Source organism: Globicephala melas, chromosome 18 (assembly GCF_963455315.2).
Source record: "Globicephala melas chromosome 18, mGloMel1.2, whole genome shotgun sequence".
NCBI lineage: Eukaryota > Metazoa > Chordata > Mammalia > Artiodactyla > Delphinidae > Globicephala > Globicephala melas.
Genome location: NC_083331.1, coordinates 16,336,355 through 17,316,548, shown reverse-complemented (window position 1 = coordinate 17,316,548; position 980,194 = coordinate 16,336,355). Strand labels below are relative to the sequence as shown.

General features: G+C 40.2%; 5 protein-coding genes and 1 pseudogene across 21 annotated transcripts; 2 read left to right on the top strand and 4 right to left on the bottom strand.

Annotated features, from left to right (window-relative positions):
- Positions 1–256,419: 256,419 nt before the first annotated feature.
- LOC115866657 (uncharacterized) lies at positions 256,420–696,181 on the top strand. 4 transcript variants are annotated; one of them, XM_060287723.1, is made up of 9 exons: positions 256,420–256,533; positions 399,679–399,850; positions 535,731–535,814; positions 607,268–607,437; positions 662,906–662,996; positions 678,170–678,233; positions 693,006–693,126; positions 693,460–693,582; positions 694,734–696,181. In XM_060287723.1, exons 2-7 carry the CDS (start codon positions 399,772–399,774, stop codon positions 693,007–693,009), a joined length of 492 nt encoding a protein of 163 aa, XP_060143706.1. In that variant the 5' UTR covers positions 256,420–256,533; positions 399,679–399,771; the 3' UTR covers positions 693,010–693,126; positions 693,460–693,582; positions 694,734–696,181. The 4 variants fall into 4 exon arrangements, with proteins under 4 accessions (XP_060143706.1, XP_060143704.1, XP_060143703.1 ...); XM_060287721.1 differs by lacking the exon at positions 693,006–693,126; XM_060287720.1 differs by lacking the exons at positions 693,006–693,126; positions 693,460–693,582.
- LOC115866572 (mitochondrial import receptor subunit TOM20 homolog) lies at positions 545,029–545,617 on the bottom strand (annotated as a pseudogene).
- On the bottom strand, positions 680,636–696,978 carry DLEU7 (deleted in lymphocytic leukemia 7). Its single transcript, XM_030882367.2, has 2 exons — positions 696,172–696,978; positions 680,636–681,288 (listed from the first exon to the last, which is right to left on the bottom strand). Exons 1-2 carry the CDS (start codon positions 696,628–696,630, stop codon positions 681,082–681,084), a joined length of 666 nt encoding a protein of 221 aa, XP_030738227.1. The 5' UTR covers positions 696,631–696,978; the 3' UTR covers positions 680,636–681,081.
- Positions 696,763–825,195, top strand: RNASEH2B (ribonuclease H2 subunit B). 14 transcript variants are annotated; one of them, XR_009559699.2, is made up of 15 exons: positions 740,917–741,255; positions 754,886–754,933; positions 766,416–766,487; positions 768,512–768,619; positions 770,868–770,944; positions 774,706–774,820; positions 785,361–785,425; positions 787,051–787,156; positions 789,584–789,665; positions 798,441–798,483; positions 810,893–810,973; positions 815,533–815,559; positions 818,490–818,904; positions 822,277–822,378; positions 824,411–825,195. XR_009559699.2 is itself a non-coding variant. In XM_060287712.1 (13 exons), the coding sequence occupies exons 1-13, from the start codon at positions 741,192–741,194 to the stop codon at positions 824,441–824,443; spliced, it is 921 nt and encodes a 306-aa protein (XP_060143695.1). In that variant the 5' UTR covers positions 740,917–741,191; the 3' UTR covers positions 824,444–825,195. The 14 variants fall into 14 exon arrangements, 11 of the variants coding, with proteins under 11 accessions (XP_060143697.1, XP_060143695.1, XP_060143699.1 ...); XR_009559700.2 differs by lacking the exon at positions 810,893–810,973; XR_011376886.1 differs by lacking the exon at positions 818,490–818,904.
- A 28,579-nt stretch (positions 825,196–853,774) lies between these two features.
- LOC115866552 (guanylate cyclase soluble subunit beta-2-like) lies at positions 853,775–889,139 on the bottom strand. The gene is given in 19 exon segments (XM_060288267.1): positions 853,775–854,067; positions 855,813–855,964; positions 856,994–857,148; positions 863,064–863,208; positions 863,749–863,816; positions 863,818–863,906; positions 865,502–865,714; positions 865,717–865,821; positions 869,767–869,838; positions 869,841–869,970; positions 871,764–871,867; positions 873,066–873,125; positions 873,128–873,173; positions 874,178–874,377; positions 875,186–875,279; positions 876,363–876,365; positions 878,782–878,851; positions 879,075–879,183; positions 889,049–889,139. Coding segments are annotated over 19 exon segments (2,175 nt in total). The 5' UTR covers positions 889,116–889,139.
- Positions 889,140–917,196: 28,057 nt separating this feature from the next.
- Positions 917,197–936,211, bottom strand: C18H13orf42 (chromosome 18 C13orf42 homolog). Its single transcript, XM_030882132.2, has 4 exons — positions 935,807–936,211; positions 920,701–920,848; positions 918,330–918,561; positions 917,197–917,371 (listed from the first exon to the last, which is right to left on the bottom strand). Exons 1-4 carry the CDS (start codon positions 936,209–936,211, stop codon positions 917,197–917,199), a joined length of 960 nt encoding a protein of 319 aa, XP_030737992.2.
- Positions 936,212–980,194: the final 43,983 nt, after the last annotated feature.

Here is a 980,194-nt window from a genome sequence, read left to right as displayed (position 1 = left end):
GATCCCAACTAGGAGAGGATTCCCTGTGAGGAAAAGATAGGCCTAAGGCCCTCTAAGTATGAGGATGTGTTGCAACAAGTCCCAGAAGTAGTTCATTGTTGAGATCCAGAATTACATGTTTGGTTTTGTGATACATGGAACCAAAGCGAGACTTTCATTAGCAAAGGTGAAAGTGCCTAATTCTGTGATATCAAACTTAGTTGATTAATGAGAGGGCTGACAGTTTTGGATGTTTTTGTTTGTTTTGGTGTGTGTGTATGTGAAGAGGGTGTTTGGTGAGAGCTAGGCAGTGTGAGAACAGTTCTGGGGGTCTGATTCCTTTGGGAACAACCCCAAGTTTCTCATCTGACCCTGGTAATCTTTGATTATCATTCAGCACAGTACCTGGCTCTTAATAAACGGGTCTGTTTCATAGCTGCAATAGAAATCGATCCCTCTACCATGTGGTCACCTCTTCCCTGTCTCCACCCGCCTGCCCCCAAATTTGGCCTTTCATCTTGAGATTTGGGTCACAACCTCTGTGGAAGAGGGTGGAAAAAAGCAGAATTGGCAGTTATCCCAGTGATCTGAATTCTAATAAATCAAGGTCTACTTTATTCTACTCTTTTGGGGGGAATTGTGCCTGTTGGCATTTTGTGGGAAGGATGCATTTCTTAATGACTAACTCTACCTCAAACTTTTTTTGGACCCAAGAGGGGCTATAAAAAATAAAGTTAAAAGGGGCACAACTGAAAGTGTAAGATTTACACTCAAGCCAAGAACTTTATTTGCATATCAAATAAATGACAGAGTCATGCTTGTAGTCTCAGAATCTCTAGCTATCATAATCAGTAAAGAAAGTGAAACCAGATGTTTTCATTTAAGCTTTGAATTGTGTTACTATTAAAATAAAAATCCAGTTTCTTTAAGTATTCTTCTAGGTCCAATCTAATCATTTTTTTCTACGTAGAATTCTTGGAAAGGCCAGTGGCATTTTGAGAGTGGAACCTGGAGTTTTGTTGGATTTAACAGTTCTCCATGAAGCTACATACAAATTTTGTTCATTTGCCCTTTTGCTGTATATTTCTTAAAGCGCTATTTTTGTTGTGGTTTCAGTGATTCTCATCCAAAAACATAGCAGCCTCATGTCATGGAAAAACACTGGACTGGGAGAATCAAGTCTCGTCTCAGTCCTTCCATTAAATGAAAAGATTTGAGCTTTCGGAAAACCACTTTAACTCTTTGCACCTCAGTTTCGTCAGCTGCGTGTTGGTCTGCCACGTAAGGTCACTTCTTATGTCTACTATTTTTAGTCTTTATTAGAACAAGCACATTTCAATTGAGCTACAAGGATACTCGTCCGTAGAAATTAGACATCTCAAGCTTCAGCATAACACTGCTTAGCGTTTAAAGTGAGTGTCAATGTTGGCAGAGTGTGTAAATCTTAGCATTAGAAAAGCAAATACCATTAACTTATTGAACTATTTGAAATATTTTAATGTATTAAGAATAACATTTAATGTTTTTTCTGTTATGCTAGTAATTCATGTTTATTGCAGAACATTTACGAAATTCAGAAAAAAAGAAAAAAATTGATCTTAATCTCATCACTCAGAACTAACCAGTAATATTTTGATATATTTTCATTCCTTTTGGCTCTTTATATTTCTCTTACATTCTATGCCATATATGATTTATTTTTACAAAGTTTGTAAAATATTTTTACATTGTTTGTGCTATTTTGTATTTTTTTTCACTTGAGAAAACATTGTGAGTTGCTTCCCATGTCCTTATTGTGAAACATGAGTTTTGAAAGCTTTTTATTTTTGACTATAAAACATATATTTACCAGATATAAAGATTTAAGCAATAACTAGTTTTATAAAGCAGAAAATTAAACTTTCTCTCTCTTCACACACTGCCAACTCACTTTGTCTCAGTCATATTCCCTGGAGGCAACTCCATTTAAAGCTTGGGGTATATTCTTATGGTCATTAAAAAGTGTAAGTATATAAATATATATGTATGTCTGTGTGTATGAGTTTTTTTCTTAAATAAGGTCATTCCACTCAAGCCACTTTACACTTTGTGGTTTTTCAGGCAGCATCACAGGTGCATAGTTTATTTTTTCTTCCAGTTTTATTGAGGTATAATTGACACACAGCACTGTGTAAGTTTAAGGTGTACAGAATAATGCTTTGACTTACATTGTGAAATGATCATCACAATAAGTTTAGTGAACGTCTATCACCTCATGCAGATGCAAAATTAAAAGAACAGAAAAAATTTCCTTGTGATGAGAACTCTTAGGATTTAGTCTCTCTTTTTTTTTAATAAATTTATTTATTTATTTTTGGCTGTCTTGGGTCTTCGTTGCTGTGCGTGGGCTTTCTCTAGTTGTGGCGAGAGGGGGCTACTCTTCGTTGCAGTGCATGGACTTCTCATTGCGGTGGCTTCTCTTGTTGCGGAGCACGGGCTCTAGGCGCGTGGGCTTCAGTAGTCGTGGTGCACGGGCTCAGTGGTTGTGGCGCACGGGCTCAGTAGTTGTGGCTTGTAGGCTGTAGAGTGCAGGCTCAGTGGTTGTGGCGCACGGGCTTAGTTGCTCTGCGGCATGTGGGATCTTCACGGACCAGGGCTCGAGCCCGTGTCCCTTGCATTGGCAGGTGGATTCTTAACCACTGCGCCACCAGAGAAGTCCAGGATTTACTCTCTTAATAACTTTCATATATAACATACAGCAGTGTTGATTATCTTTATCATGTTGTATATTACATCCCTAGTATATACTTATAACTAGAAGTTTGTACCCTTGGACTGCTTTCATCAAATTCCTCCTCTCCCCACTCCCACATCTGGTAACCACAAATCTGATCTCTTTTTTTCTGTGACTTTGTTTTTGAAGTATAATTGATCTCCAACACTATGCTAGTTCCTGTATGCAATATAGTGGTTCGATATTTCTATACGTTTCAAAATGATCAGCAGGGTGGATATTTTCTAGTGGGTATGTACAGTCAGCATTGCCCCACAGTGATTCCATTCATGGTTGACCAATTTTATTTAATCAATCTCCTATTGCTGGACATTGTGGTTGATTTGAAATTATTTTATTTTGCTTTTAAAAGTGTTGCACAAATATCTTGTATGTAAATTTTGGGGTCATCTTTGATTATTTCCCTAGAATGAATTCCTAGATGTAAAATGACTGGGTCAAATGTTATATACATGTGATTTTTGGTACATATTGCCAGTTTTCCTACAGCAATATCTTCCTGGTTTACATTCCTGAGAGCCATGTATGAGAAGCTTTTGTCCTGTCCTTTTCCAATTCAGAACTTGTCAAAATTTAAAGTAAAATTTTCATCATCACTGAGTCAATTTTTACCTCAATTTTAGTTCAGGATATTCCTTTCAAAGTATAGGAAAAAAAGTAATTCAAAATCTCTGGTGCCTTGATCGTCTTTGATTCCTCTGGTGAGACTTTGTAAAGGACCCTTGGAAATTTTGAGTTCTACTATACTATATTTCTGTTTTTATTTAGTATCATGAACTCACAGATTAATGATTTATATATTTCGTCTTTTAAATTTTGAAACTGGCTGGCTTAGATTTCCTCTCCTATTAAAATATAAAGTCCTTTGGGAATGAAACCTATTAAAGGACATTGTTATTTATAGCCCAGTAACTAGAATCTGGTCTGATTGAGCTTCTAAAAATCTTTGTTAGTGGGAGGTGAAGAGAGCCCAAGATTGGAGGATAGGGTGCCTTATCTAAGGGGAAGGGTCATTGTTGGAAGAGGGAAAGGGGACCAATGGAGATCCAGTGTAATGAATAGCAATTTAAATACATTGGAGTTAAAAATTGCCAAGATCCAAAGCTTTTTCTTAAGCATATAACAGTAAAGGTAACCATATTTTATATGCATTGAAAAACAGACTTTAACACTTTGGTTTTAGCAAACTGTGACCATTAGTAGCAAACCACAGTTTCATTCAGTCTTTAAAGAAATGTGTGTTACATCTTAGTTGAACGTTTTCCTGGTCTTTAGATTTTGTGACTGGAGATACATTGGAGTTATTACTAGGCTTTTTTCCTAGAAAAGAGAACTCCCAAATGGGCAATGTTTTGAAATATAGCCAGCACCATTTTAATACAGCACTCTACCGTGGGGTTCAGTTTATGACAATGGAATGCAACAGTAACTAGTCACAAAGGAATTGAGGTCATAGTATAATGGGGAGCAGGTTCAAGCCTAAGTCAGGATGCTTGTGTTTGATTCCTGGCCCTGGATTAATTAATAGTCCACATTACTCTGGACAGGTAAGGTAGGTCATGACAGTATAGGCATCTAATACATAATAGTGTGAGCGAGCAATGCCACTTAGGGTCCTAACACTCCATGATATCTTCATTAAATCAGGTGGTCAAAATACAACTGGAAAAAAGAACACCTAACCACCGAGTTCAGTTTAAGACATACAGACAGGACTTTTCTTCCTCTTCTCCTGAGTTTGTCCAGCTATAGCAAAATATTGGTACCAGTAAGATATAAACTAGAATCTGTGACCTTTTTTCTTCATTCATTTATTCAGCAAAGGTTTATTGACTATGACTATGAGTCAGATCCTGTGCTAGTCACTTAAATTTACAGTGGTAGGAGTCAGGGGAGTCAGACTGGAAGGTACACAGAAAAGGAGCCCACCCTACATCTGGCATCCCTCGGTTCTGCATTGAGATGCAGATGCTTGGGCCTGTCGAAAACTTCATCACTGGCTCCCCTGTGAGAGATAAGAACCCGTCTTTGCAGTTATTGCTGCCTGACCCTTCTTCAGTACACAGAGGTTGGAAGGGGGAAAAAAGCAAAATTTGAATATTAAAACTATCCCTGTCCTCATAGATCTTGATTCTTGAATTTCGCTGTCATGCTAATATCTTGAGTCATTTATTTCATAGATGGTAGCGATTTGTTTTTGATAAGTAGCTCAGTACCTTTTCAATCATCAAAAGACCAATTTGTCCACACAACAGGATAGTAAATTAAAGACACATTCTAAATACACTTTCACACACACAATTCACAAATGTATGCAGGAACACGCATACAACTGTTAAAACACCCTGCCTTGCTGGTTCTTTTTTTAATTAATTTACTTGGTTGCACCGGGTCTTAGCTGTGGCAGGCGGGCTCCTTAGCTGCGGCATGTGAACTCTTAGTTGTGGCATGCATGTGGGATCTAGTTCCCTGACCAGGGATTGAACCTGGGCCCCCTGAATTGGGAGCATGGAGTCTTATCCACTGCACCACCAGGGAAGTTCCCTTGTTGGTTCTTAAGAATAGAATTAGACCGACAGTTGAGAAATACAAACTGAACCACATATATTTGGGGAAAAAATTATACCTTAAGAAAAAAACAAGTTCTGAGGCAGAAATGTGCTATTTGAGAAACAAGAACTTGTAAAACACCACACTTTGTCAAAACTGGCTTAATGGAAGCAGCATCTTGCCAAAGTGTATCTAATCAGTATTTCACTGTATCGAGGCCACAAAGTAGGGAAGGTTTCATCTTCAGTTTTGCAAAAACCGTTTTTCTTTCTGTTTTTTAAAAAGTATCCTGTCGTAATCAAGAGTAAAATATTTAACTTCTGAATACATTTATTGGATTCTTATTTAATAAAAATTGAGAAAAAGACTTGTAAAGAAAACTGTTGGTGTATTCAGTGTGGCACGTTCTCCGAGGCACAGGAACCCAGGGTGCTCTAAGAAACACTTTGACATTTTCAGGACTTTCTGCCATCTGGGATGTAGATCAAACCTGCAAGGCATATCTGACCACCTCAGGACAAGGAATGATCGTCTCAGGCATCAATCATGCTCTATGTTTGATGAAAGATTGGGATAGAGTCGAACCATGCATTTCAGTGTGGGACTTTAACATTTGCATTCGGCATTTATTAGCTGATGAGTTACTGGAGATTGGCATTCTTTTGGAGAGCCGATATTATCTAGTCATTTAATTGCGGCCTAGAGGTGTACGGAAGGGTGCCTCGGACAGCATGTTTTCTGAGTGTTGGGCAAGACTGATGTTCACAAAACTTGTAGCTGAACGTAACATTATCCAATGCTAGTCTTGAAAATACATTGACTCTGCAAGAGATTGTGGAAAATTTAGAATAACTAAGACTTACATTTCCAAGACTACCTTGGCTTTATGAATTAAATTCCAGTATCTTTCTCCAGTTTTCTCTCTGTCACCCCATCTGACCATCCCTAGACCCTGTTTAACAATCCTCAAACCCCTTCCCCAGTCCACTTTAATGGACTCAACATCTCAGATTTCACTTTTATTTTTAAATTAATTTTTAATTGGAGTATAGTTGATTTACAATGTTGTATTACTTTCTGCTGTACAGCAAAGTGAATCAGCCATACATATATATATATATATCCACTCTCCTCTAGACTCCATTCCCATATAGGTCATTACAGAGCACTGAATAGAGTTCCCTGTGTTATATAGTAGGTTCTTATTAGTTATCTTTTATATATAGTAGTGTGTATATGTCATCGGATTTCACTTTTAGTATTCTAGGAATTTATTATGTAAATCAGAGCAAGAAGCAAACACAGACGAAAGAAAAAAGTTGATCAAAAGTGTGGAAAAATAGGACTATATGAGGGTTAAAGGAGCCAGGATTATTTAGCTTGGAAGAGAGAAACTTGTGGGTGGCTTAATATAACTTTTCAGGTATATGAAGGGTTATTGTATGGAGACTGGTGACCAGCTGTTCTCTTTGCTGCTGAGAAGAGGACAAAAGGAAATGGTCTTTAACTTCAGCAGGGGGTAGCTAGGTTGAACATAGGGAAGAATTCCCCCAAAGTGAGGTTTGCTAAGCATTGGAATGGATTACCGTGGAATCTCTTTCTGGAGATGTTTAGAAATAAGTCAGAAACTGATGTGGGAAGAATGGTTTAGGTAGGTGGAGCCTTGCTTAAGGCACTGGAGAATCAACCAGATGACCTGCCCTTTGCTGGTCCCTTGAGTCTACACCAAGCCAGCTGGACCTCAGTCTGACAGGGTATGGAGGAGTTCCAGGCTAGTTCATGCCTTTGACTGTTTTAGCAGATGCTGAGCCAGTGTTCACGCTGCCACTGGCTTGATTTTCTTGGTATCTAATTATTATTTGGTGGGAAGTAGTGATCGGGGCAGGGGTGGAAGGAGGTTAAGAATACTGCCTTGTCATAGGCAAAAATATACATAGGCCCCCTTCAAAGAATTCTGAGTGAGTAAGGGTAAATTCTATGAAGTGTGAGAGGCCCTTGTAATTTTGTTCTTTCTTTTTTTTTAGGCCTCAAATACTTTTTTCCCCTCAGCAATATAGCTTCTATGTGTTCATTAAAACTGCTCCTTCCTTAAAGCTTTTGAGATACAGAAGTATGTGTATGTCTCTGAAGAAGTGTCCTATTTAGTTCTTGTTAATAAACTAATTAGAATAGTAGAATTTTAGGCTTGGTTGGAATCTTGGAGTGACTATCTTGTTTAAAGCAGTGGAAAAGTTTTTCCAACCTTATTAATAATCCCCAAATTGTATTGCCATGACAGTAATAAATAATATAAATATTACCACAAGAATTAAGTAAAATCACATTAACCAAAATAACTCAGTGTGTTATTTTTAACTCAGCTGTAAGTATAATACTTTTACTGAATTGAATTTTTCTATTTTTAAAAAATTTAATTTGTCATTTAGACACGACTTAAGAGATTTGACAATCTTTACTCAGTTTTAAGTGCTAAAATTTTGAATACTGGCTAATAAAATATTCTTGGTTGCTTCAAACATGATTATTCCAATAGAACCACAGTAAAAGATTGAATCAATACTAATAGCTGATTATGAACACACACACAATCAAATGTAAACCCTTTGTTACTGAACAGTTCAGATGAAAGATTATACTACTGCAGTTTTTAGCCTAGAGATTTTTCTCTTTCAACTATTTTAAGAAGTTTTGAGATTAAAACTGTTTTAAACTTTACTTCTGACATCGTCCTACAAAAATGTCATTAAAGAAAACGAAAGTAACATTTCACTGTGCAGCATCAGACTAATGAACGTGGTGTATTCTTTCTCTTTTAGTCATTTCCTTTAATGCTCCATTCACAAAGATTCATAAAGAAGCAACTGCGTCGAGGATGTGCTTTGGCAGGCAAGGAGAGGACATGTGTTCAATTTCCCACCCCGTTGTCTGGCTTTGAACTATTAATATAAAGCCCAGAAACCTGAACTCTTACCTTTCCTTCCCCAATAGGGGTAACCAGACCTATTCATATTAACCTGGTGAACATCCAAAAAATTAATGGGTCAGTCTGATAGTCTTAGGGCTTCCTAAATTTTCTTTGTTCTTGCAAGATATTCAGGTCTATAAAACCTAATTTATTCTTAGGGACACCAGCAGACTGTCTGAAGTCAGATATTTCATCTAAAGAATATGACAAATGGGGAAGTAAGGGCAAGAAGCCAGAGGGAGCTCGATGCTTCTGGCCCAGGTAACACTTGATAAAGTCAGGTCAGCAAGTCTCTCAGCTTTACTAACAATGACAGCCTGAAGCTTGGGTTTGGTCAATAGCCTGTACGTGACTTCTCTCTAACTGGAAAGGTCATATGTCAGAATATTTTTTCAGTTTAAAAAAAATCTGCTGGCAGTTCATCCTGATTTCTTGACACAGTTTTGGAAAGGAGCAAAGCTAGAATATTTGATGCATCTCATGGGTCTATGGTAGAGTTCGACACATGTGCACGCACACTTGTTCTTAAGATTTCTGTGTGGTCAAGAGAGCTTGCTGTTCAGAACTCAAAGTTGGCCTAAGACACCAGACTACAGTACTTGCTTTCTTTGTTCTGTTTGACTGAACTAAATGTCTTCAAGTTTCGTTTTCAATTTTTATTGTAAAAACTGTGAAGGCAAGGTATTTGCTTACTGCTGGGATTTGATTCTATCTTAAAGACCTGGAGCAGAAGTTTTATACAGGTTTCAGAAAGCTGGTGTTTTATGATACATATATAGTACAAGGTATAAAAATGTAAAGTAACCCAGTAAGAGTAAAAACACCATAACAAAAACTAAAAAAAAAATCCAAAGTTGAATACTTAGTACACCTCTTGCAATAGAAACCCAGACTTTTAAGTGATTGCAGCATGCATTTAACGTGAGGAATCTGTGAACGTTGTTCCCTAACAGTTAAAAGATCTGATGGTGTTATATGTTTCTGTCCTCTTATTCATGTTGGCCAGCTATTCATATATTCAGATGCAGTAGATTCATGGGAGAATTTCTAGCAGGAGTTCTGGTATATTATTCGGTGTTATGCTTTCTCTATCTTTTTTTTTTTTTTTTTTTTTTTTGCGGTACGCAGGCCTCTCATTGTTGTGGCCTCTCCCGTTGCGGAGCACAGGCTCCGGACGCGCAGGCTCAGCGGCCATGGCTCACGGGCCCAGCCACTCAGCGGCATGTGGGATCTTCCCAGACCGGGGCACGAACCCGTGTCCCCTGCATCTGCAGGCGGACTCTCAACCACTGCGCCACCAGGGAAGCCCTCTCTATTTTTTATGATGCACATCCTATTGATTCTGCTCATGATGGTAGAAAGGACTTATTTTGGATTATGATTGCACTATTGATACACATTTGATACTTTGTCTAAGATAATCAAAAATCAGGTAAAGGCAAGAGTATTTTAGCTTTTTAATTAAGATATACATTTCCCACCTGCTCAGCCTAAAAACTGTCTTGTAGGATTAAAGGGAAGGGGAGTGTTCATGGGAAATCATTTTTAAAGGAAAAAAGAATGATACATAGAGTTAAAAAGCAACAATATAAACTGTTAAAGGACCAATGTTTCAACACAAACAATATCCAAGTTATATAAAAGCCCTGAGTATGATCCGTTTATTGTTATTAGTTTTTAGGCTTTGTAGTCTTTGGGGACTTTGCTGGCCTGGATATCTAGTTCAGTAGAGTACATTCAGCTGCATTGTGCATTTTGAGTTCTATGGAACTGCTGTGCTTCATCCCTATTTACCTCATCCTTGTGGGCAAGCATCTGCTTTTTCATCTTACTGCTTAGAACTGCAGCTGGATTTCTGGAATTTTGTGGCTGTCTGGTATTTTCTTCTGCATATTAATATGATTAAATTGTACCAATGGTTCTCTTTTGATCCCTTCAAAATGAATATACTCCTAATATTTTTAGATTATAAAAATAAGATAGCTTTGTTGGAAAATATTCGAACAGTATAGGAAAGTACAGAGGTTAACAACAAAAAAGACCCCAGGATAACACTGGTAGTATGATAACACATTGGTGATCATCCTTACAGATGTCTCTCAATGTACATATATTCACATATAAAAATGTATAAGTAAATACACATGCACTTTTACATAAATGAGAATACTAAACAAACTGTCTTGTAACCTTTTCCCATACTAATAACTACAGATATACGTCACTATTTTACTGGATGCATTATGTATAATGTGTATGGAATGCTGCCTGGCATTCAGTAGGCCCTCAACTAATAGTTGTTGAATGAATAAGCAATAATTTAGTTAACCAATCTCCTATTAATGGACATGATTTATTTCCAAGTTTTCAGTATTGTAAATTACGTTGCCATGAATATCCTTTTGCACCTTCTTGGGTCACATGTGCAATGATCTATTTAAGGAAACTTCTTAGAAGTGGAATTGCTGGGTCAAAAGGTAGAAATATTTAACAGTTTGACAGTGACAAACTTGCAGAGTTGCTAAATTTATGCTAAAGTTGTTCAAAATTATACCATCAGCCACAGTACACGAAAGCGTCTGTTTCCGCACTTTCTTCCCTACACTCTGATAGTTACCAGTGTTTTAGAATTTGCCATCCTGATAGAAAAATGGCTGTACTGGTTTTATTTGCATTGTTCACATTACAAGCAAAGCTGAATATCTCTTTACATATTTACTGGCTGTTATTCATTGTGTGTTCTTTGTCCAATGGTTTTCTCTTGAAACACCAGAGACCTGTTTTATTCTGCTGAAGGCATCTAATTTTATAGTCCCCAAATATACCCCAAACAGGTAATAAAATACTTCCTTTAGTTGGGTATACTGGTAAGTGAACATGGGGAACCATAGTCCTCCCTTGTCAGAGAGAACAAAGAAGAGAATTTGGAGATTTTACCTCTTAGTGTAGTGTCTCTTTGAGGACCACTACCAAAGTTTTAAGAGGTTTGTTAAAGAGGCAACAGTCATCTGGACCAAAGATTATGTTGTTCAATATCTGGATTCCAAAAAGTGGGGAAAAATCAGCTTATTATTTATGTATATTAAAATGACACACTATTTCCAACTGCTAGATACAACGTTCACCTTTCCTCTGTTTTTGTTTTTTTTAGCTTCATCAACAGGCTTCTGAAATGTGTGTGTGTGTGTGTGTGTGTGTGTATTTAATTAGAGAGAAACTCATTCCTAACTTCATATGTAGTGTTGGGACCAAAACTTATTCAGTGAGGCTAATTTTTTTTCAGATCAAAGTTGCTGCTGAATTCCCAATATGAATAAATCACAAGGGTTTTAGTACCCTTCCAGAAAGTGATAATAAAATGCTTGTTTTTAAAAACAGTAGGTATGTTATGTCCAGTGGGGTTAGTTCAATTCTTAATTTTGCAGACCAAAATGCCAGAAAATGAACTTTGGTTTCTTGGTGAACTGACTTCCAGCAGAGAGATTGTGAGGCGTGTGACGTGTCTCCATACTTCCCCCTTCTTCAGCCTCCTTTTTCCACTTGGCACACCTTGCTCAGCCCTCTAGCCTTACTTGGAAAAACGTCCTCATCAGTGAGTACTTGTGGGGTTAGGGTGATAAGGATTCTAAAGGAAAGAGTGCCTTGTTTCAATTCAAATAGCTTGATTAGTCACAGAGATACTTAATCCACTACAAATAGTAAAATCCTCCAGCAAGCTTCTTTGTGTTCATCAGAGTATTTTGTGCTTGTTTAAGGGGAAAAAAAATGAACAAATGAATGCAAACTATGCAGGAACTGTCCAGTTAACAGAGCTCTAATTTTCCTGATTCTAAATTGTGTAAGCATTTGGGTATTTTTAAAATTTAATTTTTAACGTATTTTAAATTTGTCTTTAAAATGTACATAACATACAATTTACCATTTTAACTATTTTAAGTGTATAGGTCAGTGGCATTAAATACATTCATGTTGTTGTGTGGTCGTCACCACCATCCATCTCCAGGACTCTTTTCGTCTTGTCAAATTGAAACCCAGTACCCATTAAACAGTAACTGCCCATTCTCCCCTTCCCCCAACCCCTGGCAACCACCATTCTATTTCGTGGAGATTTTTTTGAGGGATAGTATATTATATCTCTTTCTTTTAAAAATAGGATAGAAATCCATCTATCAGGAATGGTTTTAGTTGCGTGTCTGCCTGGACACACAGTTGGACAGTCCTATAATTTAATGCATCTTCCTGAAATGCGTTTCGGGTCATTTCTACACATAACTTTAAAAAATACTTCATATGAGTACTAGAGGTTCTTGCATCTCTTATCCCACTAACTTTTTGCAGCCATAAGAATATCTTATTAAGGATTATGCAAAATAACCTCCTACAAATCCTGATATTATTACACTGCCCAAAAAACTTCAAAGCATCAGGAAAGTTTTTTTTTTTTTTTTTAACTAAACCAGATTCAGCTGGCTACCCCAATTGGCTACAGAGTACTAAAGAAGAGACTGAACTTGATCCTGCTGCCCTTGCATACACAACACTCCCATTGACTCTAGAGAAGACTTAAGTGCATGAAAGGATTCCAAGATCAAAAGGTTAGCTCTACGGGGAGCTGTGTCTGGCTCAAGCAATCCATTTTTTTTTTCTATTGACAGTGAAAACGTTTTATAGTTCTTTTTCAAGGTTTTTCAAACTTTTACAAAAACAGGCTACTTGTGAAAAAGTGAGAAGGCATCTAATTGAACTATATCCAGAGGAGATCATGGCAGAGACCAACCGGGAGGAAAACATTTCTAAATCAGAGTGATATTGGCCAATCATTTGTATTAAAAAAAAGTTTTTGAGGCACCAGCTGAGGGAAATTTTCATTATGAGACCTGGTTGGGCTGTGAAGCAGAATGTGAGATAAATTAAAACACAAAGTTTGTGAGTTTTTATCCTTGTCTGTTAATGACAACACTTTCAAGGTTATATAACCTTTACATTTTATGAAATCTGTGAAATAGGAAAAAACACATGCTATGGGCAGATGATCAACCAATATTTAATTCATTTCTGGGAAGATAAATGCCTTAAAACATTTCAAAAAGAGAAATATCCTTTAGGAGAGTAATTAACAAGCAGGAGTAGTAATAGCATTTTTGAGGCAAGTGAGATACGGTTCTACATGTGAATTTTCTACATCTATTGCAGCTCCTTAGTATATCTAAGAATTTATTCATTTATCAAACATGTTTTTGGGTGCACTTATTATGTGCCAAACGTTAATCTAATAGTTTTCCAAAACTTCAACTGAACAAGTGTACAAGGAAGTGGATTACATTTAGTAAAAGAGGATCGACAAAATACTTGAGACAAGTATTTTGTATTCTCAAATCACTCTTCGTTAGTAAATTTACCTCAAGAATTTTCTCCAGCTTCACCTGGAATGTACAAATTTTTATGGCAAGTGGCTTCTGTGATCTGTCTCCTAGGAAAAACTGTTCTAATGTTTATCCTAATATAGGTACCAGGACAGAGAACGGTACATTGAACTGACTTGAAAAGCATGTTTTATAATCAGAAAACCGATTTAATGCCATTAAGTTGTTGTTTTTTGTTTTTTGTTTTTGCCATTAAGTTTTGATCTTAAGCATCCTCCGTTGTATGAGCAATGGAAAGGCTTGGTGAGGAGCTTGTCTGAACAGTTCTCTCGCATTTTCACATAATTGGGCTTGACAGTTTTCTGCCATTGCACAGGATAACTGCAGTTGATGGTGTTCATGTTTTTACTTAAGGGCCATTGAATTGTATTAGAAACTTTATACTACTCTCTTGTAATCCTGTAAGTCATTTTTGAGTTGCATGATTGAAAGTGAATAATAATGTACCGCAAAACAAAAATTACTCATGCAGTTAAAGCTTTCTGTGTGTAGTTTTAGAAACAACCAGTCCACAGAGAATAGGGCTCATGAAAGAAATGAAAATACATGTTCATCCCTACCCACTCCTTGTTGTCTAGGCTTAGTCAGATCTGGTGAAAACATTAAGCCACTTACCCTAAGTGGTATTGGATAGCTAATTTATTCAGCTTCTGGAAAGTACTGAGTTGATGCTTACAGAGGCAGGATTTAAAATTTGGGAGGGTGGAGGAAGGTTCTAGCAAACTCTTCCACGTGCCCAAAGGCCCACAGAAATCATGTGCTTTTTTTTTCAATTACCTTAGGTTTTCTCGGTAATTTTTAGGTGTTTCATGGGTCATGTTCTTGTATAGTGGTTAAGTTGGCTTGCTGAAATGGATCTAAAAGAAAAGACTGAGAGCAGTGACTGATTGAAAAAGAGTTAATGAGTGGGTACTCAGAAAATTGAGGAGGTATAACTCCCAAATTTCTCTTCTAGCCAATTAACAGTAAGGTCTGAAACTTTCCCCATTAGTGTCAATCAGGCCATTGTTTCCAAGAAGGGGCCTGCTAAAATTCAAATATGTCCCTTTGGAGTCTTAGCACATTAATTTAGGTGATTTTGTCAGGCTACCTAAGCCATTATCTATGGAACTAAGAAAGAAGGGTCCAGGAGGAGTAACTTGATAGATACTCAGGTATTAACAGAGAAGGAAGTTGGAAGAAGAAAGATCCTGAGAATATAATACCATCTGTTGAAGGCAGGCCAGGTGTAGGCACATAGCATGGAAATTTGGCAGCTTGAGGTGGCATAAACATCCTAGAATGATGGCTTTGTTGGGGTTGGGGATATTAGAAACAATGGAGTCACTCTGGTAAAGAGGGTTTAGGTGTCACTGAAGACAAATGCAACCTGTTTCACAACCTGATTTGGAGTTTGGTCTTTACAGTAGCTCTTCATAGGAGATTAGAAAGCCTTAGCCTGTATACGGGGAAAGGCTTCATCTCAAGTCTTCACTCTGCTTGATTGAGGCTGCTTGGGTTGGGGTGCTGGGTCAAAGGAGAAGTTCTGAAGCCAAGTCCAGACTCAGGGGAAGGAATTCTATCGTTTAATGATTTCTGCCATAGGTCCCAGGGGAACAAGTGGTCGGTTATTGCAGCCTTAGATTCTGCTGCATTTTTGAGAATTAGGTACATCAGCAATGACAGTGACAACTCAGTCCAGTCCTGACAAGTGTGAGAAGAGCTTGGGGACATCCAGCTAATGAATCTACAGGAGTTCTGGGCAGCCTTGATGGGCTGAAGTATTCTCCTTGCATATTTGTATAAACCTGGAAAATTGTTTCTTGAAGAGATAAGGAAGTGATATGTTTAGACTTGGATCAGCATTTCCAGCACATCTATTGATGGGCTAGCTCTTCAGTGTGTACATGGCAACGGGATGAGCTATTATTAGTACTGCTCATATCATGGGGTATCAGAATGTATTTTGCTACACAGATGAGGAGGCTGAGGGCATTGATTTATTGAAATTACTGTTGACATTTTAGCTGTGATTCTTAGTTTTTTCTCTAATGTCAGACTGTAAATTCTCATGTTCTTGAGAGAAGATTTTTGAAGACAATAAAACACAGACTCATCTTTAGTGGAAGAGTTTTTCTTTAATGTTTGCTATGTTTTTGACATTGTGCTGAGTGCTGTGAGGATACAAATGAAGGAGGAAATACCCTCAAGGAAGTTATCATTTATTAAGAGACCCAAGGCATTCCTGGACCACTGAAATAATGACAGTATATGAGATATACTGTATATATATATATATATAAGTATATATATATATACTTATAATGATTTAGTAGTTTAGAAAAAGGAAGGAACAGTGGGATTATTTAAGGAGCTAAAATACCATAGTCTGCTCTTCTCATTTAGTGGTCAGTGACTCTAGAGTTCTGTGAGAGAGGGGCTAAGGAGAATGGAAGAAGGCTTATTCATCTCTTACTTCCTCACTCAGCAGTGTTGCTCTTGTAAACTCAATGTCGACAGAAATTTGGGAATTGATGGGAAAATTATTTTCAGAAATGGAGATGAAGGTAGTAATGGTAGAATATATTTTTTAAAAATTAATTAATTGATTTATTTTTGGTTGTGTTGGGTCTTCGTTGCTTGCGCGGGCCTTCTCTAGTTGCGGCGAGTGGGGGCTACTCTTTGTTGCGGGTACGTGGGCTTCTCACTGCGGTGGCTTCTGTTGCTGCGGAGCACGGGCTCTAGGGTGCACGGGCTTCAGTAGTTGTGGCTCGCGGGCTTTAGAGCGCAGGCTCAGTAGTTGTGGCGTACGGGCTTTGTTGCTCCGTGGCATGTGGGATCTTCCTGGACCAGGGCTCGAACCGGTGTCCTCTGTATTGGCAGGCAGATTGTTAACCACTGCGCCACCAGGAAAGCCCTGATGGTAGAATATTAACCAATGGTAACTCATCTTCTGTCCACCAACCCAAAGAGCTGAGTGCACATATGTACTCTTCTAGGTACTGCAGCCCATTCCTGGATGGTCACAGGTCTGTCTGAGGTCACAGGGACTCACCTTGATTTCTGGTTTTCCAGTCAAATGGATGTTTCAGGCAGGGAGAGGCAAAGAGCCATATATGGATTTCCTTTCTTCCTCATTGCTTCTTCCCTCCTCTCACCTCCCTGCCCCATTCCTTGTGTTTTTACGGATTTCTTTCTCTCCCTTCCTCCTAGTGGTACATCTACTTTCCCCTAGCATTCCTAGTTTCTTTTTCACAGCTCTTCATGGCTGTCTACATGCCATTGTCTCTGTCTAACTCTGAAGAAGGGAAAAGAGAAAGAAACAAGTGTTGCTAAGCAAGACCCTTCCCTTCCTTGCATGTTTGGAAAACCACCTCATGGAATATAGCTCTTGAAGTACAGGGTTTGAATTATCTTTGTTGTTCTGTACACATCCCAGTGTGCTTAAGTCATTCCATTAAGTTTAAGTGAGAGCAATAACAGTCACCTATCTTATACAAGACATTCTGAGCTTCATCCTAGATGCGTGGTGCATTGCTCTATCTCTCTCATTCATTAATTCATTCACTGAATAAAGAGATAAGCAGAAACCAGATCCCGTTAGGCCTTCTAGGTCAAAATGAAGAGTTTAGTTTTGATTCTAAGAACTGTGGAAGACCGGGAGACTGACACAGTCTCATTGGGGTTTTTAAAAGATTTGGCTGCAGTGTGAGAATGGATGAAAGAGGTCAAGGGCAGGATGAGGAGAATGCTCCTCTGAGAGGCTATTGCAGAATTCCAGGCTAGAGATAATGATGTTTTAGACTAGGCTGGAGTAGAAATGGGGAGAAGTGGACCAGTTCTTGCCAAAATGTGTATTTGCAGGCCCAGTCCTATTTCTCACACTGCTGTAGACTTCATTTATGGCTGGGGACTGGCTTCAGCATTCACATGCTTAGGTTAGTGTCTGAGCAGCTGGGTTACACCCATAGCAGCCAGGCCTCATTGTATCGGATGTAATCTTGACCCACGAGCCACTCATGCATATCGTAGGGGCCTGATGCTGCTCAGAACGTTTGTTTGACAACTTGATTACTACATTCCACTGGCTTAAAATATTTTTTAATAAAAAAGAGATGCTGGAACTGGTGGTTTAATAAATTGCAAAATGCTTCTCCCACCCATTTCCTGCTTTATGTGCACTGTCATGTGAGTTATTTCATCCAATCAATCTGCTGAGAAAAGAATTTTAATATTTGGGGCATAAGGATGCCAGTGTGGCTTTGGAAAACACCAAAAAGCACTGGACACGGCAGGGGTCATTTTCACAGATATTTGCTAAGGGTTGGGTGTGTGCAAGATAAGAAAAATGATGTGGCTTCTGCTTCCAAGAAGCTTGAGAAGAAGAAAAAGTAACAAAGTTACCGAGTATCTTTTAAGTTGCTGGCCTTTTACAACCTCCACCTGTTCAGTGCCTCTGAGGTGGGTGCCATTCTTACCCCTATTTTATGACAAGGAAAGAGGCACTGTCATCTGTCTCGGGCCACACTGCTGTCCTGTGCAGAGCCACAAGCTAAGCCCAGAGCCCATGGTCTCCCTACTCCGTGCTGCAGGTACCACTTCACAAGATGTCAGAGATCTTCTGTTTGAATGCTGCCCCTGCTACTTTACAGCTACAAGATCTTGGCAAAAATGCCTTACTCTCTCTGAGCCTCAGTTTCCTAATCCAAAAGGCCCCTGCTGCTTTACAGCTACAAGATCTTGGCAAAAATGCCTTACTCTCTCTGAGCCTCAGTTTCCTTTCCAAAAGGCTAATCTTAATCATTGAACTGTATCACCGTATTTGTCCGAAGTTTTTTTAGAGTAGATCATGGAGGCAACATTTGAGGGGGGATTCTCAGTCTCACTGGCTGACTGTGCTTTATTAAAATCATTGAAGCATAGATGATTGCTGGACCTTTACTCTTCTTTCCTTACTTGGTGTCTGCTTTGAACCAAATCTCACTGGATATATAGGAGCACCCAGAGCCTTTGTTAGACTCATCGGTGTCCTCTCCACCCTTGGATTGCTTCTCTTCCAATGCTGTTTTCCTACAATGTGGTCTATTCCACACCAGTGGCCAGTCTCCAGCAATCGAATAATGAAAGCTCTGTAAAAGGTGCTACCAGTGTGTCCACAGAATTATGTGTTTCTAAGTCTTGCAAAAGCAAGATGTTTTGGGTACAATCACTCAAGGTCACCTTCTCTTTCACTCTGACTTCCTCCCCGTCACCATTTGTCAGCTGCCATCTGAGTGATGGGCATATTTTGGATCCGGCTAAAAGGAAGTTGAATTGGGGATCCAAGTAGTTTAGTGGGATAGTTTTAAGTAGTTTGCAGTCCCTTTTGTAACCATCTGGGTGAGGAATGGCTTCTACAAATACTCCTACCACCTTGGATGGCTCACCAGCATGGATGGGGAGCTCAGGTGAGGGCCAGAGGTCCTAAGGATGTGAGCCAGTCCTATGCCATTCATCACAGGAAGTAATGGGGGTAGGTGGAGGGGAAGAAAGTGTTGAAGCAAGGTTTGAGAAGGTCAACTGTGGAAAATACTTACTTCAGCAGACATAAAATTGCAGGCAGAATATTGATGCCTAGCCAAATATATTCTCTCTTGTCTGGAATATGCTTGATTATGTCAGATATCCAATTATAAACTCACTATATGTATGAATAGTATGGAATAGATTTGATCAGAATTAGGCAGAACAGCAAGAATGTCTGGGTGAGAAGATGCATGTTTTTGGCGTCCCATTCTGGATCTCGTCTTATTGTATCTGTTGCATCTTGTCCCAACAAAATTTGGTGGTTTCAGGGGGGAAGGACGCACAAAATTGCCACCAAAGCACGAGAAACGCCCTGAGAAACAAGTGTTCTGGTGACAAAATTCTCACACACATTCATCAATAAGCCACAGTATGTGGTATAAGAGGAATTCACTTATCCAATTATGTAACTCAATGCAATGTAGAAACATTAGAATTGTTCTTGTGTATGTCATAGTTTCAGATTAGTTTTGTATTTTTTCCAGAATTATTGTTCATACAAAAATTCAGGTGTGACAGGAAGGATGTATCTCTATTGAAAGCCAGAAGTGAAAATTGAAAGAAAATATTTGCAGTACTTGTCATCTTTAACAAAAAAATGTAACTTGTGTAATTTCTTTACTCATTCTCCATAAATATTCATTTTTGTATCGAATTTTGTATTTTATTTTCCTTAAAGAGGGTCGCAACATTTGTATAAGCTTTAGGCCCTCTAAAATCTGGATCCTTCGTTCCTTGTGTGGGCGTGTTCAGTAGCAGCTGGGCAGCTGGAGGAACGTGTGTAGAGGGGAAGCAGCGTGCTGAAACGGAAGGAGAAACCTTGATTCTACCACCTACAAGCTGTGTGGCTTCAGCAGGTTCCTTAGCCTCTCTAAACTTTAGTTTCCTCAGCTGTAAAGTTTGGATGGTCCTACTTCACAGGATTGCTGTAAAACCTAAAGGGATACTTAACACAGTGCGGGGCATGTGATCAAAACTCCATATATATTTTTATCCTTTTTTTCTTCTTCTCTCTTGCATGGTTCATGGGTTTATCTTAGGTCAGGGACCCAGGGGAGAAAATATTTTGTCTTTTCAAAATGAATTTTTTTTTTTTACATCTTTATTGGAGTATAATTGCTTTACAATGGTGTGTTAGTTTCTGCTGTATAACAAAGTGAATCAGTTATACATATACATATGTTCCCATATCTCTTCCCTCTTGTGTCTCCCTTCAAAATGAATTTTGATAAAAGGTTATTAAAAAGAGAGCTGGGGTTCTCCCTGTGATTCTTGTCTTTAACAAGCCCTAGACAAGATGAATCACCATGGTATTTTCTCTGAGTATAAAGCAAAGAATGAAGTGCTTTCATCAGTTATGTAGAGTATTGGGCCAAAAGTTCCAGTTCAGTGTGTCTGCCACCACACACACACACACACACACACACAAACACACACACACACTCACAATCATTTGATATGGCTCAAGGATTAGATAATTCTGAATCACTGAAGTTTTTCTTCAAAACTTCATCTGTCAATCAAAAAATATTGATAAGCAAAGCCCCAAGTCATATGCTATATTCTCATGAGATGCAGGAATCTGGGAACTTGGGTTTGCGACTTGTGGGGTGTCCTTGTGAGCAAATAGTTTTTTGTGGGGTGTACCCTGGAACAAACAGCACAACCTTTCTGATAGGTTTGCTTCAGCCACATGCATGCAGAGATAGTCTCTGTGTGGTGGAGGGTGGGAAGTGGAAACATAAAGTTCGCTAAATACTGACTTGCTGTCAGGGTACGAGTTAGTCTGCAGAGCAGACTAGACTAACGTCTGTGATGCTGGACTATGAACTCTTTTCTTCGAGGGCAAGATACAAGAATACTTTTTATTTTTCATTTCCTACCAGTGCTAGTACATAGTAGGTGTTTGTAGTATGCATCGAATTGAATTATAGTCTATCCACATACAGTAAAAGTAAAAAGAAAGACTTTTAAGGTTTCCAAAGGGTGATTAATAAGCATGATTATTACGTCCCTTGTCATGAAATTTTAGAAGAAGGGGAATGTTCTTCAAATGGGGAATCAGAATTGGTCTACTTCACACACTTTGCTGATAAGCTCTTCCTTCTCTGTGTGAAAGAAACCAAACGTAAACAAGTCCAGGGACGTCTGAGAAGTTAGCATACTTGTAAAGACCAAACAATCACAAGTAGACTGTCAGCTGAGTGAAGACAGGTGTGGACTCTAACCTGGAGGCAGTTAGAAAGAAAACTTGTTCTGAGACTACCTCTGTCCCCCTGTAAGTGGCACACATGACTGATTTCTAGTGAAGAGGAATTGTTGGTCAAGTAGGAAAGAGTCTATGTAATATGTGTCCTGACGAGTTATACATTTGCCCTCGAATTAAGAAACCTGGGTGCGTATAGCTTATCCATATTTTATTTGAGGCCATCTTGGTTAATTTTCCTGCTTTCTAAACTACTGAGTGAAATAAACTCAGGTGTTGTCAAAGTGAACCCACCAAATCTGGCTGACATCTTGGTGTCTGGGTGAGATCCACCTGGGATGTAGTCTATTGGCTGCTAACACACACACACACACACACACACACACACACACACACACACACACACACACACACACACACACATACTTGTTTAGAAATATTTATCCATGCCCACTGTGTGACAGGGGTGTGAGCAGGCACGATCCTGTCCCCAATGCAGAACAAATGAGCACACGGCCATGTCACTTATTTGGCTATCGCAGGAGACCTGGACCTTATCCTAAGCTTCTAGCAGTGTTTCCAGAGGTGGCCGGGCTTTCTCTCCCAAAGGACAAGACATGCAGGTTACCACTGAGACAAATGCCCCATCCATTGTCTTCTGGGCCACTTAAACCTTGATCTATTAATTAATCATATGAAACAATAGAAAAAATTTGAGAAAGATAGTCTCAAATAGCCATATTTTAAATTTAGAATATTTAACGGAAGTTAATTGATAATTTTAAGGCCCTTAATAATAACTACCCTTAATTACATCAGTTTGCTTTGGACTGAGATTCCTGGGATAAGTTTTATTTCTGGTTGGAAAAGAGCATTGAAATAGTACTTACCTTATATTGTCAAATTTTTAGTGCTTGGGTATTTGGAGTCACACAGCTGTACTCTTTGTGGGCTCAGGAATGTTAGTTATTTCAGACTGCACCGTGACTGGCTACAGCTAGTTGAATAAAATTCCTGCAGTTCATCCATTCTTCTTCTACCAGCAGGTGTCATTATGGAAATATGAAAATACTGTAAATTCCAAAGTTGTAGGAACTGGCTGTAAGAAAGAGCAGTAGCACTCTGGATATTAAAAAACAAAAAGAAATCATTTGGTGCTAACCAAGAGCAGCATGTTTAATTACTAATTTGGCAATGTTCTACAATATAATGTAACTGGCACAGGATTTCAAGGCACATACGTAATTTATTTTAATTAAATTAAGCAAATATTTATTAAAACCTACTCTAGGCTCATAGGAGTCTCAAAAGAAAACTAAGACCATTTTTATCCTTAAGGAGCTGGCATGATATCTGGGGAGAAAAGGATACATTCATGAAATTACAGTGAGCAGAATGAATTAATCCTTTTTTTTTAACATGCTGGATTGAAGTGCATAGATAATAAAGGTAGCAAAAGTTCCAGTTGGAGCAGCTATGTAGTATTGTCGATTCTGGGCTCTTCAAAGAATATTTTTTACATGTTTAAGTAGAGAGGAGCTTCAAAATTATTTGGAAATTAGATGGCTCATTCTTTCTTTTCTTGCTAACTACTATCACCTATCTTTCTCCATACATCTAAAGTAATAATTACAATAATTACATGTGTATTGGTTAACCAAGCATGTAGTAATTGCTTGTAATAGTTTGCTATAATCAACTGATTAATATGATCAAATCTTTCTAAAAACTAAGGTAAACAATACAAGTGGGCATTTTTACAGGGAGACTTACACCAGGAGCCTGGGTAAGAGTATTAGTGTACTAGATCAGGAGCAATGCTTCATCTACTCTATTTCCCCCTCTAAACTCTGAGTTCTTCCAAGGCATGGGATATGTGGCATTCCTCTTTGCATTCCCGCTACTCTAATTCTGTATCAGTACATGTTTGTTGAATGGCTAGATGAATGATACTATCACCAAAGAGTAGGGTATTGGCAATCCTTCCTACGTTATGTTGTTAGAATGTGTGTTGATATTAGACTAAGAAATCTCAGGTTGAATAATTCAGAAAACTGGATTGAAAAGTTGAGAGCATAGATCCTAAAGTTTTCTCCTTTGGTTCCATTAGTCCACCCAAGGAAACTTGTCTCAAAAATTATTTCCGCATACTCTATAAAGGACATTATAATTCATCTAAATAGAATGTGCTTAATTTTAGACCAAAGGATGTATGTATTATTCTTTATTTCATAACCTCTTCAATAGCTTGTTTCTGTGGTAGTAATCCACATTTTTCAATGAAGGCAGCATGTTTACTGTACTCATACTAGTTCTTTTTATTTGAAGGTCATTGTTAATTCACCAGCTGCTACATGATGAAAATGATGTTCTCAGCCTCCTTTGGTAGATTGAACTAGCTATCATTTTTGCCTCTCTTACTTAAATCTCTAGCTGTTTACTGACTTTCCCATCTTGCTTTTTTCTCTTGTCACCTCCAGCTTAACATGTGAAGAGGGAAATCGTTTTAGCTTGTAAGCCACTTACTTCTGTTGGTCATACCTTTTCTCTTAATGGTACCATCATTTTTCCAGTCGCAGGCTAAAAACTTGGACGTTTTCTTTTTGTTAAATCCGTCCCCATCCAGTCAATCAACAAATCATTTATACTTCCTTTGTGTTGCTTTGTTATAAGTTCTTTTCTTCCTTTCTATTTCCATTACCAGGACTCTGGGTTAGACCATGCATGGATGAAGTAGCCTCCTGGATCATCCTGTTGTGTTTCTCCTCTTTTTTTACTCCATCAATGACTGTGAACATTTTAGTTAGAATAATTCAAACATCAGCACGAAGTCCATACTCTTTATGAGCGTTGCCATGGATCCTCATAATATGCTATCTGGTAACTACTCTAACTCAAATCTTGTATACTTCAAATGCTTTGCTTCAGTTATGTGGAAAAATGCAACCTCCCAATCCATGAATTCTCTCTCCGACTTCTAGATTTTTTTTTTTTATTGTGGTAAAATATACGTACCATAAAACTTACCATTCTAACAATTTTTAAGGGTGCATCTCTGCAAAGTGCACTCTTTGAGAGGGATGTTTTTGGAACAGAACATTAACTGAGGTAAGAAAGGAGTCGGATTCTGCTTTCTACTTTCCCTTTCTGGCAGTCCTCGTCTGGGTACTTTATTTATTTTATTATTATTACTATTTTGTTAGTTTCTGCTTTATAACAAAGTGAATCATTTATACATATACATATGTTCCCACCTCTCTTCCCTCTTGCGTCTCCCTCCCTCCCACCCTTCCTATCCCACCCCTCCAGGCGGTCACAAAGCACCGAGCTGATCTCCCTGTGCTATGCGGCTGCTTCCCACTAGCTATCTACCTTACATTTGGTAGTGTATATATGTCCATGCCTCTCTCTCACTTTGTCACAGCTTACCCTTCCCCCTCCCCATATCCTCAAGTCCATTCTCTAGTAGGTCTGTGTCTTTATTACTGTCTTACCCCTAGGTTCTTCATGACATTTTTTTTTCTTAAATTCCATATATATGTGTTAGCATATGGTATTTGTCTTTCTCTTTCTGACTTACTTCACTCTGTATGACAGACTCTAGGTCTATCAACCTCATTACAAATAGCTCAATTTGACTTATTTTTATGGCTGAGTAATGTTCCATTGTATATATGTGCCACATCTTCTTTATCCATTCATCTGATGATGGACACTTAGGTTGTTTCCATCTCTGGGCTATTGTAAATAGAGCTGCAATGAACATTTTGGTACATGGCTCTTTTTGCATTATGGTTTTCTCAGTGTATATGCCCAGTAGTGGGATGGCTGGGTCATATGGTAGTTCTATTTGTAGTTTTTTAAGGAACCTCCATACTGTTCTCCACAGTGGCTGTATCAATTTACATTCCCACCAACAGTACAAGAGGGTTCCCTTTTCTCCACACCCTCTCCAGCATTTATTGTTTCTAGAATTTTTGAAGATGGCCATTCTGACTGGTGTGAGATGATATCCCATTGTAGTTTTGATTTGCATTTCTCTAATGATTAATGATGTTGAACATTCTTTCATGTGTTTGTTGGAACTCTGTATATCTTCTTTGGAGAAATGTCTATTTAGGTCTTCTGCCCATTTTTGGATTGGGTTGTTTGGTTTTTTGTTATTGAGCTGCATGAGCTGCTTATAAATTTTGGAGATTAATCCTTTGTCAGTTGCTTCATTTGCAAATATTTTCTCCCATTCTGAGGGTTGTGTTTTGGTCTTGTTTATGGTTTCCTTTGCTGTGAAAAGCTTTTAAGTTTCATTAGGTCCCATTTGTTTATTTTTGTTTTTATTTCCATTTCTCTAGGAGGTGGGTCAAAAAGGATCTTGTGATATATGTCATAGAGTGTTCTGCCTATGTTTTCCTCTAAGAGTTTTATAGTTTCTGGCCTTATATTTAGGTCTTTAATCCATTTTGAGCTTATTTTTGTGTATGCTGTTAGGGAGTGTTCTAATCTCATTCTTTTATATGTAGCTGTCCAGTTTTCCCAGCACCACTTATTGAAGAGGCTGTCCTTTCTCCACTGTACATTCCTGCCTCCTTTATCAAAGATAAGGTGACCATATGTGCGTGGGTTTATCTCTGGGCTTTCTATCCTGTTCCATTGATCTTTCTGTTTTTGTGCCAGTACCATACCGTCTTGATTACTGTAGCTTTGTAGTATAGTCTGAAGTCAGGGAGCCTGATTCCTCCAGCTCCGTTTTTTGTTCTCAAGATTGCTTTGGCTATTCGGGGTCTTTTGTGTTTCCATACAAATTGTGAAATTTTTTGTTCTAGTTCTGTGAAAAATACCAGTGGTAGTCTGATAGGGATTGCACTGAATCTGTAGATTGCTTTGGGTAGTAGAGTCATTTTCACAATGTTGATTCTTCCAATCCAAGAACATGGTATATCTCTCCAACTATTTGTATCATCTTTAATTTCTTTCATCAGTGTTTTATAATTTTCTGCATACAGGTCTTTTGTCTCCTTAGGTAGGTTTATTCCTAGATATTTTATTCTTTTTGTTGCAATGGTAAATGGGAGTGGTTTCTTGATTTCACTTTCAGATTTTTCATCATTAGTGTATAGGAATGCAAGAGATTTCTGTGCATTAATTTTGTATCCTGCTACTTTACCAAATTCATTGATTAGCTCTAGTAGTTTTCTGGTAGCATCTTTAGGATTCTCTATGTATACTATCATGTCATCTGCAAAACACTGACAGCTTTACTTCTTCTTTTCCGATTTGGATTCCTTTTATTTCCTTTTCTTTTCTGATTGCTGTGGCTAAAACTTCCAAAACTATGTTGAATAATAGTGGTGAGAGTGGGCAACCTTGTCTTATTCCTGATCTTAGTGGAAATGCTTTCAATTTTTCACCATTGAGGATGATGTTGGCTGTGGGTTTGTCATATATGGCCTTTATTATGCTGAGGAAAGTTCCTCTATGCCTACTTTCTGCAGGGTTTTTATCATAAATGGCTGTTGAATTTTGTCAAAAGCTTTCTCTGCATCTATTGAGATGATCATATGGTTTTTCTCCTTCAATTTGTTAATATGGTTTATCACATTGATTGATTTGTGTATATTAAAGAATCCTTGCATTCCTGGAATAAACCCTACTTGATCATGGTGTATGATCCTTTTAATGTGCTGTTGGATTCTGTTTGCTAGTATTTTGTTGAAGATTTTTGCATCTATGTTCATCAGTGATATTGGCCTATAGTTTTCTTTCTTTGTGACATCCTTGTCTGGTTTTGGTATCAAGGTGATGGTGGCCTCGCAGAATGAGTTTGGGAGTGTTCCTCCCTCTGCTATATTTTGGAAGAATTTGAGAAGGGTAGATTTTAGCTCTTCTCTAAATGTTTGATAGAATTCGCCTGTGAAGCCATCTGGTCCTGGGCTTTTGTTTGTTGGAAGATTTTTAATCACAGTTTCAATTTCAGTGCTTGTGATTGGTCTGTTCACATTTTCTATTTCTTCCTGATTCAGTATTGGCAGGTTGTACATTTCTAAGAATTTGTCCATTTCTTCCAGGTTGTCCATTTTATTGGCATAGAGTTGCTTGTAGTAATCTCTCATGATCTTTTGTATTTCTGCAGTGTCAGTTGTTACTTCTCCTTTTTCATTTCTAATTCTATTGATTTGAGTCTTCTCCCTTTTTTTCTTGATGAATCTGGCTAATGGTTTATCAATTTTGTTTATCTTCTCAAAGAACCAGCTTTTAGTTTTATTGATCTTTGCTATCGTTTCCTTCATTTCTTTTTCATTTATTTCTGACCTGATTTTTATGATTTCTTTCCTTCTGCTAACTTTGGGGTTTTTTTTGTTCTTGTTTCTGTAATTGCTTTAGGTGCAAGGTTAGGTTGTTTATTCGAGATGTTTCCTGTTTCTTAAGGTAGGATTGTATTGCTATAAACTTCCCTCTTAGAACTGCTTTTGCTGCATCCCATAGATTTTGGGTCATCGTGTCTCCATTGTCATTTGTTTCTAGGTATTTTTTTATTTCCTCTTTGATTTCTTCAGTGATCACTTCGTTATTAAGTAGTGTATTGTTTAGCCTCCATGTGTTTGAATTTTTTACAGATCTTTTCTTGTAATTGATATCTAGTCTCATAGCGTTGTGGTTGGAAAAGATACTTGATACAATTTCAATTTTCTTAAATTTACCAAGGCTTGATTTGTGACCCAAGATATGATCTATCCTGGAGAATGTTCCATGAGCACTTGAGAAAAATGTGTATTCTGTTGTTTTTGGATGGAATGTCCTATAAATATCAATTAAGTCCATCTTGTTTAATGTATCATTTAAAGCTTGTGTTTCCTTATTTATTTTCATTTTGGGTGATCTGTCCATTGGTGAAAGTGGGGTGTTAAAGTCCCCTACTATGAATGTGTTACTGTCGATATCCCCTTTTATGGGTGTTAGCATTTGCCGTATGTATTGAGGTGCTCCTATGTTGGGTGCATAAATATTTACAATTGTTATATCTTCTTCTTGGATCTATCCCTTGATCATTATGTAGTGTCCTTCTTTGTCTCTTGTAATAGTCTTTATTTTAAAGTCTATTTTGTCTGATATGAGCATTGCTACTCCAGCTTTCTTTTGGTTTCCATTTGCATGAAATACCTTTTTCCATCCCCTTACTTTCAGTCTGTATGTGTCTCTAGGTCTTAAGTGGGTCTCTTGTAGACAGCAAATATATGGGTCTTGTTTTTGTATCCATTCAGCTAATCTGTGTCTTTTGGTGGGAGCATTTAGTCCATTTACATTTAAGGTAATTATCGATATGTATGTTCCTATTCCCATTTTCTTAATTGTTTTGGGTTCGTTATTGTAGGTCTTTTCCTTCTCTTGTGTATCTTGCCTAGAGAAGTTCCTTTAGCAGTTGTTGTAAAGATGGTTTGGTGGTGCTGACCTCTCTAAGCTTTTGCTTGTCTGTAAAGGTTTTAATTTCTCCATCAAATCTGAATGAGATCCTTGCTGGGTAGAGTAATCTTGGTTGCAGGTTTTTCTCCTTCATCATTTTAAATATGTCCTGCCACTCTCTTCTGGCTTGCAGAGTTTCTGCTGAAAGATCAGCTGTTAACCTTATGGGGATTCCCTTGTGTGTTATTTGTTGTTTTTTCCTTGCTGCTTTTAATATGTTTTCTTTGTATTTAATTTTTGACAGTTTGATTAATATGTGTCTTGGTGTATTTCTCCTTGGATTTATCCTGTATGGGACTCTCTGTGCTTCCTGGACTTGATTAAGTATTTCCTTTCCCATATTAGGGAAGTTTTCAACTATAATCTCTTCAAATATTTTCTCAGTCCCTTTCTTTTTCTCTTCTTCTTCTGGAACACCTATAATTCGAATGTTGGTGCGTTTAATGTTGTCCCAGAGGTCTCTGAGACTGTCCTCAGTTCTTTTCATTCTTTTTTCTTTATTCTGCTCTGCAGTAGTTATTTGCACTATTTTACCTTCCGGGTCACTTATCCGTTCTTCTGCCTCAGTTATTCCGCTATTGATCCCATCTAGAGTATTTTTAATTTCATTTATTGTGTTCTTCATCATTGTTTGTTTCACCTTTGTTCTTCTAGGTCCTTGTTAAATGTTTCTTGCATTTTGTCTATTCTATTTCCAAGATTTTGGATCATCTTTACTATCATTATTCTGAATTCTTTTTCAGGTAGACTGCCTATTTCCTCTTGATTTGTTAGGTCTGGTGGGTTTTTATCTTGCTCCTTCATCTGCTGTGTGTTTTTCTGTCTTCTTATTTTGCTTATGTTACTGTGTTTGGGGTCTCCTTTTTGCAGGCTGCAGGTTCGTAGTTCCCGTTGTTTTCAGTGTCTGTCCCCAGTGGCTAAGGTTAGTTCAGTGGGTTGTGTAGGCTTCCTGGTGGAGGGGACTAGTGCCTGTGTTCTGGTGGATGGGGCTGGATCTTGTCTTTCTGGTGGGCAGGTCCACGTTTGGTGTGTGTTTTGGGGTGTCTGTGGACTTATTATGATTTTAGGCAGCCTCTCTGCCAGTGGGTGGGGTTGTGTTCCTGTCTTGCTAGTTGTTTGGCATAGGATGTCCAGCACTGTAGCTTGCTGGTTGTTGAGTGAAGCTGGGCGCTGGTGTTGAGATGGAGATCTCTGGGAGATTTTCGCCGTTTGATATTATGTGGAGCTGGGAGGTCTCTTGTGGACCAGTGTCCTGAAGTTGGCTCTCCCACGTCAGAGGCACAGCACTGACTCCCGGCTGCAGCACCAAGAGCCTTTCATCCACACGGCTCAGAATAAAAGGGAGAAAAAGTAGAAAGAAAGAATTAGTAGAAGTAGAAAGAAAGAAAGAAAGAACGAAAGAAAGAAAGCAAGGAGGGAGGGAGGGAGGGAGGAAGGGAGGAAGGAAGGAAGAAGGGAAGGAAGGAAAAAAAGAAAGAAAGAAGATAAAGTAAAATAAAGTAAGATAAAATGTAATAAAGTTATTAAAATAAAAAAATAATTATTAAAAAAAGAAAAATTGTTTTAAAAAAAGGACGGATGGAACCCTAGGACAAATGGTGGAAGCAAAGCTATACAGACAAAATCTCACACAGAAGCATACACATACACACTCACAAAAAGAGGAAAAGGGGAAAAAATCATAAATCTTGCTCTCAAAGTCCACCTCCTCAATTTGGGATGATTGGTTGTCTATTCAGGTATTCCACAGATGCAGGGTACATCAAGTTGATCGTGGAGCTTTAATCCGCTGCTTCTGAGGCTGCTGGGAGAGATTTCCCTTTCTCTTCTTTGTTCTCACAGCTCCCAGGGGCTCAGCTTTGGATTTGGACCCGCCTCTGTGTGTAGGTCGCTGGAGGGCGTCTGTTCTTCGCTCAGACAGGACGGGGTTAAAGGAGCCGCTGATTCGTGGGCTCTGGCTCACTCAGGCCGGGGGGGGGGGGGGGGGGAGGGAGGGGCACGTAGTGCGGGGCGGGCCTGCGGCGGCAGAGGCCAACGTGACGTTGCAGCAGCCTGAGGCACGCCGAGCGTTCTCCTGCGGAAGTCGTCCTTGGGTCCTGGGACCCTGGCAGTGGCTGGCTGCACAGGCACCCCGGAAGAGGGGTGTGGACAGTGACCTGTGCTCGTACACAGGCTTCTTGGTGGCGGCAGAAGCAGCCTTAGCGTCTCATGCCCGTCTCTGGGGTCCGCACTTTTAGCCGCGGCTCGCTCCCGTCTTTGGAGCTCCTTTAAGCAGCGCTGTTAATCCCCTCTCCTCGCGCACCAGGAAACAAAGAGGGAAGAAAAAGTCTCTTGCCTCTTCGGCAGGTCCAGACTTTTCCCCGGACTCCCTCCCGGCTAGCTGTGGTGCACTAGCCCCCTTCAGGCTGTGTTCACGCCGCCAATCCCAGTCCTCTCCTGGCGCTCCGGCCAAAGCCCGAGCCTCAACTCCCAGACCCGCCCGTCCTGGGGGGTGAGCAGACAAGCCTCTCGAGCTGGTGAGTGCTGGTCGGCACCGATCCTCTGTGCGGGAATCTGTCCACTTTGCCCTCCGCACCCCTGTTGCTGTGTTCTCCTCCGTGGCTCGGAAGCTTCCCCTCCGCCACCCGCAGCCTCCGCCCGCGAAGGGGCTTCCTAGTGTGTGGACACTTTTCCTCCTTCACAGCTCCCTCCCACTGGTGCCGGTCCCATCCCTAGCCTTTTGTCTCTGTTTATTCTTTTTTGTTTTGCCCTGCCCAGGTATGTGGGGGGTTTCTTGCCTTTTGGGAGGTCTGAGGTCTTCTGCCAGCATTCAGTAGGTGTTCTGCAGGAGTTGTTCCACGTGTAGATGTATTTCTGGTGTATCTGTGGGGAGGAAGGTGATCTCCGTGTCTTACTCTTCCGCCATCTTCCTCTTACTCTTCCGCCATCTTCCTATAATTCTTTATTTTTGGCTGTGTTGGGTCTTTGTTGCTGCGTGCGGGCTTTCTCTAGTTGTGGCAAGTGGGGGCTACTCCTCGTTGCAGTGCGCTGGCCTCTCACTGCAGTGGCTTCTCTTGTTGCGGAGCACGGGCTCTAGGCACATGGGCTTCGGCAGTCACAGCACGCGGGCTCACCAGTTGTGGCTCATGGGCTCTAGAGCGCAGTCTCAGTAGTTGCAGTGCATGGGATTAGTTGCTCCATGGCATGTGGGATATTCCTGGACCAGGGCTCGAACCCGTGCCCCCTGCATTGGCAGGCTGATTCTTAACCACTGAGCCACCAGGGAAACCCTGGGTACTTTTAAATCATCTGGTATCAGCTTTGTCTCACACAAGTACAGGTACATCAGGACATTAGCTTATCAATGCTCATTGTTATTTTATTTTTCTTTTAATAAATATAGTTTTTGATAGAACAGAAAGATCAATAAACAATGTCAAAGAGAGCAAAGACCTTGGTCTCAGTCTTGAGGATAGCTTGCAGAAAACAGTGGCTGGGATTTCCTTGTCTTTGATCTTGTTTTCTAACTGCCCAAATCTGCATTGTCACAGATGGGCATACTTTTGCAGATCAAGGAAAAGATGAATCCTGTGGCTTAGGAACAACGATTTCTTCAATTCCTTAACTGCAGGCAGGATATAGTCTTTTTGAGAAATGGCAACTGGACTGCAGGCATCTTTCTTCCCTCAGAAGAAGAAATGGATGCTCAGTCGGCCTTAACCATATACAACCCTTGCTTTATGTTAACCTGTGTTGAAATCTTATAGATTCTGTCCTCGATTTCTGAACTCGAAAATCTCTTGAAATACTATACATTACCCTTACTGGCTTCCCTTTTTGAGCTCTAGGGAATAATCCAAGTGTTCGCAAATTTCTGATATAAATATGTTCCTCCAGGGATCTGCAGTGAAAATGAAGCGTTGTTTTACCACTGAATACTGTGTGAACCCAGTCCCTGCTTTGATTTTGAAACTGACCATATTTGAGGCAATTCTGCTTACAGCTATGGCTGAATTCTCCTCTTCCTTTCATTGCCTCCGGGGCTGGGAGCCTCTGATTGCATGAAGGTGGGGTGAGAACTGTGACCTGCCATAAGAAAAGGAAAAGTCGGTGCTTACTCACCCAGTGAACCAGGGACCCTCAAGAAAAAGGGCACTGGAAACAATCCCCCCTTAAGACAATCAAACATAAGAAATGCACAGCAGAGTGCTGTGCACATAATAGATGCTCAATCAGTATTTGTTGAATAATAGATGGATGCAGCAGAGGGCAGCAGTCATGCTCCCAGCTCAGCCTCTCTGGTGGCAGCCTCCATCTCTGTTTATCCTCTCAGACCTTAATTCTTCATCCCTTGCCCTCTCGTCGCTGCTGTCCCATTGTTGCTCTGGCTTATCTTCTCTAACCCAGGGGAAAAGACAAGGACTGGTTTGGGAAACGCATTCTTAGGCAGGACTGGACTGATGGCAATTAGAGGACATAAAATGAGGATGCTTCAGAATCAGATCCCTATGCAGCTTCTTTCAAATGCAGACATAGACACCTGCCTCTACCTTGGGTTTTCCTGTCCTGATGCTTCAGTAGGTGGGATGGTCATTGGTGGCCAAAGGGCTTTCGTGGAAGAGTGACTATTCAGTGTCCAAGTTGGGCTTCTAATGCTTTGTAAGCCAAGGGGTTTAAAATCATCTGTGTTCACAGCACATCTTATTCCAGCAAGCTTTGGATGAATTGCATGCTGTTGACTCTGGAACTGGGATATGTTCTCCTCTAGCTTCTCACCTTTTTAGAACATGGTTTGTGTCTGTCGTGTTGTGTCACCTCTGGCTTTCATAGGGCCACAACTATCTGTTAAGCAGTGGAAACCGAGTGTGGCTTTTCTTAAACTCTTCTGGGGCAGTTTCTACTCTGGAGGAGGTTTCTCTTTTCACCACCTTTAGGATAATTCTGAGAATTCAAGGAAATTTTGGTATCTTTTGGACTTTCAACAAAGTGTATTTGCTGGTAAGACTAAATATTCATGCAGATTTACTGTGAGTGACACTGGGTCTTCATTTGTAGGGTCAAGTTCAACACTTTGATTAGGGTCAAGTTCACTTCGATGTGTCTTCTTTCCCACTGTGTTTTTTCTTCTGACTAGATTGGAATCTTATCAACTGTATGTTTAGCTTAAACAAATACAATTATACTTAGATAATTTTGCTCCCTACTCCAACCAGTGAGTGCTTGCTTTGGGGCACACAGGAGATGATAGAAAAGAGCCTGCCGTTCCCTGTGTTGTCTTAGTTTCCATGTGCTGCTCATGGTGTGAACTTTTCCTTGTGTTGAGAGTGATTTTAATGTTGATGGGTACAACATATTGTTGTTACCACATAGTCTCTAAACAGAAGCTAGGTCTCTGGTTTTAACCAAAACCATGGTCATCTGTTCTACCTTTGGAGGAAAATATGGATGTGTTGGCCTGAACTGAGGGACTGTGTCTCTCCAACATGGTGCCCTCCTTAGGGATTTTCAAGGGTCTTTTTTTTTTTTAAAACATCTTTATTGGAGTATAGTTGCTTTACAATGGTGTGTTAGTTTCTGCTTTATAATAAAGTGAATTAGCTATACATATACATATATCCCCATATCCCTTCCCTCTTGCATCTCCCTCCCTCCCACTCTCCCTATCCCACCCCTCTAGGTGGTCACAAAGCACCGAGCTGATCTCCCTGTGCTATGTGGCTGCTTCCCACTAGCTATCTATTTTACATTTGGTAGTGTGTATATGTCAATGCTACTCTCTCACTTTGTCCCAGCTTACCCTTCCCCCTCCCTGTGTCCTCAAGTCCATTCTCTACTTCTGTGTCTTTATTCCTGTCCTGCCCCTAGGTTCATCAGAACCGTTTTTTTTTTTCTCTCTTTCTGACTTACTTCACTCTGTATGACAGACTCTAGGTCCATCCACCTCACTATAAATAACTCAATTTCGTTTCTTTTTATGGCTGAATAATATTCCATTGTATATATGTGCCACATCTTCTTTACCCATTCATCTGCTGATGGACACTTAGGTTGCTTCCGTGTCCTGGCTATTGTAAATAGAGCTGCAGTGAACATTGTGGTACATGATTCTTTTTGAATTATGGTTTTCTCAGGGTATATGCCCAGTAGTGAGATTGCTTGGTCTATTTTTAGTTTTTTAAGGAACCTCCGTACTGTTCTCCATAGTGGCTGTATCAATTTACATTCCCACCAACAGTGCAAGAGGGTTCTCAAGGGTCATTTTGATCATATGTAATTTTAGCCCTAAGCACTGGTTTTAGAATCTGTGCCCTAAGATATTACACTATAGTAGTGTATGATTTCTCTTTATGGTGCCTTTTGTGGCATAATTCAGAGTGGTGACATTTTGTGCTCCTTTTTTTTTTTTTGGTATGCGGGCCTCTCACTGCTGTGGCCTCTCCCGTTGCGGAGCACAGGCTCCGGACGCGCAGGCTCAGCGGCCATGGCTCACGGGCCCAGCTGCTCAGCAGCATGTGGGATCTTCCCGGACCGGGGCACGAACCCGTGTCCCCTGCATCAGCAGGCGGACTCTCAACCACTGCGCCACCAGGGAAGCCGTTGTGTTCCTTTTTTATTGTAAAACATTTTCTAGTCTTCCTAGGTGATGAGAATATAATTGGAGCTGGTATTTGTTGCCTTCTCTACATGTGCTATATAGGGTCTATGTAACCTTACTGTTGATCTGGGATATTATGGAAGAAACTTAGAGCCACGCCTGGAGTCAAAATATTGGACACATCCCAAGTTGCTTTTTTAGAGTTAATTGATGGATGCTTATGCCACAGGATACTAACAGTCATAAAAATAAGCTAAGATTTCACCAAAGCTCAGTCTTTCCACATTCTGCTTATTGTGGATCGTAAGTTGTTATAATAAGAGGAAAGGTCTGCACTGAAAGGGGCTTGGGAAATATGTTGAAATCTGAAGATGGACTTTGCCTAAATGAAACTCACATAAAGCCAGGCTTCCTTGTATAGGTCTAATCTCTTGTAAGTGCAACTTTCAACAACAGTCTAATTCGAGAAACCTTGAAGCATAATGTAAATATTTACCCTAAGGTTTACTTTAAAAATATTGCAGTATAAGGATTTCACGTAGTGAAACCATACAGAAAGCTTCCTAAAAATTCCCTTTGCATCTCTTTCCTTCTTGCCAGTTTTGTACTCAGGACAACTGGGAAAATCTCTCTCTTGTTCTGCGAAGAGTGTACTTCTGGGTGGCTTTCCCATCCTGTGCTCTCCCACACCACACACTGGTCTCCTCTGGAATGTGTACTCCCTAGCTCAGGCGGGTTTTCTTGTGAGCATACGCTACCCTTGCTCCAGAATTCTGGTGAATGGAAATTTCAAATCAGTATGAAAGTTTTGCTCTTATTTACACTTTGATCTTGGCTGAGACATGCTTGTTGTTACATTGATATGTGTTGAGTCAAGTCCTCTAAGACCCTGCAAACCAGATCAGTCTGCCTTCATTCTTTCATTAAATCGGTGGGGCCACTAAGAGGGGAGGTGTACAGTTATAGTTACAGTATATACCAGACGGTGGGCCCAAAGCATCACTCCTCCCTTCCCCTCTCAGTCTCTCCTTAGAAATTATGTTGTTTAAAGCAGCCTGCTTCCAGAAGGCTGTATGAAGGTAGTAGATTTAGATGTAAATGGCCCTGACTGAATCTGGCAGCTCTGAATATGGCGGTGTCAGTGGGGACTTATTTCCTTTTAAGTCTGTGTGTGCCTTTTACCCCAGATCATTCTTTGAGTTACTGCCAGAGCAGGACATATGGCTGTGGGTCAAGGGGAGAGGCAAACAACTAAGACTACTTGATATATCTTTATCTTTTACACAAGTTTGCTATAAAATTTATAGAAGCATCTGTATTAGGGTTCTCCAAAGAAACAGGATGTGTGTGTGTGTGTGTATATTTTATATATATATATATATATATATATATATATTTGGCTTATGTGATTGTGGAGGCTTAGAGGTCCCAAGATCTGCAAGCTGAGCTTGCAAACTGGGGACTCAGGAGTGCCGGTGATGTAGTTTTAGTCTGAAGGCTGGCAGGCTTGAGATGATGTTTCATTTCAAGTCTGGAGAGAGGAAAAAACTGATATCTCAGCTTGAAGGCAGTCAGGCAGAAGGAATTCTCTCTTACTCATCCCTTTTGTTCTATTCTGTCCTTCAACTAGTTGGATGGGGCCTACCCACAGTAGTGAGTGCAATCTGCTTTACTCAGTCTACCCATTCAAATGTTAATCTCATCCAGAAACACCCTCACAGACACACTCAGAATAATCTTTGATCAAATATCTGGGCACTCTGTGGCCCGCCGAGTCAAGTTGACACATAATTTTTTCCATCACAGTATCCACAAGATTGTAGGAATATATAATTTATAATTCAATTTCATTCATATGTATGGATATTACTTGATGGATATGATCATACTTTTAGACTTCAGTAAAAGGAAAGGCATGGGAAAGTTGTAATAAAGTTATTTATTTCACATGTTTTTCTTGAAGAGTTATATTGATCCATAGATCTTTCCTCCACTTCATTTAACAATTTAGAGTATATACTTTATATTGCTGTCCTGACATCAGGAAATGATAAGAGTTCTTTCTCTGTTCTATGAAAAGGTGACGCTCTTTTTCTCTATAGAAGGTGCTTATATCCACTCCATAAAGTCTCTAAATGGTTTACCCACCTCAAAAGTAACAGTCAGACCAGAGTTTCTGCGTGAATCATAGCTTAAAAAAATCCTGTGGTTTTTTTTTTTTTTTATTCTCTTCATCTAACTTGGGTTGTCTCAGAGAAGCCTGCTTGAGCTGACTCACCTCCATATTATGCCTTCTGGGTTTTGTATTGTCAGCTTTCTTCATCTGAGAATTTGACTGAGAGACAAGTCTGTCAAAAGATTACAGCTTGATCCACTTGCTGGAGTTATTTGGGCCACAGTGCAGGGAAATACCTGTTGGGTGGGATAGGCTTTCTGGGTGAGGGGCTCTTTCTTTCAGAGGTGGCTTATGCCAGAGGGGTGAAAATATAGCTCCTAACTTCTTAATGCAATTAACTGGGAGGCAACATATGCTGTAGTGGTGTTATTTCTGTGGTAAACCTTCTCAGAGGTCTTTGGACCAGTAACTGGTCCAAAAGAAAGACTAAAGAGAAAGACTGGCTTTACTTGAAGTCTATGGTCTTTCTTATTGCTGTCCTTTGTGCCTTCAAACCAGACTCCCTCCTTGGTCACCCGATCCCTCTCCCACCCATGTCATTTCCTTTGCTGCTGGTACAAGTGTGCCCACCTTGTTCCAGACCTTCTCCTGGACTGTTCTTTATGCCCATTCAACTAATATCTCAAACTTGACCTTTGTCTTTTCTTTCCAGCTTTGTGCTTGCCCCTTTGGGTTGATGAGATTTTCAGTTTCTTCCACTCCCGACTCGTTTCTAACTCTTCTTATTTCTAGGCCCTTGAAATAAATACTTTTTCCAACCCCACTCTGGACTCTGGGGCCTCATCCTGTGCTTCCTTACCCAGGCCATGGTGGGAGGGGTCAAGGAGGAGAAATCCGACAAATACCCTATGAGGTCCAATTTTCAAAAATCCTGCACTTAACCATAGCAACTCTAGAAGTAGCAAGCTCATTTCATGGTGATTTGGATTAAATTTATGTATCAAACAAACAAAAATAAATATATGTATAATGATTTCGTTCCAAGATTATTTTCTTTCCAGGCTTGTGCTTGCTCAGATCGGAATTTTACTCCTCTAGGACGTTAATAGTAAATCACCAAGGGAAATGTAAACTCTGCCACTCATAAACAGCCTCTAACATGGATGGGCTAGAGGGCTAAGCCAAAGGGAGAAAAATAGGAAATGTGAGAAATATCAGTTTTGGAATGGATAATTTTTAGATAATATATCTATCTAGTAAGTTCCCAGCATTTTAAGGGGCAACAGGAGTTTGATGACAAAAGAATTAGGTGATTAAAACATACAGGAAGCCAATCCTAGTAATTAGCCGTATTTAGGTAACGCAGTGTCACTTTGCTCAGGGACTCAAGCAAAAAGTCTGTTTTCAAAACTTTTCTAAATGATAAAACTTTGTTATAATTGAGTAAAATTTTTTTTACTGCAAGAACACTCTTTGTCAGAAGGAATTAAGAATTAATTATCCTCATATAATTGGACTCGGTTTTTCTCATTAACAGTAAAAATTTGTGGCAGCTTGCATTGTTTTTACCCTGGGGCTTGCTGGTCATAAAGCACTCTAGAAACAGATTAATTTGTAGAGCTTATTCTGACAAGAAGTAAATACAAAGGTAAAGTATAGTTTGTATAGTACTATTATCATGGCAGTCTTGGGCATAATTTATATATAAAGAAAATAAAAGAGCAAACATACTTTCAAGCTGATTGCCTGTAAAGAGCTTTATTGAAAACAGTTTTCTCCTTTTAAAAAGTGATTTATTTTAAATGTGCTTTTAAAAACAAAGGTCTTATTGATGACCATTTTAAGTATATTATCTCAATGTGGGATTTAAGTAAAAGGTCAAATCTTGTAGAAGTATTTTTGGTATGACTCAGTTCTGATCACAGACAGACTTTATCAAGAAAATGAAATTAGTTAACATTTTCAGGCCTGAGTACTTGTTTAAAGAGGCAGCAACTTTTTTTTTTCTTTCCACAGATAAAGAGTTCAAGGAGAGAACTTTGATTAAGAAACATGGGAGGGGCTTCCCTGGTGGCGCAGTGGTTGAGGGTCCGCCTGCCGAGATGCAGGGGGCATGGTTCGTGCCCCGGTCTGGGAGGATCCCACATGCCGCAGAGCAGCTGGGCCCGTGAGCCATGGCCCCTGGGCCTGCACGTCTGGAGCCTGTGCTCCGCAACGGGAGAGGCAACGATGGTAAGAGGCCCGCGTACTGCAAAAAAAAAAAAAGAAAAAAAGAAAAAGAAACATGGGAAATGAAAAATTCAAAAACCTGTTGTGTACATGTTCTTTAAACGAGTTAACACTATATAAGAGGGGAAAAGCACTGGCTATGCTACACTAGAAGAAGGAACTTAATTCACACCTGTAATTTTTACAGTGTGGACAGATGAATCTCAGATCTTTTGTGCTTGAAATTATTTATTCAACTTGTTCAACTAAAGGGCCTACATTTTATATCAGAAAAGCTACTGTGGAACTTTTAATTTAAGTCCTGTCTAGGAGTTAGTCTTTCGCCCACCTTGGACCCTGTCCTGAGCATCTATGACTTGTCTTTTTCCTGGATCTAGTATGATTCCTACAATTGGCCAATGAGAGTCAGGCACCCAGTCACAGTAGGGCAGGCTCCATTTGCAGATGGGCTGTGTGACTCAGTGCCCACAGACGTTTAGTCATTTAGCTCCTTTCCCACGGAATAAGCCCCAACCATAAAAGTAATTAACCTTAGGTAGTCTAGAGGTTCATCAGAGGCAGGGAAAGAAGGACCTTTTCACTTTCCTTCTCAGTCCTGCTGCTCTCCCCAGCTTTGTGAGTGACACCTGAAGTGTGTACTTAGCAAAGAGCAAGTGGGACTCAGGTCCCTGGAAAGCACTGCTTGGTAAAAGCTCTGAGCATCCTAAAGTATTAAGCAACAAGAATCTATTATTCCCTAATTTTCCCTGATGGGGAAACCTCTTTAACATTGAACTTCATTTTCTTTACCCCCATTTCCTGCTCTTGAAGTGGCGAAAAAGAAAGCTTCCTCTAGGAGTCTGAGGGGGCCACTGCTCAGGCGGCTAAGCCCTCCAAGCATTCCCTTCTGTTTGCACCCCTAATAACCTCTGATTAGATATGAGAGATACTGCCAGGCTCTTCCTGCATTTCCATCTTAAGCTCTGGCAAAACAAATGCCAAATCTTGGCTCTTTTCCATTTAAAATAATCCTTCCTCTTTGCTGTGTGCATTGGGGTTAGAAATACTGACTTAAGTTGTGCCAGACTTGCTTCCAGCTTGCCTGTTCTCCATCACCCCCTTCTTCCTTGCTAACAGAACCCGATTTTGTTCATTATTGGCAGCAACATGCCCTATCCCGGGCAGTGGATCTTGACTGGTCTAAGCCATTTGGGATATCTTTCCCAGTCTCCCTTGCAGGTAGGGATGGCTGAGTAACCTAGTTCTGACCAGTAAGACTTAAGCAGCCTAAGTCCACTGGGAGGAAGTGAGTGGGGAGGGGCAAGAGAAGGCAGATTCCTGGGGAAAGTTTTTGTGCTCCTGATAGAAGAGTACAGAAACTGCTGGACTTCTTGCCCCTTTATCTTGGCTTGTCTGCAAATGTATTGCTTGGAGCTGGTGCAGCCATTTTGTGACCATGAAGTATAAGCTTGACTCTGTTATGTGAGAACAATAAACCTACACCCACATAAGCTACTGTCATTCCTTCCATTACTGGGTACAGAATTTTTAATTGACACACACCAAAATGGAGATGTACAAGGAAAATATAGTTTCTTTAATTTTTTTGTAACTGATTTCATTTTCTTCTCCAGCCTTCACATTGGAAACGATGGTGGTGGAGGTAGTAGTAGATACTGACATTTATTAATTAATGATAATTTAATTTATTTGGGTAAATGACCCAGTTGTTTGATTTTTCTTCCACTAACCCTATACCTCTCCAAGATGATATTTGGAGAAAATGGGCAGGGTTTCTTAAGCAGTGGCATGCTCTAGCTGGCTTGCACTGGCTTACCAAAACTGATTGTTAAATCCTGGGGAATTTTGTAAGTCAGTTTTTAAATACAGTCTTTATTAATAACTAAGTTATACAAACTTACAATTAAAGAAATAATACTGACAAGAAAGGTAATACTCAAAACTCATCACTTCCTAATTATTTGACTATATTTTACTGTTATCTATGTTACTGAAGTTATGTCTCTTGTATCTGTAAGTGGAAATACTATAAAATTGTATGCTTCTATGAACCTCATCTCTTCCCAACTCTAAGTTCAATGGTGCAAAGGTGAAATCTTCCTTGGTGGCAGTATTTACACCAAGAAAATCTCTAAATGCTACAAACCAGGGCTTTTCCTCTCTGGAGAGTCTGTTGTTAAACATATATTGGAGCACCACTGGTATTAAGTGACCTCAAGGTCTATGCAGAGACTTAGGCCTTTGTGCTGCCTTCTGTTCTCCACACCAGTGTCACTTCTCTGCAGGTTGCTGACCATCTGCTGGCATCTGCTTCTGATGAACCTGGGCCTCTCTCTTATTCTGGTTGGGCCCTGGTGGTTGGTCTTCCCTAGATGACCTGACCCACCTCATCTCTTGTTGACACTATACGCACTCCTGTGGTCTGTTGGGATTCTCATTTATTTCCTGACTGGGTGGTTTGTTCTGTGGGCCTCGGCTATAGGATCTTTTCACTTTTGCCCTGGCAACCTCCTTGGAAATCCCCAGGAAGCCCTCCATGGGGTACATGGGAATTTCTGGATCCCTTCCATGCCACAAGGGAGCTGAGGAAGACCTTGGGGTGCTACCTCAGACCTTCCTCTCATCATACCATTTTCCCTCCCGGGAGACACCTCCATACTGGTGAGGAAGTTATTCTGGGATGAGGTTTCTTCTTGGAGTCCCAACAGGAAACGGGGGCAGAAACCCCTCTACTTTTGACTTTCCCCTCAACTTTTACCTAACAACCTCTTACTTTGAGAGTTAGGCCCAAGGCAAAGAAACCATGCCTTACCTGTCTCCCTGCTTATGTCTCTTATTTTGAAGTCACCATTCACTGGAAAGTTTAATTTCCCCTTCTGGTTGGTAGGAAATATTTCTAAGTTATGTCCTTTCTGCAGAAGGAGTTGCTTTTCCCCTTTCTCTGAGGGCATAACGGTGGAAAGGCTGTAGAAAACCTGATTTATAGGAGAGAATGAATTAAAAATACAACTTAACGTATATAAAAAATGATCCCCATCGTGCTTATCCATATGAGTCGTCTTGCCCAAACTTTCACTCCTCAGAACTCCATTAACTACTCCAGGGTACCCCAAATCTGAGAGTAAGGAGGAATAACTGACAGACATTTGTCATTGAAAAAGCACCAAAAAAGAATGAGTAGTTGCATTATCCTTTATGTATCAGTACTTAAAAAGAGATCTTTTGTAATTAATAAAATCTTTGAATCTTTTTGGGTACTAGAAATAAAAGTGGGTGTAAAAATAATAAAACGGGCTTTAAGATGTTAAAATATACTGTTACAGGGGCAAATTAGGAACACGGCAAAAACTATTGCCAATGCTTTGCTACTCCCACTTGCAACAATTCTTTCAATGCCCCTGGCATGTCTATGACTTCAACTGAGTCCCAGCCATCTGTCGAGCAATGTCTCCCTTTATTGTTTTTTTTAAAAGATTTATTTATTTTTATTTTTGGCTGTGTTGGGTCTTCGTTGCTGCATGCAGGCTTTCTCTAGTTGTGGTGAGTGGGAGCTACTTTTTGTTGCGGTGCGCGGTTTTCTCATCGCGGTGGCTTCTCTTGTTGCGGAGCATGGGCTCTAGGCGTGCGGGCTTCAGTGGTTGCAGCACGCAGGCTCAGTATTTGTGGCTCACGGGCTCTAGAGCACAGGCTCAGTAGTTGTGGTGCACGGGCTTAGTTGCTCTGCGGCATGTGGGATCTTCCCGGACCAGGGCTCGAACCCGTGTCCCCTGCATTGGCAGGTGGATTCCTAACCACTGCGCCAATAGGGAAGCCCCCTTTATTGTTAATAGTTTAAGATGTCACCACCTCCTTAATTGCATTTAAAAGCTTAAATATGCTCTTATTCTTTCTGGTCATAAATAACAATTCATGTTCATTTTAGAAAATACAGATAAACATAATAAAAGTCATTGTCTAGAGACAACCACCATTAATACCTTGGTGTACATCCTTCATTAATCCTTCTTCTACAAATTACCTTAAATGGCTGCACAGGATAGGTCACGTTCATTTTTATCAGTTATAAATAAGAACTTATTTGTGGTCTAACAATAACTTCAAAACCATTAACTGACATTCAGAACCTATTGAAAAGTCATGGGGAAGATATCCTTGTTGGGGAGATCTTCCTGGTGTACCTTAAATCACTCTATGCCTTTGTCATTTTGCTTCTCAAACTCCGAAGTCTTTTCCCCCTCTTTTACATTGATCAAAATCCTCCCTGTCTTTCAGGGTCCCTTGAAGTTCTACCTGTTTAACCTCCTTCAACTATCCTGCTCACAGTATTCTTCCCTTTCCACGGATCCCTTATTACATGTGTTGTTCATTTCGTACTCATTTGTACATTTTCTCAAATTATTGCCAAACTGTTTAATGTCTTGTAGAAGTGTTTAGGGCCAGAAAGCACTTTCATGATCACCCAGTTTATTTAAAAGAGATCTTGTTATTACAGAGATCTTGTTATTACAAAGATTCTGTAACTGGGATTAAATCCCTGTTCCCCTGACTCCCAGTCTGGCTTTCCATGATCTCAGATTGCACCTCTTCATTGACTAAGCTAGCTAATAAGCCTTAAATGCTAGGAGCTACTATTAGCACATTCTCCATTTTAGGGATGAGGAAATTGATGTGCAGCTAAGTAATTCAACTCAAGGTCAAAGAGTTTGTAATAGGGTGGAAACCGACTGCACCCAGACCACTGACTGCAGGATTCCTGCTATTAATCCCACTTGGTATCACCTCCTGGCTGTGCTGTCACTTCAGAAAGGAGAGTTGGATGAGAACTGAAGACTGGGTTTGACAAGTAGGAAATTTTTTACCTTTGCCTGGGAAAAAGTTAGATTAGATTAGATTAGATTAGGTTAGTTAGATTCTAACTCATGGGGCTCAATTACAAGAAGTTGAGGAATGAATGGGAGGTGAGGTGGCTGAGGGCCTGAGGACCACAGATAGGCTTGGTGGTGAATGCAAGGGCGTACAGGGCGGTGGTTTGAGGAGTAGGTGGAATTGAGGGAAGGCTGGCGTTATTGATTGATTGGTTGGATGGAAAAAGCTCAGTAACTGATGAAACATCCTAGAAGAGGAAAACAAGGGTGGGGTCAAGATGCAGGAGTGACTGGCCCTGGAAAGGAGTAGGAGACTTTTCTTTTTGGACAAGAAAGACGTGGGGAAGATGAGTGGAAATAAAACCTGAAAGGTGGAAGGCGTGGAAGTTGTGGATAACTGTTTTGTTTGGAAGTTAGGGGCTGGGGTTGGGGTAGGGGACTCAAAGAACACGGAGCAGCTTTGGAAGTGCTGCTATAGGGAAAAACAATAGAGGAATATTTAGGGCAGAGCTGAGGTTGGAGCTCTTAAATTTGTAATTTAGATAATCAACAGTGCTTTGAGAGTCTCTCCTGTAGTACCAGAACACTCAGAACTGGGGAAATCAGAGAGCTGCTGGGGATTGTTGGGGAGAGGTGACAGGTCAGGACAACGGGACAAGAGAACGGAAATGTTGATGAAGATGTTGATGTGAATGACCAAGTGTCATTGTCTGTATTGTTGATGACCAAGTGTTCAGAACTTGTTATGAGTATGTCTCATATACTTTTACATTTTTGGTATGCCTAAGGACAAAGAATACACAGGCATAAATATGCTTTCACATTAAACAACAGAAGTCCACTGAATTCACTTCTCAACTCCCCCTGCAAACTTTGGTGCTGGAGAAGAGGGAAGGGAGGTCTCTATTGAAGAGTACATTTTATCACCCATAGTGGTGAGTATATGTTGATGGATGGTAAGGGGAGTGAGGATTTTTTCCAGCCACCCGTGGGACCCCTAGAGTGCTGAGTCACTGTCTTCAGGATGGAGAGAGACAGCCTGTCTTTTAGTGGATGCCAGGAGTGACATAATGGTGAGAGTGCTCCTGTTAGACCAAGAGCCCCAGGAAGAAGCACAGGGCGTCGTTTTTACGGGGCTAACTGGGAGTAGCCATGGTTCTTATCAGTTGCCACCTGCCGTCAGCTGTTTTCTCTCTACTTGGTCCCAACCAGTCTAACACACTTATTATAAGTTCAAACCAGCACTTACATCACCATCATAACATTGCTTACAATTGTAGGCCTAGAGGATTTTACTAATTTAATCAGTAGTCTGGTGATCAAAGGGAGAGGGTTCATAACGTGGGCATTGGGCCAAAGAAACAGTCTCACAGGGGTTTTCCTGGCCTTTTCTCTGGCCACAGGTATGGAAGGAAGAAGTGTCAGGAAGGGTTGATTAACTGGGAGAAAAGGCAGGGATTGAGGAGTTGGATGTTTGGTGAGGCAGAGGAAGAGGTTTAGTGGGAGAGGTAGCAAGGCAAGAGTACATGGATAGAGGGCAGGATCTTCAGGTTTATGTTTTAGTTGCATTCTGACGCAGGGCTGGAAAGAGAGGAGAGCATGAACCTGGGAGTCTGACCAGCATGGTTTAGCATCCCAGCCCCTGTTATCTCTGAACAGGGGTGCTATAGCCAAGCTTTTGGTTTGTTGTGAGGGTTATAGAAAACGACGTGAAGCTGCTGGTATAGTGCCTGTCATTTGCCGAGTACTTGGGAAATTGGATTGGCCAAGTCATCAAGGAGAACACTGAAGTTACCCAGATGCTGGCAGGAGTCCAGGGGCGAGAAAGACCTTGGAGCCGGATGCCAGGGCCTTCAGACGCCCTGGGGGAGTGGATGGAAAAGGACGGTATTACATGATAGACGCACATGCTTCAAAGGAAGAGGCTCTCGAGGAAAGACAGAACAGCAATGGTTTGGAAAAGACAATGAAGAGTGAGGGGACAGCCTTTTTATGGGGTGGGCCTGGAGGAGTATGTCACCTCCGCATCACTCAAGGCTCTTCTACTGTTAAACCCCAAGGCCAGTTCAGAGGCTCATCCTGCCTCTTATTTTTTTTCTTCTTCTTCTCTGCTTCAGGCTCCTGGGATAGAAGCTACTTTTCTTTCCTTTTAGCAATTGCTAGCACTCCTTCTTTCCCTTAGGTTTCTCATCTCAAAATTAGCTGTGAAGTGGGACACATCCACCTGGTTACCCTTCTTTTTTCTTTATTGACCCTGAAGATTAGCAAATACCATTAATTTTTAAAAACTGTGGTACAACACACGTAACATAAAATTTACCATCTGAACCATGTTTATGTGTACCAACCCGTAGCCTGAAGTACATTCACACTGTTGTGCTACCATCACCACCATCCATCTCCAGAGTTCTTCTCATCTTGCAAAACTGAAACTGTATACCCATTAAACAACAATTTCTTATTGCCCCTTCTCCCAGCCCTTGGCAAACATCATTCTACTTTCTGGCTCTGTGAATCAGCAAATACCCTTTTTGTTTTAAGGACTTCAGAGCTCTTTACTACAAAGGAGCAAACAGAGGGGAGAGAGAACAACCGTAGGAGTCAGCCGTGTAGCTCCTGTGTGGCAGGAGCTGCACCCTTCTCCTCTCTCCAGGGTGTTCGTTGTCAGTCTGCTGTAGGTAGGGAACGTCAGGACGTGCAGTGTTGCTCCTCTCACTCCTGGGCGTGGGGTGTCTTGGCTGCCGCTGCACTCTAGGTCCCCCCACCTCCCACCCCTGCAGCTAGTGATACCCAGGTCTCCAGCTCTCCTCCACAGAAGGCCCATGCTTTGCCATGGATGGAAGACTCTGAATGATGACATGACCATGAATTACCCCTTTTTCTCTAGGACCTCCTTCCTTGCTGGTCTTCCTCAGGCAAAATCCGCCCAGGACCATTACGGATGCGACAGGTTGATTCACCTGCTCGGTATAGAAAAAGGGGCAAAGGTTGTGACTTAATCCAATTTACTCATTAGATTGTTCCCCACAGATGTTTTCTTTGGGAGAACACAACCACTCCTCTTCACTACAGCAGGCATCCCTCCTTCCTGCCTCCCTTTCTTGTTCCCACTGAATCCTTTTCTCCTGCTCCCCAGCCCCCCTTCAAGCTCCTCGTCCTGGTGACCCACACTTTCCCTTAGGAAGTGCTGATCCCATCCCCTGGAGGAGGAGAGGCTGCTCCCTTGTCCCTCTTTGTATGTTACACACGTCAGCTCATCAGGCTTGTTGACAGCTATTGGAGGACCCTTCCTGGGGGAGGGGTGGGCTCTGGGTCCTTTTGCCTGCAGGAGGCTTATGGGCTCTAGAAGTGGGGAGCTCAGCAGTCCCTTCTCCCTTGGGACTGGGTGGGCTTGGCTGAGCACAACTTTGAGGAGAGCAGCTCTCAGGCTCTCCCTCAAAAGGCTGAGCAGGCCCTCTCCTGGCACTTACTTCACAGTGCATGCTGTGTTTTGTTTCTCACCACTAGGATCACTCTGTAAGAGAAGCGTGTGTGTGTGTGTGTGTGTGTGTGTGTGTGTGTGTGTGTGTGTGTGTGTGTGTGTGTGTGTGTGTGTGTGTGTGGTGTGTAATTCTTAGAGCTGCCCTGTTGGTTGAGGCATAAAACTGAAAACCGTCACAAGCTCAGATTTGTATTCTGAAGTCAAAGCTAGCCTGATAAAGCCATCTTTTCATTCAGCCGCCGCTTTGTTACAGTCAGGCACTGACATACTTTACTGAAGTGAAAAGGTGAAGGCAGATTAAGAATTTATGGAAAAACAAACTATCGGAGGCATTATACTCACTAGAATTCCACACATTTAATTTTGTTGTTTTTACTTTCTTGCATCAGGCCTTTTAAATCTTGGAAGGAGAGCAGATGTTTGGGATTTCTTTTTCTTTTTTCTGTTCTGTTTGGAAATAAATTCCCTTAGTGTGACAGTTCAGACAAGCTGTTTGGACTGCCACTGTGGAATGCTCCAGAGGTGGGCAGGGAGGAGGCGTCTCGATTCCATGATTAAGGCGTGACTGCACTGGGAGCTCCACTCAGCCATCTCCAGTGAAATACCATGAGAAGGTACAGTTGGAATCTGACCCACAAGAAATAGCCTGAGTCCTCAGGCCAAAGTCATGATTTTAGATTTGCTTAGTTGCTTAAACTTGGTTCCAGAGGCAGGCTGTGTATCCTTTGAGCAGGATTTATGTACCCGGGATCCTCAGGTGTGCCTGGTGGCTCTAGAAGGCTGGCCGTTAGAGCTACTGATGTCTGCTTGGGGCACCTAAGTGGAAACATTTGCTGTATCTCAAATGAGCTGGCAGAGTTTTAAATTTACTACTGTACGTTTCTGCCGAAATAATAATACGCCACGTCACATATGTGATTTCCCTGCATAGTACAGTGGTTGGGGAAAAAGCCTGTGGGGTTGGCCTCCTGGGTTTGGATACTGGTTTTGCCTTTTGGTGCCTCTGGTTTTCCATTTATGAAAGAGGGATAGTGGTACCCACTTTTTAGGATTGCTGTAAAGATGAAATGAGTTAATGCCTAAAAAGTGCTGAGGGTAGTGGTTGAGACATTGAAAATGCTCTGTAAAGCTGCTATTACCATGACATGAAAAGGCACTTTAGGGATATAGCTCTTACGAAGGTTTTTCTCTGTGTGTGTGGGCAAGATGGTGGGACAGGCTAAGTTTGAGCTCGAGGTCTTTTAGATAGGCTGTCTTTTATCAACCTCTTCTATGTGGCATCTCTCCCCTACGTCCAACCCAGGGTATTGACACTCTCGTTGCTCTCAACCCTCAGCGGCTCTCGAGAGAGGTCAGCTGCCCTGAGATGTTCGTTTCCCAGGGATCTATGCATTTCAACAAAGCATAAATGGATGAATGTAATTGAGGAAGGAATTTGGGAGACTGGTTAACGACTTAGATCACTGACCAGAAGTCAGACCCTTTGAGAAAGGGGGTTTGGGAGAAGAGTGGGAGAAGTTGCCCAGAGTCATCAAGTAACACCCCAAATGCACCTTCCTGAAGTTATCTGCCCCATGCACTCGGCCAAATAGAGATTCTTTGGTTTACCATCTCCTCAGGCATGTGTACGCCTTATGTACACGCTTGTGTAAATTGCTTTAGATATTCAAATGGCTTTTTTTCCCTGAAAATCTAGTAGAGATCTGATTCTGAAGGCCTGGGAGTTTTGTTTGTGAAGGAAGATGAATTTTGGGATACAGTTCCTTGGAGGAGGGGTGGTTTGGGTAGGGCCTTGGGTATCTGAGGGCCAAAGAGAGGTAAAAAGGAGATGGGTTAGGGCTCAGAAGAGAGGTGAGAGCCTGCCCAGGAGAGCACAGGATGGAATGATTATGTTTGAACAGGCCTGGGTCAGACTTCAGATCTTTCACCTAATAGCTCTGAGAGCAAGTTATTTCATTCCCTAATCATGTTTTGTTTTTTTTTGTTTTTTTCTCTTTGGCGCCCTAATCAAATATCTGGTGCTACTACTTAATTTCTGTGGTTTAGCATTTTATATTGCCAAAGAGGAGCAGGATTTTGGAAATCGAATCCCTTTATTTTTTGGTGTTTCATACTTTTTTCTTTCCAGTGCTAAACGTGGGTGGAGAGGTTTATTAGTTTGCTAGGGCTGCTGTAACAAAGTGCCACAAACTGGGTGGTTTAGAACAATGGAAATTTATTGTCTCACAGTTATGGAGGCCAGAATTCCTAAGTACAGATGTCAGCAGGGTTGGTTCCTTCTGAGGGCTGTTGAGGGAGAAATTTGTGCCTCTCTCTGAGCTTCTGGTGGCTGTCTTCTCCCTGTGTCTCTTCATGTTGTCTTCCCTCTATGCATGTCTGTCTCTGTGTCCAGATTTCTCACATTGGATTAGGGCCCGATCCTACTCCAGAAGGACCTCATCCTAACTTAACTAATTACATCTGCAATGACCCTATTTCCAAATGAAGTCACATTCTGAGGTGCTGGGGGTTAGAACTTCAGTATACGGATTTTGGGTGGGGCACACAATTCAACCCATAATGGGAGGATTTTTTTAAGTAGTCTCCGTGCATCTGGGCTCATATAGCAAGGACCAGTTTTCTCCAGATTCTATTCCTTCGTTGGAGTGATATCCGCATGTCATATGTTTCCATCCTTCCCTCCAAGGTGTCTGTTTACATATCTGGCCACCATTTGATAATCTTTTCATCTTCATGTGTTTTGAGTATGGAATGGCTATGATAATTCTCTGATACTAAGGCCTTATCTGGTGAAGACTGTAAGATTTATTTCTCCATGGGTCATTCCCCTTGGGGGTAGTTGTATAATTTGAAGCAGAAAATGACTTGCCTAACTAATTTACAAAGATACTTTAATATTACTAAGTGTCAGATGACAGGATAAATTCTGGGATGCCTTTGCCAGCGTCTCCATGGTATGGGCAAATGTAGCCTGTGTCAAGGGAGTCTAACACCAGCCCTGGGCTCCAGAAGCAGCCATTTCTTTCTCACACATTTGACTTTGTCATTCCTGGGCCCGTGTGCCTGCATAATTGTACACTTAAAATAAGGACATTAAGCAGAGTATGGTGGAGGGAAAGGCTTTTCAGTTTACCCAGATGTTTCCAGTTGTTTGAGCCTATGGACTACTCTCCAGAAGAAGGCATCTTATTGGAGTAAATGTGAGCATGCTCACTACACTTATAATCTGAAAAGGTGGTTGGTGCCCCTAAGCAACCAAAAGAAGCCAAAGAAAATCCAGAACCCCTAGAAAATGTTGGTAAGTTTAAGGAGACATGCTGCAGAAAAGAACATGGAAGAACCATTTGCAAATTTATCTAATTTAATCTTATTATAAACTTGTTTCCAGTAAGAAATTCCTTCTAGTGAGTAGAACACAGCAAAATTTGAAGCGCTTTTTAAATTTGACTGAAGAATTGTACTGGGAATTTATCCCAAGGAGATTACTGGACAAGTAAATATGGATTTATGTATAAGAATGTTCATTTCTGTGTTCTTTATAACAACCAAAACTAGAAATCATTTAAACACCCAATATTAGGGGACCAATTGAATACATTATGATGGTATGTCCATTTACTGGAATATTATGCAGTTGAACAATCATGTAGAATCTATTGACATTGACACATATTTATAATATATAGTTAAGGTTACAAAATAGTATGTATAAATGAAACATTTTTATAGGAAAAATTGTTTTCATAAGCCTAGAAAAAAGTGTAGAAGGATATAGAGCAAAATATTAATAGTGATTATCCTATGAGATTGAGTTATTAATCACCTTCTATTAAAATTTTTTCCATATTTTCTGATTTTTTTCAATAAGTATGCATTACTTTTATAATAAAAATAACAATGAATCAATATGAAAATTGCCTTTGGAGTCTCTAGATGACCACTTAATATCTGAAAGTTTTGCTTTTCCCAGCTTCATAGTTCTTGAACAATTGGCCCCATTCAGATTCTGACATTATAAACTGCCACACTTTTGATCAAAAGGCTTATATTTTGATCAAAGCTCAAGGACTGTTTATTGCTACCAAAACATTTAAAACCCATTCTACCTAGTGAGCTCTGCTCTTCCCTAGTTTGTTGACCTTGATTAACCTCGTGAGTCTGAGCTCATCTGGGTGGGTCCAGAGCAGAGTCTACCCCATTTTCAAAAAGCATCAGCATGTCACCATCTGCTTGTGAGGTTTTTGAAGCATATGGATCAGCTCAGAGCACCAACAGTCCAGGCCCTGCAAGAGCATGCCACCTCAAATTGTCTGCTCTTCATCACCTTCATCGAAGCTTGGCTGAGAAAAGTGACGTTTATGGGAGATTGTTTAGAATTCATCTTTTCCTCTAGATGCTACAAGTTCTATGCTTGAATCAAGCCAAACCAACGGAAATTTCCATTCTTGGAATATATTTTCTAAGCTTCTCATGACATTATATTCATTTAAATATTAGTCTAGAAAAACAGGAAGTTTATTAAAAGGACACAATGCTGTTGTCTCACAGAATTCTCTGAAAGAATTCCCCCAGGCCATAGGGAGGACCAGAAAGAAGACCAAAAATCAGAAAGACTCTTACTTGCACCTCTAGTTTCTGCTTCTTATTGTGTCAGTTTCATTCTTTTTTTTTTTTTTTTTTCTTTGTGGACCCAGCCTTCTGAGTGTCTCTGATCCAGGAACCCACATGTCCATGAACAGAATAAACAAGGTGGCTTGAGCACCCCCTCATCCCCAAGGGTGGAGGAGATTGGCCAGGGTAGGGGAGAGTAGCAGTAGGGGGAATTGGGTAGTTTTCACAGAAAAGGCATCTATTACATTCTGGCATTTTTAAAGAAAAAAGTATTGTCATGTTTTTCTCATTTATAGGGCATAGACTATGACAGAAAGCCTTATTTTATTTACTTCTATTTTATCTGCTTCTATCTATTCCACCACCTTTGGAGGTGGCATATATTTCTATTACCTGGAATTCCCTTTACTAGAAGTTCTTGCTTTGGGAATAACCATTCTTATGTCCTAGATTTTAGAACTGAAGAACGTGGGAATTCCCTGGTGGCCCAGTGGTTAGGACTTGGCGCTTTCACTGCTGTGGCCCGGGTTCAATCCCTGGGGAGGAAACTAACATCCTGAAAGCCATGTGGCATGTCCAAAAAATAATAATATAAAAAATAATAAATAAAATTGCAGACTGTTACAAGAAATAGGTGTAGAAAATCATTTAATGCATTTTTGGGTAGGAATGGTTTGAGGTGACTATCAGGGACATCACTGCAGCATCTCGATAACGTTCACATGACAAAATTGCTTTAGAACATTGTGATAAATATTAGATTAGAAAATTAAATATAACTAATTCTTACTTTTCTCTGTGGCTCAGAGACAAATGTGAAGCTCAGCTGTAGCTATTATCCTAGGCTCCTATGTTGTGTATTTGTGTTTTTCTTTTTGTTGGTCTAAAACCCCTACTTTTGTTTATATTTTCCCTGGTCCTGATGCTCTTCTTCTTATTTAGTTTTATCAATTATTGCACGTATTTTTATTGGAAACACCACAAAATCTTTAGGAGGGAAGCCAGTCATAAATAAAGACCAAATTGTTAATCTTCAATAAGAGTTTAATTCCCAGCCCACTGCACCATGCACCTTTCCATCTGTCAAAGTTAGTTTTAAAATTGCTGCTTCTTATAATCTAAAGGGGTTAGCAACGTAGAAAAGTCATATAGGGATAGACACAAGGAGAGATGTAGGGGAGCTTTTACTGTCACCCTACATAGAACATTATGTACCAGTTCCCTAGAATATCTATCCATAAGGTTGGTGTCCAGGATACTTCTGTGCATACTTTTTTCATGTAAAACTGTGTATCGATAGATAAAAGTTGTCTTCATGTTAACAGGAGTCAGCTTGTGCATGTGGTAAAATAAAATCTATTTGATATTGTTTGTTAATTCATATGATGCCTTTTTAGTCACTATTATTTTAATATAAAACACAAATTATATGTATGTGTATCTGTGGCATATGTACACATATAATAGCTGTATTATATGTATATATTATATAGATATGAGAGTCAGATATAACACCTGTCCCCATAAGGATATACTTAAATATGAAATCTCATACCCAGTAACACTCATCAAGTGCTTTTTTTGGCCACTTTATAATAAAATTTTCAAACTTTCAGAAAAGTTGAAAAAATTTTGTAATGAACAACCATATGCCCACCATTTAGATTCCGTAATTAACATTTTACTATACTTACTTTATCACATATAGATATCTACATACCTATCCCTCTATCCATTCATCAGTACATCTTATTTTTTTGGATACATTTTGAAGCAAATTAAAAACATCGAAACATGTCATCTTGAAACACTTCAGCATGCATATCATCAGCTAGAGTTAAATATTTTCTATGATTTTTCCCCCCTTTGAGGTGAAATCCACATACAGTGAAATGCACGTACCACTGGAAAACTTTTGATAAATGCATACAGCTGTGTAAACCACTATTAAAATATAGAACATTACTATCATTCCAGAAAGTTCCTTCCATGCTCCTTCCCAGTCAGTCCCCATGCCCAAACCCCTAAGGCAACAATAGTTCTGATTTTTTCCTATCATAGATTTGTTTTGCTTATTCTAGAACTTACAACTAGAATTATATAACTGCTTTTGAGAATAAAAGGGAATTTTTCTTTTATTGTTAACACTTTAAATTTCTGCGATACTGATACATGGCCCTCAGGGTCCTAAAGTACATAGAATCATAGATTATTATCAGTGGGATATTATCCAGGGCAGAGCAGTAGTTTACCCTTGGATCTGGTTGACAAGAGATAGCTTGGACTATGTTCTTGGGCAAGTTGCTTCCATGAAATTTTTTCCTTGTGGTCTGAAAAAGTGAAGAGCTTTTGGAAGAGAGTCTAGTGAGCAATCAAATACCCCAAAGTCTGCAGGTGTCTGGCCAAAGATTGTTAGTCAGCTCAGAGAACGGAGACACTCTGCTGGCTGGCTGCCCCCAGGGACGGGGACACATCCTGCCTTGAGGCCCCCAGCTGGGGGGAGGGGCAGAGGAAGAACAGCTAAAGGATGGGCAGCTCACTCTCGACCACTTCACCCCAGACACTTCTTTTCTTTTTCTCTTTTTTTCCATTGCCTCTCTGTCCTATTGACCTTTAATTTCCTTTCTTTTCATTCTCTTCCTTCTCTGCCATTCCCCCGGAGCAGCCCAGCCTTCTGATCCTGTGCTCCAGGTCTTGCTTGTAGCTCCCAGCACCCGCCAGACGCTCTTTGGGGTGTTCCTTCCCAGAGCCCTCCCGAGAGCGTGAGGACAGTTCCTCCACACCCAGCGCTTGCTTTGCTCCGTTGCCCCACTTAGCAGGGCTGGGGAAGTGAGAGCTGCTAACCCGCCGAGGCTATGAGTCAGCAGTTCTCCCCTTGGACGCGGGCCTGGGGAGAGACCCTGGGAGAGGATGTGGAGGAGGCGCGCTTTCCTTTCCCAGACTGGAGATCAGACGTCTCCAGGGGCGGGGGTGGGGAGTTGGGGGCTGGAGGGCCGGGAGCACAATTGTTGTAGTGCTGTGTTCACGTGCTTGTACACATCACTGAGTTTGTTTCTGTGAACTAGTGTCACAGTTCTAAAATCTGTTCTTAAAGTCTTTAGCTCTTAAAAAAATTTACTTGAAAATAAATTTTATATAGGTCTCAGAAGGTTGAGAAAATATACCTACTAAGTGTGAGAAGGAAAAAAATACATACAGGCTAGTTAAATTAATCATCATGTCAAAAATGTATAATGTGATTTTCAAAACATGCTGAACAGTAAGACATCTTTTTCTTTATGTTTAAATTTTCAGTTTGATGTTTATAAAAAGCTTTATACAAACTAGGCACACAATAGGTATTCAGTAAGTTTTTGTTGGTCACAGGAAGTGCAATAAATTAGAGATCATAAGAGATTAGTCTTATTTAAAGGATTGAGATTTTCTACTATTTTTAGCCAAAGAACAATGTGCACTTTTGAATTCAAAGAGTCCTTATTACTGATTGGGAGTTTGGCTATTTTGCAAAAACTGGTTACTACATAATGTTATATGATGGTGTGATATCTTTTTAAGTTTAGGCTTGATATATAGTGAATTATGGGGCTTTTCTCCAATTTTGAGTAAACACACTTAAAAAAAAACCCTCTGGTTTATTTATCTTCATGTAGCTTGCGTCACAAAGTTTATTTCAGTAGTCACTTAAAACTAAATTCTTGAATTCTCACGTTGTATAGAAATATCCCAGGAACCCTTTCTCGGTTGAACAAGACTTGTATATCGGTTCATGAGGGATAGTGTTATATTCTTGTAGTTGGCTGTGGCTATAGCCAGTTTGCATTTCTGAATATGGTGACACAATTTTTAATTAGTTACAGCCACTGGTGAGGATCGTTGACTAATTTAAAAAAAGGCTCGGCAAACACTTGGGCATTGTATCCTGCTAACACTCTTCACAGATTATTCCTTTTCTAAACTAGATTCCTCTTGATGAGATTTAGACTCATTTCCTCTTGTTTGGCCTTGAAAGGTGACTAAGGCCAGCTATACTCCAACCTCTGAATACAGCCGGAGCTCCAAAGCCTGGTTTCTGTGTCCTTGTCTTCTCTATGGGGAAGGTGGAATTGCTTTCCCTGGGAGGTGATTATAGCTTAAGCCATATTGCTTCTCTCAGTGGTGTGATTCATCAGGCCTCTGGTGAGAAAGGTAGACTTCTTTCAGGAAAGAGTAGCCAACATTTTGGCACCTCTGTTGTCACTAAACACCACAAGGTAATGGAGTACTTCACACACCCTAGAGATCCACATATGCTCTAGATAGAGCCAAACTATTAATCAGTGCCATATGAAGAGGATGTCTGTGGAAACGGCCTCTCTCTTCCATGTCAGGATTTTTTCAGTTTAACATGAGTGTATGTGTTAAGAGGCATATCATAGAAAGTATCCTGAGACTAGAGGGTCTATTTGAGTAACTAAGAGAGTTTATATCTAGAATAATGGAATGAACTCTGTCCTAGGCCATGAATCCAGGTATCTTTGTTCTGAAATGAAACAATGCCTAGTTATAAAGAGTTCATTTTCTAGGGCTTCTAGGGAAGCCCTAGAAAATGGAACTGTTATACATTGATGATGGGAATGTAAATATTGTAGTTGCTTTGGAAAACAGTTTGGTAGTTCCTGAAAAATAAAAACAGGTGCGTCCCTGGTGGCACAGTGGTTGAGAGTCCGCCTGCCAATGCAGGGGACATGGGTTCGTGCCCCGGTCCAGGAGGATCCCACATGCTGCGGAGTGGCTGGGCCCGTGAACCATGGCCGCTGAGCCTGTGCGTCCGGAGCCTGTGCTCCGCAATGGGAGAGGCCACAGCAGTGAGAGGCCCGTGTACCGAAAAAAAACCCCCAAAAACAAAAACAAAACAAACAAACAAAAAACCCCAGCAAGGTTGGGATGAGTTTTATAAATAAATAAATAAATAAAAAAAAACAGAGTTACTGTATACAGCCTGGCAATTCCACTCCTAGGTATATACCCAAGAGAATTGAGAGCAGATATTCACACAAAAATTTATGCATGAATATCAGCATTATTCACAAGCTAAAAAAGTAGAAACAACCCAAATGTCCATCAACTGATGAACAGATAAGCAAAATGTTGTATATCCATGTGATGAAATATTAGGGATCTATAAAAAGGAATTAAGTGATGATATATACTACAACCTTCAGGAACTTACACTAAATTAAAGAAGTCAGACACAAAAGGCCATATATTGTATGATTCCATTTATATGAAATGTCCAGAATAGGCAAATCCATAGGGACAGAAAGTAGATCAGTGGTTGGCTGGGACTGGGGGGAGGGGGGAATGGGAAGTAACAGCTAATGAGTGCTAGATTTTTTTTTTAAGGCAATGAAAATGTCCTGGAATTAGATAGCGGTGGTGGTTGTACAACTTTGTGAATGAACTAAAACCACTGAATTGTACTCTTTGAAAGAATGGATTTTATGCTATATGAATTGTATCTCAATTTAAGAAAATGCCAATGGAGGGACCGTATACAAAATACCTGTTCAGTAATTCTCAAAATTGTCAACGTCACAAAAAACAAGGAAAATATGAGAAACTGTCACACCAATAAGAGTCTAACGATATCTGACTAGTAAATATAATGTAGTATTCTAGATGGGATCCTGGGTTAGAAAAAGGACATTGCAGAAAACCTGAGGAAATTTGAGTGAAGTGTGGACTTTAGCTAATAATAATGTAGCAATGTTGGTTCATTCATTGTGAAAAATATACCATTCTAGTAGAAGATGTTAGTAATAGGGGAAACTGGGTGTAGGGTATATGAGAATTCACTGTATTAATGTCACAATAATCTCAAGTATTGTAAAATAAAAAGTTATTAAGAAAAAGTAAGTAACAGGGGAACAATGTAATTAAGAGCCTATTGGGTTATTAGACATTAACTCCTAGAGATAAATAAAATATTGAGTCCTTCTAACTTTAGAAATGTGATTTCCTGTACAGTTTGGCCAGTTGAATTTTGGGCTGTAAGTTTCACCAGCCAGCTTCTCAGCCAGTCTTGGATTAATCATCTGTTTGTGGACTCCAGGGAGAGAGAAACACTGAGGGAGGAGTGTTCCCATCAGTGGAAAGCCCCCCTCTCAGACCCTCCCCTCAACTGGCCTGCTGTGCAACTTTATTCTTTTGAACTGTTATTATATCACGTAAAGGTGATGCAGTCCTGTTGTGGCAGGTATTTGTTGCGTGCCCATTACATCAGGCATCTGGGAGAGACCAGGGTGAACACAGGCACAACACCACACATTTGAAGCTAATTGCACACATAATTAAGTACATTGTGATAATGAACATGATGAACAGGGTACTTTGAGAGTATATAGTAGGATCTCACCCGGTTGGCAATTGGAAAAGGTGATGGAGGGAGTGCAGTTTAGCTGAGGGGGGGTGGGCAGTAGGAGTACTTGGGGTGAAGAAATAGGGCCTTTCTGGCAGAGGGAATGGCATTGGCAAGTGTCTAAAGGGGACAAGGATTTGGGAGGAACTGAAAGAAGACGCCCATAGCCCTGAGGTGTAGGGGCAGGTGCTGGGGTGAAGGGTGGAGCAGGAAGATGGGTGTGTGATTAAACTGGAGAAGTAGGAAGGGGCCATTAGAAAGTCACTGACAGTTTTTAAGGCTGGAGGTGTCTTGGTCAGACGTGTATTAAAAAAAAGATTCTCTTTGCAGTGTATAGAATGGACAGGGGGAGCAGCAGTGGAGTGGGGAGGCCTGTTAGGAGGCTAATACTGAAGGCAACGGTTACAGGGGCCTAAACAGGGTGCTTGTGGTGAAGAGCAGTCAACCGAGTTGAGAAAAAATTAGGAGATGGAATCAAAAAAAAGATTATGGGGCTTCCCTGGTGGCACGGTGGTTAGGAATCAGCCTGCCAATGCAGGGGACACGGGTTCCAGCCCTGGTCTGGGAAGATCCTACATGCTGCAGAGCAACTAAGCCCGTGCACCACAACTACTGAGCCTGCGCTCTAGAGCCCGCGAGCCACAACTACTGAGCCCACGCGCCACAACTACTGAAGCCTGCGCGCCTAGAGCCCTAGCTCCCAACAAGAGAAGCCACCACAATGAGAAGCCCACGCACCACAATGAAGAGTAGTGCGCCGCTCGCTGCAACTAGAGAAAGCCGTGCACAGCAACAAAGATCCAATGCAGCCAAAAAAAAAAAAAGATTATGGAGTGATAAAGAACATTATTTATACATACAGATAACATAATACAAAGACCGTTTTACTAAAAAAAAATCAACACAACGTATTTGTTAAAAAGCAAGAGAGAAAGCAACAACCTGACTAACACAAGGAAAAATTAAAACCAAGGCTCTGGTAAGAAAAACCAAAAGGAAATGCCTGGTATTTTTTTCAAGCACAATTATTCTTTCAAAACAGCCACTACAGTGTTTTTCAGAAAGTTGGCTTGCTCTTTATCAAATTATATAAGATTTGTCACATATGATTTGTGTCTGTTTTTTACTTTGCCAGTGGTTTGGAGAATAGTGATGTGTCTTACGAAGTTAGACTAAAGAGACTGTTGATTTGAAAGGAACTCTGAGGCAGGCCTGGCTCAGTCGTCAGTGCCCAGTGAGACAGATTCAGGACCCTATCCCAGTGAGGGTGTTCAGTGACAAGGCAGGCCAGCGGCAGGGTCAGCTGTGACTCTGCAGACAGACTCACACCCACAGCTGCCGCCTGGCTGCATTACAAAGGTGTATCGGCAGAAGAATTTTGGCTGTCTGAACACAGCCTTCACATAATCCTTAGCCTATATTTTACAAGTTCATTTTCTAACACACAGGCACGCTTTTTATGGCATCTGGAGCATTTTGCTGAATGAGTCGGTAGTACACTGCTGACCAGACAGCACATTTCCAGATTTAGATTATAAGAGAAAAACAGCAAGTGGTAAGTTCAGCTGCAGGGCATTGAATACTTATACTGCAATTCTCTCCCCAAGCCCTGGGCAACTGTATCCCATGGGGACAGTACTGTAAAGCACGTTAGACAGAGATGGTCCTAGGTGTTTGCTTTTATGACTGTTGGTTACACTCTCTCTGAGACTGTGCTGTTATCACATTGGAAACATTCTTCTTTTTTATTTTTTTACATCTTTATTGGAGTATAATTGCTTTACAATGGTGTGTTAGCTTCTGCTCCACAACAAAGGGAATCAGTCACACATATACATATGTTCCCGTATCTCCTCCCTCTTGCGTCTCCCTCCCTCCCTCCCACCCTCCCTATCCCACCCCTCTAGGTGGTCACAAAGCACCGAGCTGATCTCCCCGTGCTATGGGGCTGCTTCCCACTAGCTAGCTATTTTACGTTTGGTAGTGTATATGTGTCCATGCCACTCTCTCACTTTGTCACAGCTTACCCTTCCCCCTCCCCATATCCTCAAGTCCATTCTCTAGTAGGTCTGTGTCTTTATTCCTGTCTTACCCCTAGGTTCTTCATGACATTTTTTTCCCCTTAAATTCCATATATATGTGTCAGCATACGGTATTTGTCTTTCTCTTTCTGACTTACTTCACTCTCTATGACAGACTCTAGGTCCATCCACCTCATTACAAATAGCTCAATTTTGTTTCTTAATATAAGAAAGAAAACTGGGGGGAGTGTCAAGAATTGGCATGCAAAAACTATGATAGAATGGCCAGTGGATGGTTGTACTGTTTTCTGACCATTCATGAGCCACAGGAGGTAAGTGCAGCTTGTAAAAAACAGAGGTGGTGAGAGACAACCAGTGTTTACTGAGTTTGCTTCAAACTGTGTGCATCCTACATTTTTTAGGTTCTTGGTGATGTTGGGATAATTTGGAGGGGACATAATGATGTTCACCGACAAACAGCTTTCTGAAGGAGCTGAGAGTTCATACACTGTTCCACATGGATCAAAGACTCCCAGAGCCTTTCAAATTATGATCACATTTACCATTTAAGGTTTTTGCCCAATTTGTCCAATTTGACTTTTAAAGATGAGGGAGGATTATATGTCAATTATATCTCAATTAGAAAAAAGAATGAGGGAGGATTAAAAATCATAGTAGAGTTAAATATATGAAACCTTAATTTTAAATGGTGTCTATTAGCAAGTTTGCCCTCAGTGAGAACAAAAATTTAAAAACGTTTGTACTGGAGATGCCAGGCGTTGCTTGCCCACCCCCAGTCCCTTAATAATTATGTTTTGTTTTGTTTTGTTTTGTTTTTTTGGTTTTTTGCGGTACGCGGGCCTCTCACTGCTGTGGCCTCTCGCGTTGCGGAGCACAGGCTCCGGACGCGCAGGCTCAGCGGCCATGGCTCACGGGCCCAGCCGCTCCGCGGCATGTGGGATCTTCCCGGACCGGGGCACAAACCCGCGTCCCCTGCATCGGCAGGCGGACTCTCAACCACTGCGCCACCAGGGAAGCCCAATAATTATGTTTTATCCTACACAATTTCACCCTGTCTGTCTAGACCTTGGTGGGCTCTCAATTTCACATTCAGGGATGGCTCCAGCCAAGAATGACTCGTTACCGAGGACCTGTGTACGCTCGCTTACGAAGATCTTATGGGTCCTTCGGAGTCAGAAGATGGGAAACAGAAGTCTAGGCCAGCTAGCTAGAAAGGTCCTGTGGTAGATTTAGCACAAGGAGGCCACTTTGGTCAGGTGCAAGCTGAAGTTACAAAGAGGCCAGTTGGTAGAGGGAAAAGAATGAAAGTAACGTGTGGAGAGGGAGAGATGTGGTTAAAGAGAGAAGGAAGAGTAACTTCCTATGATCCTGATGTTTTCTGAGCCAGGTCTAGCCCATTTATCTTTAAAATAAATCTAATTTTTCCTTGAGGTAATCTGAATGAGATTCAATCTTTAAAAGAGAAATTATCATTTTCAATGACATCTGCCTGCGTGGTTGGTGAACAGTTAAAACTGGCAGCAGGAGGGATAAATCCCCCTGGTAATCAAATTTAGCTATGAAATTTGGTTTTAAATAACAGAATATTTTAAAGATTGCTACTTCCTTGTTCAGTCCAGGTTACTTTGGGGGCAACCATCATTATTTCCATTCATCCAAGGCATACTTGCCTATATATAAGTTTTGTCTCACCTTTTGTGAGATTTCCTTAAAAAAATACTCTGTTATGGCTTACTCTTTGGCTTTCATGAAACAAAACACGAACTAAACAAAACCTGCCTGGGTCCTCTGAGGTTGGATTGAAACAAAGGGGGAGGTTGTGAGACCCAGCCATGTGCCTGATGACTAAGATGGAACCCATGTAGGAGTTAAGTCAGTAATAACATGCCTGTTGCTGCAGCTCAAGTTGCCTGCAAACTCTCCACACTTTTTAGCAAACATTATTTTGAATGTCGTAGTGCACAGAGCTGTTCTTGAGGGTTGGGCTAAACTTGACTCTGTGGGAGAATAAACCTAGAATTCCAAATGTGGTGATCCCAACAGTGTATGTGATGCAAGACCATTTTTCCACTTGTGCTGGGTGGGTTTGTTCAAATCTCACACAGAAATGAGAGATGCCAGACAGAGTGTTGACTTGCCCCAAACATAAGGTAGTAATTTAGGTTTTATTTTAAATAGGCATTAGAGTCTGGGTAATCCAAAATTTTAATTTAGGAAGGAGCCTGGGAGAATAGCAGAGGACAGGAGCTAGGTGGCCCTCCAATGAGGGGCGGGAAGTGGAGGAGTAGAGGCCTCACATGCTTCCGTCCATTTCTGGAAGAGTTATTTTGTGATAAACTCAAGGCAGAGTCTAAGTCTATGTCTTAATATGAGTCTGTAACCAGACCTAAAGGAGATTTTGGCGTTGTGATTTGGGGTAATAGTTTCTTTCTTTAACATGCAGATGATAAACTTTAATGATTAAAGCATTATGGGCCGACTGCAGTGTTTAAACACTGACCCAGTTTCGACAGTGACCTTAATCAGGGTGGCCTGGGAAAAAGGGGGCTTGGGGAGAAGCTTGGAAGAAATAGGTCAGAGGGATTTCTCCCAGCTCTTCTCAGGTAGTCACAATGGGCTTTGCGTTCTTATTTTGTTCTTTTTTAATTAATTAATTAATTAATTAATTTTTGGTTGCATTGGGTCTTTGTTTCTGTGCGTGGGTTTTCCTCTAGTTGGCGTTGAGCGGGGGCTACCCTTCGTTGCGGTGCGTGGGCTTCTCATTGCGGTAGCTTCTCTTATGGTGGAGCATGGGCTCTAGGCACGCGGGCTCAGTAGTTGTGGAGCATGGGCTTAGTTGCTCTGCAGCATGTGGAATCTTCCCGGACCAAGGCTTAAACCCGTGTCCCCTGCATTGGCAGGCAGATTCTTAACAACTTCGCCACCAGGGAGGTCCTGGGCTTTGTGTTCTTTAAGCAAAGCCCAGGGGTTGCGTGAAGAATTCTCGTCCAAAGGCTGCTCTAAGCAACTTACTCTTGGTTCAAGTTGATGCTTGTGATGCTGGGTCATTCTCTTGGTTTGTGGAGGATGTATGGTATATTTATTTAATAAATATTTATTGAGCACATACTGTATCCCAAAAAACCATGCAGATGGCTGAGAATATAGCAGTAAAAAAAGCAAAGTCTTTGTTCTCATGAAGCTTGCTTACTAGTGCAGAAAAGCCTGAGTTCAAATTCTGACTCCATCAGTTATTAGCTTCTTGGGTTATTTAACCTTGATTAAGTTAACCTCTCTGTGCCTCTGGTTTCCGTATCTGTAAAATGGGGTGACAAAATGGTACTTTCTTCCTAAGGTTGTTTTGAGGATTAAATGAGGTAGTACATGTAAAGAATTCAACAACAATGGATGCATTGTAGTAAGAACTAAATATAAACCATTACATATCAAATGAGCTTCAGCTGCTATCCAAGGGCAGGAAAGAGCAAGAAAGCATTCATGCATCTGGTTAGTACAGAGCAAGTGTTCAGATGAAGTCTTCTGCTGAATGTGGTTATTGGATGTGGAATTCAAAACTTGTGAAAAGCAAAGGGACTCAGAAACTTTCATTTAGGTAAACATTAGTCTTTGAAAAAGAAGCCTAAGTGGAAATGTAGTATAGAAATTCATTGACTGTTCTTTCCACAGGGCTTCAGTGATCACAATTGTAGTCAAGAGATCTTGCTTGGAATTAGTAGGTAAAATAAAAAATTTGGACCCCTTTAGGAGAGGAAATGCTCCCCAGCCCCAGTGGAAGATGTGCTATGTGGATTTGCTGTTGGGTCACCTGGTGTTCTGAAACATTGATACCACACTTCTGCTTTGTATGGGGGAGAGTGATTTGGTAACTCAATTTTTATATGAAATCTTGAGAATTCTGTGATTTCGAATCCTGGCGTTAACAAAAATCAGGCTGTTTGAGCTCACCTGTCATTCTACTACCTCCTAGCTCACTTTATCTGCAAAACAAAGCAAGTTCAAAGAGTAACCTTTGGTTAAAGCAATAGGACTTAGGAAGCAGTTCTACATGAATGGATGCCCACATGGGTAGGATGCCTGTGATATCGTGTAGCAGATGGCAAAGCACATGTACCTTGCTTCAGGACAATATGTACTCATACCTGGAGTAGATTCTGATGGGCAATGTCAGTTCTCTTATGTTTAGAGACACAACACTCTTTAAATAGAAAGCCAGTTGTTCACCCAGATGCTTCTAGTTTGTATGGTCTGCTCCTTTGAAATTTCCAAATATGGTTCTGGGGAAAATGGGTACAAGTTCTTTCTTTTTGGAGCAAAGACTTTTTGGAACAAGGGCCGTGTTACTGATGAAAACGTTATACTGGGTCTCATGGCAATTCATTTATTGCTTTCTTGACCCTGTGTCATCCAGGGAGTGTCAAAAACCACATGGTGCTTCTGAGCCCTGCAATTTTTGCAGTTAAGTCTCTGATTTAGCTGACAGATGTTAAAACACAGACACAGCCAGATAACTCCCCAGTGACAACACAGATGCAAAAACTGAAAAAGGCAGTTATTCCAGCTTGGGAGGGATTATACTGACGCTCCAAAGTTTCCTCCTGATAACCCTTACATTTTTTTTTCCTGGTAGCCTAATATGGCTTAGGTTAGAGGAAACTGAGTCTCTTCCCTTTTTTGTGGATTCGATCTCCCCATCCATACACCTAAGAAAATGTGCCTATCTGAAGCACAGCAGATCAGGGGAATATTAGCAATAATAACGGGCTTAGGTCTCGTTTACGGCCAGCCCAGCTCTGACTGAGCAACTTTTGGCTCTGAAGAGAAAAAAAAAAAGGAGATCTTAGATCTGAAGGGAACTTTCCTTGATGCTCACCAAGGCATTTTTATGGATTAGGACTTTCTGTGGGTCACAATGGACTAGTGGATGCAGGACTAGAACCAGGTCTCCTAAACTCCAGGCAGGGTCTTTTCCCATTGGGTCTTGCCCTTTTGTGCATCCTCAGCCTGTCCTCCAGCTCCCACCTCAGGTTTCCCCTTGACATTGGTGTTGGGGACCAGGGATGCACAGTGGAAGTTAGGGTAGGGCCTCTTACTCTGCCCTGTGTTGGGTGTGCTTCATTGAAGCCCATTTCCTTTCGGGAAATGCTAACCACAAGCATGGTTAGATTTTTTGACTGCAGAGCTAGTTTAAAGATGTGAGTTGATAAATGAAGAAACTGAGTCTCAAAGAGGGTATGTAACTTACTCAAATTTCCATAGTTCACCAGGAAAACAATTAACAAATATTTATGGAGCAGTTATGATGGGTCAGTCCTGTGGAACCTGCTGAGGATTTGACTGAGAAGAAGACAGTTGTGGTTCTTACCCTGGAAGAACTTCCTGTCCAGTAACAGAACAGACAGAAAACAAACAGCCACAAATGGGAGGAATTTTATGAAGGGGAAGTGCAGGGTCTAGCTGAGAGCTTAACCTGGTCTTTCAGAATGTTAGTGGAGAGTTAAAAGAGAGGCAAAGATACCTTTGAGTGATCTGCTTTCTTACCCTATTTAGATATTTGGATCAATTTTTAAAAATTCTCTTTCATGTAAAGTTGTTCTGGCACTTTTCAGACCCTTTCTATCATTACCCTATTATTATTATTTTTTAATAAATTTATTTATTTATTTGGCCAAGTTGGGTCTTTGTTGCTGCGCGTGGGCTTTCTCTAGTTGCAGCAAGTGGGGGCTACTCTTCGTTATGGTGCGCGGGCTTCTTGTTGTGGAGCACGGGCTCTAGGCGTGCGGGCTTCAGTAGTTGTGGCTCGCAGGCTCTAGAGCGCAGGCTCAGTAGTTGTGGCGCACGGGCTTAGCTGCTCCGTGGCATGTGGGATCTTCCCGGACAAGGGCTCGAATCCGTGTCCTCTGCATTGGCAGGCGGATTCTTAACCACTGCTCCACCAGGGAAGCCCCTCATCACCCTATTATTTACTACACTGAAGCATCTGTTCAAATTATGGCCTCATCACAGGCCACCCTAGGAGAAACTGAGGTGGGGTGGGCGGGCTTGCAGGGCTCATAGGGGAACTGAGGCCCAGTACACTCCCAAGGGAAGCTGCTGTCTCCATGGCTTCTGGTTGCCTCTAGAAAAAAAATCTAAAACTTCATTCATAGATTTATGACATTTGCCACTTGCCTGCGTTTGCCTGGGCTACCATCATGTATCCTGGTAAGATGGCCCCTTCCGGCTCACAGACTTCTTTTCTCCATGTTTTACTTCTCAAACTTTGGAACTTTTCTACATGACAGCCATTTTACTTGCACCATCCCTTTCTCTGAGCCATGCTGCTTCAATTCACCCTCTTCTGCTCAGAGCTCACCTCTTCCTGACAAGCCTTCCTCCATCAGCCTCCCACAGCCCTTGTGTACCAGCTGCAATTGGTTTTGTATACAGTTATGTATTTAAAACAATTTGTGTTCCTGTCTGTTTTCCTTATGTGCATCCTTTCTTCTCCTGTGGATTACAAGTGTCCTGAAAAGAGGGTTTGGGGCTCCCATTTCCTTTAGGGCTTAGATTTCCAAGAGAGCAGCGACTGACGGCTGGGCAGACTGGACCCCACTACTTCAAAGGCAAGATGGGAGAGCAGGTGTCGGGGGATTCATGACAGGAATACAGTGGACAAGAGCAGTTGTCTGAGGCAGGACGGTAGGCCGAGACATGGATTTGCTGTGTGACTTTAGACTGGGTTTCAGGTTCCTTGCCTATAAATGTGTGCAAGCACAGTGTCTTCTCCCTTTGGGATCTAGTGATGTACTGTTTAGGAGGGTGCCCTGAGTGATGTAAAGCATTAAGACTGTGTCATAATGTCCTGCTCTCAGACCCTGCCAAGTAATGTAGAGGGCCAGGAAATGTCACACAGGCTTTTTTGAGTTGGGTCTGGACCCAATCTTAGTATTTGCCGGAGGGATGGACAGTGGTGGGTGACCCAGATGACATAGTCAACATGGCTGTGGGCACTGGCAAGGAGGCCCCGCAAATAAGAAAACGATGTCTTGGAAAAGTTTTAGAATTTGATATATGTGTAATAGTTGATACACACACATGTGTGTATAGTCGTCCCTGGGTACGCAGAGGGGATTGGACGAGGACCCCTGTGGGTACTAAAATCCTCGGGTGCTCAAGTCCCTTATATAAAATGGTGTAGTATTTGCATATAATCTATGAACATCCTCCCAGATACTTGAAATCATCTCTAGATTACTTACAATACCTAATACAAAGTAAAAACTATGCAAATAGTTGCCTGTGTGTGATAAACTCAAGTTTTGCTTTTTGGAACTTTCTGGCATTAAAAAATATATATTTTTGATCTATTGATGGTTGAATCCACAGATGAGGAACCCTCAGATATGGAGGGCTGACTGTATATAAAAGCATTGAGGTTTATATATATGATAGGGAAAATCAAAACTTAATGAGATTTCATTATACTCATTTTAGGGTCTAAACCCCAAAATTGTTTGCAATTTTAATTACAGTTGGGGAGTGGGCATAATAATCTCTTTAGTGCTCATGGCCTCAGAAGCCCTTAAATCATCGATGTGGGAACTGTCCCTCCAACTCAGAGTGCCAGGGTTACGTCTGCGACCCGTTCTGGTTCTTTCCCACCTTCTTCTGTTTTCCATGTTGGTAAAGACACATAAATGTCTCGGCTCAAGCCCAGTCTCCAAGCCATCAAGACAGAGTGAGGCTCTGCACACTGTCTGCACTCAAGTAAGGATGGCCAGACTCAGAAGCCTTGGAGAGGGGATGATCCTCTGTTAGAGTGGAGTGCCTCAGGTCATACCCGGTTTGTTTATTGACGGCAGAGTCACTTATCACCACCTTTTATGGACATTTAAAAGGCCAAAGGCAGAAAACCCAGTTCTAAGTGTACACTCCAAAGATTTGAAAACGGGGTCTCAGAGAGATTTGTTATCGTCCCTCTGGATTAGGTCCCCAGCAAAGGCGCTCCTGTCCAGTGTCCTCTGAGCCAATAGAACGAGACTGAGTTTGATTCAGAAGCAAAGGAAAGCTTTGTTCTTTGATCAAAGAATGGAGAGGTGCAAGCTCGGGCTCTAGAGCACATGCTGTCCCTGCCAGGCCGTGGGCAGGGCTGCTTTATAGAGTCTCGATGGCGGGGAAGGGTCCGGGTTCTTGCAGGGCTGGCACAGTCGCTCTGCTCACCGCTGCAGGTCCGGTGCCAGGGACAGCGTCTCCGCACGCAGCCCACCGCTGCCATCTTGAATCGAGGTGCCGTGTACGGCTTCTCACACGGCCCACCCAGCTGAGGTGTCGGCACCGCCATTTTGCCCCAGGAACTCTAGTCTGAAGTGCTGGCTGTGAGGCCTCTGCACTTGGCCGCCTATGAGCAAGTGAAACTAGACTAAACACACAGGGAAAAAAGGTTAGACTTTATTTTATTAGCCACCCAGATTCTATTTTTATTTCCCAGGAATTGTTAATGGGCTCTACCAGTGACAGATTTGCACACTCATGTTCATAGCAGCATTATTCACAATAGCCAAGAGGTGGAGACAAATCTAAGTGCCCCTCAGTGGATGAATGGATAAGCCAAAGGTGGTGTATACATATCATGGAATATTATTCAGCCTACAACATGATGGCCCTCAAGGACATTATGCTGAATGAAACAACCCAGTCACAGGAAGACAAATACTGTGTGATTCCTCTTATATGAGGTACCTAGAATAGTTAAAATTATAGAGACAGAAAGTAGAATGGTGGTTGCCAGGGACTGGCAGAGGGGAGAATGGGAAGTTATAGTTTAATAGGTGACGAATTCAGTTTTGCAAGATGAAAAGAATTCTGGAGATTGGTTGCACACAGTCTAAGTGTACTTAACATTACTGAACTGTACACTTACAAACAATTAAGATGGTAAATTTTATATTAACTGTATTTTACCATAATTAAAAAAAAAACCCTCTAATGCCCAGGCTGTACCACAGACCAATCATATCAGAATCTCTGTGAGTGAACCTCAGGTATCTGTATTTTAAACTTTCTTCAGGGTTAAACCAAGATAGAGAACCACTGGGCTCAAGGCAGGTAATCCAATCCCCAGGTCACTGCTGTAATCCTGGGGTGCAATGGGAGGGACTGGAGTCATGGGATAAAACAAATTGCATGGTTTGAAGGGAGAAATACCAGCATTCAGTGATAGATTAGCTATGGGGAATAAGACAAAGAGTGCATTAAAGAGGTTCCCAACGTCTTAGAGTAAATTGTGGATTTGTGGAAAAACAGTATTTATCGGGAAGCGTTTGGGGAGGTTTCTGGGGATGATGATTTATTTGATGATTTGGTAATGTACTTGGGTAGAAATTTCTTAGAGGCAGCTGGAAATTTTCATACTCAAAATAATTCATCCATTTTCTCCATAGATGCCAGAATTCCATTTTTATATTAAAAATTAAATTTTATTAAAAAATACCAAAGGCAGAAAAATTGCCCTATAGCTATAATATCTTCAGGAGCCAATGATATACCTCTTATTTCAGAGCTCCTTTGGCATAGCTGTGAAGCTGGAGGGCTATGTCCTTCCCTTGTCCTTCTCTTCCCTGCCTCTGAGTGTTCTATGCAGCCCCTTTCTCAGGACCCCATATAAGTGTGGTTGCCAGTTCCTCCTACCTTTCTAGAAAGCTCATAGTCATCAAATTCACATTAAGGCAATATAAACTTCCTGCAGTAGTTTTTCTAACAGCACTCACGTTTTTGAAACAAACTGAATGAAGAGAACCATGTTTAACAAAAAAGAATAAAACTTGAAAGGTGACACTTGCAGGAAGGAGAAATTCTGTATAAGAAATTTTGATACTCTCAGGTCTCTGGAAAGCACCTCCCCAAAAAGCCCTGGTTAGATGTTCTGACTGAGGTGAGTGGGTGGGGGATTCAGTGAATCACATGCATCTAAAGAGGTAGATGGGCCCTGGGAGGAGGTCACCGAGTCACCTAGGTGACCTAGCCTTAGAGATGATGGGGACAAAATCAGTGGGACATTAAATAATTTTCCTCTGTCATAGAATCATATTTTCTAAGCAGAACAGAGTCATGCCTCCCTACTTTACCTCGGAGTATTCAGTAGACCGAGGATTCAAGGAAGGTCTTTGAAACTTTACCCCAAATGGACTTTGAGATGCCTTCATCACAGTGCCCACAATTGCATGCTATGACTTGTAGCCGTTGCCATGTTTATATTGGACAGTTTAAGGGGGAAAGCCCAGGCTACCCTGGAGAGAAGCAGAAAGAAAAATTAGACAGAAATTCTGGAAAGCTGGCAGATATGTTGGTTGAGCTTTTATCTCTCTTTCTATTTCATTGTCTGGCACGTATAGGTAGTAAATAGACCCTTGTTGAATGCATGAAGACATAGTAGAAATAGTTTCTGTGTGATGAATTTTATGTTTGTAATTCTGTTGTGCTGACTATGTCTGGGTGGCATGTTGAAGGAAAACCCAGAAGGCCTGGATTCCAGTTCTAGTTGTGTCACTAATTTGTTCTGTGATATTGGCTCAGACACTGACTTCTCTGAGCTCGTTTCCCTTGTAAAGAGGGGACAGTGAAGCTGTCTTTCTCACTCCCATGGTTGTTATTCCCCATTAAGTGAGATAAAGGACGTGAAAGTGACTGAAAACTCTAAGGTGTGCTACAAATACAGAGTACAATCATTTTGAAAGCACTTGACTTTGTAGAGGATTGTGTGAATTAATGCATATTGATCGAGACACTTGTCTCATTAGGTAAAAACTGAAAGTAAAACTCGTGTACTTTAGAATGAGAAAATAAACTCAGCAACTTGTGTAACACTAATTTCAAGAAGTAGATATTAATTTCAAGAAGGAAATTTGTGAAAAAAAAAACAAACCCCAGAACTGAGATGTGAAGAATGTTCAACACTGTTGCCTCTAACTCCCAAAGTCCAACATTTTTACAATTCTCCATAAGAAATTTACATTAGGGTTAAAACCCATCAGTATCTGTGACCAAATACTGAGATCTTGCCATGTGCCAGGCATACACCATCAGGCACCAGGTATCAGAGTTATGTTTCTATTGCTATTCTTAGAGTAATCACTGGTTTATTTGGCCAATGGCTGCTAGTGTTTCCAGGTGTGTGTGTGTGTGTGTGAGTGTGTGTGTGTGTTTCCTATCACAACAGTTTCGTTACCTTGGCAAAGTGCTATATCCACTTATTTATATGACAAAGGCCTTTTTGATGTGTTAACGACCTTACAGGGTTTAGTGCCACCAGGACCTGTGTACATATTTTACTTTACCTAACTTTAGTCTTAAGTATATTCTTGGATGGCCACTGAACATAAGTTTAATATTCGCTGAATTAATAAAGTATTAGTTACTGTATTCTCTTCAAAATAAACATAAACTTAATACAGCACGGAAAGGTGAGCTGACCTTTTATTTGACCTTGGCTAAGTGAATTGTGCTTAAACATTTTGTAGTGGTTTATAAAGTTGGGCTACTCTATAGTATATTAAAGGATTTATTTAAAGGTTGACTATAAATTTGGTGAAAGTGAAAAAGCATCTTGCACTTTTTGATGATTTTCATTTTTTCTCCTAAATACAGCTAAAGCTTTATCTGTCATAATGAGAGTTAGAAAGGTCAAATGACCACATCTTTTTTAAACCAATAGATCCTTGCACAGTAATTTTCTTTCTTACATTTTGCAAGTGCTATAATCTGGGAAAAGTAGTGATAAAACTCAGATACATTGCAAAAAAGAGTGAGTAAACATACTGTTGATGCTGCTTGCCTGTTATATACATCTGGTGCTTATGTACTTAAACTAAATAGGAAAATCTTACTCATCTCGGTAGAAAAACAGGGTAAAGATTACAACTTGGGGACTTCATGATATTTTGTCTGTGTGCAGTTTGTCAAAAGGCAATTTATCTAAAGCTGGAAAAGGATACGGTTTGGCTGACTAAACTGTGGAGTGATACAAGTGATACGTAACGATAAAAATGCTTAGGGGAATTTTTGGGGCGCTCAAATCAAGTGTACAGTACTGTGTGGGTGTAAAGAGCAGACTTCTCTCTCTGCCTCTCTTTTTGCACAGTTTTCAAAACTGTGAAAGTTGCTGACATTTTACACCACATGCTGGACCGTTAAATCACAATTTTTGTGGTCACTTGTAAATCTGTCTGGTGGTGGAGGGAAAGCTTGTTTGTGCACACTGGGACATGCTTCTTTCTCATGTGCTTCTCCTCTTTTTAAATCGCACTGGATAGTTTTGCTTCAGAATCCAAGGCTCCCTAATCTGAGAGTGATTTGGGTGAGAACGCCGGAGCTGACTTATTTTCATATGTGCTCTCTGAAGGGAGGCTTGAAGGATAATTCAGAAACGCAAGTCTCCCAACCCTCAAACAAAAATTATCTTTCTGACCAGCTTGCTGCATGCCTGAAATTCTGACCTGAAGGGATTTCTTCCTCCCCAACACTGGGATTTGGAAGTCCCTAGGATATTTTAGTGGGGCCAGTTATTTAAACTCATTTTCTGTCTCGTCAGTAAAATGGGGCTACTGATAGTTACTGGTAAATGATCAATACTTGGTAAAATGATCAGTATTGGTAAAATGATACTAATACTTTAAATGGGGCTACGGACTCTTACTCAAGTGGGTTTTGTGGAGATCAAATGAAACAATGCAAGGCCAATGCTTGATATGATGCTAACTAGTAATAGTTGTAGTTATTACTATTTTTCTTTTTGTTGGGAGGGAGAAAGAGAAGGAGGAATAGGCCATTAACATAGCGGGGGATTTTTTTCCTTCCCAGTTACACCCTGGGAGGTCACAGAAGTGGTGCTGAAGGAAGGCTTTGCTGTTCATTGTCTAAGAGGGCTTCTTCGGGGTGGGTAGAATCAGCAAGAGAAACCCCAGATAAGATGAAGAGAGGGGATGTGGGAGGGAACCACATACTAATATGTTCATTTGCAAGGCTCTTTAACTTTTCAAAGCACTAAGTCATCTGCTGACCTGTTTTCACAATTTATGGGTAAAGTTGGCAGGGTAGGTATTCTTTTCCTGCAAGGGAGGAAACCAGAGTGCTGATAGGTAAAGGAACTCACCTTCTGTCACACAACAAGTTAGTGGTAAAACTGGGATTAGGACCCATATCTCCGATTCTGAGCACATCACCCTTTCACTGTGTGACATCCTCAGAATTAAATGGTCTCCTTCACAGGTGGGTGTTCAGACCTGGGTCCCTACTGATGAGCCTACTGTTGGCATCCTGCAGAATAGCAGGGATGAGAAATATTATAGATTCGTGATCCAAAGGACTAGTTTCAGCTGGAGATGGCTGAAGTAATAGCACTCGAGTCAGGTGAGTTTTCACTTCCTGGCCGTGAATGGGGGTTTCTACCTGAAACTGGGCCAGGCAGAATCACTGACTAGGGAGGTCCAGCTCTAGCCCAGAGTTCTCTCTAACAGCATTGCTGCATTAAACTTCAGAGTCCCGTGGCTACACTGAAAGGAACAAAGAGGAGATGCCAATAATGTCGAGAAATATCAGGAAAGTGTGGTGCTGATGGCTTTCTATCACCTTTTCTTGTCCTTCCTTCTTTTTTTCATTTTACTGATACAAAATAATTCTAGAAAATTAGAGAGGGGTTCTGTAGATGTTATGCTTTTGTGTTATGACTTTAACTGCAAAGCCCTCAGGGGCATTGGACTTCCTAATGTTTAGGGGTAATGGCAGGATTTAATTTTAGGTAGAAAAGGGTTGAGTGGGAGTCAATGTGTTTCCCAAATCATCAGCATGCAAATCATGTAAGCATATATGAAAAATTCAATAACTTGAAGGTAATTTTCTGGAAAGTAAAATTAATACACAGATCTTTGGCCAGAAATAAGGATTTGGAACTTTATGCATAGAGAATTCCCTAGTAGGCAAATCATAAGTTAATGTTGAGTATTTATAGTTTATTTATTAATTTAACATATTTTTTTTTATAGAGGAGAATTAAGGTGGTTTAGGTAAGAACACAGATACACTAAAACCAAAGCAGATGAACTCAAGACAAAAACTAGAAAGAAGAGGGCTTCCCTGGTGGCGCAGTGGTTGAGAGTCCGCCTGCTGACGCAGGGGACACGGGTTCGTGCCCCGGTCCGGGAAGATCCCACATGCCGCGGAGCGGCTGGGCCCATGGGCCATGGCTGTTGAGCCTGCGCGTCCGGAGCCTGTGCTCCGCAACGGGAGAGGCCACAGCAGTGAGAGGCCCGCGTACTGCAAAAAACAAAAAACAAAAAACAAAAAAAAAACACTAGAAAGAAGAAAGGAAAAAGGAGAGGGTCACAAAACATCAGTGAGAACTCCTGGGTGTGGAAGTGTGTATATAAGTGTGTCCTTGAATTTCCTTGTGGCCTGAGAAAAGATGGTGCCAGAATGAGTTGGATAGCTCTCATTTCCTTTCTAATACTAGAGTGCCTATTTCATTCATTCATTCACTCACTCATTTCAATGAAACTTACTTGATCTGTCTTGTATTACCGAGGCTCTATGCTGAGCACTAATACAGTAGTGAACATGATCCAGAAGTATTTTCCTTCATGGAGCTTATAGTTTTCTAGGTTGGCATGTAGACAAATTATTACAATATGCTAAGGTCCTCAAGATGTGCAGCAAAGTATGGGAGCATGCAATAGGTGCATTAAACCTAGAGTGGGGGTTAGGGAAGTTTCTGTTACCCAGTGAAACATTTGAAACAGCTCCACCTGGCTGGTAACATAAATAGCTTGCTATTGGATTTCAGGACTACTTTTCAAAAGGAGAGTCTGATTTATTTGCACACGACTTAAAAATTAATTAATTAATTGAACGAATGTCAGCAAGCACTCTACTAGTTTTTATTTGGTGATTTATGGCTTGAAATAGGGTCTGCATTATTGGATGTTTTCCTCAGTATGTGATCTTTATCCTGTTTCTGGGTCCCTTTGCTATCTCTACAGATACTTTTAATATGAGAGCTTGGCTTAGTCATAAAGACTCCACTTCTGTTGGTTTACCCCAGTCTTGAATGATAAAATAGGATGAGATAATTAATCAAAATATTAATACTCCCAGGACCGTTTGGAGAACTAAATAAAGTTTTTAATGCAATTTGAAATGTAGTGTAGGGCAATACAAAGCTGAAAAGCTTTGTGTTGAAAAAGATTGTATGATACATGTAAAATATTTCTGCTGAACCAGCAAAAGAGTCCTGGATTTTATAGTATAGAGAATTCCTCTAAGATGGAGGAGGGGGTAGTGTATTTAAGAATGTGGAATAGCTCTCTGAGCCTGCCCGTGTGTCTATTCACGCGTACTTTTCCCCCTCCTAATAAACACTTTACTTGTTTCACTAAAAAAAGAAAGAAAGAAAGAATGTGGAATAAAGTCAAGTTCTGGTTCTGCCACTTTCTAGCCATGAGAACTTGGGTAGTTTACACAATCTGTTTGTGCTTCCATTTCTTCATCTGTAGCAAGGGGATAATAATATTTATCGTATAGCGTTGTTACGAGGTCTCTATAAAGGCACTTAAAGTACTCAGCCTAGTGCCTGGTACATAACAAAGCCTCAATGAATGTTAGCTGTTCTTAATATTAGGATAGAAAATGTAGTGTTTTTATAGATACAAAAAAGTATTTTAATTTGCTATGATATTTGAATTGGAATCTACAAAAGACATGTCTTTTAAGAGGAAGTAGGACCAGCAAGGACAAATGGCAACAGCTTTGTTAACCTAAAGATTCTATGAGGTCAATATGAATGGAAAAAAAGGGTTATGTAGTAAACATCTACCTTGTTCTTGTAATCCTCATCATATTGGAGAAGTCAGAGAAGCCCAGGATTCTGCAGAGAAGCGATTTTTGAAGGAGGCAAGACCTACTGAGGCATAGAGAAGCATTAATGCATGGTGGTTAAGAGCACAGACTCTGGAGCCAATCTGAACCCCATCTACATTTGGTAGCTGTGTGATCTTGGGTGAATTACCTAACCTCTCTGTGCTACAATTTCCTCATCAGTAAAAGAAGACAATAAAAGCACCTATCTCATTGGGTTCTTGTGAGGATTAAATGAAATGAAAAAGTGTCCCAAACAGTGATGCCCCATGGCTCTCAGTAAAATTAGCTACTACTATTCATCTTATTAGGATGTAAGCTTCTTGACAGCAGGTATTTTTTGCCTGTTTTCTTCTTTTCACTCATGTATCTCCAGTACTTGAAAAGTGCCTGACATGGCAGCTGCTCAGTAAATACTTGTTGAGTGAGAAAATATATGAAAGCTCTGTTAGTCAAATAAGAGGATGAAAAAAGCTGGGCTAAAATGTTGAAAATGATTGAAGCTGGGTGGTGGGTCCATAAGAGTCTATTAGATGATTCTCTGTACTTTGTGTATGACTGAGAAATTTTATAATAAAAGTTAAAAAGAGACTAGACTGATGTAATAATTTGGAGATAACCAGACATTAAAAAAAATTCTTTGTATCCCTTTTTCTTACAGCTTAAATACAAAACATATACGATGTTTTGTATATACACTACAGTACTACTAGAGACTGGGGAAACTGTGGTCCCCAAAGGACACTTGTTTCTCTTTTAAGGGTTCTGAATGCAAGCAAGAATTTCAATAAAAATTAACAGAGCTGATCTGCCAACCGGCACTGTTCTTCTTTATCATCACCCTGTCATCATACACCCAAGGGGCTGAAAGGAACCTTGGAGTTGATTTGTCCACCTCCCTCGGAGGTTACTCAGGTAGCTGTCGGCATTGTCCGCTCCCTGTCAGCACTTCAGCAGCTCCCCTCCCTCAGGCCAGAGGTCACCATCCCCACTTCTAACTTCTCAGGGGACTCCTGATCCAGACACAGTCGTCCCTCCAGACTCTGCCTTCCTATCTTCCCTTTGAACCTCTGCCCAGATCACTTTCTGACCATCTTGGTTCTCCTCTTGACTCTCCCTTCTCATCTTGCCCCATTCAGGTGTGATGATCTGGTCACGGAATACACACCTTAGTCCTGATGTGACTCTGTGTGGGATGCAGCCTCTGGGAGCTGCCCGTGGTTCCTCATGACAGCTCTGGCTAGAGGGCTTCCCTCTGTAGGAAACCCTGTTCAGGCCCCCAGGGGTTGCTGGTCAGGAGTTTCCTCCTGGCCCCTTGCCCCTGGGAAGCACCATCTGATAAGCAGCGTAAAGAAACCCATTTTAATAGCTCTAAGGTAGGGTCAGTGGAAAGAGAACTCCATAGTCATACTCCTTGAGCCTTCGAGGTGGGAATCATGGAAACCCTGGAAAGCATTTGTGGTAACAGACGAGCTTATTTTAAATTTAATACAGTTGATCCTCATTATTCATAGGAGTTCTGTTCTGTAAAGTCACTTCGACCGCTGAATTAGTGAATACTGAATCATTGCTTTTAGGGGAAACATGAGGTTCAGTTCCTACCACTCTGTGGTCACATTTTTGTCATCGATCAATACAAAACCTTGTTTTAGGTGTGTTTCTGTTTAGATGATTTATTTAATATATTCATTAGCCACCAGCACTGTAACTGATGCCTGAATGACTTATCTAACAGGTCTGTCCTCTGGGAGGCACATCACAGCCTTCTCGCACCTAGAAACACTAGACGGCACTTCAGCTCTATGTTTGGGGTCATGTTAAACAGTGAAATTACGAATAAAAAGTACAACGGGGCTTCCCTGGTGGCGCAGTGGTTGACAGTCCGCCTGCCGGTGCAGGGGACACAGGTTCGTGCCCCGGTCCGGGAGGATCCCACATGCCGCGGAGCGGCTGGGCCCGTGAGCCATGGCCGCTGAGCCTGCGTGTCCCGAGCCTGTGCTCTGCAACGGGAGAGGCTACAACAGTGAGAGGCCCGCATACAGCAAAAAAAAAAAAAAAAAAAAAAGCACAACGATGTGAAAAACGTGGAACTTAGTTGACCTTGAAAAGGATACTTGTTTATACCGTAAGAGTTGAAACAAGAAGGTAGAGTATTGTCTTGTTTGACCCCAGCTGGGAACGTGTGCACCAGGCGAATCAAAATTTTCACTGCCCCTCATGTCTTCAAATGACCATGAAAGTGCTGTTGAGTATTGCTTTGGGGCTTAACAAATAAATTTTAGCAAGTAGAGGAACTTGCAAATATGGAATCCGTGAAAAATGAGGATTGACTGTATATCCATGAAGCTTGCACAGTATGTCATTATGTTTAATAAAACAAAACATACAATTTACTACATGTATGCTACAAAATATTATATATAGTCATGCAAAATCATGGTTCTTCATTCCATATCTTTGATCCAGCAGATCCGAAATGAGAAAATTAGATTATAAGGTGAGCTGCAAATTTTTAAAATATGATCTCTTAAGCTTTAAACCTTTAGGCTATAGATATTGTTTATATATTTATATACATTTTATGTATATATTATATTACATTATGTCATGTCATATTTTGTCATTTGTATAGCTCACTATCTTATGTTTTTTTTGGCTGCATTGTATCTTCGTTGCTGCACATGGGCATTCTCTAGTTGCAGCGAGCAGGGGCTACTCTTCCTTGAGATGTGCGGGCTTTTTACTGCAGTGGCTTCTCTTGTTGCAGAGCACGAGCTCTAGGCATGCGGGCTTCAGTAGTTGCAGCACACAGGCTCACTAGTTGTGGTGCACGGGCTTAGTTGCTCCGCAGCATGTGGGATTTTCCCGGACCACGTTGGCAAGTCCGTGTGCCCTGTGTTGGTAGGCGGATTCTTAACCACTGTGCCACCAGGGAAATCCCATAGCTCACTATCATAAAGTTTCCTTTATTGCAGTGGAAAAAGTTGAACTGAGATAATTTTCAGTGATTACCTGAAATATCATGTTTATACCTAAAGAATATATTAAAATCTATTTTTTATTGAGATATAGTTGATTTACAATATTACATTAGTTTCAGGTATATAACATAGTGATTTTTATAGATTATACTCCATTTAAAGTTATTATAAAAAAAAAGTTATTATAAAATATTGACTATATTCCCTGTGTTTTACAGTATATCCTTGCAGCTTATTTATTTTATACACAATTTTTTTCTCACTTTTATTTTATACATATTTATTTTATACATAGTACAATTTATACATATTTATTTTATACATAGTTGTTTGTACTGAACACTGTACATATTTATTTTGTACATAGCATAAAATACTATGTATAAAATATTTATGTTATACATAGTAGTTTGTACTGAACACTGTAAATCTAACCTGAAATATTTTAAAGTTTTTCTCCTTCATCTTGATGAAGAATTATCAATAGGAGATATCTATGGTTATTGTCACTCCACAAAAATCATTTCCAAATTTATGTCTCTAATATCTTCAAATGGCAAAGAACTTTCACATTTAAAATATTATGAAGGCAAAGTTGCCTTAGCTTTAAGTGGAAAACTAACCATTCCAAGGGCAATGGTCATATGGAATATATTATTAGGAGCTTTCACTGAGAAGCAAAGGAGAGTTTTGTCTTGCTGGGTTAGCAAATCAAGGGATAGGAAATGGAGGTTTCAGACTAGGAAGGCATCCTTAACTCTGAGCATCTAGAGGTTTCCCAGATGTGTTTCTGCTTCCCCAGTCTTGGGAGTTAGCCTCTTGTAACTTCGTTATAGGGTGCTTATACCATTGTCACCTCATCTTCACGGATGCAACATGATGATGGAATTTGGGGGATGACTGGACGTTTTTCAATGCCTATTGATCACGAGAAGGGCACTTTTTAGGATTCACTGGTGCTTGATGCAGTGGTAGAAAAAGCTATCCAGGAAGATAAGTTAGAACAGTATATAATCTTTTACCCCCAGGATCCAAAATGTTCCTGCATACCACGCCAACAAGGCAGATAAAAGACTGAGTGTCCATCCAGATGCTAAGCGTAGGGAGAGATGTGATAAAACACGCCACAGGTAGCCCAGACATGGAGTGGGTAGACTCCCTGCAGGTGTGGGGTCCTTTAGCCTGTGGACTTTAACTTGGTCTTGGGATGTGTTACAGGAAGTATAGTCTAGTGGATTCAGTTGGAACCCTCTCACTGGAGTGCAGCGTTCCGTGTGGACTTGGTTTTACACAATGGAAAATGAGGAAGTGATTTATGAAACAGTTAAACCCAAGGAGTGTAGTTCTTAAAGTGTACACAGTCACCACAGAATAAAGAAACACAAGGGATGCTGGGGCGAGGAGAAGGAAGCATGGAAATAAAACCGAGATTGGATTTGAGAGTCTGATTCATACCCAGTGGAGTTGTTTGGCCCATTGCAGACATTAATCACAGCACATGATTTCTCAATTGGGTGCTGGGCATGAAAAGTGCTGGGAGCTGAACCCAGTTCCCTCAGTGATACATCTTCTCTCAGTCCCCAGTGTGTGGTCAGGCTCACTGCTCACAAATTCCACCGAAAATAGTTTTTCTTTTTCACACTTAAAAATTCTTTCCAAACAAGTGTTTCCTTTTAACATTCCCAAAGCAGATGGACTTTTTGAGCTTCGTGTTGCTTCCAGCTCTGTCAGTGTCAGAGGCCTCAAATTAATTCCAACATCTCATTGCTGTTTTCCCTTAAGAAGTCCTGATGGTATTGTACTGACTTTGGGTTCAATCTGCTTATGCTTAGTGGAATGCCCATTAGACTAGCATTTCCACCACTTTGTCCCATCGGTCTTGGTCCAGGAAATGCTGTGATTAGCATGGGGGTCCTGATAGTCATTCTCTATCACCTTTACTTCAGCCCATTGCTTGTGAAACAGTTATACCTAGTTAAAAGAGGAAAGAAGTCAGATGGAGAGAAGAGGGGTGGGGCATTGGATATTATTAGAGCCTTGAAGAATGAAGGCCACAGGGTGAAAGCCATGGCATATTAAGTTGCTCAGCTTAGTAAAAGCCACAGGAAACAGCAGCAAATTGTTACAGAAAATTCTTTTGAGCTGTCCTCAGCCCATTCTCTCCTGCTTCTGTTGGTGATATTTGGACACACTGTGTCTCCACACACGTTCACACATGCCCTGCCCTGACTTCTGACTTGGTTTTATCCCTGGGCATTAGGTTCTAGGCCATCTTTATGTCTTTTGTGTGAAGGTTCATGCCTGATTGCTTTTTATCACCCAGTAAGGAAAAGACCCAACTAGGTGAGGCAGTGCCCACTCTCCCACCTTTTCTTCTCTATTGCATCATTTCATTTTATTTCTCTGTCTAGCACTTAATACTCTCTAGTGTACTCATTAGTTGACTGGTTTATTTTCCGTCTCCCCCAACTAGAATGTAATTCTATGAAGGAACTCTGTCTTGTTCAATGTGATGTGATCTCTAGGACCTAGAACTGTCTTTGGCACATAGGAGCCCCCAGGAAATATTTATTTACTCACTGACTATGAAATGATGAGAGAATAATCTTGCATCACGTGTTGTGAGTGTATGCAAGCATCCAGCAAAGTGACTGGCATGTAGCAGCAGTTCACAGTGACTCTCCCTTCCCCCATGCTCACTCTAAAACGCATGCTCAGTTACAAGCCCAAGGGTAATAGGATCACTGTATTGTTGACTCTACTTTTAACTCTTTTAGCTCTGTTTCTGACTTAGTTTCGGCCTTTGGCACAGGCCAGGAGGGCACAGTGAAAACAAATGCACCTGACTACTGGAAGTGGGGATCTTGGCTTGGGTTGCAATCTTGGTTTGAGCTCTGATTCACTGTGTGAACTGTGGGCAACCTACTTAACCTCTCTGATTCTGTTTCTTCATCCATAGAATGAAGAGGTTGGATAGATGATGCTTAAGGTCCCTTGCAGTTCTTGCCTTTTATAATGTCACCTCTTTACCTTTCTTTGAATGTGAGCACAGACCACTCTCTTCATACGAGAGTAAACATACTTACAAAGTGTTCTGCAACCTTTAGGGAAATGCTGAAAACACTCAAAGTGTAGTATCACTATGAATATGCACCACTCTCCTCTTTGTTTCATCAAAGATCGCAGATCACACGTTTCTCTGCCATGTACTTTAGGAGTCTTTGTACTTGAAGTGGATTTAACAAATCACCCTTTATATTTGCATAGCATTTTCATTTGAGGATATCAGTATTTATTTACAATCTGTCATGAAGTGCTATTATTTTTTTAAAATAAATTTATTTATTTATGGCTGAGTTGGGTCTTTGTTGCTGTGCACAGGCTTTTCTCTAGTTGCAGCAGGGGCTACTCTTCATTGCGATGTGTGGGCTTCTCATTGCGGTGGCTTCTCTTGTTGCAGAGCACGGGCTCTAGGCATGCAGGCTTCAGTAGTTGTGGTGCACAGGCTTAATTGTTCTGCAGCATGTGGGATCTTCCCAGACTAGGGCTCAAACCTGTGTCCCCTGCATTGGCAGGTGGATTCTTAACCACTGCGCCACAGGGGAAGCCCAGTGCTATTGTTTTTAAAGAAGTGAAAGGATGAACTGTTTGAACTCTTAAGGGTCATCTATATGTTTGATTCTGTCAGTGCTACATGTTAGAAGTCCAGAGTTACAAAATACATTTTGTTATCATTAATGCACTACATAATCCCATCATAAGAACCTACTTATTACCTGAGTTAAGAGTATCACTTGCCAAAATGTTACCCCACCTGTAACTGGGTCTTGAGTGTGCTTCCTGAGACCTTTATTTACTCTTCAATCTATTGCAATTTGAACCCTCCTCCTTGGTTCTCTGAGCCTGCTCTTGGTTTGTAGTAGGTGCTACCATCTACAATCCAAATGTATATGGTCATTTGTTAATCTGTATCTTATTTGATGGTTCCATGGCAGGTTTCCCCGTGCCCTCTTACTATGTCCTATCTCGTTCTTGCCCTGAATCCTACATCCATGCTTTCTACACCCTCTTCTCTGACTGGAGTGTTCCCAACCTCACCCACCTGGCAAACTCATGCTCATTTTTGAAGATGTGGCTCAAACATCTCATCCTCTTTGAAGCCTTTCTGACCTACTCTCCCTATTCTGGGAAGAACTGGCATTTCTGTTCTTTGTACCAGCATTATGACAATACATACCAAAATTAGAGTATTTATTCTATATTACATTTTTTTTTTTTTTTTTGCAGTACGCGGGCCTCTCACTGTTGTGGCCTCTCCTGTTGTGGAGCACAGGCTCCGGACGCACAGGCTTAGCGGCCATGGCTCACGGGCCCAGCCGCTCCGCGGCATGTGGGATCTTCCCGGACCGGGGCACGAACCCGTGTCCCCTGCATCGGCAGGCGGACTCCCAACCACCGTGCCACCAGGGAAGCCCTCTATATTACAATTTTTTGCATGTCTGTATCACTTACTGAGAATTCATTGTAGATAAGGATTTGTCTTTTTAAGTTTTTATATTCTTAGGCATAGTCTAGTGCTTTCATTAAATGTCTGTTGAATGAATGAAGGAATGAATGAATATATAGGATTTAATTTCTGGCCCCAACATCAAAGTTATAAAGGATTTTGATCTGTATATATGAAATACTCTTTGAAATGGCTTTCTGGGTAGTAATAGGATTGAAAGGTAAGTTCAGAGGATTTTATGAATCCTATGAAGGATGTTGTAGTTAAGGCATGAATCAAGTTGTGTTTTAGTTTAAATTAATTCATCCAATTAAGGGATGTTAATTAGATCAACCTGCTAGCAAGGGGATTAGAACTGGTATTATGATGACTGGTTTCTTCTCCATAAAATGTAGCTTGCATAGTCTCTGGACACACTAATGAAGTGAAATTTGTGCAGCAGTCTGTGAATTGATTGAACTGGCAAAACTTCAAATATGTTTAAAAAATATGGCTCTCATAACTTTTTACTGCTTTATAATTTTTAATTGAAAAAATGATTTAATATCCAAACTAAAGAAAAACTTAATAGAGAAATCAAATCACTGATATATCTGTCATCCTAACCAACAGATATTTTAATTGTTCCATGTTACCTTCCCATACATGCTTATTTTCAGATAGTTGTAATCATGGGATGTTTTTGTTTTCCTACAGACTCTCTATATATGATCATCTAAAATGGATATATAACAATATTTACCAAGAGATATTTTACAAATGCTAGTTTCTTTAGCTAGAAAAATTTAGCTAGCTAAAATCTCTAGATTTTAGCCAACGTCACTTTAGGGAAAAGAAAACATCTCTGAGATCAAATAAGTTTGGAAAGCTGTAAAAGTAAACACATTCCTTTACTGTAGGATTTCCCAAAGCCTATAATATTGTCATAGGATTTAATAAAAAAGAGGATAGTATAACTCATTTTCTTCAAATTAATTTTAACATGAAACTATAAAAAAATACACAATAAAACATCTGTTCCACAGGTAAGTGCTTAGAACACACTTTGGAAATCAGTGATGGGTAGTATTCTGTGGTGTTGCTATAACCTAATTTACTAACCCATTCTTCTACTGTTGGACAAAGGTATTCAATCACACTTGTGATAAAGCCCAAGATCCTTAACATGGCCTACAAACACATATGATCTGGTCCCCCTTGGTTCATCTTCGACCACTCTTCCACTTGACCACTGTGCTGCTCCCACTCTGGTTTCGTTCAGTCCTTCCAACTCACTAAGCTCTTTCCCATTGCAGGTAGGGCTTTTTTACATGCTGCTTTTTGACTTTTATATGTAATAGCACATTTATCCTATTTCCTTTCATTGAGTCATTTATTAATTTACTACCCATTTTTCAGGAAATATAATTAGTAAGAAAGAAATATAGCACTATTGGTTTCATCGTCAACAAGCACTATGTTGCATGACATTTCCCTGTCTTTTCAGGAACATCCAATCATGTTTCACTGTTATGGGTGTTCGCCTAGCAAAACCAAAAGAGAAAGGCACATAACAGATCACAATGCCAAATAACAGTGAATTTCAGACCATTTATTTTATTCCCTTGGTTGATAAGATTGTTAGCTCTTTTCTTTCAGGGATTTTCAGAATATATGTTTCACATTGTCACACATCGTAGCTCATGAGGACTTTGCTCAAGAGTGTGACAAGGAAGTGGCAATTTGCTGTCTTCCACTCTCTCGAAGGCCTGTGGTGCTCTAAAGGAAGTGAGGGATGACTGTTGACCTACTTAACACAGCCTCCCAAGAATGCAAAATGAAACCTGGGGTACACACATGCTCCTCTGTATTTTGCTTCTAGTCTGTAATTTTATCATTAAATAGGATGAAAGCATAGAAGAAATATTTATCAAAAGTATGACCCCCCAAAGCATAGAATGAGGTTTTGGTCCAACCCGTTGATTTTACAGAGGAGCAAGGCAGATCCTGAGCTTGGGCCACTGCACAACTTCAGAAGGTGCCATTCACGTAGAGTGTGATGTGAATGAGGCTTCTGGAGTTGTTCAACTTGGCAGCCCCGTTCAGAGAAGTTAAGAGACTTGCCTGAGGTCACTTTGTGGTCTCAGGCTGTCACTCTTATATGTTTGATGATAGAATCAAGAATTAAACATTTTTGACAGGCTTGAGAGATGGTGAAATTAATGTAAAGCAAAAAAGTGTAAACTATCCAATTTAGGTTTTGAAATCAATTGACCAAGCTGTGGAAAACCTGACTTGAAGGTATTTAAATTGGAAAGGTCTTAGACAGAGTTAGTTAACTAACCACAAGCACTGTGTTAGGCAACCCAAAGGCTGTAGCTGTGAAATGGTCTCGTGGAATCCTAGGCTGAAGTAGTAGAGATAGAGCATACTAAACTCCCAAATTGGTCAGAGCACAACAGAAATATTGTGCTCAGTTCTAGGCGTCATATTTTTTAAAAAGTTATATTGAAATACAGTTGATTTACAATGTTGTATTATTTTCAGGTGTATAGCAAAGTGATTCATATATATATATATATTCTTTTTAAGATTCTTTTCCATTATAGGTTACTACAAGATACTGAGTATATAGAAGTCATATTTTTAAAATTGATACTAACAAATCTCTGATCCCCAAGTCACATGCCTGGTACCTAATAGCAACTCAGTATTCAGCTAGGCTCTTGCTGAATCAACTATGCTGTATGCAAAGCACCTGGCATATAGTAGGTGCTCAGTAATGTTAGGTCTTCCTTATCTTCTTTGCAAGGAGGGCAATCAGAATGCTATAGGTCCTGGTAAACATGCTGACTAAAGACCCTTTCAAGAGGTTGGGAGTTATTTCTGAGTCTTTGAGTCTTCAAAAACTGAGAGCTTGATTCCCTACTTTTACAATGTTTGTTGTGATTCCTTACAGACATATAGATTTGTTATTATTAAGACTTCATTGGATTTGTAGAAATGTCAACCAGTCAGACTTCCCCCCCTCCCTCCCGTCTTTCCACATTTATTGAGGGCACAGGCAATGCGCTAGTCTCTAGGTATTCAAAACTTAATACTTTATGATTTCTTTGAAAGGACTTACTGTGAAGGGAAGTAGATAGACATGAAAACAAATAAATTACAATATAGTGTGATGGTTGTAGCAATAGAAGTATGTAGAGGACATAGATGTAGCAATTCAATTCAATAAATACTGGCTTTGAGGATCTTCTATGTACCAGGCACTGGTGTTAAGTCCCGGGAGATACAGATAAAACAAGGCACACACATCTCTTGTGAAGATTAAATAAGTAACTACATGAGTGTAAGTATTTTGAAAGGGGAGGCACAGGCCACCATAAGAGTGAGAGTCAGGAGAGGAGAAAGGGTTTGAGCTGAGGCTGAGTGAAGGATATGAGTTCACCAAGCATGAAGAGAGGGGAAGAATGGTCCAGGTAAATATCACAGATGAGCTGAGTGTTGTTGGATTTTCCCTGAAACTTAGTATCTTTCGTAATAGGCAATATTCTTTTGCAAAAGTCAAGTGTGATAATCATTTCAAGTTGCTTTCATATTTGCTGGAAAGAAATAACCCAAGAAGCACACACACTTAGCAAACTTGGAAAGCCATATTTGTTCTTGCGGTGTTGGCCTTACTTCTAGGCAGAATACAAGGTCTTGTCTGTTGGTGTGAATGAAAAGACTTGGAGCAGATCCTCCATTCTTATATGGAGACTCATTTCTTAGGACAGCAATTTCTCTCAAGGGCCTCTTACAAAACTTGCCTACCATAAGAAGATATAAAACATTTACGGGAGTGAGTGCAACAGATTACTTTTTGAAGAAAGAGAAAGGGGAAGATGGGCAAAAAACTTGTTGGAGTGGGGAAAGTGAACAGAAATTAAGAATAATGAAGATGTTTAAAGGTGTTGTGAGGTCCATAGAAAGGGGAGGTCTTGGAGGTGGATGGCAAGGTCTTCCAGACTCAAACTGTCTAGAGCTGACCTTGAGGGTTGGGTTAAAAGAAAATATTGAAAACTTAAACGATTTGCACCAATCCTTTGAATGTAGGAATAGTCTTTGAGGAAGTACGAGTGGAAGATCTTCCTTGCAACACGTACTCAATGAGACTTCTCTGGCCACCCTCACCTGGATGGGATTAATCACCTTTTCTTCTGTACTTTGTATATATCTCTATATTTGCAGATATTGCATAATGTATTACTTTTTTTTTTTACATGTCCTTATCTCTTATCCTTCTCTGAACTACTTATTCAGACTTATTCTCTCAGGATTCTCAGCACCCAGATCAATAGCTGAGATTTGGCACCTTTCTGTTTTTTTTGGATGAATTAATGAAGAATTTTGAAGGAATGGAAAAGTGAAGAATGACTTTGATAGAAATTATATTGGGTTGGCCAAAATGTTTGTTCTTTTCTTCCTGTAACATGGCTCTAGTAGCACTTAGTTGTCTTTAACTTCATTCAAAACAATTTTGTTAGATTGTATTGTGACAGCTGTCATATCAGCATGCATTTAAAAAAAAACTCATCAAAATTGGTGAATTTTTATGTAGCCATTTTAATATTGAAGATGGAAGAAAAAGGCAACATTTTCAGCATATTATACTTTATTATTTCAAGAACAGGTAAAAACACAACTGAAATGCAAAAAAAAAAGATTCGTGCAGTGTATGGAGAAGGTGCTGTGACTGAGCGAACGTGTCAAAAGTGGTTTGCAAAGTTTCTTGCTGGAGATTTCTCACTGGACGATGCTCCATGGTCAGGTAGACCAGTTGAAGTTGATAGCGATCAAATCGAGACATTAATGGAGAACAATCAATGTTATACCACGAGGGAGATAGCCGATATACTCAAAATATCCAAATCAAGCATTGAAAATCATTTGCACCAGCTTGGTTATGTTCATCACTTTGATGTTTGGGTTCCACAAAAGTAAAGAGAAAAAAGCCTTCTTGACCATATTTCTCCATATGATTCTGTACTGAAACGTAACAAAAACATTCCGTTTTTAAAACAAATTATGACAGGGGATGAAAAGTGGATACTGTACAATAATGTGGAATGGAAGAGATCGTGGGGCAAGCAAAATGAACCACCATCAACCATACCAAAGGCCGGTCTTCATCCAAAGAAGGTGATGTTGTGTGTATGGTGGAATTGGAAGGGAGTCCTCTATTATGAGCTCCTTCCGGAAAACCAAACGATTAATTCCAAGTACTGCTCCCAATTAGATCAACTGAAAGCAGCACTTGATGAAAAGCGTCTGGAATTAGTCAACAGAAAATTCATAATCTTCCATGAGGATAATGCCAGACCGCATGTTTCTTTGATGACCAGGCAAAAACTGTTACAGCTTGGCTGGGAAGTTCTGATTCATCCACCACTTTCACCAGACATGGCACCTTCAGATTTCCATTTATTTCAGTCTTTACAAAATTCTCTTAATGGAAAAAATTTCAGTTCCCTGGAAGACTGTAAAAGGCACCTGGAACAGTTCTTGGCTCAAAAAGATAAAAAGTTTTGGGAAGAAGGAATTATGAAGTTGCCTGAAAAATGGGAGAAGGTAGTGGGACAAAAGGGTGAATACGTTGTTCAATAAAGTTCTTGGTGAAAATGAAAAATGTGTCTTTTACTTAAAAACCGAAGGAACCTTTTGGCCAACCCAATACAAAAGATAAAAATGTTGCGGAGAAAAGACAGGGAAAGAAGTGTTAAGTAAGAAAAGCTGTGATAGCATCTAAAGGGGCCTGACCCAGTTTGGGACATCAGAGGAAGTTCCCTGAGGAAGTTATATTGAGTTGAGGTCTGAAAGATAAACAGGCATTAACTAAAAAAAAGGGGAAGCTTGAGGGAGCAACCTAGGCAAGGCTACTGGGTGGTGATGGAGATGACTTAAGAGATAGATAGCAGGTAAAGTCAATAAGGCTTTATTATTTCAGTAGACAAATATTTTATTCCAGACATACCTCTAGCTCTGGAGGCATGATGGTGAATGAGAGAGATTTCAGCTCTCAAAGGGCTTACATTGTAGTGGAGGGAGACAGATCACAAACACGCATGCAAACAGATCATTTGTTGATGGTGCGCGAGAGGGAATTGACAAGAATGCCCTCAGGGCTCTAGGTTGGGCAACTGGATGGATGCTGGTGCCATTCACCAAGACAAGGAATGCTGAGGGAGGACCAGACTTGTCTGGGAAGAGCATGGGTTCAGTTTTGGACGTGCTCTTTGAAATGCCTTCGAGATGAACAAGTGGGTGTCAAGTAGTCAGTTGTAAATACACGTGGGTTTGAATTTCAGCATTGCTGGGTCTGAGATAAACATTTTGCAGTCTGTAATGTATATATGGTAATTAAAGCCACAGGAGTGGATAGAACTGCCCTTATGGCCACACAAGCCACGCACTGTACAACTTGAGGGGGAGCCAGTTACATAGACCATGGTGTGCATAGTGTCTCCTGGAATTGTGCAGAGTGGTGGCCATTGAAGACCTAGGGAAGGAATATGGGGTGAGAAGGAGGGTGACCTTTTAGGATCAAATATTGAGTAACTTCAACATTTAAAGGCCAGGCAGAAAGGAAGGAGCTATTAAGAGAAAGTGAGGAGGAACGGTAAAGAGCCGAGAGGAAAACCTGGAGAGTGATGTCAGTGAAACCAAAGGAAGAGAAGTCTTCAAGGGAGCAGTGGTCACTATGTTCAACTGCTGCTGAGAAATCTAGTAAGACAAGGTCTGGACATATGGTCATCTCAGGTCTTGTTGGCCTTACTGAAAGCTGTTTTGGTGGAGTTATAGGGTGGAATAATAAGGCCCCACAACTGATGTGTCCTAGCTTGTGACACTTGAAAAAATGTCCTCACCCAGTCATACAGGATGAGCCCCAAGTTGGAGTGATTCACTTCAGAGAGAGCTGGTAACTTTGCAAGAACCCTAATTTGGAGGTGTTGGGTTTGGTAGTGGTTAGGTTTCTGAGCAGTAGTTTTTCTTCTTCCTCTTCCTCTGCCATTTTATTGTCAGGAATATGACATTGATTACAATGGCAGTGTCTGAGGTGATGACAAGAGAGTGTTTTTGGAAAAGGGGCTGGAATTTCCAGCACACACATTGAGTTGATTCTACTGTTATATTTGAACAGCACTAATAAATTGGGAAAGCATGGTGCAGACCACACACGACTTTTGGAAAGTCTTCCACTGATGTAAGGAGCATATTCCTTAAACCCTTTTGTTTAAATATATACCACGATTGCCCAGTCCATCCATTGCTCTTTAAGGGGTATCAATCTTCTGATCAACTTGCAGCTTATGATGTTTCTCAGCCTCTTCAATAGAAACACATGCAAAACCAGTGTTCTCTACGTGGGAATTAGTTTGGGGGAAGAGTCTAGAGAGCTCAGTGACTTTAAGACACGGTTGTTGGGACTGGCAGGTCCCCCCTCTTTCTCTTGTCCTCAAGGTTTCTGTGTATCGCGTCTACCCAAGGATCTGCTCTCTGAATGTACAGCATGGAGCTGCCCTCCAAAGTGCTCTTCAGAAAGAGCCCCAAGAATTGGGATTTATGCAGGTTCAGAAAAGGATCTTTCGAGTCCATTTTCAGAGACATTTCCCAAGAAATTAAAGAATCTCTTATCGAAAAAAATGGTTTTGCTGTTTATGTAGGCTTGAGATAGACCATTGTCAAAATTCAGTGCATGTTGCAATGTAATTCACTGGAAGGAAAATATGCTAGCAACATCATTTCTAAGCAGGGAGCCTGGCACTAATTATTGGCTTCTTCTTAATGCCTGTACTTGCCAGATCTAACATGTTTTAACCTTATACAGCATAGCTGTGACCCTGAGTGTTACTCTCATTCACACAAAACTTGTGAACTCAGGAATTCACCACTAAGTACAGCCAAACCATATTAAAAGAGTGGACATATATTCACTCTTCTAATGTAACTCTGCACACACAAAGAATTGATAACCTGAAAAAGTAAAGAATATATAAAAATGGTAATGTGAAACAAAAAATTCAAGCTAAGGGAGGGTGTTGTTTTGTTGTTCAAAAGTAGAGAGTCAACAGAATATTTAATTTCACCTATAGGTTCACTGGAAGCAGCTCTGCCCTTCTAGCACTCCTTCAGTTTGCAATGAATTCGTGTTTAGAACAGACTTGGGGGATGGGACCCTCTCTGATTCTTTGAGAACAACTGGGAAGCTAATGAAAAGAGATCGGTCTTGTCTTGAGGAGTCCTATTGACAATATGCCTAATAGAATAAAGGTCAACCTATATTTATTTTTCAGTCCCCGAATATTTCCATCGTTCTGGAGTGTGCATAGGAATTGCATTCTTTATTTTTGGAATGAAAATCTCTCAAGAGGTAAGTATTATTCTTTCAAAGAAAATACCACAGCCACCAGCACGGTGGACTCTTATTCTTGTTCTCACTATTACTTTTACCACTTGCTTCTCTTGTATTCTCTGTTTGAATGGTCAAATGTCAAGTATTGCAAGAGTTTCTGGGCAGGAAGCCTTAGTCTGCTAAGTCAGTGACAGGCATGCTGTCAGTCAGCTGAACCTGGGACAACTGTTACTGGTTTCTGCTGTTGTAGTGCCTTGGAGATGACATCCCAGTGATAACTCTAAAAACTGTCACAACCATTTGAAGTCTTTCAAACACTGATATTGTCATCAAGGCATTCACTGACCTGCACGTTTGGAACAATCAAGAGATTTTTAAAGCAATGTTGCATATATACAATGTTGAGAAGTTAAAGAAGCAAAGAAGGAAGGCCCATTCAATATTAAAAAAATTTTAAAATAAAAGTGATACTTGCTTATTGCAGACAACTCGGAAAAGACCATTTAATAGTAAGAGGAAAATGTTCCTTTTATGGAGACTATGTCTTTTATCATCTGCATGTATTCTTGGGGACTTGACTTCATGTTGATATAGGGCAACAGTATCTCACACCACTGCCCTCTCTGCTTTGCACCTCTGCTCCAGTTTTCTTTCCTTTCACAACATGATAAACAAAACCACATGTTATTTGTGTGGTCAAGTTAAAGGAAAGAACATCTCACCAAAATAAAAGAACTACAAGTGAAATATAATAAACCCAGTCTTATTACAGTTTTTCTTTTCTAAGTTTTTCATACAAGCTTGAAATAGTCAATATGAACCTGTGGTCATATCTCTAGCCATCTATTCTCTCTGTGGGCTGCCTCCAAGGCTGGCTTTCAATCCACTGGAGAACGTTTATCCCAAACGACAGGAGTTTTGATGTTTCAAGTTCCTTTTCAACTTCAGCTTGGCTTTATTGACGTTGAATATATTTCTTCACTGTGTTTGCACTGGTACTAGAGCTGTCTGTGTGAACAGATTTGACCAGGTTGTGGATTATGCATTATTCATTCTTCACAATTTCTCTTGACAGCCATTTTTTCTTCCTCAATCCAGTTTATAGAATGCAGGTGTACCCAACAACATCCCACGTCCTCAGATATATTTAAATCTCTCCTGTGTTACACACGTACACACACACACACACATACACATACACACATACACGTAAAGGGCCTTACAAGAGCCCTTTAGCTAATAGTTCTCATGTTTCCTTCTTGGAGTGTGATAGGATAAAGGTTATTAATATAAGAACACTTCTAGTTTTTAAACTTGTCTCCCTTCCTGAGCAGGCCTGGGAGAAGGAAGGTGAACTGCCAAGGGGGTCCTGGGAGCAAGGTGCTGGAAGAGCATTTGGGGTAAAATATTAGGGAGAGATCTGTGGTGACCTAAATGGGAAGGAAATCTAAAATAGAGTGGAGATATATATAACTGATTCGCTTTGCTGTATAGCAGAAACTAACACAACATTGTGAAGCAACTGTATGCCAATTAAAAAAAAGTGTTGGGGGCTTCCCTGGTGGCGCAGTGGTTGAGAATCTGCCTGCTAATGCAGGGGACACGGGTTCGAGCCCTGGTCTGGGAGGATCCCACATGCTGCGGAGCAACTAGGCCCGTGAGCCACAACTACTGAGCCTGTGCACCGCAACAAGAGAGGCCGCGATAGTGAGAGGCCCGCGCACCGCAATGAAGAGTAGCCCCCGCTTGCCACAACTAGAGAAAGCCCTCGCACAGAAATGAAGACCCAACACAGCAAAAATAAATAAATTAATTAATAAACTCCTACCCCCAACATCTTCTTAAAAAAAAAAAAAGTGTTAGGGAGAGAGGTTTGGAAGCAGTTTAATATGTGAAGACAATAGAGGGAGAAGGAAGAAGGTGAAGTATAAATGTCATGTCATTCATGTTTTATGTCATTCATGATGCTTGCATTATTCATGATGTTTGCATTATTTTCAAATTATTTTTGCTTGCATGAATTGGGATTCAGACACAAGGATGGTAGTCTTATAAGCCTTACAGAGATATATGTTGTATCTGCCCTTGATGTTCATTTTAACCACATTGCGTTGTATAAATGCCTGTTATGGTGCTGGTGGGAATGAGTGGGGTGGAAGGCTCACATGGCCCATGGCTTGAACTTTCATCCTCAAGTCTCCACCACAGACCCTGGAACTGTCCCTCCTTGATTACTCTCATGCTCTGGGCTGTGCCCCCTGCAGAATTCCATAGAATTGTGCTAGTGCCATGAGAATAATACTGAAGCACATTTCCCAACCCTCCAAGTTATGTGCTGAGAGTAACACCTGACCACTGTGTGAGTGGAGGGGAACCATCTCCTGACTATATGTTTCCATGTTTTGAGTGGCCTGTTGCAGATTCAGCTTCCCTGACATAAGGGCTGGAACCAACCTCTTGAAATGCTCTCATTAAAGTAGGCAGCATTCTTGCTTTGCTGGAGTCCATAGCCAACCCCTAAACTGTGACCCAAGGTGGCCCCCAAATAAAGCATACCCCAGACATTCCTGTTGATTCTTAGGTCACTCTTTGCTGTCACCATCAAGATTCCAGAGGATCCAGTGACTTAGGTGGCAGTCTTTTCCATCTTCACATCCTTTACAGTGACTCTCGCTTCCCTCTCTACCACGTCCATTTGCTGCAGCATGCTTGCTTAGCTGTTTAGTGGAAGAAATTGTGAGATTTTCTCTGGTTGCTTGCAATATCTAGATGATTGACATATGGCCCCCGACTTAAAGTGGTTAAACATATGAGTTTTTTGATGTTACTAGGGTGTGAAAGTGATGTGCATTTAGTGGAAACTGTACTTCAAATTCTGAATGTTGATCTTTTCCCCGGCTAGTGATATGTGGTATGACACCCACTCATGATGCTGGGCGGTGGCAGCGAGCCACAGCTCCAAGTCAGCCACATAATCATGAGGGTGAACAACTGATATACTTACAGCCATTCTGTACCCATACAACCATTCTATTTTTCGCTTTCAGTATAGTATTCAATAAATTACACGAAATATTCAACACTTAATTATAATATAGGCTTTGTGTAAGATGATTTTGCCCATCTGTAGGCTAAAGTAAGTGTTCTGAGCACATTTAAGTTAGGCTAGGCTAAGCTAGGATGTTCCGTACGTTAGGTGCATTAAATCCATTTGACTTATGATATTTTCAACTTATGATAGGTATATTGGGATGTAACCCCATCATAAGTTGAGGAAGATCTGTATATATATATCTGTATATAAATATCTCTGCATGAAGACATATATATATATATATATATACACATATATATATATGCGCACCCACACTCATATTTTTTTTGGTGTATGGAGTGGGAAGAGATGTTTCATATATATATTCATATATGTGTCGATATATTTGGTATTTTATATATCAAAATATTTAAATATTTATATGTATTATTATATTTATACATAAATTTTCTTATGTTTTCTTTCCTATTTTCCGTCTTTGTTTTTACTTTCTAGGAGACTTCTTGAATTTTAACTTCTAGACCTTTTAATGGGTTTTCCATTTTTGCTATCACATTTTTTTTAAACTTTATTTTTATAATTAATTAAAAAAATTAGGGCTTCCGTGGTGGCTCAGTGGTTGAGAGTCCACCTGCCGATGCAGGGGACGCGGGTTCGCGCCCTGGTCCGGGAGGATCCCACGTGCCGTGGAGCGGCTGGGCCCGTGAGCCGTGGCCGCTGAGCCTGCGCGTCCGGAGCCTGTGCTCCGCAACGGGAGAGGCCACAGCAGTGAGGGGCCCGCGTACCGCCAAAAAAAAAAAAAAAAAAAAAAAAAAAAAAAAAAAAAAATTAGTTTATTTTGGCTGCTTTGGGTCTTCGTTGCTGCGTGCGGGCTTCCTCTAGTTGTGCTGAGCGGGGCCTACTCTTTGTTGTGGTGTGTGGGCTTATTGTGATGGCTTCTCTTGTTGCGGAGCATGGGCTCTAGAGTGCGGGCTCCAGTAGTTGTGGCTCATGGGCTTAGTTGCTCTGCGGCATGTGGGATCTTCCCGGACTAGGGATCGAACCCGTGTCCCCTGCATTGGCAGGTAGATTCTTAACCACTGCGCCACCAGGGAAGCCCTCTATCACATTTTTTAATTTCTAAGACTTTCTTTTGTTCTCTGAATACAATAAAAAATCAGTTTTTAAAAAATAAGTGCAATAGTCTCTTATCTCTCTGAGGTTATTAGTGACAGATTATTTTTTGACGCTTTCTTTTGCTTCCAGAGTCTGTTTCCCCAGAGTGCTCTTTTTCTGTTTATTTTGTATTTGTCTTTCAAAATGGAAGTTCCCCTCTAATATTTCATATCTTTAGTTGCCTGCTCATAGGTAAAAATGGGGCCTCAGAAGCAGATTGGAAACCTGTGTGTGTGTGTGTGTGTGCGCGCGCACGCGCTACACCTGAGGGTGATCTGGCTGGGCTGTTTGTAGGGTGAATTTCTAATGTTAATAACTTTAGGTTTTTTTCTCTTGGGCTGGTTGGAGAAGTCTCTTCCAAGCTCCTGCCAGAGGGTATAAGCCTCACCCGTAGTGTTAAGGGAGTTGAATGAGAGAAGAGCCTGGGAGTCTCAACATCTTCCTGCTTTTACTTCATCCTCCTGTTTTCAGTATGACACACCCACCCTCAGTGGAGCCTGTTGTCTCAAAATCCAGAGACCTATTTTACTCTTTCTAGAGAATAAGCCTCTGTCATCTTACGGGAGGGCTGCTGGCGGGGGGGGGGGGGTGGTTTCTGAAGACCTCTAAAGAAACCTACTTTTAGCCTGTCCTTCTTCCTATTTCCAGAGATGCCCAAGCCTTCTGGAGATTCAGAGGTATAAACTGGGTTGCTTTAGGGCTTTCCCCAAATGCCAGTTTAGGATTCAGCTTTCTTTGTTCTGTGATGTCAGTTACCATTTTTTCATCAGCTTTCTGGATTCTAATTTTTATTTTTTTTGCTGTTATTACCTCTCCCTTCTTCATACTTATCCTTATGGGCTTATGCCTCTTTATAGTTATTTTGGTAGGATTGGGGGATGGAACAGTGTGAGTCCAGCCCGTCATTTTTAACAGAAACCCTTTTACAGAGATTTTATTTGTGTTTCCCCCTGCCAGCTTTTTATTGCTAGGCTGACACCATGCTGTGCCCTCTAAGACCTGGCTGGCAGTGGGGTGGGGTGGGGGGGGTGGGGGTGGAGCACTGATGTAAGGCCAAGCTCAGGCAAATGTTTTCCACCTCAGGGTGAGTTATTTTCAACTGATTTCTCATATCAGTTCCTTAAATCACTGCCTTCTAGTTGAGCTGCTCCACTTATTCTTCAAGCAAGACCCCTACAGTCTGAGTTCTAGCCATAGAAACAGCTTAGGCTCAAAGTAGAACCTCTTTCTCTCATCACAGCTTCTTTTTCCACTTAGGGGAGTTAGGGGTTAGCTATTCAAACTGGTCATGGTGTTACACTGTTCGTTCATTAATAGTAGAACATTTTCCCTTGTGTGAGCATTAAAATCCTAGCTATGGAGGCACTGTGCAGATATTGCATGTGCTGGGGCTCGTTGGTAGAGAACTTGGTTGGAGATATTCTGATTTTCTAGAATATTTGTTTCCAAAGATACTTTGTTTAAATACTGAGTTATATACTACAGTTCTAAACACAGTTATGTTCTGAATTGTATTTTCAAAGAAGCATACGTGTTGACATGATTTTTTTTTTTTTTTTTGCCTTGGATGGCTGGTGATATAATAAGAAAACAAATAACATAACATCCAGAGAGGTCTATGTAAAACGTTAAGACTATCAACTCTAGTACTTATAGCCTGCATAAATCTCCGTCCTTTGTATGACATAAAATTACCAAAAAGATATCCAGAGATGTTTCATCTTAATATTTTCACATGTACATCAAAAGAATATGAATGCTTCCAAGATGTTAGGCTGTTTCATTGAATTTCACAGCTTTGCATCCCGAGTCAGGAAGCTGTAGTGGAGTTGTGCTGATACACTAGCACTGAATGCCAGCACATGCATATGCTGACACATATGCTAAACGAAGAGTCAAGACGCCAGCACTCAGATGCATCCCATCCCAGACTCTTCTCATCTACATTCAGAGCCAAGGTGGCCCCTGCTGGCCTTCCCTAAACTTTCCCTCTGGTTATGATTCGAGACTAATCATTTTATAATCTCAGGTTAATAGCACTGTCCATATAGTTGAAGCATGGCTCTTGATACATTTCCCAAGCCTAAGGCTGCAGTCTTTATTGCCAAAGTAGTAAACCATGGTATGCAGTCCTTGTGGTCGGCCAGCTTTTTATCTTCCTGATATCTCTGTGAGTACCATTCCTTCGCAATTCTCAGGCCTTGAGGTTCTGATGGGGCTGACTCCAACCTCTCGACCCAGAGGTGGGCACATGACCAGACCTGGGCCATTAAAGAACTCGATTCACCTGACTGTAGCAATGGCTTAGGTGTGGACATTTGACGCAGCCCACCTGTCTGAGCCTGCCCTGGAGCTCTTGCTGGAGCTGTCTGGGAAGAGGTACAGTCTTTTTTGTGGCTCATTAGCTGTAAGGACAGTATACGTCTAAAGCTACTAGTGGCCCTCTTGCTACTCCTGGGGGAGAGACAGACTGAGAAAGGAGTCAACACAGAGGAAGCAGGGCTAAGGGATGGAGGAATAGAGACAGATTCCCAGTGATATTATTTGTACCTCAGTATTGCCCCTGGACTTTCTAACTATGGGATTCCAATATATTCTCCTTTGAAAAGTGCTGGTTTAATGGGAGTTTTATACCCGCGATGGAAGGAGTCTTGACTAATATGGTTGTACTGGTCTCCACCAACTGTACTTTGCCGAACTGTGTACATTTGGTCAGATTACAGATGGCAATCAACTTGAATTATCCAACGGGGCTGTCTGTTTTGATTCATTGAACTTGATATTTACTAAATCTCCAGTTTGTATTGTGTGGACACCAGTGAACCAGCAGTAATGAACTGACATACTAGCCGCAAATAATTCACTTTGGCAAACTGTCTACCTCCCAGGGCTTAGAGTGCTTACCTGTAATATGATGAAATTACTCGGTTCATAGAGACCCTGGGGTAAGTACTTCACATAAATCCTTTAGGGCTCCTGATTATACTTAATTATAGTAGCAAAAGTGATTTTACTGTCATTATAAGATGGCTGTTAATCTCTCAGTTGATCAGAATGTAAAAGAAATTTCTCAAACTTTATCTAATTCTCCTTTAAAAAATTTTTTTAAAAATTATTTTTATTTATTTATTTATTTAGGCCATGCTGTGTGGCATGCGGAATCTTAGTTCCCCCACCAGGAATTGAACCTATGCCCCATGAAGTGGAAGCACAGAGTCCTAATCACTGGACTGCCAGGGAATTACCAACCTTTATCTAATTCACAAGTGATTTATTAAAATAGGTTTTTCAGGATAAAATCTGAGAAAAATCCACATAGTTTATTCTTTTGTGTGCTCAGGTTATAAATATGACTTATTTATGAAATGTTGATAGGTAGTGTTCTAGAGTATTGGTGTGGCAATTCTTAAAATATTTAAAGAAGACAGTTTTTAAAATAATGCCAATAATAAGTGATGTAACATAACATTGTTAATGCAGGTTGTTAGGGTCTCTAAAGAGTATGCATACCAACAAATCAAATATATTTCAAATATTAATTGACTTTTGTCAAATTCTCTTCCAACCTCTCTTTCTGTGTCGTGTGTACTAGAACTCTTCCTTATCTACCTTAATTTGGTCTTCTGTCCTTCCATTCTATTATTCTTTTTTTTTTTTTTTTTTTTGGCGGTACGTGGGCCTCTCACTGCTGTGGCCTCTCCCGTTGCGGAGCACAGGCTCCGGACGCGTAGGCTCAGCAGCCATGGCCCACGGGCCCAGCCGCTCTGCGGCATGTGGGATCTTCCCGGACCGGGGCACGAACCCGTGTTCCCTGCCTCGGCAGGCGGACTCTCAACCACTGCACCACCAGGGAAGCCCTATTATTCTTTTTAAAAAATGACTTTATTGAGATATAATTCACATACCATAAAAGTCACCCATATAAGTATACAATTTGGTTTCCATCCCATTATTATTACACAGAAAATAAGTATTTTTTGTTTCCTTCATTACACTTATCAAAATTTGTAATTACCTATTTACTTCTTTACTTACTGTTTTATGCAACATGATCCCAATTTTGTGAGAAAAAATAATGTGTGCTTCAGAAAGGCAAAAACCAAAACAAATACAGGGTTGTGATATGTTTTACTTTCTTCCTTGAATTTTTTGCGTTTCCTAAAGTTTCTACAATGAGCATGAATTTTTTAAATTATCATTAAATGGAGGTCACTTTAAAAATAGCCTTCAGTGCAACAGTATGGTGAATCTTAGCATTGTAATGTTTAGCTAAAAAAACGTTCCAAAGAGAACAAACATGATGTATTTATAATAGGATCCAAAATAACCAAAATAAAAATACAATTTTTGTGAAGAGTATAAAGCAATAAAACTATATAAAACAAAAGCAAGGGGGTGGTGAATATGGGACTTGGAATGATAGCTATTTCTGGTGGGTGAAGTCAATGGGATGGAATGGGGAACCTGTATAGTTAGAGAGAGGCTATGGTTAAGATTCTAGCTTTTGTTTGTTTTGTGGGCACTTATTATTAAAATGAAGAAAGAGAGAGAGACTGGATGGATGGAGAGATAAATAGATAGATAGATGCAGGCCATATTTAAAAAACAGTTTTCAGTTTTCTTATTCAAGCTGCCTATCCTGCAGATTATAGCACTTTGCTAGTGGATCCTGTCACTAGAAAGTGCTGGGGTACCCAGGGCCAGAATTGCAGGCCCAGTACCACCCAACCATGTCTCTGTGTCCTCCTTCCTCTGAGAACAGCCAGAACAGGAGTAAGAGTGGAAGCAGGGCACAGCTGACACTCAGCTGGGACACACCTGTCTGGCAGGCCAGCCTGTGTCTGTGCTGTTAATTGTGTGCCTGTTCTGATTGATTGGACCCTGTTCTGGTTGCTCAGCATTTTCAACATTTTGCCTGGTGTGGGAAAAGCTACCCAAGCTCATTCATTGACAGGCTAATCAACCACATTCCTATGCAGCAGCACGACGGCAATCAACTTGTACTTGGGCTGATAATTGCAAAGAGGGGGAGGAAAGGAGGTAATTGTAGGTTCAAAGAGATAATACCTTTTATTGTGGTCAGTTAGATCTGTATGTAAAGGGAAGAATTTTAAGTCAGAAAGTGGCTCCACATTTCATGGTGCCCCCAATGTCTGCTCTGCTCTGTTTTCTCAATATTTCCCAATGCGAGATGTGTCATCACCTCTTGTCTCTGCTCCTCATTTTAGACACATACTTTAGGTGAAAAAGATTTCTGAAGGGAGGAAGGAGAAAGATGACAAAATGCCCTTTGGTAAATCCTTCCAAATATAGAACCAGGAGTCTGGAGTGGTCCTCAGAGAGATATCCACTCAGCTCCCTCACTGCACAGACATAAGGCACAGACCCTGAGGGCCTCAGAACTCTGCCAGTATTGGCAGGTCACCACCAGGACCCAGGTCCCCCACCTCGCATCCCAATGTGCATTTCACTATACCACATAGTTTATAGCATGTTTGCATGTAGAGAAATATGGTTTACAGCCACTTCAGAACCATGTCCTGCCATGCAGCCAGCCACACCGGGACCCAGTCTCACTTGCCAACAGGCTGGCAGCCACCACATGTAGCAGGGCCTGGCAGCTAATTGACCGAGGGTCAGCCCCACCTACCAACATGCCCACGATAGTCAGCCCCACCACAACAGAGGGACCCATGCAGCCCACTCCTAGAGAATATAGGTCTGTTGACCAGGGGAGAGTGTGCTGCTAGGTCCCAGAGGACATCTTCTACATAAGGCCACTTCTCCAAGATGAGAAATGTAACTGACCTATCTAATACATACCTACCTAATACATAGAAATAAACAGAATTGGGCAAAATTAGGAGAAAAGATAATGTTCCAAATGAAGGAACAGAATAAAGTCCCAGAAGAAGAACCAAGTGAAGTGGAAATAAGCAATCTATCCAATAAAGAAGTCAAGGTAGTGGTTATAAAGATGCTCAATGTACTTGGGAAAAGAATGGATGAACACAGTAAGAAGTTTTATAAAGAGTTAGAAAATATAAGGAAGGGCCAAACAAAGCTCAAGAATACAATAACTGAAATAAATAAGATACTAGAAAAAATCAGCAGTAGATTAGATGATTAGATGAGATGATACAGAGGAATGGATCAGCAAACCGGAAGACAGAGTATTGGAAATCACTGAAGCTGAACAGAAAAAAGAAATATAATTTAAAAAAATGAGGATAGTTTAAGAGACCTCATAACATCAGGTGTACTAACGCTTGCATTATAGGGGTTCCAGAAGGAGAAGAGAAAGGGAAAGGGGCAGGAAACTTATTTGAAGAAATAGTAGCTGAAAACTTCCCTAACCTGGGAAAGAAAACAGACATCCAGGTCCAGGAAGCACAGAGAGTCCCAAACAAGATGAACCTGAAGAGGATCACACCAAGACACATTATCATTAAAATGACAAAAACTAAAGATAAAGAGAGAACCTTAAAAGCAGCAAGAGAAAAGCAACTAATTACATACAGGGAACTCCCACAAGACTATCAGGTGACTTTTCACCAGAAACCTTACAGGCCAGAAAGTTTAAAGTGATGAAAAGGAAAAACCTACAACAAAGAATACTCTACCAGGCAAGGCTATCATTCATATTTGAAGGAGAGATAAAGAGTTTTACAGACAAGCAAAAGCTAAAAGAGTTCAGCACACTAAACATGCTTTATAAGAAATGTTAAAGGGACTTCTTAAAGTAAAAGAGACCATAACTAGAAATATGAAAAGCACAAAAGGAAAAATCTCATTGGTAAAGGCAAACATACAGTAAAGGTAGTTGATCACTCACTTATAAAGCTAGTAGAAGGGTTAAAAGGCAGAAGTAGTAAAATCATCACTATCTATAATAAGTAGTTAAGGGATACACAGAAAAAGAATATGTAAAATATGATGTTAAACATAGTAAACATGGAGGGAGGGAGTAAAAATGCAGGATTATTAAAATGCATTCAGACTTAAGAGATTATCAATTTAAAATAATTATATATGTATGTGTGTTGGTATATATGAACCTCATAACCACAAACCAAAAATCTAAAATATATACATACAGAAAAAAGAGAAAGGAATCCAAGCCACATTAAAGATAGTCATCAAAAGAAGAGAGCAAAAAAAGAAGAAAGAAACAAAAAAGAACTACAAAAACAACAAAATGGCAATAAGTACATACCTATAGATAATTACTTTAAATGTAAATGGACTAAATGTTCACATCAAAAGACATAGAGTGGCTGAATGAATAAAAAACAAGACCCATGTATATGCTACCTACAAGAGACTCACTTCAGATCTAAAGATAAACACAGACTGAAAGTGAGGGGATGAAAAAAGATATGAAAATGGAAACAAAAAGAAATCTAGGATAGCAATACTTATATTAGACAAAATAGACCTGAAAACAAAGACTGTAACAAGAGACAAAGAAGGATATTACATAATGATAAAGTGATCAATCCAACAATAATATATAAAAATTGTAAATATATATTCACCCAACAAAGGAGCACCTACATACATAAAGTAAATATTAACAAATATTAAGGGAGAAATTTATAGTAACACAATAAAAGTAGGAGACATTAACATAGCACTTACATCAATGAACAAGACAGACAGAAAATCAGTAAGGAAACACTGGCCTTGTATGACACATTAGACCCCATTAACTTCACAGATGTATAAGCATCCAAAAGCAGCAGAATACACTTTCTTTTCAAGTGCACATGGACCATTCTCCAGGATAGATCACATGCTAGGCCACAAAACAAGTTTCAATAAACTTAAGATTGAAATCATGTCAAATATCTCCTCAACCACAATAGTATGAGACTAGAAATCAACTACAAGAAAAATGCTGCAAAAAATACCACCATGTGGGGGCTAAACAATATGCTACTAAACAACCAAAAGTCACTGAAGAAATCAAAGAAGAAATAAAAAAATACCTGGAGATAAATGAAAACAATAACACAACAATCCAAAATCTAACTGCAGCAAAGCAGTTCTAAAGGGAAGTTTATAGTGATACAAACCTACCTCAGGAAACAATAAAAATCTCAAATCAACAATCCAGCCTTTCACCTCAAGGAACTAGAAAAGGAACAAAAAAAACCCAAAGTTAGTGGAAGGAGAAAAATCATAAAGATCAGAATATAAATAAATGAAATAGAGACTAAAACTAGAAAAGATCAATGAAACTAAGAGCTGGTTCTTTGAGATGAAAAACAAAATTGATAAGCCTTTAACCAGACTCATCAAGAAAAAAAGAGAGAGGGCTGAAATAAATAAAATAAAAAGTGAAAGAGGAGAAGTTAATACTAACACCACAGAAATACAAAGGATCATAAGAGATTACTATGAACAATTTTGCACCAATAAAATGGACAACCTAGGAGAAATGGATAAATTCCTAGAAATGTACAGTCTCCCATGACTAAATCAGGAAGAAATAGAAAATATGAACAGACTGATTACTAGTAATGAAATTGAATCACTAATAAAAAAATTCCCAGGAAACAAAAGCCAGGACCAGGTGACTTCACAGGTGAATTCTACCAGACGTTGAAAGACTTAACACTTATTCTTTTCAAACTCTCCCAAAAAATTGAAGAAGGAACACTTCTGAACTCATTCTGTGAGCCCAGAATTCCCCTGATCCCAAAAGCAGACAAAGATACTGCCCCCCCACCACAAACACACACTGAAATATTACTTAGCCATAAAAAAGAATGAAAACTTGACATTAGTGACATGTACGGACCTAGAGCGTATTATGCTAAGGTGAAATATGTCAGAGAAACACAAATACCCTATGATTTCTACAGTATGGAATCTAAAAAACAAAACAAATGAACAAAGATAACAAAACAGAAACAGACTCATTGACACAGAGAACAAACTGGTGGTTGCCAGAGGGAGGGGGGATCAGTGAAATAGGTAAGAAAGATTAAGACAAATTTCCAGTTATAAAATAAAGTTACAGGGATGTCATGTACTGTATAGGAAATATAGTCAATACTATTGTAATAACTTTGCATGGTGATGGATGGTAGCTTGATTTATCCTGGTGATCATTTTGTAATGTGTAAAAATATCGAATCACTAGGTTGTACACCTGAAACTAATATAATATTGTAAGTAAGTCAATTATACTTCAATAAAAAAGGAAAAAAAACAAAGTACTGACACATGCTACAACATGGATGAACCTTGAAAACATTGTGCTAAGTGAAAGAAGCCAGACACAAAAGACTACATATTGTATAGTTCCATTTGTATGAAATACCCAGAATTTACAAATATATAAAGACAGAAAGTAAATTACTGGTTGCTTATGCCTGGGGAGGGGATGGGAGAATAAGAAGGTGATAGTTAAAGGGTGATGAAAATATTGTAAAATTGATTGTGGTGAGGGTTACAAAACCCTGTGAATATTCTTAAAAATCATTGAATTGCGCACTTTAAATGGTTGAATTGTATGGTATGTGAATTATATCTCAATAAATCTGTTACCAAGACAACAAACACACACACACACACATGACAATAGGACTGCACTAGACCTGATTTGCTCTTGGGGTAGTGGTGGTGTCTTTTACTCTGATTCCTGGGAATCATTGTGTCTCTTCCCTGCTTAGTATGTGAGCCATTCTAATAAAAGTTTTTGACCTGTGGTGTTTACAGATGGCGTTAGTTATTTGATTTAATTTTCCAAGGTAATGTCTACATCTTCAAAGGGATTTTTGAGAGTTTTATTCCAAAGGGGAACGTGATATGGGAATTTCAGGCTGTTCAGGAGAATAGAAGCAGTAGTTTGTGGATAAGGGACTTTCAAGCCACAAAAGTCATTCTTGGTTTCTACTTTGCAGAACGCATTCTCGGGGTAGGGCTGCTGATGGTACATCCTCTTGCAAAAGGTGGTCTTTATTATTCAGAACACAGGAATTCCCCTTACTCTACAAATCTTTGTTCCTTGATGACCATAAATTTAGGTGAATGAAATCTTTTTGTGCATTTTCAGAAACCTCCAAAGTTTGGATTATGTTAGGGTGTCAGCTTTTTTACATGCTGAAGCTGAGTTGGGATTGGGCGATGGCCCTGAAACAATATCTTTATCTCTGTTAGCACCAGGCTGTCAGTCTCCAGATCCACTGTTCACAGCCATATGGATCACTGAGAAGGTTCACATCTTAGTATGGTTTGGTGGCCCTGTCTGGGCATCCACTGAGTTCTACCCACTGGTTCTTGCAGTGCGTCTGAGGTGTGCTCCCATAAGGGGCCCTGGACTTGCAGAAATTATTTTTGCAGCCAGAGAATTTATAATTTGCAACATATGGCGAGTCATTTTTAGCAGCTTTCCTTCTTTCTTTTGCATTTTCCCACACCCACTCCCACTTACTGTTGGCTGCCCTCCCAGTACCTTCTCACCACTAGGGACTTATATTAAAAGGCAGATTTCTGTAGGCTCTGCAAGAGCCACAATTGCATTATTTGCCTCTTGTTTTCTTTTAATTATCATTTTTTCACATTACTGTTCCTTTATGCTTACAGATTACACATTAAATAAGAGTCAAGGATACAGACATTGGGCCAGGAGGAGGAATCTACATGTCTTGACTGCTATAGGATGGGCAGGGGACAGAGCAGCATGGTAGTGGTGAAAGTTGCAGTCTTTGGCTTCTACAGAGAGGCAGTGTGGAATGGAGGGCTGGGGTGAGAGGCTGAGTGATAGAGATGAAAGAGCATGGTGTTTTGGAGTTGCACAGACACTAACTGGAATGCTAACTCATCCACTGATTGGCTGTGTGATTTGGGGCAAGTTACCTGAAGTCTTCAGCTTCAGTTACCTTTGCCTTGTCTTGTCAGATGAACTTGCAAGGTTGTTATGATAATCAAACAAGGTGATGAATATGAGTGGCACATATAAAGCACTTCATAAATATTATTTTCCCTTTCCTTTCATTAAGAGAGAATGAGAGGGCTTCCCTGGTGGCGCAGTGGTTGAGAGTCCGCCTGCCGATGCAGGGGACACGGGTTCGTGCCCCGGTCTGGGAAGATCCCACATGCCGTGGAGCGGCTAGGCCTGTGAGCCATGGCCTCTGAACCTGTGTGTCTGGAGCCTGTGCTCCGCAACGGGAGAGGCCACAACAGTGAGAGGCCCGCGTACGGCAAAAAAAAAAAAAAAAAAAAAAGAGAGAATGAGAAAAAAAAAGCCAAAGACATGAAAATCCCCATGTTCTATTAATAACAGTCCCCATTTTCCTTTTCCATAATATTTTCATAATGCTTTAAACCATGTGGGTAATTGTTTCAACATTTAATTTTTCCACTGAATTATTTAACTGCATTTATGACAAGCACGTATTTATTTTGAGTATGTCAGTGGAACCATTAATTTATTATAATGGATTTACAACATGCCCAGATATTTTTTCACTATTATCTTTGTGGTGATAGAAAACTATGCAGCCTCCCATAGATTTATCTTGCTTCAATCACACTTTAATCAAAATGAATCCCTGAAAAGTCTAGATAAGAGTCCCCCAAGAGCAAAGGAGTAAGAAGATTTTCTCCAAAAACTGTATTTAAGCCTGATAGTTTATCAGTCCGGATGACTCCCACTTTTGTCCTCAAGTTTTAGCAGAGGAAGCTTGGTGGGCATTTTATCTCGGGAGGGGGCATAGTGACGGAAGAGAAGTAATGAGATTAGAAATTTCTTTTTCTAAAGAAAATGGTTATTTTGCACATCTGGAGAGTGGTCCAGTCGTTTGTTTGGTTCCCAGATGCTTCTGCAGCCCACACTTCTGTAAAGATTCTCTGCCTGGCATGTCTTCATTGCCTTCAAAGGGATTTCTTTTTGAGCAAGGTAATAAAGTTCATTTCCACAGCCTTCCCTGATTGATGCCTCCAGACTGGACCGCCAGTCCTGATGGGCAGATGAGTACTGAATTCCCCATTTAGCACTCTCAGGCTTTAAACATTCAAAATGACATTACATAAAACACATGCCTTTCATCACGTTTATTTTCCCATCAGCTCGTGGCTTGAGAGTTTAGGTTAACCTTTCAGTTGTAACCAGGGTTTAAAATGAACAATGAAAGCTTCGTAACAGCTCTTTCTTGAAATTTGTTCCTTATTAAATTTTAAAAAATTTCCTTTATTTATTGGCAGGGGGTGGGAGGCACTGAGGTGTGAAGCTTGGTCATGAGGCTTAGTTGCAAAAGAGGACTGTAAGCATAGGTAGTTGCAGATTAAAAATACGTTAGCAATTAGTGTTTTCCACCTAATGGTTTAAAACTGAAAAAAAAAAAAATCTCCAGCTGCTAAAGGTATTACAAAATAAGGACAGGCTGAACAATCCTGCATTAAAAAAAAAAAAAATCTCATTCTGGGAAAAGCTTTGCCCTTCTCATTCTTAGCCATAATTAAGACGAGGCAATAACTATTTAAATTTGTGTGCACAATGATACAAATTTCTCCATGAAAAATTTACAAAAGCTGCTAAATAAACACGTGGAGAATGTATTATTTACTAATCGTAACCTCAGCTATCAAACACACAATTTAGATCTACCTATTCTATAAATCAAACATTCCCCAGAAGGAACACTGACAGCTATGTTTAGAGCTTGAAATGGGCCTGTTTATTTTAGGATGAGATAAAGATCGACATTAAAAGGTTATTAACCAACATTTATTGCCCTTTCTATGGACTTTACCTAAGAATGGTTTGATACTTAAAACTTGATGAGGTAATTTGAATGGTGCTAGCTTTTTTTGATAGTTATTAATGCTTTGTCACAACTGTTTCATTTCTTTAAATATATGATTTCAAATGTTTTATCATATTTTTTAATCTAACTGTATGTCTTAGGTACAAAATGTTTATTTTATGAGAGTGTAACTTCATGAAAATCAAGGATAAATGTGGTTTTATTTATAAAAATTTGCTTTTCCCCCAACAGCTTTGAGTTCTACTTCTGCATATTTTATTCACTCCCAACTAGGGTGGGGAATGAGGAAAGAAAAACTGGCCTTCTAGGTTCTTGAAGATGAAAGCTGCCACTTGTGTGAGGGTTTTTTCCCCACTCAAGCTAGGAGGGACTTTACCAGCAAAGGCCCAGGACACCACTGACAGCATAGAATACCCTTCTGTGGTTCTTCCATGAGACTACAGCTGGAAGCAGGCCCAAGGGCACACTAACCCTGTCCACTCAGTGTGTCCTGGTCAGACACCTGGCTTTTTCAAGCCTCCAGAGTAAACTCCCAGGAGATCCACAGTGAAACAACAGGCTGGGAGGAAGACCACAGCCTACATGCAAATGGTCTTCTCAGATCATGTATGTACACAAATCTGAAAGCTTAGGGAAAGAACAAAATAAAAGGCAAGAATGCAGGCAGTTTTCATCAAGCTAAAGCTTCTAGATGTACTCCAAGTCAGCCTGAGCTATCGAAGTGATTGGACCACTGAAACAATTTATATATATATATAATTATTTATTAAAATTTTTTAACATATTTATTGGAGTATAATTGCTTTACAATGGTGTGTTAGTTTCTGCTTTATAACAAATTGAATCAGCTATACATATACATATATCCCCATATCTCCTCCCTCTTGCCTCTCCCTCCTACCCTCCCTATCCCACTCTAGGTGGTCACAAAGCACTGAGCTGATCTCCCTGTGCTATGCGGCTGCTTCCCATTAGCTATCTATTTTACATTTGGTAGTATATATAACTCCATGCCACACTCTCACTTCTTCCCAGCTTACCCTTCCCCATCCCCGTGTCCTCAACTCCATTCTCTACGTCTGCAACTTTATTCCTGTCCTGCCCCTAGGTTCTTCATAACCTTCTTTTTTTTTTTTTAGATTCCATATATATGTGTTAGCATATGGTATTTGTTTTTCTCTTTCTGACTTACTTCACTCTGTATGACAGACTCTAGGTCCATCCAACTCACTACAAATAACTCAATTTTGTTTCTTTTTATGGCTGAATAATATTCCATTGTATATATGTGTCATATCTTCTTTATCCATTCATCTGTTGATGGACACTTAGGTTGCTTCCATGTCCTGGCTATTGTCAATAGAGCTGCAATGAACATTGTGGTACATGACTCTTTTTGAATTATGGTTTTCTCAGGGTATATGCCCACTAGTGGGATTGCTGGGTCGTATGGTAGTTCTATTTTTAGATTTTAAGGAACCTCCATACTGTTCTCCATAGTGGCTGTATACATTCCCACCAATAGTGTAAGCAGGTTTCCTTTTGTCCACACCCTTTACAGCATTTATTGTTTGTAGACTTTTTGATGACGGCCATTCTGACTGGTGTGAGGGGATACCTCACTGTAGTTTTGATTTGCATTTCTCTAATGATTAATGATGCTGAGCATTCTTTCATATGTTTGTTGGCAATCTATATATCTTCTTTGGAGAAATGTTTATTTAGGTCTTCTGTGCATTTTTGGATTGGGTTGTTTGTTCTTTGATACTGAGCTGCTTAAGCTGCTTGTAAATTTTGGAGATTAATCCTTTGTCAGTTGCTTCACTTGAAAATATTTTCTCCCATTCTGAGGGTTGTCTTTTCATCTTTATTATGGTTTCCTTTGCTGTGCAAAAACTTTTAAGTTTCATTAGGTCCCATTTGTTTATTTTTGTTTTTATTTCCATTTCTCTAGGATGTGGGTCAAAAAGGAACTTGCTGTGGTTTATGTCATAGAGTGTTCTGCCTCTGTTTTCCTCTAAGAGTTTTATAGTGTCTGGACTTCTATTTAGGTCTTTAATCCATTTTGAGTTTATTTTTGTGTATGCTGTTAGGGAGTGTTCTAATTTCATTCTTTTACATGTAGTTGTCCAGTTTTTCCAGCACCACTTATTGAAGAGGCCATCTTTTCTCCATTGTATATTCTTGCCTCCTTTATCAAAAATAAGGTGACCATATGTGCGTGGGTTCATCTCTGGGCTTTCTATCCTGTTCCATTGATCTATATTTCAGTTTTTGTGCCAGTATCATATTGTCTTGATTACTGTAGCTTTGTAGTATAGTCTGAAGTCAGAGAGTCTGATTCCTCCAGCTCCATTTTTCTTTCTCAAGATTGCTTTGGCTATTCGGGGTCTTTTGTGTTTCCATACAAACCGTAAAAAAATTTTTTCTAGTTCAGTGAAAAATGTCATTGGTAGTTTGATAGGGATTGCATTGAATCTGTAGATTGCTTTGGGTAGTATAGTCATTTTCACAGTGTTGATTCTTCCAATCCAAGAATATGGTATACCTCTCCATCTGTTTGTATCCTCTTTAATTTCTTTCATTTAGTGCCTTATAGTTTTCTGCATACAGGTCTTTTGTCTCCTTAGGTACATTTATTCCTAGGTATTTTATTCTTTTTGTTGCAATGGTAAATGGGACTGTTTCCTTAATTTCTCTTTCAGATTTTTCATCATTAGTGTATAGGAATGCAAGAGATTTCTGTGCACTGCTACTTTACCAAATTCATTGATTAGCTCTAGTAGTTTTCTGGTGGCATCTTTAGGATTCTCTATGTATTGTATCATGTCATCTGCAAACAATGACAGCTTTACTTCTTCTTTTCTGATTTGGATTCCTTTTATTTCTTTTTCTTCTCTGATTGTTGTGGCTAAAACTTCCAAAACTATGTTGAATAATAGTGGTGAGAGTGGGCAACCTTGTCTTGCTCCTGATCTTAGTGGAAATGGTTTCAGTTTTTCACCATTGCAAACGATGTTGGCTGTGGGTTTGTCATATATGGCCTTTATTATGTTGAGGTAAGTTCCTTCTAAGCCTACTTTCTGCAGGGTTTTTATCATAAATGGGTGTTGAATTTTTTCAAAAGCTTTTTCTGTATCTATTGAGATTATCATATGGTTTTTATCCTTCAGTTTGTTAATATGGTGTATCACATTGATTGATTTGTGTATATTGAAGAATCCTTGCATTCCTGGGATAAACCCCACTTGATCATGGTGTATGATCTTTTTAATGTGCTGTTGGATTCTGTTTGGTAGTATTTTTTTGAGGATTTTTACATCTATGTGCATCAGTGATATTGGCCTGTAGTTTTCTTTCTTTGTGACATTTTTGTCTGGTTTTGGTATCAGGGTGATGGTGGCCTTGTAGAATGAGTTTGGGAGTGTTCCTCCCTCTGCTATATTTTGGAAGAGTTTGAGAAGGATAGGTGTTAGCTCTTTTCTAAATGTTTGATAGAATTTGCCTGTGAAGCCATCTGTTCCTGGGCATTTGTTTGTTGGAAGATTTTTTTTTTTTCTTTTTTTGTGGGCCTCTCACTGTTGCAGCTTCTCCTGTTGCGGAATACAGGCTCCGGACATGCAGGCTCAGTGGCCATGGCTCATGGGCCCAGCCGCTCGGTGGCATGTGGGATTCTCCCGGACCGGGGCACGAACAACCTGTGTCCCCTGCATTGGCAGGCAGACTCTCAACCACTGTGCCACCAGGGAAGCCCCTGTTGGAATATTTTTTGTTGTTGTTGTTGGAATATTTTTAATCACAGTCTCAATTTCAGTGCTTGTGATTTGTCTGTTTATATTTTCTATTTCTTCCTGGTTCAGTCTTGGAAGGTTGTGATTTTCTAAGAATTTGTCCGTTTCTTCCAGGTTGTCTACTTTATTGGCATATAGTTGCTTGTAGTAATCTCTCATGATGCTTTGTATTTCTGCAGTGTCAGTTGTTACTTCTCCTTTTTCATTTCTAATTCTATTGATTTGAGTCTTCTCCCTTTTCTTCTTGTTGAGTCTGGCTAATGGTTTATCAGTTTTGTTTAATCTCTCAAAGAACCAGCTTTTCGTTTTATTGATCTTTGCTATTGTTTCCTTCATTTCTTTTTCATTTATTTCTGATCTGATCTTTATGATTTCTTTCCTTCTGCTAACTTTGGGGTTTTTTGGTTCTTCTTTCTCTAATTGCTTCAAGTGTAAGGTTAGGTTGTGTATTTGAGATTTTTCTTGTTTCTTGAGGTAGGATGGCATTGCTATAAACTTCCCTCTGAGAACTGCGTTTGTTGTATCCGATAGGTTTTGGGTCGTCCTGTTTTCATTGTTATTTGTTTCTAGGTATTTTTTGATTTCCTCTTTGATTTCTTCAGTGATCTCTTGGTTATTTAGTAGCATATTGTTTAGCATCCATGTGTTTGTATTTTTTACAGTTTTTTTCCTGTAATTGATATCTAGTCTCATAACATTGTTGTTGGAAAAGATATTTGATACAATTTCAATTTTCTTAAATCTACCAAGGCTTGATTTGTGACCCAAGATATGATCTGTCCTGGAGAATATTCCATGAGCTCTTGAGAAGAGAGTGTATTCTGTTGTTTTTGGATGGAATGTCCTATAAATATCAATTAAGTCCATATTGTTCAATGTATTATTTAAAACTTGTGTTTCCTTATTTATTTTCATTTTGGATGATCTGTCCATTGGTGAAAGTGGGGTTTTAAGGTCCCCTACTATGACTGTGTTACTGCCGATTTCCCCTTTTATGGCTGTTAGCATTTGCCTTATGTATTGAGGTGCTCCTATGTTGGGTGCATAAATATTTACAATTGTTATACTTCTTCTTGAATCGATCCCTTGATCATTATGTAGTGTCCTTCTTTGTCTCTTGTAATAGTCTTTATTTTAAAGTCTATTTTGTCTGATATGAGCATTGCTACTCCAGCTTTCTTTTCATTTCCATTTGCATGGAATATCTTTGTGCATCCCCTCACTATCAGTCTGTATGTGTCCCTAGGTCTTAAGTGGGTCTCTTGTAGACAGCATATATATGGGTCTTGTTTTTGTATCCATTCAGCCAGTCTATGTCTTTCGGTTGGAACATTTAATCCATTTACATTTAAGCTAATTATCAATATGTATGTTCCTATTATCATTTTCTTAATTGTTTGGGGTTTTTTATTGTAGGTCTTTCCTCCTCTTTGTTTGCTACCTCGAGAAGTTCCTTTAGCATTTGTTGTAAATTGGTTTGGTGGTATTGAATTCTCTTAGCTTTTGCTTGTCTGTAAAGGTTTTAATTTCTTCATCAAATCTGAACGAGATCCTTGCTGGGTAGAGTAATCTTGGTTGCAGGTTTTCCCCTTTCATCACTTTAAATATGTCCTGCCACTCCCTTCTGGCTTGCAGAGTTCCTGCTGAAAGATCAGCTCTTAAACTTATGGGGCTTCCCTTGTATGTTATTTGTTGTTTTTCCCTTGCTGCTTTTAATATCTTTTCTTTGTAGTTAATTTTTGATAGCTTGGTTAATATGTGCCTTCGCTTGTTTCTCCTTGGATTTATCCTGTATGGGACTCTGTGCTTCCTGCACTTAATTGACTATTTCCTTTCCCATATTAGGTAAGTTTTCAACTATAATCTCTTAAAATATTTTCTCAGTCCCTTTCTTTTTCTCTTCTTCTTCTGAAACCCCTGTAATTTGAATGTTGTTGCGTTTAATGTTGTCCCAGAGGTCTCTAAGACTGTCCTCAATTCTTTTTATTCTTTTTTCTTTGTTCTGCTCTGCAGTAGTTATTTCCACTATTTTATCTTCCAAGTCACTTATCCGTTCTTTTGCCTCATTTATTCTGCTATTGATTCTGTCTAGAGAATTTTTAATTTCATTTATTGTGTTGTTCATCATTGTTCATTTGCTGTTTAGTTCTTCTAGGTCCTTGTTCAATGTTTCTTGTATTTTCTCCATTCAATTTCCAAGATTTTGGATCATCTTTACTATCATTACTCTGAATTCTTGTTCAGGTAGAATGCCTATTTCCTCTTCATTTGTTTGGTCTGGTGGGTTTTTACCTTGCTCCTTCATCTGCTGTGTGTTTCTCTGTCTTTTCATTTTGCTTAACTTACTGTGTTTGGGGTCTCCTTTTTGCAGGCTGCATGTTCACAGTTCCCATTGTTTTTAGTGTCTGCCCCAAGTGGGTAAGCTTGGTTCAGTGGGTTGTGTAGGCTTCCTGGTGGAGGCAACTAATGTCTGTGTTCTGGTGGATGAGACTGGATCTTGTCTTTCTGGTGGGCAGGACCACGTCTGGTGGTGTGTTTTGGGGTGTCTGTGACCTTATTATGATTTTAGGCAGCCTCTCTGATAATGGGTGGGTTTGTGTTTCTGTCTTGCTACTTGTTTGGCAAAGGGTGTCCAGCACTGTAGCTTGCTAGTCGTTGAGTGGAGCTGGGTCTTAGCGTTGAGATGGAGATCTCTGGGAGAGCTCTCGCCATTTGATATTACGTGGAGCCAGGAGGTCTCTGGTGGACCAATGTCCTGAACTCGGCTCTCCCACCTTAGAGGCAGAGGCCTGACATGTGGCTGGAGCACCTAGACCCTGTCAGCCACAAGGCTCAGAAGAAAAGGGAGAAAAAAAGAAAGAAAAAAAAAATAAAATAATGTTATTAAAGTTTTAAAAATAATTATGAAAAATAAAAAAATGAAAAAGTACTAAAGAAAGAAGAGAGCACCCAAACCAAAAAACAAATCCACCAATGATAACAAATGCTAAAAACTATACTAAAAAAAACCCCGAAAAAAACAAACAAAACGGACAGACAGAACCATGGGACAAATGGTAAAAGCAAAGCTATACAGACAAAATCAGACAAAGAAGCATACACATACACACTCACAAAAAGAGAAAAAGGAAAAAATACATATATCATTGCTCCCAAAGTCCACCCCCTCAATTTTGGGATGATTCGTTGTCTATTCAGGTATTCCAGAGATGTAGTGTACATCAAGTTGACTGTGGAGGTTTAATCCGCTGCTCCTGAGGTTGCTGGGAGAGATTTCCCTTTCTCTTCTTTGTTTGCACTGCTCCTGGGGTTCAGCTTTGGGTTTGGCTCCGCCTCTTCGTGTAGGTCGCCTGAGGGCGTCTGTTGCCCACCCAGACAGGAGGGGGTTAAAGCAGCGGCTGATTCGGGGGCTCTGGCTCACTCAGGCTGGGGGGAGGGAGGGGTACGGAATGCGGAATGCAGGGCGAGCCTGTGGCGGCAGAGGCCGGCATGAGGTTGCAACAGCCTGAGGCGCGCCGTATGTTCTCCCGGGGAAGTTGGATCACGGGACCCTGTCAGTGGCGGGCTGCACAGGCTCCCGGGAGGGGAGGTGTGGATAGCGACCTGTGTTTGCTCACAGGCTTCTTGGTGGCTGTAGCAGCAGCCTTGGCATCTCATGCCCGTCTCTGGTGTCCGCGCTGATAGCCGCGGCTCGTGCCCGTCTGTGCAGCTCCTTTAAGCAGCGTTCTTAATCCCCTCTCCTCGCGCACCAGGAAACAAAGAGGCAAGAAAACGTCTATTGCCTCTTTGGCAGCTCCGGACTTTTTCCTGGACTCCCTCCCGGCTAGTAGCTGTGGCGCACTAGCCCCCTTCAGGCTGTGTTCACGCCGCCAACCCCAGTCCTCTCCCTGGGATCTGACCTCCGAAGCCCGAGCCTCAGCTCCCAGCCCCGCCTGCCCCGGCGGGTGAGCAGACAAGCCTCTCGGGCTGGTGAGTGCCGGTTGGCACTGATCCTCTGTGCGGGAATCTCTCCGCTTTGCCCTCCGGACCCCTGTTCTTGGCTCTCCTCCGTGGCTCCGAAGCTTCCCCCCCCGCCCCCTCCCCCGCCCCTGTCTCCGCCAGTGAAGGGCCTTCCTAGTGAGTGGAAACCTTTCCTCCTTCACAGCTCCCTCCCAGAGGTGCAGGTCCCGTCCCTATTCTTTTGTCTCTGTATTTCCTTTTGCCCTACCCAGGTACGTGGGGGAGTTTCTTGACTTTTGGGAGGTCTGAGGTCTTCTGCCAGCGTTCAGTAGGTGTTCTGTAGGAGTTGTTCCACATGTAGATGTATTTCTGATGTATTTATGGGGAGGAAGGTGATCTCCACTTCTTACTCCTCTGCCATCTTGAAGGTCTCGGCAATTTATATTTTCGTAGGAGTTTCTTTTGAAGATCCAAAATTCCAAATCATTGCTGAAGGCACTCTAGGGAGCCTAATGATTCTGTCAACAAACTGTAAAACACTGTAAGCAGTCAGTGGAAGCATGTAAAACAGAGTGCTTTTTGAATTATATCTGGATCTTCAAAAACAGGGTTTTCTTGGGGGGTGGGGTCAGGGAATATTCTTCCATTTTGTTTCAGTGGGCAAGGAGAAAAGAAATGTCCAGGATACCTAAAGATGGAAGGAAAGGGAGAGGGAACGGTTAAGGACATGGAACTGCAGCTGCCTTGAGGAAAGGGAAACATTAATAAATTATTATAATAAGTCCATATTATAAATAAATAATTGTAATAATTACAATATAATAATAATATAATAAAATAACATAAGAAAATAAATTTTATATATATACATCTTTGTATGACTTTCTCCTGTATACACCTATATCCAGAAATGGTTTGAGATGGGTTATCTTTATCCAGGCCAGTCTTGGAGTAGGGTAGGATGTGGATGACCAACAGGGATCACAGTCTGATGCTGTTCTTTTCTGCCTGTAGGCCAATAATTGGGCTGAATGATGAGTCCAGGTCTGAGGTGGGGGTGAGGGTCAGGGGTGGGGAGATGAAGGAGATGGTACCACCTGCTCTTACTAAAGGTGCTCAATTACTAGCCCCACAGAGTTGGTGTGTGTGTTGGGCAACATAAGATAGGGTGGCTGGTGGTAACCAGCTTCCTCCTTCTCTTCCTCCACACATTCTTCTGGGACTTTAAGCTGCCAGTTTTGACAGTGGCTCACCTTTTCTTGTTCTTCCTCCCTGTAGAATATCTCTACCTTCTGTTTATTTTTGTTTTCTCTGGTTAAAATTTTGACTCCATCGAATGAGATTGGTCTTAGTGTTCATTCACATGAGATGGTACCTGTATTTGCCTATGTGTACATGTGTGGATGGACACACTCGTATATGTTTGCGTTTGTGTTGGGGAAAGACACACCTAGTGATTTGCTCTGTATTCGACATCCTTTACAGAGAATGCTAATTGTTTCCTAGCTTAAATTTATCAAGGAAATAAAATAAACTAAAAAATATTTATCAAGAAAACAAACAGATGTTTTCTCTTTTATAACTTGTCATCAATCTTCTCTCATTAGGAGCTGGAATAAAGTCATGAGAATTTGTTCTTGTCTTGCATTACTGATAAGGAGAGTCATAACAAAAATGCTAGCATTAATTTATATAGTGTATAAATTATACTATATTTGTATACAGTATTGCATTCCATAGAGGTCTTTGAGAATCTCATACCTTAATCCAAAGGAATAACATATAGTAGGAACGTTAGGCTAAGTGAAGAGGCTTTCAGCGTCCTTCAGATCACACATAGTAGTTATCACCTGCTGGCTCCAAGAAACTGGTGTGATTTTTTTTGAGAGAATGGTAGTCATGTTGAATTTGAGCTGTCTGCGAGACATTCAGATGAATATGTGGATGGATAATTAGAAGTATAGTTTCGAAACTTGAGGGCCAGAGGTGTGAAATTTGGGAGTCATTGGTCTGTGAGTGGTAGCTGAAGTTGTGGACATATGTAAGATTACTGGAGGAGAAATGAGGAAAGAAGCTATCTAGGACAGGCTAGGACAGAAGTGTGAGCTGCACCAATGTGTGGGCTATACTCTTAGTGACCTTCAGTCTTCTTAGGCTGATAGCACATATACAAGAACTTACTGCATAGCACTGCAAGTGTAAGGGATGAAGTTTAGTGGAAAGTTAAGGCAGTCTGTTTAAATGTTGCTGAAAATAAATTGATTAGATTGCCTCTTTCATGCAAAGATGGAAGTTAATGGAATTCAACCTACGAAAGATTTACTAACTGTAAAGGACTGTGTTCCATGCCAATGGAGAAAAATCACAGATGAATTAGAACAGTTCTTACTCCCAAGAAGTGAGGGAGACAGATGTGGAAACATCTAACTGTAATATAAGGATGAATGAAATAAGAGCTATAATAGTTGAATGAAATGGGAACTTAACAGAAAGAACAACTAATTTCAAAGCGGGTTCGAGGGATGTTTCACAAAAGAAGAAGGATGACTAAGCTACAAAAGGCAAAGAAGTGAGGGGAGAGACTCTCAGTGTGACTGCCCCTGTCATGCCCAGGCAGGAGGCACCACAGGGTTGAACGGGGCTGAACCTGCTGGTGGAACACTGAATATTCTGGAGTTATCTGGTCACTCTCCATGTGCAACCTCTCTACCCTCCACATCCCAGACCCTACACAAGAGCCTCCAAAACACAAAGCCCTCTTCCTAACCAGCAGTTAGGAAGTTAACAGTGCCTTCCCATTGATACTCTCAAGCAGTTAAAAATGGGTACTTCACAGTTTCTCACACATCGGAGAGAAAACCCCAGAACAAACAGTGCACTTCACATAATATTCCTATTGAAATATAGTGGGAATCACTTTAGTAGCACTGAGAAAAATTCAGCAAGATATAGTTTGTTTAAAAGATAAAAAAGGGGCTTCCCTGGTGGTGCAGTGGTTGAGAGTCCGCCTGCCGATGCAGGGGACACGGGTTCGTGCCCCGGTCTGGGAAGATCCCACATGCCGCGGAGCGGCTGGGCCCGTGAGTCATGGCCGCTGAGCCTGCGCGTCCGGAGCCTGTGCTCCGCAACGGGAAAGGCCACAACAGTGAGAGGCCCGCGTACTGCCAAAAAAAAAAAAAGATAAAAAAGTATTGCTTTAGTGTTACCAGTCCTCCCGAGTCTGGCCCCAACAAGGGTCCTTTTGCCTGGTGTCACTCAAGCCAATAGAATGAGGCAGTGCTCGGTTCAGAAGCAAAGGAAAGCTTTATTCTTTGATTAAAGAATTGAGAGGTGGGCGCTCGCACACTAGAGCAGACGTTCTCTCCATGGGCGGGGCTGCTTTACAGAGTCTCGTCAGCTGGGGGGTGGGGCACAGAGGAAGCGGAGTTCTCGCGGGGCTGCCGCAGCTGTGCTGCTCACGGGGCAGATCCCATGCCGTTAGTGTCTCTGCGCACGGCACGTCTGCACCGTCTTGAAGCGTGGTGTCTGCCACACGGCCCGCCCAACTGAGGTGGGGATGCAGCCATTTTGCTCCAGAAGCTCTGGTCTGAAGTGCTGAGTGTAAGACCTCTACACACGGTACCCTACAGGCAAGTGAGGTTAGTTACATCTTATTTTTCCCAGGGACCCCAGTGGGCTCTGTCGGTGATATTAGTATCTGAAAAAGAGCAAACAATAATGGACCAAAGCCGGCCAGTTTGAGGGGAGTTTATTCTGGTGGAGACCAGTGCCTGGAGGCATAACCACTGGGTTTTTGAAGGAGAAATAACAAAAATGAAAGAGAAAGGTACTACTTTTCTTACACTTCAGTCTTTCCCTGGTACACACGGTGCTGTCAGTTCATTTGTGAGGTCTTCATGTGTGAAGAACTTTGCCGGGTGGATGCTGAAGTTTAGCCTCTGCTTCATCTCTTTGTTATGTGAGATTTATTTTAAGTGATTCTGTCAGTCTTATATATGGTTCTTGCCTCTTTGTATTGCGTTTAGTTAGTACTTGGGCTAAGTTGGAAGTCCACCTCAGCAAGGTCTTGATTTCTTTTCATGCTCTCTCCACAAAAGTGAAAAGCTAGTTCGTTTGCTGACGTAACAAAAGAAGCGCTCAGGGTATGATATAAATATAAGTAGGATATCCTTTCTTCTCTGAAGCCTCTTGGGCTATCTTAGACATAATACCTCCTGTCATTTTACTACTTCTTAGTCCGTTCGGGCTGCTATAGGAAAATGCCATAGACTGGGTGGCTTATAAAAAACAGAAATTTATTTCTTTTAGTTCTGGAGTCTGGAAATCCGAGATCATAGTGCCAGCATGGCTGGGTGAGGGCCCAGGTCACAAACATTTTGTATCTTCACATAGGGGAAAGGGTGAGCAAGCTCTCTGGGGCCTCTTTTTTTTTTTTTTTCTTTGCGGTACGCGGGCCTCTCACTGTTGTGGCCTCTCCCGTTGCGGAGCACAGGGTCCGGACGCGCAGGCTGAGCAGCCATGGCTCACGGGCCCAGCCACTCCGCGGCTTGTGGGATCCTCCCAGTCCGGGGCACGAACCCGTGTCCCCTGCATTGGCAGGCGGACTCTCGACCACTGCGCCACCAGGGAAGCCCGCTGGGGCCTCTTCTAAAGGACACTAATCCCAGTCATGAGGGCTCCCTCCCAACCCCTGCCCCCAACATAATCACCTCCCCAAGGCCCCACCTCGTAATACCGTCACCTTAGGTATTAGGTTTTCAACATATGAATTTTGCCGGGGTACACAAACATTCAGACCACAGCATGTACCTTGTAATTACAACTACTGTATATCACGATGGATAATAAGAATTCAAATATTGACATCGTTGTCTCCTCCATTGAACTGTGAGTGACAGGAGGGCAGGAACTGTCTTGTTAAGTAGTGTCAGCACCGCACACGGTGCAAGCCACATGGTATAAGCTCCATAAACACTTTTCAAACTGAATATATGAGTATTATAGAAATTATTGCATCCTAAAGATCCTATTTGGATTCTCCGAAGCCATTCTTTTCTATATGGGTCAAATTGCTGAAGAAAATTTGTGAATACGAATTATGTTCCTGAACACATTCTACTCCTAGATAAGACAATGCCAAAGATGGCTTGGAAGAACTATAATATAGTGGGGAAAATCAGTGGTCTAGATTAACTGGGTCTTAGCTCTGGCTTTGCACTATAAACCTTGTAATGGTGGGCCTTCTGCAAGTGTTGTTGCCATTTTTAAAATCATACCATGGCACCCAATCAGTATTGCAACCTGCTTGGGGGTATGCTCAATGAAGACAAAGTAGGATTATTTTATCCTGTGATCTGCGCTTTTGTGAATTTATTTATTAATGCAGTCTCAGAATCTCCCTCTCTCCTAATTTTTTAGAGTCGGCATGATGTATTACTGCATTTTAAGAAGCTTCTGGTTAATTAGAATTTTTAGATTATTCAAATGGGACAGCTGGTAATATTCTGCAATTTTGAAATGTATTTTTGGGACCTGAAAAGGTCTTTACAGTAACTCTTAAGTTTGTTTTAGCTTAACATTTGACTAGTTGTGATACATTTGAATACTGATTCTGTATTTTAACATATTAGTTATCTTGCTCATTTCCAGGTCATCTGTAGATCTGATAAATGTACTTGCTAAGTGTTCATATAAATCATTAGCTTAAACTATTAACTAGAACAGATTTAAGGACAGAGGCCTGTAGTACTCTGTCAGAGACTTTCTTCCATGTTGATAACAAGTGATTAATTAACACTCTGAATATACTTAATTATAACTAGCTGTAAAGCTATTCTGCTGAACTATCATTCAATCATATGCTTATAAAGATTCTACTTCCTGCCTGACCCTAAAATTTCAGAGGACTCACTAGGTTGGGATGATTTTAATTTCTACTACCTGAAAGTCCAAAACAAATCTAAATGTGGACTCCCCCCTGCTGCTCACACGGCAGCAACCAAGATTCCCAAGGGGGCCCTGGAGCCCCTCCCTGCCCCCAGTAGAGATTTTACAAGTTTGAAGCTGTTTGGTCAGAGATGGATCTTAAAATTGGTATATGTAAGCCCTTGAAAAGCTCAGCTATCTAGTTCTGTCCAGTGATTTTCTTTTTCCTAGTAGGAAAGATCCTTTTATTGGGGTGGACACTGAGCACACACTAGTCCATGCTAAAATAACTTAGAAGAAATATCTGGAAGGGCTGACTTCTCCCCCTTAAGCACTCTCGGAGCAAGGTCTGAGCACAGAACAGGTCCCGGTGGAACTCAAGATGAGGCAAAGTCTTTAAGCCAGGAGAAGGGCTCCTGTCACCCAGCCACTTCAGGGCCCCATCCTGAGACCTCTGCAGACTCGCTCCAGTTTTCCAGAGGAGAACTGTGGGGCATGAGCAGGGGGAACTGGAGCCAGGGAGGTGAATAAAAATCTTGTTTTTTTTAAAAAGCGTCTACCAACATCACACTACTGGGTCTGATGTCCTCTTTAACCATTGCTTGGTACATTTTACAGCATAAATAAAAACTCAAGGAAAATAAATACGTCGGCTCCTATGAGGTTGGGAGTGAGCAGATTGGCTTTAGGGAAAATTAGAAAGTAGACTGTAATTACTCTCCCAGTTTGGGACAACTTTCCCTTTTTCTGTGACAGATATTTTTGCTCCTGGAGGTTGGTTGGTCTTCCTGGTTTCTCCCAGCTTCCCTTGCTCTGTCTCTCACCAGCCTGGACACACCCTCTTCTCTGAGATTCCTTTTTCCTGTTCAGATTGTCACTCTATGGTGACCATTGCATGCTGCTAGGTAATGGAATGGAGATATCTGCTTGCATGAGTGCAACTCTCTCTCTCTCTCTCTCCCCCACACACACACACGTCAGTGATGAGCCAGGAAACCTCTGGTCTCCCAGCTACACACAATTTCGGAGAGCTACTTTTCTGACTAGTGTCTATACCACCCTGCTTGGCCCAATTTACTGTTGTGGATGAAGAAAGAGCAGGGCCAGTGTCATGGGCAGGTGACACATGGCCCCATATTCAGAAGGGCCCTGCATTGTTTTAAGGCTGTGCTGTTGCCATCTTTAAATTCTTAATTGTTTTTGAACACGTAACTGCATTTTTATTTTTCATTGGACACCACAGATTATGTAACTAGTCCTGATAAAGGGTTAAGTGTCCTGCTGCATGATGTACCTGTTTCCTATAGCTGGGGAATCTGTTTTCCATGCCCGCAGCTGCTCAAAGAATCTACTTCACATTTATTTTCTAGCTGCATATTTTCCAATAAACCATCTTTTAAAATGATTAATGGGTGTTTTCGAAGAAAACGATTTCACCCAGGCATTCATCTAATGGAACTATTTGTTTTACTATGCTGAGGTCGCAGTGGTCTCCAATCTTGACTTTATTTAATTTTTATGTCTGTATGTTCTCTAAATTAAAAAAAAACCCAATCAGAACAAGTCTGTATACCAGACCAGAGGAGATGTAACATATATCTGAGATTCAACAAAGGTTTAATTGGTACATACTATGTGCTGGACCCTGTTCTGGAGGCTGGAGATGGAGCAGAGAATGACAGCGTCCCTGATGTTGTACAGACTATATTCTAGTGAGTGGAGATAGACAATAAGCTGTTAAATGAATACATAATAAACTAGTAAACACATAAGCAAGTGTGATAATTTCAGGTACAGATAAGTGCTAAGCAGAAGGTTAAATTGGGTCATATGTTAGAGAGTGACTAAAGGTGGCTTTAGCTTTGTGGTCTGAACAAGTCTCTCTGAGGAGGTGACTTCTGAATTGAGACCTAAATGATTTACAATGTAAGTTTCAAGTTTTGGTAAAGCTTTAAAATGTTAGCTGTAACTCATACATTGTTCACTGTTTCAGTGAACTGTGAAATCCATTTAATAGTTGTTCAAAGGGCAATGGTATTTGTTCTCAGTGAAAACAAACATGTCTCCAGAAGGCATCAATCCTGAACTCTGTGGATGGAGCCTTAGAATGGTTCTACTCCAGGGAATTTACGTGTTCAGTGGTAAGTTCTGCTTTAGTTCACTTGTCGTCAAGGCTGTTGGCCTTGTTTACGTGCCCCATATGTGGGGAGCACTTTATTAGGAGTTGTTTGTAGTTTTAGAGGAAGTAGAAGTTACAGAACCCACCCTTCCAATTTACTGGAGAAGGCAGGGCAGAACCAAGGAAAGGTAGATAAAAGCACAAAGCACAGAAATCCAGGCATCACCAATGACAGCTGTACATGCCCAAGGGCCACAAGGGATGCTAGAGTCATTGGGACCGGATAGGATCACTCACCATGTACACTGATTTCTCCTACACTGTTTCAAGCTAACCTTTTCCCCAGCTTCTCCATTTCAGAACTCCAGATTTTTCCCTTCTTTAGGTTGGGTAGGTGTAGTAACAAAATTTTAGGTCTTCCCATAGCTCCATGTTATTAAACTTTTCTGTGGAAAATAATAAAGTTTGGGGATTAGAGATAAAAAAAGGAGGCGGAGGCATCTTTCTTTACCTGATGGCCATGTTACCATAATGGTTTTCATCTTGTTTGACCAGTTTTGACAGTGAGACATCTTTGGTGAGACTTATGAAGCATTTGCAAATTGTTGCAAAACTCCAGTCCTCCAAGCTGCTGGATTTTTTTTCCTGTTTAATTTTGTGGCTTTGTGACAGAATTACAAGGAAGTAGAAGTTAGTTTTTGCTTTTGAAAAAAGTAATAGTTTTATTCACACGTGCACACATTTGAAAGAAGTAGTGTGGAGGGTCTGACCGAGATACTCTAAACCAAATTGTTAAGAATGTTAATGGAATTAAATGGGAGGCTGCACCTGTTTTATAAGAGGTGCTGGAAAATGGATTGTCTGTCACCAGTACTGGATATTCAAGGATGGAGACAGGAGGACAAAAGAATTGTGGTGTGTAAAATGAACAGGAGATTTTCATTCTGAAGAAATAAGATAGAGCAGATCAGGAGTGTTATTTGTCTTGTCTCAGATGGGGGATGTCACCAGGTAAAGCCAGAAATGTCTGGCCAGAGATGATCTTTAAGGTGTACGACATCATCATTTTCTTGCTCTGGTCTCAAAAGAATGGTCAGTGTTGAGAACAGTCACCTCTGAGAGTAACCTGGATTTCAGGTTTCTTCTTTCCATCAGTCTATGGTGATATGAAAAAAACTAGAGGTGGCTTTTCATCAGTAATAAAAAAAGAAAGATCTCTTACATTTATTTCTTTAAGGACAGGTTTATACTTCTGCTTTTCTGCTTATTAGGACAAAGATGATGAACGGCGGTTTCCAGATGTATTTTTGAAAAAGATGAAAAAGAAAGAGCTGTGTTTGATTGACCCTCCTATTCCTGGGAGCAGGTGATTGAATGGGAAGTAGAGGCAGATGTGGATCATAGAATGAGCCATGTGAGCAGTTGCTTTGACCATCCCTGTGTTGCATGTATTGTGCTTGTATGTGTGTTTAATCTAGGATGTTAACTATGCTTAACCTAGGATTTAATCTAGTGGAATTTCAAAATTAAGCCTTCAACAGTATATGTGAATAAATCATCCTTCAAATGAGTTTTCTAATTTACAAATTTTAAGTTTGCTTTCTTTGGCATTATAGCTGGACTGTTCTACCCCAAATGCAGATCTAAGCTTGTTACCTCCCTGATTATGGTCCTGATGTGGCTGGTCCCCAAGCTCCTAAGCAACAGGATATGAGCCCTTTGTGCATTGCCTTCTCTCCGTCTCCACAGCCTCATTTCCTGCCCTCTCCCCACTTCACACTTGACCTCTTATACTCTAGTGATCCTTTCACACTCTGTGCTGCTCTACATTTCACAACAATCCTTCTCTCTGGAATACGCTTCCTGTTTTCCTCTACTTGGCTGACTCCTACTGGATAAGCCATCATTCTCTCCAGAAAGTCTTCGCTTAAAATATGGGCCCCTTCTCTAGGTTCTTTGGCTTCTGGCTTACTACTGAATATATTAAAATTTTTGTTTCAGATGTAATTTGACCTTTTAGCCTATAAACATCTTATGGGAGGAGACTATGCCTTACTCATTTTTGCATACATTGAATGCAATGCCAAACACATAATATGTGCTTAGTGTTTGCCAACCACTTCTGAATATTAGGCACTCAACTAGTATTTCAGTTATTCCTAGTTAGTAGTAAGATTGAACTGAAAAAATGCAAGAAAGTTTCATAATGGTAAGTGGTTAATAGCAGTTATGTCAGGAAGTGAGTAACAGATTATTTTTTCCTCTCAGTGGTAAGGTCGCAGTATTTTTATTTTTATTTTTTTAATTTTATTATTATTATTATTTTTTGCGGTACGCGGGCCTCTCACTGTTGTGACCTCTCCCGTTGCGGAGCACAGGCTCTGGACGCACAGGCTCAGCGGCCATGGCTCACGGGCCTAGCCGCTCCGTGGTATGTGGGATCTTCCCAGACCGGGGCATGAACCTGCATCCCCTGCATCGGCAGGCGGACTCTCAACCACTGCGCCACCAGGGAAGCCCAGGTCGCAGTATTTTTAATGAGTTTAGGTAAATCCACCGCCCATGTAAAGTGTATATATATATATATATATATATACACACACATACACATATATACACACACACACACACACACACACACACACACACACACACACACATATAGCATGTGCAGTAGGGATCACAGGTAATACTTAGAAGTAAGGGCTATGAGAATTGGGAAAGGTCCTTAGATGTCTTCCAGGCTAATCATCTGTGATGCAAGAGTCCTTTTATAATATTTCTGACAAAGAGTCATGTAATTTCCACCTAAACACCTCTTGGTAGTGGCCCCTTTTTATCTCACTAGGCAGCTCATTTCATTTTGGGGCCATTTAAATTTTCATAAAGCTCTATACTAACCCAAGTCTCCTTTCTTATAACTCCTATCTACTGGTCCTAATTCTTCCTGTTGAAGAAAAGGAAGATACGGTAAATCTAGTCTTTCTTCTTCCTTTGTAGACATTATTGGTGAATCATCAGGTGTCCCACAGAACCTCTCTCCAGGTTAAGTTTCCTTAAGTCTGGCAATTGCTCGTCATATTTTGGGGATTCTGTTCCCCTCACCATGCCAGTCACTTTACTCTGCTGTGCTTCAGGTTTTCCAGATCTAAGCATGTTAGTCCAGGTTCCCTTATCAGTACAAATTTGAGCAGTACTCTGGCAAACATTAGACTGAACTGACGCCTGAGATTACATTAACTTTTTTGGTAACCATGACACTTTGCTGACACTAATGGAATTTTCAATCAATGAAATCTTTTAGAATTGTCTTCATACTGTTGCTAAGCCTTTTTGTGATCTGGTCTTCTGAATGATGCTTATGTCTTCTGAATGATGCTACCCAAGAAACTTTCAAATCCACAAACAGTGACCAACTATTGATAATATGTGTAGACCAAAACCAGGATGAGACAATGCCCATGCCTGAAGGTCTAAAAAGTACTTTCTAATAGTTTTTATTTTATTTATTTATTTTCCTTTACGCATGGAGACAGAGACTGTAAAGTCATCAAACCATTTGAAGACTAAGATTTACAGAATTTATCTATTCAAATTAGTATTGCTCTTTAAATCAGTGACCTTGCAAGATTATGTACTTAGTCAAATGATGTCTCATTATTTGAGTTATTAGGACAAAATGTTTTTCAATTACCTACTCTGAGCTAAGCGCTCAACTACTTTTTTAAACTTCTACCTTTGAATAGTTTTTAAAGCCAGTGAATGAACCACACAGGAAAATATTCTATTTTCAGTGGAGGTTTTTTTTTTTTTAAATCCCAAAGTTCTAGTTCAGCCGACTTGGCTCCCTATGACCTTTAGTAATCTCCAAAAATCAAATGTACTCAAAAATGACAATTTAACAGATTAACAAACATCCCCATGCAGGCCCCTGGAGCAACTGACTGCTGGGATGGCCAAAAAAAGCTTCACCAAGGCCTTGCCGGCACCTTCTCTATTTAAAAACAGGACTCCTAGAAAATCTGTCTGGAGGTCCTAGCTCCTGCCAAAAAAGATTTTTTTCCTCCTCTAGTCTCAGACCAATTACCAAATCACTCTACAGAGAACCCAAATGAAATATTACTCTACTTAGTTGGTCAGAAAAGTAATTAAACCAACCTGCCATGGTGAGCAGGCCTCCAGCCATTGTTACAGTTACAGCAACTGCTGTGGATTCCAACTCAGATGAAAGCAGGTGTTAGACAGGTCTGTGCATTTCACAACCACAGTCCTTAGCAGTGGTAGCGAAGGACTCTGTCTTAGATTCAGAAAGGCAGCTCACAGCCCTTGTGGGTATGGTGTGAGCTAACATTACAAAGCAAAATTTTTAAAAAAACACACATTAAGTATGGCTGGTGATGGTTGTTCAGAGAACTGAGAGAAACGGATTTAAGTTTAATCCTAACTGAATCTAGGATTTGTTTGCTCTTAAGAGTTGGAGTGATCCCAAACTCATTCAATGAGGCCACCATCACCCTGATACCCAAACCAGACAAAGATACTACAAAAAAAGAAAATTACAGACCAATATCACAGATGAATATAGATGCAAAAATTCTCAACAAAATACTAGCAAACTGAATCCAACAGCACATGAAAAGGATCATACACCATGATCAAGTGGGATTTATCCCAGGGGTGCAAGGATTCTTCAATATATGCAAATCAATCAATGTGATACACCATATTAACAAATTGAAGAAAAAAAACCATATGATCATCTCAGTAGATGCAGAAAATGCCTTTGATAGAATTCAGCAACCATTTATGATAAACACTCTCCAGAAAGTAGGCATAGAGGAACCTACCTCACATAATAAAGGCCATATATGACAAACACACAGCAAACATCATTCTCAATGGTGAAAAACTGAAAGCATTTCCTCTAAGATCAGGAACAAGACAAGGATGTCCACTCTCACCACTATTATTCAACATAGTTTTGGAAGTCCTAGCCACAGCAATCAGAGAATAAAAAGAAATAAAAGGAATACAAACTGGAAAAGAAGAAGTAAAACTGTCACTGTTTGCAGATGACATGATGCTATACATAGAGAATCCTAAAGACGCCATCAGAAAACTACTAGAGCTAATCAATGAATTTGGTAAAGTAGCAGGATACAAAATTAATGCACAGAAATCTCTTCCATTCCTATACACTAACAACAAAGATCAGAAAGAGAAATTAAGGAAACAATCCCATTTACCATTGCAACAAAAAGAATAATATACTAAGGAATAAACCTACCTAAGGAGGTAAAAGACCTGTACTCAGAAAACTATAAGACACTGATGAAAGAGATCAAAGATGACACAAACAGATGGAGAGATATACCATGTTCATGGATTGGAAGAATCAGTATTATGAAAATGACTATACTACCCAAAGCAATCTACAGATTCAATACAATCCCTATCAAATTACCAATGGCATTTTTTACAGAACTGGAACAAAAAATCTTAAAATTTGTATGGAGACACAAAAGACCCCAAATAGCCAAAGCAATCTTGAGGGAGAAAAATGAGCTGGAAGAATCAGACTCCCTGCCTTCAGACTATACTACAAAGCTACAGTAATCAAGACAATATGGTACTGGCACAAAAACAGAAATATAGATCAATGGAACAGGATAGAAAGCCCAGAGATAAACCCATGCACCTATGGTCAACTAATCTGTGACAAAGGAGGCAAGGATATACAGTGAAGAAAAGACAGTCTCTTCAATAAGTGGAGCCAGTGGGAAGACTGGACAGCTACATGTAAAAGAATGAAATTACAACGCTGCATAACAGCATACACAAATATAAACTCAAAATGGATTAAAGACCTAAATGTAAGACCCGACACTATAAAACTCTTAGAAGAAAACATAGGAAGAACACTCTTTGACATTAATCACAGCAAGATCTTTTTTGACCCACCTCCTAGAGTAATGGAAATAAAAACAAAAATAAATAAATGAGACCTAATGAAACTTAAAAGCTTTTGCACAGCAAAGGAAACTATAAACAAGAAGAAAAGAGACCCCTCAGAATGGGAGAAAATATTTGCAAACGAATCAACAGACAAAGGATTAATCTCCAAAATATATAAACAGCTCATGCAGCTAAAAATCACAGAAACAAATAACCCAATCAACAAATGGGCAGAAGACCTAAATAGACATTTCTCCAAAGAAGACATACAGATGGCCAAGAGGCACGTGAAAATCTGCTCAACATCACTAATTATTAGAGAAATGAAAATCAAAACTACAATGAGGTATCTACTCACACAGGTTAGAATGGGCGTCATCAGAAAATCTATAAACAACAAATGCTGGAGAGGGTGTGGAGAAAGGGGACCCCCCTTGCACTGTTGGTGGGAATGTAAATTGATACAGCCACCATAGAGAACAGTATGGAGGTTCCTTAAAAAACTAAAAATAGAATTACCGTATGATCCAGCAATCCCACTACTGGGCATATACCCAGAGAAAGCCATAATTCAAAAAGACACATGCACCCCAATGTTCATTTCAGCACTATTTACAATAGCCAGGTCATGGAAGCTGCCTAAACGCCCATCGACAGATGAATGGATAAAGAAGTTGTGGTACATATATACAATGGAATATTAATCAGCCATAAAAAGGAACGAAATTGGGTCATTTGTAGAGATGTAGATGGACCCAGAGACTGTCTTACAGAGTGAAGTAAGTCAGAAAGAGAAAAACAAATATCGTATATTAACACATATGTGGAATCTAGGAAAATGGTACAGATGAACCGGTTGCAAGGCAGAAAGAGAGATACAGATGTAGAGAACAAACGTATGGACACCGAGGGGGGAAAGTGTGTGTGGGGGTGGTGGGATGAAATGGGAGATTGGGATTGACATATATACACTAATATGTATAAAATAGATAACTAATAAGAACCTGTTGTATAAAAAAAGAAGAGTTGCCACAAGCACAACTTTTAACTAAAGGTAGCTTTTGCTCTTATCAGCCAACACTTCTGGGCTTTGTCAACATCATCAAGTTCAGGAAGTATACGACTTCTCTTAATACTAAAAATCACTAGGTGTCCTGTAACCCACAGTCAATATTTAGGACAATCTGAATTTCTGTAATTTCTTTTATTTACCAGATGTTACTGAAATTCTGCAAAACTACAGAGTATCTTCAGTGTTTGAAAAGTGAAGCAACACACATTTTGTTTCAGATGGCAAACTGAACAAATTAGTTATAACTTGTCCTACAGCACTGCATAAAATTTGGTTAAAAAGTATGTTCAGTCCTTCTCAGATTATTAGGAAATAAACAAAAATGATAAAAAAGGAAGAAGAAATGTCAAGATGCCTAGCTGAAACAAGGACCATATTTCAGTTAGTTAATAATAATAATTGTATTCTAATGCGTTATGTTACAGCATAATGAGACCATGGATTTTTTTTTAGCTGGGAAAATTGGCCATAGACCAGCAGTACTTAAGAAGTTAGTCTGAGTAACATAATTTTAAAAACTAGTGAAGTAAGGATTTTAATGCTTTCAAAAAGATTAATAGCGTGTATGCACATAGCACTGTGAAATTTATGAAGCATTTTCACATTTCAATAAAGGATTTTGTGGAGGAGGTGGCAGAGCTCAGATGTTTAAGTGGCAGGACCTGGATTTGCTGTTCTGTGTGCTACCCGTTATTGATTCATTAAAACTCACTCAGTCAATCCAAGTCTTCCTGATTGAATAGATTTGTGAAAGCCTGGGTATTGTGTTCATATGTGGCATGTAGACTCTTGATCCTAATGGTGACACAAGTATTTGTAATGTAGATGACATATTAAAATTTTTTTCCAGGTGTATTTCCATCTGTTGTAGATCTTGATATTTGGGGGGTTTCCTACTTATTGAGATGATGGGCTCAATCGACCAATGAAAGAGGCTTTTCTAAATATCTGAAACCTATCAAGAATAGGGTCCGGTGGGCTCAGATCGTTCAGTTTCTTCCTGACGTGTTCAAAAGATTCCTGTTCTGCCTCTGTAGGCTGATCCAAGGGTCTTGCTGCCCTCGGGTGGGAGGAAGATATGATGTAGAGAGCAATACACAAAGCTTGCCCTTCCAGTCTGGGATGATTATGGGAATAAGGAAGTCAGATGTCAGCGTCCTTGTTTCTCTTCTTCCAGGGCCCAACGTGGGATAGGGAAGGGGATGGGGCTTTAGAAAGTGTCATTCATACTGGAATGAGGGAGCCAAAGAAACCCTTTGCTCCTTTGGACTAGTGTGGTGAAGACTGAAGCCCTGCAGGAAAAATGCAGCTGTGGGCTTGGTACCATGGCCAGTGTGGCATATGAGCAAATGGTGTTGGGAACCTAAGTCAGCAATTCTGGATCCCCTGGGCCTGTGCATGGTACATAGAGGACTTTTAAGTTACTTTATGCCTATGGAGGGGAGCTTGAGATGCTGAGGGTCCTGGTGAACTAACAGAGGTCCTGATAAAGGACAGAATTCATTTTTGGTGAGATCTTAAAGATGAGGATAAATAGCTTAAATCATGGGTTCCAGCAGTGAGCCCTAGCATGTGACCTCAAATGGCCAGGCAGACTCATTTGCACCTCTGTGGTCACCAGTTCAGGGAGAAGCTCAGTCCAGCCACTCTGCAGAATCCAATGACCCCATATGGCTCTGAGGACCCGCTTTCCCTCTCTGTCACATAATCATATATGATCATTGCTGTCTCCTCCAACAAGCCATCATCTTGGATTGGAGAATGAGGAGGGAGAGGAGACTTTACCCAAATAAATCAAGCAATTAATTAAAGGGACTGCAGTAATTGTTGCATTGAATCAAGTTTGCTGGATTGGAAAGACCTTTAATTTTTTCCCAGGCTTGCTCTAGAGGATAGGGGCTTATGAGTGTGATCATATGGGTTACGGAATGAAAGTAGAAATTCCTGTATTTTATCAAAGCTAAGATGCCATTGATTAATAGAAGAACCATTATTTTATGAATTACTAAGAAAAAATAGAGCTACTATGTCAGTCAGTGTTCAACTAGAGAAGCAGAACTAGCAGGAGATATGTATTAAGAGATTTATTACGAGGAATTGGCTTATGAGATTGTGGGTATTAGGGAAGGTTAGGAAGAGCAGGATGCAAAACTTGGGCATGAACTGAAGTTGCTGTCCACAGGCAAAATTCCTTCTTCATCAGGGAAGTCTCAACTTTGTTCTTAAGGTCTTTCAACAGATTGAATCAGTCCCACCCAGATTATCTAAGATACTCTCCTTTACTTAAAGTTAACTGATTTTGTAAATAAGTTCAGTAGTATCATGTTTTTTAGATTCCTCATATAAGTGATATATGATACTTCACTTTCTCTGTCTTACTTCACTCAGTATGACAATCTCTAGGTGCATCCAAGTTGCTACAAGTGGCATTATTTCATTCTTTTTAAGAGCTGAGGGGCTTCCCTGGTGGCGCAGTGGTTGAGAGTCCACCTGCCGATGCAGGGGACACGGGTTCATGCCCCGGTCTGGGAAGATCCCACATGCCGCAGAGCAGCTGGGCCCGTGAGCCATGGCCGCTGAGCCTGCGCGTCCGGACCCTGTGCTCCGCAACGGGAGGGGCCCGCGTACCGCAAAAAAAAAAAAAAAAAAAAAAAAAAAAAAAGAGCTGAGTAATATTCCGTTATATATAGGTACCACATCTTCTTTATCCATTTCTCTATTGATGGACATTTAGTTTGCTTCCATGTCTTGGCTATTGTAAACAGTGCTGCAACGAACATTGGGGTGCATGTGTCCTTTTGGACCATGTTGTTCTCTGGATATATGCCCGGGAGTGGGATTGCAGGGTCATATGGTAGCTCTATTTTTAGTTTTTTAAAGAACATCCATTCTGTTCTCCATAGTGGCTGTACCAATTTACATGCCCACCAACAGTGTAGGAGAGCTCCCTTCTCTCCACACCCTCTCCAGCATTTATTGTTTGTAGACTTTTTTTTTTTTTTGCGGTACACGGGCCTCTCACTGTTGTGGCCTCTCCCGTTGCGGAGCACAGGCTCCGGACGCGCAGGCTCAGCGGCCATGGCTCACGGGCCCTGCCGCTCCACGGCATGTGGGATCTTGCCGGACCGGGGCACGAGCCCGTGTCCCCTGCATCGGCAGGCGGACTCTCAACCACTGAGCCACCAGGGAAGCCCGTTTGTAGACTTTTTGATGATGGCCATTCTGACAGGTGTGAGGTGATACCTCATTGTAGTTTTGATTTGCATTTCTTTAATAATTAGCGATATTGAACATCTTTTCACGTGCCTCTTGGCCACCTGTATGTCTTCTTTGGAGAAATGTCTACTTAGATCTTCTGCCCATTTTTTTGATTGGGTTGTTTGTTTTGATGATATTAAGCTACGTGTGCTCTTTGTAAATTTGGCGACTAATCCCTTGTTGGTCACATCATTTGCAAATATTTTCTCCCATTCTGAGGGTTGTCTTTTCATCTTTTTTATGGGTTTCTTTGCTGTGCAAAAGCTTTTGAGTTTAATTATGTCCCATTTTTTTTTTTTTTAATTTCCATTACTCTGGGAGATGGATTGAAAAAGATATTGCCGTGATTTATGCCAGAGAGTGTTCTGCCTATGTTTTCCTCTAAGAGTTTTATAGTGTCTGGTCTCACATTTAGGTCTTTAATCCATTTTGAGCTTATTTTTGTGTATGGTGTTAAAGAATGTTCTAATTTCATTTTTACAAAACAGAGGGAGACTCAGAGACTTAGAGAAGGAATTTATGGTTACCAGGGGGAAAGGTAGGGGGAAGGGATTGTTAGAGAGTATGTGATTGACATGTACGCACTGCTATATTTAAAATGGATAACCAACAAGGACCTACTGTGTAGCACAGGGAATTCTCCTCAATATTCTGTAACAACCTAAATGGGAAAAGAATTTGAAAAAGAATAGATACATGTATAGGTATAACTGAATCATTTTGCTATGCACCTGAAACTAACACAACATTGTTAATAAACTCTACTCCAATATAAAATAAAAAGTTAAAAAAAGATAGAAATGAACTTATTTTTTTAAAAAGTTTACAAAGAAACTCAACTGATTATGTATGTTAATCACATCTATAAAACACCTTATAGTAATACCTAGATTAATGTTTGAGTGAATAGCTGAGGACTGTAGCCTAGTCAAGTTGATACATAAAACTGACCATCACAGCTACCAATTAAACTATGGTAGGTTATGGTATGGCATATCTCAATTTTAGAGATGTTAAAATACAAAAAAAATTACATTTTAAACTCTATGAAATATGGTACATTTTCTGGGTGTGGTGAGTAAATTTAGAACTCTGCTACATAATTTCATTTAGTAACTCTGGAGATTAGTAGTGATTTTGTAACACTATAATAGCTTGTAATTCTAGAGATTAGTAGTGATTTTTGACTACTCATTTGCAAACAGGAAATCTGAGATACAAAGAAGGGGAAGTCATTTCCTGAGGGTCCCTTCAGGCAGGGCTAGATTTAGGAAGCAGTTTTCCCCCTCACTGTTCTTTGAGTCTAGATCTCACCATTTTATAAGAATCACATTCAAAACAAATTGGTGAAATGTGAATTTTGATTCCCAAACTGGTGTCCCTGATCACCTGACTGTTCCAAAAGGTATAAAAACAATTTTAAGGAGCCAAATGGAAAGTGTACACTTAATCTGAGGCCAAGTGTCATGGGCTAAATAAGATGTTAAGTTGCTTTGCTTTTGGCCAGAGTTCTATCTAGTCCCTTGGGGCACTTTGTTGTCATATACTGATCAGAAGCTCTGATTACCAGTCAAATGGCGTAATGTAGATCACTTACCTTTCTGCACTCAAATTCATTGTCCACCTTTCCTTGCTCTGCTCTGTATCATAGGGAATTATATTTCCCAGGTTTACTTGCAAATTTACTTATGAGTAGGTTCAGCTAATGGAATACATCAGAGAAAGTCTAGAGGGTGGAAGAGGGGGAGAAACCAGGGATCTTTCCCTTCTGCTCTGCCTTGGGCTGTGCCTCCTTCGTTGAATGTGTTTTCTCAGTGGCTCTAACGTCCACTGGAGAGTCCCTCCCTTTATGGTCCTATCCCACTAGGCAGCCTTCACTGTGGTTCCTGGTACCTGCTGGATGGCTGCAGCTTTGGACTCTAACAGCAACACCCCCTCTTATTGTTTCTTCAGACATAAGAATGGCCGTGGCTTTCTGCTCTTGCTGGGTTCTGGGTTGTCTCACCATTTCCTGGGTGCTCCTTCAGCTCTCCTATCATCTGTGCAGTAAATTCCTCATGTTAAATCTTCTCTGTTTGGAATACCTTGAGTGGTTTCTGTTTTCCTCACTGGACCCTAAATGATACATAGAATTTTTTTTATTATTAATTACAATGGGAAAAATAAATCAATTATTCCTTGAGAGATACAAATTTGGGTAGATCCATCATTCTAAGGATGGCTTCCAAGAGGAAAACTACAAGAAAGAAGAAAAGGTCCTTGGTAGTGGAAGGGTTGGGAAACCCCGTGCAGTGGGGGCATATGAGGTAGTGCTGAAGGAGGCTTGGGAGCCACCATTTCCATATGAGGAAAAGAAGCCCCAGAGAAATAGGGGGTCTTGTCCATGGTCACTCAGTGACTTGGTGAATGAATAACCAGAACCAGCACTCAGTTGCTTCTACATTTTGCATAGTAGAATTGTAAGGGCATTTGCAATCAGAGTGAGCCAGTTAGAACCCCAGATCTACTGCTCATTTGCTCTGTGACTTTGGGCAAGTCACTTACTATCTCTGATTCTCAGTTTTCTCATCTCTAAAATGGAGATAAACTTCACAGGGTTTGTGAAACTGAAAGCGGTTACTGTAAACATACTTGGCAGAGTGCTTGGGCAGAGTAGTTACTAAATATGATATCTTTCCTTCCTCCCAAGCATGATTTTTCTTTAACACTATCCAGGAATAATAAAAATTTCCAAGAAAGTGTTTTTTAAAAAAACTTTCTTAAATTTTCCCTTTTTCTTTTACTGACTTGCAACAAAATTAAGTAAAGGAGCCAACAAAATGCTTCAATAATGTAATTCAGTGCTTTAAAAAAATACTTGCATTGTGTTCTAAACATCCTTCTCCATGCTATCTTTAGTTGCTGTTTGACCCTTAAGACATCAGAGTGACAATTACATCTATATGAAGTTATAGTTGCTGTGGACCTGCTGTATGACACTTGGCAATCAGTAATCACTTAGGCCTGCTTTCCTTTGTTTTCTGATTGATTACAGACCAGAAATAGATCTTGTTACTCCAAATATGATTCTTTCAGAGATCTGCTTCTATGTGCCCATAAGCTGGACGTTCCCACCCTTTGGCCCAATTGAAAAGCTGAGCTGCATGAAAAGATGTCAGCTCCATAGTCACAAGTGCTCCAGTCCCAATCTTGTCATCTACTGCTGCAGTGGTGTAAAGAAGGAGTTATACTCCTCAACCTTCTTTTCTCTCTCTCTTTTTTTTTTTTTTGTGTGGTACGCGGGCCTCTCACTGTTGTGGACTTTCCCGTTGCGGAGCACAGGCTCCGGTCGCGCAGGCTCAGCGGCCATGGCTCACGGGCCCAGCCGCTCCGCGGCATGTGGGATCCTCCCGGACCGGGGAAGGAACCCGTGTTCCCTGCATCGGCAGGCAGACTCTCAACCACTGCGCCACCAGGGAAGCCCAACCTTCTTCTCTTTTGAGATCCTACTGGATTAGAGAACATCTGAAAGAGCAAGGTTGCTTTTGCTTTCAGAAGGCCAGTGCCTGGAGCACAGGGAGCCATCTCCTCTTACACCGCCCCTGCTTGCCTTACCAATCCCATGTTTTGGAGAATGTGTTGCACTGATCTTTTATTTATTGCCTTTGAATATTGTTGTCACTCATATATTGCACCTTGATATTCTTGGTTGCATATGGGAGCTTCTTCATTTTGAAGTGAGATTGGATTTAGGAGGTTATGGTTTTTCCCAGTTTCCTTATGTGTGACTGTGATGCAAAGCAGGCAGTGAGCTGGCTTAAAGCTTTAGAATGGAGCAGAGCTATGGAAACAGATCTTCCCCTGGTTAATGCTTTAGATTTGCTGTTATTGAAAAAATGGATGAAATAGGCTGAGGAGGGTAGGTTATGGAGTCCATGCTTGCCTAACCAAGGCCACTAGAAAAGCTGGTGGATATGGTTATGTTTAGAGGGTTAATCAGAGGGTTTAAATTCTATGCAGACTGCATTTCAACTCTCCATTTTAAAATGCTCTTTATTTTTTGCTTGCAGAGTACCAGAAGCAGGGGCCTCAGGAAAAGCAGTCCTGTGCATGACCTGGGGGTGATGGGACACCTCTATTTATGGCAAATGGCTTTGACTTCTGTGGGATTGGGTCATATTGTTACAGCTGCAAGACTAAAAAGGATTTGAATGATTATATTTTGACTAGTATTCTTCCTACACTTTAAAGAAACAGGGAAACTTTTGTTTCTCTCTTTCTCTCACTCAATCTTTCTTTACTTTTCCCTCATTCCATTTCTCTTCCACTTCCTCCAAATCCCCTTTTTGGAGACTGTGTTGCAGTAGTCTTTTCTTAATTGTCATGGAATATCGTGTGCCACTCAGAGTGTGCACCTTGGTATTCTCAGCTATTAGATATGGAGAACTTCACTTTGAAGTGAGTTTGGGTTTAGAAGATGATTGCTTTCCTTGTGGTTTCCTTTCAGGCAACTCCATTGTATGTGATAATGATGCAAAGCAGGCAGAGGATTGACTTAAGGCTTTAGGGTGGGCCGGAACTATGGAAACATATTCTTCTTTAGTTGTTACTATTAGTGGGCATGACTTCATTGCCAGCCCAATGACACAACTGATTGTTGTCAACAAAGAGAAAGTAAACAAAAGAGAATGACGAGGTAGCATATAATTAAGAACAGAAAGAGAAACTGTCAGTGTCTGTAATCATTAGATGCCAAGAACATGTCTAAGCATCCTGACTTTCCATCATAGTTATTATTTTTGTTTGAAAAAACTGGTCTTTGCAGTTCAGTGTACTTTATACTCAGTAGTAGTAAAGAGACTTATATTTACCCATGTTTGCAATTTACCAGACACTGTACTGAGCACTTTATTTCCTTTAAGCCTTGCAATAACACTTTGAGATAAGAATTTATACTAGTACATGGATCAAGTGCTTATCACACATGCACACACACACATACATGCAGGCACACATATGTGCCCAAGCCCCTGTTGGAATTTTTCAATTCAGATAACTGGGATGGTAGTGAAATGGCCCCAATTTTAAGCCTATTAAGCTACTAAGGAATTTGGTCATCTCTCAATACAACCATCTCTCCCATTCATTACAACTATAAACACTGGACAAAATACAAGCCAAAAAAACCCCCACAAAAACATGCTATTTGAGGATTCTGAAAACTGAATCAAAGCAGACAGATTGTTGAGGAAGGGCAACACATGGATAAATCACCACATGGTGGTGAGATTCCCTTTTCCCCCTCTTCTTTCTTACAGCTTTACCCCAAGGGTGGGTACCATTATGGAACAGTGAGGGAGTGATGGCAGTATAGGCAGATAAAATTGTAATGGAAAACCAGTCCTTCTGGCTATAGAAACTAGGAAAAGGAGCCCTTGGGGGCTGGAGACTGAGAAGAAAATACTAGAGTGGAGAGAACTGGAAAACAGATCCCTAATTCTGTATATGAATCTGCACGTCTCAGAGTCATTCTTGAAGTACAAATGGGAGTGACAGACTCAACCAGCATAGCAGGGGCTTTGACGACTAAACTGAAATTTGCACCAGTGCCCATAGATGGGAAGATAGAACCTGCGATGTGAGCCTAAACAGTTGATTGCTACTGAAACAAAAACATCAACATTGTCCAGACAATGATAACAGGACTTAGTGTCTACAAAATATAACATTCGAAATGCCCAGATACATTTCAAAAGTTACATAAATATTTAAAAAACCAAGAAAATGTATCCACATCTTTGCCCCAACAGAAAAGATAATCGGCAAAAGCCAAAGTCAATGTGACTAGATGTTGGAGTCATCAGACAGGCTTTAAAGCAGCTCTTATAACTGTGTGCCATGAGGTAAGGAAAACATGCTTGAAAAGCATGGAAAAAAAGGAGCTCTTAACAGGGAAATAGAAAGAGAACCAAATGGATATTTTAGAACTAAAAAATAATATAATGGAAAACGTAGAACTGAAAAAATACAATATCTGAAAACTGGATGGGCTCAATAGCAAAATGGAAATGATAGAGAAAAGAGTCAGTGAGCTTGAGGATAGATCAATAGAAGTTATCCAATCTGAAGAACAGAGAAAAAAATTGAAGGAAAAAAAAAGAACATAACTTTAGGGCTCTGTGGGACAATATGAGTATGTGTGACTGTAGTCCCAGAAGGCAAGGATAAAGAGACTGAGATAAAAAAAAGAAATTGAAGAAATAATGGCCAAAATACTCCCCAAATTTGGTGAAAAATGTAATTTATAGATTCAGGAAGCTCAATGAACCTTAAATAGGATAAAAATTAAAAAACAGTATGTTAGAACTCATCAAACTCAAACTTCTAAAAACCAATGATAAATTAAAAAATCTAGAAAGAAGCTAGAGAAAAATAGCACATTATGTACAGGAGAATACAAATTCAAATGACTGTAGATTTCTAATCAGAAACTAAGGGAGGCCAGAAGGTATTAGAACAGCATAATGTGCTCAAAGAAAACAACTGTTAACCCGGAATTCAACATCCAATGAAAATGTCTTTTAGGAATGAAAGCAAAATAAAGACATTCTCAGATGAAGAAAATTTAAGAGAATTTATCCCCAGCAGATGAACATTTCAAGAAATGCTAAGATAAATTCTTCACACTGAGGAAAATGATACTAGAGGGAAGCTTGACTCTTTAAGAATGAGAGAACAGCAACAGGAATGGTAAATGTTTTTCTTCCCTGTACTTATGTATGACCACTGAAAAGAAAATTTATAACATTTTGAAGGGATATATATATATCATGTATAACATTTTGAAGGGATATATATATATCATGTATAACATTTTGAAGGGATATATATACATATGAAGGTACAATACATATGACAACTCTATTGTAAAAATCAGTTAAGGCATATGTGGTTGCAAGACTTCTACATTTTACGTTAGTGGTGGCATATTAATTCTATGTAGAATGAGAAGATCAGGTATGTATATTGTAATCACTAGGCAAATCACTAAGAACAAAAAAAAATACAACAAAATAACTCCAAAATGGACAAATAAAACGAGAGATATAGCCAAAAAGCCAACGACAGGTTAAAATGGAATATTAAAAAATATTCAAATAATCCAAAAGAAGGCAAGAGAAAAGGAGCAGATGTAAGAAAATTACCACAGCAATAACAACAACAGAGACAAACAGAATACAAATTAAAAAATGGTGCATCTAAATTCAACCACAGCAATAATTTCATTAAACATTAATGGTCTTAATACTCCATTAAAAGACAGAGATTGACAGAGTGAATAAAAAAGCAAGACTCTGCTATATGCTGCCTCTAAGAAATACATTTTAAATATAAGGACACAAAAAGGTTGAAAGTAAATACATGGAAAAAGACACATTATACAAACAGTAAACATTACAAGATTGGAGTGGTATTTAAAAATTTTTTTAAATTAATTTTATTGGAGTATAGTTGCTTTACAATGTTGTGTTAGTTTCTACTGTACAGCAAAATGAATCAGCTATGCATATACATATATCCCCTCTTTTTTGGATTTCCTTCCCATTTAGGTCACCACAGCGCATTAAGTAGAGTTCCCTGTGCTATAAAGTGTGTTCTTATTAGTTATCTATTATATACAAAGTATCAATAGTGTATTGTGCCAATCCCAATCCCCCAATTCCTCCCACCCCTCCTTCCCCCTTGGTATCCATACATTTGTTCTCTATGTCTGTGTCTCTATTTCTGCTTTGCCAGTAAGATCATCTATACAGTTTTTCTAATTCCACATATATGCATTAATATTGATATAGCCACTATGGAGAACAGTATGGAGGGTTCCTTAAGAAACTAAAAATAGAACTACCATATGACCCAGCAGTCCCACTACTGGGCACATACCCAGAGAGAACCATAATTCCAAAAGACACATGCACCCCAATGTTCATTGCAGCACTGTTTACAATAGCCAGGTCATGGAAGCAACCTAAATGCCCATCAACAGACAAATGGATAAAGAAGATGTGGTACATATATACAATGGAATGCTACTCAGCCATAAAAAGGAATGAAATTGGGTCATTTGTAGAGTCGTGGGTGTACCTAGAGACTGTCATATAGAGTGAAGTACGTTAGAAAAAAAACCAAATATCTTATTAACGCATATATGTGGAATCTAGAAAAATGGTACAGATGAACCAGTTTGCAAGGCAGAAATAGAGATACAGATATACAGAACAAACGTATGGACACCAAGGGGGGAAAGTGTGGGGGTGGGTGGTGGGATGAATCTGGAGATTGGGATTGATATATATACACTAATATGTACGAGATAGATAACTAATAAGAACCTGCTGTATTAAAAAAATAAATAAAATAAAATTACAAACCCCCCCCAACAATTTATGATTACCAAAGGGGAAATATGGTGGTGGTGGTGGGGATAAATCAGGAGCTTGGGATGAACATACACACACTAGTATATGTAAGTTAGACAACCAAGAAGGACCTACTGTATAGCACAGGGAACTCTACTCAATATTCTGTGATAACCTATATGAAAAAATAATATCAAAAAGAATGAATATATGTATATGTATAACTGAATCACTTTGATGTACACCTGAAACTAATACAACATTGTAAATCAACTATACTCCAATAAATTTTTTTTTAAATGTTTAAATTTTTTTAAATAATAAAAAAAAGAAGATGTGGTACATATATACAATGGAATGTTACTCAGCCACAAAAAAGGAACAAAACTGGATCATTTGTAGAGAGGTGGACGGACCTAAGAGTGTCATACAGAGTGGCTATTTTAATACTTCAAGGCAAAGAGTATTTCTAGAGATAAAATGGGAGGAATATCAGAATGATAAAAGGGTCATTTCATCAGGAAGACTTTTCAATTTTATGTGTATGCACTTAATAAGAGAGCCTAAAAATACATGCAGTAAAGATTGACCAAACTGTAGGGAGAAATAGAAGTTCCACAATTGTGATAGAAGATTTTAATATTCTCTCTCAGCATTTGATAAACAAGTACACAAAAAATCAGTAAGGATACAGTTACATTTAATAACAGTATCAACCTTCCTGATTTAATTGACATTTATAAAACACAACATTCAACCACAGCAGAATACACATTCCTTTCAAGTGCATATAACATTCACCAAGATGAAGTGATAATGACCAAAAACTGGGTTATGGGCCATAAAACAGAGCATACTTCTAAATATTTCAAAGACAAATGACAAGACAAATTAGAGAGTATTTTCACTGAATGATGGTGTAAGTACACAAAGTTTGTGAGGCAGAGCTAAAACTAGTCTAAAGCTGGTACATCAGAGTGAAAACTATGGTTTTAAGTGCTTATGTTAGAAAAGAAGAAAGATTTAATATCAGTGACCCAAGGTCCCACCTTAAGAAACTAAAAAAAGACAAGCAAAGCCAACCTAAAGTAGAAAGAAGTGAATAATAAAGAACAGAAATAAATAAATAAATATCAGAAGGTAATAGAGAAAATCAACAAAGACGAAAGATGTTTTTTTGAAACCACGAACAAAACTGACAGATCTCTAGTAGGATGGTCAAGGAAAAAGGAGAGTCAAAACAATTCACCAATATCAGAAATAAAAGGGTTTTAACCACAGGCTATATAATAGGGTAATAAGAGAACACTATGAATAACTTTATACCATCAAATATGACAACTTAAAGTGGACAGATATTTTGAAAAATGCAACTTACTAAAATTGATGTAAGAAAAAATAAAAAATTCTGAATAGTGCTGTATCTATTAAAGAAATCAATTTTGTTACAAAAAAATTTTCTCCAAAAGAAGTTGTAGAGGTCTTGAACATCTTTTGTAAGATTTAGTCATAGACATTTTATGACATGATATTACTGTGAATGGGATTATTATTTATTTGTTTGCTTAAAATAAAAAAATTATTTCTCCAGCTTTAACAAGATGATATAATTGACATTTAACATTGTGTAAGTTTAATGTGTACAATGTAATGACTCTTCTCTCTCTCTGTCATGATTACCACAACAAGGTTAGTTAACACATCTGTCACATTACGTAGTTACAATTTTTTTGTGTGTGGTGGGAACTTTAAAAGCCTACTCTTTAGTAACTTTCAAATATACAATACAGTATAGTTAACTAATGTTGTACATTACATCCACAGAATGTATTCATTTTATATCTGGAAGTTTGTACTCTTTGACCATCTTCACCCATTTCTCCCATCCTCCACCCACCCACCCACCCACCCACTCCACCACCACCACCAATCTATTCTGTCTCTATATGAGTTTAGTTTTTTTAGATTCCACATATAAGTGAGATCATACAGTACTTGTCTTTCTCTGTCTGACTTATTTCACTTAGCATAATGCTCTCAAGATTCATCCATGTTGTCTCAAATGGCAGGATTTCCTACTTTATTATGGCTGAATAATATTCAGCTATATATCTATACCTATACCTATACCTACATACATATATAGCATATCACATTTTCTTTATCCATTCATCTGTTAATGTACACTTAGATTGTTTCCATGTCTTGGCTATTGGAAATAATGCTGCAATGAGCAGTGTAGTCTAGATATCTCTGAGACAGTGATTTCATTCCTTTCAGGCCAGAAGTAAAATTGCTGGATCATAGGGTAGTTCTATTTTTAATTTCCTGGGTAACCTCCATACTGTTTTCCATAGTAGTTTTACCAATTGATATTCCCATCAACAGTGCACCAAGGGTTCCCTTTTCTCTTCATCTTTGTTGGCACTTATCTCTTGTCTTTTTGATAATAACCATTTTAACAAGTGTGAGGTGATATTGTTTTGATTCTTCATTTCACTGATGATTAGTGATGTTGAGTACCTTTTCATGTACCTGTTAGCCATTTAAATATATTCTTTGGAAAAATGTCTATTCAGGACATTTTCCCAATTTAAAAATGGATTATTATTATTATTTTCTGCTGTTGAGTTCTATGAAATCTGTATATATTTTTGAATATTAACCCCTTACCATTGCAAATATTTTCTGCCATTCTGTAGGTTGCCTTTTCATTTTTTTGATAGTTTCCTTGCTATGCAGAAGATTTTAGTCTGATGTAGTCCAATTTGTTTATTTTTCTTTTGTTGCTTGTGCTTTAGGAGTCATATCCATAAAATAATTGCCAAGAACAATGTCAAGGAGCGTTCCCCCTATATTTTCTTCTAGGTGTTATTGTTTCAGGTCTTACATTTAAGTCTTTACTACATTTTAAATTAATTTTCGTGAGTGGTGTAAGATAGGGGTCCAGCTTCATTCTTTTGCATGTGAATATCGAGTTTCCCTAGCACCATTTATTTAAGAGACTCTTTTCTCTATTGAGAATTCTTGGCTCCCTTGTCAAAAATTATTTGACCGTATATTCATGGGTTTATTTCTATGTTCATGATTCTGTTCCATTGATCATGTGTCTGTTTTTATGCCAGTACCATACTCTTTTGATTACTATAGCTTTGTAATATAGTTTGAAATCAGGAAGTGTGATGCCTCCAGCTTTGTTGTTCTTTCTCTAGATTGCTTTAGCTATATGGTGTCTTCTGTGGTTCCATACAAATCTTGGGATTATTTGTTCTAGTTCTGTGAATAATGCCATTGGAATTTTGATAGGGATTGCATTGAATCTGTAGATTGCTTTGGGCAGTATGGACATTTTAACAATGTTAATTCTTCCTATCTGTGAGCATGGAGTATCTTTCCATTTATTTGTGACTTCTTCAATTCCTTTAATCATTGTCTTATAGTTTTAAGTATACAGATACTTCATCTCCTTGGTTAAATTTACTCCTAGGTATTTTATTCTTTTTGATGCAGTTCTGAATGGGATTGTTTTTTTAATTTCTCTTTCTGAGAGTTCATTATTAGTATATAGAAATGCAACTTATTTTTGTATATTGATTTTGTATCCTGCAACTTTACTGAATTCATTTATTATCTAACAGTTACTATTATTATTTTTTTGGTGGAGTCTTTAGGGTTTTCTATCTAATATCATGCCATCTGCAAATAGAGACAATTTTAGTTCTTTCTTTCTGATTTGGATGCCTTTTATTTTTTCTTATGTTACTATTATGGCAAGGACTCCCAGTACTGTGTAAATAAAAGTGGCAAGAGTGGGTATCCTTGTTTGTTCCTGATTTTAGAGGAAAAGGTTTCAATCTTTCATCATGGAGTATGATGCTAGCTCTGGGCTTGTTCTATATGGACTTTATTATGTTGAGGTATGTTCCCTCTACACTCACTTTATTGAGAGATCATGAATGAATGTTGAATTTGTCAAATGCTTTTTCTGCATCTATTGAGATGATCATATGATTTTTATCCTTCATTTTGTTAATGTGGTGTATCAAATTGATTGATTTGCACATGTTGAACCATTCTTGCATCCTGGGAATATATCCCACTTGATCATGGTGTATGATCCTTTTCCATGTGTCATTGAATTAAGTTTGCTAATAATTTGTTGAGGATTTTTACATCCATGTTTATCAGGTATATTGGCTTGTAATTTTCTTTTCTTGCAGTGTCTTTGTCTAGTTTTGGTATCAGGGTAATGCTGGTCTTGTAAAATGAATTTGGAAGTGTTCTCTCTCCTATTTTTTTGGAAGAGTTTGAGAAGGATTAGTGATAATTCTTTAAGTGTTTGGTAGAATTCACCAGTGAAACCATTTGGTCCTGGATTTTTATTTGTTGGGAGATTTTTGATTACTGATTCAATCTTTTTACTAGTAATTTGTCTGTTGAGATTTTCTTTCTTCATGATTAAGTCTAGGTAGACTGTATGTTTCTGCAGTTTATCCATTTCTTCTAGGTTGTCTAATTTGTTGGCATATAGTTGTTCATAGTAGTCTTTAGAGATCCTTTGTATTTCTGTGATATCAGTTGTAATTTTTCCTCTTTCACTTATAATTCTATTTAGGTCCTCTCTCGTTTTTCTTTGGTGAATCTAGCTAAAGTTTTGTCAATTTTGTTTTTCTCTTTGAAGAACCAACTCTTGGTTTTGTTATCTTTTCTATTGTTTTCCTATTCTTTATTTTATTTCTTTTGGCTCTAATCTTTACTATTTCCTTTCTGCTACTAACTTTGGTATTAGTTTGTTCTTCTTTTTCTGGTTCCTTGAGGTCTAAAGTTAGGTTGTTTTTTGAAATCTTTAGTTTTTGATATATGTGTTTATCACTACAAACTTCCCTCTTAGAACTGTGTTTGCTGCGTTTTTAGTTTTGGTATGTCATGTTTCCATTTTTATTTATCTCGACATTTTTTGATTTCCCTTTTTTTCCCTATTCTTCTTTGATTCACTGGTTGCTCAAGAATATGTTGTTTGATTTCCATGTATTTGTTAATTTTCCAGCTTTCTTCCTGTTATTGATCTCTATTTTCATTCTACTGTAGTCAGAAAAGATATTTTTTTTTTTTTTTGCGATACGCAGGCCTCTCACGTTGCGGAGCACAGGCTCTGGACGCGCAGGCTCAGCGGCCATGGCTCACGGGCCCAGCCGCTCCACGGCATGTGGGATCTTCCCGGACCGGGGCACGAACCTGTGTCCCCTGCATCGGCAGGTGGACTCTCAACAACTGCGCCACCAGGGAAGCCCCAGAAAAGATATTTGATATAATTTCTATCTTCTTGAATTCATTGAGACTAGTTCTGTGGCCTAACATATGATCTATCATGGAGAATATTCCATGTGCACTTGAGAAGAATGTATATTTTTCTGCTTTTGGATGGGAAGTTCTGAAAATGTCTCTTAAAGTTCATCTGGTCTATTGTTTTGTTTAAGACCAATGTTTCCTTATTGATTTTGTCTGGATATCTACTCATTGATGAAAGTGGGACATTGAAGTCACCTACTACTATTGTATTGCTGTTTATTTTTCCCTTTATGTCTGTTAATATTTGCTTTATATATTTAGGTGCTCCTGTGTTGGATGTATACCTATTTACAAATGTTATATCTTCTTGTTGGATTGACAAATTTATCATTATATAATGACCTTCTTTGTCTTTTACTACAGTCTTTGTCTTAAATTATACTTCGCTTATTATAAGTATAGCTTATGCTTTTGGTTTCCATTTGCATGGAATATCTTTTTTCATTCTTTCATTTTTAGTTTCTATGTATCCTTAAAGCTGAAGTGAGTCTCTCTTGTAAGCAACATATATATGTTTTTTTAAAAATTTAATCCATCCAGCCACTCTATGTCTTTTGATGAAAGAATTTAGTCTTTTACATTTAAAGTAATTATTGATAGGTATGGACTAATTGTCATTTTGTTCACTGTTTTCTGGCAGTTTTGTAATTTTTTTGTTCCTTCTTCTCTTGCTATCTTTGTGATTTGATAGTTTCTTTCATGATATGCTTAGATTTCATTCTCTTTCTCTTTTGTGTATCTACAATAAGGTTTTGCTTTTTAGTTACCATGAAGCTTACTTAAAACAACTCATATTCATAGCAGTGTATTTTAAGTCAATAACAACTTAAGTTCGAATGCAATCTAATACTCTATATTGTGTAAATGTCACAATTTACATATTTTTTATCTTGTGTATACATTAACACATTATTGTAGTTATAGTTATTTTTTACTACTTTTGTGTTTTAACCTTCACATTAGATTTATAAGTGATTAACTCACTTCCGTTACATTATTCTGATTTTAACTATATAATTACCTTTACTGGTGAGATGTATACTTTCATATGTTTTCCTGTTACTAATTAAAGCCCTGTTATTTCAGCTTAAAGAAATCCCTGTAACATTTCTTATAAGGCTGTCTAGTGGTGATGAACTCCTTCAGTATTTGGTTGTCTGGAAAACTGCTTATCTATCCTTCAATTCTGAAGTACAACTTTGTTGTGTAGAGCATTTTTGGTTGGCAGTTTTATTTTCTTTGATCACTTTGAATGTATTATGCCACTCTCCTCTGGCCTATAAAATTTCTGCTGTAAAATCTTCTGATTAGTAGTCCTGTGGGGGCCCTTGTATATAATGAGTGTTTTTCTCTTGCTGCTTTTAAGAATCTCTTCTTAAAAAGGGAGGGGGGAAGGGCAATATGGGGTTAGGGGAAAAGAAAGTTAATATGGGATTATATGAAATCATGTATGTGAAACTTTTGAAAACTGTAAAACACTATAGAATTTAAAGAATCATTCAATAAAAAAATCTCTTCTCTTTAATTTTGACAATTGTGATACGTCTTGGCATGGGTCTTTTTAGATTCATTGTATTTGGAACTTTCTGGGCTTCCTGGATCTGGATGTCTGTTTTCTTTCCCAGGTTAGGGAATTTTTCAGCTATTATTTCTTCAAATAAGTTTTCTGCCCCTTTCTGTTTTCTCCTTCTGGGATCCTGATAATGTGAATATTGGCCCACTTGGTGATCTCCCATAGGTCCCTTAAACTCTCTTCAGTCTTTCTTCATTCTTTTTTTCTTTTTGCTGCTCTGAATGAATGAATTCCACTATCCTGTCGTTGAGTTTGCTGATCCTTTTTTGTGCTTCATCTAGTCTGCTGTTAAGCCCCTCTATTGAATTTCCCAGTTCAGTTATTATATTCTTCAGCTCTGTGATTTCTCTTTGGTACTTTCTGTCTGCTTCCTCTGCACTGAGCCCTGGGGGTGGGGGGAATAGGTGGTTAAGAACTATTTCTTTCTCTGCTACCATCCTGTTGAGCCTGTGAACACAAGCCCCACTTGCCATGCTGTCAAGGCATTGCAGGCTATCAAGGAATATGTCCTCTGGGCAGCAGCCATAAAAGCTGGGGCACAACATGTACATACAAGCTCCTTATTCAGAGACACCGCTGAGCTGGAGTAGACAGAGGGAAAGCACAATGATAGAGTCTCCGCCTCCCTGGTCTCTGGAGAGGATTGCAGTCAGCCTCTAGATGTGTGTTGAATTAGAAGCCTACCCCTCAGGCCCCAGCTTTTAACATAAGCACGCAGGCCTCTTTCAGGGAAAGGCTGGGTGTTTCTGTTTGCTGCCTCTGCGTTGTGGCTTGGAGTTATAGCCAGTAAGAACTGTTTCTGTTGGTTACAGTCCCAAGGACCCATGAATGTAAGCCCTACTGGCTACCAGAGCCAGTAGATTAAGATGAGTCCTCTGGGCAGCAGCCACAAAAACTGAGGTGCCAGACCTGTGCTTAAGCTCTTTTCCAGGAGATATCAATGACTTGGAGTGAGGCAGAGGGAAAGTGGAAAGTCGATGCCTGCTGTCCTCTGTGGTCTCTGGAGATTATTGCAGTCAGGTCCCTAGATGTGCTTTCAATTAGAAGGCTACAGCTTTTTTTTTTTTTTTTTTTAATCTTTACTGAGGTATAATTGCTTTACATTGTTGTGTTACTTGCTGCTGCATACCAAAGTGAATCAGCTATATGTATACATATATCCCCATATCCCCTCCCTCTTGCCTATCCCTCCCACCCTCCCTATCCTACCCCTCTAGGTGGTCACATAGCATGGAGCTGATCTCCCTGTGCTATGTGGCTGCTTCCCACTAGCTACATTTGGTAGTGTATATATGTCCATACCACTCTCACTTCATCCCAGCTTACCCTTCTCCCTCACTGTGTCCTCAAGTCCATTCTCTACATCTGTATCTTTATTCCTGTCCTGCCCCTAGGGTTTTCAGAACCTCTTTTTTTTTTTTTTTAGATTCCATATATATATGTTAGCATACGATATACCACATTTTCTTTATCCATTCGTCTGTTGATGGGCACTTAGGTTGCTTCCATGACCTGGCTATTGTAAATAGTGCTGCAATGAACACTGGGGGTGCTTGTGTCTTTTTGAATTATGGTTTCTCTGGGTATATGGATTGCTGGGTCATATGATAATTCTATTTTTAGTTTTTTAAGGAACTTCCATACTGTTCTCCATAGTGGCTGTATCAATTTACATTCCCACCAATAGTGCAAGAAGATTCCCTTTTCCCCACACCCTCTCTAGCATTTGTTGTTTGTAGATTTTCTGATGATGCCCATTCTAACTGGTGTGAGGTGATACCTCATTGTAGTTTTGATTTGCATTTCTCTAATTAGTGATGTTGAGCAGATTTTCATGTGCCTCTTGGCCATGTGTATGTCTTCTTTGGAGAAATGTCTGTTTAGGTCTTCTGCCCATTTGTTGATTGGGTTGTTTGTTTTTGTGATATTGAGCTGTGTGAGCTGTTTACATATTTTGGAGATTAATCCTTTGTCTGTTGATTCGTTTGCAAATATTTTCTCCCATTCTGAGGGTTGTCTTTCCGTCTTGTTAATGGTTTCTTTTGCTGTGCAAAAGCTTTGAAGTTTCATTTGGTCCCATTTGTTTATTTTTGTTTTTATTTCCATTACTCTAGGAGGTGGTTCAAAAAAGATCTTGCTGTGATTTTTGTCATAGAGTGTTCTTCCTGTGTTTTCCTCTAAGAGTTTTATAGTGTCGGGTCTTACATTTAGGTCTTTAATCCATTTTGAGTTTGTTTTTGTGTATGGTGTTAGGGAGTGTTCTAATTTCATTCTTTTATATGTAGTTGTCCAGTTTTCCCAGCACCACTTATTGAAGAGACTGTCTTTTCTCCACTGTATATCCTTGCCTCCTTTGTCATAGATTAGTTGACTCTAGGTGTGTGGGTTTATCTCTGGGCTTTCTATTCTGTTCCGTTGATCTACATTTCTGTTTTTGTGTCAGTACCATGTTGTCTTGATTACTGTAGCTTTGTAGTATAGTCTGAAGTCAAGGAGTCTTATTCCTCCAGCTCCATTTTTTTCCCCTCAAGATTGCTTTGGCTATTCAGGGTCTTTTGTGTCTCCATACTAATTTTAAGGTTTTTTGTTCTAGTTTTGTAAAAAATGCCATTGGTTATTTGACAGGGATTGCATTGAATCTGTAGGTTGCTTTGAGTAGTATAGTCATTTTCACAATACTGATTCTTCTAATCCATGAACATATGGTATATCTCTCTATCTGTTTGTGTCATCTTTGATTTCTTTCATCAGTGTCTTATAGTTTTCTGAGTACAGGTCTTCTACCTCTTTAGGTAGGGTTATTCCTTAGTATATTATTCTTTTTGTTGCAGTGGTGAATGGGATTGTTTCCTTAATTTCTCTTTCTGATTTTTTTGTTGTTAGTGTATAGGAATGCAAGAGATTTCTTTGCATTAATTTTGTATCCTGCTACTTTACCAAATTCATTGATTAGCTCTAGTAGTTTTCTGGTGGCATCTTTAGGATTATTTATGTATAGTATCATGTCATCTGCAAACAATGACAGTTTTACTTCTTCTTTTCCAATTTGTATTCCTTTTATTTCTTTTTATTCTCTGATTGCTGTGGCTAGGACTTCCAAAACTATGTTGAATAGTAATATTGAGAGTGGACATCCTTGTCTTGTTCCTGATCTTAGAGGAAATGCTTTCAGTTTTTCACCACTGAGAATGATGTTTGCTGTGGGCTTGTCATATATGGCCTTTATTATGTTGAGGTAGGTTCCCTCTATGCCCACTTTCTGGAGAGTTTTTATCATAAATGGGTGTTGAATTTTGTCAAAGGCTTTTTCTCCATCTATTGAGATGATCATATGTTTTTTAATTCTTCAGTTTCTTAATATGGTGTATCACATTGTTTTGCATATATTGAAGAATCCTTGCATCCCTGGGATAAATCCCACTTGATCATGGTGTATGATCCTTTTAATGTGCTGTTGGATTCTGTTTGATAGTATTTTGTTGCGGATTTTTGCATCTATATTCATCAGTAATATTGGTCTGTAATTTTCTTTTTTGTAGTATCTTTGTCTGGTTTTGGTATCAGGGTGATGATGGCCTCATAGAATGAGTATGGAAGTGTTCCTTCCTTTTCAGTTTTTTGGAAGAGTTTGAGAAGGATGGGTGTTAGCTCTTTTCTAAATGTTTGATAGAATTCACCTGTGAAGCCATCTGGTCCTGGACTTTTGTTTGTTGGAAGATTTTTAATCACAGTTTCAATTTCATTGCTTGTAATTGGTCTGTTCATGTTTTCTGTTTCTTCCTAGTTCAGTCTTGGAAGGTTATACGTTTCTAAGAATTTGTCCATTTGTTCCAGGTTGTCCATTTTATTGGCATAGAGTTGCTTGTAGTAGTCTCTTAGGATGCTTTGTATTTCTGCCTTGTCTGTTGTAACTTCTCCTTTTTCATTTCTAATTTTATTGATTTGAGTCCTCTCCCTCTTTTTCTTGATGAGTCTGGCTAAAGGTTTATTGGTTTAGTTTATCTTCTCAAAGAACCAGTTTTTAGTTTTATTGATCTTTGCTATTGTTTTCTTTGTTTCTATTTCATTTATTTCTGCTCTGATCTTTATGATTTCTTTCCTTCTACTAACTTTGGGTTTTGTTTGTTCTTCTTTCTCTAGTTCCTTTAGGTGTAAGGTTAGATTGTTTATTTGAGATTTTTCTTGTTTCTTGAGGTAGGACTGTATTGCTAGAAACTTCCCTCTTAAAACTGCTTTTGCTGCATTCCATAGGTTTTGGGTTGTCATGTTTTCATTGTCATTTACCTCTACGTATTTTTTGATTTCCCTTTGATTTCTTCAGTGATCTCTTGGTTATTTAGTAACATATTGTTTAGCCTCCATATGTTTGTGCTTTTTATGTTTTTTTTCCCTGGAATGGATTTCTTTTTCTTTTTTCAAATTTATTTATTTATTTTTGGTTGTGTTGGGTCTTCGTTGCTGTGTGCAGGCTTTCTCTAGTTGTGGTCAGCGAGGGCTACTCTTCGTTGCTGTGTGCAGGCTTCTTATTGTCGTTGCTTCTCTTGTTGTGGAGCACGGGCTCTAGGCGCACAGGCTTCAGTAGTTATGGCACGTGGGCTCAGTAGTTGTGGCTTGCAGGCTGTAGAACTCAGGCTCAGTGGTTGTGGCGCACGGGCTTAGTTGCTCTGTGGCATGTGGGATCTTCCCAGGCCTGGGCTTGAACCCATGTCCCTTGCATTGTCAGGCAGATTCTTAACCACTGTGCCACCAGGGAAGCCCCCGTGTAATTGATTTCTAACCTCATGGCGTGGTGGTTGGAAAAGATGCTTGATATTATTTCAGTTTTCTTAGATTTCCTGAGGCTTGATTTGTGACCCAAGATTTGATCTATCCTGGAGAATGTTCTGTGTGCATTTGGGAAGAAAGTGTAATCTGCCATTTTCGGATGGAATGTCCTATAAACATCATTTAGATCTATCTAATTTAAAGCTTGTGTTTCCTTATTAATTTTCTGTCTGGATGATCTGTCCATTGGTGTAAGAGAGGTGTTAAAGTCCCCCACTATTATTGTGTTACTGTCGGTTTCCTCTTTTACAGCTGTTAGCATTTGCCTTATTATTGAGGTGCTCCTATGTTGGGTGCACATATATTTATAATTGTTATATCTTCTTCTTGGATTGATCCATTGATCATTATATAGTGCCCTTTCTTGTCTCTTGTGACATTCTTTATTTTAAAGCCTATTTTATCTGATATGAGCATTGCTACTCTAGCTTTCATTTGATTTCCATTTTCATGGAATATCTTTTTCCATCCCTTCACTTTCAGTCAGTATGTATCCCTAGGTCTGAAGTGGGTCTCTTGTAGACAGCATATATATGAGTCTTGTTTTTGTATCCATTTAGGGAGCCTGTGCCTTTTGGTTGGAGCCTTTAATCCATTCACATTTAAGGTAATTATTGATATGTATGTTCCTGTTACCATTTTCTTAATTGTTTTGGGTTTGTTTTTGTAGGTCCTTTTCTTCTCTTGTGTTTCCCACTTAGAGAAGTTCCTTTAGCATTGGTTGTAGAGCTGGTTTGGTGATGCTGAATTCTCTTAGCTTTTGCTTGTCTGTAAAGCTTTTGGTTTCTCCATTGAATCTGAATGAGATCCTTGCCGGGTAGAGTGATCTTGGTTGTAGGTTCTTCCCTTTCATCACTTTAAATATATCATGCCACTCACTCCTGGCTTGTAGAGTTTCTGCTGAGAAATCAGCTGTTAACCTTATGGGAGTTCCCTTGTATGTTATTTGTCATTTTTCCCTTGTTGCTTTTAATAATTTTTGTTTGTCTTTAATTTTTGTCAGTCTGATTACTGTGTCTCAGCTTGTTTCTCCTTGGGTTTATCCTGCCTGAGACTCTCTGCGCTTCCTGGACTTGGGTGGCTATTTCCTTTCCCATGTTAGGGAAATTTTCGACTATAATGTCTTCAGATATTTTCTCGTGTCCTTTCTCTCTCTCTTCTCCTTCTGGGACCCCTATAATGTGAATGTTGGTGTGTTTAATGTTGCCCCAGAGGTCTCTTAGGCTGTCTTCATTTCTTTTCATTCTTTTTTTTTCTTTATTCTCTTCCGTGGCAGTGAATTCCACCATTCTGTCTTACAGGTCAATTATCTGTTCTTCTGTCTCAGTTATTCTGCTGTTGATTCCTTCTAGTGTATTTTTCATTTCAGGTATTGTGTTTTTCATCTCTGTTTGTTTGTTCTTTAATTCTTCTAGATGTTTGTTCTTTAGTTCTTCTAGGTCTTTGTTAAACATTTCTTGCATCTTCTCGATCTTTGCCTCCATTCTTTTTCCAAGGTCCTGGATCATCTTCACTATCATTATTCTGAATTCTTTTTCTGGAAGTTTGCCTATCTCCACTTCATTTACTTGTTTTTCTGGGGTTTTATCTTGTTACTTCATCTGGTACATAGCCCTCTGCCTTTTCATTTTGTCTTTGTTTCTGTGAATTTGGTTTTCATTCCACAGGCTACAGGATTGGAGTTCTTGCTTCTGCTGTCTCAGAAATTATTGGTATGAACAAATTTTGTTGGTTTTGAAACACATATTATCAGCAGACTTTTTAATGTAATGTAAAATTTAATGAATTTTAGTGAACTTAAATTCACTAAAATATCTTCAGTGCTTGTAAATATTTGAATGATTATATAATGTTAAAAAAATTTAATCACCTGCTGGTGCAAAGTTTCTCTTTGATGGTGACCAAGAATTCTAAAGAGATCATGGTTTAAAAAGCCTGTGTCAGAAAGTACATATACTTAATTTATCCATAAAACCTTATATGACAAAATTATGTTCAAAGGAGCAAACTTAGATTTCACATTAAAAGCCTGAAAAGATCTTATTTGGAAGTTTTAAGTATTTCAGTACTTATTATCTTCCCTAATACTTTTAGTTTATTTTAAAATCATAAATATATAATAAAGGAAAATCTAAGGATTTTCCTCCAGATCTCTAGTTTACCCCATTGTGCCATTTTCTCTGAGCAGCATGGCATGACAATGTTGGGAAACAGTGATTTAAAGAAGAGTGCATCATATAGTCGTTGGCTACCTATCTTGTTGTCAGGTCTCCAGTGAGCTGTCTAGTATCTTGCCTTCATCAGCTTAACCCATTGGCAAGAATTCTTTATGTCTGTTCTTTGCATTATGAAGAAATTTTGCTCTAAAGCTCTTAAGTTCTTGTAAATCAAAGTAGGTGTTAGGGTGTATGAGTACAGAGATTGTGGATAGCAAATGTGAGTTTCTTAATTCATTCCAGCCTCAGCTCTACCCTTGGAAAAACAGCTCAAGCCACATGGCCCTTAGAGTGAAAGATCACTGCTGATCAAGAACAAAATCCTTCTCCCACTAGCTGTTTTTTCAGAGGCTCCTCTTGTAGTAAATGGAGGTGGTTGCCTTGCAACCAGAACTCAGAGCTCTCCTGGTCCTGAAAGAGATGGCATTTGGCTGGTGACATATGCTTCCTTTCCAAAGTTACTAGAGTAACTTTGGGGCTTCTTGGGGCTGGAGAAGTTGTGTGGTGGAAATTACAGGCATCTTTCTGCCTGAAGTAAATTACTTCATACTGGACTTCAAGTTCTTAGGCCCAACTTTTTAGGTTCTAAAATTGGTAAAGGTAAATTTAATAAATGACTATTTCTTATGACCAGTAAACACTCAACCCTGGATTGCACGGTTTTATGATGACCTTAGCTCTGGCACTATGATATAGCAAAAAGAGCACAGCCTTTGGAACCAGGCAGGCTTAAGTTCAAATCCTAACTCTGTCACTTAGTAATTGGCCTTATCCTCTCTAAGTCTCAATTTCCCCACCTGTGTAATGGAAAAGTACTTTATAACTCATGTAATTGTGACACAAATTAAAATGGGAAAACATATGGCCAGCACCCAGTTTAATGCTTGGCACATAGTATTCAGTAAATGATGGGTATTATTATTATTGTTATTATATCCTATAATTACATTCAAAAGGACAAATATTCAGACTAAGATTGCTAGCAGCTTGAGTGAGGGATAGCTCATTTAACTTTTGTGCTCATTTCAGACTTAAATATTAATTACATCATCTCAGAACTAAGTCAGAACTACTTTCTTCCCCCTCTTACCCTGAGGTGGGAGTAGGAGGCAGTTGACTAACTTTCTGTGGTTTAAAAACTAAATGGAGATTTTAAAAAATGAGAATGCTAATAGTGGTTCTCTCGGCTAGTGGAATCCCAGGTGCTTTTTTGTTTCTCCTTTTCACTTTTTCTGTATTATTCTGTAGTCTGTAAAAACTAACCTGTTTTCGTTTTGTAAACATAATCCAGAACAACCAAAGTAAATGAGTTTTACAATGTAAAGATTTCTTTTATTTCACTGAAAACTTGCACTGGCAGCTGGGCACATCCCACCCCACTCCGCTCTCCCCAACCAGGACTTGTGTGCTGCAAAAATCTCTGTCATCCCTCCATCCCTGTTCCTTTCAGGTGGTGGCTGGAGCAGCCCTGATAATGGTGCTGGAAAGGTTTTCTCTTTTTCCTCCAGGCAGGAGGGAACACGATCCGCATGGCAGGCGATCAGTGAAAAGCAGCAGCAAAACAATACGGTTGATGTTAAAACATAAAGCAGAATAAAACAGAAAACCTAGTGCAGGTTTAAGAATCTGGGAGACCAACTAGAAAAGAGAGGAAAGGAAGCGGGAGGTGGGGTGGGGGTGGTGGAAGCAGGATGGATAAAACTACAGTTACAACAAGAAGGAAATGGAAAATAAATAAAGGAAATTCCTTAACCCAGAGTAAGCCCCTTGAGGGAGTTTCATTAGAGTGGGTGGTGGGGGGATGGATAAAATTCATATAGGACTGTATAATTTGTCGGGGATTTCTCTAAAATCAATTAAAAAAGAACAGCTTAGAAGAATTCAGGTAGGACTCATTTGAGTTTATTTCCCTCTCTGGCAGTCTACACTTTCTGAATGTGTGGATTTATGAGTTTTAGATCATTTGTTTCCAGTCCCACTGAGGTAAATAGCTCAGTGCAGTTGGTGCATTTATGACTCTTGTACAGAAGAATGCAGCTGATGAATTACTTCCTTTTATTTGTCTCTTGACCAGAAAAATGTATGGTTTTCTAGCAATTTGACTTTTAATCTGTAGCATTTTTCTCTTCATTTTCGTTGCAGGTGTAGTACCGTTGCAGGTTGTAATCCAGGGATGTACAGCAGTCTGGTAGGGTGACCCAGAGGTTACAGATCGGTGTCATGCAATATGGTAGCCACTAGCCACATGGGCTATTAGTCCTTGACGTGTGGCTAGTCCAAGTTGAGATGTCCTAGAAGAGCACATCAGGTTTTGGAGACTTAGCATGAAAAAAGGAATGTAAACTATCTCATTAATAATTTTCACTTTGATTTACATGCTAAAATTGTATTTTGGCTCTGTTGGGATAAATAAGATACATTATTGTAATTAATTTCATCTGTTTTGTCTTACCTCTTACTTTTTAAATGTGGCTACAGGAAAACTTAAAATTGCATATGTGGCTCGCATTTGTGGCTTGCACTGTATTTCTGTTGGATGGTGTTGAAGTAAGAGCAGGCACTTAGGAAGTTCAAGTCCTCGCATTGCTGTTTCCTGCCTCATGACTTTGGGTAAATTATTAAAAATTTCTAAGCTTCAATTTCCAATACCCAGTTAAATGGGGGTAATAATACTTACCTCACAGGATTGTGAGGAGTATTAGCTGAAATAATTGTAGTACCTGGCACATAATATGTGTTTGACAAATGTTACTTCTCTTCCTTGTGCATTTTATTTACTGCTAGTAAATGTAGCCACGTTATTTACAAAGAGCTGTTTGGGATCAGGATAAAGTAGCCTGTACCTGTGTGGTACTTTTTATCCAGAAGGTTAAAGTGCTTGGCAAATATCAGTCACACGAGGTCTGAAAAGGGAAGACCCCATTTTTGGCTCTGTGGAGCATGAGACTGTGGCTGAGCTTTGTGCCTGCTGGCATCTCTGCATCATTCAGGCTGACCACTGTGATTGTTAGACATACTTGGAGGCACTGCTTAGTGGTCTGTTAAGTTGCTGAAGTCCCTTAGGTTCTATTTTAAAGCCCCCAGATACGTTTCTGATCTTGCCAAAAGGGCATACCTTCAGCTTCCTGTGCTAACAAGTAGAGTATTCCTGCAGGCATTTTAAAGCACACAATTAAGAAACAGGGCCAGTCTCTTCACAAGCCATATTTCTTTTCCTCCTCCTTATTCATTTTCAGCCTTTGAAGAGTAAAAGCATGAAGTATGGAGTTGGCTTGCCTTTTTGAGTGCTAAGCTACTATAACCCTTGGTTGTAGGTTATCTTCTTTTTTTTTTAACATCTTTATTGGAGTATAATTGCTTTACAATGGTGTGTTAGTTTCTACTTTAAAACAAAGTGGATCAGCTATACGTATACATATATCCCTGTAGGTTATCTTTAAGGATGGCACTTTGTCAAAAATCAACCCCCATCAAGCACTTGTGAAAACACACCCTTCTGTACTGCCTGCCTGTCCTTCTCTACTTGCAAGCTCTGTGTCCCCAATTGCTAGAACCATGAAATGTGAATTTTTGGTAGCCCCCAAGGTGGCTTTTGCCCACAAAAGGCAATTCAAGGGACTTACTTTGGTTTTAAAACTAATATTCAATTTTTAAAGTTGCATTTGAAAACTTAGTTTTTCCTTTAATTTTAAAACTTAGCTTACAGATCTTACCACTCTATTTCAATAAATTTTAACAATTACTCATAAGATGGCTTTTGAATAAGGTTTTAATTTACAAACTTAAACTCCTCGCTTTATTTACTTATTTTTAAAATTAAATACCTTGATTTTTATAAATATGTCAGTTGTCTGACTTAAAACTTTTCTGAAGATTTAGGTAATGCTTATAAATCTGTAAAATCAACTTATAAATATGCTGATTCCTAAGTTGTCTTAAATATTCTAATAGTGCACATAATTATAGTAAGATTTATATTTAAAAATCACAAGTCTATGTCAGTTACTCAATTAACAATTTTAAATTGGAATAACAAGGCCGACCTATTGCTTTTTTAGGTCAAAAATTGCTTAAACATTACAAGAATGCTCAGACTCCGCCTAACTCTATTGGGGAAATGACCTTGGAAGTTGTAAAAGGTAGACAAATAAATGAGATATATCCGGAATTCAAAGGAGTATCATTTTAATATCTCTTCAAGTTGTATGGTCCTAAGATGTAGGAAACATATGAAAAGAATGTAGGAGTACTTCAAGGTTCTTTAAATGGAAAATATTTTTCTGTAATGTACAAGACCTTCTCATGGACATTAAAAGGATAATAAAGGAATATTATGAACAACTCTATGCCCACAAATTTGATACCTCAGAAGAAATGAAAGCTAGTTATTTGAAAGACACTATCCAAACTCACAAAAAGAGAAACAGATAACCTAAATCGTCCTATATTTACTAAAGAAATTGAATCAACAATTAATAAGCTTCCAAAAAAGAAAGCACCAGGCCCAGTGAATTCTACCAAATATTTAAGGAAGAAATGATACCAATTCTCCATAATCTTTTCTAGAAAAATAGAAACATAGGGAACACTTCCTAATTCATTCTATGAAAGCAGCATTACCCTAATACCAAATCCAGGTAATGACATTACAAGAACAGAAAGCTACAAACCAATATCTCCGATGAACATAGATGTAAAAATCCTCAACAAAATGTTAGCAAAAATTCCCAGCAAGCTATTTTGTGGGCATCAATAAATTGATTCTTAAAGTTTATATGGAAAGGTAAAAGACCAAGCATAGCAAACATACTACTGAAGAAGAACAAAACTAGAGGAATTACACTATCTGATTTCAAGGTTTATTATACTGTTAAAATAATCAAGACAAGACATCATGGTACTGGCAAAAGGATAGCTATGGAGCAAAGCAGAGAACTCAAAACAGGCCCACACAAATATAGTCAACTTATCTTTGACAAAGGAGTTAAGGCAATTCAGAGGATAAAGGATATTCTTTATCTTTTCAGCAAATGGTGCTGAACAATCAGAAGTTCATGTGTTATAAAAAGTGAACCAAGACACAGATCTTGCATCTTTGAATAGCTGATTTTTAGCTGTGATTTTTTAGTGTGAAATTTTAATTAGTTTATAGTATTGGAACATTTAAGAGAACTTAAGATTCACCATATTTATAAATTTAATTTATCAGATATATAAGAATTACTTGAAGTTCATAGGATAATTTGTTGGCTAAATATAATTGAAGTACTTTAAAAAGTAAATTGAATATATAAAATTTATACATTTAATTTTAAATATTTGAACATTAGAATCAATATCATCTAAAAGTTCTTAAGAGTGACTGCTAAAATTTGTTAGCATTACAAATATAGAAATATTTGTAAGCTAAACTTAAAAGTTTAGGAAATAATGAGGTTTATGTCTTTTTTTTAATCAAATGAATATCAGGTGCTCAGAATTGGGTCAACTGGAATCCTTGGCTCATGACACATTCTCATCATTGGCCAATGCCTGGTGTTTATTTGGTTGGTAATGTTAATAAATTTAACACACTTAATATTAGTTTTTAAAACCAAAGCAAACCTCTGAATAGTCCCTTCTTTATGCCAAAACGTTCTGTGAGCACACATTCATAGGATGGGGGTGGGATGTGTAAAGTGTCTAAGACGTGTTTTTATGTATAAAAATGACTGATCAGAAATAGTAGCATTTAACTTATTAAAGGCAGGACATTTGAGCAATAAAAAAAACCAGATAAAATGGGAAAACACTCTGCAGATGAGTCTCTATTATGAAAGGCCAAAGGATAAGAAATTTAAAATAAAGAGTTCTATATCTGGAATTAAATGGATAACTAATAATTAGTTAGATCCAGTGACCTAAAGTAACTGTCATATTTTATAACTAAAAATAAAGCAGTTTGCACAACAATTAACACTTTCAGTGATCCCAGTCAATGCTAGTTAATAGTTTTCATCATTCTTCAATGAGGTAAGTGTTATCTTCATTTTAGACAAATAACTGGAATCCTGCAAAGTTACTAGATGACTCCTGATACCTGTCTAAGTACTGTAGTGGGTGAGGTAGTATTCATGATATTTTGCTGAATCTACAAATAAGTTTTTGTTGCACAGGATATAATTTCTTTTAACATCTTTATTGAGGTATAATTAACATACAATAAACTGCACATAGGTATAGTGTACAATTTGATATGTTTGAACATTATGTACACACATATGTGCGCGCGCACACACACACACACACACACACACATATATATATGCTAAAACTGTCATCACAATCCATCAAGATAATAAATCCACTATCTTCAGAAGTTTTCTTGGGCCCTTTTGTAATATCTCCTTCATTCCCCTCATTCCCCAGCTAACCAATGATCTTTATGTCATTGCACTTATTAATTTGCACTTTCTAGAATTTTATATAAATTGAAATACACAGTATGGGCTATTTTTGGTAATCTTCTTTCTTTCACTCAGAATAATGATTTTGAGATTTATTGATGCTGTTAATGTATAAGTAGTCCATTCCTTTTTATTGGTGAGTAATATTCCATTTTATGGTTATATTACAATTTGTTTATCCATTCACTTGTTGATGGACATTTGGGTTGTTTCTAATTTTTGGCTATTATAAAAAAAAGCAGCTATGAACATTTGTGTACAAGTCTCTGTGTGGACATATACATTTTTTTCCCTCTGTGGCAAATACCTATGAGCAGATTGGTTGGATAATATGGTAAGTGTATGTTTAACTTTTAAGAAATTGCCAAACTGTTATCTAGAGTGACTGTACCATTTTACATTCACACCAACAGTGTATGAGAGTTCCAGTAGCTTCACCTCCTTGCCAGCCTTGGGTATGATCAGTCTTTTAAATTTTAGCCATTCTGATAGGTGTGGCATGGTACCTCGTTGAATTTTAATTTGCATTTTGCCAAAGACTAATGATGTTGAACATCTTTACATGTGCTTATTTGCCAGTTGTATATCTTATTTTGTGAAGTGTCTTTTCAAATCTTTTGCCTACTTTTAAATTGGGGTTTTTGTTTTTTATTATTGAGTTCTTTATCAGATGTGTGATTTACAAATATTCTCTTTCAGTTTGTAGTTGGTCTTTTCATTCTCTTCAGTCTTTTAATAGCAGAAGTTAAAAACTTTAATGAGTTTTATTTTATCATTTTTTTCTGTATGGGTTGTACATTTGTTGTTATATTTAAGAAATCTTTGCCTATCCTAGTGTCACAAAGATTTTCTCCAATGTTTTCTAATAGATGTTTTATAGTTTTAGGTTTTACATTTAGGTCTGTGTTTCATTTTGAGTTAATTTTTGTATATGATGCAAAGTATAGATAAAAGTTTATGTTTTTGTATATGGATATCCAATTGTTCCAGCACCATTTGTGGAAAAGTCTATCATTATCATCCACTAATTTGCTTTTGTAGCTTTGTCAATAATCAATTGTTCATATACGTGTGGATCTATTTCTGTACTCTCCAGTGATTTATCTGTTCTGTTGATTTATCTGCTTGTCTTTATGCTGATACCACACTGTATCAATAACTGTGACTTTATAATAAGTCTTGAAATCAAGGAATGGAAGTCCTCCAACACTGTTCTTCTTTTTCAAAGTTGCTTTAGCTATTCCAAATCCTTTGCATTTTCCATATGAATTTTAGAATTAGATTCTACAGAAAAGTTTGCTGTCACCCATTACAGAAAATTGGATTTTGATTGAAATTGCATTGAATCTATAGGTCAATTAGGAGAGAATTGAGGTCCTAACAAAATTGCGTCTTCTGAGGTTGCTCACAAATCTACTTAATTAGACACAATGACAGAGAATCCCACTGCCAAATGCTCTGTGTCATGGAACTCCCACTCTTCCCTCAGGCAACATGTGGCATCTGATGTTCAGACTGAGTAAGATGTCAGTGCTGATTTGTATAGTAAATTCAACACCAGTAAAGCTTAATTCTTTTTCTTTTAAAAAAATAAAAATAAATTAAAAGTCAACTTCTAATATTTTCTTCCCATACCTCAATGGATCAATACTGGGAACAATGTTCCCTGCTTAGGAGAACACTGGTAAAATTCCTTTCTATCTCTAAGGTGCTACAAAAGAATACAACATTGCACCCTGTTCATCCCAGTGATCAAAATTTTATTGTGTTCTGTGATTACCGAACTCGGTCTCCAGGGGAGCAGCCACTTAGCTGTTAGTCTCCGTGACTTGGGGGAGAGAAGGGATAATAGACAGCAGTTGGCAGCCTAGCTTGGCTAAGTGTTAGAAACAAAACACAGCTATTACTTCTTAGCCATATTGCTCTGATTGCTATTTGTTGATGAAATCTGTGGGAAGAAATGGCAATGCATATAAACAGGAGAAATTTAGTCATAATTTATGTCTTTAGAAAATGCCAGCAGCAAAAATCACTACCAAAATATTCAAACCACCTATGACAGGATGACCTGTTACCCTTGTGAGGTGGTAATCAAGCGCGTTAAAGACATTCCCCCTAATTTTGAGCATTTTAAAGCAATATGATGCCACGATTCAGATTTTCCTAGTGCAGGTGTCCACAATGTTTCCAACTTTATGATATTTTGGAACTTGAACATTTTTCCCTCTAGACATTGATGGCACACACTAAGTAGAACTAGCAAAGTGAGGCCTTGGCTTGCTAGGCAACCCTTAGAGTCACCCCTGGCTGGATCCCTTTCAGGTCTGCCACAGTGGCTCTTCCAAACTTTTACATGCACTGACGTTCAATAAATTTTGACTGAAGTCTTCTCTGTAGCAGGCACTGTACCCCCACCTTTCTCCATGTGTTCTTCATTCTTAGCAGATAAATAAAAACGACAACTTTTCAGTGAAACTTTCTCTTTACTTCCAAGTATGTCCATTTCCCCACGTCTTTACCTCTGCCTTCCTATCTCTCAGGAAGAGGCATCCTTTCTAAATTTATCCTCACCCCCTACTCTCATTCCAGCTGATCCTTCAGCGTCACTTCGAAATTTGTTCAGATATCCTGCTTCTGGTATATCTTCAACCACTCCACCTGGACCTATCATGCCAGAAAGCAAATCTGATATCTCCGTGCCTGCCTCCCCACCCCCAGATACTTAAACACTTCAGGGGCTGCTATTACTCTTAGGAGATCCTAGGAAAAAACTCTTCCGTGTGATCTCTAGAGCCCTATATAGTCTGGCTTCTGCCTGCCTCTCCATTCTTACCTTTCACTTGCTCTTCCTCTCTCTGCTCTAGACGTACTGGACTTTCAGCCCCTCAGACACATCTTGGGCTTTCCCCTACTGTACAGCCTTGCATGAGCTCTTTCCTCTTTACTTATCTCTGCCATCTTTGTTCATTTCTATAGGGAAATCTTACCTGACAAGCATCATTTCTGTAGGGAAACCTTCCTGGCAAGATCCAAGTCTTCTACTGTAGACTTCTATGGCCTGGCATGGGTCTTTTCCTTGGCCCTTATTATAATTCCCATTTTACATTTAGTTTGTGTTACTATTTGATTAATGTCTGTCTCCCTCACTAAGTTATAAACTCCATGAAAGTAGGAGCCTGTGTGGTTGTGCTCACCATTAAAGACCAGAGGCTGACCCAGTGTCTGGTATTTCAGAGATGTACTTCAGAAAATACTTGTTGGATAAAGAGAAGTGGGTATTTCTTGTCTCAGAGGTCACTTGTCACATTCAGATTGTCACATTTGACACCTCCCCTTTTCCTGATCTTATCCTATTTGAACTCTGCCATATTTGACACTGCTAACCACCCTATCCTTGAAATTCCTTCTTCCCTTCTTTCTGACTTAATTCACTTTTTTCTTTTATTGCTCTTCTCTCTTTTTTGTCTCTTTTACTATCTTTTCTTCTTTTTTTCTATTTATAGCTTCATTGTAGATAATAAATAAATACATGTTGGAGGAATGAATGAAATGTTAGTTTTTTTTAGCGTTCTGTCATTGGTCTTTTTTCTCCTCCCCTCTTTTCCTTGGTGATCTTATCCAACTCAGTGGCTTCACTATCATCAATATGCTGGTCCAGACCTGTATTTCCAACTGATTACCTTCATGGAGCTATCCTAGAGGTATCTTAAAATCAACCCAATTAAAACCAGAGGGATTCTCTTCCTAAATGTTCTTCTCCTGTAACCTGCTCTCAGTAAATTTCCCCACTACCCAGTTAGGAGGGTCTAAGCCCAAGACCTAAGATCATCCTCTACTCCTTTCTTCCCCTTCCACCAATACCAAATTCTATTAATGCATGTGAAATGTCCCTCCCTGCTCTCTTACTTATATGTTCCTAAATACTACTGCCTAGTTTTGTAGTTCTCAAACTCTTTTTTTTAAGAAAGAAAACCCTTTTAAAAGATGAACTCTTACATAGGCAATTATTATATAAGGCAGATGAAGAGGAGCTACTTTGGTTGAAGGTGAGGGAAAGGATCTTGGAGCACTCCCCTTGCCAAATGAGGTGGTACCAGAAGATGCTGCGGTTTGAAAACCACCAGCCTATGTGATTGCAGCAGCCTTTAAAAAATGCTTTAAAATTTTTCAGGTGTAAAACACAGAAATAATACTTACCCAAGAGAGTTACTATGAAACTTAAATATAGGGCCCTTGGCATGTGGTACACACTCAGCAAGTGACAGCTGAAATCACTATTATTCCTTGTAATCTTTCCACAAACTAACTTCTTAATTTCCACAAACTAACTTCTTAACAGCCTTTGCTGTTTTTCTTAGATATATTCAATTAATCACTCAGTCTGGATACTTCTTAATATTTTCTCTTTTTCATTTTCATTCTCACCTTTTCAGTCCAGACCCTCATGGCCTCATTGCCTTATAACCAAACCATCTCCTAATTAGCCCTCATTCTGCCCATCAGTCCCCCTATAGCTCATCTGTACATTTTATTACCAGGTCACATATACTTCTTGGCTCTATACTAACCACAGGACAAAATTCAGACACCTTAGCTTGGTAACTACCATGCTCTGGGACTGGTCCTTACTTTCATGTCAGCATTTTCTCCTTTTACTCCCTCACACAGACCCTCTGCTGAAGGCAAGCTAGGTTTGTCATTGCTCTGGAACACACCAGGAATATTCCTGCTGCTACTCCGTGTTTTTTCCTCATTTACAGTGGAGGAAGCACTCCGATTCTTTAAGTTCTAGGCGTCATTTATTACACAGTCCATTCTATCTCAACAGTTCCCGAAAGACTCCAACTGGGTCCACTTTTGCCTGTTAGGAGTTTTCTTTCTTTCTTTCTTCCTTTCTTTCTTTTTTGGAATTGATGTTCTTTTTTTAAATTAATTTTTATTGGAGTATAGTTGATTTACAATGTTGTGTTAGTTTCCTCTGTATAGCAAAGTGAATCAGTTATACATATATCCACTCTTTTTAAGATTCTGTTCCCATATAGGTCATTACAGAGTATTGATTAGAGTTCCCTGTGCTATACAGTAGGTTTGAAGCTTTCCTAAATGCACACCAAACCCCAAGCAGTTAGGAACCAATTTATTTATCTATTTAATTTTTTACCTTTTAATTTCTTTTTTATTGAGGTATAATTTGTATACTGTAAGGTACATAAATAAATTTATACATATGTATACATTTGTGTAAACATAATATATACAGAAGATTTAAGATATTGATATATAAGATATAGAATGTTTCCACCACCCTAGAATTCTCCCTTTAACCCCCAATCAGTTGATACTCCCCCTCCCCGCAAAGCTAACCACCGAGGAACCACTTTATTAATTGGTTCATTCGTTTATTTAATAGGTGTTTATGAAACACATACTATGGACTTAGCACTATAGTAGGTGCTGTGAATACCATAGTGACAAGATAAATACAGCCCTTGCCCTCAAGGAGGTTATATCTAACGAGGATGGCAGAGGAAAAAAAGCAATTATGACAAAGCAAAGTAAGTGCTCTGATGGGGGATGTAAGGAACTGTGGATACATATAGGAGAATATCTAATATAGTGCAGGGGCATGTCGAGGGGTATGTCAAGGATGGCTTCCTATGGAGAGAGACTGTTAGACTGAGGCCAGAAGGATGAGTGGAGTTGAGTGATGAAGAGGAGGGGAGATGTTCCAGGCAGAGGAAACATTGCTATTGGTGTCTTAGGGGCAGGTCAGTTACTGGGAGGTAGAAGAGCAGGAAGTATTCCTGGCAGGGTACATCTTTAGCTTAAAAAGAACCAAGGAAACTCTGGAGAGGCTGATTCAGGGTGTAATGCTTTCTCCGTCCCTTCCTTGGCCCCTCTCACCTTCCCTTCCCCTTAAATGCACACACACCTCCTTCTTTCAGGTTTGGCCCTCTTAGGGATTATTTCCTCACTTCTAAGCTTGAAGCCAATCTTTGATCTGAAGCAGATGACTTTCAGCAAACCACTAGGAGCCTGCCCCTTCCCTACCTCTATGTGACAACCAAAAATAATTTGGACACACAAATCATGAAACCACCCAAGCCCTGCCTAGAAGCCTCATAACTCTTTAAAATAATCTTCCTCAAATAGTGGAATTTTGTGGGTTTGTTTGATCTTTTTATGTTGCTGTTTTCAGGATGTAACTTTTCTCTTTTCCTCTCAAGCCTGGGCTCCAGGCAGTTATCCAAGAGAGGAGAGATCTGGAGTCCTTGGCTGGTCCCGGGGCACACATCAAGGCAGAGATGAAAATATAGGCAAATGGTCTGGGATGTCTTTATGAACACCACTCAGATGACTTGGCTGAAATCTTCCTCTTACATCAGAACTCAATGGTTTTAACAACACAGTTTGATAAAAACATTTTCTTTAGCAGTTGTGTTACCGTCATTAAGATGTAACCTTGGTAACTCTATGCATGATTTAATTCCTTTTTGAACTAATTGCTCTTGTTTTATAGAAATTTACTGGGTTTCTTTCCAGGTTCAAAAGGAGTTTTAAAATTGACAGTCATATGGATTCTCTGCTTAGCAGAATTCTCTACTAGTTTTTGAATGTCCTTACCTAGAGATTATTATTACACACAAAGCAAAATAAAAATTAATTTGAGATTGAACCACTTTCCAGTTTTAAAATGGAGATAATAATACAGGTCTTCAAGTTCTTGTCTGAAATTTCTGGGGCCAGATATATTTAAGAATTCAACTTATCGTGGTGCATGGAAAATAAATTTTTGGTGGTGAGGCTGTTGTAGGGTGTACAGAAGTAGAAATATAATGTTGTACACATGAATCTTATGTTATAAATCAGTTTCCTCAATAAAATATTTTTAAAAAGAAATCAAAATTTTGCAGATATTAGAGAAATAATGTGCTGGCTGTATTACATAGTATCTCAGTCAGGGTCTCGGGTCTAACCTGATGTGGAACATATGAATGCCAACAGCACATCAGATAACCTCATGTTATTTCACCAAATGAGGTTTTGGTGCCAAACTTAGGAAATAAACTTTTGGTTTTCAGAGCATTTTGGATTTTGGAATTACTGATAAGGAATTCCACATCTTGCTTCACTGAAAGAGTTGTATCAAGTGTGGTGTTAGTCAAAAAATGTTTGCAACATAAAATATTATTTTAGAGCCACTGGAGCATCTTTGTCCTTTTTGACACATATGTTCTTGCAAAATCCTTTTTGGTTATAAATACAGTAATTCCTGTATCTGGAAGTTCCATATACTGCTCTCTCTTCTCACTTACTACCTTACTATCTGTTGCTCTTTGTTGAGCAGGCCGGCTTTCCAATACAAATTTCCTTTACTACAAATGGCAGGGTTGTTCTTTCCAGACATCTTATTGTACACAGCCTTTATGTCTCTGTCACCTGTTTTGAGAACCTTTTCTGAAGTTAGTTGTTTAGTTGACTGTGGCGGTCCACTGGGTAGCTCAGACTTATTTATCTAGAAACCATGCTACTTGGGGGCATGGAAAGAGTAAAGTACTTAGAATCCTCAGAACTCCTGGAATTTCACTTTATTTCTGCTTTTTTCTATCCATGGTGATGATGGCACACAATTCGTCTGATTTGTCTGAATCTTAATTTCTCAACTTCAAAATATGGGCCTTTGCTACTTTTCAGGCATGATGTGAGGTAAAATGAGAAGATGTTGCTGCAGGCAAGGAGATTCACTAAAATTCAAATTCAAGGAAAGGGAACTATCTGTTTTCAAGGTCTGTACATACTTAAGGTAGTATCTATTAATAAATGTTGGGTTATACAGCTTTATTCCTGCTTAGATCTGGATACGGACCATTTATTAAGTGTCTGCTGTATCAGGAACTGCAGGAGGCATTCTTATTTAATTCTAACAACACCTCTTTGAGGTGGCTGCCATCATTCTCCATTTGAGAGATGACAGAGACTCGGCCAAGGTCACACCACTATCTAGTGCCTGAGCCAGATTGAAAACCAGATTTGTTTGATGGTTAAGTCAGCACCCCTTCTACTTGCAAAGACTGTTTTGCAACAGTGAATGTTTTGGGGTTATTGTTTTGCAAATTGAGAGCAAGATGGGATTCATAAAAATTTAGATAATCTTTTTCTCTTGAATATAAATTCCAGACAATATCAATAAATCACACACTTTGGAAGCTCAGGGGAAATTAATCATTATTTGATGCATTGGAAAATCTTCATTTTCTCTTCATTCACTCATTCTTTGTGATAGAATTTATTCTCATCATTCAATCCTCATAAACAAGCAGAAATGTACTAGTTTAAAAAACCTTTATCAGTCCAGTCTTCCCTTTTAAGTCTCAGAAACAGTAAAACAACATAATTTTTCTTTACTATCTTCTTGGCCTAATTGTTCACTTGCCCTGAATGAATTGTTGAATTGAGAAACCCAGATGAGACTCCCAAAGCATACTTCTTTCTTATTTCCATTAAGTGGCCAGTTTGCAATGCTTTCTTAGTTATCAGTGACTGCATTTACTGAGACCCTGGGTGTCCTCACTCAGAGATGAGGGCCTGGGGGAAAGGATGGGTTGGAGATGGGAGATTGGCTAATAAAGACTGTGGAGTCTCTTTATTTTAGTCTCTCTCTCTCTTTCTGTCTCTCATTTAAGATGATCAGAGAAGGTCTTTCTGGCTGTGAGAAATACACCCCAAGGGATGTTGGAAGGCCTATGGCTCACAAAGACCTTCCTTGCCCCATCCTTTTGCTAACTGGGATTTCATTCTAGAGAGTAAGAGCCTCTTTATGGATTCAGACACCTCCTGGCTGCATCCAGCCAAGTGTTAATTAATGTCTAAGTGTCAGTGGCTCTAATTAGGTAAAATATCTAGATGGAATTAGTCTTTGTGAAAAGGACTTTAAGTGAGAATGAACTTGAGGAAAAGAGAAGAAAATTTGGATTCCAGATTTCATATGACTTCCTTCTGGGTGGTGACTGTGGGGACAGGGAAGTAGGATGTGAGATAAGTAAGAGTTTTACTGGCAAATGTCACATTCATTTAGAGGCTTCATGACCTGAGATGTCCTTGATTTTTTTGTCTGTCTTTTCCATAACTGATTAAAAATCAGTTATTGAGCACCTCATATGTGTTCACACATACAGCCCTAGATCACATGCTAGTGATCAAGCATGAAGGTAGCCCTTGCTCTCCTGGAATTCTTAGTCTAATAGGGGAGATGGATGTTAATCAAATAAACTACACACAATATTGTAAAATTGTGACTGAAGACATTTATGGTGCTGTTAGAGAAGACTTGTGATGGATTAACCAGTGGTGGGATTACTATACCCTATTTTCTTGTAAATGTCAGGAGCCTTAGATACTTTATTAGGTATTAAAAGGAATATACTAGTTTAAAAAAATGATTAGTCATGTAGTTTGTAAATGGACTGCTGGATTGAACTAGTTTTTAAACACACGCACAGAAAAAATATATATATCTGTGTGTGTATACATTCAAATGTAAATATTATATACATATAATTTGTTTTGTTTTGTTTTTTTTCACTACCATCTTTACCTGATTATAAAAGCAATGTAAAGGTATCATAGAGAGTTTGGAAAATCATAAGAAGTACAAAGAAAAAATCATAATTCCCCAGAAATAATCAGTGTTAACTTTAAAAAAAATTAAATATTTATTTATTTATTTATGGCTACGTTGGGTCTTTGTTGCTGCGCGTGGGCTTTCTCTAGTTGTGGTGAGTGGCAGCTGCTCTTCGTTGTGGTGCGCGGGCTTCTCATTATAGTGGCTTCACTTATTGCAGAGCATGGGCTCTAGGCTCGCGGGCTTCACTAGTTGTGGCACATGGGCTTAGTTGCTCCGTGGCATGTGGGATCTTCCCGGACCTGTGTCCCCTGCATTGGCAGGCGGATTCTTAACCACTGCACCACCAGGGAAGCCCTAGTGTTAACATTTTGATGTATATCTTTCTAGTCCTTTTTCTAGACATATGTATGTTTAAAAACATAATTTGGATCATATTGAAAAATTATTTTTCACTTTAAAAATATTTTTCGTTGAATTATAAGCATTTCTTATGTCATTTATTTACTGCATTATATTCTACATTTGCATCGTAATTTATTTTATTATTCCTTTATTGTACCCAGTGATGTATCCCATTTTGCTACCATAAATGATACTGTGAAGTACAGGTTTCTATAATTTATGACAGCTTTCTCAGGCTAGATTTTGAGAAGGAAAAAAAAAGAAAACAGAGTCAAAGGGATGAAATTTTAAGGTTTGTAATATGTCCTACAGAACTGCTTTCCAGATAGATAATATAAATCCAGTTCCTATTAACAAAGTATGAGAGTGATTATATTGCTGATCACACTTATCATCATTGAATGTGATAATTGTTATAAATAGTTGAAAATATTATTTTCTTTTAATTTGCTGTTTTAGTCTACTAATGGAATTAATTTTTTAAGATGTTTGTTAGCCATCTGTATATCTTTTATGAAACTCAGTTCATGTTCTTTGATCATTTCTTTAATGTGGTTTTTAGTGTTTTTCTTATTGTTTGGTAAGAGTTTTTGTTTATTAAGGATACCAATCTTTTGTCATCTACGAAGTTTTCCAGGTCTTTTTGTTTAAAAGAAATTTCTAATTTTTATGTAGTCAGATCTACTTGTTTCTTCTTCTTGATTTCTGTTGCTTTTATGCTGAGAAAGTCTTTCCTTAACTTATTAATCAGAAAATATTTTGTCTATGTGTTTTAAATCTCGATGAATTTTCATTGTGGGGCTCATAATATACTTCAGCAAACTGGTGCAGTGCCTAACATGGCACATCTGAATATGAGATATGGTCACTTCATGTTTGAATAATAGTTTGATCTCAATAGAGATGGGTCATTGGGGCAGTTCTTTAAGCCACATCTTGAAAGAAGAGGAAGTATTACCCAGTTAAACAAAAGGGTGAAGATCATAAAAGATGGGAAATCATCACAAGGTTTTAAGCAGGAGAGGAACATTATCAAACTGACAATGGGAAATTTAGGTAAATTATTCTAATTTACTCTAAACAGCAGAGGAAAGGATTGGAGAAGATAAGATTTGAATCTGGGCAACAATTAGGAAAGAAAACGTTACATTTATCAACAATATTTAAGAAATGGGGGAGGTAGTATTGTATGGGCTAGAGATAAACAGACTCAAGAAATATTTAGATTGTAGAATTTGTCCACTCCACCTCTGGCCTTTTATTGACCTTAAATATGGACAAAGAAGGCAGTAGAGCATAGAGGAAATATATTGTGATTTGGGAATGAGGGCCATGGCTCTGACACTAGCACTGTCATCTTTACTACTTACTTCTCCTCTGAGGGCTTCTACTTCTTTATTATTATAAGTGCTTTCTGGGCTTTCTATCCTGTTCCATTGATCTATATTTCTGTTTTTGTGCCAGTATCATACTGTTTTGATTACTATAGCTTTGTAATATAGTCTGAAGTCAGAGACCTTGATTCCCCCAGCTCCGTTTTTCTTTCTTAAGATTGCTTTGGTTATTCTGTCTTTTGCGTTTCCATACAAATTTGTTTGTTCTAGTTCTGTGAAAAATGCCGTTGGTCATTTGATAGGGATTGCATTGAATCTGTAGATTGCCTTTAGTGGTATAGTCATTTTGACAATATTGATTCTTCTGATACAAGAACATGGTATATTTCTCCATTTGTTTGTGTCACCTTCGATTTCTTTCATCAGCATCTTTTTTTTTTTGGGCAGTATGCGGGCCTCTCACTATTGTGGCCTCTCCCGTTGTGGAGCACAGGCTCCGGACGCGCAGGCTCTGCGGCCATGGCTTACGGGCCCAGCCGCTCCGCGGCATGTGGGATCTTCCCAGACCAGGGCATGAACCAGTGTCCCCTGCATCAGCAGGCGGACTCTCAACCACTGTGCCACCAGGGAAGCCCTCATCAGCATCTTACAGTTTTTGGTGTACAGGTCTTTTGTCTCCTTAGGTGGACTAGATTATTTTTAAAGTCTCTTATAGCTTTAAAAATTCTCTGTTCTCATAGTTTTAGGTACCAGTTTAGTGCTTTGAAACTGCAAAGTAGCCTGAGAAATCTTGTGAAAATATGAACTTGTACTTTTCTAGGATTTTTACTTCCTGTTTTTATAAAATTTGAGCTAGAGAGGACTCTAAGGAGTGTCAGAATGAGCCCCTGCCTGCTGCTTGGCCAGCTGAACAGAGGAGGTTTCTGATGCCCAGAGGTGAGGGTTGTTTAAAGGGAATTGACAGCAGAAGCACAGCCCTCTTACCTCTCCAGTGTGTCTTATAGTTGGCATCATTATTATATCCTGATGTCTTGGGACCAAAAATGAAAATAAAGACATGCTCAGAAATGACAGCCATGTAGTAAACGAAATACAGCTATTAGAAATTCAAAAACTGAGGTTCAAATTTGTTGGCAATTTAGGTAAAATTTGGGGTCTTGTTCATTCAATTAGAAAATGCTTGCCCAGCTCTGTGGCTAATTACGTACTGAAACAATTTAGCTTACTGTCATTTTAGTCTTTAGTGCGGGCAGAAAAACTGAAGGATGTAAAAGAGACATGCCTTGCATTTTGGGAGTTCCTTGTTAATGATACAGTACTCAATTCTTGTTCGTCAGAATTCGTACTATGTGAAATACCTTAGAATAAAGCTAGTATATGAAATTAAAAAAAAAGAAATGTTTTTCCCCCCTGCCGGCCGTACAATTTAATCAGTGTGCTCTTTGGTATTTACTTGGCTATTCTCTGTCATTTTTGTCTTGAGGCATTAGAATTGGGTCTATATTCTGCTGTCTGTTTTCCAGTCTTATCTAAGGAATGTATAAGCAGCTTAACCCTGTCAAGGGGAGAGTGTACTAAAATGGCCTCTTCAGGAAGGACCAGAATTCCACTCCTGAAGCCATTAGCTGTGTCTTGCTCACATGAAGCTTATCATGCTACCCTCAGAAAATTTCCATCTTATCATGGGCTGCATCGTAAATAATGGAAAAAACTGTCTGAAGCAGCTTGAGTGTTTTCTTAGGTTGTTTGGAAATTTCCAGCTCCATGTACTTGACAGAAGACCTCTGACCTCAGGGATAACAGCATGAAGGCGAGGTATGGCTCCTCATCGGCCAAGGAGAGCCCATAATTGCTCTGCAGATGCTTTCTATTATTTTTGTCGTGAAATTTCTGACTGTGGTCACTAAGAGCATGGGAAATGAATTCACTTCAGGAAAAAAAGCCTAGCAGAGAGAATTCGTTCCTCAAATGGAAAACTTTTAAAAGCCTTTTATTTATGTGCCTGTAATTGTAAGAAGGAGTTTTAAATTAAATGTTGCTATTGAAAATTTATTAGTTCTTATAAGAAGCAATTTTAGGGAAGGCTTAGGTTAATATCTAATTTTTAATGTATTTAAAATTCTTCTAGGTAAATTTAAAAAGATGAAGTTTATATTAGTTATTACAAGTTGCCGAAGGTTTAAAAATGAAATTTTCTCAGTCCTCTCATTTTTTGTTTCTAAAATTCTTTGCACACAGTAACAAACAGTCTTTACATATTGTGAAGGCACTGTTTCTGCCTTTGGTCTAAAATAGAAGCAAAGTGTTGGTTAACTCATAGCTATGCACTTTTGTTAGCCCTCAGTTTTGTTCATTCTGTCGTCTAACCTAAAATGTCCTTTCCTCTCAATTTCTGACTGTAAAAATTGTATTTGTCTTTTAAGATTCAGATCAAATGTTACCTTCTTCTATCTCCTAAAACGATTTCTGAGCAAAGACAGGTCTGTGAACATTTAGGAATAGAAGCAGTAACCTGCATGGATTTTTTTTTTTCGGTACACGGGCCTCTCACTGTTGTGGCCTCTCCCATTGCGGAGCACAGGCTCCGGACGCGCAGGCTCAGCGGCCATAGCTCACGGGCCCAGCCACTCCGCGGCATGCGAGATCCTCCCGGACCGGGACACAAATCCGTGTCCCCTGCATCAGCAGGCAGACTCCCAACCATTGCGCCACCAGGGAAGCCCACCTTCATGGATATTTGATAATCTGCAAGAAGTCGTTCCACACTAACCTCATCTCTTTTTTACATTATTTTTTACATTGTTACTCATTTTTACATTACTCATCTGATAAGTATTTTTTACATTATTACTCATCTGATAAATAAAGAAAATGCAATAGACATGATCTTTGGATTTCAATAAGTCTTTGATAAGGTCTCTCTTGATAGATTTGTGGTCCATGTGATAGTACAGTTAGGTGGATTAGTAACTGGTTAAATGGCTGAAAGTAAAAATGACTGATTAACGGCTTTTGGCCTATGAAATACTTCCTGTGGAATGCTGTCAGGCTTTGTCCTAGGAACTATCTTAGAGAAAAATTGTATTAATGATGAATCAGTTGGGATGGGTTTTAGTCCATGCTGTAGTAACAAACAATGCCCCTCCTCCCAAATTTAGTGGCTAAAAATAATAAAGGTTGATTTCTCTCTCAAACTACAAGTCCATCCTGGGGTGATGGGGATGGGTGGGAGGTCTTGATCTGTGCCTTTGTTGTCCTCATCATTTGGAACATTGCTGGCTACCTACAGCCACACCTAATCTCAAGTGGGTGGGTGTGCGAGTTGGCACGTGCCTGCAAGGAGAGATCTGCCATATTTGTGAAAACCTCTAGTGACTATCACACTGATTGGACAAACAAAAACATAAAATAGCCGTGGATGACATGAAATTGGGGGTATAGTAAATGGGATTTCGGTCAGAAGACCCGGTAGCAGGTTCTGAACTCTTCGACTTATTATTTGTATGGCCTTGGGCAAATCATTTAACTTTCCTGTTTCCTTATCTATAAAATGAGACCGTCAATGATGTTAACATCCCAGGTTATTATGGGGTGTACTGGTGTCTGGTACTAGCTGGTACTGGTGTCTCTTGAGTTTGGAATAAGCTTTATATATAGGTACTTTATTCTTGGATGTATAAAAGATTTCTATTGCAAAAGAGGATTCATAATATTATCTTTATCCATGTAAAAATTTTGCTTCTTTCTAAATTTAATGTAATTTGTTTTGAATTGCATCTTGCATCTGCTTACCTTGCCAATCTTAAATGATATGTGAACTCACTTAAACATAGCTCATTGTTATTTATCTAGTCTGAAAGCCTTTTTTTTAATTTAAAAATTTTATTTATTTATTTATTTTTAACGTCTTTATTGGAGTATAATTTCTTTACAATGTTGTGTTAGTTTCTGCTGTATAACAAAGTGAATCAGCTATATGTATACATATACCCCCATATCCCCTAGTTCTTGCGTCTCCCTCCCACCCTCCCTATCCCACTCCTCTAGGTGGTCACAAAGCACTGAACTGATCTCCCTGTGCTATGCAGCTGCTTCCCACTAGCTATCTATTTTACATTTCGTAGTGTATATATGTCAATACTACTCTCTCACTTCGTCCCACCATACCCTTTCCCCTCCCTGTGACCTCAAGTCCATTCTATATATCTGCGTCTTTATTCCTGTCCTGCCCCTAGGTTCATCAAAACATTTTTTTTTTTTAGATTCCATATATATGTGTCAGCATACGGTATTTGTTTTTCTCTTTCTGACTTACTTCACTCTGTATGACAGACTCTTTGTCTATCCACCTCACTAAAAATAACTCAATTTTGTTTCTTTTTATGTCTGAGTAATATTCCATTGTATATGTGTGCCACATCTTCTATATCCATTCATCTGTCGATGGACACTTAGGTTGCTTCCATGTCCTGGCTATTGTATATAGTGCTGTAATGAACACTGCGGTACATGTCTCTTTTTGAATTATGGTTTTCTCAAGGTACATGCCCAGTAGTGGGATTGCTGGGTCATATGCTAGTTCTGTTTTTAGTTTTTTAAGGAACTTCCATTCTGTTCTCCATAGTGGCTGTATCAATTTACATTCCCACCAACAGTGCAAGAGAGTTACCTTTTCTCCACACCCTCTCCAGCATTTATTGTTTGTAGACTTTTTGATGATAGCCATTCTGACTGGTGTGAGATGATACCCTATTGTGGATTTGATTTGTATTTCTCTAATGATTAGTGATGTTGAGCATCCTTTCATATGTGTTTGTTGGCAATCTGTATGTCTTTGGAGAAATGTCTGTTTAGGTCTTCCACCCATTTTTGGATTGGGTTGTTTGTTTTTTTTCATATTGAGCTGCATGAGCTGCTTGTATATTTTGGAGATTAATTCTTCGTCAGTTGCTTCATTGGCAAATATTTTCTCCCATTCTGAGGGTTCTCTTTTCGTCTTGTTTATAGTTTCCTTGCTGTGCAAAAGCTTTTAAATTTCCTTAGGTCCCATTTGTTTATTTTTGTTTTTATTTCCATTACTCTAGGAGGTGGGTCAAAAAAGATCTTGCTGCGATTTACGTCAAAGAATGTTCTTCCTATGTTTTCCACTAAGAGTTTTATAGTGTTGGGTCTTACATTTAGGTCTTTAATCCATTTTGAATTTATTTTTGTGTATGCTGTTAGGGAGTGTTCTAATTTCATTCTTTTACATGTAGCTGTCTAGTTTTCCCAACACCACTTACTAAAGAGGCTGTCTTTTCTCCATTGTATATTCTTGCCTCCTTTATCAAAGATAAGGTGACCATATGTGCGTGGGTCACACTCACATATGGGCTTTCTGTCCTGTTCCATCGATCTATATTTCTGTTTTTGTTCCAGTACCATACTGTCTAGATTACTGTAGCTTTGTAGTATAGTCTGAAGGCAGGGAACTTGATTCCTCCAGCTCCATTTTTTTTTCTCAAGATTGCTTTGGCTATTTGGGGCCTTTCGTGTTTCCATATAAATTGTAAAATTTTTTGTTCTAGTTCTGTGAAAAATGCCATTGGTAGTTTGATAGGGATTGCATTGACTGTGTAGATTGCTTTGGGCAGTATAGTCATCTTCACAATGTTGATTCTTCCAATCCAAGAACATGGTATATCTCTCCATATGTTTGTATCGTCTTTAATTTCTTTCATCAGTTTCTTATAGTGTTCTGCATACAGGTCTTTTATCTCCTTAGGTAGGTTTATTCCTAGGTGTTTTATTCTTTTTGTTGCAATGGTAAATAGGAGTGTTTCCTTAATTTCTCTTTAAGATTTTTCATTATCTGTATATAGGAATGCAAGAGATTTCTGTGCATTAATTTTCTTTCCTGCTACTTTACCAAATTCATTGATTAACTCTAGTGGTTTTCTGGTAGTATCTTTAGTGTTCTTTATGTATAGTATCATGTCATCTGCAAACAGTGACAGTTTTACTTCTTCTTTTCCGATTTGGATTCCTTTTATTTCTTTTCTTCTCTGATTGCCGTGGCTAAAACTTCCAAAACTATGTTGAATAATGGTGAGGGTGGGCAGCCTTGTCTTTTTCCTGATCTTAGAGGAAATGGTTTCAGTTTTTCACCACTGACAACGATGTTGGCTGTGGGTTTGTCATATATGGCCTTTATTATGTTGAGGTAGGTTCCTTCTGTGCCTACCTTCTGGAGAGTTTTTATCATAAATGGGTGTTGAATTTTGTCAGAAGCTTTTTCTGCATCTATTAAGATTATCATATGGTTTTTATCCTTCAGTTTGTTAATATGGTGTATCACATTGATTTTTTTTGCATATGTTGAAGAATCCTTGCACTCCTGGGATAAACCCCACTTGATCATGCTGTATGATGTTTTTAATGTGCTGTTGGACTCTGTTTGGTAGTATTTTTTTGAGGATTTTTGCATCTATGTTCATCAGTGATATTGGCCTGTAGTTTTCTTTCTTTGTGACATTTTTGTCTGGTTTTGGTATCAGGGTGATGGTGGCCTTGTAGAATGAGTTTGGGAATGTTCCTCCCTCTGCTATATTTTGGAAGAGTTTGAGAGCGATAGGTGTTAGCTCTTCTCTAAATGTTTGATACAATTCGCCTGTGAAGTCATCTGGTCCTGGGCTTTTGTTTGCTGGAAGATTTTTAATCACAGTTTCAACTTCAGTGCTTGTGATTGGTCTGTTCATATTTTCTATTTTTTCCTGATTCAGTCTTGGCAGGTTGTGCATTTCTAAGAATTTGTCCATTTCTTCCAGGTTGTCCATTTTACTGGCATGGAGTTGCTTGTAGTAATCTCTCATGATCTTTTGTATTTCTGCAGTGTCAGTTGTTACTTCTCCTTTTTATCCTTTTTTTTTTTTGTATAGGCACTTGATCCATTTACATTTATTCCCGTAATTTTTAAACTAAAATTTTCTTTTGGGCATGGTGATTTATACTTTCTGTTTAAATATTTCCCTTTATTCTGACTTATGCTATATATACCATTTGCTTCGCATTTTCCTCTGAATGTAAACATCCTGTTTTTCATTCTACTAATATATACCTTAAAGAAATAAAACCCAACCCCATAAATGCTGTCTTTTTTTGAAATATCAAAATCAAGAATGAAATAATTACTTATGACTCCAGACTTTGAACACTGGTCTTTTTTTTCATCTGTGTGCTTTAGATTATTTTCATATGCCCAGATTTATTTCTCTTTACTTGTCCTTGAAGGACCAGTCTTAAAGTACAGACAAGACATGGAAGTTATCCAGTGTTGCACAGCTTCACCTAGGTAAGTTACGAAGGGTCCTCTTTGGGGTTAGATTAAAAGACTAAAAAGGACATATAGCAGGTGCTGAGTTGACAACCAAGTAGTGGTAGTGCTGGAAAAAGTGGCTCCCGTTCTGGGACTTCTTTTCCTGGAAACTGCTCCTGAGTCTCCCTGGCACAGATTCCAATGGCTCCTTGGAGAAAAGACACAGTGTTATGCTCCCAGTCAACAAATAAGTTTTCTGGACCCACAAGCAAACTGGATCAGCTGGGAGCAGGCAAAGACAAATGCATAGGTAGAAGGAAATCAGTATAAATGTAGTTTCCTGTGGTAATGTGGAAACAAACTTGTCTCAGGGTGACGCAAGATGTAAGACCCACTCTAGAGCCTGAAACACTGAAGTGGAATAAGCACAGATGCTGGTCGCCTGCTGTGGATTAAGGAGGATTATTTAATTTTGCATTGGAATCCAGAGTGCTATAATTTCTAATGTTCCATGTTATTGCATAGATGGTTTTTCTTATTTCATATTTTCTTTGTTCACGTAAGTGGTTTTGGAGGAAGGTTTTTAGAATGTTCTCTCATTTCGTAGCCAGAAGCCCAAGGGCATTTTTTTGTCTCAGAGGACAGAGCTCCAGCTCAAAGGATTTGTGCTTAGGAATTTCAGGCACCAGTTGGCAGACAGGGGCTTGTGTCAACTCTCCAATCTGAATTCGGGATGGATCTAAGAAGCCATTTAAGGCACAAACTTAGGTGAGACCTATGAGTGAGTTTCTGAGAAAGGATTGGGGCAGTCCAACTCAATCCCTGCAGCCATGCAAAACATTTGCAAAATTCAAGCACTTTAGTGAAACACAAATACACATTATGTAGCAAACAGAATTGGGATGGGTTTTGCAGAGCTAAGGCATTACCTTACCAAAAACAAACAAACAAAAAATTCCAGGATTTTAATAGCTAGGCACAAACAACTTTAGGATCTGTGAGTAGCAGCTGCAGCGTTTAAATAAACACTCAGCCTCTGCACGTGCATACGTGGAAAGGCCTGTCAGTATCACTTTTCAGCCACACCTGCACTCCCAGATGGCGACCACTGCCAGCAGCCTTGGCTCCTCAAGAAAGGATAGTCCCAGATTGTTTCAGAGAGGTTTACTGACGGGAAAATAGCTACCCATAATCTCAGGCCAACACTGGGAACATTCCTGTGCATTTCCTTTATCATGTATTAGAAAAGGTCCCACGTTTTTTTTCTCCCCCCCCCCCCCAGCCAAAAGACACCAGTTTTGAGAACTCAAGTCTTTTGCAATGAGTCTGGAACACAAGCCCATTCACTTGTATGAAAGTGGATTTGCAGAGTCTCCATGAAAACTGCCAGGGGCTAGGTGGGACTGTGATGACCCAGGGCAGAGCCACTGAACCAGAGCTGGCTCTGGGATTTGAAATGATAGCCACTTGCTGAGTTGCTTGGGCTAAATCTGAAATGATAGCTCAGCTGCCCATGTTCTTTGACTTCTGGAAACTCTCTTCCCTCATGGCTTTCCCAGCATGGCCCATCTGTTTTACCTCCTCTTTCTCTGTATTCTTCCTTAGTCTCCTCGATGCTTTTTCTTTTCAGGCCCTGAAATGTTACTGTCTTCAGAGCCATGTCCTTGGCCCTTATCCTTTCCTCCTCTGCATGTCGTCTGTGGGTCTTCCAGATTCCTGACTTCAGCCCCACACCCACATGGCCATCCCCCTTTGGGACATCTCCTGGGTCTCTCTGAGCTCCTCAAACGTCCCTGTCCTAACTGTGTTCTCTGTCTTGGCTACTAAGTGCCTCTGCCCGTCCTGAGATTATCTATCTTTCCTCACACCACCCTTGTCCTCTCTTTGATTTTTCTCTGCAGCACATTGCCTTTGCTCTCTCATTTGGAAAGGTCTTTATTAAAAAAAATCCTGTTCATAGACTAAAAGCTCTGTGGAACTTTACCCAACCCTCCTCTCTCTCTGCTGGAATTAATTGCTGCCTTCATTGGTAAAATAAACATTACTGAGGACCTGCTGGGCGCGAGGAACAGGGCAGGTACTAGGGACCCTCAGGAGTCTGGTGCAAGAGACAGACTATGGTCAGTTAGCATTTGAAGTGGTGCAGTAAAGACATGTGCTAAGTGCTGTGGGAGCACAAGGGAGGGCGTCACTAACAAACCATTTTCAGAAATCCCCAAGGTAGGGAGCTGGGAGCAGAGGGCGGTGAGTATAGAGCACTCCCAATCGAACAGCTGGACTTGCTGGACGATTTCTTCTTGACTATCCCTCCCAGCTTCTAACCTATCTTTCTTCCTCCGAACTCATCTATTGTCTATTACTCCCATTGGGAAGCTCCACAGAGTGAAGACAGTTTCATTTCTCCCTTTTCCTCTTTCCAGATCTCACAGTGAACTCATGACTTTAATGTCTTTAACTCCTTCAATGAGACATGGTGGTGTTGGCAAAAATACACCTGCAAACTGAAAGCAAATTTTCAATGGTGCACACTCATGATGAACCTCCATTTTCTGTTCCCTTTAAAATTGTCTCATCAGAAATCATCCCCTGCCCTGTGGCCTGTTCATTTCTTCCCTGTGGGCTTTGTTGTTTGACTCATGCTGTACTGATCATGCTGTCCTTCTTTTTCCTGGTGAAAATGATCCTGGAGGTGCTATATATGTAGCACATCACTACATCATGCTTCACTGTCTAACATGTTCTATCAAATTGTTATTCCAAATGAGTGGAGAGACTAGACTCCATTTGGGAGCTAGGACAGCAAAGGGAATTAGGCATCTTGGTCACTGCCCCATCACATGGAATCTGGCACGGAGTTGATATGTAGGATGAACTCAGGGACGATGAATTTGAGAGATAGAAGAGAGTTTAGCAATCATCTAGTTCAACATGCTTATTTTACAAATGGCAGAATGGAAGCCCAAAGAAGTAAAGTGATGTGTCCATGGTTCACAGAGAATTAGTGGCCAGTTTGCCTAATGTCCTGTTCAGTGGTGCTCTTTCTACTTCACTGTCATACCTGGAACTCTGTAGTTGCTTATAGCTCTAAGCCGTAATCTAATTAAAATAGTCCTTTGAGGTAGGTTTATCCTAATTTACAGAGGAGGAAACTGAGGCATATAGAGGATAAATAATTACCCAAGATCACATGGAACCTTTTTAATAATCTATATTCTCACATACAAAATGGGAATTAAAATATCAATCTATGAAATGATAAGAAATTAGGGACGTAAAATTTGTGAGATAGTATATCATGAGCTATTAATTTATGTGTTTCTTTCCTTCACTTTCACTCCCTTTCACTTTTTGATCCTCTTTTATTTAGGCAGCTAGATAAGAGGGAATCAGAGAATTGACCCAGATATCAAAGACTAAAATTCTTAACTCTTAGTTTAGAAAAAAGTCCTTGCAGTGAATATTTACTTTTTTTTGTCTGTTAACAGTTCTGAAGCCCCTCTTATGTTAGGGATTCTTCAGTCACACAAGTCTTGGTGGAAGGCAGTCTCCTGCCACTCACTGTGGAAATAAATGGTGGTTGGATGTTCCATCTTTCTGCTACCTGGCAGCCAGCTTGCGGATGTGTGAACTACTCTTGGCTCCCACCAAAGACTGTGTGTGAAGGTGGTGATCCAGGGATAACTAGTGGTTAGTCACAGTGGTCACAAAGGCATGCTCAGGGGTGGCAAGGCCCTAACTATCCAGTGTTTGGTTTCTGCTGTCCAGCTCTTTGTATTCTCAGCTGATTCTCTAGCCTTCCCAGTGATTCTGTGAACCACCCAGTATTGGTTCAATAAATTCCTTTTCTGCTTAAGTTAGCTGGAGTTGTTCACAGCAAGAGCCCAGACTGCTACAATCCAAGTTTAAGACATAAATATTTGAAACTGAACCTGCAAAACAAATTTTCTCCAACAGAGACGTGACAGAGCCCTTGGTGACAGAGAGCTGGATAAGTAGGGATTTCAGAGAAGGGACTGTGTGTCTTGCCTCTCCCTCTCACTCTGTGTAACAGAATGGAGAAGTTTGTGTTCAAGAAGCGAAAGGATATGTGTCCCATTCTCCTCGAATCCGCGTAGGAGGCTGCCTCCTACAGGTTCCTCATGCTGCCAGTAGTGGAAGCTGAGAGTTAGGGTGGCTTCACTGGGTAGGGTACCAGGTAGTGAGGAGGCCCACAGCTGAGCTGCCCATCTGGTCTTCTGTTACTCTCAGAACAGCTAAGTTTTCCTGTGTCCTGTGGAAGGTGTGGAAGTTGGCTGAGGGAAAGAGGAAGGATGAAACTAAATAGCACCAGAAAGCAGGAGGGCCAGTGGAACTGAATGGGTCTTAGGATTCCACCTAGGGGTTTGCAGCAGAGGGTGGTACTGGTCGCATAGTCAAAGACAAGGTGGATATACAGACATCTTGGTAGTGCCAGCCTGGAAAGGTGGCCACACATGGAAACCAGGTGAGACTAAACAACTCAGGTATCCTGTAGAAGAGAGAGGACAATCCCAGACCAAAAACACCTCTGTCCCCAACGCTGACACCAAGACATTCTATAAACCCTCTGGAACTCAGGTCAGTCCAGGGAGGAGGGAGAAAAGGATAGAAAGAAGAAAACCTGGAACTGACTTAACAAAAGTAGCAATGATTGAGAAAACCCCGAAGGTTGGAGTTTATCCGGAATCGATGAGATTATGTTTTCTGCCACTGCTGAACTGGAGTTCAAGATAGAAAAGCAGAGTCGCATTTTTGCAAACCTGAGATTTGCGCTTTGATGCAGAAAAATTGCTTTTAGTAATTCAGGCTTTGGGCAGACATTATGATTAGGAAGGTGTCCAGTGCCGTCCTGGTCAGGAGGACCACCCAGCTAAACAGTTTCATCTCTGAGCCACTTCTCTGTTGTGATGGAAACAAGGCAGTCCTCAGCTTTCTGGAAATGTATTCAGTTCTGGTGCATGCAACTTTATACAGCTGGGATGTAGCCACATTGGTAAACAATTCACGGGACTGTCTGAGAAGCGTGATGAAAACCATAGTCAGAACACCAGCATCCCTGATACACAATGGAGCTGCTTGCGGAGAGCACCTGGACAGCCACATGGGATTCCATTCCTTTTTTTCTTGACGTTTCATACTTAAAACAGTTTAAAAAAATTTTAGAGACCTTTCCAGGGTAGCAGTTGCAAGCTGGATATTGAGAATATCTATTACTCTTTGTCATGGATTTGAAGGACTGGTTAACTAATGATCTGTATGGGTCTGGCAAATGGAAAAATTTTAGAGATGCTTAGCATCACCTGCAGTTTTCCATCACTTTCTATTGTTCTTTGAGATTCAGTTTTCTCCTGTGCAGGAAGTTGCATCCTCATATGACTGATGGTAAAGATTCAGCTTTGGGCCTTTGCCAAACACTCACAATTGAGAACTGCCCAAGAGAAGCCAATGTGGTAAAAAGAAAGAAATAGCAGGACTAATGACTATTACTAACGTTTATTGTCCGCACTTACACACATGGACCAGTTCCTTTTCAACACAGCCCTGGCTATATCACTTGAGAATACAGGCTGTCTAAGTGTACACTATCCTGCACTAACTTTGGAGTCTGAAGGTGTTTGGTACATGTGTTGAGGGGTGGGAATGAGGTGAATTTGGAGTTAATAGAAGACATGAAAGTGAGTCCTGGGATTCTGTAAGGCTGATTTTTTTCTGATGCTGAATGTGGTGCTTTGGTGTGTGCTGGAGTGGAAATAGGAGTCGGGCACAGTCCAGACCACATCAAAGTAGATTAATGTCCTTCTTTGAATGAGGCTTAGAGGATCTGGTCATTGGTGGGAACCTTCACACTGAGGGTGAGCAGGTGTGGGAAGGACCTTTGAAAATGCCTCTGAAACACATGCAGGGTGTGATTCCACCTCAAGTGGGAAGGTGAAAAGCCAGAGTCCTGCTGGTCTTCTGTGATGAGATTGGAGAGGTGCCTCGACCTAACTAACCAAGCCTCGCCCCGAGCTTGGGGCAGTGGGAGGCTTAATCATAGCTCTGCAATTAGCCTTTTGCATGGGATCCCGATGAGTCCCTTCACCTCTTTATGCCTCAATTTCTCCTCATGGACAGGAGATGACTTACTAGTTCCCTCCCTTCTAGAGGATTAACTTCAGAAGGAAAGGTGAATGTGTTGTGGACCATTTGTTTTGTGTGTGGCAGTTTTAAGTTATTAGTTTTTAAAATCAGTACTTTTTAATGGAAACAACTTGACCAAAAATCTGTCACAGGATTTGAGACCCATTAAAAAAGTTTAATGAAAAAAAAAAAAAAAGGGCTTCCCTGGTGGAGCAGTGGTTAAGAATCCGCCTGCCAGTGCAGGGGACACAGGTTCGAGCCCTGGTCCGGGAAGATCCCACATGCCGCGGAGCAACTAAGCCTGTGCGCCACAACTGCTGAGCCCGTGTGCCACAGCTACTGAAGCCTGTGTGCCTAGAGCCCGTGCTCCACAACAAGAGAAGCCACTGCAGTGAGAAGCCCGCGCACCGCAGCCAAGAGTAGCCTCCACTCGCCACAACTAGAGAAAGCCCACGCGTAGCAACGAAGACCCAACACAGCCAAAAATAAATAAATAAATTTATATTAAAAAAAAAAAAGGAATCCTCAGCATTTTCACACATCAAATGCTTCATGAGAGCTTAAGAACACTGTTATCCCGGCAGCATTTCATCTCTAAATGTTAATTTAATATATATGTTCTCTACTAGCCATGATAATTCTTAAGATATCCGTGTGGTAGGTTTAATGCAATAGAAAAAGAGTGTCAGCCTGCACTTGCACTTCTGAGGCTGGGTCAGCATATGCCCCAAAAGTGAGACACAAAGAATTAAGTCAGTCATCTAGATTCTGGCTTCTTGGTATTGTGCAGACAAATTATCTGGGTGATGAAACTGGGGTGTCTCAACATCGTGTTTTGGAATGTGTCTGTGTATGTATGTTTGTGCATTGTGTTTCTGTCAAGTGCGTGACCTAAATCATTCTTCTTGGAGATGTGTTCAGGCTCAAAGCTCAGCTTTGTGGCAAATTCCAGTTTTCTCGCTCGAGTGTTCCAGGTGTTGATTTCTGTTTCTCATTTCCTCCTCTGATGCCTTATCTCTTCTGTTCTTGTGCCTCTCACCATGTAGCTGGAGGCTGATGGGCTGAAGTGATTAGGCCCACAGACCCCTGAGCACCAGGCCTGCTTCAGCAGCACCTGCTACCCCTTTATTTCTTGTTTCTCTCAACCTCAGATCCTGCTTTTTTATTCATCTGCTATTTGGCAGTCACCCTACATTTCATTCCATCACCATGGGGATGAGGCCCGGGGCAAACCAGAAATGGCAGTTGCCTTGTTTGATAGACTGACCAACTTTCCAGGAGGCCATGGCCCAAAAATGCAGGCGATGGTGCAGGGAGAACAAGTCAGCTGTGCATTACTAGGCCATGTCTAGATATCTAGAAAGTAGCCTTTTTCTGTGCCCTGCCACTAAATTCCACTCGCCTTGATTAATATTCACAGAAGGGCGTACAACTTTTTAAAAAAATTGTAGTTAAAATGCACATAACACAAAATTTACCATTTTTATAATTTTTAAATATATAGTTTGGTGGCCTTAACTACACTCACAATTGTGCAACCATTACCATCATTCATCTTCAGAACCCTTTTCATCTTGTAAAACTGCAACTCTATACCATTAACAATAAAGATTTTAAAAATATCCATTCTCCTAGTCCCTGGCAACCACCATTCTATGTTCTGTCTCTGTAGATTTGACTACTCTAGGTACCTCATATAAGTGGAGTCATGCAGTATTTGTCTTTTTGTAACTGGCTTATTTCACAGGGCATAATGTCCTCAAGGTTGTAGCATGTGACAGGATTTTCTTCCCTTTTAAGGCTGAATAGACCATATTTTGTTTATCCATTTATCCATTGATGGACATTTGGGCTAAGGTTGTGCAACTTGTATATGAGGTGGTAAAAACACCACAACCTTTATGGTCAGACAGATTTGGGTTCCAGTTGTGGCTCTGTTATTTTTAGTATGACCGTAACAAAGTTACTTAGCCTCTCCTTAAAAAAGTACTTTAAAAAATTTAAAGTATATCTTACATACAGAAAAGAGTATAACTTACATGTCCAGTTTGAAGAACGATAACATAATATATAATATAATAGTAACACAACAATAGAACAAGCAGCCACATACTAGCCACACAGACTAAGAAACTGAACATTACTCCAACCTTTGAAACCCTTCAGTGCCCCTCCTGGTTCCCCTTCACAGCTTTTTCTTGACCTGAAAATTTGTTCACATTATTCCTTTGTTTTTCTTTCTTTATTATATGTGTAGATCTCTAAACAATGTATTATTTAGTTTTGGTGTGATTGTTAAACTTTATGTAAGTGTAATTCCACCGATTTTTTTCCTCCAAGCTTTAAGTTTTGAGATTCATTTATGCTGAGTGTGTCACTGTAGTTGATTCATTTCCATCATCATAAAAGTATCCCACTCCCATTCTATGGGCATTAGGTTTATTTCCTCCCTTCCTTCCCTGTCCCTCCCTCTCTCCCTCTCTCCCTCCCTCTCTCTCTCTCTCTCTCTCTCCCTCTTTCTTTCTTTTCTTCCTTCCTCCTCCCTCCCTTCCTCCCTGTCTTTCTTTCTTTCTGCTACAAACTTCTGCTCTGAACTTTCATGCACATATTTCCTGGTACACAGGTGCAAGAGTTTGTCTAGTGTACCTACATAGCAGTGAACTTACCTGAGCATAGGGTATATGCAAGTTTCTAGGTAATATTCAATTATTTTCTGAAGTTGCGCTCTCCCAAGTTGTGCTTCCACTGTCAGTATATGAACATCTCCATCAGGTCACATCTTTGCCAACATCTGGCAATGCCATTGAACAATTTTCTTCCCCTGGTGGGGACACCTGGTGGGTGTGAAATGGTCTTACACTTTCTTTTCAAATACTTAATCTCAGTTATCTTTATTGAGTGCTCTCTGGTGATAAGTGCAATGTATATAGTGCACAAATGAGAATTATTTTAAAACAAGATTTTTCTTCCATGAATGTGAACCTGGTTGAACAACATAACAACATAGATACTTGCTAACTCTATGTAGAGATGACCTGTTGTTGCTGGGAATCAATACTGATATAAATATTGATTAATCCCTAAGTTGACTTCTTACCTTCATCCAAGGAGGAATGGAGACTTTTCCCAAACCATTGTGTCAGTCATCCAGAAATATCTATCAGGCTTTGACTAGGGACATAACAAAGCATGGAGAAAATATATGTCTTAATTTATTAGTAAAGGGGAAGAGAAACACAAGGGAGGGTCTGCTGAGTTCAAGACAGAGTGATAGGTACTTTCATATATGTTAATCCCCACAATATACTCTTCAAAAGAGGTATAACATCTGAGTTCTTAGAGATGGGGAACTAGACCCAGAGAATTGTCAGTCAACTAAAAATATATTATAGTTCTGAGTGTGTTCCAAACACTGTCCTTGAATACAAAATGAATACACAAGATTCCTGCTCTAAAGAATTTTATACTCAACCTGGCAAGGAAAACAGATGTGAATACAACTGTAATTGCATTTTCATGTGTTAAGAGGTATGATAGGGCTTCCCTGGTGGCGCAGTGGTTAAGAATCCGCCTGCCAATGCAGGGGACACGGGTTTGAGCCCTGGTCTGGGAAGATCCCACATGCCATGGAGCAAGTAAGCCTGTGCACCACAACTACTGAGCCTGTGCTCTAGAGCCCGCGAGCCACAACTACTGAGCCCGCGCGCTGCAACTACTGAAACCCACACGCCTAGAGCCTGTGCTCCGCAACAAGAGAAGCCACTGCAATGAGAAGCCCGTGCACCGCAGCTAAGAGTAGCCCCCACTCACCGCAACTAGGGAAAGCCCTCGCGCAGCAACAAAGACCCAATGCAGCCAAAAAAAAAAAAAAAAAAGAGATGATAGAGGTATGCTCTATATACAGTGAAGGCTTCTCAGGGAAGAAGACACTTGAACCAAGCTTTGAAGGGTTAATAAGAGCTGGTCAGGTAGCAAGAAGGGACACTCCAAGTAGAGGGGACAGCATGAGCAAAGTCATGGGTATGAGAAACAGCATTCCCTTTCTCAGGAAAGTGCAAAAGAGGGCAGTATCTGATGTAGGGAGATTATAAGGGGTGGGAGCGAGGGTAAGAAAGAGGAGTTTTGGAGACAGGCCAGGGTTAGATCTTGTAGGACTAGTGGGAGTCCTAGAAAGGAGTTTGAACTTTATGGGAGCCTTCAGTAAGGCAGGGGAGTAACATGGTTGGATTTTGGTTCTAGCAGAATCACTTGGATGGTTATATAGATCGGTGTACAAGGCTGGGTGCAGGGAGGTTAGGATATGGTAATGATGATTCAAGTAAGAGATGAGGAAGGCAGAGGCAACAAAGGTACATTTCGATTCTGTTCAGGTTTTAGTGACTAGTGGACGCGATGGCTGAGAGACCTGTCAGTATTTAGGCATCATTCACTGAGATAGTGAATAAAAGGTGAGCAGGTTTGAGATGAATGGATAAAGAAGATGTGGTATATACATACAATGGGGTACTATTCAGCCATAAAAAAGAATAAAATTTTGCCATTTGCAGCAACATGGATGCATCTGGAGGGTATTATGCTAAGTGAAATAAGTCAGACAGAGCAGGACAAATACTGTATGATATCACTTACATGTGGAACCTAAAAAACACAACAGACTAGTGAACAAAATGAAAAAGAAGCAGACTCACAGATATAGAGAACAAACTAGAGGTTACCAGTGAGGAGAGAGAAGGGAGAAGGGGCAACATTGAGGGTGGGAAAAAAAGGGTTATTATGGAATTATATAAAATCATGTGTGTGAAACTTTTGAAAATTATAAAGCACTATAGAATATAAAGCCTCTTTCATTCAGGAAAAAAATCAATTAAAAATTTTTGATTTCAGAAGGTTAAAGTGATGAGCAGGTTTGGGGTGGGATGTGACAATGATTTCAGGGATGAACATGTTCAATTTGTGGTGCTTGTAGGACCTTCAAGCAGAAATGTCTAGTAGGTGCTTAGAGTTTCTAGGCTGACTGACTCATTTTACTTTACCTGAGATTTTCTCAGTCTTAAAGTCCTGAGTCTCAAGAAATCCTTCAGTCGGAAAATGGGATGGCCTAAAATTCAGTAGAGTCTGGACTAGAGAAACCGGTTTGGAATTTATGGAATGGCTTCCATAGGGAATGTGGAGAGTGAGAAGAGAACAGGGCCAAAGATGGCTCCGGAACAAACCAACCTTTGCTGAACAGCTGAGGAAGAGGAATTCATGAAGGAGCTCAGCAGGGAAGTCCAGGGAAGCAGCAGAAATCTGAGGTGGTGAGGTTGTGAAAGCCAAGGGAGAAAAACATCTGTAAATGAAGGAATCGTCAGCTGTACTGAAGACTGCAGAAAACTGACTATCGGATTGGATTTTAAAAGTAGTCAGGACTGTTTGTAATAACAGATTCATTTTGTAATAGGAATGAAATCAGCAGAGGGGTGACCAGCAAGCAAAGAAGGGGGCACAGACTTTTAAGAAACTATATGGTGAAGTGACAAAGAGAGAAGAGTTGTATAGTATAGAACACAGTGATGAGGGAGAGTTTTGAAAAAATGAGAGAGAGAGGAGCTTGATTATATGATAAGAGAAAGAAGTCAGTGGAGAAAGAGATCTAAGGCACAGGGAGGATAATTGTTAGAGTAACTGGGAGGGATGGGGTCAAGAAATGGGTTGGACCACAGTAGACTCCTCTTTTGAGACCAAAGATATCAGTGTGTGGAGGGAGTTTGTGGCAAGGTCATGTAGCCACTTAGCCACAGATTTGGGATTTGAATCAATGTGTGCCAGACTTCAAAAGCCATATTATTTTCACCTCATCACAGAAAAATATATTCAAGCTCAATAAAAAATGTCTACATATATGCTTAATCACTTAGTGCTACACACATACAGATATGTGTGTAATTGGGGAAGTGACTGGAGCAATTGGAACCAGGTATAATTCATCTAGGGAGCTTAACAGGAAAGGTGAACTTTGAAGAGATTCGTTGAGAATAGAAGAATATGGTGAGGCAAGAATTAGTTTAACATTAAAAAAACTTAAGTTGTTCTTCAAACCATACTTCCTTTTAAGAAACTTGCCTTGACAAAATAAGAGATTTGCTTCTTGTCCTTACTAGTATGTAGATTCTCAATAGATGAAATGGATGTAGAAATGTATTTATTCCATGTAGCAGCAGGATTACTAGTCCCCACTTCTCCCATTTCCATGTTTCCTCTTCTTCCATAGTAATAGAATTTTAAAGTGAGATCATGACTACTCAGCTAACCACTACATTTCCTAATATTCCTTGCTAATGTTCTTGACCAAGTTGTGGCCAATTGAATGTGATCAGAAGTGACATGTATACAACTACTGGTTGTGCTTTTAAAGGGAGAGATGTGTCATTTTGCCCTCCTTCCTCCACCCTGCTGCCTGGAATGCAGAGTAGTAATGGTGAGTCATCTTGGACCAGGCAGGTGAAGGCAATATCCTAGCGATGGTAGAGCAGCAATATAAGTGGAGTGGGGTCCCTAACACTGAGGGGCTACCATATATAAGCCATTGGTAATTTGCATTTATGTTACAGCATTTGAGCTATATACCACATTGCTAGTAATAAAACGAACATAAAGTTACTTATTTTCTTTGCAGGATTCATATACATTTACAATATTATACTGATGTCTGAATTCTTTGCCTATTTCAGCTTTCTCTTAAAGGCTTCCAGAGAGAGCATCCCTATGAATTTAAATTCCTTTGCCTGGAGACTAGCTCAGAGTGATACTTACATACAGAAACACCCAGGAAGGATGGGGCAGACTCAGAGTTGGTCCAGATCATCCTTGTTCACAATCTTTACCTTTGGTCATCAGGTGCAATATATATTTTCTTTTTCATCTACCTCATTGTTTTTGGAAGCTGCTGATAAATTGGTTTATCGATTAGCACTGCATATAGCTGTGAATAACAGAAACCTGACTAGTTAGTGGCTTAAACAAGTTACGGTTTTAATTTTTCTTGTGGAACAAGAAGGCTGGAAGTGCTTCACGGTGCACTCAAGGATCCCCTAGGCTGCCTCTGTTTTCTGCCCAGCAATCTTTAGCATGTGGTTTTTGTTCTCATGCTTGTCACTTCATAGTTCCACGTCAGGCATCACAACTGTGTTTCAGGCAGGAAAAGGGTTAAAGGTGAAGGAAAGAGTGCAAGCTAAATGAGTTGGCTCCTTCATTTTCATAAAAACTTTATAATAATATACATACAGAAAAGTTTACAAATCACAAGTGTATAGCTTGGTGAATTTTTACAAAGTGAACATGTCAATGTAACTGGCACCCAGAGCAAAAACCAGAGCACTCTCAGTACCTTAGAGTCTTTTTTACTGCCCCAAAAGTCCATCTTCTACACCCAAAGGAAGAGCATAGATTATTTCTGCCTGATCTTGTACTTTATGGAAGTGTATATAGCATGTAATCCTTTGTGTCTGGCTTCCTATGTTTAATATGTTGTTTGTGGGATTCACCCATATTGTTGCATGTAATTGTAGAACATTTATTCTCACTGCTATATTATTCCAATGCATGAATATAAATTTTTAAAAATCCACTCCAGTATTGGTGGGCATTTAGATAGCTTGCAGGTTTTAGCTGTTATAAATAGTACTTCAATGACCATTCTAGTACAAGTCTTCTGGGGAACAAATGTCCACATTTCTGTGGATATATTCCTAGATGAAGAACCTCTGACTTACAGATTATGCTTATGTTTAGCTGTGATACTGCCAAACAATTTCCCAGAGTATTTGTACCAATTTACTAATCCACAGCAATGTGTAAAATTTTTGGTTGTTCCACATCCTTGTCAACACTTGGTATTATCTGTGTCTTTTAGCCATTCTGGTGGGTGTATAATAGTCTCATATTGTGTTTTTAGTTTTTATTTCTCTGATAACTAGTGAATCAACTAAAGTTGAACAACTTTTTCTATGTATAAGTTTATTAGCTATTTGAATATTCTCTTTTGTGAAATACTTGTTCACAATTTTTTGTTCTGTTCTCACTGTGCTTGTCATTTTGTTTTGTAGAGCTCTCTATATCTTCTGGATGAGAGTCTTGTATTAATTTGCTAGGGCTATGATAACAAAATACCACAGACTGTTTGGCTTAAACAACAGAAATTAATTTCTTTTTGCTGTGGAGGCTAGAAGTCCAAGATGAAGGTGTCAGCAGGATTCGTTCCTCCTGAGGCCTCTCTTCTTGGCTTGCAGATGGCCTTCCTCTTGCTGTCTCTTCACATGGTTGTCCCTCTGTGCATGGGTGCCCCTGCTATCTCTCTCTCTCTGTGTCTTACTCTCCTCTTCTTATTAGGACATCAGTCAGACAGGATTAGGGCCCACCATAATGGCCTAATTTTAACTTAATTACCTCTTTAAAGGCTCTATCTCTAAATATACAGTCACATTCTGAAGTATTAGGGGTTAGGGCTTCAACATGTGAATTTTGTGGGTGATATAATTCAGTCCATGACAAGTCCTTTGTTATATACATGTATTATAAATATTTCCCTCACTGTTAGTTGCCTTTTTATTCTCTTAATGGTGTCTCTTTGATGAGCAGAAGTTCCTAATATTGTTTAATTTATCAATTTTTTTCCTTATGGTTAGTGCTTTTGGGGGCCTATTTAAAACTCTTTGTCCATTCCAAGGTCATGAAAATGTTTGTTCTCTTGTGTTTTTTTCTAAAAGCTTTATTGTTTTACCTTTTACATTTGGATATACAATGTTTCTGGAATTAGTTTTTACATATGGTGTGAGGTGGCAGTCAAGACTGATTTTTTTCTGTGTGGAACCAACATTGTTTATTGAAAAAACCATCCTTTCCCTATAGCACTGCAGTGTGTTATTGTAAATTAGGTGATATCTCATTGTGGTTTTAATTCTCATTTCCCTGATGATTAGTGATATTGAGCACCTTTTCGTGTACCTGTAGGCCATTTGAATATATTCTTTGGAAAAATGTCTATTTAGTTCTTCCCACTTTTTAATTAATTTTTTTGTTATTGAGGTATGTGAATTCTTTATATATTTTGGATATTAACCCCTGATCTGATATATGGCTTACAAATATTTTGTCACATTCTGTAGATTTCCTTTTCATTTTGTTGAATATTTCTTTTTTTAATATGTATTTTATTTATTTTTGGCTGCATTGGGTCTTAGTTGCAGCATGTGGGATCTTCGTTGAGGCATGTGGGATCTTTTTCGTTGCAGTGCATGGGCTCTTCATTGTGGTGTGTGGGCTCCAGGGTGCGTGGGCTCTGTAGTTGTGGTGTGTGGGGTCCGGAGCATGTGGGCTCTGTAGTTGACGCCTGCGGGTACTGTCGTTGAGGCACGCAGGCTCAGTAGTTGTGGTGTGTGAAGGCTTAGTTGCCCCGTGGCATGTGGGATCTTAGTTCCCTGACCAGGGATCGAACCTGCATCTCCTGCAATGGAAGGCGGATTCTTTACCACTGGGCCACTGGGGAAGTCCCTGTTGAATCTTTTTTTTTTTGCTACTCAGAAGCTTTTTAGTTTGATGTAGTCCCGTTTGATTATTTTTGCTTTTGTTGTTTGTGCTTTGGGTATAATATCCAAAAAATCATTGCCAAGACCAATGTCAAGGAAGTTCTTCTCTATGTTTTCTTGTAGGAGTTTTACAGACTCAGGTCTTATGTTTCAGTCTTTATTCCATTTTGAGTTAACTTTTGAGAGTAGTTTAAGATAGGAGTCCATTTTCATTTTTCTGCATTAGGTTATCCAGTTCTCCCAACACCATTTGTTGAAGAGACTATCTTTTCTCTATTGAGTGTTGTTGGCATCCCTGTCAAATGTTAGTTGATCATATACGCAGGGGTTTATTTCTGGGCTCTCTCTTCTGTTTCATTGGTCTATGTGTCTGTTTCTATGCCAGTACCATACTGTTTTGATTACTATAGCTTTGTAGTATAGTTTGAAATCAGGATGTGTGATGCTTCTGGCTTTGTTCTTCTTTCCCAGAATTGCTTTGGATATTCAGGATCTTCTGTGTTTCTATACAAACTTTAGGATTGTTTTTCTATTTCTCTGAAAAATTCCACTGGAATTTTGATAGGGATTGCATGGAATCTGCAGATTGTTTTGGGTATTATGGACATTTTAACAATTAATTCTTCAGATCCATGAACATGGAATATCATTTCATTTGTTTGTGTCTTCTTAAGTTTCCCTCATCAGAGTCTTGTTTTCATTCTTTCACGTCCTTGGTTAGATTTATTCCTACGTATTTTATTGTTTTTGGTGCTGTTGTGAATGAGATAGTTTTCTTTATTCTTTTCAGATGTTTTGTTGTTAGTGCACAGAAATGAAACTGATTTTTGTATGTTGATTTTATATACTGCAAATTTAGTAAATTTATTGATTAGTTCCAACAGTTTCTTGTTTGAGTCTTAAGGATTTTTTATGTATAAGATTATATCATCTGCAAATAATGACAGTTTTACTCCTTCCTTTCTGATTTTGATACCTTTTATCTCTTTGTCTTGCCTAATCACTATAGCTAGGATTTCCAGTAATATGTTGAACAAGAGTGGTGAGAGTGGGCACTCTTGTCTTTTTCCTGGTTTTAGAGGAAAGGCCTTCAAATCTTTCACCATTGAGTATGATGTTAACTGTGGGTTTGTTGTATAAGCCACATACATTTTAGAATCAGTTTATTATTTTACATACGCAAAACCCTTTAGTTGACTCTCTTTTAAAGAGGTTTCCTGTAAGCCCCGACCAGTGACTTCTCATCACATCTCATTGGCTAGAACTATGTCACATGGCCATCTCTAGCTGCAAGAGTGACTGGAAAATGTAGTATTTTTAGCTGTATATATTGTACCCTGAATAAAATTGAGATTTTCCTTACAAGAAAAAAGGTGAGAATGGACATTGTGTAGGCAACGAGCAAGTTCTGACTTAGTTGCTAATTCTTCCAAAACTAGTGGAGATGAAGGAAGAAGATAGGAAGTGATAACCTTCCCCACTTATCAGATGAGCAGAGTTCCACGGCTTTTGCTGTCACAGCTGGAATTACATTGGTGCAACTCAGGGAAATTGATGGTTCCTATTATTCCCTTGTCTGCTAGAATTGGACCGAACAGGAATGAAGGTCCTAGCAACTCTTCTAGTGAGATCATCTGTTCCTTACTACACTGGTTTTGTCTGTTTCCTCTAGACTGTGCAGAAAGTAAGAAACGTATATTTGTATACTAATACCCCAGTTTTTCCATATTTATTGAAAAGGACCAAGAATGAAAAATCAAGCTGCATTAGCCAGTTTCTCTGAGAAGCAGCCACCAGGATGGTGCAAGGATTTTATTAGGGGAACACCTGTGCGAGAGAAAATGGAGAAGGAGCTGGCAGAGCCGTCAGACTATGATGCAAATCTAACCACAGTGAAAGAGAGAAGGAAGGACGGTTGGGTGGAAGAGTCCTTGCAGCCTAAGAAAGGTTCAGCATAGCCACTGGGGAGCCCTTGAGCCAACACTGGCCATCAGGGGAGTCTGCTTCCCTAGAACAGGACTACCTGCCATACCTAGTCATTGGCTGGGAGCAGCCTGTGGCAAGACTGGCCTTGGTACAGATGTGACAGTGGGTATCAGAGTGCAGCAGTTAGAGACCTTGGTCAATGACATTCCTGTAGTTGGAGATCAGCAAGTTACAGTCTCATGACAGCCTCAAAACCTTAATAAGCTTTTGCTGGAAATTAAAGAGAGAGCTGGATGCCCCTTACTTTTGTGAAATACAGAAATCCAAACTGGTCAACATCTGTTAACATGAATTACTTTAGGAAAGGAGTGAAATAATGGTGAATCAAAAGAGAAGGGATAAACCATATTGGATGTCCCCAGAAGTCTGTAATACTAGAACTGAGTTATTCTTGAATTATTTTCTTAAGTTCTACGGAGTCTTCTTGATTAGGTGCCATTAGCTTTCTTAAAAATTTAAACAAAAACTTTTCAAATAGGTTGACTTCTCAGGTCCAAAAACATCTGCACCAGACATTTGGAGTGTAATGACAGAGCAAAACAAATAGAGGGCAGTGTCTTCGACCTATGACTTGACAGATTCACAGATGAGAGTGCTTTTGTTTTAAAAACAGACAACCTGGGCATATAAGCAAGATATCAGACATGTGAGAATCAACTTTTCACTACTTGTTTTATTTTTATATTTCACACTATCAAGTCCTAGTGTGGGCAAGAACAAGAAAGCACCAACACTAAGTTTGCCAAAACGCCCAGACAGGCATGTGACATCCACAGCAAAAGGGCCTTCAAACGTGATTTATTCTTCTGTCTTCTCCTAAGTCACTGTTTGTGCTGATAAGGTGACCTAATTTACTTAAAAGTGAAATGGAGAAGCTCAATGAAAATTGAGTGAATCCCAGGTTTATGTGTTGAACATCTCCATTAGCAGAAGGGCCATAGGCAAAAAGGGTGGGGGATATGCAACCAGAAACAGGTTTTCACTCTGAACGAGATTAAGAGACTAGAAGGTGCATGAGATAATTTCAGTTAACTCCCCATTTTGCTGCCCGAAAGACCTGGAAGAAGAGGAGGAGAATGTCCTAAATAACCTATTTTCTGATTCTTTCTTCCTCTTTATTATACATGGTTTAGCTGATGGCTTTCCTGCCATTTCCCTCAGGGAGATAGTCTTCAAAAAAAAAAGCCATTGGTAGCAAGCAATTTTCTCAGATGATTTTCATTTTCTCATGAATGATTTTTTAAATTAATCTAGAACAGCCCTGAAATTCTTTTTGTCCTCATATTCACTCTCCTAAGATACCTATGAACCACTATTCATCGTTTTAGTCTTCCCATCACCTGGCTGTGGCTCTTCTTCCTTTTCTGACTTGTGGGCAAGTCACATCCTTTGAGAGAATTTACCACACATATAATTTTGTCAGTGGCTGTTGGACACTTCTTAGCTCTTGAGAGGTCCCGCAGCTTGTGACTGAATGACAAATTTTAGTGATTTCTTCCCAAAGGAACTTATTCAAATGCAACAGAATTTCCTTTCACATTTGAATCTTTTCCTGCAGCAATTTGAAGCTGTGAGCCCCAGCTCTGTGAAATGAACTATTAGAAATCACCAGAGTCTATAAGGCTTGGAAATATTACAGAACATTTGGTAAATTAAAAAGCAGTCTTGGGACTCTCTTCAGCATACAGGGGAAGTTTCAACACATTTTACAAGAGGAGAAAGTAACGCCAAGAGTAATTTCAGTCTTCTCTGCTGATTACCCCTCTTAGAACTCTCCCTCCCCTCCCTCCAAGGGGGTTAGCAAGGGCAGCTGGTTGCAAGGCTGCAGCTGTTCTTAATTGTTGATTTTAGCTTTGCAGTGGTCCCTGGTGGGAGAGGATGCCATATCTGCCCCCTGGAATGGACTTACAGGTGTTTGAGGAATGTTTTCTTTCCTATGGGTTACTTGACACTCTTAACAGACAAGCTATTATGATATACCAGCTGATGTCGGGAGACATGGTCTTAAATAGCTCCTGTCTTCTCCTTCCCCCATTCCTCTCACATATAGACCTGCTGAAAAAGATCTGCTTTCTGTGCATTTCCCAGTCATTCTTCTCTCCATGCTCCCTGCAAATGGGCAGGGTGCCTCAACAGCAAAAGAGAACGTCAGGTATAAGATCTTTATGAACTTGCTCAAAGCAGGGCCAGATTAAAATGGGTTCCAAACTGAAATGCCTTGTTTAAAAAAAATGAGTATATGAGAAATATTAGCTTTTTTAAAAAAAAATAAAAATGCTACTTGGGCAAAAACAAATCTGATTTTATTTTTGTTTTGTTTCCTAAGAGTTAATATGCTAGAACTTGGGTTCTAAGTTAGGGCTGGGCATGCCTTCATGCTTGTTCTGTTGATGTCATGATAGAGTTTCATTAGCTGGCTGTGGATGTCACATGTGAAGATAGTAGCACATTGAATGCATTAACACTAGCACAGTAATTGCCACTCCTTCCTCCCTTAGGTTTTGGGTACCTAAGGCTCCTTCCTTGGACCCCATGCCTATTCTTGCCCACCTCTGACCAATCCCTCACCCCTACCCTGACAACCCACTTCTAGACTATGCTCTGAGACCAGCACCTAGACTTCTGTGTCTACCCTGATGTGCACACACCTAGGTCTGAAGAGTGGCTATATTTGGAAGTGGAATGAGAGGGGACAGAGCCTGCACGTGCTGGCTACAGTGTCCACATGCATGTAATCAGTGCCCCTCAGGTGCAGCTCAGAGCTGGGTGAGCAAAGAAAGGGGCTCCCTGGGCCTGGTCTCCACGTGTGTTCTTGCCTGGATCTTATACATATTAGGGATGGACCTGCATGCTACCTCTCCTACTGGCTGATGCAATACTTCAAAAAAGGCAAACAAACACGGGTTTTAATTTCAAAACTAGGTTAAATTTCTCACTCATTCTAGATTTTAAGGCAAGCACACAGGAAAGTAGTCTCAATGTAAACAGAAAGTGAAACTAACCAGTTTGAGTCCCCCCTTTTTTTTTTGCGGCATGCGGGCCTCTCATTGTTGTGGCCTCTCCTGTTGTGGAGCACAGGCTTCGGACGCGCAGGCCCAGCGGCCATGGCTCATGGGCCCAGCTGCTCCGTGGCATGTGGGATCTTCCCGGACCGGGGCACGAACCCGTGTCCCGTGCATCGGCAGGCGGACTCTCAACCACTGCACCACCAGGGAAGCCCTAGTCCCCTTTTGAAGATACATGAATTGCTTCCTTTGGCAGACAATGAATTATTCTGACATTGATTTGAATGTTTGAAAGTTATTGATATTTTAGTAAAGTACATCCAAAGGATCAATAGTAACATTTTGTTGCAGTGCAATGAATGTTGAACAGTATTTAAAAAACCCACAAATTTTGCAAGGGTCTTGAAGGCTGTTCAGGTTCAGAGCTATAGTAATTAGCATAACCACAACTCTGAGTTCTGTTAGTTCAGTTAAACACCTGGATTATCAATCAGGTAAAAGGCTCCACAAATTTATTACAGTGTTTAGCCTAGTAAGGGCTCAGTAAATATTTACTGTATTTTAAAAATTGACCCAGTGTCTGGAAATGTTTGGTTACAGTAGTTTGTGCAATAGTCCAAGATAGAGTCAACATAAATCTCATGGTGTTTCAAGGTGTTTCAATAGCACTGAAAGCCAGCCCTAGCTTCCAAAGCCAACAGCTCTGACGACTGGTTATAGATACTTTAAAGTGAGAAAGTGGAGCTAACTTTTCCATTTACTATCAAGTAGATATAAGAGTGCACTCACCTCAGTGTGATTTGACTCATATCCAGAGAACTGGCCCACTTCAGTCTCAACTTCATAATGGTTTCAGTCCATTCATTGGTCATTGTCTCTTTGATCTTCAGTTCACTGGTTTGAAGTGGTTTAAGATAAACTATGCACAATGATTTCCGTTAGGTTCTATCCAGGAGGGTGCATTATCTTTCTGTGATTGTGGATGAATTTGGGAATGGGTGAATAGAGGGGGAGTTATGTAGTCAGAAGATTGATGGGCTCTGAAGAGGGTGTCCACTGGGAGCCCAAGGTAATTCATGAAGTGGTCCCAGCCTCCCACTTCCTGGCTCCCACTTTGCCTTAAAGCATTGTGGGGTTTTCCCCTAAGGATCCTATTTCCTTACCTTGAACACCTTAATTCGTATTTTATCTGTTATGTTCCTAAATGGCCTTGAATTTCAGTACTTTCAAATTGTGACTCTTGACCCATTTATGGTTGTTAAATTAAATTAATGGATCAAACCAGAACTGAAAAATGAAATAGAATGAAACAGAGTAGAAACTATCAGCACACATCTTAGGGAGCGGGGAAAGTATTGGTTTTGCAGAATTTCTGTTTCGGTTGTGTATGTAGGAGACGGTACTGAAAAGTGCTGTAAAATTTGTATTCTTTACACGGGTGGTAATGAGAAAAATGTGAAAAGCACAGACTTAAGGCAGGTTGTTTGATTTTTAGGCAGATGGCAGGCATTAGGAAGGAGAGAGAGGTATAGGGGAAGGAGACTTTCTGTGCATAACTTCTACCACTCCATGTAGGCAGTCATCCTCCCAGTTTGCCTACTCATTCAGATCATACTTTTTTTTAAATAAAATAATAACTTGGATTATTTAAAAGTAGATTCAGTTGCAGGTCATACCTTTCGATATTGCTTCTTTATCCTTGCTTTGTAGAGGACCATCACAATATCACAATATTCTTCAGTGAATACTTTTCTGATTGTAAGGTGCTTTTGCCCATTCCATCCCACTTTATTTTGGATTCTAGATTCCAAAACCTAGGTTCATCCCTAGGTTCAACATCCTGCCTCTGAAAATCCTCCAGCAGATTATTCTCTAGCCTATTTTGATGACTCAGTGTTAATATAACCACTGCCTAGAAGGTGATGCATTTAGCTGAAGGTATTTCCTGTGTCTGATTAACTTTTAACTTTGGCAGTTATGTTGCTGTTACTTAAGTAAGGTATGATTGGCCTTATGACATCTCCAGTAGCCAAGGGATGGTATTAGAAGGGAGTGAAACAAGCAAGTGACACTGGTTTTCAAGAATGAGGGTCACAAGTAGAAGAGGATGACTCCTGGATGCTAGGCAACTCTAAGGGGTCAGGGATGGCCCAGCATTTTATTACTCACTGGCTCACGGAGAACTCCACTGAGAGTCACAGACAGACTCAGGCAGCCAGCTGTTTTTCAGAGAGATGGTTTTGTTGTAGTGTTATCCTACTACCATTCTGGGGGCCCACCTATTCCATTCTGGGAACCTGCTATTGTTAACAATCCACTCCCTCCAAATCAGTTGCTGTTTACTAAAAGCCTGCTAGTACTATTCCCCTGGGGATCTATACAGGAAAGGTAGAACTCTGGGATGAAAAGATGGGGACTAACCTCTAGGGCACTTGGTTAGTGGAAGCTATTTGTTTTCAGACCTCTTCCATTAAGTGACAGTGGCTGATGCCAAGGAGAGTGAGAGTCATATTGGCTTTGTGTCTCTGTTGAAAGCTCCTCACATTCACCAAAGCAAAATGCCTCCTTGGAGAACTCTCAAGACCAGAAAGAGTTAAGCTGTGTGTCTGCACTGTGTGGCTTTGTTCTGGCAACATCCCATCAGTTTAGGTCATTTCTGATGACTTCACTCTCCTGGTGACATCAGCCTCTAATCTCCTGAAGGTGAATTCATGTGCGATTGCTTCAAAATGCTCACTCCCTGAGTTCTAGGCCATTCCTGTTGATATATGGACAGAGCCTGTCTTTCGCAGGCCACAGTCTGTTCTGTTCACCGCATTTGTGCTTACCGTATCATATTACCGTGTGGACATTATGTCACTAACTGGCACAGCCCGGCTCAAAAATGAAATGTGCTTTTGCAAGCAAAAAACCAAAAGCTAACATCACCTCTCCCCGTGCCCTACCCCAGGTATAAAATAAAAAGGTTAGAAGGATGGCTTGACTATATTTTGGTTGGATATTTTTCTAACTGCTCTCTCTTTCTGTACCCTCTATGTGGTCTGACTGTTGATAGTATCTTTGTCTTAGTTTTCAGTTCATTATACCCACTAACTCTTGAAAATGTTTGGTTACTGATGGCACAAATTAAATCCAAGACCTTGAAATAATTTAGTTTAGCCTTGTTCTAAAATATCAATCTATAAATGAAAGTAGCCTGTTTACCTTCTAGCACCATTTCCTTTCCTTTACCATTCAAATGTCATGAAAGAAAAAAGAGTTGTCAGGAAAGCAACCTGGGCTTATTGGGTGAGTGCCCAGGGTCCACTTCAACCAAGATGATATAGGCGTTCACTTGCCCAAAGCTGACAGGGACACGATGCCTCTAAGAATTGTGGGGCATGGCCTGGAAGGGTCCCTGGAGTTTGCCTAGTCTTAGGCCAGTGTAAGCACGTATTATGCCCCTTTCTGCCCTTCTTCTGCTATCCACAGGCTGTGGTGACACCCAGTTATGTCACTAGGGATTCAGAATGCCACAGGGTCTCCCTGAGCCCTGCTGTCCCCCCATGGCTCCCACTGCTGCTGGGAGGGAGTGTGCTCTGGGGTTCTATGTCCTCAGATGGGACCTGGACGGAAATGAGGCAGAGGAGGGGAGCCTTTCTGGACAGAAGCAGAATCCCCACACCATTTCCAGGACCCTGTGCATCCATTTCTTCTTCTGTTTAATGGCTCTTGGCAGTCAACGGTACCTTCTGGTGTAGAGCTAGCGGGGTACACACTGGGGTTTAAAATCGTGTCAGGAAAATTTCATACTAACAGTATTTTTAAGAGGAGAGTCTGATGTTTAAACAAGCCAATACAATGCCACTTTCACTGTTTATCTTTATTTCATATTGAAGGGAAAGAAAGACATGAATAGAGCAGTTCACCCTTACAAGTGTCACAGTGCAGTTTTCAAATAGTCATGACCAAGTATATTCAGTTTTGGGGTCATCCACAGACTGCAGGGTACTGAAAAGATACTCTTTTTTTTTTTCTTTGCCTCTTCACGGAATAAATTTAGAGGCTCTTATTTTTTTGAGGAAGGAAATAAAGTCCTTGGATGGCTTGAAAATATATTTTTAAATGAAGGATTGTTAGCCTTTCTGAGTTTCAAATCTGTTTTAGTTGAGGGCGGGGATGGGGGTGAGGGATTGGCTGCCTCAGAGGAAACTGGGGGAATCTTAGTCCAGGATGCTGGAACCATCACCATTCACATCTGCTCAGGATATACGAAGATATTGGACCTTTTTAAGGTCTAGTATGAAGTAAACCAACTTCCTTTCTCCTCCTGCTGCATCTCCAAGAAGGTGGAAATATTAGAAAAGCCTCTTTATAAACACATTCTCAATGCCATCCTCTTTCTTCGTTCATGTAGAGAAGAAAATAGAAAAAAAGAATAATACAAAAACCCAGAAACCTAACTGAAATAAGTGAAATTTTAATATTTGTGTTTTGTACCCAAATTCTTACTTGTCTTCTAGTAGCTTGACTATTATACACGCACACAATTTATACGTGCACGTGCTTTACACATGGCCTTGCTTACTCCCTTCCCCCCAAATAAGTACTCCCGAGGAACTGAAATTTCCCACTTCCTTGCAAGATCCTGGAGAATAAGAAGGTAAAGCTGAGAAGACTGGAGGAACTCCTCCTTCCTAGCAGTGAAATGTGTCACGTGGACAGTTGGGCTGCAGCCTTATTTGAGGATGAAAATAGTGGTAGGTGTCTGCCTATTTCAGGAGGGAGGGTGTGGGTGGGTTGTAATAAGGAGCCCTGGATGAGCTGAGCCCTGTGTCTTTCGCACATGCAGTATTGTGGTGGTCCCTGTAGAGGGAATGCTTCCTATCTGTTTCTGAGGAGGTTGAGACATGTTTGCTTTTGCAGCTGGAGAGGAAAGGCAGGCAGTAGCAAACTAGGTAGTTTGCCCATAGTATCATTACTTTGGTGATGGCATAAATCACCAATCCTGCAAAACTAACGGGTTCTTTGATGAGCATGCCCTGCCATCAGTTTGCTGAGCACTTGTTCTCCAGGTGGGATTGCTAAGCCACCAAAGGGGCACACTCCCCCCCAGTTTGGGATCTGAAGTTGACTGCATAGTGTCCACTGTCTCACCAACTTCTCCTGCATCCCAGTGGGGAAAGCCTCCCACCCCCTACCTCCCTCTTGGAGTATTGATATTTTGCTTAATTAGGCTCAGGCCATGCCCAGCTGCAGCAGCACCATCAGCTAGATGCAGACTTGGGAAGATGCTGGTAGCTGGAAGTATAGAGGAGAGGGAGCCTGTCACCGAAAGGCTGATGTGCACATGTACATCCACCAAAGGATGTGATGGACACACTCACATCAGCAGATCTTTCACTGAAGCTCTGCCATCTACTGTTGGCGTGACCCTGAGCGAGAACCATAGCCCCACACAAGATATTTACCATTTGTCCTGGGACTCTGGATCAGAAGGGAAAAAGTCCTTGCTGGAGCCATCAGTGCCTGCAGCCAGTGGAATGATAAACACTGATGTAGTTGGTGCTGAGTATTGGTTTATTTAATGAAACAGCCAATACAGCCAAAAAGGTTTTTGAGGAGTCTACCCTATCTAGAAGCCAGCTGAGGGAGTCCTGATAATGTGTGCACAGTCATTGCCTGACCTGCACCACCCCATTGAGATCCTTTGAGTTTGTGATCTGATGTGACATTCCCACTTGGGACCAGTCACCCCAGGAGGACCTTCTTTAGCCCCGGTGGTCACCAATGCCTGTAGTCTCCTTGAATGCTGGGGCACTCACCTCTCAATATGGCACCTTCATCTTTGTTTCCTATGCTGAGAGCAGAGCCTGGCATACACAGGTCCTTGGGAACTACTTGATGAGTTGAACTGTTGAACTAATTAAAAATTTGCTGTCTAAAATAAACCCTGAACACGAAAACAGTCTATAGATGAAACATTAAATTTCAGTGTCCCAAGGATGCAAAACATGTAGTTCTTTGAAAGGACCCATCTTGATATACGTATACAAATCCACCAACTTTTCTTCCATTTGACATGTTTTAATAGTGTGGTCATGGAGTGGGCTTCCAAACAGGGTTAAATCTAAGGATGGGGATTCACGGTTTTCTCCAAAATGGGAGATCTTAATCTAGCATCTTGTTGGTCTGCTGTTTAACTTCTCTGTTAAGGAATTCAAGGAGGTGTCTTCCATAGAGGTGGCTTCTCAGATGATCTTTTCCCTCTAATATCCTCATCCAGCTTCTTCCTGACAAAGAAGCAGTAACACTTGTTCACGTCACACAATTTTTGTTATTAACTTACCCACCCCTGCCACCCAGCACTACATTGGGAGAGCTCCGTGAGGACAGTGATCATGCCTGCCACCATAGCATCTTGCCCAATGCCTGGAGCATAGAAGATACTTAATATTATTATGTTTAACGAATGAATTGGTAAGAATAAATGATGGCTAGTGAAAACAGAGGGGTTCCTGCCCTGGCTTGGTATATTGCACTGGATCCTGACAACTATCAGCACATGTGAAAAAAGAAGTGGAAGTCAGTTCTCCGGTGAATCTAGTTTTGGCAGTGCATGATAGGTGTTTGGCCAACAGCCTCTCACTGTAGGCATTACTCACACATAAGCCATAGAAGCCTTCCCAGAGAAGTTTGGGACTTTGTGTGTGGGTGTCTGTGTATTGTTGTTGCTGTTAATTTAGCATTATAAACATTGTGGAATATTACATGCATAAAAACTGCACATGACAAATACATCCAGCTTAATATTTTATCATAAAGCAAATAATTGTAGAACTACTTACCAATGGCCTACATATTTGCCAATATTGGTATTGTCAATCTTTTTAAATTTAGCCACTCTGCTGAGTATTTCATTGTGGTTTTATTTTGCGTGCTCTGATTACCTATTACCCATGCAGTGGAGTATATTTTCACATGTGAGTTAGCCATTTGGATATTAACTTTGGGAGGTGCCTTTTCAAATTTCTTCCTCATTTTTTCTATTGTGATATTTCTTTTTCTTACAGATTTGTAGGAGTTGTTTATATATCCTAGATATAAGCCCTTGTTAGATATATATGGAAATATCTTCTCCTACTCTATAACTTCTTAATGGTATCTTTTGAAGAACAGAAGTTCTTTTTTTAAGTTTTTTTAAACTTTTTTTTTTTTTTTTTTTTTTACAAATTATACCAAACACTTAAAACATTTGGGAACATTAAACATTAATTCTTAATTCAAAATAATGACATTCATAGAATATATCCTGGTGTTGGCCAATATGAAGTTGACTTAAATTTAGTATTAAAAAATTTTTTTTATTGGAATATAGTTGATTTACAATGTTGTGTTAGTTTCAGGTGTACAGCAAAGTGCATCAGTTATACATATACATATATCCAGTCTTTTTTAGATTATTTTTCCATATAGGCCATTACAGAGTATTGAGTTGAGTTCCCTGTGCTATACAGTAGTTCCTTATTAGTTATCTGTTTTATATATAGTAGTGTGCATATGTCAGTCTCAATCTCCCAATTTATCCCTCCCCCTCTTACTCCCTGGTAACCATAGGTTTGTTTTCTACATCTGTGGCTGTATTTCTGTTTTGTAGATAAGTTCATTTGTACCCTTTTTTAGATTCTACATATAAGTGATATCACATGATATTTGTCTTTCTTTGTCTGACTTACTTCATTCAGTATGATAATCTCTAGGTTCACCCGTGTTGCTGCAAATGGCATTATTTCGTTCTTTCTTATGGCTGAGTAATATCCTATTGTATATATGTCTCCCATCTTCTTTATCCATCAGTGGACATTTAGATTGCTTCCATGTCCTGGCTATTATAAATAGTGCTGCAGTGAACACTGGGGTGCATGTATCTTTTGGAATTATGGTTCTCTCTGGATATATGCCCAGGAGTGGGATTGCTGGATGCTCTATTTTTAGTTTTTTAAGGAACCTCCATACTGTTCACCATAGTGGCTGTAACAATTTACGTTCCCACCAACAGTGTAAGAGGGTTCCCTTTTCTCCACACCCTCTTCAGCATTTATCGTTTGTAGATTTTTTGATGATGGCCATTCTGACCAGTGTGAGGTGATACCTCATTGTAGTTTTGATTTTCATTTCTCTGATAATTAGTGATGTTGAGCATCTTCTCATGTATTTTTTGCCCATCTGTATCTCTTCTTTGGAGAAATGTCTATATAGATCTGCCCATTTTTTGATTGGGTTGTTTGTTTTTTGATATTGAGCTGCATGAGTTCTTTGTATATTTTGGAGATTAATCCCTTCTCGGTTGCTTCACTTGCAAATATTTTCTCCCATTCTGAGGCTTGTATTTTTGTTTTGTTTATGGTTCTCTGTGCAACAGCTTTTACGTTTAATTAGGTCCCATTTGTTTTTATTTTCATTACTCTAGGAAGTGGATTGAAAAAGAACTTGCTACAATTTATGGCAAAGAGTGTTCTGTCTATGTTTTCCTCTAGGATTTTTATAGTATCTGGCCTTACATTTAAGTCTTTAATCCATTTTGAGTTTATTTTTGTGTATGGTGTTAGGGAGTGTTCCAATTTCATTCTTTCACATGTAGCTGTCCAGTTTTGCCAGCACCACTTATTGAAGAGGCTGTCTTTTCTCCATTGTATATTCTTGCCTCCTTTATCAAAAATAAGGTGACCATATGTGCGTGGGTTTATCTCTGGGCTTTCTATCCTGTTCCATTGATCTATATTTCTTCTTTTGTTCCAGTACCATACTGTCTTGATTACTATAGCTTTGTAGTATAGTCTGAAGGCAAGGAGCCTGCTTCCTCCAGCTCCATTTTTCTTTCTTAAGATTGCTTTGGCTATTCGGGATCTTTTGTTTCCATGCAAATTGTAAAATTTTTTGTTCTAATTCTGTGATAAAAGCTGTTGGTAATTTGATAGGGATTGCGTTGAATCTGTAGATTGCTTTGGGTAGTATAGTCATTGTCACAATATTGGTCCTTCCAATCCAAGCACATGGTATATTTCTTCATCTGTTTGTTGCATCTTTGATTTCTTTCATCAGTATCTCATAGTTTTCTGAGTACAGGTCTTTTGCCTCCTTAAGTAGATTTATTCCTAGGTATTTTATTCTTTTTGATACATTGGTAAATGGGATTGTTTCCTTGATTTCTCTTTGTGATCTTTCATTGTTAGTGTATAGGAATGCAAGAGATTTCTATGCATTAATTTTGTATCATGCAACTTTATCAAATTCATTGATGAGCTCTCTAGTTTTCTGGCAGCATCTTTAGGATTTTCTATGTATAGTATCATGTCATCTGCAAATGACAATTTTACTTCTTCTTTTCCAATTTGTATTCGTTTTATTTCTCTTTATTTTCTTATTGCCATGGCTAGGACTTCCAAAACTATGTTGAACAGAAGTTCTTAATTTTAACAGAATCAATTTGATCTATATTTTCATATACAGTTAATGCTTTTTGTGCTCTGTTTAGGTAGTCTTTCTCTACCTAGCGGTTATGAATATATTCACCAATATTATCTTCTAACAGGTTATTGTTTTCTCTTTTACATTTGATCTATAGTACACCCAGAATTGATTTTTTTGTGTATAGTGTGAGAAAGGAAGTTGACTTTCAGTTTTTTTCCATATGGGCATCCTATCACACCATCTTTGTTGAAAATTTATCTTTCTGGATTCTTCCATCTATTTCATCATATTCGTCTATTCTTGGTCTTATATTATATTGCCTTATTTAGTATTTTTTTTAAGCTAGTTTTGTTATTGAGTAGATGGAGTCTTCCAAAATTTTTCTTTTTTAACAATATCTTTACTATTTGTAGGCCTTTGCATTGTACATATAAATATTGAAATAAGCTTATCAAGTCTGTCCTCTCATCGTAAAAGTTGAGATACTGATGAGGATTTCATAGACTCTAAAGATCAGTTTACAGAGAAATTATCTCTTTACTATATCAAGTTTTCGAATCTAGGAACAGCTTCCCTCTGGTTTATTTGACTTTTATTTTTTTAATTAATGTTTGGGTTTTCTGAGTTAACTTTTTTTTTTTTTTTTTTGCGGTACACGGGCCTCTCACTGTTGTGGCCTCTCCCGTTGCAGAACACAGGCTCCGGACGCGCAGGCTCAGCGGCCATGGCTCACGGGCCCAGCCGCTCCGTGGCATGTGGGATCTTCCCGGACCGGGGCACGAACCCGTGTCCCCTGCATCGGCAGGCGGACTCTCAACCGCTGTGCCACCAGGGAAGCCCCTTCTGAGTTAATTTTTATATGTGGTGTAAGTTACATATCAAAGTTCATTTTTTGAACATAGCTATCCAATTGTTCCTGCACAATTTTATAAAAACATTTATTATTTCTCCATTGACTTGACTTTGTGCCTTTGTTGAAAATCAATTGTCCATATGTGTTTGCGTCTCTTTTTGGACTTTCTGTTCTGTTCCAGTGATCTATTTGTCATCCTTATGTCTATCCCACTCTATTGGTTATTGTATTTTTAGGTAGTGTAAATCATCCAACTTTGTTCTTTTTTGAAATTGTTCCAGTGACCGCAGGTCCTTTGCTTTTCCACATGAATTTAAAAATCATTTTGTTGATTTCTACAAAAAAGCCTACTGAGATTTTTATTGGGATTACGTGTTGCAGCTATAGGTCAGCTTAGCAAAATTTGACATCTTAAAAATATTACATTCTCCAATCATGAACAACATATATCTCTCCATTTATTTTTTATTTTATTTTATTTTTAAAATTTTATTTATTTATTTATTTATTTTTGGCTGCGTTGGGTCTTGGTTGTTGCACCCAGGCTTTTTCTAGTTGCAGCAAGCGGGGGCTACTCTTTGTTGTGGTGTACAGGCTTCTCATTGCAGTGGCTTTTCTTGTTGCAGAGCATAGGCTTTAGGCACACAAGCTTTAGTAGTTGCGGCATGTGGGCTTCAGTATTTGTGGTGCACGGGTTTAGTTGCTCTGCAGCATGTGGGACATTCCTGGACCAGGGCTCGAACCTGTGTCCCCTGCATTGGCAGGCAGATTCTTAACCACTGTGCCACCAGGGAAGTCCCTCTCCTTTTATTTTGATCTTCTTAAATTCTTTTTTTTTAAAGTTTTGGTAAGTGTTCTGGAAGCTCATCACCTACTGGCTGCCTTTCCCTGTCTCTTTCACTTTCTCTGAAGTAATTGCTCTGTTTTTTGAAAATTTTTATTTATTTATTTTTGGCTGTGTTGGGTCTTAGTTGCGGCACGCAGGATCTTTCATTGCGGTGCATGGGCTCTTCGTTGTGGCACATGGGCTTCTTTCTGGTTGCAGCGATGGGCTCCAGAGCATGCGGGCTCACTAGTTGCAGTGCCTGGGCTCTCTAATTGTGGTGTGTGGGCTCCAGAGTGCGAGGGCTCTGTAGTTGTGGCACATGGGCTCTCTAGTTGTGCCCCATGATATGTGGGATCTTAGTTCCCCAACCAATCGAACCCACATCCCCTGCATTGGAAGGTGGATTTTTAACCACTGGCCCACCAGGGAAGTCCCAGATCTTCTTAAATTCTTTCAGCAATGTTTTCTAATTTTCCTAAGTTTTTCATGTTTTTTGATGTTATTATGCATGATATTGTTTTTTTAAATTTCATGTTCTGATTGTTAATTGCTTGTATGTAGAAATACAATTAATTTTTGTATATTGGTATTGTAATACTGCAACCTTGCTGTGTTAGCTCACTTTAGTTCTAATAGCTTCTTTGTACAGTCCATCAGATTTTCCATCCTGATGATCATGTCATCTTCTTCCTTTTACTTCTTGCTTTCCAATCTTTATGCCTCTAATGTCTATTTATAACCTTATTGCACTGGTTATAACCTTCAGTGTAATGTTGAATAAAAGTGGTAACAGTAGACATCCTTGTCTTGTTCCTGATCTTAGAGGGAAGTGTGATGTTGACTCTAGGTTTTTGGTAGATATCCTTTGTCCATTTGAAGAAGTTCCCTTCTATTCCTGGCTTGCTGAGAGTCTTTATGAGAATGGAGGTTGGATTTTGCCATATACTTTTTATACATGTATTGAAATGATATATGTTTTTTCTTTTTTTTATTAATATGGTGAATTACACTGATTTTTTTAACATCTTTATTGGAGTATAATTGCTTTACAATGTTGTGTTAGTTTCTGGTGTATAACGAAGTGAATCAGCTATATGTATACATATATGTCCATATCCCCTCCCTCTTGCGTCTCCCTCCCACCCTCCCTATCCCACCCCTCTAGGTGGTCACAAAGCACCGAGCTGATCTCCCTGTGCTATGTGGCTGCTTCCCACTAGCTATCTATTTTACATTTGGTAGTGTGTATATGTCAATGCTACTCTCTCACTTCATCCCAGCTTACCCTTCCCCCTCTCTGTGTCCTCAAGTCCATTCTCTATGTCTGTGTCTTTATTCCTATCCTGCCCCTAGGTTCATTAGAACCATTTTTTTTTAAAGTCAGCCTTGCATTCCTGGGGCGAATTGCACTTGTTTATGATGTTTTATCCTTTTTATATATTGTTGAATATGATTCCCTTAAAATGTCTGTGGTTTTGTTTTAAGTGTAATGATGGCCTTGCAGAATGAATTGGAAAATAACCCCTCTTCTTTAGCTTTCTGAAGAGTTTTTATAGCAATGGTATTATTTCTTCCTTAAATATTTAGCTGAATTTACTTGTGAGTCTTTCTGGCCTGGAATTGACTTTGTAGGAAGGGTTTTAACTATGAATTCTACATTTTTGGAAATATAGGACTATTCATTAAAGTAACCTATTTAATTTTGTGTGAGTTGTGGTAATTTGTGTCTCTCTAGGAATTTTTGCATTTCACTAACGTTATCAGATTTATTGGCATAAGGTTTTAACAATATTTCATTCTCCTTTTAGTATCTGTAGAATCTGTAATGATTTTACCTCTCTCCTTGCTGATATTCATAAATTGCATTTTCTCTCTCTTTTCCTTATTAATCTGGGGAGAGGTTTGTCAGTTCTTTTGGTTTCATTAATTTTCTCTGTTTTTTTCTTTTTACTATTTCATTGTTTTCTCCTCTGATATTTTTACTTGCTTACTTTGGTAGTTTCTTTAGTTGGAAGCTTTATGCTAGTGATTTGATTCCTTTTCTGACATAGGTGTTAGGGCTATAGATTTCCCTTTAAATTATTGATTTAGCAGCATCTTACACATTTTGATATATTGCATATTCATTTTCATTCAGTTCAAAATAGTTTCTACTTTCCCTTTTGATTTCTTTTTTGATCTGTGGGTTATTTGCAAGTATTTTATTTAATTTCTAAATATCTGGAAGATTTTCCAGAGATAATTCTGTTATTGATTTCTAAGTTAATTCCATGGTGGTCAGAGAACATACTTTGTATGACCTGCATCCTTTTAAATTTATTGAGACTTCTTTTACAGCCAAGAATATGGTCTATCTTGGTCATGGTCAGTGTAAGATAGAAAAAAAAAAAGGGTATTTGCTGTTGTTGAGTGGAGTTTTCCATAAATATAAATTAGATCGAGTTGGTTGATTGTGTTTTTTAAATCTTCTATATCCTTACTGATTTTCTCTGTCCTTATTCAGTCAGTTATTGAGAGAAGGTTTGAAATCTCTGATTATAGTGGGGGCTTCAATTACATGTATATTAGGGTGTTTGAAGGCATACTATAGCTAATGCTCTGTTAATTATTTTTTAGTCTTTTTCCTCTTTGTGATATATTTATTTTAGTGTTATTTTCTTCTTCAATGTCTTATCTACTGTGAATTCTTTCCAGTGGTGCTTTCATCTCGACAAGTTTGATATGGTTCTTTTTGTAATATCTTCTCTCTCACTACTTAACTTTCTGAACATTTGGAATACAGTCAGAATATCTTTTTAAATGCCCTTTTCTGTTAATTTTAACATCTGTGTGAGTTTTGGGTTGGTTTTGATTGGTTGATTTTTCTCCTCAATATTTTCCTGTTTTTTGCATGCCCAATAATTTTTGATAGAATGGCGGCCATCGTAAATTTTACATTGTTCATTCTGGTTATTTTATTCTTATAAATTTCTTGAGCTTGTTCTGGGCTGGGATTTCATTAAATTTCTTAGAAACTGTTTGATCCTTTAAAATCTTACCTTTAATATTTGTTAGGTGGGAGTAGAACACTGTTTGGTCTAGAGCTAATTGTTTCCCACTACTGAGGCAAGAACTTTCTGAGTACTCAATTCTCTGTAAATTATCAGGTTTTCCAGTCTGGCTGGGGGAACAATCACTTTTCCTGTCCTTGTGTGAGCTCTAGGAATTGTTCTTTGTAATTCTTCCCTGGCTTCTGCTAGTTTCCCCCATGTATACACTGATCAATACTCTGCTGAGTGCACAAGGGAGACCCTCTACTGATGTCCAGTTCTCTTTCCCTACAGCTCTTCCTTCTCCCTCTATCCAGCCAACTTTAGCCACATTGGTCTTTCCAAACTCTTAGCTGCATCTCTTCACCGTAGGAAGTCTGTTAGACTACATCCCCCTTCCTCTGTCGTGGTCTGGAAACTATTTCATGGCAGTCTGCTGGTACCATTGTAGGGCTCTTCTCTTTCTTTTTCTGTCCTATGCTTTCTCTTGGGTTCTGTTCTGATAATTATTCACTATCATTTTAACTTTCTTATGCCGTCAAACATATGTTTTTTATATTTTATCTGATTTTTGTAGTATTCTTTTGTAAAAGGTTTGGTAGTCATTACTGTTTCCACTTGTTGGAATAAGAAGCCCCAAACCTTTTAATTTCAATGACGTTTTCTCCAGAGGAGTGAGCAGTTATTTCAGGTCTGGTGGGGTCCCCAGGTAGATTCTAAGTGAGATTCAGAGATGGTCATCTGGCATGTCTGACAGTTCTTGAGGAAGAGCCTAGTGGAAACGTCTTCTCTGGTGAGGATTGAGCAGACAATTGAGAGGGTGCTGATCCTGAGGGGAGAAGGAGCCAGACAGAATGAACTTCACCCAAGAACTGAATCTGGGTTATTAGAGAAGAGGAGGAGTAAGTATTATGTCAGTCATTCATATTTCTTTTCTGTCCAGCTCCCATTAGATTTACATAGAGTTGCACAGAGAGAGTTGACTTTATGTTAAAACAGAAAGGGCACTTTTACTAAAAATTCTGCCAAAAAATAAAAGGAGCCAGAGGCCCTCCATCAGCAGCTGGGAACAAGAACCAGTGAAATTTGAGTTATTACTGTTAATATGACCCTTTAAGAACACCCTGGCTGGTGAGGCTTGGAGAAATCAGGTTACATACGGGCCAGGTTAGCCTGGAGCCAGCTGAAATTTTATGGAGTTTCTTTAATAGAAAGAGTCCCTGGAATCCCCCTCCCTCCCCCCTGTAAAATAGACAACTAATGAGAACCTACTGTGTAGCACAGGGAACTCTACTCGATGCTCTGTGGTGACCTAAATGGGAAGGAAATCCAAAAAAGAGGGGATATATGTATATGTATAGCGGATTCATTTTGCTGTACAGTAGAAACTAACACAACATTGCAAAGCAACTATACTCCAATAAAAATTAACTAAAAAAAAAAAAAGAGTCTTTGGCACAAACCCATTGTCCATCAGAAACTAGCCTGAGGCCAGAAACTCATTTTACCTTGACCTCAGAATGTCCATCAGATGGTGAGGCTCTTGCCTGGCACTGATATTTTTCTGGGCTGGTATTCAGATTGACTTGAAGTCCTTAAAATTTTGCAATGAGTCATACATAGGTCCAGGTTTGCTGAAACTTAATATGGCAATTTTTGGTAAACTGTAGTCATTGTGAAGATATAAAATGATTAATATGGGGACTTCCCTGGTGGCGCAGTGGTTAAGAATCTGCCTGCCAATGCAGGGGACACGGGTTTGATCCCTGGTCCGGGAAGATCCCACATGCCACGGAGCAACTAAGCCCGTGCACCACAACTCTACTGAGCCTGCACTCTAGAGCCCGTCTGCCACAACTACTGAGCCCGCGGGCCTAGAGCCCATGCTCCGCAACAAGAGAAGCCACGGCAGTGAGAAACCCGCGCACCGCAACAGAGAGTGGCCCCCACTCACCGCAACTAGAGAAAGCCCGCGGGCAGCAACAAAGGCCCAACGCAGCCAAAAATAAATAAAATAAATAAATTTATTTAAAAAATGATTAATATGATGCATAAAATGAAAGACAGGTATTGGAGGTGGGGCGTGGGGAAACTATTTCCAGTGAACATAGCTCTAGTTCATCAGATGAAATCTATATTTCACTCAGCAGAAGGTACAAATCTGTATTGCATTAACTCTGCAATTCTAACAAAAACAAAGACAGGATGGCAAATATTTAAACAGTGATTAAAACGTTGCCCAGGCAATAGGAAATGTCTCCTCTTGCCATCTGTTTGCTTGGACGAAATAAAATAAATGAGGGGCACACAAACCATGTCTTCCTGGTTGCTCTCAGGGACCCTTCTCTGGCACAGGGGCAGCACCCTCAATCATGAACTTGAGTCCTGCGGATCCCACTGGAAAGACCCTATTGAGAAAGAACTCTGACATCTGTAAAGGCTAAAAGGGTCTCCAATATATATTTTTCTTTTAACATATTTTACTTATATAAATGGCAGGGTGCGATCAGAGCAGATTTCTCTACCAGAAGTTTGAATGCTTGATTCAGAACAAACCTATATTTGATTTGGTAGTATAATTTTTCCCCCCAACTCCCTCATTTGGCTGCTTGCCAGCTGTTAGTCTAATTGCAGGGGTGGCAGCCTGAGATTCTACAGCCCTCCAGGGCAACTTGAAGAAAATGTTGCCATTACTAATTACGGTGATGCTGTGATTGAAAATAATACTCTGCTTTTGAAAGACCTAAAATGATATGACAGCACAGAAGCACCTAAGTGCACCTCACAAATCTATATTCTATTAAAGTTCAACATTACATTCATGTCAAAAGTGACACTGAGAAGGTCTCACTCCAGCTTTTAGTCAGGATGACCACAACTTTGATCCAATCCCACTCAGCGTTTGCTTTAGTCATCTTGAGAGCGGAGCTGTTTGGTGTGTTGGCACAAAGTTGTCGCAGTGCTGCTATGCTCTTTTGCAGGTGGACAGATGGCCTGGTGACTTAATTCACATTGGTAAATAGCATTCACTGTCACATTCTCAGCTCTGGACTAAATACTGCAGGTGAGCAGCCAAGGGAAGAGGCCGTGTTATGAAGTGAATTGTGTCCCCTCAGCGCCCCCACCCCCCAAAAAAAGGATATTTTGAAGTCCTAACCCCCAGTACCTCAGAATGTGATCTTATTTGGAAATAAGGTCATTGCAGATGTAATTAGTTAGGATGAAGTGACCCTGGAGTAGAGTAGCCTCCTAATCCAATATGACTGTATCTTTATAAGAAGATGGCCATGTGAAGACAGAGACACACATGGAGGCATGTAACAATGAAGGCAGAGATTGGAGTTATGAGGCTGCAAGCCAAAGATTGCTAAAGACTGCCCAAAACCACCAGAAGCAGAAGAGAAATGGGGAAGGATTCTCACTTAGAGGTTTCTGCAGGAACGTGGCCCTGTTGACACTTTGGTTTTGGACTTCTAGCCTCCAGAACTGTAGACAATACATTTCTGTTGTTTTAAGCCACTTGGTTTGTGGTACTTTGTTCCAACTGCCCTAAGAAACTGCCACAGTGTGGAATGCCTTGTGTCCTTGGGCAGCATGGGACTGGTGATGGATCTGTTACATATGCACAGTGTAGTAAGGATGACATGTGGAATGGACAGAGGACCAATGGAGACAGAGTTACTAGAAGAGGCAGTTTTTTTTTTTTTTTCCGCCACATTTTGCGGCATGTGGGATCTTGGTTCCCTGGCCAGGGAAAAAACCCGCGCACCCTGCGGTGGAAGCATGGAGTCTCAACCCCTGGACTGCTTGGGACGTCCCTAGAGGAGCAAATTTTAAGCTGATTTCAGGGTGTCATCATGCGAGTCCTCAAACTCATTTGAAGTGATTTTGTTTCCCCCCTGTGCAGTCTGGACCCAAGAGAAGGCAATCTGTAATCTGGGCTGAAGTGGCCAAATCTTTCTCCTCCCACCACAGAGAGTACACTCATTTGAATAACATGAACTAGTCCCGGCTTAATAGACACCCTCTTTATTACTAGTGGGTCAACAAAAGTATAGGGTAGCCTAATTGCAAAGGAATTCGGAATGTAGAATGTTAAAGCCAAGGGTCCAGTGGCTAATTATTCCGCATCCAGTATAACTTATCCTAACCCAAGTAGCTGGTCTAAAACCCAAATGACTAGAACCCTGATGAAATTTCCTTTTAAGGTGCTAAAACAGAGATTCAGACTTTGAATTTGTTGAATTAGTGCAAATTTGGTTCCAGCGCCAGTCTAGCAGCCCATTCCAGCCCTCATAATGTGAACGCAGCTCACTTGGTTCCATGCCCATGCTGGGAGCTCCAGGAAGCTCTGGTGCTCCCGGCTGGCTTCCTACCATACCAGAGCCATGTCCACTCTCTAAAATGAGTATCTCACCATGTTGCTTCCCGTGTACAACCTTTTGGTGGCTCTGACTGCCTATGGATCAAATTGAAGCTTGATGTTTTAACAAGCCTCTATGATCTGTCCCTGCTCTGGACTCCTCTCCTGCCATCCTCTCCTTTTAATTTTACATCTAGCTTCACAAAATTACTTGTCGTTTCCACAGTGCATACTTATGTGTCCTGCCCCTGTGGTGTTAACTTACTATCCCCTAAAGATACAATGTCATTTCCTTCTTTTTCTACTAGGAAGACGCTAGATAATCTTCAAAACCTTGTAAGGAACACTTTCCTATGAAAGCCTTCCTTGACCTCTGCCTCCAAATAGTCTTAAAATAGCTTCTTTCTTTGTATTATTTTTTACATACTTATTTACTATGCATCTCACACTGTATTTAATGATTTGTTTATAAATCATCTCCCAATTAAACTGTAAGGGAAGGAACTATATCTTATTTATATCAGGATGCGCAGTAGTACCTACAGAAGGTGATTAGTAGCTATTTAAATGCATTTGTTCACTCAGCAAATATTTATTGTGGCATTTAATGTGCCATTCATCGTTCTGGACCTTGAGTAAACAAGACAGATGAGGAGATTGCCTACAAGGAGCTCACATTCTGGTAGAGAAGAAGGATAAACAAGTAAACAAGCAGAAATGATATATACTTGCAGGTAATGATACGTGCTATGCAGAAGAACAGAGGGCTGTTAAGAAGTTGTTGGTCATTGGAGATCCTCTTAGACTCACACGTCAATGAAACTTACTAAAAAAGGCAGACTTCTCTCTAATCAACCTTGATTGCTGATGGCTTTCTTATCCATATCAGCTTAACGTTCTGGTAGAATCATGGTGGAGGGATGGGAACATATGAGACATACCAGGCCAGGAGCTTTGCATACATTATCTTGTCAGATTTTATAATGCCCTTGAGACAGGTGCTGTTACAGATGAGCGAATAACCTGAACTTCAGGGATGTCAAATTATGTGTATATGGTGTAGTGTCTGAGTGTGTAAACCAAGATTCAAATCCAAGTAGTGCTGGGCTACTTGGTTAACACCAGTTCTACAAATGAATTCAATAAACAAACACAATAAAGGGCTGACTTTTTGCCAACCCCTGTTGAAGTGCTTGGCATATACTAGTGAATAGAACAGACAGAAGTCTCTATGTTTACAGAAAATAACAAGTGTTGGTGAGGATGTAGAGAAATTGGAACTCTTGTGCACTGCTGGTAAGAAAGTAAAATGGTGCACCCACTCTGGAAAACGGTGTGGTATTTCCTTAAAAAATTAAAAATACTATTAGCATATGATCCAGCAATTCCACTTCTGGGTATATACCCAGAAGAATTGGAAGCAGGATCTCAAAGAGATATCTGTGCAGCCATGTTCACAGCAGCATTATTCACAATAGCCCAAAGATGGAAGCACCTCACGTGTTGTCCATCAGCGGATGAATGGATAAACAAAACATGGTCTATACATACAATGGAATACTATTCAGCTTTAAAAAAGGAAGGAAATTCTGACACAGGCTACAACATGGATGAGCCTTGAGGACATTATGCTAAGTGAAATAGGCCAAAAGACACATACTGTATGATTCTCCTTATATGAGGTACCTAAAGTAGTCAAATCCATAGGGACAGAAAGTAGAATGGTTGTTGCCAGGGGCTGGGGGAAGAGAGAAAGGGGAGTTGTTGTGGGTACGGAGTTTCAGTTGGAGAAGATGAAAAGAGTTCTTTGGATGGCTGGTGGTGACGGTTGTACCACAATGTATATGTACTTAATGCTACTGCACTGTACACTTAAAAGTGGTTAAGATGATAAATTTTATGTTATGTGTATCTTCAATTAAACAAAATCCCTGCCCTTGTGGGACTCACATTCTACTTGGGGGAGACAGACAATGAACACTAAAGAGATCAAAGATGTATATTATAAACTTTTTTGGGAAGAGAAGAGTGATATAGAACAAAGCAGAGAAGGTTAGGAAGAGGATTGGGAGGGCTGGGGGCAGGGAGAGACTATTTTCAGTTTTTAAGAAAGGTGGCTAGCTCTATGGTCTTTTTCAGCTAAAGTTAATACGTTGTCGATAAGTGTGTCAGCCGTGAAACTGTGATATTTTCCTTGGCATCTGTGTTTTGCCCAGAAATCTCTGGCTTGTTGGAGTCTTGAGTTACAGTTTAAAGTCTCTCAGACATAACTTTCAAATACCAGTGGGAGGAGTCCTTCCCAGTAAGGCTGGTGGAGTCTCACATGGGAACACCCAGAGGGGCTTGTTTTCAAATTTGTGAGGAAGACAGCCAGGAGGGTCATGTGCATCACATTAGGGAATAATAATCAGTAAGAGGGAGCGTTAGGAGCAGAGGTGGAGCAACTTGGTGGGATGGGTAGTTTTAGGCAGGAGAAGAGGCTCTAACACTGTAGGCTAGATGATGGTAAGTAAGTGCAGGGTTTCTACTGTTAACTATTTACCTAATCCTCTGACTCCTTCAGCAAGTGTTCTGAGGGCCACCTCTGCATGTGCCTTTGGGCTAGTTCCTGAGGGTTGAGATAGAAAGAGTCGTGACCTCAGGGAGTGCATAATCTAGTAGGAAAGTCAAAATATATGCCCACTGTGAATAGTTAAATAACAACAGCATACCGTTTATGACAAAGTACCCAGTTGAGTGATAGAAACAATAAATGCTATAGACAAGAATGGAAGTAAAAATATTTAACAACTGCTACTGCACAGGCATCAGAAGGGCTTAGAATGGATGGGACCCAATCAGAACCTACTCTAGGAGTGAACAATCCATGACCAGGAATATCAGTCCTGGTTATGGGAGCTTTGAGGAGCAAGGGATGGGGCTACCACAAGACATTTCAGGAAGGAGATGGAACTCGGACTGAGCCTGGAGTGGTGGGAAGGGAGAGAGGAGCAGGAGTAATTAAGTTAGTTTCATGATGTAAGTGGGATTCTTGGAAGATGATTCTGACAGCTGTGTGTGGGATGGAGTCACGTGGGGAGAATGAAGGAGGAAAACTGGTGAGGAGGTTGTTAATAGGATCTGAGATTTGCAGTGAGGAGAGTGGAGGACAGGATATTGGATAGAGAAAGGCTCACCCATGAGAGAGGGAGCATTGAGGGGTGGAGAGTAAGTAACTCTATATCGTACTGACAAGGGCCAGTGCATTTCTTTCTTGCAGTGAATTGTTCAGATGTGACTAGGAAGTGTAATAAAAGCATAATAAGGTGTCAACTTAAGCCACTGACACTCCTCCCACTCCCCTCCCTGAAATTCCTCTTTTATGACACAACAGGGAGTTGGAAAATAATATTTGTGAAGATGGCTTGCAGAATAGAGCCGGGTGCCCCACAGGAGTAGCTTTGTCAGCAGGAATTACTCTGAGGTCTTCAGTATTTGAGGGCACAGAGGCGGGCATCTCAACCTTAGCCTCTGGCTTGGGTCTGGAACAATGTTTAAAATTCCTTGAAGCCTCCAAACACTGGAATCTCTATCCCAGGAAGTCTCACCTTAGAAGCTATATCTGGATATCCAGAACCATGGGAAGTGTCCTGACCTGCAAAGCCCAAGATTATCTTCTTAAAACTGGACTTTGGGCATGCAGCTCTCTGACTCTCCATCTAGATAAGCTTTATGCGGAATTTAGGAGGCCCTAAGAGTTGTAGGGCTTCCCTTCTATAGTTTTTTTTTTCCCCAGTGTTTTCTTTTTTTTTTAATTATTTTTTATTGGAGTATAGGTGCTTTACAGTGTTGTGTTAATTTCTGCTGTACAGCGAAGTGAATCAACTATATGTATACATATATCCCCTCTTTTTTGGATTTCCTTCCCGTTTATGTCACCAAAGAGCACCGAGTAGAGTTCCCTGAGCTGTACGGTAGGTTCTCATTAGTTATCTATTTTATACATAGTATCAATAGTGTATATATGTCAATCCCAATCTCCCAATTCATCCCACCCACCCCTTTCCCCCATTAGTGTCCATACGTTTTTCTCTATATCTGTGTCTCTATTTCTGCTGTGCCAATAAGATCATCTATACCGTTTTTCTAGATCCCACATGTATGTGTTAATATTGATACAGCCACTATGGAGAACAGTATGGAGGTTCCTTAAAAAACTAAAAATAGAACTACCATATGACCCAGCAATCCCACTACTGGGCATATGCCCAGAGAAAACCATAATTCAAAAAGACACATGCACCCCAATGTTCATTGCAGCACTATTTACAATAGCCAAGACATGGAAGCAACCTAAATGTCCATTGACAGAGGAATGGATAAAGAAGATGTGGTACATATATACAATGGAATATTACTCAGCCATAAAAAGGAACGAAATTGAGTCATTTGTAGAGACGTGGATGGACCTAGAGACTGTCATACAGAGTGAAGTAAGTCCCTTCTATAGTTTTAATTTGAGTCCTGATCAAAAACTCATCAGGCAAGTGGTAATGTTTGTATAGATCTCTTTGAAAAGAGGACGAGGAAGATATATGACTGAATGCATTTCAACTTCCAGAAAAACTACTTAAAGGTGAGAAGTAAAAAAGAAATAGTAGGTGGGTGGGGTGGCAGACCAGTTGGAGCTCACTAACTTTAGCTATGGGAGTTTTAGCTAAGATGACTTTAGAAAACTGCTAGATACTTTATATCAATCAAAAGTACATTTGAGTTAACGTGCTAGTGGATTACAGCATTAAACATAAGCACCATCACATTTTGTTTTCTTGTTAAAAATTTTTTTTAACATCTTTACTGGAGTATAATTACTTTACAGTGTTTTCTTGTTAAAAATTTTTTTTAACATCTTTACTGGAGTATAATTGCTTTACAATGTTTCTGCTATTTAACAAAGTGAATCAGCTATACGTATACATATATCCCCATATCTCCTCCCTCTTGCGTCTCCCTCCCTCCTGCCCTCCCTACCCCACCCCTCTAGGTGGACACAAAGCACTGAGCTAATCTCCTGTGCTATGCAGCTGCTTCCCACTAGCTATCTATTTTACATTTGGTCGTGTATCTGTATCCATGCCACTCTCTCACTTCATCCCAGCTTACCCTTCCCCATCACATTTTATTATGATTTACTATGTAGCCAGGAAAGTCAACTGGGATCCTCAACTCAGGGAATAGACTTGATTGAGCAGAGAAGGCAGGAGTAGGAGGATGTGGGGATGGGAGGGATTTTGAAGCTGTGAGCTACGAAGACCAATTTAAGCAGGTCAGTTGCAGGCAAGAGAGGGTATCCGAACAGTGAGAGGGCAGCATGGAACGTCAGGATGGGTGTGAGGCAATTGGGAAGGAGCAGAGATTGACGCGAGCCATGATGTAGAGCTGAGAGCCACTAAAAAACAAAGCAAGGACCACATACTAGATAGTGTAAAAGAGGAATAAAACATGGTTCCTGTCCTTGGGTGTTCGCAGCCAAACAGGCAAACAAACAAATAATTTGTGTGGGAAGGTTTTTAGTTGAAATTTACAAAAACTCTGGGAACAAGGAAGAATAACTGCGAACACCCACTGAACACTTTTATGCCAGACACAGTTTTAGGTGCTCTGTACATATTATCCCAACACCCCTATGATGGTCACTATCATTATCTTCATGTTTATGGGTAAAGAAACTGAGACTAAAAAAACAAAAAAAAACAAAAAACTGAGACTTCTTAGCAGAATAAGTAATTTGCCTAAGCTGGTAGGTGGTAGAGCAGGTATTCTCTAAATTTAACATGATCCCAATAAATCCTGGGATTATTACTTATTAATAGGGTGTAAATTTAAGCTGCTGATACTCCTCTCTCTCCCTTCTCTAAAAAAAAAATGTTTTGGTGGCAGGGACTAGATTTTAAAGTTCATATTAAAATTTCTGAAAATTCTGAAAAAGGAGAGCAATAAGAAGAAAATAGAACTACTAAACATTAAAGCATTACATAAAGTTATAATAATTTAGATATTATGATGCTGGTTCTATGAATAAATAAATTAATGATACAGAATAAGAGTACATCTGGAAATGTCTGATACTTATGTGCTAGGAATGTAGTGTATGATAAGGATGTACGTTATGTCTAATGGCAATGGTTGTTTGTTCTGTAAATACAATGAGATAATTGGGTAGCCATTTGTAAACATATACACACATATACACACCCTGCATACAGTCACAACCCTACTTCATTTTGCACACCAAATGCACTCAAGATTTAAATATAAGACAACAGATATCATAAAAGTACTACAGGAAAACATGGTGGTATTTTAAAATAATTTACCACAGGAAGGCCTGTCTAAGCCTGGTAGAAACTTCTGAAGCTGTTCAAGGAAAGGTTAATAAAATAAGCAGCATAAAAAAATTTTTTTGTCATTAAAACACTGTAAACAAAGTTAAAAGACAAACAACAAACTGGAAAACATATTTGCAATGTAAGACCTAGATGAGGCACTACTGTTTTGTTCTTACATGGTAGTATGAGATATCTATGTGTTTAAAGTCACTGGGGTTTTTATTTTATTTTATTTTTAAATATTTTAAGAGTTTGTGTTATGTGTGTGTATTTAATTCCATTGAGTATTACCACATGTTCTGTGTTTTATTTGTGTATGTACCACCACAATCAAGATACAGAGCAGTTCTATCACCACAAGGAATTTTCACATTACTCTTTTATAATCACATCCACCTCCCTCTTGCCCCACTTTCCCCAACTCAGACCCCAGACAATCACTAATCTGTTCTTCATTTCTATAATGTTGTCATTTAATGAATGTTATATACATGGAATCATACAGTATGTAACCTTTTGGGTTTGGCTGCTTTCACTCCACATAATTCTCCCGAGGTTCATTCATTCAGTTTGTTGCATGTATCAATAGTTTGTTCCTTTTTATTACTGAGTAGCAGATCATGGTATAGATGTACCATGGTTTTTTAAACCATTCACTCATTGAAGGACATCTAGGTTGTTTTAGTTTTTGGCAATTACAAATAAAGATGTTATGAACACTTGCATGCAGATTTTTGTGTGAACATAAGTTTATCTCTCCGGGATGAATGTCCAGGAGTGCAATTGCTGGATCATATGGCAAAACATGTTTAGTTTTATAAGAAACTGACAAACTTTTCTAGGGTGGCTGTATTATTTTACATATATATATATATATGTGTGTGTGTGTGTGTGTGTATATATATATATATATATATATATATATATATATATATATATATACAGTAAGTCCCCTACATATGAACCTTTAAGTTGTGAACTTTCAAAGATGTGAGCATGCTACTACCCAGATATCACTGGATCATTTTGTCAAGAGGGTAGATAGAATTGAATCCAGCAAGGAACGAGAACCTGTGCCATCAACGTCAGGCATGAGTGAAATTGCAACTCGCCCTCCGTCTACTACTGCTGATGATCCTTCAGCTCTACCATCTCCCACCTCCTCTCCCTCCTCCAGTCAGTAACTCTTCTTGCCTGTTCACTCGATGCCAGCCCCTGTATGCCGGCTGTTGTACTGTACTACTGTACCTTTCAAGATAATGTACTGTAGGATTAAAAATGTTTTCTTTATTTTTTGTTTGTTTACTTTTTATGTGTTATTTGTGTGACAAGTATTATAAACTTATTATAGTACAGTACTATATAGCCAACTGTGTTAGTTGGGTGCCTAGGCTAACTTTGTTGGACTTACGACCCAATTGGACTTGCGAACATGCCCTTGGAACAGAACTCATTCGTATGTAGGGGGCTTACTGTACTATATATGTAAGTATGTAATGTATAATACCAATAATTAAAAGATTAACAACCACAAGGAATTAGCAAAGGGCAAGAACAGGTAGTTCACAGAGAAATAAGTACAAATGGCTCTTTGACATGAAAATGTACCTAACCTTATTCATAATATGAAATGTAAAAACTAAAATTACAGTAGATACCATTTTTTTCACCTACCAAACTTGCCAAGGACAAAAAGTTTGAGAACACATTCAGTGTTTGGGGAAACAGATAAATTCGTACATTATTGATGGGGATATAAGCTAATAAAGCTTTATGAAGAACAACAACAATATTTTTGGAAAATTTTAATGCCAATACCCTTTGATTCAGCAGTTCTACCTCTAAGAAACTTTTCAATAGATATAGTTATATATGTGTGAAATTTATCAATTCACTCAACAAGTATTTATGTGCCAGAATCTGTTCTAGCTGCTTGGGATACATTGTGAATAAAACAAAGATCCCTGCCTTTGTGGAGGTTGTATTCTAGTAAGGGGAGATAGACAATATATAATAAACACAGTAAATAAGTGATAAAATATAGAGAAAATGATAGGTGCTCTGGCAAAACAGAGCAGGATAAAGGAGATTGGGTGTGCTGGAGGTGGATATGGTTTGCAATTTTATTTTATTTTTTTCTTCCAGCTTTACTGAGATATAATTGACATACAGCATTGTATAAGTTTAAGGTGTACAGCATCATGATTTAATTAACATGCATCATGAATTGATGACCACAGTAAGTTTAGTGAACATCCATCATTTCATACAGATACAAAGTTAAAGAAATAGCAAGAAAACTTTTTTCCTTGCGATGAGAACTCTTAGGAGTTACTCTCTTAACAGCTTTCGTATATAACATCAGCAGTGTTCATTCTGTTTATCTCTAGTACTTATTTATCTTATAAATGGAAGTTTGTACCTTTTGACCACCTCCATCCAATTCCCCCTCCCACCCCCACCTCTGATAAACACAAATCTGACATCTTTTATATGAGTTTGTTTTTGAAGTATAGTTGACCTACAATACTATGTTAGTTCCTGTTACACAACATACTGATTTGATATTTATATACATTTCAAACTGATCACCAAGATAAGTCTAATTACAATATGTCACCATACAAAGCTATTACATATTTATTGACTATATTCTTCACACTGTACATTTCACACTCATGACTCATGTATTTTGCAACTGAAAGTTTGTACTTCTTAATCTCCCTCACCTATTTCTTTCCTCCTCCTGACCTCCTCCCCTCTGGTAACCACCTGTTTTTTTTTCTCTGTATCTATGAGTCTGTTTCTGTTTTGTTTTATTTTCATTTGTTTTATATTTTTAGGTTCCACATAGAAGTAAAGTCATACAGTATTTGTCTTTCTCTGTCTGACTTATTTCAGCTTAGTGTAATACTCTAGGTCCATCCATGTAGTCACAAATGACAAGATTTTGTTCTTTCTTATTGTTGAGTAATATTCCATTATATATATATATATATATATATATATGTATGTATGTATGTATGTACTGGCAGCATATGTAAGGGTTTTTGTATCCATTCAGCCACTCTGTTTCTTTTGATTGGAGCATTTAGTCCATTTACATTTAAAGTAATTATTGATAGGTGTGTACTTATTGCCATTTTGTTAATTGTTTGGGGGTTGTTTTGGTAGTTCTTTTTTTCTTCTTTCATTGTCTTCCCTTATGATTTGATGACTATCTTTAGTGTTACATTTGGATTCATTTCTCTTTTTTGTGTGTGTATTTATTATAGATTTTTGGTTTGTGGTTACCATGGGGTTTATATATAGCAATCTGTCTCCCTCTCTCTATATATGTATATATGATTATATCTACATATATGTATATATACATATATATGATTATTTTAAGTTGCCAACCTCTTAAGTTCAAATGCATTTTAATGACCCTGCTTTTTTACTCCCCTCCTCCCATGTTTACTGTTTTTGACATCATATTTTACATCTTTTTGTTTTGTGTATCTCTTAACTACCTATTGTGGATACAGGTGATTTTACTCCTTTTATCTTTTAACCTTCCTACTAGCTTTATACACAGTTGATTCACTTTCCTTACTGTATGTTTGCTTTTACCAGTGAGACTTTCCCTTTCGTAATTTTCATGTTTCTAGTTATGGCCTTTTCTTTTTCACTTACAGAAGTCCCTTTAACATTTGTAAAACTGGTTTGGTGGTATTGAACTTGTCTGTAAAATTTTTGGTCTTCCCATTAAATCTGAATGAAAGTCTTGCTGGGCAAAGTATTCTTGGTTGTAGGTTTTTCCCTTCCATCACTTGAAATATATTGTGCCACTCCCTTCTGGTATGCAGCGTTTCTGCTGAAAAGTCAGCTGATAGTGTTCTAGGAGTTCCCTTGATGTAACTTGTTGCTTTTCCTTTGCTGATTTTAATATTCTCTCTTTATCTAATTTTTGCCATTTTAATTACAGTGTGTCTTGATGTGATCGTCTTTGGGTTGATCCTGTTTGGGAATCTCTGTGCTTCCTGAACCTGGATGTCTGTTTCCTTTCCCGGTTAGGGAACTTTTCAGCTATTATGTCTTCGAGTATGTTCTCTGCCTCTTTCTCTCTCTCTTTGCCTTCTGGTACCCCTATAATGAAAATGTTAATATGCTTTACATTGTCTCAGAAATCTCTTAAACTGTTCTCATTTCTTTTTATTCTTTTTTTTCTTTTCTCTGTTCAGCTTCAGTGATTTCCACTACTCTGTCTTCCAGTTTGCTGATCTGTTCCTTTGTGTCATCTAATCTACTGTTGATCCCTTCTAGCCTAATTTTTATTTCAGTTATTGTACTCTTCATCTCTGTTTTGTTCTTCTTTATATTTTCTAACTCTTTATTAAAAAATTCTAACTTCTCACTCTGTTCATCCATTTTTCTCCTGAGTTCTTTGAACATCTTTATGATCCTTGCCTTGAACTCTTTATCAGGTAGATTGCTTACCTCCACTTCTCTTAGTTCTTCTGGAGTTTATCTTGTTACTTTGTTTGGAACATATTCCTTTGTCACCTCATTTGGCCTAATTTGCTGTTTTTATTTCTGTTTCGGTAAGTTGGTTATGTTTCCTGGCCTTGGAGAAGTGGCCTTTTGTAGGAGATGTCCTGTGTGTCCCAGCAGCACACTCCCTTCTGGTCACCAGACTTATGTGTGCCTCCTATTTGGGCTGTGTGGGTCCTTCTGTTGTGGCAGGCTGACTACTGTGGGCAGTCTGGCAGATATGGCTGACCCTCTAGTTGGTTGGTTGCCAGGCCCTTCCTTATGTGGAGGCTGCCTGCAGCTGGTTGGTGGGGCTGGGTCATGAGGAGGCTGAAGATCTTTTTTGCCAGTCTTGTGGTCTTTTCCATCAATAGTTTCTCTGTAAATGGTTGTAATTTTGGTGTGCCCATGGGAGGAGGTAAGCTCAGGGTCTTTTTATTCTGCAATATTGGCCACTCCTGGGTTGCAATTTCAAATGTATGGTTGGAGTTAGCTTCATTGAGGTGACTTGAGAGCAACAACTTGAAGAAGATCCAGCAGAGATATTTAGTGATTACAGAATATTGTGCTTCCCTACATTTTCCAGACCCCTGCAATTAGGCAGGGCCCTGTGACTAGTTTTGATCAATAAGCTGTAATTGGAAATGATTTGGGCAGAAATATTTGAGAGTTGGTACATGACCCCCTCTTTTCTTCCCTGCTGTGGCAACTGCAGAAGCCTCATATGACGATAGCAGAGCCCTAAGATGGAAGCAGCCCAACTATTTGGCTACCACTTGAAAGAATACCATCCTTATGAATAGTCTACATAGGAATTTTATGTGTTTAAACCACTGATATTTTGAGGTTTGTTTGTAGTTGCAGTCTAGCCAAGCCTCACAAATTCAGGAGGTAAGGGAGTTAGCCATGTGGATATCTGGGGGAAGGGCATTTTAGGCAAAGGGAACAGCCAGAGCAAAGGCTCCAAGACAGGAGAATGCCTAGATGGTCTAGCAATTTATGTACAAGTTTATTTATGAATCAATGTTTCAGTAGCAGAAGGTTGGAAAGAAGCTAAATGTTCTTTGATAGAGGACTTTTAAGTAATTGTGGCACATCCATTCAAGGAACTACTAAGCAGCTAATACTATAATGTAGCTTTGTAACTAATTAACAATATAACAACATAATTTGTAACTAATATTACAAATAATTAAGTGGCCCTTTTTGCAATGATATGTAATGATCTCCCAGCTATGTAATTAAGTAAAAAATGCAAGACTAGAATAGTGTGAATAACATAACATGGTTTTAAACAAATGGTCTATTTATTTAAAAAATATGTGTGTACACATCTGTATATGTTTATTTAAGAACAAGTTTATGAATGTTAGAGACTCATCTCCATGGAAATATTAAGATGTGTCACATGCAAAGAGTGGAAGAGTGTCAGGGTTCTCAGCTGGGGGTGATTTTGCCTCCCCAGGGTCTGGAGACATTTTTGGTTGTCATGAGAGATGCTACTGGCATTTAGTGGGTAGGAGCCAGGGACGCTGCTAACATCTTACAATGCACAAGGACAACCCCCATAACAAAGAATTATCTACCCCCCAAAATCAATGATGCTGAGGTTTAGGGGGCCTTGAGTAAAAGGTTTCAACTGGGCTACTCTGAAATGGTGAAATGTACTAGTGTGTATTACGAATGCTTCAAAACATCTACTTTTTCATCTGTAGCGTATGAGCTAAGGTCTTCATAAGAGCCAGCTGCTGGGCAAAGAACAATTGAACAAGAAATTCTCGTCAGCTTTCTTTCTTTTAACCAATCCTTTTTTTTTTTTTGGCTGGTTAGAAGAAAAAAATGACTTTCTATTTTCTACCAAAAGCTGCATCTGTATTTGAATATACTCTTATGGTTATAACAAATAATGTGCTTCAACAAATGGAAAAAGCATCATAAATGGCAACAGATGTAGCTTAGTGCTGACTTTACATGGTGGCAAGCTCTCCTATAAGACAAGTGATGCTGCCTTCTTCCCACTCAGAGCCATCAAACACAATGCTTACAAATTAGAAAGTGATGGCCATTGCTTTGCTTGTTATGATCAACTAGAAAAACAGGCTTCGGCTTATTGGATCTATTATTGAGCCCTAATTAACTGTGGTGTTTGGACATTCTGAGGCCTATGGTAAGATAAATAATATTTATGGTTTCTTCAATGTATCAAATCATTGTTTATAAAATACAGTGTAGGATAAAATACTCGCCTTTCTCAGAGTTTAGACCACAGAGTGACCAGGCACTCATTCTGGGGTTGTGATTGAAACACTGGAGCCCAGCATGGGTAATCTTCACGTAGACACTCTAACCACACATGTCACAGTGCTCAGCAGCGTCTCAGGCCCATGCAGACTCCTCGACGGGTCCTTAACCAATGCCCTTAACATCTCCATGTGAGCTTTGGGTGGAATTGAGGAAGGGTAGCATTAAATACACTGAGTAATCTGAAAATGAAGGGTGGGGGAATGAAAAACAAGTTCAGTTGGGTTCAAAGAAAATTTCTGAGAATGTCAGCATTTTCCATTTTGGAGAAAAAAAGATGTCTTTAAAAACTTTTCTGTAGGAGAACTTGCTAGAATCTCATCAGTGCATATATGAACTGAAATAGTATGCAGAAAAAAGTAAACAAAAAAGTAAAGTCTTAAAGACCCAAAATAAAATCAGTGACGACAAATAGACGTCAGTTTCCTTATCTGTAAAACAGGGAGAAACAATTTGAAATCCTTGGAGCCAGATGAAGTTTCAGAATTCAAAGTGTTCAGTATTTTAGAAAAGTAAAAATAAAGTAAACATGTCATTTATTGTCTGGAATCCTGAGAGGGGTTTGGGACACTATCCCCTAATGAAATACACTAGTATTTCTGTGGTGAAATGTGCATCAAATGGGTTAAATAAAGACTATAAGCTGCCTCACGTTGGGTCACGTCAGCTTTTGCTGCCAAGTAAATTTGCTCTAGACTTAACGAAAAAACTTTTTTTCCGAACTTTTGGATTTATGAATTACAAATGAGATAGAATTAAAAAAACGCTATAATGGATAAACTGTGTGTAAACTGTGTACAGTGCTGGGATACAGTAAGCATGAAACAACAATGGCTATTGTTGTTATTAGTAGGTTGAGCCATATGAAAGTTTTGTTTTTATAGGTAAAAATTAATCAGATACTTTAATTATAATATTATTGTCACCATTGGAATTCTTTGGATTGATATCTATTGGGCTCTATTACTATTCCATTTCTTTTCTTTCCTTCCTTTACATACCTTTCCCTCACCCCCTCCCTCCGTCATGCCCCCTTCCTAAAATCCTTGCATATGAAATGTGATGTGAGTAGTCATCTTTGGTTGGGTTACTAAACAGGCTCTTTAAGCATCATCTACTTGTATAGGGGTAGAAGGCGTGCTTAAAGAAGACAAAAACCAAGACCAAAACAAAAACAGTAAAACAGGCAGCAGGCATTTTACTTGTCGTAGATTTCCATGCCTTTCTTTCTCAGCAAGCCCTAAGTGTTCTAACCACAGTGATTCTGATGAACAGCATTTCCAGAGCTGGTAGTCTGGGCTGAGTTAGAGAGATTTGAGTCGCATCAGCACAGAGTCCAGGCCAAAGTCATGGTGAACTGGCATGAAAAAAAAACACAACACAACACAAACACAGAGCAGCCAGCTGCCAACCACCTCAAAATTGTACCTAAATGACCTGCTGTTCATAACTCCATTTCTCTGCATTCCTTTCTGACTGTAGACCTCGGCCACTCAGATCATTTTCAATCTTAAATAATGTTATGGACCATCCACAGGAGCAGAAAAGCCAACAAACTCACAAACTACACTCTGTTTACAAGTTCACTTCCAAGGCTGATTATTTATTTCTTTGATTAAGAATTTCTATATCCTTAAGAGGACCTTAGTAATTGAAAACTGCTTTTATTTCACTAATATGTAAATACTCCTGACTTTTATAGTAGGAGTCTCGTCAAATATTTTCATGGTAATTCCTCTGATGAAGATAGAAGATCTTAATTAACCAAATAATTTATTATGAATATAAAGGCATAGAAAAATGGAATAAATATCATTGTTAATTGTTCTTTCCTTCTGGAAGATTGTTTGCTCTGTAGCAGTAATTCTTAAACTGGGTTTAAGAATTAAACCATGGTTAACTGGTATTAGTAGGTATTTTGGGAAAAAGAGAATGGATCCTGTGCTCAAATAACTTTGGGAGACTTTTCTTTGAACAAAATCAAGCAGGTGTTATTACTGTAGAAACCGTCATAGCTTTATTATTTTTTGAAAGTTTTATTTGGCCGTGCCCCACGACTTGCAGGCTCTTAGCTCTCTGACCAGGGATCAAACCTGGGGCCCCTGCAGTAGAATCATGGAGTCCTAACCACTGGACCCCCAGGGAATTCCCCCATCATAACTTTTAATATACTAGTTTACGTTATGAATCTCCAAGAGGAGACTGAGTTTGTAGGAACTCCTAAGGCTGTTTGCACATGAAAATTTTCCTTTTGCCAACAAACTTAATATCTTGTGGAACACCAGTGTTGCAGGCAGTACAGTGTCTGAAATATTGTCCCTGGCCTATACTGGTAGGTCAGTTGTGATGCCTTGATACCCACAGATTTAACTGAGTAGTTAATAAGCCACTGATCATAAGCATTCATAATTTGACCTTTCACGTCCTCATGGCTGTTTGGAGTAGAAGTGGACACCTGATCCCAGGTGTCTGGGACTGGCCAGAACTGAGAAGCATGAAAAAGGCCAGCCACTTATTAAACATATAAAGAGGCTGCCATGAGAGAATAGGGTTCTTGAGGGTCCCTGAGTAAATCATAGACATGCATAGGTAGAAGTTTTGAGAAAGAGGCAGGAAAGATATGCAGAGTGGAGGGTGAGATGGTTGATGGGCTGTGTCAAGAGTTGTGGAAACAGAGACAGGGCATGTGAATCACCAGTGAGGAGGTAAATTTTGACTACCTGCCCTGGAGGGGCAAGGAGGTAACCTCATCCCTGGAGCAACTTGGGACCTTCCCATTGCTTTTGCCAGACTGGGACGTGCCCTTTCCTGGGTTCCTCAAGATAGTCTTGTACTTTTTTCCAGTGACTTATGGTTATAAACTTTCTCATTATCCAATACATTCTCATAAGAAATTCCATCATAATTTGAAGTAAACTGAGAACTCTTCACCTTCCAACTTAAAAAAAGTTGGATGAGCACTTCTGGTGTATTCCAAAGGCTACTTTTTTCCTATTAAAAATACTTTTTTTTTCCTTGCAGCAAAATTGATGCATAGAAAAATTAAAAGTGCAATAAAGTCCAAAGCAGACAATAAAAATTACCTACAATTCCCCCCAACCTGGATAATCACTGTTAAATTTTAATGTATATCAGTGTAGCACTCTTTCTCTTTCTAATTACAGAAGTGGGAGCACTCTGTTTATGCGATTTTGTGTTTTTTTTCACTTAACTGTTGTAAATATCTTTTCCTTTTTATCACAACATATTTAATGGTTAAACCATATTCTATTGTGTGTACAATTAATCACCAATGTTGGACATTTTGGGTGTTTATTTTTTCACTACTATAAACACTTCTGTGATCAATAACTTCGTAGCTAAATGTTTGCACATGTATGTGATTATCTCTCTGATATAGTCTTAAAAGTGGAGTTACTGGATCAAAGTGTAAGCACAGTTTTAAGGATTTTAATTCTTAGGGGCAAATTACCCTCCAGAAAATCTGTGCTGATTTACATATCAAATCCAGCATTCTCAGACAGTCAAGCTCTCTTTTCTGTGGCTTCTCTCTGGGAGCTTTTCACTGCTTCTGCATCGATATTGCTTGTCCTAAACTTGCAGCGCTGGCTCTAGCCACTTCGTCTCAGAACACTATCCCAATCTTCTCTTTCTTTTTCTGCCACTGGATCTCCCTCGATCGAATTGCCTATTGAGCAGTAGAGGAGAAAAGTGAACCCAAGTTTTTTTTTGCACCCCATCCAGCCTGAAGGAGGCAGCAGTAGCAGCAAATTAAACTCAAGCCTTACAAGATTTGCTTTCCACTAGGAAATGAAAGACCCACAAGGTTCAAGGAGCCCATTAGTGGCAAGAAAATTAAGAGCATAAACCCAGAAAATGCCCATAGCTTGCAGCTTGGTATTACATGGTTGCTTATGGTTCATATAATCGCTCGTTTCTGAAATGTGTTTAAAGACAATGACAACTCCAGTTGCATTCCTGATATTCTACCTAGCGCCGACCACCTGTGGCCCCAGCCAACAATCAAAGAAGGTTGTGATAAATGCTACATGAGAAAATAACAGGGGAATAAAAGCATCAGTGCTGATTTTTATTCTGTAACTTTTCTTCTTAAGTGTTTAGGGGAACAGGGCCTGACACGCCTATTTGTGGCCTTCAGGGTCTCTCCTACTTCCTGAGGAGCATTCTTATTTTTGCATGGCCTTCTTCCATACTGCATATCACCTCTTTTTCTTTATTCCCCCAAAATACTACTAGTATAAGACTGTTGCATGAAGTAGATTTTTCTGAGGGTTTGAGGGGTATTGCAGGGTAATTGCAGTGGAGTTTGTCAAACTTGCAAGGTCTGGGGGAACAGTCCCCACACGACTGTCCTCATTTCTGACACCAACTATAATTTCAGGGGGCTCCAGAAGGAGTCACAGTGTTACCAAACCAAACTTGGGTCCACTCACCCATGCACAGTAAAGCCAATCTACTGACACCAGGTTGTGGTGAAGGAAAGTGCAGCTTTATTTTAAGGCACCAGACAAGGAGAACGGGTGGCTTGTGCTCAAAAACCCCCGAACCCCCAAAGGGTTTCAGCAAAGCATTTTTAAAAGCCAAGTGAGGGAGGACGGTCGCAGGAATGTAATCAGCTTGTGTACAATTCTCTGATTGGTTGATGTTGAGGTAATAGGGTGGTATCACAGGGATTAACATCAGTCCTTAGACCCCACTAAGCCTGGGGGCTACATGCTTATTGTCATCAAGTAGTTAAAGTCTTCCACTTGGTGTGGGTTTTTGCATTTGTAAAACAACTCAGATATCTAGGTACTTCAAAGAGGAGCTAAAGCAGAGGATATAGGGGGAGGGTTCTGCCCTGGGAAGGCCCCATAGGGCCTTGCTCAGTTAAAACAGAACCCATTGAAAGGAGAGGGATACAGGTTAACATCACCCAAGGGAAGAGATGTATAGGGCAGAGTCCAGGAGGAGTCCCAAAGTCAAGCTTCCAACTGTCCTTTCCCTGTTGAGTCATGATGCTGTTACCTCCTCCTGACCACAGTGTGTGACAGTATGCAAAGTATTGCCCACCAGGGAATCCCACTCGAGCCTTCGGTGTCCAGACTTTTTATTGGTGCTCATTCACACACTGCTTGTGTGACTAACATTTTATTTTTATTTAATTTTAACGTCTTTATTGGAGTATAATTGCTTTACAACGGTGTGTTAGTTTCTTCTGTATAACAAAGTCAATCAGCTATACATATACATATATCCCCATATCTGCTCCCTCTTGTGCCTCCCTCCCACCCTCCCTATCCCACCCCTCTATGTGGTCACAAAGCACTGAGCTGATCTCCCTGTGCTATGTGACTGCTCCCCACTAGCTATCTGTTTTACATTTGGTAGTGTATCTATGTCCATGCCACTCTCTCACTTCGTCCCAGCTTACCCTTACCCTTCCCTGTGTCCTCAAGTCCATTCTCTACATCTGCATGTGTGACTAACTTTTAGTCTGCAGACCTCTCAGAGGTTCAAGCTAATACCTTTAGTCTCCAATTTCTCTGGACCTGGGAATTTATACATTTCCCAAAGCCTCCATTATAAATCACATAGTTAGACCATTCAGTGACCAGATCCCCCTGAATGGCGTTAAAGAACCCCACAAAGACACTCCTGTCACGTAAAACATTCCAGGGGCCTACAGATCACCTCCTAGTAGCCAAGGGGCAAAAGCCAGATCTCTCTTTGGGTAAGGTTAATTCCTCTGTACACAATTACATTAATGAGACGTTTCTAGAAACTTACTGGTCAATCTTAAATCTCAGTAACTGGGACCACACCCCCTATTAATTATGTTTTTCAAGGTTCTCTCTTTCTCTAAACTTCTTAATGTCTCCCTTTTACCTCATTTCTGGATGTATATGCTGTTTTTGTCAGGCTGCCCTTAGAAATGTAAAGTTCTCTCTTTACTATGCAGAACAATCCATCTCTTTTGGATTTGCCCCAGTACAACCAGATTGAGCCCTGGAAGGCCTTTCTTGTCCTAAAAGCGCTTCAACCAATGAAGGTATTTTCCTCAACAAAAGAACCGTCTATTCTTGATTCATGCCACTCTTTAAGAAGGCAAATACTGAATGAAAGTAACCATCAGCCATAGATTTCTATACCCAGTTAAACTATCTTCAAAAAAGAAGATAAAATAAAGACGATTTTAAACAAACAAAAGTTGAAAGACTTCACTACCAAAAGTCCCTTACTAAAGGGACTTTCAAAGGATGTACACTGAGGAAGAAGGGAAATGGTCCCAGAAGGAACATCCATGATACAGGAGAAAAGTTGAGTAAACAAATAAACTAAAAGGTTAACAAGTGGGTTAATATTTTTTATTTTTTTCTCTAAGATTTATTTATTTTATAAATTTATTTATTTATGGCTGCATTGGGTCTTCGATGCTGCGTGTGGGCTTTCTCTAGTTGTGGCAAGCAGGGGCTACTCTTCGTTGCGGTATGTGGGCTTCTCATTCAGTGGCTTTTCTTGTTGCAGAGCACAGGCTCTAGGCATGCAGGCTTCAGTAGTTGTGGTGCATGGGCTCAGTAGTTGTGGCTCGCAGGCTTAGTTGCTCTGTGGCACGTGGGATCTTCCTGGATCAGGGCTCGAACTGCTGTCCCCTGCATTGGCAGGCGGATTCTTTTTGTGGTGCGCGGACCTCTCACTGTTGTGGCCTCTCCCGTTGCGGAACACACGCTCCGGACGCGCAGGCTCAGCGGCCATGGCTCATGGGCTCAGCTGCTCCGCGTCATGTGGGATCTTCCTGGACCGGGGCACGAACTCGTGTCCCCTGCATCGGCAGGCGGACTGTCAGCCACTGCGCCACCAGGGAAGCCCGGCAGACGAATTCTTAACCACTGCACCACCAGGGAAGTCCATGATTGCTTAAACTTTAAGTTCAAGAAAACCGGTCTGGATGGCAAACTGTACTTTGTAGTGTAGTTTAGTAAATGAACAAACAAGATCACAGAGATCAGCTTCTCTTTAGAATTGATTGCTTTGGAGCTGGAAGAGCTCACAGAGCTTTTCTATACCTGGTAGAAGAAATAGAGAATCAGGAAAGTACAACAGAGCTGCTGTGTTCTGACATAGAGAGGTGGGGCCATTCAAGAGCTCTGACCAGATCTCCTGACTGTCAGAGGACTGTGGAGATTTTCAAACTTGCAAAGCTGACCTGTTCTTCTCCACCTTGGGCTTCTCCACTGGGGAACTTTTGTGAAGCCTCTTTTATTTTTTTATCTTTATTTTTTTACATTTTTTTCACACCTTTATTGGAGTATAATGGCTTCATGGTGTTGTGTCAGTTTCTGCTGTACAACAAAGTGAATCAGCCATATGTATACATATATCCCCATATCCCCTCCCTCTTGAGCCTCCCTCCCACCCTCCCCATCCTATCCCTCTAGGTTGTCACAAAGCATTGAGTTGATCTCCCTGTTCTATGCAGCAGCTACCCACTAGCCATCCATTTTACATTTGGTAGTGTATATATGTCAGTGCTACTCTCTCAATTCATCCCAGCTTCCCCTCTCCACCCGTGTCCTCAAGTCTTTCTTTACGTCTGCATCTTTATTCCTGCTCTGCCACTAGGTTCATCAGTACCGCTTTTTTAGTTTCCAAATATGTACGTTAGCATATGGTATTTTTTTTCTCTTTCTGACTTACTTCACTCTGTATGACAGACTAGGTCCATTCATCTCACTACAAATAACTCAGTTTCATTTCTTTTTATGGCTGAGCAATATTCCATTGTATATATGTGCCACATGTTCTTTATCCATTCATCTGTCAATGGACATTTAGGCTGCTTTCATGTCCTAGCTATTGTAAATAGTGCTGCAGTGAACATTGTGGTACATGACTCTTTCTGAATTATGGTTTTCTCAGGGTATATGCCCACTAGTGCATATGACCCAGTAGTGCTGGGTCATATGGTAGTTCTATTTTTAGTTTTTTAAGGAACCTCCATACTGTTCTCCATAGTGGCTGTATCAATTTACATTCCCACCAACAGTGCAGGAGCTTCCTTTTTCTCCACACCCTCTCCAGCATTTATTGTTTGTAGATTTTTTGACAATGGCCATTCTGACCGGTGTGAGGTGATACCTCGTTGTAGTTTTGATTTGCATTTCTCTAACAATTAGTGATGTTGAGCAGCTTTTCATGTGCCTCTTGGCCATCTGTATGTCTTCTTTGGAGAAATGTCTATTTAGGTCTTCTGCCCATTTTTGGATTGGGTTGTTTGTTTTTTTGATATCGAGATGCATGAGCTGTTGTATATTTTGGAGATTAATCCTTTCTCAGTTGCTTCATTTGCAAATATTTTCTCCCATTCTGAGGGTTGTCTTTTCGTCTTGTTTATGGTTTCCTTTGCTGTGCAAAAGATTTTAAGTTTAATTAGGAGCCATTTGTTTATTTTTGGTTTTATTCCCATTTCTCTAGGAGGTGGGTCAAAAAGGATCTTGCTGTAATTTATGTCAAAGAGTGTTCTGCCTATGTTTTCCTCTAAGGGTTTTATACTGTCTGGCCTTACATTTAGGTTTTTAATCCATTTTGAGTTTATTTATGTTTATGGTGTTAGTGAGTGTTCTAGTTTCATTCTCTTACATGTAGCTGTCCGGTTTTCCCAGCACCACTTATTGAAGATTCTGTCTTTTCTCCATTGTATATTCTTGCCTCCTTTGTCAAAGATAAGGTGACCAAATGTGCATGGGTTTATCTCTGGGCTTTCTATCCTGTTCCATTGATCTATATTTCTGTTTTTGTGCCAGTACCATACTGTCATGATTATTGTAGCTTTGTAGTATAGTCTGAAGTCAGGGAGCCTGATTCCTCCAGCTCCGTTTTTCTTTCTTAAGATTGCTTTGGCTATTTGGGATCTTTTGTGTTTCTATATAAATTCTAAAATTTCTTGTTCTAGTTCTGTGAAAAATGCCATTGGTAATTTGATAGGGATTGCAATGAACCTGTAGATTTCTTTGGGTGGTATAATAATTTTCATGATGTTCATTCTTCCAAACCAGGAGCATGGTATATCTCTCCATCTGTTTATGTCATGTTTGATTTCTTTCATCAGTGTTTTCCAGTTCTCTGAGTATGGGTCTTTTGCCTCCTTAGGTAGGTTTATTCCTAGGTGTTTTAATCTTTTTGTTGTGATGTTTTTTGGGGTTTTTCTTGCAGTACGCAGGACTCTCACTATTGTGGCCTCTCCCATTGCGGAGCAAAGGCTCCAGATGCGCAGGCTTAGTGGCCATGGCTCATGGGCCTAGCCGCTCCGTGGCATGTGGGATCTTCCCAGACCGGGGCACGAACCCGTGTCCCCTGCATTGGCAGGCAGACTCTCAACCACTGCGCCACCAGGGAAGCCCTGTTGTGATGTTAAATGGGATTGTTTCCTTAATTTCCTTTTCTGATCTTTCATTGTTAGTGTATAGGAATGCAAGAGATTTCTTTGCATTAATTTTGTATCCTGCAACCTTACCAAATTCATTGATTAGTTCTAGTAGTTTTCTGGTGGCATCTTTAGGATTTTCTAGTATAGTGTTATGTCAAGGGCAAACAGTGACAGTTTCACTTTTTCTTTTCTAGTTTGTATTCCTTTTATTTCTTTTTTTCTCTCATTGCCGTGGCTAGGACTTCCAATACTATGTTGAATAATAGTGGCAAGAGTGGATCCTTGTCTTGTTCCTGATCTTAGAGGAAATGCTTTCAGTTTTTCACCATTGAGAATGATGTTTGCTGTGGGTTTGTCATATATGACTTTTATTATGTTGAGGTAGGTTCCCTCTATGCCCACTTTCTGGAGAGTTTGTATTACAAATGGGTGTTGACTTTTGTCAAAGGCTTTTTCTGTATGTATTGAGGTGATCGTATGGTCTTTATTCTTCAGTTTGTTAATATGGTATATTACATTGATTGTTTTGCATATATTGCAGAATCCTTGCATCCCTGGGTTAAATCCTACTTGACCATGGTTTATGATCTTTTTAATATGCTGTTGGATTTGGTTTGCTAGTATTTTGCTGAGGATTTTTGCATCTGTGTTCATCAGTGATATTGGTCTGTAATTTTCTTTTTTGTGGTATCTTTGTCTGGTTTGGTATCAGGGTGATGTGGCCTAGTAGAGTGAGTTTGGAAATATTCCTCCCTCTGCAATTTTTTGGAAGAGTTTGAGAAGGATAGGTGTTAACTCTTCTCTAAATGTTTGATAGAATTCACCTGTGAAGCCATCTGGTCCTGGACGTTAGTTTGTTGGAAGATTTTTAATTACAGTTTCAATTTTATTACCTGTGATTGGTATGATTATATTTTCCAGTTCTTCCTGGTTCAATCTTGGAAAGTTGTATGTTTCCATGTATTTGTCCATTTCTTCAAGGTTGTCCATTTTATTGCCATGTGGTTGCTTGTAGTAGTCTCTTATGGTCCTTTGTATTTTTGTGGTGTCAGTAATAATCTCTCCTTTTTCATTTCTAATTTTACTGATTTGAGTCATCTCCCTTTTTTTCTTGGTGAGTCTGGCTAAAGGTTTATAAATTTTGTTCATCTTCTCAAAGAAGCAATTTTTAGTTGTATTGATCTTTGCTATGTTTTCTGCATTTCTATTTCATTTATTTCTGCTCTGATCTTTATGATTTCTTTCCATCTACTCACTTTGGGTTTTCTTTGTTCTTCTTTTTCTAGTTGCTTTAGTTGTAAGGTTAGATTTTTATTTGAGATTTTTCTTGTTTCTGAGGTGAGCTTGAATTGCTCTGGACTTCCCTCTTAGAACTGCTTTTGCTGCATCCCATAGGTTTTGGATCGTTGTGTTTTCATTGTCATTTGTTTCTAGATATTTTTAAATTTCTTCTTTGATTTCTTCAGGGATCTCTTGGCTATTTAGCAGTGCACTGTTTAGCCTCCATGTATTTGTGTTTTTTAGAGTTTTTTTCCTGTAATTGATTTCTAATCTCATAGCGTTGTGGTCGGAAAAGTTGCTTGATACAATTTCAATTTTCTTAAAATTTCCAAGGCTTGATCTGTGACCCAAGATATGATACATTTCGGAGAATGTTTCGTGTGCACTTGAGAAGAAAGTGTATTCTTCCGCTTTTGGGTGGAATGTCCTAAAAATATCACTTAAGTCTATCTGGTCTATTGTGTCATTTAAAGCTTGTGTTTCGTTATTGATTTTCTGTCTGGATGATCTGTCCATTGGTGTAAGTGAGGTGTTAATACCCCCACTATTATTGTGTTACTGTCGATTTCTTCTTTTATGGCTGTTAACATTTGCCTTATATATAGAGAAGCTCCTATGTTGGGTGCATAAATATTTATAATTGTTATTTTTTGTTCTTGGATTGATCCCTTGATCATTATGTAGTGTCCTTCCTTATCTCTTGTAACAGTCTTTATTTTAAAGTCTGTTTTATCATATGAGTATTGCTACTCCAGCTTTCTTGTGATTTCCATTTGCATGGAATATCTTTTTCCAACCCCTCACTTTCTGTCTGTCTGTGTCCCTAGGTCTGAAGTGTGTGTCTTGTAGACAGCATATATAAGGGTCTTGTTTTTGTAGGCATTCAGCCAGTCTGTGTCTTTTGGTTGGAGCATTTAATCCATTTACATTCAAGGTGATTATTGATATGTATGTTCCTATTACCATTTTCTTAATTGTTTGGGTTTGCTTTTGTAGGTCTTCTTCTCTTGTGTTTCCTGGTTAGAGAAGTTCCTTTAGTATTTGTTGTAAAGCTGGTTTGGTGGTGCTGAATTCTCATAGCTTTTGCTTGTCTGTAAAGGTTTTAATTTCTCCGTCGAATCTGAACGAGATCCTTGCTGGGTAGAGTAATCTTGGTTGTAGGTTTTTCCCTTTCATCACTTTAAATATATCCTGCCACTCCCTTCTGACCTGTAGAGTTTCTGCTGAGAAATCAGCTGATAACCTTATGGGGATTCCCTTATATTTTATTTTTTGCTTTTCCCTTGCTGCTTTTAATATTTTTTCTTTGAACCTAATTTGTGTTAGTTTGATTAATATGTGTCTTTGTTTGTTTCTCCTAGCGTTCATCCTGTATGGGACTCTCTGTGCTTCCTGGACTTGAGTGGCTATTTCCTTTCCCATGTTAGGGAAGCTTTTTACTATAATGGCTTCAAATTCTTTCTCAGACCCTTTCTCTTTCTCTTCCTCCTCTGGGACCCCTATAATTCAAATGTCGGTGTGTTTAATGGTGTCCCAGAGGTCTGTTTTCATTCTTTTTTCTTATTCTGCTCTGAGGTAGTTATTTCCACTATTTTATCTTCCAGGTCACTTATCCGTTCTTCTGCCTCAGTTATTCTGCTATTGATTCCTTCCAGAGTATTTTTAATTTCAGTTACTCTGCTGTTTGCTCTTTAGTTCTTCTAGGTCCTTGTTAAATATTTCTTGTATTTTCTCCATTCTGTTTCTGAGATTTTGGATCATCTTTACTATCATTACTCTGAATTCTTTTTCAGGTAGCTTGCCTATATCGTCCTCATTTATTTGGTCTTGTAGGTTTTAACCTTGCTCCTTCATCTGTAACATATTTTTTTGTTGTTACATTTTTTTTTTTTTTGATGGGTGGGGTGTATTTTTGTCTTACTGGTTGTTTGGCCTGAGGTATCTAGCACTAGAGTTTGCAGGTAGTTGGGTAGAGCCGGGTCTTGGTGTCAAGATGAGGATCTCCAGGAAGCCTCACTCTGATTAACATTCCCTGGGGTCTGAGGTTCTCTGTTACTCCAGCAGTTTGGACTCGGCACTCCCACCACAGGAGCTCAGGCTTGACCCCCAGCCTTGGAACCAAGATCCCTCAAGCAGAACGGCCCCAGTCACTGGGGGTTCCTCCCATCCCCTTAGGTGTCTGTAGTCCCCCACCAGTGTCTGGTAGGTGCCCTAGTTTTGCAGAGATGCGAATTCCACGTCCTCCTAGTCCACCATCTTGACTCTGTGCTAGAAATTGGGAAAAAAGTTCTATGTCCAAGATGGACAGTAGGAAGGAAATGGCATCCTCTGCTGTTGCAGCAGGGCCCCTGAAGCCTCTTTTATTTCAGTGCATGGTTCTCTTGTTGCCAGCAATGGCTGCACAGCTGTTTTCCTTAAAACAACAATACTTTTTTCCTCCAGAAAGTTTTGTGATCAGGTGACAATTATATCTGGACAGAAGCATTTGGGGAAACTTGAAGCCAGGACAAATTTATCTAAGATCATTGTTGTTGCTTTTAAACATGTGGCCAGCCTTGCAAGTTTATGGATTGGCTCCCAAAGTTTGTGCTCTGTGACTACTCTTTCTTGACAGGTTAGCAATGGAGAAGAAGAGAGACGAAGGCCACACTCCTGGGAAGAGCCGTGGGGGTGTTGCGAGATTGAGGGGTGTGTGTGTGTTTGTGTGGTGGGGTGTGTGGCTGTTGCTGGAGAAAGATGATTAAGTATAGGAGAGAAAGGAATGGCTGCCACACTTTTATATTTGGAAGCAATTTCAAAACTTGTATGTAGAGATTGCTATGCATGGATATAACTGGGAAAAGCCTCAGAAAGTTGAATGCCTTAGACCAGTTTCTGTTTCTTCCAAGAGAATGCCTTATGGGTATGGTAGGTGGCCTCTGGATGTTCATGAATATGGTTGTTATATGTCTTCTCTTCCTGGGGCTAGAACTCAGCCTGAGTGTGGCATTGGCCTCGACTGTGTGGATGGTGCAGGGTTTGTGCTGATGTCGGAGACTTCATGACTGACCCAACCTCTGTCATTGCCAAAATGTTCACAAGGACTATGCATCCTTTGCTCCAGAACAGCTGCTTTCATATGTCAGTAGTGGTGTATCTACACAAGTGACACTCACCTGTCACCAAATCCTGGTGAGCTTTTCTAGGGCCCTTGCCTCTCTCCCTCTCCTGGGTGACAAAGGTGTGAATTGTGTGGGGTTCAACTGAGGTGTTTTATTGAAATAGAGGGTTGTATTTCATTAGCCTCTATTTGGAAATGGGGATTGCAGAGGTCTTTTCTTATTGTTTGGTGTTATAAACACATGCAGGTGAGGAAGAGCAGAGGAAAGCAGTTCAGGAACTTAAAAAGGGTGGACAAATTCCTAAAATGTTAGCTCTGTGGTTCCATCTCGTAAGCCAAGTCTGACTGGCTGAGACACAACGAAAAGAATAGTAGGAAATTTAATTAGAGGAATGAGTAAAAAAAAAAAAAAAAAAAAGAATGGATATGAAAACCTGAACCTCCGAACACTTAGAGACTTCTGGAATTAAAAATACCTCAGAAATAGTTTTTTCTGACACTGCCTTGCAGATGAGCAAATAGAATGAAGATGTCCCAACATCTAGCCTGCTTTCTAGCTTAGGGCACATCATTAGAGAGCCTGGGAACTTGGCCTTGAATCGAGGACCTTTGACTGGACGAGATGGGGGTTTGCTTAAGAGCCTCCAGCTTTGTGCTCCTACCTTGGGGACATCTTCATTCAGTATCATCCCAGGTTCTCTGCCCAGATGATCCTAGTGATATCTAGGCAGAGATGATATGATATCTAACTTTTTATGTAATGAAAACTTTTTTTACTGTGTATTTTTGCATTGAGACTATTTTGTTATAGTGATTTAAGTTCTTTTGTCTTTTTCTTTTAAATCATTGCCCTGTATAGTATTATCTTCTCTTTTTTTCTCACATTTCACATTTTCTGCTTTAACTTTTGCTTTCCAGTATCTGTTTCATGTGGTGATGATGAGGGTGACAATGACAGAAAATGGTTACATAGCAATCACTGTGTACTAAGCACTGTTCTAGGTGCTTATGTATGTAACCTCTGGAGGCCTGTTGTTATCCCCCTTTTATAAATGTACATGCACTCAGACATTTTCTTTTGATGAAAATAGATTTTAATTCTGATTTTTATTCACTTTTCACCCCAAGTTTTAGTTCCTTTCAAGTTTATCATTCTTAAACTTTTATTGCTAAAATTCTTTCTATTTTAAGGTCTATTGTCCATTATTTTCCATTTTCCTCTTATTTTTGTATTTTATTTGCTGAACTACCTTTGATAATTATTTTCTTTTTTGCTGCCTTAGGTTTAATATTATTTGTGTATTTTAGCCCATTAAAAAAAAATTCTTCCTTCCATACAGGAGACTGAGAAGAAGTTAAACAGTAGCAGGAGGTCATATTCAGACAAATCCAGGAAAGCGCCAACATTATGGGGGTGGGGGGAAAGATGGGGGTGAGACTGTCACAGGCTAAATAAGAGAGACCAAAGAGAATTAACAAAATATAACTTGTGAACCTTGGTTAGATGCTGGTTCTAGAACAGTAACAACAACAAAAAAATCCAGCCCAGCTAGCAAAGACATTCTTAGGGCTATTGAGAAAATTTGAATATGGACTAGAATGATTGTTTATTTTGCTAGGTGTAATAGTGGTATGAGAGTTTTGTAGGAGAATCCTTACCCTTAGGCCATGCATGAGAGAGATGGATAAAGGAAATATGGCAAAATGTCAATTATTGAATCTAAACAAAAGATGTATAGCTGTTGACTTTACTATTCCTCAAATTTTCTGTAGATTTGAAACTTTTTGTGATAAAAGAAAATACAAACTAAGCAAAAGGCCCTTATTGATTATCTATTTTATATATAGTAGTATGTATATGTTAATGCCAAACTCCTAATTTATCCCTCCCCCCACCTTTCCCCTTTGGTAACCATAAGTTTGTTTTCGAAGTCCGTGAGTCTGTTTCTCTTTTGTAAATAAAGTTCATTTGTATCATTTTTTTAGATTCCACATATAAGTGATATCATTTGATATTTGTCTTTCTCTGTCTGACCTACTTCACTTAGAAGGATAATCTCTAGGTCCATCCATGTTGCTGCAAATGGCATTTTTTCATTCTTTTTTTATGGATGAGTAATATTCCACTGTATATATGTACCACATTTTCTTTATCCATTCATCCATTGATGGACATTTAGGTTGCTTCCATGTCTTGGCTACTGTAAATAGTGCTACAGTGAACATTAGGGTGCTTGTATCTTTTTGAATTACGGTTTTCTTTGGATATATGCCCCGGAGTGGGATTGCTGGGTCATATGGTAGTTCTATTTTTAGTTTTTTAAGGAACCTCCATACTGTTCTCCATAATGGCTGTACCAATTTACATTCCCACCAACAGTGTAGGAGGGTTCCCTTTACTCCACACCCATTCCAGCATTTAATAGGCTTTTTGATGATGGCCATTCTGACCAGTGTGAGGTGATACCTCATTGTAGTTTTGATGTGTTTCTCCAATAATTAGCTATGTTGAGCATCTTTTCATATGCTTTTTGGCCATATGTATGTCTTCTTTGGAGAAATGTCTATTTAGATCTGCCCATTTTTTGATTGGGTTGTTTGTTTTTCTGATATTGAGCTGCATGAGCTGTTTGTATATTTTTAGATTATAAAAGTAATGCATGAGTATATGTTTATTATTAAAAAATACATTTTTTCCCTCCTGTGAATCTTCCACTTGGAATTCCAGTACTAATTCTACTCTTTGTGCAATCCCCTTGAACATGCTCCCTCATTCGTCTGGATCCCTCAAATCAGCTCTACTATGCCCAGCTAAAAGGATTGAAAGGAAAGATAGGACCCCCATCACAGAGTATTTGAAGTGGTTACTTACTAGGCCTGTATATGCATATTAAAATTCTCTGAGTTGTTATGGCAGCTGTTGCAACTGAAAATAATTCAGCAAACAGGATCATTTTCTGTGTAGTTTATGGGCTCAGCAACAGTCCAGAAGCATTGGTATTTGAGTTACTGTTAGCCTGCTCAGCCAATCTCCACATGTCACAGGCTGGTAATTCGATCTATAGCTCCCTTGAAGTGAGTTTGCACTAAACACAGAAAGCTCTTTTTTTTTCTCCCTTTTTGCCAAACATTAAATGGACTTTTATGTGCGTCCTTTTTTCCCCTTACGAAATCGTGATTTGATTCAACAAAAATATTACACACCTTCCTGAGGGTTTTGTATCCTTTTCTCACAGCCACACATTTTCTGCAGCTGCCTGCCCTCTGTTCACCAGAAGGCCTGAGTCCCTAAGATGGGGAGAGACTAGCTTTGAATATAGCTGGGCCTAAGAAAGCACAGATGGCAGTGAGAAAAATATCTTCCAATGACTTTTCCTTTCAAGACTCAGGAAGTCTGCTGCTTCTCAGTGCTCTTATCATTGCTGTGAAGTTTTGATTTTTACTATCTCCAGGGGTGGCTTTCCAGGTGAATTAGAGCTGAAGCTGAAAGAGCCTCCTCTATTTAGAGAGCTGGAGGAGCCCTCCTCAGGATGGAAGCAGCCCCACCTGGCCTCTCCTGACCACCTTCCAGCAGCCAGGGCCAGGGGCGTGTCTGATGATGGAGACATTTGGAACCACGTCAGCAATGGAAGCTGGCGCCGTGTTTATTCCATCTGCAGATATGTAGATTGTGGTGGGTAGGGCAGAAGGCCTGATGATGCCATTGACTCACCACCATGCAATAGGCAGCCTGCTTTCCAGCCACTTTGCATGATATCCAGACTTCCTGGCAGTAAGACTGGTGGTTCATAGAGCCTGAAGCAGCACCTCTGAGCTCAATTGCTTCCAGTTTTTAATGATACCCTAACCAGAGGTTGAAATACCTAGGTAATAGTAGTCACAGTGATGTGCTATTTTGGGTTACTGAAAACTGAAATTTGGTTTTTGCTGAAGACAGTTTGTCAGACAATTTCGTAACTTTTATATCAGTAATATGAGGAGTCCTGTCTATCTAATTAGCCAGTTGTACTACAAGGAAAGGTTAAATATCTGTCTTCAGAGTCACTGAGTTCTTATAACATTTTAAGTTAAAATCCAATACTTTCTTCCCTAGAGACATCTAAACTTATTTGATCCAAGTTCAGGGATGCCAAAAGCCATTGTGGTTTAGATGATACCTGTTTATGATTGACACAAATAGTCACAAGTGTACATAATCTTGAGTTGTGGGATCTTGCTGTCCATCTGAAAGGCCATTGAATAAATCAGAAATCTGTGCTTGTCTGGGGCACCCAAGCCAGGGGAAGTGGGAGTTTAGATGGATGAACTTCAGGGTTCAAGCCACATACACATGATATCCCAATAAACAAAAGCACCAACTACTGTAATCTACTTCTTGATTTTTCAAGACAGAGATTGATTATGAAGAAGGCAAAAAAAAAAAAAAGAAGAAAGAAAAAATCAACTCAGAAAACCAACCAAACAAAAACACAACCACATATTTAATTATAACATTAATTTTGTGATCATTTCAAAGGGAGTATATAAGAGACATTAACTGGGTTCTAACTCTGGAACAGACAGGTCTCTGGCTTTGAACCCAACTCTTCAGAATGATGTCCCCCAGAAGGCCTTGCTTGTGCCTTGACACTTGACAGACAATACCTGAGGAGTAGGTTTTTCTGAAGCTTTCCATGGACAGATCTTGGAGGGCAGGCTTAGTGATACTGGCCCTGCTCATGCCCTTAGCAAAAGGAAGAAGGCAGATTGAAGGCTCCCCCAAACACTTAATGGAATTTTGGGATAAAATATTTAAAAGGTTAAAAAGCCTTTTTATAAGGGGGGAACTTCTGGTCTTCCTGTGGAAGATGACCAAATGCTATTAAAATATTCCCATTTCTGGTGAGTTAATCAATCCCCAGATATTTATAGCATGCCTTGCACAGTCAAAATCTGGATCCAGAATCGCTCATTAGAACAATTTCATCTGCAGAAAGAACTTCCCTACATCAAATGGCAAGGTCGTAACTACACACAAGAGCAAACTGCACAGCCCCATTTTAGCAGAGTGCCCGTTTGCAGCTTGCTGTAGGAGGAAGTGTCCTCCAATCCAGACACTATACTAAGAAATAAGGTAATTCAATGACAATAATAATTTTAGCTGCAGCTTAAGGGAAATTTACAGCTTTAAAATAGGAAATGGAAAGCAATAAGTAAGGAACTATAAAATAAATTGAGCAGACAGCTTTCTGTTACATTTTATACCCAGTGGTACATAGCATTTACTTTAGGAAATGACAGGCTTATTTAGAAGGCCAGCAACTTCTGGAGTTTCCCTCTTTTTTTAAAAATTGAAATGGAAGTGGGAGCAGTGTTGGATACACTTAAGGCTTAGATTTCTATTTCTTTTTAAGTTTCTAATTAGGGAGCTTTAGTATGTGTCTAAAAGTTTTTTTTTTTCCTTTAATATTTACGTGCCATCTTATGGCAAAATAAATTTTACTGTTGATTTGAATCTGGGTATTATTAGCCATGTTTTATTAAATGATTACAGTTAGCCAGGCCCTATATTAAACACTACAATGCATTAGCTTATTTAATTAATTTAACATTATGATGTAGGTATTATTATTATCTACATTTTACAGATGAGGAAACTGAGGATCAAAAAACTTATGCTGCTTGCCTAGGACACAGCTACTAGCAAGTATTGTACCAGGAACTCAGATCTACTTGTCCCCAGAGCCCAAGATCTTCATCTATTCTGCTTTTATTCTATATCATGAATTTCACAATCTGAAGTGTGGGAACTCCTGGGAAGCCATGGGACAATGTTTAAGAAATATTTAAGGGTGCTGTATACATTGCAACTCCCATGTTGAATCATGATTTCTTTTAAATAAAGTTTCTTTAAAATAAATGCGAGAGGGGGTCTCTGACTAATGAACTCAGATCTCCAAACTGGCTGAAATTGTCATGTGCCATTCCTCCAACATTTGGGCTTTAATAGACAAAGTGTGAGTGACCACTCCCTTCCCTGGGCTTCAAGGACTTTAAAAACGTCCTGCCTGCCCTCAAAGTTAGAGAACTCTGATTTTTAGCATTGGTGGTGTGTGTTATCTGAATGGCAAGGGTCAGGGTGTAGGGGGAAGATGATAGGATCCGTAGTCTAAAGAAGATCTGGGAATCCTAGTAAACCCATTTCCATAGAGTCTGAGTATTCTCACCTTTAATGGAAATGATATCAATACCTATTAAATCAGAGTGTTGCTAACATTAAATTAGACAATGCATGTGAGTGAAATTTATGGGTTACTGTTTTTAGAGGTACTGAAGGTCTCCTCTACTGTTTGACCGCATGTGGGCTGGTACTTAACATCCTCTCTTTCTAAGACCTGTTAAAGTCTTTTTTTTTTTTTGTCTGGGAGTGCTCTATCCTTCAGGATCCTGGCAGGAAACAGATGGTGCACTCATACTGGGAAGAGTTTAATAAAGGGACTTTTTACAAAGGTGTGTGCTGGATTTAGGAAAAGCACTGAGGGATGTTGCAGTACCCCAGCAGGGAGCCATTTACCAACCCTAAGTCTGAAGGGGCAAGCAGAAGGAGTGTTTACCAGAATCTAGAGTTTTTGGAGAAAACCGTCTGACAGGAACTGTGGCCTTTGGTGGAAGGATGCAGTCAAGCCACAGAAAACTACCAGGGAGAGATCTTGGGAAAAAAATTTCCTGACCTCACTTTTTTCCCTTGCTTTGATCTCCTGCAGGTACTCACCACTGGCTGAATCCAAATGGAAGCCAGAAAGGAAGGGAACTCTTGATGCATCCGTACAGGTTGGTCCCAAGGCAGAGAGCAGAGGAGAAGAGTGGAAAGTGGATCTGGGCAAGCAGAAGGTATGGAGCACAGCCTCATGGCCTTCCAAACATGTTAACCAATAATCTTTATCACTCTGGTCAGATTTGGCTTAATCGACGGTAATGCAAAATTATGTTGTCTTTAGTGGCTCTACCTCCCCTTCTGTATTTTCTCTTTTTAGAAACGTTCACTCTTCACTTCCAATCTGTCTTGTGTTCTTTTACTCCTCTAAGTCTTCTTGTGAAAAAAATGAACACAAGAAATTAATTCACACACTTAAATATCTTATGCCTAATTTTTATTTTTAAAAATGCATACTGATTTTCACTCCTGGGATGGCTAAGTTGCTACCAAACTGACTTCAGATGAAAAATACAAAGAACTACCTTTGAAGGCACTGGAAAGTGAATAAATGCAAGGAGATTATGGAGGGTGGTTGGCACTTGAAAGGACAAGGCAAGGAATTCCTTCCCTTATTTATAGTATTTTAGCTTAAGAGTTGGCTGTAGGCAATGTCCATAGTCTTTCTGGCCTGAAGAACTAGAGGAACGAGTTGAGAGCAGCTATAGCCATTGAAAAGTGAGGGGGAAATCTCTAAAAGGAGAGAGCCCGAGAGGCGAGCCCTAAATTCTGTGTATAAACTTCCCAAATTCTTGGTTGATCCCATGAATGTATGTGGCAGACTACAAGCAGCTCTGTAAAGGGTAAATGCACTAAACTGAGATAAAAGCTATTGCTCAAGAAAGAGTCCTTTTTAATTTATTTTTTTGCAATTTTGCCAAAACAAAAATATCATACTCTTTGGGAGAAGTATAATATAGTTCAGAGTCCTCACAAGAAATCCTCCACAATATCCAGGATACCATCCAGAGTTACTGACATACACAAGAACAAGAATGGGGTTCTTGACCTCTTCTTAAGAGAAAATATAATCAGTATAGATCAACCCTGAGATGGCTCAGGTATTAGAATTATCAGACATGGATTTTAAGGCAGCTATTCTAACAGTAATTAGGGGAAATTTTATATCTTTAAGGGCTTGTATTAGAAAACAAGAAAATTATAAATTAATGATCTAAGGTACTAACCTTAGAAATCTAGAAAGACAGAGCAAATTAAAACCCCAATTCAGTAAAAAGATGGAACCAATTAAGATAACAGAAATCAATGAAACTATGTTGGTTACAAGAAGTGCACTTTAAATATAAAGACAGGTGTAAAGTTGACTTTTGAAAAGATAGAGAAAATTAATAGACCCATAGCTAGACTGACTAAGAAAAAATGAGCGAACACAAATCACAAATATCAGGAATGAAAAAGAGGATTAACTGCATATCCCATGGAGACATAATAAGACAATATGGTGACTACTCTTTTCCTCTGTGATTCCTGGGCTCTAGGATGCCAGAGTGCCCTGTCAACAGTCATAACTTATAGTTCAATGGGACTCTTGCTCTGTCTTCTGGCAAGAATGTACTCTTCAAGGGCCAATGCCTCCAACTCTGCAGAGCCCAGAATTGTGGAGATGGGAAGGACAAAATCCCCCAGTGAGTCACTGGAAGCTATGGCAAATGGGGTCTCTCTGGTTTCCCCCCTTGGTTACACATTTGGAACACAGAAACATTTCAGAGCTTTTTGATTGTGGATATTTGGGTACAGGAATACTGTCATTGAGAACTCTTCTCTGAAATTCCTTCTATAAATACTGATCCATCTCCCTCATCACTATAACCTGATTTCCATGTCTTTTTCCCCTCTGTCCATGTAACATACCTCAAAGCAGACCCTTTGCTTAAATAGTTTATCTACTTGCTCCCCTACCACTTCTGGAGGGGAGAAAGTGAGTAGAGTGAGGGAAGGAGCTGGGTTTATCTGCAGGAATATAGTTAATGCTCACTACATGCTCGTTCCCCTGTATTTCCCAGTCATTTTTGCAGTTAGTCTGGCCCATGTGATTAGTTCTGCTCAGTGGACTGTGGGTGGATCTTCTGAGTTGAAGCAGTTAAGAGCCAGTGTACCTCCTCTGTGGCGCTCTTGCCCTGGTATGGCCACACTGGAGGCCACATGTTAGAGATAGTGCAGCTATGAGATGAAGGAGGCCTACCTAACACGTATCAACTAAACCTTTATTATGCTAAGCCTCTAAGATTTTGGTTTATTTGTTGTGGTTGTAAGTGTTAATTACCTTGATTAATAAATCTATTCTCTCCACACCCACCAATCATAAACATTTTAGGACCTTAATTGTAAATGTGTTTACACTTGGAAAAAGATTAGTCAATCAAGACTTTATTGAGGGTTACATGCACTTAGGATTATGCCAGGTGTTTCACTATTGAGTGCCCACTCTGGGTATGTGGAACCTTCTTTCCTGGTGGTTGTGGCCTTTCTGGACCAGATAGAAGTTAAGATATTTTAAAAACATGCCAGGTCAGCTTATTCAGTTCTTAGCAAGGCTTGGAGAAGGTTATAGCCTGCCCAGATATGCAGAGAATGTACAGTGCTACATATTCAGGGTTCTTCTTTGGCTGACTTTCTAATCCCTTCTAAGTCCCATTCCTAAAACTGGAACATCACCAGTTAATCTCTTAATGTATGTGCATGTACATGTACATGTACATCTTTCTATGTATTCTCTGTCTAGCCATGAGTATTAATACTGCTGTCATAACAGTCTTGGGGTTAGTTTATGTGCAGTTCCTACTGCTGTGGTCTTTGGTTCCTTCTTTAGTCTCTATCTTATCAGTCTTTCACTTTGAATCCACACTTTGTGGCCTCATCCTTACAACTTCTCTAATTTCCTCCTTATCCTATTATTAAATAAAAGTTAATAACTCTATAATCAGGCCAGTAGAATCCAGCAGCAGGCACAGATGTTGGGTGATTTACGTGTGTGATTTTGTGTCCAACTGTGAAGTAGGTTTTTTTTTTCCCCCTCTTCACAGATGAGGAAATGGAAGCTCAGTGAGGACGCAAGAGAAATGTGATGTGATTCTCATAGGTACAATCTAGGTAGAGAAACAATATGGATATGAGAGAAGTTTTTAATAATAGCAATATTTGTATACTATAAACAACTAAACCTTGCTAAGAGAAATTAAAGGACAGCTATATAAATGTGGAGATATGCTGTATTCCTGGAATGGGAGACTCAGTGTTTTTAAGTTGTTAATTTTCCCCAAATTGATCCTATAGATTCAAAGCAGGCTTTTTTTTGAGTAGCAATTAAAGAAGCTGATTCTAAAATTCATATAGAAATGCAAAAGATTTAGAATAGTCAAACAACTTTGAAAAAGAACAAAGCTTGAGGACTCCCATTACCTGATTTCAAGACTTACTATAAAGCTACTATGATATAGATAGAGTGGTAATGGTGTCAAGATGGACAAATATGTCAATGGATATAATGGACAAACAAGTCCACATGTATATGGTCAATTGATTTTTGATAAAGACACAAAGGGTTCAGTGGAGTAAGAGTGGTCTTTCCAACAATTGGTGCTGGAACAATTGGACATCCATATACAATAAAAGAAAAAAAAAAACCTTTGATCTGAACCTTGAAACATATATAGACCAAAAAAGGATCATAGACTTAAATGTGAAATCTAAAAGAATAAAATTTCTGGAAGGAAACATAAAAGAAAATTTTGGTGCTCTGGCATTAGGCAAAAATTTCTTAAATTTCATATCAGAGACATGATCCATAAAATAAAAGCATATAAAAATTGGACTTCATCAAAATTAAGAACCTCTACTCCTTAGAAGAGAATAAAAAAGCTAGCTATTGGAAGAAAATATTTACAAATCACATATCTAATAAGAGATTTGCAAACAATACATAAAGTAGTAAGAGAAAAAGCAGTTCAATTAAAAATAGGCAAAAGATTTAAACTGGCACTTTACCAGAGAAAACATCAGATGGCAAATAAATATATTAAAATGCTCAATATCATTATTTGTTACAAGCAAATTAAAACCATAATGAGATACTGTTACACACCTAGGAGAATGAAGACTGACCATGCCAAGTTGAGGATGTGGAGCAACTGGGAACCCTCATACACTGATGATGGATATGTAAATTGTGCAACCGTATGGAAAATAGTTTGGTAGTTTCTTAAAAAGCTAAACACATACCTACCATATGACCCAGCCATTTTACTCCTGTGTATTCACTGAAGAGAAATGAAAGTATTTGTCTATATAAACACTTGTACATGATTATTCATAGCAGCTTTATGGTAACAGTAAAAAACAAGAATCAACTCAAATGTCCATTGATAGATGAATGGACAAATTACAGTATGGTGTATCTATGCAATGGAATACTTAGCAATAGAAAGGAATGAACTATTGATACATGCAACACATGAATGAAATTCGACATAACAGATGAAAATGAGTCCAAACTGTATGACTCTATTTATGTAAAAATCTGGAAAATTCAGGCTATACTGTAGGCACAGAAAGCAGATAGGGGGATGTGGGGAGTGGGGAGTGGTGGGAGGGAAGGATTACCAAGGGGCTTGAAGAAATTCTTGGAGGTGATGGATATGTCCTCCATCATATTGTGATGGTTGTGGTGACAATTGTGGTGACAGTTTCACAGGTTGTGGTGTGGTTGTGGTGACAGTTTCACAGGTGTATAATATGTCAAAACATATTATACATCATATTGTACATCTTGAATATGTACAGTTTATTGTACATCAATTATACTTCAATAAATGTGTTAAAATAGCAATAACAATAGGGAATATTGAGAGGCAGGAGATGATAGTAGGGAGACTGAGTCTGGAGCCAGAATGCCTGAGGTACCAATTGTGGCTTTTCCACTTGTTAGTTGTGTGACTTTGGATGGGTTAGCTCTGGACTTGTTTTTCTGTATACAAAATGGAGAAAGTTCCTGCCTTGGTGTGTTGTTGTGAGTCTTGTTAGTTCATTAATGTAAAGCCCTTATGGTATTCCCTGGCATGTAGAAAGTACTTAACAAATATTAAGAAATCGCGTGCTGGGCATTATGCTGAATGCTTTATAAGAATTATCTCATTTAAACTTCACAATCCTATGAAATGAGTACTAATATTCTTATTTTACAAGTGAAAAAACTGAGGTACCAAGAGGATGTATAACCTTGCAGAGGAGGCAAGTAGCAGAATCCAGATTTGAATAAAGGCAGTCGAATTCTGCACACTTTTAATCCTATGAATAAGTGTTAACAGATGGGGCACTGACTCAAGTGCTAATAAGAAAGTTGTCCATACACTGTCCCTGTTTTCTAGGATGTTATTATCTGAGATATGTGAAACTATTGAAGACCAACATATTTGGGCAGCTTTCTGTGAGTTCCTCATGTAATTATTCCTGGCAACTGGCTCAGTGCTCACCAAACCTGTTTCTTCTTCCTGGGAACATGGTCAAACTGTATTTACCACTCCTCCTGTATCTAGTAAGGTCATGTGACTAGTTCTTGCCAATGGAACATGAGCAAAAATGGTTGTGTCACTTCTAGGCCAAGGCAGGTAGGAATGGGTGGGCTTTCTCCATTCTCCACCTCCCTTATTCCTGTCGACTAAAACATGACCTGCAATGAACCACCTTTGATGTGTTAAGCCACTGACATTTTGAGATTTGAGACTGTTTATTATAGCAATTAGCATATTCTGACTAATGCATTAGTCTTGTGCAATATTACCTTTGCTGACATATTCCATCTCTACAAATTTCTGAAATACAGGTCAAATACCTAGATCAATTCTATTGCTAGGAGATGGACCACAGAGAAGTTAGAGTAGAAGTTTAGTTAATAAAAATAATATATAGTTAATAGGAGATAATAGATATATGAACAGTGCATGGAACCTAAGTGTTTCAATATTTAAATTCTTTCCAAAATTCCAATATTTAAATGTCCTTTATCTTACTCGTGGTAGTTGAGTGGTGGCATGTGTTCTTGGTTCAAATTCCCTATTGGCTTTTGCCGTGTGTGCTCCCTGTTTCTTGGGGCTTCAGTCATGGCATCAACTCTAGGTATTCCAAGACTTACAAAAAATTGAATCATTCCTGGCCCTCTCAGATGCATTAAATTGTCTTCCTCGGTTATTTTGAAACCTTCCATTCACATCTCAAAAACCTATTTAAAGGGACAGGTTGCCACCATCTGTTTTTCAACTGCCATTTCCGTCCCCCCCCGCCAACCTTCTTGCTCATTGGCAGGTTTGCCTTCCACTCATTTTACCAACTTCCCCATCTGTGGTGTGTCTTCTTTCAGACCGTATCCTGTCTCAACTATGACAATTCATGGTCTGCTGACAGTCTTCTGGTTCCTGGCCAATTACAGCTGGTTCATGACTCCATTAATCTCCTGGCACAAGAGGCTTCTCTCTGTTTCCTAGGGCTTCCGAATGAGAGAAAAGAAAAGGAACACTTACTTACCCTGGCTTGAGGACCATCTGTGACAGCCTGAACATGTAGCATTACTTTTATGTTCCATCTCTCCCTTTTCTAGTTCTGGATTAGGAAAAAAAAAAAAAAGCCCAGAGACAGTACCTTTTGTTCTGCTTGAATTTGAGAGGTTTGGGGAGAGAACAGCTGTTCACAAAGCTGGACAGTGAGTATCTCATGCCATTGTCATGGAGAAGGGACTTGGTTCTGGGCATCTGGTTCTGCAAATCTGCTGTTTTTGGCAGAAGGTGATCACTTATGATAGCATTCCAGGGACTATCTATGAAGGAACATGCATGGGAGATTGGATCCTCTGGTCTCATACTCTCATTTTACTGATGAGAAAACTGAGTCAGATGGAGGGCTTCTCAGAGTGTGGTCCTCAGACTGGTGCCAGTCTGAGAACCACTTACTACTGGTTGGTATAGGTACGGAAAGCAAAAGTAAGAAGCATTTAGTTAAAATAAATGAGCTACAGGGATACATTGTACAACACAGGGAATATAGCCAATATTTTATAATAACTTTAAATGGAGTATAATCTATAAAAATTTTGAATTACTATGTTGTACAGCTGAAACTAATATAATATTATAAATTAATTATACCTCAATTGAAAATAAAGAAAAGAAAAATGGAAAAAAGAAGCACTTAGAAACTTTTACAGTAATTTGAGAGAGAAATTTTAAGTCGATTGACACTAATAGTTTAAAGAACTAGGCTTATATTATATACGCCTCTTAAAAATTCTTGTATATTTAATGTATTTTATTTTTTATAACAAAATTATTTTTAGAACAATTTTAAATTTACGGAAATATTGAGAAGATAGCACAAAGAGTTCTCATAGCATCTGTCCAAGTTTCCCCTATTATTAATATATTACATTAGTATGGTGCATTCATTACAATTAGTGAACTCATATTGATACATACTTAGCTAAAGTTCATATCTTATTTATACTTCCTTAGTTTTTAACCTAATGTCCCTTTTCAATCCCAGGATCCCATCTAAGCTCCCACATTACCTTTTGCTGTCATGTCTCTTTAAGCTCCTCTTGGTTGTGACTATTTTTCAGACATTTGTTGGTTTTGATGACTTTGACAGTGTTGAGAAGTAGTGGTCAGAAGTTTTGTGGAGTGTCTTTCAGTTGGGATTTGTCTGATGTGTTCTCATGATTTAATTGGGCATGTGGGCTTTTGGGAGGGAGACCAGAGAGGTAAAGGGCATTTTCATCACATCATGTCAAGGCTACAAACATGACTTATTACTGTTGGTGTTGACCTTGATCATGTGGCTGAGGTGGTGTTTGTCAGTTTTCTCTACTGTAAAGTTATCTTCTCACATCTCCTTTCTATATACTCTTTTGAAGGAAGTCACTATATGCAGCCCACACTTAAGGAGTGGAGAGTTGTAATTTATTTTATTGTACTTTATAAAAATATGGTTTGTGATATATATTAAATATATATAGCGTGTGATATAAAAATATAGTTGGTTTGTGATAGATTGAAAACGAAAAAGGTCTTTCACCACTGATCATTTGAGAAGCACTGCTCTAAAAACCTGCTTAAGGGCACACAGATGAAGCACTGGAACTGAGCCCAGTGCTCATGGACATGTTGGCTCCAATCCCAGCTCTTTTCATTCCCCAGAGCCCAACCTGAGTATCCATCTTATTGTGGAGCCAAGAGCCAAGCTGGCTCTGTAATACCATAGACGACTCCATGATATTTCCATGGATCTTAAGAAGGGCTTCAAGTCTTAGTGAAGTTTCTGGAATATCAGTCTCACTGTGCCTTGAGATGTTACCTCTGAGCTATTGTTTATGTCAGGTTCAATGGCAAGCAGATACTGAGATGAAAATTTGCACTCGGGATATTTATTAAAAGTGAGGGGAATGGTATTGGGCAGAAGGAGAAGTTGAAGGGCAAAGCAGTCCAAACAAAGGCTCTCATCAATGATATGGGGAGCACTGGATCTGGGATGTCCATTCAGAGTTGCTCTAAATTTAGGCAGAGAGACCAGGCTTTGAACACCCACACTGACCAGGTGTTGAATGCTGTCTGTCTTTGGGAAGGAGGTGTAACCTTGGGAGCGGTGGCTCCCTTAGCCCAGGGACATAACCTAGGAGGGGACTTAGCTGTGCCACCAGCAGCCTATACCTCTGGCAGCTAGGGGAATGAGCTAATGGGGGGATCTGGATGGCACCCCACAGCACTTGTTATAGATACTATTGCTGTTTTTATTTCTTTTGCCTTTGTGTTGTGTCTAGATTCTAGGAATCAGAAGGTTGTTTGCTCCACTCCTCCTTGCATTGTTAGCTGTCTCTAGTGCCTGAATGCACTAATTGTACTTTGGCTATGGATGAGGTAATCCAGCAAAGGAATGCTGGGAAGAGAGGCCATATGAGAAGGTTAGTGTGGGTGTAAACACAATGCAGAGGATTTGTATTTGTGCAATCTGCCTGCTTCTATGATTCATCTGGGACTCTGCACCCTCATAATCAGCAGCCTCCAGTGAACTAAGTGTTGCTTTCTAAAGAAAAATTGAAGCTGGAATTTCAGCAGGGAGGAAGGCATATGCCCAACAGTAATGAGTGCAAACAAACACGCAATACCAGGGAAGCCACATAGAATAAAGCTACGGGAAGATTGTTATAATTTTTTTTCATGGAAAGGGGTGTAAGTGACAGAACTGTTTTAATTGGTCAAGAATTTGTCTCTCCAGTCACTTGTCTTTCATAGGATCTCAAGCTTGCTCTTTCCCACCCATTTTGAATGGGGGTGAGACCAAGGGAATTTTAATTACAGGGCAAAAGATGGAATTTGAAAGCAGAGCAAATTTGGTACAAGTAATTCTTATGTAAAAAAACATGCTTCCTGTACTTGGCATCTTGCTTCCCCAACTCTGCCTGATGTTCATTTCTTTTATTCCTTGCAGTTTGAATTTAGACATGCATCTTCCCTTTCAGCTTCACCCTGGATTGGAGGATGCTTAGCATGAATGAACTCAACCTGGTTGATAGGATAATCTTATACTTAGATAAGGGGACTCAAAAGAAAAAAAAAACCCTTTCCCTCAAAGAGCCTTTTGCACCAACAGCCTCAGGACATGGCACCCACCATTTGGATTATATGTAGCTGTGGGACAGAAAAGGGTTAAAGGACTCAGAAAGCATTGCAATGGATTTTTTTTTCCTCTTGAGATAGCAGAATGTGATCCACCATTTCTGCATAATAACCACAGACATATTACCTAACTGAGCTCTGTCTAGGTTCTGGGCACTGTGTTAAGCACTTTATAGGCATCATCTCATTTTATGTTCATAATGTTGTGACGATTATTACAAACCCCTCAACACAGATGATAAAACTAAGAGTTGCAGAGCTTAGGTAAGTTACCTAAGTGTGGAGACGGGATTCAAATCTAGGTGTTGGATACCTTTGCACCACTTCCTGTGTTGCTTCAGTAGCCATGAAATTGGCAAGGGGGAGTGGTTTGAATAGGAAAACAGGAAGTGTGCTCAGAATGGCTTCCTAGGAAAAAGGTCTTCTGAGGAACATCCTACTGTAAGCTCCTTCTTTTAGTTCAGGCCATTTTCTTTTAGTCCTAAAAGGAGAGACCAAAGGGACAATTGAGATCTGAGAGTCAGGACCTTAAGACTGAATTTGGAAACTCTTATATTGATCTGTCAGTTTGTGACATGAAGGTGGTGATGGAGGCCCATAGGTGTGGATAAGATTGTCCAAGGAGAGAAGGTACAGCAAAGAGGTTAAAGGGCACAGGCTGGATTCCTAGAAACCAACACTTAAGGGCCGTGTAGAGGAAGACAAACCAATAGGAAGGTCCAAAAGGAAGAGCCAATTTTGCTGCAATCATCTAGGTCAGGGTGGTGTGTGGTCATTTAGGAGAGGGTGGTGTGTGGTCGTCCAGGACAGAGTGGGGTTTGGTCATCCAGAGCAGGGTGGGGTGTGGTCATCCAGGAGAGAGGAGCAATCAGAGTGGAATGATGCAAAGCTGTTAGGTTAGGTAACATCTCATCTTCTAATCGAGGAGAGAAGGAAGGGAAGATGGGAGGAAAGGCAGATACATTAGAAAGTGTAGAGAAGACAAAGTTAGGGAAGGTTATGTCAGTGCCCATATATTCTTAAGGAAGTATTATAGAATGTTCTTTGGGTTTTTCTGGCTCAATTCCTTCCTTCCCAAAGTATCCTTTCAATAGTTCCTCTCATGCTGTGCATGAGCAGGAGCACCTCAAGCACAGGGTAACCCTGCTGCGGACCTGCCAGAGTAATGATGCCTTGTCAGGGATAGGTGCATCTGAGCCTTTGTTGGACCACTGGTGACTGTGGTTGCACCACATGGCCCTGTTGGGTGGTTTTTCATCCCCTGAGGATGTTCTCCAAACTTTCTTGGAAAACTTTCTCAGAAAACTGGGTGATTTGACCTTTTGTCTTAGATAGAGCTCATTTCTATCCAAGTTTGTGTTCACTGCCAGTGGAGCATCCAGGGACAGTGGCATGTGGATATTCAGCTGACTCGTCTTTTAACTGAGAACTTGGGCTGAAGGAAACTCTTGTGAATGATAAAGTGGTCAAGTGTTGGCAGATTCATGGTAAACACTAAGATCAGATGCTTGTGAGATATTCGAGATCTGTGCTTCCTGAGTGCTCACCTCCCAGAGGTCTTCCTTGCTCTTCAATGTTCTGGTCCCTACTAGAACTTTCCTGCTCCATTTATGTGACTAGTTGAATATTCTGTTCTTTGAAAAGATATGAAACACATAAGTCAGTGTAGTAGGATCTTTCTCATAATTTTTACCATATTTATATTTCTTGCTCCCAGTAATTCAGGTTATAACTGACTTTGTCTTTCCAGGGAAGTATACCCATAGCCTCATTGCCATGGCTAAAACAAGTCTATCCCCTGAGTCTTTCCTAATTACAATATGGCTCTTGAAGTTTTAAAATTTGTGAACAAAGCTCTTCTTTCCACAGCTAGAGATACACCCATAAGACAGCTATCTTGGAGAAATCTGATTTAAATTGGAAGCAAATTATAAAATATCAGTGTAAGATGTTTTCCTGGGAGCAGGCGTTTAATGGAGGTGGGAAGAGATTGCAGTAGTGGCTCGATGTTGGGTATTTTGCATACTCTATTCTAAGTCTATAACAACACTGGGCATTGTTCCATTTTATTGCACAGGAAACTGGGTCACAAAGAAGCTAAGAAATTAACCCAGGTCCCCTAGGGTTAATTATGTTAATTAAGTGGCAGTGCTGGATTTCAGATCTTGGTTTATCTGCCTCCAGTATCTGTGCTCTTTCTATTACCCAATAGTTCTCTAACTTGACGTAAAATCTTTTGGGAGATTTGTTTAAAAAGCAGATTCTACCCGACTCAGGGGTTCTAATTCAGCAGGACTGGAGTAGGGTCAGGAATCTGTCTTTAAAAAGTGCCTTCAGTGATTCTGTTGTACGGCTTGTTGGGAAATACTGGAGGGTAAAACAAGAAAGGGGGGCAACAAGGATAGATGGTGGGTTCCCCTCTTTGATAGTTTGGGGGCAGGCCCACACACCCCCTGAGGCTCACAGCCTTTCTAGACCTGGCCAGTGTTCTCCGACTCCAAAGGTGGGGGGATTCTCCTTGAGCTCTGCTAGAGGAACTTGCACTAAGGCAAGGCTTGCCAGCATGGAGGTCCAAAACTGGCCCAGAAGTTTTCAAGTTAGAAATGAAATTCCTGTTATCTTCTTCCAAAGGAAGGACCACTTACAACCACACTCTAAGCCCAGAAATGGGATCTTCCTCATCTCTGTGTTCTTAGTGTCTGGCACAAGTATCTGGCACATGGTGGGTGCTCAGTGTACATTGGGTCATGCGGGGTGGTGGGTGTGCTAGTGTCCAGTCCTGGTAGGTAGGGCTGAGGGCTTACATTTTTAAATATCTCCTGTTTGGAGGCCACATTCTGTTTGGGGGGGGCCACCCTTCTGGCATGTAGCTCTGAGGAGGCATAGCTGAGAGTCCAGATGTAGCCAGTTTTCTAAGGTACACAGTGATGAGTGTGTGATAGCCTTTTTTCCTTCATAATGTTTTATAAGTTGAATCTCATTTACTTGTGGGAAAGCCCCATGGAGATTAAATTTCTAATCTAGTCAGCCTGTAATTATTTCTTTGGCCGATTACTGATATTTCAGGTGGCTCCCTCCCAATTCAGAGTCAGCAGTGAGTATCATTAACTTGCCTTCTAGTGTTTCTCCCAGATCATTAGTATGAGATGAACAATCAGGAGATTCCAAGAGCCTGAAGCTTAATCAAAGAATCGTGTCTTCTTGTTCTGAGATAGCGTCACACGTTCCACAGCTCTAATTTCCTATGCCTGCAAACGTCGAGTGCTCAAGTGAAGGCCTTTGATGATTTTCAATAATGTGATTCCATGTTTTATAGGATCCCATGCCTGCCCCCTGGCTCCAGCTGTACACTATATTTAAAGTAAACCACTCATGCAGAGGAGACACGAGATAACTCACCAACCTGATATTCAAAACTTTATCATATGTACAAACTCCAGGTTTTCCTCTTAGTCCATGTTGTCCGGAAAACTGAAAATGGTCCAGGCACAACTTAATGAAAGAGTTGGATGGAAGGCATCAGGAAGTTGTAGTCGCTACAGTGGCCTGGCAGGGCCCCCAAAAGAAGCAGTAGTAATATTTTAGCAAAATAGGGGCTCCAAGGAGACTGGACATCTTCCTCCCTCCTTCCCTCTCTCTCTTCCTTCTTTCTTTCTTTCTTCCTTTCTTTCACAAACACTTCTTAAGCTCCCCCCCCCCACCGTATTCCAGCCACTGCACTAGGCCTCTGAGAATACAAAGAAGCAAATGACATGCCTTTGCATTTTGAGAGCTTAAGGCTCACTAGAGCTAATAGTTTGTCCAAGTGGAGCTGTGAATGGAGCGCCCGTTTTCTGAGCCATCATTTCTGCATCATTGACCCCTGACCTGGAGGCTGCTTTGATGCAGAGTGAAGTGGCAGGAGGTGCTTGAGTGCTGCTCTCCTGTATCACATGCCCCCCTCCCTCCAGCTCTCCCTTCTATCCAAGAATTTCCTCATTTAGATCAGAACTGGTTCTTGGTTTATGGGAGCGTGGCAGAGGGGAGGGGGTTCAGAAAGGTCTCATTTCAGAGTCACTTTTCTTTGGGAAGATTGGAACATGATTGCTGTGCAGTCAAAACAACTGCAACTCTGAGTGCTCATGGGTTTGAGGATGTGTAGCCACTGATTCTATAACTTGGCTACTGGTGGCTGGTGGTGATAAAGACAAAGAGAGAAGAAACCTTCATGTTGGAGAAATGCAGTGTTTGTAATGAACAAAACCTTGTAACATTTCTAAGAAATATCCAGATAAGTAAAATATTCAGTACACTGTGTGATAGTTTGGTCCATACAATGCCTGTTTGTTCATTCACTCATCCATTCACCCATCCATCATGGTGAGCATTGGGTTTGGAGCTGGGTGGACATGAGCTGCAGGCCCTGCTCAGTCCGGTGACTGGGAAACCGATGTTTCCAAACACTGGATCTGAGTGTCTTGGCATCAGGAAGAAAAGGACTTGTGACTGCAGATGTCTGGTGGGTAGAGAAGGTGGCTCTTGGCATTTAATCTATGTTAAAAAACACTTTCCACTATCATTTTACCAACACCCCAGAGCTGTAAAATATGTTATGAAATTAAAAGAGAAAAATCAGAGAAGAAACTGTTAAAATGTAGAGTATTTTAGCTGAAAAACTTGGACATTAAAAAAAAATTTTTTTAATTTGGGACAACTTTGTCTCAAAGGAGGTTTAAAAAATCTTAAAAATAATAGAAGCTTCAAAGTAGGTGGTCATTTACTATATACAGGGCTTACTGTACTTACTATATACAGGGCTTACTGTTTGCTAATGTTAAACTTATGATGCTTGATAATTTTAAAAGTTAATTATTTTGGCACTCTCTCACTTCGTCCCAGTTTACCCTTCCCTCTCCCCATTTCCTCAAGTCCATTCTCTGCGTCTGCATCTTTATTCCTGTCCTGCCCCTAGAACCAATTTTTTTTTTTTTTTTTAGATTCCAAAAGGGTAAGCTGGGAAGAAGTGAGAGAGTAGCATGGACATATATACACTACCAAATGTAAAATAGATAGCTCGTGGGAAGCAGCCGCATAGCACAGGGAGATCAGCTTAGTGCTTTGTGACCACCTAGAGGGGTGGGATAGGGAGGGTGGGAGGGGGACACAAGAGGGAGCAGATATGGGGATATATGTATATGTGTAACTGATTCACTTTGTTATAAAGCAGAAACTAACACACCATTGTAAAGCAATTATACTCCAATAAAGATGTTAAAAAAAAAGTTAATTATTTTGGGGTAGAAAAAAAAAGTCTTATTTGTTCCTCAACTCCAGTCACTCCAAAGTGGGAGATGGATTCTGCTCCCATCTTCCAATGCAAGCGAGTTTCCATTGGGTTGAGACCAAACTTGCACAATTTCAGCCTGAAATGATTACTTTCTGGAAATTTTCAGTGAGTGGAAAAAGTCACCACATAGAGGTGTGGATCTTGCTACCTGGATCAATAACTTTAGCTAGTTAAGATTGTCGCTGAGGAAAGTCAAGGAAGATCAAATTTCAAAGACCTAGCAAACCATTGGAAACTTCTTGCATGTGTATGTTCAAGGATTGCTTTTATGATTTATAGAAATCAAAGCACTCACTGGAATATGAATAGTAGCTAACATTTATTTGTCATTTATTATGCTGGCCACTGTGCCAAGTACTTTATATACATTGACTCATTTAATCCTAATGACAACCCACGGGCAGGTACTATTAGTTTTCCTCCTTTATAGATGCGAACATTGAGGCACAAAAAGCCTAAATTACAGAGTAGGATCAATGTGTCATTCACTTAGAAAATGAGTCAAGCACCATATGTGTGAATAAAGTGAACATTCCTATTTCCTTGTCATTTCATTTTCCTTCTCAAGTTTGGTGTGTTTTCTGTGTCTTCAAAGGATGTTGGTGACTTCTAAGTCCTTTGAAGAAAAGTCAAAATTTGAATGCAGAAGACGGTTTTGAAACCCACAGCATGAATTCATGAAGCTAAAAGAAAATCTTACTTCACAAATAGGATACTAACAGCTTGGAAAAATCCATTGCTTTTGCAGGGTTTGTTCTTGGGGTCCTTTATCTTCCTCTCTGAACACCTCTTACATTTTCTTCTCAGATAAGAGGTAACAAGATGCTACCAACTAACTCATTTCCTAAGCAAATGACACATTTACCTACTCTTATAAGTCTAAGCTTTCAGCAATTCCCTAATGCTTAGGACACATGAGATGTAATTTTCTCTTCCTAAAATGTCTGGCCTTCACCATGGCTTCCCACAACTCATTCCTGACGATGCTCTGGCACCACCTCTCTCCTGTACTGAGGAAGTTTTCTGGAATGTCCTTTGAAAACAGTGTTCAATCCGTCCTCCACTGGTGTCTTAGCTCCAGCCTTTTCCCCTTGTGTTCTCCTCACATCCATTCTTCTGAATGACTCCAGTATTGGGCTATTAATCACTGCATTTTATTACTGAATCACTTCCAGCCACAGGTGTTCCAGTCAGAATGCCTCCAGAGCCTGGACCTGCAGGAAAAAGTTTGTGTAGCTTCTGGCTCTGGCACCAAGCCAGGGAATCTTGGTGAATCATACAATTTCTCTGAGGCTCAAAGAAGGCACTTTGTAAATTTTAAGGCATTAACCAAAGGAAAGGAGAGATCAAGGGGTTCTGTTCTACACTTACAGGTAGGTGTCTTACTTCATTGTGATAGCCATCATCCTTGGAAACGTGTCTGAGATACATGCCCCTTGACATGCTTGGGCCTTAGGGAACACGTGTCCAAAGCCAGTGTCAACAGGGTCAGCTGGACGAACATGTTTCAGTGGCTAAGGCTGTTGGAAATTACCACTATGTTACATTTCCCTTTAAACTCCTCCCCTTGTAAAGAAGTAAAGTCAGGGCAGAGAACTGGATGGATTTGCCCTTGGCCACAGGATCAAGCAGTAGAGTAAATGGAAGGAGAGTAATCGTGTATGTTAAAGACTGTCAGCATTTGCGAAACCATGGTCTTTTAAAAATATATACATATATTGCACAGAGTTTGACATTATAAAACGGATCATGTAAGCACCATAGTCTTTTATCCAGAACATTAATAAGAACTTTTTATTAAAAATTAAGATGCCTTAGAAACCACATAAAATTTTAAAAGTCTTTTCAAGGGCACCTCAGGAGATACAGCAGAATTTTCAAGCAGTTGGAGAGCTCTGCAGAGGGACACTGCACTCAGCCAATATGTCTCCATACTGGCCCAGGGCAGCCATTCACCAACTTGTTTGGTTATTTCAGCTGCTGTTAGGAGTTCTCCTTTACACACACCTGCATCATAGCAGGCAGAACGCGGTGTGTTCTTGTGAGCTGTTGACGTGGGCCCTGCAGCCCCGTGTGCGCCTCTGTCTGACCTCACCTAGCTCTCCTGAAGTTTTCTGGGTTTTGTGTGAATTCTCTTACATACTGTGAACTTAAGTACAGGATCAGCCTCCTATTCATCAGTGCAGTTTTCTTTGTTCAACTCAACTCAGCACAAACGGGGTCACTTCATTTTGAGGGCCTCAAGCAATCTGCCCTATTGTCCCCTTCTTTGCTTGCCCTCCTTTTCTCCTGGACTAACATACGGACAGTCTTTCTAAGTTTTTCCTGGACCAAGAGACCCTTCTCATGTCCAAGAAATCCTTTGCCATTCTAGGATACTGTGATTTGGCTAGTAAGTTATATGTTCCTTCCCACCCTTGCTCATCCCACTTATCCCCTTCCTGGGTTCCTCACCTTGGTCCTGTCCTTTCAGCTTTTGCTTTTTTCAGAGGACAGCACCTACCGTTTTGTCTGCTGTTCACTGTGACCCCTTAAATTCCCTTCTCTTGGGTGCTCTTCCATGTCTTTTTTGTATTGCTCTAACAGCAAGCTTGTAGGCTCAGTTTGTAAAGGCATGTATTTTCCTCCTTCAGCTCCATGTGATCAGTCAGACCTGCCTTACTGTCAGCTCTTTTGGTTGAAGACCTGAAAACTCTGAGTTTGTCCTCTCCTGAGATTCTCTCTTTTGCTCATGGAGTACCGATAGAAGCTGAATAGAGTCAGGAATTTTCTGGCCTCCTGCAGTTGTTCTTTCATGTAGGAAATATTTTGTGGAGTCCCTTCTTTATGCAAGAGTGTCCTCAGTGCTGGGGATACAGAGGCCCTGTCCCAAAGGGGCTTGCATGCTTGTGTGGAAGATAGACATAGTGACACATCCTACTCTCTGTTGAATACCAGTATGCTGCGGTAGAGTTGGAGGAGGGTTGTATGGGATGCTCCATCCCACACAGAGAATGGACCACCTAATTCAGCAAGGGAGAGGTGTCAGGGAAAGTGCCACCCAAAAGTCCTAGTTGAACTGAGTTCTGAAGCATGATGAGGTGTTCACCAGGCAAAGTCAGCCAGGGCCTTCTTGGTGGAGGGAGCAGCACTGGCAAAAGCTCAGAAGTATGAAAGAGGATTGATGATGTCCAATCTGTTTATGAACCTTGTTAAAGATCAGATAGTCTTGCCTATGTGCATTTCTTGCCAGCCCTATAAGCAGAATGTGCTTTGAGTGGGTTATCAGGAAAGGTTAAAGCCTGCATAGCTGGTGTGGGGCTTGGCTGGGGAAGGGTGAATCACTTGGAAATTTTGTGTGCTGTGACAAGGCTCTTAAAGGATCCCCAGGGTTTTTGCAGAGGAGAAAGTGCTTAAAGGCAGATTTTGCAGCCAACGGTGAGACAGGAAATGGTTTCACTGGGACCAGTACTGGGACATTTTGACAGCCCTTTTTATTGGGCTTGGGGCTCTTTGGCTATCCAGTACCTTTGTGACTCTCCTTTCAAATGCCCAAGAGGGGTTAAGGTGAAAATTTAGAGCTTTTGAGCACTTCAATGTGATTTCAATTGCTTTTTAATTTTTAATAAAACTTTTAATAAAGTTGTGCTTTAAGAGCCACAGGGATCAAGATATTCCATTTAGTAGGGAGTCCAATATTATAGTACTGGGAGATAGATGGGTTTAACAAGCCTGTGGTACATCTCTTCAAATAAGTGCAACAAGTGGTTCTGTTGGAATGGGAAGAAAGGGAGGGTGCCTACGTACATGCATATCTCTTTTCACTTTTCTGTGTAGCCAGTAATTTCACTCTTTGGAAGTAATTGCTGAGCTTCTGGCATCTTTGACTAATACCCTTTTCATATGATAGTTACAAGGCTCCAAAGACAGTACAGACATCTGAGCCAAACACTTTTCTCTTTCGTTTGCAAGAAATTGAACTGACAGATATACCTGTCTCTTTTGGTTCCAAGAAAATGTCTTGTTAGAAATGTGTGAAAATATATTATATGACAGTTGCTGAAAATGTTTCAGATGCAGCAATAAATTGATTGTGGTTTTGGGACCAGATGTGCACCATGTTTAGAATTTATTGTGTGTCTCCACATTCTAGCTTGGTGCTTAAGTAAACAGAAAGAAGTACTTTGCTTTTCAGTGGAACTCCTTGTGTGAATGGATGACATTTTTTCCCCCATTTAGTAATAGGAAATGATAGAAATCATGCAAATTGGAAATACTCAGTCTCCTCACATCCACTGTGTAACTGACAGGACTCAAATTAAGGGCCTATTGTTTTGTTCTGACTCCTGAGGCTGACAGTGAGACTTAACCAGCAAATGACCATAGCTTAACTGTGCAACATTTTTGAGCTCACATACAAACTAAAGAAATGTTTTTCCTGTCTTATCATAGTATTTTATATTCCTGTCTTGTGATTTAATGTGTGATAGGACCTAATCAGAACTCAGTTAGTTAGAAAGCCTGAAGGAGACATCTTTTTATTGCATATCCCTGCAAGACTCAAGGAAGCCTCTTTTCAAGGTGTTAAGACATTTGATTTTCTATGTGTGTTCAATAAAATATCCTTCTCATATGGAAATGATCTGTGTGTTGTGACTGGTCGGTTTTTTATGCTATCTCATTTTCCAGTTCAATTCTAGAGGCACGTTGTCTTGAATGGTTAAAGATGTCTCTCATTTCCTCACCAACTGAGATTATGTGTCTAGCTTTTTGTTAATTCTAGACATTTCAGCAGTTCCTGCTGATCACGTCCCAAGTCACCGTGCTAGGCAATCAGTGGACCTGGGAACCAGTGTAGGAAATGGTCTTGCCCTCAGGAAAGCCATTAGAGGGTTCACGAAGGACAGGAAGGCCAAGAGCTTCACATTTGAGACCTCATTTAATGGATGGCAACCCTCAACTTTGTAAGGGGGTGTTTATTTCTTCATTTTACAAATAATAAAACTGGGCCTCACATAGCTCAAAAATTAAGCTCCAGAGCCAACAGATGCTTGACTGCAGAGCCCACACCCTCTCTCCAGCTCACTGGCTGGCTGGTTGGAGAGTCAAGACAACAGTGAATACCAGGCTAGAAAAATTTTGAATAAAGGCTAACAAAGGTGCTATAGCATTAAAATACCACGTGGATTAAAGAGAGATCTCTGTGCACCCCCTAGTCAGTGAAGGCTTTCTGGAAGAGCATCTGAGCTGTGACTGGAAGTCTGGAAAGATGAGGGCGAAATCACGGATGCAAAGATATTGAGGGGATGAGCTTGCTGTGGTGTTGACAGGCTATATCAGATAGCTATAGAGCTGGGCTGCAGTGGGCAACCAGGAAAGGTATAGGTGGGGGCCGATGATAAAGGACCCTGGATGCAGAACGGAGGTGTTTAGACCCTTGTGAGAAACTGTGTGTGTGTGTGTGTGTGTGTACACATGCATTTCCAGAGAAAACTTTTAAATGTGGAGGTAAAATGCCATTTAACTAAAAACTGCAGCATCTGGGGGCTATACAATGTTAAACTTTTCCTTGCAGCAAGAAAAATAGTGTTTTAATAATGAGGAGAATGTCACGTTTCTTTTTCCCACCAGGGAATAAAATAAGTCAACCTCTTTGCTGAACTGAAAGCGTCTGAGAATTGTTGGCAAAATGAACAAATTTTCTTTGAGTCTCAGTGAGAGAAGGAGGAAACTGGAGAGGGGGCAATGGGGCACATGAAGGAGGACAGGAGTGCAGACTACCCTAGTCTGGCAGTTCCTCTGATGTTCTGGAGATGCCTGGACACTAGGAGGCAGATGAAAATATAAAAGAAAGAAAATTCAAAGGGAAAGGCTGATGAGCCCAGAGAGCAGCAGGGAGCATGTGGGTCTGCTCTTTGAACCTGGGGGAAGAACTGGCATTTGGGAGGGGTTTATCTTCTCTCCCAGAGAATATAACTTTTTAAATGTTTCCAACAAATATTTTTTGTGCCAGGCAGGCACTGCAGCATAAGGCCCCCCTTTTTCCTTTTTGTTTATAGAGAGATACAGAGCAAGATGCTGTACAATTTTAAAGGTGATTATGACATGTGAGAAAGGCATGTGATTTTATAACTAGGCAGAAGAAAAAAATCTAAGAGGTATGGATGACTTAAGAATTCCTTTGTAGTAATCACGTTGCCTATCTATTGATAACCCTGTTTCAAACATGGAATCTAAATTTAAGAGAAAGGGGCACACAAGTCACACCTGTATTTTTCTGGTGGTTTGAAAGAAGGCATGGGAGTTTTGTCAAATGTTTGAAAACTTAATGTGAAATTTTCAGTGTGTACATAATCATTTATGTAGTGGAAGATTGGCTAGATGCTGGGGTTACGAAGAGGAAGTCCAGGGAGCTTGCAATCCCTTGAGGGAGGCAGAGAAATATGTATACGAAGTGATTGGTACTACAATATATATATAAAGAGTGGTGAAAATATAGAAGAGGAGTGATTCACATAGTCTGGGTAGATCAGTGAAGGCACTATCAAGAAGATGACAGTTGAGTGGGTTTTGCAGTGTTGATAGGAGTTTGGGTGAAGAGAGGTGAAATAAAGGAGAATGGTGAGGAGCATGATAAGCAGAGAAATATACAAATAAAAACTCAAGCAGAAAAACATGGTCCTAAAGGATACATGCACCCCAGTGTTCATTGCAGCACTGTTTACAATAGCCAAGACACGGAAGCAACCTAAATGTCCACCGACAGAGGAATGGATAAAGAAGATGTGGTACGTATATACAAAGGAATATTACTCAGACATTAAAAGAATGAAGTAATGCTATTTGCAGCAACATGGATGCACCTAGAGATTGTCATACTGAGTAAAGTAAGTCAGACAGAGAAAGAGAAATATAGTATGTACGGAATCTAAAAAAAAAAATGATACAAAAGAACTTATTTACGAAACAGAAACAGACTCACAGACTTAGAGAAGGAGCTTATGGTTACCAGAGGGGAAGGATGAGAAGAAGGAATAGTTAAGGAGTATGGGATGGACGTGTACACATTACTATATTTAAAATGAATAACCAACAAGGACCTCCTGTATAGCACAGGGAACTCTGCTCAATGTTATGTGGCAGCTTGGATGGGAGGGGAGTTTGAGGGAGAAAGGATACATGTATATGTATGGCTGAGTTGCTTTGCTATGCACCTGAAACTATCACAACATTGTTAATCAGCTATATCCAATATAAAATAAAAAGTTTAAAAAAAAACTCAAGCATGTTAAGGTGTACCATCTACTTAGAGAACTAACAATAAGGCAACAAGTGTGGTGCATGATGTACAGGAAGGAAAGAATGATAGGAAATAGGGTTGCAAGGATAGATTAGAGACAGATTTCAACAGCCTTAAATACCTTGCTGAGAAGTTTGAACTTTATTCCTTAGAGTAGTGCTTCTCAAGGCTTTTTGTTTGTTTGGTTTTGTTTTTTTGCATGGGGTTCCTTCCTTCCTTCCCTCCCTCCCTTCCCCTTCCTTCCTTCCATCCTCCCTCCCTCCCTCCCTCCCTCCTTCCCTCCCTCCCTCCCTCCTTCCCTCCCTCCCTCCCTCCCTCCCTCCCTCCCTCCCTCCCTCCCTCCCTCCTTCCTTCCTTCCTTCCTTCCTTCCTTCCTTCCTTCCTTCCTTCCTTCCTTCCTTCCTTCCTTCCTTCCTCCTGCAACATGCTCTGGAAGAAAAGGATTCTGTGGTCACAAGTTTGGGAGAGATGCTGTAAATATGCACCCTTCCTCTTGGATATGCACAATATTTTCACTACACGAACACATTTTAGCATTGCTAAAAGCCAAATAAGCTCAAATAACAAGCCCTGAGAATTCCTGAAAAATCAGCACAACCAAATGGTCTAACTCTGTTTTACCCTTTGCTTCCCATTTATGTTAACACAAGGTCCCCTATTCATGTAATACCTTCTCAGATTCCCTGAAACTAATATCCCCCAAACTAGATCAGGAAATGACACTGGGGAACCACTGAGATTTTTTAGCAGGAGGGGCATTTAATCTGGAATGCACTGGAGGAAGGGAACTGGTGCCAGCTTGGAGGCTGGAAGGGTGGTAGACCCAGCACTGGCACAGAACGCGGAAAGCTGCCCCTAATCCCAGTAAGTTCTCTGTCATAAGAATTTAACTTTGTGCTGTAATTTCCATCTCCTCCACTGACCTGTGACTTCCTTGTGTTAGTTATTTTGCATCCCATGCCCAATACACAGTAGATTCAGAATAAGTCTATGTTAAAGGAGTCAAGGGAAGAGTGAGCTACTGGAGTTGTTTAGTTAAGAGATACTGATGAAGATATGAGCCTCTTAAAAAAGGCAAGATTCTTTGAAGCTAGAAAATAAGAAAAAGCAAATGCCTAAGTCCGGTTTAGACATAGCTCTCACTCTTGATATTGACTCTGATAAAGCAGTCTGACTATTTTTTCTTAATTTTTATTAGATGTGGTATTTCACATGGATGTCTTTTCTGTAAACCACCAATAAGTTCTTTTGTCCACACTGAAATGTTTTACCTGTTCTTATGAGAGAATAAAATATAAAAGGGAAAGTGTTATTTAATATATTTATGAAGATGGAGAAATACAACAAGGAAGATAAATTATGAGCCTTTTGGTGTGGACTGACAGTTATTTTAGCAGGTAAAAGACATGTTTTCTTAATGTTTATCACAACTTTTATAGAAAAGGCAAAACAAGGAAAGAGGGCAAATCTCCATTAACAATTTACTTTCTCTCAGATTTCACAATTTGAGACTCACTCTAAAGGCAAATCTTAAAGAAAACGAGGTAAATGGTTCATCGTACATCACCATTATCACATGTGAAATGGCAGAACCACAGAGCCCTCAATTTTGCTGAAGCTTAGAGATACCTCTCTGCAGCTTGGCCAACATCATCTGGAGGAAGTGGACAGTGAAATCAAGGCCTATGGCTGGAACAAAGCTTTGTGAGGCTGTAGGGTCCTCATGCACTGTGGTGGGGCAATATTTTGAAGTATCAGCTGAGGATTTTTCTAGTATTTCCTTGTGTTGCTTGGTTCTGGCTTCCATTTAATACACTAGGCTGGTCTAGTTTTATTGCCTTAGGGAAGGTAGGTTGTAGAGTAAGCACAAGATATAAAGTCAGTCTTGGCTTTTGGGTTCTAAAATCCTAGCTCCTTCAGGAGAGAGAAGAACCTCAGGGCATGAGAAATAGATGAGCTAGAATATCACAGGGAGGGTCAGCTTCCCACCATGAGGGGGACAAGAGTCGATGGAGCAGGAAGCATCAGGGAGTTGTGGGAGCACATTTGGGAGCTTTGGTATGGATAACCCCTGAGAAAGAGGACTGGCGCCCAGTCCTTACCCAGGTCAAGCCCTGGGTAGGTGTGACTACAGAGCCCCTAGACAGATTTGTCGGAACTGAATGCACACAGGACGTGCACCTCGCTGGTGGTGCTCAGAGGGGAAATGACTGTAGGGGAGGAAGAGCCTTAGCATCAGTTTCTCATGGCCCAGTGGGGCGGGAAGAATGATTCTCTGAGCCAAGTGGATGAGTTCTTGGGTGACCCCACAGTTTCTCTCTGCCCAGCATGGTATGGAGCAGTAAGTGAATTCCTGGGCACAAGAGAGGAGCACAGAAGAAGCAAAAGCAGAGGCATTGATGGGAATGTGGGCTGGGCAGCAGTGAACTTGTTGCATGGTAACCAGGGCCAGGGTCCCAGGGGGCATCTCAACAGATGCCGCTGTGGAAAGCAAATGACGATGACTGGGAACTCAATGTCCACCACCCCCATCCCTGCCTCCTTGTTACCACTCAACCTCCCCCCACCCCTCTAGAATCCTGAAATGAGTGGACTAAGCTTCTACCCCTTCAACAAGGGCTCTCAAAATAGAAATTCAGTTGTGGTATAGAAAAATAAAGTCACACTGCTTATACACATGACTCCAGGGATTGAGATTCAAGCCTGCTTTTTGTATAATGAGGAGAAATTCCATTTGATGATGTCTAGTCAAGAATGGGCACTTCTCTGTCCTGCAGAGATCAGAATGCCCTTAAACTCAGGCCAATACAAAGAAGGGTTTGTTGAAAGGATACACAAAAAATCTCTTAGAAACCAAGCGCAGAGTAGTATAGATGGGTCTGAGGGGATTCTTGGAAAGTGGAAAATGAGGTTCTACTGTAACTAAGGGGCTGCATGAGCTCTTTAATCTCTCCCTGAGTGCCCTTCCCCTCCCTCTTCTTTCCTCGCTTTGCCTGCCTCCCCAGCCTGGGCAGTCTGTGACGGCCCTGGCCCAGGTCTCATGCCTGTGCAACCACCCTGCTAAGGAGCTGACAGTCTACTGTCCACACAGCAAGAATCTGATTGGTTCTCTTTGGTGAGGTGTCTGCTGTTGGTCCAATCACTGGCCGGCTGTTGGTGAAGTCACAGCCACATTTAGATCATCAAGAGCAGGGATGCCGTATCAGATGTTCATGGTGATCAGAAGGAGATTACCTTGTCAACTTGGGTGGTTCCTGGTTAGTACAGTGGTTTAGAGGATGTGCTTTGATGTTCAACAGACTGCATTCAGATTATAAAATGCAACGTTGGTAGAGTTACTTGATTTCTCTAAGTCTCGGTGTCTTCACTGATAAAGTGGGGATGATCATTTCTATCCTACAGGGATTCTTATAAGGATTACAGGGTTCAACACATTTAAGGAATTTAGGCTGGTGTCTGGTGCTCCACAAATACCTTATAAGTGCCAGATATCATCAATTCTATTATTAGTGATAATAAACCATATGAATTATGCAGTCATGAAATATTGACCCATTATATGAAAAGCATTTATTTATATGCATTCAAGGTAATTACTATGTGTTTGGTTAAGATCTATGGAGTTAAAATTAAAATCAGAATCACGATGTTATGCCAAATTGATACTGGTAATAATTAACGACAATTACAGTGACATTGATGATGAAAGGATAAACCTGGATAAAATTCCGTGTGGCACATATGTATTGTATCTAATTTGGATTTTATTTAAAAATCTTTGTCCTAATGGCTTTTTCCTTATCATCTTGACCCTATTGTGACATCTAGCAAGATGTGATCTTTTTCAAGATACGTGTTTCATAAACAAAATGTATGTTTATATCTGACTGTACCCAAGCTGCTAATTATGGGCATCTCTTTCTATAGCTCACTATTAATCATTCATGTCTTTGGGGTTATATAGAAAACAATTTATGTTACAAAATAAAATCCTCCCTCAAAAATGTTTGCCCTGGGAGTGAGGAGAGAGGAAATCACAAACTGTTATTATTTTCCCTTAGATAGATCTAAATATTAACATTCCCTTAGCTTTAAAGATTATTTTTATGCCGCTCCTTTATAAACAGTCGAAATACACTCACTCTTCTGTTGTCTGGGGTTCTGTCTGCAGCATACCCAAACAACCAAGCTAAAAAAAATGAGAAAATCAATTCAACAGATTATTTGGCATTGCATGCAGAAAATAAATATGTTCGAATAGCTTAAAACATTTTAAAAAGCACAGCATATAGTAAACTGATTTGAATATTAAACACAGACTAAGGATCCCTTGCACAGTGGAGAAGTTTCTAGGTTTCATTGCAGCTGTGTTAACTACCCAGCTTCTAGGAGGACAGCAGCAGCATAATAGGAAGAACTGGAGAAAGAGGAGGAGGAAGCTAATATGTTAATAACAGCAGAAGTAGCTGTACTAGTAGTAGTTGTAATGATAATAGTTAATGCTATGGGCAGACAATGTTCTAGGCACTTTATGTATTGTAGCAGTCACTCTTTACAGCAACCTTAAGAGATGGCACTGTTATTTCCCCATGTTCCTGAAAACTGAGACTTCAAGGAGTGAAGTACCTAGTGGAGGAATCAAGATCAGAAAAACAAGAACAATGATTGACACTGATGGAATGTTTCATGTTTCTTAGCTATTGATGTGCATAACCCCACTGAATTCTCAAAGCAATCCTAGGAAGTAGCCTTCTTTATTATGCCCAGTGAACACAGGAGGACACTGAAGCTTGGAGTCTTGACTAATCAAATGGCAGACAAGGGACTGAGACCAGGGATCTAAAGCTACAGCTGGAAACTGGCCTTTCATTTTGGGGTTTAGAAGTAGTATCTTGCTGGTTTTGCTTGGACTGATGTGTTGAGAGAGAAGGAGAGTCCTGTACCTAGAGATTCCCTCAGGACACCACTCTCCCTGATAACAGGTTTTCCTTGAGCTGCTCTCTCCTACTGCCTGGGTGGAAACAGGTGCTCTTCTGCTGAGGGACCCTGATGGGACCCCCACTGCTGGAGGTGAGGCAGTAGGGTAAGGCAAGTGAGATGTTTGCCTGGGGCACAAAATTTAAGGGCCCACCAAAAATTCAATAATCAAGATAAATAACATTTTAATGTTGTATTTTAAACTATGTAAATAATAACTATTTAAGATAAATATTTTTGAAAAATCTATACCTGAACAAATTATCAATATCTAAAATAAAGACAGGATCAGTGTGGCCCTGGGTCATCTGGTACCAGGCCCCTGGATGGAGACAGACAGGAGGGTGAGCCCGATGCTGGCCGTCTGCTCATGGCCACCCTGGCTGTCCTCACTCCCACAGGGCCTTCTTGGGCCCTTTATAACATTTTGGCCCCTCTGTCCACCTCTCTACACCACTGCACACACAGGCCTCCTGTACAGAGTCACCATGAAAGAGAGGAACCTGTGTGGTGGTGCTTCTGTAGGCAACACCAAAACAATATGTCTTTATTCAATACTATTTTTAAAATTGAGGATGGCATTTTCCAATGATACGCTAAAAATGTTAAGCCTCTTCTCTTCCAACTTTTCTCTCCAAAACTCAACTAAGGGAGCTGTTTTAGAAAGAGACAGTCAATGCCTTTCCAATTTTAGATCCGTGTGTTGGACCACTCTTAGTTTCTCTTTTCTTATTTACTACTTGGGGTGTCAACTTAAGAAAACACTGGCTCTCCTGCTGGCGCGTCAGCTGGGACACATGTGTCCTGCTGATCTCTTCCAAAAGCATTGAGGAATTGTCTGGTTCCAGTGGCCTTGGGCTTTGAGGACTCAACCCAGCATTCATGATTTTGAATACAAATATGACTGCTTCCCACCCCAAAAGACATTTTATTTATTATTTTAAAAATATTTTCTTTGGGCTTCTTTAATCCTAGGGGACATTTGCTTGATGAATAGCAAGTAAGTTCCCTAACCAGACTGTTGTTATAAATACCCATGGCATTAATTCAAACCATTCGCATCGGAAACTTTTTTTTTTTCTGGAGGAAAAAGGGTGGCTGACTTAACCTCAACATTTGGGACATGATTTTCCCTAAAATAACCACAACATCCATCATTTTTTTTCCTGCTGGTGTGTCGATTTTTTAATGAGAGTCTGGGTCCCTCCAGTACCTTTGGTCTCCATAGTAACAATTCCATGTGTTTACTCTGGCTTACTGAAATAAAACACTGAGGAAAAGGTCAGTGACTCATTTTTGATTGGGGGTTGCTCTAATTAGAGGATGATTATTTAAAAGCTGATCACTAACACAAAGATACTGTGTGCTTAGAAATAAGATCCATGGCAAGGATTTTAAATGACAAATTATAAAACTTTTAGATAGTGAGATGCTTCCAAACTCTGGCTGTTTCTTCACAGGTGCAGGTGTTTTCAAGATTATTATTGTTTCACCCATGTATAACCAACCTTGACTTCCTGCCATTCCGTCCTGGTACCAGGATCTGAGTAATGCATTAAGTAATGGATTAAAGTGTCTAGAATGACTAATGCAGTTATAGGAGTCTATTTGGACCTATGGTATATGCATCTGAGATGAGCTGAATCAATACAATAAAGTTTTTCTGAGGTGGCCACTGGATGGCCAGGAGAGGTGGAAACATTGCTTGAGTCCCAGTCTTTTCATCTCCCCTGTCCCTTCAAGTTGGGTTTTGAATCTGTGGGAAGGCAGAAAGGGGCCTGCCATACTTTTTGATTGTTGCTTTGGGTTGCCATTGTTTGATTTAGTAGGTATTATGCCTCTCTTTCCTCATCTGTAAAATGGGAGCAACAGCAGAATCTGCATCATAAGGTGTTTGAGGGGATTAACAATAATAATTAAGGAGGTATGTGTGGTGTTTAGCAAAGTGCAGGCTCTTATTAAACACCAAATTAGTGTTAGCTGTTATAATTACTCTTTTTACTTTCATTATTAGATCAGCACTCAGGCCTTTGGATTGAGTTCCTTTGTTCAAAATTTATTTAAGACTCTGAGTGGCAAATGAAATGCTCACTTCAAGAGGCAAGAAATCATTCTGAGCAGGTGTGGATGTGTTCGTCTGTGAGGAATTCTACTCCTTTAAGCCTCTGTGAAGCTCACTTAGCTCTCTCACGTTTGAGAAGTATGGGGTATTTTGTCCTCTTGAACCCAGGCTCACGTGGACTGGCTCCCAGGACTACATATGGGCAAGGCTCAGGTGGAGAACCTGGCCCTCATGCCCCAGGTGGTTGAATCTTGATCAGTATATACAATATAAAAATATGAGGAACCTAAAAAAGTCAAGCTCCAAAAGTAGAACCAGAGAATACAACAGTTGTTGCCAGGGGCTGAGGGTGTTAAATGGGAAGATGTTGGCACAAGTGTTCACTTTCAGTTATGAGTTGAATAAGCTCTGGGGATCTAATGGTAACTATAGTTAATAAAACTATGTGTTCTTGAAGTTTTCAAACAGTAGATCGTAAGTGTTTTCACCACATGCACACACAAAAGTAACTAGGTGAAGTGATGGATGTATCCATTAACTTGATTGTAGTAATCATTTCACAATGTATGCATATATTAAATCATCACATTGTACACCCTATTTTAATCTGTCAATTATAACTCAATAAAGCTGGAAAAATATAAAACGTAAAGAGATCCAGTCTTAGCTGACAGAATTGGAAGTCAGTTGCATCCCTGTGATCCCTTGTCAGTGGCCTCACTTGTATGAGGCACCGTGAGACCAGCGTGGACACAAGTTGGGTGGGCTCTAAGAGAAGTTGCAGAAAAAAGCTGGTATCTTTTAGATAGAATTTGGGCATTTGCATGAGGTGTTTTTCTGGGTACTCGTGAAAATCCATCCCTTTGATGACTCTTAGTAGACCCTAGAAGCCAGGTCTTTATCAGGGAACTTCAACCATTCACTTACTTAACAAATATTTATGCCTATGATGTGTCAAGCGTATGGCTAGGTCAGCTGTTACCACGAATGCCATGATTCTTCTCTCTTGGAGCTTTCATTCTAAGTCGAAGAGATAGTAAACAAGTAAGAGAAAAAGAAGAAGATAATTGCAGATATTAAATGCTACAAAGGAAGGGAAAAACGTGTGCTAGAGAGCATTTATGCTCATCTCTGTATTGCTCCTAGAGGAACATTGTGTCTTCTGCAGCAATGAGGATGGATAATGTTCTGGTTGCTTCCTCTGTGGTTAAGACTGTGGAATGATTCCTTCTCCTTAAGTGTTGATACCAGTTCAGTCTTTCCTGTCGGGATGTGCAGTTGGACTGAGCAAAGTGATCGCTATTGCTATTCTTATTTTAGTTGTGAATAATAATGTTGCTAGGGCCCTGAGTCTCTGTTAAATGCTGTAATTACTGTTTTTACCATCATTCTCAGAAAACACAGTTTTGCAAACTTATTTGCTCACTATTTGCTTTTTTCTTCACAAAGCATCTCACGGGCCTAGTGCTTTCCAGAGCACCTTTTGGGAAACAGTGTTTTAGAAAGTGCAGTTTGGATGGTCCTGTGTTAATGTATTTCTGAAGAGTAATATGTCTTTGAAGAGAAATACTGCAGATAAGGCATGTCTACTTGTTGGCTATCTTAGGGGTCTGAGTGCCTGGATAAGGCCACTATTTTTGGTTCATCTTCTAGGTCTCAGCCACCTGCCTACGATTCTTTGAGATTCAGAACCCACCTCCACCCCTCCTTGTCAATGTTATTGCAGAGAAAACTATAAGTAGCCCCCCACGCAAAGCAAAGCAAAACAAAACAAAACAAAAACAACCAGTGTTTGATGGCACACATATAAGGAGATTCCATCTTAAAGGTTAATGCAAAATAGATGGATATAAATCAGGCTCGTTTCTAAAGTTTACAAAAGGATAAAATGACACAGGAATTTCTTGGGGAAAACATTATACATGCCAAAAAATGTGCTGTGCTTCTCTTTTCCATCCTTAGATCATTGTAGTTCTTAAAATATTAAAAAAAATTTAAAACTATCTTCTTTGCTTGAAGTATTTTAAAATAGTGTAGCTGTAAAGGGAATTCACTTGCATATCCATTGGGCTGTCATATCCATCAGAGAGTGCAGTAGCCTGAGTCTAGTTTGCTGCTCTGGGGACCCAAACAGTTTCCAGCTTCTCCTGACCATCTCCAGCTCCACAGAATCTGGATGCTAATCATCTGGGGTCAAGTTTGAGGCCTAGAACCATGGTAATAGGTCTGAAGAAAAACTGTGATGTTTTTCTGTGGTATTTTTCCATGATGTACTAGAAACAGATTTTGGTGAGATATTTTTGAGAAAATGTTTTTGTTGTTGCTTAAAAGTATTGAGAATTATGTCCAAAAGACAGTGTCCATACACATGCCAATAGATGACCAAATGGTTCTATTAGGGGAAACCTCTCCCACCTCCTACTTCCCCTATGGTCAAGATAACACTGCACCTTGTAGCTAACTGATTAAAAGAAGGGATGCCCGGCTACTGGGTAGAGTAGAGAAGATGGCACTGCTTCACAATAGCCAATTTTGCCTCATGAGTTTCAAATACATTCTGGAAGAAGACGCTTCTTTACAATTCAAGGCACGAAGCAATACGTCCAAAAGAGATTACTATGATCGGGGTCCCACTTCCCATACTCTAGCCCTATAATTACCCATTGTTTGTGTTACCCCTCATTTAGTTCTTTCTGTGCCTTCCTCAGAGCAAACTCTCTTCCCCACATTGTTGGCTCTTTTATTTTTGGGCTCTTCCTTCAAATGTGGAAATAGTTCTTAAACATTAATGTGTATCAGAATCAGTTGCAGAGCTTTTTAAAAAGTGCAAAATAACAGTAAAGAATATATAACTAGAAAGCAGTGTTCACCACTTAGTAATACTAATACTCATGTTTGGAGAGTATAATGTCCATGAACAATACTCTTGTACAATTTGAATGTTTCCCTATTCCAGCATCCATGGGCTGCTCATTGCTTATGTGCCTGTTGGGTTATTAAACCTAATATCATAAACTTTCTCCACCATCCCCCCCCTTTATTTAACGATAGGAAATTACATTTAATAAATTATCCTTTTCCTACTTCTGGCCTCTTTCCACTCAAGCCTTTCCTCTCCATAATTTATGCATATTTGTTCATTCATTTTTTCATTCAGCCAGTCAGAAAACGTGCTGTCTGCAAAGAATCAACCACTCTGCTAGCTTTCTATTCTGTCATCTTGAATTCTCACAAAACTCTGAAAGGTAGATATTTTTATAGATAAAAGCAGTGAGACAGAGGTAGAGTAACTTTCCTGAAGTTTTGTGCAGCTGGACTGTAGCAGAGCCAGGAGTTGAACTCCTCACAAAAAAGCCTCTTTGGTTTGTGGGCTTCTCACTAGCTAGAGAGGAGTTTTCTGTTGATACTGCCAACTGTGTCCTGGAACAATAACCCTGAAAGTTCACTGGTGCCCCAGAGAAAAAAGAGGAGGGAAGGAAGCACAGAGCAGACACCCAACTTTATGAACTAATAAAACCCGAAAACAACCTTGGAGTGTCTGATGTGGAAAGCCTGTTTTTGATAACTGATAGAGCACATGAGGTGACTTTTATTTTGATCTTGCTGAATTTGAATACAAAGCAAAGAGAAGGTCCATTCCACCTGAAAGGAAATAAGAATGATACGGCCTCTGAGAAGATTAAATCCATGGTGGATTTTAAGTTATTTGGGCAGTTTTTGTCAAAGTTTCAAGTGCACAAAAATCACCAGGAGTCTTGTTAAAAAATCTGATTTTCTAAGTCTGGGAGGAGCCTGAGAATCTGCATTTCTAACAAGTTCCCCGGGTGATGCCCTGGACTACACTTTGAGTGCTAAGGTTGTAATGTGCTGGGAACTAATTGCACCCTGACACAGACTGGGTCGTGGGGTACTCTCTCTCCGAGGCTGACAGCTGTGGTCCCAGGTTAACTAGATGTAGAGTCAAGAGAGTTGGAATTGAAGCCAATTTTGTAGCTTGAAACAAGACACAAACTTTCTGAGCCTTTCTCTTACTTGAAAGGAGGACAACAGCTCCCATTTTACTGGGATGTTGAGAAGATCAAAATGAGATAATATGTGAAAGAACTTTGCAAACTCTGAAGTGTTAGGTTATAGCTTGGATTAGTCTGTGACTCAGTTATCCTTGCGTAATATTGGGAGAATGCTATTATTGAACCTCAGCTTGACAATTAATTCCCTAAGTTTGAGAATAAGGAATGAAGGATCTCTGAAACATGGAAGAAGGAAAGAAGGATGGACCTGAGTGAGTACCAGTATGGAAAGGGAAGTAGTATTCATGTGAAGTATGGCAGTTTGGAAAACAGGCAGTTTCAGTGAGCTTGGATGCAGGACAGAATGTACCTTCCCTGGGTATAGTTTTTCAAGCGTGCATTGAAGGAAGGTGACCCTAGGTGAGCAAAGTTAAGGAAAGTACATGGAGTAGAGTTCTTTTATCCCTGAAAAACATATTAAAAAGAAATGAGACGTGGATGGACCTAGAGAGTGTCATACAGAGTGAAGCAAGTCAGAAAGAGAAAAATATTGTGTATTAACGCATATACGTGGAATCTAGAAAAATGATATAGATGATCTTATTTGCAAAGCAGAAATAGAGACACAGACGTAGAGAACAAATGTAAGGATACCAAGGGGGAAAAGGGGTGGTAGAAGGAATTGGGAGATTGGGATTGACATATATACACTATTGATACTATATATAAAATAGGTAACTAATGAGAAGATACTGCATAGCACAGGGAACTCTACTTAATGCACTGTGGTGACCTAAATGGGAAGGAAATCCAAAAAAGAGGGGATATATCTATATTTATAGCTGATTCATTTTGCTGTACAGTAGAAACCAACACAACATTGTAAAGCAACTATACTCCAATAAAAATTAATTTAAAAAAAAGAAATACAGGTCCATTTTCAGTAGCCCAGACAAACCAGATAACCTGAAACCCTCCTGCTGAAAAACACTTGGAAATGCTGGGTAAAATATAACAAACATCCTTTTAAATGCATATTTAAGCTCTCAAGAAAATAGGGGAAATACATAGGGATATAAAACAAAGAGGAATCTGACAATTAGCTGTTGTTTCAGTTACCTTTTATTTTGTAAACTTGTTTTAGTAATTGGGGAGTTTGGGTTTACCAATAGCCTTCCAGGGTCTGAGACAAGGCATGAAGTTGTCCAGAGGTGGGTTGTTGGAACTGAGATCCCTCCCTGCACAAGCCTAAAGCTGAGACTCTCGAATTCCTGTTCCCAGCTCTGACCCTCACTCTCCTTTCACCCATTCTGTAGTTTATTCAATAAGTATTTATTCAGTGTCTCCTTTGTGTCAGACACACAGTGCTGGGCCCTGTAAAGAGAGAATTCTGGTTATTCTGAGGTCACACTGATACAATGCATTAATGCAAAAAAAAAAAAGGGTTCTGAAGACTGTGAATTTCCGTACCAACATGCCATTAAGGTCCTATGAGAGTCGCCTGGAGGAAGAAACTAGCTCGTTTAACACCACCCCCCAGCCCCATCTCAGCATGCACCCTCCCATCCCTGAGGGCAGCAGTAAAAGCCTTGAAGATGCCGGCAGAGGATGGACTTTCCACAGAGGTTGGCTCCAGGGCTCATCCTGCCTCATCCTCTGAGGAATGGCCCCCTCCATCCACTCCAGGGTCTGGTGGATATCATGGAGACCCTCCAGAAAGCCACCTCCTGAGGTAGTTTCTCAGACCCCTGAACAGTACCACACATAAAGCTGGAGGTAGAATGAAGCCATGAGAGGAAGGAAAGGGTGGGGGCAGGGAGAATTCCAAGAGCCAGGGGGTTTGCACGGCCACCCCCAGGCAAGGCCTAGTCGTCCTCAGGTTGATGCTTTACAACAGGAAGACCTGGTGCAGTAGAACACACAGCCTCCCACTGTTGGAAGTCTCACAGTGCTGAATACAGTCCAGGGCCTGTGATTCTGGGGGCTGTGGGGCTGCTGGCTGGGATCCCGAGTGCCTGCTTTGCTTTGAGACAGAGTGGAGAGCGAGGAACTTTGGGGAGCGGCTGACTAACCACCCCGCAACCCCTACCCCGCCTGCCCCAGGGATGGAGCTTCTCCCATAGATGCCTTGCTGTTGGATTCTCAGGCTGGCAAACAGAAATTCTAGTTTCTGAGTCATTTAATTGGTAACATTCAAGAGGCACTATTTGTTGGTAAAAGTATAAAGGGCAGAGCTTGCCTCTTATTTCTGGGGCTGCTGTGTGGTTGGAGCACCTCCTTCTACAGCCTATTTTCAAAGCTTAGGAAACTGAGCTGGTTGATAGGCTTAGTTGAAGGTTGGGTCATTGGGGGGGCCACTGTCAACAGCTGTTTGCTGTCCAGTCAAGCGTATGTTTTCGGGTCATTTGTTCAGCAAAGTGGATCCCCTTTGAGGCATGGGCTACTTTAAAAGTTGATGGGAAAGTCCATTTTTCTTTAAAGACTGGCATCCTCCTTCTTTTTTTTTAGAAGACAGCATATGATTTTGGTGACAGAGAGATGTGGCTCTCTACGTCTGGGCATTACCACTTATTAGTTAATTGAACATAGACACGTCCATTAAACTCTCAGAGACTCAGTTACCTCACCCTGATGATAGGAATGCTTGGCTTGCTCTGGTAGAAATTGGATGTGTCGGTATTTTGGTGACTTCTGTTTGTGTGTGTGTACTTTTCAGGACATTTTTGTAAAAAGTGCACAATCAGGTTTACTTTTAGTCCCTTGCTCATCTCTGGTTACACATACACAGAGATAGAGCTCAAAGATGGACGAGGACCCTCGAGCCTGTGCCACGAGGCTGGGGGAAGTTCTCCCTAGAGAATCTCAACTGTTAGGAATCCATAGAGTTTGTCTTAGAGACATTGCCCACTGATAATGTTCAGTACACCTAGAAAGTAGGACAGCAGTCAGAAATAAAATGTAAATTTGGTTTGACAGTGTAAAAGTAGTACTCATCACCATCAGCACTCGTTGTCATCTACAAATCACTAGCTCAAGCAGTGTTCAACACAAACTTGGAGTGAATGAATATTAGTGAGGCAGAGCCAAAGACTCATTCATTCATTCATCAGATTTTTGCGAAGCTACTGCCAGGTGACAGGCAAGAGTCTCAGAGGTGGGAGCGTGTTAGTGAAGACAGCAAAGTGCTGCCCTTTCAGAGACAGACAAACTAAGAAATTAAAATGTGACATAATGTTAAGTAGTGACCAGGTATTTGAAAAAAAGTAAAGCAGGGAGAGAAGATAGTCATTTTCCAAGAGCGAGATCAAGGAAGACCTCTCTGAGAAGATGATGTTTGATCAGAGACCTGGATCAAGTGAGGGCATGAGTCATAGGGATATGAGGGGAAGCACCTCCTTAGCCATAAACCAGGATTGTCCCCCCAGAACTAAAACCTTTGGTTACTCTCGAGGCCCCAGTGAGGACTTTGGATTTTATTCTAAGTTCAAAGAGTAGCCATCACGGAGAGACATGATCTGATTTTTTTTTAAAAACGATCACTCTTGCTGCCATATGAATGTGGACCTTAGGAAGGCAAGAGTGGAAAAAAAGAGACCAGCTGGGAGGCCACTGCAAAAGCCCAGATGGGAGATAACAGCTCATTTTTAAATGGGGTTGGCTTACCACAATTTTATTTGACTCCACCCTGAGCTCATCCTGAGCGTTCAGCCCTCTTATTCATTCATGAAGCAGGATCACTTGCTCTCAGTATTAAAGAAAATCAGAGAGATCAGTGATCCTCATCATCTCCCTTCCAAGCATGGTGCTGGGCTGGTGGATGTATCAATACACAGCAGCTCTCTCCAGTGTTTCACTGTCTTCCCTCCTTTGCCCTTCCCAAGGAGAATGGAGATATCAGTCCCTCTTCTTGCTCTTCATTTTTTCACAGACTTTTAGTTCCAGAACTGAATGTCCTCTCCTCCTTTTAACTTTCCATCTTTGAATCAAAATTTTCCATTAGTCTTCTGAAGTAATTTTGAGCATGCACCAATTGCATCCATGAACAGTCCCATCAGGGACATTTTGTATTTCGTTGAAGTTGGTCCAAAGGTTATGATATATGAATTTGGAATTGTCAGTAAAACTTGGAAAAGTTTTATTAGGTACATGGTGGACCTGGGAAAACATGTTGGAACTTGTATGTTATGTAACTCTAATAGCATAATTGCTAGAATGCTTGGGACTCTTACCAATGACTTCATTTCTCCTGAATGTGGGTTTCATGCATCTTGTTGCTTGGCTGTTTTCAGAAAGTAAGGGTAATAGCCACATTAATGTATCATCTGTTCCACGATTAGAAAAGAAACCTGAGAATGCTTTCCTAGCAAATATGTAGACACAGTTTCCTCCAACACCTGTTCTCTCAAGTCATGAGATGTTTGAAAATAACCACACAAGTTCCTGTGTCTGATCCAGTCTTTTGAATACCTACTAGGGCAACATAAAAATTTTGCTAGTGTGAGCAAATGTCATCATGGCCCTTCTCTTGCACCCTTGCCCATGGATTCAAGGAGAGTAAATACCTATTAATTTGGAACGACCAGTGGATGGGTTATTTTGGTTCCACGTAATTAATCAGCAGATGAAAAACTATGTTTTTGGTTTTTTGTTTTGTTTTTTTTTGCGGTACGCGGGCCTCTCACTGCTGTGGCCTCTCGCGTTGCGGAGCACAGGCTCCGGACGCGCAGGCTCAGTGGCCATGGCTCACGGGCCCAGCCGCTCCGCGGCATGTAGGATCCTCCCGGACCGGGGCACGAACCCGTGTCCCGTGCATCGGCAGGCGGACTCTCAACCACTGCGCCACCAGGGAAGCCTGAAAAACTATGCTTTTTAAAAGTAAAATGCCTAATGTTATATTGCTTTTAAATTAAGGAGCTGGAATTCCATATTCCAGATACTCATCCACCCTGCTATACTTTGAAAGTTTAAAAATTATGCAAAAATACTTTCTAATTGTGGAAAAATTAGGAAACACAGATGAATTTTAAAAATGAACCTCAAAAAATATTTCCACCATTCAGAGATAACCACTGTTAACGTTTTGGTTCACTTATTTCCAAACATTTTTCTATACAAATATAATTACAAATATCTTTTCAAAGATGGATACTGCTTTACAACTTCATTTCCCCTTTAATAATATCTTGTGCTTTGTTAATGTCGTTCTATGGCATGAATATCGATCTGCACTGTCATTTTTAAAACTTGCATTGTTCTCCATCCCAGGATGCTAGTACTATTTATTAAATATTTCATTATTTTTTTTCCTCTTCTGAGTTGGACTACTACTTGATTAACCAATCCCCCTGCCTTAGGACATTTATTGAGTGCTAATGATATTCTAAGTGTACACTAGCACTTTACATATGTTATTTCATTTATTTAACTTGTTTACAATTTCTTGGTATTACTGACTGCTTATTCTTTACATACATTTCTGTATGATTATGCAGTGGTTATTTAAAGGTTTTGTCTTAAATACTGTCAAAGTAACCTTCAGAAATGTTCTAACAATTTATGCTCACAAAGCATCAAAAGTATTTAGCTCTTCACATCCATACAATCAGTGGGCATCACCAATTTTTAAAATCTTCTCTAGTCTTGTAGGAAAAAATGGTATCATTATTTTTTAGCTTAGATTTATTTGATCACTAGAGAAGCAAAATATTTTTCTATTGGTGTATTCATCTTTTTCCTTAAAATATTTAAAATCTAACATATTTTAAATAATACATGTTTTAACTATATGTACCCACATATACATAATTTGGTCAAATGCAAACCTTTAAAATTATGAAGTGCTCTTTTTACTGCAAGTTTTTCTTTTTCTATTTTGTTTGCTTCATTCTGTTCCTTCCTTTCACAACAGCCTCTCTACCTCCCAAGTAGCAACTAAAACAGCATCAAATGTGTCTTTTTCTGCATGTTTTATCTATCCTCCATATAATCTTCATATAATGTATAATATACATGCATACACACAATATCATATTGTTTTATGTGTTTTTTTATGGAAGTAGGATCATATGTTACATGCTTTTCTGCATCTTGCTTTTCTCACTCAACAGTATCTCATTTGAAAATCCTCCAAGTCATCTGGTAGAGCTCCAACTCATTATTTTTAATGACTGGAATTTTTAAAAAGGCATTTTCCTATTGATAGGCATTGCTTTTGTTTCTCGTTTTTCTTTTTTCCTACCACAACTCACAATGCTGCAATCAATATCTTTTTACATATGTCTTTATAAAGAAATACTTTTATTTTATTGGAATATCCATGAATGTTATTGCTGGATGGGTCAAAGTGTGAGTATGTGTTTTACTTATAATACATGATGCCAGATCGCTTTCCCCAAAGGCTGTACCACTTCACATTTCCACCAGCAATATATGACAGTATCCTTTTCATTATATCCCAGCCATCAATAGATATTGTGGCCCTTTCTAATTTTTGTCAGTCTGATGGGTATAAAGTGATAATCATGTAGTTACTATAATTTACATATTCATGGTTACTTCTTGTGAATTTGTACGTCTTTTCATTTGCAACTTACCACAGGATTTGTCTGTGAATTGTCTTTTTCCATTATTTTATTGGGTTACCTCTTTCTTGTCTATTTGTAAAAGATTTTTGCATATTATTAACTTAGAATTTTATCATCCGTGTTACAAATTTTTCCACATCTATTATTTGCCCATTATATTTGTATATGAGATTTGTTGTCATGCAAAAGCTTTTAATTTTTATTTAGTCAAATGCATCAAGCTTTAGCTTCTGTGTTTCTAGTCAGAGTTAAGAAGTCATGAATTCTACACAACACTGGATTGTGAGGTCTCAGATTTTTCATGTTTATTTCCTTCCAGATATATATCTAAGATATTAATACCAATTATTTTTTTCTTCCAGTTTTACTGAGATGTAATTGACATACAGCACTGTATAAGTTTAAGGTGCACAGCATGACGATTTGACTTACATACCTTGTGAAATGATTATCACAATAAGTTAGTGAACATCCATCAACTCATACAGATATAAAATTTTATATATATATATATATTTTTTTTTTTAAATCTTTTTTTCCCTTGTGATGAGAACTCTTAGGATTGACTCTCTAAACAACTTTCATGTGTAACATACAACAGTGTTAATTATTAGGTTGGCCAAAAAGTTCATTAGGGTAATTCCATAACATTGTATGTAAAAAGCCGAATGAACTTTTTGGCCAACCCAAGATACTAATCATGTTGTACATTACATACGTAGTACTCACTTATTTTATAACTGGAAGTTTGTACCTTTTGACCACCTTCATCTAATTCCCCTTCTTCCTACCTCTTGCCTCTGGTAACCAAAAATCTGATCTCTTTTTCTATGAGATATTAGTATCTCATATACGAATATTAGGATATTAGTACCAATCATTAAACAATCTATAATTTTTCTATTGATAATACTCCATGTTTATATTAGCTCTCATCTACACTGGGATTTATTTCTGGAGTATCTATCATGTTTTACTGCTCCATTTACTTGCTCCTATTTGATTATAATGATAATGATAGATAGATTATAATGATAATGATAATTTATAATATATTCTGATAATTGTTAAGGAAAATCTTCTCCTATCATTTTTTCATACTTTTCTTAAATACATTTTCTTTCACATACAATTTTAAAATTATGTACCCAATTAAAAATTTAATGGGATACCAGTTGATACTGCACTTAATTTGTAGATTAATTTTTGTAGAATTCATGTTTTTCTATTAATTATTCCCTTCTAAGAGCATGGAATGCATTTTCATATTTTCATGTATTACATATTTTAATAAGATTCTATATATCCTATGACTTTTTAATGAAATTACTTTAAAAGTATTTTATAATTTTTGTCACTATTGTAAAAAGATTTGATTTTTCATTTCTTGATGCTAATTGTCAGAAAAAAGCTGTTAATTTAAAAAATATTTGTTTTTAATCCAGAAATTAGAACAAATTAGTAGTCTAAGAATGTTTTGTACTAGAATTTCTTGTTTTTTTCTTTTTTTTAAACATATTTATTGGAGTATAATTGCTTTACAATGGTGTGTTAGTTTCTGCTTTATAACAAAGTGAATCAGCTATACATATACATATATCCCCATATCTTCTCCCTCTTGCGTCTCCCTCCCACCCTCCCTATCCCACCCCTCTAGGTCTTTGCAAAGCACGGAGCTGATCTACCTGTGCTATGTGACTTCTTTTCACTAGCTATTTTACATTTGGTAGTGTATATATGTCCATGACACTCTCTCACTTTGTTCCAGCTTACCTACCCTCTCCCTGCATGTCGTGTCCTCAAGTCAGTTCTCTACATCTGCGTCTTTATTACTGTCCTGCCCATAGGTTCTTCAGAACCTTTTTTTTTTTTTAGATTCCATATATATGTGTTAGCATACGGTATTTGTTTTTCTCTTTCTGACTAACTTCACTCTGTATGACAGACTCTAGGTCCATCCACCTCACTACAAATAACTTAATTTCGTTTCATTTTAGGGCTGAGTAATATTCCATTGTATATATGTGTGACATATTCGTTATCCATTCATCTGTTGATGGACACTGAGGTTGCCTCCATATCCTGGCTATTGTCAGTAGAGCTGCAATGAACATTGTGGTACATGACTCTTTTTGAATTATGGTTTTCTCAGGGTATATGCCCAGTAGTAGAATTGCTGGGTCATATGGTAGCTCTATTTTTAGTTTTTTAAGGAACCTCCATACTGTTCTCCATAGTGGCTATATCAATTTACATTCCCACCAACAGGGCAAGAGGGTTCCCTTTTCTTCACACCCTCTCCAGCATTTATTGTTCATAGATTTTTTGATGATGACCATTCTCACTGGTGTGAGGTGATACCTTATTGTAGTTTTGATTTGCATTTCTCTAATGATTACTGATGTTGAGCACACTTTCATGTATTTGTTGACAATCTGTATATCTTCCTTGGAGAAATGTCTATTAAGGTCTTCTGCCCATTTTTGGATTGGGTTGTTTGCTTTTTGATATTGAACTGCATGAGCTGCTTCTAAATTCTGGAGATGAATCAGTTGTCAGTTGCTTCATTTGCAAATACTTTCTCCCATTCTGAGGGTTGCCTTTTGGTCTTGTTTATGTTTTCCTTTGCTGTGCAAAAGCTTTTAAGTTTCATTAGGTCCCATTTGTTTATTTTTGTTTTTATTTCCATTTCTCTAGGAGGTGGGTCAAATAGAATCGTGCTGTGATTTATGTCATAGAGCGTTCTGCGTCTGTTTTCCTCTAAGAATTTTATAGTGTCTGGCCTTCCATTTAGGTCTTTAACCCATTTTGAGTTTATTTTTGTGTATGGTGTTAAGGAGTGTTCTAATTTCATTCTTTAACATGTAGTTGTCCAGTTTTCCCAGCACCACTTATTGAAGAGACTGTCTTTTCTCCATTGTATACTCTTGCCTCCTTTATCAAAGTATAAGGTGACCATATGTACATGGGTTTATCTCCGGGCTTTCTATCCTGTTCCATTGATCTATATTTCTGCTTTTGTGCCAGTACCATACTGTCTTGATTACTGTAGCTTTGTAGTATAGTCTGAAGTCAGGGAGGCTGATTCCTCCACCTCTGTTTTTCTTTCTCAAGATTGCTTTGGCTATTCGGGTTTTTCTTTTTTTTTTTTTACAGCTTTATTGGAGTATAATTGCTTTACAATGGTGTGTTAGTTTCTGCTTTATAACAAAGTGAATCAGTTGTACATATACATATGTTCCCATATCTCTTCCCTTTTGCATCTCCCTCCCTCCCACCATCCCTATCCCACCGCTCTAGGTGGTCACAAAGCACCAAGCTGATCTCCCTGTGCTATGCGGCTGCTTCCCACTAGCTATCTATTTTACGTTTGGTAGTGTATATATGCCCATGACACTCTCTCACTTTGTCACAGCTTACCCTTCCCCCTCCCCATATCCTCAGCTCCATTCTCTAGTAGGTCTGTGTCTTTATTCCTGTCTTACCCCTAGGTTCTTCATGACATTTTTTTTTCTTAAATTCCATATATATGTGTCTTGATTACTGTAGCTTTGTAGTATAGTCTGAAATCAGGGAGCCTGATTCCTCCAGCTCCGTTTTTCGTTCTCAAGATTGCTTTGGCTATTCCGGGTCTTCTGTGTTTCCATACAAATTGTGAAATTTTTTGTTCTAAGTCTGTGAAAAATGCCAGTGGTAGTTTGATAGAGATTGCATTGAATCTGTAGATTGCTTTGGGTAGTAGAGTCATTTTCACAATGTTGATTCTTCCAATCCAAGAACATGGTATATCTCTCCATCTATTTGTATCATCTTTAATATCTTTCATCAGTGTCTTATAATCTTCTGCATAGAGGTCGTTTGTCTCCTTAGGTAGGTTTATTCCTAGATATTTTATTCTTTTTGTTGCAATGGTAAATGGGAGTGTTTTCTTGATTTCACTTTCAGATTTTTCATTATTAGTGTATAGGAATGCCAGAGATTTCTGTGCATTAATTTTGTATCCTGCTACTTAACCAAATTCATTGATTAGCTCTAGTAGTTTTCTGGTAGCATCTTTAGGATTCTCTATGTGTAGTATCATGTCATCTGCAAACAGTGACCGCTTTACTTCTTCTTTTCTGATTTGGATCCTTTTATTTCCTTTTCTTCTCTGATTGCTGTGGCTAAAACTTCCAAAATTATTTTGAAAAAGAGTGGTGAGAGTGGTGGGCAGCCTTGTCTTGTTCCTGATCTTAGTGGAAATGGTTTCAGTTTTTCACCATTGAGGACAATGTTGGCTGTGGGTTTGTCATATATGGCCTTTATTATGTTGAGGAAAGTTCCCTCTATGCCTACTTTCTGGAGGGTTTTTATCATAAATGGGTGTTGAATTCTGTCAAAAGCTTTCTCTGCATCTATTGAGATGACCATATGGTTCTTCTCCTTCAATTTGTTAATATGGTGTATCACATTGATTGATTTGCGTATATTGAAGAATCCTTGCATTCTGGGAATAAACCCCACTTGATCATGGTATATGATCCTTTTAATGTGCTGTTGGATTCTGTTTGCTAGTATTTTGTTGAGGATTTTTGCATCTGTGTTCATCAGTGATATTGGCCTGTAGTTTTCTTTCTTTGTGACATCCTTGTCTGGTTTTGGTATCAGGGTGATGGTGGCCTCGTAGAATGAGTTTGAGAGTCTTCCTCCCTCTGGTATATTTTGGAAGAGTTTGAGAAGGATAGGTGTTAGCTCTTCTCTAAATGTTTGATAGAATTCACCTGTGAAGCCATCTGATCCTGGGCTTTTGTTTGTTGGAAGATTTTTAATCACAGTTTCAGTTTCAGTGCTTGTAATTGGTCTGTTCATATTTTCTATATCTTCCTGATTCAGTCTTGGCAGGTTGTGCATTTCTAAGAATTTGTCCATTTCTTCCAGGTTGTCCATTTTATTGGCATAGAGTTGCTTGTAGTAATCTCTCATGATCTTTTGTATTTCTGCAGTGTCAGTTGTTACTTCTCCTTTTTCATTTCTAAATCTATTGATTTTAGTCTTCTCCCTTTTTTTCTTGATGAATCTGGCTAATGGTTTATCAATTTTGTTTATCTTCTCAAAGAACCAGCTTTTAGTTTTATTGATCTTTGCTATCGTTTCCTTCATTTCTTTTTCACTTATTTCTGATCTGATCTTTATGATTTCTTTCCTTCTGCTAACTTTGGGATTTTTTTGTTCTTGTTTCTATAGTTGCTTTAGGTGCAAGGTTAGGTTGTTTATTTGAGATGTTTCCTGTTTCTTAAGGTAGGATTGTATTGCCATAAACTTCCCTCTTAGAATTGCTTTTGCTGCATCCCATACGTTTTGGGTCGTCTTGTTTTCATTGTCATTTGTTTCTAGGTATTTTTTTATTTCCTCTTTGATTTCTTCAGTGATCACTTCTTTATTAAGTAGTGTATTGTTTAGCCTCCTTGTGTTTCTATTTTTTATATTTGGGGTATTTTGTGTTTCCACACAAATTGTGAAATTTTTTCTTCTGTGAAAAATGCCATTGGTAGTTTGATAGGGATTGCTCTGAATCTGTAAATTGCTTTGGGTAGTATAGTCATTTTCACAATGTTGATTCTTCCAGTCCAAGAACATGGTGTATCTCTCCATCTGTTTGTATCATCTTTAATATCTTTCATCAGTCTCATAGTTTTCTGCATACAGGTCTTTTGTCTCCTTAGGTAGGTTTATTCCTAGGTATTTTATTGTTTTTGTTGCAGTGGTGAATGAGAGTGTTTCCTTAATTTCTCTTTCAGATTTTTCATCATTAGTGTATAGTAATAAAATTGATTTCTGTGCATTAATTTTTTATCCTGATACTTTACCACTGATTAGCTCTAGTATTTTTCTGATAGCATCTTTAGGAATCTTTAGGGTTCTCTATGTTTAGTATCATGTCATCTGCAAACAGTGACTGCTTTACTTCTCCTTTTCAGATTTGGATTCCTTTTATTTCTTTTTCTTCTCTGATTGCTGTGGCTAAAACTTCCAAAACTATGTTGAATAATAGTGATGAGAGTTGAAACCTTGTTTTGTTCCTGATATTAGGAGAAATGGTTTCAGTTTTTCACCATTGAGAACAATGTTGGCTGTGGGTTTTTCATATATGGCCTTTATTATGTTGAGGTAAGTTCCCTCTGTACCTACTTTCTGGAGGGTTTTTTATCATAAATGGATTTATAATGGTTTATCAATTTTGTTTAACCTCTCAGAGAACCAGTTTTTAGTTTTATTGATCTTTGCTATCGTTTCCTTCATTTCTTTTTCATTTATTTCTGATCTGATCTTTATGATTTCTTTCCTTTTGCTAACTTTGGGTTTTTTTGTTCTTCTTTCTCTAATTGCTTTAGGTGTAAGTTTTGGTTGTTTATTTGAGTTGTTTCTTGTTTCTTGAGGTAGGATTTTATTGCTATAAACTTCCCTCTTAGAACTGCTTTTGCTGCATCCCATAGGTTTTGGTTCATCGTGTTTTCATTGTCATTTGTTTCTAGGTATTTCTTGATTTCCTCTTTGATTTCTTCAGTGATCTCTTGGTTATTTAGTAGTGTATTTTTTGGCCTCCATGTATTTGTATTTTTTACGATTTTTTTCCTGTAATTGATATGTAGTCTCATAGCGTTGTGTTCAGAAAAGATACTTGATACGATTTCAGTTTTCTTAAATTTACCAAGGCTTGATTTTGACACAAGATATGATCTATCCTGGAGAATGATCCATGAGCACTTGAGAAGAAATTGTATTCTGTTGTTTTTGGATGGAATGTCCTATAAATATCAATTAAGTCCATCTTGTTTAATGTATCATTTAAAGCTTGTTTTTCCTTATGTATTTTCATTTTGGATGATCTGTCCATTGGTGAAAGTGGGGTGTTAAAGTCCCCTACTATGATTGTGTTACTGTCGATTACCCGTTTTATGGCTGTTAGCATTTGCCTTATGTATTGAGGTGCTCCTATGTTGGGCACATAAATATTTACAATTGTTATATCTTCTTCTTGGATTCATCCCCTGATCATTATGTAGTGTCATTCTTTGTCTCTTGTAACAGTCTTTATTTTAAAGTCTATTTTGTGTGATATGCTAATTGCTACTCCTGCTTTCTTTTGATTTCCATTTGTGTGGAATATCTTTTTCCATCCCCTCACTTTCAGTCTGTATGTGTCCCTAGGTCTGCAGTGGGTCTCTTGTAGACAGCATATATATGGGTCTTGTTTTTGTATCCATTCAGCCAGTCTATGTCTTTTTGTTTGAGCATTTATTCCATTTCTATTTAAGGTAATTATCGATATGTATGTTCCTATTACCATTTTCTTAATTGTTTTGGGTTTGTTTTTGTAGGTCTTTTCCTTCTCTGTGTTTCCTGCCTAGAGAGGTTCCTTTAGCATTTGTTGTAAAGTTGGTTTGGTGGTGCTGAATTCTCTTAGCTTTTGTTTGTCTATAAAGGTTTTAATTTCTGTCGAATCTGAATGAGATCCTTGCTGGGTAGAGTAATCTTGGTTGTAGGTTTTTCCTTTCATCACTTTAAATATGTCCTGCCACTCCCTTCTGGCTTGCAGAGTTTCTGCTGAAAGTTCAGCTGTTAGCCTTATGGGGATTCCCTTGTATGATAATTGTTGCTTTTCTCTTGCTGCTTTTAATACTTTTTCTTTGTATTTAATTTTTGATAGTTTGATTAATATGTGTCTTGGGATGTTTCTGTTTGGATTTATCCTGTATGGGACTCTCTGTGCTTCCTGGACTTGATTGACCACTTCCTTACCCATATTAGGGAAGTTTTCAACTATAATCTCTTCAAATATTTTCTCAGTCCCTTTCTTTTTCTGTTTTTCTTCTGGGACTCCTATAATTCGAATGTTGGTGCATTTAATGTTGTCCCAGAGGTCTCTGAGATTGTCTACAATTCTTTTCATTCCTTTTTCTTTATTCCTCTCTGTGGTAGTTATTTCCACTATTTTACCTTCCAGGTCACTTATCCATTCTTCTGCCTCAGTTATTCTGCTATTGATTCCTTCTAGAGAATTTTTAATTTCATTCAGTGTGTTGTTCATCATTCTTTGTTTGCTCTTTAGTTCTTCTAGGTCCTAGTTAAACGTTTCTTTTATTTTCTCCATTCTTTTTCCAAGATTTGGATCATCTTTACTATCATTACTCTGAATTCATTTTCAGATAGACTGCCTGTTTTCTCTTCATTTGTTTGGTCTGGTGGGTTTTTACCTTGGTCCTTCATCTGCTGTGTTTCTCTGTCTTCTCAACTTGGTTAACTTACTGTGTTTGGGGTCTCCATTTCACAGGCTGCAGGTTCATCATTCCCATTGTTTTTAGTGTCTGCCCCCAGTGGGTAAGGTTGGTTCAGTGTGTTGTGTAGGCTCCTTGATGCAGGGTACTGTTGCCTGTGTTCTGGTGGATGCAGCTGGATCTTGTCTTTCTGATGGGTAGGATGATGTCCAGTGGTGTGTTTTGGCGTATCTGTGAAGCTACTATAATTTTAGGCAGGCTCTCTGCTAATGGGTGGGTTTGTTTCTCTCTTGCTAGTTGTTTGGCAAAGGGTGTCCAGCACTGTAGCTTGCTGGTCATTGAGTGGAGCTGGGTTTTATCGTTGAGATGGACATCTCTGGGAGAGCTTTTGCCGTTTGATATTACGTGGGGTCGGGAGGTCTCTGGTGGACCAATGTCCTGAACTCGGCTCTCCCACCTCTGAGGCTGAGGCCTGACACCCCGCCGGAGCACCAAGACCCTGTCAGCCACATGGCTCAGAAGAAAAGGGAGAAAAAGAAAGAAAGAAAGAAAGGAAGGGAGGGAGGGAGGGAGGGAGGGAGGAAGAAAGAAAGAAATAGAGGGACAGAGGGAGGGAGGGAGGGGAAAAAAAGAGAAAATAAAATTATTAAAATAGAAAAAAATTATTAAAGATAAAAAAATGAAAAAGTGTTAAAAAAAAAAGAAGGAAAGAAGGAACAGAGCAATGAAACCAAAAAGAAATCCACCAGTGATAACAAGCACTACAAACTATACTAAAAAAAGAAAAAACAAAAAACAGACAGTCAGAACCCTAGAACAAATGGCAAAAGCAGAGCTATACAGAGAAAATCACACAAAGAAGCATACACATACACACTCACAAAAAGAAAAAAAGGAAAAAACATATACATATATAAAGAAATGAAAAAAGGAAGAGAGCAACCAAATCAATAAACAAATCTACCAATGATAATAAGCTCTGAATACTAAACTAAGATAAACTTAAAATCAGAAACAAATTAGATGCAGAAAGCAAACTCCAAGTCTACAGTTGCTTCCAAAGTCCACCACCTCAATTTTTGGATGATTCGTTGTCTATTCAGGTATTCCACAGATGCACGGTACATCAAGTTGATTGTGGAGATTTAATCCACTGCTCCTGAGGGTGCTGGGAGAGATTTCCCTTTCTATTCGTTGTTCGCACAGCTCCTGGGGTTCAGCTTTGGATTCGGCCCTGCCTCTGTGTGTAGGTCACCTGAGGGCGTCTGTTCTTCACCCAGACAGGATGGGGTTAAAAGAGCGGCTGATCAGGGGGCTCTGGCTCACTCAGGCCAGGGAGAGGGAGGGGTACGGAATGCGGGGTGAGCCTGTAGTGGCCAAGGCTGGCGTGACATTGCAACAGCCTGAGGCGTGCCGTGTGTTCTCCTGGCGAAGTTTTCCCTGGATCACGGGACCCTGGCAGTGGCGGGCTGCACAGGCTTCCAGGAGGGGAGGTGTGGATAGTGACCTGTGCTTGCACACAGGCTTCTTGGTGGCTGCCACAGCAGCCTTAGCGTTTCATGCCTCTCTCTGGTGTCTGCGCTGATAGACGTGGCTCATGCCCGCCTCTTGAGCTCGTTTAGGTGGTGCTCTTAATCCCCTCTCCTTACTCACCCCTGAAACAATGGTCTCCTGACTCTTAGGCAGTTCCAGACTTTTTCCAGGACTCCCTCTCGGCTAGCTGTGGCACACTAGCGCCCTTCAGGCTGTGTTCACACAGCCAACCCCAGTTGTCTCCCTGGAATCTGACCTCTGAAGCCCGAGCCTCAGCTCTCAGCCTCCCCACCCCATTGGGTGAGCAGACAAGCCTCTCGGTCTGGTGAGTGCCGGTCGGCACCAATCCTCTGTGCGGGAATCTCCCCACTTTGCCCTCTGCACCCCTGTTGCTGCGCTCTCATCCGTGGCTCTGAAGCTTCCCCCCCCTGCCACCCGCAGTCTCTGCCCATGAAGGGGCTTCTAGTGTGTGGAAACTTTTCCTCCTTCACAGCTCCCTCCCAGTGGTGCAGGTTCTGTCCCTATTCTTTTGTCTCTGTTTTTTCTTTTTTCTTTTGCCCTACCCAGGTATGTGGGGAGTTTCTTGCCTTTTGGAAAGTCTGAGGTCTTCTGCCAGCGTCCAGTAGGTGTTCTGTAGGAGTTGTTCCACATGTAGATGTATTTCTGATGTATTTGTAGGGAGGAAGGTGATCTCCATGTCTCACTCCTCTGCCATCTTGAAGGCGCCCCCCTATTTACTTTTAATGTGATTATTGATATGGTTAGAAGTATAGCTGTCATATTGCTGTTTTTTTCTGTTTGTCCCATCTGTTTATTGTTCCCTTTTCCCTCATTTTGATCATTAGGATACTTATAATCTTTAAAAATCTTGTCCAGTTAAAATGAGAAGTTCATTTTTATGTTGAATCCAAAGCTTCTCCCCTCTCTCTGCCCAGGTCTGACCCATGGTTCCAGGGTCCCTTTTTGTTCTTCGTAGCTCTTTCACTTCTCTTCCCCAGCTCTTTCTGATGTTTTTGCCCTTCTCCAGGTTTGAGGTAGTGTGAAGCTAGATTTGAGTTAAAAACACCATAAGTCTTTTTATTCAATGGTAGCAGTAGCAACCAAAATCTTTGTTTTTATCTTATTTATAGAAGCCTCAGGTATTTAGCCCATAGAAAGCTTTATATATTGAAAAGCAGACCTTGGTATTAGTGTATTTACAACTTTTGCAAACCTGTTGGATTTAAATGCAGGAGACAATGGATGTTGGAGCTTGGTGTATAATTGCTTACCTTAAATAGTTATTAGTAACTTAATTACTCATTGTGTTATCATTCTGAACTAAGATAGGATGTCTGCTAAGGTAATGTGAGGTACTGTAACAAAAAAATCTTTTTTTTTTTTTTTTTTTTTTGTGGTACGTGGGCCTCTCACCATTGTGACCTCTCCCATTGCGGAGCACAGGCTCTGGACACGCAGGCTCAGCGGCCATGGCTCACGGGCCCAGCCGCTCCGCGGCATGTGGGATCTTCCCGGACCGGGGCACGAACCCGTGTCCCCTGCATTGGCAGGTGGACTCTCAACCACTGCACCACCAGGGAAGCCCACAAAAAATCTTAATAAGGGTTTATTTTATCGTCTAAATTTGGTTCCCTTTCAAAAGACAACTCTCTTCTCAGTAGTGATTCTGTGTTCCTTCCATCTGTGGCTCTGCCACCTTTGACATCTGTCTTCTAAGGTTGCCATCGTCATCTACATCAAGGTGGCATTGCTTGGGGAGATAGTTTTATGTGCTAAAGCCTAGGGGTGGCATACAGTACTTCTGCTCGCATTCCAGTGGCTGGGGCTCAGTTATACTTACCTGAAGTGTGGCTGGAAATATGGTTATGTGCCAAATGACGACAGAAAAGGTTTGGTAAAGAGCTAGCTAATTTCTGTGTACACGTGTTCCATATATTTAAATTTGAAATTAACTCTCAGTGAACGTGGCTCTTTTTCCCCTCTTCTGTGGCAGTATGTTGACATCATACAGCCAGGCCACTCACCTCTAACTCAGCCCTCAATAGGACATTTCTTTGTGGGAGGAAAAAAAGATTACCCATCACACTAACACTAAAGTTCCCAGAAATGTCTAAACTTGAATTTTTAAGAAAATGTTTTTGAGGGACCAGGTCTTTATATGATAATTTTAAAAGAACACTTATTAAAGTCAAGCAGTGATGTCTTCATATTTTATCCTGAGAGGATTTTATTTTTAAAAAGTAACTCTTGAATGTCTTTCTAAAGATATTTTTTCATTTAAAAGTAAGAACTTAAAATTCTATTTTCTGGAGTTTTGATTTTGGACAAAAATGCATTTGTATAAAGAGTCTTGTAGAGTGTTTATGATGTCTCTGTGTTTATTATTTTTCTTACAAATCCCAATCCTCTGGAGTCATGGGGTACTCTGGGCCCAGGGACTCCAGTTTACCATTAGTTTAATGGTTCTGACCCCTGCTCTGAAGTGGATTTATACAGAGGAGTCATGCCTTGCATGTCCTGAAGTCATTAGTTTGGCATGAAAGGGTCCCACTGCTTGTGTTGTCTTACACACAATTATTTCTGAGTTGGGTTTCTGTAAAATGACCATGTCTACTTGAAGACCTAAATAATTTAAGAGCAAAATGCTTGTGGGGATGACAGCATTTGAGGGCCAGTGACTATCTGATCCTACATTTAGGTCAACTGTCTCTTCCCATTTAGTTACTTAGGTTGTAATCACTTAATAATTTGGGTGGTATCCCTTTCTGAGAATGGTAAATATTTCCCAACTTGGCCATAGAAATGGTTCTGCACATTTGTCAAACCAGCTCTGAATAGTCTGTTGGGAAATTCGTATGCTTATTTTATTACTGAATATGCTGCTTATGAATTTGGGGTCCTAACTGTATCTGTTTTTTAATGTGTGGTCTTCAAATACAATAGCTGTCAACTCATATGCCAGGAGTCAGGGCTTTTAATTGCTACTGTTTTCTCAGTACGACATGGAGGAAGGTTATAATCTGGGAGTGGGAATGGGAAAGGACTTTTGGAGCTTTGAGGAGAGAAGGTGTGATGTGATTGCCTAGGAGAGAAGAGGATGGAATGGGGCAGGGAAGAGTACTGTGATTTCTGGGTAGCATTTTGCTGTCATAGATACAGAAGACTTGAGAGGTAAGAATTGGGGTCTGTGAGATGAGTGGGGGTCAGACCTAGTAGAGCCTTGCAGGCTGTCATAATGACTTTGGATTTTGTTTGAAGTGAAATATGTAGCCATTGGAGGGTTTGCACAGTGTCATGACACTATCTGACTTAGAGTTTAAAAGGATCACTTCAGTCACTCTGTGCAGAATATTCTGCAGAAGCAGGAAGAGGTTTATTCAACAGTCTAAACAAAAGATGCTAGTGGCTTGAACTATGCTGGGAGTGGCGGAGGTGACGAAAAGGGGTTGGATTTGAGTTATATTTTGAAGCTAGAGCTTACAGGATTTGCCAGTTAAAAGTAGAGTGTGATAAAAAGGCATCAAGGATGAATTTAAGGTTTAATCCTGAGCAATGCATGGATGCTAGTGCCAATTATATATCAGGTTTCTCAGCCCCAAATAAACATACAAGATCAATGCCAACTGTGCTGGTATCCTCAAAACAGCAAAATAATCTCCACGTTATTTTGGAGATTTATTTAGGTTAATGTTGCAAATAGCCTCACATTGAAGAAAAAAAGGAGGAAAATTTCAGCATGAACACACTAAACAGGAGGTCTAAGATGTGTAATTTTTCTTAGTATTTTAGCATATTTTCTTTTAATTTTATAATTCCAAGATTAATTAAGTAGATATCAATTTAACCTAACTTCTGGAAATATGCTGGAAATTTCTTCTTTCAAAAAAATGACAGATACAGAGTGAAGTAATTCAGAAAGAGAAAAACAAATACTGTATGTTAACACACATATATGGAATCTAAAAAAAAAAATGGTTTTGATGAACCTAGGGACAGGACAGAAATAAAGACACAGAGGTAGAGAATGGACTTGAGGACACGGGGAGGGGGAAGGGTAAGCCAGGACAAAGTGAAAGAGTAGCATTGACATATATACACTACCAAATGTAAAATAGCTAGTGGGAAGCAGCTGCATAGCACAGGGAGATCAGCTTGGTGCTTTGTGACCACCTAGAGGGGTGGGATAGGGAGGGTGGGAGGGAGGGAGACGCAAGAGGGAGGGGATATGGGGGGATATATGTATACATATAGCTGATTCACTTTGTTATACAGCAGAAACTAACACAACATTGTAAAGCAATTATACTCCAATAAAGATGTTAAAAAAAAATGACAGAATTCAGTTAGTAGTCTGGAGCTTGTTAGAGTTTTCCAAACAATAAAACAAAGTGTATTTATTTTAATGGGAAACTCTGCTCTGTCCATTCAGTATTTTAATATTTTTAACTTTTTCTTCTTTAAAACTGAAATAAAACAATAGAAGTCTGAAAAATGAATACGCCGTTAACTTTATAAAGAGAGATGACACTTCGTTCCTCCCTGTTAAAGTTTGTCCCAAATTTTCCCAGTCTGTTTTTGTTTTTTAATTTTACTAGCTTTTTGAGTGGGCTAATCACATTTCATACCCTCTTACTACTTCAGCTACTTCATTCCTTTTTTATCAGCTCATCAGCACACTTTCTGGACAACTGAGAAACAAATGTCTTCATTTCCGTCCTTTTAAATGTAAGGACTTCAGAAGTTTCCGTAACTGCTCACTAACCAGAGAAAACCAAAGGATGCTAAGACATTTCCCCCCACAGTGCAGTTTATCCATTTTCTTTATTGTGTTTGCAAATGATGCCACTGGGACTGAGGGAGGAAATGAATGTATTGCGCAGGAATCTTTGTTTTGCGATTTGGAGAGATCAAGAAGAAAAATAGTACCTGGATCTTTTAGTTACTTCTTCAATTTGTTTCTTCTGCTCGTCTTGTTTGGTGAATGATTAATTTCAGGTGAAAGGAAGCAAGTCCTTTAGGGTCTTTCCCCTTAATCAGAGAACTTGATGGCTCTAGTTGGTGCTTTAAACAGCTGTCAGGTTTGTGGATTGGTGCTGCGGCAGGAAGCCCACTCTGATTTCAGAGGTAAAAGCAATGCAGAGCTTGGGTTTTGGAATTCGACTTGGGTACAGATTCTAATGTCACCACTCTCTAGCTGGCCAGGTCATTTAGCCTCTCTGAGGCTCCACTTACTTGTATATAAAACAGAGATAATAGTACTTACACAGTAGTTGCGAAGATTAAAATGAATAATGTATCATGCAATTACCATAGTGCCCTGCGTATAATAAATACTCAATAGTTGCTAGCTATTATTATTTTTCAGTTTTATTAATTTGCAATTTAAGGAGTATAGTAAGATAGGAGTATTACAGATATATTATTATATTTTTTATTTATAAGATGTTTTGTTTGAATTTTGGGGAACCAGACAGTGCTGGCCCCAGATACTTTCAGTCAATCCCTTGACATGGGAAGGAGAAAGTCTTACCATGATACCCTTCAAACAACAAAAAAGAAGTGGTACTTCTGGGTCTTATATTTGTTTGTTTTCTTTTTAAGATATATCATACCTTATCGTATAAATTATTATATATACATGTTTGTGTATATATATGAATGTATGTATGTGTGTATATATGTATGAATTATATATATATATATGAATAAGAAAATGTTCAGATTAGAGAAAATAGTACTCTACTTTCTCTAGGTACCCCTAAAGATCTAAACCAATAGTTATTAAAATGTAGTCTCCAGACCAGTGGTATCAACCTCACCTGGGAACTCGCTAGAAATTCAGTTTTTTGAGCTGCACTCTAGAAACTCAGCAATCTGTGTTTCAGTGAATCTTCCCAGTAATCCTGATGCCCTGTAAAGTTTGAGAACCGCTGGAATAGACATGTTGCAATTCTAGGTTAATGATTTTCTATCTAAAACATACTTGGTTTAGCTGGTGTCTTGTTTCATGTAGTAACTTTTAAGCAACCTGTAAATGCTGAACTAAAATCAGACGGTAATATTACAAACACAAATGCTTTGTTCGAGAAATGTTTATTGAGTGCTTACTAGGTGCAAGGCATTGTGGTAACATGCTTTAATGCACATTTATTATCACTGTGTTTGGCACAATGGGCAAGTATAAGACCCAGAAGTACCACTTCTTTTTTGTTGTTTGAAGGGTATCATGGTAAGACTTTCTCCTTCCCATGTCAAGGGATTGACTGAAAGTATTTGGGGCCAGCACTGTCTGGTTCCCCAAAATTCAAGGAATGGGACAGAAAACTGATGATGGTGTCAATCCTGTTAGGCATTTACCGGTTGGACAGCAAGGGGACACACCATAGGAGGAGGAGCATGGGTGCCTGCCAGTTCCCCCACCTACTAGTGGCATCCTGTATGACCTCACCAGGTTGCAGAAGGACACTCCTCCCCCACCAAAACCTTAATTCAGTGAAATGTAAAACTTTTATGACCTCTTGGGAGGTGTTGGTTCTGTATCATTGTTTTTAGTATGACTAAAATGACTAATGTTCCCCTATATCATCTGTCAGATTAAATAATGACTACATATGTTAAGGGAATATTTGGAATAAAATAAAAAGCACAGGGAATAATATAACATAGTCCTATACAGTCACTATTTAGATTTAACAAACATTAATGTTTTGCCATTGTATTAGCTCAGGTTGCTGTAGCAGAATACCGTACACTATATGGCTTAAGAACAGAAATTTATTTTTTCACAGTTCTGGAGGCTAGAAGTCCAAGATCAATGGGCTGGTTGATTGGTTCCTGGTGAGAGCTCTCTTCCTGGCTTGCAGACTTCTTGCTGTGTCCTCACCTGGCCTTTCCTCAATTCCTGTTCATGAAGAGAAAGTGAGATCTCTGGTGTCTCTTCTTATAAGGACACATTTTATTGGATAAGGCCCCGACCTTATGGTACATTTAATCTTCATTACTTCCTTAGAAGCCCTTTCTCCAAAAACAGCTATACTGGGGATTACAGCTCCAACCTATGAATTTTGGGGAGACACAATTCTGTCTATAACCACCAGGCATCTGATTTTACCCTCCTGACCCCCATTCCCCCTTCTTCCTCCCCACAGACAGATTTTTTGAAGTTAGCATGTGTTCTTCCTCTCCTGACATTATACATTTACTGTACACATACATGCACAATTTATGTCAATAAACACTCTATTAATGCATATAATGTGCTTCACATTTGAATGATATTTGCTTTTTTCTCTCACCATTTTATTTCTAACATTTATCCATGTTGATGCTTTTAGATCTAATTAACTCATTTTAACTGCTAATTGATGCATTATTGAATGAATCTATCATGATTTATTTACCTATCTAATAGTAATAGACATTAAAAAGTAGTTTCCGTTATTTTCACCATTATAAGTGATCCTGCATTAAGTATCCTTGTGCATGGTTTCCTGTGGATATGTTCTAGAGTCTCTTTAGGGGATATACCTAGGCTTGGAATTCCTGGGTGGTAGGGTATGTATCTACACAATCAGTTTTATTAGATATTGCCAACTTCCTCTCTTTTTTTTTTTTTTTTTTTTTTTTTGCGGTACGCGGGCCTCTCACTGTTGTGGCCTCTCCCGTTGCGGAGCACAGGCTCCGGACGCGCAGGCTGAGCGGCCATGGCTCACGGGCCCAGCCGCTCTGCGGCATGTGGGATCTTCCCGGACCAGGGCACGAACCCATGTCCCCTGCATCGGCAGGCGGACTCTCAACCACTGAGCCACCAGGGAAGCCCTCAATTTACTCTCTTAATAAAAGTTTACACAAATTTTAACTTCTACCAGTAGAGTTTTAATTTCTACACATCCTTCATAACTCTTGTCAGGTGTCTTAATATTTGTTTATCTCATGAGTATAAAACACTATTTTATTGTTATTTTAAATCTACATGTCCCTGATAATTCATGAGGTCAGTAATCTTTCATATGTGTATTGGCCAGTCAGATGGTTCCTTGTGAATTGACTGTTCATGTCTTTCTCTACTTTCTATTGGGTTGGTTGTCTTTATGTAAGTTCCTTATATAATTTTATTGTTAAAATTTTGTTTATTTATAATGATTGCAACTATCTTCTCCTTGTCTGTAGCTTGATCTTTTTCACTTCTAAAAAAATAATGTTCTAATTAAATAGAAGGTTTATATTTCAACATAGTTGAATGTATCAACTTTTTTCTTTTATGGTTTGGGCTAATTATGTATTATTTAAGAAACTATTTCCTACCCAAGGCCATAAAGATATTTTCTTTGACAAGTTTTAATTTCTGAGCTCTCCATTCTTTTCCATTGGTCTGTCAGTCTTTTTGCACATTGTTTTAATTATTATAACTTTATAGTAGCTTTGGTATCTGATGGAGCAAATCCCTTTTCTTTAGTCTCCTCTAAAAAGGTCTGGACCATTTTTGACCTTTATTCATCCAAATAAAATTCAGGAAAAGCCTGTCAATCTTCATGAAAAACTACAATATTCATTGAGATTTCCTTGAATTTGCAGATTAATCTGAGAGGGATTGACATCTTTATGATATTGAGAGCCTTCTGGTAAAAGAATATGGCATATCTTTCCATTTACTTGAGTGTTCCTTTAGATTTTTCATTAAAGTTCTATGATTTCATTCCTTCAGATAATATAGAATTTTGTTAGATTTATTCTCAAGAAATTTACAGATTAAAAATAATTCAATTTATTATGGAATGAATATTTTAATTTGTCATCCATTTTCTAATTGGTTGTTTCTTATGCATGGGAATGCCATTGATTTTTTTAAATTAATTGATCTTGTATTCAGCAACCTTACTGAACTCTCTTATTAGTTCTAATAGTTTGTGAATTCCTTTGGATTTTCTGTGACAATAATATGTTCTACAATTAATGCCAATTTAGAACCCATCTTCTCTTTCCTCTTATATCTATTTCCTGTCTTATTGGATTGGAGAAAACCTCCAGTTACAAGCTGAATGGTTGTGTCAAGAACAGCCATGTTCTATTTTTGACTTTATAGCAGATGCTTCTATCACTGATCACAAAATAGGAGGCTCATTTTTTGTGGATACTTTTTCTAGATGAAAGAAGTTTTTTCTTCTTCCTACTTTGCAAAGACTCTATATTATGAAAGAATGTTGACTTTTTTCATCATGTAATTTTTCTGTATCTATTTTTTCTTAACCTATTAATACCGTATTTACAGTAATAAATTTTACATCCATTAAATCATCCTTATATTCCTGTTTAAAGCTTGTTTGGTTGGCTAATATTAGAATGAAGAACTTTTGCATCTGTGATCTATAATCATGAAAGTGATTGAGGCTATAATTTCACTTTCTCATACAGTTTTTGTTTAGTTTTGATATTAAGGTTTTGCAAGCCTCATAAAAATAACTGGACAGCTTTTACTCTTTTTTGGTCTCTGGAATAGTCTGAATAAGAATGAGGTTGTATAATATTTAAAGGTATGGTAAAATATACCTGAAAACCTCTCTGGTTTGGATGCTTTGGTGCTTCTTTATGGGATAGTTTTTTATTTTCAACTACCAATTCATTTTCTTTAATGGGTATATATTTTTTTCCAGGTTTTTCTGCTGCTTCTTGAGTCACTTTTGCAATGTTATTTTCCAGGAAGCTGTCTATATTTAAGCTTGTAAAATTTATTGACTAATTTGTTCATGGTATTCTTTTATAATATTACAAATTTTTACTGTAGCTCTATTTTGTCTCTTTTCATTCCTAACTTTGTTTATTCTGCACACACACTCTTCCTCTTTTGTATTCTCTCGCCAAAGATTTATCTATTCATAGAAAGAGCGTTTGATCTTGTTGATACTATTTTTTCTTTCTTTTCTATTTAATTAATTCCTTCTCTTACTGTTATTCTCTTTGTTTTTATCCCCCTCTGGGTTTACTTCATAGTTTTGAAAATAATGTCTTCAGTTGAATACATTAATTATTAATTTCGAAAATTTCTTTTCCTACTCTAAGTCTATATATTTTCCTGTAGGTATCACTTTAGCTGTATACTATAAATGCATTGTTTAAGTCTATTATTGTTTATTTCTAAATAATTTCATAATTTCCATTGCAATTCTTCTTTGATCCTTGAATTATTTAGAAGTATATTTTTAGTTTTAAAGTACATGAATTAAATTTTTTTATTGATTCCTTATTTTATTGCTTTATAGTTAGAGAATGTGGTCTATATGATATCATATCTTTTTTTTTTTTTTTTTTTTTTGCGGTATGCGGGCCTCTCACTGCTGTGGCCTCTCCCGTTGCGGAGCACAGGCTCCGGATGCGCAGGCTCAGCGGCCATGGCTCACGGGCCCAGCCGCTCCGCGGCATGTGGGATCTTCCCGGACCGGGGTACGAACCCGCGTCCCCTGCATCAGCAGGCAGACTCTCAACCACTGCGCCACCAGGGAAGCCCTGATATCATACCTTTGATATTTGTTGAGACATCCTTAATTCAATAATATTTTTGAAATTGTTTCATGTATACTCAAAAAGAATGGCAGTCTCTATGGTCATGCTCATTAGATCAAGCTTGTTTATTCTGTTGTTTGAATCTTCTGTAACTTTATTTTTTTCCAATTGTTTTAGGAATGTTGCAATCTTTCATATAGATGTGATTTGTGAGATTCTCTTTGTAACTCATCAACTTATGGTTTATATAGTTTGAAATTATCTTGTTAAGTGAATGTAGCCAAGTGTCTATAGGGATGGGTATAGAATTAGAGCATAAGGATTTGGCAGATGTCAAATACCAGAGATAGAAACCAGAGGAGCTGGAGAAGAAATGCTTTTTCCCAAACTCTAAGCCAAGAGTTGACATAAAAGTGCCAGGCTATGTCTGCTAAGTTCATGGGAAAAAGACTCATATCAGGGACCATGTACTGGATGAGGAGTGAAAGCATAAAAAGGGGGTCCAAGATGAAGTCAGCTGGATGTAACTCACAGCCAACTGTTTTTAACTGCTTCCATACCTGTGTATTTGTTTGAAAGAGACTAGAATTGAAAGTTGTTACCTGTCACTGAATGCTGACAGGAAGAAATTCCTTTGGTTGAATAAAACATATCAGAACAACTTCTAACATTTAATCAATTACCACCCACACTTTCATTTTGGAAGGATATTCCTGACTTTTGTATACGTCTTTTTAAAATCTTAATATCACATTTCGTATAGCCCTTTGTGTTTTGAACTCCAGGAGGGTGAATTATTCCGATTGTCTTACTTAACTGGCTGTTATTGTCTGGAGGAAACTTTAGTGAGTTCAATTTACCTGGTAGCCTTTCCTGCTGAGATTTTGTTTCTGGTAGACTTCACCACTGAGCAGAAATACTCCTATTACAGCACTCGGTTTATCTGTAGATGAAAACCTTTGCATCTTAAATAAAACACTCAGCTAGTGGGGTTATGTTTGGCTCTGTTTCTCTTCATCAGTGCTTCTAAGTCTGTTTGCCAAGTCTGAGGTCCTGGACTTAGACATCTTGGAGGAACACTGGGGGTAAAGGTGCTTTCCATTTAATGTGCAAAATAGCATTTTGCTTTAGGCTATTTTGCTCAACTGCTCCAAAGTAATTTACCTTGGGGAGCAGAGACCAAGACTGAGACATTCAAGTCTAAAAGGAAACTAATTTTTTAAAAAGTACATATAGTTGTAAGCAATCAACAAAGGGGAGTTCATGAAAATTATTCTTCAACCCTGACAGGGACATTCTCTGTGCTAAAAGATGTAGCTTTCTCATAAACACAAGGAATATGTAACCCCTCTCTCCTCATTCCTTTATTACTTTCAGGTCTCTTAATTTGGGGTGAAGAAACCAAGCAAAGTTTATGGTGATGTTCATTTTAGTAAAGCAGACAACTTCTCAGATGATTTAAGATTCTGCCCTTCTCCAACTCCATACAAACATTTATCTCCTATGTTTAGCTTATGCAAATAAAAGGGACTTGTGGGGGGTGGGAGTGTATGCCAAATACCCTATAACTGCACAGTCTCAAATTTTAGTTTCCTAGTACAGACTGATATCTAAGCTGGTGTGACATTTTCAGTCTCCAGAAACCTTATAACAATCTTTACAAATTCTGTAGTTGAGTCTGAGCATTTTCTTCTTTGGTCATTAGATTATACTGCTCCAAATTCTACATGGTAGGTCTGGCAACAGATCCCTTCCATGAATAACTATTGCTTTTCCAAATTCAAAAATACAAACACAGAATAGCTACAATAAACAATAGATGATCTGAGAGTTAATTTTTCAGGAGGGAAAAGAACAAGAGTCCAATTAGACAGCATTCACTTCACGACTAATGTTTAATCACAGTAGTTCCAGAATTATCTAACTCAACTGTAGCCTCCAGACTTTGATTATGTCTCTTTGCTAAATTAATCAGAATTAATTTTGAACTTAGATCCTTTCCAGGGTAGATCCTAAGTGCTGGGTCTTCAGGCCACCTTTCTGTTAAAATTCCCTTCACTTAACTTTTTTTTTTTTTAATGGTTACTAGCAACTTTTCTCCTTCCCAGCTAAAGGTGGTATACTTACCCTGCTTATGTTGGTAGAGTGTGGACCTACTTAGATTCTTAGCTTGTCTGTATACACTCACTAGGGAAAAGCCATGCTGCTTCTCTGCCCCCTGTCCATTGGACAGAAGGTAAAAGAGCCCACAGGCTGCCATACATTGACAGTGGACATCTTTACCCGATTAGAGGTTGACCAGGTAAAAGGAAGTCCTTGTCCATTATAATCACAAAGAAGAATAATTTGTGCCACACTTCTTTTCCCAACAACCTATGAAGTTGAAAGCAAGAAATTTATACAAAAACAGAGGTTAAAATTTTTTTTGATCTAAACATACTATAAATATTTCAAAAATTGTTGAAAACCTGTAGTTTGCATGGGACTTTACTCAACAATGCGTGTGATTCCACATTTTACAAATTAGGAGGAGAGATGAACATGTATACTAGCAACTGTAATTTCAAGTAGTTATAGAACAAGGATACTATGTACAATACAGACAAGCAGTGTTTACACAGTGATCCTTTCTGGCCAGGGAAGTCTTCTGGAGAAAGTTGCATTTGTATTGGGCCTTAGAGATGGGTAGGAATTATCAATGGGCAGACATATTTCAGTGGCACTAGGACTACTTTAAATGGAGCATGATTGTAAGTCCAACAAACTGCATGAATAAGACCAAGGAGTAGGAGAGAATGAGTCACGCTCAAAAACAAAGAAACTCAGTTACATTGGGTAGAAAGGGGTATTAAATGGCACTGAGAATTTAAGGAGGTGTCAGACTGTATAAAGACGGAAGAATGATAGAAGACTCAAGATGTAAGTAGAAGTCAGATTATGAAGAGTCATTGATGACGGGGCTTTGTAGGCAATGGGAATCACTGAATTTGGGCAGGGCAATAGTATGATGACAGTGTATTCACAGGACTTTTCCATGGTGCCTGTGGTAGGGATTAGAACCAGCAACCTGCAGGTGAGGAGACCAGCTAGGAAGCTCTTGCATTAGTCTGAGAGTTAGAGTCTTGAACTGAGAACAAATCACATCTCTACCTATCTTGTAAGGGACAGATCCAGGTTTGGTGGAGCATAAAGCTTGTATGATTTTGGGGAGTCCTCTTTAGGAAAAATAAAACAAATTTACAAGTAAAAATTGCTATGTTTCTTCTTGGACCTTCAACAGGGACATGTAAATGAGGGGCCTTGAGCCCCACTTCATGGTAAATCAGCCTCTGGGTGAAAACCATGAGAGTTTTTGAGTTAGAATGATTTGCCCCTCTCATTATTGTTAAATGCATCTGCTTGTTCCAGAGAGGGAGGTTTTATGACAATTGGCTCAAATAGACAAATGAAACAGTTTAGGCCATAAGCAGAAACTGCCTATTTGTACAAAGCCTGGGTCAAGTGGAAAAACCTTGTTTATTTCATCTTTACAAATTTTAAGTTAGTCATTTGCAACATCCAAACCACTTCTAAAATTTAAGAACGTTTGTATGATTGAAAGTGGAAAATAAGGATTGGCTGTGCAGCGCCTTTGGTTCAAATCCTATGTCATCTGTTTCACTATGAAAAGTGCTTAGAATAGTGCCTGGCACATAACCAGTGCTGAGTAAAATATTAGATATTATTGCTATCAATGGGGAGTTTAAAGAGAAAATGAATGAAAATGTGTTGAAAACAAGATGCATGTTAACTGCTTTTAAACAGATCACTTGCCTGTGGGGATTGTTACCATTGTCACCTAAATTTAGATTTGCGAAATGAATTCCAAAGAAGTTGCTTATTTCCTTGTGATTTTAGGTTCAGGTAGTTTTTAGCTGGCCGCATATTGAATTACCTGGGACACTTTTAAGTCATACCTTTGCCATGGCCCCAACCTGGTCAATTTGACCAAAACCTCTGTGGTTAGCGTGGGCATCAGGATGGATTACAGGCTCCCTGATGACTTTATTAGACAGCAGAGTCAGAGCTGGAAGCCAGCGTGTGCGACCTCCCAGTGTTTTGTGATGACCTAGCTGTTAGGCCCAGAGCAACCTGACTTCAGCCACAGGTGAGATTACCTGAGGAGGGTTCAAATTTTCTTTGTTCTATGTTATTATTCTATCAGAATAAACCATAACTCATTACTAAAATAGGTAAATGTTGAACAATGAAGAAGATACTCCCAAGAGTAAATTAAAAAAAAAAATCTTTCACACTCATTCTTAACTATATTAATTTATTCCAAAGCCTAATTGCCTCACAAATCTCCATTACAATGGTTCTTGTAACCCATTGCTGTTTCTTTTAACTTAAATGTAAAAGCCCTTCCTGGAGCATTCATAAAACCCTGAAAACAGTGGTCCTTACATCAAAAATCACATACTGAAAACTTCCTAGGGATTGGGCCTTGTGTTAGCTCTGTATGTACATGATCTCTTTGTCCTTATAACCCTCCATATGAGATAAGCACAATTATCATCCCCATTTTACAGATGGGAAGTGAGTTTCCTTGGTCATACACCTGGTACGAGGAAGAGTTTAAGGGCATGTGTACTAGAAGGGATGAAGAACAGAATAGTGGCTAAGAGCCCCATGTAGGGGTCTGACAGAGCCAGCAGGTTGTCAGCTTCTACTCTCTGCACTTTGGTTTCCTTATCTGTAAAATGCGATAGAAGTACTCACCTTGTAGATTCATCATAGTTATTATGAGGATAATAACCATAGAAGTGGTAAGTGCTCAGAAGTGACAGCTATTAATTAATGAATCAGATGTGCTGCTATGAGAGAGTCCTCTTTTTCGAATGCACTCTACGTTTTTAGTAAGTTAAAATTTTTATTATATCACAAAGAAATGCATGTAATTGTAAAAAAAAAATAAGAAATCAAGTAAACAAAAATTTAAATCACTGTTAATTCTCCAACTGAGAGAGAACTTATTTTTTCTATCCTTTGTATTTTTTCTGTAATTTACACACACATTATTTAGAACGTGATGGTGTACGTTATTGTTCTTTTAATGAGGTTTCATTCAGTAATGTTTATGTTTTCTATTTTGCGTATAGTCTTGCTATTATTCTTTCACATGGGTGCTTATGCCCATAGACGGTTAATACCATTAAAGATAAACCAGGCTCTTGCCACAGGATCGTGCATGATTCAAGGACTTGCTGTTTTATATAATTTGCTTGTTTTTTGTGGGCAAGGCTGGTTCTTCTTACCTTACACAGAGTGGAGTCAGTGCAAAGAGGCAGGAAGGAGCTTGCTTGGAGGAAGTCTGTCAGGCATTCTCCTTGTATGAAGGTCATGAAGGCCAGAAGTTGAGCATGTTGGGAGACACTAAGGCGGTCTAGGTGGCAAGTTCCAGAGCTGCTCATACTACAAGGGGGAGTTAATGTCAAATGGAGTCCTAGGGCCAGGACACAATCAAATCTTAGGCTTGTGAGGGACCTAATATACAAATGGACAATTGCTGGACCATATATAAGAATAAAACTCTGACATACAACCTGCAGCAACCAGTCCAGGATACCAACCCCTTATCAACGATAAATAGCCCAGAAAGCCAGCCTGCTAGACGTCAGGCTTGCAGGAAGTCAGATTGACATCTCTAGTGACAGTACAGGAAGCTAAGCAATTGGCACCAAGGACTTGATTAATAACTGACAGCTTCCTACAGTTTTGTCCCCACTTCCAGCTTAGGACCAACTAAAGGAAGACAAACATGCACCCTGACCAATCACATCGGATGCCCCGCTTCTAGTTAAACCACCTCCAGCTTTCTCAGGCCAACAGCCTCCAGCCAGGGCATACCTGAAGGCTTCCTTTTATCCCACTATCAAGCTTTCCCATTCCTGTACCTGCCTTTGAGTCTCTGCTGAAACACAAGTGATTGTGGCTGACAACCTTGCTACAGTAAGCTCTGAATACATAGCCTTTGCTCTTCTCATTTGCTTGGTCTTCATTTATCTCCACACTTGCTTGATGCCCAAGATAGGCTGCTCATGTGTGACCACTGTCAGATAGGGCCCTATGCCTTTGATGGAACTATATTTGATCTCTTTTTGTGAGGTAAAGGCTATTTTTCTGGAAGGCAGTGATCATAACTTACCTCAGTATTTCTAATGCCTAGCACTGCTGGCTCATAGAAAAGACTGCTGAAAGGAGAGGGAATGAGGTCCCACTCACAAGGATTAGGCCCATTCTTTTCCAATATGGAACCAGGAAAGCCCAGTGTGACTAGTCCGTCTTGTTTTGATAGAATTAAATGTCATTCCAAATTCCAGCTTAAATATAAACCAAACTGGAATTGACCTGGGAATGAGGGGAATTTCACAGCCTGAGGGAGTTTGTAAAATCTCTAGAGCACTATTTTAAAATCTTTTGGGCACAGCTTGCCCCTTTTTTGTTTAACACCTTCTCAACCTGCATGAATTTTGAGGGAAATTGAATTTAAAAGATTTTTTTCCTTAGCTAAATGGAAGCAGGTGCTATTCAGACAGTAAAGAAAACCATGGCTAAGTTAGTTTGGCTTGCTTGTTATCCCTGTTTTCCAGGAAGATAATTGAAATGTGACCTGTGGCCAGTTAATTGTCACTGAGATCGAGTTTCATGAGGCTTCTCCGCTGATACACATCTACACCAGAACCCTGACCAGAAGCCCCATATCTCAGTTATGGCCCATATCAGCTCCAGGCTCCCTTTTTCAGAACAGAAATACCTGTCCAGCATTAGCACCGGGGCCTGGAATACTACACTTAGCCTATATATTGACCTTGATTGGTATGTTCTTCCAGAAGACTCTCCACATTCAAACACTGAAGAAATTTTATTGTGTAGCTAAAGCTACTTCACGTGTGGGAACAAAATCCAAAGGTGAGTAACTCTAGAGCGATTCATTCTCAGAAATTCTACACAGATTTCAGGACTGTAGTGTTGTTGCTTTCTCTGCTAAACATCTTTTTACAACTTGTCACTAGACTATAAGCCCTACCAGGGCAGGGACCTCGTCTGTCTTATTTATTTCTGTGTCTCTTGTACTTGACATATAATAGCACCTACCAGGAATTTGTTCAGTGTGTTATGGGATCTTGGAATTCAGAGTCACTTGACAGAAGGTGCTGAAATACAGCAGACAGCAGAGACAGAGAACAAAGACCCTGTTGTAAAATACATGCAAACAAGAACACTACAGCAACTCTAATTGCACAAAGAAAACTGTTTTGGCTAGATATTTATTAACAAATAGACAATTTTCTATTAGTAGAGCTCTCTCCTGTTAGAGTACTTGGTGAGTCTGGAAGTTCTGCCTAATAGGCTTAGGTGAATCTCAGATGAGTAATCTGATTGCCTCATTCAGAAGAGAAGATTTAAAATAATGCCAGGTTACCCTATAGTGGCTTGTGGGTAGGGCATATAACAGAGTGGCATAATGAGCTCAGACCACCGGTGGGAGGAAAGCAATCCTGTGTCCCCTGAGGGTCCTAAGGGGAACAAAACTTTTTCTTAAATGTTGCTGGCTAATGGAGAGAAAGTTTCCTCAACTTAGTTGTAACCTCTCCCCCTAAGCAGCCTAGTGTGAACAGCTGTGCCAACTCTGAGCCATCTATTTGTACAACCAAATTCTTACTACATTTATCACCTAGTTTTCCCACATCTCTCTCAGCAGTCTTGGTGGGTGGGTGGGGAGGAGAAGGGATTGTGAAAAAGATGAGTCTCTTAACATTGACTTACGTGGTGGGGCATGAGGGGTTGTAATGCAGCATCTGTTTCAACCTCCTTTTACTGTGCCTTCCTACACGGCAGGGCCTGAAAAGCAAAAAACTACATTTCCCAGGCACCCTTGCAGCCTGAGTTGTGGGTGGGGCTTAGATACTCTTATTTGAAAGGCAGACGTGTTGCTCCTGCTGGCAGGGAGGATTAAGGAACATGTGTTTTCTCTGTAGCCTTATTCGTAAAGGCTCCAGGGCGCGGCCTCTAGTATAGTGTGTGTTGAGAGGCGGGTCACTCGGCATGCATATTGCCAGTGCACATGGTCCTCTGGTGGAGTCCTGGAACCAGCAGCGATGGCAGGGCTTGAGGAAGTCTCTTCCTCCTGGCAGGGGGGTGTGTTTGTAGACCAGCTTCCCAACCAGCAGGCAGCAACCTAGGTGGCCTGGTTCTGCTGTGTGGCTTGGGAATTGTTTCTGCAAGAACCTAGAGTTTGTTTCGTTAACCCTCCCAATGTCCTGTAAACCATTTAGCTCACTGTAATAAACCCAGTTCTGCTTAAACTAGCCAGATTAAATTCTTTTCTCTGCGGTGGAACCCTGACCACTGAGGGGCTGAATCAAGCTTTCTGAGTTAGATACTACTGAGGGTTGCCCTCCCCCATTGCTATTGGCTTGGTTTTAGACAATTATTTGGAAAACCACTGATGTGTTACTTTTGGTTCCTGAATTCTAAGCCATTGTGGATTTGTCCACTGTATTCTAGTAAGTGGTAAGCAATTAGAAATACAAGGTTATGGGGTTTATTATGTTTAATAAAATATTGAATCTGTTACATGTTAAATTCTGTTTTGTTCAGAAAAGTGTTGAGCCTACTAACGTATCTATCCAGGGGCCTGAGCTGAGAATTGCCTTGTCTGTTGTTAATGAGCCTTTGTTCCTGGGTGTCTCAGAAACCTCTAGATGATGTATAATATAAAAGCAATACCAATAACCATTATAATAAAGCATTATGTTTGTGTCCTTTATTATGGTTTTTGAAAACATGATCTCTTATATCAGAGTTAAGGGAAGGTATTGCAAAAAAAGAAAAGTTCTGAGATGTATGATAGTTTGTTGAAAGTCACGAAGTTAGTTAATAAATAGAGGAATCAGGCCTATACCAGATCAGAAAAGCTTATCTTTGACAACAAGAAAAGCAACTGCCTGATGTAACAGGTTTCCTCCAATAACCAGCCAAGAATAGCCTGATATAGCTAAAGGAGCTAGGTCCCCTTAAAAAAAAATTAATGGGGAAAGGTTCATTGGATGGTACGAAAAATTGCTGGTGCATTTAGAGCTGTCACTTTGGGTGCAAAGGACTGTGTTATTGACAGGAGTTGGGGGGTGAAGGGCTAGAGACAGGAGTCAAGCTCAAGTGGTTCCTTGCAATATCTATTAGTGCTGTGAGGTAAGCTTGCATTACAGCTTTATTCCACCAAAGAAGGATGTGAAAAGTGGCCTTAAGGAAAAGACATTAGGGTGGGCTGAGGCAAGAGAGGAGGAGTGTAGAGCGACTTGTGGAGAAGGAAAACAGACTACCTGCTGGGCTTAGTGCCTCAGTTAACGCTTTTTTGTTTTGTTTTGTTCTTGCTATTAATTCCTATTATTAAAGGGTTCTTCAAAAGGACCCTGTGGGTTTGAAACAGAGTGAGAGTAAAACATTCTTTTCCGCCAGATATCTCTTCGTCCCTTCTGGCTAAAACTTTCCTGGACTTAGTTTTAATGTTCCTGGTACATGAGGAGGTGGTTTTTTTTTTTAATTTTTAATTTTTTTTTTTTTCTGTGGAAGGATTTACGTGTAGCCAAATGTTTCATGGTCCTATCTGTAATGTGCTTTAAAGCCTTTTCTGAAAGTGAAATTTGTTTAAAGGAAAGGCTGTTTCCTACCAGTTGGAACAGCATCTAGAAGTATGACTCATGCAGCTGGTCCCAAGGGTTCTGATAGTAGAAGCTTGCCACAGAGCAAGCAGAAAGACGTTAACCTTTATAACGCTGCAGATCTGTCTTTGGCAGCCCTGCCACCAAGAACCTAAGCATTGCTAGTGCCTTGTGTTGTTTTGCTTCCATTGGGAGGACAAGGCAACTGACTGATATTAGTAACTAAAGGCTGAGGTAAATTGATGGTTGGGAGGAAAGTAAAGTGGCAGCTCAGCTCTCCAGTTCCAGGACTTGCCTTAAAACCCTTGCCTGGTCTGTGTATGGGCTGGAAAGGGGCTCTGGCCATATCCTTATATCATGGAAATCAGGCTTTGCACACAGATAGACCTGGGTTTGAGTAACTTTACTAGATGTTTGGTATTGGGAAAATTATGTAATCTCTCAGAGTTTGGGTTTCCCCATTTGTAAAATAAAGGTGATGTGAGCATCAGAAAGCTGTTGGGAGCACTAGAAAAAATGCTTTAAAGACACAAGCCGGGCTTCCCTGGTGGCGCAGTGGTTGAGAGTCCGCCTGCTGATGCAGGGGACATGGGTTCGTGCCCCAGTCCGGGAAGATCCCACATGCCGCGGAGCAGCTGTGCCCGTGAGCCATGGCCGCTGAGCCTGCGCATCCGGAGCCTGTGGTCCACAACGGGAGAGGCCACAACAGTGAGAGGCCCGCGTACCGCCAAAAAAAAAAAAAAAAAAAAAAAAGACACAAGCCACGCTGCCTCCTGAAACATAATATGTACTCAACGAATGGCAAATGACCGTTCTGATTATGCTCAGGTTATTTGCTAGTTAATTCCTTAACCTTGTGCTGAATTTCTCTTTTCTACTTGTTTCTAAGTTTCTCAGTTTCCTACTCAAATCTATCCTTCCCTATTTCTCTGTGTGTTATGAGCATGAGGTTTACATATAGTGTTTCTATTTCTGTTTCTCAGAACTCTTATGTATATTAAAAAACAATCCTCATAACAGTCTGCAAAGCAGGCAGCCAGGAGGGTGCATGTCCTTATTTCAGAGATGGGAATCATGAGTTGAGACACTACAAAAAAAGAGGTAAAGAGAGCATACAACAGGAGCCCCTTATTCTGGGGTTTATCGGCTTTAACTCCCTGAAAATGAATGCAAAAAAAATTTGTGGTGCATTTTGATTAAGAGATGGTCTTTGGCTTTCATTGGATTCTCAGAGGGTCTGGGATCCGTACCCCCGCCGCCAAAGCTTATGAACTACTGTGGTTAAAGACGTCCAAGTCTAGAGAACTACTGGAAGGCATTTCCTGGTTTCTGCATTGATGCAGGCAGAATAGCAGTGTGTGGCTGGTGAACCACTTCCATTAGAGTTCCCTGGGCTGCTTCTAAGATGCAGATTCCTCACCCCAGCTCAGACCTGCAGAATCAGAGTCTCAGGAACTGGAGCTGGAGAATCTGGCATTTGAACAAGTTCTCCAGGTGATTTTTATGTCTTCTAAAGTTTGAAAATCCATGATGTGGTAGTAAAACTTGCCTTTGGAGTGAGATCCCCATGCATTATGGACCTACCACATACAGCTATGGGAACCTGGGGCTGTTACTTCAGTTTTCTCAACTGCAAAATGGGGAGGATAATCATACCTCCCTCATAAAACATGTGTGAACATTGAAACAGATGTCTGTACAGTGTTAAATTAAGGGCTTAATGTGATAATTACTCAATAAGTGTTAGCTGAACTGATAATAATGATTATTACCAGTGTTATTATTATCAGTACTATTATTTGGAAGGTAGGAGCAAACTGAAGGCCCTGACTCTGTGGGAAGTTAATGGTTAGATCCAACTGAGTGTTTACTTCAGTAACTTTTGTGAGTCATCTGGTTCAACCACATAATATTTGTCAGTGATCGATTCTGTATTATGAAGACTACTGAAATGAATGAATCAGTTAGATTATAGTTAATGGGAAATTTCCTTTCCTTCTTTCCTAGTTTCCAATTTTCTACTATAAGTATGTATGATTAAAAAAAAACCAAACTCTTGTTTCAAAAGAGAGCCTTTTGTACAATTTACTGAAAAATAATTTATTGTTTATTATCTGTGACATGTTGTAAGTTCTTTAGTTAATTGGTCAGAAACTTCACCCCTTCTATTACGTTGTTTGAAAAAATTAAATTGTACTTAAATTACTTTGGCTTAAAGGGCCTTTTTCAGGAACTGAAACATATTCTTAGTAGGAGGCCCATCTGGGGAAGCATGATATTCTTGCTGCAGGTATTAGAATTCTAAAGGATGTTTCCTGATGTTGGAATTGTTGCCTGTCTTCTTGAAAGACTGGAAAATTCATTTAAGAGTCTCCTGCTGAAAGAGCTTACAGAGAGACTGAGAAAACCTTTTAAAATGCTCTCATTCATCTTCAGAAGGGCATACAGTACTTTCCATATATGTTAGGCTTATTTTTTAAAAGATAAATGAATTTTTTAAAAAGAACGGGTAAAACACATCATTATAGAATTACACACACACATATATATATATACACACATGTATATATATATATTTATATATATACACACACATATATATGTGTATCTCATATGTACATGGATTATAGATTGAAAATCACACAGTTCAAATCAAGACCAGGAGCAAAGACAAATGAAAAAATACAAACTATTAATAATGCTACTACCCAGCATTGAACCTTGGGCTTAGTATTGGTTGTTAAATTTTTTAATGAGTTGCTCATGAGAGGAACAAGTGGCAAAGACCTATGGTGACAGTAAACTACTCACGTAAGAAAGATGCAGCAAAGGACAGCAAAACCCAGGGACATAAGCCAACCAGGAGGAACAGCATGCAATTAAAATTCAAAGCAAATTCACAAGTCTCACAAGGAATATTTCAAGGAAACACAACTGTGAGGGTGAATTAAAAGTTTGTGGCAACTGGTGAGGAAGAATAAAAGATAGTGGAATGGAAACAGAAGAATCTGCTGAGAAAAGTCTCCTTCTCTTTTCTCTTTCGTCTTCTCTTGGACAATGAATTGTCTTCAGTTGCCCTTGAGTTCCTTATCAAGTACTGCTCTTGGCTTTATGCTTTTGTCGGATATGGCTGCAGCTTGAGCTCATGCTTCAAATGATACTCTGGCACTGTGAGGTGTGTGTCATTGCCAGACATTGTCATGGCCCCATTCATTGCAGGAACAACTCAGCAATGTGATTGAGTGTGAAGGAAACACCCAGAGGGTGTCAGGGAGCAGTTTAGGTGGTTTGGGCCCATGAGATAGTGGGTGAGCATGATCCAGCTGCACAAGTTGATAGAACCACTGTGTCCCCCAATCATTTCCTCATGCAGAGCCAAAAATTAAAACTGCCATGAGCAGGAAAATGCCTGGGCTGAGCCTGTGATCAAGCCAAGCTGGTCCATGGTCAACTGAGAAGAAAATGGCCTAATCAGAAGCCCAGGTCATCTGTCTTCTTCAGATCTAATGTCAGTCACCATAATGTCCACTGTGCCTTGACCTGAGGGAATTTCCTCTGCTCCATGTGTGCCCAGATCCTCTCAGACCTCCCCTCTCAGTCTCTAATTTTTCAGTTCAACAGCTACAGCCAGTCTTCACGCTGTGGTGCATTCTGTACTCTTGGTTTCCAGTCCTGTTCTCATCTTCAGCTCCTAATCTTCAGGAGTAGGGCTGGAGAACTGCTTCATTGTTTCACTCAGGTAAACCTCTAGAAAAAATTGCCTCTGCAAGTCAGGCTTACTCTGTTATGCATCTCATTCTCTGGGTCTCTGTCTCCAAATCTCTCTCTCATAGATACATTTATGATGTATGCATTCCATGTTTTCTGTCTTTGCTCTCTCCTTATTCTTAAAGGTTTCCTCCTATCTTTCACACATAAGATTCCTGCTAACTGTAATTATTTCCCTTGCATTAATAATAACTTTTATTATGGGTCCAATTCTCACGATCTTCTTCTTTTATTGCCTCAATCCATTTTCAATTTTGCTGAAATTATATATATTATATGAAATTATATACATATGTATATACATATACATAATGAAATTAAAAGGGAGAGAGCCTTCTCTTCTGAATCAGATGTCTGTGGGAACCTTTACCTTTCTCAGCTCTCTTGTTATAGAGTGATGTCTCTCAGCCCCATACAAACAACAGTTGACATAGTACTTCTAGGCTGAAGATTGGACTTAGCTGATGGTATACTTGAGGTTATCCTGCTAGCTCTTGAATGATGTACAAACTTTATGAAAAAAAAAATTGAAGCCTTGTAAGGAACATTTCCAGTCATTCGTTTCCTGTTGGAGCATTTTCTTTTGACAGAGTCAACTCAAAAGTATCCTTGAGAGACAGTGGGGTGGGCTGCACCAGAGGAGGGAAGGGCCATGAGCATCAGGGTTCTAGCCTCCCATAAGTCCGGTCATCAGGCTGGCTTTCCAGGCACGGAGACAGGCACGGAGACAGGCACGTGAGTTTCCCACAGAGCCTGAATAAATCAAATAAGGAAATGGATGAAGGTGTCGGTTTCCAGCACTTAATTTCTCCTGTGGGCTACTAGGCAAAGCCAGGGACCATTTCAAACTTGAGTTTCTGCAGCACGCAGTGTTGCATGAATAAAAGTAACTGTTAAAAGTTGGCAACTTCACACAGGGGCAATCAATCTTAGCATCTCAAGGGAATGGTTTGGTGAAGTCGATCCAAAAGTATTTAGGAATGAAGTTCATGGGCTATAATTTTGGTCTGCTTCCAGGCTTGCTGTTAGTATGCTATGTGACTGGGTCAGTGCCTCAGTTCCACTCTCTTAATACACTGGAAGACACCATCACATCAGCTGAGCTGGCATAAGAATTTACTAATATAGGTGAGGCAATTTATTTTTTTTAACATCTTTATTGGAGTATAATTGCTTTACATTGTTGTGTTAGTTTCTGCTGTATAACAAAGTGAATCAGATATATGTATACATATATCCCCATATCCCCTCCCTCTGGCGTCTCTCTCCCACCCTCCCTATCCCACCCCTCTAGGTGGTCACAAAGCACTGAGCTGATCTCCCTGTGCTATACGGCCACTTCCCAGTACCTATCTATTTTACATTTGGTAGTGTATATATGTCCATGCCACTCTTTCACTTTGTCCCAACTCACCCTTCCCCCTACCCCTGTCCTCAAGTCCATTCTGTATGTCTGCATCTTTATTCCTGTCCTGCCCCTAGGTTCTTCAGAACCATCTTTTTTTTAAGATTCCATATATATGTGTTAGCATATGGTATTTTTTTTTTCTCTTTCTGACTTACTTAACCCTGTATGACAGATTCTAGGTCCATCCACCTCACTACAAATATCTCAATTTCGTTTCCTTTTATGGCTGAGTAATATTCCATTGTATATATGTGCCACATCTTTATCCATTCATCTGTTGATGGACACTTAGGTTGCTTCCATGTTCTGGCTATTGTAAATAATGCTGCAATGACATTGTGGTACATGACTCTTTTTGAATTATGGTTTTCTAAGGGTATATGCCCAGTATTGGCATTGCTGGGTCATATGGTAGTTCTATTTTTAGTTTTATAAGGAACCTCCATACTGTTCCCCATAGTGGCTGTATCAATTTACATTCCCACCAACAGTGCAAGATGGTTCCCTTTCCTCCACACCCTCTCCAGCATTTATTGTTTGTAGAGTTTCTGATGATGGCCGTTCTGACGGGTGTGAGGTGGCACCTCATTGTAGTTTTTATTTGCATTCCTCTAATGATTAGTGATGTTGAGCATCCTTTCATGTGTTTGTTGGCATTCTGTATATCTTCTTTAGAGAAATGTCTATTTAGGTCTTCTGCCCATTTTTGGATTGGGTTGTTTGTTTTTTTGATATTGAGCTACATGAGTGCTTGTATATTTTGGATATTAATCCTTTGTCAGTTGCTTCATTTGCAAATATTTTCTCCCATTCTAAGGGTTGTCTTTTTGTCTTGTTTATCGTTTACTTTGCTGTGCAAAAGCCTTTAAGTTTCATTAGGTCCCATTTGTTTGTTTTTATTTCCATTTCTCTAGGAGGTGGGTCAGAAAGGGTCTTGCTGTGATTTATGTCATAGAGTAGTCTGCCTCTGTTTTACTCTAAGAGTTTTACAGTGTCTGGCCTTACATTTAGGTCTGTAATCCATTTTGAGTTTATATTTTGTGTATGGTGTTAGGGAGTTGTTCTAATTTCATTCTTTTCCATGTAGCTGTCCAGTTCCCAGCACCACTTATTGAACAGGCTGTCTCTTTCTCCACTGTGTATTCTTACCTCCTTTATCAAAGATAAGGTGACCATATAAGCATGGGTTTATCTCTGGGCTTTCTATCCTGTTCCATTGATCTATATTTCTGTTTTTCTGCCAGTACCATACGTCTGTATTACTGTAGCTTTGTAGTATAGTCCAAAGTCAGGGAGTCTGAGTCCTCCAACTCCATTTTTCTTTCTCACAATTGCTTTGGTTTTTCGGGGTCTTTTGTGTTTCCATACAAATTGTGAAATTTTCTGCTCTAGTTCTGTGAAAAATGCCATTGGTAGTTTGATAGGGCTTGCACTGAATCTGTAGATTGCTTTGGGTAGTAGAGTCATTTTCACAATGTTGATTCTTCCAGTCCAAGAACATGGTATATCTCTCCATCTGCTTGTATCATCTTTAATTTCTTTCTTCAGGGTCTTATAGTTTTCTGCATATAGGTCTTTATTCTCCTTAGGTAGTTTATTCTTTTTGTTGCAATGGTAAATGGGAGTGTTTCCTTAATTTCTCTTTTAGATTTTTCATCATTAGTGTATAGTAATACAAGATATTTCTGTGCATTAATTTTGTATCCTGCTACTTTACCAAATTCATTGATTAGCTTTAGTAGTTTTCTGGTTGCATCTTTAGGATTCTCTATGTATAGTATCATGTCATCTGCAAACAGTGACCGCTTTACTTCTTCTTTTCCAATTTGTAATCCTTTTATTTCTTTTTCTTCTCTGATTGCTGTGGCTAAAACTTCCAAGATTATGTTGAATAATAGTGGTGAGAGTGGGCAACCTTGTCTTGTTCCTGATCTTACTGGAAATGGTTTCAGTTTTTCACCATTGAGAATGATGTTGACTGTGGGTTTGTCATATATGGCCTTTATTATATTGAGGTAAGTTCCCTCTATCCTACTTTCTGGAGGGTTTCTATCATAAATGGGTGTTGAATTTTGTTGAAAGCTTTTTCTGTATCTATTGAGATTACCATATGGTTTTTCTGCTTAATTTGTTAATATGATGTATCACATTGATTTGCATATATTGAGGAATCCTTGCATTCCTGGGATAAACGCCACTGGATCATGCTCTATGATTCTTTTAATGTGCTGCTGGATTCTGTTTGCTAGCATTTTGTTGAGGATTTTCACATCTATGTTCATCAGTGATATTGGCCTGTACTTTTCTTTTTTTGTGACATCTTTGTCTGGTTTTGGTATCAGGGTGATGGTGGCCTCCTAGATTGAGTTTGGGAGTGTTCCTCCCTCTGCTATATTCTGGAAAAGTTTGAGAAGGATAGGTGTTAGCTCTTCTCTAAATGTTTGATAGAATTCGCCTGTGAAGCCATCTGGTCCTGGGCTTTTGTTTTTTGGAAGATTTTTAATCACAGTTTCAATTTCAGTGCTTGTGATTGGTCTGTTTATATTTTCTATTTCTTCCTGGTTCAGTCTCGGAAGGTTGTGCTTTTGTGACAATTTGTGCATTTCTTCCAGGTTGTCCATTTTATTGGCATATAGTTGCTTGTAGTAATCTCTCATGATCCTTTGTATTTCTGCAGTCAGTTGTTACTTTCTCCTTTTTCATTTCTAATTCTGTTGATTTTAGTCTTCTCCCTTTTTTTCTTGATGAGTCTGGCTAATGGTTTATCAATTTTTTTTATTTTCTCAAAGAACCAGCTTTTAGTTTTATTGATCTTTGCTCTTGTTTCCTTCATTTCTTTTTCATTTGTTTCTAATCTGATCTTTATGGTTTCTTTCCTTCTGCTAACTTTGGGGTTTGTTTTGTTCTTCTTTCTCTAATTGCTTTAGGTGTAAGGTTAGGTAGTTTATTTGAGGTGTTTCTTATGTCTTGAGGTAGGATTGTACTGGTATAAACTTCCCTCTTAGAACTGCTTTTGCTGCGTCCCATAGGGTTTGGGTCATTGTGTTTTCATTGTTACTTGTTTCTAGGTGTTTTTTGATTTCCTCCTTGACTTCTTCAGTGATCTCTTGGCTATTTAGTAGCATACTATTTAGCCTCCATGTGTTTGTATTTTTTACAGTTTTTTTTCCCTGTAATTGATATCTAGTCTCATAGCATTGTGGTCGGAAAAGAGACTTGATACTATTTCAGTATTCTTAAATTTACCAAGGCTTGATTTGTGACCCAAGATATGATCTATCCTGGAGAATGTTCCATGAGCACTTGAGAAGAAAGTGTATTCTGTTGTTTTTGGATGGAATGTCCTATAAATATCAATCAAGTCCATATTGTTTAATGTATCATTTAAAGCTTGTGTTTCCTTATTTATTTTAATTTTGGTTGATCTGTCCATTGGTGAAAGTGGGGTGTTAAAGTCCCCTACTATGACTGTGTTACTGTCAATTTCCCCTTTTATGGCTGTTAACATTTGCCTTTTGTATTGTGGTGCTACTACGTTGGGTGTATAAATATTTACAGTTGTTATATCTTCTTCTTGGATTGATCCCTTGATCATTATGCTGTGTCCTTCTTTGTCTCTTGTATTAGTCTTTATTTTAAAGTCTATTTTGTTTGATATGTGAATTGCTACTCCAGCTTTCTTTTGATTTCCATTTGCATAGAATATTTTCCCATCCCCTCACTTTCAGTCTGTATGTGTCCCTAGTTCTGAATTTGGTCTCTTGTAGACAGCATATATACAGGTCTTGTTTCTGTATCCATTCAGCCAGTCTATGTCTTTTTGTTGGAGCATTTAATCCATTTACATTTAAGGTAATTATCCATGTGTATGTTCCTATTACCATTTTCTTAATTGTTTTGGATTTGTTATTGTAGGTCTTTTCCTAATCTTGTGTTTCCTCCCTAGGAAAGTTCCTTTAGCATTTGTTTTAAAGCTGGTGCTGAATTCTCTTAGCTTTTGCTTGTGTATAAAGGTTTTAATTTCTCCATCGAATCTGAATGAGATCCTTGCTGTGTAGAGTAATCTTGTTTGTAGGTTTTCCCCTTTCATCACTTTAAATATGTCCTGCCACTCCTTCTGGATTGCAGAATTTGTGCTGAAAGATCAGCTGTTAACCTTACGGAGATTCCCTGGTATGTTATTGGTTGCTTTTCCCTGGCTGCTTTTAATATTTTCTCTTTGTATTTAATTTTTGATAGTTTGATTAATGTGTGTCTCAGTGTGTTTCTCCTTGGATTTTTCCTTTATGGGTCTCTTGCACTTCCGGGACTTGATTGACTATTTCCTTTCCCATATTAGAGAAGTTTTCAACTATAATCTCTTCAGATATTTTCTCAATCCCTTTCTTTTTCTCTTCTTCTTCTGGGATCCCTATAATTCGAATGTTGGTTCGTTTAATGTTGTCCCAGAGGTCTCTAAGACTGTCCTCAATTCTTTTCATTCTTTTTTCTTTATTCTGCTCTGTGGTAGTTATTTCCACTATTTTATCTTCCAGGTCACTTATCTGTTCTTCTGCCTCAGTTATTTCTGCTATTGATTCCTTCTAGAGAAGTTTTAATTTCATTTATTCTGTTGTTCATCATCGTTTGTTTGCTCTTTAGTTCTTCTAGGTCCTAGTTAAACGTTTCTTGTATTTTCTCCATTCTATTTCCAAGATTTTGGATCATCTTTACTATCATTACTCTGAATTCATTTTCAGGTAGACTGCCTATGTCCTCTTCATTTGTTTGGTCTGGTGGATTTTTACCTTGTTCCTTCATCTGCTGCGTATTTCTCAGTCTTCTCATTTTGCTTAACTTACTGTGTTTGGGGTCCCCTTTTTGCAGGCTGCAGGTTCATAGTTCCTGTTGTTTTTGGTGTCTGCTCCCAGTGGGTAATGTTGGTTCAGAGGGTTGTGTAGGCTTCCTAGTGGAGGGGACTGCTGCCTTTGTTCTGATGGATGAGGCTGGATCTTGTCTTTCTGATGGGCAGGACCACGTCCGGTGGTGAGTTTTGGGGTGTCTGTGAACTTATTGTGGTTTTAGGCATCCTCTCTGCTAATGGGTGGGGTTGTGTTCCTGACTTGCTAGTTGTTTGGCATAGGGTGTCCAGCACTGGAGCTTCCTGGTGGTTGAGTGGAGCTGGGTCTTAGCATTGAGATGGAGATCTCTGGGAGAGCTCTCGCTGATTGATATTATGTTGGGCCAGGAGGTTTCTGGTAGTCCAGTGTTCTGAACTCGGTTCTCCCACCTCAGAGGCTTAGGGCTGACACCCAGCTGGAGCACCAAGACGTTGTCAGCCACATGATTGTTTGGTGGGAAGAGTCTTGGTAAAAAGCAGATTCTGGGGAATTCCCTGGCAATCCAGTGGTTAAGGCTCTGCGCCTGCACTGCAGGGGGCATGAATTTGTCCCCTGGTTGGAGAACTGTGTCAGGCACCCAACACTTGAGAGAGCAGAAGAAGTGGATGAAGTGATGCCTCAGTTACTTGCTGGTTGTGGAACCCAGGTACAGCCCAAATCTCCCTGAAACGGTTTCTCACCTCCACTCAGCCCCAGGGCTGTTCCAACGTTGTTGGGACTCCACCTGTCACTAGGGACTGGTGCACCTGGTCCCCAGTGTCCGGCCCTCAGCTTGATGAGGCAATTTGTAACCCTCAAATTGATAAGCAGTAGCACGTGATCATCTCACATTGTTGAAAACTAGCCATACTTGATATAATGTATTCTAGTCTATCAGCTCTTAATAGTTATTAACAAAATATGATTGTATTTATTCTGTGTTTAAATCTAGTTGACAATATCTGCATTGCCTTGTGCTATTTTAAGCTATATATTTTCTTTGAAGTACTTCTCCAGCTTAATTATTTGCATGTGGTATTCCTATTAGATTATTTCTATGTTTTTTTCCCTCTACTGCTTTCCAAGTGTTCTCTTCCTTAAATGTCCTTTCTCTGTCTTTATCCTAGAATTTTGCATTAGTCCCAGTATTTATTGGACCTCTTCTCCAGTGTTTCATTAGCATTTCATCCATGCCTTCTCAGAATTCCTTCACATGGTTCAGCCATTTTTATACTTCTTAAAACTTTTAAGCCTTTGATTAAATAAATACATGTGCCAAAACACATAAAAAGTCTTTGACTGGGGTAAAAAAATGTCTCAGAAATGAATACAATTCTTATAAACATGTTTATGTACTACATTAAGTTCAAAATAGTGTGTTTAACAGTGCACTTGGTACAAATTCTAAGTTTAATTTCTAAAAGATTCAGTAAATATATACTCAGAAATGCCTATAATTCTTATAAGCAGTTCCTACCTACCTGTCAATTGTCAATATTAACATTTGCAAGTTAACAGATGACACGCTTTGACACAGTCACTAAAACCTTGTCTGTTTATTTCTGGAGGGATCATGTGAAAGCCACATCAAGCTGAACCTTGGAAAAATATACAAATTTTACATAGAAGGAACACATAGAAAATAGAGGTTTTCCAACAGTGTATCTATCCAGATGTCTTAGGGCCTTTATCCAATTGGTCTAACTAGACCAGTTTCACCTCTTATGGCCACTCCTATGCTTTAGAGACAGTGGTGTTTGATAAAGTATTTGGTTGCCAAAATATTTTTACTAAATGCTGCCCATTATCAACTGAGACCTTGTGTACACACACACACACACACCCCCCAACACACACACACATACAATACATAAACAAATAAATATAAGATATAAAACATCAAGAAAAAATCACTCCAAATCTCACCACACAGAGATAGCCATCTAAGTTAAGATTTTGCTGAATGTGTTTAAAGTTATTTCTCTGCATGTATGTGTGTGTGTGTGTGTGTGTGTGTGTGTGTGTGTGTGTATATATATATAAAAAACCATATACACAAAATTTCTACCTAAATTAAATCATATTGTACATGCTTCTCTGCAATATTCCTTTTCAATCAGTAATGTGTCATGGACATTTATTCATGTCATGGACACTAATATTATTCAATATTAGTCTGTTTCATCAATTTTAATGACTATATAGTATTCCATTACACAGACCTATTGAAATTTATTTAGTCATCCCTTTATTGATATAGGCTGTTTTTAATTTTTTTAATTTACAAAAAATGTTGCCATGAACATCCTTTGTGTTCAGATCTTTCCAATTATTTCCTTAGGATAATTCTTAGAAATAGTTTGGGTAGGTAAATATATTTACATCTTTTATGTATAATGCTAATTTGCCTCCAGAGAGGCTATGTTTCTTATATGAGTTATAATATAACTTTGAAAACACTAGTCCTGAAGGAGACAGGACTTTTGTTGTAGATGACAAGTTGAAGAGAGAAAAAGCTGTGGTCTTGGGGAAAAGAAAAATAATGGAGTCATTATGAGTACAACTACCATGCATGTTGATTTTCTGAGAGTAAGGGTAGGATTGGGGAGAATATAGGATTGGAGTCATCACTGTGGAGGATGAGATGTGAGTTGGGAAGTTGTGTTAACAACAGTAACAACAAGAATAGTGACAAAAAGCCCAACTTGAACAATTAACAACTACTAAGCCTTTGTTCTATAGATGTACAGTCCTATGAACTTATAGCACATCTTGGATTCTTGAAGTTTTGAAGCCTTTATTTGGGAGGAGGGGCAATGAGTAGATGACAGCTTTATTTGGGAGGAATGTGTTGAAGACATTTTCATTTGGGAAGATGATGAGTAGAAGGCACCTTTATATAAGGGGAGTGACGAAGGGAAGGTACCCAGTTCTAGGGATTGGGGAAAAAATGGCGAACTAAAGATGAAGGCTCTTAGGTGGCAGGTGGTCCCTTTTGAACAACCGACTATGTGCTCCAAGTTCTGAAGGAAGACAGAGAAACCTGCCTGAAACTAGTAGATTGCCTAGATGGAACATGGCTGATGGAGTCAATCTTATAAAGGTCCAAGGACAGAGGGGGTCAGAAATTGTGGCCAGACAGGAAATATGTGCCTTGCATGGTTACTTGTTCTGTTCCATTCTTGATGTTCCTTCTATATTCTGTTAAAGAAATAGTTTTATTCCATTATTCTATCTCTCCCCATTATATATATATCTCCCCATTAGACTGCAAAGTAAAAAGGAGAAAATGAGGGGACACTCCTACATCAATACAAAAACTAAAAGCAAACTATTATCAAAGTGAACTCCACAATAGATTTTAAAAATACATCATGACTAAGTATGATTTTTCCCAGAAATATAAGGATTATTTGATGTTGAAAAAAGATCTATCAATGTAATTAAAAATTTTAACAAAGCAAAAAGATAAAATCTATCTCATTGGATGTAGAAAAAAGGAATAAATAAAATTCAGTGCATTCATCATTTTTTTAAATGGTCTTAAAAGTTATGGCTGCCATGACAAATTATTGCAAACTTGGTAGCCTAAATCAACACAAATTTATTCACTTATAGTTCTGAGGGCCAAAATCCAAAAACAGTTTTAAGGGGCTAAAACCAAGGTATTGTCAGGTCTGGTTCCTTCTGGAGAATTTAGGGGAAACTATTTCCTTGTCTTTTCTAGTTTCTAGAAGTTGCCTGCATTCCTTGTCTTGTCATCTCTTCCTCACATCACATCATCTTTCTTCCCCTGCTTTCATCATTACATTTTATTTTTCCTTTAATTTCTGTACTCAAATCTCCCTTCACCTCCCTGTACCTTAATTACTTCTGTAAAATCCCTTTTGCCATAAAGGTAACATTCGCAGGTTCTAGGGATTAGGATCAGGGTAGCATTGGGAGCCCTTATTCAGCTATAGAAAGTTAAGATTAAGAGTATAAATTGGTCAGCTACTTTGTAGAGGCCAATTTTGTAGTTTCTTACAACACTGAAAGTGTACATATTCTGTGAGCTGGGTTTTTGCTTCTGGCACATGTGCAAAGGAGACATAGCCAAAGATGTTCATCGTAGCATTGTTTACATTAAAGTAAAAACCCCATAATATTATTATAATAGAGGGGCAGTAAAGTGCAGTGCTGTAGTTAGAATATAGTCTTTGGAGCCAGCCAGATGTAGATTTGAGTCCTGGTGCCATCATTTACTAGCTAAATGATTTCAGGCAGACTAGTAACCTCTTGGGTTTACTTCCTTCCTCCATAAAATGGAGGTAGTAACAATAGCCACATCTCTGGGTTACTGTGAGAATTAAATAAGTAAATCCATGTAAAATGGTTAATTACACAGTGCTTAATACAAGATACACTCTAAAAATGTGTATAACAACACCACCACTAACAATGATAATAGTACAGTTGAAGGATTGACTTAGTTGATTGTGGAACAATTAAATGCTTAGGGGACCAAAGAAAAAATCCTCTTTATACTATGTTGCTCCAGAAGACATGTGCAGGACCTGAGTGGATACTAGAGGCTGACATATTTTAAACAAATGTAAGAAAGAGCCTTCCAACAATTACAGCTCTCCAATGATAAAGCAGGCAGCAGAGCAAAAATAAGAGAACTCCCTGTCTCTGGATGTTTTTAAACAGTATAAAAGACTATCTGGCAGAGATATTGCCAAGGAGATTCCTGTTTGGGTAGGAGTTGGAAGAGATACATTCTCAGGTCTCTTCCAGCTCTAATAATGAAATTATATTTTATCTATTTAAAATATTTAATTGGGTTTTTCTCTGAAACTAGCATACCTGTAACAAGCCAAACCACAAAGCAACACAACAGGGTGGAGAAGGCCAGTCTCTACACCTAATTCCATTCTTCTGGGGTAACTGGTATTGACAACTTGGTTTGATGCAGATGTACATCACTCCTCCACTCTCTTTTCCCGTCCTAGTGTTTCCTATTTTTTAGACCATAAGATCATACTATATATGCTGTTCCACAGCTTGACATTTTTTACTTAACATATCATGGATATAACTGATTTTAAAGTTCGTGTAGAAGAATGTGTTCTTGAAACACTAAGACAGTTTTGATAATTGTCTTATCAGATATTAAAATTTATGATAAAGCTACTTAATCAAAATTTTGTGGTATTAGCACAAAAATAGCTAGGTAAATGATAATAGGGAGTCCAGGAATAATTGTAAATTCCTATGGGAATTTGGCCTTTTAAATTAGTAAGAAGGGACTTCCCTGGTGGTGCAGTGGTTAAGAGTCTGCCTGCCGATGCAGGGGACATGGGTTCGAGCTCTGATCTGAGAGGATCCCACATGCCGTGGAACAACTGGGCCCGTGAACCACAACTACTGAGCCTGTGCTCTAGAGCCCGCGAGCCACAACTACTGAGCCTGGTGCCACAGCTACTGAAGGCTGCATGCCTAGAGTCCGTGCTCCGCAACAGGAGAAGCCACCGCAGTGAGAAGCCCGAGCACTGCAATGAAGCATAGCCCCCCCGCTCGCCACAACTGGAGAAAACCCACGTGCAGCAATGAAGACCCAGCACAGCCAATAAATAAAAATAAATAAATAAATAATAAGAAAATGATTCCCACTCCTCCCATCTGCGTGGATGCTTGCTGTGTACCAAATATAAAGACGATTATATAAAAATAAAAGAAAATTTAAGGTATTAAGTGCAAAATATTAAAAATATTAGAAGACAACTTAGGACATCCTTTGTATAACCTTGGGGGGCTGTGTGTGTGTATTGAGGTAGACTTCTAAACAACGTAAGAAATCTAGAAGCCAAGAAGATTGATAAATTTAACCATATAAAACATAAAGACATTTTCTTGGAAAAATAAAATAGACAAAGGTTGAAAGCAAATCATGTAGGGAGAAAATATTTGTAATACATGTAACAGTCAAGGGGTTAATGTCCTAAGGTTCTTATTATATTTTAAAACCCCTACAATTGATAAGGAAAAAATAAGTAACCCAGTTTTAAACTGGACAAAGAATATCAACAGGTAATAGATGAAAGAGGAAATCAGGTGTTCAATACACAAATGAAAAGATGCAAACATCACATGTTGTGAGGGAAATGCAAATCAAAGTAGCAACAAGCTCTCATTTTCATGCATTATACTGGCAAAAATGTAAAAGACTCATAACATCTAGAAGTAAAAAGAATGTGGGGAAATAGCTCTCATAAATTGCTCTTGGGAATGTGAAATATTCTCTTTGGAAAGTGATCTGGTAGATTAAAGTAAAAACTAATCATCTTCTTTGACCTGTCAGTTCTGCCTTTAAGAATCTCTCCTAAAGAAACGAAGTCATCAGACTGTAAGACTGTATATTCAAGGATTCTCACTATAGCATTGTTCAAAGTGGGAAAAAGCTGGAAAAGTCATCAATGTGTATAATTAGGGCATTGGATGAATAAATCATGGTACGTTTGTACGTATTTTTTTTTTTTTTTTTTTGCGGTACGCGGGCCTCTCACTTTTGTGGCCTCTCCCATTGCGGAGCACAGGCTCCGGACGCGCAGGCTCAGCGGCCATGGCTCACGGGCACAGCCGCTCCGCGGTATGTGGGATCTTCCCGGACTGGGGCACGAACCCGTGTCCCCTGCATTGGCAGGCGGACTCTCAACCACTGCGCCACCAGGGAAGCCCCACGTTTGTACGTATTTTAAAGAAGAGATATTGACTTGGTGGTTAGATCATAATTTTATTGATTAACAAGAAACATTTTTAAGTTATGAAAGTAGCACATAGTCAATATAGAAAATTCAAAAAATAAGTATTAAAATTATAAACTTCTAATTTATGTTTCTTAGAGTTATGTTTTGGCTGGTTTTCCAGTTCTGTGTGTGTGTGTGTGTGTGTGTGTGTGTGTGTGTGTGTGTGCACGTGCACACACATGTACACGTATATACACAACATATATTTATATAGTTATATTTATTCCTACTTATATTTGAATTTTTAAACTTAACAATAAATGGTATTTTCTTTCCATAAAGATGCATTAAATACTATTTTAAATGCCCTAATATTAGTGCATCCTGAGGCTATAGCATTACTTGTTTTTGCCACTAGAAACTGAGGTGGTTTACTGTTTTCAGTGTTTAAAATAATACAATGGATTACTCATACATTGCGGGTGGGAATGTAAAATAGTACAGGCACTCTGAAAACATTTTGGCAGCTCCCTAAAAAAAATAAATATGCAACTACCATATGACCCAGCAATTGAACTCTTGGGTATTCCTCCCAGAGAAGTAAAAACTTATGTTCACAAAAAGCCTGTACACAAATGTTCATAGCAGCTTTATTCATGAATCTCAAACTGGAAACAACCCATGTATCCTTCAGTGGGTGTATGGTACATCTACACCAGGGACTACTACTCAGCAATAAAAAGGAATGAACTATTGAGACATGCAACTTGGATGAATCTTCAGGGAATTATGTTGAGTGTAAAAAGCCAGTCTCACAGATTTCATACTGTATGATTCCACTGGTACAACATTCTTGAAATGACAACGTTATAGAAATGGAGAACTCATTACTGATTGCCAGGAGTTAAGGAGGAGGTGGGAGAGAATAGGAAGGAGGTAGGTGTGGCTATAAAAGGGCAATGTGGGAGAGCCTTGTGATGGAAATGTGCAACATCTTGACTTTATCAATGTCAGTACCCTAGTTTTGATATTGTATCATAGTTTTGTAAAATGTTATTATTAGGGAAAATTGAGGAAAGGTTATACAGGATCTCTTTATATTGTTTCATAGAACTGCATGTGAATCTACAATTATCTGAAGATTAAAAGTTCAGATTTAAAAACATCAACACAATGAGCATTCCTATACATGTAGAGGCTGCATTTTGTTTCTCTAGGCTATATTCCTGGAGGTGAAATTTCTCCTGCAAATTGTACTATCACTTTTTTTTTAAAGTTTTTGTTTTGTTTTGTTTTTTTGATGTGGACCATTTTTTAAAGTCTTTATTGAATTTGTTACAATATTGCTTCTGTTTTATGTTTTGGTTTTTTGGCCGCGAGGCAGGTGGGATCTTAGCTTCCCAACCAGGGATTGAACCCACACCCCCTTTGCACTGGAAGGTGAAGTTTTAACCACTGGACTGCCAGGGAAGTCCCTGTACTAACGCTTTTAAGGATTTCGAAGCACATTGTCAAATTGCTTTTCTGGAAGCTTTGTACAGTTTGTATGAGCCTGTATTTTCAGATAAGGTAGATTGTGGCTACAGTTTTTCTATAAAAATAGCCAACATTATTGAAATCTTGCCATTTGTGGGACACTATATTAAGCAATTTGTCTTTTATTAGACTCCCCAAAAGGCCTATGGGGCAGGCCTGATGTTGTCCTGACTAAGTGGATGAGGAAACAAACTCAGACAGTTGAGGAACCCCTCCAAGGTTCCCTGCTGGCAAGTGGCATGGTAGAGACACATACTAGGTTCATTTAACGCCAAAGCCAGTGTGCTGATCACTGTACTATCTTATGCTCTTATTTATTACACTACCTGTTAGTTTCCAGGCATGCAATCTAGGGATGAAGAGAATACTGTGCAGAGATAGGAAAAATAATTTCTGTCTGAATAGCACTGGGACTTCAGAAGACCTAGCGTTGTATGACACAGATGACACTTCTAGAATCAGTATTCACTGAAGTCAGGCTTTTCTGTGGCCTGTGGCTCTTTGGAGCTCTGCAGAACTAAGTGGTGAGCCTAAGGCCTCATAATGGTTTTTTTCCCCAAGAAGTATTCTGCTTGCTTTTAAAGCATAGAGGTAATGATGGTTGCCTGTTGCTGGTGCATTTCTATTAAAGACAGTCCTAATTTTTTAATTACTATATAACACGTGTAGTTTTGTTCTCAACTCATTTATAGGCCACATGGAATGTTAAAATAGGGAAAGGTACATTATACATGTTGTTGTGTGTACTCCATCTATGTGAGGCCGCTCATCCTAACTCTCATAAATGTACCAAAGCTTTCATCCTCCAGTTGTTCTAAGTAGGAGTTAATCATTTTTATTAAGTGTTTCCCAGAAAGTGTAAAGCTTCTTTTTTGTTGTATGATTTTCAAGTTTCATTTTATGTGCTGGGTTGAGTCCTCCAGGAAAATGACATTTTCATGGCAGTCCTTTGTTTATGTAGGTCTATATTTCACTTGAAACTACTTAATTTGATCTATTTGTCTAATTTATTAAAGTGTAGCTGATAACATTTAAATTAGGGGTTGATAGTTTTTCTAGTACAGAAAAAGTCAGAAACCAATTTGTTTTGCTAGTCTTTTAAGACTTGGAGTTTTATATGATTTTATATAAAAAATCATTGCCTTTAATTCAATTTAAATAAATGCTCTAAATCAGTTAATAAAAACTGGGTAAAATGTTTGAATTATTGTTATAATTGTGGCTCTGTAGGTTCTGATTAAAGTGACTTGGTTAATTTGTATAGCATGCCATTCATTCATTCGTTTTACTCATTTTGTTCCCCATTACACATTAGTTCACATTTCCCTAATTACTCTGAATTACTGTCCTCCTTTTCAAAAAACAAAGTTCCAGCCTTTTCAATTCCTCTGTATGTGAAAATCCTCACCCTGCCTTGCTTCTTTTTTATTGCTCTTTTGTGGAATTTTTGTCCCTTTTGGGAGAAGATGTTAAAGATAAGTTATGGATGATTTATGAAATAGAATAATAATATATCCCATATTTTTTCCAAATCTTTTTGCTTCTACTGCCTTTTTTTTTGGATTACCAATGTGTACTGAGCATACATCTTTATCGAGCTGTCCAGAAAGACGACTAAGTCTTTTTACAGGTCTGGAAGCTCTCCATGTCTTCTTCAGGGCCAATGTTAAGAAGGGTTGTAAATTGCCAAGAAAGCAAAAATAAAAATTCAGATGTAATGAACATCTTATGACAGAGGTGATTGAGTTCTTGGAAGTGAAAAGTAATTGGATCTAATTGTGAATCCCAATTGTTTATAGCAGGAACATGTGTAGAATTTATGAGTTTGGATGGTCTACTCCACACTGAATGTAAGTAGTGTTAGCTCCAAGTAACTATATAAGTAAAGTGTGTTACTTCAAATCATGCTCCTTATTGGGCAAACCAGATGACAGTAATGCTGTTCCAATGATGTTTCAGGCTTTTCCACTAAAAGGAGGTCTGGAGCAAGAGTGCCCCATGGTGGTTCTCAGCACTTTTTTTATGACTTCATGCTGTTTGTGTGTGTAATCTGCACCTCTCACTAGTTGTTCTCGCTAGTTGTTCACTTCAGTGGTTCTCAACAACGACAGGGCCAAGAGTGGGTGGCAGTAGGGTGCACTGGGCACATTTGGTGCAATGTTGGGGCATGTGCTCTTAAAGATGCCTCCAGGAGATTATGATCCACTACTCCCACTGCTACCTGCCCTACTCCTGTTGAGAATAACAGAGCAAGGGATATAAGGAAATACTACTTTAAACTCTATGCCCGTAAAATGGAATTTTCCAATATACTGCTTTCTTAGAAAATTGTGAACTATCAAGATTGACCATAAAAGGAAAAAATATTATAAAGACAAATATGAAAAAATTTTAATGTCAAAGATTTATATCCAGGGCTTCCCTGGTGGCGCAGTGGTTGAGAGTCCACCTGCTGATGCAGGGGACACGGGTTCGAGCCCCAGTCCGGGAGGACCCCACGTGCCGCGGAGCGGCTGGGCCCGTGAGCCATGGCCGCTGAGCCTGAGCGTCCGGAGCCTTTGCTCCGCAACGGGAGAGGCCACAACAGTGAGAGGCCCGTGTACCACAAAAAAAAAAAAAAAAAAAAAAAAAAAGATTCTATCCAAAAATGTTTTAGAACCATAGGGTTCTATGGGTAAGTTCTTTCAAACTTTCAAGGAACAGATAATTCTAATGATATAAATAAGCTGTTCCTATATAACCATATATGATTCCAATATTTTTTAAACAAAATGCATATGTACGCTATTATTTGGAGGAAAAAGAATGTAAACAAAGACTCCTAAACATTAAAGGCATTTGTATCTGTTTGGTGGAATTTAGGGTTTTATATTTTTCTTCACACTTTATTTTCCAAATTCTCCACATTGAACATGGAATATTTTTTAAATTTTGTCTTTATAATTTTTTTTTTTTTTTTTGGTACGCGGGCCTCTCACTGTTGTGGCCTCTCCCATTGCGGAGCACAGGCTCCAGATACGCAGGCTCAGCGGCCATGGCTCACGGGCTCAGCCGCTCCGCGGCATGTGGGATCTTCCCAGACCAGGGCACGAACCCGTGTCCCCTGCATTGGCAGGCGGACTCTCAACCACTGCGCCACCAGGGAAGCCCTTGTCTTTATAATTTTATAATTCAAAAATCAGTGCATTAACCTTTCTTGAAGAAAGAAAGTAGATATGACTACAATGAGTGACAGGTCACCTGAACAAGGTGTACAAACCCTGTGACAAATACCCACCTTACACTGAAGAGGCCTCCACAGAGCAACTTTTGTCACTGTTGTTAACAGGTCCTCAGCGATTCCCCTAGCCTGGTGGCTGTTTGCCCTGGCTGTATGTTAGACTCATCTGGGAAGCTTTGAAAATTATCTCCCAGGCACTGGTATATATTTTTTACACTCCCCAGGTGATTCTAACACACAGCCAGGTTGAGACCATTGTCAGAGGCTCCCTGTGTATGTGTTAGAGAGTTCTGACATTTTGGTTCATTCTAGCAGCCAAGGAAGTGGAAGCCAGGGGTCCCTCTGGCAGGATAAGCTGAGGAAAGCGAAAGCCCATCCCCACCCTCAGTCTGTTTTTTGGCCGTTTGAGTATAGGACAGAGCCTGCACTTCACCACTGTGTTTGCCAGGTATTCAGTCTGAATATCTGTCCTTCACTGAGATACCATTTGGGATAATAGCTCTCTAGTGAATATTACTCACTATGAGGCTATTGTTTACATGAAGTCTTCAGTTCAACCCTTCTTAGGGAACGAGAGGTTTAGTTTAGTTCCTGGTGATGTGCAGTTCTAAGAATTTCCATTACACCTGGCATGGATGTCAATTCTATTTCTTATCACTCAATAAAAACAATTTATTAGGAAAATAAGGTTTAGAAGTGCCAGACTACATACAATTCAGCCCTTGGAAATCGTAAATGTCCTAAATCTTGTTGGACATCAGGAGAGGCAACTTAAGATATGTCTTTCCTTAAGGCTCCTGGCTGGGAGCTGCGTCCTGAGGTCTGCACTAGGCTGGGGAATGAGACTGTGCAGATGGTTGTAGGCCAAGTGAGAAGGGCCTGGACAAAGCCTGTTGGCTCTGGTCTGAAGTCTGGCTACAGGCTTTGGTCTTGTCCACTCTAGATACACTTGGTTATTATCACAAATAGGAAGCCCAGTTTTTTGGCAGTAGCCAAGGATGAGGAGCCAGGTGGGCTTAAGGAATGTGACACGAAACAGGGCTTTATTATGCAGTTCTTGGTTTTTCCATTGAACTTTAAAGGAGGGGGCATAAGGATAAATGATCAGGGAAAGAATGGAGAACAGAAATTTTTCTGTCTTTCCCAAACATCCTGTAAGTCCTGTTATGTCCCTGCCCATTTTAGGTAATTTATCTTTAAAATATACAGCCCTCTGGAGCAGTAGGAAAATCATTACTGTGTCTATCTAGCTGCAGGAACATTTAAGCTTTCATAAAGCCCAATCTCTCTTCCTTCTTGCCCTCATCATCCAGTGCATCACAAAGATTTTGTAGATGCAAGTATTTTCCATCAAGCTTATGAATAACACCACTTGGCAGAAAACCCTGAACAAAGAACCAGACTGCAATGTTTTGTAGTGACTTTACATACAATGTGCCTTAATTACTGGCAAGCCTGTCAGGAGCTTATTCCCACATGTGTCAACACTTTCTTAATACACTGTAATTCATCATGTTATCATGGCAGAAATAAGGTACTCTACGTCCTTGAACTCATCTTTCTTCAAGTGCTGGTCTTGAACTGTGTATCCCACTGCAGTGTCTTCGTCTGGTGAACAAAGACCAGTATATAGCACTGAAACAGTAAGATCCCTGGAGTCCATCACCAAGCACTTTTGCCTGGGCTCTGCAGCACACTACATCCAAGAAGCACTGCTTTACTGTCAAAAGGACATTATCTTAATAGTGGCAGTAAATCCTGAAAAGCAGTCTAATTTTAGACAGACAGCTTGGCTAAGAAGGAATCCTATCATTTACCCCTTTTGACAATTTTATTCATTGAGTTAATTTTCATGCTAGTTGTGTGGTTAAATTAAGATAGAATTTTTTCTCTTTATTAAAAAAAAGAATGCCTTTTGAATTGGGGGAAGGAGGGAAGGATGGGGAAAAAAGAATTCTCAATAATAAACACTGCATTTCAATTGGAAATAGAGTAATTTGAAAAGCTATGTTATACTTTCTGGATCATCTCTTAACCCTTTGGCTTTTTTGAGTGAATTTATAAGTGGGCTTTGAGCCTAATTGTAGATGGTTTGGAGAAGGAGTGATGAATCTGAGTCTTGATTCAGGGAAAAATTGGCATTGAATTCCAAAGCAACGTTGAGTTTAATAGTTATTCAGGTTGCTTATTTAACTTTTGCATTTCATTTTCATAGCTTAGGAGAGAGAAGATAAGTTTATCTACCCAGAGTTTAGATTGCTTGATGTATGCTTCATATGATCTCTTGGGTAAGACAGGCATTTTAGAGAGTTCAGGAGGAAGGCCCAAGGATCTGAGTATGGGAAGCAGAAGCTTTCTTTATGGTACTGCTGAGGCTTCAAGGAAAGTTCTCTCAGTGTGTCCATCTTGCCATTTCTTTCTTTCGTTTTTTGTTTTTTTTAATAGATCTTTATTGGAGTATAATTGCTTCACAATACTGTGTTAGTTTCTGTTGTACAACAAAGTGAATCAGCCATATGCTTACATATGTCCCCATATCCCCTGCCTCTTGAGCCTCCCTCCCACCCTCCCTATCCTGCCCCTCTAGGTCATCACAAAGCACCAAGCTGATCTCCCTGTGCTATGCTACTGCTTCCCACTAGCTAACTATTTTACAATCTTGAGAAAGAAAAATGGAGTTGGAGGAATCAGGCTCCCCAACTTCAAACTATACCACAAAGCTACAGTAATCAAGACAGTATGGTGCTGGCACCAAAAACAGAAATATAGATCAATGGTACAGGATAGAATACCCAGAGATAAACCCATGCACATATGGGCACCTAATTTACAACAAAGGATGCCAGAACATACAATGGAGAAAAGACAGCCTCTTCAATAAGTGGTGCTGGGAAAACTGGACAGCTACATGTAAAAGAATGAAATTTGAACGCTCCCTAACACCATACACAAAATAAACTCCAAATGGATTAAAAGACTTTAAGACCAGACACTATAAAACTATTAGAGGAAAACATAGGAAAAACACTCTTTGACATAAAGCACAGCAAGATCTTTTTGACCCACCTCCTAGAGTAATGGAAATAAAAACAAAAATAAACAAATGCGACTTAAGTAAACTTAAAACCTTTTGCACAGCAAAGGAAACCATAAACAAGACAAAAAGACAGCCTTCATAATGGGAGAAAATATTTGCAAATGAAACAGCAGACAGAGGATTAATCTCCAAAGTATACAAACAGCTTATGCAGCTCAACATAAAAAAACAAATAATCCAGTTAAAAAATGGGCAGAAGACCTAAACGGACATTTTTCCAAAGAAGACATACTGATTGCCAACAAACACATGAAAAGATGCTCAACACCACTAGTCATTAGAGAAATGCAATTCAAAACCACAATGAGGTATCACCTCACGCCAGTCAGAATGGCCATTATCAAAAATTCTAGAAACAATAAATGCTGGAAAGGGTGTGGTGAAAAGGGAACCCTCCTGCACTGTTGGTGGGAATGTACATTGATACAACCACTATGGAAAACAGTATGGAGGTTCCTTAAAAAACTAAAAATAGAACTACCAAATGACCCAGCAATCCCACTACTGGGCATATACCCTGAGAAAACCATAATTCAAAAAGAGACATGTACCATAGTGTTTATTACAGCACTATTTACAATAGCCAGGACATGGAAGCAACCTAAGTGTCCATCGACAGATGAATGGATGAAGAAGATATGGCACATACATACAATGGAATATTACTCGGCCATAAAAAGGAACGAACTTGAGTTATTAGTAATGGGGTGGATGGACATAGAGTCTGTCATACAGAGTGAGGTAAGTTAGAAAGAGAAAAACAAATACCTTATGCTAATGCACATATATGTAATCTAAAAAAACGGTACTGATGAACTGAATGGCAGGGCAGGAATAAAGATGTAGACATAGAGAATGGACTTGAGGACACGAGGTGGGAGGGGGAAGCTGGGGCAAAGTGAGAGTAGCATCGACATATATACACTACTGAATATAAAATAGCTAGTGGGAAGCAGCAGCACAGCACAGGGAGAGCATCTTGCCATTTCTTAAACCTATTCTTTGATGACCATTTCTTATCTTCAACTGTTGAAATACATGTGTGGGGTCAATGGTGGCATCTTGGTCAACAATGGAGAGACCACCTGTTTTGCATCAATTTTTTATATTAATTCACACGGCATTTTTCAATAATTGGAGCAAATTACATGTGGTAGAGGTACATTAACAGTCCTTAAATTTTAACATTTGTCAAATATGGTGCATAAGAATGCCATAGTATAAAACATATGAATAATAAGCAACTCTTCTGCTCATCATAGCAACGATTCCATCTCTCTCTCTTTAGGCACGTAATCATGACACAGTTATGACGAAGTTAAGGAATAAAAAGAAGAATACATTTTCTCTTCTAGAGACCTGTATTTCAGGTGTGTGGTTTGTGTATGGTGAAGTGCCAGTAGGAGGGATGCTGTTGGTAAATGTAAAGACTGTGGAGGGAAGGGATGTAGGGTAGTTAGTTTAGGTTCTAGGGAGGAGTTGTCGCTGGAGTTAGACCCTTACTGATAAGAGCATTTATCAGAACAGAAGAGAGAGTGAATTCCAGGAAAAGAGAAAAACAACATACAATAACTTTTCTGAGGATGCAATGCAGACAACTCTAAAGGAAGTTTTCTAAGTTTCTAGTGAGATGCAGCATGTTAAAATATACATTGAATGACTTGAGAGGATGATAAAGCTTAATATATAGGTTTTTTCTTCCAAACTTGCTTCTTTTCTTGTGTTCCTTTGTGTATTCATGGAACCAACATCCCATCTGTTTTCCAGGTTCTAAATCTCAACAGGATCTTTGCTCCTTCTCTTTCACTTTTGCCTGCATCTGAATGTGCAGCAAAATCCTGTTGATTTTCCGTAATATCTCTGCAAGGCCTTCCTCTGCTCACTACTCCCTTATCCCTGATCTCAGACTAGCAATAACTTCTCCACTGGGCCCTCATCCTCCAGTCTCCCTGCCTAATTTATTATGCTTCAGTTGTCAGGTTAGGTTTTTTGGAAGCACAGTCTTACACTCTCCTGCTCAAAGCTTTCAGTAGTGCTCACTGCTTAGAGAAAAGTTTCCAAATTCCCTTTCCTACATGCAATAATTTCTCCATTTTGGCTCTGTAGAGCTTTTTATCTTATATAATGCAATTGAGCCAATGCTACTCCATGCTTGTCTCCTTTCTTGATTGTTCTTTCTACTTTGAACTCAATGCCTGTACCATCTCTGCCACAGAAAAGAAAGTTAGTGAGAAGTATGCTGGTGGAACCCTAAGTATTAATGTAGAAGATAATCATTTGCCTACTACTAGCTGTGTGACATTTGGCCTTTTGTTGAACTCTCTGTGCCCCAGTTTTCATATTTATGTAAAATGTATATGATAATATTTAATAATAATAATAATAATGCCTATCATGTAGGGTTATAGTGTTTATAATTCCTATACAGCAGTTGGAAGAGTGCCTGGAACGTTTTAAGTCTGAGTTGATGTTAGTTATTATTATTATTAATATGGAAAACAGGGGATAGGAGATAAAAGGAACCATGACTTGGAATAAAGTTCTTAAAAATAAGCTTAGTGGGAAAAATAAAAGTACCCTTAAGCCTTGACAAGCTTCGGGGAAATAATGACAGTGGCCAATTTGTCTATGAGGATTTGGGATACAGGAGAAATATGGTTGTTTTGCTGTTATTATTCTTTTAAGGGAGTCTTTCTGAAAATTATGCTCAGAAGACCACATTTTAAACTTATGGCATAAAGAGGCTTTGGTTGATAAGACCAGCCTTTTAATCATCAGATAGCAGAATGAACTGGAGGATGATCTTTTTTTTTTTTTTTACATTTTATTGAAGTATAATTGATTTACAATGTTGTGTTAATTTCTTCTGTACAACAGAGTGACTCAGTTATACACACACATATATATATATATATATTCTTTTCCATTATGGTTTGTCACAGGATATTGAATATAGTTCCCTGTGCTATATTAGTAGGACCTTGTTGTTTATCCATCCCATATATAATAGTTTGCCTCTGTTAATCCCAAACACCCAAGCCTTCCCTCCCCTCCCCCACCTTGGCAACTGCAAGTCTGTTCTCAATATCTGTGAGTCTGTTTTTGTTTTGTAGATATGTTGATTTGTAGTGTATTTTAGATTCTACATATAAGTGATATTGTATGGTATTTGTCTCTCTCTTTATGACTTGCTTCACTTAGTATGATAATCTCTAAATCCATCCATGTTGCTGCAAATGTCATTATTTCATTCTTTTTGATGGCTGAGTAATATTCCATTGCATATGTATACCACATCTTCTTTATCCATTCACCTGTCGATGAACATTTAGGTTGTTTCCACGTCTTGCCTATTGTAAATAGTGCTGTTATGAACATAGGGATGCATGTATCTTTTCAAATTATAGTTTTGTCTGGGTATATGCCCAGGAGTGGGATTGCTGGATCATATGGAAAATCTATTTTTAGTTTTTTGAGGAAGCTCCACACTGTTTTCCATAGTGACTGCACTAATTTACATTCCCACCAACAGTGTAAGAGGGTTCCCTTTTCTCCACACCCTCTCCAGCATTTATTGTTTGTAGATTTTTTGATGATGGCCATTCTGACTGGTATGAGGTGATACTTCATTGTAGTTTTGATTTGCATTTCTCTAATAATTAGAGATGTTGAACATCTTTTCATGTACCTATTGGTCATCTGTATGTCTTCTTTGGAGAAATGTCTATTTAGGTCTTCTGCCCATTTTTCAATTGGGTTGTTTGGTTTTTTGTTGTTGAGTTGTATGAACTGTTTGTATATTTTGGAAATTAAGGCCTTGTCAAGTTGCATTGTTTGCAAATACTTTCTCCCATTCTGTAGGTTGTCTTTTCGTTTTGTTTATGGTTTCCTTTGCTTTGTAAAAGTTTGTAAGTTTGACTAAGTCCCATTTGTTTATTTTTGTTTTTATTTCTATTGCCTTGGGAGACTGACCTAAGAAAACATCGGTACAATTTATGCCAGAGAATGTTTTGCCTATGATCTCTTCTAGGAGTTTTATGGTGTTATATCTTATGTTTAAGTCTTTAAGCCATTTTGAGTTTATTTTTGTGCATGGTGTGTTCTAACTTCATTGATTTACATGCAGCCGTCTAACTTTCTCAGCACCATTTGCTGAAGAGACTGTCTTTTTCCCATTTTACATTCTTGTCTCCTTTGTTGAAGATTAATTAACCACAGGTGTGTGGGTTTTTTTCTGGTCTCTCTGTTCTGTTCCATTGATCCTTATGTCTGTTTTTGTGCCAATACCACAATGTTTTGATTACTGTAGTTTCGTAGTATTGTCTGAAGTCTGGGAGGGTTATGCCTCCTGCTTTGTTCTTTTACCTCAGGATTGCTTTGGCAGTTCTGTGTCTTTTATGATTCCATGTAAATTTTAGGATTATTTGTTCTAGTTCTGTGAAAAATGTCATGGATAATTTGATAAGGATCACATTAAATCTGTAGATTGCTTTGGGTAGTTCTGCCATTTTAACAATATTCTTCCAATCCAAGAGCATGGGATAGCTTTCCATTTCTTTGAATCATCTTTAATTTCCTTTATTATTGTTTTGTAGTTCTCAGTATATAAGTCTTTCACCTCCTCAGTGAGGTTTATTCCTAAGTATTTTATTGTTTTTGGTACAATTTTAGTTTTTTTATTTTTGAGTTTTTGCGGTATTATATTTAGTTATTTTGGCTGGTTTAATCGCGTTGTTGTTTTTATTTTTTGGCCATGCCACACAGCACATGGGATCTTAGTTCCCTGACCAGGGATTGAACCCGCGCCCCCTGCATTGTATGCATGGAGTCTTAACCACTGGACCGCCAGGGAAGTCCCTAATGTGATTTTAAAAAGGACTGTTTGTTTACACTCCCTTTCTGGTATTTCATTGTTAGTGTAAAGAAATGCAACCAATTTCTGTATGTTAATCTTGTATCCTGCTACCTTGCTGAATTTGTTTATCAGTTCTAGTAGTTTTTGTGCAGAGTCTTTAGGGTTTTTTCTACATAGTGTCATGTCATCTGCATATAATGACAACTTTACCACTTCCCTACCAATTTGAGTACCTTTTATTTCTTTTTCTTGTCTGATTGCTGTGGTTAGGACTTCCAATGCTATGTTGAAGGTAAGAGTGGGCATCCTTGTCTTGTTCCAGATTTTAGCAGGAAGGCTTTCAGCTTTTCACCATTGAGTATTATATTGGCTGTGGGTTTGTCATAAATAGCTTTTATTATGTTGAGATATGTTCCTTCTATACCCAATTTGGTAAGAGTTTTTATCATGAACGGGTGTTGAATTTTATCAGATGCTTTTTCTGCATCTTTTGAGATGATCATGTGGTTTTTGTCTTTTCTTTTGTTGATGTGGTGTATCACATTGATTGATTTGCATATGTTGAACCATCCTTGTGACCTGGGATGAATCCAACTTGGTGGTTGTGTATGACCTGGAGGATGGTCTTTATACTCCCAGCAACAGAAGATGGTAAAGGCATTCATTTATAATGAAAAACTACACCTGTGGTTTCCAGATGAACCTGTTAGTGCAGTATGGGGGCATGGTTGGTTACAACGTACTCCCTGGAGCTGGGCAGTAGGGCTGCAAGTACAGAGTCTGCCTCTTACTAACAATGCTGCCTTAATACTCCTGTGCCTAAACTTTACTGTCTGTAAAACGGGATTAGTAATTGCACCCAGCCAACCAGTATGGTCATTGTGAAGATTCAAGACATTAATATATTTAAAGTACTTTGAAAATGCTAGCTCCATAGTAAATGCTCATTAATTATTAGCTGTGGTTATTATCTACCTGAGGACTATGAAGTAATACAAATCATAGTAAAGATGCTCAGGAGAGTAGGACTAAAAATCTTGATGAAAAATGGAGAAAAATGTCAACAACACTCAGCAAATACTGACAGTGAAATATGTGAAATTGTGGAACAGAGTCACCAAGGATGAGGGGGAACGTCTGTAGTTTAACTCATGTAAGCTCAGGCAAAATACAGGGGAAGTATGCCACGGGAAGTGTTCTTATGCTTGCAAGATTATGGACAAGATGACCTAATAAAGTACTTTTACCATGAATTTCTCTGGTAACTTGATTAGAAGGGTGGAGAGACTGTTCTTTTCAGTGAGGGAACTACTTTAAGTGTTTGTGCCAGGTGAGTCTGTGCTGATTTAGTCAGAAATGCTGATTTCTGAGCTTGGTGTTGACATGCATCATCACATTAAAAGGTAGGGACTCTTCAGGTTCCAAAGTCCAGTGCAGAATGGAGTTATCCACCTGACTAATTTGGGCTAAAATTCCACTGCAAAATGAGGGGAAGGAAGATTTGAATTTAAATTATCTGGAAAATTACTTTAATTCTCACTACCATTTTGCATGTTACAAACATTCCTGACTTCTAGATATTTTGGAAAACAAAGTTTGTGGATTAAGGGGTTTTTGATGTGCCTTCATAAAGAATGTTTGATGTATTTTGATATTTCTTGGCATCACTTTCAATGTGTCAGACTAAACACAGATGCCATGTACATCTTCAGATAAGTAGTCTCTACTTTCAATTTTGTTTTTTCTTAGGAGGAGGACACTTAGGTTCATTTGTAGAAGTAATGGAGAGAAAGTTTAGCATTCCCCACAAAGTCATAATAGTATATGGGGGTTGGGGGCATAGTGTGTCTTTAAAAAGCCTTTTTAAAATAATAACTGTAATAATATATTCTCAATATTATATTATTTACATTTGAAAATAAATGAAAACTTTCATTTTCTTAGTATATGTTACTTAAAGATTGTAAACGTTTTGGCAGATATAGAGAAGATGCAATGATTCTTAGTGGTTTTCAAGAAGGGGTATCATAATATAATAAAGGGAGCCCTGTATGTGTGAACCTGTTCACTAAAATATGATTCACTTATTTTTTAGTGAACCAGTTCAGCATCTCAACAGAAGGAAGACCAAAATTTTTGACTGGGATAATCTCAGTTTACATACATATTAGGAAAAGTGAGATGGTGCAGTAGAAAAGTTCTGGGTCAGAAGTTCAAGATCAGGGTTCCTGTTGAGCTGGGGTTCCAATTCTGAAACCTTGAGCAAGTCACTTAATCTCATCAAGCCTGTCTACTCATCCATAAAATAGGAGTAATAATAATATTCTTTTATGATCCGTAGAGATAAAATATACACATAATAAATGTCAAAATACTTTTCCAATTGTAAAGTGCTAACAAATGAAGACACTGTTATTATTGTGATACCATCACTGCCATACCTGAACTTAACTTAAAAAAGATAACAAAGACCCACTTACTGTAAGTCCATGCACACACACACACAAGTATTGTTAAATATGCCATGATTTATATATTTCTGGTTAAAGTATTCCTTTTTTTAAAAAACAAATGTTCTTTCTACTCTCAATTTAGAAGAAAGGAGGACAAGAGGTACTTTAAAAATAGATGAAGGAAGCACAGTAACCATCTCCTTTATCCTAAATTTATCCAGCCCCTATGCTTGATAGTGAGTGATCTGTACATGAATACACTTTTGAGACCATAAAGAATTATTTTAACTTTAGCCTCTTCTCTAGGGGAATGGGAATACTTAATATTCAGGTCTAAAACAACTATTTCTCTGAAAATAACATTCTTCTGATTATTCAGACTTCATCCTCTTGCTTCTGGTGTCTTTTTGGCATGAAACAGACAGCTGGAAACTGCAGACCTTCTGAGATTTTGACTTCTCCCTTAAGAACTCATGATTGGACTCTTGACCTTTGATCTTCTCCATCCTGCTCTCCTGGAGAGCCCTCATCTGACAGTCCTGGTGAATGAAGGCAGAGATAACTATAGAACATCAAGTTATTGCACAGGCTTGTGTCTCTATGGTTAAATACTGGGTTTCTGTCTCCAAATTAGTAGTTTACTATGTTTTCTTAAGTGCTGGAAATTTATGGAGCTATCATAGTTGAATTCTTGTTCCTAAAACAAAAACAAAAGAAAATACCACTTGCTGATTTCTTTCTATTTTTGTCTTTGGATGGCTTATATTGCCTTGCAGTAGCAATCAAGAGTGTTATAGAGTTGTTTTCCTCAGAACCAAATTGTTTTGTGGGGGGTATTTCATTTATATTTTTTATGAATGATGCTGTCCTCAGACCCAGGTAATTACTGATAGAGAGAGTAGTGTTTACATTATGTTAAACTGCTAGCTATTTCTTTGACTTTCTAATATTTTGTCTGACAGTAGAGGTAATTGGTGAAATGTGAAATCTACTGTATACTGACAAGTACCTAGAAGACTTAGAAAATATTTCAAATTGTTTAAAACTAGGGACAAAATCTGTGGAGGGGATGGGATTCCTAAAGCTAATTCACAGTATCATAAAAACTCAAGTTAAAAGGCACTTTGGCCCCAAATAACTTACGTAGATATTCCCCCTGCCTTAAGGAAGGGGAGCATAACTCCCATTCCTTATGTATGATATGCACAGAGTGACTCCCTTCCAAAAAGTATAGTATGGAAATTGGGCAGGGCGGGGAAGGATTGGAAGGAGAGGAAGAGAAACTTTAGAGAAGCTTGCCGCATACTACCTCAGCTGGGTGATCAAGGCCAACACTGAGAGTCACAAATCATATTGATAATAATGTGCCTTTGATATGATGTGATGAAGAAGGCACCTTATCTTGAGAAAAACAGCACACAAATTCCAATACTGGGGCATCCTACAAAATACCTGACCAGGACTCCTCAAAACTGTCAAGGTCATCAAAAGCGAGGAATTCTGAGAAATTGCCACAGCAAAGAGGAGCCTAAAGAGACAAGACAACTAAGTGTAGTATCGTATCCTGGATGGGATCCTGGGACAGAAAAAGGGCACTATGTTAAAACTAAGGAAATCTAAATAGACTATGAACTTCAGTTATCAATAACGTATCCATATTGGTTCATTACTTGTACAAATGTATCACACTAATGTAAGATGTTGATAATGGGGGAACCAGATGTGAGGTATATGGGAAGTCTCTGTACTATCTTTCAATTATTCTGTAAATCTGAAATTACTCTAAAAAATGAAGTCTACTTTTTTTTTTTTTTTTTGTGGCGATACGCAGGCCTCTCACTGTTGTGGCCTCTCCCGTTGCGGAACACAGGCTCTGGACGCGCAGGCTCAGCGGCCGTGGCTTACGGGCCCAGCCGCTCCGCGGCATGTGGGATCTTCCCGGACCGGGGCACGAACCTGTGTCCCCTGCATCGGCAGGCGGACTCTCAACCACTGCGCCACCAGGGAAGCCCTGAAGTCTACTTTTTAAAAGACGCTTTGTCAGCTGTTCAGCTGATGTCCTTCTAGTGATCACAATTATGTCAAGACTCAATTTTCAATTCAATTTTCCTGAATTCTTTGAATAACAGGCAACTCATCATTTTGAAAGTGGTACTTTGATTAATGCACAACTCTTTGTATTTTGTCTGTTTGTTTGTTTTTCAGTAGGTAGGAATAGCTACCAAAGAAATTTGAGGTGGCTAAGATTGGCTGCTCCCCGAAGAACTTCCCACGTGGCTGTAATAAAAATGTCTCAGAAGAGATTCTTCCCCTGTACATTTATTGCACTATCATTCATTAGCAAGCAAGCACAAAGCACTTCCAAGGATCTGTTATGTGAGTTTGATGAAGTCTAAGCTCTCTTTGCTTTTCAGCACTTACCACATATTGTTTAAAATATTTACTCCAAGGAGGCATGATATTCCAGAGTCAGGATTTTGTGCCCTCCCTCCAGTAGGTACCATGAAATCAGAAATCCTCTTAAACCAATGACTGGAATCAGGCATCATTCCTAATCATTCAGGTTGTAGGATTCATTGGATTTTCAACTTCTCTTCATGCAAGAGTATTTCTAAACTGTTTTGGCCAATTCACATATCTTGGCATTTCTTATTTCACCTATGAGAGCCCATTTCTAATATTCATTATGCTCAATAGCCAGTCACTCATTTAACCAACAAAACCCATTTTTAACATTCAGGATGCTAATTAGTAAAGTAGTTTGTTCATTGAGATGCTGGGAGCTGAAGGACTTCTAATACATACTCTGGAGCATTGCCTTTTCTGATGTAACGTAGGTGACTCCCCATAAACGATGCATTCTGGGCATCATAGTAGCTAACCATCCTTAGAATTAAAGCTTTAGTTGGTCAGACATTATATTACATTGATTATATGGAATGTTTTGAAGTAAATTACAGACATCTGTACAAGTAAATTCTGTTATTTTTAAACAACTCAACCCAGAAATCTGCTTCTATCCATTCTTTCAATTGAGGCAGTGAAGCATGCTTAAGTTTGCCTCTGAGATGAATACGATGCTTGGGTACGGTATTCCTGAGAGTGAACTCCAAGTGTTAGTACTTCTTGGGACAGCATGGTGGGAAGGAGGAGAAGGGAATAAGGTGGGGTGAACACAGTGACAGAGAAGTGCTTTGGATTCACTGTCAGAGAACTACAGTGGGCTAGGCAATCTTATTTTCCCTTAATCTAGAATGTTCTATTTTTTGGACAATAGAACTAGCTTTGAACACAATGTTTCTTAATATTCCACAGAAATGTAATACATAGTTCACTCCCTTATCAACAGTATAGTAGAACCTCAAATGGGGAAGGACTGGAACATGTATTCCCTTGATAAAAACAATACAAATAAGAAACATGATCATAATAATAGTGGCTGACATTTATGTAGTATTTACCATGTGCCAGGTATAACTTCTATTAATGGTTCTAAGTACATTATATATGCTAACTCATTTAATCCTATTCTAGGAAATCTAGGAAATCTATATATGGGAAACTATTACCAGTCACTGGGTAGACTATCTCACATTGTATACTGGAAAAAGTTACAGTTCTATGACAAAATGGCAAGATGGCAGAGTTAAAGAAAATCTAAAGCAATTAAAAAGAATGGCCACGGGCTTCCCGGGTGGCGCAGTGGTTGAGAGTCTGCCTGCCGATGCAGGGGACACGGGTTTGTGCCATGGTCCGGGAAGATCTCACATGCCGCGGAGCGGCTGGGCCCATGAGCCATGGCCGCTGGGCCTACGCGTCTGGGGCCTGTGCTCCGCAACGGGAGAGGCCACAACAATGAGAGGCCTGCGTATCGCAAAAAAAATAAATAAATAAATAAAAAAGAATGGCCACGTAGAGAACAAGCAATTTAATACCATCAGCATTCATTGAACCCCCACAGATTGCTTGTCTCTGTACCTAGATAATTGAAAAATTACTAGAAGATTAACTCATAGTCCTTACAGGTACTGGTGCAAAGCATATTTTACTTAAATTTTTATTATCTTCTAAGCTTTTATTATCCCTTACATGTCCCATAGATGTAGAGATGAGATATGATTTGTAGAAGAAAGAAAAGTGACTTATTTTCAATCTCTGTTCTATAAGAAATTAGGAAAACAAGAATTCTGGGAAGATGGCAGCAGTGGCTTTTTATGGCTGAGTAATGTTCCATAGTATATATGTGCCACATCTTCTTTACCCATTCATCTGTTGATGGACACTTAGGTTGCTTCCATGTTCTGGCTATGGTAAATAATGCTGCAGTGAACATTGTGGTACATGACTCTTTGAATTATGGTTTTCTCAGGGCATATGCCCAGTATTGGGATTGCTGGGTCGTATGGTAGTTCTATTTTTAGTTTTTTAAGAAACCTCCATGCTGTTCTCCATAGTGGCTGTATCAGTTTACATTCCCACCAAGAGTGCAAGAGGGTTCCCTTTTCTCCACACCCTCTCCAGCATTGGTTGTTTGTAGATGTTCTGATGATGCCCATTCTAACCGGTGTGAGGTGATACCTCATTGTAGTTTTGATGTGCATTTCTCTAATGATTAGTGATGTTGAGCATCCTTTCATGTGTTTGTTGGCAATCTGTATATCTTCTTTGGAGAAATGTCTATTTAGGTCTTCTGCCCATTTTTGGATTGGGTTGTTTGTTTTTTTGATACTGAGCTGCATGAGCTGCTTGTATATTTTGGAGATTAAGCCTTTGTCAGTTGCTTCGTTTGCAAATATTTTCTCCCATTCTGAGGTCTGTCTTTTGGTCTTGTTTATGGTTTCCTTTGCTGTGCAAAAGCTTTTAAGTTTCATTAGGAACCATTTGTTTATTTTTGTTTTTATTTCCATTTCTCTAGGAGATGGGTCGAAAAGGATCTTGCTGTGATTTATGTTGTAGTGTTCTGCCTATGTTTTCCTCTAAGAGTTTTATAGTGTCTGGCCTTACATTTAGGTCTGTAATCCATTTTGAGTTTATTTTTGTGTATGGTGTTAGGGAGTGTTCTGATTTCATTCTTTTACATGTAGCTGTCCAGTTTTCCCAGCACCACTTATTGAAGAGGCAGAGCACAGGGAGATCAGCTTGGTGCTTTGTGTCCACCTAGAGGGGTGGGATAGGGAGGGCGGGAGGGAGACGCAAGAGGGAGGGGATATTGGGATATATGTATATGTATAGCTGATTCATTTTGTTTTACAGCAGAAACTAACACACCATTGTAAAGCAATTATACTCTAATAGAGATGTTAAAAAAAAAAAAGGTAACCAAGAAGGACCTACTGTATAGCACAGGGAACTCTGCTCAGTATTCTGTAATAACCTAAATGGGAAAAGAATTTGAAAAAGAATAGATACAGGTATATGTATAATGGAATCACTTTGCTGTACACCTGAAATTAACACAACATTGTTACTCAATGATACTCTAATATAAAATAAAAATTAAAAAATCAGACTTTGGGAGATAATTAGGAAATTATTAATATAAGTAAAATAAGTTCACTTATTGCCTTAAAGGTAAAATTGAGATTAAAATGACATTATTTCAAGTTAGATACTAGAGAGGTGGAAGCAATGGGAGATGTATTTACTGGCTGATTTCAGTCATGCATATAATAGGGAACCAAGATACTGTAGCAAACAAAACAAAACAAAATAACACAAACAAACACACAGTTGAGGGAAACTAAAGAGGAAAAATTTTCAAATTTATTTTTTAAATGAGATATTATTGATCACCAAACCTGGTCAAAAGCTGCACCAAAAAGAGAATATTACAGAATAATTTCAATATGAATAGTGATAAAATTTTTTAAATAAAATATTAGCAGCATATTAAAAATAATACATCATTACCATGTGGGATTAACTCCAGAAACACAAAGTTCATTCAGTATTGGAAATCCAAAGAAGAAAGGAAAAGATTATAATTATCTTTGTAGGTGCAGAAAAAGCATTTGACAGAATGCATTGTCCTTTCATATTATGAAACAGACAATAAAAAAGGACTCATGAATATTTTTAAAACATTATAATATACCTCAGTGTTAAAGCCTTTTACTTAGTTGAGAAATACTGGTGTGTTTCCTTCTAAAGGCAGATTCAGGAACGAGACAAGGATGCCCACTATCTCCACCACAATTTAGCATTGTGTCGGAGGTATCAGCCAAAGCAATTAGAGGAAAGACAGCAATTAGCTGTAAGGAATTGGAAAGGAAAAAGTAAATTATCTTTACTTATAGATTATATTGGATTGAATGTCTAGAAAAGGTATCAATTGAAAAGCTACTATAAATAATAAAAGAATTTCATAGAGTGTCAGATTATGAGATCAGCATACAAAATAAGTAGGTTTTATACATAAAAAACAAAAACTGTTCAATTTATATAATGGAAAAGAAGACTCCACTTAGTCAATAAAATAAAATAAAATAAAAAATGAAATGAAATGAAGTGAAATAAAATTCCTAGGTGTATATTTAAAAAGATATTCAAAAACTATGTGAAGAAAACTATAAATGTTTCCCCCAAAATACAAAAATAAATGTGAGCAAATAGAAAGGAATACTATGCTCTTGGACAGAATGATTCAACAATATAAAGTTGTCAATCCTCCTTATATTAATTTACACATTTAATGCTGTTTTTTAATTTTTTATAATCAATTATACAAGTTGATTAAAAAGTTCATTTGGAATAACAAATAAAGAAGAATAGTCAGGAAAAGGACAAAAATAGAGAATGGAGCAAGTGCAAGCTGATAATAAAACACATTATAAAGCCTTTATAATGAAAAGACAGTGGTTTATGTACATGAATAAACAGATCAATGCATCAGAATAGAAAATCCAGAAATAGATCAATTACCTATGCAAATCAGTAGGGAAAGAGATGGACTTTTAAAAAGTGTTGTTGGGAAAGCTGGATGGACTTATGCAAAAAAATAAAATTGCACTCATTCTTCACCCTGCACATCAAGATAAACTTCACATGTATCTGAGATTTAAGGGTAAAAAATGATACCCTACAAGTACCAGAAGAACATACAGTGGAGAAAACTTTTCTAGAACTCAAAAATCTGAAACAATAATAGAAAAGATGGATACACTTGATAATATAAATACAAAGAAATTTTTCATGGCAGAAAAAAATCTACCATAAGAAAAGCAAAAAGACAAATGACAAACATGGAAAAATATTTGAAATTTATATCATGAACAAAGGGTTGTATGCCTTACATAAAATGAATACCTAAAAACAGAAGGGTAAAAGATAACTCTACTGAAAAATCAGTTAGAGATAGAGACAATTCACAGAAAAAGAAATGCAAATACCCTTGGCCATATGAAGAGATACTTAGTCTCACGTATAGTAGGAGAATCACAAATTAAAATTACATTGAGATAGCACTTAACTGGCAGATTGATTGTCATTAAGAGCCAGAATTTTTGACTGGGAAAAGAAAATATAAATGTCAGATGAAGGAGGTTAAGTAAAAATGCAGTAGTCTTAAATTGAAATTTATTTTATCTCAAAAAATACCAAACACGCTCAAAAAAATACCACCATCTTTTCAATGCAAAGAAGTAAAGACAATTACCAATCCAGTGATAATGAGGATTCAGATTGTGTTATTTAAATCTCAATTCCCAATAAGAAGAATCAGGACTATAGAGAAATGACTGATTCTAGGTCTGAGTCAGGAAATGTACCAGCTTAGCCTGGAACATCTTGTCATACAAGAAAGCAAGGAAGCTTTAAGATTACTGGGATCTGTGCAAAGGGAACCGTTTGGAAGTTGCTCCTACTGGCTAAATTTTGAGCATTAATAAGGACAGAAATGTCAATGAATTGTGATACATAAATATATTTAAACCCATGAGTTCTAATGGTTCTAAAAACATCACTTTGTATTTTATAATAACTATAAATAGAGTATATATAACCTTTAAAAGTTATGAATCACTATATTTTATACCCATAACTTATATAATATCGTACATCAACTATACATCAATAAAAAAGAAACCAAAAAACCCCTATCACTTTGGTCACTTTTGGAAGACTTAGGGAACCAATTCAATATTTTGAGGAATAGAAAAGAAATATCAGCATTTATCCTGCCTTTCCTATATTAAAAATACTTCAGGGTAAACCAGCAACTGATGAAGAGAAATTTCTCTTGGCGATGAATTCTAGGTAATACATAAGACAAATAAGAGAAATGAAACATCATCCTTTTGCAACCCATAATGAATGAGTGAACCTAGGCAATAATCATCAGTAGCTGCTCACATCGCCAAAAGAGAGACAATTAGACATTATATGTCCTTCCTGATCAAATTTCACATTACCACTATGAAGTATTCTGGCCAAAAAATTGAACCTGAATCCGTTTGTCTCTAGGTCTAGTTACAGTCTTACAGGATCAGAAGGAACGGCAGAACATATTCAATGAGGCCATGGGGATGCAGTCAGCAAAATCTGGATTGAAGAAAACTCTGTAGGATAAGCAATCTGATATTCTCAACAACAGAAAAAAAAAGGGCAATGGAAAAAAGGAGAAAAGAGACCTACATTAAAGAAACATGTCAACCAATAATAATATATGGACCTTATCTGAATCTCAATTAAAAAAAAAAACAAACTCCTCTAAACATTAACAAGATATTTGATACTGCTAAGAAATCACTGTTAAACATTTTTAAGGTATGATAATGGTATTGCAGTTTTATTTTTAAAAAGAAATTTTATCTTTTATCTAAAAAATCCTTAGAAATATTTATGGGTGAAATGATATTTTCTTGGATGTGCATCACATAATCAGGGGATAGGGGAGTGGCTTGGGGTACAGGTGAAACAAAACTGTCAGTGAATTGATAGTTGTTGAAACTAAGTCTTAGGTACTTGGGGATTTTTTATACTATTCTACATTTGAATATGTTTGAAATTTTCTGTGGTAAATGGTTTTAGAAGAATTAGGGAATGTCTCTTTTTTCAAAACACAAGTTAGAGGACTTCCCTGGTGGCGCAGTGGTTGAGAGTCCGCCTGCCGATGCAGGGGACGCGGGTTTGTACCCCGGTCCGGGAAGCCACATGCCGCGGAGCGGCTGGGCCCGTGAGCCATGGCTGCTGAGCCTGCACGCCCAGAGCCTGTGCTCCACAATGGGAGAGGCCACAACAGTGAGAGGCCCGCGTACCGCAAAAAACCCCAAACAAACACAAGTTAGAGTTTAGGTGTAGAAAGTGTTAACCAAGCATATAAGAACTTCTTGAAAACACTTTTTGGAATCACTGCAGTCCTAAACACTATGCCAAATACTTTCCCTCTTATTTGACAAATCATTTATATTTTTAAAGTAATTTAATTTAGATGTTTCTACTTAGCTCATTCAAATATTGCATGAGAACTATTGGATGTTCAATTTCCACTCATCCAGTAAAACAAAAACCCCAAACCAAAAAACAAACAACAAATGCTTATCTTTTAAGTTGTGAATAGACCATAAAAATAGACAAAAATAGACAAAAGAGACCCCCCCCCCCCAAAAAAAAAGCAGAAGCTGCCAGAACTTCTTAATATCTGGGCTCAGAAGTCCCAGAACATTCTTCTACTTTCTGTTGGTCAAAGCAGTCACAGGCCAGCCAACATTCAAGGCAAGGAGGAAATATACTCCATCTCTTGATGAGAGGAGCAGCATGTACATGCAAGGGAGAGTGGGTCTGTTTGGGGTCATCTTTGGAGACTAGCTACTACAATTAGCTTATGTGCAAAGTCAGAGCATGCCTGCTTATCACAGCCTGCCTCCTATCAGCTGGGATGATATATATATTTCATACCTCTCTACATATATAATACAATATATAAAAATAATCTGTACAATATAGTATATTGTATATGTATATATACAAAAAGTAAAGTATGCTTTGGTGCCAGCTCAGCCAGGTAGGCCCACGTGAATGACACATACCTCTATTTCTGCTTGAAAGGAAAAATTACATGGTATAGGAAGAGAGCGTAAGGACCTGAATGGGAGTCTAAGAAAGCATACAAGTTATATTTTAAGAGCTCTTCAATCCACTACATATCTCACAGATATATGGGTACAGTTTCTAAGTCAGCTACTATCTTGTGACTGATGCGATACATGGCTTTTCTTGGGGGAAAATACTTTATCTTTGCTTTAGGCATTTCTTCTCTGATTTGCCTTTTTGGTTGTGGGGACTATGTTTTTAAACCCACTAAATGCAGGGAAACAATGTCTTTCTTAGCTACTTGTAAAAGGTCATATGGAAAATGAGCTTGGGCAGAGTGGGTCCAACTAGACATGCAAGCACATGCATAAATGAACACATTTAGAACATTGTTTGTCAGTGTTAACCCTTTGCTTACACTGAAAAAAGGAGACTCTTTCCCTATCTTCAGATGGTTTTAAGCTAAATTTGCGTGAAGTAGAAAACAGAAGTGAATCACTAAAATTTTTACTGATCTTTTTAATGCTAGAGCTCTGGGAAGACCAAGTATGGAAGTGGGCGGATGCTCAGGACCTTTCCTCTCTGGTCTAAATTAGGACAATAAGCAGACCAGAGCTTCAGGAAAACTTTTAAAGGCCTCTAGCACTATAAAGATTATGCTCCTCCAACACACATAAAAAGAAAACTAACAATACACTGTAATTAAGTAGAAGATAGTAGAAGATATAAATAAAATATTCTGACTTTTATGCTGATTTTTCCCATGTGATTAACAATTTTTGTAAAACAAAATCATGTTCTTTCAAAGTTTTTTTTTTTCTTCTCATGATGTAGTGTTCTTGCTTTATTGGGGCCTCCATACCTGCATTGCTTTGGGGCAATATAGCACTGGCCCAGATCCATCTTCTCAGGAAGCCCAAATAATTACCTGTCAAGAAACCTGGTAGGATGGTCTGCTCACCAGTGTAGTTTATTGACTGATAGTTTTGCACTGATCTAAGAGTACTGTTTACTTTTGGTTGGAATATGGCTCCTTTGGGGAGAAACTGATGAGGTTAGGTCATCCTCAGATTTCTGGAAAATATTTTATTATAATAGACCTAGCCATACTAAGAAGGATTATGATACCTCATGGATCACCTGCGAGGAAAAACTCTGGTCTTCAATGCCATTATTTCAGCAGCAAACATAAAAATATTTTAATCCATTTCCCAGAATGTAGGTTTCTAAATTTTTAAAATTCTGCTTTATGATTGCCGCATATAAAGAAGAAGGGACTTGAATGTATGCAGTGCTGAAAGAAACTCTTTTGTAGAGGAGTATAACTAATGGGTTTAGATAAATGCTTTTGGTAGAGATATTGAACACATATTTAAAAAGAGGGTTTGCTTCTTAAGGGATATAGGAGAATCCTGTGTGAGATGCACACATGGAAATAAACAATTGTAATAAAAGTTTTATAAAATCCAGCATGTCTTTCTATCAAGATGGAGCAAAAGAGTAAATACCCATGGCACATCAGTAATGTCTGAAAGGTTGAGAGCTTGTATGATCTGAATTAAATTTTATGAAAATAGTGTAGGAATTGATGATTTCATTTTGAGTGCACAAGTCATTTTTCTGCTTATATTTTTTTCTTCTCTCTTCTTTCCTTCCCTCCCTCCCTGTCCCAGCACCCCTCCTCCTCTTTACTTCTAAAAGAAGAGAGCACTGTTCCCAGAACTCTCTCAGGCTTTCTTAATTGAAAGCAATGGTTCTGAGTCACTCCTTTACATTAAGTGAAACACTTTACATGAATCTCCAGGGATGAAGTGATTAGCACAGCAAGAAGCTGGTGGACTCTGGTTGTCCCTGCAAGTGGTGGAAAGAATTAAATACAATTTTGCAAAGATAACACTGAAAGAATGGTATTTTCTTTCAAAACATGTTCCTCTCTGAAACATCAGTGCAGACATACATCGAGATAGAAACCAGATCGTATTTCTAACAGTTGAAGACTCAGATTTCGTCAAACCAGACTGTTTGTTCTCATGCCCAAACTGTATCCTACACTGTCCCCTTGTCTGGACTCTAATGGAATATAACATTAACTTCGGACAGTGGAGGCTGAGTTGGTGCCAACCTTGCTAATGAACATGTGGTTTCAATAATAATGTGGCTACTTGTGTGTTAGGTGGCGAGGTGCCAGGTACTTGATGTCGAGGGGGCAACCGATGTAAAAAGTACCATCTCCTGATATGATTGTATTTCCAAAAATGCTCTGGGCCCAGAGTGAGACTCAGCGAATCAAGGGGTGTCACTCAGTATCAGGGAGCTTAAGGCATTGACAGATGAGGAGGAGGCCTGCAGATCTCTCTGCGAACCTGAAGCATCTCACAGTCTTGGTGATAATGAAATGGATAACACTGTAGTGTGGAAAAACTTATCCTGCCCCAGGAGGGGAGTGGGAGGGGAAAGGATTAGAATCACTCCCTGCTTCAAGTTCTTGGTGTTCTGGACTCTGGGACTTGAGGGTCTGAAAGCTAGAAGACAGTGAAATGAATTACAGTTTAATGATATTCCCACTACACTGACAAAATGGATTCAATTACATAATGGTAGCATTAAATGTTATTAAGAAGGGTTCCAGAGTCTTGAGGCCAGACTCTCAGAAAATCACGATAAGCTGCTTAAAACAGCTGAAATAGCACATTTATAGGCTTTCCAGCCCTCGGTTTGTTGAAGAGGAAAAGAGTTACATTTACTCAAATATTCTGCTGTGCTGGTCTGTTATCAGGGCCCTAGTACATGGTGAGGGAGTGTTAGGATATATCTGATTTGATTATTCTATTTTAAAATGCACTTTTCCCCCCAAAATGCTTTGTGAAGGGCAGAGCTAAATGGCTTGCCTGAGGCCCTGGTGGCCTTGGATGACTTGGTAGGGCAGTGATTTTTCTTGGAGGCAGGATTGCTTCTATAGGTGACCAGGTTTATAGAGGATGGACAGTTTTTCTTCAATTCTATCTTCTCCTATGAATGAAAGACTTTTTATTTTTGTTTTACTTTAAAATTTGCATACTATAAAATTCATTCTTTGTGGTGTACAGTTTTGACAAAAGCATGGAGTTGTTTATCTGCCACCATAATCAACAGAGTATTCCATCGCTTCAAAAAATGTCTTCTGTAGTCAGTTTTCTTCTTCACCTCCAACCCCTGGCAACCACTGACCTTTCTCCATCTTAAAGTTTTGCCTTTTCCTGAACATCACATAAAGGGAATCTATAGTATGTGGTCTTTTGGGTCTGACTTCTGTCACTTAGCAAAATTCATTTGAGATTCATCCATGATGTTCATGTATCACTGGATTATTCCTTTTTATTTTTGAGTAGTATCCCATTGTATGGATGCACCATAGTTTATTCACCTGTAGGACATTTGTGCTGTTTCCAGTTTTCCGTGATTATGAATTAAGTGGCTATAAACGTTTGCATACAGGCTTTCTGTGTAGACACAGGTTTTTATCTCTCTTAGGTAGAATCCTGGGAATGAGATTCCTGGGTCATATATAGTAAATATAGGTTTAACGTTACAAGAAACAGCTAAATTGTTTTCCAAAGAGGCTATACCAATTTGTTCTCATTGGCAAAGTATGAGAGTTCCAGATCCTCTGCATCCTTACCAACTCTTGGCATTGTCAGTTTGTTTCTTTAATTTAAATCATTGTAGTAGGTAAGTAGTAATAGCTCATTGTGATTCTAATTTGCATTTCCCTAATGATTAATGACGTTGAGCATCTTTTCATGTGCTTATCTGCCATCTGTTTGTTTTACTGGTGAAGTGTCTGTTCAGATCTTTTATCTGTTTTTAAACTGAGTTATATTCTCATTGTTAAGCATTGAAGGTTCTTTATATCTTCTAGATACAATCATTTGTCAGATATGCTAATTGTAAATATTTTCTCTCAGTATTTGACTTGTCTTTTGATTTCCTTATGGTATCTTTTACGGAATAAAAGTCCTTAATTTTGATAAAGCACGATACAATACATATTTTCTTTTATAGATTGTCTTTTGATATTATATCTAAGAATTCATTGGTTAACACAAGGCAACATTGATTTATCCTGTTTTCTTCTAGGAATTTTCTAGTTTTATGTTTTACATTAGGTTTGTGATCAACTTTGAGTTATTTTTTGCATAGAGGGCAATGTATGGGTTGAGTTTCTTTTTTGTGTATACATATTCTAATGCAATTTGTTAAAAAGACTATTCTTTATCCTTGGAATCACCTTTGCAAATTTGTCAAAAATCAGTTGGCTATATTTGCATATGTTTTTTCTGGAATCTGTTCTGTTTCATTGATCTATGTGCCTATCCACACACGGAACATGTGTTCTTTTTACTGCAGCTTTATAATAAATCTAGAGAACAGGTAGCGTGCGTCCTCCAACTTTGTTCTTTTTTTATCCCAAAATTGTTTTGGCTACTCTGTTTGATATTTATAAAAAAAATTTCTATTGAGATACTGATTGTATTTGCATGGAATCTATAGATCAATCTGGGGAGAATTGACATCTTAACTATATTGAATCTTTCAATTATGAACTTGATATATCTCTACTTATCTCAGACTTTACTTTTTTTCTATCAGTGTTTTAAATTTTATAGCATATATATTCTGTATGTATTTTGTTGTTTATAACTAAGCTTTTTTTTTTTGGTGCTGTAAATGGCACAGATTATATATTTTGAATTCCACTAACAGTTGTATTTCTGTATTGCTGCTATATAGAAATACAATTGATTTTTTGCATTGACTTTTTAGCCTACGACCTTGCTAAACTCACTTATTAGTTCTAGGAGCATTTTGCGTGTGTGTGTGTGTGTGTAGATCCCATGTATCTCCTTAGAAAAACATTTGAACTATGAATAGAGAAAGCTTCACTTCTTCCTTTCCAACCCATATGCCTTTCTTTTATTTCTTTTTCTTTCCTTATTGCATCAGCTAGAATTTACAGTGTGATGTTGAATATGAGTAGTGAGAGAAGACCTTCTTGCCTTGTTCTTGACCATTTGAGAAAAGTATTCAGTCTTTTACTGTTAAGTATGTTATCTGTAGAATTTTTGTAGATGCCCTCAGTCAGGTTAAGGAAGTCCTCTTCTGTTCCCAGTTTGCTGAGTTTCAGTGGTAAATGGTTGTTGAAATGTGTAAAACGCTCTTTGTGTCACCATTAAGACGATCATATTATTTTCTTCTCTACTTTATAATATGGTGAATTATACGGATTGATATTTGAGTACTGAACCAGCCTTGCGTTTCTGGAATAAATCCTACTTGTAGGATCTTTTAAAATGTATCTTTATATATTGCTACCTTAAATTTACTAATATTTGTGACTATGTTTATATAAGGATTTAATGTTAACATTTTCCTCTAAGCACTGCTTTAGGTGCATCCCACAAAGTTTTATACTCGTTTTTAATTTTCATTCAGTTCAAAATATTTTAAAATTGACCTTGAGACTTCCTCTTTGACTCTTGCATTATTTAGAAGTGACTTAATTTCCAAATATTGGGGATTTTCAGATACCTTTCTGTTACTGATTTCTAATTTAACTTCAGTATGGTCACAATCTTAGTATGATTTATTTTTTAAAAAAATTGGTAAAGTTTGTTTTATGGAATAGAATATGATCTATCTTAGTGAATATCACAAGTGCACTTGAAAAGAATATGTGTTCTGTTGTTGGGTGTAATATTATACAGATGTTACTTAGGTCAAGTTGGTTGATGGTACTGATCAGGAATTCAGTCTACATTGTTCTATTAATTATAGAAAGAGGAATGCTGAAATCTCTACAATTGTGGATTACTCTCTTTCTCATTTTTGTTCCATTAATTTTTGCTTCAAGAATTTTGAAGCTCTGTTGTTAAGTGAACATGTATTGAGGATTCTGATATCTTCTTGGAGAATTTGTCTGTTTGTCAAGGGATTATTTTCCTCTTTTTCCCTGGTAATATTCTTTTTGAAGAATACTTCATTTTATATTAATATGAGTATGCCAGCTTTTCTTCTGGTTATCGGTTGTATGGTATATATTTTCTATTCTTTTACTTTAAACTTAACTGTGATTTTATATCAAAGTGAGTTGCTAGTAGACAGCATATATTTGAGTCTTGCTTTTTAAATCCAACCTGACAATCTCTGTCTTTTAATTAGTATACTGAGATTGTTTATATTTACTGTTATTATTAATATGGTTGGATTAAAATTTTCCCAGTTTGCTGTTTCCTATTCTATCTGTTCTTTATTTTTGCCCTTTTCAACTTTTGGGGGGGATATTTTAATTTTTTTATCACTTAATTTTATCTTCAGTGTTGGCTTGTTATTTATACCTCATTCTTATTTTTACCTTTTTTGTGATTTTCCTAGGGTTACAACATGCATCTTTAATTAATCTGAATTTATCTTCAAATAGTATTATATTGCTTCACATGTAGTGTAAGGACCTTACAACAGTATATTCACAATTCTTCCATCCCATACCTTGTGCTATACATTTAAGTTTTTCTATGATATAAGCACACAGTAAACTGCTACCATTTTTGCTTTACACAGTCAATGATCTCTTATAGCGCTTAATAATAAGAAAATACACTTAACAAAAAAACCTTTATTCATTCTCTTTCTGGCATTCTTCATTTATTTGTGTAAATCCAACTTTCTGTCTGATATTGTAGTCCTTCTGCCTGGAGAACTTCTTGAGTATTTCTTATAGTGTAGCTCTACTGGGGATGAGTTCTCTGGATTTTTTGAAAATCTTTATATTTCCTTCATAAAAACATGTTTTGCTGGGTATGGAATTCTGGGTTGACTTAAAAAAATCTTTGCTTTAAACATGTCACCCCATTTTTTTTTCTGGCTTTCATGATTTTCAATGAGAAGTTTGTTCTTAACTTTCTTCCTCTGTATGCAATGTGTCTTTAGTTTTGTCTTGTTTTTAATAAATTTTTTTAGATCAGTTTCAGATTTATAGAAAAATTGTGAAGGTAGTTACAATACACACCATACCCACTTTCCTCTATTATTAATTTATATTAGTATGGTACATGTTACAATTAATGACCCGGTATTGCTAAATTATTATTAACTTGAGCCCATATTTGGTTCAGATTTTCGTAAGTTTTACCTAATGTCCCTTTTTGTGTTCTAGGATCATATCCAGAATACTGCATTCCTTATACTCCTCTTGGCTGTGACAGTTTTTCAGGCTTTCTTTGTGTTAGATGACCTTGATAGTTTTGAAGGGTACTGGTGAGGTGTTTTTAGTGTTTTCTCAGTTTGGATCTGCCTGGCAGTTTTCTCATGTTTATTAATTTTAAAAAATTTTAATTAATTAATTTATTTATTTATGGCTGTGTTGGGTCTTTGTTGTTGCACACGGGCTTTCTCTAGTTGTGGCAAGCAGGCTCTACTCTTCATTGCGGTGTGCAGGCTTCTCATTGCGGTGGCTTCTCTTGTTGCAGAGCACAGCTCTAGGCGCAAGGGCTTCTGTAGTTGTGGGACACAGGCTCAGAAGTTGTGGCTTGCGGCCTCTAGAGCACAGGCTCAGTAGTTGTGGTGCACGGGATTAGTAGTTGTGGTGAACCTGTGGCATGTAGGTTCTTCCCAGACCAGGGCTCGAACCCGTGTCCCCTGCATTGGCAGGTGGATTCTTAACCACTGCGCCACCAGGAAAGTCCCTCTTTCTGTCCTCTTTAGAAGCAAGTGAGTGTGCACAGCTCAGGCTTAAGGAGTGGGAAGTTATGCTCCACTTCCTTGAGGGTGGAGTATCTGCATATTTTATTTGGAATTCTTCTGCAAGGGAGATTTGTCTCTTTTCCCTTGGTGACTTATTTATTCAGTCATTTATTTATATCAGTACTAATGCATCTTTTATTTTTGTCTGCCTTCAAAATTTTCTTCTCCTTTCTTTGTTTTTTAGCAGTTTGAGTAGGATATGTCTAGAGTTTGTTTGTTTTGTAATTGTGTGTATCCTCCTTGATGTTCTTTGTGTTTCTTGGATCTGCAGTTTGATATATTATCATTCATTTTGGAAAATTTTTGGTCGTTATATCTTCAAATGTTTCTTCTGCCATATTCCTTCTCTATTCTTACAGGATTCGAATTAAGCATTTCATAGATATTTGTCATTGTCCTACATCCTTTGGATATTCCATTCTGCTTTTTTCACTCTGCTTTTCTCTTGTCTTTCTATTTGGTTAATTTATATTGAACTATATTCAGGTTTACTGATTCTTTCCTTGACTGGGTCAAATCTACTGATGAACCGCTCACTGGCATCCTTCATCTCTCTAACTGTGTCTTTTGTTTCTAGCATTTCTACTTGAATCTCCTTTGTAGTTGCCATCTAGCTGCCGAAATTACTTGTCTGATTCTGCATGCTGTCTCCCTTTCCCTTAGAACATTTAACATATTAATTATAGTTATTTTAAAATTCCTAACTTACGGTTTCAACATGTGTGTCCTATCTGAGTCTGGTTCTGTTGATTGACTCTTGACAGTGTGTTGCTTTTTCCTTGCTTTATTTTTGTATGCTTTGTAATATTCTGTTGAAAGCTGGACACCTTCTGTAGGACAGTAGACACTAAAGTATGTGTTTTGTGTGCAGAAATAAATACACTTCTCTCTGCTAAGATTTAATGTGGATTACTGAGTCAATATAGTTATGAACTGAGCTGAGATTGGGGAATCTTGTTGTTGCTATGGTTACCCATAAAGAACTATAGACTTAAGATTCCTCTAGGGATACTTTGTGTTTAGTGTTGAGACTGGTTTGCCAGAAGGTTTTTTCTCCATGTCCATTCTCAGCTTTTGGTCGTTCCCTTTGCACTATGCTTCACACAGAGTCTCTTTCCACACATATAATTCTTCCAGCACTCCTGCACTGTTGCTTGCTACTTGATGCTTGTTATCCTGGTGATGTGGAGTCAGGAGTACATTCTCTGTTGTTCTCATTAAGCCTGTCTTAGGCAGGAACTTCATCCCTGCAGACCTTTTTCTACATATTTTTCAATTTTTAATTTTTTACTTTAAAATATATGGTGTTTATTCTTAAAGATCTGGGGAGAAGTAAGGAAGTATCCTGATGCAGTTTAGACCAAAAAACATATTTGAAAACCACCTCTATGCCAGACACAGTGCTGAAGGCTTGAGATGCAAATGTGACTACAACTTTACTCATCCCATTCAGAAGCTCTGGGGCAGAGAACCACAAAGTGGTAAATATTACAACCTAGTGTTTGTCATGATAGGAGTAAACTCTAGGTGCTTTGAAACTCAACAGAGGGCCTTTTAGCTTAGTGTGGATAAGGGTGAAGTTCAGGGAATTCTTCCTTTAGGAAACCCAGGCAGATCATCCTCTATCTAGGATATCTTATTATACTTTGTATTTCTTCAGTCAAGTGACAGTGGATTTGGGATGAGAGAGCGAAAGACCTGAGGATCTGAAGTAAGAATGCGAGAGGTAGATGATTAAACAATGGAGAAATACAGCACCTGCTGGAAGTCATAGTCTCTGCATTACTTCAGGTATCTTCATGGTGTTATCTCTAGAAAACTCGAGAGTTATTGATTCAGACAAATCTGGGCTTGAAATCTGGCTTTCTCACCTACAAGCTGAGGAACCTTGGGCAAAAAACCTTCCCAAGTTTCCATTTCCTCATATATAAAATGGTTAAGGTGTTTCCTATCTCATAGGATTGCTGTGAAGATTATATGAAGTACCACCATCTAGGAGAAGATTCATAATGAGTATTGTTACTATTTTTGTTGTTGCTATTTGCAGCCATTAAATTTAATGTTCTAAAATTCTTTAGGTACCTAATGATTGGCTCAACCCAAGGTATTCTAAGGAGTCTACTTGAAAATGAGAAGCACGTGTCCTTCCTGTAGAAGTTCTTCCCAGAATGGTTGATTCTATGCCAATGGTGAAGAAGCAGCTTGCAAATAAGATCCCATAAAAGTATATCTAAAAACTCAACTCTTATGGGCATCTTGTCCAAAAGCTTAAATCTCAAGAGTTTTCTTCAGCAAGCATATAGGCCCCATAGAGTTCATAACCCTGCAATGTCTTGGCCATGTGTACCCATCTGGTATATTCAGCCACCAAACTGGGCTATGATATTGTGTTTTCTGGACAGGATTAAGACTGAGTTCTCTTGGGCTCAAATGACGCCTGCAATCAGGGGCAAGAGGGCTGTAATCGAAATGTCATTCAACAAACATGCCAAAAAAAATAGAAATGGAGATGACTACCTTGCCTTGTGGTGAGTTGCCTCCTTTGGGGGATTAGCAAGATGGTCAGAGGATGAACAGAAGGCAGCACTACATCTCTAGCCCTGCTTCTTCCTTTAGCATATAATCTAGTTTTTTTAGAAACTGAACACCAGTGATGTGGCTATGACAACTTCTTCCTTAGAAAACCGAGATTTGTCTTCTTCACAAATAGAGACTCTAGTTAAGATTATGGGAGCTGAGTGGATAAGGGGTACTTCTGTGCCAGTCTTTTTTTTTTAATTTAATTTTTTATTTTTTGCATTACGCGGGCCTCTCACTGTTGCGGCCTCTCCCGTTGCAGAGCACAGGCTCCGGATGCGCAGGCTCAGCGGCCGTGGCTCACGGGCCCAGCCGCTCTGCGGCATGTGGGATCTTCCCGGACCGGGGCACGAACCCGTGTCCCCTGCATCAGCAGGCAGACTCTCAACCACTGCGCCACCAGGGAAGCCCTGTGCCAGTCTTAATTCCCTCATTTTTTCATTCATCAGAAAGATATTCAGTGCTTTTGCCTGCGATTGGCTGACCTTCAGGGGATAATACTGGATTTTTTCTTTTCTAATGGAGTTTATTGTCTGGTGGAGGGACATAGCTATTAATCAAATAATTGCAAAGATAAGCGTATTTCAGAGATAATTACACTGAAAGAGAGTTTACTGATTTGGGGGTTCTGGGAAGTCTTCCCTGAGTGAGATGATTTCTGAACTAGGTGAGCTGGTGAGGGATGGGGCGAGGTGTATAGAAAGACACATACAACTGGTAACTGGAACAGCATGCACAAGGGTCCTGGGGACAGAGGGGAGTGGGACATTTGATGAACTGAAAGAAGAGCAGTGAAAATGTGGTATGAGAGTGAGGGAGGAGACAGGTGCAAAATTAAGCCTGAAAAGTTGGCAGAGGTCAGGCCAGCATGGCTTTATAAGGCATATGTAGGTTTGGGTCTGAAGAGTTTTAGGTGGGGTAGGGTTGGTAGGGGTGACCATGGTCTAGTTTGAAAAGATCACAAAGGCTGCAAGGTGGAGACTAGATTGGGAGGACAGGAAGAGTAAATGTAGGAAGACTGGTGAGGAACTATGAGGAGGGTTTCTTTTTTACTTTGTAGATGGGAGAAACTTGACACTATATATATATACATATATCTATATCTATATATCTATATAGGTATCCCAATGGGAAAGGTTCAAGTAGGAGGAAATGCTGAATATAAAGGAGAAAGGAGGGAGAGATAAAGTTTCAGGTTCCTGAAAAGGCCAGTGTAATAATTGGAGCAATTGGTCTTAGAAAGGAGAAGGGCTAATTCTATCTACTCTAACAGAACGAAGAGAAGAGAGGATGAACGTAGATGAACATAGTTCATCGTGGGAGCTCCTGTCTTGTGGCTTTTATTTTCTTTGTGAAGTAAGAAATGAGAGTTTGAAATATTCACTAGAAAGGTGGGAGAAAGAAGTGATCTAAATGCATGTAGGAGTCTTGCTGAGATGTGTCAAGGACACATTGGCTTTGGTGTCATGATTTCACAATGATGCCATCTGCTCTATGTGTCACTTTCTCCAACAATACTCATTTATTTGGGCTCAGACATAAAGAAAAAAAATAGTTGGGTTCAGGTAACATTGGCATTTTGTTAGCAGCTGCTGATATAAATATAAAAAGGAGAGTTTAGGGCACTGGCAAATGTGTTATTGAAATGATGTACCATGGAATTCAAGTTTGGAAAGGAGGAATTTAAAAAAGAAAGCTGATGGATTGGGAGGAAATAGAAGGGTCAGTAGAACAGAGATCCTAAAAAGGTTGAAGAACTTTTGTTATCTGAGGAGTCAAGCCTTTAGCTAGATCGAAAGGAGTTAGTATGAACATGATTTAATGATTTTGGTGGTAGAGAGATTTTGGGTGATGATGAGTTCCAGGGTAGCACTGAGAGATAATTCATATATATATATATATATATAATTTTATTTGTTTATTTATTTATTTTGCGGTTTGCGGGCCTCTCACTGTTGTGGCCTCTCCCATTGTGGAGCACAGGCTCCGGGCATGCAGGCTCAGTGGCCATGGCTCACGGGCCCAGCTGCTCTGCGCCATGTGGGATCTTCCCGGACCAGGGCACGAACCCGTGTCCCCTGCATCGGCAGGTGGACTCTCAACCACTGTGCCACCAGGGAAACCCCTCCATGAATATTTTTATGTTTCGGCACATTCTGGGCTTTCTGAGCAAAGAATACTGGCAAACTTGGTTAAAGGATGACTGAATAGCAAGTATGCCTTAGAAACTAGAGATAGTGTATTGGTCCAGAGAGATTTAGAGACCTGTTTCTCATGGAGTCATGTGCTTGCATTTCTGGGTAGTAAAAACCTAGGGACCTCCCCCTCAAATTCCCACAGAGAATTTGTTCACATTCCAGAGTACTCTGCTGTGTGGTGTACTGGTTATCACTGCATAATGAACCTCCCCAAGATTCCACCTCTTGGTAGGGGAGCATCATATACATACAAGGAGGAAAGGGATTCATGGTGACCATTTGGAGCAAGTGCTGTAGTCTCCCCTCTGGCTACAACAGTTCATCTCTCTCCATGTGGAAAATACACTCATCCTCTCCTAAGACTGCCCCAAAGCCTCATCCCACCATAGAAAAAGGCTCAAGTCAAGGTCCGGGATCTTACTGTCTAAATCAGCCCAGCTGCAGATTCGATGCCTCAGGTACTGTTTCACAGGTGCAACTCTTTGTAAGTGATTCCTCTCAGTCTGAAGATCTATTAACTAAAGAGATAAGTTACGTGGCCCCCACATTGAAGATACAATAACAGAGACCTTCAAGATGGTGGAAGAGTAAGACGTGGAGATCAACTTCCTCCCCACAGATACATCAGAAATACATCTACAAGTGGAACAACTCCTACAGAACACCTACTGGACGCTGGCAGAAGACCTCAGACTTCTCAAAAGGGAACAGACACCCTCAGGCGACCTACATGCAGAGCCAGGGCCAAATCCAAAGTTGAACGCCAGGAGCTGTGCGAACAAAGAAGAGAAAGGGAAACTTCTCCCAGCAGCCTCAGGAGCAGCTGACTAAATCTCCACAATCAACTTGATGTACCCTGCATCTCAGGAATACCCGAATAGACAACGAATCATACCAAAATTGAGGTGGTGGATTTTGGGAGCAACTGTAGACTTGAGGTTTGCTTTCTGCATCTAATTTGTTTCTGGTTTTATGTTTATCTTAGTTTAGTATTTAGAGTTTATTATCATTGGTAGATTTGTTTATTGATTTATGACTCTTCTTTTTTATATATATATAGATATATATATATTTTTTCCTTTTTCTCTTTTTGTGAGTGTGTATGTGTATGCTTCTTTGTGTGATTTTGTCTGTATAGTTTTGCTTTGATCATTTGTCCTAGGGTTCTGTCTGTCCTCTTTTTTAGTATAGTTTTTAGCACTTGTTATCATTAGTGAATTTGATTTTGGGTTTGGTTGCTCTCTTCTTTCTTTCTTCCCTTTTTTTATTTATAATTTTTAAAAATTTTTAATAATTAAAAAAATTTTTTACTATAACTTTCTTTTTTCTTTCTTTCTTTCTTTCCTTTCCTTTCTTCCTTCCTTCCATCCATCCATCCTTCCTTCCTTCCTTCCTTTCTCTCTCTCTCTCTCTCTCTCTCTCTCTCTCTCTCTCACTCTCTCTTTCTTTCTTTCTCCATTTTCTTCTGAGCTGTGTGGCTGACAGGGTCTTGGTGCTCGGGCTGGGTGTCAGAACTGTGCCTCTGAGGTTGGAGAGCTGAGTTCAGAACATTGGTCCACCAGAGTCCTCCTGACCACATGTAATATCAAACACCGAAAGATCTCCAGGAGATCTCCATCTCAACGCTAAAACCCAGTTGCACTCAACAACCAGCAAGCTACAGTACTGGACACTATATGTCAAACAACTAGCAAGACAGGAACACAACCACACCCATTAGCAGAGAGGATGCCTAAAATCATAGTAAGGCCACAGACACCCAAAACACACCACTGGACGTGGTCTTGCCCACCAGAAAGACAAGATCCAGCCTCATCCACCAGAACACAGGCACTAGTCCCCTCCACCAGGAAGCCTACACAACCCACGGAACCAACCTTAGCCACTGGGGGCAGACACCAAAAACAACAGGAATTACGAACCTGCAGCCTGTGAAAAGAGACCCCAAACACAGCAAGTTAGGCAAAAGAGAAGACAGAGAAACACAGCAGATGAAGGAGCAAGGTAAAAACCCACCACACCAAACAAATGAAGAGAAAACAGGCTGTCTATATGAAAAAGAATTCAGAGTAATGATAGTAAAGGTGATCCAAAATCTTGGAAATAGAATGGAGAAAATAAAAAAAAAACGTTTAAAAAGGACCTAGAAAAACTAAAGAGCAAACAAACAATGATAAAAAGCACAATAAATGAAATTAAAAATCCTCTAGAAGGAATCAATAGCAGAATAAGTGAGGCAGAATGGATAAGTGACCAGGAAGATAAAATAATGGAAATAACTACTGCAGAGCAGAATAAAGAAAAGAGAATGAAAAGAATTGAGGACAGTCTTAGAGACCTCTGGGACAACATTAAATGCATCAACATTCAAATTATAAGGGTTCCAGAAGAAAAAGAGAAAAAGAAAGGGACTGAGAAAATACTTTAAGAGATTATAGTTGAAAACTTCCCTAATATGGGAAAGGAAATAGTCAAGTCCAGGAAGCGCAGAGAGTCCCATACAGGATAAATCCAGGGAGAAACATGCCAAGACACATATTAATCAAACTATCAAAAATTAAATACAAAGAAAAAATATTAAAAGCAGCAAGGGAAAAACAACCAATAAAATACAAGGGAATCCCCATAAGGTTAACAGCTGATCTTTCAGCAGAAACTCTGTAAGCCAGAAGGGAGCGGCAAGACATATTTAAAGTGATGAAAGGGAAAAACCTACAACCAGGATTACTCTACCCAGCAAGGATCTCATTGAGATTTGACAGAAAAATTAAAACCTTTACAGACAAGCAAAAGCTAAGAGAATTCAGCACCACCATACCAGATTTACAGCAAATGCTAAAGGAACTTCTCTAGGCAGGAAACACAAGAGAAGAAAAACACCTACCATAACAAACCCAAAACAATTAAGAAAATGGTAATAGGAACATCCATATCGATAATTACCTTAAATGGAAATGGGTTAAATGCTCCAACAAAAAGACATAGACTGGCTGAATGGATACAGAAACAAGACCCATATATATGCTGTGTACAAGAGACCCACTTCAGACCTAGGGACACATACAGACTGAAAGTGAGGGTTTGGAAAAAGGTATTCCACACAAATGGAAATCAAAAGAAAGCTGCAGTAGCAATTCTAATATCAGACAAAATAGACTTTAAAATGAAGATCATTACAAGAGCCAAAGAAGGACACTACATAATGATCAAGGGATCAATCCAAGAAGAAGATATAACAATTGTAAATATGTATGCACCCAACATAAGAGGACCTCAATACATAAGGCAAATGCTAACAGCCATAAAAGGGGAAACTGACAGTAACACAGTCATAGTAGGGGAGTTTAACACCCCACATTCACCAATGGACAGATCATCCAAAATGAAAATAAATAAGGAAAAACAAGCTTTAAATGATACATTAAACAATATGGACTTAATTGATATTTAAAGGACATTCCATTCAAAAACAACAGAATACACTTTCTTCTCAAGTGCTCATGGAACATTCTCCAGTATAGATCATATCTTGGGTCACAAATCAAGCCTTGGCAACTTTAAGAAAATTGAAATTGTATCAAGTATCTTTTCCGACAACAATGCTTTGAGACTAGATATCAATTACAGGAAAAAATCTGTAAAAAATACCAAAACATGGAGGCTAAACAATACACTACTTAATAACCAAGAGAACACTGAAGAAATCAGAGAGGAAATCAAAAAATACCTAGAAACAAATGACAATGAGAATACAATGAGCCCAACCCTATGGGATGCAGCAAAAGCAGTTCTCAGAGGGAAGTTTATAGCAGTACAGTCCTACCTCAAGAAACAAGAAACATCTCAAGTAAACTACCTAACCTTACACTTAAAGCAATTAGAGAAAGAAGAACAAAAAATCCCCAAAGTTAGCAGAAGGAAAGAAATCATAAAGTTCAGATCAGAAGTAAATGAAAAAGAAATGAAGCAAATGATAGTAAAGATCAATAAAACTAAAAGCTGGTTCTTTGAGAAGCTAAACAAAATTGACAAACCATTAGCCAGACTTATCAAGAAAAAAAGGGAGAAGACTCAAATCAATAGAATTAGAAATGAAAAAGGAGAAGTAACAACTGACACTGCAGAAATACAAAGGATCGTGAGAGATTACTACAAGCAACTATATGTCGATAAAATGGACACCCTAGAAGAAATGGACATATTCTTAGAAAAGCACAACCTTCCGAGACTGAACCAGGAAGAAATATAAACAGACTAATCACAAGCACTGAAATTGAGACTGATTAAATATCTTGCCACAAACAAAAGCCCAGAACCAGATTGCTTCACAGGCGAGTTCTATCAAACATTTCGAGAAGAACTAACTCCTATCCTTCTCAGACTTTTCCAAAATATAGCAGAGGGAAGAACACTCCCAAATTCATTCTCGAGGCCACCATCACCCTGATACCAAAACCAGAGAAAAATGTCACAAAGAAAGAAAACTACAGACCAATATCACTGATGAACATAGATGCAAAAACACTCAACAAAATACTAGCAAACAGAATCCAACAGCACATTAAAAGGATCATACACCATGATCAAGTGGGGTTTACCCCAGGAATGCAAGGATTCTTCAATATAAACAAATCAATCAATGTGATACACCATATTAACAAATTGAAGGAGAAAAACCATATGATCATCTCAATAGATGCAAAAAAAAGCTTTTGACAAAATTCAACACCCATTTATGATAAAAAAACCTCCAGAAAGTAGGCATAGAGGGAACTTACCTCAACATAATAAAGGCCATATATGACAAACCCACAGCCAACATCATTCTCAATGGTGAAAAACTGAAACCATTTCCTCTAAGACCAGGAACAAGACAAGGTTGTCCACTCTCACCACTACTATTCAACATAGTTTTGGAAGTGTCAGCCATAGCAATCAGAGAAGGAAAAGAAAATAAAAGGAATCCAAATTGGAAAAGAAGAAGTAAAGCTGTCACTGTTTGCAGATGACTTGATAATATACATAGAGAAAACTAAAGATCTATGAGAAAACTACTAGAGCTAATGAATGAATTTGGTAAAGTAGCAGGATACAAAATGAATGCACAGAAATCTCTTGTATTCCTATACACTAATGATGAAAAATCGGAAAGAGAAATTAAGGAAACATTTACCATTTACCATTTACCATTACAACAAAAAGAATAAAATACCTAGGAGTAAACCTACCTAAGGAGACAAAAGACCTGTATGCAGAATACTATAAGACACTGATGAAAGAAATTAAAGATGATACAAACAGATGGAGAGATATACCATGTTCTTGGATTGGAAGAATCAACATTGTAATAATGACTCTACTACCCAAAGCAATCTACAGATTCAACGCAATCCCTGTCAAGCTATCAATGGCATTTTTCACAGAACTAGAGCAAAAAAGTTTCACAATTTGTATGGAAACACAAAGGACCCCGAGTAGCCAAAGCAATGTTGAGAAAGAAAAACGGAGCTGGAGGAATCAGTCTCCTGGGCTTCAGACTATACTACAAAGCTACAGTAATGAAGACAGTATGGTACTGGAACAAAAACAGAAATATAGACCAATGGAACAGGATAGAAAGCCCAGAGATAAACCCATGTACATATGGTCACCTTATTTTTGATATAGGAAGCAAGAGTATACAATGGAGAAAAGACAGCCTCTTCAATAAGTGGTGCTGGGAAAACTGGACAGCTACATAGAAAAGAATGAAATCAGAACACTCACTAACACCATACAGAAAAATAAACTGAAAATGAACTAAAGACCTAAATGTAAGGCCAGACACTATGAAAGTCTTAGAGGAAAACAGAGGAGAACACTGTATGACATAAGTCAGAGCAAGATCCTTTTTGACCCACCTCCTAGAGAAATGGAAATAAAAATAAACAAATGGGACCTAATGAAATTGAAAAGCTTTTGCACAGCAGCAAAGGAAACTGTAAACAAGATGAAAAGACAACCCTGTTAATGGGAGAAAATATTTGCAAATGACGCAACTGACAAAGGATTAATCTCCAAAATTTACAAGCAGCTCATGTAGCTCAATATCAAAAAAAACAAACAACCCAATCCAAAAATGGGCAGAAGACCTAAATAGACATATCTCCAAAGAAGATATACAGATTGCCAACAAACACATGGAAGGATGCTCAACATCACTAATCATTATAGAAATGCAAATCAAAAGTACAATGAGGTATCACCTCACCCCAGTCAGAATGGCCATCATCAAAAAATCTACAAACAATAAATGCTGGAGGGGGTGTGGAGAAAAGGGAACCCTCTTGCACTGCTGCTGGGAATGTAAATTGATACAGTCACTATGGAGAACAGTATGGAGGTTCCTTAAAAAACTAAAAATAGAACTACCATAGGACCCAGCAATCCCACTACTGGGCATATACCCTGAGGATACCATAATTCAAAAAGAGTCATGTACCACAATGTTCATTGCAGCTCTATTTGCAATAGCCAGGACATGGAAGCAACCTAAGTGTCCATCAACAGATGAATGGATAAAGAAGTTGTGGAACATATATACAATGGAATATTACTCAGCCATGAAAGGAAACGAAATTGAGTTATTTGTAATGAGGTGGATGGACCTAGAGTCTGTCATACCGAGTGAAGGAAGTCAGTAAGAAAAACACAAATACCGTATGCTAACACACATATATGGAATCTAAGAAAAACAAAAAACGTTCAGAAGAACCTAGGGGCAGGACAGAAATAAAGATGCAGATGTAGAGAATGGACTTGAGGACATGGGGAGGGGGAAGGATAAACTGGGACGAAATGAGAGAGTGGCATGGATTTATATATACTACCAAATGTAAGATAGATAGCTAGTGGGAAGCAGCCTCATAGCACAGGGAGATCAGCTCGGTGCTTTGTGACCACCTAGAGGGGTGGGATAGGGAGGATGGGAGGGAGACACCAGAGGGAGAAGATATGGGGATGTATGTATGTATATATAGCTGATTCACTTTTTTATAAAGCAGAAACTAACACACCATTGTAAAGCACATATACTCCAATAAAAATGTTAAAAAGAAAAAAAGATACAATAACAAAAGATGTAGGATAATACAAAAAAATGAGAACTGTAGGCATATAGCAGTTACTATTCCATAGCAATTCTGGGTCTCCCTCCCGCATTATGGCAGGCACATAATGCCAGTTGCTATATTAGGACTCAGTCTTGCTACCTGAAAACATTTCTCCATGGCTCTTATCTCTGGTTTTTGATTCATTCTTACCTATCCATAAGAAATTATCTTTCTTTGCAACTGAGTGGCTATTTCATTCTGCTTCCTAAATGTAGAATGTTGGGGCCCTGGGAGCACTTTTTATTTTGAACTCTGTTCCTTTCAGTCCAAGCCAGTGATGTTTCTCTAAACACTGTTCTCTTAATTTTGTGCGTTTCCTGTGAATCTTACTGGGGCTCATTTCATTAGATGAAAGCAGCATTCATAAATCTCTAAGAGATTAAATAAAATTAAAACCTATTGTTTGTGTATATAACATGTATGTGTAGTATTGTTTCATGTATGTGTTACATTTCACAAATTGCTCACAGCTACATCTTTCTTTTTAATCTTTATCCTGAGGCCATATATTACTTTGAGACCCTTTTGCTGAATGGATATATTATCTTAGGCCCTCTATAGTTTCCTTAAATTCTATTAAAAAACGGAGCAGTTCCGTTCCTAACTCATCTCTTTTTATCTGTACGTTATCATATGTTACTTAAAGAAACTATTTGGCACTTTCAGTGTTCTGCCTGGTATTCTCTAGCCAAATTCACCAATTCATTAGGAATATTATCTATTTTCCATGTTATCATGGCTGACATATTGCCAAACTTTTCACCACTACGTAACGCTAGTCCTCTTTCTTTCAGCCTCCAGTAACATTCTCCTCATTGTCTTTTCAACTTTCATTAAGAGACAGTACGGTACTGGCACAAAAACAGAAAGATAGATCAATGGAACAGGATAGAAAGCCCAGAGATAAACCCACGCACATGTGGTCACCTTATCTTTGATAAAGGAGGCAGGAATGTACAGTGGAGAAAGGACAGCCTCTTCAATAGGTGGTGCTGGGAAAACTGGAGAGGTACATGTAAAAGTATGAGATTAGATCACTCCCTAACACCATACACAAAAATAAGCTCAAAATGGATTAAAGACCTAAATGTAAGGCCAGAAACTATCAAACTCTTAGAGGAAAACATAGGCAGAACACTCTATGACATAAATTACAGCAAGATCCTTTCTGACCCACCTCCTAGAGACATGGAAATAAAAACAAAAATAAACAAATGGGACCTAATGGAACTTCAAAGGTTTTGCACAGCAAAGGAAACCATAAACAAGACCAAAAGACAACCCTCAGAATGGGAGAAAATATTTACAAATGAAGCAACTGACAAAGGATTAATCTCCAAAATTTACAAGCAGCTCATGCAGCTCAATAACAAAAAAACAAACAACCCAATCCAAAAATGGGCAGAAGATCTAAATAGACATTTCTCCAAAGAAGATATACAGACTGCCAACAAACACATGAAATAATGCTCAACATCATTAATCATTAGAGAAATGCAAATCAAAACTACAATGAGATATCATCTCACACCAATCAGAATGGCCATCATCAAAAAATCTAGAAACAATAAATGCTGGAGAGGGTGTGGAGAAAAGGGAACACTCTTGCACTGTTGGTGGGAATGTGAATTGGTACAGCCACTATGGAGAACAGCATGGAGGTTCCTTAAAAAACTACAAATAGAGCTACCATATGACCCAGCAATCCCACTACTGGGCATATACCCTGAGAAAACCATAATTCAAAAAGAGTCATGTACCGAAATGTTCATTGCAGCTCTATTTACAATAGCCTGGAGATGGAAACAACCTAAGTGTCCATCATCAGATGAATGGATAAAGAAGATGTGGCACATATATACAATGGAATATTACTCAGCCATAAAAAGAAACGAAGTTGAGCTATTTGTAATGAGGTGGATGGACCTAGAGTCTGTCATACAGGGTGAAGTAAGCCGGAAAGAGAAAGACAAATACCGTATGCTAACACATATATATATGGAATTTAAGGGAAAAAAATGTCATGAAGAACCTAGGGGTAAGACAGGAATAAAGACACAGACTTACTAGAGAATGGACTTGAGGATATGGGGATGGGGAAGTGTAAGCTGTGACAAAGCGAGAGAGAGGCATGGACATATATACACTACCAAACGTAAAATAGATAGCTAGTGGGAAGCAGCCACATAGCACAGGGAGATCAGCTCGGTGCTTTGTAACCACCTAGAGGGGTGGGATAGGGAGGGTGGGAGGGAGGGAGACCCAAGAGAGAGGAGATATGGGAACAAAAGTATATGTATAACTGATTCACTTTGTTATAAAGCAGAAACTAACACACCATTGTACTCCAATAAAGATGTAAAATAAATAAATAAAATTAAAAAAATAAAAACCTCTTCTTGGATGTGCAATGATAAAAAAAAAAACAAAAGTGTCATGGCCTTCTGGCCTCTGCCTGTTGCCTGGTTCAAAGCCAATATCACACTTTTTGGATTTTGTTATGGTGTCACTATAGTTCCAGGTACCAGTTTCTTTTGTGACTGTCTATGGCTACAAAACCATCCACTCCAAAACTTAGTAACTTGAAACAACTATTTTGCCCCTTACAGTTCTGTGGTTTGCCTGAGCTGGCTGTGTAGTTCTCATTTGAAATTACTCAGGGGTTTGCATTCAGATGGTAGCTGGGACTGGAATCCAAGGCTAAACTGAATTGAATATCTAAGATGATTTCTTTCTTTACACAGCTTTGGTGCCTCAGAAAGGATGACTGGAACAACTTGAGACTAGCTGAGCATTTCTTTGCTTTTCCATGGCCTCTCCATGTAGGTACCTTGGGCTGTGTCATAGCAGGAAGGTGTCAGGGTATCTGGACTTCTTACATTGGCAGCTGGTTTCCCCCAGAGCATGTGTTCCCAGTGACCAAAGTGAAATCTTCAAAGCTCCTTAAGGCTAACTTTGGATACTGTACAGCATTATTTTTGCTATATTCTGTTGGACACACATGCCAGCCTTGATTCAATGTGAGAAGGATCTAGATAAAAGCATGAATCCCAGGGGTAGAGTTCATTGGTGGGGGTGGTGAAGTGGGGTTAAGAGGAATCTGCTCCATGGGGGTGTGGATTATTCATACAGAGTAACAGGAGGGAAGTAATGGTCTGGAAGCAGAGAGATGGGTATTTATGGAAGTTTGTCTTCTGTATCCTTAGTGACATAGGAAGCCAATCTTCGGCTGAAAAAGAGGATGGGGGAGGAGGTCTTTTCTGATACTCAGGATAAACCATAGGGTTTGACAAAAGCTACTTTACTGTAGCTTGCTTATAAGAGCACAAGGGACATTACAAGGTACTTTCTGGGTCCACAGGTAGTTCATTACTGAAGACATAAAATGAAATAACCCATGGGAGAACTCATACCACTTGGTCATCTTTTCTCTTTTATTTCTTGGACTTAATTTCTTTTTTTTTTTTTTTATCCAATCAGAAATTTAAAAATCCACCTTCGACTCCCTTGGTTTTGTTCAGTGTTCAACACAGTTCCTCCTGCTGTGGGCAGTATGTTTTTGTTGTTGTTGTTGTTGATTTTACAGTTGAGTTGCCACAAAAATATTTGAATCCAGAGCCTTAAAATTTCCAACTCATCCTTGTGTGTTTCTTGTTTTCCTCCTTCTTTTCTGCATTCAAGAAATAAGCAAGAGGACACCCCTGCTTGTCTCAGCCATTCTACAGGAGGCTGCAAGGGTTGGGGAGGCAGCTTCCCCCTGAACTTGGCCACGCCTGGCCTTGCAGCAGCCAAGCTCCAAAGAGAAACCACCACTTCCTCCCCCATCCACAACACCAGCTTCACAGGCAGCTGGGCTGGTTAAACATTTAAGTTTCACTTTGGGCTACTATAAACATTTGCTTTATTCCAAAAAGCTGAACTGGGGGTTATTTTCAGGTATTCCATAGGGATATAGGCCATTTTTACACCCCAGTACATTGCATGGTTTGAACCCTTTTTTCATAGTTGCAGTGCCCAGAGGTCAAAAATAAGGTTGAAGTAAAATCCTAACACTGACCCTTGGGTTCCCTGGATGAGATGCTGGTCAGTGTCAAGACTATTAGAAAACCAGCAAAGCTGTGCCAACTTGTGACTCTTCGAGGTGTCAATGGTTATGCTCTGGTGGGGAGGAAAGAGAAAGGGGGCTGAGGTAGCCTAAGACTCAGATTTGGTTTGAGTTTTGGCTGGGATCAAAACTTTAAAATGGTAGTGTGCTGAATTCTTTTGTCTTCCCTTGCTGTCTTGGATCAAGGATCACATAAAAATACTCTGAGTTTATTTTCTGTGAAATAGTTGCAGTTCACCTTTGAGTTGATGAGCATTTGCACCTAAAAGACCATAAACAATGGAAGCGTTTACAAGATGCTGTGAGTTGGCACAGACCAGCAGGAGAGGAGAAAGCACTTAGGACAAGTAAATATTTTACAGCGCCTACATTTTCAGACTGCATCTGCTTTAAAGGGCAGCCTCCTTTCTCTCTCCTGACTCTCATCTCCTCTCCCTTCCCTTTCCTTTCGCTTGCTTTCTTTCTGTCATTCTTTTATTATTTTTTTCTCCCTCAAAATTAAGTTTTCCGTTTAATTCTACCTGCTTCCTCCGAGAGTTAACTTGTTAGTTAGCTATTTTAAATATTTTGTAAATTTCTCTGAGCTTTTCATACTTATTTTCTTGGCTGACCATCTGGAGTCTTTCCATGTAAGGAGGCAGTCTGAACTAGAAAGACTCGAACTTTAGAGTGGCTTGAGTTGGGTTACACCTGCTGCTACAAAGCCAATCTTTATGAGAAAAAAAAAGAAGAGAAAAAGAAAAACATGCTAAACAAAACAAAACAAAAGACTGCATATAGGCAGCCTTAGTAAGCTACATGCCTCTTTCTACCTGTTGTCATTGTTTTTGTACGTGAGATTTGTTTGGGTTTTGGAGGGGATACCTCAATTTACAACCTCCATAATCCTCACTGAATTAGTTTGCTGTGAATACCAAGAGGGGGCTCCTAAGTCAGAGAGAATGATTTCTTTTGGCTCTAAGGAGCATTTGAATTTCCACAGCAGTTTGTTCCAAAAAAATGCTCATTTTAATAATGAAAGGTATAATGGAACAGAACATGTTTCTAGACATTGTTTGTTTTTAAATTTAGTGTAGGGTTGAGTGTTAGGCTCAGTTAAATGTTTTTGCAAATGAATGAATTTTCTCAATTTTTATAATGCTGAAAAATTAATGACCAGATGGTAAAATACTCTGACTGTGGGCATTATATAAGGCATTGAAGGACACTGCCGAATGGAGGCAGATGTGGTTTTCCTCTGACTCCATAAAGGATGTGGATTTTAAAATGCAATTGGGCTTAATATCTCATCTTAATCAGCATTCCATGGCATCATGTCAATTCACCATAAAAATTAAAGAAAGTTTCTATTGGTTAGGGAAAAGAAAGAAAGTAAAGTTGTGATTGCTCTGTGGAGAAGATTAATCAAGTTTATGAGGGAATAAAAATATTTTGTACATATGTGGCAAAGCTTCTCACCTGAGAGCTCTCACATTCTGCCGAAGGGTGTAGACAATTTATGATGAAGTCATATCAGGTGAGAGTGAGAGATTTGCCCATGGACAATAAGAAGAGTTTTCCTTGCACTTTTTGCAAGAGGCCTAGTTTTTCTAGAGCCTGACACAGAAGTCTGAGGGCAATTGAGAAAAGATTCAAACGTGATCATCAGAAAGCTATTTCCCAACGTTCAGTGAATATTAGCTGAAGTTTTTCTCATTTAACTCTTAAATAGGGGTAAGGAAAATTAAAAGTGGTGGTGGTTGGGGGGAGTTCTCTGAGTATTTAGTCAAAAGTTTCAGTTATGCAAGATGAGTAAGTTCTGGAAATCTAATATACAGAATGATGACAATAGTTAACAATACTATATTGTTACTTGAAATTTTCTAAGAGGGTAGAACTTAAGTATTCTGACCACAAAAAAAAAAAAAGAAAGAAAGAAAGAAAGAAACATAGAATGGTAACTGTGTGAAGCGATGGATATATTAATTAGCTGGGTTGTGGTGATTATTTTACGATGTATACATGTATCAAAATACCTTAAATATACACAGTTTTTGTCTATTACATCTCAATAAAGCTGAAAAAGACGAAAATTTAAAAATACAAAAAAAACAACAAAAACTCATTGCCAAACCAAAATCACCTAGATTTTCTCTTATGTTATCTTGCAGAAGTTTCATAGTTTTGCATTTTAAATTAAGGTCTATGACCGACTTTGAATACATTTTTATGAAATAGGAAAAAAGAGATGAAATTTTAAACAAAGAACAAATCTTTTTTAAAAAAAGAAGGACAGATAGTCCTTTGCAGCTCTGGGGCTCTATGTTGGAGTATGGCCATTTTAGCTCATCTTGAGCTCCTCCTGGCTTTACCCTGCACAACAGGATGCTGTGCTGCTCAGGCAGGCAACTCTGCTAGATTGCTTGATTGTTTCCATGATATGGGCTAAAGTCCACAATAGTTAGGTTGGCATCTTTGCAATTATTTCATTTGTGTCATATTGTAGGTTTTGTCAATCTAGCACTTCAGATGGTCCCCTACACTCCAAATTTTGGTCTCAGTCTGGTGGGAGTCACTCCCATGCTTTATGACATGTATCTGGATTGGTGATACCAACTCTGGAATTTTTAAAAATTATTTTTCATTGTGTTAAAAAATGAATAACATGAAATTTACCATCTCAACCATTTCTAAGTGTACAGTGCAGTAGTGTTAAGTACATTTGCATTGTTGTGTAACCAATTTCGAGAACTTTTCCATCTTCCAGAACTGAAACTCTATACCTAATAAACAGCCACTCCCCATTCTCCCTTATCCCCAGCCCCTGGAAACCATTCTACTTTCTGTTGCTATGAGTTTGATTATTCTCGATAGCTCATATAGGTGGAATCATATAGTATTTGTCTTTTTGTGACTGCCTTATTTCATGAAGTATAATGTTCTCAGGGTTCATCCATGTTGTAGCTTGTGTCAGAATTTCCTTCCTTTTTAAGGCTGCATAATATTCCATTGTGTGTATATACCAAATTTTGTTTATCCATTCATACCTCAATAAACGCTTGGGTTGCTTCTACCTCCAATCTGTATTTCTTAGGATTCAACATAGTTTGAGTGGCAATGCTGTTCTATTCGTATTTATACAAAAATCTGTCCCAAAGCCTTAATTTGTCTTCCTATATGAAACATCTTTCCCCAAAAAGCACTTTACAGATGTTAAGACAAAGTTTCAACTTGAAATAAGGCTGCATGTTCTTTCACTATTTTGCTGGAGAATTTTCCGACAGGTCCATATAAGGATTATCTGATTCTCTAAGGAAATGCACCATATTTGCTGTTGATTAATGCTCAGACCCTATGAAATGTGAATTCATAGATTTTGTCCAGTAGTGATGCATGTGATTTATATCCAGTAGAAAAGATGATCATATAGGTTGTACTTTTATTGCTGTGTGTGACATTAACCAGTATTCTATCTTATCTAGCAATCTTATTCAAACATTCATTCTCCACTGATATATATATATCAGTGATATTAACTGAATCTTTCCAACATGCTCATGTTATATGCATGTGTGAGCTGTATTTGTAACTAAAAAAATTTAATTTAATTTCTTTCCTGCCAGAGAAGCCAGTGTAAATGACCACATTTCTTCATTTTAGTGAAGTTTTTGTTACCAAGCTATAGAGGAGCCTGACTGTGTCTGAACAGTAAGCATGAGACCTATACTAGTATAAAGTAGCAAATGGCTTTCCACTGAATATAATTATAGACTGACTTTTCTTTCTTTTTCTTTTTTAAGGAAGCTGACCAACAATACAACAATAAATTTATCCTATTTGTCCAAATGTTTTAATCTAATATAAGGACAAAGTAAGCCTACATGTTGCTCTTGTGAAGAGAACTACCAGGCTTCTGTCCATCACAACTCAACTATGCAATATGAGTCAGGAAGCTAAAGGGGCCTCAAGGTGTGTTTTCCAAGTCAGAATAGGAAGGCTGGCTAAGCTCATAGGTTTTAACAAAGATATTAATAATAAATAAATACAAGGTGAAGTTTCCATAAACTCTGCATTCTCATACCCACCTGCAGCCAAACCTCCCTAATTTGGAGATGTGCCCCCTCTTTTTTGCAAAGGGTTTACTATAATGGTTCTGCTCTGCATTGGCAAAGAGCAAATAACTGTGGAAAACAGGTCAGAGACAATCAGCCCATGCTGATTCCTTTTCCTTTCTACCTAGGTGCATGCGCGCGCGCGCGCGTGTGTGTGTGTGTGTGTGTGTGTGTTTGCACCACACATCAACAGCCATGCAGCATGGAATTTTAAGTGTTCCAGAGATCCTTTTATTTGACATTTAGTGAAGAGCAAGTGGCCCATTTTAAATGTGTATCCCTAAAGATCAGGGATTTATTCTTAAGGATGGAGGTAATATGTTGGTTGCCTTCCTTTTTAATATCCAGTACCTAGAAGACAGACCAGCATGAATTAATCAATGCCTCATAGAATTCTGAAATCCTGTTTCTTCTTTTGCCTCTTGTGAGAAAGAATACTAAGATAAATGGTAATTTCTAGACTAAAATTAAAAGAAGATTAGAAAAACAAATGATATATTTCAATTAGTTAGTACAAGGGCATCGTGAACTCTGTTAAAAGCCTCCCCTACAACTTAATCATTGTCACATTGCAACCTCTACCTTGATAAAAAGAAAAACTTTAAACTATGGCCTTCTCAATTTTATCCATCTATGTGTGGGCGCTCTCCTCTGTGAGAGTATCTGTTTGAGTTTGACTCTAACTTATTCAATCAGCCAATATTCCATTCTAGTTCAGTAGCCCTTTGGCTAAAATGGAAGAGTTGGTGGTCTCACCCTGGGAATACACAGATACCTCCCTGGCATAGTGACTTTACCCTGTGGAGTCAATGGGTGACAGATGAAGAAATTTCTCTGCTGAAGTTGATGAGTCTCTGTCCATTTCTAGGAAATCTTTCTTAATTCTGGTTTTATAATTTTATGAACCTCTGCTTTACAAGCAATACTTGAGTTTCAGGTTATTCCAGTCTTTTAAGCAAAACTTGTACCCAGCTTTTTTTGTGTGTGGTGGTGTTTTGAATTCTTACTTTGATGTCATGATATTTCAGGAATAACCACAAGCGATTCTGTAATTCTTCCAGCCATTTTATTTTTAACCTGAAGAAACCATGGTCAGTGTCAATAAATGTTTATTGAGTGTCAGCTGGGTATGAGCCCTGTCCCTGGCATTTAAACAAGTCTGTTTCAAGTAGTCTGAGTTTCCAAGATGTTCCACTATCTGATTTAGGAGTCAGATATTTCCCCAAAGCGGTCTTCATTGTTTCCTAAGTTTTAAAATTGTTTCCAGTTTTTAAAGACATTCTCTGTAAGACAAGAGTGTCCAGCAGTTTTCATTTATTAAATGCTTACTATGAGCCAGAAACAGTTTTACAATGTATTTCCTAATCTTAATCCCCCCCCCCAGATTCACTAAATTGAGGGATGACTCTTAATGATTCCTATTTTAGAGGTGACAACACTGAGGTTTAGTGAGAACATATTTGTTCTGGGTTGCACTGCAATCATGGAATTCAATTTGAGTCCAGGTCTGTCTGATTCCACAGCCCCTCTGCTACACCATATCCAGTTTGATATTTGTAGCCTTTTGTAAATTCATACTCAGTGCCATAATATTTCAGAAATTATGAATCATGTGGTTATACATCTTAAATCTTAGGAAACCAGGTCTGCATCAGTGCATGTTTACCAAGTGCTGAATGACTCTGTACTTAACATTGTACATGACTCTTTTGCATGCTCTGGATTTCCAAGTTATTTCATTAACTGATTAAGGTTAGACATGTTTTGGAAGGGGACTTTAAGAGTGAAACTTACTTTAAATTCCCAATTATCCAGGATATTTTGTTTGAAGATGAGAACAGCTGGCAGTTTTAATTCCCTAAGTGTTGAAATATTGTGGAAAAGAGAAACCCCAAACCAGCTTGCTAACAAATGGCTTAGTGAATGAATCAGCAGGATTGAGCTCTCTCTGGTTCTTTTTGGATGTGTTCTCTGTGTCCCCACGATCTGGGTGTAGTGTGATGAGCTGATCTGCTGAGAAACCAGAGTTGAAAGAATAAACAGGGTTGACAGAATAAACAGAGTATGTACCCTGATTGTGGAGGGAGGTTTACAAGTCGGCTTCCTTCAGCAGCTTTACCTCACACGCCTGGCCTTCAGGGAATGCGCCAGAGCTTCCCCTTTGGGAACGGGTGGAGATGGCTTAGTGCCTGTGATTTGTTTGCTTTCTCATTGACCAGTGCAGGGTTCTAGGAAGGCCCCGGTGGACAGAGGCTGCCATTGGAGGAGCCCAGAAAGCTGGACATTGCACAGTGAAAAACACATGCAGGGGTGTGCTGAGGAAGGAGAGGGAGAGACTGGGACACAGTCACACACACACACACACACAATTACTTAACGGAAAATAAATGAATTTATTAATGTGGATTATTTGGGCTGATACCTCAAATTCAATGTCATATTTGTCTAAAAAATTTTCCATTTTATATTTGTCAAGTGCTCTCCCCTAAGGAGCTTTAAAGGCCTGTGCTGCTCCATAAGAGCTGATCAGCTGGCACTGTTAGATGAGCAAGTTGGGTGGAGGATGGGCAGCTAAGGGATATTGAAGAGGGAGTTGAAGAGAAAGGGAAGAACAAGCCTCAAGTGCCCACAGTGGTCACTCAGCATCGGGAACAAGAACAGGAGGAGCACAGTGAGCCTATAGCAGAGCTCCCTTTATCAACAGGGCTGTTTGGCCACCTGAGGGACCTGGGCAAATTCCCTTGCTGAGAAAAGCTGTTATCTGGGAGTGAGTTCTGAAGCCTGAGTGTCCTTGTCAGTGCAGTCCTGTGCTTTGAGCATGTTCCAGATGGTTCAGGAAAGATGTAGAACTTGTTCATAATTTGTGTAGCAGAACAGCTGCACTTTGGAGCCTAAGTGGTGACATCCCAGAGGTGGGCACGAGGGAGAAGGGGGAGCTGGTGGTTAGTGACAGGGAGGCATGTGTCTCCTGGGGTGCTTTGCGCATCTCAGGACTGACTCCCAGTGACCCCAGCCCCCGACCATGGGCCACCAGTGTGTACTTGTTAACATGAGCTCAGGCATATCTGTTGACCCCCAGGACAGCTGCAGCTTGAGTTAATAGCACATAATTCAGCCCCTCACTGAGGCTTTCCTAGAAATACAACCCCGTACTCTATATGGATTCAGTCCAGGAACTCCCTTCCTATCTGAGAGAGCAAAAATGCATCTTTTGGCATTTGCAGCAGTTGGATGAAGCCTCAGTCACCAGTATCTCTACGTCTCTTCTTCTTCCGGTCCTATGTGTCCCCACTGCTCTTCTTAGAGCAAGGTTTGTGAGACATAGTAAGGACATCCCGCCACATTCAGGATTCTTAACTGTAGGATTTTCCCTTGTGGTATAGAGAAGAGAATCCTGATTTTTAGTCGTCAGGAAAGAGAGGCACACCTGAAACACAATGAAATTTGAAGGTTAAGGTCTGGGGGAAAAGAATGGAACTGCGAGTTAAGACCTTGCTGACTCAAGAGTTCTTTCTCCTCTTTAGGTGTACACGTTCTTTTGATTGCATCTCCCGAAAAGGCATGAAATTTTCAAGGTGACATTTGTCTCCTTGGCACTGAAACCCAGTCTACTGAGCATGATGCTATTAACTGAAGACCCTGGAACTGAGGAGGATGTCTTCTTGTACGGAGTGAACGGAAATGGAGAGAAGCAGGGTAGGAGGAGCTGCTCTTTGCATCTTTTAAAATTAGTTTCATAATTTTCTCCTCCATTCTTATTCCCTTAATAATGTGCTTTGCTCTTTGAAGCTGAGACTCCCTGTTCCATTTGAAGTCAGAATTTCCTTCTGTCTTTATGATAGCCTTAGAGAAGTTCTCCTGCAGGACATAGATGGATTTCATAGATGAAAGGAGAAAGCAAAGCCACTCCAGAACACGGTAGAATGGCCAGGCACTATTTATTTATTTTAGAGGTCGTGGCAGCTGGGGAGGAGTGTTCAAAAGACCCAAAGTTGTGTATGAATTATGATGTGATGTGTTCGCTTTTAGCTCACCACCGGGCAGACCTTCAAAGTTAGTTCTCAATGGGTTTTCCTCAGGGGCCACACCATCATCTTCCAAATGTGAGTCTGAAGATGCTTCCCATCTTACATCACTCACAAATAACTGACAGAGCAATAAGAAACAAAAACTATACAATTTACAGCTCACCCTCTCTGATGTGTGGTGGGATGGGGGACACAGAGCAAGGCCTCTGAGTTGATTGCTTGTTTCCCTAAGAGAGCAAACGCACTAGCACATTAAAATTATTAGAACGCCTTTACACAGATTAAATGGAGCTTGATTTGGGTCGAGGTGGCAGAGGGGAAGAGGAAAGAAACCGAACAGCATGAGCCAAGGATTTGCTGAACATGTTTTTTTTAAAAAAAAAGTGCGGATGGGCATTAAATTAAGTAACAACCAAAGATTACACAAGAGTAAACACTGCTGCTAATGTTTGATTAAAAGCTAACTGAGGGCTGGAAGTGACTCCAGTTAATTTACAGATCATGCAAATAACAGCCCCAGGGGACTGGGACTGCTAAGGGTAGGGGAGTTTTATAGGCAGAAGCCACATTTTTAAATGTAGAAAAAGAAAACTAGAGCTGAAGGAACTGCTTTATAAAGTTCTGGGAAGGAGAGAGAGAGAGAAAGAAAGAAAGAAGAAAGGGGGTGCAGGGAATAGAAGGGGGAATTGTGTCTGTGCCTGCTGGGCTTGGGTAATAAAAAAAAGGGATGTGTAACTTTTAAATAACTCTTCTAGGAGGAGAGAGTGTGCTAGGATCAAAAAGTTAACTGTTCCTGTGGGACAGGAGTCTTAATAAGTTCTAGACTGTGCCAAGTGTTCCATATACCCCAAATGAAAGAGTGTAAATTCCCCCATGTGATCAAATAAAATTGATTTAACTTCGCAACATTTCGCTTCAGGTTAAAATTTAAGTGTAGAGTCAAGCAGCAAATGATAAAATTATAGTCCCTTTTCAGCACAACCTCTTTTCATACAGTTTTAAATGCTTTTATAATGGGATGTGTCATTTATTTAGTAATATAGCAGTCACATAGCAGTTGATAGCCTTAGATTGGGGTTTCATCATGTATTTTAATTTTCTAGGGCATGGGGGATGACCATAATTGCTGAACAATTCAATGGAATGGAATGGGCTAATTCAGCACTTTTTTTCCCTGCATTTTTCCACAGAATATCTAAAATCTTCTTTCTCCTCCATCGTAGTATGTTTATGAAAGCTAGGCATTTAACCCTCATATTTCCTGGGCTTGAATAGTTTTCTTAATAAGACATAAAACATTTGCAAACTCGACCCATTTAACTGAGCATGTCATTATGAAGGAGATGGCAATGTTCAGTGTGTCAGGGTTGGATCCTGTCTGCCTGGTGTTTGGCTACCCTCAGAAGATACTCCAGAAAACCCAGTCTCTCCAAAGACCCTTCTTTTTTTTCAAGTTCTGTCTTCTCTCAGACAAAGGCAAAAATATCTGCTGTGCTAGGCCAGTCTTTAGTTTAATCTTGGAGTCTGAAAAACAAACAGTGGTAAGGTCTGGATAACATTGATACACATTTCTGTGTTTGCCCAGATGAAACTTTAAAAATGCTAAAAGCCACCAGACTCTCTGCTCTTTCCCTTAATTGCCCTGGATTATCAGGCTGGAGAAATAGCATGGGCGGGTATGTTCCAGTGCTATTAAATCTTGTGCTAACTTTACTGATACCGGCAGCCTTGTCTGCTTTCCAGCATTCTCCAGGGACCCTCCCAGCATGTCAGAAACCAAACCTGTCTACAGGGACAGAGCTGATGCCAGAACTTGTGCTCTGCGAGAGGCTAGAAGAGAAAAATCTGTCTCATCCCTTCTGCACTGTCAGTTGACTCCCTTTATGACTTTTATTACCAAATCCAAAACTTGATGGCCAACCTGACTAAGGTCACTGGCCCCATGAAGATATTTTTAAAAATTGAAAACCACTTGGCATTTTCAGTTCTTACCATTTACGAGTTTGCTCAGATATTCTGATGAGCAATTCCAAACAGGAAGGTGTATGTGCCAAACCATAGCAAAACTGAAAGTGACACTTCAGAGTGACTGGAATTAGTAGACATTTGTTTGGAACCCCTTGTCCTCCGTACTCGACGTTAAAAGCAAAGGCTAGCATCATCCATGTCTACTGGGTCAGTTATTAAAGAAAACTGAGGAAGGTCTAAAGGGGATTGGGCTTTCAGTTACGGAGATGTTTTGAAACTCAGCTCACTGTAATTCATAAAAAGTATGACATGAATGGACAATTATAGATATTGTCACACTCTATGAACAAACAGCTAGATTGTGATGATGTGGCATTTCATTTTCTTGTGTTTAACAGAAAATATGACATTTGGTTGCATTTATTTGGCACTTTTGCTCTTCTACTTTAACCTGAAAAATGAAATGTGTGCAGTTTCTCAAAACTTCAAATCACAAAGTTGGGGGACGGCAATGGTATCATAATAACAATAATAACTGAAATTTATTGTGTATCTACTCTGCACTGCTCTAAGCAACAATCCTGTGGTGCAGGAACTGTTGTTCTTCCATTTCAAAGTTTAGGAAGCAAAGCACAAAGAGATACACCAGGTGTCCACAGTCACCCAGCAGTCGATGGGGGAGCCTGGGTTCCACCACACCTGTCTTTATCCAGTCTTGGGCTGCATCAGGGAGAGGAGACATCATCATTCTGCATTTCCAGGTACCCACATGCATATGCTCCCCATTTTGGTGCCACTGGACCCTGTCATCTAACCTACCTTGGCATGTCAGACCCTTCACACTGGTGTGGGGCAAGAGGGATTGGATTTCTTGAAGCTCCATTCTCCATTATGCCAAAAAAACCCCCATCTCTTCCCACAGCTGAGAACCCACATTTCATTTTTTTAAAGAGTGGTCTATTTTATTGGAAAAGAATAATAGCTACAATAGCTTACTATACCTCAGATATTATTCCAATTACTTTATATTTCATATTCATTTTATTCTCACCACAGCATGAGGTAGGTAGTATCTTTAGCACCATTCTAAAGGTGAGTAAACTGAAGCACAGATAGGTCATGTCGCTTGCTTAAAGCCACCTAGTTAGGGGGACGCAGAGATGGACTCATAACCAGCAGATTGGTCAGATGGTCCATGGTCTTAACACTACCCTCTCTCTCCAGTGAGTTGGGGACTAGCCAGGCATCTGAAGGCTAGCAACGAAATGACTTCAGTCAAATAATTTGGACTGGGTTTTATCACAGCTGATTGTGGAATTGGCCATTTCATCACTAAAGCGAGCTGATACACTACCTGATACAGCAGCTCATTCCAGAAGGAAGACACTGGAAAGATGTACAGAAGCCTGGGTTATTCTCCCAGCTGCTCAGACTGGGCCATTTCTGACTCTTACTCTCTGTGTCTTGGTTATCCTGCCTCAAATACAACAAACAATAGCCTCTTTTATTGGTGTGATTTTCCAGTTTACAAAACAATTTCTCACACATTGCCTCCTGTGATATGAGCCTCACCGTGGTTCTATAAGGTGTGATTATTCAGTTAGGACCTTCAGGAACCTATAACTCAGAGACACCCAGGGCTGCAAAACTCATTAAAAGAGCTAGACATGAAACCTGACTTTCTGATACTAAGCCAAAATGTGTTTCAACCATATCCCCAACTCTTTCTGCAGTAGAAATAACCTCTTAGAGCAACTTTCCGGTTACATGGCAGTTTCAGTGGGAGATCTTATAAAACCTTCTCCTAGTTCCTTACAGCAAGGCTCCATGAAGTGGTCCAACCAGCTGCCCGAACTGGCTGAAGACCACCCACATGCTGCTCACACTGTATTTTGTACTTGAATCCACTTCTTGTGGTAGACAACTTACAGTGGTCAATGAAGACATTAGAACTAGTTATGCTTATCAACACGGGCTGGGGCGGAGCCCACAGACAGGGCAACAAGGTCACCAACCACACAGAGGTGAGAAGCATGCTTAAAATGTGCTGGGCTTTGGGTTCCACCCTCATGATTTTAGTGAAGTGTTGCTTTATCTTAAAGAAATGAACAAGACCCATTGTCAGTGAGTAGGGGAAAGTCCCCTATGCTCCCCTCCCTCCTCCATTCCCTTGGGCGTGGGATGCTGACACAGATAGGATTAGGTGGTTGGCCTAGTTATTCATGGCAACTTGCATAGCTTAACTGGAGGCTGGATACTGGACCCTCAGCCCAGAATTTCAGAATAGTCTGGGCAGTTTCCACAGATCTGAATCTGGAACCTGGAAGCAGGCTCTTACAACATATTCTCAGATGGTATGACTGGCTGGCTTATAAACTCTTCCTAAGAAAGCTGAAATCCTCTGCTCCAACCAGCGGAGGGAAGGAGTGAGGGGAGGAAAAGAGAAGGACCTGGAGAGGAAAAGGCAAGAAAAAAAAAAAAAAGACTTTTAGAAGGAAAACTCACAAAGCCCCTTTCCTAAGAAGCCTTTAAGCTGGAGCCGACCAGCAAGGCACTAGCAGACACATATGGGCAGGTTAATGTCCCTAAAATCAAGCAGGAGCCAGTAATAACAGGGTCAGGCAAATAGAAAGTTCCAGCTGGTAAGGAAGTCTGTGCAGCACCACACCATTACCCCAGCAATTACTCTAGATGTAGGACTGGCTCCCCAGCTCTGGGCACACACACTGGGGCTGGAGAAGCAGACTCTGCTTCTCATAAAGCATTATCCTCTCTGGGACAGATACCTGGAGAATCAGGACAGCTTTACAGTAAAATCAAGCATTATCTCTACCGGGTTTTGGAGGCCAGGTTAGAAGCTACTTGTCTGATTATTGCCAGTAGCTGGGATGATTTGTTGGCAGGGACCTGGGTGGAGGACGGAGAGCTCTCTCTGTGTGTGTGTGTGTGTGTGTGTGTGTGTGTGTGTGTGTGTGTGTGTGTGTGTGTGTGTGTGTGTGTGTGTGTTGTGACTTTGCAAGTTGCGTGGCAGTTGTGAGATACAGCAGTGTTTGCTGCTGTGACTGAGGGCCCAACTTGCAGAACTATTTGTTACCACTTACCATCCTTGGGTGGTTTGGGTGTGCACTTCTTTAGGGGAACAAACTGAATATGACAAGTTTCCGAGGTTGGTGGTAGCTGCCAATTTCTTGCCTGTCTGTTGCCCAGCTCTTTCTTTTTTCTAAAGCAGTAGAGTACCGGCTTCTGTTTCATTGGTTTCTATTTCTGTGAAAAACATTGCAGAACCACTTTCCTCATTGTTCCCACTAAAAATCAACCTTCCCTTCCTTTTTGCACTGGAAGGGCTGACCCCCATTCACCCAATCCATTCCCTCCTCAGCTGCTGCCAGCACCAGATGGGTTGCTGCCATCAGGTGATGTTCTGCCCTGGCCAGGGGAACCCATACTGTATCCCTAAATAAGTTCTAGATGAATTAAATACATAAACATTAAATAAAATTTAAAAAAACACAAAGGAATAAAGGAAATTATGGTAAATATTCATCAATTCCTACTGTGTGGAAGCACTTTTAAAGAAAAAAGGTAGAGGAAGAATTTATGAAAAGGTCAATTTTTTGGTATAAAATTGAAAACTTGTATACATCAAAACTCATGATAAAAAAAAAGCGTAAAGCAAAGAAAAACCTGGAAAAATGGCAAAATATAAGGGAAAGATATAAACATGATTAATACATGAAGAGCTTCTAGAAATCAATAATTAGAAGAGAAATATTCTAAACAAAAACATTGTCAATGTTCACAAAAAGGCAATTCGTACAAGCAGAAAAAAATTAGGCAATAACTCAGAAAAAATTTCAAGCTTACTATTTATTTAAAAACAATTAAAGGAAGACTGATTTTTGTCTATCAAACTGGCGAATGTTTTAAACAAACAAAACAGATAATTAATATTTGGAGAAAAGTTCGGGAAAAAGTATCATACAGTGCTGGGGGAAGTATAAGGATTTTTCAAGTTTTCCAGTTGTAAATGTGGCAATATGTATCCAAAGACTTAAAACTGTAAATAATATTTGACCTAATAATTCGTCTTCTAGGAATATATCCTTAGAAAATATTTTTTGAGAAATATAAAGATTTAGGTTCAAGGATGATTATCACAATGTTATTTATAACAGGGAAATATTCCAAATATAGTTTTAATTAATTACAGTACACTAAGCACTGAAAATCACGTTCTTGAAAATATTTAAGGCTTTGGAAAAAACATAAAAAATAATATGAAGTGGAGAAAATATGATGTAAAGCCACATGTACAAAAGCTTCTTTTTTTGGTAAAAAATGTGTGTTTGGTTATATATGTATATACATACATAAGTACACAGAAAAAGGACTGGAAGTATTTGCACAAATGAAATATTAATAGTGGTTCTCAGGATAGTGGAATTATGAGTGGTTTTAAAATTATTTTTATTTGGTATTTCTCCAGATTTTCTGCAAAAAGAGTGTATTAACTTTATGATCAGAAGCATAAATATTATTTTTGTAATTTTCTTTGTTATCAAGGGCTCCCCCTGCTGCTCACCTAAAAAATCGTGGAGGCTTGGCCTCCTACGTGTTGCTCATTTTCCTCATCTTCTAAAAAGCTCTATTCTTGATCTTGATGACCACTCTCTACTTCTTATTTGCCTTAGGAGAAAACTCTACTAATTTGAATATTTAGAATGATATATCAAGCCTTTTTGTAAAAAAAAAATTGAGATATAATTCACATACACTAGTCATTCATTTAAAGTGTACGATTCAGTGTTTTTTTAATATATTTATAACATTGTGCAACTGTCACCAATATCTAATTCCAGAACAGTTTCGTCACTCAGAAAGAAACCTCGTACCCATTAGCAGTCATTCCCCTTTCCCTGTCCATGGTAACCACTACGCTACTTTCAATGTCTATGGATTTGCCTATTTTGGATATATTATATAAATTGAATCATACCATATGTGGTCTCTTGTGTCTGGCTTCTTTCTCTTAGCATAATGCTTGTAAAGGTCATCTATGTTGTAGCAAGTATTGTCAGAACTTCATTCCTTTTATGACTGAATAATATTCCATTCTTTGAATATTCCATATTTCATTTATCTGTTCATCAGTTAATAGACACGTTATTTCCACTTTTTAGCTATTATAATTAATACTTTTATGCATATCCACATATAAGATTTTTGTGGAGATATGTTTTTGATTCTCTTGGGATATATACTTAGAAGTGGAATTGCTGAGATATTATAACTCTATATTTAACTTTTTGAGGAACTGCCCAACTCATTTTCAAGGTGACTATATCATTTTATATTCCTATTAGCATTGTATGACAGTTCCAATCTCACCTAATCTTCACCAATAAGTATATACTCCCTTTCTAATTAAAGCTATCCTAGTGGATGTGAAGTGTTATCATTATTGTTTTGATTTGTATTTCTCTAACAACTAATGATGTTGAGCATCTTTTCATGTGCTTGCTGGCTATTTGTATGTCTTCTTTGAGTAAGTGTCTATTCAAATTCTTTGCCTGATTTTTAGTTGGGTAATTCGTCTTTTTATTGTTGGCTTATAATAGTTTTTATATGTTTTAGATACTAGACCCCTATCAGATACATGGTTTGCAAATATTTTCTCCTATTCTGTGGGTTGACTTTTCACTTTCTTTTTTTTTTTTTTTTTTTTTTTTGCGGTATGTGGGCCTCTCACTGTTGTGGCCTCTCCCGTTGCCGAGCACAGGCTCCAGATGCGCAGCCTCAGCGGCCGTGACTCATGGGCCCAGCCGCTCCACAGCATGTGGGATCTTCCCAGACCGGGGCACGAACCCGTGTCCTCTGCATCGGCAGGCGGACTCTCAACCACTGCACCACCAGGGAAGCCTGACTTTTCACTTTCTTGATCGTGCCCTTCAAAACATAAAAGTATTTTGTTTTGATATGGTCCAATTTATCTATTTTTTTTCTTTCATTGCTTGTGTTTTTGCTGGTGTGTTTAAGAAACATTAGCTATTGTTTATTCTAAGATCTTTGTAGTTCTGGCTTTTGCATTTAAATCTTTGATACTTTTTTTTAGTACATAGTGTGAAGCAGAGTCTGCCTTTATTCTTTCCAGTTGTTTTGCACCATTTGTTTAAAAGACCATTGTTTCCCCCATTGAATTGTCTTGATACCCTTGTCAAAAGTCAATTGATCATAAATTTATTGGTTTATTTTTATACTCTCAACCCTATTCCGTTAATCTATATGACTGCCCTTATGCCACAGTCTTGATTGCTGTAACTTTGTGCTGTAGCTTTCAAAATTGAGCAGTGTGAATCTTCCAACTTTGTTCTTCTTTTTCAGGTTGTTTTGGTTATTCTAAGTCCCTTGAATTTCCATATGAACTTTAGGATTAGCTTGTCAATTTTTGCCATAAAAAGGCATTTGGGATTTTGATAGAGATATTCTGGAATCTATAGATTAATCCAGATAGTGAGTATTCCTATCTAAATAGTTTTAAGTTTTCCAGTCCATGAACACTGGATGTATTTATAGTTATTAAGATGTTTAAAATTTCTTTCAGTGATGTTTTATATTTTTCACTGTACAAATCTGACACATTTTTGTTAAATTTATTCCCAAGTACTTTATTCTTTTTAACACTGTTGTAAATGAAATTTTCTTAATTTCACTTTCTGATTGTTCTTTGCCAGTGCATAGAAATAAAACTGACTTTTCTAAATTGAGCTTATATCCTGCAAGTTTGATGAACTGGTTTATTAGCACTCATAGATGTTTCTGTATTCCTTAGAGTTTTCGGTTTACAAGATCATGTCATCAGCAAATGTAGACAGATTTACTTCTTCCTTTCCAATCTGGATATGTTTTATTTCTTTTTCTTCAGTAATTGTCCTGATTAGAAAGTCCAGTACAATGTTGAGTAGAAGTGGCTAGAAACAGCATTCTTTTCCTGATATTCTTGGGAAAGCCTTCAGGCTTTCAGCATTAAGTAGGATGTTAGCTGTGGGTTTTTCTCAGATGCTGTTTATCAGGTTGAGAAAGCTCCTTTCCATTTGTTTGTTGTGTGTTCTAACATGACAGCATTTTTAACATGGATTTAGTCAAATGCTTTTTCTGTGTTTATTGAGATGATTCTGTGATATTTGTTCTTTTTTTCTATTAATATGGTGCATGACATTGATCAATTTTGGTGTGTTAAATCAACGTTGCATCTCAGGGATAAATTCCAACTCATTATTTTGTGTAATTCCCCCTCCTTTTCTGTTTATGTTGCTGAATTAACTATCCTAGTACTTTGTTGAGAATTTTTGCAAGTACATTCATAAGGCATATAGGTCTGTTTTCTTGTAATGTCGTTGTCTGTTTTTGGTATCAAGGTAACACGGATCTCAAAGAATGAGTTGGGAAATATTATCTTCTATTTTTTGGAAGAGTTTGTGAAGGATTGGCATTAAGTGTTCTTTAAACACTTGGTAGCATTTATCACTGAAGCCATCTGGTCCTGGGCTTTTCTTTTGTGGAGAGTATTGATTACTAGTTCAACCTATTTCCTTGTAAAGGTTTGTTTATATTTTCTACTTCTTCCTGAGTCAGTTTCTGTAATTTCTCTTCCTAGGAATTGTCTGTTCATCTAGAATATATAATTTTTTGGCATATAATTATTAAAATAGTTCCTTTTTAAACCCTCCTACACTGTTGGTAGGAATGTAAATTTGTGCAGCTACTATGGAGAACAGTACGGAGGTTCCTTAAAAAAACAAAAATGGATTTACCATATGATCCAGAAATGCCACTCCTGGGCATATATCTGGAAAAAACTCTAATTTTAAAAGATAAATACACCCCAGTATTCATAAAAGCACTATTTACAATAGCCAAGACATGGAAGCAACCTAAATGTCCATTGACAGATGAATGGATAAAGAAGATTTGGTATACACACACACACACACACACACACACACACACACACAAACAATGGAATACTACGTAGCCATAAAAAATAGGGAAATATTGCCATTTGCAGCACTATGGGTGGGCCTAGAGATTATCATACTAGGTGAAGTAAGGCAGACAGAGAAAGACAAATGTCATATGATATCACTTATATGTGGAATCTAAAATATGATATGGAAAACATAGGCAGAACACTCTCTGATGTAAGTCACAGCAAGATCCTTTTTGACCCACGTCCTAGAGAAATGGAAATAAAAACAAAAATACACAAATGGGACCTAATGAAACTTAAAAGATTTTACACAGCAAAGGAAACCATAAACAAGATGAAAAGACAACTCTCAGAATGGGAGAAAATATTTGCCAATGAAGCAACAGACAAATGATTAATCTCCAAAATACACAAGCAGCTCATGCAGCTCAATATCAAAAAAACAAACAACCCAATCCAAAAATGGACAGAAGACCTAAATAGACATTTCTCCAAAGAAGATATACAGATTGCCAACAAACACATGAAAGGATGCTCAACATCATTAATCATTAGAGAAATGCAAATCAAAACTACAATGAGGTATCACCTCACACCAGTCAGAATGGCCATCACCAAAAAATCTAAAAACAATAAATGCTGGAGAGGGTGTGGAGAAAATGGAACCCTCTTGCACTGATGGTGGAAATGTAAATTGATACAGCCACTATGGAGAACAGAATGGAGGTTCTTTAAAAAACTAAAAACAGAACTACCATATGACCCAGCAATCCCACTACTGGGCATATACCCTGAGAAAACCATAATTCAAAAAGAGTCATGTACCACAATGTTCATTGCAGCACTATTTACAATAGCTAGGACATGGAAGCACCCTAAGTGTCCATCAACAGAAGAATGGGTAAAGAAGATGTGGCACATATACACAATGGAATATTACTCAGCCATAAAATGAAACGAAATGGAGTTATTTGTAGTGAGGTGGATGGACCTAGAGTCTGTCATACAGAGGGAAGTAAGTCAGAAAGAGAAAAAAAAATATTGTATGCTACACATATATATGGAATCTAAAAAAAAAATAATTGGTTCTGAAAAACCTAGGGGCAGGACAAGAATAAAGACACAGACATAGAGAATGGACTTGAGGACATGGGGAAGGGGAAGAGTAAGCTGGGATGAAGTGAGAGGGTAACATTGACATATATACACTACCAAAAGTAAAATACATAGCTAGTGGGAAGCGTCCGCATAGCACAGGGAGGTCAGCTCAGTGCTTTGTGACCACCTAGACGGGTGGGATAGGGAGGGTGGGAGGGAGACACAAGAGGGAGGGGATATGGGGATGTATGTATACATATACCTGATTCACTTTGTTATACAGCAGAAACTAACACAACATTGTAAAGCCATTATACTCCCAATAAGATGTTAAAAAAATAAAATAAAATATGATACAACTGAACTTGTATACAAAACAGAAACAGACTCACAGACATAGAAAACAAACTTTTGGTTACCAAAGGGGAAAGGAGCGGGAGAGTGATAAATTAGGAGTTTGGGATTTACAGATACACACTACTATATATAGAATAGATAAACAAGAAGGATTTACTGCATAGCACAGGGAAATATATTCACTATCTTGTAATAACCAGTAATGAAAAAGAATCTGAAAGAGAATCTGAAAAAGAATATATATATATATATATATATATATATATATATCACTTCGCTGTACACCTGAAACATTGTAAATAAACTGTACTTCAAGAAACAAACCAACAAAAACGTAACTTGAGGGTTCCAAATTTTGTATTTTGCATTAAAATGTTCTCATCTTTCACTTTGTTACCTAAAAAAACTAATATAGCTCCATGAAACAACCCTTCATGAATTATTTACTCTCTGAGGAAAGAGAATATTCCTAGTCCATCAGAACGTCTACAAATAATAAATGCTGGAGGGTAAAGGGTGGGGAGAAAAGGGAACCCTCCTAAACTGTTGGTGGGAATGTAAATTGGTGCCGCCACTATGGAAACAGTATTGAGATTGCTTAAAAAACTAAAAATAGAGTTACCCTATGATCCAGCAATCCCACTCCTGGACATTTATCGGGAAAAGGCAGTAACTCTAATTTTAAAAGATAAATGCACCCAGTGTTCATAGCTGCATCACATAAGTTTTGATATGTTATCTTTTCATTTTCATTCATGTCAAAGTATTTTCTAATTTCCCCTGTGATTTCTTCTTTGACTCATGTATTACTTAAGAACATGTTGTTGAATTTCTATATATTTGTGAATTCCCCAAATTTCTTTCTGTAATTGGTTTCTGATTTTATTCCACTGTGGTTGGAGAACATACTTGTGATTTTAATCCTTGTAAATTTATTGAGACTTGCTTTATGGCCTAACATATGGTGTATCCTGGAAAACCTTACGTGTGTACTTGAGAAAAATGTGTATTCTACTGTTGTTGTGTGGAGTGTTCAATAGATGTCTGCCAGGTTTAATTGTCTGCTAGGTTTATAGTGTTTTTCAAGTTTTTTAAAAAATAAGTTTTATTGAGTTATAGTTGATGTAAAGATTAATACAAATTTCATTTTAACAGTATATAAAAACTTTGCCCCTGTAGAGCTCCATACCTTCTTTTCTCCTTTGTGTTGATATTGTCAACAAATACAAATTTGTACATTGTATGCTTATCAACACAGGTAATTAATACTTTATAGTAAACACAGGTTATTATTACTTTATAAACTTCTAAGAATAATTTCAGAGAAAAAAGAATTATAAGCAAAAAATATGTTTATACCATGTTGTAATAACCTTTACCAATGCTCTTTATTTTCATGTGAATTTGAGTTATTGTCTAGTATACTTTTATCTTAGCCTAAAGGACTCACTTTAATAACTTTTATAGGGTGGTCTGCTAGTGACAAATTATCTCAATTGCTTATTAGGAATATCCTAATTTCTCCTTCATTTTTTGAAGGATAGTATTTCTGTATAAAGAATTCTTGGTTTACAAACTTTTCACCCCCAGCCCTTTGAATATGTGATTCAACTGCTTATGGCCTCCACAGTTTCTGATGGGAAATCAGCTATTAATCTAGTAAGATTAGAACATCCTCCAGTAGAGGATCCACTGTAACTGATGAGTTTTTTCTCACTTGCTGCATTCCAGATTCTCTATTTGTAGTTCAACAGTTTTATTATGATGTGAGTAGGTGTGGTTCTTTTTGACTTTATCTTACTTGGAGTTCATTGAGCTTTTTGGATGTACAGACTAATGTTTTTCATCAAATATGGGAAGTTTTTGGTCATTATTTCTCAAATATTCATTTTGCTCTTTTCTCTCTCACTTCTGCTACTGGGTCTTCATTTATGCATATATTGGTATGCTTGATGCTCTCTATGTCTCTGTTTATTTTTCTTCTTTGGTATTTCAGTTATAGAGACTGGATAACCTCAATTGATCTGTCTTACAGTTCACTGATTCTTTCTTCTGCCTGCTCAGTTCTACTACTGAGCTCCCTACCCCCAGCGATTTTTTCATTTTTATTATATTTTGCAATTCCAGAATTTATAGTCAGTTCATTTTTATAATTTTTACCTCTTTACTGTTATTCTTTATTTGTTGTGATATCATTCTTGTCCTTACCATTAATTCTTCTGATATGATTCCTTTGTTCTTTGCCCATATATATTTATTTTTAACATCTTTCTTGGAGTATAATTGCTTAACAATGGTGTATTAGTTTCTGCTTAATAACAAAGTGAATCAGCTATACATATACATATATCCCATATCTGCTCCCTCTTGCATCTCCCTCCCACCCTCCCTATCCCACCCATCTAGGTGGTCACAAAGCACCAAGCTGATATCTCTGTGTTATGCGGCTGCTTACCCTTCCCCCTCCCCATGTCCTCAAGTCCATTCTCTACGTCTGCCTCTTTATTCCTGTCCTGTCCCTAGGTTCTTCAGAACTACTTTTTTTATTTTTTAGATTCCATATAAATGTGTTAGCATATGGAATTTATTTTTCACTTTCTGACTTACTTCACTCTGTATGACAGGCTCTAGGTCCATCCACCTCACTACAAATAACTCCACTTTGTTTCTTCTTATGGCTGAGTAATATTCCATTGTATATATGTGCCACATCTTCTTCATCCATTCATCTCTCCATGGACACTTAGGTTGCTTCCAAGTCCTGGCTATTGTAAATAGAGCTGCAATGAATATTGTGGTACATGAGTCTTTTTGAATTATGGTTTTCTCAGAGTATATGCCCAGTCGTGGGATTGCTGGGTCATATGGTGGTTCTATTTTTAGTTTTTTAAGGAAGCTCCATTCTGTTCTCCATAGTGGCTGTGTCAATTTACATTCCCACCATCAGTGCAAGAGGGTTCCCTTTTCTCCACACCCTCTCCAGCATTTATTATTTGTAGATTATTTGATGATGGCCATTCTGACCGGTGTGAGGTGATACCTCATTGTAGTTTTGATTTGCATTTCTCTAATGATTAGTGATGCTGAGCATCCATTCATGTGTTTGTTGGCAATCTGTATGTCTTCTTTGGAGAAATGTCTATTTAGGTCTTCTGCCCATTTTTGGATTAGGTGTCTTGATTTTTTGATATTGAGCTGCGTGAGCTACTTATAAATTATGGAGGTTAATCCTTTGTCAGTTGCTTCATTTGCAAATGTTTTCTCCCACTCTGAGGGTTGTCTTTTCATCTTGGTTATGGTTTCCTTTGCTGCTGTGCAAAAGCTTTTAAGTTTCATCAGGTCCCATTTAGTAGTTTTGTTTTTATTTCCATTTCTCTAGGACATGAGTCAAAAAGGACCTTGCTGTGATTTATGTCATAGAGTGTTCTGCCTCTGTTTTCCTCTAAGACTTTCATAGTGTCTGGCCTTACATTTAGGTCTTTAATTCATTTTCAGTTTATTTTTGTGTATGGTGTTAGTGAGTGTTCTGATTTCATTCTTTTCCATGTAGCTGTCCAGTTTTCCCAGCACCACTTACTGAACAGGCTGTCATTTCTCCATTGTATATTTTTGCCTCCTTTATCAAAGATAAGGTGACCATATGCACGTGGGTTTATCTCTGGGCTTTCTATCCTGTTCCATTGTCTATATTTCTGTTTTTGTGCCAGTACCATACTGTCTTCATTACTGTAGCTTTGTAGTATAGTCTGAACTCCGGGAGCCTGATTCCTCCAGTTCCGTTTTTCTTTCTCAAGATTGCTTTGGCTATTCAGGGTCCTTTGTGTTTCCATACAAACTGTGAAATGTTTTGTTCTAGTTCTGTGAAAAATGCTATTGGTAGCTTGATAGGGATTGCATTTAATCTGTAGATTGCTTTGGGTAGTATAGTCATTTTCACAATGTTGATTCTTCCAATCCAAGAGCATGGTATACCTATCCATCTGCTTGTATCATCTTTAATTTCTTTCATCAGTGTCCTAAAATTTTCTGCATACAGGTCTTTTGTCTCCTTCGGAAGGTTTATTCCTCGGTATTTTATTCTTTTTGTTGCAGTGGTAAATGGGAGTGTTTCCTTAATTTCTCTTTCAGATTTTTCATCATTAGTGTACAGGAATGCAAGAGATTTCTGTGCATTAATTTTGTATCCTGCTACTTTACCAAATTCATTGATTAGCTCTAGTAGTTTTCTGTTAGCATCTTTCACATTCTCTATGTATAGTATCATGTCACCTGCAAGCATTGACAGGTTTACTTCTTCTTTTCCGATTTGGATTCCTTTTATTTCTTTTTCTTCTCTGATTGCTGTGGCTATAACATCCAAAATTATGTTGAATAATAGTGGTGAGAATGGACAACCTTGTCTTGTTCCTGATCTTAGAGGAAATGGTTTCGGTTTTTCACCATTGAGAACAATGTTGTCTGTGGGTTTGTCATATATGGCCTTTATTATGTTGAGTTAAGTTCCCTCTATGCCTACTTTCTGGAGGGTTTTTATCATAATGGGTGTTGAATTTTGTCAAATGCTTTTTCTGCCTCCATTGTGATGATCATATGGTTTTTCTCCTTCAATTTGTTAATATGGTTTATCACATTGACTGATTTGTGTATATTGAAGAATGCTTGCGTTCCTGGGATAAACCCCACTTGATCTTGGTGTATGATCCTTTTAATGTGCTGTTGGATTCTGTTTGCTAATATTTTCTTGAAAGTCTTTGAATGTATGTTCATCAGTGATATTGGCCTGTAGTTTTCTTTCTTTGTGACATCTTTGTCTAGTTTTGGTATCAGGGTGATGGTGGCACCTAGAATGAGTTTGGGAGTGTTCCTCCCTCTGCTATATTTTGGAAGAGTTTGAGAAGGATAGGCGTTAGCTCGTCTCTAAATGTTTGATCGAATTCATCTGTGAAGCCATCTTGTCCTGGGCTTTTGTTTGTTGGAAGATTTTTGATCACAGTTTCAATTTCAGTGCTTGTGATTGTTCTGCTCATATTTTCTATTTCTTCCTGGTTCAGTTTTGGAAAGTTGTGCTTTTCTAAGAATTTTTCCATTTCTTCCAGGTTGTCCATTTTATTGACATATAGTTTCTTGTAGTGATCTCTCATGATCCTTTGTATTTCTACAGTGTCAATTGTTACTTCTCCTTTTTCATCTCTAATTCTATTGATTTGATCTTCTCCATTTTTTTCTTGATGAGTCTGGCTAATAGTTTATCAATTTTGATTATCTTCTCAAAGAACAAGGTTTTAGTTTTATTGATCTTTGCTATTGTTTGCCACTCCCTTCTGGCTTACAGAGTTTCTGCTGAAAGATCAGCTGTTAACCTTATGGGGATTACCTTGTATGTTATTTGTTGTTTTTCCCTTGCTGCTTTTAATATTTTTTCTTTGTATTTAATTTTTGATAGTTTGATCAATACGTGTCTTGGCATGTTTCTCCTTGGATGTATCCTGTATGGGACTCTCTGCACTTTGTGGACTTGATGGATTATATCCTTTCCCATATTAGGGAAGTTTTCAACTATAATCTCTTCAAATATTTTCCCAGTCCCTTTCTTTTCCTGTTCTGCTTCTGGGACCCCTATAATTCAAATGTTGGTGCACTTAATAAACTCTAAATGCTCAACTAAGATAAACATAAAACCAGAAACCAGTCTGTCACATACAGCAAACCCCAAGTGTATAGTTCCTCCCAAAGTCCACTGCCTCAATTTTGGGGTGATTCGTTGTCTTTTCAGGTATTCCTCAGATGGTAGGGTACATCAAGTTGATTGTGGATATTTAATCCACTGCTCCTGTGGCTGCTGGGAGAAATTTCCCTTTCTCTTCTTTTTCTCACAGCTCTTGGGGTTCAGCTTTGGAGTGGCCCTGCCTCTGTGTGTAGGTCACCTGAGGATGTCTGTTCCCGCCCAACCGGACGGGGTTAAAAGAGCAGCTGCTTAGGGGGCTCTGGCTCACTTAGGCCAGGGGGAGGGAGGGGTATGGAATGTGGGGCACGCCTGTGGTGGCTGAGGTCAGTGTGACATTGCAACAGCATGAGACGAGCCATGTGTTCTCCCAGGGAATTTGTCCCTGAATCACGGGACCCTGGCACTGGCGGGCTGCACAGCGTCCTGGGAGGGGAGGTATGGAGAGTGACCTGTTCTTGCACACAGGCTTCTTGGTGGCTGCAGTAGCAGCCTTAGCGCCTCATGCCCGTCTTTGGTGTCTGCACTGAAGCTGCGGCTCGCATGCCTCTCTGGAGCTCGCCTAGGTGGCACTCTGAATCCCCTCTCCTCGCACACCCCGGAACAACTGTCTCTTGCCTCTCAGGCAGTTCTAGACTTTTTCCTGGACTCCCTTCCGGCTAGCTGTGGCACACTAGCCCCCTTCAGGCTGTGTTCATGCAGCCAACCCCAGTCCTCTCCCTGGGATCTGACCTCCAAAGCCGGAGCCTCAGCTCCCAGCCTCCACCCATTCCGGCGGGTGAGCAGACAAGCCTGTCATGCTGGTGAGTGCTGGTTGGCACCGATCCTCTGTGTGGGAATCACTCCAGTTTGCCCTCTGCACCCCTGTTGCTGCACTCTCCTCCGTGGCTCCGAAACCTCCCCCCACCGCCACCCCCGTCTCCACCAGTGAAGGGGCTTCCTAGTGTGTGGAAACTTTCCCTCCTTCACAGCTCCCTCCCCTAGGTGCAGGTCCTGTCCCTATTCTTTTGTCTCTGTTTTTTCTTTTTTTCTTTTGCCCTACCCAGGTACTTGGGGAGTTTCTTGCCTTTTGGGAAGTCTGAAGTCTTCTGCCAGCATTCAATAGGTGTTCTATAGGAGTTGTTCCACATGTAGATGTATTTCTGATGTATTTGTGGGGAGGAAGGTGATCTCCACGTCTTACTCCTTTGCCATCTTGAGGGTCTCCTCTTTGCCCATATTTAAAAGAGCTGATTTAAAGTCTGTGTCTAGTATGTCCAGTGTCTCATCTTCCTCAGGGACAATTTGTCATGTCTACATTTTCCCCCTGTGTATGGGCTATACTGTCCTTTATCTTTGCATGTGTTGTAACTTTTTGTTAAAAATTGGATATTGAAAATAATATAATGTGGTCACTCTGAAAATCAGATTCTTCCCCCTTTGAGGTTATGGTTGGGGTAGTGGAATAGTGACATTTCTAAATGAATTCTGCAACGTCTGTATTTTTTGTTTTGTGTAGCCACTGAAGTCTCTGCTCTGGTCAGCTAATGATTATAAAGAGATTTTGTTTTTAGATGCCTGGAACCAGTAAGTTTCACAGTCTTTGCTGAGGGACTCTGTGTACGTGTTGGAGTACACCTTCAACACTCAGGAAAGAAGTTGACAGTATAGCCTTAGCCTTCATTGCTTGCTGTACAGAGCCTCACGTTTAGTTAGAGGTGAGAACTTAGGGCCTTCTCTGATCTTCCCTGAGCATGTGCAAAGTCATGGGCTTGCACACAGTCCCGTACATGCATGTGGCCTTCTAGATTCCCAGGAATATGTTGGAGCTTTTCAAAGTCACCTATGGACATCTCGTCTCATCTTTTCCTTTAAAGTCTTTTGGCTAGTCTGTTGTTTGCACCAACTGTTTTCTACTGCTTCGGGCAGCTACAGTGTTCACCACTTGGCTCTAAATGTTTTTGACAAATACCTCTGAAGAAAAGGCTGTTTGCCTTAGGTGATCCGTGAATCAGATCAAATAAGGACAGTCTTGCAAGTGGAGTTTCCCAGGGTACCTCCAGACAGGTCAAATAATTAAAATTCTCTGTAAATGTATATTTGAAGAAACTGTAATCTCTTTCAGAAGAATTAGCCTACAGAGAAGGAGAAGATGGACTGGGGCACAGTGGAATGTGATTTAATGTCAGTGATTAGCCTGAGTCTGTGTGTGTGTATTTCCTCTTTCATGTGGCTTTCCTCGTTGATACCCAGCGCTTGTTTGCCAAGTCTCTTTGGCCTTAAAGGGGTCGCCTTACTAGCTATGTGATGGATTATTTGGATATGACGCTTGTTGAATGAATCCTTAGCTTTTCTTCCTCCCTTGAACTGGTGTAGACACTCCCTCTTGGGCTCTGGTCAAAGTCACTTTAATCATTATAGATTTAAGGTCCCCAAATCTGAGAAATTATAAATTAACATGTTAAAATGGCAACCAAACCCCTATATTGTCTCTCTAAGACTACAACTAATATAAACAATAACAGTTATGTAGTGAATGCCTACTTTGTTTCACGTGCTGTACTGAGCACTTCACATACATTAGCTATTGATAAAATAGTACTATTATTTCCCTGGAGGAATAAACTGAGGCTCATAGAGATTAAGTAACTTGCCTAAGGTTCCACAGTGAGTTAATGATCCAGGAACAAATGTGCACTAAAGGATTGCAATAAAAATTTACTATTTCAGACTAATGGCGGTGAGGCAACCTGAATTTGTGAGACACATGCTTTAATAAAATACATTTAAAGCTAAAGAGTTTATTGCTTCCTCAGACACTGAGTAACTTAAACTGTGTATGGAAAGAGAGCAGTTGTATCCTAGGGGGTCTTGGAAGACCTACAGATAAGCATTACTTATAATTAGCATGTCACTCTTAAAGCATTGTTTATAATTAATGTGTCAGTTATTTATAGTAGAAGAAATACTTCTGGATTATTTTAAAAGGATTTTAAGAAACAGTTTATCTTAAGCTATTTAAATTATAATTCTTTACATCCTTGATTTGCTTAGGATTTGCTCAGCAAACCTCAGGCCAGTCCTGTAAGTGACTCTGAATTGATGAGCGTGTGGACTAATGCAGCTTAATGTAGAGGATTGTGGCCATCCTTGTTTGGCTCTCTTATTTAAAATACATGTCTTGCTCCTAGTGTTGTACCTCTGGGTTGATTCCAGTTTTGGACTATTTCATAGAGAACTATGATAAACATCTTTGTGAGTAAGGGTTTTCCACATTAAGGATTTTTTCCCCTTAGGCTAGACTCCCAGAAATAAAATGACTAGGTTTAAGGTTAAGAAAATTAAGCCCCTTGAGACACATTTTCAGGCGTCTAGTTGAAGAACAACATCCAAATAGTGAAGCCACCTGAATGGCACAGATGCCGTCAGGCCTACTGCTGAGTCATCTTATTTGTGCAGGCTCACTGGGGGCACCACTTTACACTATTCAGTATCCCGTGATAAACCATAATGGAGAAGAATATGAAAAAGAATATGTATATGTGTATAGCTGAGTCACTTTGCTGTACGGTGGAAATACAACATTGTAAATCAACTATACTTCAATAAAATTTTTAAAAATGAAAAGAATATATATACTTGTTGACTAGGACTGGCTGTTTGGATATCTGTGAGGTTCACTTTTTGTAATGATAATACAATCAAAGCCTCTAAGTAATTGGATTTAGTTCTAAGAACCTGGAGTCTTTCTTTGAAGGGACCTTTTACAAATATTAGCAAGTATCAGCCTTAATATCCAACTTGTATGCCTTACTGAGTTTTCATGAGATTAGCAGCCATTACTAGATCTTTGTCTGGAAGTTGAAATGAAAAGCAGAGAGTTGCAGTGGGCCGAGAGAACACTTCTGTTTCATGTCCCCATGCTGTTTTGGTCCAAATGACTCAGATAGAGTACTACAGCTGTTTCAGCATTCTTGGGTTTTGTTTGCCAGCTCTATTGGAGACTAAAGCTTATATAAGTAATATAAAACCTCAGCATTTACAACATAAAGGCACCACAAGAACTCTCAGACATTAAGCTTTGGTAGGATTTTATTTGGAGGAATTTTATTTTAAAATGTAATATCCTTTTCCTTTCTTTGGCAAAATAGAATCAGGAGAACTTGGATGGAACTCTACTGCTTATGAAAAGTCTCACCCTGTTCATATAAGCAAGTCTGTCACCCTTGATTGGAAAGTAATAATTCATAAAGCTTAATGTTATTATCATCCCTCTGCCTGGAGTGATAGATATTCTTGAGGCCTTTTAAATAAAAAGTTTAAAATTGAATTTGCAACTCAAAAGATTGGTGGGTTCAGATGTTAGTTTCCTGCTGAGTAGCTGGGAAAACAATTCTGAAGTAGCCAGTAGTGTGTTAGGAATGGCAGTTTTATTAAATGTCTTGATGGAGTGCAATGAAAACACACTTTTGGTGTCTTTATGAAGCCTTTCCCTCTACAAAAATAATAGTTTTCTCATAGATGTTAGTGTTTGCCTTCACTCTACTTATCTGGTTATTCTCCCAGTTCGGGTTTTCTGCAAAGTTTTTCAAAAGAAGGTGAGATTTGGTTTTAGTTAGTAGCAGACCAGTAAGATTCTCATGTATGAACAATTGTCTGACACTGCTCAGAGATTATGATTTACATTGCATCATATAATTTTGTAGAATAACAAGTCTTAAACAATCTACTTGGTCTAAAATAGTGCCATTGAGTATTTTGCTCTCATGGTGATGAACCTTCTAACATCACAGATCTTGATGAAGTCCTTGAAGGAGCTGGGTCTCGCTGGAAGGAAGAGAACCATCCAGATGTGGGAAGGCTTCTCTCACCCAATAGAAAGCCAGCAAGTTCATTTAAAAGGGTATCTTTCAATTATGAAACCTGGCAGGCATTAAAGGACACTTGGCAGTTGAACTTTGCAAAAACATTTGCACTGGCGGCTAAAGAGGACCTTCTCTTTTGCCGGTTTCATGAAAAAAAAAAAAAAGAAACATTTTGCAGTTTCACCTCAATTTCCTCTCTCCTTTTTTCCACAAAAACAAAAGGTGATTTTTCAAGGGCCCTGTATCAGCATTATTTGACATCCTCATATGGGTTTGACCAAATAACCAACCAAATCCCTTAGGATGAAAATTGAAAATTTGTTATGATTTCCACCCCTCACTCCCAGTCTTGTCTCTCAGTCAATGGCAAATTGTCTCTTTTCCCAGTTTCTTTATTTTTCCCCCTATGGGCAAAACACTGCTGCTATAAAAATAAAAACAGTGAAATTCCAGTCTTGACTAAATTTGGGAATTCTCGCACACATGAAAAAAAATCTTTGTTTCTCCTCGGGAAATTGGCAAAGTGAAAATTGACAGCTTAGCTTTTCTCACATTGGCACATATATTAACTTCAGGAATTGGATTTTTAAATGATTTTAAACATATTTTTTAGGGAAAAAAGTGCTACTTACATGTAAGTGTGGCCTGTGTTTATCTCCACACCATATATCCTGTATGGCGATCTTTATAACCAGACTTGAAGCGTCCCTTTCTTCCTGGGCATGGATGTAGCTTTGTAAGAATGGATGCCTCTTCCTCCCTATTCCTCAAATCAAGACATTGTCTATTCCTGCTTAGATAATTGGGAATTGTGGCGGGTAAGGTAGCATCAGACTGCCAAGTGACTGGCCAGTTAAGGGCATTTTTGATTTTCTGCCAAGATATTGACAAAGTTCTCACATCAGCAGAGTTTGGGTACCCTGTACCTTAGAATATTTGTCTATGATATAAAATAACCCTGGATAATATTATTTGTATCATTCAACACACTAGTGGTTCAAGTCCTACTCTATAATTTGTGTGTACATGTATGTGTGTTTTCTTCTTCAGTGTTTATCCTTAACGGAACAAAATAGTTGCTCTAAAATCCTATGCATAAACATAGGTGTAACAACTGGTGAAAAGACAAACGGCAACCTACTCAGATTTTTTAAGCTCCCAAATTTAACTAACTCTCTTTTTCTGCACATATCTATTTTGTAATTTTGTTTCTAATATCCAAATTATATGGAAAATTTTGTTGTCTGCTGCATTTTCTGTGAAGCTTTAGACCCCGCCTGTAAGATATGGAGGGATTGTCTTGCATTTTGCACTTAGATGTGCCTGTGGGGAGCATTAACCCATCCTAGTATAAAGGGAGAATGGCTAGCTGGTGGAACTGGCCGGGGGAAATCTTTGCTGTTGCTCGTGAAGAGATCAAGCCATCTTGATTCACCATGATTTACCAATTCATTCCCTGCCTCCCTTCCCCCCTCTAGCCTCTATTCTCCTGTGGCAGTCTGAAAAATGGCCTCCCAAAAATGTCCGGGTTCCCATCCTCAGAACTTATGAATACGTTACCTTACATGGCAAAAAGAACTTTGCATATGTGATTAAGAATCCTGAAAGGGGAATCTTATCCTAGATTATCCAATCTTATCCTAGATTATCCTGTGATTATCCAGATAATCACAAGGGTCTTGTATAAGAGTAGTGCAGGGAAGTAAGACAAGGGAGAAGGCAATGTGATTAGAGAAGCAAAAATTGGAGTGATGGGGCCATAAGCCAAGGCACTTCCTACAAGCTGGAAAGGTAAGAAACGGATTCTCCCCTAGAGCCTCCGGAAGGAGCCAGCCCTGCTGACACTTTGATTTTAGCCCCTTAAAACTCCTTTTGGATTTCTGACCTCCAGAACTGTCAGAGAATACATTTATACTGTTTTAAGCCACTAGGTTTGTCATAATTTGTTATAGCAGCCACAGAAAATTAATACACCTTCCCATCTTCCCCTCACCTTCTAGTAAGAATCTCTGACCTTGCTACTGTCTTCATTTTTGCTTTTGGTCAAGCTTTTCATTTCTGTTCCAGTCCTCTTGACCAAAGATTTGCCTACTTTCCCTTTAATTAACCATCCTCTATACGTAGATTCTTGCACAGCCAAGGAACTTGTCAGTTTTACCCTTCAGTAAGGACCTGTGGTTACAGAGTCAGAGTAACATTTCCCAAAATGTGTTCCATGACATATAGGTCCTTGAATATGTGAACACAGGGTATACAGTGAGGAAATGTTGCTTATCATATTCCCCTATAAGAGGCTCGTACTCCATATTAGCATTTTAATGATCCTGAGAAATTCTACAATTTTGTTTAATGCAATACTTTCCAAATTTATTTGGCTACAGAACATTTTTTTTCCATACAACCAATATAAACATGTCCCAGAAATGGGGTTCCGAGGAGCTGGCATGGGAAAAAGCTGCACTGGGTTATACCCGGGGTTTTGGGGATGCCAATATCCTTCTCCTGTGCCCTGAAACAAATGTCCATTTGGCCTATGAATGTGAAAGGAAAGCCAGCTTTCATCAACCAGGGACTGCGCTCTGTAGACTTCCCCTGCATTAGATGAGGGATGTAAGAAAACTGATGGAACAGGCTCTATGTACCTATGGCAGTTTCCTACTTGGCTTCTTGGTAAATGTGTTTGAAACTCACATGGATAGATCTGACTCATGTTTCATAGATCTGCAGTGGCAGGGGGCCTTTAGTATATAGATCCAGTGGATTTGCCAAGCAATGGCTTGATCGCAGACTATGCAAACTCTTTTAAGATGTGTGCTTAAGATTTGAAGAAGATGAGAATCCGTGAGAACCTCCCAAATGGCACAACCTTCCTGGTTCCCAAATCCAGGAAGGGTACTCTGGCCTAACTGGGGTCAGGTGCCCCCTCTACACTAGTCAGCACTGACTAAGGCACAGGTCAGATATACAGTCGTAAAATTAGCTAACATTTATGCAGTCTTTGCTCTGTGTTAGGAATTGCTCTAAGAACTTCACACATATCACAACTTTATACAAACTTCTGAGGCATAGGGAGGTTAAAAATAACCCACCTGAGGCCACATGGCTTGTAAGTGGCAGCACAGAGCTTTGAACCCAGGCAGGCTGGTCCCAGAGCCCCTGTTCACAAACCCCTGTATTGCATGCAAGTGAGAAGACGGTGAGCTTGGAATCAGGTAGAACTGGATTTGAACCCAGACTCCTTGCTGTAACCTTGGGCGAGTCTCTTATTCTCTCCCAACTTCTGTTTCTTCTTTGGAAAATCATGATATGAATTATATCAGAATTATATCATATGCTTGCCAGTCTGTTAATATACTCATCTCTCCCACCCAACTGACCTTCTCACCAATCTGTTTTGGGAGAATTATGACTGTCAATGGGTGTGTGATCCCTTTAAAGAAAGAGGTTACATTCTGCTGCTTGAAAAACTATGCTGAGTTTAGTTATCGCTTTTTCTTGAATTATTTTCTTATTAAAAAGGTTTTTTCTCATTACAAAAGTAATACATATTTATTTTAGAAAAGAAAGCTAAGCAAAAGTAAGAGAAAAATTTTAAATCCACAGTAATTCTAGAAGATAATTGCTGTTAACCTTTTGGTGTTAATATTATTTCTGATGTGTTTTTACTCTATATTCTCTAAATAGTGCTTTCATACTGTATACTTTTTACCCTGTATGTTCTTTTTCCAAATGATAATTTGGAAAAATTTCTAAAATGCAATTTTGTAAAAACTGCTTCTTTTCATTTGGTATATCATGGAAAATTCTCATGCACTAGATAGTCTACAACATTTTTTTAATGACTCCATGATGGGGACTTAACCAATTCCATATTGTTGAAAGTTTAGGTAGTTTCCATTTTTGTTTCTGGCTGTTGTTAAACAATGTTACAATGAACATCTTTGAAACTCATGTTTTTGACTCATGATTAATAGAGTCAATCTTTTTTAAAAGTTTTTTTATTTTTATACAATTTAAAGGTTACTTTCCACTTAGGTTATTGAAAAGTATTGGCTATATTCACTGTGTTGTATAATACATCCTTGAGCCTGTCTTACATCTACAATTTGTACCTCTCACTCCCTCACCTTTATATTGTACCTCCCTCCCACTAGTAACCACTAGTTAGGAGAGTCAATCTTAGTGACAACATTTTGGATCCCTAGGAAGCCAATCGCATTGAATTGCAAGCGGAAAGACCTGATTCATTCAATTTATATTTACTGTGCCAGTGCCCAGGGTATAGCTAAATAAATAATACCTAAATAATACCTAAATAAATACCTATTGACAAGGATGAATAGAATCTAAAGCAATTGCTTCCTTTCCAGGTAGATCATGCCAGCAGCTTAGCAAGCAGAATCCATGAGAGTACACCTGGCAGGTGAATGGCTCGGAGGCTTATGTGGCCTGGCTCTTGTTCATATCTTGTCGGGTATGAATCACGACCAATAAACCTTCCCAATATTCTAGAACGAACAGGACACTTTTGGAGCGTTGCCAAGCTTAGCTTTTCAGATACTGCCCCCAACCCTTACCAGGGCTTTGTTTTTCTTTTGGGAATGAATGGTATTACTGATCATCAAGTCATGGGGCTTTTAACTCATTTGCTAAGAAATGATCTTCTAAAGTTACTAGTAATTATTTTTCCCTAGAGGCTCAAATTCTGAGAATTTTCATTCTTATTAAAATCTATGTGTTATAATCACGTTTTTTTAACAATGGAATATCATGCAGCCATCCGTAAAGATATGTTAGATCTATGTTTTGACATGGAAAGATATACATAATGGCATATTACATTCATATTAAACAAATACATATATTTATATACATATGTTCATATGTGCACAGAAAAATCAGTGAGCATATGAGAGTTGTTACCAGTTGCTACCACTAATGCGTGGGAAGTACTTTTATTTTCTACTTTTTTCTTAAAGTGTTATTTAAATTTTCACAATGAGTGGGAGTTTTCTCTTACAGGAATTAAAACAATAAAGGTAGTCATGATGGTTTAAACAGACAAATACTTTTTTAAAAAATAAATTTATTTATTTATTTGATTATTTATTTCTGGCTGCGTTGGGTCTTCATTGTTGCACGTGCGTGGGCTTTCTTCAGTTGCAGCCAGTGGGGGCTACTCTTTGTTGCGGTGTGCGGGCTTCTCACTGTGGTGGATTCTCCTGTTGTGGACCACAGGCTCTAGGCGCGCGGGCTTCAGTAGTTGTGGCTTGCGGGCTCTAGAGTGCAGGCGCAGTAGTTGTGGTGCACGGGCTTTGTTGTTCCATGGCATGTGGGTTCTTCCTGGTCCAGGGATCAAACCCCTGTCCCCTGGATTGGCAGGTGGATTCTTAACCACTGTGCCACAAGGGAAGTCCTGACAAATAATTTTTTAAATGCAGCTTGTATTATTGTTTATGATGATAGGGAGATAAAGTTAATTTATATCTTGAATTCAGCTTTTATGATTTGGGGGACTATAATATATGCTCCCAGAATTTATAATATATCCTTTTAAAAATGTGTTTTGATTAAATAAGTAGACTCTATTTTGCATACGATGCCATATTTTTCTCATGACTTCTCATAAATATATGTTCCTTAAGTATATAAAAAGTATTTTGCTGGTGCATTAATTTATTCACTCATTCATTCATTCCTTCAACAGACATTTATTGAATGTTTTGTTTCTTGCACTGGGCCACACTGGGGATATGGTTGTAAGCCCACAGACAAGGTCCTGCACAAAACATAATGCATTCATTCCAAGTGAAAATTGATTTTTCACAAGGTAATGGATGCTAAACTAGATAGCATTTCACTGGTATTCCTAGTTTAAAACACAATTAACTTCGGAAAAGTAAAAGTCATGAAGAGAGATCAGAAGGAATCAAGTGTTTAAGAATTTATTGCTCAAGTCATACCAAGTGCAAGATTCTCAAAATCTTTCACAATAGACTATTAATTAGGATCTCCTCCCCCCATATTATACTCATTCTTTAATCTTCACAGTCTTGAAGAAGATATTCTTCCCTCCTTGGCAAATTCTGAATGATGCCTGCAGGAGTAGAGGATGGCCTGATATTCCCCTTTCTCCCATTCTGTTCTATGTTCATTACTAGTATGAGGACATTACTAATATGTGCATCTTTAAGGGACTTCCAGTTCTAAAACCAGTAAAGTCCCAGGCAAATTGGGACAAGCTCATCACCCTGAATAGAAGGGAGGTTGCAGACTTCTGTGAGTAGTGAAGGATGGCCTGAAATGGGATTCCAGATCTGCCTATATTTACTATAATTTCAGAATAAAGATGAAATTTCTAAGAGAGTAACTTAGGGGGTGCTTTCTTTTTAATATTTACCCAATTTCTTATACACTTAAGATCTATGCATTTTGTATAAATTATAACTCAAAAGTCTCAAGTCACAAGCAGGAAAAAATTTACAACATATGTAAGAGTTGAAGAAGTAATATCCTTAAGATGTAAAGAACTTCTATGAATCAATAAAAGAGGTACAGACCAGTAGAAAAATAAAGACATAAATAGACAAATTTACAAAAGAAAAATACACATGGTAAATTTAAAAAAATAGTTACCCCATTTTCCATGTTTTCCTTTTTTACCTTCATGCCCAGCCTAGAGAAGCATCAGATATAAACAACAATGAGAGAGAACTCCAGGTCAGAAAAACAGTGAGCTCTTGACTAATGGAAGCCATGTGTCCCTGGCAGGAGAGTGACTTTCAGGGGCTCTGGTAGGTGCCCACTGCCTGCCCACAGCACCCCCGTGACAGCACACCCTCAAGAGTTTTTTGAACAAGAGCTTTCCAAAACAACACCACAAAGTGCATCCCTCATTGTCTCTTTGTGATGGTCCATGGAGCGGCCAAGGGTAGACTTGGGTAGCAAGAGTATAATCACTTTTTATTTTTGGAAGCAGAAAGCACATCTACTTATTGGCAGCTAAAACGCTGGCATTGGCCAGAGGGAGAAGTTTAGATTACATGGCTTCCCAGTGCCCTTGTTTATCTAAACTAACCCCTGGGGCAATGGCTTTGGCAAATCTCTCAGTGGTTGCCTTTGAGGAAATCTACCAGAAGTCTTATTCCTTTGTTTTGAAATGTGGATATCACTTGTAAAAAGTGAAACAAAACACAATGAAACAAAACAATCCTTTCAATGACCCTGAGCTTCCTCCCTGCTCCCCCGCTACTCCATCCCGTACTCTTGCTGCTGTGGCTCTGTGGAGCAAGTGCAGGGGTGCCCTCAGTGCCCTGAAACTAAATGCCAGCCTCTCCCAGCTAGGCCCGATCCAGCAGGACCCACAACTGGTTATGCAGGCTTTTTGGCTAGATTTGGGTTTCTGTAAGGAGTAGTTGCTATTGCCACGGTGATGTGGAGAGCTCAATCTGCCTTCAGCCGTGGACGTAAAGGGATTGACACCGTTAAGCTCCATTTTGCCAGAGAGAACCATAAAACTTTGAATTAGAGATTACTTAACAGAAATGAATTCGAATTCAAATAATAAAAAGTGATATCTCCCAGAATGAGTGGAAAGATCACTGATAGTCAAAAGACTTGGGTTCCAGTCCTAGCTGTCTGCTGTCTAGCCCTGTGTGCTGGGCCCATCCCATCAGTCAGATTCTGGACTTCAGTTTTCCTACCAAGTAAATGAGGAGGGTAGGTGGTGTCATCTTCCCCTCAAATTAGTTAATTTGGAACATTGTTCTCATTGACTCATTCAATGATTTAACGTTTATTGTCATCTTCCAAGTATAAATTAAGTTTAAACACCCTATTAATTACTCCATTACTTAATTGAACATTAATCAGTGTTTATTATGCTCCAGGCACTGAGAGATGAGGAGATGAAAATATTGCCTGAACGCTTAACAAGAAAACTGGTGTAAGAAACAGACAAATTTGTCACTAATAGTATTATCCTTCACAGTTACCTTTAAATCTTATCATTTCTATATACATTTAAAATGTCATCTCCTCCATATGCCTCCATTTTCTTTTATGCTACCTTGGACAGTTTCATGTCTCTTGTTGTCTTTTACATATATTTCCTTGCATTCTTAACTATTTGTATTTCTATCTCATCTGTTCTTTCCTCAAGCCCATTAAATTTGAAGACAGGTGCTGAACTGGGTCTCATTGTTTTCTGTCTCCAAAGGTACTGAGCACAGTGAGCACACAGTAGGTGCTCAAAACATGTTTGTTCAGTTGCCTCAACTGATGGAATCCTAGTTAATGGCTTTTTATTGTCTGTGTCCAGTTGCCCTCTGTCAGTGGTGCTCTCTTAGTGTACTAATGACAAAACCCCAGACTCCTTTGATGCTGGAGTGTTTACCTAGAAGCCAGAAAGAAACCTTTCAGGAGTGAAGCATTGTTTTTCCTTGAAGACAGAATACTCACATTATCAACCCCAGGATTTTAAGAAGAGCTTTTGCTAACATGAAGTATTCTGGATTATGGCACAGGTATTATGACACCCTTTTCACATCAACACCAGGAATATACATTGCCAGCAGCCGTAGGTTTGGATTTCCCTTAAACCAGCTGTGAGGTCTAGATGGAGGTGAGAATTTGCTAAGGGCCACTACCTGCTAATGCAGCTCAGGAAACAGATATGATCTGGGCTTATTATGTTGCACTTAGATGCAATAACTTGATACAGATTATTTTTAATGAGTTCACTTTAAGAAGTGGCAGCAGCTGTACTCTGTTGAGTGTTCACGTGTTGTATGAGAGTCTGCAAAGTAATATTACTATTTATGGAATGCTTCCAAAGTGCCAGGTTCTCATCACGTGTGCCATTCCAATGAATCCTCACAATGAGAGTGGCAGATTGAGAGGTATAATGCAGAGCAGGTGGCAGGCAGTGTCTTACTCATGAGTGGGGGATGGTGGAAATAGAACTAGTTCATACAATCAGACAGTGATCTCAAATAAAGCTGTGTATGTACAACAGTTATTTGCTCCAAGATTGTCATCCGAATAAGCCAGAACATCCTTATATTGATTTCCGGAAGATTTTGATAACCCTACTCCCACTGCATTTCCACCCACCCTCCCCACCCCCCCACCCCCCCACCCCCCCACCCCCACCCCACCCCCCGCCGCCAAAACAAAAGTAAATCTTGATGGGGAACTCTAGACTCCTGGGAATATGCACATTCACTTTCATGGTTCAATAGATACAAGCTTGAAAAACTATCTGACTGATGTTTGGAAATCAACTAGAGCAAGACTGGCTTTAAAAAGAAATATTACAAGCCTCAGAGCTCCTAGTTGTATTCTTGACAAAGGCCTCTGGGTTTTTGCTCCTCTGCTCTCCGCATCTGGAGGTGGGAATATACCTGAGCTCAGAAGCTGGTTTTCAGCAAAGCCTCTGGAGATGGAAAGGACAGAGGAGATGCCTCAGCATCATTCATCCATCTCCAAATGATGACTTTGGATTTACACTGAAATCAGACTTTCAACACAAATGGGCCACTGCAGTTGGTTTACTCTTGGCAAAGTAAGATTTCCTGTTTTTCAGAAAACAGACGTAAAAAGGTTTAGACAAGAGGCTCAAGAGCTTTCTTGCACACCAATCAGTTCTTGCAAAATAACATTTTAATTATTTAAGTGCAAGTGAATCAGTAACATCTGAATTAGATTTTCTTTTAAAAAAAATACAACTGGCTTTTGAAACTAAAGGGAGAAAGTGCTTGGTTGGCTAAAAGCAATTTAGGTTTTGTGGTAACTCCAAAGTGTTTGAAAAACAATTTACATATTTGATGCACTCAGAATGTCTCTGGATTGGGCCTTGTTCCCAGGATAAAATACACAATAAACATTGACATTTTAGATAGGGGTCATATTGAGTTCCATTTCACAGGGTCTCAAATTTAGTAATCAGAAGTTGAAAGGACCTGTCCTTATTTTTTACATGGTACATTTTCAAAAAATTAACACTCTTTTAAAAATTATTCAAATAATGAAAACATCTTATGAACTAGGCTTTTCATGGTATCTAAGTAGAATAATTTGTCAGTTTAATAACATTTTTGTAGCTACTTTTAACTGAGCCTATCTTGTAAAAAGGGGAAATCATTTCAGGAAAAGTCTAAGAGTATTTAGGTTCTTGGGACTACAACACATTTTCCTGTAAAATGAGTCATCAAGATAACTTGTAGAACTTAGATTTGGTTATATTCATGGTATGTTCACACCAAATTGGGTTGGTTGTGCTTATTAATCAATTTATGCTGCTCTTGCATTTTTTAAGAAAGCGCTTATTTAACCAGTATAGATATTTTCTGGTTGACAGTTATAAATCCAGTCACCAGAGTGAGTTGAGTTTTTGACTCACCAGGGTGAAGTTTAGGTGAAAACCCAAAACCAGAAGATGTCCATTGAAAGACATTCACTGATCTAAGAAATACAGAGAACTAAAAGAAGATAATAAAAATCACTCATAATTCCAGAGATAACCATCTTTTAAATGCTTAATCAGAACCAAACCCTCCAGAGGCAAATAGGTTCGGGCCCCAAAGCCCCCACTGGGAGAATCAAAATATATATTGTCCTATTAAAGACCCTGAGAAACCTGCCGTAAAAAAGAGACTTGCCCAAATGGCCAACAAAGTGGGGTACATGCATAAAACGGAACACTATAGTATCGCTATTTGGCAATAGAAAGAAATGAAGTGCTGATACATGCTACAATGTGGGCGCACCTCAAAAACATTTTTTTTTCAAAAACATTTTGCAAAGTGAAAAAAGCTAGACACAAAGACCAAATACTATATGATTCCATTTTATAGGAAATATCCAGAAAAGGCAAATCCAAGACAGGAAGCAGAGTGGTGGTTGCCTGGGTCAAGGGGAGTGACTGCAAATGGGCACGAGGTTTCTTTTCTGAACTCTGGAAATGTTCTAAAATTAGACTGGGATGCTGCACAACTCTATACACTTACTAAAAAAAAAATCATAAAATTGTAAACTTAAAATTAAGTGAATTTGGGGGTATGTAAATCATAACTCAATAAAGCCATTAAAAAAAAAGACATTCACTGATCAATAAGAACCTATTGATTGAAACTTGCTATGAACTGACAATGTGGTTTGCAATCTAATGGACTTAAAGCTAGAAGATTTCAGTTTTCTCTTCAAATATGTCAGTGGCAGGCAAATCATTTAGTCTCTTTCCCCTGGTCTATGGATGCCCTGTCTGGTTCAGGTCAATGGGGAGAGAATAAGCAACTTGACATTAGGTCCTCAAATACTGACAAGGTAAAATTCTTCCTAGATTTTCATGTTGGTTTGGATTCTCTAACAGTACCTTGTCTTCATTAAGTTTCTGCTACTTCTATGAAGTATCGATAAAGTGTGTACCGAGCCTTTTGCTTGAAGCCTGATCTTATTTCCTTGAAAATGGATGGTATTTAATAAATGCTTGTTTAATTGAATTGATTTTATTTAATTAGGCCATACTTTTACATTGGAATGATGTACCTCATTCATTCCTGTATTGTTTCTTTTTGAGTATCTGTTGTAATGGACATGATGAATGGAACAGACAAGTTCTTGTCCTTATGCCAGGCATTATATAAGGTGCTGTAGACTTAGAGATGATAAAATCAATCTTAGATCTCGAGAAGCTATGATGCAGAGAGAGGATAAATGTAAAAAGAAGTAATTATAGTTCACAATATGGGCTGTGTGTCAGAAGCTACAGTTACCTACCTCAACATCTGCTTTCCCATTTCTCCTTAGAAATTAATCCCAGCTTGTATCTGGGTACATAATCTCCAAGAATAACCAGTTCTACTCCCCAGCTTGCTTTGCTGCTAGGTATGGTCTGGGGAGATGTAAAGGGAGCTATATTACGTGCACTTGCCAAGAGGAATACTTAAAGGAAGCTAACTTAGCAGGAGGGGCTGCTTTTTCACAGTTGCCTTCCTTCTTCTTCTGGACTGAAACTCCAGCAGCTGTCTTGAAACATGAAGTGAACTTAATACAGAAATCAAATGCTAGAGGGCTGAAGAGATAGGAGCTTAGGTCTCTGATGATACCAAGAAGCAGCTACCAAAGCAGCTATCAAACTACCAGTGGCATTTTTCACAGAACTAGAACAAAAAATTTCGCAATTTGTATGGAAACACAAAAGACCCTGAATAGCCAAAGCAATCTCGAGAACGAAAAAAGGAGCAGGAGGAATCGGGCTCCCTGACTTCAGACTGTACTACAGAGCTACAATAATCAAGACAGTATGGTACTGGCACAAAAAGAGAAATATAGATCAATGGAACAGGATAGAAAGCCCAGAGATAAACCCACGCACATATGGGTATGGTCACCTTATTTTTGATAAAGAAGGCAAGAATATACAATGGAAAAGACAGCCTCTTCAATAAGTAGTGCTGGGAAAACTGGACAGTTACATGTAAAAGAATGAAAGTAGAACACTCCCTAACACCATACACAAAAGTAAACTCAAAATGGATTAAAGACCTAAATGTAAGGTCAGACACTATCTAACTCTTAGAGGAAAACAGAGGCAGAACACTCTATGACATAAATCACAGCAAGATCCTTTTTGACCCACCTCCTAGAGAAGTGGAAATAAAAACAAAAATAAACAAATGGGACCTTAAAACCTTTTGCACAGCAAAGGAAACCATAAAAAAGATGAAAAGACAACCCTCAGATTGGGAGAAAATATTTTGAAATGAAGCAACTGACAAAGGATTAATCTCCAAAATATACAGGCAGCTCATGCAGCTCAATATCAGAAAAACGAACAACCAAATCCAAAAATGGGCAGAGTACCTAAACAGACAATTCTCCAAAGAAGATATACAGATTGCCAACAAACACATGAAAGAATCCTCAACATCATTAATCATTAGAGAAATGCAAATCAAAACTACGATGAGGTATCACCTCATACCAGTCAGAATGGCCATCACCAAAAAATCTACAAACAACAAATGCTGGAGAGGGTGTGGAGAAAAGGGAACCCTCTTGCACTGCTGCTGGGAATGTAAATTGATACAGCCACTATGGAGAACAGTATGGAGGTTCCTTAAAAAAGAACTGCCATATGGCCCAGCAATCCCATTACTGGGCATACACCCTGAGAAAACCATAATTCAAAAAGAGTCATGTACCACAATGTTCATTGCCGCTCTATTGACAATAGCCAGAACGTGGAAGCAACCTAAGTGTCCATCGACAGATGAATGGATAAAGAAGATGTGGCACATATATACAATAGGCTATTACTCAGCCATAGAAAGAAACGAAATTGAGTTATTCGTAGTGAGGTGGATGGACCTAGAGACTGTCATACAGCGTGAAATAAGTCAGAAAGAGAGAAACAAATACCATATGCTAACACATATATATGGAATCTAAAAAAAAACAAAAAACAAAAAAGGGTTCTGAAGAACCTAGGGGCAGGACAGGAATAACGATGTAGACATAGAGAATGGACTTGAGGACATGGGGAAGGGGAAGGGGAAGCTGGGATGAAGTGAGAGAATGACATGGACATATATGCACTACCAAATATAAAATAGATAGCTAGTGGGAAGCAGCCACATAGCACAGGGAGATCAGCTTTGTGCTTTGTGTCCACCTAGAGGGATGGGACAGGGAGGGTGGGAGGGAGATACAGGAGGGAGGAGATGTGGGGATATATGTTTATGTATAGCTGATTCACTTTGTTATACAGCAGAAACTAATACAACATTGTAAAGCAATTATACTCCAATAAAGATGTTTAAAAAAAAAAAAGAGATGAAGCTACAAAGTCATCCATTAGTGCTCCACAGGGCCTTTGTGGTATCTGTAGTGTCCCATCTAGGGCTGTATTGATCTGGGCCTGCAACCCTTTGTTTAGAACGTGGCCCTAGATTCACCATGGAACGCCCTTGTCTGAAAGAGCATAGATGCCAGTATGGGATCTATTGTGGTCAGAGATTCACTTCCAAGTTGTCCAAGGAAGTTAATACAAACTACCCACAGGTCTATAAGTCAGAAAAAAAGACTTTTGGCATTTTGCTATTGCCCTGCCAAGTCTTTTGTCTATTAATATGGCATGGCGTGGATTCTGGAACTAGTCTGCCTGGGATCTGCCATTTATTAACTGTGTGACCTGGTCAAAATATCTAGCTTTTCTGCGCCTCAGTCTCCTCCTCTTCAAAATTGTCTATGTGAAAGACTGTGTGTGTGTGTGTGTGTGTGTGCGCGCGCGTGTGTGTGTGCACATGTGTGTATAAGTTTTAGATTATTTCTATTTGACTTGTGAGAATTTTTTATATATTAAGAATGCTAATATATTGTCTTCCAGAGAGAGTAAAAATATTTTTTAGGCTTTTCCTGCCATTTAGTTGTTTGTTAATTGTATTTTTGACATATAGGCATTTTAGTTCTTTATGTAGTCAAATAAACCAATTTTTACTTTTTGATTTATACAATTGCTTTTGTAAGAAAGTTTTTCTCATCCCAATAGACATACTTGTATGCCAACCTTATTATACCATTTTTACATTTAACCTTGGAATCCATTTAGAAGTTATTTTATACAGTGTATGAGTGAAATTCTGAGTAATATTAGTATTTGAAGATTCAGCCAATTTTCTAAGCACTATTTATTGAATAAGTCATTACCTTCTCTATTAATGTGTGTTTCCTTTTCAGACATTAAATTCTTATACATAATGTAGTCTGTTTTTAGCCTCATGATTCTTGCCAGTACCACACTGCTTAATTAAAGCAGTACTATATTTTAATAGTCATACAAGTCTTCTGGATTACTTTACTTTTTAAAATCTTCTTACCTGTTTTTTTCTTGTTTATATATCCAAATTAACTTTAAGTCATTTTCTTTCTAAGAAAATTTCTACTGGAAAAAAGAAATAATTTAAAAATATTCAGTCTCCCAAATAAAGACATGATCTTTTCTCTTCTTATTACATATTATTACAGTTTTCTTCATATGGGTCATGCATGTTTTGAGATTAGTCAGTCCATAGGTATTTCACTATTGTCTGCTGTAAGAGTCTGCAAGGCTATTCCACTTTTGTATATGTGCAAGCACACACACACATGCAGAGATAAAACTTAGCATCTGATATAAACTGCTGCTCTTTTTATTATTTGGCCTTTGTAACCAGGTAAATGGCTCTCTTTCATTCAAAGAAAGCATCCGTCTTAATATCTCTTTGTAGATGATATTTTAATCTCAACATCCTTGAGCACTTGCAATGATGTCAAGATGGCAGTGGCAACAATGAATCCCAAACTTTCCTAATAGATGACTCTATTCTACTAAGGAGTAAATGGTCAAGTGTCATTTTATGAATGGCAGCTAATTCTTTAGAAACAATACAACACACTGAGATAATTAATAAATGATCATTGCTGGGATCTTTGAGCCTAATAAATACCACCCTGTTCCCTGCTTGATTTACAAATCAACTGATAAATAAAACATGAGTCAGCAGATGGAGCACTTTATTACTCATAATGGATAACTTGAAGATAGACTTCAGTATGAGAGGTAAAATGAGCCTCCCAGCACAGCCTCCCACTGGTTCAGCTACAGAAGGAAGGATCTTTTCATAGATTATTTCAACCCAGAAAAGTGAGAGAATGGCTATCACCCTCAACCCAAGTAATAGTCTTCCCCTTTGATGGGAGGAGCAAGGGGTTACTTGTTAAAAAAAAAAAAAAATCCTTTTTCGTGAAAACAAGGAGGGAAAAGAGATAGTCCCTCTCAAAAATCAAGGTCAGGGTCAGGGACTATAGGTTTGGTATAATCTCAGGCCAAGAAATAGGCTTGACTTCCTTTTATTGGTCCAATTACTTGTTTTCTCAGTACCTATTTCTGTGTCCACCCTGCACCAGACATAGTTCTAGGTACTGGGGTCAGCCCTGAAGACTGAAGGCAAGACTGAAAGTCTCTGCTTTCTTGGAGCTTACAGGCTGGAGGAGAAAATACAGACCACAAACAAAACAAAGAGAATTATTAGATGGTGATAAGCCATGAAAAATAAAGCAAGACGGTGGGACCAGATGAGAGATAGGGGTAGAACTTGAATCTTCACGTGTCTCCTAGGAGACGACATTGAGCTGTGGCTCAAAGGATAAGGAGAAAAAAATCAGCCACGTGAAGATCTGGAAGAAGAGGGCTTCCGGAAGGGGCAGCAGCTGAGTCCCTAAGGCAAGAACAACCTCAAATTGTCCCTGAACCTACATCTTGTGTTCTTGTGAACCTGCAGCAATAGCACAGAGAGGGAGCTTGGAGGGTCTCTGACAGATTGCTGCGGCCCTTGGAGGCTAGAACGCACTATAATTGGGCATGGTATTTCAACTATAGCAAGTATTTTTTGCCTTACATCTTTACTTGTTTAAAGAACATGTAATTGAAATAATTACTTTTGCTCTTGGTAAATCCTTATGAGGGAAAGGAAGCCCTCTTGATCTGGAAGGGTGGGAATGAGTAAAAACTGAGACCACAGTCTAAACTCTTAACACTCTTAACACCTGTGACTGATGGTGTTGGACAAAGACTTCTCTAGTGGCCATGAGCAGATGATCCTACTACCTACCATATGTGCCAGGCACTGGGGATAAAAATGTGGGTAAGATAAACTTGGTTCCGGCCATAAGCAAGATGCTTATGGGGATGATAGGTGCTAAGAATAATTAAACAAAGCATTGATTTTTTTTCCTGGTTATTTCCTAGGTATTTTATTGTCGTGTGTCTAGGTGAATGAAATTATTTCCCCCATTTTATATTTTAGCTTATTATTGCTAGTTGTAGTAGTTTGCAAGGGCTGCTACAAAATACCACAGACTGAGTATTTATTTTCTCCCAATTCTGGAGGCTGGAAGTCTAAGATCAAGGTGTTGGCAGGTTTGGTTTCTTCAGAGGCCTCTCTCCTTGGTCTTCTTGGTGTACCCTCACATGATCTTTCCTCTATGCACAAATATGTCTGTTGTCTCTCCTTGTGTCCAAATTTCCTATTCTAATAAAGACACCATTTGGATTGGATTAAGACCCTCCCTAATGGCCTCATTTTAACTTAAGGATTGAGGAGAGATGAAGAACAGCAGCTGAGAAGAAGCAACTACTGTGATAGGAGGAAAACCATGGAATGTGATAATGGAAGACAAAGTGTCTCAAGAAGATGGAATGATCAATGATGTAGAATACAGCTGATGGGTCATATAAGAAAGAATTGGTTTGTAAAAGGACTTAACAAAGGGAAAGTTATTAATGACTTTGACCAGAGTAATTTTATTTGGGTGGTATAGATGAAAGCCTGATTAGAACAGGCTTAAGAGGGAATAGGAAGAGGGAAGTTAGAGAAAACTAGTATGAATAATCCCCTCAAAGAGTTTAGCTAAAAAAATAGAGCAGTAGCTGGAAAGGGAAATAGAGAGCGTATCTTAAAATCTTTTACAAAAAATCAACTTTACTGACGTATAATTTATATACCATAAAATGTACCCATTTTGAATGTTCATTTTGATGAGTTTTGACAAACTTATATTCCTGTGAAACCACACCATAACTGAAGTAGAGAACATTTGATCATGCCCCAAAGTCCCCCTGTGCCACTTCCCAGTCAATCCCTCCACTGCTGACCCAGGCAACCACTAACCTGCTTTCTGTCACTATAGATTATATTTGCCTTTTATAGAATTTCATTTAAATGGAATCATACAGTATGTACTCTTTTGTGTCTGGATTTTTTTTTCACCCAATAATAATTTTTTAAAAAGACTTGACCATGTTGTTGAGTGTATCATAGTTTATTCCTTTTATTCCTGCGTAGTATTCTGTTGTCCATATATATTACAACTTGTCTATTCATTCACCTGATGATGGACATTTTTATTCTTTCCAGTTTTGGATGATTGTGAATTGAGGTGCTGTGAATTTTTGCATGCACCTATGCTTTCATTTCTATTATATAAATACTTTAGAAATGGAGTTGCTGGGTGAAATGGTAAGCATCTGTATGATTTTTAAGAAACTGCCAACTTGTTTTCTAAAGCAACTGCATGATTTTCATACCAGAGATATATGAGTTCCTGTTGTTCCAAATTCTTCCAACATTTGATATTGTCAGTTTTTAATATTAGTTAGTCTAGGGTGTACGTAGTGGATATCTCATTGTGGTTTTCTATTTCTTCTGGCAGTTTTGGCAATTTGGAATTTGCAAGGAATTTGTTTACTTCATTGAAATTGTCCAGTTTATAGTTTTAATGTTATTCATAATATGCACTTAGCTTGTTCTTAATGCCTGTATGGTCTGTAGTAATGCCTTTGCTCTCATTCCTGATATTGGTATTTTGTGACTTCAATCATTTTGTTCTTGTCTATAATGATTAGTTTAGCTAGGGTCTCATCAAACTTGATGTTTCCAAGGAACTGACTTTTTAAAATTAACATATGATTGATAGAGATTGGTTTAAAATGGCAGAGTAGAAGGACATGTGCTCACTCTCTCTTGTGAGAGCACCAGAATCACAATTAACTGCTGAACAATCATCAATAGGAAGACACTGGAACTCACCAAAAACATACCTCACATCCAACGACAAAGAAGCCACAGTGAGATGGTAGTAGGGGTGCAATCACAATAAAATCAAATCCCATAACTGCTTTGTGGGTGACTCACAAACCAGAGAATAATTATACCACAGAAGTCCACCCACTGGAGTGAAGGTTCTGAGCCCTACGTCAGGCTTCCCAAACTGGGGGTCCGGCAATGGGAGGAGGAATTCCCAGAGAATCAGAATTTGGAGGCTAGCGGGTTTTGATTGCAGGATTTTGACAGGATTGGGGGAAACAGAGACTCCACTCTTGGAGGGCACACACAAAGTAGTGTGCACATCAGGACCCAGGGGTAAGGAGCAGTGACCCCATAGGAGACTGAACAAGACCCACCTGCTAGTGTTGGAGGGTCTCCTGCAGAGGTGGGGGGCAGCTTTGGCTCACCGAGGGGACAGGGACACTAGCAGCAGAAGTTCTGGGAAGTACTCCTTGGTGTGATCCCCCTGGAGTCTGCCATTACCCCACCAAAGAGCCAGTAGGTGCCAGTGCTGGATCGCCTCAGGCCAAACAACCAACAGGGAGGGAACTCAGCCCCAACCATCAGCAGACAAGTGAATTAAAGTTTTACTGAGCTCTGCCCACCAGAGCAACACCTGGCTCTACCCACCACCAGTCCCTCCCATCAAGAAGCTTGCACAAGCCTCTTAGACAGCCTCATCCAACAGAGGGCAGACAGCAGAAGCAAGAAGAACTATAATCCTGCAGCCTGGGGAACAAAAACCACATTCACAGAAAGAAAGACAAAATGAAAAGGCAGAGGACTATGTACCAGATGAAGGAACAAGATAAAACCTCAGAAAAACAACGAAATGAAGTAGAGATAGGCAACCTTCCAGAAAAAGAATTCAGAATAATGATAGTGAAGATGATCCAGGACCTTGGAAAAATTATGGAGGCAAAGATCCATAAGATGAAAGAAATGTTTAACAAACACCTGGAAAAATTAAAGCACAAACACTTAGAAGAATTAAAGAACAAACAAACAGAGATGAACAATACAATAACTGAAATGAAAAATACACCAGAAGGAATAAATGAAAACAGCCTAAGAGACCTCTGGGACAACAGTAAATGCACTAACATTCACATTATAGGGATCCCAGAAGAAGAGAGAGAGAAAGGACCCAAGAAAATATTTGAAGAGATTATAGTCAAAAACTTCCCTAACGTGGGAAATGAAATAGCCACTCAAGTCCAGGAAGCACAGAGAGTCCCAGGCAAGATAAACCCAAGGAGAAACACGCCGAGACACATAGTAGTTAAACTGACAAAAATTAAAGACAAAGAAAAATTACTAAAAGCAACAAAGGAAAAACGACAAAAAACATACAAGGGAACTTCTGTAAGGTTAACAGCTGATTTCTGAGCAGAAATTCTTCAAGCCAGAAGGGAATCGAATGATATATTTAAAGTGATGAAAGGGAAGAATTTACAACTAAGATTACTCTACCCGGCCAGGATCTCGTTCAGATTTGACAGAGAGATCAAAAGCTTTACAGACAAGCAAAAGCTAAGAGAATTCAGCACCACCAAACCAGTTCTACAACAAATGCTAAAGGAACTTCTCTAAGCAGGAAACACAAGAGAAGAAAAGGACCTACAAAAACAAATCCAAAACAATTAAGAAAATGGTAATAGGAGTATACATATTAACAATTACCTTAAATATGATTGGATTAAATGCTCCAAACAAAGGACACAGGCTTGCTGAATGGATACAAAAACAAGACCCACATATATGCTGTCTACAAGAGACACACTTCAGACCTAAGGACACATACATACTGAAAGTGAGGTGATGGAAAAAGATATTCGATGCAAATGGAAATCGAAAGAAAGCTGGAGCAATACTCATACCAGATAAAGTAGACTTTAAAATAAAGAATGTTACAAGAGACAAGGAAGGACACTACATAATGATCAAAGGATCAATCCAAGAAGAAGATGTAACAATTATAAATATATATGCACCCAACATAGGAGCACCTCAATACATAAGGAAAATGCTAACAGCTATAAAAGAGGAAATCAACAGTAACACAATAATAATGGGAGACTTTAACACCTCACTTACACCAATGGACAGATCATCCGGACAGAAAATTAGTAAGGAAACACAAGCTTTAAATGATACAATAGACCAGATAGATTTAATTGATATTTATAGGACATTCAGCAGATTACAGTTACAGTTTCTTCTCAAGTGCACACAGAACCTTCTCTAGAATAGATCACATCTTGGGTCACAGATCAAGCCTCAGTAAATTTAAGAAAATTGAAATCATATTAAGCATCTTTTCTGACCACAACACTATGAGATTAGAAATAAATTACAAGGAAAAAACCCTGTAAAAAACACAGCACATGGAGGCTAAACAATATGGTACTAAATAACCAAGAGATCAGTGAAGAAATCAATGAGGAAATCAAAAAATACCAAGGGACAAATGACAATGAAATCATGATGATCCGAAATCTGTGGGATGCAGTTCTAAGAGGGAAGTTTATAGCAATACAGTCCTACCTCAAGAAACAAGAAAAGTCTCAAATAAACAATCTAACCTTACACCTAAAGGAACTAGAGAAAGAAGAACAAAGAAAACCCAAAGTTAGTAGAAGGAAAGAAATCATAAAGGTCAGAGCAGAAATAAATGAAATAGAAACAAAGAAAACAGTAGCAAAGATCAATGAAACTAAAAGCTGGTTCTTTGAGAAGATAAACTAAACTGATAAACCTTTAGCCAGACTCATCAAGAAAAAGAAGGAGAGGACTCGAATCAATAAAATTAGAAACGAAAAAGGAGAAGTTACAACAGACACTGCAGAAACAAAGCATCGTTAGAGACTACTACAAGCAACTCTCTGTCAATAAAGTGGACAACCTGGAAGAAATGAACACATTCTTAGAAAGGTATAACCTTCCAAGACTGAACCAGGAAGAAATAGAAAATATGAACAGATCAGTCACAAGTAATGAAATTGAAACTGATTAAAAATCTTCCAACAAACAAAAGTCCAGGACCAGATGGCTTCACAGGTAAATGATATCAAACATTTAGAGAAGAGCTAACCCCCATCCTCCTCAAACTCTTCCAAAAACTTGCAGAGGAAGGAACACTCCCAAACTCATTCTACAATGCCACCATCACCCTGATACCAAAACCAGACAAAGATACTACAAAAAAAGAAAATTACAGACCAGTATCACTGATGAATATAGATGCAAAAATCCTCAACAAAATACTAGCAAACAGAATCCAACAACACATTAAAAGGATCATACACCATGATCATGTGGGATTTATCCCAGGAATGTAAGGTTTCTTCAATATGTGCAAATCAATCAATATGATACACCATATTAACAAACTGAAGAATAAAAACCGTATGATCATCTCAATAGATGCAGAAAAAGCTTTTGACAAAATTCAACACACATTTATGATAAAAACTCTCCAGAAAGTAGGCATAGAGGGAATCTACCTCAACATAATAAAGGCCGTATATGACAAACACACAGCCGACATCATTCTCAATGGTGAAAAACTGAAAGCATTTCCTCTAAGATCAGGAACAAGACAAGGATGTCCACTCTTGCCACTATTATTCAACATAATATTGGATGTCCTAGCCATGGCAATCAGAGGAGAAAAAGAAATAAAAGAATACAAATTGGAAAAGAAGAAGTAAAACTGTCACTGCAGATGACATGATACTATGCATAGAGAATCCTAGAGATGCCACCAGAAAACTACTAGAGTTAATCAATGAATTTGGTAAAGTAGCAGGATACAAAATTAATGCACAGAAATCTTTTGCATCCTTATACATTAACAAAAAAGATCAGAAAGAGAAATTTAGGAAACAATCCCATTCACCATTGCAAAAACAACAAAAAAATATCTAAGAATGAACCTACCTAAGGAGGTAAAAGACCTGTACTCAGAAAACTATAAGGTACTGATGAAAGAAATAAAAGATGACACAAACAGATGGAGAGATATACCATTTTCATTGATTGGAAGAATCAGTATTGTGAAAATGACTATACTACCCAAAGCATTCTTACAGATTCAATACAATCCCTATCAAATTACCAATGGCAGTTTTTACAGAACTAGAACAAAAAATCTTAAAATTTGTATGGAGACACAAAGACCCCGAATAGCCAAAACAATCTTGAGGGGAAAAAAAATGGAGCTGGAGGAATCAGACTCCCTGACTTCAGACTATACTACAAAGCTACAGTAATCAAGACAGTATGGTACTGGCGCAAAACCAGAAATATAGCTCAATGGAACAGGTTAGAAAGCCATAGATATACCCACGCACGTATGGTCACCTAATCTTTGGTAAAGGAGGTAAGAATATACAATGGAGAAACAACAGCCTCTTCAATAAGTGGTGCTGGGAAAACTGCACAGCTACATGTAAAAGAATGAAAGTAGAACACTCCTTAACACCATACACATAAATAAACTCAAAATGGATTAAAGACCTAAATGTAAGGCCAGACACTATAAAACTCTTAGAGGAAAACAGAGGCAGAACACTCTGTGACATAAATCACAGCAAAATCCTTTTTGACCTACCTCCTAGACAAATGGAAATAAAAACAAAAATAAACAAATGGGACTGAATGCAACTTAAAAGCTTTTGCACAGCAAAGGAAACCATAAACAAGATGAAAAGACAACACTCAGAATAGGAGAAAATATTCGCAAATGAATCAACAGAAAAAGGATTAATCTCCAAAATATATGAACGGCTCATGCAGCTCAATAATAAAAAAGCAAACAACCCAACCAACAAATGGACAGAAGACCTAAATAGACATTTTTCCAAAGAAGGCATAGAGATGGCCAAGAGGCACACGAAAAGCTGTTCAACATCACTGATTATTAGAGAAATGCAAATCAAAACTACAATGAGGTATCACCTCACACTGGTTAGAATGGGCATCATCAGAAAATCTACAAACAACAAATGCTAGAGAAGGTGTGGAGAAAAGGGAACCCTCTTGCACTGTTGGTGGGAATGTACATTGATACAGCCACTATGGAGAACAGTATGGAAGTTCCTTAAAAAACTAAAATAGAATTACCATATGACCCAGCAATCCCACTACTGGGCATATACCCAGAGAAACCATAATTCAAAAAGATACATGCACCCCCAATGTTCATTGCAGCACTATTTACAATATCCAGGTTATGGAAGCAACCCAAATGCCCATCGACAGACGAATGGATAAAGAAGATGTGGTACATATATACAATGGAATATTAACCATGAAAAGGAACAAAATTGGGTCATTATAGAGATGTGGATGGACTTATAGACTGTCATACAGAGTGATTAAATCAGAAAGAGAAAAACAATTATCGTATATTAACACGTATACATGGAATCTAGAAAAATGGTACAGAAGAACCATTTGCAAGGCAGAAATAGAGACACAGATGTAGAGAACAAATGTATGGGCACCAAGCGGGGGTAGCGGGGTAGGGTGGTGGTGGGATTAACTGCGAGAGTGGGATTGACATATATACATTAATATGTATAAAATAGGTAACATAAAAACCTGCTGTAAAAGAAAAAGGAAAAAACGATATAATTGATATATAACGTTATATTAGTTTCAGGTATACAACATTATTCAATATTTGTATATAATGGGTAATGATCACCACAGTAGATCTAGTTAACATCTATCACCACATATTATTACAAATCATTTTTTCTTGTGATGAGAAATGTTAAGATTTACTGTCTTAGCAACTTTCAAGTATATAATATAGTATTATCAACTATAGTCACCATGCTATATATTACATGCTCACAACTTATTTTATAACTGGAAGTTTGTATCTTTTGGCCACCTTCACCCATTTCACCCACCTCCCATCACTTGCCTATGGCAAGCAATAATCTCTGTATTTATGAAATTGATTTTTTGGGCTGTTTTTTTGTTGTTTGTTTTTTTTCAGATTCCACTTAAGTGAGATCATATGGTATTTGTTTTTCTCTGTCTAACTTATTTCACTTAGCATAACGCCTTCAAGGCCTATCCATACTGTCACAAATGGCAAGTTTTCTTTTTTTATGGCTGAATAATATTCCATCCTCAACTTTGTTTGCCTCAAAAAGCTTTTATTTCACCTTTATTTTAAAGGCTATTTTTACTGCATGTAGAATTATTGGAATTATAGATTTTCTTCCCATCCCTTTGAAAATACAATTCCGTTGTCTTCTGGCTTGCATAGTTTCTGTTGAGAATTTGTATATTATCTTTGTTACTCTGTGCATGAGATCTTTATTCTTTGTTTGCATTTAAGATGTTCTCTTTATCACTGATATTTAGCAATTTGATGTTTACAGGCCTTTGAATGTTTTGTGTGTGTGTGTGTTCTGCTTGGGATTTGTTGTGTTTCTTGAGTCAGTGGGCTTAAAGTTTTAGTCAAATTTGGAAAAACGTCAGCCATTATTATTTTAATTTCTTCTGAGACTACAATTACAAAGTACTGGACTACTTGATATTACTCCAGAGGCCACTAAAGCTCTGGTAATTTTATTTTCAACCTCATATCTCTTAGTGTTTTGTTTTGGATAAATTCTATCTTAGTGCCTTCAAGTTTATTGACCTTTTGTTTTGCAATGTCTAATATGCTGTTCATCTCATTCAGTAAAATGTTCATTACAAATATTGTATTTTTAATCTCTAGACATTACATTAGGTTCATTTAAATAGCTTCCATGTCTCTCCTCATTATGTTCATGTTTTCCTGTAAATATTTGTATATAATCTTAATAGTTGCTTTAGCATCCTTGTCTATCATTCCTCAATCTCTGTCATTCCTGGGTTGGTGTCAATTCACAGATTTTCCCCCAATTATCTGTCACATTTCCTGCCCCTTAGCATATCTAGTAATTTTTTTTAACTGAAGATGCACATTGTGATACTATCTTATTGATTGTCTGGATCTTGTTGTCTTCCTCTAAAGAGTGATGGCTTTTTTTAGCAAGTAGTTAAGATTCTTGTAGATCAATATGCTCCTACTGAAACCTGTTTTTAAATTTCACTTAGGTATGTGTAGAGTAGACTTCACTCTAGAAATAGTTCATTTTTATCACTAAGGCATAGTCCCTCTGGTACCTCTATTAAATGCCCTTGGACTTTGCTTATATCAAAATATAGTTACCTATTGTACTATGGGCCCTATAACAATAGAGATGTGCTTTACTTTAGCTCTGTGAATTGTCTTCTATTATTAAGTTAATTTTGATTTTCTACCCCCCCCCCCACACTTTTCTCTGTTTTCTTTCTTCAGCTCTGTTTTTTTTTGGGGGGGGGGGTGAAGTAGAAAAGGATAGGCTTATTTCTTTGCCAGGCAAAGGGGGACACAGTGGGCTCCTGACCTTGAAGAAAACAATGTTTGAATCTGCCCTTTGGAACTCAATGAAGGTCATGGAGGCTGGGATCTTGCCTACAAGAAATGGGGGACAAACGGGCCTCTATGCCCGGGAGCCCCATGGGGCCTCACTCAGTTTCATTCCACCCTTTTCTTTGATACTTCTCAATCTTGAGGACTGATATTGGACAAGAAAGGGAACAATCATTTTGGATAGAGATGTTAATCATAAATGGAGGAACTCTCTGTTTTAGGGGGACTTGGTTTTAATCCCCACTTTGGTTTTTATCTTTCCCCAAATCTTTCAGGGAACTGGGCAATGACTGTTCTGACTACTTCCTGCTGATATGGGGGCATAGCCCTGCCTAATTTGGGGGGAATAGATACCGAATTAAAAATATTTTAGTTCCACATCCTGGATCCAAGTCTTGTATGATTAAGATCTCTATTTCTTGGTCTGGTTAGAGGTAAGAGGAGTGACAATTGGAACTTTAGTAGACAGAATGGATCTCGTTTCCTTAGGAATTCAGGAGAATAAGTCTGAAGACCAGTTTGGAACTGGTACTTAGGAGAGACTTGTTGTAGCCAGTTGTTTCCAAACTATCCCTTGTATGGTGAAAACCCATCAAGGCAATCCTGAAGACCTGGAAATAGGAAGCTGACCACATTTCTAGCAGTTAGAATTATCAAAAGAGTCAGCATATGAATCTATAGGTAGAAGGTATGAGAAAGGCTAAGAAAACAGAAATTTCATTCCGCTTGTCAGAACAAATACTTAAAGTTTCCCAAAGGGGAGACGTGCTCTTCTCGGGAGTCTGCTTGTTGGCTGTAGGCAGGCTTGACTGGTCAGTCTCTGGTAATCTTCTTACTCTGGTGTGATGTACCCATGGTTCTTTCTTCAATTCTTATTAGACAAGTGTTGAAACTTTGGATCATCCCTCCATGCTCTAAACTTTTATAATATCCATCACATTCTTGTTTACATTGTTTTCTGGGAGAATTCCTTAGCTTAATCTTTGAAATTACTAATTTATTAATAGATGGCAGTATTTATTCTGCTATTCAGCCAATCTCTTGAGTTTGCTTCAAAGATTATAATTTGTCTGTCTTTTTTTTTTTTTTTTTTTTTTTTTGTGGTACGCGGGCCTCTCACTGTTGTGGCCTCTCCCGTTGTGGAGCACAGGCCCCGGACACACAGGCTCAGCGGCCATGGCTCATGGGCCCAGCCGCTCTGCGGCATGTGGGATCTTCCCGGACCAGGGCACAAACCCATGTCCCCTGCATCGGCAGGCGGACTCTCAACCACTGCGCCACCAGGGAAGCCCTATAATTTTTCATTTTTAAGATCTCTAACTGGTTCTTTTACATAATGACTTTTTCATATTTCATACATATGATACCTTCTCTTGTTCTATTTGTTTATTCTATTAATTGTATCCTCAAGTGTTAACACTCCTATTTGTTGAGTTTGGTATTTTTTAAGGTGTTTGTTGAGTCTGTGTTTATGCTTCTTTCAGATTCCCTCCTATTTTTATATGGATGCTACTATATATTGCAGTTACTTTCAGTTATTACAGGGGAGAGGTAAATTATTCAGCAGCTGGGCAGTATGTGCCAGTGGCTCATCTTCTGGGTAAGTGGGATTACCTCTCCCCCCAGGATATAATTAGGCTCTCATCGGACTTCCCTGTCTTTTGGACCTAAGCACTTGTATTTCTTACTGCACCCTCAGAAGCAAAAGTCTACTGCTTATATCTTGTCCCAAGTAAGGGAATGAATGGATGGATAGAGAAAACTACTGTCATGGATGCTCTCTAAGTCTAGTGATCAGCAAACTCATCTTCTAGACACTATTCGTTATGTACATTGCTCTGCATTTGAAGTCTTCTAGACCCACTTCCAACTTATGCAAGTCTTCTTATGTTTAATTACAGAGTTGTGTTTACTTCCATTAATTCATTCCTTTTTGCTTTCTATATTTAAAGGGCTTCTGAACAAATTTGTTCTACCAATAAAATTTTCTTGTTTCCTGGAGTGATTAAGATTTTCTTAATTTTTCTGTAATTTAATAATCAGGGGCTTCCCTGGTGGTGCAGTGGTTGAGAGTCTGCCTGCCGATACAGGGGACATGGGTTCGTGCCCTGGTCCGGGAGGATCCCACATGCCATGGAGAGGCTGGGCCTGTGAGCCATGGCTGCTGGGCCTGCGCGTCCGGAGCCTGTGCTCCGCAGTGGGAGAGGCCACAGCAGTGAGAGGCCCACGTGCCACAAAAAAAAATTAGTATTTGAATTTCTTCTGTATTTTTATTATATATATTCTTCATGTTTATTTGTTTACTTCTGTTTTCTTAGTAAAATTTGCCAGTATTTTATGTTCCATATTGTTGATTTCAAATAATCAACTTCTATGATTATTAATTTATTGATTTTTCTGTTTTCCAATTATACTGATTTCCTTAAGTTTTTTTCTTAATACCTTGTTCATTTATTTTCATTGTTTTCATTTAATAATAAAAATATTGAAATTAATAATTTCCCTCATTTATCAGTTTTAGCTATATCTCAAGTTTTGATTTCTAAGATTATTAAATTATTTTCTAAATTAAAAATGATAATTTGACTATTAAGTCAAAGATGAAATGGGAGGGCTTTGTAATTTCTAATTACTAAGATTTCAAAAAAGTTTTCTTTTTTGTAAGTCGCAGCAAATATCTCAGCATATATCATTAATTCTGATTAAGTTTATGCTCATCTATAATCAAGTTATGAAGTCATCTCTGTGCTAATTATTGTGGTCAGAGTGATGAGAAATAAGACAATCTGGCTCAACTTAAAGTATTTGATGGATAATGGGGGACGGGTGGTACACAAAAGACTGTTTACATGAATGGGGAAAGAGAAGAATGGATTCTGAATGGCAACCAAAAATATCCAGTGAAGTAGACATCGATTTTCCTTTTTTATTTTATTAAGAATGTCATAACAGCTGCAACATTATCTTAGCAAACACTACTAATGATACAGAAGTTAATAACAAAAATAACAATCATGTTTACCTTTTAACTCAATTTTAAAACTCATTTTCTCCTCATACCATCCATATTAAATAATTAGGATTTATATTATTGCTCTTATGTTGCAAATATGAAAACTGAGGCTTATAAAAATGAAATAACTTCTCCAATGATCTACACTTATTTTCACAGGAACTATTTATAGGGCTAGCCAAGAGAGCACACTTTCCAACTGCAAATTCAAGTAAACACCCTTTGTCTTCTTCACCTATATTCCAACAAGTTTTTCTCATTTTAAAATTGCCATATAATTTTTGGTTACAATTACCCCATTTTGAATTGCTACCAAAAAACCTATCATTTTCACTATATGATTACTTTTTCTTAGGGGTAAATTATATATAGCCTTAACCTCATAATTCTGGTTAAGCTGATGTGGGTAAATAATATGATGTTCTTTCCAATAGCATATTTGAAAATGCCATCACAATGTTTATAGCTTTTCTTTTTCTAGGTTTAATGGTTTAAAATCTTATTATTTTTTAAACCAATTTATATAGGTTGCATTTATATTTATTAAAATAGTGCTTCCTATAATCTCACAATTTGGTAACAGTATTCAGTCTTTTACATTATGACTCCCTAGTTTTCTACTGTTTAGTAGGGTCAAGAATTTTTTCAGTTGAAACTTTCAAGCAAGATACATGCTTGGTTTTTAATGCTTTGATGTTACAGTGATAGGGCAATTTTCATTAAGGAATAGTTGCTTTAACTCTATTTTTTAGGCCTTAATTTTATTCCCTGCGCTTACATACATTGTGATTTATAGTAGTTAGAATTTACAATAGCTTGACCATGTTTTGCATTTGGCATAAAAGTGCAAATCATTCATTACAAAGATTCATGATTTGATGCTCATGTTTTAGCTTAACACCATGACCAGAATCATTTAGTTCTCTATTTCTATTTCTAGCCAAACTCAAAATAGAAAAGACTAAATCAATGCCTTGGATATAATTCCTACTTTATCATACAATTCCTGACCATATGGGACTGTCTCCTTTCTCTGAGAAACATCAGAATGTATTTCATTTTATCTGACTCAGAATATTGATATTAGGAGTATCACAAACTTATAAAATCCCTAATAATATGGAAGAAGTTGGGAATATGGGGCTGAGTTTTAATCTTGAAAAATGACTTATACTAAATTTTAAAATTTTATTAGAAGAGGTGTCTATTTCTTAACCTTTATATATGTAAAAAGAACAATGTGATATAGTAGAAAGATCTCTGGCTTTGGGTTTGGAAGGTTCTAGATCTATCTAGTATGGGCTCTCACATGCGGTAGCTGTGAACATTGAGCTGGATACTTGGTTTCTCTGAGTTTGTTTTCTCATGTATTTATGGTAATAATATTTGTTTGATCTTAAAGGGTAGTTGAGAGACTCAAATGAGATCACACATATGGAAGGAAACTGCCAAATGCAGTGCAACGTGGTGGCTGTATTAGCTTTGTGTACACATCTGTGCTTCAGGCCTGAATGTAAAAAAAGAGTGCTCCACCAGCCCATATAGGAAGTGAGAAAGGGGTGAAAACCTACAGGAAGGGCCCCTTTATTTTAAAACATTCTTAACTCGGATTGGTCAACACACATCCTATTCTATACTGCAGAGGACAGCATCATCATGGCTATATCAGGATCGTATCTGGTATTGTCCCTCTTGCTTCCATGGAATGATATTTTAGAAATTCTCAAGTGCTTGCTCATGACTCTGACACGCTATCAAATTGTAGTGCATCTTCCTGATATTTTAATTATGATTGTTACAAATACAATGTAATTCTTACACTGATTTTTGAAGCACTTAAAATATTTTTCATCTCTGACTTTATTTTTATATTTGTAACTACTTTTGATAAGCATATCAATTATTTTAGTCAAATTGTTATTCAAATGATTCATTCAGATTAATTGTCTTAGTAACTTCATTGTGGAAACATTTATGTAACACTTAAGATATAGATAACTTCTGCATACTGAGAGTAATACTAAATCAAATAAGGTACAGTCTTCAGGCAACTTTATATTTAAGTTAGAACAATGGAGATCCACACAACTAACCCTAATAAAATGTGATAAGAGCTAAAAGTAGTGATATAAATAGAGTGATAAATAGAGCTTTAGCTTTGACTGGACACCAATGTACATTTTTTTAAAATTTGGTGGCCAAAGGTAGGGTGCAAAGACCTGACATTTAAACACATCAAGTAATTCTTCTATTTATCTAGAGCAGAGTCCACAAACTGTTGTTTGTAGGCTAGATTTGTCTTGCATATGTTTTTGTGGTTTTTTTTTTTTTGGCTCACAGAATATTTTAAAAATTTGAACCAACACAAAAACATTAGGAGATCTCATACAAAAGTCCAAATTTCCCAGTTTCTTGTGACATTTTTTAAAGATTTGCCATTAGTCCTTAACTAATGTCTATAACATTAGTCCTGCTTTTGTACATGATGAAAGTAGATGGAGATGAATAGAACATGCCTACCTTAAATTGTCCAAGTGCTCTCAATTTCACCACTAGCTGTGCCACTTCACACACCCCTCTGCTTGTCATTTCTGAAACACCCACGCTGGCTCCCATCTCATGGCCTGTGCATTTGCTGATCTCTAGTCTGGAATCTTCTCTCTGTCCCTTCCCCCCACCGCCCCCCACCCCCCCACCGCCCTGCCATGTACCTGTTAGCTCAGTTCCTCAATTCATTCAGGCCTCTGGTTAAAGGTCACCTCATTATAGAGGCTTTCCCTGACCTCCCTCCCTAAAAGGACACTCTTATCTTATCACTGTTCCTTTATCCCACTTAACTATTCTTTGAGACACTTACAGCCATATGGCATATTTTATATTTTTTATGTGTTTACTTGTCTATTAAATATGCCCCTCTAATGGAACATATGCTTTTTGAGAGCTGGGCCTTTGTTTTGTTTACCATGGTTTTCCCACCACCTATCACAGTGCATGGCACAGACAGCCAATAAATACGTGTTGAGTGAATGCTGTTGAATGAATCTGTTGAATGTATACACATGTGTATAATGTACATTACATCTAACATGTACAAAAATGTTAAAATCTGCAATATATATTATAATGACCTGAGAAACTGTTCTCAGGGTCTGACTACCTGCATAGTAAGTGAAGAACCTTGTTTGATCATGGGTGCTACAAATTCAAGAGGCTGCGGAAGGCACATGATTTGGAACATACAGTTCATTTGGATCAAGCTGAAATTCTGAGCATTTTGTGGTTTTTCCTTAACACCTGATATATAACTCTCCTACCAGCATATTGTGCAGTTTTATTTCAGGTCATGTGAAAACCACAAAGTTATGGAAGCATGGGGGTGGGAAAGGGTTGTAGAAAATAACACATCTTATGGCTTTTTGTTTCTGAATTTTCATACTTCTTGTAGAGCTCTGCATTGGAAATAAAAATTTGTCAGGACTATCAGGGGAAAGAACTGAAGAAACGTTTGACAGGATAGATGAGAAGGAAATGGGGGAGGGAACATTTGAGTCCAGATGAGTTTTACCACGATGTAAAAATAAGCTCCCATAATCCCCTGTCCTCATTGTGCCCCCAGCAAATGACACAAACATGGAAAGATTTATGTAATTCAGTGGGTCTCACACTGTTAGGAAGAAATATTGGAACCAGGGAGTGAATGTCACTGGGAAACCCTTACCATGAACTTGGCTTTTCGCCAGCCTGACTCTGTGGTATGTGTGTGTTCCCCAAACAATTAAGAAGGATTTCACTTTGTTCCTTGGCAGGTCTGCCTCATTCCTATGCATTGCCACCTTCTATTCTTTATTCTTTTCTTACAACTCAAAGGAAAAGTATACACTCCCTGTTCAAGATTTCTTCCCCATCTATGACTTAATGGCTCCCCAAATGTGCTCTACTCTCTGTTTTATAATATAATTTTAAGGCATTCTCATTTATCCAGAGAGTGTTTATTGAGTGCCCACCAGTTCTAGGCGCTAGGGATACACAGTAGAATAACAGATAAAGCTTTCTGAACACTTTTTATGATCTGAGTGAGCTCCATGGGGAATTTTACAGATACTGGTTAAAAAATCCATCAAAGAAGGATGTTGAGAAAAAGTAAACAAAAGATGTTCCTTTCCTGCAAAAGATAGACACTTAATCCTGGTGTTCTGTGGAAAACCTTACTATAAGATGTATAGGGAGGTATGTATGCCAATGGTTCTCTATCAAAATAACTACAAATTCTAACACCTGAGAAGAATGTCTCAGAAGAAGCCAGGAGCAGATGTTTCGAGATATTTGCATAAACAGCACACGGGAACGTGCTTATGTATTTTATTAGCATTTCTTCTTCAGGCTGAGATGCCTAACCTAGAGATATAGGAAGAGTACGCCAACACCGTATAGAAAGTTCTCAACCTCTATTGATGCCTAAAGATAGAAATATAAACATTAATTTGGAGACCAACTGAGTAGGTGGGCCCCTGGGTATGATGGGTATCTTTTTTGGGGGATGTTTTAATCAGCAAATTATTGAGATGACATCATATATTGTTTTTAGCTGAATTCTGTGGCAGAAAGTGTGTAAGAGAAACCACAGTCCTGTAGGAAAGTTAATGTCATTCAGTATTTCCCATACTCTTTTAAACCAAGATTGGAACAGCAGTTTCCGTAGCAGAAATACTTGGTTTTGGGAAGAGTTTTCTTTGCTCCTCCATTGGCTCCATAAGTGGACCCTTTTGGGGTTTTTCATGAGTTGTGAATGTGTAAGTATAAAATGCACTCCTAGGCTGTGCTACCCATTTGGAGGGGGGAGGGTAGAAAAGTTCCTGGGAGCACAGCGGTGAGGTAGCCCTTTCTGCTTGCTCAGTTGAGGCAACTGAGCCTTTAGAGAAAAGGAAGTTCTGATATTTGATTTTCTGACTAACTCTTTTACTAAGAAAACTCTTACTTCTCATGCTTGGGAGTTGAAAATATTTCTAAGTCTGTTTACCTTCATTAGGAAATACTGTTCACAAACTGTAATGGAGCCTTTGGTCAAGGTTGAGGATCTCGCACCCTTGGGTGCCTACAGTGGAGATCATAACTGTGGTCTAAATGTAGAGGAGAGGACATTCCATAGATGTTGGATTTTGGACAAAATCTCTAATGAAGACTTGTGTGTTGCCTTTCTGAGAGCTAATAATTAATACTCTGGGTAGCTGAGCCCCTCAGATAAAAGCATTTTGAGAAGAAAGAGGCTCTCGGGAAGTTATTTCTAAGTTGTGTAACTAGTAAGTGACAAGGGAATGATTCAAACACAAAGCCTTAAAGATAAACAAAACAATCCCATTTTATAAATAACTAAGTGGGACCCAGAGAAGTAGGTGAATCGCTCAAAACCAGAGAACAGGTGAAAAGCAGAGACAGGCCAGGCCTCTGTCTACCAGGCTGACCTTCCTATCACACCATACATCTTGCTGTATGCACAGCCCATCAGGGTCTCAAGAGCAGACCTGGGACATAGAGAAGCCCTACCATACCAGCTACAGCACAAACAGAACCTGGTCACTCTTTGCGGAAAGGCTTTTTGCTTCTCGCTATCATTTATCTGCCCTCCCCCTATATGTCCAGACTCTAGCAGGTTCTTTACTTCTGTGATCCTCACAACAACACTATGAGATGGTATTATCATTATGTTCACTTTACAGATGGGTAAACTAAGTCCCAGTTCCATTAAGGAACTTGCTCAGGGATGCACAGGTAGAAAGAGACTGAGTTGGGGTCCAAAATTTGGTCAATGGGACTTGAACCTATCCTCTTTCCACAACACACAGTGTCTTTCACTGTTGCTCTGGGGATGAGGGGAGAAGGTGCCTTGAGCAAACATCTCCTCCTGCCCAACCCCAGAGATAACTGCCATGCTTGGCCAGGTGCCTGGCACCTGTGAGCTTGGAGCCAGCTGCAGCTAGACTTTGCAGGCATCAGAGCCTGGGCTGAGTGGGCATGTCACTCCCAACTGTGTGCATGAATGTTTGATTTGCCTTAGCTCACCACTGGGTGGGGTCCACTTTGGGCAGAACACTTAGTGGCTGAATAAACACTCAGAGCATCTTGGAAAGGCTGCATGGGCTGGTGGTTTGACACTGATTTGGGCTGTTTGGAGAGGCGCCACTTAAAGCCAGCTTTGACCACTGGTACGCTCTTGAGAGACCTTGCCTTCTTAGCCTCTCACTGTCCTCGTTTCCTTGGAGGTCAACTGAGGACAAACAAATCCTATTATTTCTGCTGAGTTTCTCTTCTCCAGACTGAGGACAGAGGCAGGAGACGCCTCTGAAATGCTGGACAAAGTAAACTAAAAGCCGCCAAAATGGAAGAGGCTGCTTTAGAACCTTACACCTGGGAGGGTGATAAAGACACACAACCCAGGGCACAGATGGAGGAAATTCTTTGTTTGTTATATTCTCAGAGGCCCTTGGAGCTGCCCTGTGCGGAGAGCTGTTTCCTTTTATCACAAGGACTCGGTTAGAGGCTTTGCAGAGCCTGTGCTGTTGGTTCCTTCCCTGGCTCTGACTTGGATATTAGAAGGGCGTGATTGCTATGACCATGAGCCTGAGAAAGGTGCAAAAGAATGGGAGTTTGTATGTGACTGTGAATGCTGCTGCATTAATGCTGGAGACGCATGGACAGGAAGAGTGCTCTCAATGGGCCAAAACAGCCAATTACATGGAGGAAGTGGGGAAGCTCTGCTGTGAATTACTCAAACTTCAAGCTAGAGTGTGAACACTGGGGACTAATTCATAGTGTTTTCCTATAGTCCATATAAAGATCTAATCTACGCACTTAACGAAAACTCACAGGAGATCCCAAAACTAACCTAGAAAAACGTCTTCGATATAGTAAATGTTCTTTTGAGTATGTAAAACTGGTTTTTCCTTGACTGATTGAAATGAGGCACTTGGAGATTCAAGATGGTTGGTGAGATAATAAAATGCCATTGTGTCTTCAAAGAAGTAATGAGCAAGAATCAAGGAGGATAAAACCATCTGTGATAGGTATTATAGAAACTTCTGCTAAAAATATCCCAAAGGAGAGCCATCTCTGGAGCTTGAGAAGCATCGTTGACTTTTAAAATAGTCTCTTTTTCTAGTCCCCGTTGATCTTTACCCAAATAAAATAATCATACTTGAGTAAATTATTTCTCACACTGTGTCTCACAGAGAACACTGAAATTACTGTGGAGCTGAAAAATTAGTGACAGACATAAGGGACGTGTTACTCTAAGTAGCCTGGAAAGGTGCCTAAACAGTTTAGTGACTTCGTGTGATTAATGAGCATGTGTGAGTCAACCGTGGAGGTGGGACCTCTGAGTTCAGTTTCCTTTCCTTCATGCTAATGAGCAAGGAATGGGGACTAGCTTAGATTAAGGAAGTTGATTTAGGGTCTGGATAATTGAGTCATGATAATGAGGCCGTAAATAAGAGTTTTGCCACCTTCAACCAAGTGCCAAGTTAGGCCTTTTTTATTGAGTGACTATTTGGTGGGGATAAGGGAAAATAGCATTAAAATAAATGCTGAAGACTTCTTGGAGAATAAAAAACAGATATTTAAGGGGAAAACAGCTACGTCTTCCTTATCTTTCAAGGGTTCAACTTGAATAACTATAAATAACCATTCTCCCTGCCAGGAGGCCTCCCTTAACTTGTCTAAAAAGTTAGTCCCTGATCTTATAATTGCATAGCTCCTTGGACTTTTCACAATTGTAAATCTGTAGTCAGTTGTGTAATTATTTGTTCAGTATCTTTCTGGAGACAAGGGACTGTGTCCATTGTCTTCACCTCCATATTTCTAGCTCCTATCCCTGTATCTGGCACATAGTAGAAATTTAATAATATATGTAGAATGAATGAGTGAATGAATAGCTCCTTCAAAACTACTACTAAAATTTGTTGTTGTAATCTCATTCTTTACACATTAAGGTTGTTTGAAGCATTCACAGAGATATTGGTCTGATCAATTCAATATCTTTCAAAGGCTAGAAGTTCTCTAGATGAGCTACTGAAACTAAGGATACATTTTTCCAAAATAAATTCTGGATTTCCCGCTGATAGTATCTATTCGTAGCTGTTTTACAGCACTGAGCAACTCAACTGCATTGGGTTCATATTTCTGGAGGGGAATCCCCATATCAAAATGCGATTCCTCTTCTCTCACTTGTCAACAAGCCTTCATATTTCCTCATATGAATCAAGATTTATGAAAATACTATTGGGGAGGATTATCAGAGTTATGGAAGCCAAAGAATGATGGTCACTGGGTCTGTCTTACAGGTCATGACTAACGAGTCTTCACTGCAGTTCAAGTTGTAAGCCATTTCCATGGCCCTGTAAGCAAAGATCTTGGTTCTTAACGTGGTACCAAACCTATAGAGTAAAAAGTTTCCTTGGAATCTCTCAGACTGCTTTTTTTTTTTTACCCCTACTGATTTAGGAAGAAATTTCCAGAATAAATTTCAAAGAACCATAAGTAAACAAAGAAGAAAGTTATAAAATTGATGAACTGAGGAAAAATGTGCTTTCCCTCCCTGCTGTCTTTCAGGACATTGATAACAAGGTTTTGAAGGCAAGTTGTTAAATCAGGTGAAGGTGCGAACTTTGACCTATCATATCTAACATATCAGATGTGTTGTTCTATGTTTATTCTATGAAATTCTAAACAGTAAATTTCATATGACCAGAAAACAAAGTGTTGTCCACATCAGCCTATGTATTCTGGGTAAGACTTGTATCTGTGCTCATTATCCATGAGCCAATAACAACCTTGGAGGAAGTCTTTGGAAACCAGGATTCACATGGCTATGATGTAACCAGCATCAAATAAATGCAGGGGCAAGAGCTGTAATGTTTCAGTACATACAGACTCTGAAGAGCCATGGTTTTGCAAGTAATAGCAATACGGCTATTTATTGTCTCATGGTGGAAGACATGAAATTAGCAGCATGGGCATAATTGGCAATATAAACCCTAAAAAGATAGTTCCTGGACTTGAACAGGAAGCGGTGGCACCTAGATACCATGTGAGCTAATTGGACAACAAACAAGTATGTAAATACTCTTCCCTACCCATTACTCCATATCTTTATTGATAAATTACTATATCTCACATGGATCTATGATTTTATAACTTTTTAATTGAGGTTAAATTCATATAACATAAAATTAACTTCTAAAGTGTACAATTCAGTGGCATTTAGTACTTTCACGTGTTGTACAACCATCACCTCTATCTAAATCTAGAATATTTTTATGACACCAAAAGGAAACACCGTAACTACTAAACAGTCACTCCTCTTTCCTCTCTTTCCCCAACCCCGAGCAACCCTTAATCTGCTTTCTACCACTATGGATTTCCCTATTCTCGATATTTCATATAAATAGAATCATATGATATGTGGCCTTTTATGTCTAATCTAGAAAGAATTCATAGAGATGGTGATTGTCAAAGCAGTGATTTGAATGTGGGAAGAAGCAGGACTTTGCTGTGAAGGCAGAGAAGGCAGAGGAGTGGCCAAAGTTGCTAGAATAGGGCAGAGAGATGAAGATAGGGCTTGTAGTGGGAAGAATTCATTTGTGGAAGGCCTCTATGACTGTAACTAGAGTTTGACAGTTGCAGAAGGCAACTGGGAATGCTTGTAGGATCATTAGAAGGGGGACAGGTGATTTTCACTGCTGTTTGCAGGAGTGAGTGCTGAAGTCAGGAAAGTTGTGATACAGGCTATGACCTAGTGCTATGCCAAAAAGGTTGAAAATAAAGAGGCAGAAGACAGGAATAAATAAGGTTCCCTCAAGGTATGTGGTTATAACTCTTTACTAGTTCTCTACTTAACTTAAAGTTTCTGCTAATTCAAGAAAGAATTGAGTATTCTAAGAATCCGTTAAAAAAAAAACATTCTAAGTGCATGGATGACTAAAGAAGCTCTCTATGCCTATAAAAGGTATCTGCTTATTCATAATTAACTACTCTCCAGAGTCTCTAATATTCAACAATTCCACACTTTCCTTCATTCAGATTTTCATTTATTCAACAAATATTTATTGAGCATGTACTTAAGATCATACAGAGGAGATTCAAGAAGCAAAGGTGTGTTTGGACTAGATTAGTGGTTTTCAACAGGTACAGTACCTCTATGGTGGGTTTTGGTACTTTGGGTGTATTTTTGGTTGTTGCAGTGATTGGAATGAACCAGTGGCTCCTGATGGAGGTCAGGGATGTTAAGTGGCCTGGTTGTTCCCAGAACAGTCCTGCACAATGAAGAATGATCCATATCTACACACTTTCCTAATAGCTCAGACATTCAAGTAGGTGGAAACTCTGTTTATAATTATCCAACCAAAATCTAACTCAATATATATAATTTTCCAAACTTAGAACTTAAACTAACATATATATACACACACACAAATACTTCTTCATAGTTTGAAGAAGTATGAGACTTTCGAAGAATGGTCCTACTGTGTATATTGAAGGAAGATAGTGCTTTGTTTCATTCAGCACTTCACCAAGTATTGTTCACTATTTTGGAAAATGGCATCACCAATGGTAATACTGAACCTTGTGTTTGAGTCTTCATCAATCAGTCTGATATTCTAACTGCCATGTTTGTAATAATTCTACATATAATTATGTTGAAGGATAATATTTTCCACTTTGATTTGAACATTTTTATTTATTTTTTTAACATCTTTATTGGAGTATAATTGCTTAACAATGTTGTGTTAGTTTCTGCTGTATAACAAAGTGAATCAGCTATATGTATACATATATCCCCATTTCCCCTTCCTCTTGCATCTCCCTCCCACCCTCCCTATGCCATCCCTCTAGGTGGTCACAAAGCACCGAGCTGATCTCCCTGTGCAATGCAGCTGCTTCTCACTAGCTATCTATTTTACATTCGGTAGTGTATGTATGTCAGTGCTACTCTCTCACTTCATCCCAGCTTACTCTTCCCTCTCCCTGAATCCTTAAGTCCATTCTCTACGTCTGCATCTTTATTCCTGTCCTGCCCATAAGTTCTTCAGAACCATTTTTTTTTAGATTCCACATATATGTGTTAGCATATGGTATTTTTCTCTGATTTACTTCACTCTGTATGACAGATTCTAGGTCCACCCACCTCACTACGAATAACTCAATTTCATTTCTTTTTATGGCTGAGTAATATTCCATTGTATATATATACCACATCTTTAACCATTCATCTGTCGATGGACACTTAGGTTGCTTCCATGTGCTGGCTATTGTAAATAGTGCTGCAATGACCATTGTGGTACTATATCTTTTTGAATTATGGTTTTCTCAGGGTATATGCCCAGTAGTGGGATTGCTGGGTCATATGGTAGTTCTATTTGTAGTTTTTTAAGGAACCTCCATACTGTTCTCCGTAGTGGCTGTACCAATTCACATTCCCACCAGCAGTGCAAGAGTGTTCCCTTTTCTCCACACCCTCTCCAGCATTTATTGTTTCTAGATTTTTTGATGATGGCCATTCTGACTGGTGTGAGATGGTATCTCATTGTAGTTTTGATTTGCATTTCTCTAATGATTAATGGTGTTGAGCATTCTTTCATGTGTTTGTTGGCACTCCGTATATCTTCTTTGGAGAAATGTCTATTTAGGTCTTCTGCCCATTTTTGGATTGGGTTGTTTGTTTTTTTTGATATTGAGCTGCATGAGCTGCTTGTATTTTTTGGAGATTAATCCTTTGTCAGTTGCTTCATTTGCAAATATTTTCTCCCATTCTGAGGGTTGTCTTTTCATCTTGTTTATGGTTTCCTTTGCTGTGCAAAAGCTTTTAAGTTTCATTAGTTCCCATGTGTTTAATTTTGTTTTTATTTCCATTACTTTAGGAGGTGGGTCAAAAAGGATCTTGCTCTTATTTATGCCATGGGGTGTTCTGCCTCTGTTTTCCTCTAAGAGTTTTATAGTGTCTGGTCTTACATTTAGGTCTTTAATCCATTTTGAGTTTATTTATGTGTATGGTGTTAGGGAGTGTTCTACTTTCATTCTTTTACATGTAGCTGTGCAGTTTGCCCAGCACCACTTATTGAAGAGGCTGTCATTTCTCCATTTTATATTCTTGCCTCCTTTATCAAAGATAAGGTGACCATATGTGCATGGGTTTATCTCTGGGCTTTCTATCCTGTACCATTGATCTATATTTCTGTATTTGTGCCAGTACCATAAAGTCTTGATTACTGAGAACTATAGTATAGTCTGAAGTCAGGGAGTCTGATTCCTCCAGCTCTGTTTTTCTTTCTCAATATTGCTTTGGCTGTTCGGGGTCTTTTGTGTTTCCATGCAAATTGTGAAATTTTTGGTTCTAGTTATGTGAAAAATGTCACTGGTAGTTTGAAGGGATTGCACTGCATCTGTAGATTGCTTTGTGTAGTACAGGCATTTTCACAATATTGCTTCTTCCAATCCAAAAACATGGTATATCTCTCCATCTGTTGGTATCATCTTTAATTTCTTTCATCAGTGTCTTATAGTTTTCTGCATACAGATGTTTTGTCTCCTTAGGTTGGTTTATTCCTAGGTATTTTATTCTTTTTTGTTGCAGTGGTAAATGGGAGTGTTTCCTTAATTTCTCTTTCAGATTTTTCATCATTAGTGTATAGGTATGCAAGAGTTTTCTGTGCATTAATTTTGTATCTTGCTACATTACCAAATTCATTGATTAGCTGTAGTAGTTTTCTGGTATCATCTTTAGGATTCTCTATGTATAGTATTATGTCATCTGCAAACACTGACAGTTTTACTTCTTTTCCAATTTGTATTCCTTTTATTTCCTTTTCTTCTCTGATTGCTGTGGCTAAAACTTCCAAAACTATGTTGAATAATAGTGGTGAGAGTGGGCATCCTTGTCTTGTTCCTGATCTTAGATTATATGTTTTCAGTTTTTCTCCATTGAGAATGATTTTGGCTATGGGTTTGTCATATATGGCCTTTATTATGTTGAGATAAGTTCCCCTATGCCTACATTCTTGAGAGTTTTTATCATAAATGGGTGTGGAATTTTGTGAAAAGCATTTTCTGCATCTGTTGAGATTATCACATGGTTTTTATCCTTCATTTTGTTAATATGGTTTATCAAATTGATTGATTTGCATATATTGAAGAATCCTTGCATTCCTGGGATGAACCCCACTTGATCATGGTGTATGATCTTTTTAATGTGCTATTGGAGTCTGTTTGCTAGTATTTTGTTGAGGATTTTTGCATCTATGTTCATCAGTGATATTGGTCTGTAGTTTTATTTTTTTGTGACATTTTTGTCTGCTTTTGGAATCAGGGTGAAGGTGGCTTTGTAGAATGAGTCTGGGCATGTTCCTCCCTCTGCTATATTTTGGAAGACTTTGAGAGGGATAGGTGTTAGCTCTTCTTTAAATGTTTGATAGAATTTGCCTGTGAAGCCATCTGGTCCTGGGCTTTGTTTGTTCAAAGATTTTTAATTACAGTTTCAATTTCAGTGCTTGTGTTTGGTCTGTTTATTTTTTCTATTTCTTCCTGGTTCAGTCTCGGAAGGTTATGCTTTTCCAAGAATTTGTCCATTTCTTCCATGTTGTCCATTTTATTGGCATATAGCTGCTTGTAGTATCTCTCATGATCCTTGTATTTCTGCGGTGTCAGTTGTTACTTCTACTTTTTCATTTCTAATTCTGTTGATTTGAGTCTTTTCCCTTTTTTTCTTGATGAGTCTGGCTAATGGTTTGTCAATTTTGTTTATCTACTCAAAGAAGCAGCTTTTAGCTTTATTGATCTTTGCTATTATTTCCTTCATTTCTTTTTCACTTATTTCTGATCTGATCTTTATGATTTCTTTCCTTCTGCTAACTTTGGGATTTTTTTTTGTTCTTCTTTCTCTAATTGCTTTAGGTGTAAGGTTAGGTTTTTTATTTGAGATGTTTCGTGTTCTTTGAGGTAGGATTGTATTGCTCTAAACTTCCCTCTTAGAACTGCTTTTGCTGCATCCCATTGCGTTTTCATCATCAATTGTTTCTAGGTGTTCTTTGATTTCCTCTTTGATATCTTCAGTGATCTCTTGGATATTTAGTAATGTATTGTTTAGCCTCCATATATTTGTATTTTTTACAGATTTTTTCCTGCAATTGATATCTAGTCTCATAGCACTGTTGTCAGAAAAGGTACTTGACATGATTTCAATTTTCTTAAATTTACCAAGGCTTGATTTGTGACCCAACATATGATCTATCCTGGAGAATGTTCCATGAGCACTTGAGAAGAAAGTGTATTCTGTTGTTTTTGGATGAAATGCCCTATAAATATCAATTAAGTCCATCTTGTTTAATGTGTCATTTAAAACTTTTGTTTCCTTAGTTATTTTAATTTTGGTTGATCTCTCCATTGGTGAAAGTGGGGTGTTAAACTCCCCTACTATGGTTGTGTTACTGTTGATTTCTCCTTTTATGGCTGTTAGCATTTGCCTTATGTATTGAGCTGCTCCTATGTTGGGTGCATAAACACTTAACAATTGTTATATCTTCTTCTTGGATTGATCCTTTTATCAGTATGTAGTGCCCTTCTTTGTATCTTGTAATAGTCTTTATTTTAAAGTCTATTTTGTTTGATATGAGAATTGGTACTCCAGCTTTCTTTTGATTTCCATTTTCCTGGAATATCTTTTTCCATCCCCTCACTTTTAGTCTGTACGTGTCCCTAGGTCTGAAGTGGGTCTCTTGTACACAGCATATATACAGGTCATGTTTTTGTATCCTTTCAGCCAGTCTTTGTCTTTTGGTTGGGGCATTCAATCCATTTACATTTAAGGCAATTATCGATATGTATGTTCCTATTACCATTTTCTTAATTGTTTTGGGTTTGTTTTCGTAGTCTTTTCCTTCTCTGTGTTTCCTGCCTAGAGAAGTTCCCTTAGCATTTGTTGTAAAGTTGGTTTGGTGGTGCTGAATTCTCTTAGCTTTTGCTTGTCTGTAAAGGTTTTAATTTCTCCGTCGAATCTGAATGAGATCCTTGCTGTGTAGAGTAATCTTCGTTGTAGGTCTTTTCCTTTCATCACTCTAAATATGTCCTGCCACTCCCTACTGGTTTGCAGAGTTTCTGCTGAAAGATCAGCTGTTTACCTTATCGGGACTCCCTTGTATGTTATTTGTTGTTTTTCCCTTGCTGCTTTTAATATTTTTTCTTTGTATTTAATTTTTGATAGTTTGATTAATAAGTGTTTTGGCTTGTTTCTCCTTGGAATTATCCTGTATAGTACTTTCTGTGCTTCCTGGACTGGATTGACTATTTCCTTTCCCATGTTAGGGAAGTTTTCAACTATACTCTCTTCAAATGTTTTATCTGACCCTTTCTTTTTCTCTTCTTCTCCTTGGACCCTTATAATTCGAATGTTGGTGCATTTAATGTTGTCCCAGAGGTCTCTGAGATCGTCCTCAATTCTTTTCATTCTTTTTTCTGTATTCTGCTCTGCAGTAGTTATTTCCACTATTTTATCTTCCAGATCACTTACCCATTCTTCTGCCTCAGTTATTCTTCTATTGTTTCCTTCTAGAGAATTTTTAATTTCATTTATTGTGTTGTCCATCATTGTTTGCTTGCTCTTTAGTTGTTCTAGGTCCTGGTTAAATATTCTTTGTATATTCTCCATTCTATTTCCAAGATTTTGGATCATCTTTACTATCATTACTCTGAATTCTTTTTCAGGTAGACTGCCTATTTCCTCTCCATTTGTTTGGTCTGGTGGTTTTTTACCTTGCTCCTTCATCTGTGTATTTCTCTGCCTTCTCATTTTGCTTAACTTACTGTGTTTGGGGTCTCCTTTTCACGGACTACAGGTTTTTAGTTCCCATTGTTTCTGGTGTCTGCCCCCAGTGGGTAAGGTTGGTTCAGTGGGTTGTGTAGGCTTCCTGGTGGAGGGGACTGGTGCCTGTGTTCTGGTGGATGAGCCTGGATCTCATCTTTCTGGTGGGCAGGACCAAGTCCGGTGGTGTGTTTTGGGGTGTCTGTGAGCTTATTATGATTTTAGGCAGCCTCTCTGCTAAGGGGTGGGGTTGTATTCCTGTCTTGCTAGTTGTTTGGCATGTGGCGTCTAACACTGAAGCTTGCTGGACATTGGGTGGAGCCTGGTCTTAGCGTTGAGATGGAGATGTCTGGGAGAGCTCTTGCCAATTGATATTATGTTGGGCCGGAAGGTGTCTGGTGGTCCAATGTCCTGAACTCAGCTCTCCTACCTCAGAGGCTCAGGCCTGACACCTGTCCGGAGTACCAAGACCCTTCTCACACGGCTCAGAAGAAAAGAGAGAAAAAAAAAAAAAAGAAGAAAAGATAAAATAAAATAAAAGTTATAAAAAATTTTTAAAAATATTATTAAAATTGAAAAATTTAAAAGTATTAAAAAAAAGAAGAGAGCAGCCAAACCAATAACCAAATCCACCAATGATAACAAGTGCTAAAAGCTAAACTAAGATAAACATAAAAATTAGAAACTGGTTAGTCACATACAGCAAACCCCAAGTCTACAGTTGCTCCCAAAGCACACCACCTCAATTTTGGGATGATTTGTTGTCTATTCAGGTATTCCACAGATTCAGGGTACATCAAGTTGATCGTGGGGATTTAATCCACTGCTCCTGAGGGTGCTGGGAGAGATGTCCCTTTCTCTTCTTTGTTCGCACAGCTCCTGGGGTTCAGCTTTGGATTTGGCCCCGCCCTGCGTGTAGGTCGCCTGAGGGTGTCTGTTCTTCGCTCAGACAGGACGGGGTTAAAGGAGCAGCTGATTAGGGGGCTCTGGCTCACTCAGGCCAGGGAGAGGGAGGGGTACCGAACGTGGGGCAAGTCTGCGGTGGCAGAGGCCGACGTGACGTTGCAACAGCCTGAGGTGTGCCATATGTTCTCCTGGGGAAGTTGCCCCTGGATCACAGGACCGTGGCAGTGGCGGGCTGCACAGGCTCCCGGGAGGGGAGGTGTGGACAGTGACCTGTGCTTGCACACAGGCTTTTTGGTGGCTGCAACAGTAACCTTAGCATTTCATGCCCATCTCTGGCGTCTGCGCTGGTAGCCGTGGCTTGCGCCCACCTCTGAAGTTCATTTATGCAGTATTCTGAATCTCCTCTCCTTGCACACCCCAAAACAATGGTCTCTTGCATCTCTGGCAGGTCCAGACATTTTCCCGGACTCCCTCCCGGCTATCTGTGGCGCACTAGCCCCCTTCAGGCTGTGTTCACGCAGCCAACCCCTGTCCTCTCCCTGGGAACTGACCTCTGAAGCCTGAGCCTCAGCTCCCTGCCCGACCCCGCCCCAGCGGGTGAGCAGACAAGCCTCTTGGGCTGGTGAGTGCTGGTTGGCACCGATCCTCTGTGCGGGAATCTCTCCGTTTTGCCCTCCGCACCCCAGTTGCTGCGCTCTCCTCCATGGCTCTGAAGCTTCCCCCCCACCACCCCTGTCTCCGCCTGCGAAGGGGCTTCCTAGTGTGTGGAAACCTTTCCTCCTTCACAGCTCCCTCCCACTGGTGCAGGTCCTGTCCCTATTCTTTTGTCTCTGTTTTTTCTTTTCTCTTTTGCCCTACCCAGGTATGTGGGGAGTTTCTTGCCTTTTGGGAAGTCTGAGGTCTTCTGCCAGCATTCAGTGGGTGTTCTGTAGGAGTTGTTCCACATGTAGATGTATTTTTGATGTATTTGTGGGGAAGAAGGTGATCTCCATGTCTTACTCCTCCACCATCTTGAAGGTCCTCTGAAGGATAACTTTTGAAAGTGCTTGTAATTATGACTTTCATTCAGCTATAAAATGAGCCTGTGCAATGGTTAATTTAAACTTGACTAGGGTAAGGGATGTCCAGGTATCTGGTAAAATATTTCTGGATGTGTCTGTTGAGGGTGTTTCTGGAGGAGATTAGCATTTGAATTGGTGAACTGAGTAAACAGATCATACTCACCAATGCAAGAAGGCATCATTCAGTCTGTTGAGGGCCTAAATAAAACAAGAGGAAGGGCAAATATGCCCCCTCTGATTGAGTCGAGACATCCAACTTCTCCCACCCTGAGACATTGGTGCTCCTGGTTCTTGGGCATTCAGACATGGATATAGACTGAGACTTACACCATTGGCCCCCGGATTCTCAGGCCTTTGGACTTGGACTGAATTATACCACTAGCTTTCCTGTTTCACCAGCTTGCAGACAGCAGATCCTGGGACTTCTTGGCCTCCATAATCACATGAGCCAATTCCTATAATAAATGTCTTGTATATATTTGCATATATCCTACTGGTTCTATTTCCCTGGAGAGCCCTGATTAATATAGCCTGTGCCAAAGATTCTTATTTAACCCACCAATTAATAGAATGCTGAGATAAATTTGTAAATAGACAAATAGATGGAAACTGATTGGTATCCAAGGGAAATAGTCATTTATACTCTACTAGACACATTTTACTTCTCTATGGAAAAGAATCATTTGCAGGGCTGCCATTTGTTTTTTTTTTTTACAGCATACAGAGTTGTTAGCTCAAACGCAATGAATGAATGATAAAGATATCCCAGAAAAGTGTGCGAAACAAGGCACTCAGTAATCTGCACATTTTTTTGCCCATTGCAAAACCTTATTTTTTTTTCCTGATACTGTCATCTGGCTTTGTCTTCTCGAGTGGTTATGCCTGAATATTTACATAGGAAGATGCATGCCTTTTAAAATTATAAATTATTTTCTTTTAATTTTAGTTTACATTTTAATTAGAGAAAAGTATTAATTATTTAAAAATTATGCATGTAGGTATAACATATTATCTGTGGAGTTCATTTTAGAATACTAAATGAGATGTTAGAAGATATTTGTTATAAGAAAAGGGACATTGGTTCTGTTAGAGTTGAGGACAACTGGATTAAATAGTCTTTAAGGCACCTTTCAACCTCGCAATACTTGCTGACATATTGATTTCAGGATGTCTAATTTTAAATTGTTTTCCATACAGTTTTTGTGTTGCAGTTGCTCATCACCTGATCTCATAAACCCCAATCTTCAGTAAAAGTCTGCTACTCTGGGGAGAGATGAAATGGGGAGGATGCCCAGCATAGGGGCATGTAGAGCAGAAAAGGGCCAGCCTACTTCAGGGGTAAGAAACAGACAAGAGAGAGGGAATTTAGGAGCAGAAAATCAGAGCCAAAAGTTGCACCAAGACCCAAGCTCCGTACCCCTGCAACTCCGGAGATATCGCAGAGCCTGCTGGATTCCCCACAAGCCTCTTTATTTATTAAAGAACAGGGTGCCCCTAACCTATTGCAAGACTTCAAAACTCCAGGAGGATGGCAAGCATATGTACCTGACCACTTGGAAGGGACAGAGCAGAACTTCTGACAGAGGGCACACGTTCCCAATTAACTGGGTTTGGGGAAGAAATATAGAAGACAAACAGAGGACAGAGACTTGGGAAAGAAGTAGTGAGGAAGGAATGTGGGTGAAGGACAATAGGAAGGCCAGCTGGGCTCTTGATGTACTCCAGAGAACAATTCTGTTGTCAGGTTGTAGCTTTATTATGGTAATATTTTATGATATACCAAAAAATCTAATTCATTCTTTGGGTTTTGTTGTTTATATTAGGTGCTTCCTCAGTGTAGGAAAATAAGCTAGGTTCTTCATAAATTAACATCAGCAGAGCCTGATGTGGTTTTATTTCCACACAGTATGACTATTCCTTAGTTGAAGGATTTGCTTCTACTTTTGTGAAACCACAGAGCACTTCATCTCGGCAGCCGTCTTGAGTGTGCATCAGCTGTGTCAGCAGATATCTCTAAGACAGTATTGCTCCCCTGGGACTTCAAGCAGGGATTTTCTTCTTTAAACCCCCCTTTTATTTAAGTGCTGGCAACGGGGTTATAACGAGGAACATATTTCAGAACCATTTTCTCCATCCCTATGTATTTCTGCAATCTTTATTTCAGTAAATAAAACCCAGGGTCCAAGTCCTGCTTTCCCAGGACAATTTCACCTCTCACACAATAGTGTGTTTCTAAAATATTAAATCAAGGGCTGTTGGGGGCAACCTCAGAGCGCAGAGCAGCACGAGTTGAAGCAAACATTTTCTTTATGGGGACTTTCATCTGTGTCCTTCTTCAGATATAACAGAGGAAAGGTCCAAAACGCTGCATTTTTCTTCACACAGACCCCAGGTTTTCTGACATCTGGAAAAAGTGGTTTGCTATAGGGACCTTCCAGTAAAATTCTCTTTCAGTTGGATTCACATAAGACTATACTGCTTGTTTATAGTCTGGATGATAGTGACACCTCTCCTTTCACTTGGCAGTGCTAGAAGCTATTTGGACAGAAATGAAAGTCCTTGAAAAAGCATTAGAGAAATTGCCATCCTCCTGCTGTAAAGGGGTGAGAGGTGAGATTGTCCTGGGGTACGGGGCAGCAGAGATGCAGGGGAGCCAGGCGTGCAGAGGAGAACCTGAGATGACAGCCCTTTTGGTTGGCTTAATAAGCGTCTGGGTAATGCAGAACAATTGTTGACCCCATTCATAATCCTAAGCCATCAGTCATCACCCCCTTCCCTTATCCTAGAAAGAGTTTTCCATAGCACAGGATTTTGTGGATCTGAGAGGGGGTTGGCAAAAGAATGGAAAAGAGAATGGGAGGAAACTGGAGAGAATAATCATAAAGATGAAAAATGGACAAGATATATGAAGGCAACCCATCCCTCGCCTGCTGCACAGCACTGCTCCCTGAGATATATTTACCAGCTCCTCGTACAGACTGGATTCAAATGAGGCAAATTAGCAGGCTGCCATCACTTTCTTTGAGAAACTGTCAACAGATTAATAGATCTTCCCAGTATAGTAATTGCCCTCAAAGTGAGCCTATATTTTCCATCACATCACTGAATTTATATTTTCCTTGGAGTAGCCTAAGCCTTTGTTTATGCCCTTTGAACGCTTGTTTCATATCCACCACTATCATATTTCACTTTAGCAGTGTGATCTCTTGGCCAGGTTATACAGAGTTAAGCCTTTGGAGTAAATCCTTCCAACCCATAATTATTTTCGTGCTGCTTTTCATATTTCCTCTGTGAACCATTGTGTTCTTGTGCTTTGGGGCTCTTCCCTGTGCAGGGATAATGGTAGTGGAGCTGTGCTTGAACCCTGATGCCTGGAGCGGGTTCGTTACTTGGGGGTCTGCAGCTCTTTCTGGCTTCCACTCTTGCTTTATGACAAGTTATTAAACCTCTGGAAGTCTAAAATTTCTTACTGGTGACAAAAGTAATTTTTGCCTCTTCCCTCAATTCTTGGCCGCTAAGTTCCTTTTCATACTCTGTTAACCTCTACACCCAAGTCTGGAGGTGTCTCATTCTCAGAGTAATCTGTCCCCACCATGTCTTATGACCCTTTTGAATATGGGGACAAGATTAAGAGCACAGAGAAAAGAGAAAGGACAGGTTCTCCCACAAAAGGAGAGGGTATGAAGAAATACAAGTTGCAGTGTAGAATACAGACAGAATTTGATGTCGGTAGAGTGAGAATTTGAATTTCTTGGAACAAAAGTGTTAACTAAATACAGTGTTTGCATCATAATGTACAGTCTCGAGGCTGCACACAAGATCACCTTCTTTGCATCAGATTCAGTTGGTGCTTCATTTGCTCTCATCAGCTTGATTTTCTGCTGCTCTGTTCTTGATTTTTTTCTTTCACCAAACCTCAGGCTTTTGTACTATTTTTCTCCCATATTTGCTTAAATTTTTTTTAATTCATCTATATCCTTTGGTTTTATAGAGAGGTCTTGAGAAAACCTGAAAACCATTAGGACTTCGAAAGGCTGGTTGATTAAGATGCCTTCCCCGCTCCCATTCTCTCACTTAAAGGAAAAGTTCTTCAAAGTCCTACAGCTACGAAGAACATATTTTTAGGATCCATTCTTGTGGTTACTTTAACGTCTGACCTTCCTTTGACATTGTGTCTGTGAAAGACAGGGGATATTGCCAGAGATAAAAATTTCAGCCCATGCCAAGTCCCAAACAGTTGACCCTGATTCATCTTGTTAGAGTGAAATGCCCCCCCTTCATTCACTCACACCCCTTGAGTGGAGCAATACTCAGACCTTTTTGTGCCCCCCTTCCCCAACTCTCCCCACCTCCTCCCAGTTCATAGAAGCAGAAGTTGCTCCTGCATCAAGGAACTGAGCAGTCCTGACGAGGTCCTGCATTTTCCTGCCTGCTACCCTGGTTTGCCCTCTCTACTCTTCAATGCTGATGCCCTGGGAGTGAGGCCTGGCCCGGGCCCTGCTTTTGAGAAGGCTCCTCTGAGCTCCCCTCTGCCTACAGCTGCCCTCCAGGTACAGGGTCCATGAGCCTACTCAGAGCTTGCACAGCCTTTACTAGACTTCCCCTAGAGAGCTGGGACCCAGGACCCTTAACGGCTGCACAGCAGCCCAAGCCCCCTTCCAGGGCCCGTGTGCGATCTGGTATCTGGCCTTGAGGATGAGCCAGTGGGGTGCTGTGTGGGCAGTGAAGGCAGAGCTTGGAATCGAGGGCTGGGCTGTCAGCTCTCTGTGATGTTGGACAGAACCAAGGGAGGAAAGGGTAATAGGATGGATCACAGGCTAGGAGCTGGGTGACAGGGCGCAGCTTTCCTTAAGCCCCCATGTTCTGGAGTCTGTGAATTCAAAATGGGTACTAGGTCTTCCAGATGTATTTATTAAGATGGAGGGGTAGACACATTTCACAGTTTATTAGCTTGCTGTGTCACTTTTAAATATCTAGACCTACACTAAGCGTTCCTCCATTTGCATTTCTTGTCCTAGGCCTACTGGGACCCGTGTCAAGAGCAGGCCTGTTCAGGACTCAGCTTGGAGCAGTCTGATTTTGTTGCTCGGGGTGAAAACTATCAGAGAGGGGTGCTTTCTGCTGAATAAAAAGGGAAGCTGGAGGCTGAATTCCCTAGCCTAGCCTTCCAGGGGTTCCTAGAGCTTTTCCATTGAAGTGTTTGCCCCCTCTAGGGAATGTGGCTTTCTGGGGAAAGAGCTGCCATAGTTCCAGAATCTGCCAGCTGTGGGGAGATATCTCTGGCACATAGTTTCCTGGTGGCATATCAGTGACCTTGCAAAGCTGACTGGGCAGCAGAGGTGGGGTGCGGGGGCTGCTCTATTTTCTTATAGTCATCACTCAGACTGAACCAAGCACATCACTCTACACCCATGCAGTGTAGGGAACCAGCCTCCCTTTCTCTATTTAGCACAGACATTGGTGCTGTTTGATTCCCAAAGCACTGTTCATCTAAAGCCCAAGTCACTTGCATCCTTTGAGGAAAGGGTTAAATATCACCATGCTCTTTTCCCTAAGTTAATCAAAAAGTAACATCTTCAAAATGGTGATTTCTTTTTTTGTAAACCCCCCAAATAATATTATTAAACATTTTCATGCTGATGAAATAAACTTTTCAAAGTAATATGGAAAAAATGATTTCATTTAAACACCTTTTAGCCAAAAAAACATATGCTGCTGGTTAAGCAGTGCAGGAGTAGAGACTTTTGCAGGGCTTCCCTGTGTATCTTGAGGTCTGTGGTTCAGCACGGGCTCTGACATTGACTTGGGACTTGGCTGGAGTAGAACCCAGCAAGCAGGTGGGCCCATGTGTCCTGGTAGGTCCCCAGAACGCAGACAGGTTTGTACAGGAGAGCAGTGAAGTGACTGAGTGTACATGTGCACGGCTGTGCAAACGTCTCTCCAGAAGCAGCCTTCCAAGCCGCGCTGCAGCCTCTCAAGTCTTTAGGTGTCCAGAGCACTGACCGATTTATGACTAACGCACGCGTTTTTGTGTTCAGGCTACCCACAGATTCAGGACCATAAATACCTGCCAAAGAAGAACCTTCTATCTTCTCAGTAATTGCTTCATTTTACAGTCTTAGGAAATCTCACCATAAGTAAGCAGTGTGCTAGGAACCTTAGCATTAGCTACTAAGATTTAGCTCCTTTGCAAATAAATAAGAGAAAGTGAAAATACAAACTCCTTCCAGCAACCCTGAATAGGCCTGTCTGAGAAAAAGTTATGCATTCATGTAATGAATATTTATCACGAGCCTACTATGTGCAATCAGTGAGGGCAAAAGGTGTGAACCAGAGGGATCAGAAGGGTGGGCTGAGCAGGGACAAATGGAATGCTGGCTTCTTGTCCTGGCTTTGGACATATTGATTCACCTAGTAACTGTCTTGATGAAAGTTACTTATATCCTCTTGCTTCTGTTTCCACCAACACAGTCATGTAGTTTAAGTGTGCTCAGTGTCTGCTGCACACACTGGTTATGAACAAAGACAACAAGGCTCAACAAAGTTTAACACACTTTCTTTTGTTTAACAAACACTTATATAGCTCTTACCAGGCACTGTTCTAAGCACTTTACAAATATTCATTTAATCTTCATAACAACCCTGTGGGGCGGGTATTATTATTCTCTGCATCTTAAGCATGGAAAAAATGAAATACAGAGTAGCTAAGTATCTTGCTCAAGGTCACATAGCTAAGAAGTGGTGGAGCTGGAATTGAAACCTAGGCAGGGTGACCAGTCATCCTTATTTATCCAGTACTGATGGGTCTCTTAGAATGGAATTTTCCGTGCTAAAACTGGGATAGTCCTAGAACAAACAGAGACAATTGGTCACCCGAGAAGTCCAGCCTCAAATCCGTGTCAGTTGTTAGAACTCATTACTTCCTTAATTCTTCTGAAGTCATTTGTTAATGGTCAGCGTAATTTTCAAGGACTCCCATCTGGTTTCTGTTCCTGGAGGGTGGGGACATGAGACTGGGAGATGTGCGTGTGGCCTGTTGAGGTTCTGGGAAGGGAGAGACCCTGCATGTTTTGGAGCTGGCACTGATTCCATCAGTTTTTCCCACATCAATGGGTCCAGATGTACTTGATCCTGAGAAAAGTGTCTATACTGTTCTACTTTGCTTCTTTCAATCACAGAACAAAGGGAATAATAATGACTGAAAAGATAAATGTAATTGGTATTTGTCAGTTTTGATTAATTGCAAACTGTACTTTCAAATATACAGTCCTTCAGACCAGAAGTGATCCTTTCCAGAGATAGAGTCATCTTGGGCTGCCATAACAGGCAGAAATAAATAATTATTTCTCACAGTTCTGGAGATTGGGAAGTCCAAGGTCAAGGTGCCAGCAGATCCAGTGTCTGGTGAGGACCCACTTTCTGGTTTGCAGATGGCCATCTTCTTGTTGTACCCTCACATGGTGGAGAGCAGGGAGAGGAAGCAAGCTCTCTCAAGTCTTGTCTTATAAGGGCACTAATCTCATCATGAGGGGTCCATCCTCATAACCTCATCTAAACCTAATTACCTCCCAAAGACCCCATCTCCATATACCATCACACTGGGGATTAGGATTTTAACATCTGAATTTTGAGGGGACAAGAACACTCAGTCCATAGCACCTTCCTGCCCCTTCCTCCCCAGCCAGTGCTAATGAGCAATCTGAAGAGGACAGTGCATTCTCTGACCAGACTACTTGTCCATTGTGGGCAAACATGTCCACACTGGACCCTACAGGGCTTTAGCTCTTTGTGATGGACAAGTTGCCCTCCCCAACCCATACCCAGGGCACAGACCCCTTGCTCTGCAGGCTTCACTGGTGCCATAGCATTAACAATGCCCAGAGGAGTTAGAACAGAGCAGGATTTCAAATGTCCCAAATATTGTGCTCAAGAAAAGAATCATTGTCTGGTCATAAATTCCACATATGTTCTCAATAGATAACCATCTTCTTCTTATTTTCCAATGTTCTTTTGTGCCATAGCACTCAGGCTCAGGTGGCCTTGGGTATGAATCCCAGTTCTCTCACTTACTGTTGTGTGGTTCTAACTGAAACTTAGTTTCCTTCTCTCTAAAATGGGGATATTCATGCCTACCTCACATGCCCAGCTATAATCTGGGCCATGCACCTAGCTTAGTGCCTGACCCATACCTGGTACTTAATACTTGGTACCGTGAGGAACTTCCATGCAAGGATAAAGCCTGAGCATCCGTTGGTAATTCATATGCACATTATGTTTAGCAATTAAAATGTAAATGTTTTTTATTTGCTCTGATACGGTAATATATTTGCATAGGAGAGCTATGTAAACATAGACAGTGAAGTCTGTCTCTCAACCATAGTTCCTAAACTCCCCTTAGTTTCTCTCTGCAGAAATAAATGTAGTCTTTTCAGAGCTGTCTTTGGCTTACAAAAGCAAATACATACAATAGTCCCCCTTATCCGCGGTTTTACTTTCCATGGTTTCAATTACTTGGGGTCAACAGAGGTCTGAAAATATTAAATGGAAAATTCCAGAAATGAAAAGTTCTTAAGTTTTAAATTGTGCGCCATTCTAAGTATTGTGATGAAATCTCTCTCCTACCCTCTCTGTCCCACCTGGGATGTGAATCATCCCTTTGTCCAGCATATCCTGCCTGTTAATCACTTAGTAGCCGTCTAGGTTATTAAGTTAACCATCTTGGTGTTACAGTGATTGTGTTCAAGAAACCTGCATTTGGGCTTCCCTGGTGGCACAGTGGTTGGGAGTCCGCCTGCCGATGCAGGGGACATGGGTTCGCGCCCCGGTCCAGGAAGATCCCACATGCCGTGGAGCGGCTGGGCCCATGAGCTATCCATGGTCGCTGAGCCTGCGCGTCCGGAGCCTGTGCTCCGCAACGGGAGAGGCCACAACAGTGAGAGGCCCGCGTACCACAAAAAAAAAAAAAAAAAAAAAAAAAAAAAAAAGAAACCTGCATTTTACTTAATAATGGCCCAAAGCACAGGCGTAGTGATACTGGCAATTCGGAAATTCCAGAGAAACCGTAAAGTGCTTCCTTTAAGTGAAAAGGTGAAAGTTCTTGATTTATTAAGGAAAGAAAAAAAAATCTTATGCTGCGGTGGCTTAAATCAAATCTTCTAACCCTGAAATTGTGAAGAAGGAAAAAGAAACTCATGCTAGTTTTACTGTCACTCCTCAAACTGCAAGTTATTGCCACAGTGTGTGACAGGTGCTTACTGAGGATGGAAAAGGCATTAAATCTGTGCAATAAGATGTTTTGAGATAGAGACCACATTCACATAACTTGTATTACATTATATTGTTATAATTGTTCTATTTTATTATTAGTTATTGTTAATCTCTTATTGTGCCTAATTTATAAATTAAACTTTATCATGAGTGTGTATGTGTAGAGAGAAACAGAGTATATAAAGCGTTTGGCACTTTCTGTGCTTTCAGGCATCCACTGGGGGTCTTGGAAGGTATCCCCTGCAGATAAAGGGAAACTACTGTACATACTTTATGCTGTCTCCCCCTTTTGTACACACAGGTTTTTTTTTTTTACTTAGAGTACCTTGGAGATTGTTGAGTGCAGAAACTGTATTTTTATTTATTTACAGCTCTGTGGTATTCCATGGTATGGATGGCATGCCTGCAGTCTCCTATCTGTAATTTCTAACTTAAAAAAGAAAAAAACCTGAAACCAAAAGTTTTCCTAAGTTTGTGGCAAACTCATTTTGCCGGAAAAACATAATTGACATGAGTTGTTTCTCCCACTTTGTATGAATATTCATAGTTTTTCCACAGAAATATTAATAGATTTGATTACTGAGTGTTGCCTAAGAATCCTCTGGGGTGTTACATAATATATAGTACCTGCACTGTATTAACTTTCTGAATTTCAAAACATTCTGACATGCAAACCACATCAAACCCTAGGGTTTCAGATAAAGAATTGTGGAGCTGTACCATAATTCGTTTAGCCCCCTGTTGCCTGCCAGTTGGATTTTTAAAATACTTTTTGCTATTGCAGTGTTATAGTAAATACCTTTGTACATATGTCATTTCACATGTGTAAAATAATATACATAGGAGAAATTCTTAGAATTGTGATTGCTGGGTCAAAGAATAAATGCATTTGCAATTTTGACAGATTTGGTTAAATTGTCCTCCATAGAGGTTGTATACCTTTTTACTCCCATCAGTCTATTTCCCCATTTTCCCAGAATATAGAATTATTCTTCTTCATTTTTCCCATTTGAATAAAAGTGAATATCTTCTCATACTAAATATGCAGGGCCATATTTAGTTCCTTTTCTGTGAATTGTTCATCTGTTTTGCTCATTTTTTTTACATTGGATTATTGGAATTTTTCTTATTGATTTGTTGGTGCCCTTTATATATAAAGGAAATGAACCCTTTCTGATATAATTCACAATTTAAAAAAATTTTTTTGAAATATAGTTGGTTTACAATGTTTGTTAGTTTCAGGTGTATAGCAAAGTGATTAAGTTAAATATATATATATATTCTTTTTTTTACATTCTCTTCCATTATAGGTTATTACAAGATGTTGAGTATAGCTTCCTGTGCTATGCAGTAGGTCCTTGTTGGTTATCTATTTTATATACAGTAATGTGTATATTTTAATCCCAAACTCCTAATATATCCCTCCCCCCTCCCCTTTGGTAACCATAAGTTTGTTTTCTATGACTGTGAGTCTATTTCTGCCTTGTAAATAAGTTCATTTGTATCATTCTTTTTAGATTCCACATATAAGCAATATCATATGATATTTGTCTGTCTCTGTCTGGCTTACTTCACTTAGTATGATAACGTCTAGGTCCATCCATCTTGCTTCAAATGGCATTATTTCATTCTTTTTTATGGCTGAGTAATATTCCATTGTGTATGTGTGTGTGTGTGTGTGTATATATATATATATATATATATATATATACATATACATATATATATATACCACATCTTTATCCATTCATCTGTCCATAGACACTTAGGTTGCTTCCATGTCTTGGCTATTGTAAATAATGCTGCTATGAACATTGGAGGTGCATGTATCTTTTCGAATTATGTTTTTTCTCCAGATACATGCCCAGGAGTGGGATTGCAGGATCATATGGTAGCTCTATTTTTAGTGTTTTAAGGAACCTCCATACTGTTCTCTATTGATAATTCACAATTCTTTTCTGGATTGTTTTTGTCTCTTGACTTTCCTTGTGATGGCTTCTGCTATTGGGTTTATTTATTTGTATATTCATTCATTTATTGATTCTCTCTCTCCACAAACAACTTTCCTTCAAGCTATGTGTTTTTATTCTGTATTTTGCATGATCTATTCCAATTTTTTTTTTTTATCAGAAGGGAAAAGAGAAAAGGAGGGTGAACAGCTATCCATATGACTCAGATCTTAGGAGAATCAGGAAATTGATAGAAAACACTAAACATTTTCAATTCAGCACTTAAACTGAGTATCGTTTTTTTAAATTTTTGTATCTATTATAACAATAGTAACTTTCATCAGTGCATAATAAGATACATTTTGGTTCTGAAAACAAATATTTATTTGTCTCAGAAAGTACACCTGTCTGAACATCCCGGAACCGTGCCTGTCATCTGGCCCCTGCTTTTCTTTCTCAAAGCACATTCTGCTTGTATGTGTGCATGTGTGCATATGTTTTGTTTTCAAAAATGTCACTCCTGTCCTCATTTGCCTTTTGCAAAAGTCATTAAAGAGCAAATTTGATTGGTTATCCATGTATTTTATAACCATATCAGGCATTGAAGACTGTTTATCATATTTCCAAAGAAGAGACAGGTATTTGAAGCAAATACTTCAAGACAAATGAGACTTCTATTGAAATCATTGAATTAACTCAACTATTCAAATCAAAACATTAAAATTAAACTGTGGTTAACCACCTGACATTTCAGCAATATTGTTACATATGCTGTAGTAAGGACATAAAGCTGAAATTTAAGAGGGAATAGATCCTAGTATTAGCCTACAGAGGTGCCTATTTTATTAAGGTTCTGTTTTCTGCTCATCCTGTAGTTCAATTTGCATACACTTTGGGCTCATGTAGCCATCATCTTCTCTTTCATTTTAAACCTGTGGTTAATTTTCAAGTAAGGGGGCCCGAGGGGTGAGGCCCGAGAAGGGCTGGGGGTGGTCAGGAAGGGGCCCCTGCAGAAGGCAGCCCTCTGTTTATTCAGAGCGCAGGTGCAGGGAGGGTGGTGTGCCCCTGGGGCTTCCCCCAATCAATCACCCCACCTGGGCCACTGGGCATCCCCTCAGGGCTGCTGTGCACAAAATGTAGCCTTTCTCAGTGACATCCCAAACAGGCAGAGGGGTCAGAGTTCATGGAGAACAGGACTTTTACTACTTGGCTGTTTTTAAGATTTTATCCAAAAGTTAAATTGGGGATAGGGTCCCAAGTGGTAAAAATCTAAATAGTGTCTCTTTCCTTTCCACTTTCCCTTCTCCCTGGAGCTGTTCCAACGGTACCTTCGACTTCCTGCCTTGAGCCTCCCCACTCCATTTGAGGAGATCACTGTTGTTTTTTTCCTCCTGTGAAACTCCCGCTTAGCTTCCAGCCTTTGGAAGAAGTGCCTAATATTTTCAGCAGTGAAAACCTGTCTTTGCAAGCTTCAGAAATAGAATGTTCCTCTAGGAATAAAGAGGTGAGATCATAGCCTATTCTGAAGCTGGCAGCCTCTACCCAGATAGATGTCAGAGGACGAAAAGGTGAAGAACTATGCAATATACTGCAGGGAACAAAGGAAGCTCTGAAAAATTATTAATTATGTGCTTCCTCAGGGTAAAACACTGTATTAAGGATGGGGCAGAGAGAGAAAGAAGTAGAGATGCAGTTTCTACACTTCGGCTTACAATCTAGTTGGAGAGATAAAATAATGGCACATTAAAACAGGAAACAATGAATCAGGTAGCTCATGGTTTAAATCCTAGCACTGCTAGTGAATAGCTGTGTGACCTTGGCAGATTGCTAAACCTCTCTGAGCTTCTATTTCCTCATCAGTAAACGAGATGATCATAGCATCTACTTCACAGGATCGCCCTGAGGATTAAATGGGATAATGTATTTAAAGCACATCACTAGGCCTTTAGCAAGCCTCAGTGGATGTGAATGTTCATTGGTTCAAACTAAGTATATGCCAAAAGAGTAAGGCAGACAATGGGATCTCCAGGAATTCAGAAACAAGCAACACCCACCACGGATACGATGATCAGAGAGAAGTCTTCATGAGGGAAGAAGGATTTGGCCTGGGCACTGAAAGAAGTGAAAAACTTATATATGTGGAGGGAAGTGGATTGAAAATTTTAGCTTGGTGGATGCAAGTAGGTGCTGTTAGAGCTCTGGGGTGGGGGGGGCTCTCCATTTTATGTGAACAAGAAGAGCTCCACCATTACCATTTTATATACTGGGGAGGTGGGTCTTCCAAATAAGACTTTGTTCGACGTAAGGATTCTGTTTGTTAAAAACAAATTGACAGTAACTAATGAGAACCTACTGTATAGCACAAGGAACTCTACTCAATGTTCTGTGGTGACCTAAATGGGAAGGAAATCTAAGAAAGAGGGGATATATGTATACGTAAAACTGATTCATTCTGCCGTACAGCAGAAACTAACACTACATTGTAAAGCAACTATAGTCCAATAAAAATTTTAAAGAAATTGAAAACCAATGACTCAATGAAAAGCAGTTGGTTAATGAGACAAAACAGTGTCTGAAAAGATCATTTATATTCTCTAATGTTTGTTTGAGGGGTCATTCAGTAAACACCTGCCTGTGCTGGGCAAGGAGAAGACACAAAGATAACTGATATACTAGTGGGTCCTGCTCCCAGTTTCTGCTTACAAGGCAGACAGTGCTGGACAGGCAGACAGCCTGCATGAATTAAGTGAGAGCACCATAAGCAAAGGGCTACTGGAGCCATCAAACTTGCCTGGAATACAATGGAAGGGTCCAGACTGAAGGGTCCTGGAAAGGATTCATCATTGGGGTAACAGGTGACCTATGTGGCTGGGCCATGCATGCTGCCTCTGTATGTAGGATACAGAGGGGTGCCTTTCCCCCTCCAAAGATATACTTGGGGATGCTCCCCTCTGTAGAAGGGATAAGGTAGGCAGTGTGGGAGAACAAAGGGAAAAGTTGAACTCAGGCAATGGGACCCCAAGTGTGAGCAGGGGAGCCAGTTATGCCTTTGCTCAGGACCTGTACCTGCAAACTTGGAAGTGCATTTGGACCCCGACAGAACGTGGGGTAGGAAGGCAGGGCAGGGCTCTTTGGGAAGACTTGAGTTAGTGATTGTTTTCTAGAACTGCTCTGACTTAGCCTTTCTGCATCTGCCTTCCCCTTTCTGCTTTAAAAACCACTTCTTAAATACTTGTGCTAGAAGGAATAGTCCTCTGTGGGTAGAAATCTGAGTGCAGGATGAGAGGGGTCTACTGATCAGATGAGCGGACTCAACAATGTGAATGAAATTAGGCGCACCTAGCTCCTTTTAGGGACTTCATTTTCATATAGCTGCAGAAGGGCATGTCTAGTACATCTTTGGATGCCTTGTGGAGAATGGATGCATAATAAACTTTTGTACCATGGAATAAAATGAAGCCAAATGGGGCATAGCTTCATAATTAAATTTACGGATGAAACATGATAGAGATAGGATCTCAGAACACCAGTGACAATTGAGAAACTGCCCCAAAGGGATGGAGGGGAAAGGGACTAGCTGCATGGGCAGGAAATAACAACTGGAGGTTTGACCTTGAACAATGGAAGGGTAATTCACCTAAGGTGACATAATTGAAAACACAGATATTCAGCCTAGAAAAGGCACATTGAAATCTAAAACGTTGATAAAGGCTTGGGGAAGTTAAGTAGCAAATTGGTTTGCAGATTAAATCAGGACAAGGCTGCAAAAGCTGAACTCCAATGAGGGGTCTGCCAGGCTTGTAGCCCTGCTTGGCTCTACTGTGGACACCGTGGGCCGGTACAGGCAATAGAAAGGCTGGGAAATCATAAAATAGGAACACGGGGCTCCCAAGATCAGTGTCATAAATACACATAGAAAGGTGGGCGAGAGATGATATCTGGGAGGCCATTGGTTGGTGAAGGTCTGAATGTGACAGAGATTATGTCTCTTTGGCTTGAATAAAGTAGGAACAGCACTTTGTCCTATTTGAAATATGTGTTGGGAAGAGGTGGGGTTGGCAGGCTTCAGAGAGGAGGCTGGGGGGCTGAAATATGTGAAGAAGAAATTGATCAGGAAAGGCTCTCCTTAGCATTGAGCACAGAATGTGGCACATGGTAGCCCACAGTCAGAGTTATTAGATGAATTCAAGTTAGCTGTAACCAGCCCCCTGCCCAGGTAAATAATACTGAGGGCTCTCCAGTGGAGGTGTGGATCCACTAGTCATCTTGGGGTTCTCCAGGTGGCCCCAAGCTGGCATATTATATATATATATATATTTAAGAGTTTCACAGTGTCCAAGTCTATTGCTTTGGGCATGAGTTAACTTTTTAGAGTTTTATGTCTTTTCATTAACTCTCATAATAGTAGCCTCATTTTTAAAATCTTTTTCTTTTTGTAGTAAGCAAGAGTATGGAGATTAGTGTCTTTAGGCCCATTTAAATAGTGTCTTTGGACCCACATGTCAAAACAATCTGAGAACCAACAATTGAGAAAGTGTCAGTGATCTGGTTTAGAGACTAATTTAGTATTTGTTATCTTCCCAGTTTTGCAGGCACAAGAGGACTGTTAGATTTCTGTCCCCTCCTTTTGCCACTCATGTTGGTGATTCAGTCCAAGGGATTCTATCTCCTTAAATGCCTTTGCAGCCATCCCCTTCTCTCCATCCCACAGCACTGACTCTTTCACCTGAGGAGATGCCGTGGCTTCATCCCTGCTCTCCTCATCTCCTGCACCGTCCCCCACTATCTGAAACTGGGCTTTGACTGGGTTACTCCCCTTCTCAAAAATCTTGAGTGACCTCTCGTTGCTTTTTTTAAGGTATTCTCAAATCCTGGTCTGTTATTCAAGGCTCCCATCACTTGCCTCTCCTACCTCTGCAGCTTCCTTATCACTCCACTTCCGGTACCTGAGATAATGCTTCCCTCCCCAGGTCCTAGGCTTTCCCCAGGGACAACATCTTTTTTCCAGGCTTCCTTCCCCCTAGCAGATCTTCCCTGTCCCACCTCTTCCCTCCCTCTCCCATATCCTCAGGTCAAAACCTACTAATCTTTCAAGGCACAGTTTAGACACACAAGTCTTCCTAGTTCCTCCTGCATGAGACTCTTTCTCCCTCCTTTTGGCCCCCATGACACTTGCACTTTATTTGACCATCTCATGGGAGATAGATGGACCAGAGTTGCTGTGTTGTTGTGTTAAGAGCACTTGCTTTAGAGTTCAAAACCATGTAACGTCAATGAGTTTAAGCTTCCCTATCTATGAAATGTGTGTGACATGCTTAGCAAGGTGGCTGCGATGATCAGCAAGAACGCATGGCACAAGGTGAGAGATCAGTAAATGACAGCTATTATTACTACATACTAACTAACCTAAAAGTGAAATATGTTAGGTTGTTACATTTATACATGTTCATGTCTCATCTTAAGCCTTATTCTGGGCGTTCCCTTGAGGCAGAGTTCTTGACTAACTCATCTTTGTACCTTCTGCAGCACCTAGTACGTCACTTCCCATCAACCAGGTCCTCAAAGCGTGATTGTTGATAGCCTCGATGACCGAATAAACAGAAATGTAATCAATGGCACTACATGGAATGCTCTCTTGGGGCACTCATCTTGTTGTTTGACTCAGTCTGACCTTTGCAGTTAAACTAAAGTGACTGCAAATTGCAAGCATTTACAGGCGTGCTGGTGGAAGCACAGGCATGCTGATGAGCAGGTTGTAACCTGGGGGATTGCCTGCTTGGGTTATACAGTAAACTAATTGACTTCCATGCCTTATTTCCTCCCTTTATTTGACTAATCCGAATCCACCCAGCAGCCAACACATGGAACAGAGCCCTAGAAATGCAGGCAGGTTTCCTTCTTTGGGTCCTCTGGGAGCTTCACTACCACAACCATTATTAACTGGCTGGAAACAATTTAGCATCTGGCTCCAAAGAGGTAGAAGTGTATAGAATATGGAAAGGGCTGAAAGTACATCCCATGCTGTCGTTTAAACAATATTCTGCCTCTAAAAGGACCAAATCTAAACTGTTTTTCTAAGAAAATGTGACTGTAGTCATTTTTCTTGAAAGAGCCCAACGTTTCTAGTCTTTTGATAACAGAGACTGGGTCTAAAGGGGAGAGGTCATTGCATAGAACAAGTTCTGTCCAGAAGAATTTTCAGGGAGGCTTTCATTCTGAACTGTAGTTTCCCACCTCCTCCCGTTATCATGTACCCTCATGCCCTTCTGGTACCACCCTCGGAACTTAGTTCTTGTTTTCTCCCCTGGGCCATGCATGCCCTTCTCCTGGGGCTGGATCCTGTAGTCAGACCCTTTCTACTTCTCTCTCTCACTTTCACCCTCATTTGCTCCCAAAGTAGTCCTAAGTGCTCACCTGTTACCCATTTTGTGAATACACGTGCTTTAAAATTTTTTGTGTGTGTATGCAGGCTTTTTGTGTGAAATAAGCTTTCAGATCCTTTGGGTATATACTTAGGAGCACAATTCATGGGTTATATGGTAAGACTGTGCTCAGCTTTGTAAGAAACCGCCAAACTGTCTACCGAAGCAGTTGCACCATTTTGCATTCCCACCAATAACGAACGAAAGTTTCTGTGGCTCTGCATCCTCACCAACAATCGGTATGGTCAGTTTTTTGGATTTTAGCCATTCTAATATGTGTGGAGTGGTATCTTGTTGTGGTTTTAATTTACAATTCCCTAAAGACAAATGATGTTGCCCCTCTTTTCACAGTTATCTACTGTCTGTACATCTCCTATGGTGAGGTATCTGTTTCAGATCTTTTGCCCATTTTAAAATTAGGCTGTTTGTTTTCTTATTGTTGAGTTTTAAGAGTTCCTTGTGTAGTTTGGATACAAGTTCTTTGTCAGTCTGTGGCATATCTTTTGACTTTTGTAATAGTGTCTTTTACAGAGCAAAAGATTTTAATTTCAATAAAGTCCAACTTATCCATGTTTCATTTCATGGATCATGTTTTTGGTGTTATATGCAAAAACTCACCACCAAATCCAAGACCATGCAGATGAGCTCCTGTTTTCCTCTAGAAATTTAAAAGTTTTGTATTATGAGCCTAACTTCTTATTTTAAAAAAAGGTTTCGCATTTTGCATTTAGGTCTTTGATCCATTTTGAGTTCTTTCTTGTTCAGGGTGTGAGGTCTGTGTCTAGGTTCATTTGTTTTGTTTTGGTTTGGTTTTTGCATATGGTTCTCCATCAAAGAGTGCTTCTAATGGTGGAAAGATTTGGGTCCCATCTGATCCACCTTCATTCAGTGTCAGCCCTGGAAACTAGAGATGTTTTTATGTATGCATCATTTTCTTTCAAGTAATCTTCCCCTAACCTGCCTTTAAAAAAGTTAAAACAAAAGCTAAATTGAGTAATCATACCTGTAAATTCATACTGGGGCATTTTCATCAAAGTGACATCACATTTAAATATTGTACTGGAGAAATGGTCTACTTTCAGGGAAAATTTTTTCTACTGGCTTGTAGGTACAATTTGAAGATTTTAAACCTTGGAAAAAAGAATTAAGGTCCAAACTCGTTTCCTCTGTCCATTCTCAGCTTAAACATTTCCCGAAGTTCTGAAAAAAACAGAAAAGGTCTGCTGTTAGTACTGAAGAGGGAAGAGATGGTTGCTCAAAAGTTGTCCTCAAGCTTCATACAGAGTAAAATGCCTAGTGATAGGCAAATGTTTTCATTGGCAAGTTTCTGAAGCCTTTTCAAAATAAGATGAAAAGACAAAACAAGGTTGGTTGGGAGATAGTTTAAATAAAAAGAATATAATGCTAAGCATGGAGAGCAGAAAGTCAGGAACCCAACTGAAACAAGGATAGTCAACACCATCAGAAGGACTTATTGAAGTAAGGGAAACCGAAAAACCAAAAAATCATTGACAATATAGAAGTGCATCCTTCTAGAGGAAAAGTATTTCAAAGGAAACCAAGCTATGCTTCACTCTAACTATTGTCCTTAAGTGAAACGTGAAATTGGTGTTCCAGAAAGATGCAATATATGACATCTAAAATGGCAGGAGTTAGTTTCTTTGGTACCAATTATTCACTTGTCTGGATCTACTCATTCTTTACACACTGAGAGCAAAATTGTGCCAGTCTTGGTTTCTTAGGTCACTTGGGTCCATATTTACAATAGGCCCCAAATTCTTGTTCTTGGAATTGTTAGGTAGAACCTTGGTGCTTACGGTTGAGGTTCTGTGGCAGAACCCAGGGAGGGAAGATGTCCCTCCAAGTTCATATTTTATTTTTAAAGAATCATGTTGGGGATCTTGCAGATCAGCATTGTTTACCTTCTACTTTATTGATGAAGAACCTGAGGTTCAGGGAAGTTATGCTATTTTCAAGGTCCAATTTTACACCCCTCTTGCATATATTAAGAAAATTGCTGCAATAGGTTTAAATATTGGTCTAAAGCAACCAAAAACAGTGTGTGAATGAATGTCCCTAAATCCATGTGTGGTATAAAAGTGTGTTCCAACCAAGTTAATTGTATGCTATATGCAGAGAAAAATAGACTGAAAGGATATACACCAAAATATTAACAGTGGTATTCTCTGGGATATGGGATTATAGGAAATTATTATTTTTCTTTATTCTCTTCTCTGTTTTACAACTTTTCTACAGTGAATGTGTATTACTTTTTTAAACAGAAAGGTAAGCATTAGCAACTTGGAATTGTATTTTATTTTATTTTATTATAAATGGTTTATTATAAATGGTTAAGATGAGATATTTTGCATTATGTGTTTTCTTTTTTAAATTTTTATTGGAGTATAGTTGATTTACAATGTTATATTAGTTTCAGGTGTACAGCAAAGTGAACCAGTTATACATATACACGTATCCACTCTTTTTTTCCCGTATAGGCCATTATATAGAATATTGAGTTCCTTGTGCTATACAGTAGGTTCTTATTTGTCATCTATTTTATATATAGTAGTGTGTATATGTCAATCTCAATCTCCTAATTTATCCCTCCACCCACCCTTACCCCCTTGGTAACCAGAAGTTTGTTTTCTACATCTGTAACTCTATTTCTAGAGTTAAAATGTATTTTATAAAGAAATAAAATTGTACGCGAATATTTTCTACCCAAAGTAGTGGAAGACAACGAAAGGAGGCTATGGAATCAGTAAAAGCCAGCATCTCCCAGGGGAATAGACACAGGCTATTTTAAGGTATCTTTCTGAAGATGTCCAGATCTAATAGGAGAGGGTTTCAACCAGGAGTTTAAGCCACTTGAATATATGGCAGAGACAGAGACTTCAAGATCCAAAGAATGAAAACCTAGGGAGGAAAGAGTACCTGAGGATAGGGATGGTACTGTAAGATGCCTCCACATGAAAATGAAGGTGCTAAGAAATGCAAGACCTCTATATCCACAGGTGCAGAGCTGGCCCCAATCATGCATCACTGGGTGCTCACATCTGTTTGAGTGAACAATAAGGTGTTACTGGATAAAATTCATGTTCTCTGCTAGTCATAATTTACATTAGCTCTCCTTCTTCCATATCAAAGCAAGTCTACCTTGCTTTCATGCCCAAAGCCCCATATGGAAATGCAAGTCAGACCACGTTTGTGTTGCACTTCTCACAAGGACGAGACTGTCTTTCTTGTCCTCCCCTTACCACCTAGCACATAGTGTATACCCCACAAATGTCCATTCCTTTTGCCCAGAGTGATTCTCTTCATTAGAAAGTGTTAAATCTGTTAGACCGTCTCACATCAATTAACACCTAGAGCCGGACTACAGGATTCGAGGAGCACGTGGATCAAACCCATGCTACATAAACCCCAGAAGTTAAGGGAATGTTGGTGGGATTCCTCTCCTCTTTCTGAAGACACCCCTGATCTACCTCTTGGAAGTACCTGTTGTTCTTTAGTCCAGCCCTTTCTTACCTTGTCGTTTTCTAATCTAATCCATAAGGAGAGTCTACACTCACAAGTACATATAGATTGATTCAGGCCCTTAGCGCCTGCTACGTATCACGATCACCGGGTTTCACTGGGTTCCCATCCTGTGGTGGAGCTAAGTTTGCCAGTGGCTTGAAGGGGCGGAAGGAAGGGCAGTCAGATCTGAGATGATGGAGAAGCTGGATAAGTACCCTTCAAGTAACGGAGTTGCCTGGCTTAGCTGGAGTCTCATGTGCTGTCGTTACGGAAGTTTTCAGCCAGAGAATCAGAACCTCCTGAGAAACACATGGTTATCAATTAGTGCCTTAGGCCAAGGGGGGCCTATTTCCTTCCTGCTGGAGCTGGATTTTTATATTTACAGAAAGTACTCTAAAATGTGTGCCTTTCTTAAAAAGCTTAATTCCCTGTGTCCTAAGAAAGGGAAAAACAAACAAACAAACAAAAACCTCTGCCATTTAAAAAAGGAGCCCAAATATTGTTTGATGTTACTAGAACTGAGACTAATGGTGAGTGCTTCTACTCATTGTAGTGTGGCAGATATGGTTGTTCATTAGTATTTCTCTTCTCCTGGTGATTTTCCATTAATCTTAATTCAAGGAAAATTCCAGCTTGTGTGGTCAGCTTTCTAAAACTTGAAAGCCCAGTTGGTATACATTTTAAAATTCATCAAATCATGAGGAAAAATGATACCTTTAGCATTTTACGTTTTCTTAGGTGTTTCTTGTAAAGCTTTTGGATGATTACAAAAAATTATTCATTTTATTATAGCTTTGTCAATATATGTGTATCTCAAATTTGGATTTCAATTGTATGCAGTTTTGTATACAATTACAAAATATAATAACTTTTTAACAAAATATAACAAGCATTTCTTTTTTTCAATAGGTATTCTTCTAAGGCATGCATTTTATGGCAGTGCAATATTTTATTGTATAGCTATAGGGTGATGTATTTAACCATTTATTTAATCCAACCCCCATTGGACTGTCTCCATTTTTTTCACTATTATAAATGAAGCCACGATAACCAGTTCAGCATATATTTCTTTTTCTCTGGTTCAAAAGAATAATTTGAGGTTACCTCAAATTATTTTCACTAGACACATAGATATGAACAGATTTTCCAGTGGTATTTGCCAACTGCCATCTTCTGTTGTATATTCCTAAGATGTTCACTGCTCTCAGGGATGCTCCACCATTATTCTTTCTGGATATCTCAGTAAACTAAGACTGGAGGCCAACCATGGTGGTACTGGAGGTACTGAAGCAAATGCATGAGAAAGGAGGGATATTGAGCCAATATTTGTATTTCAAATAGCAGCAGCAGCTCCTTCAAGTTCTGCCTGTAACTGAGATTCTTATTTTACCCTATCAAAGACTTGAGCCAACCATAACTAATGCAAGACATTTTAATTATTAGTATCAGGATATATAAAGTGCCTGTGTTCTTAATTTCTCTTACCATCTTATCAATCTCTACTTTTGCAACTGGTTCCAAATGGTGTTTCCAAATCTCTGGCATTTTGCACTTCATGGATGAAATGGAAATGAAGATGATATCAGAAGTGATGGAATGGAATGAACTTTTCATCCAGCTGAAAAAGCATCATGAGCTACTGAAATATAACAGCATATATCATAGTCAAGTTGTCAAAGGGGGGATATTTCACAGCTATGACCTCACAGGTATAAAACATAAGCCATGTAATGTGTAAGGAAACCCAAGACAATCTTTCCAGATTGTTTTAACTAATAAGATTACCATATGGAAAATGACTTTAACTAGTTAAAATAATCTAATTTTAAAAATATTTGGAAATTGTATAGATTTTTCCATTTTCAAGGGCTTAAGTTTCATATTTATTACCTATGGCAGAAAAAAGTTATATTATTTGTTATCTTCACATCACATGTTCAGCCCCTGAGTGTCCAGGTAAGGGACCGAGTTTTTCACACTTTTAATGTTTGAGGTCCATCCCTGTCTGCCTTATCCTTCATTACTAACTGAACCACAGCTGCAGGTGGGATCTGGTGAGTTAACTCCCAGCCAACAGTAGAGCTTTGCCAGCAGCTGTCAAAATCAGTCCGTAGCAGGCTTTAGCAAAAACTGTCCTTTTGACTTTCCTCACACAAAACTCATATCCAACTCGAACAATTCATCAAGGACTTTTGATGGCAGCTCTGCGAGTTTCTGAGGTTACTTTAGAAATCCTATTGTTTCCTTTTATTTAAGTGTCTTTGTTTTTCTTCAGAGTAAATTTGATGACATTTTTTTCTTCTTTGCATCTCAGCTTCCTTATTTAAGATTAAGAAGGCTTATGGCAAAATCAACAGTGCTGGAATCATTTGATAATTTATGTGAACACTCTCTCTGATCATTATCAGCACTCTCACTACTACTGGATGAGTACTCTCTTTCTTCCCCATTTTTGAAAAACACAAGTTGATTTAGGTGACCACTAGTGGGGAGGGACAAAGGTGAACATTATCTGGAAATTTTTGTACAAGAAATACCAAAGCTTCAGTGAAATTTTCCACTTTTAATGAACAGGTTTTTTCCACCTAAGGTGTTGCAACATAGTAGACATTTGCTGGTGACATGCTGTCCTGAAGGGTAGATCATTCCCATTTCAAACCTTGTGAAAAGTCCAACACCCACACCAAGGTATGTACAAGTGTCCAAGGAGTGTACATCTCATGATGACATTTGATCTACTTCCAGTCTTCATTGCATCTTGTTTTCTGTTCTGTCTTAGTCTCTGCCTTTGCCATTGGCTCCAACATAGAATGCATCCTTTTCCATGATTTCCTCCAAAAACAAAAACCCATGTAGGAACTTAGTTATGTAAGATTTTCCTGAATGTTTGGGGGAATTGGAGGGGGTTTATAGTGAACCGTGACAGGCATTCCTGGTGATAAAAGTCCCATGGCTCCTTTATCTCTTCTCTTAATTTTTCTCTTTGCTCTTTCGCTCTTTCTCAGGAACGCTCACCCTACTGCTGCCCACCAGCATCTCCGATTTTCTCATGCAAGGCCACTGGCTTCCTCCAATTCTTTCACAAATGATGCTGGGCCAGATGTATCTCTTGGCCCATTCAAGGATTTCACTGAAGTTTTGACACTCTTATACAACAATTTCTAGATAAGAAATTCATCCTTGTCCCCATGCACTCTCTGGAAAAGAAGGGAACAGAGCTCTATTCTCAATCAGGAGGCACATTTCATGAGAGTCAACACTGAAGACCTATTAAGTATTTACTCCACGAATCTTACTTTGCTTTCTGGAATTTTTGTCTCAGTCCCCCACAATTTGTTCTTTTGTTAGTCCAGTCCCTCATAGATAATAATTCCTCAAATATTGAGCCAAAATCCCTTTCCAGATTAGTAGACATAAGGATCCTCAGTGTATATATTGGAAACCAAGCTGGATACACTTGTGCAGAGTAAATCACCACTTAGCTCCCCAGTGGGGATCTCATCAGTTCAGTGACAAAATGACTGATGGAGTCGGACAGAAAAATGTGCATTTTTGCTGTCCAGCAAAATAATATGTAAAAATACATCACTTTTTAATGGATGTAAGGAAAGTGAATAAAATTCAATCTATTTAACATATAAAAGCAGCAAACTCTTACGTGTAATCATGAAGTTATTATTTTTGAAAACGATCTATTGGCTTGCTATTACCACTAAATTGAAAAGGAATGAAGACAAGATTTGTGAGCTGTAGCTGGAGTTGGGGAAGAGCAGAAAGGAGGAGGAAACTGAGATGACTGGAGACGAATGTCTCACCTACAGGAAAAGCCCAGCAGTGCTATTAGCATCCCCGTAATTATGGCTAACATCTACTCACACTTCCTATGGGCTCCACATGCAATGTCTCATTTAATCTTAAATCAGCCCATAAGAGAGACTCTATATTTGTCTGTCATAGAGAGGTTAAGTAACTGGTGCTCAAGGTCACCCAGACAGTAAGGGCAGAGTCTGACTCCACAGCTGGTGCCCTTGACCTTCACAGTATATTGCTTCCCTGGAAGGTCCAGGAGGGAATTTTCTTTCCCCACATGAATGTGTATGAGAATTCCAATGGCTGTGACCAGTAGGATACCTTTTGTGGATCACAGAGCATTGTCTTGTCTTACAGAGGTTACATGCAGTACTCATTACTATGTGTGTCGTTTTAGTGCTAATAAAAGCTACTTTCTTTATTTTGACACCCACTGCATTCCTATTAGGTAGGAAAGGAAGGTATTATTCAACCCATTTTACAGATGATGAGAATGAACATTCTAGAAGCTTTGCATCTTAAAAAGAAAGGAGGTTTGGAGTAATTCAGAGCTTTATTCATGCACTGGCCCTACCATTAACTGACTGTGGTGCCTTGGGCAAGTCATGTACCCTCCATGGGGCTCATTTTTCATATGTAAAGAGGAATATTAATACCTCCCTCTAAGGCTATGGTGAGCAGTAGAGATAATGAGTTTAAAATACCTGTCCCAGTGTCAGGCACACAGTGGGCTTGTTCTTTGTGCCCAGAAGGTTCAGTGTTGTCTTTCCCTTGGGTTTGAGGGAAAATGGGGTCCTTAATTTCCAACTGTGATGGCTTCCAACAGGTCAGAATCAGGAACTGGGCATTTCCTCACATGTCCTATGGAGAAGGAAGGTAAACTTCCCAATTCAGTGAGCCACCCAATTGCCACCCATCTATTCAGGGAAAAGGAGAGGAGATAGCATGGAGAAGAGGGAGGGACTATTCCTCCAACCAGGTCGATGGAAACACGGAGATAATACATGTGAAGGCCCTGAGCACGGAGCCTAGAATAAATTAAGTGCTTAATAAATATCTGTTCCTTTCCTCTGTTTTCCTCACTAAAATCTAAAATGTAAGGCCCTGTATTAACTTTAGTACGTGAGTCAAATATATTTGCTCTCCATGTAAACCATTCATGCATCTATGAGAGTTGAGTAGAATCCCCCTCAAATCAGGTAAGGAGCTGTGCACTGTGACTTTCTAAGAATGTCCATATGCCTCTTCTCAAAAACATTATTGCTGTAAGAAGTGCCATTATCTTCACAGTTTCCCACATTAAAAAAAATAGTTTTTATGTTTTTCTCCCCTGATGCCCATCCGTTCTTTTTTTTTTTCTTTTCTGGAGTAATTTGAAGCAAATCCCAGACACTTATACATTTCACTTACAAATAGTTAATTATGAATTACTAACAGATAAGGACTTTAAAAAAATAGCTACAATACCATTATCTCACCTGGAAAATTAATAATAATTCCTTACTATAATCTAATACCCATTCTCCAGTTTCCTCAATTGTCTCAAAAATGTCTTCTTAGAGTCGACTTGCTTGGATTACATTCTTTCCTTTTAAATTTCATTTCTCTTGTTCTCTCTCCTTCCCTATTCTAGAAACTCTTTAAAGGATCTTTCAAAGATACATATGGGATGGTGAAACAAATTAATTCCAAAATAAGTGAGAAAATATGGCAAAGGGGTGAATACAAGTAGAAAAGACAGATGGAGCCAAGATTGGGTGAGGACACAAAACACCTGCTGTGAAGCTGCACGAGCCACCCATTTCCTTCTTCATTTTCTAGTAGGCATTACAAAGAGGACACATGTGCATTTGTGGGACTCAGAGTTGATAGCACACAATAAAATTGCTTAGGAGAAGCAGGAGCCGAGAGACATTTTTGCTGGAGATGCTGACAAAAGGGACATTGGGTAATCTGAAAACCCATGTTCTCCACAGACCCCCACGTTCTCTTGAAATACAAGAGCAATGAATGTCACAAGGATTTTTAAAAATAGCATCCTGAGTATTCTAATGGTACATCTGAGAATCAACTCCCTTAGAGCATAAACATTTTGGGGGGTTATGTCATGACCATGCCCAGATCCCTGTAACCTTCCTAAGGGACTGCTTTAAGCCTGTTGCTCCCTTGCTCAAGGCTCTTTGGTTTTTCCTTATCGTCCACTGCACGTTCAAGTTCAAGTTTCTCTACTGCAGTGATGTTTCTCAACTTACTCTGCTGGTGTCTCAGATCCTGAGGAAGAAAAGAATTTGAAGAAGGAAGTTTGCTTAAGAGTTTCAAAAGCTTCAGAGAGGCAGAGGAAAATGAGAGCCTAGAGAGGCCCATGGAGTTGGTCACTAATTGTTCATGGAGTGATCGTTAAGAGAACATTTTCTGAAAAATGGCTGGAGGTCAGAGGAGACCTAAATTTAGGACCATAATGTTTAGCACTTAAACACTCTTTGCTTGTTTCATGTAGGCTTTAACTTTGTCATCTCAGTAGCCGGATTCCAGTCCCAAACATGTCACTACTGTGGACAAGTGACCTAATCTGGGTGTACCTCAAGTTTCTCATCTGTAAAATGAGGATAATGCAATAATACCTCTCTAGAAGGTACTTACAGACAGACTGAGTGAGACACACAGAGGAAGAATATGTTCGTGTTAGCTGTCATCCCCCCCCCCAGGTTGAGGGCCATGCCTCTTTGTATCTAACAGAGCAAGTCTTTTTTTTTTTTTTTTAACATCTTTATTGGAGTATAACTGCTTTACAGTGTTGTGTTAGTTTCTGCTGTATAACAAAGTGAATCAGATATATGTATACATGTATCCCCATATCCCCTCCCTCTTGTGTCTCCCTCCCATCCTCCCTGTCCCACCCCTCTAGGTGGTCACAGATCACCAAGCTGATCTCCCTAGTGATGCAGCTGCTTCCCACTAGCTAGCTACCTGTTTTACATTTGGTCGTGTATATATGTCAGTGCTACTCTCTCACTTCCTCCAAGTTTACCCTTCCCCCACCCCGTGTCCTCAAGTCCATTCTCTACGTCTGCATCTTTATTCCTATCCTGCCCCTAGGTTCTTCAGAACCTTTTTTTTTTTTTTAGATTCCATATATATGTGTTAGCATACGGTATTTGTTTTTCTCTTTCTGACTTACTTCACTCTGTATGACGGACACTAGGTCCATCCACCTCGCTACAAATAACTCAATTTCATCTCTTTTTACTGCTGAGTAATATTCCATTGTATATATGTGCCACATCTTCTTTATCCATTCATCTGTCGATGGACACTGAGGTTGCTTCCATGTCCTGGCTATTGTCAGTAAAGCTGCAATGAACATTGTGGTACCCGACTCTTTTTGAATTATGGTTTTCTGAGGGTATATGCCCAGTAGTGGGATTGCTGGGTCATATGGTAGTTCTATTTTTAGTTTTTTAAGGAACCTCCATACTGTTCCCCATAGTGGCTGTATCAATTTACATTCCCATCAAGAGTGCAAGAGGGTTCCCTTTTCTCCACACCCTCTCCAGCATTTATGGTTTGTAGATTTTTGGATGATGATAGGTATAGATAATTCTGTTGATTTGAGTCTTCTCCCTTTTTATCTAGATGAGTCTGGTGAGTGGTTTATGAATTTTGTTTATCTTCTTAAAGAAAAAGCTTTTAGTTTTATTGATCTTTGCTATTGTTTCCTTCATTTCTTTTTCATTAATTTCTGATCTGATCGTTATGATTACTTTCCTTCTGCTAACTTTAGGTTTATTTCGTTCTTCCTTCTCTAATTACTTTAGGTGTAAGGTTAGGTTGTTTATTTGAGATTTTTCTTGTTTCTTGAGGTAGGATTGTATTGCTCTAAACTTCCCTCTTAGAACTACTTTGGCTGCATCCCATAGGGTTTGGGTCACCATGTTTTCATTGTCATTTGTTTTTGGTATTTTTTGATTTCCTCTTTGATTTTTGATTTCCTCTTTGATTTCCATTACTCTTTAGTGATCTCTTGGTTATTTAGTAGTGTACTGTTTAGCCTCCGTGTGTTTGTATTTTTTCAGTTTTTTCCTGTATTTGATATCTAGTCTTACAGCACTGTGGTTGGAAAAGATACTTGATATGATTTCAATTTTCTTAAATTTACCAAGGCTTGATTTGTGACCCAAGATATGATCTATCCTGGAGAATGTTCCATGAGCACTTGAGAAAAATGTGTATTCTGTTGTTTTTGGATGGAATGTCCTATAAACATCCATTAAGTCCATCTTGTTTAATGTATCATTTAAAGCTTGTGTTTCCTTATTTATTTTCATTTTGGATGATCTGTCCATTGGTGAAAGTGGGGTGTTAAAATCCCCTACTATTATTGTGTTACTGTCAATTTCTCCTTTTATGGCTGTTAGCATTTGCCTTATGTATTGAGGTGCTCCTATATTGGGTGCATAATTATTTACAATTGTTATATCTTCTTCTTGGATTTATCCTCTGATCATTATGTAGTGTCCTTCTTTTTCTCTTATAATAGTCTTTATTTTAAAGTTTATTTTGTCTGATATGAGAATTGCTACTCCAGCTTTCTTTTGATTCCCATTTGCATGGAATATCTTTTTCCATCCCCTCACTTTCAGTCTGTATGGTTGCCTAGGCCTGAAGTGGGTCTCTTGTACACAGCATATATACAGGTCTTATTTTTGTGTCCATTCAGCCAGTCTATGTCTTTTGGTTGGAGAGAAGTTCCTTTAGCATTTGTTGTAAATCTGGTATGGTGGTGCTGAATTCTCTTAACTTTTGCTTGTCTGTAACGCTTTTGATTTTTCCATCAAACATGAATGAGATCCTTGCTAGGTAAAGTAACCTTGGTTATAGGTTTTTCCCTTTCATCACTTTAAGTATGTCCTGCCACTCCCTACTGGCTTGTAGAGTTTCTGCTGAAAGATCAGCTGTTAACCTTATGTGGATTCCCTTGTATGTTATTTGCTGTTTTTCCCTTGCTGCTTTTAATATTTTTTCTTTGTATTTAATTTTTGATAGTTTGATTAATATGTGTCTTGGTGTGTTTCTTCTTGGATTTATCCTGTATAGGACTCTCTGTGCTTCCTGGACTTGATTGACTATTTCCTTTCCCATGTTAGGGAAGTTTTCAACTATAATCTCTTCAAATGTTTTCTCTGACCCTTTCTTTTTCTCTTCTTCTTCTTGGACCCTTATAATTCGAATGTTGGTGCATTTAATGTTGTCCCAGAGGTCTCTGAGATTGTCCTCAATTCTTTTCATTCTTTTTTCTTTATTCTGCTCTGCAGTTGTTATTTCCACTATTTTATCTTTCAGGTCACTTATCTGTTCTTCTGCCTCAGTTATTCTGCTACTGATTCCTTCTAGAGAATTTTTAATATCATTTATTGTGTTGTTCATCATTGTTTGTTTTCTCTTTAGTTCTTCTAGGTCTTGTTAAACATTTCTTATATTTCCTCCATTCTATTTCCAAGATTTTGGATCATCTTTACTATCATTACTCTGAATTCTTTTTCATATAGACTGCCTGTTTTCTCTTCATTTGTTTGGTCTGGTGGGTTCTTACCTTGCTCCTTCATCTGCTGTGTATTTCTTTGTCTTCCCATTTTGCTTAATTTACTGTGTTTGGGTCTCCTTTTTGCAGGCTGCATGTTTGAGTTCCCATTGTTTTTGGTGTCTGCCCCCATTGGGTAAGGTTGGTTCAGTGGGTTGTGTAGGCTTCCTGGTGGTGGGGACTGGTGCCTGTGTTTTGGTGGGTGGCACTAGATCTTGTCTTTCTGGTGGGCAGGGCTGCATCTGATGGTGTGTTTTGGGGTGTCTGTGACCTTATTATGATTTTAGGCAACCTCTCTGCTAATGGGTGGGCTTGTATTCTTGTCTTGCTAGTTGCTTGGTGTGGGGCATCCAGCACTGGAGTTTGCTGGACGTTAGGTGGAGCTGGGTCTTAGCGCTGAGATGGAGATCTCTGGGAGAGCTCTTGCCAATTGATATTACGTGAGGCCGGGAGGTCTCTGGTGGACCAGTGTCCTGAACTCGGCTCTCCCACCTTGGAGGCTCAGTCCTGGCACCTGGCCGGAGCATCAAGACCCTGTCAGCCACATGGCTCAGAAGAAAAGGGAGAAAAAAAAGAAAGAAAAATATATTTTAAAATATAAATAAATAAAATTTAAAAATTATTAAAAAAAAAGAGTAACCAAATCAATAACCAAATCCACCAATGATTACAAGTGCTAAAAACTATACTAATATAAACATACAAATCAGAAACAAGTCACTTGCAGACAGCAAACACCAAGTCTACAGTTGCTCCCAAAGTCCACTGTGTCAATTTTGGGGTGATTCGTTGTCTGTTCAGGTATTCCACAGATGCAGGGTACATCCAGTTGATTGTGGAGATTTAATCCACTGCTCCTGAGGCTGCTGGGAGAGATTTCCCTTTCTCTTCTTTGTTTGCACAGCTCCCGGGGTTCAGCTTTGGATTTGGACCCGCCTCTGCATGTAGGTCACCCTCAGACTTCTGTTCCTGCCCAGACAGGACAGGTTTAAAGCAGGGGCTGATTAGAGGGTTCTGGCTCACTCTTGCCAGAGGGAAGTTTATGGTAGTTATAATGGGCATGCAGGGTGATCCTGGGGTGGCAGAGGCCAGCGTGATGTTGCAACTGCCTGAGGCACGCCATGTGTTCTCCTGGCGAAGTTGTCCCTGGATCTCAGGACCCTAGCAGTGGCGGACTGCACAGGCTCCCGGAGGGAGGGCAGGGCAGGGGGGCATGTGGATAGTGACCTGTGCTTTCACACAGGCGTCTTGGTGGCTGCAACAGCAGTGTTAGCATTTCATGCGCATCTCTGGTGTTTGAGCTTATAGCCGTGGCTCCCACCTGTTTCTGGAGCTCGTTTAGGCAGTTTTCTGGAGCTGCCTTCTGTGGGCAGACAGGGAAGGAATCCCCTCTCCTGGCGAACCCTAAAGCAATGGTCTCTTCCCTCTTAGGCAGTGCCAGACTTTTTCCCAGACTCCGTCCCAGCTAGCTGTGGCACACTAACCCCTTCAGGCTGTGTTCACGCAGCCAACCCCAGTCCTCTCCCTGAGATCTGACCTCCGAAGCCTGAGCCTCAGCTCCCAGCCCCCGCCCACCCCGGCGGGTGAGCAGACAAGCCTCTTGGGCTGGTGAGTGCTGGTCGGCACTGATCCTCTGTGCGGGAATCTCTCTGCTGTGCCCTCCACACCCCTGTTGCTGCGCTCTCCTCCGTGGCTCCGAAACTTCTCCCCCGCCACACCCCGTCTCCACCAGTGAAGGGGCTTCCTAGTGTGTGGAAACCTTTCCTCCTTCACAGCTCCCTCCCACTGGTGCAGGTCCCGTCCCGATTCTTTTGTCTCTGTTTTTTCTTTTTTCTTTTGCCCTACCCAGGTACGTGGGGAGTTTCTTGCCTTTTGGGAAGTCTGAGGTCTTCTGCCAGCCTTCAGTAGGTGTTCTGTAGGAGGTGTTCCACATGTAGATGTATTTTTGATGTATTTGTGGGGAGGAAGGTGATCTCCATGTCTCACTCCTTGGCCATCTTGAAGGTCCACTGCACAGCAAGTCTTAATGTTTACTACAGTCTGCATCTGCTTCCCTTTCCTTGTTCTAAAAATTTTCTCCTATCTCTTATTAGTAAATCTCTGAAAAGGATGTTTTTAAAGAGTAAAGCAGGAGAAACAATTGTTAAGTTTAGTTTTTTCACGTTAAAAACGATAGCAAATAGTTACCAGGGTTTGAGGGGAGAAGAGTGGGGTAGTTAGTGTTTAATGGGTACAATTTCATTTCTGGATGATGGAAAGTTCTGTAGATGGATAGTGGCAGTGGCTGCACAACAATGTGAATGTACTTCATACCACTGACTTGTACACTCAAAAAGAGTGAGAATGGTAAAGGCTATGTATATTTTATCACAATATAAATACTATAAGAAATATAGGCTAAGAAAGAATTACAATTTAATTTAATTCAATAAAAATCCTAAAAAATGCATAAACAGTTACAGAATTATAAAGTTTAAAAGGCTTACTGACTCACTGACTCTCCTGAGGAACAATTTAGTCAGTGAGAAGCTTTTTCTAGAGTAGTCACACACCTTGTTTTGAGGTACAATAAAAAGTTACGATAAAAACCCCAGCTCCCACCAGCAGATGGGCCCTCTGGTACCATTGTGAGATGTGGAAATGGCACTGGTTTGAATACACTGGAGATTCCAAACTTTATTGTCTGAAATTCTGTTTGCATTCAGCCATGACCCATGTTTCCATGAGATCATCTTTCATCAGATCATATTATTTATGAAATCCAATTTTGGAAGAAATGGATCCAGAATCATTCTTTGGCCACATCAAGGTCTTCAGTGGGATGGCAGAGTCAAGCCATCTGGCCACACTTTTCTTTTTGAAATCCACTGAACACGATTAAAATACAATAGTTCTTGAAAATTAGAAAGGAAAATATACATGAAACTTGAAAACAACCCAACTCCTGATTAACACAGTCAGGTTGGGCTTGGTTAAGAGGGGAGGCTGAAAGGAAAGCTCAGGTAACACAGAGTCTGCCTGAAGTAGGCCAAGTATTCTAAGGAGAGAAGTCAATGGCTTCTATGAACAGCGAGGTCTGGGTAGGAAGGTGAACTTGGGGGCATCCCTGAGCCTTGTGAGAGGATGCAGAGCTTAAAGAGGAAAGGAAGAGACATGCCATCTTTGCTAAAAGGCAGCATGGAAGAGTGGGCGATGGCCTTGCAGCTGAAGGGAGATAAATGCTGATGAATGCCTCTGTGTTGACTATCATGGCTGGCCAAGCCTACTTCCTGTCAGATGGGAGACAAAACCACAGGGCAGAGAGAAATCCAAGCGGATGATTGACCCAGCTCACTTCTCTGTACTCTCTGCCTTATCATATTTTAGAAAATAGTTCACCTATGTAAGAACAGTCCACATAATAAATTAATGAGTAATCTAACAGAAATATGAGTATTCATGCAAAAGGAGTTTGTGTGGAACATGATGCAAATATACTGCAAAGAATAAATAGATAAATGAGAGGGACATGGCAAAAGGCAGGTTAGCATTTCATAAAATTTTGCCATAATGTAGATAAAAGTTGTAGAGAAACACTTTTCCATTAAAAATGATAAATATGGCTTTTCTGAAGCAATAATTCAAACAAGAGCTATACTGCCTCAAGTAAGAAATAGTTATATTACAGAAGTGATTTTTAAAATAGAAAACATAAGGCTCTGGAAAGAAATAAAGAGTAGATTTAGAAAAAATAAGGGAAAATAAATAGGAAAGAATATTTAAATATTTAAAATGATTATTGAGAATATTATAGATATGGAAAGCAGGAAAAGGAATTTCAACTTTCCCATGAATTGTGTCTCTAATAAAGGAAACAGAACAAATATAACAGAATAAATATTTCATCAAATAAGTAAGACCTAAATCCATAGTTTGAAATAGGTACAGCTGTTCCAGGAAAAAAAAAAAAGAATCAGCAAAATCAACACTGAAACATGGATTAGTAAAGCTGCTGGACTTCAAAGATAAAGGATAGAATCTAGGCCTTAAAAAAAAACCATCAAACAGAAATAAGAGGAAAAATATAACTTTGGTTATAGAATTTTCTTAGCAATATTAACTACTAGAAGATGATGAAAAAAAATGTTGCCAAGTCCTCAGAAAATGTGTGACCCAAGAACTTTTTTTACATAGTCAAATTGTTGTTTGATATTTCCAAGCATGCAAGAATGCCAGGAAAAAATAACTTCTGTGTCCTTTCTTTAAAAAAATTACTTGAAGATGCCAATCAAGAGATGAAAGGAATAGCTGTGGTGGTGAGAAGAGCAAGCACTGAATTTAAGACATGGAAGCAACCGCAACATCCACTGACAGGTGAATGGATAAAGAAGATGTAGTATATGAATAATGGAATATTATTCAGCAATAAAAAATAATGAAATAATGCCATTTGCAGCAATGTGGAAAGACCTAGACATTATCATACTAGGTGGAGTAAGCCAGACAAAGACAAATATCATATGATATTGCTTATATGTGGAATATAAAAAAAAGATACAAATGAACTTATTTGCAAAACAGAAATAGACCCACAGACATAGAAAACTAACTTATGGTTACCAAAGGGGAAAGTGGGGGGAGGGATAAATTAGGAGAATGGGATTAACACATACACACTAATATATATAAAATAGGTAACCAACAAGGACCTACTGTATAGCACAGGGAACTATACTCAATATTTTGTAATAATTTATAAGGGAAAAGAATATAAGAAAGAAAAAAATACATATATGTAAAACTGAATCACTGTGCCTGTACACCTGAAACTAACATGACATTGTAAATCAGCCATACTTCAATAAAATAAAAAATTGGGAAAAAAGGCTTAAGGCTAAGCAAGTGTAGGAATTATGACTACAGAATACAGTGTAATGTAGAAATAATAATAATAACAGTAAAATAATAGTAGTGGTAAAACAAGCAAAAAATTGAGAGATAGGGAGAGGGAAAAGCAGTGTAAGCATGAGTTCCTCACCTTTGTAGCACGATTTCCAAACTTACCATTTAAAATGATAAACCAAGTGATGGAGGTGTCAATGTATTAGTTTAAAGTACAAAGGTAACAACCAGAAGTATTATTGGTGATAATAATATAATAAGCCAAAATTGAGCAGTGTAGGATAGGCAAGATGGAGTAGGTGTAAGTGTAGTAATTGTCTCATGTTTTGTAGTGGTGAGTCATCAGGTACTATATAAAGATTTTAAAATATGATAATACATAAAATTATAAAGGTAACCATTAAAAGATCCTAGAACAGACTATAAACCTTTAGAATTATCAGAATGAAAATACTCACACAATAAAGAAACCAAGGACCATATAGGAAAAAATACATATGTGCGTGTCTTTAATTTGTGTGTGTGCGACATTATAAAGGAAAAATGCAATGAAGGATGATGGAATTGTGACCAAACATTTCTCTCATATCCAGAAGTGTGAACCTATTGAAAGAAAAAGACTCTAAGCTTAGATCACAAAGCACAATCCAAATATATGCTCTACTCAGACAAAGGTAGCCAAAATCATGCCAGGCAAATGCAGCAAAAGAAGCAGGGCTCCTGGTACTCATGTTAGTTCAGGGCGAATTAAGACAAAATCATGAAAGATAAAGAAGGACATTTTATAATAGAAAAGGATATAATCCATAATGAAGCTCTGATTTTCATGAATTTTTATGTATCAAATATCAAAGCATCAAAATTCATAAAGCAAAAGCTACTGGAAATATAAAGAGAACAAAGGAGGAACTTGCTGACAAGAGGAAGCTTGATTCTCTTCTCTCATCCCATGAGAGTAAGAAAAACAAAGTGAGAATAAACCGGGTTTGAACGACATAATTAATAAGATAGATCTAAGCAGTAGACACACACACATCTGTTTTTCTAATTATATCACCAAAATGAAAAATACATCTTCTTTTTAACTCTGCAGCATTAAAAAAAAAAAACTACAGTAAAGTAATCCTCAATAAATCCCACAAGCTGAAAAGGTGTTGAACAGAACGCATTCTCCTAGCTTAATGAAAAAAACATATTAATGACAAAAATAAACAACAAAAACTCTATTATCCAGAAATTTAAAAGCCAAACAGAGAAGAATCTCCCATGGAAAAAGCATGGATAAAGGCATTACTCATCTCATGCCAGTGAGTTGTTATGTCACCTGTAGGGCTTGCTACTTCATTGACTAAGCTTCCCTGCCGCCCCCAAAAAAGGCAGGAATAAAATTAATTTCTTCAATGTGCTTTTTCTAAACTAGAAACTTCCTAATAAACATGTACAAGTGCTCTGCTATGTTCATCCTAATCCCTTATATAGGTGTGTTAAATTTATTTAGAATTTAATTGCACTTGCCACATATAAGAGAATAAGCTATCTTAAAATTCCTTTTTTGAATTACTGCCTTGGGTTTAAATAAACAAGCTTATTTCCTTATGTATTAAGACACTGCAAGTAGCCAGTTGGAGCAGCCTGACTTAGGAAGCAGACAAGGTGAGGCTGTCATCACCAAGGTGGCATTGCCATTGTACTGACTCTGGAATCTGAGGCCAGAACTCCTGGGTGAGCCTGCTCACATTTTTGTCTGTACTTGGCCTGCCTTGGCTGTGTGCTGATGAAATTTCTGCTCTCCCTTCCTGTCCTGCAGCTGTACAGACATTCTTTGCACCTCTAGGCTGTGTTCTGCTTTGCCCACGCCTGGTATCTGGAAGCCTTAGGAGCTTGGAAACTACGGATAGCCCACTCCCATTTTCTTGGTGAATATCTAGCACCTGACCCACACGACAGCCTATTGGATGACCAATCTGTCATGAGTTTGTGCTTTCCTGACTCACTCAGAACTTTGCCTCTTCACTTATCTGGAAGGGGTCTGGTACCTTGCTGGCAGAGCTAAAGTATAACTGTGATCCAGAGACACTGTCCAGATTATCTCCTCCAGGGACCTTCATCTAATATTTAATAGTTATCCTCTACTCATGCAGCTTGGCTTGTGCATACAATTGTGCATACACTACTCAGTTTTTATATTAATTTCCTTTCATCTTTGTTTATATGTAAATAATTGGTGAGAAAATAATATCTGATTGAGAAAAAAAGATAAGCACATGGCCATTGAAAACTCACTTCATTTCTGTATGTACATATGGCTTTTAAATTTCTGGATAATAGAGTTTTTGTTGTTTATTTTTGTCATTAATATGTTCCTAGTACACAGTGTACTAGGTCCCAACTCCTTTGTCAAAACCTGGAGTCCGGGAGGAGATTGGAGCACAGTCTCTGATAAAATTTATAGTGTTCACCACAATATTCAAACCAGCCTTCAATATTTGGGGGAAAGTTCTTTGTAGCAAAAGCATCCTGATGCAGCATTATGTGTGATAATGATGAGTCTATTTTCTTTACAAAGGCAACAGATCTTGATATTTTTCTTCAGGGGCACCATCAGTGCAAATTGATTCACATATGTCAAGCATTAACTTACGCTTTCAAAAAGCAGGCACTGACAGGATTGAGCTCATCAGTTCCTTTGTAATTGTTTGCAATGGTTCACCAAAGATTTCTTTGATCTGTTTCTCCTTTATGTATATCACAAACATGGAGGCTCACTACAGCCGTCAACCTCAGATGACTCAGATGAATACCTACTTTGAGAGGACTAATGTGGCTATCTTCCACAACTTGCTCTTTAATGAATTCTAGAAAAGATCACATCATTTTCTCAGGAACCTGAAGAGAGGGTTCTTTTCTGCATTTGCTTCCAGTACTATTTTTGGGAGGAATCCCTTTCAATGCACAAGATTCCACTAATTTTTAAATTATTGTATGAAATTTCCTTCTCTTGCCACACAAATATGCAATAGGACAGGAAACTCAGAATAAACAAGGGCTCCTCAGGTGCCAAACCCAAACATTTCAAGACATTTCTAGAAACAGTCTCATATCCAGCAGCATAGCCTTCTCTTGTTGAAAGGTTAGACAGTTCTGATGGTTTGAATTTGAAAAAAAATAAATTACACCAACACATTGAAGTGTATAGCCATTGTAGAATGAACCTCTAAGGAATATAGTTCTGCTCCCACTTATGTTTCTTTAACATGGCTCACTCCCAAATATATGGATATTTCCCTGAGTTGATGCTGAGTTTTGCTTAGTGAATTAGCCTTGGCACTGCCCATATTACCTGTGTAAGTGTTGTGATAGCAGCTAACTTTTAACAAGCAGTTTCTATGTTCCAGGCTCTGTGCTTTCCAAGCATTATTGCATATAATCCTCACAACAACCCAGTGTGGGTTAGAATATTATCATCGTTTTATAGAAGCAGAAATTGATGCTTAAGTATGGTTAAAAGAACGGGTTTTTCAAATCCCATTTCCCACTAAAAGGAACCAGGTGTTCCTGGAGAAATGGCTAATTCTATATCTGGAGAGGAAATATGCGTGCTGAGCCTACAATGCCTTGTCTTACCACACAGCAACGGAGCTAGAAAAGGCTAGTGAGGTTAGGGTGACCAACCCATCCCAATTTGCCCAGCACTTTCCCCATTATCAAGCTGAAAGTCCGTGTAACAGGAAACCCCTCATTCCCAGGCAAACTGGGACAGTGTTTATGTCAAAAGGACCCATGAGCCAACTTCAATAGCCTCCACGGGACAAAGAAGGATAATTTGAGCATAAACAAAGATAATAACTATAATATATTGAAATACATCAAATATATATAAATCCATGAATGCATAGTGATACTAAAAAAATAACAAAAACACAACGAATTGGTCACCACTGGAGAGAACCAACTCATTATTTTGAAAATCAAGCATTTATCTGGCCTTTCTAAAATAAACAGTATTCTTGAGTATTAAAATTGTAGATGAGGCGAAGTTTTTTTCTATAAAAGTATTCCAGCTAATGCATGAAGATAAAAATTAGAATACTGCCATTCTGCAGCCCCTAATGAATCTAGGCATTGAGCGTAAACAGCTGCTAATTTCACCAAAAGAGAGACAACCAAATATTATATACAACCTGTTGGAAGAACTAACATCACCTATGAAGAATTCATCTAGATCTAATTACAGGAAACCCAGAGGACACAGGGCCATGTTCAACAATATCCAGGAATGCAATCAGCAAAACACAAACTGTGGTAAATTCTACAGGACAAACGACCAGTTTTCTCCAGCCAGTAATTGTATGAAAAAAAAAGATGAAAGCAGAATGTAAAAATTAAAATAAATTTAAGAAATATATAACCAATTGCAGTGTGTGGACATTATCTGGAAAATGATTCAAACCAATAAACTATAAAAAAATAGAAATTTTCAGATAATTGTAAATTTAAACATTGATTGTATAGTTGATGATGTTTAAGAATTATTTTAAATTTTTAAGTGTGATAATGGTAGCCTGGTTTTATTTGTTTTAAATGAATCTTTATGTTTTAAAGATATGTACTGAAATGTTATGAATAAAATGATATAATATGTTATCTGGGATGTGCTTCAAAATAATACACTGTAGGGGTGGGGGAATGGGTTACAATGTAAATGAAACAAGACTGGCTGAGTTAATAATTGTTGAAGTTGGGTGAGAGAGGTACATGGGGATCCTCTACTATTGCATCTATTCTTGTAGATTTTAAAAATTCTTCATAATAAAAAGGATAGCAAGAGATAAATTGTTGGTGAGACTTTTTTTCATTTATGAATTTTATTTTTTTAAAAACGTTTATTTATTTATTTATTTTTGGCTGTGTTGGGTCTTTGCTGCTGAACACAGGCTTTCTCTAGTTGTGGCAAGCAGAGTCTACTCTTCGTTGCGGTGCGCGGGCTTCTCATTGTGGTGGCTTCTCTTGTTGTGGAGCACGGGCTGTAGGTGCACGGGCTTCAGTAGTTGTGGCACGCAGGGTCAGAAGTTGTAGCTTGTGGGCTCTAGAGTGCAGGCTCAGTAGTTGTGGCACACGGGCTTAGTTGCTCTGAGGCATGTCGGATCTTCCCGGACCAAGACTCGGACCCTTGTCCCCTGCATTGGCAGGCGGATTCTTAACCACTGAGCCACCAGAGAAGTCCCAAGATTAAGTTTTTAATGTCACATAGGTAGAAAGTAGATGAGCCAGGATTTGAGCAAACAAAATTTTAGTCTAGAGTTGAATTTCTTAAGTTCTCTACTATCCCAAAAAGTATCATGAAAGGTGGGTATTAATCAAACAATGACAGAGAGCTGAACAAAAGCAACTTATCACTTCTCATCTCCCTAGTGATAGTCATTTCAGTCTAAAATGTCAGATGGGCTCTGCGTAAATTTTAGAAAATTGAGCTTTTTCTACATGGTTTGGCTGAGCTACAATAATGCTTCTATATTTATTTTTCTGCAATTTCTCTTTCTCCAAGGAAGAACATTCCATTTCCCTAGAGGATGCATACATTCCTAGTAAAGAATCTCTCAGGAGACAATGATTATTTTCAAAGGAAAGTCAGTCTCAAGCCTTTACTTTGCCTAAAAGATGAAACTTAATTTCAGTCATTTCATGCTTCTGTGTTTCACTTAAGGATTTTCTAAGTCAATTCATGGTTGACTTGTTGACTTCCCTCCTGCTTCTCAGTGGAATTGTATCAAAATTCTGAGTGCCTTAAGCCATCAGGGCATGGGGAAGGGACAGGAAAAAGTGTCTAGTCTTGTTTGTCATCTATCCATGGGGAATCTGCTGCTGTATCCTTAGCCATATTGGTGTTCAGACGTTGGCAGATATACACATGTAAGAGCTCTATTCCCCCATCTAGTCTCTGTCCAAAGCCCAATCAGATCGTTTTGCATCTCACTTGGCCCAGTGGTAGGGATCCTTCAGGCCCACTGACACTCACTGAGCACAGCTCCCTTGGGTGAGCTGCTTCACCCCTGAAGCTGTGTCAGGACCCACTGCCCAGTCTAATCTAGTGCTGCTCCAGCCACTCAGGGTAGGGAGGAGATCTGTATCCTTCCTGCTTTCTAGGTTCCACTTCAGAAACGAGACACAGATCTCTACTCTCATGTCCTCCAATTTACCAACTGTTCCATTGTTCTTCCCCTTGTAGATTTTGACCTCAGGAGAAGATAGAGTATAGTATCCCTTATCAGACTTCCTTAGTATTGCTTTCCTTTTACTCTTTTTCTTCCCCACGTCCAAGGAAATTTTATCTAGTATCCAGTGGGCAGAAAACTCACTCTGTCTGCTCATGTAATCTTCCAACTCTTTTGTCTCACATCTGGACCTCAGATTTTGAGGTTCAAAAGCTAAGAATTAACATTTAATTTTTGTTCTCTACAGTCAGCTGTGACCTTCGTACAGGCAATAGATTCTCCATATCTAGCTGGCTAAATACGGCAGGGTCATGGGTTAACAGGGAATATGCAAAATAGACCATAGCTGCTGACACATTAAAACACTGTCTTGTCACAAGGGGATAGTAATTGTACTGAATGGGCTGCAGCAGAAGTCCATAACATCTGGAGTACTTTCTCTTTACATAGCTACTTCTGAAGGAAAGTGGTTTCAATTTGTCCTTTCCAGCATAAGCTGCTATGACATGCCATTTTCTTTTTAAGTGAGACTAAGTCTTCCAATCTAGGTAGAGATGATTAGACTAAAGAGCAATTTATTGGACACAGGCTACTGCTTATGAACTGAATACGAGGGAAGATGTCTTGGAAGTAGCTGGGCAAGGTATTTAACCAATAAGTTCAAATATTGACCAAATAGTCAACTTATATTGGACGGGTACAAACTGACCCAATCAAATCTTCCCCTTTATGATTAATAGTTGCTAGAAAAACAAAGAGAAGACCGTTCTGTTGAGCTAAGGTAGCCATCCCAAAGAATGCTGAGTAACTTGTTGGTAACCAGAACTCCCACTGTATACTGCAGTGTGGGGAATTTGGGGGTATAGAAATGATTGTGTGGTTGAAGGGGTTAACTCCCATGCTACCTCATGTTCTCAAATATATTTGCATTACTTCTGTATCACCTAGGTAATCTAGCATGCATTTTCCCTGGGTCTATAAAGAAATTGATGACTACTACAGTTCCTACTGTCTTAGTTCTGGCTACTATAACAAGAATACCATAGACTGGGTGGCTTAAACAGCAGAAATTTATTTCTCACAGTTCTGGAGGCTGGAATCCAGAGATTAGGGTGCCAGCATGGTGGGTGGTGTTCTGGTGAGAGCCGAAGTTCTTCCTGGTTTGTAAACTGTCTTCCTAAGCCCTCTTGTGACTCTTTTTAAAACAGGACTAGTCCCATCACGAGGGCTCCACCCTAAGGGCCTACTTCCCTCCCAAAGGAATACCATCCCACTGAGGGTTAATAATAGCATCCCACTGAGGGTTAAGATTTCAGCATATGAATTTTGGGAGAACATAAATATGTAGTCTGTAACACCTACCTTATAGGATTTGAAATAAATGAAATAAACTTCCTACCACAGTGCCTGCATCATACTAAGTAGCAGCCTAATACATTTAAACTTTCTTGTTGACTACTGTTGATTGACTCATTAATTTATTGCTACTATTGATTGACTCATTAATCTATTGCTACTGTGGATTTTAGCTGAACCAGTGTCACTAAAATATTTTCACTATATTTAGAAACCCTCAAGAGCCTTAAGAATCATTATTTAGTGATCATTATTAAACATGTATTAAAAAGTTATGTTTATTTGCTACAGTACTAGGAAACTCAGTGGCAAAAAGTTTTGCATTTATTCTTTCTGAAAGTTATGAAGTCCCTGAGGTTAGAGAGGATAAGCAAGAACCTCTTCTCCTCTCAAAATTTTCTAATCTCATGAAACAGGTAATTCTTGTTGCTTCCTGAATTGAGAGGAAAAGAATGTTACATGATTTGCTAAAAATTATCGCAGACCTGGTGACCATCTGGATCTCCTGACTGTGTCTGTAATGTCCTCTCCAGAGGGTGGCACAGTTTCTGTAATAACGTGCCTTCGTGATCTATTGCTGTATAATGAATCACCCTCACACTTAGTAGTTTAGAACAACAACATTTATTAACTCATGGTCTCTGAAAGTCAGGAATCTGGGGGCAGTTTAGTTGGGTGCTTCTGGCTTAGGCTCAGTCAGGAGGTTGCAGTCAAGATGTTGGTCAGGGCTGAAATCACGTCAAGTTGAAGTGAAATGATCTGCCTTCAAGCTCACTCGTGCCTCGTGGGCTGTTGGACTGAGGGCCTCCGTTCCACATTGCCTGTTGGCTGGAGGCTTCCCTCATTTCCTTAGCATGTGGGTATCTCCATAGAGCAGCACCCAACCCAGAAGCTGGCTTTCCCCAAACTAAGTGACTCAGAAAGAGAGTAAGAAACAGAGTGACCCCAGACAGAACCTTAGTCGTTTATAACCTAATCTTGGAAGTGTCTTCCCTCACTTCTGTCATGTTCTTTTTGTTAGAAGCAAGTCATGGAATCAGGCCCTGCTCAAAGGAAATTACACAAGGGCATACATACCAGGAAGTGAGGTCATTGTGGATCATCTTGAAGCCTACCTCCCACACAAGGACACATCTGACACTGTCCCAGGCAAAGAAAAGGCTGGGCCTTAAACCTCTGTGCCACAGCTGCGTTGCTTGAGGGGTTTTTCTGACTATGTGGAGAGTTTTAGTGTGAGGACATCACATGTCAAAGAGAGAACTTACGATGGATCTGAAAGTAGATCTAACACCACGTTGCTAAATTCAGTTTAACAGAGATAATCAGAGTGGAGGGTCAGAAAGAGGGCTCTGCTTCTTCCATGTTAATAGTCTCAGGCCTGTTTAAACCCGCTGGCCATTCAGCAAATGTCACTAAGTTTTTAGGGATTTTTGTTTAGAAAACAGCTCCAACCCAAAAGACAATGAAGGGGTGTCCTTAGAGACGATCCGTGTTTCCACGTTTACAGATTTCTCACCGGAGGCAGCTGTCACAGAGGGTATTAGAAGAGCCTGCATCGTACCAGGATCAGCTGCCTCTGCATTCACTAGGAGTCTCTTAGTAATATATGATAATGATTTTGTCTTTTAAACCTTATGGTCTTCTTGAAATATCTCTACAGTAGTACCTATACTTATTATAAGATTATTCACAGAAGGTACTTTGACACAAACACTTCTTCAGCCTTCCGCAGTCTTTGAATCTATGACCAAGGCCAACAATGCACAGAAAAGAAATACATGTGGCTGGTAGTGCATAGGGTCGATGGGCAGCATGTCTCTACTTCCTGCAAGGGCCATGGGAAGGAATGGGTGAAGAAGGGTTTCAGTGGGAAAGAACAACAGACGCCATAGGGGAACAGACACTCCCACATATTGCCAGTAGGAGGGTATGTTTTTACAACCTTTATGGAGGTCAATTTGGCAATATACATTAAAATTACAACATACTTATACCCTTTGATCCAGAAGTCCCACTTGAAGGAATTATCTTGAGAATACATTTTCACATACATGTGAAATGATATATCTAAAATGTTATTTATTGCAACTCTGTGTGTAGTAGCAATAGCCTGGAAATACTTAAATGTTCATCAGTGGAGGAATGGTACAAAAAAATAATGGCATGTCTTCATAATGTAAAATTATATAGCTGTAAAAAAAAGTATGAAGCTGTCCACACAAAAATCTGGATGTGGACGTTTGTAGCAGCTTTATTTATAATTGCCAATATTTTGAAGCAAGCAAAATGTCCTTCAGTAGGTGAATGGATAAACTGTGATACATCCATACAATGGAGTATTATTCAGGACTAAAAAGAAATGAGCTATCCAGCCATGAAAAAGCATGGAGGAAACTTAACTGCATATTACTAAGTGAAAAAAGTCAATCTGAGAAGGCTAGATTCCATATGATTCCAACGATATGACATTATGGAAAAGGCAAAACTACAGAGATAGTAAAACGATAAGTGGTTGCCAGGGGTTAGGGATGAGGGAGGGATGAAAAGGAAAAGCATAGAGGACTTTTAATGCAGTGAAGCTACTATGTATGATCCTATAATGTTGGTTAAGGTGTTATACTTTTGTCCAAACCCATAGAGTGTATAACATCAAGAATGAATTTGAACTATGGACTTTGGATAATAATGATGTGTCAGTGTAAGTTCATTGATTGTAACAAATACACCCCTCTGGTGAGGGATGTGATAGTGGGGTCAGTTGTGCACGTGTGAGGGCAGGAAGTATACGAGAAATTTCTGTAGTTTCAAATGAATTTGCTGTGAATCTAAAGCTACTCTAAAAAGTTAAGTCTATTAAAAAAAAGTATGAGGATGCTCTTTGTGTAGTAACATGGAACATCTTTAAGACATACTGGTAGACAAAAGCAGGGTCTTTCCTGTGAGATCATTCAGTGGAAAAAGAACTTTGAGTGATGGGGTACCCACCTTCTTAATGTAGCTCAGTGCTGTGGGGAGGTATTTATATAATTTTCCACCTGGACTTATTTGCCTTTCCTAATATGCTATAATGTTTGGGGAGAAGGACTATACTCAAAAACATAACTTCTCTTATCTTTTTGGTTTTTTTATGGTAAAAATACTTATCAGGGGCTTCCCTGGTGGCACAGTGGTTGGGAATCTGCCTGCTAATGCAGGGGACGTGGGTTCGAGCCCTGGTCTGGGAGGATGCCACATGCCGCGGAGCAACTGGGCCCGTGAGCCACAACTGCTGAGCCTGCGCGTCTGGAGCCTGTGCTCCGCAACAGGAGAGGCCGCGAGAGTGAGAGGCCCGCGCACCGCGATGAAGGGTGGCCCCCGCTTGCCACAACTAGAGAAAACCCTCGCACAGAAACGAAGACCCAAAGCAGCATAAATAAATTAATAAAACTCCTATCCCAACATCTTCTAAAAAAAACCCAAAACAAACAAACAAAAAAACCGAAAATACTTACCAGATGTTCCCTCTTAACGAAATCTTAAGTGTACTATGTATTGTTGACTGTGGGTATGATGCTTAGAGCAGGTCTCTGGAGCTTATTTATCTTGCTTAAGTGAAACTTTGTGCTGCTCGTTTATGCCCCTTAGGGTAACTCCTCATTTCCTCCTCTCCTCAGCCCCTGGCAGCCACCATTGCATGCTTTGATTTCATAAATTGGACTTTTTAGATGCCTCACATGAGTAGAATCATGCAGTATTTACCTTTCTGTGACTGGCTGATTTCATTTAGTGTGATGTCCTCAAGGTTCATCCATGGTGTTACATTTGGCAGAATTTCCTTCTTTTTTAAGGCTGAATAATATTCCATTGTATATTAATACCAAATTCATCTGTCGATTGACAATTAGGATGTTTCCACATCCTGGCTATTGTGACTAGTGCTATAGTGAACACAGGAGTCCTAATACCTCTTTGAGGTCCTGATTTCAGTTCTTTTGGATAAATACCCATAAGTGGGATTGCTAGATCACCTGGTAGTTCTACTTTTTTATTTTTTGAGGAACCTCCATACTATCTTCTGTATGCTATACCATTTTGCATTACCACCAACTGTGGGCAAGGGTTTCAGTTTCTCCACATTCTCACCAATGCTTGTTGTAAAATACACTTTGTCTTATTTTGGAAGTGTTGTTTGACAGCATCTTCTGTTGAGAAGTACAGATGTATGAACTCCAAAGGGCTTCTGTGGGTGGCTCAGTATCAGGTTGCAAATCCATAGTACATCCAAATTAGCCAGTTTATCTTGATTCAAAAACAAACAGTTCATTAATCACACCATAACCTCCTCTCACCCTGTCTCCCTATTGCCTGCCTGTAAGGGAAGCTACATATTTATTTGTTGAACAAAGCAAAGCTCCTGGTTCCAACTAGTGGAAGAAAAGGTCAAATTGCCAAACCATGATGTAATCAAAGGCTAATGGTGAATAACTTTGAGGTCACATCTATGGTATAGAATTATTTGGAAGAACAGGGGAGTCTTAGGCAGTTAGAATGCCTTTAATGACATTGCCATGGAAAGAATGTGAGCGTGTTGGCAAAGTTAACTGTATGGGGACTGCTTTTGGCCATCACCTCAGAGGGTCCAAACAGGCCTGAAATTGGTGGGAACTCAGAGCTAGTGCCCTTTAAAAGAAAAGAAAAAAAAGGGGGAGGTAGAAGAATGGAACTGTTGTTTCTGGAAGATACGAGCAGCAATTGTCAAACTCTGATCCTCTGGTTTAGGAGAGAAATTGTAAGAAATGGGAATGACCTAACCCAGAAGGCAAAGAGCATATTCCCACTGGCTCTGATGACCCTAAAAATTCTTTCCAGATGCGTGACTTCATGGAAGGGGAGAAGAAGTGCCAAAGAGGAAAGTGGGAGGGAAGGGAAGGTAATGAACCACCAACAGAAAATAGCGGGAGGAAAGTTCTTTATGTTTCCTCTGAAGAAATCTTGTTATTTTTAGTTCTCACCAGAATTTGATCAGAGAAAAAAATTTTTTTTCTGAAACAATAGATAACAACTATTAATGGTGTATAATTCCATATCAGCTTCCACTCTTACCAGAGTAGTTAAGGTGAGTCTCTCAGTACTGACTGAGTCCCTGAGTCAGGTGCTGAGGAACAAAGGTGAAGTCAAGGAACCCAGAGGACCTAGTGACAGATCCCTGTAAAACATGGTTTCTCTGAGCACGAGCCAGCTGGCCAGACATGTGTCTGCTAGGGCTTCTCTGTTCACAGCCAGACCCAGCCACATGGGTTATAGTGACCAGCTGTGGTAGGGCCAACCAGGGGCCAAGGTAGCCAGGGATCTGGCCTTGAGCCAGCCTGGTACTTGAGCTTTCTTCCCCTGGAAGGAAAATGAGAAGATACTGGTTATATTAATGTTGAGTATTTTTTAATAAGCAAGCTTGATTTTTATCATGTTATAAAATGCTTGTTCCCAAGAATTCTCTTACACTCTTTAGGTGTGTGGTATACGCTGCTATGTCAATTTGATGCCCTTATGCCGAGAAGCCAACATTTCGATTTCACGGGCCCTAGGAACTTTCGCTTTTGCAGGCTTCTTTCTCCCCTCCCGCTAAATTTAAATTATATTTTAAAAATATGTTTTAAATTTATTTTAAAAAGTTAGATTTTATAACTGTATTGTATAAAGAAAAATATATCAATACTATATATCATCCTTTTATTCACCCTAAAAGTTTATTTTTCCCATCTGATTTTAAAAGAATTTAAAACATTTTTCTGGGTCCTTTAAGTATTGTGGCCCTAGCACTGAGACTGCCATGCCTGATGGATAAATTGGTTCCAGATGCCAGCCTAAACCTCATTGTCACATTAATGCCTCCAGTGGAGATGGTAGTAGATGGCATGGTTCTGAATTCACTGTAGCATTGTATACCAACCAGCTGGCATGTAGAGATGCCAAAGTATTTCATTTTTTATGCATGTATTCGGATCAGTGTTATTTCTTATTTCTTGTATCAGCTCAGGGCATTTCAAATGTCTTTTTAACTTCACTGCTTGCTATATGTCCCACAATGGTATTCAGGGAGATGAAAAGTAAGAAAAATAGGATTCAAGCAACAGAGCCATTCTGAAACTCAAGGGAGAGGGAATTGCTTACAGTTATCTTATGGATGATCTGAAAATCGAATGCAAAGAGTCAGTAATCATTCAATTCATAACAAACATTGCTGATGAAAAGAATCAATAGAGAATAAAATTGACAAAGGCTAAAACCGCACAACATGAACTTTGTTGTTGCCGAATATGGATAGGAAAAGTAAAATCTTGGCAAATTTTGGATCTGCAAAATTTGACACAGGAAAATTGGATTTTATAAAAATAAAAGATACAGATCAAAATTCACTTTGGCAAAACTATAAAATATGATAAATCAAAAAGTAATCAATGAATAAGTCCTTGAAAAGGTGAAAAGGCAAAATAAAAAGAAATCCTGATCCCAATAACTTTTCTAACACAAATGCAAAATATAAAAATATAACTGCATTGCATAGGCAATTTATCATATATTAAAATATGGGTAATAGAATTCAATTTGGAAAAAATAATCAATGTGAGTAGAATTCTAATTAAAATGTTGATAGTCATGAATATGTACTCAATACATTCTTATAATTTAAATGATGGAAATAACGAAAATTCAGAGTTAAAATGGTATAAAAAGATATAGGATGTCCCAAAAGTCTTAGTGCAGTTTTAAATTATTAAAATAATTTACTTAAAAAATCTATCTTCCTGCAATAAAGTTTCAAATGTTTAATTTAGTTATACATCATATATTATTGTAACTGCCTAAGGATGTTCTAGAAGGATAGTCCCAAACAGATACCAGTGGTAACCTCTGGGGAGGGATGTGGGATCACATGGAACAGAGTTTATGAACTTTTTGAGTTTGTAAGAGTTTGAGACTTTCTGCTTTTTATTCTGTATGAAGTTGCACTAGCCCCATGAGCCAGCTAGGACCCAAAAGAGGCAGATTCTGTCTTTAAAAAAATCTCTTTGGCTGCCCATTGCTGGTCCTGCTTTTCCACCACATCAGTAGCACTTCTAGTGTCTTCATCACTTCCCTTCAACCCTTTACACACTTAGCCTCGCTCATTTTCTGGAGTTGCAGCAAATTCCCCTTCAGCACTTTTTCTCTCTCTCATATAGGAGTATCCATCTTGCTTTATGGTCAGAAAATATATACAACTTTGTGGAGTAGGTAAGATAGGTATTGTTACACCAGTTTACAGATGAACAAGTGGAGAAGAGTATAAAGTACTTCTCCCAGTCATAAGACTGGGTTTTATGACCCACATTCCCAGCTCAGAGGTCCCTCTATTGTAAGGTTACTCTTCTGAGCTTTTAACCTGGAAGGTGTAATATATATAAGAAATGTGCTACTTTAAAAAAAAACAGATCCACAGTCCACTTCCTGGATCAGTCAGCTACAATGGATCCCCATGGCCTAATTAAAATAGTCCAACTATAGATGTATTGGAAAAACAGGGACTTAGAAGAATTTGGAAAAAATTATAGTGCAAATATAATGATTTTCTAAACATTCCTTTACATCTGCAACTCCCTTTTAGGTCTGTGTGATGATTTTGCAGTTCACTAATTTAAAGGTGTACTTAGAGATAACAAGGAGAGAGTAAGGAGGACAAATGAATGCTCTTCTCTCATTGCTGAAAAGGATATGCAGGCTCTAACATAGCCTCCTAATAAAACTCCGATTCTCTTAAGAATTAAGACTGCAGGAAGTCTTGAAGTTTTACGGTCTAGAGAAGAGGGGGATCCAGCACCCCCTCTGCCTCCTGCTGTGCTCTTTCTGGATTTCCCTTGCCACCTGCATGTAACCTCCATGAGTGCACTTGTCTGGCCCTAGAGTGTGTGATGGGGCGCTGTTGAGTCTGTGCCTAATCCACATTTCAGCAGTGAAGCTGCCAGCTGCTTCTCCGTCTAGGAAGAGTCAAAAAGTCACTTTGAGTTGATCTCTTATGTTCTTCATGAAGACCTCTTGGTTAAGCAAGTATAAGGTGAGCAGACACTCCCTGCTCCAGGAGAAAAGTAACAAAACCTTTTCTATCACCTGTATTAGTTGCCTGTTAGCATGCAAAGCTCTGGGAAGGAGTGGAGCAATTTTTCACCACCACCTTTGTTATCACTACTTTAATTGAAGAAGCCACTACGGACTAAGGCAAAAGCCTTCTCACCAGTCTGCCAGCTTCTATTGATATTTTTATTCCTCTACAATTTGTCCTTCATGCTATACCCAGAGCAATCTTTTTAAAATGTAACTCACGTTCAGTTACTATTTTGCCAAAGCCCTCCAGTGGCTTCCCACCACATTCAAAACAAAGTCTAAATTCCTTTCCCTGTGGCCTACAGGACCTTCCTCATCGCCTGTGACTCTGAACCTTGCTTTGTCTACTTTAGCTACTAGCCTTTTTGCTGTTCCTCACATATCAGTCTGGTTCTGCCCAGGCCTTTGTGCTTGCTGTTCCCTCTGCTCTCAACACTCTTCCCCAGATCTTCACGTGACTTGTTTTCTCAGTTTATTTATGCCTCTGCTCTAAGCTCTTCAGAGGATACTTCCTGGCCAATTTATTCAAAGTGGAACCCATCCACCACTACTACTTTAGCCTGACTTTGTGCCCCTGTGGCATCTGTTTCTACCTGTCATTACATTATTTGTTTGCTTATTATCAGTATCATAAACTAGAATGGGCACACTCTGAAGCCAGGAATTTTGTCTTATTCACCCCTGTATCTCACATAGAATATTGTCTGACCAATAGTCAGCATTTAATAATATTTGTGAAAGAAGGAAAGAATCTTGACCTCAGTATTATAATTTTTATACATTTTCTTTCTCAGAAAACCTGAAGATAGCTTTGATACATCCCTTCAGAAGATAAGACAGTGTTTCTCCTCAGCTGTTTACTTGTCAATAATTGTCAGACCTGTTTCTTTGAGGTTTTTCCAAGTCACCGTTGTCCGTGGATAATCGTGGGCAGCCTGGACAGAGAGCTTCCACTCAAGGTCGTCTAGTCTAGTCCTTGACTTTAGATGCACTATTGCATTGCCATCTCTAACCTGAAGTTGGCGTTCTCATTTGATATTACCTGAATTACTTTTCTTTCTGGATAGAATCTTGTTAACTCCCCATTGTCTCTATGTTGCTCCTTTTTCCCCCCCAGTTGATTTCTCTCAATGGGAGCTGACCTAATCAGCAGGTGGGGATTTAGAGCTATTCACCCATGCCTTCTTGACTTTCTGTTTGTGTCTGTCTCCACTTAATGAAATTACTGTTCTTCTTCTAAAGAGGCAATTAAAATGCTTTGATTTTTCACCAATAAATGATATTCACCCAACTTTTTGGAACTCAAAATAGAATAACTTGCTTGAGGAGAAAGTGGTCCAGTCCTTGCCTTAAGAGAAAGAGAATAACCTTCCTTAGGCTTCTCTCCATTTCCTCCTATGAAAACCAATGTTAACAGTTGGTGTATATCCCCTTAATAACTTTTTTCACACTCATGTAAGTATACACAGAGAGTTGTTATTTGATTAATTTCATAAAAGTTAGTATCATCCTGTGTACATGACTCCAACTTGCTTTTCTCCCTTAACATGACCTCACGCATGGCGCTCTTCTAAAATCAAGTAAGAGCTCCTACACTGCTTTTTAAAGTAGCAAAAGATTCCTTGATTTAAATATTGCCACAATTTATTCACTCATTTTCTCCCATTGAAGGTCAGAATTTTGCCTTCTGTGTGTTCACTGTTGGTTGACAAGCCCCATTCCATGACTATTGCCCTACTGAGCATTTTAGATAACTTGATTTCCTGCCTAGCGTTTCTACAGAAATTCCAACTCATCATCAGAAAATGGAGGTTTGCTTGAAAAGCTTTAGGTAACTTTCCTAGTGCCACCCTCCTTCCCTTGCCATTGATCTCATGCAATAATGTGGTTAGAAATTGTGAGGTGGGACTTCCCTGGTGGCACAGTGGTTGGGAGTCCGCCTGCCGATGCAGGGGACACGGGTTCGTGCCCCGGTCCGGAAAGATCCCGCATGGCGTGGAGCGGCTAGGCCTGTGAGCCATGGCCGCTGGGCCTGCGCGTCCGGAGCCTGTGCTCCACAGCAGGAGAGGCCACAACAGTGAGAGGCCCACGTACCGAAAAAAAAAAAAGAAATTGTGAGGTGGTGTGGAGTGTTTAATGGGATAAAGACTTTGCATGTGCTTGTGAACAGAAAATAGGCACACAGAGAAAGCCCTGTAACCAGAGGCTAGGGGCCAAATTCCAGTTTTAATTCCAGTATCTAATTAACTGTGTGATCTTGGTAAGTCAGTGGCGCTTTTAGGGTCTTAAGTTCTTTCAGGTTCAATTAGGGAGGTAGGTAATAAAATGCTTCTCAGTCTAGGGAACTTTTGCCATCAGAGTATGCAGCAGCTGAGGGTTCCCCAGGCTATGGGAAATAGGGAGCATGTTTCTAAGATACGTGATTTAAAACTTTTTTAACACAACATGGTAAATCAACTATACTCCAATAAAAATTTTAAAATATTTTCTATATTTAAACATTCGTGGACATCTTATGGCATACAGTGACAAATCTATATGAATGAGAACAAGACTTGGGACCCAAAAGAAAATCCCTAGTTGTAGTTGTCTGTCATGGGGATTGCTCTTTCTTTTCATCATTTTTACAAAACAATGCCCTGAGCAGAAACGTCCTACCAGGTTCCCTCCAACTCTAAAAATGGTGAGGACAGGACAGTGTTCATTCCAAGTGCACCTGTCTCTCAATTTAGGCAGTGGATAAGTTTCTGAAAAAGGTTGAGAAATTTTAAATGACCAGGTAAAAGAGTATATTTTAGTGGCGCAGACTTCTTAAATCAGTCATACCATGTTGCATTAATTAGAATAATTTATTCATTTAACAGATACTTACTGAGTGTCAGCTCAAGGAGGAGTGAAACAGGAGGAAAGGCACATGAGGGACATGTGAGGCCTGAGGAGGAAGTGTGCTTAGAGGCCAGCGCACCTGCAGTGAGGGTGGGGAAGGTAGTAGGAAATGACGTTGCACAGGAACCAGGTTCTTCCTGGGCCCCACCCTGGACCAATTTAAACCTAATTGATAGGGGTAGCACAGGTATATGTATAATTTAAAGCTTCCTAGAGGACTTAGATGCCCACTAGGAGATGAGAATCACTGATGTGGGACCTTGTTGGCTTTTACACTGAGTAAGGTGAAAGTCATCAGAGAGGCTTTTTTTTTTTAAAATTAATTAATTTATTAATTTATTTTTGGCTGTGTTGGGTCTTCATTTCTGTGCGTGGGCTTTCTCTAGCTGCGGCGGGCGGGGACCATTCTTCACCGCGGTGCGCGGGCCTCTCACTGTCGCAGCCTCTCTTGTTGCAGAGCACAGGCTCCAGACACGCAGGCTCAGTAGTTGTGGCTCACAGGCCTAGTTGCTCCGCGGCATGTGGGATCTTCCCAGACCAGGGCTCAAACCTGTATCCCCTGCATTGGCAAGCAGATTCTCAACCACTGCGCCCCCAGGGAAGCCCATCAGAGAGGCTTTTAAAAATAATTTTTTATTGTGGTAAAATACATATAATATAAAATTTACCATCTTAAGAATTTTTAAGTGTACCGTCTAGTGGAATTAAATACACTCATAATATTGTGCATCTATAACCACCATCCATCTCTGTAACCCTTTTTATACCATAAAACTGAAATTCAGCACCTATTAAACAATAACCCCTCATTCTCCTCCCCCCTCAAACCCCTGGAAACCACCATTGTACTTTCTGTTTCTATGAGTTTGACTAGTCTAAGTATCTCATGTAAGTTGGAATCATACAGTACTTGTCTTTTTGTGACCGACATTTCATGTAGCATAATATCCTTAAGGTTGATCCATGTGGTAGCATGTGTCAGAATTTCCTTCCTCTTTAAGGCCAAATAATACTCCCTTGTATGTATATACCACATTTTACTTATTTATTCTTCTATCTATGGGCCCTTGAGTTGCTTCCACTACTGTGAATAATGCTGCTATGAATATGGGTGTACATGGGTGTATGGACTCTGTTTTCAGTTATTTTGGGCATATACCCAGAAGTAGAATTGCTGCAACATATGGAAATTCTATTTAAAAATTTTGAGGAATAGCCATGTTGTTTTCCATAGTGTGTGTACCAGTTACCTTCTCACCAACAGTGCAAAGGGCTCCAAGTTCTCCATATTCTTATCAACATTTGTTATTTTCTGTTTTTTATAGAAGCCACCCTAATGAATGTGAGGTGGTATCTCATTGTACTTTTGATTTGCATATTCCTAATTATTAGTGATGCTGAGAATCTATTCATACTCTTATTGGCCATTTGTATATCTTTTTTTCTCCAAAAAATATCTACCTATTCAAGTACTCTTCCCATTCTTGATTTTTTTTGTTGCTGTTGTTGAGTTTTGGGGTTTTCTATATATTCTGGATATTAGTCCCTTATCAGATATATGATTTGCAAGTATTTTCTCCCATTCTGTGGGTTGCCTTTTTACTCTGTTAATAGTGTCTTTTGATGCATAATATTTTTTAATGTTCATGAAGTCCAGTTTGTCTACTTTTTCTTTTGTTGCCTGTGCTATTGGTGCCATATCCAGGAAATCATTGCCAAGTGCAATGGCATTAAATTTTGCTCTATGTTTTCTTCTAAGAGTTTTACAGGTTTGGACTTCCATTTAAATCTTTGATCAATTTTGAGTTAATTTTTGTATATGGTGTTAGATAACGATCCAGCTTCATTTTCCGGTATGAGGATATCCAGTTTTCCCAGCACCATTTGTTAAAAAGACTGTCCTTTCCCCATTGAATAGTCTTGGCAGCCTTATCAGAAATCATTTGACAATATATGCGAGGGTCTCTATTTTATTCAGTTGGTCTATACATCTGTCTTTATGCCAGTACCACATTGTTTTGATTACTGTAGCTTTGAAGTAAGCTTTGAAAAGAGGAAATGTGAGTCCTCCAGCTTTGTTTTTTCTCAAGATTGTTTTGTCTATTCAGGATCTCTTGAGATTCCATATGAGTATTAGGATGGGTTTTTCTATTTCTGCAAAAAAAAAAAAGTCATTGGGATTTTGATAGGGATTGCATTGAATCTATAGATGACTTTGGGTAGTATTGACATCTTAACAATATTAAGTCTTTCAATCCATAAACGTGGAATCTGTTTCCAGTTATTTATGTCTTCTTTAATTTCTTTCAGCAATGTCTTGTAGTTTCCATTACACGAGTCTTTCACCTCCTTGGTTAAGTTAATTCCTAAGTATTTTACTCATTTTGATGCTATTGTAAATGGAATTATTTTTTAAATTTCCTTTTCAAATTGTTCATTCTTAGTATAAGGAGATGCAACTAATTTTTGTGTGTTGACTTTGTATCCTGCTACTTTGCTGAATTGATTTAATAGTTCTAACAGATTTTTGTGGAATCTTTAGGGTTTTCTCCATATAAGATCATATCGTCTATGAACAGAGATATTTTTTCTTCTTCCTTTCCAATTTGGATGCCATTTATTTCTCTTTATTGTCTAATTTCTCTGGTTAGAAGTTGTAGTACTATGTTAAATAGAATGACAAAAGCAGATACCCTTGCTTTGTTCCTTATCTTGGAGGAAAGGATTTCAGTTTTTCAACATTGCATATGTTGTTTGTTGTTGCTGTTTTTAACATATATAGCTTTCATTATGTTGAGGTAGTTTCCTTCTATTCCTAGTTTGTTGAGTGCTTTTATTATGAAAGTATGTTGAATTTTGTCAAATGCCTTTTGTGTATCAATTGAGATAATCATGTGTTTGAGCCCTTTCTTTCTGCTAATATTACGTATTACATTGATTGAGTTTTGTATGTTGAACCATCCTTGCATTTCAGGAACATATCCCACTTGACCATGGTGTATAATCCTTTTAATTTGCTTATGAATTCAGTTCGCTAGTATTTTGTTGAGGATTTTTGCATCCATGTTCATTAGGGATGTTAGTCTATAGTTTTCTTGTAGTATTCTTTGTCTGGCTTTGGTATAGGATAATGCTGGCTGCATGGATGAGTTTGGAAGTGTATTCTCCTTTTCAATTTTTTGGAAAAAAATTTTTTTGAGAGATATAGGTATTATTTCTTCCTTAAATGTTTGGTAGAATTCACTAGTGAAGCCATCAGGTCCTGGCCTTTTATTTGTAGAAAGATTTTTGATGACTGATTCAATCTCCTTACTTGTTATAGATCTATTCAGATTTTCTGTTTCTTTGTGGTTTAGTCTTGGTTGGTTTTGTGTTTCTAGGAATTTGTCCATTTCATCTAGGTTATCCAATTTGTTCTTCATAGTACTCGCTTTTACTCTTTTTATTTTTGTAGAATCAGTAGCAATGTCCTCACTTTCATTTCTGATTTTTAGTCTTCTCTGTTGTTTTCTTAGTCCATCTAGCTAAAGGTTTTATCAATTTTTTGTTGATATTTTCAGAGAACCAACTTTTAGATTCATTGATTTTCTCTATTGTTTTTCTATTCTCTGCTTCTTTAATCTATGCTCTAATTTTTATCATTTCCCTTCTTCTGCTAGCTTTGGGTTTAGTTTGTTCTTCTTATTCTGGTTCCTTAAGTTGTAAAGTTATGTTGTTGATTTGAGACCTTTCTTGTTTTTAATGTAAGTTTTTAAAATAAAGCTTACAATTTCCCCCTTAACACTGCTTTTGCTGTGCCCCATAAGTTTTGGTATGTTTTTCTTTCATTTGCCTGTAAGTGTTTGCTGATTGCCTCATAATTTCCTCTTTGATTCATTGGTATTTTAAAATGCATTTTTAATTTCCACAAATTTGTGATCTTTCCAGTTTTACTCTTGTTGTTTATTTCAAGCTTCATCCCATTGTGGTCGAAGAAGATACTTTGTAAAATATCTGTCTTTTTAAATCTGTTGAGAATTAATGTGTGGCCTAGCCTATGGATTATCCTGGAAAATGTCCCATGTGCACTTGGGAAGAATGGGTATGCTGTTGTTGGGTAGAGTGTTCTGTACACGTCCGTTAGATCTAGTTGGTTTATTGTGTTAAGTCCTCTTTTTCCCTTAACTATCTTCTGTCTGGTTTTTCTCTCCATTATTGAGAGTAGGGTATTGAAGTCTCCAACTATTATTGTAGTGATATTTCTCCCTTTGATTCTTTCAGTTTTTACCTCATATATTTTGCTAATCTGTTATTAGGTGAAAAAATGTTTATAATTGTTATATCTTGCTGTATTGAAACTTTTATTAATATAAAATGTCCTTTTTTGTCTCTTGAAAACTTTTTTGGTTAAGGTCTATTTTGTCTGACATTAGTATAGCCACTCCTGCTCTCTTTTGGTTACTATTTGCATGGAATATCTTTTTCTATCCTCTCACTTTCAATCTAGTTTAATCTATTTTTGTCTTTGGATTTAAGGTGAGTCTCCTATAGACAAACTATAGTTGGATCATACGTTTTTATCCATTCTGCCAATCTCTATTTTCTGACTGGAGATTTTAATCTATTTCCAAGTAAGGTAATTACTGACGAGAGCCTTACTTCTGTCATTTTGCTGCTTGCCTTCTAGCTTTTTGTTCCTCATTTTCTGCATTACTGTCTTCTTTTCTGTTTAGCTGATTTTTTTTTATAGTGAAACATTTAAATTCCTTTCTTATTTCCTTTTGTGTATAGTCATAGCTGTCTTCTGTTGAGTTTGGGTATTACATTTAATATCCTAAAGTTATAACACTCCAATTTAAATGTATACCAGCTTAACTTCAATCATAGTTCTTTTTTTTTTTTACATCTTTATTGGAGTATAATTGTTTTACAATGCTGTGTCAGTTTCTGCTTTATAACAAAGTGAATCAGTTATACATATACTTTTGTTCCCATATTTCTTCCCTCTTGCATCTCCCTCCCTCCCACCCTCCCTATCCCACCCCTCCAGGCGGTCACAAAGCACCGAGTTGATCTCCCTATGCTATGTGGCTTCTTCCCACTAGCTATCTATTTTACGTTTGGTAGTGTATATATGTCCATGCCACTCTCTCACTTTGTCACAGCTTACCCTTCCCCCTCCCCATATCCTCAAGTCCATTCTCTAGTAGGTCTGTGTCTTTATTCCTGTCTTACCCCTAGGTTCTTCATGACACTTTTTTTTTCTTAGATTACACATATATGTGTTAGCATACGGTATTTGTCTTTCTCTTTCTGACTTACTTCACTCTGTATGACAGACTCTAGGTCCATCCACCTCACTACAAATAACTCAATTTCGTTTCTTTTTATGGCTGAGTAATATTCCATTGTATATATGTGCCACATCTTCTTTATCCATTCATCCGATGATGGACACTTAGGTTGTTTCCATCTCTGGGCTATTGTAAATAGAGCTGCAATGAACATTTTGGTACATGACTCTTTTTGAATTATGGTTTTCTCAGGGTATATGCCCAGTAGTGGGATTGCTGGGTCATATGGTAGTTCTATTTGTAGTTTTTTAAGGAACCTCCATACTGTTCTCCGTAGTGGCTGTACCAATTCACATTCCCACCAGCAGTGCAAGAGTGTTCCCTTTTCTCCACACCCTCTCCAGCATTTATTGTTTCTAGATTTTTTGATGATGGCCATTCTGACTGGTGTGAGATGGTATCTCATTGTAGTTTTGATTTGCATTTCTCTAATGATTAATGGTGTTGAGCATTCTTTCATGTGTTTGTTGGCACTCCGTATATCTTCTTTGGAGAAATGTCTGTTTAGGTCTTCTGCCCATTTTTGGATTGGGTTGTTTGTTTTTTTGATATTGAGCTGCATGAGCTGCTTGTAAATTTTGGAGATTAATCCTTTGTCAGTTGCTTCATTTGCAAATATTTTCTCCCATTCTGAGGGTTGTCTTTTCATCTTTTTTATGGTTTCCTTTGCTGTGCAAAAGCTTTGAAGTTTCATTAGGTCCCATTTGTTTATTTTTGTTTTTATTTCCATTTCTCTAGGAGGTGGGTCAAAAAGGCTCTTGCTGTGATTTATGTCATAGAGTGTTCTGCCTATGTTTTCCTTCTAAGAGTTTGATAGTTTCTGGCCTTACATTTAGTTCTTTAATCCATTTTGAGCTTATTTTTGTGTATGGTGCTAAGGAGTGATCTAATCTCATACTTTTACATGTACCTGTCCAGTTTTCCCAGCACCACTTATTGAAGAGGCTGTCCTTTCTCCACTGTACATTCCTGCCTCCTTTATCAAAGATAAGGTGACCATATGTGCGTGGGTTTATCTCTGGGCTTTCTATCCTGTTCCATTGATCTAATAATAGTTTTTAACACAGTAATCATTTAATAATTTTTAACATACAAAACTCCTACTCCTTTAGAACTCTATCCTCACTCCTTTCAGTTGTTGATGTCACAAAATTATATCTTTATACACGTGTGCCCCAAAATATAATATAAGAATTCTTTTAAATGTATTGGTGTCTAAAATTTTGTAGAGAATGAAGTGTGAGGTTACAAACCAAGGGTGTAATAATATTAGCTTTTAGACTAATCATTTTTTTAAATATCCTAGTCTCTTAAATCATGTAGAAAACATAAAATGGACTTATGCACCATTGTTACAATAATACCAGCTTTTATAATTACCCATGTGTTTACAATTATTTACATTATTGAGAGACATTTCTTCATACAGTTTCTAGCCTTTCTAGTGTCCTTTCATTTTACCCTGCGGGACTCCCTTGAGCATTTCCTTCAGGGCAGGTGTAGTGGTAATGAACTTTCTCAGCTTTCGTTTATTTGGGAATGTGTTAATTCCTCTGCTCTTGGAGGGCAGTTTTGTTGGATGTAACATTCTTGGTTGAGAGCTTTTTTTCTTTGAGCACTTTTAATATATCAGCCTACTGCCTACTGGCCTCCAAAGTTTCTGATGAGAAATCTACTGATTATCTTCTTGAGGATCACTTGTATGTGATGAATTGCTTCTTTCTTGCTGCCTTCAAGAGTCTCTCCATTTGATTATAGTGTGTCTCGGTGTGGATTTCTTCAAGTTCATCTTCCTTGGAGTTCATTAAGTTTCTTTAGTGTTTATATTCATGTCTTTTGTTAAATTTGGGAAGATTGTAGCCATTGTTTTTTCAAATATTCTCTCTGTCCTTTACCTTCTCTCCTCTTCTTCTGGGACTCCCACAATGCATGTTTTGGTCCACATGATAGTATTCCCTAGGTCCCTTAGGCTCTGTTCACTGTTTTTCACTCCTTTTTCTTTCTGCTCCTCAGACTCAACAATTTCCTTGCCCTATCTTCAACTTCACCAATTTTTTCTTCTGCCTGATTAAATCTGCCTTTGAATCCTTCTAATGAAATTTTTATTTCACTTATTGTACTTTTCAGCTCCAGTTTTCTTTTTGGTTTCTTTTTAGGTTTTCTACCTCTTTGTTGATCTTCCATTTTGTTCACACATCATTTTCTTGACTTTCTCCACGTCTCCCTTTCATCCTTTGAATATCTTTAAGATGATTGATTTAAAGTCTTTGTCTAGTACACCTGCCATCAGTTTCAAGGACAGTTTCTGTTGACTTATTTTTTTTCCTTGAATGGATCATACTTTATTTTTTGTATGCCTTTTGAGTTTTTGTTGAAAACTAGGCATTTGAATCTGATTACATGGGAACTCTGGAAATCATATTGTCTCCTGCCCCCAGGGTTTGCTAGTTCTGTTATGGTTTCTGGGTTTTGTTTTGTTTTGTTTTGTTTCTCAATTGTTGTAGTCTGTCTCTATGCCAAGGATCATCGTGGTATAAACTTAAGATCATCTCAGGTCTTTTCTGAGCCTATGCCTTTCCCTGGACATGTGCATTTACTTTCTAATTTTCCCCATATATGCAATTGTTTTTGAACATCCTAGCCTTAATGTCTGGCTCCCAAAAGGGGGAAAAAGAGAAAAATGAGGAGGTGGGGAAGGGTTCCAGTTCTTTAAAACCCCTGTAAGTTACTTTAGCCATAAGGGAAGAGGCTTGCAACGATGCAGGGAGGTGCAACAACAATGGTTGCTCTCCTCTTTGTCTGCATCTCTGTGATCAGAAGCAGCAATCATCTATCAAAGCACAGATCCCTAACATTTGGTGGACAGGGTAGTTTTTGCCTGCCCTGGCTCCTACAAGCGGTGTGCAGGCTGCTCCAGGAACACATGCACAGCTGCCTGCCATGCAGCTGGGGGTAGAGGATAAGTAGCTGTTACCGTAGTCTGAGCTGAAACTGACCAAAATTAATTACAATTTACTGTTCAAACCTTTCCCTGGAAGTTGCAAGCCAGACTCCAGAGTTCCAAAATAGTTACATCAGACAGATTCTGCCAGTGCATCTGTTGTCTAGATGGGGAGACAGATTTTTGGTGCTTCCTGCTCTGCTCTCATCCCCAAATCCTCTCCCATTGGTGAGTTTTTAAACAGACCTCCTCTATGTCTATGAATCACTCTGGATGCTGCATTAAGAACTGACCACAGGGAGGCAAGGGTGGGTAAAGGGGGACCTGATAGGAGACCACTCCAATAATCCAGGTGAGATATAATCATACTTGACCACCATAGGGTTCTTGTGTTGATAAATATTTGAATCTGGATCTATTTTGAAGGTAGAGCCTCCAAGATATGCTGCTGAATGAGAGGCAAATACAAATTTATGGAAAAGAAAGTGAATATAAGAAATGCCTATTTTTAGGCTTCCCTGGTGGCGCAGTGGTTGGGAGTCCGCCTGCCGATGCAGGGGACACGGGTTCGTGCCCCGGTCCGGGAAGATCCCACATGCCGCGGAGCGGCTGGGCCCGTGAGCCATGGCCGCTGAGCCTACGCGTCCGGAGCCTGTGCTCCGCAACGGGAGAGGCCACAACAGTGAGAGGCCCGCGTATCACAAAAACAAAAAACAAAAAAAGAAATGCCTATTTTTGAAATGAACAAAAATAGTCATGGAATTGTCCCAGGAAGCCACAAGGAACATTAGTTTTGACCGTTTGCTCTGACATTCCCGATCTTCTTCATTAAAATTCTTACCACCATTTTTGGTCATGGGCACTGGTTTTGCAGACCCAGCCCTTTCTCTCCCCTGAACTGCATTGGCATGACCTGGTCTTACCATGTATTCTCATGGATGAAGCCTGTGACTACCCTTTTCAAAGGGCCTGAAAACATCCATTTTGGCTCCAAAGATGAAAGCTGTTTTCTGCTTCTCAGCTGAGGGCCTCCCAGAGATGATAGCCGATATTTTTGCAGTAGTAGCTTTATTTGGAAACACACAAAACCACCTGGAAAAATAGTATAGCCTATTGGTAGCTCTCCTGAACTACTTTGCTAGCATCAGAACCTCTAAAATTTTAGCAAGTATTTTAAATTGTGTAACTCTGAAATTAGTATGTCTTTCCAACAAGGAGTTGGCCTGCACTCTTGAAGACTGTAATATGTGACAGTAAAACACATCACTCATCTGCTTTTTCAGTCTCTGGTACTCTCTACCAGGGGTCAGTTTATCCTTGAGAACCAGAAAATATCTTTGAGATCCTTCGAATCAATGAGGAGCACTGGAGAGAAGGGAGAAATCCCTCACATGTGACAGACATTTTAGGGGATGTAGTTATAATTATTCTTGTCTTCAGACTCCCAAAAGTACAGTTCAGTCAACATCGTGAATCACGGAATTCTCTCACTGGTAAGCCCCCTTTCAAGGGTGTTAAATGTCTTGCTTGGCACTTTGTTTTATTTAGCTAACTTTTCAGCCTATTTTAACACGTGGAACCTCCTGAAACATGAGCCAGAGAGCGTACGAATCTAGCTCCATTTCGTTCTGGTCTGTCACTTTGGTGTTAGCATTTTCCTCACTCTTGTTTCCAGTTTGAGTTATGAAACCATTTCAGTTCAGTTTTAATAACCTCCCTGGCATGGCAAGCTCTACAAGAGCTGCCAAACTTAATACGTTGACTCCTTGTGAAGAGGGCAGCAGCTCTGGCCAGTGGAGGCCGGGAGGTGGATTTTCTATAAACGCATCCGTTTTCCATTACAGCCCTTTCTGATTTGGTAGCAGACTGCCAGGTGCAGCTGGTTTCCTCTTCTATACACAGTCATTTTTGACTTTGGTTTCTGAATTTCCTTGCCTCCTGACTCACCCATGATCCTCTGACTAAATAAACTACCTCGTGATCAATCTTCCTGCCCGCAGAGTAGGTCCCAGAGCTCAGCAGCCATGAGAGAGCTAGCTTCACCCTGCACGACAAACCTCTGATCAGTGACTTCCATGTGTGTTTATGGAGGCTTCCACGACCACCATAGGGAAACAGCTGCTCTGGTGCAGAGAGAGCGCCGTCTTTGTGGAGTAAAAGCAGGATTCGATTCTGTAGATGGATTTCCACATGAGCTGCAGGCATACCACCGAAGGTGTCAAAACTCTCTGAAGCTGCACTCGTGAGAACTTTCCCCCCAGCCACTCCTCTGCAACAAAACAAAGGTCAGGCTAGGAGTCTGGGTCCCTAGTCTTCAGTCTCATCGTTTCCTAGATTCTGTGCTTATTTAAGATGAAGACACACTCATCTCATTGGATAAAGGACATGGAAATATTCATTTCTTACAAAATGTGCAATAAACTGTAGATTTCACGAGCAGGTTTATAATATAGAGATGCCCTGCTTTAAGCCAATGAAATGCATGAAATTCCAAATTTATAAACAAATAGAAAGGTGAAGGCAGTATAGAATTACTTACTTTACAAGAAGCGTGGCGATAAGAAACTTTAAGTAGCTATTCTTTATACGGGCAATAATATACCATCATTTCTTTATTCAGATAAGGTGAGCTACTCCTATAACAAGAGTATTTAGTAGAAAAAATAGGTCAGGGACAGATTAAAAAGGCTGCCCAAAACTGGTGTGTAAATTCCCATTTGGGAATGTGGCCACCTATAATTTCCTTTAGAACCTCAGCTTAATCTTATTACACTTCCACTAATATTCTCTCAGGGAATTAAGTGTTGGGGGTTGAGGGGTAAGGTGTCCTTGGGTTTTAGCTGCTTCTTACCACACGTGTTTGTGGCCTCCGAAAGCAGAGGCCTCAGAGCAGAAACCTCAGAGATGCAAAGTCACTGTGTGGAAAGAGCGCAGACATCTGGGCGTCTTATCACCTGGGAGTTCTCAATCTTTTCTTCTGCTACCGCCTGTGATGGGTGATGATTTATTTCCATGGGCACAGACTGCAGGCTGCTGCATCAATAAAATAGACCAGGAGTGAAGTGCCGCTCGGCAGGTGCTGGCTGAAACCCCACCACTTTCTCCCCTGCTCAGGAAAGCGTCTTAGAGCGCCAGTGAACAACAGAAGCAGCATTGGAGGGGCAACTTGGGATGTACTCTTACTGCTTTTACGTTTATCATCTAAAAACTTTGGTATCTTCTAACTCTTTTTAGTAACAGTTTGCTTGTTATAAACATCCCCCCTGAGATTTGCCGGTGCAGTCTGCCATTATAAGGCTACGGACTGGAGGCCTGGAAGGGATTTGTCCTCTGAGCATCCAGGTCCAAGAAGTCAGGAACAGCCTCCCCTTTGGACAGCTCCAGGTCCTGGCAGACCTGCTTAAGGGATGGAGCTACAGAGAGGAAGACAGAGGGGAAAACTCTTGCAGGACTTGGAAAAACCCCTCTTATGCTTTTGAGTCAGATCCTCCCATGCAGGTAGATGCTCATCATTCTGATCCAGCCAGTTGTTTTTGTTTTGTTTGTTTTTTTTTCCTTTTTCTGTTGCCAGTGGTCTTCAAAGGCACAGCCCTTTTCTGAAACATCACAGGACCTTCTAATTAGCAGTCTCTGGCTGTGTAGAGCTGCAGCTTGTTTTATGTGTCCCAGAATAACTAGGCTTTTGCAAGTTTTTAAAACCCAAAGTTTGATTCAAAGATATATCCTTAATTTATTGGTCCCAAGTTAAATGAGCACAAATTCTTTTGTAATATTGAAAATTATTTTTAAATTTAATAAAAATGTTCATGGAACTATTTTTTTTCCTTACTGGAAAAATAAGATATTATAGCAACAAAAAATGATCTTTAAAAAAATGAAAAATCTCTTCTTATTAAAACTTTTCTTCTTTCTCCTCCCCTGACCACTGGGGGACTTAACAGAATTCAGGTTCCTTGAATGGGAACTATTCTGGAGCCTGGTGTGGGGCTTGCCACTTTGATTCATCAAGGTTATATGTTAATTAGAACAAATGGAAAAGGAGAAATTACCTCCTTATCCAAGGAGTGTCCTCAAGAAAGAAGAGTCAATGGGGACAACAGGGGCTTCTAAATTTGGCTTTGCAGAGTCTCTTGTAGGCATGGGTGAAAAGTGGGGAGGGAGAAGGGAGCAGATATGGATTGAATGTTTGTGTTCCCCCCAATTTATGTGTTGAAGCTCTAACCCCCAGCGTGATGACACTTGGAGGTGGGGCCTTTGGGAGGTAATTAGGGTAAGATGAGGTCATGAGGGTGGAGCCCCCATGATGGGACTAGTGTCCTTAAAAGAAGAGGAAGAAACCAGAGTCCTCTCTTTCTCTCCACCAGATACAGCAAGAAGAAAGTATTTGCAAACCAGAAAAAGGGCTCTCACCAGACACCTTGATCTTGGACTTCCTAGCCTCCAGAACTGTAAGAAATAAATGTTTATTGTTTAAACCGTGTGGTAATTTGTTACAGTAGCCTGAGGTGACTAAGACAGGAGGAGAAAAGGTTGAGGGGAGCAAATTCAGGTTTTTTCTTCCAACTAGAGAAACTCCACTTTCAGAAAAAGAGGAATTATCTTTTTTTATTCAAAGTGCTGTGTGTGTATGTGTATAGACATTCTCCAGGCTTATTATTTGATACCAATGCTTTATTGTCATTTAATGCCAAGTGCAATTTAAAACTTGGGGGCGAGAAATGATTATACTCTAAGAAATTGCCCAAATTTCCTGTCTCCTAAGATTACTAACTTACAGAGGAGGGAACAGAGAAAAAAATTGGATTAAAAAAAGTTACAAGTAATGAAAAAAGACAATTCTATCTTTTTTTTTGGTATGGGCAACTGCACTTGATATTGTGAAATCAAATGATATTATACCTCCAGGAACTCTTCCAGAAAGAGCTACTCAGTAAGGGGAGATTCATCATTAGTGCATTCAGAAATTATAGCTCTGGTATGTTTGCAAAGGATCATACATAGTCTTGAAACCTCAAGAACAGCAAAGTCAATGAGTGTCTTTAGAAGTGTGTATTCCTCTCCTGTCAAAGAATCTCTCTGCATGAGTGGCAATTGTGTGCTCGATTTGAGTAACTGTTTCTTCTAAACAAAATTCAAGCTAACAGACCCATAGATCTTAACAGTACAGACCATCCTGTAACAGAATGGAAAGAGATGTTTTTGAAAGCTTGATTGTTAGTGATGCCCATTAGTGTCTTTCAAGTAGGTAAATAGTATAGCATGTAACCATAAATATAGATTACAATGGCATGCAGTATTATCATAAAAGAGGGAATTAGACCAGGGAACCTCTTCTCTATGCTAGAAACTGTTCCTCAAAATGCATGTAGTCTACTAACCGAGGAGATCTGGCTTTTATAATAAAAAAAAAGGTACCTAATAACACAAAATCTGTGCCCAGTAGCCTATTGTTACTGGTCATTATGAGAGACATCAGCAGTGAGACTCAGAGATGGGATGGTGGTAGGAACATGGGCTTTGGAACTTGATTCACCCAGATCCAAATCCCAACTCTCAGCAGAGTTATCTGAGAAAGTTATGAAGCTGCTCTGAGTCTTGTTTTCCTCCTTTGTAAAATGAGAACAAAATGACACATCTCACAAGGTCAAGTGAGATATGAAAATCATCTAGCAAAAAACGCCTTGCCCTCAGTAGCCACTCATATATATTGGGTTTCTTCTTTTCTTACAGTCTGAGAAAGGGTGTATTATCTTATCGGGGGACAGGAATCTTAGTGATTCAGCTAGGCTTCCCTTTTGATATTTTTCTGCATGATCCAGAATGCAAGGCCAGTACCTGGAGAAATGCATGGACATGTCCAGGTAGAATATTAATGATAGGAGCTGCGTGGAAGTTGTTCCATTCACTAGCATCAATGTGAGCTTACCATCTTCAGGTTCTGCTGAAGTGCATGTGGTGCCTGAGTGTTTACCTGCCTGGTAATGGCTCTGCCTATCAGCAGTGATGAAACCTTTAATGAAGAAGTTTTCAGAAGTCCTTTGAATTCCATTTCTTGGAGATGAAGTAGGGAAAAATCAGTTTTCTTGGAAATTATTGCAATCTGGCAAGAACTTTGAAAATTGTTGGAGACACTGAAATTGGCTTGGAATTATCAAGCAGTTCTACTCTGTTTTAAATATTAGGCTTCCTGATGAGATTTCATTGAAGAAAGATTTCTGTGGCTCCAAAGAATTTGTAAACCATTGGCCTAGTGCAAGAGAGCCATAGTCTGAGAATGAAGAACCCCGTACTAAACTGAGTTCTGTCACTCATTTGCTGTGGGACACTCTACTTTTGTGTGTCACTTTCTTCAGAGTTAGAACAGGGGAAAGATCATATATTGGGGGTATGACAGTAGACTTTTGTTTTTAAGCCTAAAGCAGTATCTACATCACAGAGATCATCTGAAAACCCCAAGTTCACTTTTTCCTCAACAGAAGGTTTGCTGTTGTTTAAATTATCTCAATATCATAATTGCCTTGATGGCCCATCTCAAAACGCAGCTGAAATTAATTAGTTCATTGTAGAAAAACAGAACATCTTTTTGCTTTCTTATGTTTTTTAACATTAGGCAATAAGAAGTTTCCTAGTTCTTTCAGTTAAAGAAAGGACAATTATTTTTATATAAATTTGTTTTCCCGCCCATTCCAAAACAATATTTTCATGGAGCAAACCCCAGGAATAAGTAGAAAAAAACTTCCCGAGTTCCAACTAATCAGTGTTTCCTGTGAGTTCATCAATCCAATTCAACTGAGGGTGAAAACCACCTTTGTTCAATTAGAGTATGTGGAACGCTATGTCCTTCACACCTGCTTTTCTAGTATACACAATGTGCAAACATTAGGCCAGACAGGCACTGCAAATTTACACTGTGAAAACATGTATCTAAAGATTCTCACAACAAGAACTATTTTCCAGAGCAATGCTTTATAATTAATGAGAATGCTTGTGAGCGTTCATAAGAACATTGTGCAATAAACATAAATATTTGATTACTTAATAAATGTAAATGTGATATGAAGTATAACAAACACTGATTTAAAAGCTGACATTAATTGCCAATAGAAACTTAATCATAAGCTATTAATTTACCATAACATCTGGGAGTCTTGATTAAAATTCCAATAAGGCAAAGAATTGTAACCTATTACACTCAATTTAGAAAAAGCAAATAATGACCATTTCAATTGTAAGCTTTTGTCTTACTCACCATGCACAGCCCTTACCAAATGTAATCCTACCATGAGATAACTTTCCTATTTTTTGAAAAATGGCAGATAGAACACAGTGTACAGCAGGTTTCTATAGAAGCAAGATTTGGAGCTGAAGGAGTATGGAAGCTTCATAAAGATTTGCATCATTCATATTTTTATTGAAATGAGGATTTGGTTCAGGAAGAAATGGTAACAAATTGGGCTGAAGAATCCAGTCATGGGGAGCTCTAAAATGGATTCCAGTCTTTATTGGGAGGAGGAGAAAAGGAGGCAAGAAAATCACTTTCCTCACTCTTTACCCCTAGGCTACCAGCTGCAGCCCATGAAAAAGATCTCAGCCTCTACCCTTGCCATTGGAGACCTCCTTAACACTTGCCATTACAGGAGTCACTAATCTGATTGATCAGAATTTGAAAGTGATCAGACCACATTTGCAGAGGGCATGGTCTGCAAAGGGGCCACCCTCCTGCTGTTCTACCTGTGCCTAGGTGGGCCATTAGCCTCCAAGTCTGCCCCATAGGCACAGGCATGTTTCCTCTCTCCCTCTCTCTGTAGGACACCTCACCGTACAGAATCCAAGATTTAGATTCAAGGTGGAAAGCCTCACTCTCATTTGCTTTGGTTCTAAGTCCCATTTTCCTATCCAGTTTACCTGAAGTCTGGCCTTTTTTAGTTTTCAGCCACTTACCCAGATTAATAAGTTGATATTTCATGTTCCATTTCTCTAGTTATCACTATTTGTTCTGTCAAACATGAGTGGGAAAGAGAGGCAAGTAATCATCAGGGAGTATTTTGGGGTGAGAAGGGGCATAGGGTACTTAAAAGGAGTCTTCTTCAGTTCTCAAAGCAAAGAAAACAAAGACAAAGCATGCCAAGGAGAGACATCCTGGAAGGATGTTTTCTCTTCCCATCCCATCTCTTCTGTAGTAGCCACCTGATGCTGCCTGTATGAAGACTTTCTGGAGGTGACAGCTGACAGAAGCAGAGCTGCATCTAGTGCATGAACCATTACATGCTCAGAGACAAAAACAAGTGACCAGGGAATGAATAACTCGGAAAGATAAACTGAATGCAATGTTTTGTTTTTCAAAATAACATTTTGTTTCCTGATTTGATGTGTATGTGGAAAATAGAAAAAAAGCATAAAAAGGAAAGCAAATATCATCTGCATCCTACTAACCAGGAATAGTGATTTTCTGTTTCCGAGTTCCCCAAGGCCACCTCTAAGCTGTTGGCTGCCCCGCCTGGTTCTGCTTAGACTCAGCTGCTGGTTAGAGTACAGGTGTTAAAGACCTCATTAGCACACTTTTGCTACTCACTTGGAGAACTAAATACTCTCAAGCGACTCTTAAGTTCTCCCAGCACAGTCCATTTCTGCAGCTGGCAAGTCCAGAGTTTTAGAAGTTTGTATGTCTCTGCGGCCTTCTCTTGAGCCATTCTGATTTGTCTTTCAAAAAGGACACATATGTAACTGCACTGTGTTAGGCCCAGCTGTTCCTGATTTCCCTGCTCCAGCTTCCTTCCGCACACGTATTACTGGTTTCATTTTATTTGTGGGGCAGGGAGGTACTATCATTTTTATTTCTTTCCCACCACTGAACAGAGAAACAAAACAAGAAGCAATGGTTTAAAACCATTTCTTTCTTCACAGCTCCAATCTAAACTGTCCAAGGAAATTAAGTCCCCATGTGCTGGGGAGTTGTATTTCTGGCTGAAATGCAAGTAGAGGACAGGACCTTTCTAACTGTTGAATAGTAGGGCACAGAGAAGCCAGAATCCTAGACATGGTATTGGGTCCAACGTGCTCCAACATGCATGTGCTCATGGGTGTGGTGAACATGCTTTTTCCTTAAAAAGCAGGGCGAGGTCTGAAGAATACAGTTCAAGTAACAGAACAAAGTGATTTTTTTTTCCCCACAAATGTATTTTCTTCCAACATTTTAAGCAATAGATCACATTGTTATATTGTTCTTTCTAATCATTCCTCTTCTGTTTTCTTGTCAGCCTTCTCTTTCTTCTCCTAAGTATGGATGTCTCCAGGGTTCTATTCTTGATTCTTTGTCTTCCTCCTTTATAAACTCCCTCTCAGGGAACTGCTAGCTCACCTGGACTTCAGTTAGCACTGCTCTGCAAAGGACACCTAGACCCTCCCTGAACTTTCCTGAAAAACAGTGTAGCAAAGCTAAGAGTGTGCATTTTCAAGTCCCAGAGCTACACTATTGCTGTGTGCCTTTGAAAAAGTTTTTCAGTGTCTGGGCCTCCATTTCTCCATCCATACAGTGGTGAGCAAAGCATGAGACAGTACTTGAAGGCATTTAAGTATTAGTGAAGGTGTGTGGGTCGTAAATTATCTCAGGAGAGTTTGTTTGTTTGAAAATGTCTGTATTTCATTTTGATTAAAACCAACTTAGGGTCCCTTTATCTTTTGAAAAAGTCATGCATGCACGTGGAAATTTTCAAAATTACAACAGGGTATTCATACATGTAAGTCCCTCTTAACTTTTATCCCTCAGCCACCTTCCAGAAGAAACTACTTTTTCATGCCTCACCTTTTTCTAGCTGCTAAGAAAATTCTCTTGGAATATCTCTTGAAATATCTTGCTGGATATACAATAATTTATTATTCATTATCCAATGTGTGGATTTCAGGTTAGTTCCAATTTTATTATTAAAATCAGGGGTGGACAGGTTTGAATATAACTGAGGATAGATTCCTAGAACGGATATTGATGAGTGAAAGGATATATGCAAATTTTGTGATTAGGTTTTTTGAGCTATAATTTACACACAATAAAATTAACCCTTTTAAGCGTGTAGATCTGTAGGTTTTGACAGATGCATACAGTTGTACAACACCACCAAAATCAAGACAACAGAACACTTCTATCACCTCAGACGTTTCCCTTGTGCCTAGTGACTCCCTGGAGTCAGCAGATTGTGAAACTTCAAGGAATTTTCAAAGCCCGTTGTTAAAAACAGTCATTATTTAAAATTAAATTACATAAACTTATAATTCAATATAATTATATTTTTAAAAAGGTAATAAGTACTAAAAACTTGTTGCTTCCTCATTATTTTACACTGTACTATTATCTGTGGCTGTGTAGTTATTTATATCTATTTTATCTGTATGGTGGAAATACCATATAATAATGTGCTGCTTTGCATCTCTTCCCAACTCTACGTTCAGTGTCATCACTTTGGGAGGTTAAAATTGGCCATGATGGGAATATTTACACTAGAGAAATTGGCAAATGCTACAAATCAGAGTTTTTATTTGGAGAGCTTGAACATTTACCAACATACTATGTTCACATCCCTTTATGCCACCCCCAGCCCCTGGCAGCAACTGATATATTTTCTGCTCTTATAGTATTGTCTGTTCCTGAATGAAAGAAATCATATAGAATGTAGTCTTTTGAGTTTAGCTTCTTTCATTTAACCTAATGAACTTGAGATTAATCTATGTTGTATGAGTAGTTGTTCCTTTCATTGCTAAGTAATATTCTATTGTATGAATGGATATACCACAGTTTGTTTACCATTCACCTGTTGATTGATATTTGAGCTTTTTGCGGTTTGGGGTGATTATGAATATAGCCATTATATATATTAACATATAGATTTTTAGTGAATGTTAGTTTTTGTTTGTCTTGGGTAAATACCTAGGAGTGAGGCTGTGGGTTCATATGAGAAGCATATGCTTTACTTTATAAGACGTTGTCAAACTGATTATCAAAGTGGTCATACCGTTTTGTATTCTGACAAGTAATGTATAAGAGTTCTAGTTACTCTTTATCCTTGCTAACTAACATTCATTTTGGTCAGTTTTTAAATTTTAGATATTCTAATAGGTTTGTAGTGGCATCTCATTGTCACAGGAGCATTGGTCTGACATAACCTATTACAAGGTTCTTACAAGTAGAATCTTTTAATTTTTGAAGAATATTTTCACAAAATACATAATTTATAAATTGACTGTTATTTTCTTCAAGAACTTTGAAGATATTATTCCATTGGTTATTGGCTTTTAATCTTTACATTGTGAAAAGTCAACAATCAGTTTTATTATTTCTCCTTTGAAGGTAATATGTCATTTTTTTCTGTACCTGTTTAAGAGTTTGTTTTTTGTCTTTGGTTTTCAGAAGTTTTATTATTTTGTGCTTATATGTGATTTGTTTGTGTATTTATCCTGCTTGGGGTTAGTTGAACTTCTTGTACCAATGGCTTGGTGTCTTTCATCATTTAAAAAAAAATTTACAACCGTTATGTCTTCAAATATTACTTCTCCCAAGACATTTTCTTTTCTACTTCTGGGACTCAAGTTACCTGAATTTTAGACTTGTTAACCTTGTATTAGGTTCTTTTATCTATTTTGTCTACTTCTGTCTCTCTACACCTCCATCTAGATATTTTCTCCTATTTTTCACTAACTGTGTTTTAAGTCTTCTGTTAAGGCTATCCATTGATATCTTAATTGCAGTTACTGTTTTTTCCATTTAGTTCCATTTTCATATTTGTAATAATTTCTGTTCTTTCTGAAACTCTCCCACTTGTTATTTAATTCCTCAAAAATATTAACAATAGTTATTAAAAGTCTATGTCTATTCCAAACATGGACTTTATAATAACTATTTTGTGAGTCTGTTTATAGTGTCTGATTTTTTTTTCTTGGTTTTCAGTCGAGATTTGCATTTTTTGTATGCCTTGTTACTTTTGATTGAGTGTTGGACATTGTGTATGGGGCATGGTAGACATACTTTAAGTTTCTGGCTTATATTATAATGTTATTTTGACCAGAGAGAATTTACTTTTGTTTCTAAAAGACAACTAGACTAGGATAAGATCACCATAATCCAATTAGGGAATGAGATGATCAAATCTAGGCTCCAATTCTTATGAAGTCTGATTTATTTCCAGGCCATACTTATTCCTACTGTGTAAATTTTGAGGGTCCCAAATGAAGTCCGAGGGTATATACCAGGTCCAATCCACCTTGGTGGGCTTTGAACTCCAATTTTCACCAACCCCAATCCCCACTCCTGTGAAACTACTGGAAACTCCCCAACTTTTCAATCTCTCAGGCACTGATTTTGAAATAGGCTGTCAATCCTCTTGAGGGAAAAAGTTGCCCCAAATGTCAGATCACGACTCTTGGATTTCCTTCTCATCTGGATCTTGGCCCTCCAAATTCTTACTCTCTTGATAGTTTCAGATGCTCAAACACATTTTAAAAATATATTTTGTCCAGTTTTATATTATCTCAATAGGAGGGTGAGCCCTGAGCAGTCTAGATAGTTATTTTGGGATGCAGTACTCCATCAGTAGTTTTCAAAAACTTCCCAGGTGATTCTCTTTTTTTTTAAGTACTAAGGATCTTTATTCTCAGGCCTGATATTGAATCTGTGGCTGCAGATGATGTCACTATTTTGAGAATAAAAGGTCCCATTATCTTCATCCTTTGCAAGTCTTCAGCCACAAAGTTACACCTTATTCTCATAACAAGATAAGTGAATCAGGCTGGAAGGGGATTTAGGAGGTACACTGACGATAAAAGCAAAGGGGAACACACACTTTTACAGGCATATTGTCCCAGTTAACCTTGAAAGTTAAATTTCAGATTAATTTACAAAAGTAGTGACAGACCATGATTTCAGTGAAAATCAACGCAAGTTATACCTTAAAAAAAAAAAAATCAGTTCAGAAATACTAAGTCAGGCAGGCATACAAAATTCAGAGTATTAAAAAATGCAAGGGCTGGTTGCCCAAACAGATATATCCCTCAGAAAAAGGGATTTGAAAATGCTGAGCAGAACCAAAGGAATTAGAAGCTGAATTAGCAGACAAATTCCCTCATTTTATAACTGTGGGCAGACATTAACTGGCGAAGTTTACTCAGCTAGATTAAGGGTGTACATAGATCTAATTCCTGGTGCTATTTGCAACTACACATATCTAAAATACAAGGAGATAAATATCTGGAACACATTAGGCCCACTGATTTAAACAAAACAGTTCAACAGTGGGGGTGAAGTTATTGTAGCACAGCAGCACATTATACATATTTAAGAGATTAAATGGAAAGAAATAATCTCTTAAAGATTTTAATGCTCAGTTTTGATACACAATCAAGTTTCCATCCAATTTTCTGATGTATAGCAAACTGTACTAGCTTAAAAAAAAAAGTGCTTCCTTCAGTTTTCTTCTACACTTTTTTTGGCCTTTCAAAACTGAGCACTGGGTCATTTTACTGTAAGTAATGTGATGTTATATATGTACCTTCTAATTGCACGTTTTAGGAATAAACAAAATCCATATTTCAGTAACTGAGAGTGTATTTATAAAATGAAAACCTCTCTATCAAAATACACTTTTCACTGGGAAAAATAAATAAAACGACAAATGGATCTACACAAAGTAAAAATTAACTTTGGTAGATTTCAGTGCAGGACAGTCCATAACAAGCGTATTTGACCTTACTCCCCCAGAGCTGATCATCTTCCAAGTTCAGATTTTAAAAATATTTTTTAATTGAGATTATTATGTTGACATTTGTTTCTCATTCCACATCATCTTCAGCCAAGCTCTGAGCACTTACATTTCTCTGACTAATTGTTGGGAGCTTAGTCAGAAGCATCTGGAACACTGGTGGTGGAAGAGTTTGCTGCAATACTTACAGTAACTGCTGTGGATGTCCACACACAGCAATTGCATTTGTCAGATGGTCCACACCCTTCTCATATTCACCTTGAGCTAGTAACTCTTCACCAAGCTGTATTTCTTCGAGGAAGAATTTCTGAACGCCTTCAGCATCTTTAAGGTCAGGTAATTTGGAAAGTCCAGCTCTCTCCTTGGCAAGCAAGCCTCTGTTTCTTTCCTCATTCTCGAACTCTGTTCTTGAAATTGGGGTCACTCCGTCTCTTGCGGTCGAAGTAAATGCAGTACCCGATGGAAACGGCGATGGCGCTGTTCTGGCCCACCATCTTCTCTCCAACGAGGAGTGGGGTCGGCGGCGGCGGGGCCGCGAAGAAGCTGTTGGCTCAGGACCCTTGCAGCAGACTCCACCGGTTAGTTCCGACGCCCGCTTCCCTGGTGATTCTAACGGGCAGCTGCAGTAACAAACCACAGACATAGAGCATAAAAGGCATGTAAGATTCTTCATGAATTGATTCCTTCAAATCTATGCAACCTAATGTTTTACCACAGTCTTTTCTCTATCCACTGACTCCCAAGCCCATATGCTTTCCAGCCTGATGGAACTACTTACCATTTCTGATGTGCCAGACCACAGTGCTCTCTCTTATCTTCAAACTTTTGCATTTATCACTCTTCTTTGCCTGGCCCACTCCTTTATTCATCCTTTATATCTCGTTTTAAGTGTTGCCTCTTCAGATACTACACTTAACTGTTATGTGTCTTTTGCATCAGTTTGTAAGGCTTTCTAGGATCTGTTTGCTGCTTTAAAAGTAGGACTAGGTCTTCTGAGCTATTCTGTCAGTCTGAAGTTCCACTTCTTTCCCTTCAATATACCTACCATTTCTTCCTCTTCTGTCCTGCCACCACCTTATACCCAATCATTAAGGCTGTGAGGTCCTTGAAGGAAGTAACTGACACGGATGCTTAAATAATTGTTATTGAGTTGAATTAAATGAAACATTTTTCAAAAGTAAAACTTCACGAAAACAAGACTGCTTCAGAAATCTGAAGTCTGTATTTAATCAGTTTTTGTTAAATTCAGTCCATATATACCTGAATAGTAGAGTGAAAATAATATCTGCTCACTGTAAATGAAAATAATGCTCAATTCTTACTCTGTTGAGTAATTATTTACTCTGTGATGACTTTCCTGGAGATCCCATGTATTGACTAACTTAGTGCTTGATGTGTACCAGGCGTTATATTGATACTATCTTTTCCCATGTGTCTTACCATTTAATCCTCACAATAATTCTATGTAGTAGATGCTGTTGTCATTAAGGCTAAGAGGTGCTAGGTCTCCTTACCAAGATTATATATCTGGTGAGTGGCTGACTCAGGACACAAACAAGGTATATCTGACCCTTAAACTCATACTTGTATAACATTATACTAAACACTAGTAGAAAAAGCACGGCTTTACACCTGTGCTCAGACCTTATTTCCATCAATGGTGTGTCATAGTACAAACTAAACTTTCAGATCCTCCGTTTCCTCATCTATAATAACTGAATTCAATACTTCCCTGAAAAGTTCTGAGGAAATGGTCTGGCATGATGTCAGGTGTGTTATAGGTGCTTGATAAATATGATTACACACACACGCACACTTTGTCCACATCTTTATTTCTTTTATTGCTGACTTCTTCACACCATCTGTTATTAGACTATAACTACTTTAGTTATTTATGCATTCTTTTTCTATACTCTAGGCGGTGCTAGCATGGTTTTAACTAACTTCATATGAATTAATTACTTACCAGTAGTGACATATTTATTATCAATTGCACAATTGCTTTATGGAGTTCTAGTAAAACATTACTTCAAGTGTAAAATATGTCTAGTTAAGAACAAATTACCCATGCTAATAAACAAATTTGACACAAGCCATTATTTGCTGAGCTTAAAGCTGCATTTGTTGAAAAGCCTCAAGTCATTTCATTTTTGCTGAAGACTCATATTTAAGTAATTGTGTAACATAGTCATTCATTACTGTCAAGCTACACTTCTCTCTGCCTTTACAACAAAGAACACAGTCCAGCATTTAGTGCATGTTCTACGGAATTATTTCTCATTGGGGGGAAAAAAAGACAGAGATTTCTAAGAATCCTGGATGAAAGGAAAAAGTAATGGATTAGTACTGTTCAATATATTATTTCATAAAGTGGTCATAGTTCAGCACACTTGCTTTTAGATTGTCCGCCTAGGTTTATCTCATCATTTTGATTAAAAAAAAAAAGACCACATTGATATTAGTTCCCTTGGTTGGTTTGAATATTAAGATCTGTTTAACAACTGCTTTCTGCACATACAATTGGTTCATCCATGCAAGGGGTCCATTTGTGACCCTGAAGTGGGTGAGGACACCTGCAGGCCATTTATAGGACTGGCCAGAGAGGTGGCTATAGTGAAGGGATTGGTTTCCTAAATTTTTCTGACAAGAATCACCCTGGGCACTTGTTAAATGCAGAGCTTCCCAGGTCTTGCTCCTAGAGACTCTGATTCAAAGGGTCTGAGCACTTGAAAGTCTAACAAAAAACCCAGGTGACTTTTCAGACATATCCTCAGGTACATTTGGAAAACACTGTGGTAAAGGTTATGTGAGCTTTAAAAATACTTGTTTATTTGAGAAAATGGATGCAGTTTATCCTCTTGTGCTTCAGTATGTATATATCCAAAACCCTGCAGGCTCTACCTTCAAATGTGTGCATGTTTCTAAACCTGCTTCTCAACAAAGCATATTTCATTAAGTTTATCTAAGGTTATCGGGAAGAGATGGATTTATACAGAGGACTCTGGAGAAGGGAAAGGAAGCAGCAGCTCCCCTGGATATAACACTTGGGACCCAAACTCTCACAATCCATTTTCTGGGAGGATTCAGCACTGGAATAGCTGCACTGGGGCTGAGCAAAACCCCACTTACCTGCCACAAAACAGTTGCTACATTTTAAACGGAAGTAGCGTTCTGTTTTTTCCATGAATGGCTCTTGCTACCCTGGCTCCAGGGGGTTGAACCAGGGATCAATGGGGAAACCAGGAGCACTAGGCACATGAGAAGCCAACTCCCTTTGCAAAGGCTTGGTGAGAAATTTTGTCCAATAATCACAGTTCCAATCCAACGAAAACCCCTTTTGGAAAAGAGTAAATGCCAAGGTACAAAGAGAAGGCAAGATTTTCAAGTTTAGACTGCATACTGAATGACACTGGCCAATTATCCTGGTTTCCTAAAGCACTGAGACCCTGAGTGACTGAAGCTACTGAGATTCGTCACCTATTATACCACAATTCCATAAAATCTTAGCATAGAGACTTTTCCCCAAAGTCATCTATTCATGTCGCTTTCTTGCAGGCCTAATTAGCAAAGTAATATAAGCACACACTGTCCAAAACTGAGCACTAACCCCATGTCAATCAACCACAGAGAGCTGTGGGTCCTGGGAAGTTCAGCGTACAGCATATATTAGCTACTTTGCCTTTAATCTAGAAACCTGGCTCTACTGGTGAAGGTTTATGTAATTTTCAGTGTATATAATGACCAGTACATCATGGCACCATCTAACCAGAATGGATGCTGGCTATCAAATACCAACTTTGTTCAAGGTTCTTAGTTGAGAACATACAATCTACTCGAACTAGTTTAAGCAGGAAGGGATTTATTTAGAAGTACTGAACATTCACATAATCATTGTGAAGGCTAAAGAAATAGACTCTGATCTCAGTTTTCAGGATATGTCTCAAAACAACGCTGCAGAACTGGAAAGTCAAGGGAGCTGCCACCTTTGACATGATCAAAAGCTAAACAGTCAGCTAACTGCTGCTACAGCACCTGGCTCCAGAATCATACTGCCCTCACCGCAGTCCACATAAGTAAAATAGATGCTTTGTGATCGACCTCTCTCCCCACATGTAGCTAATACTGTAGTGTGTCAACTCAAACTCCTTTAAGCTCTAAAGCGTGGTCCTGAAGCATGGTCCTGCAAATGCCAGGAATGTTGGCTGCAACTCACCACTAAGAATTTCCCTTGGCCATAGGAAGCTGCATAGCCTAAAGAATGCATTCCACGCCATTGACTTGTTGCTCCAGGGCTACAAAGACCCAGCCTCCTTGCTTCAATTAGGGGCAACTCTGAAGAGCCATCCTGGCTACAGAGCATTTTTTTTTTTTTAACATCTTTATTAGGGTATAATTGCTTTACAATGGTATGTTAGTTTCTGCTTTATAACACAGTGAATCAGTTATACATATACATACGTTCCCATATCTCTTCCCTCTTGCGTCTCCCTCCCTCCCACCCTCCCTATCCCGCACCTCTAGCACCGAGCTGATCTCCCTGTGCTATGTGACTTCTTCCCACTAGCTATCTACCTTACATTTGGTAGTGTATATATGTACATGCCTCTCTCTCACTTTGTCACAGCTTACCCTTCCCCGTCCCCGTATCCTCAAGTCCATTCTCTAGTAGGTCTGTGTCTTTATTCCCGTCGTTCCCCTAGGTTCTTCACGACCTTTTTTTTTTTTCCTTAGATTCCATATATATGTGTTAGCATACTGTATTTGTTTTTCTCTTTCTGACTTACTTCACTCTGTATGACAGACTCTAGGTCCATCCACCTCACTACAAATAACTAACTCAATTTCGTTTCTTTTTATGGCTGAGTAATATTCCATTGTATATATGTGCCACATCTTCTTTTTTTTTTTTAACATCTTTATTGGGGTATAATTGCTTTACAATGGTGTGTTACTTTCTGCTTTATAACAAAGTGAATCAATTATACATATACATATGTTCCCATATGTCTTCCCTCTTGCGTCTCCCTCCCTCCCACCCTCCCTATCCCACCCCTCCAGGCTGTCACAAAGCACCGAGCCAATATCCCTGTGCCATGCGGCTGCTTCCCACTAGCTATCTACCTTACTACGTTTGTTAGTGTGTATATGCCCATGACTCTCTCTCGCCCTGTCACAGCTCACCCTTCCCCCTACCCATAACCTCAAGTCCGTTCTCTAGGAGGTCTGCGTCTTTATTCCTGCCTTACCCCTAGGTTCTTCATGACATTTTTTTTTCTTAAATTCCATATATGTGTGTTAGCATACGGTATTTGTCTTTTTCTTTCTGACTTACTTCACTCTGTATGACAGACTCTAGGTCTATCCACCTCATTACAAATAGCTCAATTTCGTTTCTTTTTATGGCTGAGTAATATTCCATTGTATATATGTGCCACATCTTCTTTATCCATTCATCCGATGATGGGCACTTAGGTTGTTTCCATCTCCGGGCTATTGTAAATAGAGCTGCAATGAACATTTTGGTACATGACTCTTTTTGAATTATGGTTTTCTCAGGGTATATGCCCAGTTGTGGGATGGCTGGGTCATATGGTAGTTCTATTTGTAGTTTTTTAAGGAACCTCCATGCTGTTCTCCATAGTGGCTGTATCAATTTACATTCCCACCAGCAGTGCAAGAGGGTTCCCTTTTCTCCACACCCTCTCCAGCATTTATTGTTTGTAGGTTTTTTGATGGTGGCCATTCTGACCGGTGTGAGATGATATCTCATTGTAGTTTTGATCTGCATTTCTCTGATGATTAGTGATGTTGAGCATTCTTTCATGTGTTTGTTGGCAGTCTGTATATCTTCTTTGGAGAAATGTCTGTTTAGGTCTTCTGCCCATTTTTGGATTGGGTTGTTTGTTTTTTTGTTATTGAGCTGCATGAGCTGCTTATAAATTTTGGAGATTAATCCTTTGTCAGTTGCTTCATTTCTTACAGAATCAGCAGAGGCCTCTGTTGCTATTGTATCTCAGTTTAGCTTCTTCTTCCCATCAGAAGCAAGTGGGTACAATTATTATAATGAACAACAAGGTCTGAGTGGCCGCCAGGGAGCCTGACTCATAGAGAGCCATGGAGATGATGAATAGAATATGGCATTCCTAGGGGCAAGAGAGATAGGCAACTAAAAAGGGTATTTCTCAATCTATACAATCAAAAGAAATTAAAAATCGATGGTTAGGAGACTAAGGGCAGCAACGCCAATAAGTAGTTCCTAGACTTGAGCTGATTCTTAGATCTGGAATCCACTGACTGAAGAGGAAGCTGGGTAACCAGGACGAAGGATCCCAGAGCACCATGGTACTTGTATATCGTAGTGATTCTCCCTGCCCCTCCCTAAAGGGATCTTTAGCTACTTGCTTGGGTAACTATATACTGAGAAAAGGAAAATACTCAGATATTTTGAGAACTAGTGGACATGGACTCCAAGTTGACCTTGATAGCTGGGTACCTGAAGCAACATGGCCCCACTGTTGGATATGAGAGGTAATAAATGGAGTTCAGGCCCAGGTGTAGATCACTGGGTCCACAGACCCACCTACTGGTCATTAAATTGCTTTGCTAGGTGCCTGTGTTACGATTCCAGCACTCAGGTGGTACCTGAGTGGGTATTTTGAATGGACATATGTAGTAGTTGGCAAATCTTCCACACTGGTTTCTTGGCCTGGGAGGTTAGCACTACCATAGTGGGGAATGGCAAATGGAAGGCTTTGAAACTGCCTGCCTCTTCCTGCCAAGATTGTAAATAGAAAAATGATATCACATGTCGGGGTCAGTGACAGAGGGAAATGCCAACACAAAGACTTTGGAAGCTTTGGTAAGTCTATGAGCTTCAGAGGATAGGAGGTAACCCTTTGAAGTTCAGAGGCCCCACATCAGTACAGTTTTTAGGGTCTGGGCATGCCAGCGCATCGATTCCAAAGTAAAGGGCATGTTATTGTATCTTGTACTTCCCACCACTAAGAAGGAAGCACGTGTGTGATAGACCTCTTCAGGTTTGGGGCACAGCAAATTGCACACCTTGGAATATTTGTCCAATCCACTTAAGTAAGCCTGCCTGCTGGGGCAGCTGGAGGTGGAGCAGGAAGGGAAGAACAGTAAGGGGCTGTGCAGCAGGACCAAGTCTCTGTACCATAGCCAGGCCACTTTGGCAATACCAGGGCACTAGAATAGCGATACCTGTGGTGGAAACAGTTGCCCTGTGGAGTTTATTTATCCTTATAGGGGAAATTTATCCTTATAGGGGAATCATAACACAGGCACCTAGCAAAGCAATTTATATCTGCAGCATAAAATTATATTCCATTTGAAGAACCATTAGGCCCCTAGCAAGGCAATTGATATCTGCAGCATAAAGTTATATTCTATTCCATTTGAAAAACTATTAGGCCCTGACCATGGGCATCAAGTGGCCATCTGGACAGAGCTGCCCATCTGTCAGATCCACCAAGTCATATGGTTTGTGGCCCAACAGCAATTTGTTGTAAGATGGAAGTAGTGCATCTGGGACTGACACAAATTAGCTGCACAAGCAAGTGACCCCCAATCCCTGTGTCATCCACCACTCTTGCACTGGTGTCGCTCAGTGCACACACATGGCCACATGGTGAGTCCCCTATCGCCAGCTGACAGAAGTGGAAAAAGGCTAAACTTCATTCACAGATGGGATGCTGTCCTCTAGGACGCAATACACTCAAAACCAACCAACATTATATGGTGCTGTGCCCCCAGTAGGTAGAATGCACGTGCCTATGAACTAAGGGGTAGAAATACGAGTACCCCAAATTATCACACTCCCAGTGATCTACTTGAGGGAATCTGTGCTTTCTATCCCTGAACCTTTAGGCACTATGGCTCATCATGCCAAAAGACCAGCAGTCAAGTCATCATTGCAGTTAGGAACAATTAGCGCTGATCACCAGAAGGAGGTAGCGAGTCGTTGCACAAAAGATGCGATGAACTACAGTTCTGGCATTCTGAAGACTGACTGGAATTGACATCTTTTTGTTTGACCCTGTACAGTTTTGATGATCAGTGGACAAGTGCAGTAGTCAAGCCTGGAAAGAGCATGCTGACCAGGGATTCAGACCTTGCTTCAGGGAGGAGGATTTGGTCACCGCAACAGTGAAGCATCTAGAGCGGCGGAGGCGATAGCTGGGAGTGAAGGGAACATAGAAGGAGCAGCAGAGAAGGGAGACCATGAGTATCAGTTGTGGCCTTAAAACCAGCCGCATCAGTGGAGACTGTATTCATTTGACCAACCTCCTTTATAAATTTTCTCCAGAAATGATGCCAACCAAAATCCCAGAGAAGCTGTTTGCAGGTGGGGTAAATATGGTATAAGCAAGTTAGTCTGAGCAGCACAGTGGGTGTTCGGTAGTGGACTTTAGGGATCTGTTCTGGGCTGTCCACGTTCCCCTTTCAGGACCCAGGCACACATCCTCCCAGCTGCCAAGAGAGTTGATTGCTGATCGCTCTGTCCATCTTTGAAAATCGCTCTTGACTATCAGGAGCTGCCTTGCCCAAGGTGTGCCTTGTCCCTGGGTGCAGCCTATGTCCATTGCCTAAGAGATGCAGGGTACAATATACTAGTCCCTTCCGTCCTGATGAGGGACTCCTCTGACTGGCCTTCCCAGTGCAGAACACCCGTGGGATTGGTTGAAGTCCCCTTTACAACTACATTACAGTTCAATTTCTCTAAACTCGGTCCATTCTTGCTTCTCTCTTTTCCTTCTGGGTGTTGTTCCTGAAGACAGTCCCTGATAAATCTTCTGTATGCAAACCTTTGTCTAGGAATCTGTTTTCAGGGGTTCCAAACTAAGTGACCATATAACTTGATTTCAAATCTAAGATGCACTGCATCTGATTACTGCAGTCTACTTCACATATGAAACACTGTTAGGGGTCTGGGAAGTGCAGTAGTGAGCCTTGCAAGCTCTGAGCTACGGGAAGGCATGCCTGGATGGGGCAGACTGTGTGCAGAGAGGGTTGGTTTGCAGTATCCACCGTGGCAGCTCACGAAGATACGTCTTAGAAGCCTGTACAGCATGCTGATCTGCCTTCAAAAGTGGGAAATGGTGGCTGAAATTATTATTAAATTTTTAAATTATTCTTGGAGCAAAGAGCAAACTTGCTTCTACCTCAATGTCTTTCTTCCCCTAATTGTCAGCACAGAGTGGTTTCTCCTTTGGAGTTGGCTAAGCACTGCCAACAGGCCAAGTAACAAATTGTTCAAATATGTGCATAGAATAACTCTCTGTCATGTGGGTTTGGAAGCTTTGTGAAGGGTACTGATATTCACTGATGATTTACTTTGTACCAGGCATGGCATAAGGTGATTTCCTGATGGATTCAGGAATAACGACTTGATGTTTTGGGTATTACCATGCAGGAAACTGGAAACAGAAACTGGGGACTTAAATCAGTGTTTTGTTTTATTTCGTTTTGCTTTTGTATCATAGTGGCAGCTGTGGGATTTGAACTTTCTTCTGACTCCTAAGTCCATTCTCTTTCCACAATACTGTGATGGCTACTGAAAAGCAGGGAGCAAGTCTTCCTTCTCAACCAGAGTCTAATTGAGCGGCTTGCTCTGTTGGGCTGATGAAACAAAGGGTCCTGGTTTTACATTTCCCCAAAAGATGTGTCTGTCGTGTGTGGTCTCACTGCCATGGAGCATATCCTAGGCAGCAGTCCATCCCATGTGCCACTGGACACAATGGGAATCAGTCCAGATAGACTTCCCAGGCTGGCCACAGCTCCAATACCATCCCCATGCAAACAGCTTGGGGGTCAGGATCTGCTAAAAGCAGAGCGGAAGGAGTGCTTTTGTGTCTTAAAAGCAGTGCACAAGTCATTCCAGTGTTCTGTAGAGAAGATGAGCTTAAAGCAAAAACATGCAACTGCAACATCTCAAGCATCTCTACCATGCCAGAGGACAAGAGGTCAAAACCTTTGTTAGCAAATTAGAAGGCAGTTTGGACCTTGTCAGTTACCTACCTGAACACATGGGAAGAATTTTTCCCATCTCTGCTCAGTCTGGTCTAAGAATTGCATTTATGGGAAAGGAACTAACATTTATTGAGTGACCACTGTGCCTGGGCACTAAATTCCCCCAGTTACACTGTGAGTTTGGGCATTGTTACCAGTTTTTATGGGTAAAAAAATTGGGACTTGGGGAAATTTAGTAAATCACCCAACACCCCCACACTGAGGAATACCTGGCTGAAATGCAAGTCCAGTCTGTCTGGCCTGAAGCCCACGCTTTGTCTAAGACACTGTTTAGGGAGAAAAGCAAGACAAAGTGAATATTGCTGAGCTAGTTTCATCAGAGCTCTTTTGCTGAAATGCATTTGCTTCGTCTGTCTTAGGAATCAAAAGTGGTTTTGCAGCATCTCTCTGGAAGGGATGTGTTCACAGATGGTGCATAGATTTCTCAGCCAAGAGCTCTTAAATATTATGTGACTATATTCTCCTGAGGAATTCCCTGAGCACACTGGGTCTTCGTGCCTTAGACTACATGGACACCTGCACACACAAAACTCACACTCTGCCGTCTGCGTTCTCACACACAGATGCACATTTTCTCCCATTCTCTCACACGCTCCCTCTCTCACAACACACCTGTTACTGCCTCTCAACAAAGGCAGTTTTGTACTGTGAAAGCACCAATTCAGAAGGAAAACATAAACCATATGGAGGGAATGGCAGAAGGGAAGTTCTTAAGCAAATAAATAACATAACTTGTCTCATGAATTTTCCCATTTTCCCTTGGGGTGAAGATGAAGTAAAGGGAACTAGTGCCCACCTGCCCGGTGTTCTTACCAACTGCAGTTTGTTTCCAATTTTAATGGAGAAAAGTAGCCCTTTCCTAGGACTAACCAGTCAGTGACCAATGGAGGCAGAGCCTGGAAATGTCAGCTGCTTGAAGGAACTGAATGTAATGCAACAGATTCCAGAATATTGAGGGAAATTAAGATATTCCTTTGTTGAGATTATCTCCAAGTCCCAGATACCCAGGAGAAGATGTAAGCTGGTACCAATTCATATAATTTTCCAATGGTAGTCCTATTAAACTATATGTATCTATAAATGTATAAGTTGTCAGGTCAATAAAATATATTTTTTTCATTATCCCACTGAGTAGAAAACACCATGTTGAATCCTGCAGGAGGTTTTCTAAGTTGTTATTTACAAAAGTGTCCTGAAAAATCCAAGTGCTTGATGTGAGACGCTCAATTCAAAACTGAAGAGTCCCGGGGTTTTCTCCCATTTTCTTTTGCCTATCTTTCTCATCGTGGAGAAAGCAAACCTTAGCAAAATAAATAAAAGCAGATAAAGTGGCCTGTGAAGAAGTGACAAGCGTGGAGTTGATGGAAATAAGTTTTTAGTGATCATTTTCCCAGTTTCTTCATTCTACAAATACACAAGAGGCCCACAGATATTGCCGAGAGGGTTCTCCAGGATCAAAAGCTGGCAAGGAGGGAGCAGGGCAGGGCTCTGACCCCATGTCCAGTGTTATTTTCCACTATATTACCCTGCCTGGAAGGAGACTGTTAGAGAGTAAAAGGGAAGCCTGGAACTTTCCCCACAGGTATAATTTCTTCATAAGACAACATGAAAATGAGTTAAGTTGATTCCATCTTCAGAATGATCCCTGTGTCCCAGGAGTCATGCAGATGTGACTATCTTGGAATAAATTTGGAGAAATATTAATTTTCTCCCTCCTGTGCCCTGAAATGAATTGGTTGGTGCGGTATTTTGCATCGCACGGCTCCTGATCCAATTCCAGGGAGTGTCTCAGGCACCAAGAAGGCTGGAAGCCAACATTTGATATTTCTGTCTTAAATTACACTTGCAGGGCCCATGAACATCTCATTTGCTAATTCCATTTCTCACAAAACAAGCCAACATCTGCCTTTTGTTATTTCTAACCCTCGTTGTTTTTGAAACACTCATAATACGTTTTGAGTAAAAGGGCCTTTACAAAAACTGCCTGGCAGGGCCTGGACACAGTTATACCACTGGCAGAAGGCGCACACCCTACCTCTCCCCTTGTCACCTACACTCAGAATGCTTCCTGAGACTACCTGGAGTTTGCCCAAAAGGTGGAACTTCAAGATCTCTGGAAATGATAAAAAGAGAAAGAATGAACCAGGCAATTTGTGGTGAAGGCATCTTACAGGGTCAGGAGGGGACAAAGGCGAGAGCCTCCTTTCCTTTCCTCGTCACACATGGCCAACTTTGCTATTTTCCCTTGAACCCCCATTTTTCATAGAGGACATTCTCCCACATCCCACGGCTACGTGGAGAACAGAAGGGAATGCTTGAAAGAAGGAGAGAGGGGAGAATATTTTCTGCTTGGGTCCCATGGAAATGAAAAAGGGGTTTAGGAGATGGGAGGAGGGCTTTGGGGAGGGGGGCTCCCCATAATGATTTTTTAAATTAATTTTTATTGGAGTATAGTTGATTTACAATGTTGTGTTAGTTTCTGCTGTACAGCAAAGTGTATCAGTTATACACATACATATATCTACTCTTTTTTAGATTCTTTTCCAATATAGGTGAAAGGGGGGGATAAATTGGGAGATTGGGATTGACATATACACACTACTATATATAAAATAGATAACTAATAAGAACCTGCTCTATAGCCCAGGGAACTCTACTCAGTACTCTGTAATGACCAGTCACGATTTTCCATCACAAGTTTGGCTGGTCTGTAAGATATAGCACAGCAGCCCCATTATGAAGGAGATCGTTTAGGTCACATTTTTAATCTGTCTTTTATTCACTGGAATCAATCCACATTCCTTTGCAACAAGCGAATCGCAGTTGTTCACTGGAGTCACAGAAAAACTGAGGCTTTGGAGTACAGCTGACATAAGCAAAGGTATCCCCCCACCGGCCCCCGCACAAGGAATTGTGTAAAGTCCCTGCTTAAAAGTCTTACTGCTATTTCACAAATTCAGCCGAACTCAGGACACCTGGGGATAAAGGGTAGTGTGTATGATAGAAAATGAGGAATCAAATTTAGAGCTGAATGTTCGAATTAAAATTCTGCCTCTGCTGATTTCTGACTGGATGGCCTTCTTTGAGTGGCCTGAGTTCTCTGAGCCTCAGTTTCCTTAACCATAAATTAGAGAGAATTTGTGAGATTTAGTTGAAAATCAAATAATGTTAGATGAAAGCACCATGAGGATGCTCAGTAACTGTAAAGGCTATTCAAGTGAGAGGAGTGGCCATCCATGCCCAGCTGGCGGCTGACCACTCCTCAGGGGTCTGTTCTCCCCCAGGAAAAAGCAGAGCCCTTGCATTGAGTTATTAGACTTTATGAAACATGACCTCACTGTGAAATCTTAAGCAAACAGAAGCTTTTCCATTCTTTTAATTGAAAACATTGCTAAAATGTTCGCTTGGCCCATTTTCTTGCCTTATGAAGTAGCACAGAAAGGACAGAACAGAATCTTGATTCCAGCACTTTCAGAAGCCCCAGCATCACCAACTGGCACCAGAGATGTGAACGTGGAAGAGGAGATTTCACTGGGAAGGAAGCAGAGAAGAAACGGGGGCTCAGGGAGTTCAGGGCACATCCTCCACTTCGTGTCTGTCCATAGTGGAGCCTGAACCAGCTGGACTGTGCCGAGTGCCTGCTCCTCCACCCTCCACTCCCCCTTCTCTTGCAGTCAGTCCTCTCACACTCAGGTCATGGGAACTCCTTCTCCCATTTGCTCAGGTCCAAACCTCTGAGTCCCCCTTGACTCCCCTCTCACACTTTCCACATTCACTCCATCAGCAAACCCTGCGGGCTTTGCCGTTCTGTCCCGAGAATCCCACTGCTCTTTACCATTTCACATTGCCACTCCAGTCCAAGCTGCCATCGTTTCTCCATAGATGATTTCAGAAGCCTTCTTGTTTCTGCCCCCATCTCAAGGTGGCACCAGAGGAAGCCTGTTAAAGTAAAAGTCAGATCATGTCACTCCTCTGCTTAAACTCTCCAGTGGCTCCCCACTTCACCCAGATGGAAGCCGAAGTCCTTGTGAAGATCTAGAAGATCCTCTTATCGTGGCTGCTCGTTTTCTCTCTGCTTCATCTCAATATTCTTCTTTCACTCTTTCCTGGCCTCATCATTGTTGCTTAAACATACCAGGCATTCTCTTGCTCCAGGACCTTTGCACTTGCTGTTCTCTTTCCTGGACAGCTCTTCCCCTGGACACCTGCAAGGCTGGCTATCTCATCTCCTTTTGGTCTGTATTCAAATGTCACTTTTTCAATGAAAACTTTCCTGGTCACTCTATCTGAAAAGGTAACTTCCTCTCCATTCCCCTCCCCCTAAACTTTCTAAAACTCTTTTTGTGCTTTATTTTTCTATTCGCACCTATGATTATCTCGTATATTACACAACAGACTTACTGTTTTATTTTCCTCCCCAACTAGGATGTAAGTTTCATGAAGTCAGGGAGGTTACATTTTTTCTAGAGCAGTGCCTAGCACAAAGTAAGTACTTAATAAATAATTTTTAAATAGATGAATTGAGTGACCTCAAAAAACCCTGACCACAGTAGTTTAAACAGAGAATAGAAATCTTACACAATTGAAGTTCCAGTTGGGCAGGCTAAGGCTCTATAACAATGCCATCAGGGGCCCAGTTTCATTCCATTTTTCCATTTCACCACTCTTAATCCATAGGTCTTTATCTGCAAGCTTTTTGCTTCACAGTTGCAAAATGGTTACTGCACCACCAGATTACACGTTATCTTTCCAAAGCAGAAAGAAAATGAAGTAGAAATAAGAAATGGAAGCATGAGGAAAACAACAACTTTCCCAGAAATCCTCAGCTTATGTAACATTAACCAGAACTTTGTTCCATGGCCATCCCTAGCTTCAACATCAAACAAAATCTGGGGTTTTATTAGTGAGGAAGAGAGGGGAATGGATGTGGGGCAGCCAGCTCACAGCATCTGCCATAGAGCTTAAGTCTCTGTTACTCTTCAACACCAGCTCTTACTTCTCTGCTTGGGCGGGATGGGAAGGGGCTTATGAGACCTCAAGGCAAGCAGAAGGACATGGGGAGAGCCTTAGGTCAGACTGCTGCTGGAGAAACAACTTCAGTCCTAATCTGGAACAGGAGCTCTGGAGTTGAACACTTAAAACACTTCAGCAGCCACGTGCCCAGCTTGGGGATGAAGCTGACCAGAAAGGCTAATGGAAACGCAGAGAAAGAGAAAGATGCATGCAGTCAAGGGGGAAAGTCCCGGTAGCCTTCAAGTGTTTGCTTCCAGGGATTTTCTAGCCCTGGTGATGGTGACACTTTTCATTGTATGCTTTCATGTAAGTGAGAGACAGGTGACTTTAGACTTGACTTGCTGTCCTATCTAAGCCAGCAGTTCTCATCAAGTAAGAGTCAGCTGGGGAGGTCTGTCAACTTATACTGTGTGTGCCTGTCCACACTCCTCCACAGCAAGAGGGGACGCGTGAAATCTGCAGTGCAAACCCTCTTCATTTCCCCCAAGCCGTGAATATTTTCAGACACCTCCCCAGATGATTCTGATACCCACCCCCGCTTTAACAGTGGGGCCCCTCTGTTCTAAACCCAAGGCAGACGATTTGGTGCAGAGGATCAAGATGATCTGTGTGAATAGCCGACTGGGGTCCCTGTCCCTGGAGCGATACAGATTCCCTGTGCGATGAGCTATGCAGAAAGCATGCTGTGAGGTCTGAGCCTCCTCATATCCTGTGTTCAAAAATAGGTCCGATGCCACTTGGGGGCAGGGGAGTGAGGAAAGTGACAAGAGAGAGATGGGTCTATCTCCTTTTTCTCAGAAAGCCAGTGTTAGGAACCTGGGCTGTGGCTTACTTATGGTGTCTCTGTTAACTTCCACCTCACTGCCAGTCACCACCCTGTCCCTGTCCCAGCTCTGAGGCCAAGCCCTGTCCTGCAGCTGTGCCCTGCTTGTAAGGCTGAGGGTCACCATGGAATGGGCTGCACGCAGACTGAGAGCAGTGCTGCTGGAGGACTCCAAATGCCAATGCTCGCTGCAGAGCCTCGGGTGGGAAAGCGGTCACTAGACTTATTTATTCAGCTCCTTTTTCTTTTCCAAATGGCCAGAATCCTGGACTGAGAAACAGAGTCTGACCCCTTCAGCACTCTGGTAAGAAGGGCTCACTGCCCTTCTGGGGAGAAAGAGAGGTTTATACCACGTGTCTGCTGTAATTATGATGACAGGAAGCGCCAAGAGCTCAGGCTCTTTCCCCAAAGAGTCCTGACGAGGCTGAGGACAGAAGATGGAACCTCAGTTTCTCCACCACCTCAGAGGCTTTGCCCAGGCTGCCTGAGAGACTTCCTTGTCTTTGTAACCATGGGCTGGGTATGGGCAAGAGAAGCCCTCTGTGTGTATTGGTTCAGTGGGAGGGGGGAGGGGGAGGACCTACATACTGTGATTTAAAAGCGCCATGACATCTAGAAAGGTCTCAAAACCTGTTACAAAATGGGTAGTGGAAAGGTCTGGAAGTTTGACTTGTGAGAAAAGATTTGGGGCATCTGATAGGAGATTTCAAATAGTTGAAGGAAAAATTAGGTATGTTCTTCAAAATATCAGCAGGAAGAGCAAGGGAGAAGTTGCAAAAAGTTACACAAGTTCTTCCTGTTTTCCTTTGACTCAGCAAGAGCTGTAACACAATAGAACAAGCTTCCTCTGGAGGTAGTGAGCTTCCTGTCTCTGGATGTATTCAAGCAAAGACTGAATGGTCACTGAGCAGGCACGTTGTTGAGTGGACTTCTCTTTGGGTGGAGGCATAGCCTAGATGGCCTCTTCCAACTTCGAGCGTCTTAAACCTATGCTGTCCCCTTTGCCTGTGTGACTCCTGAATGTCTACCACTGCAGACGGCAGGTCTCTCTCTTTCTCAAATTACTCTTGAGGGAACAAACACTAACAGTTCTCACTGGAGGGTTAATGCCTCGGAAGCTTTTCTCTCCTGACAGTGGGCATGACTAGGCTGAAGCCTGGCTGGGCTTCAGCTCCCTCCTCAGTCGACTCTTACACGTTAGCTGGCAGTCTCAGTACAGTCAGCGTGGTTACTCTGCAGGGCAGCTTCCAGATAAGTTTCTAGCTCTTCAAAAACAGATTCCCGAGGCCTCTGATGTGATACTGATTCAGCAGGTCCGAGGTAGGGTTATAAAAATGTTTTCAGGTGATTCTGATGGTTAGTCAAGATTTGGGAACATTTTCCTAAGCTTTGCCTCAACCAAACCCCCAAGGATCAACTGGGAAGGATGGTTTTGACCTTAATCTATCAAGCATGTAAATTTCTGTGGGATGTTCTTAATCTGATCCACATGTTTGCCCAGCCCTAAAAAGCTGCCTCTGTCTTCTGCTCCAAGTCCCAGACCCACTGGCCACTGGCATTGCACCTTCACTGTGTCTTTGATGGCCAGCGCTCTTCCATCCCAGCCACACTTCTCCCGCACTTCTTCAACCTACATCTTTTGAGACTACTCATTTCAAAAGACGTCATGACCCCCACAAAGATGGCTACATTTTTTCAACTGTTTGTACATAATGTTCATCTGGGATTTGAACCTGATGTACACGTTTCACTGTGTGGTCCTGGTTTGTTTGTGTATCCTCTCCCCAGACCCTACCAACCTCTCTTCCTCAAGGACCAGGACTGTGCCTTCCCTCTTGGGATCTCCTGCATCTAGCACAAAACTAGGCACAAACCCTGTGCTCAGTATTTGAGGAGGGAAGGAAGGAAGATGAGAAGGAAGGACGTGTTTGTCCCAAGGATTACGTCTGGTTTCAACAAAGATTGCTTGAGCATTGTGCAAAAATGCTCGTAACAGACACAGTTGGGAGTGGGGCAGCACGCGTGCGTGTGAAATGCACAGGTTGGGGACTCTGAGTGCTATTAATTTTTTCTATGTCTTATCAGAGTCATAAGGCATCATTAGGCTGAGAGCACAACACACCACTCTCACCTGCCTTCGGCTTCTCCCAATATAAGTCTCCAAGGTGTTACACTTCTGCTCATAAAGACAGCCGGTTATTCTGACGGCGGAATTTTCTAAAGTCATTTACTGACACTGTTTTTTAGCAAAAACCATGAGTACCATGAGACGAATACATTATGGAGACAACTGTCATCACGACCACATGTGGTATTATTTACTCACGTCAGTTTGAATGATTAATGTGGAAAAGTGGCTGGGCAGCTAATAAGATTGAGGGCTGTGTGATTTTAAACAATGCCCACAGTGTCTGTGGCAAGTCACAGAGACATGAATCGCTGGTACCACTGCCCCCCTCTGCTGACTGGCTTTCTCGGCTGTGTTCTCCCCCCACGCTCCCCACCCCCAGAGACTCCAAATTTTCCAGCTACAGCCAAGGAGGAGAAAGTGGGGACGCTTTTCATTTCAGCAGCCTGGGGTTGTGAGCGGTGGCAGCTATCTGGCTGACGTCACTGGTGACTCCTCAGACAGCCAGAGGACAGAGAGCCTCATGGGGCCTTGTAATAGAGTCCAGGATTGCTGGCCAGTCTTTGCCCCCTTTAACGCGTGGCTACGTAGGCAATGTTAAAAACCAAATAATGGTGCATTCTCCAGAGAGCCATCATTGAAATGGCAGAGTTTAAAAGAGAACAAAGTGCTCCAAAAAAGTCAGGGATCTGTTCTGTAGGCCTGTCAGGTCTGTAAATATCTAGAATCTTGCTTACCAAGTACTGGTTTGATGTACGGCCCCAGGGAATGAGAGTTTTCTGTGTTCTTTTCTTTGTGGAAAGCCTGAGAAATGACACGATAAAACAGTTTATCAGCATCCACCCTGACTACTAGTCCCATGCTTATTACTATTACCTCCCTTTTACTGAGAGCTCAGTGTTGAGAGTTTGCTAGAACCATACTAAATGCCTTGAGCGTGTTGCCTTGCTTTAATCTCAGAGTTGGGGTGGAAACGGAGGTGTAGGGAGTTAAAATAAGCTGCTCAAGGTCAGGCAGTGGTAAGTGACCAGCTGGGACTGGAATCCAGGGCTCTGTGACTCCAGAATCTGAGTTCGTCACACATCTGCCTTGTGTGTCACCCGCTTTCATTCCATTCCTTTGGTTTTTGTGGTGTGTTGCGGGGGGGGGATATGAGGCTTATTAGCCTTATAAGAAAGAAGTAGAGGACTGCCTACCACATGGTGATGAGCAGGCCCATGGGTGGGATGTGGGAACAGTGGCGCTGGGGGTGAGGTGATAGGCAAGCGGGCTACTGTCTCCAAGAGAAGACAGTGAAAAGAAACTGGCTTTCTCCTTCCAGCTTATAAATCATGGCGCCAATCTCAGCAATGTTGGTTGAGGAGTATTCTTTTCCAAGAGTACTGGAAGGATTCAGGATTCAGTGCAGCTGTGAGGCAGGATTGTCTAGTGCATAAGATACAAGACAGATTCAGCAGAAACGGAAAACTCTGAATGTCTCTTAGAAATGTCCGTCGTGGCTCTGACCCCTGCTGAGGAGTTTCCTAATACTCTGAAAGGGATCTCTGGCAATCTTGAGGCACACGATACACACGTTTGGACATGGCTGTGCTCCTCATGGGGCCCTTGGTCCTGCTACAGCATTCAGATGGTGGTCACGCTGCTTATCACCCCTGCAGGCAAATCCCTGTGAAGGCTGCTCGGGGACAAGATGAGAGGCTGTCAGTAGGGTGCTGACACCACTGGTCCTTGTGTGTGTGGTTTGTGATACTAATGTCAGACAAGACCTGGAAACAGAGTCAGTAGCTTATTTTCCTGTTATATGAAAAAAGCTATATTTTTCATGCCAGCAGACAGCAACAGACAAAAAGACTCTTCTTCTGTCTGAGAAGTTTATAAAAGTGTTCAAGGTGAGATACAAGGAAAACCAAAATGGAGTGACAATGTTAAATCTAAACATTTGGTTCCTTTTACTAAGAATACTAATTCCTATTATTAATTTCTTTTATTTTGGAGGTTTTTTTTTTTATTCCTATTTCTTTCCTGTTTTTGACTTTTGATCCAGCATTAGTCATGTTTGACCCAGCATAATCTCACACCACCATTGCGTCAATGTTTTCCTATCTTCATCCTGCTTTGGGGGACAGGTATGGGAATAAATTTACCTTTAAAACACAATTATTTTGTAATTATCCCTTTTCACTAAAATGTCTGGCTAGAGCTACCTGGTCTGACTTACTTTTTTTTTTTTGATGTCTCCTGACTTGAAGACAGCCCCAATGACCAAGTCTAGATGGTAAGATAGAAGCATATACATCCATTGAAACCTTCAAAGTACCAGCCACAACATCAGCTGAGCCAGCTTCCCAGACTCTTTACTCTTGGCTAAATATTGGACACAATTTTAATTAATCATGTGACTAGATCTATTAGTGTCAATGATCCATTTTGATTGACAGTAGAGCTCCTTTCAAGCTAACAATGCCACAACATTTTGTGCCCATTATATGTATGCAGTGTTTCTCAAAAGATGTTCCTAGAAGAGAATTGCCCAGAGTGCTGATAAAAATGCAGATTCCTGGTCCCCACTCTAAGCCTACTTAGTAAGACCCTCTGGAGGTGGGCCCAGGGACACACATTTTTAAAATAAGCTCTGTAGGTGATTCTTGGATGTACTAAAATCGAAAACCACTGGTTTAGAGCTCAGGTAATTTGAGCAACACTTGTAGTTCTGCATGGTCAACATTAATGATTAGGGACGGTTCAGAAGTCCTGAGAACGGGCATTCATCTATTTATTCATTCACTGAGCCTTTATCGCATACCTCTGATATTCAGTCTTGGACCGAGAGCCCAGATGAGTGTGGATTCTATAGAAGCCTCATTTTCCTTGCCTTTGGAATGGAAACGTGGGTCTAAGATAGTGGTTCTCTTGGTGTTTTTCAGACAGCATGAGGCTAGAACCCACTGTGATAGACCCGTTTCGTCCTTGCTGCTCATTTGCTGCATCATTCTCCTCTCTGTGACACAGGTTGCTAAAATGTTGAGAAAAACTAAAGAAAGAAAGAGCTCTTAATATTTAAAACTTTGTTTTAAAAATGTTCGAGGGCACTGGTGAGCTTGCGGATGTGAAAGAATCAGTTTCCATTTATTTATACTACTTTCAAAACACATTTTTAGCAAGGTTTCCCTGGAAATTTTATTGTTGCCTTTTAAAATATTCAATAAAGGGGGCTTCCCTGGTGGCGCAGTGGTTGAGAGTCCGCCTGCCTATGCAGGAGACACGGGTTCGTGCCCCGGTCCGGGAAGATCCCACATGCCGCGGAGCGGCTGGGCTCCTGAGCCATGACCACTGAGCCTGCGCGTCCGGAGCCTGTGCTCCGCAACGGGAAAGGCCACAACAGTGAGAGGCCCGCGTACCGCAAAAAATAAATAAATAAATAAAATATTCAATAAAATCATCATGTGATTAAGATAAAAGAAACAGTGGTTCCTCAAACCTGCATGTATATCAACATAATGGGGAGCTTGATAAAAATGCATAGTCTCTCCCTACACACCCCCTCCTCACACACACACACCACACACACACACACACACACACACACACACACACACGAACACATTTCTACAGAAACATGTTTTTCCCCCCACTGGTTACACTTTATATCCTTTCTAGAATAAGATAAAATGTTAGATAGATAGCCCATATTTTAATTAATCACCCCACTCTTGTTGTTCAAGGTGATGGAGTTCAATTCTTAGTTTCATAACGAATACATACCATGTTGATTTTTTCATGATTTCACCATTTCCTTAGGACAGATATCTAGAAATGAATACTTCATGTGGTAACTTCTCTGAAGTTGGCTCAGCTCTGCTTTGCCCACTCTCAATGCCAAAGTGAGACTATGTCCCTGAGAAAGCGTGGATAGGTCTATAGGCTGGTCTCTGACCTCAAACCGTGGGGTCGTTAGGATAGAGGGGAGCTGCTATAACAAAGACACCCCACAGTACTGTGGTGTAAATCAGATGGAAATTTATTTCTCTCTCACTTTACTGCTCAGATAAGAATGGTTCAGGGCGAGTAAGAAGACTCTGACATTCTTAACACATGGCTTCCATTTCTGGTTTCAGAGTGACACTCCATTCTCATTGTTTTACAGACAATGAGAAGGAGGAAATAATCTGGGGGAGCACCCACCAATTATCTTAAATGCAAGATCCAAAAGTGTCACACGCCATCTCAGATTGTATCCTTTTGGTGGGGACCCAGTCACTGGTTTCACGTAGCTGCAAGAAAAGATAGGAAATGAAGTAGTTACCTGGACATCCGTGTGCTCAGCTAAAATTGGGAGAAGAGATTTGGAGACACAATTAGCAATCAGCCACACTTCCAACTGAGGTCTTAGAATCCAGAAGATGAGCAATCCAGAAGGGATTGTGTATTTGGTCCTTTATTCTATGATCCCAGTCTCGCTCAACTTTGAGCCTTTGAGATGTAAGCATTAGAAACATTAGAGTCAGATGGTGAAACCTTTACTAATCTGGCAAAGAATCAAGGTTCATTACACTCCTAAATGTGGCATTTTTATAGAGTATGGACAGACTGGAGTTGGCAAAGTGCAGATGTCATTGCTGCAGGTTCATTTGAACTCCACAGTGCATTTTTCCTCTCTTTCTCTCCCTCTCTCTTCTTCACTCTCTTCCTCTCATTCTCTACATTTCCATTCTGTTTTGGAACTCTCCTTTTTGCTACTGATAGGTACACAAGGAAAAAATTTAGGGTATCAGTGGAAAAAAAACAAGTGCTAAAGTAGAATTTTCAGCGAGACGCCCAACAGTGGTCTATTCGCACAGCTGAAAGCTCTACTCACAAATCTCTTTCTCTTTTAGATTTGTGAGGAACAAGGGGTTATATTCTCTGCGTGGGATTTTGCTTCTGGGCTAGGGTTGACTGCAAGTTTATTGGAATGAGCACTACATTTCGTTTTGTTTTTTACCATAAGGGACTTCTGCAAAGAGCCCCAGTGTTGCGAGGAAAATGGAGAGAGTTTGAAGAACAGTTCTTTCCCTTCATTCAAAATTAGGTTCAATCTGGAAACCACTGGTGATTTTTCAAGTCTTGTTTTGAATGAAATAAGCAGACATATTTGAATTAATTCACATTGCAAGGTGACTCTTAGCACTGAGACTGAGTTAGTGCCTGATAGAAGGAACTCTGAGCCAGCAATCACAAAGCCTTGTGCCTTGTCCTAGCCTTGGCCTTGCCACAAACTCTTTGTAGGACTATGGGCAAGTCACCAACACTTCTGTGCCTTGTTCCCCCAGTTATATAAATTCAGAGACACTTACACTTCTGAAAGAAGAATAATTATAGATACTCTAGTCCGACTTTCTTACGATAACACAGGAAGACTGAGGTGCCGTGAACCCTTGTTGATCATCCTCTTCTCCATGAACCAGGTAGAGTAGATCATTCCCTTCTTGGAGATCCCTGGACCCTACACCCTAGCACTCTATACTATAAAGCTCACAATACTGGGTGGCTTCTATTTTATTTATGGGTCTGCTTTCCCATGGACTTCTTAAAAACAAAGCCCATTTCTTACCTGTATGTGTTGTCCCTGAAGTGCCTAGTACTATTGTTGCGTCATAGTAGGTGCTTGATGTTGGATAAATGAATGAAATAAAGTACATCCAAAGTCAGATTGCTGGAAGGGGGCTGGTTAGTGGCTGGTTAGGGCCAGGTCAATCTCCTTTTTCTCAAACCAGTCTTTTTTTTTTTTTTTTTGCGTTACGCGGGCCTCTCACTGTTGTGGCCTCTCCCATTGCAGAGCACAGGCTCCGGACGTGCAGGCTCAGCGGCCATGGCTCACGGGCCCAGCCGCTCCGCAGTATGTGGGATCCTCCCGGACCAGGGCATGAACCCGGGTCCCCTGCATCGGCAGGTGGACTCTTAACCACTGCGCCACTAGGGAAGCCCTCAAACCAGTCTTTTTCTTATTCAACCTCTTAGTACCCTCAAGAATAAAAGTAAAATGTGATGTCAAGTGAAAGAAGTACTTGAGCGCTAGAGATTCTGGTACAGGATGTGAGTGATTTCCTCTGCTCAGGCTTGATCTACTGTTTAGTCTGTTGGTCGTTAATGACGATTTGTTCTTATACTTGAATTCCTCTGCTCAGGCTTGATCTACTGTTTAGTGTGTTAATGATGGTCTGTTCTTATACTTCTCTGTTCCTTTTTTCTCAAGAACCTTTGTTTGAAGTGGTTGGATAGAGGTACCTCAGGCCAAACCAAGGAAGAAGATATTCCGCTGAGGCCCAGGTCACTTTGCAGGAAACTTTAATGTCAAAATCTGAAGCCCACGGTATCCACTGTCTAAGATGAGGCCTAACTCTCCAAGATGAGGCTTGCAGGAGCTGCCCTAAGAAAGGCAGAGTGCCTCCTGCCTTTGGAATTGGGCACAAGACTAAGAAGCCTATGCCTGGGGCTGTCACCCAGGTCTTCAGCTGACAGTGCTGGGCCTGTTTAAGAATGGGGTCCCCGCTCTGGTCGTCAAAATAACTGCTCAGAGCAGGGAAGGACATAGCCCAGAGTCTCAGGAAGTCCTGAAAGGGGCTGCTTTTAGCACACAGAGGGTCTAAGACAACCAAAGCCACAGCAACAAACTGAGGAGGAAGGAAGGCAGCTGGGGGTCACTGGGAGAAACGCTTCCTGCCATTGTCTGGCCACACGGGGTGGGTTGAAAATAAAAATAGGTGGAACTTGAAGACTGGTTGTGTGTATCTGGAGCCAGATCCACGCAGAGAATCCATTTGTGCTGTGTTTGGGGGCCATGGAGAAATGACCCAGGGCGTTTCAGCCCTGTGGATATGGGATGCGGAGGTTGGAGACCCAAGGAGCGAGGCTGAGAAGCCTCGGCCACGCATTAAGCCTTCCAGAGAGGATTTCTCAGCCTGTGGGTCCTCCCCAGCAATGTCTGACAGAACCAGAACCATACAACACAAAACACTAGAGTCATATACACTCGGGGCAAAGCACAGAGCAGCAACGTACTGTTTCATAAATGCTAAGCAAAGGTTGAAAGTCAGGTTTTCAAGCCTTCTTGGATTCTCACCTTGTTTCTTTAAGATTTGTTGATAGTCCAAAAAGGGCTATTTGGGGATCTTGTATTCTTATCAGGCACTTTTTTTCTTCAGTTTTTTCTTTTTTGGCGTTTGTTTTAGTTTGTACTATGGAGAATATCAACTATGTACACAAAATTAACATAATAATCTAATGAGCTTGTTGTACCCATCAACCACTTTCAACAGTTATCAACTCATGGCCTGTCTTGTTTCAACTGTATCCCCATCTACTTTTTCATTCCATATTATTTGGAAACAAATTATAGACATTATGTAATTTCATCTAAAATATTTCATGTTGTATTTTTAAAACATAAGGATGCTTTCTGAAAAACATAACTATTGCATTATTATGCCTAAAAATATTAAAATTCTGTAAGGTCATCAAATATCCAGTAAGTGTTCAAATTTCCAACTCCTGACATCTAACCATGTCTTCCTCCTGGTTCCCCTCAGACCTACTGAATCCCCTGTCCAGAGAGAAAACCAAGGCAGACTTATCGTACAAGGAAGGGAACTCTGATGCCCTGGTCCTTTTGTTTCCACATATAGTAATGTAACAAACACATGGTATGCCAGGAGCAGAGAGGGCGACCCCCAAATTGGAGGCAAGCACACTGGCAACATAAAGAGAAAGTAACTGACAAATCCCTAATTTGGAAGATACCCAGAGAGGCTGGGCCTGGAGCCAGGATCTTAACAAGTTTCCATTGTTATTGGCAGCCAACGAATTTAGAAGCAGACAGGGGACCTTCTTATCATGGGGAATTTTGTTAGCTGAGGCTGTATGCATTTAAAAAGCATAATCAACCTGCAGTGAGCTAAGGGATTAAACATGATTTTTCTCAACTTGAATGACCCCTCTCCCTAAATTAAGCTGCCTATTTAGTGCCCTTAATAAACACATAGATAATTCAAACCATGTGGCAGCAAATTGAAAACATGGGCTTTTTGAACTATGTATTTTCTTTCTCATGTTGGAACATTTCCCTCGAGAAAATCTCAGGTCTCATGATTATGGAAAAGAAAGAACTGTATATCTTTCTGATTAAGTGTTTCATGATACACACATACACATTGATCAAGTTTTTTTTTCTTTTTTTCTTGGCTAAAGTGAAGCATATGCTTCTGAGAAAAGTGTTCCATTGACACTCCTCTGGCAGCTGCCTGGTATATTTGTCAACAAAACAAAATGTGAAAGGATTATATTTCTATAAAAGTAATTACATTTCAAAGCAGCTTGTTATTATATACCATGTGGCATTATATTGAACCAAGATGCTATTTTCTGCCTGATTGTTAGAAGTAATGATCTGTATTCACAAGTCAGTAAAATATTCAAATATGTATCTTCTCTTTCGCTTGATTGCGGAAAATAATACTCCCTGCTGGAATACCTGGAGGTTTGGACTGAACGATTTGACGTGCCAGTTTTCAGACATCTATATTCATCTACTGACTCAAAATACAGCCTACACACATGCAAACACAAAATATTTATTTTAACATTAGGAAGCTTGATTTGGATCAAAAATAATGTGACTAAGTTTTTTTATAATTTCTGTATATGATTTTCCCTTTTCCTTGAATTAATGAGTCACATCAAAAAGTGTCTCAACTTTTAGAAGCTTTGTTACAATTTGCTTTGGTGTCTTTCATGTATGTCCAAAAAATGGTCCATAAACAGTTTTCCATGCTCATGGACCTCATCTGGTCTCCTCATCTTCTCTGTGGTCAAAGTACTTACCCACGCAGTTTTCACCACAAATTCTCTAGAGATACAGTCTGCAGCTTCCATTCTGATTCCAAGCTTGTGACCCTCCCCATTATCAAGCAGAGTCTTAGACAAAATTGGACAATAGGACAAATCTGGAACTTCCAGTTTTGATCTGTACTGGCTTTCTCCTGCTATGAGTGAGGCAAGTGGAGGATCCTATCGGTAGACCAGTCTTGGCTTCTGCAGACACCAAGGCTATTTTAAAAAGAGGAGATTCAGCCACCTGAAAGCTGGGGAAGTACTCCCGTAGGCCAGTTTCATCTAGTTAAAACTTTTTGTTTTCTCTTGGAAGACGGACATCGAAAAACAAGTCTTCAAGGCCAGACTTTAGCAGGACAAGAAAGCCTAATTGTCTGGTAAAGCATGTAAGGAGACAAGAACGTGAGCCTTTTGAGCCTATTACGTAGTAATAGGCCATGGAGCTAGCACCACCCACTCTTTGAATTAGTTCTCTGAGTGTCCACTGCCTGACTTCTTTGTGGCAGACTGTCTGATGTCGGTAATCAATGGTATCATTTGAAGGAGCCAGTCTTTCAGACCCAAAGCATGAAAGTTTCTGAGGAAGCCTTTATACTGTATTAATTTGTAAATCTAAATATTGCATGCAGCTCTCGGTTCAACAATGCTCCTATTTTTCTAATAATGGACTGAAACTAATTGGATACAGGACACAGCTAGCTGGTAGGCAAGCTGAGATGTTTCAGTTAGCTTCTGAGACAATACATGGCAGAAGAAAGCAAAACTCCCTGGCCTATTTTCTTAACGATGTGATTAGTGCATATCTCTGCAAGAAAGCAGCCTAAGAGATTGGCCTTAACAAATTATTTAGAGGTTATACTTAGAAATAAATAATTTCTATTTATTTTAGAAATCATCTGAACAGTTCAAAAATAAAAAGACATGGGAGGGTTATAGATAGCTAGTATACATTTTCATGTTTTTACCTCCTTACCAGGACTATAGAAAAGAGAGATTTATTCAAAGCAAAATGACTGTTGATGATGACTTTTGTATTGAATCTAGTACTACTTGTGTAATCAAAGTGGAGATGCTTTTTCTTCTCATTTTCTCACATTGAACTCCTGGTATTTATAAAATGTATATAACACAATGCTCTAACAAGTGGTACCTTTTGGTTGTTTAGACATGAACAAATCCTAGTAGAGGATGGTACAACAAGCCCAGTGAATTTATTTTATCTAGACTAGCCCTCTAAAGCCTTGCTGTCCAGTATGGTACCCACTAGCCACCTGTACTTATTTATATTAAAATCTCAGTTGAAAACTCAGTTCTTGAGTTGCATTAGCTGTATTTCAAACTACCGTTTTAGACATTTCCGTCATTGCAGAAAGTTCTTTTAGCAAGTGCTGCTCTAAAGAATCCTGAATTCACTGGGTAATTATTCCAGCTGTCCACACTCGATCTCTGCATATTTCTCAACTGGGAAATAGGAGGGTGACATTACATAGTCTTGAGGATCCTCCCATTTCTGACCATCTCATCCCAAGCTCTTTCTTGATACCTGGGGGCCAGTTCTGCATGACAACTCTCAGAAAGGCCACAGTAAGAAAGAGAGCAGTGTTGTGGAGAAAATGTCTTGGAACCTACAGACCTTGGATTTAGTAACTCCCAGCACCATCAGTTCAAGCTACATAAGTCGGGAAATGTCACTCTATTACTTTGAGTCTCTTTACTCATCCATCAAATGACGGCACTGAGCTGAATGATGTCTAAGACGTGCTTTGCGCTAAAGTTCTAACATATTACTGGCTTTTAAAAATATTCCTTGCTTATGAGGTCAAATCAACCAGATTTTGGTATTGTGTAGTCTATGCTATTTTCTTTGAAAACAGTCTGAATTCTCACAACACCCAATCAAGGAAGGGGAAACATTACTGTTTTCCTTTCCCTGAAAGGTTTGCCGCAATGGAGTCCTCCCTGCACCCAACATTTGGAAGACGTGTGAAAAATGGCCGGTCACGCAGCTGTTTTCAATATAGAGATACTTGGTATCTGTGTGCAGGGTATCAGAATGATCAAGGTTTTTACTTTTCTTCCAAAAATTTGGGTGTCTTGCAGACTTACCATGTGAAAAATACTTAGTTTAGTATTTTAATTTGATCTTTAGCTAGTACACTATGGCCTTTACTTTTTAATATTATAAGCAATATAGAAAAAAAAGTTTTTTAGACATTTCATTTAGAGGGTTTGGCATAAATGTTTCCATCAGTGTGGTCTTTGTTCAACTGACATTAAATGATTAATTATGGAATTTTTCATGTGATGAGTTCATCTAGAGCATTAGAAGACCAAAGCTAAAATTAAGGATCTATACATTTATTCAAACGATATTTATTGACCACTTTCTATATGGTAGGCACTATTCTAGAAACTTAGCACTCAACAATAAATAAGAGAAACACAAAGCTCTCTTCTAAAGGTGCTTCTGTTCTAGAGGGGAACCTCTGGTAGAGTTTCTAAAGCATATTCCATGGAACTAGATTTTCTGAGATGCTAACAGAGATTACACAGGCAAAGACTATCCTCAGGTAAGGTGAGGAAATTGTGTACGAAACAAAATTAAAATTTTGTTTGTTTACTGCTGTGGGATTTCCAGAGTTTTTTCATTGCCAAGCACATTGTGAATTTTTGAGATTAGAATATAGTAGGGAGTATGAAATAAACTCGTTTGGTCACTGAACCCTTTTTCTCTCATAGAAATCTTCAAGAAAATGATTAAAGCTCTATTGAAAAGGAACAGCTTGGTAGAAAACCTTTATAGCTGAATGATTAGCTAAGTCATTAAGACAGAAACCTCTTACAGTCCTTAAATAGAGTCCAACTGATACTTTCAATTCACTAGTCTCTTCGCGGTGGGGTTTAGACCTGGACAACATTCCAGGCATATGAAATAGTTGGGCAGGCTACCGAACGCACAGCTGGTGCTTGGTCATCTTCAACAACCAAAAGATCCTGAGAAGGGTCATAGGGGATGATGGGGAGTTTGCTTTTTAAAGGTGTTTTTTGGTTTTGGGGGTTTTTTGGCCGTGCTGCGTGGCATGCGGAACTTCCTCAACCAGGGATCAAACCCGCACCCCATGGCATGGAAGCACGGAATCTTAACCACTGGACCGCCGGGGAAGTCCCAGGAGTTTGCTTTTTAAATCAGAGCTGTAGCAACGCCACACCGACCATGCAGGATACCCAAAGTCCTTGGGCTTTAGACTCAGAAGGACCGGGTTAGAATCCCAAATCTACCTTTTCTTTGCTGAGCATCCTCAGATGAGTTGCTTACCTCTCTGAGCCTTTTGCCCTGCTTGTAAGAAAGAAGATATGACGGCCACTCCTTGGGCTCATCATGAGTCTCAGATGAGATCTTGTGTGAGCACAATTCATCATCTTGGCTCTGACCACAGAGCAGGCTGCACTGGCGTGAGCCACCTGGTCATGCCCCTCATCCAAATGGGTATTTTGGCAAAGCAGGGAGCTGGGATCCACACTCTCTTATTATATACCTAAATGACAGAACATGGCCCTTGCCCTGCTTATAAAGAATTCTTGCTCCAGCCAAAACACTCAGCATCGAAGACTCAATAATAGATACAAATCACATTCAGATTTATATAATCTGAGTACAAAAAGTATGCTTACATTTCCAGTCACTGTTAAATATGGCATTGCTTATATGTCATTATGTCATTCTTTATTTTTAAAAAGGGGGAACGGGCTTCCCTGGTGGCACAGTGGTTGAGAGTCCGCCTGCCGATGCAGGGGACACGGGTTCGTTCCCCGGTTCGGGAAGATCCCACATGCCGCGGAGCGGCTGGGCCTGTGAGCCATGGCCGCTGAGCCTGCGCGTCTGGAGCCTGTGCTCTGAAACGGGAGAGGCCACAACAGTGAAAGGCCCGCGTACCGCAAAAAAAAAAAAAAGGGGGGGGGGGGAGCATGCTTACTTTTGTATTATGCCATTCTTTTTTTTAAAAAAGGGGGGATGTCATTCTTTTTTTAAAAAAGGGGGGAACATGCTTATTTTTGTATTAATTATGCTAGCAAGCTGATTCTTCTCAAATAGACCAGTGCAATGCAGAAAAGATTGCAGAAAAAAAATTTTTTTTACCAAGATTGTCATTTGATTATTGGGAAAACTGGACTTTCCTTGAGTGATTCTGTGGAATTTACCATCTTCTAACTGCTATTACAATTCTTTGGTTAGCAGCCTCCCTCTCCCCAGTTGAGAGGCCAAGAAGAAACTGTTGAGTGAAATCCTCCATCCACCCCAAGTGGTCAGGGCTGACATTCAGGGCGCTCTGGTTAAGAAATAGTTCTCCCCACCAACAGCTTTGAGAAGGAAAAGAACAAAAGTGAGCTCTCTCCAGAACAGGCATTAGTGATGGTTGAAAGGTCTAAGGGGAGAGATTTGCTGACTTGACAAACCATGATTACTTTTTACAGCTCATGAAACTGTCTTCTTAAGAGACATGCTCTATGGCCTTAAGTTTTTGCCCTCACGATTTTAGAAATGTCATCTTTTGGAATCACAAGAAGCCTCAGTGAGAAAAGGCGAGATTAATAGCGTAGCTTTGCCCTGATGCTAAGCATCTTAGCATTTGTTGCCAAACAGAGAAGAGAATGGAGAACAAGTCTTCAGAAGCCCACAGGCTGGGGAGCTATGCTATCCCTTAGCACAGATAACCCCCAATCCCACTTTTTTCCTTAATAATAAAGTTTGTTAGTCTCCTTTATTTTATAAACCGATAGTGAACAGTCCGGGTTGAATCATGGATTTACTCCTTAATAGGTGGTGACCAGGAGCACATCACTTATTAACCTCTGTGAGTCTTGATTCCTTCTTGTGTAAAAAGAGGGTAGTAGCAGGCTTCTCTTTGAGTGTTGGGATAATCAACAGCTAAAGAGACCTGTTGAAATGTAAGTCACATAATGTCACTCATCTACTCAAAATCCTCCAAAGGCTGCCCGTAACATTCCGAGTAAAAGCTAAAATCCTGACGGTGGCCCACAAGAAAGACCCCACAGGATCTGCTGCCCCATCCTCCTCTCTGATCTCTTTCCCTAGTAAGCTCCCCTCTAGCTGTGCTGGCCTTCTTGTTATTGCTTACACAGGCTGGGCTCATGCCTGCCCCAGGGCTTTGGCATATACTGTTTCCCCTGCCTAGAGTGCTCTTCCCCAAATGTTGGCATGGCTTGGATCCTTAAATCTTAGTGTCTCTACTCAAATTATCTTCTTCTCAGAGATCCTATGGCTCCTATTCAAAATTGTGAACTCTCTTCCTTCCCTGCCTCAATTTCTTTTCTCCTTTCCTACTTTATTTGAAGTGCTGTGGATAGCACTTATTACCACTTAACATATATATTTTACGAATTTATTCTGTTTGTAACCTGCCTGTCTTCTCCTGAATGAAGCTTATGAGGCAGGGATTTCTAATTTGTTCACTGCTGTGTTTCAAGCCTGGAACAGTGTCTGACACATAGTAGACACTAAATAAATACGTGTTAGATAAATGCATATTAAATTATAACACCATGAAAGCACCTAGCACTGTGCCTTTAAAAAAAAAAAGATGTGAAGAGATAGGGGGAGAAACATTGACTTGAACGTGCAGCATGTTCAAAATTTTACTCCACTATCTCGTAGCGAATGTTAAAAAAACAGCCCACAGATGAGAGTCACAAAGGAAACGCATGTTTAAAATAAATTTTTAAAAAGGAAAAAACAATTTTTATAGAAGAATGCCATGTAATGTTGAAGGAATGATTGAATTAAATACAGCCCCTAGTGAAATAACTGATTCCAGCATGGGTCATCGGTGGATGTTAAAACTAGGAGATGAGGGCTTCCCTGGTGGCGCAGTGGTTGAGAGTCCGCCTGCCGATGCAGGGGACGCGGGTTTGTGCCCCGGTGCAGGAAGATCCCACATGCCGCGGAGCAGCTGGGCCCGTGAGACATGGCCGCTGAGCCTGCGCGTCCGGAGCCTGTGCTCCGCAACGGGAGAGGCCACAACAGTGAGAGGCCCACGTACCTCAAAAAAAAAAAAAAAAAAAAAAAAACTAGGAGATGAGAGATGACTGGGGAAGTGGATAGTTAAGCGGGGCTAAAATATCAACCCACAGATTTCTTGCTAGTCATATAGGTAGACATATTTTTTAAACCCAATTATTCTATCGCCTTCATTTGCTGTGTCAGAAGCCTCAGGAGATAAGAGCAGAGCAAGGAGGCGGGTGCTCCTGCATGAACACTTCCACCCCCACTAGAGCCCCAAACCCAGGGCCCCAGAGCTTGTTCAGGACTAGGCCTGTAGCTCCTGGCATCATGGCCCAGAGTGTTCTACGTGGTGTGTGTGTAGCAGCCTGCAATCTTAGACCTTACCAATGGAGCTGACAAGCGAGTTATATTTACTAATGAAAACAGCTTTATACAGAACTTTATTTTCCCAGCTTACCCTATTTTTACTTCTCCTTCTTTTCACTCCTAGATAATTTGATTCAAAGTCTACTTATGTTTAAAAAAAAAAAAAAAAGAAGAAGCAACTAATGTCAGTGATCTCTTCTAGTCCCCATTGTTCCTTATCACTTTCATCTGATGGCAGATCAACAGTCTGGTGAGGAGAGAACTTCACCAGCCCCATCTGTCCACCCACCTTCTCTGTAAACTGTCACAGGGAGAGACTGGAGCATGAACTAACATTGCTGTCAGTTGTAAAACCATCCAGGGACTACGTTTCCACAGAGAGGGAGAAGACAGAATTCAGTTGTCAATTCAGTTCCTCAGTTGACTCCTGAGGAAACTAGGAATGTGGTGCCTGTAATGGAGTCATCTGGCCTTAGGCATCCTGATGACTAAGCACTCTGCCAGGAAGGCTCTCCCAGCCCAGTCTTTCTTTTCCTCTTCTTTGTTCTGTTATTCCTTTTGAAAGGAAAAGCAAAAATACCTTTCCATCCTCAGTGGAGAATTTATCATGGGGAATAGACGTCAACAAGTCTTGAGAGTAGCTGGGCCCTAGACAGCATGAGGACTTGCTTGTAAGTGATACCATTTTAAAAATATCAGCTCGGTGCTTTGTGACCGCCTGGAGGGGTGGGATAGGGAGGGTGGGAGGGAGGAAGATGCAAGAGGGAAGAGATATGGGAACATATGTATATGTATAACTGATTCACTTTGTTATGAAGCAGAAACTAACACACCATTGTAAAGCAATTATACTCCAATAAAGATGTAAAAAAAAAAATATGAAACTTCACAGGAAAGCAGTATAACACCCAAGAGCACAGTGGAGAGAAGGGCCACTGGGCCCCAGGATGGAGGAACCTCACGAACCACATTCCTTTTTCTCAGCCCAACCTTAGGAATCCCCCCTCCTGGGTTTTGCAGCCTGGCTTTTGATTAGGAAGTTTACATGTGATTTAAAAAAGAATACAATTGCTCTATGGATTTGAGTATGCTGGCGTTAGAGAAGACAGACCAAGTATGGAGTTGGTGTTTCTGATTGTCACAGCCAAGGCAGTTCTGTGGTGGTCCCGATAGATCCCCCCAGTTCATTTTCTTCTCTGGCTTTTTGAGAGTGGGCTCCCAGTTTTTATCTCCAAGGACGCCATACTTTAAAAGTTGATTTTAAGCATGCGCTGTATCATAAGTAACTGTCTAGATAGCCTTAGGGTTTTCATTTAGCTTTATAAAATATCCCTATCTGATATTCCTCCTGGATGAATGGATTGGGAAATACAGTTGGTGAGGTTCTGGAGGGCTAGTCTGAGCCCAGTGAGAGGTGGGGTGAAAGAATCTATCCCACATTTCCTCTGACATTCCACAATCAGAGTCAAGACCCAGCATTAGGAGGCTTCAACAGGGCAGTCCCGGGGGATCAGCCCAGAATAGGCAACTATGAGGTCAAAGCGTAAAGTGAACAGTCGGAGTGGAAGGACTAGCGGAGACCTGTAGAAATTTCCTAGGCCATGGGGTATTTTTCAGAGGTTTTAATGTAGTACCCGTTGCCTCAAGCATAAATGGGTGAATATTGGAAGAATCTAAGGAAAACAGATATCTTCAGGCACCCAATACAAATTTTGGGGACCTGCATCAGCCCAAGGGGGCATGCAAATGGACAATGCAACCCATACATGCCCAGAGAGCTCTGACCCACAAACTCTGCAGCAACTGGCTCAGAATGAAGGACCTGGTCAATGACTGTCAGCTTCCCTATTTTTTGTCCTCCATTTACGACTCATGACCGATCAGAGAAAATCAAACATGTTCCCCAAACCCATCACATAATATGCCCTGCTTCTAGTTTGCCCAGCTCCAGGTTCCACAGCAACCTCCAACCAGCATACCTGAAACCTTCTCTTTTTTCACTCTGAAGCTTTCCGACTCCTCTGCCTGCCTAGAGTCTCTGCCAAAGGCTAGTGATGAGGGCTGGCTCCCTCGACAGCAAGCTGAATAAATAGCCAGTGTGTTCCCCTTTGAGTAGTTTTTGTTTATTTCCACAGATCTACAATAGACATATGAAGATCCATTATTTAAACAAACATCCCAGAACCTGCAAATCTAATTAGCACTGCCCTTAGTTCTCCAGAGTAGTCTCTTTGAAGAATTAAGATCTTTTTAAATGATCGCATCATCACTCAAAGTGTTTTTGGCGCTCCTTTTTTCAGCGTTGAATTTAGAGCCAAGATAGGGTTATAGGGTTGTGGGGGGGGCTCTCTTTCCATTTTATCATCGTTTCACAGTTTCGTTCTCTCTCTCTCATACGTACACACACATACCTCCCAGTACATTTCATTTCTGGCTTAGAATATGCCCTCTGCCATGTTAATGTTAATCTTACTCACCAGCCCTATCTCCAAAATGATTTTAAATCATTTCCCTAATTGACCTACTCCCCTACAAGAGTTTGTTATTTACCAAAATGATATTCCAAAGAGTGACTCAAGGTTTTGCCATCTATTTGAGAGATTTGTCACAGACTCTTCCTGTCTTTGCATTTTGCAGTTCCCATGGTCAAGTATTTAATACATTTTCCCTTGTCCCAAATCCTCCCTAAGTCCATTCTGCATCAGGTCCTTCCTCAGATGGGAGACACCACTGGCATGCAGACCAGAGTGTGGAGGGTAGATCTTATCTCTCTCTGGCAAAGGAGATGGTGTGTTTTCATTCCCTAGATGCATGCACAGGGCAAGCTCTTTTGTGTCTGCTCTTGTCATGCCCTGGAAATGGTACATCAGCATCTGTAGGAGAGATCGGTTGGTTTTGGAGACTTGTAAAATTTGTGAACAAATGTAGATTGCAAGCAATCATTCGGGCTTCATTCTCCTTATGAATTCCTATGGTAAAATGGTACTTGTCCCTATACATCTCTATTTTTGTTCTCAAGGTTCAAACATCAGAATTCTGCCAAGTGGCTCTTTCAGTCTGGGTAGGCTTATAGTGATTCTGCCTCTTGTAAAGGAACTGAACAAAGCAGCCCCAGGTCAGCAATGTTCATTTCTTTGAAGTCTGGAGTGTACAGATACAAATGTTAGAGACATGCTGGAGTGTTTATGATGTACTCAGGCCATAGAGCTGAAAGCCCACTGAAGGACAATTGCTGGAAATGGTCTACAAACAATTCATAATAAGCATATTCAAAATGAGCACTTTGCTTTGAAATGATAAAATCACTGAATTGTTTGGAATGCCCACATTGATCCTTTGAAATTCTTCAGACATTCCTCCTGTGGAATGCTATGAGGTTGGGGATAACTGGAAGGATATTTCAGCAGTTTCATTCTAATTTTTCACTCTATACCAGCTGCTGGGGGTGGAGGGTGGGGAGGAAGTCTTCGCAATCCTTCTCTTCTCATTCTTATAGCTCAAGAAATTTCCTGTCCTGTTGGTCCTTCTAAAACGTTAATTACTACTCAGGGATACGTATATTGGCACTCCCATCCTGTCTGCACAAATGACCTTGGGGGCTGACAGGAAAACCAAGGGGACTCAGAGTCTGGTGGTTGCCTCTGTGCATATTATCGCCTCACTGGGACACCAAGGTAATGAGGAAAGGGCGCTTCTCCACCCATGTTTCCTGATTCAGGAATGGCAACCATTTTTCAGGATCCTAGGCAGCTCTAGGGAAGAGGTCATCCCCTTAGCCTGCTGCCTTTTGTCCCTCCCCTGCCCCTAACCTAGGATTAGACACCTCTCCTCAATTCCTCTCTAGCACTCTGTGCTGATCTCCATCATAATATGTCACCCTAATTGCTCATGTACGCATTGGTCTCCCAAGAGACTGCACATTCCTTAGGGCAAGACTACATCTTATACTTGCGTTACCTGCTGAATCAAATAAGTAATAGTGAGAAGTGACTCAAATCAGAACTCAGTGGTGAGCATCTCAGGCAATCAGGGAATAAAATGCATAAGTATAAATACATATATGTTTGAATGACATGGTTTCAGTCCTCTGGGAATTACTTGTAGAAGTAAGAAATAAATCTATGTAAAATAAATCACAGTGAAAGTATGCCATAAGACTACATGACCATTTCCAATTGACTTCTTGTGAGACCCAAAGCACTTAACAGATATAAAATCACTTAAAAACTTAAAACTTTTAGGCCATACATAATGTCATTAATATAATGTTTTAAAACCTCATCCTATTTCTCTCAGCGACAGAAGATTTCAGGCACTGAAACTCTAGCAGAAGAACCTTCTATTACTTCAGAAAACCTAATATTTGGAAAAACATATAACTTGGCTAATGATATTAAGGCTATTTTGTCTGTGGGTTTGATCTTGTTCACTGCAACCTTTAATTCACTTGATTTCTCTGTGTATCATTTGGATTAGATCGAAAGCTTTCTTGCAGCTTTGAAATATTATAATTTATTTATTTGTATTTGCTTTATTTTTCTCATAGAAAGATACATAGATAGATATACAGATATAATATATAGCCAATATCATAACATGTCACTCAGAACAACTTCAGCATGCATTTCCTAGGAATAAGGGCAGTCTACTACATAATGACGTTTTCTTTATCACAGTGAAGAAACACTAGCATTTATCATATAATATGCAAGCCCTATTTAAATTTACCAAAATTTACTTTCATATTTTCTTTCTCTGATGCAGGATCCAATCAAGATTCACATATTTTATCATAGTACAGTTCTCATTTCTCCTGCCTTTGCTTTTTTTTTTTTTTTTTTAAATGACATATGTCTTTCTGAAGAGTTCAGGGAAATTGTCTTCCAGAATATCCCACTGTCTTGTTTTATATACTTGTTTCTTCATGATTGAATTCAGGTTAAACTATTTCATAAGAATACCATATAAGAATAATACATAAGTGATATTGTGCATAAGTGAAATGATTTTCATTATTTTTAAGTATTTTTAATCATATGTAGTATAAAAGTATAGCAGAGGGCTTCCCTGGTGGCGCAGTGGTTGAGAGTCCGCCTGCTGATGCAGGAGACGCGGGTTCGTGCCCCCGTCCGGGAAGATCCCACATGCCGCGGAGCGGCTGGGCCTGTGAGCCATGGCCGCTGAGCCTGTGCGTCCGGAGCCTGTGCTCCACAACGGGAGAGGCCACAGCAGTGAGAGGCCCGCGTACCGCAAAAAAAAAAAAAAAAAAAAAAAGTATAGCAGAAAAATTATAAAATAGGAAAGAAAGGAAGCCACCAATCATCCCACTGTCCTAACTCATACAATAATATTTTGATGTATTTCCAAGCTTTTTCCTATTATTATTTTTAAAATAGTTTTAATCATACTGCAGATCTAACTTTGTAGTCTGGTTATTTTTGATATAACATCACATGATAAGCATTTTCACTGGAAATAATGGCAATAATACTAACAGTACTAACTACCATTTACTGAGTTTATTGAGCATTTATCCAATTGCAGATAGCACCAAGCACTCTCTTTATACTATTTCTTTTAAAATTTATGACAACACTTTGAAGTAGATTTTTTTATTATATCCCCATTTTAGAGTTGAGGAAACTGAGACTCCATTCCACAGCTGGTAAGGGGTAAAGAAGAGATTTGAACCCAAGTGTATGTGACTCCATTGCAACATCTGTCTCTAATCATTTTTACTGAATGTGCTTTGATTTATTCATTTCATGTAGACACACTAGTAGACATTATCAGCCTAGACCTGCCCTGATTTTAAGAATATTTCCCAAGCCCTGACTTTTTTGGCCACCTCCTTTGAATTATGAGCATAACCCAGACTGACTTCAGAAACTAATGCTTCCTATTTTTCCCCCAAAGAACTTAATCTAAAACAAATCTGGTTTTCTAAAAGTCTATTTTCACTTATCAAGGAAGCAATGCAATTTGTAGGTAAATGACAAACCATCAAGGATAACAGGTAGGAGTGAGTGAACAAAATAAACCAAGTGAGACAACTTCTAGGTGGCCACCAATGGTGCCTAGTCTGTGACAGCGTTCTGTCCCTGAACCCTGGAGGCCCCTCCTACAAGGGTATTGCCATTGACAGCAGCATGGCCATGGGTCGTCTGTCTTCTCTTTGGCTCTACCAGAAGACTCTGAAATTTATTTTTTATTTATTTATTTAAATTAAACTTTTTATTTTGAGCTAATTGTAGAGTCACATGCAGTTGTAAGAAATTATACGGAGAGACCCTATGAAACCTTTACCCAGTTCTGCACAACGGTAACATCTTACAAAACTATAATGAAAGAACACAACCAGGATACTGACTTTGATACAGTTAAGATAGAGAACATTTCCATCACCACAAGGACCTTCATGCTACCCTTTTACAGCCAATCATTTCCTTCCCACCCCTGCCCCCTCAACCCCTGAGGGACTCTGGAATTTAAGCTGCACAAAATCATTCTGTTGTTAACTGCCTCTGATCTAAACACACCCCACTGATTAGAAATGTGTTCGATGTCAAAGCCCTGATAAACACAAATTCTAATACTTCTAAATGCACTTTAATGTGGGTTAAATGCCTACATTTGTCTCATAGCCCACAGTGCCAGCTGGGGAAGAGTCAGCAGTAGCAGCAACCCTTGCCAGCTCAGCCTTTGGGAAGGCTCCGAGCACAGCAGGAAGGAGCTGAATGCATTTCAACTGCAGCCAAGTTAGTGGTTTAAGCTTCATAAACATGTCTTAAATGTTATGACTCTTATCTTCATGCCACGGCATTCCTACTCAAAGAATAGCTATTAAAAATAAAACACACAATTCAGCAAATAGTTCTAAGAACTTTGATTTTTAAAAAAAAGAGTTGATTAATCATTTTTGGTTGCTTATCTTTCTTTTGACCTTTTCCTCTCGATTCATCTCCATATCACAGTTAGGGTACTCAATCATTTACTAAAAGGATTAAGACAATATAAACTCCTTGTGATTAAAAATGAAGTGAAATGGAATTCTCCATAGTTTTATAGTTTTACCTGACTCTGGGACTGGAAGTGGTGATGAGAACTTAGCAGGGTTTCTCTTATGATAATTTTCTTCAATACTTGGTATTGAGAATGAAGGGAAGAAAAACAAGTTTCATGATTAACCCATGAAACTAGCTACACTTGATTAATGTCCCAACCCTAGGAAGTTATTGCATGATGCTGTTTGTAAAGAGTGTAAAGAGCTTCTGTATTACCCAGATGTGTCAGTTATCTATTGCCACGATGATGCTGTATGACAAACAAACACAAAATTTCAATGGCATAAAATAATAAGCATTTATAGCTCCTGCATTTGGAGTGGTTACCTAGACAGTTGGTTATGCTGATCTTAGCTGTGCATGTTCACATATCTGGGGGTCAGTTTGCTGTCAGATGATCTAGGCTGCTCTTGACTAAGACGACTGGAGCAATTTGGTTTTGCTTCACATCTCATTCTCTAGCAAGTCTATTCTCAAGGCAATAACAAAAACACAGTAAAGCAAGTCCCAAGGTGCAAAATCATTTCAAGTCTTTATGTCACATCTGCTAAATTCCATGGGGCAAAGTTAGTCAAATGTTTGAACATAGTTTCAAGGGTAGAGAAGGTTACTCTATCCACAGTAGGAGGGCACTTCAAAGTTGCGTGGCAAAGACATGGTTAAAGGGAGGGGTAAAAACTTCGATCCATAATTTCAATATACCATATCAGGTAATTCTATGCCCTGTAGGGTTAAAGTCACTATGAGTGGTCTGCCAATAGCTAATATCCAGTGCAGATTCAATCATGAGGCCAAACTGTACAAGAAAAGTGTCACTTGGGTGGCTGGTCTCATAATCCAAGGTGGAAGAAATGATTTGGCATCAAAAGATGGCCAGAAAGATTCAATTATTGTTAAGATGTCAGTCCTTCTCAAACTGATCTGTAGATTCAGTGTAATCCCAATCTAAAATCCAGCAAGCTGTTTTTATAGAAATCACCAAGATAATGTTAAAATTTATATGGGAAAGCAAAGGAAACTGCAGTGAAAACAATTTTGAAAAAGAACAAGGTTGATTTCAAGACTTATATAAAGATACAGTAATCAAGTATGTGTCTCAATGAAAGGATAGCATATAAACCAATGGGATAAAATTGAATCCAAAGCAGATGCACAAATACATGGCAACTTTATTCATAATTTTCAAAAACTAAAGAACCAAGGAAATTCAATAGAGATAGTTTTTCAAGAGATTGTGCTACAATTTGGACATCCATATGTAAAATTATGTGCCATGGCCCATACCTTGCAAAAATCATATATGCAAAAATCGGTTCAAAATGAAACATAGACCCACATGTAAAACCTAACAATATGAAATTTCTAGAGGAAAATATAGGAAAAATGTCTTTGCAACCATAGATAAGGCAAAGATTTCTCAGCTGTGAAACAAAATGATGAATTATGAAAGAAAAAAGATAAGCAGGACTTTGTCAAAATTAAAAACTCCTGCCCTTCGAAAGGCACTGTTAAGAAAAGGAAATGAATAAGGAAGCCACAGACTGGGGGAAAATATTTGCAAAGCAAATTTATTACAAAAGACTTGTATCCAGAATATATATTAAAAAATCCTCTGACAAATAATAATTTAAAAAAACCGAGCAAAAAATGGGAAAATATTTGGACACTTCACCAAAGAATATATATGAATGACAAAGGAATGAATGAAAAGATACTCAACATTATTAGCCGTTAGGGAAATGCAAATTAAAACCGCAGTAAAATACCAACTTAATTCTATTTGACCACTAAAATTTAAAAACCAAGATCTAGAACTGATGAGAATATGGAGCAATTGGAGCCCTCGTACAAAATGGCGCAGCCACTTTGGAAAACTGTTTGACAGTTCCTTGTAAAGTTAAATGTCACTTATATGGCTGAGTATTTGGGTATTTACCCAAGGTAAATGAAAATACATGCCCACACCAAAACCTGTATGTGAATGTTTATATCAACTGTGTTCATAATCTCCAAAAACCAGAAACAACCCAAATAACCACCACCTGGTGAATGGATAAACAAACTCTGGTACCTTGGTACAATGGAATAAAAAGGAAAGAACCTAGCGATCAAGAACATGGATATTCGAATGCATTATGCTAAGTGAAAAGAGTCAGACTTAAAAAGCTGCCTGCTCTATCATTCCACTTGAATAACATCCTGGAAAAAGAAAAACTATGGGGACAGAGGAGTGGTTGCCAGGAGCTAGGGCTGGGATGACAGGAGTGAACACAAAGGTACACAAGAGAACTTTTTGGGTGATGGAAATGTTCTATATCTTGATTGTGGTGGTGCTTACACAACTGTATGTGTTTTTCAGAATTCATAAAACTGTACACCAGAAAAGAGTGAATTTTACTATATGTAAATTATACATCAAAAAACCTGACTTGAAAAAAGAGGGAGCTAGGAAAGCAAAATACAGAACCATTTACATCATAAATCAGTAGGTGAGTGGTTGAAGCCTCAGATCTGACCACCAAGATGGGCTCATCTCTTCTTAGTCTTTTCAGTCAAGATCTATTGTCAGAAGAGACATTTGGAACCAAAAGCTTTAAAACTTTTAATACTCCTTGACCCACCTTCATTTCTAGGAATTTATCCTAAGGAAAAAAATCATAAATGATTTTCCTCAAAGAGAATTATTGGCCACAAAGTTCAAAATTCCAAAAAATTGGAAAAAACCTTAATGCCCACCAAAGACTGCTGACAGTGGAAGGACTGAGGGTGGAAATATTAAATAAGCTTTGGTGCATCCATTCAATGGAACACTATCTGGAAGTGGCTATAAAAGAATATTTAATGCTCTGGAAACATGATCTCCATATACTAAGTTTAAAAAAAATCAGATAACAAAAGGGTATTTATTTTTGTGCTAGTACCATACTGTCTTATTACTGTAGCTTTGTAATATATACAAAAATAAACAAATGGGACGTAATTAAACTTCAGAGCTTTTGCACAGCAAAGGAAACCATAAACAAGACGAAAAGACAGCCCTCAGAATGGGAGAAAATATTTGCAAATGAAGCAACTGACAGGATCAATCTCCAAAATTTATAAGCAGCGGGAGAGGCCACAACAGTGAGAGGCCCACGTACCAAAAAAAAAAAAAAACAAAAAGAATGGACTTGAGGACACGGGGTGGGGGTGGGGAGGGGGAAGCTGGGGCGAAGTGAGAGTAGCATCGACATCCATACGCTACCAAATGTAAATAGTTAGCTAGTGGAAAGCAACAGCATGGCACAGGGAGATCAGCTCAGTGCTGTGACCACCTAGAGACGTGGATAGGGAGAGTGGGAAGGAGGCTCAAGAGGGAGGCAATATGGGGATATATGTATGCATATGACTGATTCACTTTGTTGTACAACCGAAAGTACAGTATTGTGAAGCAGTCATACTCCAATAAAGATCTATTTTTAAAAAAAGAGTATTTATGGCATGATCCCTCTTTTGAAATGTGTGGTGAGAGAGACAGATACAAAGACTGGAAGGGTGAGTATGCCCAAATGCTAACGATTTTTGCCTCTTGGTGGTGGAATTGTGAATAATTATTTTCCTACATTTTCTGTCTCTTCTGATGAATACATATTTCTTTCATACTAAGAAACAAAATAACCTCATGTTTTTTTTAAAGGCATTTGTAGATTATTAAGCTAAAGAGTGAGTCCCATCACACTTGGTCCTCATGGATGTCCTAAAATTTGTGTAGTTTTCATTGAGTCCAAACAGTTAAAAAGCTGAACCCAAAGTGTCAGTTGAGCTCCTAAGAGGAAGGAGGCATTTGACCTTTTAAGAATCTTGGAGCCCTGCCATATATCTGCTCCTGTCCGACAAAGAATGTGAAGCCCTACTGAGAGAGAACCAGGTGCAAAGAGGTGTGTTCATGAACCAAAAAGACTTCAGTAGCGGCTGATAAACTAGATTTTTGGGGGTTTTTTTAACATCTTTATTGGAGTATCGTCGCTTTACAATGTTGTGTTAGTTTCTGCTGTATAGCAAAGTGAATCAGCTATACATATACATACATCCCCATATCCCCTCCCTCTTGCATCTCCCTCCCACCCTCCCTATCCCACCCCTCTAGGGGGTCACAAAGCACTAAGCTGATCTCCCTGTGCTATGCAGCTGCTTCCCACTAGCTATCTGTTTTACATTTGGTAGTGTATATATGTCCATGCCACTCTCTCACTTCATCCCAGCTTCCCCTTCCCCCTCCCCGTGTCCTCAAGTCCATTCCTTATGTCTGCGTCTTTATTCCTGTCCTGCCCCTAAGTTCATCAGAACCTTTTTTTTTTTTAGATTCCATATATGTGTGTTAGCATACGGTATTTGAAAAACCCAGTACTGAGTTGTTATGGAAGTGTTACATTTGTGAGCAAGACCTGTGTGACCATAGACAAGAGTGCCTCCTCTCTGGGTTTTATCTGGAAGATGAAAGAGTTGGTCTAGGAAGTCTTTAAGAATCTACCCTTTTCCAGTTTTCTGGGATTTTGGGGGGTGGGTGGCTGAACCCAGACCAGGATGAATTTCACTATTCCTTATCCATTTGCATAAATTGATGGGCTTTGAAGCCTATGTTTTGACTAAAGGAGGAGGGAGATTATTCCTGTTTTTAATTTTCTGTGATGGGAAGGAGAAACTGCGTGAAAGGAAAGAGCAAGTTATTTATTCCCCCAGGATCCCTTGTATTCAGTTGATGACTCTGTTGAGAGAAAGTTTGAGGCTAGAAAATGACTGAGGTTTCCTATGAGAGGCTTTGAGATCCTCGGTCTTCAGTGCACAGCGGTGCCACTGTGGGATCCATGTGACAAAGAGCAGCGCTGGGCAGAGAGACACTTCCCCCACCCTCCAGGGAACCAGCACTCCTTCAGCTCCGTGAGGACCCGTAGGTTTGGGATCTTGGAGAGACAGCAGCCCAGTATGAATATTAGTATATTCTGCATGGTCCCATCAACAAAGCCAAGTTTCATTGCATCTGAGGCTGTACAAGCTGTGGACTTGAGCAAGGGGCTGCTAGAGCGAAAGGGAGAGATAATAGCAGAAGGTGTGTGGTTAGTGTCCTTGTCAGGCCCATGAGAACACATAAGGCACTGTTGGAAGACTTCTAGAATCAGGGAAGATTTTTTCTCATTTGAAAATGTTAAGTGCTGAGGATGCCTGTGGTGCTGTTCTCAACAACAGAGAAGGGTAAGGGAGCTGGGGTGCTGATCCACCAACTCCCATCTGTTATTGGGAGAGAGAAGGCTGTTAACTCCCTAGCACATCCAGCTTGCCACGGGTACGTAGGGGACAGAAAGAATTGGGTGTCAGAGAAAACCTTCAGGCCGGAATCACAAGTGCTGGCAGTTGGAAGTTGATCCAGCATGCACAGACGTGGGAGAGGCTGTGGAGCCAGGGGGGCAGTCTGCTACAATGTGGAGGAAGGGTATCTGAATAGCAGTTAATAGCTAACATTGATCGACTGACTAATGTGAACCAGGGGCTTCTATATGCACCTTATGTACATTATCTCAGGTATTTCTCACAACATTTCTATAAGTAAGATCAACCTGTTACTATCCTCATTTTCCAAATGGAGAAAGTGAGACTCGGAGATGTTAAGTAACTTTCCCAAGGTCTCTCAGCTAGTTATTGGAGATGCTGAGATTCAAAATCAAGCACTCTTCCCCTTTCCAGAACATGGAGGATTATGGTACAATTGATAGGACAGCATAGAGGCAACTAAACAAAGCAGAAAACCACACAGCGTGCACTTGGTGGTAGGTACTGGTGTCCCATATGTCCAAGTCCTCATGAGGATTCACAGCAGCAGAGAAGAACTACCTAGAATTAGGTCTCCAGCAGGCATGAGAAGCTATAATTCACATTCTCTCTGGCTTTTTATAACCTCCTCCTTCTACATCCCATTCTTACCTTATCAAAGTTATTGAAAGTTTCTAACTACATGTTTACCCCAGGACATTACTGAGGATTAATTATGAGATTGAACAAATCAAATGTCAATTTCTCATGTGTAGTATCACTCAGCAGGCTTATGTTTCAAATATGCCTGAAGTTATTCCTGCAAAGGGGAAAAAGAGGGAACTGAGGACAAATCTCCTGAAGCAAAGAAGGCTTATAGAGGACACAGTAGGAACTGCAAATACAAATGTCTCAGGGGCCAGTCCAGCATCATAAAATGAGGAAAGCAGCCTCAGTGCAAGACAATAGGGAATAGTGAGGACTATGGTGAACAGGCAAGCATATTCCCTGTCTAAAAGAAGCAGCACTACTCAAGCTACTCATCTCAGTCAATTATTACCATTTGGGAATGTGGGCTCATTGCTTCCAGAGCATCCAAAGGAAGCTTCAGGGAGTTGAAAATATGGATTTTTATAGGTAATTTTCCAAGTTTTAAATATCAGTAGCTAATTTCCAATTATTTAAAATTACTATGTGGGCTAATTTATGACCTTTGCCTTAACATTTGTAAGACTGGTTGCCACTGGAAGTGGGATTCTGCTTGGGTGTGACCCTGAGTGCTAGAAATAGGAAGAACGAGTGGAAATTACATAGAAACAGGCCTTGGTCCGAAAGAAGAAAACATTTTCTTATTCGGATAGAAAAAAGATGTAATTCAAAGATAGAATAGCCAGCTCTAAAGGAGTGAGCTGCTCATTTCCAGTGTCAATTGGATGATCTTTCTGCCAGAACAGAGCAAAGGAGATCCAGGCATCAGATGGATGAGATGTTAGACTTTCTATCTCCCTTCCAATCCTGAGCTTCTTTGAATCAAAACCACTGTTTCCTTCATTAAAGTTGCAATTCAAGCTGGATTAGACAGAGTGAGTCTTTTGGTTTTACTTACTGTGTCATACATAGCACACATGTGTGTCTCTTCTATTAATGGAGGATGTTATTGGGATGTCTCTTCCAAAGGAAAATGTTTCTAAGGCTATTTATTACAATTTTATACTTCCTATCTCATGAGCTTGCCTTGCCCTGAGTTGGCCTATGTTTCCTCAAACCCACCCAGCAAGGCTCAACTTGGCTTAGCTGTGTCTCTGCTGGTATTATTTTTTTGTGGAAATAAATGCACACAGACTCTGATAATTTACATATGTTCAGAAGTAGCCATAAGGAGAAACCAACACTTTCCTATACATGTAAAAATTGCTATAAATCTGGGGTCTGGAAATGAGTAATTTCTCTTCCTCTGAACACATATATTTGCCACTATTGGTGTTTTCTGCACTCTTGAAAGCATTAACTATAACAATACAACACTGAAACATGTGAACATTTAAGCAAAAATAATTTGGCCAGTTAAACCAGATACATCAGTTAATTCAATGACAAAAATAAGTCAAACGCTTACTTAGCTTTGGCCTCGCATGAAGGCATTCAGAACACCATTGTCTTTTATTTTTGACAGCTGCGTCTGGTCCTCATCTATCCATCTAACACTTGCAGTAGATCTTGACTTCGGTATGAAACTTGCCCGAATCTTCAGATCTACAAAGGACAGATTTTAACCATTATTCTGAAAATGGTTTCCCTTACATAAGTAAATGAAGAAGAATTAAAAAAAAAAAAAAAAAAAGGAAAGACTGTTTTACATTAAACTGCTTATTTTAGCCATGAAGATAAGCCCTAGCTATTCTCAGATGCTGAAATATTCTGGTTTGGAACATCTTTACTGCTTGGTTCTTGGCCTAGAGCCTCATCATGCTATAGAATTTATTTGAATGTTCTGTTTTTCAAATTGTTTGTTTGCAAAGTCTAATCTGGTGTGTGGAACTAGTATTATCATTAAGGATCTTTTATGTTCAAGGCTTGTGCCTGGCATTTAACATGCAGTGTCTCATTTAATCTTCACAATGACCCAGTGGTTGTGAGCACTGTTACTCACATGAGAAAGTAGGGTCAAGGGGTATAAGGATCTGACCTGCTACAAGGGGCTCAGTTCAGCCAGCTGCAAGGTTCATACATTTTCCTCAGTATCACAGAAAAATGATGGGGGAAAGGAGAAGAGAAACCCATCATAAATTTAGGTAATCCAAAGTTAAAATTCATTTCTGAAATCATTTCTGAAACTATCTCCTTGAGTCGTAATTCAGTTGCACATTAAATTAAACTGGAGGGAGACCTGAGTACAGATACCTGTTGATTAACCTTAAAGTAAATCTGTGAGATAGAAAGTCACTAAAGTCCTTGTATAACAGACTGCACTTGCTTCTGGCTTTGACTTTCAACCGTTAGATTGATGATTAGCAAGTAACATAGGGGTCATGTGCCCCCCTCAGCCTTGAGCAAACTTGGGGAGTTTTCTTTCCCTTGATTTACACAACTTGTGTATGTCTTCTCTGGTACACCTACAGTGCTCAAAACCTGCCCACCCTAAGGTCGATATCCTCATTCTGTACTTATTTTCTCCTTGAAGTTTAAACAGTATGTGGAATCAACATTTCCTTTTTTTCTTAGTGCTTTCCACTAAGGAGTTATAGTGAGAGCTGCATTCAGTTCAACTTTCTTTCCCCATTTCTTTCTCTTCCCTGATTTAGTGTGTTGAAAAAGTCTTTTCATATCAGCATTTATGCAGCATCTAATTTTTTTTCACTCTTATCCAAAGGCACATTTGGATTTACTATTTCACTTGAACAGTTGGTGTTCACTGGCAGCAACAAGAACAAAATTTATAGCAGCAAATGGAAGCTGAACTTGCATGCTGGCTCTGCACCGGAGCACTTTGTGTTTGCCATTTCCTAATTGTGAAAACAATATGTCCAAGGTTTTGCAGTCATCAGCATTCTAACATAACGATTTCCATCTGGTCAAAGGAAGAAATTCAGAACCTCTATCTCCTTGAATTTAACTCCACTCTAATGCAAAGGTAACTGGCTTAGAAGAATGTGGGAAGACAGGAGAAATTCAGATGAAGTATGTTCTGAAAAGTGTCTGTAACATCCACTTATCCATGGAATAATTTTCCTGAAGAACACACGGGTAGGGAGGGAATTTGCCACGATCTTCTTAATGGGAGCAGCTCTAGCTGGAGCAAGATGACAGGATGACTTGGAGGTGAGAGAGCATAGAGAAGGCAGGATGATTTGTGGGGTATTTCAACTGGAGGTAATAAGGAGTCAGAGATCCATAGCGACGAAGCAGTTGGAGAATAATACCGAGGCAATCAAGGCCAACAACATGGTAATCAGAAGCGGTTTAACATCCCATCTCATCCCATCTGGCATTAAGAATTTGGCACCGGTTGTTGAAATATGAACCTCGTGATGGCCCTCACACTCTTCCAGTGACCTCCCTCACTCATTAGTGTGGTGTGGAGCTGAAGCCGAAAGAAATGTAGCATAATATTTCAAATGCTTGGTTTGCATTTTTCCACATTCATTGATTCAACAAATATTTATTAGTCACTACATTGTGTGTCAGGAATGGCGTTAGGTGCCGAGGTTACAGATCACAGGCAGCTCTTGGCTGTCCGTTATAAATAATTAAATGAGAGACATAAAATACGCATAGAATGGTCATACTGTGAGGTGTTTCAGCTGAAACAACCCACAAGAAAAACTTTTCTACCTATTAATCTTTTTCTTTATACTTTATATTCATCTTTTTCTTCCTGAAATGAGTATGGAAAGGAAATAGGATTCCAGAAATTATCCTACAGTTACGCTTTATTCTATAGAATAAGCACGTTCTTGGCAGGAAGAGGATTCTATCCACGATCTCCCAATTCCTAAACAGCAGCAGCATTGCTAACCATCAACCTCCAGAGTGGAGGCCATAGCCTAGCACATTCAGTGAATAGGTCTGCTGGCCAAACAGAGGGAGCTTGAATAGGTCGTTAAAGCCTGTGAAATCACGGCTCCAAAATGATCCTTGAGGGCAGCGGCATAGGGGACAGACCCTGTGAGGTAGTTGCCTGCTTCCCTTCTCAGATACACATCAGTCTGCAGATGGGAAACAACCCAGGTTCTGCCCAGCATATGGCCTTTAATACTGGCAGTAGGGTCCCATGGGTCCTACCCCCTCCACCCACAAACAGAACTGCCAGTCTGTCCCCTGCTTCCCTCATCCCCATGTTCTGTTGGAAATTCAAGCTGCGTGATCCCAAAAGTAAGAGAGGAAAGGGTCAACTACGGTACTTACTGAAGCTACAGAGCCCCAGTTCAATCCATTCTTGCAGAGACTCCTGTAGGAAGAGATGGCAATGAACGCTTACCTGTGAGCCATCCTTCATCCGGAACCACCAAACTCTGACTCCTGTCTCCTGTTGCTACTTCTTCTACCTTGGGTCCCACCAAGCCCAAAGTCTAGGGCTAGAAGCCTTGTCTCATCCACACTAACTTGCCTTGGGCAACCTTGTTTTTGTTTTTGTTTTTTCTGACTTGTCTCTCTCCTCATCCTGGCAGTGAATCCTCTCTGGGATCTCATCTCCCTCTCCTGTTACCCTTCTTTATTAGAGCAACTCCAGTCTATCCAACGTGTTTCAAGAACATTAAACTTGAGAGGGAAGGCAGCTCTGCTGATATGTATTGATACGTGTAACAGGATATAAAAACAAGACTTTTCTGTTGTCTCAGTGTTAGCTGAGGCCCTAGAGATAAGAACAAATGTTGTTAAGTACCCATGTATTCTAAAGAGATGTAACTTGTTCTGGGGTGACCAAAAATTGGCCCAGGAACCCTTAGCCCTTCCTTCAGTCTCAGGTATATATATAAGGGGAGACCTGTCAATTGATGAGGAAAGCAAGGATTTCATCAGAGACAATTTTTAGGCTGTTGAAATATTTCCTCTCCCCTTGCCAGTGTTTCCCTCTCCTCTTAAGCAAGTGAGAGGGGGCTTCAGAAACCCCCTTGCAGAACAGCCCTGTGTAGAGTGTATTCGTTTCCTATTGCTACCGTAACAAATTACCACAAATTTAACAGCTTAAAACAACACATTCATTGCCTCACAGTTCTGTAGGTGAGAAGTCCAGTGGGCTCAGCTGGTTTCTCTGCTTTGTGCTGAAATTCAGGAGGCTCTAGGGGAGAATCTGTTTCCAGGCTCATTCAGGCTGTTGGCCGAACTCAGTTCCATTCGGCTGTTGGACTGAGGTCCCTGTTTCCTTGCTGGTTGTCAGCTGGGGACTGCCCTTGGCTCCCAGGGCCTCTCTCTGGTTCTTGCACAAGGGCCCCTACATCTCAGAGCCAGCCAGAGCACGTGGAATCCTTTCATGCTGCCGTATCTCTCTGACTTCAGCCAGGAGATGTTCTCTGCTTTTAAAGGCTCATGTAATAATACTGAGCCCCTCTGATAACCCAGGATAATCGCCTCATCTTATAGTTCATAACCTTAATCACATCTGCAAAATCCCTGTTGCCATGTAGTGTAAACTATTCCCAGGTTTCAGGGATTAGGGTGTGGACATCTTTGGGGGGACGTTATTCAGCCTACTACATAGTGAGTGGGACCTGAAAAAGTCAGAGGATGAGAAGCTAAACAGAGCAGCCCATGGCAGCTGAGTGAGAAAGCGGGCAATGATGGAATCAATTGTACTTCCACTGATGATACAGCTTGTTTCCTGTGAGGACTCCAGGGAAGGCATCTGGACTTGGTTCGCCTGGACTGGTGCTTTACCTAAGAGAAGCATCAGGAGCCACAGGTACGCAGAAGAATGACGTTAGAGGTGGACTACAGGAAGCCAGGGGCTAAGGGGAAGTAGTAGCAGCCAGTTGGAGGAGACACCTGTGCTGGGAAACCACAGTGGGAGCTCCCCAGTGCCCAGGGGAGGTATTTCTGAGGAATGCTAAAGGTGTCTCATGAGAGAAAACCTCAGCCTTCAGATAACGCCACACCCAGATAACTCTCTCGAATGACAACCTTGCCATTCCTTCGCACTGCTGTTCCAGTGCTGGAGGATCCAACGGCAGCGAATGAATCAAGAGGAGTAGGAGACCAAGGTGGGGGGAGAGGTGAGCCTGCCCACGCCACCACTTCATCCATGCTGGCCTCCTGAGGCAGGGCTGAGCTGGAGGAGGGAGGAAACTTCCAACTGAGTGAGCAATTGAAGCTTCTGTATTAGACCGAACTGGAACTTCAACATCTCAAAACACAAAGTATTTGTTAATACCTGAGAGCGACATACAAGTTATGGATCTGCCTAGGATCCCAAAATGGGAAAACAATGTCATCAGTCAGTTGTAACAAAGAATAATGTTGCTTTCTGCTTGCTCTTGTTTAATAGACCAGATACATAAATTACCCAGCCCCTCTCTAGCAACCTCTAAGATCTGATTACCAAAACTATCTCAGGGAAAGGACCACGCATCTCCATTAACAGGAACTCAGACCCTTGTTGAGTTAAAATGTTTGGTTACACTTTAATGATTTCAGTTGCAAAGCCAGAATACTGAATTTTTATGTGATATATTATTTATGTGAAATAATGCCTTGTTGCTACTGTATTAAACAAAAATTCTCTGAGAACTGACATTTAAAGAATATTTTAACTAGTCAAGAAGGGCTGACATTGTTTGATCTGTGATCCTTGGGCTACTTTTTTGTGGCATCATGGAACAAGCATTCTAGACTAATTGTTCTAGAATTGGGTCTTCTGCTAACTATATACACATAGGCAGATCATTTCACCTCTGTGAGCTTCAGTGTAAATTGGTTAACAGGAATGTCTGGCCTGCGCATCTCATGGTATTATAGGGAGAATCAAGTGTCATAATGGTCATGAAAACATATTTCTAAATTTTAATCTCTCTCTATATAAAGGTGTTATTAGTAATTGAGGATTTCTATATACTCCATAATAGGTAATACATTTTTAAAGAAATCTAAGATTGTTTAATGGACTATTAATAGTCCATTGTGTAATAGTCTATGCTTAATGGACTATTTCTGAAAGGACACGTAAGAAACTGGTAACAGTAGTTGCCTTCAGGTATAGACTTGAGTGGTGGGGAATAGAGAGACTTATTTTTCACTCTATTCCTTTTTGTACATTTTGAATTAATACCATATGTATACATTATGCGTTCAAACAAATAAAATTTAACAATAATTTGAGATACTTAAGAAAGAAGATATATGTTTATTCTTAATAATAAACTGAGTATAATCGAATCTTTCTGTAAAAGGGCTTTTTAGGGTCTGTAATGCTTCAGGATCAAATGAGATGATTTAGTTAATGCAACCAGCACAGAACTTGGCACGTAGTAGGTGTTCAGAAAGTGGTAGTGCCCTTTCTCTTGAGGTCATCCTTATGACTATCAACCTCTGGTGAATTAGCTATACACAAGGACATAGCTCATGGGGTGCTGGGTATTAGAAAGTTTATTGGATTTTACTAGGATGTTGGACACAGATGGTAAGTAGGACTGTCAGAAAGTTGATGAATCATCTGGAAAACTAGTGGGAAAAGGTGAGTGAAGCCAGAAACAGGCCAGAGAGGGCAAGGAACAAACAGGTCTAGAGAAAGGCAACTTCGCTCATTATATCATGTAACCTGGTTTTCAGTTGCTGATGTTTCCAGAATATTAAGTGTATTTTGCAAATTAGAGTTATTCTAATCTTCATGGTATTAAATGGTCATTAAATAACAAATAGCTTGATATCTCATTAGACTGTGGAATTTTTTTTCTAATTTATTATTTTATGATTAGGAGCAGTGAGTCCATAAATCAGAACACTTTATGGGCAGCTGTAACACCTAGCCCTAATGCCAAGACTGAGATTCTGATAGCATAGCTATTAAAAATGAAGACTCCTGAAAGACTGCAATTCCTGCTAACAGGTATGCCCAAAGCAGCCAGACACTATGTCTCCCTTTTTGTTTTAATGTAGCTGCATCGATTCTGCTATCCTGTCACAAAGCAAGAACCCAGAATGACCTTAGGTAGCAGGCAAAAGGAAAACGAAACAAAATTCAGAAAAGCTATCCCGTATAGAAATCACCACTGATGTTAAGGCATTACTGATACTGTTGAGGTGACTGTGGGACAACTTAGAATCTTACTGCTCAGAGTGTGGTTCCCAAACAGCATCATCAGCACCACTGAGGAGCTTGTTCCCAGCGCAGACTCTCAGGCCCTCCCCCTGGACCTTCCAAATCAGAATCTCTTGTTTCACAAGAACCCCAGGCGATTTCTATGAACGTGAAAATTTGAGAAGCCTGGATTTGAGTGTATCAATGTGTTTTAGGTGAAAAAGATCCTAACGGAAAGGCAGCATTCGTTTTATCTCAGTAAGGAGAAATAGTCAACTTTGGATTGTTCCATGAGAATAAATAATTAGTAAATAAATTCAGCCAAAAATATAACATGGAGTCACTTTCCAAAGAAAGGCTTTGGGACAGTAGAATCATCTGGGGACCATGGGAATTGAAAGAAGGAAATAGACAGGAAAAGAATAAGCTCAAAGATGGAGGCTATAAGTCTTGGCAAATGATTGAATGTAGAGTCCAGTCTCTCCAAACTGGTGACTAAGAGAATGTGGAGGCTTTTCACTGAAGAAGACAATCAACTAACTAGTGAGATACCAATCAGACAAAGCCCCCATTTATAACCAAGGACATTTAAAACCTAGGACATTTTCTTTACAAGATTGTCTATTCTTCGAATCAGTGATTCTGTTTGACACCAAGCATTGCTTTTACTGCCCCCACCATGGATGCTTGATTTAAAAGACTTCATCTTTCACTCTCCATTTGTTAAGTAAGGATATTTTCCCCACTTTTATTCATAAAAGTGCTATTGACCAGTCTGAGATAATGTGTGTTCCCACTAGGGTTGCTATAATTTCAGCAAAAGCAAAAAAACTTAATAACTTAATTGGTGTATACACTTTCCCATATATGGTTTTGATTGGAAAATAACTCAAGAGTTTACTGAAAGTGTGACTGTGAATAAGAATCTACTGCACACCTGAGTGAAAGTTCCCGGGGCTGTAGGGGAAGGAGAAAAACGGAGGACAACAGTGGGAGCAAAATTAAGAGAAAGTTTTACTGTCTCTGTCATGAGCGCTTCCCATTAAAGAATTCAGTTAAAGGAAACAGGCATGAGCATATATACTTGGGAATGCTCAGACCCGTCCCACTTGTCAACAAACCAAGGAAACAATAGACATCAGCCACCAACTGGTGACTCTTTATTTTGACTCTTGGTAATAATAAATTAATGGAAAAAAAATTCTGAAATATCACTTCCAATGTGGAAGACGCTCATCATTCTAATTGTAGGGGACAAGCTGTAATCTACTACAATGATTCATTTCTCTCGGAAAGTCCCTGTATAATAAGCCAGACTATTAGGACACTAGCCAGCTTTATGTTAAATTTTTGGTGGTTTAAGGAATTTGTTATAACAGATGACAGTTCTGATAGTGGAAATTTGCCTGCATGTAGCCAAAGTCTTGACCTCTTAAATAAATTTTCCGTTGGCAGAAGACGGGATTTTCAGTAAGGTTTTCAATTAACAAAAAGTTAAGACACTTTTTCTTAATGGAGTAACTTTTAAAGGTGTGCTGACTAGATAAAAGAGAGTTCCATGTGGGTAAGTTTAGAGAATAACATAGCAGCTGATATGTGTGGGTGATTATTTGGGTCTCAGCTTGAACAAACAGAACAACTTTTAAAATCTCCGTTCTGTGTGCAAGTCTAGGTGAAGTCATCTCAGATTTGAGTCATGCTTGTGGGTTTCCACGTGTTACAAGGACCAGGCGAATATGCTACCATGGTTCAATATTAATAGGAGTTAATACGCGGTTTATTTAGCAAGTTAAAACTGTTCCACATTAGATGGGACTTTACAGCAGTTTTATAAGAAGAATGGAATGAACTGAGTACAGTCACTTGAATTAGAATATCTTTTATATTCTCTGTGTTCCCACGGAGCTGATCACAAACCTGGAGAAGCATGCTAGAACAAGCAGACCAGAAAATGAAACTCTTCTCATTTTAGCTTTGTGAAGTAGGCACAATTCAAAGCGTTAGCCTCAAGTATCTTTCTGTGCATTTTCTGTTTTATTTTCTTCCTTTCCTTCTTTATAAGTCAGCCAAACTTTGTAAGGTCATTAAAAATGGGACTTTGGCAAACTTAATGATGAAATCAGGAAAAAATTGGGCTGGAAAGATCCTTTGAGTGAGTCAGATCTAGTGCTTTGTCTCCTGGCACCTGACATCTCAGGACTGTGGGACTCGAATGTGATGATGTGTGTGAGAGCACCACTAAAACACAGCAGGCAAGCATGTATAAACATATACATCATTATTTTTATGAATATGGCACCAGACTATCCTCAGATTAGTAGAAAGTTTTGTTGTTTAAAATAAATTCTATTTCCATATCCACCCTAAACTTATCTATCTACCTCTAATCATATAGGACCATTCCCTCATTCATTCCTTAACAGAGAAGGAGAAGAACTGGTCACAGTCCTCTCTATATAGTGAAACCTACTTAATCTGACAAAAGGAATTTTTTTAAATGAAGAAAAGTAACTCCCTAAAAAAGAAAAAATAAGCTAGAAAAAAGTGAGCAAACAACTGCATGAACCAGGATAGAGAAGCCTTTTCTAAGTAACATTATACCGAAGGCAGGAAACTTAAAAGAAAAGATTCATAGATCGGTTGTATATAAATTTTGCACATTTGCATGTTAAAGGCCACCATAGGAGAAAACAAAACTCAAGTTATAAACTGGGAAAATAATAATATTTGTAACTCATATGGACAGAAAAAAAATTAGGTTATTTATTTGCTGTATTTATTGCTATTGTTATATTTGCTGTATTTATTGCTATATTTATTTGTTACTACCAAAATATCACTAAAATGAAAGTAAAAGAATAAAAATAATACAAAATTACAAAGAGAATGAAAGAAGAGCCAATAGCAGCCAAGGGATAGTGACAGATTTTTGAAAGATGGAAAAATCAGCAGAGCTGAACAATCTGAGCGCCAAGTACCTGCAAAGGAAATGAAATGTGAGCCAGTCTCGGCAGAGCAACACTAGGAGGTTCAGGGATGGGAAGTACCAACTAGTGTGGAGGGCAGGGGACTTCCCTGGTGGTCCAGTGCTTAAGAATCCACCTTCCAATGCCGGGGGCACGGGTTCGATCCCTGATCAGGGAACTAAGATCCCACATATTCTGAGGTGCGGCCAAAGGATTAAAAAGTGTGGAAAGGAGAATAATTTACAAGAAAAATGCAGTATCCAGTAGTATGGTCACTGTTTCCAAAACCACTAGAAAAGAAATGCAAATTTAAAAAGAGATCAGGACTTCCCTGGTGGTCCAGTGGTTAAGAGTCTGCGCTTCCACTGCAGAAGGTGCGGGTTTGATCCCTGGTCAGGGAACTAGAATTCCGCATGCCACATGCACCCCGCCCCCCCCCCCCGCAAAAAAAAAAGAGATCAGTACCGGATGGAAAAGGCTTAAAATACACTATTCAGCATTATATCCCTGACACTCTTCTGGGTCTCCCAGAGAAAGTAGCAGATAAAACAGAGTCCCACTGCAGGAATGCAGACCCTCACTACAGGGAGATCAGCAGGTGACTGGGAAAGGTTAGCAGGACCTAGGACTTTCTTTTTCTTTCACTCTTGATTTCCATGAGTTTTCCCTCAGCAGCAAAGCATATCATTTGTCCTCTACTGTGTGACAATGTGGAATATGTCCCAGACCCTGACACCCAATGGGATGAGCCAGACAGGACTGACCTGCCACAACAATAGAGACCCAAAATGATAGTAATGCAGGGTACGGTATGAGTGAGTTTATTCAAGAGGACTCTTTAATGAAAGATAAAAAAAGAAGATAGAACTTATACCTGAGTGGGAGGAGACAGAAAACAAACAAATATTGTTTATGTCAGGTGGTTACAGCTGCTAGTTAAAGAAATAAACAGGGGTTCCTATTTTCTGTGCTGTGGTCATGGAAGGCCTCTTCCTTCAAGTAGAAGAGACCTGAGGAGGTGGGGAGCTTACCCCTCAGTTTTCCGAGAGAAGAACAGTCCAGGCAGAAGGAATAGCAGGTGCAAAGACTCTGAGCAGGGAGAGTGCTTGGCTTGTCCAAGACCGGTAAGTAGGCCCTGGTCACTGGAGCCACAAGATGTGGGAAGGAGTGGTAGGAAATAAAGTCAGAGAAGCGGCCAAGGTCATGTGCATCCTTGTAGACCATGATAAAGACTTTGGTTTTTATTCTGAGTGAGACCAGAAACATTCAGTATTCTGAGGAGAAAAGTGGTGGAATCTGACTTGTATTTGACAAGGATTACTGACTCCTGTGTGGGACATGAATTTGGGGGAGAAAGAACAAAAGTAGGGAGACCAGTTTGGAGACTACTGACACAATCCAGGCAAAATACCATGGTAAGGGGTATAAAGTGGTGAAGGAGGTGAAAGAGGTAAGAAGTGGTCAGATTCTGGATACATTTTCAAGGTTGGGCCAATAGGACATGAAGATGAATTGGATGTGATGTGGGAGAGAAAGACAAGATATTTACAAGATATGGGGCCTGAACAACTGGAAGGATGGAGCTGCCACATATTCAAATAGGAAGACTGTGGGAGGAGTGTCTGTGTTGTTGCAGGATGCAGAATCAAGAGTTGGATCTTGGTCTTACTGAGTTTGAGATGCCTATCAGACATCTGAGGAGAGCTGCTGGTAGTCAGTCTGGAGTTCAGAAGATGAGTCAGGACTAGACAAACCAGTTTGCTCAGCAGCAGCCAGAGGATGCTTATTTTGAGCCATGGCACTGGGTGAGCTTACTCGAGAGTGAGGGTAAATTCAAGGTCTGTACTAGTGGGCACTGAAGCACTTAGAGTTCCTACATGTTAGGAATATAAGGAGGATGTAACTGAGAAGACTGGAAAGGACCAGTCAATAGAATCAAGAGTGAAGGTAGATCCAGCCAGGGAAGGAAAACCAAGAGAGAATGGTGTTCCAAAGGCAAAATTTAAAAAAAAAAAAAAAGATGTTTTGAGATGGAGGGAGTGAACAATTATGCCAAGAGCTGCTGATTGCCCAGGTAAGATGAGGACCAGGGCTTGAGCACTGGATTGGGCAAATGAAGAGCAGGTTTAGTGCAGTGGTGGGGAAGGAAGCCTGTTCACAGTGGGTTCGAGAAAAATATGAAGGGAAGAAGTAGAAATATAAGTAAAGACAACCGTTTGGAGTTTTGCTGAAAAGAAAATTTTATATTTACAAACAGCACTCATCTCTACAACAGGGGTAGTCTGGACTGACGGCATGTACAGTATATAAGCTTCAGTCTTGTTAACACAATTCCCAGCGCCCCCATTGGCAATGACTTTGAGTCTCTGCCTGGTGCCAGCAGTGGCCTACCCTGCCTCCAGTGCCTCTAAGTATGAAGTGTATGCAAAGGGAAGCAGCCCGGGGAGGAGGGAATCTGGGTCCCAGCCATAGCTAGCCAGCCACACGGTCTTGGGCAAGTCACACACTACCTCACTAGGCTGTGATTTCCTCTCCTGTCTCTTTTTGCTCTAACCTGCTTTGATTCAGAGGGATGTGCACTGTGTACTAGTTTGCCAGATTCTAGGGAGGGTGAGAGGCTGTACATTACTTCCAATCCAAGGTTTGGTTCTTCCCTCCTTCAGCCAGCAAAGGTCCTGTGGGATGTGGAGAGATGGTCATTGGAGGCAGGGAGTTGCGGCCCTGAGGCTGGACCTCAGCCCCAAGCCCAGGCTGTGACTGCTCCAAACCCAAGGTTTTTAAATGCAAAGAGTTAGCCTTCCATGCAATTCAGAGTAAAAAGTCAGCCTCTATAGCATAATTCAGCATTTTTGTAAGTTTAAAAACAGAAGCCCTCGCACCTAGAGCCGGTGCTTCTCAGCAGAGAAGCCACCACAATGAGAAGCCCACACACCGCAACGAAGAGTAGTAGCTCCCGCTCGCCACAACTAGAGAAATCCCGCGCACAGCAACGAAGACCCAATGCAGCCATAACTAAATACATAAATAAGTAAATTTATTAAAAAAAAAACAGGTGCTAGTAAATTTAACAAAGAGAAGGAAGGGACGCCAGCAGTGAATCAGAAGCTCTGCTCAAGTCTACTCAGACCTGCTGGTTCAGCAGCTGGAACTGATCTGACTAGATTGAGTTGAACAGTTTGACTCACTTTTTATATTTATTTTTATATATTTTCTGTACTACATCGAGTGGTAGATTTTTTTTTTTTCACCAAGTCAAGTTATTTTACCAGTTTGGCATGTAGCCTATGAATATTAGCAAGTAACACCAATCATTACGGTCTTTGTCTAGACTTCTTAGTTTTGGATGGTTTGGGTTGGAAATGCATTCCTCTTCTCATTTATTTATCATATATTTTCTAAGCATTTTCTAAACATCAAGTATGTGCTAAGCATTACCTTAGGCCCTGAGGATACAAAGATCAAGAGTGTGTGGTCCCTGACTACAAGAGGCCCATTGTCTTATAGGAGAAGGAACCAAAAAGTGTGGTCAACAAGCAGCCTGATAGCCAATATGCTTCTCACTCCTGTCCTGTGGCCTGGGATTAGGTGACATGGTCCTGCTGTCCTCCTAGGTGCTTTTAAACTTGTGAGGTCCCAGCCCGGCTCACCCTCCCCAGCTCAGCAGTCGTTTTTTTTTTTTTTTGCCTCCTTTTACCATTCCCCTGGGCAAAGTTCCCAGCCCTTTCCCTACTCTCCTAACACCGCCACCCACCTTCTCCGAAGACAATCCACCTCTCCAACAGCTTTTCCCGAATCTATGTGGGAATCAGCCAGCATCGTTCTCAGCACTCTCCCCCTCCCTCTTTGTATATAGCAAAGGCTTCCATTTAACTAGAAAGACATGTTTTTTTACTTAAATTTCCCTTGAAAATATAAATTAAGGGTAAAAATTGCATTTTCAAATCACAAAAGTTTTTGCCAAAATCCAAAATGTTTGAAAAAATAGATCAAGAGGCTTTCTTAAAGCATCAGGTTTTCCCATCTGTGGTTAGATTTGTGGATCACATATGAGGCCCTTTCATGCGTGGATGTGATCATTCCAAGAGCCTTCTGGCTGGGTCTTTTATTTCTCCAGGCAGGGGTGGTGCGCCATGGGGGTGGGCTGAGTACCTGTGAGTCTAAGCAGTAGTTCCTAGTGAGGGCTGTGACCTTGAACATGTTCCCTAACTCCCTGGGTCTCAGTAAATGAGGATGACCCCAGCTTAGCCCATAACTGAGCCTGGAGATTTCATGTCTCAGGGCATACTGAGATTCTTGGATGAAACATGGACTCCCCAATTAATCTTTTTCTTATCAGTAATAGGGAGGAGAGATGGGAGGTTGAATTATCTATAGCCTTAATTTTATAGGCAAGTTCAAACACTGAGCTATGTTTTGTAAGACAATGTTTTCAGCACTGTACATTTTGAACATCTGCTGGAGATGCCCAACGATGTGGGGCAAAGTTTCTAGCTGGTAATGGAATGAAGACCTTCCTCTCCTGAGCTATAGAATGAAGGGCTATGTCCTCTAAGGGCAAGGGATTGGTATTATTGCTATGCTGCAGCCTATAACCTTATGAGTTCTGTGGTATTTTTTGTCCTTAATATGTTAATATGTGCTAAGTATTATCTGAAGGAGAGTAAGTTGTGTGTGTATGTGTGAGCTGTACCTTGGGGTCAAGTTAGACTTTGAACTCAGTGTCAAAGCTGGCCCTGGTCCACTCTGTTCAAGGACCAGGGTTCTTCTCCCCGCTTTGAGACTTCTTAAAATGTAATGTACTTATAAACCACTGGGAATCTTGTTAACATGAAGATTCTCTTTCTGCAGGTCTGTCGTGGGACCTGAGATTCTGCATTTCTAACAAGCTCCCAGGTGAGATGGATGCTGTCTGGCCTGGGACCACACTTCAAGAGCAAGCCTTCAAAATGCACCTGAGGCTGCAGCTATTGGCGGTTCGCAGGACCATACCACCAGCCTTTAAGCAACTGTGGCCACAGGTACACTTCTCAGGAGATGGGAAGAAGGTAGTCCTTGGGTAGGAAAGGAATCACATTAGCCTGGGCTTTGGGAAAAAGGAAAAAGAAAAACAGGAAAATGCAGCTTTTTCCAATTACAGATAAGAAACTAGTTGTTTTAAAGAGAAATGAGAAATGTAATAGACTAAAATCGCAGTACCCTATGTAAATTCTAGGAAATATTGGTCCTATGGGATGTTAACAGGAGTTGTGTGCAAAAGCAGCTTCTATGCTCAAATGAGTTCTAGAATCTAGAATGTAAACACCGGGTTAAACAAAGTTTAATAGGTTTTCTTACCGCAGAACTTTTCAGAGGCTTTTATAAGTAAATGTGCCTTGTAGATCTCCAAGAAGGACATAAAGCATGCAACATTCTCCAAAAGTATTTTCCAAGGAAACCCCTAATTTTTTTCAGGGAGGCTAATAGGACTAAATCTCCGTGGAATGCTCTTTGGGAAAGGGTAGCATAAGCTCGTGCCCAGAGTCAAGTGCATCGACTGTCTCACTTCTTCCTTCACCTGCCCTAGAGATTACAAAATGGAAAAGTGGTTGTTTTCTCAGATTCATTTGCTGATAACTTAGCCATTTTTTAGTACGCTCATGGATCCACAAACATCTTACCGTTATTTATTTTTTTTAACAAATGTCACATAGTTTTTACAAGAGTCAGGGCTGAAATGTAAAAATCATAACATCTGTTCATCTCCACATTATATCAAGACTGAAAGGTATTCTTTCCCTACTGTTTCCTCTCATTGCTAATAGAAGGGTGGAGGGTGGGAGTAGAAGAAAGGTAAGTAGAAGAGTATTTAAAACGGTAAGAGGAGGGCATCGATTTCATTGCATATCGTCTGTAATTAGGGAAGCCTAGAAGGCTTGATTTGGTTAAACAGGTTTGAGTAAGCTTTAGAATTTCTCTTTGACATTCAAGAGTTTGTCTGGGTGGATAGCAGGAAAATATAGGATAATTAGACATGGAGGTCGATGCCTCCTCCAGATTTTGCTGAGAGGTCTGCATACTGGTGAGTATTTAGTTGCCCATAAAAGTCAAGACACTTTCTGAAAGTGAAGCAGGCAACTGGAATTTCTGTATTTCTGTTGCAAGCAGGCAGGAGAAGCATTTCACATGGTTATAGCCACAAACCAGTATGCAGAGAGGGCATCCAGTTCACTGAATGGCTGCATCCTCAACCAAAATTCTCTTAATAATCCTTGGGGAAAATTCGATCCAAGGGATGGAGCAAATGAAGTGGGGTGTGTGTGTGTGTGTGTGTGTGTGTGTGTGTGTGTGTGTCTGAAGTGGTAGGTGGCTGGGATTGGAGATGAGTATATTTATGAATTAAATAAAATAATAAATACTGTACTTAAATATAGTAAAAGTGGAAAATCATCCCTCCCCAGTGATAGCATTTTCCTCCCCACTGGGGAGGTGTTGGACATATCAGAGCTGGCAGGGTAGGGCCTGCATTGTTGGAGTTGCTAAGGCGACGGCCTCACTGGCCAGAGATCAAGCCCAGGCAAGCTCACAGTTCAGCGTCTTATGAGCTCTTTCTTATTCTAAAATATTGCAGTGATAATTGCTAAGAATCATAAACAGACGAAAGGAAGGTTATCTGTGTTTGTCTTTTCTTCCTGCTTAGCCCCTTTCTTCACATAATGCCCTTTCCCTAATTGTCTGCACAACTTAACACCAGTTACTCCCAAGTACAAAGCCAATGTCCATTTTCCAGAATGAAGAAAAAAAACAGGTTTGCCAACTTGAACATATAAACCTTTAGGCATCTAAGTGAAATAGTTAAAAATCTACTTACAATATTTAACTTATTAATTTCCACATATGTGTATGAATTGCATAAAACTGAAAAGAAAATTATATTCACTCAATTTGGAAATATTGCTCCACTCTGACATTTCATGAAGCAATGTGATTCAAATGTGTCATGTGTATCTTGGCTGTTGTGAGTGTGCCATCATTAGAAATCCTGTTTGATCTTTTAACAGTTTTCCCAAACACGCTATCTTCTCTGACACCCAAGTTTGACAACACAGTCATTTTTAAATCCAGATGTGATGCTATCACATGAAATTTTATCCCATACCATAAGTACCCATTTCCACAATATTAGGACAGACTTTTCTTTCTGTAATTCATCATTTATGGGTTAGTGATCTCTGTGATGTGACCACTTACTGTATTGCCTTTTAAAAAAACATGTCTACAATGACATACAATACTTGAAAGGATGAAGTTGACCACCTAAAGGAAAGATGATTACACTCTGTTAAATGTCTCTGACTCGTTTTTATTAATTTCAACTTAATTCTATTAGATGACCTAACAAAATAATTTTAGTAACAACAATAGCTGACACTTCCTGAGCCCTTAGCATTTGCCAGGCGTTGTTTAACCAAGTTATGCACAGTAACTTAGGTAAGGGTCTCAGAAAGTGGAAGATGAGGTTTCCTGAGCAGATACAGCTGTGGACCAAGTGAAAATGTCACCCACTCTGAGTGTGGAAAGCATCACCCACAAATCATACAGAATGGTTTCCACTTATATGTGCATTACTGCTGTTTAATCACCTGGTTACCACACACACACACACACACACACACACACACACACACACACACACACACAGAAAATGGCCACCCTCTCCTTTCCCCACAGGGAAATACGAAGACAAGATCTTAACAGCATGCCTTGTTTTAGTTTAGTGGTTCTCAACCATGTCTGCACATTAGAATCATCTGAGAAGCTTTTAAAAAACACTGATGATGCCCAGGCTTCACCCCAAAACAAATAAAGCAGAATCTCTGGGATGGAGTCAGAGCATCAGAAGTCTTTAAAGCACCACAGCTGATTCTAATTTATAGCCAGATAGAGAACCAAAGTTTTAAATTAATAAACATAAACCGAAGGCCCTCATATCTCTACCTAGATAAAGAAAATAGTCTCATATCTCTGTCTAGGAAGTTGGGAAGTACTCACTATACTCTTTCAGTATTCTGAAGATTTTCAACAGTTCTGCGTTATATGAATGCCTGGTTGCACTTTGTTTCCCTTTCTGTGCTTCCATCCTTCCTTGGCCCCATCCTTTAAAATACCCACCTCACCTGTGCACTTAGAACATACCAAGTTCTCCTGGACTAATAGCGCCACCCAGAGACTGGTACAGGGAATTTATCTCCCCACCAGCTCCTTCCCACTCACCAGGGGGTACACTCCCAATTCAACTCTGTACCCTGCTTGCCTACACTCACACACACAGATCTTCCAGTCTTCAGTTGATAACACTAGAGACATTCTCCTTCTGATATAGCAACTTTGCTTCCACATTATTATTCTAATAAAGCCCACATAACAAAGTAATAATAACTTCCTTTTTGACCTTATATCATACATTGTACCAGGCATTATACATAGCTATCATTTATGCCTGACAACAAACATAAGAAAGACTCATTTTGCAGATAAGGACTCTAAAGTTTGGAGAGAAAAAGTAACCTGCTCAAGATCACCCAGGTAGCAAGTAGTGGATCTGGGGATCAAATTCTGATATATCTGACTGGAAGTTCTGAACTTGACCATTACCATAAGCTCCAGCTTCACTGACATGTAACTTGTACAGTTGCACAGAGGACATCATGCTCAGTTTAGTGCTCTCCATCACTGTCTTGAAATTCTTATTAATTTCTGAACAAGGAACCCACATTTTCATTTTGCACTGGGCCCCACAAATTAGGTAGCCAGTCCTATTCCCCAGGCTATGTCGAAAATTAATAAAGGCCAGTCACTCCATTTCCTTTGGTAACCAAAACATACTCAAAACATGGCCAATTTAGGGGGAAAAAATAACATTTAAAACAAATCTGTGAACTTGAAGATAGATCAAAATTACCCAATCTAAAGAACAGAGGGGGAAAAGATAAAAGAAGAGGAAGGAGAAGATGAAGAACAACAGAACAACAGCAACAATGTCTCAGGGACCTGTGGTCCAAATCAAAAGTTCCAGCATATATGTCACTGGAATTCCATAAGGATAGAAAAGAATGGGATAAAACAATTATCTGAAGAAACAATGTGCAAAAATTCTAAACTTTGGTGAAAGATACACATTTACAAATAAAAGAAGTTCAATAAACTCCAGCCAGGATTAACATAAAGAATATTACACCTCTGTCTACATGAGATAAGCTTTACATATAAAGACACAAGTAGACTGAAAGTAAGTGGATAGGAAAATATATTCCATGCAAACAGTAAACCTAAGAAAGCTGGAGTAGCTATGTTAATAGCTGATGAAGTAGATTTCAAGACAAAGAGTTACCAAAGTAATAAAGGGATGTTTCATAATGATAAAATATCCAATTCATTGGTAAGATTTTTAGATATAAATGTGTGTATGTGTCCAATAACAGAGCTTCAAAATACATGGAACAAATAATGACAGAATTCAAAGGAAAAAGAGACAATCCCACAATAATAGTTGGAGAGTTTAACACCCCTTCCCCAGACATTGATAGACCAATTAGACAAAATAGTTCAGTAAAGACATAAAAGATATGAATAACATTATCAACCACCTTAACCTAATTGATATCTATAGAGCACATCATTTAAATTAGAATAGAATAGACATTTCTTTTAAGAGCACATGTTCACCAAGAGAGACCATCTGCCTGGCCATAAAGCAGGTCTCAACAAGTTAAACATTTAAAAATCATGCAGAGTATATTCTTTGATTACTATGGAATTAAAATTAGAAATCAATAACAATGAGATATCAAGAAAACCCCCAAATCATTGGAAATTAAATGACACTTCTAAATAATTTATGAATCAGAAAATAACTTATAGGAAAAATTAAGAAATATCTGAAACTGAATGAATATAAAGATATTAAATTTGTGAAATACATCTAAAGCAGTTTTTAGAGGAAAATTTATAGCTTTAAAGATTTTTTATTACCAAAGAAGAATGGTCTAATATTGATGATCTAAGATACTACTTCAAGACAGAAAAGAAGAGCAGAATAAATCCAAAATAAGTAGAAGAAAGGAAATAATAAAGATAAGAGCAGAAATCAAAACATTAAAAAACAGGCAATAGTGAAATTTTACAAAGCCAAAAATCGGAAAATACCAACAAAATTGACAAATACCTGGTTAGACTGAGGAGGGGAGAAGGGAGAGAGAGAGAAAGGAAGAGTGAGAGACAGAGAACACACATTATTAATATCAAAAATGAAGGAGGGATTATCACTACAGATTCTACAAATATCAAATGGATAATAATAAGTAATTAAATAGATATTGCCAAAAATTTAACAACTTAGATGTGGTGGACAAATTTTCTTGAAAAATACAACTTACCAAATCTGACACAAGATGAAACTGAATTTTTGAACAGCCCAAAATCCAGTTTAAAATTTGAAGTTGTTATTAAAAATATTCCCAGAAAGAAAACTTCAGGGTCAGATGGTTTCACTGGAATATTCTATTGAACATTTAAGAAGTTGGGGAGCAGGGAAAACGCCAGCTTTACACAAAATCTCTCAAAAAATAGAGGAGGAGTGATCACTTCCCAACTCATTATATGAGACCAGGAAATCCTCAATACAAAAAACTGTCGAAGAAATTAAAAAGCAACAACTGCTAAAACCAATATCCCTCATGCACATAAAGCAAAAATACTTAACAAAATATTAGCAAACTGTAATCATCAAAAAATAAAAAAAGATAACTTATTGTGACCAAATGGGGTTTTTCCTAGGAACTCAAAGTTTGCTTTAACATTCAAAGTTGAATCAATGTAATTCACTACATTAACAGAATAAAGGAGAGAATCCATATGATCAGTTCAATAGAAGCAGAAAACTATTCCACAGAATTCAACACTCCTTCATGATAAAAATTCTCAGCAAACTTAGGAATAGATGGAAACTTTCACAATCTGATAAAGGTAATCTCTAAAAAACCTGTAACTAACATCATATTTAATGGTGAAATGGTGATTAATATTTCCTCTCTAAATCAAGAATAAAGAAAAAAATGCACAATCTTACAACCTCTATTCAGCATTGTACTAAAGGTCCTAGTTAGGTAAGACAAGAAAAGAAAAAGAAGGCATGAAAATTGGAAAGGCAGCAGTGAAACTCTGTCTGTTTGCAGAGGACATGGTTGTTTATATAGAAAGTCTTAAGGAATTTGAAAAATGACTACTAGAAATAATAAATTAATTTGGCAAGTTTTTAGGATAAAAGGCTAATGTACAAAAATCAATTGTATTTTTAAAAACTAGCAGCAAACCTTTGCAAAGTAAAATAAAAACCATTCCATGTGCAATAACATCAAAAAATATTTGGGAGTAAATGTGACAAAACAGCTATAAGTCATATAGTAAAACTATAAATATTTCTAAGAAAAATTAAATAAAGACTAAATAAATGGAGAAATATATACCATGCTCAAACATTGAGAAACTCAATATTTAATTGTTAATTCTCCCCCAGTTGATCTATAGATTCAATGTAACCTCATTCATAATTCCAGCAAGATTTTTATAGAAAATAACAAACTGACTCTAAAATTTATCTGGAACGTCCAAAACAATCTTTTAAAAGAAGGACAAAATTAGAGGATTTATAGTACTTGACTTCAGGATTACTAAAAGCTACTATGCAACTGGCATAAGGGTTGATAAATAGAGGGGGCCAAGGGGAAAAAGGATCTCCACCTCTACCTCACATTATACGCAAAAATTAATTTGAGATATTCATAGACTTAAACATAAAAGCTAAAAACACAAAGCTTTTTGAAACAAACATAGGAGAATATCTTCATAACGAGAGTAGGAAAAGATTTCTTAGATAATACAAAGTAGTAACCATTAAAGAAAAAATTGATCAATTAGACATCATCAAAATGGAAAAGGTCCCATTGAGAGATACCATTTAAAAATTAATTGGCCAGCCACAGACTAGCAGAAAATATTTTAAAATTCATATCTGACAAAGGAGTAATATACAGTAAGTATATCTATCTCCTCCATGGTAATAAAAGAGACAAACAACCCAATAAAAATGGGTAAAGGACTTGCACAGACACCACATGGAAGAAGATATATGAAGGACCAATAAGCACATGAAAAAGTATTCAGCATCATTAGTCATAAGGGAAATTCAAATTAAAACCACAATGCAGCTACAAACTCATTAGATACTAAAAATTTTTTTTTTAAACTGAAAACAGCAAATGTTGGCAAGAATACGGAGCAGCTGGTACTCTCATATCAATACATTGTTGATGAGATGGTAAAAAGGTACAAAGAGGTACAGCCACTTTGAAAAAAGGTCTTACAGTTTCTAATAAACCAAAACACATATCTACACTACAACCAGTAATTCTACTTGTGGACATTTTTCCAAGAAAAATGAAAATATAAATCCACAAAACAATTTGTACACAAAAGTTAACAGTGACTTTATTCATAACAGTAATAACCAGAGAACAGCATAGGTGTCCGTCAACAGGAGAATGGATAAACTGTGGTATATTCATACAAAGGAATACTACTGAACTGGTCACTCAGAAAAACAACAGATATCAGAAAAACTACAGATAAATGCAACAATGCAGTTGAATCTGAAACACATTATGTTGAGAGAAAGAAGCCTTGTGTAAGAGTACATATTGCATGATTCCATTTGTATCAAGTTCTGTAATAGGCAAAACTAATCCGTTGTGAAGAAAATCAGAATACAGGTTTCCTCTGGAGAGATGGGGAGAGGGGTCACCTGGAAAGGGCATAACCGAACAGGTTGGGATAATGGTCATTTTCTGTATCTTGTTGGTGGTTTGGGTTACGCAGGTTGTATGCATTTGTCAAAACTCATCAAATAGTGCCCTTAGGATTTATGAGTTTCATGTTATGCGAATTTTACCTCAAGAGAAAAAAAATAGCCTTAAACAAATACTAAACTCTTTTAAATAAGTAATGACTCTAGTTTATGATACTCATACTGAAACATGTAGAGGACAATGTACTCAGGAATGCATCTTACTCTGAAATGTATCCAAAAGTTGACTGATAAATAAATAGAAGGATTGATAGATGGATAGATGTAGATTTAGAGGAAGTGATATAACATGTTAATTTTAGAATCTAGATGGTGAATTTTTGCTATAAAATCATTTCAACTTTTCTATAGATCTGACATTTTTCATAATAAAATGTTGGGAAAAAAACCTCAGTGGTAACCACAACAGTTGTTTAGAACCTAGGCCCACAAAAGATTCTTTTAGGGAGGAATATTTTATCACTGACATTGTTTGGAATTGCCAGCACATGGTGATAATAAAAAGCAGATTGACTTTCAGTTGGGTTTATTATTATTTTTAAATTCTCAACAGCAATGCACACCCTTATTGCCTGCACCCATGGTGGGCCCTCCTACTACACTGCCCTGGGTACATGGTTAGTGTCATACAGTTGGAAAAGCACATTGACAGGAATCAAAGCCAGATCTGTCTGATTCCAAAGCTCCTTCCATGCCAATAAACTCTTTCCACATTATCCTGCTAGCTATGCTAAAAATTATACAAAGATGAGAAAGTCATAATTCTGGCCTACACGGAGATCATAGTATAGTAGAGACAGATCCATACTTAGATGTTTCTAATACAAGCTGCTGGAGGAAAATGGGAAAGCTTCTTAGAAGAACTGTCTCAGGTGTCATTTGCTCCCTACTTAAACCCATTTGGTGTTGTTCCATAGTTCATAAACTCAAGTCCAAAATCCTTAACATGGCGTAAAAAGATCCTCCATGATCTCAGCCCTTTCTACTTCTCTGTCTTCATCTTGGGCATTTCCCAGTAGGCATGCCTCCAAAAATAACACACACACACACACACACACACACACACACACACGCACGCACAACTCTGGCCATACTGGCCTGCTTTCTGTCCTCTTCATCATTTTCCTTCCTGCCTTGTGGCCTTACCTAGGCAGTGCCTTCTTCCTGGAATGCTCTTCCCTTATTTCCTCCTCTCTTCCCACTTCCCACTTCACCTAGACCAATCCTATTCATTCTTCAGGACTAGGACAAAAGGCTGTTTTCTCAATAAAGTCTTCTCTGATTTTTCAGGCTGAGTGGCCTGGCTTCTCCTTTAAGACACAGGACAACATGTCTTATGTAAATTTGGATACCTCATAGAATCCAGGATAGTGTGATCTGGAACCGTATTTGACTTGTTTCAACAAATCTTTGTTGAGTGAATAGAACTGAATGGCTTATTAGGTGAATCCATGAATGAATGAGAGGCAAGACTTTAACACCCAGTGATAAGCTGGAGATGGAGGGAAATACCATACACACAGAGGCAGAACTTTGAGCTAGATTCCAGAGTGAGGAGGAATGAGAAGAGATGCAAAGACCTGGGTGTTGGGTACTTTCTGAGATGTTTTTTTTTAATGGAATTTTTAAAAGTTCAAGAAGCTCCTGTGCTGGAAACCTGGCCAGGAACAAGACGTAAACTACATTTTGTAAGAAGCAGGTAAATTAGAGGCATTTGGGAGAGCCTGAAAAATGTCTCACCAGCCCTGTCTCTAATTAGAGTTTCTGGGAATTGTTTCTTTTCTACTATATCTCACAACTCCAAAGAGACCAAAACTGGGATATGATCAGGTCCCTGGGAATTCCCACTCATTAGCGTAATCCCATCCTACCTAGTCTTTTTTGGCCAAATGCTTGGATGTATGGTGACCCTAGACTGTCTCTTCAGGGCACGTGAAGCTTCCCAGAGAAATGATTCTAAATGCCTAGAATTTCTTATTAAATCAGCGAGTGGCTAATGGAAGGGTATGTAGAGAGAGAAAGTGTGGAGAGGTGAATTCTGCCTTGTTACTGAGACCACACGGACTTCTCATTGATTTTTGCTCCATTTCGTTAGTCCTGACTGGAACATGGAGGTGCACTCAGCAATTTAAATGTTCCTAAAAGAGCTTGAAAATGTATGAAGGGCTTTATTCCCAAAAATTGCTCACACAATTTTTCCTGCACTATTTAGACTTCCATTTATTGATCCCTTGGTATATTCCATTCTAATGATGCACAAATAGGAAAAGGATGAACACTACAGCAGTACACACAACGACCTTGAACCGTAATAAAGTAACGGTAAACCCTTCTCTCAACATCTGGAGTCCTGTAGGCAAATTTCCTATAAAGGAAATAAAGAAGTTATTTTAAATCCATGTCCACACAAAGATTTACAAACCATAGACTTATTTTTCTCAATCTTTTGTTAGGTTTCTCTGTGACTAAATCTGAATTTCAAATTCCTAGTGTGTGTAAAGTCAGGATATTAGCCTAATAGAGTTTTGCCTACCCCCATAACAGACAGAAAGGACATTGCTAATCAATCACAGAATCTTTTGCAGCCCAGCATACCAGGCAGTCACTACCAATCAGCTGGAGATTGCACGTTAGTTGAAATCTATTTGTTGCCCTGGAACTAGGAGATCTCTTAGGCTTTCTATAGCTCATCTCCGAAAGCTGTGATTCTAAACCCCTAACCCTAATCCTAACCCTAACCCTAAAGCATGCCTACACAAAGCAATAGTCCCAAATACAGAAGCACATCAATCTACAAACTTTTCAACTCAGGAGTTTTCATAGATACAAACAAATGAACCAGAGCAAAAATGTATCAATTCTATTGAGAATCCTATATCATTACTTGGATCTTATGAGTAAATGGACATCCCCAACCTTTTTTTGACCTTATCTGCTTGTAAATGGAAAGACTTCTATAAAACACATTTTCTTTCCATTTTCCTCCCCACCTCCTCAATTCTTCCTGAAGGCATAGAAACACTTAGAATAGCCTTACCCACTTTGGGTCCTTCAAATCTCTGCACTCTGGGCAGCAGTGTCCCTAGCACTACCGGCTTCCCCATCAAAATCTCTCTTGGGGAAGATCTCTCTCTCTCTGGGAAGTCAGTTGAACTGAGGTATAGATGATGGCTAAGGTCTGAATGATCTCCTCTTAACATATTTGTACTTTATTAGGGACAATATTCCAAGCCAGAGGAATGCATTTCCAGTTGTAGAACTGTTTTTTGTTTTCCACTTAGAAGGATTAGAAAGTTATATGGGAGAAGCAGCAAGGGAAAGGGCCTTATCAGTCCCCCTAAATGATCAGGATACCTAATCCTCCTCCTCAAACACCAGCTTTTACTTCCATCTATATTTGCTCTTTAAAGTACCTGGAGCATCTTTTCTGAAGATACAGTTTATGAACCACCTACAAGAATGCCATGGGTGTTTGGTAAATATTCAGATGATTGAGCTCTATCCCTGAACTAAAAATCAGAATCTTTTAGGGTAGATCTCAGAAATGTGCAGGTCATCAAGTTCTCCTTCCCCATCGAAGGAATTCTTACACAGAAATACATTTGAGGACAACTGTTTCAAAACAAAGGCTCACCAAGTTAGGCTACACGAACATTTACACTTTTCCTGTTTTCCTGTTATTTCTCAGCAAGGTTGTAAACCGCTTGAGAGCAAAGACTATATCTCATACCTTAAAGAATTCCCCAGAGCTTCACTTACCTCATATTTTTAATGATTTTATATTTTGAGCAATGCTTTCCCGATTTATATCATTAAAGAAATAGCATTATCTCATTAGAGACCATGAGAATTCAATGAAATGGGCATTAATCATATTATTTAAATTATGTATGAATTAAGCAAGCATCCAAAAAGACAGTAACTCATTGTCCTTTGTCCGTTTTATGCATTTTTTTCTAGTGTTTGCATGAGAGCCAAATGCACAGTGCGTGCAAATCATCAAGCATGGCATGCTCTTTGGTGCACTGCTGTGATCTTATTATATTTTGGAGCCAAAATTATTCTCTCCAGAATTGGAAATCATGATCTCACGTATAGATGTTTCCTTTCCACACAACTTCATGAGTACATCTAGTTAGTTAAGTGAATTTAAGCAATATTTGCTTTGCCATAGATGTTCAAAGAAATGTACTTAATATACTCAAAATGTAGTTATTGAATATTTTCTCAGAATCTCCATTTTCTCCATTGGTAAAATGGGTAAACAATGCTTGTCCCTTTGTGGGGTTGTCAGGGAAGTTAAAGTACAAGAGATTTTTAAAATTTTAGATCAGGAATAGTAGATACAGATATGTTTGTATTTTTAGATCATCTGGGAAAAAATGCAACAAACTGATAAAGGAGCAAGACTAAAAACGATTTGGCCTTTTTTGTGTGTGTAAAAGGATTTGGTGGAAAGTTTATTGTTCTCCCCTTTGAAAATGAAGACTTTGGCCCTTGCTCTTTTTTTTTTTCTTTTTTAAAGTTTAAAGAAACCCTTTAGGGTTTTTTATGACTTCAATAACCACCCCAGGTCCTTTAAAGATCAGGCAACACCTTCAGCTTGCCCAAGGAGTGCGTATTTCTTGGAGAGGGGAACACCATTTAAAGGCTAACAGAGGAAGCCACACTCAGGATTCAAAGTCTAGGGTTAGTATTTAGTGAGGTTTGCAGCCTGTTTTCCTTATATGGTGATGACCGAAGAGAAACTCCCAACCCCAAGGCACAGAGATTGAGCAGCTGCAACGCTGATGAGGTGGGCCTGAGATCAACTCGGTCATTGGTCTGTATAGACCAGAGGCCAGTAAACTTTCTGTAAAGCATCAGATAGGAATTGAGCTTTGCGGGTCATATGACAAGTTGCAACAAGTGAACTCTGCTGTGTGTGAAAGCAGCCACAGACAATAAATGAAAGAATAAATCAAGTTGTGTTCCAGGGAAACTTTACTTACAAAAACAGGCGACAGACACACAGGCTCCAGTTTGCCAACCATCAGTAGAGACTGTGAAACCCTTCTCCTCGGGTGAGAAAGAACTCCAGCGCTGGCAGAACCTGTGTTTGGAGGTTCAGGGTCATTCAGGATGCACCCCTCCATTCTGTAAAAGGTGGCAAAAACTTCCTACCTCAAGGGCTGCAAAGTAGCCGATTCAGTTGGTTTTCATAGGGTCTAATTATTTCCTGCCTTTGGCTGAAATTTGTTAGAGAGAGAGAGGAGAGAGAAGAGAAAAAAGGATAAGAAGTAAATACAAAGGGAAACTGCATTATACAAGGAAATTGACAGATTCTGGTGGACAGACCCCTGAGGCCAGAGCAGGTTTGCTGACAGGGCAGCTAAGACAGAAAAGGCGGCTAAACAGTGGCCCAGTGAGGGTCTTTTAAAACAATGGACATACCATGTGAAAGACTGAGCACGTGAGGTTAGTGGTTGAGAGTACAGCTTCTGGAAACAAACAGACCTAAGTTTTAAATCCTGGTTCTACTGTTTACTAGCTGTCTGATCTTGAGCATATTTCTTAACCTCCAAGCCTCAGTCTTCTCATCTGTAACATGGGAATAAGAATACCTTAACTTGCAGGATGTCTGAAAAGAATAAAAAGTACGTTGAACCTTTAACACAACGTAAGTGCCCAGTAAATGGAAACCACTGTAATAAATGAGGTTTTGAGCAGGAAATTCATATTGAGAGCAACTAAAAATTAAAATGTGATTAGTCGCAGGTGAGTGAAAAACAAAGCAGTAAACTCAAACATCGTACTTCTCTTCTAGAATTCTGTTTTCTAGGTCCATTCATTTTTTATTCAGCAAATGTTTCTCACCACTTACTATATTCTTGGCACTTTACTAGTTTCTGGGGTTACAAAAATGAACAAACTTTCGTCACGTCTGACAACAGAAAATTGAGAGGGCCTTAGTGGCTGTACTTGTTATTAAGCTATTGTTTTTGAGTTGCAAACCCACCCCTATACTCTGCTTAGTGATACTGAATGTGACGTTCTAGAAACCACTTTTCACCTTTGTCAGTACCGTACTGCTTAGTAACAGTCTTCTATACCAAGGTTATAGAAAGCTATGCTCCATCAAGTCATTACTCATCTGTGGGCTTCATTTTCCTTGCTTACACAATGTAGCCAAGTAACAGTAAAAGCCCCTGAAGGTCCGTAGGAGAATTGAGCCCTTGGACTAGTACCTGGCACATACAACTATATAAGTGTTTATTAAAATAAACAAATATTTGTTTATTTAATAGCAATTAAGTTAAGTGTTTCATTTTACAACCCAATTTTATATCCATTAACTCATTTGATTCTTAACTAATCCCACAGTGAAAGGAAATTAACTTCCAAAATGCTAAAAATAATAGTCACACAGTTCAGGTAAAGCAGCGAGGCTTTGTTGGCCCCACCGAGACTTACTTTCCTTTGCCTGCGAATCAGCTATAATGTGGCCTTATTCTTCATCATGGGTGTCAGTGAATAAATTTGGTTTCCTGATACAATGTGTGAGCTTTCAAAATTCAGTAATTTTATTTAAATAATTAACTTAGTTAAGAAAATAGAAAAATTATTAAGCTTTTGACATGTCCTTCCCTTTCTGGATATTATTCACTTTTCAGTATTACACACATAGATACACACACCCCTTTAATCAGTGTAATTTTACTTTTTCTAGAAAAATTCTATTTAGGCCCACCAAGTTTTCCACTGAACTTATCCCTTTACAAGTAAACCTGTCTGCTTCCACCCTGATTTCCAGGGCCTTCCAAGTGACAATTGGCAAGAAGAAGAAAAGAGGCCACCCAGTAGATAGGAAAAGAATGAATTTTGACTTCAAACGGATCCATATTTAAACCCAGGCTTTGTTACTTAGCTGCAAGACTTTGGGAGAATTACCTAGCCTGTCCTGATGAGAGGGCATTCAGCAGAGTAGATACTCAGCAATATAAATATAAATATTTATATTTAATATATGTAAGCATCTACTTGTGAAATATAAACTTTAGAACTGCCCCCAGACATATCTTTCTAAGTAATGTAACCGAAAGGAAATAATAATGAAAAGCAGAATGCATTATAAGTAGCATTTTGATTATTCCAAAGTAGATGACAATCATTATTGCTAAGAAAAGTAATCATAGGTGATTAAATCGATGCTTTCTGCGTTAATCCTCAAACTGCTGTAGCTATGCTGTTTGCGTGTTGGGCGATTGTATTAAGGGATGAGGTTGATTTTGTCTACATACCTCATATAGAAATGTGAGGCATTCCATTTATGCTCTCAACCAATAAACATTAAAAATAAATACAGCTGTATGTATGTGCCTGGATATATAACATGAATGTATCAGCATAGAGAGTGTGTTTTATTTTCTTATGTCTAATTCTACCTTAACTTTTTTTTTATAATGGTAGGTCTTCTATTTTATTTTATATATTTATTTATTTTAATTTTATTTTTTTGGCTGCGTTGGGTCTCCGTTGCTGCGCGCTGACTTTCTGTAATAGTGGCGAGCAGGGGCTGCTCTTGGTTGTGGTGCGCAGGCTTCTCATTGTGGTGGCTTCTCTTGTTGCTGAGCACAGGCTCTAGGTGCGTGAGCTTCAGTAGTTGTGGCACGTGGGCTCAGCAGCTGTGGCTCGTGGGCTCTAGAGCGCAGGCTCAGTAGTTGTGGCACACGGGCTTAGTTGTTCCGCAGCATGTGGGCTCTTCCTGGACCAGGGATTGAACCTGTGTCCCCTGCATTGACAGGCGGATTCTTAACCGCTGTGTCACAGGGGAAGTCCCTGAGCATGTGTTTTAGGATCACAGAATTTAGAGGCTGAGAGGGACCCTATGGATGCTGTCTCTCACACGCTTCGTTTTATAGATGAAGCAAACCCCCAGATGTCACAAGTCCAGGTCAAACATCTAGTTGGTACTGGATGGTCACAGAACACAGGTTTTCATTGCTTCTCTCTCCACCACCCATCTGTCTCCTCTCTACTGTCCTCGCAAGTCACCAGAACAGCTCAGCCTGTGAGCCTGTGCTGTGATTCTGTGAGTGATAATTTTCCGTTCACACTTCCCAGGCCTGTTCCAACTGGAAAGATGGGAGTTGTAAACTTTGACTTATGCAGTTGAATGAGACATTGTTTGATGGAAGTATGTGGGCGGGGAAGCTAACAAACCCCAATTGCCAACTCTTGAAGCAAACATGCTCCCTTTATCCCCCAATGTAGTTTTTGACGTAATGAGCATGGCTTCCAATTTTCCTTGCAAATCAGCACGCTGGTGACCATGGCAACTGGCATTCTCAAAAGACGCTCTGTCAAGGGGCTTTGAAAGGCCTACAGACGTTTGTATTAGATGGGCACAGCCACTCTGGCCAGTGCTTAACAAACACCCAGCTAGACTGTGCTCCTCAAAATGAAGCACACAAACATTTGTATTTCATTAAACAGAAATTAATAAGACTCCAATAGGAGGAAGCAAAGGGGACCGTTTTTTGTGTGTATACAGCTGTGTTATGAAGTAATACAGAGAATGCTCATATGAATAATGATTGCACATGTGTGTTCAATTTATCTCTTTTACCTTTTACACGGTCTCCTTTAACTTTTTTTTGTATAGGTTTTTCAGAATCGATCATAGCTGGCCAGGACAGCTTTCCTGAATGCTCCTTTTACACAACAGGGCCCCAAAAGCACTTCTATATTTAAAAGCACCCTGGGTCATAAGTAAATTATACTTCTGGAAAATGTAAATGTTCTCTCTTCCTTGATGACGAAGGACATGAGTCTATTGGTTTGACCCTATTAGAGGGGAAAATAAGTGTGGAAGTCGATGTCTAGAAATAATGAGCCTCTAAATTAACAAATAGTATAGGTATGGTTTTTAGTGCAGCGAAAGACAGACTCACAAGAGAGGCAGTGTTCTCGTGACAGTCCTTCCTCTGGTCTCCACCCGCACCTTTTGGAGGGGTTGTTTGCATCCCCATAAAAGAAAAGGAGGCTGGTGCAGGAGGGTAGTAAATGTATTTAAAGGGGAAAATGGAGGGGAGAGAAATAGAAGGGAAAGAGAAGGAAGAGGAGGAGGAAGAGAAGGAGAAAAAGAGAGAGAGAGAGAGAAAAAAAGAAGAAAGCAAAAAGATATTGAGAAATTCCTCAAGACGCTGATTGTACATGCTTTTTGAGTCCGTGGGAGTCTCTTTCATTTATTCAGGCAGGTCCATCTAAATGCTTTTCTTAAAAGGAATTAGCAACAAAAAAGCAGGGGTGGGGGAACTAGTTGGGTTTCTGACCCAGCACCCAGATATAAATGAGCTGTTCTTTAGTCATCAGAACCTTGAATTCAATGAATCTTTGCTGGTCACAGCTTTTCTTGACTTCTTCTCTCCTAATACGACATTCATTGATAGACTTCCAACTTGATCACAGCTCCCTTTCATTTAGGCTACATGGCACTTTGGAATTTCCCTACCTGCCAAACCTCCACAGAACTTTCCTTTCTAAACTCCAGAGCACATGCCTTTAAGGCTAGCTCTGTTTCCTTCTGGCCTGTGATTTGCTATTCTTGTCACAGCAAGCAACTTCTATTTTCCTCTAAACCTCCGTCTTTCAGGCTGAACTTGATCACGCGTTGGGTGGGTGGGTGGGAGGTAGAACATGGGAATATTTCTCTTTCTAGAAGTTATTATAAAATGGGAATTTTTATGCCTTGTGTAGGCAAATCCCTGCAGATAAACAATGTGATGTCAGCAAAAGTGCAGGAGCTCCTTGAGCACCTTCCAGGACTGACCAATTTGGGGAGAGGGCCCCCGGAAAGAAGAGTAGTACCCTGGCCCAGATGGTGGTTCACATTTAAAAATAACAATCCCACCATGTCTTCAAACAATTCTAGACTTTGCACCCAAATATAAGTTGCTGAAGTAATTTATAACTGACTTGTTCCTCAAGTGTTTTTCCTCAATATCAAGGTGTATTTTTAACCACAAGTGGGGGTGAGCAACACATTTAAGGGGATAAATGGATACGTTTTTCAAGTTTGCAGTTTGTTAAGTTTTGTTAATCTTATTGTTAACAGTGCTAAATAAAAGTTAAAATTATTCCAAGGTTGATCTTCAACACTGTAATACACATTGATCAAAGTGAGAAAATAATCAGTTAACTATGGTTTCTTTTGTTCTTATTTCACCCTTGTATTTGTTACTTTTTGCTGCGTAACAAATTGCCCAAAACTCAGCAGTTTAAAACAACCGTTATTTTGTCACAGTTTCTATGAGTCAGCGAACCTTTGGCTCAGGTGCTTCCATGAGGCTGTAGTCAGGCTGTCAGTGAGGCTGTGGTCTCATCTGCAGACTCCAGTGGGTCCTGTTCCAAGCCCACTTGCCTGGTGGTTGTTAGGCCTCAATTGCTCATGGGCAGTTGGACTAAGGACCTCTGTTTCCTACTGGCTATTTCCTACTTCCTACTGAAGACCTCCTTCAGTTCCCTGCCACACAAACCTCTCCGCGGAGCTGACTAAAATCATGGCAGCTAGCTTCCTCCAGAGTGAGTGACGAGAGAGAAAGAGAGAGAGAATACTCAGGACAGAAACCACAGTCTTTTTATAACTTAATCTCAGAGGTAACACTCCATCACTTCTGTTGTTTTCTTTTCATTGGAAGTGAGTCTCTACATCCAGCCCACAATCGAAGAAGGTTACACAAAGAGGCAGGGATAATTGGAGACCATCTTAGAGGCTGCCTACCCCAGTCCTTATTTCTAAATAGTATAATGTATAATCCATCACGGAGAATGTCTTGTACTAGGGCACTGAGACTCAGTAATTAGATGCCACAAGCAAATCTGAGTTCCTTTGGAAATTTATTGTCCCAGAGGAACTCAACCAACTTGTAAACACATGCTTTTAGACAAGGGTCAATTTATTCCCCATCTCCCTTCCTCTCCTTCCTCACTTCCCCTCCATATACATATTTTCCATTTAAAATCCAGTATGTTAACTAGGCTTAGCATTAATAGGAAGTAAAAAAACAACCAACCAACCAAGCAAAAATCCTGACTGACTTTGTCCCAACTAGCTGCATGGCTTTGGTAAAATCATTGAACTGTTATAGCAGCCAGTCCCTTTATTTGTTGAAAAAAATGGTTTGAACCCAGTGATTTCTTAGGTTTCTCAAATCCTTGGAAGTATATGAGACTATGGTTCCACATGTGCAGACTTGGGATAAAGTAAAATGTGTTACAGAAATAAGGACTTCAGAGGGCTACAGTGAAGGTTAAATGGATGAGGTCTGGGGATTTTGTAAAGCACTTTGTACACTGTAAAGTACCATACATGTGTAAGGCTTATTATTATTTAGCCTTTATCATAAAGGGATCAGGACAGACAATAATGAAAACAGTCTTCAGCTGCTCTCAGGTGTCACTCCATACGTCCATCTTTTCACAGTGGAGAAACAGCTTCATCAGTAAGCGGGCAAGAGGGGAGGAAAGTGACCTGCCTCCTTCCCTCACACTGAAGACTCTCCCTTTAGTTCAATGTATTCCCAGTGTGCTGGGCACTCAGGGGCGCTCTCTGACTTGTTTAGCTTGCCCTTGATCTCCATGTGTGTTTCTCTGGCTGCCTCATCCACAGCAAGAACTTCTCTCCTGGACCATCTCCTGCAGATTGTCCCTTCCCTCTACCATCTCTTTACTCTGTCTTCTGTCCTTCGGACACCTTCTCTCTGAGATCTCGCTATCGCTTAGGTGGTGACTGCAATGTGGGTCATTAGTCAGTGTCAGCTCCACCTTCTCCCACAGCAAATTGCTAAATATGAAGCCTTTTAAATATAATCGAGTATAGATTTTATGCACAGAAAAGACTTTTCAGGGTTTAGGCGGGTTTCTAAAAAGCAACATTAAACTTATTAAACTCATATTAAAAATGCAATTCATCTTTCAGCTTTTGAGTATATCCTGTAAATCATATTATTTTATTTATAAGACCAGCATGTTTTAGCAATCGCTGTTAAGGATCCCTTGATTAATATATTGTCTCATTTTATAAACCAAAGTAATTAAATACCTTATAATATTTTTTATTCATTTATTAATATATGTACTTTTAAATACTTGAATTGTGTAATGACAAACATTCCCATGCATCTAAGTATTTCCTATAAATCTAATCAAGCAATTTTTAAAATGTGATGAATCTTAAGTTCAATAAAATGTTCCAATATTGTTTATAAATTTAGTAAATATGTTAGTCAGTATAGGCTAGATTATGATGTGATAACAAATGAAACGTGAAATCTTGATGGCTTGACACAATGAAAAAAAGTCAACCAGACACCATTAGCAGAAGTCTTTATTCAAAGATTCCAGGCATAAGAAGTTTCCAAGTGGGATTTCTAACTTAGAGAAGGAGGGCAGAATGTTTTATAGGGCTTTAGCAAGAAGGGGTCTGCTGATGTTGAACCAGTTTCAGGAATAGTTGAATCAAGGAGAGTTTTCAGAAGAGAAATGTTTTTGTGTGTATTAACAGCCATGGTTGCAGCAATTTGGATTTTATCAAAAGGGGTGAAGGCTAATATTATCTGCAAGAAGGGGGTGAGGGGGACATATCTATTGGGAACAAAAATATGTGAGAGTCACAGTGAAAAAATTCTCTTTCATGGTCTCTCACAACACAATACAGTTTATTTCTCCTTCAGGTGGGTCCAGTGTGATTCACATAGCCCTTCTCCATCAAATACCTACACCAGCCAGGTCATATGCTTCCAAGGTCACCTTCACAAGAAAAGGAAGGGTGGAGGAGACGTGCCTACTCTGCTTCTACCTGAAATAAATATTAAATAGAGATTTCTTAATATGAAAATATGAATGATACAATTTTAATTCTCTAAAAGATTTCTGTACTTACTTCTGTGTCTTCCCAGGGTTTCTAACTATGCAATAACAGTTATTTGGGAATTTACTTTCTGAGACTGTATCACAACTGGAGATTTTAGCAAGGATGCTTACTGTAGGAATTCATGCCTGTAACTGGAGCATTATAATTTAAAAACAGGCTTGTCACCCTCAGAACCTACATAGCCCATATCCCTGTAGCATTCATGGAATAGTGCAGAACCCGGGTCATTACCTGTCATGGCTGCTGAGTCACTTATTTAGGCTTTGCATTTCTTTGACTCTTAAGACATATAAATGTCTTCTTCATCTAATTCAAATACCTTTGAACTTGATGGAAACCTGCATTCTTTTCACAAGCATTTATGAGTCTTAAAATATTAAATGGAGGTGAAAAAATGTATATTCATCTTGAAGGTGGAGGATAAAGACGGAAGATGCTACCAAGATGGTTTAAGAGTAGAACCCTTCTGCCTGCCACCCACAAAACAAACAAATGAAAACATTCTCACACCATAGAGCTTAATCCTCTGTCTTTTATGTGCTAAAAAAACCCACATCATTTGCCTCCCCATCATTACAGAAAGGCCCCTTTCCCTTGGAAAGATCCACATCCAGGAAGGGACACTGCGGCTAGCAATAGAACCAAAGATGAAAAGGTAAAGTCCCTCCCACAAATGTGTCTCAGACTGGTTGGGGGAGAGAGACTTGCAACCAACAAGTGCACATGTAACGGGAGCCTGGAAAGTAGGAAAGGAGACATTGCTAGGGAGGTGAGGAAGCATCTTCCTGGTGATTAACTGGGGTAGAGTGAGAGAGAGCCAACTGCAAGCAGAAGGACACTGATGGGTAAAGATGCAGAGGAGTGTGAGAGCAAAGCAGCAGTTCAGCGTTGCTGTGAAATGGCCCTAGAAGGATGGGAAGGTGTCGAGTTACGAAGGCTACCAGGCACTGTCATTAGGATTCTGGATTTAGTCCTAGAGCTGATTGGGAGGCACCAACAGATGTTAAGTAGAGAAATAACATGATTAAATTTTCATTTAAGGAAAATCAGTCTAGTGTGAACAGCTAGGGAGGGGAGCTGGCTGAAGATAGGGAGACAGATCAGAAGGCGGCTGCATTTATTTATGTAAGATGTGGTGAGGGCCCACATCGGAAATTATACACGTGCAGTCGGAAGAGAAAATGAATGATGTTTTCAGGAGACAAACATCGAAAGAAAAGCAATTCTTTGGGTGAAGGAAGAATTTTCAGAGTCAGGAGTTAGAGGATTATACAAGTGCCCTAAACAGCAAAATGGGAAATAGACCTGCAATTCCCAGAGTACAGAATGCAACCTCTGTATTGAAAAGCTCCACTGGCCATACTGCCCTCCCTGCCCCATTCCCTTTAACCTGCCTTTCAGCAATCTGAGCTCCCTAATCTGCCCTACAGTTTCCCCAGTAACCTGGCCCATGGCCCATCTTTCTTCCAGAAACAGATCAGACACTGACTGCCTCTCTGACAAAGAGCAATCCCATCATCACTCCAGATCCCAGATTCCACATCTATAAACTGTAAACAATAATAGTACTGCTTCCTGGGTTTGCTGTGAGGACATGAGACAATGTCTGTGAACGTACCTGATAAATGTCTGTAAAGCACCATACGAATGTGAGGTGTTGATGATGAAAGCCAAATAAAAAAAGGAAGGAATAGTAAGGCAGGAATGCAGAAGGAGAGAGGGAAAAGTGGATGGAGCAATGTCTGGAGCTGGTCACTGTGCACAGGATTAAGTACAGACCATGCTCGTAGTTCCACAGTGAGATTCAAGCACTGCAAACAGGGGAGAGTACACTGGAAAGCACATGGGCCTTGGACTTGGCCAGGCTTGGGTTTGAATCCTAGCTTTACCACTGGCTAGCTCTGTGGCCTTGAGCAAGTCACCTAACCTCTCTGAGCCCTCACTACTTTATCTGTAGTATAAAGATACTATCTCCTCCCTTACAATGTTTTTATGAGAATTAATTGAGTTAACACTTAGAAGCTAGGTAGTATACAGAAGGGGTTTGAAAATGTTGGTTTCCTTCTTCTACTTCTACTTTCTTTCTTCCCAAGAAGTAATATAGTTTCAGGAGAAACTCAGCTGTTATGAGAGCTGCTTTCAGAAAGGAAAATATACTAGCCTGAATTTTCATCCTCTCCCTTCTAGTGCCAGAAGTGGTTAACATCAATCAGTGAAATCTCCAGGTGACCCAAGGGCCTATATTATTCAGAAACATGTGGACTGCTGATGAGAGCACAGTGAGTCAGAAGAATAATGGACTCAAGTAAATCAAGTGTCTTCATGTGTTACTTAAAATACATATATGTGAACCCAAAATCTCAGTAATTTCGGACACAGTTGTTATGTATAACATTTGTTCATTGTTCCATTGGAGATCTGGCAAATTTAGCTTTTGGAGGGGACTTTGGTCAAATCTCTTTAATCCTCAGGACATCAGATAGTCTGCCAACGTGGATGGGATGTAATTTCTTCATAAAGTTAGAGCATTCACTACTTAAGAATACAGAAGGATTAGGTATATTAAGGGAACAATGCTGCCTCTTAGAATGAAGTTGTGCTTTGGGCTGTAGAGGAGTTTTTCACTCAAATCTAAGAGTCACTAAAGATGGAGAATTAATGGGAAGTGATAAATAACTTTTATTCCTATTACTTGAATAGCACTGGGTTCTTCACATTAATGTTTCAACATAGAGGACTTGGGATGCAGAAGGAGAACCCCTGGGGTGTAGAGAGGGAAAGGGAAAAGAAGGAGGAGAGATGGAAGACAAGAGAAGGGACTGGAGGAATTCAGTTTCTTCACGGTCCAATTCCCAGCTTGGTCCTCTTCTGGCCATATTGGGCACTGGAGGAGAGAACAGACAAAAAGGGGGAAGGAGAAGAAAAGGGAAGGAAGGGATAGAAAAGAAGAACAGGAGAAATCTGGAAGGCAGAAAAAAGAAATGTAGAAGACATTAGGAAGAATGCATGTCAAATTGATGCTAGACTCAAAGTTAAGCTTAATAAGCTTCAGAAACGTATTGACCCCTAGTGTATGCCAGGCACTGTGCCGGCAGCTAGGAATGCAAAGGCGGAGACCTGGTCATCATTTCTGAGGCACTCACAGGACAGAATCAAGGTTGGGGAGAAACCAAGAGAAGGCCAAGAAAACTTGGCATTGCATTGACTATTAGGAGGCCCAAAAGGGGTCAAGTGCTTTTTCTCTAAGCACTTTTGGTGATGAATTCCCTTTCATCTAACGTGGTTTCTATTGACATTAGCTTTCAGACTTTTTCAGAAGATTTCTTAAAGGTACTGTTTAGTAGGGAGGCTGGGGGAGAAGAGTGGGGAGAGGTGTGACTCTGCATCTCAGCCAGTTTCATTCCCCTATCCAAACAGATGTTGTCTGGCTAGAGCAGCACAGCATAAAACATGACTACTGGATTTGGCATAAAATGGACCAATTAACCTTTGCTGATTGAGTCCTGTAAAAGTAACAGGACTGCATTACCTCTGGATGCTGTTTAAAGAAGGACAGTGTCAGCCAAATTGCTCATCACCTGTCATGGTCATCAGCATATTCCAAGCAGCTGCATGGCTCACAGTCCCCTCCGTCCACCTGGAGCCCTGCAGGCCTGTGCTGGGCTCTTAATAAGCTTTAAACATGAAACTCTCAAGATGAACCCAATTCAGCTGCTCTAAGAGTTTCTGCCTCAGGTCTGGAATAATGGGAATAAAACGTCAATTTCCTCCTCCTTATCCTCCCATATCACTTACCAAACTTTGGGAATCTCTCTTTCCCTTTTTTATTACTCTCTCCTTCTTTTCTCATACCTTTTCAGCACCCTCTCTTTATGCTGTTGACAGTCACAGGGGTTCCCACACTCTAGGCCTAGGTCAGTGGTTCTCTGTTCCTGAGAAATCCCTGGAAAACTAGTTAAAACTCAGGCAGGCAAGCCCCACCATTTATGCTTCTCATTAAACAAGTGTGGAGGAGTGTGGCCTCAAAATCAACATGTTTAGCCCCACCCCTCCCACCTCAGGTGATTCTGACACAGGTGGTGGGTAGACAAAACACCGGCAACACCCGAACAGCACGGCTGGCACGCACTGCTCAGGAGAGAGCTGTGTGGAGACTTGACACCCACATCCTGCTTTTCCTCTGACCTGTGTGACTCCTCTCTCTGCAGTGGCTCCTCTTCCTGAACCCAGGAAGAGCCCCAGGGTTTTATTCTCGGTCCATTGCCCTTGTTCTACATACCCTTCCTGGTTGGTGTGATTGGAAGCACCTATACCTTGAAGGCTGAAATGTTTATTTCCAGGCTGGATCTTGCTTCAAAGCTCCAGACAGACATGCCCACCTAGAAAGACCCGACAAGTACTTCAGCTTAACATGCTCAGAACTTCAGTCATGAGTTCTGATTCTGGATAAGACGCATAAGCACACTCCATCCCCCTGACTCTCTCACTGAATGCGGCTCTAAAACCTGGACCAGGTTTGAGGACTCTGAAAAGTAGCAAGCAGACTGGGAAAGAAGACCAGAGTTCAAAGTATGTACCACTGTACTGGTGGTGAGTTTCCCTTTTTTCCTCCAGTGTCCCCCGACCTGGACGCAAGACAGCCTAAAACCTAGAAGTGGGAACCAGATGCACAGAAGGTGCTCCAGGAGACACCCTTGGCCCTAGCTTGGAGAGTGGGAAAGGGCGCTTCTGCGGTAAATCTTCCATTGTTTCTCTCCTCCTGTGCCCTGGTGCCCAGCCCTGTGTCAGCAGTTCCCACAGGGGCAAATGCTATGACTTGCTTCATTTTCCTAATGGTGTGTTTTGAAGGACAGATGTTCATTTTGACAAAGTCCTATGTATCTTTTATATTTACTCAAATATTTATCATTCTAATGTTCTTCATTTCTTCCTGTCGCTCTGCATTTCCATCTGGGATTATTTTTCTTCAGCCTGAAGAACGTCTTTGAGGATTTCTTATAGCGTAGGGCTGCTGGCAATAAATTCTTTAAGCTTTTGTTTATCTAAAAATCTCTTTATTTCACTTGCATTAAAACTTTTTTCTTTTTTGTGCAGTGTATAGAATTTTGAGTTGGCAGTGTTTTTTTCATCATGTTAAATATATAATTCCATGTCTTCTAGCCCCATTTTTTCTTATGAGAAGTAGCCATCATTCATAGAGTTACTCTCCATTATATAATGTGTCTCCTTTCCTTGGATGCTTTTAAGATTTGCTCTTAGTCTGTGGTTTCCCGCAGTTTGAGTATAATGTGATTAGTTACGTTTTTATCTGCACTTATCCTGCTTGGGGTTTGCTGAGCTTCATGGATGTCTGGGTTGCTCTTTTGAATCAAATTAGAATATTTTCAACCAATATAGTTGCACATTTTTTCTGCTCCATTTTCTCTCTCCTCTCTTTCTTACATGTGTCCTAGACTCCTTGAGACAGTTCCACAGCTCAGTATTTTAAAAATCTCCTTCTCTCTGTCTTTCAGCTTAGATCATTTCTGTTGACCTGTTTTCCGTGTCTAGGGACTTATTACCAGTTGTAGGAAATGATTCTTTTTCAGACACTATGTTTTTCAGTTCTTGCATTTAAATTTGATTCTTTTTTCAATTTATATACCACGCCTCACAGTTCCCCATCTCTTCACCCATTATACCCATACATTCCTATAAATTCATTAACATATTTACCATCATTATGTTAAAGTCTTCATCTGTTAATTTCAACATCTGGTTGGTCTGTGGGTCTCTTTCTGTAATCGACTTTTGACTATGTGTCACATTTTCCTGTATCTTTGCATGACTAGTAAATTTTTATTTTATAGTAGATGTTGTGGATGAAACTTTATAGAGACTGTGAATTCCTGTCCTTCTGAAAAGTGTTGACATTTGTTTTAGAAGGCAGTTAAATTACTAGCAGATGATCTTGATGTATGAAGGCTTGGATTTAGGCTTTGTAAGGGTGGTTCTATTTCAGTTTTGCAGCTGGCTGTAGGGTGAATCCCCTAGTCTGAAGTCCTAAGGCATAGCTTCTGGGTTTTAATTTTAAAACCTTGAGGCATTTTTTTCAAATCTGTTTAACTTGGCAGGACTTGAATTCCAAACTATGTCTCTAATAGGCAACTGTTGAAATCTCTGCTCAGTTCTTTCAACTTTCTTGCTCTTGTTTCTCCCTGGGCATCTTGGAGTCTCATCCCATGCATGTGTAGTCTAGGGATCAGCTGAAGATTTGAGTTGAGTATCTACACAGATTTGGGGGCTTCCCTCTCTAGAATTCCCCACCCCACCCTTCTCAATTTTAAGCCTCTCTGGAAGTCCCAAACTCCACCTTCTCATTCCTCAGTCCTGTAGACTCCACTTTCTGCTTCAGCTCCACCTGCTACATTGATGGACCTGGGAGTAGTACCCTTAGGGAGGGGAAAAAACATGTAAATGTGGATCTCAGTAAGGATCAAATCCTCACCAGTCTCTGCCAGCTTTTGTTCATCTCCCAGTTGTTTGTTCGTTTTTTCCCAGCATTTATAATTGTTACTGTCAGGAGAGTATCCAAACATTCCACTCTGCCATTACTCTCTTTTTCATAATTTTCATCTGTTTTCCCTCTGTGTTATGGTCTGGATAATTTCATCACATATATCTTTCCATGCATTAAATTTCTCTCTGGCTTTGTTTCAGTGTCTATTTAATCTGTCAATTGAGTTTTTAATTTCAATGACTGTGTTTTTCATTTATAGAAATTTTATCTTTTTCACATCAGCCTTTTTTTCCCCAAGGGCCTTGTTCTTTTCTTATGTTTTTAATTCCTTCTTAAGTTCCTCGTCATTTCAACCATACTAATTTTATAACCTCTATCTGAGAGCTGTATTATCTGCATATCCTGGAGGATCAAATAAAATTACTTACTTGGTCAGTTGACTTCTAGTCATGGTGAATTGTATCATTATGTGTTTGAGCTTTTGACTCAAATTTGGATTTTAAGTTTATGTTCAGCTGAGTTTTATCTGTGGAAATGATCTATGATCCTTGGTGAAGTGTATAGCCCTGCAAAGAGATGTTATACTGAACTACCAGATATTCCAGTGCTGTCACTGGTCTGGGTACATTTTTCAACTAATTTCTTAACGTCAGGGTCCCTGTACCCTAAGCGAACTTTTTTCCAATCAGAGTCTAGATTGAAATACATGATTTTCCTTGACAACTCCTTATGCTCATGGGTAGATATATTTATCATCCTTTCTTTTAGTGAGGGATTAGCCATTTAAAAATACTGGCTCTACAGAAGGTTTTTGAGCCTCTTCTGGGTCCAAGATCTCAATATATCAATTCCTATTCCTAAACGAGCATTAAAACTCAAGCCTCTTCACCTCACATCCATTAGAGTGGCTGTAATAAAAAACAGAACAAAACAGAAAACAAAGGTTCACATGCATGTGGGAGAAACTGGGACCCTCAAGCACTGCTGGTGGGAATATAAAATAATGCAGCTGCTGTGGAAAATAGAGTGGCAGTTCCTCAAAAATTAAAAATAGACTTACTGTTTGATCAAGCAATTCCGGTTCTGGGTGTATACCCCAAAAAATCGGAAGCAGGGAGTTGAAGTGAAATTTGTATATCCATATTCATTCAGAGCAGCAATGTTCACAATAGTCAAAACATGGAAGCAATTCAAGCGTCCATTGATGAATGAATGGATGATAAATAAAATATTATTTTATATGTATATAAATATATTTACATATAAATTATAAATAAAGTGTGATTGTTATATATAAAATATTAAAATACATATAAATATATAATATTATTCAATCTCAAAAAGGGAATAAAACTCTGATACATGCTACAACAGGGATGAGCCTTGAAGATGTTATGCTAAGTGAAATAAGCCAGACACAAAAGAGCAAATACATCATGCTTCCACTTACATGAGATATGTAGAGTAGTCAAATTAACAGAGACAGAAAGTAGAAAGGTGGTTGCCAGGGGCTTGGGGGGAGGGAGGAATGGGGAGTTGTTTAGTGTGTACAGAGTTTCAGTTTGGAATGATGCAAAAGTTCTAGAGGTGGATAATGGTGATGGTTGCACAACAATGTGAGTGTGCTTAACACTACTGAATTGTACACTTAAAAATGGTTAAGATGGTAAATTTTATGTTATTTCTATTTCCCCAATAAAGAATTAAATAAAATAAAACAAAACCCAACCACCTTAGTTCCTAAGACTGAAAACTACCCCCAGACCCAGGGAAGGCACACTGTCAGCTCATATGCTCACTACTCTAGGGATTTATCTTGCTCTTTGTAGAGGTTAACTATATGTTCAAGCATGATCTGTAACACTTCATTTACAATTACTAGATGTTTTGTTAAAGAAGGGTTTCTGTTATTTCTATAGCTTTTCATAAATACCCTAATCAAGTGAAGATTTTAAACAGAGGTTAAAATTGTCGGCTTACAGATTTTGCTTGTTTGGTTTTTACCTGAGACATTTCACACAAAAATCCAGATGCCCACCTTGTCTTGAAAATTTTGAATCTTGGCCGATATGGGACCACATTCTCGCCTGGCAATGGAGGACCCAGCTAAGTATTAGCTCCCCCTTTGAGATGGAATAAATGCTCTGGAGCTCGCCACAGTACCTGGCAGACCAAACACTGGCCCGTTTTATTTTCCTAGGCACTGAAAGTATTCAAGTTTGCAGCACAAAGCTAACAGGACTCTATCAGGTTTTTATGTGCAAATAATTTCTTCTTTTAGGAAGCCTTTTTTTTTTAATTCAAGCCCATAATCCATTCTTTACAGTAGTCTCTTCCTCTTGTTACCGAACAGAGTTAGAAGTTTGATGGAAGGTATCCCTAAGAAGCAATAAGGTATCACAAAGTTTTGGATAAGGAGGGATCTTTAGTCTAAACAACCTCCATCACTTCCATAGACCTACCTTCACCCTTCTAATCTTTTCCGTCCCGTGTATTAAACAATATCGTATTTGCTTTCATTAGAAGGGGCATGATAGTATATACAGAACATTGCACTGGCAGTCAGAACACCTGCATTCTATTTCCAGACCTGCCTTTTACTAGCTGGGTACATTGTTCCCAGAAAGACCCAGTGACAAATCTAAACTCTCAGTCTCCATCTCTCACTTCTTCATCTATCTGTTGCTGTTTCCTCTTTCTTCTTTCCGTCCCGTAAGTATGGTGGGTCATACTTCTATTAAGCTAATGATGGATCATCTGTTAATTTAATATGCTTCTTTCAAGGACATGATTGCATTGGAGGGACTTAAAACATCAGAAAAACTAACTAGATAGCCAATGTCCCTTAAGAAGAATAATTCTAGGAATTAAAAAACAAACAAAAACTAGTCTTCATATCAGAGAATAGCATAATTATCACTGCTCTCAGTTGCCACTTCTTTTAACTTTTAAGGTAAAAATCTCCCAGTTTTGCAAATGCTGTCAACTAATTCATTTAAACAAAACCCTCTTCGGGCAAAATAAAACATACCTATGGGCCCAATTTGGCTTATGAGCCACTAATTTAGAGAAGGAAATTCTAAATAATGGAAAAATCGCTTTATGATTTATGCATTTAATAATAGTAAACCTCAAAAGTAGCACTTAATTTTATATCATTTTACTTTCCCTAATGATTTCATACATAAATCCCTAGCCTCTTGTTAGTCCCCCGGGAAACCAAGCCATTTACTGATTTGTATTTCCACATGAGGACCTAGCAGGATGTGAGATAAAGAACGTATGCTTAGTCCAGCCAATGTTTTCATGAAATTGTAGGTTTAGGAAATGCCTCGAGAGCTTTTGGCCCAGAGATGGCAAATAACATGGTCACGTAGAGAGCCACCATTCTCCATCCTCATGGCAGACATTGCCCGGCACAGTATCTGAAATTCCCACCCTTAGAGTTTGTATATTCCCTTGGACTGAGGTTTGGAATCTCCCCAAGTCCTCTTTTTGAAGAATAGCATTTCCAAACTTGTCTTCCTTGAACCACTAGTTTTATGGGATAGCCTTAAGTGTTCAATAGTTTCTGTGGTTGTAGCAGTCAGCTAGCTTAAGTAGCAAGAGAATTATTATTGTTCTTATTGTTGTTATTGTTATTATTATACTCTGGGAGGCCAGACTTGTATGTTACTCAGCCAGCAACGAGGCAGCCAGGGCCAACAACAGGCAGAGAACAATGCCTGACCTCACTGCAGCACTTTTCTAGTAGAAACACCGCTGCTTGAGAGTGGACACCAGGCACGCTACCACAGTCTCCTCAGGAAAACTAGACACCTACAGCACTGTGCTTGTCAAGAGATGCAATCTTCCCCTAATGTACTGACTTCCTCTACCAGGTATCCCTGGGCACACATCTGAGTGGTCGCACCTAGGCCGTGTGCTTGCATCCAGCCTCAGGGTGTCCTGGGGAATGTGTAATTTTTAGAAACTGGAGGCACACACACTGTAAGGGGGTTTGGATGGTGGGAACAAGAGGTGCGTGAGCCAGCCCACGGTATCTGCCACCTGATCAAATTAGTTTAAGCTAAACTGCTGTCTTTGCTGAAAGTCTTTTCAGAGTTTTTTAAATGCTGATATTATTCTGACTCTCCCAAGAGGGTTTTTTAAAGTTATGTTACCATGAAATACTTTTTCCTAATCTTTCAGAACTAGTGTGTTCTATGGAACACAATTTGAAGATCTGTACAGTATGCCATTAGTAAATCAACCCTGAGTTTGTCTGTTTATGGTAGCAAGCCCCTCCCTGCAAATGCCTGAAGTCTTGGTAAATTTTGATGGACAGCTAGCAGAAGGGCTAAGGGGTCAGGGCCTTTAAGATGGTAGACTTGGGTGTACAGCCATGGTGGGGACCCAAAGTCGCTCTGGGCCACTCGGGAGAGGATGACCTAGTTGTATGCCCTGAGGATAAAGAACCACTCTGTCTGCATCATCCTCAAGTAGCAGCGTCTGCACCCCACAGACTATCGCTCTGTGTGGATTCGTGAGCTGGGCCCACCAAACGTATTCCATCAAGAACCTTTTGATTTAAAAACCTGGATTTAACAGCCTTCCCAAATGTGAAGGGTAATTTTCTCTTCTACTAATGACTCACTTGTTGAGAGCAAGCATTAGTTTGCAGATTACTGAAAAGAGCATTTACTAGTAATTTGCAACACATTATCATGTGGGAATCGGATTACGGCTAAGGATTCCCTCATAAAACAAGCTTTAACATTTACTGCATTTCTGGAGAAATATATGTGTTCTTTGCCTCCGTAAGGATGCAGTTATAGGCCTTATGTGGGTTTGGGGTCAGCGGAGAATACCATCTTGATTCTTCTTGATTGCTGAGATGAAGTAAACCCAGTGCAGAAGGTAGAATTAGCATTGGTCCTTACCCAAAACGATTCCTGCAGAAATGAGATAAGCCACAAGGCAGAGGGAGAATGAGAAGGCATTTGGTTGATCTCATGGAAATGGAATCTGTCGGTCTGCGGAAGGAGCGGGGAGAGTCTGTGGTCAAGCAGAGACTAGCCAGGGAGTCAAGAAACTCAGCGCCTTGTCTTCCTCTCTACTCCAGTTATTTCATTTTCTTCCTGATGGATCCTCATTTCTCCTACCCAGAGTTAGCACCTATGATGGTTAATTTTATGTGTCAATTTGACTAGGCCACAGGGTGGCCCAGCGTTTGGTTAAACATTATTCTGTGTGCGTCTGTGAGGGTGTTTCTGGATGAGATTAAATTTGAATCAGTGATTGAGTAAAGCACCCGGTGTGGGTGGCCTTGTCCAATCCCTGGAAGCCTTGAGTGGAACAAAAAGGATGAGTAAGGGAGAATTTTCCCCCTCCCCCATTCTGTTGATTCTGTTTCTATGGAGAACCCTGACTAATATAGCACCCAAAACTGGCTTTCTTCAAATGAGTTCCTAGAACATCCCCCTTTCTGTCTATCCTTGGCTTTGTCAATCAACAAATCAATTAATCAATCAATCATTCTCTGACTTATCTGCCTTAGTTTTCTCATCCATATAATAGGGGTAATTCTTCCTGTACTTAATGCAAATTCCTTGACTATTTTTCCAAATCAAATCAATAAATATCTATAAAGCAGTGGTCCTCAAACTTTGAGGACTCAAAGAGTTTTTGTTTATGTGGGTTGTACTGAACGATATTTACAATATTGTCTATAAACCACTTTAGAAATTAATTAGAAATAAGAAAGAAATGTTTAAAACACAAGAAAAAAACGCATATCTTACTAGCCACTGATGAAATTGTTATCACACATAATTTAGCTTCTGGAAAACTCCTCTGTACAGCAGTGACAAAGTGAAAATCAAGGCAAATACAATCTTAATATTGCTATGAGAATAGTTTTGACCTCACAGACTTCCAGGAAGGTCTTGGGGACCCCCAGGATTCCCAGACACCTTGAAAATCACTGCCCTACAACATCTGCAAAGGGTCTTCCTGCCTCCTTCCCTGGATCCCTTGTTCCCCACATCACTGCCTCACCCATCTTCCTAGACACACATTTGATTGGGACATTCTGCTACTTAGAGCCCTTTTTGTAGCTTCTTATCACCTGTAGGGTAAAGTATAAACCTAAGTACGGCACACAAAAGCATCTGTGATCTGGGCCATACCTATCCTTGCCTGAAAAACTCCTATTCATCCTTTAGTCTCAGCTCAGACAACTAGGAAATTGTGATCATTTTATCATATATTTTGCCTGGATAAAATAGACTAAATGAAAAATTCTACCAAATTGTTTTATGTACAGATATTTTGAGGATAAGTAATGGCTTTGTTGTAAAGATTTTATATTAGTGGTCAGAAATTTTTGAAATTTGATGCCAAGTGTCTACAAGACACTTTAATTTAAGGCTCTGTAAGATATTAATACTCTTTAACATTTGGTAAGTCCTTCCCCATATATATCCAAACAGTGGTTGTGTTTATATACAGAGGGGTTGCCTGCTAGAATAAAAGTATATTATCTATAAATTAAAAAAAACACTTCACTTAAATATCATCTTATACCTTCCTTACCACTCCTTCCCTCCTCTTAGAGATGTTCCCATGAGCTCCTAGCACATCTGGATGTTCACCTCCTTCACAAAGAGTCTGTAAGCCCCTTGAAGACATAAACCACTTTTCACAGGTCTTTGTAACTAGACTCCAGTATACTGACTGACATGGTTCCTGAGACTTAGTAGACTCTAAAAATCTTTGTTATGTTAATAAATGGCTAATGGAAGTCAGACCTGTACGTGTATTACCCATGGTAATCATTTTCCCAAATTCCATGCTATCTTCCAACATAGCTCTTCTCCCTAACATCTGAAATTCTGTTCTTGGTGGCATATACTCTCAAATAGCCATTATGAAAACTCCAGTCATCTGTCAATCCTTCCTAACTCTCGACTCTTTCACCAATTAGCTTCTGAGACCTCTTTATTTCTGCAGTGTCTCTCACATCCATTGTCTCCTTTCTACCATCCCCTGCCACAGCTTTAATTTACTTCCGCGTTATCTCATTTGACCAGTAGTACAGCTTCCTCATCTTCTGACAGTAATAGCCCCAGTTTCCAGACAGTGAGCTTCCTGAGGACAAAAGATTTATTCCTTACCATACTCCTGGCGTGTTGCACAGGATTCATATTGCACATGGCACATGAACTCCCACCTATCGTATATACTGTCTCCAGAAAAAATCTTTTCAAAGCAACTTCTAATCATGTCCTTTACCTGTTCAAAAATTTTCTGTGTCTCCCATTAATTACCAAATGTAGAGGATGCTGTTGATTCCCGAGGCCCACATCTCCTCGCCTCCCAAGTTTACTTGCAGCCATGGGGTACAGTCCCAGGACAATTTTTCACCTCCAAGTCCTCAGCATCCTCTTTTCTTCCTAAAAGTGTTTCCACCACTAAGGGAGCTTATTGTACTAAAGGTATAACCCAGAAGTTGAGAAAAGTCAATACCCCTGAGGGCAGCTCTCAACCACTGTGGGTAGGGAGTCACTGGCTGAATGTCTGTCTTCTCAGCCCTTAGTAGGGCTCCAGTTTCTCAGAGGGCTCAGTGCCCACAACAGCAAGTCGCTCACTAACAGATATTTCATTGGCCTCTCTCCTTTCCCTGTCTCATTCCCTGGCTTCTTCCCTTGTGATCCCTATAATCACCTCTCAGATAAACTATCTGAGCCCAAACAATGACACTGAACAAAATTTTAACTTCTTGGCCTGTCATTCAAAGCACCCCATAACTTGATGCTAACCTAACTTTCCAGGCTATGTCATCTATTCCTTACACATACTACACCCTCTGGCCTAACTGGTCCGCAAACCATTGCACTCCAAGTCGTAATCACTCTGCACTTTCATTCATTAGTAATGGAGTGAGATCGCTATGATTCACTTAGACCAACAGAGCTTCTCTCCCTAGTGTAAGGAAGGGTCTAGCCTCCCTCGATGGAACCTCTCAGAGGTGGGTGGCTACACTGTGGTCTGGTAAGCAAAAGAAAATGGTACAGCTGATGGATTGACAGCCAGTAGTGTCTGCCACAGACAGGTAGCAGGAAGATAAAAAAAGAAAGAAAATAGGCAGTCACCAAATTCTACAAAAAATGCTGGAGAAGTACTGGTGAGCTGAAGTGAGTAATCTAACATGTACACCAGTAGCAGACACTTCGTAGGTACCTACAGACCCAGACCCATTCCCACTGGCTGCCTCCCTGATCCCTCTGCCATAGGGCCCTCCCAATGCTGGCCCATACTGTGCCCAAGTGAGCATGTGTGCAGACATTTCCAGGACCCCTAGGCCTGTGCCGTGACTGCTCCCGACAGAAAAGGGATCAGAAGCCTACCACTCCCTATTTTTCAGAAGCTGCCAGCCCCTGCTGTAAAGACTCTTTGCAAAGCCAGAAGCTCCAGCTTCAGTTAAGCTACCCATTCCCTTCTGCACGTGGGTTTCTGTTCAGCTTGGATGCAGAGAATTTCCAGCATGCTCTGGAGCTGCCATGGGCTATGAGATATAATCCAACACCCACTTGAGGTGCTTTGGAAGCATCCCTATTTTTTTGGCTTATTGATGAGCTCATGTTGAGTGAAGATATATTTCTGGTCCAATCATGAGTTCATTTCAAGACACACTAAAAGAAGGATTTTTCCTAACTGCTGACTTTAGAATATTGGTCCCTAGAGACCAGGTGCTTTTCACAGCTCCTTAGAAGCCCATAAGGAGTGATGGAAAAATGCAGCCAGGCATCTCACATGAAAGTCAAACACACTGAAATTCTATTTGCATACCTGCCTTAATTTAGCTGGTTTTTGATTCTCCTGGGGTGCCCACTTCACACCTTCACACGTCTCCCTTAACTTGTTTCCATCTCAAAGGAGGAGCAGCAATGGGAATTTTCAAGCACATTTTCTTCAAGAAAGGCATGTGTGCCCCAACTAAGTAACGGACATTTCCTTCCACAGAGCATGTTATACTCTGGAGAAGTGTTCAACTACGTTTTCCTATAGGCACACATGGCAGCCAGTCCTGGAGACCCTCACAGATAGATTAGGTCACCACTGCATTTGAAAGCCCGGACCCCCATTCCTGATTTGCCACTTCTCCCTAGCAGTGACCTCAGACAAGCCATCTGAATTGTCTGAGCCTCCTTTCTCTGATCTTCAGTAGGGGATCAATCTAGCCATTCAGATTCCTTCCCTGGATCCCTGCCATGTAATCCCCTCCCTGGGTCTGCGTAAGTGATTCATATTCCTGCCTGTCCTGCAGCTCTGGGTGAACTCTTCCTTCCTAGAGCTGTCAGTCACCAACCTGAAACTGGCAGTATCCAAATGCACAAATTAGCGCGTCCCTACTGGAGGACTCCTTGTTCTCCAGGTTTCACATGATTGTGCTTCTACTTGGGCCAGTTATAGGAGGAATAGGGACGACCCCTCAGTTTATGTCATACACTACAGAAGTGCCATGGCTTGTCACTGAGACCCCGTTTGGTCCACTGCAGCCAGAGTTTGCCAAGGGGTCCCCTACCAGGCAGCCCGTGTCAACATTCCTCCTCACTGATTCAAGCTGAAGAGTAACTCACATAACCATCATACTGAGTCATTTGGAGGAAACCCAGATTCAACAGGCACCTTGAGTTGAAATAAGTGAGACACAGAGGTGGATGCACCAGGAATCAGGAATGAGGCCAGACACTCACTAGTATTTTGGTCAGTTAACATCTTGAAGCATTTTAACTTAAATCAGAAGATGTGACAGTTAATAATAATAGCAGCTAGTATAATGTTATCATTTCCTTAAATTTTATTGATTATTTTGGGGTGAGAAGGTGGATAAGAAAGTTTTCTTCCAGAGTTTTGCAGTTTTAGAAGCCAAATATGGTAGTAGATACTGGAGTCAACCTAACCCTTTGGAAACTGGAATGTGGAAACTGGAGCACTGAATAGTCATTACAGGCCCATTGCCAACTATAGAAAGAATCACCTAAGGCAGCTTGGCCAATGACTGGAAGATGAAGAGGTTGCAAAATTAAATGGCAAATTAGACAACTTTATCACTGTAGGACAGGCTGGCTGGGGAACATGCCTGGAGCATCACTTCCTTCCTCTCTGGGATGCAGGTGAATTTCCTGACTTTGGAGTTCAACTAGCTATCCATGAAGTGGAGATAAACACTTCCAAGAGTAGAGGGAAGAAACTGGTTTCTCCAAGAGCAGAACATTTATGACCAACATTTAGCACTTGCTGAATGTTCTCAGGGAACAGAGAGCTGGTATTACTGGTGTGGCCAAAGTTATCCCAGTCCCTTTGCTCTATGGTTTTATCACCTAAAGGAAGACACAGGTAGAACAACAATAGAACATACTGACAGCCGGAAGAGAAGGAAACCATCAATTCTACTTGCTTGGAAAGCTTCTAGCATAGAGGACCACGGTTAAGATGAGAATTGGGTGTGGAAACTAAAGGAAGCCATGGGGTGATTTTTTTTTTTTTTTTTTTTTGTGGTACTCGGGCCTCTCACTGTTGTGGCCTCTCTCGTTGCGGAGCACAGGCTCCGGATGCGCAGGCTCAGCGGCCATGGCTCACGGGCCCAGCCGCTCCGTGGCATGTGGGATCCTCTGGACCAGGGCACGAACCCATGTCCCCTGCATCGGCAGGTGGACTCTCAACCACTGCGCCACCAGGGAAGCCCCATGGGGTGATTTTGAATCAGACCGTGGATGATGAAGATTTGGCAGAAGGGAACCTTCATATAACATCATTTTGCATGTCCAGGTTTACAAATATGAATGCCATGGCCCAAGGTTCTAGAAGAAAGCCAGCTCCTGGAATTTACATTGGCCCTAACCCCATCATCAGAGTCTGATCTTTACCTTTTCTGCTTCCTCCCTCTGCCTGAGGGAAGTACAGTCGCTTCCGCAAATGCATAGCCAACTGTAAGACTCCAACAGAAAGGACACAGCAAATTATATGAATGCCCAGAAGACTCTTAGACCTGTTTTCTTTTTGAGCCTGGACACATGGACAAGAGCTTGTTTTTAAGCTTGTACTGTACCACATTAAAATAACTTACCATGAAGTAGATTAATACAGAACCTGCCACATAATAACAGCTCAGCATATATTTGTTAAGTTAAACAAATAGCCCCTGGATTCAGTAGGAGGAATAATCCAGAAAAGTCAAGAATGGAGAAGTATTTAATAAATATATGGTGAGTGAATAAGGAGACTTTTCTGGAACCAGACTACCTAGTTTGAATCCCAGCTCTACCACAGAGAGATACCAAAGATCTCTCTGACCTTGGGCAAGTCCCATAACTTCTCTGTGCCTCAGTTTATTCTTCTATAAAGTGAGGGTAATACTTTTTAATGTAATTTTTTAAAAATTTAAAATAATTTTTAAACTCATTAATTAATGAAATAACTAGTAAGATGTTATGATTGTTTCAAAGAGCATCTGAGAAGCTAGGATATTTATAGACAATTTAACAAAGAACTATAAGGATAAGATTGTTGGGTTCGATATCACCTGGTTAATATCCAACATACATAAATGATTGGGGTTATGTGTTTCACTCATGAGAAATTAGTTGTAAATCTCCTGGATCAAAGTCTTCAAATTAACAAGTGACTTCCCTAAGTCTGAGAACTTGACTCAAGATTAAGCAATGAGGGAAATCAAGGACATTCCTTGAGAAAATCCTTGGGCAGCCTTTGCCCTCTTACATTGAAAGGATGTGTCATCTACCTTCTTGCCTTCATCCTAAATTTTGGATAATTTTTCTGGCAGTATCTATGTTATTGGATTATTGTGAAGATTAAATGAGTTAATACATGTGAAGTCCTTAAAGCAGTGCCTGGCATTTATTTCATAAATGCTATTAAAGTAATTCTGACTATGAATTTGCCCAGTTAAGTCAGGTCCACTTAATAATGTCCAGAAGGCATTTAGAGCAAAAATCAAAAATGTTACTACCAGCAGCATTACCTTCACTTCTCCACAAAGGAGAGACTTCCCACTGGTAAATCAGAAGAGAAATGAGTAACAATAGCTGTTGTAATTACCAACAATCACATTAGCATTTGGGGTGGGAGTAAAATGGAGCACCAGGGGGTGCTGGGCAGGGCAGAGAGAATCAAAGGGCTGAGCCCTCACCTGCCACATCCAATCGGCAGTCAGATCCCTTGAGAAGTCTTTTTCTTTTTTTTTTTTTTTGATGTTGGGGGTAGGAGTTTATTAATTTATTCTATTTTTGCTGTGTTGGGTCGTTTCTGTGCGAGGGCTTTCTCTAGTTGTGGCAAGCAGGGGCCACTCTTCATCGCAGTGCGCGGGCCTCTCACTATCGCGGCTTCTCTTGTTGCGGAGCACAGGCTCCAGACGCGCAGGCTCAGTATTTGTGGCTCACGGGCCTAGTCGCTCCACGGCATGTGGGATCCTCCCAGATCAGGGCTCGAACCCGTGTCCCCTGCATTAGCAGGCAGATTCTCAACCACTGCGCCACCAGGGAAGCCCCCCCTTGAGAAGTCTTGAACCACCTCCTTCTCATCATTTGCTCTGATGTCTCTTGCCCAGAGTGTTGAAGTGATTTCCTCACTGGGCTCCGTCCCTCCTGCTATTTCTCTGACCTCCGCTTCATCCTCCACCACGGCCACTAGAACCTGCTATAATGAGGATCCAGCCATGTCACTCCCCTGCCACCCAGCCTTCAGTAATGACCTATTCCCGAGTGATTCCTCACCATCTATCCTCAACAGACCATTTCCACCCCTGTCTCCCCCAACTCATTCTGTATACTCATCCCTCATTCATGAAGGACCACCTGCCCCCCTTTCCCAGGCTCACAGACGTCCTTTGCTCATACCCGCTGCCCCGCTCGATCTCACAAAGCTGTACTTACCCTTCACAGACTCATTCAGAGCAACCTCTGCTGTGAAACCTTCCCTAAGCCCAGAGGACAGCCCCTACCTGCGTTCACAGGACAGGCAGGGATTCCCCGCCAGGCTGTGTCACATCCTTTAGAGGACACACGCTCTGCCTCTCAACTGTGAGTTTCACTTCACCTTGTATTTTGCCTCTGGCCCAGTGCACACATGGTCACCAGTAGTAGATATTCATTTATCGAGTGGTATAGCCTTGCTCCAACACTGTTCCTGGGGCAGAGCCTGACTGGATGCTTAGAAGCCTAATTCCCCATCTCTCAAGGCACACACACTACACTTCTCGGTCAATTCAGGCGGTGTGCACAATTCCAGGCTGTCCTAGGACATCTCCCATATATGCCCCAACCCGAGGCCCTTCACTTAGTGTATGTGTGTGTGTGTGAGAGAGAGAGAGAGAACATTGAGATATAATACTAAAGCAGTGAAAGAAAAGGATGGAGGCCAGAAAAGCACCTCCTAGCATTTAAGCATTTAATAGAAAGAATCTCATTGTCAAGTACACTCTTTAAATAGTTAGACTCCACCGTCCATCTGCTTTCCCCTCTTCAGCTCTAACACATCCCTTAGAGCACAGGACTACTACACTGTTCTCTGTTTCCTGGAGTGAAAAGCAGAGCGGAACTGTATCATTTTTCAAGGGGTCAAGAAGTGAAAATATTATAAGGGAAGAAATATTTCCTGAGAGGAAAATAACGTGAAGGGCCCTCGCCTGGGATTTTCAGATGTGGAAATGATACATGGGGAAGTACCTCACATAGGGATGATAAGAAACTCACATGGGTTCAGACTTCTAATCATACTAAAGACTTGCCGCTTGTTCCTGGTGCAAGTCACATGAGGAAGGGTGATCTGGCCCTGTTTGCTAAGGTTCTCACCGAGGGGCGAAGCGCAGGGAAGAACGTGAGGAAGCAGGAGTCCCGAGTCCTGGAGAACATCCTCCACTTAACCCTCCTGGGTTTTCGCAGAGGCAGCCACTCCGCCAACTGGGCCTTATTTCCAACCGTAAACAGAGAGGGAGAGCCCGGGTTGTATCAAAGGAGAGAGCAGCTACTAAGAAGTCTGCAGCAGACTGAGGTTTATTTTCCCTTTGTATGTCTGTAAATAAATGGTTTTAATTCGGGGAAACATATATCTGGAGTGTCGTTGTATTGCCAAACAGACAGAGCCTCGTCACAATATGACAACAGCATCCAGAAGGTTGTCTGTTTTTCATGAAATGTTGCCCAGAGGGTGCTTGGTGTCTCAGAGCTCAGCGTGATCAGTGGTTGCCCATCCTGGGGACACATTAACACGTTAATTCTCGGGAAGAATTAACCACAGAATGACACATGCGATGCTGGGGTCAAGCGTGGGCCTAGAGTGTGCAGCGTTCTTGCCTTGGTCCTGCTGCTGCCCTTACCGCTCAGCAACCCCATTTAACCTCCTTGTGCCTCAGTGCAAGCCTCCGGAAAATGAGATTCAGTGCAGTGCAAGCTCCCAGCGTTACTGTACCTGCTTTAAGAAAACTGAACTTGACGTGCTAGATAAATAAACTCTGCTAAAAGCTGTTTCATGGGATTCTTGAAGGCAGAAAACTTCATGGTACATATATAAAATAGATGTTGATTCATTTTTAAAGTATACTTTTCATTCACACTTTCAAGAAACAATTGTTTCCTATAGAAAAGTACTTTTCTGAGTTACATGCCCTGTAGCCACTTAACTGATGCCTGTTGACATGATCCCATGGCACTTAAAAAATATGAAGCAAAAGAAATGTTAAATATCCAAATATTGTTAACATCATTAGTATGAAATCATAGAACGTTAGCCCTAAAAAACGACCTTGGAAATCATTCTGTTCTATCTCTCCATATTGCAGCTGAGAAAATTGAAACCCAGTTAGATAAATTACTGGCCATTTCTAATATTTCAAAATATGTCGCCTGTATAAAATTTTTCATAATGTTAGTTAAAGTGCTGGTCAGGTAAATTGAAACATCTCAGAACGAAATAGCAAGTATTTCCACAAGTCTTTGTTTCCCAAGTTATCTATTCACACGACTATTTGTATATCTTTTTCTGTTTTGTTTTTTAAAAAAAAAAAAAAAAAGACAAGATCTGAAGGGGGAAAGAGTAGGAGTTGTGTGGGAGAGAAATTTGTTTTTCTTCTTTCAGATCCTTCCTTACTCTTTTCATGATACAATGTGGACTTTGAGATTCCCTCTGAGGCCCACAAGGATCTTGTGTGAACCAAAATAAGGCTCCTGCTTAAGGAGACCCCTGCTGCTTTTTCTTGTTATCTTTGAGGTATTTGCCATGATGTCTGACCATCTTTCTTGTTCAGAGACAGCTTGAAGAAATTCCTGGTCTCCCAGACACAAGTGAGGAGGAAGCACATTTGGGGGAAATTTGGACTGGCAGGGAGCATGGATGGCCAGGCCATCACGGTTAGGCTGGTGTGGTTGGCCTGTGGTTGGTCACAGACTTGCTAGCTAGGGGACAAAGAGGACTCTGTCCTCAGCTGTTCAGCCAAAGAGGTGGATACTGTCATTAACCCCATTTTACAGATGAGGAAATAACAGCTAGAGAGGCTCCCTGTAGAGATTAGACATGGATGTTGTCTCAAGGTTCCACTGCATTCTGGAAGGAACAACCAGGACTACCCCCTCCTCCATCTGCATTAGTGATTCTGGACAGTGGCTGTGAGTGGAAGAGGAGTGGGAGAGGGGAGGGGTGTAAGGACACTGAAGAAGAGTCAATGAGAGCTCTGATCTGGGGTTTCAGCGGTGAAATTCACCGTCAATGTACCCAACCTGTGATTCCATGAACCACACTCTTTATTAAATCAGCGTATGAGTCCCATCAGGATTGGGGAGAATTACTGTTGCATAGATGCGCCCCCTGGGCTTGGCCAGGCTCTTCCCTGAGCTATCTGAACGTCCAGGCAGGGCTGTGCATATACCCGGGAGCACCTACTCTCTCTCCCACTCACTCACCCAGCACAGGCCCAGGGCTTCCTACCCCACTCCAGGTCCCCAGAGGAGTTGACCATGTGGGGATAGGAGAATGTGGGCAGTGAGTCTTGCATCTCCAGAAGAAGAAACCCCAGGGCCACCTAGGGAGTAGTTGGGACAGGGTAGAGCAAGGTGCATGTGCGTGTGCCAGTGAATGTGTATACTTGTTCTTGGCCACTCCAGGAATATTTGAATCTCCCCATCACCTCCCTGCGGGCCAGTTGCAGGGGTGGATTCAAGTTTTGTGAAACCTAAAATTTACACAATTGGGCTTTCTTTAAGAAAAATAATTACAGAATTTTGAATACCAGTTTGCATGAAAATAAATATTTATTTAGAATGAGAAAAGAAACTACAACAAGTAACAATTTTAAAGATCTGACAAATACCAGAAACATCGCCAAGTCTAGAAACATATTTTTGTTAGCAGCCTGACACCTTTATATGTTTTCCACCTTTTTTGGCTACTCTTCGACCCACTTTTCCTCTGACAATAATATTGTAATACCATTTTCTGCAGAGAGAATGGAAAGATAATTCAATTTCAGTCTTTGCTTTCTAGCTGAAAACATTCAGCTTTACAGTTTCTTATTGGCAATGTTTTACTCTTTGTTTTAGAATTGTTGTCAAATGTGGGGAAACCTCTGTCAAGTTTCTTTCATATATAAGCTGTAGGATTTAAGGTTATTTTGAGTTTTCTTGCACAGTGACTAATCCTAGATATTCTTTAAATTGGTAACACTCATCAACCAGAGCATAACATACCATGTTGTAGTGGTGAATATGAGTTTCCTGTTTTCCTCATCAAAGTCAACACTTTATGTCAAATCATCAGGAAATGAAAAACTTTTTCAATGTGTTCAATAAATCATAGAAATGATTTACTCCTCTTCTTTCATTTACTAATCAAGTAATTCAAGAATCTGCCTATTACAGGCATACCTCATTTTATTGAACTTCAATTTATTGTACTTTGCAGATATCGTGTTTTTTACAAATTGAAGGTTTGTGGCAACCCTACATTGAGCAAGTCTATTGGCGCCATTTTTCCAACAGCCTTTGTTTGCTTTGTGTCTCTGTGTCACATTTTGGTAATTCTGGCAATATTTGAAGCTTTTTCATTATTGCTGTATTTGTTTCGGTGACATGCGATAAGTGACCTTTAATGTCACTGCTATGCCTCCCTGAAGGCTCAGATGATAGTTAGCACTATCCAGCAATAAAGTCTTTTTTAATTAAGGTATATACAGTGTTTTTTTAGACCTAATGCTGTTGCACACTTAATAGACTAAAGTATAGTGTAAATATAACTTATATATGCGCTGGGAAACCAAAAAGATTTGTGTGACTCACTTTATTGTATCACTTGCTCACTTGCATTATTGCAATGGTCTAGAACCAAACCTGAAATATCTCTGAGATATGCCTGTACTTTTGTTCCTGGAAAATATCTCTGCACACAAAAGGTATTGGCTCAATAACTACACAAAGTGACTGCGTGTCATGTACATACCTCATTAAACCCAAAGTAAAGAAATCCCCAATACAAGTACCCTTTAGCCATTCCCAAAGATGTCCTCAGCCACTCTAACACCACTCAACAACAGGGAGAAGTGAGATCGGAAATAGACAGCAATCTTAACTGATTGCAATACAAATATCTGCCTTTTGCAAATTTTACTAAAACATATGGACCATGTGAACACATTTCCTCCTCCCAGGATCTTTGAAATGCCCCTTATGTGGGAGGGCCCTGAATTGCAAGCTCCCCTGGCTTCCTGGTGAACCTGTCCCTGGCTAGCATGTAAGTTGTGTAAGTGATGGAGCAGGTACCCTTGGGTAACACATCACCTAAACATTACAGATGACCCAGAGGAAGGAAGGGAGGGGTGGAGGAAGCCTTCCTGAAACAAAGGTCACATTTCTTCATGGGCCCTGGAAGTGTAGATCCTATTTAAACAGAAGTTCCCCCCAGGCTCTAACTATGGAAGATAATTTTTCAACAGGCAGTATTTAATGCCAACACTTTCCTTCTAGTACATGGTTATGAAACACAATAAAATTATTTGGTGAAAGCAAGGGTGATATATGATCTCTAACTAAGAATTAAGTATTCTACCACCCATGGTCTGGCTTTAAAAACCATACACAATGGTCCCAAGCTGTGAAGTCCTTGGCTTGCTTTGTGAATTACCATTACCAGCCAAAAGCTGGAGATATGTTAGGTTGTATCATCAATACGAAACCTATACATGCTTTCCTCAAGAAGGAGGCTGACCTGAGAAAACCAGTGTCTGGTGCATGGGTTATACATTTCTTAAACCAAACAGATCCTCCTGGGCTTTAGTGGCCTTCTCCCAAGAGTCCCTGGCTGTGAGGCTAGGGGCTACAGTTACTTGAAAGAAGCAAATTTACCTTGAACTCATGCCCATGCCACCATGGTCACCCACTGCTGTCCAGTGCTTTGCTTACTCTCTCAGTCAACAAATGCAGCTTGACAGTAAAGGGAGAGTGGAAATGTGCCCTTCACCTTTCTTATCTCGCTCCAGCTCTCAGTTCTATTCCTTGGAAGAGCGTGGTAAAACTGATGCTGAGGAAGTGAGCTCTGGCTAGATTGGGAAGGAACATGGAATTTATCCTGTTTTTGTTCAGTATTTCTCAATTCAAATGATAGTTAAAATATTAACATTCTCCATTTTGAACCATTCAGTACTACATGTGTGTTACACATACTTGGGTTCCTATTGAATTCATTAATAAATAGCAAATGTTATTTAAATATTCTTTCAGCAACCTAAATGTTTCTAACAGCAATCTAATATGTTAACCCATACTGAAATTATTTTTAAAGCAAACTACAGAATTGAGATCAGGTACATAAACTGGAAATTGAAGATAATTTGTACGATTACAATGATTGATCTCTGTTCACTCATGTCTCAATTCTTGTCTCTAGAAAAGAATGTGACTGCAGATAAGTGCGAGGCCAGATCATTGTGGCCTGATCTAGTTAGGGTGGTGTAATCTGCCTTATGCATGATAGACACTTTTGGCCTAAAAGTTTTAAGAACTATGTATCTTCGGTAGTGAAAGTTAGACAATTATGACTCAGTTTACTGGTTCTCTCTTCTCTCTCTGCGTACTACCGGATTACACCTTCCATTTGGGGGTGGTTATGTACCTGAGTTCTGGTCGGTGGGCTGTGAGTAGAAGTGAGGAGTGCCACCACCAGGCCTGCTCGGGAGAACCTCCTAAGTCCAGCCCTTGTCCTCCATCATCCTCTGGTTGAATGATGAGGTCTATGAAGATATAGAGCAGGGCAGTCACCAGACAGAAGGAAAATGGGTCCCTGAGAGATCACCTGGGGCAGAGCCGCCGCTCCCCTTCTGGCATGCACTGAACTGTGTTGTGAGCATAAATCGAATTCTGCGGGTTAAGCCGCTACAAATTTGGGATGGGCTGTTAAAGCAGTTAGCCCATCTTGACTCGTACTTTGAACAAAATGTGCTCCTGACAAGCAGAAGGAAAATTCTGCAATAGAAAACAGGGATCCATTACAGACTTTGAAACAGACGTGGTACGTGATAAGGTTTGAGAGGATGTAAGACCTGCACTTCGAGCACACTGGATGGAGTTTGTTGTTCTGGGACAAGCAGGCAGGCAAGTGGGTCCAGAGAGTAGGTCTAGACCCTGGGTTCAACGCAAGGGAAGCAGTTGGCTTTCAAAGGGGTTCTGGGATTCATCCTCCAAGGAACTGGGGCTCAGAGGTCAGAATCCCAACTTGGAGTCCAGGGCCGGAAGCTCAGACACTGGGGGAGTGGGACATGAGGGAGGAAACTCGGCCAAAGTCAATATTGAGAGAAACCTAATCCTTTTCTGAAATATGCTAATATAATAAGGGCTTCAGACACAGGGGCCTTGTATCATACTTTTAAGGCTTTAATCACTGAGCAACACTTAAAGAAGCATTTTTTTCTTTGCAAGTTTTTGCATTTTAATAAGAGAATCAGTTTTGTAGTAGGATGGGAGATGGAAAAAGAGTAGGTGTTAGTTTCTTCTTATCTATGTGTTATCTTAGGTGTCGAGTTCAGTAGCAATTGTTTACTCTCAGGGCAGGAAATGATAATGAAAAGATTAAGGGGCTTGTCCTGCTCAGATCATTAGACATATAACCTAGGAAAACGGACAGAAATACAGATTCATTTTCCTTTGGAAAATGCTGAGGACACTGAATACCCCTCTGATGGCGCATATTTTATCTCTCATAATTATTGTTGTTGTTGTTAGCTATTATTATTATTAGTTCATTCACTCAATGAGTATTGAGCCCTGATTCTGTGCCCCCAAATCTGCCAGAATCTAAGGGGGGGGCACAAGAGAATTGTAAGAATGAACCGCTGTCCCCTACCCTTAGGAACATTCTAGAACTTATTTAGTGACTACTTATTAAGCCCCTCTTCTGGGTCACACTGTTTGGGCTTAGGAAAACAATGACTGAGGAGTTCACGGTGTAACAGATGTGTAGATGGAGAATTAAGCAATTGTACAAAACACCAAAAATTCACAAACCTCACTGCAAACTCAACTGTGCCCAAAATAAAACTGTTTACTGTCTTGATTACTCACCTGACTTTATAAATTAAGTCCCATTTTGGCTAAATTGGACATACATTGAAACCTGGGAAATTCTTGATTCCACGTAAGTTCAGGACAGCGTGGAGTGGGAGAGGGGGTGCCATGCAGTGCCAGGGCTCTCAGAGGGCATCTGGTTCTTCATCATCACCTGACGATGCTGCTTCCACTGTGATGGGCACCATCCTATCTGGTTCTCAGCCCATAGTCCCTCAGTCATGTGTGCAGGGCCTCATCCAGCCTGGAGCCCCCTTATGCTATTCTTGGGCCCCTGCGAAATTATGCGGCTGCTCCCAGGCTGCCTCAAGGCATGAAAAACTCTCAGAGGCTGTCCAGGTCCCATCTCTACTCCAAGCCATGACAGAACTTATAAGCAAGGCAATGTTACTGGTCATTCCCCACATAAGAGTACTATCAACTCCATGGAACTGACAAAGCACTAGTGCCACACTGTTGCTTCTCTGGAGTCTTTCTGCATGCTAGGATCCTGGGTAAGCCCTTGCTCTTGGATCCCACACACCTACTTGGGCATCCTTCCCGCCTTACCCACCCCTGCAGAAAAGATACACCTCTTGTTTAAGCACTTCTCACTTCCTCTCCAGCTCTTCTCTTTTGCCCAAGCTCGGGAAGCCTTTTCTTTCTGCTGGAAGTTGGAACTTCTGATTTTCATCTTCCCTGCTTTTTTCTGGGCTTTGGTTTTGGAAACTCAAAAGCCAAAAGAGACTCCCCTTTCTCTGCTTTTGGTTAACACACCCTTTCCCTGAGTCAGTAAACCACAAACAATGAGCTTTTTCTGGTTGGGGGTAGGGCAGTAGATGGGTCAAGATGTAACGATATTGTTCCACTGCACACGTGTGCACACATGCACATACCCCAACCTCCAGATTACGCAGAGATAACGGAGGTCTGGATTCACTCAGTGTCCCTCTTCACTAACGCACCGATAAAATCTGCACCACTCATGGCCGTGTAACACACCTGAGCCTTAACCCTGTCTGGATTCTTGTATTTGGTTTCACTGTTTTGTGCTATTTGATGCTGCTGCTCTCTATTCCACTTTGTCTATGTCCCAGCTTAACCTGGCAGATCGGTCAGATTAGCTACTCTCTGAGTGATTTTATTAATCTCAGAGAGCTCTGCAATTTTAAAAAGTTGTTCTGACATTACGGTTTAGATTTTAAACATGAGATTCTTTAACACCTACATTTCTGTAGCACTAGCTATTTCCATTTATGGTTGAAACAACATATCTGGGCAAATGCAGAAACTTAGGCGGTTTGAGTCTCCTCTAAAATGGAGCCTACAGAATGACCGCTACAAACTCTCTTCTCCACTCTGCACTATTATGGAGGGGAGTGGTATTATAGGCCCGGCTGATTTGCGGACAGCAATTGAAAGTTCTTCTGTTTAGAAACTAGCTAGAAAAGCTGTCTCCTCTTTTCTCCATTTATTTGGAGTCATTTACTCTGTGATTACTGCCTGTATTGCGTTGTCTTCATTCTCCCAATGGCAGCAACAGGGAGTTTTGATGATATCTCTCTTGCATTACTTAAGTTTTTCTGTTTAACTATTTGATGTCCACATATATGTGTGTATACACTATCAAAATGTACGTGATGCTCTGGTGGTGGGGAGGATGGAGCAAGGAATGCTTAATTTTGCCTGGGGAAAGAAGGATCGGCGGGGCAGTGAAAGCCCTATGCAATAGGTGACATTTGAAATAGGTTTGAAGAATGAATAGAATTGCACCATTCAGGAAATACGCCTATCTTAAAGGTGGCGGGTGGTAGAGAGCACAAGCAAAGGAGTGTGGCAAACAGAAAGGACCATGAGCGAAGGCCTAGGTGCATGAAATGCTGTGGTATGAAAAGAACAGAGGCAACTTCTGGTCATTAAAGGACATGCTACTTGTATCAGAAGAGAAATATCTATTGCCAGTGCTCAGCCCTGGTTGACTGAGTGTAAAAGAAACGGAAAATCTTCAAAATAAATAAATAAATAAGCACAAAAATGTAAAAAAGGATACCAAACCCAGAAACCAAGAAAGTACTCCAGAATCTACCTCCATTTCAAAAATTGTCTTTTGTTTATTGGAGCTTTGTGCAGGAATCATCCTCTCTGAGGGGTAAAGAACACTCCGTTAAGTATAATTTTAAGTTACTAATTGCTACCTACACCCCCAGGCATTAACGAACGCAGAGAGCTGCCATCCATCCTCCTTAGCGGCCCTTTGATGAAGAAAAATAAGCATCTGAAAATATAATCACTACCTACAAGGATGTTAAAACCATATAAAGTGGGGCTTTCTTGCCCATTAAAACTTCTGCCCATGCCCCACTCCAGCCAAGTCATTTTAATAATGAAGACCAAAATAATAGTGCTGAATGAAACTCCAAGAGCCTAAGTATTTGATTTGAACTACTCCACTCAGTTCTCCATACCCTCAAATCCTCAAATTATGGGGAGAAAACTTGTGGCCATTAAGAGAGGTGAGGCGAGGGGACACAAGAGCTATCAGTGGCCTCTTGGAGTTTTCCGTCCCCTGAGGTTAGTGGGTTAGTTTTGGAGCGCACCCACCCCAGGCTCTTCCCTCCTACTCTAAATTTCTCTTTGTGCGGTATCTAGAGGTTAGTAAGGGTGGCCCACCCAGAGAGTGACCACTAGCAAGCCTGCAGTGACTCCCTGTTTGGCAAGAATGTTTTAGGAGGCTTTTTAAACTTTACAGAAATAAGGATTGTGACCCTGAGAAACATACTGCCTGCAAGTTTACCCTTGGGAAGCAACTTCCAGCCTCTCCTCATTTTTTAAAACTCCCTTACATAATGAAGAGACCAGCATGCTCTCTGTGGAGCCCAGAATCTCTCATCAGAGAGGACTTTGGGGAAGTAGTCAGTTTAAAAGACAGGACCAGCTCCAGGTACACACGGTCACCCCTCCACCTACCTTCTCATCCTGCAGCACCCCACGCACAAGGCTGCTCCAACTGTTATCAGCTACTCCAGGCGGTAATCCTTCAGCAGCCTAGAGCTGCTGTTTACACTTTGATGTGTGTCCCAGCCCCACGTTTTTCATCTTTGAGTGTCCTTTTTCTGTCTCTCTTTTATGAGCAAGGACGCGTCTGCTGTGGTAACTTCTGCATCCAGTTAACACGGGAGATCAGTGACTCAACACTGACCTCCATTGGTTGGCATAGAAATACCTAATCCCTTTCTCTCCAGACCCTGTACAATTTCACAGGCTGCTCAGAGAGCCTGCCAGCACCTTGCTTGGACACGCCAGCATTTCAATGGTGATTGATATTTTAAATGAGTATAAACCTACCCCATATGTAACCTGGGATTACATATGTAGATTCTGAAAAATTCTGGCCCAACATTGAACTGTGTGACCACAGCTCTTGAAGGGCCTCGAGGCCCCCGCACTGCCACACACCAAGCAGGCTGTAGCACTATTTTGCTTGCCAGATTTGGACGCTCCACGTTGCATTCACAGGGATCTGAGAAATCTAGGTCCGTTTATTTCCCTGGTGATGTTAACGACTACTCAGTTTCCAATTGATTATTATTATCTTTTAAATGCCTTAAACTCACATTGGCGATTGTAACCCCATTTTCAAAAGGTATAATAACCTCACCTACAGACTTACCTTGTGCCAGGTACCATGTTACCGGTGCCTTCATTGTCTGCCAGGAGGTGGGCAAGGAAGGCCCACTTAGATCAGTGCCACCAAGTTTCAGCTGTGGTTCTCCTCATGGGGGTCGTCAGAATTTGTAACCAGCCAGGGTTTTCTGGAAAGATGGAAGGCAAAGTCAACAAGGGGACCTCTGGACCCTGAAAACATGCAAGCCCACTACCTTTCCTGGAAATACATCGGGAAATATTTACAGTACACCCTTTGAATCCGGAGCGGCCCCTCAGACACTCGGGCAGTTGCTGATTCTGATGGAAGCCTAACAGCCTTCCCCACTCAGGAGCTCACAGTAAGATTAAGGGAGCGATGGGGACAGGAGATTCTGATTTGGAAATAACTGCTCTTTGGTCCCACTGAACAGAGGTCAGAAAGCAAACAATATAACAGGTGTTTGTGACTGTTAAGAAAACCAGAGCCAAACCAGAACTTTCGGAGCACAAACCTGTGTTATTTGGGTTGGTGCCCGCATTTGGAACAGGATGTTGCCTTAACACCACTAGGTAGAGGTGAATTGTGAGCAGAAGTTTTAAAATATACATTTGCAATAGATATAAAAAGTTGAGTGAAATAGTCTCAATAGATATGCCTGTTGCTTCAGTGCCCTTTAATATATTTAAATATTTCGTATAAGTTTTGAATAAGTAATACATACATGGTACTAAACTATAAGGCATAAAAGGATATACAGTTAAAAGTAACTCTGTCTCTTATACCTTGTCCCAGAGTCAACCAGTTCCTCTCCCCATAGGCAACCTCTGTTACTAATTACTTATGGATCCTTCCAGATACATTCAATATGCCTATACATATGTATGCAATATATATGTACAAATGATTTTTGTAGAGGTGGTACTAGACTATTTATACTTACTTGTGCCTTGCCTTTTTTTCCCACATAACAATACAGCCTGAATAGCCTCTCATTGCATTACATAAACTATTTTATTAGTTTTTATTGCATATATTTCATTTTATAGTGTTATATAAATTAGTTAAACAGTACTCTTTTGATAAACATTTAGGCAGTTTCCAAATTTTTACAAATTTATTAACAATATTTCAATAAATAATTAGCTCATAAGCAATTTCTCACACTTGCAAGTATAACTGTAGGAAAAAAATCTTGAAATTGGAGCTAAGTCAAAGGTATGAGTATTGGTCACTTTGATAGATATTGCCAAATTTCCCTCCACTGAGACTGTACCAATTTATACTCTTATCATCAGGGTATGAGATGACTGAATCTCTTCCTCATGGACACAGCATGTTATATAATTTATTGATCTTTGCCAATCTGAGATGAAATGGTATTTTCTTATAGTTTAACTTGAAGTTCTCTAATTTTTAGTGAATTATGTTTGTCCTTTTTTAATTAGGTTGTTAGACTTTTTCTTATTGACTTATGAGAACTCTTTCTATATTAGAATATTCTATATTAAGGAAATTAACTCATTAAAGTGCTGTCAAATATGATAGCCACCAGCCACTTTTGAGCACTTGAAATGTGGCTCATCCAAATTGCAATGCACAATAAATATAAAATACAAACCAGATATTTTAGTACCAATAAAAAGAATGAAAATATCTATAGTATTTTATATTAATTACTTGCTGAAAAGAAAATATTTTGGTCATGTCAGATCAAATAAAATAAATTATTAAAATTACTTTCACCCATTTCTTTTTACTTTTTTAATGTAACTACCAGAAAACTTAGAATTACAAATGTCTTGCATTGTATTTCTATTGGACTGTGCTAGTTTATATTATAAATTGCATACTTTTTGGCCAGTTATATTTTTATATTATCAGATTCATAAATATTTTTTTATGTCTCCTGAGTTTCACAATACACTTAGGTATTCTCCACAGCAATACTTTTGTAACTTTCCCATGGAGTGTCCTAGTATTTTTATATTTGTATTATTTACATAGAAATCTTTGATTCATCAGGAAATTATTTTGATATAAAGTGTGAGCATAGAATTCAATATTATTTTTTTCTGGAAGGCAATCCAATAGAATAACTGGGCCAGAATAAGCAACATTTATTATTTAATTTCAACTTTTTTTTCCATTGATTCGAAATGCCACACGTACTTATCTTATTCTAAATATTTTAACATCTGGCAGGGCTAGTACCACATATTTTCTTTTTTTCTGAATTTTCCTGGGTTTTCTTGCTTGTTTATTTTTCTATATAAACTTTAGAATCATATATAGCCCCCAAAATTCCACTGACGTAGTAACTGTCTTTATTAAGTGTTTACATTAATTTGGAGAGAATTGAAAGGTGCGTGATACTGAGCTTCAGTTGCCAAGAATATAGTATATCTTTACATTTATACAAGTGCTTTCTTGTGTCCATGAGTAGCATTGTAAAGGCTTCTTCATACACATCTATCACATCTGATAAACTTATTTCTAAATATTTTCTAGTCATATTGTTATTAAAAATGAAGTCTTTTCTACTATTAATACATATTTTCTTTTACTATATGAAGGTTAATGATTTTATATATTAATTTAACCAAGGGCTTAACTAAATGCCACTATTATTTGTAATATTTTTCAGTTGGATTACTTTTTATTGTAATTCAATATTAAATCTTTTAATCTACAAACAGGTATGATTTGTCTTTTTTTTTAATTGTCTACATTTTATTTCTTTCTCTTGTGTTAATGGAATTGGCTGGGATCTCTAGATCAGTGTATATTTTAATGGTGATAGAAGACATCCTTGTCTTATTCCTGACTTTACTATGAATCGTTCTGAGATTCCCCCTTAAAAACGGTGCTAAATTTTAGATTGAGATAAATAAATTTGATTATATTAAGAAAGTATCTACTGCCATTTTATTGATAAGGTTAAAAAGTAAGAATGGCTGTTGAGTTTTATCAAGTGCCTCTCAGCGTCTAGCAACATGACTTTTCATCTCTTAGTGTGGTGAAAATAAATTAACAGATTTGAACCATCCTTGCATTCTTGGAATAAATCACACTTGGTCACAGTGTGTTAGTTTTTAATATGCTACTGGATTTTGTTTAATAATGTTTTATATTGGTTATTTTTGTGTAATATTCCTAACAGTGATATCTTATAATTTTGGTTTTCTTCTTCAGGGACACCAAGTATGTATATGTTTAATTTATTTTGTATGTATTCCGTATCTATCCTATAATCTTTAAGCTTCTTGTCTGTTTATTCTTTACACCCTTTTTTCTGATCCATCTTCCCCATTCCTAGCTGTGTTTTCAACAGTGCTCAATCTTTCTGCAGCTTCCAATCTGTACCTTGACCTACATCTCTGTGATTTTTGGGGGGTCTTTTTTTATATCTTCCCTTAATTCTGCCAGCACATGTTTGATCTACTTCTGTTGTTTCATCATTTTTTCCTGTGAAATTGCAGATAGGTGATTACTCACTCATTTTCAAAAATTCAGGAATATATTTGGTCACAATTTTTACCTACCTCATTAGACATTTTTCCAGAGAATATTTCTTGACCACCACTTAGTTTTCCTCTTTCTTCCATTCTTGTTTTCACCTTCTTTTAACAACTTTTTATATATCCTGAGTTGATTTCTTTTTGATTAATCACATTAGAATAAGGCAAGTTTTCCTCAATCAGCTTTTTTAAAAAGGCTCTGTGAGAGAGAGGTATGGGCTATTTTCCAGCTAGTTGGAGTTTTTCTTATGAAAAAGTGGGTTATGCTAGCCTTTAACTTTCTCCAGCCAATTGATACCAGTAGCTTTGGACCACTCTTAGAGCAAGGTCACTTTCCTCCTCAGGGGCACACCAGTAGACTGCTTCCTTCAAGTATGGCATTTTTGTACAACTTTTCATTTAGCTTCATCTCCTCTCCTTTTTCTAGAAACCTCATCAGTTTGAAATCAAGAGAAGCTCTCACTCAAGCTGGTACATCCCTATTACTACAGAACAAGGGTCAGCAAACTACAGGCCAGGTGCGTGTTTTTATAAATAAAGTTTCGCTAAACCACAGCCATGCCCATTTGTTGACATATTGTCTATGGCTGTCAGAACTCTACGATGGCAGAATTGAGTAGTTGCAAGAGACCATACTGTCTACAAAACCTAAAATATTTACAATCTGGCTCTTTTAAGAAAAAGTCTGCTGGCTCCTGTTGTAAAAAGCTGGGTTTACATATCAATATGGGTCTCTTAAGACTCTTACAACTTTTTCTCAGCTCAGTGCCCAGGGGCATCTTCGCTGTGGAGATTCTTGTGTCCTTGCTTGACCTTCACTGATTTTGGAAGTCTTTTTTCTCATTTTTTGTTTTGGGGTCTCTTGTCGTTTACTTCTTTTACAAAGGATAGGCTTTGCAATACTGTTTTCCCTGTTTTCCTTTCTGCTTTTGGATGGTTTTCTGAGAAGTGAATGAGAAAATGCTGACTTTGCTCTGCATATTAAAATTAGAATTCCTCAGATGATATTCCAAGAACTTGTTTTTTGTTTGCCTCTTTCCTTGGTGGTTTTTTGGCCACTGAAGAAAGATCCTAGCATACTAAATATCTTTGTCCTAGATATATGTAAGTATTTTCTCTTTAATTTAATTGTTTTTATGATTTTTATAACTCTCTTAAGTATGATTTAGTTCTCAATGGAGAATATAAACACAAAATTTAAAAATAAATAAATGAGAAATTTTTCAGTTTTATATTTTCTGTTGCCCTAGATCCTGACTCATATTGAAGTAGACAGTTCTTAGTGATATTTAGCATTTTAAACTTCAGAAGTAACTATAAATAAACCCTGCTATAAATATTAAAAAATAGTTGGAAATAATATGATTTAAATACTCCCAACTTCACCCTCAAATTCTTCTGCTATCTAGGTCTTATTTAGTTACATATTGAGCTTATTTTTGAATTAAACCAATTTTTTTAGAACTTTAATATACCTGCATATTTTCCAAAACCATTGTGTCCAAATATCTTCACTAAATTTAATTTCATTTTTACTTATAAATGTAATTTTTAAAATGAAATGAAATTTTAGTTATAATTATACTATTCAATATTTTATTTCTGCTGCTTTTCTGCCTTTCATTTTTTTAATAAATTTTATTTTATTTGTTTATTATTTTTGGCTGCATTGGATCTTTGTTGCTGTACGCAGGCTTCCTCTAGTTGCGATGAGCGGGGGCTACTCTTCTTTGGGGTGCGTGGGCTTCTCATTGCGGTGTCTTCTCTTGTTGTGGAGCACGGGCCCTAGGCGCACGGGCTTCAGTAGTTGTGGCTCACAGGCTCTAGAGTGCAGGCTCAGCAGTTGTGGCACACGGGCTTAGTTGCTCCGTGGCATGTGGGATCTTCCTGGACCAGGGCTTGAACCTGTGTTCCCTGCATTGGCAGGCGGATTCTTAACCACTGCGCCACCAGGGAAGTCCCATCTGCCTTTCATTTTTAAGAGTAGTCTTTCTGCAAACACTAAATGGTACTTCATGGGGAATTCATGAAAGGAGAGTCTTTTGGAAGAAATGTACTTGGATGTATTTGCTGTGAAAACAGTTCTTTATCTGTCTTATACATGACTACATCTCCAATTCTTAGAGCAATGTGTGGCATGTAATAGGCACCCAATATACGTGTGTAGCGTGATGGATGAAAAGGAAACTCTCTGACTGCAAGATTTCCTCTGTACTCTTGCTGTTGAGTAGGTAGGGATGCCAAAAAATGAGATAAGAGCTCCAGGAAGAGGAGTCAGTTTAGGGTGGGTAAGGGTGAAAAGGATGACTGATTTACAAATTGGGTTTAGGAATCAAAAGTTAAGTTCCAGCAATCAGGAATAGCATGAGGTGTTCAAATGAGAAATCCTTGATATTCTTGCAAATTGAGCTTTTCTATAAAATCATGAAATTAAAAATCTTTATTCATTTCAAAAGAAAAAATAGAAAAGTCAACAGGAATAACCAGAGAAATAAAAAAGCCACAAAGAGAAACTACAACGGTGTCCTGGGGTGCATTTTATTTTAGGAGGCACTTTAGCAAAATCTTTGTGTTGAAGACTTTTTAAAAAATTGGATCAATTCCCAGTTTCCCAGGCGATTTACTGTCATGAAGCTTGTCTACGTGTTGGACCCAACCATGAAAACGATAATAGCAACTTGATGAACTGTCAGATAAAGCTTGGCGACTTTTCCTCACCAACCAATGGCCCCCTAGGAAATATTAATCACTGCAGTTTTCACCTTGTACCAGATATTTAAAAAGTAAAACCTAAGAAATTCATTTCCATGTGTTTAAGTAGGGAAAAAAGAGAGAGAGAGAGGTTTCGCTCGATCTATTTCAGAAATTATAGCCACCTTGGGACTAAACATTTCTTTCAGCCTTAGCCCAAAGGCAGTCACATTAGGGACATTGTATGCATTTGGGGTGATAAAAATTGAACTGTGGTCTAACCTATTGCATAATTTTCATTCTAAAATTACTTTGCTCTGGACCTAATGGCCCCATCAGTCAAGCTATCATCTGGCTAGTTAAATGAAGTAAGAAAATAATCTCAGCTGGTCTCAGAGGAGTGGGAATTCAACTGCCTGAGGGGCTGAGATTTCCTGAGTTTGTTCTGTATCTGTTGGGCTGGCCAGCATTTGCTCTTACCTTCAACATCCACAGCAAAGGCCATTCAGGCTGGGGAAGAAGCTGCTTTAGATAAAGCCTATAACCCAAGATGGAAACACTTAACAAAGCCAAATGTTTTTTTCTTTTTGGTGGATCTAATGCACAGTGATTGTTCCTAATTAGGCGGTCTTACTCGAAAAGTCCCCCCATGCACAAATGCCAGGAAAGAGCTCTCCTTAAGTGTCTTTGAAACAAAGATACATCACGATAGAAAGTCAGTTTTCATTTACGGAATCACAGCTGCATAAACAATGTTTGTTCACTACAAGAAGAAAATTTATAGTATTTGTCAGGAAAAAGTAAGCACATCGGGGGCTCTGTTTGTGACACGGTGTCACACTTCATGGTCCTTTGAGACAGCAGGCACAAGAACAGATCAACAACAGAGGCAGCTTTCACATCGTGTTACCCTATTTCTGTTTCACATTTCAAGACGACCTTGCATTCAGACCATCTAAATTTCTATGAATGTTGGGAAAAGAGAGTAAAGTAGAGTGATGGACCCTTTACCATGCTTATTCTCTATACTTTCTGAAAGAGAATTCTCTTTTTAAAAAAAAAAAATGAAAACCTAAGTTCTCTTAAGAATTTCAGTGGTTGCAGGCATTCACTTTTGGTCTTGGGATTAGCCAGCCTTAGAGCAATGTTTTCCTGACTTTAAATTTCACGGAGAGTTAAAATTGGCTTTAAAACCAATGCAGAGTTTCCATCTTTTAATTTTATAAAGGTCATTTAAACAAAACAAGATATGTCTATCATCCACTGTGGGCCTCACTTTCTATAAGAAATGAACATTTTAATAGCAAAAGAGAAAGGCAAGAAAAGCAAAAATAAAAATCTCAAAATAAAGGACAGAGCCTGACATTGAATACATTTAGCTGTATGAGACAATTCAGTCTATTTTCCCTCTCCTTCTCGTTTCACCACTGAAGCTGAAGACTATGTCAAAAACTGGCCCTGGCCCACGACTGGCATTTGGAAATCACTCCATTAGGGAAAAGACCACAGAGAACTTCTGGTGCCAGGAACTGTAGAAAGGGGAGGTGTTTAGTTGCAGGCTGTCCATGCATAGCCCTTTCGTAGTCATCCATCATGACCCATATCTCAGCAATCTGTAAGTGTTTTAAAGGGGCCCTGGGGGGGAGTCAACTGTTGTGAATTTTTTAGTTTATTTAAAAATTTGGCAAAATTTATATTAAACACCGCAAGAGTCTTAAATCTTTAAAGCCCAGTGGAATTTCAAAGAGCTTAATGATGTTTTCTTTTTAATGACCTTGACCTTAGAAATTAATTTTTTAAAGTAGTGTTACTGTAGAAAGGGTTCTGAAAAATTTCAGGATGACGTGTGGTACCAATGAAAACACATAGACTTCCTGGTGGTTTCACGCGGGAAGGGGTGTGTGTGTGTGTGTGTGTGTGTGTGTGTGTGTGTGTGTGTGTGTGTGTGTGTGTGTGTGTGTGTGTGTGTGTGTGTGTGTGTGTGTGTGTGTGTGTGTGTGTGTGTGTGTGTGTGTGTGTGTGTGTGTGTGTGTGTGTGTGTGTGTGTGTGACAGCTGGAAGCACCTGCCAGGGAGAGCCCTGCTTTTGTTTGTCAGGGCCCCAGAAACTTGCCACTCTGACCCTAATAAGCTCCACACTTTTGGTCCTTTATAGGGGGCTTCTAAACAGGAAAAAAAAAAGGCAGATCAGAAGAGTGCAGGCAGAACTGAATGTTAAGGACGCAGAGAAAGCATTTAGAAAGGGAAGCAACCAGAGAGGTGCCAGGAGGAAGGCCACCAAGGGGACTTCTCACAGCGAGCCCTCAGGCCTCCGTGGATGTGTGGCAGTACTGAGCAGAGCCTCATAAGCTCTCCTTTTCGTAGACTTCTTTCTGTTTAACAGAAATGCATGTCATTTGTTGGAACCTTCTGTCCCAGAAAGGATTGTAACAATTGGCATTTCTCAGAGGGAAGTCTGCTCACCTGTGAAAAGCTCCCGGCGGGGGGGCAGGGACTTCTGTGGTTAGGCCCATGGAGAAAACGAACCCATCTGGTGGGTTAAGCATTAACGGCCCTCCCGCCCTTCACCAGCCCTACCACCCGAGCCACCTGGCCTGGGAACCCCAAGCCGAGTAGGGAAAGACTAGTTATCCCAACAGCCTGATGTGTTTTAGTTGTAAGGGCGAACAGAAGGAAGGCTGAATGAGGAATCAGGAGAACTGGACTGCTCTCTGTAATAGTAAAAAAGGTGCCCGAATTCTCTGGCCTCATGTTTAAAAATCTGTTAAGATGAAGAAAATTGTTTATCAGTGTTTTTTGTTTTTGTTTTTATTCATTTCTTTACAGTACTTATTGTTTTACTTTTGTTTCCCGCAGTGGAATCTTATTTTCAAAAAAATGCTATTTGAAAATTGATATAAATAAATGTGAAGCCGGCCTGATGCTGTAGAGGAGGGCCTGGGTGAGTGGGTGCTGGAACTCAGAGCCGAGGCACACCCCTTGGGCTGGTGGGTCCCACCTGCTCTGAGAAGCCCCTGGTGAGACCACGGGGTAGGTGGGATTCGACATCCTTCTCGCCCTCACAGCTGCTGATTCTATGCTAGAGCTATAGAATGCATATAGGATGCATATATGTGGTTAAGGTTTTCAAAGATGAGTTTTTGTCTGTACCTAGAGATGTAGGGTAAAGAGCAAGAAAGGCCATGGCAAGATAAACAGCTTACTTCTGAGCAAAAGAAAAGCAGTTACGAAGGGGCTAAGGTCTAGCACAGGCCACTACCATCAGCCACGTCAGCAGAAAGGCATAAGCTTTAGTCTACAGAATTAAAAACCAATGCCTGTCAATCACTCACAGTTGAGACTGAGGTGTATGTAGCTTGTTAATATATGTGAATAGTTATGTGTAGTTTTAATATGTATAAATCTAGTTCATAGATAAGTAGATAATTTAAAGTAACAGGAAAATCTTGAACATAGCAAAAGCTGTAGAATGAATGGGAAAGATATATATATGCCTTAAAATTAAAACTTCTGTTCAAAGTTTGATTTAAGCTGTTGCATGTGAAAAACCAAATGCTCTGAAAAGAAAAAAAACTCAATAAATTCTTTTATTCTCAGAGTAATCTACAGATATCAGAACTCTTCAGATTGGTGGTACGATAGCTATGTCATGTAAAATGTACACTTACACTGATACATCTGAGTTTGACCAGAAATGCTGTAAGCCTTGGGAAGTAGGATAACAGAGTTTAAATATCCTCCCTTTAATAACTGAAAAGTCTCCATAATTTCTTCGCAATTTTTATATCCAATGTATAAACATTTTAAAGTAAACTACAGAGGTCTTTGATTTAAATATTAAAGTGATGATCCGGGAATTAGCGCTGTGTTTTGTGGCTCAGCCATCTTAGGAGATATGCATTACTTTGTGTAAGTTCTATTTATTTTCCATGATATACTTCTTTTATATAAATTATACCAAATTTCTCTCTAGTTTGATTGAAATGGTATTTCTAGGAGATATTTCTTTCTATAAATGTATTCATATCAATTTTAAAATGAAATAGCAAATGCCGTATTTTGATCTTTGAAATAAATAACCAATTTATGTTAAAGAACCTGAACTCCCATATTTAATGTCTAGAATAACAAAAAGGAGAACACAAAAATGGCATTTTAAGCAATATGTATTTTTTAACTTAGACTAAACTTCAACATGGAAAGTTTTCAAATTAGCAAAGTATTACCAGCCACACCTGATAGAAGATCAAATGAGAAATATTTTACAATCTAGTTTAAACTACAGAAAAATGCATTAGAAACGGAAAAAACTGGCTCTGCATCTATTTGAGTGAGGTCATTGTCACCACTATCATATTTTAAGGGGTCTCTGGTGAAGTGAAAATGTGGGAAATCACTTAAAGAGACAGAGGGACACTTGGAAATATTTACCTCATGATTTTGTCATATGGATTTAAGAGAGGAATCCACAAGTGGAAATTTATTATTTCAGCCCAAGGTAAAGAATACTTTAACTTTGACGATTTTGATGAAGATTTTCATGGTAGTCATTTTTGCCACCAAGAGCTTACCAATATAGCAGAATTTCCAGATATGAACACTGAATGGGTTTTACAGAACTCTTTTATTTAGAAAGGGAATTTTGAAAACAAGAAAATGAAACAAATAGAAGTTGACCCCATGAGTCCTTAGCTCTCCTCTATAAAACAATCTAGTCTCAGTCTAGATGAACCCAGGACCAATATTGATGGAGCACTGACCAACCTAGACCATCCAACCATATATTCATCCACTCACATATTTTTGAGAAATAATATAGTTCCTGCAAGTAAATTGAACCTTAATTTATTCATATAAATTATGTTGTTTATTTTTTCATATAAATGAATATTTATTGATATGTTCCTTGGAGTAATAGAACAGTTCTGTCTTCATTTTATATATATATATATATATATATATATATATATTTGATTTACAATGTTGTGTTAGTTTTATGTGTACAGCAAAGTGATTTAGTTATACATATACATACGTCTATTCTTTTTCAGATTATTTTCCCATATAGGTTATTACAGAGTATTGAGTAGAGTTCCCTGTGTTATACAATAGGTCCTTGTTGATTATCTATTTTATATACAATAGTGTGTATATGTTAATCCCAATCTCCTAATTTATCCTTTCCCCTACTTCCCCTTTGGTAACCATAAATTTGCTTTCTAAGTCTGTGAGTCTGTTTTGTTAAATAAGTTCATTTGTATCATTTTTCTAGATTCCACATATAAGTGACTTCATATGATATTTGTCTTTCTCTTTCTGACTTACTTCACTTAGTATGATAATCTCTAAATCCATCCATGTTGCTGCAAATGGCATTATTTCATTCTTTTTATGGCTAAGTAATACTCTATTGTATATAGAACCACATCTTCTTGATCCATTCAGCTGTTGATGGACATTTAGGCTGCTTCCATGTCTTGGCTATAGTAAATAGTGCTGCATTGAACACTGGGGTGCATGTATCTTTTCAAAGTATGTTTTTTCTGGATATGTGCCCAGGAGTGGGATTGCTGGATCATATGGTAGCTCTATTTTTAGTTTTATAAGGAACCTCCATACAGTTTTCCATAGTGGCTGTACCAACTTACAGTCCCACCAACAGTGTAGGAGGGTTCCCTTTTCTCCATACCCTCTCCGGCATTTATTGTTTGTAGACTTTTTGATGTTGGCCATTCTGAGCAGTGTGAGGGGATACCTCACTGTAGTTTTGATTTGCATTTATCTAATAATTACCAGTGTTAAGCATCTTTTCATGTGTTTTTTTGGCCATCTGTATGCTTTCTTTGGAGAAATGTCTATTTAGACCTTGTGTCCATTTTTTGATTGGGTTGTTTTGCTATTGACCTGCATGAGCTATTTGTATATTTTGCAGATTAACCCCTTGTTGGTCACTTTGTTTTTAAATATTTTCTCCCAGTCTGTGGGTTGTCTTTTCATTTTGTTTATCGTTTCCTTTGCTGTGCAAAAGCTTTTAAGTTTAATTAGGTCCCATTTGTTTATTTATTTTTTTTATTTTCATTACTCTAGGAGGTGGATCCAAAAAGACATTACTGTGATTTATGTCAAAGAGTGTTCTGCCTATGTTTTCCTCTAGGAGTTTTATAGTATCTGGTCTTAATTTAGGTCTTTCATCCATTTTGAGATTATTTTTGTGTATGGTGTTACAGAATGTTCTAATTTCCTTCTTTTACATGTAGCTGTCCAGTTTTCCCAGCACCACTTATTGAAGCACCGCAGTCATCTTTTCTCCATTGTATATTCATGCCTCCTTTGTCGTAGATTAATTGACCATAGGTGTGTGGTTTTATTTCTGGGCTTTCTATACTGTTCCATTGATCTTTAAGTCTGTCTTTGTGCCCGTACCATACTTTTTCGATTACCGTAGCTTTATAGTACAGTAAAGGATAGTACAGTGAAGTCAGAGAGCCTGAGTCCGGGAGCCTGATTCCTCCAGCTCCATTTTTCTTTATCAAGATTGCTTTGGCTATTCGGGATCTTTTGTGTTTCCATACAAATTTTAAGATTTTTGTTCTAGATCTGCAAAAAATGCCATTGGTAATTTGATAGGTATTGCATTGAATCTGTAGATTACCTTGGGTAGTATAGTCATTTGCACAATATTGATTCTTCCAATCCAAGAACATGGTATATCTTTCCATCTGTTTGTGTCATCTTCAGTTTCTTTCATCAGCATCTTATAGTTTTCAGAGTACAGGTCTTGAAACAGTTCTGTCTTGATCGTAGTGCTGCTTACAGAAAACTCTACATGGAATCAAACTGCATAGAACTATTAACACACACACTAGTACATGTAAAAACTGATGAAAACTGAATAAGGTTTGTAATCCAGTTAGCACTATTGTACCAATGTCAGTTTCCTGGTTTTGCTATTGTACTATAGTCATATAAGATGTCATCATTGGGGAAAGCTGGTGAAGAGTTTACGAGACCCCATGCACGATATTTTGCAACTTCCTATGAATCTATAATTATTTCAAAATAAAAGGTTAAAAATAAGTAGTTGCCTAGATAACAAGTTACCTGGATAAATATAAAAGCACCTGAGTCTTTTATTTGGCAAACCCTATTCTTCACTAGTCATACTGCTTTGCTAAGGGCCACCTTCATTTTCCCAAGAACTCATTTTATTTGTAATGAACAGTTTTTAAACCTACTAAAAGACCTCTGAGAAATTATGATGTAATAATTAGTACTCAAAAAGCCCATTTAGGAACATGTTATATATGTAATCATTGCTTAGAACTGGGTGTCATTCTGGAGTTTTAATTTTTATGGGTACCCATTGTTAATAGAAAAACCTCTCCACTCAAAGATCCTTTCAACCTGTTGATTTTAAACTACTGAAATGAGTAAAGGAAAGTGAGAGGGAACAGCTGGAAATCACATGTTTATTGATACAGGAATTACACACACACACAGAGATACACACACACACACACACACACACTCCTACTGAATTGATTGGATTTGTTGTCAACTCTTTTTCATTATTTCCATACTAATTAGATCAACTATTGAGCAGGTTCAGTCATCAAAACACCTGGAAACAATGGACCGACTGTATCTTGCATCTAGAATAGATGGTGGTTTGCACTAGAGTTAGGCCCAAGTTAAGTAAGAATGTATGTTTATTGATGCTTTGGGTAAATTTGAATTAAATCGGCCCATGGACCCACTTAGGCTACACCTAACTTTGTGAATGTTTGTCACTTGACTTTGCAATATTTCTCCCAGAAGAAGCAAGACCCGAGAAAAGGAGCAGAACAACGTTCAGTGCAGCCTCATGGCAATAATTCCAGCCCCATTAACTTTAGGCTCCTGATACTTAAAAAACAGCAAAGATACTCACCTTTTTAATGCAAAATTCAAAAATTTAATTTCAGAAACAGGAAATATTCTTGAAGTGGCTACAAAAAAGCACAGAATTTCATAATACAGAATAATATAGGTTTTGTATCAGCCATTCAAATTTAATTAAGCAAAAGTGTGAGGGAAATTGCACCCACAAAGTTTATCTCATTCTTTTTTTGTCTTTCAATCAAAATTGCCAGGAGAGAAAAATGGATAGAGAAGCTTTATTCACGTTCTCTCTAGGTATGACTATTCATCCTATGTGCGTGTAAACAGTATTCCTACTATATGCACATCTAGTTCACTTTTGAGTTACACAGGAAATAGGTGTCTAACAAATTATCATGTAATCTGAGACTGTAAGAGATGCAAGGGAACATATGAAAAATTGAGAGAAAAGAACAAAAGACCAATATCTGTTAACTTTATTTATACATAAAAGAATGTTTAGATACAAAAAATAATGCAATTAATAGCCTTATGAATACCTTTGCCCTCAAATTCTATGCAAGATGGTCCAAGACTTGGAGAGGGGCTGAGAGAAGATTGGGAAGATTGAGGCTGAGAGATGAGAGGGTATGGAGACAGACTTTGAGGACAGTGAGGTTGTACATAAGATAGGTGTCACATCAGCACTAAGCAAATTATCCAATGGCGTGAAAAACTTCATGTGTGAGAAGCCCTATATTTTTTATTTGAGCAGATCAATAAACCAATCATTCATTTGATGACCTCCTCAACGTGAGTCTGCAGATATCCCCAAGGACATTCATCTTCCAAATTATCCCACTGCTTTCCTCATGTTTGGGATTATAACACCTGACTCAGGTGTACTTCCTCCCCTGCCCTCCTTTCCTCCAGCCCAGACACACACACACAGGCACACACACGTATTCCAAGCATGTGCTGTGCCCCTATACGCCTCAGTTACATTTAGAGCTAGAGTTACACATGCAGGGAAGGGGAAGGGGGTTTATGGAACCTCCTCTCTTCTCTCTGTACCAGCTTAAGCCAACACTGGCTTTGGCGACTCATTTCTTGGATCACGGTGAATTTATTTTTCCACCAGATACCCTCTACGCTCCAGACATTTCATAATGCTTTTTTAAGGAAAAAGAAAGTGAATCCATGATGATATCAAATTCTTCATCAAGGCAAGAGGAACAAATTAGTGTTACATCTGTGCTGGGAGAGATTTCTATCAGCCTTAAAATTGTCTCCTGACTTATGACTGTAAGCATGGAGCAAATACGAGCTTGTCTACAAGAAGAGAAATTTATAAACCATGGCTCAGCTTTAAATATCACTTCTATTGAGCATAGCAGTAAAGAAGTCACATCAGACAAAAGTAAGCTCTCCAGTAACATATGCCAGGACCATAATAACCTAGACCTTTCTGATATGAGCTAAGTGAAACCAGGACTGTGGTAAGTTTTTGGCTGTAGAATGGAACACTGGGATCCTTGATGAGGATACCCAGATTATACAGAACACTTCTTATTCAAAGTTCTGCCGAATTAAATGTGTCTTGAAACTCATGGATCCACAGAATTTATACTCCTCTCAGATAGATTTGCTCCATAAGTATCTGGCATCAGAGCATGAAGAAGAGTGGATAATGGAGCCAACTGTTGCAGGGAATTTTTAGACATGAAAAATTTGATCCTGGTAGTCTTGTGTTCTGCATAGAACAAGTATCTGAATGGTTTCCTACCCTCCAAAGGCCTTAAGTTAAACCAAGGAAACTAATCCACTTTGGGGAGAAACTGTAAGAAGAGTAAGAGCAGTTAAATGAGAGAACAGAACTGATTCTGATGAGACAAAAGAAAATGGAACACAGCCAAAGGAACCGAAAGATAGTTTCTCTATGAGAATAAGGCATGCAGTCAAAAGGATGTAAGATCAGGCCAATCTGGGACCTCGCAGAGCTTCCAGAAAAGTAGACACAAGAGTGAGAAGAGTATCTAAGGATAAGAGAAAGGGGTATAGGTATGATCTTGTCACTTGGCTGTCCAGCTCTACTTAGAAAGTCCTCGGTATGGCCCCTCGGTATTTTTATTCCATAAGCAAATGTGCTTCTAGAAATCTATTGTTAAGAGCATACAAACATAGGAGTCCAGGAGAATGCGAGGGTTAAATATGTAAGGAAATACAACAAAGAAATTATCAGATGACTCATTTTTCTCAGCATTATCAAGAGACACCCACAAACTGTCCTCACCCACCCAAGTGTCACGCTTGTTCAAGGTGCTATATGGTCTGAAATAAAAAAAAATGGCTTGGCTCCAAGATGATCAAATCCCCCCCAGATGTTGCTTGAGCCACAAAAAAGTAGGAACTTCTGTTATGGTGGTTGTTGTTGATGATGATGATGATGATGATGACATGGCTGTGCAAGAAAATAGCCCACGATAATAAAGTTTAAAAATCTGCTTTTAAAGGTACATTTATGTAGTCTTTGGGGTAAGGAAGAAGAGAAAAAGGACCCCACTCTTCAGAGTGGCCTAGGCTGGCCCAGTCCCTGTTACAATGATGCCCATCATAATTATTACCCTTTTATTGAATGATAGCTACATGATTATTTTTAACCCAACACCTGACCGAAAAGTGCTGACTCATTTAACCCTTAAAACTGTCCTTTTAGTTTTTTCTTTGAGTTTAGATATTTACCAGAAGATATATAAGACTTGGGAAACTTCTGGAGGAATCAAATCCCTCAGTAAAAAACAAACAGAAGAAAGAACAAACAAAACAGCTGAAATAACTAACCACATGACTAGTATGTCTTCATTCATCAGATGTTTATTGGGCTGCTGCTCTGTGCCAGGCCTTGCTGCAGCACTGGGGATACAGCCATGCACGACGTCCCAGTGCTTACATTCCAGTGAGGAAAAGCAGGTGTATTCATTTCTTACGGCTGCCACAACAAGTTATCACAAACTGGGTGCCTTAAAACAACAAAAATTTATTCTCACAGTTCTGGAGACCAGGAGTCCAAAATCCAGGTGTCCACAAGGCAGCTCTCCCTCCGAAGGCTCGAGGGGAGAATCTGATCTTTGCCTCTTCCAGGTTCTGATAGCTGTCAGGATTCTTTAACTTATGGACACATCACTCCAGCCTGTGTCTCTGTCAGGCTGCCACCTCCTCTTTTGCCTATACTGTCTCCCTTTGCCTCTTTCTTTTAAGGACATGTGATGGCATTTAGGGTCCACCCGGATAATCCCAAATAATCTCATCTCAATAACCCTAATATAATCACATCTGTCACCATCCAAGTATATTCACTTTTTTGCCATATATGGTAATATTCACAAGTTCCATTGATTAGGACATGGACATAACCTTTGGGGGCCGCCAGCCAACCCAATTACAACAGTCAATAAACACATAAATAAATTCAGGCCATTATAAGAGTTAAGGAGAAAACAAAGCAGGGAGAAGGGGTAAGAGAGTGACAGGGGATAGTATTTTCAGTAAGGGGATTAGAGAGGCCTTTTTAATGAGGTGACATTGGAGTCAATACCTACTTAAAGTAGATGAGAGAAAAGTCTTTCAAGCAGAGCGAAAAGCAAGTGCAAAGGCCCTGAGACCAGTTGTGTTTGAAGAGGTGAGAGTGGCAAAGAGATTAGTGTTGTTAGAACAGAAGTGCGACAAGAGATGGATCAGAGGCAGAATTTGGATTCCATTCTGAGTAAAACAGGCAGCCATTGGTGGGTTTAGAGCAGAGCAATAATTGATCTGGTTTATATTACTCTGGTTGATGTGTGGAGAATAGATGATGAGAAGACACCAGTGAAGTAGTCTGACAATTCAGGAAGGTACTGCAATATTCCAGGCAGGAGATAATAGTGGCTATGGAAGTGGTCAGAAGTAATCTGATTGGAGATGTATTTTGAAGGTTTTGCTGATTGAGTGGCTAGAGGTGAGAGTAATAGAGGAGACAAGGATGGCTTCAGTGTTTTTCTTTTTTGCCTATGTGACTGCACACATATGAGCCACCGCCACATGAGATTTAGAGGATGGGGAGAAGCAGGGTTGGTAATCAAGAATTCCATTTTGGAATTTGAAATGCCTTGTAGACATTCAAGTAAAGACATCCTGTAGTCAGTTGCTACAGGAGTCTGGAGTTCAGGGCAAAAGACATATACCTGGGTGTCATTGGTGAATAGCTGGTAATTTAAAAATCACCGTGGAGTAAGTGTAGATAGAGAAGAGGACCTAGACTGAACCCTGAAGCACTCCAAAATTAAGAAGTTAGGGAGATGTGGAGGAACCTGGAAACAGTTCTGTGAAGTGAACTACAAAAAAGGTAAAACCATGAAAGTCTGCTGACCCGGAAATCAGAATAAGAAAGTGATTCATGTAGAGAGTAATCAATTGTGTCAAAAACTGTTGATAGATGAAATAAGATGAGCACTGAGAATTTACCCTTGAATTTATCAGTGGGGCAGTCATTAGGGACCTTAACAAGAGCAATTTTCCTGGAGTTGTGGGTACAAAATCCATTTGGTTTGAGTTCAAAAGGGAATCAGAAAAAACAAATTGTAGACAACTAATTTAGACTATTGCAATCAATTTTGCTCTTAAGGTAAGGAGAAAAATAGAGTTGTAGCTGGAGAAATTGTTGTTTAAAGATTGGAGGGTGGGAGGGAGGCTCAAGAGGGAGGGGATATGGGGATTTATGTACACCTGTAGCTGATTCACTTTGTTATACAGCAGAAACTAACAACATTGTAAAGCAATTATACTCCAATAAAGATGTAAAAAAAATCAGTACTATAAAAAAAAATTAAAAAAAAATAAAGATTGGAGATCCTATAACATAATACCATGCTGATGGAAATGCTCCCATTAAGAAGCAAAAACTGGTAATGCAGACAAAGGAATGAATGCAAAAGGCAAGTCTTCAAGTAAGTGAAGAGAGGACAGGGTCCAGGGCCTGAGTGGTTGATCAGCTTCAGGTAGGAGCAGGGCAAGTCCTCCTTATAACAAAAGGGTGTCAGGGTATATGGTAGATCTGTTAGTGTGAAGATGAACATGCTCTTCAGAGGGCTTTTTTTTTTTTTCAGTGCCATCGGAAGCAAGGTCATCAGCTGAGAATGAGAAAAATAAAGAAGAATCAAGTTTGAGAAGGTATGGAACAAACCCCTCAGAGAGTAATTGTCAAGGACAGCACTGAATTGCCCAGTGAATTTTCTAGGACAGCACTACCCTATAGAAATACAATGCAAGCCAGAAATTAAATTTCAAATTTTCTAGTAGCCACCTTAAAGAGGTAAAACAAAACTGATAAAATTAATTTTAAGAATGTATTTTATGGGCTTCCCTGGTGGCGCAGTGGTTGAGAGTCCGCCTGCCGATGCAGGGGACACAGGTTCGTGCCCTGGTCCGGGAAGATCCCACATGCCGCGGAGCGGCTGGGCCCGTGAGCCATGGCCGCTGAGCGGCTGGGTCCGTGAGCCACAGGCTCTGCGCGTCCGGAGCCTGTGCTCCGCAACGGGAGAGGCCACAACAGTGAGAGGCCTGCGAACCGCAAAAAAAAAAAAAAAAGAACGTATTTTATGTAACCAAATATATTCAAAATATTATCATTTCAGCATGTATCTGTATAAAACAATTATTGAGATCTTTTACATTCTTTGTTTTTAATGATAAAAACAATTTTAGTTTTAAAAGCCAACGTGCGTTTTACATTTTCAACACGTCTCAATTCAGACTAACCGTATTCAAGTGCTCAAAGTCACATGTGGCCAGTGGTTGCCATATTGGACAATGCAGTCCTAGGAAATGAAGTAGCACTAATGGAGGACATGAGGGTCCCTTGAGATTGCAAGCCATGAATTGAAGTGAGTTGGCATAGCCGTGTGTTGTTCTTAAGCCATATTGAGAACTCACGAGCAGACATGGGAGTAGGAGGAGAGTTGGTCTTGACCAAGAATGGAGTTTTGCCAGCAGCACTCAACCAAAGGGAAGAAAAGAAGAGAGCAGCATGTACAACCAAATGATTATACAGACTGAGCAAAGAACATAAGACACAGAAGTAAAAATGTGTGTGTGTGTGTGTGTGAAAAAGTGGTAGGGGCCATGGAAGTTCTAGTAGTCAAAGAACTTTTAGAATTATAGCTGCTATGCAGTATACAAAGATGTCTAGAATAATCCTTGCCCTCAGGCAAGCCAATCTTGATGGCAGGTATAGCAATAGCCATGCTATAAGATGGTGTGTGATAAATGCCTGTGCAGTAGCACAAAGTGTGTTTTTATGTGAGTTCAGAGGAGGAAGAGCCCACATCCTACTGGGATGATCCAGGAGGGCTCATGAAAGAAATGGTGAATAAATCAGGCCTTGAAGGATGAATGGGGTTTCAACTGGTCTGTGGGAAACACACTGCAAAGTGAGGAAAAAGCACAAGTACAGACAGGAAAGCAAAAATCTTCAATATTTCTTGGAATAGGAGTTATAAAAAACCCATAATATTAATATTTATTGATAGGGATATTGATTACAACGGGAAGGCAGCCTATAATAATGCTATGTCTTTAGAGAAGAGTCTTGGAATAATTTCCGTGGGGAAAGACAGCACCATAAAGTACAGTGGTACCCCCAGAATACAGTGTTTCCTAGGAGTGCGAGAACAATGTGCTGAAGATTGTTCCCAAGAAATGAATGCCCTTCCCTACTGGCCCATCCTTTCCCCTATACACACATGCACATGCATAAATACACACCTCTCATCTTTCATGTAAAATTCAGTCTCATAAATTTATTTCTCTTCTACGGAAATGGTCAGTAACATCTAAAAAGAAGCAATATACTTATCTTAAGATTGTGGAAGAAAATATGTGAAACCAACTAGGATTAGAATATGTGAGATTAAAAAGGCTTTGATTATTCTTATCACTTAATTGTTTTAACAGTAGGTATACTCTTACCATACAGACCCAGTTTATAATTCCTTCAGAAAACAAGCTCCATTATACTCTTTTCTTTCTAAATCTGATGCCATTTCTATTAAAACTTTAAGGGAAAAGCAGCACTTCAATTTACTTTGGTTCTCAACGCGGTCACCATTAAACAACAGGAAATTTGGTTTTTCCTAAGCATGTGTAGAGTTTTTTTTGTGTGTGTGTGTGTGTAGAGTTTTGTTGCAAAAAAAGTCACTCTCTCTTTTCCTTACTCTAAATATTTAGGGAAATCTGCCAGTATATCCATTCCGTCCTTTCTTTTCCAAGAATTTCCTACTTCAGTGGGAATATTTAGAAAGAGTATGAGAAACTAGATGTTTTCACATGAGACTTTAATAATACTGTACTTTGTACTTACATATCATATAGCCTTGGTACTTCAGTGCTCATTACCATTAATTTACAAATCAGTAGATGAAAGCACAAGGTTTAGAAGCAGCTCTTCGCTGCCCAACAGCAAGTTATTAATGCCAATATTGGAACTGATAATTACTGACACATGTGGTGTGGTCCTACAACATCCAGAGATCATTCTCATAACACAAAATGAAGTGCTCAGTAAGTAGAACATATCAATTACCAAATATCCCATTTATTCAAAATAATTTGAAAAACCATGGAGCTCTAATCATCCAATAGCCATATTAAACCTCATAGGCCTACATTAATATGAATGTAGATTAAGGTGTCATTAAATTAAAATTAACACTTAATATATATTCATAAATGTATATACACATGTAATCCAGTCAGTTCCACAAAGTGGAATATATTTCAATCAAAAAGTCAGCAAATACGTCAAGACACTTAAAAATGTGAACTACTTTAAAAATTTTTCACCAACATGCTATAATTCCCAAGGGTTACAGATGCCACTGGTCAGACTGCTATATATGCTACCAAGTCTCTCCTTCCTGGGAATAAAAACATCCATTGTCTGCTGATCCACTTAGGAATTTAAGGTAGCCAGTCCTCTTAGCAGTGCTCGCTGTGGTTTTAATTCCAGTGTCTTGAACACTCATATGTCTGGGAGATTCTGTAAGATCTGTCTCAAGGAAGCACAGGCTACCATGTGGGCATCCGAAGGAAGATTAGCAAGAGACTGAATCAGCTTCTTGACTATCATCTTCAAACACTGGTGAGCAGCACTCAAATCTCTGTCAAACTGCTGTCCTTCAATCTGTAGAGCCAAATGACTGCAGATGTTTCTAAACTCAACACTGTCCTGAAATGAAGACCAAACACAAACAAGCAATTAGATAGGTTATGGAAGACAGTTGTTGTGTTTTGTGTACCCAGTTTCCAGTCCAGTCTTCTGATGACAGAACCTCGATTTTTCTCTCAGAGAACTACTCTCCTCCATTCTCAGCCTATGTAGTTTGACCAAAGCTGACTCCACTCCACAGCTCCAGGGACCAGGTCAATCAGAGCACATCATACCTCAGCCACTTGGACTGGCCAAGGATGGACAGATTACCTAAGGCAGGCCAATAAGCCACAGTCCCAGGATATTTGTTAGACTGGGAAAGAGAAGTTCTGTTCTACTGGAGCTGTTGGAAAACATCTTGCTACCATAAGGAGAGAATTCAAATGAAAGTGAGGCCAACACAGAAAAAAAAGTAGAAACAAGAGATTAAAGGAGACTGATTCCAATTACATTTTCTGAGCATGTCAATCTAGCTGTACTTGAACAATAAATCCCAGGATTTTTTAGCTATCTGAATCAATAAATATTTCTTTTTACTTAAGCCACTTGGAGTTGAGTTTCTCTTATTTGTTCCTAAAAGAGCTTTGACGAATATACAAATAGACTTCCTTCTTATTATTCCATAATCACTGTCTTCAAGATTCCAATACAGGATTTGGTATTTAATGAACATGGTCCCAAGAAATGTCCAATGCAGATTTAGAAATAGTTCATTGGTAGTTTTAAAGAATGAGCTAATTAAATAGATTTTTTTAATCCTCAGATATTCACATTCTAAAATCCATTACATGTAAATGGTACTCTGAAATTATTCCATATCAGAGATAATGTTGACTATATGTTTTATTTTAAATACAGTTGATTCAGACAACACAAGTTTGAACTGCACAGGTCCACTTCTATGCAGATTTTTTCCAATAAATATGTACTACAGTACGACACTATCCACAGTTGGTTGAATCCGTGGATTTGGAAGCATGGAGATGGAGGGCCAGCTGTAAAATTATATGCAGATTTTTGACTGCTTGGGGGGTTGGCACCCCTAACCCCCCATCCTTCAAGATTCAAATGTACAAATAACTGACTCCCCCCAGACTTCTGGTTCTGGCACATGGCACATGTAGTTTCCCCATAATGCCTTGCTACTATATTCTAAATAATACAGAACAAACATCCTTTCTGAGCTTGCAAGAAAGTAATGGAAATCCCCAAGGACCAGATATAAAAGAAAAGTAGATTGCTTTAGCTGCCTGCCAATACTTATCAAGAAAAGAAAGTTGGTCTCTCTTGAGCTGGGCTTGGTGTGGAAGGTAAAGTTGACCCTATGAATTTGTAACTGTGGACCTATACTACACAGTAATTCGAGTTTGTAGTTGTCCTCTATACCATATACATGTTCTTGGAACACGCATGCCAAGACATTAATTTAAAAATTGGAACTGGTCTGAGATATCCATGGACACATGGCAAAAGCAAACAAAAGCCTATTCCACAGAAACATGTTCACAACCCATGCCCCTCAGTAGTAGTCCCATAAAGCTCTGTCGAAGACAAACTCAGAATATGAAATTTTCAGTACAATCCACCATGATATAGTCGATGCAATGTAGGGCAGGATTGAACTCCAAGAATTTCATATATAGACTGTAAAATATATTTATAATGATTAAAGATATAAAAGAAGAAATAAAGTGTCCTAAGAAAAAACAGGCTTGAAAAAGAACCCAGTACCACTGCTAGAAATGACAACTATCATGACACATTAAAAACTCAATGTTAAACACCTGAATAAATACATACGAAGTGAAGATTAGTAAACTGGATGGTAAATTTGAGAAAATTACCCAGAATGCAAAATAAAGTCATGGGAAATATGAATGAGAAGTTACGTGACATGGATCGCCAGAATGACAAGGTACAACAGATACATTTCCAGGAGAGACAAGAAAAAGACTGGGGGAGAAGCAGTAGTCAAAGAGAATACTGGATAAAAATTATCCCAGATTGATTCAGATGATCCCAAATTGATCCTTAGATTCAGGAAACAAAACAAGCTTTGAGCAGAAAAAGTTAAACGAAATCCAAATCTAAACTCATTAAGGTAAAACTGCTCTTAAAAGCAACCAGAAAAGAAAAGGACGAGTTCAGTCTGGATGACCAGACAGCCAACTTCTAAGCAATAACAACTGAAGATAGAATAGAATAATATCCTCAAATAACTGTCAACCAAGATTTTTTTTTTTTAGTCCCACTAAACTACCATTTAAACATCAGGGCCAAGTAAATATACTTTTATTTAAAAGCACAAAAGGACTTACCACAAATAGACTCTTACTATCAGATCTTCTTAAAGATATAATTCATAAGGAGGAGATTCAACTCAGAAAGAAAGGATGTAAGAAGCAACAGTGAACAAAGAAACTTAAAAACACAGTGTAAATCTGAAGATTTGATTAATCAAAACAAAAATTATAACAACTAACTTGTAGTTTAAAAAAGCAAGATGGTAGGGCTTCCCTGGTGGCGCAGTGGTTGAGAGTCCGCCTGCCGATGCAGGGAACACGGGTTCGTGCCCCGGTCCGGGAAGATCCCACATGCCGCGGAGTGGCTGGGCCTGTGAGCCATGGCCGCTGAGCCTGCGCGTCCGGAGCCTGTGCTCCGCAACGGGAGAGGCCACAACAGTGAGAGGCCCGTGTACCGCAAAAAAAAAAGCAAGATGGTTCTAAAATGCCAAGTAGCAAAACTGAGAAATTTCAGGCTTGTTAGGTATACATGTGAGAAATGTAAGGATCATCGTTAAAAGTAGAGGAATAGGAGGCCCGGGAGGCGGCACCGAGCAGGATGGAGCACAAGTGCTCGGCTCCACCTTCCCGGACCTAGCAAAGCTCTGCAGGCTTCATACCCCTTTCCTTCAACCCTCAGGAGACCGCGCTCGCTGCAGTGGACCGCGAGAATATCCGAAGGTGACAGCGTGGGAGATTCTATCCATGGGAAACCTTCCTTGGTGTACAGATTTGGGAAAAAAAAAAAAAAAAAAGGTACAGAAATAATAAAATTTCAAAATCAGCAGAGGGAAAAGGTATATCAAAACCTTTTTGATTCTACTGATAGAAGGTAAAAATGGAGAAATAAAAATACAAACATAAAGCAGGTGAATAGAAAGCACCAAATAAATCACCTTGTGAAATGCAGTGGTTGCCAGGTTGGATTTTCAAAATCTATCTATACGCTGCTTACGAGCAACACGTTTAAAACTAAAAACACCTAAAGATTGAAAGTAAATGTAAATATACTAAATATACATCAAGCAAAGAGAAGTCAAAATAAATCCAGAAAAATCATTATTAGGGATAAAATAAACTGCATTTAATAAAAGGAACTATTATTCCCCAAGAAGATATGACAATTTTGTACTTGTGTGTGTCTAATATGATAATCTCAATTTACATCCAATCCCCAGACATAAAGACTGATTTTAACGCATCTTTCTCAGAAACTGATCAAACAACAGGACATTCAGCCTAGAGAGAAAGGATTGAAAATCTTTTCTAATCATAAGCTTGGTCTAATGGAGATAAGCAAATATACATTATTCTCAAACATCTATGTATTACTTACGAAAGATGACTTTATGATAATGCCACAAGTCTCAACTAATATCAAAGTGTATATCACTCAAATCACAAAGCAAATAAATGAGAAATCAGTAATGTATATAACCTTCCCAAAACATGTATGACTTAATCCACTTCTAAATAATTCATAAGTCAGTGGAAAAAATAATTGAAATTTTAAAATGCTGTATACTGAACAATTATGGAACTACTATATCACAATTTGTGGGCTGTAGCTCCGGTGAGAAAAGCATAGACTTAAATTCTTATATAAGTAAAGAAAAACCACTTAAACACTGAAAATCCCTGAGCTAAAAATTCAACTCAAAAACTTAAGAAAAATAGATAATCCAAAAAAAAAGAAGAACTAAAAGTTGAACCAAAGTTTGATGAGGAACTAGTTTTCTTCCTAATTCTGTGTAGAAAGAGAAGCTATTCTTTTCCCTAATAAAAACTCTCTCACTTGGGTAAGAAGAAGGACCTGGGTTTCTGGCAAAATGTTTATTAGAAAACATCCTCCAAGAAACAAAACAGACATCCATTCATTCAATTCAGCAAAACAACAGCAGCAGGACTCCGTGTGGGCTAACACAGCACAGTCCCCTTATTCGAGTATTCACAGGCTACCACCCTTCCTGCTTTTTTTCTCTTTAAAGCATTCTTGCTTCCCTGCCCTTGAGTATTGCTCATGTCTGTTCAGAAGGTATCAAGGGGCTACTTAGATAATCTGTCCCACAGTTTATGGGGTCACCTATATTGCTGCAGCACATTGCTTGGGAATGAGAAAGTAGGGGGAAAATGACTCGGGGCTACTTTCCCAAGATCCACATCAAGGGAAATTGTCCACTTGCTTTATAGAAGTAATCCAACTCTAAGTACAAAGTGGAAGGATCAAAGACAACATGCAAAAGGAAATTTAAAATAGAAGGAAGCACTGAAATGTGTGCTGACGTGTGCCTATTAGCCAGTCTGCAAAGGCATTCATCACCCAAAGAAGATTAAAATGCCTTTAAAAGTATATTTGTGGGCCTAAAATCTGAAGTCAATTTCACATTTACTGTAAAGACGCAAAGAAGGCATCTTTGGGGGAAATTATACATACAATAAAATTCCACTGCTGGGCTGTACTGGTCCCTGAGGCCCTGGGTAAACTTCAGATCTCTGGCGAGCTTTGCAAAGTCTCTTTATTTTACTATTTTAGTACAGTATTTCCATTTAATCCTTTCTCAAATATATTAACAGTCAAAGAAAACAAATTAATAGGAATAGGCTTTCCATGGGACTCTTAAGCCAAGGAAGGGAAAAATAAAACAGGTGGTCACTTCTCTTCCTTTCTGGAAGGTCTGAAAGCCAACTATGGATCCAGTAATCATGGCTTCCAACCCAGCTTCTACTGCAGAAGGTAGGAGCCACCGGTGACAGCCTTAAGGCAACAGCATATTAAATGGCTCGGGGACTTTCGGTGGAAACTCACATGATCAATATTGGTGATGATTTCACTTATGGTGCTTTCCACTCAATGACAGAGTATATCCTCCCAGCAGCTTTTATTTAGCAAGTCCCAGATGCTTCCAAAAATGATGTAATATCTTACACTGTGCTTTGAGCACTTTGCCAGAATTAGAACATGATGGTGGCTGAGCAATCTAAAAGCAGGTTTTGGAACTTCTAAAGCCTTGTGTAATCTCAGATTTTTGGACACGAAATGTATTGATTGCTACAGGGGTCCAAATCGATGGCCAGCATTTACATTTTAAAGTGAGTTGAGGGACTTCCCTGGCGCTCCAGTGGTTAAGACTTCGCCTTCCAATGCAGGGGGTACGGGTTCCATCCCTGGTTGGGGAGCTAAGATCCCACATGCCTCATGGCCAAAAAACCAAAACATAAAAAAAAAGAAGCAATATTGTAACAAATTCAATACAGACTTTAAAAAATAAATAAATAAATAAAGTGTGTTGAGATAATGTCTCGTGACTCAACTAATCTACTGGGGTAATGGCCTCGGCCTATTTGCCTCAGTTAATAAATCAGTTAAATTGATTTCAAACATGTATCTAGTCTCCACTACATGACTTATTACTACACTAGATAAAAGACAATAAGACATGGTACCTGATCTCTAAAGAACTTATAATTTAGTAGGAGAAATGAGACACATACAGCATATCTCCAAATGTCCAGTGAAATGTGATGAGGGCTATGGAAAAAACACAAAAGCCCAATCCTATGGAAGAACAGACATTTATAGACTCACAATCTAAGCACTGCACAGAGTTCAAACAGAGCTCGTTCTGCGGGTGAATCCTTTCAATAGCATACCTGATGTGCACTTGTCCAGAATTTGCTTGGCTACACTGGAGAAACTCATGTGCTTAGGAAGCAACCCATTAGAAGAGATGGCTCTAGCTTTTAGAACATTTCTTCCTAATTTTTAGCTGAAATCTGCCCTGTGGTAGGCAGAATTGTGGTCTCTTCCCAGACCTGTGAGTATGTTACATTACATGGCAAAAGGGACTTTACAGATGTCAGTTAGGAAGTGCAGCACTCCAGGCAGCTTCAAAGGCCCCTGGGAATGAAAGCTCAATCCTTCATAAGCACCGGAATAGCTATTAGAGCCCTGGTTCTATCCTTTAGGTAAGCCATCCGTGGACAAGTCATTTTATCTATGGAATATTCAGTTTTCTCATCTGTAAAATGGGAAAAATAATAGCTACCATGAGAAGTCCAATTAGCTCATGAATATGAAAGCTCTTTGTATTTATAAAGCATGCCGTCAATCTAAAGTTATGAATAAAGTACTCCACTAAATGGGAGGTCAGTAAGAAGAGGAGAGGAAGGAAGTGTAGAAGAGAAAAGAAAAATATTCTCTACAGAAACTTGGAATCTAATTGGTGAGCTAAAACCTATTAAAACCCTTCAGTGGAGATGTGACACAGAATAAGATTAAGGCTCAGAAAGAGTAGCCAAGTTCACCTCAGATGCAACAGAATGTCTACCATCAAAAAAACTGAAAATAACAAGTGTGGGTGAGGATGTGGAGAAATTGGAACCCTTGTGCACTGCTGCTGGCAATGTAAAAATGCTGCAGACACTCTGGAAAACGGTATGGAGTTTCCTCAAAAAACTTAAAACTAGAATTGCCATAGGATCCAACACTTCCACTTCTGGGTACATATCCAAAAAAACTGAAAGCAGGATCTCAAAATGTTATTTGCACACCCATGTTCATAGCAGCATTATTCACAACAGCCAAGAGGTGGAAGCAGCTCAAGTATCCATGGACACATGAATAGATCAACAAAATGTGGTCTATATATGCCATGGAATACTACTGAGCCTTAAAAAGAAAGAAAATTCTAACACATGCTACAACATGGATGAACCTTGAGGACATCATGCTAAATGAAATAGGCCTGTCACAAAAGGACAAATACTGTATGATTCCTCTTATATGTGGTACCTAGAGTAGTCAAACTCATAGAAATTAAAAGTAGAATGGTGGTTTCCAGGGGCTGCAGGGAGGGGGGACATGGGGACTTCTTGTTTAATGGGTGTAGGGTTTCCAGATTTGCAAGATGAAAATGTCATGGAGATTGTTTGCACAAAAATGTGAAGTACTTAACACTACCCTTAAAATGGTAAATTTTGTTTTGTATTTTTCAATACAATTTTTTTAAAAAAGTGGTTGAGACCATCAGATTATTGCCAGCCTTTGTAGAAGGGAATGGAAATTTGGATGAGGCATCAGCAAAGTGGCAGGTGAGAAGGACTGTACAGACACTATAATAAGAGAGGTGGTGTTGGAGAAAGCAGTATTTAACTCATAGGGAAAAGAGATGACCCCACAATGAGAATGAATGATACCAGCAAAGGCTTGGAGCCAAGCAGGGGCTAGGACTGGCAGGAGTCCAGTCTGAGAAAAACAGAGCTTTGTGTTGCCTATCAGGATAAGCTAGTGCAGACAGCCTTGAATGTCAAGTCCCTGAACTTCTGAGCGTGGGAGGAACATGGCAAACCAGTGTTTGAAGAACACTGGTCAGGCCTATGAGCCTGAGCACCTACTAGGCACCAGGCTCCAAGCAAGCTCCTAATATACCTTATTTCACTCAGTCCTCACAACCGTCCATGAATGAGAGATGAAAAGAAATGCTGCTTGGAGAGATTAAATGACATCCTTAAATCGCACAGCAAGTAAGTGGCAGAGCTGGAATTAACCTCTCTCTCAAAACTCAAGTATTCATCAGAGACACCCCAAATCAGAAACTGGGCCAGATGCCAGGATGACAGAGAGAGCAGAGCTCGCCATCGAGTGCTGGGGACAGACTAATGAATGAGAAGTACAGAGCTGCAGATGCCACCATGGGGTGAACAGGGACACCATGGAAGCAAGCTGGGAGGCACCCAACTAGCTTTGAGTGAGAAACAAAAATGTCTGTATGTGAATTGTTTCATGTTTGTTTTCTGGCTATATTCATGCTATTTTTCTTAAGGTTAACTAAGTGTTACAAAGCTCAAATTTGCAATGGTCATATCCAAATTGAAGATTGTCCCATTGGTCCAGCCCTCTTCCCTGCAACATAGTTGAGAGGGTGTGGTTATCTGGAAGGGATTCAAGGCATGGAACCTTCCACGCCCCAAGTAAAGCCAACTCCTAGCTAATTAGAGACCTCCTAGTTGGAGCTCTCCCTTCCTCCGGTCTGTTCTCTCCTACCCAGTGTAAGGGAGGTCTCTTAGAAAATCCACCCCACTTGTACTTTTCTGCATGACGCATTGTATTTATTAGGAATGTGCACTTCTGAAATCTTTGAACAACTGAAAATGCACCTGCAAAGTCCAAAAAGGGAAGAAAAGTTAAGCCCATTTTTAGCTTCTTATTGAAAATAAACACTCCCATCAAAACCAAAGGCTTAAAAGCAAAAACAATCTAGCATTAGGAGTCAGTTTCAAAGCTTGTTTTCTGAAACCAACACCAATAGATAATAAAGTCAAAAATATAATATGACTTTATAGGCTCTATAATGCAGGTAATTTTAAACAATACACAGAGAAAGTTTTAACTCAACCAAAACCTTTCTATCACATCATCTTCAAAATCACTTCTAGATCTACAGGAACTATAAATCAATTCATATTCCCTTCACTCCTGGCTTTAAAATAAGTTGGTTCTTTACAAAACAGTCATTTCTTGAGCTATATTCTCTTATAATGGCCTCCACAAACGTGTTTTTTCTCACATTTTTCCCTCTTACTCTCCCTGAATGCCTAACGTACTCTACAGAGGGTATTAATGGAAGAAAGAGCTTTCCTCCAGCTTTCTGTGATGAGGTCTGACCTTAATGAACTTCGGCCTGGACAGCAAACCACTCTCCACTAAAGTTTCCCAGGGCTGGGAACTACGAGGGAGCACAAATCTCTTCCCTACACCCAACACAACCCTCCATGCTAGATGTGCACATAAAATGGGAGTGTCGTTCCTCTACTTTAGAGCGGCGTTATGAAAACCATACTATCAGGAACAGTATACTACAAATTGCCCCAACTGCATTTTGTTCATTGACATCTGGCTTTGAACAGCAAAGTCACAGGGCCCAGATCAATCACCAATTGCCTAAACTCTAGGTCAATCTCAAATAGATATGCAACTTCGTATTAATAACGCACCCAGTGAAGAACCGCAGTATCTGCCAGTCACCATAAAAAGTCTATCGCCCACAGGAAATTAAACATTTTTACTTGTGGTGTACCCAGTGTAAACGCTCACAAGTAACTAAGGTTCCTTATGCATTTGCTTTGGGTACAGTACCATTTTCATCAGAAAAGTCTCATGAAAAGCACTTTGTGATGGATACAAGCACTTGATTCAGGTATGCTCACAAGGCAAACCCCAAAATTGTAAAATAAAGCAAGGCAGCATTTCCACAAGACATTAAACATAAGTAGGTTTGTTTTAGGGCCTGCCTGCAATATCTTTCCCTAAATGTTCATTTCAGAAAGCTTTTATGTCCTGATTTTCATATCATTCACTTTATAAGGAATAACAAAGCTATAACTGAGCTACTTCTAGAGCTGTCACTTGGCCTTTTCCTGACATAAAAGCACAATTTTGTCCCAGACAAAGAGCAATCCCCTGGCTAAGGCTACTAATAATATAACCATGAGAATTTATTTCTTCAGTCGAATATTAGCAATTTTTAAAGACACAATTCCCAAATTTGCAGAAACTGGCTTCACTAACCAATGTTAATGGGGAAGAAAAGCACTCATCATCAATGTCTGCCTCTGAGTAACTCAATATCCACACTTGCAGTTTGCAAAAAGCCTTAGCAATGACTGTGAAGCCAAAGCCAACAGTTTTACAACCACTGCTCTTGCTCTGTGGAATGAGAAAACCAGCATGGACCACTGAACGTGAGAGAATTATTGGTACCAGAATTAGTTAATTGCAATGGGTGAGCTCACAGGCAAGTTTTATCTGCAATGGCAGGAAAGTTCTTCTGCCTCTAAAAGCTGGCATCAGCCATTGTTTCCATGAAACTTGCTTCAGAACAGAACTCTTGGAAACCGTAAATGTTTTTAACTATCAAAGGAAGACAGACAAAACTCAACTCAAACTCAAAACTCAGAGTGACTTCATGATTGGCTTAGTTAATGATCTCTTTGGGTTGGTCATTTTTAGTAGTTTTTAAAATCCTAGACTCTCTTCCTTCTGGTGCTCCACACATTTCTGTGCTCCCTTTGGGTGGCAAGTATTATAGCATCTTTGCCAGTGTTGCTAGTTTGATAAAGATTTCCTACGTTTACCTGGGGCTTTTTGTCACTATGTAAGGTGATCATCATTAGAGGAGACACAAATCACCCAGTGTTAGGGACTGAATTATGTTGCACCAAAATTCATGTGTTGAAAACCTGACTTGCAGTGTGACTGTATTTGGAGATAGGATCTTTAGGGAGGTAATTAAAGTTAAGTTACATCATAAGGATGGGGCCCTAATCCAATAGGATTGGTGTCCTACAAGAAGAGGAAGAGACATCCAAGATCTCTCTTTCTCTCTGGCACAGAGGAAAGGCCATGTGAGGACACAGTGAGAAGGTGACAGTCCACAAGCCAGGAAGAGAGCCCTTCCCAGAAACCAAATTTGCTCTTGAACTTCCCAGCCTTCACAACAGTGAGAAAATAAATGTCTGTGGTTTAAGCCACCCAAGTGTGTGGCATTTTGTTATGGCAGCCCAAGCTGACTATGATACTCAGTGTGCAGAATGACTATTGCAGCTGAAGTGGTGTGCAGTGCATGGCATGTATGACCATGCCCTGACAACTGTGCACTCTCATGTACTTTATTTCAGTGTAATGTTCATAACACCCCTATGAGCTAGCACTGTGATTGGTAGAAACAGTCAGACAAAACCATGTTTGAATCGTGGGCCACTACTTCTTAGCTGCAGACTCTTCAGCAGTTCTAAATTCCTCTGAGCCTCAGTTTCCTCCCGTAATAAATTTTTATCAAGCTGGTTAACTCCATCCTTTCCACCAAATTTAACAAGACTCAGTTTTGTTAAGCATTTTTAACCACCATGAAAAGACTCATTTCATGTTTGTTTGTTTGTTTTTGCATGAGTTCGATAATCTCTAAATGCTCAAAAGGAATATCAAGCGTTGGCTTCTTTAAGAAAATAGTAAACTACTGTAAAGATATGCATTATTATTATGGTGAGGGTTTCTCTGCCTTCAGGCCTGAAAATTTCACTCCCTTAATTCTGGTGGTTTGATCAGCGAGTCACTCAATGGTCACATATCTAAGTCAGTCATCAGCCATGGGCTAAAGCTGACCTCTGGAAAGTGGAGGCTTCCTGGAAGTCTCTTTGGGTCATCCTAACTCTGTTTTTGTCAACAGTCTCAAAAGTAAATACAGAGTTCAGGAGTCAGATCCATCAATATCAAGAATGAAATATAATAATAGTCAATAAGACTATTGAAGAAGATTGAGGCATCAATCAATAATAATAATAATTAATAATAATAATAAAGTTCAAAGGTATTGCAATTTACCGTGAGCAGCCAGTAGCTAAGACTTTATATGCATTATCTCAATAACGTTAAATACCACTGTTCCCACTTTACAGGTGAGGAGACAGAAGCACAGGAAGGCTAAATAACTTGCCCAAGAGTCTGCAGCAGGAAGTGGCAGAGTAGGTTTGAAATGCTTCATGGGACCTGATCGCTGTCCTGTGCTGTGCTGTTCAAGTGAGTCTTCCTCCTCTCTGTGGCAAGGAATGCCATGGAAGGCACTCCTGACGTTAGGGAAATTTCCACACACTTCCAAGTGACATGCAAGCATTATTTCCTTTAGCAAAATCCCCCTGAAACCATTCTCATGTATAAAATCAATCTGCATGTTCTTTATTTAAAAATATAGAGAAAACTCGTCCAAATCATTTGAATTAACACCAGTAATGATGATGCCAAGTCTGTATAACCAGCCCCCCTGGAGAGACAGACTGCTGTGTCCTTGAGTCTAAGTGCTTTGTAAGCATTACCTTCCAAACCTAATGGAGATACTGCCTTTTCTCCAAACAGCAAACCAAGCAAAATTTCAAGATGCTGGCAAGGAGGCAAGTCATCCAGAGAAACCTCTCCCTGCTTCTCTCCCTTCTGAAGGCACTGGCTGTTCTCAGGAGCCCTGAAACTCATTACTCCCCTGTAGGTGAATAGCAGACTCCAATAGCAAGAATGTTGAGATCCCTGTTGTTTTTTTGTTGTCGTTGTTGTTGTCTATATTCTTTTTTTTGGGGGGGGGGGGAGTACAATTGCTTTACAATGTTGTGTTAGTTTCTGCTGTACAATGAAGTGAAACAGCCATACGTTTACATATATCCCCTCCCTCTTGGACCTCCCTCCCCCCCATCCCACCCACCTAGGTCATCACAGAGCACCGAGCTGAGCTCCCTGTGGAGATCCCTGTTCTTAATGGGGACTCTGGGTGCCTCTAGAAACACTGGTAGCAATACATCCAGACATCTGCACGTTTGCTCATGATGGAGAAGAAGGGGACCAAGACTCAAGGGGCTGGGTAGGTGAAGGAAGATTTGAGCAGATCTATGGATTAAGAGGAATTGGCAGAGTGGAAGCACTAGAAAATACAAAGAGAGAGGAAGGAACTGAGAGAAAAAGTCCAGGGGCAGATGAAAGATTTGCTCCAGCACTTAAGAGAAAGAAGTTATTTGGGAGGCGGAGGGGGTGGGAACCAAACAGTATTTCTTTATTAGAGACAAGAAAGAAGATGATTGGAAATGAGATTTTTTTAGGTAGGATGGAAGATATTTGTGTCAGATGGCCTCAATTTTCTCAGTAAAGGAGTGAGAGGGTTGAGGTTTGGATGAAGAAAGTTTGAGGAGAGTAGAAAATGTTTAGGACAAAAAGTCAAGTAGTAGAGAGGGTTAAAAGGATTACCAAGTATAAGTGGCAGCTGCATTAACCTCAAGTGGCATGATTTATAGTCCAGAGCAGAGGGCGCCATTGCTCCTAAACTGGGTCAGGCCCTCTGACAATGGTCTTCCAACCTGACCTTGCCTCTGTGATTGATCAGGGTCCTTCCTTCAGTCATATCAATGGCTGCCTTTTGCCTGCAAGACAGTCCAGGTCCTCAGCATGACCCACAGGCCTTTTCCCACCTGACCCCACCTAACTCTCCAGCATCCTTTTTTTTTGCCTTCTGCCATACTGAACTAATTTTAGTTCCCCCAAAGCCCTAGGCCCTTTCATTACCTCTTGGCCTTGGATCCCACAGCTCCTCTGAAATGCTTTTTCCCTTTAATGCCTGGAGAGTAAACATTCTTTTTTTTTTTTTAAAGGTTACCTCCTCCAAGATGCCTTCCAGGATCACCCAAGGTAAAACTGATCACTCAGTCTCTCCTTTTGCCAACCTACCTGTGCCTTGTATACGTTCCTAGTATCACAGCGCACTTCATGTGTATCACAGTTTAATTGGCAGGGTTTTAAAAAATTTCTTGCCGATACAAAAAAAGGTACCTCTTACAGTCAAGAGCACTGGTGAGATGCAGCTTCATTTTTTAAACTTTACAGAATGAAGCAGTGCTTCACATCTGGAGGCGACCTTATCTCCCCTCCCACCACACACATTTAGCAGTATTTGGTTCTGTCAATTGGTGGGGAGGGTATGCTGCTGGCATCTACTGGGTAGAGGCCAGGGATGTTACTAAACATCCTACAGTACATAGGACAACCCCACAGCAGTCATCCAGACAAAAACGTCAGTAGTGTGGAGGTGGAGAAACCCTAGTTTAGAGTAACAATATTTATTCAGGTGAATGCTATGCTTTATTTTTTTTTATTTTAAATCAATCTTTTACAGTATATAGTGCGACCTAATATATATCAAGGTTTCCCAAACTTTGGCTTGTAGAGCAAGAATAGCAAGTCTTGAGAAATGCTCTTTCTTCATTACCCCTCCCCCATTTCCTCCCACTAGACTCCCCAGGGAATGAATGAAGCAATGTTCCAGATCAAAATTGAAAGGCCAGAAGGTCTCAGAGAGATTTGTGACCTTAAGCCAATTAGGTTAATGGCAAGGCCAAGACTGGATTCCAGAACCCCAGATTTCCACCAACCCGCTCAGCCTGGGAGGCAGCTGCTCTGTTCCCTGGCTAAATCGGCCAACACCGTTTGGTACCTTAAGAGGAGACTGTGCCCTACAAAGATGGGCTGCGTGGCTTAGCAGGAGTTTAACATGAGTATTCCTGCTTCAACACCCGGGACCCAGCCCGCTCTCACGCTACTTTATGAGAATTTAGGTTGACTCTGTGAGGCCCCCGAGCTCTGTGCGGAATTGGATTTACGCAAAAACAACTGCGATTCGTAAGTGCGAAGGAACTTCAAATAAATGTAGGTGATTTCGTCACACAAAAGGCAGAGGGAACTTAATACGTATATTTAAGGCTCTGGAGAAACGGCTTTTAATTTGAAAGGGGTGGGAGGAGCTGTCCTCCGTCCCTAGAAGCTTCACATGTGGAAAGGGCCAGAGGAAGGTTTTGGCAAAGCCCTTCTGCATCTCCGTTCTGCAGTCAGGTGGGCCCCAGGTGGGCCCTGAGTTCCCTGTCCCAAGTACCTAATCCCCGGAATGTCACCTCCCTCATTCCCACTCCGAGGTGCTGAATCTCTGGGGGAAGCTCGACTTTGGATCCTGCGACTCAGCCTCGTCTGCATCCCGGTCCGCTGCCCTGCCCCAGGGGGAACCTAAGCAGGGGGATGGATGCTGGAGGCCAGACTCACCTTCAGGTGGATGGGGATGGACCGCTCCTGCTGGAGGGGGCCCAGCAGCGTCTGCTCCACGCTGACCAGCTCCGAGGTCGAGTCCACCACGCGGGCCAGCGCGCTGCGCATCGCCATCTGGGCCAGGGTGCAGGGCCCGCGACCCCGGGGTAAGGGCAGCAGTTCCGCGCCCCCCTCGGCGCCTCGCACCACTTCCACCTCGGGGGAGCTCGCCCGCGCCCCGGACCCCACGTTCCTGGCCCCCTTGCTCCCGCCTTCCTCCCCACGCCCCTGCCCGGCACGGGCCAGCCGTGGGTCTGAGCGACGCTCTGGGGCGGCGGACACGTGGTCCAGGTCGCGTGGGCTCCCGGGGGCGCCCGGACCATCCCCCCAGCCCCACTCCTGCTGCAGAAGCTGCAGGGTGTGCAGAGCCACCATTTGGTGGCTGATGGAGGCCACTAAGGGCGCGGGGCTAGCCATCGCCTCCGCCCGCGGCTCGGCGCGCTCGGCCGGCAGGTGAAGCAGCGAGCGAAGGAGGCGGGGCGTTTGGGGTGGCCAGGGTCACTCTTCCTAAGCCGCAGCTCCGCCGCCTCCTTGCCTCTCTGCGCGTGGGGCCGGTCCCGCCCTCCGCCAGCTGTCAGTGACCTACGCTGGCCACTGCGCTCGCTTCAAGTCCGAATAGGCTTGTTCGGAATCAAGGCTGCCTGAAGTGCTGCTTCCCTTACACCTGAAAATCAGCCAAATGTTGAGCGCTGGTTCCTCCTCCTCTCCAGGGCTTACGCTGGCATGGCCGCTCTGTGTGGATGCATCTATCCGCAGGGATACCCCGCCCCCATCTCCTCTGAAGGATGCCTACCGGTGACCGTTCACGCCTTGGGGACTGGGGATGGGAGTGCACGGGTCAAAGACCCACCGGGAATCGGAAAGTGTGAAGTGCCAGAGAAAAGCTCACAAAACAAAAACTGTGCTTGATCGTCCTCCCTCCGTTTCCCAACCGTAGGGGAATTTTCAGGAGCTTCGTGGAGTAGCCTTCAAGGCTCCTGTCCCCCATACAAAAGAAGGGGACTTGGGTATCTTCTCTGCTTTGCTCCAAGCCACATGTGCTGAGAAGGCCCGACTGTCGAAGCTGAAGTTGCATCAGGGCCCAGCTCTGCCTGTTCCTGAAGCAACTTGCGAAGCAAGGGCTTGGCACTGTCCGGATGAGGAGGCTAAATGAGTTTTTTTGTGAAACTCCCGAAGGACTTAGGCAGCAGAGTTTGAAGCTAAATCCTTTTACGAGCCATGAACCCAGGGACAGCTGTACAAATAGTTGCTGCTTTTAATTAAACCTCACTTCGCTACTTCCTTGACTTAGGAAAAAAGACTGGCAAATTTATGCTTTGATAGATTGGAAACTATTGGTGTGTGATTACACTTAAAAAAAAAAAAAAGACATTTGAGGGGAATGGTACGGAGGACTGTCTCAGAGCAGCATGGTTTTTCCACTTTTTTCCTGCATGGGAAACCATGTAGATAACCCCACACGAAGTAAAGCAGAGGACAAGGGTGCAGGCCCATGGCAGACAAGTAGACCCTAGCAGACCCAGAGGATGGGATTTCATTCTTCCTTTAGAAGGGAGAGTCCACCTTTGGTGCTGTGGAATAAGATCTGGGGAGGCCCTTGCATGGGAAAGCTACTCCAGTGAGTCCATTAGTCGAGAAGTGCAGTCATCAGAGATACGGGGAGGGATTTGGGGTCCTTTAAGGTTTCTTTAACTCTGGGATAGTATGACCCAATATAATCCTCCCAACTCTCCAGTGAAGGTTCCTTCTAATTCTCAGTGTTTTCTTCGCCTATGAAAACAAATCTGGATGCCAAGGTAAAGAAAACCTTTCTTAAACAAAAACAAGTATGTTCACACTAATTATAACTAAGTAAAAATGCATGTCTGTGCATTGACAGAGAGGAAATTACTTTGGAGGGAAGTAAATAGTTTAATATTGATTAGATTCTCTTGATCAAGTTACTTAAGTTCATAATGAAGAAGAGAAATTCTTTTTTATGTGTATGTGTTTTTTTAATCCTCAGACATTGAAATACATTAGGTTCAGCAGAGACTAACTGTGAATAACAAAAACGAACCCCTAATTTCACAAAGCACGTCAGATCTCCAGGGGTGCTCCTCTTTCCAGATACGCAGGAAATCCTAGTAGGCCAACTCTTCCACTATCAAATGACTGACTCAAAAGCTTCTTGACAGATGGAATTCCAGCCAACTGCAGAATTGAAATCACTAGACACAGGCTGACCTGAGGCCCCACTATTCTACATACCAGGCTGACTCTGAGAGCCATGAGACCAACTGAACTGCAGGAGGTAAGAGAGAGGGGGCCAGAAAACCATAGAGCCTACGGGATGGTACATGAGGCTTCAATAGCTGCCTGGGTTTTCTGGTATCCTTTAGAGAGCACTAGATTATCCAGCAACTCAAGGCTTTGTCTGTCTTGGCCATGAGCCACCTTTTCCTTTGCCATGACCTGAAATGGCTGATGTGCCAAAGCTGGATATATGAGGTCCTAACTGAGGAAAAGTATACATAGACTATTGAGATGAGTCAACAGCATAGCAGATCTGCCTTTGATCTAAAACAGCTCCAAAGTTATATACGCTGCGCTACCAGACCAGGTAACAAATTATACACTCCCTACTCATTATGCTGACAATTTGAGGCCACTGGATAATAAAAGGCACATTCAAAGGATGAAGTACTGGACACCAATATTTTTGCTTCACAGTATCTATTTCACTATTTTTTTTAAATTTAATTTAATTTTTTTTTGTGGTACGCGGGTCTCTCACTGTTGTGGCCTCTCCCGTTGCGGAGCACAGGCTCTGGACGCGCAGGCTCAGCAGCCATGGCTCACGGGCTCAGCTGCTCCATGGCATGTGGGATCTTCCCGGACCGGGGCACGAACCCGCGTCCCCTGCATCTGCAGGCGGACTCTCAACCACTGCACCAACAGGGAAGCCCCTATTTCACTATTTTATGTAAACCATACCCTAATTTCCCAGTAGCTTTCCTCCTCCTCTACACTCAGTCCGTGTCATCAGGTAGGATGAACCCGTCCCATGGCAGAAGTGGACTGGAGCATCTAGGCTGAGGCCAGTCACACATCAGTACAAGTTCCCATTGTGAATGGTCAGGAATAGGCACATGACCCAACTACAGCCAATGACAATCACATTTAGGATGCTTTCAGCTGAATGTACTGTATAAGAGAAAATAATGGAACTAGAAGAAGGTGTAGGCCAAAAGATGAAACAGCAAAAAAGATGAATTCCCCTTTAACAAGAAAGCTTCACATAAAATAGTTTAATCAATAAGTTATTGTCTCAGATCACAAGTCTTAAGGTAGGATGGCTCCAGGGTTGATTAATCCTTAGGAGTGTCAGATATCCAGGGGTACTCCTCTTTCCAGAAACACTGGAAATCTAGCTTCATGAGGCTAACACTCCTAATATCAGATGGCTGACTGCAGTGACCCCTTGTGGATGTGAAACTGAGAAGACGTAAGTTCTGGAGCTTCTGCAGCCATCTTGTGAGTTTGAGGGGAGAGCCTGCCTAGGAATGAGCCAAAACTTAAGAGAGAAAAGCCAAGAGATCTAGAGAGAGACCAGTGGTCTTATAACACCATCTGAGCCCCACATTGTGCGGCACAAGAGGAGAGCCCCATCTCTGAGCTTTTCAGTTATACAAACCACTAAAATCTGTTTTGCTTGAATTTACTTTAGGTTGAGTTTACTGCCTCTTGCCGCAGAAAGTCACAACTGAAGCAAACTGCTTGACGTATGTTACAGGATAGATAAGCTAATGCAGTGACCCTATGATCCAGTGCCCCTCAGGCAAACACTGCTAAAAGGTCCCTCCAACCTTTCCAGCAAGGCTTATGTCATTTACCTCATCTTTCTACTACCTTAGCAGTTGTGAGAAAAGATATTTGAGCAACTCTCATCATTCCTAAAGACTGACGGGAGCATTAGAAAATGACCAACGGAGACATTCATGACTCTGGGCAGTGTGGGATGGAAAAGGGAAAAGGATGGAAAACTCAGTGAAGTGAGAAGCAATTTTCTACCCATTAATATACAAGGTAGAGCATTGTTAGATAAACAAGTATTCTGGTGCTTTATTAATCCAAAGGTTCTTTTCCCACATGAGCAAAAGATACGAACCCCTATGTGGAATCATGAAGAAGCCGGGCACAGTGAGAACAGAAGGGATCTGGAAGAAGATACAGCTATGTGGAGCCTTTCTCAAAGGCCTTGGCAAAGCCCAGATACATTTGAGCCCTCCTTATATACTTTGGCAATTTCCTCCTAAAGGGATCCAAGAAAATTCCAGAAATGGAGCCGTTAACCTTCAACACACTCTGGTGAAGTTCATAGGTGGGGGCAAAACAAAACATGTGCAAAGAGACCAAAGAGTTATTATTCTTGAATGAAAATTATGATTGAGGAGAAACAGATGCTTAAGCGATGTACCGAGATATGAAAATGTACTGTAAAAGAGAAAACAATGGAACTAGGAAAAAATGGAAGCCCAAAGAAAAAAGAGCAAAAAAAGATCAAATTCCCTTTTTAAACACACAATTGTAATGTTTGAATATGCCAAGTCATAAAAACGCACATGCAAGTCTAATTTTGGCCTAAACATTTGATTTTCAGAAAAAAAAAAAATGCAGTCCTGCCACAAAACCTCTGAATTGCCAAAAACAATTGTTTACATAGGGCAATGTGTTTTCAGGACATCTTGTATGTGCTGCCTGCCCAGACCTTGTTAAGCTGGTGAAGCTAAGGGAAGCTTGGTAAAACTAAGTGTAGAAGAATAGGGAAGTTTAGTAAAGGGAGGGAAAAGAGAAGTTAAAAATGCTGAACCCCATCTGCTTGTGCTGACATAATCTGATGTGCAGTTTAACTCCTCGACACAAAATGCAATTCTTTCTGGACATACACATCATTTTACTTGGTTCTGCCTTAATAATAAGTTTATTTCCAGGAAGAATTCTTGATGTTGGCAAAAAAAAAAAATCAGAAGTGGTTTTTAAAAGAGTAAATATAACTTTTCCTATTTCTTCTACCTTTGGTAGATGATTTCGTGCTTAAGAGTAAGAGAATGGCCATGGATTTTCATGCTGCCTATACATGATTCCAACAAGACAGCCCTGCCGGGTTTTCCCCTTTATTTCTGATTACAAGATGTAACCCCTGAAGAATATCCTTTCCCTTAATGGGAAAAATCTAAAGCCTGCTTGGGTTCCTGAACAGTGATCCCTTTCCTATGGTAATTATAATGAAAAAAAGGGGGTGAGAGAGGGGATTGGGGGCACATGGTTTTGTGTTTAGCTTTTGCTACAAGGTCACCATGCCTGTGTCTCCATGAAGTCAAAACTTCATACTGGGAGGTTCAGTTCAGTCTCCAACTCTTAAACCCTCAATTATATGTGTAGATATGGCTTGTAATATTGAAATTGGGGGAGAAATAGTAAGAAAAACGGAGAAGAGATAAATATGGGGAGTTCTTAAATACAACTAAATTCCAGGTTCTTTAATCTTAGTGGGGAAAAAATGTGACCACCCTCATTGCTCTTCATGATCACCCTTATTTTCAAGCTCTGGTAGGTACCCTTTTAACATGATGGGGAAAAAAAATGCTTGACTTGGATTAATATATTTTTTAAAATTTGATCTTCCCTGTCCCTTTCCTTACATTCATCCTCATACCCTTATGCATTGTTTTTTCCTCTAAGAAATTATCTACTCTTGTTCTCCAGTGTCTCTTCTGTCAGGATTTATGGTTGAACAGACACTGGGGTTTTATCCACCCTCTCATTTTCTCCTCTCTCCCTTCTATTTTTCCAGTGATCCCTTTCCTATGGTAATTATAGTGAAAAAAGGGGGTGAGAGGGGTGAGAGGGTGGATGGTTTTGTGTTTAGCTTTTGCTACAAGATCACTACGCCTGTGTTTCCATGAAGTGAAAACTTCACACTGGGAGATTCAAGTCAGTCTCCAACTTAAACCCTGGGTGCAGCAAGGGAGAACTAAACCAGTTTTTTTTTTTTAACTTTATTTTATCTATTTTTTTATACAGCAGGCTCTTATTAGTTATCTATTTTATACATATTAGTGTATATATGTCAATCCAAATCTCCCAATTCATCCCACCACCACCACCCACCCCCGACTTTCCCCCCTTGGTGTCCATATATTTGTTCTCTACATCTGTGTCTCTATTTCTGCCTTGCAAACCAGTTCATCTGTACCATTTTTCTAGATTCCACATATATGTGTTACTATACTATATTTGTTTTTCTCTTTCTGACTTACTTTGCTCTGTATGACAGACTCTACGTCCATCCACCTCACTAAAAATAACTCAATTTCGTTTCTTTTTATGGCTAATATTCCATTGTATATATGTGCCATATCTTCTATATCCATTCATCTGTCGATGGACACTTAGGTTGCTTCCATGTCCTGGCTATTGTAAATAGTGCTGTAATGAACACTGCAGTACATGTCTCTTTTTGAACTATGGTTTTCTCAGGGTATATGCCCGGTAGTGGGATTGCTGGGTCATATGGTAGTTCTATTTTCAATTTTTTAAGGCACCTCCATACTGTGCTCCATAGTGGCTGTATCAATTTACATTCCCACCAACAGTGCAAGAGGGTTCCCTTTTCTGCACACCCTCTCCAGCATATTTTGTTTGTAGATTTTCTGATGATGCCCATTCTGACTGACATGAGGTGACACCTCATTGGAGTTTTAATTTGCACTTCTCTAATAATTAGTGATGTTAAGCAGCTTTTCATGTGCCTCTTGGCCATCTGTATGTCTTCTTTGGAGAAATGTCTATTTAGGTCTTCTGCCCATTTTTTGATTGGGTTGTTTGTTTTTTTAATATTGAGCTGCATGAGCTGTTTATATATTTTGGAGATTAATCCTTTGTCCGTTGATTCATTTGCAAATATTTTCTCCCAATCTGAGGGTTGTCTTTTCGTTTTGTTTATAGTTTCCTTTGCTGTACAAAAGCTTTTAAATTTCATTAGATCCCATTTGTTTATTTTTGTTTTTATTTCCATTACTCTAGGAAGTGGGTCAAAAAAGACCTTGCTGTGATTTATGTCAAAGAGTGTTCTTCCTATGTTTTCCTCTAAGAGTTTTATAGTGTCTGGTCTTACATTTAGGTCTTTAATCCATTTTGAGTTTATTTTTGTGTATGGTGTTAGGGAGTGTTCTAATTTCATTCTTTTACATGTAGCTGTCTAGTTTTCCCAGCACCACTTATTGAAGAGACTGTCTTTTCTCCATTGTATTTCCTTGCCTCCTTTCTCATAGATTAGTTGACCATAGGTGCATGGGTTTATCTCTGGGCTTTCTATCCTGTTCCATTGATCTATATTCCTGTTTTTGTGCCAGTACCATACTGTCTTGATTACTGTAGCCTTGTAGTATAGTCTGAAGTCAGGGAGTCTGATTCCTCCAGCTCCGTTTTTTTCGCTCAAGATTGCTTTGACTATTCGGGATCTTTTGTGTCTCCATACAAATTTTAAGATTTTTTTAATTCTAGTTCTGTAAAAAATGCCATTGGTAATTTGATAGCGATTGCATTGAATCTGTAGATTGCTTTGAGTAGTACAGCCATTTTCACAATGTTGATTCTTCCAACCCACGATCATGTTATATCTCTCCATCTGTTTGTGTCATCTTTGATTTCTTTCATCAGTGTCTTATAGTTTCTGAGTACAGGTCTTTTACCTCCTTAGGTAGGTTCATTCTTATATATTTTATTCTTTTTGTTTCAATGGTGAATGGGATTGTTTCCTTAATTTCTCTTTCTGATCTTTTGTTGTTAGTATATAGGAATGCAAGAGATTTCTGTGCATTAATTTTGTATTCTGCTAATTTACCAAGTTCATTGATTAACTCTAGTAGTTTTCTGGTGGCATCTTTAAGATTCTCTATGTATAGTATCATGCCATCTGCAAACAGTGACAGTTTTACTTCTTCTTTTCCAATTTGTATTCTTTTTATTTCTTTTTCTTCTCTGATTGCCATGGCTAGGACTTCCAAAACTATGTTGAATAATAGTGGCAGGAGGGGTGGATTAGTGCCTTCCCACACTGGCTTTCTGTGCTAGGAAAACAAGAGAGACCAGCAGACCTGCTTGCTTTATTTGTTTGGTCATTTTAATCATTTTGTTTCAAAATATTTTTGAGAATGGTCAGAAAAACTGAAACAGGTAAAAATCATTTAAAAAATAAAAATCTGCTCAGCATGATTGAAGTGACCCATTTTTTTTTCCTTGGATGTAAAAGATATAAAATACTTTAAAATTTATGTTTACATAAAAATGTAACATTACATATTTCAGTATAAAGACTGTCTATTTTTAAATTGTCATCATCTGGTTCTCTGCTCACTGTTAATTAGCAAGTGGGATCTTATAGATGCTAATCTGACCATAAAACTCAAATGTTCCATAGAAGTGATCAAATTTCCAAGTATTTGTTCAAAAAAATCATATGTAAATTTTATTTGGTCTGTACTTCCCATTTGAAAATTAAAACCACATTCAATAGGATCTTAAATGCCTCTGTTCAACTATCTAAGCTTCCTCAGAAGCTTAAATTGTAGTCTTTGGTGGATCATTCTTAGATAATGGTAGATAATTTGTTAAAGAAACATGAAAGGAATTCTTAATGCCCTATTCATTTTAGCTAAGAATAAAATCTAATACTTTAAGTGAATGTTATTTTAATATACAATTCTTCTTAACAATGCCTTATTTTTTTTAATTTTAATGACTATTATTCCAAAACCAGGGTAAAATCTAAAATATATATGGTGGGCAATATATATTTTTTGCCCATATATATATTCATGTTTCTAATTAAAACTTTTGTAGCCCCCTTAAATTTCCATGCTAATATTTTAAATTCCCAAATTTAACACTCATAGGGGAAGCAATGCAGTATGCAAGCTAACAGATTGGGCTCTTATGGATGATAGAAACATCTGCCTAGAGAATTCAAAGAAAGAAACTGAAAAACTATATGAACAAAGAAGAACTGACTTCAGATACGTGTAGTCAATATACAAAAACTGATTGGCATTCCTATGTACCACAATAGCCAATTAGAAATGTCAGAGGGAAAACGGTCCAATTCATAAAAACAACAAAGCTACAAAATAGCTGGCAATATACTAAACATAAAATTTTTCAAAACTTATGGTAAAAACGACATGTAAAACAAAATTACTACAAACTATAAAAGAAGATCTAAATAAATGGAGAAAAATACTTCTTTTCTAATTGAATAGTCCACATTTGTAAAGCTATCAGTCTTCTCTAAGTTAATCTATAAACCCAAAGCAATTCCAAGAAAACCTCAATAAAATCTTTATGAAGCCAAGCAAGCTCATTCCCAAATTGAACTTCTCAAGTTGATCTAGAAGAGAAAGCCTCAAAATGGCCAAGAAATTTTTGAAATAAGAACAGTTAGGAGGGACTTTCTCTAACACATATCAAAATGTACTCTAAGCTGTACTAATTTTAAAAGTGGGGTAATGGTACTGAAAGGGACAAAGAGATAATAGAGTAAAAACAGGTATTTATATATATACTAGAAGCATAATCTCTCTATATAGTCTATATATAAGTATTTCATTTATGTCATATCAGTGAAGGAAAAATTAGTGGTATTACAATTGGCTATCCATTTGGATGAAAACAAAGATCTGTTCCAACTTCATATGCAAGCATAAATAATAAAGTGCTAAATACTTTAGTTAGAAAATACTGTTGTATATATTTATAATTACTGAGTGGGAAAGGCATTTCTAAACATGATATGGTATGTATACATCATAAAGGGAAAACTGGATAGATTTTATTACATAAACTATGAAAACTTTATTTGATGAAAGACATCATGAATAACATTTAAAAACAAGTACAGTCTGAGAAAATATATTTGCAACATAAAAAACAGGCAAAGGATTAATATATGAATATACAAAGAATAACTATAAACTTTTTTTACAAGATGGATTTTAATGAAATATAGGCAAGGGATATAGAGAAAATTAATGGTCCAATAAATATATGAAAAGATAGTCTCACTGATTATCAGGAAAATGCAAATGAAATCAACATTCAGTGGTACAACCACTATGGAGAACAGTATGGAGGTTCCTTTAAAAACTAAGAATAGAACTACCATATGATCCAGCAATCCCATTCCTGGGCACATATCTGGAGAAAACCATAATCCAAAAGGATACGTGCACCCCAATGTTCATTGCAGCACTATTTACAACAGCCAAGAAATGGAAGCAATCTAAATGTCCATCAGTGGAGGAAAGGATAAAAAAGATGTGTTACTTATATACAATGGAATATTAGTCAGCCATAAAAAAGAATGAAATAATGCCATTTGCAGCAACATGGATGAACCTAGAGATGATCATACTAAGAGAAATAAGTCAGACAGAGAAAGAGAAATATCAGAGGATATCACTCATATGCAGAATCTAACTTTTTAAAAAAAGAGATACAAATGAACTTATTTACAAAACAGAAACAGACTTATATACATCGAAAATAAATTTACAGTTACCAAAGGGGAAATGTGGGGGGAGGGATAAATGAGGAGATTGGGATGAATACACAGCACTACTATATATAAGATAGATAACCAACAAGGACCTACTGTATAGCACAGGGAACTCTACTCAATATTCTGTGATAACCTATATTAGAAAAGAATCTAAAAAAGAATGAATATATGTATATGTATAACTGAATCACTTTGCTGTACACCTGAAACTAACACAACATTGTAAATCAACTATATTCTAATAAAATTAAAATATTTTTAAAAATTCAGATATGGCCTTACTCCTTACTTCTCAACCCCTCAGGTTGGCAGAAATAAAAGTTGATTAATATATACTTAGCCAACAATGTAGGGTAATGGCTAGTCTCATATGCAATTCGTAGGAGTGTGCTGAGTCAGTCTTTTTGGAGGATAATTTTATCCTACGGAAATAATCACATATGAATCCAATTGTAGTCACAACGTGTGTAATTTTTTTAAAAAAGAAAAAAGACGCAAATAACTAGAATACCTGTCTGTAGAGGAAAGGATACATAAAATCATGGAACATCATGGAATACCAGGATAGCATATATCTCTATTACAATGAATGCTGATACAAAAAAATAGGTAGAACTGCAGGTGCTAACATGGAAAAAAGCAAGTTGCAGAGCAATGCAGTCACCTGGCAGATATTAATAGTGGGTATCTTAACTGGTCGGGCACTGTTCTAGATGCTGGGACACAGAAATAAGTAAAACAAGCACAAATTCCTCCCTTAAACTTACATTCTAGTGTAAGTTTGACTGTAAACAAATCAACAAATAAATGTCACCCATAAAGTCCAATAATGATAAGTGCTGTGAAGAAAAGGAAAGCATGGTGTGTCATTTTTTTACTGCATTCAGCTGTAGGAGAAAACCCAGTTAGTTGAGGCTTAAGTGAATAAGGATTTAGCATGTGTAACAGAAACTCAGGTGAGGGAGAGGGAAGCTGATGATAGGTTATGAAAGAATGCAGCTCCTTTTAGCTTCCTTTTGTACCATCCTCAGCATGTGGCTTTCATCCTCTTGGTTGCAAGATGGCAACTGCCCATCCATGCATTTGGTCAGGATTCCAGGCATGAAGAAGGAGGAAGAAAAAACACAGGTATCAACAGAGTTCTTTTTATGTAATTGGCCAGAACACTGTCATATGGCCACCCTTAGTTGAAAAGAAGACTGCAAAATAAAATATTTGGTTTTTGTAACATCAAGAGAAGAGTCAAATAAAAGAGAGCTTGGATGTGGAGAGTGGGACAGCCAACCTACAGACACTGTGCGTCTGCTACGCACAGTGAAGGGATACATACTAATAGGCAAGGATTATCCTAACACCAGCACCTGGAAAAGACAATACAAGAAAACTACAGACCCAGGTCCTTCAAAAACAAGCCCCCAATATGCTAATAAAATTTTAGCAGATTGAATCCAACAATATATAAAAATTATAATACATCATAGCCAGTTGAGGTTTATTCAGGAATGCAATATTGATTTAATATTTGAAAATTATTCAGTGAAACACACCACACTAACAGTCTAAAAAAGAGAAACTATATCATAATATCAATAGATACAGAAAGGCATTTGACAAAATACAACATCTATCCCTGATAAAAACTTGCAGCAAACTAGGAATAGAAAGAAACTTCCCCGACCTGAAAAAGTACGTCCTTGAAAACATGCAGCTATACCGTACATATGGTAAACGACTGAATGCTTTTCCCCGAAGATCTGGGACAAGGAAAGAATGTTCACTATCACCATTTCTAGTCAACATTGTTCTAGGAGATTCTAGCTAGTGGGAAAAGGCAAGAAAAATAAACATCCAGATCAGAAAGAAAAATGTAAAACTATCTTTTTCTGCATTCAACATGATTATCTATGTAGAAAATCCAAGGGGAATCTATTTTAAAAATCACTAGAACTAACAAACGAACTTAGCTTGTTTTCAGGAGGTCAATATTCAAAACTCAATTGTATTTCTATATACTAGCAACAAACAATTAGAAATTGAAACTTTAAAAGATATGTCATTTATAACAAATCAAAAAGTAAGAAACAATTAGGGATACATATGACAAAATATGTGCAATACTTGTATGCTGAAAATAAATTGCTGAGAGAAATAAAAGATCAAAATAAATGGAAAGATACACCATGTTCATTGATCAGAAGCATTCGATATTAAGATGTCAGTTCTTCCTAAATGGATATACAGATTCAACATTAACTCATTCAAAATTTCAGCAGGCTATTTTGTATAAGCTGACAAATTGGCAATAAAATTCATATGGAAATGCAAAGCCCTAAACTAGCCAAAGCAAGTTTGAAGAAGAACAAAGCTGATTTCAAGACTTTTTATAAGCCACAGTAATCAAGACAGTGTGGTGTTGGAATAAGCAAAGCAAATAGATCAATGAAACAGAACAGGGTCCAGAAATAGACCCACACATATATGATCAATTGATTTCTGACAAAATTGCTAAGGCAATTAAGTAGGGAAAGAAAATCATTTCAACAAATGGTGCTAGAATACTTGCAAAAGATTTAGAATAGTGAGAAATATTCTGAAAGAGAAGAGTGGAACGAGAGAACTTATACTATATATATGTATGCATACTCAGGTGATTTTTGACAAAAATCAATCAATGGGGGAAGTCTTTTTAATTGATGCTAGAAAGAACTGGATACCCATATTTTAATAATAAACTTCAACTCCCATGTCACTTTGTAGAGGAAAATTAAGATGTGTCATAGTCTTAAATGTAAACAATCTATAATCATACAGCTTTTAGAAAAAAACAAGTATTCTTAGACAAGACTCCAAAAACACTAACAAACAATAATAGGATAAATATTGACAGATTAGACTCCATCAAAATGAAATGTTCTGGTACTCAAGAGCCATTACTGAGAAAATGATTGCCAAGTCACAGACTGGAGAAAATATTTACAATAAACATCTGACAAAGGACTCTATCTTAATATATACAAGTTGATAATTGAAAAAATCCTGTTTTTAAAAAGGGCACAAAATTTGAACAGAATTTCACAAAAGAAGACGTGAATAGCCAACAAACAGAAGAAAAGTAACTGAACATCATTAGTTATCTGGAAAAAGCAAATTAAAACCACAATGTGCTGCAATTTCATATTCAATACAATGGATTAAAAAAAAAGACTGACAACAACAAATGCAAATGTAGGAAGGATGTGGAGCAATTGAAACTCTCATACATCGTTGGTGGGAGTGTAAAGCATGGTACAAGCAACTTGGAGAACTATTTGGCATCTTCTCATAAAATTAAACATACATGTCCCCTATGACTCAGCAATTACATTTCTAGGTACTTAGCAAGAGACATTCAAACATACGTTAAGTAGGGTGTCCCTGGTGGCGCAGTGGTTTAGAGTCCGCCTGCTGATGCAGGGGACAGGGGTTCGTGCCCCGGTCCAGGAAGATCCCACATGTCGCGGAGCAGCTAGGCCCATGAGCCATGGCCGCTGAGCCTGCGCGTCCGGAGCCTGTGCTCCGCAATGGGAGAGGCCACAGCAATGAGAGGCCCGCGTACCGAAAACAAAAAAACAAAAAAAACAAAACATATGTTAATTAAAGGACTTGTAAAATAATATTTGTAAGAATTTTACTCACAATAGCCCAAAACTGGAAAAACACACATGTCAGTCAACTGGGAGAGTAGATAAACTACGTATATTCACAGAATGGAACACTTGCCAAGAAAAAAAAAGTTTAAAATGATTGATAATAGCAAAATATACCTGAAACTTGCAGATACTAATCTGATTTCAGCAAGTGAGCAAAAAAAAAAAAAAAAAAAGAATTATTACAGTAGGTGGCAAAATTTTGGCCCCAAAGTCATGTTGTTATACCTGTGAATATGTTACATGACATGGCAAAATGGACTTTGCAGATGTACTTAAGGTTACTTGTCAGCTGACCTTAAAATTGGGGGATTATTCAGGATTATCCTGGGAGGTCCAATTAATCATACGAATTCTTGAAAGCAGAGGCTGAAGGGGGAAGTGAGAGAGATTTGAAGCTTGAGAAGAACTCAGACTAGCTTGAAGATGGAGGAGTCCATGTGGAAAGTGTGAGAAGGAAATGGATTCTGCCAACAACCAGTGCTTGGAAGATGACTGAGCTCCAGATGAGAACCTCCCCTCAGCCAACACCTTCGTTTTGGCCTTGTGAGATCATGAGCAGAGAATTAAACCATGCTGTGCCAGATTTCTGATCTATAGAAACTGTGAGATGATAAATGTTTGTTGTTTAAGCTGCTAAGTTTGTGGCAATTTTTTATGCAGAAACAGATAACTAACGTACCATATGATTCCATTTATTTTAATTACTAGAACAGCCAAAACTAATCTATGATAATAGAAGTCAGAAAATAGTTGTCTGTGTAAAAGGAGAGAACTAATTGAAAGAGGCACAAGGGAAATTTCTAGGGTAATAGAAATATTTTATATGTTGTTTTACGTGGTGATTACATGATTTATAAAATCATCAAAATTCATTAAACTTTATATCTCCATCAAACACAAACAAACAAACACAGTGAGAGACCCTACATACCCACTAGAATGACAAAAATAAAAAAGAGTGACAGTAAGTGTTGGCTAGGATGTGAAGCAACTAGAACTCTCATGCACTTCTGGTGAGAGTATAAAATGGCATAACCAATTTGGAGAAGTGTTTGGAAACTTCTTATAAAGTTAAAGATACATTTTTTCCCCATAACCCAGCAATTCCACTTGTAGGAGTTTAAGAAAAATGAAAACTATGTTTACGAAAAGACTTGTGCAATAATGTTCATAGCAGCCTTATTCATCATAATGGCCCCAGATTAGGGCCATTAGGTTGAAAAAATAGCCTAATGTCCATCAAGAAAAGAATGGAAAAACAAGTTGCCGTATATCCATACAATAATACAGTGTATACTGAGTGGCTAAAAGGAATGAATGATACTCATAGCAACATGGATGAATCTTAAAAATACTATATTGAGCAAAATAATTCCTGTACAAAAGAATACATAGTGTTGATTCCATTTATATGAAGTTTGTGAACAGTAAAAAATAACTATGGTGATAAAAACCAGGAATTGGTCGCCTTTGGGTTTGGGAGATGGGTAATTAATTGGAAAGGGCCAGGAGAAAACTCTCCAGGGTGATGGAAGTATTCTATAATTTGTTTCAGGGGGTGATGACAGGAGTGAATAATTGTCAGAACTCATTCAACTGAATATTGGAGTCCTGCACATTATATTATATGTAGATTGTATCTCATTGAAAATGAAAAAGAAATCCTAAGAAAGTAGGAATAGTATTTATTTAGTCAGCATTTACTCTCTTAGTGCAGTTAATTGAGTGTCTACTACATGCCCAGCCCCAAGCTAAGCCCTCATGCTGGAAGACAATTTTGTTTTGATGTTGTCTGTTGTTTTGACAGACGTGCTTCAAACCAGTCGTATTCCCTTCCTTAATGACAAATTTCATCATTTCAAACAGGTCTTTATTACATTAATAGTGGAAAGTAACCTGTAGTCCACAGATGCTCAATGTAAGATGGTGTGGTATTTGCATATAACCTACACACATCCTCTCATATACCTTAAATCATCTCTAGATGACTTATAATACCGACTACCATGTAAATGTTGTATACATAGTTGTAAATACAGTGTAAATGCTACGTAAATCGTTGCCAGAGTGTGGCAAATTCAAGTTTTGTTTTTTGAAACCTTCTGGAATTTTTTTTCTGAATATTTTTGACCTGCGGCTGGTTGAATCTGTGGATGCAGAACCCACGGGATAAGGAGGCTGACTGTATTATAATTACACTATTAGCCTAAAACATATGTGTTTCCAGCAACTACAGTATGAAACACAATGTAGCTTATTTTCATAGGAAATGGAAAATTGTGTCTAAGATTTAGAATTCTGAGTCAACCTGAACCATATGAGTTTGAAAGCTAGCTTTGAGATTAAAGTGAAGGAAGCTATTGAGATTTACATTCCTTTTTCACTTCTATTCTGGCAGCATTTTGTTTGCAATGGATTGTTTATTCACTGCTTTCCTTCTTGCTGATACCATCCAAGATACGTTTTTAACATTATACTGTGGTGATTCTGAAGATTTGAAGTTTTTATAGAGAGTAGAGGGATTATTATAGAGATATAAAGTTTATTTTAAAATTTCATTTCACCTTTGCTGAGCATTTTTCTTCAAAATTTAAAGCAGTTCATAAAAGGAGAAATACAAATGATTAATAAACATATGACAGAAGTTAAGCCATTCTAATAACAGAAGAAAAATACATTACAAATTAGATACTATGCTTTTGCCTCCAAATTATCAAAGATTTATAAAAGTGACATTATCCAGGTGTGGCTGGGATGTATTATAGGTTGCTAGTGGAAATGTAAACTGGTACAATTTTTGGAAAAGCAACGTGGCTTCGTGCATCAGTACCCTTACAAATACGGAAGCCCTCTCTTCGCATGGTGCCATGTTTAACTGAAACTCAGTCATATCAGAACTGTGCAAAGTGACCTGTATTGCTTTAGATACAATAATTCCACATTGAGGAATCTATTTTGAGAAAATAAATAGGGATGCCTGAAAAGATTAACATATAAGTATATTTATGGGGCATTATTTATATTAAAAATGGGAAATAATCCACATATCCAACCATAAGGAATTGGTTAAATAAATTATGGTGCTTCCATATAGTGGAACACTATGCTTCCATAAAAATCATGTTTTCAAACAATAGCTAAAGACGTTTGGAAGTGCTTATGATATAATACTCAATAAAAAAGCAGGAGGTAAAAATTATATACAGAATGAGCTCAGTTTTATGTGAATCTGTGAAGCCATGCTCCCAAGAATATACGCACATGATTCTAGTTTAAATTGAACCAAAATGTTAAGAAGGCTCTTTCTGAGTGATGAGATTATGGATAATTTGTAATTTTTCTTAAAGTTTTCTATACTTCCCCAATCTCTGTTATGAAGCTATACATTTAAATTTTATATTTTAATATTTATAGTAAATACATTTTATAGTACATTTTTTAAATCTGGAATTGTATAGAGTAAAAAGGTAAAGTTCCCAGTCTATTTCCCTGTACAAAGGTCCAAACTGTTTTCTGTGCACTCGCATAATGGTAAAGGTATATATGCACATTTTAAAATGACTTCATTGAAAATTGTTACTACATACAATAAGCTGCATCCATTTAACGTGTACAATTTAATGAATTTGACAGATGTACCTCCCTATTAAACTGGCACCATAATCAGAACATAGGACATTCCCATTACCACCCAAAGTTGTTTCATGTCACTTTGCAGTTCAACACTCCCTCCACTAATCAATTTTTTGTTACCTTATTCTAGAACTTACATAAATGGAATTATATAGTATATAGTCTTTTCTATTTAGCTTCTTTTTCTCATCATTGTGGTTTTGAGATTCATCCATGTGGTGTGTATATAAGGAGTTCCTTTTTTATTGCTGAGTAGTATTTAATTGTATAGATCTACTACATTCTGTTCATGTATTCACCTGCAAATATTTGGCTTATTTCTAGTTTTTTACTATTATAGATAAATATTTTTTAGCATCTTTATTGGAGTATAATTGCTTTACAATGTTGTGTTAGTTTCTGCTGTATAGCAAAGTGAATCAGCTATATGTACACATATATCCCCATATACCCTCCCTCTTGCGTCTCCCTCCCACCCTATTATCATTTGTGTATAGTATTTGTGTAGACATAATGTTTTCATTTTTCTTGGGTAAACACCTCGGGGTGTGTGTTAGTCTGGGTTCTCCAGAGAAAAAGAACAAATAGGATTATATAATAAATATCTATATAGATACATTTGTAGATAGATAGATGATAGATTGATTTATTGATAAAGAGAGAGAGAGAGAGAGACAGAAAGGATTTACTATAAGGAATTGTCTCACTTGATTGCGAAGTCCTAAAATCTGCCGTTGGCAAGCTGGCAACCCAAGAGAAATATTGGTACAGTTCCAGTGTGAGTCCAAAAGTCTGAGTACCTTGAGAGCCAATGGTGTTAAGTTCCAGTCTGAGTCCAAGTCCCAGGGCAGGAGAAGACTGATGTTCTAGCTCAAAGATGATCAGACAGAGAGAGTGAATTCATCCTTCTTCAGCCATTTTGTTCTACTCAGGCCCTCAACAGATTGGGTGAGGCCCACCCTCAGTGGGGAGGGCAATCTGCTTTACTCTAACTGACTCAAACATTCATCTCATCCAGAAACACCCTCACAGACACACACAGAATAATGGTTGACCAAATATCTGGGCACCCAGTGACCCAATTGAGTTGACACACAAAATTAACCATCGCAGAATGGAATGAATGAGTCATACAGTAAATGTATGTTTACCTTTTTAAGAAGCTGTCGAAAATTTTCCAACGTGATTGGACCATTTTACATTCCTACCGTAGTACATGAGCTGTTGCACTCACTCCACACCCTTCCCAGCACTGGTACAATCAGTCTTTTTAATTTTAGCCATTCTAATAGGTGTTATCTCATTGTGGTTTCGATTTACATTTCCAGATGATGTAAAGCATCATTTCATGTGCTTATTTGCCATATGTGTATGTTCCTTGATAAAGTGTTCAAATTTTTTGCCCAATTTTTAATTGGGTTGTTTCTTTCCTTATTACTGAGTTTTGAAAGTTCTTTATATATTCTGGATACAAGTCCTATATCAGATATATGCTTTAGAAATATTTTTTCCCAGTCTGTGGCTTCTTGTTTCATTCTCTTAACAGTGCCTTTCCAGGAGAATTCTTTTATTTTGATATAGTGCAATTTGTCATTTTTTTCTTTTGTGGATTATGCTTTTGGTGTTGCAGCTAAGATCTCTGTTAATGCAGGGTACCAAAGATTTTCTCCTATGTTTTTTCCAGAAGATTTATAATTTTACATGTATGTATATGATTCATTTTGAGTTGATTTTTGTATATGATGTGAGATGTGAATCAAAGTTCTTTTTTTAAAATATGGATGCCCAATTGTTCCAGCACCACTGTTACAAAGACTATCCTTCCTCCATTGAATTGCCTTTGTACCTCTGTTAAAAATCAGTTGTTCATCTGTATGAGAGTCTGTTACTGGACTGTCTAATCTGTGTCATTATCTCTTTGTCTATATTTATGCCAAAACTATATTGTCTTGATTAATGCAGCTTTATACTCAGCTTTGAAGTCAGGTAGTGTTAATCTTCCCACTTTGTTCTTGTTTTTCAAATTTAATTTGGCTATTTTAGATTCCTTGCATTCTCATACAAACTTTAAAACTAACGTTTCGTTTCCTACAAAAGACCCTTTTGAGATTTCAGCTGGGATTGTGATGAATCTATAGATCAATTTGGAGACAGCCAACATCTTAATATTGAATCTTTCACCTATGAACATGGTCTCAGTATCTATCTATCTGTCTATCTACCTATCTATCTATGTAACTCTCCATCTATCCTAAACATTGTTAAAACTATCAAACATTATTAATATGTATATCAGCAGTGTATATATATACACACACACACAATATTGTTAAAACTACTAAACACTGCTGAGATATATATCAAATTCTATGTTGAGTTTTTTCTTTTATTTCCTCACCATAAACTTGTTATATTTTCTTCTGGCTTCCATTTTTACTAAGGAAAAGCAGTCATCATTCTTGTTGATGTTCTGAAGGTAATGTGTTTTCTTGGGATGTTTTTAGGATTTTCTTTTTACCTTTGTTTTTCACCAGTTTGACTATAATGTGCCTCAATATGTTTTTGTTGTTGTTTGTTTTAAGCCTGCTCGGTATTCACTGAGCTTATTAAGTGTGTGACTTGGTGTTTTTCAACAATTTTGATAATTCTTGGCCTTTAGTTTTTCAAATATTTTTTCTGCTCCATTTTCTCTCACCTTTCTTTCTGGGCCACTAATTACATGTATATTAGATGGTTTGGTATTGTCCCACAGGTGTTTCAGGAAAAAAATTTTTTTAAAGAACAGTATTAGATTACAAAACAGTTGCAAAGATAATATAGTTGCCACGTACCCCATAACTAGTTCCTCTGTTGTTAAAATTTGGGCCATTTGCGGATCTACTTCGAATGACATTTTCTCTTGACTGTGAGTCACACTGTCCTACTCTTCTTAGTATCTCAAATTTGGTTGTTGTATACTGGCCATGAAGTTTAAAAGAACAGTAGAGATAGAGGAAAATAATATTTACTCCTATCAAATAGCATGGCCCTTGCTCTGTTAGTCCTCTGCAGTTGGAGGCCTGGTCAATCTGATCTGTAGTTGGGCTGGTTCAGAGCTTTGTCGCAGGTATTTAGATTTAGTTCATGGCTGGTTTCATGAGTTTTAGGAGTGGAATCAGGACTTTTCTTTGTATATCTTGGAATCCTAGAGCTTGCAGGACCCTGGGAATTTCTCCCAGCTTTTCAGCCCAACCCCCAGCTTTCTAAACTGTGGGCCACCTCTTTGTGCTTTATAACCCAGCCAGGAACTTTTTGTGTTTCTGTGGCATTGTCTAGCTTTCAGTAGGCAGCTACAGTGTACTCAGTAAAGGCCTGGTGTGCCTTGGGGTAGGGGGCTTTTCTCTCAGTTCTCCTTCTTTTCCCCCAGCTTCTGCACGCTGCTGCCTTGCACTAGGTGAAAGCCCATGCTCTTAGGAGAGGACTTCTGTCAGCTATGCTGCCCTGTACACAAACTTTACTGCGTCGCTGCCTTACAATCAATGAAATTCATATACCTTGGAGATTCTCTCTCATCACTCCTGCCTTGCTTCCACTTTAGCCGGCCACTTTCTTCTACTTGGGGAAGACTTGATGTACCTCTGGAGGAAATTTCTCAGCTTTCCTGCTCTGGCGCCAACTTTTAGTGTACTACTCCCACGCACTGCAGTGCAGGCTGAGTGGGTACAGACTAGCTTTATTACTGGGCACCTTGTGATTCCAATCTACTTTGCCAGCCCAAATGCAATCATTGAAAATTTGTTTGAAGATAGGCCTGTTTCTCCCTTCCTTTTGATGACCCTTCCAACATGCCCCTAGGTTGAAAGAAGCTGTAGGACCCCTCTACTAGGAAGGGCTTGATTCTTTCTAAACTGTAGTTAATGTAGGTGTTTTTGTTTTTTGTCTCATGGGTTCTCTGATGGGTATAAAGCAAATGAACAGAAACAACAACAAATCAAACTATGAATTTGTAGTGTTTCTGGCCTGTTCTCCTTGTTAGGGTAAGAGAGACAGACACTTGTAACTTTCCTCATCTCATTCGGAAAGTAAGTTTTTTCCCCTCATTAGGTGTTGTGCATTGTCCTCAGGGTATAGGTTGTTTATCTGTCAAAAAGTTACCTTAAATACACACACACACACACACACACACACACATTCCTTTTAAATATAGCTAAACAATGCTGTAAAGCCTCAAAGTTCAACATTCATACTCAGTGTGAATGAGCTTAAACTCTCCTTGGTCTTCAAAAATGCCCTCTAGAACCTCCCATATTTGCAATGGAATTTTCATAATAAATTTATTCAACAAACATTTATTTTGTACCTACTATGTGCCAAGGACTATTTCTGGACCTGGAGATACAGGATAAAAGTCCCATGGCGTTTAGATTCTAGTGGACTTAGGAACAATAGAAGGATCATGATTCAGTTGTGAGCGCCCCCACGATATGCAAGTTCACATAGTCTAACATTTGAAACAGCTATTTCAGGAGCCAAAATATTAAGGATAATTTATTCCAGATCCCTGCTGGAATAAACAATGCTTCTGAGTTCTGTACAGATGTGTAGCCAGCAGCGAACTGCCTGACTACCTCAGTTTCTAGACGTCTTTCAGCAAAGTCAGAGCTCCGCAAAGAAAGCTGAGTATTCGGGGCCTCTGTGCATTTTCAGGCACACCCTAGGGCCTCAGTCTAATGAGGAGATTACACTCTTTCGTGTGTAATTTTTCACTGGTGGCAGATTTAATGTGGATAATAATGCTCACTTAATAAGCAATACAATATAATTTAACAGAGGTTAGTAATTCAAGTTAAAATGAATTTTCATCTACAATTTTAAGTGTCATGTATGATAGAGAAGAACAGTGGATGAAGAGTGAACCTAAAAATAGTAACATCTTGAATTATGTTAGTGCATTCATTTCTTTCACTTAAACAGCTGAGATTATGAAAAGTGGAAAATGCATTTCATGGTAGAGACAATTTGGGTATAATATTTAGAGCTTAAACCAAAAGATTGTACCATTCACCTAACGTATCATAAGACATGAAATCATGTTTACTTATACAGTTTTAGCCTATCAACTAAAGCAGCATTGGCAAATGTTTTCTCTAAAGGTCCAGACTGTGAATGATTTAGACTAAGCAAACTATACAATTTCTGTTACAACTACCCAACAACCCTGCCTTTGTAGCATGAAAGCAGCCATAGACAATAGGTAAATAAATGAGCATGGCTGTGTTTTTATAAAACTTTATTTACAAAAACAGGTGGAAGGCTGAATTTGGCTTGTGTGCCAACTCCTGAACAAAAACTTGGGAGCAGTGGAGCTGAAATTAGACTCTCCACAAGAATTTACAGGTTATGCACAAAATGTGTTGATCTATGCCTGGCTGCAGACTGTGTGTTATGCATTAATTATGACTATTGTGCAAATATTTCTAGACCTACATGATGGGATTTCTGAGTGGGTATCATATATCCACCCATACATCATGACCCTCTTCTTCAGGGTGGTTAGGGAGATAGATCTCAATAGACTCTGATGTAGTAGCTTTCCACTGGGTGGGGAAGAATTAATTAGATTAAGATCTTAAGTTATAGGTGCTTTCAACACCATTCATTCATTCAACCAGCACTATGTTGTTCATATCATGTTGGATCTGGGAATACAAAGATAAATAGAAAATAATATCTGCTCCCAAGGGTTCACAGTCTAGTGACAGGAAGTGATGAAAAAAATAATTAGAGAGATTTAATAAATCCCACAGTAAAAGCAAGAACAAAGGACTCTGATTTGGGAAAAGGGAAGCTGTCAACTTTTCCTGAAGATATTAAGGAAGACTTTGTGAAAAAGATGTCATTTATTTGGTCTTTAAAGACTAAGTGTTTGCCTGGCAGACAAATCAGAGAGGAAATTCTAGGCAGACAGGCAATTTCATTTTACTTTCTTCACTTTTTTCTTACCCCTTGTCACTGGCTTCTGTCTCCATGACTTAAACTATTCTCTCTTGAAGGACACCATCCCATCACCTCTTTCTCAGGCTGCATTTTCTCCTTGACTCTTCTGCCTCATTTCACATTGTTAATCACTGTCTTCTCCTTATCCATTATTTTTTCTTCTTCTTTTTTTTAAAACATATTCATGCTTTTGGAAGATCACTCAGCTTGAAGTATGGAAAATAGATGATATCAGAGAGACTGGTTACAATTTTATTGTGTTAATTAAAGTAAGAAATTATAGGGCCTAAGTCCTACAGAGAGGGGAAGAGATTCTAGAGTTGACTCCAGTGAGCAGGGACCAATTGGATATCGCATTGTGGGAGATGGATAAGGTATGACCCCACGAGACTGGGCTTGGTGTCTTAGAACCTTGACAGAGCAATTGACTTCTCTCTCAGAAATGCTTTCGCCCCTGGACACACTACAAAACAGAGCTAAAGATAATTTTACTCATTTCTTTAAATTATTTTTTAAATTGTCTTAAAATACACATAAAATTTACTCTCTTCACCATTTTAAGGTGTACATTTCAGTGGCATTAAGTATTGATACACTCACATTGTTGTGCAACCATCATTATCATCCATTTCCAGAACTATTTTCATCTTTTGTGAAACTGGAAGTCTGTATTTATTTTTTTAAAAAACCTCCCCATTCTCCTCCCCCTGCACTGCTGGCAACCACCGCTTACATACTGTCTCTATGGATTTGATTACTCTAGGCACCTCATACAAGTGGAATTACACAGTGTTTGTCTTTTGATGACTGGCTTATTTTACTTGGCATAGTGTCCTCGAAGTTTATCCACGTCGTAACATATGTCAGAATTTCCTTTTTAAAGCTGAATAATATTCTATTATGTGTATATTACCACATTTTGTTTATCCAATCATCCACTGATGGTTACTTGTGTTGCTCCCACCTTTTGGATATTTACTTTCTAAAGCTTAAAATAACTTTTGTGAGATGCTTATACTATTTCAAACTAAAAAATCTGCAAATTCTCAATATTTTAAAAAATGCATAAAGTTGTTATTTTTCACTAATTAGCTTAATGGAAAAAAAAGAGAGAGAGAGAGAGAGAAAAGCACAAAATTGATCTCAACCAGCACAGATTTCTCAAAATCTTCCACCTTCTATTTACTCTTTTTGTGATTTTCTCTGCCTTTCCCTTTGTTACCTTTTACGATATAGTTAAGAAGAAATTGGCTGTTATATAACCCTTAGAATAGCCAACATGTATAATGATTACTGTGTGGTAGGCAGAACTTGTTTTGTTTTATTTGCATCTTTGCCAAATAAAGCAAAGATGCATTGCTTCTTACATCCCAATTCTCTCACCTGGTTTCAGCATTCTTCTTCCTGAAGAACGTTCCTTCAGCAGCTCTTTCAGCAAAGATCTAGTTAATTTCTCAGGCTTTGTTGCTCTGAAAGACTATTTTACCTCACTCTTGAATGAAAATAATAGGACTATAGTTAGACACATCACAGTGAAACTTCAGAACACCAAGGACAAAGAAGTCTACACACTTAAGAACTTAGACATAGACATTTGGCATATGACAGAAGCAGCATTACAATTAGTGGTCTTGAGGAAATTGGCTACTTAGGTAGATGAAAACCTAAATGTAAAATGCAATATTGTAAAAGTTTGGAAGAAAATAGAAAATAATATCTTTATGGTATTGCAATAGAGAAGTAGTTACTATTACTATATAAAATTCAAGAACATAAACCATAAAAAAGATAATAAGCTTAAATATCTTAAATTTTAAGAAAATCCACACAATACGATATACAAAGTAAAAAAGCAAGGCACACACTAGGATATTTGCATAGCACACAGCAGACAATTACTACTGTGTAAAGAATTCCAACAAATCAATGAGAAAAAGTGATAACCCAATAGAAAAAATGGGCAAAGAATGTGAATAGGCAATTTACAGAGGAATAAATTTGAATAACCAATAAACATGTGAAAACATGGTTAATCTCACCAGTACCCAGAGAAATTAAAAATAAAGAAACATTGAGATCGCCCTTTTTACTCATTGGTTTTGGCAAAGAATATATTTGACTATGACCACACAGAATGTTGTTAAGGACGTGAGAGAAAAAGAACTTTTAAAAAATCATTGGCTAGAGAGTAAATTGCTACAATCACTTTGAAAAATTTAATATTGCTTAATAAATTTGAAGGTCCACATAACCTACAACAAGGCAGTTCCACATCTAGGTATAGATCCTAAAGAACCTCTCCAACTTGTGCAAAACGGCCAAAGACACAAGCATTCATTGCAACACTTTTGTAACTGCATCTAAGGACTAGCTCAACTCAACGTGTAAACAGAGTGGTTTACATAGACTAGAAAACCATGTAGCAGTTAGGATGAAGGCACTGGACACAAATCAACCTACATAAATCTTTAGAATATGATGTATATCAAAGTAAGTTGTATTTCTTCTTTGATTTCTTCAGGGATCTCTTGGTTATTTAGTAGTGCACTGCTTAGGCTCCATGTATTTGTGTTTTATACAGTTTTTTTCCTATAATTGATTTCCAATCTCATAACGTTGTGGTCAGAAAAGATGCTTGACCCAATTGCAATTTTCTTAAATTTTCTGAGGCTTGATATGTGACCCAAGATGTGATCTGTCCTGGAGAATGTTCCCTGTGCACTTGAGAAGAAAGTGTATTCTGCCACTTTAAATAAAAAAATACATAGAAACAAATGAAAACATGACGACCCAAAACCTATGGGATGAAGCAAAAGCAGTTCTAAGAAGGAAGTTTATAGCAATTCAATCTCACCTCAAGAAACAAGAAAAATCTCAAATAAACAATCTAAGCCTACACTTAAAACAACTAGAGAAAGAAGAACAAAGAAAACCCAAATTCAATAGAAGGAAAGAAATCATAAAGATCAGAGCAGAAATAAATGAAGTAGAAACAAAGAAAACAATAGCAAAGATCAATAAAACTAAAAGCTGGTTCTTTGAGAAGATAAACAAAATTGATAAAACCTTACCCAGACTCATCAAGAAAAAACGGGAGAGAACACAAGTAAAATTAGAAATGAAAAAGGAGAAGTCACAACTGACACTGCAGAAATACAAAGGATTATAAGAGACTACTACAAACAACTCTATGCCAATAAAATGGACAACCATGAAGAAATGGACAAATTCTTGGAAAGGTACAATTTCCAAGACTGAACTAGGAAGAATTAGAAAATATAAACAGACCTATCACAAGTAATGAAATTGAAACCGCAATTTAAAATCTTCCAACAAACAAAAGTCCAGGACCAGAAGACTTCACAGGTGAATTCTATCAAACATTTAGAGAAGAGCTAACACTGATCCTTCTCAAACTCTTCCAAAAAAATCCAGAGTAAGGAACACTCCCAAATTCATTCAACGAGGCCACCATCACCCTGATACCAAAACCAGGAAAAGATATCACGGAAAAAGAAAATTATAGGCCAGTATCACTGATGAACATAGATGCAAAAATCCTGAACAAAATACTAGCAAACAGAATCCAACAACACATTAAAATGATCATACACCATGATCAAGTGGGATTTATCCCAAGGATGCCAGGATTCTTCAATATATGCAAATCAATCAATGTGATACACCACATTGACAAATTAAGGAATAAAAACCATATGATCATCTCAATAGAGGCAGAAAAGCTTTTGACAAAATTCAACACCCATTTATGAAAAATACTCTCCAGAAAGTGGGCATAGAGGGAACCTACCTCAACATAATAAAGGCCATATATGACAAACCCACAGCAAACATCATTCTCAATGGTGAAAAACTGAAACCATTTCCTCTAAGATCAGGAACAAGACAAGGATGTCTACTCTCACCACTATTATTCAACATAGTTTTGGAAGTCCTAGCCATGGCAATCAGAGAAGAAAAATAAATAACACAAATTGGAAAAGAAGAAGTAAAACTGTCACTGTTTGCAGGTGACATGATACTATACATAGAGAATCCTAAAGATGCCACCAGAAAACTAATAGAGCTAATCAATGACTTTGGTAAAGTAGAAAGATACAAAATTAATGCACAGAAATCTCTTGCATTCCTATACACTAACAATGAAAAATCTGAAAGAGAAATTAAGGAAACACTCCCATTTACCATTGCAACAAAAAGAATAAAATACCTAGGAATAAAACTACCTAATGAGACAAAAGACCTGTATGCAGAAAACTATGAGACACTGATGAAAGAAATTAAAGATGATACAAACAGATGGAGAGATATACCATGTTTTTGGATTGGAAAAATCAACATTGTGAAAATGACTATACTACCCAAAGCAATCTACAAATTCAATGCAATCCGTATCAAACTACCAATGGCATTTTTCACAGAACTAGAACAAAAAATTGCACAATTTGTATGGAAACACAAAAAACCCTGAATAACAAAAGCAATCTTGAGAAAGAAAAACGGAGCTGGAGGAATCAGGCTCCCAGACTTCAGACTATACTACAAAGGTACAGTTATCAAGACAGTATGGTACTGGCACAAAAACAGAAATATAGATCAATGGAACAGGATAGAAAGCCCAGAGATAAACCCACGCACATATGGTCACCTTATCTTTGATAAAAGAGGTAAGAATATACAATGGAGAAAAGACAGTCTCTTCAATAAGTGGTGCTGGGAAAACTGGACAGCTACATGTAAAAGAATGAAATTAGAACACTCCCTAACACCGTACACAAAAATAAACTCAAAATGGATTAAAGACCTAAATGTAAGGCCAGACACTATAAAACTCTTAGAGGAAAACATAGGCAGGACACTCTGTGACATAAATCACAGCAAGATCCTTTTTGACCCACCTCCTAGAGAAATGGAAATTAAGACAAAAATAAACAAATGGGCCTAATGAAACTTAAAAGCTTTTGCACAGCAAAGGTAAACATAAGGCGAAAAGACAACCCTCAGAATGGGAGAAGATATTTGCAAACGAAGCAACTGACAAAGGATTGGTCTCCAAAATATACAAGCAGCTCATGCAGCTCAATATCAAAAAAACAAACAACCCAATCCAAAAATGGGCAGAAGACCTAAACAGATATTTCTCCAAAGAAGACATACAGATTGCCAACAAACACATGGAAGGATACTCAACATCACTATTCATTAGAGAAATGCAAATCAAAACTACAATGAGGTATCACCCCACACTGGTCAGAATGGCCATCATCCAAAAATCTTCAAACAGTAAATGCTGGAGAGGGTGTGGAGAAAAGGGAACCCTTTTGCACTGTTGGTGGGAATGTAAATTAATACAGCCACTATGGTGAAGAGTGTGGAGGTTCCTTAAAAAACTAAAAATAGAACTACCATATGACCCAGCAATCCCACTACTGGGCATATACCCTGAGAAAACCATAATTGAAAAAGAGACATGTACCACAATGTTCACTGCAGCACTATTTACAATAGCCAGGACATGGGAGCAACCTAAGTGTCCATCAACAGATGAATAGTTAAAGAAGATGTGGCACATATATACAACGGAATATTACACAGCAATAAAAAGAGATGAAATTGAGTTATTTGTAGTGAGGTGGATGGACCTAGAGTCTGTCATACTGGGTGAAGTAAGTCAGAAGAGAAAAACAAATACCATATGCTAACACATATATATGGAATCTAAAAACATATATATGGTTCTGATGAACATAGGGGCAGGACAGGAATAAAGATGCAGATGTATGGAATGAACTTGAGGACACAGGGAGGGGGAAGGGTAAGTTGGGACAAAGTGAGAGAGTGGCATGGACGTATGTACACTACCAAATGTAAAACAGATAGCTAGTGGGAAGCAGCCGCATAGCACAGGGAGGTCAGCTCCGTGCTCTGTGACCACCTAGAGGGGTGGGGTAGGGAGGGTGGGAGGGAGACACAAGGGGGAAGGGGATATGGGGATGTATGTATACATATAGCTGATTTACTTTGTTATAGAGCAGAAACTAATACAAAATTGTAAAGCAATTATACTCCAATAAGGATGTTAAAAAAAATAAAATTATGTAAGTAGTTATAGGGGGAATGTGACTGCATTTGTATTTGAGTGTCAGCATTCATGAGATTGAACATATTCTCAGCTTTACTATAAAAGACATTTCATTCTGAATGAAAAAGAAGTGAGAGTTGAAATAATCTCACAGATGGTGCAAATGACAGTGTAAGGAAGGAGACTCTGGTGAGCAGCCTGGGGCGATCAGGAAGAGAGTAGATGCAGCTGGGCTTGTGGGAGGGGTGGACGATCCACAACATTTTCTATTCGTTTTTTAAATCCCTTTTCTTAATGTCAATTACCCATTTAATAAAACACTATAAAGTAGAGATTCCTTTTCTAAAATAAGGAATGGGTTTAATCTAAATCTTATGTTCCACTTTATGAACAAATACACTTTAAAAAGTCATTTTAGGATAAGAGTACTGTATGGTGAACCTGCAGCCAAATGCCTATCAAGATCATGCTTTCCACGTAAGTGCTTAATTGTTAGAGCAGATACACCTGACTGATTATAATGTATAAACTGCAGTATCATAACCTATCATCACTAAGGTTAAATCAAGAATAAATACAGGTTAGCATTTGGGTACAACCCCTTCCCACTCAATGAGTGACCTGATTATTTTCAAAATGTTTGCCTGCAGCTTCAGCGTCTGTGCTGCCCTGTATAGCCCCGGTCCTCACCAACCGCTGGAGAAGCAAGGAGTGTTCCTGGGCAGTGGAATGTGGCGCTGGGGATGCGCTCCCTGTCTCCTGCTCTTCCTGATGGTGAGTGGATGCTCAGCTGCCATTCACAGGACACTTACCATCCCCTCAAAGCGTCTCTCATTCTATAAAAGGAAAAAGAGTAAAGGAGGGAAAAGAAAGTCAAGGAGATGGAAGAGGAAAGCAGGAACAGAAAGATGAGTTAGAAGGGCTGTGGTTTTGAAACGCAAAGGCTGAATAACAGAAAATGGAAACAGAATAAAGGCATAAAAAAATTAAAGCTATGGAACAAAGGAATATGAGCAATGAAATCTTAAATCTGAAAAAAAAAATGATGATAACAAGTAACAGGAGACAGCTCAAGAACATCCTGAAATTTCTGGACCAAAGTGTTACTCATGGTCATTTTATGTCTGTAAGAATGTTAAGTGTAAAAATTTAATTGACGAAAAACAACCTCGTAGGGGAAATCAAAGTGCTAGTTTGGTTTAATATGGGCCTGAACAAGCTAAATACACCCACTTTCTTCAAGTGCTTTGCAATAGTCAGTGGACTTTGTGGGTTCTTTGAGACCATCTGGGATCCCAGCCATACTTGGGATCTACTCACTTTATAGTATTGGTACAAAAGCCTTACAAACGCGGTTTGTGTAGAGAAAGCAGTGATATTATAGAAAGCCAGCATTCATACAAAAAATTCCAAAGGGAGCAGTAACATAAAATGATGAAAATGCCAAAGATATGAAAAATAAAGACAGTTGTTACAAGACACAATAGCTCTGAATGTTTGCTTTTATGTGACAGATGTTTTTAACCAAAGCTCAAAGTTGGCAGTTTAAGTACACTTATGATTTTAATTTGTGTTCTATCCCCTTTTCATATTGATGTCTACTTACAACATCTGTGAAGTCTCTGTAACCTGAATTTGACAGGGGAAAGTGAACAGACTGCCTTTGGAGTGTTTCCATTAAGTCCACGTAATAGACTGTTAACAAAAATCTTAAATAGCTATTCTAATCATCAACAGCAATCTTACACAAATTAAATTAGACCCAAAGGGCCCGATTAACTTTAAAATGCCTTACAGGCATGTAACATAAGTTTAACTCTTTTTTTCCTTTGGAATAGAATGGGATTGTTCAGTGTGAGTCTGAGGTACAGTTAAAAAAAAAAGTTAGCATGCATGTTGGACTCATAAGGACTTGGAGACAGGGTTTCATTTTCTTTATCAGGAAACCACACTTCTGTGCATAGAAATTCAGTTACGCCACAGCCAGGCTCTCTGTTTACATGCAAAGTAGATGCTTTGAAAGAAGTACGGAACACAGCTCCTCTCATAAGCTCAAGGAGGTCTTATTGGTAAAGAAAGGAGGCATATAACAATAGGCACTAACATTAAAATGATGCCATTAGCAGAGGTAAGAGCTGAGCTAGAATTTCTGCAGTTCAAACACACCTATCAAGAAATAAGCTGGATTCGTGATTCAAAGTATAATTATACCATGCATCAAGGAAAAACCATTGCTATAAATATCTTCCATTCTTTGCTTTAACCAAATCCCCAGAGGCCTGTCCAAATGCATTTCTTGAATTTTCACTCATCCCAAATCCCAGCCATCATTTGTACATTTTGGTATAGTCTCCAATCCTCACACATAGTTGATAACTTCTTGTAGGCAACTTCCTTCCAGCTGCATGGAACATGTCATTTCCGCCCAAGTCAGTAGCAGTGAGTGAGAAACCCATTTCATATTAAAGAATATGAAATTACCAAAATTACCAAAACTACATTGTGGACATTTGAGGAACAAATGGCCTTTCAAGTCTTATAAAGCTATCAGAGACACCCATACTTGTCAACACCCCAGTGTTCTGGTGCCCTAACTGTAAGTGTTTTCAACCACTAGGAGTTGTTCTCTGTTCCCCGCCTCCCCAGATACTGGATCAGAGTCATGGAAGATGTTCACTGCCTGCAGAATATTCATTAGTACCTTACAGAACCAAAATGCTTTTCAGAAACTTATCCCTCTTCTATACATCCCAAGGGATTTGATGACCACCTAGATCTCCAAGGATAGAACCGGATTCATTTAAGTCAATGGCAGTCACCCAGCCACTGTCATTAGGCCAGGGATGGGCATGTAATCTGAGATGGTATAGGCAGGAAAAAAAGAAGGACTTCTATTTCATGCTTCCATGTAAACCAGGAAGCATGTAGCTCCCATTGCCACTGGCAGCCAAATTGTGAGCACGAAGAGAGCCAGTCTTAGGATGAAGCTAAGGCTGCTCTACCTTTGGAATCTGGTTATACAGTTAAATGTTCTTATAGTTCGTGCCAGCCTGAGTCAGGGTTTTAATTCCCTGCAGTTGAAAATACTCAACTGATTTAAGCGGTCTTGTGAGTAATTTGTACTTCAATGTCTCTGAATTTTTCCTAGAATTCAACCACTAGTTCATGGGGCCTGGGCCAAGAGGCTCTAAATAGTAGAGCATGTACTCTGTACTGTCTCCATTCTCTAGTGCTAGAGACCTGGTTTTGAACCAAGCATGGGCTTAGCTCTCTAAGAATGAGTTCGTCTCCCTAGAGAATTCTATCCTCATGCAACTACCCACCTGCCAAGTGTGTTCGGTTATGCCCTAAAAATATGTCAGGCTAGGCTCAAACTAGAACCCCTGTTAAATAAATAAATGTATTTTTATACATTTGAGCTAAAACCTACTTTTTTAGTTTTTCCATCTTCACCCCCCTCAATTTTAGATGAAATCTGGACTGAGGAAGGGGCCGGACTCAGGAAAACAACTGACGAGACCCTGAGCTGGGACTGAACCCATGTCCCTGCTCTCAGTTCAGGGCTCCGCCTGAGGCTCTGACACACTGTGCCTTCCAGCGTAACCCTAATGCCCTTTCCCAATGGCCCGGGAGCATTATACACGCATTACGTTGGGGATTTGGAATAACATTGTTGAAATTCTGTATTTAAGAAGTCTGAATTTTTCATATCTGCCAAATTAGTTGTTAGTACAATTACTGCTATTTTCTGAGAAATAGTGCTTAGAGGCAGTGAAAATCTAAGGAAGGACAAACCATTGGGAAAGGGCTCTAAACTCCAGGTTAAGGCTCAGCAGATGTTGTCTGACTGATGATAAGGTCAGTCCATTTATACCTGGGCTTCTTAGCATAAGTGTGTTCTAAAGTAACTGAGTGGTCATTTAACAACAACAACAAAATTTATGTATTTTAACAGAAAACAGAAGCAGAAAATGCATGCAGACTTTTGTTGTATACCTAATCCGTGTGAAATATTTAATTGTGAAGACTGCTGCCGAGCGAATCTTGGAAGCATGGTTTTCAATATACACCCCTGACTGCTCAAGGACACACACTGGCTTCTCCTCCTACTCCCTCCTCAAGTCTAGGATTCTCTGGCTGATTTTCAGAGCATCCTGTGACCACACACCACTAATCAACTATTTCACTTCACCACCTCCCGTGCTCTCCAAAACATCTGCACTATAGCCAGATCCTCTGTTTAACAACATTCTCTGATATTCAGGAATATTCCTCCCTCAGGCTTTAGCCCACCTTTAGCAGACATCTGAAATGCCCTCAACCCTTCTCTGACTGTTCAAGTTCCATCCATCCCCCAAGACTCCTCATAAACCCCTCTTCATTACCAGTGAGCCCAGTCCACAGTCTTTACTACTGAAGTGCTTGGCCTTGATTATCAATTGCTATGTTATGTTTTTCTAATTATTTCACATGCATGGACCTTTTCAAATTTGACTGTACACTTTTTAAGAATAAGCAATGATGTTATCCTTTCCCATATTCATTCTGCAGAGCACCTTGCACAGTGTGGAATGTGAAAGATCCTCTACAAATGCTTGTTGATGATGGAGAGAAGTAGCCTGGAATAGAGGTGGAGCAGTGTCGTACCCTGCTTCACTGGCGCCCCCAGAGCCTTGGTCGCCTCCGTCCTGCTCCACTAGCTTCTCATGTTAGGAAAAGCTCTTATGAGGACTGATAGCCAAGATTTCTTGTTCTCTTCCTCTTTGTCCTTTCTTCCTTGCTGTAGATTCTGAGTAGATCAGTTAAGATCTTCAGATCTATAGAGTTGGCAGACAGAATCTCAAATTTCAAAGGACATCTATGACATCGATAATCCCTTCTAGTTCCAAGTAGGCTAGGATCTAAGCTGTTTCAGCAAAGCTCTTGTTCTCAAAATCCCCAGGCAATCTTGAACATCTTGCAGAGATATGAAGTTATTTCTCATGTCTAAGCTAAATCTCTTTGGCTGCAACTCAAGTCTGTTCCCTTTATCACAGCCCTAAGTAGATATAGGGACTAGGGCTTTCTTTGCTGAAAACCATGTCCACACCATATAACTGATTTTTTAAAACGTATTTACCAGCCTATCTTCTTTACAAATTAAGGACATGGTGTTGTGTTTTATATCTGGTCTCAGTTTTAAAGTAAATGGTTATCTGTAGTACTGACTATAATAAGGCAAGTCCTTTAAATTTTCAAACACTGGGGAAGTACAGAGAAATTTTGTCACATTTGCTTTAAATATTTTAAATATTAAGATATTATGGGTATAGTTGATGCTGCCTTTGTACCATTGTCTCTTCTCTCTCTAGAAGGGTAAGGACTATCTTGAAACAAAGTGCATATTCTTCCCGCCCAGTTTAAAAATCATATATGTGTATATATCATGTGCATATATCATATGCACATATCATACATATGTGTGTATATATAGGGATATATAGCAGTCATTTCCTCATTACTTATCTTCCAATTTATCACTTCTCTATTGACTGTGTCCAGTATAGAATTTATTCTACTTAATGCATTTATTTTAACGACTGTATTTTTCATTTTTAGGAATCTAAATGGATTTTTAAAAATATACCATTGTTCTTCCTTTATTTCTACCAATTTTTAAATTTTATAATATCTTGTCACCTCTTATGAGGGCATTCCTTTATCTCTTTGGGACTCTAAGACATTTATATTAACACGAGTTTCAGATTGCTCTGTTATTTTTGTACCCTGTTGAGAGAATCCAGGTTCCTATGGTAGATTCTGTGGGCCGTGTTTTACTCAGTAATTATCCTCTTCCACATGTGTTTTGGAATTCCAGCTTCCAGGTTCATCTTAAAAGGTAGGTTTTCCTTCTGTTTATCCTCCTCATCCTTACCTCCTGTTCCACTTCTGCCCCCTTATCTAGTAATCTTGTGATTTCCTCCACTGAGCTCCCAACTCAGAGCCAAGTCTTATATCTGTAGCTCAGGCCTCCTACCCTTGGTCATACTGGGGATACCCAAGGTCCAGTCACCTAGTCAAAGATGGCTTTGCCAGGTCCTGGCTTCGAGTCTATGTCTACATCTTCCCTCATCCCATTATCCTGCGTTTCATCCACCCTTACCTCATTTCCTGGTTTGAAATAATGAGGCCACCCTGACCCCTGTCTCACATGGGGTACGTTTATTCCTGGTACCCACCAGAATGGAACTCCCAGCTGCCTATGCCTGCCTCTGAGCCCAGACTGTAGGCCTGCAGGGCCAGTTCCAACCTACTGTTCTGTATTTCCCTCCTTCCCATAGGGATGCTTGTCTGGCTTTACAACATGATCTATGCCTTTTCAGTTTTTACATCATGTCTATAAATGCTATCTGTTTGGACTAGTGTAGGCGGATACTTGAAGTATGAACTCACTGTGCAGTGTGAGCTGATGTGCTCCTCGTTGGAACAGCCAAGAGAGAACCTGGAGCACGAACGGAAGGAATGACCTCAGTGAGGCTTAGTTTAGTAAATAATTTAATAACCAGTAGGAACTTGGACATGGAAGATGAGAATCAACGAGTAGTTGCTTCACTAAGACATTCTGAGAATTCATAGAATGTCAACACATTCTTGAGAAGACTATTTGTACTTTACAGGTTGTACTTAGAAGGTTTAAAACCTTTAGATAAAATTATCTTTATAAGCCAAAATAAATCATAATTAATACTTACTAGTTATTTTTCCTTTCATAATTATTCTACAGCAATTGTTCTAATTTTTAGACTTCAAAAAATTTACTTATTCATCCACTAACAAGAATTTACTGAGCATTGATTATGTGCCAGTTTCTGTGCTATGAGAAGATAAGACAAGATAGACAGGGTCCCTGCCCTCATGGACTTTACAGATATTAACTAAATATGTAATCACAGGGACAAGTTTAATTAGTGCTGTGACAAGTGCTCTCCAGTGCCCTTTTTCATCTTCTTCACATATGTGGCTCCTTCCTTCCTGCAGGGTCTCAATGAAAATGTCATATCCTCTGAGAATCTTCTCCCCACCTGCGATTATTCTCTGGTACAGCTCAGAGCCCTGATTTAAGATGCTATCACAATTTACTCTTATTTTGGTTATTTTAGACAGTCTGTCATCCTGACTAGACTAAAAGCTCCACAAGGACAAAGAGCCTGTCTATTGTCCTACCATCTTTGCTGTCACTTGCCAACCCCTAGCACAACGCCTGGCCCATAGATGGGACTCAACAAACATTTGCTGAATGAGTGAGTGAATACGTGAGCCACGAAGAGAAGGAGACCTAAGAAATGAGTAGTCTTTGGCCAGGAAAGGAGGACGTGAGAGGACTTTTGGGTGGGAGTGGGAAGAACTTCCCGGCAGAGGGAACACCTTGTGCCCAATTTTTGAGGGTAGAAGGAACACGGCATGTTGCAGAGGCAGAAAGAAGACCTGAGAGGCTGGGGTCATGGTGACCTAGTGGTGGGCAGGGGTCAGCTCATCTTGGTGTTGAATGACAAGTTGAGGATTTTAAATTTTATTTGTTGGAAATTGTTGGAATTTCCAACATTGCTGGAAATAAAGGGGTTTAAGCAAGGCAGTGACTTGTTCAGGTTTTCACATCATCCACATTTCAAGTGCTTAAAAGCCACAAGTGGCTAGCAGCTACCTTAACAGAGAGCACAGATATAGAGCATTTCCATCATTGCAGAAAGATCCTTTGGATAACGCTGTGGGAAAAATTGGACACTTGCTGTGTGGTAAGTGGGTTGGATTGGAGGGGATATTTCCAGGGTACAATAAAACTTGAACCTATGCAATGGCAAATCTAAGAACTTTTTGCAGTGGCAAAAAAAATATATTTAAAAGTATAACCTAGTTGAAAACAAATTTTGCGTTTTGAAAGGACAATTTAACGGTTCTGAAAAGTACCAGTGCTTATATACTCATAAAACCAAGCTGTTCTCAAACATTTTGAGAAACTCTCAAAACATTTTGAGATCGAGCTCTAAAATTTGCACTGTTTTCTAAAACAAATATATCTAAAGATTGGTCTGGAGATAATGAACAGAAATCTATTAGCAAATTTACTAATTAGGGTCATGTCTACGCTTCTACGGAAACATTAAACATTTGTTTATTTGAAGTAAAGTCTCTTTAGTCAACTACCATAAATATTGGCTGCCTGTCAGAAATGATGTACCCGAATTTCACATGTTTTACATTTCCTAATAGTGACTTAACCCACACAATATTTTTATATGACGACAGCTGTCATGAAAGCAGAGTATCTTGTATATACATTGGCTTTTGATTAATGAGCTAATGGTGGTTCCCTGTTTAAAGTCATTAGGCCTTATGTATGTTTAGCCAAAGCTCACTCAGAGTTGACAATGATGTTGATTATGTCATCCACGTTAGGGTGTAGCCAAAATGATCATATTACTGATTAGCAGTGCTCTTTTAACGGTACATCACAACCCATTACTAGGTTGTGAAATCAACTTAGTAAATGTTATCAGCATTGAATAAAGAAAAGAAATCTAATAGCCTAGAATTAGAGTACATTGAACATAATGTGTGTAAGTATTGGTTTGTGAAGCTTCTGTTTTATTTGTATGTGTGTCTTTTGGGTGATGCTGTAAAGTATATTTCTTACTGTGGATTACAGTGGAAAGCTTTTGAGCGACACTGGGCTTCTTTCATGTTTTTAGTTGCAACTATGCTTGGTTGTTCTACCTTTTTCCCTTTTCTTATGCTTTATTACACTCTTTTAGCACTCCTTGGTCAGCCCTCTGGGGAATCCCATTTTACCCCCTCCCATGGCATGTAAGGTTCTCACTTCTCCAAACTCATCTCCTGCTACCTCTTCCCCTTGTTCACCCCATTCAAGCCACGCAGCCTCCTTTGCTGTCCTCGAATGTGCCATAAAAGCTGCAGTCTGGAGCCTTTGCACTGGCTGTTCCCTGTGCCTGAACACCCTTCCCTCAGATATATGCATGCCTAACTCCCTTTCTTCCTTCAAGTCTTTGCTCAAATGTTACCCTCTTAATGAGGCCCACCCTGATTGCTTTATTTAAAACTGCAACCCTCTTAGTTCTCACAAGCCCACTTGCCCTGTTGTATTTCTTCCCTACACTCTACTGGCCCTCTTCTACTGCACTATAGAATGTGTTTATTATGTATATAGCTTCTCTGTCTCCCTCTACTAGATGTAAACCCCAGGAGGGTAGGCATTTTTATATGTTTTATTTACTGATATAGCCCAAGCAACCAAAACAGTGTCTGGCACAGAGTAGGTGTCAGTAATATTGTAGAATTGATTTAGATTGGCCCAAGTGGAGAGAGAGAGAGAATGAGAGGTACCAAGCACCAAATACAAAGTAACAACCAGGAGATTATTATTTCATTATTAGGTTATTTCCTGCCTTTTATCAAAAACTTCTAAAAATTAAAGTTTGTACGTACTTTTAAAGGACAATCGTTTTATTAAGTTCTTAAAAAAATAGGAATATTTAATAAACTAATGAAGGAAGACTGAGTTTTCAGGAATGTCACATGGTCACTGTAATTACAAAAGTCAACATGAAATTGACTATTATTCTGTAGAAGATGCAGCAGTTCCTCTTGAAATAGTCACTCATTACTTATTTTTGCTGTTGAACAAAACATGGGGTGGAATTCACATTACCAGAAAAATTGTTAATCTTTTGCAACAGATCAGCTATATTTAGCAGTTGCAGTTCCTATTTTCAGCTAGTTCAACAGAATTAGTTAATAAAATATCTTATTACTATTTGAAGAGTATTTTACTTGTAGGCAGAGAACAGCAGCAATGTACTGTTTTGACGTTATAAATGAATGTGTATCTTTTAAGTCGCTTAATTATGAAATTATTAGTAAAAGCAATCAGGACTTACCAAAAAGAGAACCAGAATATTATTGTTTTAGCACCTAGGAGGAAGCACAGAGTAAAAAACAAAAACAGAGTAAAAAACAAAAAAAAAACAGAGTAAAAAACAAAAACAACCTAGAAATTAATATTTGATATTAATTAATTAATTAATTTGATATTAATTAATATTAATATTAATATTATCAAATTAAAAATATTAACTGAACAATTTTGGAAAATATATCAAAGTAGAAAGAAATGATTAAAGGACAACTATGGTTAGATGTTAGTCACCAATCTTTTATTTTTATTATTCTTCTTAGTTGTAATCATATTCTCTATACAAGTTTGTACCCTGCTTTTGAAAATTAATATTTAAATGAAAAAAATTTTTTAATTAAAAAAATAAAAACTATGATGGATTTTGTAAACAGGAAAAAAAAAGAAGTCAGTATGTTTAAAAAAATAATAATAAAATAAATGAAAAATAGCCAGCATTTTGGCATTTCTCCATTCGTTAACTTGTTAGGTAACTCATAGCGTAAAAAACATGTCTCAAAAACTTTGCACTGCAGAAAATATTAAAAGCACATATAAAAGCAAAGTGAGAATAACTAGGACATCAAGCTATTGAAATTTTCTGAAGTGTATGGTGATTGCTTAGGCTGTCATGCAGCAAAACATGTAAATATCTGACTATCTGATTCACTTGACCATGGTGGCCTAGCCCTATAGGTAGTTCAGTTGCAAAAGTACATTTTGGAGCTTGAATTGCCTGAATTTTCTTACTACCTTAATTTTATGTGAATGTATGTAAGGTTTATAACTGTACACACACACACACATACACACAGGGAAATGAGTAAACACAGTGGCAACCCCAAGTTTAGCCCAAGACCACCAGGGGCACCCCTGCAGTTGAACGGGAGAACACAGGCTATGGGAAGTCAGGGGCGTCTTACTAGATGGAGGATGTTGGGAGGAAGCTTTGGAGGGTTGGGCTCTGGTTGGGTGACTTGGGGAGGGTCTAAGGATGCAGGGATCCACTCTAGTTTGGGTGCTGTTAGAAAGTGGTGTCCCAATAAATCTCCTCTACAGGGAGGGGGGAGCTGGGGTGAGGATGAAGCTGGAATTAGTAAAGAAGTAGCAGTCACTCATTTCAGCTAACAGATGAAGTGTTCAGTATTTTGTAGGTGGCAGAGTGACCTGTTTTTGTCTGTGCTTTGCCCAAATCATGAAGTGGCCTTGCTCTGTCCTCATTTTATTGTGGTCTCAGGACAGCCTTGTCTGAGGCGGGTGTTCTGGGAGATTTGTTTAAGATACTGGGAGAGTCACCATGATCCAGCTGGGAGCCCCAGGCCAGCTTCTGAATGTCTGGGGCTGCTCTTCTTTCTTTCTCAATAGCTTCAGTCATTCTTGTTGTTCTATAACTGGCAGATCTCACAGTTTTATATGTGGGTATTTGCATACAAATTATGCAACCTTTTGCAACAAGTAGGATCCTGTTTTGGGTTGGGTTGGATAAGAGAGTGAATATAAAGGAAATATTCTCCCCAGAAAGAATGGTTCAGTACTACTGCTTGGTCTCTTTTCTAAATAGTTGGCCCTTTTGAGAGCTGATGCCTTTCTCCTCCCCATATGATTCTCCAGTACCGTGTTGCCTTCCCTGTTGTCCCTAGATGAGCATTTGGCAACAAGACAAAACACAAGGCAACAATTCTTTCTTAGGATGAAAGTGATGATAAACATGGATTTTCATTCTTATTTTGTTTTGAAAGAAGAATTCTCATAAGTGTTTAATAATCTATTAGAGAAAAAAAAATCACTACCCTTAGTTCAAGCTCTCTCTGTTCTGGTCACCACTAAGCACTGGTAGAGGTCACTGGATTCTGAACTGTTTTTAAAAATTTTCCCCAGTTCCTTTTATTTTTCCACTAGAAAATGAACATTTCTTATTTCTGGCATTTAGAAGAGTTTCTACGTTTCTCTACTCAGAGGTATTAATGTTGCTGTTCCCTTCTTATTCCTTGAAGAACGACCTGCTTGTCTCTTTGTGTGTTAGTATAACTAGTATAAAAATTAATTTATGGAATATTTTATGATATACTAGATGTAATCACTTTGTTCTTGTTTATAAAACTTAGGAATGGCACAGGCTACACTGACTATTACCATAACTGCCTATCTATCCACATACATGTTTATTCAAAAATATTTGTGGAGCATATGCTATGTGCCCATACAGCTTTGTCCTAGGCATTGGGACACTAGGGAAGAAGGGAGGGAAGGTTAAGAGCACAATTTCTGGGTTGGAATTCCTGCTCTGCCACTTGCTGGTTGTGTGTGTTGGGTAATTAGTTGATCTCTCTAAACTTTACATTCTTCCTCTGTAAAACGTGGAGATCATGCTGATACTTCCCCTTAAGACTTTTGGGAGGACTGAAAGAGTCAGAGTTACATGTTCAGCGCAGTACTTGTCACAGTTGGTATGCAGTGAAAGGCATCATTATTTTTTGAGGATAAACTGGTGAATTATTAGATGCTGTCCTTCCTCAAGGAACTGACTGAAAATCAGGCTCACTCCTTAGTGAGGTAACTGAGAAGACTGGAGGCATCTCATTCATGGGGAGGATGTTTGGAGACAGGAAGTGGAGTGCAATGAGAAGGTTTTGTCTCAGTGAGCCTGATATATGATGAAATGTTGTCTAGGCGAAGTAGATGGTGAGAGAAAAGGCAGAGGAATGAGGCTAGTTGAGAGGAGCGTGGTTCCGACATTAGGAACACAGTGTCAAGTGCTGGATGTGACAGAGGGGGCAGTTCCTCACGGCCAGACTGTGGTCAAGGTGGGGAGGGAGGGAGACGGTAGAAACTGTGGCTGGAGGGGCAAGTGAGAACCAGATCTCACAGGCCATGTGTTCCAAGCTTAGTACCTTGGACTTTACCCTGAAGACAATAGGAATCTTGAGCCAGTCTCCAACATCACCACTGGTCCTCCTTCCAAGAAGGTACTTAAATAATTTTTTTAAGTGAATAAATGAAATTGCTTAGAGATGTTTGTTGCAGCACATTTTTTTAAAAAAAGTTTTCATCCTTGGACCTAAATGTCAGAGAATGTATTATACTCTCATTCATAGGACATAGTGACAGTCATCCACGTGCACCCTGGCCCCTTTTGATTTTTCTTGCCTTCTCATTCCTTATCCATCCCCAATCCCATTCCCCTCCCTTTTAAAGGCACCCATTTCTTATGTGATACATGGCCTTAAATGTGCATATATCCTTCTAAAAGATATAATGTTGTTTTATGTGTGTTTTTAATTTACCTACATGGTTTTCTGCCATAAATCTCTTCCTACTTCTTTGTTTCCCTCTTGATATAAAGCATCCATGCTGCAACGTGTGCATCTAGTTCATTGCGGGTACCTCTAGTTCATTGCTTCAAACTGCTGCATAGTCCATATATAGTATACATTGTAGCATTTTTTAGAATAACATTTTGAAATAATCTAAATATTGTACACTAAGGATTGGTCAAGTAACCTTGGTACATTAGCAATGTGAAATAGCATGTCTTCAATGACAGTTCTGGATGCCATGGGAAATGTGTTCATGGCAATGTTAAGGTACAAAAGCAGACAAAACTGTCTTTGCATTGTGAAAACAACCACATAAAAACACGTGTTCAAACAGCCAACGGCTGGAAAGGATCAGAAAACGATGAAAACAGCTCTAGAGCAATACCAATCTGCTGCCTGCCCCAGAGTTAGCATCTGGGTCCCCCTCCTCAACCAGAAAGGCTTCCTCTCTGCCAGGTGTGTCCTGCAGTCAACTTGAGCTGCATTTGTCTCCCCTCATGGGAAACAGGACTGAAATAAAAAAATCTTTTCAGAAGGCTGAGATAGATCTAGTGCTGCACAATTTAACTCCCTTCAAGATTAAGCAAAAAAAGTTAAGTGCATTAAGAGTTATGTATATTCTCTTCCATTTGTGCAAAAAAAAAAAAAAGACACATAAACTTGTTTTTGAATGGAAAAATTCTGAAGAACAGACAAGAAACTGTTAACAGTGATTGCCCCTGGGGAGGGGGACTGGGGATCTGGGGTAGCAGGGAGTCATACTATTCTGAAGTATGAGACAAATATTTATTATCTTCTTTTCTAAAACCATGGACTATTAAAATTTTATTTTTAAAAGTTTAAATCCCGAAATTTCATGACTCTTAACTTTTTGAACATCGCTTTTAAAAGTCCTAATTTTTAACTCATTACAAATCAATGTCTTCCAAAACAACAAATGCACGTTTTGAGCCTCAAACTGTGCCCCTCTTTTTAGTAATGAGGACTAACCCCAATTTGAGGACCGCTTTACATGCATTTTGTTATGAATCACAAAGCACACCAGATTCTGACATTAATTCCAACGCAGAATGCAAATGATATAAAGAAACGTTGACAAGGAACGGTGGCATTAGGATTCCGATGTGATAGCTGTTGTCTTTAACGTGGATTTGCTCCACGCTTTTCCTCCCGCTAGGTGTGCGCGAGTCCGCCAGCCCTCAGAGGTGGTAGGCGTCATCCCTCCGGGAGCCCCTCTCCGCAGAGACTCGGCCTCGGCCCGCTCTCCGCAGGGTGGGGAGTCCCTGGGCGGAGGGCCGCTGGGCGCGGTGACCGGGCGCCCCGAGACTGAGACCACCCCGCCCCCCGCCGCCGCCGCCGCCGCCGCCCTGGGTCGCCGCCCCCCGCGCCGCGTCACTGGGCGCCGCGGGTGAGCACCTACCATTGGCCGAGCCGCGGAGGGGAGAGGCCGTGACCCTTCCGCGCCGGCAGGCGACGCGCCAGTGGGCCGGCGGCCTGGGCCTGGCGCTCAGTTTAAAAGCTTAACCGGGACCGCTGGCGGGCTCCGGAAACGAAACGAAATTCGCCCCGCTGGCCGCCCTCCGGGCCCTGCCAGTCCCTCCGCGCGCCGCGCTCCCCGGAATCGACCCTTCTCCCGCCATTTGCCACCGGGCTCTCGCTGAGCCCGCCCTCCCAGGGCTCAGAGGCCTGCGGCCGCCGGAACCGAACGGGCGGCATGGCGGCAGGCGTGGACTGCGGAGAAGGGGCTAGCGCCCGGCAGCACGTGTTCCTAGTCCCAGGTAAACACGCCTGTCCCGGGACGGCGGCGCGCCCGGCCAAGGCCGGGCCTCCGGCCCCGGGCGGCCCGGCGCTAGAGCGCGCCAAACAGCGGCTGGGGCGGCTCCCAGGCGGGTTCTCGGCGGCGGCGGGGCGCGCCCCCTCTGGCCCGCGGCCCCTGAGCGCGCACCCCAGAGTGTTCACGGGTCAGCGCAGAGCCGAGGCGCAGCCGGAACAGGCCCTGCGCGCCCCTCGGCCGCGCGGGCGGGACCCGAGTGCCTCGCGGAACACGTGGTTCCTCATCTTGGTTACGAGTGTCAGCAGCTCCGCTTTTCAAAACCTCAGCAGGAAGCGCAGAAACCGACCAAGCGGATTTTCCCCGTTCTGGTCCTTTGTGGATCCATCGGGTGGGCTGGAGGGAGCGGCCCAGGTGGGGGGAAAGCAGTGCGGGTTCAGGGCCCCGAGTCCTGGAGGTGTCTGCTCTTGGGGTGTAATTAGGAATCCCCCACTCGACAGCTGGCTTGGCGGCTGAGTCCTACTGGATCGGAACCTAGGATCCAGTAGGTCCACATTGGCCTGGAGGCTGCGCTGTCTTAACAGGATCCCAGCCCTGGGACAGGCCTTGGTTTGTGAGGCAGGAGGGGAGCTGGATGGTGGCAGGGGTTAGGACAGGGGTGGTTCAGAGAGGTTCAGGCAAGTAGCTAATGACAGGAATGCTGGAGCCAGTATTTTCAGCCTCCCCCGGGATGATGACCACATCCAGGGTCTGCTGGGGCTTGGGATGATGGACATCAGTTGCCACCTATGATGGCATAAGATGGCAGAGTAAATGGAGTTTAGAACCAGGGAGTGCAAGACAGAAAGGTTTGGCCTTTTCATAGGATGAAACATTGATTTGACGGCATAACATTGGCTATAAGGAAAACCGATTGTTTTCTTTATGTAACTTTGATATTTAGCTTAGCAAATACAGTATTTTTGCAGTAAATGATACTCTGATAACTATATAGTCCCCCAGTAACCTAGATTTTTATGATGGATATTGAAAATAGTTACATGACCACCTGTCAAGACTATGTTGTGCATGTTTAACTTTTCGTCCCTTTATAAAGAAGTGTACCATACATAACGTGTACCAGTTTTAAGTGTGCAACTCAATGAACTTTTCATATGTATACACCCCTGTAACCATTCCCCAGGTCAAGACCTAGAACTTTTCCAGTGAGCTCCTCTTGCCTGTTGGTAGATAGCCTCAGTAACCTCTATGCTGACCTCTGTCACCAGAAATTTGTTCTGCCTGTTTGGATAAGTGTGTGTTAACTTTGTACCTGGCATCGTTTACTCAGCTGAGGTCCACCCATATTCTGTGGAGCAGTAGTCTCGTTTGTTGGTTGGTTTGTGTTTTCTTTGCTGGGTGTATTTTATTGTATGCATATTCATAATATTTATCTCCACTACTGTGGGTGGATGTTCGGATTATTTCCCGTTTGTAACTATTACGAGTTACACTTCTAAGAACACTCTTTTATGAGGTTTTTGGTAGATGGAAGCGCTCATTTCTCTGCAGTATAGACCCAGGAGTGGAATTGCCGGTCCTGGATATTGTATGGTCAGCTTTGGTAGACTCTGCTCAACGGTTTTCCAAAGTGCTTGTACTGATATATACTCCCAGCTGTTTGTGAGAGTTCCCGTTGCTCCATATCCTCACTAGAGATGTTTGTAGTTTGTATAGGAAAAGTTAGTGCAAAATTCAGGGTTTTCACAAAATCTAGTAAAGGGCTACCTGATACATGCTTTACAGTAGAAAACATCTCTTCTCACTGTTGTCACATCAATTCAATGAGATTTTGACGGTGGGAACTCATTCAGAATCAAGCGCATTATTTTTATTCAGATACACACAATGGCTGAGAATAATTTGAATTTCTTATCTTGTTCTATTTAATCAGTATTGAAATTTTCATTCTTAAAGTATGTCTGTATCCTCACCGTATTAAACACAAAAACCTTTAAGATCATTTAATATTGATCGCATCTCTGATAACTGTTGGTTTAATATGTCTACTGTCAGGTGGCGAGAAGAATTTCAGTCTAGTTCCTGTTCACAGCTGAGTTGAATTGTGACCTTCCAACTCATTGGAGGAGGCTGAGCCAGCTGTTAAGGAACTGTTAAAGAAGAACAGTGTGGTCAGGCAGGCTGGTTCTGTAGGACTTAGAACTTGAGCTTCTAGTGCCTGTAATTCTTCTAGCTGGACTTTACTGCCATCTGCAGGCCCTGGGTGTAGAAACGCTGGTGGTCTGATAGTTAACTGCTGTGCAACTATGCTTCTCAATCTTGAGGGCATCAGTCATCTGGGGAGCTGGGCCCCATCCCCAGAGTCTCTGATTCAGTAGGTCTGGGGTGGGGGCCCTGAGAATGTGCATTTCTAACAAGTCCCCCCCCCCCACCCCGCCCAGTGCTGCTGGTGCTGCTGGTCAGAGGACACCACTAGGAACCACTGAAGTAGGACCAGCCCTAGGGAGCTGGATTGGGAGATGGGAACAGCCAGCCTCAGATTTAGCTGTCTTTCTGGCGGGTCAGAATTTCCATGGTCAGGGGAGTGCATGTAAGTACAGGGTATGAGGCCCATCTTCACAGATGTATTTGTTGTTTCTTCCAGCCTATGGGAAGTCATCCCCAGTAAGTTATGCATTTAAGAGATGGAGACTATACCCTACCATAGGGCTGTATTATATAGTAACAGAGGTCTCTCTGCCACTCGTTTTCAGTTTGTCTGGAAAAGTCAAATATCTCAGAAAAACAAAAGCTGAAACTTGGAAGGGATACTTGGAGGTGGTCGGACGTAGCCTTGATTTTCATAGGCCAGTGGAGATAGAGCTGCCTTCCGTTTCAGCAGGGTAAGCATTCCTTGCACTTTGGGATGATCTCAAACGTTTCTCCCACACTCCCTGGAATACTAGCCTATTCGCAGCTTTGGTTACTGTAAGAGACCGTGAACATCTCAACTTTTTGGAATAAGGTAGAAGTTTCCATCTCTCTTTGCTGCCCTAAAAGTAAATGTTTAAGTTATATTTTTAATATTTTTCTCTAGTCCAAGTTTTGTACGCTTGTCAGTCCTAATAAGTTAGAGTGGATGCCAGCGTGAGAGGCCAGCGGGAACAGATTCACTGAATGTAGGAGAGAAGACTGTGTTATATGCTTCTGTGGCTGAACTCTGTTACTTAGCCATCTCCAAGGAAATGTTAAAGCATTGGGAAACCCTAATGTTACTTGAGGAAAAAGGGAAAGACAGAAATGATCTCAGGATCCACTTAGGCTGAAATCATCCCCCAGTCAGCCCCCTGATTAAAGAGCCTCCAGGTCAAACTGGAATTCAGATCACATCTTCAAGTGTAGACAAGTTTTGCAATAAACTTATTCCCCTTCATTTTATGAAAATACACATTTAAAAGTATTTTAGGAAGAGTATTTCTCTTTGTTATTTTTTTCCCCCAAGATAGCATAAGTAATGCCAGTTTCTGGGGGGTAGAGGAAGGGGTACCCTTTGGGAGATAATCCCAGGCCTGCCTGCCTACCTTAGACATTCCAAATACAGTAATGACCCTTTTATGTGAGGTGCCATGATAATCACCATAAAATGTCATATTTGTCTCTCCAAAAGGAACACAAAAATAGATTTGTATAACTGCAAGCTTTAGAACTGTATTCTAATTAAAGGATTAAAAAAGAAATCAAATTTAAAAGGAAAAACTAATTTCCTATTTAATAATGGAGAAAATTTATGTTATTTCTGATTAGAGACTTGTAGCTTTTTAATAAGCCCACAAGAAACACGTCTTGTTTGAAAAGTAGAAGTTTAAAGTATGTGGCAAAGGAAGAATTACTATAGACCCAAATGACTTTTCAATGACCCTAAAAAAAAAATAAAACTTTTTTCCTCTTTTACCTGAGGGCATGTGGTTAGTCTCAGAAGAAGAAGCAAGTATTTTGTTCTTTGTCAACAGTGTTTGCTTGTATGTATGTTTGTGTTTAGAAATATACCTCGTGGGCTGAAAGCTTCCCTACTTTCAGAAGAGCTTTTTCACCAGGGAGGAACCTGCATTAACTTGGCCAGAGATAGGGAACCTGGAGGATTCAAGTGCTGACTTTAGACAACTTCTGAATCATTCAGCTCAGCTTCTTGGTAGATTTGTCATTTACTGAATAGTCTCCTGCAGGCTGTCAGCCGTTAGGGAGTCTTTGAGTTTTCCAGCACAGAGTGTATTTAACATTTTCCACACAAATCCTGAATCTGGCTTTGTCTTTATGAAACGTTTTTGGAGGGAACCCGACTGACCTTTCTCAGATGGCCACTCACTGGATCTGCTCCCCTTGCTATCCGAGCACATTCTGAAGTGGATGGACTTAATCGGTTGCCAATTGGTATAACTGGGCTGTTTCCAGAGCCTGATCTTGTCATGCTAGTAATTGTTCCAAAAGGCCCCTGGACGTTTATAAGTCAGAACTCATGACTCCCACATATTTATCCTCCAGGGCAGAAAAAAATTCATAAAAGGAGAGTAAGAAATGTTCATGATTTTTTTTCCACTTCAATTGTGGAATAGGGACTGAATGGGTTTTCCCCGTATCCTCTGAGCTTTAACCATGCTGTTAAGAAACAAACAAACAACAGTGTTCTTGAAAGCCTGGCTGTAATAAAACACACCTAAAACTAGATTTATGCTATTTATGAGCTCTGTGTCCTTGGACAGATTGCATGCTCATTGTAAAGCCTCGATTTCCTCATCTCTGCAGTGGGGAGAACAGTACCGGTCTCACGGGGTTGTTGTCTGTTGGTTTGAATTACACATACGCTCTCTCTTGCACCCCAAGCTTTTAGCCTCCCTGGCCTGGGACAGAGCAGGCATTCAGTAAACATTTGCTAAAAGAATAAATGGCTCACATTCTGTTTCTCCCTGCAGCCATTGTCTTTGCTCACGCTGTCCTTTTTCTTCCCTTTCCATTTCCATCAACTTTAGTTTCCATGAAGCTAAGACATTTGTATGTATCACAAAGTGAATTCCAGTGTTCTTTTTTCTATTTCTGCCTTTATTTTACTATCTATTCTTACTACGTATTTATTGGAACACCCACTAAAATACTTAGCGATATTGAGGTTGCATAACTTCTCTTTCTTTGAGTGCGCATGACTTTGTGTCTGCCTGGACCCCTACCCACTCTTTCCCACGTTCTCTGCTTGGCAACTACGTACTTATCTTTTAAACCCAGTGCACGTGTCACCTCTTCCAGGAAGCCTTCCTTCTGGGCCTCTCCCCGTTAGTGTGCAAGTTAGTGGTACCTCTTAGACCACCTACACATTTCATCGTCGTTATTCAGTTCACTGTCATTTTTATATGAGTATGTATGTATTGGACGCCCAGTACCTGCCAGAAGCTGGGGAGGATCCAGGCACGTTCTCCCCGGGTGGCCCCCGTTAGCTCCTCATTGGTGGGCTCATTGGCCTTAAGCTTCAGAACCCAACCTTGCCTGGTGCCTCTGAAAGCAAGCATGCCACCTAGGCCTTCCAGCCTTCAGAGGTCCTTTATATTTGTTTTTAAAATATCTTTGAAAGTGCCTTTCTGTTCTAGGTATGACTGTTCGCTAAAGTGGAGTGAGCTCAATGGTGAAAGGGTCCGATATGCTCTGAGCCTGTTTCCTTACCTGCCTCTGGAACTGCTAGACTCCAGGCTGGCTGAGGGCTCCCCAGCCAGAGCTGATTTCCCTGCGAGGGCCTGAAGTCCTCACAACATTTGGCAAGACTCTCTTCCATCGTCAGTTGCTCTTTTAACTTCAGTTCTCACCATCTAACTCTTCACTTACACGTTTTTTTCCCCAGTGGTTTTTTTTTTCATTAACTTTTTTTATTAGAGCAGTAGTACGTACCCAGTGTAGAAATTTTAGTAATGCAGAAAAATATACAGAAGAAAAGAATTTGTCCATCATCCTGCCACTGAAAAATAACAATTTTGGAAATATTTTTTCCAGGCTTTTTGTGTTGTATGTATCATAGAATGAATTCCAGTGTTCTTAAATTTTTTCTCATTTTTCTATTTCTGCCTTTATTTCACTATTTACTCTTACTTCTTATTTGAGGGAACACTGACTAAAACACTCAGGGACACTGAGGTTACACAAGAGTACTGTCTGGTTCTGTTTACTATAGTTCTACATAGAATTAGGAAAAGATGGTTAGACTGATTTAATGGGGAGCTAGGGGGCTGAAATTTTTTTCTTTTAATTTTGATAAAGACAGAAACTCAGACAGTGACATGAATAAAGCTGACAAAGAATCTGTAGGTCGTATTTTGAGCACTGAAGAGGCTTGTTATGAGTTTACTTATAACAAATATACCAAATAAGAAGTATTGCTTCACAGAGCAGGCAGTACATACTTGAAATGGATTATCTTTTTTTTTTAATATCTTTATTGGAGTATAATTGCTTTACAATGTTGTGTTAGTTTCTGCTGTATAACAAAGTGAATCAGCTATACATATACATATATCCCCATATCCCTTCCCTCTTGCGTCTCCCGCCCACCTTCACTATCTTACCCCTCCAGGTGGTCACAAAGCACCGAGCTGATCTCTCTGTGCTATGCGGCTGCTTCCCACTAGCTATCTATTTTACATTTTGTCGTGTATGTAAGTCAGTGCCACTCTCTCACTTCGTCCCAGCTTACCCTTCCCCCTCCCCGTGTCCTCAAGTCCATTCCATACGTCTGCGTCTTTATTCCTGGCCTGCCCCTACGTTCATCAGAACCATATTTTTTTTAGATTCCATATATATGTGTTAGCATACGGTATTTGTTTTTCTTTTCCCCCTTTTTTTTTTTTTTTTTTTTTTTTGCGGTACGCGGGCCTCTCATTGCTGCGGCCTCTCCCGTTGCGGAGCACAGGCTCCGGACGCACAGCCTCAGCGGCCATGGCTCACGGGCCCAGCCGCTCCGTGGCACGTGGGATCCTCCCGGACCGGGGCACGAACCCGCATCCCCTGCATCGGCAGGCGGACTCCCAACCACTTCGCCACCAGGAAAGCCCCTGTTTTTCTCTTTCTGATTTACTTCACTCTGTATGACAGACTCTGGGTCCATCCACCTCACTACAAATAACTCAATTTCATTTCTTTTTATGGCTGAGTAATATTCCATTGTATATATGTGCCACATCTTCTTTAACCATTCATCTGTCGATGGACATTTAGGTTGCTTCCATGTCCTGGCTATTGTAAATAGTGCTGCAGTGAACATTGCGGTACATGTCTCTTTTTCAATTATGTTTTCTCAGGGTATATGCCCAGTACTGGGATTGCTGGGTCATATGATAGTTCTACTTTTAGCTTTTTAAGGAACCTCCATACTGTTCTCCGTAGTGGCTGTACCAATTTACATTCCCATCAACAGTGCAAGAGCATTCCCTTTTCTCCACACCCCCTCCAGCATTTATTGTTTGTAGATTTTTTGATGATGGCCATTCTCACTGGTGTGAGGTGATACCTCATTGTAGTTTTGTTTTGCATTTCTGTAATGATTAGTGATGTTGAGCATTCTTTCATGTGTTTGTTGGCAATCTGTGTATCTTCTTTGGAGAAATGTCTATTTAGGCCTTCCGCCCATTTTTGCACTGCGTTGTTTGTTTTTTTGATATTGAGCTGCATGATCTGCTTGTATATTTTGGAGATTAATCCTTTGTCAGTTGCTTCATTTGCAAATATTTTCTCCCATTCTGAGGGTTGTCTTTTCGTCTTGATTATGGTTTCCTTTGCTGTGCAAAAGCTTTTAAGTTTCATTAGGTCCCACTTGTTTATTTTTGTCTTTATTTCCATCTCTCTAGGAGGTGGGTCAAAAAGGATCTTGCTGTGATCTGTGTCATAGAGTGTCCTGCCTGTGTTTTCCTCTGAGAGTTTTATAGTGTCTGGCCTTACATTTAGGTCTTTAATCCATTTTGAGTTTATTTTTGTGTATGGGGTTAGGGAGTGTTCTAATTTCATTCTTTTACATGTAGCTGTCCAGTTTTCCCAGCACCACTTACTAAAGAGGGTGTCTTTCCTCCATTTTATATTCTTGCCGTCTTTATCAAAGATAAGGTGACCATATGTGCGTGGATTTATCTCTGGGCTTTCTATTCTGTTCCACTGATCTATATTTCTGTTTTTGTTCCAGTACCATACTGTCTTGATAACTGTAGCTTTGTAGTGTAGTCTGAAGTCAGGGAGCCTGATTCCTCCAGCTCTGTTTTTTCTTTTTTTTGTGGTACGCGGGCCTCTCACTGTTGTGGCCTCTCCCATTGTGGAGCACAGGCTCCGGACGCGTAGGCTCAGTGGTCGTGGCTCACGGGCCTAGCCGCTCTGTGGCATGTGGGATCTTCCCGGACCGGGGCACGAACCCACATCCCCTACATCGGCTGGTGGACTTTCAACCACTGTGCCACCAGGGAAACCCTCCGTTTTTCTTTCTCAGGATCACTTTGGCTATTTGGGGTCTTTTGTGTTTCCATACAAATTGTGAAATTTTTGTTCTAGTTCTGTGAAAAATGCCATTGGTAGTTTGATAGGGATTGCATTGAATCTGTAGATTGCTTTGGGTAGTATAGTCATTTTCTTCCAATCCAAGAACATGGTATCCATCTGTTTGTATCATCTTTAATTTCTTTCATCAGTGTCTTATAGTGTTCTGCATACAGGTCTTTTGTCTCCTTAGGTAGTTTTATTCCTAGGTATTTTATTCTTTTTGTTGTAATGGTAAATGGGAGTGTTTCCTTAATTTCTCTTTCAGGTTTTTCGTTGTTAGTATATAGGAATGCAAGAGATTTCTGTGCATTAATTTTGTATTCTGCTATGCTACCAAATTCATAGATTAGTTCTAGTAGTTTTCTGGTGGCATCTTTAGGATTCTCTATGTATAGTATCATGTCATCTGCAAACAGTGACAGTTTTACTTCTTTTCTGATTTGGATTCCTTTTATTTCTTTTTCTTCTCTGATTGTTGTGACGAAAACTTCCAAAACTATGTTGAGTAATAGTGGTGAGAGTGGGCAACCTTGTAGTGTTCCTGATATTAGAGGAAATGGTGTCAGTTTTTCACCATTAGGAACGATGTTGGCTGCAGGCTTGTCATAGATGGGCTTTATTATGTTGCGGTAGTTTCCCTCTTTGCCCACTTTCTTGAGAGTTTTTATCATAAATGGGTCTTGAATTTTGTTGAAAGTTTTTTCTGCATCTGTTGAGATTACCATATAGTTTTTATCCTTCAGTTTGTTAATATGGTGTATCCCACTGATTGATTTGCATATATCGAAGAATCCTTGCCTTCCTGGGGTAAAGCCCACTTGATCATAGTGTATGATCCTTTTAATATGCTGTTGGATTTGTTTCGTAGTATTTTATTGAGGATTTTTGCATCTATGTTCATCAGTGATATTGGCCTTGGATTATCTTGAGGAGTGGATAAAGACTGAAAATACAATCAGATGCAGGAGGGGTGAAGATAAATTCACAGAACCATAGTGAACATACAGCCTGGCCAGGATGTTTTGAAAGCCATTTGAGCTTGAATTTTTGAAGACAAGCATGGTTTTCTGCAAACGACCTTGGTGTGTTTGCCATAAATAGGATGCCAGTTTGAACGGACCATGAGTCTACCTTAGTATGGTAATTACTCTTTCTTTAGTGTGGGGCCAATGCATCCTGATTGTGTATTAGAAAGTGTGACTGATGCTTCTTCAGGACTTCCTTAGCAGGGCCACGTGTTCCTAAGAAGGGCCGGCTGTGTTGGGGGCAGGGTGGCGGGCTGGTGGAGAGCTCAGAGACCTCTGGAATAGGGCATTGCAGTACCAGGAGGTCCAGGGTTTCTGCCTCTCTCAGTGTTAACTTCCTTGTCTCAAATCAACTTCTTCCGATTCCTATAAAACAGGCTGCATACACCCTACACCCAAGCCCCAAGCCTCCTGGTGTCTGCTGGGAGAAGCGACCCCTCTTTTCTTAGTTTTTTGTTTACGGTTTTCAAGACAGGCTTCTGACCAGCCCCTGAGATCACTTGTAACCCTAGCCTCTACCCACTGTGAGCTGTAGCCAGGGAGGGGTGAGCTCCACTACCATTACAGGTGGGAGAGAGCGATGGCAGAGGGCGCTGAGGGTAGGGAGTGTTTTGTCCAGAGGAAGGAAAAGGTGCAGGATGGACAGCACAAGAGCCGACCACTGCCCTCCCTCTCCAGTGAGACCCGCTCCGGCCAGGAGCCTCAGCCACGTCACCCAGCCTGTCTCAGTCCAGCATTCTGAGTTTCCTGTTAATTGGTGGTCTTTGAATGGCATAGAGATATGGCAGAGGTTTATTGTATGGAGAATTGGGTTTGGCTATAACTTATACTCCTTCCTTTGCCAAGGTTTATATAATTTTTAGGAAACCTGTCTCCTAGGCCCGTATCTTCCATCTCTTATACCATTGTAATACACTCTGATGATATTGTGTGTTATTGTATTTGACCCTCACAGTGACCATGGGAAGTAGGCAACACAAGCTTTATTATCACCATTTTACAAGACTCAGAGAAGTCAAATAATCTGCCCAACACTCAACAGGAATTAAGTGGCAAAGACTGTCAGCTCTCCTGCGTCCTCCAGGGCCCCTGCTCTGTGCGCAAGGCCACTCTGCTGGCCGATGATGGTCCTTGCCCCGTGGGAGAGGTGGGAGGACAGGAGGGCTGGGTGTCCTCTGTTGTCAGTTTGATGACCAGGAACAAGGCACACCTCCTCTCCATGAGCCAGTGCCATTGTCATTGGACGTCCCAGTCAGGTCCTTTCTATCTCACCAGAATTTTCCTGCTTCCCGGATGTCTCAAGGCCTCGGCTCCATCTCTATATGTTGCTGTTCTTTGTGGCTTTGAGTTGGCTACAAACTTGAAGTTCTGCATCAGTTTCTTCTTCAGTGCACAAGCCATTCCTAGAAATGTGGCCATTGATAGGTCAGCCCTAAAAGAATGGAGATTTTATCTTCTATGGTCTTGGCAAAGGCCATTTTCTTCAAAACTTCAAAATGAAAAGATATTCTTAGAGGAACCCGGTACTTGGAAATTCTTTTTCTATTGCATGCCACTCTAGCTTTTCTTGGTTTGCCTCCTGTAGTGTTTGAGGAAGCTGAGAGCTTCAAAGCCAGGAAAATGACCCAGATCTCTTTGATGGCAGTACTAACATCTTGGGAAAGGAAGGCATATAGTTATTACTGAAATTAGCATTCCTGGAAGCGGCAAGTAACTTGGAAATTATGCTGATTTGTCTTGCATGCATCGTATTTGTGTCCTAGCAAAGCGTTCCCAAGGAGGTATCTCTGCCAATCAGGCAGAAGGGAACCAGTGGGTCTGAATATATTCTAATGGCTGAAGTCTAAAGAAAATGAACTGGGACCTGTTTAGGGCATATTGCATGAGTGTGAGAGTGATAATCTCTCTCTCTCTCTTTTTTTTTTTCCTATTGGATCTCATAAGAAACCTGAATAGCCTTGATATGGTATCTAAAAATAAAATGAGTGGTGCTTTGATGTCTGTTCTTTCTTCTCCGTTTAACAGGGGGTGTGTGTTTCTCAGAGCTTATCTGCTATGTGCCAAAAATCGGACAGGGTCACGAACAAATGCCCATTGCTTCCAAGTCATAAGAACACTTGGCAAAAAGGTGGCTCTCTCTCTCTCCTGTCTCGTGTCTTTGAACTTTAAATGATATGAAGAAACTTGTCTTAACCAAGAGAGGGATAAGAACGAGCTGCCAAGTTTAAAAACTAGTTGATAAATAACTTCATATCAAGTGTACAACACCCCATACTGTATACTCTGCAGATGAAAAATAATGTTCCATTTTGGCTTGTACAATACTTCACGAGTAACTTTTCAAACATACTGAATGTTTAAGTCTATGCATTGATAATGTGCTGTGCACTCTAATTTTTAAGCATTAAGATGTCATAGATAATTGGGGGCAGAGGATATATGCAGCTGTGCATAGGGTATTGTAATCGCTAATAACATCAGTTTCCTTTTTTTTCCATTGGTCAAACTTGACTTTATCTGTTTTTATCACCAGATGTTTCTTGTATCCCACAACAAATTTCTCTCATCCTTATCTATTTTTTGATCCTTTCCTTTTCTCTTTCTCACTTTCCTTAGCTCCCCCTCCTCTTCCTTCTGCTGCACCCCTGACACTTGGGGGGTACTGGCTGGATTGGAGTGGGGCAACTGATGAGAAAGAAGCCTCTGAGGAGGACAGGACAGGAGGGGGACAGATGAGTTTGAGATGTTGTGTCATAGGAGAACAGTTATACCAAGATAATTATTGTGCTTCACAGCCACAGTTTTGTTTCCTGAGTTAAGAAGGAAGGATGGGACTTCAGATTAAGAGATTCTCTAGGGCTTCCCTGGTGGCGCAGTGGTTGAGAGTCCGCCTGCTGATGCAGGGGACACGGGTTCGTGCCCTGGTCCGGGAAGATCCCACATGCCATGGAGCGGCTGGGCCTGTGAGCCATGGCCGCTGAGCCTGCGCGTCCGGAGCCTGTGCTCCGCAACGGGAGAAAGAAAAGGGGTTTTCTAAAGTGTCATAGTTTAAAATGTTTGTTGCCTGATTTAAATCTTGGCTCTGTGTATAGCTGAATAGCTCTGTGACCTTGGACAGGTTTCCTAACTTTAGGCAAATTTATCATCTACAGAACTGGGAGTTAAAATGGTACCTACCTCATAGAGATATTACAAGGATTATATGAGGATTATATATACATATAATCTGATGAATATATACGTGTGTATATATATATACACATACCTTATATATATATATAATGTCTGGTATACAGTAAATGCTGCATACATATTAGCTTTTATTTGTTATTTTACATTCACTGGACACAGTTGTCTCTTTGTCATGGGTATATTTTCTTTAAAGTTCAAATGTCAGGAAAGTAGCAATCAGAGTTTCCTTTCTGTTGAGGTATTTAGATCAGGATGGTAAACAGATGGAAGATTTGCCGCTAGAGTTTGTGGTGACCAGTGGGACATAAAATTGGATCTTTATAGAGAAGGCAGAGACCATAAGAAAACTGTGTGGAATTGGTTAGACATCAACTCAAGAGGCAGGGCTTGAGATAATTGGAAGTTTAAGATATTATTGAATCTGAAATGCCGAAAGAGACTGAGGACCTGCTTCTGATTTGTCTGATTTTTTTCTGTTTTTGTAAAATACTCTTTTAGCCAGCATGGCTTATGTCATCTCTTATGTAAGAGAAAACAGTCAAAAAAAGAAAGTGTAAAGCTTACTCTTTAAAAAATGAAATGTGAAGTCTTACTTTATTCAGCATGGTTTTAAAAGATGGTGTTTCACATGAGTAAATTTTCCATATAAATGAAGTTTGGCTCCTTAAACATAAAAACTTGCTTTTATCATTTCTTACTGAGCTTGTTCTAAAAATCAAACAACACATTCATGTAACATTTATCGAGCATATTCCATGTGCCAGAAACTGCTGGGTACTTTACTATATGTTATCCTAATTTTTGCACATAAAATGCATTGTGTTCTGGCTTCTTAAAAAGAATACACAAGCGTAATTTTATTGCGCTTTGCTTTATTGCACTTCACAGATACTGCATGTTTTTACAGATTGACAGATTGTGGCAACTCTGCGTTGGGTAAGTCTACTGGCGACATTTCTCCAACAGCATTTGTTCACTTCATGTCTCTGTGTCACATTTGGTAATTCTTAGAATATTTCAAACTTTTTCATTATGACTGTATTTGTTATGTTGATCAGTGTGATCTTTGTTGTTGTTACTACTGCAAGATTACGACTCACTGAAAGATCCAATGATAGCATTTTTTAGCAAAATTTTTAAATTAAGATGTACTTTTTTTTAAGCATAATGCTATTACACACTTAACAGACTACACTATAGTATAAACATAACTTTTATGTACACACTGGGAAACCAAAAAATTCTTGTGACTCGCTTTATTGCGATATAAGCTTTATTGTGATATTCACTTTATTGCAGTGGTCTAGAACTGAACCCACAGTATCTCCGAGGTGTTCCCATACTGGTCCTAATTTAGTCTGCTCCTGGAAAGCTAATTGTTAGGCCCTTTGGTAGTTCTGTGCTTGGAATTCTTGACTTTTATATTTTGATCTTAATATTCCCAGCACATTCTTAATGTTTCCACATAGTTAAGAGCAAGGACACTGGTTCTTAATTGAGTGCTTATTGCATGTTCTAGCCACTTTCACATTTATTTAAGCCTAACAAAAACCTGTAAAATAATTACTATGCCCATTTTGTAAATGAAATAAGTGAGGCATGAGAGGTTGAATACCTTGCCCAAGGTTACACTACTGAGTAAGAAGAGGAGCTGGGAATGGATTATGGATCTGTCTGACTTCAGATCTTGTGTTCTTTCTATGCTGACATGACAAAGAAATAGGTATCAGTTAAAAATAGGTTTATAGAAGAAAACCCTTCTTTACAGTCCCAATCCTACTTTTCTGATTCTTTCCCATTATTCTAAAAGCAGATATTTTTTGCTTCCCTAATTAATTTACCTATCCTTCAGCTGTGCTGATGTTGCAGGTAAAAGTTAGAAAAACGATGGAGCTTCCAAGCTTGGTGGGTGAGGAGCTAGCCCATGGGATAACCCAGGATTTTCCAAATTTAAATGAAAAATTTTAAACTATCTTTTTTTTTTTTTTTTTTGCGGTACGCAGGCCTCTCACTGTTGTGGCCTCTCCCATTGCGGAGCACAGGCTCCGGACGCACAGGCTCAGTGGCCATGGCTCACGGGCCCAGCCGCTCCGCGGCATGTGGGATCTTCCCAGACCGGGGCACGAACCCGTGTCCCTTGCATCGGCAGGCGGGCTCTCAACCGCTGCGCCACCAGGGAAGCCCTAAACTGTCTATCTTTGACAGAGCCTTTAGCTTATAGTCAAAAGTAATTTTGTGTGCTTAAGGGACACACACAAAACTATCAACTAAGGGATATATTAGAAGTATTATAACAATATGAGTTATTTTTTCATACTAAGTCTTCAAAATCTGATGGCGGTAGATCCACTCCTCCGTAAAAGCAGTGAAAACATTGGCAAAGATGTCCAAAATCAACTTTTTCAGAACTCTTGAAATTAGCCAAAGGCTTCCAACAATCCGAGGAGTGTTTATTCAAGAAAAACTGCTGAATCTCACTGAGCAAGGTTTGTGGCATTGCAACTTGAACTGCTCCCATCTCCCTTTGCTCAGATCTACCGTAACCTTGAAAACCAGCAGGCTTGCAACCACTGGATGGGCAGGCCATGTTTGGGGCTCCTCAAAAAAAAGTCCCATTCCCAGAGCATTGTCCCTATTTGACCTGTCTTCCAGCTCCCTGGAAAAGCCCTGTTCACAGGGCATTGTTGTCATTTGACCTGACTGGAGCTCAGAACTCACTCGGCAGGAAAACCCTATCCCCAGGACCTTTGTCAAAAACACTCAGCGGCAATTGATACTCAGCTGCTGAGGGGGCAATGCCAGTTGCGGAAATGAGAACCTGGCCAAAAACTTAAAAGGAAGATACGGGAATAAAATCTCCGTAAAAGGCTTTGAAAAGCTCTGACATATTCCTAGGGAATTACAGCACTGTGCACACATGCAAGGCTGTGTGCATACCTAGAAAAGACCTGAGAAGCCCGATTCTCTCACCTCTGACTGACCTTGGGGCCCAAGGGAAGCAGTAAATAAAAGCTAAGGCAGAAGTTTAAATTGCCTGAGTGTTGAAGGCATGCCCCAACACACATGAAGATCCCCTCAGCAAATGTTGGGAGACTTTTTGGTTCAAAACTTTTAAGGATATCTCAGACCAGTCATTAGCTAACGCTAAGCTAACTGAGACATCAGTGTTTGCACACAACAGGGAATAGAGACTACAGGATTTGTCCAGAAAAGTCACTAAAAAAACAAATTGTAACAATTGCAACGATGACCAAAAGCAGCAACAACAATAAGTCTTAAAGAGTTAGGTAAAGGGACTCTGATTTCCAGAATTGTCACATTTATTGTTATGTTATCTAAAATGTGCAGTTTTCAATAAAAAGATGTGAGACACATAAGGATATAAGAAAGTATGCCTCATACACAGGGGGAAAAAAGTAATCAATAGAAACTGCTCCTGAGGGGTCCAAGATGTTGGACTTATTCTACAAAGATTTTAATCAGCTATTATAAATATACTCAAAGAACTAAAGTAAACTATGTCTGAAGAATTAAAAGAAAGTATGACAATGAAATCTCACAAAATAGAGTATATCAATAAAGAGATAGAAATTACAAAAGAATATATAAATTCTGGAGTTGAAAATTACAATGACTGAAAAGAAAATTTCATTAGCAGGCTCAACAGCGGATTTAAGCTAGAAGAGGAAAGAAACAGCAAACTTGAAGATTGATCAATTGATATTATCCAGCCTGAGGAACAGAAAGAAAAAAGAATTGAGAAAACTGAACAGTCTCAGAGACCTGCAGTACACCATCAAGCATATCAGAATATTTATAATGGGTCCCAGAGGAGGAGAGAAAAAGAAAGGGGGACAAAGAATATTTAAACAATTAATAGTGAAACATTTCTCAAAATTTTTTTTTTTGTGTGGTACACAGGCCTCTCACTGTGTGGCCTCTCCCATTGTGGAGCACAGGCTCCGGACGCGCAGGCTCAGTGGCCATGGCTCATGGGCCCAGCTGCTCCGTGGCATGTGGGATCTTCCCGGACCGGGGCACAAACCCGTGTCCCCTGCATCGGCAGATGGACTCTCAACCACTGCGCCACCAGGGAAGCCCACATTTCTCAAATTTGATGACAAATAATATACAGATTTAAGAAGCTCAGTAAACTCCAAGGGGATAAACTAAAGGGGATCCACACCTACTCACATCATAGTCAAACCATCAAAAGACAGACACGAAGAGAGAATCTTGAAAGCATCAAGAGAAAAATGACTTATCAAATACAGGGCGCCTCAATAAGATTAACAACTGACTTCTCAGTAGAAACCATAGAGGCTGGAAGTTAGTGGGATGACATATTAAAGATGCTGAAAGAAAAACTGTCAACCAAGGGTTCTCTGTCTGATAAAACTATCCTTCAGAACTGTGGGAGAAACTAAAGCATTCCTAGATAAAGAAAAACTAAGACCTGAAAATCACAATGGGGTCCTTCAGATTAAAAGGAAAAGGCACTGGATGGTAACTTGAATCTGCATGAAGACTATAGATCAGTGGTAGAGATAAATACATAGATAAAAATATAAAAGACAGTACAGATGTATTTTTGTTTGTAACTCTTTTCTCTCTCTGATTTAAAATATAACCTCATGTGGCAATAATTATAAAACTGTTGATGGGCTTATATAAAGATGTAATTTGTACGATAATAATAGTACAAATGAGGGGGTAATACATTGCAGGGAAATTTCTTTATGATATTGAAAATTTCAAGTTAGCATTAATCTGAACTATGTTCTTGCAAGTTAAGATGCTGATTGTTATACCAAGATAATTATTGTGCTTCACAGCCACAGTTTTGTTTCCTGAGTTAAGAAGGAAGGATGGGACTTCAGATTAAGAGATTCTCTAGGGCTTCCCTGGTGGCGCAGTGGTTGAGAGTCCGCCTGCCGATGCAGGGGACACGGGTTCGTGCCCCGGTCCGGGAGGATCCCTCATGCCGTGGAGCGGCTGGGCCCATGAGCCATGGCCACTGAGCCTGCGCGTCCAGAGCCTGTGCTCCGCAGCGGGAGGGGCCACAGCAGTGGGAGACCCGTGTACCACAAAAAAAAAAAAAAAAATTGGGGGAATTCACAAATATGTGGAAATTTTAAGCAGCATACTCCTAAATAATCAATGGATCAAGGGAGAAATTACAAAGGAAACTAGAAAGTACTTTGAAAAGAAAGAAAATGGAGCACAGTAATGTAAGGAATGGAAGTAAAGCAGCGTTCAGAGTGAAATATATAGCTGTACATGCCTATATTAAAAAAGAAGAAAGATCTCACATCAATAACCTTATCTTTCATCTTAAGAAACTAGAAAAAGAAGAACAAACTGAACCCAAAGCAAACTAGGGGAAGAAATAAAGATTACAGAAAAACAACACAGAAAAATCAGTGACGTCAAAGGAGGCCATTTTGAAAAGATCAACAAAATTGGCAAATCTTTAGCTAGACTGACCAAGAAAAGGAAAATTCAAATTACTAAAATCAGGAATGAGAGAGTACATCATTGCCGATCTTATAGAAATATTCAATAAAAAAGGAACATAAGGGAATACTATGAACAACTGTATGCCAACAAAGTAGATAATTTAGATGAAATGGACAAATCCCTAGAAAGGCATAAACTACAAAAACGGACTCAAGAAGAAATAGACAATCTGAACTGACCTATAGCAGGTAGAGACATTAGATTAGTAAATTAAAACCATTCCATAGAAAAAAGCCCAGTCCCAGATAGCTTCACTGGCAAAATCTTCTAAATAATGAACAAATTAATACCAGTTCTTTACATGTTTCTCCCCAAAAACGGAAGAAGAGAGACTACCTCCCAACTCATTCTGTGAGGCCAGTATTACCCTCATACCAAAACCAGACAAAGATGTCATAAGAAAAGAAAACTACAGAATATATCCCTTATGAACATAGATGCAAAAATCCTCAAAAAGTAACAAACCAAATCCAGGAGTATGTAAAAAGGATTATACACCATGACCAAGTGGGATTTGTTCTAGGAATACAAAGTTGGTTCAACATACCAAAATCAATCAATGTAATATATTGTACTATTTCAATAAAATAAAGGCCCCAAACCACATAATCATCTCAACAGCCACAGAAAAAGCATTTGAGAAAATACTCTTTCGTGATAACAACACTCAAAAAATTAGGAATAGGAAACTTTCTCAGTCTGTTAAAGGGCGTCTATAAAAAACCCACAGCTAACATCATGCTAACATATTTCATATTTTTTAATGTATTGAAATAAAAATATTTTAGATATATACATTGGGTTAAATAAAATATATCATTGAAAATTTATTTTATGTATTTTTAATATGGCTTCTAGAAAAGTTTATTACAAATGTGGCTCATATTTATGGGATGCATTTTATTTCTGTTTGACAATGCAGTTCTGGACACGGGGGCTCTAGGTTCTGGCAGATCTGAGTCTTACTCCCTGCCCTGTAGCACTGGATAGTCGAGGTGCGAGGGCAGAGGATTGAGGGACTGGGGTGGAGAAGAAGCAGACAGGGGAAGATGAAGGGGTGTATTAAATGCAGTCTTTCTGTGAGCATAGGGGCTTTGTTTTATTCACAGCTATATCCTCAGTGCCTAGAATAGTAAAATTGGTAATAGAATCAGTTTCAATAAGAGGATAGTGTTTATTACTAAATGGTTACTTATTCACATCTGATATTTGCTGTAGGTACCTAGAATCTAGAAAATGAGAATGCAGTTTAGTGAGCACAGACGTGGCATTTGATAATCATCCAACCATGAGGTGAGTGTACAGATGCCTTGGAAGACTAAAGGGAACTAGACAGTGGTAGCTGCCGTTTAACAAAATGTTGTTGCCAGGTGTTTTGATAGTGCAAGGCAAATCTTTGCCCAACGATTTTTTTTTCATATTTAGGGAAAATATATCTCATGTAAAATTACCTGATTTCCAAATATTGGCACCCAATTCAAATTTTTAAAAATGTGCATAGCAAACAAAACCCTCCTGTGCACTGGATTTGGCCCAGAAGCCAACTGAATATTTAGCTGGTAAAGTGAATGCATGCTTCCTTTGACTCCTTAGGCATCAAAGCAAAGAACTCAACCAGTGTTACACACAGGAAGCCTTCCCAGACCTCCTTATCTGTGTTACATCATCTTTCATAAGGTCTAATAGTCCATGTATTTCTTCTCAGCAGTTGTTACATTTGCAGTCTACATTTGTGTGATTATTTGATTCAAGATATGTCTCTTCCATGGGACATCTGAAAACTCCCCATGGGTAGAGGCTGGGTCAGTTTTTACTAATCAATAATTAACAAATGAATGAATGAATAGGGCAGGAGAGATGAATTTTGAAATGCATGCTGTGTTAAAGAGTATAGCATCTCACTTGGAATTCTGTGTTGAAAGGTTGAGTCCAACAGCTAGTTGTTTTGTAGGCTGTATATGAGAAAAGATGACTTTTTTTCCCCTGTTACATAGACATTTCAGTGTTATCTACACTAATATATCTTAAAGCCTATTTCAGAGAACACTGGCATTTGCAGCAGAACACATTAATGTCAGTATTTATTTGTACTTAGTAATTCCAAAGTTCTCATAGTTTGACATTTTAGGCTGTAGCTAATCCTCTGGACTTACTGCTCTTCCTGGGAAAAATGGAAACACTGCTTCCCTTGAATAGTTATTAAAAATATCTTTTTAAGATTTTGGATATTTGTAAAGTTTGATTATTTTAAGCTCTGGAGGAATGGGAAAGCTGGAGGAAGAGCTGGCAAGGGTCACTAGAACCAAAGTTTTCTATTAAAAAAAAGAAAAACAGAAATCAATAATAATTTGCCAAGTTACAGTTGAAAGATTTACTGTCATACTGAAATAAAATAAAGGCTGTATTGCTGAAAAAAGAGAGGTCACCTTTTCTGTGCCTTGAGACATAATGAAGAAATGTGATGCTGGGAAGTGAGAAACAGCAGGCAGGGAAAGGAGAGAAGACCACAACCTGTTTTAGTTTGTGGACAAGTTTTTAACAGTGCTAAACTTTATCCTTTACATTTTTATAAGTTGCAGAAAGGAAAGTCTTAAAAGATTTCTTAAAATTGAATCTGTATGGTTCCATTTATATAACATTTTCAAAATGACAGCATTTTAGAGATAGAGAACAGATTAGTGATTGCCAGGGGTTAGAGATGGGGCAGAAGTGTCTATCAGTTTTTGCTTTGTGTATCTTGAAGCTCTGTGTGTGTGATTGTAAACATGGAGGATTATTTCCTCCTGACCCTTCTATCATTATGAAATGACCTTCTTCATCCCTGGCAATATCCTTTGTCTGTTATTAACAGAGCCATTGCATCTTCCCTTTAATTAGTGTTAGCATGATAAGCACACTGTATCTTCTTCCTTTTACTTTTAATCTACTTGTATCTTTATATATAAATGGTGTTTCTTATAGGAAGCATATAATTTTATCGTACTTTTTTATCTAGTCTGACAATTTCTTTTAATTGGGATGTTCAGTCCATTTACATTGAATGTGATTATTGATATGGTTAGATTTGAGTGTCATTCTGCTATTTATTTTCAATTATCTCATCTGTTCTTTGTACTTTTTTTTTTTTTTTGGTGGTACGCAGGCCTCTCACTGTTGTGGCCTTTCCTGTTGCGGAGCACAGGCTCTGGACGTGCAGGCTTGGCGGCCATGGCTCACGGGCCCAGCCGCTCCGCGGCATGTGGGATCTTCCCGGACCGGGGCACGAACCCGTGTCCCCTGCATCGGCAGGCGGACTCTCAACCACTGCGCCACCAGGGAAGCCCCTTTGTACTTCTTTTACTCCCTTTCTGCCTTCTTTTGAATTGAGTGCTTTTTATGATTCTATTTCATCTCCTTTGTTGTTGTATTAGTAACAGCATTTTGTTTTGTTTTGTAATTTAACTGGCTGCTTTAGGGTTTACTGTACACATATTTAAATGATTACGTCTACCTTCAAGTGATATAACACCACTCCACATATAGTATAGGAAACTCTCAATGGTATATTTTCATTTCTCCCTTCCTGGCCTTTATGCTATTATTGTCATATATTTTATTTATGCATATGTTATAAACCCTGCACTAAATTGTTATTTTTGTTTAGTCAATGATCTTTAAAGGTATTTAAATAGTAAGAAAAATTCTTTACCCCTGCAGTCACCACTACCAGTGTTCCTCATTCCTTTGTGTAGATTCATATTTTCATGGGGTTTCATATTCCTTCTAGCAGAAGAACTTCCCTTAGCATTCCTTGTCATGTGGGTCCATTGGTGATTATTTCTTTCAGCCCTTGTATTTCTGAAAGAATCTATTGACCACCTTCACTTTTCAAGGGTATTTTCTCTGGGTTCATCATGTGTTCTTTTAGTATTTTAAAGATGTTTCCCCATTGTCTTCTGGCTTGCATTGTTTCTAATAAGAAATTTGCTATCATTTTTAGCTTTGTGCTTCAGTACATGATGTCATTTTTTTCTCTCTGCTTTTAAGATGTTTTCTTTATTACTGGTTTTGAACTATTGATTCTGATGAATAATTTTATTCCTGCTTCTTTGTGCTTTGGGTTTATTGAACTTCTTGGATGTGTGGTTTTATAGTTTTCATCAAATTCAAAACTGTTCGGCCATACTTCAAATACTTCTGTTTCCCCCCTGTTCTCTTTCAGGAGCTCCAATTCACACATAAATTATTAGGGTGCTTGAAGTTGTCCCACAGTTTGCTGATACTTTATTTTTAATTCTTCTTTCTCTGTTTTCATTTTAGATAGTTTCTATTGCTATGTCTTCAAGTTCATTAATCTTTTCTTCCACCATCAATCGCATCTGGTGTATTTTTTATCTCAACTTGGGTCTTTTTAAAAAATCTTCTGTGTCTCTACTTAACTTTTTGTACATGAGGAATACTGTGTTTAATTCTTTTGTCTCTTCATTCTAACATCTGTGTCTAACATCAGTACCCCCTCTCAATAATTGATTTCTTTATTTTTCTCATTATGGGTCATATTTTTTTGCTTCTTTGAATGCCTAGTAATATTTGATTAGACATTGTGAATTTTACCTTTTTGGCAGATGAATATTTTTGTATTCCTATAAATAATCTTGAGCTTCACTCTGGGACACAGTGGAGGTACTTGGAAACAGTTTGATTCTTTTAGGTCTTGCTTTTAAAATTAGTTCGGTGGGACTGGAGCAACATTTAGTCTAGTCTGTCGCCTACCACTGAGGCAAGACCCTTTGGAGTACTGTACCCAGTGTCCTCTGAATTATGAGGTTTTCCAGTCTGCCTGGGAATAGGCCCAGTGCAGGGCCCCGAGGGCATGTGGCGTACTGTTTCCTCTAATCTGTTCAGCTGGTTTTTCTCCTGCCCTTAGGTAGTTTCATCACGTGCATGCACTGATCAGTACTCTGTTGAATACTCTACTCAAGCAGTACTCTTTGCTGATCTCTGGGGTTTTCTCTCTTTGTTGCTCAGTTCCTGCATGCTGACCTGGGAACTCTAGCCATGGTGTCTTGAGAACTCTCCGCTCCATCTCTACAACTCAGGGAGTCATCCAGGCTTCACCTGGGTTCTCCCATTCTGCACCGTGGCCTGGAAACTGTCTCAAGGCAGTAAGCTGGGGCGATCACAGGGCTCCCCTCATTTGTTTCCCATCTCTCAGATAACTGTCCTGCATGGCTCAACCTCAGTGTATTGAAAATAGTTGTTTTGCATATTTTGTCCTTTTTATTTTTGTTTTTTGGCTGTTAAATTGGGTTTCTGTTATTCCATTTGGTTGCAAGTGAAAATCTCAAAATTAGGGGTTTTTTTCTTTATATATTTAAAGTCACTATTGAGAAAAAAGTTGTACCTACACCATTTATCAGTAAGCCAGTTTCTAAACATGCTTGCTATATTTAAGTTTATGAAGATCTGAAGTGGGGTAAAGGGAGTGGGGCTGTAGAAAATAAAGGTGACTGTAAGTTCCCTTCCTTCCTCAGAGCTTTCTCATTTACTCTTTGGTAGATTGTTGCTCTGCTCCCTTATTAATCAGAGTACCTTGGTTCCTTTTGGAGAGAGATTCTTTAAATGGGTTTAAATATGCCACTCAAAATATATGAGGATGTTATAAATAAAATTGTCATGGTCTTTATGTTTTAATCTATATGATTTAAACTTTGACATTAAAATATCATGGAGGAAACATAATGAGAGGACTTAACTCACCAGATATTAAAATGTATTTTAAAGCTACAATAATTAAAATATTGAAGTACTAATGCTAATATAGCCACAGATTCATGGGTCAAAATACAGTGTCCATAAATAGACTCATAAATGTGTTTGAAACACTTAGCATAGGTTATTCAGTTAGATGGCATGGAGACAACTGAACAACTCATTGCAAAAAATTAAAGTTGGATATCTCCTCCCCATATCTTATACAGAGATGTATTCCAAATAGGTTAACTATAATTTAAAAGTGCTAGAAGAAAATATGGGCAATTCACATCTTGAGGGAGAGAAGGCCTTTCTAAGTATAACACAAAAGATACAACCATGAAGGAAGTTATTGATGAGATTACACAAAGATTTTACATCTCCTAAGTGGTGAAATAATCATTAAAAACAGGGAGTTCCCTGATGGCCTAGTGGTTAGGATTCGGGGCTTTCACTGCCATGGCCTGGGTTCAATCCCTGGTCTGGGAACTGAGATCCCGCAAGCCACATGGTGCGCCCCGTCGCCCCCACCTCCCAAAAAAATAAAAGCAGATTTGATATCCTTACTGTGTAAAGACTCCTAATACAGTAGTAAAAAAAATGAATGCCCTACTAGAAAAAAGGGCAGAGGACATGAGTAGATAATCATAATTAGGGGCAAAAAACATGAATGTCCAGTACATATTGATTTTTTAAATGTTCTATTTAATAATAATAGTAACAAAAAATAATAATAAGGGCTATCACTTATTATTTCTGTTTGTCTGAATATACGAACTTTAAACAAATTAGCTAGTTTAATCCTTTGAAAGGCAAGCGTACATATTATCATCATCATTTTATACATGTGATGGCTGAGACGGGACATGAGGACCCTTGCCTGAGGTGACAGAGCTGTCGGGTGCTTGAGCCAAGGTTTAACCCTTCTGAGCCCTGCTCCTCAGCACTTCTCAAAGAAGTAAATTAAAACTACCTTAAATTCCACTGCACTTCACAGAGAAGTTGATAATTTGCATAAGATCACACAATTTATAAGCAATAGAAGAGAGCTAAAATTTTTAGGAAGAAAAATCGTAAAAACAGAAGAAAGAAAAAGAGTAAAGTAAGTAAAGTGAGCAACAAAACAGATGTCTTTTAATTTTACAAACTCACCATTTCTTTTCAGAGTATTTAAAAGATGCTTCAAAGAAGATGAAAAGTGGGCTTATGTTTGTAAAACTGGTTAACCCGTGTTCAGGTAAGCGCTCCTGCCCCCCCCGCCCCCGATAATGGTAACTTGAACATTTTTAAAACGTTGTGGCTGAAAAGTGTGTATATTTATTTGTCTTTGTATGTTTGTTCTTCCTGAATAACTTTTAAAGGTAGGATAGCATTACATGGTGACAAAAGCAAGCTAATGACATAACCAGTCTTCTAAGATAATTCACTTGACTTAAACGTTTTTTTATTTCTTCTTAAATTTAATCCATAGAGCTGTATTCATCAGAAATGATGGCAAAACAAAAAAAAATGGAGCGTGTTTGATTTCTCTCTGAAAACAGATGAATTTTCCTTGGCCTTTTTAAGCTAACTTTTCCTAAAATAGTTATCCAATATTAGCCTCCATTTATACTCATTTTATGTTATAAAGTAAAATAAATAACCAGAGTTTATAAAAAAAAAGGAAGGCTTTTACTGGACATGCCAAGATTTTGAATAGTTTCATTTTTAGCTGTACTTTCCTTATTTTGTTCAGACCGAAAAGTAGTATATATATTTTTTCCTGTCAAGGGGTGATTTTTTTGCATTAAAAACATTGTATTTTGAGGAGATACATGTTTTATCAGAAACAATTTTACCTTTATAGTCAGTGTATTTTGCTTTGTCTTATAATTTTTAGGCAAAAATATTAAAATACACAATAAGTATATAGTAATATTGGTGATACTATTTATCTCTGTGTGAAATTTTTCTCCATTAGTTTATTTTATAAGATTTACAAGGTTATTAATTTTATAAGGCTTTGAGTAGATACCTGATATTTGGCAAATTAGAGCATCCTCTTGGTGACTGTCATACTGAATAGTGAAAGCAAGAGAAATCCAGTGAGCAGTGCCGTGTTGTTATTGTTGTTGCAAAGACACAAATAGAAACAACAAGAGAGGCAAAAATTCCGGCTTCCTCCAGTTTTCTTTTCCTCAAAATGAAATTGAATGTAATTGGTCAGTTATATTATGTGGAACTCCTAGGTATATGTAAGACTAAGATGAGGTGAGAAATGTTTTTTCAAGAGAAGTTTTAGTTATCAGTAAAGCATTTAACAAAAGGAAGGTACAAAAAAGGTCAGGCTTCTTGTAAAATTCATTTCATCTAAATGTCCGTGGACAACATTTTGCTATACTGACTATGGAGAAATAAAGGCTAACTTTTGCCGAGCGCTTACTAACGTGCTGTGTTAGGAGCTTTACGTGTACGTATTCTATCTTTTCAATCCTTATAAAAAAAATACTGAGGTAGGTTCAGTATTGCTCGCATTTTACAGATATGGAGAGAGAAGTACAGAAAGGATTATATAGCTTCCCCAAGGGCTCACGCCCAGCATGTAGTTGAGATAGACTCAAACTCAGGGCCCTGGATTTTGCTATGCTTAGAAAAAAAATTCGTGCATTGGAAGGATTCATTCAGATTCGTGCAGATGCGCCCAGTCCCCGCCCCCTTCTAACTTCCTTTTTTTTTGGTGTTTTAAGAAAGGGAAATTTTCATCCAATTGGGTGTGGCTTTCCTCACTCCTCATGGCGTAAAGCACGTTGCTGTTGTAGGGCCCTGGCCTTTCTCCTGTGGAGCTCACCTCAGGTGTGGAGCTCGCCTCAGGTGTGCAGGCCCTGTCTCCCGCCCTCTGTATGGGAGGCTGTACACCGCCCTGGAGACAGGGCCCACAGGCCAACTCAGTTCATCTGGCTGAGCCATTAGGTTTGGGTAGTTTAAAAATGGGTTTTCCTTCCTGATCTGATAGAGGACTCAATGAGAGGCTCTGTAGCAGTTAAGATAAATGATTTGTACTTTTGTGTTTATTGGTCTAAGTTCAGTGAGGATTATACAGTTGGAAAACAAGCATCTGTATGTAATAGCTACAAGCGTTCCTTGGAGTCACTTTGTGTAGACTATATCTATGTATGTTTATGCTCATATTAGGAACATTCCTCAGAACTATTAGGTAGTCTTTTGATATTTGTGTGTGTGTGTGTGAAAACTTACAAATAAAAAACAGATTTGTTTTAACAGGGGAAGGAGCCATTTACTTGTTCAATGTGTGTCTACCACAGCTGTTTGAAATAAAAGTTTTCAAGGAAAAACACCATTCTTGGTTTATAAATGAATCAGTTCAATCAGGTAAGTGACTAGTGTATATATTTACATTAACACATACCCTGACTTTGCCATCCTTCACATCTATCTGCCCAGTTTGGAGTCTGGTCCATGGGTTTTTCTTTGTTGGCGTCAGAGCAGGGTTTAATCAAGGAGAAAGGAAAGATTTAAACAAGTTTAGATCAATAACTGTGTGTCTTAGATGGTAGGAAATTTTTAACTAACAATTCTGATTTTTCTCCTAAAACACTGACACACCCCGAGTCAGATGACTTTTGTACTATGGAGTGCACATTGTGTTCACTGGAAGCTGTTCGCTCTTATCCATTTTTGAGGATCTTCAAGTTTTTAACATCTTATTTCCTTGCAAATGGATGTTGATATAGCTTCTAGAATAAAATAGAAGAGAAGAGAAGAGAATGCTTTCTCATATAAGTTACTATGGCCACCCCACCTGCCCCCAACACACACACCCAACACCCAATTTCTATTTCTTTTAAGAGCGTTCCTTTGATTTGGGGCTCAGTGTTGACTCTGAAGGAAAAAGGATGCCACACGTAGCCCTGACAGTTCTGGGTGAGAGTGGGAGGGTGCGTCATGGGGTATCTCAGTTCCCTCTGTCCCTCTGTCTCTCATTGTTTGCAGAGAGTGCTTTCCATAGCTTTCTAAGCCCTCTGCTTTCTGTTGACCGTCTAAGTCACCACTTAGTGCTAAGGTAGAAAGGCCACTTTGCCTTTCTTGTAAGGCATACAGAAGAAGAGTTTATTGCTGGTGTTGAATTTCATATACCTGTGTGCATGAGAAGATTTGAAGTGGTTTTCAGTTGCCGAAATGCAGTGGTAGACTGTGTATTTAGCCTGGTAGGTGCCAAGTATACATTCCTTTTTATTCTCTTTTCTTATTTTTCATTTGGCAATATATGAGAGTTCCCACTTCTAATGTAGTATACTTGCCTTTGAGTTTGGCTGGAGAGACACAGTAATATCAGATGAAACTGGAAAATATTCAGAAGCAGTGATTGATTAGCTCTCCTGGACTGTCTGACTTGGTACCTGCTTTTTTTTTTTTTACCGGACCGGGGCACGAACCCACGTCCCCCCACATCGGCAGGCGGACTTTCAACCACTGTACCACCAGGGAAGCCCAGAAAGAGCTGTTTTTAAGAATGGCTACCAGGATATTGTTTTCAGAACAAGAAACCTGTTTCTAATTTCTGAATATAATGGATGCCTCATATAAACTGAGCTTAGAGCTTCTGATAGGTTGTTTCATAAACTTCTCTTCTACTTAAAAAAAAAATAATTAACTAATGTCATCATGTAAAATTACGTCCTTAATTTTTTTTCAACATACTGTGAAATGGATTCATGTATATAATTTACGGTTAGAATTTCTTGGCTGTATAGGTAGGTTGCTCTGTTAGAGAATAAAAGTCAGTACATGTTTCCTGAAACCAAATTAATAAGCATGGAGATGAATTGTTTATTGTTCTTTTTGATGAAATACCTCTTCTGGTTCATTTCCATGGAAGAAGGACTCTGGGACGCTTGGAGGGGAGTGCGGTAGAGAAAAGTGGGGCGCAGGCAGCCTAGTTGATTTGCCTTTTTTCCTTTCAGCGTGGAGAGCACCACTCATCTTACTGCAGAGATTCCAGTTTCTTATGCTCAGTCTTGTTAGACTCCTGCCCTCTTGCATTTTTCTTTGGGAGGAGGGATGGGGTAGTTTCTGGAGTGGGTAATGACCTCTGAGCTTTGAGTCATTGACAGTTCAGAGCTGTGAGCCCAGAGCCCATAGGAGAAGCCACGTACAGAGGGAATAATATTGCTTTCCCATGGCTTCGTCCTCAAAAGCACAGGAAATTACATTTTACTGCAGCTTTGTTGATAGACTTATACAGGTTTCCTAATGTTTGCCTGATTCACATTCTGTCTGTATTCCCCCGAACCCTGCTATTTTTTTTGGCAGGGGGTGGGAGGTGGGGAGAGGAGGGCCTCTATTAAAAATGATTTCTAAAAAAGAAATGGAAAGTTAAAGATCAAGTTCAGTGTCTTGGCTGTCCTCTCCACACCAGGGATTTGAAGCTGTTTGGAGTGAAATCTCGTGGACCATGTTCTGCCTTTTGAGAGAATCACATAATCTTGGGCCTGTGTAGGAGGAGCTTCTGAATTTGGAATTTCACATATATTTTTCAATGAATGGTTCCCACATTGGGATTAAGGTGAAATAACTAAGTTGTCTTTCCATGTTGTTGAATTCTCTTTTTAATCTGTAGGAGGTCTTCTTCACTTTGCCACACCCATGGACCCTCTGTTTCTGCTTCTCCACTACCTTATAAAGGCTGATAGAGAGGTGAGTTTCCCAGTTTGGGATATTAACAGTGGGGAAACAGAATAGATTGTTTTTTTTAACATGATCTCCTCTGTCTCCTTATAATGGTCCAAATGTAGACTCCCCACAGTTCAGGTTTAACTTGGTTGGTATACAACACCTATATCACGTGTGCTGGTACAGATCAGAGCACTGATCGGCAGACCTGAGATCCAGCATCGTGATCTTGGACTAGCTCACCAACGAGTCCTGAGAACTGCCTAACCCTTTGTGTTATCTGCCTTACTTGTTTGACAAAGTCTAACAATGAAATTCTCATTACGTACTCATTAGTTTTGAAATACAGTACAAATGTTAAGACCTCAGGCCTTAAGAGAATAAAGAAGATTTATCGTCTTTCATTTTCTTCTGTGTGAGACACTGTGAAACAGGTACTCTGGGGGTGTGTCCAGCAAAAGCTCCTTAATGGGGAAGATGTAGTTGAGGAATCCCAGATGGAGTAAAATTTACCTTTGTGATATAAGACAGAGTTTATTAATAGTAATAGTTCCAGCCAGAGGTCCCAGGATACCTTTACAGTTGACAATTATTAAGGATCCCAAAGAACTTTTTGTTCCTGTGTGTTTTATCTATCAATATTGACTACATTAGAAATTGAAACTGAGAAATTTAAAAATAATTTTATTATTTTTAAAATAAAAATAAGCCCATTATATATTAACATATGACATGTTTCTGATGAAACAAACAGTAAAAGTCAGTGAGGAGTATGGTACTGTTTTACATTTTTGCAAATCTCTTTGATGTCTGGCTTGAGAGAAGACAACTGGATTTTCACATCTTGTTCTGCATTCGGTCTGTTTCCATACACTGTTTGAGTGGAAGTGTGTAAAGAATATGCAGCCTTTCACATGTGAGGTCAGAAAAGGAAGGAATTGTATATTAGCCTTTTAGATAGTTGTGGATACTCTGCTTTGATACTACTCCAAAAACCAACAAGTGGTGGTTTCTTAAAAGTTAGTTGCAATGTGGAATCTGAAACCCTGTCAATGAACTGTCCGTGTTCTTGTTAAAAAACAAAATTCAAATGAGTAAATTTTAAAGATCTTATTGGCTTTCTTGAATGATTCACGAATTGGGCAGCATCTATTCTAGCAGACAGAAAGAAGCTCCAGGGAACTGTACAAAATGAAAAACTTTTCCAGCCAGAAGGGAATAAGAACAAGAAAGTTCAACTAGACTAAAGGGGGATTGGTTGTGGCAACGTCACGTTTCTTTAGGGCATGCCTGGCGTCTATCAGGCAAATGACCTGGCTAGTGCTCGTTAGCAGATTACTGATTGGCTGGTTTAAGATTCCTCTTCTGGGTGAGCTGAAACTAATTAAATTAAGTCTCTGTTTGGGCTTAGCACAAACGACTCCGTTTTGGGCCTGCTGTCTGGTTTTTAACACTCTCTTACGTTAAAATCTATTGGATCTTTCCCGCATATTACTTTGCAATATCATGCATTGGTCATTTGGAAAACATTGTCTCACTGAATTATGCGGGTCTTCCAAATGTCTACACACCTTATTACACACACACACACACACACACACACACACATACACACATACACACACACACCTTTGTTAATTTAATATTACCAGTGATCTCTTTAGAAAACTGAGTGTTGGGAAGCTTGTCATAGTGGCAGACAAATTCTCTACAATTCTAATTTTTGCTTTAAAGTTCAAATTTTATTGTTGGCTACAAGCACTGTCAATCTTTCCCTTGAAGTGACAGGTTCACTTAATTTATGTGCTGTCAGTACTCAAGTCTGAATAACCATAGTTCATAGTGGTTCTTTTGGGTAAAAAATTGAGAAAAAGGCAGCTAGTTCTGCTCGCAACTCGGACAGTCACACAGCGCTTTTCCTTGAGATGATCTCTGAGCCTCGGCGATAGCCGAAGTACTTCAGCCACATTTGACTTTCATCACACAGAGCATTTAACCTACTTGCACTCCAAGGTCAAGATTTAAATAAAAGAAATTGCTTTCGCTCCTTGATCAAGGAAATCCTTAAGTGCAGCTGGGATTTTTTTACCTGCTTGTCCATGGCGGTGAAGAGTGCAGCGGCTGCTGGACGGTTTGCTGGTACCACCCCGACTGGTGCTGAGGAGCCAGGGCTTTTACCCACCTTTGCATTGAAATCATCAGTGCAGATGTTGACACAGTGAAAATGCAAGTAGCATTGTAGCCTTAGCTTGAAAATAGTTTGGAGCTTGTGGACCCCCTGCAGGGGTACTGTATCTCCCAGGGATCCACCAACCACAGCTTGAAAACCTTCGAAATGACAACTTTAAGGAAGGGTGTTATTTAAACACTTAGAGGAATCTTATTTTTGCACTCTCATGTCTGCAAATAGTTTAAGTGCTTATGGGTTCTCACTGAGTACTTAGATCCATTCTCCAAAACTCGTGTTTTGTATTTATATTGGCTTAATTTGTGATAAATACTGAGAGTAATAAAACTGACTTAAAACTTTAGGTGGTGCTTTCTTTCTCCTGATGCACCTTGTCGTCTCTTATTCTCCTCCTCTCCTACATTCTGTGTTCTTTATTGTGGATTAGTGAAGTTTTATTCCTTAGTTTAATCATGTTTCCCCTTACCTGGAAGCTACTGCGGTAGCCGCTGTAATTAGGGCACGGCGAGCAGTGAGGCCGGTGAGCCGTGTATCTCTAAGGAGCAGAAACGGTTCTAGTCGCTACCAGGAAGGCCCTAGAAGTATTCAGGGAGGAAGATGGAAACTTCAGGTGGCTCCCGTTCCTGCTGTTTCTAGGATACATTAGCGGGAGGAAGCCACCAACCAGCCTTAGTATCAGTACCTGTGTTGATGCACCTTTAAAGGCCCTCCCCCATTGGGGGAACTGTTTGCCTATTTCCCATTAAGACCCTGACTCTGGTGAATTAATCCTCACCCTGGCCCTCTGGGGGGCTCTGGGGGTGCTGTGGCTGGTTCAGGGAGGCAGATGCAGAATGAAGCTCATGGTGGTAGTTGGCTTTCACTGTAAACCATCTTGCTCTCTCTTCTCAAATACTTAAAGTGCCCCTTAAAGTAGCCCGTGAGGCATTCAGATATTTCCTCGCCTACATTTTAGATGTGATCTTTTCCTATTTAATTAAAAAAATATTAGTATGTACTTTCAAAATGTTGACCCATTCTTTGTTAAACATGATTTATTTTAACGTCAGTAAAAATAATTCTTCTGTCTAGCTCTCCCAACTGTTATTAACTTTATATTCAAACAAATTTCTTATTGCAAAACCTTTTTATGTATATATGGTAAAGAAAACAAGAATGAAACATTAGTGTATTATGAAATGATGATGTCAAGACTGTGTGGTAGTCCATTACATATTAGTAAAATATTACTTTAAAGTAGTTAAATATTTAACACATTGGGTGATCATGGAAGAATATAGATTAAGGTAGGAATCTAAAGACAGTAACTTGGGAAACCTGTGAATTATTCTTACTATCTGAAGGAAAAAGAGAACATTTAAATTAAAACATTTCTTGCCACTTGATGGAACCCAGGCGCTTTCAAGAGCTTCCTGAAGGGAGCCGAGAGTCAGTTCTGGAGCCTGTCCCGTTAAGGGAATCCTTAGGTGGAACAAGTGACTTTGAATTTAGTTTAAAGGTCCAGCTATGAGGTTATATATCTTTGTCTCTTTTTTTTAATGTATGAGTTTGTTGACTGGAGTACTTGCATCCTGACTGACTAAAGTCTTTTTTTCAGGGAAAGTTTCAGCCCCTGGAACAAGTTGTGATGGATGACATGTTTCCGAATTGCATCTTGTTGCTGAAACTTCCTGAACTTGAGAAGTTACTTCGACATGTGACAGAGGAGAAAGGTATGGCATACGGCCTTTGAAATCAGGTTTATGGCTGCCAGAAAAGCTGGGCATCTGTCTGAGAATGCAGTGGCTTGAAGGCCTGTGGAATGTGATGCTTATTCTGTGTGGGTCATAGGGGAAGCTGTCGTTCAGATTCGCTTCCACTTGTCAATATTCATCCTCTATTGAACTGGCTTGTTCAGTCTGCGAAATTTGAACCAGTGAAATATGGTGGCCTGTCTCCTGCAGGGCCAGGATTCACGAGGCTCAGGCTTTAGTCTCAGCTCTTCTTTCAACTAGGCTGTGACTTTAGGTAAGTGACTCAACTACTTTCTGCCTCGGGTTTCTCATTTGTAAAATTGAATAAAATCTATGCCTTTATTGATTCAAGAAACATTTATTGAGCACCTACTAAGAAGCATATGTTGAGCACTAGAGCCAGGCTCTAGGGATAGTTATAAATAAAATATTATCCTTTGCCTCACTTTGCTTCTACTCTGATGGAGACAAATGACAAGTAGGGCAATGACAGTAGGGAATAAGGGACGTGAACTCGGGGTTTTGTGGGGACGCACAGGACAGGTTTATAACCTGGCCTAGGCAGGGTGGGAAGTGCGGGTAGGGGGGTATTGCGTTGCTCTCCTGTGGGAGATAACCTCTAAGTGGAGGCTAAGTCAGAGTAGCAGCATGGATGTATGGAAAAGTTTGTCATGCTTAGCAAGATCCAAGAAGTTCAGTGATGCGTTTAGGTTAGTAAGGAAAGAACAGGGGAGAGTGCTGCGCAAGCGTTCATGTGGTGAAGGGCCTTATACGTGTCTGGACTTGACCTAATGGTAGTGGAGTGTCAGCAGAGTTTTAAGTAGGGCAGTGCTATTGTGTGGAGAAGCTAAGGTCTGGTCCCCAGAGGCTGCTGCTGTGGTCCAGACGGGAGGTGATGGTCACCTGAGCTTAGGAGGTGGAACCAGAAGGAAGTAGCAGCCTCGTGTGTTGACTGGATGATGGTCAAGAGAAGGAGGAATCAAGGATGGCTTCTGGGTTTGTGCCTTGACCCACAGGATGGGTAGAGATGGCCCCCTGGAGACAGGGGACATGGGTGCGAGGAGCAGGCTGGGGGTGACAGAGATGAGTTGTAGGCATTCATTTGAATTTTGAGAGGAGGAAGTGAGGCAGTGTGTGAATGTGTTTTGACAGGTTTGTAATAGCATTCAGACTTAGCATCAGTGTCTCCAAAAATCATCCAAGTAGTTTTAGAGTTAATACGGAAACACAGTGTGAGAACCGAAACAGCAGGCTGATAAGTTATGGTTATTTGGGGTTCTAGATGGTTTGGCCAACTAGGGTAGTTCTTCTAGGACCAAGAAAGTGGTGACTCCAAGAAGTGTAAGCTTACGGTGGAAAAAGAGAAAACCTCATTCATTGCATTTCACATTCGAAGGTTCTACTAAATTCACACTTGGCCAGACACAGAGCTCTGTTTTGAGCCTGAGGGGTATGTGGTGCCCAGGTTTTTATCAAAGCAGCGCTATTAATGACACTCCCTGGTGCTGATCTTGGCAGGAGACAGTAATCTTTTTGTGGGTGACAAATGAAGTAGCTCATAGCCATTTCTGAAAGCTAAAGCAGTGAGGAATAATTACAAGTCATTTTCATTTTGCCAAGTTAATGGAAGCTGACAACACGATTAACTCATTAGCCAGAAATCTTCCAATAGCTGTATAAGAACAGTTGCCTGAAACCAAAACCCAGCAGCCCAAATTCAGAAATAGTATTAAAGCATTGTCATTTGTTAGTGTGCAGCCTGTGTTCCAAAGCAGGAGCTTCCCTCACTTCCATTCCTTCCTCCTTGCTCACTGACCCCCTGACCATCTGGTGAATCATTATCTGAACTGTCCTAATCTCTTTCACTTCTCAACATCGCCTAACTTTTGGAAGTTCTGCTGTAATAAAAAGTGAATGCCCTATACTTGTCTTGTTTGACCAGCTGTAAATAACCAGTTGTAAACTTCAAGCTACTGTGTGTTTCTCTTTGGATCTTTGTGGAAAATGATGTCTGTCTTAGTATGCTGTCCTTGTATACAGAAATGACATAAAGAAAAATATTTCACATATTTGTGTTCTGCGTCAAGGGGTGAAGCAAGCGATGTGGAATTGCTTCTGTTTTGATGAAGAGGCCTTTTTGAAGGTTGAGGCATTAGAGATCTTATTATTTCTTGTTTTTAAAAAATTGGGGGGGAATTCCCTGCCGGTCCAGTGGTTAGGATTCCGTGCTTTCACTGCCGAGGGTGCAGGTTCAGTCCCTGGTCGGGGAACTAAGATCCCGGAAGCTGCGCAGCACGGGCAGAAAAAAAATTTTTTTGTTTTGTTTTGTTTTTGAACCTTCCATTATTTTAAGATTTACAGAATGTAGTTCATTAGGGGAAGAATTAAATTATGAAGGAACTGCCAAGACTTCTAGAGAATTGCATACATCTTTTACCTGCGAAATTTAACCTAAATTACTTTGTTTTGCCTTACTGTCATTAAAAAAGAAAGAAAGAAAAATTTGAGGCCTAGGGTTTTTAGAAACCTGGCATGTATAAAGGTTGATGATATAACTGCTTTGAAAATGAAAGTACATGGGCAAGGGAGGCAGTCTTTTTAATCAAAAAATTTAAAGGTACAGAAAAACTCGGGAACAAGCTACAAATATTTGTCTCCAACCGCAAAATCAACCAGTGTTAATGTTTTGTTATTTTTGCTTCATATCTCTTTCAGGGAAAGAATTTCTTTAGGAACAATCTGGTAATCTGATCACAGGATTTGATAGCCTACAAGAAAAATTAAGAATGTATTTGCTACATGGTTTTGAGCAAATCATTCAAACTTTTCAGCATCCTTGATCTGTGAGATGAAGGGTTAAGAGTATCCCTCATATTCTTCCATATGTTATAATTAGTACTCTGCAAAGTTGTTCTAAATCATAAAATAAAGCTTTCCTTCTCTTGTCTTTAGAGTGTTGAGATCTCTAAATTACAGCATATGAACATTATTTAAGAATTGCAGTTAATAGTATCTACTATCTACCACAAAGAGATGCTTTAGGAATTAAATGAAATCATACAAGTAAATCAGTGCCCAGAGAGTGCTGGGTGTAGAGTAAGTGCTCAATAAATGTTTGTACCATTAAGGCTTGTGAACTAGAAATTTTAAATTCTTTGCTGATGTTTAAGTACTAGGTATACAGTAAGTGACCAATGCACATTTGTTTGATGGTCCATTGATTAATACAGAGTCAAGTGGTTTAAGTAGGAGAATGGGGATAATCAGATAATAATAAAAATGTCTACCATATACTAACAAATTATTATATGTCATCTCTATGCTTGTTGTTTTACGTATGTTATTGAATTCTTGCAGTAATTCCCTTTCATTGTTAGTAGAACCAGAATTTTTACAAATGAGGAAATTGAAGCTCAAAGAGTTTAAGCACATTGACTAACATAGAACTTGAAGTGGTAAAATCAAGGTTTGAACCCATGTCTGTCTGATGGCAACTCTTCCTCTTCCTTCTTACAACTGTGTAACACTTCCAGGAGACTCTGTTAGAGTTTTTAGGTGTTGTCTCATGTAAAAATAGAAACTTAATTTTTTGTTAGTCTTGTATATCCCATTAATAATGTCTCTTTGTGAGACAAAGAGAGAGACAGGAAAGGAGACAGTGGGAACTTCTACAGCTTAAGGAAAAGACAGTTCTCATCCTGGCAGTGAGCGTTCTGTTTTCCAGGCATCCTCTTTTAGTGATTGCCTTGGGTCCTGGCTGCTTGTTTGAATTAGATTCTTGTCTATTTTTAAGTTAGTATTTGGTTCCATTCTCTTTATTTTATTGCTAGGGTTTTTAACTAAGAAACAAAGAAGACTGCTAAAGAGTGGTCAGGTACTACCCGTGACAGGGAGCAGAGATAAAGAGGAAAGTTGATGTTTTTTCAATTCCATCCTCCCCACAGGCACTGTGCAGAGAGAGTAAAAACCTGAAATGCTCAAATTCCCCAGCCAGCTATTTTGATATTGGACTCCAGATGCTGTCTCAAAAGTCTGTGGCATTAAAGATCTCGTTAAGCCTGCTAGGTTTATGAGAACCTTTCCTTCTCCCTGCCGAATAAACCCAGCCACAGTTGTTTGCATCCTGAATGATGATGGTGGTGACCTTAGTTAGTTAGCACTGCCTGCTTTCTTAGTGAAGGAAACAATGTGTCTCAGTTTGCTAGCTCTGGGGCTCAGCATGCTTCTTGCCAAAAAAGCTCCCATTCAGTGGAGAGATGACAGGGGAAAGGACTAATAAAGGGTTATGAACTTCATCTTGAGTATAATACTCTGTTTCATATTGCAAGCAAAAGCTATGCTGTGCTGTTCATTGTGATTAACAGGAAGAGCCAGGAAAACTTACCTGATTAAAATACCCCAAGCACAGTTGCCAAGTTTCTATCCCCAGGAGGCAGGAAAAAAAAAAAGAGACCATATGAGTTTCTCAGTTATGGAAAACATTCAGAAAGTAGATGTGAAAATCTGCTCCAGGCAGTTTGTTCAACAATACATCAGGGAAATTCAAGTTTGTGAACTGATTACCCAATTGCTGAACATGTTATTTAATTGTGGACTCCTTTTTATTCCATCTTTATTTTGTAAACCCAATCTTTCCAGATGTTTGAGACCAGTTTTATAGGCACCAGACACGTTAGGGAAAGAAACCTTTCCAGCATGTGCACATGTCATCTAACTCACAAACTCGCAAATATTAAATTTAGGACACAATAGAACATGTTATGGTATTTTTCATAATTGTGGGTAATCTGTGGCCTTCGTGAATATTTTAAACCACCTTGCTTATCAAAATGTGTAAATTTTAAAATTAAACAGTAGTTTATGCACTTCATCCTTATATAGTATTTTGGGATATTCAAGCTTGGTACTTCTTAGTGATCATCTTGTCCAGGGGAATGTTTAGTTAGAAATAAATTTGTAATTTAAAAACTTCCTAGGAAAAAAACTCCAGGCCCAGCTGGCTTCACTGGTGAATTCTACCATACTTTAAGAAAAAAATAATACTCAAAGAAATAATGATACTTAGTCAAATTCTTTTAGAAATTAAATGAAGAAGGCATATTTCCCAACTAATTTTATGAAACTGGAATGGCCCCAATATCAAAATTGAAGTTATTACAAAAAGAAAACTAATCTAGTATCCCTTATGATCATAGATGGAAAAATCCTTTAAAAATATTTGCAAATTAACTATGTAAAAAGGATAGTACATTATAACCAAGTGAGGTTTATCATAAGAATGCAGAGTTGGTTGAACATTAGAAAATCAATCAGTATGAGTCACCATATTTATACATTACAAAAGGAAAACTGTGATCATCCCAGTAGATGCAGAAAAAAACATTTGACAAAATTCAGTCATAATATAAATTCTCAGCAAATTAGAGATAGGAAGGAGCTTCTTCCTTCTGGTAAAGGACATCCATGACAAACATAAGCTAATATCATACTTCATTACTTTTGCAAGTAATATCATACTTGTAAAAGACTGAACACACTTTTCCCCTAAGATTGGTACAAGATAAGGATATCAACTCCTCATCCTGCTAGCGGAAATCCTAGCATTTGCAATAAGATAAGAAAAAAATTTGGACTTCCCTGGCAGTCCAGTGGTTAAGACTCCATGCTTCCACTGCAGGGGCATGGGTTCAATCCCTAGTCAGGGAACTAAGATCCCACATGCCAATAAATAAATAAATAAAAGCTATGCAGATCAGAAAGTAAATAGTGAAACTATCTTTTTTTCATAAACAGTATGGTCATGTATGTAAAAAGCTCCAAAGAATTTACCAAAAAAAAAAAATCACTAGAACTAATAAGTTCTCAGGATATAAGGTCAATATAGCAAAATTCTATTTCTGTATATTAGCAGTGAACAATTGGACAGTGTAATAAAAGCACACCATTTATAATGTAAAAAATCATGAAGTTGTAAGGATAAATGAAACGTAAAATATGCAAGACCAGTACACTGAACATTACAAGACATTGCAGAGAAATTAAAGAATTAAATAAGTAGAGAGATATACCATGTTCATGAATTAGAAGACTTAATATTGTTAAGATGTCCATTCTCTCCAAAGTAATCTATAGAGTTAATGGAATGTCTATCAGGCTTTTTTTTTTTTTTTTGGTAGAAACTGAGAAGCTGATTCTAGAATTTATATGACTGTGCAAAGGATCTACAGTAGCCAAAACAATTTTGAAAAAGAAGAACAAAGTTGGAGAACTTACACAACCTGATTTCAAGACTTACTGTAAAGCTACAATGATAAAGAAATTATGGCATTGGTATAAGCTTAAATAGATAGATAAATGGAACCAAATAGAACAGAAGTAGACCCACATTTATGTAGCCAATTGTTTTTTTTTCCAACAGTGTCAAGATAATTTAATGGGAGAAAGGATAATCTTTTCAACAAATAACCAGGAAAAATTGGATATCCATATGAAAAACAATTAACATTAACTCTCACCTCAGAGTCATACAGAAAAATTAACTTGAAATGGATCAATAATTTAAATGCAAAAAATGAAAACTATTGAATTTCTGGAAGAAGCCACAGAAGAAAACCTTTGTGACCTTGAGGATTGGCAAAGATTTCATAGGACACAAAAACTACTAACCATACAAAAAAATTATAAATTACATGTCATTAAAATTAATATCTTCTGGTCTTTGAAAGATACTATTAAGAAAAGAAGACAAGTCACAGTTGGAAGAAAATATTTATATGACATATATCTGATAAAAGATATATATAAATGTAAAAGGAACTCTTTTAACACAATAATAAGATGATATCCGGCCCTGTAGAAAAATCAGCAAAAGGTTTGAACAGAGTTCGCAAAAGAAGATTTATGAATAAGGCACATGAAAAGATGTTCAATATCATTAGTCACCAGAAAAATGTAAATTAAAATCGCAGGGAAATATCACTGATATCCACCAGAGTTGCTAAAATAAAACAGACAGACACTACCAGTAAGTTATGGAACAACGGGAACTCACCTGCCTGGCTAGTGGAAGCATAAAATGGTCAAACCACTTGACAATTTCTTACGACTCAGTAATGCTACTCCTAGGTATTTGCCCAAGAGTTATGAAGACGTATGTCCATACAAAGATTTGTGCAAGAATGTTCAGAGCAACTTTTTCAAAATAGCCCAAAACTGGAAACAACCTAAATGCCCTTCAGTAGGTGAGTGGGTATACAAAACATGGGATATCCATACACAGGATACTACTCCATAATACAAAGGAAAGAGCTATTGCTAGCTGCAGCAAAATGGAAGAATCTCACAGAAATTGTGTTGAGCAAAAGAAGAGGGTCACAAAAAAGTACTTACTGTATGATTCCATTCCTATGATGTTCTAGAATAAAGCAAAAACAATTCTGTAATCATAGCAGATCAGTGGTTTCCTGAGGTCTGGATAGGGGTGAGAGAATTGACTGTAAGCTCAGGGGAACTTCTTGGGCTGGTGGTTACATGACTGTATGTAGACATTTGGCCATACTCCTCAAATTGTACACCAAAAATGGGTGTGTTAATCATACGAACATTATTCCTAAATACAGTTGTTTTTTTTAAAAAAATTAAGTAGAACTGATCCAGCACAAGAAGCTAAGCCTCCTGATTTCAGACACAGTTTGTTTTGGGGTTTTTTTGTTTGTTTGTTTTGATTCTTCCTCCCTCGTTGTTCTCTACAAGATAATGTTGGCTCCTTCCTGTCTCCCACGGAATCCAGTGGGAAGCAAGGCAGGAGTGACTCAAGCCTGGACGACCAGGAAGGTGATTTGGGAGGAAGATGACACACAGAGCCTCAGCTCGGGGCTCTGGGCTTCCTGGATGGGTTTAGTCTTGCTAAGACAGGATGAAATCATGCCCAGAGAGAGATACAAGTTGGCGTCCAAGGAGGAGGCAGTGGAGCCGGAAAAGAGTCAGAGGAAAAGCCATTAGAGATGCAGAACGACCAAGAGAAAGGTTGTATAGGTCCATGGTGGAGAGTCTTTTCCCATAAGGAATAGGGGCGGAAGTACTGAGTGGGGTGAGGACTAATTGATCTCAGTAAAATGAACACCAGATGCACGGCTTTGAAGTCAGGTTGGGAAGGAATCCATGCTCCTGTTTACCAGCTCAGTGACTTTGGACAATTTATTTAACTTCACTCAAACCTAATTTTTTAATATGGGGACAAATAGTAGTTTTTACCTGAGATTCATTCTGAGCATTCAGTGAGAAACTGTGTATGAAGAACTTAGCACAGGCCTGACTATACATTAGACTCTGATGTTATTATCATTAACAAGTTATAATTTAATTTTTTCATAACTAATACTAAGTATTTGATGTGTGCCAGATGTTGTGCCATCACCTCATTCAATAGGTGACTTCCTGAGGTGACATCGTGCGCTGGGGGTGTAGGAGCCCCAGCAGTACGGCTCATAGCCTGGTCTCCACTTCTTCTGAACCAGCATTTCCAGAGGGAAAGAAGGGGCCTGCAAGGGGCTCAGAGAGTGAACGAGAGGGAGGAAAGCTATGGCAGGTTGTAGAATATGTCCTTTCAGGAAATTTGGAGGTAGAGACAAGAGACAAGTGAGTGGCAGAGTCAGGGTGGGATTCCTGGGAGAGACCTGACCACTGAGCCTCTATCGAGATTGTCTCAGGCAATGATCAGAACGTCTGAGACTCATTCAGCAGCATACATGTTCTAAGTGACTGCTGTATGCTCTTAGAATTCTCCCTATTTTTGTACAAAGAAATATTATATCACCTCCAGGGAGGCTGAATCTAGCCTCATCTGCCTTGGTTCCACAGCACGCTGTTTGCCAAGCAGTCCTGGCTCCAGGAGAGCAGGCATTGCGCCTTGGAATTCTCAAACTTCTGGCAATGCCAGAAGTGGGTCCCTCATTTTCATTATTCCAGTGACGTGTCCTGAGGAGATGGGTGCAAAGGTCCAGCACCCACTCCATCCACCTCCTATTGCCCACAGTGTTGACGACCACAGGCTGAAATGGGGAGGAAATGTGCAAGAGCTCAGGCCAGCCCTTCCCCATACCAACCGTTCAGTGAAACTTCAAGCAGTTTAACAGATTGCTGAAAACCACCCCTGAACAAGCAGTTTCCGTTTCCCACCATGATCATGAGGAAAGAGAAAGCGTCATTCTGTGTAATTCAAGCAGAGTCACATGTGGCGAGTTTGCATCTGGTCGTGGGAATTCCAGTGGTCACGGAGGTAACTCCTGCATGGAGGCGGGAGGCCGGAGTGGAAGAGCTGCGTCTGCTGACTGCACAGAAAGCAAGAAACCCTGTGAATGAAGTGTTACCAAGGAAATAACGGCTTAATATCATATACCATGTATGACATTAAGTCGTTAGATTACATAAAGCTAGCTGGATTGTGAGGAGAGGAAGTATAATTTACATGAGATGAAACTTTTATCTCCATAAAGGGCCAGATTGAGCCTATCATTACTCTAAATTCCCCTGAAATAGCTATGGCTATATTGGTAATACATTGAAAGATAGATATATCTTTTCTTCTTTCTCCACTAATCCCACCAGAACAGCACTAAATAGTTAACAAGATTCTTTTCCTGAATGAATGCAATGAACTTCATAGGCACCTGCATTTAGCTTCAATTTTCTTTCTTGGGATTTCCGTTTTTATTTTACAAAAGGAGTCTTTCATTGAAAACATTGAGGTGAGCTTAAAATTATTCAGAAAAATTAAGATTGCTCGGTATGTTAATTTGCTGAGTTTTAAAAATTACCTTTTGAGACAATGACTAGATTTATTGTGGTGACCATTTCAGAATGTGTATAAATATCAAATCACTACACCTGAAACTTAATATGATATTGTATGTCAGTTATACTTCAATTAAAAAATTACCTTTCCTCCAGATTTATCTGTAGAATTGTTTTCAGTTTTATTGAGAAATAATTGACATATATTACTGTGTAGGTTTAAGTTGTACAAAATGATGGTTTGATTTACATATATTTTGAAATGACTATCAGTAGATTTAGTTAACATCCACCATCTCGTATAGATACAATAAAAAGAAGGGAAAAAAAATTTCTCCTGATAAGGACAGTTTGTATAATTTGATAACTTTCTTAAATTTCCACTCAGTTAATAGTTGGTTGAGATCTGAGGTATCCCAGTTTTGTTTAGGGATTTTTTTTAATGTCTCAAGTATGTTCCCAGGGTTATAAATTGAGTTTTTCAAAAGTGTGAAATATTAGGATTTTTTTTTTTTTTTGACCACACCTCACGGCTTATGGGACCTTAGTTCACCAACTAGAGATTGAACCCAGGCCCTTGCAGTAAAAGCAGAGTCCAAACCACTGGACTGACAGGGAATTCCCTGAAATATTTTAAAACTGTTATCTTGTATACGATATAAACTTACGAGTTTATTTTTTGTTTAATCCACCGCACTGTCTTTTTTTTTCTTTTAATTTAATCCAGAAATAGACAAGAAGAAATATTACAAGTACAGCAAAGAGAAGACATTAAAATGGCTGGAAAAAAAGGTACGGTACCTCTCCAATGCCTTGTGGCAGAAAGAGTTTAATGCTCCTTTTTAAACATATTTAGAGAAGGTAGTAAGCCTGACCCCAAAGACCATCTTGAACATCAACTGCAAGAGAGAAGCTGTACAAAGACCTCCAAGTGGGAGAAGAATCTTTGGCTTTTCATTCTCCCTAATTCATGTATCGTTTTAGCTTGATGTGTTCTTTTGACCTGCATCCCCATTTCCCTGTGGTCCTCACCAGTGAGAATGAAGAAGTTCTTGCTATTTGTTGGTGTAGACTTGAGTCTTTCAAGCCAGGTGATACCAGGGCTACGTGCACTTGATGCTGTCAGTCCTATAGGCGCCTCAGAGGTCGACGTTGCTCACACATGACCCACAGGGGACCAGGCAGATGGGATTCAGGCTTAGTGTCTGGATGCTGAAGAGGGGTCATCTTCCAGGCAAACCCTGTATCTTAGTGATCCTAAGAATTAGACCAATATAAGGTCTTGGGCAGTGTTTTTCAAATCGATTTAGTGGGTCACAATCAGTATTTCTCTTAGAATGGAATGGAATAGAATAGGATAGGATGTATTAAAAGATAGCACAGAGTATGGGCAAGTATTAAGTATGACTGTATGAAACGTACTTATATATGTTTTGGGGTATTGGGTTGCTGTGTATTTCTTATTATGGGTATAGTAAAGGAAAAAACAAAAAAGCTACTGGTCTAAGGATATTGCACACTTTCACCGTGACAAAGAATCTCGCCAGACCAGATCTATGGATGACAAAATTTTTGTAAGTTCAGTGGATACCAGTTCTAGTACTGATTCCTAAGATTCTCTTCTATCTTGTATGTGAAAAACATGTTTGTAATATCATGTTACTGAGCACATTGGGAACTTGGGAACATAGAAATGAACCTTGCAGAATTAATCAGGTTCTTATGTACAGAGTGGTGAAAAGATTTGAAAAGTACCCATGTTTCACTTTTCATTTGCTTTAATGGTCAGTAGTATTTGCATTAGTAGAATTCTGTGTAGGTGAAGAATGAGAAGTACTGAGCAGAAACTTGGCATTTTGTTTTTGCTCTTAGCAAATGATAATGACACAAAATAGCAAAGTGAGGTTTATGTTTATTGATTGTGTTTCCTTTCTTAAATTCCTAGGAAGTGAGAAATTTATATTATTTATTCTATTTAGAAAATCATTACATATAAGCTTTGTGCCATTTTCTGTACTAAGAGCTTAACGTACATTAACTCATTTAATCCTCACAACAGTACTATGAGATAGGTACTATCTTTATCCCCCTCTCATAGATAGAGGCACAGAGAGGTTAAGTAACTAGCCCATGGTCACAGAGCAAACCCAAGCAGCCTGCCTCCAGAGTCAGTGCTCTCATATTGTGTAGGCCTTAGGAAGTCCATGTACTGAGCTCATCCCGTAGTGCTGTTACTACCCTTCACCTTTCTTCAGATGTGCAGCTATCTCTCATCTTGTGATATCTGGTGAAGGTATTTCTAGATCCTCAACTACTTCTTCCTGGATCTTAACTGGATTGAGGACTGTCTGGAAAGTCATGGGGTTTCTAAAGTTAGTTGAAAATACCCTGATATTCCCCTTTCGTTTATTTCATAGGTTAATCAGACTATGGCAGCGTTAAAAACCAATAATGTAAATGTCGGTGCCCGGGTACAGTCTACTGCATTTTTCTCTGGTGACCCGGTTTCCAGTGACAAGGAAGGTAAGTAAATCATTTCATCAGAAATTATTTTTGTCTGGAGTAAGTTGCTGACCAGAGTAAATGCCAGTCTTATGATTTTAAAATCTTAATGTCTCAGAAGCTTCACATTCTTGCCGATGTGTTCTCATAGATCTTGTGGCAGGTGTGCATTTTATTTCAGAACCAAGTAGTACTTCTGCCTTAGTTCACTTCTTTCACTAATTGATACTTAAATCATTCATTCAAGAAATATATATTTTGTGCTAACAGTAATAACAGCCCTAACAACCCTGGCTATCATTTATTGAGGGTGTGTTGTGTGCCAGCCTTTTACTAAGCTGCCAGTGTGCACACATTAGCCCATCTGACCCTCCATCTAAGTCTCATTTTACAGTGAGAGTCCTGAGGCTGTGTCCAAAGTCACACAGCTAGTAAATGGTAGAGCTGAGCTACTAATGGAGCTTGCCTGACTCTTAAGCCCACACTCATAACCTTCCTGTTGTACTGTTCGTGTGGCACAAGGATTTCCAATGAGCTGTATCTGTTTGCATCTTACTCTCAAGAAGCATAGGTCCTACTGTAGGTCTCAGTATTTTGATTTTAGATGAAACTTTATTCAATTGGCAGTTTTTTCTTTTAGGTTATTAAGGTAAATTTTTTGCTTTTTTACAGTGTAGTGTCCTCTTATTTTTATATGTGTAGTTGAATAAAAACAGCTATCTAATACAATTAACTTTCTGAAATGGTAGGACAGACATTATTCTGACTTTAAGCTCCAATTCAGTGTTCCCCTGTTCCAGTATACAACTCCAAAACATCAGAGTTTCATCATTAAAAAAAAAAAAAAAAAGAACTAGGAACGGTGGCCTGTTGGTAATTCAGGCAATCTTCGACTCGCAGAAATCCACCTTACAGTACGTTGTACATATAGATAATAGCTGGCTCCTGCCATTCTGGGAGTGGTAGACTTGCCCTTGACATCTGAGTTTACCAGCTATCAGTGTCTTTGATTGGCTTTAACAAAAGAAGAGAAGGGACTGAGTCAAATGGCTGGACAGATAGACAGATGCATGGATGGATGGATGGATGGATGGATGGATGGATGGATGGATGGATGGATGGATAAAACCATAGATTTTTGTTAAAGTAGGAGAAGGGGTGTTAGAGGTTATTTAGACAGATCTTCTCATTTTAAAAATGAAAACCTGTGGTCTTAGAGAAGCAGATGACTTATTCAAGGTCACCCATCCTAGCTAGCAGGCCAGGTCTTCTGCTCTGAGGCCAGTGTTTGTACCAATCTCTAAATATGAGTCTGGGCTTGGCTACATGACCATTTAGGTTCCCAGCCATAACGTAAGCTTTATACTCTGCATTCTTTCCTTTTTTAGATCTTTAGCTTGATATGCTACCAGAAGAAGCAAACAGATGATATATTGGCTTTCTTAAAATAACTTTCTTTGTCTATTCATGACTCATTAGATAATTACTAACTCAGAACCATGAGCATATTTTAAGAAGGGTCCAGTGATAACTTTCAGTTCTGTGCTGGCAGTGAAAATCTCTTACTGAAGACTTTTTGAGAATGAGGTGGACCAGGCAGCAGTCACTTCCTAAGTAATACTGAGGCAAATTGTTATCCTAACATTGAAGGTAGAAGAGAAAGGAAAAAAAGAAGAAAATGAATATCCCAGCAACAAACCTGGGATATTGCTTTTGGTAGTTTATATCCCCTTGTGATTATCCCATCTATTAAGTTTGATTATCCCCTAGTATTCTACAAAAAATACTGAATTAAGGAACAGAGCTTTAAAACAGATTTTCTCTTATGTTCTGTATTTAATTGATACCAGAGTTTCATTTTAGTACTGAGAATCCAAATACTTTAGAAGTAATGATTATACTCTCTGCTGAGTTTTGTTTTTTTCTGTTTTCTAAGGCATTTTATTAGTTTGGGGGTATATATAACATTCAGGACTCTTATAAAGCAAGTACTTAATAGAGACATATCATGTATTATTTCTCTTAAATGAGCATACTCATTTACTGTTAAATAATTAGATTTATTTTATATTGAAACAGACCTAGAAAAGATTAGTCTTTTAAAAAGACATGAATATTTCATATTGTTACATCTGATTTTTGAACTTTATCTGTATTCAAGGGCCTCAGCTAAGAAAAGAACCCTGAGTTCTTACCTGTTATTTAGTGGGCATCTACTGTATTGTGCTTGATTATCTCATCATATCTTTGATATCATCCTACATATCCATCCATCAGATTACCCCACTACTGTGACAGATAGATATGAGCATCCCCGTTTCACAAAAAAAAGCTTAAGTGACTCTCTAAGGCCAGACAGTGCCAGAATTTGAACTCTGGTCAATTTGACTGTAAAACTACCATAATTATTACTAATTTTTTTTTCATTCTCCATTCTATTTCTTTCAGAGGATTATATTTGTTATGCCCATGGTCTGATATCGGATTACATCCCTAAAGAATTGAGTGATGACTTATCTAAATATTTAAAGTAAGTGTGGTTCAGCTTTAGTCATAACTAAGCATAATTGTGCTTCTTGGTTTCCAAGAAATAGGGTTTCTTTATGGCTTATATCACTTTTTCTGATAAGAGATTATTCTTGAGTTATGTCATAGACTGTATGATTTGGAGGTGATTTTTAATGGATAGTTTTTTGATTGGAACAAGCTGATTTAATGGATACTAGTTGTAGGAACCCCTGAGTGTTAGGATTGGGGTTATCGGTTGTTTTGATATTAGAGGGTAAACTGTGTTAAAATTTTATCCCCAGCCAGACTTAACTGATTTGGTTCGTGGGAAAGAAAGAGTAGAATGGCAGAATAGAATATTTTTGAAAGTTATATTTAAAGGTTTTGTACCATTTTTATTATCATTAGATGTTCACTAAGTATTTTTATTATGCCCAACACTTGGAACTCAATGAAGAATGAAGCACAATCTGTGTCTTTGAGGGGGAAGAAGGGTTTGAGAATGACCTGATTTGTGTTCCTTCCTTCATAATGATCTTTAATAAAATATAAAGACTTTATCTTAGGCTGAAAAAAATGTTTATTTTCTGTATTTTAGCAACTGTTGTTCAGATTTCATGTGTGTGATGATTTAATAGCCTTTCCTGATTCTTATAATAATTTTTTCCTCTGATACATGAATATAAGATGACTTTTTAATAGATACAGTTGCTGTTTTTAGCAAATTGCATCTTAGGTCCTACTTTAAAAAAACAATTAGTAGATACTGGTTTCTGTAGTATAGTAATATAATATGTTGAAAGCCTGCTTTGAATTGATAAACATATCCTTCTGTTTAATATTTTCCTGGATTTCTTTGTACCTGCTTATCTTGTTAGAGACTTTATGTCTTTGTATTCCATTTTTTCTAATATTATTTTTCTAACATCTTTATTGGAGTATAATTGCTTTACAATGGTGTGTTAGTTTCTGCTTTACAACAAAATCAATCAGTTACATATATACATATGTTCGCATATCTCTTCCCTCTTGCGTCTCCCTCCCTCCCACCCTCCAGACGGTCACAAAGCACTGAGCTGATCTCCCTGTGCTATGCGGCTGCTTCCCACTAGCTATCTACCTTACGTTTGGTAGTGTATATATGTCCATGCCTCTCTCTCGCTTTGTCACAGCTTACCCTTCCCCCTCCCCATATCCTCAAGTCCATTCTCTAGTAGGTCTGTGTCTTTATTCCTGTCTTACCCCTAGGCTCTTCATGACTTTTTTTTCCTTAAATTCCATATATATGTGTTAGCATATGGTATTTGTCTCTCTCTTTCTGACTTACTTCACTCTGTATGACAGACTCTAGGTCTATCCACCTCATTACAAATAGTTCAATTTCGTTTCTTTTTATGGCTGAGTAATATTCCATAGTATATATGTGCCACATCTTCTTTATCCATTCATCCGATGATGGACACTTAGATTGTTTCCATCTCCGGGCTATTGTAAATAGAGCTGCAATGAACATTTTGGTACATGACTCTTTTTGAATTATGGTTTTTTCAGGGTATATGCTCAGTAGTGGGATGGCTGGGTCATATGGTAGTTCTATTTGTAGTTTTTTAAGGAACCTCCATACTGTTCTCCATAGTGGCTGTATCAATTTACATTCCCACCAACAGTGCAAGAGGGTTCCCTTTTCTCCACACCCTCTCCAGCATTTATTGTTTCTAGATTTTTTGATGATGGCCATTCTGACTGGTGTGAGATGATATCTCATTGTAGTTTTGATTTGCATTTCTCTAATGATTAGTGATGTTGAGCATTCTTTCATGTGTTTGTTGGCAGTCCGTATATCTTCTTTGGAGAAACATCTATTTAGGTCTTCTGCCCGTTTTTGGATTGGGTTGTTTGTTTTTTTGTTATTAAGCTGCATGAGCTGCTTGTAAATTTTGGAGATTAATCCTTTGTCAGTTGCTTCATTTGCAAATAATTTTCTCCCATTCTGAGGGTTGTCTTTTGGTCTTGTTTATAGTTTCCTTTGCTGTGCAAAAGCTTTGAAGTTTCATTAGGTCCCATTTGTTTATTTTTGTTTTTATTTCCATTTTTCTAGGAGGTGGGTCAAAAAGGCTCTTGCTGTGATTTATGTCATAGAGTGTCCTATGTTTTCCTCTAAGAGTTTGATAGTTTCTGGCCTTACATTTAGGTCTTTAATCCATTTTGAGCTTATTCTTGTGTATGGTGTTAGGGAGTGATCTAATTTCATACTTTTACATGTACCTGTCCAGTTTTCCCAGCACCACTTATTGAAGAGGCTGTCCTTTCTCCACTGTACATTCCTGCCTCCTTTATCAAAGATAAGGTGACCATATGTGCGTGGGTTTATCTCTGGGCTTTCTATCCTGCTCCATTGATCTATCTGTTTTTGTGCCAGTACCATACTGTCTTGATTACTGTAGCTTTGTAGTATACTCTAAAGTCAGGGAGCCTGATTCCTCCAGCTGCGTTTTTCATTCTCGAGATTGCTTTGGCTATTCGGGGTCTTTTGTGTTTCCATACAAGTTGTGAAATTTTTTGTTCTAGTTCTGTGAAAAATGCCAGTGGTAGTTTGATAGGGATTGCATTGAATCTGTAGATTGCTTTGGGTAGTAGAGTCATTTTTACAATGTTGATTCTTCCAATCCAAGAACATGGTATATCTCTCCATCTATTTGTAGCGTCTTTAATTTCTTTCATCAGTGTCTTATAATTTTCTGCATTTAGGTCTTTTGTCTCCTTAGGTAGGTTTATTCCTAAATATTTTATTCTTTTTTTTGCAATGGTAAATGGGAGTGTTTTCTTGATTTCACTTTCAGATTTTTCATCATTAGTGTATAGGAATGCCAGAGATTTCTGTGCATTAATTTTGTATCCTGCTACTTTACCAAATTCATTGATTAGCTCTAGCAGTTTTCTGGTAGCATCTTTAGGATTCTGTATGTATAATATCATGTCATCTGCAAACAGTGACAGCTTTACTTTTTCTTTTCCGATTTGGATTCCTTTTATTTCCTTTTCTTCTCTGATTGCTGTGGCTAAAACTTCCAAAACTATGTTGAATAACAGTGGTGAGAGTGGGCAACCTTGTCTTGTTCCTGATCTTAGTGCAAATGCTTTCAGTTTTTCACCATTGAGGACAACGTTGGCTGTGGGTTTGTCATATATGGCCCTTATTATGTTGAGGAAAGTTCCCTCTGTGCCTGCTTTCTGGAGGGTTCTTATCATAAATGGGTGTTGAATTTTGTCAAAAGCTTTTCTGCATCTATTGAGATGATCATATGGTTTTTCTTTTTCAGTTTGTTAATATGGTGTATCATGTTGATTGATTTGCGTATATTGAATCCTTGCATTCCTGGAATAAACCCCACTTGATTATGGTGTATGATCTGTTTAATGTGCTGTTGGATTCTGTTTGCTAGTGTTTTGTTGAGGATTTTTGCATCTATGTTCATCAATGATATTGGTCTGTAGTTTTCTTTCTTTGTGACATCCTTGTCTGGGTTTGGTATCAAGGTGATGGTGGCCTCGTAGAAGGAATTTGGGAGTGTTCCTCCCTCTGCTATATTTTGGAAGAGTTTGAGAAGGATAGGTATTAGCTCTTCTCTAAATGTTTGATAGAACTCGCTTGTGAAGCCATCTGGTCCTGGGCTTTTGTTTGTTGGAAGATTTTTAATTACAGTTTCAATTTCAGTGCTTGTGATTGGTCTGTTCATATTTTCAATTTCTTCCTGATTCAGTCTTCACAGGTTGTGCATTTCTAAGAATTTGTCCATTTTTTCCAGGTTGTCCATTTTATTGGCATAGAGTTGCTTGTAGTAATCTCTCATGATCTTTTGTATTTCTGCAGTGTCAGTTGTTACTTCTCCTTTTTCATTTCTAATTTTATTGATTTGAGTCCTCTCCCTCTTTTTCTTGATGAGTCTGGCTAATGGTTTATCAATTTTGTTTATCTTCTCAAAGAACCAGCTTTTAGTTTTATTGATCTTTGCTATCGTTTCCTTCATTTTTTTTTCATTTATTTCTGATCTCATTTTTATGATTTCTTTCCTTCTGCTAACTTTGGGGTGTTTTTGTTCTTCTTCCTCTAATTGCTTTTGGTGCAAGTTTAGGTTGTTTATTTGAAATGTTTCCTGTTTCTTAAGGTAGGCTTGTATTGCTATAAACTTCCCCCTTAGAACTGCTTTTGCTGCATCCCATAGGTTTTGGGTCATCGTGTCTCCACTGTCATTTGTTTCTAGGTATTTTTTAATTTCCTCTTTGATTTCTTCAGTGATCACTTCGTTATTAAGTAGTGTATTGTTTAGCCTCCATGTGTTTGTATATTTTACAGATCTTTTCCTGTAATTGATATCTAGTCTCATAGCGTTGTGGTCAGAAAAGATACTTGATACAACTTCGATTTTCTTAAATTTACCAAGGCTTGATTTGTGACCCAAGATATGATCTGTCCTGGAGAATGTTCCATGAGCACTAGAAAAAAATGTGTATTCTGTTGTTTTTGGATGGAATGTCCTATAAATATCAATTAAGTCCATCTTGTTTAATGTATCATTTAAAGCTTGTGTTTCCTTATTTATTTTCATTTTGGATGATCTGTCCATGGGTGAAAGTGGGGTGTTAAAGTCCCCTACTATGAATGTTTTACTGTCGATTTCCCCTTTCATGGCTGTTAGCATTTGCCTTATGTATTGAGGTGCTCCTATGTTGGGTGCATAAATATTTACAATTGTTATATCTTCTTCTTGGATTGATCCCTTGATCATTATGTAGTGTCCTTCTTTGTCTCTTCTAATAGTCTTTAAAGTCTTATTTTGTCTGATATGAGAATTGCTACTGCAGCTTTCTTTTGGTTTCCATTTGCATGAAATACCTTTTTCCATCCCCTTACTTTCAGTCTGTAAGTGTCTCTAGGTCTGAAGTGGGTCTCTTCTAGACAGCAAATATATGGGTCTTCTTCTTGTATCCATTCAGCCAATCTGTGCCTTTTGGTAAATGTAGCATTTAGTCCATTTACATTTAAGGTAATTATTGATATGTATGTTCCTATTCCCATTTTCTTAATTGTTTTGGGTTCGTTACTGTAGGTCTTTTCCTTCTCTTGTGTTTCTTGCCTAGAGAAGTTCCTTTAGCAGTTGTTGTAGAGCTGGTTTGGTGGTGCTGAACTCTCTCAGCTTTTGCTTGGCTGTAAAGGTTTTAATTTCTCCATCAAATCTGAATGAGATCCTTGCTGGGTAGAGTAATCTTGGTTGCAGGTTTTTCTCCTTCATCACTTTAAATATGTCCTGCCACTCCCTTCTGGCTTGCAGAGTTTCTGCTGAAACGTCAGCTGTTAACCTTATGGGGATTCCCTTGTGTGTTATTTGTTGTTTTTCCCTTGCTGCTTTTAATATGTTTTCTTTGTATTTAATTTTTGACAGTTTGATTAATATGTGTCTTGGCGTATTTCTCCTTGGATTTATCCTGTATGGGACTCTCTGTGCTTCCTGGACTTGATTAACTATTTCCTTTCCCATATTAGGGAAGTTTTCAACTATAATCTCTTCAAATATTTTCTCAGTCCCTTTCTTTTTCTCTTCTTCTTCTGGAACCCCTATAATTCGAATGTTGGTGCATTTAATGTTGTCCCAGAGGTCTCTGAGACTGTCCTCAGTTCTTTTCATTCTTTTTTCTTTATTCTGCTCTGCAGTAGTTATTTCCACTATTTTATCTTCCAGGTCACTTATCCGTTCTTCTGCCTCAGTTATTCTGCTATTGATCCCATCTAGAGTATTTTTAATTTCATTTATTTTGTTGTTCATCATTGTTTGTTTCATCTTTAGTTCTTCTAGGTCCTTGTTAAATGTTTCTTGCCTTTTCTCTATTCTATTTCCAAGATTTTGGATCATCTTTACTATCATTATTCTGAATTCTTTTTCAGGTAGACTGCCTATTTCCTCTTCATTTGTTAGGTCTGGTGGGTTTTTATCTTGCTCCTTCATCTGCTGTGTGTTTTTCTGTCTTCTCATTTTGCTTATCTTACTGTGTTTGGTGTCTCCTTTTTGCAGGCTGCACGTTCGTAGTTCCCGTTGTTTTTGGTGTCTGTCCCCAGTGGCTAAGGTTGGTTCAGTGGGTTGTGTAGGCTTCCTGGTGGAGGGGACTAGAGCCTGTGTTCTGGTGGATGAGGCTGGATCTTGTCTTTCTGGTGGGCAGGTCCACGTCTGGTGGTGTGTTTTGGGGTGTCTGTGGACTTACTGTGATTTTAGGCAGCCTCTCTGCTAATGGGTGGGGTTGTGTTCCTGTCTTGCTAGTTGTTTGGCATAGGATGTTCAGCACTGTAGCTTGCTGGTCGTTGAGTGAAGCTGGGTGATAGTGTTGAGATGGAGATTTCTGGGAGATTTTCGCCGTTTGATATTATGTGGAGCTGGGAGGTCTCTTGTGGACCAGTGTCCTGAAGTTGGCTCTCCCACCTCAGAGGCACAGCACTGACTCCTGGTTGCAGCACCAAGAGCCTTTCATCCGCACGGCTCAGAATAAAAGGGAGAAAAAGTAGAAAGAAAGAATTAGTAGAAGTAGAAAGAAAGAAAGGAGGGAGGGAAGGAGGGAGGGAGGGAGGAAGGAAGGAAGGAGGGAAGGAAGGATAAAAAGAAAATGATAAAATAAAATAAAGATAAAATATAATAAAGTTATTAAAATAAAAAAATAATTATTAAGAGAAAAAAAAAAGAGGGATAGAGCCCTAGGACAAATGGTAGAAGCAAAGCTACACAGACAAAATCTCACACAGAAGCATACACATACACACTCACAAAAAGAGGAAAAGGGGAAAAAATCATAAATCTTGCTCTCAAAGTCCACCTCCTCAATTTGTGATGATTTGTTGTCTAAAAGAGGGAAGGAAGGAAAGAAAGAACGAAGATAAAGTAAAATAAAATAAAGTTATTAAAATAAAAAGTAATTATTAAGAAAAAAATTAAAAAAAAACGGACGTTTAGAACCTTCGGACAAATGGTGGAAGCAAAGCTATACAGACAGAATCTCACACAGAAGCATACACATACACACTCACAAAAAGAGGAAAAGGGGAAAAAATCATAAATCTTGCTCCCAAAATCCACCTCCTTAATTTGGGATGATTCGTTGTCTATTCATGTATTCCACAGATGCAGGGTACATCAAGTTGATTGTGGAGCTTTAATCCGCTGCTTCTGAGGCTGCTGGGAGAGATTTCCCTTTCTCTTCTTTGTTCTCACAGCTCCCAGGGGCTCAGCTTTGGATTTGGCCCCACCTCTGCGTGTAGGTCTCCGGAGGGCGTCTGTTCTTTGCGCAGACAGGACGGGGTTAAAGGAGCAGCTGACTCGGGGGCTCTGGCTCACTCAGGCCGGGGGGAGGGAGGGGCACGGAGTGCGGGGTGAGCCTGCGGCGGCAGAGGCCGGCGTGACGTTTCACCAGCCTGAGGTGCGCCGTGCGTTCTCCCGGGGAAGTTGTCCCTGGATCCCGGGACCCCGGCAGTGGCTGGCTGCACAGGCTCCCCGGAAGGGGGGTGTGGATAGTGACATATGCTCGCACACAGGCTTCTTGGTGGCAGCAGCAGCAGCCTTAGCATCTCCTGCCCGTCTCTGGGGTCTGCGCTTTTAGCTGCGGCTCGCGCCTGTCTCTGGAGCTCCTTTAAGCAGCGCTCTTAATCCCCTCTCCTCGCGCACCAGGAAACAAAGAGGGAAGAAAAAGTCTCTTGCCTCTTCGGCAGGTCCAGACTTTTCCCCGGACTTCCTCCTGGCTAGCCGTGGAGCACTAACCCCCTGCAGGCTGTGTTCACGCCACCAACCCCAGTCCTCTCCCTGTGCTCCGACCGAAGCCGTGCCTCAGCTCCCAAGTGCGCCCGCCCTGGCGGGTGAGCAGACAAGCCTCTCGGGCTGGTGAGTGCTGTTCGGCACCGATCCTCCGTGCAGGAATCTCCCCACTTTGCCCTCCACACCCCTGTTGCTGTGCTCTCCTCCGCGGCTCCGAAGCTTCCCCCTCTGCCTCCCGCAGTCTCCGCCCACAAAGGGGCTTTCTAGTGTGTGGAAACCTTTCCTCCTTCACAGCTCCCTCCCACTGGTGCAGGTCCCATCCGTATCCTTTTGTCTCTGTTTATTCTTTTTTCTTTTGCCCTACCCAGCTATGTGGGGTATTTCTTGCCTTTTGGGAGGTCTGAGGTCTTCTGCCAACGTTCCGTAGGTGTTCTGTAGGAGCTGCTCCACGTGTAGATGTATCCCTGGTGTATCTGTGGGGAGGAAGGTGATCTCCGTGTCTTACTCCTCCGCCATCTTCCCGGAAGCACTCCCTATTTTTTTTATATTCTTTACTGCTGAAATTTTTAAGTTTTGGTTAAAGACTTGAGGAGAAAGATATGTCAATTAAACTCTAATACAAGAAAAGTAAAGTTTGTATGACTTTTTGTCAACAGTTAAAATAATTTTCACTTTTGTATATATTCTAGATTCATCATTTATGATGAAAAAATACAGTACCAAAATGCAAATTTTTAGAGGCTAAAGAAAAGCAATTCCATTTCAGCAAATGACATCTCATTTTGTTCTTTCTCAGACAATTCCAATACTTAGAATTAAGGAGGCAAATGAACATTTATTCACTTAGAAAAATTTCACTCTTTCCACTGAGGTGATTGAACATTAAGATATATGGAGGTGAAACTACTAGATGAAAGTAGGACTTACTAAGTCTGAAGTTGGCCCAGTTTTTCTGTTTGCTTGTCTATGAAAAACCATGACTATGATTTTTATTTTTTACTCCTCAGGCTTCCAGAACCTCCAGCTTCAGTGCCAAGCCCTCCATCAAAGGTAAGAAGCTGTGACTAAGCTATCTTTGGAGGACTTAGAAAAATATTATACTTTTGCCACATAAATTTAGTTTAGTATATTTTAAAACATACTTCATTCAACTTATGTGGCATAAAGATTATACTGGGTTCTTCATCAGTATTTTTATTTCTGTGGCTTTTACGTGAATGATAAAGTGCTGTGAGAATCAAAGAGTTGATTTTAGCTGGATACCTATGTCAAAATATTAAAGAAGTATAATTAAAATTAAGTCTTCTTGAGTGAGCTAGATCCTGTAATTAACTTTATTAATCACCAGGAATACTCTAGAACTAAAACTCATTTTTCCAAATATAATTGTCATGGGCACAAAGGCACATAGAGCATGATTTTTGCAACACAGAGAAGCTATCAGTGGAAAACCTTTCCCCTTCCAGATGTTCTCAAACTGCCACCCACAGCTCCTCTGCACTGTGGGCTATGGCCTAGGTTTGTCTCCCAGATACAGGGAGTAGAGAAGCCAGCTATAAACCACACTTGAGAGCAAAGAGTAGCATCCCGAAGTCCAGGCGTGATCGCAGACCAGTGAGCGCTGCTCAGACACAGGGAAGTAAACACGTGCAACAGCTTGTCAGTGAGGGCATTCTCCTGCCAGAAGAGTAATGAGTGCTTTGCAAATGAATGTAAGGTGGGTGTTAAACAACTTTCCTTTTTCCCTGCTTTCGAGGTGACCAACATACTCAGGATATTTTTTTTTTTAACATCTTTATTGGGGTATAATTGCTTTACAATGGTGTGTTAATTTCTGCTTTATAACAAAGTGAATCAGTTATACATATACATACGTTCCCATATCTCTTCCCTCTTGCGTCTCCCTCCCTCCCACCCTCCCTATCCCACCCCTCCAGGCTGTCACAAAGCACCGAGCCTATATCCCTGTGCCATGCGGCTGCTTCCCACTAGCTATCTACCTTACATTTGTTAGTGTGTATATGTCCATGACTCTCTCTCGCCCTGTCACAGCTCACCCTTCCCCCTCCCCATAACCTCAAGTCCGTTCTCTAGGAGGTCTCCGTCTTTATTCCTGCCTTACCCCTAGGTTCTTCATGACATTTTTTTTTTCTTAAATTACATATATATGTGTTAGCATACGGTATTTGTCTTTTTCTTTCTGACTTACTTCACTCTGTATGACAGACTCTAGGTCTATCCACCTCATTACAAATAGCTCAATTTCGTTTCTTTTTATGGCTGAGTAATATTCCATTGTATATATGTGCCACATCTTCTTTATCCATTCATCCCATGATGGGCACTTAGGTTGTTTCCATCTCCGGGCTATTGTAAATAGAGCTGCAATGAACATTTTGGTACATGACTCTTTGAATTTCGGTTTTCTCAGGGTATATGCCCAGTAGTGGGATGGCTGGGTCATATGGTAGTTCTATTTGTAGTTTTTTAAGGAACTGTTCTGTTCTCCATAGTGTTCTCCATAGTGGCTGAACCAATTCACATTACCATACTGTTCTCCATAGTGGCTGAACCAATTCACATTCCCACCAGCAGTGCAAGAGTGTTCCCTTTTCTCCACACCCTCTCCAGCATTTATTGTTTCTAGATTTTTTGATGATGGCCATTCTGACTGGTGTGAGATGATATCTCATTGTAGTTTTGATTTGCATTTCGCTAATGATTAGTGATGTTGAGCATCCTTTCATGTGTTTGTTGGCAATCTGTATATCTTCTTTGGAGAAATGTCTATTTAGGTCTTCTGCCCATTTTTGGATTGGGTTGTTTGTTTTTTTGTTATTGAGCTGCATGAGCTGCTTGTAAATTTTGGAGATTAATCCTTTGTCGGTTGCTTCATGTGCAAATATTTTCTCCCATTCGGAGGGTTGTCTTTTGGTCTTGTTTATGGTTTCCTTTGCTGTGCAAAAGCTTTGAAGTTTCATTAGGTCCCATTTGTTTATTTTTGTTTTTATTTCCATTACTCTACGAGGTGAATCAAAAAAGATCTTGCTGTGATTTATGTCAAAGAGTGTTCTTCCTATTTTTTCCTCTAAGAGTTTGATAGTTTCTGGCCTTACATTTAGGTCTTTAATCCATTTTGAGCTTATTCTTGTGTATGGTGTTACGGAGTGATCTAATCTCATACTTTTACATGTATCTGTCCAGTTTTCCCAGCACCACTTATTGAAGAGGCTGTCCTTTCTCCACTGTACATTCCTGCCACCTTTGTCAAAGATAAGGTGACCATATGTGCGTGGGTTTATCTCTGGGCTTTCTATCCTGTTCCATTGATCTATCTTTCTGTTTTTGTACCAGTACCATACTGTCTTGTTTACTGTAGCTTTGTAGTATAGTCTGAAGTCAGGGAGCCCGATTCCTCCTGCTCCTTTTTTCGTTCTCGAGATTGCTTTGGCTATTCAGGGTCTTTTGTGTTTCCATACAAATTGCGAAATTTTTTGTTCTAGTTCTGTGAAAAATGCCAGTGGTAGTTTGATAGGGAGTGCATTGAATCTGTAGATTGCTTTGGGTAGTAGAGTCATTTTTACAATGTTGATTCTTCCAATCCAAGAACATGGTATATCTCTCCATCTATTTGCATCATCTTTAATTTCTTTCATCAGTGTCTTATAATTTTCTGCATATAGGTCTTTTGTCTCCTTAGGTAGGTTTATTCCTAGATATTTTATTCTTTTTGTTGCAGTGGTAAATGGGAGTGTTTTCTTGATTTCACTTTCAGATTTTTCATCATTAGTATATAGGAATGCCAGAGATTTCTGTGCATTAATTTTGTATCCTCCTACTTTACCAAATTCATTGATTAGCTCTAGTAGTTTTCTGGTAGCATCTTTAGGATTTTCTATGTATAGTATCATGTCATCTGCAAACAGTGACAGCTTTACTTTTTCTTTTCCGATTTGGATTCCTTTTATTTCCTTTTCTTCTCTGATTGCTGTGGCTAAAACTTCCAAAACTATGTTGAATAACAGTGGTGAGAGTGGGCAACCTTGTCTTGTTCCTGATCTTAGTGGAAATGCTTTCAGTTTTTCACCATTGAGGATGATGTTGGCTGTGGGCTTGTCATATATGGCCTTTATTATGTTGAGGAAAGTTCCCTCTATGCCTACTTTCTGGAGGGTTTTTATCATAAATGGGTGTTGAATTTTGTCAAAAGCTTTCTCTGCATCTATTGAGATGATCATATGGTTTTTCTCCTTCAGTTTGTTAATATGGTGTATCACATTGATAGATTTGCGTATATTGAAGAATCCTTGCATTCCTGGGATAAACCCCACTTGATCATGGTGTATGATCCTTTTAATGTGCTGTTGGATTCTGTTTGCTAGTATTTTGTTGAGGATTTTTGCATCTATGTTCATCAATGATATTGGCCTGTAGTTTTCTTTCTTTGTGACATCCTTGTCTGGGTTTGGTATCAAGGTGATGGTGGCCTCGTAGAAGGAATTTGGGAGTGTTCCTCCCTCTGCTATATTTTGGAAGAGTTTGAGAAGGATAGGTGTTAGCTCTTCTCTAAATGTTTGATAGAATTCGCTTGTGAAGCCGTCTGGTCCTGGGCTTTTGTTTGTTGGAAGATTTTTAATCACAGTTTCAATTTCAGTGCTTGTGATTGGTCTGTTCATATTTTCTATTTCTTCTTGATTCAGTCTTGGCGGGTTGTGCATTTCTAAGAATTTGTCCATTTCTTCCAGGTTATCCATTTTATTGGCATAGAGTTGCTTGTAGTAGTCTCTTAGGATGCTTTGTATTTCTGCATTGTCTGCTGTAACTTCTCCTTTTTCATTTCTAATTTTATTGATTTGAGTCCTCTCCCTCTTTTTCTTGATGAGTCTGGCTAATGGTTTATCAATTTTGCTTATCTTCTCAAAGAACCAGCTTTTAGTTTTATTAATGTTTGCTATTGTTTTCTTTGTTTCTATTTCATTTATTTCTGCTCTGATCTTTATGATTTCTTTCCTTTTGCTAATTTTGGGTTTTGTTTTTTCTTCTTTCTCTAGTTGCTTTAGGTGTAAGTTTAGATTGTTTATTTGAGATTTTTCTTGTTTCTTGAGGTAGGCTTGTATAGCTATAAACTTCCCTCTTAGAACTGCTGTTGCTGCATCCCATAGGTTTTGGATCATCGTGTTTTCATTGTCATTTGTCTCTAGGTATTTTTTGATCTCCTCTTTGATTTCTTCAGTGATCTCTTGGTTATTTAGTAATGTATTGTTTAGCCTCCATGTGTTTTTGTTTTTTACGTTTTTTTCCGTGTAATGCATTTCTAATCTCATAGCCTTGTGGTCAGAAAAGATGCTTGATATGATTTCAGTTTTCTTAAATTTACTGAGGCTTGATTTGTGACCCAAGATGTGATCGATCCTGGAGAATGTTCCATGGGCACTTGAGAAGAAAGTGTAATCTGCTGTTTTGGGATGGAATGTCCCATAAATATCAATTAAATCTATCTGGTCTGTTGTGTCATTTAAAGCTTCTGTTTCCTTATTTACTTTCATTTTGGATGATCTGTCCATTGGTGATAATGTTCCCCACTATTATTGTGTTACTGTCGATTTCCTCTTTCATAGCTGTTAGTAGTTGCCTTATGTATTAAGGTGCTCCTATGTTGGGTGCATATATATTTGTAATTGTTATATCTTCTTCTTGGATTGATCCCTTGATCATTATGTAATGTTCTTCCTTGTCTCTTGTAACATTCTTTACTTTAAAGTCTGTTTTATCTGATATGAGTATAGCTACTCCAGCTTTCTTTTGATTTCCATTTGCAGGAATATCTTTTTCCATCCCCTCAGTTTCAGTCTGTATGTGTCCCTAGGTCTGAAGTGGGTCTCTTGTAGACAGCATATATATGGGTCTTGTTTTTGTATCCATTCAGCAAGCCTCTGTCTTTTGGTTGGAGCATTTAATCCATTCACGTTTAAGGTAATTATCGATATGTATGTTCCTATGACCATTTTCTTAATTGTTTTGGGTTTGTTTTTGTAGGTGCTTTTCTTCTCTTGTAATTCCCACTTAGAGAAGTTCCTTTAGCATTTGTTTTAGAGCTCGTTTGGTGGTGCTGAATTCTCTTAGCTTTTGCTTGTCTGTAAAGCTTTTGATTTCTCCTTCCAATCTGGATGAGATCCTAGCCGGGTAGAGTAATCTTGGTTGTAGGTTCTTCCCTTTCATCACTTTAAGTATATCATGCCACTCCCTTCTGGCTTGTAGAGTTTCTGCTGAGAAATCAGCCATTAACCTTATGGGAGTTCCCTTGTGTGTTATTTGTCATTTTTCCCTTGCTGCTTTTAATAAATTTTCTTTGTCTTTAATTTTTGCCAGTTTGATTACTGTGTGTCTTGTCTTGATTACTGCTGCGCTTCCTGGACTTGGGTAGCTATTTCCTTTCCCATGTTAGGGAAGTTTTCGACTATAATCTCTTCAAATATTTTCTCTGGTCCTTTCTCTCTCTCTTCTCCTTCTGGGACCCCCATAATGCGAATGTTGTTGCATTTAATGTTGTCCCAGAGGTCTCTTCGGCTGTCTTCATTTCTTTTCATTCTTTTTTCTTCTGTTCCACAGCAGTGAATTCCACCATTCCGTCTTCCAGGTCACTTATCCGTTCTCCTGCCTCAGTTATTCTGCTATTGATTCCTTCTAGTGTAGTTTTCATTTCAGTTATTGTATTGTTCATCTCTGTTTGTTTGTTCTTTAATTCTTCTAGGTCTTTGTTAAACATTTCTTGCATCTTCTCAATCTTTGCCTCCATTCTTTTTCCGAGGTCCTGGATCGTCTTCACTATCAATATTCTGAATTCTTTTTCTGGAAGGTTGCCTATCTCCACTTCATTTAGTTGTTTTTCTGGGGTTTTATCTTTTTACTTCATCTGGTACATAGCCCTCTGCCTTTTCATCTTGTCTATCTTTCTGTGAATGTGGTTTTTGTTCTACAGGCTGCAGGCCTGTTGTTCTTGCTTCTGCTGTCTGCCTTCTGGTGGATGAGGCTATCTCTGGTCCGTATTGTTAAAGACACTGAAGGCCATATCCATAAGAAGGTTGAGAGGGGTTTGGGGACCCACGGCAAGCTTTTGCAGCTTCCTATGGATGTCAGGGGCCGAATGGTAAATGAAGTAAGTTGCAAGCACAATGCGTCCCTCAAAAGCATCTGGGTCCACATTTGTATACTTTCTGAGGGAATCTACCAGCCAGGCCCGAAATAGGGCTGGATTTTTGTCCTCACCTTGGGCGATCTCTTAAACCTCATCATAGTTGACAGGTTTAATTATGCGCTGGTGTCTCATCCCTTCAGTGAGGCAAAGGATCATGTGGTCTCTTCTAGGGATACTAGGTTGGCCTAGTTCATAGTCCCAATTGGGATCAATCAGTGGCACTGCTGTCATGCCCACAGGGTAATAATTGGGTTGGACAGTGTATAATCCATCAGCATATGCTTGAGCATGCACCCAAATACAGGTCTTTTCGTCACGGGTGCTGCAGTGGGAAATGGCAACATTCAGGTCCTTCCAAATAAGGTCGTAGGAAAGCATTAGTCCCTGGAATTCTTCAGTGAACTGGCTAGGATCCTCTGAGAATCGGCCTAAGTGAGTGCAGCACTGGTTGAGGTCAGACAAAGAAAGGGGGTGCAGACTCTGGTCATTCCCTGAGGTCTGCCTGTTGCTTCTTAGAGGGGGCAAAGGAGCTCTGGCTGCACTTCTGGTATGGAAGGATAAAGAGGCTTATATGGTGCTGGAGGGGCTGAAGATGGCGAAAGAGGACTTGGGTCTTCTGTCCGAGACTTATTTTCCTGCAGAGATACTACCAGAGGGGGTTTTTGAATAGTTTGAACAGGTCCCAACCTGCAAGGTTCCCTAACACAGGACTTGCATAGCTCCAGGTTCTCTCTTAGGGTCATAAGGGCCTGAACATAAGGAATCTCTGTCCGTTTTCCATGCCTTTCGCAAAAAAATTCTAACTGTACGATGGTATTATAGTGGAGGCTTCCATTTTCTGGCCAAATCTCATCATCCTCAAGTTTATACTGGGGCCAGGCTGTATTACAGAAGAAGATGAGCTTTTCCTGTTTAAAAAAATCTAGAGAAAACTTGTCCCAGTGACTTAGAATGCACCCTGAGGGGTGAATCCTTGGGGATGGAGGAGATGCTCCCCACTGATCCTTCAGGGAGTGAGGGCTCCCGTAAAAGAGAGGAGCACTACAGTTAGGATGTCCCTTTAGGGGTTCCCTCTGTCAGGACTGGCTACAGGCATCCCTGTTCACCTAGTCCTGTCAACTTTGGCCAATGTCAGGGTAGTTAGTGGCCCTGCCACATGGCAACTCTGCCAGCCCCAGAGTGCTGGGGCCTGTGTCCTATCCTGACAGCTCTGGTACCCAGGATGAACGACCTTCCTGAGGGTTTCTCTGTAGATTCTCTGACCATTGAGTAATCCATGTGTTCCAGGGTGTATTCCCCTGGAACAGACGTCTTCATAGTTCTAGGAGCTATTTAGGTCCCAGTCCCCTTTCTCTAAAAGGGTGGTCAGGATCTGAAAACAGGCACTGGCCACTAAGGGAGGTGGTATGTAGGACTGTGTACAAGCCTCCTTTCTATTATCTAGAGAAGTCTTAATTTCCTTTCATTTACAGTCCAAGTAAGGCTGCATTTTATATTTCCACAAAGTTGAACCTGACCACAGTTAATCAGATGGTCCGTGCCCCTGGCTGCCTGTGGAAATGGCTGGAAACTTCTCTTGACATGCCCTGTGCAGATGCAGTAGTGAAATGTGTAGGACCCAGCAGCTAGGTTGGAAAACGCCTGACAGATTTCCTCCCCCCATTTCCAAGGAAGTAATAAGAGCAAGATAGAGACACAGAGACAAAGATAGTCAGACGTAAGTGGACCTGAAATAATCCTGTGGGGACAGCCACAGGGAAAGGGAGGGTGTTATGTTTTAAGCTTGTGTGCCTAAAAACGTTACATGGAAGTTGTTTTAAGGTGGGTGGACAGACCTATCTTCTCTCTAGTCCCTTCCATGACCCACATATCCTTACACGGCAGGAGTCTTGTGGTGGGAAACACCCTGGTGTCTTACATATGCTTGACCCATGCCCACGTATGTTGCAGCAAGCAGGTCCAAAAGGTGACAGGCAAAGGGAGCAAAAGGGAGAGTAATGACAAGAAGTCAGGCAGTGGCTCTCAAGCACAAGTGAGATGAGAGGCTAAGACTTGCCAGGGAAAGGAGGAGGGATATTTGACCTCCCAATAATTCTCCTGGCTGGCTTACCACAGATGTTGCCAGAGGGTAGGTTCTTGTTTCCTCACAGAAAGAATTCAGAGACAAGTCACAAGAGGCCAAGTAAGCAAAGCGAGGATTTATTGAGAGATAGTAAACTCTCAGGAGGGAACATGGGCAGGCTCAGACAAGCTGAGGCTCAGCCCCTTTGAAATGACTAATGGTAGGCCCTTCTTACCCTCAGATATTTTGGTGGACACCGAAACCAGTGAGGTCACTAAGTTCCTAATAAATCAGGATAAGTCCTAAAGGTGATTTCAGAGTCTGGAAATCAGGTTTTGCTGGCCCTAGCCAAGAAACTCACCCCATCTCTCTTGAAGTTCATATCCTGTCCCTAACGCAGCTTCCATGCTTGGATCTCACCCCTCACATCAATATTTCTAACCAATACCAAGTACTCATTCCCAAGTGCAATGAGTCTAGCCTGTCTTGCTGCCCCTGCCCCTAGTGACCAGTGGAAGAGGGAGGGAAAACGCCAGTTGTCCGGCATTTACAATATGGCCCTCCTAAGGCCTACAGAAAAGTCCCCACACCTCACGACCCCTCTTGTAACGGTGGCCTCTCTCCTCAAGCCGCGTGGGTACACCCTCTTGGGCAAACCACTTACAGGAATGGCTCAGCTCCTCAGAAGTGCGCCAGGCGTGCACTGCCCCAGACGCCTGTCCCTCTGCGGCCTGAACATAAACCAGCTGCCTTCTCAGAATAACCCCAGCTCTCCTTCCCCTCCCCAGGATTGGCTGTGGCCTTTCCTTGGATAGATAAGGCCCTGCTTGCGGGACAGTGCACGCTAGGCCAGCTAAGTAATCAGATGAACCTAGGTGTATCCCTCCATAATATCCGCCACTCCTGAAGTAAGAGGCTGATGGGCCTCATCCTGGCAGCAACTGGAGCAGCTGTTGTTTGGTGGCCCCATGGGCGGCTTTGCCTACCTTGAGGCAATGCTTTGCAACCTGCCAGATGCTCTGTCTCCTCTGGCCAGGACCATGGGGAACCCCCTTTATTTCCTAGCGAGTGTGGTGATGGATAACAGACTGGCCCTGGACTATCTGCTAGCTGAACGGGGAGGGGTGTGTGCAGTAACCAAAAAAATGTGCTGCACCTCCATCACCACCGCTGGCCAGGTGGAAGAAGATATGCAAAAGATAGACGAACAGGCCCGGGGGCTCCACACTTGTGGGAAGGGTGACCCCAGTGCCAGCTCCACATGGACTGCAGTCAGCGGGGTACTACCAAACCTGACCTGGTTCCTACCCCTGCTTGGACCTCTGACTACAGTAATATTTTTGCTGATTTGGGGCCCCTGCCTTTTTAGTCTCCTGTTTGTTAAGTCTGTTTCTTCAGGTTACGACAGTGTCACCTACATGTGATGGTATGCCAGGGATTTCAGCCCATCCTGCAAGAAGATGGGGGCCATCAACACCCACTGGACAGGGCTGCAGCCTCCTTCTACTCCCCACTCCCCATCTCTGCCGCTGTACATGACCCTGAGACCTCCTGTCTCTGACAGAGCAAGGTGATCTGGACCCCACTGGTAGGGACAATGCCCCTGCTCAGCTTGAAGCAGCTACGGAAGACGGACCGTCGACCCTTTGACCCTTAAAAGATTTTAAGGGTCCAGACTCCCCGAGGGGGGAGACGTTAGAGCAGGCAGTTAGCCAGACATGAGCAGAGGAGGGAGGCACAGGTCATGTGACAGGAGACCATAATACGTCTTGCAATGACAGGGGTTCTAGGGGCAAACACAGAAAAGCGGGAACCTCCGGGCTGACAGGAGACCATATGTCTTGTGAAGACAAGGGTCCTAGAGGCAAACAAAGAAAGGCAGGAACCTCCTGGTCGGAATGTAACCTTTTGCTCATTATGCCCTCATTACAGTAGAATTAGCATTGCAACCAGAGCAGTACCCATCATGCACCGGCACCACGACAGATCCGAGCAAAGCCAAATAAGGACAGAAACTCCCCCTCCTCTCGGGAAGGTGGACCTGGGATGAAAACCAGGAAATTACCCCCAAATCCCTCCCTTCTTGATGAATATTCCACCCAATCATTTTCACACCCCGTATAACCAGCTTGCCGAAAGGACTCACTGCTGCTCACCTGAGCCTGCCTGCGCTCCCTCCTGAGAGTGTACTGTCACTCAGTAAATCCTTTGCTTACTTGGCCTCTCAGTCTCAGCTCTGAATTCTTTCTACAAAAATACGAGAACCTACCCTCTGGCCGCACGAAGACAGCCACAGACAATTCATAAGCCAATCAGTATGGCTGTGTTCCAGTAAAACTTCATTTATAAAAACAGACAGCCAGCTGGACTTGGCCCCTGAGCGGGACTTGGCTAAGCCCAGATTTAGATCTTGGCATCTCATTTCTCCTACATCTCAACTTCACCTCCTAGATTATTTTAGTCGCTTTCTGAGGTTTCCTGCTCTATTGTGTCTTCCTGGGGCTCCGGTTTGTACATTGCAAACTTCACTGGATGATGTACCATAGTTGAAACAAGTGTAGGATAATGTCTGCTGCTAGGTTTCCCATCTGTGTCTAGGATTTGATTGATTTTTACAGAAATATAGTTGATTGTTTGCAGGAAATAACGTTCCAGTGACTGTTAGGTATCTTTGCATCTGTGTTGTAATCCGTAGCATGGAGCTTCTCGTCCTTAATATGTTTTGCATTATTTTATTACTATTATGTTTGACTATGTTGAGGCCCGGCTTCCAGTTCTCACCCCCTTGCATCTTTTGAATTTATCACTGTCAGCTGGCAGAGCTGAATGCAATCAGTGGATTTGGAGATGTTCCTAAGTGCCTTCTTTGCAAGTCATTTGTAAGAATAAGACCAATCTTAGCATTAGTTCCTCTGTACTTTTCTGTCTGCCTTTTTTTCCAGAACTGTACCCATTTAGTCAGACCCTTTGTTACTGTCTTTCTGAGCCACTTTTCTATTTCTTCTGAAACATTCCCCCAAATCTGTAGTGATTCAATCTTTTAAATAACAGAAATTTAAGTAGATGTTACAGTTAATGTATTTTTCCCAACGTATTCAACAGTGTGCTGGTGAAAAATTTCAAGACGTGTCATTTTACCCACTTGTATTGTACATGGGCTGTGGCATCTTTTAGTAGCGACTCTACAGTTCTTTGTGTAGTGAAAGCTGGGTGTGAAGAGTGAAGCTGGGAACAAATCTGCATTTCCTAGGGTGGGTCCATATTGGGTCTTGTCAACCCAGCGTCTCCACAGAGAGCTTGAAAATCTGTAAAAGTCCAAGTTGTGATCCCTGTGCAGTCAGTTCTCCATGTTAAACATCAAGACTTACCTGCCCTGCTATGTGCCTTTTACATAATAAATGTGTCAGATTCCTACCATAATATGAACATATGGCCACAGTGTAGCTCTTGACAAGATTCTCACATTCATTGATTGGTGAAAAATGCTCATGTGAAAGGTGAAATCATGAAGTAAAGGTTGACCTAATTGCATTGGGTCCAATGGAAAGAGCACTTGTACCATAGTTGAGCTCTCACCTCAAGTCCTCTGCTAGGTGACCTTAAGCTGTTCACTTAACCTCTGTGCTTCCTTCTGCTTGCTTTGCAAGGTTGTTCTTATGTGGATAAAATGAGGTAATTGAATTGAAATGAGGTAAGAACATAAAGCTATACAAAGATGGTGACAGTCAGAATGCTGTCCCTGTATTCCTAAATGGACATTACAGCAGCCCTGCAGGTGAATGAAGTCGGGGTTCTGGGTGGACCCCGGCCATCTTAAAGGAAATTCTCTTCTTTGCCTTCTGTGCCTGCATTCACCCCCCCCTTAGACTGTCCTGGAAGTCAGCAGTCACCTCGATGCCCCCTGTCCCTGGTACATACATTATGTGATCATACCGCTAGACAGCCTAAGGGCTGGGTCATGGGCTTGCCTGCTCACATCTCCCCATCACCAAGGCTGCTTCTTGGAAGGGACGTCTGGCTTAGTTCCTAGATAATGGGCAAAAAGCGAAGGGACTTGTAAAAAGTAAGCCCTCTGCAGGGTCTGCTGCTCCATTTGACCTCGCTACTGGTCCAAATTGCACATACATGTTGGGTTTTTTTTTTTAATGGACTGATGTAAGTGTCAAGCTGACGTTTGACACTTCACTGCTCTAACATTGCAGAAAGTAAAGTTATCAGATGAGCGCATAGAAGCAAAAGAAGATTACACTAAGTTTAACACTAAAGATTTGAAGACTGTAAAGGTATGTGTCTGGGTGCAGCAGCAAATACTCTTGAATCCTGTGGCTGTTGCTGCATGGGGACTTCGAGGAACGATTGCATGCTTGATTGTGATTTTATCATTTTAACCATGAAGAATTATTAACTTGCATTTCTGTGACTTAAGAATTAATTCAAAATTATGAATGGTGATGAAAGCGTCAAGCAAAGAAGACTTTTTACAGATAAAGAAATGCAGTATACTTATTAGCAAGAGTGTGCCTAAACTTTGCAATATATTCAGAGTGATAGGATGGGGCAGAGGAAGGGGCTCCAAAGGTAATTTTTTGTCGACTCTGCTGCCCAGTAGCTTCCCAGAAATTATGACAATGACAACAATTATTAACAACTCCATAATTCAGCAACCACCCCAGCAAGTATTTTCATAACATTTCTTACTGATTTATCCTATACATCATCATATATATATATACACACACACATATAGTTTGGGGTTCTGCCTTTTTCATTTAGCTCTATATTGTGAAAATGTTCATGTCATTAAGCTTTCTTTGAAAAATTATTAATGGTTTTGTGATATTCAGTCATGTGTTATTTTATTTCACCACAGGGAATATAGTCTATTTAATCATTCTCCTATTTTTGGACACATAGGTTACTTCTGCTTTTTTGTTTTTGTTTTAATGAGGTGATAAACATTCTCATTTATAGTCTGCATCTCTATTTCATTAGACACAATTTAAAACTAAGAGTAAAGGCTTAGAAAACATGAACTCTTTCCATGATTACTAGTATACATATATATAGCTAAAATGCTTTCCAAAAGTGTAGCAGAAATTTGTACTCCCAGCCGTTATTGCTGATGAGTGTTCATCTCACATTCTTGACAACATCAAGTATTATTTTTATTCTTGAAAAATTTGCCTAAGTAGGCTACTTTAGGTAGAAAGGTTGTTTTTCCAAATGCTTATTGCCTATCTGCATTTTTGCAAATTGTTAGTTCAGGTTTCTTGCCTGTTTTTATATTGGGATAGTAATATTTTTCTTGTTGATTTGTAAGAGCTCATTCTAAATTCAGGCTATTAACACTTTTCATGACATATAGGGTACAGATAATTTTCCAGTTTGTTTAGGCTTTTCATTTGACTTTTGAACTATTTTAAGTTTATCTGAGGATTAAATATGGAAATTTTTTATGATTTTCTCATTATTTTTATGCTTAGAAAGACCTTGCCTTGCCCCAAGATAGGTTAACTTCCACCTAGATTTTAAGAACACTTACTCTCCATAGATTTAATGTTTTCTAAAAATTGTGTTCTTTAATCTACATGTAATTTATCAGGGCATGGGCTATCAGGGGATAATCCAACTTGAGATTTGGCTAAAACAGCTGGTTATCTCAGTGCCTTCTGTAAGCAGGGACATTTTCGAGTTTCTCTGTGAGGAGTATTTCTGCCCCACCCTTCTAAGTGCTGCTTCCCATTGTATCCACTTGGGCACCGCACCAGTGAGATAAGAGGTTGGACCAGGATGTCAGTTAATTGCAGGGGATGGAGGATAACTTGTCTCAGAGACTGTCACTTTTCCCCATCCAGCCAAAGTATAAGCCTACTAAATTATAAGTGACAGAATGTAAAAAGCAAATTTTTAGGGATCATATATTGACTGTGCCCTTAACAGATACCTTGGCAATGGCTCTGTCTCACAGTTCCCAGAGAGACAGATGATTTTTTCTTTGCTGATTCCCATCATTTATGCTTTTGCTGAACACTGAAGTAAAATCAGCTGCTATTTCCCTTCTGCCAGTGCTTGTTATAGGACATGGCAAAACAAAACAAAACAAAAACAGTGACCAGGAAGAGAGAGAATTTTAAAAGGCAGAGTTATTTGGAGTCAGCTTTTTAGAAAGTATTTTTTTGTTGGAGGAAAAATGGGACAGCTATCCTGCTGGTCCTGGATGCTTTGCAATACAGGTTATCTTTTGAATATAATAGCTTTGTCCTTGGTTTCCCATAGAGCCTATGAATAAAATCAGATGGTAGATTGTTGTGAATTATTCATCATTTGGTAATACAAGGCTGTAATTCCTCCCTCTGACAATTGCTGCCTGTGTCAGTTCCATTGTTTGTGTTATTTCACTTAATACACCCTCCAGAATTATTTACCCTAAAGTAAACCGTTGGTTGTAACATTCCACTCCTTAGAAGGTGGCAGTTTTGTCTCCTGCCTCTTTTAACATATTTTGTCTCTTAGATCTGAATTCTGAATAGAAATCAGAACTTTTAAAAAGAATCACTCCTTTATGAAGCATGTCAGCAGCAAATGCTTACCTCCCTTAACGAACCTTGAGACATGCATGGTCTTGTTTGATTTGCATGTATGATTTATAAATGTTACATTCATAACAATTTTTCTCTCTTATTTTCAATAACAGAAAAATAGCAAAATGACTGCAGCTCAGAAGGCTTTGGCTAAAGTTGACAAGAGTGGAATGAAAAGTATTGATTCCTTTTTTGGTGCAAAACATGTTAAAAAAATTGGAAAGATTTGAAACTTTGAAAATTAAATCAAGCAAAAATATTTGCCTTCTACATGTCCCATTTTCAGCCTTCCTCCATTCCACTGTACTTCCTAACCCTTAATTACCACCTTTTAAAAAAAAGTAGGAAGGGGGCAATTTTCAGATTCACTTGAACATTTCTTTGTGTTTGATTTTTGTGTTTTCCTGAACAAAATATGGGAAAGTAATTGTATAACTTCATGGCTTGTGGCCTTTGGAGTTTTGTTTGACATCATGAAAAGTAATCAAGTGAATAGAATTAACCTCTAGCATCACAATTTCCTCAATAAACTGATGTGTGACGATATTTGAGTGTATGCCTGTTATTTTATGCAGCGTTGCACATGGTAGCTATAGCAATATGGTTTTCAATATACTGAGAGAAATATAACACAACTATCAGATAAACTACTACTTTTTAAAAGCCTTTAGTTTTGGGTAAATCTTTTGTTTAATGTATTTTCTGTTTTATGAATACATGTTCTTTGCAGAAAATAGAGAAAAGTATAAAACAAAAATTATAATCTCCTGACTTTTCATTACCTGGAGGTAATATGGTGTATTTTCTTCTATAATAATTTTTAAAGGAATTATAATAGTAATTTTATAACCTTTTTTCTTGACATCATTTTGTGAGCATTTTCCCAGGCTACTCTTCTTCATAAATATACTTCTTTAATGACAGTAATTTTTAATTATTTGAGTATTTGATTATTTAATGATCATAGTCCTATTTTGGACATTTGTATTATTTTTAAACATTTGCTATTGGAAGAATCAGATTCTATGTAAATATTTGTCTGTATCTTTTATTGTTTTCTTAGAATGGATTTTTAGAAGTGGGCTTACTGATTAATAACTAAGTTTTTCAAATATATACTTTTGGGAATATATTTCACAGAAAGGTTATAGTATCTTGCACTCTAACAAATGATGGTATGAGTCCTTATTAGCTTTGAGTAGTGTCTTTGCAAATAAGTGGAAAAAAGGCATGTTGGTGTGGTTTTAATTCACATTTTCCTGATTAATAATGTCGACTGAAGAAAACCCCACACAACCTGAAAGTTGAGAGTTATGTTTTATTCAGGGAACTTACAGAGGACTATAGCCTGGGAGGCAGCCTCTCAGATAGCTCTGAGGAACTGTTACAAAGAGGTAAGAGAGAAGCCAGGATATGTAGGAATTTTTGTTGAAAAAAAAAAACATGCAGTCAAACATCAAAAGATTACTGCTAATCATACACACACAAAAGAAACCCCAGACATCTCAAGTTAATGAGTTTAGTGCTTTTCTGGGTATGGGAAGATGCAAGAGTCTGGGCTCATTGAAATTACTCCTTTGATATGCATCTGAACCAGTATTCCGGTTCAGGGCCAGTATTCTGTTTTTCTCCATCCTGAATTCCCCTCAGGGCACACCGAGGTGGGGGGGCGGGTGAGGGGAAGCTCTGCAGAGGCTGATGGCTTGATGGTGGGCAGCATTTGTTGTTTTCTGAAATGGCAGGCAACATTTTTTTGTCCACAGTAATAATAATGTTCATTTTTTCACATTTACCTATCATTTGCCATCTTATAGAGAATTATTTGTTTATGCCCTTTGTTAAATTATTGGAGTATCAGTATTTTTCTTATTGATTCTAAAAAGTATTTTATAACTTAAAGACATTCATTTTTGTCCACTGTGTTCATTGTAATTTTTTTCCCTTGGTTTGTAATTATTTTCTCATCTTTTTATTTTTTCCATTAGATTTGTAGGATCATTTTTACAGGTTCTAAGAGTAAATTCTAATGGGTTTTACTGAGATTTTGAAAGACCCATAAATTATTTTGAGAAAAACACATCTTTACAAAAGTCAGTGTCCTTATTCAGGAATATGGTATTTGTCTATATTTACTAAAATCCTAATCATACCTTTCACTAACATTTGGTTCTTCATCTTCATGTAGGTTCTAGATACTTCTTTTTAGGAGTATCTCTAGGTATTCTTGTTGCTATTAATGAAATCTTTTTTTTTTTTTTCAGTTATATCTCCTAACTGGCTATTTTGTGGTAAAGTATTACATTTTTATATATTTATCCTTTAAATAACTAATTTACTAAACTATTAATCTAAATTTTAAAATTTTATTCATATTGGGTTTTCAATGCATAATAAGGTACATAATTTTAACTTCGAAAAATTTGTGTGCAGTTCTGATAGTTATAGTAGCTCTTTTATATCTTTTATATCATATTACATGGGTAAGACTACCTAGAACAGTATTGAAGAATAATATGTAATAGTAGTTATCTTTGCCTAATTTGTGATTTTATTAATGTGCGTTACCATCAGTTCTGACACTAGCTATTGTTAATGGGATAAAGAATATCTATCTTTGGTATTTCCTTTTATACTTAGTTTCCTTAAAGTTTTAATTAGTCATTGGTATTGGTTGTTATCAAATATCTTTTTGGCATCTCTTGTGCTGGTTGTAGAGTTTTTATCACAATTAAACTGTGCTTGAGTTCCTACACTAAACTCTACCTGGCAGTAGATAAAGGAGAGCATCATGGATGCTCCCTATCTGGTTTAACCATTGTCAAATCTAGTTCTCAATTAGGTTTTCTCGGCTTTTATTTAGAATGTTTGCATCTATATTCGAAAGCAATATTGCTGTTAGATCTTAGTGTTAGAATTCAGCTGGCTTTCAATCTTTCCCAGTATTCTGGAAGGAATAATTTTGCATAAGAACAATCTATTTCTGGAAACTTTTAAAGAACATCCATGGTAAAACTGTCTGGCACTGAGCCTTCTTTTGTCTTCTTTAATCTGGAAAAATTTCTCACCTATTCCTTGTCTTACTTGACCTTGACATTTTTGAAGAGCACAGGCTGGTTATTTAGTCGAATGTTCCTCACTTTGAGTTTGCCTAATGTATCCTCTTGATTAGATCCAAGTTTTACCTTTTGGGCACCCACAGAAGTAATGCTGTGTCTTTCTTAGTGCACCATGTCAAGAGTCACATGACTCAGTACTAGGGATGTTAACTTTGATTGCTTGATTAAGGTGGTGTCCACCAGGTTTATCCACTGTAGAGTTATTATTTTTCTCTTTGTAATTAATAAGTGATTTGTGGGCAAATACTCTGGCACTTTTAAGTATTCTATTCCTCATTCAGCATTCACTCACAAGTTTTAAAATAAAACTGATGTTTTTTCCAACTCCATCATTTCTTTTATATTTATTTATTTTACATTTATATTTATTTACTTTGACATTTTTCTAGAAGGAAGGGCTTTCCCTTCTCTACTTATTTATTCATTTATGAGCTTATATCATCATGCACTTGAAGGTTATTTTATCCAGTGATTTAAATTACATTATTCTGTTCCTCATATTGTCCCAGAAGGGCCAGTAGGAGTCCCTTCAAGCTGCCTACTGTATCTTTTTGTTATGTTTCATTCATTTTTAAATACTTCATTACTTCTTCTGCAAGAGGGTATTCCAGACTCTTCATGTATTTTCCGTGTCCAAGCCCTGGAATCAGCCTCTTTCCCAAGGAGCCAGGGTTCCTTTTAGAGGAGAATGGTATTTAGAAACCAAGACCCAGGCAAGAGGTGTGCTTGCTGCTACTGTCGATCTATGTGTGTGGTTTTTGTAGATTTCCTTTATCAGACTGAGGAAGTTCTTCTCAGTGAGAGTTTTAATCATGAATGGATATTGAATTTTGTCAAATAAGTTTTCTTCATCTATTGAGATGATCATGCAGTTTTCCTTTAGTAAACGAATATATTTTAATATGTGAAGTATAATGATCGATTTTTGAATGTTGAACTTTATATTCCTGGGATAAACTCACTTGGTCTTTTCATATATAGTATTGTGTTTTATTTCCTAATATTTTATTAACGATTTTTTTAATCTCTGTTCATGAGGGATATTGGTCTGTAGTTTTCCTTATTTGTAATGATTTCGTCTAGTTTTGGTATCAGAGTAAAGCTGACTTTATTAAATGAGTTGGGAAATAGTCTGTCATCACCCATTTTCTGAAAGCGTTTTTGTGAGATTAGTATTGTTTTTCCTTTTTATGTTGGACAGAATTCACTAGTGAAGCCATTTGGGCCTGGAATTTTTTTTTTTCTGGGAAATTTTTTAGTTACTAGTTCAATTTCTATAATGTAAAGCTATTCTAATTTTCTTCTTTTTCTTGTGCCAGTTTTAGTAATTTATGTCTTTCAAGAAACGTATCTTTCATCTAGTTGTCAAATTTATTGGTATAACTTGTTTCTTATATTTTTATTATCCTTTTTATGTCTGTGAATCTAGTGATATTCCTTCTTTCATACCTGATTTGGTTGTGTCTCTTCGTTGTTTTCTTGATTATTTTCATTAAATTTGGAAAATTTCTGGCCAGTATGTCTATAAATTTTCTGTTCTTCACCCACCCACCCCCTTTTCTCTTCACCCTCTTGGCTTCTGGGACTCCAGTTACATGTATGCTAGACGACTTGATGTCCCACAGGTCCTTTAACTTCTGTTCTTCTTCTTTATTTTCAATTTTACTTTGTCTTGTAGTGTTTTATTTTCTATAACCTCAGTGAATTTTTATTTCATATATTGGAATTTTCAGCTCTAGATGTTCCATTTGGCTCTTTTTTATATCTTCGCATTTCTCTCCTCATTGTGTTCTCCTTCAAGTAGTTCGTTAACAATAGCTGCTTAAATGTTCTTGTCTGCTAGTTCCAACATCTCTGACATTTCTGTGCCAATTTCTTTGTCTTTACTTTTTTACTTTGAAATAACGTTAGACTTATAGAAAAGTTGCAAAAACAGTAGAGAGTATACATATACCCTTCACTCAGCTTCCTCTAACCTTAACACCTTATATAACCAGTACAATTATCAAAACCAGGGACTTTACAATAACACAGTATTATTAACTAATCTACCCCCTTGTTTGAGTTTCATCTATTTTTACACTAATGTTTTTCCATTCCAGGGTCCAGTCCATCCTTCCACATTGCATTTAGTTAAGTATATCTCCTCTTTTCTGTAATGTGTCTCTCAGTCTTTCTTTATCTTTCCGTGACCTTGACACCTTGAGAGTACTGGTCAGTTATTTTGTGAAATGCCCCTCCATTTCTGATACCTTGAAATTGTGCTAATATCCTGTTTCTCATGTGATCATTTCATAATACTAATAACTAATGATACTAATAACAACAAATACTGTCTAGCATTTATGTGCTTGGCACTGTTCTGAGCACTTTACGTATAATAATTCATTTAATCCCCACAGCAGCTGTAGTTGTAAGGCAGGGTGCCATAGGAGCCAGGAGAGTGACACCCAACCCAAAGGGCAAAAGGATGAGAGAAAGGCTACTTAAACTCTTGAATTATCACCCCTGTTGAAGGTAAGCTACTTAACAGCAGGAACTCTGTGCTATTCACCTTGTGTCTCGCACAGAGTATGCAGTTGGTAGATGTTGGTACACACTGGATAGGTTGGGCACAAATGTTGACTCTGTACTATTCACCTTGTGTCTCGCACAGAGTGTGCAGTTGGTAGATGTTGGTACACACTGGATAGGTTGGGCACAAATGTTGACTCTGTACTATTCACCTTGTGTCTCGCACAGAATATGCAGTTGGTAGATGTTGGTACACACTGGATAGGTTGGGCACAAATGTTGACTCTGTACTATTCACCTTGTGTCTTGCACAGAATATGCAGTTGGTAGATGTTGGTACACACTGGATAGGTTGGGCACAAATGTTGGATAGGTTGAGTATTCTAACCAGTGTCCTCACTAATTGAGACTTGACCTTTTTATCCCAAGGGTCAAAGTCATGATCTTGATCTATCTTGGTCTTTCAAATTGTCTAAGCTATTACATGACCTTCTTGTTGGTCCTTGAATATGCCACACTGTTCCCATATCAGTGCCTTTGTGTGACTTGTTTATCTTTTATATCCTTCCTCCAGATCTTCACATGATTTGTTCCATCATGTCATTTCAAGCATCTCAAGCATCATTTTCTCAGAGATGCAATTCCTAATTCCTCACTTGCCTCCAATCCTCTCCCATCTTCCTGCCTCACCCTCTTCATAGAACCTTGCCTGACTAGGTCACAGTTATGTCCACAGCACCTAACATGGGGCAGCGCAGAGCAGGCCTTCTATAAAGATATGAGGTAATCAATCGATCAATCAGTTAGTCTGTACCGGACACCTCAGAAAAGTGTTCTGCAGTACAAAATGGGGTTCCTTGACATTTTATGGCTGAACTTTGGAATTCAAGTTTCATTCTGAGTGGTTTTCTGTGGTGCTCTTAGAGTTGAAGTTTAAGAACATATTCATAAACTCCTTGTAGAGGCTTAATAGAAATAGATATAATCTTTAATCTCTGGATAAAGGGCTGTGAATTTTCTTCTATCAGTTGATTAAACTTCACTTACTGTAGTCATTTTATCTGCGTCAGAATGTCTCAAGTTAGAATACATTGTTTACATCTGTGCTGTTAATAAATTTGCTTTTACATGGCATTTAAAGATTATTCATATAAAGCCCATAACCTAAATTATTGAAGTTTGAGAGTATATGTGGTCTATATACTCCTTGTCTTCACAGAAGCTTTTATTTTTTTCCAGCTTTATAGAGGTATAATTGACAAATTGTATATATTTAAAGTGTACAATGTGATGTTTTGATACACAAAGATTGTGACATGATTACCATAACCAAGCTCATTAACATATTTGTCACCTCACTTGTTTACCGTGTGTGTGTGTGAGATGAGAACACTGAAGATCTATTCTCTCAGCAAATTTCAAGTATACAATACAGTATTATTAACTATAGTCACTACACTGTACATTAGATTTCAGGAGCTTTAAATAGGTGCTCACATCATGACTTAGCTATAGATTAAATGGGAATCTGAAATCATCAATTTTGTTTTCTTCCATATTTGAGTTTACTTTTGATGTCAAGATACTAATCCTACTTGCAATGTGCAGTGTTAACTAGGAGTTGAATAGTAGTTGAAGAGTGAAAAACTAAAGGTGTTACACCTACCTGCCAAGTGCTATTCTGGGGAATAATATTAGGAACAAATCAGTGTGGACTTTATATATATACATGCACAATATACACAAATTGACACACATGTATATACACACACACTTAAATACAAATACATGCACATATACACATATGCACCCACAAACATACATACGTATATACAGACATACACGTATATATCCTATCCTTCCTTCAAATTTAAAGAATTTCAAACTAGAGACTTTTTAGACTTTATTACCACAGGTACAGTACCAAACATTGGGGTAGCGCAGAAAACTCAGATCCTTTGGCACTTTGCTTATCTTACTTACATCATTTATCTTTTTGATTAATGTGCTGAGTTTGGGGAAAGTTTCAAAAGATTTCTGCAAACTCTAAAACCACTTGTGTACACACACAAGAGCCTCCATCATTTTCATCAAACCATTCGTATTTCTGAAACTGATCTCAGATTACCAACATCCTTTCCTTTTTTGTGCCTGGTTTATCTTCGATTTAAATCTTCCTTGTACTCTAGCTCTCAGGCTCTTTCATCTTCCAGGTTTGTGCTTCTCGGGTTCTGACTCCCAAAGAGATTCCCCTCCATCAGGTTTAATGTGGATGTCAAGGGGGACTGGGTTTCATCCGTTCAGGTCTATTTTTAGTGCGCCGCCCTCCACTCCCACGCTCCCGTTTCTCTTACTCTTACTCGGGGCTTTAGCCAGACACAAAGGCAATTTGGAAGTGAGAAGCTGAAATGTACCCATTTACACTTACTAAATGTACAGTGTTTATACTGCATGCAAACTTATGATGACAATAACAGTAAACAGATGAAAATGAAGTGAAAATGAGCAACCATGTTTCAAACGAAACTAAAAAGTTTACTTTTAAAAAGTAAAATAGTTGGTCTAAAAAGGCCAATTAATTTAAAGGAGCTGGATTTATACTTGGTTGTAGTCCTAATCCTGCCTTAACTCTGACCCATGGACAAACCACTAGCATGGCTGACCCACAGTGGTGTCTTCCGTGTGAGATGAGACTAGATCATTGGGTTGTTTGATGTCCTGCCCTGCGGTCACTGCTGCTTGGGGCGCCTCATCTCCTCCACCTCTGTGAGGCTATGCCCTTGATTAGCATCTGTCCTGTGCTCACCCCGCATCAGGCCCTCGTCTGAGCTCCTTGGGTGGATTCTCTCATCTGTTTGACTGGAAGCAAATACACCAACATGTTCACTCTGGCTGTTGTGTTCATGTTATATATTTGTCTCTTTTCTTCATTTTCCATAGATTACATTACTTTGCAGTGGAAAGAACTGCAAAGAGCATAATTCTTAGAAAGTAATAACAAAGACTGGCAAAGTGCCTTGCAATTTTTAAGCACTTTTCCCATGAATTTATGTGTTTAAAATCCTTCCGGAAACCATGTGGCACAATTGGTATTATTTCCTCCATTTTACAGTTGAGAAGGGTAAGGTCATTTCATTTGCCCAAGGTCACACAGCTAGTAGACTCAGGACTTCCGACTGCCGGGCTCTCCGCACCAAATTAACTCCCTTCCCCAGAGGCCCTAACTTTGACTTGCGTTGCATCCTGGGAAGTCACCCCTTCACCAGATTTGAAAGACAACCTCTTCACATAGGTTAAGCTTGACTTTCTCTGTTCTTAAAGTTGATCTAACTTAACTAGCTGCCTTGTATCACGTATTTTTTTTTTCCCAAACAGCCCTTTCTCCAGGACTAATCCAAGATTTGGAGATCTCCAGAGTTAGCTGCATTATACAGTTGAACCTCTTGGTGGAAGGCAAGGAGCTCTGAGTCTAGGAAGGCAAGTGAAAGGCCATTTGTTAGTGTCCTTGGACGATGTCCACAGGCTTTGACCTCATCTGAATAAGGCAGAAATGGTTAGATTCGTACACCTTTTGATACACAGACTTATACACTCCTCCAGTTTATAGGCTTCTCAGGGTCGTTAGACTGATGCAAAGTACCTTATGTTTAATAGTACTTTACAGTTTTTACAGCAATCCTGTATCAGTAGTTAAATTAATCTTTACAGCAACCTTCTAAGGTAGACTGGAAGGGGGGTGTATCCCTGTTTCATAGATGGTCCAAGTGAGGACACCCAGACTGTGAGTGGCCAAGCCCGAGGCTGCCCTTCCACCCTCAAGCCCAGCCCTCTCTCTTTTTTGCCTCCCCAAGGTTCTTATTGTTGTGTATATAGCTTTATGGCCATTTCTCCTTCAGTAGTCTGTTTTAATTGTGAATTTTATCCTAAGAAAGGAAAAATCAGATTTATTCTGTTTCATCTTTTTGCTCTATTCATAATGAATTCTGCAGGTCAATTTATCCTCAGCAGTGCTGAGCCAGAATGAAAGCTTCTACTTAGCTATTGCATTTGCATGCCAAGTCTTTAATTCAGCTGTCAGCTTTTTAGCATTTACTGTACTTTTGTTAATAAATGTTATTTTGATGGTCTCACACTAATCAAGCCTATTTGAGACAGGGAGGGGCGGAGGGAAGCACCGAATGTGATTTACAGAAGAATCAGAGCTTCTTTATGGATGTTAAGAGAATTGTTACCTTACACATGTGCTTTAATCAGAATGTGTAAAATTAAAGTTAGTCAAGTTATAAGTTCTTTCAAAAGAAAAAAGGAGCCAAGGAATAAGCTTAGATTCATTTATTCTTTTAAGAGCATATACTGAGCACCCGCTTTGTGCCAAATGTTGTTCTAGGCACTAGGAATGCAGCTGTCCACATGGCAAAAAATACCTGCCTTCGAGAAGTTTCTGCTCTGGGGGGCAGCTAGATGGAGTGTCAGATATTGCCGGGGGCTGTGGAAGAAGCTGAGCAGGGAAGTGGACAGAGTTCTGGTGAGGCGGCTGGTCAGGGAAGGTCTAACTTCTGTCACATCTTATCCACTTACAGCATAGAAGTCTGATTTCCATCAACTTCTTTTTTTTGATACCTTATAGCTCCAGAATAAATTGTTTGACTTTGTGATCAGTAAGAAACCAGCTTTCAATAATTACACTTGTTCCATGGCATTTTTCAGGAGGATATTAAGGACTACTACTTCCACCAGCAAGTCTATATTTATTTCTTATACATTGGATCTGCATAGGAAAAGAGAAGAAAACATGGTTTAAGAATTATTCACCTTAGAACTTTTTTTCATGTTTCTTGTATTATCATTTTTTTCCTAAAATGAGGGTATCTATTCCCTGAGTTTGGGCAAGCTTAACATTATTTTGTATTTCACTCCCTTTGAGCACTGGAAGGAAAATGTGCGTCTCACCCACCTCCAGGAGCCTAACATTAGCCCTAGAATGAGGTCGCCCCAAAGGAAACCGCTTCCTTTGCCTGAGGGCTTCTCTTTTTTATTTATTTATTTTTGGCTGCATTGGGTCTTCGTTGCTGTGCACGGGCTTTCTGTAGTTGCAGCGAGCAGGGGCCACTCTTGGATGTGGTGTGCAGGCTTCTCACTGCAGTGGCTTCCCTTGTTGTGGCCAGGCTTCAGTAGTTGTGGCACGTGGGCTCAGTAGTTGTGGTTTGCGGGCTCTAGAGCACAGGCTCAGTAGTTGTGGCGCGTTAGTTGCTCAACAGCATGTGGGATCTTCCCTGACCAGGGCTCGAACCCTTGTCCCCTGCATTGGCAGGTGGATTCTTAACCACTGTGCCACCAGGTAAGTAAGTCCCAAAGGCTTCTCTTTGAAGCACAAATGCACAGCTGCTGATCTCAGGACTAACCCAACCAGCCTTGCTTTTCTGTTCTGGAAGGTGCAGATGGTCCTCGGGATTGCAGGTGACTGCTTCTCCTCACCAGGATACAACATGTATTCTCCTTCTCTCCCTAGGTGGCAGCACAAAGACAGAAAAGGGACAAGTGACAACAGATCCACGCAAGACTTGGCTGCTTCTCACGTGATTTAAGACACTCCCAAAGGGCTAAAACTTTTTCTTCTGCCCTTCCTAGAAAATCACCGAATGCCAAGAGATGTAAAGGACTAACCAGGAATGTTTTATTTCTGTGATCAATACCGCTAGTCCCTTCAGGCAGCAGCAACTCCCCCTGGAGGCGACTGGCATGGAACTAGAAAGCACCCCTAGTGTGATTCTGCCCTGAGGAATTCAAGCCATATCACCCCTCTGCCCCAGCCTACCCACCATAAAGGTATGGGTTTTTAACAGTCTGGTGCTTCAGATTTCAAAACATTGGGAGGAGACGGCTCATTGTGAAAATCGGGTCATTTCTTAAGCTGGACCCTGTTGGCCTGCTGTTTTCCTGGGGTCAGGACAGCACTTTTAGGTTTTCATGTGGTGACTATAAGTACTAGATTCCACACCAGAAGACTTGACAGACCGAGTTTCTACCCTTATTAAAAAAAAGAAAAAGGGGGAATTGCCGGGAGGACCAGGGGGAGTAGTCAGCACGTTCACTGCCATGGCAGGGGTTCAGTCCCTGGTCAGGGAGACAGGATCCGCAAGCTGCATGGTGCAGCCCCCCCCCCCAAAAAAAGAAAAAAGAAAGCCTGCCCTTTCTTTACTCCTTATCAGTTTGGCAGCTTCTAGTTCATAACAATACCTGAACATGTGCATTTTATGGTGTGCCGGAGTTGTAAACATTGCTTCATTTTTAAAAGATTTGTCCAATGTGTGCATTATTGTAGTTATTTAGAGTGCGGGCATAAGATATGGGGGAAAGTTAGAAGTAGATGCCAAAAAGTAATTTAGCAGGGAATTCTGATGCATAGTGAAGACGTTTAGGGGGCGTAGGCAGGTTTTGTGCAGACAAGTCCAGGAGTTTGTGCTGACTCATCAGCTTGACCTGCGGGGGGATTCGGGTGGAAGCCACTCGGGTGATCTTCGTGCCTCCAACAGGACCCCAAACCTTCTCTTTGGGAAATAATTTTGTTTCTGAGTCTCTAACTAACTAACTCCATCAGGTAAGTAGGTTCTGGAAAGTACTCTGTAATTTTTTACACACCTCCTTTCACACAGGGAAATTTTCTTTAATCTGTAGGACCTTTAACACTCCCGCGCTTCCGTACCTGATCGTGTGGTGTAGTTGTAGTGAATCCTCGTCTCCAAAAACTCAATTCTAGGAGTCAGTTGTGGAATTCGGGATGTAGCACAGGCTTCCAAGAGCGAGCGCTCCAAAGAAATTTCCTGTTTGATTGATAGCCAGGCCACGTGGGTAAGAATCGAGAGCCTGACACATAGGTCAGCATAACACTGTGGTGTTAAAATCGGGCTTTTTCTGCCTTCTCCTTGCACGATCCCAAATACTGTCCTTGGAGGTCAGTGGACATATATTTTGGCCCAGAGCAACTTCGGGGTGTGTTGTGTGTCTTTGAGCAAATCGGTTCTCCTTTCAGGACCACATCTCAGGGTGGGAGAGAAAACTGGCTTGATGCTGACTCTCCCCTCCTCCTGGAAGACTCACCCCTGGGAAACCTGTGTGGGCACTGTGCTCCCACTTGTGTGAGGCTCCCCCAATTTGAGAAAGACGACTTGGTGGAACAGTTCTGTGTCTTCTACTGGCTCCACTTCTCGGCTGTGTCTTGGCCCTCTGCCTCCCCTCCACCACCCTCTCAGCACACACACACGCTCACACGCGTACTCACTGCCTCAGATTTCGTCCAGCCCTTGGTGGCCAAAGCCACTGGATCCTGAGGACACCCAGGTCGTCACTGGAAGCCCTACTCTCTTACCTGTGCCCCAACCTCATATTCCACTGGCCTCTGAACTTTGAATAACTACTAACATTTCAAATGCAGCACACCTAACATTACAGAAATTCATTATTGTTTTTTCTTTACACAAGTAAAGATGCTTCCTCCAAAAGTTAAAAAGAGAAAGCAAGAGCTGTTACCACCCTCACCCCCACCCAGGCTCCTCTAGGAACTGTCTCCTTGGCCCTGAATAAGGTCCTTTTAGTTACCCAATTTCCAATATCCAGTTTCCTCTATCCTTTTTCTAGCTGGCAGCCCTATAGTCACTTTTCATGCAACCAACTTCATTGTTGGTTCAATGTTGGAATCAAATCCTGTTGATTCCTCCTTCAGAAATACCCCCCAGGACAGAAATGTTTCCCAGCACTCTCACATAAACCCCCTCCCTTCTGCAGCCAGCTGCCACCAAGCATCAGGTTTCCCACCTGATTGTCAGCTGTCTTGAGGGCAGAGATCACATGGCCCAGGTCTCGTCACAGAGCTGAGTGTGTTTCGTGTGTTCCACGAAAGCACGTGAGTCATTGATGCACAAATAAAACGAGATGCTTGGGCTTCCCTGGTGGCGCAGTGGTTGGGAGTCCGCCGATGCAGGGGATGCAAGTTCGTGCCCCGGTCGGGAGGATCCCACGTATCACGGAGCGGCTGGGCCCGTGAGCCACGGCCGCTGAGCCTGCGCGTCCGGAGCCTGTGCTCCGCAGCGGGAGAGGCCGCAACAGTGAGAGGCCCGCGTACTGCAAAAAAAAAAAAACAAAAAACAATAAAACGAGATGTTCCTTCTCTGTCAAATTGTCAGTAGTGCTCAGAGCTGGAGTAGCTGTGGGAAATGGGCACTGCTAAGGAGAATATAAAAAGGTACAACTTCTGGGGAGGCCGGGTTGGAAACAAATGTCAAAAGCTTTAAATGTTTGCACTGCCTTTGCTTCAGCAATACCCACTGTTAGAAATACAGGCTTAGGAGATAATCATGAATGTGTGCAAAGCATTAGCTAGAAGAGTATTCGCTGTGAGACTATAAATAGTGAGTAACTGGACAAAAACTAAATTGGAGAGCTGAGGGGAATTAGCTTTTAAAATTGGTGTTCAAAGTATAAGTAATTTCGCTCTCTTCTGTCCTTTTCTCTTCTTGTTTGTCTCATGTTAGAAATTTTTATGACAAACATATATTACTATTACATTAATACAAAAATAATAACCTTAAAAATACTGGGTATATTTATACCATGAGTTCCTTAAATTTTTTCTTTCAAGCTTTTTTTTTTTAGTTTTTAAAATTAAGTTTCTTGGAGAAAGAATTGATGTTTCACTATTGTGTGTTTAGTATTCAAGTGTATTCGTAGCAAATCTATAAGTAATCACTTAATTACTCTTCTTTCCTCAAAGCTCTGACAGTTTCAGATCCCTGCCATTGCTTCCTTGGCTTCACTTACCCAGTCAAAACTATGTTTCGCTTTAAACTGTATGCATTTGACATGTACCCGGATGGTGAAATTAATTAATTTTGCTCTGAAGATTTACTAAGAGCCCCAGAAATCATTGCAGATACTCTGGGGTATTTCACAACCAGACTGAGAATTACTGTATCTGTCTACAAAACTGAGGTGAAGCAAAAAAAAATGACTGATTAAAGAAAACACAGAAAATAACCTGACATTTGTTGCTACTCGCCCTTTTCTGGTTTTCTTCCCTAGCACACAGTAACCAAATTACTCAAATTCGAAGTAAGAACTGAAGTCCCTATCCCACCACCCCCTGCTTCACTTCTGACTTCTCGGTGCTTTCTCACTGCTCTGAGGGTGAAGCCCCACATCCTCCCCGTGACCTGCAAGGCCTTGCCTGCCAGAACTCCAACCCTTCCATCTCGGTTACAGACACACTACTTTTTTTTTTTCTGGCTCCACGGCTGTTAGACCTGCTGTTCCTCACCTAGAAGGTTCTGCCAGCCCTTGCGAATTAACTAAGTTCTGATCTTTCTGAGTTGGCCATGGGAAGCCTTAGGGAGGCTCGGCTGACCTTCCAGGCCAGGTCAGACTCCCTGCAGCAGCTCTCCTGGCAGCCAGTACATCTCCTTCCTGGAACTTTCACAGAGACGTGGTGATATTTGTACACATAACGATTAGACAAATGTTTCTCTCTCCAACTACACAGAGCTTCAGGGAGGCAGAGACCATTTCAGCTTAGCATTTCTGCAGCAAACAGGTCACACAGCAGGGCTGAGACCACCTTCCTTGCCTGCTTGCAGGGTTGGCCCTTGGTCGATGTCTAGAACCTTGGCTTCTCACACTGAGATCCTCCGAGCGGCCCACTGTGCCCCAGATGGCACAAACAATGTGGTGTATGCTGAACACCTGCTTTTCTACTGGGGCTCTGGAATTTGGGAACGTGCTGGCCAGGGGGTGCTCACGTGATCAGCCCCCAGTAAAGACCTCAAGCCGAAGTCTCCAGTGGTCTCCCAGACAGTCACTGCCTGCCTGTGGCCGCACTTGGCTGGGGGTGCACTCTGCGTGACCCCTCTCGCGGGGGCGGGGGGAACGAGCCTGAGGAAGCCTGCACCTGATCCTTCCCACTCCCCTTTCCTTGTGATTTGCCTGTGTCCTTATCACACAGCTGTGATAAACCTCGGCCGTGAATACAACTGCATACAACTGCTGTGAGTCCTCACAGCAGAGAGCGGTATGGTCAACACACCATTGTATCCCCAGAACCCTGCACAGTATTTGACATTTCGTAAATGATTTACTACCTATTTTCTGAAAGGAAAATGAAAATGATCTCAGAGGACTAGGGCTAAGGCTACCCTGTGGAAATTCTCAAAGGAACTAAGAAACAGAACTTATCAACTACATTCTAATAACCCAAAGAATGTACATACTTCTAAAAACGGCAGAATGAAATTGATTCAGGAAAGTTAGCAATGTCAGAGCCTGTCAGAATTTCTTTCTCACAAAGACGAATGTTCTGGATCTGTGACAGGGCTGGGGAGCCATGGGCCAGGACCTGCACACGGCTCCCCCCATGAGGTTTCCAGCTTTCCTGTCCCCTCCCTCCTTCACCACGTCTGTACACTGTCAGCCCATTGGACCAAGCAGAGTGACACTCAGTATTGGGAGCAACGCAACTTTGGAATCATCTGGAAGCCTTAAAAAAGACATGCTGGGACCCCACCCCTAGAGATTCTGATATAATTGGTGTGCTGTGTGGTCTGGGCACCAGGACTTCCATGTGCAGCCCCTCCTGATACCCTCACTCCCCTTCTTTTCCTCTACTGCCCCATCTCTACCTTGACAATTGTATTTCCCAAGGTCCAGGCTCCCACTCAAGGCTAATCTCTTCTTATTTTTTGGAAGACTTCTTAAAATTTCTGTTCTCAAAATTACTGTTTTCTGCCAATAGGCAGGCACACTGATCAGAGGAAGAAATAACACCTTTTATCTCAACAGTACCGGAGGGGAGCCACTAGGACAAGCAGGCGGAACTCAAAACTAAAAATCAGAGCCATTTCAGAGCGGGTCATGACTAAGAACATCCCGACAGTGCGAAGTCATTCCTGAGAATGTTGTTTTTAACAATGATCAGCCATCTACACCACCACTCGGCTGCCCCCTCTCCCCCATGCATGTTTCACTGACCTATCAAATGAAGTTAATTAATTTTATTTTGAATATTTGATAAGAGCTCATTATCCTTGATTAGGGTGCGCATGTCACTTACTGCCTTTGGGAAGCACTCTCCTCCAGGAAACGTAAACTCATCCGTTGCCAGTTTTCCAGTCTTCTCTGGGGAAGACAGCCGACTCTGAGATGCATCAGCGTTAATTGGCAGAGCTGATGGTGATTTCTCTCTTCTTTGTAGCACCCAGCAGGGCTGCTCAGGGAATCCAGTGGGTGATAAACTGGGTGAGGAGGGTTATCTAGGTCTTGAAAGTCAGCAGAGGAGTTTGAAGTGGATGGAAGTGTAGGTTCTCAAACAGAAGAGAGGAGCCGTGAAAGAGGGAGGGCTCTGTGGAGAAGGTGGGCCTGAGCTGGAATGACTAGATTTAGGCAGGTGTGGCCCGAAGCCAGGCCCAAAGGAGCAAAGAGCTCCTTTGGGAACGCATGCACCTACTGTGCGCCCACCTGCCCTTTGCTCAGAAGGAAAAGTGGAGAATTCCTGAGGCAGTCTCAGCTCTGGAGAATCCCTTTAGGGTATAATTACACTCTTCCTCTGCTTGGTGCTGTGGCCTAAAGGTGGCAGTGGAAATGCCAAGTCAGGTTGTGGTTAGAACCTCTGCCCCTGGGAGAGTCCACAAAGGCTGGCTAACAGGCCTGGGTGGACGTGGCCTGTCCAGGGGCCCTGGGGTTGGGCAGGCCCAGGCAGGAGTGAAGTCAGGAGACCTCATTTACTCAGGTGCTAAGAATGGCGTCAACTTTCAAAGCCCTCACCAGGCAGAGGTGACAAATCACTTAATGGGCACTAATCATTTTGTGGCTCATTTATCTTCCCAGTGAATACTTTTCAACACAAGCATTTACATTTCCAAAGAATAAGGCCTTGTAAAAAGGCTGGTGGAATTTATGGCTGCAGGAAACTGGCTCCCAGTTTGCTCTGCTGACAGGTTTATAAGGCCAAGGAAGTTCATAAGGTAAAATGAATTTCCAAGCAAATGAATTTTTCGGAAATGAGTTTTTGATCTTTTTTTTAAAAAAAAAAAAAAATATACCAAGGTTATTTGCATTGATTTCATTAGTGAACAATGAGAAGTTTTCAAAATGCAGTATATCTTATTTTTTTTAATGTGAGCAAAAGCACCAATGGCTTTTTGTTTGTCTTATTTTTAAGAAACGATCTGGGTAAAAGATTCCTTGGGTCTTCAAAGATATTTATTTGATCTATTTTTTAAATGGATGATTTGTCTAAATAATTTTGTTAAAGTTAGTAAATATCCTGTCGTTTAGAGTGTAGTTTCCAGAGCACTGGCCTGGCCAGGCAGAACGTGGTTACCGTAACACGTAACAGCCCGAATTCGGTCATCAAGGAACCGAGAGCAGAGGGGGATCCAGTTATTTCGGTTGCATTCAGGATTAGAGACTAAATCAGTACGTATTAAAAGGCCTGGATTTTAAAAAATTGCCATGGAGATGGGAAGGAAGGCAGGAGGCAAGGGCCCTGGAGACTGGAGATGCTACCGCAGCCCACGCATGTCAGGCAGGACAGGCCTTCACACCTGCGAGAATTGCTCCGAGAAGAACATTTGGCCCCAAAACCAGGAAGGCCAGGATTTCAGTCCTGGCTCTGCCATCCTGAATAAGTTATCTAACCCCTTGAAACCCCTATTCCCATGCCTCTAAAATGGAGCAGGTAATAATACGTGCTCCCAGGAGTATTAACATATGTAAAGTTCCTAGCCCAGAGCCAGGCCCTAGTCATTTTTCTCTACAAGTTAATTCTTCACTTGACACTTCAGAGGCCCAAGCTGCTCCCCCATCCAAGCAGCCTTGAGCCTAGATTCCACTACCCGTGATTCGTTTCTTGGACTTAAACCTTGGGTTGTCCACCCTGTCTTAAGGCTTTAGAGAGCCTTTCCCCTCACTGGAGAAATGAGGTCCAGAAAGATAAGACGTCTTGCCCAAATGATAAACTAAGAAAATACCCTGAATACTTTAAATCTATAACCGGGGGTAATCACCAGTTAAATCCATTTCACCTGTAACCTGTCTTTACACATCAAAGTTGTTTTACTTGTTGCTGCAAAAGACCTGCAAGTCATCCAAGGATCAGGGAGCCTAAACAAGATGTTTGCCCGAGGTGTTTTCCAGAAACTTGGCATCACCTGTGTCTATATGGAGCTGAGAAAGTTAAGTCTGGAAAGGACCACTGACCCTCCAACCCGCCATGCGCGAGTGTCCTCTAGGTGACCTTTTGATGTCAGAGGGCCGAGAACTCCACCCTCAGATCAGGCCGGGTGCCTCCATTTTTGAACGTGCAGAGGCCTGTAGCTTAGTTACACTTGCACAGAATGACAATTACCCACCTTTTCCCAGTAACCTTTCTGCGAGCTCTCCACGCCCCAGACCGCCCTGCTGCTTTATGCTTTATCCCATAAATACCTGCACCCCTTGCCTTCGGGGAGGTGAATCTGAGACCTCTTTGCTCGGATGCCTCTCTTTGCTGCAAACCTCGGTGTCTCAGCGTTTTGGCTTGCTGAGCATCAGGGAAATGAGTGTGATTTGGCAACAAATCTACCTGAGTCTTCAAGATATATCTATATGCTCTGGAAAATGAAATCCCCTATCCTATTATTTTTCTTTAAAGGATTTTCAAAATTAGCTGCTTCAATCATTTAGGCTTTTCATGTCAAAATTTGAAATACTAACATCTGCGTAGCTTTCTGGTTTAAGGTGAAGGTGGGAGGTCTGTCTTTTCTTCTTTGAAGTTGTAGAAAGCAAAAGGGAAATAAGAAATGAAGGCTTAATTTCCATTTTCACGAAAAATAGGGAGTTAAAGCTGAAAACTACAAAACAGGTGGATGGGCTGGAAAAAGCAGGGGAGCATATAGGAGGGAGAGGAGAGGACAGTACTTGACTGCAGAGATCAGGATGAGTCAGCAAAATGCATTTGTAAAAGAGATCAGCTGGGAACAGAATCTAAGCGTCATGTTTACAACAGAGAGACGATGTACAAACAGGGCAGCAAAAACCCTCCAGGACCCAGTTTGGTTGTGGAAAGTAGAGGTGATGGGGTTTTAAAAAATCGCATACTTGCAGGGAACGCCCTACCTACAAGCAGCAGGGAAAAAGATGCTTTTTGAAAAACCCCACAGCTGCTTGTCATTATTGGCTGGGGGCAATATATCTATAACCAGCACAAGACCCTGGTTCATAATGAAAATTCCTGCTAGGCTGGGATGTGGCCCTGCAAGTATCTGGTCCAAGAAAAACTCACCTGCCTCAAAGGTGAGGCATCAAAAAGAACAAACCCAAGTTATTTCAAAGATACAGACCCAAAAAAGATCAGGAAAAATAAACAGCAGATAAAATGCTGCCAGAGAGCAGACAAAAACAGTAAGAAAAAAAGTATTTTTACTACCAATGTAAAATATTTAATGAAGCAGTTACCTCTACAAAGCCTGGGCACAAAGCAGAGACGCAGGAATCTATTTGGCAGTGATAACAGGACAACAAGAGACAACATGTGAGCTGACAGGGTCCAGGGTACAAATAGGAGGAAAAGAAACCAAAGAAACAGGGATGAATTGGAAGGAAAAAGAGATAACAATAAAAGCTTAAGTAAGGAGCTTAGAGGATCAAAATGAGAAAAACCAAGCAAAATTAAATGGATATGGGTATAAAAAAGATTTAAACAGGACACAAAGTGAGCATAATATTGACGCAAAAACCTGGTAATAATTGTACAACTGAAAAAACTTTACTGATGCAAAAAAAACAAAATCTTACCAAATAGACTCAAGGAACTCAAAAGAATAATACAATGTGACAAAGCGGGGTTTATTCAATGCAAAGGTGGTTCTGTTACTGAAAGTGGGTGTCCAGCTGCTCGCTGCTCAGAAGCCAATAAAGAGGCAAGCTTGGTGGAAAGGAAAGTTTGCTTTATTTCAGAGGCTGGCGGCTGGTGGGAAATTCCTGGCCAAAGGCCGACTCCCCCCACCTCCACTGACAACCAGTGGGGCAAGAGCTTTTATAGACAGAACGGAGGGAGGGGGCTACCTATAGTGATACAAACAGCACGGTCAGCTCTGACAATCATCTTGAAATTGGTCCTGCAGTGATCTGATCAGCATCATCTTGATTGTTTTAAGTAGAGTTAGGCTTCAGTTCCAGGGTCAGTTTGTTCCCATTTCCTTGAGGCCAGTTCTCGGAATCGCGGCAGCTTATGTCATGGCTACAGTCTGGTCATCGTGTAGTTAACTTCTTCCGTCTGGTGGGGTTATAGGATCTACAAGCCAGCTCACAGGATAGGGCTCAGAATACTACCTATAGCCCTTGAGAAGGAAATAAAGATCCTTAACTTTGCTCCATGACTAAACTATTATTGTTTTGTCCTGTTTGACCGATTTTCTTTGTTTCTGCATTTTCTCACTTCTCTGATTAAACTTATTCTTTGGCTAAAGTTTTTCTACAGACAAAAGGCAGTCTGGGGACATAGGGAAGGACCATAGGGTACTGCTCCATTTCAGTTCAACATTAGGAAGTCTAGTTATGTGAATTCAACATATTAATGATCAAAGAAAAATATGTATCTCTTTAGATGCTTAAAAGTAAAATTCAGTGTCCATTACTGACGTAAAAAATTCAGTGAATTAGGAACAGATGTGTACTTCCCTAACAAACCAAACTGAAAGTCAACATTATGTTTAAAGGAGAAATACCAATAGCATTCCTATTAAAGGCAGGAATAAGATTTAAATGTTATAAACAGTTAGAAAAGAGAAATTAGACATACAAAAATTGAAGAGTAAAGTTATCATAATATGTATACTTGGATAACCCAAAAGGATCATCTGAAGATTATGAAAAGATTTCAGTAAGGTGGCTTAATATAAAATGAACATTTTCAAAAGCTTTCATGCATTTAAACAACTTGTTAGAAGATGCAATGCAAAAAAAGACCTTTTTACACTTACAGTAACAACGAAAAAAAGCCAAGGTAACCAAGAATAAACCTAAGAAATGTTCCAGATCTATATGAAAAAAACTTTAAATTGATCCTAAAAGACACAAGAGCAGTCTTAAACAAATGCAAATATTCTTGAATAAAAGGAGTGAATTTTATAAAGATGTCAAATCTCCCTGAATTAAATATCCCTGTGTTTAAATACTACCAAGATAATTTTGTAACTAGTAACTATATATGTATGCATCAGAACAAATTCCAAGTGGATCAAAGATTAAATGCTAAAAGTAATAGAAGAAATTTGGGAGACTTAAAATTCTTTATAGCAAAAATCAACATAAGCAAAGTTCAAAGACAAGTGGGGAAAAAAATATTTGCACCTCATCACAAAGAACTAATTTTCTAGAAACTGAGAAGTAAAAGGGCAAGCCAATAGAAAAATGGGTGAGCAAATGGACACTTTAAATGAATGGAAATAAACCAGACTGCAAATGCATTTTTCCTTTGACTCACTAATTTTAGTTCTGGGAACTTATACTTGAAACAGTATAAAAAAGATATACAGGCAAAATTATTCATTACATCTTTGGTTGAAATAACACAAGACTGGTAACAACCTGAATGCTCATCTATGAGGGGCTAATTAAATAAATCATGTGTACCTGTTCAGGTTATCAGTTGGTATAGGACCTCAAAATAACAGAAGTCAGAACAACAATGTATTATTATCTCTCACTTCTGTGGGTTGATGGGGCTCAGCTGGGTGCTTCTCACTCAGGAATTCTCGTGGAGTTGAGGTCAGATGGTAGTTGGGCTGGAATCACCTGAAGTCTCCACTGTTTTCCTTGCCCTATCTGGGGTGTGGGCCAGCATGGCAGAAATAGCTGGGGACCAACCGAGCATCTCTCTATGCAAGGTCTCTCCATGTGGGCTAGCTTGGGCTACCTCACAGCATGGAGGTCTGAGGGGCATCAATGACTTCTCCCCAAGCACCTGGCCCCCCAGGGGGAGTGTCCCCAGTGGCAGGAGGTGGGAACAGACAGCTTCATTCATGACCTACAAACACAGCCTCACTTGCACTATATTCTGTTGGCCAAACAAGTCACTAAGGCCACCACATATTCAAGAATCCATCTCTCAATGAGAAGAGAAGCAAAGAATTTGGGGCCACCTTTAACTTGCCACATAATGAAAGCATATGCAGTTATAAAAAAGAATGAGGATGGTCTCTACAACTGACACGGAAAAACTCCCGGTTTTGTTGAGTGAAAAAAGCTAGGTGGAGAGCGCTGTAAAAAGTTTCTTTTGAGTAACACAGGAAGGAGTGGGGAATACAAACACCCATGTGTGTTTACTTGTATTTTAATACAGAAAATATAAACAAAACAAAAAACAATTTTGTCAACGAGAACAACGGGTGCACAGGTGTAGAAATAGGAGAAAGATATCTTAACATACGCCTTTCTATATTATTTTGACTTTTGAAGTAAATTGACAAAGAAAATACTTGGATCTTAAAAAAAAAAATCCAAAGGTGCTCAACTTTGCTCCTTTCCTCAGAGCGTTGGAGCTACTTGGGGAAGGAATAAGGGGTCTTATTTTTACAATCCTATAGGTTTCCAAGGAAATCTTCTGTTTTACCTCCACAATAGTTAAAATCAACCCAGAAAAATGGTCCATCAGTTATATGGTTAGTTACAGCTGGTAATATTGCCTACAAATTGTCATATTTGTGCTGGCCTGAGGGTATGGACGGGGTTTATTGTCCTTCATCGTCAAACCCAAACTACCATTTAAAATGCAGTTTAAAATGTTGAAATTGTCAAAGTCGAAGATAGTCAGGGGTGTGCTGGTTCATGAAAGCCAATTGTTAAATATTCAGGAGTTTTGCAAGCCATTTGTTAAACTATTGGTAGCTTAAAATCAACAGGACGGCTGATTCCAGTATATAAACAAATCAATTTCAGGTTGCAATGAGTGTTAGGAATGAAAAACACAGGGAAGTGCGGCACAGAAGGAACTGGAGAGAGTGCTCACTTATACCAGGCCATCAGGCAATGTGGCACATGAAAATAATAATAGATTTCATCAGTGAGACAGGATTTCCACTCTCTTTCTATTTTTGTAAGAATCCATACAGACATGGGTTGTATAAGGATTTTTTTTAAAAAAAATAGTTAACATTTATTGCACAGTACATGTGCAAGGCACTATGTGCTTTGCAAGCATTATCTTGCTAATCATCATAACTTTTTGATGTAGGCACTGTGATGATTGCCATTCTACAGAGAGAAAATTGAGAGTCCAAAGGTGGAAAGTGATTTGCACAAGCCAATAAGCAGCAGAGCCAGACTCCAAATCTGGTGGCTTGGCTCCAGTGCCCACTCATTTAAACATCTTGCTGGAAAGCCCATTACATTATTATTTGAAAAACTCAAACACATGAAGGAGAAAAATAAAGTCACCCATAATTCTAGTTCCTGAAGATGACCACTATTAACATTTTGATCTAAATCAGAGGCTTTCAACTGTTTCTCCACCCCGATCCATCTGAGGACTGTGGCTCACTTCTGTGAGTAACTGTGGCTCAGTCTGAACAGATATTGTCAAGGGTATGAAGACTGAAATCTGAAAAATCCCACATGTGGTTTTTATACAGTCTGCTCACTGTCTCATTTTATTTCTTTCAATAAAGGGCATGGTTTTTCAAAGTTCACATTGCCCACGATCAAGTGTAAAGAAGTTTGATATGTTTTTATTGGAATGGCTAATGGAAAGCTTTCCTGCATTGTTCCATCCCTACTGATTTATCGGTACTCTCACTGGCCAGCAACTTGCTTTACTTCTCTGAAGATGCTAAGGTATTATGGAGCTATACGCATACATGCAGTCACGATACGATACGTATGTTACCTGAAAGCATGGTTAATATTCAGATACACACACACAAACACACATACACTATTTTTTGCAAGAGCTGGGTCAAAATCAATTCTGATTTTGCCAATCACAATCACTTTGAGTCACAATCACAAGATTATAATAATATTTTCAAATGTGTTAAAGAGAAAGGCAAAACCAATTCCTTTTTTTTTTTTTGCGGTACGCGGGCCTCTCACTGTTGTGGCCTCTCCCGTTGCGGAGCACAGGCTCCGGACGCGCAGGCTCAGCGGCCATGGCTCACGGGCCCAGCCGCTCCGCGGCATGTGGGATCTTCCCGGACCCGGGGCACGAACCCGCGTCCCCTGCATCGACAGGCGGACTCTCAACCACTGCGCCACCAGGGAAGCCCCCAATTCCTTTTTAATCAGAGGGTTTTTAATTTTTTTCTATCATAAGTTGATGGCCACAAAGATTTTGAATGGTTTTCTAAATGTATTTCAATATTTGGGAAGCTAAAATGACTAATGATTATATGCGTGAGTGTGTATTTCTGATGCTCATTAATCACAGGCAAAGTAGTAGACAGCTCAGGTTCAATTAATAAATTATCCCTGCAAGTCTGGGCATCTTGAACTTTCACAATGGCACTTGTTGAATCTGGGAAAGTGTGAGAGGCTTCTCTGTAAACTGATTTTTCTTTTGGTCAAATGCTTAATTTGAAAAACTTTTTGATGTGTGAAGAACTTATAATGAAGACAAATTTTTGTGTAAAGATATTATATGCCAATAACTTTAACTGATCATGGACATTAACCAGTTGAATCACATTAGCTATGACATATTTCGAGGCTGTTAACCTCCATTTTAGTTCTCCTTGATTTAAAATTTTTTTAATTCCTGATTTTTAATTGGTTTTCCCATTTTCTTCACTCTGATTTTTTCCTCTCAGTTCATTAGTGCTTGGTCTCTATGGAACAAGGCCTTGCTGTGATGGGGTGTGATTCAGTCTGGCTGGTCCCGCCCACGGGGTGATGTTCTTGTTGCTTTGTTGAGTGCCTGAGTGATCCATCCGTGAGCGATTTGTGACTTCGGTCTCCTTTGTGTTTGTCACTAGTGTTTTCAATCCTTTTCAATTCAGGTCTTTATTGAAGAAGATACTTTAATGATGTTTTTCATTCTTGCAATGCAAGTTTATAACAGTATTTCCAAACAAATGTGTTCAATAGAGATGAAAAAAGTCAAACTGATTTTTCCGTAAGCAGAAACTTAATTTTTTCCTAACGTAAGACGAAGCTGATGCTCTAAATGATTTTGAATCTCCTTAAAAGTTTTTCCACCCTTGAATAAGATAAAACAAGTCATGTTCAGAGTGGTGTTTATTAGTCGCTGGCAAATTAGTAGACGGTTCCTGACACCCCCCGCTTTGTTTGATTAATGTATTCTCTCTACAGTGGGGCCTCATTGGCATTTGTTGATCTGAGAAAGCATTAGAGATTCCTACATAAATCTATTTTATTTATTTTATCATATGCTTAGTTTAAAAAGTGTCTTATATAAAAGATGTCTTTCCTTTTTCTCAGTTCCCACTGGCATCAGCCTAGCCTAATCCAAGGCCATGACATCGGAGGAAAATTCAGGGGCTGCAAAGTCCACAGCCATGGACCAAAGCCCACTCTGAGTTTTCTCCTCCAGGACAGAAAAGAGCAATGGCCAGGATCTGAGGGCACTTTACTTTTTGGTAATATGGGTTCATTCCAATCCAGTCTGGGACACACTGAGTGAACCTTACTGCATGTTGCAGGCTCCAAACTAACCATTTGTTTAAACAGCTGGATAGTTTAGGTGAAAAATTCAGTTTTAGCGTTTTTTTACATCTCTCCTGTTGAGTTCACTCCAACTATATGCATCTGATGTAGGTGCTTTATAAGGGTGCACGAGCTAGTATGCATCGGTTGAACATTAGGAGGGTGCAACCTGGTGGCCAAGAGCTAAGACCAGAGTTGGGCAGGGCCCAGTTCTTACCTCTGCACCTGTTTCCCCATCTATAAAATGTGGATAATCATGGCACTTACCTCACACGTGCAGGACTACAGCACGTGGCTGATGCCTGGCCTATAACAAGTACTGGACCGATAGCACCCACGACAGTATCACCACCATAGTTTCCCACATGAGCACCTATGTACCTAACACTGCCTGTTGACTGGAAACTGCTCTATCAGGTAGATACCAGGCTATGACCAGCCCCTCTTCTCCTTCAGCCAACTGGAGCCCTCCATGCGGGGGAAGTGAAACAAGAGAAAATACTCTGAGGCTTCGCATTTGGAAACCGGAAAACAGATGCGCAGAGCAGCGCCCACCTCTGTTTGAATTGTACACTGTAACAGGTTTTCTGATGCCACCTTTACAAGGATGAGTTAAGCAGTTCGTTGACATATCATTATCACGTTTTGAAGTTAAACAGCCACAGGATCTATGAACTCTCATCACGCAGTTAATTATTCCTGGATTTCTCTGTGCTCTTGAAACATATTCTATTTATTTAACCCTCCCCTGGGAGCGCTGGCTGCCTTTGTCCCCGTGACACAGCCAGTGGTGTAAAACCTCTGCATCTGTCAGATTTCTCCATGTGGAACATAATTGCCTAATTTCCATTTGAAAGTACAGCCCTGACATTACAACTACATAGACCCACCAGTGATCACAATGATGTCCTGACACCTACAAGGGGATGGAGGCGGAGGGGTGCCTGATGCCATAATAAATGTGCACCAGATGAATGCTTGCCTTCAGATGGACCAGGTCTGAGTTTACAGCTGCAGATGAAGTGTTCCATGGGAACAAAAAAAAAAAAAAAAAAAAAAGAAAAGAAAGAAAGAAAAAGAAAAGACTAAAGAAAAAGAAACCAACAGATTAGCATCAGCGTGAGTCTGGTGGAGCCAGATGGCTCTCTGTGGAAACGGAGCTTTCCCGCTTTCTTCCAGTAACCCCGACCAGCAGACAGCGAGCATGCTAAGAGGGGAGAAAAATGATCTCATGCCTCAGCCAGGCACATGATTCTCCTTCTTTCTCTCACACACAACTTGAGCTGAAGGAAAGTTGGAAAAGAAAAAGGGGTGAAAAAGAAAGGGCGGGGAAAGTCAGGTTGTCATTAAGAACAAGCTGGTCAGAGCCCAAAGGAGGGTGAGACACAAGCCCCTGGCCAGGCAAGGCATCGGACAGCCAGGCTCAGATGCCCACGAAGGGGAGAGCCATGCCGAGGGAGGTCCGGGAGGTGGGAGGGACTCAGCCCATGTCCACCAACTTGTCCACAGAGGCTTCGTGTATAAGAGGCTGGGAGATGGGTTAAGAAGCCATGGGATTAAGCTCTGCGCTCCTTGGGGAAGGACGGTGGATGGTGTTTTCAAATTCTTACTAATGAAAATATCCGCCTCTCTCCGTGGGCTGGAGGCCAGGGTGTTTGTAATAGTCCTTGGCCTGCTGGACCAGGTCGGAAGCCGCACCAGCCATCTGCTTGGATCCCAGTCTTCTGTGCCCCTGGCCTGTGCCCTGAGGAAGGCACTGGAGCCAGACAGAGTTCCTGGGTAAAACGAACCTAACAGGTTGTAAGTGTGGGAGGGGACCTCCGAGGACCTAAGGCTGAGAGGAGGCTCATCCCAGCGTCACTCCGCCTTCCCTGCTGAGCAGAGCATTCACTGCTCATAAACAAAAGTCTGTGATCTGGAGTGACAGCCAGACCTTGGACTGATGCACCTGGGGCGGACCACCAGATGTTGGTGTCAGCACACAGCACTGGTGGAGGCCGGCAGTGTGCAGGAGTACCATGAGCTAATCTGCCCTCTGAGTGAGTGTGTACACATCCCAGCTTGGCACTGAGGCTCCCGAGGGCTCCCACCCAGAGAGGTGCGTCCCAGAACGAATGCTCCCTCGGGAGTGCCGGGGGCTCACGGAGCACGTTGTCGGCCTGGCTAGGTCTCCCTGGGCACCTGAAGTTTGTCTCCACCAGTGTTTACTCCAAAGAATAAATAGTAGGCTCCAGGGGGATGCCAAATGCACGATGTAGTCATTCAATTACAGCTGGAAAAGATTATTTTGATCCTAATAAACATGGAACAAAATCCTCTCCATTTTCAACCAGGGCTGGGGCACCTGCCTCGCCATTTCTGGCATCTTCGGTAGAGCTGAGCATTAAACTGGCATATTCTATCAGGGTCAAGGAAGCTGCCAGCTGGGAGCTGGGGCCACAGGCTCCTGCTTTTCTCCTTCCAAAAACAAAACAAAAAGCCACTACTCCACCAGGCAACCGTTTTGCTCTTCATCCCTCAGGCAGTGCTACCACCTAACTGCTCCTAGTTCTGTCTGGGCTGGCTTTCCTCCCTCACCGCTGAGCTAAAGGATTTTGAAAAGAAAGCACACAGGGAAAGTAACAGGAATCGCGAGCTGGATCATCTTTCCTTAGCCCCACTTTAGCAGTAAGACCACTTAACTGGAGCATTAAAAAAAATCACATTCACAGAGGGATTACTAAGCGTCCGTAACTCTTCTAAGGGCTTTGTGTATATGTCACGCAATCCTCATGACACCCCTTCAAGGCAGGTCCTCTGATTATCCCCATTTTACAAAAGGAACATTCAGACACAGAGATGATAAGCAACTTTCCCCAACACACACAGCTGCCAAATGGTAGAGCCAGGATTCAAACCGGGCTCTACCTGGCTCCAGGGTCCACACGTCCAGGCTGCCCTGACTTTTTTGATGTTGTCGTAATGTTGAACAGCACGTCTTCTGCTTAGGCTATTTGCCAGCGCCAGGGGTGTGATCTTGGGCTACTAAATCTCCCTGAGTTTGTTTCCTCATCTGTCAGTTAGGGACTGGAAACATTGTCTTATCATGGGGTTGTTGCCAAGAGCAGAAGTAACGTGTCACATGCATGCAAGGCCAGTGCCTAGAATTTGGTTATCTATAAATGTTAGTAGTTACTATTGTTGTAAATATCAAGAGCATCTTTGTGCTCCTGTATTTCACTGTGAGGCAGTGAAATGGGTGGCGCAGCTGTCACTAACCCCATTTTACAGGTGGTAAAATTGAGATACCAAGACATCAAGCAGCAGAGGCTGGCCAAGAACCCACATCTCTGGAGATTGCATTCAGTCTAATCCTGGCTTGTTCTGGCCCTTCTGAACTACGGGCCACACCACCTATTTCTAGACACAAGACACAGTTGTTGTCTGGAAGGACAGCAGAGCAAAGAATTCAGCTCTTTCCGCCTTCCCTTCCCCTCCTCCTCCTGAGATTGGCAGCCGACAGTCAAATCTGCCCTCCTAGGAACTGCTGAAGACAGTTAACGCCTCTTGGGACAAGTAAGGTCCCAGCAAGAATGAATCACAAAATTACGTGTGCCCTTCAGATTTTCCTTCTTACATAGGTTAAAAAAATACTTATTTTTTCACCATCACCAAGTGCAGATGCTAGACCACCAGACCACTTCTCTGCCGCCCCTTGCCCCTGACCCCAGGCCTCTGAGAGCATTTCCAGCACTCGCCACTCGCCACTGCCCAGATGTCCCCATGCCGCAGGAAGAAGCAGTAGAGGGGCCTTCTGAGTCTGAAGGCAGCCGGCCAAGGGACCTGGTGGCTGGCGGCACTCTGCCTAATTTCCCAATCTTTCCTAACTCTGCCCTTCCGGCGATTTTCACATTTTCTCCTCCATTTTACTTTCAGAAAATCTCTGGGGAATGCGGCTTTTGTTCTATCGCTTCACATAATTCCCAGGGCTGGGAATGAAAATGATTTCCTTTCACAATCCCTGGCTGAGTGCCTTTCACATCCCGGCTGTGCTCTGGGGCGATTTATAAACTGCGGGGTCTGGGGCTCTTTCTTCCTCCTCTCTCCCATCATCATTTAGAATAAGACATTGCCCATGGCCAGCTCTGAGGTCAGGGTGTCCTCCGAAGTCAGCCACTGGGGCTTCTGCTCCAAGGCAAAGACTCAGTCGAACCACAGTGATGAGAGCAGGAGAGCCATTCACTCCCGTCAGAAGAAAACTGAAGGAGGCCCTACAGCCCAACTTCTCATCCACGAGAACAAACAAGACCCAACGTCTCCAAGTATCGGGGTTGGCTTTGAACTGAGACTGTGAAAGCACATTTTCCAAACTTGTCAGGATTGTGTTTCATTTCTAGACCTTTATTCTCAAAGGGACAATGAGGAAGAGATGCAGCTTAAGAAGTCTTGAGCTGAGAAATGAAGTTACTTTTCTTTGCTGCCATTACACTGAGCAGGGGAAAAATTAACCCGAGGGGTTCGTGTTTCCCTGTCACAACAAAGCACAGAAACCAGACAGCAGCATGTCATTAGGAAAGCGATGTACCTTTGAGCTGAAGACCACTGTCCGTCAGCTGCCTCCACGGATTCCTGTCCCTCCACTGGACTCCCTCCGGGTGCCAACTGGTCAGAAGCTGAAACAAGACAGAGGGGTGAGCCGAACAGTCAGGCCTCAGACTGGTCCCGGGTCAGGGGCTCTGTCTGAGCCCAGCCCCAGGGAACAGAGTGGACACCATGGGCTTACTTTGCTACCTCCTGAGCAAGAGAACATCTTCATAGCTGAGGCCACAAAGGTCCATTCAGACCTATCTGCCTTGTTACATCTTTTGTCTGAGGCTGTGTCATCTTGTTGGTCACTTACCAAATCTTTACTCGTGCCTAACTCACATAACAGCATTGAGCCTCCATACCTGCTGCCCTGTGACTGTCTACGAGGTCTGAGCATCCATACACACAGGGTTCAGACCCAGTGCTGCCATGGTTCATCACTAACCTCTCTGGGCCTCGTTTGTCCTCATCTGAAAAGTGGGGAAATAACGATTATACCCTCCTCCCAGGGTTGCCGTGATAATTAAATTAGATGCCTTCTACAAAGTGAGTACACAATGCCCCACACACAGCACAAACTCAAAGAAGCCAATTCTTATTTCTAAGTATGGGAAGAAGCCCATGGGGAAGGCACCGAAAAAGAACCTGGGTCTGTGAGCCACAACGAGGAGGGAGGTAGCGGGACTCGGAAGGAATGGAAACAAGGAGGCTGGGTAGAGACACATCTCCTGCTCACCCTGCACTTTCATTTGGAGAGGTCAGCATCGAAGATTTTAAAGTAATCTATATTCCCATTTCTCTGTCTCTTTTTTTTTTTTTACACTAATCATTGTTCCAGAGACGCTCAACTTCAGAGAGGCTCCCATATTTGATTTGAAGCTCCAGAGTTCTAAAAATTAGGAAATGCAGGCGGGGCTTCGTCTCCAGCCTTCTGTCCCCAAACGAATGAATGACTTCCTTTGACATTAGGGGCTGTTAGCACCTCCCTTCCTCCTGAACCTGGATCAGTGATTACCTCTGTTTTAAGATCCTAAAAGCAATGGGTAATTTTTAGCACAAAACAATCAGATGGAGGCAAGTTCAATTTGCTAACAGACTGGTCACTAATGAACATAATTGATGACACATGTGGAAAAACGTGGGCTACTGGACCTTTCCCCAGTCTCTCCCAGGCTCAGGCCCAGGATGAGGTGAGAATTTGGCGGATCTAGAACCATGTCACTGGGGCAACTCTGGGTGATGATTCATATGGAGTATTTTGCTCGTGCAGAAGTTGGGGCTAAACTGACAAGGTTCATAAACCCCTCAGATGCGGCATTTGTATAAGGTATGGGTTTCGACGGGAGCTGGCTAAGTGGAGTTGTCATTAACTACAGGTTCATTTGCGCATCGTGGCACATCCCACCCCACTCCAAACACATGCAAAAGACTGACTCCTGCTCAGCAGTATTTTATGCTCTTTGGAAATAGATTATTCCCATATGGGGTGGGATTTTGGTTTTGTTTTTTTGCTAATTCACTACTAGTCTTTTTCCAAATACCCTTTATCCCTTTCACTTTGAATTACAGAGTTCATTGCAGTATTGTTTTTCTTTGAGATGTAAGCCCTATTATAATTTAAAAAGGAATTGAATTTTTCAAAAATGGAAACATTCAGGATAAATGATAAGGACAGTATGTTTGAAAAGTCTGAGTTCAGTTTTGTTTTGGCACCATCGCAAACAAAGGAAAAAGGAACTGATTACAGATGGGAATGTAGGGTTTTTTTCTACTGAGAAAAAGTAGTACTGCCTCCAGTTTGCCCATCAGCATCAGAAAAGGGTTCAGCCTCCCCATCTAGTGTCTCCCTGTGCCTCAGCTCCTCCAGATGTAACAGGATACTAGACCATACATCCGTCTCCTACTCAGCTCACAGAAATGTTATAAGAACCTATGAGAGAAAATCTCCACAAAGTAGTACTGTGATCACAGAAGTTATTTGGTTTGTCTTTGTACCCCAAGTAGGGGTTACCCTAATAAAAATAAAAAACTGAACAAGAAGGAGTTGGAGTTGCTTTAAAAAAAATAAAAATAAAAAGAGGGAATATAGCAAAGAAAACTGTCTCTTTACCTATCGACAGTCAGGCTCTGTTTCTGATGTGCTCCTGCTTCCAGACGGCACCAAGATTTCTTTGTAACCAGGATGAATAATCTATTTTCTGGTTTAACCTCTCACAAAAAATTCTGGACGTAAACTCAACACTAGGAAATAATATTTCACAAATCTCTCAGTCTCCCCTTTATGCAACACCTCTTCATGTTTTTCTTCCAATTTCTCTTCTCAAAAAATTTTTCAACTTAGCTTTTCACCGCTGATTCCGTTCTCTTGCATCCACAGCACAATTTTCTCTCTTCTAACCTGGCCGTGTCTCATTTTCTCACTTGTGTCTTAACCGTGGTCCTCCTCCATATCTACTCCCATTTCACTCCTATGAAACTCTCCCCTTTCTCTCCTTGAGAAAAAATCCCCTGATTAATAGTGAGAGAAAGACGACCAGCTAGGATTGTGTTGGGGAAAGAACTGAGATGGCCTAGTGAAAGCTGGACAGGCCAAATTTTGAGTTCATGCTGCCTGACAATTCAAACAAGACTTGGTCAACATGGAATTGCAAGACTCTCTTGGAATTTCTACACATATATATTTGACATTTTACCCCAGTGCAATTCCACAATCCAGATGGTGGAAGAATTTCCTTGTTTACTTGAGATAAATTCTCATTCATCGTCTTTTGCTCCCATGAGACCCACTGCTCACAGCCCCTGAGGACTGCCTATTAGGAGCATCATTTTGCTACAGTTTAATGCTCATTATCGGGCAGAGTTAGGAAATGCAGCATTCTGGCTAATTACGTTTTCTGACTAATTGAGAATTACAATGTACATCTTCCATGGATTACTAATATCTAGCCACCAGGAATAATCTAAATACCAAAGCTAAATTGAACTCGGTTAGTCCTTCTTGGAAAATTCAGAGGCAACTTCAGAATATCAGGGTCATCAGAAATGGATGCAAATGTGCAGAAGTACAAGATAATTGGGGTTTCATTTGATACAAAGTAAATGTGGCTTTTGGTGTGTAGCACCATGGGAAATAAGTGTACCATTTCAAGCACATTATTTTTTTTTTTATAAAACTCGAAATGTGTTTTGAAATGTTTTAAATGTTTAAAGGAAACAAATTCATCACCTGCTAATTTACCAAACAGTATATGTGATAATCCCAATTCTGTAACAAAAAGTACACATGTACACACATACCCTCACACACAAGTCTGGGAGGATGGGCACCAAAATTTTAACAACAGTCTCTCTGGGTGATGGAATTAACAGGTGCTTTTGTTTTCTTCTTTCGGTTTATCTGCACTTTCTGGTTATAAAAAATAATAATTCCTTCTATAACGTAAATGAATAAACAATCCTTAGTTGAGCAAACTAACACAGCCCAATAAATAATTAAAAGCAGCACAGAAACCCATTTCAATGTAGATTAAGAATGGATTAAATGAAAAGAGTGGTAGCAGAAGAAATCTTCCCCTGTTTGGAAAACAGCCATCACACATGCTATGTTGTCAAATGTGAACTTGGCCGGGGGGAGGTGGGGGAGCAGTGCATAAGTGATAGCAAGGTGGAGTCTGGGAGAACGCTGTTGTCTTGGGGAATATACATGGGATTTGGGTCATCGCCTGGACGTTACAGGCAGGGCTCTGTGGTCATAAAGGATATGATAGGATTTGGGGTTACAAGAAGGGATTCTTACTTTTGCAATTAAAATAATTCCTTGTCTGCATTTCTGCATCTGTTTCTAACCTCCTAGATAGAATCAGATATGGGAAATCACAACTTGCTTTCAGTACTGATTCTCCCCCAGTGGGGAGGGGGCTTGGCTGGAGCCTGAAGTCAGACTCTGTCGGGTCTCCCCAGTACCCTGTCCCAGTCCTTCCCAGCACAGGGACGGTTGCTGGCCTTTCTGTCCCACCCCACCCGTAACTCCCACCCTGCCCTGCTCCGGCCTTTACTCTGCGGGGTCTCCACATGTAAGGAGCACCTTATCTCCTCCTGCTTGGTTCCATCAGGGTTAATTTTCCAATAAATCGACCTGCTCTGGGGGGAGGGCAGGCTGACCGCACCATAGTGTTCATGGGTGTGAACAGAGAAAGGAGCCATGGATGCTAGAAATATTTGTGGAGGGAGACACCATCAGTGAGAGAATTTTATCCTAGTGATGAAAAGCGTTCAATGGAGTCTCCACACTTGGGGGAGGGGTTGCCATTCTAGGATCACCCACCCCCTTGCTTCCTATTTCTGTCCATGGGCAAAAGAGGCCATGCCCTGGAGGAACTACATCTCCAGCTTCCAGAAGCCCCTGCATTCTCCAGGGACCAGAGCAGAGGCCACATCCTTGCCATGCCCATTCCTGCCGTCACCTGCACGTCCTCTAAGAGTCTTTCAAGTCCTCGGTGTGTCTCCAGCCTCACCTGTGCTCGCTGTCAGCCCTGTAACACCCTGCGCTCACCTTGCCTGTGGCTCTCCTTCTGCCTGCTGATCTAAAGCTCCTGTGTGCAGCAAACCAGTATTATATTTTTAACCCCTGTAGCACCACTTAGAGTTTTGTGCCAAGCCTCACATATTTGTTAAGTGAATGAATTCTCAACAATAGGGTCCCTAAGTGATTAAGCAGTCGGCACACCTGACCTGTCTTCAGCACTTTACAGCTTTCGGATGATACACAGTATCTCATATGTTCCTCAAAGCCACCTCCCTCGTAAAGCAGGCACTCTATCACCTGTGCCTTCAGGATGAGAAAAATGAAGCGAAGAGGCTGAGGCTCGCCCCAAGTGACACAGCTGGTGACTGGATATCAGGACCTGGATGCAGGCCCAGGAATTCTGATGAAGGGCCAATGCTCCTTCCACTATGACAACGGTTCCTGAGCCCAGCAGCTCATCCGACGGCCCCGTGGAGGTGGCTGACCAACCAGAGCGGAACAAACCCTTTTCTGGACCTGCTGAGTCACTCTCTGCACAGGCCCCGCCACCTGTACTGTCAACCACGGGTGATTCTGATGCCCTCCCACCCACGGCTGCCTCCCACCCACAGCTCTGATGCCACATCCCGGCCAATGATACCAAAGCTGACAACCAGTGACTTTACCCAGAAGTCGCATGTTCCTCCAGTATTTACCTGCTGATTTGTAAAGAGTTCATTTACACCTCCCAGGATCTTCCTTCTATGGAACGCTGCTGGGTTAACAGGTCAACTTCTAGAAAGCCTGAGGTTAAAATTGGCTATGCCATTCATCAGCCCCAAGTAGAAGAGACTGGGAAAGTTTGACAGCCATGCTTATGAAGGCCTCAGAAAAGCTGTTGAAAAGCTTTGGAGCCGAGAACGAGGGCCCAGGTTCCGCAGCCGGGCTCCAAACCAGCTGGATCTCAGCTCGTTGGACACGTCTGGGAAAGGCACTTGTATCGTCAAGACTCTGTAAAGCCAGGGGCAAGGACCCTGGCAATTAAGTGACCACAAACCCATCCAAGAATTACCCATGGGGGTGGGAAAGTTCTTCCTGTTGGGAAGAGTGAGTAAAATATGAAGGGAATCGGCAAGTTCCCCAGCAGGCACGCTGCTTAAACTCAGTCAGGAGAGAGACCCTCAGCACTAAAGTTCTCCAGAACGATTAGGAATTGTAAGAAGTCCTCCGAGCTGACTTAACCTGCCGTGAACCCAGCAAGTGGACACCCACGGCCTGTGATTTATGGGGAGGAGTCGCCTCCAGGGAGGAGCCCGGGCTGCCTGCCTAAGCGCCGTATGCGGGTCAGCCTGGAACCCATTATGATAATCGTTGGGGGAATCAGCTTGGAGACAAGTTGAAGCAAGTTGAAATTTGAAAAACACATTAACAGGGGTCTGAAGAGATGCCAGAAGAGCCTGCCAGCAGGGACAGCTGGAAGGCCAATTTTTTAGTCAATACTGAAAGGTGGTTGCTTAAATATCCGAGTCAAACACATGATTTCTCTCCGGCTCAATACTCCCGTTTAATTGCGCTGGGGAGTCTCTCCACTGACACATCTAACACCCAGATACAGAGCGGAGTGAAAGAAAAGCGTGTTATTGAAGTGCAAATGAGGTCCTGGGTGGAGCCTGCAGGCCTGGGTCCGGCTGGAGAGGTTCCTGCCGCCCCGCGGGCGCTGGCTGGGCTTCCCGGCGACCCCGGCAGAGAGGGCTGAGGAGGGCGGTCCGTCTCAGCTGCCCTCATAGAGGGCTCTGTGGGTCGCGCCTCGCCCCTGCAGCTCCACGGACTGCCCAGGCCCCAGGGGAGTCTTCAGGAGCCAGGGTTCTCCCAGGGAGAGGGAGGCACGGCGCTGGAGCCCAGTCAGAGGGAAATGCGTGCCCCTGCGGAGCAGTCGCAGGCCTGGCCAGCAGGTGACAGCCTGGTGAGGTTGATCGGTGAGGAAAGCCTCGACTGGCGTCCTGACGTTGGGAAACAGGCTGGTCTCTGAGGTATCGAGACCCAACAGCCTGACCTTTGGAGGGAGTCCTGCCAGACTAGTGGTGCCTGATGGGAACCCTTTCCCAGGATGACGCCCACAGAGGGGCCCAGGACTGGAGGTGAGAGTTGGGGCAGCCCTCACCTACCTCAGAGCTAAGCAGGACGTTATCAGATGTAGCTAGAAACCCAGGAGAACTGGGACCTCAACCAGGATGAAAAGGAAAAGGCAGGCCCTGGGGGCAGGTGACACGAATCCCTCAAGGCAGAATCAGTGATAAGAAGAAGCCTGGCGAACTGGAACTCAGAGCACCTGCAGAAGCCATAAATGCACTTCCTGATTCAGTGGGTCTGGGTCTGGGGGGCTCGCCTGAGGCCCACGGCCCAGCTGGCTTTGTCCTCATTTCCCCAGGCCTCCAGCTCACGGGACACGGTTTCCCATTCACCCCCAGCGTGTGAGCTATTCCTTGTTCACAACTCCGCTAATCACACCCAACAATCAGAAACCTGTTCAGGTGGGGCTCAGAGGATCTGACGCAAACATGGCTGGGCCATCCTGAAGCCAAGAAGTCCAAGTGCAGCTGCCTATGCCTGGGGGAACTCTGCAATCGACCTGGTCTCTTCCTGAAGGAGGGCTCCCATGGATGTGGGCTGCCGCAGACAGACAGCCTGAGGAGCGTCTTGCTTCCTCCACTTGCTGGTTGTGCGACCGTGTACAAATTATACCACCTTTCTGAACTTCAAGTTTCCTGCCTCTCTTAGGGGACTAGGCACGGGACTGGTGTAGCACAGGACTTGCATCAAATACGATCATGTGGGTAAAATGCCCAGGACAACCAATATCAGTTCCCCCCACCCGCCAAACTGAGGTGGCCTCAGGTTCCCCTTCTCTTGCTGTTGGGTTTAGTTTTTGTCCAGGGAAGCAGCAGTTAAACGAGGTACTGCATCAGGGTCCCAGGGGAGAAATTTGTCTCTCACCTCTTCGCAAGAGGCCAGCCCTGCCTAGCCCTGTTGGTTTCTCCCATGGAGGCACCCCCTTACGCAGCAGAAGTTTGAAAAACGAATCTCTTCGCCTTCCTGGAGCAGGCGTTCTTAGGGCTCCCCCTGAGCTGTTTATGGAGCAGCCATTGAGGAATACCAATGGCAGAGGTCTTCTCCCCTTGGGTGTCCCCATGGAGACCCAGCAGCTCCTAGCTTGTCCCGTACTTCAAGCTCACACTTCTTGTGTGTAGATAGGGAAGCGCAAGGCCAGGCTTTCCACGGCTCTGCCCACCTCCCTGACTTCGTCCCCTCCAGCTCCCTTCCCCTCCCATCCCTCTCTAGACACACTGGCCCTCTTACTATCCTGTGAACTTGCCAAGCTTGTGTCTGCCTTAGAGCAGGGTGCTGCCCGGAAGCCCGCAGCTGGAGAGCCGAGTGCTTGCCCTCCAAGAATGCTGCCCCCTCCAAGAACCCTTCTTAGCCCTCTTCTCCATTACTCAGTTTTATTTTCTTCTTAATGCTTATCACTACCTGAAGTGATCTCATTTATTTTGTTACATGTTGGCTGTCTCCCTCTACTAAAACCCAAGCTGTGTGAAGGCAGGGGCCTCATGTGTTTAGTCCAAGGAACATCACAGATCCCACATAATGCCTGGCCTCCACTCTCTGCATTCCTGGAGCATCAAGAAACATTACTGAATGAATAAATCTATGAATGTTACATTCCAACTGTAATAGCATTGGACAGCTGTTCAGGGCGTGAACACTGTCAGAAACATGTTAACTGTAAGCAGGTAGGGAGCGGGGAGGGGAGGAAAACGCCTCTGGGTGATGGCAAGAAGTCTGCTTTGAGCTTCTCATGCTCCAGAATCCAAGATTCTACCTGCCCCCAGATCAGAGCAAGGGAAGTTTTGCTCTGTCTCCTTTCACTGGAATTGAACAGAAGGGTGCTGGTCATTCCCTCAACCTCATGTTCTGGGATCAAACTAGAGGGAAGTGTACAGGCACTGGGGCGGTGCCCAACGCCAAGGGCTCAAGCGACACTCAACCTAAGAGACGTCTATTAAAAAAAGATAGCTAACTCTTTGCAAGGATTATTAAGCTGTTCTAACTCTTTACGTGGATTGTCTCATTTGTCTTATGAAATTGTCTCAGTGACCAGGGATGGTTCTTGAAAGATCCCTGGGACGCGATCCTCTGTAACAGACACACACTGCTGCTTTGCCTCAAAAGCTTAACTCCACCGGGATCACCGAACCCTAAATGGGGTTTCCAGAAAGGGAGAAGGAGGCAGTGGCAGCACGAAGCCAGAAAGGAGAGGGGGGCGGGCCTGCTGCTACAGTGGTTCGTTCTGCAAGCCCGTCCCTGGTCCTCCAGCACTCCGCTGGGACCCCACTGGGTCAGTCCTGAGAAGGACTCCTGAGAGCAGTCGAGGGTAAGCATGAATTGAGAGAAACCCTCACTTCCACCGCCTTCAGGGACAACGAGGAAAAGAGGGTCCCGGCGCCGGGCTTTGTGGTGGGGTCCATGCTCTGAGGTGTCTAGGGGAGCACCACGCGGTACCGGGAGGTCTCCAGCACCCCTCCCTCACAGGCAGCGCGCCACCGAGGGCACCGCGTGCAGAGAAACTTCATTTTGTGGGTTCACGGCGGCTAATAAGTTTTTCTGAGGATCACAGGTTCTTTTGGAGGGGGCAGGGAGGGCCCTTTTCATAATGAGGGACTCCCACTTGGGACACTTGCGGTGGGGAGCTGGGTGGGTTGAGGGACCATTTTTAAAAAAGCTTCCTCAAAACACAGAAGCATCCTGCCCCGGGGCCCCAAACTCCACCTGAGCTGCCCCACTCCGGCCCTTTCCCCTCCCCGGGAGCCGGTCCTCTGAGGCCGCGGCAGCGCTGGGAGGCTCTCTAACCATCTGGGCTACTCACCGCGGGCTGGTTCACTCTTGGGGAGCAGCTGCCGGCTGTCTGCGGACCTCATGACGGCCAGAGTTCCGCTGTCTCGACGTCCCTGAGCACTCGCTTCCGCAAGAAAAGCACGAGGAGAAGGCCCCCGAGCAGGCGCCCAGGCGGGGCCTTCCTAACTGCCGCGGAAGGCAGCAGCTGCGAGGCGCTCCTCACGCAGGTCACGCACGGAAGACCCGGAAGAGCACTGCCCAGGCCCCGCCCCCAGGGCACGCCCGGCTCCCCTCCAGTTCAACCGCTCGGCCTTTCAGGCCTCCGCGAGGCACCCAGAGCCCGTGGGCGTCCCCCAGGGATGACCTGAGGGAGGACGCAGCTTGGGAAGAGCACCCCGCGCGCGGCAGTCTTTCTGTTTCCCCTCCTCCATCCCGGGCTCTGAGAGGCTGATCCAGCCGCCTGGGGGAATGTCCCGTGGCCCCTGGAGGCTCACGGGTCACATTCTCGGACGCCTTGGACACTGAGGTAGCAGTGTCAGCACGGGGTCTCCCCTGAGGGATCCCGGCCTTCCTGTTCCTGCTGGAGCTGCGCCCCGGTGCGGATGTGGGGAGGGGAGGGGAGGGGCAGAGACCCCCTTCCCCAGAGCTTGACAGCCAAGACTCAACGTGGGAAATCCTAGGCTGATAGGGAAAAGGTGAGGGAAGTATAGACAAGCATGAAAAATAAATAAATAGAGATGGGGGCTGACATCCGCCCAGAGAAAGGGGTGACTTTCCTCTATTATAAGCCATAACCGGGGGCTACCTACCCCCTACCTACCTGGGTGCCTTTTCCCATTTTGCACCAGACACTGTTTGGGGTCCGGGAGGGGCTGTCCCATCCGCCCTTTTCACATCCTCTCCTGTCCTCTTTCTCAGGGTCCATCTTGAGATTTTCAACCAAGACATCCTTATTCATTTCTGTTTTGTTTCCAGCTCAGAACTGAAAGTGGGTTAGATCCTACTGACACAGACCATGTTCTAGAATCCTGTTTCTCAGATTTCCAGCTTGAGAGCCACCCGCAGCGGGGGGTCTGGGAGGAAGTGGTCTCGGGTTTGAGCTAGGAACACCTAGTTTGTTAACCCTGTACAGCCCTCTGTCCTGTGGGGAGGACCAGCTGGTGAGAAGGACCGGCGATGTGGGTGGGTGAAGCGCCCAGAGCCTAGAAATTCAGAAACTCTAATGAGGGTGGCTCCTGGTTCTTATTAGCCAAAGCTATTTCTACTTTTTAACTTAGGTCTTTCTATCTCAAGTGTCTCCAGCAATAAGATGTGGCCCAAACCAGTCACAGCTCACAGGCATGCTAAGGTGAGCTGCTATCCGAATGACAGCACCACCAAAACCATTTAAAAAGCTTTCAAATTTCTATCTCTTCGTTGGTATAGCCCCACTTTTAAAAACAGTAACTATAATTCATTTGTCCCAAAGAGACATCCTTCCTAAATTAGCTACGTAAACGAGGAACCTCTGGATTTAGAGATTTTCCTCTGCAGGCCCCAGGAGCAGCTAAAGATTAGCTTCTGTCAGAATGAATCCATTTCCTTCACCAGTTTGCTTCAGAGGTTCAGGAAGGTTTGCCTTCGGCTACTGAGTCTCCCCTTGAGGTCAGCATTTCCCAGCATTAACTAGGGCGGTTGTTAAGAAACCCTGACCGTGTGGGGGGATGCGCTCCTCCATACAGCTGAAGGAGGCCTCTTTGGTGGACTCCCGCCAAATGGTGTTTTAACCTAAACTCACTCTCTTGCCGTCACTGGAGCCAGGTGAGTCACAGATTTTGTCTTTCTTCCCTGTTTTCAAAGCCAACAGACAATGAGGAAGGTGGAAGCTGCCAGTGTGTGAAGAAAGCCTGTCTGGAGCCTCCCTGGAGGCTGAAGAGCAGAGGGAAATCCTCCCCCTGCTGCAGGAGGGGCTGAGAGAAAAGCCCCTTCCTTGGACAGGGAAGAACCTTGAAAACAAACGCATGAGGGACCCTTTAGGCTGGTTCCATTAGGCCAACTCAAGAGACATCCTAACATCCAGGATGCAACAGAAGAGTGTTCAGGGCAAACTGGTCGCACAGATCCTCAGGGGCTGTTACCAAATGGAAGGTTGCAGCGTGGGCATGGGCAGGGATGGTACCCACGCTGGCCCTCAAACCCAAGGAGCTCACTAAACGCAGCTGAAGTTGTTAGTGAGGAAAAAAAAAAACATTCAGCACAAATGACAAGGCTTATCTTTTTTGCTTACCCTCAGGATCAAGCCGAGTTTGAGGTCTCCCCATGATCTCATCCTCTGAAGCATTCAAGTTCTGGATCACAAAGTATGTGGTCATTTTCCCTTTCCCTTTCACTTCAATTTCACCCCTCTCAATTATTTCAAAACCTTGATTTTCCAGGGCTCTGCCCAGAGAAAAGAAAAATGCCCCTGATATCCAAAGATCGCAGGTCTGCAACTTGAGAGTCAGCTGCAGTGGGAAGGGTGATGCGAGAAGAGGAGTACAGGGAGGGGACCATGCAAAGGGACAGGGCTGCGGGATGACTACGAAACGTGGAGTTGCTTATGTATTTACTGGCCGCTGAGAGATGCTGAAGACAAACCACAGAACGGTGCAGACCAGCAACGTTTCAGATTCATGGCCAGCTGCCTCAGCCAGGGCTCAGCACTCATCAACCTTCCCTCGTCCTTGGCCAGTTTTGTGGAGATTGCAGACCTTCACCATGCTCATCACGTTCCCGCATTTAGCACCTGCCCTCCCCACCCTCACGCTGCTGACCATGCCTCCTACTTCGTGACGTGATCCATCCACAAAATTACAACCCTTAGAGCGGAGACCCTGAACCTTCTCATCCCATTGACCACACCCATCCTTTCCCCCAACCTGAGAGGATGTCTTGTTCAAGGGCATCCCACCCACGCTCCCTTCCTACCTCCTCAACACTTGGCGCCCTGGACCACCTCTTCCCTTATCTTCAGCTCCCTCTTCACTTGCCACCTCCCCTCAGCCTGCCAGCACGCCAAGGTCTCTTCCATCCTAAATAGAAGTAAAAACCGTCTCACTTGATTATCTTCTGCTTTAATCCCATACAGACACAACTGCTGTTGTAGCATGAAAGCAGCCGTAGATAATATGTAAATAAAGATCCTGGCTGTGTTTCAATAAAACTTTATTTACAAAAACAAGCAACAGCCGAGATACGGCCTGTGACTATAATTTGCCAATCCCTGAACTGCACCATATGCTCCTTGAGAGCAAAAACTATCTTATAGTAGAGGCTCAACAATATTGTCTGCCACAATGTCCTCTGTAAGTGTGGCATGGAAGGAAAAACACAGGCTTCCTCCACTACCCCCATCTGGTGGCTACTAGGCACTCTGTACGTTCTGGAAGAAAAAGGGACAAAGAGAGCCATGAATAAGTGAATGGTTACCTGCAGGCCCTGGGGCTAAGATGCACTTTGTTGGGAAGCCCGTGACTTTCCATCCTACAGACTGTATTCACAGTGTCACCAAACAAGCAGTTCCGAGGCATCTTGTCCCCCATGACACCTGCCAAGACTGGTGCCGTAGGGATGCCCACTCCAATCTGCAGAGAGAACCTCACTGAAAAGGGACCATCAGATACTCTTGTTTTTATTTTTAAATTAAGGTATAATTTACATAAAAGGCATACATAAAATGCAGACCTTAAAGTATTTAGCTCCACGAGTTTGGCAAATATCCCTGTAGCCACCATCCAAAATAAAATACAGACTAGGTCCATCACCTTTGCAAAATTATCTTGTGCCCCTTTCCAGTTAAGGTCCATCCCTCCCTGCAGAGGTCACCACTTTCTTATTTCTCCTCCCAGAGATGAATTTGCCTGTTCTGCAACTTCACATAAATGGAGTCATATAGTATATTCTGTTTTGTATCAGACTTCATTTATCCAAGTCAATGTTTTTAAGATTCACCCATACTGTTATATGTATCAGTAGTGCATTCTTTTATTTCTAAATATTAGTCTACTGTAAGAATATATCACAATTTATTATGTCCAGTCTTCTCTTCACAAACATTTAGGTTATTTCCCATTTGGAGCTGTTGTGAACATTCTTTTACAGATCTTTTCATGGACGTACATTTTTCATTTTTCTCAGGAAAATACCTAGAAATAGAATTCCTGGATCACAAGGCAGATGTATACTTGTATTACAAATATTTTTCCCATTCTGTGATTTTTATATATGCATTTTCCTTAATAAGCAGAAATTTTTAATTTCAATGAATGTATTAGTTTGCTAGGGTTAACAAAATACCACAAACTAAGTGGTTTAAACAACAGAAATTTACTTTCTCACAGTTCTGGAGTCTGGAAGTCCAAGATCAAGGTGTCAGCAGGTTTGGTTTCTCCTGAGGTCTCCCTGCTTCGCTTGCAGATGGCAGCCTTCTTGCTGTGTCCTCACATGGTTTTTCTCTGTGCACACACATTCTTGGTATCTCTTCATGTATCCAAATTTCTCTTCTTATAAGGACACCAGTCAGATTGGATTAGAACCCACCCTAACAGCCTGATTTTGACTTGTTACCTCTTTAAAGGTCCTATCTCCCAATACAGTCACATTCTGAGGTACTGGCGGTTAAAGCATCAGCATATGAATTTCAAAGGGAACACAATTTGGCTTAGAACAATGAAGTTAACCACTGTTTTGCTTTCATAGTTTGTGCTTTTTGAAGCACTAAGAAATCATTGCTTACTTCAAAGTCATGAAGCTATTCTTCATATTTCCTTCAAGAAACTTTATGGTTCTATCATTTAGGTCTGTAATATATATCAAATTAATTTTTATAAATGGAGTGAAGTAGGATTGAAGTTCATTTTTCTTCCCATATGTATATTCAATTGTAACAGAACCCACTTTTTTTTTTTTTGCGGTACGCTGGCCACTCACTGTTGTGGTCTCTCCCGTTGCAGAGCACAGGCTCCGGACACGCAGGCTCAGTGGCCATGGCTCATGGGCCCAGCCACTCCGCGGCATGTGGGATCATCCTGGACCGGGCCATGAACCTGCATCCCCTGCATCGGCAGGCGGACTCTCAACCACTGCGCCACCAGGGAAGCCCAGAACCCACTTCTTAAGAAGAGATTCCTTCTCCACTCAACTGATTTGGTACCTTGGTCAAAAATCGATTGTCCTTAAATAAGTAGTCAATTGCTGGGCACTATATATTGCACCAGTGATCTATTTGTCTATACTTCTGCCAATTCCACTGTCTTTATTACTGCAGCTTTAAAATAAATCTTGAAATTAGGTAGTGTAAGTCCTCCAATTTTGTTATTTTTCAACATTTGAAACAGTCTATTTTTATTTTCCAATTTGTTTATCCTTAGTATATAGAAATTCAACTAATTTTTGTATACTGCTCTTATATCCTGTGATCTTGGTAAACTTACAAGATCTGGTAGTTTACTGCAGTTCCTATAGGATTTTCTAGATGCACCATTGTTTGGTTTATGAATAAAAATAAATTTACTTTTTGCTTTCCAATACTTATGTCTTATTTTTCTTTTTCTTGCCTTATTGCACTGGGGTGGGGATTTTGGTATATTTGACTAGAAGTGCCCTTCTTTGAATTTACCCAATTTGGGTTTCTTTAGCTCTTGAATATGTGGGTTGATATCCTCCATCAGTGTTGGGAAATTCTCAACCATTGTCTCTTCAAATATTTCTTCTGACCCATTCTCATTCTATTCTCCTTCTAGTACTCCAGTGCACATATGGTAGCCCAATTGATATCCTGCAGATCTAGGATGCTCTATTCCACTTTTTTCACCCTGTTTTCTTCTTTATGTGTCAGTTGGAATAATTTCTATTGCTCTGACTTCAAAATTCCTGATCCTTTCCTCTACTGTGTCTAGCCGCTTTTAAGCCCATACATTGAATTCTTCTGATTTCTGACATCTTGGTTTTCACTTCCATGGGATGGATAGATAAGTAGTGTATATGTATACCTCATCAGTTCAAATGTGTTGTTCCCCTTTTCCAGCAGATTCTTTAAAATATTTATCAAAGTTGTTTTAAAGACTGTCTGATAATTCCAACATCTGGCCATCTCTGGATCTGCTTCTATTGACTATTTTTCTCTTGGCTACACACCACACCACCATTTTCTCATTTCTTCTTACAGCTCATATTTTTAACAATTTAATTGTATAAAAGTACAGTGGAGACTGAAATAGGTAATATTTACCCCTCAGAAAAGTTTATACCCCTTCTTCTGGCAGACTGCTAAACTGGAAACTGAGTGAATTGAATCTGTATTTTAGTTAAGTCAGGGCTTTTTCCAGAGATACTGTTAGATTCCATTCAGCACTTTTTTCTTTTTAACATCTTTATTGGAGTATAATTGCTTTACAATGTTGTGTTAGTTTTTGCTGTATAACAAAGTGCATCAGCTCTATGTATACATATATCCCCATATCTCCTCCCTCTTGCACCTCCCTCCCACCCTCCCTATCCCACCTCTCTAGATGGTCACAAAGCACCGAGCTGATCTCCCGGTGCTATGCAGCTGCTTCCCACTGGCTGTCTATTTTACATTTGGTAGTGTATATATGTCAATGCTACTCTCTCACTTCGTCCCAGCTTACCCTTCCCCCTCCCTGTATCCTCAAGTCCATTCTCTACGTCTGTGTCTTTATTCCTGTCCTGCCTCTAGGTTCATCAGAACCATCTTTTCTTAGATTCCATATATATGTGTTAGCATATGGTATTTGTTTTTCTCTTTCTGACTTATTTCACTGTGTATGGCAGACTCTAGGTCCATCCACCTCATTACAAATAACTCAATTTCATTTCTTTTAATGGCTGAGTAATATTCCATTGTATATATGTGCCACATCTTCTTTATCCATTCATCTGTTGATGGACACGTAAGTTGCTTCCATGTCCTGGCTATGCAGCACTGGTTTTAAATATTATGAAGGCTGGATCAGGACTTTCTCTCCAGCAGGACATAGGATCTGAGCACCACCAAGGTTCTGAGGACGTCCTTATGCTAACCCCAGCCAAGCTTCCAGAGCTTTGTGAATTGTGGGAGATCTCTTTCTGCTTTACAGCCCAACAGTGAGATTTTGGGCTGTCTCCTTGTTCTTCACTCCCACCTGGACTCTCTGCACCTTGGGAGATTTTTCTCTACCATTCTTCTCTGCCCCCAGACTTCAAAGGGTCATTGTAGTGCACTAGGTGAAGGTCAAGAGCACCTCAGAGCAACTTGTCTTAGTTCTCCGACTCTAACATTACCCTTCCATGGACCACGGCCTTGCATTTGGGAAAGGCCCACACTCCTCTAGAACTGGTGATCTCTCTCAGGTCTCCTCCCCTATCCCTAGCCTTTGACCAAATGAACCTATGCATTTGGTGAAGACCTGTGGGGAAAAAGTTGGTAAATGGGTACTGACTCTGTGGCTAGAACTTAACAAAGACAGGCTCTTTGGGATTCTAACCTGTTATTCCAGCTCCAAGGTGGCCATTAAAAGTTCACTAAACTTTTGCCGCGGAGCGGCTGGGCCCATGAGCCATGGCCGCTGAGCCTGTGCCACAACAGTGAGAGGGCCACGTACTGCAAAAAAAAAAAAAAAAAAAAAAGTTCGCTAAACTTTAGACTGGTTTCTTCTTACCCTCACCTCTGGTAGATTACTTCTCCTGGGGCTCTACAAGGGATGAATGTAATCAGTCATGGGTGTCCTCCTCAAAAGGGTTTGCCACTTTCTGGAATTTGGTTCATTTATATTTCTTTGCTATGTGATTTTTAAATTTTTTTAACTACTGGCATGGAAACAGAATTCTCTTGCAGCTTTCAATATCCCAGTCAGACTTACTTGTCTTTTCATCTTTTCATGCTAGATTTTCTTTTCCCTAAAATAAGATTATAAATTTCTCTAGGAAAAAGAATCTACCATACATTTCTCTGAATCCTTCAAAGCACCTAGCACTCATGCATAGTGTGACCTCAGCAAATGTGTATTAAAGGTTTTATGAATGAAAGAATAAAAGATCTCAATGAATATTAATTTTAAAACTGTAGAAGTAGCAGCACAATTCTCTTAAGAGAGAGAATGTTTCCAGCCCTCTCCCCCACTTCCTTAAATAAACCCACATGATATACATTTTCTGGTGGATATTTAATGATGCTCTTAACTATGTCCCTATTCTTATCTTAGAATTGATAACATCGTTTCCTGTGTTTTTCTTGGTAAATCCACTACGCAAGTTTCCAGGAATTCATTGTTTAATTTCATTCTTTTTGGTGTAGCACTATTATTATCTCTGTTGCCACGCCTCCTTCACAAACAGACACACATGCTGTCTATTTACACAACAGTATATTTTCAATTATTCTTCAACAGCTTACATTAGAATTCTTTAACCAAAACACTTATCTCGTATCTGACCACCTTATCTCTTCTCCCTCATTACCCCCCATCTTGATCTTTTAATTTATTACATTGGGGGTTTTATACAGCAGCTGTATCTGTGTGTTTGCAATGGGCAGGTATCATGGACATGATACATGGCCAGCTTTTACTCTGAAGACTGCCATGGACACCATAACCAGGACCTGCAGCATTTCTCAGCTTCTAAATTACTGAGGTGATGGCGAATGTGGTGCATTTTCAGAATCTCCTACCTAGGGATTATCATTTGGGAAAATCCTATTCCATCTTATAAGTGGCTTTATTTATTTTTAGTTGGCTGTTTATTTTGCAGATCTGACTGACAGGAGTGGGAAAGGGATCTAGATTTTAAAAGACTGAGACACTGCTCTACGCCACCGCGAGGCAGTTAGGATCAACCAAGCAGACAGAAGACATTTACTTTTCATCACCAAACATGTCCAACTGTTACACTGTGAACAAACTTCCGTACGTGGAAGAGTAGCTTCCTGTATTCCTGTGAGAAAGGCGAGCAGATGTGTCGCTCGTGGCCACGTGCTGAAGGGAAAGCTATTCTGAATATCTTATGGCACCCCGGTGTCTGGACGGCTGGCTGGAGACAGTTGCACACCTCAGCCTGAGTTCCAAGCCTGTCAGACGGCATGCTGGATATACAACTTCCCTAAGCGAAGAAAAGTGGGCTGTTTAGTGAACCTGAACCACTTGTTGAAAGTCTCGAACAAAAAGGCAGGAATTAGAAGTGAGCTGGCTCCCTATGGATCGAGTGCTACAAAGTCAGTGAGGAGACGCGCTCAGCGCTGTCCTAGGTCATGGACAAAGGAAGCCAGTGTGAATCGCATCACAATCCCGAGCTCCACAGCCTCTTCTCAAATTTGAGAGAATAACATCCTGACTAATATCTCTATTACTTAGTAACATAAGCAAGAGAAGAGACGAGTTGGGAGAAATGACCCATTTTAATTACTGTCACATACCCAGTAACCATCAGAGCAGACTAATAAACAGAATTCCACTTTTTTGTGCGAGGTGGCTGGTATTAAGCAAAGAACTCAGCTGCTCTCTGCCTGGATGGGTTCTCCAGTAACAGGATTCATCACTTCTTTTGCAGAAATTCTCATCCCCAAGGCAAAGTTAGCTATTCTTTGAGCGTGGCTTCCAATAGACACTGGCACACCCCCTACCACCATATAAGCATCAGGTTGTTTCCACCTGTAAGGAGCAGCGGTAAGGGGGGATTCAGAGGGTTTTCTTAATGCACTAAACACTAAATATTTTTGTCATTTTCCATGTATTGATAGAAGGACCATATTAAAGCTGGTGGTTATTTTCTAGGGGCATGAGGGGAAAGGTGAGAAGAAAAATGACTCAGGAAACAGCCATGAGGGAGCCAAAAGGGCTTTCTGCTTTTGGTGGAGATAAGTCCCAGAGAAGACAAAGCTCCTGGGGTCATTGTATGATGCTGTGTTTTAGATCCACATTATTTAGGTTAGACTTGCTGCTGAAATGAAGGAGTACTATTCTCTGGGAAAACAGTATGCCCCTCAAAGGCAATCTTAGCATTGGGTAGTATAAGAGGATTTTTTAAAAATTAAAATCCTAAAATACCTCTACTTCCTTTTTAGTTCTTCCTCCCAACCCCACTCTCATCCACACCAAACCCCAGACCAGTGAGGGGAGAGGAAAATGAGGACCCACCGCCAGGTACGTGACCTGCCTAGGCACACAGGGACACGCACCCCACAGCACCACACGCTTACTCTGTAGACATCGTGGACACTGGTTAACCTGTCGAACTTGGAGTACATTAAATTCAGCATTATTCACCATCTGGATAGGTTCACAGGCAGCACAGATGTTCGTAAATGTCACTATGTCGCTGAAGAGAATTGTGCGGGTTTTAAATTCTCCTGCAACATAAACCGGGTGTCAGTGATAGCCAAGGACGGAGAATACCAGTTCTACCAATTCTGTATTCAAGTGCCCTTTGGGAACCAAATCTGACTGTGCCTTGGAGTAAAGGAGCCAGAATGCCCATCACCATTCACCATCCACCCACCAGACATTTATTGTCTCTTATGATCTGGTCATCATGCTGGAGAATCTTATACTGTGAAGCAGACGGGGTCCCTGCCCATAAGGAGCTCCTAGTCTAGTGAGGAGTCAGAACGCAAACAAACACTCAATAAGACATGCAGAGTGGGCTTCCCTGGTGGCTCAGTGGTTGAGAGTCCGCCTGCTGATGCAGGGGACACGGGTTCGTGCCCCGGTCCGGGAAGATCCCACATGCCGCAGAGCGGCTGGGCCCGTGAGCCATGGCTGCTGAGCCTGCGCGTCCAGATCCTGTGCTCCGCAACGGGAGAGGCCACGACAGTGAGAGGCCCGCGTACCGAAAAAAAAAAAAAAAGACATGCAGAGTGCTGGGGGATGACAGGATGGATTGGGTGGGTACGGGCTTACAGAGAAGACCTTGGCAGGTGGGCCAAGGCAGAGCCTGAACTATGGGAGACCCAAAGGGAAGCGAAAGTTACTCGAAGGGGAGATTACTACCAGAGGCACACCTGCCCAGCCTCAGAAGCACCACTTCGCCACGTACCCTCTTGTTCTAGGGATAACGCCCTGCAGTACTGACCTTCATGGTGCCTTACCTTGGCGCTTGCTGTGCCCTTCTCCTCAAATGCCTTTCCCTCATTTTCTTGCTGAAATTCAGCCTCAAGGCCCAACTCAAGTGCCACACGTTTTATATCGGCCTCCACACGCACACCCACCCCTGTCTTTCTCTTCTGACATTTATATATTATTAATTTCCATATTATCTATGTTTCCACAGTAACTTACGTGGTGGAAAACGTACGAATTTTGGAGTTAAATGGACTTCTGACTGGTTTCCAGCTCTTTTACTCATAAACTGGAGTGAATTTTCTTAGCTGTTATGGCTAATAACACCTCCTTCACAGAAATGTTCAGAAAATTAAGTGAGAAAGCATATGTATAATGTCTAACAGAGATGCTGGCACAATAATTTCTCCTTAATGCACATAAATTTCCTTTTTGTCGGCCACCCCACCCCTATAAACGTATTCTGTATGTATCTGTCAAACCCACAAGACTAAGAGCTCCTTTGGGTCCCCAGGACCCGGGACAGCACCCTGGCAAGTTCCCATGCTTGTCTGGTGAATGAACACTCGCCGGTGACAAATGGAAAGTGAGTTTGGAGTAAACATGGCATTCGTCCTCCAGAAACGCCTTGTTCTCCCAGAATGGTCCTTAGAGGCACCCCATGATTTATTTAGTGTGTGAGTGTATCATTTTCAGTTGTAGTGAAGAATGCCCATCAATGGTCACTGCGTTGTTTTTATTATTCTCAATGTAGAGAAAAGAAAACTAGGCTATGCAGCTTAAGTAATTAGACCAAGACCGTGTTGCTTGCCAGAATCCAAACCCAGATCTGTCTGGTTTCAGAGCCGGCGCCCCTAACCACCAAGAAGGGCAGGGCACTCCTCACCTGAGGCGACCTTTCTGCCTTCCTTCAGCTGGTTGGCCACGTGCTCAGGCAGCACGGCGTACAGCAAGGTCTCCGTTTTCTTCTCTTCGATGGCCGAGTGCTTGGAGAGGACCTGCAGCTCCTCCTTCTTCCTCTCCAGCTGGCTGGACAGCTCAATCTCCTCCAGGCGCCACTGGTTCAGGAGGACGAGGTCCCTGGTGGTATCATGGGGGCGATGTCGGAAAGGTGCATCTGGCGCTCCTCCAGTTCATGCAGGCTGCGGAGCTTAGGGGAGCACACGTATATCATGCACCACATGGACTCCATCCAGATCATCTGGCCTTCCCCCCACGGCGAGAAACGGGACAATGCAGCATGTCACCTGCAGGCAATGACGCAGCGCACCAGACCACCACTCAGAACACGTCCTTCTCTCCACGGCACAGTTCAACTCCTTCCCTTTTAGCCGAATATCATGAGTTATCTGTACTTCCTGTCTCCACGCACTCCTCTCCCCATCTCTCCACAATGGCTCTCTCCACTCTGTTTTTTTGACCTTAAGCTGACTCCCGTCCACGGCCTCCAAGCGACCTCCCCCAGCACAAGTCTGTAGTCCTTTCCTCACTCAGCCCTTCTGCTCTTTGAGGGTGTTAAGCAAACCCTCCTTCCTGGAATCTCACTTCCTAGGACTTTCCTGATGCTGCTTTCACTCAGATCTCCCCCACCTCTTTTGATTTCTCCATCAAGACTTTCACTCATTCTTTAGATGCTGGTGTTCTCTTTTCGCATTCCTCAACTACATCCTCCACCGGGCTGACAGAGAATCTGAATTTACAGAGAAACCTTGCTTCCTGGACTCAGGATGCCTATTATTTTTAACAATAGATGTTTATTATCTTATTATGAAAGCAGTAGACATTCACCACAGAAAATGAAAAAAGTGGGGGACTTCCCTGGTGACGCAGTGCTTAAGAACCCACCTGCCAATGCAGGGGACAGGGGTTCGATCCCTGGTCCGGGAAGATCCCACATGCCACGGAGCAACTAAGCCCGTGTGCCACAACTACTGAGCCTGAGCTCTAGAGCCTGTGAGCCACAACTACTGAGACCACACGCTGCAGCTACTGAAGCCCGCGCACCTAGAGCCTGAGCTCCACAACAAGAGAAGCCACCACAATGAGAAGCCCACATGCCACAACAAAGAGCAGCCCCTGCCCGCCACAACTAGAGAAAGCCCGCATGCAGCAACGAAGACCCAACACAGCCAAAAAATTTTTTTAATTAAAAAAAGAAAGAAAATGAAAAAAGTGGGAGAAAATAATAAAAATCACCCATAATCACATCAGAGATAATTACAGTTAATATTTGAGGGTATATCTTTTTACTACCCAAAATTGGGATTATCAGCCATCTTTTTGTAACCTCAATTTTTCACTTAAATTATGTAATAGGTATTCTTCCATAGCATTAAATATGGATAGGTATTATTTTTTCCTGGGTACATTGATTATACTGTATTTTACTTAAGCAGTAAGCTAACATTGATTATATTATGTCTATTTTATCATTCCACAAACAACATTGCAATGAACAAGCTTGAGGTACATCACTGTGCATAACTGTAGCTATTTTGTTAAAGGATATATTCTTAGACAAAAATATGCTCATGTTTAAGATTTTTGATACATATTGCCAAATTGCCCTCTAAATTGTGACAACTTACACTCCCAGCAATGACTGTTTTTTAAATTATTGTATTATCTATTAGGTATTTATACATGGATGTCTACAACTGAACTTGCCTTCAATCCCCACTGTAACTCTCCTCTTTTTTAATTCTTTTTTTGTTTTTGTTTTATTTTTTTAATTTAATTTTATTATTATTATTTTTATACAGCAGGTTCTTATTATCTATTTTATACATATTAGTGTATATACGTCAATCCCAATCTCCCAATTCATCCCACCACCAACACTCCACCGCTTTCCCCACCTTGGTGTCCATACGTTTGCTCTCTACATCAGTGTCTCTATTTCTGCCTCACAACTTAATTCTTTTATTACAGACATTTTTAGTTTCTACCATGAGCCAGGCACACTGTTTTAGGTGTGGAAGGGGGTACAGCAGCAACTCAAACTGACAAAGCTGCCCTCAAGGTGTTTACATCATGTCTTCTCTTAGTTAATCACACCTTTATGACCCAGTTACCTAAGCAAGAAAATTAATAATTACCCAAATAGTCTCTCTTTTTCAACCTCTACATCCAGTCACCAATTTCTGCCTTAAATCTGTTCCCGCATCACCACCCCAGAGCCACTGCCTGACTGCATTCAGCACTCAAAACTTCTCACCTGCTCTCCAGGAACAGTCTCCCCTGGCCTCCCAGACTCCATCTTCTCAATGCTCTGGTCCATCCTTCACAGGGCTCCAGCGTGATCATTCTAAATCTCAAATCTGATCCCAGTAGACACTTAAAAGTATTTCCAGTGACATGATAGAGCTCAAGTCCTCATCTCACCAGCCTTCTCTCCCATCATTCCCTGTACAACTCACTCGGGGTTCCCAGAACATTTCATCTTCCTCTCCAATGTCTCCATGGCTCTGCCTATGTTTGTGCCTAGAATACCTGACTATTGTCAGTCCAATAGAAAGCTCAAAATATGTGCCCCCTATATCATATAAAATATGTGCCCCCTCTATCATATAAAAAATTAACTCAAAATGGATTAAAGACCAAATGTAAGAGCCAAAACTGTAAAGCTCTTAGAAGAAAACGTAGGAGAAAAGCTTCATGACATTGGAGTTGGCAGTGATTTCTGGGATGTGACACCAAAACCACAGGCAACAAAAAGCAAAAATAGGTAAATTGGACAACATCAAAATTAAATGCTTCTGTGCATCAAACGACACAATCAACAGAGTGAAAAGGCAACCCACGGGGTGGGAGAAAATATTTGCAAATCATAAGGTGTTAATATCCAGAATATCTGAAGAACTCCTATAACACAACAATAAAAAACCAAACAACCTGATTTAAAAATGGGCAAATAATTTGAATAGACATTTCTCCAAAGAAGGTATACAAATGGCCCATAAGCACATAAAAAATGCTCAGCATCACATCATTAGGGAAATGCAAATTAAAACCACAGTGAGATACCACTTCATACCCATTAGAATACCTATTATCAAAATAACCAAGAAAAAAACCCCACCAAAAAACAATAACAGAGGATAACAAGTGTCCATGAGGATGTGGAGAAATTGGAACTTTTGTGAACTACTAATGGGAATATAAAATGGTGCAGCAGCTATGGAAAACAGTATGGAAGTTCCTCACTAAATTAAAAATAGAATTACCAAATGAACCAGCAATTCCACTTTTGGATATACACTAAAAGGAATTGAAAGTAGGGGCTCAAAACATTTATACGCCCATGTTCATAGCAGCATTATTCATTATTCAGAAAGTGGAAGCAATCCAACTATCCACTGACAGATGAATTGATAAGTGAAATGTAGTCTATACATGCGGGAATAATATAATAATAATTCAGCCTTAAAAAGGAAGAAAATTCTGGAGTATGCTACAACAAGGATGAACCTTGAAGGCATCACGCTAAGAGAAAAAAAGACAGTCACAAAAGGACAAATACTGTACGATTCCACTTATATGAGGTACATAAATCAGTCAAATTCATAGAGACAGAAAGTAGAGTGGTAGTTGCCAGGGGCAGGGGGAGGGGAAAACAAGGAGCTGGTATTTAATGGAGTTTCAATTTCGCAAGATGATAAAGTTCTGGAGATGGACGGTGGTGATGATTATACAACACTGGGAAGGTACTTACCACTGCTGAACTGTACACTCAAAAATGGTTAAAATGGTAAATTTTATGTTATGTAAAATTCACCACAATTGAAACAAAACCAAAAACAAAACATGTGCCCTATTAACAGTAGGTCAGATGATCACGTTGCTGTATAAAGGACAGGCCATTTCAAGAGTACAAATAATAGCGCGTGCATTCTAAAACTTTTGGTTACAGACCAGAATTTTATAATTATATATAAATATAATTAGAGTTCATGTCTAAACTAGACATGGTTGAAGAAATAAAATATATTGTTAACTATAGATTAAGCCAAATGGGAAAAAAATATATACTGCTCTCAATGTAGTCCCCCAATTTTTATCCAACTTTTTTCAGGCGATTAGAAAACTGCTTCTTTCCTTTTTTGCCCAGTCTCCCAGAGCAGAAAGCAACGAGGAGGAAGGAGTTACTACCTCGGAGTTTGAGTGCAGGCTGACTTCTCCATGCTGCAGGCATCATCTCCCTTTGCGCCTTCAGGACAAATTGTTGATAAATTTGCAGATGTTGAAGGTAACCTGGGGATGGACGATGGAGAAGTACTCATCTAATCGAATCTTCTGGGTTTGGAGTCCCGGGACGTACTTCTGAATGTTCACTGCAGCTTGTTTGACCCACAGCTATCCACAGAGGACACACATGAGACCACGGAAGAGACAGCAACCTGCATGTAAACTTTCCCCTAGAAATAGCATCCGCCCATGATTTGTGACTTGCTAGGGGGAAAAGGGCCAGTAATGGAAAAAATACCATGGAAGCAATAAATATTATTTTAAAAAGCAAATCTGCAGCTAATCTCTGAAAGAGCAAAGAATAATTGCATGAGAGTGCCTGAAAGCACAGCATTTCTCTGACTAACAAGAAACAGAGGTTAAAGCTCTCAATGGGGATAATATTTCTTCCCTTGCTTCAGTCCTCTCTGTCTTTCTGTCTTTGTGTCTGTCTCTGTCTCTTTCTTTCTTTGGAATTAACTAATAAAGAAACCAGAAAAAAGTGTAGTTGGATCTGATGCCCAGGTCTGGGTGAAGGAACCCATCGTGGAGGTGGGGAGACAACTTTCACTGCCATCTCCAGGGAACACACAGAAGGAAAAAACAAAATGAGCATGCTTTACATAAAAAGTCCAATGCCAGCCCAGGTTATCCAGAAATATTTAAATTAACTTCACTCTGTCAGGCTGCAGAAATCAACCTAGTCTTATGGAATAGTGTCATTAAATTTTTGGTTTCTATGCCCAAAACTTAAAAAGAAAGGGAGTGTTTAAGTAGACCAGAATTTTAAATGTTAATAGTAGTAATAATAATAATATCCTCATGGCATTGGGGAAAAGCCACAGTACATAGCTTTATAATTCCCTGGTTGTTTCATATAGGGGTGTTTGATTTCCTTAGTTAGATCATAAATTCTCTGCAATCAGAGATGACCCTCAAGTGAGTAAACATTAGAGAATCTGTATCCAGCATCCACTGGTAGGTGAAGATTTGACATGTCTCTGCATTCACATAAATATCAGAGGAAATCAAAATGGCTGAAGGCATTTTAACTGATAATTTTTGGACCAATTTATTTTGCCTAATTGCCCTTTGAATGAGTCCATAATCAATTCAACTTAATCAATTTTATCCAAGGAAATTGATAATGACCACACTTCAATGGTCACCATCTGTCACACCTCCCACAGAACAATGGCGTGAGTGGGCACAGGCCTCTCCTCCACCTTCAAGATGCAGAAAGAGAAGCTTGGTGGAATTGAGCCATCCATGGTAGCCACAAGGATGGGGGGAGTGGTCACATTTAGAATCCCACCCTGCCATTGCTACAGTGTTCTTTTGTCTCTAGTGATTTCAGTGTCATTTCCTTTTTCTTTAATGGCAAACTTGCTCTTGCACTCACTAGTTCAAACCCCTTGGCACTGCTCCCTTCTGTGCCTATCAAGAAGATGCGGCGTTCTGGTTTCTGGAGGATGCTACAATGAAAAGGAAGGCAGTGGTCCTGCCAAGCTAAATCCTAGCCTCCCAAACCCTAGGTACTCCTCAGGGACTTGAAAGGCCCCCCAGCCGTAAAACACTATATGACTGGGGGCGCAGTGGTTAAGAATCCGCCTGCCAATGCAGGAGACACAGATTTGTGCCCTGGTCCGGGAAGATCCCACATGCCGCGGAGCAACTAAACGCGTGCGCCACAACTACTGAGCCTGCGCTCTAGAGCCTTGGAGCCACAGTTACTGAAGCCCATGCGCCTAGAGCCCGTGCTCCACAACAAGAGAAGCCACCGCAATGAGAAGCCCACACACAGCAACGAAGACCCAACGCAGCCATAAATAAATTAATAAATTAATTTAAAAAAAAAAAGACGATGTGACTTACTCCTCTCCCCAGCCTATCCCCAGTTCAAGAGGGAAAGGGCCTCTTACTGATTCATCAAATACCACATGGAAGGGAAGAGCATCTCAGAATGTCTTCTCTTCAGTCCAGAGCCACTCGGGATAAATTGGTTCAAAGGTGTCCCTGAGATGCCCTGGATGGAGAAACAGAATCCCGTTCACAGGCAACTCAGGCCACCAACCCAAGAGAGTATCTCAAATGTTTCCCGGGCAAAGCGCAGTCCCCGCTGCTCAGCACAAGCTCCCTCAGTGTTTCCAGATGGCCACGGCAATTCTGCTTCCAAATTAAAACAAACAGAAAACTTGCTACCAGGTTGAGAAGCCCTCCTGCCCCCTGCCAAGTTTCTGCCCGCCGCTGAAGAGTTCCTGGGCCAATTGAGTGTGTCTCGCCATGAAAACAGGGCCGGCATTGAAAAGCTGACAGCCAGACAATGAGCTCGCGCAGCACAGCGCGCACGCCCGGCCGGTGTCAGGGACATTTGCCATGGAGCTTTGGAGACTGACAGTTTTGGGTGGCACATGAAAATTTAACCAACAGCCCTATTTGGCAGGGGGTAGAGATTCGAAATGGAGCCTTTTTGATATGAAAATCTCCTAGACAAAGCACGTCAATTGCATGTTTGACTCGCTTGCCACGGCTTGAGGGACTCAAAATTCAGTCCTTTGAGCCCTGCAGACCTTCTCCCAGACACATGTCATCACGACCCACGGGGCATGACCAGGAGTCTCCAACTCCCTTCTCCCAGTGGGCCGGAGCCCCTGTTCCGACTCGGATCTTAGGTGCTGATCGTGAGACCAGCTCAGCGCCAACAGGGGCACTTCTGAGAACCTAATGCCTTCATTTTGCGGGTGGAAGATGGAGGACTTAGGTTCCCCAGGGACAGAGCCAGAAATCTACTATCCTGGTTCTCGATCCAGGGTCCTTTGCACTCTTGGACACCATGATTCTTATCTACAGACTTCCGGGCCAGAAATACATCCCAGTCCCGAAGGCCTGAGGAGCTGTGGAAAATTCAGTGTTCTTGATAATATGTCAGCACTCATCCTCCTTCACTTCAACACAGTCACCAAAAGGGGTTGATTCCAATCCCCTCTCCAGCGGCTTCCCCTGATTACAAGGAGAAACTGCGCCTCCAAGTGACCCCCAACACAAATAAAAGGGGCAAAGGAAGACAAGTTAGAGTTTGATGTTTTAAAGTTAAAAGCCGTGCCTGCCAAGTCCAAGCCCTGAAGAAATCAGTGACATCCTGATTATAGAGGACTCTACCCATTTGTGTGCACAAAGCAATCGTTCTGCTCTGAGAGCCAAGGTTGGGAGAAGAGCCCACTTACCTTTTCCAAACATGACTATGCTTCTCACAACTTCGCAGCTGGACTTTTTCACGGGACAGAGACACTCAAATATTTCTCTTTCATCCTAAGGAAAGCTGCCTCCAGGGCCTGCAAATGGCAGGGAGAGAAGCATACAGGTCTGGTCATGTGACAGGAGATGCATGAGGATACGCTGTTCCTCTGTGATGGGGCCAGAGGAACAGTGAGACCACACAAGATGAACTTGAGCAAAACTTCATAAGCCCCCAAATTGTTATCCAATTAATCCTCATGCTGTTTCTCCACCAAAGGCAGCAAGAACTTTTTACAAAATCTCAAGGTGAGGCTGGCAGGAAAATCACACAGAAACTTCTCTTCCTGTGGTTGAAGATCCTGCAGTGAAAAGACTCTGAGGCGAGCTTTGACTACTCTAAGATATAAACATTGTGTGCTCCAGGAATCACAGACTTCTCTGGATATTCGTATGAGCTCTATGGACACAGAGAGTTGTGCACCTAACAGGTGTGGTACCTAAACAGATAACAGTCACACCGCGAGCTGCAATTGAGGCAGCCAACCACAGGCTCATGAGTTGACTCCAGATCCCCAACTGGCCCCAGCTGCACAAGCGGGCACTCAGGACTTGAAAAGTCAATTTACACCACGAGAACTGCAAAATAAGCCACCAGATCCAAATTCCAAGGACTTTACATCGCCATTTTTTTTTACAGGTAAAAATGTTTCAGGCTAAGGTCCATCCCAGAGAGCCTCCCAATTTTTTATCCAAATGAACTTATTCCGGTGGTTCTCAACCAATAGTGACTTTGTCTCCTACCCCTACCCTGGGGATACCTGGCAATGTCTGGAGACATCTTTGATTGCCACAGCCTGGGATGGAGGGGGAGAGCTGGGTGCTGCTAGCATCTAGTGAGTGGGCTAGGGGTGCTGCTAAACACAGACAGGACAGTGCCTCATAACAAAGATTATCTGGTCCAAAATGTCAACAGTGCTGAGACTGAGAAACCCTGCCATAAATCCACAATTAGAAGGTCCGGTTCTTTGCATAGATTGTTCCAAGACTAGTCACTCCACCAGGAGGAACTGTGCTTTCTGAAGACACAGCACACTGGTACCTCTTGGTCTCTCTGGCTGTCCTGAGTGTCTTGTGATCCCTTTGGCTTTGCCCTTCTCATCTGTCTGTGCGACTTCTGCACGATCAGAAACACAACGTGCTCCTTCTTCCCTGTCCTCTCCTCCTCTTGATTCACGTCAAGGATATCCATGGTCACGTCAATGTCAAAGAGGTCTTTGGCCACAGCCTCAGTGATACCTGCCGCAGAAGGATACCTATTGGTGAGGGATGGCGGAAGGCAGTTGTGTCAGCAAAAATCATAAAATAATCAGGTTATACAACTTTTGATAAATATTCCAGAGTTCACCAAGCCCAGGCCCTGCATCAAGGCAGGCAGCATATGACAGATTAACAAATTAAAAATCAATAACTTCAAAGCAGAGATTTACACACTGGATACTAAATATATCCCTCCTACTCTGATTTCTTTTTTTTTTTAACATCTTTATTGGAGTGTAATTGCTTTACAATGCTGTGTTAGTTTCTGCTGTATAACAAAGTGAACCAGCTATACATATACATATATCCCCATATCCCCTCCCTCTTGTGTCTCCTTCCCACCCTGCCTACCTCAACCCTCTAAGTGGTCACCGAGCTGGTCTCCCTGTGCTATGTGGCTGCTTCCCACTAGCTATCTGTTTTACACTTGGTAGTGTATATATGTCAATGTCACTCTCTCACTTTGTCCCAGCTTACCCTCCTCCCTCCCTGTGTCCTCAAGTCCATTCTCTATATCTATGTCTTTATTCCTGTCCTGCCCCTAGGTTCTTTAGAACCTTTTTTTTTTTTAGATTCCACATATATGTATTAGCATAAGGTATTTGTTTCTCTCTTTCTGACTTACTTCACTCTGTATGACAGTCTCTAGGTCCATCCACCTCACTACTGATAACTCAATTTCGTTTCCTTTTATGGCTGAGTAATATTCCATTGTATATGTGCCACATCTTCTTTATCCATTCATCTGTCAATGGACACTCTGGGTCTGGTTAAGCCACCTGCGTAGCTGGTACGATGTGGCACAGACCACTTCTATCAGAGTAGTAATGGAGAAGCATCTTCCTGTCTGCTCCTCTCTCCACACAAAACGATGGTGCATTCATCTCCCAATTAAAAGACACAGCATATTTTTCCCAGTGGATACAATTTCTCTAAATTATGCTTTTGAGGTTTTGTGAAACTTACTCATTACATCATGCAGAACTGTATCCCCAAACCCCCTCCAATCACATAAAAATAAAATCTACCATGGTTTCAGCCCCTAAAAGTCAGGAATTTTATATTATACCTAATCACATAACCAACTCTATATGGCAAGCATTAGCTCCATTGTAAAGAGGAGGAAACTGAACCTCAGGGAAGTTAAGGCCAAATTCATGGTAGAACATCTTGACACCCAAATGAACCTTTCTGCCATGCCATGCTGCTTCTACCTACACTCCAAGGAGTGGATGGCTGCCATTCTTGGCCTGTGACTAAGGGACCATGAGCATCTTTACTCTGAAAGATCAGGGTCTCAGAGGAATTGGCAAGTGGAGAAAAGTTCACCTCTTGTTCTGGAAGGATAATGCCATCTGTGGTGCAAAGTTGCATGTCTGGAAAATCAAGGAGACATCAGAAGAGATCATCTTTCTCCAGGAATAAATGTTGACATCAAGTGTGTACCATCTCATGGTAGATTATGTCACGACATAAGGATAAAGACTTTGCCTGGGGGAATTCCTGAGAGAAACAATTTTCTCTCCCATTTGATTAGTAAGCAGCTCAGCACCCTGGCTCACAGCTTTTGGTCTGAGTGAGAGAAGAGATTAAGGAAGTGTGTTCCTTCTGAGATTTTTGTTCTCTTCCAAAGTGGTGGTGGTAGTGGGGGCTGGAGGGGGAGTAGGGAGGAGGCGGGGAGGGGATGCTAGTTAAAATGAAGGTTTTTTGCCAAGTCTTTATCTTTCCAAAAGCATATACAAAGAGAAAGTATGTATTTGTGTGTTTACATTTTGACAATCTAAAGATTTGAGGCAGCACATATAAAAAGCATATGATGAAACAGAAAATTAAGTTATTTCAAAAAATTATATCCAAACCCTACATAGCAGAAAAATAATAATAACAGAGTACAAAAGGGCTGAAATTAAAATCCGCAAGCTTTTGCTACCATTTCCACCCTCACTCCTCACCCTAGCCTAGGCCACTTCCTAGACATACTTCTCGAAGTTTGTGCTTTTAATCCTTCTGGTCAATGTCTCCAGCTCTCTAAATAATAAGATTATACTTTTATTTTTAAAAATTGAAATAGGGTTTTATAAAAGTGGAGAACTAGGGCAATGAGAACATAATGAGAAGTCGACCAGAGCATGGTCTTTGGAGACGGACGCACTTGGGGGTGGGTCCTGGCTCGGCCACCACAACCTGGGCAATTTGGGACAGTTACTTGACCTTTCTGGACCTCAGTTTTTTCATCTGTATAATGGGAAGAATAAGAGTACCTAATCTTAGGGGTAAGAGGATAATTCAATGTTTATACATGAGTTAGCCCAATATCTGTCTCATAATTGGCCCTCAAATGAAGGTTAGCTAAAAAATAACAAGATTAAAGGCACAGTTAAAACCAGAAATCTAAGCCTTAAGGTACTGCGAAATTACTAGAGACAGACATAAAGAAAAAGTCAGGTTTATCTTACTGTATTTTTGCCTGAAGAGATAATCTATAACCTTTTGTCCGGTAGAAAGTACTATACAACAATCAGATATCATTGCACGTATTTTATTTCAGCTTGTGTGTCTGTGTATAGTATATTTATATGTGTTATTTATCTCATTATGTGCAAAATGTCCTTACTGACCCCAGAGAAGTTCTAGCCTATTGCTTCTCTAACACTGGTTTTACCATATGAAGGAATGACTATCAGAGGAGGGGTAGCAGGAGTAGGCATAAAAACAATGGACTTGGGACTTCAGAACCTTGGTTCCTTTCATCTTATTCCTAAGAATGACAATAATATTCTGAGAACAATATCTGGAACATAAAAGAGATTCCACAATATTTTTATTTAATGAATAAAAAAATATTAATATCTTCTCCAGAACTGTGACTTAAAATATTAGCCCAATTTTCAAATGAAAGATGTGATATTTATAATACTATGGAAGATTACTTAAGGGCCTTAATTGTATTTCTTTCCATAGTAATTGTAGTGCTTTAGCAGAGAAATTTAAGAGGAAGTTGCCATATGAATGATTGTAATTTTAAAACTGGCCACACAGAAAAGAGAGGAAGAAAACATAAAGGAAGGAAGTTATTAAATATGGAATGCCCTATCTGGACTGATGACAATGCTAGAGATTTCTACATGTTATCTCCTGTAATCCACACATCACTATGGAGTAAATTTTTTTTTCCTATTCATTCCTTTTTGTCTCTCTGTGTGTCCAATGCCTAAAAAGTACTTGGCACATAGTAGGTACTCAATACATATTTATTAAACAAATAAGTGAAAAAAATTGAAAACCAGAGAGGGCAAGTAACTTGCCCAAGATCACACAGCTAGGAAGCTGCAGAGCTGGTCAGACAGCATCATAGGCTCATGTGACCCCACAGCCAGGGCTCTCTTCACTCCCTCTTCCTGAGTAGTTCACATGATAACAACAGGACGGATCCGACTACTCATCCTACTTGAAGTCAATTAAGTCACCAAGCCTCTTATTCCTTACTTGAAAATTGGAGGAAATAACTGTTTTCCCATTTAACACCTATGAGGATACATTGTGGTTCATGAGGCACTTTCACATTCAGAATCCCACTTTCTCCTCATGACTACCCGTCAAGGGTAGTTATGAGCATTCAATATAGAAACGGTGAAGAAACAGCTTAGCAAACTCTGAAGGGCCCTAGAAACAAATATTAACTATTTTATATAAAATAATAAACTATTATTATGATATGTGCAAGTGCCGCTTTGCCTTTTCAATGAAGCATTTTCTTTTTTAAAAAAGAAAAGGGAGCCTGGCCATTTAAATTTCCAATGATCTCTACAAACAAGAAAACCAAGGACTGAACTCCAGAAGGACATATCCCAGTAGGGAAATTAGTTTAGCACCTCAGGCAGTCACTTCGTGGGTTAATCAGAGTTGGATGGTTTCCGATTCTGGCTCTTGGCCCTGTCAAGTCTTTCCTTCTAATACATGAATAAATGAATCTGGCTGCACAAGTTATTTATCAGCTCCTTCCAGGCCAGGAAACCTGAGGAGGGATTTTGCAAATCCACTGAAACCTGACTGGCTCCCAGCCTTTGTTCCCATTGTGATCAATCTTCTGGATTTAATGTCAACCCCCCCACCAGCCGCCATCAGAATAGGCCCTCCCCCATCACAAAGGCGACCTCTCCAGCTTGCCCTGCTTTGATTCTTGCCGGCCAGTTTATAAAAATGGGCAACAGGTTTTCATTTTCCATTCCTTCCCCCAGAGAACTCAGCCCACCGATGCCGCGTACCGAGCATTCCACAGGCCCCTGGCAACTGCACCCTCTTGGGGGAAGCGGTGAGATGGCCCAGAGCTGCTAGAGTCACCTGCCTCTTCTCAGGGCCAGCAAGATCAGACCTAGATAGGCTTACCTGATAAGGGAGCGCCAGGTAACTCTGGAGGGCATCTAGGTTTTCAATAAACTCCGTGAGAGGGGCTTCCCTGGTGGCGCAGTGGTTGGGGGTCCGCCTGCCGATGCAGGGGGCGCGGGTTCCTGCCCCGGTCTGGGAGGATCCCACGTGCCGCGGAGCGGCTGGTCCCGTGAGCCATGGCCGCTGGGCCTGCGCGTCCGGAGCCTGTGCTTCGCGGCGGGAGAGACCACAGCAGTGAGAGGCCCGCGAACCGCAAAAACAAACAAACAAACAAATAAAAAAATAAAATAAACTCCGTGAGATTTCCTCCCAGTGTCCGTAACATCCGGTCATCGCCAGCCATCTTGCAGGATTTAAAGACGTATTCCCCAAAGAGTTTCAGAATGGCTTCCATGCAGACACCTGTGGAATCCAAAATAAAAGCACCGGCCGGCCAGGTATTCATTCGCTTCCAAAGGGTTCCAATCCCAGCTCTGTGATACGTTTCTGAATTCTCTCTAAGGCTTCACTTTCCTCATCAGTAAATGCCAATAATACCATCGAGGTCACGGGGCCACCACGAGAAGCCCCATGCAGACTGGCATCTAGTAGGTGCTCGTTAAATTGGTGAGTCCCCCCCAGTCCTACCCTGGTCTTTTCCATGGCTCCCATGGCAGAAATTTCTCTAGAATCCAGAAGGGGGTTCAAAGCTGTCAGTTTCCTGTGACAATCTCTCTTGCCATCTTTAGACATCTTTGAACACAATGGCCATTAAATGAACTAAAAATCTATCTCTGAGAAATAATTAATATTGCAACTGAAAAACAATACCAACAAATTCATACTATGTCAATTGAGCCAGAAGAGGATACCAAATATTTGCAATGGTTTCCCCTTTCTCTCTCATCTCCTCAGCATCCTAGTCTTGTTTTTTTTATGATAAGACCAATTATGCAAATATTTATTTTTAGGATCTTTATATGCTATTTACTCTTTTTTTATACAGCACGTTCTTATTACTTATCTATTTTAAACATACCAGTGTATACATGTCAATCCCAATCTCCCGATTCATCCCACCACCACCACCACCCCGCTTTCCCCCCTTGGTGTCCATACACTTGTTCTCTACCTCAGTGTCTCTATTTCTGCCTTGCAAACCGATTCATCCGTACCATTTTTCTAGATTCCACATATATGCATTAATATATGATATTTGTTTTCTTCTTTCTGACTTACTTCACTCTGTATGACAATCTCTAGGTCCAACCATGTCTCTAGTCTTCTTTTCAGGGCAGTTTTTACATTACATCCTCCACAGAAATTTCTCTGACTGTCCTACATCACACTGACTTCTCTCTTCCTAAGGGCTCCATTTTTCTTTTCTTCCTAACTGTATGGTAATTCTGCAGGGCAGTGACCTCACACTACATGTTTTCTGAGCTGGACACAAAGTGGGTGCTTGAGAAATCCCTGGGGGTAGGTTTTCGGTGTGAGCGGGGCTATTGCCGCATCTGCTCTGCTGGACTAGGTTGCGTGCCATCATTTGCTTTGTGGAGGGCCATGGAGTGTTTTTAAAGAATGCTTTTTATAGTCCCTGAAACCGTCATTAATCGATGTTATTTTACTCAGTGCTTGCCAAAATCTTGTAAGAGAGATCACCTTATTAACATGTCCCCTTCTTCACAGGTGAGACCGTGGAGGCTGACAGTCACCTATGTGAATTGACCTAAATTACCCAGGGTGGCAGAGGCTCTAACTCTAAATGAGGTGCTTTTTGTGCCATATCCCACAGCCTCTGGAGCAGCAGTTAGAGAGAAAAGGGGTCTCCCCCCAAGGTAGGGGCTGCTTATAGGTTTTCATTATTGATACAGGAGACAGCACATCCATTCTCCGTGAGAGAACACTCTCTTATTTAGGCTGGTGTGGTGAATCACGATAGGTCCTGAGGGCCGGGAGAAAGTCTGGAATACCCAGGCTGATGGGAGACCTGCCAGATTCACAGTCACCAGAATCCGTGGCTGGACCCTTGCAGGTTCTATGAGGCTCTGGCTGGGCCTAGAATTCACACGTGGCTTTCAGCTCTCCAATTCCTACGCTCTCCAGGACCAATTCCTACGCTCTCCAGGACCAATTCCTACGGGAGCGGCAAAGGATCCGAGGAGGTCTGGGCACTTTCCAGCCTCTCCTTGCTTCCTAGGATGCCCTGAGCAGCAGCTTTCCTACAGCTCGTTGTTCACAGCCAGACGGTTGGACAGATCATCGTTCTGCAAGCTGAGCAGAGCGTCCCCACTGAGTTGGTCAGGTCTCATCGGAGATGAATTATGTATACGTCCCCAAAATGTATTAGCCAGGTCTTCAGGATGCAAACGAAGCTTGCACGGTAGGGTGGGTGTGGTATGTGGCTTGTGTTAATTGCCTCTGCCGGGTTCTCTGCTCCTGGGTCCGTCCCTAGCTGGATGCAGGCAGGTTTGTCTATAACAGCAATCAAGAGCCACCTGCTAACCCCCAAGGGAACTGGAATAATAAATTCCACTCCTGTCTTTTCCAGTGCTGATGAGCGCCTGGGAGGAGAACTCCTGAAAAGTACATGGACACGTGTGGAATTGTTCCTTCCTCTTTCCTCCTTCCACCCCTCCTTTCCTGCTAAATCTAGCTTGTTCAAGCTGAGGAAAAAGAAAAAAACAAAAAAAAAACAGCTGTGCTGCGCATCCCCTAGGCTGGAGCTCTGAGCAGGTGCATCCTGTAACCCGCTGGGAAAGTACAATCCCAGAGGCCTCCCCATCCCAGGGACCTCTCTCAGGGGGACTGGGCTGTCTGCAAGACCAGCAAAGTTGTATTAAAGTGGCAGTGGCAGCCTTGTGTAGAGAGACTGTCTGCTTGACTTTTAGGTCTATAAACATACAAAAATCCATGAAGTTTATTGTTCCAGACACTGGTTATTTTGTCTCTGGGCACCCAGCTCTGTTCATAGGAAGGACATCTGGCGGAGTGGCCGACTCTTCCCTGAACAAGCATCTTGGGTTTGGGTGTGGTCTTTTCCATCCGTGCTGGGTTTGGGGCTTCCTGTAGGATTTGTAGTTGAGAATGCTTGTCCAGCAGAGGACAAAGGTCACTTTTCAAAACCAACACCTGAATAGTGTAGTTACACAGTTTCCCCTCAGTGAACTTAGGATTCCACAAGCTTTCTAAGTCACAGGGGGTCAGAAATATATAGGAAATGCCAAGAAAATGCAAGACAGAATGAAACACAAATCGTAGATGCCTTAGCATATTTTTTGGTAGTGCCAAGGAGAGTCTATAGCATGCTTAGTATTCTATCTTTTGTGTAGCAAATAAGGGGAAATAAAGAAATATCCATCTATCTACTTATTTGTACAAAAATAAACACAAGAGACTATTGAGACTGTTTATCTTCAGGGCACTGGGAATGGGTAGAAATGTTAGAAGGGTTATGGAGAGTGTGTGTGTGCAGGTGGTGGGGAACTTCTCTGAGTGTAACTTTTTGCAGAGTTCTGGTTTGCAGAATCATGTTAATGATTCATACGCTTAAATTAAAGAAAATAAGATCGATAAGGATAGGGAAAACTCTAAGATGGAATACAAACAGAAACATAATTAACAAAACAGTATTTCAACAGAAGAGTTCTGAATAACCTAATTGCCCAAGAAAAAAATAACCCAGTAAAATTTGAACATGGTATTTAGACTTTCTCCTTAGGCTAAAGAAAAAACAAAATTTAAACAAATATTTGACTGTAGCGAGTAGGCTTCCTTCTCACAGCAGTATGGGTCAGCAATTCTGAAACGACTTTCTAAACACTCAAGGATGAAACCTGTAAGTAAATACGTGGTAAATGATGGGAAGCAGCTTTCTTATTCTGCGAGAAAGAAGACTAGAATGAAGCTTGTGGTGTAGGTTAGGAAATCTACCCTAAGAAGACCACAAAACCCATCACGGTTTCAGATAGATGGATAGAAAGGAAGAAAGAGAGGGAGGAAGACGACAGATAGATGGATGGTGTGTGTGTGTGTGTGTGTGTGTTCAGGGTTCCTTGGAGAAATGGCAGATTTCAGGGCTGGGGCAGGAAAATTATGAGTTTATAACATCTTGTCACACCAGAAAGTAAAGAAGTGATCAAAGAATGATGGGGGATGGAGGGTGGGAGGGGGGCACAAGAGGGAAGGGATATGGGGATATATGTATACATATAGTTAATTCACTTTGCTATACAGCAGAAACTAACACAACACTGTAAAGCAATTATACTCCAATAAAGATGCTAAAAAAAAAAATAAGAATGATGGGGACATGTCAAGGACACAAGGACCAGCTTGGGGGGGCTCTAACTGGCTAAATCTTGGAGAATTTGAGCATCAAAATAATTAAAGGATTACAACCTACTAAAAAATGAGTCAAGTGTTCACACTGGGATGGATGGATAGATGGATAGATAGATAGATAGGGAAAATTCTTCCTTATAGTAGAAATTCAACTAATAAATGTAAAAGAAATGATATACTTAGAAAATCACCATTTGGCCACTCTTATAATTTATATTAATTCAGATAAGAATCACCAATGAATACTAAAATTAGGGAAGGAGAAGTTTGAGAAACAGCAAGATAATATACATAGTCTGAAAGTATCTTCTCACAAGATACTAATTTCAAAGGGGAAAAATAATAACTTTACAGTGGAGAAACCTGGCAGATTCCATATTAACTAAGCGATCAAAGTTGACAGCAATAATGGGACAAATCGACATAAGATGCCTCCTGATACAATGAACTGGGAAGGAAAAAACATTACTCTGTGGTCTTTCCACCAAGAAAGCATAGCCTGAATTGAATCATGAGAAGATATCAGATAATCCTGAGTGGAGGGTCATGCTACCAAAGAGCTGACCAGAACTTTCCAAAGATGTCAATGTTATAAGACCCAAAGAAAGACTTGGGGACTGTTCCAGACTGCAGAAAGCCAAAGAAATGTGACAACTGACATGATCCGGGGTTTTCTTTTGTCCTACAGGTCATTACTGGGAAAGCTGGAAAAATCTCAATGAAATCTGTAGATGAGATAATAGCACCGTATCAACGTTCACTTCCTGAGTTTGATAGTTGTACTGTAGTTACTTAAGAGAACTTTTAGGGATAAAGAGACATCATTTTCTTAACATACCAACGATTCAGGAAAAAAAAATATAGATATAGATATAGAGAGAAGGATAGAAGCAACATGGTAAAATGTTAACATTTGGGGAATATAGATGAAGAGTCTATGGCAATCCTTTGTACTATTCTTACAAACCTTCTGTGAGTTTGAAATTATGTCAAAGTAAAAAGGTTTTTCCGATTGTCCTGAAAAGACCTTAGGAAATCTAATATAAGAAGACCACAGTTTATCCACGGCCAGCTGAGATACGGCTGGGTCCTGGGCCTCTGTAATATTCTGAATTTTGAATTTTGCTAGGTATAATCAGGGTATTATGATCATGCTTTAAAATGTCTTTATGTTGTTAGAGACTCATACTGAAATATTTACAGGTATAATTATGGGAAACCTGAGGTTCGTTTTAAGACTCCAGCAAGAACAAAACCAGAAAAAAGGGTAGAGGAACCAGAGAGATGAAACGAGATTGGTGAAATAGGAATAATGATTGAAGCTGGGTGAAGGGTATGTGGGCTTCAGCGTATAATTCTCTCAACTTTAGTGTATGTGTGAAAATTCTATTAAAAAGTGGGTTTTGTTTTGTTTTTTTTTAAATAGAAGACTTCTTCGATGGCAGGGAAATAAGTGTCACAAAGCGTCTGTGCTTGGCTTCCCAGGAGAGCTGTAGAGCCTTCTGGGGAGTTTTTCAATTGGAATAATGTATAAACTCAAACTTTCTGACTTAACAAGCTTGACTCTTTGGCGTCACCAGGAAATGTTTACTAATTGCTGGGTGACAGCTCAAGGGAATGGAAAGAGCAGAGGTAGGCTGTGCAGGGCAGTGGGAGGGGACACCTGCTAAGGCTCAGTGGGGGCCCCAGAGCCACTGCTGCCCATGCTGGGTCTTCTGGGCAAAGGGCTGGTCAGGGCTAGACTTCCCACGACCCTTGCCTGCTTCCCATCACCCAGAAACAGGCAACAGGAGCTACTCTTCATGGTGACCCACCTGAGGCACCCAGAAAAGCATGTGCTCTTCCACAAGACAGGGAAGTGATTGCCACGCATTTTTGAGAGTTTTCTGTTGAAAATGGGTATTTTTTTCCCCAAAGCTTTGGTTTCCAAAAGAATAAGTTTTAGGTATCAGGAAAGAACAATTCACCTAGAGTACTCTCCTTCTCAAATAATATATGGCTTTAGCCAGGCACAAGATAACCAGTGGGGAAATCTTCTGTGAGGAGATAGAGGCCTTTAAGAAACGGAGAAGGGAACTTCCGTGGTGGTCCAGTGGTTAAGACTCCACGCTTCCATTGCAGGGGGCACGGGTTCGATCCCTGGTCAGGGAACTAAGATCCTGCATGCCACACGGCGTAGCCAAAAGAAATTTAAAAAAAAAAAGAAGAAGAAGAAAAGGAGAGGAACAGCTGCCCATGTTGGTACCATAGGCTGCAAGAAGGAAACAGACTCTAAGTTGGGAGGGCTGGGTTCCAGGTGCAGCAGTAAGTTGATCAGGCAATAGAGAAAAGGGAGCTGGGAAATGGATGCAGGCAGCTCAGGTGGGAGACCCTTTGCAGCCAGGGCGCAGTCTCACTCATGCCTGGTATAAGCTGCCAGCTTCCTGGTGAGCTTTGAAACAGAGACGTTGGCCCAACTAGGGGTCCACCGGGTGGTCTCAGTGGACCTGCTTTGCTGGTCCACTGAGAGAGAGGGGCCTGCTCTGCTGAGTACCCACTCTGTGGTAGGCACTTTGCTTACATTACTGGACATCATCTTCAGGATAACCATCCAAGGTAGGTGCTGTAGGTACCAGCGATGTTTACCGATGGGGAATTTGCTCCCAGGTTACCCTATTAGGAGACAATACAGCCAGGGGACTCACCCAGGGCTCGCTGATTCCAAAGCCCTCACCAGAGATCTCATGCCCACCCAGCCAACTGCCCCTCCCGCCCGCAGGCTGCAGCGATGGCCTTGGAGCCGGGACACCTGAGTTCCAGCTCCAGTTTTGGTTGGTTGCAGGGTTTGGGTTGCTTATCCTACCTCAGAGGGTCACAGTAAAGACCAAATATGATGAGGCCTGATTTGAGGACTTTGTAAAATTTTATGTTGTTACTCTTCTTTTTACAGAGCTAGGTGCGGAGAAGGCTTGCCGATGGCTAACTGCTGAAATGCGTTTCACTACTGGTTTCTTAGCGAGCAAAGCCTAGACGGGCACGACTGTGTCCAACGGCTGTTGTGTGTTGTTTTGAATTTTGTCACTTCAGATCACTAATAACCCACTTACAGACTAAGTAGGCACTTATTCATATACAGAACAATTCTTATGCAAGGCTCAACCTGCCATCTGGTCCCATCCTGAATTATGCTAATTAGAAAGCACAGAGCTATGCAGTGGCAGAGTGGTCTGGAAAAGTCCCAACAATTGCTTAAAGGTAGAGAAACGGCATTCTGGAGCCCACTTGGAAGGCAAAGCACTAACGAGTGGTAATGGAGCGCGCTTTTTTCTTTGTCTAAGGGAAGAGTTTGTCTCAACTGACGAGTGTCTTTTATTAAACAGTGAAATGCCCTTCCTGCAGACTTCTTTCCTTCGGCAGGGATTTGCTCTCTCTGATTCATGGGAGATAGATGTTAGACATGATAGATAGAAAGATAGAAAGAAAGATAGATGATAGATAGATAGAAAGATAGATAGATAGATAGATAGATAGATAGATAGATGATAGATAGATAGGCAGGTAGATGTACAACCAGGGCACTCACCCAGGTCTCTCTGATTCCAAAGCCTTTGCTAGAGACGTAGTCAGTCTATATATCTATATCTGTATCTATGTCTGTATCTATTTCTATCAATAGGTAGATAGATGTGGAGAGAAACTACACAGCCTATACTTCCCAGGGCCATCCTGTCTCCAAGTCTCAAGCATGTGTTTACTCAGATTTGAATCTCAGCTTTTGATTTGAAAAATGCATTCACTGTTCTTATATAAGGGATAGGTCAACAGATGTCGTTGAGATAAACAAGAAGAAAACACCCTTCTGATTTTCAAAGCCGGACAGATAGAAATCACAGCGGTAGACTTTGGCCTTTGGTAGAAAGGCGGTGTGAGTCAGACCACACATTGGTCTATAAACTTGTTGCTGCCTCTGAACGTATTAGTTGGTTTGGAACTGTGAATGCACTGCGGCAGGTGTGTGACGGGGTCTCTCTGCTAAAGGTACTGCTACACCACATGGTGTCCACAATCATACATAGTTACAAAAACAGCCTGGGCATGATATTAGACATATGTAGCATTTCCTTCTGGACATATAAAAACTTATTCGATTCCGGTACTGGTCTGTCAGGGCTGCCTTAACTACATACTGTAGACTGGAGGGCTTTGGACTTCCGGCCTCCACAACTATGGGAGAATAAATTTCTGTGGTTTGAAGCCACCCAATTTGTGGTACTTTGTTAAGGCAGCCCTAGGAAATTAATACAGAGGGAAGGAAGGGAGGAGATTTTTTTGAGAACTTATTAGACACCAGGTACCACATTTGGTATATTCCACATACATTATCTCATTTAATCCTCAAAACAACTCTGAAGGGTAGATCTTATAATTATTCTCATTTGAACAGTGAAAACTATGACGGAATAAGTTAGTTGTCCTCGGTCCTTAAACTAGAAAGGCAAAGAGCTAACGTCTCTCTTTGTCCTGTAGCTGTGCCCCTTAGTGCCTGGGGAGTGAGCAAGTTAATATAATAAACCATCCCTTGCTGATATATCCATTCTGGGAGTACATGTGCATTGTAAATGGGACCATCCATATATTGTCCCCCCAGTTATGACCCTGTCAATGGCATTTTAGTGTCTGGGCAGATGGCAAGATGTCCCATGGCAGAGCAGATGAGGGAGAATGGCCCTCAGCACCCCACAAAGCACACCATATCCATTTCCAGAGAAACACAATGGGATTCTCAGTGCTGTTCTTTCTGACAGCCAGAAGTCATTGTGACGATCTATTTCAAAGATATAACAACATCTGTCAGAGACAACATCGAGGCCAAATATGACAGTGGTGTTGCAGATGATGAAACTCTGTGTTGCTCACAATTTTTGCCCATAAGACGCATAAGGTTACTCAAATGGAAAGGATGAGTTACCAGGTTGGGGTGGGTCTGAAATCCAATACGACTGCAGTCCTTATAGGAAGAGGGAAATTTGGACCTAGAGACATAGACACACAGGGGAAAGGTGGCCATATGAAGACGGAAGCAGAGATTGGAAGTATGCCATCACAAGGAACACTTGGGGTCACCAGGACCTGGAAGAGGAAGGATTCTTCCCTAGAACCTTCAGAGGGAGCTTGGCCCTGCTGGCAACTTGATTTCGCACTTCTGGTCCCTGAGCTATGATAGAATAAATTTCTGTTGTTGAAGCCACCCAGTTAGTAGTACAGTTGATGCTCATTATTTGTAGATCCATATTTGCAAATTTACCTACTCCCTAAGTGTACTTGTAACCCCCAAATCAATACTCATCAGAGCTTTCGTGGTCATTCGTGGATGTGTACAGAGCAGGGAAAAAAGTGAGCCACCGAACATGCATGTTTCTGGCTAAGGTCACAGGAGGCAATGCTCTGCGTTCTGGACTCGGTTCTCAGACTATAAACAAGTGTCCTCTCGGCAACCTATGTAGTACTACGTTTTTGCATTTTTGTTCTTTTTGTTGGTCTGCTGTTTAAAATGCTCCAAAGCATGCTGCTGAAGTGCTGTCCAGTGTCCTAAGCACAGGAAGGCTGTGATGTGCCTTACAGAGAAAATACATGCCTTAGATAAGCTTCATTCCGGCACGAGTTACAGTGCTGTTGGCCGTGAGTTCAAAGTTAATGAATCAACAATACGTATGGAAAAATGTGTCTTTAAACAGACACACACACAAAATAAGATTATGTATTTATGAGTTATGCAAATGAAAATGGTTGTGGCCAGAGGCTCTCAGGAACCTAACCTTATCTTTCCTAGAGGAACAATGGCTCAGTATTTGCTAATTCAGTGTTTGTAAACTTTACAGACCAGAACTACCGCAAATAATGAGAACTGAACATACTTTGCTACAGCAGCCCCAGGAAGCCAAAAAAAAGCCCTATTCAGACTTACCAAGAACCTTGCAAGCCTCTTGGATGAGCTTAATGGTGATGACGTCATCATACACTGTGTAAGTCATGAAGGCATCCTGCACTTCTGCAGAAGCTCTGAAAGATAAATCAAGGTGCAATGGAAATCCAGCAACTGGAGCTTTGCCCCAGGAATATATCCACCGACCCAGCAAGATATAGAAAGAACACTCCTGATCATAAGGGATGGGAAGCATTAGAGTGTTTGGGTGTCAGCTCTTCAAAGAAGCCTTCCCTGGAGCCCAGTTTGGATCAAGAGCTCCCTTCTTGAGTACCCACAGCAGGCTATGAGTTTCCCCAACTTCTATCCAGATTATTGGTCTTACCCTCTAGACTGGGTTCCTTGATTGTGACTTTTATTGTGACACCTTTGAAGACCCTGCAGACAGCACTGTGCTTGGCATGTGTTAAGAACCTAATACATGGTAGTGAACTTGGAGCTCTGTGGTCATGGAGCCTCCTTCTCTGAAGCAGGTAGAGTAGCTCACGGTTTTACACTGTGCTTGGCTGGGTTGTAGGAGTTACTGCTGGACTTTGGTCTTGCAACAGCTAACCAGACCTGGTGAAGAGAGGCTTAACCTGGGCGTCAGAAGGTTTGCACTCTTGGCTTGGCTCTAGTGTGAATCACTGAAGTGTAGTTAGCAATTCAGTCAACTTAGGGGGAAGGAGGCAGGTCAGGGAATGCTTCTCTGAGACAGGGAGGTTTCATTGGAACTGAGGAATGGTTAGGCCAAGAGGAGCATTCTGGACACAGAGAATGTGCTTCGTGGCAGCAGAGAGCACATTTGAAGAGCAGCGAAGAGTACAGCACATTTGAGTTGATCCCAGAACACACCGTAGAATCTCGGAATTGGGGGAGGTGAGAAATTTCCTAATTGTCCAATTTCCCACCTTATAACTCAGTTTCTTCCTAACAAGAATCTCACTTCCCTGCAAGGCAATACATTCTATGCACAGACTACTCTCTCTGAAAGAAGGTTCTTTCTTAAGTTGAGCTGAAACCTACTTCTGAGCCCTATTAATACCTCCTATTTGTTGAGCATCTGCTTTTGGCCACAGATGACAGATTATTTCTAATGACCCCTTGTACTGTTGAGGAAACTGATGCTCAGAGAGGTCAGGGTCTTGCCAGCATCAGCCAGTGGACAAATGAATGATCTCTGAAGACCACATACATCCTGCATTTTGCTGCTGCTACTGGCCTTAGTTCTGCCCTTAGGGGAAAGGCAAACTGGGCTGGTCCCACCTCCAGACACCTAGCGCTCTGTATTTGAAGATCCTTACTCACTCCTAAATCTTTAAATTTTTCTCCTTTATCTTTCTGGAATTCATCTTCTTCACTGCAAAATACGGTAACGATAACTGTCCCACCTTTCTGACAGGAGTATGGATAAGGATAAAAGAGGAGAGAGCTTGGGGAAAATGAGAAACACCATCTCATGTGCCAGGAGGAGCTGCAATAGTACTGAGGACACAGAGGTGGCCTGGGAAACTGGGGAGTGACTCGGGGTGGGAGGCAGGAGACTGTCCCAGGCCCATCCTGACACAAATGAGCTCTGAGGGGAAAATCACTCCCTCTCTTTAGGCCTCAGTTCCTTATCTGTAAAATAAAGGAGGTGGTTGGTGAATTCAGTGTTCCTCAACCATTTTTTCAATCCATGTTCCTCCTCTTCATATACATACTCACTGGGGATTCTCAGACAGCCCCAGGGGCCCTGACCCTGCGGTCGTACATGACTGAACTAGAAGCTCCCTGAGTTTCCCTCTGTTTGTAAGGCTTCCTGCTCGGGTGCATGTCTGTACAGTGGTCCCTAAGCATCAGCAGATGCAGCTCTTCAGAGAAACTGGTGGGGCCCGGGGCAGATGGGGGATCTAAACCACCACCTCTCCCTTAAGTGGGGTGCTCTCTGCCATGTGGCCATCACCCTCCACCTCCTCCCCAGGGCCTGTGGGCCTTTGTGAAAACACGTGCCCTGCTTCTGTGTCTATGAGCAAAATAGAAACGTAATGGGCAAGACCCATATTTAAACTCGGTGTAGTACCATGGTTTGTTCTGAAGGCCCCAGAAAGATTATGTCATTTCCAGGACCCTTGGAAATGGAACAAACTCTGTGGCATCCCCAGGCCTTTGGTGGGACCACCCATTCATACCTGTCTGGGCCTGGCAGCCTCTTCTTTCCCGTAGGCTGACCTCATAGCACTTTAGTGTCAAAGTGTGTATATGTTGCACATTTCTGGAATGCCAGACATGCCCAGACTGTTATGATTACACAGAGATTGTCAGCCTTGTTTACTGATCCCAGGACCTTGCATCTAACACTTCTCACGGAGTCAGTGCGTGCTTACACATAGAGTCATTTGAATCGCTTTAGTGAAACAGTATGTTTACCAAGAATTAAAAAAATAAATAAGCCAACTGATATCTTTCTAATGAGATGGCAAAGCCTCTGGTAAGAAGAGAAGGAGAGAAAAATGGCCGTCAGAAAACATGTTAAAAGGGATTGGGGATTGGAAAATCAATGAATGCGGGAAACGAAGTGAGAGGTCAATGTTTCCATCTCAAAAAAGAGCGGAGTATTTCACGTAACACGAAAAGTGCCAACCACGTAGGTGGTCACACAGACACATACTCAGGAGATCCTGCGAGTCAATATTTAACTAAAACAGTCAGCCATTAACTGTATGTTCCTCTTTAGTTAGTTCCAGCTAATGATACCCAAAATATCTGGGCAGGAAACCACGGCCAGGCTGCCTCTTCCAGGATAACTTGGGGAGCAAAATAAACGTACAGATTCCTGGACCCTGGAGGTGGTGTCTGGAAATCCATATTTTTTTAACCACTTGTCTCTGATGACTCTCCAGGCTTGGACACCACTGCTCAGAAACACTTTCTAGGATTCAATCTGGCAAGGCAAAGGATTACAAATTATAGATCTTACATTGTTCGACATGACTAAACTGATGTAATGGTTTCTAAGAGTCCAGAGTGAGCCGTAAAGCCCACAGGAAAAATAAATAGCACTCTGTAGCCAGTTTCAGGCCAAGAAAATGGGATTGATTGTAAAGCATGGGAAATTGTTCCTTCATGAGTTCCCTTATGGCAGGTGGGGAATTCATATAACAAATCTGAGCATCACCGCGTGACCCAAGGTATAGCTGGGGAAGGGGAGGTGCTGAGAATTGGTGGGGGAGGAGGGGTGTTGTCCTAGTGTCGTGGCCATCTGCTATTTGGAAGACGCAGCAGCCTGTCACCCAGCCAGTCGTCTGGCTGGTGTCCACAGCTCCCCAGGCTTTCATGACAAGTCCAGACTTCTTGGGTTGATGCAGAGAGTCCTTCATGACCTAACACCTGGACCACCCCCACTTCTCTCCTCCAGACTCCCCTCTAGCCGTTCCTCCAGCTACTCAGAATTCCAGCCATGCCCATTCTTCCTCCCTCCCTTCCCACAGACTCTCCCTCCGTGGGAAGGGCCCTCACTCCCTCTTATCTGGCTAACTTTTGTTCCTCCTTCGCAGCTCAGCCTAAGAATCACTGACCCTGGCTGTTCTGAGCAACAGTCAGATGCAGGCATCCCTCCTCAGAGCCCAGAGCCTCCCCGTGTTTACCTGCCTTAGCACTGGCTGCAAGTGGAGGCTTGGATTTACCTGTCCAAATGCTCCCTAGACTACAGAGTCCCAAAGGGCAGGGGAATGTCATTTGACTTCATATCTTCAACACCTACCATGGTACCTGGCACACAATAGGGCCTGATGGATATTTATAAGAGAATTTAGCAGATGAGAGACACCTACCTTGACAGAGGCTCACACATTCACTGCATGTGAGTCGGGAGACCTGGGAGCTAATCCTGGTTCTGCCATAATGCAGCTGGATAACTTGGAACAGATCTCACTGTGCCTCCATTTCTTCATCTTTATAATGATAGTATTGGGTTAGGTCAATGTCTCCATGGAGATTTTGAGGTCCATCCCTCCCCTCTCGTGCCCTCCACTCTCCCCAGCCAGCACATGACATGATTCACTGAGAAAGACTCTGATGCGTCAACCAGCAGTTCTCAAACTGTGTTCCATGGAACCCCTGTGGGTCCCTAAGATGCTTTTAGGGGTCCATGAGTTCAAAACCACTTTCATAATAAAATCAAGACATTATTTGCCCTCTTCACTGGTTGATATTTGTGCTAATGGTACAAAAGCATTGGTGGGTAAACTATTGGCGCCTTAGCATGAATAGCAGTGGCATTAATCTGTACTAAGTAGCCACTGAATTCTTCACTGCCACACATTCATGGTTTAAAAAAGACAAAAGAGGAAAGGTCAGCTTCACTTCAGATCATCCTTTATGATGCAGTAAAAATTATGTCTTATTAAATCTTGGCCTTGAGTACACATCTTCTGACCATTCTGCGTGACAAAGTAGGAAGCATGTGTACACAGAAAGCACTTTGCTGTATACAGAAGTGTAGAGGGTCACCTCAAGGAAAAGCACTTCTGCAATTGTTTTTGTGAGCTGAATTAGCCACTTTTTTTCATGGAACATCATTTCTACTTGAAAGAACTGCTGATAGACAAATAACAGTTACTCAGACAGACATTTTCTTAAGAAAAGAACAAAGTTAGCTTGTCATTTCAAGGAAAGTAACTGACAGAATTTGTTGCCAATGATCAAACTCAAGCTTTCAAGTGAAAATTGGAATTTTGGAAAACTTGCATCTGCTACTGTGAGCTCATTAGCTCCCCAATTCTAAGAGGCTTTGGTGAGATTGTGGTGATATTGACAAATGTGATTTTGATATTGTATAATGTACTGTATCATGTCAACATTCATAAGATCTGCATAACTCAAGGAGCTAGTATTTTCCAAATGGCAAATGCATGACAGCTCAAAACGATGATAAAAGATTTATTTCAAAGGGTAACACAGGCCATGGGACTTGCACATAACAGAGTACAGAAAGGGCCATTGGTGTGGTTTCACACTCAATATTATAACAGATCTTTGAGAAACAACCACTTGTGAAGCTTTGGTGGGGTTTAAACGATTCACCACAATTATCTAAAAAGAGCATTAAAATACTTCGTCCTATATTTTCATCATATAGTTCAACCAAAACCACAGATCACAGCAAACAGAGTATGGAAGAGAATATCCAACTATCTTCTAGCAATTCAAATGTTAAAGTGATTTGCGAAAATCTGAAAAGAGTGACATTTCAATTTTCTCCCTAATTTTTTTATTTGGATAATGCAGTTATTTTTCATAAATATAATATTTATGCTGACATGTAATAGGTTTATTATTGTATTTTTAGATCAATTAATAAATGACTATTTTTTAAAGTTTCTCAGTTTAAATTTCTAATATAGTAAATGCCAATAAATGAACAAAAGTCCTTGGGGTTTTTAATAATTTTTAGGAGTAAAAAGGCTACCTGAGACAAAAATGTTTGAGAATTTCTCGTTTACACCCAGAGTGAATCAGATTTACTTTTGAAGCCAACAAGGCTGAAGCTGCTAGGGAGGAATCAACCCTGCCCAGCCCCCTCTACCTTGGAGCCATCCCCAGCATGGAGGGGGCATCCCCGTGTGCCCTGATGGTGGTCCTGGGTACCTGTGGGAGGGACTTCTGGTCACCCAGCCCCCAAGGGCCACCTTCCCCTGGAAGACCCAACAAGCATCCAGACCTTAATGTGACCCCCAAAAAAGACATCCAAAGGAAAGGCCACAGTCCCTTAACTGGGGACCGTCTCATCCCAGAGAACTTGATAGAAGGCGGGGGAAGAAGCGGGGAGACAGGTAGAGATGAAGGGCTGGCCTTCTCCTGGGACTTGCTACCAGGAAAGAAGTATGCCTTGGTAAGAAACTGCTGAGAAAGTTATAGATGTACAGAGAGAGATTTGTCTAAGCTATCAATAAAAATAAAACAATAAAAATAATTTTCAGCCAGCCATGTCAGAGGAATATTCATTCTACTCTTTTTATGGAAAATGATCTTATTAAATCATTGTCATATGAATGGGCAAACCAAAAGCAGCCAAAGATGTGAGTAAAAATGTTATAAAAGTGGATCAATAGTTAATTAATGATAGTAATAATAAATAAACTTTACCTTTGGGACCTTTGATGTTTTGTTATCTGTCAGCTTTTAATTTTTTTCTCATTCTAAATAAGTGCTCACTTTTGTAGCTACGTGTTTATCTGTAATTTTATATTCTTTTTTAAAGGAGGCTCTCCAAATTATAGAAGCTTCAAGACCTATAATATCTGTTTTCACCCGTGTTAAATTTATCTTCTATATCTTCCCACTGAACAAAAATATTTTTCAAGTTTTACTTTCAATGGTCTTTACTAGAAAAACAATTTCTATTATATATATAAGAATATAATATTAAATAGGTATTTTAAAATTTTCTAAGCCCTTGAATATTCTGATATGATCTTTGGGGAATAAGTCCCCCCAGTTGCGATATCCTAACCAAACTGATTTCTCAGGGCCCTTCTAGTTCTGATGACCTATGATTTCAGGGAGCTAGACAAACCAGCAAACACATCCATGGCCAGAAATGGAGGATGAGTTACACGACAGGCAGCGTTCCTGGATAGAAGTTTAAAAATAGAAACTCTTGGCTTTCAACTACTTTTAAACTAGACATTATTTACGGAAAAAGTAGGGAACTTGGAGGGAGGGGGCGCTCTCGGTCTCTAAGGAAGGCTTGAGAGGCTCAGTGAGTCAATGGGAACAGAGGAAGTAAAGAAGAAGGGACATGAATGGGAACGATCCTGATTATTTCTTACTCAAATAGTTTTTCAGTAGATTTGAAGGGATGCTTTTCAAGTTGTCAAAAGGTTAGGAGCATTTCTCATTCAGTAAGAACAAAAAGCCTAGAATGTATAGGCAGGGACCCTTGACTTTAGGTCATAGAGCTCTTGGAGATTCTGATGGATACTATAGACCTTCTCCCCAGAAAATACATGTAGACACATGTACACATTTTCATAGATGATTTCAGAGGTTCTCAGACCCTCCCAAGCCCATTCAAAAACCTCCAGTTAAGAAGTCCTGACCCTGAGAGAAGCCATGTAATTCCACCCACCTCTCCCTAAATGGATTGGTTTGGGCTTGGTAGTCATCACCCACCTACCATTCATGAATTTACCTCCCCTTCACACATACATCAGTCATCCCTTCTCCACGCATTGTTTACGCAGCGGAGAAGATATGCCAATCACGGTGGCGCTACACATAACTCCTCTTAGGGACCCTCCCTTCCAAAGTACACCTGATTGGGCTTGGTGTGGGCACCTGACCAAAGCTGGCCCATCAAATCCTGCCTTGGAGCATCTGGAGTTGAGACACTGAGAAACTGAGTCAATCAGGTGATGGTAATCTCTTGAGTCAAAAGGACATATAGAAAAGTTTGAAAGAAACAGAAATTAAGAGACTTGCAGAGAGAGCCAGGAGAAGGGAGTAAATATGAAGAGAGACACAGAAATGGAGCAAGTCCTTCTGAACTTCCATTTCCTCTGAGGTCTCTCTGTACTTCCTGCAATGGAACTGTGTGAGTCCCCTGAATCCTTCACCTAACTCCTTTAAACTTCAGTTCACATGGTGAATCACTCATCCTTGAAAGCAAAATCCTGGACTAAGTTCTGCAACCAAAGTGCCAGACACTTCACCTATGTTAGCCATCTCAATCCTCATAAGTGCATAAGTGAGTCCCCTTCTTATCCCCATTCACATGCAAGGACACGGAGGCTCAGGGACCTCAGTAACCCACTGCAATTAGAATAAAATTTCAACTGCTTTCTGTCTCCTGCTCACCTATATTCTGATCCTTAGCGACTTCTCCACTTCCATCTTCTACCAGACTCTCACTTCAGTCACACTGAATTTCCTTCTGGGTCTCAAATTCACCAGACTCAGTCCAACCTCAGGACCTTTGCACTTGCTGTTCTCTTCACCTGGAACACATGTACCTCCCTGTCTCAAAGCTGGCTCCTCCCTGCGTTTCAGCTCAGATATTACCTTTGCAGAGAGGTCTTTTCTGATCACTTCAGGGAAACTGGCATGTTCTTTCTCTGGTCACTATCAAGGACCCTATACTTTTTATAGCACTTAGCCCAATCTGAAAGATTTTCTTTTATTTATTCTTTATTTACTTGTTTATAGTCTGCCATCCCACCATGGAATACACATTCTCAGAGAACAGAGCCCTCATCTGTTTCCTCCATCACTATTCCCAGGACCAGGAATTCTGGTTGGCATACACTAGGAGTTAAATAAATACTTGAGTAAATAAACTTCCCCGAGTCAAACAGCTAGTAAATGACCCAGGCAAAAAGTAAATGTTTATCTGATTCCAGGGGTCTTACTATACTTAATCTATTAGTTGTTTCTCACCGTTAAGTCTTGATAAAGGTTTTAGCCAGGAGGTTATGAAAGAGTGGTTCATAATTAGAAATCTATAAATCTAGGGCATATGAGAGGGAAATAAACAATGCAGACAAAGGAGGAGAAACGTCTGTTTCTGATTATTTCATATAAAATAAAAGTTATGTTGTAAAATCTGGAGACATACTTTACTTTACCTAATCGTTTCTTCTTAAAATTTCTGTAGGAATTGATGGGGTTTTCTTTTTTAGCTAAAATTCTATTTTAAAAGCACCAGGGAACTTGTTATTTCAACGTAGCCTGAAGGAGATCTTTGCACACAAATAACCTTGCCTTAATTTGCGTTTTATAAGTTGAGTTTTCTGCACTACAGGTTTTGTGTTTTTTTTAATGTGTTCTAATACGATGCAATTTTTGTCACTGGTTGAGCTTGTTAGATAGGCTTTTTGCTTTTGGTTTAAAGATGCATTTCCAATGCGATCACATAAGTGTCTAGTGCTCTACATACAAACACATCCTTTGAGATTCAGTTAAGCAGAAAATTGGTACTTCAAGATTAAAGAGGTGAAATCTAGTGACACAAACTCAGGACATGGCCCCGCCAGCTTCTTCGTCCCTGGACAAGTTCCTCTGATTCCCTGGCACCTTTCTGCACCTCTTGCTCAAATGTCCTGATCACCTTTGGTGCCTGTGGATGCCAAGGCTGGCCGTTTGTTTGGGGAGGCTGTGAGAAGTACCCCACTGGGGCAGGAAGAGAAAATGTACCATTTTCAGTGAGGTCACACCAAAGATCCAAAATGGAAAAAGCTTCTTCCATCTACTTACATATGGGAAGCTGGGGTTTTTTCCCCCTAGATTTGCAAAGATCCGTTGAATATCTCAACCAATCAAGATCCTGAGAGCTGGTCATGCTACGTCTGCTCCACATGTAAGGGTGGGCAGGAGGCCTTCTCTAAATAACACAACTCAGCTGCCTGTCATAGGCAGACAACGCCCTGTTTTACCTCCAATGATGTCTAAGTGCTCCAGCTACTTCTGGTTATTTTCACTTATTTCCAGAGCCCTGACCTCTCTCCTAGTCAGGACAGACTCTTCTGGGCCTCCAGCTGAGCTAAGGCTCAGCTGGTATAAGGTTCATCAATCAAAAATCAATCAACAAACGCCTATCCCTCCCTCCCTCTCCCAGGCCGGTCACTGGGGGTCCTCCAGGCAGGTGTGGACAATGGGTGTTGGGGACATCAGTCCGAAAAGAGGAGCAGAGGCAATGCCATCCACCAAATGATGCTAATTTTAGGAGCCAGGTTTCCTCTGGGCAAAGCAGAGGCCCTAGAGGAACGTCTGCCTCTTCAAGATGGAAGGCAGGGTTATCTGACCAGCAGCAAAATGGTGCCTGTTAATGTCAAATATAGTCTAATCCCAATGCTGCACCTGGATATTGGAGGAGGAATGACACTTACTGGGTACCTACTATGTACTTGGGGTACCCTAGGAGACCCTAGAAGACAGGGTCTTCCCCTTTCATCAGTGAGGAAACAGAGCTTCAGAGAGGTGAAATGACCTGTCTTAAGCAGCAGAGCGTTTCTCTCTGAAATACTTGGAAATGAGTAGTCTTTGCCTATATAGGCCAGAGCTCCTTTTTCCCACCCAAACTTGTAGCACGCTAAGCAAATTACCCCAGGGATGCTGTGGAAATGGCCCGGGCTGCCTTTTCCTAGACGAGTGGGTCAGGTCATACGTGTGTAGGCAGTGGCTGCGGTGACATGGTCAGAGGGGCCGAGGCTGTAGGGCCCCCCTGGCTCCTCCCCAATTCAGTCCCCTAAGTCTCCACAATTCTCAGCTCCAATTACTTCACCTGTAAAATGGGCGCGGGCGTGAGGAAAGTTTGCACTAAGCATTTTGATTTGTTTCTACATTACAAAAGCAATGAAAAAATACAGGTATTAGAAAAAAAAAAGTCAGTCATCTAGCATTTGATCTTGCTGACTCCATTACTATGAATAATTAATTATTTTGTTCCTTTTTCATTTGTGTAGTTTACTCAGTGGCTGTGTAAGTTGGTGTCTTGTTTTGAGGAGGCTTTTTGTTTGTTTATTTGTTGTTGCTGCTGTTTTTACTTAAATTGTAAAATTTTACAGGTTGCTTCACGATCTTTGCAATCATCCGAATAATGGTGCATGTTCCTTTTGCCATTCCATTTGTTTGTTGGTTCGTTTTTGAACATTTAAAGAATTTTTTCTCTTACTATTTATAAATGTAAGGCTATGTTACATATACATGCACACCCACCCATATATATGTTGTATATAAGTATGTGTGTTTCTAAGGGTATCAATTCTCAAGAATGAAATTACTACTTCAAAAGATTTCCACATTTTCATAGTTTTGGTACATGTTGTCAAATTTCCAAAAGGGCTGCGCTAACTTAAAATGCCATCAGCAATTACTCATTTTGCTGCATCTTAACCAGAATTGGTTATTATCATTTAAATTTTTTTGAGATTTAATAGGCAAAGCACTGCCTAACTGTTTCCATTTGCATGTCTTTCATTAACTGAGGAAGCTAATCATTTTTCCATATTTTTCATTTCCTCCCTCTTCATAGGACCAGGAGATTTCTGAGACCCCTTCCACCCCATCCCCTAACATTTCAAGGCTGGAAGACTCCAAGAAAGCTGAGGGAGAGCGTAAGATTACTGGAATCAGACAAGAGACTATATGAAGATGTAAATAACAGTGTTAAGTGTTTAATAGACAGAGGCAGAGAGGAAAACTATAACAGTTATCTAAAGAAAACCTAAGGAGGGATTCTGGCAAAACTTAAAAGGGGCATCCCGTCTCCTGTAGGATTTTGGCAGCTCCATTTATGTGCCATGGAAATAATGCAGTTACTTTCTCTTCTGCAATTAAAAAGAGTAAATAAGAACTCATTCATGAAATAAAAGGTAAAATAATGTTGGTATTATTCACATGAGAGCCCTGTTTTAAGGCTGGTTCTGGGAATTGAGATAGAAACCTTCCTTAAAGGCAGATATGAGATACCAGGTTTTTCTGTATTTACTTGGTGTGTTCAAGGAATGTGAATTGATCTCCCTAGTAACAACTAACTGGTTTAATCAAAAGGTTAGTAAAAAACCTTTTAACCTTCAAAACACTGGGGGCTTACCAATTGTACCAGAGGGTTTTCATTTTTCCTTTAATATACTTACTTCAGCTTTTCCCAATGTCTCTTCACTGAATTTCTCTATCACAAGAGACTGCAGACAGGTGTTGATGAATCCATACTAGAACACGAAACGAAGGAGAAATATGGACACTGAAGCATGGAAGCCCCAGTCATAGACCTCTGAAGGGTTGCTTTTAGGAAACGTGCATTGGCATCCTAAAATGAATGGGAAGTGAATTATACCTTTTTCCTGTTTCTTGTGAGTTTACTGTGCTCGTTCCCAACTTAGGGAAAAATCATTTCTATAGAGAAAACGTGAGCTAAATTTGAAATCAGATTAGAACTGGAAGAGGTTCATTGTAATCATCTTTGAAATAGGAAATCGTTTGGATAGAACAAAGAGGTCAGAAACACAACGGTGGCAAAGGGGTTGCTTAGAGGGACGAGGACTGGCTGTCATCTCCTGTCACGTCAGGAAGGCAACGAAAGTACAGTTTTCTTTCCTTTATAAAAATGAATCTAAGGGGCTTCCCCAGTGGCGCAGTGGTTGGGAGTCCGCCTGCCGTTGCAGGGGACGCGGGTTCGTGCCCGGTCCGGGAAGATCCCACATGCCACGGAGCGGCTAGGCCCGTGAGCCATGGCCGCTGAGCCTGCGCGTCCGGAGCCTGTGCTCCGCAACGGGAGAGGCCACAGCAGTGAGAGGCCCGCGTACCGCAAAAAAAAAAAAAAAAAGAATCTAGGGATGGGTGTGATTGTGGAGGAAGACATATAAAGTGCAGGAAAATAAAGGGAGACAGATACCAACAATAAAGAGCAAGCATTGGAATTAACAAAAAGAATTTTCTACTGGGTTTACTCTTTCATCTGTGATCTGCCTTCTTCCTTCCTTCAGATTAAAAAAAATTTTTTTGAATAAAAAGAGAGGGTCCATGAATGCCTCTGCTGAGTGAAGGGCAGTGCAACCGACGCAGGTCAGCCTACTGTCCACAACATGGGCTCCTAACCAGGGGGCTTGTGGATGAGTGGATTCTGTTTAAAAGCACCAAGAGGGCTCAGTTTTAAAAAGATATCTTTGTAGAGTGAAGAATCGTCCTGTCTCACAAATATCAGCCTGAAGGTTTATCTTATAAGTTTGAATTTTCATCTATGGGGATTTCTCAAAGGGAACGAGGCTGATGCCATCAGGAAGGAGAGGGCTCTAAAGCCTAGCAGCTCTTTTCTGGGAACAAAACGTGTGTCCTGCTTGGTTGTGTCTTCAGCTCCCCTTAGATGCGGTCTTTTCCCCTTGCTTCATCTTTTCCTGGCTCTCCCTGCCCCACCGTGTGGTGGGGCAACCCAAATGCCTTCTGCTCTTCCCCAAACAGAGAGCACTTCTCTGACCGTCTTCTCCCCCTTTTGTTCAGTCACCTGTGGCAGGTCTCAGCTCCATTGCCATCTTGTCTCTAAGACCGTTACTGCTCCCTGCACTGGACACTGGCTGACCTTCCCTGTGTCCCAGGCTTACCACTAGACCCCTCTATGTCCTCATCACCATGGGATTGACTTGTTAAAATATCACGTGCACGCACACACACACACACACGCATATTTCCTATCTATCCACCTTTCTATAACACACGCACCCATATACACACACAACACATAAAATGTATGTGCTATATGTATACATACATATATACTATTTTTTCCCCTCTCCTTTGCTAAATTACAAGCTTCCTGGATCAAAAAGTAGATATAATTTATCTATATTTCAACTAAAGTGCCAAGACAATCCTTGGCACAAAAGAAGTATTTAATAGATACTTATTGAATAAATAAATACTGAATTGAAGCCTCAAGTCCAAACCCATGAAAATTGTTAAATACATTTTAAAGGCATTTAAAATCACTCCAACATTAACAAAGATAGTAACTTTTCATCCTAACAATCTTAGCAAAAAGAGTGCCGAGTCCAATGAAAACATCATGCCTAAGCCTCCTAGTGTGTGACAAAGGAAACCAGGCACAGGGGAATCCAGCTGTCAGTTGCTGGGTTATAACCACATGGGGTAACGTAGCTCAGTTTGATGACTTAGGGTCAGTCTAGCACCCTAAGTCATTTGGGGGCATTCAATGGCCCCCAAAGCTGGTGGCATAACTAATCATTGGGGGCCCTGAGCATATAGTTCAACCCCCTCACCCTCTGCTGATTATAAACATGCTTTTTTCCTGGGCGCTGAAATCATGGGGCTTCCTCTGTCCCCAGAGAGAGCAAAAAAGTCTGGTCCCACATAATTTGTTCAATGTACGTCTTCGGTCTTTTGTATTGACTTCTCATATACCAGGTCACAGGGATTTTTCCCTAACGTACTCCTTATACATTTGAGGGCCTAAGTGAAATGGGTAAGCATGACAAACAGCACCCAAGTTCTCTAACACTTGGGAACTAGCTGATAAACAGGTTAGTTCATCAAGCAGGTAGGCGCTCTCATTGGCTGACGGCATCCAAATCTTTCCAGGGCTACTTGAGTAGTAACCATGGCACCTCTGAGAAACATCAGTGTTCAGAAGAAGCAATTTGTTTCTTTTTATTTAAAGTCCAAAAATGTTAAGGTTTCACTAAATCTCCAGTAAAGATGACTTTGCAGAGTCCAAATCCAATCCTGCTTACCGTGCCTTCCATCTGTTGGCTGGGGGATGGGGGTCCATAATGCTACACAGCCCGGGACAGGGGGTGTGGCTGAGAGGAAATAACTTGGGCTCTGAAGCCAGAGGGGTTTCTGTCTCTGGGCCCTACAGCTGTGTGGCTTCGGGTAAATTACCTAACCTCTCTGAATCCAGTCTATTCACAAGGTAAACTGGAAATCAGAGTGCTTACTCTTGGAGGACTGTTACTGGGGCTGTAGAGTAATAGTTCTGGAGCCAGACTGCAGGGGTTGATCGCCCACCCCTATGTCTCACCAGCTGTTTGACCCCAGCCCTTCACCAAATCTCACTGGTCTTTAATTGTTTCATCTGGAAAATAGGGATGAGAATGGTCCCCACCTCACAGGGTTGTAGTAAGGATTAAACAGGATAATAGGTAAGAGGCACTTGGCACTTAGCAAGTGCTCAGGAAAGGACAGACAGTCTTCTTAGATAATAAGCATTATGATTAATAGCTGTTGGACAAATGGGAGCTGAGGGGAAGTCAGGGCAGAGGATGCTGAGAGCTGCTTACCATGTCCTCACCACCTCATCTTCAGGTCTGAGCGATCACGACCATCCTGTCTGCCCCCAGTGGTTTGAGAGAATCCTGGGTATCTGCGGAAACCTGTCCTGTAGAGGTCGGGCACCCCTACACCCACCCTGGGGAAATCAGAGCTGACCCCTGGCCCCCAGGTCAGGAGCTACCCATGGGGCCCTTACTTACCAAGGGAGTAAAAAGTAAGGCTGCCTCCCCACCCCAGGAGAGTGCATGGGACCTGCTGCCAGGCGCCCCGGGGGCACAACCCCAAGGCTGACCCTGAACTTCTCCCCGAGGGGCCGACACCACAGCAGCGCCTTTCTGCCAGCTTGAGTCGAGCACTGGGGAGGTGGCCCTCGCCGATTGCTACCCGCGGTGGGAGAAGGCTTGGAGGACGAGCACATACTGATCATGCTGGACCCTGGGGCTTATGGTCGCTTCCCACTTAATCTCGCTGCAAATTCAGAAACTCACTTTGCTCGCTTCCCTGTCAGTTCCTCCTCAGCGAGGTCGGCGCTGACTCTCTATGAAGGCTTCGTTCCTGGATTGGCTTATGGGGGAGGTCAAGAACCACCCAAGGCTTTTGTAGTCATTCATCCTTTCATTGGTCAGATTGTTGGTCACCTACCTGCGTGAGGCCACGGTGATGATGAGCATCTGGGGAGCGTGGAGGCGGGTTGGGGCTGTGCTCTCAGGTGGCCACTCATGGCCGCAGAGCACGCCCAGAACCTGAACTTGACTTTGAGGATGCGCCTGGGATCCTGCTGGAAGACTGCCTCCGAGATGACATTGCCTAGTGAGAGGTCTTTTTAATTCTCCTTTAATTAAACCTCCTTGAATGTGGTCCAGGAAAGGCCTGCCTTGTCCTGAGCTTGACTCTATAATGTTATAATGTGAGATTCCCTGGTGCCTTAAAGCTTTATCCTCCACCTCACCTCCCCCACTGCTGCTCCCTTTCAGGCTCTGGTAGCCTATTTGCTAGAGGTCTATTTATTTTTATTTTTATTTATTTATTATTTTTGCGGTACGCGGGCCTCTCACTGCTGTGGCCTCTCCCGTTGCGGAGCACAGGCTCCGGACGCGCAGGCTGAGCGGCCATGGCTCACGGGCCCAGCCACTCTGCGGCTTGTGGGATCCTCCCGGTCCGGGGCACGAACCCGTGTCCCCTGCATCAGCAGGCGGACTCTCGACCACTGTGCCACCAGGGAAGCCCTAGAGGCCTATTTCTTGAGTGTTGTGATCAGAGGTGAGAAACCCAGGCACTAATCATGTCAGTGAATGCTGCCTGCAGCACTTCCAACAGACACGCCAGCTTTGATGTGAAAACAAGAGTAAAAATAAATAATTATAGTAAAATCAAGGGGTTAGGTAAGCCCTCCAGGCTGCAGTGCTCTGCAGAGGTACAGGACAGCCACATGGATGTGACTCACGGTCAAGGGAGCATGTCGCAAACCCAGCAATGCCAGAGACGGAGCCATTCCCCGGAAATGAATTCCCAGGCAGCTGACACGCCCTCCTTAAAGTACAAAGCACCTTTATCTTTGTATCCTCAGCATCCAACACTTACAGAAAAATTCCAGACAATGTTGAAAGATCTCTCCCTTCTCACTGGGCACTACATCACCGCCCCCTGCGCATCAGATCGCTCTCCCATCTTGCCTCCCGGCTCCTGGGTCTCCCCTCAGAAAGCCCTCCCTGCCTCACCGTCCATTAAGCCTTTTTGGCTCCCTTGTCTGTTTCCCTTCTGTCTGACTTGCACTATCCTCTCCCCAGAGAGACCTAATACTCAGAGAGGCTGGTGCTCGTTTAAACAGCGCCCTCTACTTCCTTTCTGAAACAGAGACTGCTTTTCTCAAAAGCTGGCCTATGGGCTGTTCCTATGTGGAAGGAAACATGTGGTCAGGATGAGAAAAAAAAGGCTCTGGAATAGGTGATTTCCATAATTATGCTTCCCAAGCCTTTGCCACCATTCAGCTGACAGTCTCCTTTCTTCCCTGCCAAGTGGGCTTGCTCTGGCCGGGCCTTATGCACCCCCCAAACCCGGCCCCCAACCCTGCTTTTTCAAACACACCAGTACTCTCACATTTCACAATAAGTAAATGGTTAAAAAAAAAAATCTCCATTTCTTTTTCATGCAGCAGATGGCAGGTCTCAGGAACTCAGTGGAAATGAGGCTTTCTGATTTTCTAATAAATTTCAGCATCTCACACAAAAAGCACAAGCTCATTTTGATTCTGATGTTAGTACCATATGGCATATCATTCTCGAGCTGTGGCAGCTTCATCCTCAGGGTAACAAGGAAGGGGGATCTTTCCTAGAACAATGAGATGGAGTTGGTAGGGACCAATTGGATGCCTCGGTGAATACCATTTGATAATAATATTGTATATGGCAGCGGAGCAATTATTTCTCTTTTATGGTATGTGTTAATTTTCGCTGCCAGTTTTCCTAATTTCGACTGCCACCCAAAGGACTACTTCCTGTAAATACTCTGTAAACATTTGAAAAGACATAGGACATGTGAGCACCGAGACAAACGTCCTTGGATTTTGAAACTGTCTGGAAAATTGGCTGACGTTTTATATGTTTTTCCATCATGTAGACAGCCTGGTGAGAAGTTGCAGTACATGGAAACTCCCTCTCTCTTCCATGACATAAGGGGCCTCCTGCCCCTACTGTGACTGTGGTTCTGAGAACCATTTCTCACTGCTTCTTCTGTTGACCCTCCATGTGCAGTTCGACGAACCCTGACAAATGTCTACATCCGTGTAACTCACACCCTAATAAAAAGATAGAACATCTCCATCGTGGCAGAAAGTTTCCTCGTGCCCCTTCTCAGCCAGCCCTATCGCGCCCAGCCACTGCTGTTCTGATGACGCGCTCTATAGATTAGTTCTGCTTACTCTTGAACTCCATACGAATTGAATCATACAGTATGTTTCTCTTCGGTGTCCGGATTCTAACTTTTAACCCATGTTTGGTGCATTGAAGAGTTCAAACCCCATTCCCCACATTAAACATAAGTCTGTAAACACGCAGCCTCATTTGATACATAACCAACGATACGTAATGAGATCCTACGAGACACCTGCTCATCTCCTGTGGTCTGTGTGTCTGACATGCAGTGAGAAACACAAACCTTTCCTTTTTCATATGACAAGGGCGGAAGGGTGAGCTATCAGAGGGAGGTTCCAGGGGTATATCTCTATAGATGGAGGAAAGAAATGAGAAGGAGAGTGCGAAGAAAGAGTATCTGGAAAGAAAACTTTCTCTGATAAAATATAACCACTATCTGTTTTTATTCGCTTGTTGAATTCCTAGGACTGCAGCGGCCATACTCTTGTTGGGGACCCCCAGCCTACCTCTGGTTCCCTCTCAGGGCCTAATACAGCAGGACCACCAAGCAGGATGTGGCCAAACTCCTGGACTCCCAGACGCCCTTCTGATCAAAAATATCGCCCGCTCCCCCCACCTCCATGGGCCTGCCAGGTACCTGAAATTCTCATTGCTTTTGGCTACAGCTTTGACAATTCTGCCAAAATGAAAATAGTATCTATTCCTTGGGCTAATGAGATCAGCTAGTATTTGCTGGGCTTGCTAAGAGGGAAGGAGACACAGAAGAGAGAAACTCTGATGTGTGTGCATCAGAAAGCTAAGGGTATAGAGTGCCCTCTTGGAGAGGCCAGCTCTGTGGGGGATGGCAGAGGGGGGCCCTGGACCCAGAGAAGGTGAGAGTTCAGCTTTGCTCAGAGAAGAATTGGTACCGTGCTTCAACCTTGCTGGGACCAACCTTGCTGAAGGAAGCCTTTAGGTAGAAATGGCTTGGCTAACGGCATAGCTGTGATACATAGATTCCTTTCAGGCATATTTTCATATTTGGAACTTTAGTCCATGGAAACAACAGGGTCCCCTACTAGTAAGAATCTTCAGGAAAAATATTTCCAGAAGACAAATCAGCTTATTTTCTAAATGTTCATAGTAAGGGCTTGTTGTATTCTTGTCATGCTAGCCGTGAGAACAGCTCACTTCCACCAAGTCTCACTGTGGACCTGGCACAGGGCACTGTAGGATGAACCACATGAAGTTGCCGGTCTTGTGGGTCAAAGGCTGCTGGATATCGGCAATTTCATTTGATTGCACTTAATATTAATTCATCCTTACCACGATCCTATAAAGCAGGACAGAGGCTTTTCCTCAGTTATTGAACCCAGCTCACCTCCACTCCCTTACAGCCCCTTGCTCCCTGGGAACGGTATCTATGCTGTTCTGAGAAAGGACACACCTCCTCCGCTTTCCGTTTGAATTTCAAACCTCCGTGATACGGCAAAAGAAGCAGCGGAATTGTTAGGCGTGAAGCGTCACCGTGTGGCCCAATGACCACATAGCACCGGGCTGCGGTGTAATTAATCCCTCCATCCGAGGGAAGGCCGCCGTATGTGGCTTTTTTTTTTTTAATCTTTATTGGAGTATAATTGCTTTACAATGGTGTGTTAGTTTCTGCTTTATAACAAAGTGAATCAGTTATACATATACATATGTTCCCATATCCCCTCCCTCTTGCGTCTCCCTCCCTCCCACCCTCCCTATCCCACCCCTCTCGGTGGTCAAAAAGCGCGGAGCTGATCTCCCCGTGCTATGCGGCTGCTTCCCACTAGCTATCTAGTTTACGTTTGGTAGTGTATATATGTCCATGCCACTCTCTCGCTTTGTCACAGTTTACCCTTCCCCCTCCCCATATCCTCAAGTCCATTCTCTAGTAGGTCTGCGTCTTTATTCCCATCTTTCCCCTAGGTTCTTCATGACCTTTTTTTTTTTTTCCTTTCTTTTAGATTCCATATATATGTGTTAGCATTTGGTATTTGTCTTTCTCTTTCTGACTTACTTCACTCTGTATGACAGACTCTAGGTCCATCCACCTCATTACAAATAGCTCAATTTCATTTCTTTTTAAGGCTGAGTAATATTCCATTGTATGTATGTGCCACATCTTCTTTATCCATTCATCCGATGATGGACACTTAGGTTGTTTCCATGTCCTGGCTATTGTAAATAGAGCTGCAATGAACATTTTGGTACATGACTCTTTTTGCATTATGGTTTTCTCAGGGTATATGCACACAAGTCCTGATCAGGTGGAAGAACACAGCTCAGAGGACTGGAGTCAGGTTTGCGTCCACTCTATGGGACCCAAGATCTGGATTAATCGTGAAAAAATCATTCAGCCTTCCCCAGGTGGCCGATCTTCGGGGTGGTAGTCCCAGAACTGCAAAGTGAATACACGTTTGCCTTTGCACCTTACATACAGAAACCAGGCAAGACTGGAGGTGAGGATCAAACAATGGCTTGGCGCTCCTCTTAAGGCTAATTTAAGACCACATTCAGCAACCTTCAAATCTAACCTAATCTATACTTTCATTTAAGTCCAGGAAAAACTGCAAATAAATCAGGTGATCTGGGGGCCATGTGTAGAGACTGCATGACAGTAAGGGACTCTCACATTGTAATCAATCGAACATACTTATATATTTTTCAAGAGCCCACGATAGTACCGACTGCAATATTTATTGGGTGCTTGCACTGTGCTGAGTGCTCTACATGCATTACCATGTTAGGTGTTCTTAACACTCCATGAGGTGGATACTTGTGCTGTACCATTTACAACGGGGAAACTGAGGCTGAGAGTGAGTGGTTGAGTATCATGTCCAAGGCTGTCGAGTGGGTGGAGGGGCTGAGATTCGAGCCAGACCCCTGACGGCAGAGCCTACTCTTACGCTGGTGTTGGTTCAGTGCTGTCTTCTTCAAAACAGTTATTTCAAGAGGCTATACCTTCTCCAATTATGTCCAAAACATTTTAGAATTTCTCTTTTACATCTATTTTCAGAGTATGTGGCAAAATCTCTGACTATTCTAAGTGATGGTGAATCCCCATCCTTTAAGATGAGAATAGTTAACAACGACTGTATAACAGGCACTTTAGGAGGTAGAAATCGTTTCACCCTCACCATGACCCTGCAAGTTAAGAAGTAGAATTATCATGCAGATTCACGTTTGAGAAACACAGGCCCAGAGAGCCTAAGTCACCTGCTCACGTCTACACATCCTGGGCTCCCAGGTCTGCAGAGGACCACCAGGTCAGAGAGGGTAGTTTGCTCATTGGATGAGCCAGCATGAGGGGCCTGCTCCAACCCCACCAGCTAGGGACCAGAGGCCATGCAGAGGAAGGGGCGCCTGAGTCACAGAAAGTCACCACTGCTGTCTGCAGTGGTCCCAGAGGGCCTGTTCCATCGGAGAGCCTGAGTGTCCAAAGAAATCTGGAGCCGGGCCTCATGAGTAGCCAGTGAGCTCTCTGGACGTAGACGATACCATTTTGAATCAAAATCAAGGCTGCTTTTCTCACCTGGCCTTGGAGCATGCGCTGCTGGTCCTGCACCCTACCCCCTAAATTTGGTGCGTTTTTTCATACCATACATGGTCCTTCTAGCCTCTCAGTGTTGGGATACCCCCGGCCTTACCTCACTGCCCTCCTAGACCTCCACTCAGTATCTTCGTGGCAGCATCCCCCTGTGGCTTCCGACCCCAGCTCTATGGTGGCAGCTCCCAGTTTTAGATCCCTGGTTCCACCCTCTCCCCTGGGCTCTGCACACAGATGGCTAATTTCCCACTGGGAGCTCTATGGAAAGCTGAAGTGAATATATCCAAAATAGAACTTTTAAAAAAAAATTATTTATTTATTTTCAGCTGCGTTGGGTCTTCATTGCTGCGCTCGGGCTTTCTCTAGTTGCGGCGAGCAGGGGCTACTATTTGTTGCCATGCGCGGGCTTCTCATCGCAGTGGCTTCTCTTGTTGCAGAGCACAGGCTCTAGGCACGCAGGCTTCTGTAGTTGTGGCACGTGGGCCCAGTAGTTGTGGCTGGCGGGCTCTAGAGCGCAGGCTCAGTAGTTGTGGTGCACGGGCTTACTTGCTCCGCGGCATGTGGGATCTTCCTGGACCAGGGCTCGAACCCGTGTCCCCTACATTGGGAGGCGGATTCTTAACCACTGTGCCACCAGGGAAGCCCCCCAAATAGAACTTTTGATTTCACTCCCCACCCCAAACCCCCTGCTAACCGGCCCCTCTCTTACTCAGCTTCATAAATGGTACCTTCATTTGCTAGTTCTCAGGCTAAAACCCCAAATATCCACGTCTAATTCGCGGCAAGCCTGAATACCTCTAGGTCCTCCTTCAGAGTTTATCGGAAGCCCACTCATCTTGAATTACCCCATCCCCCTACCCAGGCCCCAGGCTCCACCATCTCCTGGCTGGGCCACTGCGCAGTGACCCTACTGGTTTCCCGAGTGTTCCTTTTGACCCCTACATTCCAACCGCCACCCAACAGCCAGAATCATCTTTTAGGGACTAAATCAAATTACGTTACTTTCCTGCTCAGAACCCTCCAAGGACCACCCAGCACATTCCCTTCTGCATCCTCAGGGTCCCCTGATGCTGTCCTGCCTCCGGACTTCCCATTGGCTCCTTCCTTTCCTTTTCCTGTTCATCCCTTGTCTCACTCAATGCTCACTCACAGGTCTCTGTTCAAGCATCATGTCCTCTGAGATGCCCTCCTGACTAAGCGCCCCTCCTGCCCGTCCACTCTCTAGCCCTTTCTCTATTTTAGTTCATAGCATTTATCATTGCCTGGCATTTTATTATACTTAAATATATATACACATAATATATAATTGTTTACTGCCTATACACCTCTCCTCCCAAATGCATAGGGATCTCGTCCTGTTGTCCTGCTCTCAGCGCCTGGAAGAGTTCCAGCAAATATGGGTGCTCAGTAATACCTTAGGTATAAATTAACAACATCCTTGATTTCCCTCAAACATGCCGTACTCCCTCCAGCCTGAATTTGCCCGTGACATTTCCTCAGCCTGAATCTCTCTCTGTAGTCCCATCCGTTTACATTTCAATGCCTCATTTTCCCCTACAGATCTCAGCTCATTGTCACTTCATTCATTAATGCCAACTGTCAATCAGTTGTTCAGTCAACAAACACTTTTGGTGCAGGCACTGTTCTCGGCGCTGGGGATAGAGCACAAACAGAACAGACCATGCTACTGCCCTCGTGGGCTCACGGTCTGATGGGGTATAGTCGTGTGTGTAAGTGTGTGTACATGCTCATGTGTTAGATCACAGTACACGTGGTGTAGCCAGCATAAAGCAAGGTGGAGATTAAGAGCAGTGACGGTTGAGACATGGTGGTCTGGAAAGGCCTCTCTGAGGAGGTGACACTCGAGTGTTGGAGTGTGACAAATGAAACCACTCGGGATCTAGAAAGTCCTCCCCAGCCACCCTGCCCGACTGGCTCAGAGCCCCCACTTACAAGTTCCCCAGGACCCTGAGGGCCTCCCTCACAGCGCTTGCCACAGTTCACATGAAGTGGTGTAATCCTCTGACTCCTGTCTTTCCCAGCAGTGTGAAAGCTCCGTGAGAGGCTCTGTTTAAATGATTTCCCCAGACGAAAGGCTGGGACATAGTACACACTCACAGTCTCTATCAGATGGCAAGTAAGTGGATAAACAAACATGGGCAATTCCCCCAAGAGAACGTCCAGCGGCCTTTGGCATCCTCCGTGGCCTGTGAGGTCAACCGAAATGGCCACGTGGATTGATTTACAAAGTAGATCCGCCCAAACCCTCCCCTCGCTGCCACCACACCCCCGCCGCTCCTTCCAGGGAACGCTGCCTGGGGCACTCCGTGTTTGATGTGCATGTGATCCACACGGGGACCCTGGGCAGGATCTACGACAGAAGTCAGATCTGGGGCTTCAGAGCCTCTTCCTGAGGGCTTGGGAAGCTTCGACTGGTTTAATCCAACAGCTTTTCAGGGGCTAGCCTCCAGGCTCCACCCCTCCACAACTAGACTGCATCTTCTGAGGGCTCTGCTCTCCTCTCTTCAGCTCAATTCTTTCTTTTTTTTTTTTTTACATGTTTTTAATTGGAGTATAGTTGAGTTACCGTGTTAGTTTCAGGTGTACAGCGTAGTGATTCAGTTATATATATTTTTCAGATTACTTTCCATTGTAGGTTACTATAAGATATTGAATATAGTTCCCTGTGCTATACAGTAAATGCTTCTTGCTTCTCTATTTTATGTACAGTAGTTTGTGTCTGTTACTCTCATCCTCCTAATTTATCCCTCCCCCACCCCCTTTCCCCTTTGGTAACTGTAAGTTTGTTTTCTATGTCTGTGAGTCTGTTTCTGTTTTGTATATAGATTCATTTGTATTATTTTTTTAATTCCACATGATATATATTTGTCTTTCACTGTCTGACTTCACTAAGTATAATACTCTCTAGGTCCATCCATGTTGCTGCAAATGGCAATATTTCATTCTTTTTTAAGACTGAGTAATATTTCCTTACATATGTAAACCACATCTTCTAAAGCCAGTTGTCTGTTGATGGGCACTTGGGTGGTTTCCATGTCTTGGCTATTATAAATACTGCTGCTATGAACATTGGAGCATATGTACCTTTTCAAATTAGAGTTTCTGAGTGCTCGATTCTTTTTTTTTTTTGCAGTACGCGGGCCTCTCACTGTTGTGGCCTCTCCCGTTGCGGAGCACAGGCTCCGGACGTGCAAGCTCAGCGGCCATGGCTCACGGGCCCAGCTGCTCTGCGGCATGTGGGATCTTCCCGGCCCGGGGCACGAACCCGCGTCCCCTGCATCGGCAGGCGGACTCTCAACGACTGTGCCACCAGGGAAGCCCTGAGTGCTCGATTCTTGATCCCCATCTGACCAACTCTACACTCCTCTTTTGACTTCCCCCAATCTATCCATTCTGGCTTTCCATGGCCACTCAGTAGAAACCTTGCCCTTTGGTCAAGGTCATCCCCTTACTGTCCACTTTCTGCAACTGTCCTGATGACTGTCCTTTTGCACACTGCTCCCCCCAGCCCCCGGAATGCCAGCCTTCCCCAGCACTCAGTGAAGCGATAGGTGCTCAGCACTGTTTTATCTGAGTTCGTCCTATCTTCCCCCTTTTGGATGCCAGTTGCCGAAGGGCATAAAGTGGAGCTTATAGTATTTTGCTTGGTGCATAGCAGTTGCTTAATCAACTTGATAGATTGATTGAAGGAAAACATCACTCTTGACCAGCAGCGATGTTTATGTAGAACTGCTGCCTGTTCCAAATCCTTCCAGGGTTGACGTGCTAACGTTTTTCCAATTGGGAATTTTGTACAATTGAAAAGCCTTCCTGAAATAGGAACCTGTCAGACAAGACAGAATTCACTTTAACAAAATGACAGGGTAGCTGCTAGAACCAAAGGAATTTGGAAATGTAAGCTAAGTCAGAGTTTGCCATAGATATTGGGCTGTTATAAACAAGCTTAAAAGAAAGTTGGGCCAGATTAATAAGACGAGCTAGAACATCTTGTGATACGATGTGTGGTAGGCTGAATAATAGCCTCCCAGAGATGTCTCCATCCTAATCCTCTGGACCTGTGAACATTACCTTATTAGGCAAAAGAGAATTTGCAGATCTGATTAAGTTAAGGGTCTGGAGCTGGGGAGAGGAGTGTGGATTATCCAGGTGGGAGTGATATAATTACAAAGGTCCTTTTATGAGGGAAGCAGGAAATCAGAGTAGTTGGGGATGTGACCACAGAAGGAAAAGGGCTGGGGTGAGGCAAGGAAGGGGTCACAAGCCAAGTAATGCAGGCGGCCTCGGGAAGCAGAAAAAGGCAAGGATATGGATTCTTCCCTCAAAACCTCCAGAAGGAACCAACTCTGCCCACACCTTGATTGAGCCCAGTGAGACTGATTTTGGTTCTTCGGACCTCCAGACTGTAAGAGAATAAACTTATGTTGTTTTAAGCCCCTAAATTTGTGGTAATTTGTTACAACAGCAACAGGAGACTAAGCCACCATGAAAAGGCCATCAGTGATGAGGGGACTGCAGCTTCCTGTTAGAACCACTCTGGGCTCTAAGAGTGGGCACCGGAAAGCTCTGTCCTGGCAGCCCTGTTCTCAGTTGCCCAGCAACCAACCAAAGAGCTGGATGTATAGGATTCATACTAAAGGCTCCCAAGTCTCTTCCATGTGAAGGAGAAGATATTTGGGGTGGGAGTAGAAACCAAGGCTAGAGAACAAGCCAGGCGCCTGGGACTCACATCCTCTACTTGGACATTCTGTCTAGGGATAGGTGGATTTTCATGTATCAAAACAGAGACAGTCCTGGGAAAGCTAGGGCGCTAAGGTTACACGCCAACAATGAGCTGATTGAATAACTAGTCAATTCAAGGGAGAAAAGCATCAATCACATCAGCTGATTTTACTGAATTGACTTCTATTGTCTCAAATGTTATTCATTTCAAGACCCCAGCAGACACCACCTCAAGATTCCCCAGGCAGAGCCCAGATCCTGGGGTTTATCACCAATTTCAAAGACCTAAAATCATCCCCAGGACAAGCCAGACTTATGTTTCTAAATCATGGAATTTTTCAGGCAGTCTGTGTATAGTCTCATTAAAGACAAAAAATATACAAAACATGAAGCAAAAGAGAAAAGCACAGCTTCATGTTCCATAAGCAATAAATGCTAAAAAAAAAACACAAGACTCCAAACATCCTGTCTGTCCTGTTTATTTTTTTCTTATCTATACAAGCAAAATATATACAGTGTCTTCACCACATAATGTCAAGGTTGATCTACGATAAACTGTAGTTTGATAAGAGGCAGAGTAAAGAGGTCTTTATTCTGAGTCTATCCTGAGCAGTGAACTCTCATTTGTGGGGCTTCAAAACAAGGCCACGTTTGGGGAAAAGAAAGATACATGGTGATGTAACTTGGTGGGTGTTAATGCAGTTTATAAAACAAATCTCCCAAACATTTACTCTTCAGTCAAGCTTCTGGCTATAGTGGGCTTAATATAAGCAACAAAAAGAAAGGAAACTCCCAAACATTGACATTGGCACTCAAAAAATAATAAAGGCAACTATTAAGACATTTCCAATATATTTTCATTCTGAAAATGTGTTGATATAAAATTTCTTGCCCCACTCCATGTTTTCCTCTTTCAACACTCAAACCTCCAAGTCATCAATTCTCAAAGTATGGACCCCAGACCAGCAGAATCAGCATCACCTGGGAGCTTTTTAAAAAAATTTATTTAAACTACAAAAAAAGAAAATTTAAGCATGTCACATAATTATTAGGGTTTTTTTTTTCTCATAGCAGTTACAAATACTTAGATTCAGAGAGTCAGGTTCACATAAATAAAAGCTTCTTTCTACAAAAAACCTGAACAATAAGAACATCATTCATCGCATGGGTCTCGCAGAAGGGAAGCTTTATTCAGTCCTCAGAGGGACCTTAGCCTAAAGCATCCTTGGCTTAATTTCGATTACTGGTGTTTCCTAGTCTGTCTCCTTCCCTTATCGCCATTAACACTCCTGCACCACCCCCCGCAAGGTGAATTCTTTTTTTTACAAGAAAATGCCAGAAGAAATAGGTGAAGATGGACAAAGGGCAGTGTAGTCTCCAAACCAGTTGTTCTCAAACTTGAGGGGTCAAACTATATGCAAACGCGCAAAAAGTACGTGAGAAAAGCAAAGAATATGTCAAATCTGTAATTCAGACGGTTATGGAAATCAGAAATCCTTTCTATTCCAAAAGGTTCTGATTGCCCTCCGAACTGGGGGAAGGGAGGGGCGTAGCATTCCTACACTGGCTCTATGGGTATCTATTAGGATTCTGGAGGCTGCGGGTGCCCAGGCAGGACACACACCTTCCCCCATCCTACTGCCAGGACACTGGCCTTGTCTTCAGCCTAACCCGGCAGAAGTTTCCAGAACACTGTGAAAAGGGTTAGGGTGAAAAAAAGCTGCTTCCCAAACTGCATTCTGCACAAAAGAAGGCAACTTCAGTACATGACCGTAACGTTTCTGAGCCCTGTGGGGAGAGGAGCTGCCTCTTTGAAAACTTTGGCCCAGAGATCCATGATGGGCAAATTGGTACAGGGTTTCCTGTACCAAGTGGGACGCTCGCAGCCACCTGGACAGATGCATGGAGAGCCAGGGACAGGCCAGAGGAGGCCGGGAATGAGCCTGGACCTTCCATTCCTTCTGCTCTTGAAGACCAGCAGGGCTGTAATGACCAGCCAACCCGCCCGTGCTGGGAAAGCCAGGCTCCAGGAGGCCCCTAAGGTGGGCCCTCCAGGAGGCCACGGGTATGTTTGGCACTGGATGGGCACCGGCAGGCAGTGTGCTCCTGGGCCTGACTTTGTGACAATTTCCAGTTTTAACTCTACCAGACACCTCCTTCTGCAGTGAAAGCAGACGCCTTCGGGGGAACCCAGCCTGAGCCAGGCTGCAGGGCTGAGGCAGTCAGGGCACTGTTCGTTCCCAGAGTCTCCCCTGAAGCAGCCACTGCCCTCTGGGGTTCTCTGTCTCGTAGCGGTCCTCCCCCGGGGATGCCAGGGGCTCCAGTGCAAAGAGCTCTGCGTCCCAGTCTGTGTCGTCCCCCGAGAAGTTGAAGACAATCTGTCTGGAGCTCACCAGGCTGGAAGGGAGGAATGAGGTAAAGGGTTTAAGTCTGGCTTGGCTGGCCACATGGAGAAGGGACACTCTGATTTGCCATCCTGACGGAGCCCATCAGATGCTCCCCTAGTGCTGGGCCTCGTGGAGGACAAAGCAGTATCATCATGGGGGCTGTGAGTGGACCTCAGCTGGACCTCAACGTGGCCTTGGAGGGGGAGGATGGGTGATGAGGGTTGAGTCCTGGTTTTAATATGTCCAGTACATAGTCCATTCTTATGGGAGGAAAATGCCATTTAGAAAAGCCCTGAACCCATCAGAGTTGGATGGCTCTTGTAGAAACAGAGGAAGACAGGTTGACAAGCCAAGACAGGCCCTTCTGTTGTGAGAGGTGAGCTCCCTGCAGCATGGCCTAGGGTGGCCGGATCAGGAGCGCACATACTTCTCTGAAGGAGTAAGTCATGGGGATTTGGGGGTTAGAGGTGGCAACTCGTCTTGGGAGAGAGGCCAAGAGATGGTGGCAGGAGGGCCAGGTGGGGCCTAGTCAGCGACATGTTCTCCATCCAAGCCTGGCAATGCCCTTCTACAGCAGGGCCATCTAATTGGTTCAGTGTTGCTTCCCTCATGGTGCTATGCCCTCCTCAACCCCAAAGTCTCATTAAAAATCTGCAGCACACAGTGTGTCAGTGGCACTTGGGGGCAAGAGTCAAAGAGGATGGACAGAGCCTGAGGGCTAAGTGGGCCGGAAAGGGAGAGGCAGGTCCAGAGCACAAGGTACAGTTAGGGGTGGGGACAGTGGTGAACCAAACTAGAATGTGAATATAAGACTATCAAAAAATGTTTTAAACTAAGACCTCCCTCCCCCCATACACAAAAGAATGATTTTTCCATGTAAGATGGGGGTTCAGGGCACCTAAGAAGCAAGCCAAGAGTCTGGTGCACATGAGAGCATCTTGGTTATGCTACGTGATCTGAGCACTCACTCTTTTTTGCAGGCTTTGGGCTTAAATTTCAACGTGCTGAAGGCCCCTTCCACAGCCTTGGGCAAATAAATGGGGTGCCTTTCGAGTCTCCTCTGAGTGCCGAAGGTCCTGCGCTCCGTGCTCCTCCGGAACTGGCCGGCTGTCGTGTGCCCAGCGATGTCCTCGGAGCACCGGCGGGGCACCCGCAGGATCCAGTTGGAGTGCAGGCTGTGCTCCCGGGAGCTGGTGGCCACTGGAAGAGAGAAGCAGGGCCCCCGGGAAAGGAGGACTCACCATGCGGAGGGGAGCAGAAGGCCACGGAGAGGACAAATCCAGCTAAGAACCCACAATACATACATATGTAAAACGAAATTCTTAGGAAGGCCCGGAGAGCCAAGCAAAGGGGATGATTCAACTCTGCAGTTATCGTTTGGGGAGACAATGCACTAGCGTGTGTCCATTAAAGACAAGCACATAGACCTACGTTTACTGACTTGGAAAGATGCCCATGATGTCTTGTAAATTGTTAAGTGAAAAGAGTGGATGAAAAATAGCACAGAGATCTTGTTTTTGTTTAAAAAGAGTAATAAAGTGAGTCTGTTTAAAGCCTTTTTGAAAGGACGTACACCAAACTGTTAACAGTGATTATTAACTCTAGGTGGTAGAATTACAGGTCAAATTCTTTACTTTCTTCTTTATACTTTGGTGTATTGTTTGATTCATTTGATTTACAGTGAACATACGTTACTGTGGCTATCAGAGAAAAAACATGAAGTCATTTCCATTAAAAAATTATAACTGTGAAGATGACACTTGCGTCCTCAGTAGATTTCATTGTCCTTCCAGCAACGTCTGGATTTCCCAGGCCTGACTCTGAAAGAGAGGGCTGTTCCTTGTCAGGGGCTGCCGTGGGAGAGGGGGGCAGACCAGTTACCCTGCAGGGTACAGTGAGCTTGGGGAGTGGGAATCCCCTTCCGTGAAACTCCACAGAACCCAGTGAGAGCCGAAATCTCACAGATACATGTCCATCCGGGCTAGAAAAACAACAAACACACCACAAGAATGTAATCTTTGAGCATTAAATAAAATATTTAATATTTAGTATTAAAAATTATTTAGTATTGGTACCAGAAGCCGTTGCCTTAATAACCAGGGGCCAGTAACCGCTAAGTTAAATCATCATTAATACACCATGAGGGGCAAGTCGACGATGAAAGAAACTGACAGCTGAGTAATGGAATTTAAAAGTGGGCTCAACTCATGAATGTGGTTGTTATTTGCTCTCCATCAGGAGACAGCCAGTGATACACCTTGGCAAGGAGAAAAGCACCACCTCGGCCTTCACCTCACTCCCTCTCCAACAATCCAGACTGGGCTTGAGCAAGCACCCCGGCCCTCTCCTGTCTACACATCCTCGCAGTGGTGGCCCATGAGGGCCACAGGGGGAGTGCTGGGGGGAGGGGGGGAGAGGGATGACAAAGTAGGTGAAGGGTCAGAGTCGGGTCCAGCAGACAGGGCTGCCCAGAGCCAAGTTAGCTCAGGTAGGGTCACAAGCCCAATTTTTAAATATAATTTGTCTATTCCCTTTTCTTCTTCTTTTCTCAATTCTGGTAAAAGACACATAGAATTTACCATGTTGCCATCTTGTAGTGTACAGTTCAGTAGTGTGGAGTATATTCACATCATTCTGTGACAGATCTCCAGAACTTTTTCATCTTGCAGAACTGAAACTCTAAACAGACTTGTGGTTGCCAAGTGGGATGGAGTGGGGGAGGGATGGATTAAGAGTTTGGGGTTAGCAGATGAAAACTACTACATATAGAATGGATAAACAAGGTCCTACTGTATAGCACACGGAACTATATTCAATAACGTGAGATAAAACAAATAGAAAAGAATATAAAAAGAATGTATACATATGTATAACTGAATCACTTTGATGTACAGCAGAAATTAACACAACATTGTAAATCAACTATATTTCAGTAAAAAATTAAATTAGTTAAATTACATTAAATTTAAAAATCACAACAGCTGTTTAAAAAAAAAAACAATTGTAACTCTATACCCTTTTAACAACCCTCCAACTCATCCCTTTCTATAATTGTTGCCCTATTGCTTTCCCTCCTGGAGCCTTACAAAATTCCACCCCATCTCTGCTGTGGAAAATGGACCACAGGGAAGGAGTTTTTGTCCAAATACAGCCTGAGGACTTAAGGGGTAGCCTGGAGTGGCAGCAGCGGCAGCAGCGACAATGAAAGCCAGGGCCCCAAGCAGTAGAGCAGGCTCAGGGCCAGGCTTCGGCTTGCAGATGTGAGTTTCCATTTAATCAAAGAAAGTCCACTCCAGAGACCCCACTCCACCCACCTCCTGCCACCGGGATGGCACTCACCATCGAAGTCCACGTCTTCGTTCTGCGGGTCAAACTCAGCAGCCCGTGGCCGCTTCTCCGTATCCAGCTCTGCCATGATGGAGTCAAAGAAGGCGATGGCCTCCGCCACATCTGCGCTGAACTGCGAGTGCTTCTTGGGCGTTGCTTTCTGCTAGAGATGAAGGGCAGAGAGGAGAAAGCAGAGCTGCCTGAGCCAGCCTTGGGGCGCCCACACACAAGTGACATGGAAAAGGACCACATGTTACTGAAACTAAACCAATGTGAAGTTACGAATTTGCAGGTAAATTTGAATACGTGCCCTTGAAAGGAAGGCAGATGCTCCAGATCCACACTTGCTGTAGGTCAATGGATTTCAGATTATCTCCAGGAGGGGGAGTGAAAGGGTGGGTAGATCTGCCTCCATCTTGGTCAGGGACTGTTATTGACCATTAAGCAAAATAATTTGTCTTTCTTCGGCCTGTTGCCTGCTGATAAACCCAATTTGGAGATTGTACAGTTCCTTAGGTAGGCGATGAGATGCTCACAGCAGGAAGGAGGGGACGAGATATGTTGAAAATAAAATACTCCAGAAGAGTTTTCAGTACGTAAAGTGGCCAAATTTCGGTTCAATCATGGAATAAGTTGAAGACAAATTGGTGCGATTGTTTGAACAGTGTAAGGAATAATATTGGGTTGGCCAAAAAGTTTGTTCAGGTTTTTCCGTAACATCTTTAAAGTAGTTTTAAAAAAAATCTACAGAAAGCCTAAGTAGGTTCCAGGTTCTGTCCTGACTCATTCTTCATGATGTTAGCATCACCGTCACCATCATCACCATCATCATCATCATTCTCTTCACAACAGCCCACAGTCAGTCACCAGCGACCGGCATCACAGAAGTTCAAGCACCATGGTGGACTTCAGTGGAGAACTCATGATGTAGGCACAGAATCAGCATGTGAACTAAAAAAAGCTCCCTGAAGAATTTAGGAAATAAGAGAACTCAGGGAGAAAAAGGAAAGACAATATGTGTTAACCTGGGCTATTTGGACCAAATGTAGAGTTCCTTTATTTTTTGTGTGCACTTTGAAAGTGGGATGGTATTAAAAATGAATGTGATTTAATTACAGATTTGCATGTTAGGAAACTAAAGGATGACATCTTTATATATGCATAAGGTTTTGGTAAAATGTATGCATTTTGTACCACTAGGAAACATTTGTACCACTAGGAAGCCATGCGGCTTGCAGGATCTCAGTTCCCCGGACCAGGGAGCGAACCCATGCCCCCAGCAGTGGAAGCACAGAGTCCTAACCACTAGACCACCAGGGAATTCCCAGGAAACAATTTTTTTTTTTTTTTTTTTTGTGGTACGCAGGCCTCACACTGTTGTGGCCTCTCCCGTTGCGGAGCACAGGCTCCGGACGCGCAGGCTCAGCGGCCATGGCTCACGGGCCCAGCGGCTCCTCGGCATGTGGGATCTTCCCGGACCGGGGCACGAACCTGTGTTCCCTGCATCGGCAGGCGGACTCTCAACCACTGCGCCACCAGGGAAGCCCCAGGAAACATTTTTAAATAGAGGATTTTTTCCTTTTATATTTGTAAGGAACATTCTTGGAGAAAAAATTTGGAGAACCACAACATACACTGAACCTTTTCTGTTAAAAGTGGAAAACTATTCACATGTAGTTATCTCACCCCCTTCAAAGAGCCCATTAAAATGAAAGTGGGTGGGGGGAAGTTGAAACCCGGTGTCAAAGAGAACAAGCGAGAGGTCATCAGTGAGAGAGAGATTTCCAAGAGCTCCTGCCAAATGGAAAGCAGTTGAAGCAGGGGAATTGATGTAACAGAGCAGAGGGACCGCCCTCCCAGAGAACTATGGGTGGATGAAGCAGCTCAGAAGGGAGACAGTTTGACCCTTGGAACCAGAAATGCTCCAGACTTGGCAACACCAGGCACACCAAGGGTTGGAATGAAAAACTGAGGGGCTGGTTGAAAGTCTGTATGAGCACAGAAGGCTGGGCCACCAGCATCCTTCCTGCAGGCAGATAACAGGAAGACTCATATCTGGAGTCAGGTCCATACGCTTTTATCCTTCCTGTGTTTTCTCTTGCTGTCCCTCTGCCTTGAATGCCTTATCTGGCCAAGTCCTATCCAACCATCAAGATGTGGCTGAGACAGCTCTTTCTCCAGGAAGACCACCCTCTCCTGGGCTGTTTCCCTCCTCCAGGCTCCAAGGTCCTCAGTACCTAATCTAATTCTACGATAACACATATTATTTTAGAGAATTTTTTGTGAGGTGGCAGAGAGAGAAACAAAGAGAAAAATCGAGAGAAAACAAAGAGAAACAATCGAGAAAACCATATGATCTGGACTGAGCCCCAAAGGAAGGTTGAATATTGTTTAATAGAAATGCAAGGTCTGTAGGTTTTCCCATCTCAAAATCCATCTCCACATGGAAGGGACATCACTAGGTCCCTAGTAGCAACTGCCATCAGTGTCTGGCTGAACGCAAGAGTCTCCGCCTTGCTCAGGGGCACCATATTCTTTTCCATCTGAGTCACCCTACAATGTCATCTAAGCTGTTCATTCCTCAGTGTCCCCAGGAAGTAGACGTTGGTCAGAAGCTCAGAGCAGCCTGGATCAATTGCTTTCATTTATTAAAAGGCTTAAAAGAGAGTCAACTTTGGTGTCTTAGCTATTAAAGGCTAAGAAAACAGCAATGAGCACACTGCCAGTAGTTAGGTTAACACAAGCCCTTGACTGTGGCCTCTTGTGAATATCTCCAATCTCCTCAAGAATTATCCTCCAAGGATAATATTTACAAAATAAAAAAATAAATTACCAGCATATACATCACCATCTCAACCACTGTACTCTCTGTCCATCAAAACTAATGGACAGGGGCTTCCCTGGTGGCGTAGTCGTTGGGAGTCTGCCTGCCAATGCAGGGGACACGGGTTCGAGCCCTGGTCTGGGAAGATCCCACATGCCGCGGAGCAACTAGGCCCGTGAGCCACAACTACTGAGCCTGCGCGTCCGGAGCCTGTGCTCCGCAGCAAGAGAGGCCACGATAGTGAGAGGCCCGCGGACTGTGATGAAGAGTGGCCCCCACTTGCCACAACTAGAGAAAGCCCTCGCACAGAAACGAAGACCCAACACAGCCATAAATAGATAAATAAATAAATAAAAGTGATTTTTTTAAAAAAAACTAACAGACAAAGACCCTTTCAGCTGCACATTTCATTGGTTATTCCAAATATTCAAACATGTTTCTTGTTTGTAAAATTTCAAGCTTGGGCACTCAACACTCCCACACAGCTCACCCTCTCTGCTGTGCTTAGCAGTGATTGCCTTCCTGAGCACAGCCAGACACTGACAGATAAGCTCCTTGGCCAGCACTTAAGAGTCTGCTCTTCGGGGCCTCACATCCGGGGCTCTGCTGGACCATTCAGTACATTATCACCGTTATAAAGCTTGTTTCTGTTAAAAGAGCTTTTGGATCCTGGTGTGGCTGGAGAGTGAGACGTTGGTGACATTATTTGTGGCTGACCCCTATGTACCTGTGTGACCAAGTCTCATCCCCAAAGAGAGCTCTCCCCAACTTGCCTCAATTACCATCATCAGTTTCTCCCAAGCCCTTCATGGAATGAGGGAGGAACATAAATAAATGAAAATGAATAAACAATTGCTTTCCTTCCTTCCTTAGCTCTGCCTTCCTTCCCTGCAAATGAAAGCACCACCCCTTGAAGGAGTCTGAGGACCCAGTTGGGGGCGATGATGGTTATGAATGGTTATGACTCCCCCCTCATCTCTGTCCGGGCAGTTCTCACAGTGGAGCCCAAACCCAGCTGGAGGTTGGACCCTCAGTGGATGCTCTTAAAGAATCTCTACACTGGCCCTTTCCCACATCAATTAATTTAGATAACCAGGTGATTCTAGTGCAGAGCAATTGGGACCCTCTGCTCTCTAAGGATCCAGGCACAGGGAAGGCAGCAAGAGGGGCCGTGCTCCCGCCTCGGGGTCTGGTTTACGATGAAAACCTTAAATACCAGTCTCATGCCCTGAATTTACAAGAGCAGACAGGAGTGTCTCCATGAAGACAAGGACACAAGGGACAGGACCCAAGGGGATAGGACACAGCTCAATGAAGGAAGAGGACAAAGTTCCTGGATTACAGCGCCCGGACCTTATGTCCCTGTGTTTTTCCCATTGCTCAGCACATAGAGACCAGGTAAAGGGGCCCCACCCCCCCTGCCCCATCCCCTTACTAGCTACAGGTATGAGGGCATCCCACTCATAGGCATGCACCTACCTTTCCCACCCAGTCCCCAAACGTGACCTAAATCACCTCCTGGCTTGGGGGGGAGGGCAGTTTCCTCTGCTTGTATTCATGCAGTTTTGTTTGCAATCTGGGTATAATGTTTGGTATTCATCTCTGCTAGTCTTCATTTTGACTAGACATCAAGTTGTTTGTTTCTCTCTCCATCATTTCTTTTTGAAAACACAAGTAAATGTGTATTAACCCACTCTTTAAAAAAACAAAAGGTAGCATACAATATCCCCCTGTGAATTGCTTTCTTCACTTGGTGTATGCTAAGAATAACTTCACAGCAGTAGAGATTCTCCTCTTCCCTTTGAATAGCTGCACAGTTCTCCACTACACAGACACACTGTAGGAATGAACTACGGTCCCCTATTGTTAGAGCTTCGGGTTGTTTGAAATCTTTTGCTGTTACAATTAGTGCTTACACATACATCATTTTGCACTTTGCCAATAATACCCTAGTATAGGCTTCTAACTGTAAATATTCCGCTCGTTTTACAGACAGAACGGTAAGCATCAAGTGATCTGGCAGGTCAGTTAAGTAAGATTTGGTTAACAAATCTATTGTACTTTATAAAGTATACTTTTTTTTTTTTTTTTTTTTTTGCGGTACGCGGGCCTCTCACTGGTGTGGCCTCTCCCGTTGCGGAGCACAGGCTCCGGACGCGCAGGCTCAGCGGCCATGGCTCAGGGGCCCAGCCGCTCCGCGGCATGTGGGATCTTCCCCGACCGGGGCACGAACCCGTGTCCCCTGCATTGGCAGGCGGACTCTCAACCACTGCGCCACCAGGGAAGCCCTAAAGTATAATTTTAAATGTCTCCAAACGAATTTTGTGATGATTTATCTGAGTACCAATGAAACTGTGGGTAATCATCAGTCAAATCCATTTCACCTGTAACCTGTCTTCCCGCATCAAGGTTGTTTTAATTGTTGCTACAAGACTTGCCTGCCCTCCAAGAAGCATGGAGCCTAAACAAGGTGTTTGCCTGAGTTGTTTTCCAGAAACTTGGCATCACCTGTGTCTAGTTGGAGCTGAGCCAGTTAAGGCTGGAAAAGACTACCAACCCTCCAACCGGGCATGCGCGAGTCTGCTCGGTGACATTTTGACATCAGAGGGCTGAGAACTCCACCCTCAGAGTGTGCTAGGTGCCTCCGTTTTTGGACGTGCAGAGGCCTGTAGGCTAGTTACACCTGCACAGAACAACAATTACCCCAACTTTTCCTTAGTTCCCCACACCCCAGACCGCCCGGCTTCTTTAGCCCCTTGCCTTCCAGGAGGTGGATTTGAATTTGTTCTCCTGCCTCCTCGTTTGGCTGCCTTGTGAATAAACCCTCTCTTTGCTGCAAATCTCGGCATCTCGGCGTTCGGGCTTGCTGTGAATCAGGCAAACAAGCCTGGTTTGGTACCACCAAGGCTAATCTACAAGTCCAGGCTCCCTGGGCCTTTTCAAGTCCTAGTTTAAACTCAGGCTGATTCCGGCTTTTCCTGCCTTTCCCGCAGCTTCCATGGGCCTTTCTGGCCTCTACTACGACCTTGTCTTGGTCTCCAGCCAAGACAACTAGCACAAGAGCTGCACGACTGAGGCTCAGGGTTCCGGGCTCAGGCTAACATCACAGAAAATCTACTTTACAAAGCAGGGGTTGCACAAAGTGGGACGTCAGTCATCAACACCCCTGGGTGAGACCCAAATAGTTCTCCCTCTCTGAACTCAGAACTCTAAATAAAAGTGGACTGCCTCGCCCCGCCACCGCCCCCCCCCACCCCGATCTTGACTTTTTCCTAGCCCAGAACTGAACTACTTTGGAAAGGCTGGCTTCCTGTGGCACCTGCTCAGACCTGGGTTTCGCAGGGCTCATGTTCCTTCGCCAGCAGCCCTTCCGCGGCCCCAGGGGAAGGCGCTTTCTCTGAAAGCCATCTGTACTGCATTGCCGACTCCCCTCTAACCTTCAGTGGCCTTAAGGTTATCATTTTCCAAGCCTCCCCGTCCCACCCCCTCACAACAGGCCTGGGTCTTGGATTACTTTCCCCGGATAGAACACTTGCATCTTTCCAAACCAAACTCCACCGTATTTCTCATTTTAATTTTTGAGTCCCCCAAGGCAGTTTATTTTTCTGCCTTTCGTATCACCTCCCATCCTGCCTGGTTTCACCTGCCCTTGGGGTACTTGGGCTTCTCCAATCTGTTTACTTTCTTCTGGGATCTGTCAGTATTTGTGCAAGAGATCTGGATGCTACAAAATGAACTTCCAGTTGTAAACAGAAGTATTTTGTCAGAGGTTAGGGTAGGGGGACATTCTAAACCCAGCCAACGTCAAGAGGACCATCTAGCCTCCTTCCCTCCTCCTCCTGGCCTCACTCCCCGCCACCTCTTCGGAGGGCCAACTCACATGGTACCTCCTTTCCGAAGCTTTCACTCATTGCAGCAGACAGACCCACACACATCTTTTCTAGGCTCATATTCTGCCTTGTGTGGACAGCAACGTTGTACTATACCCTCAGAGCCCCACACTAGACCCGTGATCCTTAACCTCATCTATGAAATAGCTTTGGCAAATAGCACTCACAGATAAGACTGTCTTTGGATAGACGCTCACTTGCAGCCACTACCTACATGAGACAAGTTGTCGGATATACCCAACTTCCAACATTCTTGTTGTAATTCTACCTGTTTCTCTTCCAACACATCAGTGTGGTTCAGGCAGTGATGCTGAGAGTTGCAGCTTCAGATTATGGGCTGCATCAGGGCAGGCGGACTGTCTTTCCATCTATGAATGTGGAACACCTATTTCAATGCCTGACATGGAGTGATTTGTTGAATGATTGAATGTATGCCATATACATGCCATTATCATAAGTTTATATTCTCCAACCAGTTTGCATGTTGCTAATGTATACTTTTGGATTTAACTTAGCAAATTTTGAGAACTCTGTACTCCTTATTTTTATGGAGTCTTATAATACTGTTTTGAGCTAATCGTACCTGGAAATCAAAATGTCAGTTCATTGTGATGAAATTTCCAGGATCAAATGTGGGACTGGTCTGGATTGGAGAGATCATTTTCCCTTGGATCATTCAGCTGGGTGAAATGAAATGCAAAACAGCTCAAATTATCCACAAGCAATTTAATGTCCTCAAAGGAAGCTTTTCAGGATAAACCTTAAAAGCTCTAATACATCCTCTTTCCTTCTGCCATCCTTGAAATGGCTATTCAAGATCAAGTCCAAAGCAATACTTATCTTATCCTTTTTTTTTGGCTGTGCCAGGTCTTAGTTGCGGCACGTGGGATCTTCTTTGTGGCATGTGGACTTCTTAGTTGCGGCATGCATGCGGGATCTAGTTCCCTGATCAGGGATTGAACCTGGGCCCCCTGCATTGGGAGTGCAGAGTCTTAGCCACTGGACCACCAGGTAAGTCCCATCTTATCCCTTTTATGTTACCTCACCTAAGGAAATGTGTACCCATCATTGAATAGGGGTTTGTGATAAAGGAATAGGAGCTTAAGAAATGAGAACTGTAAATCTGAGATGCAAATAACTTGGGAAAAGGTATAATCGCTGAAATTTAAATACATATGTACACATACCCACATCCAAATTTTCAATAGATACGCTAATGGTAGACTTGTCAGAGCTGAAGGGAAAAAATAGTGATATAGACAACAGAGCTGAGAAAATCAGCCCAAAGAGATAAAAAGAAAGGACGAGGTTTGTCACATGCTGTAGTATAACTAAACTTGGGAATTACCTCTCATAGCTAAACATTACAATCATTTTGGAATCGTAGCTGCACGTCTTTTGTCTTTGGTATTAGAGGTTTCAGACTCACAGTCTAGGCTTGGTCTTTTTTCTCCCGCTTTATAATCTGAAGGCCATTGTTTCCTTTGCTACGACCTGGTAACTCCTCCCCTTAAATATCACCTAAGTGACCATTTCACTTTAGTTCAACACTAAGTGAAGGTTTTTTGCTCACACTTATCAAACTGTTCGAAGCCTAACTAACAGAACTGAATTAATATGCTTGAAACATAGTATAAAAATCTTCACGCCCGATACGTGAAACATCACAATCCAATGAGAGAAGGGGTGGATTTGTCCATAAATGGTGTTGAAACTTTGCTATTTGGGAAAATTTCAAGTTGGATTCTCACATCCCACTACATGTAAAAATAAATTGCTGAATAGATGAGAGGGTTGGGTTTTTTTTAAATGGAACTATAAAAAAAGGAGAAAAATGGCAAATATGAAACTGACCTTGAGCCATAGAAGGACTTTCTAAGCACGAAGCAAAGAAGTATCAAAGACAACAATCGACATATTTGACTACATAAAAATCAATAGTATTTGTAATGATAAAATTGTACTATTAAGTAAAATTAAAAGATACATAACTTTGAGAAAATATTTTTAAGACATGTGGCAGACAATGTACTCACATCCTTAATATGAGTCCAGATAAATAAAAATATTTAGTAGAGCCAAAAAGTGTATAAAGACATGAATGGGCAATCCATTAAACAAGAAGTACACATTGGTTTGATAAAATAAAAGGGTCATTTGCTTAAGCAATAATCCAAAAAAAAGTACATAAAACAATGCAGTTAATCTATTATTATCAGTAATCTTTAAAAATTAATGACACTACTTGGTGCTGATAAAATGCAATAAGAAGGGCTTTCTAACTCACTGTTGATAAAAGTGTAAACTATAAAATATTTCTGGAAAACAATATGTAGAAGAATCTTTAAAAATGAATGGCCTTTCACCTTTGGCCCACTAATCACACTTTTAGGAATCACTGCTAAAAAATGCCTTATAGACAGAGTAAGATGAATTTATTTATAATGTTTAACAATTGTTTAAAGAATGTGAGTTGTTAAATTTTTTGCCATTAATACTTTCAGTTTTCAAAAACTAGTTAATGAGACAGAAAAGAACCCACAATATAAATTATAAAAAAGCATATGGTATGAGCCAAATTTAGTAAATTTATACGTATACACACTTTAGGGTTGCCAAATTTAGCAAATAAAAATATAGAATGGCAGTTAAATTTCAGTTTTATATAAACAGTGAATAAATTTTTAGTATAAATAGATACCAAATATTATATGGACATAATTATACTACAAAAATCCATCGTTTATCTGAAATCCAAATTTAAATAGGCATCCTTTATTTTACCTGGCAGCCCTAATATACATATCTGCAACTATACAAGAAATAAATGATTGAAAGAAAATATACTTAAATATTTTATAGTGATTGTCTCTGGATGATAGGAGATAGGATTCTAGATCATTTTTATTTTCTTCCTTACACTTTTCTGTGTTTTATAAATTTCATTTAATGAGCAAATATAACTTAATAATCGGAAACAAATGTTTACCTAAAAGAGTGTCTTTTTTGATGGTAAACTCTGATCCATTGCATGTGGGATGTTTTGATTATTAGGATCATTCCATATGAATATCCCCAAACTATATTCTACTCCATAAAAAACAAGATAATTTTCCACTCACTGAAAACCACAGACCTATTACTTTTCCAGGTCTTCCATCAAATTTTGTAAAGTTCCATTCTTAAATTACAATTGGAGCTTCTCAGGTTATTAGTTTATTGAGCATCTACTATATGCCTGGAGCTTCACTAGAGGTTGGAGATAAAAAGAGAAATAAGACATGGTGGCCCCACTCAATGAGCTCACAGCCAGTAGCAGACACAGCAAATGAACAGACAATTATGGTGCTGTGTGCTGACTGCTGGGTGCTAGGTGCTGAGTGCTGAGATAAGGGTCAGACCCAGAGAGGGGGGAACATCCACTGCATTAGATTGTGGACATGAGAAATGGCTTCCTGGGGCAGTGCTTTCTCTGCTCTCTTAAAAGACAAGAAGTTAGCCAGGTGGGCGGGGTGTGGTAGAGAGGAAAAACGGAAGCCGTAGTACTGTACTGTTTCTAGGCTGAGCAAACGGCACATGTCTGGGAGGTAGATTGGGGAATATAATTACCTGTCGTGTGGTCTGACTGAGAGGGGCTGCAGGAATCGGATGCTCTGTTATCAATGATTATTTTACTGTCTGCCGTCTTCTGGAGAGCGCTGCCAGGCATAATAGAATAGTCTTTGCAGCTCATATTGAATGTTCACTGCCCTTCAACTCTGCCAACCAGATACAGGCCAAGTGATAGAGACCTCCAGTAACTGATGCTCACAGGAAACCTGCACTTTAATATCACTGTGTTTTTGCAGAGAGTCCCCCCCAACAGATCTGAAAAATAAATCCCAGTGGTATGGAAGAGACTCAGAACCTTCTTCCCATTGCATATGCAATTTATATATGGATGATTTGGAATGTTTTTAGATGAATTGGTTTCAGATCTTTCTACCACAGAGGAGAAAAGAAATCTATTTGCTGTTGACTTGGTCTTATTTCATGAACCAGGATTGAATGGCCAATGATAGAAAATTGATTCTGAAAGTTAACTATTATCAGAACAAAACTACTTGAAACAAAAATCAATCACTTTTGGCAGGCATTCTCCGTAATTCCACTGGTTCTGTTTAAATCATTCTTGTAGCAGGTGAATTTCTTTAGTTGGAGCAGGGTGGGAGGGGGGTTGGTGCTGGGAGGGGTGTGCATTTTGCAGCTGGTTCATCCAGGCAGACATATCGGGGATCGAAGCTGCTCAGAACTATATGATTCACAGGTGAATTAATGAAATTTCTTCTGGCTGTGGTGGGTGACCAGGAACCCTGGCTTTGGAAAATGTCAGCCCAAATCTTCTGGGGAGAGTTCCTTGGGGCACTGCAGGCAACCCAAAACTGCCTCTCTGGCAGCACAGACACTGTGATCCACCCAGGTCCACTTAGGTGGCCCTGTTCTCACAGAGGGATGCTGGCTGTTTACCTGTTCATCTGGCTTTAAAACCATGGGGAGCTATCCTCAGTGAGGACCCCAAATGCTGATGAGCACTCTGGGCAAAGTCAGAGCATAATCTCAAGCTTTTCCTCCTCATGTCCCATCAAAACCCAAGCTCATGGACTGTAAAAAGGAAGGAAGTTCTGACACAGGCTACAACATGGATGAACCTTGAAAACATTATGCTAAGAGAAAGAAGCTAGTCACAGTATGACAGATACTGTATGATTCCAATTATATGAGGTTCCTAGAATAGGCAAATTCATAGAGACAGAAAGTAGAATACAGGTTTCCAGAAGTTGGGAGAAGGGGAAATGGGGAGCCACTGCTTTCTGTCTAGGATGATGAAAAAGTTCTGGGAATGGATGTAGTGGGCTACACAACACTGTCCTTAATGTCAGTGAATTGTACACTGACATTACCGTTGAAAAAATGGTTCAAACGGTAAATTTTAAATTTTTTATGAATATTTTACTTAAAGAGGATATTATATTTTAAGAAATAAAAGATCATTGTCAAACCTTTTATAAAAACACTCTCCTGATTCCTAAATGAAGTGTTTTTAGAGCCTCCATGACCTCTTAAGGAATTCATTTTCTAGTGTTCTACTAATATACTTTCAAAAAGTGTTCTAAAAATATATTAATTAGGGCTTAATAGACTTTTGGGTGAATTGTTATGGGTTTATATAAATGATCATTTGGAAAAGCTCAGAGAAAGCTCTGATGTAAAGAACTCTGATTATTGTCTGGCACTTAACCATTTGAAAGGTGTCCAGCGTTAAAAGAAATTTATATAGGGCTTCCCTGGTGGCGCAGTGGTTGGGAATCCACCTGCCAATGCAAGGGACACAGGTTGGAGCCCTGGTCCGGGAAGATCCCACATGCCACAGAGCAACCAAGCCCGTGTGCCACAACTACTGATCCTGTGCTCTAGAGCCCGCGAGCCACAACTGGTGAGCCTGTGTGCCACAACTACTGAAGCCCACGCACCTAGAGCCCGTGCTCCGCAACAAGAGAAACCACCACAATGAGAAGCTCGCGCACCGCAACGAAGAGTAGCCCCCGCTCGCTGCAACTTTAAAAAAACAAAGTCACTTTCTGAGTACTGAGTGTTAGGACTTAAATATAGGATTTGGGGGAGACAAGATTCAGCACATAACAGGGGGTCAAGGGAAAAGAACAGAGTTTGCCCTAAATCTGAACATCAGCAAGTATTTTCTACCAATGCAGGAAGGTGATGACATTCCTGAAGGAAGGGCCTTTCCGGATCCCCTGCCCCTGCCATGCGCAGAGAGCCAGGAAGGCCAGCTTGCTAGCCACGGAGACCGCACCCACCATTTCTCAGGCTTGCCCAGCAGACAGCTCTTTCTTTGGGAGCAATAGGGAAGGAGAGCAGCTTGTCTCCAGGCTCCTATACACCTCCTGCACCATACATTTCAGAGCAGTGAACACTGGACTCCCTAGTATGTGCCAGGTCCTGTCACAGGCCAGATCTTGCTTCCTCCTCACAAGGTATATTCTTATTTCCGTTTGTATGCTCCAGAAATAGAGGCCCAGAGAGAGAAACTTAACCTGACAAAGGCACAGAGCTGCTAAATACAGACCTAAAATTCAGGCCTTGATCTGACTAACTCCAAAGCCATTTTAAAACTCTTTCCTGACTTATTTCACTAAGCATAATATTTTCTAGGTCCATCCACATTGTTGCAAATGGCAGTATTTCATTCTTTTTTATGGCTGAGTAATATTCCATTATATATATATATCTCACATCTTCTTTATCCACTCATGTGTTGAGGGACACTTAGGTTGCTTCCATGTCTTGGCTATTGTAAATAATGCTGCTATGAACAATGGTGTGCGTGTATCTTTTCAAATTAGTGTTTTCGGGTTTTTCAGATATATGCCCAGGAGTCGGCTTGTTGGATCACACGGTAGCTCTATTTTTAGTTTTTTTAGGAACCTCCATACTGTTTTCCACAGTGGCTGCACCAACTTACATTCCTACCAATGGTGCAGGAGGGGTCCCTTTTCTCCTAGAGAATACCACACTTAGTGAAATAAATCAGACAAAGAAAGACAAATACTATATGCTGTCACTTATATGTGGAATCTAAAAAATAATACAAGTGAATGTATATGCTAAAGAAACATACTCACAGATATAGAAAACAAATTTATGGTTACCAAAGGGGAGAGGGAGGAGGGGAGGGACAGACTACTATACATAAAATGGATAAGCAACAAGGATTTACTGTGTAGCACAGGGAATTATACCTATTATCTCGTGATAACCTCTAATGGGATATAATCTGCAAAAATACCAAATCACTATAGTGTATACCTGAAACAAACACAATATTGTAAATCAACTATACTTCAAATAAGAGCAAACAAACATAAAACCTCTCTCCTGGTTACACCATGGTAAGAGACATCTCCTGAGGAAATCCCTACACTGCATCATGCCTGGGGCCTCTTCACAGCCATCCCTACAGGGCCAGGACTGGTGTTCTACCTCTAACCCCTCCCTCTGTCTTCAGAGGCTGAACTAGGAATGGAGCTGGGAGGAAGAGTGCTAGGTTCTACCAAGAAAGGACTCCATTCTGCAGGAAAATGTAGTGCCTGGTGGGAATCTAACCAGAACTAAGAACCCCAGGATGCTCAAGCTGGAGGTCCAGAAATCATGGCAACCCCCTCTGTCATCGGAGGTGGCCCCAAAGTGGAGGGGGGGGCTGGCCCACAAATCCACAGCTGGTTGGCCACAGGGGCAGTACTGGAACCTAAGAGTAAGACACTTTGTATGGGCCCCAACCCTGCCCTACTTCTGGAGTTCAAATGGTTATTTAAACTGCTCCCGCCTGGGATAAAATGCAGACAGTTGAAACCAGTTGGGTGAGGCCAAGCTCTAGAGATCTGATAACAGGCCAGTAGGTCACTCAATGTAAATGGGACTTGCAGGCGTGCAGGACACTGGGGGGGGGGGGGGGGGGGCGGGGCATTGCTGGGCCACACAGGCCTGCTCTGAACACCTTGGAGCCCAGCCATCAGGAGAACAATTGGTGGCAATTTCAAAATAGCTTCAAACTTCATTTTTTTTTTTAATTGAGGAAACAAAGGAATAAGTAACAGTGAGTTGGGGATCTTAGCAAAATCAGAAGAGCCTCAGCTTGGTCTTCTGCGATACAGAGGGACTTTCTCCCCCCTGCCCTTCTGGCATTTTTCATTATTGGAATTATCTCAAGAAAAGGTAATGTGTACAAACACTGTAACAAGTACGAGATAAAGGCAAGTTCTTTCTTTCACTCATTTCCTGCTTGGTCTGCCTGGGCTGGAAGCCTCCAGTGCCCAGCAAAGTTGTCATTCAATCTCCTTCGACTCACAGACTCTCTCTGAGGCTGTGCCCGAGTCCCCCCAATACTCGGGCTCACGGAACAGACAGAGCAAATCCTCCAAATGTTCACTTTTCACTGGGATTTTTAGATGTGACTGTAATCATAAAAATAACGAAAACTTGTTGGGCAGTCATATGCTGTCACTCAAATGTCATACAAGCATTCTCTCACCCGGGAAGTGGGCAGGAAGTGACAGATGTGCCCTGCAAACCGTCTGTCTGACACCAAGCCCGAGTCCTCCCCACAGGCTGCTATGTGGATGTCGGAAGCTGCTCCTTCCCGTGGTCTCCGCGTGAACACTCAGCATGGGACCAGCCATCCTTCCCAGGCTGGGGAGATGGCAATGGAGAGTGTCTGAGGTGGACGGAGCTGCCAGCCAGAAGGCGCAGATGAATTAAGCTGCGCGTGTATGATCCAGGGCTGCAACCCGCGTCAGAGGCTCTCGGAAAAGCGCTCGCGTCAACTGTACTTCTCGGCGGCGGCACTTACCTTTATTGCTTTGGAGGCGGACTTCTTTCCTCCCCTGGAGGATTTCGAGGAGGTGGAGGAGATGCCGGGGGCGCGGCTGGGCTTCAGGTCACTGAGGCTGCTCAGGTACTTTTTGCGCAATGCCAGCAGCTCCTGTAAGTACTGAAGGCAGTCCTGGGTGCGCGAGTACATCCACGCCCGGTCCCCCTCCTGCTGCAGGTAGTACAGGCTGGTGTCCATACTGCTGGCGCTTTTGTATTTCTTTAAGGACTCGCTGAACTTCTCCCCGTGGTCCCCGACCACGTACATGGAGCTGCTGCGGATCAGCCTCACCGCGGGGCTGGCGCAGTCGTAGTAACGGCTCTCCGCCACCTCCGCCTTCCTCTGCGGGCCGGAGTGAAAGATGGAGTGGAGCTTTCTGAGCATGGTGCTCGATTTCTCTCTGTGGGTGCCTTCCAGCTGCCTGCGCAGCGCCACTTGATCTAGCTGGGGGCCCAGGAGCCAACGTGCAGGCCTCCTGCCATCTGTCTTCCCGGAGGCCTCTGATTCTTGGAATCCCAGCGAGTGTGGGCTTGGTCAGGCGGGCGACCCGGGCATCTCTCATCGGGGGGACCTTACATCCAATAACCCAAATGCCATAAACCACCTGAAGACGCGAGGGAGCGCGCTGTGAGCTTAAAAGCAAGCTCCCTGGCTGGCTTTATGCGCCATTTGGTGCGCATACCTTCCACGCTCTTCCATCGAAGGGCCCAGCTGGATGCAGAACACGTGACATTGCGTTTCCTGCTGAGCTATTTTCTCTCTTTTTCCTTTTTCATTTCTGGATGTGGTCTCCCTCGATTTGACTCGACCGTGGTGTGGATTTTTACGTTTCCACCTCGGCTGATCTGGCCCTGGTCCTGATTCCCTGTCTCCAAAATGAAATCCTGCTTTTCAAAGACAGCACTAAACCGAAGACAGCGTGTTGCTTGAGGTAAAATCCAGTCCCTGGAGATGGACCCGGATGGACACAGCCAGGGCCTTTGGCAGGAGGCTCTCAGATCCCCGATAAAGTGAGCTCAGAGCAGCATCTGAGCGTCCTGAAGGCGCCTCGGCCCGCGGTAACGAGACCTCGCCGCCGTTACCAGATAGCAGCTCATTGTGGGGACCGGAGGCTTCAGGTATCCGACCACAGCTTTCTGCACAAAAGCCTCAGTGAGCTGAAGGTGGCCACATATATGGGGCAAATCCCATTCTTTAGCTCGAGCACGTTTTCATTTAAATAGACTGTCTACAATCAGACACGAACTAATTTTTCAAGAGCCTCGTCTGAGTACGTTAGAATCTCAGGGACCTTCCCTCTAGAATTCTTCCCAGGCAAATGCTACACGTCATTGCTGCATTCATTCTTCTACACAGTCTGTTTCTCTCGCAAATTTCAGAGAGCTGAAGCCTGAAAATCTCCAGCACAGGCGTTTTCTTAAGCTGAGATGAGTGTCAGAGGAAACTGTGAGCCCCCAGAAATCGTAATAAAATGTTATGGGATGTGTGTATTGGAATGGTTTACGTTTGCTGGGGTTTTGTTTTTTTTGAGGAAGAAAGTGTTCATGGTTTTTTTTTTTTTTTTTTTTTTTTTTTTTTTTTTTTTTTGCGTTATGCGGGCCTCTCACTGTTGTGGCCTCTCCCGTTGCGGAGCACAGGCTCCGGACGCGCAGACTCAGCGGCCATGGCTCACGGGCCCAGCCGCTCCGTGGCATGTGGGATCTCCCCGGACCGGGGCACGAACCTGCGTCCCCTGCATCGGCAGGCAGACTCTCAACCACTGCGCCACCAGGGAAGCCCGTGTTCATGGTTTTATCAGATGTTCAAAGAGATCTGCGATACAAAAATAGATTTTTTTTTAGTGTTTATATCCTGCTCTAGAAAAATAACCATGCCTTTTAAAATGTAACTTAAAAGGACATTAAAAATGTATTCTTCTTGAGTGCATCCTCTGCAGGTGACATTCTCCCAGGCACAGTGGTAAGATGGTCCCGCATATGTAGACCCATTTATGCTTTACATCTGCAGAGCGCTCTAGGGCTGATGAAGCCGCTCCACAGATGTTAATTTATTGAATCCTTGTGGCTTCCTTGAAAGAGAAGCATCATTTCCATCACCATCATTATTGCTCCTCGATTCGCAAGTGAGAAGGGGAGCCTGGAGAGGTTAGGAGGCTCAGCTAGGGTCTAATCAGGTGAGTGAGAAAGGCATCCTCAGACCCAACGCTGCAGCTTCAAGCCCGGTATTCTGGTCCCACTGCCCCTTGCTGCCAGGGGCTGTAAAGTCATGCGCTCCGAGGTCTCCTGCGGGGGGCGGGGGGGGGGGTTCTCTATCCGTCCCATTTCTCTGGCTTCACACAAACACAATATCCAAGAACCCAGGATGGACAAGAGCTGATAGAATTTCTTCTCTGAGAAATCCAGGGTCTGTGACCACACAGCCTTTCTTGGTAGCTTGTGCCAGTGGGCTTATGATGATACTTATTCCACATAGATTGAGAAAACGTTTAAATAGATTAACAATGAAGTCTAATCTCTATCATATCCAGAGTGTCACAAGAACCTAGCCTCTATCTTCATGGGTGTTCTCCTCTTCTCTACCCCTACCTTCCAGCTGGATTCTTCCTAAGGGCCAGACTTAGGAGGAAAATTGAGAGAAAATTCTAGCAACATCATTTGCTGAACACTTCATGAATACTAAGGGGGAGGGTGGAAGCAGCAGCCACGACCCAGCCAGCTGACTCTCCCACCTCCTGTCCCAGACCAGCCCCTGAAGCCACCCTCTCGCTGGAGCTCCCACTGAGGGGGTCGAGGGGAGGGAATACTCTCCCTGCAAAAGCATTTGTCATCTCTGCTCAAGTAAATTCATCCCAAGTGGCAACTGCTTTTATACCATATTAGATTTTCTCATGGCCCCACTAGAAGGAATGGGTGGGAAATCACCGTGTGGTATTATAAAGTGTGTTTCAAGGACACGACGATTGCCCATCAAATCCCAAATTAGGCACCGTGGGCTTGACTCTTCCCTTGCATCGTGGAGAACACTGGGCAAGCAACTAGGTGGGGAAGGGGGAAGGGCCTGCGTCCTTGCCCCCAGCCCAGCCCCTCCATACCAGCCCCACTGTGGACTGGGAAACAGCCCACTGCTCTTGGAGAACAAACCTGGTCTCTGTGGAGCTAGCAAGAGCCTGGAGGCTTGACCAGGACCCCAGAGACTCAACATAAGGTGACTCCTTGTAAAAAACCTTGCTTTATTCCAGAATTTCTCAAAGCCAAAGGGCAGAATCCCAGGACAGGGCAGAGCAGTCCAGAGGATGTGCTCTGTAGCTGGGGGCAGGAAACGTGGAGGAGGGTGATCGAGCTTCTGTCTGCTCCCAGGGGAGCCTCATCTGTGCTGCTGGAGCCGTGGTGATGCTCACCGCCTGGTGTGCAGGGCAGAGGGTCAGGGAAGAATGTGAGTGTGGGCCTCGCTCAGATGGGGTTTGAGTCTCAGATCCGCCAGCTTGGGGAAGTTACTTAAGCTCTGAGCTTCAGTGTTCTCATCTTCACAAGTAGACATTACCTATTCCATGGAGTTGTTATCATGATTAAATGAGGTAATACAGAGGAGCACTTAACAGGTCATATTTGCTCAAGCAAAAGTAGCAGTTATTACTTTTATAATATGAAAATATTACTATCACTTCTAATTTACAGCTGCAGCGTACAGTTGCCAAACTATTGTGTCAGGCAAATGTTTTTCATCCAGGTCTCTCATCCTTCAGTATTTGTAGAGATCAAAGGCTCAGGTGGCCCAGCCTTAAGGACGATGAGCTTAGAAATCACTAGTTTAGGCTGCTGTCCTGAATAAAGCTGAGCTTCCCTGAGAGGCTAGTTGTCCTGAGCAGCCCACCTGCTGAGAGGGCATTCCATCCCCTTCCAGCACAAAGTCCGGTGAGCATTTAATCCCTTCCCTCCCCCACGGTGGGTTCCTTGACTCTTGGTGAGGTGTAACTGGGGACGTTCCCAGTGGGACGTGCATCTCAAGGTAGTTGCTCCTTCAGCCCCGCCAGGCTGCAACTGCGCTTTCTATAAAGAATCTGGAGTCAAAGAAAACAATCTGTACACTTGCCCCATGTCTAGAAATCTCCTTGGCCGTATCCCTGACAGGAAAGCAACTCTGAGTGAGCACTTCTCAGAAGTCAACTAACGTGGAGAGGAGGTACGATGCGGGAGGGGATGCAAGGGAAGAAGGGAGAAGCTGAGAAAAGGAAGAGATCGAATCATCCGTGCTGAATATTTAATGGAGTGTAAGATTACAAAGTTTGACAACGTGTATCCCGTGTCACGCTGGTCCATTTGCACAGCCTACTGGAACATTCCGCTTTGTAGTTGTGCTGTGAATTGTGAGGAGAAGAATTTCCCCAGGAGACCGGCTTCTCTGACCCAGACGCATTGCCCTGTGTCTCAGGACTTCTGTACAAGGAGCACAGCCCTCCCGGGGGGGCAGAGCCACTCCTGTGCCCTTGGGCTTGGCTCTCCATGTTTGGAGACAGCAACAGAACAACAACAGATGGCTTTGCAGTCCCTTCTTACCTTAACATGCTTGGAAGTCCTTAAAAAGTGTGCCTGTAAAGAAACATCAGCTCCTCTCTGAGGTTTACAAGACTGAAAGCATCCTGGTGCCTGAGGACACGGACGGTTGGTGGCCGCACTTGTGTCCTCCCCTGGAGGGCACATCCCCAGTTTGGGAACTGCTACTGATGGAAGGCAGAATGGGCGTGTCTGAGAGTGGGGGGTAGAGGGGCTAGGCTGGGCTAAGACCACAAGTGACTAATGAAAGACTGTGTTGGAGAAAGTTGGAGCGGGGACTGAAGGTGGCATCAGGCAGTTAAAGGGAGCTTGGAGGCCAGGTCAACAACTTTGGGTTTGATTCAACTGAATATTTTGTCAGAGGCATCGTCACGTGATTTCAAAAGACTGCCCTCTCTAGGCCAGGCAAGCAGTCCTCACTGGCTCCCTTGACGGGGTCCCCTGGTACGGTGCACAACCCATATAACTGTACATGACAACACGGACTGGTTAAGAACTTAGAGCAGAAGATGGTGTGGCAAATGGGATTGTGAGAAAATTCCATTTAGGAACCTTAAATAGGAGCTGTGTGGGATTTAGGAAAAGTTAGTGCTTCATTTATGTTACTGTGTATAAGCCATCCCAAGACTTAGGGGCTTAACTCAGAAATCAATTCATTTGCTCACAATTCTAGTTTAGCTGCACTTGCAATGAGTGTATCGGTGGTGTTCCTGTGCCTGTATTCAACAGTGGCCAGGCTGGGGCGGGGCTCGGCAGGGAAGCTGGGACACACAGCCTCTCCTTTCTCCACATGGTCCCTCCAAGCAGGGTAGCCAGGATTCTGCCATCGCTGCTCAGGGCTTCCAATAATGCGAAGGCAGAAATCGCCTAGGCTTAAGGCTTAAGATGGGAAAGAGCACCGTGTTCTTAATTCTATTGATTAAGTCAAATCATAGGATGAGGTCAGATGAAGGGGAGGGGACTCCACAAGGATATGAGTATCCGAAGGCATGGCTCATCAGAGCAGGATGACCTCAGTCTGTTGGGGAGCTGTGTTGACCTGCCAGGTAGAAGGATGAGGACCTCATTGGAGGGCAGCCAGTGAATAGTTTCTCTTCTTAAGAATAATCCCCAAATCATTTATATTTGACTCAGGGTGTATTATATATCTCAATCAGTTTATCTTCCTAAGTACGTTCAGCAAAGATTAATGACAAAATAGGTTACATTCGCCAAAATCAAGCATCATAAATCACTGCAGGAATAGGTCTCACTTTTTCCCAAAATATAAAAGGAATGTGGATAATTAGGAGTGAATTATATAATGCTTGGAAAGATAAATTTAGGGACACAATTTATTCTTAATTATTTTCATGGTGACATACTGCAGCATGTATCAGGACTCAGAAAAAAGATAGTCTTCTCATGAAGGCTTGTGTTTCTGTATTCAACATATATGACTATCTACAGAAAAATCGGCTGTGATTTTCCAAAGCCCAAGTGGAAGGCTAAGCCTGACAGTGCTTTGGGGGTTGGAATGGGATGAAATATATGCCTGTCCAGTTTTATCTCATTTAGCATAAATGCTGCACCTCACCTCCTTCTACCAGCCTCCTTCCCCACACTCGCCTTTTTCCTCTGATATTTTCTTCTTCCCTTTTCTCTCCAATTGAAGGGTATTATTCTAGAGTATCAGTTTGGCTTCCACATCAGAGGTAAAATGTACCCATTTCTTTCTTGTGTATCACGTGGAGGAAGGTGATCCAGGGCAGATGCCTCTGCTCCATGTGACCATTCAGGGGCCCAGGTTCCTCCCATCTTGTTGCTCCTCATTCCATAGGATTATTGCTCTTGCCTGCACTGACGAAGATGACTCAGAGTAAGATGTCTTTGTTTTAGCCAACAGGAAAGTGGGAAAGAAAAGGATGTACACATCCTTTCACTTTTATTCACCTCCCATTGACCAAAATTTGCTCGCATGGCTGCCTGTAGCTGCACAGGAACCTGAACACTGTGGTTCTTCACTCAATGGACTTGTGTCCAGCTCCAGCTTCCATTGTCATAGCAGCTGAAGGAGGACAAGGAGCAATCTCTGTGTGAATGGCTTGGTTTCATTCGTGGTGTAAGGAAAGGAGAAGAGAAAAGCAGATGAAGAAGAAAATTTCTCCTTCTGGGACTCAAGTAGAGATGTAGGGGGAAAATCATTTTCCAGGTTTTGGCAAGAAGATGAAGGTATTTCCGACTTTTCCTTCCCAGATAAGGAACTGACCTCTAGCTGCCTCTGCTGCAACAATCCTGCAGAGGAAGCCAGGAGAGCGTGCAGGAGCTCCCTTACACCCCGCCCATGCTTCCTCACTGCTCCCCAACTCCTCCCATCCCAGGAGTGATAGCTTCCTGGGGCTCCCAGGGTTAGGCCAGCAGGCATCCACTGTTGGATGAGCCTCAGCGACTCTCTCCTAGAATCAGCAAGGAGCCAAGACAAGGACAAAACACTGCAGCTGCCCTAATGGAGCATTGAAGGCAGCCTCAGCGATGTGCTTGCATTGATTAGAAGTGGGGACCCTCTTCTTAAGATGGCGGCAGTAACTCAGAAAATAGTTAGGTGACCACATATCCAGTTTGGCTGTCACTTGTCTCTGGCATAGTATAAATAGCATCCAGAGGAGAGAGTCTTGTAGCCTCTGCAAAACCACTGCGGAGCCTAGGGTACCAGAGCCGCTGCTGGCAGCCCTTTGATTCTCAGGCCCAAACGTAGGGCATGTCCCACGGCTCCCATGCATGGAGAACAGAGCCTCCAGTCATCAAGGGGAGGGTGAAACAGTTCTCAGAACCATTTCCATCAATAGCCCCGGTGTGCACTGGGAGAGGATTGTCTGATGGGAATTAAGTGCCCTTCACTCAACCTGGTGAATTACTCCATTCACAGGTGAGGTCAACAGGTGCAAAATGCTCAAAAAGAATCTAAATGTGTCTGGTGGCTTGCCCTAGCACAGCCAGAAATGAACTCTCTGCTGCTGCCATGGTGTATAGAGTCAGAACGAAAAGAGCCAAAAGATGGAAACAACCAAAATGTCCATCAGCAGATGAATGGAAAAACAAAATTGATACATAAATGCAATGGAATATTACTAAGTTTTAAAAGGAATGATGTCCTGACGCATGTTACAACATGCATGAACCTTGAGGACATTATGCTAAATGAGATAAGTCTGTCACAAAAAGACAAATATTGTAGAATTCCACTTATGTGAAGCACTTAGAGGAGTCAAATTCAGAGAGACAGAAAGTAGGATGGTGTTTGCCAGGGGCTGGGGGAAAGGGAATGGGAGTTTGTGTTTAATGGTTACAGAGTTCTGATTTGGGGAGATGAAAAGGTTCTAGAGATGGATGATGGTGACAGCTGAACAGCAATGTGAATGCACTTAACGTCACTGAACTGTGCACTTTAAAATGGTTAAAACAGTTAATTTTGTGTATATTTTATTTTTCACGTTAAAAAAATAGATTCCCAAGGCCCTCTTGGGGAAATACTGACTCGGAGAGATTGGGGAATATGGAAATTTTATTTTTTTAAGAGACCTCTCTGAAGAGTATGATCATCAGGCAAGTTTAGGAAACACTGCTGCTTCCTCATGAGATAATAGACGTAAAGCGTCCGCGTCCACACTTGATTGATGGCCACTCAATAGATGCTTGCTCAGTTCATAGTAGCTATTGTTATTAACAATGTAAATGGTTTCATCTGTAGAGGTTCCATGTGAAAATTACAATAATTATCATAGCCAGCACTGATTAGGTATGCTGGGCTTTTACATGTATTGTCTCATTTAATCCTCACAACCTTACCTATTAGGTAAAATTATTATCCCTGTTGTAAAGATGAGGACATTTTGGAACAAACAGCATAATAATGCAGCCAACATCCTGACTCCATTGTGTGATGGAGTTGAGATTTGGATCCCAGAGGCCAGACTACCGTAAACTGGGATATTTGCGAGATAATAATAAGCTCCAGGAAGGCAGGAACTTTTGTCTCTCTTGCTCATGGTTTTATCTACACTGGCACATAGTAGGTGTTCAATAAATATGTGTTGAATGAATGGTTCAGCCTTTTTGTGGTCACCCAAAATCGTTATCTGAGTACTTGTCAAAGGAGAAACATCTTGGGGCCAGTGTAGTGTTATTTTTTTGAGTTGGGGATAAGATGCCAAGCCCCTGGTCTGACGTCCTGTTTCCAGCACCCCAAAGGCCCCTTTCATTTCCCTCTGATTTGAGAGGCCCTGAAAAAGCACCAGATGTGAAAGGAGACTGAAAATCAGAGTTCTACTTTCAGATCTGTCAATGATTGCCGTGTGATCTTGGGAAAGCCTTTGGTTTCTTCAATAAAATGCCAAACATAACACACTCTGCTCTCTCCCGCCCCTTCAAGGGAGGGTTTAAGGATTCCTGTGCCTTGCAGTCTGTGGCAGTTGGTAGCTGAGCTCAGGGTTGAGGGCAAGGTGAGGAGTCACCCACGTGTACTCAAAAGGGTCTGGAACTGTCCTGAGGGACTCAATGAAGGATTCAGGCAGATCCAGAGCCCAGACACCTTGAACCGTGCAATGGGAAGAATGGGATTATTCCAATTTGCACACCTCCCTGGGGATTAAGCACATTTAAATTAAAATAAGATAACATTTATCACTTGTTGGAAAAGACGTTGAGAAAAATACTACTCAGCGTTGCAAAGGTAGGAAAAATTGAAGGGGGGAAAGAAAAGATACTCTAATACCCTGTTAGTAAGGGTACACATTGGAATAACATTTTATCAGGGTAGTTGAGAAATTCACATCAAAATCCTTAAAATTGTGCATTCACTTTGATCCAGCCATTCCACTTCTAGTAATTTATCCTAAAAAATAATAAATCATGGATGTGCTCAAATATTTGGCCAAAATTTCCCATAACTGAGAATTAGCTAAATAAATTATGCTTATATGATGGAACAGAGCACAGTTATTTAAAATGATGCCCTAGAACAACAGTTAATAATATGAAAAGAAACTTACAATGTAACAAGTGAAAAAAGTCCAATGTAAAACAGTGTGCAACATACTCCCTTGTGTGCAACATACTCCCTTGTGTGCAACATACTCCCTTGTGTGTGTGTATGTGTAATGACTATCCTGGGTATTGTTTTTGTAATAACTATAAATGTGTTATTTTTAGGTCATGTAGAGAAAGAATATTTACATATATAAGAACTACTTATAGTCTATTAAGAGAAAAAGGAAGTTAGAAAACAGTTTGTGAAATAGTTAATACAGTATAATACAACTGTTGAGTATATATTTATTTACATATTCATATAAAGAAGATATATCAGAAATATATATATATTATGATCAGAAAATGAAAGCATTAATAAACTTAAAATTTTTGTTAAACCATCATCTTGTTCTGAAGCACTAGTTCTGCCGTTTTGTGCTTTAATTAATTAATGCCCACCACAGGCGGATGGAACCAAGCTAGAGGCTTAGCAACTCCCCCAGATAGTCTGTGATGTATCTTGCTTCCCAACCAGTTTTAAGATTGGACACATCTCCTTGGGACCTTGTGGGTCTCTATTCTGATCACTTCTTTCAGTTCTGCCCTTGTTTCTGATTAGTTTGAAAACAATTTTTTCAAGACTGCTTTCTTTCTTTTTTTTTTTTCTTTTGCGGTACGCAGGCCTCTCACTGTTGTGGCCTCTCCCGTTGCAGAGCACAGGCTCCGGACGCGCAGGCTCAGCGGCCATGGCTCACGGGCCCAGCCGCTCCGCGACATGTGGGATCTTCCCGGACCGGGGCATGAACCCGTGTCCCCTGCGTCGGCAGGTGGACTCTCAACCACTGCGCCACCAGGGAAAACCCAAGACTACTTTCTTATATGACCCTCACCCACCTTGTATCCATCAGTTCAGTGTCATCTAAAGTCAAACCAGGGGGAGGAGCTCTGCCACTGAGCACAGTGGGGAGAGAGGAGAGTTTGTTCTGAGGTCTGTGGTGTCCGCTGCTGTGTCTCCCTCGCTAATCAGTTGTCTTTGCTCGTCTCCAGAGAGTGAGCGAAATCAGAGCCACCTGAGGTGACTGATCAGTCAGTGTATCAGACAATCCAGAGATGAGAATCCCTCCCCCTCTCCCAGCTGCCCTCGCCCTCCTTACGGGGCTCTCTCGTGTGTTACGCGTCAGCACAGGTTGGTTTCGCTGCGGTAATAAATAACCCCCAAACTCGTTGGCTTGTTACACAGATTTTGCTCTCAATCACATTGCAAGTCCCTCGAGGGCTGGCCGGGGGCTCTGCCTTTCTGAGTCTCCTGGGGACTCAGGCTGTTTACCACGGCAGGGGGAAGAGAACGTGGTGAAAGGCGCGTCATTCCTAACCCTTCCAGGGCAAGTTACACGCTTCCCTTCTGTCCTCACTTCATGGACCAAAGCGAATTGCACGACCTCTCCCAGCTTCCAAGCAGCTGAGGAAGTATAACCCTAGCATGTGTCTGAAAGAGAGCTGCACCACCTGTGAGCAGCCAGAATAACTTCTGCGCATCCTAACAGTTTGGTCGTGCCTCCAGCCTCCCCTTTTAGTACAATGGGAGAAAAAATCGCCTCTCCTATGCAGTTAAATCCGCCTCCATCCCCTAACCCAGCACCTGGCCCATAGAAAGTACTGGCTGTTGATCAAGTGAATGAATTAATAACTTGTCTCACATAATGAGGAAGTAAATCTAGGCCTGTGTTGTGCTGTCAGTTGTCAACTTTGTGATACTACTCCCACTTCTCAGTGGGCCTTCCTTTCCCAGAATCCCCTTCCTTATATGGTCCAGGCTTAGTTTTCCAATGGGAGGAAGCTGCCTGAGATTTGGAAGGTGGAAATGAGGAGAAGCAATCGTCCCCTGGAGGCCCCCGGGGGCCAGACCAGACACAAGGGTCACAATGGTTTCTAGGCTTCTTGGCAAGCACCAGAGCTGGTGGGAGATTTCCCAGAGATTCTTGGGAAATGTAGCAGTTTCCCACCAAACTTTAGAGAAGCACCCACTTAGGGGTTTCAGGCTGCCTTTCTGGTCCTTTCCATGATCTCCCAGCTGCCTTCACTCCCCCAATTTCTTCTCACTTCGTGTAAACCCCAATCCCTCTATTAAACCTCTATTCCTCTGAACAAGGCCTTCCTTTCTTTCTCCTAGGAGTTAAGTGGGAATTTTTCCTTTTAATCCTATCCCAAAGAAACCTGTTACTTTTGCTCATAGGAAAACCCTCTATGTAGGATTTGCTGGTTTTTTCCTCCTCAAGTCTTGGCTGGACAGGGGATGAAGAACTGCTTCAGACCCTGAAGACGGCCCACTACTGACAGCCTCTCTCCTGGGCAGACATGCCAGTCTCTCTCCATGACAAGTAAATTAGAAACAGGTGTAGCTAGAGGCAGTCAATCTTTCAAGGTTTGCAAGAAGATGGGCAAACGTGCCAGGGACCTGTCCATCCTGACCTGTAATGGCGTTACCTTCTGACTAAATTCTCAGCTCCTCGGCCGACCCCTTCCAGCAAAGCATGTTATTTCCCTCTGCTTGGAATCGGAGTGAAACTGCTACTGTGCATCAAATATTGATGACTGGTTGAATTGAGGTCCCCAGGGCAGAGGTTGCGCTGCTCAAGAATGCATGTTTCATCTCTAAGCCCTTTAACTCCCTTTGAGTGGGAAACGGCTGGCTATTCAACGCTGTAACTCCAAGAGGTGATGGAGAGGGTCTCACACCTCTGCCACAGGGCTGGGGGGATCAAGCGATTACTGCAAATGAGTATTGAGATATGTCCAGATTCAGCAGGATTCTGGGTGCTTGTGTGGAATTAGGTCACCTCGGTTGCTGGCACTGAGCCCCATCCCGGACTACCTACATACAGCCTTCAGGCTTATCTTTTTAATCAATCAACAAATATTTACTGGAGGCTCCTCTGTACTCATCACTGTCCTAGGCTCCATGGGCTTTTTCCTCTGGCTACTCCTTCTCAGTCTCCTTCATAATTTCCTCTTCCTCTGTCAGTCATTAAATAAATACAACCACAGCACGATTCGCTAATATTTACGGAGCTGTTAAAAGGTGGTGGTGACTGTGATTTCTTTCATTGGGCTGAGCATGCAAGTTTTATAACTTCCACCAGAGGGCAGCACCTGCACGCACTCACTCCCAGCTCTGGGCAGTGTGGACAGCAAAGCAAGAATGATCCACGCTGATGTAATCAAGGTGAACATAAGTTGGAGGGAAAGGAAACCTGTTCAAATTAATGAGTGTCCAGATTTCGTGTCTGTGCCTGGGTGTGTACGTATATGAACTGATGGAGCTACACGCAGATATTTGTATCTTGTAAACTGCAGCAAATGCATAGTCACCCTTCAGCACCTGCCATATGCCAGAACTTGTACTTCTTGCTTTGATTTTTTTCTTTTAATAAGGAATCATTTGTAAGTAGTATCTTACATGAAGACCAGTGCCAACGAAATGCACTTGTCTAACGCATAAATAAGCATTCCCCTCTAAGCTTGTTGACCCCACTGAATTGGCTTATAAAGCATCTTTTCCGTTAATAATAACCTTAAAAACAATAGTGTAATTGCGCTCAGGAGAAAACACTACTTTAACAACCTGGTGATGAGAGGAGGGTGCAGGAGAGAATATTCAAATTATTTATTGACGTTAAGACATTTCTGAAGTGAGCTACAAATTTAAAAAGCATTAGCTTCTGATCCGTGTGTTAAGTTGTCCACATGCACCCAAGGTTCTGTGATGGCTTATTTGCAAACAGCAGCGTATGTTCAAACGGGGGGCGGGTGCTGTGCAAAAGGGAAGCCCTTCGCAAGGTCTAAAATAGAGACTTGTGAGAGTGTGGACTTCATTGTCCTGGCCTCCAGGGGACAAAGGGTCAGGCAGGACAGGAGGAGATTGCCACGGGGGTTCTGGCCCAAGACTGGGGTTGGTGGTTGCTGGGTTTTTTGGTTTTTTTTTTAAACTTTCTTTTTTTAAAAAAAATTTTATTTATTTATTTATGGCTGTGTTGGGTCTTCGTTTCTGTGCGAGGGCTTTCTCTAGTTGCGGCAAGTGGGGGCCACTCTTCATCGCGGTGCGTGGGCCTCTCACTATCGCGGCCTCTCTTGTTGCGGAGCACAGGCTCCAGACGCGCAGGCTCAGTAGTTGTGGCTCACGGGCCTAGTTGCTCCGCGGCATGTGGGATCTTCCCAGACCAGGGCTCGAACCCGTGTCCCCTGAATTGGCAGGCAGATTCTCAACCACTGCGCCACCAGGGAAGCCCACTGCTGGGTTTTTTGATAGACAAAGACCGAGGCCAGATCATTGTGCCAAATGAGGAACCTGGTCCGGGGGAAGGGCTAGGGGCCTGGGGGATTTTGCACGATGAGAGGGGGAGGGAGAAGGAGAGGGCGGGGAAACTGGAGATACCTCTTGAAGGAATGACAACCAGCAGCTACAGAGTTCTACCCACCTGCCAGGCATCGGTCTAGGCAATGCATCGACCCGTTCGATCCTGATGCCAGCAACGAGGTGGATCTGAGCTCCTTAAAATGCCACTCGAGACCTCCACCTGATTTTCCAGCCTGGTATCTCAGGCAGGAAACCACCCTCCTTCCGTCTTGGCCCTCGGCCCCCAGGGCAGCGAGAGCAGAGGAAGCGATGCGGAGTGGGGAGGGAGGGAGGCGGGTGGCAGCGTTGGGTCCACACTGGCCTGTGCTCCACGGCAAAACGCAGACAGAGCGGGCCCCTCCGCGCCTGCGAGGGGGGAGGAGGAAAAGCGCTGCTGGCTTCGCCCACCTCCCGCCTCCACCTGTCAAAGTCAGACTGTTCCCGGCTGGAATGGCCACGCTGTAGCTGCCCAAGGCTGAGGTTCCTGGGTTTCTGGAGTCTTCCAGGCTCCTCTGCAGGCTGACTGCTCCTGACTCTTTACTCAGGAAAGGGAAAAGGGAGCATGAGAAGAAGCCTTCCACAGAGGAAGCCTCTTTTCCTTCCCTTGACAAAGCATTTTCTGACTGCACACTCCTGCCCCCGCACTTACAGAGAAAGGCTGATATCTTTGAGCTTTAGAATTCAGGCCTTCTTGGGCTCCACGGGAAGAGCTGGGCAGGAATTTCAACCATCCTACACGTTTCATTCAATAACTGCAGTGGCAGCTTCCTATTTTCCCACTAGATGGGGTCCTTGATCTCTACCACTCGGAGTTCCAATCATTTAAATCGGCTCCGAAGCCTGCTCAGAAAATTTTTTCAAAGCAGAGAGAGATCTTCTTTTATAGGAAGTGGCCATGGGCTAAAATCGGAGAAGCCCTTCATCTGTATCTTCCGGAATTAGCAACTGTGATAAGGGTGAAGATGTTTGCAAAAGAAACCTAGCAGATCTGAAATAGGGATACAAATGGAGTCAGCTAGAAAACGTGTCCTATAAATACAGAGCCATTTTGGAAAATGCTCCCGCTGGCTCTGCCTCTTGAGACAGGCCAGAGGCATTAACTCTAGACAACCAGGCTGAAAAAAATCCTTGGGGCCGGTCATTGCCATTTTGCTTGGTCAATGGCAGCCTAGTTCTGGTTGATCAGCCCCAAGCCCCAGACACACAACTCAAGAAGAACGAGGTGGTGAAGCCTTCTCGGACATCTTTGGGCAGCGTTGATATAGTGTTAGGCCTAACAAGAACAAAAAGTCTATATTTTAGCACAAGACACAGAATTCTCCAGAACCCTGTACAAGATTGATATTTTTACGTCATTTTATAACTTTGCATGTATGAGCAGAACCCTTGACAAGCAAACTCAAAATCTCGAAGTGTAAAGTTTTCATAGATAGAAAACCATTTTAAAGAAGCCTCTTTTTGAAATGCTTTCACAAGGTGCCACAAGAGGCGTCATCAGCATGTTTTGAGGATGCTGGTGAGACAAAAGCACAGGATAAACTTTGACTGTTTACATTTTTATTTACTGGAAACCTGTCTGCAGGGACCTCCGCATTTCCCCAGGATGAGGGCTCTTTTTGACAAGTGGCCTCTGGGTGCTTAGCCATTGTGCAGACAAACTCTTGGGGTACTTTGTCATCGTACTCCACCATCTCCACTCAAGTTCACAGCCACAGGCATCGCCTGGGAAAATTGGGGAAATTGAGGGGAACGGATACTGGGCTTCATTTTCATTACGTGTTGGGAACCAGCTCAAGTAGTTTCTTAGGAAGTAAAATCAGAACTTCAACCATCTGGGAAGGTGGCCTGTCAGTAATGTGCTTCCCTGAGAGATCGGGAGACGGATGGTGGTGATGGTTGCGCAACGATGTGAATGTGCTCAACGCCACCGAACTGTGCATTGAAAACTGGTGAAGATGGTAAATGTTGTTACGTGTATTTGACCGCAACTAAAATTTTTAAATTAAATTTTTAAAAATGTGTTTCCTTTAACACATTTCTCCATCCTGGCCACAAAGCATATATCAGCTCAAATTTGGCATAAATTCTGTGCAAATTGCATACACTTTTAGCAGTGCTACAAATATCTTCTAAAAGGACTGTCTATGTAATGGAAGCTCTGGTCCTCCAGAAAGCTGCCTTGGCCATCCTAGTCGATGAAATGGACTGACCCAGATGAGCCCGTTGATTGCCTAGCGATCACTCCTTGTGCCACCAGAAAGATGCTCACAGTAAGCCCCGTGACACTAATCATCCTTCCATCCCAGTGTTTGGCCCAGAATGTAAACCAAAACTCAATTATTGCTTGCCGAAGAGAACTGAATTCTTTGGTTTTGTGTAGACCTTACCTATATGTATACTCCTGGAATCAAGAAATTACCAACATCTTCTGAGATGTTAGCCATCAGACATAATTCCGGCCAAATACCAAAAATGCCACAAAAGGGGCCACAGGAAGTCCAGAGCTGTAGAATCCTCAGCTTTTCAGAAACTCTCCACTCTGAACAGTGCCCGAAGGGTCAAGCATGGCCGTAGAGAGAATAATGCCATAGACCCACCCCCCAAAAGGTGTTCGCATCCTAATCGCCAGAACTTGTGAGTATGTTACCCTACCTGGCAAAGGGGAATTAAGGCTGCAGATGGCATTAAAATTGCTATGGGCCACCCCGCCCCTGCCTTCCATGGGCTTTTAGGCTAGGGCAGGATTTTCCAAATTGGTACATGAAATGATTTTAGGTGGTACATAGATATCTTTTATTTTAAATAGATGCATATTCACTTTAATGTATGTTTAAAAATATATATCTAGGGCTTCCCTGGTGGCGCAGTGGTTGAGAGTCCGCCTGCCGATGCAGGGGACACGGGTTCGTGCCCCGGTCGGGGAAGATCCCACATGCCGCGGAGCGGCTGGGCCCGTGAGCCATGGCCGCTGAGCCTGTGCATCCGGAGCCTGTGCTCCACAACAGGAGAGGCCACAACAGTGAGACGCCCGCGTACTGCAAAAAAAAAAAATATATATATATATATATATATATATATATATATATAGCACATCAAATCTTCAATTCTTAAATATTTCTTAGGCTGAGGCTCAGTTTGAAAAAAAGAAAATCACATAATCATAAATAAATATAAACTAAATATAAATTAAATATTTAAAATGTAAACAAATAATGCAGGAACTACACAGATGAGACAAAAAATCTGGAGATTACAAATGACTGCGTTTTGGAAACTGCTTAAGTATTTTACAGACAAATATGTGTTTAATATGCTTTAAACTTTAAGAAGACCATGGCTTGGGCTAAGACAAGCTAAATCCACAGTACAAGGGAACTAGCAGGTGTGAGGGGGGCTCCTAACTCAGTTCAGGGGATTCAGCAAAGGCTTTTTAGAAAAATTCATGAAATGAATTGTATTCCTCTTAATTTTTCAGCCCAGGTATATTTGCTTGGACTCTTCAGGTACGAGTGGTGGACACCCACCATGGCGAAAGAGGGGTCATTTGTAGATGAGATGCCTGATGGACCACGGTGGTCTCAGGTCTCAGAGTGACAAGCCTTTCTTCCTTTCTGCCCCTGTATCTTTCTTTCCCTGTCCCTCTCGCTGCACACTTCCTGTCTCAGTGATTTTCCAAGACAACGTGGAAAGTAGCTGCCTACACGCTTCAGCTCCTCTCTCTTCCATTCAAAAGACCAGCTAGACTGTGGTGCTGTTTACACAAGGTCCATAGTCACCCTGTGGCTCCAGGAGGGGGCAATTCCCAGAATCAGGCTGGGAATAGAGATGGAGATCCAGACAGACAACCTGGTGTCACAAACTGGGAAAGTCTTCCTTCCATCAGCTTCCAGACTCCTTTGTGTCTGACCTGAACGTAGGAACCACCTTCAGGCCTAGAACAACATTTTCTCTTAGGTCACCTTGAGGATGATGGTGGCGTGATCAGAGAGCTGATGTGACAGAGGACCTAAACCCCACCACCTGACGGTGAGCCAGGAGTTCTCCTGCCAGATGTTTAGGGTGTCTTGCTGTTTATCCTATAGGAGGGGAGACAGAGATCGAACGTGGTTTAGCTTAGACCTGAACATTTTGCTTTACATCTCAGAGAATCACAGGATTTGGCCCTCCCACCTTTGAGAGATTTGTGTCATTCAGTGGCCAAATCGTCAGCACATTTATAGCTCTTACTATGTTCTAAGTGCTCTATGTAGACTAACTCAGAACAGCCCTGTATATAGAGCTGCCGTTATTACCCCCATTTCTGCAGATGAGGAAGTTAGGCACAGAGAGGTCAAGGAACTCGCCCAAGGTTACACAGCTAGGAAACGCAGAGCTGAGACTTGAAAGCCAATCACTCTGTCTGCAGAGCTTAAGCTCCTTAACCAAAAAGCCAGACAGACCGGGGTTAAAATCTTACTTCACTACTTACTGTTATAAGGTTCCTCTAAATTACGAATTCAGCTGTAAAATGGAACAAAAAATATTTACCTTACAAGGTGGTTGGAAAAACTAGAGAAAAAAAATATGTATCTGTACTTAGCCCAAATTAGGTACTTAATCAAAGGTAGTTATCACCGGTGTTTGAGAACAAGAGTGAACCTGAAAGGCATTCAGCTCCCCTGTATGTCTGGTGATGGGGGGTGTTCCCATTTTCCACGATGACGTCACCTCCCTGGGCCAGCTCCCATTTGGACCGGTTCACTCTGCTGTGAAGGAATAATCAATCTGTTACCTGGTACCATAGGTGGGCGAGTGCCGTTTACTGCTTCCTGCTTACTGAAAGCACGCGTGGCGCCTTCTATACGATTAAGATTTCCATTCTCCCTAACTAAGGTGGAGCACACGTACAGTACAGGGCGCCATTGTAGGCATACCGCTTGAATGTTACACGTGCAAATGCCCAGATCCGGGCAGAGGACATTTCCAGCACTCCAAAGACTCCCACTGCTCCTTCCCCATCAATTCGCACCGTCCCGCCCCCCTCCCGAGGTAGCCACCGGTCGGTCTGACTTCTACTGTCTTAGGTTAGTTTTTTGCCTGTTCTTGAACTTCGTAGAAATGGGGTTTCTGGGTTTTCAGTGCCAGCATTTTCATTGCGTTCTCCAGGCAGGTGAATGAGCAACCCACGGGCATTTTTAAAATGTTGAATGAATAAAGCAGGCTTAGCAGAAGCCCGAGTGTATCATATACTAATAAACGTTCACTAAAATTCAGAGGTAGGCAGTTAAATATTGACACCTGTATTATGCCTCTCACAGAGACCTTGCCAAGGATTTGTAAGTGGCAAGGACAAGGAAAGAGGAAGGCCTGTCACCATAATAGGAATTTAAGAAATTTCATGTCATTACTTTTACTGATATTACTAAGAATAGTAGTTAAGGGAAAAACCTAGCCTTTTCCACATTGATAATACCCCAGTCCTTATACAATGAACTTGGTATATACATTGCTTCAATGAATAGGTATTATCCGCATTTTGCAGATGGGAGAACAGAAATTCAGAAAGTTATGTAAATTTCTCAAGGTCCCACAGTAAGGGCAAGGATCAGGATTTGAACCCATCTCTGTCAGATTCCAGAACCTGTGTTCTCAGCCACTAGGCTATGCATAGATGAGAGGCAGGTGGCATCCTGAAAAGAATGTCAGCTTTGGCAAAGGACAGAGGTGGGTTCAAATCCTGCCTCTGCCTCTCACAGTTGGCTGACCAAGTAAATGACCCTAAAACCCTCAAGCAAGAAAAGAGTAGGGAGGGGTGACAATACTTACCTTGCTGGCTTGTTAAAACATAAAGAATAATATCTGTAAAGCGCCTCTCTCACAGAAGGCACTCAGCAAACGTGGCTGTTAAGGCTATTCACCATCGTGCTCACCAGAGGCAAGACACCCTCCATGACGCACATGGCTGCACCTGGCAGCACGGTCAGCCCCGCCAAAGAAGCACCTGCTGGCCGCGGTGAGCCTGCATCCTCTGTCTGTCACCTTGCACTTTGTAAGCCTTCCAGTAGGGTCTGTCTGTCTTGGACTGAAGTTCCCATATGACACTTTGCAGGCATGGCAGCAACTGAGCACACAAGCCAACAGATGTATCTGAAGAGCTTGAAGTAACCCGTCAATTCAATGAAACAACTGTTATTGATTTCTGGGTTTTTTTCCTCCCCACTGGTTGTTTAGCTGAATTGACGGGTGTTGGGTGGAATTGATGGCACCAGCCAGTCCTTTTAGTGTGCTAGAGACAAAATGACAGTGTTTCCCAGAAAATGAATGCATCTCCTCATTAAAGAGAATGTTCAAGCAAATGATTTTTTTCCTGTGACAGTGGCTCTCCTCTGTGGCTCCTTCTGCAGAGGGAATTAGGAAGCATTTAAGGGGACCCTCACTGCATGTCAATATGCTGATAAGCTGGCTCCCTTTCCATTTCCTGACTATTCCCAGGGACTGAATAGATGCCAGAATGAATCCACCAATCTCTCTCTCCCCACACAGACTTTTGCCAGTTCTGAGTCACTGAAACCCTTGTGTTTTATATATCCCACCCCACCCTAACCCCTGAATCATACACATAAAAGCTGATTTTCAGCATTAAATGAAAAATACAGGCTCTTTTGCAAGTCAACAGTGTGCCAACTCTTGGCGGTGATGAATCACACACCTATAATTGATATTTTCTTCCCCAGGGGTTGCTCTCTGTGGGTTTCAGACAGCACCACGCTTGTTTTCACTGACAGCGATGCAAAAAACAGATGTCAGAACGAGGATTGGGAGGGCGATGGGTGGGCTTAGGGGGTGTAGAATGACGAGAAGCGAAAGGGAGCCAAGTCCACAGAATTCTGAAACTTTTCTTTGAGTCGCTGAGCTCTTAAGTTTCCTCCAGCCACAGGGAGGGACCAGCTAGGTGACCCCCTTTCAAGAAATAGATTACAGTTGAATTTTTATTGACTTTTCCAAAAAATCAATTTCTCTCTCTCTCTCAGTCTTTGCTGCTGTCATTAATCCCATTGTGGTGCCCAGATCTCAGGGTTATTGTAATTAGCAGCACAACTGAAATTCTCACATACAATAAAAGAAAAAAAGACCCTTAGGACCCCGGGGTCTCGCTCACCATACAGCCCCGTAAGTCAGCTTGGAATATGCAGTGTATATTTTGCATTTTTATGGATTTTATACAGCATGGATGTCTGATTCCTGGAAATTCATATGTAATACAGTGTGACACGAAGACTGGCTTGACACAATGCCAGTTTTTAAGAATTTGATTTGCTCCTCCTGGATTGACATACTTTATGATGCACAAAAGATAAGGCAGGAAATGAGCCCCCCTCACTGAAAACTAACGAGGGATTGTGAATTCGAATAGGAGGCACTGGAAAGCAGATGATTTCTCAGTGGTATTAGAAGAACATCTCTTAAAATGGCAGGTGTAGAATGAGTGGGAATGCCCATAAGTGATTTAAAAAAAAAAAAAAAAACCTCTTAGCAAACTAGAAATAGAGAGTAAATTCCTTAACCTGATTTTTAAAAGTATCTACTAAAATCCCACAAAGAATGATAGTCGTACTGGTAATCACCAATGGCACTCTCTCTGAAATAAGGCACAGGGCAGGGAAGGCTGTGGGCAACACTTCTAGTCAACATTGTATTGAAGATCCTGCCAGCATAGTAAGAAAAAGAGAAGAAAGTCTGCAAGGATTGGGAACAAAGAAACAAACTGGCAGTTTTCACAGTTGATATGATTGTCCAAAAAGAAAATTCAAGAAATAACTTATAAATAAGTGGACTTAATAAGCAAGTTCCACACTGCTATCCAATATCAAAATCAATATGCCAATATCAGTTAGTATCCTAGATCCAATTCATTTAGCCAACAGATACTTATTGAGCACTTACTACGTGGCCCAGTTCCATGAATAAAACAGGCAAAGAGCCCCGCCTTCTTGAGCTCACCTGCCAGAGCCACTTAAAAAATGTAATAGAAATGAAGTGAGTGGGAACAGGAAGACTAGATGGTCAACAAAGCTAGTGGGGGAGCCTCATAGCCATCAGAGTTCTTCTGATTCTTGGCGGTTCCAACACTGTGTTATTTATGAACATGTGCATCTGCTCTTGGATCATCAAAGACCAAGTGGAGTAGACAGAACTCAAACCAACACAACAAGAGCTAAGTGTGGCCTTTGTCTAGCAGATAAAATATTAAAAAAAAAATCACACCCCTAAAACTTAATATGGTCTCAATAGTATCGACTATTCAGCAATTCATATTCAAATTTCCCTAAATGTTCTAATAAAAGTCTTTTATAGCTGCTTTTAAAAACCTAGGATTCCATTAATGCTCACACAGTCATTTGTTTGTCATATTGTCTTAGTCTCCTTTAATCTAGAACAATCCTCCCACCTGTCCTCCCACCTGTATCACAGGCGGTGACTCCCATCAGTCAGCCCACTCGTTCAGCTACACTTTCTGGGTTCTAGTAACCACTCCTGCTTCTAGCCCCTCAGGATCCCCACTGTTTCTAATTCCAGAATACTGGATTATTGATTGTTGATGTTCCTAAACTGCTCACATCTTCATAAAATGTCCCATTAGTAAATGCTCCTCAAATTACCAAGATTTTTCCTACCTGAACACTGAACAAGGTGAGAGTACAGATAGAGAAGAGACCCAAGCACTGGGACCTGGGACGGTCAACTCAGTAGGTTGGGAAGAAGAAAAGAAACAAGCAAAGACCAAGAAGGAGAACCAGTGAGTGAGGTGGGAGGAAACTCTAGATAAAGTGCAGGCATCCTGGACACCCAGTGAAGAAAGCGTTTTAAGAAGAATGACCAACTGCGCTGATGGTGTGGATAAGTCAGGTGAGGCGAGGACTGACTGAGAATGTGCCTTGGTTTAGCAACATGGAGGTCATTGATCGCCTTGGCAAGAGTGAGTTCACTGGAATGCAGATGGAACGCGTCCATGTAGAGTGGTCGCAGATAGGAAATGAGATGAGCGGAGGCTGCTCATCTCTTCCCAATGGTGATAGGTAATCATGGTTTCTGAAAAATCAGACACAAGACTACACTTAAGCCATGTTTTTAATCAGCACAGTGCTATGCAAATGTAGAGACTCCCAAATAACAATGACTAGGAGTAGGTCACCATTAAACAAGCACTAAGAGCTATACGCAGGGCCGGGTTTTTACATATGTATTGTCTTATTTCATCTTCATTATAATCCCATGAGACAGAATTATTATTCCCATTTAATTGATTCACCCAAAAGGTATTTATTGAAAACATACAGTGGACCAAGTACTATTCTAACCAATGGGGATATATCAGTAATCAAAAGAGAAAAACATGTCTGCTTTAATAGAACTCACATTCTGGTGTAGAATTCAAATGAGGGGTTGTGACATAGAGAAGTTACTTCATTTTCCCAGGTTTAGAAAGCCAGGAAGTAGAGGAGCTGGAGTTTTTTTTTTTTTAATTATTCTTTCCAGCACATATTTTGACTTCAAAATAGCAAACAATTAATTTACAATTTAAAAGGTTGTTTAAAAAAACAAGCATCACTTTAAACTTTCTACATGATAGGCCACAGCAAGTCTCAATTCTATATTCAAATATGAAACTTCAATTGTCCAATATTTGTCAAGGTCTAAGATAAAAAACTCAAATATCTCTCCAAGAAACCCACTGGTAGTTTGCTGCATTTGAACTCCAATGGTAGTACAAACACACACACACACACACACTCAAACATACACACTCTCTCTTACACTGCTTTCATATACACCTCTCTGGAAGGGTCGGGGAAACACATACCTCAGCATTAAGTGTATCTGGACAAGTCAGAGGAAGGAGTGGATTTCTAGAAGAATGTATACAAAACCACCTTCTAAAGTTGAAAGCCCTGTTTAGATATTTGTCTAGTGGCAACAGTTATAAAACCTGTGACTCTAGGATTCCCCAAATCTCTCCCTGAAACAGAGCCTAAGGAATGACCCACTGAAGACCTGTACCTTCCTGTCCAGCAAGGGCAGGGGGCCCTGCTTGCTGGACAGGATGGAGGAATAAATAGGCTTGCCCATGGGGACTGCAAGTCTCTTTGTGACACAAAATGACAGGAAAGTGACAAATGGCCTTTAAATTTTATTTTCACGATTAGAAAAGTCTCAATGCTCCATTTATTTATTTTTAATCTTCTGGGTGGATGTCTCTTTTATATATGCATAAATGCTTGATTGGGTCTCAACTAATCAATTCTAGGGGTTCCTGATTCCACCTAGGTATGTTGGATGAAAACATACTTTTCCTAACTTGATTACTAGGTTTTGGATGTACTGTACATCCTCTTGGTTTATGGCTTTTATTTTTTATCTCTGTGAGCTCTGTGTGCTCACAGAGAAGCTTTCAAAATCACTTACCTTAGGCTCTGCAGCTGTTGCCTCTCAGTATGTGTGTCCAGCCAGAAGATGAAATTCCTATGAACAAATCAAATGTGGTTTCTAAACTTTCGGCTGGCTGTACTATACAGCATTCCTGATAGAATCTCCAGAGTTTTGTGCTTTCTAGAAAGAAGAAAAAGGGACCCTTCATTGCTGACCACCTACTATGTACCAGATGCTCTAACAAATACCTTATAAACATTAATCACCATTTGTTATCTCTGTTTCATAAACAGGAAAACACATCTGTGGGAGGTCCAGTTAGTAAGAGGCAAAGATAAGATGTGTTTAGATTATCAGTTACTTAGATCAGATGAGCAGTTTCTCAATGACTGGTAAAGTTTTATATGCCAGAGATTGCTAGTTATCCCCCAGTAACTATTCTCCTTTCTCTCTCAATTTTAGCTGAACAAATAATTTCCCAAAATCAAGGTTACATTTCCCAGCCTTCCTTACAACACAGTGTAGTCAAATTTCTGATGAATGGGAAGTAAGTGGAAGTGGTGTGAGCTTCTTCTAGGTTGCTCCATTAAAATAAAAGGGCTTTCCATTGGTCTATAGCTCTGTCTTTTTTCCAGTACCATACTGTTTGGATTACTGTCACTTTATAGTATATTTTAAAATCAGGAAGTGTGATGCCTCCAGCTTTGTTCTTCTTTCTTAGGATTGATTTGGCTCTTTGTGGTCTTTTGTGGTTCCACATGAATTGTAGGATTTTTTTTTCTGTTTCTGTAAAAAAAAAAAGTAAAAAGGCCTTGGAATTTTTGTAGGGATTGCATTGAATCTGTAGATAGCTTTGGATAGTATGAACATTTTCACAATACTAAGTCCTCCAATCCATGACCACAAGATGGCTTTCCGTTTGTTGTTCTCGTTTAATTTTTTTCATCAGTGTTTAATATATAATTTTTTACCTGCTTAGTTAAGTTTATTCCCATGGAACAAACATAGAGCCCAGAAATAAACCCACATGTATATGGTCAACTAATTTTCAACAAGAGAACCAAGAATGCACAATGGGGAAAGGACAGTCTCTTCAATAAATGGTGTTGGGGCTTCCCTGGTGGCGCAGTGTTTGAGAGTCCTCCTGCCAATGCAGGGGACACGGGATCGTGCCCCGGTCCAGGAAGATCCCACATGCCGCGGAGTGACTAGGCCTGTGAGCCATGGCCGCTGAGCCTGCGCGTCCGGAGCCTGTGCTCCGCAATGGGAGAGGCCACAACAGTGAGAGGTCTGCGTACCGCAAAAAAAATTAAAAACTTAAAAAATAAATGGTGTTGGACAAACCGGATATCCATATGCAACGAAATGAAATTGGACCCATATCTTATACTATACACAAAAATCAACTTAAAATTGTTTAAAGACTTAAATGTGAGACCTGAAACTGTGAAACTCCTACAAGAAAATTCGGGAAGAAAGTTCCATGACATTGGTCTTGGCGATTATTTCATGGATATGACACCAAAAGTACAGGCAACAAAAACAAAAATAAACAAGTGGGACTCCATCAGACTAAACAGCTTTAGCACAGCAAAGGAAACAATCAACAGAGTAAAAAGGCAACCTATAGAATGGGAGAAAATATTTGCATATCATATAGTAAAAAGGCAACCTACAGAATGGGAGAAAATATATGCAAATCATATTTGGAGTTAATATCCAAAATACATAAAGAATTTATACAACTCACTAGCAAAACAAAAACAAGCAATCCAATTTAAGAATTATTCCCATCACTAATCCATATCTCTTTGTGCTCTTATCCTGAATTTTGACCAGGCTCTATCCTTTAGCACCCTCAAAATTCTAGAAATCCCACAAAATGACAGTCACTGGCCTTGATGTCTTAACTTCCAAGTGATAAGCTGAGCAACAGTGATTTCCTTCAGTTCGCTACTTGCTCCCTTGCTGAAAACAAACAATGAAAGAGTAGTCACAGGGATTGAAGCTCCTTCAGCGCTCCTTGAAAGAGACAAAACAGTTAGGAAAATGTTCCCTCTGATCTAAGGGATCTATTTTACTCTCTCTTTGTTCTGACCACTTCTTTGTGATGTAATCAGACTTCCCCAAGTTATCCTTAGATAGAAATGTGTACCTTTGGGGGGAAAGTCAGGCTTCTGTTGCAGGCTTTGATTTACTGAGTTCCCACACCTGGCCAAGCAGCGCACATACCATAGATCCAATCTAAGGGCCACCTACACGTTCATTAAAATACAATGGACCCACGTCAGGAATAACATAATAAGACACACATCAATATCCTGAAATCACAAGCTACGTGTTGTGTCTGAAGGCGAGTTGCCTTCTCCATTACTCCTCCAAAAGTTCCCTTCACAAGCTGTGAAATTCAGCGCCTAGAATTGAATTCCCATGCCTTGAATGATGCTGGACTTTCAAAATTCCTTGCACTCTCTGACTCCACAAGGCCAGCCATCTGTCTTGGCTGATAAATTCTGTGTTCACAAGGGATACATTAAGTTCAAGGCATTCCATTTCCAGGGACATATGCTACATTCATTCTTTTTCTTTTGTATAAATTCTCCTCGATAAATAAAGTTGACATTTAATTCCAGCTCTATTTGGAAGGTCAGGAAACTCTGAACTCACTTCTTCTCTTCATACCCAAGAAGGTCCTGGGTCCCAGAAGTCAGTGTGGCTTGATGGGAAAAATGGGTCTTGAAGCTCACACATCTGGGGTTGAATCCTTCTTCCAATTACCTGTGTGACTTTGGGCAAATTATTAATCCCTGCTGAGCCTTTGTTTCACCATCTGCAAAATGGGGATGGTGGTAATACTACTTTGCAAATTAGTAACAATGTGCGTATAGTATCTCATATTTTATATTAATTCAGTAGAGGCGAGTATTATTTATCCTGACAGAATACAGAAATGGTTAAAAACATGAGCTTTTGTATCACACAGACCTGGCTTAGTATTCACATCCGTACGAAGATTTGGGAAAACATGTTTATCTTCCTAAATTTGTTTCTGTGTCTAGAAAGTATTAGTGAAAATGAATGTACTTCTTGTTGAGAGGATTAAGTGTGATTTTTGCAAAGCATTCAGCACTTGGAATGTGCTTGATAAATGGTAACTGTTATTGTCCTTGATGTTCCTATTTTTATAATTGGACACCTTCCCAAATACTGGCTTAGAATGGTCTTTCTTTTAGCAGAGTTATCTACCAAGTCAGTTAGAGAGACAGCTCCATGCCTTGCAGCCCATGTTTCCATTTTGCCCACCCTGTAGCTGAGTCCTGGGCATGAGGACAAGAAAGGGTTTCCATTTCTTGATTTTTGTGGCCTCTGAAAAATGCCTTGGTTACCACACCCGATTTTCAAGGTGACTAAGAAAGCCATCGGCCATGATGCTTTCCTCCTCACAGGTGGGAAAGCGGCCCACGGAAACGCTGAGCCTGAGGTTATGGAGGCTTGTAGGGCTGAAAGTCCAGGAAAAAATTCAACGCTATCTGCTTTTAAGGGAACAAGTAAAGATTATTATTGTTACTCAGGCTATGAGGTCTCTGCCACACAGTGCCTGCTACCTTCGAAGTTTCCCTTATTGATGTTCATTTTAAGCCCCAAGTAATGTTCAGATTGTTGTGTAAAACTCTAAATCATCTTCCAAAAGAAGGTTATGCCAAACCCATCTATCTGAGTCCTTGCTACTAAACGGCTCATCTTCTTGCTCAAAGGCAGTCCTTCAATCAGTTCCTCTGGCATTCTTACTAAAAGAAGAGAAGCTGATGGAGTTTGAATGCCCAGACCTAAGCAGGATGGGCAGAGGAAGAGTTATCCACAAAAACACATCCAATCAACTGGCTCTGATTAACGTGAAATATGGGAGATTCTGAAAGGCATCTTTTACGAAAGAGATTGGAAGAGACTACACTCAATTACATTTCCATGACCACTCATGACAGAAACCAACCCTATATCCAGCTGAAATGAATATAAATAGGGAGAAACTGCCCTGAAAGGATTGAAAATTAAATTACTGCATGGAAAGCATGCACCTAGTATTGAAACAGAATTTTACGACTGTGCCAGATTTGTCCATTCATCAATACAATTTGAAACGATATTTGCGATCATGTCTCAAGAACCTTAAATGCTGGCATTTCTACAACTGGTATAAGAAAAAGATAAAAACGAAAACAAAACCACAAACAAGCAGATGGCTCCCTGGCATGGCCATCTGTATGGTAATGAGGAATGAGGGGAATCTCCCAAAAGGTATCCAGGATTCAAGGATTAATGCCCCAGGGTTGATTGATATAATATACATATACACATAATAATCACATATACATGATGATTATATAATGTATACATATACATATTATTTAATATACATATATACATAATTATATATATATAATCACTATTGTACATGATAGCCACATACATATATGGCTGTCCTGTGCAGTAGTGAGGCCAGGGCAGATTCCTCTTAGCACTGACATTCCTGGCAACCTAATCAATAATCAGTACTTTATTAAACAGTTGTGATTTTGTAGGCAGCGTCTGTTTCACTCTCCAAACTTGAATATCTACTAGAATACACTTAAAAGGCCAGTGCTGGACACATTTGTTATTAATTTAATACATAATACATTGAGTTTATCTATCTACATTATATATATATACATATTCATCATCTATATGTATCCATCTTCTAAAATTGTCTTGTTTGAATTATTGTCCTTTGCTTGCTTTAACCGTCAGAAACTGAATGTGACATCTAGCAACTTCCACATCCAGCATCCCATCCTTAGCCATCCCCATCCCACGCCCATCAGCCACAGCACATCTACAGGTCTTCAGTATTCTTGATTAAGCCTCACAGCAAAAAATAAACCTGATCAAGTCATCCTGTAATGGCAGTTGCCAAAGAGGCTTACAATGAATTGACAGGAGAGTTCTGAGAAAAAAAATCATCACTCCATATATCTCTGAAGAATGCCCAGGAAACATGTTTGAAAATTGAGCGTATTGTAGGCCGTATCGTAAATCACAGTAAATTCCTCAGTAAGTTCTGGTGGAATTGGGACCCAGTCCTATGGGGTAGTCAACTGATTACAGCATCCTTATATTGGATTTTCCTGGTTCACTCTATCAGTGCCACTCTCCTGCTCCCTGGAAACCATCCCGAATAAACCACAGGTGTTTTCTTTTGCACTTATTGTCTCCATCCTGCTCAATTTGGATTCTACACTCAGCAGTCTCTCCTAAGAGCACAGATTTGTCCTGCAAGGGAGCTGTAGTTTGTTTTGAGAGTTCACAGAGCCAATCCATGCTAGCACTTGCCAATAAACTGAAGATTGGGAAATGTTCTTCAAGTTTTTCTGTTCTCAGAACAGCCAACTGCACTTTCCTGTGAAAATGTGGGAGCAGTTTTGAGGTTTTTAGCTACCAGAACTCTCAGAAAGCCCTCTGATTTCCTTCCATTATCACCTGTTGTAGTTGCTGATCTCAAGCAGGTAAGGTTTCTGTACCTAATTCATGCCAACCAATTGCATTTGGGGGTTCATGTGAATACTTTCTCACCTGACTTTTATTGTAGATGTTGTCTGTTCATTTGGCTTTGTTCTCCTACTGGCATTCCATTCCATTCCACAGCCACACAGTGTGGAAAGGATATACTTAATAAATGATCTGCAAAACTGGTGATTGAAAAAAAAATTGGTGATCGTCACTCTACAAGACATACTCAAATAAGTTGTAGATGAATTGAGATGAATGTTAAAATGTAAACATAGTGAGAAGAAAAAGTAGGTAGTGATGTATCATATTTGTTAAGAGGAAATTGGTTTTCTAAGATTAAAACTCTAGAATACAAAGAAAAAACATTATAGACTCATCTATATAAATTTTCAAAACCTGATAGAAAGGAATGACAAACAAATTAAACAATAAATAACAGGCAAGAAAAATACTGACAGTTAATATGGCAGGCAAATGATTAATAATTTTAATATATAAATACTATGGAATAAACCAATATGGATGACACTACAACCTGTATGGAAAAATGAGCATAAAGCATGGACATGTAATTTGTTGTAAAAGAAATACGAAGACTAATAAACACATGAATAATTGTTAAGCTCTCTAGTAAGCAAAAAATTGCAAATTAAAACAACAGTATAGTATCTTTTTCCCCAAAATTGCCAGTATTTAAAAACCAGGTAATGTCTTTTCCTAGAAATGATGCTGAAGAGCTGGCATTTGCAAGGACTGCTATCGAGAATTAAATCGGCACAATATTTCTGGAAGGCAATTTGTATTAAAGGGGGGTGGTAATCATTTTGCAATATGTAAGTGTATCAAATCAACATATTGCACACCTTAAACTTACACAACGTTATATGTCTATTATATTTCAATAACCTGTGGGTGGGGGAAAAGGAACACAATACTACCCGGTAGTGTTGCCAAAAGGATTTAAACGTGTGTCTGATCAAGACTTTGGGTCCAACGACCAATTTACAGGACATACAAAAGACAGAGGAGCATGCCGACTTGAGTCAGTATCCAGTCTTTTCTACTTCTAGCATTCCCTTTCCTCCCTCCCTCCAGCACACAGATTAAACATGAGTCTGATCATGTTTACATACAATCCATAAAACTATAGGAGCCATAAAACTTCAGGAACCTTGTGTTTGGGGCTCCCTCAACAGTGAGACCACCCCCAAGCCTGCATTGATGCACTTGAACCTGCCAAGCATGCAGTCCATGGGGAAAAGTGAAATGGGATGGGGAAGGGGGGAGTTAATGCTTTCTCTGGGTTTGGCCTCTTGCTTATGCTATCACAGCAAGTGATGAAAGGCTTCACTGTTACTTTCACTTTGGCTTGTTGCTTTAGTCACTCTAACACCTGACAGTTCAGCTCTCTACAGCTCAGCTGATCTCCTGACAAAACATACAATCATGATAATCATGCTTTAAAGATATTTGGGGTTAATTTTAGATCCAAGATCCCACATCATTATGAACTATTTCTGCACTTAATAATAAATGCTTTCATGCTTGTTAAATCTCCTAAGACCACCCACTGCAGCCAGATAACTTTATATTCTACTACAGGTCATTGTAGCCTTGATAGCTTGTCTGAAGTCCACTAGCAAGAGATATAAATCTTCCTATACAAACATACGTGCTAATTTGAGACTCCTCTGTTATTTATATGTCTTGTCCGTTAAACTTCCCTGTATCCCGTCCAAATACTTCTCTTCCTGTCCTCGACAGCACCCCCATGAGTCTCATCTTACCTACCATTCAAGCTAGAACTGTAATAGAGTGAAAATACATTATCAGTCTGCCTATTGCCCCTTCCTTCAAGGAAAACATCCTTCTTGTATTCAAGGTTGTCAAGATGGGAACAATACCGACCGCATTTTAGTCCCAGAGATGGGCATGTGACCCAAGTGTGGCCAGCGGAGGGCTCCAGCCCTATGGTCACAATGATGGTTTAGAGACGGTTATGTAAGCCAGGCTGAATCACGATCTTCCCCAAGGAGTTTTTTGCCATGGGTATGGGAAAAGATTCTTTTTCTTCTTCTGGGATCTTGAGTTCTAAAGTCTATAAGTTCAAGCTACTTTGAGACACCTTCCTTGACTAGAAAAAAATTTCTGCTATAGGAATGAATAAGGCCAACACTCAAAGGAAACAGAAGAAGAAAATAAAGAGGTTGAAAAATTGACTCTTTGGTTCCAATTATACCCAAAGTGTACCTCAATTTTATAGTTACATGAATCAATAAGTTCATTTTCCTTTGTTTTAAATCAGTGTGAGTTGAGTTCATCAATTGCAAACACAAAAATTCTGATTAATACATACAGTACATCACAGTTGTGTGTTTATTTAACATAATGCTTTCCTGGATAATTGTGTCAATGAGACTAGATCTGAAATTAAAACCGTAAAGTGGAGATAATAGCATTCAATTAACTCTGTCACATATTCATTTATTCAACTGTCATTATGGAGGGTGAGATTTCAGAGGGACGATAAGAAATCATTTATAGCATAAAGCTCTGATATCTGGATTGCACAATTCTAATGTCTATAAGATGAATAGAATATGGCTATTTCTGCTTGAGAAATGAGTGGTTTCTGCCTAATTTTGAATTTTTGCCTTATTGTGTGCTCTGAATCAGTACTTCTATGAGTGGAAAATATTAATTCTCATCAGAACCCATTTGAATTCTGACAATAGTTGTGATTTGTATTTGCATCTAATTACATTTTACTAAAAGGGACAAAACTGGTTGTAGCGGAGATGGAATCCTATTGAGTCTTTAAAGATACAGGAGTCTACAAAAATTACAGTAAGAGTCTGGTGAAGTTGGAAGACAGTAGGTGCTTGAAGAGTCTCATGTTTTCACCACCTGAATGTAATGTAAGATGTGACACATGCTGGATGTGAGCATTTCTTAGCCCTGGCTTCTCAGTGAACACACACACACACACACACACACACACACTCTTGTTGCATGCCTTTAAACACAACATTCACACACATGCGTACTTATACACACATGCACTCAGATTCTCTTTCTCTTTCTCTCTTTCTAGCTCCTTGAATACCTAGAAGTTACTGGCCACATTTATTATCCAACCAATTAAAAGAATGATTAAAGAAGCTACAAAGTGTTAACATGTCTGTAGATTTACTCATTTCATCTACCATTTGTGATCTGCTCCAGGCTTTCAACATCTTTAAGACAAACACTGCACAATTTATTAAAAACATACCACATCCACCCCAAATTTTTGATGGCCGTGTTAGATCTTTTATACAGATATCCATGATATTGTTTTCCACATGTTGGGAAAAAAGTTTTATTTGAAGAAGCTTCATGATGGTCCTGATTCCTCTGTTTTTGCATTCATTCATTTCCAACAAGTTTTTCAATAGATTTGTTTCCAAAATCCTGCTGCATATCAGTATTCCCTGGGGAGCTTTCTTGGGAATCCGGGTGTGGAAACCTCTGCTCTACAGCCCTGTCACTCACCGTGTGGTCTGAGGACAAGCAGCACTGGCATCACCTGGGAGCATTTGAGAAATGAGGACACTATGGCTCCATTGCAGACATAGTGAATCAAACTCTGCAACAAAGATCCCCATGTGAGTCTATGCACATTAGTGTCCAAGGAGCAACTGCAAAACATGGTCAACAGAACTGGATCCTCTTCTCTCCATTGCTATTATCCAAAATTCTCACTTCTACTTCATTAAGAACATTATAATGCACTTAAATTTGATTTATTCTTCATCTGTACTTTGCTCCCCAAAAATTTAAATCTTATCATTGACTGCAGGTAAGAATAAGGCTTCAACTTGTAAAGGCCTCTTTGATGTCTCATTTTATTTTATTTTCAGAAGCGTATTCCCCACAGGTCTGCACCACTAAAGTGTCCTGAGTTTTTCCTCCTGTATTTCCTGAGCTTTGCTTCCCATGAAGGTTTTACTTCCAAGGCTATTTCATCTTAGCTGTGACCTTGCCATTCATCTCCTGCTACCTAAATTTTCAAAATCTTTCCTTTGACAGTCTTCCCAGGCTTTTCTCTGGGCCAGCTTTAATTCTGGGCTAATGTGGAGACCCATTTTCTGTAGGCTCTCAGGTTAGATGCGATGAAATATTCCAACTTCAGATTTCATTCCTAGGAAATTGTCTGCCAATACCCACTTTCTGGCTGTTCCTACTTGACTTCAAAATGTCTAGATAAAGGTGATTCATCAATCACCTTGACATTTTATCTTCCCAGTGCTGGATGCTTGGTGTTACTCAAACCATCTTCTTGAGGATTCTCAATTTTCCACTTTCCATCTGAATATTTTGATAGAGGCAGGAAATTGAAAGCACACAAAAACAGTGATTGGCTTGTTATAATGATAGCAGGAGGGAGCAAGCAATGATAATCAGAGTGTGAGGGTTCTTATGAGTGAATTCTGCCTCAGTGTCGTCACTTCCAAAGACCTGCACTGCCACTCCCTTTCAGTCACCTCTCCCATGGTCAGACACTGGACTAGGCCATTATCAGGAATTGTCCATATTTGACACCCCAGATGCCAATTTCCCACTGTCTGGGCAAAAATCTTTTGTCTATCGGACTTGTATTCCCTCATCCATGCCTGTTGACCCTGATTCTGGCTGAAATCAACCAAAATATCAACTCAGCCTTTCAGCAGTTTCCACAGGAAATCAAATTGTTTAAGCGTGTCATCACATCTGAGGTCATAAGTGAAGATGTTATGGAAACACACAAAAAAGGTTGCATATGGTAAAATATTACTGTTTTCCAAAGTCCAGACCTCCCCAAAGAGGGGTCTACCCTCCTCACACCTAGTGCCTAACCCACAGACTCCTCTCCCAAACCCCCCTCCTCTCCTACTCAAGTCTTCACTCAAGTTCTCCCATCTCTTGTGCAAGGAAAGTCCATTCTGCTCCCAGCTCCTACTCCCCCCAAAGCCAGAGTATCCATTGAAACAAATGTCGAGTATGCTGCGGAGTTTCAGGAATGAAGACAGGAAAACGTATTGGTAAGGGATGAGGCCAAACAGCCAAGAATATGAAATGATGAAGGAGTTCTGAGGGAAGGGGTTTGAGAAAGAATCCATTAGAAATCAAGGTGTGTTTGCACCCTCTGTACCGCGTGCTGACCTAGGTTTTGCATCACTGATCCTCAGTGTCTGAAAACTATATGTAATCACTATAACTGAAGTACTACTGTGGGTAGGTATCCATCCATTAGGACTTAACAGCATAGAGGTTAGATGCAAGGGCTCTGGAATTCAACTGCTTCCTTACTAGCTCTGAACACGTTACTTACCTGCTCTGTGCCTCATCTCTAAAATGGGGGTAATAAAAGTACTGCCTCCCCGCCTAGGGGTTCCCTGGTGGCGCAGTGGTTGAGAGTCTGCCTGCCGATGCAGGGGACATGGGGTCGTGCCCCGGTCCGGGAAGATCCCACATGCCGTGGAGCGGCTGGGCCTGTGAGCCATGGCCGCTGAGCCTGCACGTCTGGAGCCTGTGCTCCGCAACGGGAGAGGCCACAGCAGTGAGAGGCCTGCGTACCGCCCCCCCCCCAAATAAAGTACTGCCCCCAAGGCAGATGCAGCATTTGTAGAGAAATGATAATGAAAATTGGTATATAGCGTTGGGTCTCCCAGGTGTCTTTAAGCTGGCAGTGTATTTCTTTGTTATTTTAAAAATACAACATTCTACATTTTAGGTAGAATTTTTTTAATAGCCTAAAGAAAGGCTACGTGCGTTTTGACCAGAACAAAGAGGTGCAGGACTTTCATATAAAAGGGATCATCCAAAATTAGTGTAGTTCAAAATATTCGTCTAATTTTGAGGGTTCCGGTAACAGGTGACAATTTAACAATTTTTGAAAATGTACTTTGAAATTGGTATTGGCATAGTTACTCTCCTTGAGGTAGGATTTTAAAGCTTTTCCCACACGGGCATTCTATCTGGCTTGGGACCAACCTCAGAACAAAGCAGAACCACCTCTTACATGCACACGGTTGCTCTACTGTAGGTGCCCCCAACAGCTCGCTTGAAGGAACTCAGCTTGAAAGGAGAAATTGTATAGTTTTAACGGCATATTAATTTGTATAAAATAACCTGCTCTGCTAAGAACCACAGTGTTTTGATTTGGTGCTTCGATGATATTTTTGGTGTGAAAATTATATTGTATCCACAAGGACTGTATTAATTTGCCAAAATTTTGTAAACTAGTAAAGTTATTACCTTCCTTCAATTTATACTTCCAAAAGTCTTTATGATTTGGTCTGCTGTACTCTGGGTTGGTTATGCTCACAGAAAACATAGTCGTCACCTGGAAAAAAAAGTTTAGCATAGAAAGTAACAGGAAAAGTCTGCAGTAAGAAAGTCTCACATACGTTAAATCGGAGTCCAAAAAAAAGTAGAGAGAGTGAGGAAGAGGCAATACGTGATGAGATGGTGACCATTTTCTAGAACTACAGAAGGATACCAATCACGTACTCAGGGAGTTCTATGAATCCGAAGCAGGAAAATAAAAAGGATGCCACACCTACAGAGACCATGGTGCAAACTCAGAAAACCAAAGACAAGGAGGATGTCTTGAAAGCAATTAAAGAAAAAAATGCATATTATCTGTGAAGAACTGGCCAACAAGAATACTTTTCAAGAGCAATAAAAGAAGTCAGAATGTAATGAAATTACTGGTTTGATGAGTTTTTAAAAATCTAGAAGTCTATGTCTAGCTAAAATATCCATAAAGAAGGAAGTTCAATGAAGATATGTTCAAACAAACAAAGATTGAGTTTTCTACTCACAGACCTACGCGAAAGGAAATTCTGAAGGATGTATTTCAGGAAGAAGGGAAATAATCCCAAACAGAAGGTTTGAGATACAAGGAAAAATTAAAAATAAAGGTAGTAGCAAGTATGAGCTTAACTTCAAATAAATATTAATTATGCACGGTAATAGTGATTATAATTTCTTATGGTTTTAAAAATATATATAGAATTAAGATGTACAACAACACATGACAGCATATAAGTCAGAAGAAGTGTGAATGGATTTAAAGTATTCTAATGCCCTTATATCAGCACACAACCCAATAAAAAAAGAGAAAATAACTTGACCAGGCAAGTCACAACATAGGAAATGCGAGTATTAAATAAATATATGTAAAGGTGTTCAATCTCGTTAGTACTCAGGTAAATGCAAATTTAAACCACCCTGAGGTATCACTACATAAGCACCAGAACAGCTAAAATATAAAGAAATGATAATAGCAGGTATTGACAAAGATGTGAAACAATGGAATATTTCAAACATTGTTCATGAGAATGAAATTGGACAGCAACTTTCAAAAACAGTTTAGGAATATCTACTAAATTTGAAAAAACCCATACTACATGATCCAGAAAGGTGTATACCCTGATATATACAGATTAGATAGATAGATAGATAGATAGATAAATCCAAGTGTTATATATCCAACAGTAATATGGACCAATAGTTATGTAAAAGAATGTTCACAGCAGCATTACTTGAAATAGTTGAAAAATGAAGACAACCCCCAAATCCTCAATATGCAATGGTTTTAATGAACTGTGATCTATTCATGCAATTTAAACTTGTACAAAAATAATGTTGAGCAGGGCTTCCCTGGTGGCGCAGTTGTTGAGAGTCCGCCTGCTGATGCAGGGGACACGGGTTCGTGCCCCGGTCTGGGAAGATCCCACATGCCGCAGAGCGTCTGGGCCCGTGAGCCATGGCCGCTCAGCCTGCGCATCCGGAGCCTGTGCTCTGCAATGGGAGAGGCCACAACAGTGAGAGGCCCGCATACCGCAAGAAAAATAATAATAATAATAATGTTGAGCAAAAGAAGCTGGACACAAAACAATACACACTATATGAGTTCATCTTTTAAAAATGCAAAAAGCAGGGAAAACCAAATATCATGCTTAGGTGGGAAAACTATAAAGCAAAGCAAGAAAGTGATTCTCATAAATGCCAAGAGGGTGGTTACTCTTAGGGGACGTTTCAAGGGAGCTGATGCTTCAGCTTTGACTTGACGAGTGCTTACACTTACACAGCGAGCGGCTAAATCTCTGTACACTTTTCTGTGTACATTATATTTCACTATACAAATGGACTGTTAATAGTCTTTTTATGAAGCGTTAACTTGTGTAAGTTACTTAACCTCTCTGAACTTTAGTTTTCGCATCCTATTTAGAAATATATAATAATATCTGTGGTATTATAAGAGCTAAAACTTCTGACTATCATAATACCTCTGAATGTCATAATACCTCCATACAGGTATAGAAGTTTCTTTCAATTTCCCCTCAACACCCTCCTTTTACTACTTGCCTTGGTCCTAGATGTTATTCACTTGGCCAGGGGCTAAAAGGAGAGGGTGGAGAGCTTTGAAACAGCCAGGGGACCCATAGAAGGGTGCTTTGTGTTCATCTCTGCTGCCATTGGAAGTCTCACCCCAAATAGGCAGGAATAAAGGTTTACTGTACCAAGTTCCCCTAGGGCAATAATAATAAATGGGCCAACCCAAGGGAGTCATAGGAATGTATTTCAACTACCTGATGAATTAAGGCCTTTGGCGGTAGAAAATAACCATCATGTTTAATATGGTTTATATAGGAAAATCCTTTCCAGGTTCCAAATGTACAGGACTAACTTAAACATTCCTCTACACATTCATTTTTAAAAATTAATATAATTCATGATCATGCTTTCTAAAAATATCTGTTAACTAAAAGCCAAGTAAAGCATACCCATTAAAAACAGCCAGAAAAATAATAATGATTTTTAAGAGAGGAGAGTAGATGTTATCAGGCAATTGGGATAAACTGGCTACTATGGTTGAGGACCAGATCTATGGCCAAGACTCCTGGCAGCTCAGTGTGGTGAAAGGAACACCTGCCTTTTCCCCACAGGGCAGTGACCAGAGGGACGGGGCTGACGGGAGGGGGCGGGATACCAAGGAGCCCAGGGCATCTGCAGGTTTCCTAACATCTCTGGGCCTGTTTTCTTCTCTATAAAAGTGGTGGGATTGACTAGATTACATTAATGTCAGTTTTAGTTCTAGAATGTTGTGAATCATCCTTGATTCACTGATCAATATTTTTAAATACCCAGTTTATTCAGAGAAACAGTTGATTTTTCCTGGCATTGGTTTGTAGGAGGACTCGTGTCTGGCCCCATCTTCCTTCACCCATCAGCTGAATTCAGCAGATAGCTGCTCCTGTATTCTGGAAGCAAAGCTCTTCTATGGTTCATCTTTTGTGCTTTCCAGGTTTCCTCTTCCGTCCCTGCCGTCCTTCCCAATCTCCTCTTCTGCCTGTTTCACCCACCAGACTTCCAAATGGGGGCTTCCTCTGTGCACTAGCTCTTCTCCTGTCTGACTCAGCTATACTCTGTCTGCGTCTCCTTTTCCTCCCCACAGTGTGAAATGCCATCTCTGTGCTGACGGCTCCACAAATGTTATCTCCACTCAGCCCCCCGTCATGTCTTACTCACTTTCACACTATTCCCCTAGAACACACTTTACTCTTCCCTACCTTGGGAACTTTAGATCTGCTGTCTCCTGTTTCTAAGACACTCTTCAAGTCTTTTCCTAGTCCTTCCTTTATCGTCTTAAAACTCACTTCTTCAGAAAGCCTGTCTCTCTCCACTCTATCAACATAAGCACCTGCCAATCATTCTCAGTCACATAGCCTAGTTAATGTCTTTTTAGCACTTGTTACAAGCTATCAATATTTTCCTTTATTTATTTGTTACTTTGTTGTTCGTCTCCTCCATTATAACCCAAGCACTGGGAGTACAGGATGGTATCTGTCTGTTCTCCCAAGGACCTAGCACAGAGCCAGGCACAGAGCAGGTGCTGATAAATTTTTGTTGAATGAATGGGTGTATGAATATGATTCTTCTGGTTTCTTAAGCTAATAGAGCCCCTCACACTCTTTTCTGGTGACAGAGTCTAGAACACACGGAGTCTAGAACACCTAGAGAAAATGGGTCTTAACAGAGTTCTTGGATGTCTCTCTGAAGGATCAAAGCTTCAAGGGAGGTTTGGGAAAGAGCAGAATGGGAGTCATTCCTAGTCTGCTTCTCTGAAGAGTGTCCTAAAAAACAATTCTGCTATGTTATCTTTTCCAAAGATGGCCACAAAAATACTTCCCAACCCACATACTTTTCTTAAGATGTGATGCAGACATTCCTCCTATTGAGAGGTAGGCTCTGCATTCTTTCCCCTTGAATCTGGGTAAGCTTATAACTTTAGCAGAAATGACATTGTGTCTTACAAGTTCCCCTGAACAAAGAAACAAATAAGAAACAAGGCTACAGCATAAAAGGGAATACAGCTTTTACCTGGTTCTCCTGGCATACTTGCTCTTGGAACCTAGCCACTGTTCTATGAGAATGCCCAAGCAGCCACATGGAGAGGCCATATGGAGGTGTTCTGACCAATAGCCTCAGCTGCAGTAACAGATGAAAACCAGTATCAACCAACAGACATGTGAGCGAGGAAGCCTTCTAGGTGATCCCAGGCCTCCAGTTACCAAGTGAACCCAGCCTTTGAGTCTTCCTAGTTGAGTCCCCTATCATGTAACAGAGATAGGCCATCCCCAGATCGCCCCTCTCCAAATTCCTGGCCCGCAAAATCAGTGAGCATAATAATTTTTTTAAAAAATTTTTATTGGAGTATAGTTGATTTACAATGTTGTGTTAGTTTCTTCTGTACAGCAAAGTGAATCAGTTATACATACACATATATCCACTCTTTTTTAGATTCTTTTCCCATATAGGTCAGTACAGAGTACTGAGTAGAGTTCCCTGTGCTATACAGTAGGTCCTCTTAGTTATCTATTTTATATATACTGGTGTGTACATGTCAATCCCAATCTCCCAATTTATCCCTCCCCCTCGCCCTTTCCCCACCCTGGTAAGCATAACTTACTTACAAAACAGAAATAGAGTCAAATAGAGTCACAGATGTAAAATGGTTTTTGAAGCCATTACATTTTGGGGTTTTGTTAGCAGCCGTAGTAACCAGAACACCAATATTATTTGCTGTTAGTTATAAAATGATTCCTATTCTCTCAATATCAGTTGCACAGGTGGTGGTATTGATACAACTGTGAAGATTTGCAGACAAGAATTCTACCTGGAGAAATGAACAGTTCTCCCACTTATGTATAAAATTAACATGTTGCAGCGAGCTAGGGTCGGTTCACACTGGCTTATGATGTACACATTCCCAATGTGTACATCTTTTCCCAACCAGCCATGGTGGAAATAATTACACCATGGAAGTTGGCAAGCACTATAAATCAGGGCTTTTTTCCCCTCCTCCATAGAACTGGCTTGCCAGTCCACCTCTAGGAATGTGTGGCTTCACTTCTTGGTAATAATCTTTCTGCCCTATTATAAAAAAAGAAAATTGGCAGTTTTTCCTCCAAGGCTCCTTTAAAGCCACCTGTGATGTTCCAAGAGCCGCAGGATGGCTCCCTACTCTAACATCCTCTTCCAGCATTTCCACGTTGGACCGTCCCATCCCTGCAGAGGTGGAGCAAGCCCAGATGTTCTGGGAGGGGCTGAGTGCCCCCAAGATTCCCTAGGAGAGAGGGGTTTTCCTGACTCCACTTAATTTGTGCCCACAGAAAGTTCTCCTGCTGGCCAGTAAAAGCATGTCCAGCAGGTCCAGCTCTGCCACATTTTCAGATGGGAAGGCACCCTCCATTCTCTTCTCTGCAGTGGCTGAGGACCACGCATATGACCCAGACACACACAAAAGGATGAAGCAGGCCCATGAATTAAGCCTCTAATAAAGACTTGTGGAATTGCATTATTGTCTATTCTCCCAGCGCATGAGTGGTACTTTCTGATGCCACTTTAATAAATTACATCTCCAGTGTATTTGCATAGCTATTAAGTATCTTCATTATTAGGATAGGAAATTGGGCAGCAAGGGATGAAGTATCGAGCCCTATGCTGGATGAACACAGTGGGAAATCCTAGAAGTAAAACCAAGTTTTGCATTCATTCAAACTAGAGTTTGAGGAAGAAAGATTTTAAACTTTAGGGTCATACAGCCTCATATCTTCATGTCAGCATTCTGCTTCTAACAACTTACCCTACAGATATATCTGCACACAGACAAATTAACAGATAGGTATTATAAGGACGTTTACCCAGGTATTGTTTGGGTTAATCAGTAAGTTACTAGTTTAAATTGTGGCCACCCGTGCAGTGAAATATTTTAAAAAGCCATTTTTAAAAGGAGGCAGGCCTGTATATATTCACATAGGAACATCTTTAAAATACTTTAAGTGAAAAATCAAGGCTGGAAGTCCCTGGTGGTCCAGTGGTTAGGACTCCCGCTTTCACTGCCAAGGACCCAGGTTCATTCCCTGGCTGGAGAACTAAGATCCCACAAGCCACGCAGTGTGGCCAAAAAAAAAAAAAAAAGTCAAGGCCATGCAGTCTGTAATGTTGCAAATTGGTCAAAAATAATATATTCATATATGTGAGTATTTGCATGGAAAATGTCTGAAAAGAAGCAGGAAAAACTGTTGGAGGGGTTAGGTTGAAAGGACAAGAAATTTGGCGTGGAAAAGAGCCTCATTTTTCATTGTAAATGGTTTTGTTATATGTTAAATTTTTAACCATATGCATATCTTTTTTCCTGATGGAATCATTTATTCGATTACATCATTTAAAAAATTTTTAAATTTAAAAATTGAGGTAAGATACGTTTATAACATTATGTAAGTGTCATGTGTATGAAGTCACATCACTAACACAACTTAATACAACTTAATAAAAGCACTTAATTTGTGTTAAGATGATTGAAATCCTTTTAGACAATTTTATTCCTCCTCAGCTTTATTGTTCCTGAGAAGATCTTCCAGTTATTGTTTGCTAGTCAACCACGCCCTTGTAAATTCACTCCGACCCCAAGCAGCTCTAAAAACATATCTGTTTTATTTGTCACTTTATCTTCAGCACTAGAGCAGTACCTGGTGCACAATGGAGGCAAATAAACAATTAAAATATATAGTATGTACGATGGTGCTGTGAAAAAAATTCAGCAGAGAGGGAGAGGGGTGAAGTGCAACTTTTTAAAAAGGTGGTTAGGGCAAGTTTTATTGATAAGTCAATATTTGAGTAAAGACTTAAAGGATTTAGCAAAGCAAGGGATGAGGCAATTGGGAATAAGAGATTTCTAGGCAGAAGAGTAGCAGGTGCAAAGCCCTGAGGTAGGAGTGTGTCAATCAAATAATATGCTGAATTCTTTTAAACTTTACACTTTAAATATACATAGAACATTCCTTAACTTAACACAGGAACATGAACACAGTAGATTTGATTTATGCCATCATTTCTTTAATTCCCAGGGTTAAAGATGCTAACCAAGTAAACAATTTTATTATTTTAAGCAAATGGAGGTGACTGTTCAAAGGGAACTGGAGCTGAGGTTACTACCCAAGAGAATTGAGGTGACCCTTCCAAGAAAGTGTGGGTGATCCCTCTGACAATCGAAGTTGCTTTTTAACAAGTCATAGATATGCAGGGCAATTTTGCAAATAACCCTGAACCATAAGATTTGAGCCCCCTTTTCTGGACATCATCGCAATAAGGACACCCAGCCCACACCTGTCTAATGGAGTCATCTCTTAGCTCACACAACTGGGTTCAGGTTCACATTGACTAATTCTCCAGTCTGATTTGGGTCTGCAACCCCCTGAACTGGAATCGACAAACCTTCCTGTCACCTGATTCTCAGAGTCTCCACCACTGTAATGACACCTTGTTTCACTTTCTGTAGGGCTTTCTGATTCTCAGCACTTTCTTCATGGATCTCATCCAACTTGACCTCCACATGATATGTCGACTTGACCGACACTCTTGTTGACTAAGCCCGTTCCCCAAACTCTCACCTCTGACTTCCATAGCATAGTCTCCCACTAATCTAGGCTCTTTCCTAGTCTCCCCCTGCCTGGGGCCCTCCCTTAATCAGTAATGTTCCGAGGGCTGCTTTGACTCTTTTCTCTCTCCCCCTACACTGGCTTCTCACTTAAATGCTCATAACATTCTTCCTACATTAACCCACAGGAAGAAGGAGGCAATTTCCACTCCCATCCCCATCCCCATCATCATTGTAATGTATAAGTAATGGTACCTGCTGAGGATTAAACAGAAAAACCAATGACTCAGTGGATAACGTTTATCATATATAGAAGAAAACTAAGAGATTGTGTAGAAACACAAAACTATGCTATTTGCGTCTGTCCAAGCTCAGTCACGCTGGGCCTTCCTCTCCAAGGGGCACAATTGGAGTGAGATTTTTAGCTAAGAAAGCTGAAATCCGAACAAGCGTATTTTGCTCTTTCTGAAGAAAGGCTTGAATAGAAGGAT

What these genes read in the sequence shown, in the direction of transcription:
- LOC115866657 (XM_060287720.1), top strand. Translation starts at nt 399,772, where the DNA reads ATGATGCTATTAACTGAAGACCCTGGAACTGAGGAGGATGTCTTCTTG. An exon ending in TTAAGCAACTGTGGCCACAG is followed by an intron (nt 607,438 to 662,905) that starts GTACACTTCTCA and finishes TCCTTTTTCTAG; the next exon opens with AAACCTCATCAGTTTGAAAT. An exon ending in GTCAGCAAACTACAGGCCAG is followed by an intron (nt 662,997 to 678,169) that starts GTGCGTGTTTTT and finishes TTTTTTTTTCAG; the next exon opens with TGCCATCGGAAGCAAGGTCA.
- DLEU7 (XM_030882367.2), bottom strand. Translation starts at nt 696,630, where the DNA reads ATGGCTAGCCCCGCGCCCTTAGTGGCCTCCATCAGCCACCAAATGGTG. An exon ending in CCATCCCCATCCACCTGAAG is followed by an intron (nt 681,289 to 696,171) that starts GTGAGTCTGGCC and finishes TCTTCATTTCAG; the next exon opens with GACAGTGTTGAGTTTAGAAA.
- RNASEH2B (XM_060287711.1), top strand. Translation starts at nt 741,192, where the DNA reads ATGGCGGCAGGCGTGGACTGCGGAGAAGGGGCTAGCGCCCGGCAGCAC. An exon ending in ACATGTGACAGAGGAGAAAG is followed by an intron (nt 774,821 to 785,360) that starts GTATGGCATACG and finishes AATTTAATCCAG; the next exon opens with AAATAGACAAGAAGAAATAT. An exon ending in TAAAATGGCTGGAAAAAAAG is followed by an intron (nt 785,426 to 787,050) that starts GTACGGTACCTC and finishes TTTATTTCATAG; the next exon opens with GTTAATCAGACTATGGCAGC.
- C18H13orf42 (XM_030882132.2), bottom strand. Translation starts at nt 936,211, where the DNA reads ATGCTCAGAAAGCTCCACTCCATCTTTCACTCCGGCCCGCAGAGGAAG. An exon ending in CCGCCTCCAAAGCAATAAAG is followed by an intron (nt 920,849 to 935,806) that starts GTAAGTGCCGCC and finishes CATCTCTAGCAG; the next exon opens with AAAGCAACGCCCAAGAAGCA. An exon ending in CCCAAAGCCTGCAAAAAAGA is followed by an intron (nt 917,372 to 918,329) that starts GTGAGTGCTCAG and finishes CCTCCCTTCCAG; the next exon opens with CCTGGTGAGCTCCAGACAGA.